We start from the raw sequence: 1153433 nt of genomic DNA, 5'->3' as shown, positions 1-1153433 counted from the left end.
AAAAGACCGGTACTTTGTCTCTGGCAATACCAAAGTCTTCATAGCCTGTTTCACCACCGCTTATTCCTGCTTAGAATTATACAGCCTCCTAGAGAGGTTGCAAGAGCGGTGCCTGTACCACGACACTGACTCGGTGATATTTGTGAAAAGGGAGGGTGACTGGAATCCCCCTCTGGGGGATTATTTAGGGGACCGCACGAGCGAGATCCCGCCAGATCAACACATCACCGAGTTTGTGTTGGCAGGCCCGAAAACATATGGGTATAAGCTGTCTGGAGTAAAGGCCTGTATGAAAGTCAAGGGTATTACCCTGAATGTAGCAAACTGTGAAAAGATCAAGTTTAAGAGTTTGAAAGATCTAGTTCTGGACTATTGCGTGGGAAACACCTCAAAAAAGTTGGAGGTGCAGCAGCCCTCTATCGTAAGGAACAAAAATCAGTGGAAAATAGAGATAAAAACCCTTAAGAAAACGCAGAAAGTCATTTACAACAAGAGGGTCCTAGGAGAAGAGTTTAAAACCCTGCTCTTCGGCTTTTAAAAATGGATACGAGGTGGAAACACCCCTTTTCTGCAATTCTCGTGGGGCCTAGCAACTGTGAGAAAAGTTACTTTATAAAAAATGTGTTGGATAATGCCAAACAAACATTGTCTGTTATGCCTGAGAATATTGTGTGGTGTTACAGTTGTTGGCAACCTTTGTATAAGAAACTGCTCTGTAAATATCCCTTTATCAATTTTGTGGAGGGGATGCCTGATGCTTTTGACGATAACCGTTTGTTTCCTACCAATAAAGTAAATATGATTATCATAGACGATCTGATGAACTCTGCTTGTGAAAGCGATGAAATGGAGAAAGCCTTTACTAAGTATGTGCATCACTGAAACCTGAGCATTGTGTATATAGTTCAAAACGTATTTTGTCAGGGAAAAAAGAGTCGCACGATTAACCTAAACACAAAGTACATGGTTCTGTCCAAAACCCCCAGGGATAAATTACAAATCATACGCTTGCTCAGCAAATGTACCCCGGCAAAGCTCAATTCTTCCTAGAAGCTTTTGAGGATGCTACCAAAAGACCTTATGGCTACCTGGTGGTGGATTTAAATGCTTCCACACCAGAAGCTTACAGACTAAGAACTGGTCTTTTCCCTCCAGACTGGCCGGCAGTTTATACTTTGAAAAGAATAACAGCTGGGTATAAAAAGAGATGAATTATTGGCAGGCCCCTTTTTAACCGGCGGGGTTGCTGACCGAAAACATGTCAAGCTGTGTGAAGAGAAACCTGGTCCTTTTAAAATTATTTAGCAAATCATCCCCGCAGCAGAGGAGGGCTATACTGTGTTCGGCCTCTGACGATTTAGTAGAGGCCATCTCAGAAATAGCGCTCAATACCTTAAAAGGAAACGTACCTTTGATACAGAATCAAGTGCGCATGCTGAAAAAGAGATGCACACTTATAAAAACTTTGTGTAATAAAAGGGTTTCACTTAAAAGAAAGAAGCATCTGGTGAAGCAGTCTGGGGGGTTTGTAGGACCTCTGTTTAGTTTTGCTATCCCTCTGATAACGGGTCTTTTGACTTATCGATAATGGAGTATGCAGAAAAAAATGTACCTGGTGCCCAGCCGCCAATTGGAGCAATTAAGGGCTTCCTCTCCGGCAGAGGAAAATATCAGAACGACCGCAACTCGCTTACTGGATGCTGAAGTGAAGTCCTGTGCTTTGGATGATTATTTTAGTTGTTTAAAAAAAGCCTCATCCACCTCTTCTTCCTGGTTTGGTGGTCTATAGTAGACCCCCACCATGACATCACCTTTGTTTTTATTATCCCTTTTATCCCTACCAAGAGATTTTCAACGAGTCTGTTTCCTATTTCCATCTCAACCTCAGTCCAAGTGTACACATTTTTAATATATAGGTAAACACCTCCTCTCTTTTTTATCTGCCTGTTCTTCCTGAGCAAGCTGTACCCTTCTATACCAATATTCCAGTCATGCGTATTATCCCACCAAGTCTCTGTGAGAACAACAACGTCACAGTTGTGTTTATTTACTAGCATTTTGAGTTCTTCCTTCTTATTCCCCATACTTCTCGCTTTAGTATACAGACATCTAAGATACTGATTTGATTCCCCATCCCTGCTATAATAGCCCATGCTCCCACACCCCCATATTCTGACCCTTCTCCAAGGTCTCCATATTTTTGACTTACCTGTGGGCTTTGGTCACCTGCCTTCTTCAAACCTAATTTAAAGCCCTCTTCACTAGGTTAGCCAGTCTGTACCCAAATATGCTCTTCCCAGTCCCCTATAGGTGGACCCCATCTCTGCTTAGCAGTCCTTCTTCCTGGAACAGCATCCTGTGGTCAAGGAAGCCAAGGCTCTCCTAGTGACACCATCTTCGCAGCCAGGCATTCACCTCCAGGATGCATCTGTCTCTGCCTGGGCCCCTCTCCTTGACTGGAAGGATCAAGGAGAACACCACCTGCGCTCCCAACTCCTTCACCCTTACTCCCAGAGCCCTGTAGTCACTTTTGATCTGCTGAGGGTCATACCTTGCAGTATCATTAGTGCCCACATGGATGAGTAGCATGGAGTAGTAGTCGGAGGGCCGAATGATCCTTGACAATCCCTCCATAACATCTCTGATATGGGCCCCTGGCAGGCAGCATACTGCTCGGGATGCCATATCAGGGCCACAGATGGGTGCCTCTGTTCCCATCAGAAGAGTCACCAAACACCACTACCCTATGTTTCCTCCTGGGAGTGGTGGCTGCAATCCTCCCAGCCTTGTGGGTACATGGCTTCTCCTCCTCCATCTTTGGGGGTTATTCCTCATCACTTGTTGCCAGGGCAACATATTGGGTTTACAATCACCATGGTGGGTGCGTTGGGAGCACGAGTAGAACACTGCCTGCTGCCAGAAATAACCATCAGCCAGTGTCCTCCCTGTGACAGAGCCATATGCTCCTCCCCTGGTGGTGTGACAACAATCCTCTGTAGCTGGATAGTTTCCTCAGCCTTGGATGTCTCCATGTGAATATTCTTGAGGAATTCCTTGTGGGCACGAATGCTCCTCAGCCTAGCCACCTCCTCCTGTAGCTCTCCCACCTGCTTCCTGAGAGATTCCACCAGCATGCACCTTTCACATTGGATGGTCACCCCAGCCTAGCTTTCTGAGAGTGGGAAATTCAGGCTACAGTCTCTGCAAATTCACACCAGGATCTGGGTAGAGGCAGCCAGGGTTAGGTTATCTGTCTGGATACAGGCGCAGGTGGAGGAGACAGGAGCAGTGTAGGCACTGGCAATATGCCCCTTCCTAACCATAGCAATTATGTTACCGTCTTCCTCCCACAAACTCCCCTCAAACTCCCCTGTTTGCGGTCTCTTGATCACTTAGCCTCTGGCTTTTAAGGCCTTCTCTCCTAGGTCAGCCCTATACCCCCATTAATCACACGGGGGAGGGTGATCACAAGGCTGATTGAGGCTGATCAAGGATGATCCAGAAAACAAAGGCTCAGACAGTCCCCAGACACACAATCCCAACCGACCCTGTTACTGAAATAACTAAAATAACCTGAAAGAGAGAGAAAAATACAAACAGCCAAACAAACTCACTCACCCCAAGGTTAGTATTCACACCTTGTTCATTTGGCAGGGGGATCTCCTTCTCCCCCTCTCAAACTTCCCTGTTTGGGATCTCCTATTCGCTAGCTCATACTGAGTGTAATTCTTAGACTTCAATAAAACACATTTTCAAAATGCAATCTATTGTTCACAGCAGGAAAAAGGTTCTTACTCAGTTGTACACAACAAGAAAACTGTTATGATTGGATTAGAAAACTGACAGTGAAATGCATAGTCTCTAATAGTGCAGGTATAAAGCTGCTGCAATTCACTAAGAAAAATCCTGGCTGGCTTGTTGAATTATTTTTACTATAAGCATCTTCCTATTTTTCCAGGTAAAAGCAAAGGAACACAATTTATCATGGCAAAGAAGAATATCAATTTCTCCAATCCTTCCAAGTAATGGCAGTATTAAAATTTCAAAGTAACAGCCGTGTTAGTCTGTATTCGCAAAAAGAAAAGAAGTACTTGTGGCACCTTAGAGACTAACCAATTTATTTGAGCATAAGCTTTCGTGAGCTACAGCTCACTTCATCGGATACCAGCTGCAAGACCCTGTTGTGGGGTGACTGTGTCTCTTTGGGACAGGATCCAGATCCTGCTCCGGTAACTGCCAAGGGTTTGAATTTGAATCCAGGGAACCAATCCGTGGAGAGGAAAATGGTCAGTGAAAATGCAGATGACCTATCTGGCAGCAGGGAGGAGCAGCTAGGCTCAGGCTACCTGCCTGCCTGTAACCAGACCCTGGGGCTGGATGGGACAGAGAGATGCTCCCCTCCCCCTTGCACACCGGAGAGGGGGGCTCAGGGGGCTCAGGCTGGTTCTGATGCAGTGAGGAAAGCAGCGAGCTCGCTGCCTACCCCCACTGGGACAGCAACGGCAGCGCTGAGCACAGTGGGAGCTGAGACCCCAGCTGAGCGGGGGGACCCACAGGCAGGGCAGGGGATCTGTTGGGAGTGGCAAGGTGCTTGGTAATGAAAGTTTGGATGAGCGTAGGCAGCCTTGTGAGCTGATGGCTGTGTCTAGTCAGCAGTGGGGGAAGGCGAGGAGAGTGGAAGAAGAGCGTCCCTGGACCTTACCTGTTAGCTGGGTGGAGAACTGTGACAGTGAAGGAAATGTGCCTGCGTCTGTCAGAGGTATTGACTTGCCTATGGAGGGAGCTACCCTGATCTCCAAGCAGCTGTCTGTGACCAGCCTTGTGTGCTGGGACAAGGGGAAAGAGATCCCAAGCTGTGTGTCTGGGAAAGGAGAAAGTGTGTCCGGCTCTTCTTTGTGGAGCAGACAGAAGGGGACTTGCAGCCTGTGATAGTTGAGGGTAGTGCAGTTGTCTCAGAGTTGGTTCTGGATTCAGCTAAAGCCCAGGAAGGGAATGGTCCTAAGTCTGTGTCTGCTCGGGAGAATGGCCCTGTAACTAGGTTTCATCCAGTTAGTGTCTATGTAAAATCCCAGAGACCAGACAATTCTGGTGCTTGTATTTTGCCTGTTGCTAGTGTGTGGCAAAGGGAAGCAGAATGCTTCTGATCTAGGAAGTCTGTCAGTTTGCCTGAAAGGGGATTGTGTAGAAATCCACCTGATGGGCCAGAGGTAATTCTGGATGTAAGTGAGACCCAGAAAGAGTCTGTTGTTGCTCAGGAGAGTGTTCCTCTAGAGCAAGCCCTAGGTAAAGAGGGTAAGAGCAGAATTTCTGTGAGGGGTGCATTGTTGCATAGAAAAGCCCTAGGGAAAGGAATCCTCATGGAGTCTTTGCAAGCAGTTTACTGCCACTGAAGGGTGTGAAAGTTGTAACATGAAAGGAATTGATGTGGTAAAGTTGAAGGAAATGCACAGGAAACTTGTTTTGAAATGTCCCAGCAAGGGTCTCTGTTTACATAAATTCAAACAATTCTTTGGAAACCCTGGCCAAAATGAAGCAGCTGAATATGCAGACAGTACTTGCAGACATGTATTTCAGTATTTTGACAGAAATGGGATGAATTTCTCTTACAATGAACATTCTGTTTGGAATTATGTATGGAGTTTAAATACCATAACAACAGGTGTCTTAGAAATACCTAGAAAGACAAGTGGGTGATGTAATATCTTTTATTGGAACAGTATCTTTTGGTGAAAGAGACAAGCTTTCAAGATGAAGAAGAACTTTGTCTCTTAGTCTTTCACCAACAGAAGTCGGTCCAATAAAAGATTTTACATCACCCACCTTGTCTCTCTGATATCCTGGGATTGACATGGCTACAGCAAAACTGCATATATAAAATTCATAGATTAGATTACATGTATATGAAAGAACCTTGCTGCATTACCTGAAAGCTGTTCTCCTAAATATTTTAAAAGGTTTCACAACAGGAATAGCAGAAATATGGTTTTCTTTCTTTGTTTTCAGGATAATATAATCAACTTTTTGGAGTAGGTAGCAGTCTTAACTATACCATTAAGGGACAAGTTTGAGCACAGACTGAAGTGGTCATTCAAAGTATATGACACAGTGGAATGGCTATCTTCATAAGGAAGAAATAAGGAAAACTATAGAAGTAAGAATCAGTCGGACACAGAAGAATCACTGTAAACATTTTTGTTGTAAAGTGAATAAGTAATTTCCATTAAAAAAAATCCAATCCTAAAGACCAGGTTGTAGTTTATTGCTGTATAATGCTCTCAAGCCTTCTTTCCAAAACGTTTAGCCTCCATTTTTATATATTAAGCAACCATAGTTAGAGCCATGTCTTGTACTCCTTTACAGTTAAGACTGGTTGAATTTTTTTTTTAACTGAAAATGGGGTTTCACCACAAACGTTTTTAGTAATAAATTAATGGTTTTTGAAAAAAAAATCTTATTGATAATTAGGAGGACTTTTGTTTTGAAATAGTGGGAAGATGCCTACCTTTCTCAATTTTAACTTGTCTACCCTTTTTTCAAAGGAAACCAAGATTAAAATAAAGTTAGAGAAAATGAGGAAAAAAACCCCATACTCATCTTTCTACTTTTTCCTACTTGAAAAAGTTGGTGGTGAAAGGGAAAAAAGAAGTGAGAGAAAATGGAGGAAAAAACCCATTTCCTTAAAAAAAACCAAAAAAACCCCACACAACCAAAAACTCACCCTTTTCCACTGGCAGTGTGAAAAGTTAAAATAAACCTTAAAAATATGAAAGAATTGGAACACTTTCTCTACTTTTTTCACTTTTCCAATGTGAAAGTTTAAAAAGAGAGAGAAATGGAAAAAAGAGCAGTTTTGAAAAAATGAAATGTTAGGTTTTTAATTTTTTTTTCAATGATAAACAAACTGACCAGCTCTACTTAAGGAAGCTCTGTTGCACGGATGCAAATGAAAGCAGAATTGGCCCATGCTTCTTAAATTGGAAGAACAGAGAACCAGTTCTGAATTTGTGCCATGTTTCTCATGAGCTGTCTGGCCTTCTTCAAAGCTAATTGACGTACAAGCAAAGGCACGATCCTGAAAGGACCTGCGTCTCCAGCTGTTCCTTTGTAATTGTAGGCCCAATCCTACAGTTGTTGTGTGTCCAAAACTCCACTGAAGTTAATAGAGCTTTTTGGGAGTGGAGTATTAGTCCCTTAATTATTTCCCATTTCAGTGCTCTTCAACATTTTAACTGCTTGCTACATTACCACTATTTGGGGTACATGTATAGCCCCCATCCCTGTGATATATGAGCGTTTCAGAATCTTTTAATGCATTTATCCTCACAAAACTGTTGTGAGGTATGTACACAAGTGCTTTTATTCCCCTTTTCCGGAGAGAGAACTGAGGCACAGTATGCATCATAAGACGCTGTACGAAGTTATTTCTTTTGCTAATTTATGGAGGTTAATTATATAAACCAAGGTCAGGTAATACACTCTTCACAGAACTGCATGGAAGTAAATGTTTGTTTCCTGAAACACATCCTGATGTGCGTTGTATTCATCCTGTACTGGACCTCAGGGAATACACTGAGCTCCTTTAAAAAGAGCGAGTTGTTTGAGTTCTAGTAGGTGTAGCTCAAATATATTGTCCTTCCCACACACACTATAAAGGCACTAATCACTGTCATAAATACTTAAAAAAAATAGCAGACCTGTCTTCTCGTCAAAGTATTTACAGTGTCAGACAAAGATGGACAAGGAATATGGATATCCAGCTTTTAACCCCAATGAAGTGTATTTCAACTAATGGATGAAAATGGAGATGGTAAATATATTTTTTTCCCCTGGGGATCTCCCAAGGTGTAGTAACACAGCTTCATGCATGTACAGACACACACACATGCGTTTTGTGTTGTCCCTGGAGTAATATACTCTATTGATAATATACAGTAATGTGGGATTTTAGACAGTCAACTGATATTTTGGGGCAGCTTGACCAGTCTTGTTTGGTCTGAAAAGACGGTACAACTTGCATGCTGGCCTCAGAAGCTACTAAATCAGCATTGAACAGGGCAACTAGCGATTATAGATCACAACATTTCAGATAAATTATTTTAGTAGTTAAGAGGACAATGCAGACAAATATTTGTCATGGTTATTCCTTATACATTTGTAACAACAACAAAAAGTTCATATAACCAGTGTTTGTTAAATGTATAACACTGGCATAACTTGATTGCATGGGATTTTTTTTTTAAACATAGTAACAATATCTGCTTCTCACTTGCAACATAGAAAAGTATTAAATGGCTAGAATACAGGTTGTGGAGCCAGGGCTCTCAGGATTCAGCCCTAATTCTATTTTACTACATGTCTCAGACAGTTGCTCTTTCCACTGCAGTCTCTTTTCACTTTGCCTTTACACTCATTTTATGCACCAATTAAGACCCCCCTCCCTGAAACACTTATGTATGTGCTTAACTTTACTACCATGAATAGTCCCATTGACTTCAGTGGGACTAGTCACAGTAGTAAAATTAAGTATTTGCAAAAGCATGTGAAGGATGAAGGCTAAGATACCAAACTGCTCCAAACTGCACTACTTTACCACTTACATCTGTTTCCCAGTCTACTTATACTTGGAGCCAAATTCTGCTCTCTGTTATGCTGGCATCAGTCCAAAGTGACTCCACTGGCCAGTGTAAATGGAAGTAGAATTTAGACTCAATGTGCAATTTCACTATTATTTTCACCATTTCAGCATTTGGCCTAAAAGTTTCCATGGGGATTGTATTGGCTTATGCTTGGTCTGAATTTGCATTCAAAATGCAGAACATTGAACAGCAACCTGAAAATCATGGGACCAACAAGATTGTTGTGCCTAAGAGGTGGAAAATATTTCTTCTCCCCACACAGTGGATGGTTTTCACACCACCCTGGGGAAAGTGATTTATTGCTGTAAGATCCTAACTCAACACAGACTGTGACCGTGCAACCACTTTTCAATTTACTCAGTGCTTCTGAAAATCAAACATTAATTATTTAGTGCCATTTAGGTAAGGATGGCTTGTCCGTAGGAAACTTCACCAATAATGCCGCTGCTTTCAGCAATACGAAAGACATGGTGGCCTTGTTGCTTGCAGTAGACTTTTATAGAAAAATTGCCAATTGTTTTACTACCACTCAGAAGTAGCAATAGCAGGAGTGCTTGTGTAGTCAGGGCACAGGTATCTATTGCCAGTTTTTACCACAATGCTGTCTAAATTTACTTTGAGCTTAGGGGGCAAATAAAAAGCAAAAGATTTTAACTGTGTTGCATAATATTCAATACAATTTTAGGATCTTATTCTGCAACCTTGGCACACAGGAGTAGTCCTATGGATTTGCTAGAACGACATCCTCTGGGAATTATTTTGGAGAAAGTATATAAAATTTTGACAATCAATAAAAACCCAGGGCTTGATCTGATCTTATGCCAGTTTTACCCTGATGTAAGTAACTCCATTGGTTTTGATGGAGTTACTCCTGCTTTACACTGATGTAAGAGCCCCGTTAGTCCCTAGACTCCAAGGAAAACATGTCTGCATGTAAACATAGTGTTTTAATATAAGGTGTAATTTAGATCTCTGCATAGAAGCTTAAATCAATTTGATCAAACTATCAATACATCAATTTTCTTTATTTGTACAAGAAAGCTTTCACTGAATGAGTTTATTGAAGGAGCACAAAAAAATAACTTGGTGCTGAAAATACTGTAACTAGACAACAGAAGAAAAGCAAGGTGATCTGTGATGCAATTGCAAAAGAACAAAAATAAAAACAAAAGAGATATCAGAACATCAACTCCAGTGTACATATTATATGTGATTTACCTTGTCAAGCCAGAGAGGAAGCCTGTTATAATTTTACACATTAGGGAACACATAGTCCTTGCACTGCAAATCTTTTATTCACTCAGAAACAAAGGATGAAACCATTTTCATGTCATGTTGCAGTGTTTGGAACAGTATATAATTTATCAATATGTGGGATTGAAAAAATGGGAGGGAGGCACTTTTGGACACCACATTTTAAGAAAGCTGTGGACAAATTGGAGAGAGTCCAGAGAAGTGCAACAAAAATGATAAAAGGTTTAGAAAACCTGATGTAGGAGAAAAGGTTAAAAATACTGGGTAAATTTAGTTTTGAGAAAAGAAAACTGAGGGGGGACCTGATAACAGTCTTCAAATATGTTAAGGGCTGTTATAAAGAGGAATGTGTTCAATTGTTCTCCCTCCTACTGGAGGTAGCACAAGAAGTAAACAGCTTAAATCTGAAGCAGGGAAGATTTAAGTTAGATATTAGTAAAAAATCTCTAACTATAAGAATATTTAGTACTGGAACAGGTTACCAAGGGAGGTTGTGGAATCTTCATCATTTAAGGCTTTTAAGAACAGGCTAGACAAACGTGTGTCAGGGATGGTCTTCGTATACTTGGTCCTATCTTATTACAGGGGGATGGATTAGATAACCTCGTGAAGTCTGCCAGCCCTACATTTCTTTTAGTTCTGTAGTGAAGTGGAATGAAAAATCCCAAATTGTTTGTATGGATAGCATTGTACAAATTGCACTTCAGGTTAATGGAAAATTGTGTATACAGTAAAGAAAACTACTTCACCATAGGTTTCAGAGTAACAGCCATGTTAGTCTGTATTCGCAAAAAGAAAAGGAGTACTTGTGGCACCTTAGAGACTAACCAATTTATTTGAGCATAAGCTTTCGTGAGCTACAGCTCACTTCATCGGATGCATACTGTGGAAAATACAGAAGATGTTTTTATACACACAAACCATGAAAAAAATGGGTGTTTATCACTACAAAAGGTTTTCTCTCCCCTCACCCCACTCTCCTGCTGGTAATAGCTTATCTAAAGTGATCACTCTCCTTACAATATGTATTCACCATAAGCAGTACCCACTCTATAGGATATTCAGCAAGTATTTTAGCAGTAAGGAAGAGTTTTGCTATCTAACATACTTTTTTACGTAAAAAAAACCCAAGGAGTACTTGTGGCACTTTAGAGACTAAGAAATTTATTTGGGCATAAGCTTTCGTGGGTTAAAAGCCACTTCATCGGATGCATGCAGAGGATTAAATACATTTATATGCCAGAAGATGGCGCTTTTGCCTTGTTTAAACTGTTAAATCTGCATAAATCATCTTTACCTCTCTTGTGACCATTTCTCCTAACGTTGCATTTTTTATGTGTTTTTTCCTTTTTGAGAGGAAATTTTTCACTTTGATTGTGCAACAGCTCCTTCCTTTAGGTGTTTGTTTGTTTGTTTTGCCTGAGGGTTTAATTTAAAAGATCTAAGCATCATATCTGCAGTAAACTAATTTCCCTGGAAGCATAGGTCCAAATCCAGCCAGGTGCTTTGCCTACAGTTAAAATATACAGGGTTCATTCTTCAGAAGTGCTGACCACTCCTGTTAAAGTCAGTGGGAATGAAGTCAGCACCAGGCCCATATGGCTACGTATCTGTGAAAAGGTGTTTGGGTGGCTGAACTAAGTGATCAGGAATCCTGTCAGCTTTGTACTGATTGCACATGGGGCATATGTAAGTGCTGTTATATAAATAAAAAGATGGGTCCAGATACACAGGCCCACAAGGCGCTGAGACACAGCCGGCCTTGCTGGTGAGGAGGGTCTCCAGGATCTTGTAAAGGGATTGTTATCCCTGTTTGATTGATGGGGAAACTGAGGCACTTACGGTGACACAGTGCTGGGACTAGAGTCTGTGTGAGGAACATCTGCTCAGCAAGGGCAAGGGCAAGCGCGACCCCTGCTAGCCCCATGACATGCCCTGGATCTGGGGTCAGGGATGCCGAGCCCTGAGCCCCCCAGAGGAAACGACACTTGACTTTCCCCTCCCTTCACACAAGGGTGGGAACACACCCCCCCCCACCTACTTCCCTTCGCCCCTGGACAGCTCCCCCGGCCCTTTGTACAAGCCCCGCCCGCCTGGCGGAGGCTCCACCCCAGGCAGCTCCCCTCCCCCGCGCGTTCTCCAGGGGGCGATGACGCGACTGCGAGCGGGACCGTCTCGCCATTGGCTGCGCTCTGGGAGGCGACGACGCGCTGACGTGTGCCCGGCCGTGGTGCTGCTGACGCCGGGATGGTGGCGAGTTGTTGTCCCTGCAGCACCTGGGCCGGGCCGAAGAGGAGGAGCCGGAGCCCTCGCTGCTGCAGCCGGCACCGCCGCCCCTAGGGCGCGCTCCCCCTCCCCGGATACCCTCGTGGCCCGGCCCGGCCCGGCCCCGCCCCCCCCGGTGCGGCTCGCAGGTGAGCGGGGCCCGGATTCTCCCCCCTCCCCCCCCCTCCGGTGGGGCTCGCAGGTGAGCGGGGCCCGGATTCTCCCCCCTCCCCCCCCCTCCGGTGCGGCTCGCAGGTGAGCGGGGCCCGGATTCTCCCCCCTCCCCCACCCCCGGTGCGGCTCGCAGGTGAGCGGGGCCCGGATTCTCCCCCCTCCCCCACCCCCGGTGCGGCTCGCAGGTGAGCGGGGCCCGGATTCTCCCCCCTCCCCCACCCCCGGTGCGGCTCGCAGGTGAGCGGGGCCCGGATTCTCCCCCCTCCCCCACCCCCGGTGCGGCTCGCAGGTGAGCGGGGCCCGGATTCTCCCCCCTCCCCCACCCCCGGTGCGGCTCGCAGGTGAGCGGGGCCCGGATTCTCCCCCCTCCCCCACCCCCGGTGCGGCTCGCAGGTGAGCAGCATCGGGTCCCGGACCGGCCTGGGCGCAGCTGGGGAGGGGGATGACTCCTCCTCAGCCGGGTCCGGCCCAGCCTGCGGGGAGGGACGGAGATTGGGCTCCTATTGTCTGCAGCCAGGCCCCGTCCGCCCCCAAGGACGTAGTGGCTGGGCCGGCGGCAGCACTCGGCGGTGCCCTCTAGTCTCCTGGATCCTGATGGTAACTCGGGACGCTCTTGTTGCGTTGCTCCGTGGCGCCCTGGCAGCGCAAGAGACTGGCCCGTGCTGGGACACGCGACTTCAGTACGCCCGGGGTTGACACCGCCATTGGGGAATACCCCTTTCTCCCCCAAACATGGCATGTGCCCTGGAAACCCGGTTGGGAAAGGAGGGCCACTGTAGTGTAGCTGTTGCCTTGGTTATAGGCTCAGGCTAGAGCTGCAGTGGGCTCCCAGGACTGTGGTGTAGTCATGATTGAACAGGAAATATTCAGGAGAAGCGTAATCCATTGCATCTGAATTCCTGGGGCATCTCACAAAAAAGGGCATGCCCAGTGTAGCATGGGGGAAGGAAGCTCAGTAAATCAGGAGGAAAAAGTGAATTAGGCGTTTCTAGCACAAATAATAGACATATCCAAAACACAAGACCTGGTAGTAACGAGGGACTTTAAATACCCAGATATCTGCTGGAAAAGTAATACAGCAAAACACAAAATCTCCCATAAGTTCTTGGAATGTGTTGGGGACAACTTCTTGTTTGAGCTGATGGAGGAAATAACCAGGAGGAGCCATTTTAGACTTGATTCTGCCTAAAGGGAGGAATTTGTTGTAAATCTGAACGTTGAAGGCAAGTTGGGTGAAAGCATTCATAAAATAATAGGCTCCATGGTTCTAAGGAAAGGAAAGAATGAGAGCAGCAAATTAAGGACAATGGACTTTTAAAAAGCTGACTTTACCAGACTCAGACAACTAATAGATAAGGTCCCATGGGAGGAAAATCGAAGAAGAAAAGGAGTTCAGGGGAGCCAGCAATTTTTCTTGTTAATATTAAATAATAATTTTTAGATAATATTAAAGGCACAACAGCAAACTATCCCAATTAAAGGAAAGAAAGGAAGAATAAGAAGAAGCCAATATGGCTCCTTCAGGACACAATGACTTGAAAATCAGAAAGACAAGAAAGTAAAAGTTACATATAATTCCAGGCACTTCACACCCACCTGAATTCCACTGTAGCTTTACAGTTATATTTTCTTATTTTTTGAAAAAGGTCTTTCTTCCCTGCTGCTTTGTGAAAATCCTGTGTGGACAATGAAAGTGAAGTTACTATAGAGGAGAAGTAATGAAACTAACTACCAAGTGCTTTAAACTTCATATTGCGAATAAAGTGTTTTCTAATTTTTCAGTTATATTAATTTAGGGTGTACTTGCAACTTGGAGTAGGCTTGAAGTCAGATAAACGTGTGTAGGCCAAAAGGACCAGTTTGAATAATTATCTCCCCTATTTACAAATAGTCAGCCTACTTGTCATTCCTAGCTTATGACCCTTCTTTCAGAATAGTAAAAGTTATGCAAAACAGTCAAAAATAACTTGAGATTAAAACATTACTGTTTCTCTTCATAAGCTTGTGTTCTGGGACTGAAAACTTAAAGACCCTTAGGTTGACTGCTTTTGTTTGTTCTTAGCCTAAGGTTGAACTGTTCAGTCTGACACCCTATTAGTTTTCATATTTGGTATTAGTTTTAATACATTAAAGACAATTTTGTAGTGTTTTTAATATAGTGTCCAGTTTTTTTTGAGCGTCTGATTTTCCATGACCATTCTCAATGAGGACAAAAGCCATTTGGCATTTGTAGAGAAATCTTGACTTACAGATAACATTTGTTTGATAACAAACATACAGCACAGCTTTCCATTAACTGAGCATATTTAAGGATGGCGCTCCAGATGTATGGAAACGTGCTGTGTTTCTGGTGCCCTACACGCTCAAATACATGTGTTTAATTACTCCATCTGTGTTAATGTAAGAAATAAAAGAAGGTACTCAGTAATGTAGAATGCACCATACACACAAATATCTGAGTTACCTTTTGCTGTAGGTTTCATAACCTTGAGTTTGCTGACTTCATTTTTATTCTCAACCACAATGTTGTCTTTTAACATAGTTTTTTTGGCATCAGACACAAAGTGGAGGAATAACTGCCCAAGCAGGCAACATCAAATTCAGGATTCATGGAATGTAGAGAGGATGGAAGCAAGATAATGCTATGGCAATGAACAAACTATTGAAAGTGTATATTTCCCCCTAAATTTACACATATCAAGTACAAAATAAAGGATATTTTACATTAAAAACACTTAGTAGGGTCTTACTTACAAATTCCACCAATGTACATAGTGTGCCCCTTTGCCCTCACTGGTGAATGGGGAGAACTACCATTCACATCTAGTGTGGGGGTAGAAAGGAGTACCTTTTAGGGCATCCTTCTTTGCCATCCCCATATTTATGGAAGAGGGTCAGAGAGAAGCACATAATTCCCTGACAGCCCCTTGAGGACAATTAAATGACTACTCATGCATATAGAGCTATTTCTGTAAGTAATATTTAGGGTTGGGGCAATTTTACAAATACATAAGTGATACTATCCACATGCGTACAGCACATGTGAGTGTTTGTAGGAGTGGGACCCTCGTTAGCAATCATTTCTGCTCCTCCCTCTCATGGTGTATTACAGTAACCACTCAGTTCGGGCCGTACTGCTTCCGTGGCTCAGTGGAGACCAACATGATGTCCCAGAGGCTGTACGGAGGCACAGGGCCTCTGTAGTTTCTCCCAAGATCTGTTCAGGTTTTGTGGGCTTTCCCCAATTTTCCATGGTGGAGAAGAGGTTTTCCTGGCATAGTGGGAAGTGGTACATAGTGCAGTTAAAACAAAGATGTTGTCAAAGCAGAGTGCATGAGGTGAGGCAATAAGGACTGAGATGGATGCTGTACTGGGGCTGTGCAGAGATTTGAAAATGAGTGTGAGGAGTTTGGAATTGATATGGAAAGAGAGAGGAAATGAGAACTTTTATAACTTCAGGAATGGTCACTAAGTACATTGGGGCCTATAGATAATTAATGTTCTGCGTAGCAGATAGGCATTTGCTTGTTAAGTTCACATCTGAAAAATGCACACATGGTAAATGAAGTGGAGCTCCATTTAACTTCTTTGGAAGGAGAAAGAATTGAGTTGTGTTTGCCAGGATTTGATTCCTAAGGGTTCAGTTCTTATAAACTTGATGCTTATACTCCTAAAAACCATTTCTTCTGGCTGATTTAAGAAAAACAACTCCCATCAGTATCTCCCAGTTGACTTGATAGGTAAAGAGAGTCCAGTGCAGGTGTGCTGCCCAACTTGTTTTTGGTTCTTGCCCTTCCTGAAAGCTCCTTAATTAACATCCGTAATGTAAATAACATGTCAAAAGTATTGGTCAGGGTATCCAAGGGGATGTGGTATGTAGTGAACTAAACTTGCTGCATCAGCTAATGCTTGTTGGGTTTTAAAGCATTTACAAGTACAAAAAATTTACACACAGCCCCAAGCTACACTGAGCCAGATTCTGCCTTCATTATACCCTTTCATTTTACTAGGAATGCATAGGTATTATTGAAGGCAAAATTGGGTCTTGTGACTCAAGAGGGATGCAGGAAGGAGAGTTTAAAAACAAAAAAAAGTAATGATATCCACATCCAGGTCCCTCTGTGATTCATAGGTTTTTAAAGCCAGAAGAGACTGTTATGTTTCCTTCATAACACTCTGATCCCTGCTTCTAGCTTAGCAGTGGTAAATGCTCAGCTTTAATAACAGTCTGTGCTCTCATTCTTCATTTCCTTTCAGATAAAGTATGTGCCAGCATTTTTAATAAACTGATCTGCTGAATTCAGAAGCACAGCTGTTCTGCTGTGCTTTTACTGAAACCTATACATGCAGATTTGAAAAGGCAAATTACATTCCATTGAAAAGTGTTGCTTGTGGGACAGGTGACTGAACAGATGCTGTTTGGCTTCTCATTTGTTGTTGCAACTTAAAGACTGGCCAAAGTCAGAAGTACAGCAAGATGTGTGTAGTATTCTTAATGCAGGCCATCAAACCAAATGTGATAAATTATAGCACAGGCCTCTCTTGAAGAGTTAACTAAATTCTGTCAGATGAGCCAGATGTTCTTAGTGCTGCGGTACATATAAATTTACATTTGAGCTGCCTGTACTGTGGGATTAGCTTTCATGTACATGCTGACAAAATGGATCTGATAGGAAACTTGCTTTAGAAAGATGTGATTAAATTCAGGAAGGCCTGTTCTTGCAATGTGTGGCAGAGCCATTAGTGTGAGTAACTCCTGCATCAAGGGGAGAAACATTTCAGAGACCTTGAAATGTTTGAAATAGAGGAGCCCCAAAGCTGCATCGTATCAAGTTGGCTACTAAATTTAAAAATTACTTATAATTTAGGTATCAGGCTTTTTGAAAGCTTGTGTTTAGGTCTGAACCAGAGAGGTGCTGAGCACCTGCAATTCCTAGTTAGTGCCCTTCTCAAGATTTAGGCCCTTAGGCATATGAGTGGGAGATGCTCAGTTGTTGTACAGTGTGATATGCCATAGTCAAGGCTACGATTTAGTTAGTCATGGGTATTTTTAGTAAAAGTCATGGACAGGTCATGGGCAAAAAACAAAAACTCACGGACCGTGACCTGTCCATGATAGGAGAGTACAGGGGGCCAGCGGCACCAGCTGCTGAGGGCTGCAGACTGTGGTTGTGCCGGCTGGCTAGCCTGGACTGCAGCTGTTCTGGCCAGCCGGGGACCGCTGCCTGGGGCTGTGGTTTTTCCGGCTGGCTGGAGCAGCGGCTGCTGTGGCTGTCCCCAGGGTCCACCTGAACAGCTGGCCCCTGAGCCAGCTGTGTGGCCAGCCCTGGGGTCAGCCACACTGGCCCCTGCAGAAATCATGGAGGTTGCAGAAAGTCTCAGAAAGCCACAATGTCTTTATTTTTTGTGCAGAGCAATCTGTTCATTCTGTAGAAATATGAATTGGAATAATATTTGTCATACTGCAGAGGCAAATACAGCATGAGTCTAAGGTCAGGTTATATGATAGCAAACTGAGTACAGTCTGTACCTTTTATTTGTAGGTGGAAATAGCACTAGTGCCAAAAAGTACTTTAAGGCACTTATATTTTTAAGATTGTCTTTTTCAGTTTAATTTCCAAAAATATTTGGGATGATAATGTTGGTACTTTACGGAGGCTTCCCTGTCTGCAGAAGTAACATAATGTACAAAAGAATTAAACAGCGCTTTCTTCATAATCAATAGCAACTCGTGATGTGACTTGGGTGTCAAAGTTCCTATCAGGTTTCAGCAAATGGGTTGTTTTTTTGTTTTTTTTTAAAACAATATTAAATTAGCTTGAATTATCTTGAACTGAAAGGTCTGGAGAAAAAATACCAGAAAACAAGTCTGTTATGTATATAGTTTTCTAAGTGGTACTGATATTCATTGCAGTATAATTGTATTTCCTTATTCCTTCTCACAGCCATCTTGAAACTATGTGGAAATGGAGCACTGGAGATGATTCATCCCCTAAAGCAGTAGTAAGTATTTTAAAAAACAAAACAAAGCAAAAACTTTGTAAGTGCTGACTTTTTAAAAAACTTGTGAATTTTAAAAATTTCAATTCAAGATGTGGTAATAAGTATTTGCTTTTTTGCAAGGGCTGTTGTTTAACTTGCTTAACCTGTTCTTCTAAGATAGTCACTAAAGGTAATGGTGGCTTCAATGCTTCCAGTCCAATTAGCTTTAATCTTCAGAGTCTAGCCACAACTACACTGCTCACTTTCGACGTGTTTATCTTGAGTTAAGAAAAGATCAGCAGAAGCCACGTAAACATTAAATTAATCCCTTTTTGCAGACTAGCACTTGGCTGTACATATCATTAGTTGCATTAACACCAGCAGCGAACCTCAAGAATTAAAATCATGCTGACTATTTAACCGTCAGTATTAGATTTAAAATGCATGACTCTTGAGGCTTTGGATTATTTTTGCCATTTTCAAGATTATTATATTTAATAGTATGAATCTTATAGCTTGTAATGGGAAGAGTTTTTCTCTCTTCTGCTGAAAGTACTGCCAGGTATCTAAAATTAGGCAACATTCAGTGAAACTATTAATCTTTTCTAGTAATGGGTAAAAATCTCTGTGTATCACTTCTCATCCCTCTATACAAGAAAAGTTTCTAAAAACAACACAAATGGATTTGTAAAGTAAATAGTGCTGTAATTTTGTGCCAACTCCTTTTTTTTTTTTTTTAAACAATTTTTTGTGGTGAGAGGGAGGAGAAATGCCTCTTTTCTCCCCTTACTTTTTTAAGTTTTTCAGCTGGTTCTGTTGTTTTAAAAGGGTAGGGTGCTGTGGATTCCTTGGATATTTTCAAGAACTCTCCCTTGAGCCTTGTCCTGACAGGTGCATGCGTTCCACCCACAGCCTAGATTTCTGCCGCCAAGCCTTCTTTTGGCAAGTGATCACACTTCAGTTGAGGTGGCTTCTAATTTTGCAGTGGAATTGACTGGAAATGAGAGATTTTATTGTTTATGGTGGCACCTACAATGTGCTAGCTGCTTTCCAGGCAGACAAAAAGGGGCAGTCTCTGCTCCAAGGAGTTCAGAATGTAAAGACAGCCACGCATAGAGTAATGGAAGGGGAAAAACAATCAGGGATTTCTTTATCATGTCAGGTTATAACAGCATAGTGTCTCCACTGTATTGTAGTACAGTTTAGTTTGCACTGAAGGGAACAATGTGTGTTACAGAGATTTCAGTTACCAAGGTTTCATTTCAGTGCTGCTTCTGTAACTCATATTTGACAAATTATCCTGAAGCTGTCTAGACGGTATGTTTAAGTTTTAAAAATACTACCCTCTGCCTAAATTTGATTGGGTTGGCTGAAAAGCTGACGACTGTGATTTGTGCACAGCCAGCTCTGTCTGCACCATTTTGTCTGATCAAAAGTATACTTAATGTCTGTAGGCTCATGGCTCGCAAGATGCAGCAAACATGTCGGTGGCTGATTTGACTGAACAGCTGACACGTACTGAACAGCTGGTAACACAGCTCAAAGAACTTATCAGAGAGAAGGATAATGAACTTCGGAATAGAGATCATCGGTTAAAGGTACTGTGTGTACACATCAATGTGACTGACTGTTCAGCTGCAGAAGAAAATGAACTGCAGTCATGTTTTCTTGGGTGAATAAGCTGTTTTCCTAAAAACAGGCTTAAGAGTCAGTTATATCAATATTAGGGACTAAGGAAGCAGTGATCACAGTTTGCAGGTCCATGGGGATACATTACAGCTTCCTACCAATTTACCTCCTGTTTCCAGAATTGTAACCAGCTTTGGGTATTACATAGGCAATCCCCAAGAAAGAACAGATGCTCTTGATAAATGTGGGGGACTATTATCAGTTGCAAACTGAAGGTTGTGCAAAGCTGGAGAGGGACTTTTTCCTCCTTTTAGGTTAATATTGTCCAAAATATTGTTTCACATTTGGTTAGGATGCAGACTTATCCCAGACTGAGCTGCTTTAGATAAAAAAATTACTTTTCCCTCCAAATTTCTTTCAATCATAATTTCTGTATTCCTTAGGTACTGCATGTCACCCTTGATTTTTGGCCACAGTAAATGGAAGGAATGTATACTAGATGTGCTATAGACTGTTGAGGGATTTTCACCATTAACTTCTTTGATTAGAGCTCATATTTGTCGTGAGTTCTTGAAAGATATGTTTTCACCCTTCTGTTTTAATGGGACATTTTCATGTTAGTCTAAAAATAAGTTTCAAAAGATGGCCTTTTACAAAACCTAATATTGAACAAATATTTTTTTGTTAAAACAAATCAAACTAAACTATTTTTAATGAAACATTCCACTGCAGTGTTGTGAATCTAAATGTAGCTGACCAGAGGCACAAATGATCAAGTGACCAGCATTCATAATATCGGTGTAGTATTTAGTTTGTCATAAGGAAGTGGAGCACCTCATCCCAGTTACATTGTCCCAGCTGAGTAAAAAGCTGAGATAGTGTAAGCTGAGTCACCTGCCTTACAAAAATAGGGCCATTTAGGTGTCTGCAGTCAGGCATCTGAAAATTAAGGCACTCCAAATCACTATGTACTTTTGAAGGTTTAGGCCTTGAAGTAGTATTACTAGGAAAGGAAAGGAAAATTTCTTTAATATATAATTTTTAGTGTGATGCTGCCCCTTAAGTTTCAATACCTGTGAGTATCATAGTAGCCCAGTGCAGACCCTTCGCAGTAATGAAAGGAATTTTATCCAATTGCTTTATAGTTGCAGGGCTTCTGGTCAGGAAGTTAAATGTCCTTGTGGAGGTAGAAGTTCTTGGTAACTGTTTTAGATTTATGATATTATATATATACTCTGATGTTGGTAGGAAGAAAAAGAAGCTTCTGAAGCCAAGCTTTCAAAGATAAAGCTGCAGAACAAAGCCAAGGTAACATCACTAACCTCACAACTGGAAGAACTTAAGAAGCAATTATCAGGATCAGAAGGACAAGAGAAAAAAGCAGAGCAAAAAAAGAGAGTGAGTTTGTCCTTCCACTTTTAAAGTTAGACTTCAGTTTACCACGATCCTGTAATCAGATCTGCATGGGTGGACCTGATTTTAAAATCCAGGATCTGAGATGAACTAGTTGGGTCAAATTAAGGCTGTGTGTGTGTGTGTGTTTTCCATCCATCTTGTATATTCATCCACCCATCCACTTTTTTATAGCTTTTTACAAAAGTTAAGAAGTGTTTCCATGGACATTCCATTCAAAATGTAATGGAAACTATTTTTAAAGGAATAATGATTCCCTTTGGATGTTTGCACCCCACGTTTTCCTCCATCTTGCTAACACATGAGAACTAGAAGAGGAAACTGGTTAGAAAGTAACTAGAGCTGTGAAGCGTTTAAAAAAATTAATTGCGATTAATCGTGCAATTAAAACATTAATTGTGATTAATTGCGCTATTAATAATAGAATACCATTTATTTCAATATTATTCACATTTTCAAATATATTGATTTCAGTTACAGCATAGAATACAAAGTGTACAGTGCTCACTTTACATTTATTTTTTATTAGAAATATTTGTACTGTAAAAAAACAAAAGAAATAGTATTTTTCAATTCACCTAATACAAGTACTGTAATGCAGTCTCTCTATCATGAAAGTTGAACTTACAAATATGTCAGAAAACCCCCTGCATTCAAAAACAAAACAATGTAAAATTTTAGAGCCTATAAGTCCATTCAGCCCAATTGCTTAGACAAACAAGTTTGGTTACAATTTGCAGGAGATGATGTTGCCCTCGTCTTGTTTACAGTGTCACCTGAAAGTGAGAACAGGCATTCACAAGGCACTGTTGTAGCTGGCATCGCACGATATTTATGTGCCAGATGCGCTAAAGATTCATATGTCCCTTCATGCTTCAACCACCATTCCAGAGGACATGTGTCCATGCTGATGATGGGTTCTGCTCAATAAAGATTCAAAACAGAGGGGACTGACATGTTTGTTTTTATCATCTGAGTCAGATGCCACCAGCAGAAGATTGATTTTCTTTTTTGGTAGTTCGGGTTCTGTAGTTTTCGCATTGGAGTGTTGCTCTTTTAAAACTTCTGAAAGCGTGCTCCGCACCTCGTCCCTCTCAGATATTGGAAGGCACTTCAGATTCTTAAATCTTGGGTCGAGTGCTGTAGCTATTTTTAGAAATCTCACGTTAGTACCTTCTTTGCGTTTTGTCAAATCTGCTGTGAAAGTGTTCTTAAAACAAACATGTGGTGGGTCAGCATCCGAGACTGCTATAACAGGAAATGTATGGCAGAATGCGGATAAAACAGAGCAGGAGACATACTATTCTCCCCCAAGGAGTTCAGTCACAAATTTAATTAACACACTATTTTTTTTAACGAACATCATCAGCGTGGAAACATGGTGGTCGAAGCATGAAGGGACATACAAATGTTTAGCATATCTGGCACTTAAATACATTACAACACTGGCTACAAAAACGCCATGCGAATGCCTGTTCTCACTTTCAGGTGGCATTGTAAATAAGAAGCAGGCAGCAATATCTCCTATAAATGTAAACTAACTTGTTTGTCTTAGCGATTGGCTGTACAGGAAGTAGAGCTGAGTGGACTTGTTAGGCTATAAAGCCACGGTTCTTAAACTGTGGTTTGGGATCCCAGAGATGATGATGACCCCATTTTAATGGGGTTGCCAGGGCTGGCATTACACTTGCTGGGGCTTTGGGCCCCCCAGACTGGGGCAGTGGGGCTTGGGCTTTGGCCCTCCCACCCGGATTGGCAGGGCTCAGGCAGGTTCAGGGTTTGGTCCCCCCTCCTGGGGTTGTGTAGTAATTTTTGTTGTCAGAAGGGGGTCACGGTGCAACGAAGTTTGAGAACTGCTTCTCTAAAGTTTTACATTGTTTTGTTTTTGAGTGCAGTTACATAGCACAAAAAAAAAAAAATCTACATTTGTACGTTAAACTTTCAGGATAAACAGATTGCACTACAGTACTTATATGAGGTGAATTGAAAAATACTATTTATTTTGTTTATCATTTTTACAGTGCAAATATTTGTAATAAAAAATAATATAAAGTGAGCGCTGTACACTCTGTATTCTATGTTTTAGAAACTAATATATGTGAAAATGTAGAAAACATCCAAAATATTTAATAAATTTAAATTGGTATTGTTTAACAGTGCAATTAATTGTGATTCATTTTTTGAGTTAATCGTGTGAGTTAACTGTAATTAATTGACAGCCCTAAAAATAACTACTTGCAAAAGTGAAGGGGCCTAGTCAGTTTTTATTATCCAAGGCCAAATGTGAAAAATACACAAATGGCAAATTAAATTAGATAAGAATCTTTCATTTCAGTAATTGAAATATTATCATAAACGGGTTTAAAAATGTTTTTAAAAAATCAGTATTTCTTTAAAACAGCATGATGTTTGACACATTGGTACAATTGTACATGCAGCTTGTAAAAGAATTGATTAATGCTTCAATCTTTATAGTTTTTTTGTTTTAGAAAACTGTGCTGCTATTGGACATAACTTTAAAGGGCTAATAGATTTTATGCATGTCTTCCAAAGCATATGGTGGTTGATAATTTAACAGTTAACTTACTAATACAATTGTGATCTGTGATGAAGATCACTGGTCCTTGCTTGGAAAGCATGTAATTAGGTTGTCAGATTTGTAGATGCACGTTTTGTGATTGTAAATTGTAAATAATTTATACAAATTAGTTATCTAGTACATTTTTTTTTTTTAACAGAATTCCAGGTAGTAATGTTTCACTTCAGGATAGTTTGATATATACTCTAAAAAATAACCCCTTACCCCTTCTCTCCATCCCTTTCATTTTCTGGCTATGTGGATTGTGCTTGCCAGGAGAAATGTGTGGACTTTTTTTTTTTTTTTTTTTTACAGGATAATGCATGTCCATCCAGCATATGTGGTCAGCATGATATACTTAAATTTTGAAGGTTTTGCACAGACTTGACATAAATTCTGTGGCTTCTTTGTTTAGTATTTTGTTGGGACATTGAAAATACGGGGGTCCTGAGAGGAACTCTGAAATGTGCAGTAGTATTTCATAAGTAGAATGACAATTTGCCTTGCAGTATTGTCTGAATTAGTGGAGTTGTGGAAACCTTTTATTTTGCCTTTAGAGGCTAAAATCTCTCTCTCTTTCCATATAGGTATCTAGAGATGGTGACCAGGAAAATGCTGCAGCTAACCGTGGGAAATTATTAGTACTTAGAAGGAGGGTTGAAGAACTAGAATTCCAGAACACACACACAAATGAAGAACTACAAAAAAAGGTAGGATATTATGTGATGTTAACGAGGGGTTTTCATCTACTCAGTGTAGAATTACTTTTAATTTAATTACTTTTAAGACTGAACAGATGCGTTGTGAAAATAGCCTGTAGAGATATCAGTAGAGGCTAAATGCCAGATCCTGCCCCATTGAAGGAAATGGAAGTTTTGCCATTCCTTTTATTGGTGAGGAGTCAGGCCTTAAATTTGTTGTTGCTGTAGTTTACAAATAGTTGGAATTGGAAGCACTGTGAATAGGGATAATGGTAGCTTGCCAACTCTCTGATTTTGTCTCAAAATGCCACCTGACTTCTGTTTTCTTTGTGGCCTATTTTTTTTGGCAACAATGGGAGTAAATGTAAACAAGTGATGGCTTTCCCCAGACTGTAGCTGTGCTGTACAGAGGCCTTGTCTGTGAACATTTCTGTTGGCTATGGAGAGCTGCAGGAATGCTGATTGTGCAGAAATTGCATGGCTGAGAGGGCCAATACCAGGCTAAATATTTATACCATTGCAGTCAAAATTTGATCATGTCAGAAACTTGACTTTCATGGTCTCAGTAACCTGGAAGAGGGTGGGTGATAGACATGTAAGTTACAAGTATAGCTATCTTTTCATTCCCAGATTGCCGAATTGGAGGCCCAGCATCAGCGAGGGGCTGAAATGGATGCCATGCTTGCAGAGAAGGAAAAGAAACTAGCTGAAAAAGAAGCCTATATCATTGATTTGCAGCTAGCATGTGACTCAAGCAATGTTGCCAAAGAAACATTTACTCCTAGTGAAGAATTAAAGGTATACCATTAGTATATGTTTATGTTCATGGCATCTGAAGTGGCGAATCTGCATAGACCTATATGGGTTTTCCTCCACCCCCCCAGATGCGAGAGTCAAAGGATCCTGCTCCATTATACTAGGGGGCATACCCCTATGTCTTGCACCATTGCTTAGATGAATAAAAGTCCTATTCTGATGAGTTCTAGTTAAGCTGATGAATTTTTATTTGTACATAACTTTTTTCCAGTCCAACTTGCAAAAACATCTTGAAATAATTCTTAGTAGTATTTTGGAATGAGCTAGCAAATTTCACTGACAACATAAAACAAAAGTTGAAATCTAAATCTAAGCTAGCTTTAGCTTTGTAGAGGCTAACGAATTCACGATGCTGTCATTTATTTTTAGCCCAGGTTACATTTCTCTAATTGTCTTATATCTTGCACTCCAAAGAATCAGCTGTCTGTGAAAGAGTCTTCACTGCAGAGCATGCAGATTCTAGTTCAGAGCCTTACCAAGAAGGTTGGAGATAGCGAAGAAAGATGTAGCCTACTCCAGGAACAGATTGAGAGTCTTAAAAACCTTCAGAGCAAAGAGAGAGATCGTTTCCAGGAAAGAGAAGCCATGTATATAGAAAATGTAGGTGAACAAATTGTAAATTCTTTGGTGTTTAGAGTTGATACAGTGGATGTGCCAGTTACCACTATATCTCAACAATTAATTTACATCTGCAGTTCTTGATTTTTTTGAAAATCCCTTCAACAGTGATCTAGATGGTAATTAGACCTTATGTAACAGTGAATTAGGAAACAGTTTTTAGTGTTCTGTGGGTGGCTTGTGTCACTGAAATGAATGGGGATTTAAACATGGTGGGAAGAGGAAATCTAATGGATAACAGTGGTGATGATATGAGTTGAACTGAGCTAAAATCGAAAAGCTACTTGTCCCTCTTTGCCTGCCCTCCCAAAATTTACCACCAAAATGTGTACATGTCATGACAAATAGTGTCATCCTATTACTGTAACCCTTGTCCTCTTTGTCATCCCTTCTTCTAGTTGTTTAGACCCTAGCCTAAAAGCATGTCTAAAACTAGCTATTCAGACCTTTTTATTTGTTCTGTGAAGTACCTTGGTACACTTTTGAGCACAATTAAATAAAACTAGTGCTTTTTTTCCTGCTTCATTTGATCAAAGCAGCTTTCTTGTTCAGCTGCTAAAGGAGCTGTATAGAGTTATAAAAGAACTTAGCTAGAACTGAGACGCTGATTAACTAAGGGGAGAATGGGCAAGAGAGTCTTGAAGTGCCTTAAAGATGTGGAAGTGAAAGAGCAAATCAGTATACAAGTAGTAGTAACAATTGTTTCCATTCCTGTATGGTGCTGAATACCTTCAACTCCCACTGAGATCAGCTCGCTGATTTCAGTGGGAGATGAGTTTGCTGAGCACCTCCAAGATTAAGCCCTTATATTGGTAAAGTATTTTCCATCTCAATACTCCCAAAGTGCTTTACGGACTATATTTATATATTAAGTTACACACATCAGAAATGCTGATTTTCACCACAGAGGTCACTGCAGCCGTTTAATGGCCTGCAGCACCGCTAATCATTTTGGGACAGGAAATAAGGAATAATATATCCAGGTGAAATTACAGAAGCTGTTCTGAAGATGCAGAATGTAATTATTCAAATAAAAATCTAGCTGGGACACTGGAGGTAACGTGACTGTTCATCTTAAAAAGAAAATGTTTTTTTTAAAATATTCATTAACGGTTAGGCCGCTGTGGTTTTGTATCTATTCCTGACAAAACTTGTGAGGTGACCAGGAAAGACAAGTTTGGAAATGTAAAACAAGTAGTTAAGGGGGACGTAGCTGTCCTACGTGGCTTCAATTTGGGAAGGGTTGGGAGAGCCAGGATAGAAGTGGCTAAAGGTCAGGCATGTGTATATGTGGTCAGGCATGTGTAGAGGTGAAAGATTAAACAATCGTAAGGGAAACAACCAAGGCAAGAGGGTCAAGATGTGTGAGGCCAAACAAAAGCAGATACTTTCATTATATTTGTAATTCCATTCACTACACTGTGATATACCCTCGGGGCAAAATTCTACTCTTACTAATGCTAGATTTACACTGGTGTAACTGAGAATGGAATCTGGTCCTTGGAATGGTCAATACTAGTATTGGTAGTATTTTTTTTAATGATGCTGTCATGCATGTATGTGTACTTTAGACGTTGTTTCAAACTTAGTTTTTATCATTTGTTTTCAGATACGCATGTTTCAGAATATTATCCAGGAAAAGGAAAAGGAACTGGTTGGACAAGCCCAGAAACATGAGCAAGAGCTCTTTAAATTAATTGCTAAATCTGATGCCAGTGCTGATCTAGAACAGGTATGTTGGCAATGGGAACTAACTGACTTGCTTTGATTTGGGCAGCTCTGCAGGAGTATAGGCAAGGAAGAAAATGCAGGTTATAGGTAATGCACTTCTGTGAGGAACAGCTCAGGTGATATTTTGGGAAGATGGAAGAAATGCCTCTCTTTATATATATATATATATATATATATATATATATATATATATATATATATATATATATATATATATATATATATATATATATATAAAATTTCTTTTTTTTCTTTCCTGTAAAATGTAATTCCTTTATTTCCCTGGCTAGTTACTAAAGGCGTTGAAGCAGAAGCTACATGAAAAGGAGGAAGTCATGCTGGGTAGGACACAGGTGATAGTCATGCTGCAGAAAGAACTGGATGGCAAGGACCAGCTGCTGAAAGTAAGGAACTGTACATGGAGTGTTCATAGTCTAGTCAATTAATGAATTAAAAACCAAGTTCTTTGATTTTATTTATTCTGATTTATACATACAGCACTGGGCAGACACACTTTATGTGGGTTCCATTTGTTAAAAACACAGTAATCATTTGTACCAACAAGTATAAATACAAATCAGAAAATAACAAGCTGAAAATACAACAAAAAATTAGCCCGTCCTTCACCCTCCCCCAAATACTCCATCCCACTCACAAACACCAGCCCTTAGCTTGCCCCTATCCCCTCTGAAACCTGGAATAAGAGGAGAGTTTTACAGTATGCCCTTAAAGTCAACAGATTGGGGTTATTTCAGGTCAAAGAGGGAGGAGTGAATTGCAAAACTGAGGGCCTCTTCATCAGAATGCCCAGTTAGCAGCCCTCTTTTAAAGAGAGAGGATTCCAGCTTGAGCGTTTCTCTTGTTTGCAACTATAATAGCAAACTAGACTGTAGGCTTTCCAAGGAAAAGATACTTTGTCTTCCTTTGTGTATATACAGTGCCTCCTCGTAAAAAGGAACCCAGACCCTGATTGGGGCCGTTGAGTGCTACTGCAATAGAAACAAACATCATGGGGTGGGGACAGGGAAGTTAGGTAAGATTATCGCAGGCCAAAACCAACGCCTTAAATTCTATCCAGAAACCAATAGGAGCAGCTAGTGCAAGTCCTGGAGCACTGGGCTAAGTGCTTTTTCCAGGAAATTTCACTTAATTAGGTGGGCTGCCGCACTTTCCATCAGTTTCAATGGTTTTGAGGATATAGAATGTGTTGCAGTAGATTGATCCTGAGGTGACACAAATATGGATCATCATAGCAAGGTCAGAATTGGCCAGATTTAGATTGAAAAAACGTGGCTTGATTACTGCTGCTATACAATTAATCAAATAAAATTTCTCCCTATTGCAATTTCAAGGTTTGTGGAACAGGAACGGAAACTGACTAACCCTTTGTCATTGTTTCTATTTTGAAGTTTTCACCTTATGGAATACTTCATGGAGTATTTTTTAGTTTTAACATAATTTTTTAAAAAAAGGCTTATACTTGATAATATTTTATGGAGTCAGTGTGCAGCAGTTCTGTTTAACAAATCACCGTAAAGCTTGTTGAATACCAATATAATCTCATGGCATTTAAAGAAACCTGGGGAAAATATTTGCATACACAAGAAGAGAGCTAGGAAAACACCACTTACCTACTTACATCTGAAAATTTTCCAGATTAAAATACTTGTTGGGGACTGCAGAACATTTATTTAAAGTGTTCTTTAACAGACTAAAGTGAATGCTGTTGATACAGGCAGAAAGCTGTCAATCTTTCGCATGCTTTATACTTTTGTTACCAACTGCATAATTATTGGAACAGCATCTTCTAAGGACTTTCCAGAGTCATGAATATAGATACACATCCTTCATTGAATTTGCATGCACCGGGATAGACTATTATTATCCAAGAAAGATATTTTTTGTAGCAGTTTCTACTCTGGTAATCAAAATTGTCATTGGGTATGTATGCCAGGATCTCCCTTGTGATTTTGATACACACTGACTGAGTTGTCTACTGTATCTCTGATGGAAAATTTCAGCAGTTTAAGATGGAATAATCACTGGGGGGGCCAAGAGTTGGGCGCGTGTGAAGGTTTCCACCAGTGATTATTTCATCTTCAGCAAGTTAACTTTTCCATCTTGCTCTCCATTCGTGCTATCCTATTTGCTTTCCTAATTCTCAGATATACACAATGGGCTGTTAGTTTCCTGTCCCAAACATTCTAGATCAAGGTTTACCAGATGGTGCATAGTCTAGAGCTCATTACAAAAGTACTTGTTTTTATATAGGTGTCTAATTTGTGCTGGCTGTTCATTTATAAATATATTCTGCAGTCTTGCTCTGCCTCAAGCAGCTAATGTGAAACTACTGAAAACAAAATTAGAAAGGACTAGACCAGCAGTTCTCAAACTGGGGGTTGGGACTTCAAAGTGGGTTGCAACTCTGTTTTAATGGGGTTGCCAGGGCTGGCTTTAGACTTGCTGGAGCCCAGGGCCCAAGGCCCGCCACCCTGGGCGGCGGTGCTCGGGTTACAAGTGCCCCCCTCACCCTCTGGGGCGGCATTGTTCCCCTTCCCGCCCCCCTGTCTTCCCGGACTTGGGTGGGCTTAGGCTTCGGTCCCCCCCCTCCTGGGGTCATGTAGTAATTTTTGTTATCAGAAGGGGGTCGCGGTGCAATGAAGTTTGATAACCCCTGGACTAGATAATGTAGGGGAAAGACCAGACGGGTAGGTTATAAATGACTTAGGCCTGGGCTACACTGGGGGTGGTTCAAACTAAGATACGCAAGTTCCGCTACGCTATTCGCGTAGCTGAAGTCAAAGCATCTTAGTTCAAGTTACCTGGCTGTCCTCACGGTGGCGAGTCGACCACGGTGGCTCCCCCGTCGACTCCGCTTACTCCTCCTGCGGAGGTGGAGTACCGGCGTCGATTCAGGGATCGATTTATCACGTCTAGATGAGATGCGATAAATCGATCCCTGATAGATCGATCGCTACCCGCGGATCCAGCGGGTAGTGAAGACGTACCCTTAGACTTTTTCTATCTCTATTTTCCTGAGTAAGAACTTTAGAAGGGGACTGTAGCCAGGTATTGTCAACTTCTTTTATTTTTGGTTTTCAGAACTCAGCAGCGTATGATATGTGGTTTTTCCAGAGGACCTCTTTCCCTTTTTTTTCCCTTTCTTATTTATAAAGGGACATTTCCTCCTACAGAACCAGTCAGGATGTAGTTAGCACTAGAGCAGTGCAGACCCTCCAGTGTATCTTCAGGCTATTGCTAGGGAGTTCAGACCTTAGAGATATGTGACAGAGCCTTATGCTGCCAGTTGACCAGCCCTGAGAGTGATCTTTTTAAAGTGTGTTGCATGTGCAGAGGAGCAGATAGGGGTATAGCTAGAAAATCTGAAACAACTTTCTTTTTTAATGCAGGAAATTAATGAAAACTTGAAACGTCTTCAATCAGAGAAGGAGAACCTCCAATCTAAACTGGATGCTGAGAAACATGTAATGAGAGCCCAGCTAAGAGACATGATGGAGAAACATGAACTTGAAATGATGAAGGTCCAGGAGAAACATAATGCTGAAGTGCATGAGATCCAAGAGAAGCATGAAACTGAGCTGCAGGAGAAAGACCAAGCCCTGCTGCAGCTTCAGAAACAAGTGGCAGAATTAAGAAATAATGGACAGAGTAACTCAGAACAAGCTATAGATGTAGATACTGTAACTAAACAAAAGATGGAACAGCTAGAAGGTATTGCATCAAAGCGTAGCTTTTATATTTGAAAAGCTTCCTTGTCACTCCACTGTATACTGTGTGCCAAATTCAGACCAAATATAAACTGGGTACAGCTTCACTGACTTTAGTGGAGGAGTTGTTGGTTTAATTACTTGGGAGATGCTATGGAGAAGAGGACCCTAGAAATAAACTTGATGCATTCATTACATTACATCTAAATTTGGCCTAGCATTTTTAAGCAATCTCTTTTCCCTACTAGATAGACTACAGCATAGACGTTTTTGCAGGCGTAGCCGAGTAAATAGAACATGCCAAATCCTGAAATATGTTTTGTAATTACATTGATCCTTTTACTAGAATTCTAAATGATGATTGTTGTCTTTGTTTGCTAGCTCAAGTGAAGTTGAAAACAGAAGAGGCCAGCAAATCTGAAGCTAAATTCCTTAAAATGAAGGCTTGGTCTAAATCAAAAATCAAACAGCTGGAGGATGAACTGAAAAGTGTACATGTAACATTTTTAATTTAACATTATATACCTATTTTACAATGGGTTGTGATTGTAGATTTGATTAAAAAACTAAAATGCAGTGTAAAAGGTCCACTAAGTGGGGTTCTAGAAAATACCTAAAATATGAATAGAAAAGGATTGATGTTCCTGAATTCAAAACGTTTATACAAGGGAACGTTCTAATAAGTAGTGTAATAGTCTGTAACTTAAACACAAAGGAAAAGGTCTACCAGTTTACAGTAACCTATTGCACTTGACTATTTTAGAAACATTGTTACTCAAAATCTTAATAAAAAAAAAAAAGTTAAAGAAATTATTGTATTAGCTTTGTTTTTTATCTTGATTTTGGCATTTCAGTACATTTCATGGAAATTAACAATGTTTATCTTTATAGTTATCATCAAAGAATGATGACATATCTGCCTTAAACAACTGTATCTCAGAATTAGAAATTGAAAATAAAGAACTACAATCAAAACTGAAAGCGTTTTCAGAACTCAGAACTCAAAATGGTAAATAATCAATGAAGCGATAGTGCTGTTTTTTTTGTTTTACTCTATCATCTTGGATTTTGAACTGATGACTTGTAATAAAATAAAGACAAAGGAGTTTTCTTGTCTTTGTTATGGTAACGTTTCAAAGGAAGACAACTTGGTAGCTTTAAAATTGAAATACACTGCATAATGGCAGTTTGTTTATTTCTTCTGCTTTATTCTACAGAGATTACAAAATTAAATTTTCTTAATGAAATTCAGAATAGCCGCAAGGGATACAGCGACATATATTTCAGATACTTACTCTGTAAGCTTCCCCCCTAAGTACTGCCTGCGTATTATACCTGAGTCCTTGACACGCACACACTTTTGGAGTTGGCCTCTCTGAGCAGAAAGTATCACTGAAGCGAACTGTTCTGTGGTTTTCTGTGATGTAGACAAGGCACTGCACATGGATTCAGGAGATCTGAGTTTAGATTCCAGCTCTGCTCCAGTTTGACATTGGGCAATTCTCTTTATATCTCTGTGCCTCAGTTCCCCAGCTATAAAATGGGGATAATAGTGCTTCCCTTTGTAGTTTTGAGTGTCACTGATGTAGATTTAAAACATTGACAGTATTAATAATAATCTGAGTTAATTTTGTAGGGAGATAGACTGCAAAGCCCATCATTGATATCTTCTAAGCCAAATGATTCTGTGGTCTCAGTTTGGGCTTCTACTCTTTCTTTAGGTATTTGCTGGTTTACCATGTTATTTTGGCATCAAATAATGAAGCCAATTCATTTGTTTTTGCAGAAGAACTGCTGGCCAAGCTGGAAGTCTATGAAGAGCAGCAGCGAAAATTGCAGGCTGATCTTGAACAAGTTACAAAGAGGGCAGCTTCACAGGTTTTCTGTTCAAAGTTGATTCATGTGAATTGTTGATTAGCTTCACAGTGCTAACTGTAGCCTTCGTAACAGTATTATTGGAAACTTGAATTTGAGTTAAAATTAAATTTACTAGCATACAGAATTGAGACCCCAGTTATGATTCATTCAGCTAAAAAGCCTCTAGGTTTTACATTGTTTTGAAAGTGCTATTGAGTTCCTGCATATGTAGAAAATCCATGTAATTTTCAACAGTTTAGTGTTCATCTAATTACAGATAACTCAAGAGATGTCAGCACAGTGCTATTTAATGTAAAAACCAAATTGATATAATCAACTAATATATCTTCTTTCCATCACAGATGTATAGATTGAGACATAAAAGTGAGAGGGAGGGGGTACTTTAGACATGTCTGCTAAATAGCCTCTGAGAATGATGAATATTGTTTGTTAATCCTGGTATCTGTACAACCAGCAGAGCAGGCTGAAAAACATAACTGTATTTTGCAAAAAATTCAAAGGAAATTAATTTTTTGTTCCAAAATTTTAATGGCAAAATTTTGAAACTATTTTTAAATTTTTTCCCCATAAACTTTATTTTGGTGGGGGAACAAAAAACCTTCACTTTTTTACTGTGTGTGATTTAGGGGGGAAAAAGGTGTGAGTGTATTTTTCCTGTTAAAAAAAAAAAAAGAAAAGAAAATGTTTAATTTCAAAAAGTGAGCAATTTTGACCACAATGAAGTTTTTAAATGGAAATGTTTGTTCTGGTCAATAAGCCATTTTTGTTGAAAAAGCTTTTCAGTAAAACAAAAAAAACAACCTTTGACCACCACTGACAAGCAGCTTTGGCTTTTTTTTTTTTTTTTTTTTTTTAGCGATCAACTTGCAAGGTCTTCTGTTCACATGGTCTTTAATGTTAAAGAAAATTATCTACTTTATTTGTTGGTCTTAGTTGTATTTATTATTTATGCAAAGCTGTATGTGAAGCGCAGAGGTAAAACCTCTGTTCCTGAATAGTTTACAATCTAACTCTTACGTTTATTTTGGTAAATGTTATTTTCATGTCCACCTTCTCTTGTAGGCCAGTGAATCGGGCAGTGTGGATGAGTTTCAGAGTCAGCTTTTGGAGTGGCAGGAGATTGTACCAGAATCAGAGGAGGTGCATGACCAAGTCAGAGAGGAGAAATCTGCCATAGCCCTGAGGATGGCACAGATTGAAGAAGAGAGAGAAGGTGAATTGAAGTATTTAAGATGAAACTAGATCATTATGCCAGCATAGCAGGTATTACAAATCTGCTGTGTTTGTGCAGTTCAGACAAAATTGAGATCTTTCCTCCATGTCTCACTTCTGTAGTCAAGTGAGATCTATGCAGCTAGTGAAGTTAGCAGAATTTTTTGGTTACTGTAATTCAGTTTGTATGTTGGATTGTTTCCTTGACTCTATCTGTTTCATACATTCATCGCTTTGCATCATGTTTATTGGTGGATGTTTTATTCTGTTAGCTTTTGCAATCTGAGCTTTTTATCTTTGGGGTCATTTATTGGATTTGTTTCAGAAGCTTAATGTCTGCATTTGAGTTATCGATGAAAATGGCGGCTGCTTGCCTCAAATTAGAGAAGAAGATGTGAGGAGTTGTAGCATTGTTTAAAATTTGGTGATGGGATCAAAGGTTATGCTTTGGCAAAATATATATGAAATTCGGAGCTTCTCTGTAAATGTCAATAACCATCAAGATTTTAAAAAGATTTTGAGATGTACTAACAAATATGCCATTGATACTGACCAGACAGAGAGAACTGGCAACAGATTGCTAGTTTAAAATGTTAAATATATCAAAACCAACATTACAGGTGATCTGAGATTTTTATGGTCACCAATGATGGTAAAAACATTTTTAAAGTCTTTTCTGTTTGAAAAATCAAACTTATGAAAAAGTCTGCGTATTAGATTTCAGACTAATTTTTATTCCCCTCCTTCCCCCATGGCAGTTTACCTTAACTTCTTTCCTCTTTGGTATCAGAATGCGAATTGAAGGCACAAAGGTTAATGTGCACCATCTATAAATAAAATAAATCCAGTTAATTAATTTGCATAGGCTTTTGTTAATCTGTAGCTTGAATGTTTTTGAGATTCAGCTGATGGATATCAAAAAAGTTGATTCTGTAAGTCCCAAAATCTTTAAGAGCCATTTCTCTTCTCTGTGAGAGATTTATACACGTAACTCGTTGGGCATTGAGAAGATAATAAACCCTCTTAATTTTAAGTACTACTTATCTTATGAGTGTCAACAGGTCCTTATGCAATAATATTAACAGTTGTAAAACTTCATCCGTGTCCAGTCAGTGTTTAATTTTGCAGTTTTTCCCCCTTGGGATATGCATGACCTTTCTGTTTCTTTTTTTCTGCCGTTACACCTGATGAGCCCTCAACGTCCCTTCCCCCTCCACTCCTACCCTACACTGCGATTTGGTCAGCCACTGAGAACTTAGTTTCCCATCAGTTTTGTGCATGCAGGTTCCAGCCGTGACAACCTGTGATGTACTGTTGCTGTTTTCCTCTGTAGACCTTTCTTTGGAGGAAATCGCCAACAGTACCTTATAACAGCTGCTGTTGGTGGTATGTGGTTTTTAATAATACATGTAACAAATGCTGGTTTATAAATGCTGGTTGTTTTCCTCTTGCAATGCCTATTTCTTTGTTTATATTAACAGAATCATCTTTCTTCATTCTCCTTTGTATTAATAGCTGACTCCATATTTACCTCATAACCTAGTTTTAAGAAAAACTGCACAACTTGCAGTGATTAATTTTCATAAATAGCTAAAAATCAAATTCTGACCTCTCTTTTTTTAGAGATTACATAAAAAAATTCTAGTGGGAATAAGTTGGTGGGTTTTTTTGTTTTGTTTTATGTAAAACAAAAAAACACCCCACACTTTGAATATTCCCTCCACCAAAGGACAAAACTTGGAATAAATGTTTACCAAATATGACTATATATTTGAATAGTATCTTTCAAAGCCCTTTGCAGAGATCCTTGTCACTGCATTGGTAACTCCAGAGAGTGGGACTATGGTGGCTTTCACTGGAGGTTGCCATTTTAGTCCCCTATCTTGTAATAGGGTGTACTAGCATGAACCCCTGTATTAGGTGCAGTGGGAAGCTGCATGAGTATAGAGCTCCATGCTGTTGGATCCAGTTGCAGATTTGAGATCATTATGATACTTAGTATTAGAATACTGATGCAGGTTGAACACTTATGCAAGTAACTATACTCCTATTATTCATAGTTCTGTTAATGACAGTGTCTCTGTGCGAGGAAAATTGTATATAAATGTTTGCAAGATCAAATCATGAGGCTGAAACGATCAGCTTTTCTATTAGAAGTAATTGCAGATCAGATTTTTGATGTTGTGACATGATCTGACTTTAGAAAACTATTAACAACAATTGTTAATATAGTTGTTAAATTAACCAGAAATGTTGTAATAAAATTACCTGATAGATCTAAAATCCTCCAATTTCTGGTGCTTTGTAATGGGGAAAGTCGTTAGTAATTTTGCTATTGATATAATTTCTTAAGTGATAAGTAGGGCTGTCTATTAATCGCAGTTAACTTACGTGGTTAACTAAAAAAAATTAATTGTGATAAAAAATTAAGCGTGATTAATTGCTATTTTAATAGCAGTGTTAAACAATAGTATATCAACTGAAATGTATTACATATTTTTGGATGATTTTCTATGTTTTCAAATGTATTGAATTCAATTACAACACAGAATACAAAGTGTACAGTGCTCACTTTATATTATTTTTGATTACAAATATTTTCACTCTAAAAATGATAAACAAAAGAAATAGTATTTTTCAATTAACCTCATACAAGTACTTTAGTGCAATCTCTTTATCCTGAAAGTGCAACTTACAAATGTAGATTTTTTTTTTGTTACATAGCTGCTCTCAAAAACAAAACAGTGCAAAACTTAATTGACAGCCCTAATTATTATTTTTTTCATTCCTTCTTTGCATTGTCAAATTATTGGGACACTGTCAAGTTTACGTAAAAAAACATTTGTTCGTTTTTTTACAAAAGTAAAGAGCAAATTCTGATACTCACTTTGAATAGCATCTTGCTTCACAAATGATTCCATTGACTTCAATGGGACTATTTGCAAAGAAAGGTACAACTCAATGTGAGTATGGGTATGAGAATTTTTCACTTTTACAAAACCTAAGAAAAGCCTGCATTTTTTTTTTATTTTTTTTTTTATTCTAGTGGAAACCATGTTTAAATAAAATCAAATGAAGATTCCCAAGCTGTGTTTGCAACTCAACCCTGAATTATTGTTGTAATGCATAAAACCAAAACATGATTAAAAGCAAAAGTGAAAATGACTAGTTTATTTTTGCTCTCCAAATTAAGTAAAATGCAAGAAGTAAAAAACCAAAATAAATGGCAAAACATACAAAAACAAGCTCCCACACTAAACTAGGTGTCTAACAGATCTTTTTAGTTTTATTAGTTTAAAGTGGTGGTTGTAATGTAGGTAAGGAAATATTGTAAAAATATGTGAATTTTAACTCAGTAGTTTCCCATGCAAAATACTTTTTTTAAAAAAGTAATTTAATTCTTCCTAGTATTGTAGAGTTGCAATAATTGGATCTCTTATTACCTTGTAGTTTTCCATTAATTCTGTCATTGGGGGGAAAAAAGCAAAAAGAATTCCTAACAACATGCAACAGATAAATGTGACAAAAATAAATTTTATGGGTATTGGGTACTGTAACTTGGGTTAAGTCAGGGGCATTCCAGTGGGAATCCTCCTGGCCCAGTGTTACACTAGGAATGAATTTGATCCATTTCTTACTTCATTAATGCATGGATGTAAGTTTTTCTATGAACATCATGGACTGTGGGGAGAGTTTACTTTGAATTGGATTAATTTGTTGAGTGTTGAATTTGAGAGTAGATATGGCCTCTGCAGTGATTAAAGTATGGAGCCACCTTTATCTTTATTTCTTCATGCTGTTTCGTCTGCTTTGCATGAAACATCTATTCCCCAACCTATCACACGTTTTGTCATATCACAAAACAGATGGGAATGTACTTAAAATGGAAAAATCATTTCTAACACTGGACAGGATGCATATTTAAGCTTTCATATTCTGAATTTATTCAGGTGTGTTATTTACAAGTGATTCTGTATTTGTTTTACCAAGAATCATATTATTAATGTCTGATAAGATGATTTGATGCCAGTTTGCAGTGTAACACATGCTTGTGACTTCCTCAAATTATCTGGCATTGTAGCTCACACTAAAATTAAAGATATAAGCAAGAAGCATTTCATTTCCATAAAAATGCATGTGATTGTTCAGCTGTACAAATACAGCAATTTCAGCTGATGTCTTTATCGTACAAATTAGTTGTATTTTAACCTGGCAGATTGAACTGAATTGTAATTTGGCAATTTAATTGGCTGCATTTTTGTTGTAGTGTCAAAATATAAATCCCTCTTTTTTATTTTTCAGTCTTTCTAAAATGCTTCTGAAGAAGTAAAATCATACTTCAATAGACTTCTGAAAGAATTACATGAAAATTATTCTTATATTCTGTGTAACATTGTTGAGGGAAATCACAAGGTGAATGCTATGGATTGCTCCGATAATCTTATTCCTGTCAGTCATTCATAGGGACTTCAGTCTGTCACTGATCTCTTTGTATCTAGTGTGTGTGTCATGTGTAAATGTAATTGCTTTCCTGTGGCACAAAACTGATTGAGGATGACTGGTTCTTTCCTGGCTGCTCTGATCCAGCCATAGTCTCAGGGCAGCAGGAGCTGGAGGAGGAACTGACTACAGTTCAAAGAACTGGCAGGCTGCAGCAGGCAAGAAGGAAGAGCAACCAGGCCAGCGGGAAACATCAGGTAGGTTGGTAGAAATAAGAAACACATTTTACCTATATGTTAATCAGGGACATTAGTAATTCTGTTATTTATATGGCACTATAAATATGCATGGTGCTTTACAGCTGAAAGTAAGATACAGTTACAAAAATATAACTGAAGGACAGGAGGCAAAGAAGGGTTTACAGAGGTAAACAAAACAAAGGTGTATATAGCCATAAAGGATACAGGTAAATTCTAGTAGCATCATAGGTTTCTCTTTAGGTTATGAAATTTACATGTTTGTTATTCTAAAGTCATTAAGAAACTTCCCATGGAACAACACATATGCTGCAAGTTAAGCCAGCATTTAAATACCTTAGTGAATCAGGGCTGTTTTCAGCTTAAGAACAACTTTTACTTATTTTTCTTGTCAGTGGGATGATCTCTAAAGAGCATCAATTAATTCTGGTGTCCCTTGGGGTAATCATTTATGTTGTTTCTTATAGATGTTTGTGATCTTTATCTGTTAATGTGTATGTAGGGTTAGGAGACATCAATATCATGCTCACATTTTACAGGAAAAAAAATTCTATATTTAATTACCTCTGATATCTCAAACTTAGATTCATTAGCAAAGTTCGGCCTTAATACAGAAGTCAGTCATATAATTTTATTTGCAACTGTCCCTTTTGACAACTGTGTGTGTATCTTAAGTACGTCTTTTTTTATTGATCTCTGCTTTCACGTCCTGTGTGTAGGAGGAATACAGCTTTGATAGAAAACAATGCTTTCAAGAGCTGAATGTCACCTTGGATAGCACTGATTCAGCTGAAGGAGAGAACATGGGAGGTTGGTGGCCAGAGTATGCTTCTCCTAATGCAGGTGTGATAACCGCTAGACCGTTTATTAAAGCATGCACAGCATCTGTATTTTGTGTTTGTTTTTGTTTTTCAAATTTAACTAACAACCCATTTTGTGGTGTATTCTAATATTTGTTGAATTTTTTTTTGGCTTGCATTTTTTTCCATTTCATTTTGAAGCATGTGCGTGCTGGATGAACTGTCTAGTTTTGGTTCAGAACTAGAGCACAGTCATGGTTTAACACCTGGAACTCTCCCAGTCCTTGTCCCCATCAAAATGTATTGTCCTGTATGGTAAGATTATATATATATATATATATATATTTTTTTTTTAAGTTATTAGTCTTGTTCTTGTTGAAGTGGCTCCACTTTATATAATCTTGTTTTCCAACCAAACCATTATATTCCACTTCTGTGTCATTTTAGTTTTAAGATTAAATGCTGATGTGTATATGTATGTGCATTATTTCTTCCTCTATTTTTATATCTGTGAAAGATAGTAGTTGTATTTTATTGGCAGTTTATCAGTCAAGTCCATGTGTTCCAAGTGTTCCTTTAGTTATGATAAAAAATCAAGAACTGTTACTGGCGTTTCTTAGTGCTGTTTTGCAAGGGTCTACTACAAAGTAAATATATAGTCCCAGGACACGTTTGTTAGAAACATTACGTTCACCCTTTCATCTACATCTTTCTCAAAATAATAATTTAGATTAGGTGAAAAGTAATCTTGTATCAAAATAAATTTACAGCTATCATAAGTAATGGAATATTCAGTTTAGATTAATAGTTTTCAATCATTTACACACACAGAGTATCTTGGTTTTGAAATTTTTTGAAATATAGGATTTTTTTTTAATTCGACAGATAAAGTTTTAATTGAAAATCTCAACTATTGAAGAAAATTGCAGCCATTTTTGTGTGGTGTTCTCTCAAGTCAGCTGATTTTTGCTTTGGCATTCCGAGTAGAAGCTTGCAAGGTTGCTGGGTAGGGAACTGGAAACGTGGTAGGAAAATGAAGGCGTTTTTAGTGTTTGGGACAGATACTTACAGTTTTAAATAGCCCTGATTTAAAATCAACAGCCTTTTACAGCAGGTACTAGTTTAGACCAGAAGTTGTGAGTACAAATGTGTGTATTAACTACTGCAACACACAAATGTTGAGCAGATAATTCAGTTGTACTGTGAAATGTCCATTGTCATCATCCTAGCTGGTGGCTTTGGAGCCATATATGCCCTCTTTATCATTTAAAAATATTATGTAGATACAGTGTAATAGTGAAAGATCCATCTTTATTAGCCTAATACCTCTTAATTACATGATTATTATCTTTAATTCTGAATCCTGACCTGTTTGTAGTGAACCATCAATCCAGAGTTTTGTTTTGTTAGCTTATTGATCCATTTAAAAAGCATCTATTTTTTCATATGGCACTCTTAGGTAAAACTTTTTTGAAGAAGCTAATAATCTGTGCCATCAGAACTGGCTGCTTTGTGTTTATCGAGGAGATTATTGAACAAGAATAGCATAAGGAATATGTAGATGTGAAACCCTGATGCTTCTCAACTAGGATGAAACTTGACCTGAAGAAATATGATAGAAATGGAAGGAAATGTAGTTTGATTGACAGTTTTACTTAATTGGTGTAAGACTGGAAACGATTTTGTCCCAGTGTCTTAGTTTGGCTACAGAATGCATTGATTTAAATCAGTGATTTAATCACCAATTTAATGGTTATTAAAATCAGCATGCAGGAAACCTTGATTTAAATAATTGATTTAATTGTGCTTTGCATGTGTACTTTATTTTCCTATAGAAAGGTTGAATCTCGTTAGTTGATAACCATTAAAAATAGTGATTTGCAGCTAAATATAGCCTGTACATTAAATTCGGTGTTTTTGCGAATCAGGAGGATATACTATATTTATACATATTTATTTAAGTGGTTATATAGCTTACCTTACATTTATACAAATTCTTAATTTTTACATTTTTATGTTAGAAGATGATTAATTTTTTACTTGTGATGTGAGTTGAATGGAAATTCAAATTTGATTTAAAATGCACAAAAACAGCATTTAAAACTTTTTAATTAAATAGGACTACCTTAAGTGCTAGATACATAAACTTTTTACTGATCAATAAGTTTATTAGAACATATTTTACATTTTAACACTAACTGATTTAGTAAACAAAGGAAGTCTTATCTGTAGTTAGTGAATTTAACTGATTCTTAACTCTGAATGAACTAGTCATTGAACTGAACCGGTTGAATAAATTGAAGTGAAGAGTGGCTGCTGTAAAAGCTGGTTTAACACTTCCGCAAATTCTGATTCCAGATGCTTATTCAATGACTTCCAGCAGTTCAGTGATTTGACTTTTAACGGTTGGCAGCAAACCATGTACTGCTTAATATTATTTTTGTATTTAATTTGAATTATTTTAATAGATTGTCAATTTCACATTTAATTTTAAATAGGTTTACTTTAAAAAAAACCTATACTTGTTTCAATTTTTTTATTTAAATTAAGTCAGATTTTTTTTTAAATATTTTAATTATTTTTTTTTTTATTATTACAGCATGTTAGTCTGTAAAATTGACCTATGCTGATGACAGTCCTATCTGGAAGGTGTTGCCTTCTGAACTCCCAAAGCATTTCTTAAACCATCATATGGCTTTGTCTGGCTAATAATATACTGGTGCACAAGGGCTGCAGTCTCACTCCTCCTAGAGCACTGTGCAATGGTTTGAAGATGCCACATGTCAGTTATCATTTACTGTGTTTTCCTGTCTAGCATGGATTGGCTCAGCCACTCATCATTCCTACCCCACTCTCCATAAGGCAAAACTTCCAAATGTGAGAATTCCAGAGGCAAGGTGGGTGAGGTGATATCTTTTACTGGGCTGAAAATAAAAGGTATTGCCTCACCCACCTTGTCTCTCTAACATCCTGGGACTGACACAGCTGCAGCTACACTACATCTAACAAATATGAGCATAGTCCTTGTACAGGATAGCTAATTTTAGTCTTTGCAAAGTCAGCGTACCCAGTGAATATTCCTTTGTCAGGTCTGCTTTAAAATAGAATTGCTATATTCTGTTGAACAGATGAGCTCCCAGCTTTTGATAGTCCACTTCAATTGGTATAGGTTAATGGTGCTTAGAGCTGGATGCTGCAAACAAACAACTTTACTCATTTGAGTAAAATTATTCAGTTCACAAACATTCACAGGATTTGGCCCTTTGTTTGTCCAAAGCAAGATAACTTTGCTAATTTTTATAGGGGATCTTGAACTGTGAACTTAATCCCATTACTTGAAAAGTTCAGGGAGTATATGATCGTTAAATCCTTTATAAATATGATGACCTGCTTTTCAGAGGTGCTGAGCATCCATAAAATTCCCACTGAAATCCAGGACCTGCAGGTGCTCCACACCTGTGAAAGTTAAGCCAATAATGGTGTGGGTAGTTGCTAGACTTCTGTTATCTGACATTATCTACATGTGAAACACGTTGTTTGGAACCGTTCTTGAAATAGATATTTTTCCTTTGAAACTGTGTAGGTTTGCGGACTGTAGTTGAAGAGTTGGAATTGGAAAGAAATCAACTACAGGAACAAATTCTATTCCTGGAGGAACGTTGTCAGGACTTGGAAGACAGATTACAGCTGCAGGGCAGAATGGAATCCCTTCAGGTGATCTTTTATATTTGTGTTAGGAGCCGAAGCTGATGTAGGGAAAATCATTTAGTGTTCTCTTCATATTTGGATGAAAATAGTCTCTAGTAAAGCAAAAATGAAGATTAACAAAAGATTCTACAGTATATTTTTGTACTTCAAAAATATTGTGTAGGTAATATTACAATACGATGTACTCCTACTATATTGACAGGTTTCAGAGTAACAGCCGTGTTAGTCTGTATTCGCAAAAAGAAAAGGAGTACTTGTGGCACCTTAGAGACTAACCAATTTATTTGAGCATGAGCTTTCGTGAGCTACAGCTCACTTCAAGCTCATGCTCAAATAAATTGGTTAGTCTCTAAGGTGCCACAAGTACTCCTTTTCTTCTTCCTACTATATTGTGTGGTATTGAACAGTGGAAAACTGCACCCATTTTGCTCACTGCAAGGAAAAGTCACACACATTTCTTACCCTGCAAAAACTGAAAAATATTTTTGAAAATAATTATTCAGTAAAAAAAATGTTTAGACGCCTGTAGCTAGTGGCAGCAACATGTTGAAATTCAATATCATTTTTGTCATCAACAGTATAGGGCCTGTTTCAGAGGTCAAGAACTTGATTCTTTTGTCACGGACACAAATGTATTTTCACTTACTCTACATCTGCATTTTAGTAGTTACTTCTGGCTTATTCTGGTGTGAGTGAGGAATCAAGCCCTAATAACTACTTATCTTTAATATCACTTCTAATATCAACACTATATCATTTTCTCATAGTCTAAAGGAGGTTGCATAATACTTCATAGTCAGAGAAGTTAAAGGCTAATAACAAAATGAAATTATTGAAGTCAGGGAAGGGCCTGTAGGTGAAGGGAGGAGAGAGTTTTTCTAGATGGAAGCTGCAAAAGTGGTAGAGCAACCCCCATATTTATGAGAGTTGCAAGCAGAAGACACGTGTAAACCAAGATGATATAGCAGATGGCAGGCAAATAGGGTGTGAAGTAAATACACATGGAAATCTAAAAAGTAGGAGGACACTATGGAGAATAATTTGAACATTCACTTTTGACACTTGAGTAACTTACTGTGTCCTAAAAAAGAAAAGGAGTACTTGTGGCACCTTAGAGACTAACCAATTTATTTATTATTTATAAAATAAATTGGTTAGTCTCTAAGGTGCCACAAGTACTCCTTTTCCTTTTGCGAATACAGACTAACACGGCTGCTACTCTGAAACCTGTTACTATGTCCTGTACAGAGTAGTTGATCTGTATTATTCCCTGCCTTGGTAAAATGGTTGGTAGTATCTATTAAATTTTTAAAAACCCATAACTTTGCTGTGTAAGGATTTTAATTTATCTACTCCACAAAAGGGTGTAGTTATCCCTTCATGTAGTTTAAAACCTGGGTGTGAGTATGCTTCTGATGTTTAGCTACCAGCCTACAGAAAGATACTGGCCCATTTAATTTACTGGCAAAAGTTGCATGGACTTCAGTGATGTCAGGATTTCACCCCAAAAAGATTGAAGATTGAAATCACAATAAATTACACCTTCAAAGTATAAAGGGAGTTTCTTAGCAGCTAATGTCTCTATTACCCTTTTTTAATATGGTATGGTATTTGGGTTGTTACGGTAACTGCTTACTATTTTTTTTTTTAAAATCACAATCATTGTTTCACTTATTAATGACTGTTTCTAGAAACCTCCCAAAATCAATCCATGAAGACACCAAATGAAATAATAAATTAAAAACTTTCAGTCCAAACAGATGTTTTAAAAGTTTCTTGGTCCATAAATTATTTTGTTTCACAATTTCTGAAGCTTTCAAAATGACATGACTAACTTCTCCCTAAAACTCCACAGTTGTAGTATATATCTAATTGTTCCTTTACCTAGTAAAATGCATATATTAAATTACTGGGTTTTTTTTTTCACAATTAAGTTGTTTATATTAAGAGGCAGACAACCTTATGTTAATATTTAAGAATCTTGTAACAAAGCCTTTCAATACAGGTAACATTTGGTGTAGAGGAAGAAGGGCAGCCATTGAGGGCTATACAGGTGTGTTCTGCCCACTCCAAAGTGATAACATATTTTCCCTAGAGTTGACAGGTTTGCCATATTGTTTGTCCTGCCAACTCTTGTTGGTGATTTGGATTTGTGTGTGTTGCTTTTGGTTGTGGTTGCTGGGTTGTTTTTTTTCCTGTTTGTTTTTTGTTTTGCAGTTTTACTCATGAACTGGTGCAGTGAAGTTGGCTAGAATAACGGAGTATTACTGTGTTATAAACTGTGTCAATGGAGCTTGCTTTATTTTTCGTTTCACCTCCTTCCACAGATTATTTTGCAGTCTACTGCAGATTGCTGGTTGCCTTTGATCAGAGCAACAACAAAAGTTTAAAAAGATCTGCAGAGAAACAGTTGGAATTCATTACTGTGTTCAAACCAAAATGGAAAATGTTTTCAACCAATGAGCTGTCTCTGGTGTTCTCCTTTTAGAACTTCTCTTCACTGCAACAGTTAGCTTGAGTAAATACATTAGAGTTACTCCATTCAAGTTAGTCAGCTTTGAGTGAGAAAGGAATGAGAGCAGCCACTCTGAAACAACACTCCAGCTACCCAGAGTGACTTGACTGGCACCACAAAATCGTTAATTAGCAGCTGATGAGTAGTAACTCCAGCTGCTGAATTCCCATTTTATTACTAGCATCATCAGCACTCAAGCTTCAACCAACCAGCTCCCTTATGGGTCAACTAACTCACCACTTAAAGCACCACTTTACTCGATCTAGAGATTTTGGGTGTGGACAGGAATTGAGTTAGGGGCAAAATGTGAGTTATACCTCAAGCTAACAATGCAGTGAAGGCAAGCACAGAAAAATAAGCTGCTTTCACACAGTACAAGTATGTGTGTTTGTTCTTTTTTTTGTGTAAAGTGTTTAGAGTCTCTTGAGTTTCATGTTATGATGGAATAACTAAGGGAGAAACCTCTCAAAGGTGAGTAACATCTACTGTTTGAACCAGTAATATTTCAGACCTGAATTGGTAATCACTAATATGCTAGAACAGTAGTCTTTACAGTGTGTAGAATGTGAAATGCTATGGGGCAGATTTTCAAGATGTCTATTTTATTGCCATTCTGGATTTGTGAGCTGTAATCATGTTCACCATTGATTTGTTGCAGAGTGAAAATGAACGTTTGCAGACCCAACTCAGTCAACTGCGTACCCAACAAATGCGAGATGCAGAAAAGCACCAAGTGCTTGTTTCCAGTTTGAATGAGCAGCTTAAAGGGTAAAACAATTTTTTAAAAACATTCAGTACAGGACCAGTTGCAATTATACACGTCTCTTTGCAGCTTTACATTTACATTTGCAGTGAAACATAAAGAATATAATATTTTCAGAAAGCTGGAAAATAAGTCTTGATTTCCACTACAATAGTAAAATCAGATTATTTCTGGATTTGTACATATAGTGAATTCATAATAATATAAATTGTAGTTAGAAAATTTTTAGGGCTGTTGATTAATCACAGTTAACTCACGTGATTAACCCAAAAAAATTAACTGTGATTAAAAAATGAATAACGATTAATTGCACTGTTAAACAATAGACTACCAATTTATTAAATATTGTTGATATTTTTCTATATGCAGATGTATCAAATATATCTCTTTCAGTTACAACACAGAATACAAACTGTAAAGTGCTCACTTTATATTTTTGGTTACAAATATTCACACTGTAAAAATGATAAAAGAAATAGTATATTTCAGTTCACCTCATACAAGTACTGTTGTGCAATTTCTTTATCATGAAAGTGCAGCTTAAAAATGTAGGGTTTTTTTGTTACATAACTGCACTCAAAAACAAAACAATGTAAAACTTTAGCGCCTACAAGTCCACTCAGTCCTACTTCTTGTTCAGCCAATCACTAAGATAAACAAGTTTGTTTACATTTATGGGAGATAATGCTGCACACTTCTTAATAACAATGTCGTCTGAAATGAGAACAGGTGTTCGCATGGCACTGTTGTAGCTGGCGTTGCAAGATATTTACGTGCCAGATGCACTAAAGATTCATATGCCTCTTCATGCTTTGGCCACTGTTCCAGGCGACATGCTTCCTTGGTGATGATACTCGTTAAAAAAATAATGTGTTAATTAAATTTGTGACTGAACTCCTTGGGGGAGAATTGTATGTCTCCTGCTCTATTTTACCCACATTCTGCCATGTATTTCATGTTATAGCAGTGTTTTATTTTTGAATGTAGTTTTTTTGTACATAATTCTACATTTGTACATTCAACTTTCATGATAAAGAGATTACACTACAGTACTTGTATTAGGTGAATTGAAAAATACGATTTCTTTTGTTTTTTACAATGCAAATATTTTTAATAAAAAATAAATATAAAGTGATTACTGTACACTTTGTATTGTGTTGTAATTGAAATAAATATACTTGACAATGTAGAAAACATCCAAAAATATTTAAATAAATGGTATTCTATTGTTTAACAGCTCGATTAATTTTTTTAATCTCTTGATAGCCCTAAAAATTATACATTGGCTTTAGAAAGTTAAGACTGGAAAATAACGTGCTCTGTTTTCAAATACTACTTAATTAAATGAACATTGAGTATTAGAGTTCTAAATAAATATTTTCTTGCTAGATTAAGTGATAGAAAAAGCTTCCTTGAAACTTCACTTGCGGAGAAGGAACAAAAGCTGTTGAGTACAACAGAAAAACTGGAACAGATTGAAAATTTGAGGAAGTTACTTCAAGAAAAAGATCTTCAGAACAAGGAACTTGGTGAAAAGCTTGTGCAAACTGAACAGAAGGTAAGTTGAACACATGATGAGGCACTGAACATAATTACTTTTGGAACAATGTTGAATTTAAATTCAGGCAGCCTTCTTTTGCTTTGGAATCTAATGTTCTTTTGTAAAAGTCTTGCAAAGAATTAATAGATATAATGAAAGAAAATATAATCCTGTTATATTGGGTAACAATTTCCTAACTGAATGCAAGTTTTAAGCCTTTTTTTAAAATGTGTTTTACAATTTGAAGTAAACGTCAATATCTGGAAAAGGTACAGGAGTGACAACACTAGCAACCTGAACCCTTTTATTAATGATATATTGGATGCATACATTCTGGGAAGTGATATGGCAGTCTTCCCAAGATTGCCATCTCAATACACTCCACCTCTTCCGAAGCTCCTCCTTCATATGGGGGAAGTAAAATAGTTAAATCTCCCTGCTTATTCAACTTTGGTTTCTTAGTTGAGGCTGCTAACATGGATGCTAGTTGTGATTTTGGCATCTGCTCACTTGGAGCAGTTCATTTCAGAAAGGCCACTGAATATCTGTTGGATGGTATAGGGGCAGGGTTCCCCTCCAGACTCCTCCTCAGGTCCTTGGACTGTTTTTCTTTCCCCCCATGGCAAATGCCCAAAGTGTTCCTGAAGCAAACAGAAAAGTCCTTTGCCCTCTTTCTTCCCATATGGGAGAGGGGAGGCCATGGGAAATTGAAAAGAAGCAAGGATGAACTGGAACTCAAGCAGTCTTCCTGGGTCAGCCCCTTGAGCTTAGTCTACCCAGGGTCCCCCTCTTCGTGGTGCGTGCTGCTCTGAGTCTGTGTCCTGTAGCTTTGGGAGCAGTGAGGCTTGTTGCTGTCTCCCTTTCAGTGGGCCTGAACAACAACTCGGTTGTTGAGTTGGGGTAGCCTTCTCCCTGTTCGCTGCCCCTTCCTGTGGCAGGTTTTTCCTTTTAAGCTACCCACCCTCCCCAACCCACCCGGCAGAAGAAGCATTGCAGGTGCTCTTTGTTGGTGTTGAACAGGCCGAGTGAAGCTTTTTCGTCCCCTCTCTGTGTGAGGGTGTGCCCTTTCACAGATGGTAGTAACTTCAAATTACCTCAGCCATCTTGAAACTGGTGACTTGGAGGTGATGGGCTCAATATCTCGTTACTGATTCCCTGACCCATCTAATCCTATCCCATTTTACATTCCTTTTGAATAATAATTTGTGTTCTTGTGAATAAATTTTGTTTTGATGTTTTTTGAATGAGATGTAAATGACCAAAATTTTGGGGTGTTTACCTTGACTTCCTGGTCATATTCCAATAATACTATTGTCATTTTTCCTATTTAGAAACTTCTGCACTTTCAATTGAATGTGGTATTACTTACTTGCTTGTGCTGAACTGTTGTCTGATGTTGCTGTGACTCATTATACAGTTGCTGTGCTTTATCCATACAAATCTGTGTTTCATTGGTCAATTATAAAAGGTCCCTGTGTGTAGACTGTGTATCAGTTTCTTCGTAAATCAGAATTATGTAAACTTAAATTCAGGATTGTAACTTACAGACATGCAGGCATTATTTCTTTTGTGTAATTACATATCTCAGTGAAAATTTTCTTTTATGTTCAGTTGGAGGAAGTCTTGAAGAAGTACAATGCATATGAAGTGGAGTGCACAGAACAGAAAATAGCTGTCAGTGATCTAACAGGAAAAGTTGCCACATTTAAAGAAAAGGTAACTCGTTAAAGTGATGTGGAAATTGTTTTACATGTGCTTAGTTTGGCTTGATCTATTATAATTGTCTAGCAGAATATGTAAGAGTTAAAAGTGCTCACCATTTAAACTTTTTGGAATATGAAAGTCATCCTAAAATAACTCGTAGTTAATTTGTTACTCTATCATTATACAGGTTTTTAGATCAAGCATTGTTAAATGAGACTGATTACTTAGCTTTGGGTACTGGTCTCATAAAGGGGAGAGCAGTTTCCTCTAAAATGCTTTAAGTGAAAGTTATAGCATATTTTGTAACATTGTTTTCTTGATGTTTAGACCTTGAAACAAGATGCCATGGTAGAATTGATGCAACTTGAACTTGCCCAGACAAATGAAGAACTTGACAGATTGAACACAAACCATTTAGAGGAGAGATCTCAACTAATTCAAGACCTCCAGCGACGTGAAAGAGAAATTGACAACCTCAAGGAAGTACTAGTGGAAAAAGACAAAGAAGTGTCTGCCCTCTCTTCCAATATGACTGACTATTCTGAACAGATTGTCATTCTAAAACACCAGATCCAGTGTAAAGAAGAAGAAATACGAGAGATGGAAGAAGCATTGACAAAGGCTGAAAGGGAAACCCACTTACTCAAAGAAGTTCAAACAGCTGATATAAGAGAAACAAGCATGAAGATTTCTGTACTTTCTGAGCCGACTAATATAATGGGGTTGGAACTGGAGAAATCTAAAAGTCAGACTGAAGCTAAAACAAAAGAAAACGAGGAGTTGATAAGGCAAATCAGTGAGAACAGCATAACAATTAAGGATCTACGTTCTGAAATCAAGTCCAACAGGATTACATACCATAACAAGCTCATGGAGTGTGAGTCACAGATTACTTTGTTGAAAGAACAAATTAATAAAACTTTGGAAAAACTACAAGAAACTGAGGCAAAACACAGAGAAGAAACTAAATATTTGAAATCCCAGCTTGATGAAAACAGCTCTATAAAAGAGAAACTTAAGAGTTTGCTTAAAGAGAAGGAGAACAAAGAACAGAGTTTTGAGAAGGAGTTAAAATCAGTTAAAGATTTATACAACAAACTAGTTTTGGAAGCTGCAACTAAAGATGAAGAATTGGCTAAGTTATCCACACAGCTTGCAGAACATACTGAACATCAAGAAACAGTTAAAAATGTTTTACAAGAGAAACTAGAGACGATTACATCGTTAGAGCAAAAACTTCAGATTGTTGAGCAGCAAAGTGAAGAGACTAAACATAAATTAATTGGAGATCTGAAAGCCAAAGAGATGCAGTTTGAAGAACTTAAGAACCACTTAAGTGAAAGACAAGAAATAGTTAGTAAGATGGAAGCAGAGACACAAACAATTATTTTAATTAATAAGCAGTTGCAAGCAGCTCTTGAGGGGAAAGAAAAAGATTTGTCAGAGCAAATAAAAGGAAATGAAGATCTGAGAAATATCATAGATGCTGTGGAAAAAGAAAAGCAACAATTAGTCAGTGAAAATGAGAGTTTGTCCAAACTATTGGACATGAAGGAGTGTGAGCTGTTGAAGAGAAACAAGGCTGTAGCAGAGATGGAGAATAAGATATCTGTCAGTCAAACAGAGTACCAAAAAACACTTTCAGAGCTAAATTATGATAAAGAAGTGTTAATGAAAAAGGTTGAGCAACTTTCAACACTTGTAGAGCAAAAAGAAAATTCAGTTACAGAGCAGCTGCTAGAAAAAACAAAGGAATGCAATGTGCTAACCAATCAGCTATCTGAAAGCAGGGAGCTGACACAACAGTTACATGAACAAATACAATCATTCGTCATTCAGTTGAAGGATGCGGAAGACAGAGAAGTAGAAAAAGAAGAAATGCTAAATAATAAGCTGACTGAATGTAACACGCTACTCCAACAGCTCAGCCAGAGTGAGGAAAAAATATTATTATTACAAAAACAAATTCAAGACATAACTGTAGATTTTGAAGCTAAAGAAGAACAAATCCTTCATAATGTTTCCTTACGTAAGCAAGTAGAGGAAAATAAAGTTGATATGGAAAAGTTACAGAATGAAGTTCGAAAGCTTAAGGAGGCAAATATAAAGTTATCTCAGTCGCTGGAAGAGAGAGCTCTTACTATAAAAAATCAAGATGTAGAGCTTGAGAATCTACATAAGCAGGTTGCTGAGAAAACTGAAAAAAGTGCAATGTTAAATAACCAAGTAGAGCTACTAAGGAAAGAAGGGGATGTGCTAAAACATGAAAAGGAAGACATTTCAGTTATATGCAGCAAAAAGTCAAGTGAATGTGCTGATCTTCAGTCTCAGTTGACGCAGCACCAGTCAGAAATTGTGTCAGTTAAGCACCAAGCACACATACTAAACCTAGAAAATGAAAAATTGAAAGTAGATGTTGAAACAGTTAATGCTGCAGTAATGAAAAAGTCAGATGAAATAACTGCCTTGACTTCACACGTGTCTCAGCAAGATTATAATATTTTAGCTTTGAAGCACCAAATTGATAGCCTAACCATTGAAAATGAAAAATTAAAAATTGGTGTTGAGGAAAAAGAAGCTCTCCTTTCTGAGAAGGAAGCTTTGATTCAGCAAATGAAAGAAAAGAAAGTGGCAGGAGAAGGGCAGCATTTGAAAATAATTTCAGATTTGCAAAACCAGGTACAAGCTTTGAGCTCTGAAACCAGTCAGCTTAGACAGGCAGCACAAGAAAAAGAGAATGAATTTAAGAAGCAAGCCCAAGATTTAAAGTTGTTTAAAGATAAATCTGAGGAATCTGATTTGCTTAGATTTCAACTGTCTGAGAATATGGAGATAATTTCTGACCTTCAGTGTCAGCTTAAAAATATGATGGAAAAAACAGCAGAATTGAATCAGTCAGTTATACAGAAAGATGAGTCTTTAAAGCAAAAGATAGATGAATATGTTAATTTGAAAGCACACATTTCTGAAATACAGGAGTCTTCCTGTATGCAGCAAAAACAGTTTGAGTCTTTGACCTCTGAAGCAGAACAGTTAAAAACAATTGTTCTAGAGAAGGAATTGGCTGTCAATAATGCCATATTAGTCAATGATAAATTGAAGACAGATCTTCATGACAAAGAGACAGAATGTGAGGTCTTAAAGAACCAGGCTACAGATCTGGAAGAAGTCACACTAAAACTAGAAAAAGAGATAAATGATCAGAAGAAAGTAATAAATGATATTAGCCAGTCCATGCTAGAAAAAGAATCTTCTCTTGTAGAAAAAACAAGCCTCCTCAAAAAGCTAAGTAACAAATCTAGTGAAGATGAAAAGAAGATACAGTTAGTTTCTCAGCTTCAGAGTCAGATGCATGAACTGACACAAGAAATACAAAAGTCCAAAGAACTGGCACAGGAAAAAGAAAATGCTTTCTTATATCTGCAGGAAAAAATTGCAGCTCAGTACGAGCAAAGAAACACACTTAATGTATCACTTAGTAAGAAGGAGGAAGTTATAGCTGGGCTACTTAATTCGTTAAACGAAAAAGATGTCAGTATACAGCTGGCAGAGAGCAACATTTGTGCTCTTACTAATGAGATAGAGATGCTTAGAGAGGAACTAGAGAAAAGTGCTGCAGCTGTGAAAAGCCTTACTAGTGTTTTGCAGGAAAAAGATGACAGTTTTGCTATTAACCAGAAGAAAATTGATTCTCTGACAGTTGATCTGGACTCTGTAAAACGTGAACATCAGAAAGCACAGGACCAAATAAATATATGGAAACAAGATACACAGCAAAAAGAATTAACTTTACAGACTCTCTATATGCAATGCACTGAACAGGCTAAAAATATTGAACATTTAAAGTCTGAGCTGAACAATGTACGTTCCAAATCCTCTCAAGGCTGCCGTGACAGCGCTCTTTTAATAGAGAGATTGCAGCAACAGGTGGATTCTTTAGCAAAGGAGAAAATTCTCTTACAAGAGACTATTGATAAGTTTACTCTAGAAAACAAAGAACTTATTACATACCAAAATCGGTTACAGCAAAAAACAGAAGAACTGCAAGAAATTCATGAAAAACTAGAAGTCACTGAGAATTACTCAAGAATGCAGATAGATGCTGTCAAACTGAAGATGAAGAATGAAAAAGAGCAGTTACAGCTGCAGGTTAGTGTGAAGGGTGAAGAAGTCTCTGAATTAAAGCTTAAAATTGAAAAGTTAGAACAAAGTCTAATTGAGTCAGAAAACAAGTGGGTAACAGAATTTGATAGGGCAACTCAGCAAAATTCCATTCTTAAAGAGCAGCTGAGCAGTTTAGAAAGTGAAATGAAACCAAAGGATGGTAAAATCCAGTCTTTACAACAAGAACTGGATGTTATAAAAGAGGAGCTAACTGAAAGCCTATCTGCATTACTTAGTAGTAGACACTTCTTCAAAGAAAAGGATGCAGAAACTTCAGATGTTGGTCAGCAGGTTAGTAGTAGTAAAACTAAACTGGAAAAATTCTCTGCCATGGTATCCACTATTCTGAGCAAAGAAACGGAAGGACAGGAATTTCAACTGCTTCTTTTAGAAAAGGAGAAAGAAATGGATATTATAAAAGATAAGTTAAAAAGTATGCATTCGATAGAGAAAGAAAAGGAGCTGTTGCAGAATGATCTTGAAAAGGTGAAGAATACCTGTCATTTTGAAATTGAATGTCTATCAAAAGAAATGGCCACTGTCAAAGACACGTTGTATAAACAACAGTCTTTTGTGGAAGAAAGAGAAAAATTATTAGCAGAAATGAACAAGGAAGTTAAATTGCTTCAAGAGAAGCTACATAAATCAGAAAAAGAACTCCAAATCAGTCATGAGAAGTTGAACATCGAAGATAAAAAAATAGTGCGTCTCCTAGAAGAAATGGAGAAAAAAGACCTGAGTGTAGAAAATTTAACTTCACAGACTGACCAGCAGAACGATATAATTTCTGCTCTAAATCAGCAGCTGAAAGAAAAGGATTGTTTTGTTGCTCAAATCGTGGAATCCATGTCTAATGAAATGAAGAAGTTTTCTGAAGAGCGAAGTATATTAGACACCAAACTACAGCATTTGGAAGCTTTTCAGAGTAATTCAGTAGAAAATATTAATAGATTATCCCAGCAACTTGAAGATTGTAAGACAGAACTGCAACATAATCAGGTTAAATTAAGCATCAAAGAAACTGCATTTAAAGACTTAATGAGTGAAAAAGAACAGCTGCAGTTTAATCTTGAGAAACTAGTTAAGGAAAAAGAGATCCTGAAAAAGAAGCTTCAAGCTGCATTGATAATAAGAAAAGACCTAATGCAAAAAATTGGAAAACTTGAAAGGATTGGACAGGAAGAAATAGAAAAAGAGCATAAAAAAACAGAGGAATTATTGAAGAGGCTTGATGAGTTAACACATCAGTTGAAACTTGTTGAAACACAAAATAAAGATCTTGAGTCCCATCTTGAAACTCTGAAGCAACAGCTGTTTGAGAAAGATTCCAAGATAAATAACGTGAATGAAAGTTTTTCTGCCAAAGTAACCAGTTTGGAGCAGCTTGAGGACATAGTTGCAAAGTTAAAAGATATCCTTGCTGAAAAAGAAAAAGTATCTGAGCAAAATCTAAAGTCCATGCAGGAAAAGGACTCAATGCTTGCTCACATGCAGTCTGTACTTAGTGAGAAAGAGAGAGAATATGGAGAGGAACGTTCTCAACTTCTTGAGACTCTTGAAAATCTCAAGGCTGAAATTGTAGACGAGGAGGAATTATTGAAAGATACTGATTTGGTAGAATCTTATGCTGGGGACATTGGTAATAATTCTGTGGATTTCAATAATGAAGTTAGTCAGCCAGGTCTATCAGAAGGAGATAAAGAAATCTTTCAAAAGAAACTTCAGGCATCACTTTTAACCTGGAAAGAAAATATTAAGAAATTACAGAGAGAAAAGAGAGAATATGCTAAACTTGTAGCAGAATTTGATGAACAAACTAAAGACTTTGAACTCCTCAAAAACGAACACAGAGCACTCCAGGAAGTTCATCAAAGAAAGTGTAAAGAATTTGATTGTAATCAGTTGCTAATATACTCTCTACAGAAAGAGTTGGAGTCTCATGTAGCAGCACTTCAAGAACAAGAAACTATTGTCCAAAACAAGTTGGAATCAGATGAACAAAAATATGAGATTCAAGATCTCATAGGAGAATCAGAACAGGCAGTGTTTGAAATGACAATGAAAGACAGTGAGTTAGAGAAACTAAGTAATGACTATGTAAAACTTTGTGAAGAAACAAAAACATTAAAGGATGAGTTGAGAGAGACATCAGTTGAACTTGGTGAGAAAACAGAAGAAATGGTAGACTTGAAGAATTGTATGAGTCAGCTAGAACAGCACTATGAGCAACACAAAGACAGCCTGTACGTAGAGATAGGTCAACTGCGAGAAAAGTTGGAAAAATCTGAGACTGAGGTAATGGACCTTAAAACTATGATTGAATGCATGAATAATGAGAAGGAAACTGTAATTAAAAAGAGTGTAGAGGATTGCAAGACTATCCAGAAGGAATCTGAAAAATTGAAGTTTGATCTTCAACAAGCCAATATGCAAGTTGCAGAAAAGAATGAGGAAATTAAGGAACTGCATTGTACTCTAATGGATTTCAAAGATAAGTTTGATCAGGAAAAGGAAATACAGAAAGAAGCTGTGCAGTTACAGCTCAGTTTACAGGAAAGCCAGGAAGAAGCCAAACATTTTAAAATGGCCTTTGAAGACATGAAGATAGAGAGAGAGGAGTTCATCAACAGTTTGGAGAAATCCAATGAAGAATTACTCAATATGAAAAAGGAATTAAAACATTTCAGCAAAGAAAACAAAGAACTGTTGATGGAGTTAAGTATGCTACGTGAGAAGGCTGTAGAAGCTTCTGAAGTTAGCAATACTATGGTATTATACAAGAAAGTTAAAGATGAAAATGCCACTGACAAGGAACTGCTACAGTCACATTCAGAAATTAATTTGCTCCAAGGGAGATTACAAGACCGAGACATCTGCACTCAGTCACTGGAACATGATCATTCTGGGAGAGCTAAGCTAATAGAAAGAACAAAATATCAAATTCAGAAACAAACAGAAACAACTCCAGAGCAGATGGAGAAAAATATAAATGTGGATGAACTTCAACCACAAGAGCAAAAGAATGCTGTCAATGAAAAGTCCAGAGAACGTCTCCAAAGAAAGCTCCAAGCAGCCTTAATATCACGCAAGGAAGCCCTGAAAGAAAACAAATTTTTGAAAGATCAGATTGACAGAATAATGTTAGAAAAAGAAGAACTGACCAATAAAGCATATACCCTGGAATGCTTGTTGTCTGAACTTGGCAGAGAAAAACAAAACTCAGATACTATTTCTTCATTGTGTGATGAGACCCTTGTTTCTGAAAATGCTAGACTGTTAACTGAAAATGAAAACCTAACTGCTGCATGTGAAAGTCTTAAATCTACCATGGAGACTATAGTTCAGGAGAAAGAGGCTTTTTCTTTCCAACTCAATACCTTAAAAGATTCTCAGACAGTTGAATTAACAGGATGGAAAGCTAAACATAATGAATTAAAGCAAGAATATGAGTCACTTCTGCAAGCCTATGAGAATATCAGTAGCAAAGTAGCAGAAATGAGGCAGGTTATTGATGTCACTAGAAAAGAAAAACAAGAAGCTATTCACAGATTCAGTGAAAGGGAATCTGAAAAATATGAGCTTGAGAAACAGCTTCAAGAAGTCATTAATGAAAACAAAGATATAAAGGACCAATTGAAACGATTTGCTGAATCCAAACAATTGGAAATTGATGAACTACAGAGTGAAGCAGAAAGGCAAACATGTAAACATGCGTCAAGGATGGAAGAACACCAGCATCGTTTTCATGAAGCTGCTCTGCAGAGCAAGCAGCTAATGGAGGAAAATGAGCAATTGAAACACACTTCTGAAAACTTAAAGCAGGCTTTAGAGAAAACTGAGAATGAAAATGAGGTCCTTCATAATGACATGAATGTAACTAAATTAGCTTTGGAAAACCTGCAAGTTCAAATGGAAGTGTCCCAGACTGATATGCAGTCTAAAATCAGCGATGTATTAAATGAAAGAGAATCATTATTAAAGCAGATTGCTTTGTTAAATGATGATATTTCAGTAAAAGAGAGAAATATGCGCATCCTAGAGCAGGAGAGAGAATTGATTTCAGAAAGAGTTAAAGAAACTGAAGAATTTTTGGACCAGAAAAACAACTGTCTGTCAAAGTTAGAAAATGAATCTAGAAGTCTTAAACAAGAAATTGTTAGTTTAAATGAGAGAGTTAAGATTTTAGAAGATGACAAGTGTCTTCTACAGGAAGAACTTGAAAATGTGCAAGAAACTTCTTACAAAGTAAAAAATGAGAGAGAATTTCTGGAGACAGAGTTGCTCAACCATATAAAAAACGTGGATCAGCTGACAGACAGGCTGAAATCTGCACAGTTACAAAACAGTTTGCTGATTCAACAGTTGGAAGACTTAAAGGCAGAGAAATGCAGTGTGATTAGGGAAAAAGAGGAACAACAGTTGCATCTTGTAAAAGCATTTGAGGAGAAAGTGAAATGTGCCCAGAGGAACAATAGTGGTACAAAAAACAAAACTAAAGAATTGCAAGAACTCTTAAAGGAAAAGCAGCAAGAAATTAACCAGTTGCAAAAAGATTCTATTAAATTCCAGGAACTGATCCTGGACTTGCAAAGATCTGTGAAATTATCACAGTCAAAGAGTGAAAAATTTGAAAAAGATTTAAATAATACCACAGAAAAGCTCGCCAAGTCAAATGAAGAAATACACAATCTGAATGAAAAGCTTTCTTCCCAAAAAGCTTTGCTGGATGATTCAAAGAGTGAACTGGAGAGGCTTACAGCTGAGAATTTAAGTGGGAAAAGAGAACTTAAGAAGAAAGAAGACCAACTACAAATTCAAAGGAGAGAATGTGAGAAAGAATTAGAGCTTGGCCTGGAGCAACTGAAAACAGTTCACAAAAGAGAATGGTTGAACCTTGAGGAAAGACATAATGTTCTTCAGAGGGAGAAAGACAGGGCTGTTAGTGAGCTTCATCAGTTGCAAGAGGAAATCAACATTAAGGACTCTCAAAACAAGAAACTTCAAGCTGATTTGAATGCAACTTTGGCCAGATTAGCAGCTTTTACAAAATGTATGTCCTCTCTTCAAAATGACCGGGACAGGGTAATTGGTGAAATGAAAACCTGGGAAATACAGTTCAAAGAGGTTATTCAAAATAAAGAGAAACAGATGGATGACAGTAGTAAGAAAATAATGTCCTTACAAGAAGAAATGAAGGACAAAGTGGTTCAGATACAGGAACTTAAGATTAAGTATTCCATGTTAGAAGAATCCAAGAATGAAATGCACTTGTGGCAAAAATCTGTAGATACACAACACTACAGTGAGCTGTGTAGAATAAAGGAAGAAAATGTGACTCTTATCAACAGACAACAAGAACTGGAGTTTGCTCTTCAGTCAAAAGAAGAAACTTTGCAAGCACTGCTTAAAGAAAATAATTCTCTTAATCATCTTGTAGAGAATAGTAGTGATGCAGGAAGAGAGATAAAAGCATTGGAAAGTAATTTTGCTAGAAAAGAACAGGAATTACAACAACTTCTATTTGAAAAGGAGAAGACCCATGCAGAGTTGGAAAAACAGATTGCCATTTCTCAGCAAATGAAGGTAATGCTGAACAACAAAGATACAGAAATTTCTCTACTGATTTCTTCTAAGGGTGGGGAGATTTCTGGATATCTAACTCAGATACAGACTCAGCACAGAAAGCAGATTCATGAGTATGAACAGCAGATAAGGTCTCTGCAAAAGGAGAGAGAACAATCTAATGAAGCCTGTCAGAGGATGGAAAATGAATTGAAAAATCTCCAGATGAAAGCAGACAAAGCAATTCAAGATAAGGCTGAGATTGCCAGTGAAATTGATGCCTTTAAAAAATCAATGTCATCTCTCCAGTATGACAGAGATGATCTCTTTTCTAAATACAAAGATCTGGAGCATCGTCACCAAAATGTTTTAAGTCAGAAAGACAGTCTATTAGTGAATGGTGCTAGTGAGAACGGTGCCCTGAAACAACAATTAAGAAAACTTTTGAATCGGATAGATGATCTTCATTCTGAAAATGCAATGCAAAGTGCACAACTAATAAAGTACAGGGAAGATCTTAACCAAGTTTTGTCACTGAAAGATCATCAGTTGAAAGAGTTGCTTAAACAGCAACTGGATAGCATTAAGAACCTTGAACAGGGAAAAATGGATCTTCAAAAACAAATCAAAGAAATGCAGCTGACTAATAAATTGCAAAAGGAGAGTACAGAATCTTTAGAACATGAAAATCAAAAATTAACTTCCAAAGTTAAAGACTTAGAGTTTCTAATTGCATCAATAAACAAAGAGAAGCTAGTTTCTGAATCTGGAGAGAAACCACAAACAAGGGGGAGCGGGCAACATAATCAGAATAAAGATTTCAAGGCTCGTGTACAACCTTGTGAAAAACTTCAGGATAAGTTTCAAGAAGTCCAGAATGTAGTAGGCAAAAATACAAAAGATGTAGAAGATAAATACAGTATGACAGCATTTGAACACAATGCTAACTTCCTCTGGAAGGAAACTGATGCATCTTCAGAGAAGAGGCTATTAGAAGCACAATTTCAGAATAAAAAATTGAGATCCCAAAATGAGTCCTTTGGAAAAGCTATGACTGCTTTGCAAGATGATAGAGACAGATTAATAGAGGATTTCAGGGTAATTCAGAGTAAATACACATCTGAACTCAAGTCTGAAAAAAAAAGAGCAGATGAACTTGAAGCTGACCTGAAATATTTTAAATCAAATCTCTTCACTGTACTCAAAGAACATGCTTTTTTGAACCCAGTGCTTATTGATGCTGAAAATAAGATCACTCTTGATCAGTTCACTGATGAAATAGAAAATTTGTGCAAGACATTAACCACCCAAGAATTTGAGATTACCAGGCTCTCTTCAGAGTGTGGGAATTATGTTCAGCAGATCGATGCCTTTTCCAAGTCCATGGCTAGTCTTCAGGATGACAGAGACAGATTGCTGCAGGAGCTCAGCAAGTCAAAGGTAGTTCATGAAGCTAAACAGGGCATGGCTTCATTTCCCATTGCCTCTGACAGCATCAATGAGATAAATTATCTTAAGAGCAATTTGGAAATACTTCAGATGGATAGGGAGTGACTGGTAAACTTTGATTAGATGTGTGATGTAAAGTTCAAAGAAAAATGCAAGGAGTTAGTCTGTCTCTTTTGGAGACTTGTGAAGTTTTAATTTACTAATTTAGCAAAATATTAAGAAAAATGCAGGTTGAACAAGGAAAGTACAATTAGAATCAGACCGGCATCTTAGACAACAGGGACGAGTACAAACAAGAGGGGAATGAGAGGAAGCCATGCTTTTACAAATACAGTTTTGGTACTAACAGGGATTTTTCTATCATTAAGATTTTATTTTTGTTTACCAAACCTGTTTTTCATGTAGGCTAAAGAAGGAGCTAGCCTTGCATCTGTTGAGATAGCGAAACTAAAGACCAAGGTAGATGATCTTGAGAGAGCCTTGAATCAGACGAAAGCCTTCCAAGAGGAAACTGAGATACAGATATCATCATACCAGAATGAACTAGCTGGATTAAGGTACAAATATTGGATTGAACAAAAAGTATACATTGCTTACATGAAATAATCTTTAGTGGGATACAGTAGACAAAATGAAACAGCCTTATACAATTACCTGACAAAGAAACAAAAAAGGTTTACAGTTCACCAAAAAGTGCTATAGAATGGTTTCCATTATGTGTAACATTCTATTTCTGCGCCGTTTTCTTTTGCTACTCATCAACTTCGTTCCTTTATATCGTGAAATCTTGCTCAACATAAAGGACTCTAATGGGCCTACTTGGGAGCTGAATTTTCTGTCTTGTTTGGTGGCTTTGATATGTAAAATTTTACTTTGGGTCTCTGTAATTAATGTCTTTACTAGGTATATTTCTCCCTAGAAGGTTAACCATTAATCATTTCTATGCAAAAGATGCATTTCCCGCAAACAGTAGCTGCTCTTATAAGATGGCTTGAGGTGTTGGAAGGTTTGTAAGCTGTGCAAACTGCTCAGCTCAAGTCATGGTAATACTGAATGTCAGCCCAGGTTCAGATTTGAGCTGAATTAATGCTCCAGCAGGGTTTCCCTTGAATTTTGTTCACATCTCAAACTTTTGGAAAACTTTTTGGCGCTACATGGGTATATGTAAACTTTGGACCTGATCCTTTGGGAACTGGGTGCCCTTCACCTTGATAGAAACCAGAGGGAATTTTTTAAATGGTTAGCACCCCTCAGGAGGCACCCCACTGGATCTGAATGTTTGTTAGGATGCCGGTCAGGGTGTATTTCTAGTTCAAGCCTGTGAGAAAGGACACGTTGAAATTCACAGGGTTTTTTTTCTGTCTCTAACTGGCTAAGACTCATCCATACAATTGGATGTGAGAAATGGATTGGGATGGTTCATTTCAGCAGAAGCCATTTGGACTCTGTGTATCTGAGACTGGTATGCAGTGACCTAGTGCATTTCCCAGTGGTTATTGGAAGCCATCTCATCTTAATGATATTTTGGTTCAAATAAAGGATCTCAGTGTTTTTATAAGAAATAGTTTCTTTCCTTGAGATTGGAGTTCTCCTGTTGCTGACAAGCTGAGGCCCAACCCCACTTTGGTACTAGTAAATACTTGCCAACAGACATGAATCTATCAAACCTAATTCTAGCAATGAGATTTAATCACTGGGCGATGTGAACGAAGAGCATTCCAAAGTAACCTGCCCACCAGTTCCCTTACATAGCTCACAAATGACTTTCAATCTTAAGTGGGAAGGGTTTGCACTCCCCTGATGTCGTCCATGACACTGTTGCCCAGAGATACAATTTGTTTCCTTAGTAAAGTGATTTGAGTCTGCATGAAAGTTATCCAGGTCATCAGGATTTCAGTACATTTAAAGTTTAGTAGACGCCTTCATTATGTCTGTCGTGCTGTATGGAGAGGTTCATGACCAAAAGTGCCAATCTTAGGAAAGACTGTCAAAAAGCAGGGCAGATGCCCCAAACTGGTTGTATGTTCGATAATTAGATATCACCAACCCAGTAATAAACATGAACTCCCAAAGTACAACAATAGTCTTATAATGGAGTCATAAACAATCCCTTTGGACACTTCAGTCCATCTTGCCACCCAGGCAGGCTGGACAGTGTGATAAATGGTCATTTACACCAAAGATCACAAAATGCTTAGTTTGTTCCCAGTCCCAAGAGACCAGTCACTTACTCCAGGTAAATCTGTACCTTAGATCTCACACCAAAGACTATGCTTGTAGCCAGTCTTGTGATAAACTAACTAAAGGTTTATTAACTAGGAAAAAGAAATGAAAGAGTTAGTTACAGGTGCAAGCAAGCATCTATACAGAAATGAGTTTGTCTATGATTCAAAACGTGGTAAAGTTGTAGTAATTTGTCAATTCAAAATGTCTTTCAGGGCTAACCCATGCCAAGCAGCATGGGACTCCTTGCTATTTTTAGAAATCTTTGCCCCAGACAGCATAAAAGATTCAGTTTCTCCTTGTCAAAGATTTTTATTCCCTCCACTCCAGAGTCTAAACTGATGGGATGAGTTCATGTGTAAGTCTCTCATTCCTGGAGGTAATTAGGAATGCAACCAACAGGGCTTTTCTCTCCTTTGATGCTACACAATACCTCATTTGGCTTTATTGGGTCATGTAGTATGCAAGATGAGCCCTTTACCTTAATTATTCTTTTCCTGTTTAGTACATTATACAATTACAGAGGATTACAGTGCAAATACTCAGTATAACTACACCATGGGCTAGAGAGGTTATAAGTGAGATCAGTATATGCAGCATCCTGCAATCATTTTATAAAGTCTAAACATCTGCTTATCAACTTGGCATTTAATATCTATTTTGATAGTGCTAACTCACAGGTAAGCAAGACTGGTTTCCAGCTGTGCATTTCTAAGTGTTCAGAGAGGCCTGGGGCCATGGCTTGAGCTGACACCTGATCTGCCAGCATCACTATCTCTCACCTTGTCAGCAAAGTATATGCAGTATGTTTTTCCTTGCCTTGTTCTCTAGGCTTTCTAACAGCAGAAGTCTTTGAAGAGATGGAGCATGGATGTGTATTTTCAGCTACTGATCTGTGAGTGTGTGCACAACATGGAGTTTTTCAAAATCAGTGAGGCCAGCTTCATTCTTCACATTAACTTTTATTCAGTATGTAATAATTAACAGCTCGTTTAATATTTTGTGTTCAGAATGGAAAAAAACCTCCTGCTGACAGAGTCCCAAGCGCTACGAAATCAGTACCAGATGGCTGTTGCAGACAAGGACCGGCAGATTGCAGAATTACAGAAATTACAGCATGAAGTGATTGTTAAGGAATCTGTGTCCATTGGTAGCAATTACCCAATCAAGGTAAACAAACCAAATTTTTAAAAAAAATCAAACAAACAAAAGCACTTGGTCAATTAATATTTTTAATCTTGAAAGCTGTTTCTAGAAAGAGAACTGACAAACTATGAAGTCAGAGCATTGGAGGATAGCAAATATTGTATGTATATTTAAATAAAGCTCAAGGGGTGATCCAGCGATTTACAGATCAATAAGGCTAACATCTGTACCTGGTTGAATCAGTCATTAAAAATAGAATAGTAAAATGTCTGGAGATCATGATGTATTGGGTTTAATGGTTTAAGCAAACGAAAATCATATCTTGTTAATTTGTAAGAGTTCTTTGAATGTCTCAGTAAAGCAGTGGATAAAGGAAAACTAATTGACAAAATTAGACTGTAAAAAAGTCTTTGACAGGGTACCTCACAAAAGTCTACTAAAAAAACGAAGTGTTTATACACACCTAGCACAATGGGGTCTTGGTCCATGACTAGGCTCCTAAGTGCTACAATAATATAAATAATAAATAGTCATGTGGTAAGAAGCAAAGTATTGTCATGGGTCAAAAACTGGCGAAGAAACAGAAAACAAAGAGTTAGTAATAAATGGTTAATTTTTATCTTGGCCAAACATTAACAGTGGAATGGTTCAAAGTTCTGTGTGAGGTCCAGTGTTACTTAATGTCTTTATTAACGCTCTAGAAAGGGGAGTGAGGCGGGAAGGCAGCAAAATTTGCAGATTATACGAAGGTTATTTAGACCAGTCCAGAGAGAAACTTCAGAGGGAGCTAACCAAATTAGGTGAATGGGCGACACAATGGCAGATGCAGTTCTGTGTTGATAAATGCAAAATAATGCACATTGGAGAGAAAATATGAAACTAGTTTTCCACCTTACAGGATTCTGAATTAACTGTATCAAATCAAGAATGACCTGGTTGTCATTGTGAACAGCTCAATTAAGAGCTCTGTTCATTGGGCTGTTGAGGACAGAGAAACTAACAAGATGCTAGGCTGCATAAGGAAGGAGATGGAGAATGATAGTGAAAATATTACCATATCTTTATATAAATCAGTGGTGTGTGGCCTCATCTGGAATATCATGTGCAGTACTGGTCACCCCATCTCATAAAGAATGTTGCAGAACTAAAGAGGGTGATAGTAATGATCAAAGGCGTTGCTCTTAGGAAGAGAGATTGAGAAGAATGAGATTGTTTGCATAAGAAAAGAAACAAATAGGAGGGAACATGATAAAAGTATATAAAATAATGAATGGTATACAAAAGTAAATCAGGGGCTTCTGTTCTCCCTTCTCATGCCCCAAGAACAAGGTGAAATTAAAAGGTGGCAAATTCTGTTTCACACAAAATTTAGTTAAGTTGAGAAACTCATTGCTACACTCTGTTATTGAGGCCAAAATACTTAGCAAAATTCCAAAAGGGATTGGTCATTTATATGGTTTACAAGAACATCTAGAGCTATAAATATTAACAGATGTTGGAAGGGATATTAAACCTCATGTTTCAGGGTGTAAGCCAATCTCTAATTGTTGGAAATCAGGCAGAGACCAGATGTGAGGGGGAAATTATCCCACATGTGTCCAATGCAAAGTTTCTTACACCTTCCTCTGAAGTATCTGGTAGTGACTGCTGTTGCAGACAGAATACAGAACTAGATGGACCATGGATCTCATCTAGTCTGGTAATTCTTCTGTTCCTCAGATCTTGTGTATGAACAATAACGATCTAAGGAAAAGTGTGATTTTAACCTAATGTCATCTTTGATGTTTCTGACCCAAAGGAAAGTTGGAGTAGGTTAACCTTCTAATTTGGCTAATGACAATAAGAGTTAGTAGCCAAGATTAAGACTATTGTATGCTAACCGTTTTTGATCATCAAATCATGAGTAATATGAAAAACATTCTAACAGTGATGATTGCTGGAGTCTGGAATAGTATCCTGAAGGAAGTGGTAGAAGGCCTATTGTATGATTATATATGTAAAACTGGTACTAGAAATGATAGGTAGGACACTGCCCTTCATTGTTGGAGTTGGATAGGATTGTAGACTAGCAGGCCAAATAGAGATGGACACGGCTCAACTTCTATGAGACAGTGTAATGAGTGATGGTATGTTTTTGTAAAGGGATACTGTCTGCTTTAAATGCATACTTCCAAAATAACCACCTTTCTTTATCAGTGTTACTAAAAACGGATAGAACTTTAAAAATGCTTTCGTTCATATTCTGTGTTTTGCTTCACTTAAACACTTAAAATCAGTGAAGTTAGTCTCATTTGTTTAGAGTCATTTTCTCGTCATGTTCTCAGTGTCGCAGTGGGTGGATTGGAAACACCAGTGGGATGTTAGTTTATGTCAGTGTTCCCTAAACATTTTTGTGTTGAACCCCTCCTTACACATCATAGAACCTGTCTGCACCACACCCGAGAGCAGAGCCATGGTCAGGGCTGGGGCTGTGGTCCGGAGTCGGGGCTGAAGGCCACAGCTAGGGCTGTGGTTGGAGCTGTGGCTGGGGCCAGGAGCAGAGCTGTCACTGGGGCTGGGGCCAGAATGGAGCTGGGGGCAGAGCGGGGCTGGGTGGCACTCCCTCCATGCCCACTCCTCCCAACCCCCTGTGGGGTTGGCCTGGGCCCCCTTGCGGGGGTAGGGGGGAGTGCCCCACAGTTTGGGGACCACTGGTTTATGTAAATAAAAACAGTTTTCATTGGAAACTTGGGACAGGCTTGTGAAAGGGAAATAATAATGGGACTGTAGACGTCACTGATTTAAAATGTGTGTTAAAACAATGGATTCTATATCATTATCAATTTCTGTAGATTTAACCTTGAATTTTTGGGTGGTGTTTAAGCCATTAGAAACAGCCACTCTGGTCGGAAGTACGAACAGTCCTGAGCAAGTGAAACATCTTTTAGCTGAAAGGAGCCAGCTTCAGAATGAACTGCAACGCTGTCTTCAGGAGATGCACCAGAGGGAGCTGCGTTTCCAGCAGATGAACTCAAAGGTAGGGAAGGAGATTGCTGTGACTCCTCTGGATAAATGTGGAGCATAGCTAATGTTAATATAGAAATATTTTCATCTACCTGAATCTGGGAAGAGGACATATTTAATTTGTGTACTGTGTGTTTATATTACTACAACATTAGATCACACAACATAATTGGCTCAGAGTGGAACTGATAAGCTAAAAATCTAGAATATCTTTGAACTATAGCTGTTGTTTGACTGAGACAGGTCCACTTGACCCCCACAGTTTGCAATGCAGAAGTTGCAGCAAAAAAACTATATCACATTCAAAGCAAAAAAGACTACAGTTAAGACGGGATCAGTGGAAATTCCTCCACATTTAGTACAGTATTTGAGCCATATTGTGTCAAATTTTCAAAGTACCTTAAAAATGCATCCATAAAATCAGCAGGGAAATCCAGTTGCAATTATAAATCAGGCAAACATGTATGCACAAGCAGTTGTGTGTGAAGTTTTCTATCTTGCACCATTTTGTGAGCAAAACTCTATTTGTACATGTATGTTTATAGATGATCTTTGGAAAAGGATCCCTTTAAAATCTTTCCTTTGTTTTCTTTTGAAAATTGTCAACCTGTGTCTTTGCCATCACACTGTCTGTTGATGCACGTTTTTCAGCCTGTATACAATTGCTCTTAACTATAAATCCCATCTCTACAGTATATCTCTTTAGAGAGAGAATTCTTAGCTCTTGTTTTGAAAGGCTGAATTGTTTCAGGTAATCCATTCAGTAGAAGAGAATGCTGTATTGTCTGCCCAATTGAAGACAGTATCCCAGACTCTAAGAGAGAATCAACTGCGTTACACTGATCTGCAAAATCGTTATTTCAGACTTGAAAGGGAATACCAGACAGTGCAAGTTAGTTCCTTCCAAGATACTGCTCAGGTAAAGTGAACATAGTAAGGTTTTTTTCTCTCTGCTATCTTTTTAGTCTCATGACCCAACTCCTGATTTTAAAGGGTTGTGATCTTTCCTAGTTCTCCTCTAGTGCAGAGGTGGGCAAACTACTGCCCACGGGCCACATGGCCTGCGGGACCCTCCTGCCTGGTCCCTGAGCTCCTGCCCCGGGAGGCTGTCCCCGGCCCCTCCCCGCTGTTCTCCCTCCCGCACAGCCTCACCTCGCTCCGCCACCAGAGCAACGCTCTGGGTGGCAGGGCTGTGAGCTCCTGGGGCAGTGCAGCTGCAGAGCCCGGTCTGCCCCAGTGCTCTGTGCTGCGGGGTGGTGGCAGCGGAGTGGCCCCGCTCCAGCCGGGCGGTGCGGCTGTAATGCCGCCAACCACCAGTGCTCCAGGCAGTGCGGTAGGGGGGAAGGGAGCGGGGTGTGGGCTGGTGGTCAGAGGGCAGGGGTGTAGATATGGATTGGGGCGGGAACAGGGGGTTGAATGGGGGCAGAGGTCCCAGGGGGGCAGTCAGGAAGGAGTGGGGGTTGGATGGGGCAGCAGAGGGCAGTCAGAGGACAGGGAGAAGGGGTGGTTGGATGGGGCAGGGGTCCTGGGGGGGGGGGCAGTAAGGAATGAGAGGACGGGTTGGATGGGGCGGTCAGGGGACAGGGAGAAGGGGTGGTTGGATGGGGCAGGGGTCCCAGGGGGGCAGTCAGAAATGAGAGGAGGGGTTGGAGGGGGTGGGGGTCCGGGTGCGGTCGGGGGGGTTGGATGGGGCAGGAGTCTTGAGGGGGTGGTGGCGGATAGGAGGTGGGGGCTGGGCCACGACCCCCTCCCCTAACCAGCCTTCCATACAATTTCCAAAACCCGATGCGGCTCTCGGACCAAAAAGTTTGCCCACGCCTGCTGTAGTCTTAATATGATGTAAACAGCTCATATGGTATTGGTATTTTTGCTGATTCATGTTTCAGTTATGAGGTAAGGAAAATAGCGCTCTTGTTTTTGTAGCGATATGCAGCTTTACTTACGGTCACTGGAACTTGATTTCTCTTGTTAGGGTTCACAGATTTACTTGTCTTTGTAATTGTAAACTGTTTCCATGCTACAGACAGTTTGTTTGTTTTTTTTAAAAACGAATGCAAGTTCTGTCTCTGGAGTGTTTAAAGGAATGGATCTTATGATTTTTATCTCATTTAAAGAATCATAGAATCATAGAATATCAGGGTTGGAAGGGACCCCAGAAGGTCATCTAGTCCAACCCCCTGCTCAAAGCAGGACCAATTCCCAGTTAAATCATCCCAGCCAGGGCTTTGTCAAGCCTGACCTTAAAAACCTCTAAGGAAGGAGATTCTACCACCTCCCTAGGTAACGCATTCCAGTGTTTCACCACCCTCCTAGTGAAAAAGTTTTTCCTAATATCCAATCTAAACCTCCCCCACTGCAACTTGAGACCATTACTCCTCGTTCTGTCATCTGCTACCATTGAGAACAGTCTAGAGCCATCCTCTTTGGAACCCCCTTTCAGGTAGTTGAAAGCAGCTATCAAATCCCCCCTCATTCTTCTCTTCTGCAGGCTAAACCATCCCAGCTCCCTCAGCCTCTCCTCATAAGTCATGTGTTCCAGTCCCCTAATCATTTTTGTTGCCCTTCGCTGGACTCTCTCCCATTTATCCACATCCTTCTTGAAGTGTGGGACCCAAAACTGGACACAGTACTCCAGATGAGGCCTCACCAATGTCGAATAGAGGGGAACGATCACGTCCCTCGATCTGCTCACTATGCCCCTACTTATACATCCCAAAATGCCATTGGCCTTCTTGGCAACAAGGGCACACTGCTGACTCATATCCAGCTTCTCGTCCACTGTCACCCCTAGGTCCTTTTCCGCAGAACTGCTGCCTAGCCATTCGGTCCCTAGTCTGTAGCTGTGCATTGGGTTCTTCCGTCCTAAGTGCAGGACCCTGCACTTATCCTTATTGAACCTCATCAGATTTCTTTTGGCCCAGTCCTCCAATTTGTCTAGGTCCTTCTGTATCCTATCCCTCCCCTCCAGCGTATCTACCACTCCTCCCAGTTTAGTATCATCCGCAAATTTGCTGAGAGTGCAATCCACACCATCCTCCAGATCATTTATGAAGATATTGATTAAAACCGGCCCCAGGACCGACCCTTGGGGCACTCCACTTGACACCGGCTGCCAACTAGACATGGAGCCATTGATCACTACCCGTTGAGCCCGACAATCTAGGCAGCTTTCTACCCACCTTATAGTGCATTCATCCAGCCCATACTTCCTTAACTTGCTGACAAGAATACTGTGGGAGACCGTGTCAAAAGCTTTGCTAAAGTCAAGAAACAATACATCCACTGCTTTCCCTTCGTCCACAGAACCAGTGCAGGATGCAGCAAGTCCCCTGAAAAGCTAGCTGCCAAATAGGTGACCTGTGTGGGAAAGTGGTGGAGATGATGTTGAAAAAAGCAATGTTGAAGGAGTCGTACACTTAGCCTCTATTGCACTTGTATCATATCATGGATCATCTAAGATTGATCTTAGAATGAGCACTATCATAGCCAACTTCGGCTAAACTTACCTATGAACGTGCTAATTTGTTTTTGAGCAATGTGACATGCTGTCAAAGTTCCTCCCCCACTCTGAACTCTAGGGTACAGATGTGGGGATCTGCATGAAAAACCTCCTAAGCTTATCTTTACCAGCTTAGGTCAAAACTTCCCCAAGGTACAAAATATTCCACCCGTTGTCCTTGGACTGGCCGCTACCACCACCAAACTAATACTGGTTACTGGGGAAGAGCTGTTTGGACGCGTCCTTCCTCCCAAAATACTTCCCAAAACCTTGCACCCCACTTCCTGGACAAGGTTTGGTAAAAAGCCTCACCAATTTGCCTAGGTGACTACAGACCCAGACCCTTGGATCTTAAGAACAATGAACAATCCTCCCAACACTTGCACCCCCCCTTTCCTGGGAAATGTTGGATAAAAAGCCTCACCAATTTGCATAGGTGACCACAGACCCAAACCCTTGGATCTGAGAACAATGAAAAAGCATTCAGTTTTTTACAAGAAGACTTTTAATAAAAAATAGAAGTAAATAGAAATAAAGAAATCCCCCCTGCAAAATCAGGATGGTAGATATCTTACAGGGTAATTAGATTCAAAAACATAGAGAACCCCTCTAGGCAAAACCTTAAGTTACAAAAAAGATACACAGACAGAAATAGTTATTCTATTCAGCACAATTCTTTTCTCAGCCATTTAAAGAAATCATAATCTAACACATACCTAGCTAGATTACTTACTAAAAGTTCTAAGACTCCATTCCTGGTCTATCCCCGGCAAAGACCAGCATATAGACCAACACAGACCCTTTGTTTCTCTCCCTCCTCCCAGCTTTTGAAAGTATCTTGTCTCCTCATTGGTCATTTTGGTCAGGTGCCAGCGAGGTTACCTTTAGCTTCTTAACCCTTTACAGGTGAGAGGAGCTTTCCCCTGGCCAGGAGGGATTTCAAAGGGATTTACCCTTCCCTTTATATTTGACACATGCCATTTCTGATCAGTCCCTTTGGCATTCTGAAGAGGTCTTCATTTTGCATTGGGATGTGACAAAAGTAGATAATTGGATAATGATGTCTGGGGCTCTAGCTTTGTCACAGTAAATTTTGTAAGATGTTAAGGGTAATGCTTAGGGAAATTATGAAAAGTCCGATCTGTTTTGTGCTAACTGAACGACATTTGCAGAGCCAGCCTTTTAAATTTCTTTTTTGATCAACAAGTTGGTACCCTTTGTCATCTTTTGCATACATATATATATTGGGACATTCAAGGTACCCACGGTTGTGAGGCAAATCCCCACTACCAGCCTTTAGCATGAAGTGGTCTTGTCTGTGCCTTCTGTAGCTCAGCTCCTTGAAACTAACATTCTTTGGCAACGCAAGCACTGACTTCCAGGTCTCCACAGACCTTGCTGTCTCTGTGCTGGCTAGGGATAGGCACCCGCCAACCTCTGGTGCTCAGAGCATTCCCTGCAGTATCCAGCCCTGAACCCTGGACACTCACAGAAATTACCAGGTTGCTATCTCAAGGGGCTAGAGTACACAGTGGCTTGTTTGTCAACTGAGGATCAGCTCGTGAACATCACAGCGGTGAGATATATTTATAATGAAAACAATCATAAGTTTATTATCAAAAGCTAAGATTTTAGAGAGCGCGAGTAAGGATAATAACGGAAACAGGTTACATATAAAACAAATCAATATATGCTTTCTAGAGACTAAATTTAACTTTAACAGGTTAACCGTCTGTCTAAAGAAGTCTGTTCTCACCTAAAGCAGTCTCCCAGTGTTTCCAACCAATATGGCTGGGAACCTTCTTTCATGAATGCAAAAAAGCTCTGTTCGTTTTTGTTTCCTCGGTGAAGGAGCAAATGGTATCCTTTTTCCTTCTCCTTATATCCCCCAAAGTCCATTGCTTTTGTTCCCAGAGTAAGGATGATCCCCTGTGGTTCATTCTCTAGTTTGCTGACTCCATGTTGGTTTCATGTTCTCATGTTGACATTGTATGCAAATGGGGCTTCCTTTGTATTGACCTACAATGCTTAATTTACTTGTGAACTGAGGCAGGCAGGCGAATATACATGTTTTGTGTGGAAGAAACCTGTTTGTAAACTTTTCCTTGATTCACACATTTTTACAAAACCTATTTTGTGTGTGTGTGTGATTTAGAAGTATATTTTCTCTTGTGTGTGTCTGTAGATGTCCATGTGCACATATAACTTCTTACATGTATTTGTACATGAATCTCACACCGATATTAATGACCATTGTGATCTTGGCTTTATTTAAGATCTCAAATGATATTCTTAATAGACAACTGCTATGAAAGCAGTGTGCTAGGTGTAGTGAGATTGTCAGACCTGGTAGGAGTTGCTGTTATAGAACAGTGAACACTTTGCCAGCTGTACCCTTAGGCCTCTTTCGCACTTATGACGTTTCAGTTCTTCTGCTTTCCTGTTCTTAACAAACATTGCCTTAAAGCTTTGAAGGGTGCCTTACCACAATCTCTCTTTTTTTTTTTTTTTTGAACTAGTCATCCTGCACTACCTTGCTGGTTTATTGGTAGGGATCCCTTAGTGTAAACCCACCATGTGTGTCTGCAGTGTGCTGCTGATCCCCTGCTCACTGAAGGCCTTTCTTTGGGGGTTGTTTTAAGACTTTCTCTCTGTTTTGTAGAAGTGTTCAGCCTGCTCACTCACCCCATTTATTTATTCACATGCAGAAATCCCCGGAGGCTAAACAATAAATGTGCAAATGGAGGTCATGGAATCTTTGAGTCTTGTGGCTTGCATAGGAAATGTCCTCCTGGCAGCAAAAAGAGACTCGGTTTGTGTGTACATTTGGGACGTTGTAACCCCAGAATTTGAGGATTAAATGGCACAATATCAGATACAAACACCACTAAGTTGTGGAACTAATTTTTTTCAACTGGCAGAACAGATTTTGTAACTGGAAACATGGTCATCAGGTTCTTATTTTTTAAAAGTATTATTTTAATATTTTATATTTTCTAGGCTGAAACTAGAGCAGAAGTTCCCCCAGGAGCTCCGCAAGAGAGAGCTGCGGTTATTGTTGAAATAGACAATATGGAACTAAATGAACTCAGAAAAAGGTCAGGATTGATGACATCAATTTATGATGGGTTTTTTTTTCTTGTTTATGCCAATGCTACTTCTGGTCTACTGCTTCACACTCCTGTTTTTGTGCAAGGCTGTTTTTGGAAGATAAAATTGATGTTTAAGAAAGGGAATGTTTACAGTGAATTTATCAGAGAGGAAGGATGGTCCAGTGGTTAGGGTGCTGACCTAGGATATGGGAGACGCAGGTTCAATTTGCTTCTCCGCCACGGACTTCCTGTGTGACCTTGCCACCTCTGTGCCTTGTTCTCCATCTGCAAAATGAGGATAATAATGATTCCCTATGTCTCAGGGATGTTTAGGATAATTACATTAAAAAGATTGTGAATCATAGGACTAGAGAGACCTTAAGAGGTCATCTAGTCCAGTCCCCAGGTCTCATTATTATCTAGACCATCCCAAACAGGTGTTTGTCTAACCTGCTCTTATAAACCTTCAATGATGGAGATTCCACAATCTCTGTAGGCAATTTATTCCAGTGCTTAACCACCAGATTTTTCCTAATGTCCAACCTAAACCTCCCTTGCTGCAATTTAAGCCCATTGCTTCTTGTCCTATCCTCAGAGGTTAAGAAGAACAATTTTTTCTCCCTCCTCCTTGTAATAACCTTTATGTACTTGAAAACTGTTATCATGTCCCTTATCAGTCTACTCTTTTCCAGACTAAACAAACCCAATTTTTTCAATCTTCCCTCATAGGTCATGTTTTCTAGATCTTTAATAATTTTTGTTGCTCTTCTCTGGACTTTCTCCAGTTTGTCCATATCTTTCCTGAAATGTGGTGCCCAAAACTGGACACACTACTCTAATTGAGGCCTAATCAGCGTGGAATAGAGTGGAAGAATTACTTTGCGTGTCTTGCTTACAATACTCATACAGAATGATTGCTTTTTTTGCAACAGAGTTACACTGTTAACTCATTTAGCTTGTGGTCCGCTGTGACCCCCAGATCCCTTTCCTCAGTACTCCTTCCTAGGCAGTCATTTCTCATTTTGTATGTGTGCAACTGATTGTTCCTTCCTAAGTGGAGTACTTTGCATTTGTCCTTATTGAATTTTATCCTGTTTATTCAGACCATTTCTCCAGTTTGTCTAGATCATTTTGAGTTATTATAAGCACTTTGAGATTTATTGATAAGCGTATATAAGAAATAGGAATTATTAAGAGTGTAATTGAATTAGCGGTCTTAAATGTGAAAAAAAATTGAGGTATATTTGGTGATATTTTCTTTTAAAACCAGACCTGTCGTACTCATGTTATGAGTGACTTGACTTTGACTCCGATTCAGTATTACAGCTGGGCAATAATGGATTTTTCAGTTAGTTGGTAATTCCAAAAAATGTACAAAATGTTTTGGGTTTTTTTTTGTTTGGTTTTGTTTTTTCCCCCAGGTCAAACTGAAAAGGAAATTTTTGAAACTTCTGGGAAATCAAAACAATTTTTTTTTTTTTTTGAATCAGGTCAAAACTGAGCATTTTGCTTCAATTTTGGGGATTTTGACGAGCTAAGGAGAACTAGATTCACAGAAAGGCTAGGGAAATGAGGAGGAGGAGTCCTCCCTTGTAATCTTTAGGCCAGTGGTTAGGAATCTTTCTTGGGATGTAAGAGAAACCCAGGCTTGATTCTTCCCTTTGCCTGATGTGGACAAGGGATTTGCAGTTGGATCACAGGAGAGTGCCTAGCCACTGGACTATGGGATATTCTGGTGTGAGTCTTTCTCAGTCTCTCCTGTGGAAGTTGTTCCACTGTTCATAAATAATTAGTCACTGGAGCAGGGACATGAACCTGGCTCTCCCACTTCTTTAGAGAGTGCCCTAACCACTGTGCTATAGAGTCATTCCCACTCTTTTTCCCTGGCCCAGTGACCTAATTGCCTTATGCCTTTGTGACTCTAGTCCTCCTTTGCTTTTGTCAAAATACGTGAAATCAGAAAGAGAAATTTTGAGTCTGGTCAGAACAAAATATTTTAACATTACAGAAACATTTTGAGTGTTTTGGTTTGCTTGAAACTATTCAGCAAACTCAACATGAATTTGTGATTAGTTTTGGGTAAGCCGAGACTGGTGAAATATTTTTACTGAAAAATGCAATCTCTAGTTAGCATACCTGAACTGCTGTAATAGATACAAGTAAATTACATAAAAAGATGATCAGAAAATTTAATCTTCCTTTCTGTACTTAAATTGATTTAGTATTTGCATTTGCCATAGGCTTGCAGAGACACAGCAGCAGTATGATTCAGTGCAACAGGCCCTGTTGCAACTGACAGAAACGCTGTCAGAAGAAAGGAGTAGGAGAGAAGCTGCAGAAGATGCCTTAAGACTCACTGAGGAACAATGTAAAAGGTTGGAGATACTTGCACAATATTTTTCCCTTTTCAGACCATATGAGCCGACCATACAGTTGGAGCCATGCAGCAAACCCTTATGTTCACAGGGAATGTCTTTGAAATCAGCAGGCGGGGGAGCTCCACATGGGCACAGTGATTCATTCCTATGGATCTAATTGTAGCATCAGGGCCTAAACGACCAATTGCAGGTTTTTTCCTCTTGGAAGAATGTAAGAATTTTCCTTTTGAGTTACTGTGGCTGATGTTAATACTAAGTGTCTAGTGTGTCTAAAAATTTTAGCTTGAAGTTTTTATTTGTTGCTTGCCACTGTCCTTTAGTGATGTTAGTGATGAAAAATGTTGGATTTTCGTGGCTAGGCACAGAACCAGTTTGACAGCAGTGAAAACTTCTATCGCAAATTGCTGGGTCTTTGTGCTGATCTAAATTAAAAAATGTCTACCGATTTCCTAGCTGAACTCACTAGTCAGTACTGTTTTCTCCCCTTGAATTAGCAGAGTATTCCACGTATAACAGATTTTATACATACACTCAGAGAGATAAAGTCATATATTAATTACATCCAAATAAATAAAATCACCATCCTAATTTGAGAAGTACTAAACAATCAGCTAGAGAGAGGAAAAGAAAGTTAGGGTTAGTATGAATAAGTAAAACATCCAGAATCAAAAAGAGGAAACTGAAAAAGACATGACAAATAGTTTCCTTTTGTTTTCTTTACCAAAAGCAGTAAGCACTAGTTGAGCTGTACAAAAGAATGTTTCCGTAGGTAGATGATAATTGATAATGGTATTTCTAAAGAGTAGATAACTCAGTAATGTTTCCTCCTGCCTTTTCAATTTCTTTTCTCTAGACTTGAAATGAGTAGTTACAGGTCTGTACCTAGAGAATACACTGTTCAGATGGAGTCTGAGGAAAGAGAGGCTTTGATCATCAATCCTAGCGAACACATTGTTGTACGTAAGGTAAGGAAATGTGTAACCTTGAAGAAATTCTGAGTCGTAAGTTGCCTAAAAATGGGTGCTCACACTGTACACCTCCAGTCGCAAATGGCTGAGAGAACGGGGAAGTCTTTTCTCTTCAAATTCTTTTAATTAAATCATATTTTTAATAAATAACCCAAAAGAATGGAGCAGTAAACTACAAGTGCGCTGAAATGAATAATAAAAGAGTAAAACTGCGAACAACTAAACACATTGGGCCAGATCCTGAGCTGGTACAAATCATCATAGCTCCTTTGGCTTCATTTATTCTAGCTGAGGATCTGCCCATTGTATGTGTAAACATTCCCAGGTGAGAGGTTGCTGTTGTAAATATGTGTATCTGGAGGTAGCCTTTTCAAGGGATGAACTAGAAGAGAAATATTACAGGTTTGTGGGAATGTAATGAATTTACTGAATATATTTTTGAATCAAACACCTGAAATCGGCCAGCATCTCCCTCTGTACTAAAAATCAGACATCTAAGATACATCTTTTATAGTGCCAGAGATCATGGTGATGGGCATACCCTGGAGAGATGCATATGTGTACGTTCAAAATGTCAGTAAAATATTGAAAATAAAACAGTATGTTTGACTTTACCTTTCAGTGTTATGCTGTGTTATGGATGGTAACCTGTACTTTCATGCAAATGTCAATTAAATAAAATGTATACCGTTTATGTATATTTTGGGTGTATATTGGATATTTACATGTATTATATAAATTGTGTGTGTGCATATAATTTTGTCTATATCTCTGCTCTGTGTATGTAATTAAATATTACACTCACCCTGTAGCCTCTTTCCCCTCCCCCCCATATCTTTTGTAACTGCTCCATTCTTTTCCCCACGAATCCCTTATTTTAATGCCATGTGTGCAGACCCAGTTGGAAGGATTACAGTACTTCACAAATCTAGAGTATAATGAGAGCTTCTCTTGCATCTTTTCTGATGATTATTTATTTGAAGTTGTTTGTTTCCTGCAGATGAAAGGAGGAGCCCTTTCTTTCAAAAGATGGCTTCGAGGGCGAAGCCTTTACTGCTCCAAGCTGCTGACCTCCAGAGCAAAATCCCGCTATTTATTCCTCACATACTTGGTGACACTACATGTTGTTGTTTTTCTGTGCCTCACTGGCATTCTCTAAATGCATCGCAATTGCTGGGTAAATTATTTTCTTCTAGATAATGGTGTGCCAACTCAAGATAATGGACTTTTCACATGCTGTTGTTAAACTATGCACTGGACACAGTTGTATATATCCTCATTACAATATGTGCATTTTGAGCTTCTTGTAAGAAGTTTTTGTATATCACGGTTACTCCAAAGTTGACTTGAATTGCTCCTTAACAATGGAATATTATATTTGCTAAAGAGAAGATATTCCCCTTCAGTGCAACCTATAAAAAAACTGCTGCATTATATTGTTTGGGAATATATAATAATTGAATACTATTGAATTGGGTTGTAAATGGTATCTTTTCTATATACATTTTATTTTAAGAAAATTACAATATAAATTTTAAAGGAATATCAACTATTACTGTTTATTAGCTTCTTGTAAAGAAGCTTTACAGAGTGCAATAAAAGAAAAAAGCTGGATTCATTGTGGGTTTCTCTACTGGAAATAAAACTTTAAGAACTGAACTCTGCTCTGTGGGTGTGTGAAGAGTAAATACCTGTAATTGTCTGTGTTATTGCTAACAGGATGCACAATTTTGTAATTATATTAACGAGAAAAGGCTGACAGCTAACAACAAGGAGAACTTTGACATTAGGAGTTTGAATATAGAATCAAAATTAAGACATTCCTCCTTTTGCTTTTAGCCAGATCACATCACTTCAAATGGCAGTTGCTCTAACCTATCTCAGTTAGCTGAATTACTGTTATTTTTTTCTTGTTATACTAGCTTCTGGCACCCCCAGTCAGGATCAGGCTCCACTGCACACTTAAGAGTCGCATCCCTGTAGGGCTCTGGATTCCTGGCTTTTGAAGTTTTCTTATGTTCTGTTAAACCTTTCGATAAATAGGTTGTGTTCATGCACACATTTCAGAACATTTCTTCTGATTCAGTTAAGTGAGAAGCACATAATACATTTTCAAGTGAGTGGTGCGGAGACATACTTTCAGCTGTTTTCTGTATGAGCATAATGAAGCATCTTGTATAAAAATATGCATGCTTTGTTATAATGTACACTGAAGTTGAGTGAAATTTTCTGAGTCCAAAAATATATTTATTTTTTTGTGAAGAAGAGAGACTGCTGTTAATGCTGTGACCTGATGATTACTATGTAATGGAGTTTTGCATTATTTTACCAGTGATTTAAGCTGTAACACATTATCTGTAGCAGAGTAGTTCACTTTCTGAACCTGTTTTTAGCAAAAAACAGGTTCCTGTGTATGAGAAATGTAAATGGGACATTAATATCAGTTGAGGCTTTAGCTAGGATCACAAAAGTCCTTTAATGTAGTATTCCATGCTGATGTTAAAGTTTTGGAGATGTAGTTTTTTAGACACTGGGTGACCCATCAAAATCAGATTAATTTCTTTTTTGACAAATATGATTCTTTTTCTTCAAGTTTTACCACCAAAGGCTGCTGTCCTGCTACCTTTTTGGCCGTTTTTCTTCAGTTCATTAAACGTTCTTATCTTTTCATCAGATACATTATGCTGCTTGCTCCATATGTTATTTATAGAATCATTTTTAATTAGAGCCAGAATAGGATATTGGTGCACTTTCAATCAGCTTGATAGTGATAGCAATTGTATTTGTGTTTGTATACACTCTAATTACATATGACACACAATACAGGTTTCAGAGTAGCAATACAGGTTAAAGTTTCAGTGAAAGCCAGAAAACTAATTAGCTGAGGCCATGCTTTTTGCCATACACAAATATTTATCTGATCCAGAAGAGCTATGTTAGACGTGATTCCCATTAAAAGAGCCACATTAGAAAAAGGTTAGCTGATCAAATGACGTTGTTGAAAAGGAGTAAATTGTGGTCACCTTAACTTTCCTCATAAGGATCACAGAGGAGTGCTTGCAGTTGGGGAAGGCTGTCTAAGTGAACTCTAACTGTGATTTGTCAAATTCTGGGGTGCATTTCAGACCAGTGAGAGATTGTCACTGTATTACAACCATGAGTGCCCCAAAATGCTTCTGCTCCCTGCCTGTGCGGGGGGGACACAACCAGCATGCACTTCATGTTCTGTATACTGTACACCTGACTCAACACTTTGAATCCAACAGCCTGTCAGCAGTTATCACAAACACGCTCATGTCTTACCAGACTTGGTTAATATTAGCAGTGACCCCAACACACTCCCAGTCCCCAGTGTTCCCAAAACCATGGGCTCTGCAGTGTGCAGCCCTCTCCTGGACAGCTCAGAGAAATAATAGTTTGCTTATTCCTTTAAAGAGACAAAAGTACATTGTAGCTTTCTAACTTACAACTGGGTCAGATGCACCCTTCCTTGTAAACACTCCACTGCATAGTAAAAATAAAACAAATTTATTAACACTAGGACATAGGTTAAGTGATGCCAAGAAATAGAAGTAGAGAAGGTTACAAGCAAGTAAAAGTGAAAAAGCACATCTAAAACTCTAAAGCTTAATCCAGCAAGGTACAGGGTTTGTTTAAGATGGTTTATCTCTCTCTCTCTCTCACCAATCTTCCTTCTTCCCACCCCTGGCTTTCCCTCAGTTAGGATCTTCCTCAGAAATACAAGGTGCTGGCTTCCCTTGTCTTACTAAATGAAATATCTGTATAGGTTTCTTACCTATATTCCATTTCCAGAGATTTAAAACTCCTCCCACCCTCATTAAAGGACCCATCTTCCTCAGCTTGCAAGAGCTCTGTTGCCTTATGTTGGTCTAATGATAGATAACGTGGGGGTTCTCTGCCCGTCCCTGTATAGTTCAGTAAACCTTTGAAAAGCATAGTTCTCAAAGTTCATTGACCTTGCTTCAAGAGGGAGGATAACCTCATGCTCCTCTTCCCTTCTGGTCTTTCCATACCCCTGCTAATTTATATGTAAATTGGGCTTCCACTGTTTTGATCACACCTTGCTTAATTTCTTTGGAGTCAGATGACGTGACAGGTTTCAGGGTGGTAGCTGTGTTAGTCTGTATCAGCAAAAACAACGAGGAGTCCTTGTGGCACTTTAGAAACTAGCAAATTTATTTGGGCATAAGCTTTCGTGGGCTAAACCCACTCCATGCATCAGAAGACGTGACATTCCCTCCTGTCTCCGAGAGACCAGTTTCTCCCTTTGGGTAAAAGACTGTAAAGCATAATATTAATAAGCATTCATTATCCCTTACGTAGAGTTAGTACATACAGTTCACATTATTAATCAGTAGTGTGTCATAAGGTTTCATAAAGGATCAGTGCACTTTTATAATACAATAATATTGTATAAGTCAGTTGATTCTATTGTTTATCACTTTGAGGTTCAGCCCTCTGTCTTTATAGGCCGATGTATATTTTGAAAAGTAAAATGGAGACCAGGCTTCTCTCTCCTGCGGAGTGTATATGCCAAGCTGTCGCCTCCTATGCTTGCTAACCTGATAGCTTTATTTACCTAATATGTAAATAGACCTTCATTGTCTCTGCCCGATGTCTGGACTGCTCAGAGAAGCAGACTTATTCCTTTGTCTAGGGCAGACTTGTTTACTAGCTGCCCCTGATATGTCTGGTTTAAACACATTTTAGTCATAGTTCTACCATATATCCATAACTCATAATACCCATTGCGTACATACATCATGCAAGAATATTAATGATCAGTGAATTTTCCAAAGACATGACATCTTGTAGATACCTATGAGTGTGTCAGGCCTGACGAGTTACTGACCAGAGTAGTGAGCTACAAATGAGCCTCTGTGACACAGTGATACTTAAATGGTCAAAAGAAAAGGAGTACTTGTGGCACCTTAGAGACTAACAAATTTATTTGAGCATGAGCTTTCGTGAGCTACAGCTCACTTGAAGTACTCCTTTTCTTTTTGCGAATACAGACTAACACAGCTGCTTCTCTGAAACCTGTTAAATGGTCAAGTTGACTGAGATACATTTAGGACTTACTTGATCCTCCTTTCCAAGTTTGGCACTGCCATGCATATGTGGGTTTAGAAATCCTAGGAAAAAGGCCAGGTTATACTTAATTGTGTGTTGTTGTTGTTGTTAACTTTGTCATTAAATGGCTAACCCATCTTTGTAGGTGCCAACACAAGAAAATGTATCATCTAGTTGATAAAAGATCTGCATGCATGCAAGATTTCATAAAAATCTCTCAACTAGTGTGGACTTTGCAATACCCAGGATTCACAGTCAAATTTGGCCTGTGTAACTGTAATGCTCTTGTCTTCAACTTGCTTTCAGCTTTTTGCTGTGGGAATCCTCATTTAAAACCACTTGTCTAAATTACTTTTGATTTAGCAATACTTTATAGACAAGCAGAACTGTCCAGGTTTCTGGTGACATAAGTGAACTGAGCAGCTTTCCTAATCGTCTTCAGAAATGCAGTATGCTGTGAGTGCAGAGCATTCATGAGATTATTGTTGGACCTGAGGCTATTCCACACCACACTCCTTGATAGCACTTGGGCACTGTTCAGTTTAGGCTTTCACCATATAAAAGGCCATAGCTCCACTACTCTTAATGGAGCTTTGCTGAATTATAACAACTGAGAATTTGACCGATTATCTATTCAGAAGTGTTTGTAAAATGTGGTGTTAGGCTTCAAATGGCGTCAAATAGTGGGCCTGATTCTGATTCATTTTACCAGTTTTTACACTGCTGTACCTTTGCTGCGTTCGATGGAATGGCTCCTGATTTATACCAGTGTAAATGGTTACAGAATTGTGCCCATTGTTTTGAAGACAAGGAAGGAAGGAGGAGATGGATGGGTATTGTGTCGTTCACTATATGGCTGATTTGAAATGGTTTCCTATTTCGTATGTTAAAATAAATAGGGACCTTGTTTGGAACTTGAGACTGAGATTCAGGGCACATGAATTCACTTCTTCACTCTGCCACTTCCTCTGTGACCTTGCATAACAATTGCTTGTACTGTCTTTTTCAGTTTTCTCTATTTGTAAAACGGGGATATACTTAATGACGGACACAAAATTAGAGGGAGGACCTAAAACTAGATGTTTGCAAAATGCTGTGATCCTTTTGTAGAAAAGGATCCGTGTAAGTGGCGGAATGTCATCTGGAAGTTTGAAAATGACTGCTGTTCCTCTGTCCGTGAAAGAAAAAGGGAATGATGGATGAACAGTTTAGAAGTCAGTCTGACTGCAAGAGTGACAGCTGTTCAGAGATCAGGAAAGGTTACATAATCAGGCAAAGGGATACATACGAACACATGTGAATAGCCTTTCTTCCTCTTCTAGAGAGGCACTTCTAGACAGAGAAGAAAATTGAACACCTGGTGAGTTTTGAAATGGAAAGAGTTTAATGGCTACAGGGATGTGGCAGATACAAAGCTGATTGTTAGAACATATGTCACATGAACTGAAGTGAATCATCGACTGTGGGCTGAAGGAATCTTGTACTTGAATTCTGCTACATTATCACAGGCTACATTCAGGGTGGAGTAGGACAGTTGTTCAGATCTTGATATTTACAAAGTCAACATTCATCCCCAGTAGTGTCTGAGATGCTGCTTTAGTTATTTCCTTTTTGGAGAATAGGGAAATAATGCAGAATTACTACTGTAGGTAAGTGTTGACTCCTTAATAGCAACTATTGTAAGTGCATTAGCCAACAAAGCTATTGCTTATTCCCTTTAATGAGTCTTTATTTCTTGGATTTTGACCAAGACTGATTTTGTTTATTTTCTATTTGGATTCACCATTTCGTGATCTTATAAAAGTTCAAGAACGTCACAGCCCTTTTGTGATAGACACACTGTATATAATAACCCTCTTTAGATGTAAAATAGTTATCACTCAGTTGGGTGACTTGTTGCTGATTCAACCCCCATTTTCAGGTACAGAGTCATCCAAGCACCAAGATAAGCTGGCTATTTTCTGTCTCTGTACTACAAAAACAGATAACGTGTACAGTTGAAACACCAGTACTGTACATGGTAAGAACTTTTCCTTTAACCAGTGGCAGCTTCTAGGTGACTGGTAAGAGAATGATAGTAGGCTATTTTTAGTTATTTGTGGTGTAATGAAGCAAAAAGCTTTTCAATGACAGCAATGGATGTACGGATTATTTCAGCCTTATTCAACCCTTGTGTGAGAGGTTCTTTTTTGTATTTTAGTGGGAGGAAAGTTTACTATTAACCATAACGTAGTGAACAACTTAGTGGGAAAGAATCCAGGGTTGTCAGAAATTCTGCCCTAATTTATCCTGTCCTTTAAGCTGACACTTTGATAAGCACAAGCTGAAAACAAATGTTTCCAAAAATGGCTTGACAGATGTAGGTATTCTGCGAACTCCATTCCTCAAGCTGATATAAATGTAATAGAAGGTGAGATCATTTCACTTTTACAAAGGAGCTTTTACGAATCCTCACCATCTCCTGTTCTCTTGAGTAAGTATTGCCCTGAGATAATTTCACATTGTATTTGATGATTTAATGCTACAGGTCTAGGATCTCAAAAGTACCTGAAGCTCTTGCTCCTTTGTAAACTATGGGCTAGATCTTGCTTGTCTCAGTCATGCAAGTAATCCCAAAGGGGCTATTCCTTAAGTGATCAAGATGTAACGCCATAGTTATTATGTGCTGAGCCTCAGAATTATTCAAAAGTAGTGTGCCATAGAACTTCACTTCCTTTGTGACTTGGAAGAACTGGTGCATATAAACTGAACTGCCAGTTAGTGAGCAACCAAAATAAAAAAAGGAAGGATAACAGAGCACAAAATGAACTTTGTGTTCTGTTGCTTGCAGTTATTTGACATTTCATAGTACAACTGTAAATGTGCTGCATCTTTTGTAAAAGTAATAATGTCTTAGTAATACAAGACCTTTTCAGTACTTAATTTAATTTTGCAAGTTTGAGAGAGATGAGTGGGTTTTTGTGTGTATATACTAACAAGACTTTAATGTCATATACATTTTTAATATTAAAGATTTGAATTAGATATGAATGGAATTATGTACTCCTAATGCATATGGGAGTCCATTTGTATGGATGATGAAACTGCACACACCTTCCAGAAAGATTTATTTAGGACTGAACTGCAGTAGATTTAGAACCTTACTAGTGTTTTCTGGCTGGATAAGGACCACATTGGAATCCAAGGAATGAATGCAAAGTTTTCCATTGTGTTTTAATGGGATTTGGTTCAGGAATAAAGGCACTTAATGCTCTGTCTCTTAATGCTCATATACATTGAGCAAACATTACAAAATAGTGCTGAAACTGTTAACTAACCTGCAGTGGATTTTTCAGTATCACATTGTGGGAAGAGAGCAAAAACTCCATCCTTCACCTGCTAAGTTAACTTTAAGGCAGTCATAAAACCCCCGTCCCTTTCTTATGTTACTGTGCAGGTACAAAATACCAGTCATATAACTGGTTAAAAATGTTGGTCAGAATTTGTTATTTAGTTTCAAATTATATTAAGTAAGGTATTGAAATACTTAACAGTGTCCTAGAAGACTTACACCCTGTTTTATGAATAAAGAGTAAAGAATAGCAAGTGAAATACTCAATGCAGAACAAAACAAAACAAAAATAAAAGTGAGATGCAAGAGCCAGAAAATTCATGTTTAAGCCAAGGCAAATCTTCCTGTTTTTGTTCCTTTGTTGGTTTTATTAAAAAAGAAAAAAAAACCCACACAACCTCTCAAATAAAGCTCAAATATATCTTGCAACATTTCAGCCCTGAGCTGAATTATTTTTATGGTCTAAATATAAAACTCCTGAAGCAAACATTTACAGCCATGTTTAAAATCTTTTTTTTTTTTCATTGGATGAAAAAGGTAAAAACGATAAGAATAAAAGTATACCTTGGGATCCCTAAGTTGTAATCAGCACACTCTCTTTTCATAACTTTCTCGGAAGACCATTAAACCAATTTCCTCCTAAATTATCCCAGTATTTTAGTGGACATCGTTAGTAGCATTTTTTGTAAGTGAGCTAAGATTGGAAATAAAATTGCAATCCAGCTAATTTCTGGAAATTCTCCTTCCTGTTCTGAATACCTACAGTAGATATCCAAAAAGCTGCTTTTGAGGAAAGGAGCTAATTGTTAATGCTTCTGTAGGTTCAGCAAAAAGAAAGATGCAGGCATGACTCCATCTTGGAAGTATTCTGAAAGTGACGCACTGTAAGCCTACGGAAGTACGGGATGGGGGGTGTTTCAGAACCTGAGCTGTAGCTTCAAAGCATGGTTTGTGCAGCTATTTTTTGGAGGGCTAGCTCAAGCCACGCTAGCCCAAGTCTGGTGTTAACCCAGGCTGAGAGGCTCTCCACTGCAGGCTGGACAAATGTGCCCTAAGTGCTGAATGCTTTAGCATTTGGGGCCTTATAATCCTGAAATAATAAGCAAAGCATAGCTTTCTGACTGAAGATAAAGGGCCAAATTCTGCCATCGGTTATATTTACACAGTAACCCAATTACTTGGGAGCTGAGCATTAGTAACTGAGGACATAATTTGATCCACAGTCAGTATTTACAAGAGTAACTCAGAGTTGTCTTGAGATTTTTCTGTGATGCTATTTGAACACACTGGTTAATCTAGTTTTTAAATATTAATGCACTTAATCTGACAGTGTTATGGACAAAAAATACATAGCATATGTATGAATAGGAGCCATGTATGTTTCACTATTAAGATATTGCACAGCAAATCCAGCAGTATGTCCTCTGCATCTCTGCCTGAAGCAGCATGGGCTAGCAGAGACTTTTGGCAGAGCTGGACTTGTGAAAGGGTTTCCCCAGTTTTAGGCTTTGAGAATCACAACTTATCACATATCCACCAGTGCAAACCTAAGGTAATTCCATTGCTGTGTGCTTTAAAATGTCACTTGTTCTGACTCCAGATTTACACCCATGTAGGAAAAATCAAAATCTGGACTAATCTTTATATTGTTGGAGTCATGTCAATGAATGAGTTTTTCAATACATACTATCAAATACCGTCCTCCTAGTTTCAGAAGACAGTAAACAGCAATCAAAGTCAGTGTAACTGGCTGTTCAGAAAGAGAAGACAATACTAGGAGTAGTAATTAAATACATTCCTAAGTGAATGTATTTAGTACAGTTAACAATCAAGTGATCAAATGATCCCATTCACTAATGAACAGAGGAAAGGAATTTTTGGATACAGATAAGTCCATAAAAGTTAAAATGATTTTCCTTTTATGACATTTTAAAATTCATATCTTTGCATCATGATCCCATTTCTTGCAAATGTTTTTTTGACCAGTCTTATATTTAGTTTTATCAATATCACCCTTTCAAAATTTTATTTGCTCACAGGGGTGTATTTTGGGGTGGGGAAGAGGGAGGAAGGAAACAGGCAAGTAAAATCTTAGTAGTTCTTTACATTCTCGTCAGGCCTCACAGAAAAGGTTGGGTAGTGACTTTTGTGCTGGTGCTGCTATGTTGTCGTCCTGACGACTTGTGAAGAAAAGAATCAAGAAATTTAATGTACTGATCCCTGTCAGCTGCAGGGAAACCCTGTTAAACTTTCATGGCTTGAGTAATTTATTCAATTTTAGCATCCCCATTTCTCAGAAATCTAACTCTTTTCTGATTGGCCTCCAATTTATTAATTAATGTATTGATTGCAGGAAGGGATGGAGAGCCCAGGAAACTTATGGAGTTCAAACTTTAAAACAAACGTTCCCTTCTGGTGGACAGGTTTGAGGGCCATGGAAAGGGCCTGGTGCATGGCCAGCCAACCCCTGGGACTGCAGAAATCTTGGGGAAAGGATGCTTCTGCTCCACAGAGGGGCTGCTCCATGGCACCGTGGTTCCCCGAGAGGTCATGCTGGCATTGGCTTCACTGTCCATGCCTGCCAAAGATCCACCATGCCAGCGAGGGTGCAGATGTAGCTTGGGAGTTAGTCATTCTAAGCAGCATTTATTTTGGCCCGACTGTTAGTAGAGAGCCAGGGTAGTGTTATTCCTTGAATCTCACTACTCTAACCTGAGTGGAGGTATAGGGCTTCTGTGAGTTGCCATGGAGGGAGAAGCATGTTCTTTCTACTCTATTTCTGCCTGTGGTAAATGGAGGGGAATGCCCGGTCTGAAAAGTAAACTTGAGAGATTCCCAAACAGAAGTCTATAGATGAAATCGAGGATCCAGTGAAATCAGTGGGGTTGTGCCATCGATTTTAATGGGGCCAGGATTTCACCCGATGTGTTGGCGAGCTGCTGGAGTCAAATTGTTTTTGGCTAGTTGAGCCAGTTATGTCCCACGCCACTTCTTAGAATAGCCCCGTTGATAAGGAATTCACCATTTACAAATATAGAATAGTTCCTGTAGCAAGCACTTAACATAACAGAGCAGCTGCCATTTAAAAACACACAGCAAACGCTTTCCTGCGACTTTGTGGGAGGATTATTTTTAGTCATTCATTTCTCAAATTGGCTCTTACACGCTGGGGGAGAAGGGGAATTTGCGAAATGTTTGTAGACCACATAAATGGTGTTTAGTACAATTGATCATGTTACTTTGACACTGTCACTTGCAATTTAGTGCTAAAAAATCTCCCAAAACAGCATCTCAGAGTAATCTGTTTGAATGCAGTCATTACCTGTTACAAACAACCCCCCTCTATGGTTTCCATAGAGCCATGCTGATCTGAAGTACTAAAATTTGAAAAAGATTTTTCCTCTCTGTTGATTTTTATATATAAAAATCAACAGAGAGGAAAAATCTTTTATATAAAATATGAAAAAAATGAATTCAGTCTTAACTGAATCAACAGAGAGGAAAATCAACAGAGAGGAAAAATCATATATATAAAATATGAAAAAAATGAATTCAGTCTTAACTGTCCAAGTACCAGGAAAAGTGGATCATCTAGAATAGCTAATTCAGCCCTGGCATAGCCAGGGAGAGATGAACATTTCTGCCTTGACTGAATGTGGCTAATGGTCATTCAATAACACCAGGATGTCTCTGGATTCTTGCTTTAGAGGTCATGTGAAATAAAGGTTTGCCTTTTGGATGTGGGGAAAAAGGTCTAGCAAACCTCTTCAATATATGTTTAACTTTACGCATGAGTAGTTCCATTAGCTTCAATGGGACCTACTCTTGCTGAAAATTAAACGTATGCTTAAGTGCTTTGCTAGATTGGGATCTTAGGGTAGTCTTCACTGTTTAGGATTATTTTTCAAGACTCTCTTTTACAGCAATGTAATTTCTAAATGATCAAGAGCTGCTTCTGCCCCCAGCCACCTGCAGTAAGTTGCTGTTGCTACAGCCTAGAACTGTGAGATACAATGTGTGATGAAGATGAAACCACTGCTCTTGTATGTGATAATGGCTCTGGGCTTTGCAAAGCTGGATTTGCAGGGGATGATGCGCCAAGGGCTGTTTTTCCATCGATCGTTGGACGTCCTCGACACCAGGTTAGTTGTTCCAAAAGGACAAAGGTTTTATTTCTCTTATACCGCCCTTGAAAACTGTGTTAGATATGATATAAGCATAATGTAGGTCTGAGCCTGTAGTTCTTTTGTAAAAAAATTATTGTATTCATGTTTTTTCCCCTCAAAATCAGGGAGAACAGAAAAAAAAAAAAGACAAGAATTTACAGAATGGGAAATGAAAGGAAGGCAAGGGGGCAGGGAAGGAAAAGGAAAGACATATCTTGGTTTTCATCCACTAGGAATTAATCAAAGTTTTCTAAAAAGTTAGACCAAAGTTTTTCAGATTTGTCTGAGATCCCTCCTCTCCAATGATCCAGTTCTAAGGGAGGCCAAACTTTCACATGTTTCCATGGGACACTGGTGCGTTTAGAAACTGGAGATTTGAGTTGAATGGTTTTATGGGAGTAAGCTATCTTGCCCTTGTTGGAATATTTTTGCCAGTTCTCTGGAAAAGGTATTGCTGGGCTGTAAAGTCAATTATTGATCTGCAGGAGAATTCTGATGGCCCTTTCAATGGTATTCATGTGCACAAGTGAAACTGAACTGGTGCTTCAATATCATGAAGAGTGGGTGTAGCTGTGATCTCTTCAAAATTTCATTGTAAATATTTTCAGCTTTATAAAACTGCCTGCCAGTCAGTAAACGAAAGATCCATTTAGTCTCACGATTTACCATTGTTATTTAACATGACATTGATAGTCCTTTTTTTGCCTCCCATTATAAAACTGTCTGAACCCTGGGACCTTAAATCCTAGATTAGGTGACTAGTGAACCTTCTATGAGGGTAAATGACTAATGATCCTTAGCTGATAGAGGACTATTAGCATAAAAAAAATATATTGCTGGGAGACCATAAATACTACTAGCAACCAAATTTATAGTAGAGATAAGATCCATTTATCATTACATTAAGCACTGGTAGAGACAATTAAGTTTCCAATTAAAGTCCTTAATAACATCCCTTTATCAATCCGAGCAGGGCTGATAAGCGTAATTTTGTGGCTAGCAGCTTCTTTTAACTGCTTAAATGTCCTCTCTATATATTTTAAAAGAAAATATCATAGAATCATAGAATATCAGGGTTGGAAGGGACCTCAGGAGGTCATCTAGTCCAACCCCCTGCTCAAAGCAGGACCAATCCCTAATTAAATATTTGTATTTTCAACAATTTAATAATTTTCAAAATTGAGTGCTTGCTACAAAATGTAGACTATATTCTTCTACTTGTCAAAAGTGGTTTACTTATTTCAGTAAAAGAATGCATGGAATTCAAGGTCAGGATGTTAGATTCCTGAAAACTAAAATGTGTCTTGGTAGCTGTAAGTAAAACATGATGACTGAAAACCTGCAATACTGTATGCACAAAACATGGTATATTATTTAGCTATTTGTCTTGCACATTGAGTTTTATTAATCATTAGAGTTAGCATGTAGTTTTAAGTTACACAAATGCATGCAGCTCAATGACTACATCTCCTAAATCATGAAATTAATGAATATCCAGCTACACATGGAATAGATTTTGATGGCAGTTGAATAATATTGTCCCAAATATGCTGTTCACATTACCTTAGGCAAACAAGATACAGTGGCTATTACAATCAAGACAAATGTAAAAAGACTATCCAGGGTTGGATACAGCCCCATGTAAATAATATGTCTGAAAGTATTTTTAAAAACTTCCTTTTAAATATGTTGTATAAATGTTTTTCATCTCTCTTGGTGTGTGGATAAGGGCCTTTTCAACAAGAGAGAAAAAGGGGTAATGATGAAACTGACTTTACACAAAGCACTGCCAAATGCACACAGAAAAAGTGGAAAATAGAGAAATATTCTTTCCTCTCTAACTTTTCAGTTATAGCTTTTCGCAATAACTAAGGATGATAACTAGAGTAGGTACAACATTTTCAGACAAAAATGTGATTTTTTTCTCAAGATGTGTCCCTTTAAAATACACAATACAACACTAATTTTTTGACAACTACATGTTCCAGGGTGTTATGGTAGGAATGGGTCAAAAAGACAGTTACGTTGGGGATGAAGCCCAGAGTAAAAGAGGTATCCTGACACTGAAGTACCCCATTGAGCATGGGATCATCACTAACTGGGATGACATGGAAAAGGTGAGTGTTTTTCTTCATTTCATTTTGTCTGAGTCATTATTAATTTGTTTGGGTAGCACCCACAATGTGTGGCAGAAAGAAGGCACAATCCCTGCCTCCATAAAAGAACAGACACAAAGAACTTATGGGGAAGGTTGTACAATACATTAGTGGAACAGTCAAGGTGGTGATTGGTCTTGTCTTGGCAATAATAAGGCGGTCATAGGTTGCTGAGGCTTTTTAATTTTTCCAAATTATTATGCATATAAAATTATTCCTCAGCTTTGATAGTGTGATCTAGAAATACACTGACTTTATCTGCTGCATTTACAGAGTGCTGGGACCAGTTTTGAAGTCCTAACTTAGGCAAAGCTGCTTTTTTACATCTATTGGAATTTGGTCAAAGTAAAAGTTTTAGATTGGGATCCCCAGAATCCCAATGAAGAAACCTTAAAACATTCTTCCTTAACCTAGAAACACAAAAATAGAAAACAGAAAGGACCAATCCTTTCTCCTGGCCTCACAGGCAAGAAAACATGAAAGGATGTCTTTGCCTTGTATTTATATGTTGCTCTCTCAGTGCTGCGGATGATGTAGGCAAAATGTATTGGGGAATTCCAAATATTAGAGCAGAAAAGATGGAAATTGTTCTTAAATCCCACTCTGGCCTCTGAGCACAGGTTTATTCCCTATAGAACGTTTTTCTGTTGAGGACTCCAGTTTAGCCATAAATATCCCGAGGTGATAATGCTTCTTTATTTCCTATCAAGTAAGATTTTCCTGGTATTTATCTAATGGGCTTTATAACTCTTCCATGGAGTATCCATTAAAGGAAGGTCCTAAAGTGGGCACAGATATTGAGCTGTGCTGCTGGAGAACACATTGGAGAGACAAGGGTCACCAAAGCCTTGAAGGACTGTCAAAGCTTGCATTGCTAAATATAGATAGCACTGTCCACCATGAGGGATCTCAAAGTGCTTTACGGATTATGTGGCAAATAAACTCCAGTTACTGTAGAATTAATGACAATTCAATTCTGAGTTCAGGTCCAGGTTTAGTCATCTGATTTTCAAAGATGGTGGAAATCATTGGACTTCATTTATAAAGCCTACATGAGCTAGGACTCTTGATCCCCATGGATGGGGACACTTTGGCTACCATAGAAGCCATGGAGCAGCTTTGCAGTCTGGAATGAAGAATTCCTTCCCTCATATACCTGTCCAATTCTTAGGTCAGCTACTGCATCTGGATTTTAATGGGCACAGCCACTTAATAAGGATGATAGGCTGCCTATCTGTGGTATCCCAAGTAAAAAGATTCTATGGTATAGAATTTGGCCCCAGATCTACTCTGTTATACTCCTGCAAACCCATTGATTTCAGCTAAAAACAACAGCAAAATTTGTCCTGTCCTGCATATGTTTTTGTGCAAGTATATTTAAAATTCATTGAAACTGTATTTGAAATGAGAAATGCCTCTTTCAACACAGCTTTGACCCACCAAGAAAGGAAGCAGTCAGCAAAATGTTGCCCTAAACTGTCTTTTCATTTTAGATTTGGCATCATTCTTTCTATAATGAACTTCGTGTTGCCCCAGAAGAGCATCCTGTGCTGCTGACTGAGGCCCCCTTAAATCCTAAGGCTAACAGGGAAAAAATGACTCAGGTAACAATTTGGATATTGTTGTGTTAATGCTGTGCTGCACAGGTTGTTTCAGCATAGGAGCCAAAAGTTAAATGGTCCTAGATATGCTACTCCCCCCTTCTTCCTGTAGGGAGTGCCTCCATGGTAGGATCAATGGCCATTGGTTGGGACATGTGGAAAAGCTTGTTTTTCTGCTGCCTATGCTGTTCCTCTTCTGTGGATAAGAAGAAAATGTTTAGTTATTACGTTTGGAAGTGATTCATATTTCTCAAGTGCCTTACAAACCCTAAGTAATCTTCCCTCACAAGGGTGGTTTGTTGCATTGTCCCATTTTTCTCCTGGGGAATGTGAGGTAAGGAGGTTAGGCCCCACATTCTCACAATAGTCTCTCATTTTAGATGCCTGGCTCTGGACAACTGTGGTCTGATATTCAGTAGGGCTGGGATGTCGAACCTCTCGTTGCCTTCAGCAGGAGTTGTGAGTGCTCAGCACTTCTGAAACTCAGGCCTTTAAGTGTCTGGTTTTGGGCACGTAGAAACTGAAGCATGTACTTGTTAAGGATGTAGGACTGGACATCTGGAGAATTTGTGTAATCAGCTGGTTGGTGTGTTATGTGTCATTCTGCGTCCAAATCACAGAGGATGTGAGTTTGTTATTGATCCCTCTATAGAGTTTGGCTCTTTAGCTCCAGCTGTAGAGACTCATTGCTTCTCCTCTGCGGGTTGTCAGGTCAAACCCCAATGTATCAGAGAAGATGCAGCTGTCATGTAAGTGGGGACTTGCCTAGGATTCAAATTGCTTTAGGCCTTATACACTCAGGTTGAGCTTTCTCCATCCAGAGGAAATATGTAATTCACTGCTTAGTGCATGATTTGTGTTTCCCCATCTCCACAGATGATGTGAGTCTGCTACAACTGGAGTTAAAGAGCCAGACTCTGTAGCTGGGGCTGTAGGGACTTAAACCTTTAACTCTGCTGGAGGTCTCCAGTTCAATCCCCGGTGTTGGCCAAGACGGCAGTCATCACACACACATCCACATGATGTAATGAGTTATATTAATATTTGAATATGCAATATGTTATTTGCATTAATTCCCTTCCAACCAAATCCATTCCTTGGCTCCACATCAAACCATGATTTTCTCTACTTTTTCTCTAGCTCTCGCTTCAAATTCTCCCTCTACTCCCTCTAATCCAGCCCCCTGCATGATTCCCAGCCTGTCTGCCCACTGCCATGTGGCTGGAGCGATACCCTACATATTGGGTGAGGCATTACTCCAGCCATATGGTAAATGTGGGTGTTGGGGACTAGGCTCTAAGCATTGACACACAGCCTAGGGTATCTTGCCCGCAGCTCTGCAGTGGTATCAGCTGAAACAGCATTTCAGGAGCCAGGGACAGAGTGTTCAAAAATGGGATTCTCCCTGCCAGTTTGGGGATTTAATAGGTCTAAAGGCATCCAAACTTAGATAGCACTTCTGAAAATTTTTCTGTTGTACGACATGCCCCCAGGCCATCTAGCAGATTGGCATCAGAGCCTGATCTAGAACTCAGGGGTCTGTGTCTTCTAGAGCACCACTCCATCCAGAAGGCCATACTGCTTCCCTCAAAAATTGGAGTGCGGAGTCACCAGTACTAAACACAAATATAGATATATACACGCTCAGTACCAAGAAAAAATTGACATGGATTTGCATTTCCCTTCATGCACATTTTTGGTATACATTTAATATGACCCTTATGTGTGTAATGACAATGTAAATGAGTTAATTAAGCAATAAGAACTGAGAGAGCCCCTTACTGGGAGGTAATACAAAGAAAGAGGTATTGCAAAGAACATGATCAAGATAGCTGCTTTCAACAACCAGACAATTGTTGCTTTCACAGCAAGACATGCCTGGTAGTGTGTGTCTGCCATTATGCAGTGATAATAAATTCAATTTAAAAAAAAAAGATTATCACTTATTACATTAAGTCATTAATTGGAAATGAAATGCCAGTAATTAAAATATAGTTTGTCACTGAAAGGAACAAATCTTTTTCTTAAACCATAGTCTCTTTGCAGAGATGCTAACATATGAAATCAAGAGTCTAAATTTAACCTATCTGTCTTCATTGGCTCCCACTGGTGTAGGTACAGGTTCGGGAGGGAAGTTGTAATGATGGAAAGTGGCCATATCATTCCCTCCACTAGGGGGGACAAATTGCTCTCAGGAGCATGGGAAGCACTGACTGGGAAAGGGATGCACCCATGTTATCAGTGCTTGCCCCAAACAGCCTTCACTAGCAGAGATCCTAGCGAGGCCAGTTGGAAACTAAAGCTGCTCCACCTGGTGCAAACCTGAGGGAGAACCTGTGGTATGTACATAGACGCATAGTTTCTAAGATGCAAATGGCACATTAGGTACCTAAGTGTCATTTATGCCTTTGAAGATCTGCCCTGGAACATAGAAGGTTCTCTGATACTATAGCAATGGGTATGTCTGCTATAGGTACTTATAGAAGAACTTCACCTGTGTTTCCCTCTAATCCTCCTCCAGGGCAAGGGGCTAGGTTACCACAGAGATGGAAGTGTAGTTTACATCTCCGTGTGCCTGCCACACTGAATATGGCCCAATATGGACCTAAGCCAAATCCTAGTGAGATCAGTTGGAAGACTCAGTTGATTTAATTGAACTTTGGATCAAACCCTAAGCAAGTACAGTGTGCTGCCCCCCCCACCCCCCCGGTAAAACTGGATCAGGAGAGAACTCAAGAACACTGCAAGTGTAGCTAATAAAGGAGGAGGTTCTCTCAGTTTGTAGGAAAGGGATGGTGAGTGCATTGCTTTAGGGACATTCTTTGCCAGTGTTTGAAGAAATGGTATCATTTGTCTTGGGGGCCTCGGGGTCTAATACCTCAGGGGAAGTGGTGGCAGCTGGGAAGGTTTCTGAGGTAGACAGTGAGTCATTCTTGTTTAGTGATTAGAGCAGGGACTAGGAGTCAGGACTCCTGGGTTCCATTCCCATTATGCCCCTAACTTCTTTTGTCAGTTTGGAGAGAGAAGGTGGGTGAGGTAATATCTTTTAATGGACCAACATCTGTTGGTGAGAAAGACAAGCTTTCGAGATCCACAGAGCTTGTCTCTCTCACCAACAGAAGTTGTCCACTAAAAGATATTATCTCACCCACCTTGTTTCTTTAATATCCTGGGACCAACATGGCTACAATTACATTTGTGAGTTTGGGAAAGTTAGTTCCCCATTCTTTGCCTCAGTTTCCCTATCTATAAATTGTATATAACACCACCCACTTCACTGGAATGATGTGCAGCTTAATAAAGCTTTAAAATCATCAGAGGAAGTGGGCCATAGAAGTGTATATTGTTTATAACTCTTTGCTATTGCAAGTTCTTGAGAAACAAGTGTGGAAAGCAAAGGAAATTTGTGATATTTTTAATGGTGCTTTGACACCAGGATGAGGGCGGATGCATAGGGTTTAATGGTTAAAAAAAAAACAAAATCCCAAACCCAGACTTTTAAATACAAAAGTAACATTAAAATGCAAGAGAAACAATATAAAATGTATGTAATTTATTTTCCTTTTTGTTTTAGACTAGTGGGTGAACTTTACCTACAAGATGTATCTTATTTATGTGAAGAGTAATATTACTGGGAAAAGTACATCATTAAATAATATTTCTTTCCAGCTGAAAATGCTTGACACAACAATAATTAACTTTTAAGTTCAAACATGTATTATTTACATTGTGTTCTAAATCCTATTTATAATCTGAATATATTTTAAAGGGATAAAATATACATGTTACGGATATTTTTTTCCTTTGGGTTGACACAGAATTTTGTTTACAGAGCAGTGAATGGATGAAATTAATTTTAGTAGGTTGTTGGGGAGATGAGTTATCTGGGTATAAATCTGCACTAGCAAGTGATCTATAAGTTAAGGGAAGACTTATTGTCTCTTCAAATGCTCCTGATTGTATAGCCTAAAGATTCCTAAACTCTTAATTGCAGATCATGTTTGAGACATTCAATGTACCTGCTATGTATGTAGCAATTCAGGCAGTTCTATCTCTATATGCATCTGGTCGAACCACTGGTGAGTTTCTGTGGGTGTCAGTCTTACTGTCTGTCTCTCTCATGTATGCTGATATAGACACACTATATATGTTCTGTCAAGAAGCTATAGCCATCTAGGAACTGCATGCTTGCCCTATACTGTACAAGCATATCATGGCCCTGGCCATTACAAGAATAGAACTCTTCTCTTTCTGTTCCAAAAGTACTAGCCCTTTACCTGTTCATGTATCGGAGAATTTCTCTGAGGAGCATATAACCTATGTTTATATTAGAGAAAGACGATATAGTTTGAGACTCCACTTAACTGCACATCAGATAAAAGAAGCAAACACTTAACCAACTCATGTTCCAAATCCCCACTTTATTTATTTCCATGTTATCTTTACCATTAAACATGTTCCTGACAAAAGAATACTATTGAATCATTATAAGAAAATATCCTGTTTAAACATTATACTTGTCAATTATCTAACTCAGAGTCTGCTGTGAAGAGATAATTAGCATTAGCAGAGAGATCCCTCATGACAACCATTTAATACCTGATCAAGTATTAAGGCCATAAATTATATTTCAGGAACACTGAGGCCTTGGTACATTTTGAAAAAAATTGAAAATACCATCTGGCTTTACAACCTGGTGCCTCAGTCTAGTTCAGGGGTGCGTAAACTACAGCCTGTGGGCAGGATCCGGCCCACCAGCCATGTAAATTCGGCACTCGAGCTCCTACTGGGAAATGGGGTCTGGGGCTTGCCCTGCTCTGGCCCTCCAGCTGGGGAAGCAGCGACCTGGCCCCCCTCCAGCTCCTATGCCTAGGGACAGCCAGGGGGCTCTGCTCTGCATGTTGTCCCCACCCCAAGCACTGACCCCACAGCTCCCATTGGCTGGGAACCACAGCCAATGGGAGCTGCAGGGGCAGTGCCTACAGACAGAGCAGAGTGCAGAACCACCTGGCCATGCCTCCACATAGGAGCCGGGGAAGGGACATGCTGCAGCTTCTGGGAGCTGCTTGAGGTAAGCGCTGTCCAGAGCCTGCACTCTGAGACCCTCCCCACGCCCCAACCCCCTGTCCCAGCACCCTCCTGCACCCCAAACTACTCATCCCCAGCCCCATCCCAGACCCCGCACCCTAATCCCCAGCCTGGAGCCCCCTCCCACACCCCGAACTCATTTCTGGCTCCACCCCGAAGCCCATACTCAAACCAGAGCCCTCACCCCCTCCTGCACACCAACCCCAATGTTGTGAGCATTTATGGCCCGCCATACAATTTCTATTCCCAGATGTGGCCCTTGGGCCAAAAAGTTTGCCCACCCCGTGTCTAGTTTGTGAAAAGAGATCACCCGTTTGTGGGAATCAACCTTTGTGGCAAATTGTTGATTCCTTTAAAAGACTCCATTCTGTGTGTATTTAATATTGGAAACTTTCATCCACTTTTCAATGGAAAAGATGTTCTTCACTTCCTGCCCTAAAGTGCAGCAACACTACACAGTGCAATGCAATGCACTGTTAAACAGTTGCTGTGTTCAGCCCTGAGGAGGCTGTATTTTAATTGTCGATGAGATGATCTCTGTGTGCAATTTTACATCATTTTTAGTCCATGTAGTGCTCTGAGTCTTTTGAGATGAAGAGCTCTGTATAAATGTAAGATCATTATCATTCGCATCAGTTGAGAGAGAACAATACAGTACAATTGCAGAATGCTTCATGCTTTTGCCAAAGGCAGTTGCTTCTTTGTGTATGCTAACAATTTCCACCACACACAAGCAGAGCTCCACTTATAATGAAGACAAAAGGGGTTATCATATGAACATCTCCTAACAAAGTCCTTTTATTATTGTTTCAGCTTTCTCTTAGAATGTGCAGAAGTTGTGGGTTCTATGTTGGCTGAGAATGCCAAGCTTTTCCTTTTCTTTCCCAGGAATCGTTCTGGACTCTGGGGATGGTGTCACACACAATGTACCCATCTATGAGGGTTATGCTTTGCCCCATGCCATCATGAGGCTGGACCTGGCAGGGAGAGACCTCACTGATTATCTCATGAAAATTCTCACAGAAAGAGGCTATTCTTTCGTCACCACTGGTAATAAGATGCCTTCCATATGCAACTTACATGGGCACACTAACTCTTTTTGGTGTCATATTGGACTTCAAGTGTGTATGTGATTTGCTACACCAAAGCTGCATTGCAAGGTACAACCCTCGATAGGCCAGAGACATAGACAGTGTGAGCTAGTGGGCTTCTTCCATCTCTAAGGTCCAGGATGCTGGTGCTTTGCAGGCTGAGCAGGAAATGTACAACATAAATAAGCTGTTTTGTTTTTTTTGTCCATGTATTGTCACAGCCATTTTGCTCCCAAGGGGAACTAGTATATGGCAATATTTTTACTATTGTGTTCTGGCTAGTGATGTTTGTTGGAGGTTTGGTGGCACAAACATGAATTCATCTGCACAATACCCCTAGAAGGAAGTATGACACAATCAGCATGATTTTACAGATGGGGAAACTGGGGCATGGAAATGTTAAGCAATTTCCTGGAGGCCACACATTGGTCAATGTCAGAATTACAACTAGAGCCCAAGAGTCCCTATGTCACAAGTCTGTGATTAATCCACTAGACTATACTGCATCCCTGCGCGCACGCACACGTGTGATGGAATCTGTCCCGAGAGTGTCTTCTGGCTGCCATATTGAATGCTGATAAAAGATATAATTAATGTGATCCTTTTTTTAAAATAACATTTCTTTCTTCTTTTTGTTGGGTGTTTGTAGCGGAGCGTGAGATTGTGCGGGACATAAAGGAGAAGCTTTGCTACGTGGCTTTGGATTTTGAGAATGAAATGGCAACAGCTGCTTCTTCCTCTTCTCTCGAGAAGAGTTATGAACTTCCTGATGGGCAAGTCATCACCATTGGGAATGAAAGATTCCGATGCCCAGAAACTCTCTTCCAACCTTCATTCATAGGTGTGCCTGGGCGGTGTTTGCAAAGGGCGTGGCTGAATTGGAAAATAATGTTGTGTTTAACTGTAAGGGAAACATTAAAATATAGATACTTTTATGTCCTGAGAACCTGTAGCTTCTATTGACTCCATCAGGAGTTGGGTTTGCTCAGCCCCTCTGATATATGGGGAAGTTACTCTTTGGAAAATGTAGACAGATCTGGTGGTTTTGCTATATATTAATTTGCCTATCAGGCTAGAAAGTACCAGGGTTCTAAGACAGTGATTTTTCATGTTTGTGTCAAACACCTGTACCAGTTCACCAGACTAAGACCAAAGCCTACCAGCCAGTACTTTAGTACCATGAGAAGATACTGCTTCCAGTTCAGACGGATTGATATCAGTACAGCTGTACATTAGTGCTAGGTGAGATAAATATCTGAGAATGTAAGAAAAAATATTTCTCATCCAGATGCTGCCTCTGCTCCACAATCAGTTCCCTAGTCTTCAGCTCAGCAAGCTATAGAGTATAAAACCCATGTATTATTATTTTCCAGTAGTTTATCTACAACCCTTTGTAGAGTCAAAATCCACCTTCAGTGTATGGTAGTTCAAGCCTTCCTCCCATTGACTTCAGCAACGAGGCCTGAGTAATGACAGCAGGACTGGCCCATAGTCAGTTCAGTCCTGCTTCCCTGGAAGTGGTAAAACTCTCACTGATTTCTATCAACAAGTCTGTCCATTGAAGCACCTGTATAGCCCCCATCTCGGTATCTGAGCCCCTGTCCTGGAGCAGGAGCAGGCCTCTGTGGAAACTGGGATGTGGAAAGATTAAGGGATTTGAGGATACACAGTAGCAGAACCACCACTGATGCCCAGCAGTTCTTGGGCACACAAGTCCGTGTCAGAATGAGAGTTCTGAATTATTTGAAAGCATGACTCTGTGTAAATTGTACTCTGTCACAGGGAAACTCCTTGTATCTCTTCTGGGGGAAAAATATCACCACCATAAGTGGGCTTTACTGTGTTTTCATGTTACCCAGTTATTCAAACTGGCTTATAAGAATCGTTTTATCCAGCTGGAGTTGAGAGTGGGTCTTACTTCTTGCTAATACCAATATACTTGACCGCAGGAACAGCAGACTATTGTGGGAACAGCTCAAACTGCTCTTTTTTTTTGTTTGCTAAATGATGGCATCAATTTATACTTGAGGCAATCTAAATCCCAAGCATTAGAACACAGTAGGAGAGAATTTTTCTTCTTTTCAAGTCTATTTTATGTCTGCCATTTGTAATCCTGTTCCCACCCGGACTTGACAGGGAAGGTAAAAAATTGCACTTATCTTTATCTTCCCACCCTACCCACCCCCCAGCATCTCATAGCTTGTTCCTGGAATTTTCTTAAGGGAGCTATGTCAGCAAATACAGTATGTTTAGGGACCATTGACCCTGATCAGAATGAGTCATCCTTCCATGTTGACAGTAGTAAAGAAATAGGTGAAATGGATTCCTAAACATATACATGTAATGTATTGAAATATTATTTTCAAACAGGAATGGAATCTGCAGGTGTTCATGAAACCACTTATAACAGCATTATGAAATGTGATATTGACATCCGTAAGGATCTCTATGCTAATAATGTGCTCTCTGGGGGAACAACAATGTACCCTGGTATTGGTGATCGCATGCAGAAAGAGATCACAGCTTTGGCTCCAAGTACTATGAAGATTAAGGTAATCCTAGCACTTTATACAGATTTTTTTTCGAGTTTCTTTTGTTAAGAAATCAGACCACAAGAGAACAAGTGTTTAGTGCTTAGAACAGAAGACTGGAAGCTACTGCAGCTGATTCTGTTCCTGGCTGTGCCATGGATTTTTGTGACCTTGGGCAAGTCATCTAACCTTTCTTCCTTATTTTATCAATGTCACTCAGGATTCAGAGACAGATTTGTCAGATATTGGCATAAAAATGGTAATTGAAACTGTGTGAGTGAATGAGGTCTCCTAAAGACAGTGTAAAGAGGGAGCCAACAACAGAGCCCTCTGTGACTCTAATGGAAATTGAAATAGGAGAAGAGAGAACCCATCAAAAGAGAGACTGAATAAACAACCAAAGAGGTAGAAGGAGAAACAGGAGAGGATGGAGCTGCAAAAACCAAAGGAGGATTGGGGTCTAGGGCCGTATCAGGTGGGAGGCTCCCAGAGCTCGGGCTGCAGCCCGAGCCTGAATGTCTGCACCACAATTAAACAGCCCCTTAGCACAAGCCCGATGAGACTAAGTCAGCTGACATGGGCCAGCTGTGGGTGTCTAATTGCTGCGTAGACATATGCTAAGAGACCAAAGAGAGTCTGCTAAGCCAGTGACCGTGCCTCCAACTGAGGAACTCCAGACTAGAAGGAAATGACCCAGGGGAAAACATAATTTGAGGTAGCTCAGTAACAGGGCTGGACGCTTTAATAAACCGCTAGGACCCTGGGTCAGGACTTGATGGCATAGGTAGGCCCAGGTTCCTCTATCTTGCACTGTTCCCCACCCCTCCACCCACTCCTTTGTAGTGACCCATCTCTGGAGGAGCAATTGGAGCATGAGGGGTGATTGAGGCTGCAGTCTGAGCTCCCTCTGGGATGACCGAATTGGCAGAAACCATGAGGCCACTAGGCCAGCTGTCATCAGACTTTTCCGCTACGTGCCCCACAGAATGTACAATCTAAATAGACAAGACAGATAACTGGTGGGAGGGGAAATAGGGGCACACAGAAGTGAAGAAACTTGCCCATGGTAACACAGCAGCTCGGGGCGGAGCTGTGAATTGAACCCAGGTCAAGCAGTAAGTCCAGGTCCTTGTCTACTAGATCACACTGAGAAGAGATGAACAATTAACTTTGACTTGGGTGAGGGTGCCAAAAATTATTCTCAGATATTAAAGCTCTGGGGACCAACTCTGGGTTTGTTAAACAGCAACAAAACCCCCTACAAGATGCTGCCCAAATCAAACACTCATTAAATCAAACTTTTCTGGTAACTTTCTCATGAAATAGGAATAATTACAAGCAGCAGCACAACTCTTTAGCCTTAATCTAATTAAATAAGCATCTCATTTAAATCTTAATGAACAACTAGGGCCAAGATTTTCAAAAGTTACTAGTGATTTGGGGGGGCCCAACTGGAGACACCTTATTAGGGCCTGATTTTCCAAAAGTGCTGAGCACCTGCCCTCTAGGACCCCTTTAAAGTGTCTCAAATTGGGCACCCAAACACAATCATTTTTGAAAATCTAAAAGTATATGGGGCCCAATCCTGTGAGGTTCCGTGCAATCTCAACTTACTTGAAAGTCAGTTAGTTAAGTATATTGGCCCACATGCATCCAAAGAACGTTAATGCACTACAACACACCTTAAAGGAAAGGCCATCTAGGGATTTTAGCTGGGACACCCAGGTACGTGCATAGCAAGTGGTTGTTTTTCATCTAGATAACATGTAATAAACAGCTGATGAGCACTTTCTTGGCTTCAATGTGGATCAAGTTACTAAAACCCCCTGGCAATCTGCAGATAGCTGACTGTTTTGGTCCTTGCCCGTTTTTCATTACCATCTTCAGGTCTGATTCAGAATAGTGCTGAGTATCTGCCACTCCATTGGCTTCCTCTCAGGATCTGGCCCATATAGTCAGGAGCCAAATTGTTACATTGAAATAATTCTGACTGCAGCTGCAAGGCTGAAGAGATGACTGGCTTTTTAGCTGTTGGATGTTTTATTTCAATGGTATTGCACTGCTGTAATGGAGAACTGGCTTTGACCTAGTAAATTTGCACAGACGAGATGTTATTGTGTGAGCTACTCATTACTCTGCTCGTAAAATGTTACACTTCTCTCCCCTTCTAGATGATCGCACCACCAGAACGTAAGTACTCCGTCTGGATTGGGGGCTCGATCTTGGCTTCCCTGTCTACCTTCCAGCAAATGTGGATCAGCAAAGATGAATATGAGGAAGCTGGTCCTTCTATTGTCCATCGCAAATGCTTTTGAGTACACTCATGATATGCCATCAGTGATAAGTATCAGCGGTTCTCTACACCACATCCCCCCTTGTGGGCAGTACATGCTTTAGGCTTCCTTCCATCGCTTATTAAAACACAATAAATGGTTATCATGCTGATTAGTATATTGTTTGTCTTGTTTTTGAATGAGGAAAAGACACTGTAATTTAACATGCAGTTGACAGATGCCTTCCAAGAGTAATTATAGCAATAAAACAATCAATTCTGTAGAAATTTTCCTTCATGAATCTCAGAGCATTTTACAAACATTCACAAGTTAAGCCTCACAAAGTTGCTGTGGTGCTGATCAGTAGTATTACCCTCTTTTACTGATGGAGAATCTGAACTGCACAAAAATTAAATGATTTCTCCAACCTCATATAAATTGAAATTCTCCCCTTGTGCAGAGACCCATCACAAAGTCTATGCACCCTATAAGCCTTATTTGAGTATTATGTGGTGCATAGCTTTTTTGCTGTCCCTCTGTATAGGGATGAATTTCCCCACAGTGAGAAAGTGGCAGACACAGCAAATTTAGATGGGTCCTAAAGTGCAAAGTTCTTTGTGCAGAAGTTGCATATAATCTTTTCCTTTGCTTCCCATGATTGTTTGGCAGGAACCCATGCTATCAGCCACAAGGGTCAACAAACTGTAGTGCTTTGGTGCTGTAATTACATGTACCAGATTAATTTACCTGTCACACATTGTTCTGCTTAAATGTCTTTTTTTTTAATCAGTTAATTGATTTTAATTAACTTGCTATCACTGTCCTTTTTATGCCAAATAAATTAATACTAAGTAAATAACAAGCCTTTCAAATGTGTTATCAAACTCTTCTGGTTTAATGGATCAATAAAAGTGTAATTATCCATGCTAAAGTGATTTACATTAATTATATAGTAACCAATTAGTATAAACATATAATAATAAGTAGTCATAACAGTCTATTTTAATTTAATTAGCTCATGAAAATTGCTTTGTTAAATTCCAACTAAGTATTCAAGATAAGCAATTTTAAAATTAAACTAACAAAAGTTTCACAATTTCTATAAAAAAAATTTGCCTTTACTTCCAAATGGCTCAGTGTACTGTAATGTACTGTCCTTGAAACTGATGACAGCGTTTGTACCCTCCTTGCTATGTTTCAAGTGCCAAACAAACTTATTTGACATATGGACCTGATTCTGCACTCCTTAGGAAAGCCTCCCTTTGACTTCATGACTTTAATACCAGGCCTTCCGAGTTCACTCACTATGAGGTATGCTAGGTAAGTATTATACCTGTTCCTAGATTGAGAAAGCATGGCACAGAGAGGAAGAGTGATTGGACAAGGTCTTCCAAGGGCAGAGTCTGGAATATAATCCAGGATTCTCGACACCCAGTCGAGCGATCTAACAACTGGACAATGATCTCTCTCTCACTGATGTCACTGCACTCTGCACTGGTACTTCCTAAATCCTTCATTCACAGCTAGAAAGAGGACTTGTCAGCAAAGATAGCTCCTCTCTTTCAAGGAGGGAAAAAACACACCAACTGTGTAGTGTGTTGATTTTCTATGGCCAGGGAAATGGATTCAATGCATACTTCCTCAGCTCACAGCCTGTTTATGTGGCCTGTGCTCTGGGGAAGGAGTACTTTTTTTAATGGCCAGCTTTTATAGAAGCCAGGTTTTTTCTTTGAGGTAAAATGACCAAAGGTTTATTTCAAGACAACATTTTTAAAGTATGAAAAAATAGAGGATGATATAAATAATTCCTGTTCCCTTCAGAGGCAACATAACAGACATTGCCCTGGACCACAGCAGGTAAGCAAGAAGTGATTAACTGATGTCAAGCTCAGCAGTTCGTATCAAGTGCTGCTGCTGCTCCATTTGTTTTTCAGCTAGCCTCTTGGGTACTGCCAGTGAACTGTTTGCCCATTGAACGGAACCAGCATTTTTGGTTGACAGTTGATCATCCATCTGCATGCTGTGTGTTTGTCCATGCCATTTCCAGCTCCTCTGTGCATCTGGACGAGAAATTAAAAGGTGATGACTAATACTCTTGAGGGACTGATTAGTAATTAATGCAAAATGCTAGGTGTTTGCCTTTGCTCCATGAATTGAAATCCTTATTTATGTTCATGTTTCTAATAGAGAAAAAGTTTCTGTTGCATGGGGCTTATTTCATAACAAAACTAGTGTTCTAGGAAAGTATCGTTAACTGATCTTGATATCAGATAATGTGATTGTTCCCTTAATGTATTTTTCACAGACAAACTAAATGTATGTAGAACTTCATGTTAGTTCATTATCATTGATAGTAAGAACATCCACAGCCTTTTGAAAAAGAACTTTATGACTGTTTTAAAGAAGTTATCTAATTCTGTTAGCTGCTAATTCTAGCCCTATGCAAACTCACTTCTTCACCCAAATACTGCTCTCTGAGAATGGGAGCTGAAAGACCAGTGAGTCAGTAGCAGGCAAAAATATTAATCCTTGTCTTGTTCCTAGTTTTGAACGGCAGCATAAATTCTAATTGTCAGTAACTGTATTTTCCAAACAAATATAAATATTTGTAAGAATCACTGAGAATCTTCAAAATAAATTTTACCATAAGCTTAATGGCTTGATCTAGCTTTATATCACCACTTACTCAAGATGCTGACAAACTGATATAATGTGGATTGAGAATAGCAGCCTTCTTATATAACAGCTCTTGAAATTGATCTTATCTCTCTAGGCAATAAAGAATAATCTTTACCCAGTACATCTTACAGCGAGTGATGTTTGTGGGGATATCCTTAGGTTCTCAGATTAGTGGTGTGTATTTATTTTTACAAATCCTTGTAATGGTGAAATAGAATATAATCAGGTTTGTTAATAAAAATGCCACGTTTACCCTGGTTTTGACGTTTTTAAAGGGTTTCCTTAACTGTTCATGCTTTTTAAAAAATCTTCCCCAACTCGTTGTACATCTCCCTTCTGTGTGTACTCACATCCCATTAATCTGAGCAAAAATTCCACAACCTCATTTTTACAGGTCATACTCTAAGAGCCCCAAAGCAGTAAAGGGGTCAAGTATCCTGGCTAATGTGGTGTTGCCACAAAACAAGTCAGGATGTACCAGTCAAGTTACATTGTTATTTTAGCATGAGGTGTGTGACTGATGAAAAATGATTGAGCATACTACGCTGCCTCATAATAAGGTTTCTGAAAATGACTGACTAAAATGAAACTTAAATAGAAGAAACAGTCAGCAAAGGGACACTGTCTGGTCAAAATGTAGCAAAAAAATTTGGTTTTGTAAAGATAACCTGTTACCCAACCTAAAATCAGTAGAAGTGTTTCCATATATATTTGTATATAATCCAGTGGAAGGAGTTTTTTTGGTTCATTCCCTTGCCCAATTTGCAACACAAACATTAAAGCACTGTGCTGGAACCTGAAGGTGGAATTGACTAGAAATAAAAGTGAAACTGACTTCTATATATTCTTCATCTAAGCAATCCAAAAAGGAAACCAACAGCCTCTCAGTTTTTAAAAATACTCTGTTTTGGTAATCTGTCAGTGCTATTTAACTAGGTAAGTATATGGTTTTTACCAGAGACAGTGTGCCTTTTAATGGAATTTAACCATTGAAAATGAGACAAAAAGAACTTGATTTAGTGTGTTTTTTTTTTTTTTTTAAATCTGAACATTTTGCTTTTAGAGCTACTTAGGAAAATGCATGTATCTGATACACATTTGTCTCATAAAAGCAGATATACTTTTGGAAATTGCCTATATTTAATTTTTTGTTTATTAAAAGCCTTCTGACATGCTTCAGCCCAGTTATATTTTCCCCAGATTAAAAATTCCCTCGTGCCCTGCCTTCCCCTCAGTCAAACCATTGAAAAAAATATATGGACCCTTGTCCTGAACCATAAAGATCAACTGACTCTGGTTCAGTTGTACACCTGAAACAGAAGAGCTGAAAGCCCACTATTGAGAATGCCACTAGTATTTAAATCTAAGGCTTGTTATCTTGAGTATCCCACACTGAACCCACCCGCAGAGATGAGTGGCCTCTCAGGTAGTTAGGTTCCAACCCATGAAGGATATCAATATTTGTGCAGGTGCTTTTGTGTCATTAATTTGTATGAAAAGTTACTCCATGTTTTCTGGGTTGATCTTACAGTATTAACAATTGGCTTAGAGCTCCAGAAATCTTTTTCAAATGACACTACTCAAACTTCTTTCCACTGTTTAGCCTGAGGCAGGCTGAGTGTCCTTTAATGAGCACAACTATGCAAAAATATTTTAAAAAGAAAATTCATGTGTATACTGTATTTATTGTTTTTAAATGTAGATAGCAATTTCTTGAAGTACAGCATCTGTGAATGCAATTGCAGTTATTGTGCAGATAATTGGAACACTCCTTTGGGTTTTCTTTTCTTTCTTTCTTCTGCCAAACAAAATTCTATTCAAAATCCTTGTCTGGCATATTCATCTGGCCAGCTGAGGCTAATGCTTGAGTTCTCAATGCTCAGAATAGGAATCTGCATCCTGCAGCTGATTCTATTTTCAATTGGAAGGCGCTCAATTATGTTCTGAATACATTCCTAACAATCCACGTGTGCAATCTTATTCAAAATTCAGATGCATTTTTAAAAGAGAATTAATTATGTGCGATGAGCAAATACTGATAAAGAATAAAACCATTTTGGCAAACCCTTGAGATGAAATTGCTTTCAGCCCCATTTAAGCCTTGCTTTAGCTCTCCACAGGGGCTTGTGGACATCAGAATGCAGCAGGTGGGGATTTCCCAACCCCTAAGAGGGTGACTCAGCACTGGCTGCAAAACCTCTTCCACAATACACCTCATGTATCTTTTTACTCCAACAGTGTCTCTATACCCATGTAAGCTCTGAAATCTGTCCTCAGTTTTACCTGTGCAAATCCCACTCAGCAATCTCAATTGCTACGCTATTTGGGTTCCAGTGATGTCAACAGTATTACCAACCCCAAGCTTTCAGAGATCATGAGTCAGTTCCCAAAAATCAGACCAATGGGTTAAAAATAATTATATTTTTAATAAAACAAAACATTTGATATTTTTAATTTACCTGCTGTATCACTCTGGTCATGGTTTCTCTTTTTTTTTTTTCTTCTTCCAACCATGAGCACTCTAAGCCTCTCCTTTAAAGGGAAAAAGAATGCTAGCTGCGATTCTTACTACACCAGGAGCTGGAACTTTAAGAAAAATACCAAATATTATGAGACTCATGGTAAACCTGTGAGGCTGCAACACCATCAAAGGGGTTTCACGTGGTAGGTAGAGTGTAGTGCAGAAATCAGATTGGTAATAGCCTGATTAATAGGATAGGATCTTGATGACATAGTAAAAATCACTGTGCTCTACAAAAGGGGATATTGGCAAAGGTCATTTGCATTTTTAATTGGCCCTATTGTTTCTAAAATATAACATCAGCTTCCAAACCCACTGGAGGCTCCAAAGGTGGAGCATCATCTTTTGAAGAAATATAAGACAGGACCACTGGGTAGAAATAGTCTTATATAATCAGCTGTGGGCACTCTGCTTTATTCATTCTTTTGTTGTTGTGCAACTTAATCTTGTTCTTCTAGATCTCAGTAAAATAAATACTTTTGTTGATAGGCTATGGATGACTCACAGTGTCTATGAAGGCATATACACCAAGCTTACCTACTCGGGGGAGACATTAGAGTAAAAACATACTGAGGTACCTGCATTATAGAGGCTATGTCAGACTTCCCCACCTGAATGAGGACTGATGTGACATGGAGGAAGTGGATCACCTTTGGAAGAGGGGTTGTGGCTGTTCCGGTTGTAGAGTCCAATGGCAGACTTTGCTGTTGTGCTGGTGGTGGTAAGTCATCACCCAACAATCATCCCTATTGTTCTGGCTTTTAAGGAGTAAAATAGATGCTCTGCGACAAAATTACATTCCCTGACCTGCTAACCACGTCTTTGTGCTGACAGAGCAATGTAAGGGAAGAAGGCATGGCTTCTCTCAAAGTCATATCATTTACATGACTAGGTACTGAGGAGGTATTTTCGATCTTCACTCATGGCAGTTACTTCCTATTGCTGTACTAGTAGCTGAAAGCCCATGCTGTCTCACAGGTGTAATTCATAAAGTCATGTGTTTAAAAAAAAGCCAAAAATGACTGAGAACTTAAAAATCCGATGGTAACAGACTGTGAAACCCCAAGATGATTGAACCTGGCAATAGTCTAGACAAAAAGAGCCCTCAAAGATGCTTGTAGATGTTTCCATTGCTTCACACTGTCTCAACACACATTTTAGGCTTCAGAGTGCCATACAGAAAGGCAACAATTCTGGAATCTTCTTATATGGATACTACCCAGTGCTCAATCAATATACTATATACAGGCAGGCCTAGACTTTACGACATTTGACCTACGACGAATGGCACTTACAACGTTTCTGAATTGACACCCTGATTCGACTTATGACAATTGGTTTTGACTTCACAATGCTCGGTCCCACAATGGTGTGGATTGCAGTTCCGAGTTATGGCGTTTTGACTTACAACACAATTTTCAGGACCCAATTGTGTCGTGAGTCCAAGGACTGCCAGGACGCCTCTGCAGGTGTGTACAGTGGCCTTTAGGAAACAGCAACATAGGTCACACAGAGGAGAGTATGCTCATTTGTAACTGGCCTTTCCATGCTCCCTAGCCCTAGTGCCCTGATCCCTTTGCCTGTAATTTCCCTCCAGACTGATCTTCCCCCCGGCCCCATCCCATGCTGTTGCACAGATTCTAAAGATTTGTTGATGCTGTTACAGAGGGTGACCTAGCTGGTGTGCACTCTTTTGGAGGAGACCTTAAGAACTCAGGTTTTCTCTGCTCTACATAGACCATAGAGCAGGGGTAGGCAACCTATGGCACATGTGAGCTGATTTTCAGTGGCACTCACACTGCCCGGTCTGGAGGGCTCTGCATTTTAATTTAATTTTAAATGAAGCTTCTTAAACATTTTAAAAACCTTATTTACTTTACATACAACAATAGTTTATATATTATAGACTTATAGAAAGAGACCTTCTAAAAACGTTAAAATGTATTAGTGGCACGTGAAACCTTAAATTAGAGTGAATAAATGAAGACTCGGCACACCACTTCTGAAAGGTTGCCGACCCCTGCTGTAGAGGTTCCAAGGCACTACTAACGAGTAGGGTTTGACCCAGTGTTCCTGGACAGAAGTTCACATTCCTACCCACCCTAACCGTACAGCATTGTAGGCAGCCATTTCTCTGCTTGCTTCCTGTGTCCCAGAGGTGAAGTGTGATCATTTTAAATGTAAAGAGCAGGGAATTTATACAGCATGTTAGCTATTTGTCTACTTGTTCCCCACAGCCTAGAGGTAACATGTGATTCTTTTAAATGTAGAGAGCTGCAGACCACATTTTAAGAGAGTGCTTGTCTCAAAGACAGCCCTCCTTCCCATTTTTGATCACGTAGACCAGCTCTCCTGCCATTCATGGTAATACACCATCTCTCTCTATCTTAAGTACCTATTATGTACTTAAGATAGATAATACTTAAGATAATGTAATACTTTACATTAGCATCTGAGTGCTTCATAGTCTTTAATGCAGTTTGTCCTCTCAATACACCCTTGTGAATGAGGAAAGTACAATTACTTCCATTTTACGGATAATGAACTGAGGCACAGAGAAGTTAAGTGACTTGTCCAAGGGCACACAGGCAGCAGGGACTTGAACCCACCTCTCCCAGTGGTTAGCCTTTCTTCCTGTCCTAACTACAGCAGTTTCTTACGTGGAGAATTAATTAGGAAAGTATTTAATATATTGTTAGCTATCTTTTAATGAGCCAGCCTTATGACAATCTAGCTCTGTCAGTGGTCCACTGCCCACAGGGTTTGAGAAGCTCAGGTGTAAGAACATATGCTGAAGACCTGTCTCAGTTCATATTCAGGTAAAATCCTAATTGATTCAGTGAGAGTTTTGAGTGAATAAGGACTTCAGGATGTGGCTCATAGTATGTGAAGTGATTGTGGTAATGAAAGGCACTATGTAAATGTAAGATATTAATATTTTGTTGAGCTGCAAAGTAGCCAAATTCACCCACCCTTGGTGATACAGCAAATGTTCAGCGGAGCGATGTGTACAAATTAAATAAAACCCACTCTGAACACAGTGGAGCCTTAGCATTTTCTACTGTATTAGCGGCTGTACTTGTACAGGTGTTGCTTTGATCCTTTGAATTATCTCAGATTGTTGTTAAATGATTTGCCTGCTAGTCTTTGAAGAGAACCTAAAAATGCAGGGAGAGAGAAAAGGCCTCGTGTATTAGAAAAATTATCCTAGGCAGCAGAAAACTAGAAAGAATTTAATGCATCTTCACCCAGTTCCTTAGGGTTGTTGAAGAAATGAGAGAACACCACAAACTACAATGAGTAATAGATTTAATGTTAATAAACTGCAGGCTGGTTTCCCAGGTGTGACAACGAAACTGAACTGTAATGATACAAATACAAGAAAACCAGTTTTTAATTCTATTTTAGCTTGGTAGGGACCAATTTTTCATGGACCTAGCAAATTGCTCTTACTTTTCTGATTCTACAAGGAGCTCTATTTCATGAACATTGATGTTTGCCAAGTTCCTGGACCTCACAGCTCCAACTGTTTCTCCAAAGCAAGTACAGATTTTAATAGCCATATCATAGAATAGGCATTCATCAACATTCTTGAAGTTTCTTTTCTGGAAACATGTTAAATAATGTGACATTTAAATAAAACAAAAACAAAACAAACAACTTCCCCCTCCCCGCGCCCAGCAAGATTCTAATAACCAGTTATGGTTTGGTTTTTTTTCATCCAAAAGCAGAAAGTCTGCCTAGCAAATCACAATATTTTTAAATCGACATTTCTCCTCAAGGGGCTCATGTTTCTTTCTGTAACAGTAATATGAAGGGGGAAATCTTTATTAATACATAGGGCTGGATCCTCAACTGTGTAAATCAGTGTAGCTCCAGTGCCTTCAGTGGACTATGCCTGTTATACCTGTAATATTTAAACATTAATGCCTTTCTTTCAAAATAGTAATTTATGAAACCTGTCAGCTGAAGCTCTGCACTTAAAAATTTTGTTTCAGCTCAACTGTACTTTCCTGTCTTCACTAAAATGATTTGTGATCCAGAGTGAATTATTTGTTGTCACTGATTTCTCATGCTCTCTTAAAAAGTACAGATAACGTTTTTCAATTATTTTATTTGCCTGGGTTTTCCCTGACTCCACTCCCAAATTAATTGGGCTGTATTTTTGGCAAAGTATCATCTTTTTGGAACCATAAGTTAAGAAACTGGTGAACCCAGCACTAGGGCTTTGCTGACACCTGGGCCCCTTCAAATTGTAAAGGCAGTGAAGTTAGAGAATTCAAGGAACCAGAGAGACAAAAGAGAAGAGAAGAAGAATTTTTTTTTAAAGTAATAGAAATAAGAACATAAGCGTGACCTTACTGGGTCAGACTAATGGTAGATCTAGCCAGTATACTGTTTTCTGACAGTGGTCAGTACCAGAAATAGCTTCAGAGGGAATTAACAGATCAGGGTAACTATCGAGTGATCCATCCCACGTCATCCAGTCCCAGCTTCTGGCAGTTGGAGGTTTAGGGACATCCAGAGCATGAGGTTGCATCCCTGAGCATTGATGGACCTATCCTCCATTAACTTATCTAATTATTTTTTGAACCCAGTTATAGTTCTGGCCTTCACAACATCCCCTGGCAATGAGTTCCACAGGTTGACTGTACATTGTATGAAGAAATACTTCCTTATGTTTGTTTTAAACATCCTGCCTATTAATTTCATTGAGTGACCCATGGTTCTTGTGTTATGTGAAGAGGTAAATAACACTTCCTTATTCACTTTTGCCATACCGTTTATGGTTTTATAGACCTCTATCATGTTCCCTCAGTAGTCATCTCTTTTCCAAACTGAATTGTCCCTGTCTTTTTAACCTCTCCTCATATGGAAGCTGTTCCATACCCCCAATCATTTTTCTTGCTCGTTTTTGTACTTTTTCCAAACACGATTTTTTTTTAAGCTGGAGCGACCAGAACTGCACACAGTATTAAAGGTGTGGGTGTAACATGGATTTATATATTGACATTATGATATTTTCTGTCTTGTTATCTATCCCTTTCCTAATGGTCCTAACATTCTCTTTACTTTTTTGACTGCCACTGCACACTGAGCAGATGTTTTCAGAAAATTCTCCATTAGGATTCCAAGATCTTTCTTAAGTGGTAACAGCTAACTTAGACCCCATCATTTTATAAAAATAAAAACATGAGCACCTGGGGAACACCAAATTACATGGAAAAATAGATAAAGGAGAAATAAAAAATACTGGAGCAATAACGACCTTTAGGTTTAAATGATTATTGATCATCTTCATGGATGGTACACACGAGATTACAGATGTGTCAGTCAAAAAGAAAATTGCATTTGCGGTGTACTGTGTACACAGAAATAAAAGGGAAGAGACAGAAATGTATAAAGATTATGGAACCAAATCATTCCTGGAGGAAGTCCTTGAAATCAATGGCCTTATACTGGGGATTAATTGGTCCTTTACGTTTTTATGATTTATCATGGAAGGGATTTGGTGAACCTTTCCTTCAAAGATAGAGAGAGTGTGAGGCAATGATAAGAACTTTATGTGAGGAGTGAGGCTGTGCATTCTGCCAGCAAAGTCTCATTATCTGGGGCTGTAATTGCTCATTCATACTGAGACAGAATATATCCCAGTGTTCACACACTACACACCATTGTAATAATGTTTCTACAAAGTATGCTTTGTGAGGTGTCATTTAAAATTAGGTGTCATCCTAATTTGCTGGTCAGCATTGTCCTGGTAAAATAAGTGTGGGGCCACACTGTAAAAATGTGAAGTAAAAGGATTCCCCTGTATGGTGTTATTAACACATGTTCCAAACCCCACAGCTCTGCCTAATTAGAAGTTGGCCAACAGGTCTGTCCTAAACAAAGGATTGTGTGCTCTGTTTAATTTGCATGTAAGCAGTAACAGAGTCATCAAACAGGAAGGGAAGACAAAGGAAGTTGAAACAGGTGGAAAAGCCAGCAGGAAATAGCTTTTCATATAGAGTCTTTGTCTCCTGGGTCTCAGTTAGAAATGTTTTTCAAGAGGGGGACTAAAACTACAAAAAGAAGGGACAAACACCCTAATCTCTCTCCCTGCCTATTTCATTCACTGCACATGAAAAGACAAAGGAAGCAGCTGTTAGACTCTGGGGGAGGGGCCCTGATTTGTCATACAGCTTGTCATAGGGCTTTACCTTTCCTCAGTTGCACAGGAGACGAATTTCAGCCAGTCCTAACTCAAACAAGTCAAACACGGGAACCTCCACTGGTTAGGGGAGGAAAACCCGCTGTAACAGGTTGGTCTGCTCCTTTAAGAGCCAGGGACCTTGGTCCAGTCAGCCCTATTCAATTAGCCCTGTCTTGCTACACCTGTGCTGGGTGCTAGATATCAGGGGAAAGAAGCCCAGAAGTGGAGGCTGGCTGGAGAGCAGAGCAGAAGGCTGCAAGGAGCCAGAGGAGAGCACTAAGGCAGGCAGAGGCCTATGGGAAGACTACAGCTAGGAAGGCCTGGGAGTGGTTGCTATGCAAGGAGTGGGAAGCAACCCAAAAGAGCTCAGGAGAGGATGAAGAGAGAGAGAGAGAAAGAAGTCCGGGATGGGTGAAAGCTGAGTCTAGAGGGCGGGCAGAAGAGTGTTTGAATTAGAGGAGAGAAGGCAGATCCCTTGGAAACGAGTTGGGCCCAGTTCGAAATTGGGACTTTGTTTCGTTTGCTATGAACTTGGGTACTCTAGAAGGAAGTGAGACTAAATATGGCTTACCTGGAGAGCTAAGTCACTGAAGCATCCTGGAAGGCATTGCTGGCTGGGCAAAGTCATGGAAAATGGCAGGGAACCTGAGACACATCTATGTCAACACCCCACTGTGATATGAGGGAGTGCTCCAAGACAGTGAGTTTTGATACACCCCACAACAAACAAATCCATTATCAGCTACTATATAATTATTGACATTATGTCGCACACCACAGCAACTTCACATGTGGTGACCATGGGGATAAAACCTAGGCATACTCCTGCCCCAAAGTCACTTGAAAGTTTCCTTTAGCTATCAGTAAGGCCAAGATTTAGTCATGGGTATTTTTAGTTAAAATCATGGATAGGTCACAGGCAGTAAACAAAAATTCACAGCCCATGACCTCTCTACGACTTGTTTTACGTACCCCTGACTAAATCTTGGATGCTTGGGGGAGGGGTGCCACAGGTGCTCTTAGGCAGGGGGGTGACCCGGAGGCACCAGGGGTGCTCTGGAGCAGGGGGTGGCCTGGGGGCACTAAGGGTGCTGGGGAGGGGGAAGTGGCACACGGCCCAGGATCGCTGCTGGTGCTTGGAGGGGAGGGGCCGTGTGGCCAGGGCCGTTGCTGGTGCTTGAGCGGGGGGGCACACAGCTCAGGGGAGGGCACAGTGGCCCAAGATTGCCCCAGCAGCGGCTAGTGCGACTGGCCCGGGGGCCACCAGAGTTGCTCTGGCAGCCTGGGGGGACAGTCACACCGGCTGCTGCAGAAGTCACGGAGGTCCCAGAAAATCATAGAATCCATGACCTCTGTGACAGACTCGCAGCCTTAGCTATCAGTATGTATGGCACACAGCTGAGAAGGTCTGACTCTACATGGTAGAGGCCAGTGGTACACCCCAGCCTGATCGCTAAAGTATGTGTACACAACCCATGGCAGCAAGCCTCCCAGCGTGGGTAAACAGATGGGCTTGCAGGGCTCATGTTAGCGCACCAAAAATAGCTGTGTAGACATTGTGGCTCAGGCTGGAGCTTGGGCTCTGGAGCTGAGGGAGGGGGTGGGCTTTAGAGCCTAATCGCTAGCCTGAGCCACAACTTCAAAGCTCTGTCTACACAGCTATTTTTAATGCAATAGTGCAATACCACCCAGGCTGGTAGACTTGTGCTGCGGGCTGTGTACTCGTACCCTATGTTTCCAGTCATTTAATTTCTTTGCCACACAAGCTACTTAAGCCCAGCCTTTGCCCTCATGTTCTTCCTGGCCATGACCCTAGTGCAGTATTACCAACTCTCTCATGGTATTTGGTGGTTTTCGTCAAGCCCCTTCAGTCAAGTGATTTTGTGAGAATCTCAGCTTTTTTCTAAAAAAAAGTAAATTTTTGCCCCTCATGGTTGTGGGGGAATATTTGAAAAGGTGACCTGAGTGCAGTCTCAAGGCTCAGAACAGAGAAGCCCCAAATTTAGTATTTTTAAGCCACTCTCATGCTTTTGAAGGCTTGGAGCCCAGACTTTTGAAGGCTTGGAGCTGGCAATACTTACTGCCCGTGTTAAGTTTATAAAAGAGGCAAACCAGCACTTCTGAACCATCCTGAAGGGGAAAAGGATGAAGTTGTTACAATGGCTTAATGTAAATATCAGTGCTCTAATGCAGTGGTTCTCAACCAGGGGTACGTGTACCTCTGGGAGTACACACAGGTTTTTCATCAACTCATCTGGTATTTGCCTCATTTTACAATGGGCTACATAAAATACACTAGCAAAGTCAGTACAAACTAAAATTTCATACAGACAATGACTTGTTTATACTGCAAGCTGTCAGTACAATATTTATATTCCAGTTGATTTATTTTATAATTACAGGCAGTCCTCAGCTTACGACACAATTTGTTCCTGAAAATTGCGTTGTAAGTCAAAATGCCGTAACTCGGAACTGCAATCCATTCCACTGCGGGACCAAGCGTCGTAAAGTCAAAAAAAAAACAAATGTAAGTCAAATCAGGGTGTCAATTCAGAAGCGTCATAAGTGCCATTCATTGTAAGTCAAACGTCGTTAAGTCAAGGACTGCCTGCATAAGGTAAAAATGAGAATGTAAGCAATTTTTCAGTAATAGTGTGCTGTGACACTTTTGTCTTTTTATGATTTTGTAAGCAAGTAGTTTTTAAGGGAGGTGAAACTTGGGGTTACACAAGACAAATCAGAAAGGGCAACAATAGTCTGGAAAGATTGAGAGCTAAATTCCCTGTAAGCCGTGCAGCCGTGTGGCCACGCAGCAGCCTATTAAGCGCCATGCAGGCACTCAGGGAACTCAGCCCCAGCGGACCTGCCACGGCCATGGGAGGGGCGCCCCTCCTGGACCTGCCACGCCAGAGGAGAGGTGCCCCTCCCGCGGCCCGAACCTAGCCCGACCCCCAGTCTGCTGTGGCCAGGGGACAGGCACCCGTCCAGGGCCTCCCTGGGCCCAAACCTAGCCCAGCCCCCAAGCTGCCACAGACAAGGGACAGGTGCCCCTCCCCCAGCCTGAACCCAGGCCTGGCCTGGACCTGCCCTCGGCTCCTGACCTGCCCTCGGCTGGAGGATAGGCTCCTATCCTGTGGCCCGAGCCTTGGAGCTGCCGTGGTGGGGAGAGGCGCCTCTTCCCCCCGAGCCCTGGTGCTGCTGCGGGGAGAGAGAGATGGAGGAAGTTCTCTCTCTCCTTTCCCTAGCCCCGGGGCAGCCTGCACCCCAACTCCCAGCCGGAGTCCTCATCCCCCCACCCCAACCCTGAGCCCCTCATCCCTAGCCCCACCCCAGAGCCCACACCCCCATCTGGAGCCCTCACACCCCTGCACCCCAACCTTCTGCCCCAGCCCTGAACCCCCTCCCACACTCTGAACACCTTGGCCCCATCCCCACCACATGAATTTTGTTACGTGCACCAATATGGAGGTGATGTGTCACACATCACGTCCATATTGGTGCACGTAACAAAATTCATTCCGCACGTGTGTGGGGAAAATTAGAGGGAACACTGGTTGAGAGTCACTACTCTAATGCTTGGTAGTAGATGTGCAAGAATAAAGGGTATGCGCGTAATTAAATGCATCACTTTGAATATTAATTCATTTCAGCAATGGTGTATTCATATACTGCTACAAAGCAATAGAGAATATTCCTTAAATATTCCTTAAACAGGACATTGGTGCTGGGTTTTGAAACAAAAGTCACTAATTGGCTAGATTTGGTTTGGATTGGCTAGATTTTGATTGATTGGCAAGACTCATGAGCGAAACCTTCCCCAGAAAAGACGACTTGTCTGTGGATTAGCATTAGGGGAAAAGTATTGAATTGCCATTTCTTTTCTGTATCTAGAATAATGAATAACTGATGATAGGCAGTTTAGCCAGGCTACATTAAGTTAACATTTTCTAATCCTGACTGTCACGCTGTGCCTCCCTCTGTTGCCTTGGGTGAGTTACTTAATCTTTCTGCTATCTGTACAATGGGGATAATACTCACCTAGCTCACAAGGGGAGTGGGAGGATTAATTGGTTAATGTTTCTAGAGGGCTTTCAGGATAAAGAGCCCTTTGTAAATGCTAGGTAAGTATCTTCAGTGGAGATTACATTTTTCTTGTGTAGTAAATGAGACCAGGGGCCCTCTCTTGCAATCTTCATCCTGGCTAATCCTGTTGAAGTTGGTGGGAGAAGGTTCTGCAGATTTCATCTTACTTAACAGAGACTAGTACTTCCTGGGCCGGCTCGAGCTTCCATTAACATAAATGGGTGTTTTGACATTGACTTCAGTGGAAGTAGGAAGGAGCAGTACTCTCTTAATACAGATCCCACACATTCCTGTCTCGCTAGCCACTGTAATGGTCTGCGAGGAATGTTTCCCTTATGGCAGTTTTTTCATCCTGGTAGTCTCATAAAGAGCATTTTCCATTGCAAATCACGCACTAAATCAGCTGCCTGGCTCACACATAAAGAGAGAGCTGAATTAGCCTGACATGACCCAAGAATGCAAAGGGATTTCTTTCATTACCAGAGGCCTGATGCAGGGAAAAAGACAAGATGGGTTTCCTAGACAACCGCCAGTGCTGCTGTGTAAGTGAAGCAAGGCATAGAGACTGAAAAGAGTTTATAAAGTACAGGAATCCGTTTGGGAGGAGGTCTGAATAGAAACATTGGATTTTGGTTTACAATGTAAAATACATCACATTTTTTTTAAAAAAAAAACTCTTCATGGACATCAGTAAAGGGTGCTAGGAAGCAATAATGACAATTTCAATACTGCATGTTTTACCAGGAAATACAGTATAAAGCACATGCCTACATATGTCACCTCCCCACATGTATATACTCTTAAATGCTCACATATATACCATCCTTTCCCCATCCAGCTCAGCCTTGGTTATCAAGATCACACCCAGATAACCTTAACTCATCCCTCTGATGTCAATGTTCCTGTGTCAACGTTTATTTCCTCCTGTTTATGATTTGGGGTCTAGCTTTATGTCCCCTTAGTAACCTTAACCAGTTATTACAAAGGTGTGTTTGAAATGTTAGAACTGTGAACTGGAATACATTGTCATTAGTAATTATTTTCTGATGGATATACTATATACTCCTTAGTTTTTAAAGATACATTTAATTTGCATGTGTGTCAAATGAAAAATCTGCGTATAATGTATGTGGAAATAGGTTAACTGTGAATGTTATAATATTTTGAAATGTCATTGTTAAAGATCTAGATCTTCAGCTCATGAATGTGGACTGCCTGTGGTTTTGATTTTTCAGTGCAGTATATTATTTATGGTGAAGATTTTATATTTTGGCCTTTTTATGAGCTCTGCACTTTTTGTGATTATTGCAGAAATGGTCATGTTTGCATTCAGTGATGTACTGGGACATTCTGTTTGTAAAGGACCAGATAGTGTATGCCATGCATTGTGATTCCACATTTGTAATGTACCATATTTTTGGTGAATTGTTTTGAGACAGAGATCAGTGATGCATTTTAGCAGTGTGGGTAGGTTGATCTCTTATGCATTATTTTGTATTGTTTCTTGTTCCAGATATTTGCATTAATTTATTTTTAAATGCTATTCTGTACTGGGCAGAGTTAAGGTTCTTTGGGATGCTCTTGGTGATTATGATTCAGTAGGATTGATTGGTTGATTATTTTGAGAAGCATATATTTGAGGGAAAGTGATTGATATATGTAGATATGTGGTTTTAGTCTGTATTTCTTGGTTTTGTGGATTTGAGTTTGGTTTTAGTCATGTGGTTTTAGTCACGCTCAGGAGGCTGCCCCCCCATCCCCAGCACCCCCAGCCTCCCCTGAGTGCCGAGAGGCACAGCCCCAGCACCCGGGGGGCCCCCAGCGCTGGGCAGCCCCAGGCGCCCCAAGTCCCAGCCGCAGGCTGGCCACGGCCACCCTAGCCTCAGCCCCAGCAAACTTCCCTGAAGAGGAGCAACCAGCCTACCTGGGCTGGGGCCAAGGGAAAAGAGCAAGCAGGAAGCGGGCCTTCCATGCAGAACGTGGGTGAGGTCACCCTGGGCTGTTTAAGGAGGCATAGCCTCCCCCAGCCTACGATATGCACCACCCATGGTTTTAGTGCCATTAGTGCACCATAATATATATCCTGTTTTTAAAAAGAGAGGAAATTCTGAGCATGTGACACATGGTTAATCTTTCTATTCACTGATATGATTTTCCAAAATTTATAGGACCTGATTTAGTTTTGCCATTGATTTCAATGGGAATAAGCTCAGACCAATATTGTATGTCCTGAACTGGTTGTTATTATTACTTAATATTATTATTAGTAGTAGTTATTATTATTACTAAAGCACATAAGAGTCCTAGTCATGGACTAGGACTTCATGGTGTTAAGTGCTGTACCAAAACAGAACAACCAGTCTCTTCCCCAAAAAGCTTAAAATTATATGATGGAACTAATGTAAATATGATGTACAAGGCAAGTTATCTGAAGGAATTAGTGTAAATATAGACAAAATCCAGGTCATCTTTATGCGTGCACAGGAAAAGAAGTGGATAAATAAGGCACAACTGTTATACCGTGCTCTGAATTTCCTCTTGTAAGCCTTCAGAAGTCCCTTTAGGTCAGAGTTATCAAGCCACACCTATTTTGTAACTTATCATACCTACTAGGGAGTCTGTGCAGGCGGCACTGAACAGGGGCCCTGGTCATAAAATCCAAGCCCATATCATCAAAGTGTATGCAGGTGAATAGCATCTGAACGTTCCTTGGGGTGTGTATATAAAACAGAACCATGGTCAGACAGATGAAGATGCTCTGGGGAAATTCAGAGTCATGTCTGGATCCAAACTGCACAGACAGCCCTCCAACTGGCCAAACCAAAACCATGGATCGGAATTGGAGCTTGGAATTGGTTTTTGTGGCTTGGGCCCTCCTCTTAATTACAATATTATGGATTTACACATTGGGTCAGATATTGCTGCTGTTAAAATCAATGTCCCTTTGACTTCCATAGGAACAGGATTTGGCCTATGAAAAGGCAAGTCTTGCTAGTATGTACTTAAATGAGTTTAAATGCTCCCTGTCTGATCTGTTTCAGGAACTGCATTTTGCAGATTTGTGTTATAGATTTGTGCCCAGGTCTATTAAACAAATAATGGGTTCTCTGAACACATCTCCAGTTTAATGTTTTCAGTTTCTGCCTAGAATATCTTACAGTGATGATTGAAAGGGCTTCAGGTGGTTTCTTGCCAATTATTCTTTGTAATGTAGTCAAATCTTATCCCATCTAGTATTAATAAATAGTCAGCAAGATGCTTCATGTTGGAAGGAAAATGTATTGCCAGGGGATAATCTGAATCTCTCCTAATAGAGATCTTATGTTTGCTAATGCATTATTTTAGTGTTGTGTTTACTTAGTCAGCCCAAACAATCCTAGAGAGGCACTTCAGTCTAGTCCTAAAGTGCATTCATTTATTAAATCAGGTAAATTACTGTGTTGATTTAAGATGTAATTTCAAAGTTTGGTCTTATCTTTCTCTAAATGTATTTTGTCTCATGACATTTTGCTATTCTTAATGGGGTATATGTTTCCTTCATTTAAAAAGAGTTGGTAACATGGTTTGCTTTGATGGGCATACAGAATTCTAGCAAGTTCAATGTATGCAAGTATATGAGAACATGAGAATGGCCATACTGGGTCACACCAATGAACCACCTAGCCCAATATCCTGTCTTCTGACAGTGGCCAGTGCCAGGTGCTTCAGAGGGAATGAACAGAACAGGGCAAATTATCAAGTGATCCATCCCCTGTCATCTAATCCCAGCTTCTGGCAGTCATCGGTTTAGGGACACCTGGAGCATGGGGTTACATCCCTGGCCAACTTGGCTAATAGCCATTGATGGACCCATCCTCCACGAACTTGCCTAATTCTTTTTTTAAACCCAGTTATACTTTTGACCTTCACAACATCCCCTGGCAATGAGTTCCAGCAACTGTGCATTGTGTGAAGAAGTACTTCCTTATGTTTGTTTTAAACCTTCTGGCTATTAATTTCGTTGAATGACCCCTTGTTCATGTGTTATGTGAAGGGGTAAATAACACTTCCTTCTTCACTTTCTTCACACCAGTCATGATATTGTAGACCTCTATCATGTCCCCCTTTAGTCATCTTTTTTGCAAGCTGAAAGGTCCCAGTCTTTTAAATCTCTCCTCATATGAAAGCTGTTCTATACTACCAATTTTTGTTGACCCTCTCTGTACTTTTTCCAATTCTAATACATCTTTTTTGAGATGGAGTGACTAGATCTGCATACAGTATTCAAGGTGTGGGCATACCATGGAGTTATATGATGGTAATATGATATTTTCTGTCTTCTTATCTATCCCTTTCCTAGTGGCTCCTAACATTCTGCTGGCTTTTTCTGTTTTGTTTTGTTTTTGTTTTTTGTTTTTGACTGCTGCTGCTGCACATTGAGCAGATGTTTTCAGAGAATTCTCCACGACGATTTCAAGATCTTTTTCTGGAATGGTAACAGCTAAATTAGACCCCACTGTTTTGTATGTGTATTTGGGATTATGTTTTCCATTGTGCATTACTTTGTATTTAACCACACTGAATTTCATCTGCCATTTTGTTGCCCAGTCACATGAGATCCCTTTGTAACTCTTTGCAGTCAGCTTTGGAATTAACTATGCTGAGTAATTTTGTATCATCTACAACCTTTGCCACCTCACTATTTACCCTCTTTTCCAGATTATTTATGAATATGTTGTACAGCACTGGACCCAGTACAGATCCTTGGGGGACCGCACTGTTTACCTCTTTCCATAGTGAATAAATGGTGAATATGACCATTTATTCCTACCCTTTGTTTCCTATCTTTTAAGCAGTTACTGATCCATGAGAGGACCTTTCCTCTTATCCCATGCCTGTTTATGAGCCTTTGGTGTGGGGCCTTGTCAAAGGCTTTCTGAAAGTCCAAGTACACTATATCCACTGGATCATCCTTGTCCACGTGTTTGTTGACCCCCCTCAGAGAATTCTAATAGATTGGTGAAGCATGGTTTTCCTTTACAAAAGCCATGTTGGCTCTTTCCCAACATATGGTGTTCATCCATGTTTCTGATCATTCAATTCTTTATTATAGTTTTAACCAATTTGCCTGGTACTGAAGTTAGGCTTACCAGCCTATAATTGCCAGGATCATCTCTGGAGCCTTTTTAAAAAATTGGTGTTATATTAGCTATCTTCCAGTCATCTGGTAGAGAGCTGATTTAAGTAATAGGTTACATACCACAGTTAGTAGTTCTGCAATTTCATATCTGAGTTCCTTCAAAACTCTTGGATGAATACCATCTGGCCCTGGTGACTTATTACTGTTTAATTTATCAATTTATTCCAAACCCTACTTTACTGATACCTCAATATGAGGCAGTTCCTCAGATTTGTCACCTAAAAAGAACAGCTCAGGTGTAGGAATCTCCCTCAGATCCTCTGCAGTGAAGACCCATGCAAAGGACTCCTTTAGCCTCTCTGTAAAGGGTTTGTCTTCTTGGAGTGCTCCTTTAGCACATTGTTAACCAGTGGCTCCACTGATTGTTTGGCAGGTTTCCTGTTTCTGTTGTATTTTTTTTCTAGTTGTTTATTTTTGTCTTTTTTTCTAATTGGTCTTCAAATTCTTTTTTTGACCTGCTTGATTATACTTTTACACTTGACTTGCCAGAGTTTATATTCTTTTCTGTTTTCCTCAGTAGGATTTGACTTTGATTTTTTAAAAGATGTCTTTTTGTCTCTAACCGCCTCTTTTACCCTGTTTAGCCATGGTGGAAGTTTTTGGACTACTTACTGTTTTTTTGTTTTGTTTTGAATTTGGGGTATTCATACAGTTTGAATCTCTATTATGGTGGTTTTTAAAAAAATGTCAATGCAGCTTGCAGGTATTTCACTCTTGTTTCTTTTCCTTTTAATTTCTGTGTAACCTCCTCATTTTTGGGTAGTTCCCCTTTTGAAATTAAATGCTATTATGGTGAGTTTCTTTGGTATTTTCACCCCTACAATGATGATAAATTTTATTACATTACGGTTGCTGTTACCAAGTGGTTCAGCTGTATTCACCTCTTGGACCTGATCGTGTGTGCCATTTCAAACTAATTCAAGAACTGTCTCTCTCCTTGTAGGTTCCAGGACTAGCTGCTCCAAGAAGCAGTCATTAATGGTGTCTAGAAATTTTATCTCTACATTCCATTCTGAGGTAACATGTTTCCAGTCAATATGGGGATGCTTGAAATCCCCCATTATTACTGGGTTTTCAGTTTTTGTAGCATCTCTAATCTCCCTAAGCATCACAATCACCGTCACCATCCTGGTCAGGTGGTTTGTAATATATTCCTACTTCTATACGCTTATTATACAAGCATGGAATTTCTATCCATAGAGATTCTATGGTACTGTTTGATTCATTTAAGATTAGTACTATATTTGACTCTATGCTTTCTCTCACATACAGTACCATTCCCCCACCAGTGCAAGCCACTCTGTCATTCCTGTGTATTTTGTATCCTGGTATTACCATGTCCATTAATTATCTTCATTCCAGCAAGTTTCTGTGATGCCTATCAATATCTTCATTTAATACCAGGCACTCAAGTTCATCTGTCTTCGTATTTAGTCTACTTGTATTTGTATACAATTTACTGATGTTTAGTTGTCTGCCTTTACGTAATGTGATTGAATGGGAGTCTTTTTCATTTCACTGTTTCTCTTCAGTTCCTACCTGTACTTTATCAACTTCTATCCTCTCCTCTTTACTAGGATATAGAGTATCCCCTTTAATAAATCCTTCCCTAAGAGATATGTCTGTCTAAACCATATGCTTTCCACACCTGTAAGGTTTCTCCCAGCCCTTAGTTTAAAAACTCATGTATGACCTTTTAAATTTTACATGCCAGCAATCTGGTTCCAGTTTAGTTAAGGTGGAACCCATCCTTTCTGTCTAGGCTCCTCCTTTCCAAAAAGGTTCCCCAGTTCCTAATAAACCTAAATCCCTTCTCCCAACACCATTGTCTTGTCCATGCATTGACACCCTGAAGTTCTGCCTGTCAAACTGGAAGAGGAAGCATTTCCAAGAATGCTTCCATGGAAGTTCTAGTCTTTTTATCTCTTAACTAGCAGCCTAAATTTGGTCTCCAGGACCTCTCTCCTATCTTTCCCTGTGTCACTGGTACTTACACGTACCACAACAACCGACGCTTCCCCAGCACTGCACATAAGCCTCTCTAGATGTGTCAGCAGGTCTGTAACCTTTGCACCCAGCAGGCAATTCACCATGTGGCTCTCCCAGTCATGACAAACCCAACTATCTATATTTCTAACAATTGAACCCCCCATTACTACTGCCTGTCTCTTTCAAATAACAGGTATCCCCTCCCGCAGAGAGGTATACTCTGTGCAAAAGGGTACCATGACATCTGGAAGAAGGGTGTCAACTATGGGGTCATTTCTCTCCACCTCCAGCTTGATGTTCCCCTTTTCAAGGCTTTCATCTTCCTCAACACCACTGAAGCTGTCAGATTGGGAATGGAGCCACTGTATTGTGTCCCTGAAAGTTTCCTTGGTATACCTCATTGTCTCGCTTAGCTCCTCCAGTTCTGGTCTCAAGAACGCATCCTTAGTCTCTGAGGGCCATGTGTTGCTTGTACTGAATGCACACACATGCTACCTGCCCACAAGGCAGGTAATCATACATGTTGCATTCAGTGCAATAAACTGGAGAGCCCCAACTCTGCTGCTCGACTTCTGCCTGCATTATTTGTACTCTTGCAGGGTTTTTTTTGTTTGTTCTTTGCGTGTGTGTTTTTTGCAGGAGCGAGGGGTGAGTTATTGGCCGAAGTTTAGAGAATATTTATTAGATGTATCTGATTCTCATGCTCCCTCTCTAAACTCCCCTGCAAAACTCCCCAGTTTGCTAGATCCTCAGATCGCTTACAGGCTTGCTTTTTAAACCCCCGTTCTCCCTGACCTAGCTCCACCTCGTTGCCAAGCGATTCTAAAGGCATTAGGGACCAAAGGATGGCAGACAAGGAAGCTCTAACTCTTGCCTACCAGGTTGCTAGGTTCAGCACACAGACCCCCATACAGACCACACTATAAACTTCAAACAAGCAGGCACACAGCAACAAACAAAGAGACGACAAACTGACCCCCAGGGTCACATAGTTGCTCTTCCTTCACCTGGAGAACTCCCTCGCAAACCTTCCCTGTTTGCTGCTTCTGTTCACTAGCTTGTGATTTTTGTTTTCTGTGACTGTCTTTAAATTTTTAAGGAATCTGCTGTCTTCAGGGGCAACGGCTATTTTTTTAAGGCAGAGTTGACAAAGCATGTTAAAAAGGAGATGCACACACTTTGCTTTCCCATGGAACTTTCCCCCTGGTTCTTTCTTAGTCTAAAATATAGGTCATTCTGCATATGGTTGCTGTATGAGTATGAAAAAGGAACGAAACCAGTTTGTGAGAGGATTTGCCTTCATGAATGTCGATGTGACTATTTCTGAGGAAGCAGACAATGTAGGGAGGTAATGAACACAGAAGTGTTGAAAACTGAACCTAGAAAATACTACTTTAAAAGACAGTCCTTCCATAAATTATTTTCAGAAGAAAACAAGCAAGAACAACAATTTATCCTCACGAGACCAACATGAATGACAGCTTACATTTGATCACATCCAATTAAAATTTTACTTCAGAGTCTGGCATATGTGACTGCACTGAATAAGTAAATGTCATCTGAAATAGCATCAAAAGAGTTGAGGGGCACTAACAATATGAAGAATGATGCAGGCCTTCGGTTAATAGCTAAAGGTCATTCATGACAGATAGCAGAACAGTACTATGCATCAGCTCCTGAAGCTGGCTTGTGTCTAGGCAAGCAGTTTATTGTTGACAACTATGCTATGTATTAGGAATATGATACCAATCTTTATCCATTTGTAAAAGTGTGAAAGACTTAAAGTTTTTCAATTATGGCTCTTTGAAAGGGATAATAGGAAAATTGTTATGCTAGGTCCCAAAAAATTGGCTAGACTTGGCTTCCCCCAACACCAGAGGATTACCTTTTAGAATTCCAGGTGCGTACTGTTCAAACAGATGTGGACTGAGTACTGCATTGGGAGCTAGGACCTCTTGGGTTATACTCCCCAATCCAGCACTAACTCTCTCTGTGACCTTAGGCAAGTACTTTGCATGTCAATAATATCTTTCATGTGAGGATCTCATAGCCCTTTTCCAAATATTAATAAATTAATCCTCATAACACCCTGTCAGTGTAGTATTATTAATCCCCATTTTATAACTGAGGAACAGAAAGGTTCTGTTTTTTGTCTAAGGTCAGACAGGAAATCTGTGGCAAAGCTGGGACTAGAACCCCACATCATTATGTGACTCGGCCTATTCTCTAACCACAAGACCATTCCTCCCATAGCTGCCTTTTGCTTTGCCTCATTTTCCCCATCAGAATCTTTCATAGATTCTAAGACCAAAAGAGACCACTGTGATCATCTAGTTTGACCTGCATAACTCAGGCCATAATATTTCCCCCAAATAATTCCTGTTTGAACTAGTGCACAGATTCTTGCATGATCAGATCCTGTAGTAGCCAAGTGGCAAACCATTATGCCACATGCACAATGTTATATAACAAGTCATCATGCCACTTCTACTCTGTTAAAAAATGTAAGTAAGTTACCCTAACTGCCTTAGCTATAGATGAAATTGCTATTATGAAATTTAAATATTTTAATGGCTTCAGGAAATTGTGAAAGAAATAGAAATGGAAATATTTATGAGGCATCTATTTGTTATATTTCTGGAGCCAGCAGAAGAGGAGAGAGACAGATGCAGAGGGAGCTGATGGAAAACCCAGCTGTCTCCTGTGGTGGCTTTATTGTTCTGACTGCAAAATTGCAACTAACATGAAAGTGAGGCTTTGCATTAGGCAGGGGAGAAATACAGAGCCAGCTGAACACTTAAAGGGACAGGGCATCACTATTATTTTAAATTCTATTTTTCAATGAATAGTTTTGTCTCTGAAGAAAGAATCTGTCATGGATTTGGTATGTCCGCTTTCTGACCCTATAAGGTTAGCACGAAGCAAAGTTCTTTAGCTAAGGTTTGTTGCAATGTCTTCTGATGCTTTTGTAAAGTATAATAATTGCTGAATGTATGGGCAAGCGGTTATGTAAATGTACAGTCCTAGACCATTACAATGATAGCAATGCACTGAATTGTTTGATACGTTTTAATCTTCACTGCCTACCAGTAGGTGTCACACTTACACAATATTGGGGCATAACAGACACTGACTTTCTATATCTCCCATTATAAATGCTCCAAGGCCAAAATCTTTCTCATTTCTTATTTGAGGAAAAATGTCCAGTGACTTCAGTGAGACTTTAGTTTGGTAAGGACAGCAGGATTCAGCCCTCAGACTGTATAGTCATTTTTCAGAGTAGAATTGCAGTTTAAGATTTCATAGCATAGGAAAATAATTGTAGGTCAGATTAATGGTCTATCTAGTCTAGCATCTTGTCTCTGACAGCAGCTAGTATCAGACGCTTCAGGGAATAGTCTGAGAAATCCCACAGTGGACAGTTATGGAATTACCCACTCATAGAAGTTTCTTTCCAACCTTCTCAGTAAATTTGTTCCTACAAAGTGAAATCTGTTATTGAACTTAGCCAAATATATTTACTTAAATCAGCAACAGTCTTTGTGGTATAAGCATCTCTTCTCTGGGATCTCAGTCTGGCCCCGACATGCATCCCTGGTGGAAAATAGAAGGACTTGAAATTTAAAAAGCAAATACTGTGGAGTGTGTTGTCACACACCTGGTTGTGCAAGATTTACAAGACAAACTTTTATTGAGGTCCTATTAGTGACTTTTGGCCATAGCTCTCCCCTGGTGACATTTGCAAACCAGGGTTTTCAGGGTTCCTACATGGCAGAGAGGAGCACCGAACTACAGGGGACTATGCCTCCACATGTGGGTTTTGTGTCTCTAACATGTGGTACCAAACCTCAATGCTCACTATCCACCCAGACGTATAAATATAATGTACCCTATGGTAGAGAAGAGTCAGACTTAGTGTGATCGATATAACGGGGATTCTTTATTCAGGCCACTGGATCCAGACATATCCAGAATGAATAATACACCCTGTGCTGCCTGGTGCCATCATACAGGGTGTCTATTCCATAGCCTGTTCTGGATAACATAGTAATAGAAGAAACAACTGAGCACATAATAGGAAAGTGTAAGGGAGTGTGGCTTGCTGCCTTAGAGTTTCCTGATTTGGCAATAGGACAGATATAAACTGGGAACAGTTCTTTAATTTTTTTAAGACCTCTGAGAGTTTGGCATGAAGAAAGATGTTAGTTTATATAGGGCTGCACAGCTGAGCTGTCCTCCTTCTTGAGGGGCGGGCATCTGCTGTCCTGATTACATGATCACTCACAATGAGATGTCAGGCAAGCTGTTTTATCAGCTGTTACAACTCTGGTGGCTGAAGTGCAAAAATCTTCTCCATCCTGCTAATTGAATGGGGAATTGTCTGGAGGTATAAACCTTGGAAGGAAGGAATGCAGGGTAACGGCGGTGACTGGAAGCTGGGCTCTGCAGTAATTGGAGTTCAATTTGTCCCTACGTGGAATACCTCATAGTAACTGTAACTGCTAAGGAAATGAATGATCACACTTATTCCATGATAATATTCTCCTTCCTCCTACTCATTTCCTTAGCAAGATTTCAAAAGTGAATGTTGTGTTGGTGAAAGATGCCAGATTGATGATCCTGGAAGCAGAAGGCCTCTGTTTAAATAGGAGGGATAGGCACTCACCTCACCAATGTGCCTCCCTGCTAACCTGGAGGCATCACCTCTAGAGGGTCATTCAGTCAATAGACACCCTTAACTTTTGTGCACATGCTGATGGTGGTATTTGTAAGATGGAGATCTGTGGCATTGATTCACCAACTCAAGAAGTGAATCATTGCTCTTAAAGCACAAGACTAGGAGTCAGGGGACGTATAGTCTATTCTTCGCACAGCCATTGACTGGCAATATGACCTTGCTCAAATTACCTACTCTCTGTTTCCTACTCTGTAAAGTGGTGATAATATCTACCTCACAGGGGTATCTAAGGCTAAAATTAGGGATTGTAAAGCACTGAACAGTACTTGATGGAAGGCGCTACAAAACTGAAAAGTAGCATTTCAATTTGTCCAACAACTGGTTGTCAGATGGTGAAAAGCTTTCATATTCTATCATCCTGGAATGGATTCACACAGGTGACATAGGGGTGTGAGACTTTGATTCCTATTACTAGGTGTACAAAAGATGATGTTACTGTCATCTTTGTGCTGGTAACACAGGCTGTACAAGAGGAAAGGAATAATGAAGATTATTCCAGGGGAAGCCATAAAGGACATCAGGAGCTTCAATCGGTTCTAAAAATACAACAGTTAAAATAGTTAAGATGAGTTACAATAAATGAGATGACTCATCCATTGACAGATTTTCCTTCTCAGAAGCCTGAGGATCTATATTTATGCAATATCACAGAGTTACACCAACGCAGAGCTATCACTGACTAACAAAAGTTGAAGCTCTGGAGTGACACACGTCATTCCCATATATCATGGCTAAGGCTACTGTTTCTATGGGTGCTTTCAATGAGTTAAGTGGTCATGACAGAAAACTCACTCACCTTTGAAATCTGTCTCATTTCAGATGCACCCTAATGGTGTTTTATAGTGGCCCTATGCTTATCACCTTATCTTTCAATCACTCATTCCGAAGGTTAAGATTTTAACCTTATTTACAGTTATTTTTAGTAAAAGTCATGGACAGGTCGCAGGCAACAAACAAAAATTCATGGGAGCCATGACCTGTCCTGATTTTTATTAAAAGTAACCGAGGGAGAATGACAACTGGAGCCCCATGGGGTGGTGGTGGTGGGAACGACAGCCCTAGCCCCACCGCCACTTGGTGGGGTGCACAACCCTGGCTCCAGCCCTGGCTGAAGCCGTGGGCTGGGGGCACACAACCCCAGCTCCGGCTGCAACCATGGGGTGCACAGCCCCGGCTCCAGCCCTGGCTGCATCTGTGGGGGTGGGGCACACAGCCCAGGCTCCTGCCACAGCTGCAAGAGGAGCACACAACCCTGGATGAAGCTGTAGAGAGCAGCATGCGAGGCACATAACCCCGGTTCAGTCTGAAGTGACAGGGAGTAGCAGGGGAGGGACAAACAGCCCCCGTTCTGTCTGAAGCCGTGGGTTGAGGACTCACAACCCCAGTTCCGCCCCACTGCTGACAGCGGAAGCTGAAATCATGGAGGCCCAGTAAAGTCACAGAATCCATGACCTCCATGACTAAATCGTATCCTTACTCATTCCCTTTGCTTGTTTGGGCCCTTTCCTTTTTGTTTGTTGTTTTTCATTGGGGTTTATGTGGATGGCATTCTACTGTTTTTTTTTTATTTTACTACTTTATTTTATTCTGTTGCACAGTATACTCAGCTATGCACTAAATAAATACACTATTATTAATTATTATGATTTGAGAAGATGTGTGAAGTCTCTCTTCACCACTATAGGCTTTTACAAACCTGCAGTAAAATTACTGACACAGTGGTAAACACAGCGGTGCCCTGTCTACGCTAGTGTTCCCATATTTGCTAGCACAGGTGGAGAGGCACCAATCGTAATCCACCAGTGGGAAATTTCCCCCAGATTAGTAGTATAGGAAAGGCCTATGGCAACTGGAAAACTAGTGACTACTGGACTCACAAGACAGAGGGGGGAAGTTTGAGACTAACTTTAAAGCTTTGCTTTTAGTTGATTTTCATCCATAGCTATTTTACACTGGGTGTTCTGAACAAAGCATGTAGTTGATAATGATTCAGCCACCTTTCACCCTTCAATTAAGGTATGAGAGATCCTCAAGCAAAGCCAGGGAAGAGCAGATTTGCCATTCCTGATGTTTGCATGGTAAAAGAAAATCTGGGAAGGGAAGGAGAAAGGGATTTTGGACAACACTCATCTCAGGCTCTCCTTTTAGGTCATGAAGAAGAAAAAAAAGTCACAAGCTCAATTTTTCAAAAGTCCTTTCCAAGTCACCTTTGAGTATCTGCTTGCAACATTGTACTGCCTGCAACACCCACAACACTCCTGTGTTGCTCTCTACAGGGATGGGCAGCTGACATTGTCTCTGACATGATTGTTAATGTGGAGAAGGGAGTGGTCTATGTTACGTGTGCCAGATGAAGAGAAAGTGGTTACATATACAAGCTTTTTCCAAGCAGTAACTTTGAAACCTGGAGGACTCTTGCCTGTGGTGGAAGTGATATCTGCCAGCAGAATGAAAGGATCCCTAGTTTTTCTGAAATTTGACTTCTATAGAAAACATCCCTCTTCCTGTGTTACTTCACGGCAGCTTCTCTTCTCACCCAACTGCCAAACCTCCACTCAATAGTCATGGTTCATTGGCATAGTTTGCATTTGGATGACAAGCTGACACTGGGTTTAAGCCTCATGCAGCATGGCAGACAGACAGAGGAGATAAAAACAACAATAATCAAACAAAAACTATGTGCTTCATTACTTCTCAGGGGACAGCAGACTTGTACCAAAGCCAGCATTCAAGCACTTAATTCCCTGCTATGCTAATCGATCCTCTTTCTTACACCTGAGTGGACAGTAATGTCTCCAGTTAAGGCACTTGATTGAAAGAAATGGATTCATGCTAGAGCACCTCAGTTAGGAGCTATTAGGCTGATCTCAACTGGGAAACTCAAGAACCTCCTGTAAACAAGGAGCTGAGAGAGAATCTGGATGAAATACAGGACATGAACAGAGTAAGAGAAGGTAAAGTTTTGAAAACAAATTAGTGAGAGTGATTTTCCTTGGACTGAGTGGACCTCTGCTTTAGGGCTATTTATTACTGAACCCTCTGGGCTGAATTCTGCACTGACTTACAACCCCAGTGTTAACTCAGTGAAGTTAACTCAATGGACCCTTTGTAATATAAGTCTATGTGAAAGCATTCCCCATGCAAGAACTAGGCATGGAACTCCAGTTGGTGGCTACTACTTTGTTCCTCATAATGTTCCAGATATAGGCTCAAATTCCTAGTAAACATTAAAATAGACTTATTAGATAAGGCCATAGAAGAAATAACATTTTACAGTAGTAGAAATATGCTTAACAACAATAGAATAGATTCCTGCAAGGAGATCTTAGCATTTACAGACCCAGTTAGGAGGTGAATCTCTGTCCTCGTGCAGACAAGCCTATCTGAAACTGCAGTTAGTCAAAACAAGCAGTAAAAACATCCAAGGCCTGTCTACATTACAACTTCCACTCCTGATAGCATCTGTAGAGCTGCATTGGTACTGAAAAATGTTTATATACTTTCCCAGTATAGACACACCCCAAAGACTCATCTAAACTAACTTTCTAAAATTTCCCATTATTAAACAACTACTGGTACAGTTACACCAGTAGTAGCAATGATGGGATCCCTAATGGGGTCTTTACTATTATATTATTTAAGTCTGTCCCATGTATGATGTAGATGACTATTACCTTGCCTCCTCTGAGGAACCGCACTGACTTTCCATAGGAAATCACTTGAACGTTCTGTCATTAATAAGGCCTGGTCTCGGGGCGGGGGGGCGAGCAAAGTTGGTCTAAATTACTCAACTTCAGCTACGAAAATAGCGTAGCTGAAGTTGACGTACTTAGAGCTACTTACTGTGGTGTCTTCACTGCGGTAGGTCGACTGCTGATGCTCCCCCGTCGACTCCGTGTACGCTTCTCGCTCCGGTGGAGTACCGGAGTCGACAAGAGAGCGCTCAGCAGTCGATTTATCATGTCAAGATACGATAAATCAACCCCCGCTGGATTGATTGCTCTGGAGGTAAGTGTAGACATGCCCTATGTCATTTTGAAGAAATGTCTGTCTTCAGTGTCACCATGAAAGTTATTGAGATATTTCAGTGACTGGAGGAGTAATACTCATGTGAAGTACAAACGCTATGCCAATAGATGTTATGTAGACCACTCCAAGTAGCAGAAGCTGAGAGAAGAAGGCTATTGCACCCACAGCAATGAGATTGTGTGAGTGGAGAGAGAGAGAGAGAAGGTCAGGTATTAGATAAACTGAGAAAGCGAGGAATAGAGTACTGTTTGTAGGTCAGCAATGAACAGTGCTATAAAAATATAGGCTATTATTAGAGCATGTTCACATTGTCCGTTTGGGTGAGATAAGAAACTGCTTATAGTCTGGCCCAATCCACTTATTTTATTGCACTCTGGGCTTATTCCAAAGCCTATTAAAGTCAATGGTCTTTGGATGATGCCCTAGGTGAGTGAGGGGTACAGAGATCACCTCATGCTGGTATATAATACTCTTTAGTGTACATCAGTTACTGTGGTTAAATATTTCTCAAATAAATAACAAATGCTCATTCATTGCTTATTCAGGATGTGTCACTTAAAAATCTTCCTGATAACTTTTTATTGGATTTAGCTGAATAGTTGTTTTTTTTCCTGGCTAATGGCAAAACCACAAGATTCATTTAAGTAATATAAGAATTCCCTTGTTCCCCTAGGTTTCCTGTGTTCTCACAGACATTGGCACATGCACATCCTGGCTTATAGTAGTCTTTCTGTGTACAATGAGAGAGACGTTCCTCTGACCCACCACAGTTCAGATCTTTCATCCCTTATCACATCGTTCCTTGACACTATCACGTTCTGTTTCTGTGTGTTTGTTTTTGATCTGACAGTTTCTGTTCACTAATGACCCGATCCGGAGAGCTGACTTCAGTGGGAATAGAGGGCACTCAGCATCTCTCAGGAGCAACCTTAAAATAACAGAAACGTAGTGAGGCCACTATGCAACGAGGATGGGTTAAAGATTAAGAATAATCTAGGTATGACCCAAAATTAAATGAATACTCTGCCTCAGTCAGTTAGGATGATAATTTAGAACCTGGGGACAAAGGTAGGATGGCTGAAGTACTGAGGTCAGGGGGGCTGCATAATCTCTATCCTAGAATGGTAAAAGAACTGGCACTTGATATTGCAAGTGCAGTAGCAAGGGTTTTTAGTAAATTAGGAGTGGTACTATATGATTGGAGAATAGCTAATATAGTACCTACAGTTGAGGAGGAAGGGGGGAGTGGTCTGGGAAACTATAGCCCTGTTAGTCTAATCTCCGTAGTATGAGAGGCTTTAGAACAAATTTTGAAAGAAAGAATAATTAAAGACATGGAGGTGAATGGAAAATGAGATAAAAAGCAACATGGGTTTACCAACAAAGATACATTGTGCCAGAATAACCTAGTATCTGTCTTTCATAAGATAACTGATTTCTTAGTTCATGGACATGAAACAGAGCTAATCTATCTGGACTTCAGTAAAGTGTTTGACATGGTATTACATAGGAAACTGGAGAAAGTGGCATTAGTACAAAAATTGTAAGTTTGGTAAAGAACTGGCTAACGGGGAGATGACGAGTTGAAAGGAGCCCTATCCAGCTGTAGGTTGGTTACTAGGAGAGTTCCTCAAGGATCAGGCTTGGGTTTGATCTCATTAATATTTCATTAAAGACCATGGCACAAGATGAGGGAGTGTATTAATTGAAATTTGCTGATGACAAAAAATTGAGGAGGCTGGGAGTATTATTCAAGAAGAATTAGATGACCTTCAGGAAGGGAGTAATAGAAATAGGATGAAATTTAATACTATGAAGGGTCAGGTCATACTCTCACACTAATAACAAGAATGTCTGCTATAAACTGGGGGGGGAAGGGTGTCTTCCGTTAAAAATGACAGTCAGCCACAGGATGACTATGAGCCACCAATGTGATATGGCAGGGGGAGGGAGGCAAATATGATCCAGGGGTGTATCATGTGAGTAGAGAAAGACAAGTGTTAATGCCATGGTACAAGGCACTGATAAGGTTTCATCCAGAATACTGTGTACAATTCTGGTCACTCGTTCAACGAAGATGAATTCAAACTGGCACAGGTGCACAGAAGAACTACTAGGATGATCAGGGAATGGAGAGCCTATTTTTTGAGAGGAAACTAAAAGAGCTACACCAACATTCCACACAAAGATGGACTACTAGCCATCAGGAACACTATCCCCGATAATGTCACGGCAAACCTGGTGGCTGAACTTTGTGACTTTGTCCTCAGCCATCACTATTTCACATTTGAGGACAATGTATACCTTCAAATCAGTGGCACTGCTATGGGTACCCGCATCACCCCACAGTATGCCAACATTTTTATGGCTGACTTAGAACAATGCTTCCTCAGCTCTCGTCCCCTAACGCCCCTACTCTACTGGCGCTACATTGATGACATCTTCATCATCTGGACCCATGGAAAAGTAGCCCTTGAGGAATTTCACCATGATTTCAACAATTTCCATCCCACCATCAACCTCAGCCTGGACCAGTCCACACAAGAGATCCATTTCCTGGACACTATGGTGCTAACAAGCGATGGTCACATAAACACCACCCTATATCGGAAATCTACTAACAGCTATTCCTACCTACATGCCTCCAGCTTTCATCCAGACCACACCACACAATCCAAAGTCTACAGCCAAGCTCTATGATACAACCCCTCAGAGACAAACACCTACAAGATCTCTATCAAGCGTTCTTACAACTACAATACCCACCTGCTGAAGTGAAGAAACAGATTGACAGAGCCAGAAGAGTACCCAGAAGTCACCTACTACAGGACAGGTCCAACAAAGAAAATAACAGAATGCCACTAGCCCCCAACTAAAACCTCTCCAACGCATCATCAACGATCTATAACCTATCCTGAAGGACGACCCACCACTCTCACAGATCTTGGGAGACAGGCCAGTCCTTGCTTACAGACAACCCCCCAACCTGAAGCAAATACTCACCAGCAACCACACACCACACAACAGAACCACTAACCCAGCAACCTATCCTTGCAACAAAGCCCGTTGCCAACTGTGTCCACATATCTATTCAGGGGACACCATCATAGGGCCTAATCACATCAAACACAGGCCTAATCACATCAAACACACTATCAGAGGCTCGTTCACCTGCACATCTACCAATGTGATATACGCCATCATGTGCCAGCAATGCCCCTCTGCCATGTACATTGGTCAAACTGGACAGTCTCTACGTAAAAGAATAAATGGACACAAATCAGATGTCAAGAATTACAACGTTAAAAAACCAGTTGGAGAACACTTCAATCTCTTTGGTCACTCGATTACAGACCTAAAAGTGGCAATTCTTCAATAAAAAATCTTCAAAAACAGACTCCAACGAGAGACTGCTGAATTGGAATTAATTTGCAAACTGGATACAATTAACTTAGGCTTGAATAGAGACTGGGAGTGGATGGGTCATTACACAAAGTAAAACTATTTCCCCATGTTTATCCCTCCTCCTCACCCCCCCACTGTTCCTCAGGTGTTCTTGTCAACTGCTGGAAATGGCCCACCTTGATTATTACTACAAAACGTCGTCCCCCTCCCCCACTCTCCTGCTGGTAATAGCTTACCTTAAGTGATCACTCTCGTTAGTGTGTATGGTAACACCCATTGTTTCATGTTCTCTGTGTATATAAATCTCCCCACGATATTTTCAACTCAATGCATCCGATGAAGTGAGCTGTAGCTCACGAAAGCTTATGCTCTAATAAATTTGTTAGTCTCTAAGGTGCCACAAGTACTCCTTTTCTTTTTGCGAATACAGACTAACACGGCTGCTACTCTGAAACCTATTTTATGAGAGGAGACTAAAAGAGCTTGGCTTGTTTAGTCTAGCAAAATGAAGTCTGAGAGGGAATATGGTTGCTTTCAATAAATACATCAGGGATTAAACACCAAGGAGGGAAGCCAACTATTTGAGATAAGGGACAATGTGGGCATAAGAACAGATGGACATAAATTGGCCATGAATAAATTTAGGCTGGGAATTAGAAGATGATTTCTAACCATCAGCAGAATGCAGTACCAGAACAGCCTTCCACTAGGAGTAATGGGGTCAAACAACCTAATTATCTTTAAGATAAAGCTTGTTAAATTTATGGATGGGATTATATGATGGGGTTGCCTGCAGTCACAGGGGACTGGACTTGATGACTCAGGAGGTCCCTCCTATTCCTATGTTCTTTTCCCTGACGTCATCCAAACCTGTGCCAATCTGCCTGGAATGCCCAAAAACCTATGATGTACACTCTTCAAAACGATGAATGAAGCCCTGCAATCGGAACTCAGCTCTCTGTAGCTCTAGACGCTGCCTTTTAGCACCTGGTGAAAGATGTCACTCAATGCTATTGTTCTGTAGATTAGAAAAGATTTTTCTCTGTACTGTCAATCCGAACTGTGTCATGAAGCAAAAAGAAAAGGAGTACTAGTGGCACCTTAGAGATTAATCAATTTATTTGAGCATAAGCTTTCGTGAGCTACAGCTCACTTCATCAGATGCTTATGCTCAAATAAATTGGTTAGTCTCTAAGGTGCCACTAGTGCTCCTTTTCTTTTTGCGAATACAGACTAGCACGGTTACTTCTCTGAAATGTGTCATGAAGGTTCACACTTCAGCAACCCAGGGAATTTGACAGTTAAAGGAGAATTGCAAAGGGGAGGAATTTTTTCTTTCACTATTCCTTTTTGTCTGATAAAGAGGGGCTCAAACTTTCATTCCCCCTTCTCCATGCCCCCCGAATAATTTTTATATATTTGTACAATAGAAATCAAAGGTCATGATTTCCCTCTTCCTCCTAGAGAATTCTAACAGTTTTTGGAGAACCAGAAGTCTGATATCACAGCTGAAATTTTAGCTGCTAAACTTCCAAGAAACAGCTTTTATTTTGGGGGAAAGAGAATGTTTGAAGCCACGTCATATCTTTGTAAGGAGCACAAAGGAATAAAACAGCACTTCATTTTCTTTGCATTGCCATTCACCTTTAAATCCCAGACTGTTTGCTTTGAATGCCTGCATGTGTGTTCCTTGCATACAGATGTACACATTTAAAGAACAGCTTTAATTTGTCAAGATTAATTGTTATGAGAACTTAAAAAAAACCTCATCAAAATAAATTCCACAAAGTGTAATTGTCTGAAATCTATTACCGGTGTATTTATACCTAAGAGACATATCACAGCAGACTTAAGTACAATTATTATTAGGCAGAGAAAATTATTCTAGTCTTGCTGAGCAAAGCTGTTTGCAAAATTGACTTTGTTATAAGTAATATTTTGAATTTCAATGACCAGGGAGGAAAAATTACTCTTCAAAATTGTTTTTTGCAATCAGAATTTCTCATGGAGAGAGAAAAGTAAGCTCCAGATAACTTTTAAAACTGAGATTCATGAAAACATATTTTTTCTTCACTTTTCCAGATTAAGCTAGTGGTCTCTTTAAAGAAATCTATTGCTTGTAATTAAGTAATATACTTCAGCTCTAAGGCTTTTAAAGTGTATCCACTTCAGTAATTTTTGTGACAGTTGTCTTGCTCCAATAAAACTCCCTATGAACTCGAATGTGTGAATCTCGTTAGGAAAATATAAAATTTGCTTTTCTCTACCTTCCTTGTTTTAGGGATTTGGTCTTTAACTATTTCACATTTGAGAGGTCTTTTTGCTGAAAGATGCCAGTGCTCTCATTAGTATTAACTACAGTGAGGGCAATAGTTTCTCCACCATTACAAATAACTTCCATTATTTAAAAAACAAAGCAGAATCCCTGTCACTGAGAGTCAGGAAAGCTGATTTGGCCTGAAAATTGGCACATTTATTTTGAAGGCAAAGGAAAATATTTCTGCAAAGTTTGAATAAAATTAAACAGTTCTTGAGTTACAAATGATTTTAAAATTACCCCAATTTGAGATGCTGACTTTTGTCTAGCATTTCTTTGTCCCCCTCTACCTCCAAAGCAGCTTGTTACTCAGTTTCAAACCTTACAAACAAGTGAGTCTCCAAGAATAGTGCACTGGTTAATCTGAAGAAAATAGGTTATAATTAAGCAAAATTAACAACAGTTACTATGTTGGATAGTTTGGGGCCCAATCCTGCATACATGGATGTCAATGGGAGTTTGCTATTGACTTTAGTGACAGTGAAAGTGGGCACTATCTGTTTGTGTGAACATACTGCTTTTGATTTGGCTGACTGTTCTTAAGAATAATTAAGGGTATTTCTATAGTTGAAAACAAAGATCTTTCTTTCACTCCAGGGGCAGTGGCCTGTGTTTCTGGAGCTAAGATCCAAGGCTGTGTAGGTGGTTTATGATAGAGAGATGATAGTGTCTTGAGAGGTGCAGTGGCTTGAATTTTTCAAGGATCCTATAGGAATTAGGTCCCAATGTATTTCAGTGAGACTTGGGTGCCTGGATTCTTTGACAATCCCAATCAGACCCATTATAAGGCTGATTTTGATTTCCCCATGTAACCCCAATAATAAATAAATACATTTCTCATACTAAATAACTCCTTCCCTTCTAATGTAAATGAAAGCTCAGCCCACAAGGCTGGGCTGGGAAGTTCATCCATGCTCTGCCTTCAAGGGGACTGGTATGCTCAGTCCCTACTCTGTGTCCCAGGTCCTGTAGCAACTTCATAAAAAACCACATAAAAACAGATCCTTTCCCCACTGTCCCCTGGAGTGAAAGAAAGGTCACCAGCTCTCTACTGCAGGTTTGTGTAAACCTTCCTCCTCTTGCCCTTTTTTCCTTCTTTCCTTGGAGAGGCTGAACAGGTTTCTAGAGCTTGGTAGGTGCAGAAGGACCCACGAGTTACTCTTGCTTCCTCTGTTTGGGGTCTGTCAGTTGGTTGAGAGACACCTACTGCAGTCTCTTCCAAAGCTCCTTGCTGGCCCTTTGCCTGAAAAAATCTGACAACACATCCTGTTCTGAGCTTTTTATATCCGTCTCCTCCTTTCCCAGACCATATTGCTGCCAAGACTTCATTTGGTCTGAAATCAGTAACAAGCTTGTGTCAGACCTGGGCCTGTCTTATCCCATCGTCAGATGTTGTGCCCCACATTAATTTTCTCCTCCAAATATTTGTCTGCTCTCAACAGAATATACATTTTTTGTCCATTTTCCTCTTGGTAATTTTGTCAGAGATTAATGTGTGTATTGGAAACAAAAATGCATAAATATGTTTGCTGCCTTTCCTTTGTTTATTGTAGTAACACTGCTTAGTACATAAAACTTTTCACCTTCATTAACTAATACAGACATTAATCAATTAATTATGCCGGCTTACCCCTTTATTAAATTGCCATTCATAGATTCATAGATATTTAGGTCAGAAGGGACAATTATGATCATCTAGTCTGACCTCCTGCATAACGCAGGCCACAGAATTTCACCCACCACTCCTGCAAAAAACCTCTCACCTATGTCTGTGCTATTGGAGTCCTCAAATCGTGGTTTAAAGACTTCAAGGAGCAGAGAATCCTCCAGCAAGTGACCCGTGCCCCATGCTACAGAGGAAGGCGAAAAACCTCCAGGGCCTCTTCCAATCTGCCCTGGAGGAAAATTCCTTCCCGACCCCAAATATGGCGATCAGCTAAACCCTGAGCAAATGGGCAAGATTCATCAGCCAGATACTACAGAAAATTCTTTCCTTGGTAACTCAGATCCCACCCCATCTAATATCCCATCACAGGCCATTGGGCCTATTTACCATCAATATTTAATTACCAAAACCATGTTATCCCATCATACCATCTCCTCCATAAACTTATCGAGTTTAATCTTAAAGCCAGATAGATCTTTTGCCCCCACTGCTTCCCTTGGAAGGCTGTTCGAAAACTTCACTCCTCTGATGGTTAGAAACCTTTGTCTAATTTCTAGTCTAAATTTCCTGGTGGCCAGTTTATATCCATTTGTTCTTGTGTCCACATTGGTACTGAGCTTAAATAATTCCTCTCTCTCTCCGGTATTTATCCCTCTGATATATTTATAGAGAGCAATTATATCCCCCCTCAACCTTCTTTTAGTTAGGCTAAACAAGCCAAGCTCCTTGAGTCTCCTTTCATAAGACAAGTTTTCCATTCCTCGGATCATCCTAGTAGCCCTTCTCTGTACCTGTTCCAGTTTGAATTCATCCTTCTTAAACATGGGAGACCAGAACTGCACACAGTATTCCAGGTGAGGTCTCACCAGTGCCTTGTTATAATGGTACTAAAACCTCCTTATCCCTACTGGAAATACCTCTCCTAATGCATCCCAAGACCGCATTAGCTTTTTTCATGGCCATATCACATTGGCGGCTCATAGTCATCCTATGATCAACCAATACTCCAAGGTCCTTCTTCTCCTCTGTTACTTCTAATTGATGCGTCCCCAGCTTATAACTAAAATTCTTGTTATTAATCCCTAAATGCATGACCTTGCACTTCTCACTATTAAATTTCATCCTATTACTATTACTCCAGTTTACAAGGTCATCCAGATCCTCCTGTAGGATATCTCTGTCCTTCTCTAAATTGGCAATGCCTCCCAGCTTTGTATCATCCGCAAACTTTATTAGCACACTCCCACTTTTTGTGCCGAGGTTAGTAATAAAAAGATTAAATAAGATTGGTCCCAAAACTGATCCTTGAGGAACTCCACTGGTAACCTCCCTGCAGCCTGACAGTTCACCTTTCAGTAGGACCCATTGTAGTCTCCCCTTTAACCAATTCCTTATCCACCTTTCAATTTTCCTATTGATCCCCATCTTACACAATTTAACTAATAATTCCCCATGTGACACGGTATCAAGCGCCTTACTGAAATCTAGGTAAATTAGATCCACTGCATTTCCTTTGTCTAAAAAATCTGTTACTTTCTCAAAGAAGGAGATCAGGTTGGTTTGGCACAATCTACCTTTTGTAAAACCATGTTGTATTTTGTCCCTTTAACCATTGACTTCAATGTCCTTAACTACCTTCTCCTTCAAAATTTTTTCCAAGACCTTGCATACTACAGATGTCAAACTAACAGGCCTATAGTTACCCAGATCATTTTTTTCCCCTTTCTTAAAAATAGGAACTATGTTAGCAATTCTTCAATCATACCGTACAACCTCTGAGTTTACAGATTCATTAAAAATTCTTGCTAATGGGCTTGCAATTTCATGTGCCAATTCCTTTAATATTCTTGGATGAAGATTATCTGGGCCCCCCAATTTAGTCCCATTAAGCTGTTTGAGTTTCTCTTCTACCTCAGATATGGTAATATCTACCTCCATATCCTCATTCCCATTTGTCATGCTACCATTATCCCTAAGATCCTCTTTAGTTTTATTAAAGACTGAGGCAAAGTATTTGTTTAGATATTTGGCCATGCCTAGATTATCCTTGACCTCTACTCCATCCTCAGTGTTTAGCGGTTCCACTTCCTCTTTCTTTGTTTTCTTCCTATTTATATGGCTATAGAACCTTTTACTATTGGTTTTAATTTCCTTTGCAAGGTCCAACTCTACTTGACTTTTAGCCTGTCTCACTTTATCCCTACATGTTCTGACCTCAATAAGGTAGCTTTCCTTGCTGATCCCTCCCTTCTAGCATTTATCATTTCTATTCCCTTAAGAACTTTGCATATCTCAGTGAGGTTGTCTCTTACTTGTCTCTTTTCCACAGCATGTTTAACTGTCTTTCTCTAACGATTTAGGATGGTTAAGGCCTGTTATTCCAGTTATCCTCCTGTGAACCCCTTCTGCCTTTAGGTTTTCCTTTTTTTCGCATAACCAGAACTGTGAATGTTGGCTCAGATTCAGATCTGAGTTACCGCAGTGTGAATCAGGGGTAACTGAATTAGAAGTAGCTCCATTGGAAACCAGAGAACAGAAGCTGACCCAGAATCTCAAACATAACTTGCTGCTCCCATGTAGAATACTGTTATAAGCTATGAAACTGTGATGCTTTAATTTTGTGTGTGATAGGAAACTTCTAGGAACTCTCCCTCTGTGCAGATTAAAAAATGCCACTACTAGTATATTGTGTCCAGTTCTGGTGTCCGTGCTTCGTAAAGAATATGATAAATTGGACACAGTATCCAATTGTGTTGTTCTGAGAAGAGCAACAAAAATGATTAAAGGATTAGAAAACCTGCCTTAAGAACTGAATCTATTTAGCTTAACAAAGAGAAGGTTAAGGAGTGACTTGATTACAGTCTGTAAATACCTACCTGGGGAACAAATATTTGACAATGGACTCATCGATCTATTCTAGAGAAAGATCTAATGTGATCGAGTGACTTGAAATTGAAGCTAGATAAATTCAAACTGGAAATCAGGGATACATTTTTTACAGTGGAGGTAATTAATCATTGGAAGACTTTACCAAAGTTGTGGTGGATTCTCCATCACTGACAATTTTGAAATTTGGTACTGGATGTTTTTCTAAAAGATCTAAAGATCTAAAAGATCTTTTCTAAAAGATCTTCTAAAAAAGTTCTGTTATAAAAGATCTGTTATAAAAGATTTTCTAAAAGATTTTCTAAAAGATATCTATTCCAGTTATGTGTGTGTGTGTGCCACGTGAATGGCTGTCGGAAACTTTTCCCTAGCAGCTTCCCATCAGTCCAGCTGTGGAGCCCCCTGGAGTGGTGCCGGTATGGTGCTTTATATACAACCCTGCTGGCCTGACCCCCTTTCAGTTCCTTCTTTCCGCCAGTGGTGGTTGTTGGAACAGTGATCTCTTGCTTGCAAGTGTCCCACTAATCCCTAGCTCTTCCGTTAATCTCTGTATATAGTTACTCATTGTTAGTTAATAGTTCTTAGTTAGTTGTTAATTGTAGTTTAACTACTTAGCGGGTTGGGGGGGGCTTGCCCTCCAATACACGTCCTGCAGGGTCTCAGGGCATGCCGTCTCAGTGCTTCAAACCCTGTAGTTCCTGTGCTAAGCCTATGCCCACCGGTGACCCCCATGAATCCTGGGAGAAGCCCATCAATTGGACAAGTGTAAGATCTGCAAGGCTTTCAAGCCTTGCACCAGGAAGGAGAGGGACATATGCCTAAAGCAACTCCTCATGGAGTCAGCCCTCTGTCTGCAGCAGGACCTGGCTCCAAGCGCCTCGGTGCAGAGCGCTCCTCCTGCGGTGCCATCTGTGGTACCGAGAAAGGACTTGGCATGCCAGCCTAGGAGCTTCTGGTCCCCCGGACCCCAGAAGCATTCTCCCTGGCACCGCTCTCATCCCCCAGCTGCCCGCAAGAAACATGCCAAAGGGAAATCCCCCCAGCGGGTTGCTACGGCTACTACACCCCCGGAAGGAGACGGTGCAGGGGATGGGCCTATGGCCGGGAGACCCTCGGGCTGCACACAGCCACGATGGGTCCCTGTGTCTTCAGGAAGCCCTACTCTCCTGGACTCGCCACAGCTGCATGTGGGGGAAGTTATGATGCCGTCCACCCTGGACACCTTTGAAGCCACTAGGGGGCTCATCGAGATGACAGCACCTAAGTCTCCCACTATGAGGGATAAGTCTCCACTCCCTCAGAGCATGGCATCATCTAGAGGCAAGCCTGCCATGTTGGGTCCGTCTGCCCCCGACATGGATCTCCACGCCGTTCAGAGTCTCGATGACTCTCCGAGTCCTGGCACTGTGCCTATGACCCGTGCCAGTCTGACTCCTGGCATGGGTCCAACTCACAGCACTGGTCCCATAGCCCCAACCCTCAGAGCTGCTCGCCACAACCTACCTTGACCTTAGTCACAGACGCGTCCGTGTTGGGCTGGAGAGTGCATCTAGGAAGCCTGACAATTCAGGACCTATGGGCAAGTAGAGGAGCTGGCTCTACATATCCACGTCAAAGAACTCAGGGCAATCTGCCTCGCCTGCCAAGCTTTTCTGACTTGCTTGCAGGGCCACTCCCTAGTGGTATTGATGGACAACACCATGTCTATGTTTTATATAATTAAGCAGGGCGGAGCCCGCTCCTCTCCTCTCTGTCAGGAAGCCCTCCTACTGTGGGAATTTTGCCTAGGCCACTCCATTCTCGTCCAGACTTCATACCTGTTGAGCATTCAGAACATGCTGGCAGACAGCCTGAGCAGACGTTTCCTCACACACGAGCGGTCAATTAGCATGGACATCATCCACTTCATCTTCCGCAGTTGGGGATTTCCCCAAATCGACCTGTTTGCCACACAGGCCAACAGGAAGTGCCCAACCTTTTGCTCCTTCAGGAGTCGCAGCCCAGGCACGGTCGCAGACACATTCATGATTCCATGGTCCGGGCAGCTGCTATACGCCTTCCCGCCATTCCCACTGATCCACAAAGTGCTTCTCAAAATCTACAGGGACAAGGCGGACATATTTTGGTGGCCCCAGCCTGGCCTCGCCAGTGCTTGTACCCCACCCTCATTGACTTGTCGATCCGGTCACCGATATGGCTACCTCTCACTCCCGACCTCATTACACAGGACCACGGTTGCCTCCTTCACCCAGACCTTCAGTCTCTCCACCTCACGGCCTGAGGAATCTGTGGCTGAATCAGGCAGAGCTCACCTGTTTGGATCTGGTGAGGCAGGTACTTCTAGAAAGCCGCAAGCCATCTACTAGAGCCACATACAGGGCAAAATGGAAGAGGTTCTCCAGCTGGTGCACCCAAAGGCAGGTGCTCCTGCTCGAGGCTCCTGTTCCCTGTATCCTGGACTATCTTCTGTACCTAAAGGACCAGCGTCTGGCGTTTGGTTCCCTCAAGGTCCACCTCATGGCCATCTCGGTCTTTCACCCAGGTGATTCTGGGTGTTTGGTGTTCACTCACCCCATTGTGGGATGTTTCCTGAAAGGCCTGGAGAAGATACATCCCCTGATGAAGCCCCTGATCTCGGCCTGGGACCTTAACCTAGTCCTCTCCTGCTTCATGGGCCCTCTCTTTGAGCCTTTAGCTTCTTGTTCACTCCTCTACCTCTCTGGGAACGTAGCTTTTCTGGTGGTTATCACCTTGGCAAGACGCGTGTCTGAGCTGCGGGCCCTCACCTCTGAGCCCCCATACATGATTTTTCATAAAGACAAGGTACAACTTAGACCTCATCCAGCTTTCTTTCCCAAGCTTTCATATTAGCCAGGACATCTTCCTGACAGGCTTTTATCCAAAGCTACACAACAGCCCTCAAGAACAACAGCTGCACTCACTGGATGTTAGGAGAGCACTCGCTTTCTATATCGAGCACACAAAGCCGTTCCGAAAGACAACCCAGTTGTTCCTTACTATAGCAGAGCAGATGAAGGGATTGCCAGTCTCTTCCCAGCAGATCTCCTCCTGGATCACAGCCTTGTATCCGCACCTGTTATGACTTGGCAAAGGTTCCTCTGCCTGCCATCATAGCTCACTCCACGAGGGCACAGGCCCTGTTGGCAGCCTTTCTAGCCCAAGTACCTCTCCAGGAAATCTGCAGGGCTGTGACGTGGCCTTCTGTGCATACTTTCACATTGCATTACTCCATCATCCACCAATCTAGGAACAATGCAGCCCAACGGATAGCTGCTAGGGAAAAGATTCTGACAGCCGTGCACATGGCGTGCGCACACACCTAACTGGAATAGATATGAGCAACACATCTTGAAGAACAACAGTTACAAAAGGTGAGTAACCATGTTTTTGTATTGCGGATGATAATTACAGCTCTTGGGTACACAGTGTGTTAATCTATCTTAGAGCACTTGTCCATCTTTTCTTTTTCATTTTACCCAGAAATTCCATCATTCTTCCAAAATCTGCATAGTTGAAATGTATCAGCGCCCTTGTCACTGAAGCATTTTAATGGTGCTTACAAAGAACCAAATTAATTGTCATTATTGCAGTGATCCTTCCCAGCCCCCTAACCCCTTTTCTGTGTGTCTCCCCTTATGTCTGCTTTGTAAGTATAACAGCTTTTCAAGGATATGATACCAAACTTAGTCTTCTGTGATGACCCATTTTTATTTTGTGTCACTCTTCAAAGACAAAAGAAGGTGAGACTGTTCAAGAGAGCTATTGTGATTAATTGGTCTGCGCTACCTGTCCCTGAATGCAGAATGAAATTGGGACACTTTTCCTCCCAAAGCTAAATTCACAAAAAGCAGTTGGGCTTTCTCTAGTAAGCAGCAGGCATGCACATCTGCCACTTAATATCTAAATGATTTAGAAATGCTGAATTATATCAGTCAGATCAAAGCAATAATGCACTCGTATATTATAATTATTTCATCACTTTCTTGTTTTCTTCCCCTGCTCCCTCTGGTAGCCATTCAGTGATCCTTTCTGAAATGATATGTTTCCCATTAAGCTGTTCAGTTCCATTTTTGGTCTGGAGCCACCAGTAGTAAATAATTTCCATTTCCCCTTCTGTGTGAGAACATCTCCAATGAATTAACTATTTACCTGACCTGTTAATAGTGATGGAGAATAAATCTTTGGTACCTAGATGGTCTTTACCATGGTATCTGAGCATCTCACAATCATTAATGAATTTGTCCTTAAAACACCCCTTGAAGTGGGAAAGTGTTATTCCCATTTTATTGATGGGGAACTGAAACACAGGGGCTCTGAGCCTACAAACAGTTAATTACATGCTTAACTTTACTACCATGATTACTTCCACTGAAATCAAGAGGGCTACTTACAGTAGTAAAGTTCTGCATGTGTGTGTTTGCAGAATCAGATCAGACTGACTAAGTAATTTACCCAAGGTCACACAGAAATTCTTTAAAGAGCTGGGAATTGGTCTCCAGATTCAAGGTCCAGTGCCTTAATCACAAGACCATCTGTCCATATGAGACATCTGCTTAACCTAGTTGTGTTAGGTGGTACAGCCATAATTAAGGATTTGATAGCTTTTACCTTGGGACAACTTTATAAACTCCTGAAAATATCTTGGTTAAAAATCTCTTTTGGGCTAAGAAAGAATCGTATACAGATTTTCAATATAATTGGCTTTTATTTGGAGAGTTTGCAAGCTTATGAGAGAGAGAGAGAGAGTGCCTGATCAAATGCCCATTGACGTCAATAGGCATTGAGTCATCCCTTAATCGAAGAAAGATGTTTTAGACACCACTTTTTTAGTTTAATATTTAAACTGACTTTAAGTAAATAGGAGGAACACAACCCTATGTTGTGATGCTTTCAGGTCTCACAGATGTATCTCTGTAGTGCAAGGTCAGCATCTGGATAGAAGACGTATCCAAGGTGCTGTGGGAAATGATGGTGGTACGCGTTCTTTAAATCAAGCCGGTGCATTGTGCTGTTGCTAATGCCATTAGCTTTTGGACAAGACCTCATACTGAAGTTTTGACCACTTGTGGTCATTAAAAATCTCATGACATCTTTTGTAACATCAGGGGTGTCTGCCTTGACATTCTTCCTAAATCATAATTGGTGTAACTGCATTCTATCTACCCAGGTTTGCCTGCATTTTCAATTAGTTTCCATATTCTTGTTCACTTGTCCAATGCTGTTGGGGAATGCTGTTTTGGCCTGCTGAATAGCTACTTTGCATCACACCAGAGAAGTGGTGTGCATTAAGTGATGGCTATACATAATCTGTTTTATGGGGGATGGGGAAGTTGAGCTCCTTAATTATTTAATGTTGTAAGCAGCTAGAAAAGCACAAAGGCTTTGCTGTTTGTTGTGAAAAAGATTATAGGGAAGACTGTGGTGGAGTTCTTAATCATGACTCAGCTGGTGCAGATCTGCATAATCTGAATCATGGTCATAGATATTGTCTCTCTGCAACGCAAAAATAATTTCTTAATGATGTTCATGGTAATTGTTTTAAAAGTTGGACTTTGCCTTCCAGTAGATCTCCCTGACCCAAGATGCAGAGAGAAAGAATACTCAAGTACCCGCTTATTTTCATTTACCAGCTATCACAGTTACACTTGACTGTCTGCATCAACTGTCAGCTGTTGGGTGGATGGAGGATTGCTTTTGTTTTCTAAGCAACAAAGGAGTTTCTTATTAATTTAAAATAACATGAGACATCTTAATCATTATGAACATGAAACCCAGAGCTCTTTGATTTCATATTAATGTGCAAAAGATTCTTCCAAAGGGCTGATGAAAGATGTATAATTGAGCTATGGCAGCCTATGGAAGCACTCTTTAGGCATGAAGGAGGAAGACCTTTTGCGAGAAAAATTTATAAAACATTTAAGTAATTAAGAACTACTGGAAACTGCGTGTTCCAGTACATAGAAAACACACACATGAAATATGGAAAAGTCCACGTTCTGTTTTAAGATTGTAATGCAAAATGGACAGGATTGCTAAGTACAGTGAATGCTCAAACGCAAGTAATATGATGATGTACTATAAAATGGGGTTTATCTGTTGTCAGAGCCTAAGGTAATCCAGTATGCTGCAGCCATTCTAGGGTCATCTATGCCAGTTCACATAAATTCAATCTGGCCTCATGGCTGACTGTTAATTTCTAGCACTGTTAAAAGCTTTACTAATTTCAGAAGCTGTAGCAGGTATCATACACATCTCTGGCTCTATTTAGGCTAAGAGCTAGGGGTGTGATTCCCCTGCTCCAGTACAAATACTCGTGGTTGCTCGATGGAGCTAGAGTGAGTATAAATAGTAGTGTCACTGTAGTAGCACGGGCAGCGGAGGCACCACTTAGCTGTCCCAAGTATGTAGTCACCATTTTCAGGAGTGTTTAGCCATGCCAAGTGCAAGCCTGGCCGCTGGTGCCACTGCTCATGTTATCACAGCTATGCTACTATTTATACTCACACCAGCTCTCATCAAGCTGCTGTGATGTATGTGTACATGAGCTGGGGAAATCACACCTCTAGCTTGTTGTGTATGTGACGGAAACCCCCTTGGGACTGCCACCTGATGTACCAAGACTACTTCTGCTCCTGCTTTCCTGCCCTGCCAGCTTAGGACTTCAGTGCCCTGCCTGGTTAGAGCCAGACCCACTAGCCTGCTGCAAGCCCAGACTCAGGTCTGAACCACATCCCCTGACAGCTGTAGGCTTAATTGAAAGCAATTTAAGAAGTATTCCTGCCTTTAACACTCAGATGCCCAACTCCCAATGGGGTCCAAACCCTAAATAAATCTGTTTTACCCTGTATAAAGCTTATACAGAGTAAACTCATAAATTGTTCACACTCTATAACACTAATAGAGAGAGATGCACAGCTGTTTTCCCCCAAAATATTAATACATACTCTGGGTTAATTAATAAGTAAAAAGTGATTTTATTAAATATGTAAAGTAGGATTTAAGTGGTTCCAAGTAGTAACAGACAGAACAAAATGAATTACCAAGCAAAATAAAATAAAACACGCAAGTCTATATCTAATCAAACTGAATACAGATAAAACCTCACCAGTTCCAGTAACCTTTCTTTTACAGACTAGTCTTCTTCTAGTCTGGGTCAAGGAATCACTCACCCCCCTGTAGTTACTGTCCTTTGTTCCAGTTTCTTTCAGGTATCCTTGTTGGTGGAGAGGATCTCTCTTTAGCCAGCTGAAGACAAAATGGAAGGATCTCAAATAGACTTTCTCTTGTGGGTGGAGACCCCCTCCTCTCTCCTATGCAAAGTCCAGCTACAAAATGGAGTTTTGGAGTCACCTGGGCAAGTCACATGTCCATGCACGACTGAGTTCCTTACCAGCCAAGCCACATTCCTGGGAAAGCTCAATGTGGATTGGCATCTCCAAGTTGGCTTAAGGGCTTCTTGATTGGGCACTTACTGAGAATAGTCTTTTCTCAGAAAACTGACCAGCTGCTTCACTGAAACCTACTTAGAATCAGACAAGTATACAGCCAATATTCATAACTTTGAATACAAAAATGATACATGCATACAAATAGGATTAATAGATTCAGTAGCTCATAACCTCTACAGAGATATATTACCTGGAATATGTAGCATAAAACATATTCCAGTTATGTCATATATATACATTCATAAGCATATTTCCATAAAGCTTTATGGGGGGCACCCTCACAGTGTAGATGTAACCTTTGCATAGTTACAGGAGCCATATTCTACCCTGAGTTACACCCATGTGACTCAACTGACATCAGTGAGCTTGCATGGGTATAAATGAGGGCAGGATATAGGCCTATATTTTAAGATTACCTTAAAATGATCCATAATGCCCCCTTGTCTACTGACAATCAGGGACAACCAGGCACATCACATCATTTTGATATTTTGAAGAATGTCACATAAGAATTAGAGCAGCCTGAGTGAATGCCTTAAAATTTTCAACAAAACAGTCTAGTAAAAAGTTGGTTGCAAACTGAAAATAATGTAAACCTTTAGTTGTGCTTTTTTAAAAAGACAACATGCCATTTATTGGAGTATATAACAGTAAGTGTAATGATTAAAGAAAAAGCAAAGCAGACTTTTTTGTGTTTTGAGTCTCACAGAGGTGAACCCAGATAATCAGTAGCTTTTTCTATATCAGTATAAATTACTGCAACAATAGATATTATTTGCAATTTATAGTAGATTCGGGAGTAGCAGCTACTTAGAGGTCTTGAACTGTACCCCAGGGTAAATAGGATTTTATTATCTATTTTAATGATAGTGCAAAAAACAGGCATTCCAACACTCACAAGCATAACTGTAAAACTTGAAACAAACACTGTTAGGTTTTACTCTTAGCTGATTTTAAAAACAAGCAAAATGTAATTTAACCTAATTATTTAATGACATGGGATGCTCCATGTAGAAATGAGTAATTGTAAAACAAACATTAAATTATGAAAGCACAAGCAATAATCTGTGTGAAATATTTCATTTTATATCTTTCTACTACTCTGTTAATTTCCTGATATTAAATGTAACCTCCGGCAAATCCTCAGTGATGGTATGTAGACAACAATGTACCATATTGAATTAAATCTATTTAAAATGGCTGTTTAAAAATCTACCACTTAAAAATAGCAATAATACCTAGCTCTTATATAGCACTTTACAAAGGAGATCAACTATCCTTTACAGATGGGGAAATTAAGGGACAAAGTGGGGAAGCGACTTGCCCAGGTCACATAGCAAACCAGTGGTGGAGCTGCAGACTGAAGCCATATCTCCTGAGTCTCCGTTCAGTGCCCTAACCACTAGGTCACAGTATCTTTGCTCCTGTTATAATACCCAAAAGTGGAGAATGGTACACTAGGGTTACAAAGACCTAGTAGATAAAAACAAAATTTCAGATATCTACGCCAGCTAAACAAGGCCTTTTTTGTTTTGTTTTGGTAGATCCTGAGCTAGATGGTAAGGCCAGGGCAGTGTCAACCCCTTTGAGTGGTTTAAGGCAAGAAATATGAAAACTCTGTAACACTGAACACCGAAGAAAGTTCATGGGTTAGTTTGATTCCTTAGGCTCAGCTCTGTATGAGAGTGATCATTTAAGGTGAGCCATTTACAACACACACTTTGCTTCTCTACAAAAGAAAAAGGACATTAAACTATCTAAACTACTACATGCAACAGTGGTTCCCTTGACCCACCCAATAATATTATTAATCTATCCAATTATACTCTTAGCCCAGCAGAAGAATCTGTCCTATCTCGGGGCCTTTCCTTCTGCCCCTTTACCCCCACGAACATGATACAGTTCTGTGGTGACCTAGAATCCTATTTTCGACGTCTCCGACTCAAGGAATATTTCCAACACACCTCTGAACAACATACTAACCCATAGAGACCTTCCTACCAAGACTACAAAAAGAAGGATTCTGGGTGGACTCCTCCTGAAGGTCAACACAACAGACTGGACTTCTACATAGAGTGCTTCCGCCGACATGCATGGGCTGAAATTGTGGAAAAGCAGCATCACTTGCCCCGTAACCTCAGCTGTGCAGAACACAATGCCATCCACAGCCTCAGAAACAACTCTGACATCATTATCAAAAAGGCTGACAAAGGAGGTGCTGTCGTCATCATGAATCGGTCGGAATATGAACGAGAGGCTGCTAGGCAACTCTCCAACACCACTTTCTACAAGCCATTACCCTCTGATTCCACTGAGGGTTACCAAAAGAAACTACACCATTTGCTCAAGAAACTCCCTGAAAAAGCACAAGAACAAATCTGCACAGACACACCCCTGGAACCCTGACCTGGAGTATTCTATCTGCTACCCAAGATCCATAAACCTGGAAATCCTGGATGCCCCATCATCTCAGGCATTGACACCCTGACAGCAGGATCTCCTTTTCTTTTTAAAATTTCAGTACTTCCAGCCCCATAAATGCTGTTAATTTATTGTTTTGTTTCTATGTCTATATCTGCCACCTTTGGACAAAATAGGTTTTAATGATGTGACCAACATAATTCATAACAAGACATGGAAAGGCTGGGGAGAACATTCAGAAATGCTCAATTAAATAGGCTAGAATTAGCCAGGGATGTGTGAGACACAGCACAGCAACTGGGTGTGTTACCATATCTCAGATGGACAAGCTGATACAGATAAAAAATAGACACTTTAAAGAGCGCTGTCTATAAGCAACTTCACTGGCTACAATGGAATTATGTCTACTGAATTTAGACCCCTCGCTATACAGAAATATTTGTCTGGACATAATTTCAAGAGAGAAAAATGATGGTGAAGGGATTCAGTTATCTTATAATGAAAGGCAACAATCTAAAAGCAAAGCAAGTTGAACACTTAGAAGAAAATGAATGCAGGGTTTGCTATTAAATAGCTTCAGAGCTGCACAGTATGAGAGGGGTTTAACATAGCTCCAATTTACTATCTGAATTTCTTTTGCAGGTTTGAGGCAGAGTCTTTAACAGTACATATATTATTATCTGATTCTATAACACCATGGGGTGTGCATTGTGCTTTATAGACAGATGCAAGAAGATGAGGTCTTAAAGTATCACAAATAAAGAACAAGAGAGGCAGGTATTGAGAAAGAAAAGAGCTGTGGGGTTTGGACTATGTGTTAATAACACCATAGAGGGAAATTTTATCACATCACATACAATGTTGCCACACATATTTGATCAAGACAGTACTGAAGAGCAAAGTATGAGTTTTCAAATGATACCTTACAAGGCATACCTAGTTCAAAGATTACAATAGGGTGTAGGGTGTGAATACAGGGGTGTATTGCATCACAGTGATACATCGCAGTCTTTGCCATCACCGCATCTCAAAGGTTTCAGTATTGTTCTTGTCAGCAGCATTAGTTTCCCAGGATTCACAGCCATAAGGTGCTATGGAAAAAATTAAGCTTTTCACCATTCGAACTTACATACATTTTGAGATGTCATGTTTTTCCATGCTTTCGTAAGGAAGGCCATGGCTGAGTGAGCATCCCTAATCATCTTCTGATTTCTTTGGCGCAGTCTTCTTGGTTGGCTATATACAATCCCACATAATTAAATTCCTCTACTGCCTCTACAGCTTGACCATTAATTGTAATGGCCATTTGCATCTTGTTGTTGGGCGCGTCAACATACAGGCATTTCATTTTCACCATATTCTGAGATAGTCCATATTCCTCACTGTTTTTACAGACTCCAACATTTGTTGCATGCATCAACTGTTGCAGGAAAGAGCATTGTATCTGAAGTCAGTTACGAGGTGTTCATCAATGGAAATCCCAGCTGCTTCTACTTTGTCACTTCCAGGGCTTGTCTCATAATAAATTGTGCATAGTTGCTGAAAAGACTTGGGGCCAGAATGCACCCTTGTCTCACATCCATCCAAATGGAAAACCATGTGCTATGACTGCTGCTATTTGCATCTAAGTCAGAAGTAGTCAATGAAACACATAATCGATGGGTGATTATACTCCCTACATTTTTCATGATTGGTGATATGCTTACGTGTGCCTCATCTCTTTCTGAAACAAACTTGTTATGGCGCTACTTCTGCTTCTGTCATTCACTTCATGCGATACTGAGCAGCACTTTATAGGTATGCAATATCAGGGTGAGGGTAAGATAGTTACTGCACTCAGTTATATCCCCTTTCCTTGGTAAGAGCAGCAAGGTTCTCTTTGTCCAATCACTAGCCAATTTCTAGTCATTCACTGCACATTTCTTGTCATTCACTGCACATTTTCCACATGAGATCAACACCACCATCACCAATCACTTCTAGCAATTCTGCTGGTACGTTATCTACCTCAGCGCTTTCCCAGGCTTCATTTCATAATGGCATCAACACCACTTCCTCTCACAGGATTGATGGCTCCAGTTCCATACTCTTTTCTGTTGTTCTGTATTGTAAGTGGCTCTGATGAGGCACACAGACTGGCAGAGTCTGCATTTGATATCAACACCTTCAGTAAGAACTCTGCCATCATGATCTTTTATTATGCTTGGTCTTGGGGAAACCTTTTTGGTAAGAAGTCTGACCACTGTGAACATATCTTCTGTATTATTACTCCCTTTAGAATTCTCAAGTTCCTCGCAATTTGACTTATGTTCACTCATGTCTTATCTAGCCTGCCTTTGACTCTAACTGCTCAATTCCTTGTCTCCACACCACTTTCACTCTGCATCAGCTTAAACACCTTCTCAGAACAAAGGCGATTCCCAACCCCCACACCCAGGCCAGAAGGTGTGACAAAATTATACTGGGGAGGAGGTTCTGGCCATTAAGAGTACCAGTAGTGATTATGAAAGTGCTGCACAAAATCCTTCAGGAAGTATAGTGCCTGATGTTTACACCAAGGAAAAGAATGACCTGAACCTTTATACATGAATCATCAAAGTAGGAACATGGAATGTGAGGAGTATCTATGAAGGGAAGCTGTGGAATCTTAGAGCTTCAGTAGAATGGTGGGTCCTTTCATGATGGTGGATGGGTAGGTTGTGTACTACTCAGAATCCAACAAAATGGGAGAAAACAGGGTTGCATTTATCTTATCTAAGGAGACTTCAAAGAGTGTGCTTAGATGCAATCCAATCAATGACAGAATCATTCATATTTGCTTTTGAGTGAAGACAATTAATATGTTAATCATACAGGTTTATGCCCTTACCACAGCAGCTGATGCCACCATGATTGAGTTCTATGACCAGTTTGAAGAGACACTTATTAAAAACGAGGAAAGACATTACCCTTGTAATTGGAGAACTGTATGGAAATGTTGGAACTGAAGCTATCATAAAGAAGTAATGGGAAACAATGTCTTGGTTTACAAAATGAGAGAGCAAAGCATTTAGTCAAATTCTGCTGTTTTAATCATCTGGTCACTACAAACACCATCTTCACCCAACGCCCTAGATATTTATATACATGAAGGCCTCCTGACAGTGTAACACAGAACCACATTCCCTAGGTAATGATACAGGGACATGGAAGATTAAGCGTTCAATGGACAAAAAGACCTTTCCAAGTGCAAACTGTGGGTCAGACCATCAACTGTTAGCCTCAAAGATAAACATAAAACTTAAAAATATAAGATGTTCAGCAGATCCACTATGTCTAGACTTGTCCAGAATTTAAAAAATTACTTGACTTCTCTTCAGAATGGGATTGAGGCATTGCCTAAGGTGACAGAGGAGAACAACCTGAATGAAATTTCGAATAAAATGAAAACTATCATGCCTGAAGCCGCCACACATTTTGAAAAGTCAGTATTGGACCCCACCATGGTTATGGAGAAGGTATCAAATTCTCAAGCAGTCTAAAAACCACCTGAAAGAATGATAGTAAAACAAGAGCGATTATGAACAGAGAGAATCAGTTCAACATCGTATTTCTTGTGTTTTAATCTATCTAGTCTGAAATTCCGCAAAAGCTCATCTCGATAGGTAGGGACCCTTTGGGTTAAATGATCAAGCAAAATCTTCTATTTCTAGAAAATTATCTTCTCTGTTCCAACTTTTCCCTTTCTCTCCTCTGGCCATTTGGCTGGGCTACCTGTCAGAGAGACAATCTCTAGTTTCCAGGTAGCTGTTATCTCCTCTTTTCTCCCTGGGATTTCTCAATTAAAGTTTTCCAGGCTACTTTTTTCTGTCCCCTGTGACCTGCTTGCTATGCACAGATCGATGTATTCCCTGAAAAGCCTGTGAAATGTCCATTGGATGTTTCCCAGATACCTTCTTTGTATTCAGTGCTCTGGTTAATATAAGATGGTTCATGTTTTTCATGTCCTCTTTCTTTGCAACTTAAAATGTCCCTGAGCCCCACCTTTTCATATTTTATTTCCTATATAAACATTCCCCATTCCAAAGGTCCAACTGCTCTTTGTTCTAGCCTAACAAAAATTCTTTTTGCATATTAATTGTCCTGCCTGGAGGTATCGATTTGAATCCTGCCCAGTGCTCATTGTCTGCCTTTAAAGAGACAGAGGTAATATTTTCTCATAATTCCAAGTAATACAATGCAGACAGAGGTGGCACACTGCAAAACCGTAAAAATGAGGGTGAGGAGACTGAATTTGATACAGAAGGAGACAGGTATTAGAACTAGGTCCACAATTTTGTAATGGAAAACTGAAGAAAGATTAACTTGTGCTGGATTTCAAGCAATCTCTTGTGATTTTTAAAGGATGCTGCTATTTAGCAGTTTTAATTGGAGGGATAATCAGTGATAGGGGGAAATCTACTTGATCATAAATTTTAGGAAAGAGGAAATACAACATAACTGTAGAAATACATTGCAGGATCCCAGAGTAGAGTCATGTTAAAGAACTGAGAACCATATGTTAAAAGATTAAAGAAGTTGCACATTCTGACAACATAATAGTTAGATCAGGGTGAAATTCTTTAGTGAATTTACTCCCCTCTTCCATTTATGGAAAAACTGTGAGGAGATTGTGATTGCCTCAATTTTCTTTGTTGTTTGAATGTGTTAATTAATAGTTTTTAAAACTCTATGAATTTTCAAAATGTGAGTTGCTATTTAGATGTCATTAGCCAGATAAATCACGTGAAATTTCTGCTTCTTGGCTGAGGGGAGGGTGCAAGCACTTGTAGTGCAAATATTTGCCTGTACAAATTTTTCAGTTTGGTTTTCATGAATATTCATGCATGTGACTTCAAAACTCTTCTTCCATGAAACTTTTTGCCATGAAAATTTGATTGCCCAGCTCTTTGCACTAAACAAACATGCCAGAGGCATGAGCATGCATTAATTTGAAAATGGGGATGAATATTCATTGAAGATTTCTGCATTATGCACCCAGTTCTAATAATAAAAATGTGGTGCTTTAAAATAGATATAGATATATGCCACTATGAACCACTTGGCTGCAAAGCTGCTTTGCAAAATGATTGGACTGGTACCTTAACCCCACTGCTTTACAGGGCACCTTGTGATGGCACTTACGAGGGAGGACATGACTGTATTATTAAATATATAGGAAGCAACAGCAGAAGTAGTGATTGTGGTACAGTTTAATAAGGGATAACACAGTGATGAACTTTAAAAGGACAGATTTACCTGAGTGGGTGGGATGGAAAAGAAGCTGGAATAGAACTACTATGCAAGGTCTGTGCCACCTCAGACCCTTTCCTGGCCTCGTTAATGCCCCCTTATGCAGCCAGAACGGAATAAAAGGAGGCTTAGCTTAACTGATAATCAGGCCCAATGTGTCTATAATGAACTCATGCTCTTGGCAGAGGTGGACTATTCCTCCTAGAACAGATATACTACATTTGTATAGTAAAGAATAGACAACTTTCAGTCATGCTCAGAGAAGTAATACTCATTGTGCCATAACAAAGTTTTTTCACACCCCTGAGCCAGAAAGTTTCAGTGCTGTAAATTGCCAGTGTAGACAAGCCCTTAGGCACCGCACAGGTCTTTGGGCTATTAGGGAAACAGAGGAAGTAAGATGAAATATTACTTTGCATAATACGTAATCAACCTGTGAAATTTCACAGCATACCATAGAGTCAAATACAGGAACTGGATTCTTAAAAGGACTCTACAACTTCAAGTCCACTAACACAGCTACCACGTTCTATCAAAGATACTTAGGGTAATAAGTCTCATGCATCAGGGTATACATGGGGAAACTCGCAGTGTTCTTTAGTTGGCCAAGTGCAATATGGGGATTTTTCATCAAGGTACTAGGCACAACTGGAGATGGAAAATCAGATTACATGGTCCATTGGCCTGACCTGGTATGGTAAATTGTAGATTCCTATGTTTAATTGTATAAATGTTCTCAAGCTAATAAAAACTGAATGAGTTAGGAAATGCTTATGAATATTTTATAAAAGGAACATTAAAGTAGAATTACACTTTTACTCTTACATGCTTACTATCCAGCCTAAGTGCACTGTGTATATGGGGTCAAACAGTGGCATTGTACTTTAAAGCTAATGTCACAGTGAAATAATTTAGCTTTAAGATTATATATTTATGAAAATGGCTTTAAATGTTATAAATCAAACTGTACATTTCCAAATGTGAGAGCGTGTACACTAGTGCAATACATTTCACATTCTCATCCCCAAAACAAGTCAAAAGGCCAATCCATTGGGCCTCTTTCACCACTGCATTACTCCTGTTCCATAACCGTGCAATGGAGTTCCACCATTATAAAATTAAAGTAACAATGGTGAATCAGGCTTATTGTGCTCTTAAAATACTATGTGCCACATCCTCAGATGACAACTTTAATGGAGGTACAGCAGTTTACATCAACTGAAGGTCTGGCTCTAAATCCCAAACATCAGATTCCAATAAATGAGATGGACATTTTAAAAAAAATGTTTTTTTATTTGCCTTCTGGAAAAGATTAGAAGTAGCCACCCACCACTGAAGTGTTTTTGTGATTCAAAATTCCATCTGGACTTTACATGCAAAAACGCTAACCTTCCCACTGGCTGCTAAGCGAAGAGACTCCACTTTCCCTCTCCTATTCCCTAGGATCGGACAGTTGCCATTTTCCCCCACTCCATCCCTTCCCCCTATCACTAACCTGTCTCTCTCCTTTCCATGCCTCCTCTGTAGCCCATCATGTCTCTTCCCACAATCCCATTCTCACTTCATGCTTCCCCTCATTTTCCCTTTTACAGAACTGTACAGTTCACATTTTTCCTCTGCCACCCAACATATTCCTGCAACTCCCTAGGGTCCCTCTCTGCAATGCACATTTTTCTACACTCCTCATTCCCATCTTTCCTCGATCATCTTCTACTCCCCACCATCCCCCTACACACCTTTACATTTCCTCCTGCCATCCCACATTCCCTTGCACTCTCCTCAGTCCTCTGGCAGCTATCATCCCCTAGGGCAGCCTGGCTTCAGTACTATGGGAAACAATGGGTGTGGGCTATCTTTATTAGGACAGTCTCACTTCTACACATACAGGCTGTAAGGAATGGCAGCCATCTTCACTGAATCAGCTTGACTTTTTAGCCCCTTTGAAAGTAATGAGAGGGGATAACCTTTCTGAATAATGGAAAATTCACAAGTTGGAAGCCAGGACTCACAAGATCATGTGAAATTTAAAGCAGCCCTAAAAGACAAACCACCTTCCCACAAAATATCACAAGGCTAAGATAACAGTGTGAGGTTTGGCAACATTGTATTGGCAGGAACTCCTGAGTTACAATGGTGTAAATCAGATCAGAATTAGGCTGTAAACTTTAGGCTGCTCTGACTTGAACTGAAGGTCACTTTGGCCACAGCCAGCCTTAGGATTTATCTAAATGCCTCTTCCCGAGCTGCACTAAGCGCTGCTGTGGTACAGTTGAGACTTGAGCCCAAGAATCCTACCCTTTCATTGAAACAAACACGATCGTTACCTCTTCCCTTACATTTCAGTAGTTGCAACACAGTTTATATTCTCATTATTCCCCAATACTTTTATTAGACTCTGTTTAGGGACTCAGTTTATAATAAACCTAGTCAAACACTTTTCCTTTATTTGTCATTCCCAAAGAATGCTTGTGGTCCAAATATGGTTAACATAATTTTCTGTTTTTTCTTGGGATTCTGCATATTTGCTGATGCAGTATCAACTTTTTTGTTCCTAGGCTGTTAAAAGTAAACTAAACATGAGTAGATTAAAATATATTAATATAGAATGCTCTCACTGTGAAATGAATTTAAATCAAGAGAAGAAGCAACTTGGGTAGAAAGGATTTTTGACTACCTTCTGTAGCATCAATAGACTCTCTCACTCCCTCTGCATCCTGAATGCCCTTCCATGGTAGCTGGATACACTTGCCAAAAGCTAGAATTGGAACTGATTGAAAAATGCCACTTGACTTTTCAGGATTTTTTTAATTCAAATTTTTCAACATTTTCTGTGATTTTTTTTTAAACTAAAATTAAAAAAAACAATACTGGAAACAAAAGAAATTCAGCTTTTTCTTGAAAAATATTCAATTTTGAAATACAAATCTGAGGTTTTGGTTTTATGCATCAACCAACAAGAACATTTTGAATGTAATGAAAATTTCCCACAAAAATTTTTATTTAGGAAAAACACCATTTTCTGTCAGAAAAAAAGTCTTGAAATAAGATTTTTTACTTACACATAGTATTATAAAAATAATACTTAACACTTCTAGTGTATGTTTCATTTCAGGATTTCAAACTATAAGCACAAGGCCCTGATTCAGCAACTTACTTAAAAACATCCTAAAATCCATCCCTATTCATCAAAGAATCTAATCATGTGCTTAAAGACTTTATAGATTGCTGAACTGGGGTCCGTATGAATTAAGCATCAAATCAAGAGAACTAGAGAAGTGTTCAAACTCCAGGGTTAACATACCCCAAACTTTGGGGAAGTTCAGATCTGGAGCTACACTTTGCAGTTTCGGAGCATCTTTATTCATAACAGTCAGGGGAGATAGGTGGAAGCATTATTATCTCAATTTTACAGATAGGGAAACTGATACAGAGAGAAGCAGGTTTCAGAGTAGCAGCCGTGTTAGTCTGTATTCGCAAAAAGAAAAGGAGTACTTGTGGCACCTTAGAGACTAACAAATTTATCTGAGCATAAGCTTTCGTGAGCTACAGCTCACTTCATCGGATGCAAGAGAGAAGCAGTAACTTGCCTGAGACATGCAGAGTCAGTAGCATGTGACCTCCAGTCACACAATCTAATCTATAGATAAACTGGCCTTTTTGGAGCCAGCATGCACTGCATTAAATATTAAGGGGAATATTCTCTATCTGATGTAAATTTTACAATGGTGCAAGTCAACTTAATGAGAGCTATATACGTGTCCTGAGAGGAGTACATGAATCAAAATATTCTGGGTTTAAAGTGTTTACTTAGTAAAGAAGCTTCCTATGTCTTTGAGTTAATGACCCAAATGCTATTCCAGGGTAACTTCACTGGCTTCATTGACAAATATGGTCCATTATTTCAAAGTGTTATTGACTGTGCATGTACTTATATAACTACTGTATGCCTGAAGTAAGCTGGTGAGCACGATTATATGGAGTGTGTACTTAGAAGACCATGACAGAACCCAGAATGTGGCTCATTATGACTGACTGATAGGGTGAAAATGAAAAAGTCTTGCTGTGTAACAAGTTGGTCTAACTGGGATCTTGTTTTAAATGTATCACAAAAAAGACAAATGCTTCCCTGTAGCACTCTGAAACCTTTCTAGAGAGACAGTTTAGTACTTTAAATTAGCCCATAAACAGTATTTTAGTTTAGTTTTAGTTTAGTATTTTGTTTCTTTCTCTTTCTATTCACTCTCATTATTCAGTTCTGTGCTTATATTACACCTTTATGGATCTCTTGATTAAGGAGATTATTGAAACTCAGACAAGCCACATACAACTGCACATTACTTTGCTGGGCAGTTACAGAACGACCTTGCTTGATACTGTGTGTGTGTGTGTGTAAATATGTTTTGGGGTTCTTGTTTTATAGGTAATTTTCTCAGATTAGGTTTGCAGTAGGTCATCAGGTCCTTAGCAGCCATTTTGTTTGATATGATGCACAACCTGATTTTAGACTGCAGTTAGAAAATAAATGACTTTTCACCTGTAGTCTCTCACTGTGACCAGGGTCCCAGAGGGGGCCAGCTGAGGTCACTCAATTAGGGTGAACTGCAAAGAATGGGGCAGACAATCCCCAAAAAACTGGTGGCTATTCCAATACTTAGATTTACCAAACCAGCATAAAACAGCTTCTTTATTACCTTACGGGTTAATCAGAAGTCCAAATAACACAGTTCCCTTAAAGTGATCCAGTCTCAGGCCTCCATCCAGGTACCTAGGTCAAATATGATGAAAATTTCTGTAAATCTTATTTCATCATATAAAAGAAAAGGTTCTACCAATCCCAAAGGATCGGACACGTTACCTCCTAGGTTAATGAATGTTTCAGATCTTACCCAAATACATGCTCTGGCCAATTCTTATTAACTAAACTAAAATTTAATAAAAAACAAAAGAGAGTATGGTTAAAAGATCAATATACATCCAGACATTAGTTCAATCCATTGAGGTTCAGATTCATAGCAGAGATGGTAAGCTTTGTAGTTGCAAAGAGTTCCTTTAGAATTTAGTTAGTTGGTTATAGTCCAATGTTGAAATCTCATATTCAGGGCGATCCAGCATAACTGGGACCTCAGTCTTGTGACTCAAACTTCCCCCGATGAAGCTTAAGCAGATCTGAGATGACAGAATCAGGACCCAAGGATCTTTTATACAATTTCATGTCCTCTTTGACAAGTTGGGAGTTCCTCTGGGGAACAAAAGGTAATTAGGATGACTTTGAAGGAGGTCCATCACCAGTACTTAGCTATACGAATTAACATAAGGTAATTTGCTTGTTCCTCCACGATTCACAGATGATTTGCTATACATTTCAAATAAAGAGGAAATACAGAGATAACCCCTGTTTACAATTCATTTAAATGCCAGGATGTTCTTTTGATCTCTGAATTAACAGAATACAACATGGACAGGGACTGTTGATTACATTGTCGACCCTACTCATATATATGTAAATACACAAAAACACAAACATTATCGTCCCATAAGTCTTTTGAGGGTTATTTATTTAGCAGGATGTTTAACCCTTTCTAGCCATGCACCACACTCACTAATGTGAAGAGACCTTGCCCTTCTTCCCCACACCTCCCTGTAATTCTATTGGCATTCAGGAATCCACAGCTAATTCATTCTTATCAAGCCAGGGGGGAAATATGCTATAAAAGACAAGAGTCCCCACAAACCTGGCATATTCCATTGGATAGGATTCAAGTAAAGGCAGCAGTTCAAACAACATGGTCGAGTGACAAGGGGCTGTAAAATCAGGTTTCCAGAATTCTTTCATTTCCTGCTTAGTCACTAACATATTCTGAGACCATCAGTAAGTCACTAAAATAGACTGATTTTTTTAGAGGCGCTGAATACTCACAGCTCCCATTCAAGCCAATGAGATCTGTGGATGAAAATTAGGTCATTAACCTCTTGAGGTCAAATTTTCCAGTTCTTAATCTAGCAGCTATCAAATGGGAATTTGGCTGTCTATAGTTTATCACTCTCTGAAATGGGTATGATGCTTATGTAGTTCGCAGGGTGGGGTAGGCTTAATTACTAGTTGGAAAGTACCTTGAGTGTCTCAGTAGAAAGATACTACAGAAGGGTAAAGTATTATTACTTGTAAGTAACGTAGGAATTTTTTTTTTCAGTGTTCAAGTTGGTCTTAATCATACTAAGGAAAGGGTTATTAGGTCTTAGGATATTGCACCAAATTCATCCTTGGTGTAATCCCACAGAGTTGATCAGGTTACACCAGAGCGAATTTGTCCCTTGTCAACATGGAATGCTAAATGGATTTATTCTGTATTACTTTACATGTTAGAGGAACTAATTAAGCCCTCCATTACTACTGGACTTTGTGCATGTGCCTCTGTTTTAAGTAGAACAGCCATTCAAACCAGTGAGATGAAAAGACTGCTAAAACATACTGGACTACGCTGGAATAGTATATGTCAACAAATAATTGCTATATCTGGCATCTCTGAAAAGGTTAAATATAGGCATTGTATTTTTATAAAGTGATTTAACTGTAATGGTAAATCAAAGTGCATAATACTAAAATTAAGATTAAGAGCCCATTGCATTTATATTTTGCCCTGCTATCCATTTTTTGATACAGCTCTTATACTTTACTGTATTATGAAGAAATAACAAGGACTCCATAGTTAAAGCTGAAGCTAGCTTCCTATCGTAGGCTCCATTTTCCTCCCCCAATATTTCTGAAAAGAAACCAATCTTTCTGATATTTTGCATGCCAGGTTAAAGTTTTTCTGGGAAGCATAGTAAAAATCAGAATTCTAAAGTTATGCTATTTTGAAAATGTAGCTGCAATTTACTTTTTGAAAAAAGGTTAATGCTTGTTTGTCTCATGGTATCTCTAAATTCTAGAAACTACACATTTTGTTTGATTTTTGTTGGCCTTATTGAGAAGAAGTAACTTTTAGTGTTTTTTGTAATAGTATCTGAAGGAATTTTAAGAGATGTAAAGCGTGAAATCCTGGCTCCAGTGAAATCAATGGTAAAACTCCCATTGACATCAAGGAACCCAGTGAGTTCGTGTATAGAGCTCTCTGTTTATGTCATAAACATTAATACAGTATGTATAAATTGATTGCCTGATTCCAGCTGCTGGGCTGCGCCTGAGTGGTATGGGTTGTGGGGGGAATGGGGAGAGCAGGGAAGTCTGGCATGACAGAAGTCTGGGAAGTGGAATAGAGGGGGAGCAGATGCCTGGGAGAAACATGGACTGGGTGCCAAGGGACTTGGGAGCATGTGGAAGATGATCTGTTCCCTGGCCTCAGAACTGAGGGAAGAGGGTTGTGGCAGTGGAGTCCCAGGAACATAGAGGAAGCATGGAAAGGAGGCAGGAGAGAAGGAATGGAGACGCACAGCAAACCATGAGGATATAGGTTGTATCCTAGTGATACATATTTAAAGCTTTCCTTGTATACAAAAGTCTCCCCATCTGCTCTATTCATTTTCAGCAGCCACTGTCTTCTCTTTCCTCCCAAGTATAACTCTCTGCCTTATAAAATCTGTTAAAATAGAGCTGTTCCTCCTCCAGACTTCACATACCAACCAATTTGAACTTCAGGTACTTGTTACAACCGCCCTCTGCCCCCAACAAAATAGGGAAAGTCATGAATAAATGAATTTGTTAGAGTTAAAATTGAAATGTGTTTTAATGTAACCCAGATAGCATCCCAAAATATTAGATATTCTTTCCAAAAAATCAACACCCTTTATAAAAACTCAGTCATTAGACGGTCTGGAAATGAACTGTTATGGGATCCACGCTCGTTTCGCAGCGCCTTCATCACTCACTGTCACATCACTTGATTTCACTGCCCACCCAAACTTCAGTGTTGCCTCCTAAAGAGCCCAATTGTGCCACCCTTAACACACAATGAATAGTACCTTACTATACACACACAGTCCCACTGATTTCAATGGGACTACCTTAGTAAAGTCCTGTTCACCCTGAGTAAGGGTGGCACAATCATTTATGAAAAGGCATGTATAGTGTAAAAGAATTAGGAATAATTTGGAAGGGGCCGGCCTTGTCTTCTATAGGTATGCCTATCTTACAGTCAGAGGGTGTGATTGCGGTTTGTGTACACAAACCTTAGCTAACTCTAATCTAGCTAGTCTGGGGTATTGGACCAATGAAGCTGTGGCAGCACACAATTCAGTGTAGGCTGTACAGGCCCACCCAAGATCGTGGCTCATTATTTGGGCAGCTGGCCCATACTGAAGTGCACGTTTCACTACCCAAGATAGCTAGATTGAAGATAGCTCAGGTATGGCTACATGAGCTGCAATCATACCCCATGATTACCATGTACACATATCCTGTCTTTCAGAGGTCAACAATATATGAGCTGAATATGCAGCTAAAGTTCCCTTGTAATAGAAGCAAATGATACATAAGTGTAAACATATTTTTCTAAAGACAAACTTGCCATAATCTTAAACTTTATTTGCTATTAAACCTCACCATCTTAACCCATTATTTTTTATTATGTAGGAAAATATCCTGGATAAAACAGTTTTGAAATGGAATTTGACAGAGAAACAACTAAGAAAAAAAGCAGTTCTATTTACTGTTGTTTCAGATATTCATTTATGTTTTGTCAGCCCATCTTCTCCTCCTGAAGTATGAAGTCAGAATTCTGTGCTGATCACTTTGCAAACTGGCATCATATAAATGAAGGGATTGTCCAGTTCCACATTGTTACAATAACAATTGCAGGTAGGCTTGACTGAAAAGTCTGGATCCAAACTTCAAACCTGGTCCTGTTTACATGGCCACAAACCATAGATCTGTGCAACCCAGACTTCGGAAAAGTTCAGAGCCAGATCTAGTTTGTGTCTTGGGCTCATCTTTAATAATCATCTTAGGTTTTTTTTTTTAATATATAAGCAATGCCATCTTTGCTTTGGAAGAATTTCAGAGTGTTTTGTGATAGTTTGTGTACATAAGTATCAGTTAAGCACCTTTTCTCTGTAGCCCAAAAGTTTAGGACTGGACATGAAGACAATTGTATCCAACTGAACCTAGGGGGAATTTTAGGAGTCAAAATGTAATTACTAAAATTGGAGATTGGCCAAAATATTCCTATGTTTGAAAAAGTGCTATGGGAGTCTACATGGTATTTTGTGTTTTACTTCTCATTTCATATATTCTTCTTAACACACTTGCCAGGAAGAGTACCACCTACTGTATTGCTAACGACACTTCTGCCACATCCTGCTAGGCTTGCTATTGCTGTGGGCCCAAACAGGGATACTGGCTTAAAGCAAATATTTTCAACACTTAGTGCGCGCACACACACACACATACAAAAACACAGAAGGGAAGGGTATAAAGGGATCAGATTTAATGTCTGATATACGAGAAATTGTCCCCTAGAAAAAACCTTTAAGACAAAGAAAAATAATGAGAGTATGAATGTAAAAATAATCTGAATCTGTAGAGAAGTTGTTGAACCTTACAGTAGTCTTGCATTCTGCAGTAGGGCATGGTATCACATCTTTAACCACTCTGAATGATTGCTTTCAACTATTGTTAAACTACAAGAGAGGTTAGATTTATCACATTCACATATAGAAGCTGGAGCTTGTGATATCTGGTTTTGTAAATTAATAGTTCTGAAACACAGGTGACATTTTCAGAATCAGCAGGGAAAATGCACACTTTCTTTGGGTTTGAAAATTACTGTTTGAACTCAGTTTGTTACTATTTGAAACAAACTAGCTTTTCATACATGTGATAGATAAAACCACATAATGGTAACTTCAGAAATTCTTTTTCTGAAGATATGGGTCTGCTACTCAATCCGTAGAAATAATTGATAAAGAGAACTGAGATGATAGCCTTGGGTTTAATTTAAGAATTTCCTTTTAAAAAAATCTTTGGCCAATATAGAGGCCTTTATGAACATGGAGGCAGGGGAAGTCCATAGTGGCTTCTTATTTTGAGCCCCGGAATTCCTGAGATGTTCAGTTTCCCACTGCTTTACATTCTGCTCAGAATTCAGTCCTCCCAGCCCTACATCCAGAGATGAGGCCCAAGCTGCAAACTTTGGATCTCAATCCAGTTGTTCCCAAAGTTTGGGAATCCAGATCCAGGGTTCAATTTCAATCCTATCGTGTCTACAAAGAGCTTCTGTAGGATCTGGTAATGTGATCTACACATATTTGTATTTGCAGGAGATGTTTGAATTGCCTGTGAAACACTGTGTCATAGCTGCATGAAAAAAGTCTACAAATAAATGGGAGGTATGTCTACACTTCAGCTGGATCTTAGCTTGATTCCCAGCACAGCTAGACAGACTTGTGCTAGCTGTGCTGGAGTTAGCAAAATAAAAATAGCAGTGTAGATGTTTCAGCATTGTCGGCAGCTCGAGCTAGGCGCCAGAGTCCAAGCGCGCCTGGCCCCCTGGGTCTGAGTTTAGGTGGCTAGCTTGAGCTGCTGCTTGTGCTGCAGTGCAACATCCACACTGCTATTTTTAGCATGCTAGCTCCCGCAATGCTAGCCTAAGCCTGTCTCCCTGCATTGGAATCCACACCCCCCAGGCTCAGTGTAAATATTCCCTGAGTGACTTGACTTTTTCTCTGATTACTCCACACCTTGAAATATACCGATTGCAAGGGGAAGAATTTTTCACTGCTTCAGCTGTCTCAACCTGTTGTTAATATCAAGAAGTAGAAGAGGTTGGAGGTAGAACAATATCTCAGTAATAGAAGTCAATGGGCAGTTTGGGAGCAGGACCTGAATTTCAGAATGACTGCTTTGTGAACAGTCATAACTTCGCTCCCTTTAAATGCCTTCTACTTGGCTGAATAACTCAAATTCCCATTTTGCAAAGTGAGACTGTGGTCAAGGAAATTAGATGTAATACTTATGACAATAAGTGAAGGGGAAAGAGGACGCACATGACTTTATTGTAACTTATCTTTGACAGGCTGATCTGTAATTTTTCATTGACATAAAGGTTAAATCCATTACCTGATGGTCTTTCTGAGTGTGGAGAGAAAACCATCAAGGCGTGAAGGGCTTGGGCCAGCAATTCTGCCGTTCATTTGATCTTTCAAGGTATGATTTTCATCTTCAGCAGCAAAAGTGACCTGACTTTCACGTGTTCACCCAACATGTAAAAAAATGGCTATAAATTAATAGTTACAGTAACTTGCTCTCATGGGTCTATAAAAAATACTCTTCAATACTGGAATACTGGAATGTTTTAAAAGTTATTAGCTTGATTATCAGAGGTGATGAACATCTGTCACTGTTATTGTAGCTAAAGTGGATTTTGGGTGTTCAACATCTCTGAAAATTTGGTCATAACGCCTGATATTTTAATTAAAAGATCCATTGACTTCAGTAAGATTTATACACATACAGACATACTGGAGATAGCTGAATAATAGCCTATTATATCATTGTCATATAATATTTTTGCTGTAACAACATTTACCTCTTTAAAGTGCTTTTAAAACTAAGGTGGAACGTTTTTATCCAAAACTGGTTAGATGCAGAAATGTTTTTCATTTCTTCTTTAAAATAAAACTGTATGCAAACCTCAAAGGTAAATTATAAGAAGAGAACAGCCGATATGAGTTTTATAATTCACACAAATGAACTCCCTTTGGTAGAATTATGGTTCAATAATAAACAAAACTAGAATGTTCATGTCAAAGTGATTATAATTTTTCACTGTGACAAGCTGTTTGCAAACCTGTTCACAAGATGTCTATGTTTTTATTTGCATTGTATTTCAGACTGTGAAGAAAGATGATTTCTTTTCAATATCACTTTATTATGGAATAATTTGCTGAAATATACACTTTTGGGGAAATTCTTTATTTTATCACCTAGATTTGAAAGTGAGATAATTAACACTAAATGTTGAGATGAGAGTAGAATAGGTTCTAAAACTGTACAATACATTTTACATTACACAAATGGAGCATGCATTAGGTTTAGGGTCAGCTATCAGAACTGGTGCTGTTTTTTAAAGAGTAAACAACATAGATAAAGGTTGTTGTATGGTTTTTATTGCATTAGTAGCTACATTTTAAAATTCATTGATATAGATGAGTGCTCTTTCTCTCCCCTATCCTTCTCCCAAAAAAGACATTTGCGAGTGGTGGGGGAGAAGACTTTTAAAGTTTTAATGAAGTTTTTATAAAAGAAATGCCAAACCTGAAATTCAGAAAACTATGAACTAACAGACTAAAACCAATCAGGAGAGGAAGGATAGTCCATCAGTTAGGCAATAGCTTAGGACTTGAGAAGACTGGGGTTCCAGTCCCTGCTTGACAACAAACTTTCTGTGAGACTTTGGGCAAGTCACTTAATCTCTCACTACCTCAGTTCTCCATCTGTAAAATAGAGATAATAGTTCTTATGTACCTCACCAATGTGTTGGGGAAGATAAACACATTAAAGATTCTGAGGTGCTCAGATATTATGGTAATTGACTCATAGGAGCACCTTTGATAGATAAAGGTGCACTTATTCCCATAACTTGTAACCTCCTGCAATGGTTTATACAGATACTTCAGAGGAAGAAAACAAGCCATAATACACCTAGCCAATTATGAAACACAGTAGAAAGTTAGAGATAGGATTGAATGTTTTCTTGCCTCATTAAAACTAATGCAATAGCATTCACAGGTTTTTCACAAATTTTTAAACATAATGTACATTTTACAAAAAGTAGAACGGGAATAAAATCTAGGGTTTCTTAATTTATGGTGGTTTTTACCCAATTTCATAAATATAAGACTCGGTTAAGAAGGGAGCATAGTCTAGGGGCTAGTGCAGGAGAATGGGAATCAGGACTTCAGGGCTGAATTTCTCCCCTCAGTCACTGACTCATGACTTTGGACAAGTCACTTAACCTCTCTGTACCCTAATATATTCATATGGAAAATGACCCTACTTGACAGGTATCATGAAGCTTAATTAATGAGGTGCCTTGCTTGGCCACTAATAAACATTTCAATTCTTGCATAGTAGGAGGCTATTTTATCCATAAGCTCACCTTCCTTTGATGGAGTAACATAATCTGTGATGATGGCAGACCAGATTAGTGACAAGGATAAAAAGCCTCTATCCATCATGAATCGCCCATTAGGATTGAGATCAAGAGAGACCCATTGTTTTCACTGTTACCATTAACTCTATATTTAGCAACAAACTCCACTGAAGTTCTTATTTTCTAAGAAGACATGAGTTTAGATTTATCCCCAGTTTAACTGATTAAATTGGGGATTAATTTGCCTTACAATGATGTTATTGTTTAACAGCAAATACCTCAGTCTACCATAATATTTTTGTTCATAAGGACATTTCCAACACTATTAAATGGTTAAAAACATTTTATTCCTGATCTTGAGCATTAAGTTTTTATATGTAAAATCATAACAGCAAAAATAGTCAGTGAAGGTTCCCATTGGCATAAAAAGGAGAACATCTGCTAAAGTGGCAAGTGGCTTGTTGCCTGAGTTAGCAGCAGGACAGCCTACAGCTGATTAGCTGCATCCTCATAAGAATATAAGACTGCATTCAATAGAAGTATCTCTCTAGTTTCAAGGATATAATTTTGAAAGTATAAAAAAACAGTTTTGATATTAAAAAATTCTTTTTCTGGGTGTCTTGGGAAATTGTCATAATGCCTGTTTACCTATTTGATCAGAACACATCCAGAAGTACACAATGCTTAGTCTCATGACCATAGCATGGCCTGAATTCAGCAAAGCATTTAAGCATATACTGAAGTCCATCCCTGTTTAGCAAGGTACTTAAGCAAGTGCTTGATTTGGAGCATGTACTTAAGTACATTTAAAGTCAATAGATTTAAGCACATGCTTATGTGTTTTGTTTTTTTAAAGAATAGAAGTAGACCTGTGAATCAGGGTTTACACAAAGGCTTGTTTTACATAGACTTGCTGATGGGATGGGATGTATTCCTCACACTGTCCCCTGAGGGAGTAAATTAGGCCAAGCAGTTCTAATTAACCAATTAAGCAGCAAGTAGGGGAGAGATGTAGGCTACAAGGTGGCCATCAATTTAGAAGGAAGCTCAGCTGAGCAGGACCAGAAGGGGCCTGTATAAAGCCCAGGTGCTGAGTGCAGAAGGTAGGTTGCAGTTATTCTCTGAGAGCAGGAAGTGGGGAGTCAGGTGTGTAGGAAGATGCTCAGGGAAACAGCAGCAAGGGCTAAGATGGTACTGGTCTTGGCTGCATGTTACAGGGTCCCTGGGCTAGAACCTGGTGTAGAGGGCAGGCCTGGTTTCCCCTACCAGCCACTGGGTAGTGGCACAGGACATTAAAGATGTTGTCTAGATGGACTATGATTTCCCCGCAAGGGGAGGAATTAGTGACCTGGCCATAAGGCCAAGCCATGGACCAGAAGCTGCAGTATCAAGAGCAAGAGAGGCTGCAGACTATGAAAAGAAGACAGGTAGAGAGACTGTTGAGGAGGGCACAGCACCTGGTAGAGTTAATCCCCAGGAAGGCCAGAAGGTGATGCCATGAGCAATGAGGGAACTGTGTCACGTTTGCTCATTTAATTCCATACTTTCAAGTTTATATTTTGACCATATAAAGTCAATTGCTATAGTTTTATCCCTGGTAGTCTCATTTTTATGCACTACATAAATGCATACACAGAATGAGTAAATAGTCTGAGACATTTCAAAAAGGAAAGATTAATTTAAAAAAATGACAAGACAAGGATAAATGCTTACCTGAGAGTTAGAAATTCCATATACCCAAGACAGGTTTCAGAGTAACAGCCGTGTTAGTCTGTATTCGCAAAAAGAAAAGGAGTACTTGTGGCACCTTAGAGACTAACCAATTTATTAGAGCATAAGCTTTCGTGAGCTACAGCTCACTTCATCAGATGCATATCGTGGAAACTGCAGCAGACTTTATATATACACAGAGAATATGAAACAATACCTCCTCCCACCCCACTGTCCTGCTGGTAATAGCTTATCTAAAGTGATCATCAGGTGGGCCATTTCCAGCACAAATCCAGGTTTTCTCACCCTCCACCCCCCCACACAAATTCACTCTCCTGCTGGTGATAGCCCATCCAAAGTGACAACTCTTTACACAATGTGCATGACAATCAAGTTGGGCTATTTCCTGCACAAATCCAGGTTTTCTCACATCCCCCCCACCCCCATACACACACAAACTCACTCTCCTGCTGGTAATAGCTCATCCAAACTGACCACTCTTCAAGTTTAAATCCAAGTTAAACCAGAACATCGGGGGGGGGGGGTAGGAAAAAACAAGAGGAAACAGGCTACCTTGCATAATGACTTAGCCACTCCCAGTCTCTATTTAAGCCTAAATTAATAGTATCCAATTTGCAAATGAATTCCAATTCAGCAGTTTCTCACTGGAGTCTGGATTTGAAGTTTTTTTGTTTTAAGATAGCGACCTTCATGTCTGTGATTGCGTGACCAGAGAGATTGAAGTGTTCTCCGACTGGTTTATGAATGTTATAATTCTTGACATCTGATTTGTGTCCATTTATTCTTTTACGTAGAGACTGTCCAGTTTGACCAATGTACATGGCAGAGGGGCATTGCTGGCACATGATGGCATATATCACATTGGTAGATGTGCAGGTGAACGAGCCTCTGATAGTGTGGCTGATGTTATTAGGCCCTGTGATGGTGTCCCCTGAATAGATATGTGGGCACAATTGGCAACGGGCTTTGTTGCAAGGATAAGTTCCTGGGTTAGTGGTTCTGTTGTGTGGTATGTGATTGTTGGTGAGTATTTGCTTCAGGTTGCGGGGCTGTCTGTAGGCAAGGACTGGCCTGTCTCCCAAGATTTGTGAGAGTGTTGGGTCATCCTTTAGGATAGGTTGTAGATCCTTAATAATGCGTTGGAGGGGTTTTAGTTGGGGGCTGAAGGTGACGGCTAGTGGCGTTCTGTTATTTTCTTTGTTAGGCCTGTCCTGTAGTAGGTAACTTCTGGGAACTCTTCTGGCTCTATCAATCTGTTTCTTTACTTCTGCAGGTGGGTATTGTAGTTGTAAGAAAGCTTGACAGAGATGCGATACAACCGCATTTGCTCCAACCCCTCAGACAGAGACAAACACCTACAAGATCTCTGTCAAGCTTTCTTACAACTACAATACCCATCAGCCACACTATCAGAGGCTCGTTCACCTGCACATCTACCAATGTGATATATGCCATCATGTGCCAGCAATGCCCCTCTGCCATGTACATTGGTCAAACTGGACAGTCTCTACGTAAAAGAATAAATGGACACAAATCAGATGTCAAGAATTATAACATTCATAAACCAGTCGGAGAACACTTCAATCTCTCTGGTCACGCAATCACAGACATGAAGGTCGCTATCTTAAAACAAAAAAACTTCAAATCCAGACTCCAGTGAGAAACTGCTGAATTGGAATTCATTTGCAAATTGGATACTATAAATTTAGGCTTAAATAGAGACTGGGAGTGGCTAAGTCATTATGCAAGGTAGCCTGTTTCCTCTTGTTTTTTCCTACCCCCCCCCCGATGTTCTGGTTTAACTTGGATTTAAACTTGAAGAGTGGTCAGTTTGGATGAGCTATTACCAGCAGGAGAGTGAGTTTGTGTGTGTATGGGGGTGGGGGGGATGTGAGAAAACCTGGATTTGTGCAGGAAATAGCCCAACTTGATTGTCATGCACATTGTGTAAAGAGTTGTCACTTTGGATGGGCTATCACCAGCAGGAGAGTGAATTTGTGTGGGGGGGTGGAGGGTGAGAAAACCTGGATTTGTGCTGGAAATGGCCCACCTGATGATCACTTTAGATAAGCTATTACCAGCAGGACAGTGGGGTGGGAGGAGGTATTGTTTCATATTCTCTGTGTATATATAAAGTCTGCTGCAGTTTCCACGATATGCATCTGATGAAGTGAGCTGTAGCTCATGAAAGCTTATGCTCTAATAAATTGGTTAGTCTCTAAGGTGCCACAAGTACTCCTTTTCTTTTTGCATATACCCAAGATGTGATTCAGAATACTAACCAAACCATTGCCTAACATTTGAATACATACACCATTATGGCAAAGTACTTTTTTTCAAATAGTATGTTTCACATTCAAAAATTAGAAAATAATTTGTGAATAATGTTGAAACATAATTTGAGGATTTTGTAATTTGATCATGAACAGAAAGAGATATGATATTAATGTTATGAATTATTTGCTTATTTCACAACTACTCTTACAACAGGTGCAAAGGAAACTTTTATGATAAAAAACAATCAGATTCTTAGTGTATGGCCCATCTAAAAGATGGCACCTTCTGCAGCAAGGTACCTATAATACAGTGTTGTGGCACAGGTTGCATACTGAGTTAAGGGGAGGAGACCTGTCTGCTGACTTACAAATGCAATTTCCTGCACCATTGACATTTTTCCTAGAGAACTCCTATTTCAGTAGTAATCTGATCCAGTCTTGCTTAATTTGTGAGAATTGAAAAGACTGCAATTTGATAGGGTCTAGCCACTGGCCATAGGTAGTCTTTGTTTTATATGAATAATTTATCTGACCATATTTTACTTTATCACACAGAGGGGAATTCAGGCCTTGAGCTACACATAGACACTTGTCCAAAAAGCTGCTGCTAAGAAGGGAATCATTCAGAAGTTGGTGGAATCAGCTTTCTTGCCATCCCCTAAAATCTGTAAAGTTCACCCTTTTCAGGTGTTCTGCAATCATATCCTTAGAGATAGAATCCCAAGGTAGAATCTGGGGGTCATGGACGTGGTTCATGCCTTTTAATATGACTACCCCAGGCAACCCTATGGGGATTAATTATTCTCCATGGATAGTTCAGAGGTTTTACAGGCACTCTTATCTTACCCAGAATATGGCATTAATGTTCTTTCATTTCCATGCTATGGGCCGATCCTGATAGTTGCTAAGTTAACATGAGTTGTGGGATCATATCTTAAGAGTATTTATAGCTTGCTTTTATCCTATATCCCAGATCACATATGTTGCAACATCTCTGATTTAGGAGAGAGTTGGACCTTCAAATGTCTTTGAATCTAAAAAATCCTACAATTAAGTTTGGAATAAAGGTGGAATAATTTTGACGCCAACATAATTAGCCTTTGCCTATTCCATAGTTAAAAATAAATTAAAAAATAATTTATGAGCAGACATCAAAATTAGCGCAGATTATGCTTTTTAGGTATTGCTACAGTTTATACAAGCCAAGTGCAATACAGTCAAACCAAGTAGTAAAGATAGCAGTGCCCCAAGGCAAAATCAGTGCTTTTAATAACTCAGAAAGTGGTTTTCATCAGCGTGCATGTCATGATAGTCTTTCCTACTGCAGATTGGCCAGAAACAAAGGATTTTTAAAGATAAATATATTTGTTGTTTAATTTTTTGGGGTACTTCCCCCCTAGATTTACCAAATACTAATCATTTCAATAATGACAATTCTAGTTAAAATACTAGGTGAAGATTGTTGCTTTTCCTCCCTTTATATATGTATTAGTCCCCTACAGTTGGCTGCAAACCTCTGATTTACAACTTGCTTTTTTTTTAAATGAAAAGCGAAGTTTGATTTTAAGAAGAAAAGGAGTACTTGTGGCACCTTAGAGACTAACCAATTTATTAGAGCATAAGCTTTCGTGAGCTACAGCTCACTTCATCAGATGCATGATGTAGCTCACGAAAGCTTATGCTCTAATAAATTGGTTAGTCCCTAAGGTGCCACAAGTACTCCTTTTCTTTATGCGAATACAGACTAACATGGCTGTTACTCTGAAACCTTTGATTTTAAGAGCATCAATGAGCTGAACTGGAAGTGATAGCTGTCAGCACACTCAGTTCTCCACGAGGGTATTGTCTGCAGAGAGAAATCTGCTTTCAAAATAGTTAAATATAAACTACTTTCATTACATTGTCTATATTGCATGCATAAAGGACCAAATCCAGCCACATCATCTGTGGCCACGCATGACCATGACCTAGGAGATTACTGAAAAAGCAAGGGGACAGAATGTGGGGAACCCATGCAGTTCTGCACCTGGGTACAATTAAGCATGTTCTTAAAGTTAGGGAGATGCTTAAATGCTTTTCTGGTTAGGAATGGACTTAAGCACAAGTTTAACTGTTTTGCTTGATCGGGGCCTCTGTGCATATTAGGGGGACTCCCTATGCACCAGGGTGCAGGAGGAGGTGTGAGGATGGGCAAGGACACAGGAGGAGTGGAGCCGTTTGAATAGATTATAGCCGCCAGGAGGAGGAGGATTGGTCAATGACACACACACGACATCCTTTCATGTATTTATACCTGCTCCTGTATTTTCACACAGGCATCTGATGAAGTGGGTTCTAACCCACGAAAGTTTATGCCCAAATAAATTTGTTAGTTTCTAAGGTGCCACAAGAACTCCTCGTTATTTTTGCTGATACAGACTAACACGGCTACCACTCTGAAACCTGACACACTCTGAGTTGTTCTGATGTTGCTATGGGGCCTTGGTGAAAGGTTTCTCCCTACCTTAATCCTCATAGAGATCCCAACTTTGCAGCCTGGCAGCCAATATAACATAATTATATAGAAAAGGAGTACTTGTGGCACCTTAGAGACTAACCAATTTATTTGAGCATGAGCTTTTGTGAGCTACAGCTCACTTCATCGGATGCATGCCGTGGAAACTGCAGCAGACTTTATTTATACACAGAGAATATGAAAAAATACCTCCTCCCACCCCACTGTCCTGCTGGTAATAGCTTATCTAAAGTGATCATCAGGTGGGCCATTTCCAGCACAAATCCAGGTTTTCTCACCCTCCACCCCCCCACACAAATTCATTCTCCTGCTGGTGATAGCCCATCCAAAGTGACAACTCTTTACACAATAAGAAAAGGAGTACTTGTGGCACCTTAGAGACTAACCAATTTATTAGAGCATAAGCTTTCGTGAGCTAGAGACTAACCAATTTATTAGAGCATAAGCTTTCGTGAGCTACAGCTCACGAAAGCTTATGCTCTAATAAATTGGTTAGTCTCTAAGGTGCCACAAGTACTCCTTTTCTTTTTGCGAATACAGACTAACACGGCTGTTACTCTGAAACCTGTCTTTACACAATGTGCATGATAATAAAGTTGGGCCATTTCCTGCACAAATCCAGGTTCTCTCACCCCCTCACCCCCCTCCCAAAAACCATACACACAGACTCACTATCCTGCTGGTAATAGCTCATCCAAAGTGACCATTCTCCCTACAATGTGCATAATTAAGGTGGGCCATTTCCAGCACAAATCCAGGATGAAGTGAGCTGTAGCTCACGAAAGCTCATGCTCAAATAAATTGGTTAGTCTCTAAGGTGCCACAAGTACTCCTTTTCTTTTTGCGAATACAGACTAACACGGCTGTTACTCTGAAACCTATAATTATATAGGTGTGCAGTATATTCACCTATAACCATTTAAACATTTTGGCCCATGGTGGAGGATGTTATTTTGTAGTGACATATGTTGTCTTCCCAGATGGCATGGATATAACATGAATTACACAAGTGTATTCTCATGGCACCACCAGGATTATCATTTTTCATCTGAGGAAAAAAATGACATTGTTAACATGACAAACTTCACATTGTACTGGTGGGGAAGATAACACAAGTCACTACTAAAGTGCCCATCCTGCTTCCATTGAAATCACAAAGGGTTATGTCTTGGGGTTAGCTGGCCCATGTCTGCTGACTTAGGCTTGGACTATGGGGATGTAAAACTGGTGTGGACATTTGGGTTTGGGTTGAAGCCTGAGCTCTGGGACTCCGTGAGGGTGGAGGGTCCCAGAGCCCAGGCTCCAACCTGAGCACCAATGTCTACATTGCAATTTTACAGCCCCATAACTCAAGACCCATGAGCCTGTGTCAGCTGACACGGGCCAGCCATGAGTGTTTAATTGCAATGTAGACATACCTAAAGAGTGAGAGGCTGTGCTGTGCTCCTTAGAGAGAGATCACAGAACTCTCAGCCCAGGGCAGAGGACTATCATAGTTCAAACCACCTTTGCACTCTCCTGATCTTGGGCTGCTCCATGGTGTAACACTGACAGACCCTAAGTTAGAGAACCCAAGGCAGTGGTTTTCAAACCTTGTTTCTGGCAACCAGTTGAAGAAAATTGTTGATGCCTGCAACCCACTGGAGCTGGGGATGAGGGGTTTGGGGTTTGGGAGGGGCTCAGGGCTGGGGCAGAAGGTTGGGGTGTGGGGGTGAGGGCTGCAGGGTGGGGCTGGGAATGAGGGGTTCAGGGTGTGGGAGGGGCTCTGGGCTGGCGGAAGTGGTTTGGGTGCTGGAGTGGGTCAGGGCTCTGGGCTGGGGGTGAAGGCTCTGGGGTGGGGCTGGGGATGAGGGGTTTGGGGTGAAGGGAGGGGCTCAGGGCTGGGGCAGGGGATTGGGGCATTGGATTGGGATGCGAGCTTACCTCGGGCGGCTCCCAGTCAGTGGTGCAGTGGGGGTGCTTAGGGAGGTTCCTGCCTGTCCTGGCACCACGGACTGCTCTGTGCCCTACAAGTGGCAGCAGCATGTCTGGCTCCTAGGTGAAGGCCTGCAAGAGGCTCCACATGGCTCTTGCCCGCAGGCACCGTCCCCCCAGCTGGATTGCGGAGCTGGTGCTTAGGGCAGGGGCAGCGCATGGAGCCCCATGGCCCCTCTGCCTAGGATCCGGACCTGCTGGTGGCCGCTTCTGGGGCACAGCGTAGTATCAGAACAGGTAGGAACTATCCTGCCTTAGCCAGGCAGCACCACCGATGGGACTTTTAACGGCCCGGTTGGCAGTGCTGACCAGAGCCGCCACGACCCAGTGTCTTACGTTCCGCGACCCAGTATTGGGTTGCAACCTGCTGTTTGAAAACCACTGACCTAAGTTATGGCAGCCTGTCCCTGGCTGTGTATTGATTACAGCACTACCTGGAATCTCCCCAGCACTTTGTGTTGCAGCCTTACCCCGACATGCTCTTTCCACCCTGAGATCTGCACAGCATGCACTCTGTGCAAGGGCTGGTGGGAGCATCCTCAGAAGACAACTTAACCATTCTCCCCCTTGTTTCCTAAACCCAGGGAATTCTCCAGTGGCTGGATTCAGGGCTTTTAAGCCCCTTTATGCCACTCCAGCCTTTTTATTATGTGATCGGGGGGGGGGGGGGAGAGAAAGGGGGGAAGATGAGTTCTTGCACTGGGAGTTTTGCCATTTTTTTCCAATGGGAGCAGGACCAAGCTGTGTATTTGTATGTGAACCTTTTTCTCACAGACAATTATTCAATAGTCAGCATCTAATGAGTTTGGTGATCTTAGTCCAGATCTTATAGGCTGTGGTTCAGCAAAACATTTAAACATTTGCTTAATACAAAACACAGTTTGGACCTTTGAAAGTCAATGGGATGTACACGTTCTTAAATGCTTTGTTGGATAAGGGTGAATTAAACCCATATTTAAAATTAATCACATGCTTAAGCTTTTTTGAATCAACTAGTGAATAGTCTAAATAACAAAGGGCTTAATCCACAAAGGGATTTAGGATCCTAATTGTCTCTTTAGCATTAATCATATTACCCTCCTTTCATTCTTTATTAGTTGCAACCCATATCAGCTGCTCTACTGAATTCAGAGATAGGCCTCTCTCGCCAGCCCAGATTTAGGTGCCTAATTCCCTTGAAGGGCAAGGTCTTGACCTACATTACTGCCTGTGCTCTCCTCAGCATTTCCTACTAGCTCTATGCTCAGTTGCTGACTCCTGGGAATCCCATTTTCAGGTGTCTAACCCTGTGCATTGTGTAGGGAGTCTGGGCACCTATCTCAGGGCTGTGAATTCCCTGACTGGCAGCACACCTATGTCCCTTTGTGGATTTAGCCCAAAAATACTATCACGGATCGCTTTGTCACCCTGTCTGAAAGATTCAATCAGAGACCAAATTTGGAGTAAGCCATGGAGACTGAACTGACCATTTATTCCTAGAAGTGGTCTTTCCTAAGTCAGGGTTAAGTCGTCCTGGCTTAGGCAGCGTGAAAAAAGTGTGTGTTATGATTGCCTACATTCTACTTGTTCACTAGTACAATGTGAAGTTAAGGACATCAGTGTCAAGAGCCTTTTCACACAGATAATATAATTTTTACATTGCATAAAACCTTTTTTATTTTTAGCATAGTCTCTTAATGTAATGTTAGACTAAGATGCTGTGATAGGACTATATTTAATAAAAATTTGTCTGACTGATATAGGCAGCATATGCTTTTGTGGGGAGACGATTAGAAGATTATCACTGCAGTTTCCACAGCATCTATGACCGAAAATATTTGCTACTGAATAATGCCCATAGCTCTTATTTTTGTAAGTCACCTGGACTTTAAAAAAATTGCTTTTACAGTGCTAATGAAATATGAAATGTATATTTTTTTGTTCAGATGAACAAAATATTTTGCTTTGTCCTTGGAAATTTCATATTTGTTATGAATAGGGTTATAGTGTAGATTTGATATTCTGAAGACATCTATAATTGGTGTTTTCATAATTTTTACATAGAGATGTGTAAGATAAACAGTAACTTTATGAAGCTCTGAGTAAAGATAGCTCCCTTATTAAATATTTACTAACTTTAAAAAGAAATTTGCAAGAAATTTGTTCAATTGTAATTTGTCCTCTAAAAGAGAGAAGTTTTCATATTTAACTATGGTTTTGTGGTCAACAATTAAGTATGATCCGCTCTTTGGTAAATAATAAAGTTAATGTATGCTGCTTATTCTTTCTAAAAGTGTACAGATTACATTTTAATCTTTAGTTTTAACAATATGCCCTCACTTTTAATTCTACGTTCAGATTGGATTACCCCATCTATTAAAAACATAGAAATAGAAGCAGTCCTGAGATAGGTGACAATAATAACTAAATGCATAGGGGTGGTGGGGGAGACTTTGTATGAGGAGAGGATGAAAAGAGAAGGACTGTTTGCTTTAGAAAGGAGATGTGTAGACAAAAGAATGAATGGTATAAAATAAGTCGGCCATTCCTGTTTACCCTTTCTTGTAATACAGGAACCAAAAGAACATTCAATGAAATTGAATGGCAATACATTTCAAACTTAATTATGAGTTGAACTAAGGGCAAGGGCACCTGAGTGTCACAGGCCTTGGCCCTAGACCGTGGGGATTCTAGGCAAGGACTGTAACTCACTTGTGGCCATACCCCAAACTGAGATGAGAGGATGAGATGAAGGATGAGAGGAAGTGGCCCAGGGAACATGAGCAAGAGTGGGCCAAACCCAGGCTATTGGATGCTTCTACATTTTCAGGGACCTGGGCTGGGACCCGGAGGAGTCTGAATCCCCCAGCGCACCCCAGGGTCGCAATTTCTGGCCCCAAGAAGGGCAGCGAAGGGTTACCATCGAGGCCAGTCCAGTAAGGACCTCATCCAGAAAGCAAAGGACTTACTGAACTGAAATAAAGACTGAGGTCAGAGGCCCAAACCAGGAGGCCTGCTGATTGACCAACCACTATAGGGACATAAATCAACCATTAACTGAGCTAGGAAGAAACTTTCCTGTGGGCAGGTTATTCAGAGTTGCCTACCATTTTACACTTTTGAAGCACCTGTTTCTAGCCACTTTCAGATACAGGCTACTGGCAGACTGGAAGTGGTAATTCCTTCTTTTTCAATATATCTTTTTGTATTTTCAGAATCAAATCTCCTGATTTAAATGACAAAAATGTTTAGGTTTTTTTATTGCTTTTTACTTCTACTAACTGTGTAGAGACAGCACAGCTAACAAAATAGGAACTGAAAGCTGCTCCTTCTTGTACATCAATGGCAGGGATCCAATCTAATACAAACTGAAGTCAATAATAATACTCCCATTTAGTGGATTGAGCACTAACTATAATCAGTTACAATGGGTTGGTACTGAGGGCCTAATTTGAAGAAAGTTGAGTTGCACAGGTATAATGTGGGACTAATTTGGCCTGAAGAATCTTTACTTCTGGCAATGAAGTGACAGATGGAAAGAAACCAGGTTGGCTTTGAATTTGCAGGGCAGGCAGCTCCAAAAAACTTATCTTGCATTGAGACAATAAACATGGCACCCAGCAATATTCCTCAGACATTTTAAATGTCTATATTTCTTTTTCAAATTGTGTTGCTAAAACTGGAATGTTTGTCTTTACTAAATTTACATACAGTGTGTCCAAAACTGTACTCCTTATACACCCCCATGGAGTTAAATGGAAACTATGTTTAGTTTACTGTTACTGATTTCAATGGATATTTTGGCTGCTTAAGCCCACTAGTTTTTATAAATAGTAGGAAGATGAAATAGTTAATTGTCTTTAGAATCTAAATTAGATTGTTTCCGAAAGGTTAGATTTAACCAGAGGTAGCTGTAAATCAAATTAACTATTTCTACATGCAATCATGCAGCGTACCTAGTGTATATCACTTTGTTTTAACATGCGTGTATTTAATATAATCTGAAGTATGGTCCTATCCCACTGGTGTGGGAAGGATTAAATAATGTAGAAGCTACTTTCTAACCCAGTCATCTTTGATCCTAAGATATCCTTGGGCCAGTTTATACATTGCTAAGCTGATTCTACTTTAGTTGTTGCTTATCTGTGGTAAACTAGAACAGCTATAGTGATCATTGTAAATATAGTAATGTAAGCTGATCTGAAAACTCAGAAACTAGGTAGAGTGCCTCTGAGGGGCTAACTACAGCAAAACTATTTAAGTAAAAATATTGCATAATTGTATTTTTATTCATGTACCTTGAAGTTAGGATGGGTTAACCATTAAACCGGAACAGGCAAATTATATATTTCAGAGTTTTTTAAGGGAAAGGGGAAAAGATACTTCAAGCTCCAGGGTGAGGAAAGTCAGTTCATTTACAGTTTGATGTTTTCTTTTGACTTTTGTATTACCTTTTGTATGTAGAATTAATCTCCTTAAACATGACTGGTGAAGGCTAAGAGAAGAGGGGGTTTGTTTTTGTTCTACTGAATGGCTCTATAATAATTCAACTAAAGTGGAAACGGAACAGGTTTATTTCCTTGTCAGCTGTTAATTTAGGATTTTTTTTTTAATCATAGACTCCATAGATCCTTAATAAATATTGTTGCAGAGTAGCTTTAAATGGCATATTCTTTCAAAGGGCACAATTATCTTATTATATTCTATCAGGAAGTACTGAAACATTTTACAGCACTTCCAGATCTTTGTGTAACTGATGCTTTTAATGGCTTTCATTAGCTTTCAAGGTTTTACTGTACTGCTGGAGAAGGTCTTTCACAATCACAGCAAATATTCCAACATTTGTTCCACTTTACCAGGTTTACTTTAAAGCCAGCCAATAGGACACTGCTGTGAATAGAGAAAACAAGATGCAGACCTGGAAAGATGTACACAGAGCCCTGAAAAGATGGGATCAAAAGGGGTACATCTACATAGAGATACAAGACCCACAGCACAGCTGCGGCTGGCCTGGGTCAGCTGACTCAGGCTCGCTGGGCTCAGGCTGAGGGGCTAAAAATCGCTGTGTAGACATTTGGGCTAGGGTTCGAACCCTCCACTCTCACAGGGTCCCAGAGCTCGGGGTCCAGCCTGAGTCCAAATGTCTACACAGTGATTTTTCAGCCCCCACATCACACGAGCCTGAGTCAGCTGACCTAGGCCAGCCACGGTTTTTTTATCCCTGTATAGACATATCCAAAGGGGTCCAAGCATCCATCCAAGCAAGAAACTTTGACTTGGAAAATTTTGGAGAGTCACAAGAGATGGAAGCAGGAAAATACCTCATAATAATAGTAAAACTTGGTTATAATTGTTTTTAGCAGGGATTTTCAAAGGCGCATAAGCATGTAGGAGTTAGGATTTCAGTGCTTAGCTCCCATAAACTCCTTTATAAATCCCAGCCATTATCCATAAATCTCAAAGTTAGTTACTAAAAGAAAGTAAATATCATCTCTATTTTACAGAAATTGTCACAAATAGATGAAGTGATTTGCTCAAGTTTACCCAACAGGATCATAAAAGAATCAGGAATAGAACTCAGGTTTGCTGACTCCCCATTTTGTGCTGTGTCCACTGAAACACATGGTTTCCTGGGTCCCTAGCCTGAAACCTTTACTCTTTCTTCAAGCGTCCTGATCACCTATATTCTATGCTTGATTAATTAACAGTTGACACAAACTTTTTTAGTGGGTTACACAAGTTGTTCTCCAACAGCTGGTCTAGAAAGCTATTTGCAGTTACAGTTGTAGCTCAAATAGTAAGGGCCTATGGATCTGAAGGTCAAGGCATTCAAACCCCTGTGGGTAATCTATGGAGTGGGATAGTATGATTGCATGGGACTGGCACAGTGAGATGACCTCTTTAAAACAGTGTTTTATGCTATGCTATGATAATCTGTAAATTATGGTGTGAATCCCCAAAAATCCACAATTCATATTTCAATCATTTGTCACCCATTTTGTTTGTTATAACTTTTGTCTGTGTTGTGTTCCCTGCTGTGCCCAATCCACAGCAGATGTGAGTCTGTGACAAATGTGAGCTAGTGAACCTGGCTCTTTAGCACAAGATCAAAAGATGCATAATCTTTTAGCTGTGGAGGTCATTGATTCAGTCCCCGTTGTAGGCCATCATTCTTGCTGGTGCCCCACGTTGTCATGATTGCCGATTGAGTGGTATTCTTCCTATTGGCAGGGAAAGCGGAATGCAATAGGCAGATCTGTTGGTGGAATGATGGCACACACACCATGCTGCTGTATTGCTCCTGTTTCCCATTTTCAGAAGTCCATGAGAGGCTATGAAGTGTTTCAGTAAGTGGCTACAGAAACTCCTTTATGGCAGGTTTCAGAGTAACAGTCGTGTTAGTCTGTATTCGCAAAAAGAAAAGGAGGACTTGTGGCACCTTAGAGACTAACCAATTTATTTGAGCATAAGCTTTCGTGAGCTACAGCTCACTTCATCGGATGCATCCTGTGTATACATTTCCTTTGTATGTATTTCCTTTATGGCAGTTTCCTCCAGCTGAGAGGTTGTGTCATTACTGCTAAACATGGAGGGTTGCTCTTACATTAAGTAACTTTTAAATAGGGATAAAATATTCTAGACAGAATTTATTGAAACATGTGCAACCTACTGAAAATTATGAGAAGTTGTGACCTAGTCAGGAGCACCTTAGTTTCTCCCTCCAGTTCTCTGGCAGGTGCTGCTCCCTTTCTCCCTGACTATGAGAAGCTAATCACTGAGGTATGCCAAAGTGGTATAAAACCCCCACCCTCTAGAAACTAGCAAACAAAAACTAAGTGACAGTTAAGCCTGTGGACAGACTCCATCCAGAAATCTTAAAAGCATGGAAATAAGAAGTTAAGTAGAAAGACTTGTGCATTTCTTTCCACCTTCACAATGCTTGCCAACGCTTCATAAACCTTTTGCTTTTGTCTCGAACATCTACCCAAAAGCAATACGTACACCGGCTTCAACACACTTTCACTCTAATGCAAAACCCTTAACTGTTACCTGAGCAGAGTGAAAGCAAAATAACTTCCCAAATGCATGGACTGGCTCTGCTGGTCTGTTGATATTATTGATATAAAAGCATTTGAGGTCACTCCCTGAGCCCTTATTTATCTGCTTTTACCACGGATATAAACAGTTTCTCTTTGTATTTTTTGTTCTGGTTATAATGAACAACAGTACATTCAAATTTTTCACCATAAAAAGAACTGAAATACTCTTGAGTTGCCTTTTTTTTTTAAACCCATAGTTTTCAGGGTTTTATTTGAAAAAGATGGGATTCATGGAATTTTACTCCATGAACATAACTGCCCTATTTTCAGTACTATCCCTAGGGTTATGAAAAGGGCAAATCAGCAAAGCAGTTTCTTATCAACAGGAAAAACAAATGTTCAGATGCTTTAAAATGTAAAGAGCACAAACTAGGGACCAGTTAGGATTAAGTAAGAACCTCCCATCCAAACCAGATTCACCTTTTTCTTTTTGCTTATTTAGGAATGTCCTGATAACCTTTCAAGCGCCATCTCATTTCCAAAAGGCAACTGAGAGGGTCAAGCATAACTCCCCCACCCCTTTAGGATGTATGCAGAAGGAAGACTCTTCTATACAACTCCAAGGAACATGACCAGTGGCTAGAAATTTCTTTGTGAAAGTCTGTCAGTTAATAAATCTATGCACATAACACTTTGTGCACTGAAATCCATTTTCAGTGCATTCAGCCCCATATTCATAAATATTAATGGATTTGATGTATCTTCACTCTTAATGTGGTGCAGAATATTCCTTATTTCAAAAATTGAAATTCCTTGTTTAAAAAATATTTGAATGCTGTAACAGTAAATATTTTTAAAACTGTACAAAGTGGTTTTGTAAACGTCTAAAATATTATAGAAATGAATATTTAAGGCAATTTACATATAGTTTATTCTACTTACATTTCATACAATGGCTTAGTGGAGCCATAATATGCCAGAGCACCAGCTGTGCTATCTTTTTGGTTGAGCATCATTTTTTGTTTAAAGATGGACTATTCTAAAACCTGCATGTTTACTCAAATCATCTTGAAATTTGATGTGTTTCGTTGAAATGCTGGGCAGTGTCACAGTTCCACACATAGGGTCATCTCAGCAAGGGGTTCCTGAGATATACAGCCCCCCCTAAAATAGCATATTACAAAATGTTCATTCTTCTAACTTCTTTTTGCACACACCTGGGGCTTAAACTATAGCTCTAATTATCCCCCAACTGATCTCAGTAGTTTGGCATTTCCGCTAGTGTAAGGTATGGGGAAGCACTGCTGAAAAAGTTACTGACCTTAGAGTTTGTATCTAGAAATCGGCTTGTGCCAAATTGCTGAGCCAAACAGATTGAAGTCAAGACGAGGGCTTGATTGAAACAAGAGCATTTCCAGGCAGGCTGTTGTCACAGTACTTGAGTGGCTCAAGGTGACGTGCTGTGGTCCTCAAACTTGAGTTGAACCCAGGTACTATAAGTTCAAGTTCTTCCCTTAGCTGTTTGTAGAAAACATGTCATGTGGCTGTTCCTTTCTCTCTATCTGCATTCTGTGAGTTTTGCCCCAAGACCAACATTTCTGGTTTGAGTGATATTTAAAATGCTCTAAAATTCACATGCTGACCCTGATTTTACTGTAGAAGTATTGTCAAGGAAATTAGCATTGATTAAATGGAGGGGAAATGAAACGCTAATGCAATCCTGTTTTCTGAACAATGGAACAGAGTGTAATCAAAGGAAATCAAGTTGTTAGGTCATTTCGTCCAGGGGTTCCTGATACACAGCCTCTCTAACATGAGCTGTTCATGTTCAGATTTTTATAACTTTTTTTTTATTCAGAGTGAGGGAATATGGGGAATTAAAGTAGTGAGGGAGAATGTGTTGGAATGGTGCAGGGAGTGGAGGGGGATAAATGGGGATGGGTGGTTGTGATGTTTTGGGGTCACCCAGGGTTCTGGGTAAGGGGTTCTGTCACTGCCTGCTTTGTAACTTTAGGGTGCCTTAATGCTAAGCTGCTATGGCTCAGAATCCTGACACCACTAGCCAGCCTAAAAGCATAAAAGTCTCACCCCAGTTTTTCTTTGCAGGGTGACTCTAACAGCCTTTCCAGTCACAAGTCTCCCCAAATCAATCTACTGAGTTCTTAACTTCCAGACACATTGACTTTTCCCCTGTGGTTCCTCACTCTCTGAAGGAGTGAAACCTGCACCCAGTTATCAGTTCATTTTGGCACACATGCTCTACACAGTTTGCATAATAGAGACCTGATGGGGATAAAATAAACAAAAGGTGTATTCAGTAGAAAAATCACAGGTGATTCATCAGAGATGAACTAGCAAGGGAAGCAAACACATACAAGTTACACAGAAAATATACATAAAGATGCTTTGCACTTCTATATTAGCTAAATTTCCCTTTCTAGTACAAGTTACCTATTTTCTTTGAACAGGTTTCAGAGTAACAGCCGTGTTAGTCTGTATTTGCAAAAAGAAAAGGAGTACTTGTGGCACCTTAAAGACTAACCAATTTATTTGAGCACGAGCTTTTGTGAAGTGAGCTGTAGCTCACGAAAGCTCATGTTCAAATAAATTGGTTAGTCTCTAAGGTGCCACAAGTACTCCTTTTCTTTCTTTGAACAGTTTCCCAGTGTGCTCTCTATCATAGAGGTGACTGAGCCTTTCATGGACAGCACTGTGCCTTAGTGTTGACCCTCAGTTTATGGCTAAAAAACCTGAGCCACAAACATGCTTTTAAAAGGCTTCCCCCATCCCCTTTTCACCTGGTATGGTGACTCATGGGTTTTCAGAGTGGGGAAAACTCCTTCCTAAGACTGCGATTTGTTTTTTCAGTTTCAATGTCTTTCCATTAACTTTAATGGTCCATCATTTGTCTTTTCTTGGGTTTATACAGTGCTAAGTGCTTGAAGCTAGTCTCATCTGGGTGGGGAGGCAGCTTTGCCCTGTCCTGCCTGTCTGACCACTTTCTTCTTGTGAGGTGGAACTAAATGTTACAGTACAAATTTATGAGCACATTTTTGTGCCTACGTAAATACATAATTTCATAATCACAGTCTGAATACATATCTCATGACCACCAAATTGAGAACATTACAAGCTTTCATTAAAGACCTTACTTGACATATTTTATGCACAATAACATTGTATGCAACCAGTTGATTCAATTGCTTATTTTGAGGGGATCATACCCCCTGTTCTCCTCTTGGGATGTCTGGACGCTGATTGTCATAGTGATAAGAGAGAGGAATAAGAAGAGGATGAGGAATTATGGTGATTTGGGACAGGGGATTTGAGGGTGAGGGATTGGAGGGGGTTGAGCTAGGGGATTTGAGGGAGGGCAATGGTGGGCGGGAGGCTGAGAGGGGGACATGGGGGTGGATGGCAGAGGGAGTGGAGGAGTTTTGGGGATGGGAACCTCCAGCTGTTTCTTTGCCAAGATGTAAATGTCTTTCTCACACCCTATTTCCTGCCAAAGAATGGTCACTTAATCAAGTGATGTTCCATTTGATTTTGTTGGCCCCTGACTGAGGTGTCTTTTGTCTCTGTGGCTGCTTTTAGTAATATCATACAGTAGAATCTTATAACTTTACATACAGTATCACCACACATATTTTACCAGGACAATAATGATCAACAAATTATGAGTTTTTCACAAGGCATACTTTGTACAAGATTTATCATAATCCTATAAAAAGGGGTGAACATAGAGGTACAGATTGTCACAACATCTCTTGAAGCTTTCTACACCACAAAGGGATGTGTAGAGCCACAAACTAGGCCTAGATTTAGAACAGGAATTCTGCATCTCTACTGTCTTTCCCCTTTTTGCCTCCAGCTGGTGCATACATTCTTCACAATCCCACTACTTTCTCCTGTTCCCATAGAGCCTCCAACTTTAAAAGGGGCACAGAGTAGTAAGTGGGAGGGTGGAGCTGCGGGGTGTGTGTGTGTGCACACACGCACACAGAAGGCGGAGGTCTTGGAGCAGCAAGACGGTCAGGACAGTAGACATGATGGCAGGAATGATAGAGGAGCTGGAGAGTGTTAGAGATGGAAGGAATACCGGTGTCAGAGCAACGATGAGGGAGATGGCACTGTTGGAACAGTGCACTGAAGAGTGCAATGAAAAGGAGGTGGTCAGAACTGTGCAGTGAGGGATTTTGGGGTGGCTTTATCTCTGTCCCCCCCCCCGATATGCCCAAATCCATGCTGCCCCCCCCTCAAAATTGTGCCCTCTGTGTCCATGCCAGCCCCTGCATTCTTTCCCCAGCTCTTCAACCTGTGGGGCCTGTGCCAGTGCTTGCCTCTCCATGGCAGGGAGAGCTGAAGAGGAAGAACCAGGCTGTGTTGGACACGCAGAGAGACGAGTACAAGGAGACATTGCAGAGGCAGTGAAGGGACTCACATGTGGCCCGTGCATTCTGTGGCTGGGTAATCACTGCCAAGGAACCAGAGTCAGTGCAGGTGGAGAGCTGGGCCGTGGTGCATAGGGATGCTGAGAAATTGTTGATAGAAAACATAACAAGGAAATTAAATGCTTCCAAACACAGTGAGAAATTTCCCAGTGGCGCCTTCTGCTCTTCCAGAAAGTGGAGAGTGGTTAAACTTTAACCTCTGAAACCCAGGAAAGGAAAAGTTAAGAATAAGATACATCAGATGCCACCCCTGCAATCTTAACTCTACCCTTTTGTTGTGATACAGTGCACTGTCCCTGCTCACCAAATGCAGGGCCTCCCCCAGGGCACCTGCCTGGCAAGGGGGTCCAGACTTTTGGTACTCTGCTTGGTGTGACCAGCAGCTGGGTGCTGCTTAGGGGGCATCCATGGAGCGCTGCTGGCTTCTGAGAGCACAAACACAAGGGCCACAGGCTGCCCTCCCACTAGGGAAGGCACAGGACAGCAAAGACTCTCCTCTCCCCCTGGCCTCCTGGTATCTCAGAAGACCCCCCTGATAGAGAGTTAGGCTGAGAAGATGGTCTTGGTGTAATCACAACCCCTGCACCATCCCTAGATGGGCCAACAGGCATAGGCATTGCCCCCTAAGTCAATTCCCCCCTAATAAAGGGCCAGGTTGCCCTCTAGGGCTGTGTTTCGGCAGATGTCCATGTAGTTTGTGTTTTTACCTCCTGAGGCAAAATTCTTGCTCTGCCACAAAACCTGCTGGAATATTAACTTCCAGCCAGAACTGGGGGGGGTGGGGGGTGGGGAGGGACACTGTACATTCTGGCAGACCCCACCTCCTAGGGAGGGAGGCTTCCTCCTACCCCCAACTTGTGCCTGCCGAGCTGCAGGCTCCGGGAAGCCCGGCCGGGGGCCATGGCACGGGCTCGCCCACCTCTCCCTGCCAGCGAGCTCCCTGCGCTGACAACCAAGCGCCCCCAGGGACGCGCTGTCCGGTGTCAGGCAGCGAGCCGCCCCCGGCTGAGGGAAGGAGACTCTCAGCCAGGCGCTGCCTCCGCCTCCCAAGTCCTCCCAGTGGCGCGGGGGGCTGGGGGAAGTGAGCAGCTCTGCGCCGCGGGCCTGAGGGAAAGGGCGGCTGTTAACAGGCTCTCCCTGAGCCTGGGGTTAGCTGCGGGAAGTGAGGCGGGAGCAGAGCTCTCTGCCCCCCAGGGGGCACGGAGACGGAAGCCGCTCCTCGCTTGTCACATTACATCCATTTGCAGAGCTTGTGTGTGTGTGTGCAGCGTCCAGCCCCGCTGCCCGCCCCCAGATGCTCCCTGGAAGTTGGGAAGCGCTTCGCCAGCCGGAGACGCGCCTTCCTTCCCCCGCAACTTTAGCGTCTCCCCAGTGACCGACATGCCGGATTACAAACCGCAGAGAGAAGGGAGCAAACCCACCCGCCCGCGGGGGTGGTGAGCGGAGCCCGGGCGTGCCGACCACAGGTAAGCGCGTGCTCACTACCCCAGGCAGTAGGAAAAGGCGGGCTGGGGTCTCTGTGCCCAGGGCTGAGCAAACACTTCTGGGGGCTGGAAGGGGAATCAAAGCCCTCTAGCTCCCGTGCCTTGTATTTGCGCAGCCCCTTGCCCGCTGTGAAACTTCAAGCGGCACCTCTCTCTCTTTCCTATAAGCGCCTGTCCGGTGAATTGCTTCACAAGCTCGGGGTCAACCATTGATCTCTTTCCGCGTGAGGGGCGGCAGCTAGCGCCCTTGGAACTGATACAAAATGGGTGGGGCTTTTGCCTTTGTAAAATGTATGAATGAATGAATTCATTATAGCGGGTATTCATTCCCTGCTCTAAATCAGCACAACCTGCTTGGTGTGCTGAAGCTCTACTAGTCACTGCTACAGCCAGCAGGTAAAGGGGGCAAGATTTCACACCCCTCTTTCGCCGCCTGCTGAAAAGCATCCGCTTTGTGAGGTCCATTGAAGCAGGATGTTTGCACAAAAGGGGAGCGGGTATCAGGTGCCACAGCCCTTCTCTGCTTTACCAGCATAACTGCACAGACCTATAAACATCATCTGGAACTCCTGCCTAGCCATGCTGTGCGGGGCTGAAAACTAAGACTGATCTGATTGTCAGAGATCTAACCAACTCTCCTACTTCTGTATCACTGTTTGCATTTGATTATTACCCGCCCCATCCACTGAAGATTAAATGTAGAATTATAAACCGGAATGAGTGTGAGAGAGGGACTCGTGAAATGCCCTGCCTGCGGAGAGGACTAGTGCTGAATGTGCGGTTTTTGCGCTGGGACAATGCAACGCCAGGTGGCGCCGGTTTAAGTGGACAGTGAAACTGGCCTTTGCAGCCCAGCTGTTGCACATTGCACCAAGGAGTTATGGAACTACAGTGACAAACTGGTGGGAGTTTCAAAGTCAGTCCTTCATTGGCAGTGACATTAGAAAAGTAAGCTCGCAGCTGGGTTTTTGTTCTTGAGAGAAAAAATTGTAAGCAGGGCCAAATTCCACTTTTAGTTACACAGTTGTCAGTCCTGAGTAACTCTTGAATTTAATGGAGTTACTTAGTTAAAATACCTAGATGGGTAGTAAGTGAGAGCAGAATTTAGCCCCACAGTCTAGGGATCCAGAATGAGATCAGGAATTTGGCTAGCAGGGGAAGATGCTGGAATTTGGCTTGGAAACACATTCCTACCCTCTGTGGCAAATAGGAGAGTGGTGACAGATTTGTCTGTGTTTGTGGGACACAAGCAGTATTAGGTAAAATTTAGGGATTGTGAGCTGAAGGGGATGGTGGAAGACACATTCTGAGGGCTTGTGAAGTTCAAGGACAGTGAAGAGTGTAGGCTTGGAAAACTTATGGACTGAGCAGTGTGGAGGTAGGTGAAGTCAGAGTGTGGTAGAGATCGGGGTTCAAGAGCTGCGTGGGAGTTTGTGTGAGGTGGGTCTGGTAGAGCTTTGGGGACAGCAGTGCATGCAAGGCGGAGAGGAAAATATTAATGAACCACATCTCAGTCCCTTGTAAAGAAGGAGGTAAGAAGACAGAAGTGAAATGAATGGGAGAAAAATATATAGAGAATGAGAGGAAAGGAGGAATTGGACATGGATTGTCCAAAAAAACCATTTCTTCCTTAAGGCCCTTAGGCATGCTCTTAACTTGAAGAACACAAGCAGTCCCATTGACTTCAGCTGGGCTATACACGTACATAAGATTAAACAAATGAATAAGTGTTTGCAGGCTCGGGGCCCTACTTTGTAAAGCAGCAGCAACAACAATATCTCTAATAGTAAATAAATAAACACACATGAACCATATCTCAGATAACTTTTCCTGTAAAAGTTCTTGCTTCCATTATTTTTTGGGTTTTTCTTTCCTTCTCTTTTGCCTATGTTTCTTGTATCTATTTAGTTCTCCTCCCACAGTCAAACAGCCCTGTCAGTGCTTTAAAAAAACAAACAAACTGTTTAAACACAGTTGTGAGTCATGATTGTGATCTAGCTATGTAATAGTGTGGCTCCTCTTGATTTCTATTAAAAACAAAGAAACACAAAAATAATTCTAAGCCCTTGATAGATATCTAGGCTGAAACTTGGTTCAGCAGTGAAGTATCTGGGCTCCTCCCTAATTTGGTTTTGCAATACTTTTTTGTAGCTCAGTTCCCCCATCTATCAAATCTGTATAATATGTTTCATCTACCCTTTATCTGCTGTGTCTATTGAGAGGCAAAATATTTCAGGGCAGAAACTATCTCTTACAGAGCATTTGTATGGCCAATGCACAATAGGGTTCTGATATTTGTTGGAACATTTAAGCAACACTGTAATAGAAATATTTTTTTTTCTACCCATAGAGGCAACACAAAACTGGTTTATAATATGCTTGGACTACAGCTCTGTTTAAATTATGATGGCCACAATTTTCAAACCTGAGTGCCTAAAATTAGCCATCCAGATCCATACTGACACCTACATAAAATTCGCCTGATTTGCATCGGTGCTGCTGAGGAAGGAAGCTAATGGACACTATAGGTGCACAGCACCTTTGAAAAGCAGGCCAATTTTAATTGTGGGTAGACATCTAGGGTTTATCCTGTGCACCTTCCCCATGTGCTAGAGCTAAAAGCATATGGGGAGGTATCAGAAGCATCTGACAAATTATTTGCACTATTCTGTCTAGTGCTGGGACAGCTCCTCAGATCAGGCCCCTTTGCCTATCGCATAACAATCTTGCTTCCCTCGGGCCCAGAAAAGGCTAATTGCAGCCCTGTCTTCTCTTCTTCCTTTCCTCTAGGTCGGGGTGGGCAAACTTTTTGGCCTGAGGGCCACATCTGGGAATTGAAATTGTATGGTGGGGCATGAATGCTCACAAATTGGGGTTGGGGTGAGGGTTCTGGTTGGGGATGCGGGTTCCAGGATGGGGCCATAAATGAGGAGTTCAGGGTGCGGGAGGGGGACTCCAGGCTAGGGCAGGGGGTTGGGGTGTGGGAAGGGGTGCAGATTCTGGCTGCGGGTGCGGGCTCTGGGATGGGGCTCAGGATGAGCGGTTTGGGGTGCAAGAGGGTGATCCGGGCTGGGATCGAGGGTTGGAGAGCAGGAGAGGGATCAGGACTGGGGCAGGGGTTGGGGTGTGGGGAGAGGCTCAGGGGTGCAAGCTCCAAGCAGCACTTACCTCAAGTGGCTCCCAGAAGCAGCGGCATGTCCCTTCTCTGGCTCCTACACAGAGGTACAGCCAGGCGGCTCTTGCATGCTGCCCCGTCCGCTGGCACCGCCCCTGCAGCTCACATTGGAGCACTGGAGGGGGCCATTGGAGTGTGTAGGAGCCTGAGCAGGGCCATGCCGCAGCTTCTGGGAGCTGCATGGAGTGGCCCCTGACCATGTGCCCCGGCTGGAGCGCCCAAGCAGGGCAAGCTCTAGACCACACTCCCCAGCAGGAGCTCACAGGCCGGCTTAAAATGGCTCATGGGTTGGATCTGGCCCATGGACTGTAGTTTGCCCACCACTTCTCTATGTAGAGGTTTTCCCACCTTCTCTTCTTCTGCCCCAACTTCTGTTCCTCCAGCATTATCCTTCCTTTTTCTCTCTCCTTCCAGCTTATGCTCCTCACCTTTCTGTTTCCTCCTCTTGTCTCCTCCTTTCCCAGAGGTAGTATCCTCCCTGCTCCAACTTCAGAAATAGTTCCACACCCCTCTTGGCTTCATCCCTCCATCTCCCTCTTATCTTTTACTTGGCTGTGCTGTGTGAGCTTAGTTGGGGGAGGAGTCTGGTCTGGCTGGCTGAGATCCTGGCTCAGGCTCATTGCTCTCTCTCGTTGTGCAACTGGAGGTCACACTGTACTCCCTGAGCACTTTGCTTTTCGTAATCCTTTTTTGCCTCCTTGCACTGACTCCCCTGAGCTACTACCCTGAGGATTTAAGATGTATCCCAGGTAAGGTGTGTTCATGGCAGTTTCTCTGCACAAAGGAGTTGCAAGGGGTAGAGGTGGGAGGAGGAAGTTATCTCACCTTTCAGACAGGTGAAGAGCGTTCTGAAGAAGGGCAAGTGAATTATGTAAGACTTCCAATGTGATGGTGCCATATCAAGTTTCCTGCTTCAGTTTCAGTGGCAGATTTTGCTTTTCATTGCTTTTGTGGATGGGACAGAATGACACTGGAGTGTCCGATGATGAGTGTTTCACAAGTCCCCTCCTCCTGTAAATGTAACTCCTTAGTCAGAGATTCAGTGTAATTATGTGCATTTCCTATCAAACTAAAGTTTTTACAAAAGCTAATAACATTTGCAACCTAGCTAGTGTTAAATCCTTGACAAGGATAGGAGCGGTGAGTGTATTAGTATTTATTTCTGACTTTTGCAGGTTTCCCACGTTAGGTTGTTCAGATTTCTAACAGACCTGAAACGTGAGTGCTAAAACGTGTATGGTGATGGTTGCTCTTTCTCTAGCTTATCAATCTTGTCCTAATAAAAATGTAAATATATGCATAATAATTTGCATTTCATTTACTTTAGAAAGAACACTGTCATATTAAAAATCTTTTTTAAAAGAAACTAATTTCTCTGCCTGTCTTCCAAAGAGCACCTGAAATACATAAAGCCAAAAGAACTTTAAACATCTAATTTACTTTCTAGACTCTATGCTGTTTACTTTGTGCATTTTTCAGTTTAGAAAATGAAAACAGTCAGTTTCAAATGTGTTTATGGTCATTTTCGAATCAATATCTCTTCCAGGTTCTTATATTTCAGCATAACGCTGGGTTACTTATATTGCAAATACAGCAGAGGAATGTTTGTTTTTAAACACATGGTTTCCATTGAATTTAAAAATAGTGCATGAAAACAATACAAGTGGTATTTGTTTTTACAAAACAAACAAACGAACAAAATAAAACAAATCTGACCTCTTTCAAATAGGGTATCTGCCAGTCTGGTTTCTTTTCTATAACACTTTCAAATATTGTTTTCAATGGCTTTTATTACCTATTTATTTATTATTAGTATATGTATTTCATAAAAAGATCTATATTAAAAGAACATTCAGGTTGATGTCTTGATGTCTTGAAGCCCTCAAAAATCAGGAAATGTGAGAGTTATTGTTGCCTGTGTAACCATCTTTCATCTTCTTCGTGCATACAGATTATTGCCTGAGCTTGCAAGACCTTATGTTCAACTTGATGGCATGACAACATTTTGATGTAATGGGATAACTTTTGAATGCCAGATCTGATCAATTCCAAAATTTCAGGTTAAGTTCTGGTCATCAGTGGGCACAGCCCTATTGATTTTTGCAAAAATTGGAAGGGAGAAATAGGGGGCACAGGGAGCCCCTGGCAGCTGGTTAGCAGCAGAGTTGGAACCCAAGGCCTTTGGCTCCACAGCACAGATCTTTATTTCCTGAGCTCAAAGAATAACTGTCAGCAGCAGTAAGCTGTTATACTCTATATGGACGAGCCACTGTATGGGGATGTGACACATACTTTGCCAGTGGGTTACCCAGGGTTCTTTTTCTTTCTGAGGCCCCCTCACCATGCTATAAAAACTCCATGGCCCAGCTGTGGCAAAACAATTTTTTTTCTGCATATAAAAGCCAGGACCAGCGTTAGGGGATAGCAAAGAGGGCAATTGTCTGAGGCCCCATACCACAGGGGGCACCGCGAAGCCAAGTTGCTCAGTCTTTGGCTTCAGCCCCAGGTGGTGGGGCTTGATGCCCGTGCTGCAGTCCCATGCAACTGGACTTTGGCTTTCTGCCCTGGACCCTAGCGAGTCTAATGCTGGCCAGGATTGGTGGACACCCACCCACCCCCTGAAACCTACTCATGGCTTGCCAGGGGGCCCCAGACTTCTGGTTGAGAACCACTGGGTTACACAATTATTTGCCAGATGGCAGAGAAATATCGGGAATCAAGAATCTTGGGTTCTAGTCGTAGCTCTGGAGAGGAGTGTGGTCTGTTGATTAGTGGCAACATATTTAAGTTCATATGTTTGGCCCACTCATTTTGAACAGTAGCATCACTAAGGGGAGGAGACATCAATCATATTGGAGATCTGGGGCCAGATTCTAGCCCCTGATGTTTACCAGCATCACCTATAATTAAATAAAAAGAAAAGGAGTACTTGTGGCACCTTAAAAAGAAAAGGAGTACTTGTGGCACCTTAGAGACTAACCAATTTATTTGAGCATAAGCTTTCGTGAGCTACAGCTCACTTCATCGGATGCATACCGTGGAAACTGCAGCAGACTTTATATACACACAGAGAATATGAAACAATACCTCCTCCCACCCCACTGTCCTGCTGGTAATAGCTTATCTAAAGTGATCATCAGGTTGGGCCATTTCCAGCACAAATCCAGGTTTTCTCACCCTCCACCCCCCCACACAAATTCACTCTCCTGCTGGTGATAGCCCATCCAAAGTGACAGCTCTTTACACAATGTGCATGATAATCAATTTGGCCATTTCCTGCACAAATCCAGGTTCTCTCACCCCCTCACCCCCCTCCCAAAAACCACACACACAAACTCACTATCCTGCTGGTAATAGCTCATCCAAAGTGACCATTCTCCCTACAATGTGCATGATAATCAAGGTGGGCCATTTCCAGCACAAATCCAGGTTTTCTCACCCCCCCCCCCCACCCCCATACACACACAAACTCACTCTCCTGATGGTAATAGCTCATCCAAACTGACCACTCTCCAAGTTTAAATCCAAGTTAAACCAGAACATCTGGGGGGGCGGGGGTAGGAAAAAACAAGAGGAAATAGGCTACCTTGCATAATGACTTAGCCACTTCCAGTCTCTATTTAAGCCTAAATTAATAGTATCCAATTTGCAAATGAATTCCAATTCAGCAGTTTCTCGCTGGAGTCTGGATTTGAAGTTTTTTTGTTTTAAGATAGCGACCTTCATGTCTGTGATTGCGTGACCAGAGAGATTGAAGTGTTCTCCGACTGGTTTATGAATGTTATAATTCTTGACATCTGATTTGTGTCCATTTATTCTTTTACGTAGAGACTGTCCAGTTTGACCAATGTACATGGCAGAGGGGCATTGCTGGCACATGATGGCATATATCACATTGGTGGATGTGCAGGTGAACGAGCCTCTGATAGTGTGGCTGATGTTATTAGGCCCTATGATGGTGTCCCCTGAATCGATATGTGGGCACAATTGGCAACGGGCTTTGTTGCAAGGATAAGTTCCTGGGTTAGTGGTTCTGTTGTGTGGTATGTGGTTGTTGGTGAGTATTTGCTTCAGGTTGCGGGGCTGTCTGTAGGCAAGGACTGGCCTGTCTCCCAAGATTTGTGAGAGTGTTGGGTCATCCTTTAGGATAGGTTGTAGATCCTTAATAATGCGTTGGAGGGGTTTTAGTTGGGGGCTGAAGGTGACGGCTAGTGGCGTTCTGTTATTTTCTTTGTTAGGCCTGTCCTGTAGTAGGTAACTTCTGGGAACTCTTCTGGCTCTATCAATCTGTTTCTTTACTTCTGCAGGTGGGTATTGTAGTTGTAAGAAAGCTTGACAGAGATCTTGTAGGTGTTTTATTTGAGCATAAGCTTTCGTGAGCTACAGCTCACTTCATCGGATGCATACTGTGGAAAATACAGAAGATGTTTGTTTTTATACACACAAATCATGAAAAAATGGGTGTTTATCACTACCAAAGGTTTTCTCTCCCCCCACCCCACTCTCCTGCTGTAATAGTTTATCTAAAGTGATCACTCTCCTTACAATGGGCTGGAAATGGCCCACCTTGATTATCATACACATTGTAAGGAGAGTGATCACTTTAGATAAGCTATTACCAGCAGGAGAGTGGGGTGGGGGGAGAGAAAACCTTTTGTAGTGATAAACACCCATTTTTTCATAATTTGTGTGTATAAAAACAAACATCTTCTGTATTTTCCACAGTATGCATCCGATGAAGTGAGCTGTAGCTCACGAAAGCTTATGCTCAAATAAATTGGTTAGTCTCTAAGGTGCCACAAGTACTCCTTTTCTTTTTGCGAATACAGACTAACACGGCTGTTACTCTGAAACCTGTCATATGCTAATGGTCACTCTTAAGCATTTGCTCAGCTCCTGTGCAGAGAGGCTTTCACAGAGTATGGAGATGTGCATTATGTTCAGCAATGTGAGCACACCTTTGTGCCTATAATGAGATGTGCGTGGTCAAGCATGAAGATGTGTACAGGGAATAAATGCAATCCAGTATGTACAAATGATGCACACAGCTGCCGTATGTAGGGTTTTCAGTTACTTCAAGTACTAGGTGCCGGGGCTCACACAAGCATGCTTCAGAACAGTGCTTGGTAGAGACTGAGATCAGGGTCAGTTACTCACTCTCTCGTGCTGTATACTGGGCACAGTGTTATACCTGCACACCAGACTAAAGTACCTGTTTCCCCTCAGCTTTTTTTTTTCACCTTAGTGGATTGTGAGTAAAAATGCATTGTTGTTCTCTCACAGGCTTCATTTTCACACTTGCATGGGCCACATCGGGGTTGCGAAATGGTATGGAGGGCCGGGTAGGGAAGGCTGTGCCTCTACAAACAGCCTGACGCCCACCCCTTATCCGCCCCCTCCCACTTCCCGGCCCCTTACTGCCCCCCTCAGAACCTCTGACCCATCCAATCCCCCGCTCCTTGTCCCCTGACCGCCCCCTCCCGGGACCCCCTGCCCCTAACCACCCCCTGGGATCCCACCCCCTATCCAACCCCCCCGTCCTCTGACTTCATCGGATGCACATCTCCGCCCCTGACAGGACCCCCGGGACCCCCAACCCATCCAACCCCCCCCACTCCTTGTCCCCTGACTGCCCTCTCCTGGGAGCACCGTCCCTAACTGCTCCCCCAGGACTGCACCCCCTATCCAACCCCCCGTGCTCCCTGACTCCTGACCTCCCCCCAAACCTCCACCCCATCCAACTGCCCCCTGTCCCCTGACTGCCCCCCGGGACCTCCTGCCCCTTATCCAACCCCTCCCCTCTCCCCACCCCCTTACCAGGCCACTCAGAGCAGCAGGACAGGCTTATTGGAAAGCCTGGGAGGTGGGCGGGCACAAGCCGCACTGCCTGCATGGCGGCATGGCTGTGGGGGAGGTGCCAGGGGCTAGCGGGAGCTCAGCGGCCAGGCAGGATGATCCCGCAGGCTGGATGTGGCCCGCAGGCCGTAGTTTGCCCACCTCTGGCTTAGGTAGTGCTTCCCAGAATTTCAGATTTGAAATGAAAATGCTGAAAGACCCTTCTTGTACATCAGCACGGCAAGGCATTGCAACAATATGTTTTTGGGAATAAAGTCCTTCTGATTACACACAAGGAATATTTACTCTAACTGGATTTATTTTGAAAGAGAACCCTTGGAAACACTGTAGTTAAATTTTTTTTTTTAATGTTCAACACTCAGGCATATCAAAGTATTTGGAAAAAAATTGAAAACGATTAATAAAAATTAAACATGGAGAGCTGGACAGGACCAGAGTACAACAGAGAATCATCTTCATTGTCTTTCTCCTGATTATAAAAAGAACCATTATTTATCTATGTTGCACTGTAACCTAAAAAGAAAAGGAGTACTTGTGGCACCTTAGAGACTAACAAATTTATTAGAGCATAAGCTTTTGTGAGCTACAGCTCACTTCCTCAGATGCATTCAGTGGAAAATACAGTGGGAAGATTTATATACACACAGAACATGAAACAATGTGTGTTACCATACACACTGTAACCAGAGCGATCACTTAAGGTGAGCTAGTACTAGCAGGAGAGCGGGGCAGGGGGGGCACGTTTTGTAGTGGGGGATAATCAAGGTGTCAATTTCCAGCAGTTGACAAGAATGTCTGAGGAACAGTAGGGGGTGGGGGGGAGGGATAAACATGGGAAAATTGTTTTACTTTGTGTAATGACCCATCCACTCCCAGTCTTTATTCAAGCCTAAGTTAATTGTATCCAGTTTGCAAATTAATTCCAATTCAGCAGTCTCTCGTTGGAGTCTGTTTTTGAAGTTTTTTTGTTGAAGTATTGCCACTTTTAGGTCTGTAATCGGGTGACCAGAGAGATTGAAGTGTTCTCCGACTGGTTTTTGAATGTTATAATTCTTGACATCTGATTTGTGTCCATTTATTCTTTTACTTAGAGACTGTCCAGTTTGACCAATGTACATGGCAGAGGGGCATTGCTGGCACATGATGGCGTATATCACTTTGGTAGATGTGCAGGTGAACAAGCCTCTGATAGTGTGGCTGATGTGATTAGGCCCTATGATGGTGTCCCCTGAATATATATGTGGACACAGTTGGCAACGGGCTTTGTTGCAAGGATAGGTTGCTGGGTTAGTGGTTCTGTTGTGTGGTGTGTGGTTGCTGGTGAGTATTTGCTTCAGGTTGGGGGCTGTCTGTAAGCAAGGACTGGCCTGTCTCCCAAGATCTGTGAGAGTGATGGGTCGTCCTTCAGGATAGGTTGTAGATCCTTGATGCGTTGGAGAGGTTTTAGTTGGGGACTGAAGGTGATGGCTAGTGGCGTTCTGTTATTTTCTTTGTTGGACCTGTCCTGTAGTAGGTGACTTCTGGGTACTCTTCTGGCTCTGTCAAAATGCATCCGATGAAGTGAGCTGTAGCTCACGGAAGCTTATGCTCTAATAAATTTGTTAGTCTCTAAGGTGCTACAAGTATTCCTTTTCTTTTTGCGAATACAGACTAACACGGCTGCTACTCTGAAAACAGTAACCTAAATCTTTATTGAATGTTCAGAGAATGAGAAAATAATTATCATTTCAAATAAAATAACAGAAATAGACTTAAGCAATGGCACTTCCATTGGGACACTATTCCATGTAATTAATAGAACTCACTCTTAAGCATATGTTCTTAAATTAATTTAATCCTTATTGTAATTTGGTTTATTAAGGGCTGGCAATGAACCATATGGATGGTACCCATTACTTTTATTTAACCCCCCTCAACCACTAAATATTGTATCTCCCTCTTTTATGTTTGCACCCTTCGGATATTAGGGTGCAAATCCTCAGCTTGAGGTCAATGGAGCTGTGAAAATGTACACAATCTGAAATTAGGGTTGAAATGAAATTTACTTGGCAATTATTGTCAGATTCATTCTTTGTGTGATATTAACCAACCTATTTAATTAGAGGATTTGCTAAATGATATTTTACCTTTACAACCCCTCTGCAATTCTTGGATTGGCAGGCCTAGTTTGGACCCTGTACTAAGGTCGAGTAGCCTCAAAGGCTGATCTTACACTTAAATGAAAAGTTGTGCAAGGGACCAGCCTACAGTGCAGAATAGCTGGATTACAGTGCACTCTGATCCCCACTTCATGCCCCAAAATGTCCACTCTTGCCGTAGGTCTTTTTTTCTGGGTGCTGTGAGCAGAGGCTATGTAGGATTTGTTGTGTTGACTCTATGACTCTTGAACTCCCCCTGCACTGTGGGAATTCCCACATGATCAGATTTGCTTTCTGGCTCTTTTATGCTATAGGATTGGCATTAAAGGGGCAGGAATGCAGCCCAGAATAATGGCCAGAGAGTTCCTCAGAGGGAATAATGGAGAGAATGGAAGAGATTGTATGGTGAAGATGGGTAAGAAGAGCTCAGTTGAGAGGGAAAGGAGAAGTGAACGAAAATAGGATGAATTAAGAGAGGGAAAAGGAGGAAGGTATTAGAGAAGGAGAGAGGTAAAGATAAAGGGGAGAAAAAGGACAGAAAAATCTATCTCAGGAGAAATATTGCCTCATTTCAGTCACAGCCAGGCACACATCTTCCAGGACAGCAAATTCACATATCAGGAAGGGTATTAAAGTATTGAGGGATGCCTGAATCCCCTGAAATAAGGTAGGATATCTAAAAGAAAAATAATCAAACAAAAAAGGACCAAAGTGAAGGGGAAGGAAAAATGCTTTCAAATGCTATACACTTAAAACTCCTAGAGGAAGGAGCTCTTTCCAATGAAAACTCAATCCCCATGCTCCTCGTCACTCTGTGGGAGATTTAAAGATTCAGCTACATCTGTTATGCCTTTTTGATTTGCTCTCCTCAATTCCAGTTTGAATTGTGCTACCATTTGATAATGTGTTTAGTTTCTTTGCTAACATTATGGAAGTTCTCAAAAATCAACTTACACAGTGCTGAAGCTAGAGACATGGGATGTTGATTAAGGCATAATAGATAGGTGACTACTTGCATCCTTTTAGGAGATATTCCTTTCCTTTAAAGACTTTTTGTTAAGTCAGAAATACGAACCAGACTTTTAAAGTTTTCCTTTGAATTTGTCATGTTGTGTTCAGTGTGGAAGTGGCACTGCATCACACCCTGATTCCACACTAACTTCCAGGTACAGTGTAACCTATGATTAAAGACTCTGGTGAGTTTAGAAGAATTCACATTAATATTTTGTCTGGTATTGATAGTAGAGAAATGCCTTTGTAATGACAGGATTGTGCTCAGCTCTTGTCAACCTTATTTTAAGTTGGGGGCTAATTTTAGCAATTGTGATACACAGTAAATTGTTAATTTTTTATGCTAAACTTCATAGAAAGTTCTAAAAGCAGCTTCATATCCCACTTCTTCATTAAATTTGGTGCCCCTAGGTTTTTATTGTTATTTTTGACTGTTTTGTTGACCATTGTAATGCTTGGAAATTTTTCATTCAGTCCGAGTCAGCTGACTTCATTTCTGGTGTAATTCCATTTAAATTAATGGACTGGATTCTCATCTGTGTCCAGGCTCCACTCAGATATAGTGAAAGGAGGAGGCCATCAGGCAGCCCGTTGCTGCTCCTGGTTCCCATGTTGCCCCAACATACTTTAGAGCTGCTGTAGAGGAACTCTAATTTACATCACCGACATAAAGTCCCTAGTACACCTTACACCAGTGGAAGATTGAGTATGACACAACTTCCCTGACTCCCTCCGGCCACCAACTGGCTCCCAAGTCACCCCAGTGTACACCCACTCACTCTCAACACAGGGAATTAGGGTTGCCTTTATGATAGCTCCCTTGTGCAGTGGGAATTCTCTATTAGCCACTTCTGTCCAGTTAATTTCCAGCATGAAGTTGATGTGGCAGACTGAAGAATTTGGCCCAGTGAATTTAACTTAGTGTGTATAAATATCTGTAACCTATACCGTTATGTGTAGACTTCTGATAATAAATAACTGTCTCTGTGTGTTTGTGACTAGTCACATATGTATAGTAAACACAGAACACACATCCCATAATAGCCATCTAATACACATCTGCAAGGTTTTGTTACAAGAAGAGCATGGCTGTAGTGCAGAGAAAACATAACAGCTTTGTTATTAGACATTCCCTCAGTATGCTGAGGAGGTGGGGGTACTTCTGAACATGCAACAATACTGTCATTCCTGTAGTACCTGAATAATTTTTGCCTTCTCCAGTACCTATCAGAAACACCAAGATTGACCATTAACAACATACCTATAAAGTGTAGTTGTCTGTATATTGTTGATGGCTTGTTTTGTTGCTGAGAATATCCAGCTCTTTGCACAATAGGATTATTGATGATCATTCTAAATTTTACCCAGATGGTATTTTTAATGAAGAACATCTAGATAGCAGGTAATGTTCCGGCTATTTGTATCCTGCATGCATTCTGCAAAAACTGGAAATGTGTTAATCAAGGTTCCTAGATCTTTAAGGAAGATATATAAATATTTTTGTTGACCATTATTATATAAGGTCTTAGGAGGTATGGCTAATGGTCATAATTAATATTTTTTATTTTATATAGCAACTGTTACTAAGAAGCTCTACATCTTAAGGTACTTCCAAGGATTCAGAATTGTGACAGTGTCCTATAGTAGCACATTAATACTGGTTATGGAACATCAAAGGATGTTAATACAGATATTTTAATTCAGCTCAACAGTTCTCCGTCTCTCACTATATACAGTTATTCTGTTTAGATTCATTTTTCTTTTTGTCATTTGATGGATTGACTTTGATTCTTGAATGAATGCTTTAGTGGGAAGCTATTAGAACAGGAGAACCTGAAAAAGTTCTCATCTTTATTACGGAGCAACAATTATTATAATTGAAGCTGGTTTCCTATCATACAGACTTTCTCATGAAAAAGAATCCAATCTCCTGAAATTTCAGTTGTCACATGTCATCACAGCGTAGAATTCTGTGAAATCTGGGGGGAAAAGATCAAGTGGACATTTACAGTTAAATGCCAGAAGATCTGGCTGAGGGTCTTCCCACAGTGTTTAAAAATTACCATTACTGACTTTTTGAAGCATTTACTGACATTATTTGATTCCCTGTATCTCCAAAATGACTTGATCAAGAATTTCCACTTTTTTTGCTGTTTGGCCTTGCTGAGGAGAGGCTAATTTTCACTGTGGTAGTCTTTGTTTTATTTGCTTTTTTGTTTTGGTGCAGAGGTGCTTAGAGAGAAATTACAAGGACTATATATAATATAAAGAGCTTATAACTGTGTGTATATACTTCTCCCCAAGGTAGGCAAGGAAGTGATTAACTAGGGGCTAATTAGAACAGGGTTATAAAGAGGAGGAAGTGGAAGTCTAGAGATGACCCTTGATAGGAAGAGGTTGCTCTCTGTGTTCCTGTTCTGCCCAGTCCAGCAAGGAGGCAGGGTCAGAGACTAAGAAGAAGCTGCAGAGCTGGCTACCTGCTTTAAGGAGACTTTCAATTAAAGACTGTTTTTGTTTTTTTTCCCCCACCCAGCTGAAGTAAACTATTTATGGTTTGAAATTTTGCTCTTTTTCCTTCAAGCTTAACTCCACCCCAGGACCTCTGCTGCCCCAACTCCTCCCAGTCACCTCCGACTTCCCACACACTTGCTCAGAGAACTGACTCTTCAGAAATACCTTTAAGATGACAAGATGTGTATTCTGTCTCTCCGCTGCTGTCTCTCAACTCCACCATTTCCTGTTACCTGTAGTTATGCTATATCCGAGTGGCTTTTACATGTATGCAGAACAATACTTAAAATTATTAAACCTTTATAAAATGTTCCGTTACTGACTCTCAGCTATGCTGTTTCAGTCTCTGACTTGGGCATGGATGGGGTTGGGAGAAGAGACTGGGGGAAATATGGGGTTGGGAGTTTAGGCGGGTTGTATGGGGGCTGTGAGTGGGGTCAGGAGGAGCATTAGGGAAATGGACTGAAGAGCTCAAGCTGAAATGGCAGCTCCCTTATCTTGGACTTGATGGGGGGCGGCAGTGTTTGGAGGAATGGGACAGGCACATGTGGAAATTTGGAAGGAGAATTTTATCCACATTAGAAATTACGATGACACCTCAGATTACAGCTACTTTGGCTGGCAGGTTTATTTTAAGGAATTAAGTTTATTTGGGGAAAATTACTTTAGGACCTGAAGTGGATCAGTATTCTGGCACTCTTAGGATACTACACAACAATCCTGCTTTCTAGGTCTCAAAAGTTACATGACACATTTGCAACCAATTAAAGTAAGAATATTTATACTCGTGGCTTTTTGATTAGTGCTTTAAAATTGCATTCATTTAATGAAGAAATCGGTTAATGCTCTAATTATAGATATAGTTTATGTACAGTATATACTTTGTTACATTAACACACTTTAATGAAGTATGAATCAGTTTCCTGAAGATATTCAGTATTCTGAACTGGATGGCTCATATTTTAAATTTTAACAGAGGAAGTTAGATGTACATTATTCTCTGGGCAGGAAAACATTATTATTTGTGTAAGATTAGAAGAAATAGAGCAAGGTTTTAAATTTGATTGTTTTTATGTCACAATTTACCAAAACTGTCTCTGGGGAAATCTAATCTAGAATGCTAGAATTAATTCATCTGAAAACAACTTGGGAGCCCATTACAGCTCACAGTACAGTATGCTCTTTTAATTTTTAAAAGCGATGAGTTGCTGCATGTAGGGTATTGGACTTAATTACTTTTCAAGATGAATTATGATTTAATAAAAATCAATAAATATTGACCTGCATGTTGGTTTCAGTTTACCTGAAGTTACCGGGTCTTCCAAGAGGAGACCATATTGTGTATTTTTAAGCTTTAATTAGTATTCTATTACGATGAATCAGCTACAATACTCAACGGTATATGAAAACATTCATCGTTAACCACCAAGTAGAAATTTACATGCCTCTTGCACCGAGGTGAATATGGCTAAAACTAAACTACTTGACATGGATATCTGCCATTATTTACAAATGCACTAACTTAGTTGTCACCAATCATTTAAATTTTATAATATTTGCCTCTTTTAACAAGACTGACTGCTGAATTTTTAAAAAATTGCCAGAGTGGCATTGCAGTACAGTGTAACACTTTGAATTATAAGCTGTATATTGTAACATTATTTTCTATCTTATTCTTTATATATACTAAAATTTTTTTCACTGTTTTGACCACTGTTGAGCATTGAGCTGAGGTTTTGATTGAAGCGTCCACAGTGATGCCCAGATTTTTTTCCCCCATTGAGTAATTACCTAATTTAGAATTTGGGAATATGTATAAGCAGTTAAAATTATTCCTTCCAAGGTGCATTACCTTGCAATTGTCAACTCTGAATTTCATGCAGCACTATGCTACCCATTTACCTCCAGTGGCTCTAATACAGTGGTCAGCAGCCTGCGGACTGCACACGGCCCATCAGGGTAGTCCGCTAGCAGGCCACCAGACAGTTTGTTTACATTTGCACGGCTGCCCGCAGCTCCCAGCAGCCATGCAAATGTAAACAAACTGTCTGGAGGCCTGCTAGTGGATTACCCTGATGGGTCGCATGTGGCCTGCGGGCCACAGGTTGCCCAATACTGCCCTAATAGGTCTCTCTGAAGTCCCTCAGTCTTAATTTTGTGTCACCAGCAGATTTTGTGACATCTTTTTTCTTTCCCTCTTTCAGATCACCAATAAATCTGTTAAGCAACATTGGTCCAAGTATAGAACCATGGGCAGAGGCTACTGCCAACCTTTTGCCATGTTAAAAATTAAACATTTATTATTGTTTTCAATCTCTTAGCCAATTTCTGATCCATGGAAGTATTTTGCCTCTCACCCTATTACTTTTTCCTTAATAACTTTTTTGAATAAGACTTAATGATCTGTACTTTCTAAGACAACTTCTAATGCCTTTTTAAAATATAGGGTACAAAAATTGTTACTGTTCTGTATATTGTACTGTATATTTGTTAACTCAGCCACTGCATTCTCAAGTTATTTCAGAACTCTTGGTTTATATAACATCTATGTCTTGGTGACTTTTTGCTGACTAAGTTATTGGTTGGTTTCAGAACGAAGTGTTTTGATACCTATCTCTGACACAACTTATCTTTATTATCTGACAAGAGTAACAGCTCTTGTTGGCTCTCCCCTCGCTGCTATTTTAAATAATCCTGCCATGTGTTGTTAATTTTTGATGCCAGCATCTGGTTTAATTTTGGGTAAGGTCGAGCCTATCCCTTCTGCATAAGCTATTCCTTCCTCCCAAAATTCCCTAATGAACTTAAGCCCTTTATCTTTACATCATTTTCTTTTCCATGCATTGTAACTCTGAAATTTCTCCCTCCCACTGCTCTCATCCATGTAGTTGGACCTATTTATGGAACCAGAAACTTTTCAGAGGAAGTTACTACCAAGGTGCTAGAGATGATCCTATCCCCATATAATGTAAATTTAATTTCCAGAACTACTGCTAATCCTCCCTATGTTATTGGTAACCAGCATGTATCATGGTCATAGGCTTCTTTCCAACACCCATTAGAACATTGTCTGGATATCTTGTGGTATCTGCCAACTTCCCAACCAGTGGGGAAGTTGTTATCCAGTCTACATCTCTAAAAGTGCTGGGAATACCATCTGCAAAACAAGTCTGAATGAAACATTTCTCCTTCCAGTGGAAAAACATTTCAGTAGAAAAATATGCTAGTGAGTGAATCAGCAAGCATGTTGCCATCACTAAATGTTTACTCTGATAGTAAACATTATCACCAAACAAATATTTAAAAATGTTATCCCAGAAAGATTTAGCTTTTGATAAATTCTGCTATCTATTCTGGCCTTTGCTCTTCTACAATCATGTTTTCAAGTTTTGAAAATGGCATAATTCTTGGTATCAGCATGAATGCTATTCAACTTGTCAGTCATCTGTAAAATGAATGCCCAGAATAAAGCAATAAGAAAATTTTAGACTTCAAAACCAGTGAAAGGGATTTGCTAAAATATGAAAGTAGTTCCTTAGACTATGAGAGCCAGATTCTCAGCTGATGTAGGCTGGTGCAGCTCCACTGATGTAATGATTTACACCAGCTGTGTATTTGGCTCACAGAATCATACTGATTTATGCCAAGAGGAGGCACTCTGAAGTGTTTTTAAAATGCTATTTGGAATAGACTGTCTCAAATACCCAAGGTGGCAGATTTCTCTCTTCTTCCAGTTTGGTATATATGGTTATAAGATATGGCTAAGCCTTTGAGCTGTTTTATAGCTCTACAGATTCAGTCAGATAAAAATCATACATCTTCTACAATTACTTATTTTCTCCTTTTTCCTCCTCTATCCTTTTTCCCATTCTCATGTTGTCCTGGTAATACCTTGTCCTTCAGATACCTTGAAATGAGACTGTGTTAGCTTTAACTTCCACATGACTATATCATGTGTGACGAGGCAAGGCCAGATGGCTATAGAAAAGTAGTGGGAGATAGATATATTAGCTCCAGGCTAAACAAATCCCTGGTACCAGGATAAGTGAAATGGCAGCTGCTCCAGGTCAATTAAGACACCTGGGGCCAATTAAGAACTTTCCAGAAGGCAGGGAGAAGGCTAGGTTGATTGGGACACCTGAAGCCAATCAGGGGCTGGCTGAAACTAGTTAAAAGCCTCCCAGTTAGTCAGGTGGGTGTGCATGTCAGGAGCTGTGGGAGGAAGTTGTGCTGTTGGAGAGGCTGAGTAGTACGCAGCATATCAGGCACAAGGAAGGAGGCCCTGAGGTGAGGGAGAAGTGGAGCTTGAGGAAGTGAGGGCTGCTATGGGGGGAAGTAGCCCAGGGAATTGTACATGTAATGTTTCTAAAAGGTCAGCTATCATAGCTGATACTATTAGGGTCCCTGGGCTGGAGCCCGGAGTAGAGGGTGGGCCTGGGCTCCCCCCACCCCGCACAACCTTTGCCCCCTGATTAATTACTGAGACTGAGGATAACTTCTGATAATTACTGAGGATAACTTCTCCTCACCTCCCTCACTGACTTATGATGAAAATGGCTCAGTAGACTGTGACCCTTGTCTCTAGAGAGAGAAGGGTTACATGCAGGGTCACAGTGAGCCTCTGAGGCTAGCGAAATCCGCCAGGAAACGCGGGACCCACAGAGGCAAGGACAGAGCTTTGTCACACATGGGAATGTGGTAGCCTACACCCTGCAGAAAAAAATTGTACTTTTCAGGGTGTGTCTTTGGTTTCTACTGGATCAAGGCATTGTGATTATATTCTTGAATCCAAATAACAATATACATTACTAATCTTATGTCAGGTGGCTATTTTTTCTTTTATCAGGCAGAAGCCTTTTTAAAATCAATTCCTGAAGTAAAACTTTTTGTATATTTTGTTTTGAGGTGGGATTTGGGAGGGAAGAAAAGTTTTAGTTTAACCTTTAAAAAAACTGACACAATAAGTTACCTGGTATAGTTTATTTATTGTCACAATAATTTGTTTGTTTGGCATTACTTCCTCTCCTGTCCATTGTAATGGACTAAAGTTTAAAGGATTATAATGAAACTTGTTTATTTCCAGATACAGGGTCAGACATTCCCCCAGGAAGGCAAAACTACATGAGTTCAAATTCTTGCAATTTGTCTTTGGTTTTCTGTTGCAGGGTTCCAACACTTGCCACCCATGGGTGGCTACAGGAAAATCTTGTCATCTAGTTACAGTATATATAACCCTCCTCTTCTAATTGTCTGTAGAAAAGTTAGTGATTGGTCTGTATGGTCTATTTATACTTTATATTTTTATGCAGACAAGCATAATATTGCATGTGATAGAAAACTGGTGTCCGCCAATGTAGTATCTACCTCTAGCATTACCAGATAGGAATGATTCCTTCTTTTAACATTTTTTTCAATCCCACTTGATCTGGTTCACTGTACATCAGAGCATTTCCACTGAGTTTTAAGTTCAATTAATCCATCCATGAAATTATTATCCAGCACATAAGCCTCAGTTCAGTTATATCTCTTCTCACACACTGAACTTTTTTAAAGGCTTTAACTTTGTTAAGAAAAATTAGCAAATAACTTGTATTATGTGTTTTGTGTGTATCTGAACTAGACTGTAAACTGAGCTAATTGGGTCAGGAATATTCTCTTCTCATTTTTTGTAAAGTACCAAACACTCAATAAATAAATAATAACAACTTGGGTTAAAAAGCATTGGAGGCATATAATATTGATGATGATTCTCATTCTAAGTAACTCTTTCAGAACACCGTGTGCAAACTAATGCAACAGAATGAAAATTAATTATGCAGAATGCAAGAGGGGGTAGCAGCCTTTAATGGCATGTGGCATGCATCTCAGTGAAGTGAAAGGCATGTCATAGGCATGCTTCTTGGTTGTGACATGTCACTTCAAAAGGCAACATTATAAAGGCCTTTTGCTCATGTAAGAAACTAACCATGAATACTTCAGCAACTGCATCGAAGTGTTGCAATATTTACCTGTCAAATGTATCATATTGCTGACCAATATAAATCTGGTGACTGTAATGGTGATGATTAGAATTTGGATATTTAATATGGCATGAATAATTCTGAGCCACTGGTACTGCAGTTCCACCCAAATATTATTTTTTCCTTAATACCAGTTGCTGGAGCTTGGTGAATACTGCATAAAATTCTTTTACTATCCATTCAGATATTTAAGTGAATTTGTCATTTTCATGCCCTTTGTGCTAATTTTCTGCAAACATTTGAGTGATCCAGTGTCACATAACTCATGTCCGTAGAAAGTGAATTTTGAAGCCCGTTTCAGAAGGGCTTGTGCACTTATCCACTTGGAGAACAAAAACAATTACCTGTGTCTTATGACCTACCACAATTAGCAAAACTAGCCTCAAATTCAGAAAATTCAAAATCAATCCAAAGAATAATAAAAATATCATCCACTGTGAAGAAGAAGTTCAAGGAAATTGTGATCTACTAATGGATATTTTACAAAGACAAAAAGGGCCATCAAAATTGTTTGGTAGAGCTAAGAAAAATTAAGAGACATCACACTTATGATGCTAAGGAAGGCAGTCTTCTGTGGAGAACAGATTAGGCACCTATTCTGATAGATAATAGGCACCTAGCCAGATAAGATACATGCTGAAGTAGGGAACCTTGCATGGGTAAAAGGTTCACTGTGAGCTTGCCCCTGAGAGATGCTGAGCACCACAACATCTGCTGATATTAGTGGGACTTTTGGACGGTCACCATCTCTTGGGATCAGGCCACTTATTTGGCCTGGTATAAGGTTCCAGAAACCCTGTCCACAGCCATACCTAGGATATGTATAACCACAGATTTCTTAAAAAGAAGTCTCTTGTTCTCGTAGCAATCCTGCAAAGCATTGAGTCCCCTTATGTTCCGATAACTTCAGTGGGAGTTCAGGGTGCACGTGTCATGCATCAGGCACTCAGAATTTTACAGGGTTGAGCCAATAATAGGCAGAGATCTTCAAAAACATTAATCTTTAATGCATTTCCCTGAACTTTATAAGCATATTAGCATTGCAATAGCATTTGGAGCCCCCAAACAGGATGGTGTCCCCATTGTCCTGGTTATTGTACAAGCCCACAGGAAAACACTGGTCCTGTCCTGAAGAGCTCACCCCCAAATTTGAAACAAGGAGTAACAAGTTCATGTAACAAGCTATAGAGGGAATTGGGGAATGGAACAATAATTTGATGACATGATTACATAAACCTTGTGCATAACTTGATAATTCCAAATCATTTGTAAATTTTGTTTTAAATAAATAATACATAAATGTGACATAGTTGAATGTCACCATGTGTGTAGAGAAACAGCCATATAACTATAGAAGTAATATATTTAGGTAGCTGATGTAACTATTAATAGTTAGCTGTAGTAAGTTGATATTTTATATATCCCCACTCCATGGATTTCCTGTGTACTGGATATTTCCATCTGTCGTTTCCAAAATAGTATGAAAGGGGCCAAAAGGTCATAAGTGGGTTCAACACCCTTGGAAATGGCAGAGTTACACCTGCTTACATAAGAGTGAATTTGCCCAAAATATCTTTTTATTTGACACTTCTGGCTGAAAAGGCATCCTAAAACATTGCCAGGAAATAGTTTACAATATTGAGAATGTATAAAGGGTATGTATTTTTCCTGTACTGTAGAGCAATAATGTTTTCCATTAATTTTCAGTACTGATAATGGATGCTGGACTAATCTTGTTAACTATGAATTTCTCCCTTACTCTTCCCAAATACATATAACAGGGGAACCAGATTTGTTTGGTTTTTATACTGAAGCACTTTGCTAAGATAACATGTGACATCTGACACCTCTTACTGTTGCCAAGATACATAGCATCAGAGAACTGGTAGTTTGGAGCATTAGAATGTGATTTCCCACTTTTAATTTCTGAATATGGATTGCTTGGTTTAATAGACTGAATGATTATGGGTATAATCCTTTGGTTTTGCCTCTCAGAAAGCCTAGGGTATGGCAAATTCCCAGCAGCTATATTGAATTATCATACTATATATAGCTTCATTATATTCATTGTATAAATATTTTTAGGTGGACTTGGTCAATTAGTGTTCTGAATGCATAATAGCTTGTCTGCATTTGTTGGGTAGAGCTGTTTAATCTTAGAAAAGAATGGAAAGGTTGCAGGTATTGTCAGTTCCTGGGGACATTCTGAAAAGCACACATGTCTATCTAAGGTTAGTTTTTCCAAATACTTATCTTCCACCTGAAATGCCATTTAAATATGCATAATCACTTCTAATCTTGTATCAGAATTGGGTGTTCTCAACTGTTGATCATGTTCTTCAGGATTCCAGATGACCTCTTTAATTTGATCTCAGTTCTTTGTAACACCAGTTGCTCAAGTCTACAGTTATAACATGAGAACAGAACATAGCAGTTCAAAAGACAGTACTTTCAATCTTTTGATAAATGGCAGACAGAACCAGTGAAAATAGAGCAGTGTGATAAAATTGATTCAATTATGTGAAATAATAACAGTCTCTTTTCTCTCAGTGCAACAGTGGCAATCTTTTAAAGATTAGAAATGGATCCACCATCTCTGACAACTACAGTTATGGCAACCATCCCAAAACCAGGCATCATTAATGTAGATCATTATTACATAATACAGTTGAACTTATGTAGCAAAGCTGCAGCTCCAAGAAACAAGGAAAGGAGAAATTCTGCTGACCTTTAATTCTACCAAATCAAATGATACTGTGGTTTTATTGAGACTGCTCCTGAAAAGATACTACAACCAAAATTTCATTTGACAGATAAAAGATTTCATGTAATTTGTTATGGCAACTGAAAAACATACCCTGGCTCTTATCCAGAGCATACACATCCACTTTCTCTGTTATCAGGAGAAACTTTTTAACCCTTCTGCAGTTTCCCAGGTCTCATTTGCTGAACTGCATTCCACAGTTGAATACTATTGTAAATGTCAGTGGTAGCAATGATTACAATTTCAGTGTCCCATTGTAAATTATATCCTTATCTACCCTTAAGCAGAGGCACTCACTGTCACAGTGAAGAGATCTTGGTGAGGGAAGTGAGGCTGAGTATGGGCTTGTCTACACGGGGCAGCTGTGCTGCTGCTGCTGTAGTGCTTAGTGAAGACACTACCTATGCCAACGGAGGAGCTTCTCCTGTCCACATAGGTACTCCAGCTCCCCGAGAGGCAGTAGCTTGGTTGACGGAAGAAACCCTTCCATTGACATAGCGCTGTCTACACTGGGGGTTAAGCTGGTATAACTCAGTTGGATTTTTCACACCCCTAAGCGATGGAGTTATACTGACATATGTTTGTCCAGTAGGCCAGGGTTAAGTTTCAGAAGATAGGTTAAAAGAAAATAATTCAGGTTTACCAAAAGTACAGGACAAATCCAGAATCTCCTCTTTTCTTTAGTTTTGTTTTGAGAAACATTGATCTGAATTAGTTCTCCTTTAAAGAAAAAAGAGGGAGACAGTGAGCTATGGAGGATAAAAGATAGGGTGCATCCAAAGAAAGAAAATTGTATCCCAGAATATAAAAAGTGGCAAATGATAAAAAGAGAGAAAGGATGAACCTGTTAAAAGCTCTGATTTAGCAAGGTACTTAAGCATTTGCTTCACTTTAATCATGGGAGTAGCCGCATTGGCATCAGTGATATTATTTGCATGCTAAAAGATAAGCATGCACTTAAGTACCTTGCTGAAAATGCAGCCAAAGTGTGATTCAGTTCTGCCTATTTAAAAATAGCACCTTAATCAACAGCTCTCCTCTATGTGTGTCAAGAGTCAAATATACTTAGTTACGCTACAACAATATGTCTGAATGCTTTTTACTCTTCTTAGCTCTGCAGAGCCAACAGAACTTGCAGAAAGATTCCGTGCTTGGTGAGCACCATCACCAGAAAGATAACATTTCAGTCAGTTACACCTGTGCAATCCCACTAACATAGCAATGGAACTGCACATGTGTCACTGAGGGTACCATGGAAGTAGTTCTTACACCAAACAGTTCAGTCAATGTGAGTAAGAGTTGTAGGCTCCCCCCTTATTTAAGGCCTGATCCTTGAGATGAAACAAAGACCCACCTTCACTTTCCCTTTGCAGTTGATCGGAGTTGTCTGCATAGGAACGTTAGGATTGGGCATTTCGGACTTAACAAAACACTTAAGCTTAATTAAGTATGAGTTGCCCCATTGATTTCAATGGGGCTACTCGTGTTTAAAGTTAAGCATATGCTTAAGCGTTTGTTGAATTGATGCCTTTGTGATAAGAATTTGAGGATGCTTTTGATCATTACTGAGAAATACTAGAAAAATTAAAATACAAACACAAACCCACATCTGCCCACCCACCAATTGCCATGGATAACTTTTAGTTTATTCGCAAAAAGAAAAGGAGTACTTGTGGCACCTTAGAGACTAACAAATTTATTTGAGCATAAGCTTTCCATGCATCTGATGAAGTGAGCTGTAGCTCACAAAAGCTTATGCTCAAATAAATTTGTTAGTCTCTAAGTCTAAGTCTCTAAGATGCCACAAGTACTCCTTTTCTTTTTGCGAATACAGACTAACACGGCTGCTACTCTGAAACCTTTTAGTTTATTGTTCATTTCAGTTTGTTTCATTGGTTCCCTTAATTGTTGACTCAGTGGAGATGGACTACGTATGATTCCTGTTTGAAAATATCCCTGCTGTATAACAAATGACAACTAAGATACCAAAATAAAGGAGATGTGAGAAAATATGTATGTTTCTCTATTTTTGCAACTTTGTACTTTTGAGATCATTTTGTGTGTGGTCAGTTTCACTGTTTTCACCTTACTATCTGAAATTCCCCTCTGGTAATATTCAAGACACTTTTTCCCTCACACGGTCTGTCAAAGTTTCTTGTCTAGGGAAATGTGGATGAAAGGGGTATTTATTTCATTCCAAAATGTGTGCATTTCACTGTGTCATGGGGTATGTGATTGCATATCATCACTTACTGCAATATGATACACATTGGAGATTTAAAGAACAGACTGTTTTTTCTGTGCAAACACCATCATTGCATTACCTCTTAGCAGCCTTTGCTTTTACAGTTGCTTTATTGAAATCATAGTAATTTTGCAAATCTCTCATTAAATAAATACCAGCTGTAGACAGCGGATCTGTTGAAAGAACACTTTTTCAGTCTGGACTATGTTGATTATCCTGTTTGCAGGGGGACATATGTCCACATCACAAATGCTATCATCTCAATTGGTCTCAATAGAGAGGAAAAAGAATGAGTGAAGACTGAACTATGCTCGTGCCCAGTTTTGTGGTCATGCCAGATCAGGGCTGAGATATATACCAGGGCTGAGATGTATACCAAGTTGTGTGTGTGGGAGGGTGTAGTGCTCTGCCCACGTTGTAATTGTGTATTGAAGAGGTCTTCACTGTCAATCCAGCTCCTTTGCCAGTTCTCCATTCATGTGTGTATATACCTAGCTAGTTGAATTTTTTGTCACAAACAATTTACTCCAGGTATTTCGTTTGTTTTCCTGGTTGTGAACCTGTCCTGACTTCTACATAAGTATTTATTTATTATTCTTAATTATTCACCTGGTAGTTTGTGAACTAATATCTTCCTATGGATTTTTCATAAACTGCTTACTTTGTCTCCATGCTAGTTGGTGTATGTGACTGGTTCTTAAGGGACATGATACACTGGCTTATTTAAACTTCTGGAAAAGGAGGAAAACAACTGACTAATAAACCACTTGTTTGAATTTTCACTTGAATAGTCATTCAGGCTTAAATTCTTGAAAGGTTCATCATTCATAAATGTTTTCACTAATAGAATGATGGTAGTCTGAACAGTTATGAACAACTAATAATATAACCCACAAATGACAGTGGATGTACAGGATATTAAAACTGTATATTTTAAAGTATTTTTAATATTTATGTGCCTATTAAATAGTCACTTGCAAAACACCAATTAATAATCATCATAAATACGTATTCATCTTCTGCTAAGGTTCATTAGAAGAGGTAACTTATTCAAGGGATGGCAGAGCCACTGAGTTAGCAGCATGTGATAGTGGCATTTATCTACTAGGAGTTCTTTTGTTGGATTTGGTGTAGTGTGACACATTGTTTTTATACATCACTTGGAATAGTCTCTAGTAGTTGCAAAAAGAAAAGGAGGACTTGTGGCACCTTAGAGACTAACCAATTTATTTGAGCATAAGCTTTCGTGAGCTACAGCTCACTTCATCGGATGCATACTGTGGAAAACATCCGATGAAGTGAGCTGTAGCTCACGAAAGCTTATGCTCAAATAAATTGGTTAGTCTCTAAGGTGTCACAAGTACTCCTTTTCTTTTTGCCAATACAGACTAACATGGCTGTTACTCTGAAATCTCTAGTAGTTGTGAGAGGTAAAGAACCTAATTAGTTGTAAGACATAATGAAGCAACTTCTCAGTGGGATTTTATGACATGATTGCCTGCAATGGTGGAGGGCTGGACTCAGTGGCCCAGTGGGTCCCTTCCTGCCCTATATCCTCACTTTCATGCTTTGGGGCTTCAGATGGTGCTCTGGAAGAAATTTTTTTCCCCTTAATTTTTTTAACGCCTTCCTCTGAAGCATTAGAGTTGGCCCTGGCTGGAGCTGAGACACTTGGTATGGTGGTTGGTGATGTGAGGGGATACAGAGTATTCTCTTTCTCAGATACTTCCTGATGGGTCTTGCTCACATGCTCAGGGTTTAGCTCAGTGGTGGGCAACCTGCGGCCCGACACGGTAATCTGCTGGGGGGCCGCCAGCGGCTTGCCCTGACTGGCTGCGTGCGGCCCGTGGGTGCCCACCACTGGTCTATCTGATCATAATTTCTGGGGCATAATTTTCCCCCAGCTCAGATTGGCAGGGACCTTGCAGCACGGAGGCCTGAGTTACTTGCCAGGATGATCAGGGCGTATTTCACCAAATCAATTCCCTTCTATTGCTGGGGCCTCAGGCATTGGTTCACTTCCATCACTTCTATTCTCTGTCTGTGTCACACAGTAGTTTAATCTCCAGAGATCTGTAACACTTTAGTCTAATACAGGTTCTTGGTCTTGATGCAGGATTAACTGGGTTGTATTTAATGGCCTGCAATGTGCAGGAGGTCAGACTAGATTTTCTGGTGGTCCCTTCTGGTGTTAAACTCTGACTCTATATGATATTGGCTGATAAAAATAATTGAAATGTTATATAGCATTAGAATTTAAAAACGTGTTTTGAATCTGTTATGGTCACTGCAATTACCCACTTGTGATTTAGCTGAAATGTTAATTATTTTTAGTCTATCAAATATTTTATTTTGGTAGAAGGTTTCTATAATTACAACAAAAATATGACTACTTAAAAGTGCACTTTTTGTAATTTTCTGTGTCTTCTTCTAAGTCTATTTTCTAGAATTGTGCCCAAATCAAAACCTCAAATCTTAACATACAGTACTTGAATTTTGGGAATGTTTGACTCCAGTTGTGAACTTTGTAGGTCTTGATTCTTTCCAGAAAAGAAGACAGGCAAATATTGGTCAAAAAATTTCTCCATCTGATGATCTGCTTATGGTGTGCAATACAACCTCCATTGGAATAATTGGAAGTCTTTCCATTGACTTCAGTGGAAGCTGAATCAAAGACATTCTGTTGAAGAACGTGTTGGTTGGATCTACAAAATATCGATAACTGTGTGTTTTCAAGTGTCAGAATAGAAACTTCATCCTCTGCTAAAATACTCCTTTCAAAACCTCAGTGCATTATTGGCATCATATTGACTTAAGACTCTGTTACTCAGAAACATTTGCATTTCAGACAGGACTTAAATCGCAGGAGAGTAGCTAAAAGCAACACAAAATCATGTTTCCATTCAATAGAAAATGAGCACAAATAAACAACTATTTCATTCTTAAGTAATATCAACATCTGAGCATTATCACGATGTGCTAATACAATTGGGGTTTAATATTATTGTTTGCATTTACTGGTACTAATATGCCATGAGAGATATTTATGTGATCTATATGCTGTAAGTGCTTAGACCAGTGGTTGTCAACCACATGTGGCTCATAGTGTGTTATGTGGGCCACAGGTTGAGAACCACAGCGCCTCCCCACCCTAAAACCACCCACAGTCCCCTATGCCCAGCACCCCCACCCAGAGCAGAGTCAGGAGTGGAGGTCTGGGCATGGGCCAAATTCTGCTCTCACTTACTATCCATCTAGGTATTTTAACTAAGTAACTCCATTAAATTCAAGAGTTACTCAGGACTGACAACTGTGTAACTAAAAGTGGAATTTGGTCTTGCTGACAATTTTTTCTCTCAAGAACAAAATCCCAAAATCCTGCCATGTGGGGCTGGACAGCGCAGCGGGGACCCAGACTCGGCTGCTGCTGTGCAGGGCCAGCCAGCACAGTGGGAACCAGCAGCGCAGAACTGTGCAGTGGGGACCCAGATGCAGGGACCCGGATCTGGACCCTGCCACCACGTGGGGCCAGGCAGCAGCCGGGACCCCCAACACTGGGCCAGGAGCGGAGCGCCCAGCTGGCCAGCAGCCAGCACCCAAGAAGGCGGGCCAGGAGCAGCCCCACCTAAAACCAGGAGCAAACCCCTAGTTCCCAGAGCCCTCCACCCTACCCACAGACCTACTCTCCTGCCCCCTGCCCTACTGCAGCACTCACCAGCCCCCTGCTGGTAGGAGCGCTGGTGCAGGTTGCAAGACACTCTCCCTCAGCCAGCCCCGCCCCCTGCCAGACCAGAATACAGAGCTGTGTGCTAGTTGGGCCACACATGGAGCTTATTGTCTTTTCCCAAAACCCTTTTTCCCATGACCAGTCTTGCACTGTGTGTGTCCTCTTTGTCTTCTACCTTCTCTTCTTCTCCTCACTACATCCAGGCTCTTTCCAGTCTGTATTGTTTCTTTCTCCATAAAAGCTCTAAAATCCATTCTTTCCTTTCCCCACATCTTTCTTCTCACGCCTTGGTCATCTCTTGCCTTGATTTGTGTATTCCCCCTCTCTAAGTTGTCTGCACCCCCTTCCAGTCTATCAAAAACCTTGCTGCTAACCTCACCTGTCTCTGCTGCCAATGATGATCATGTTGTCCTTCCCCCTAATCCCTTTAAAAACTACTTCTCTCCTTTTTCTTCCTCCTCACATTCCTCACTCTCATTGGAAGCTTTACAAAATAATTTGCCTCTCAGCTGAGATCTTGGTATGTTTCAGCCCAGAATAAAGTTTATCAGCCAAATCGTAAACTACTGAAAGAAAGGTGAGTTATGAAGTGATACAAACAATGGAACAGGAAACTGATGTCTGTGATGTAATCAGCTAGTGAAGATAGTGAAATCTAGGATGAAATAAAGTTCTCCTGCTATATACTTCCAGTGTTTTATGTTGTAGATCTTTCAAAAATACAAGTATTAAGGAGATTGGTGTTTTGCTTTTCATGCTACTATTGTATTCTTGCCTCTTTTCATCTGAATGGTTAGCCCATATTCAGGGCTTTGCAGGGTTGTTTCCCTTAGGAGGAGAAATTAATTATTTGAGTCAGGTGTCTTTTGTGCAATCCTGTGTATTTACTGAAAATGTACACAAGTACAGCTTCCCTCAACACAGTAGGAACAAAGAAAAGCAGGTAGTTTCCAAGCCTGTCCCTCCAGTCAGGTCTGTGCCCAAAGAACTTTGTCTCTGCTCTACCTCGGGGCCACACTCATAACTGCTTCTCTTCCTATGTGCTGGTTTTCTGCCACACAAATGCACACAGTTTGCCAAACAATCTCCTAGACCAGTGGTCCCCAAATGTTTTATTTTGCGCCTTCTCTTATCCCTGTCTGTGCCCCACACCAGAGCCAGGGCTGGGAGTGGGTTGCAGCTCAGGGTGGGGAGGGGGAGGAGATGCAGACTGGGGTAAGGGGGACGAGGCCGGGGCAACAGCTGGGGACGGGGACGAGGCTGGGGCAACAGCTGAGGGCAGGGCTGAGGCTGGCAGCTGGGGACCCAGGGGGCAGGACTGGGTGATGCTCCCTTCCTGTCCCCCAAGGGGGCTGGCCTGGGCCCCAGCCGTGCCTCCCCAAACTTTCCTCCATGCCCCACTAGGGCGTTGCGCCCCACAGTTTGGGGATCTCTGACCTAGACCCTGCCTTAGGAACCAGACCCAGGGAAACCTCTCACTCTCCCACTGCCTTATGCACTAACTTCTGTTGTTTGTAATGATCCCACTATGTAAAGGGCAGTTAATTGCCCCTTCCATTTTGCATGAAAGACGAGTGCCTAGCACCTGCAAGAGTGTTAGCCAGGTCTGTAATTGTCTGTAGAGCAAAGACCCCTTTCATGGCAGTAACTAACACCTTCCAGCATAACAATATGTTTCCATTTGTGTAGATATATAACTTGCCCTCTGAAGTAATAAATGCCTCATTTTTGGGCGAGACAAGGTGGGTGAGGTAATATCTTTTATTGGACCAACTTCTGTTGGTGAGAGACAAGCTTTTGAGCCACACAGAGATCTTCTTCAAGTCATTTTTTTGTTGACAGTTACTTTTTTTTTCTGGTGCACCCCGAATAGTTTATACTATGCCAGGATTACTGTGTGCAGTGTGTTAGTTTTGTTTAAAATTTAAAAAAACGTAAGAACCCAGTGGATTTTGTCACAAAGTCACATTTTGTATCCAAACATCCTACTTCTCTGAATAAAGGTCTTATAAATAGAGCATAAATTTTTTGTGCAGATGGATATTCACTTAACTGAGGCTGCATGCTCACATATTGCTTCAGGGCACATTAAAATATGCTATTTCTGCATGGAAGGGTGCTTTTTCCTACAGCAGTGTAAGCCCTGTCCTGCCAGTTCAGTGATCTACAATAGTTGGATTCCTTCTGTAAGGATGTAAAAATAGGTACCTAATTATTTTAAGATAGCATTTGGATTTTGTCTAAATTTAATAGGATTGTGTGTGTTATAATAATGTGGATAGGTACCTAATTTTTACACATTTGAACTATTTTATTTAATACATTTTTGAAAGATAGGTGTTCTCTCACTCTCATTTAAAAGATGTAGCCAGAGGGCAAGAGAACAAGCTGAGATTGTAAATGGAATAACCAGATGACAGAAGACAATGTGACCCATATTTGAAAGTTAGGACAACAGTGCACATGGTCTTCCCAGCAATTTTATCTAATAATCAAACTTTATTAAATAATCTGGATTTCATAACATATGGAATGTAAATATTCTACTTTCTAATTTACAGCCAAACTATTCCATGAGAGAATTCTCTGGTAGCATGTCTCTGCTAAGGAAATACTACACATCAGAAGGTCAGCTATCCTTTCTGGGAAAGCCAAATAAATCAAGACCAAATTCATCCCTGGTGTGATGCTATTGACTCAGTTGGGTTATACTGGGAATGAATTTGATCCCAATGGACTAGATCAGGGGTGGGCAAACTTTTTGGACCGAGGGTTTTTTGGCCACATCGGGGTTGCGAAACGGTATAGAGGGCTGGGTAGGGAAGGCTGTGCCTCCACAAACAGCCTGCCCCCCCACCCATCCGCTCCCTCCCACTTCCCTTTCCCTGACTGCCCTGCTTAGAACCCCTGAACCATCCAACCCTCCCTTCTCCTTGTCCCCTGACACCCCCTCCTGGGACCCCCCCGCCCCAACTGCCCCTGGGGATCCCACCCCTATCCAACACTCCCTGCTCCCCGTCTCTTGACTCCCCCCCCGAACCTCTGCCCCAACTGCTCCTTGTCCCCTGACTGCCCCCTGGGACCTCCTGCCCCTTATCCAACCCCCCCCTTCCCCCGCCTGTTTACCATGCCACTCAGAGCAGCAGGACAGGCTTATTGGAAAGCCTGGGAGGTGGGTGGGCACAAGCTGCACTGCCCGCATGGTGCCGTGACGGCAGGGGAGGCAGGACAGCAGGGGAGGGGCCAGGGGCTAGCTTCCCTGGCCGGGAGTTCAGGGGCCAGGCAGAAAGGTCCCACGGGCCCGATGTGGCCCACAGGCCGTAGTTTGCCCACCTCTGGACTAGATCCTCAGCTGGACAATCTAGGGTCCCTGATTGTGCTGCAGGCAGAATCCATCCTTGCTTGCCTCCCCTTGCAATCCATACAGAACTGCCTTCCATGCCATCCCCAAACTCTCTCCACATATTCCTCGCATGTTCCCAGGCTGTTGCAGTACCCCATGCCCTCCACCCTGGAGATATCTTTCACAATGACCTAGGGACATGTTTCACAATGACCACTAGGCATACACCAAGCTGTGAGAGTCTCATTTCAAAAAGTGCTCTTCACTGTTATGTCTCCTGTAGAAAATAGAAATGTTTGTATAGGTATTGAAGAAAAATGTACTTATAGAAAGAAAATGAATATTTGTCTCCTACACATGGTTGTTGCTGCTGAAATTCATGCACATTGGCAATTGCTACATTTGCAGAGTAAAATTAATGCACACACAGCAATCATTACAAAGGTTATACTACAGTGCAAGAAAGCAATGCTTGGCTCTGTGCATTATAGAAAGACAGATTACTGGGGCTCATAGTCAAAAAACGCTCCTTCAAAGCCTCCCTGATTCAAATAGCCCCCTGTTGAGCCCCTCTAACAGTCCTGGTACCTGGCTGCTCAAAAGCAGCTGCCAGCAGATCCAACTCAACGCTCCACTCCTGTGGAAACTTTTCCCCCTTAACTTCACAAATGTTATTCAGAGCACAGCAGGCTCCTATGACCATGGGAATATTTTCTTAATTGAGGTCTAGACTGCCAAAAAGGCAGCACCAGCAACACTTTAATCTGCCAAAGGCACATTCAGTGCTCATTCTACACCTGCTGAGCTTATTGTTGAAGTGCTCATTGCTGCAGTCAAGGTTTTTGGTGTAAGGCTTCATTAGCCATGGAAGAAAGGGGTAGGCTGGATCTCCCAGAATCACAATTAGCATTTCCACATCCTCAGTTGGAATCTTCTAGTCTGGAAAGAGAGTCCCTGCTTGCAGCTTTCTATATAGGCCAGTGTTCCTGAAGATGTGTGTATCATGCACCTTCCCTGACCACCCCGCGTTGATGTTGGAGAAATGACCCCAATGATCCACCGCACTTTCAATACTATAAAAAAGAAGCCCTTTCTGTTGATGAAATCTGTCTCAAGGTAGTCTGGGGCCAAAATGGGGATATGCATGCTGTCGATTGCTCTGCACAGTTAGGGAATCCTGAATTGTTTCTTTCCATGGCATACAGCAGGGCAGATACCACAGTATCATTATCAGATTTGCAGGTCATGAAAGAGTGCAGGATCAGCTGCGTTGTGTTCATAATGCTCATCACAGGACTGGAGAGCAGTGAAGGATCCATGCTTTCAGACAGAGATGGCAGGCACACAGTTTACAGGGACTGTTGAAAAGTGGCATGAAACATAGCTGGAAGCCCACAGAATGATGGGACGGAGAAAACTGCATCATGGGATGGTGAGCCCACCCCTATGAAGTACTGCAATCACTTCCCAGAGCACTCTGAGGCAGATGATCGTGAGTTGCACAGTGGGATAGCTACCCATGGTGCACTGCTCTCTCTGTCAAAGTAAGAGCACCAACTGTGGACATGCTCTGCCATCACAAGAAGAGTTGTGTGGATTTGCAAAGCGGTTGATTGTTGACGTAACTCAAGTCGACTTAACTTTGTAGTGTAGACATAGCCTAAGTCTGCAGACTTGGTACCTGTAGATAAGTAAAGCATACTAAGCCAGAGCCTTACAGGTGTAAATCAGAATAGCTTTGTGGACATCAGTGGAGCTATAGTGATTTACGCCAGCTGAGGACAAGGTCTTTGAACAGCTGTATCATTCGTTCCTGCTGCAGGGATGTGCTGGCCACCACTTCCTGCAGCTCCCATTGGCCGGGAACGGTGAACCATCGCTACTGGGAGCTGTGGGTGGCCATGCCTGCAGATGGTTAATGTAAATACTGTCTTATGACCCGCCAGTGGATTATCCTGATGGGCCACATGCGGCCCGCGGGCTGCAGGTTGCCCACCACTGGTGTATGCCTCCATTGCTTTGTTGACGAAAGCTGACTTTTGTCAACAAGACTGTGTAGTGTAGACATGGCCTTAATGAGCAAAACTTTGGTGATAGTAATATAGGCAGAATGATTACATGATACCGATAATATACTGATGTGTACTTCTGGGCATATGCAACTAACACCTGCACATCCCACCAATTAAAGCAAGCATAACTTTCTAGAAGCTGGCTGAGGAATAGAATCCTCTCAGATGCCCTTTGGACAATGATTTGGAAATCTTAACTATTGCAGTTTGTCTCTGATCCAGAAAAGCACTTTAGCACTTGCTTAACTGTAAGCATGTGAATACTCCCATTGAAGTTAACGTACCTAAAGTCATGCATATGCTTGACTACGTTGCTGAATTAGGGCTTTAGATACTATTGTGACTGGCACTCTAGAAATATCTGAATTTATAGTTTCAAAGTGCTGTACACACATTAACTAGCTCATGGATCAGGCCTTAATGTATTTTGAGTCCTCAGAATAAAAACATTAGGATCAATTTTCAGCCACCACATACTCCTCTTGTGCCTATCAAGTTTAGCATTTGGGTAATTAAAGGCATCAGCAAATGGGTTAGTACTGTACGTACATATTTCCACATGCAAATGTAGTAATTTCTGGTTTTCTTCCTAGATTTGGGAAACAACAGGTTGAGAAATATAGGAATTGGCAATGGAGTTTAAATATTGTTCCATTAATGCTGTAATGATCTGTTTAGTGTGTATGTTTCAACACTGCTTTCTATGGGATAGAATTAGAATGGCTAAACTGTAAATATCACATCCTATACTAGTAACTGCTGCAAAAAAGTATCCTTTAGTACAAGTGTAAGAGGCTGGGTTTTTGGAAAAGGAAAAGATAAAATCTAATCCTGCTCCTGCTACGAATTTCTGACTGTGCATGCAACAAAGTAAAATAATAAGTAGTAGATAGCCATAGATTTGTTACAACATATCTTTGTTTCCTACTGTTATCTAGAGGGCTGAGCTTTGTTCTCCACAATATCTATCAGGTTTCAGAGTGGTAGCCGTGTTAGTCTGTATCAGCAAAAACAATTAGGAGTACTTGTGGCACTTTAGAGACTAACAAATTTCTTTGGGTATAAGCTTTCATGGACTAAACCCACTTCATCAGATGCATGGAGCTGAAAATACAGTAGGAAGATATATATATACACAGTACATGAAAAGATGGGAGTTGCCTTACCAAGTGGGGGTCAGTTCTAATGAGATAATTCAATTAAAGTGGGCTATTATCAACAGGAGGAAAAATCACTTTTGTAGTGGTAATCAGTGGCCAATTTCAAACAGTTGACAAGAAAGTGTGAGTAACAGTAGGGGGAAATTAGCATGGGGAAATTAGTTTTTAGTTTTTGTGGTGACACATCTACTCCCAGTCTTTATTTAGGCCTAATTTGATGGTGTCCAGTTTGCAAATTAATTCCAGTTCAGCAGTTTCTTGTTAGAGTCTGTTTTTGAAGTCTTTTTGTTGAAGAATTGCCACTTTTCAGTCTGTTATTGAGTGTCCAGGGAGGTTGAAGTGTTCTCTGACTGGTTTTTGAATGTTACAATTCTTGATATCTGATTTGTGTCCATTTATTCTTTTGCATAGAGACTGTCCGGTTTGGCCAATGTACATGACAGAGGGGCATTGCTGGCACATGATGGCATATATCATATTGGTAGTTGTGCAGGTTGGGTCCATAATCTGTTGCATTTCCATTGACTTACTCCAGACTTAGGCCAATGTAGCAGAGACCAGAGGCCCTGGACACTGTAGTACATTTTTACAATGACCTCTTAATATTTTAAATGTAGCCAAATATAACTAATTTTTATCCTGTTAAACTAATGTTTTAATGAAACACCAGATAAAATAAAATGGTATATTTCAAGTAATTTAATCAACCTCAGGATGTACTGAGGGCTATAACTGTTGCTGATTTAAATTATTACTGTAACATAAATTTACTAATGCATATTACAAAGAAAAAATCTGAATTCATTAAAAAATTTAATATTTTGTTATTGAAATTTATCAAGTAAATTATCATGAATACTTCAGTACTACAAAGGCTAAGGAATGCTGCATGATCTCCAGAAAGTAATCAGGCCTGTTTAATTTCATGATGTGCGGAGTCTCTTTTTGTGGAGTTAATTACTAATAAAACTGACATTTTTTTAAAAAATAATCTGCAGATAGTTAAAAAATTAGGTCCATTTCTTGTCAGAATACAAAACATCCAGTTTATACCTGGCCATTGAGCATTTATTTTTGACTTACATGGTGAATTTTCCTGGAAGCGCAGAGTCCAATCTAGCTTCAGATATATAGACATAGACTCACAAAGGCAGTTAGGCACCTAGAGAAGCAGTGAGGTGTTTAAATTCAATATTTAGGCACCACTGACATTCTTAAAACCACTGCTCAGCTGCTGCCTAATTCTATAGGCATCTAAAATTCACCAGGTGCTTAAGTTTCCATCAATAGGCATGTCCTGATGCTGCCTCATAGCTCACAACCCTCACCCCTGCCTTAGCATGGTGGGATTCTCAAACAAGTCACTTGCATATCTCACCTGTGGGGCCCAATCTGGTAGGCATGCTCAGAGCATGCCTTACCTCCGCACAAAAGGTAGCTGGGAATTTGGCAGGTGAGTGTGCCCGTATCCCCAGAATAGCACTCCCCTGGGAGACCTGTTTTCTGATATCTGCTTTGCCTGATGTGGAGCAAAGACTTGAACTCAGGTTTTCTATGTACCAGGTGAGTGCCCTAACCACTGGGCTATAGAATCATTTTCTCACTTATTCTCTTGCCCAGTGAATATTTAATTATTTATCCTATGTGTCTGAGTCAGGTGCCTAAGGCCCCATATCAGTGGGAATTAGGCATCTAAGTACTTTTTAGGATCTGGGCACCAAGCCTCTCCCCTTTTCCTCTGCATTTCACTTCTGGCTAGCACCCTGCTCAGCTTTCTGGCTTCCGTGATTCCTTTTCTTAGGCACCTAACTCTCCCCTTACAATGCTTGGGGAGCCTGGGTATTGAACTTGGGGCTTTGAATTCCACTGGGTGGCAGGGCAAATAGGAGATGGACATTGTAATGCTGAGCATTGCATAATGTCCCTTTGTGAATCTAGGCCAGGGATCTCAAACTCAAATCACCACGAGGGCCAAATGAGGACTAGTACATTGGCCCGAGGGCTGCAACACTGACATCCTCCCTCCCCCGCTGCTGCCGGCCCTGCCCCCACTCCACCCCTTCCATGAGGCTCCAATTAACCCCCTTTCCCAAAGTCCCCATCCCAACTCTGCCCCTCCCTGCCCCTATTCCAACCCCTTCCCCAAATCAGCACGCCTGTCACTCCTCTGCCTCCTCCCCTGATTGCGCGGCTCCCTGCTCCTCCTCCCCCTTCCCTTCTGGGAAGCACCTGGAGGTAGGCAGAGGAGTGGGGATGTGGTGCACTGGGGGGATGTGGGAGGGGAGCTTGGTGGCCGCAGGAAATAACTCTGGGGGCATGGGGATGGGGGCATGGGGAGCTTGGCGGGCCGCAGCAAATAACTCCACAGGCCACGTGTTTGAGACCCCTGATCTAGGCGATAGTTCCCATTTAAATCAGTGGAAGTTCCCTGCATGCATCCAAGGGCATTGAAGTCAATGACAAAACTCAGTGGAAGCAAGATTGGGCCCTTCATATAGTAAATAAAATATTTCTGGTAAAACAAAGGGGTGGAGATTTTGCAATAGAAAATTTTAGCATTTACTTCATCCTAGAAAAATAATTATGGTGAACTGGTCTGTGTATGTCTCTATTGACATAAGCGTCTAAGGTGGGCTCCCACTTTTAAATAATCTAATATTTATTAGTTAACATGATTTTTTCATTATACAGTGAATGAAATAATCATAAGGCATGAACTGAGGATGACAGATTTTTCTTTCCTCACTGATTACTCATAATTTGTACTAATACTTATTACTGTGATTATGTTGTAATTTTTATGTTTGGGTAAAGCCAGGAATGAAGAATTTTACTTTCCATCACTGAGCCAGTTTTTAACCTATTAGGATCAGGAAGAAGAAAATACAGGGTCAGATTCTGATCTGAGTGTCACTGGTGTAAATTAGGGCCATGTCTACACTACCACTTTTGTTAGTATAACTTATGTCATTCAGGGGTGTGAAAAAACACCCTTCCCCACTCCTGCATAATGTAAATTACACCCACAGACGTGCCGGTGTAGACAGCACTATGTTGGCGGGAGAGCTTCTCCCGCCGACATAGCTACCGTTGCTCAGGGAGGTGGTTTTATCATGTCAATGGGAGAGCTCTCTTGTGCCGACACAGAGTGGCTACATGAATGATCTTACAGCAGTGCAGCTGCATCAGTACAGCTGTGCCATTGTAAGCTCACTAGTGTAGACATGGCCTAAGAGTACTGCAGCTGGATTGAATGGAATTATTCCTCATATACAGTAATGTATTTGAGCTCAGAATACTCAGTATTGAAACCCGCAAAACTACATTTTGGAGAGTAAGAGTGACTGATTTTAGAAACAGAACTTTATTGAATCTGTAGATTCCACCCATGCTACTGTCGGTGCCAGATATAAAATTTATAGAAAAGCAGGGGATCTGGACACGTTTACTGGAGGGAAAACTCCTAAAAGGGTGGTTTTTTTAAAATTTAATTTAATTTAATTTTATTTTATTGTTCACATTGACTTAAAGAAATAGATCAAATCCACTGGGCCCTGATCTCTCAAAAACTGAAACAAAAAAGTCATTTAGCACTTCTGCCATTTCCACATTTTCTGTTATTGTCCTGTTCCCTGCTTCATTGAGTAACAGGTCTACCCTGTCCTTGGTCTTCCTCTTGCTTCTGATGTATGAGTAGAATGTTTTCTTGTTACCCTTTATGTCTAGCTAGTTTACTCTTGTTTTGTGCCTTGGCCTTCCTAATTTTGTCCCTACATACTAGTGTTATTTGTTTATATTCGTCCTTTGTAATTTGACCTATTTCCCCCTTTTTGTAGGACTCTTTTTTTGGGTTTCAAATAATTGAAGATCTCCTTGTTAAACCAGGGTGGTCTCTTGCCCCATTTCTTATCTTTCTGATGCAGTGGAATAGTTTACTCTTGTGCCCTTAATAATGTCTCTTTGAAAACCTGCCAACTCTCTTGAAATGTTTTTCCCCTTAGACTTGCTTTCCAGGGGATCTTACTTACCATCTTGAGTTTGCTAAACTTTGCTTTCTTGAAATCCGTTATCTTTATTATGCTGTTTTTTGCTCCTACCATTGCTTAGAATCATGAATTCTACCATTTCATGATCACTTTCACCGAAGCTGCCTTCGGCTTTCAAATTCTCTACCAGTTTCTCCCTGTTTGTCAAAATCAGTTCTAGAATAGCCTCTCCCCTAGGAGTTTTCTCCACCTTCTGAAATAAAAAAATGTCTCAATACATTCCAAGAACATGTTGGATAATCTGTGCCCTGGTGTATTATTTTCCCAACAGATGTCTGGGTAATTGAAGTTCCCAGTCGCCACCAAGTCCTGTGATTTGGATGATTTTGTTAGTTATTTAAAAAAAAGCCTCATCCACCTCTTCTTACCTGGTTAGGTGGTCTGTAGTAGACCCCCTACCATGACATCACTCTTGTTTTTGTACCCCTTTTATCCTTACCCAGAGACTTTCAACAATTCTGTCTCCTATTCCCCTCTCAACCTCAGTCCAAGTGTATACATTTTTAATATATAAGGCAAAACTTGCCCCCTTCTTTCCCTGCCTGTCCTTCCTGAGCAAGCTGTACCCTTCTATACCAATATTCCAGTCATGTGTATTATCCCACCAAGTCTCTGCAATAACAGCTATGTCATAGTTGTGTTTATTTACTAGCATTTCAAGTTCTTCCTGCTTGTTCCCCTACTTCTCACATTAGTATACAGACATCTAAGAAACGGATTTGATTTTCCCCCTCTGTTCTATCTTGTCTCCCCCTTATCCCTGCTATAATGGACCATACTCCCCACCAGATTCTGACCCTCCTCCCAGGTGTAACCCAATGGCAGAGGGCAAGGGGCTCCTGGGTTTGTAGCAGTGAGTCTCAGCTGGCGTGACCAACTCTGTGCACCCCATGTTCTGTTGTCTTGATATTGATTTAAAAGGTGTCTTGTAATATATCACTGGAAAACTATTAACTCACTGATCATTAATATTCTTGTGTGATGTATGTGTGGTCAACATACAAAAAACTGTACAGATGTGTTGGAATTATGTTCCTCAGATGTGTTTGGCAGACAGTGCCGAAGCCCAGCCAGTCTTAGGCAAAGGCATGTTGTTTCTTAGACTTGCTATAAACCCATTCAGTGCTATGTATTTGAAGAAGAGGGTATGCTAACCCCAGTTAAGCTATCAGGCTGCTCTGTACAGTCTCTTTAAAGGAGCAGCAAATTTGAGGTTTTGTGAGTGCTACAGCAAGGGGGGCCGAGCACTGCAGAGGAACGCTTTTGGGGAGGATTCAGGGCTGGATGGGTTGCTGAGGTCTCCCTGCCAAGAGTAACTTGGCTGCTGGTGCCAAGGCTCTGAGCTACAGTCCCATAGCATTTAAGGCACCCCGAGATCCAAGGCAGGTGTTGACTGAATCTGTTACTGGCCTGAATGAATCCCAAACTATCGCGTAAGGGGTTAGTTGATTACATTCTATAAATATCTACATGGGGAACAAATATTTAATAATGGTCTCTTCAGACTAGCAGAGAAAGTTTTATAACATGATCCAATGGCTGGAAGCTGAAGCTAGACAAATTCAGACTGGAAATAAGGTGTAAAGTTTTAATGGTGAGAGTAATTAACCATTGGAACAATTTGCCTAGCGTCATGGTGGATTCTCCATCATTGCATCCATGATGCATCCGATGAAGTGAGCTGTAGCTCACGAAAGCTTATGCTCAAATAAATTGGTTAGTCTCTAAGGTGCCACAAGTACTCCTTTTCTTTTTGCGAATACAGACTAACATGGCTGTTACTCTGAAATCTCCATCATTGGCAATTTTAAAATCAAGATGCGATGTTTTTCTAAAAGATCTGCTCTAGGAATTATTTTGGGGAGCTTCTATGGCCTGTGCTATGGTCAGTGCAGATAATCACAATGGTCTTTTCTGGCCTTGGAATCTAGGAAGAGCTTTAGCCCACTTAAAATGGATTTGTGATTTAAATTATAAATGTCCCAGGTGAAATATCTTCATATTTTTTCTGCAGCTTGGTTTATTGCAGTTTATGGATACAGATTATTTTCTGGTTTTCATTTATAGATTATAGTGCTTCCTGCAGTCTCTTCTTATTTTGATCATATCAAGAAAGAAAATTCAGAGTTCTCATGAATCCCTATTATGTGGGTCATATAATGTTCTGCTTCATGCAGTCATTTGTCAATTCAATTGTTCACATCTCTCATGACTTCTGCTTAGTGACTTAAATATTTACAGGTCCCCTGTTCCCAATTCTCTCAGCATTTCCCTAAAGGGACCTTTTTTAATGAAGGTTATGCTACAAAAAACATAGTCCTTTACAGTACAGTGATGAGTGAGGTGCGGTGAATTCATGCCCTAATTTATAAAGTAAAAATGTAGAAAGCTATTGCCCTAAAGGGTCCCATTGTATTTCCCATAATTTGGAACTCGCTGGTGTCAAGCAGTGCAATGACACTTCATATTAGGAGTTACACAGAGCTACTTGAACAAGATTACTGCACAACGGCAATTTAACATATGATGGCTGATGGCATATCTCCAGTATGGTACCTCTTGATTTCTCAAGGCCCCCAGCAACCTAATAGACAAAGCTTGCTATGTCCTACCTAGGCTCAGACAGTGTGTGAGAGAGGTCTGGATAGCCAGTTACATCAAGTTGGGCTGGTAGTCTCAAAAAATCAGATTATTTCAAGCAAGGTAGTGAATTTGTTATAAACACCACCCTCAAAAGTTTTTGCACTCTGCATAATATGGAATGAATACATTCTGAACATTCATTTGTTTGTAAACTGATCAACTGTACAGTGAGAGCTATCAAAAACGCAACATGCAAAGTATTTTGGAGGGGAAAAAAGCAGGTTGAGAAAGGGCCATTAAAATCAAGGATCAAGTTTAAAGAACCTCCAACTGATGGCCTGAACTGATGGCCTGAAACTCTCACACACAAATTCTATGAGAGGAAAATAAGTCCTTGTTTTGTCCTCTGTACAGTGTAGATTGTGCAATGCAGGCACTGCTTTGCAAGTGACCAGGAACTACCCTGCTGCCTGGGAAGCTCAGAGAAAAGGTCATGTCCGACTCAAAGTTTCCTGGTTCAGCATTGGCACTACATCTTCTCCTCCCGTTTTGGGGCTGATGTGTGCCCTTGGGGTGAATGAAGAGGGAGATGAGCAGGGTGTGGGTGAGTCCCTTTGTGCACTCCTACCTTTCCTTGCCATATGAGTGACCTTCATAGTCTGACTCCAAATTGGCCATGCAAATGGTTAGCCCTACTGTAACTTGACTCTTTCTGCTATATTTTTGGAGCTGACCTTTTCCTGTACCAGTTAAGTGTCTTCAGTCAGATCAATTAGATTAGATACATGAGGGTGTGCATTTTTTCCACATGCCTTAACTGTAAATGAAATAACTGCAAGTATTTGTACTGCCTGTGTTTGGGCTGAATTAAAGCCTTGTCCCTCATGCTGAAAATGAATTTGGATCCCATAGCCAATGAGAAGGCTACAGAAGCAAAGCATCAGACATTTTTGAAGACCATTCTCTGTGACCACATGTTCCACATTTTTAGCCACACTATGAAGGATCTCTCTATTGTATTTTCTATGATTTTTTAAGATTGCCGAGAAAAAAGACTAAAATATCCCAGAGCACGGCAAGAACCGAAGGATTCCTTTTAATACGTGACTTCACTGTAGCCATGGCTTTAACATTTAACACTGAGAAAGCTCTACCTGAAGTTCTATCCCTTCTGAGTACAAATGTACCCAAGTTTCCCCTTTCCTAAGTAAATACCTACCCTTGTGTTTACTTGTCTCCATTTTCCTACTTCCCTTCACTTCTAAGCTCAGTAAGTAGACTGTCTGCAACTGCTGTATTAACTTCCTCACCTCAAATGAACTCCTGGATCCTCTCCAATCTGACTCCCCCCTCTCTGCTCCACAGACATTTCTGTCACCGAAATCTCAAGATTCTTCCTAATTAAATTTCAAGATCCTCATTCTCTTGATAATGTTGCTCTAAAATCAAACAAACGAAAATGAACCATTTAAAAAAAATCTCTTCAAAGTAGTAGTTGAACCTACAATATGTGCAATCACACTACCAACCCTCTAAACCCTGGTACCATCCTACTGTCATGTTACTCAAAATCTTACATTGGGGGTCAGGAAGTTGTGGAACACAAACATGTACATGAGTGGGAGCTGGCTGTGCAAGGAACACCTGTGATACTGGCAATCAGGCTAATATAATGGGTGGTTTACAACCTAATCCTGAAAGGTGCAGAGTGCCTTAATCCCCTAGCAAGCATACATAAGCATACTGTTATAATAGCAGTTAGTGCTGCTACCCTAATACATGGATATTTTAGTAACTTCTGTGAAACCAAAAGTGTGAATTACTTTAGTCCAGTTTTCAGAGTAGCAGCCGTGTTAGTCTGTATCCGCAAAAAGGAAAGGAGGATTTGTGGCACCTTAGAGACTAACAAATTTATTTGAGCATAAGCTTTTGTGAGCTACAGCTCACTTCATCGTTACAGTGTGTATGGTAACACCCATTGTCATGAAGGGGATACTAGGAGCCAATGGTCAAGTTCCCATCCTGCAACTTTCTCCATTCCATAATGCCATCCATAATTTTTGCACCATTTTAAAAAATCCCACAAACCTATTGGGCACTTTTCGCTGTCAGCCATCTCAGACAGAAGCATGGAGCCCACACTATTTTCATGAGTGTTGCAACCACAGGATGAACAATACTGCAGTATTTGCAGAGCTACAGGAAGAACTGCAGAAATGGGGGATATGACTGTGACACACCATTCCCCAGCTGTACCCCATGTTCGCCACTTTTGTATGGTTATGATATATTTTGTACAAAGCATGCCTTGTGAGGTATCATTTGAAAACTCATGTTCTACTGTACATCATTGTCCTGTTAAAATGTGTGTATTAACACTGCACATGGAGTTAGGAGATTTTGCTATATGTTTGTTACTGAAACATATTTGTAAATCTGGGAAACACCCACCGACTAGCCCTTCAGAGACACAAAGGACTGACCACAGGTGTTAGAAAACTATTAACCGCCAACTCTAAACAAAGGATTTACATGTTGCCTCAGAGCTAACAGCATGTACTCAGAAAGTGGAAACAAGAATTTACAATTCAGCTGAAGGACGCTTTGCAGAGCACATAGGCAATGGGACTGCCTAACCCTATAACCCAGCAAGGATTTTTCCAGCACAAGGTATTGGGGTATAAGAAGGAGGAAAAAAGGCCTCTAGTCACTTCTCCACCGCTACCTTGGCACATGGATGTTAGATGGTTTGAAGACAAAGAGAAGCATCATTGAACAGTGGGAAGAGTGTCCCAGGCTAGAAGCAGACAGTCTGTGAAATGTATTGAAGCTTATGGTGAGATAACCTGCTTTGCTTTTAGAACTAATAGTCTTGGTAAAGTTTAGGAAATAGCTTGTGTGTTTATTTTTTATTTCTTTCATAACCATATCTGACTTGTATGCCTTTATCACGTACCGCTACCTCTTCTAGTCTGAGTAAATGAATGAAAAGTTGATACCTGTTCCCTTCTAAATTGGGGTTCGATGCCATCTGGACATTTAAACATTGTAATGGAAAATGAATTCATGCATTGGCCGAGGTTCCTTCCCCTGCATCGGGCTCAGCTGGTGGAACTGGCTAGACTGTGGTGCAGTTTCAAACAGGTCCTGGCTTGCACCATAGCTGGACCCTATACCCCATCAGATGTTCCCCATCCTCCTTGCTGTTCTGTGTCGTTAGTTCCTTGGACGTATCCATGGTACTCTGCAGGGTGCTGGTGGGGTCTCTGCCAAGTATGGCATACAGATCTTTGTGAAAGCGGTAGGTCTGCAGCTCTGCAACTGTTGGCCTCTCTGGTCCTGGGATATGCCTGCCGCAGTTGGTTTGCTCTCATATGGCACTGCTGCTGTTTCCTGTCATACCCCTTCTCTTGCATTCCCTGCGCAATCTCTTGGTAGATGTCCATGTTTCTGCGACTGCTCTCTAGCTGTGCCTGCACATCATCTTCTCTCTACAGGCCCAAGAGATCCAATACTTCCCATCTACTCCAGGGAGGAATGCTTCTAGTGTGTGGAGCTGGCCTGGTTGGTTGGGTAGTTGCATACAATAATGGAGAGCTGCTAAGTGTGCTGGCCGAGTTGGGCAACCAGGAAAAGACATTTCAAAATTATGCAGAGGTTTTAAAGGGTGAAACCACACAGAGGCACAGCCAAGGAGCACTATAGAGAGTAGAAAGAAAAGGAGTACTTGTGGCACCTTAGAGACTAACCAATGTATTAGAGCATAAGCTTTCGTGAGCTACAGCTCACTTACAACGCACACTTTGCTTCTCTACAAAAGAAAAAGGACACTAAACTTTCTAAACTACTACATGCTACAAGGGGCCACAGCAATGGTTCCCTCAACCCACCTAGCAATATTGTTAACCTATCCAACTATACTATCAGCCCAGCAGAAGCAGCTGTTCTATCTCGGGGCCTCTCCTTCTGCCCCTCCACCCCCACGAACATGATACAGTTCTGTGGTGACCTAGAATCCTATTTTCGACGTCTCCGACTCAAGGAATATTTCCAAAATACCTCTGAACAGCATACTAATCCACAGAGTTCTCCCTACCAACACTACAGAAAGAGGGATTCTAGGTGGACTCCTCCTGAAGGTCGAAACAGCAGACTGGACTTCTACATAGAGTGCTTCCGCCGACGTGCACGGGATGAAATTGTGGAAAAGCAGCATCACTTGCCCCATAACCTCAGCCATGCGGAACGCAATGCCATCCACAGCCTCAGAAACAACTCTGACATCATAATCAAAAAGGCTGATAAAGGAGGTGCTGTTGTCATCATGAATAGGTCGGAATATGAACAAGAGGCTGCTCGGCAGCTCTCCAACACGAGTTTCTACAAGCCATTACCCTCTGATCCCACTGAGAGTTACCAAAAGCAACTACAGCATTTGCTCAAGAAACTTCCTGAAAAAGCACAAGATCAAATCCGCACAGACACACCCCTGGAACCCCGACCTGGGATATTCTATCTACTACCCAAGATCCATAAACCTGGAAATCCTGGGCGCCCCATCATCTCAGGCATTGGCACCCTGACAGCAGGATTGTCTGGCTATGTAGACTCCCTCCTCAGGCCCTACGCTACCAGCACTCCCAGCTACCTTCGAGACACCACTGACTTCCTGAGGAAACTTCAATCCATCGGTGATCTTCCTGATAACACCATCCTGGCCACTATGGATGTAGAAGCCCTCTACACCAACATTCCACACAAAGATGGACTACAAGCCGTCAAGAACACGATCCCCGATACTGTCACGGCTAACCTGGTAGCTGAACTTTGTGACTTTGTCCTTACCCATAACTACTTCACATTTGGGGACAATGTATACCTTCAGATCAGCGGCACTGCTATGGGTACCCGCATGGCCCCACAGTATGCCAACATTTTTATGGCTGATTTAGAACAACGCTTCCTCAGCTCTTGTCCCCTAAAGCCCCTACTCTACTTGCGCTATATTGATGACATCTTCATCATCTGGACCCATGGAAAAGAAGCCCCTGAGGAATTCCACCATGATTTCAACAATTTCCATCCCACCACCAACCTCAGCCTGGTCCAGTCCACACAAGAGATCCACTTCCTGGACACTACAGTGCTAATAAACAATGGTCACATAAACACCACCCTATACCGGAAACCTACTGACCGCTATTCCTACCTGCATGCCTCCAGCTTTCACCCTGACCACACCACACGATCCATCGTCTACAGCCAAGCTCTGCGATACAACCGCATTTGCTCCAACCCCTCAGACAGAGACAAACACCTACAAGATCTCTGTCAAGCTTTCTTACAACTACAATACCCACCTGCAGAAGTAAAGAAACAGATTGATAGAGCCAGAAGAGTTCCCAGAAGTTACCTACTACAGGACAGGCCTAACAAAGAAAATAACAGAATGCCACTAGCCGTCACCTTCAGCCCCCAACTAAAACCCCTCCAATGCATTATTAAGGATCTACAACCTATCCTAAAGGATGACCCAACACTCTCACAAATCTTGGGAGACAGGCCAGTCCTTGCCTACAGACAGCCCCGCAACCTGAAGCAAATACTCACCAACAACCACATACCACACAACAGAACCACTAACCCAGGAACTTATCCTTGCAACAAAGCCCGTTGCCAATTGTGCCCACATATCTATTCAGGGGACACCATCACAGGGCCTAATAACATCAGCCACACTATCAGAGGCTCGTTCACCTGCACATCCACCAATGTGATATATGCCATCATGTGCCAGCAATGCCCCTCTGCCATATACATTGGTCAAACTGGACAGTCTCTACATAAAAGAATAAATGGACACAAATCAGATGTCAAGAATTATAACATTCATAAACCAGTCGGAGAACACTTCAATCTCTCTGGTCACGCAATCACAGACATGAAGGTCGCTATCTTAAAACAAAAAAACTTCAAATCCAGACTCCAGCGAGAAACTGCTGAATTGGAATTCATTTGCAAATTGGATACTATTAATTTAGGCTTAAATAGAGACTGGGAGTGGCTAAGTCATTATGCAAGGTAGCCTATTTCCTCTTGTTTTTTCCTCCCCCCCCCAGATGTTCTGGTTTAACTTGGATTTAAACTTGAAGAGTGGTCAGTTTGGATGAGCTATTACCAGCAGGAGAGTGAGTTTGTGTGTGTATGGGGGTGGGGGGGATGTGAGAAAACCTGGATTTGTGCAGGAAATAGCTCAACTTGATTGTCATGCACATTGTGTAAAGAGTTGTCACTTTGGATGGGCTATCACCAGCAGGAGAGTGAATTTGTGTGGGGGGGTGGAGGGTGAGAAAACCTGGATTTGTGCTGGAAATGGCCCACCTGATGATCACTTTAGATAAGCTATTACCAGCAGGACAGTGGGGTGGGAGGAGGTATTGTTTCATATTCTCTGTGTATATATAAAGCCTGCTGCAGTTTCCACGATATGCATCTGAGGAAGTGAGCTGTAGCTCACGAAAGCTTATGCTCTAATAAATTGGTTAGTCTCTAAGGTGCCACAAGTACTCCTTTTCTTTTTGCGAATACAGACTAACACGGCTGTTACTCTGAAAGCTATAGAGAGTAGGTGCCTGCAGAAAGTGCTGCCCAAGAGACCCAGAGTGACAGTAACCTGTGGCCCTCTGACAGGCCTCTTTAACAGCAGAGGTTTCCCCAGGAAGTTAACTGAGCAACCTCACAGACTTCAGCCTTCTGCAGCGCCAGACCTTGCTTGATCTCTGGCCTCCGACACCAGCCTGACTCCAATCCTGATTCCTGCCTCTTGATTCTAACCTGATACTGTGTCTGATCTCCAGTCTCTGAACCCAGCCTGAATCTGTCCCTGACTCTTGCCTCCTGATTCCAACCTGGCACTGTTTCTGGACATAGGTCTCTGAGCCTGGTCAGACTCTGATCCTAACTCTTGCTTATGGAATCTGGCCCTTACGTTTGATCCAGCTCCTGCCCAGTGACTACCATCCCTGATAGGCAGACCTCAGCCCAGCTCTGACCAGTAGGCCAGACTGCCTATGCACTGGTCCATTACAGCATTGACCTCCATAGGTTAACTACGGCTCAATGCTGTTTGGGGAGGTGGTATTACTGTGTTGCTGTAACAGGGTGCTTATGTTGCCCAGATACGTATATGAGTGTAGACACATGCACAATTAGGTCAATACAAAGTGACTTGAATTGAACTATCTTTGGAGTGTAGACCAGGCATTAGATACAGTAACTCCTCACTTAAAGTTTTCCTGGTTAACGTTGTTTCATTGTTACGTTGCTGATCAATTAGGGAACATGCTCGTTTAAAGTTGTGCAATGCTCCCTTATAACGTCTGGCAGCCGCCTGCTTTGTCTACTGCTTGCAGGAAGAGCAGCCCGTTGGAGCTAGCTGGTGGGGGCTTGGAACCAGGGTGGATCGGCAGCCTCCCTGTCAGCTCCGTGCACCCCTAAGTTCCCTGGGCGGCAGCCACCCAACAGGCTATCAATTGCCGACAGTTTAGCCATCCCTCTGCCCACCACCCTGTGCTGCTCCTGTCCTCTGCCTTGGAGCTGCTCCCCGGAGCCTCCTACTTGCTGTACAGGTGGGGAGAGAGATGGGGGCTAATGTCAGGGTGTCCCCCTCCCCCTGCTCCTGCACCCCACTTACTCCATCTCAATGGGGGCGGGGGGACACACATGACAGGGTTCAGGACAGAGGGAGCTTCCAGGCAGCAGCAGCTGCTATCTCAACTTGCTGATCTACTTCAAAAAACAGTTTACTTAGAGTGGGGTCAGTGCACTTAAAGGGGCAATGCACATCTCTCACTCTCTCACACAGGGTGTGTGTCTCTGTCTGCCATGCTGTCTCCCCTCCCTCCATTCGTGCTGCCTTGTAGAGTGTGCGGCTACTTTAACAACAATGGGTTAACCTTTGAGGGCTCAGCCAAAAGCTAGTTCATCATTTAGCAGTAAGGCATTCCTTGGGAAATATCCCACCCTCTTCTACCCTCTGATTTCACCACCTCAACCAAGCTTCACAATCATCACCGCTGTGTACAGTATTAAATTGTTTGTTTTAAAACTTATACTGTCCCTCTCTCTCTGTATATAGATATATATAGAGAGAGTCTTGTCTGGTGAAAATTTTTTCCCTGGAACTTAACCCCCCCATTTACATTAATTCTTATGCGGAAATTGGATTCGCTTAACATCGTTTCACTTAAAGTTGCATTTTTCAGGGACATAACTACAATGTTAAGTGAGGAGTTACTGTACTATGGTGATGGGTACTGTAGAGCAGTGATTCTCAAAGCTGGTCTGCCGCTTGTTCAGGGAAAGCCCCTGGCGCTCCGGGCTGGTTTGTTTACCTGCTGTGTCTGCAGGTTCGGCTGATCACGGCTCCCACTGGCCGCGGTTTGCTGCTGCAGGCTAATGAGGGCTACGGGAAGCGGGACAGGCGAAGGGATGTGCGGGCCAGGGGCTTTCCCTGAACAAGCAGCAGACTGCCTTTGAGAACCACTGCTGTAGAGAACCCTAAGTGTTTGTCTACTTGGGGACACTCAGGAAAGTTAATATGTGTTAAGCAAAGGTATCAAGTATTAGCTTGTATTAGTATTAACTAAAGTGCATTAAACCCTTGTGTGAACACTCTCATTGAGAAGTAAAGTGGCCTTAGTTAAGCTAAAGCAAACTGAGGCTACTTTACTTCTCATGTGTGCCCACAAAAGAGAGATTTACATATGCATATGGTCAATTGAATGAATGACTGGTCACGTGCACTTGAAAATACACCAATTTGCATGTAAGGATTTAGGATTTGCACACACTAGTTAGGTTTATGCAAATATGTACACAATCCTAACTTTAAAAACTTGCCCAATTTGAGAAATTTTGACTGTAACTCCTGTAGTTTACCAATATGTGTGTATATATAATAGATATATAAATGGTTCTGATTTACTGAGGATTTCTTGATGATTCTCTTTGGTGGGTCCTACTTAACCTCTGTTTTGAGGCATAAAGTTGTGTGTAGAGCTTGTACTGACCCACAGCAGAGAGGTGAATTTCACTCTGGATGTTTTTCTACAGAGTACAAAGGATTCCATTATCTTCTGGCATTCTGAATGCCAGCATAGGGCTGATGTGAAGTTCAACTATGCAGAGCAACTTTACAGCCAAAATAAACGTAGTAGAGTCCTGCTGTTGACTCACTGTGAATTTGTAAATAAAAGAGTTTGAACTTTGTAAGATAATGAAATCCCTGCATTCTTGCCTTCTCAGTGTGAAGTGAAGGAGTTTCCTGCACATGGACAAAAGCTGAAAGTTGCCTTCATCTTTTATTTGTGTAAGTACAATAGCAGCTGAACATGAAAAAGTAGCAAGACTTTGTATTTATACAGCTCTTCTTATATGTAAAGTGTGTACCAATAATCCTCAAAATGTTTGCATTAGGTGAAAATGAAGCAAAGTGATTAAAAGACTTGCCAAATATGACACAAAACCAGTGGTAGCCTTATGTATTATTTGTGGTATAGTAATGCCTAGAAATCTAAGTTAGCCATGTACTAGCACTTATTATAGGCAGAACTGTTAGCGGCACCTATAATTAAGATTGAGTAACATTTTTCATTATAAGACCCTGTTTACTTATTATTTTGTCTGAATTCAGGCTGAAATTTTCCATGGAGAGTGTCTGCCTCAAGCTGATTTTTTTTTTTTTTTTTTTAAATTTCCAGCTAAAATGCTTTAGCCATTTCTCAGAACAAAGTTAGGGGAAAATACATTGTCTTGCCAATGTTTGAAAAAAAAATTCTTACAACCATTTCATTGAGAAGCTCTGGCACCTCCATGCTTTGGAGAAGGGACTTGAAATTTGGGGGTATTACCGTGGTATCAGGGATGTGTCGTTTCCAATTCCCTTGGAAACCTACCCAAATTTGGCCAAGTTATAAACCTTTGAAAAATCTCAATTTGCACATGCTCAGACTAGTTAGAATTTGTCATCTAAATTCTCTAAAGATTTCAGCTGCACTGGGCATGCTCCAGCCCAAGGAGGCTGGGGCAGAGCTGGACTTTGCCTGCAGTTGCTACTCCTGGCAGCCAGGGCCTGGCACAGGAACTGACAGCAGGGAAGCAAAAACGCTTGTGAATTTGAAGAGAAGCTGTGTAATTCTTCCTCACCTAGTTTATGACAATGTGATTAAGGTGGCGTGGGAATTTCCTAACAAGACATACACTACAAAGATAGTGTATGTCCAGTTGTGCAGGTGAACCATAGTTGCATAGTTGAACCATCTGAAGTGTGTTATGGAACATGGTGCCCCAGTAACTGGTAAGTTCCTTTTCAATTCTGCATAGAATCCTCCCTCCCTCCCTCCCTACCTCCATGGATGATTTACTGCGTTCTACATCCCACTGTGAAAACTGTTTGACATGGAGGGTTCTAATTCTGCCTAGAACAGTCAACTCTGTTGCCTGAAATGGTGGCAGCTCACAATGCCTCTTGGTCTAAACATCTATTCTAACATCTATTAGGTTTCATCTGAACTGCAGCTGACTGTTGTATGGTATAAAATATGTTAGCCTAGTGTGGCAAATATGTTCATTACTTAATTTGTTTTCATACTGATGTTGTGTAACAGTATTAAAATAAAATATTTATGTGTAAAAGCTGCGCAGGAAACATTGCTCTAAATGAATGTGTAAGTATTTTCTGAATGAAACATTTTAGGTTAGTTTGATGCATTTTAATTAAAAAGTAATGACATTTGTTTTTGTAGTTAATTATTTAAATATATTTACCAACATGCACATAACAATACCACACAACCTGTAAGACCTATAAGAAGCGCAACATGACTAAAGGCCTAATTTTGATTTCATTTATGTTTGTGTAAATCAGATGCAACTCTAATGAAGTCCAGGCAGTTGCACTGTGATAGAACTAGTGTAAGTAAAATTGGAATCAAGATTTCTAGGTCCGTCTGCTCTCAGGAGGCTCATGAAATACACAAGTTCAGCTGCATCAGATAACACTGGAGGACTAAACCATTGATTGTCCTGGGAACAAGACTGGGCTCAATGCTACTTCCTCTAGCAAATGATAGGAACTGTGAGTGCATTGCGTCTGAAATGGGTCTCTGATGTGTGTCATTTCTGATCTCTTAGTATGCCAATCCATGGATAGAGTGCCTCACCCCATAGCATCTAGGTACCCAAAAGCAAGATATATTTGTCCTTCCCAGCACAATTAGCCCGATTTTCCCGTCTACTAGTACTACATTAGAGCAAAGAAAGATAATAGTAAAACTAGAATCTCATTTACTACAGTGTTGTTCCTAAAAAGCTATCTAATTTTACCTGCAGTAATCAGAGAAAGTTGCCTCATTATCTGTAGTATTAACTATACTTACTGTAGGAAATGCCTTAAAATACTGCATAAACTGAGGTTATCTAAATGAACTTTCTTGTGTAATTACCTAAGGCAATTGACCACTAGGGAATGGGGAGTTGTTAAGGGCCAGATTCTACCACTCTTAATCATGTTGAAGTCACACCTTATTTTGCAGGTAGTCCCACTGAAATCAATGGGACTAGTAGCAATTCACTGCTTAGCGTTTGGGTTTTTGTTTTTAATTGTAAATCTTCTGAAAAAGTAAAAGGCTGCTTCACGCTTTCTGCAACTTAAAAAAAAGTGATTTTGTGAATTCACAGAAAGGATTGATCAATTTACAGTAGAAGAAAAGTTGCTTTAAAGAAACAATTTGTCACTAAGACAGAAAATCTCTTCTCAGAGTAAAGATATATAGCCTGTTTCTGCTTTCACACTGATTTTATAGTATCAGAACTCCTCTGAGGTCAGTGTAGTTATTCTGGATACACATTGGTGCAACTGAGAACAGGACCAGGTCCAAAATCAGAAGCAGCCTATTTCCTGGTTCCAGTGGGCAGGAATGCTGGAACAATTTTTATAGTGGCGATGCTGAGAACCATTGAACCAAACTGTAAACCCTATATGGATGGAAGCCACTTCAAGGGAGAGGGTGTGTGGCAGCACCCCCAGCACCTCTAGTTCCGGCACTTGTGACAAGGGGCTGAAATCTTGTATCACACATGTATCACAAGTACAGCTCACAGGAATTTAGCATTGTCAATTCTGAGTTTGCTAGCTCTGACTCAGTCTAGAACCAAAACCTCAATCTAATCTCAATCCACTTCTGAATACAAATTCCTCGACCCACCTGTTGTTACTTTGTAATATATGCAAGAATGTACTCGATGCTGTAGCAGACACAAAATGAAGATAGGGCTCTCCCTTAAGAGTTTGTGTGTAATATTTAAATGTTAGGACTCGGTGTGATTTTTTGAGATGAGTGGTGTGCTATACAGTTGTCTCAGTGTTTTACAGTATAACATGCCATTAGCTGTCTTGTGCTGTGAATCATCCTGTTTTATAAACAGATCTTAGAAAGTAGGAGTGGTCTTTTGGCTGCTGAATTTTTTTCTCTCTGTGTCATTCTTTGTGCCTCTCTGTACCTTTTACAGAAAGCTGAAATGAAAGAGATTTAGATTCTGATGAACTTGATGTAGCTGCTCTCCATGTCTGTGCTAAACGGTAAGTTTGTCAATCGGCTGCTATTTCAGACAAATCATTGGTGTTTATTCATATCTGTGGTTTTCTTTCCTCTATTGTACACTAAGATTCTCAGCATTGATTTCAAGGCATGCAGCAGCAGCAGAGTTAATAAAACTGGATTGGGAGTATCCCTCTGACAAAAATAAAACCCTAGTGGAAATGTACTCTTTGTTTCCACCTGCTTAGTTTTGTTATCCACACAAAATTTGGTCCTATAGCAGAACAATTCTCAGGCTAACTCTAAAAGAAAAAAAATTTTAATATATCTTCAAATATACTTCTCCTTTTTCCACCACCACCTTTTAAAGTATACATTACAGAGTACAAGAGTAAACTAACATTAAACTTTCCTACTAGCTGGGCTTAAGGGCTATCCACTATTTGGAAATGACTGAAATTTTTTAACTAATTAGTCTTTTTTCTGAGTTAATCGTACACTGATTGTACACTGCTGAAGTTGAGGTTAGTAAAGAATTTGAGTGGCTTCTGTATTTGATTATGATTGATCATTTACGCCCCAGTCTTGCAACGTCTGTATGGGTGGACCACTGCGCCAGTGTAGAGCCCCCACTGACTTTACACATGAAAGTTCCCTGGATCCCCTTTTCCTATACATATTCCATCCTCCTCGATATCTTCTGTTCAGCCTGCCTTCCCAGCCTGCCCATTTACTTTTCTTCTTTGTGTCTCTTTTCCATGTTCCTCTTTCCTATGTTTGTCTTTGTTCCCCTCTCGTTTCTATACACATTTGTCTTTCTTCTCTAAATGAGAACATATTTTAAAACAGTTAAGGGATCTTTGCAGCTATGCCTCCCATGCCTACCTATGACTATTTCATCTGTTATATATTATAAATATATTTATTTCACGGACTCATAGTGCAGCCATCACAGAACGAACTTACTTCAATTTTAACTCAGAAATCAAAAAAGTAAGAACAAAACTAGACGACAATTTAAATTAGATTTAATTTGGACAGTCAGAGGAACCGAGTCCTATAAGATAGGACTTTTACTGAGAATTCCCTGATAATGCTGCTCTCATGTTGCTGGAGCCTGTGCCAGTTAATGCCACTTGGGAACTCAGCGTCATGATAAAGGCCCCACAACACTGGAGGAACATCTGCCATGTTCTCAAACATAGTTTAGCATTAGACAGATGCTGGAGCGGGCACAGTATGATGTGTAATGTGACACTAAATGATTTAAAATTTGGAGGAAAGGTTGGAGACTCACAGAAAGAGGAGAAACAGAGCATAGAAGACAGTACCTCAAAAGCCTGCTAAGTGGGAAATTCTGTTTAGCTAGGCTTTTAATTAGTAAGAACTAATGGGTACATGTAAACTTTTCCAAATGCAGTGTCTAAAATATGGTACTGACAATAATTAAAAATCTTTAAAATAAACCCCATTTATACATACAATAAGATGACAGTTCTTTTCTTTTCTTTTCTTTTCTTTTCTTTTCTTTTCTTAGTTTTAAAGGACTTTTGCAGTGTTACGGACTTTTATAATTTTTAGATAATTACGTCAACCTTTAACTCTTAACATTTTTAATTGTGTGGACTACTCACATTAGGACAAATTCTGCCTTAATTGCCTTGCACAGCATGTAGGCACTGCTTCTGCTCCTATTGAAGACAACGGTAAAATTGTGCACTTTGACAATCAGGGCCCCAGATACTAGGGTGATGAGTGCTTCAGAAAAGCTGACAGACAAGTTAAAGCATGCAACATCATTTCATGATATATTTGAGAGCAGAATTTGGTCTGTTGGACTCTAATGCTAATTTCTCTGTGTTTCTAAATGAAGTTTTCCTGTACAGTATCTATGAGGTGCTATCTACCACAACAGATCCCTCTTTCAACGTTCTTTGTTCTAACTCTCTTCCGTCTCATTTTCTTGAACCTGGATACATTTAGTATATAATATATTTCTTGTTTGCATTGTGCTGCTCACAGCTCTTTCTAGAGGATCATTTGAGAGAGTGGATATATTGCTATAGCCCTATTTCTGGTATGTTGTTGTTGGCACTGTAGGCTGACAACTGGTAGGATTTAGAATTATTCTTTGAAAAATTTTTTTGTAGTACTCATTACTCATTTATAGGTGTATTGGTTGATTGCATTGGTGCCTACACACTGCAGTTTTGGTGCCTATAAATACACAAGATAGATATGACTGCAAATTAGTAGAGGTGGTAATAATACAAAAACATTTTTACAAATTTGTTTACATTTTAAAATTAATTCTCTTTGGCAAATTTCGTGCCTTTCTCATATTTATTTCTGTGAATATGTGAATCATTAAATTTGGCTGGCAAAAATGTTCATGGAAAGTGAATTTCTAAATTGTGTATACAAGCTCTAGGAAAGATGACTTAGTGTGACAGTGATGTGGCCACTAGTATGTGATATGTTTTACATGCACAATTTATCACAAGCCTAAAATAATTTACTGTATCAAATGGATACTACCTCCACCTATATGGTGTATATATATCTTCAAATATGCAATGGATTTGAAAACCTCATGATGGGTGAGCAGAAATAATCAGCCTGATTCCAAACATAATGAGAAAAATAAGCAATATTTCATTATGAATTCAGATTCATTATTAATTATTTGTTCAGCTGTGCTAAATATTCTGGGGGGAATGGAAAGACTTCAGCAGTGTATGGCTGAGCCATCAAGCCTGAGGCACAAAGTACAGGGGTTGCTCTGAAGGTAATTTGGATGGTATATAAGCAGCAAAAATAGACAGAAGCACAGTTTGAAGTTTACTGGATGTAATGGTGTAAGGCTTTTGCTTACTTTCTAATTCTGGGGTGCCTTTTCTCATTCCTCTCCATTCACATTCATAGCACTCATGATCACTGCAAATGGGAAAAGCAGACAGTCAAAAATGAGAATGCCGTGCTGCTTTATAATGAGAAGCAATGGAGAGGTACAGGTACGTGTGGTATAGGCTATAAATCTTCTCCTTAAGTGCTGTGTTGCTCTAAGCTTTGAATAGCTAGAGGAATTAGAGTCCATGATCTGATGCTTTGCATCTTTTACGTGGCATTGTGTTCTGGATCATTGGGCTAGTCATAATTTACTTTTGGGTAAACATAGCTGGGTGTATTTAATACAATATAACTTTATTTTGTACAGGGTATTTCACATGAATTATGGAATCGCTGTGATAAGTTTCCTTTTGACTACAATAGGTGCAGGATCAGGCTTTCTATATCAATATTCTTTATGGAGTCAAATAATACAAAGACAATGATAAATGAAAAATCATTTGCAGAAGGAGGCACAGGTAAGGGAGGAAAGCTATGTTTTTCACATTAGTTTTGAAAATTGATGGCAAGTCAATGAGGAGTTAGAAGGAGACTGTTGCAGATGTTGGGGGCTGCAGAGGAAGAAGGTTTGCACACTGACATTGGTCCATATGTGGGAAGGGGCAAGTAAGAGGATGTCACTAAAGAAGCAGAGGAAGGAGGTAGAAAAAACAGCTTAAAATCAGTGGCAGTGCCAGAACAGGCCTCTGGTCTTTAAGATAGGCTGGAGCAAGTCCACCTAAGGTTTTAAAAACCAGGAGCAAAATTCTTTGCTAGGGAAACTTCACTGGCTCCATTGGAGTTACACTAAAACTGTCTTCTGCCCTGAATATGGTGGCAGTGGATTTATTTCAGGATGGGAGTGATGAAGTTGCTCTTTGTGGTTGTGTGAGAAGACAGGCTACAAGATTCTGGGCGGGCTGGAGTCTGGAGTGGTGGGACCTGAGTGTGAGGGAAGCACAGAATCTTCAAATGCGGTAGTGGGGGTGAATAGGTGACAATTTGAGGTAGTGTTTTCAGTTTAGGTTGTGTGACAGACCCAGAGCAGTTGGGTGCAGGAGTCTGGTAGCAGGCAAATATACTGGCCACTGGATGAATAGTTTTCTGTTCACTGACTGACCAGAGCAGGGGCTGCCCTAGAGCAATCAGGAACCTGCTAGAACGAACTAAGACAGGCAAGCTAATTAAGACACCTGTAGCCAATTAAGAACTTAGTAGAATCAATTATGGCAGGCAGGCTAATCAGGACACCTGTTTTAAAAAGAACCTCCCATCAGTTAGTGGGGGGCGTGCAAGGAGCAGGGAGTGAGAAGGCATGCTGCTGGAGGACTGAGGAGTACAAGTGTTCTCAGACTTCAGGAGGAAGGCCCTGCGGTGAGGATAAACAAGGTGCTGGGGGGAGGCCATGGGAAAGTAGCCCAGGGAGTTGTAGCTGTCACACAGCTGATACAGGAGACATTGTGGACAGCTGCTATCCACAGGGCCCTGTGCTGGAACATGGTGTAGAGGGTGGGCCTGTGTTCCCCCCCATTCCCCCGACTCCCTGTCTGACACAGGAGGAGTTGACCTGGTCTGTGAGACACAAGAGGGGAAGGTCTAATTTGGACAGGGATCTGGCCCGTCCCTGACCCACTAGGTGGGACAAGAGATTGTTCTCTGTTCCCCCAATGCTGGCCAGTGATGAGGTTAGCTGTGTGAATGGCAGGTTTGAGCCTGTAGCAAAAGCGGCCAAACTGAAGGCTGCCGTGAATTTCTGAGGTGAGCAAATCCGCCAGAAAGCGCAGGACCTACCAAGGCAGAGGAGGAACTTTGTCACAGTTGTTTCGGTTTTTTTTTTTTTTTAGTTGAAGAGGGAGAACTGAACAACTGTATTCTACTTTTATTGAATATTACAGAAGAAGTGAAAAATTCCTTTCAGATCACTTTTAGTTAAGGCATCTTGAGGTTTTGGCTTAATGTGTTATTTTAGTCTCTGGCTTTGACTAAGCCCTGGTCTACACTAGGACTTTAGGTCGAATTTAGCAGCGTTAAATCGAAGTAAACCTGCACCCGTCCACACGATGAAGCCCTTTATTTCGACTTAGAGGACTCTTAAAATCGATTTCCTTACTCCACCCCTGACAAGTGGATTAGCGCTTAAATCGGCCTTGCCGGGTCGAATTTGGGGTACTGTGGACACAATTTGACGGTATTGGCCTCCAAAAACTATCCTAGAGTGCTCCATTGTGACCACTCTGGACAGCACTCTCAACTCAGATGCACTGGCCAGGTAGACAGGAAAAGAACCGCGAACTTTTGAATCTCATTTCCTGTTTGGCCAGCGTGGCAAGCTGCAGGTGACCATGCAGAGCTCATCAGCAGAGGTGACCATGATGGAGTCCCAGAATCGCAAAAGAGCTCCAGCATGGACTGAACGGGAGGTACGGGATCTGATCGCTGTATGGGGAGAGGAATCCGTGCTATTAGAACTCAGTTCCAGTTTTCGAAATGCCAAAACCTTTGTCAAAATCTCCCAGGGCATGAAGGACAGAGGCCATAACAATGACCCAAAGCAGTGCCGTGTGAAACTTAAGGAGCTGAGGCAAGCCTACCAGAAAACCAGAGAGGCGAATGGCTGCGCCGGGTCAGAGCCCCAACCATGCCACTTCTATGATGAGCTGCATGCCATTTTAGGGGGTTCAGCCACCACTACCCCAGCCGTGTTGTTTGACTCCTTCAATGGAGATGGAGGCAACACGGAAGCAGGTTTTGGGGATGAAGAAGATGATGATGATGATGAGGTTGTAGATAGCTCACAGCAAGCAAGCGGAGAAACCGGTTTTCCCGACAGCCAGGAACTGTTTCTCACCCTGGACCTGGAGCCAGTACCCCCCGAACCCACCCAAGGCTGCTTCCTGGACCCGGCAGGTGGAGAAGGGACCTCCGGTGAGTGTACCTTTTAAAATACTATACATGGTTTAAAAGCAAGCATGTGAAAGGATTAATTTGCCCTGGCATTCGCGGCTCTCCTGGATGTACTCCCAAAAGCCTTTGCAAAAGTCCATGGTAGGACACTTTATCACTCCAGGGCAGTAACACGTACTCGGGAATCATTGTACAACAAAACATTGAAGTGTATGTTTGCTGGCGTTCAAACAACATCCGTTCTTTATCTCTCTGTGTTATCCTCAGGAGAGTGAGATATCATTCATGGTCACCTGGTTGAAATAGGGTGCTTTTCTTCAGGGGACACTCAGAGGAGCCCATTCCTGTTTACCTGTGGCTGAACAGAAATGTTCCCCGCTGTTAGCCACGGGGAGGGGGGAGGTTGAAGGGGTAGCCACGTGGGGGGGAGGCAAAATGCAACCTTGTAACGAAAGCATGTGTGCTATGTATGTAATGTTAACAGCAAGGTTTACCCTGAAAGAGTGTAGCCATTGTTTTATAAAATGTGTCTTTTTAAATACTGCTGTCCCTTTTTTTTTCTCCACCAGCTGCCTGTGTTTCAATGATCACAGGATCTGCTCCTTCCCAGAGGCTAGTGAAGATTAGAAAGAAAAAAAAAAAACGCACTCGTGATGAAATGAGCTCTCTGAGCTCATGCTGTCCTCCCACACTGACAGAGCACAGATGAATGCGTGGAGGCAAATAATGTCAGAGTGCAGGAAAGCACAAAATGACCAGGAGGAGAGGTGGCGGGCTGAAGAGAGTAAGTGGCGGGCTGAAGAGAGTAAGTGGCGGGCTGAAGACAGGGCTGAAGCTCAAATGTGGCGGCAGCGTGATGAGAGGAGGCAGGATTCAATGCTGAGGCTGCTGAAGGACCAAACCAGTATGCTCCAGTGTATGGTTGAGCTGCAGCAAAGGCAGCTGGAGCACAGACTGCCACTACAGCCCCTGTGTAACCAACCGCCCTCCTCCCCAAGTTCCATAGCCTCCACACCCAGACGCCCAAGAACGCGGTGGGGGGGCCACCGGCCAACCAGCCACTCCGCCACAGAGGATTGCCCAAAAAAAAGAAGGCTGGCATTCAATAAATTTTAAAGTTGTAAACTTTTAAAGTGCTGTGTGGCATTTTCCTTCCCTCCTCCACCACCCCTCCTGGGCTACGTTGGTAGTCTTCCCCCTATTTGTGTGAGGAATGAATAAAGAATGCATGAATGTGAAGCAACAATAACTTTATTGCCTCTGCAAGCGGTGATTAAAGGGAGGAGGGGAGGGTGGTTAGCTTGCAGGGAAGTAGAGTGAACCAAGGGGCGGGGGGTTTCATCAAGGAGAAACAAAGAGAACTTTCACACCGTAGCCTGGCCAGTCATGAAACTGGTTTTCAAAGCTTCTCTGATGCATACCGCTCCCTCCTGTGCTCTTCTAACCGCCCTGGTGTCCGGCTGTGCGTAACCAGCAGCCAGGCGATTTGCCTCAACCTCCCACCCTGCCATAAACGTCTCCCCCTTACTCTCACAGATATTGTGGAGCACACAGCAAGCAGTAATAACAATGGGAATATTGGTTTCGCTGAGGTCTAAGCGAGTCAGTAAACTGCGCCAGCGTGCCTTTAAACGTCCAAATGCACATTCTACCACCATTCAGCACTTGCTCAGTCTGTAGTTGAACAGCTCCTGACTACTGTCCAGGCTGCCTGTGTATGGCTTCATGAGCCATGGCATTAAGGGGTAGGCTGGGTCCCCAAGGATAACTATAGGCATTTCAACATCCCCAACAGCTATTTTCTGGTCTGGGAATAAAGTCCCTTCCTGCAGCTTTTGAAACAGAGCAGAGTTCCTGAAGATGCGAGCGTCATGTACCTTTCCCGGCCATCCTACGTTGATGTTGGTGAAACGTCCCTTGTGATCCACCAGAGCTTGCAGCACTATTGAAAAGTACCCCTTGCGGTTTATGTACTTGCCGGCTTGGTGCTCCGGTGCCAAGATAGGGATATAGGTTCTGTCTATGGCCCCACCACAGTTAGGGAATCCCATTGCAGCAAAGCCATCCACTATGACCTGCACATTTCCCAGGGTCACTACCCTTGATATCAGCAGATCTTTGATTGCGTGGGCTACTTGCATCACAGCAGCTCCAAGAGTAGATTTGCCCACTCCAAATTGATTCCCAACTGACCGGTAGCTGTTTGGCGTTGCAAGCTTCCACAGGGCTATCGCCACTCGCTTCTCAACTGTGAGGGCTGCTCTCATCTTGGTATTCATGCGCTTCAGGGCAGGGGAAAGCAAGTCACAAAGTTCCATGAAAGTGCCCCTATGCATGCGAAAGTTTCGCAGCCACTGGGAATCGTCCCAGACCTGCAACACTATGCGGTCCCACCAGTCTGTGCTTGTTTCCCGAGCCAAGAATCGGCGTTCCACAGCATGAACCCGCCCCATTAGCACCATGATGCATGCATTGGCAGGGCCCAGGCTTTCAGAGAAATCTGTGTCCATGTCCTGACCACTCACGTGACCGCGCTGACGTCGCCTCCTCGCCCGGTATCGCTTTGCCAGGTTCTGGTGCTGCATATACTGCTGGATAATGTGTGTGGTGTTTAATGTGCTCCTAATTGCCAAAGTGAGCTGAGCGGCCTCCATGCTTGCCTTGGTATGGCGTCCGCACAGAAAAAAGGCGCGGAACGATTGTCTGCTGTTGCTCTGACGGAGGGAGGGGCGACTGACGACATGGCTTACAGGGTTGGCTTCAGGGAGCTAAAATCAACAAAGGGGGTGGCTTTACATCAAGGAGTATTTCAGGCAGGACTTCACTGAGGGTTCCAATAAGAAATGGTGCACCTAAGTTATTGTTCTTATTGGAACAATGAGGTTAGTCTGGCCTCTGATTGATACATGGCTAGATTTACCTTGCTGCACCTTCTCTGTGAGTGACTGCAGTGTGACCTAGAGGAATGAGTCCCCTAGACGGGGGAGAGGGGGAAGCAAATGAGTACAAAACAAATCTGGTCTATTTCTTGTTTTGATCCACTCCATCTATCTTTTACATCTTTTGCTGGCCGCAGACAGTGCAGAAGGACTGCATGCCATCCACATCTCATGGCTGCCCGGCAGAAGATGATGCAATAGGACTGCTAGCAATCCTTATCGCCTGCCTGCTCACCATAAGACGGTTCAATAGGACTGACTGCAGGACTAAAGAGAATGACCTGGTCGAGTCACTCCAAATTTAGTCCCTGCGCCCATGTCTGCCCAGGCGCTCCTGGCCGACGTGGCCAGGAGCACCTCGGACATGATGAGGACAGCTACAAGTGTACTGTACCATCTGCTGCCACAAGGCAATGGGTTGCTGCTACTGTGTAGCAATGCAGTACCACGTCTGCCAGCATCCAGGAGACATAGGGTGAGGGTTACCTGAGCGGGCTCCATGCTTGCCGTGGTATGGCGTCTGCACAGGTAACTCAGGAAAAAAGGCGCGAAACGATTGTCTGCCCTTGCTTTCACGGAGGGAGGGAGGGAGGGAACGGGGGCCTGACGATATGTATCCAGAACCACCTGCGACAATGTTTTAGCCCCATCAGGCATTGGGATCTCAACCCAGAATTCCAATGGGCAGCGGAGACTGCGGGAACTGTGGGATAGCCACCCACAGTGCAACACTCCGGAAGTCGACACTAGCCTCGGTACTGTGGAAGCACTCCGCCAAGTTAATGCACTTAATGCACTTAGAGCATTTTCTGTGGGGACACAGACACTCGAATATATAAAACCGATTTCTAAAAAAACGACTTCTATAAATTCGACCTGATTTCGTAGTGTAGACATACCCGAGATTCTGTCTTTATTTCCCCATAGCACTTACTGTGTAAAAAAATATACCCAGTGTAAAATAAGGATATTTGATCTATAATGAATCATAGGTATGTGTAAAACTTCTATCAGTGCATGAAATACACTTTTAGATAATAAAAATAATTCTTAATACCACTAATGTTCCTTTACGTAGTCATACTGCACTTCTTTTTCACCTTCCATTACTGAAAGTGGTTCATAGATTGTGTTAGAAAATTCCCTGATATACATTTTACTCCTGTGTATTCCAGTTTCTTAGGCTAAATTATACAAGTGTCACACCCTCCGTTCCTCCTGTGCCCATGTTCAGACATTTTTCTGTTCATCTAAAAATTTAAACTTTGTGGGAGTGCATGAGGGCTTTATTACATCATTAAGATGAAATACCATACCAACCGCACATAATAAAGACTACATTTGCATTATGTTATTGTGATCCTAAAAAAGGATCTCTGTGATAGAAGGCAAGAGGTCTCTGGTATCTAGCAGTGAATTTCAGTCGGTCTGACCAGTTCAGTGTATCCCAAGTCACTATTTTGATAATGTGTGTAAAAGGTGTCATATAATATGTCATTAAAAAACTAATAACTCACTGATCATTAATATTCTGGTGTGATGTATGTACTGTGAACCCTCAAAGGATTATATAGAGGTGATGGAATTATACTATAATGTGTTTAAACCAGGCATGTCAAGGGGGAGTTGATAAACAGGTTTTCTCCAAAAAAAAAAAAAAAAAAAAAGAGGCCAACACCTCAAACCAGGAGTGGCCAAATTCAGTGGGCTATTCATTTGTATCGGAGGTTGCAGAAAGTGGTCATTTGCAGTGTAAAAATCACCCATGGGGAGAAGACCGCATGGAGTCTACACCAGACAGCATGGTTCCACACCAAGCAGGAAAAAGGAACTCTATCTGGGGATACATTTAAGAACAATACATTTCAAAGGTTTACTGGTTTATATAGCAGGGGTAGTGAAACCCTAAGTTATCTTACACCTCAGGAGACATGGAAAACCAGTATGACTCTATGGGAAATCTGGCTAAGAGCCAGGCAATCTTTGCTGGAAAAGGAAAATTGGTGAGGAAACTACCTTGAAGAAAGACAGTAGTTTATTAAGTTAGGTCTTAGCCATTAGAAAGTGTATTTTTACTTCTGTTTGTTTGTAACCCTCTAATCTCTGGGCTTGTCTACACTTACAATGCTGCAGTGGCACAGCTGCACTGGTGGAGCTGTGCCGCTGTAGCGCTTAGTGAAGATGCTGCCTTCGCCAATAGGAGAGCTTCTCCCATTGACGTAGGCACTCCACCTCCCCAAGAGGCGGTAGCTATAGCAACGGGAGAAGATCTCCCATTGACATAGTGATATCTACACCAACAATTATACCAACGTAAGTTGGTAGTGTAGACCAAGCCTTTATCCCTTGAACCTGAACTTACTTACATCTATTTTTTATTTAATAAACTTGTTTTACTATAAATCAGTTCAGTGCTGTGATTAAAATAAGATTGTTTGTCAAACCTCAGTTGAATTAATGAGCAGTATTGTATTGACTCTTTAAAGGAGCAAAAAACTTTACTTCTGTGAGTGTTCTAGGAGAGGGCTGGACACTGCGGGGAGATGGTGCTGGGGAAAATCATGGCTGAGGCAGTGGTGTTAGTGTCACTCTGCAAACAGTAACTGGGTGGTAGAAGCTAGGGTGTGACCTGCATGGTGGCAGTTGGTGTATGGGCCATGAGTCACAGCAGCACAGCATTTAAGGCACGCAGAGTTGCAGAGTAGATGGTGACACATCCCCGCACTGGTCTGGGTTGATCCCCAAAACTTCACAGGTTTCAGAGTAGCAGCCGTGTTAGTCTGTATTCGCAAAAAGAAAAGGAGGTGCCACAAGGAAAAAACAAATTTGTTAGTCTCTAAGGTGCCACAAGTACTCCTTTTCTTTTTGCAAAACTTCAGTCTTTCTTTCTGTCATATATATTAAAATAAACACTCATCCAGATATTCTAACCCTGATGGCAAACTTCTTCACCTTCAATGGTTCAGGATTTCATCTAGAGTGCAGAGCCATTAGGTAGCTCAGGCTTGTGTTGGTCAATCTGGAAGTTTTGAGAGCCAGGGAGAAGAATTACTGGGCCTATCTGTAACCAGAATCATCATTTGAACCAGGTTTATTCTCTACTACAAGAGATACTACAAAAGGGACAGAATCAGGTTAAAAATCGTAGGCTGGATTTGCACCTTCATGAAAGAAATCTGTCTAGGGGAAAGGAAATGCCATGTATTTCAGTGCACTGAATTTCCTCCTGATTGTTCTGTTATGTGGTGCCCGTCTCTGTGCTCCCCGTGCACTCTTAAAGAACCATGCCCTTCAAAAGCACAGTATCCATAGGCATCACTGCTTGGTCAGTGCATCTCTTCTTAATGCAGCTTACTCTTATGACAGCTGTTATAACAGAGGCTTCTGGGTGTAAGGTCCTGTATGATCAGCTATGTTCATCACTTACATATGATTTAGAAAGATCTCTGTAACTGTTATTAGGTTTGTGCTGGTAAAGGCTTATATTTGTAGTCCTGGAGTCTGATTTTGCTTAATTTGTGTGACCCGTTGTTAAGAATATTTTAGATTGTGATTCAATCAAGATTTTTCAAGGGTTTTTATATTCCCTTTGCATTCCTTGATTAGCCTGTTATAATTTCACTTGTTTGAATTTCCTAAGTGTTCTTTCATGAAATCACAAATGGTAATGAATTCACCTAATCAGGCTTTAAAGGGGTACCATCAACATGAAATCTAGTCAATTACAAATAAATACATGAGTAAAAAATATTTCTTGTCCTACACCTGTCCCTCGAGTTCTCCTGTCAGTCTCCTGTGTTGCTGAGTTATAAATACAAAAAATAAAAAGTCTAAATAGACCCATCACCCCAGAGCCTGCACCCCAAGACGGAGCCTTCACCACACACCAACCACCAGCCCAGAGCCCCCTCACACACCCTGAACCCCTCTGTCCCACCCCCCAGCCTAGAGCCCCCTCCTGCACTCCAACCCCTTATCTCTGACCCCACCATGGAACCCTCACCCCCTCTGGACCCCAACCCCCTACCCCACCCCTGTGAAAATGGTGAGGGTGGGGGAGAGCGAGTCACAGAGGGAGGGGAATGTAGTGAGCAGCAGGACAGGGCCTTGGGGAAGGGGGGAGCAGGGGGTGTTGCCTTGGGGAAGGAGTGGGGCTAGGGTGTTTGGTTTTGTAGGATTAGAAAGTTGGCAACCCCAGTTCCGTAGAGATTCTGGGCTGCAGTGTAACCCGAGATGGGCTTCCTGGAGCTGTTGTAACTTACTTCAAGGATTTTTTGGCTCCTGGAGCAGCCCAAAATTAGGATGGCACATAAGCTACTATTGTCCCTGCCACTCCACTGGGCTATGTCTTACGTGCTACACCTCCTGGAGGCACAGCTATGAATCCAGCCCACTATGTTCAAGGGAAGCTGATATTTATTTCTGGTTGTGCCAACACCCCGTTGTGCGACTTCAGGTGAATTACTTCACCTCTCTGTTTGTCAGTTTCCCCATGTGTAAAATGGGGATGATTATATTTCTTTTCCTCTGAAAAGCACTGGGATCTCCAAATGTAAAGTTCTAAATAAAGAGCTAAGTATTGTTTTTATTGTTTGTTTAGCTCTTGTGTTATGTGATCGGCAGGGAAGAAAAATGACCCTCTTAAACCACATACCTTCTTTCATAGTTAAATTGCATTGAAACCTTTTGTCACATGCAAAATTTCAGCTTTTGTTTTCTGTTCGGTCACCTAAAACTTGACTATGTTGACAAAACCCTGGAAGCTTTATGGTAGGCTGACAGCAGTATAGGATAGAGTTACCTTTTTTTTGCCGTGTGCTACAATGGAGGAGGAATGGTTCAGAATAATCTAAATCCCTGAGCCAAAGCTATTATAACTCACTGAAAAGGTCTGGTGCTTTGATCTGATAGTTCTGCAGTTCTTGGGTTGGGCATGTTCGTGTGGTTTCTGTCTAATGCAGAGGAGAGAATTATCCTTGAAGGAATGCTAAGGAATATCATCGTGCAAGCTGGTCTGTTATTTATTTTTAATGTTAAATGCAAAACTATATCTGGCAGTTAAGCCAGTGAAGGCTTAAAGAGTTTGTTGCAAATCCTGCTTTGTTTGTAAATACTTGTATCATTTTATTTTATTTTCTAGGTCTCTATTTTGTCTGCATACCAGCTATATACATAAATCTCATTCACTACTTTTCTCTACTAAAAAGTGAACATTGCTTAGTCTGGTTATTGAAGATAGTAAGCAAATCTAGCTAGAGATATACTCTGTTAATTTCACCAGTGTTTTTGGACCTGCGTTGGAACTTGCCTGGCTGGGTAGCATTTAAAGATGGGAGTGTTATCTTTTTATGCCCTGAATCAAAATCCTGGAGATCTGGTTTCAATGGCCAGTGCTGCCACAGACTTCCTCGGTGACCTTGGGCAACTATTTAATCTTGTTGTGCCTTAGTCACCGTCTGTGAAATGGGGATAGTAATTCTGCCTCTTTCCCACCTTTGTCTGTCTTGTATATTTAGAGTGTAAACTCTTAGGGGCAGGGGCTGTCCCTTACTATGAGCTAGATTGTAATCTCACAATCTGCTTTAAGTAAGGGGCAGAGCAAATACTGAATTATGGCTCTAATTGCATGTCTACGCTACAAAAAAATAAATAAAATCCACAGCAGCAAGTCTCAGAGCCCAGGTCATCTGACTAGGGCTCGTGCTATGGGGCTAAAAATAATAGTGTAGACATTCAGGCCTGGGCTAGAGCTGAGCTCTGAAACCCAACGAGGGAGAAGGGTATCAAAGCCAAAGCTCCAGTCCAATTCCAAACGACTATGCTGCTATTTTTGGCCTCACAGCGTGAGCCCGAGTCAGTTGTCCTAGGCTCTGAGACTTGCTGCTGCGTTGTTGTTTTTTTCCAGTGTAGATGTACCCAGAGCTACAATTTAGTTGTGGCTTTCCCCTTGCTTCACAGGGGGAAGTAAGCTCTGCCAGCCTTTTTTCATAGCACAGCTATTTTCCCCTCCATGCTGCTTCAGGAGTGCTCACCAATGTGTTGGGGGAACAGGGCTGGCTCCTCACTCTTGTCCACCTTACTATGTAGAAAGGGGATTAGTGACTCAGCAGTTTATGCACTGCCACCCATGATATCAACTTACTCCCCTGCATGAGCAATCTGGAAGGGTCATATTCTAGCCCTAGCCTTGTACATTGTGTAGACAATAGTCTTGATCTCAGTAGAGGCATCTAAGCATTACTACAATACACCTAATAATAATGATCCAAATTAACCCATATTTTGAGTGGTGCCGTGGTTGGGTTTGAAATTGGCATGAGAATTATCTTTCTCCACACATCTCTATTATTAACTAACATAGATGGGCCTGAGTGGAGGAGTTCTATACTTCAAAATTTGGATTGGTTGCAACTCAGAAAGAAAACAAAAAATTTCAAATTATCCAGTAAAGGAAATAGAGCCCTGGGTTTGGGACAGTCTACATGCAGGTTGCTGCAGATCTTGGAAGCCCTGGGGTTCCTGGTCATGAGGCAAACCCGGCAGGGTACCAAGGAGCAAAGTAGGAAAGCTGGCAAGAAACCAGGCAGGTTTCTGATGGAACTCTACCTGGATTTCAGAAAAACCTTATTAAAATTCATGTGTCTCTGAAAAAATAGGTTAGATTTCAATGAATCAGTAAATTTCAACAAAAAATATTTCATCTGAATTTTACTGGTCAGTTCCAGTTAATACATAAGATATCTGTAATCCTACAAAGCAAAAATAGAGTATCATTTTGAAGTTTCCTTTGTCCTAAATGGGAAAGTCTTGTTCGGACCAAAACATTGTAAATGATAAGAAATAACAATGTTTTTGGCTAAGCAGCAAATAAATAAAAGAAGAACCTAATCAAAAACACAAAGAAGTCAGTTCAGGTAAAACTTTAATATATAACAAGCCACAAATGATGGAATCATCTTACCCATATGCTGGAAAAAAAGAGAATCTTCTTGTGTTAAGTGCCTTGATCTAATCTATGTAACAAGGCAGAAACAGTATTTCTCTAATAAAATTTAATTACCTTTGTATTTGACATATCACAAAAAATGTTTTTCTTGTGGACGATGATGGGGGAAAAAAACAGATACACTAAGCACAAATAGTAAATTAGTAAGCAACTGAGCTATTCTGCATGCCAGGGAGCTGGACTCGAGGTCAATATCTTCAATAAGCTCTGTTTTTTTTCCTCTCCTGTTGTTAATCTTTTTTAATTCTCTTGTGTCCTTTGCCTTCCACATATTAAAGTCTTTTTGATATTTACGTAGCCAAGTGCAGACAGAGGCTGGAAGATAATATTGCTTTCCGAAAATGCTTACATTATGCAGGTAATGAAGGGAAAATGAACTTTTTCCAGAGAGAGAATTATACTTTGTCTATTACTATATAAATAAGAAGGGAAAAGGCACTTTTAAAATCAAAGTAGTGTATTACTTCAACTTCACTTACAGAGAACTGTGAATAGCTAACTATTCATACAGTAAGATTCTCCTTTTAAATAGCTGAGGAAAAAATCATATTGAGTTAATAAAACACAAACTCTTTTGTATGTTGATAGCTATGCACCTTTTAAGATCTTCAGTCCAGGGTTTTGTAGATAAACTATAAGCATCCATTGTCTTAGGGGTCTTTTCATGAACAAAATAAAACATTGGTAGCTGTATATAAATTGAGAAGTGTTATATTCTTTGTCTTTTTAAACTTTTGAAGAATTTTTCTAAGGAGGTTGATTAAAACATCAAAATGTATTGAATAGAGAGGTGTATATTGTTTGAGTTGAAGGTTAATGCATTTGCAAATGTACTAAAGTCACTATATATATAATTAGATGCAGAAACATATGAAAAGTTTTGTGTTGTGGACATTAATTTCAGAAGTGCAATTTTTCTTTTGAAGCTAACATTATAGAAGGTAGATACTTTAGGAGGTCCGGGGAAAAAAAAACTATTACACTTTTATCTTTGGGTGTATGAATAATAGCTTTATTGGAATTCATGCAATCAATCAAAATGCAGTAATTTTCATATATCATCTAATTTGTTAACACTGTTACATTTCTAGAGCATAGCACAGAAACATGCCTAAGATCCTTGGAAGATATGATATAGACTCATTCAAAGGAATTTACTTATGAACATCTCTGTTTGTTTTGTTTGTTTATTGGCAAATGGAGGCTGAAAATCAGAGACCATAACTAAACTGCCATGGAAATGAACACAGACCTCGAATTACCACAGTGAAACCTGCTTTGAGTTAACCCAAGGGACCAGTCAAAGTTGATTGTGTAAAACAGGTGGCCTTTAACTAAAGGTCAAACAAAATGTGCTGGAAAGCATGTTTACTTAAAAGAAGGCACTTAAGACATTGGGTTTCCAGAGGGAGGTGGCCTTTAGTACAAGAGTCACTATAATTACTCTTTATGAATACTTAGTATAGTTTATCTAAAGATGAAGTTTGATTTAAAGAGAGAAATAGTATAAGCCAAAAGGAGCAAAATGTCATTTTTTTCACTACCTTGATTATATCACTCTCTATGCTGTATCTTTACATTGCCTCCATCTTGCCTTCAGCTTCACGTTCCACTGTCTTTAAGGCCTTGGATATCTCTGCTGCCATGTACAGATTTGATTTCATCTCCTCCTCCACCCTCTTTGCTCCTTTGCATGGAACAAGCCACTTGCCTCTGTATCCTTCTCCCAGACTTGTCTTTATACCTTTGTACATTGAATAGTCTCCCTCTCCTGGATTCTGATGCATGAAAACACAAAATTACACACTTAAGTTCAGTGCTGTTCAGAAGAACAATTAAGCATGTGCTTAACTGTGTAAACATGCTTAAAGTTAAGCACATGCTAAAATGCTCCCCTGAATTTTGAAACAAAATCAAACCAAACCAAACTCTGCACTGAGTAGAAATCTGTCTTCTGGTCACCAAATGGATTTTTTTTTTAATTTGAATTTCTGGTCATCTTAGGGCATGTCTACACGTACAGTGCAGCTGTGGCACTGCAGCGTGTCTCGGGAAGACGCTCAATGCTAATGAGAGAGAGCATAAAAAAACCATGTCAGCATAAAAAAAACACCTCTGCAAGCGGCAGAAGCTGTGTTGACAGGAGAATCTTTCCTGCCAGCGTAGTGCTGTGCACACAAGCGCTTATGTTGGTGTAACTTATGTCATTCAGGAGGTGGTTTATTCACACCCCTGAACAACATTGTAGTGTAGTGTAGACATAGCCTTAGGCTGTAAGCTCCTTGTGACTATGAGCGCATTGATTTTCCTCTGTGTTCTTTACAGTGCCAAGCATACTGCTAGCATTCCATAAATAGTATCTGGAAGAAGTACTATAACTTGCAGGACCTAGGTTTATGGAGCCAGAAAGAATAACTAATCAGTCAAAAATTTAACTCACCTAGAAATCAAGGTACTTTAAAAATCATGAAAGCAAATCTATATCTCCTGACTACAGACTCCAAATACAGAATGGGAACGGGAAGCTAGTACCTAATCCTTATGGGCACAAAACTTTCACTGAAATCAATGGGGAATTTTGAATATACTAGGACTTCACGATTGGGCCAGTAGTTTGTACGTATCTCTAGCCAGAATAGAGGGATAAGAAACTGAAAGAAACTTGATAGGAACCGGTCTACAGTAATTTTTTCTAGCTCTGCTATCTGTCTGGCCTATTGATTGATGTAGATTCTATAGCTATATTATAAGGATATTGTTGGTTATTAGATGTGATTGGTCACCATTCGTACTCTAGAGGTTTATAAAACAAAAAATAAAAAGTCTAAATGGACCCATCACCTATTATTTAGTAAACATAAAGATTCAGGGTAACATTTTCAAAAGCACTAAAGGGCATGTCTACACTACAGCTGGGAGGTGTGATTTCCATTGAAGGTAGGTAGACTCCTGTTTGCTCAACTCAAGGCAGCATGGCAGTGTGGACATTGCAGCATGGGCAGCATCTTGGGCTTGCCACCTATGCTCAGATCAAGGGGATTGGGAAGCTAGCTGTCGCCACCAATAGTGCTGCAACATCCATTTTTAGCATACTTTCTTGAGCTGAGCTAGCCTGAGTCTGTCTCTCCGTGCTGGGAATCACATCTCCCAGCTGCAGTGTAGACATACCCAAGTGACTTAGGAGCCCAGGTTCCATTTTAATAAAGCAGCTTAGGTCCTTCAAGTCTAATTGAAAATTAATGAGACGTAGGAGCCTAAGTGCTTAAGGCACCTTTGAAAATAGGTCTTAGGTACCTAAGTCACAGGCATTTTTTGAAAATTTACTTGAGCTTATGAAAACTGCTCAAAGCTTTATTCTAAAGTTAAAGTTTAGAATAGTGGATTCATTCTCTTTCTACAGTCCCATCTGACATGACCTTTATTGTTTAGACATAGTATTAAGAGTCCATATGTGGTACCATACATTTAACTGTTGTTTACTGTGGGTCCAATTCTCTAAGCTTTACTGATATAAGTAGTCCCTTTGGCTTCAGTGGGCTATTTGTTTGAGAGAACTATTAATGAGAGTAAGCCCTGGCTTCCGTTATTTACTTTTGATAAATAAACTGTATATTTTTTTCAAAGCTTTAGAACAATGAGTTGGGTACATGGCCACTTTTCAGAATCAATGGTCATGTTTTCCATTAAAGTATATCTATTCATTATCTTACATGTGCAACATACGGTAATTGTGAGTATAGCTAAGGGAGGGACTAGGGATATTACTACTGTAATTATTTATTATTTATTGATTACTGACAGTGAACTCATTGCTTTTCAAGCATAAAAACAACATGATTCCTCCTCTCTATCATATTCACTGTTACTATAAGTGAACATTAAAAGTTCTGTAACTGGATGTTTCAGAACCCAGCACTGCAAGGTACAGAGCTCCTCAGCTCCCATTGAAGACAAATGGAATGGAGGACATGCAGCACCTTGCTGGATCAGGTCATAATTTTGTTATCATCTAATGGGTGAGAATCATAAAGGAACCAGCCAAATACATAACAGTAACAGGTGAATAAATGGAGGTTCAAAATTCCCTTCATACTGTTCTTTTATATTTAAAACACAAAACAAAAACAAATGGTTGTTTTGTGGCCTAGGTAAAATAAGTTGGTTGCCCCAATCCAGTTTCTAGTGGACAAGTTTCCCCTATTGTCAGCTGTATTGATCATCACAGCAGAAAAGCTAAGGACTGAATGAGTCAGGAAAGTAAAGAATCTGTTCCCTCCAGGTGGGGCCTATTGATGGGGCAGTAGGAAGAGCATTCTGTTGCTCTTGTATTGTATCTGCTCTTGTATTGCTCTGTATTGTATCTGTTTGTCTGTAAAACATTTCTTGGAGCCTGTAGTGAGGAACTGGGCAAATATACATAGCCCATGTGTTGAAGCTTAATTAGATGTTTGTAAAGTGCTTTGTATTTTTACAGTGCCTCTCATCCATAGATCTCAAAGAATTATTATTATAGTGGAAGGTATTAGGTTATGTCCTCTCAAAGAAGAAGGTAAAGAAGGATTCTACTTGGTGTGGAAGGATGTTATTCCCTGTGCCTCAGCACACATCTCTCCTTTTAAAATATTTATTTAGATTGTTTGTTTAGTTATGTAACACAGGGCTAAAAAAGCATTAGCAGCCAATGAGAACAGTCAGCAGGTTAGAAGCAAAGAACGGAATGGACACTGGAGCAATAAATGCAGATTTGTGGGAGTTCGAATAGCAAACTATGACATAATACTTGTGGTTAAGTACATAAATACAAGTAGTTCTTGGTGAGCACAGAAAGCACTATTTTATAATAAATTAATAATAATGCCTAGCATTTGTAGTACTTTTCACTCATCAAGCAAGTATTATTCCCATTTTACAGGTTGGTGATATGACCTCCCAAGGTCATGCACCAGATCAATTGCAAAACTGACTATCTCAAGAAGCAGTCTTGTGAAGAAGCATATCAGCCTTCTCATAGCCTTGATACATAGAAGATTTTGTTCTTTTTTTCAGTAACTCAAAGACCAAAATTAACTTCAGTGGAAATTCCCTGTGCAAAATGCTTGCAGGATCAGGTCTTTAATATGACAAAGTGTAATGTCTTATACAAACCACAGTATGTCAACAAAATACTTAAGTAAAACCTTCTAAAATAGTCTGGCAAATTTCTGGATGTCTTAAAGAATGTGATATATGCCATCATGTGCCAGCAATGCCCCTCTGCCATGTACATTGACCAAACCAGACAGTCTCTACACAAAAGAATAAATGGACACAGATCTGACATCAGGAATCATAACATTCAAAAACCGGTAGGAGAACACTTCAACCTCTCTGGCCACTCAGTAAAAGACTTAAGGGTGGCAATTTTGCAACAGAAAAGCTTCAAAAACAGACTCCAATGAGAAACTGCTGAGCTTGAACTAATATGCAAACTAGATACCATTAACTTGGGTTTGAATAGAGACTGGGAGTGGCTGGGTCATTACACATATTGAATCTATTTCCCCATGTTAAGTATCCTCACACCTTCTTGTCAACTGTCTAAATGTGCCATCTTGATCATCACTACAAAAGTTTTTTTCTCCTGCTGATAATAGCTCATCTTAATTAATTAGCCTCTTACAGTTTGTATGGCAACTTCTACCTTCTCGGTATTGTGACAGGGTCGGGCAAGATGGCTCCAGGAGACTAACAGAAGGCAGATATATTAGCCCCAGGTTAAGTAGGTCCCTTTTCCCTGGCTAAGGTAATCAGAAACCTTCTGGACACAATTAAGACAGACAGGCTGATTAGAACACCTGCAGCCAGTCAGGAAGCTGCTAGAATCAATTAAGGCAGGCTAATCAGGGCACCTGGGTTTAAAAAGGAGCTCACTTCAGTTTGTGGTGCGTGTGTAAGGAGCTGGGAGCAAGAGGCTCTAGGAGCTGAAAGTGAGAATGCATATTGTTGGAGGACTGAGGAATACAAGCATTATCAGACACCAGGAGGAAGGTCCTATGGTGAGGATAAAGAAGGTGTTGGGAGGAGGCCGTGGGTAAGTAGCCCAGGGAGTTATAGCTGTCGCACAGCTGTTCCAGGAGGCGTTCTAGACAGCTGCATTCCACAGGGCCCTGGGCTGGAACCCAGAGTAGAGGGCAGGCCCGGGTTCCCCCCAAACCTCCCAACTCCTGGTCAGACAAAGGAGGAGTTGACCTGGACTGTGGGTTCACAAAAACGGCCAAACTGAGGGCTGCCATGAAGCTCCAAGGCGAGCAAATCTGCCAATAAGCGCAAGACCCACCAAGGTAGAGGAGGAACTTTGTCACAGTATGTATATATATATCTTCTTACTATATGTTTCATTTTATGCATCCGATGAAGTGAGCTGTAGCCCACAAAAGCTTATGCTCTAATAAATTTGTTAGTCTCTAAGGTGCCACAAGTACTCCTGTTCTTTTTGCGGACACAGACCAACACGGCTGCTACTCTGAAACCTGTCATTAAAGAATCTTGAAATGATTATTGCAAGTCATCAATAATGTTTAAGGTAGGAAGGCCGAAACTGAAGGACTTCAAATATTCCAGGCTGAAGCGTATCCTAGATAATATAAATAAAAATTACAAGATAAATAAACAGAGACAATTTTTGTATTGAGACTGCATGAGGGCACACAGCATTCACAAGTTGTTTTATGGTCATCGATTTTTATTTGGTTTTATCCTTATCTGAAGCTTTTTTATTAACTGTGATGTTTTAAGATTATTTCAATTGATTTTGAAAAGATGGGGTACAGTGAGTTTCACTGAGTGAAATGTTGAAAGTAGTACCCTGTGTTTCTAAGCAAAAAACACAAGATGTGCTGTTTATCAGAGTAGAGTTTCCCTAGCCTCAAAGGCAAAATGCCTCCTGGAAAAACTGCCATATTCCTAAAACCACCTCCAAACTTGGTTATACACTTAGGGCTTGTCTACACTTACAGTTTATAGTGCTCTAACTTGCTGGCTCAGGGGTGTGAAAAATCACCCCCCTGACTGCAGCAAGTCTGAGCTCTTTAAAGCGCTAGTGTAGACAGGCTCCGAGAGCTGGGAGCTAATCCCCTCGTGGGGACCACGACCACACTTGCACTTCAAAGCTCTGCTGTGGGAGTGTTCCCGTGACAGTAACTTTGAAGTTTCCAGTGTAGCCATGCCCTTAGTTTCACACTGCTTGTTTCTATGTAAACGCAAACTCATAATATAAATTGAAAAGCACAGATCATTTAAACTGTAGCTACAGAAAAATAATTCAAGAGGTGAAAAAAAGAGAAAAAAGCTATTAATCAGATTCTGCAAATGAATGAAATGTTGCAACATTCAGTGGCGTTTTAACAATTTGTATAGTGGGGGTCCTGAAAGCCATCTAACAAAATTGTAAACCCTGTATGTGATGGAAACCACTTCAAGCCAGGGAGTGCAGCCGCACCCCCAGCACCCCGCTAATATTTTAAATCTTTGCTAACAGTAGACTTTCTGTGAGAGGTTGACGTAAAGTAAACTTTGTGTGTGTGCAAAGAATGATTAAGAGGACTTTTCCAAAGACAATTGAGTTAATATTCTGCTATTTGGTAGTTGATTGTAAGTAAAATGTTATCAGGTGAGCTAACAGCGCTATAAATTAAAAGTGAGATATATTTCTAGGTTCCAAATAATAACCTTTGAAGGTTTCTTTTTTTAATTTTTTTTTGATTAACTGTGATGTTTTAAGGTGATTTAGTGTTCGTCTGTCATAAATATAAAGGGAAGGCTAACCACCTTGAAATCCCTCCTGGCCAGAGGAAAAACCCTTTCACCTGTAAAGGGTTAAGAAGCTAAAGATAACCTTGCTGGCACCTGACCAAAATGACCAATGAAGAGACAAGATACTTTCAAAGCTGGAGGGGTGGGAGGGGACAAAGAGTTCTCTCTGTCTGTGTGTTGCTTTTGCCAGGACCAGAGCAGGAATGCAGGTCAGAACTCCTGTAAAGGGTTAATAAGCAATCTAGTTAGATATGTGTTAGATTCTGTTTTGTTTAAATGGCTGATAAAATAAGTTGTGCTGAATGGAATGTATATTCCTGTTTTTGTGTCTTTTTGTAACTTTTGTAAGTTAAGGTTTTGCCTAGAGGGATTCTCTGTTTTGAATCTGATTACCCTGTAAGGTATTTACCATCCTGATTTTACAGAGGTGATTCTTTTACTTTTTCTTCAATTAAAATTCTTCTTTTAAGAACCTGATTGCTTTTTCATTGTTCTTAAGATCCAAGGGTTTGGGTCTGTGTTCACCTATGCAGATTGGTGAGGATTTTTATCAAGCCTTCCCCAGGAAAGTGGGTGTAGGGCTTGGGGGGATTTTTGTGGGAAAGACGTTTCCAAATGGGCTCTTTCCCGGTTATATATGTTAGACACTTGGTGGTGGCAGCAATAAAGTCCAGGGACAAAAGGTAAAATAGTTTGTACCTTGGGGAAGTTTTAACTTAAGCTGGTAAAAATAAGCTTAGGGGCGTTTTTCATGCAGGTCCCCTCATCTGTACCCTAGAGTTCAGAGTGGGGAAGGAACCTTGACAATGTCTGTGTACAAATTTGACTTTTAACTTAACTCAGATCTTGGATTTGGCCGCTGTTATATTGGAACTTGGCCCCCTTTCCATACTTAGTTTTGGGAACTAGTTATGTTAATAACTGCCTTACGAAAATATTTTCTGTTTCTAAGTGGAGGTCCACTCTAACCTTCTTCAGCCTTATCTTCATAGGAAAAAAGTATATTCTTATTTTGAGGTACAAGGTAGTTCTATTAACTCTTTAGCAGGTCAAGGTAAAACTTAGACTTGCCCCACGTCTTTTAACTTGACCGCTGTCACCCATGAAGGCTACAAACTGCCTTGTTTTCACTAGGATTTTACCACATGCCAGTTACCATGTGTTATCTAACACAAGATAAGAACACACCTTTTTTTCTTGGTTTCGCTGCAGTCTTCTAAGCCTTTATCCAGGGTGCTTTATTGATTTCAGTGAAGGTGCTTTAAACCAGCTAGTTAAATCATGATTAAAATCACCAAGTGGAAAGCCTTGATTTAAATAATCAATTTAATAAACTTTTCTGTTTGCACTTCAGTTATTTTCTAAAGAAAGGGCCATTCTCATTGGCTGATATAACCATTAAAACATCACTAGCTTTGGTGCATCTTTTTGCTACCTATAAGGGTACACTATAACTATCTACATTTAAGCAAGCAATTATACAGCTCAGTATTTTCAGATTCTTGTTAACTGTATATTTTTAGTGTGCTAGAAAATGGTGAATGATATACTGCATATTTACTAGATAATTAACTTTTTGCTCATGCTTTGTGTCAAGCTGTATTAGGCTAGTAACTGGAATTTAATTAAACACACAAAACAGCATACAATTTTTTTATTAAACAAAATGAGCCCTTAATATAGTACATGACCTATTGTGTCCTATTTATAAAGCTTGACCTGAAAAATTAGAATCAGGGAAAAATGTATTTCTTTATAGAGAAAAGCATCTTTTAACTCAATTTTTTATAGTCTCATGGATTCAGTATATTTGTATTTTACTTAAATGTTTTAAGAGATTATAATAAATTTAAGCCTTAACATATTTTGTATTATGTTCAGATTTCATCTTAAACAGGTTTATTTTAAAAGAGAAAAACTTATTATAATTTAAACAGCAAAATCAAAAAAATCCAATTTAAATTAAAAAAATCTGAACTTTTTTCTCAAAAAAATCATCGATTTGTATCCATCATGCCTTTATCCATCAAAGTAGAAAGACTTTTGCTGCCTCAGATATTTTATTCTCAAGAATGAGAACTTGAATGGATTGTGGTTTTGAGACTATACTAATCAGATTCCACTGAAGAGGGAAGACTACTAGAGGAGTTAGCTTCTGAATTAATAGTATTAAGAACCTTCCCAAATTTGCTTTGGGGTCTAGAATTATCTTGTTATATGCTCTCATACTTTGCAGTTTCTGTAGCCTTCTTATTAGTTAGTAAGTTACAAAACTATGTTATGTAAATTGATTTATTTCCCGTCCACTTGATTGCAAATCCTAGATTGTACATGTTTTCTTTTCATCTCTCTTTTATACCAGCAATAATATAATAATGATTTAGTGTATGTCTGTGTACAAATTTGACTTTTAAATTTCTTTACTCTTCTTCTTGCTGTTCAAGTGCTGTTTGTTGAACATTTGGAACCCAATTCTTCTCCACTTTGTCATACCAATTTTATGTCAGTGTAACTTCAATGAATATATACCAGCATAAAACTGGTGTAATGGGATTATTTCCATTGACTTTAGTGAGCTTTGTATAAGGCCCTTAGTCACTGTCAGACTTTGTTAATAATAACTGCATATGGTTATTGGCACAATCATACTATTGGAGCAAGACTGTATCCTACCACTCATATATCAGTTTCTTTTTTATCTGAACTTCTCTATGATCATAATTTCAGTTTGCACATTGCAGCATACTGAGATTTTATTATAAACGGAGTATTTCTATATAAATTCACGATACATGGGTTGCATCATACTGTGCTGTTCTGATCATGAGATCTGTTCTGATAATCAACAAACTTTAATATCTGCATTCAGCAGGTTGTCTGGACTTTTAAAGTATAGATTTTTCTCCTCCGTCAGTTAATTTACCAAGCTGGAAGCCTGAAACTACTTCTGCAAAGTGATCTCAAATTCTAACCTCCTTCTAACTAGCCTTTCTTCTGCACAGTGTGCAGAGGTGTGAATGTACTGGGACCATTCCCCACAGTCTCTCTCCTAAAATCCATCTGCATTATTTTCTTGTTTTAAATGCATCCACAGTCACTGGAGAAGTACCAACTGATCTTCTCTGACATGGGGCGTGTGTGACAAATCTGCAGAGCCTAAGTACACACCTCAGGATACTTGCAGAAAGGCTGCTTGTTACTTTTCTCTCAGGACTGAGACTATTCAGGAAGGAGACTTCCGTTTGTCTTTCTTCAAAGTTAATTATTAAATACCTTTTTAACAACCAGTTGCTACTGTTCAAATGGCAAACTTTTCCCACAGTTCAGTTTGTCCCCTGACAACAATGCTGGTTCTGTAACTGAGAAGTTCCCAGAGGTACATTTTTAACTGTTCGGAAAGTAGTAGTTTGGATAGATTGTCACCTTCCAGCACAAAAATGTTATTGCAAAAGTGAATGTTTGCATCAAAATCACACTGCTCTTGTCAGGATTGGGAGCTTGTAATTCCTGAGTTTGAATCACAGCTCTGACACTGACTTCTTCTCTGGCTTTGGGCAAATTACTTCCCCTCCTTGAGCCTCAGCTCTCTATCTGTAAAATGAGTCTAACGTTTATTTATTTACCAGACTAACAGTATCGGATTAATTCATCAATAATTAAGTGCTCTGAAGTGGATGTTCATATGGAGCTAAGCTGCATTCCTTGAAAAACCAAAACTATCACTCAAGTCAAGTAATGCAGAATCAGGACTTTAATGCTCATTTTTATTAGTGGCATGCTAGAAACTTGGAATTAATGTAATGGGTCGCCTCAACACCTGCACAGGGACCCTCTGTGTGTGACTCTTCCCCCTTCTGTGTGGAAAGGGCAGGAGAGAAGATCAGCTACCTCTACAGCACTATTATTCTTTCCCTGCCCCTGTGGAGGGTGCTCCTTGAAGCCAGGATCTGCCGGGGCAGGGACTCGATAGATTGTTGCAGGGAGTGGGTGGCCTTAAGTTGGGTCTGGTTTGAGCCAGAAGGATGCATGCCATTCCTTTACTGGCCCTTAGAGCTTAGTAAGAAAAGAGAATATAACTTTTCACTGTAGTCTCTGTTCCTTCCTTCCCCTTTAATGGGAAATTTGTGTAGCATCAGAGGTCATGGAACTGGATGTCACAACTGCTTCAAAGGTGAAGGATCTCCATACAGTTTGCCTCCTACTGTCTGCCAAAATTTTTGGCTTTGGGGACAGATACTAGGGTGCACTATTCACTCAACCCTCTCCCCCCCACCATGGTATGCTGTCAGGGAATTTCTGTAAGGCAATCCTCACAGAGCTTTCCTCCTACTGTATGTGTCTCTGTGTGTCATAGGTGCTGGAACTAGGGGTGCTGTGGGTGCGGTAGCACCCCCCTGGATTGAAGTGGTTTCCATTATATACAGGCTTTACAGTTTGGTTCAATGGCTGTCAGCACCCCCACTATAAAAATTGTTCCAGAACCCCCCGGTGTGTGTGTGAGGGAGATTTTGGCCAGTGTTCATAAATCAGCCACTTAGGAACAGACACTGGAAGGAGGTGAGTTGGGAAGGCTCAACTTTTCTCAGGACAAATAAAAATTATAACATAACTGTTAATATTGCCATGGTTTGAAGTTTTTTGAATTTCCTTTGTATGATGTATCTTTGGTATGTTTGTGTGTATATTGTATTCTATTTATATTATCTATGTCTATACCTGATTACATGAGTATGATACACATCCCAAGATGTGTTTTGTATCAGAGCTGTTCAGATTCCATTAAATATCATAAAAACAACGAGGAGTCCGACGACAACTTAAAGACTAACAGATTTATTTGGGCATAAGCTTTCGTGGGTAAAAAACCCATTTCTTGCATAAGCTTTCATGGGTAAAAACCCCACTTCTTCAGATGCATCTTTATGCAAACTTTATGCAAAGTTTATGCCCAAATAAATCTGTTAGTCTTTAAGGTGTTGTCGGACTCCTCGTTGTTTTTGTGGATACAGACTAACATGGCTGCCCCCCGATACTTAAATATCATAACTTTCATAACCATCCATAAAGATTTTTAAAAAAGATAATCAAGAGACATTTTAAGAAACAAAAGTAATAAACACAAAAGGTTTAGCACTAACCAAACAGTCTAGGAGATTCAAAATTATGGTTGGTGCTTTTCTCTTATCTCTCTCACCACTCTTCTTTTTGTTCAATGAAGCACATCAGTAATATGTGAAACTTAATTTCCTGGCTTTCATTGATTTGTGCCACAGTCCTAATGTTTTCAAATATATTTTTTCTTGATGTAATCCTTTTTCTATTAAAAACAACCACTAATGTGGTATTAAGAGGAAGGGTTGTCCAGTGACTAGGGGACAGGTTTAGTATTTGGGAAACCTGTCTTCAATTCCCTGCTGTACCACAGACTTCCTGTGTGACTTTGGACAAGTCTATGCCTCTGTTCTCCATCTGTAAAGTGGGGATAATAGTACTCCACTGCCTCCAGAGGTGTTTTGATGTTAAATACTTTAAAGTTTGAAGTGCTTTGATATCTACTGATGAAAAGCATGATCTAAGAGCTAAGTATTATTATTACATTACCACAAAATGCAGTCATATTGTACTGTTCATAATTCTAGGTAGCAAAGATTATATTTTTTCCAGAAAGAAAAAATGAATTCCAGGCAGTCACATTAGCTACAGATAATTCATATTTTGGCCATATAATACCCTTCAGCAAGCAAGACCAATTAAGATGTGTGGTCCAGTGGATAAGGCTCTGGAGTGGGCATTAAGGAGAGCTGGATTCTGTTCCCTGCTCTGTGACTGACCTGCCCTCTGTGTGAGCTAAGGCAAGTCACACCACTCTGCTTTTCTTCTCACCCTTTGTCTTTCTTGTGTATTTAGATTTTAAGATTTTTCAGGGCAGAGACTGTCTCTTACAATGTGTGTATACAGCACTTAGCACAACAGGGTCCTGATCTCAGTTGGGGTTCTACTGTAATACAAAATAATAATGATGCTTTATGGAAAAGCCTTTGTAATGTAATGGGGACAAAACCAAGACAGTTGTAAAAATGTAACAGGGCTTTGTCAGCTAAATTACCAACCTTATCTCAGCCACAGCAATAAAATCAAACCTCTTTTAACTTATTTAAAAACCGCACCAAATTACAGTTTCATGCTGCTCACAGTCCAAACAGCAAAGCTGAACAGAATCGTCTGTGAATTTCACTTCACAAATGGACACGAGTTTGGACTCAGTGTATTCTTACCCTCTGGCTGGGTCTACCATACTCTCGGAACTGTAATTCTTCATCAGTACAACTCTTCTGTTGGTTAGGTCACACTGTGCCTGAACCTTGTCTAAACTGTTGTTTTCCCCTTTGCTACCACCACAGGAGCTGCAGTAATGGGGAATTATAGTTCTCATTTTTTTTGCCAGTGTAGACACTGCTTTTCACTCTCCCCTTTCCCTGCTCCTGGTTCATTTCTCTATACCCCGAACCCAAACAGTCAGGTGCTTCCTGTCCATTTGCCTTGTTGACAGTCCAAGGAACTCTTGCTGTGGCTTCACTTTTTATTAAACCTAATTGCTTGATTCCTGGGAGCCAGAGATTCAAGTAGTTATTCTCCTCTACAGTGCTAGCAATGGCTCTTTAGCAGGTAGTTTTTATGTGAAAATACTTATGCAGCAAAACTTGGGAAGTTTGAACAGATCAGCTCTTCTTTTGTGTGCTGTTTAGATGTAATTTATCATCCCTCTACAAGATAGCTTAAATCTACTCTCCTGCATTCTTCTTTGAGTGGTGTCCCTGTGGATGCTCCACTTCAGATGTGCCTGTGCCCTGTGCCTTTGATTGGAGATTTTTGAGAGAGGTGCTCATTTGGCCCACTCACGTGCCCCACACATCCTCGTGGCCACACCGAGCTCCCCTGTCTTTATAGATCAGTAAACCTTTGCAATGTAGTCTCTGAAAAGTGAAACCCAAACTTTTTCTCCTGCTGGAGCATGCTCTTGGCTTGATAGCTTTACCTGATATGTAGATATACCTTCATTGTCTCTGCCTGATGACTGGGGTGGTCAGAGAAGCAAACATATTCCTTTGTATAGGGCATACCTGTTTAGCAGCTCCCCTGATATGCTTTGTTTAAACACACTTCAAATTCTTAATTTCAGCATATAGCCATAATTCTTAGCCATAATTCATATAGTCACCAGCTAATCTTAATACATACTGTGTACTTGCATCACACAAGACTATTAATGATCCGTGAGTTATTAGTATTCAAATGATACCTCACAAGGCATATTTTATACATAATTATTACAGTAGTGTGTAGGGTGTGAATGCAGGGTCAGAGCTGCATTTTCTCTATTAGATTTATCAATGAAGACAGCCTTCCGGGTAGCAATCACTTCTACCCAGACCCCCCATTTACCATATTCACCAGAGGAAAAATGTCACTATAGCTGTTCCAAGATTTTTACCTAAGGTGTCCTGAGAATTTCATATTAATCAAACCATTCCTCTCCCATTTCCCACCCAAAAATCACATCAAAGTAGTCAAGAAGCCATATTCCATACTCTAAATGTCAGGAGGTCGTTAGCTTTTTACCTAGATAGAACCAAATTGTTTAGAAGATCTCCTAGTTCACTTGTATCCATTGTGTACAGAAGCAAGGATTCGGTAATTTTGAAACAGAAATTATCAAAGTGGATCTCCAGATGCACTAACATCTGTTACAAAAGAACTCATGTTCAACCCCTTTTGAGGGTGATAGCACATTCCACAAGATCACTATCTACATCTATAGCCTTACTTAAGGATGTACCAATTTCAGACATCTGTAGAACAGCAACTTGGTCCTCTGTTCATACTTTTCCTAATCACTATGCCTTGGTGCCTCGGGTAAGATCAGATGCTGCTGTACACAATACAGTTCTCTTTTTTGTATTGAATTCTGCACTGAACCTCCTGCCTCCCTTAGGGAAGTACTGCTCAGGAGTCACCTGAAGTGGAGCACCCACAGAAGTATTACTGGAAGAAGAAGTTACTCACTTTACGTAGTGACTGGAGTTCTTCTAGGTGTGTGTCCCTGTGGGTGATCCATACCTGCCCTCCATCCCCTATGCTTCGGAATCTCCCTTGGGGGACTTTGCAGTTGGGAAAAACTGAGGGCGGTTCACCCACCTAGCTCCATATAGCCTTGGCATGAGCACAAGAATGTGTGGGGTGCAGGCTGAACGAGCACTGCTACCAAAAATCTCTGATCAAAGGCACAGGGGCACATGCACACCTAAAGTGGAATACCCAGAGCGGGACACCTCTCAAAGAACTCCAGTTACTGCACAAGGTGAATAATCCTCTCCATATATTGCCCTCAGAAATGGTTTTTAGGGAGAGATGAAAAAATGTGATATTTTTTTAAAATGTGTTTTCCTAGCTGTCACCAGCTAATCTGTTTTGCTCTGCTACGTATTGACCTAATATATTTTGGCTTCATATGATTTAGCATCAGTGGATGAATAAGAAATCCATTGAAATGTTTATTCTTTCTATTGACTTTGGAAAGGTACTTTGGAAAGCCGCATTAATCTACGGCTCACTGAAGCAGTAAAATATTCCCCCAAGAATTTTCTTTTGTAAATACTCTTGCATTAAACGGTTGTAAACTGGCTTGCTTTCAAATATTTGAAATTTTCTGTTTTAGTCTTCATTATTAATTATAGGTTTATAGCTGAGAGTAGTAACACTGGGTGCCCAAGGTTGGATACCAAATGGAGTTGTCCTTGACCAGCAAAAACAGGATGACGTGACGTTAGACTATTTGATGTGCTTTGGCAATGTTTGCCATTAATCTCTCATGAAATTGGAAGCATTGGGCCTGACTTTGCATTGCCCTGTCCCTTGTGTAGTCATTTGCTCCCTTGTAAAGTGAGCATAAAATGTTAAATCAGAATGGTAGCCTTTTACACCCCCTTTTGCATTTGTCAAAGTCAGATTCAGGACTCATATAATTTGTCAGACCACTCTGTTTATTAGCAAAGCGCTTTGCCAATGCACCCAGATATGTGAGCCCCTCTCTGAGGCTCAAGCTAACTTATTTATACAGCTAAGCCAAAGCCAATTTAACATAAGAGACAAAAGGAAGCAGAAACTGACAAATATACATACATATCTTATTTGCATACTAACGTTTACCAATCTCCTAGCTCAGTAGGAGCTCTAAGTTAATTAATTTGAGGACCTAATATAGTCCTGACAACTATATTTCAACAGACCCTTCAAGTAGCATTTCTTTAATGAATTATAATTTCAGAATAATTCATTCTACTTTCACAATCCCTCCTTTTGGTCAAGCTATGCAATGACCAACAATTACTGGGTTCCACATATCAATAATTCTTTATCTCTTTATTTATCAATGATATTTAAAATCATCAATTTTGACACAATTTTGGATACAACAGGAAAGTAACTGAAAACATACAAAAATTATTAGGATTTCAAACAGGCGAGTTAGGGCTCCCTGAAACAACCAGTTTTCTATGCCAGAGAAATTAGCCACTTCCATAAAGAACTTGGCTCTTCGTGAGGAAGATATGCGATTTGTTCTAAGTGGCTAGCACGATCTATTACCTCATTGGTGTTGTCTGGTATATACACACAGCAGTCTTTTCCAATGAGAGCACAAGTCCCTCCTTTTGCCGCCAGCACTATGTCCAATGCCTGATGGTTTTGGAGCGCCATCTGTCGGATTGCCCCTGTTTCTTTGGCCAGGGCTCTTAAACTTTCTCCGGTTTCATTTGCCATTATTTCAGCTACTGCTTGTAACCTTAGGAGCCTTTTTGCATGGTGTATTACTCCCCCTAATGGTATTAAGGAACCGCCAATGGCCTCTTCCCAGGTTAAAGGGCTTATGTTATTTACATACCATTGGGCATCTGTTAAGTCCCTTCTTTTTTGCCTGAAATTGCGGAGGCGTTCTCGAGGGAAGGTTCCTAGCACTCGGAATTGTGGGAAGAGTCGGGCGGGATAACAGATTCCTGACCAATTAGCTGGTAGTGCGGTATACGCTCTGGTCCCACACACCCAGTGATGGCCTATTAAGGCCGGGAAGGGTTGGTTGCACCCTTTTGTCATATAGGTGTTTGCAAAGGAGTAGTATCTCCCAAAGGATACAGGGTAATTCTCCTTACGAGGAGTGGTGTTATTTGCATGACATTGAAAGATTGTATTGTTTTCACTAAGGTTACTGTAGGGGGAACATGAGATTGATTTCTCTGTTTGATCCCAGGTTGAGAAAAATTTCATATCTCCATACCTGGCCCGCCACTTTTTAGTTTTGTTTGAATAATCCCATACACCATTGGCCACAATATGCTGAAGGCAACGGCTTTTCCCCAGATCCAGCCCTGTCCCATTACACACCCAACACCAATGACCTTTTCCCTCCACCACACTTATTCATTTAGATGCATTTATTCCCACCGCTTCCCAAGTGTCATTGCTGTTCCATATTTTGTTAAACGGACGAGGCCCTCCAGTGAGGTCTGGGGACTTGAGTGGGATAGCCAGGACAGGAACACCAGTTTGAGAGTGGGCTGGGATGTGGCTGCAGACCCAGCAATTAGAAATATTAAGGGTCTGAGCTATCCACACCTGCTGCTGGATAAAAGAATTGTCATTATGGTCTCCCTAGACCGTTAGATACCAGCAGCCGAGGAACAGCGTCTGCTTCTGGCAACCCTTACGAGAGCGTAGATTGTAAGGTATTGCAGACTGTTCCTCTACATCTTCTTCTGGAGTCAAAATTGACTCTGCGTTGTCCTGAGGTGATGATTGGTTCTCTGGGGATGGTGCCTTCTTACACTGTGAAGCATGTATGCACGCTGCGATGCCAGATAGTTTAACAATCATCTGTGTAGCAAGCAGTACCTGATGAGCACCCTTCCACCGGGGTTCCAAGGCATGCTTTCGATGATTGCGCCGTACGTAGACCCAATCATCTGGCTCGAGGTTGTGGCAAGCATTGGAGGTGGGTTCCGTGGGCCAGGCAGCTCGAACCTGTGAATATAAGTGACTTACAGCTTGCATTAGTCCCTTGCAATACTGAAGGACCGCACTGTGAGTCAAGTTCAAATCTGGAACGGGAGTAATGGTAGTCATAGCTCGCATAGGACGTCCCATAACAATTTTAAAGGGACTTAATTTATGGCTTTGGGATGGAGTGGATCTCATGTCCATAAGGGCTCATGGTAAGGCTACTGGCCAGCTTAATCCTGTAGAGTCACAAATTTTAGCAAGCTTATTCTTAAGTACACCATTTTGTCTTTCAACTGCACCTTCACTCTGTGGGTGGTAGGGACAGTGCAACAGGGGTTTGATATGCAATATACGGTCCAGGTGTTGAACAAGTTGTCCAGTAAAATGAGTACCCCGATCACTGGACAGAGTAGCAGAAATTCCCTTGGCAGGCATAATATGATTTAACAAACATTTGGCAACAGACAGTGAGTCAGCCTTGCGACAAGGAAAGGCTTCACTCCAACCAAAGAATAAACATACCATAACAATATAAATTCATATTGTTGACACTTAGGCATTTGTACAAAATCAAGTTGCCAATGCAAGAACGGTGCTTGAGGCAGACCCCAGAACCCCTGGGCCACTTTTACAGGTTTACCAGTATTATGGCTTTGGCAAATGGTACAGGCTGCACAGTGGTGGGCTGCAAAAGAGCTAAAATGGGGGGCCCACCATCCTGTCTTAGTTACAGCAGAGACCATCCCCTCCTTTCCGACATGTGAAACACCGTGTAGCAGGGCGGCCAGAGATGGGTAGAGTGAAAAGGGGGCTACAAAGGCGGCAGTAGGTGAGCACCAAAAAGAATCGGGATGTAGAGAGCAACCTTGGGAAACCCAGGATTCTTTCTCGGTTTCTGGGGCAGAGTCTTGGAGCAGGGTGAGGTCAGTGAGGGACCAGGAGGGTAAGAGGAGAGCAGAGAACAAGGGAATCAGACATTTTGGCTAGGCGCGCTGCAGCAGCCACAGCACGCAGGCAGGGGGGTAAGCCTTGGGCAATAGGGTCTAAAGTGGCAGAGAAATAAGCCACTGGGCGGTTCTTTTCTCCATGCATCTAAGTGAGAACTCCAAGTACACACCCAGATTGCTCATGGCAGAAAAGGGTAAAAGGCTTAGAATAGTCAGGCAGCCCTAAGGCAGGGCCAGAAGCCAAACCCTGTTTGAGGGAAACGAAGGCAGAATTGGCCTCGGGGGCCACGGCATGGGGTCAGGCACAGAGAATCAAGTGAGTTCCTGGAGAGGTTTTGCAAGGGAGGCATATTGGGGAATCCATTGTCTGCAAAATCCAGCCATGCCTAAAAACTTCCGAACCTGGCGTGGGGAGCGGAGTCGGGGAAAGCTAAGGATAGCTTGGATGCGGGTGGGAGAAAGTGCACGGGAACCCTGGGAGAGGAGAAAGCCAAGGTATGTGACAGAAGCTTGACAGAGTTGTAGTTTAGAGCGAGAAGCTGTGTGACCCTTATTTGCTAGGGCAGTAAGGAGCACTAAAGAGTCAGTTTCAGACGCAGACAATGAAGGGGAACAGAGGAGTAGATCATCTACATATTGGACTAGTGTGGACCTGGACGGGACAACAAGATCAGCAAGGTCTCGGGCTAATGCTTGGGAAAAATATGACAGGCTTTCAGTATACCCCTGGGGCAGTGTGGTCCATGTGTACTGTTGCCCCTTGTAAGAAAAGGCAAACAGGAACTGGGAGTCAGGGTGAACCAGGACAGAAAAGAAAGCAGAGCACAAATTAACAAGAGTAAAATGAGTTGCATCTGGTGGGATAGAAGCCAGAATCTTTGAGAGAGGCAAGTTTTGATTCAGTCCACCTATGATTTACCTCTTCCCACCACTGCATGAAACAATCAACCTCTCCTTTTGCCAATTTAGTTTTAGGTTGGCCGAGTTTGTCTTTTAAGATGTCTACTCGGTCTTTGTCCCAAGATCCTAACAGTGGCTACTGAATTTTGGGATTCTCCTGAATTAGCCTAGACCATTTTTCCAGAAATTTACAGGAGTCCGGACCCTTCCTAAAATACATAAACTGAGCCGGCGTTCCTTTAGGGAACTGTCCCGACTTAGACGTCTGGTTATCCGTACAGGAGGACTTTACACACCAATCACACAAGAAGAAAAGTCGGGTTCGTCAGAGCGATGCCTGGTGCAACACACAAAAGGAGCCCACAGGCTACTGCCTCAATCGCCCTTGCTTTCACACAAAGGGTTTTACCCAAGGCGCGGTGCGGCTGCGATTCTGCAGATTTCACTCACTCAGACCGTGGGGACAGGAACCCTTTGGTCAGCCGATCCCTGGATGGAGACGGCGCCCAGACTCAAACACACCACAGGGAGGACGGATAGACACAGAGACAAGACAGTCCTCAGTTCAGACAAAACACAGAAATAATTACCTGACCAGAATCCTGATGTCAGATCCCGGGATCCCTACCAGAACAGAGTGGGAACCAACAGGTTCGATGGCGTAGATTTCCTGTGGTCATGCACCCTTCCATTCTGGCGGAGGACCGCTCAGGCCAAATGCCCAGGTGCCGGCTTGCCATGGCTGTCCTAAGATCAGTCAGGAGTCACACGACCCCAGTGAAGATTGCCATCTCGGTGGAACCTCCAAATTGTCAAAGTCAGGTTCAGGACTCACATAATTTGTCAGACCACTCTGTTTTATTAGCAAAGCGCTTTGCCAATGCACCCAGATATGTGAGCCCCTCTCTAAGGCTCAAGCTAACTTATTTATACAGCAAAGCCAAAGCCAATTTAACATAAGAGACAAAAGGAAGCAGAAACTGACAAATATACATACATATCTTATTTGCATACTAACGTTTACCAATCTCCTAGCTCAGTAGGAGCTCTAAGTTAATTAGTTTGAGGACCCATTGTCTCACACTCCTTAATGTTTCTTTTCCTGACAACTATATTTCAACAAACCCTTCAAGTAGCATTTCTTTAATGAATTATAATTTCAATATAATTCATTCTACTTTCACACATTCAAATTGCACTGGTGTAATTGACTGCACAAGGTGTTGGGCAATGGAGAATCAGCACTGTTGAATATATTTGGCTCAGATTGTATCCTGAAACACCATAGTAAAATGTTCTTCTAGTATTTCTCTACCCCATTCACCAAATACACTGGGGCCCAATATTGAGGTCTTTACACAGTCAGGGCATCCATTGAAGTTCACAGGTCAAAGGTAGATCTTAATTTTTATTCAGTCCTGGCTCAGGCAAACTGCCACTGAAGTCAGTGGGAATTGTCTGAGTAAACTGAGCCAATTTAAATATGGACTTTAGGATTTCCCCGGGATGTCTTTGCTGACAAATCTACTCCCTTGAGAGCTTCATGGTATAGTGAAGTTAACCCAATATTTGTGGTAGGAAAAGTATGTTGTAGACAGCCTGGGGTATCATGACTTCTGGATTCCCACTGAATTGTTTTGTGAATGACTTTGACCAAATTGATCAACCTTCTGTGCTTAGCTTGCCTCTTTTGTAAAATGCCTATGGTACTTGCCTAACAGTGTGAGTAAACCTGGCTGGGAAATGATTTTTCCCCCCTTTGAAAAATACTGATGAAAATAAAAAAAAATATTTTTTGTTGAAAATTTTCTTAGATTTGTTTGTGGGGTTTCATTGAAAAATGGTGAAAAAATATTTGTGGTTTTTGGCAAGTGAAAACTGAAAAATGTTGGTGTTTGGTTGGCAAAAAATACAAAGCAATTTTTTAATGAAAATCTGAAAAATTTAACTGAAAATGGACATTTCCATTTTGGAAAAAAGGTATTGGTGTGTGTTTGAAAAAAGATTGAAAGAAATTTTTCTACCAGTTCTGCATATGAGACCTTTGATGAAGATGCTGTAGAAATATAAAGCTAGACACCTTGGTTCAAAGCTACTTAGTTTACAAGTGAAAATGTGTTTAGTTTTAGCCTACTCCATACTAGATGTTTGCCAACATCACAAAAATCTGTATTCAGTTTAGCATGACTGGAGGTTTGCTATAGCCAGGATTGCAATAGTGTTGATGTCAATGGACATTGACAGGCCTGGGGCAAGGCATCCACTATATCTGCATGCACTAAGTCTGGCTCCATGCAGTATTATCAGTCCTTCACTTCCATGAAATAGTCTGCATATTTGCACCGTATCCATACTGATGCGTCTCACCCAAAAAGCCTTTCTTTGGACAAAGCCTTTCTTTCTTTCCTGCTACCTCCCCACAATTCATCAGTGAAATGTACAGGCAGTCCTTGGACTTAAGACACAATTGGTTCCTGAAAATTGCGTCATAAGTCAAAATGTCATAACTCAGAACTGCAACATACTCCCCACTGAGGGACTGAGCATCATAAAGTTGAAACCAATCGTCATAAGTCAAATCAGGGTGTCAATTCAGAAACGTTGTAAGTGCCGTTCGTCATAAGTTGAACATTGTAAAGTCAAGGACTGCCTGTATTTCAAATAGTTTGTGCCTGTCAGACCATTCTGTTCTTTTAATAATGTAGCTTTTTTGAAGTCATATCCATACATTTTGTACAAATAAGACTCACAATACATCAACCATTTTGTTAGCATTACATTTAATTTGGAAGCTCTTTTTATATCTACATTATTCTATTGAAAGTACTGTTTGTACTGGGAAAACTACTCCCTGGAGACAGACTTAATCCAAATGTAGTTTACAACATTACCATTTAGGATCAAGGCTGGTACTCTTGTCATCTATTCTGGATCCTTTTGAAGATTGGGTGTGACATGGAAGAAAGGTCATCTCGCTTTCCCCCCGCCCCTCTTTCTTTAGTGAACTGCTAACCACATTTATTTCCATTGCACTCTGCCAACTCATACAAATGGGGGGAGGGAAAAAGAGGTAAGAGAAAACAGATAACTTCATTGTTAAGTGTACATTATCTTAAAAAATGCACTAAAACCTCAATCTGAACCATGTTTGAAACTTTACCTATAATTTGCCTTTGTCTTGTGTTTTGTGTTGATAGCCATATGAAGTAAGAGAAACTGAACATGCCTCGCAGTCCAACATCAAGTGAAGATGAGATGGCACAAAGCTTTTCAGATTATTCTGCTGAATCTGAATCAGACAGCTCCAAAGAAGAAACTATTTATGATACTATCAGGGCTACATCAGAGAAACCAAGCAGCAGAATGGAAGACAGTAGGAGCAACACATTAGTGATACGAATTATAATACCTGACCTACAGCAAACGGTAAGGGGAATTGCATTATAAGGTTTTTAAATGTTTGGCCAGATCCTCAGTTGTGGGTAAATTGAAGTCAATAGAGTATTTCAATTTCTATTACCTGAAGATCTGGCTTATGCTAAAATGTTCATAGTGTCTAAGACTGATGTCCTATTTTGTTTTGACATCCAAGTTACAACCCAAGTGAGACATCAGAATGGGTGTTTGTCCTAAAGAGATTATACTGACAGGCAGCCCAGGCAATACAGTCAGTCTCACATATGTACTTAATGAAAGCTGTGACCTTATGTCTAAAATGTTTTTAAGACGGGTCAGACCAGGGAAGTTTCAGAAGGTCTGTGAACAGCTGACAACAAGAAGAGCTAGAGAACTATAACCACAATGGAACACAGATTGAAAACAGAATTCAGATGCCATCTCTAAAGCTGCCTGGCACCTCAGCATCTTTTACATTTTCTCTTCCCATGACACTGTAGAGAACTGTTTGTTAGCTTGTGGACCCTGAGGTGAGGGTGAGAAGCTCATCAAAATCTCTTCCCCACCTTACCCCCCACCTTACCAAAAAAAGAGAGAGAGAAGGAGACAGGTAGGGATAGATTTCTCCTGCTGTTGCCATCCTTCCCATCATGCCTGCACCTCAGCACATTCAGCTGGGGGAAGTGGCTGCCTGGATCCCACATTCCTGCTACCCATCTGGGTACACATGCTATTTACAGGTGACCTGCAGGGGAAACATAAAACATGGCCCCTAGGGAGGTTTGATCATTGTGGTTTCATAAATACCCACTCTTCCCTGCTCCCCAACTGTTACAATAGCTATAATGATCTCATCTTGGAGAATTTCCTGGGAATTAATAATTGACTTTACCTGGGACTGTGAGCTGTCCTAGTTTATGATTAATTCCCTGGATAATCTTGGGCATTCTTGAGTGCTGTTTCCTAAATTAGCATTTTGATAATTGACAGTAGGCGTCACACTTTATAAATTTATTTTTATTTTCAATGATGATTATATAGATAGCACGTCTGCAGAACAGAATTTATGTCATTTCATGCTGCCATTTATGGTATATGCATGTTAAAAGCTGAAACTATTTCTTCAGTTGACAGGGAGGGGTTAACTCTCTCATCTTGATAGAGGAAGGCTCTTAGGCTATGACTGCACTAGAGAGCTTACACTGGCACAGCTGCACTGATGCAGCTGCGATGCTGTAGTGCTTCTAGTGCAAACGCTCTAAACCACCGTTGGGAGAGAGCTCTCCCGTTGACTTAATCGCTCCAGCCTCCGTGAGTGGCAGTAGCTATGTGGGTAGGAGAAGCTCTCCCACTGACATAGCACGGTCCACTCCAGCGCTTAGGTCGATGCAACTTTTTCACGCCCCTGAGCGACATAACTTACACCCACTGAAGCTGTAGCATGTACCCCCCCCCAAAAAAATTATTTGCTTCCGGTCAACCTGAAACTAAAATTTTTTAGCAAAATGAAAAAGTCAAAAAACTGTTGCTTCACGTCAAACTTGTTCAGACTGGAAATGAAACATTTCATTTTATCTGAGTTTTTTTAACCTTTTTAAAAAATAAAATGGAAATACATTTTGAAAAAAAGAGCCCACCTGAGGGTGCATTTTTTGGAAAAATAAAGTTTTGTCCAAAAATTTCACTCAGCTCTAATCTAAGTACTTATATGCACCCCATCACTGCCAAACCACTTTAGGTACCTAAATAAAGGCCAGATTTTTGGAAGTGTTCAGCACCCAGCTGTTCCTCTGGTGACATTTGTGGCCAGGTTATTCTGAAAGTCTGGCCCAAATGATGGACCCTGAGCTCTTTTTAAAATTTCAGCCCAACGTCACATAAATCTGTGGTGGAGTTGAGAACTGTGCCCAAATCCTCTGGCTTTCTAGAGCACTGCTTGAAACATGCAACCATCCCCTACTCTGGTTCCCACTGAAGTCAGTGGCAGAACTCCCATTGACTTGTATGGTACAGGATTAGGTTGTATACTGTTTAATGATTGGGGTCTAAGAAGGGGAAGTGCTGTGGGGTGGTGGGTCTTGAATAAGAAAAGGAGGTTCTCTAAGAAGAAGCAGGAGTTGAGGAGAGTCAGGGTGGTTTTCCTGTTTTACTCTGGAACTTGGTTGCATTGAGCCTGCAGACTTTTGTTGTGGATTTGGCAGAAGGAAGTCCTGTTGTGTTTGACACTTAAATGGATCATATGTAAAAATATTTATTCTTATGGCTTGCAATAAAGTCCTCCAGTGTGGTTTTTAGAGTCTACCTTGGCATGACTAGAACTCCATTCCTGCTTCCACCAGCCCATCTTTTGATTAAAATGGCTACCTCAAGTCAGTTTTACGCTTAATTATTGTTATACCTTAATTGTATTGGTGCTTTGCAGCATGGTTCTTGATTTTTATTGTTTAATGACTTAGGCCCCAGAACTTTGATCTGATCTGAGCAGGTAGATTCCTACACCTGAGCATAGCCCCACTGTCCTGCCCACTTCAAAATGTTTAAATTTGTTAACTCTGGACCGAAAATGGATTTTGTGAATATGGGCCATTTTGCTGGCTTCATAGAACTGCATTGCCTGCTAATAGCTTCGTTACAACACAAAATTCTCTTCATGTGAATGGCGGAAACTGAGTATTGTGCTTTATTTAGCAGTGACATTTCAAAGGCTTATATAAAGGTGTTGATGAGGTGCAACTGCTTTGCTTTGCTGTTACTTTGTTGTCATAGATTTAATTTAGCTTTTTTATTTTGTCCATGCCATATCCATCTCCCACACATTTCAGTTCTCAATAGACAACTGTAGTATTACTAAAGGATTTGAATTCCATTTATCAGTGCTCCTTTGCTCTTAAAGAGTGCTAGAAAGATACTAGCTGAGTTGAAGAACTCTCAGTTCATGAATTATTTCTGATATGTAACAATAATAAAGCTATTTGACAACGCTTTCTACTTCTAGTCCTACCCATCTCAAAACACTTTACAAACATTAATAAACCAGATGCAGCTTTCAATTACTCCAGATTCGGGCTGGTTGAAAAATGTCCATCAAAACTTTTTTTTCAACAGAAGATTGGGTTTTCGATTAAACAATAATTTCAGCAGAAAGTATCTGCTTTCCTCAAAATGTTCATGTTTTTATAGGGAAAAAACTCCTCCAAAATGTTCCGGGTTTGGGTTTTTGTTTTTCCAACACAAATGCATTTTTTTCTCCTTTTCATCAAAAATGTACATAAAAATAAACCCAATTTTCCAAACAACTGTAACTCCAGATGTACACTGGCAGTGAGATCAAAAGTAAGCCCAATATATTCAATACCACTGTGATGGTAGGACTGCATTATTGTTTCCATTTTACTGGCCAGAAACTGAGACTTAGAAAGGTTAAGTGAAGTGTCCTAGGTTACACTTAAAGGCTGTGGCAGAGCCAGGAATAGATTTCAAATCTCCAGTTCTGTATTTTAGCTACAAGCCAAACACAATCTTCTCCCCCACTCCCTATATAATTACAATTACTCTAGAAAAGATGTTTTAAAATTATACTGCTTAATCAAAGGAGAACAAAATTGCATCAAATTACTTTTGTGTTTTGGTTCTTGACTATCATTTCAGAATAGAGGTTCAGACTAAATCAGCTTTTTAAAAAAAGCTAATTTCAGTACTTTGAATAAATGGCTGATTTTCTATTTTTAACAAAGGCTTATCCTCCTTCTACAGTGACTGTGTGTTCATCACTTTTATTTCATTGTGCATGTTAGATCAAACATTGAACATCATAGGGAAAGATGTGTTACTGTACAAAAACCTGTACATTTTCACCAGCTCTGTGAATTTTACCTTCCTATGCTTTTATTCTGACCTGGAACTCTAACATATTTGTCAGCTGCAGCAGCATAAATATTGTAAGCCTTGAAAAGGCTTCAGCAAACTCACTGAAGCTTATAAGTTTCAGAGTAGCAGCCGTGTTAGTCTGTATTCGCAAAAAGAAAAAGAGTACTTGTCCACAAGTACTCCTTTTCTTTTTGAAGCTTATAAGTAGTTCTATTTTTCAACGGTTGCAGTAGTTCTTTATTTGTCTATTTATGGTAATATAGTCATTTCTTGTTGTCTCTGTTCATTGTCTCTGTTATTTGAGGAATATGTTATCCTTACTGCATGTGTGTAGCACACATTACAGCAAGTGAAGATTGTGTTCACACCAAGAAAAGGCATTAAACTAAGTATATAAAATAATTTCTGAAATCATTTCTAGTACCAAGGAAATGGAGGGCACAGACTGCTTCAACACAGTTTACACATAAACAGCACAATTATTACAAAAAGCTGTTTTATTTTGGTTGCACAGGCAGAGTAAGAAGAAGCCAGGAATGCAAAATGTATGGCCAAGAGCCACATTAACTCAGCCATGTTGTACTTCCTGTATATTTTAGGGTAGATATTTTATGAGAAAAATAGTGTAATGCAATGGGCCAAACTGTATTTGGCCTTTGAGTGAGTGTATAGTTGAAGGAAAGCTGTGAAGAATCTCCCCGGTTGCCCTTAAGCCCTTTGTGTAGAAGCAGGGCTGAGTTGTAATCTCTTTGAGGCAGGGACTGTCATTTACTATGTGTCTGGGCAGTGTTTAGCACAATAAGGTCTCCAACCTGCTCAAGACCTCTCTAGATATTATTGCAGTAGAAATAAATAATAGTAAGTACAGTCTTTGCATTTTCTTGACTATGGGGAGTATTTCCTGCTAGTGTCCTGGGGTGCAGGTCACCCTTAAAGAATGGGAAGCAAGTAGGATCAGGCCTCTTTTCCCAGGAAAGAGTTTGCACCTTCTTAAGTGAAGGGACAGCAGCGGAGATTGTGTCCCTGCCTGACTCATGGTGCAGCCATGTGACTTTACTTAGAGCTGTGTTTAAAATGGCCGTAAGAGACATATTTAACATGAAAGAGGTGACTAGACAATAGTATACATAATGAGTGTGGTCAAATTAATATTTTATGAGATCCTTTGCTTTTGTGTTTCCTGACAATTTGTGATTTTAACAGTGTGTCTTTAAAGTTGCTCTCACTCAGATTTTTACATTTAATTTCCTTGGTATTTTAAGAACAATGAATAATTAAAAAAAAATTCCAAATTACTCAAACTGCAGTACTTACAAAAGTCACTTATAAGTTCACTGAATCCACAAGTGGTGCTTAACTAGCTGTGCTTGCATGCACAGTACATTCTTAAGTAAACATGAGTAGAAGTAGGCCAGAACTTTAAATCCATATTAAGGCATTTAAACAGGTGACCTAGTTTTCAATAGTGTTGAGCATTAATTTCACTATGTGCTTTGCACTTTTGAAAAATCAGCCCATATATATAGGTGCCTAACTATGGATGTAGGAACCTAAGTTTAGGTTCTCCCCAACCCGCACTCCCCTCTTAAAAAGAAAATCTTGGTCTTAAGGTCTTTTTTCTGTGGTGCACTCTCAGTACATAGTTTTCAAAAGGGTATGTTTTGGTTAACTAATGGATAGATAAGGAGTACTTGTGGCACCTTAGAGACTAACCAATTTATTTGAGCATAAGCTTTCGTATACCTCCACCCACCCCACACTCCTGCTGCAGGAGAGTGAGTTTGTGTGTGTGTGTGTTTTTTGAGGAGGAGGTGTGAGAAAACCTGGATTTGTGCTGGAAATGGCCCACCTTGATTTTCATACACACTGTAAGGAGAGTGGTCACTTTGGATAAGCTATTACCAGCAGGAGAGTGAGTTTGTGTGTGTGGTTTTTGGAAAAAGGGGCGGGGGGTGAGAGAACCTGGATTTGTGCTGGAAATGGCCCACCTTGATTATCATACACATTGTAAAGAGAGTGGTCACTTTGGATGGGCTATTACCAGCAGGAGAGCGAGTTTGTGTGTGGGGGGGTCGGAGGGTGAGAAAACCTGGATTTGTGCTGGAAATGGCCCAACTTGATTATCATACTCATTGTAAGGAGAGTGATCACTTTAGATAAGCTATTACCAGCAGGAGAGTGAGGTGGGAGGAGGTATTGTTTCATGGTCTCTGTGAATATAATGTCTTCTGCAGTTTCCACAGTATGCATCCGATGAAGTGAGCTGTAGCTCACGAAAGCTTATGCTCAAATAAATTGGTTAGTCTCTAAGGTGCCACAAGTACTCCTTTTCTTTTTGCGAATACAGACTAACACGGCTGTTACGCTGAAACCTAATGGATAGATATATTTCAAAACACACAAAGACTCATCTCTAATGAGGACTGTGTCTCTGAGTTTTTGTGAATATGTCAAGTTTCAAATTTCACCTCTCTTTCAGTAGCCGTGGTTTTACTAAAAAAAAAAAAAAAAAAAGTAGTGAAATTTTCTTTTAAGTGTTTTAGTTTATTCACTACCCCATAACTCAAAAACAACTCAATAAGATTTCTCTTAAACTTTTCAAAAATCTTTGAAAGTTGTGGATCTGTGTGTGAAATCAGGGAATTACAATACACATTGTATTGCAATTTCTCAGTTATAACTGTTGTGACTGCACAATCATTGTGATATAAAGATGTAAATGTGTACTTATTTGCATACATATTTCTCCTGATGACTCTTTTGGAGTTAAATCACTCTTATTTTCTGGTTTTAATGGTGAATGGTCTAGGGCATCGTGGTGCATCCTTCTTTGTATCACGTACTGACCTACTGTCCCTTTACCCCTACCAAAAAGGTTATTACCTCCAAGACCATTCCATGGAACAGCTGATGGGGTTGAGGGAAAGCGTAATTGCAAGCGTGTTCAAATATCACCTTACCTCAGATGGGCTGGCAACAGAGTATTGGCCTGAGAATGAGCATGAGGTCTGCAGAGATCATTCAAGACACCGGTCAAACTTGACTTATTTTTATAACGAAACTCAAACTTTGTTCCTCAGCTTCTTAAGTTTGCCTCTCTTTCAAACTTGCTGTCGTAAAAAAAATCATCGAGCTTTTAACTACTTGAAGCTATATTCTATATCTCTGAACTGCAATTTGCTCTCTTTCCTCAAACTCTTAGAAGTGGCAGTAAGTGTTTTAGTGTAGTGATTGGAAGGTAGAGTCTTCAGTCTGCCCTCAGAACTGCCTTTCATTTCCTCAAGCAGAAACTAGATTCTAAGTTGAATTCATTCACTTAATAATTCTAGATAGCCTATTATTAGTCATGTATTGTGTGTAACTTTCATGTGCATGGGGATGAATGCAGAGCACAGTGCCCAGCCAAGTGCTGGGCAGATGTTTTAGAGGATGTAAAGGAGAAGAATACTCCTCGGCCTAAGATATGGAACCTCTGTGGCCTCTGCCGCAGAACCATCCCTATGTGGGGAGTGGGGAACAGGAAGATCTGCATAGGGGCTTCTCCTCTGACACGTTTCCAACTTGGACCCAACCACATTCTGTACCCTCATGCTTTGTCTTCCCTTCTACATCTCCTCCATTATTAATGCCTGCAGAACTTCCCCAGAGGAAGGAACTAGTTTTACCCTTAAGTGCATGGTTAAGCATTTGTTTAGTGTGTTTTTCATGAATCGTATTCATTACCCACTTGCACATACTAAAATGCCATTGGAAGGTTCAGCACCAGTTATGCTTCTCAGGTGCTTCTTGCTTATGTTTTTATTACACACTATGTAAAATTTAGAGCAAATCCCTGCTTTCTTTTTCTTACTGTTGGAAATCCTTTTTTTTTTTTTTTTTTTTTTTTTTTTTATGGTATAGGAGCTACAGATGCTGCTCTCTTGTGATCTAAAAGTTCTCTCCTCTGGTTTTACTAGTTTTGTAAACCTCAATTTTTCATGTCAGAAAGATCAGCAGCCTCTTCACGAGATGATCCTTTCTCTAGGTAGCTTGCTTATTATTTACATGTGCTTAAAAATGGACATTCGGATCAGGTTGTGGTTGTAAGATTGTTGGGATGTGAAAGATTGTGGCCTCCTTGGAACAGGAATTGTTGTTCCTCTGCATTGTGCCCAGTGCTGAGCACTTTGTAAATGCTAAATAAATAATAGTAAACGGTTACACATCAAGCCAAATATTTGTCTGTGCCAAGGTGCCCTTAATATTTTTGTTGTTCTTTGATTCTTCTTAAAAATGTCTTTAAAAGAGCATTTTTGTGAACTAAACTATGAACTAAAGATTCTGAATGGGGCTGCAAAGATGCACTGAGGGCAGAATTTGGCTCCTATGGGGTAGTTGGGTTGGGTATGGGGTATTCTAATGTGAGAGGCTGAAAATAGCAATAGGAACTTGGAGAAGAAGGTGCCAGAAGAATGTGGTATTTGTAGGCATTTAGTTATAGGCCAGGTCTACACTACATACCTATATTGGTATAACTACCTTGCTCAGGAGTGTGAAAAATCCACACCCCTGAGCAATGTAGTTACAGTGATATAACCCCGTGTATAGACAGTGCTGTGTCAGTCCGAGAGCTTCTCTTGCAGACATACCTAGCACCTCATTGGGAGGTTGATTAACTACGCTGACGAGAAGAGCCACTGTAGCGCAGTATGTGAAGACAAGCCAAGAGAGACTGAAATAGTGCTGCAAATGTTGTGAGAGGCTGGACAACAGAGATTAAGGTCTTGTCTATGCTACAAAGTTTTCTTGGCAAAAGCTGCATTTTGCCGACAAAACAGGGGAGATGTCCACACTACAAAGCTACTTTTGGCAGCAAAACTCTGTTGTTTTGCGGTCAAAAATAAAACCACCTCAACGAGAGGCATAAAGCCTTTTGCTGCAAAGTTAAAGCGACAAAACCTAAGTGTACACACTGCTGTTTGTTTTGTCGACAGAGCTGGCTTCTGCCAGTATCCCACAATGCCTGCCATGACTGCTCTGCTCAGTGTTTTGATCTCTGCTGCCCTGCAGGCATGTGCCCCTTCCCTTTCAAAGCTTCCAGAAAGTATCTGACAACTGAGCATGCTCCTCCCTTTGGGGAACAAAGAGCAAATAATTAGAGTGGAATGCGTCTGGTCTGCCCTGCACTGGGAACACAGCAGCAGCCTGAAGTGGGGGCGGGGGGGGGGAGGTGGGAGGGAGGGAAGAAAGATTGCTGTGCAGGCAGGCAGAGCGGGCTGCTTTGGGAGAGAGGGGCTGACTTGGGGTGGGGGTGTCCCCCTCCTTCCTCAGGATAGGTCGGTCAGCCTGCTGTCTCTCCTGTCACAGACACACCACTCTCCTCTCTCTCTCCCACACACTTCAGTTGAAAAAGCAGCTGACAATCTACTAGGATGCTCCCCGAATGATGGGATTGAGAAACCTGCATCATGTGATGCTGTACCTGCCCCATGAGGCATTGCAAACACCTTCCCAAAGCACCCTGCCCCAGTTGCACAGTGGGAATAGCTATCACAGCACACTGCTCCCTGTGTCGATGCAAGAGCTGCTAGTGTGGATGCACTTGCTGACGCAAGGAGCACAGTGCGGACACGCAACAGCGATTTTAATGAAAGAACTTTAATTAAAGCGGCATAACTTTTGCGAACAAAACTTTGTAGTGTAGACAAGGCCTAAGTCATCTATTAGCCAGCCAGAAGCAGAAAAGGTGTTAATGGGCTGCTTTACCTTGAATGGTCCCTTATAATATGTGGTAACTACTTATGAGGACAATCTATTCAACCTTCCATTTTGCTGTGACGCTGGCAGTTCCTTTACCAGACCTGAAGAAGAGCTCTGTGTGGCTCAAAAGTTTGTCTCTCTCACCAACAGAAGGTGATCCAATGGAAGATATTCCCTCACCCACCTTCTGTCATAGCAGAAAAGACAAGAGTGCAAGCAGGATTTGTTCTGGGGTGAGCCCTTGTGGAAGGAAGTGGTTATTGCAGATTAGAAATAGGGTTGATAAGGGACAGAGCAGTGAAAACAATTTTAGAAAAGGGAGAAGTTAATTGGAAACTATTTTAAATAGGAAGCAGCTTCACATTGTTAAACACAATCACAGTGGAACCTAGAAAATTCCTTATATGGAAAACTAGCTTTATTTTATAGAGAATAGGGTTTGAAAATCTGTGATGTAGATCACGGGTAGTGATCAATGGCTCCATGTCTAGTTGGCAGCCGGTGTCAAGTGGAGTGCCCCAGGGGTTGGTCCTGGGGCCGGTTTTGTTCAATATCTTCATAAATGATCTGGAGGATGGTGTGGATTGCACTCTCAGCAAATTTGCGGATGATACTAAACTGGGAGGAGTGGTAGATACGCTGGAGAGCAGGGATAGGATACAGAGGGACCTAGACAAATTGGAGGATTGGGCCAAAAGAAATCTGATGAGGTTCAGTAAGGATAAGTGCAGGGTCTTGCACTTAGGACGGAAGAACCCAATGCACAGCTACAGACTAGGGACCGAATGGCTAGGCAGCAGTTCTGCGGAAAAGGACCTGGGGTGACAGTGGATGAGAAGCTGGATATGAGTCAGCAGTGTGCCCTTGTTGCCAAGAAGGCCAATGGCATTTTGGGATGTATAAGTAGGGGCATAGTGAGCAGATCGAGGGACGTGATCGTCCCCCTCTATTCGACATTGGTGAGGCCTCATCTGGAGTACTGTGTCCAGTTTTGGGCCCCACACTACAAGAAGGATGTGGATAAATTGGAAAGAGTCCAGCGAAGGGCAACAAAAATGATTAGGGGTCTGGAACACATGACTTATGAGGAGAGGCTGAGGGAACTGGGATTGTTTAGTCTGCAGAAGAGAAGAATGAGGGGGGATTTGATAGCTACTTTCAACTACCTGAGAGGTGGTTCCAGAGAGGATGGTTCTAGACTATTCTCAGTGGTAGAAGAGGACAGGACAAGTAGTAATGATCTCAAGTTGCAGTGGGGGAGGTTTAGGTTGGATATTAGGAAAAACTTTTTCACTAGGAGGGTGGTGAAACACTGGAATGCATTGCCTAGGGAAGTGGTGGAATCTCCTTCCTTAGAAGTTTTTAAGGTCAGGCTTGACAAAGCCCTGGCTGGGATGATTTAATTGGGGATTGGTCCTGCTTTTGAGCAGGTGGTTGGACTAGATGACCTCCTGAGGTCCCTTCCAACCCTGATATTCTATGATTCTATGATTCTATGTAGAAGAACTGTAAAGCATAATTACCGGTAAGTCTTACTTATTTGAGCCATAAATTAAGAGCAGTCTGAATACAATGTGTCCTATGTGAGAGGCAGTTAGTATCTATAATACTCTCCAGAACTTTTATAGAGAGGACACGGTGCCTGGTTTTTGACCAAAAATCAGGTTGAAAAGAAGACCTGGAAGTGTCCAGTCAGATGTACCGACCGGACGCCAAAAATCCAGATACTGCAGGGTGAGGGGAGATGCTAGATCATTAACCTACGCTAGCCCCTGCTTAGCCAGTCCTGTCTCCTACCTGCAGCCAGGCTCCTTGTCAGTCTGCAGCATCTTCCATGCCAGCCTCAGAGCAGAGGGAGCCTAGGCAGGGGAGGGAGGGAGGTGGAGACGATTCAGTGAGCGATAGGGGAGGAGGGAAGAGAAGTGAGTGACGGAGGTGAGGCCTTGGGGAAAAAGGGGAGCTGGGGCAGGGAGTTGGAGGAAGAGGTGGAGGAAGCAGGTGGGGCCTCAAGGAAAGAGGCAGAGCATTGGTGGAAGAGGCAGAGAAGTGCTGGGCCTCATGGTCCAGTTATGAACAATTAGAAAGGTGGCAACCCTGGAGCCAAGGTTCTGGAATAGTAAAGTATCTCGTTTTACCCAACATCTGATGCCATTCCTCTTTGTAAAACATCATATTCCCTGCATCTTTTCCTGTTTCTCTTTTTTAATGTACAACTTCCCCAAATCAGGCTAAAACCTTTTGCCAGTGTGACCTGTTTTGCTGTGTTCCTGCTGAGAGCTGTGCAGTGTGACTGAAGTTTATATTTGCATGGTTATCATTATTTATTGCAGTCACGCCTAGGAGTGGCATGAGGAGTGTAGTACTCCCTCTTCCTTTCAACAGGATGTTTGATCATTCACAAAAATCCTGTGGAGTCCTCTTTTAGATATTAGTTGAATAATTTATAGCTGGAACATGAATTAAAATAATATTCCCAGTGCAGCCTCCCCCCGCCCTGATTTCTACATAATTTACTGTGTGAGCCATAGTTGAGAAGGTGGATATTACTTCTCTAATGCCATTCTTTCTGTTAAATCAAATGTTTTTATCTTAGCAAGTAGAGCTGGACTAAGGGCAGGTCTAAACTTAAAACACTGCATTGGCACAGCTGCACTGCTGAAGCACATAAGTGAAGACGCTCCTACACAGATGGGAGAGCTTCTCCCATAGGTGTAGTTAATCCACCTCTCCGAGAGGTGGTAGCCATTTGAATGGGAGAAGCTCTCCCATCGATGTAGCACTGTCTACGTGGTGGTGGTGATGGTGTTGGGGGGGGCGGGTTAAGTTAATAAAACTACATTGTTTGGAGGGGTGGATTTTTCACATCCCTGCGTGAAGTAGTTATACCAGTACAGGGCTATAGTTTAGATGTGATCTAATGGAACGTCTACACTTAAAATGCTACAGTGTAGACACTACCTACACTGACAGGAGGGATTCTCCCGTTAGTGCAGGTAATCCACCTCCATCGACCCCGTGCTGTCTCTACCAGGGATTAGGTTGGTATCGCTACATCCCTCAGGGGTATGTGTGGATTTTTCACACCTCTGAGAGACATCGCTATACCGATGGAGGGCCAGGTCTACACTACACACTTACTTCGGTATGAAAAATCCACACCCCTGAGCGATGTAGTTATACCGATCTTGATCCCCCTGTGTAGACCATAGGGCTTTCCACTGACGTAGCTACTGTCTCTCATGGAGGTGGAGTTGTTAAGCTGATGGGAGACTTGTCTCCCATCAGCTTAGAGCGTCTTCACCAGATGCAAGTTTGTAGTGTAGACCTGCCCTAAATTCTTAGTGGAGACCAGGCCTAAGATGATTAGAACTGAAGAGCTCATCCAGTTACTCTGCCACTGTCAGAGAGCTCACTGTCCTGCAGTGAAGTCGGGGAAAGTTAAAACCTCATTGAGATGGATAGGTATGAACTCACCCTTCTGTTAACAGAACTGTAAGAATAAGTCCACATCCAAGACAAAAGGAGTGTGTGAACCTGCCTAGGAGCTTTTGGCAGAGTAACATTTTGGGTCTGAGATTATGTGTGCAGGAAGGCAGAAGAGAAAAGTTTGTAAAAGACAAGAACAGAGAGAGAGAGAGAGAGAGGCAAAAAGCATGAATGCCAAGCAGTAGCCTGTGAACACAGTGTGACCCTGGGAAAAAGCTATGTTTTTGGGTCATGACAAGGACTTAACAAATGCAGAATTGGGTATGATGGCATGAGGGGGATGAACCCAGCTTGGTGTAGTTCCCCATCGCTCCATAACGGACGCACTAACAGACAAAAGCCCCATATTACAGTTACACTTCATAATAGTACCCAGGAAAAGAGATCCCGTTATTGGGTTATAACCAAGTCAAGCCCGTGGTCTCATCAAAAGGGTGCACTCTTTAAAGGGGTAGGGGACTACTATAATTGAGGAAGAGTTTGAGGACATCTTCCATGGGATAGGGATGCTCTCAAAAGAGTACAGTATAGATATGAAAGGGGTTCAAAAGCAGGACAAGAGACATTTTATGCTGGTCTCAAATGAACAGGCATTGAAGAAGTTGTTAAGGCTTGTCATATATGCCAATAATACAGGCCAAGTCAAGTGAAAGAGCTCATAGAATCATAGAATATCAGGATTGGAAGGGACTTCAGGAGGTCATCTAGTCCAACCCCCTGCTCCAAGCAGGACCAACACCAACTAAATAGAACGCAGCCAGGGCTTTGTCAAGCCTGATCTTAAAAACCTCTAAGGAAGGAGATTCCACCACCTCCCTAGGTAACACATTCCAGTGTTTCACCACCCTCCTAGTGAAAAAAAGTTTTTCCTAATATCCAGCCTAAACCTCCCCCACTGCAACTTGAGACCATCATTCCTTGTTCTGTCATCTGCTACCACTGAGAACAGTCTAGATCGGTGGCACAGCAAAAATTTCCTTTTGTTGGCCGGGAAAAAAATATGCACTTCTAGACTATATTATTCTCAGTTCCCTGAGATAGCCTTACTAGAAGATACTACCACTAAACAAATAATTGTGCATATAAAATCAAATGCTATTTGTTCTATAATAATGCCATGAACAAAAGCCCTCTGTACAAACAACTATTACATTTTCAAAACCCAGATGTGTGAAACAGCCTTTTAAGATGTGAGATTAAGACCCAAAATGAGAGAGACAACAATAAATAAAAGCAAGAAGCTTGAACTGGTGTATAGTCAATTTCTTCCGCACACCTTGGGTTTTCCATAACATTGATTAGTTCATGGAGGATAGGTCCATTAATGGCTATTAGCTAGGATGGTGAGGGATGCAACAACATGCTTTGATTGTCCCTAGCTTCTGTTTACCAAAAGTTGGGAATGGATGACAGGGGATAGATTACTCAGTGATTGCCTCTTCATTCCCTCTGAAGCACCTGGCATTGGCCACTTTTGGAAGACAGGATCCTGGGCTAGATGGAACATGGTCTGACCCAGTATGGTCATTATGTTCATATGTTCTTAGTTTAATCATTTTATAATTTCTAGTGCCAGTGTTCAAGCAGTGAAATAACACCAGTTTCCCATGGGATGGCTACAGATTTCTGTGTGAATAATGATATATCCTATAATGTGTTATATTTTAAATCCACTCTCTGCCTCTTTCACGTGTGCCCTGCATTGAAGTGTGAAAAATACTGTACCTAAACCGCAAAGTTCTCTGCTCCAGTACAAAGTATTCACTGAAAATGGAAACTTGCTCTCACAACCTATTTTCCCTGCCCTTTCCTGAAGCAAAGCAATATTGAGTGGGAAGTGGGGTGGGAGCTGAGTAAGGTAGCAGAACAGTTTTGTGGAAGGTAAGGGAACAGAGTCTGGTAGTACTCAAAGAGCTCTTTGCAATCTTTTGCATTGATCCTGCTGGCCCTTCCACCAATACACACTCCCCTGGAAGTGAAAGAAAAGGTTTGTGAAAGGTTCCATAGGATAAGCTGTATGGTGTTCCTTGTTCTGATCCCGTCAAAGAAGCTTTGCCTGGCCTGTTGAAGAGAAAGGTTCAAGTTGGACAGTGAATTCTGTTAGCACCTGTGAGGAGTTGAAGTGAGTTGCCTTTGGTGGAATGAGAGTGTTCCTGCTTCTGAGACAGCCCTCTGTTTAGGTTTAGAGAAGCTTTGGGTCTGCAGTTGCTTTATGCAGATCTCATATGACCTGAATGAGCTTAGGATCTCTGTGTTAGACTGTATTTTATAAGAAACACTCAGGCCATGTCTACACTACGAAAGTACTCCCATTTTACAGAAGTCAATTTTTGGGAACAGATTGTATAAAGTGGAGTGCATGCATCCACACTAAGCACATTAATTTGGCGGTGTGCATCCACAGTACTTTGGCAAGCATTGACATTCCAAGCAGCGCACTGTAGGTAGCTATCCCGCATGTGACACGGTCAGGCCAGATGGCTACAGGAGAGTGACAGAAGGCAGATGTATTAGCCCCAGGTTAAGTAGGTCCCTTTTCCCTGACTAAGGTAACAGGGAACGTTCCAGAGCAATCAGGAACTTTCTAGAAACAATTAAGGCAGACAGGCTGATTAGAACACCTGCAGCCAATCAAGAAGCTGCTAGAATCAATTAAGGCAGGCTAATCAAGGCACCTGTGTTTAAAAAGGAGCTCACTTCAGTTTGTGGTGTGCGTGCGAGGAGCTGAGAGCAAGAGGCACAAGAAGCTGAGAGTAAGAAGGCGTACCACTGGAAGTCTGAGAAGTACAAGCATTATCAGACATCAGGAGGAAGGTCCTGTGGTGAGAATAAAGAAGGTGTTGGGAGGAGGCCATGGGGAAGTAGCCCAGGGAGTTGTAGCTGTCACTCAGCTGTTACGGGAGCCATTGTAAACAGCTGCAATCCACAGGGTCCTGGGCTGGAACCCGAAGTAGAGGGCGGGCCCGGGTTCCCCCCATTCCTCCATTCCCCCAGCTCCCTACTTGATACCGGAGGAGTTGACCTGGACTGTGGATTCCACCAGAGGGGAAGGTCTCTGGCCTGTTCCCCGATCCACTAGGTGGATCAGCAGAGACTGTGGGGATTGTTCTTCTTCCTTTTTCCCGTGCTGGCCAATGACGAGGCTAACTGAGTGAACGGCAGATTTGAGCCATGAACATGGCCAAACTGAGGGCTGCTGTGAACCTCTGAGGTGAGCAAATCCACCAATAAGCGCAGGACCCACAAAGGCAGAGGAGGAACTTGGTCACACACAGTTCCCGCAGTCCCCGCTGCCCATTGGAATTCTGGGCTGATCTCCCAATGCCTGATGGGGCAAAAATTTGTCGCAGGTGGTTATGGGTAAATGTCATCAGTCAACCTTCCCTCCTGCCGTGAAAGCAACAGCAGACAATCATTTCATGCCCTTTTCCTTGGATTGCCCGAGCAGACGCCATAGCACAGCAAGCATGGAGCCCATTCAGCTCACCGCAGCAGTTATGACCATTGTAAACACCTCATGCATTATTGTGCAGTTTATGCAGAACCAGCACCTGAAAAACCAGGCGAGGAGGTGACAGAAGCGTGGTGATAAGGACATGAACACAGATTTCTCTAAAACCGCAGTCCCCAGCAATTTGGAGATCATGGTATTACTGGGGCAGGCTCATGCCGTGGAACCCCGATTCTAGGCCTGGGAAACAAGCACAGAGTGGTGGGACCGCATAGTGTTGCAGGTTTGGGATGATTCCCAGTGGCTCCAAAACTTTTGCATGCGTAAGGGCACTTTCATGGAACTTTGTGACTTGCTTTCCCCTGCTCTGAAGCACAAGAAAACCAAGATGAGAGCAGCCCTCACAGTTCACAAGTGAGTGGCAATAGCCCTGTGGAAGCTTGCAACGCCAGACAGCTACCGATCAGTCGGTAATCAATTTGGAGTGGGCAAATCTACTGTGGGGGTTGCTGTGATGCAAGTAGCCAACGCAATCATTGAGCTGCTTCTATCAAAGGTAGTGACTATGGGAAATGTGCAGGTCATACAAGATGGCTTTTCTGCAATGGGATTCCCTAACTGTGGTGGGGCTATAGACGGAAAGCATATCCCTATCTTGGGACCGGACCACCAGGGCAGCCAGTACATAAACCGCATGGGGTACTTTTCAATGTTGCTGCAAGCACTGGTGGATCACAGGGGACGTTTCACCAACATCAGCGTAGGATGGCAGGGAAAGGTTCATGATGCTCACGTCTTCAGGAACTCTGATCTGTTTAAACGGCTGCAGGAAGGGATTTACTTCCCAGACCAGAAAATAACTGTTGGGGATATTGAAATGCCTATAGTTATCCCTGGGGACCCAGCCTACCCCTTAATGCTCTGGCTCATGAAGCCATATACAGGCACCCTGGACAGTAGTCAGGAGCTGTTCAACTATAGGCTGAGCAAGTGCAGAATGGTGGTAGAGGGCCCTGGTGTCTGGCTGTGCGTATTTAGCTGCCAGGCAATTTGCATCAACCTCCCACCCCGCCATAAATGTCTCCCCCTTTCTCTCATAGAGATTGTGGAGCACGCAGCAAGCAGCAATAACAATGGGAATATTGGTTTCGCTGAGGTCTGAGCGAGTCAGTAAACTGCGCCAGCGACACTTTAAACGTCCAAATGCACACTCTACCACCGTTCTGCACTTGCTCAGCCTATAGTTGAACAGCTCCTGACTACTGTCCAGGGTGCCTGCTGCCACCTCTCCTCACGTTCATCGGCCACTTTCCTGTACTCTGCTATTGCGTCCCTCCACACATTCTGCTGAGCTCTGTCAGTGCTGGACGACTGCATGAGCTCAGAGAACATTGCATTGCACATGCGTTTTTTTCACCGCCTTATCTGAGATGGCCTTTCGGACAGAGGAGGGAGGCTTGAAACACTTGCAGCTGCTGGAGGAAAAAAAGGGAGTGAAGTATTTTAAAAAGTACATTTTACAGAACAATGGCTGTACTCTTTCACGGTGAACAACACTATTCGCATTACATAGCACGTGTGATTTTGCTACAAGGTCGCATTTTGCATCTTATATTGAGTGCCTGCGGCTTTGGTGTTAGAGATCACACACGCAGTGCCGGGCAACAGAATTCGGCTTGCAGGCGACCATGATAAGTCATAGTCTTTTGGCTTCTGCAACCTTCATAACAGCAGCGCCCTCCTCTCCCATACCAAGCAAAGCACGCTGAGTTGGCCATTTAGTGCTGCGGTTTTCCTGTTAACGTGCAGCAGCAGAAACCAAACTAACCCCCCCACCCCCAATCCAATTCTTTGGGATGATCGCTTTACCCCTCCCCGCACTGCGTGGCTGGTATCAGGGAAGATCCCTGCTAGCCAAACACGAACAGCTCAGTGCCAATGCCCCCTCTTCCCCCACACCGCGTGGCTAACTGCAGGGAGGATTTCTTTTCAGCCACAGGCAAACAGCCCAGTAGGAACGGCCACCTCTGAATGTCCCCTTAATTAAATTCCCCTATTTCAACCAGGTTACCATGAACGATATCACTCTCCTGAGGATAACACAGAGAGATAAAGAACGGATGTTGCTTGAATGCCAGCAAACACTGGGACCATACGCTGCCAGGCTTTGTCATGCAATGATACCAGATTACTTGCTACTAGCATGGCGTGGTAAAGTGTCCTACCGTGGAGGACAGAATAAGGCTGCTGTCCCCAGAAACCTTCTGCAAACGGGGAGAACGGTGTGCTGTGTGCTCTTCTCAAGCTCGTCCTCCTCATCTTCTCTGTCCACAAAATCCTCAGGCATGGCGGAGAGTACCCCATCATCCGAGTCCACGGACAAGGGTGGGGTAGTGGTAGTGGCCCCCCCCCCCCCAGAATTGCATGCAGCTCAGCGTAGAAGCGACATGTCTGGGCTCTGTGCCAGAGCGTCCGTTTGATTCTTTGGTTTTTTGGTACGCTTGTCTGAGCTCCTTAAGTTTCACACAGCACTGTGTTGCGTCCCTGCTGTAGCCTCTGTCCCTCATGGTCTCAGAGATTTTTTGAAATGTTTTGGCATTTCGTCTTTTGGAATGTAGTTCTGATAGCATGGATTCTTCTCCCCATACAGCGATCAGATCCAGTACCTCCCGTTCGGTCCATGCTGGAGCTCTTTTGCGATTCTGGGACTGCATGGTCACCTGTGCTGATGAGCTCACCTGGTCAAACAGGAAATGAGATTCAAAAGTTCCCGGGGCTTTTTCTGTACACCTGGCCAGTGCATCTGAGTTCAGAGTGCTGTCCAGAGCGGTCACAATGGTGCACTGTGGGATAGCTCCCGGAGGCCAATACCTTCGAATTGCGTACACACTAACCCTAATTCGAAACGGTGATGTCGATTTCAGTGCTAATCCCCTCGTTGGGGAGGAGTACAGAAATCAGTTTTAAGAGCCCTTTATGTAAAAAAAAAAATGGCTTAGTTGTGTGGACGGGTGCAGGGTTAATTTGATTTAATGCTGCCAAATCCCACATAAACTTGTAGTGTAGACCAGGCCTCAGTTTGCTGTCCCCATAGAGTTTTAACCACTGCTTCTATTTAAAATTGTTTCCTGTCTCACTGCACCTTCTAGCTACACCTGTCTGCCAACCTGGATCCATTTGAATGTAGAACTGTCAAAAATCATAGTTGAAGCATGTATGTTCTAGTAGGAATGCCAAGGGCACATTCTAAGGCCTCAGGGACTGGGGGAATGAGGGTTGTAGGATGTTTGAAGTGTTGAGGAGTAATCTTACTCATTTTTTTGGTATAAGCGATATGCCATCCTGGAATTGTTCTTAGATTCAGAGTGGTGCTGGTTGTATTCACAACCTCGCTGAGAACTGGAAGCACTAATTGGTTATATCAGATCCAGTTACTAGTAAATAGGTGACACTAAAAACCAGATCAATACCACCAAGGCCCTTCATAGACATCAACTAGCTACCTTCATGGAATAAGGGTTACACATGGATCTGCTCTGTAGACTCAAAGTTGGCATTGTTACAAGTCCCAATAATTCAAAATGTTGAGACACTCCCATCCAAAAACTATAATCTTGATATTGACTTAAAAATTATGATGAATAATATATCACTTTTTTCTTGGTCTGTGTCACATTGTCTGCAGTGGCTCACGACTGTGAGTGCCAACCTCAGAGCAAACGATCAAAAAGCAGGGCAGACTCCCCAAACTGGTTGTATGTCCTATAATTAGAATTCACCAACTCAGTATACAAATGTGAACTCCTGAAGCACTATAACTGTCTTACCATGGAGTCACAGACGGTCCTCTTGAGAACTCCAGTCTACCTTGCCACCCATGCAAGCTGGACTTAATGATAATGGTTAACATACACAAATGATCACAAAAGATTCAGGTTCTTTCTAGTCCCAAGAGACCAGTCATTTACCCCAGGTCAGTTTGTACCTCAAATCTCACACTGAAGACCATGCTTATAGCCATTAACTAAGGATTATTAACTAAGGATTTATTAACTAGGAAAAAGAAATGAGAGCGTTATTTACAGGTTAAAACAGGCAACATATATACACAAATGAATTACAGTATATAGTTCCAGAAGTGGCAGAGTTGTAGTAATCTGTCAGCACTGAATGCCCTGGGGATCTGTGCTTTTGTTTCCTACCTCCAGTCTTGTGAGAGACCATACAGCAGAGATGAAGAATCTTCCCGTCAGCTATCTTTATTTCCTTCTTCCAGAATTCAAGCTCATGGCATGAGCTTCCTTGTACATAGCACCTTCATGGGTGTGAGAGGGCCATTAACCCAGGGCTTGTCTACACTGGCAAGTTTCTGCACAGTAAAGCAGCTTTTTGCTCTCAACCTGCAGATGTGTACACACTGCCAAGCCACTTTGCATGCAGAAACTCCTCAGTTGCAGCGCTGCAAAAAACCCACCTTGACAAGAGTTATAAGGCTATTTGCGTAGAGGCTCCAGCGCCCTATTGCCAGTGTGAACACTTGATTGCTTTCTGTGCTGTAATTGGCCTCCGGACTTGTCCCATAATGCCTCAAGTGACTGCTCTGCTCATTGTTTTGAGCTCGGCTGCCCTGGAGACATGCACCCCTTCCCTTTCAAAGCACCATTTCTGACAGCTCTTGAGTGCTGTGCTGATCTGCTCCAGGACACAAAGCAAACCATTAATGTGGAATGCTCATGCTGTTGAACACAGAGGCAGATGTGTGTGTGTGTGTGTGTGAGAGAGAGAGAGAGATTGCTGAGCAGAGAGCCCAGGAACGGAGGCGGGGGCTGATGTTGTGTTATCCTCCTCCCACTGCCTCAGGACTGATTGCTTCCTGCCGCTGTCTGAATTTACAAGACAGCATGCTGACACACCCTCTGTCCCCCAAAACACACTGTCTCTCCTCCCCCACATACACACACACACACTCCCTGTCACGCACTCCCTGCCTGCTTCAGTTGAAAAGCAGCTGGCAATGTAGTAGGATGCCCATGGAACTATGGGATTGGGGAACCTGCATCATGTGACACTGTGCCTGTCCCATGAGGCACTGCAAACCCTTCCCAAAGCACCCTGCGGCCAGTTGCACAGTGGGATAACTACCACAATGCACTGCTGTCTTTGCCGTTGCAAGAGCTGCTAATGTGGATGCACTCCAGTGTCACAAGGAACACCGTGTGGACACGCAACAGTGGTTTAATTCTGGCATTTTAATAAAAGTGGTACAATTTGTGGTGCAGAAGCTTGTCAGTGTAGACATACCCTTAGTCTTCATATTGTGATGTTTCACAATGGCCCACTTAGTTTTGTTAGTCTTTCTTGATGAGCGGGAGAACCATTCCTCCTGCCTGGGTTCACAGATTCAGATCAGGCATTTGTATAGTTATAAAGCAAAGCTTACATGTTACCTTATAGCATGGGTTACAGACATTACATGTAAGATTAATACATAGAGCAACTTACAGTCACTTCATAGAGACTAAACGCATCCTTACAAGTCTAACACCTATCTTGAACAATACTACTATGTAGGTGACCTGGACTGGTTTACAGAAATGAATTTATCAGTGCTCAGCTGACGCCTACAGCCTTGGCAAGAGTAGGCAGGTCTACCAATGTCAAAGTCTGTGTTTGTGGGAAATTCAACTTCCCTCCATTTCTGTATGATCATTTCGGGTTGAAAATTCAACCTTAAATGGACATGGATAAATGTGTCTCCCCACTGGCTTCTCAGATGCAGGGTCCACTTACCCTTGCCCAACCTATATATTGTGGGAGATGCTATTTTCTGCCCTCCCCATCTTCCTTTCCTATCAGTCCTGCCCCCTTCGCCTTCAACTGACCCCACTTTCCCCTCCTTGTCTTTTTATCATCTCACCCCCCAACCACCTTCTGTCTCCATTTCCTCTTAGTCATGTTCTTGTTATTATTTATTATTTGTATTTACCATAGTGCATAGGACACCCAGTCACAGACCAGGACCCCGCTGTGTCAGGTGCTGTACAAACAGAGGGCAAAAAGATGGTCCCTTCCCCAAAGAGCTTACAATTTAAGTATAAGATGAAACAACAGATGAATACAGACAGACAGATAAGGGAGTACAAGGAAACAAGGAGACAATATTGGTCAGCATGATAGGCAGTGGTTTCAGCACACCAGTGGCCTAACCATTGTCAAGTTTTTTGTAGGCATCATAGCAGAGGAAGGTTTGAAGGAGGATAATGAGATACCTTTGTAGATGTTCCCAAACATGAAGAGCAGCATCGGAGAAAGCGCAGAAGTGCTCATTTGAAAATTTAACAAGTGGCCAATAGAGGCTGGCATCAGAGGCTGATTGGCAGCCAGAGTTGATATTTTGATACTGACTGAGAAATTATAGAGGAGTATAGGCCATGAAGTGCCTTGAAAGTGAAGACAAACAGCTTAAATTTGATAGGATTAGAGAAGAAGGAGCTAGTGGAGAGATTGATATGGTTGAAGCAGTGGACTAGGCAGGTCGGTGAGTCAGCAGCATAGAGATGGTAGCTGAACATGTGTTTACAGATGAGATTACACAGAGATAAGGTGTAGAGGGAAAAGAGAAAGGAACCAAGGACAGAGTCCTGTGGAACCCCCACAGAAAGCTGGAGAGGGAATAAGGAGGATCTTCCAAAGGACATGCTGAAGGAGCGATTAGAGAAGTCAGATGAGAACCAGGAGAGGACAGAGTTACAGAAGTCAAGGGAGGACAAAGATTTCACGAAGAAGAAACATCGTATTGTCAGTGGCATTGAAGGTGGTTAACAGGTCAAGGAGGATGAGGATGGAGTAGTGGTTCTGAGCTCTGGCTAAGAAGAGGTCATTAGAGACTTAGGCGAAGTGGATTCAGTGGGGAACAAGGGGCAGAAGCTCAATTGGAGAGGGTCTAGGATGGAATGGGAGGAAAAGAACTCCAGACAATTATAAACAGAATGCTCAATGATTTGAGAGATGAGGAGGAGAAGAGAGATGAGGGCAGTATTTGGAGAGGAAAGTAGGCTAAATAATGGTGGTTTTTTTAAGAAGGAAAAGGCAAAAGCGTGCTTGTATTGTGAAGGGGAAAAGCCAGAGAAGAGTGAGAAGTTAAGGAGAAGAATAACAGGGAATGCGGCTGGGTGCAAGGAATGGCATGGGATGGGGTTACCAGGGCATATGAAGGGGTTAGAGAAAAAGAGAAGCTGATAAATTTCTGTATTTGTGACGGGAAGAAGGAGGAGAGAGTAATAGGAGGGGAAGGAGGAAGGAAAGGCAAGCCAAGAAGGAAGGGAGATGTATTTTGTCAATTTTCTCTTGGAAGAAATCTGTGAGATCCTGTGCAGAGAGAGCAGTAGAGTCAGGAGGAGCGGAGGGTTGAGAAGCGAGTCGGAAATATGGCATATAGGTGACTGGGATTGCAGAAATGGGTTTCTGTAGGAGAAGTAAGAGTTGTTCAGCAAGGAAAATGGAAGAAAAGAATGTGGAGAGAATGAATTTGTAGTGGAGGAAGTTGGACTGGTCACGTGATTTCTTCCAGAGATGCTCTGCCATGTGAGAACAGGAGCTGAGGAAGTGATTGTTGGAGGAGGAGACAGGTCTGGGGGTTGATGGGGGGACCTTGAGATGGGACAGAGGGACAAAAAAGTCAAGCATGGAGAGACTCAACAATCATATTGATGAAAGAAAGGGAAGAGAGGGCAGAGAGAAGAGGGCTGAGAGCAATGCTGATGGACTGGAGGTCAGGAAAAGCTGAGTGACAGGGTTTGGGGGCGGGGGGGCTGATGAATGATGCTGAAAGAAATAAGGTGATGGTTGGAGAGGAGGAACTCACCAACATAAAGATTAGAGAGAGAGAGAGCAGCCTGTATCCTGTAGTCTGCCTTCCAGGACCCCTGTTACAATCTGGAAAAATGTCTGTAATATCTTTTATGAATATTGTGCATGACTTAGTTTCCCTGTTCAATTTTGTATGCTGCCTGATTGAATGTATAGAGCTAAATGAAAGGAACATATAAGGAGGTTGTTACAGTACCTAGTAGGAAGGGTGACACAATGACAGAGATAACTCACCCTCACATAAGTAGCTTCAAAAGAGTTAAGATAACAGTGACTGGGCTCAAACCATGATTTGAGGACTTCAATAGCTCAGACAAAGGTGAGAGGTTTATTGCAGGAGTGGGTGGGTGAGATTCTGTGGCCTGCATTGTGCAGGAGGTCAGACTAGATGATCATAATGGTCCCTTCTGACCTTAATATCTACGAGTCTATGAGTTGGTGGGAGAATTCATCTAGATAGCTTCATCTAGGATAAACCTGAGATCAAAAGAGGATGTAAGCCCTAAAAGACCCTAGAAAAGGATGGTTTGGGGGGGGATGAGCTGAGAAATGTGTCAGTCTAACTGAGACACTCAGAGACAGAGGGAGAAGGCTGTAAACAGTGTGGGGGTGTTCCTCCCAACTCAGAAATGGGGAATAAGCCAGACCTGCCTGAGCTATGGATTGAGATAGAGTTTAGGTAAAGGAATATGGATGCAGGCTTCTGTTTTAAACCTCCTCCTCTAAGTGCTGTCTACCATTAGTCAAAATAAATCATGGTTTGTTCTGAAGAGGCTGTTACTGTATCACTGTGAACGTATGCTGTAACAGACTCCAAAAGAGAAACCATTGCAGGGTCCAATCCCAGATGGACCTGCTGAATTAGTCGTGGTTGGTACCAGGGGGCTGTAACCAAGGTCCTGAGCTGAGAGTGGGCAAAATGTGGAATTCCACTCCAGGAGAGGTAAAGGCCTGCAGCCTGACACCTGTGGTAGATGCACTCAGAGACCCCAAAAAGGGACAACAGTATAGTTAGCCTAGTAACCATGTCCCTTTGTCTTCTTCTCCCACTATTTTCCTGAGCACAACATTCTCTCTCCTTGCCCCCCACGTTCCCTGACCCCTATAATTTCCTTATGTATCCTAACAGTAGCCCGGGTAAGTATTTGAAGCACGTCTCAAAAAACTGCAGTTTGTACCAGTCACAAAGAGAAATAAACTGAGATGTGATCCCCAATGATCCACGCATGAAAAAAAAGCATTGTAGAGCTGGATTTAAGCTAGTATTCATAAGCCTACCATATTCCTTCAGCAAATGGGTGATTGTGTGATGCTATCGTGGCAGCTTAGCTAGAACATTTCTTGCCAGGCAACAAAGATGTATAGAGGATACCTAATCATCAGTGTCAACTGATCTTTAATTTGAGGAATAATTGGCAGAATCAGAGCCAAACGTTGATTGCAATCCCCTAAATTGGAATTTGTGAGCAGGTCAGCTTGCCACACAAATAATATACAGGGTGAGACGCTGCTAGTAACTCCTATTTCTATAGGGCAAAATCTTGAGATATGCTGATGACCGCTGAGCACCTGCAATGCCCAGTGAAATTAATGGAGAATTGAAAGTCCTTCATGCCTCTCAGGATCCAAGAATGTTTTGCACTAATGGGACTATTTCCCCCAAATGGAGAAACTGATTTAGAAAAGAAACATTGCCATATAAACCTATAAAGTGGTAAATTTTGCACTTGATTTAGCCATTTGTATGATTTGGTTAAATGTTTGAAATCAGAGGTTCATGCTTTCAGAACTGCATGGTATCTTGTCAAGTATTGACATGTTTATCATTAATAAATTCATAGTGCTTAGTTTTTTACATATGAGTGATTTATCTCTAGAGAATTTATAAAATATGTAACCTACAGATTCTGCAAAGATGAGTACTATAGAAAGCTGTAAATTAAGTTGATACGTCAGATTAAAAAAAGCATTTCCTTTTCCTGTAAGGTGTCAATTTGTATTTTTCTGTACTGTTCCGTTCTTACTATCTACATATAGAAGAAATGCAAGTTGAAGAATATAATTGTTAAGAACATAGAGATCTTCAGAAATGACCTAAACAGAAATTAATGACATATTGAAAAGCTGAGTTCATATTGTGGTCACAGTTAAGGCTGCTATGTGTATTTTGATTTTTTTCTTGTATTTGAAATATTATTGGGGTTGCGGGTACTTCTTTTGGCCCCAGAGTAGCCCCTGTATTCTGCTGGGGAAACATAAGGGGACCAGAACAGACTGTAATTGTCCAGGAGAGAGACTGACATAGCAGCCCTATGCCATGCTCTTTGCAAGCCCCAGTGCAGAAGGAGGGAGGGGCATATCAAGGTGAGAGGATGGGCCCACTGCACATATCACTGCGGCCACACAAAGGCAGCTGAGGACAGGCTGCTGTAATTTAAATGTAAATTATGCGGGAGGCTACACGGGTCACCAAACAAAATCAAAATCGAAAGGGTGCTTGAAGTCCCATTAGCCTGCCTTCCCTGGGTTGTACCAAGAGATGTTGCGTACTCGCACATGATCTGTGAAAGAAGATATGAGTTCTAAAGTCTGAGAAAGAACTCAGGATGCCCTATGTTTTTATAGCACCTCTGTGTTTGATGTTGTTAAGGAACAGATGTCTGAAATCTAATCTCCTTGTTAATGCAGTTCCTTGTCTTAGAATTTAATTAAATGTAGATTTGCAGCTTCTTTTGCAGGGAAATGCAGACAAGTACAGTTTATTCGTTTAATTTGTTATAGCTGATCTCATTCATTTTGAGCTCAAGTTATATGCTTTCTTCTCTTCCTCTTTGTCTAGAAAAAGTTGGATAAGGTATTGGGAACATGTGCCTGAAAATGAAAGATACCAAGTATTGTGGAATATTTTGCCTTGTGGCTGAGCAAAATTTTCTGCTTTATATGCAAGTGTATATTATATTGTATTTGTATTTAATTTCTGTGCACTCTTTGCAGGCTCTCACAATATTACTTATGTGGCTTTTTGTTACTTTAGAATGATCTTTATAAATCTCTCATAAGTTTTGTAACGTGTTATTTTATTTGGCTTTACAGAAATGCATTAGATTTAATCCTGAAGCTTCAGTGTGGGTAGCAAAACAACGAATTTTATGCACTTTGAATCAGAGTTTGAAAGATGTCCTGAATTATGGGCTGTTTCAGCCTGCCAGCAACGGGAGAGATGGGAAATTTTTGGACGAGGAACGACTCCTTAGGGAATATCCACAACCAGTGAATAAAGGTGTTCCCTCCTTAGAGGTATTTTAATACATCTGTAAAAATTTTAAAGCTTTACTATCTGAAACATTTTTATTTATGGTATGATATGTATATATAGTAAATCTTATTTGAGGTTTCTAAATGGATGTGAATTACACTCAAGAAGTAGTGTTCAAAGGGCTGACCTTGAAGCCTTGCTCACACAAGTAATGCTGTTTGTTTCAGCGGGGGTATTTTATGCATTACTCACATAAAAGTTAAGGATCAGGCTCAATGACTTTCTGTGGTGGGATGTACCAGCCCTTTAATACTAGAAACCTGTGGGGCCAGCACTACTCTGTTCCAGAATTTTCCTCTGGAGGCATACCAGTAGAACAGGAGTCATGATCACTGATTGACAGAAAGACATTTCAGGGTAACACTTTTTATGATTTGATGGAGAAATCTAAGGTGCTAAACTATGCTTTAAGGACCAGACTGCAGTTCCAGTTGTAGGGCATGCTGGAACTTTTCTTTCCCCTTAGCAATGATGGGTTGCTGGGAAATGTCATTCCTGGACAGCCAGATGTAGTCTTGAGATAAAGCAAGACATTCTGGGAAAAGGGACTATATAAATCCTGGCACCCTCTGATGAGTGAGAGGACTGGAAGGGCTGATGGTTTCTCCCAGATGAAAGAACAAGTAACCAGTTGCTTGACCTATTTTGCTCATTATTGATACACTGGGATTTTTAGTTGAAAAAATGACTGTGTAGCGCACCATATAGCAAGGGCCATGTGAAATCCAGAATTCACATTAATTGGTCCATGTAGAGCCTGCTGGTGCACATTAAAAATTCCCTAGTGCAATGTTTCCTATATGGTGGGTCCCGATCCACTAGAGGGTTGTAGGAAAGTTCTAGAGGATGATGGGACTAATGTGGAGGGGAGAACCTGGAGACAGGGGATTGGAGAGGAAGGATGCCCTACACTTACCCTGCAATGACAGCTCCTGTCCTGTGGTGCTGGCTTGACTCCCAGGTGTGGGTATTGCAACCTGGCATATGGGACAAACCTGAGTGCGTCACAACTCCCAGAGTGGGACCCACCATTTCAAAAACACTGCCCTAGGGAACCTTAAGTGGACACTAGCAGGCTCTACATGGACCAATTATGCCACTACCCATCAGTGTGTTTTAGAAATCACCCTCCCATCCCTGCCAGTAGTGTGCATTACCTCACTGCTCAGACAAGCCCTTAGTATGAGTAATCTAAATTTTGAGTAAAATTAGGGAAACAGGAGATTATCTGGAAATGTTTTAATATTTCGGCTATTCCCTAACTCACATAAATTACTCTCTGATTTTATATGTAATACTTCCTACACTGAGTCAGTAATTGCTCAACTTTCTCTCTAGGAAAGGCCAAAAAACTATAGTAGACAGGAAAAATAAGTGAAATTTGCAGGTCTGACATCAGTAGATTTACACTGGTGTAAAACTAATGGAAGTGAGAATTCAGAGCCCTACTTACTCTACCAGTTGAATTCTGAGAGTCAGTCACTGATGTTTGTGCTATAACCCTGAACAAAGTAAATAATCACTATATTTAAGTCTACTGTTTTCGCCAGTGCACTTGTTACAGTACTGTTTTAACAGTAGAGGATTTGTCAGCAGAATTCCTCTATGTGCAATAAATGGGGAAAGGATCCTTTTTCTCTGCAGTATTCGAGTACATGGCAAGTAACGGATGAAAGTGTTCTACCCGAAAAGCTGATATTCAGGCCCTATCCAAAAAATACATGGCACTCTTTGAATTCTACCTAGTAAACAAAGATCTATTTTTGTCTCTATTCACAACATGTATTTACCAGTTCAGAGAATCATAGAATATCAGGGTTGGAAGGGACCTCAGGAGGTCATCTAGTCCAAACCCCTGCTCAAAGCAGGACCAATCCCCAATTTTTGCCCCAGATCCCTAAATGGCCCTCTCAAGGATTGAACTCACAACCCTGGGTTTAGCAGGCCAATGCTCAAACCACTGAGCTATCCCTCCCCCCGAAAACTGTAGCATGTTGAGAGCATGAACAGTAGTTACAGTAGAATCTTAATGAACACAAAGAGACAGAAATTCCATGAAAAGCTAATATTTTTTTTAAAAAAGGGGGAGGAGAGAGAGGGGGCTTTGAACTTCAGACATAATCAAGAAAGATTATGGGCCAGATAGTGAAGGGACCTTGTGTAGTGGCACACAAGTCGCTTCCTCAACATTGCATGTCATGCAAAAGCTTATTGTTTTGAGGCATTCACACTGCCTGGATCATGGCGTGACCCTCCTGCACTGTTGTACAGGGTGAGGCCAACAGACCAGAGCAAACAGTCTACTTCATTCATTAGGATGGAATAGATTATGCACCACAATGGGCAAGGAGCACAATCTCCCCACCTCTCGTCCGGGGGTACTGCAGCTCCACACTGCCCCCTTACAGGGAGGTGTCATAAATACCACCATCTAGCCTTGTGAGAAGAAAGGTGGGGGTGAAATCTATGTTTAAAAATACATTTTACACGAAAGTCAATTAATCACAGAAGAGCCATTTAGCATTCTAATGAACTATAAATTGTGGTGTGCTAGATCAGTGGTAAATATATATCATGGTGTAATGGTGACCCCATGAATTTTCAGCTGATCTGTCTGCTCTAGCAATAGGCAAACTGGTCAGAACAGAATAAGAACTGGCCTCAGCTGGACCAAAGTCAGTCCTGTAACCCTTATGCACATGAGTAATCCTTACTCACAGCAGATGTGTCATTAACATCCACAGAACTACTCCTATGAGTAAGGATTCAGAAACGTTCTGCTGATTTTTTTTTTTAAATGCATGTTTTAAATTTTCACATACCTCTGCAATTCCTTTTTCTGTCTGTGGCTGGAAGTGAAAGTGCTGAAATGTCTTTGGGGAAAGCTCTTCACATGGTATTTCCAGTTTATTTGTGTAGATTCAAGGGGCCAAACTCATTCCTCATGTAATTTCATTAACTTCTGGATACTTATACCAAGTATAAACTTAGCTTATAAGGATTGTAGAATTTCAATAGTATGGTTCTAAGCATTCTAACATTTTGGGGTTTATTTAATTATTTGTTTATTTAAACTGTACTCCCAAGCCCTTTTTTGAAGTTTGCCCAAATCTACATGACTGTTAACAGATGCCACATTCTGATAATTTCTGATCTTTTTCACTATTAAATAAAATATGAAATTTTGACTTAATCTCTTTGTTTCCCTATCAGTTTCGGTACAAGAAGAGAGTGTATAAGCAATTAAATCTTGATGAAAAACAGCTGGCCAAGCTTCATACAAAGGTATGTCCAATTTACTGGTGATAAGGGAGAGCATCCATTTTCTGAAAGATAGTATCTGGCAGGAAAAGTACTAACATCAGATGCACAATGACTCTCTGATTAGAATCCTTTGATTCTAATGACAGTCTAAAAAATACATACAGAGTGCAGCCTGGATAGTTCTAACATTGATCTTGCAGATCTCTGTTCATGTGAATAGTCCCACTGAAGTCAAGGAACTGCTTATGTGAGTAAAGCCTGAAGGACTTGGATTTTATATTCAATACACCAGGGATTCTCAGACTTCTTCATGTAGACCACATCTAAACAGAAGTTGTCTTGTGAATGCCTCCCCTCTCACAACTGACTGTAGAATGTGAAGCATCTTTGCAACAACTAAGGCAATTGCTTAAGTGGAAAAGGAATATTTAGAAAAGTATGTAATTTAGCACTGGAAAATTAGGGGGAGATCTGCTTCGGGTGACCAGCTGAGCAGTCTGCAGACCACCAGTAAACGTCCATGAGTGGCTAGTAGTCCAGTGACTACAATTTGAGAATTTTTCTAACAGTATATTTCCTATGTTTGACTTTGCCATAAATTTACAAGTAATTTTATATGAACTTTATATAAACCCAGCAAGTTTTCAGTACATCACCAGTTTTATAAATACTGACATACATATCTTCAGAGACCCTTACAGGTCGGATTAATTATGATCTCCATCTTATCAGTCTGATTTCTTTATGAATAGGACTTCTAGTAATGTTTTTCCTGAATGCTGTAAGCAGCATATTCTTGTTTTTAATTTTGACCATTGCATTCCATAGAATCTATGCTCTGATTGAGTACCATTTTAGGGCCAGAGATCCTCAACTAGTGTAAATTGGCACTGTTCTATTAAGGTCAATGGAGCTATGGAGATTATACCAGCTGAAGATCTTAGTCGTAACTGGAATATTCTTCGTACGATCTGAGGACTTTTCAGTCGTCACTCTTTCTTTCAGGCTAATTTGAGAAAATTTATGGATCATGTTCATCATCTCTCAGTGGAAAAAATCACAAAGATGTTGGATCGGGGACTGGACCCCAACTACCATGACCTAGAGAGTGGAGGTAAGAGATTAATGAAATCAATGCATAAAGTGGTACACATTCTGGTTTTACTGTATAAACAAAACCAAATTCTACCCGCTGAATCTATTGCCCTTTAAAGGCTCGGTCTTAGCAAAACCTATAGTTCCAATATATGAAGGAAATAAGTTGATAGTTTATGCTATTCCTAAGGCAGTGTTTCATCTGTTTTATACTTAAAATCTAACAATTAAAATATTTTTTGAAATATTTGTAAATACTTTTTTTGGTTAAAGTTGCTTGTATTTTTCTCACACATTATATTCTTTTTGTCTTTAGAAACTCCTCTAACTTTGGCAGCTCAGCATGATAATACTGTAGAAGTGATTAAAACTCTGAAAAATGGAGGGGCACATTTAGATTTCAGAGCGAAAGATGGAATGACAGCTCTGCACAAAGCAGCTAGAGCCAAGAACCAAGTAACCCTCAAGGTAAATTCTCTCAGAGCCACATTATGCATTATTTTATACAGAACAATATATAAAGGAAAATGCTTTGGAGTTAATTATCATATTGTCCTTAATGGATCTTTTAATCTGTGGTTGCTTAAGTATTTACCCTAGGCTTTTGACTTTCAGGATTTGCATTCAACAAAGGGCCCTTTCATTTCAGAAGCGTCTGTTTCACCATCACTTCTGAAACATAATTTATGTTAACACTAGAGACCTTACAGTGGCACATCTGTATCAATACAGTTGCGCCGCTATAAGGTCCCTCATGAGACTGCTCTATGCTGATGAGAGAGAGCTCTCTGGTCGACATAATTTAACCACCCTCAATGAGCATTGGTAACTACGTGGCAGGAGAAGCTCTCCCACTGACATAGTGCTGTGCACACTATCACTTATGCTGGTGAAACTTGTGTCTCTGAGGGGTGTGTTTTTTTTCACCCCGAGTGATATAAATTTTGCTGACATAAGTGGTAGTGTAAACATGGCCTTAATCTTGTGCACTGATAAATAGTGTAAGATCTGTCTGCAGGAAATGCTGTTTAAATGTTGCGAAGGGCAACAAAAATGATTAGGGGTCTGGAACACATGACTTATGAGGAGAGGCTGAGGGAACTGGGATTGTTTAGTCTGCAGAAGAGAAGAATGAGGGGGGATTTGATAGCTGCTTTCAACTACCTGAGAGGTGGTTCCAGAGAGGATGGTTCTAGACTATTCTCAGTGGTAGAAGAGGACAGGACAAGGAGTAATGGTCTCAAGTTGCAGTGGGGGAGGTTTAGGTTGGATATTAGGAAAAACTTTTTCACTAGAAGGGTGGTGAAACACTGGAATGCGTTACCTAGGGAGGTGGTAGAATCTCCTTCCTTAGAAGTTTTTAAGGTCAGGCTTGACAAAGCTCTGGCTGGGATGATTTAATTGGGGATTGGTCCTGCTTTGAGCAGGGGGTTGGACTAGATGACCTCCTGAGGTCCCTTCCAACCCTGATATTCTATGATCTGTCTTTGAAAGTGAATGCCAATAGCATGAATCATACATTTTATCTTTTTAATACTGGCCCCTTTGTTTTTTCTTCCCGCTCTAACTGGTATTGTTGATTATTTTGACATTCTAGATTAAATCTTGTGTTTATGAAATTCCATTACTTCCTTCTGGACATGATTTCAAATTACACAATGTTTTTGGTAAGGCACGCTGCAATTGAAGAGTGGCCAAAAGCCACAACTTTATTAAAACACCCAATTTTTCAACTCGATAACAGGATGGGTAGTGGGCAGTCTTTGCTACTCATTCTGTCACCTGCAGATCCCCTGAGTACCAACTCTAGGACTTCACAGAGTGCACCAATTGCCTGAATTACCATGGACCTTTGGCACTGTGCCACAGCTATTCTGAGGCTGTCTGTACTTCAGCCCATTCAGCCAACTTGTAGAACAGGAACAAAAAATGCCACCTCCTAAACAGCACTTTGGAAAGGTATAAATATACAGAGAGCCCTTCGGTTATTTGCTCAGACATGTCCACCATTTATAATTACTTGTAGACCCTTTTAGAGCTTGGAGCATCTCCTAACTACAAGGACAGCTGTGGATTGACACCACTATACCACACCGCGGTAGTAGGAGGAGACCCTTATTGTTGTGAACTTTTACTTCATGAACATGCTACAGTCAGCTGCAAAGACGAAAATGGATGGCAAGAGATTCATCAGGTATGAAAGATTACTCTTCATTAGATTTTATATTTACAGCTGCGGGACTGTGAGGTCAGGAAATACGCCTGCTCAACAGATTGCTTTTCCAGGATTTTGCGTATTGTGTGGGACTCTGTAAAATCTTTTATTGGAAGGTATTTAATTTATATATGCAGGGATTTCTTTTTCTTTTGTTTTGTTTAGTACCATGGAATTTGCTGTTAGTAAAGTAAATATCCTGTCTACTAGAGTTTTGCAGTAGTCAAGCTTCACAGTTTCTATGGACATAGTTGCACAAATTACTGCTCCAGCTGGCTGGTATTGCACATCCCTTTAGTGGACTCTTGGAAGTCTGCATTGTAGCATTCTGTTAGGAATGCCCCACTGCAAAAATATTGCCAGATCTTTCTTTTGCAGATGCCACTTTCTATTTTCTTGGTCATGCTGCTTGTTCCTTTATACCAGAAATATCTTGACCTTAGTTATTGGTGGTAATATAATGAATATGTGGACACAAGTCCTGAATCTGGAATCCTTTAGTGTGCTGTACTGAAGGATGTTTCTCACTGGTTCGCTCTAACCAGTTCAAAATTTGAGTTTTGCTTCCTCTCTTCTAGATAAAAAGTTTCAAGTGACATTTCCCATTTCTCCATAACTGGGTCTCCCTGACTGCTCTGCTCAAGTAGTGTTCAATATTTGGTAGGTAGATACATTTGCTGTCACCTGGTCCACATAAGAGAGTGATTTAGGGCCTTGTTTAATCTCAGTATGCCCTAAGGTTCTGGTGATCTCTTGAGCTAGACAATGGTGTACCATGATTATTTTTCAGGTATAGCTTGTTCAGCTTTGCAACAACAACCAGGAGTCTTTCTTTGGGAAATGATAGGCATCCTGTCTCTGTATTCCAGAAGCCTATGTATCTCTTTCTGCATAGAAATCCATATGATTTGGTAAGATGCTTTTTGTCTGAGACTTGTTTTTTCTTAGGCCTCTTCTCCTATGTGTTCTCCTAATAGCTCTGAATTTCCTCTAAGACCTTCAAATAAGGGATTTAGCAGCAGCAGTGTGCTTAACGTACATGAAATGAAGCAGTGGGTTGTGGCATTCTAAGTGCAGTCACTGTATTAAGAGAAGGAGGTATGTAGCTTACAGGAGATCAGCATAAAACCGATAACATCTGGCATTGCTGCTGTTTCCTTGTAGGAGGGTCTAGTCTCTAGGCCAGTGGCTCTCAAACTTCATTGCACCATGGCCCTCTTCTGACAACAAAAATTACTACATGACCCGAGGAGGGCGGACCGAAGACTGAGCCATCCCAAATCCCCGACCCCGGGTGGGGGGTCCGAAGCCCAAACCCAAGGGCTTTAGCCCCAGGCGGGGCCGGGGGGGGGAGGGGAGGGTTGTAACCTGAGCCCTGCCACCCAGGGCTGAAGCCCTCGGTCTCAGGCCCTGGGTAGTGGGCCTCGGTCTTGGAACCCGGGTGGTGGGCCTCCAGCTTGGGCCCTGGACCCCAGGAAGTCTAACATCAGCCCCAACGACCCCATTAAGATGGGGTCATGACCCACTTTGGGGTCCTGACCCACAGTTTGAGAACCACTGCTCTAGGCAAAGGGATTGGAAGGATTGCTGCACACAGATTGTGTTATGGCATCAGATATTGGGTCATTTTGTATCGTTAAAGTTGTGAGACAAGAAACGAAGGAAGCTCTGTGTGTGTGGGAGCATGTGTGCATGCGCAAAAACTATAGCAAAAATTTCTTTCCTCTGTATGCTCTGGAACTTGGATGAAGTGCTGTAAACGGTACATAGGCCTTTTGCTGAACCTCTCCACAGGGCTGAATTTCACACTTGATACCTGATTCTCTGAGTTCTTGAGCATATTTACCTCTCACTGAGATTAATTGGATCTGATGGCACTCACCGCCTTGCTAGTTTGGACTCTTGGAAGGTTTAGATGCAGAATTACCAGTGGCCTGGGGATAACGTTTTGGAAGAATTACAGTTAAAAAAAAAAAGGCAGTAAGATTTCCATGGAAATGTATCAGAGATACTTTAGAAGCCTCTTCTGATATGCATCAGAAGCATCTCAGTACACTAGTATATTTGAAAATTCCAGCAGTTTCCCATGTTTGGTGCAATTATTTTCTCAGTCTGTCTTCCATATGGATTAGTTTCTTGGTTACTGCTAAAATGAATTGGTCTGGTATATCTGCCTATGTGTTCGTGGGCAAATATCCTAGGATGTCAAATCAGGTTTTCTGACCTAAGAAGGATGCTCACTTTTCCTTCATCATAGTTTTCTTAGTACACAATTCTTTTCTTAGTAGGAGGTGGGTATGAGTTGCAACGCTTGGACTTGGATCAACGCTTTTTCAGTGTTCCAGGGTGTTCGTATCTTGGTTATTTGTTTGGGTCCATTTCTATTAGGAAGTAAGTAAAAGGGGTTTAACCACCATTATAGTTGGTTGGGGGAGGGGTGAATTGGAGGTAGGTAAGTGTTTCTTTAATTCCCTCAGAAGTCTAGGTGACAGTGATGGGGAGGAACTTTTCTTTCAAAGAATGGTCTCACCAGCAATCTCTGGAAGTACAAAGAAGAATCCTCTCTGTATGAAAACCCAACTTAATACATTTATAGTAATTATTTCTCTCACTGAAAGGGGGCTGTGTTTTCCAAAACCATCTTCTTGGTTTTAATCCTAGATAAATCAAGGAAGTTTAAATCTGGATTATGGGTTAATTGAGCAATCCATGCTTAGAAAGCAACAATGTCAGTACCCCTCTCTGACGTGTGAAAGATGGCAGTATAAAGCTGTCCCATCTCTTATCATTTCTGAGAGATGTGAAGTGACTTAGGATAGTAAAGAAGTCATTAATCACAGCTTGGTTTCTACTTATTTAGTAGAACAGTCATTTAGGCCCAGATTCACAAAGGTATTAAGTACCTAATTTGGGCACCTAAGTCCCAGTCCCAGTAGCCACTGCAATCCACAAAACTGCTCAGCTGCCATCAAATCCTAAATTCACTTGGTGCGTAAATGTTCACTGTAAAAGTTCGCTAGGCACCAATGTTTCTGCCTTTTTGCCTGGGCACTACTGCCTCCCTCTAGTCATTGGGATACCTATCTCCTGCCTAAGCTCCAGCAGGATTCACAACCATGGGATGATAGGGGGGAATGCCTATCTCACCTGCAGGGCCTGATCCAGTAGGCATGCACTCAGTGCACCCACTGGATCAGACCCCATCAAAAACTGATTTGGTGCTGCCTCCCTTATATCTTTTAGTGGTAGAACACTCATCTGCAATGTGGGAAACCTAGGTTCAATTCCCTTCTCTGCCTGGTGGGGAGAAAGGATTTGCACTGGGGTCTCCCTTCTCAGGTGAGTGCCCTAACTACTGGACTATGAGATATTCTGTTGTGGGACTGCCATAGTTTCTCCTGTTGAAGCTGTTCCACTTTAACTCACAATTACTATTTTAGTATTTATCCAGAGAGAGAGAGAGAGAGAGAGGTCCAGTCCTCTTGCTCCAATGACTAATTAATTATTTATGGAAAGTGGAACAGCTTCAACAGGAGAACTTGAGGCAGACCTACATCAGAATATCTGATAGCCCAGTGGTTAGATCACTCTGCTGGGGGGTGGGTGGGAGACCCCTGTTCAAATCTTTTCTCCCCATCAGGCAGAGGGTGGAAACTGAACCTGGGTCTCTCACATCCTAGGCTGGGTGCTCTAACCACTGACCTAAAAGTTATAAGAGAGGTGGCATTTCCTCCTTCTCTTTTGTGTGGAGTTAAGAAGGTTCCTAACTCATCTTGCAAGAAACAGCATAGACATCTAAGCCACTCACCTCCAGGAGAAGGGTTCCCAGCTGTGGATTGCAAGCAGAGATAGGTGTCTCCTGAAGCCCAAACTTAAGCACCTAACTCTGTGAGAACGGTGCGGTTTAGCATATCTCTCTCATGAACATCTCCCATTGGCTAGTTAAGGCTGCTCTCTGCCTAGCATGCTGGCTTTTGTGGATCACATTCTTAGGTGCCTATCTCTCCGCATACATTGTATAGGGAACCTAATTCAGGCTTTGTGGCTCCCATTTTAGTTCCAGTGATTTTTTAGGTGCCTAAAAGTTAGGCGTCACAATGATGAACATTGTAACCCCCAATACTTTTGTGGATCTGGGCCCTAGTGATTAATTTTCACAGAACCCCGTAGAGGTAGTGTCACAGGCTGGGTGGCCTTTTAAGGGGAGATGGGCTAAGCCCTGCTTGTGATATAGCAACTATCCATCATTTGATCCTGATCTGACAGCTTAATTATCCTTAGAAACCCCAGCTGTGAAAGGGTCAGGGAAGACTACACAGAGAGAGGAGAGAACTCAGGAGAAAGGAAACCCATGAGACAGGAGATAGACTTCTCACTCTCTCTGGGTAGAGCCTGCTGAAGGCAAGTTGAAGAGGACCCCAAGGATGGAGTTAGTCCCTGTTTTGGCTTCTGGAAAGGGGGAAAGGCCCAGGGAGGCAGCACTGTGGGTCGGTGTTCCAGGGGAGGAACAAGGAGCTGGGAGGACCTAGGGAGAAGCCTGAGAGGTCTGGGAACCAGAGGAGAGGCTGTATTAACCACAGGCTCCTGGGAAACAGCACAAGGGGTTTGGAGGTAGCAAGTAGCCCAGGGAAACAGCAGCACATCTAAAAGAACAGACCTAGCTGCTTAACATGGGGTCTCTGGGTCGGCCACCAGACCAGAGGGTGAGGCTGGGTTTCCTCTAGTAGCCCTAAGGAAGGGCATAACCCTCTTCCCAGCACAAGGACTGTTGAGCTGAGGTGGGGAGGGGCTGAGGACTGACACCAGAGGGCAGGTTGAGGAGTAGCCTGAGAAGGGTGAAAGGATCTCTTCATTGGGACATTTAGACTTTTAGATTTACCTTTCAGTGTATAGTATATAGAACAATATAAACAAGTTATTGTCTGTATGAAATTTTAGTTTGTACTGATTCATAGATTCATAGATATTTAGGTCAGAAGGGACCATTATGATCATCTAGTCTGACCTCCTGCACAATGCAGGCCACAGAATTTCACCCACCACTCCTGCAGAAAACCTCACACCTCACTGACTTTGTTAGTGCTTTTTATGTAGCCCTGTTGTAAAACTAGGCAAATATCTAGATGAGATGATGCACTTAGTTGGACTTTTATTACCTCAGAAGAGGTCTGGATTAGACACAATTTAGCTGGAAGGATAAACTGTGGACAGAACAGGCAAATCACAGTGCCAAACAGCAGATCAACAGGGGGTCCTAGAGGCAAAGACTCCTGCATACCATTACGTGACATCAGAGGGAGCCACAGCAGTCCGTGGAAACACTTACAGGTAGGGTAGCATTATTAGCCTCATTTTACTGATTAGCAGACAGACACAAAGGGCTAAATTCAGCTCTAGCATGAACAGTCATATTTCCTGGTTGCTTAAATGGGAGCTGTCCCCTTGTTTCAGGGCTGATTTTAGCCCAGAGATGGAGTGATTTGCCCAAGATCATGTAGTGAGTCAATAGAAAAATTGGGATTAGAAACCTGAGATTCCAACATTTTAGTCCTTTGCATGCCTGCACTGACTAGCTGGCTGACTATTGGAGATGCAGGCATCTGAATTCTGGAACTCAGTATCTGTCTATTCTAATCTAAACTGTACTTCCGAACACAAATATACATTATCATTTTGCAGTGATAGATTTGGGCATCCTATATGGCTGTTCCATTTGCTCCTTGGTGAATAATATCTTTCTGATGGATATTATTTTAGAGATTTTAGAAAGATTTTAGAATAAATCTTTCCTGTTCTATTTTCATTGAATCTATTTTTCCCCCCTCTACTTGGGCAAATAATTCATAATGAGTAAACTATTTAACAAATATTGTCCCGTCCCCCCCTTCTGCTTGTGAATGGTCTGTGACCAGAGACGAGAATAATGGTCCACTAGTTAGGGCACTAGCCTGGGACTTGGAAAACCTGGCTTCACTCCCTGCTCTGCCATAGGATAACTGAGTGATGTGGGACAGGTTCATTATCCTCAGTTCCCCATCTGTAAAATGGGGATAATAGCACTTCCCTACCTTACAGGGAAGAGAATCACTACATTAAAGATTCTGAGACATTCATGTATTATGGTAGTGGGAGCCAGATAAGTCACTAAGATTGATAGATAGAAATACTGTGATTTTTTTCCCCTCAGATTTATTCATTAATGAAAATTGTTCACCAGATTAATTCATGGTCTCATTCAATGAACAATTAATTTCACCTATTCAGTATTTGAAGTTTGGGCAGTGTGTCTGGCCAAATAATTCACAGGTTTTCTCTCTTTGGATCAAAGTCAGACCCTCTGTATGCAGGACCTCTGCAGTTATTGTTGAATCTCAATCATCTTTTACTGAGTTATGTTTTGTAATGATTTTTATTCTTCTTTATACAATACATATTTCTGAAGTACACTCTTATAGCTCTTGTGCTCACAGATCAGAGGAAGATACTCAGAAGGAAACAATGTCATGAAAAATCATTGACTTACAGTACTTCGGCTAATTTAATTCCCCAATATATCTTCACTCTTTAAAAGCAGTGTTCAGAAATCAGATCATCTTCAGTGCAATCTAGTGTCACCTTTCCAAAAAAAGCTTGATTTTCTACTCTAGAGCCTATAAACAGAAAATAAATGTTTTTCAGTCAAATATGCAGCATGCTAATTTACTGGCTCATGGTTTTTAATCATAATTTTTGCAGGTAAATGAATATTTTGTCTTTGTTCTGTTGTATATAGTTCCCACTGCATTAATAGGAGTAACAAGCACATGTTGGTAGGTACATAATTTAGAACTATTTATTTTATTGTATCTTAGACTGTTATCCTCCAAATTCTTAAGAAACACGTTTAACTTTATGCACATAAGGACTCCCATTGATTTCCACTTTAATGTGCAAACTCGAGCACATGTATACGTTTTTTACAAGATCTGGACCTTATGCCCCAATTAGGCCTCTATTGAAGTTAGTGGGAGTTTTTTCCATTGACTTCAATGGGAGGTGGATCAGACCCTTAACTTGCTCAATTTCATATTTACTATATCAAATATTATTTTCGTTTCAAATCTTACTTCCATTTTAAAGTGTTTTTTTTTGGAGCCAACCGAGGCACCTAGTGTCAGCTGCTGTGCACAGCATCCAAGTGTGAGTCCTGAACCCTTCCTGTGGTAAACATAGCAACACTGCAGAGACAGCAGTCTCAGCTGTTGGAGAAGGAAATGTGTCCCTTGGTAATGACTGGCTTCATCAGATATAGAAGCACTCTCTGGGGAGGGCCAGAACTGTACCAAATGCTGCTGTACTGAAAGGAGGGTTATTACAAGGTGGACCTTAGGAGGGAGAAATAAAGGAGGGGAATGATGGAGGTGGTGTCTCTCGGTGTTCCTACTGGTACTCTAGAATCATACAGAATAACTGAGAATTAGGCTATAAGGATGTAGCATATTCTTGGATGAAGAAATGTGTAATTGGGATATTTATCCGATACAGTAAGACTATATAGTAATCAAAATGTTAAATTTATGTCTTTATAGGCTTGCCGATATGGACATGTCCAGCATTTAGAACACTTACTTTTTTATGGAGCAGATATGGGAGCACAGAATGCCTCAGGAAATACAGCATTGCATATTTGTGCTCTTTATAACCAGGTTAGTTATTATTCTTCTATAGCTTTGTATTTCTGTGTCTTTTTTGGGAGTTTTTTTAAAAAAATCTTTCATGAAATGTACGAATTAGAGTAGAACTGGAACTGAAATTTTCTTCCTGTGGAAAATCTTGCATTTATGAAACAATTTTCATTCCAAAGTGACTTCCACCAGTTCACTGGTGTGACTTTCTTTAAAAAATCATCAGCAAACATATACAGGAACTCCTCGCTTAAAGTCATCCTGGTTAACGTTGTTACGTTGCTGATCAATTAGGGAACATGGGCGTTTAAAGTTGAGCAATGCTCCACTCTTACATTATTTGGCTGCCTGCTTTCTCCACTGCAGGCAGCCTCCCTACGCTCCTCCCCGCCCCGGCCTCCTGCCTGCGGCAATCAGCTGGCTTGCCGCGTTTAGGAGGCAGGAAGAAAGGGGTAGGAGTGAGGACTTGGCGAGCAGGCTCCCCCTCCCTCCCCTGCCTCCTGCCCATGGCAATCAGCTGGCTTGCAGCGTTCAGGAGGGAGGGAGGGGAAGGAGGAGTGAGGAAGCAGCCTGCGAAGTAAAGGAGGATGAGGTGTGGGGGGGAGAACAGGCGGGTCAAAGGTGGGGGCTTGAGGGAAGGGGTGGAGTGGGCGGGCTGAGGGTTGAGCCCCCCGCCCCTGGTGCTTGCCGAGTAGGGGAAGCTGCTGCTGCGCAAAGGGCTTCTCCTAGCCTACAGCATCTACAGCCTCCTTGCCTGCCTCATTATCTCCAGTGACTTAATAGGATTTAAAGATGTTGTCCCCGCTATGAAGAAAGATATCCTCTGCTTGGCCAAGAAAGGTTTTGATGAGGTGGAAGAAGCTGATGTTACACAACTTCTGCAATCACACGGAGAAGAGCCAACAAATGAAGATCTGATGCAACTCGAGGTGATGAGAGCAATGGAAGAAGACGGCCAAGAAGTAGAAGAACCAACCCATCGAAATTTGACTGCCACTTGTGAATTCCCCTGCAGGAAGTTAACTACCCTGCCCTCAGGCAGAGAAAAAAAATAAACTCCAGCTGCTCACAGCTTAAAAAAAAAAAACCTCCCTGCTTTCCAAGCAGACAAAAGGATAAAAAAAAAATGTCCTTTTAAAATCCTATTGTGCTTTTGGTCCAAAATGATCCCACTGCTCTGCCACCATGTCAGGGTTCCTTCCCCACTCTGCACTCTGGGGTACAGATGTGGGGACCCTCTTGGAAGACCCCCTAAGCTTTCTGAAGCTTTCCAAATGATTGAAGCTGGCTTACAAATCCTGAGTGATGACAATCCTACCAGAGAACGCAGCTCCAAAGTGATTAGGGGAGTTGGTCATCTAATGACTTGCTATAAAGAAATTTACCAAGAAAAAAAAAAGGAAAGCAAAACAACAATCTCTAGATGTGTTTTTTTGAGTTCAGAAAGTTCAGCAAAGAGGAGCAGCCAGACAATTCACCCTCTTCCACACTCTGACTCCACCACCTCAACCAAGCTTCATACTCAGCAATGATTGTAGTATTAAATTGCTTGTTTAAAATTGTTTAAAATGTGTATAATGCCTTTTGTCTGGCAAAAAAAAATTTCCCTAGAACCTAACCCCCCCCATTTACATTAATTCTTATGGGGAAATTGGACTCACTTAACATCTTTTCACTTAAAGTCGCATTTTTCAGGAACATAACTACAATGTTAAGTGAGGAGTTCCTGTATTTATTGAATGGTTCACCGTTAGTTCTGAAGTTTATTGTAGTTAGCATTATGGAGGGATGATTGCTGGATGTCCGGGTCATAGCCAACTCCTCTTCTTCAGCAGTTAAGGTTTGACCCTGGTACTAAGTATTGAGAATATTTGCAAGAAAATGAGCTGGAGATAGTGCTTGTTCCGTTGGTTTTTTTAATGCTTGTAATTTAACTCTGTCATTGCATATTTCTCTTTTTAAGATCTCACTCAGTTCCTTCCAAATTTCAACAGCGTCAGCAATAAAAGAGCTGTTTCCCTGCATTTTGTTCAAGGCTACAGAAATAGGCTTCAGGGTACTCAGCATGTGTTCAACATTTCTCTTAAGCCCAATGTTGAGAACTTTGGCTGTGACGGTGCCATCTATTTTTTTCATGATTTTGTTCACAAACTGTCATCAGATTAGGCCAGTTCTTGATACAGTGCTCAAAACAGTCCACTACTGAGTTTCATCGCATGTTTTGTGGGAGACTTAGCTTGGTTCCTCCCACTTTTCTCAGAGCAGCTGCTGCAAAGTGGTTGTTACGGAAGTATTTTGCAATTTCAACAACATTAGCCGTTATTTCTGGAACACTGAAGTCTTTGGCTAGGAGGTGCATCAAATGAGCACTGCAACCATAGGTTATTAGCTTGAGACTCTCTTCACTCTCTTCTAAATTTCTTCTCATCTTTGATACATTTGCAGCAGTGTCTGTGACCAAGCTGCGTACTAGACATTTGAATTTTTTTTCACAGTTTGTTTAGCTTTTACTGCTACGTCTTGTAAGTATTCTGCTGTGTGTGCATTTTCTGATGTTTCAATTGTTTCTGTAAGGAAGACATTCCCTTCTTCTGTTGTCACACAAGCACGTACAACAGGATCACTGTGGACATTGCTCCACCCATCAAGACTGAGGTTAACAATTTTAGCCTCTAGATCTTTTGCACACTGCTCATTTTCTCTTTCATACACTTTATCCAGCAGTTTGCCTGCGACATCTGCTCTGTTGGGTAGACTGTATCCTGGTCTTAATGACTTAACCATGTTAATGAAGTGTGGGTTCTCAATCATACGGAAAGGAGAGTTTGTTGCATAAACAAACCGGGCAATTTTTTCATCCATTACCTCTTTTTGTAATCGGCTGGTTCTTATCACAAACTTATCTGTGGTTGTTTCTGGATGATGGAGTTTTTTTTTCTTTTTGATACAGGTGATGTACTGTGGCTATGTGACATACAGGATGTGACTGAAATGCTATCATTGGCAGATAACTCTGAAACTATAGAAAATTGTAGTGATCTTGAAGGTGGATAGTCTTCAGAATCCTGTATGTTGAGGATGGATTCTCATAAACAAAATAAGTCAATGCAGTTATTTAATTATTATTACCATATTGCTCGTTTAGTATTACTCATTGCATTCACTAACACTCAGTGCTACTTTAAAGGTGAAATTGTAAAAGGAAGATCTGCCTGTTTCAGCTCTTTATTTTTTTATCACAGCTGCATCTAAAATGGTAGTACCACACTGTAACAACTATATTTTTTGCTCAAACATGAGAATTCAAGTATAGTCCAGAAGGAAGACAGGCAAGAAAGAAGTACGAAATAAAAAAGTTTACCAACCTGAAGATCCTGCATGTTCAGACATGTTCTTTTCATCATCTTCCACGCAGCTTCCTCCTGAGAAGGCATGATGTTGTTTCATGCCGTCAACCAGGCCTTGCATTTCTTTGTTGCACTGTTTGCATTTTGCACGCATGCCTGTCTTACCCACAGGTAAAGGAACTTCATTAAAATATTCTCAAACTGGGTCTCTTTTATGGCCTGCTGCCATTATAGGTTTTCCCTTCTAGTGAGAGAATGGTATGATATATCTCAAATCAATGAAGGCTATACTCAGAAAACCTCAGGACTTCTGGACTATGCTGCTCAAACAGTTTTACTTTTGTTTCTACTTCCTGTCCCTCCCTTCTTACATTTGCTCCAGACTTCTTCTCCTTGTCCAGATCTTTTCCACCCCCAGCAATCTTCTACTCATTGAACTTTTTGAAACTTTGCACTTTTAGAGAGAGGTAAGGGATTGACTATGTGTACACAAATTTGCAGACGTACAATAGGGCTGAGGTCTGTCATTTCTCACCTCCTTATATTATTTAGTTATTTAAAAACATTTTTGCTGTTAACAAGCATGTTATCTCTGGCGACACAAATCCACAGTTTGAGAACAGCAAAACTAAGCATCTCTGATGGTATCTTCTAGACTGAGCACTGAGTCCCATTGCGTAGATAGAACGATTAACCTAAATAATCTATACAGAAACCCCTGGAGCCCCATAAGATTGGGTCCCTAATCCATGAACTACTGGAACTCATTTACAAAACTTTTCTTAAACATTACATGAATATATTGTCCCATACTATAGAATCAGAATTTATAATCCCTATTCCATGATGAGATATCTTTGAGCTATAATGTATCTTAATTAAAACTATCTTTAAATAGGTTTCAGAGTAGCAGCTGTGTTAGTCTGTATCCGCAAAAAGGAGTACTTGTGGCACCTTAGAGACTAACAAATTTGTTAGAGCATAAGCTTTCTTGGGCTACAGCCCACTTTATTGGATGCATAGAATTGAACATATAGTAAGAAGATATATATATATATATATACATACAGAGAAGGTGGAAGTTGCCATACAAACTGTGAGAGACTAATTAATTAAGATAGGTTTTTTTCCTCAAAAAGCATTTTATCAAAAAAAATCCGGTTTAAATTAAAAACATCTGATTTTTTTAAATTTATTTTTTTAAAAAATCATTAATTTTTATCCACCCTGGGGTCAACTTTGCCCTCATTTACATCTGGAAAAAGGACTGCATGAGTTGTAGATGGTAGAATTTGACCCTGAGCAGATAAACTAAATAAAAGGATGCAAGGAACACAGAGCTGTAGCTCTTAAAATATAGCTCTCTATATCTGCAATTATTTTGGACAAATCTTCTTTTAATAATTATGGGCCAGACTACGGTGAGTGGCTATGCATAGGAGTAAAGGGGTTTAAGATGCCATCCATCACTCTGAGTTGGCTGTGCAGGGCCTACTCTAGACTTGAATCCAGACATTAGGCAGAAAGCAGAAGTTGAGTGTCTGATTCTCTTGCCTTGCATGCAAGTGCATAGGGAGAAGTGGAGAGTTGGCAGAGTCTTCCATGCATCAGCAAGCAGAGCTAACTGGACGTGGGGACAAATTTGGTGCTTTTGGTAATGATGTAGCCTATTTTGCCAAGATCTTGAGAGGGGTTGGAAGTCAGAGGGATGTCCAAGCTGAAGTTCTTGGAAGAGACCTCAGGAATCTTCTATGATTCTTTCCAGAGCTGCTACTGGAGCATCACACTTTCTCAGGACTGAGAGTAAACTCTCAATCTAGTCCTCTATTGGGTGTGAAGTTTGGCTGCATTAGGTTTGAGTTGCAGTCATACCAATGAGCTGCTACTGGTAGATATGCTTCCCCCCTTACAGCCTATTGTTTTGCATATTTGGATATGCAAATTCAAAGGCAAAACCTTCTTGCTTTATTGAAGCGAGTAACTTTGAGAGGTCAATGGGACTACTCCTAAGTATAAGGCAAACAGGGCTTTGTGCTTTTACTTTCACACTGGGTCATTTTATAACATTCCAGCACTGTATGTATTAAAACCATATTAGGACACTGTGCATGGAATGCTACATTGCATTAGAAAATCACAAGTAATGAGGCATGATTGTAACTAGTAAAACATCTGTTAAAGCATCTGCTTCTTAATTAATTACCATCTTGATTGAAAAAGACTTGTCAAAGCAGATTTCCTCACTTCCTTTAGTATTTCTAAAATATCTTGATTTTTTCAAAAGAGACGATTTTTGGAATAATTTAACATAAGAATGCGTTTCGTGTTCAGACTTTGAATGCTTGTGGGTTGCTGCATGCATTCATCTCACTTATAACATCTGTGTCCCATGTTGCAAGGGAATATTTAAGCATTTGTATTGTAAGCCTCTGTAAATCACCAGAGAGGAGAGAGACATTAGCTAGTGTAAAGTGCTGCTCTCCAACAAAAGGTGTTATGTCGTGGCTAACAAGGAGGGCCCATTGACACCAGATGGACTTTTGTGGAACATTAAAGAGGACAAAAAACTTATATTGAAACTTCACATACTATAGTTCACTAACCTTTACCACACATTGCAATCCTTGCATATCGTAGCTTTAGTGGACATTTCTGAGACAAGACGTTCTCCTTATGGATCTTTTACTGGAACCTTGCATCCTGTGATTTCACTGTTATAACCCACATGTTTCCTGTTTCCTGGGCTGGCTGATCAGGGATGTGTGAAAATGAATAATTATTTACTGGCAGTGTTGTTGTTAGAACCAGTAAGTAAGTAATTGTTACAGATCTCTACTAAACCATTCCTTTGTTCCTTCTGTTAAAGGATGCTTTATCTTATGGCAAAGGGGAGGGAGGTGGATGGGGAGGATAGGATGGGTGACAGTGTCCTTTTTACCCTGTAATTCCAGTAGGTGGAGTCATTACCCATTTGATTTTGTTTTAAACCCAATTTGAGTTGCTGGGAAATACTCTCATCAGTCAGTAATTTCCCCTTCCTGGATGCCAATTAAATGATGACCTAAATAAAATGATGACCTGATTTTGTTTTAAAGTCACTTTACAGCTCCTGGTCTCTCAATAAAATTATTAGTCTATATTTTATAAATTATGCAAGTATGATATGTACATTCCTTTAAAATACAACCTATTGAACTTGTTTTACTTACTGTGCTACTATGAAATCAACTAATAGATATTTGATTTTAGGCAACAAATCTAATCTGCTGACAGCCCACACATCTTTATAAAATTCACTTAAACCCCTGATGGCTAAAAAGCTGCTTCATGTTTATTTTATGTGTCATAAGTAAACTGCATTAAATGGTAAATATCAAAGGTTATTAAACTGTCAATACTGCACTTTGTCAAAAGCCAGAATTGTAGCATTGGTAGGAAGAATCTTAAACATGTGATGTAGACTTTTTTTGAACTGATAAACTGAGCTGGTGGAAAAATGCAAATAGTTTTTAATGGGAATTGTCCCATGAATACTTAAAAAAAACCCTAAAATCTGAAAATGTTTTGGGTTTTCAGTTCTTCATAGATTTCCAAGGCCAGAAAGGATCATTGTGATCATCTAAGCTGACCTCCTCTAAAACACTGGCCATAGAACTTCTCCAAAAAAATTCTTAGAGAATATCTTTTAGAAAAACATCCAATCTTGATTTATAAATTGCTAGTAATGGAGAATCTACCGTGACTCTTGGTAAATTGTTCCAGTGTTTAATTAACCTCAACATTAACATTTTTACCCTAAATACAGTGTGAATTTAACCTAGCTTCAACTTCCAGCAGTTGGACATACTTTTCTCTGCTAGATTGAAGAGCTCGTCATTAAATATTTGTTCCCCTGGTAGATACTTATAGGCTAATCAAATCCTTTTTAACCTTCTCTGTATTAGCTAAATAGATTCAGCTCTTTGCTATAAGAAATGTTTTTTAATCCTTCCCCATCCCCTTCCTTTTTATCTCTCTTTTCACTGAATGGGAAAAAATAAAAAGAGGGGGGAAAGAAAGAGAAAGGGGGCAAACTGGAAAAAAAATCTTTTTATAAAAAAATTCTACCATAACAAACATATTCTGTGAAAAATTTCATCTTAGGGAAAAATACCATTTTCATGGTACATCTTGTTGGAAATTTTTTGATTAGCTCTATGGATAAGGCACTAGGAATACAATTATATTGTGGTGTTGCAGAAAATACAACAGTTGTATTACATTTGTAAATCACGTCCAAAATTTTCAAAGGAATGAATAACTATTGTATAATCCCAATGTATTTAATTGCAAAATGTAGCCAATATATTAACTGAAACTTAAGCAAAAAAGGCCTGTAAAGTGTTGCAATTCTGTCCTGCACATTATACCATTGGCAGAGTCTCTCACATTGTATAAAACACCCTAAATCCCAATATTTTGTGGTTATAAAACTTATTGTGAGCTGAAGCTTAGTACACATATTCATTGCCCACACTAAATTTACAAAACCCTTGAAACAAACCATAATACTTGAACTGTTGGATAGGAACTGCAAAAAGAGAGGGGTGGGGGAAGGGGAAATGTATTTTCAGAACCATTTTGTGTTTTATGAAAGACAAATAAATTATAAAATAAATGTGAATTTAGGTACTCTGAAAATTAAATTATGATCAGTTTATAAATACTGTGAGTTTCAGAACACACGATACCTTAATGAACAAATTGTGGACCGAGTTGGGAAATTTGGAACTTTAATATGCAAGCTTGCAATCCAGCCTTCCCATTTTTTCTCGGTAGAACATATGGACATAGTGAATATTACCTGAATGATACATGCATTGTGCCAGCCTAGGATCATCTGGTATGAATTTGAAATAGGGGTCACTTATTGGCATCGCTAGAACAAAAGCCCTATCAACATTATTTAAATCTTTAGGTCTTTCTTTAGGCTATAGCACGTGAATTTTCCCTTGGCTGATTATTAATATGTAAAATCTTTGGAAAAACATTATGGTCCCATGAATTAATTATAGATAGATAGATACAGACAGATGGACAGACTCTCTTCCTTGCCTGTCCCTGTTTAGCACTGTAAAGTGCTCTCCTGAGCTGTTGGTTTGATGCAGTTCTTAGCACAGGTAGGAAATATTATATAACAGGCGTGGCCAACCTGTGGCTCTGAAGCCACCTGTGGCTCTTCAGAAGTTAATATGCGGCTCCTTGTCTAGGCACCGACTCTGGGGCTGGAGCTACAGGCGCCAACTTTCCAATGTGCTGGGGGGTGCTCGCTGCTCAACCCCTGGCTCTGCCACAGGCCCCGCCCCCACTCCACCGCTTCCTGCCCCTGAGCCTGCCATGCCTTCGCTCCTCCACCTCCCCCCCCAGAGCCTCCTGCATGCCACGAAGCAGCTGATCAGGAGGTGCGGGGACAGAGGGGAAAGCGCTGATCTGTGGGGCTGCCAGTGGGCCGGAGACGCTGGGACCGGGGTGGGGGGTGGCGTGGAGCTGATGAGGGGGCTGCTGACGTATTACTGTGGCTCTTTGGCAATGTATATTGATAAATTCTGGCTCCTTCTCAGGCTCAAGTTGGCCACCCCTGCTGTATAACTAGGGCCCTACCAAAATTCACAGCCATGAAAAACGTGTCATGGACTGTGAAATCTGGTCTCTTGTGTTCTTTTACCCTATACTATACAGATTTCATGGGGGAGACCAGTGTTTCTCAAATTGGGGGTCCCAACCCAAAAGGGAGTTGCAGGGGGGTCGCAAGGTTGTTTTAGGGGGTTCACGGTATTGTCACCCTTACGTCTGCACTGCGTTCAGAGCTGGGTGGCCAGAGAGGGGTGGCTGTTGGCCAGGTGTCCATCTCTGAAGGCAGCGCCCCGCCAGCAGCAGCACAGAAGTAAGGGTGGCAATACCATACCATGCCATCCTTACTTCTGCACTGCTGCAAGCGGTGGCTTTGCCTTCAGAGCTGGGCTCCTGACCAGCAGCCACCGCTCTCCAGCTAGCCAGCTCTGAAGGCAGCGCCGCCACCAGCAGCAACGAAGTAAGGGTAGCAGTACTGCAACCCCTCCTACAATAACCTTGTGACCACCCCATGACTCCTTTTTGGGTCATGATTCCTATAATTACAACACCATGAAATTTCAGATTTAAATAGCTGAAATCATGAAATTTATGATTTTTAAAATCCTATGACTATGAAATTGACCAAAATGGACCATGAATTTGGTAGGGCCCTATATATAACTATATTGTCTAGCATCCTATCCCTTTTAAGAATATTAAATTACCTCTCTATGACAGGTGCTAGAATCCTGACTAGAAATGCAGAGCCAAACTGCTTGATTTACCCTGTCAAGCAGAACAGGGAGTAGTGGGTAAAAGGGGCTTTATGTTATCTATCTTTATGGAACCCTGATCCCAGGGGCACCCAGGGGCCATTTAGGACAACTATAAGTCCTCTTTGTGCTGAAGGGGGCAGTACAAGGGATTTACCAGGACCAAGGATCTGGCTCAGTATATCGGAAAGCAGAATGAGGAAAATTTCTTTTAAGGGCAATTTCCGTATGTACACCTGTCTGTGAATCAGGATTAGCTGAGCTAATAGAAACATACCTGACAAGAAAACATAAAAACATTCTGAATTGTGGACTGGTTAAGCACAGGTCCCGAGATGAACATTAAAGACGACATGTGGAAATAGAATACTATATATGAATCAAGAAAAAGTCAAGTGCTCTGAAAAATGTCAGATCTATAGAAAAATTTCTATAAGGTTATTATCAGTAATATTTTACAACAGTACAGACTAGTGTCTTACTGCAATACAGTGTATTCAACTAAAAAAATATACTGATAGGATTTCAACTACATACTCTGTACCAGAACCTGATCTCATGTAATCTGGTCTCTCATTTGGGGAGGAGGTCAGGGTATATTAGTTTTGTGTTGTGGTGTTGTTATTTGTGTATGGAGGACTGGCTTTGTTATAGTATCAGCAGCTCAAAAAAAGTTTCTTTGAAAAAAACTTGTATTAAATATACTATTGCATTAAAAACAGCTAACTGCTTAGTTTGAGATATATACTGATAAATCAAAGTAAAATTGGGGTAATAAACTGTCCTCTCTGATTAGTGGATGTCTATATTAATTATTTAGGTCCAGGTTGTGGTACCCTTGATCATATAACACAATAATTTATTCCTTGAACAGTTCCCACTGGTTGGAAGGTATCAACATGAGCAAAGACCTTTAATGTACAAAGTTTAATTTGAAAACACTAATTTTGCTGTAAAATCTGGTTTGTTTAATAACTTGATGTAATTTTTGTAATATGTTTTTCTGAATTGTTAACAAGGTATTTAAATCTCAGTAAGTACTGTAGTCCCCTTAGTTGTTACTTACACTTGCTTGCAGGGCTAGGATGGTGTCCCTAGCCTCTCTTTGCCAGAAGCTGGGAATGGGTGACAGGGGATGGATAACTTGATGATTACCTGTTCTGTTCATTCCCTCTGAAGTACCTGGCATTAGCCACTGTCGGAAGACAGGATACTGGGCTAGATGGACCTTTGGTCTGACCCAGTATGACCATTCTTATGCTGTTTCCAGTACATTGAAAAATTGAACCTTGCCCATAACTACATTATTTAAGAATTTTCCAACTCTATTGAAAATTAAAATTATTTTAATCAACTAAATCCTTTGATTGGAACAGAGTTTCATATTTCTTGGGCTGTTGACTTATTGTTTTATGTTCAAAAACATATGCCAAATAACCACCAAATCTTATAATTTAAAGCCTATTTTTAGTGATTAAAGATTATAATCAATGAGTTCCTCCTTCTCTAATTTGCAGGACAGCTGTGCAAGAGTTCTGTTGTTCCGAGGAGCCAACAAGGAGTTAAAGAATTATAACAGCCAATCTTCGTTTCAGGTAAAAAAAAAAAAAAGACTATAAGGATGAAATTTGCCGTTGTGCAGAGGATCTGCAAAAGGCCTATGTATTCTTAAACCCTGTTTTGATTTATATGACATATTGAACTTTTGCTGGCCTTCTGCATGGGGTACCAATGGGGAGTTCATTCTAAGATGGAAACAGACGAATAACCCAGTTATTGCTACAGTAAAATTTGAGACCATGATATTTTAAGTGGGTCTGGAAAAGAAATCCCTGATGCAAAAACTCTGAAGCTTCAGGACATTCAGATTCAGATGCAAACTTTGTGGCTTTGGACCATCATTTTAATATGTATCTAGTACTTTAAAAACATATCAACCACCATTTTCATAATGGAACAGATACAGTACAGGTGATTAAACCTTTCCCTCACCACCTTACCAACGAGCTTCATCCCAGTTCAGGAATGAATCATTTTAAGGAGACTGAGAAATTTAGTCTTAGCCCTGTTGTATTAATTCAGATGGAATATATGTGCCCAATGAGTTAAAGGTGTTAACATAACCCAGTCACGGTCCAACATCAGACAGTTTTAAACAACGCTCAGGGTTTGTTATACAGAGACCTCAGCCTGCTTGGTACCATGGCAAATACATTATTAAAAATCCTTTTAACCCCTTATTAAAGAAACGGAGTGGGGGGGGGGGGAGACAGTTAAAGAGTTTGAAATGTAAATTATTAAGCAAGGCTTTCATTTTAACAACATTCTTTGGTCTCTTTCTCTTTAGCTGGAGAGAGTTTTTAGAAGGAAAACCTCCATGTTTGACAGTGTCTTAGATGGTAATAACTTGTATTTTTTGTGGAAAGGAGAAGAAATTAGTTAAGATAGGCTGGAGCTGCTGTTGTTGCTATTAAAGTCCGATCCTGTTTCCTAGAAGAAAACAAGAGAAACATACAGAAAAGAAGGAGAGAAAAAATAGCTAAGGGTGAATATCCAGCTTCTGTCTTTGATGTTGATTCTCATTTGCAGCCTCACTGCTGGAGAAACATAGGCACTATACATGGTCTTATCAGCCACTCTGAGACTTGACAAAATTGTACAAGCATTGGGCTGTTTGGGGCATTGAATTTAGCTGCCTCTTTCTGGTCATAGGCTTTACAGCAGTGTTGCAAAATAATCTTACTGGACAGATGATAAAAGGGGATGGATAGAAAAGAGAAAGAAATAAGGTGGGGAAGGAAAAGAACACAGAAGGTATATGTGTGTGGGAGGGGGAATGACAGTTTCACATCCCAGATGTTATTTGGAATTTAGCCAGAGCCGCTGGTGATGTCATCTAACTCCCTTTCTTTGGTCTGGCCATGTCAGGACATAAGGATAAAAAAGTCTGAGGTCCTAAGAGACATGGGGGTGGCATCCATGAAAGTGAAGCTGTCTCCTTCCTCTTCTCTCGTCTTTCAGTCAGTCAGCATTGTGGTAGGCAGCTTTTTCCCCCAAGGGAGTAATGGGAACAAGAACCCCCAAAGGGAGTAATGGGTGGAATAGCCTGTCCCCTTATTTTTTTATTCACCAGTTAGGCCTAATTTCTGACACATCAATTTTGGTTTATTGATTTCTGGTCAAACACTGTTTTTGTTTACCAGGCATAATCTTACCAGAGTCCTTGAATTATATCAGTAGGCCTTTTTTGTTTGGACTAATTCAGACTGTCTCCTTTCCACACCTTTTCCCCACAAGTTTTATTGTTATAGGTTGTTGTGACATTTTATGAACTTTCACTCACCTCTTACAAAAAGAAAAGGAGTACTTGTGGCACCTTAGAGACTAACCAATTTATTTGAGCATAAGCTTTCATGAGCTACAGCTCAGTTGAGCTCACAGTTAGGGTCAATTTGTAGTCCGAATATCAGAATGGCTTCTCTAGTGGGACTACCAATAAGGGTAGCAGTTGTACAAGCTATTGAATACAGAACTCAAAACAGCTGATGGACTAGTGTTGTTAATGCCTTGTTTAGTGATGATCTCAGGTATGGTATGTAAGACATGCAACAAGTGATGCCCAGCTGAGACAAGCTGTGCTGTGGTTCTACTGACATAGCCAGAGACAAGCTTTTTTTGTGGTCTGATAGAGTTGCTGCCTATAAACCACAGGGATCTAGGTTTGAGTCTTGGATGCTGTACCATGAAGGATGTACAGCAAGTCCAGTCACTGCATCTGGAGGGGATGCTGCTAATTTGCTAAATCTCCTCTATCAATCTGGCCCCCCATGACTGTAGTATCTGGTATTCTAGTGCCAAGTGGCAGACACAGTTTAAACAATTTCCATTAACAATGTGTTGGGTCCAAAAACTATTGATATGTGACAGTGTCATATGCCCCTGTAAGAGATTGTTTGGATTTTTTGCTTTTATTTTCCCTTTGGAGAGTCATGTCTGTGTGTGGCATATCTAACCTGGGTTGATTATTAATCCCCAGCAACATGTACTAGGCAGCCCTGAAGCCAGAAATCAAAGATACCAGGAATGAGGAAGTAAAAGTTGAAGTATCAGTGGTAAAAGCAGAGGCTGCCATCTCTACCACCAAGAAGAAAGTGAAATCTTTCATGGGATTAGCCAAGATTTGCCAGAAGTTCATTCCACAGTTTTCTCATACTAAAGCTCAGTTAAGAAACCTGAAAGGAAAAAAAGTAATCTGGCCAAGGGAATGTCAGGGACCTTTAGATGCCCTGAAGAAGACCCTTTTTCAGAACCTGTGTTAATTAGTCTGAACTTTAATAAACCATTCATAATGCAAACTGATGTGTCAGAGACAGGATTGAGAGCTGTCTTGTACCAAGAGTGGAAAAGAGAAGAATATTCAATTCTATAAGTAGAAAGTTGTATGGAAAGCAATGGTACAGTATGATTGAAAAATGTCTTATTGTGAAGTGGGCACTGGAAGCGTTAAGGTAGTATTTCCCAAAATGAGACCCCTTTCAGGAAAATGAAAGCAATTGCACCCCTTTTCAACTCTGCTATGTGATATTAAAGGCTTCCTTATTTTAATTCATATATCTTTTATATCATGCCTTCAGGCCACTTCAGATAACACTGGAATAGAGCTCATAATATAGTACTTCCTGTCCTTTCTTACATGCTTTGAATAGTAGAGTAAAGTAATGTTGATGTTTAAATGTATCATAATTGGCATCTGAGTTAGTTCCAATGAACATGAATGGAACCAGTTGTACCTCTGAGCTAACATTAAAGGTTTTCTGAAAACCCAGGCAGATGCCTCCTGCATTAGTTACACTTGCTTCACCCTGAAGGTTTTCCAAACCACCATAACAGCTTGAGACTAACTATTTTTTTTAACATGAAAGCTGAGACTCTGGAGAACATGCAACTATGCAACTCTGGCCAGTTCATTGCTCAAACTTGGGAACATGTCCCATGCTTTGGGAAATAGTGCATTACGGTATTATCTCTTAGATACCAGGTTCACACTTGTAATAGATCACCACCCAGTATGACATGGCATAATGAAATGTGAGACAAATGCACAAGTTACTAGGTGTTGTTAAGCACTACAACGTAATGGTTTCAAGTAAGACAGGGTGGGAGACCAACATAACGATTCAGGTTTCCTATCCAGAGATGGATTAAGAAAACTGATGGAAGTAACAAAATTGGAAACATCCATTCTCTCTTAAGGAGCAGGGTATGTGCCAGTGTGGTCTGTGTCTGTAAGAGATGTTAGATTTTTTGATTGCTTTATTTCCTTTGAGAATCAGTTTTCTTTCTTGTTCTGAAATTTCTTGTGGTGTGAGTAAACACAATATAAATGAGGCGTGAAAGGTCGGACATCCTTTGTTTGTTTTTTCTCCTTTTCTATTAATCACAGCAGTAGTGTGTCTCTTTGTGTCCTTCTCAGAAAACTAGGAAAAGGACAACTCCACAAATGTATACATCTGTGTAAAATCCACTGTTGGTGGTTGTCAGGCTCCTAATGATTGGAAGGGTCAGATGAGCCTAACCATGCTGGAAGCACAGGCACAGCAGGTTAGTAAGTGACAGCTGGAAGCCTCAGGAGAAGTGCTGCTGCATAGCTGGCTAGTGACTCATACCCCATTATTGTGGGACAACAATCCCTATGTATGGTATGCGGTCATTTATATTATTTGTGTGGATTGGGTTTTTTATTTTTTGGGGGGTCCCTTTTCCTAAGGTGGTGAGGACTAATGCATTCAATTCATTTTACTCTACTGGAGCACTTTATTCTTTATAAAGCTGCTGGTTCTCTATGGGTATGTCTGCACTGCAATTAAAAACATGCAGCTGGCCCATGTCAGCTGACTTGGGCTCGCAGGGCTCAAGCTAAGGGGCTGTTTAATTGTGGTGAGGGTGTTCAGGCTCACCCCTTTCCCCTGTGAGGGGGGAAGGTCCCAGAGCTCCGGCTCCAGCCTGAGCCCAAACGCCTACACCATAATTAAACAGCTACCTAGCCAGAGTCTGAGTCATTTGACATGGAACAGCCGCGGGTGTTTAATTGGAGTATAGACATATCCTAAATGAATACAATGTCATGGTCCTATGTCCAGTGTAGATATTCATGGATTTCACTAGGTGGTGTATCATTTTTCAGTTGTGGAGAATGTTAAACTGGGGAAGCTTTAGTTGCTGTGAATGCAGCAGAGGAAACTGTAATGGCAGCATTGCAATAAAGAAGCATTAGAATTAATACACTACCATCTGTCTTTATTTTGTTGACCCAGTCGATCAGACAGCACAAATGGAACTATTACAAAATTATGCGAAAATTATGCTACCTTCAAATGTCCAATATGAAGACTGACCTTTTCCTTAAAGTATCTAAACACTTCCTGAATTTTGTGGGTGGTTTTAAAAGTCTGTCTAAACTTCATTTATTTATTTTTTAATAAAAATTGAGAAACAAAATTGTATTTTCGGTGCCAACTTGTGTGCCACCTATAGGAGTGTCATGATGTGATTTCATTCCTATCTGGGCTACGACTTTAGCTTCACATTAAAATAAAAAACAGGAAACAAAAGAAACATTCCTCAGTTTTTGGGGACTTGATCCTGCAAACCCTTACTCCTGGAAGTAAACTTTACTCATGGAAGCTGCTTTGTTAATCTGAGTAAGAATTTGCAGGACTAGATCCTTAGTTGCCTTTCTGTTATCTAACATAATTGCTGTTTTAGGATTACATCTCTCTAGTTGGTTGTAGATAAAAAGAGGTAGAATCATCTCTCTTCTGCCTGATTTGTGGAGAAAAGAAGAGGTTGGGGTGGTCTTCCTGCTCCAGTGACTGAATGGAAGAGGGGATAAGTGGTGTTGTCTTCAGCTGTGGCTAGAATCAGGAGGGACGAGGGGGATCATGGGACTGTAGGAAGGCCTAATAAGCAGCTGCAGTGCTGCTCTCATGTGAGCATGAGGGAGAACCCTTAGAGCAAATCTTTGAATCTTTGCTATATCCTTCTTTCTGTGTTATGAGATCAATCTGTTATTTCCACCAGTTTTATGCAAGATCTTTTAGAGCTGTGGTTCTCAAAGCCGATCCACCACTTGTTCAGGAAAAGCCCCTATCGTGCCGGACCGGTTTGTTTACCTGCCGCGTCTGCAGGTTCGGCCGATTCCGGCTCCCACTGGCTGCGGTTTGCCGCTCCAGGCCAATGGGGGCTGCGGGAAGGGTGGCCAGCACGTCCCTTGGCCCACGCCACTTCCCGCAGCCCCCATTGGCCTGGAGCGGCAAACCGTGGCCAGTGGGAGCCGGAATCGGCCGAACCTGCAGACGCGGCAGGTAAACAAACCGGTTCGGCACGACAGGGGCTTTTCCTGAACAAGTGGCGGACCGTCTTTGAGAACCACTGTTTTAAAGAATCTACAGTATCCTGCCATGATCAATCATCCACCACACACCTGATCTCCCCCCCGCCCCATTTTATGCTGTTAGATTTATTTCTAAAATAATCTCTTCCACATATTACAATAAATTTTCTATAGTATCTGGCTGGTGAATCTTGCCCATATGCTCAGGGTTTAGCTGATCGCCATATTTGGGGTTGGGAAGGAATTTTCCTCCAGGGCAGATTGGAAGAGGCCCTGGAGGTTTTTCGCCTTCCTCTGTAGCATGGGGCATGGGTCACTTGCTGGAGGATTCTCTGCTCCTTGAAGTCTTTAAACCACGATTTGAGGATTTCAGTAGCTCAGATATAGGTGAGAGGTTTTTCACAGGGGTGGGTGGGTGAAATTCTGTGGCCTGCGTTGTGCAGGAGGTCAGACTGGATGATCATAATGGTCCCTTCTGACCTTAGTATCTATGAATCTATTAGTAGTTCAGGAGCATCAGTGTTTTGCAGTATATGTGAGCTGCTGAAGTTTTGTGGTGCAATTTGAAGTTGACAGATGTGCATCTTGTCAGGCAACAATCTTAGTTTTTTAAAATGGACAATAACTCCATACAAATATTGCATATGTTTTCCGATGGGTTGTATTACATAAGCAAATCCAGTGCAGTGTTAGATGGAAAAACATCCATAAGGGTAAGAACATGCAGAACTTTATAACTTGCCAGTATGCTTAAAATCCCACTATTTAACTGTACGTAAGAACTATCTTGGGGATACATTCTAGGTCCAATACAAAGGGAAGAGCTGTCTTTGAGGGTGCAATGTGAGTCAACATGAGTACTTAATTTGCTTGTACTGTACAGACTTCAGCAGAAATAGTAGTGTCAGCAGTGGCTGATAACACTGCCTGTTATTAAAGTTGCCCGACACTTCTCATTATACGGACTCTATTTTTAATTACTTATAACTTTGCCAAAATTCAACTGTTTGTACTGAATTTTTTTCCATGCCAGATTTCTGCCTCATGATTAATTATTTTTGGAAACCTTCAGCCAAAATGGTTGAGTTATTTCAGAACATGGAGCTAGGGAAAAATATGTTTTGCCCACGTCAAAATGCCCTGGAGCAGGGACTTGAAGTTTAGCAGAGGTGTGGCCTTTGTGGCAGGTATGTGCCTTTTCCCATCATTATGAAAATTTTCATAATTTGGGGACGTTATGTAGGCCTTTGGGGGGGAAAAAAGCAGTTTGCACGTGTCTCAGTAGAGACATTTTTGATTTTAGCTTCTAAAATCTCAGAAAATTCCATCGTCGCTGATCAGAGTGTGCATGCATCATCCCCACACTGTAATGGTGCATGCCTCAGTCGAGGGCTACAGGGGCAAAGCTGGACTTTCTGCAATTTCTGCTCCTAGCTTCTCTGTGCTCAGAAGCGTTCAGGTACTAGAGCTGAGAGCAGGGAAGCTGTCTCTCCTGTCTCTCCTGTGCCCAGACATCATGGAGGAGGAATTCAGAAGGCAGGATGGACATTAGTCCCATAGTGAGCGCATATTTAATATTTTGTTTTCTCTGTGTGGCTCAGTGTGTGGTCCCAGGCCTTATTTACTGTCCCCTTTATTCAAATACTGATGTGAAGACACAATTATTAATTTCCTCATGAGCTTTTCTATGGAGCTTATCATTATAGTATCCAAGCGCATCACAAAAATAAATGAATTATCTATACAATTCCCCTTTGAGTTGGACTGAACATGCCTAATCCCCATTAGCATTAATGGGAGTTTGAAACTGCATTAAAGTGAGGATATAACTTTAACCTTATGTATATCCTCTCTGATATCCAACATGGACAGTTTGCTTTAAAGGCTTCGCTAAGCCTAATCTTTATTATGCTAAGTTATTTTGGATATTTTGAATTTTATAAATTGTCTCGTTGAGTGATAGTAGGGGTTTTTTTTAAAGAAGGGAGGTAATGAGTCTTACCCACAGACAGTCTTCTTTCTCTGATTTATTTTTGAAAGCATGAAAATATAAGGCCAATTTTAAATTATGAACATCTGTCCATTCCCTTAAGATATACCTTTACACATGTAAAATAGAAGTGCTTCCTCTCTATGTAGATTATGTAATTGCAATACTAATGGAGCATGTTAATTAACTTGACAAGGGAATGTGATCTAGCTAAGTTTTTGACATTCCCATCCCTGGGGTGTAACCCTTTTACTAAAGTGCCTGCGTGGAAAATTTGTCCCCGCACATTCCAGCGTATCCATGACAATATTTACAGATGTCTTGCCATGATGCATGCTGTCCTTAGTTAACCTATCAAAAAGATCTTGCTTTTGTCCTCGTTTGTGTAAAACTATAACATTTGTTCTATACGTTTTTGGTTCATTTTTTAAAATTTAGTACTATCCTAATGCTAATAGGTCGCAATGAGGGTAAGAGCCTCATAGTGATTTTTCACTGTTGAAATGGAGGATAGGATACAGTTCCTGACCAGAAGAGTTTAGAATCCAGTGTACCTCTTTCCTATATTTGCAGTCTGATTCTGACATTTTATGCCCACAAACAAGCCAAGTTGTCAAGGTATTGAGGCTTAAAAAAGTTGCATGAAATATGGAGAGTTTATATTACGCATTTACATGAGAATAAAGGTGTAAGAATTGTATCTTGTATTAGTTTAAACCACAGTTTGTGATTGAGAAAATAAATTTTAGCAGTTCAGCAGTCTACTTTGTAAACATAGGGCAGATTGTGACTGTCATGCATTTGTACTGGAATGTTTGACTGGGTTTTTCTACTGAGAAAATAAGATATTAACACTGATGAAGTAATACTAATAATCTGATTTAAAATTAGTTACAAATTCAAGAAAGTCCACAGTTAGGAAGAATATTGCCCTTAGGAATTGACTCTCATACACATACTAGTGTATGTGTATGTAACATCACAGACCTATTTCAGATATTTCAAAGAGCTAAGTACAGTTACAGGAGTGTTAAAGATGGAAGAACAGAATTAATTTTGCTTGCTTTGGAGTTTCTATGGATACACATTATACCTTCTTACCATCAGATTTTCTGTTTGTGCTTTTATAGCTTTGAGAGTAGATAATTGATGCAAGGATTTGCCTTCCACACCTCTTCCTCTTCACCCAGCCAAATAACATGGCACAGGATATAGCCTGGGGAAACCTGATCCAAAATTCATTGGAATTAAAGGAAAAATTTGAATGGGCTTTGGATCAGGCCCTAAACCTATGGCAGACTTACTTTAATACAAAGTAGCCCACTAATATTTGAAATTTGACATGTCATATTAAAACAAAACATTGTTTCTTGTATGTGTTAATTACTTGACAAAGGGTCTCCACTGATTACGCAGCTATGCAGAAAATCCACAGACTAGAATAACATTCTTTTCAAGCTTTCAGCCTGCTGTGCCAAAACTGAGGGCAGATTCCCATAAATCATTTTCAGAGAGTCTGAATGGATAGAGATGGAGGAAGGAATACATGAAACTCAAATGCAGAGTTGGTGAGATTGTTCCTTCAGAAGACGCAATTAAGTAGAAAGAAAAATAGCAATGGAGATGGTAAGAAGAATTTCTAGAGATGATCCTATTAAAACCCTTACATGGAGGCATCAAAAGGAATTTTCTGTCCCATTTGTAAATACTTACAAGTCAAACCAGATCAGAATATTGATTTATCTTAAACACACACACACAACCCAAATGTATGAACATCTACCATTGTTTTCTTATGAAAGAAATATGAAATTAAGCGTGATGATGATATACTCAAATAAGAATGAGGAATAACTGACATTTTTTCTCATCACTAAAATTGTTGTATTTCATGCAACAATTTAGCAGTGGTATTGATATAGGGGACACATGCTTTTTTCTGGTAAAAAAGTTTGAAGCAGAGAACATGCCATTTTGCCACATTTATCTTTGAAGAGCCCAAGTGGAGCCTATTATAGTGGGGAAACCATCGTGACAAAAGCAATTATACCTCAGAATATAGAAGAGCCACACACAAAAAGCTCACGGAACACTGAGGTCCATTTGACACTAGAAACTGGAACAATGTTGGTAACTGAGTTAGGGGACAACTGTGTCTAACTCGGATTCCCTGCCATGCGTGAATTTGCAGTGTTGACAGAACAATAGTTAACTGTTTCCCATTACATAAGCCTAAAGTATCATTATCAAGGATCAAATCTTAGTGTAATGTACAGCTGGATGTATTGGGGAGAATACAGGAAGTAACCTTTCCCACTGAGGTCATGGAGCAGCAGCAGTGATACTGTGCAGCTACTACTGCACATTCAGGGGTTGTATCCCCAATGGTTCCAGTTTCTTCTCCTCTTTGGGGGTCTAGTCTTTTGATTCACTGGCCATGCCACTTCCCTCCCTCACCCATTCCAAAATACCTCAAAACACTCCACAGTGTATTAGGATGCAGAGAATCCCAGTATAGTACAGCTTCGTGGTGCACCGGGGGTGCAGACCTTCCTCATGGAATCCCATATTTCTTTCCCTCTCCACTGCAACCACACACCTGAACAACAGAATTGATGTGTATGTGCAGAATTTGTTACTAATAGTTACACTTGGGTTAAGAAGGAATGGAATTAAGAAGTAACACCCAGACAAGAGAGAGATTTGAATATTTTAACTTAAAAGTATTGGCCCCTAAAGACGATAAAAAAGCAAAGCCAGTAAGTCAGTAAGTACAACTTTGGGGGGGGGGGGCAGAAATTGATTACAGAGGATATATGGATATAGCATAGTGAAGTATATGCTGTGTTAGTAAAAGATTTAAAAATAGGTGTAGAGGATGGCCTGTGGGGTGGCATAGAGCTCAGTTCATGAGGATGCCAACAGACCATGTAATTCCATAAGACCTTCCCAAATATTTCACCAGATGGTGGGCTCAAGCCGCCAAATGTGGATCAGAATTACCACACCCCAGAGTTTGGAGGTGTGCAGATCCAGGGTAGTGGCTTGGCTTGTAGTAAGTAAAGGAGCCTTTTGTGATTGTTGGGTTTTGAATAGCCCCATAGGCCAGGGGGATGGTTTCAGATCCAGAGTTTTGATTTGGTCCCATCTCTTTATTTCACTTTGCTAATAAAACTAAAGTGGGACCCACTTTCCTACTGTACATTTGAAAACCATATGGGGTTGAAATTATTAAAGCAATTTGAGCCAATGGTGGTCTGTGGGGAGCTGGCTGGTCCCCGGGTGCTGACCTTGTTTCCATTTGAGAGAAGCAGACAGATGAGAGGGTAAAATGAAGAGTAAAAGTAAATAGTATGCTTTAGCTTGAAAAGACAGAACATTTTTCACATTAAAGACATCTAAAATACATTCAAAGCTGTCCTAATAATGTTTTTCTGAGGAAACAGTTGCCCTGGTTACATGTTATGGGATTATAAATGGGTGAAGAGGTGTCTGTAAGACTCTCTCTCAACCTATGTCTATGCTATGGAAACTGTTGGAGAACTTTCTCTCTAACTCACCCTCTCCCCGTTAAACCCAGAGTGCCTCAGGTGTTCCAAAATACAGCACTATTGCATGGGAGACAGACTGACATTGAAGAAGCCAGGAGCCAATCTGTTTATGTATTCAGTAAAATTCCGTACAAAAACAAACCAAACAAAACATTATGTTAAAACAACATTAAGGTTGTAAAGTAAGGCACTCAAAAGTTAGGAAATGCCAGAATTAAGTGTGCCTGTACAATTTTAATTTGATTCCCTTGTGCATATCCATTATGATACAATCTTTAATTACATGATCATATACAATTTTCTCCACTAAATGGTTAAACTTTGGCAACGTAACAAATGTAGATTGGGATGAATCCACTAAATGTATATAATAATAATAGTAAGTATCTTGTTAGTATGGTGCATTTAATTCCAAGGAATCTCAAAGAATTTTTCAAACTATGTGACTACACAGTGTACTAAACACTACATTCTGCAGTAAGTGTTTGCAGAATCAGGATCCCTTGAACACACAGTACTTCTGAGATAGAGCAGAGGTTCTCAATCTTTTTGTTTCTGAGGCCCCCCAAATATGCTATAAAAACTTCATGGCCCACCTGTGCCACAACTGTTTTTCAGCATATAAAAGTTTGGGCCTCTATTAAGGGGTAGCAAGCGGGGCAGTTGCCCAGAGCCCCACGCCACAGGGTGCCCTTTAAAGCTAAGTTGCTCAGGCTTTGGCTTCATCGTAGCACAGCAGGGCTTGGGCTCAGGCTTGGGTTTTCTGCCCTGGGCCACATAAAGGCTAATACCAGCCCTGCTTGGCAGAGCCGCTGAAACCTGCTAATGGACCCCCAGGGGGCCATGGACCCCTGGTTGAAAACTGATGAGTTAATAGCAATTGTAAGCATTTGGACCAAAAAACATTGGCAAAAGGGCCTATTTGTGAAAATATAACCACTTCTGACCTTTCTGGAGCTTAAACTTGGGTTTAGGGGCAAAAGTCTTGTGCATTAACCACACTGCAACCTCCCAGGTTTGCTTGGCTGTGATTGCTCCACAGTTAAATAATTTCAGAGTAAGTGTAATGTAGCAGAAATTCTGTATCATTCTTACATTTTTCTACAACAATTCTGCTGAATCAAATTGCATTTGATGGTGTTCTGATTTAGCATAGCATTCACAGGAAGGGAAAAATAGGAACATTAAGTCAAATCTATTTTATTATTGGTTCTGTCTCTTATGTGTTTCATCTGATGTTGCAGCCAGGCATTATCTAGTTTCAATTAATCCTCCCTTAAAATTACTGCTCAACCATCTAGCAGTAATAAGGATTATGTAATAACTAGCTGTTGATAGATCTTTCCAGTTTGTACTGGATGTTGCCGTGGAATGAGACTGTAATTCTAAATGTACACATTACAGAATTTGCTCTTCCTTTCTCATATTAATTATTAAAACAAAACTAAGGGATTTCAGAAATGCATCTGGCTTGTGAATTCCTCGCTAGGTGGCATTTGTAAGCTAGCAAAAAAGCACAGAAGTGCAAGTTCCTGTCTTTAACAAGTGAAAGACGTTAGGTTTTCACATGCTTGGAGTGAGGGAAGGAAGAGGCTTAAATATAATTTGATATAAAGTAGGTAAGCCTAACAAGAAATCCTGCTTCTCAACTAAAAACTATTCTATATAAATCAGTGGAGTTCTGCCAGGGATGAATTTGGTTTGTTGTCCCTAATGACCTTTTTTTTTTTTTTTTTTTTGGCCTCCTTTCTTGTTTCATGATGACTTTAATCTATTTGTCCATGTTTTTAGTTTAATGATTGCTGGCAAGATGCTTCTTACATCACAGCAGGTCCTCTTGTCATCTGAGGGAAGTTTGTATTTTAGAGCCCAGTGAGTGAGATGATTTAGAAATGATTTATTTAAGGCTTACATTTTTTATATTCTTCCATGCAGGCTCAGTTTAATCTTGAGACAGTATTCAGTCATGGCTTATTTATGAGAGTAGTAGAAGTGCAGTGGAGAAAGTAACTGAAATACTTTCCTCATGAATTGTATTTGTCCATTTGGAAATCTACCCTAAATGCTCAATTACTGAGGGACAATCTATACTCATTCCTATATTTGCTTTCTACAACTAACTCCCTGTATAACTTTTCATGAGTGATGTATCCAAATACTCGGATGCTAATATCTAAACTGTATCCTTAAAGTTACTCACCTAAATTTGGGTTACTGCTGATTATGCACTATATGTATCTTATGACTTTAAAAACAATCTTTGTATTTGTGGATAATCTAAGCACTATACCCAGATGTACAGACACTGGTTTCTCAACGTATATATTATATAATTTTTTAACATTAGCTTTAATAAAATATTTAAATATGTTTTCAGAATATAAGTTGTGGGTTTTCAAGAAGGAACAGTGTAAAATACAACAAATTCTTCTTTTTAAACAACATTAAGGCCTCTGGAAAATGGGTGTGGCTGCCCAAAAAGGCAATCACATCAGAACAAAGCCTCACTAAGAAAACACTGCAGGGTACAAACATCCAACAAACAAATAAAGTGTGGTCATATAATACAGTAGCCTTCTCCTAACTGTCACTTACATGCATTATGCTAGTCAATCCCAGTACCACTGCTTGGATACCGACAGCCCTTCACAGATTTCCACGGTTGCAGGAAAATCTGTTGTCAATACAAACTGCATTTCAGCAATGAAAATACATAAAATGGTGTATTATCCTTGGCCTGCACCATTTGTTAATATATCTTAAATGTGTGGCATGCTGAATACATAGGAATCAAACTTTAATAGTGATATATTCTGTAAAATATGTTGCAAAAATACCTATTCAGGTAAAGTTCTAGTTCCAGTGATATCAATGGTAAAATTCTCATTGACTTCACTGGGGCCAGAATTGCTCTGTCATATCTTATGTTACTATGTGTTTTGAGCTATAATGCTCCGATTACCTTCTAGCTCTTTATATATTCTAATTTATTTTATTTAAATATATTTAATATAATGCTCCAATTACCTTCTAGCTCTTTATATATTCTAATTTATTTTTTTAAAATATATTTATTAATATTAAGGCTGTCCATTAATCACAGTTAACTCATTCAATTAAAAAAATTAATTGTGATTGTGATTAATTGCACTGTTAAACAATAGAATACCAATTGAAATTCAGTAAATATTTTTGGATGTTTTTCTACATTTTCAAATATATTGATTTCTAGTGCAACACAGAATACAAAGTGTACAGTGCTTGCTTTATATTATTATTATATATTATTATTATTGATTACACATATTTGCACTGTAAAAATGATAAAAGAAATCTTATTTTTCAATTCACCTCATACAAGTACTGTAGTGTTACATAACTGCACTCAAAAACAAAACAATGTAAAACTTTAGAGCCTAAAGGTCCACTCAGTCCTACTTCTTGTTCAGCCAATCACTAAGACAAACAGGTTTGTTTACATTTACAGGAGATACTGCTGCCTGCTTCTTACTTACAATGTCATCTGAAAGTGAGAACAGGCGTTGGCCTGGCACTTTTGTAGCCAGCATTGCAAGTTATTTAAGTGCCAGATATGCTAAACATTTATATACCCCTTCATGCTTCAGCCACCATTCCAGAGGACATGCTTGGATACTGATGACAGTCGTTAAAAAAAATGCATTAATTAAATTTGTGATTGAACTCCTTAGGGGAGAATTGTTTATCTCCTGTTCTGTTTTACCCCGATTCTGCCATATATTTCATGTTATGGCAGTCTCGGATGATGACCCAGCACATAACCAAGCTGGAGAGTGGTTGCAAGCAATGTTCCCTCTAATTTTTGACAGGCTGTATGTGCAAAAAATTTCTTCTGTGCAAATTTTTGAAGCAGAGTTCAAATGTGTGCTCCATGAGGCAAATGTGCCCAAGCGAGTAAAATGCTTATACATTTAAAAAGTTTTAATTTGCAATTTGTGTCAATTTATATGGGTTTTCAGATAGACACATCATAAGTATGGGGGAGGGATAGCTCAGTGGTTTGAGCATTGGCCTGCTAAACCCAGGGTTGTGAGTTCAATCCTTGAGGGGGCCATTTAGTGATCTGGGGCAAAAATTGGGGATTGGTCCTGCTTTGAGCAGGGGGTTGGACTAGATGACCTCCTGAGGTCCCTTCCAACCCTGATATTCTATGATTCTATAAGTAAAATAAGAAAAACAAAAGTTTGTGTTTTAAATTTAAAATTTTCCTAAAAAAATCAATAAATGATTATCAACCAAGAATAGGATATGTAATTACAAATGCATTTTAATTTCCTTACTGTTTGAAATGTCAGAGACTGCTAAACTAACCTTACTGTTTTTCCCTGCGATCTTTTTCATTTGCCCATTCAATATAAACTCAGATCTATCAGTCCTCCATCCAGCTAGTAACTCTTAATGCACATCAGCATGTCCAAATGATCTACTTGTAAACAATTCTGTAGTTTGTTTTTTTGAGTGTTCATTAAGCTAAAGCCACTCTCACAGTCTGCACTTGATGCTAGGAATGTACCTCCAATATCCATCAACTTTGCAAGATCCCGAAACTGTTCGTTCTGGTGAGCAAATGTTATGATATCCAGGAAACTTAAAACCAACTGGCTTTTGATTCTTTCGGCGACTGCAAACTTGAAGTCATTGTACTGACTGACTATAACAATCTCTTCAGCAAGAAAGTCTTTGTATTTTGAACATAGGGATTTGACCTGATGAATTCCAAAATTGAAGTCACACTTAACTATTGCTGCACAATCAAAAGCGGACCACTCCTGAACTTCATCCTCTGGAAACCTGTCTGCCAAATGTGCACACAAGATGTTTATGAAAGTTATTATGGAACTGGTATCAATTTAATTATTTTCTTGAGAGCTCATATCTAAGGGAGCCTTAACTTTGTCATTCCATAAGACTGAATCTCCAAGGTACTGTCTTCTGATCTTTTTCAGTTTACCGTGGGCAAGGTGAAATGCTTCAAGAGGTGTAAGGCCCCATTTCTGGAGCATCGTGGATAGTGAAGCCAGCCTCATTCAAAACTTCTAATGTTATTCGGTATTCCATGGTATTCAGCTTTTTGTGGCAGTGTTTAGAAACTGGATCAGTATCTTTGTCTTGCTCAAAATATTCCAGAAGAGGATTATAGTTGTGAATAATTGCTGGAAGTGCAAAGTGCCTAGATAACCAGTGCACTTCATTGAGTGGCCTGAAAGCCATTGACTCGCATTCACAAGCATCCACTATTTCCTGAAATTTTCATTTTCTCCTGGATGACTGACAGAACACTGTGTAGACAGTTCTCATTAAGGTTTTGATGTCTCTTATCAGCTTGACCTCTTTCCATGCATCGGAAATCCCCTCGTCTTCCTGGTGTGCAACACAATGTTGCTGGACCAGGTGTGGAATATCGTGTTTCAGCTGAGCTGCCACGCCATTGAGTTTGCCCAACATCACGGAGGCACCATCAGATGCAAACATCACCATTTTCATGAGATCAAGTTGGTGTTTTTTATAAAACTCTTTGATTGCAGACACTATTGAAACAGCATCACATTCTTGCAATCGTAATAGTCCACCAAACGAAGTTTTATAGTCTGCAGAATTTATGGATCTATATTTAAAGTAGAGTATCAAGTATCTGTTAATGGATATATCAGTGCTTTCATCAACAGCTAGAGTATGAAACATTGCCGATGCTTTTTCATGCATGAGGTCATTTTGGACAATGCAGTTGATAATTTCAAGAAATTCAAAAGTATAATTTTTACTTCTCCAGCTCACTGGTATGCGCACATACTTTTCCATATGATAATTAATATCCTGAACAGAAAGCATTGAGCTGTTCATTTTAATAACCAACAACACATTGTCAATAAGTACCTTGATTTCTTCTGGGTTTTAGTGCTTGGGTTCAAGATTAATTTGCCTCCTTTGCTTTTCAGCTGGACTTTCAAGAATCATGAGCAATCTGCTCCGTAAGGAAGGGTTTTTGTTTCTAAGTTTTGTTACACCATTTATATGAGATTTATTTGACAGATGACACTTTAAGAAATCCAACTTCCATACATCGTTCCACATTCTTCCTGTTGAAAATTCTTCCGGAGCTCCGGCATCTCGACAGTATACACAAACCACTCCGTTGTCCTCATCAGATATGACTATTTCACAAAGTTTAACAGGCATTACACTATGTGACTTCAGTGTAACCGTCTCTATAGTCTCATCCAGCCATCCAGATTTAAATGAAGTCGCTGTTCTTTTACGCTTTAGACCTCTAGACAGTGACATTTTGGGATTGATTTTTTACCAGATTGGTTTATTTAAAATTAATACTTTTATTAGATGGCTACTATTTCAATGTGCTTAACAGAGTGATTCGACAAAATGGCAAACGGGAGATCATTCAGATCAGGATATTGGAAGTTTGTGCATAGCTCCGATCACGTCCATGTATCTGTGGCAAAAAAACGCGGGAAAATGGTAAAACATCATGAGTAAACGGATGAAGTCCAATGCCTTTGAAAGATTTCAATCACGAAAATAACACTTACCTTTGTTCATTTCTGGGAAATCTTTGCAGTTCCTTAGCAACTATGGCCACACATTCTAACTTATTTGCATGTACTTGAGTTTGTACACAGCCAAATGAACAGACTACAAGGAGATGTGTGGGTCCCAACCGTCCTGACCGTCCAGAGGTGATCAACGTTCCATGTTCGAAATGCTGGCAGGGAGGGGTACGATTCATTGCCCTCCTTTCCCTTCACCCTCCTTGCCAGCTAGTAGAATCTGGCTGTGTTGATAGATGGCAGGTGAACAATGTCAAAAGTCGCCCTTAAATAGGGTGACCAGATCGCAAGAGTGAAATACCAGGACACATTGGGCAAGTGGGCGGTGGGGGGAGGAGAAGAGAGCTTCCCTGCTCTGCACCCCCTGAACCCCCTATGCCCAGAGCCCCCCCCACAACCCCTCACATTTGACACAAATGCACAGTGCTGTGCATACCACCACACCTGCCCAGCACCCCCCCACTGCCCACAGTCCCACCACAGCTGCGCAGCACCCCACACAGAACCCCCCACTCGCTAGTTTCCCAATACACACAGATTTCTCCTCCCTCCCAGTGCCCCCACAGCCCCACCACCACAACAAAACAATGCCCCACACAGACGCCCCACTGCCCAGTGCCCTGACACACACAGATCTCCCCCACTGCCCAGCACCTCAAAACACACAAACCTCCCCCACTGCCCAGCACCCCCCGCACACCTCCCAGACACTCACTCCACCATACCCTGTCCCCTTCCCTGGCTGCACTCACCAGCCTTGCTGGGAGGTCTCTGGTTCCTAGGGCCAGAGCGGCGAGGGGCGGGGGTCTCCACTCTTCATGTGCTGTGCCTGCCACAAGAGTGAGCTCCATGGCTCCCATTGGCCAGGAAAAGCGCCAATGGGAGCTGCCGGAGCTGTGGAGCAGGGCTTGCAGGCGCTGGCAGCACGCAGAGACCCTAAGAGCCAGCAGGTCCTTCTGGCTCTTAAGGTCGGATCTGGTCGAGTCGAGGGGGCACCTGCAAGCCCCACCCCTGCAGCTCTGATTGGGCAGGAGGGAGCCGCCCGCACAGCAGGCTCCTGCCAGCGGGTGGGCGGGCCACCGGGAGCTGCCCCAGGAAGCGCTGTCACGCCAGCCCCGGGACTTTGGTGGTGATAATGAGCAGGTGTCCTGACCAATGTGCAGTCAGGATGCGAGACAAATGTGTGCGCAGTGTTTCCCTGTGTGTGCAGGGTTTAGAATCTTTGTGCGCGCGCATGCGTGCACAGCTTAGAGGGAACAGTGGTTGCAAGTGCTTTTGAGGATAAGATTAAAATTCAGAATGACGTAGACAAACTGGAGTAATGGTCTGATATAAATTGAATGAAACTCAATAAGGGAAAATACAAAGTACTCCACTTAGGAAGGAACAATCAATTGCACATATACAAAATGGGATATGACTGCCAAAGAAGGAGTACTGGAGAAAAGGATCTGGGGATTATAATTCACTGACTTTGAGTCAACAGTGTAACACTGTTGCAAAAAAAAGCAAATATCATTCTGGGATATATCAGCAGGAGTGTTGTAAACAAGACACGAAAAGTAATTCTTCCACTTTACTCCAGACTGATTAGGCCTCAACTGGAATACTGTGTCCAGTTCTGGGTGCTCACACATCAGGAAAGAGATGGATAAATTGGAGAAAGTCCAGAGGAGAGCAACAAAAATTATTAAAGGTCTAGAAAACATGACCTATTGGGAAAGATTGAAAAAAAATGGGCTCGTTTAGTTTGGAGACAAGAGGGAGGTTGTAGAATCTCCATCATTGGAGGTTTTTAAGAACAGGTTAGACAAACACCTGTCAGGAATGGTCTTGTTATTAGTTAGTTCTGCCTTGAGTGCAGGGGTTTGGATTAGATGCCCTACTGAGGTCCCTTCCAGTCCTACACTTCTATGAGTCTATGTTCGTTTTAAGAACACTTTCACAACAGATTTCACAAAACTCAAAGAAGGTACCAATGTGAGATTTCTAAAGATAGCTACAGCACTCGACCCAAGGTTTAAGAATCTGAAGTGCTGTCCAAAATCTGAGAGGGACAAGGTGTGGAGCATGCTTTCAGAAGTTTTAAAAGAGCAACACTCTGATGCGGAAACTACAGTACCCGAACCACCAAAAAAGAAAATCATCCTTCTGCTGGTGGCATGTGACTCAGATGATGAAAATGAACATGCATCGGTCCACACTGCATTGGATCGTTATCAAGCAGCACCTGTCAGCATGAACGCATGTCCTCTGGAGTGGTGGCTGAAGCATGAAGGGTCATATAAATCTTTAGCCCATGTGGCACGTAAATATCTTGTGACACCGGCTACAACAGTGCCATGCAAACTATTCTCACTTTCAGGTGACATTGTAAACAAGAAGCGGGCAGCATTATCTTCTGCAAATTGTAACCAAACTTGTTTGTCTGAGCGATGAGTTGAAGTAGGACTGAGTGGACTACTTGTAGGCTCTAGTTTTACACTGTTTTATTTTTGAATGCAGTTATTTTTTGTACATAATTCTACATTTGTAAGTTCAACTTTCATGATAAAGAATTGCACTACAGTACTTGTATTAGGTGAATTGAAAAAATATTTATTTTGTTTTTTACAGTGCAAATATTTGTAATAAAAATAAATATAAAGTGAGCACTGTATATTGTGTATTCTGTGTTGTAATTGAAATCAATATATTTGAAAATGAAGAAAACATCCAAAAATATTTAAATAAGTGGTATTCTATTATTAATAGCACAATGAATTTTTTTAATCATGCCGTTAATTTTTTTTAATTGGATGACAGCCCTAATTAATATTAATCTATTTTAACACTATAGCACTGAAAATTAGGAAGCAGATTCTCTATGTAATATGTAATTGATATGTTTAATAATGTTTTTGGCTATAGATATGATATATTTTCACTGTAGAAGAGATCTCCTTTTCTTCTGCCCTAAAACTCAGTAAATGGATTTTGTGCAAAGATGTCCCTGGGGGTGGGATGGATATAATTTATCCCCCAATTCATGGGTAGAGTGCAGGATGTCTCTGCAGCCCCTCCAAGACCATCATTTCTACTGTGGATTTTGTGTTCTCTTTGGGCTCTCTGCTGGGTTAGGCTCCCTGTGCTCGTGCTGTATGTGGGAACTGCTTTCTTATCTCTGCAAGCTGGGTAGGCCAACATGCTTGCCCTCTTACTGATATTGTTTTGTCCGTGTTCCATACACTCCCATACCTGTGACTTATTACCATCCTATTTTCCACAAGTTATTTTACTGATGAAATGCACTTTGTGCATTTTATGACCTCTGACTCTTGCACTTCTCATCCAATGAATTACCCAATTTCTCCCCTAGACTATGCCTCTTAATTTCTCCATCTGTTATCTATCTTAGAATGCCGTAATGAATTCACAACACAGTGTCTGATCCAAAGTCCACTGTAGTCAATGAATGATTCTCACTGACATCAGTGAGCTTTGGATCAGGCCCACAATGTTGATTTGCTGCTTTAAGTATGTAATTCATGCCATATACTGCTGCTTTTTATTATTTAACTCTGTACGGTAAATTTTAGAGATACTGTTACTAGTTAGTTGTATTTTGTACTTACAACCCCCTTGGGGTTCAGAGAGCTTGGCCTCCTTAAATCTTTTTCGTGATGGGGGAAGTGCTAATTGTTCCAGAAGGAGGAAGTGCTGTTGGGAGGATGGGGAGAGAAAGAGAGAGGTGAGTGACAGGGTATGTGTGTCTGGAGCTGCAGACAGAAGGGCTGCAGCAAGCAGGCTCTTACAGAGTGAAGCAGCCGAGAACCTGCCCGAACCCTGGGAGAGACTGAGCAGCTGACCGGGGATACCCCAGGACAGGAGCCAGGAGGAGCACTCTGCGAGGGAGGAATCACCCAAGAACAACATACCAGAGATGGTCCCAGTATCACATCTGCCCGGAGTTGTATGAGGCCGTGAGTACTGGGTTGTATGGGGCCGTGACTTTGCATTGGGAATAAGGAGCGAGGCTGTTAGTTAGTTAAGTGGGGAGGTTGTCTCTCTGTGTGGCTTTGCAGAGAGCAGCAGAAGAGGGCACTGGAGTGGTTTGTTGGGGAAAGTTTACTGGCGCCAAAGATGACCAGGAGCACCCAAGACTCATCACTGGACTGGAACTTTGCCCAGGACTCCTGAACTCTGTGTTCAGACACATTGCTCCGTGTCTGCCCAACCACTTGGTTTTTTGTGCCTTGTGTTGAATGCAACCTTGTTTTACTGCTCCCCTTATATTTCCTCTGTTGTTTTTCTCTATTCATCCCTCTGTAAATAAATATTTCCCTTTCCTATATTAATTGTACTCTTCTGGTGTGTGTGTGCGCACTCTGGGGAGTTTGGAACAGGTGTCCCTGGAGTGGAAGGGACTTTCCCTGCTGCATTCCTGCACTCACCTTCTCTTGGCCGGAGCTGCCCGCAGAACAGAATCCATCTTGGCTACGATGGTGCTAAAGTTACACTTGGTGACCTGTATGGGGACTTGCAATAGCAGTACACACATGCACACCTATTTTGCACACCCTGGGTGCTCCTTCACAAAACAAAGAAACACCTGAGTGATTTTATTCTCAGTAAAAAAAAAAAATAAAAATGAAGAGGGGATTATTAGAAGACCTGTGCCGAGGGGCATGACTCTCAGTAACCAAGGCTGTGCCGGTGGCAGGGTTCCCGGAAGAGATGGAACCCAATGAAATTGAGGAGCACCTAGATGCACCGAGAATACTGGGGAGCATGAAGGTCCATACCTGTATTTACAGCCGCAAAGTGAAGGGCATGGTGGCACCATGTACTCACTCCAAGAAAGCAGATCTTGATAAGGGTCCCCAAGAGGTGCAAGTAGGAGGCAACTTCTGGACAATTCTGGGGTGAGAGTGGTCACCTACTTGTGTGCCTGTGTCACTTGAAGTGGATTCATTAGCACAGAAACTGCAAGCTCTGATGGTGGATGAGAAGCGGACACAAGAGGAATTAATTTTGGCATTAGGAGGGGCTTCAACACCTGCAGCACCCAGCCTGGTGGAGTGGGCCAAAGGCCTGGGGAACGATCTCAAAGATGCATTGAATCTGGCATATGAAAGTACACCATACAAGCAGTTACGTTCTTTCTCGGGGGTGTCACCCATATCCTCTCAGGAGGATGATTTTGAGACCTGGAGGGATTTTGCGATGCCCCTTGTCTAAGAATGGGAATGCTCTGATGCTGAGAAGGGGAAACGCGTGCTCGAGAGTCTGAGGGGAGCTGCCATGCGAATTGTCCGAGCCCTGAAAGTCTCCCAACCAGCTGCAATGGTGCAAAACTATTTAGCCACTCTTGAGAGTGTCTATGGCGCTACTGATAGCTGTGAACTCCTGTATTATCGTTTCCGCCATACCTACCAGGAGCCTCACGAACGATTGTCAGATTTCATCAGGAGACTAGAGGATTTGCTACAGCAGGTAGTACGGAAGGAAGGAATCGCCACCAAGTGCATTGATTCCACTAGGTTGGACCAGATTCTTGGGGGCACTTGACAAGATGGGTTGATGTTGTGGCAACTGCAGCTGAGGGAGCGGGCCCAAACCCCACCCCCCTTCCACAATCTCATTCAAGAATTACAGAAAGAGGAGGAGCAATTTTTGCAAGTTAACACAGTGGTGTAGCCAAAGAAGGCAGGGAGTTACACCACCACAGTGCTCGGAGAGACAGCAAAGGCCCCATCAGTGGCAGCGGTGCTGAGACATTTGACCTGAGAAGTGGCCATGGTGAAGGCTCAGGGACATACTGTGCCCTCTGCAAGAGGGGAAAGTAGTAGGAGGGGTGATAGCCTATGAGGTTTCTGTTACAACTGTGGGAGAGATGGGCACTATGCTGTTGACTGCCAAAAGAAAACAGACCATGCAAGGATATCTCGGAGATTGCAGCAAACCATTAGGGAACTTCAGGGAAATGCCAAGCGGGGCTTGGGGAAGGAGCAACCCAAGACCCAGAAATTTCAAGGCTTCCCAGCAAGAACCACAAGCAGAAGTTACCCAGATGGGCTAGTAGGACCACAGGCTGTAATACCCATTTGTATAGAAGGACAATTGTGTGAGGCATTGCTGGACAGCGGCTCACAGGTCACAACTTTATGAATCTTACTATGGAGAACCCCTGCGGCATTTACCCTTCCATCCTCTGTCCGGCCTGACAGTTTGGGGAATTGGCTGTGACTCATGGCGGTGGCTATAATAGGCCAGGGGAGGCTCTGCCTCCCCAAGTGCTGCTGCAGCCGCTGAACCCCCAGTTCAGGGTTTGGCGGTGAAGTTTTTGCTTTATTATGCCCCATGCAGGTTCTAGGGCAGATGAGGGAGCACATACTGCCTCTTCAGCTGCCCCGGAACCTGCATGGGGGCATATCAAAAGTGCCTTCTAACAAACGTTTTCCCCTGGGCGGGTTGGGTCCAGGGAGGGGAGGCATGGCATGGCTGCAGCTGGCCCGGGGCACCTCCTGGTGCGGGGGAGGGCACTCGGGACTTTGGCTAACCTGGGGCTCCTCTGGACGGGGAGAAGGGAGGCTTGAGGCTTCAGCCAGCCCGGGGCTCCTCCAGACGGGTGGGAGGGGGGAAGGAAGGATCAGGGCTTCAGCCAGCTCGATGCTCCTCTGGGCAAGGGTGTACGGGGAGGCTCGGGCCTTCAGCCAGTCCTTGTGGTGGGGCTTGTGGTTCTGGCCGCGGGAAGGTGGTTTCCAACCACGGGGGGCGGGAGGTGGTGTCAGGGCTCCGGCCGTGGGGAGGGTGTGGGTGGTGGTGGTGTGCAGCGCCGGGAGGTAGCCGCCCCAAAGGGGAGCTCCACCTGCCTCCCATGCTGTGACTTCTGCCCTTATTGCAGATCTATCCTGTTGAATGTCCAGTTTCAAAGGACGTTGCTGGGATAAACCAAGAAATAGAAATATTGGTGCTGGTCTGCCCAGATCCAGAGGGAACAGAGTATGCACCTTTAATTCTAGGGACAAATGCAAACCTGTTCCAGAGATTGGTACAGAAGAGCCGTGAGATGGTCAGGAACAACTATCTGCAGGAGCTGCCAATCCACTGTTTATGTAAAGCCGCATACCAGTGAGTAAGGGGCCCCCCACCTCAAGAGATTTAGGCTAGACCTTATGGGAGGGATAGTTTCCAGTTTGGGGATTCCCCCATTCCTGCCGAATGTAAGGACCGCCTCTGTGAGAAGTTAGTGAAAAGGAAGGCTGTTTTCTCTATGCGCAAGTGGGATGTTGGGTGTGCTCACGATGTGCAGCACCATATCTGAATGCAGGATGGTCGGCCTTTTTGAGAGAGGTCAAGACAATTAGCTCCCGCTGATATCGAAGGTGTGAGGCAGCACCTATAGGAACTGGCTCATGCAGGTATCATTGAGGAATCCAGGAGGCCCTATGCGTCACCTATCATTGTAGTACGAAAGAGAAGTGGTAAGGTGCACGTGGGTCCATTATCGCACTCTGAACCTGCAGACAATCCCTGGCCAATGCACAATGTCCTGGGTGTATGATATCTTGGGTAGCCTGAATGGCAGCTCTGTCCTTGATCTCTGCAGTGGATACTATCAGGTCCCAGAGGAATGGGAGAAGACAGTGTTCATCTGCCCCTTGAGGTTTTACCAATTTAATCACATGCCCCAGGGAGTGTCTGGGGCACCAGCCATGTTTCAGCCTCATTGAGAGGGTGGTAGGGGACATGTACCTGTTAGAGTGTCTGGTGTATCTGGATGACATAGTGGTATTTGGGCTCACTTTAGAAGAAAATGAGATTCAGCTGTGCAAAGTCCTGGATCATTTGGAAGAGGCTGGCCTCAAGTTATCCTTAGACAAGTGCATCTTCTGCCAGACATCTGTGCGGTATGTGGGACGCATAGTGTCTGCAGATGGTTTAGCTACGAACCCAGAGAAAGTGAAGGTGGTAACTACCTCTCAAGGAATTACAGTCATTTCTGGGATTCTGTGGCTATTACTGCAGGTTCATAAAGAATTTTTTGCACATTTTTTGCAAACGCCATCTTGGCCACGATGGCGCTAAAGTTACATACTACTAAGGACTGAACCCTGCTTACCCTACCTAGACCAGAGCAAACTGAGATACTGTCTCCAAACATAATGATGTGTGTCAGTATTGAGTACATAATTCAACTTTAGGGCTAAATTCTCTTTTTCTTACTCATGCAAATAGTCCCCTGTAGGGGACTTCAGTAGGGCTTGGGCCTACGTTTTTATTATTTCAAGTGTGTTGCGCTTTTAAAAAATTGATTTCTGAGAGACAGCTTACAGAGCAAATCGCTGCTGAGCATGGGTAAAGGAGCCAGAATTAGATTCTTATACATTAAACTCAATGTCTTATGTGTTTGGATAGCAAGTAGCATAATGGGCTTTTGGGTGCTACTGCAATATAAACAAATAAAAGTACACTGATCTTCATTGAAATGCAAAGTGAGCAAGGCAGACCTTTATCTAAACAATATTGTAATAATCAAGAGAATGGTGAAGAGTCTCAAAGAAATATTGGTCCTTTCCCATAATTTATACTTGCAGATGCTAAAACTAGTTGTTGAACAAATGTATAATGGTTATTTTAGGATTACTGCCTGTCAATATCTGGCTCCAGATGGCACCATGAATCATAGCTGGAAGAAGGAAAATGTTAGACACTAAGGTATGGTTGCTAAGAGATTTTTGTACACAGTATGCTAACATGTGCTGGCAAATTTGGGAATAGCAGCAGTATGCTTTTTGAGAAGAAATTTTCAGTGGTGAAAAAATTATCTTCAAAGGACTATTTAAAGGAAGATATCATTATTATGCCCTCTATTACCAAGAAATGAAGATGAAATTTTGATGTAAGCAGATAGCATCCAAAAGGTAAATGTAACCCCACAATCCAATGGAGCAAGGTGCAGCAGAGAACAGAGATAGAAAAGTAGAAGTAAAAAAAAGATAGAGCTTGGGGTTTTTTTTTTTTAAGTATGCTTCTAGAAGAGATCAAAAGGGACAATGGTCATTCATAATTTGCCATCTGCTGGATGATAGGAATATTAGTATAAAGTTAAATGCCTTTCAAATATATATTTTGTTTGTATTACTTTATATAATTAGACTTTTTCCCAATAATACAAGCTGTTTGATACTGAAAATGCTAAGTAGAATTTTCTAGTTATGCTCTTTTACATTACTGGTAAAGTGGTTCTGCAAAAACAGCCACCTCTTTAATGTTTTGGTGCAGAAATTAAACATACATTAGGATTATTGCTGTATTTAATGGAAACATCTATCAACTGCTGTATAGAAGAGAAAAATGGAATGGCAAAGTAGTGAAACTCGAGATACTTCTTGTTCTGATGAGTTTTGTTAAAACTTACAAATGGTGGCATACCTGAAATAATTTGCAAAAACCTCAATTTCTTTTAAATCAATAATATATTTATTATTCTAGGATTCTGACATCCTAGACCATGAAACGTAGATTTTCAACATGAACCACAAAAGGGTAATGCATAAATTATGTATACAAAATATTATAAAGCTACAGGTTTCCCTTTGCCCTTATTTTTCTAGTTAGATGTGTTAGACCTTGACTCAACAATTGATTACTTTGTATAGAAAGTCTTGGAATTGGTTTCCATGCAGACATTTTCAAAGGAAAATATGTAAGTCTATTTGAATCATATGTATCTTATAACAATGCCAATGAATTATGCTATGAGAATATGTAACAGAAGCACTAGAAAACTAAACATTTCACTGTATTCTACTACACCACTTTACTTTAGCAATTTGCATCCTGAATCTGTATTTTACAATGTTGTAAGCTCAAAGCCAAGTCACAAGTGCAATAAGTACATTTACAAAATACTATACCTTTTGATTACTATACCTTTGATTTCTGAAAGTGAATAATAAAATACCGAATCTAGAAGTTCCCTAGTATATATTTTTAAGCCATATAGCTATAGTATTTGCATTGACTGATTTAGAAAGAGATTTAAGCTTTCCCACTTATTTATTTCTATGTCCTTAAGCTTAATTGAAAAATCCTAAGTGCAATTTGTGCTTTTGTGCCTAGTATAGTAGCTGTCAAATTGTCATATTTCACTAAGATGTTACAAAAGAATATATTTCCTAAAGGAATTGAGCCCCAGATCTATTTTTGTTTTTATTGAATAAATAAACAGACATTATCATAAAAGGTTTCTGAAGTTGCATGCGAGTCCAGTTCGTACCTTGTAAGTAGTTTTTTTTCCCCTTTCATCAACTGAAGAGAAATTAGGAAGGAAGACTGTTTCCCATTATTCCAAATAATAGAGTAATCTGTACCACTGAAATCAGTTTTAAGGTCTATTTTTTCACATAAGAGGAGATCAGATAATGGATATCACTTAGCAGTTCATAACATTTTTCTGTGTCTGTGCTGCGTGCTCCTGTATCCTCCCTTTTAACAAGGACATCATGGAATCAGACCATAACCACATGGCAGACACCTGCCTTGACACCGCCTACATCTCTCAGGACAGATAAAAAAGAGCAAGTGCCTTCTAAGGGAGCAAAATTCTTTTATATGCACCATGACCCCATCATCCCTTGTAGTTATGGTGGTGAATGACAGAAAAGACAGTATAGGTTGACACTGACTGACAATGAGTCAAAGAGACTATATTTATTTGGCTGAAAAACCTGTTCCTCTGCAAGTCTACAGTTCCATGTAGCCAATTATCAGGCCATATTGGCCAGATATGGCTTTTCCATACATGGGAAGACTGTCAGCAAAGGCCAGCAGTTTCTCAGTGACACTTGGAAGGACTTCACACCACTGGTTACTGAGGGTGAGCTTGTAGCCAGGACAAGTCTCCAAATGGCTTTGGATGTACTGGATATGGCTGCCAGATCAATAGCAATGGCTAATGTTATGTGCTGGTCCTCATGGCTTCAGAGATTGGGTTTCCCCAGAGAAATACAAACCACGGCAGAAGATCTGCCCTTTGAAGGAGTTGAATTATTCAGCTCTAAAACTGACAAGGACCTCCACAAGCTGAAGGACTCATAAGCCACCTTGCATTCCCTCAGACTCTACATACCAGCTCCTAAGAAGAAGCAAATGAAACAGCAATACCCCTTCATTCAGCCATACATTTACCACCAGAAATCTTCAGAATGACCCAGAAAATGACAGCATTTCCACATCAGGAGATAGCCTACCTCTCCACCTCAAACCTCCAAGTCTTCATTGTCCCAGAAACATTTAATTTTGATGGGATAGTTGAAATATGTGTCCTACATCCAGTGACTCTGGAAATCAACAACGTCCCATTTGGGAATTGCTTAGCTCATTTCAGGCATGCATGGTCCCTTATCATCATCAACCAATAGACCATGGATGTGATTACACATGATTATTCCATCCAATTTTCTGCAATGCTTATTCCCAACTCCTTTTCCCCGTCCCTTTTTATGAGGATCTATAGTGACAAGAAGTCTTCCTCAGAGTAATAGAGGAAGTCCCTGCATCTTACAGCAGGAAAATATTCCACAATTCTACAAGTCCTTTTATTTAATATCAGGAAAGTCCATCCAAATCATGATTGACAACACAACTAGATATTCTACATCAACAAGTAGGGTAGGACCAATTCCTCTCCACTCTGCCAGGAGACTGTCAGACTCTGGAATTAGTATGTCAACCATCAAATATACCTAGTGCCAATACACCTATATGGACTGGACTGGACGAGCAGACAATCTCAGCAGGCACTTTCTTCCAAACCATGAGTGCGATATCAACTGTGAATGTCAGAGATTCTACTCAAGAGGATGGATGAGTCTGCAGTCCATAGTGGATGCATTTCTGGCTCTGTGGTCAGGAAGTCTGATGTAAATTTAGCTTACAGCCCCATTAATTCCAAGAGTGCTCCACAAACTTAAACAAGACTCAGCCAAACTAATCCTTGTAGCTGCAGCATGGCCCAGACAGTTCTGATTCACAGATCTGTTGAATCTATCAGTATCCCAGCCCAGGACACTACCTCTGCTTCCAGAGCTACTGTCTCAGAACGAAGGACTGATCCTATGCCCAAATCTGACGTTTCTGAACTTCACTGCATGGAGGCTGAATGGATGTCGTCAGTAGAGCAGCCCTGCTTTTCCCCAATTAGGGAGTGTGATGATCTTTGCTCATGGGGAATGTTGCTTAGTGGTCAGGACTTAGGCCCTTCGACATGCAGGATGAGGGCTTTGGTAGGGGAGCCTGGGCCCTACTTCTCCACTAGACTCGGGCCCAGAGCTCTGTGAGGGTAACACAAAGGTCTGACATCCAGGAGCACTATAAGGTTGCCCTCTGTGGGCTACATCCTACCACCCTACTATTGTCTAAAGTTCTCAGCCTACCACAGGAGGCTGTGAAGGAGGTCAGCTCACCATTTGGCACCTCTTCACAGCCAGGCATGGCATGGAAGCTCTCTCCATCTTGGGGCAGCAGCTGCCTCCTCTCATGCCTTGGTCCTCTGGCCAGGTCAGTTCCAAATCTCTCCCTTCAGGAGCAGTCCGTAACCCAGGGAATCAACACAAATAAACTGGGTAGTACATGAGAAGGGGAAATACCTCCTACTCTGAGTATAACAGATGCACATGCTCCCTACCTCAGGCAGGGACCTAATGCAGCTGTTGAGGGAGATATCATGCCTCCCCTCAGCCCTTTTTTCAGTAGCTACAAGGTAGAGGTCCTTTCCCTTCACTGCTCTGCCCACAATTGAGCTGGTCTCCTCCCTTTTAACTCCTCCTTCAGTCTGTGCATCTCTTCCACGTGTGGTGGATTGGGTCTGGTTGAGCCCAGAGCAGCTCCTTAACCCCTTGTTTTCCTGTGTGAGGTTTGTATACCGCATCACAGGGAGGATCTGATAAACAGTAGGAAAGACTCAGCAAGACAAACTTACCGATCAAAATGGATGAGATTCTCCTATTGGTGCCAATGGAAGTAATTGATCCCTCTTTTCTCTTCAATCCCACAGATTCTTGGCAACTCATTAGAACTCAGAATCCATCTGTCAGCTTGTCAGCTCAAAGTGCATCTGGAAGTAATCTCAGCTCAGGACTTGCCAGTGAAGGATTATATGGTCTTTGCTTACCTAATGGTGAATAGATTCTTAAAAAATCACTCCATCACAGAACAGAGTCCCCCATGGGACTTGAACCTAGTGCTCACAACCCTCATGGGGCCACCCTTTGAGCCCATGGCCTCCTCTTCCCTACTGCACCTGTCAATGAAAATGGTGATTTTGGTAGCTATGACTTTGGCCAGAAGAACATGAGAGGTTCAATCACTAATAATGGCTGAACAACCATATATAAGGTATCAATGAGAACACATCGTAAGTTCCTTCCAAAGGCAGTCATAGAATTCCATCTCAATCAACCAATACATCTACCAATATTTTTTCCAAAACATCATACATCCAAATCTGAGGCAATGTTACATACTTTGGATGTAAAGAGAGCCTTGGCCTACCAGAATAGAACAAAACCTTTCAGAACATTGCTGAGGTTGTTTGTCTCTAGTGCAGAAAGAATGAAAGCCTCTGCTGTTTCAGTACAAAGACTATCCAATTAGATTTCTGACTGCATTAAAACATGTTATGAGGTGGCCAAAGTGACCCTCCAGCCACAATTAGGATATACTACACTAGAGTGCAAGCGACATCAGCATCAACACTCAGGCTATGTCTACATTTAAAATGCTACAGCAGCAGCACTGCAGCTGTGCCACTGTGGTGCGTCAGTGTAGACAGTTACTACAGTGACGGAAGGGGTTCTCCCATTTTTGCAGGTATTCTACCTCCCTGAGAGGTAGTAGAATTCTTCCATCGACCTAGTGCTGTCTATACTGGGGGTTAGGTTGGCTTAACTACGTCCCTCAGGGGTGTGGATTTTTCCTATGCTATGCTGTCGTAACTTTTCAGTGTAGACAAACCCTCAGAAACTTAACAATATCAGACATGTGTAAGGCATAGATCCACATGATTTGCTCGACATTATGCCCTAAGCCTGTAGTTCTGATGCTGCATTCAGCAAAGCTGCCCTTCAATCATTATTTCGTTAATTACTTCAAGCTTCCCCCTCCTTGATATGATAAATTCTTGTGAGTCATCTTCAGTGGAATGAGCTTATGGACACTCACTTGAAGGAGAAAGGAAGGTTGCTTACCATTACAGTAACTATAATTCTTCAAGATGTATTGTCCATATGCATATTCCACCAATTTGCCCTTCCATCCTCATTGCCTCAGAGTTCTTCTCTAAAGGGTTCTGTGGTGAGAAGGAACTGAATGGCAGCAGGTATGCCTTGCTCTTTTATATCCTCGCAGCAGAGTATGAGGACTGAAGAGTGCATGGGCACTCTATGGGTACTGCTGGCCAAAAACACTTTGATCTCTATCACTTGAGGTGCATGTGTACCATCAGTGGAATGTGCATATGGACAACATATTTCAAAGTCCTGTTATTGTACACAATAAGTGACTTTCCTTTCCTTCTTCTGCTTCTTGGTTTCAGGTCAAAATCCAGACTTTTTACAGTCGCATTCTGTCTGGAGTCACAGAACTCATTAAACACCTTTAGCAGCTGTTCCAGTGTTTCAGAAATTATTTCTGGCAACAGTGTCTCACTCACTTCTCATCCTTTCCCCCTCAATAAGATAGTAAAAAAGCTCTAGCTTTATTTTCTTATCTTCATCCTCCATAGTCAACTCTCTATACAGACTCAGTTTTTGCTTCCATGCTTGTGCAAAGTTCTTTGTCTGGAAATCCAGCTTTCCTGGTGAATTGAGTTTCTGTTCAGGATTTGCCTGTGTAGTGACACAGAGTGGCCTCCCTCCAAGCCTGAGACAGAGGACTAAACTCTCTGGTGGGTGGAACCAAGCTAACTCCGCCCCCTCCCATGCAGGAAGCAGAGGGGAGGGACAGGAAGTATATGAGGCTGGCCCTTTAGCTCAGTTGGGCTGGAGCCGGTGAAGGAAGCAAATGTCTCTAGCCCACTGCAGGACTCTGGACCAGACCCTGAGCCATGCGGCACCCTGCCCCTAGAGGAGACCAAGAGTGGGGAAGAGTTGCTGGGACTGCCATCTGTCACATACCCTGTGGAGACTGAGGACCTGCAGACTATGGAGCCACACCAATAGATTGTAGTAGGAAGTAGCCAAGGGGTTGAGCTGTTGCAATATGAGTCATTGTGTTTCAGCATGATCCCCCACTGTTGTCGGGGTCCTGCACTGGGACCTGGTGAAGTAGGGTGGCCCTAGGTCCCCCTACCTCCCTGCCACCAACTGAACCATGAGATGGTATGCTACTTACCCTGGGCCTGAAGGTCTGTGCCTTATTTGTGGCTTGCCCCAACCAGAAGGCTGCAGTCCCCATGACTGTGTTTACTGCCTGCCTTAGCCAGAAGGCTCAGGTGAAAGACTGCTTGTTGTTCTGCCCCACCCAGGGAGTCAGAGCCTAGACTGTGTTTACTGCCTGCCTTAGCCAGGAGGCTTAGGCCCAAAGATTGCTTATTGAAGAAGGCAGTTTCTCAAAGTATCGTGTGATCACAGTATCTTTAAGGCTCATCTCTTACTCTTGGTTTTGTCTGAAGTTGCGAGGGAAGTTTGATCTTCTTCTGAAGCGTCATGGTTGGCCGCAGCTGGAGACATTGGATGGGGATGGCCAGGGCTCTGAGGTGTGATCAAGCATAATCTCTCTTTGATGCTTGGCTAGCTGGTTCTTGCTCATGTGCTCAGGGTCTAACTGATCATCTTATGTGGGGTTGAGAAGGAATTTTTTCTCCAGGTCAGATTGTCAGTGACCTTGGGTGTTTTTCACCTTCCTTTGCAATGTGTACATACAGGTCAATTGCCAAGATTATCTGGGTATATCTCAGTTTATCATTTCCCTGTCTTTGCAAGAGGCTCAGATGCTGGTGCACCTTGGTTCCTCCTATTCTCTGCCTGTGACACATAATAGTCTAGTCTTCTGTGGGTTGTAATGTGGTGGATCCTCAGGGGCGGATGTGGTTCCCAGGAGGCCAAGACCCATCTACATGAGTGTCTTTGTGCCTTTTTACTGACTCTGGCCTCTTGGCAATGTCACCCCTCTTCTCCCCCTCTCCCCCCCCAAAAAAAATCCCTGGCAGTGTGATTCCACCGGAGTTGTGCTAATAGAGTCTGGCCCTTCTCCCTCCATGATAGCTCATGGGACGCCTAGCAAAAAAGCTTATTGGAAAAAATAACATACTTTGGCTGTATTATTATCTTCTCCAGGGTTTCTCCCTGGGGCTTGGGAAGGAGGAGGATGTGCATCCAAATGGGCTCTACCTGCTTCTTCCTCTTCCTCTCCAGTCTCCATCAACTTCTATCAGAATGAGCTCCAGATTTACAAAGAAGCCTTTGTGGGATTCAGAGCAGGAAATGGTATTATGGAAGCAGCTCCTTGCAGTAGAAAAATCTCAGTGTGCAGAGAGTCCCTCTATGCATGGATCTCAAGGACACAATGAGGCTACTGTAGGGGTGGCCAAACTCATTGACACTCTGAGCCCCATATGACAGTATTCAGAAGTTCAAGAGCCGGGGCATACCTGTGGGGGCTTCAGCCCTGCAGTAGGCGTCTGACGGGACTCAGGGCTTCAGCCTTGTGGGAGGCTCCTGACAGGGTTGGGGCTTCAGCCCTGCTCCTGCTGAAACCCCGAGCCCTAGCAGGTGCTCCCCGCAGGGCAGAAGCCCCGAGACCTCCCTCCCCACTGGACTGAAGCCCGAGGAACCCCCCGCCCCGTCATGGGCAGAAGCCCCTACCCACCACCTGCTGCAAGACAGAGGTTCCAAGCTCCCCCTCAAGTCTAGTAGGTGGCGAATGGGGGGGGGGCTATGTGAGCCATACTTTAATGGTAAAAGAGCTGAATGTGGCTCATTAGCCACAGTTTAGCCACCCCTGGGCTATTGCATTGAATAAGGGTGGTTACAAACAGTAGAAGCAGCAACATCAGAAAAACAGCTCTGTATTCAAACCCAGGAGCAACATTTTTGAATTTGTTGCTTCTTCCTGGACACTCCTTTCAAATTTTAAGACTCTCTGTGTCTTAACCTTTCCCAGACTAATCAAAACCTTTTAAAGTCACATGCTGAGTTATCACTTAGTTACCATCCACATCAACTAGCTAAGTGTCAGTTAAAATCATTCCCTTCCTCTCAAAACTGGTGAAAATCCAGCTGGGATTGCTTGGCATTAGAAATAGTAAAACATTTTAAACAGTTATATTTGAAAGGGACCTGCCTCTGAGACAGTAAGTGAGACAATAGGGTCATTGTAACAAGTTTTATTTCTAACAAAGCACATCAAGAATCCATTCTGATCACACTCTTGCTTTATATACTGTGACAAAGTTCCTGCTCTACCTTGGTGGGTCTTGTGCTTATTGGTGGATTTGCTCACCTTGGAGCTTCACGGCACCCTCAGCTTGGCCGTTTTTCTGAATTCACAGTCCAGGTCGACTCCTCCTGTGTCTGACCAGGAGTTGGGAGGATTTTGGGGGGAACCCAGGCCTGCCCTCTACTCCGGGTTGCAGCCCAGGGTCCTGTGGAATGCAGCTGTCTAGAGTGCCTCCTGGAACAGCTGTGTGACAGCTATAACTCCCTGGGCTACTTCCCCGCGGCCTCCTCCCAACACCTTCTTTATCCTCATCATAGGACCTTCCTCCTGGTGTCTGATCATGCTTGTACACCTCAGTCCTCCAACAGTCCGTGTTCTCACTCTCAGCTCCTAGTGCCTCTTGCTCCCAGCTCCTCACACGCACACCACAAACTGAAGTGAGCTCCTTTTTAAAACCCAGGTGCCCTGATTAGCCTGCCTTAATTGATTCTAGCAGCTTCTTGATTGGGTGCAGGTAGTTCTAATCAGCCTGTCTTAATTGTCTCCAGAAGGTTCCTGATTGTTCTGGAACCTTCCCTCTTAACTTACCCAGGGAAAAGGGTCCGACTTAGCCTGGGGCTAATATATCTGCCTTCTATTACTCTCCTATAGCCATCTGGCCCAACCCTGTCACAATACTCTGACAGTTATAATTAGCTAAATTCTGCACTCAGGTGTCTTAAGCAAAGAATCATTAACCCAAAGGCTTGGTGCATCAGGATGCCAGCAGGGGCTTGCAGCATGTATCTCAAATATCTATTTCAATGACTCCATACTTTTAACACTCTTTTTAGGGAAAAGGTGTATGGACAGAGCATCACAGAAATAGAAGCCTCCATCTGTGTGGATTAACCCCTTATTCTTTTTACGGTTTAAGACCCCGCCTCTTTCACTGTTGCTAGTCCCACTGTGAGTAATCCCACTGAAGTTAGAATGCAAAATTAAGCACACACATAGATCTTTACAAGATTGTGGCCTGTATATTTATTATGTTTATTGCTGACATTTTTTAAAAAGTGAGGGTTTGCCTGGATGGGGACTTTGTGCGAGGCAAGCCAGGGTGTGAATGTACAGCACACTCTGGTGGAATGGAGGAAAAATAATTCACTTTGGATACTACGCTGCTCACATATTACACTGACTAGTGCCACTATAAAAACCTAGAGACACACTGTATCAGATAGACCTCCGATGAAAAGAGTCCATAGAAACTAAGGCTACACCTACATTTGATCTGGATGGTGTGATTTCCTGTCCACGTAGACATACCGTCTATAGCTCTGCTCGAGTGAGCACCTAAAAATATCAATGTGACCAGGGTAGCACAGGCGGCAGCTTAGAGTACAAACTAACCCAGACCCTCTGGGTGCGTACTTCGGTGTCTAGCCTGAGCAACCACTTGTGCTACCTCTGCTACACTGCTCTTTTTAGCGCACTAGCTCAAGTAGAGCTAACACAGGTATGTCTAGGAGAGCTGGAAATCACACCACCTAGGTCAAATGTAGACATAACCTAAGAGTTACTTGACTTTTGATAGTTTGATCCACTATGTTGGCAAAGACACAGAACTTTTAGTTGAAATGACAGAGAATTTTTTTTTTAATGAACAAGCAATTATAAATGAAGTGATGCAAGTTTAATAGAATAAATTGATGTAAGGACTTTAAGGATGTGACTTGAGACACCTTACTTGTGGACAAAAGTACTAAACAAAAAGATATTCACTCATAACGAAAAAGAACCTGACTTTTAATGGGATCACTGTATATGCAGTACAAAACAGCTACAGTACATGACTCAGCATGACAGAACCTGGAGCAAGAAATCTCATCTTGGAAGTGCCAACAAGCTCACAGTAACATCTCACATCAAGGAAAGTTCACGTGATACTTTTGGTGTCCATATGCAGTAGGACATACACTAATTTCTTAAGATAAAGAAGAAACTTCCACCTTTGGCCAAGTAACTGCACCTCTGCAAATTAGTCTCTTTTCAGTTTTATGTTAGGAATGCAACATTTTTTCATTGTAGAGAAATGCTCTCCTTTGGTATGTTTTTAAAAAATAACTCTAAATTAAAAATCTTACACTCTGCCTTGCTCTCAAGTAGCAGTATTCTTAGAAATTCCATCCCACGGGAACTCAGTTATCAATCTGTTTAAAATGTAAATTAATCAAACTCCACTGCTTTCCAGGAAAATCCTAATCAGTGAGTTTTCCTAAAATGTAAAGAAATAGAATTAAATGTAATTATATATACATTAGCAGCTGGTGCAGCTGCTATTTAAATCAATGGGAGTCTTTCCATCAACATTAATCTGTTTTAAATAGGAGCTTAGTTTTAAAATTGACCATATAAGGTCTTCTTCCTTTGATAGCTTGCAATACATTGATGCATCATAAAAGCTTAATAATGTACTTCGCTGTAGTCCATTACAACCTTTCTTCATTACAAGAATGCTGCTCAGAATACATACAATTCTTGGTTCAAGAAAAAGGTTGGTGGAGAAAGCACTCTGTGTTATTGTCCTTAGCTGGCTTAGAATTTTAAAAATTTAACCAACATAATTTTGCACCATTGGATTTTTAAAATTTGCCTTTCCTTCCTCCCGCCCACTCCACCTCACCCACCAAGTTCAATGCAGTAAAGTACAATGATGTTGTGCTATGCAATATCTTGTACTTTATTTACTTTTACATGCTCTTTTAAAAAATTGATACATTTTTCTTAATTTTTTGCTGTTAGTATTTGATATAGTGTTGTAGCCACACTGAAGGATATTAAAGCAGGATGAATGATGGGTTCAACAGCAAACACAGAAATAATTCCCTCAACTATTGTTTGTCTTTTAGCTATTTAATATAAATATCTCTCATTTGAGTAATAAAACACGTTTACTAGTCAAACAGCATATTTGCATGTACATTTTGAGATTTACTGCTGTGGATCAAAGATTCTGTCATTTCAGTAACATGTCTGCTCATTAATACAGTTGCATTTCTCTTCTGAATTCCCCATTTGAATTGAGCATGTTAATACGTGGTGGTGCTGAATAAAAATCTTGTCGCTGGCTTATAACATAAAGAAACTCCCCAAACTCTAAGCACGTCATAAGGCATGAACCCATGTGAATCAATCCTGCCAGTATAGTACGAACTAAAATATATGGTACAACAGAGCCTTATAGTTACAACTATCTCAGGAATGGAGGTTCTTCATAACTCTGAAATGTTTATAACTCTGAACAAAACGTTATGGTGGTTCTTTCAAAAGTTTGCAACTGAACATTGACTTAATACGGCTTTGAAACTTTACTATGCAGAAAGAAAATGCTACTTTTAACCATCTTAATTTAAATGAAACAGTTTCTTTATACTGTCAAATCTTTTTTTTTAAACTTTCCCTTTTTTAAAAAAATAATTTACATTTAACATTATATTTACCTTTTTTTTTTTTTTTTGGTCTGTGCTGCTGCCTGATTGTGTACTTCTGGTTCAAAAATGAGGTGTGTGGTTTACCGGTCAGTTTGAACTCTGGTGTTCATAACTCTGAGGTTCTGCTGTAGTTGCACACCTTTACTGTTAGGCTCATAGAGTCTACAGCACCTTAGTACTCATGGGTTACACTTTAAAATAGTGGGATATTTGTTGATAAGGGCCATATTCTGATACCCTTACTCATCTTGAGCAGCAGCTTGCACCACAAGCCCGCTGAGTACAGGTATCCAAATCTTGTCCTAAATTATTACAAAAAGAAAACAAGCAGAGTTTCCATTGTAACAGTGATATGGTTTACTATCTCTCTATTTAGCATGTTAAGGTTTCTATAGTGCCCATCAGCTTCGTACAGAGAACAGTCCATATACCACAGGCAATGACAATGAGTATGATTTTATAATACTGCATTATAGAGTTGGTTGAAAAATAGTGAAAAAATCTGTGGATTTTTCCTCCCCACTTTTCATATACATTTTGAATTTTATGAAATTCTCCAGCCAGCTCTTCTTCATAATAATTATTGCTCACTTTAGTCAAAGCTGCTCCATCCTGAGAATACCCAGTAAGAATTGTTTGCCCATGGTAGTTTCACTGATGTGAGCAGTATGTAATGAAGCTAAACTTCTCGTCTGGGAGTTAACCAGCTTGAGTCACCTCAGCCTGTTGCCATGTCCAATGCATTCTATTTGAGCACATAACTTGGCAGGAAAACTTGGCTGCTGATACTAAGGAACTACTATGATTTGTTTATTTAGGGTATTTTAAGAATAAGTCAATGGGGACAATGCATTGACAATAAAAATGAAAAATAATAATGAATCTCCGTTAATGTCCTGCAGCATGGCTAAGTTATTTTATATAGCAAAGTGATAAGTGTCTTAGAAACACCTTGGACACATGGAAGGTTATAAAGAATGCAGTTGCTCCAGTTGATTTAAGCTTCCTTTTTTATACAAAAGGTCAATTTAGTTTCTTTTAGTTCTAGTTCAGAATACAGACATACTTGTGCCCTCCAACCAGTACCAATCATAAATGCAGTTGCAGAGGTAATTGCACAGCATTCTTCTAGGCATTCATAAAGTTCAGATTTTCAATCCATATACAGTTCAATCAAGAGATGTAGGAAAAAGCTACATATAAAGCTAAGATATAATGGCTAATTGTCTGAAAGTCCTCAGGCCCTCATTAGAAATTGCAATGAGGACATAGTGGACCTAATTCTCTGTTGCTCTGCACCTGTTTGGTAGCACTGGGCACCCACTTGGGCATTGTTGTAAATGACAACACAAGGGGTAGGGCACTGGAAAACTAGGTACTCCTGTCTTACGTTGGGTAATTAGATTAAAAAAACCTTCCTCTGCAAAGGAGACACCTACTTTCCTCAGCTTGTAGGGAGAACTGAGTCCCCCTTGTGCAAACTTATCATAGGGTTCTGCAGAATGGAGGGTCTGATTCAGGCCCTTCGCCGATAGTGAGTTTTATCCTGAGGGAATAAAGCATGTAAATGCCCCCTACCTTTATGGAAGAGTTAAATCCTTTTGAGTCTAGCAAAAAGGGCCATTAATCTTTTCTGAAGTATTGCTTTTGGTCCACATTGTTCCTTTACAGGGAAATATGCACATGGGGAGGAAAACCTGACCCCCAGACTGTTCTGTTGGGAAAAGGGGGATGGGATTTGCAGTGGCCATCTCAGCCTCTAGTCCCGTGGACTGAATAGGGGGTGTGCATCTCAAAAACATGGAGATCTCTCAAGAGCAATGTGAATCTTGTGAGATATACTGGAGGCCAGCACTGTCTGCATGGAGACCCTGTGTCTCTGCACTGTCTCCTGGCTGACTGTAGCTTTCTTCCACCCCAACACCTGCTGTGCCAAAAGGCTTCCTTCTCCTGACAGGATATCCTCTCCTGAAAACTTTCCTAAAACCATACAAAGGGGGTGCAAAAAAGTTGACATGGCTTTAGAGAGTGTTAAGTTTTCAGCAGATTCCCTGCTGGTTTCTGGATGACGATACACAGCACACATACCACTCCCAACCCCTAACGCCTTCTTCCAGAACAGATTCCTCACATGAATTGATAGGGGTCCAAGAAGGTTATGATGCAGTTCTTCTTCTGTACTCCTTGGACTGCAATCCGATAGTAATGGGAACTGGTCTGACCCATTGTTAATGACTCATAGCAATAAATTCTACTCTTAGTAATTCATCAACTTTGCGCAGCCTGAAAGTATCAAGGTACAGAGTTTCCCTAATATGGAAATTGTGAAAAGAAAAATAATTACACATTTATCCCTAGTAAACATTTTGCACTGTACTATTTTACATTGTGGGCAGAGTTATTTTAGTTGGAAAAATGTATATGTTGCACTGTTTGCTGATAATCAATTTTAAAATACATCTGTAGAGCTGTTGTGTGTTTGTAAATATATGTATATATAGTTAACATACATATTCTTGTCTAATTTCACTTAGAGCATTTGTGGTTTGCTTTTATGCTTTCATTTATGCTTGGCTGCTGTTCACTTATTTAAACATCCTCAATATCTTCTGGCTTAATAATACTCTGAAAAGTTATTATTTATTATTTGTGTTACCATAGTGCCTAGGAGCCCTAGTCATGGACCAGAACTGGATTGTGCTAGGCACAATGTAAATACAGAACAAAAAGATGGTACCTGCCCAAAAGAGTTTAAAATCTAAGTAAGAAATGTGTTTCGTGTAAGAAATCATAATTATTACATCAAGCTTTTACAGTGGACATTATACTTTTAAGTGACTATGAAATAATTTACAGAGGAAAGTGGAGACTAAAAAGAAGAAAACATTTGAAATGTTTATGATGTGAACATGGCAGGCAGCATGTACAACCTTTTCCCTTCTGGGCTTTATTTGGTGCTCTAGTAAAAGGGGTGTATTGGAAAATGTATTTGTTACTGTGAGATATTTAAGCAATAGTGGCTTGTTTAGAGGACTTCAATTTGTCAATTAATGACCAGCTAGTGGAGGTTAGACCCCAAACTGCGTAGACTGAAGTCTCTTAAACCATGATAAATGATAAAAAGCACTGGTGCTAAGTCTGTGAGTGCTCCAGGGCTCATGAACCCACGAACAAAAAAAAGGGGGGTGCTCAGCACACACAGACTGTAGCCCCACCTGCACTCCACCCTGAGGTCTCATCCCCACTAGTCCTCTTCCCCTGAGGCCCCTGCCGCTCACTCCTCTCCACCCTCTCTTCCCGTCATTCACCCTTAAGGCGGGGGAAGCAGAAAGGAGAGAGAATCGGGAGGGAGGTACTCGGAGGAGGGGGCAGAGAGGAGTGAGCAGCAGGTGGGCATGTGGGGGGTCTCGGCGGAGGGGCAGAGGAGAGCAGTGGGCAGGGGGTTCCTCGGGGGAGAGAGCGGAGAGGAGCAAACGGCGGGTCGGGGTGGAGAGAAGTGAGCAGTGGGCGAGAGGGATGGAGAGGGCAGGGGAAAGGAGTGGGGGGCTCAGGGGAAGGGCCAGAGAGGAGGAAGCGGTAGGTGGGGGGGGTCTCGGGAAGAGGCAGAGCAGGGATAGAGGTGAGTAGGGGCGGGGCCTCAGGGGAAGAGGCCGAGCAGGAGTGAAGCGTTGGGGTAGAGTGGGGTTGGAGCACCCACCGGCAAAAAAGAGAAGTCAGTGCCTGTGATAAAAAGGTAATTATTGCATAATGTTTTTATGCTGGGACCACCACAAAGATAATCAAAACTTCTGTTCTCATAACTGAATCTTCAAAGAGATTTGTATGTTTCGGGTTGGGAGGGAGGATAGTAATGGAGAGGCAGTTTCAGGCCTTCAGGAATGTCTCAGCAAAGCAGCCATGGCTATATATGTTGGGAGCTGAGGAGAGTTGAGGAAAAGGAGGCAACCACTTTTTATTTTTTCTGAAACAGTTCACCCATCTTTGCTGCAAACAACCATGTTCATAAGTATTAATGAGACTTTTTCCAAAGTTAAAGTAGGATACATGGTTGCATGTTCACCTTGAGGCCCAAACATATGGTGCAGATGCTTGAGACTGCACTAATAGCAGAATGATGAATACTGTACAAATAATTTGAGCTGATCTAAAATTATAGAAAATAGATGCAGTTATTTTACATTTACGTATATGGAGGTGTTGATTAGGTTACAGTGAGTTTTTAATTTACAGTAGGAATTCAAACTGTTTTCCATACACAATACAGAATATCTTCTTCAAATTTATAGACATAATCTGTGAGTAACTTTTCTGAGAGGTTTTAAATAAATTATTAATTAGTTTGAGTGTAATTTTTAAAAGTGGTCACTTTACAAAATTTGTTCTGCTGAGTCTCACCTTTTTTTGGTACAATACCTAAAACAATCACTGCCTACACAAACTCCAAACTTTGTACATCTCATACTCTGAGAACATCTCAGATACTTTTTTAAAAAACCATGTATTTACTTCATCACCTAGCATTTTATGAGGTAGCAAAGCTAGTGAAAACTCTTCTCCCTTAGCAGTAAATTTCCAAAGTGTTCTCCTGTTTCAAAATGGCCACCTGTTCTCATTGTTATAATAGGCCTGAGGCCACAGGTTTCCCCCATCTTTTCTTTACAGCCAATACATGTGGCAGTTTTTACTGCTCTTAAGAAAGATGGCCACTACCTCCCATTGTTCCCAATAGGAGAGAAGCCAGGCTGCTGTCTGGAAAAAAGGTGGTTCTCACTGATATAAAGAGGCAGTGAGAACCCTGGAAGGTGAAAAAATATTTGGGGCAAGAGTGGGGAAAGGGAAAAGGTTTACAAAAGTGTGAGTGAGTACCCCTACACATAGACAAGGGAGATACTCGCATTATTTAGTCAGTGCACGCGGTGGACTTGGGCTAAGGGTCTGTTTTAATTGCAATATAGACATTTAGGCTTGGGCTGGAGCCCCGGCTCTAGTGCTTTTTGAGGTGGTAGGGCCCCAGAATTTCTGCAACACAGTTAAACAGACCCTTAGCCCAAGCCCTCTGAGCCTGAGTCAGCTGGTTTTTAATTGCAGAGTAGAAATACCCTTAATGTTGAATTTAGAGTGGATGGTGTCCCCAAAAGGCTTAACAGTTGGCTGGCAGGTAAAAAACCAAATTATTTATTATTTTCATATACAGTAACTCCTCACTTAAAGTTGTCCCGGTTAAAGTTGTTTCATTGCTGATCAGTTAGAGAACATGCTCGTTTAAAGTTGCACAATGCTCCTTTATAATGTTGTTTGGCAGCCGCCTGCTTTGTCCACTGCTTGCAGAAAGAGCAGCCCATTGGAGCTAGCTGATGAGGCTTGGAACCAGGGTGAACCAGCAGCCCCCTATCAGCTTTCCTGAGTTCCCTATGCAGCTTGCCAGGCAGTTCAGCCATCCCTCTCCCAACTGTGGTGTGCTGCTCCTGCCCTTTGCCTTGGAGCTGCTCCTGGAAGCCTCCTGCTTTTTGTGCAAATGGGGGCGGGGGAGAGGGAAATGAGGGCTGCTAATGTCAAGGTGTCCCCCTACCCGTCCTACTCCTTTACCCCATCTCCACAGAGCGGGGGTGGGGGGACACACGACAGGACAGGGCTCAGGATGGGGGAGCTTGCTGGGAGCGGCTGCTGTCTCAACTTGCTGATCTACTTAAAAAGGCAATGTACTCAGAGTGGGGTCAGCGTACTTAAAGGGGCAATGCTTGTCTCTCTCTCTCTCTCTTTCACGCACATTGTGTGTGCCTCTGTCTCTCTCTGCCATGATGTTTCCCCTCCTTCCATTCCTGCTGCCTTGTAGAGTGTGAGGCTACATTAACAACAACGTGTTAACCCTTGAGGGCTCAGCGGAGTGCTAGTTCATCATTTAGCAGTAAGGCATTCCCTGGGAAATATCCCACCTTCTTCCACCCTCTGACTTCACCACCTCCACCAAGTGTCACAATCTTAATTGCTGTGTACGGTATTAAATGGTTTGTTTAAAACTTATACTGTGAATATATAGATAAAAATATAGTATTTTGTCTGGGGAAAAAATTTTCCTGGAACCTAAACCCCCTATTTCTTATGAGGAAATTGGATTCGCTTAACATCGTTTCACTTAAAGTAGCATTATTCAAGAAGATAACTACAATGTTAAGCAAGGAGTTGTGTTTACTAAAATATGTAAATATTAAAATGATTTTAATGCAATCTAATGGTTTGGTGTCTGATACATGATATTTGATTGTTTGTGCTGGTCATACTGCTTCTATGGCCCTCTTTCATTTCCCTGTTGCAATCCCTGCTTCTCTTCTCAGGGAAGGGAGATAGGAACAATAATCTTAAATTTCTGGGTTCAGAATTCCACAGATGCTCCTCATCTCAGCAATGAAAAATTCATCTGCATGTGAAATAACTGGAACTGGCACTAGACATGAAAGGATCCCTATTCATTTATCAATCTCGTAAGCCCCCTCAGAAGGTTTTTTTTTTAATATGTAAAGTGAATATGGTTTAATGAGATGGTTTATTGTTGTTATTATTAAGATTATTTATTATTTGTAGTACAATAGTGCCGAGGTGTGCTAGTCATGGTCCATGACCACATTATGCTAGGCACTGTACAAAGAGAAAACAAAAAAGATGTCCTTTCCCTGAATATCTTACAATCTAAATAGAGAAGACAGATACATGGTGGGGGAAGGGACTATAACACACAACCAGAGACACCAATGTGATGATGGCAAACGTCATGTTAGTTACATGATGTTTTATTTATTTTTGTTTTTTGGGTGGTTTAATAAAAGGGATCAGCTAAAGGGAAGGGAGAGGGGACATTGAAGGGAAGGTGGTCTGGGCTCAGGGAAGTGGGGAAGAGGAATGATGCGGAGATGAAGAGAGTGTGAGGTAGAGGGAGATGGAGAGGGTTGGAGCAAACAGCCAATCAGCACAGGGCAGAGAACGTCCAGTCAAAACTGGAGAAAGTTCTTCAAAGGACGAAAGGTCCTTGCTTTGTCTGCTTCTGCTCCTGTTGGCTGTAGTGACTGTCTGGCTCCTCTTTGCAGCTTTCTCCCAAGCCCAAGTGAAAGGGGAGGAGAGACATCACCTGGGTCCTAGTACCCCCATAGTGATGGGTCTCCCTTTCACAGTTCTGGGTTGAAATGGGCTCCATTTTCTCTGGGCTCCATTTCCTGTCTGGGCTCCATTTTTTCCTCTGTTCCCATTGCAGCAGACCCTGCTTTGTCTGTGTCTGTGATACACGATTCCTGTTTCTTTGTATTTTTCAGCAAATTAACATGAATATAATAATCTGTGCATGGAGGAGAGAGGGTCAGAGATGCAAAGTAAATGCACTTTATCCCATTTTGTTATATGGAACAATAAATTTATGTTGTGTGTAACAATATCTATCTCTGTATAATGTAACATATATATTTGCATGGTGTATGACTCTCAGCACATATTAATTTGAACTATTTTACAATCTTTTAGGTGGCCATAATAGCAGGAAATTTTGAGCTGGCTGAATATATCAAAAATCACAAGGAAACAGATATTGGTAAGTTAAAATATTTACAAAATAGTGACAATGAAAAGCTTTATGGAATGTTGACTGGAAATCTTTAAATCCAGATTTAAATCCTGTAAAGAACAGTTAAATCTGGTTTTATGTGAAATATAATCAGAAGGCTGACTGTGCGGTTGATACAGAGAAATATTCTAAGTTTTTTTCCATTTTCTAAAACGTGAAGAAATAGGAAAAAGGCCAAATTGTTTTTCAGAGAGTACTTTGTTTTAGAAAATTGGATATAAATACCCCTACTGGATCATAGGTGTGTTCTGAGTAGGTGTGATTTGTTTTGGAGAGATTAAACACACACACACACACAAGCCAGAGAGGGCCAGATTCTCCCCTTCATCAAGGCTGCTGTGCACTGTCACCAGTGCAAAGCAGTGCTAAAGCTGGTGTAGCTGATCACAGGAGGATCACCTCAACACAGAGATCCTCCACTGGGTAGGACGTGCATGGCACTTCCTCCCATATGCCATGCCCCCTAACTGCAGCAAGTAGAGGGTGGCTGAAAGGAAAGGATGATGTGTGGGTCAATCCCCTGTGATAGCCCCTCAGGGTATACATACTTTAGATCAGTGGTTTTCAAAAAAATTTCTGGGGACCCAGTTGAAGAAAATTGTTGATGCCTGTGACCCAACGGAGCTGGGGATGAGGGGTTTGGGGTGTGTGGGGAGGGCTCAGGGCTAGGGCAGAGGGTTGGGGTGAGGGATACGGGGTGGGGCCAGGAATGCGGGGCTCCAGGTCTGGGCGGGGCTTAGGGCTGGGGCAGGGGGTTGGAGTGTGGGAGGGGGTCAGGGCTCTGGGCTGGGGGTGAAGGCTTTGGGCTGGGCTCTGGGCTGGGGCTCAGGCACTGACCAATGGGAGCCTAGAAGCTGGACCTCCTGCTGGCTGCTTCCAAGGTGCAGTGCGGTGTCAGAACAGGTAGGCACTAGCCTGCCTTAGCTGGGCAGCACCGCCAACAGGACTTTTAACATCCCGGTCGGTGGTGCTGACTGGAGCGATCCTGTGCCTTACATGCTGTGACCCAGTACTGGGTCACGACCCAAACTTTGAAAAACGCTGCTTTAGAACAGCCTTGAAGCTGCTTGAAGAGATTGCAACTTTATATGTAGGCATGGATTTCATTTAAAATGGGATTTTAAGCTTACTTAGATCAGTGGTTCTCAAACTTTTGTACCAGTGACCCTTTTCACATAGCAAGCCTCTGAGTGCGACCCCTCCTTATAAATTAAAAACACTTTTAAATATATTTAACGCCATTATAAATGCTGGAGGCAAAGCGGGGTTTGGGGTGGAGGCTGACAGCTCGTGACCCCCCATGTAATAACCTCGTGACCCTCTGAGGTGTCCCAACCCCCAGTTTGAGAACCTCTGACTTAGATAAACTGATTCAAAGGACTCTTTGGAGACTCTTATTTCAGTTTATACCAGATTTATTTCAGTTTAGTTCATTAGTCAGAAACAGGTTCAAGCTAAAGCAAAAAAGCCACTCATTCTGAAATAAGAGTGTCCACACAATCACTTGCACTGGTTTAACTAACTAGTGCAAGACTGTGTGTTGACAAAGCCTCATTTATGCTGGAGCACTGGCACAGCTCCTATCCCGCTGAGGATTGTGGAATACAAATGTGGATTAAAGCCATCTTTACAACTCCCTCTCTGAGTGGCTCCCTGTGCTCATTGCTTGCAGTTGAACATTAGATCAGATATCTTGAGTTTTAATCTCATGTGATATTCTTTGTTTATTTTTTCCAAGATGTGTGGTTATTGGACAAAACTGAAGAGACTTGCATAAAACTTAAGCCCTCTAAGTAGCCTTATACTTAACATGGTAGTACACTGAAAACAGCTCCCTTCATTTAGTTTCTGTTTCTTCTTTCTGCATTTACAACCAGTGCTGGTTTGAAAATGTCAAGCTGATGAGGTCAAGCAATTGCTGAAAATGAACCAGTTGCCTATCCCTAATGAGCATGTCACCTTATTACCCTGTGCTTACAACTAGTTTTTGATGGTTCTACAACTTTGTAGATGTTAAAATGAAAGCAGTCAATAGGGCTAATTCAAATGTTCCAATTTATTCCTGCAGTGTTGCTTTTTAATATTCTGGTTTTGTCCAATTCTTCTGTACACAAAGAAGTATTACATTTTTCTGCACATAGTTTATTCTTTTGTTTTAAAAAAATTGTACACTGTGCAAGAAAGAAATCAAGAAAAAGCAGAGTATAATTATTAATTACTGGGCAAAGGCCCCATTACTGAAAAGGGATCCACCTACACGCAGCCCATGACTCCATTGCTGCAATGTCCTCAATATGTGATTAATGCTCAGCTCCACATTATTTTCTCATCAAGGATGGACAGTGTTGTTTCCCAGTTGTCTGAGTATATGAGGGAAAACGGAATGTAGTTGAAAAGTAGCTGGATGAGACTTAGTCCAGGGAAGGAAGGATCGCCTTGTGGCTTAGGCACTTGAGCAGGATTCAGGAGATCTGAGCGTAATTCCTGGCTGTGGCACAGACTTTCTTTGTGACCTGGGGAAAGTCACTCTTAACCTCCCTCAATGCTTTATTCCTCTTCTGTAAAATGGAGATAGTGATGCTTCATTTCCTCATGTGGGTGTTGTGAAGATAAATTCATCAATGCTTGTGAGACATCTTGGTACTATAGTGCTGGCTATAGATGGATAGGTATGGTGGTGGTGGTTGTGATAAAGAGTAAGCATTACTTGTTTGAATTTCTTCACATTAACTTTGATTTAACGGAGGTACTTTTCCTTTAACATTTTTAATGTTATTTTGTTAATAATGAAGTCACAAAAATGTATATTTATGGAATAGTTCCACAATGTGGAGAAAGCAGGATACTGAGTGAAAAAACTGAAATAAGGAATGAGAATGGAGCTTCTGTGATGCTGAATGTATAGAGCAATGCTGGTGTTTAAACTTCACCAACTTGACCTTTGTTTATACTGAGTGTGTTATTACCCATTATCTTCATCTATCTTTTGGCTGAGATCAGACATATTTCCATATGAGTAATGCTCCTTTTTAAAATCAGGAGGCTTCATGATGGAAAAAATGACCATCAGACAGCTGAGGAGTGGTTGTAGGAATAAGTTTCAATCCAATGTCCTGATGAAGGTAAGAGGGATGATTCAGATTAGGAGGTCTTTTAAGGAAGTTTATTATCTGACATCTCTAGAAAAATGTCCTCTGTTTTAGAGAAATTCCTGAAATTGAGCAAGATTATGAAAACACATTTTATACCTATGTAACAACAATTCTTCATGAAGGTGGATGCCTATCATCCAAACTTGGGAATATTTAGGAATCTAAGCAACCTTGTAGTGAGTGTCCATTGGACATGGAGGATTCATTGAGGATAGGTCCATCAATGGCTATTAGCCAGGATGGGCAGGGATGGTGTCCCAAGCCTCTGTTTGGCAGAAGCTTTAAAAAAGGGAAGAAGGAGGATCCGGGGAACAACGGGTCAGTCAGCCTCACCTCATGCAGCAGGTCCTCAAGGAATCAATTCTGAAACACTTAGAGGAGAGGGAAGTGATCAGGAACAGTCAGCATGGATACACCAAGAGCAAGTCATGCCTGACTAATCTAATTGCCTTCTATGATGAGATAATTGGCTCTATGGATGAGGGGAAAGCAGTGGATGTATTATTCCTTGATTTTAGCAAAGCTTTTCTTATGGTCTCCCACAGTATTGTTGCCAGCAAGTTAAAGAAGTGGGAGGGGTTGGATGATGGGCTGGATGAATGGACTATAAGGTGGATAGAAAGCTGGCTAGATCGTCGGGCTCAACGGGTAGTGATCAAAGGCTCCATGTCTAGTTGGCAGCCAGTATCAAGCGGAGTGCCCCAAGGGTCGGTCCTGTGGCTGGTTTTGTTCAATGTATTCATTAATGATCTGGAGGATGGCGTGGACTGCACCCTCAGCAAGTTTGCAGATGACACTAAACTGGGAGGAGTGGTAGATACGCTGGAGGGTAGGGATAGGATACAGAGGGCCCTAGACAAATTAGAGGGTTGGACCAAAAGAAATCTGATGAGGTTCAACAAGGACAAGTGCAGAGTCCTGCACTTAGGACGGAAGAATCCCATGCACCGCTAGAGACTAGGGACCAAATGGCTAGGCAGCAGTCCTGCAGAAAAGGACCTAGGGGTTACAGTGGACAAGAAGCTGGATATGAGTCAACAGTGTGCCCTTGTTGCCAAGAAGGCCAATGGCATTTTGGGCTGTATAAATAGGGGCATTGTCAGGAGATCGAGGGATGTGAGCATTCCCCTCTATTCAACATTGGTGAGGCCTCATCTGGAATACTGCATCCAGTGTTGGGACCCACACTACAAGAAGGATGTGGAAAAATTGGAAAGTGTCCAGCGGAGAGCAACAAAGATGATTAGGGGACTGAAACACATGACTTATGAGGAGAGGCTGAGGGAACTGGGATTGTTTAGCCAGAAGAGAAGAATGAGGAGGGATTTGATAGCTGCTTTCAACTACCTGAAAGGGGGTTCCAAAGAGGATGGCTCTAGACTGTTCTAAGTGGTTCTGATGACAGAACAAGGAGTAATGGTCTCAAGTTGCAGTAGGGGAGGTTTAGATTGGGTATTAGGAAAAACTTTTTCACTTTGAGGGTGGTGAAGCACTGGAATGCGTTACCTAGGAAGGTGGTGGAATCTCGTTCCTTTGAGGTTTTTAAGATCAGGCTTGACAAAGCCCTGGCTGGGATGATTTGTTGTGGATTGGTCCTGCTTTGAGCAGGGGGTTGGACTAGATGACCTCCTGAGGTCCCTTCCAAGCCTGATATTCTATGATTCTAAGATGGGAATAGGCGACGGGGTGGATCATTTGTTGATTACCTGTTCTGTTCATTCCCTCTGAAGCACCTGGCTTCAGGTCCCTTGGAAGAGAGGACAGTGGGCTAGATGGACCATTGGTCTGACCCAGTATGGCCGTTCTTATGTTATGTTCTTGCCCAATGGAAGATTTTTGAATGGTTGGAGGATATGGAGTTCAATGGTTATAGGAAGCAGACAAAAGTACTTAACCTACCAACACAATCAAATTATTACCAATCTCATACATTTTTGTTTTGCTGTAAAAAAAAAAAAAAAAAGGGAAAGGAAAGGAAAGGAAAGGAACCATTAATGTGGAATGAGCCGTTAGTTTTAAAGCCTGTGAAAAATATATGTGCATTATCTTAAGATGACAGAACAAAACAGAGAAACAACAAATCATGTCTGCTTATAGGAAGAAAGGGAGTTCAGTATTTATGGATACAGGATTTATACTTCATGTATTTCAGAACTTTTCTCTGCAGGTGGCAAGTGAGAGATGGAAATTGAACACTGGCTGCATGGAATATATGACAGGATTCTCTAACTACAAAATAAGCACTGGAACAAATCCAAGCCTTTATTTTTCTGAAGAACAAAGCCAGCAATCGTCTAACTCTTGGTAGTCTTGATAGACTCTGTGTGGCTATCGATACTTCCTTAAATAAAAACTTAATAGGCATCTAGCTAATGGAAATGGCAATTAAGATTTGTATAAAAAAGTCCACCCTTCTCTTTCTTAGTTGTGCCATTTTAGGGATGGTCTATTTTAATTATTTACTCATGACAGGAAATGGCAGATTGGACCTAATTTCAATAACTTCATGAGCAGGTTTTCTTTTATCCTGACAGAAACAAGTTTTTGTATTTCTAAAACTGAGGCATTTCAAACGTGCAAAATTATTAATCGCTTGTGACCTGTAATCTTTGGAGAAGGGCCCAGTCAATGGGTCCATCTTCTGTTTTTACATTTACTAATTAATGTTCCTCTTAGACCATTTTGCTGTCCCAGGCTATTGCATTAGGAATTGGAGAACACATGTACATTCCACACAGAAGTCATTAAGTGGTAGTCTTGTACTATATCAGTAATAGTCACAGGGCTGTGTCCCGTAATGCTGCCAAACCTGCAATCATGGAGACCTAGCACCCGTAGTGTGATGTTTACCATTCATGGTCCTGTATAACACCTTGTAAAGAATAAGCTGCTTTGTTCCGTAGCAGTGATTATAACTTGAGTCCACTAGAAAGTCAGGATATTGCTGCTTTTATAGTAGTATGAGTTGGCACACATTGCAGATCTGTCCTCCTATTAAAAAGGAAATCTTAGTCCACTATTCTCCTAAAGCATTACAAAAGCAAACACAAACACCTTACTTCTGCGTTCATTACCTGTTCCCCTATCCTATTCCCTTCCCACCACCTAACATTTCATAGACTTTTAGAGTGGGGTAGGGTAGGAAATCACACACCAAACCTTGGACCTTTCAGTCAAGAGGGAGAGCCCAATTAATGGCTTTGCAAAGGGCTCTTCATGGGTGTGGACCAGTCCCAACGAGCAATGCTAAGAAAATGCCCTGTTACTGATGGAGTTTATAGGCATTTTCCAATCCAGTAGAAAATGACTAATATGAAGCTGGATTGCTTTTTTTCTTTTCCTACAAAGATGGCATCAGCTTTCATTCTGTGGGTCCAGCACTACAGCTCTTATTCAAGCAAAATTCCACTTCATTTCCAGGGCAGTTTGGCTTAAATGAAGGTTGCAATATCAGACCCTCTACTTACAGCTATTATTGGTAATCCAGGGATGAGAAGGAGTCAGAAGACCAAATTCTGCCTCAGTTTCCCTGTTGTGTGTATATGTTGTGTGAAAACAATGATGTCCCTACATGTGACAGTTGGAGTTCCATGGAGCCCCTTTGTAGGATCCCTAGAGCTTCCTATATAAAACCCTTTAACTATGCTATCGCATTAAAAAGTCTGAACAGTTGTGTGGGCTTGTTCACCCAGGCCTTTGCTGCTCAGATCATTAGATTTTTCTTTTGCTTAATGGAGATACCTTGCTGCCTTTCCTACCACCTATTGTCAGTTAAGCTTAAGTAACTCTACATCCCCGTTAGTATATGCTGTAACTAGATGACTTTTCTGCGGCAGTCACCAACAGGAGAACAATTACCTACCAGATAAAAAACTGCGATATATTTCTTAGTTTGGACCCAACCTGTTTTCAGACACAAAAAAGACTCTTGAAAATAACTCTTGTGCCATAAGAAACTCACTGGTATTAAAAAGGGATGTTCAGAGCAGTCTTGCTTCTAACAAGAGTGCGTGCCATTTTGGAAAACCTAATCCTGTGTAAGATATCGAGAATTCAGAGGGGAGGGGGGAAAGGTTAACACTGAGGGATTAAAAGTAAATTCTCATATCATTGTATTTCTTGCTAAACAAGGTTCTAAACAACAGACTCTTTTTTTTTTCATTTTACAGATGTCCAAAGGGTAAATAAAAATTCTTATGTCAATTATTGTTCTGAAGTAACTGTATTTGAAATAAGTTAAAAGTATTTTTGTAAGGCAAGAAAAGTTGTTATTATGAAGTAAAAGTCTCATAACACTCAGTACATCACTCAATTTACTCTAATCTAAGATGCTCCCTGATGAGCTTTTCCAGGGATGATAAACATATTAAAACACCTTATTTTAATGATTACATATTTTGAAACTCCTTGGAATCCAGAAATATCTTGCAGCTCTGCGCTTATACAGTTCCATCTTTTTTCTCTATTTTGAAAGAGACATTACATCTGTTGTACTATACAGTCTTCATGAACTGCACAGTAGTTATACGTTACAGATTTACACCCATTTTCATTCGTCCTTTAATTAGTTGTACTGTCTTATTTTATTTATTTATTTTCCCAGCTAAGGGAAAGTAATGTATTAAAAGATGTGATGAATAGAAAAGTTAATCCCTGATTGTTTTCGTCCAGCTTACAGCTGTCTGCAAGTAAATGAGCACAGGAGGTTTAGAAAGCATTTGCTACACAGCATTTACTATGGCTTCTATAGGATGGAGATACAAAAAACCAACAATAATATATATAGAAGTCCTGAAGCTCTCATTAGATACAGTTATGCAGATATTAAATATGTTGCAAACTGATAATCATTTGACTCGGATAACCTATTTTTAAATCTCTCTCTTTTTTTGCCTTGGCTCTTTGTGATGAGATGAATTATCAGATGGATTAAATGACATGGGTTGTTCTTCTTCAAGTGAACAAGGTTTGTTTATACCGTACATCTTGTCCTCTAGCAGGTCTGATGATAGAAGCAAGAGGGTTTTTTGTGGATTTTTTTTTTTTTTTAATATGAAGCCCATTGAGCTGGTGTGTGAGGTTTTTGGTAGTTGATTAGCAGACTAACTAATACTTGGATACTGTTGCTAGGCTTCAAGTCTGAGTTCCTGTATTCCTCTATAATTATGCAGAGATGTCTATGTGTGATGGTTTGTGGGTTTTTTAAAACAGATTTTTTTTTTGTAATTTAATAATTTTTGTGAATGCCAAAAGTCTGCTAATATATTAAGCTTATTCTTTAAAATATACGTATTTAGTATAGGACAATTGCTTTAGAATTAAAACAACAACACTTGTTATCCCTAAGAAAAATAATTTGTTTTTATTAGCATTGTGGCAGTAAATACACTGTTTAAGATGAAACATGCATTTTGTTGTTAAATAAACAGAATAACTGTTTTTAAATAGCAATGATATTATGTTTATTCATGATAAACTTGCTTTTCTAACCTATTTTCTTTAATTAGATCAGAGTAATTGAGGTCAGTATTGTTGGCTCTTCAGTTGCAAATATTTAAATTAAGTACTATCAGGTCCAATACATATTCTGTTTGTTTCTTTTTAAGAGCCATTTAGCAGTTTAATTTTTACAGATTAGATTCCTGCAGCATATTGTCTAAGCCAGTTATGAAAAAAAACAATTTAAACCAATAAAATCAAAAAGAAAAGGGACAGTATATCAAAAAACATAAAAATCATGTTATTTAATAGAACCAGAAGAGATGCAAGTGTGTGATATAACCATGTTCATTTGGCATTTCAGATGTATGATTAATCTTAACCTGTTTCATATGCTATAAGGTATTTTCTCATGGAAAAGCACAATGTTATTAAAATAAATATAAAGGCAGCGACATTGAGATCTTTATCATTCACCATATAAAATATATGCTATATATTGTACTGTAGATACTCCTCATCTTTTGTAGTTGTAGTCTGTTAGCCCTGCCATAAATGAATATTCATTGCTAATAGCCATAGGAAAACTTCACATTAATATTGTCTAAATTTGGTTCTCATCAAAATAAGCTGTTGATTAAAATAGGAAATAAATTGATTGTTGCCATCACTTATCAGATATTATCAAATGATACTAAGGAATAGAGCAATTCATTTGACATGTTTTGTCAGACTGTATATAAGTGATCAAATTGGAAAATTGGTTGTTTGTTATCTGTTAGTGTACCTGTCTTACCTACTAGAATCAGACTTTGAATAAGATACAGTAGTTTCCTAATCCCTTTGATCATAAGTAAGGTTTTTCTCTGTGTATGCTAGCACGTAGACATCTATTAAATACACAATTTACATCAATTTTGAAACATAAACATTATTTTCAGAAACTGTATATTTCTGGCTGATCTTTGTTTTAAATTTAGTTTAGCTCTTGTGCATATTAAAATATATAAAGTTGCATATTGATAATAGATTAATTATAGTTAAGACTTTTTTATCCTTCAAACTGATCTAATGTGAAATTGGAGTACAGTGTGTCCCAAATTACATAGTACATAATTATTGCTTATGATTTGCTAGGCTTATTCTCAAATCTAAAATGAAAGTAATAAAGGAAATGATAAAATATTGAACTCTGAATAAATGCAATAGAATTCAGAACATTATGGTCTAGTCTTGCAATCTCATCTTTTTGGCCAGACTCCTGTTCCCATTGACTTCAACTGGTGCAATGATTTTCCTGCATGGACCTGATTACAGAATCAGGACCTACAGCGTAAGGTACAGTGGGCTGACATTCTGGGGTCAATACATACAACAAATATAAGCTACTAAATACAAAGTTTTTGAATATACAAAGATCTATGTTGCAATTTAGTAACACATGCAGTATGAATAAAAAAAATTAAGCTTAAGTATAATAAAGGAAAAGATATGATTTAAGTATATATCAAGCCAATATATGAGAAGAAATTGGTAATAACCAATGAGAGACAAAAATGGAAAACACAGTAAGTCATATGTGAAACAGATATTATTAAAGACATAGATTAAGTTCTTGTTTTACAAAAAAAGAAGGTAGGTGGTTTGGGTACATTATCCTCTAAAGGTGGCATTTAAATGGTTAAAACGACTCTGCCATTGCAACTAAACAGATAATTAGAGTTAAACTATTAGAAGATGACCAGGACCAGAATTTTGAAAGTAGTATTAAGCTAAGTTGAAACACGTTTGGTGAAGATTTTAGGCTGCTCAGTAAGGGGTGAAATTCCAAGGATCATCCCAAAGCCTCTGCATTAGTAAACTTCTATTTTTACAGCTGAAGAAGTACTTGAGTGAATTTGAACCTAATGCCTAATCCTGTGAGGTGCCAAGGACCCTAAACTCCCATTTAAATCCATGGGAGTTGAAGGCAGTCAACACATCTCTAGAGGAGTTCAGTACCTTGCAGACTCAGGCACTCAGAATAAGGTGCCTGATCCTTCTCCATTGAAGCTACATTGACTTCACTGTGTACAAGAAAAAACACAAGGTTAGGAGCGGGGAAATTCAGGATTATGATAGACATGTGGCAGGATATGACTTTTCTAGATGTGGATTGTTTTGTACTGTTACATACTCTGTAGTGATTTCCTGTGAGATTGAAAATCTCACAAGAAATCAAGAAACAAGTGTAAACCCAGTTATTTTCATAGAGAAAATTTGAATTGGGCTGAGTAGCTTAAATTGAGGTGGCGTAAAAGAAGGTGGGTTTGTGTTTGTTTTACATTAATTTAGGAGCTGAAATCTGTTCAAGATTATTTAAACTTGAAGTTTCCTACAACAAAACAAGTAAGAAAAGTGTGTGTGTGGAGGGGGCGGGGGTAATGCTGTGGAGGAAAGTTAGTGGATGGAGAGAGGTTTCACTAACTACCAGTAGGAATGCAATGGCCTTTAATGCAGCTTCATAGCTTATAAATGCTGGAGGGACCAGTGTGATCATCTAATCTGATCTTCTACATAACACAGGGCATAGGAGTTCCTTGAATTAATTTCTGTTTGAACTAAAGCAGGGGTGGGAAAACTTTTTAGCCCGAGGTTCACCTGGGGATAGAAATTGTATAATGGGCCATGAATGCTCACAAAATTGGAGTTGGGGTGTGGGAGGGGATGAGGGCTCTGGTTGGGGGTGCGGGCTCCAGGGTGGGGCCAGAAATTTGGAGTTCAGGGTGTGGGAGGGGGCTCCAGGCTGGGGTGGAGGAGTGCAGTGTGGGCTCTGCGGTGGGGCTGGAGATGAGGAGTTTGGGGTGTAGAATGGTGCTCTGGGCTGGGACTGAGTGGTTTGGAGGGTGGGAGGGGAATCAGAGCTGGGGAAGGGGCTTGGGGTGCAGGAAGGGGTGCAGGCTCTGGCTGGGGGTGTGGGCTCTGGGGTGGGGCTGGGGATGAGGGATTTAGGAAGGTGGGAGGGGGATCAGGGCTGGGGCAGGGGGTTGGGGTGTGGGGAGAGGCTCATGGATGCAGGCTGCAGGTGGCGCTTACCTCAAGCGGCTCCCGGAAGCAGCGGCATGTTCCTTCTCCAGCTCCTGTGCAGAGGCGCAGTCAGGTGGCTCTGCACACTGCCCCATCTTCAGGCACTGCCTCTGCAGCTCCCATTGGAGCACCGGAGGGGTCCATTGGAGTGGGGCCATTGAAACATGTAGGAGCTGGAGCGGGGCCATGCTGCTGCTTCTGGGAGCCCCGTGAAGTGGCCCTTGACCCTGCTCCCCGGCTGGAGCGCCGGAGTTGGACAAGCCCCAGACCCCACTCTCCAGAGGGAGCTTGAGGGCCAGCTTAAAATGGCTGGCAGGGCGAATCCGGCCCATGGGCCGTAGTTTGCCCACCTCTGAACTAAAGTATATATTTTAGATAAACATCCAATCTTGATTAAAAAATTTCCAGAGATGGAAAGTTGTGTGCAGGTTCCAGGGCTTTACTCTCCCATTTACAATGGGAGCAAGAGGTGAGAGAAGTTGAATAAGGACGCTGAAATAAAAGACAATCAGGACAAATTTCTTGATAAAGAAGTTGGAAGGAAAACGAAAGAAATTACCAAAGACAGTAAGAGAAGTAAATGTAGAGCAAGACAAAAGGAAAAATATATTAATTCAATATTAGTGGGGTGAAGAATATTAAAACTTGTTCACATGCTGACATTTATGCACTCTGAGTAATCCCATTGAACTCACGGGGTCTACTTATAGCATATCTTTGTAGAGTCAGGGTCTAGGCTTTTAACTCATGAATTTATCAGGGACAGGCTTTGATGTACCAATGAGTCTTTCTCTGGCCTTTAATATTCACGTTACTGGAATTAGTTAGTGTCCAATCCAACTCCCATTCAGGCCAATGGAAAGTCACTTGTCATCTTATTAAATTTAGAGCAGGCCTTTAGATGGATGTGGTTTTAAAAATTGATACCATTTCATGATATGGTTGTCCTACCACATAAAATAACGTATTTTGTGTCAGGCAGAAAAACAAATATTTTCCCTATAGATAAATTAGATTCAAATGGCATCTAAAGCAGTCACCTAAGTACCCTGGTTGCTATTATTATCTCTGCATACTGTGATGGGGCAAGGCCAGATGGCTATAGAAAAGTAGTGGGAGATAGATATGTTAGCTCCAGGCTAAACAAATCCCTGGTACCAGGATAAGTGAAATGGCAGCTGCCTCAGGTCAATTAAGACACCTGGGGCCAATTATGAACTTTCCAGAAGGCAGGGAGAAGACTAGGTTGATTGGGACACGTGAAGCCAATCAGGGGCTGGCTGAAACTAGTTAAAAGCCTCACAGTCAGTCAGGTAAGTGTGCATGTCAGGAGCTGTGGGAGGAAGTTGTGCTGTTGGAGAGGCTGAGTAATACACACCATATCAGGCACAAGGAAGGAGGCCCTGAGGTAAGGGTGAAGTGGAGCTTGAGGAAGTGAGGGCTGCTGGGAGGGAAGTAGCCCAGGGAATTGTACATGTCATGTTTCTAAAAGGTCAGCTACCATAGCTGCTACTATTAGGGTCCCTGGGCTGGAGCCCAGAGTAGAGGGTGGGCCCAGGCTCCCCACCACCACCTTTGCCCCCTGATTAATCACTGAGACTGGGAGACAACAGAGACTGTGCAAGGTAGAATAATTTCTCCTCACCTCCCTCGCTGGCTTATGATGAAAATGGCTCAGTAGACTGTGACCCTTGTCTCTAGAGAGAGAAGGGTTACATGCAGGGTCACAGTGAGCCTCTGAGGCTAGTGAAATCCACCAGGAAACGCGGGACCCACGGAGGCAAGGACAGAGCTTTGTCACAATACCCTCCTTGCCCTCAGTCAGTCAGTGACTCCCCTACTCTGCCTGTCTCCCTTGCTCCACTATGTTTATGTTAGATCAGGAGCTTGTACCTTCCTTTTTAACACCCACACATACTAATTTTGCTGCTATACCTTATTTTTGCTGTTAAGTAGGTGAAATGCTTAGCGTTTACAATACAAAGGAACCCTTTTTTTCTTATTTATTTGGGCCAGTTACTTACAGATTACAAATTTACTTACAAATTTAGTTCATATAAAAGAATAGTTGTTAGTGGAGGAGTCCTCTCAAAAATAATATTTAATGAATAATCTCCTTTAAAGAACAAACTTCCAGTATTACACCAAATAATACAATGCTATTGAAAATTGGCTTGTAAATGAATATCTATTAAAGGAATATAATTTTTGGTGCAAACCATTTATTGTCACACTGTATATGAAACACCATGAAATAAGAGCTTTTTAAATGAACAGCTGTCAAATAATTATGTGGCATATTTATTTAACATTATTTATAGTGCCTAAAATACAAAGTAAGATACAGTCTTGGCCCTGAAGAGCATACAGACTAAATTTTAGATGTGATACGTCAAGCGAAGGCAAATTATCTCATACTAAAATATCACTGTGTGAACAAAGAGAGTTAGTGATCTTATAGAATCATAGAATCATAGAATATCAGGGTTGGAAGGGACCCCAGAAGGTCATCTAGTCCAACCCCTGCTCGAAGCAGGACCAATTCCCAGTTAAATCATCCCAGCCAGGGCTTTGTCAAGCCTGACCTTAAAAACCTCTAAGGAAGGAGATTCTACCACCTCCCTAGGTAACGCATTCCAGTGTTTCACCACCCTCTTAGTGAAAAAGTTTTTCCTAATATCCAATGTAAACCTCCCCCACTGCAACTTGAGACCATTACTCCTCGTTCTGTCATCTGCTACCATTGAGAACAGTCTAGAGCCATCCTCTTTGGAACCCCCTTTCAGGTAGTTGAAAGCAGCTATCAAATCCCCCCTCATTCTTCTCTTCTGCAGGCTAAACAATCCCAGCTCCCTCAGCCTCTCCTCATAACTCATGTGTTCCAGTCCCCTAATCATTTTTGTTGCCCTTCGCTGGACTCTCTCCAATTTATCCACATCCTTCTTGAAGTGTGGGGCCCAAAACTGGACACAGTACTCCAGATGAGGCCTCACCAATGTCGAATAGAGGGGAACGATCACGTCCCTCGATCTGCTCGCTATGCCCCTACTTATACATCCCAAAATGCCATTGGCCTTCTTGGCAACAAGGGCACACTGCTGACTCATATCCAGCTTCTCGTCCACTGTCACCCCTAGGTCCTTTTCCGCAGAACTGCTGCCTAGCCATTCGGTCCCTAGTCTGTAGCTGTGCATTGGGTTCTTCCGTCCTAAGTGCAGGACCCTGCACTTATCCTTATTGAACCTCATCAGATTTCTTTTGGCCCAATCCTCCAATTTGTCTAGGTCCTTCTGTATCCTATCCCTCCCCTCCAGCGTATCTACCACTCCTCCCAGTTTAGTATCATCCGCAAATTTGCTGAGAGTGCAATCCACACCATCCTCCAGATCATTTATGAAGATATTGAACAAAACCGGCCCCAGGATCGACCCTTGGGGCACTCCACTTGATACCGGCTGCCAACTAGACATGGAGCCATTGATCACTACCTGTTGAGCCCGACAATCTAGCCAGCTTTCTACCCACCTTATAGTGCATTCATCCAGCCCATACTTCCTTAACTTGCTGACAAGAATACTGTGGGAGACCGTGTCAAAAGCTTTGCTAAAGTCAAGAAACAATACATCCACTGCTTTCCCTTCATCCACAGAACCAGTAATCTCATCATAAAAGGCGATTAGATTAGTCAGGCATGACCTTCCCTTGGTGAATCCATGCTGGCTGTTCCTGATCACTTTCCTCTCATGCAAGTGCTTCAGGATTGATTCTTTGAGGACCTGCTCCATGATTTTTCCAGGGACTGAGGTGAGGCTGACTGGCCTGTAGTTCCCAGGATCCTCCGTCTTCCCTTTTTTAAAGATTGGCACTATATTAGCCTTTTTCCAGTCATCCGGGACTTCCCGGTTCGCCACGAGTTTTCAAAGATAATGGCCAATGGCTCTGCAATCACAGCCGCCAATTCCTTCAGCACTCTCGGTTGCAACTCGTCCGGCCCCATGGACTTGTGCATGTCCAGCTTTTCTAAATAGTCCCTAACCACCTCTATCTCCACAGAGGGCTGGCCATCTCTTCCCCATTTTGTGATGCCCAGCGCAGCAGTCTGGCAGCTGACCTTGTTAGTGAAGACAGAGGCAAAAAAAGCATTGAGTACATTAGCTTTTTCCACATCCTCTGTCACTAGGTTGCCTCCCTCATTCAGTAAGGGGCCCACACATTCCTTGGCTTTCTTCTTGTTGCCAACATACCTGAAGAAACCCTTCTTGTTACTCTTGACATCTCTGGCTAGCTGCAGCTCCAGGTGCGATTTGGCCCTCCTGATATCATTCCTACATGCCCGAGCAATATTTTTATACTCTTCCCTGGTCATATGTCCAACCTTCCACTTCTTGTAAGCTTCTTTTTTATGTTTAAGATCCGCTAGGATTTCACCATTAAGCCAAGCTGGTCGCCTGCCATATTTACTATTCTTTCGACTCATTGGGATGGTTTGTCCCTGTAACCTCAACAGGGATTCCTTGAAATACAGCCAGCTCTCCTGGACTCCTTTCCCCTTCAAGTTAGTCCCCCAGGGGATCCTGGCCATCCATTCCCTGAGGGAGTCGAAGTCTGCTTTCCTGAAGTCCAGGGTCCGTATCCTGCTGCTTACCTTTCTTCCCTGCGTCAGGATCCTGAACTCAACCAACTCATGGTCACTGCCTCCCAGATTCCCATCCACTTTTGCTTCCCCCACTAATTCTACCCGGTTTGTGAGCAGCAGGTCAAGAAAAGCGCCCCCCCTAGTTGGCTCCTCTAGCACTTGCACCAGGAAATTGTCCCCTACGCTTTCCAAAAACTTCCTGGATTGTCTATGCACCGCTGTATTGCTCTCCCAGCAGATATCAGGAAAATTAAAGTCACCCATGAGAATCAGGGCATGCGATCTAGTAGCTTCCGCGAGCTGTCGGAAGAAAGCCTCATCTACCTCATCCCCCTGGTCCGGTGGTCTATAGCAGACTCCCACCACTACATCACTCTTGTTGCACACACTTCTAAACTTAATCCAGAGACACTCAGGTTTTTCTGCAGTTTCGTACCGGAGCTCTGAGCAGTCATACTGCTCCCTTACATACAGTGCTACTCCCCCACCTTTTCTGCCCTGCCTGTCCTTCCTGAACAGTTTATAACCATCCATGACAGTACTCCAGTCATGCGAGTTATCCCACCAAGTCTCTGTTATTCCGATCACGTCATAGTTCCTTGACATCACCAGGACCTCCAGTTCTCCCTGCTTGTTTCCAAGGCTTTGTGCATTTGTATATAAGCACTTGAGATAACCTGTTGATCGCCCCTCATTCCCAGTATGAGGCAGGAGCCCTCCCCTCATCTTGACTAACTACTGGCAGTCCCTTTTATAGGAGTGATGCCCCAAGCCCTGTCTCACAGGCATCACATTATATGGTTGCCTCTTTGTTCACAAAATGGTATTTCAGGATGGGATAGTTGGTCACCAGCTCCTTGATATGTGTGATGGCTGCATCATATTGTCCATACTGTATCTTTGTCTGGTAGTCACTTCAGGAATTTCCGTACATCTGAGAGTCTTGAAAAAAATTGTGTAAGATACAAATCCTGACAGTCTCTAAACTAATTTAATGTCTTTAGGTATGGGCATCTGCTGTATTGTTTTTATGTTTTTGGAGTTGGGTCCTAACTCTTGGAGTACAAGTTTCTCATGTATGGTACTACAGTCAATTGCAATTTCATATTGTTTTTACTCAGTTTTAGATTTACTTCCCTGAGTCTTCTAGGAACTAGCTGGGATTGTGGTCATGAATTGCCATAACGTCTGCCATATTGTCTCATGTCCAGATACCTGAATGTCATCAGCCATGCTGATCCTTGAGAGTTTTGTTAGTATGTCTTATTGGCAGTGTCGATATTGTTCCACTGCAGGTATGACCCCAAATGGCATTATCAGTGATCTGAATCAGCTTGCTGGCATCCAGCATGTGAAGAAGTAGCTGCTTTCCTTATTCAGTAACACTTGTCAATATTTATCTTTTGCATTATGAGGTAAATGGCCCTGATATGGGCCAAATGTATCCACTTCAGTTTGCTCTTAGCTCAGGTAAGGTTTATATTTAATAAACCCAAGACTGCTCCTTTGGCTTTGAGATAGCCTTTCAGTCCATCAGAGTAAGTGAAACTATTGCTAGTTCCCCAATTCTTTACTAATAAAAAGACCCTTATATGTTTAAAAGTGTTGGGAGAATGAAATTATGAGTGATATAAGGAAATTATGAGTGATGTAAGGAACCATAATAGATCATTAGGCTATTGAATATATGTTTGGAATGTATAGAAGATGAGAGGAACTTCATCAACTACACCCCCATGGAGGAAGGGGCAAACCCACATCCACAAAATCATCTCCTGATCCATGTTTTTCATATTTTTGGAGGGTCATCTATTCTTTTACGTAGATTGCCAGTAGGGGATGGGGCTTTTTAGAGCGGCCAAAGAATAAGTTATCCCACCCTCAACCTGGATTGGACCATGTTATTTGGTACAAGACTTGTGATCTCCTAATTTGCTCAGAAGATCTCCAGGGAGGTGCCATTGGGTGTAGCAAATGGGAATCACTGCCTTCAAGGTTTAAAGATCCTCCTCCTGGGCCACAACACCAAGAAGGACTGCTTAACCCCTTGTTGCCCAGTGTGAAGTTTGTATACCCCATCACAAGGACCAAGACCAGAGATGACATCACCTGTCTACTGAAATGCAGAGTTGACTCTGATTCTCCAAAGATCAGCAAGCTAAAAAGCCAACCTTTTCCTTGAAGTCACTGGTTTTCAAATTGTGGGGGGTGCGACAAGGTTATCGGGGGGTGCAAGATAGGGTGTGGGGTTGTGGCCAGATGGTGTCTGGGCCAGGGCAGTGAGACAGTGGGGAGAGTGTGCAGGGAGTCCCTAGTGGTTGGAGGGAAGCGAGGAGCATGGCCCCATCACACGTAGCGCAGCCCCACCCTGGGAGCAGCCTACTACTCTCCCTCTCTTCTTCTCCCTGAGTTCTTCCTTGTGCGCTCTCACCACAACTTCCCTGCCCTGACCCACACACCTGGCAAGCTGGAGCCCCACATATTTTAAACCCTCTGGAGCCTTTCAGAGCAAGACGCCCTGGAGCAAGGGGGATGAAGGGTGGGGAGCTTGGTTCTACTCTGCATCATGCTGCCATGTATTCCTCCAGGGATAGAGCCAGCTGGGTCCTGCTCATGCCCTGGGTATGAGCTGTCTGTTCCCTTTGGTGATTCACTTTCTGCCCTGGATGGACAGGAGTTGGGGTTGAGGGTGGGGCTTGTAATGCGACTCCAATGTAGAAAGTGAGTCCAGCAAAAAAAGTTTGGGAACCTCTGCTCTAAGTAACCTTTTTCATTTTTGTTTATCTTTTTATAGTATACCTGGCATGGATGCTTACCATCTGTGTTACTGAATTTTCTTTAACACCTTTAAACATGTAAATGAGAGATGTGTGTGTGCGTGTCACACAGCATGCACTCATACTAATTGAAAGTAAATCCTACCTTAATTGCTTCATGTCACCCTGGGTTGTAGAAGAGTGTCTGCATAATACTACTTCTTCTTCGAGTGCCGTCCCTGTGGGTGCGCCACTCTAGGTGTCGGTGCATCCTAGCGCCGTTGATTGGAGATTTTCGGTAGCAGTGCCTGGTCGGGACGCAGGCGCCCAGTTGGCATCTCCCATCTCATTGGAATCTTCCTGAGCGCCTGCGTCCCACACCCCCCTCAGTTCCTTCTCTACCGTCCCCGGCTGAGGACGGGACTCGGGGCAGTGCTACTTCTCTTCCCTGGTCTCTGTTGGAAAAAAGTATCAAAGAATATAGAAATAGTTATTAGTTACATCCCAGTTGTTTCCCTTCTTTTAGTGTAGTTACATAGTTAGTTACTTAGTTTAAAAAAATTTTTTCGCTTCAGGCTTGTCTGCTGCTGAGACACTCTCCCCTGCCATTTCTAGTTCACAATGCCAGGGGCTTCAGGATTCAAACTGTGTGTTTCCTGTCAGGACTCCATGCCACGGTCTGAAGGGCACTTACGTTGTGTGAACTGCCTCGGGGAAACCCACATCCCTGCAAAGTGCCTCCACTGTACGAGCCTCAAGTCAAGGGCTCGGCGTGACAGGGACCTGCGACTGAAAATGCATCTGATGGAAAAATCCCTGCAGCCCCTTTTGGAGACGGGGACAGTTAAACCCGCTCCTACATGCACCCTGGCCAGATCCGAACCAGTGGGAAGCACTGCTTCACCCTCTCTGGAGCAGAGGCAAGAAGCACAGCAGTCTCAAGGGAGAGACTCCAACAAGGGTGTCCCGCGAGATCCTCACCCTCTGTGCTGACAGCACCATAGGCAGGCTCCTCAGCCCTTTCTAAAGCCTCAGCCGCGGTTCCCACAGACCGCAGAGGCAGGAAGGTCTCCGCTGCCCTGAGCGCCTCAGCGCTAAAAATAGCCGCGGTGCCGGCTGTGTGCTCTTCCCCGGTGCTGGGAAGAATGTCGGCACCAATTCTGCCTCCTGCCCCGGCACCAGCAGCGGACCCCCCGCAGGGCACTTCTAACAGACCCGTGGCACCGCTGTCACTTTCACTTTCCAATGCTAATGCGCTAGAGCACAGTCCAGGCTCAGCGCAGCCCAGGGAGCAGGAGCAGCAGTTCCTCACTGCCAGTGATCTATCAGTGCCACCTGAGCTTAACTCTCTGCTCCTGGATACACAGGGCTCACTCTTCGAACAGCTGCTCTCACCACCTGAACTGGCTACCTTCACTGACAGCGAACCCGACATACAGCAGCAGGCAGAGTTCTCCCCACCTGCCTCTCCTCCTCCACCAGACCCTCTTACGGGCCTCAGCCACCAGCCTCAGTTTTCCTACTTTGCCCCCCCATGGACGGCACGTGGGTTCTCCTACCCTATGCCTTGGCCCCAGTGGTACCCTTGGCCACATCCTCCTACCACTCATCCTCAGACCTCTTCCATGAAACCACTACTTGCTTCTGTGCCTCGATCTCCAGCTCCGTCCACTTCTAGAGTACCTGAACCCCCTCCTGAGAATGTGAGCTATGAACCATATCCCTACTCACCGACCCCTAATTCTCCATCTGCTCCAAACAGAGCCCTCTTCCCCCTGCCTCCACAGAACGTGGATGACTGTAAACAATTTCAAGAGCTTTTCAAGAGAGTGGCACTCAGTCAAGACATCCCCCTAGAAGAGGATCAGGAGACACGATACAAACTCCTCAGAATCCTTCAACCCTCTGCACCCTCAAAGATCGCACTCCCTATAAATGAAGCTCTCCTGGAACCAGCTGACACTCTCTGGCAAACTCCAGCTTCTTTATTACCTACCTGCAGAAAGGCCGAACGTAAATACTATGTTCATGCTAAGGATCACCCACAACCGAACTCTCTTGTCATGGATGCAGTCGCACAAAGGACGAAACAGCCACAATATCGGCCCACCCCGCAAGACAAGGACCTTAAACGCCTTGACGTCTTCAGATGCAAGGTTTACACGTCCTCCACTCTACAATTCAGTATTGCAAACTACTCTGCACTCCTCGCCAGCTACGTAGATAACTACAATAAACTTTTTGAATTTGCCTCCTACATTCCAGAGGATCGGAGAGCGGACTTTAAATGAATTCTGAGCAAGGGCCAATTGATTTCCAGAACAGCCCTAGAAGCCCCTTTAGACATGGCAGACACAGCAGCCTGTACTACGGCAACTGCTGTGGTTATGGGCAGATCTTCATGGCTTTCTGCATCTGGCATCCCTAAAGATCTGCAGACCAAAGTGGAGGACCTCCCCTTTGATAAAGACAAACTGTTTTCCAAAAAAACCGATGAACTACTTCACACTGTGAAAGATTCTAGAGCGGTACTGCGCACCCTGGGTATTCACCCATCTCTTCCCAGAAGACAACAATACCCAAAGACCACGCACACAACAATATTATCGGCTTCAACCCAAACCATATGACATAAATAGGAATCACTCTAGACCCCCTAAGCGCAGACAAATCCAGCTCAAGCAACCACCTCCCACCCATCTGGGAAAAAACAACAATTTTGAAACGTTGGTCAAGGGTCTGCACGGCCACCTTTTGATTCTACAGCCTACTTGCCCATTTGGCCACCACCTCCAGAGTTTCCAACATGCCTGGCAGTGTATTACACAGGATCGCTGGGTTCTCGAAATAGTTCAGTCCGGTTACTCTATCCCATTCAAATCTTATCCTCCTACCCTTCCCCCTTCCCCATCCCTCTTCAGGGACCCATCTCACGAGCACCTACTTCGTGTAGAAGTGGCTCACCTTCTCCAGCGAGGTGCAGTTGGAACCTGTGCCGATGCAACATTGAGGGAAAGGATTCTACTCCCATTACTTCCTGACCCAGAAAAAGAACGGGGGATGGAGGCCTATACTGGATCTACGCTGACTGAACAAATTCGTGAGGATACAAAAATTCAAGATGGTCACACTGGGCACAATAATTCCTGCACTGGATCAAGGGGACTGGTTCGCAGCCTTCGACCTATAGGATGCTTATTTTCATATATCAATTCATCCAGCTCACAGACGCTTCCTACGATTCACAATTGGTCACGACCGTTTTCAATACAAGAGTTCTTCCTTTTGGCCTCTCCACAGCACCGAGAGTCTTTTCCAAAATTCTAGCCATGGTCATGGCTTACCTCCACAAACATGGGATCATGCTTTTCCCCTGCCTGGACGATTACCTCATCAAAGCAACTCCTATGGCGAGACACTTCAAGCTACCCGTTTCACCATCTCCCTCTTTTGCAGGCTAGACCTCCAAATAAACATCCAAAAATCCACCCCGACACCTACACAACAGATCGAGTTCATCGGAGTTCATCTCGACTCAATCCAGAGCAGGGCCTTGATCCTATAGCACAGATTCCTCGACATCACGCAGCTCATACGCACGCTCTCTATTCGTCCCAGGACACAGGCAAGAATCTGTCTACAGCTCCTTGGTCACATGGCAGCCACCACCTTCGTGGTCCAGTATGCCAGGCTATACATGAGATGTCTTCAGGGCTGGCTCAATTCCAATTTCAACCCAACAGACGCATCTTAGGGATGCTGCTAACTCCTTCTTCCAATGTTCTAGCTTCCCTACTTTGGAGGACAAGACCTCTGCAGGGGGGTTTCTTTCCAGCAGCAATCCCCAATGCTCATGCTCACCATGGACGCTTCCCTAATCGGCTGGGGAGCGCATCTAGGGGGACACAAGGCCGGTGGTCCGCATCAGAGATGCACCTACACATAAATCTCTTAGAGCTCAGAGCTGTGACGCGAGCATGCCTTCACTTTCTTCCCCTCATAAAGAACAAATCTATTTGGGTCTTAACAGACAACATAGCATGTATGTACTACATCAACAGACAAGGGGGAGCCCAATCACATTCCCTTTGCATGGAAGCCATCCGACTATGGAATTGGTGCACACAACATCAAATGCAAATCATCGCTTCCTACCTACCAGGCTGCCACAACACTACTGCCGACACACTCAGCAGACACTTCTCAACAGAACACGAAAGGGAACTGCATCCCACATGTGTGTTTTGCTCCAGAGCGGGACTCAGGACTGCATCCCTAGGAGATGCGTTCCTCATCCCATGGAACAGCTTTCTCCTCTGTGCCTTTCCACCAATTCCTCTGCTACACAGGGTTCTTTGGAAGATCGTAGGCAACAAGGCCCGGGTCATCCTAATTGCCCCGGCTTGGCTGAGAGAGATGTGGTATCCTTACCTAGTCTGCATGTGCTCCTATCATCCACAGGCTGTCCCCAACAGGCCAGATCTCCTTTCCCAGGACAACGGACGGGTTCTTCACCCCCAGCTCCAAAAGCTCCACCTGACAGCCTGGTTCCTTCATGGTTCCAAACCCATGAACTCGCCTGGTTCGAGCAAGTCGAATACGTCCTTCTGCAAAGTAGAGAAGACTCCACTCGTAAAACTTACCTGCAGAAGTGGAAGCAATTCGTGCTCTGGTGCTCAGGTAATCACTTAAAGCCCAATACGGTGACCCTCCCTAACATTCTAGACTACCTCCTGAAACTAAAACAGGACGGACTTTCGCTCAGCTCCATCAAAGTACACCTGGTGGTGCTCACCACCTTCCAAGACCTGTTCAAAGGTTATTCACTCTTTACCCACCCCACCATAAAACGATTTCTCACAGGCCTACAAAATCTCTACCCTAAAATTTACCCAATGGCAGCTACATGGAATCTTAACCTCGTTCTTCACGCTCTCATGAAACCTCTATTTGAGCCTTTGGCTACCTCCTCTCTTCTCCATATATCCATGAAGGTAGCTTTCTTAGTTGCAATAGCATCAGCAAGGAGAGTAGGTGAAATAAGCGCCCTGATGACCCATCCTCCCTACACAATCTTCTCCAAAGACAAAGTCACTCTGAGACCACATCCTAAATTTTTCCCTAAGGTGGTATCCACCTTTCACCTTAACCAACCAATATACTTGCCTACATTTTATCCCAAACCTCACAAGACTCCACACGAAGCATCCCTACATACTCTCGATGTCAGGCGAGCAATTGCCTTTTACTTAGACAGGACTAAGCCATTTTGTAAATCTCCACGAATCTTTGTCTCCATCATCGAAAGATCGAAAGGTATGGCTGTCTCTAAACAACGTCTGTCCAAGTGGATCTCTGACTGCATCAGATCCTCTTATCGTATTCAAAATATTCAACTGCCCGAAGGCATTAGAACTCATTCCCCTTGAGCTATGTCAACATCCGTTGCCTTCCTACATAACGTACCCATTTCTGACATCTGTAGAGCGGCGACATGGTCATCTGAACACACGTTTGCCAAACACTATGCTATCATGCAAGATACCATCGCAGACACTATAGTAGGCCATACAGTACTCTCTACAGTACTCACTGCCGCATCTCCAAAGTCCCACCGACCATAGTGGGTCCTGCTACACATTCACCTAGAGTGGAGCACCCACAGGGACAGCACTCGAAGAAGAAGAAGAAGAAGAAGAAGAAGGGGAAGTTACTCACCTTGCAGTAACTGAAGTTCTTCAAAATGTGTGTCCCTGTGGGTGCTCCACTCCCCACCCTCCTCCTCTCTACTTTGGAGTGCTAGTATAATTGCTCCACAGTAGAGAAGGAACTGGGGCGGGGGGGGGGATGTGGGACGCAGGTGCTCAGGAAGATTCCAACGAGATGGAAGATACCAACGGAGCGCCTGTGTCCCGACCAGGCACTGCTACCGAAAATCTCCGATCAATGGTGATCACTCACTGACACCTAGAGTGGAGCACCCACAGGGGGACACATCTCGAAGAATTTCAGTTACTGCAAGGTGAGTAACTTCCCCTTTATCCTCAAAAGGGAAATTATGGTTTGCATTATAGAAATATAGATTAGGTGGGAAAAGAGTTCACTGTAGGAGTCAAAGAGGTAACTTTGATGGAATCTGGTTATTGCTTCATAGGGCTGAGAAGCAAACTTCATCTTCTTAAGTTTCCAGGGTTAAATAAGATTATTCATATGTTACATTAACTTCATCATTTAAGTATTGGTTGTGCTCACCTAATAATTTGGTGTTGATTCCATTCCATGTTATTGTCAAATTGATTTATTAATGCAATTCCAATTATAAATATGATTACGTAATTGTGCTGCTTAATTCTTAATCTGGTAAGAGTTGTAATAAGTAGTTTTGGTTTGAAGTTTACTTACTTTTAATTTTATTTTTATTAATTTGTAATAAAGCCCATACAATTATAAAGCTGTTTTTTCTTTTAAAAATAGCAACAAGGGTAAAGTACCCTCATCTGGGGCTAAAGGTCATTTGTTAAAGTTTCAGAGCCCTTTGATTCTGGCCTTAAATTAATACCTTTATCTCTCAAAACATCAAGTACTGAGAATATTTTTGCTTTTGGCAAGTCAAGTAATATTACCAACGTATTCTCAAGTAAGGTAAAAATATTCAGTTCTAGTCATTTGGTAGTGAACTCTTTTTAATGATTTGTTTAAATTGCTTGGGTCTATGAAAATGCACAGCTTACCAGGCTTCACAGAGGTTACCATTCTCCTTATCCAGCTTGTGAGCTCTATGATTTAACAATGATTACTTCTTTTTTCATTTGCTTTATTACTTCCTTTATTTTTTTCTTAATGCAATGGATAGTCTGCAAGCAAGGTACTGGCTGAATAATTTTATTGATTTCCAGATATAACATGCCTGGAAGACAACCCTATCCTTCAAAAACATCATAGCAATCTTTAGCAGATGCTACAGTGAATTGTCTTCTCTTACGCTTTTTGTTTTCCTTGTCTGCCTATTGTATGAATCAGAGAGACAAGATAGGTGAGGTATTATCTTTTATTGGACTTCTGTTGGTGGAATGAACAAGTGTTTGAACTTCATAGAACTCTTTCTCAGGTCTGGAGAAGGTAACCAATATGTCCAAGATAAATATAAGGTGGAACAGATTGTTAAGCATAAGGTGTTCACGCGCTGTAGAAGACCACTTAAAATGAAGTGAGCAACTAAGGGTTAACAGGCAGTAGGGTGCGTTACAAATTGTTGTAATGAGCCATAAAATAAGTGTGTTTGTGAAGTCCATGGTTTTTAGTGTCCAGCAGAGTTATGTATATACCAGGCTTGTCTTTAGAATGTGTTGTGCAGATTTCCTTTACAGATGAGGACTGAGAGATCAGATATGGAGCTATTGCTTTGTGTAGGGTGACCAGACGTCCTGTTTTAAAGGGATAGTCCCGTATTTAAGACCTCCTGCAGGTATCCCGACTTTTTCTTAAAAAAGGGCAAATTGTCCCGTATTTTCTTTCTCCTCACCATCAGTAGTGGTGGATTTTGCTGCTGGTCCAATCCCTGCTCGCCAGCCGCCTACCCACCAGTGTTGAGTGAGGGAGGTCAAGGGACCAACAATGGGGGTGGGTGTGCAAGGCTATTGGCGGGGCATAGATGCAGTGCTCAGGGTCATCCGCTCCCCCTGCTGATCCGTCAGCGCAGCCCGCTCTGCATGCTGGCTGTTGGCTAGCAGGGCCCTTCCCCAGTCCCATTTCTGACTGGTGCAGGCTGCGCGCTGCAATCTGAGGTGTCTGGTGAGTGAAGGGAGGCACCAGGCAGTGGCCGGTTATGTGTCACCTCTGCTGCCTACCCATCAGCCCTTTATGTGTTCCACCTCTCACTGTCCTCTCCCTGCTTTGCTCCTTTGCTCCTCTCCTAGCCCCGCTGCTCCTTCATATTGCCCCTGGCAGGGCGCATCCCACTCCCCCTGCCTTGCGGAGAACCAGCCCCTGGTCGGAGTGCTCAGCTCACCAACAGCCTGGCTGACAGGTGCCTTCCTTCCTCCACTGCCTCTGGCTAGGTTGGTGCCCCAGGAAAGCCCAACACCCTCCAGCCTGGGGTGCTGGCCAGGAGGAGCCAAGCCATGCATGTGCTAAAGTCCCACACAACACTGGCACGGGGAAGCCTCTCTGCACCTCAGCTAAGTTCTGGAGTGGCGGGGAGGAAGCGATTTCCAGCCTGTTCCCACCGCAACCATGCAGGCTCCACAGCAGCCCTGGGGCAGAGGCTTGGCACCCTCTTCCCTGGGCCCTGGTGCACAATGAATCCTTAGGGCTTAACCCGTTCCTGCCCGTGCTGGGTTATGTTGGTAGCCAGCAGCAGCCTGGAGGTGTTAGCTGTCTTTGAACACTGTGTGGGCAGGAAGGGACAAGCTGCTTCCAGCCACACAGTGGGGAGAGAAGAGATAAGTGCTGCAATGACATGAGCCAGATATTCCCTCCCCGCACCCCGCGGCTAGAAGTAGCTCCCATGCCTTTCCGCCTCTCCTCTCCCCTCCCCTCCCACACAGTGCCGAAAGACTGTGGCTGGTTACATTCTGATGTGAACCCTGGCAGAAATCTGGGGAGGGGGTCATGTGACCCTGCTTCCCTCTCCACATGTTGCCTCGGGAAGACATGGTGCCAGGTATCAGGAGAGGCGGGTCCATCCCGGGGGCCCAGCCAGGCACGGAGCATGGAGAACCTCGGGCAGGGAGGGTTGGATTGGTCAGTCACTCCCGCATGTGAGAGAGGAGTACAGGAGTGTGTGTGTCACTTCTTCCCTTGTGAACCCTAAAGCCTTAAAGATAAGAAGGTAGAAAAAAGAATCTAACTACACAGTATTTCTTTTTAACAGGGGCTCAGACAACCTGATGTTAATTTGAATGTTTGTACTGCATAGTTCTCATTGATTGCCATTGAACTTGCTTGAATACGATTAATTTTACCAGGTGTCCCGTATTCAGCATAGGGAAATGTGGTCACCTTAGCTTTGTGAAAAGTGTTCACCCATGGGCAATAAGGGTTTTTTGTCTTTTATCATTGTTCCGTGTGGTGAGTACATTCAAGAGCATAGTGATTGTCTCGTTTCACCCAGATAGGTATTGTTGGGAGCATCTGATGCACGAGATTGGGTACACTACATGTTGTGATACGTATGTGTAGGACGAATGGATCTTGAAAGGTGTGTTGTGAGGGTTGTAGATCATCATAACAGTGGAGATATGTCCACATCTCTTGTTTGGCAGGATCTGGTGCTGATTTGAGTTGGTGTGTCCTAATTTGTGGAGAGTTTGCTTCTGATGATGAGCTTGATGAGGTAGGTTGTATGAATCATTTGTCCTAGGTTTTGTGTCATTAGAGTCACGCATTCACTTTGTTACTGGTAGCAGTGGCTTCTGTTTTACCTGAAATTTCAGCCTCTATGCTTTTATTTGGTGTTTTCTTTTACATTTAAATTGTCCTAGTAGTATTGTGATTTTTGCCATCATATAATATTAATTTAGCTTTGCTTGGTTGCAATTTCACATTCTTCTCTTGTATAATGCTGAGGAAGTCTTTGTAGCCTAGCATATTCACTGATGCCCCACTTTCAGTTTGGCATTCAGTTTCCTTTTTGTTTGTGTACTTCTGCCTTGTCTTTGGATATGGTATGAGTTTGAGTTTTACAAACCATTTATTTTTTATAGTTGTACACTGCATTAATGTCTCATACAGTATGTGCAAATTTTCATTCTGAGTCACTGTTTACTTCCTCAGTATGGTTCATTTTGGTTTGGTTGTTTGTTTTTATTGTCTGCAGACATTTGGCATAATGATTTCTCTTGCCACAGTTATTACATATGGCTCCATATGCAGGGCATCTTCCATTATCATGTTTTTCTCCACAGTCCTACAGGTCTTTGTTTGCATTTTACTTATCTCCTTTGCTTTTTATTTGTGCATTTGCCTCTGCACAAATTTTGGTGTATTTTTCCTTGTTTCCCTGCTCTACTTGGTGAATTATATCTGTGTCTACTCCACATGTGCTCTGCATTTAGATGCGAGCTTCTTCACTAGTAGCTTTTGTACATGTCTATAGCTCTTGGAAGAGGCAGTGTGCACTCTCTGAGCTTTATTATTTGAGCTCCTACAACTTTTGACCCTATTACTAATCTATCATGAATGAGTTCATCTTTTAAAATTTGATAATTGCATGGGTCAACAATTTTGGCAATACTGAAAAATATCTTTTGTATATAATGCTTATTATGGATTGAAAATGCTTTTGTAGTGCTTCTAGGATTTTACATCGGTCCTCCTGCTGCTGTTGGGGCATGTGCCAGCCTTTGCACCTTACAGCTAAGGTTGTCAACTTTCTAGTCACACAAAACTGAACATCCTTTCCACGCACCTTGCCATGCCCCTCCTCCAAGGCCCCACCCCTGCCCCACCCCTTCTCTGAGGCCGTGCCCCTGCTCACTCCATCCCCTTCTCACTCACTCACTCACTCACTCATTTTCACTGGGCTGGCTCAGGGGGTTGGGATGTGAGAGGGGGTGAGGGCTCTGGCTGGGGGTGCACACTCTGGGGTGGAGCCAGAAATTAGGAGTTCAGGGTGTGGGTGGAGGCTCCGGGCTGAGGCAGTGGGTTGGGATGCAGGAGGGAGTAAGGGCTCTGGCTAGGGGTGTGGGCTCTGGGTTGGGGCCAGGGATGAGGGGCTTGGAGTGCAGGAGGGAGCTCCAGGCTGGGGGGTGGAGCCAGTGAATTCAGAGTATGGGAGGGGGCAGGGCCAGAAATGAGGGGTTCAGGGTGTGTGAGAGGGCTCCAGGATGGGGCAGAGGATTGGGGAAAAGGGGAGGTGAGGGCTTTGGCTGGGGGTGCAAGCTCTGGAGTGGGGCTGGGAATGAGGGGCTTTGGGTGCAGGAACATACTCCGGGCTGGAACTGAGGAGTTTGGAGGGTGAGAGGGGGGATCAGGGTTGGAATGCGGGGGGAGGGGGCAGTGATGGCTCTGGCTGGAAATGCGAGCTCCGGGGTAAGGCTGGGGCTGAGGAGTTTGGGATGCAGGAGGGGGATCAGGGCTGGGGCCAAGTGGTTCAGAGGATGGGAGGGGGATCAGGGCTGGGGCAGGCGTCCAATGGGAGCTGCAGAGTCAGCACTTGGGGTGGGACCAGCTTTCGGAGCCCCCTGACTGCCCCTATGCTTAGGACCCGGAGCGGGGACATGCCACTGCTTCCGGGAGCCGCGCAGAGCCATGGCAGGCAGGGAGCCTGCCTTAACCCCACTGCGCCGCCAATTGGACTTTTAATGGCCCCATCAGCGGTGCTGACCAGAGCTGCCAAGGTCCCTTTTCGACTGGGTGTTCCGGTCGAAAACCGGACACTGGCAACCCTACTTACAGCTATGGCTGTTCATATTTTGTTTCCCTTTTTATCCAGCAATCCTGTTGTTATTTCAAGCTTTTCTATTGTGATTTAAAGAATGTCCAATTGCTAAATACATGTCCAGCTGCTAGTGGATAGGAATCTAGTATGCTGCCATGATTATTATTTTCTCTTTATTTTGTTTGTTTGTTTTTTCTTTGCAATATTCTTCGTTTCTGATTTCACATACATGCAGGAGCTGATTCACTTCTTCCACTATGTTTAGTGTTCAAACACAAGAACAGAGAGAGCCAAGACAATTCAACATTTAGGCTTTATTCCTTTTTCCATTTCTTTTGTCCTCTCTCATTAAGCACTTCCTGAAAATAGAGTACTTCCAAGTTCCTAGACATTCTCCTATACATAAGTATATTATCATACTATAAAGCTACCTATTAGGAAGTTGTTTATCATAATACCATCCAGCTCAAACACACTATGGAACTGATTCATCCAAAAGGGGCCGTTGAGCTTGTGGCCAATGGAATTTCACAAAGTGTTTTGGGCTTTGCAGCTGTAGAGAGTGGCAAGGTCTCTAGTCCATTCCCCTATCAGGGCAGGATTTTTCTATACAGTTCTCAATTGCTTTGTCCAGTTCAGTTTTAAGATGACCATAGAGTGCAACATTATGTATTCATCAGCCACTCTACTGCCCATGAATAGGGCCTTTTGCCTTGTCTAGCATGACCATTGTACATTATTGGCCAGTCTTTGGGCATGCTGAGGTGGAGCAGCTTGTAGGCTCAAGAAGTTTGATTTCCAACTGCAGGGGTGGAATCATCCCCAAATCTCACCATGACTTATTTGAAAAGATTTGTAAAGGTGCTGAAACCTCAAATGTATTGTGCTTAGTGGTTGTTTTAATTCAGTCAGACAGTGAGAGGAAGGTAATAAGCCCATTCGGCCAAAGACTTATTTAACCTAAAAAATAAAAAGCAGTTAGGGAAATAAGAGAGCCCTGCCCTGCCTCTTCATTGATAGGAATGAAGACAAAGAACCCCAGCTTTTAGATAGAAAATATTTGCTCCGTTGGTCCCAGCAGCATAAAGGTAGCTAGACTGTTTGACAAGCCAGATAAGCATGAAAAATGGAACTAACTTCCTTTGGTTTCTACTGCCTGAAAAGGGATGTGTTTGGGTTCTTCAGACTTGGCAGGCATAAAATGTCATCAGTCTCCCTATAATGACTCTGAATAGTGCAAAACAGATAGATCAGTCTCTTGACAGGGATTTTCTCCCTTTTATTTTTTTCCACCCAAATTGTGAAGGTGTTCTTGGCAGCAAATAGACACCCTTAGCCCTTACTTCATGCTTCATTCCAATCTGTTGTTTCCTGGGTCTCATGCAAATATTTTCCTCTTTGAAAAATTTACAGGAAAATGATCAGCGCTTCAGTATTACTTGACACTTAAAAGCAAGAAAACGGGCAATCTGAAGACCTTCATTAGTCAGACTAGGAAAAATAAATTTGGATAATTTGTCCACAGACAGCTAAGACTTCAAATTTGGTAATCAATAAGAAAATATGGTGGTTCTGATACTTCGTTTGTGGACTCAATCTCTCAAGTAAATTAAAATGAAACACAGTTACTACTGTGATTGTCTAAAGGCATTCTTATAGATTTGGCTTGTTCTGTTTTTGATTATTTTGCTAGGGTTTCTCACTTTTTGTTCTTGTGTTTTCAATGTGTTCATCTCTCAGTTGGTCTCCTAGGTTTAGTTATGTCCTCACTTTGCTATAAAATTAAGGTTTGGATTTTTAACAAACACTCAGTTGCTGGTCTGCTCCTATTTGAAGTCAATGTTAAAAGTTCTGTCAGATTCAATAAAAGAAAGGGCAATACTGAGCACTGTTGAAAACCCAACCTAAAATCTCTTTGCAACCACAGGACTGACAATGAATCTGCACTGAGGCTATGTAATAATTAATTGAAAAATCAAGTAAAAGTTCTAGAGACAACTCCTTGGTTGGTATAAATTGGTGTCGCTTCATTGACTTCAGTAGCACTATATCAGCTTACACCAGCTATGGAGCTGACCCCTAATACTTAAATAATATTATGGATAATGTCCATTTGCTTTTAAATTTAGATACTTTCTAAATTGATTCACTAACAAAAGGACTGGCCTCATCAGAAAGTTTCCCATGTTTTCTGAACATTAATTACACAAACTAGTTCTTCTTTATGAACTGAAACATGGGGATATTTAGATTTCTATTAATGCTGAAATTTGTTGATACATTTCTCATATTTTTTAGCAGTCTCTTCAGTGCTATGTGTTTTACACTTCTTTGGCCCAGGGTACGTAGTTTCTCTGCTTATCCTGGCTGCATTTTTGTAACCAAAAATCCAAAGAGGATGGCCTGATGTATTGCAGAAATTCTTCATTTTTTAATAAAAACTAACCCAGTACGTGTGTATGTATAGCTTCTATAAAAACGTGTTAAAATAGTTAGCTTGTGTGTAAATGAAGGATTATTTTGCAAATTAAACTGCTTGTTACTGGCTGTAGCCATTAAATTCTGTAGCAAAATATCAGAGAGAGAGACCATCTTCCTAAAATCAAATCAAACTGTGCTTTGCACCAGCAGCAAATAATCAAAATTTTCCACAGAACTCTCCTTTCTATTTCCTTGCCTGCTGTATTCTCCTCTTCTGATCAAGTCAAACTGTGTCCTGCATCCTCATCCTCTGCTTGCTGCTGCTAAGTGTGCAAGGCTCTGAAAGTCAATTTACACTGCAGTGCTTTTCAAACTTTTTGTATTGGTGAGCTCTTTCACACAGCAAGCCTTTGAGAGTGACCTCCCCTTATAAATTCAAAATGGGGGGGGGATAATTTAATTTAATGGGGGGGTTGTCAGCTCTCTGGTTTACAGTCTACTCTGGTTTACAGTCTACACTGGTTTGGGTGGAAAATTAAACAGATGCTTGCCTTTCTAGCAAAAAGAATTGCCTTTGAGTTAACTGACTGTATTTGATAAACCCAGGCCCAATCTGTTCTCTCCCCAGTCACCCTGAACCTCTGATCAGACCACCAATGGACAACACCTCAGGCATGCTCAGAGTGCACTTCCCACTGGTCTCCTGACCACTTCTCCGAAGACTCTGCGCATCTTCTCCTCTCCTACCTTTCAGCTAGTCATGCCCACTCAGCTTGTTCAGTTACCTTTTCTTTCAATTATCAGCTCAATGTTGTTGTGTCAGGTGCCATTCAGCCCTCTCTCAACTTGTTATCTTTGCATTTCAGGCAGAAAACTTGACGCATTTTCTTACGCGGATAGGACTCTGACTTGTCCCAGACTTCTGGGCCCAGATCCTCAACTTGCATAAATCAATCACAGCTCAGCTGGGGTCAATGGAGTTATGACATTTTATACCAGCTGAGGATCTGACCCCTAGGGTGAAGGCTCTTTCCCAGACTGCATTAGTTCAAAGCTACCTTTACTTCTCTAGAGCTATCCTTTTATTTAATCTTAAAGAGACAGTTTGCAATTCTAATGCAGCTCGCAATACACCAGAGTTTATAGTGCTACCGCATATACAATTGTAGCTTTAAAATGTCATAATTTGCAAATGGTTATCAGACATCAGTATGTGAGATGCATTGGCATTATTTTAAGCATAAGTGTTATGGTATATCATGTAGTACTATGTTGTAACTGTTAGCAGATGATGTGACCACTGTTTTATAACAAATAATGGTAGTGGGATGCAAACAATGGGTAACAGTTTAACCTGAGTCCAAAACAAAGTTACATTAGGAGAAGTAATGAATTACCAGCAATTCCAGTGAGTGCTATTGGTTTTATGTTGGAGCCACTGACTGCTGAATTTCAAGCATTCTCAGACTATTCTTTCAGGTCCCAGGAATTAAAAATAGCTAAAAATGATTGTTGTTCATAAGTTCCAAGAGTTCAGCCAAACCCCTATGGTTTGTGGCAGTACTAGTCATGTTCTTTTGTATACATTTAAGATAAAGTTGTTTGTTTGTTTTACCTCCACAGTTCTGTTCCCCAAGTTTATTAAAAAAATCATAGTGAGGCAACGGTTCTACAATATCATTGTAGTGATGTTAATCAGAAAAGATGGGCAGAAATCTAAGAAATGAAGCTAACATTTTTTATTCTGATTACATGAAAGTGAATTGGTATTAGCTGGTTTCTAGTACAGCATGTGCTTTGTTATGTAAGGAGACTAGGCGAGGGCTTTGAACTCTATAAAACAGCACTGTACACTCCTTCATGATGGCACATAATATTCAGTAACATTAGCTTTTCTCTGTATGTCCCCTCATTTGTGTCATAATATAATGTAACTGATGTTCGAACCAAAAAAGGCATGCCCTGGTTTAAATAATGGACCACTGTGGCTACAGCTACACTGCATGCTGCTTTCTGCATGTAGCGAAATGATGACTCACTGGCATGGAACCTCCTGCTGGTCGTCTGGGAATTAGCTCTTCTCCAGCTTACGGAGAGTCTTCTGCCCGCTGGTGTCTCACCTGCCGCTGGCCCCCTGTCCCTCCTGGACCCCGATGCCCTTTACCCTGGGGTTCTGCCCCAGCAGTACCCCCCCACACTCTGGGTGTCCCCTCCCAGGGGAACCCCCAATCCTCTAAACCCACCTTGCCTCAGTGGCTACTGCCAGTCATCATCTAACCCCCGCTCACTGGGACAGACTGCAGTGTAATGGCCACTCATCATTGGCAAGGGGTTAGGACCAGCTGCCTCTGCCTAGTCCCAGGCTGCCCCTCTGCAGCCCCAGTACCTTTCTGGGCCTTTACCAAGGCCTGCAGCCTGGGGGTTTACCAGGCTGGAACTCCCCGGCTCCCTTTGCCTTCCCCCAGCACTGCTTCACCCCAGATACCCTTTTCTCCCAGGCAGCCAGTCCCTCTCTCTCAAAAGCGAGAGAGAGAGAGAGTCTCTTTCTGAGCTCTTGGCTCATAGCCCTTTTTTCGGCCAGCTGTGGCCTGATTGGGGTGTGGCCCCAACTGTGGCTGCCTTCCCAATCAGCCTAGCCTTTTCTCGCAGCCCCAGCCCTCTCCCAGGGTGGGCTTTAACCCTTTCAGGGCCAGAGCAGGGTGACCGCCCTGCTACACTGTAGCTCATAGAGTATGTACTCAGGTAGCCCCATAGTATGGGTTTACGTAGCAACGTAGATTGTGAGGCACACCCTAGGCGCGGATAATACAGACATGACTGAAGGATATGATTATATACTTGAGTAGCTCTACATAGCTCTCAACTCGCCCAAGACCTGCCTCTTCATCTATACTGCTGGGTGGTGTCCTGCTCCCTCCCAGCTGCTGGAGCCTTCCCCTGCCTCAGGACAAGACTCCGGCAGTGAGGAAAGGCTGTGGCAGTGGGGAGGCAGTGGGGAAAGGCTCTGGCAGTTCCCTGCTGCTATAGAGTTTTTCCTCACTGGAGGTAAAGACTCTGGCAGCAGGGAAAGGGTCTGCGAGTTCCGTGCTTCTAGAGACCTTTCTTGCCTCAGGGAAAGACTCCAGCAGTGGGGAAAGGCTCTGGCAATAGGGGACTGCAGAAACCTTTCCCCACTGCCTCCCTCCTGCCAGAGGTTTCCACTAACCCATGTAGCTGCACACTGCAGTGTAGATGCAGCTTGCTTTTCATTGTAGCATGTAGCTACACATGCCACTGAAAGTGGTGTGTAGTGTCCCCTGTATGAAATTTCCACAGTGATAGCAATATTCTAATAGTATCCATTACTCACGAATAGCAACAAAAACGTGTAGACATGATATTCAGCAGTTAAGAAAACTATATATTTTTCTTTACCTGAGAATGAGAACCTCGAAAAGCAAGAAAAATATTTGGGGAAAAGGAATCTCTTCCTTGACATGGGGTTAGCTCACTATTGAAGACAGCTCCATTGACTTTACTGGGGCTGTGTTTAATAAAATGGCATCAGATTCTGGCTAGCTTATGTGAATGGACTTAATCCAAAGCCCACTGAAATCCAATGAGTCTTTGCATTAGCGTTAATGGAACAGGCCCCAGATGTACAAGTTACATTGGTAGGGAGAGGAGGGAAGGGCAAAGCCAGGGCTCACCCATCACCTTCTGTACCAGTAGATATAGCTAGATGCAGAGTGGAAAGCAAACTGCTCCATCTCCACAGGTGGCAGAGTTTCCCCTAATGCACCCCTAATGGTTGCATCAGAATTCCTGCTGTCAACCGCAGCTGCAGAGTAGCAACACTTACCCTCCTCCAGAGCACAGGGGTAGGGCAGAATCTTAACTATATACATCTATATAAAGAAGTGGTTCAAGACTATATAGAAAAGCTGGATGAGCACAAGTCCATGGGGCCAGATGCGCTGCATCCGAGAGTGCTAAAAGGAGTTGGCGGATGTGATTGCAGAGCCATTGGCCATTATCTTTGAAAACTCATGGTGATTGGGGGAGGTCCCAGATGACTGGAAAAAGGCTAATGTAGTGCCCATCTTTAAAAAAGGGAAGAAGGAGGATCTGGGGAACTACAGGCCAGTCAGCCTCACCTCAGTCCCTGGAAAAATCATGGAGCAGGTCCTCAAGGAATCAATTCTGAAGCACTTAGAGGAGAGGGAAGTGATCAGGAACAGTCAGCATGGATCCACCAAGAGCAAGTCATGCCTGACTAATCTAATTGCCTTCTATGACGAGATAACTGGCTCTGTGGATGAGGGGAAAGCAGTGGTTGTGTTATTCCTTGACTTTAGCAAAGCTTTTGATATGGTCTCCCACAGTATTCTTGCCAGCAAGTTAAAGAAGTATGGGCTGGATGAATGGACTATAAGGTGGATAGAAAGCTGGCTAGATCGTCAGACTCAACGGGTAGTAATCAATGGCTCAATGTCTAGTTGGCAGTTGGTATCAAGCAGAGTGCCCCAAGGGTCTGTCCTGGGGCCGGTTTTGTTCAATATCTTCATTAATGATCTGGAGGGTGGCGTGGACTGCAAGTTTGCAGATGACACTAAACTGGGAGGAGAGGTAGATATGCTGGAGGGTAGGGATAGGATATAGAGGGGGACCTAGACAAATTAGAGGATTGGGCCAAAAGAAATCTGATGAGGTTCAGCAAGGACAAGTGCAGAGTCCCGCACTTAGGACGGAAGAATCCCATGCACTGCTAGAGACTAGGGACCAAATGGCTAGGCAGCAGTCCTGCAGAAAAGGACCTAGGGGTTACAGTGGACGAGAAGCTGGATATGAGTCAACAGTGTGCCCTTGTTGCCAAGAAGGCCAATGGCATTTTGGGATGTATAAGTAGGGGCATTGCCAGCAGATCGAGGGACATGATCGTTCCCCTCTATTCAACATTGGTGAGGCCTCATCTGGAGTACTGTGTCCAGTTTTGGGTCCTACACTACAAGAAGGATGTGAAAAAATTGGAAAGTGTCTAGTGGAGGGCAACAAAAATGATTAGGGGACTGAAACACATGACTTATGAGGAGAGGCTGAGGGAACTGGGATTGTTTAATCTGAGGAAGAGAAGAATGAGGTGGGATTTCAACTGCTTTCAACTACCTGAAAGGGGGTTCCAAAGAGGATGGCTCTAGACTGTTCTCAGTGGTAGCAGATGACAGAACAAGGAGTAATGGTCTCAAGTTGAAGTGGGGGAGGTTTAGGTTGGATATTAGGAAAAAGTTTTTCACTTTGAGGGTGGTGAAACACTGGAATGCGTTACTTAGGAAGGTGGTGGAATCTCCTTTCTTTGAGGTTTTTAAGATCAGGCTTGACAAAGCCCTGGCTGGGATGATTTAGTTGTGGATTGGTCCTGCTTTGAGCAGGGGATTGGACTAGATGACCTCCTGAGGTCCCTTCCAAGCCTGATATTCTAAGATTCTATGTCTCATAGTTTCTGTATGATCTTAGCAGGTGTGTTTCAGTAGGGAATGTGCATACTGTAGAAGTGCTGTCCGAAGAATTGGTAATGTTAATATCCAGGTGTTTGTATCTGATGGAAGGATACATCATGGCAGCTTTTTGACCATACAAAGCATAATAGGATTGTTTTTTCTTGTGTTGTTTTCATTTTCATATTTTTCTTGATGAAAATATCATGGAATCATCACCTAGAAGAGTGTCACTGAATATTGTTTTTTGAAGTTTACATCTCTTCCTTGGCCGAAATAATTATAAAAACCAAAGTAAAAAGAATGATACAAATTTTATTTTAAAATCAACAGTGTTGAGTGATGTTTCTAAGAACAGTATCCGTGTGTTATGTGATGCAGTGGTTGTTATGGTGATAGCTCTTTGTTTTGAACACTGTAGAATAATATCCGTATGATGCAAATGACCAGTTTGTGTATTATAGGTACCAAGGGATTGATATACCCTGCATGCTTTCCCTTTTTCAAAATAGTGAATATTTCCCCCCCTCACCCTTAACTAAGTATAATTTAATCTCTCAACCACAGTATGATGATTTTGGGAAATCTGTCAATATAATTTATGAAATGTGGTTGAAATTGTGAAGTTGTTATTTTGAAATTGTTGTATTCTGAATGCCTCTATCTGCATCTATGTGGATTCTGCCATTGTTGGCAGGGCTGTTCAGTATCCCTGCCAGAACAGGTACAATGGCGGATTGTTAGAATTCAACGGCAGCTTCTTCAGGTGGTAGCACCTGAATGACAATCGTTTCGTTGTACCTTAGGAGAAGATACTTCCTCCTATATGTCTGAAGAAGGAGGAAAGTGGTGAGAGTGGAAAGTCACCAGGACTAAGAGACAGAGGTGTTGGTGGGACATATGAAGTAGAGATAAAGAGACACACAGGAAGTGTAGGGGAAGGAGAAAGGATCGGGGGGATGGACTGGCCAAGGTCAGAAAAGCTGAGCTGGGCTAGAGAAAGCTCCATGTTACAGAACACAAGCCATATGCTGTAGTGGAAGGTCTCTGGATGCTCCAGATGACTCTGCCCCAGCCCAAGAGTACTCTGGAGTGGTGAAGAACCTGAGGCAGGAAGATGTGTGTCGGGTTTATTATTTATATATAGAGCTGTGTATATCTCATGTGATTAAAGAAATCGTCTTAGAATTCTGCACAAAGTGTCTGCATGTTTTATAACCTACACATACCACCTGCATCCTGAAGAGGTAAACTGTGGACCCAGAACACCTCAAGGCTGGAGTTCTGGGGGAGAGAGTGTTTAAGATATAGGGTGAGATTAAGGCGTTCTAGGTGCTGGGCAGGGGGCCATTTGGTTGCAACTCTCAGGATGAGGTGCAAGATCTTGCTCCCCAAGAGTGTTCCAAGAGGCCCTAAAACAGGCCCTAAAATGCCTGGACTCTGTTCAGACTCTAGGGGCTTAAAATACCTGGGGATTCAGCAGCTGGATTTCATCACTGGTGAGGGTCAAGAGGAGGCAATGTATTGCACCTATGAGACACGGCTCATCCTTTTTCGGTTGATTAAGCACCTTTTTTGGCTTCTAAACGTAGTAACACAGGGCCAAACTGAGTTCAGTTTCATTAGTGTAAATCTGGACTAAACCTATTAAACTCCATGAAATTAATGTGGATTATGTTGATATAACTGAAACTGCTTTCTGACCCAGAGAGGGATGTTTTTCCATTTGAGAAAAAGAAAAGGGACAAAAATCCAGTAAATTTATTCCTACCAACTGATGGTTTGTACTTTATGTAATCTGACTAAGAAATACTTCTTATATTCAAAGCATGGGCAAACCAAGCAAACCATTATGTTTTCAGACAATCAATATCAGAGGTTCTTTTATGAATTAAATCTTCCTAGTAAGATAGTGAAAATGAATTGGAATGAGTTAAGAGTAAGAAATTTGCATGAGGGGTTTGTTTTAAAGTAACCAGCTGTACCTATAGTATGCACTTAAAACACAAACCTATCTCCCAAAGGTATTAGGCCAAATCTGAAATTTAAAATTATTTTAAAAAAAAATCTCTTTTTCTGGTTGGCACTGGTTTTTGGATGCCAAGGTAGTTCTGCTGCCAGTTCTGTTGAAACAACAAGTCACAGTGACGTTAGCCTTGAGACTAGTTCTAATAGATTACAGCAGGGCACTTTATAAACACCTCCAGTACAACAGACACGTTACAAATATAGACTCTTGCTTCATAATGACCGTTAATGAATACAGCTAAATTTTCAGTTAAATTTAAGAATATGGTTCAGTGCTATTCTTTTTTAGATGAGTTTTTTTTTCTTTTTCTTTTTTAAAATAGTCTATAAAATAGTCTTTAGATTCATTAAGCTTCATATTTTACTGTGGGAAACTTAGAGAGAGAGATGAAAACAGTAAGAGCCATCAAAACACATATGTAAACCACAGAGGGCCTGAGTCCCTGTTCTAGTTGAACTGTCCTTGGCACAAGACAAAAGGCTCGGGAAAGGTGGCCCAAGTTCTTCACATAAGCTAGAGCATACTCAGAGCCCCAAATTGTGTAGGTTGCCTTAGCCACATTCTCTTTTCCCCAGATACACACCCTGTATGCTGACAACTGAGATGGGGAATGATGTAGGAACCACCAAGCTGACTCTTGCCACCTGAAGATTTTGCTGGGCAGGGAGAGAGCTCTAAGGGCTGACTGAGCAGGCTACAGGGCTGCTGGAGCAGTGCCAAAGATCTGGCCCTTAAATATCAATGCAGACATAAGGCCCACTCCTGCAAGCCATCAAACACATTTATACTTATCATTCACCTGAGTAGACCCATCAAAAAATCAATGTTTTAATAAGTTGTTTTAGTCAATGAGGCTACTCAAAAGAACAATATACAAACACATCAGCCTTTTTCAACTAATAACATAGGTGCTGCATTCATGTAATTTCCTTGTAAGCTACAGCCAATGTCCTATTCAAGCAAGATACCCAAAAACAGTATTAAAGAACACTCAGCAGGTTGCTTGCCTATCATGTGGCTGGAAGTGAATAGATATGTAAAAAAACCAGACTAACTTAACCAGACCAGTCCCAAAGCAGGAGATGCCTTACTTGTGCACAGCTGAATACATGAATGGATGAGTCATATTCTGATGAAGAGCCTGCAATCTTACTCTGTTCTCTCTGCGATGTAAATCACAAGTAACTTCACTGAATTCAATGGAATTACACTGCTCTGAAATGAGCTTAAGTGAGATCAGAATGAGAATCTCTATGTTTAATAGTACTGAAGATTTTCTTTTTGAACATCATATGTGGGTTTGGTTTAAGATAATTACAGTTTTATTGAGAATATACATGAGAGACAGACATAGCAAATTCTGAATTTATTTGAGGAAATGTATAAAAATTTATTTAATAATGCTTTTTCTGAAACATGACTACCAGGTATCTTGGTATGAGCTGCAAAAACTATAAAATCATAGATTATAAAGTCAGAAGGGTCCATTGGATCATGTAGTCTGACCTCCTGTATAACACAGACCATAAGTCTTCCCTGAATTAATTCCTCTTGAACTAGAATTCCTTTGAACTAGAGCATACCTTTTAGAAAAACATGCAATCTTGATTTAAAGTTCTATCACAATTCTTGGTACGTTGATCCAGCAGTTAATTACTCTCACTGTTTTTAAAAATTGTGCCTCATTTCCAGTCTGAATTTGTTCTAGCCTGAACTTCCAGCTTTGGATCTTGCTCTATCTTTTCTGTTCTAGAGTGAAGAACCAATTATCAAATTCTTCTTCCTTATGTAATTACTTATAAACTGTGATCAAGTCTCCCCTGAGCTGCCTTCTTTTAAGGTGAATAGAGTGAGCTCCTTGGGTCTAATATAGAAGTCTAATATAGAATTTCCCCATGTTGGATGCAATGTTTTCTGAGATGGGAAATTGTCATCTTTAATATTAAGAAATTCTGAGGATGTTTTAGGCGGCATGTGACCTCCAGCATGTGTCACTCAGATTGAAGTCCCCCATGATCACATAGCCTTTTCCCCCTATACATTAGAGATAGGTAGAGCCCTGCACGGATACAAAATTTTTATCTGCATCCGATCCACAAACATGGTCTGTGAATTTAAAGTGGATATCCACAGATTTACAGGGCTCTATAGATAGCCACTTAAGGAGTTATTCATTCTGTTCTCTAGTGTGGTAGGTGGTCGGTATCCCATCTTGTGCTTTATCTTTATCTATCCATAAACATTCCAGATCATTGTCTTGGTATTTTTGACATAGATTTCAGAGTAACAGCCGTGTTAGTCTGTATTCGCAAAAAGAAAAGGAGTACTTGTGGCACCTTAGAGACTAACCAATTTATTTGAGCATGAGCTTTCGTGAGCTACAGCTCACTTCATCGGATGCATACCGTGGAAACTGCAGCAGACTTTATATACACACAGAGAATATGAAACAATACCTCCTCCCACCCCACTGTCCTGCTGGTAATAGCTTATCTAAAGTGATCATCAGGTTGGGCCATTTCCAGCACAAATCCAGGTTTTCTCACCCTCCACCCCCCCCCCCACAAATTCACGCTCCTGCTGGTGGTAGCCCATTCAAAGTGACAACTCTTTACACAATGTGCATGATAATCAAGTTGGGCCATTTCCTGCACAAATCCAGGTTCTCTCACCCCCTCACCCCCCTCCCAAAAACCACACACACAAACTCACTCTCCTGCTGGTAATAGCTCATCCAAAGTGACCACTCTCCCTACAATGTGCATGATAATCAAGGTGGGCCATTTCCAGCACAAATCCAGGTTTTCTCACACCCTCCCCACCCCCATACACACACAAACTCACTCTCCTGCTGGTAATAGCTCATCCAAACTGACCACTCTCCAAGTTTAAATCCAAGTTAAACCAGAACATCTGGGGGGGGGGTAGGAAAAAACAAGGGGAAATAGGCTACCTTGCATAATGACTTAGCCACTCCCAGTCTCTATTTAAGCCTAAATTAATAGTATCCAATTTGCAAATGAATTCCAATTCAGCAGCAATTCAGCCACACTATCAGAGGCTCGTTCACCTGCACATCCACCAATGTGATATATGCCATCATGTGCCAGCAATGCCCCTCTGCCATTTACATTGGTCAAACTGGACAGTCTCTACGTAAAAGAATAAATGGACACAAATCAGAATTAGTCAAGAATTATAACATTCATAAACCAGTCGGAGAACACTTCAATCTCTCTGGTCACGCAATCACAGACATGAAGGTTGCTATCTTAAAACAAAAAAACTTCAAATCCAGACTCCAGCGAGAAACTGCTGAATTGGAATTCATTTGCAAATTGGATACTATAAATTTAGGCTTAAATAGAGACTGGGAGTGGCTAAGTCATTATGCAAGGTAGCCTATTTCCCCTTGTTTTTTCCTACCCCCCCCAGATGTTCTGGTTTAACTTGGATTTAAACTTGGAGAGTGGTCAGTTTGGATGAGCTATTACCAGCAGGAGAGTGAGTTTGTGTGTGTATGGGGGTGGGGAGGGTGTGAGAAAACCTGGATTTGTGCTGGAAATGGCCCACCTTGATTATCATGCACATTGTAGGGAGAGTGGTCACTTTGGATGAGCTATTACCAGCAGGAGAGTGAGTTTGTGTGTGTGGTTTTTGGGAGGGGGGTGAGGGGGTGAGAGAACCTGGATTTGTGCAGGAAATGGCCCAACTTGATTATCATGCACATTGTGTAAAGAGTTGTCACTTTGGATGGGCTATCACCAGCAGGAGAGTGAATTTGTGTGTGCGGGGGTGGAGGGTGAGAAAACCTGGATTTGTGCTGGAAATGGCCCAACCTGATGATCACTTTAGATAAGCTATTACCAGCAGGACAGTGGGGTGGGAGGAGGTATTGTTTCATATTCTCTGTGTGTATATAAAGTCTGCTGCAGTTTCCACGGTATGCATCCGATGAAGTGAGCTGTAGCTCACGAAAGCTCATGCTCAAATAAATTGGTTAGTCTCTAAGGTGCCACAAGTACTCCTTTTCTTTTTGACATAGATTGTCACTCCTCATTGCCAATTTGGGTATAACCATTGATTTTAACATTCCAGTCATGAGAATCATCCCACTAGATTTCGGTAATATCAGCAAGATTGAGCATAAATGAGAAATTCCATTTCCTCTTGTTTGTTATACAGGCTCCTAGCATTGGTGTATAGGCAATTGAATAATGTTTTCTCTTTGTGTTCTTTGTTGTCTTGATTAATTTTGTTCTCAGCATCATGATTTTGTGCTCACTGAAGCATCATTTATTTCCTCTTTCCACCCTCCTCTTTGTTATTACTGTAATGCCCTCCTGACTGCTCTAGTCAGTGCTCTGCAGGTACTCAACTTAGATGGATAATTAGTTGCCTTAACAAATGCTGATGAGATATGTGTAACATGGTAATGATGCTAAAATTATTATATGAAATAGGGCTGTCAAGCAATTAAAAAATTAATTACGATTAATCATGTGATTAATCGCACTGTTAATAATGGAATACCATTTATTTAAATATTTTTGAATATATTGATTTCAATTACAACAAAGAATACAAAGTGAACAGTGCTCTCTTTATATTTATTTTTCATTACAAATATTTGTACTGTAAAAAACAAAAGAAATAGTATTTTTCAATTCGCCTAATACAAGTGCTGTAGTGAAATCTCTTTATTGTGAAAGTTGATCTTACAAATGTAGAATTTTGTATTAACAAAAAACTGCATTCAAAAATAAAACAATGTAAAAATTTGGAGCCTACAAGTACACTCAGTCCTACTTCTTGTTCAGCCAATCACTCAGACAAACAAGTTTGTTTACATTTGCAGGAGACAGTGCTGCTGGTTTGTTTACAGTGTCACCTGAAAATGAGAACAGGTGTTGGCATAGCACTGTTGTAGTCCATGTCGCAAGATATTTACGTGCCAGATGCACTAAATGTCCCTTTGTCCCTTCATGCTTCAACCACCATTCCAGAGGACATGCATCCATGCTGATGACAGGTTCTGTTCAATAAAGATCCAAAGCAGAGCGAACAGATGCATGTTCATTTTCATCATCTGAATCAGATTTCACCAGCAGAAGGTTGATTTTCTTTTTGGTGGTTCGGGATTTGTAGTTTCTGCATTGGGGTGTTGCTCTTTTAAAACTTCTGAAAGCATGCTCCACACCTTATCCCCCTCAGATTTTGGAAGGCACTTCAGATTTTTAAACCTTGGGTCGAGTGCTGTAGCTATCTTTCAAAATTTCATACTGGTACCTTCTTTATGTTTTGTCAAATCTGTAGTGAAAGTGTTCTTAAAGCGAACATCATGCTGGGTCATCATCCGAGACTGGAATAACATGAAATATATGGCAGGATGCAGGTAAAACAGAGCAGGAGACATACAATTCTGCCCACCTGACTCCCCACCGCCCGCAAGGAGTTCAGTCACAAATTTTATTAACACATTTTTTTTTTAACAAGCATCATCAGCATGGAAGCATGTCCTCTGGAATGGTGGCCGAACCATGAAGGGGCATATGAATGTTTAGCTATCTGAATATTTAAAAATATAGAAAACTATTCAAAATATTTAATAAATTTCAATTGGTATTGGTATGATTTAAGAGTGAGATTAAAACTGCGATTAATCACGATTAACTTTTTTAGTATGATTCATTTTTTTTTAGTTAATCGCGTGAGTGAACTGCAATTAATTGATAGCCCTATATGAAAGTAATATTTTAAATCCATTGTGGATCCAACATGTCTATTTGTGGTCTTAAAATCTTACGAAGTCATTTATTTTTCTGGTGCATATAAATACCAAGACATGCATACAAATAAAGCAGGTACAAGGCGGATTAGCTTAGTGGTGAAAACATATTTGAAATACAGAAACCCTCAGGAAATCAAAGGTTCAAATCCTGGTAGGGTCAAGTCAACCATGTGGTCCTTGTTGGGTAAATAACAGTTTCCTTCCAGAAGAGATCTTAAAAGCAGAGCTCCAATCTAGATTGTATGGACATTAAAAAAAATTCCCTGATGCTTTGCATATCATAAAGATTTACCCCTAATCGATTTGCTACAAGTTCCCATTTTTCTCATTGGAATGCTCTGTGCCAGTTGGCTGCTATTGTCCATCCTGAAATGGCTCTATTTCAGTGGTGCTCTGTATCTACTATATTTCAGTATTCAGAGAGTTCAGTAGAGACTCCATGCCTGGAAAAATTCTGCAGTGAGTGACAAGACATCAGTGAAGGGGGATATGGTGTGTTGGGAGAAAATGAGCAGTTGGAGTGGTGATAATTGTGAGGCAGAGGTGGTTTCAACTATTCAAAGGAGCTCATATTTGGCCAGCGATATGAACCATGTCTTAGTTTTTTCTGAACTACTATTCCATCTTTAACTCTTAATTGTGCGTTGTTGATGCCAGACTGCTTTTGTTATTTGTCACCATCCTATTTTTCTCCCTGTAACTGATATATTGTATTTGCTATTTAGATTTTTGTTCTGAAATTCCTTTTTATTTGTCAGAAAACTGGTCTGTGAGGGTGACAAGGGGTATCTTACATATCAGAGATTGATTGCCACATATCATGATTTTGCATTTCTTCATTTCACAGGAATGTTTCCACTATAATTTGGCATTTTATAATCTCATAGGAAGTACCTAGGGAAGTAAATAGGACTTTTGGTTTGAACCAATTGTCATCAATAAAATGCTGGCATGAAATTTGAGGCATCTATTTTAAAACTAAAAAGTAACCTTCACCTAAACGTTACTGCTTCTTGTCTGCAAACTAAAACACTAGTTTCCATGCCATTGAATAATCCAGTAATATTTTATTCAGATGTTTTCATTTACTTCGAGTGAGCTATGGGAAAAAAATATAAAGCTTTACTTTCTTCTTTATACAAATTGCATAACTAGTGCACGTAAATTACACAGGTAAAACAATTGAGCTATGTAAACCATATAATGCATGGATTTTGTCAGCCTATTGAGGATGCATGGTAGATGACAAATCCAAAATCATGGGCTAGATTATTCTGGAGATACTAACTTAATGCACAGTTCATTCAGTTTTTATGGAAAACTTCCATAATCAGTAATCATCATCCTGAATTTCTTGGAATATAGTAGGTTCTTCAGTTGGCCTTGTTGGGATTATTTGTGATGTTGGTATGAATAATCATAGAAATGTAGGGCTGGAAAGGACCTCAAGAGTTCATGAAGTCCTGCTCCTGGGCTAAGGGAGGACCAAGGTACATATCTATATGAGAGACATAGTAATACAAAAAATAATATATTCTAATAATATTAAATTCAAAATGACCTGAACAAATTCGAGAATTGGTCTGAAATCAACAAGATAAAATTCAGTAGAGACAAGCAAGAAGTACTACACTTACGGAGGAAAAATCAAATGTACAGCTACAAAATGGGGAATAACTGGTTAGGCAGCAGTACTGCTAAAAAGGATCTGAGGGGTGTAGTGAATCATAAATTGAATATGTGTTAACAGTGTAATGCAGTTGTGAAAAAAGCTAATGTAATTCTGGGGTGTGTTAACAGGAGTATTGTATGTTAAAGATGGGAGGTAATTGTCCCACTCTTCTTGGCACTGGTGAGGCCTCAGCTGGAGTACTGTGTCCCGTTCTGGGTGCCACATTTTAGGAAAGATGTGGATATATTGAAGAGAGCCTAGAAGAGAGCAAAGAGACATGGTTTAAAAAACCTGACCTATGAAGAAAGCTTAAAAGAAAAATTGGGCATCTTTAGTCTTCTAAAAAGAAGACTGAAGGGGGAACCTGATAACAGTCTTCAAGTATGGTAAGGACTCATATAAAGAGAACAGTCATCAGTTGTTTTCCGTGTACACTGAAGGACAAGATGTAACTGTTTAATCTGCAGCAAGAGAGATTTAGGTCAGATATTGGGAAAAACTTTCTAATTATAAGGATAGTTAACTACTGGAGAAGGCTTCTAAGGGAGATTGTGGAATCCCCATCACTGAAGGTTTTTAAGAACAAGTTAGACAAATACCTGTCAGAGATAGTCTGGGGGTACATGTTCCTGACTCAGTGCTGAAGACTGGACTTTATGACCTGTTGAGGTCCCTTCTAGGCCTACATTTCTATGATTCTATAGGCTATTAAAATAAATATTGAAATAATCAATTACTGTTGATGTATCTCCCTCTGAGAGTAAACACTTATCCTACTTTATGTATAGGACATCGGTGCTGAAAAACACTTGGGAGTGACTCATTTCCTCACTGTGGTAGCATTTGATTTGTCTAGGCTGATAGTACTTAATTACTTCAATGTGCACGCAGTTGACGACCTATTAGATTTCACGCAGGAGTTGTTTCATAACCATAGGAGTGTCCTTTTTGGTTTCTGGCTTTGCACTTACAGCTGGCTACACTCAAGTTGTGGTAATGGAAGGTGGGGAGATGACCTCCATGAAATTAGTCCTGATTCACACTGGGCGTAAGTGCGATCAAAATCAGGCCCTGTGTTGTAATGGATATTCACAAGCAGGTAGAGTGCATTCATCCTTAAATCTGGCATATAATGATTCAGTGCTTAACTGTGCAACCATAATGTCTCATTAACAGTATTTTTAGTGTGTGTGCATTGAATAAGATAATAAATATGGTTTAAATCAGCCAAAATCAGAAGCTGTAAAACTATATATGATGCCCCACATTCTTCCCTTCACTAGGACCTCCTTGTACCATATAGGCATTGCAAAGAGTATTTTAGGCAGCATATACAGCCCTGGGAGGATCACCGCAGTTTAAGGAGACACCCCAGTGGAATGACAGTTAATATGCAACCTCTCTAGCATTGCTGCCAATGAAGGTCATGTGGTCTGTGAGAAAGTAGCTGTGGTTACTGCTTAACCCTAGATATACACCAGATGGTATAATTGAAAGCATCCTTTAAGCTGTTTTAAGGCTTGTCTATATGGGAAAATTGACTGGAAATAGCTATCCCTGGGTGAACACTCTATTCTGGAATAGCAGTAAAAATGATCTTATTCCAGTAGTTATCTTATAACTACTCCTCTTTGGAAGTGTGCTAATTTATTCCAGAATAAAGTTATCTTTATTCCAGAGTAGAAAAAGTGCCCAGACAGGGAGCTATTCTGAAATAGCTATTGCAGAGTAGTTTATTCCTCAATAGCTATTCTAGTCAACTTCTCTATGTAGACAACCCCTCAATTTATGCCTGGAGTCTTGACAGGCACACAGCTAGCCCAGGATAGGGGAGCACCAAAGTGACTTTAAGCCACCTTTGTATCCCCTTCCCCTGGCTGCACTTTGCACTTATTGACTGCAGCCAAGGATCTGGGCCAGTCTTTCTATCTTAATTCATGCCCCCAGTTTGTGTCTTCCCTCCCACATTAAATTGTTGTTTTTAACTTTAAATGTCATGGCTTTTGCTGGTTTTACCCACAACATAAGAACTTTGCCAACATATTTTAGGTGTTTTATTAGTTAGTCTCAATTTAAAAGTTATGCTGTAGTGCTTCATAGATGCTGTTTTTGTCAACCTGTAGAGTAGCTGGGATTATAGATTGTCAGGATTTCAATTGTGCAGCATTTTCTATCCTTATTACAGTCTTTGTAGTGAAAATGTATAGATGTACCATGTTCTGTTTTTATTAGAATCTGGGGATTGTCTTGAGAACTGATTAGTTTTGTGACATTTTCTGCTCTTGTCAGAATCTGTCATGACAATTGCTTAATGAGAAATTTTAAAACCCCATGGGTCCCTAATCCTATTTTATCTTTGTCTGATAAAGTGTTCATAAACACACTGTAGAGAATATCACATTCCATTCTGTAAAAATGGTGCTGAGAACTGAGTTCATTCTTATAAACCTGCCTTCAACAAAAGAGAAAATTACGCAATGCACTTTTGGGGGTAAGCTTTTGAATAGTGAAAACAGAGAGTGATGCAAAATATAGTGAGCCAGATCCTTGGTGCTCCTGGTAATTCAGGCTTCTCACCTCCAATTGCTTTGTGCTATTCAAAAAGTGGCTTACTGGCCCAGGGAGCTCTCCCTGTAGTGACTCCTAGGCCCATGCTTCCAACCACAGGAGGCATGGCTACGGGCCAGTATCCCCGTACCAGTGGTGATCCCCCTGACTGCTGGAAAAGCTCCTTGGGGGAAATCTGCACAAATTAGAGTAGCTTTAGGGCAGTCACAGGATTGATTTGCACAAACATGGCTTAAAGTCACCTTTGCACACACCCCTCCAGAATACAGCTCAGTAAGTGGATAGATGTACTTAAATTAAATAAGAAATGATGATCCTCTCAGGAACTAAGGGAAGGTGACTTTTTTTTGTAGGATACAGCTTTATTGCAAATGATCTGAACAGCTGCCCATACTAAGGTTAGCTAATTGAAAATCTTAGTTATTGAAGGCAAATGGCAATTTTTAAATAACCCAGCTAAGAACTTTGAAACAGAAATCTGTATTTGCAGGGGCCTCTCATTTTGTATAGAAGGGTTAGATCAGGACACATCATGTGATGTTATCTGACATTACACAATGCACCCATCACATTGCATCATCATTGAAATAAACACTGTTCCAATTGTGGGGTTTTTCCTTCTGTAAAAGCTAACCAACAGATTTATTGCAATTGCACATGAGAACAAGTAGATTCCTACTCCTTTTCCTATATGACAGGTTTCAGAGTAGCAGCTGTGTTAGTCTGTATTCGCAAAAAGAAAACGAGTACTTGTGGCACCTTAGAGAATAACAAATTTTCCTACATGTTGTCTCAAAAAGAGTGTAATTTGAGAAAGTTAAATTGTAGTAGCTGAAATTTACTTGCTATCAGCTTTCCTAATCATTCATAAAGACTCAAGGCTTTGCCTTAGTGTAACTTCCTCCATCTTTTGTTAAACAAAAATAGTCATAGAAATTAGAGTTGGCAAAAGGGCTGAGGCAGTACAATGTTTCTATGATCACCTTTTGTCAGCCTAGCATTGTTCCCTACGGTATATTTCTTTGTGATTTGTCCAGTTTACTTTTCAATGTCTCAAGCAGTTGGGCTTCCACCATTTGCCTTGGGAGATTATTCCACATTATAATCTCTCTCACTGTCATGGTTCAATTCAATAATATTTTATTGGCAACACGTATATCTTGCCATGCCAAACTTAAAAATATATTTAAAAGTCCTCATGCATGTTAGGTCTTTACAATATACTTGGGGCAAAATCCTGGTCCCACTAACATCAATGGCAAAACTTTTATTGACTTCAGTGGATCCAGGATTTTATCCTTGGTTTATCTTGTGATCATTTGTCATGGTCCCTTTTCTTTTTATTTGGTGGCAGTTTACTGCTTAGTGTAAGTCTATCTCTGCTCTTTCCTCCCATTTACAGTCACATAACATCCCTGTGGAATCTACAGCAATTGCTTGCATGGAAAAATAACTTTAGTAAATTGTTTAATGTAGTTCGAGTTTCTTAAAGGTGATTTAGGAGTTGGAAATTGGTAGAGAAACCAGCACCCTGTGAACATTCAGCTACACAGAAACCATCACCAACTGCACTGAGGACCACAGTTTGACAACCAGTGGCTTAGACAAACTTAAAAAAAAATTATTAGAGGGATGAAAGGATTGATATAACTTTTCTTGAAACATAACCAGTTTATCAACATCCAGCTGGTAGTGAGGTGTCAAGAAATGAGTTGAAGTATTCCAGGTATTGTCTTTCTAGAACTTTCTAGAACTGTATAATAGGATAACATAACTTCCATGCTCAGTCATTTGATTTTTTGTTTATATCTTAATGCGTTGTAAATTCATATCTAATTTCTCCATTAGGTCTCTTTGAGCATTATAGCTTTCCAGATTTTTCCCTCATTAGGCATGCAAGTGTCCTGGATTTATCACCAGATGTATAAATATAACTGTATAAATGTATCTATAATAACTTGAATCTGTCATTTTAAAGTTAACCTTTTAAATGTTATTTTGTTAGCAGATTAAGGCTTTGTCATGAAGGAAAAAATTTTTTTTTAGAAAATCCTAAGGCTGGCACTTTGTTTGCCTCAGATGTGGCTATAGACCTCAGTGGAATGCAGTTTAAACTTTGATATTAGCTTTGGTTTTCAAATGGTTTCATTTAATGCATTAAGAAGCCAGACAGAGAAAGGTGTTGTCTAACAATATCAAAGTATTGTGATTCCTTGGGAAAACCAAGTGGTTGCTATGGTTCACAAAATTCTATGGTGATGACTTTTCAGAACTGACTTCATGATAGATGGAGTTAAGATTTTCAAACCAAGGATAAAGCAGCATCTTTTGGACAGAAAATGTTAATTTGCAGGATAAATGTTGATAAATTTCTATTCATAAGATATTTTTTAAAAAATAAAAATGCAAGTATATGATGACATGGATATTTTCCACTACTGCAATTTAATTGTGCTTTTCTTTCCAACTGTCCTAGAACACTACACAATTTAGACATATTTGTTTAGCCAGGCAAGCTTATGTGCAGCTGCTTTTAAATACAGATGAAGAAAAAGTGCAGTCCCTTTGAAATAAACTGAAGGCTGGTAATTTTTAAGGAAGCACACAGTATGATGCAATTTTGTGGATTGTTAGCATTGATTTAAAAAATGTGAAAGGGGTACATCCAGTTTGTTCCAGGGACTTCAGAATAATTCAGTTAAATGATCTTTTAAAACCAGGGAAAATATTTGAATTTGAAAACTATTGTGTCAATTTTTAGAACTGTGCATAGTAACTTCTTTTAACACTACTGCCATTAACTATTCAGAGTTGGTGATATGAATATAAAGTTGAGTTGTGGCCTCTGGGAGCTAATTGGTTGTGTGGCTTGGAAAATCAATTGTGGGTGTGAGCCATGGCTTTGCCTACTCCCTTTCCAGTGAGTTGGTCCTGGGGGAAGCAACTTGGTAGCTACTCTTGCCATTCCTTTGAGCACAGCGGCTCAATCCTGGCCACACAAAATATAGCCTACACAAGGATAGGTGAGACTACTTACTGGCCCTATCCCCACCACTGCAAGGCCATGTGAGTAAATCTGTAAACCAAGGGACAGATTTTAAAAGGCATTTTGGGTGCCTAAAGATGCAGATAGTGGGATTTTCAAAAACATGTAGGCACGTAACTCTCATTGATATAGATGTGGCCCAAAGGCGTTTTAGGTACCATACAGGATGAAGCTAGAAAATATGCTGTAACTAGTAAATTCACCATCACTTACTTAGCAGTGGCCACCACAATATTTTGTGTTGATTGCTCCTATGGTGTTTTTTTTAAAAAAGCTAAGTAATGTTCTTAGTTCTTACTGTGAACATCAACTAATTCTTATTTTAATGTGAATAAAATTATACACAAACCCTTTACTAATACTTAATCATTCTTTGAATTAGGAAAAAAGTGCTTGTTCTTGAATAAAACACAAGATCAAATAGTTTTGTAATGTCTGTTCTCTTCCCTTAATAGCTTTTCCTTACAGCAAGTAGGTCCAGTCTTAATTAATTTTTCTAAAACATATATATATTTCTCAACCTTGAACAATTAAAATCCATCAGTTCCTTATTTCAGTTCTGTTTATAAGGGTGGCTAGAAATTATTCAATATTCTTAGTGCAGCATCGCTTATATGCATCACTGCATTTTTCACTTTTTTATACTACTGTTAAAGACAGAGGATCCAACATTATTGCAGATTCTGTGTATTTTCAGTGTTCAGACCATATTGCTATTGAGGATATATGCATTTTTCTTCATTAGTTTCAATCTCCTTTATATTCCATTTATCTTTCTTCATGGTACGAAACCCTTCTTTGTCCATTCTCTCAGTCCATGCATTTCATTCTAATATTGTTGCCCATTATCTTGTCATCTTCAGTCTCTCAAAGAACTGAGAGCTAGGTTGATACTTTCATTGCATGTTTTGTTATTCTTTCTGAGTTAATTTTCTTTCTTTTCTGTCCTCTTCTGTAACCAAGCTTCCATCTGCCTCTGCAGCTTTTATTTTATGCACTCTGGGTCATCCTCCTCTTGTTATGGTTATCTTTCTATGGACTTGGTCCTGCAACGTACTGACCAAATGATTAGAGAGTTGAGGACACTCAGAACCATGCTGGATAAAGCCCTGATCGTACTATTTAAAACCCTGTTTGAATATTCTAGTGTGGAGATTAGGCTCTGTAGGTCAGCAGATCATGCCATGCCAAGTGGTTCAAAGACACAACTCAAACTACATGCTCATGCCTCAACTTCTTCAGTGCTATTTATGATGGTCTGTCTTCATCCAGTTCATAACTGCCCAGTGACACCTAATATTTGTTTTATGTCACTACTTACATCTCCCTTCTCTTATCTCCACTCACTTAAAAATTCTCAAACACTGAACGATATTGCCTGAACTAGTTCTATCTTTATCTCTTCTCATATTAGTCGCTAACTTCCTGTTTGATTCTGTCATTCCTCTTCTCACAATTTTCTTATCATGATTTGTTTTTCTATAGGTATTTCTAAGAAATGTGCTTTTTCTCTCTTAGCCAATCCTTTGGAACTGTCTTTTCTCACTTTTCTGTTCTTTTGAGTCTATTTGTCACAGTAAAGCCTGTCTCCAGATCACTGTTTCCTTCCTCTTGATCCTGCTTCTAGTGGTAGGATGTCTCTTCTTTGAATGACAGGTTTCAGAGTAGCAGCTGTGTTCGTCTGTATCCGCAAAAAAAAAAAGGAGTATGCTCAAATAAATTTGTTAGTCTCTAAGGTGCCACAAGTACTCCTCTTCTTTTAATGCTTCTTGTTAGTGCAATTATTTGTTCTTTCTTGGGACCAACCATTGTTTGCTAATTTTTTGTTGTGGTTTATCTGTCTCTATTATATTTAGAACCCACCCTTCATACCAAGCAATTCTTATTTCTCTCTGGTAGATTACCTTTCTGTCACCTTTCACCGAAGCTTGGGATCAAAAGTGCTATATAACTAAATAGACTCTAGATATTACTTGTTTTCTCCTCTGCATGGCTTCAGCCAACAAGTACTGAAACCAGCACTACTCAGATCATGGGATTACCTTCAATTTTATTTTTCTAATAGGGTTGCCAGGTGTCCAGTTTTCAACCGGAACACCCGGTAGAAAAGGGACCCTGTGGTGCTGACTGGGCCGTTAAAAGTCCAGTCGGCGGCACAGCGGGGCTAAGGCAGGCTCCTTACCTTACTCCACGCAGCCCTGTAGAAGCAGCAACATGTCCCTCAGCTTCTAGACGGAGGTGTGGCAAGGGACTCCATGCTCTGCCCCCGCCCCAAGCACCAGTTCCGCAGCTATGGGGGCAGTGCCTGCGGGTAGAGACAGTGTGCACCGCACAGAGGCACCTGGCTGCGCCTTTGTCTTGGAGCTGAGGGACATGTCGCTGTTTCTGGGGAGCCGTCCAAAGTAAGCACTGCCCAGAGCCCATACCCTGACCCCCCTCCCGCACCCCAACCTCCTGTCCCAGGCATGAGCCCCCTCCCACACCCGAGCCCCCTCCCATGCCCCAACCCCCTACCCCAGCTCAGAACCCGCTCCCACACTCAGAACCCCTTGGCCCCAGCCCAGAGCCCCCTCCTGAACCCCAAACTCCTCATCCCCAGCCGGAGCCCTCACACCCCTCACTCCAACCCCTTGCCCCAACCTGGAGCCCCCTCCACACCCTGAACCTCTTGGCCCCAGCCTGGAGCCCCCTCCTGTGCCTCAAACACCTCATCCCCATCCCCTCCCCAGAGCTCCCACCCCTGGAGCCCTCACCCAACCCCCTGCCTCAACCTGGAGCCCCCTCCCACACCCTGAACCCCTCATTTCTGGCCTCATCCCAGAGCTCTCACCCCCTCCTGTACCCCAACCCCCTGCCTCAGCCTGGAGCCCCCTCCCACAACCCGAACCCCTCTTTTCTGGCCCCATCCTGGAGCTCACACCTCTAGCTGGAGCCCTCCCTCAAGAGGGTGAGATTACAAAGATGCCAAGATTACAAAGAACATCTCCCCCTCAAACTAAGAATACAATCAAAACCAAACACACCAAACTAACCAGAGGGATAAATCCCCCTTTAAATAAGATGGAAAACAAACATATTTCTTCTGAGAATATTCCTTTCGTAAAGTCCTTCTGAAGTTTCTGATAGACTGTAGTGATATCATCATATGTTAAATTCAACATCAAATCTCAAATTAAACAGGAACAGATTAGAAGAATACTCAGATAGGAGACGTTCAAGAAATGTCGAATTACTGTTGGAAGTGCTATTGGGAGTTCACTAAATGGTACCTTTCCTTCCAAATCAATAGTGACTACTCATTCAATACCCCAGAATGGTGTCAGAGGCCATTGTGTTGTGGTCTTTGGGTGAGATGTCAAATCAAGATCCTAACCACAGAATCTGAGCCTTGAAAATTCCCATGGCACCCAGAGATGCCATGTTAACCCCAGTGTCTTATCCAAACCCAAACTCAAATGTTGTGATTTATTACATTTGAGACATTGTTTCAATTGGCTGAAATATTATAATTCAGTTTCCATACTCATCTGTTGTGATTGCTGTACTGTGTTATACAGCTTTCCAGCATTACTCCAAATGCTATGATTTTCTGTGGCAGACAAAATGATCCCTCCAAAGTTTTAATTATCAGTTTAAATTTAAAATGCTTTGAGATCCTCTGGGATGAAAAGTACTATATGATTGTTAGATATTAAAATTAGGTTATTCTAACAGATTTTGGTTCTGTAATGTCAAATCAATCTGTTACACTAGATAGAATCAGGGAAATGCAGGGCTCCAAGGGATCTTGAGAGGTCATGAAAGTCCAGCCCTCCGCACTGAGCCAGAACCAAGCAAATCTAGACCATCCCTGACAGGTGTTTGCCTGACCTGTTCTTAAAAACCTCCAAAGATGGGAATTCCACAAATTCCCTTGGAAGCCTATTCCACAGCCTATTCCACAGCTTCACTACCCTTATAGATAGATTAGCTATTAGGAAGACCTTTCTAAATCTTCTTTGCTGCAGATAAAGCCCATTACTACTTTTCCTACCCTCATTGGACAGGGAGAACAATTGATGACTATCCTCTGTATAACAGACCTTAACATATTTGAAGACTGTTATGACATCCCCCCACAGTCTTTTTGCAAGACTAAACATGCCCAGTTTTTTTAAGCTTTCCTCATAGGTCAGGTTTTCTAAACCTTTTATTATTTTTGTTGGTCTCCTCTGGACTCCCTCCAACTTGTCCACATCTCTCCTAAAGTATGGAACCCAGAATTGGACACAATATTCCAGCTGAGACCTTACCAGTGCCAAATAGAATGGGACAGTTACCTCCCATGTCTTAAATACCACACTCATATTAATATACCCCAAAGTGATATTAGCCTTTTTTGCAACAGTATCACATTGTTGACTCATAGTGAGTTTGTGACCCACTATAACCACCAGATCCTTTCCAGCAGTAGTACCACCTAGCTAGTTATTTGTTTTGTATTTGTGCATTTGATTTTTTCCTCCCTTGTCTTTATTGAACTTCATCTTGTTGATTTCAGACCAGTTCTCTAATTTGTCAAGGTCATTTTGAATTCTAATCCAGTCCTCCAAAGTGCTTGCAACCCCTCACAACTTGGTGTCATCCACTAATTTTGTAAAGCATACTCTCCATTCCATTATCCAAGTTATTAATGAAAATGTGGAATAGTACTGGACCAAGTACTGCCCCCTGCAGAACCTCATTAGATATGCCCTCCCATTTTGACCGTGAACCATCGATAGCTACTCTTTGAGTACCAAGAAAAGGAGTACTTGTGGCACCTTAGAGACTAAAGGTGCCACAAGTATTCCTTTTCTTTTTGCGAATACAGACTAACACAGCTGCTACTCTGAAACCTGTCTTTGAGTACCGTCTTTCAACCAGTTGGGCACACACCTGATAGTAATTTTTATCTAGAACACATATCCCTAGTTTGCTTATGAGAATGTCATATGGGACTGTATCAAAAGCTTTATTAAATATATAATGTTTATTGCCTCCCCCTATCCACTAGGCAAATAACCCTGTCAAAAGAAAGTTAGGTTGGTTTGGCATGATTTGTTCTTGACAAATCCATATTGGCTATTCCTTAGACCTATTATCCTCTAGGTCAATGGTTCTCAACCTTTGCAGACTACTGTACCCCTTTCAGGAGTCTGATTTTTTTTTTGCATACCTCCAAGTGTCACCTCACTTAAAAGCTACTTGCTTACAAAATCAGACATAAAAATACAAAAGTGTCACAGCCTACTACCACTAATAAAATTACTTATGTTCTCATTTTTACAATATAATTATAAAATAAATCAATTGGAATATAAATATCGTACTTACATTTCAATGTATAGTATATAGTGTATAGTATAAACAAGTCATTTTCTGTATGAAATTTTAGTTTGTAATGACTTCGCTCGTGCTTTTTTGTAGCCTGTTGTAAAATTAGGCAAATATCTAGATGAGTTGATGTAGTCCCTGGAAGACTTCTAAGTACCCCCAGGGGTACATGTCCCCTTGGTTGAGAATCACTGCTCTGGGTGCTTACAAATTGATTGTTTAATAATTTGTTCCAGTTTCTTTCCAGGTAGTGAAGTTAGGCTGACAGGTGTCTAATTTCCAGGGTCCTCTTTGTTCCCCTTTTTGAAGATAGATATGTTTGCCATTCTCCAGTCCTCATGGACCTCACCTGTCCTCCATGAGTTTTTGAAGATAATTGCTAATAGTTCTGAGATTGCTTCAGTTAGTTATGTAAGTACCCTAGGATGGATTCCCTGCTGGCTGCTGACTTGAATACATCTACCGTATCTAAATATTCTTTAACCTGTTTCCGCACCCCACCCATTTTGGTTTGCATTCCTTCCCCTTTGCTGGTAATGTTAACTGTGTTGAAAAGGCATTAGTCTTTTCTGTGAAGACTGAAACAAAATAGGCACAAAACATTTCAGCATTTTTGATGTCCTCTCCATTAAGGAGAGGACCTACACTTTTCTTCAGCTTTATCTTGCTTCTAGCATATTTCAAGAACCTCTTCTTCTTGCCTTTCATGTCTCTTGCTTGTTGTAACTCATTTTGTGCCTTAGCCTTTCTGATTTTGTCCTTAGGTGCTTTACTGCTCATTTGTACTCCTCCTTAGCAATTTTTCCATGTTTTCACTTTTTGTAGGATTCCTTTTAGATTTTCAGGTCATTAAAGAATGGACGGAGCTATTTTGCTCTTTTCTTCCTATCTTTTTCTTCTTCTTCTATTTTTCCTTTGTTTCTTTTGCACTGGGATAGTTTGTGCCTTTAATATTGGCCCAGTTTGAAACTGGCATCTCTCTTGAAGTCCTTTATCTGTTAGATTTTGTTCCCATGGGACCTTACCTACCAGTTCCAATTTCTAGAGTCTGCTTTTTTGAAGTCCATTGTCCTTACTCTGCTACTCTCACTTGATCCTTTCCTTAGAATAATGAAATCTATCATTTCATGATCACTTTCACCCAAATTGCCTTCCATCTTCAGATTCACAACCAACTCCTCCCTGTTGGTCAGAACCAAGTCTAAAATGGCTGTTCCCCTGGTTACTTCCTCCACTTTCTGAAACAAAGAGTAGTTCTTGGAATGGATTCAGGGCCAAAAGAAATCTGATGAGGTTCAATAAGGATAAGTGCAGGGTCCTGCACTTAGGACTGAAGAACCCACTTCAAGAAGGATGTGGATAAATTGGAGAGAGTCCAGCGAAGGGCAACAAAAATGATTAGGGGTCTGGAACACATGAGTTATGAGGAGAGGCTGAGGGAGCTGGGATTGTTTAGCCTGCAGAAGAGAAGAATGAGGGGGGATTTGATAGCTGCTTTCAACTACCTGAAAGGGGGTTCCAAAGAGGATGGCTCTAGACTGTTCTCAATGGTAGCAGATGACAGAACGAGGAGTAATGGTCTCAAGTTGCAGTGGGGGAGGTTTAGGTTGGATATTAGGAAAAACTTTTTCACTAAGAGGGTGGTGAAACACTGGAATGCGTTTCCTAGGGAGGTGGTAGAATCTCCTTCCTTAGAGGTTTTTAAGGTCAGGCTTGACAAAGCCCTGGCTGGGATGATTTAACTGGGAATTGGTCCTGCTTCGAGCAGGGGGTTGGACTAGATGACCTTCTGGGGTCCCTTCCAACCCTGATATTCTATGATTCTATGATTCTACAATACATACTGCCTCCGTACTGAATTACATCACTGCTAGAGAAATGACCTTTCCTGCTGTAATAAAAACAGACAAAAACAAAGGACAGGGTTCTAAGGGTACATCTGCATTGCAAAAACAAAATGTTTCTCAAACTGGGGTCCATGGATCCCTGGGGGTCCCCAGGCCTCGCTGATCAACTGCTCCCCCTCCTTCCTCAACTCCTTCCCCTCCCAGCGCCTCCTGCATGCTAAAAGTCCAGCAGCGCAGTGGGGCTAAGACAGGCTTCCTACCTTCCCTGGCTCCATGCTGCTCCCAGAAGCGCGTTCCTGTGACCCCTGGTGAGGGGTGGCAGGGGGTCTCCGCACGCTGCCCCCAGCCCGAGTGCTGACTCCACAGCTCCCATTGGCCAGGAACTGCAGCCAGTGGGAGCTGTGGGGGCAGTGCCTGCGGGAAGGGGCAGCATACGGAGACCCCCTGGTCCCCCCGCCTAGGAGCCTCTGCCAAAGGGATGTGCCCGTTGCACCCCAACCCACGGCTCTAGCCCAGAGCCCGCACCCCTGACCCCCTCCCACACTCAAACTCCCTCCCAGAGCACACACCCCATGTCCCATCCTGCACCCAAAACTCCCTCCCAGAGCCCACATCCCAAGTCCCCTCCCGGAGCTTGCATCCTACACCCCCACCTGCAGAAGGGTGCAGGGCAAGGGCTGAATGGGGTGGTCCCTGAAAAAAATTAAATCAAAATGCGGGTCCTTGGGTTGCTAAAGTTTGAGAACTACTGCCCTGAAGCAATAAGTCTGAGTCCAGGTCAACTGACTGCGGCTCACAGGGGTCATGCTATTGAGCTAAACATTGCACTGTAGAAGTTCCCACTCAGGCTGGAGCCCAGCTACACTGCTATTTTTAGCACCATAGCATGAGCCCGAGTGGGTTGACCTGGGCTCCGAGACTTGCTGTTGTGCATTGTGTAGACCTACCCTATGTGTGTCACTGGTGGGCCCCCACAAATAAGTAGAGATTGAAAATTAAATATATTGATAAATGAAAAGTAATTAGGTTGTAAGAGGCAATAATGTCGTCTCAAGTCTCCTAGATTCCATAACACGTGTCTAGGAAACAAGAGGAAACGAGTGCTTCAAGAGGGGTGGTCAGAGAGGTTACTAACATTTAAGGTTTGACTTCAGTTCATATTTCAGGCCTTGCTACCTCTTTTACTGATGCCAGAAAAGTGCAGAACAATAATGGTACTGCCAGCTCAGCCCTGTAAAAAAAAACAGTTGAAGGTTAAAATCAGATGCTAGGGCTTAATTAATCAGTTCCTAAAATAAAATCTGCATTGAAACTGAATAACAAGATGATGCAGAGATCATCAGTGCTTAGTCTTCGATGTTATTTACCATTAACAATATATAGGACACTTTGGGAAAAGGCTATGCATTTTTGTACCATTAATGATCACAGTTTCATACAAGTAGCTTTGAAAAAAACTTTAAATACTAAAGGTCCTGTTCTTCTGTACTCTTCAGCCTTCAGTTTACCATATTTGGTCCAACTGAGTATCCAGCCCAGGTACTTTAAACAGTGAGAGAGTAGGACACTGGTCAAGTACCAGCATTTAACTAAGATTCTGAGCCCCCACACAGGGTGGATTTAAAATATTAATAATGCAATACTTGTAGAATTAGATGGAAAGACAATTAGGTCACCCTGTAGTCATGACTCGGCTGCAGGTGGTCTGACCTAGTGGTCAGAGGGGGAGTTGGGAGTCAGATCAGGTCAGATACTAGGAGATTGGAATCTGAGATATGGCAGAGGGCAAACAGATAGGTGTCAGGTCACAGAAAGGGGCAGGTTACCTGGAGGTCAGAGTCAGGCAGTAGCAGCAGGTAGTGCAAGGGAAGCTGTCCTAAGCACGGGAAACCGAGTTGCAGGGACAACTTCCTGTTCCTGTGCTTAGTTTAAAGACAAGCAGGGAGCCAATCAGGGCAATCAGATCCCAAGACTGGACTCCTCTGTCAGAGTTCAGCTTCTAGTTCTGGTAATTGTTAGTGGGTGAGAGTTCAGAATTTACTGGCACCTAAGAGCCTTGGGGACCAGGGTTTGACACCCGTGGTCCCTGACACCCTGTCCTTGCCCTGGCTAGTGCAGGATTATTCCATACAGCATGTTTTAGAGTTTTGTCTGTTCTTGTTTTAAATGTCCCAAGCACAGAGCCTTCTACCACTTTCCACTGAGAGATTATTCCACATTCTTAATAGATCTCACTATCAAAGCAATTTTCCTGAGTATTATTTCATAAGGCTAGGAAATACTGTTAAGGCACAGTCCAGCATTGGTGGTAGTGAAAAACTGCACCACCCTAGGCAGAGTTCTAGACGGCACAGTGCCTTCTGAACTTCATGGGGTTGCAGAGAGACTCCACTGGTGACCCTATCTTTAGATAGCTATGTTTATGCTGTGGTGACTGGTGTGGAGTAGCCCTTCCTCCTTCATGACATTTTAGAAGTGGCTTGCATGCCAGGGTCAGAGAGTGGTTTATGCACTCAGGAGGACATGAGTACTATAACTGTGTGAGAGGTTTGGGGGGTGGGGGGGTGGGGGGAGGAGGAGGAGCTAGTTGTGCTTTCCCTGTTTGTGCACAATCTGTGCTTGCAATTCATCCAGTTATTCGTAGTCATGCCTCTTTGTATCTCTTTAAATAATTCATTTTTTTCCCTTGGTGTTTGTGTTCTTCAAATATTTCCAGATTTACTGGGTGAAATTCTGGTTCCACTTAACTCAGTGACAAAACTCTCAGTGACTTCAACAGGCCAGGATTTCACCCATGTGTCTTTCTCTCCTTAACCATCTCTTAGGAAAACTGCAATAAGATCCAATTAAGTCACTGGCAAAATTCTGTGAACTTCAATGGCATTTGGATAGTGCCCACAGTGTTTACTCTTAAAACTTCCTTAGTATCTTAAATTAGTTCTTCGTCCCCTTAATTATGTATCTTTTCTTTTTGAACACTCTGATTTGACAATATCTTCCTGGTAATTAAGTGCCTGGAACCAAGTTGCCTGTTACCACTTTATTTCTGAATATGATGTGTATGCAAACCAAGTTACATTGCTTTCTTGGCTGCATGTTGCACTGCAAACTTGTATCTCCAATATGCTGGCCACTGTCATGCCTGAATATCTTTTAGCAATATTCTACGACAGTGGTGTCCTTAGTATATCAGTGTTTCAGATAGTTCCCAGATTTATTAACTTGCATATGTTCACCCTTAATTTCTCTGTATTTTATGCCCATACCTCTAATCCCTCTGTTGCCCTTGGTATTATTTCTCAGTCCTCACTGGTGTTTGTATATCCTCTATTTTATTATTTGCTTTGGGTAGCTCCCATGATATGCTAGGTGCTTGTATGGTCCCTGCTGCAGATATTTGTGTGATTTAGGAACATCTGTAAATTTCATTACTGTGCTGTTTGCTCCCTTTTTCCGACAAGAATGAGGCTGTTAAATCAGTCATGACAGAAGACCAATCTCCTTAATACTTCATTAAACAAGACTTCCACAACTCAGTGCATTGCTGTGTATACATTCTCTGTTTTACAACCCTGCAGCCAGTTTTTGGTCCACTGGGAGATAAATTCTAAACTGTGCTCCATCCCTTGGCCCCACACCAGCATAACTAACTCTTATGCAATCCCCTTCCTGGCACCTGGTGGAGACATACCACAGGTGTTTTGAGCAGAGTACATGTGGCCAATACACCACTGAGCTCCAGCGGTCACTGGTAGGTAGAAACTGCCTTGGGGGCTGTGGACAGTTGTGTTTAGAGCAGCTCTCTAGCTACTCTAAAGTGTGCTGAAGACTAAACCAGCCACTGACCAGTTCAGGATTGGGGACCCACAAATGGATCTTGTGATTTTCCCACTAAACTGCCCTCAGTGGCTACTGGGTACAGCAGAGGACTGATTCCTCTCTTTCACTTTACTTTTCTATACAAATCTAAATGAATAGTAAAACCAGTTGGAATTCAGTTTGCAATTGAAATTTTCAAATGCAATACATAATCTGAAATACAGATTTCATGATACCTCATCTGCTTTATCTATATTGACTTGTTTTGTAACTTCATTAAAAGAGCAATAATTTGTCTAACAAACTGTGGTGTTCATAAAGCTGTGCTGTTTATTGCTTATGGCTCTATTACCTCTGGGGATCCCAGTTCTGCCCTTAAATAGACAGGCACAACTCACTGACTTCACTTGGAGTTGTGCCTGTAAATGGGTCCTAGATGTATAGTGCCAAATCACAAGTCATGTAAATCATTCTTACTACAATGGGATTGTGTGAATAAAGGCTACTAGCATTAGTATGTGATTACCAATCCAAGTGCATGATATAATGCTATCCCAAAATATCTAGAACATGTACATCTAGATTTTTCTTAGAAGAAAAGAAATGAGATGGTTTAGTAGGGAAGAATGTGCAACTTACTCATTAATGCAATTTCTCTTCTTTATGTGATCTCCGCTTCTTTTACTTGGACATGCATTTCCCAATCTCTGAGCTTCAGTGTAGTCCTGTATGCACAAGACTTAGTCTGATGAACAGATTTTTTGCAATTAAAACACAGAAGTTCAATTTTTTATTCCAGAACCCATGATGTTTTTGGGGTGTGACTGACAAATAAGGTTTCTAACACTTCTAACACTTTTCACAGTAGTGCATTGAATTTAGCCATGCATTTTCTATTGAATTAATGGAAATCATGTGGCTAAATGCCTCCATCACTGCTAGGACAATGTAAGAATAAAGTAAGTGGTAATACTTCCAAAATGATGTGTATACAAAATCAGTTATTGTTAATGGGTTTTATGCATAGGTCTAGTTTATTCTAGTAGTTGCAAATTAATCTTTTACCTACTCTTACTTACTAAAATGATGGAAACAGAAGAATGTTTTTTCATGTTCTTATCATAAAATAATCTCCTATATGCTGTTGTAAATGCAAATCTCCAACCAGAGGCTTGGCAGGCCAAAATGAAAGGCAGGGTAACTTTAAAAAAATCCTTTCTTGTATCTACTCAGCACTCTGTCTGATAGCAAGGGGAACATTGTGGAACATTGTGAAATGCAAATTACAATGCCTTTTACTAGAGCTAGGCATAGTATTGCTAATATTGCTTCAATTATTAATCTACCGTACAAATCTTAGTGAGCAAGCCTTCCTCTCTCTCAATGGAATTGACTGCTGAGAATATTACAAATACTACAAACACCTACATATTTGTACAAAGATAACCCCATGTTAACACTGCAAGATTCCTTTTTTAATCCCCTGTTATTTATAAAAGTATGAATCATTAACAGTTATTTTTGAGATGGAGAAATGTAGCCTATTAATGTAATTTAAAATGCTGTTATTTTAAGCAATAACAAAGACAGCAAAATCTCAGGTTCTTTTTAATACCAAATGTCTTAATAGCAGGAAGAATGGTGAGGCACTTTGGAGCCTAACCTATTGCTTTTAAAAAAAACCCATGTTTGCTGATGTGCCCTTTGAGTTTTCTTTCTCTTGGATGAAAACTAGGATGGAACAGCAGATTCTTCTTCAAGTGATGGTCCCTTTGTGTATTCCGTGTATGGGTATGCATGTGCACCATGTATCCGAGTCCAGAAATTCTTCAAAGTAGTGTCCGTTGGCCCATACATTCACAGTAGCTCTCCTTGTGCTCCCAACCAAGGGTATAAGAGGCAGTGCTGGTTGATGCCTCTCCAGTTCCTTCTTACTGCCACATGGCCTGAGTCAGAATTGTGTTCTCCTTCACTTTTGTCCCTTACATAGGGGGCAGGTATAATAGTCATGGGGAGGCTAAGCTCCTGCCACCGGACTCCAAGTTGCGGGTTTTGGTGGTTTGAATGGGGAAGTTTTTGCTTATTATTATGCATTATGCAGGCTCCGGGGCAGCTGAGGAGATGGTATATGCTACTCAGCTTCCTGGGTTCATCAGTAATCTCCCTGAACTCCAGCACATGCCACCTCCTCAGCCTCCCCGGAACCTGCAGGTCAGATATCAAAAGCTCAGGTTCTTTGGGAAGAGACAAGAGCTTTTCCCGCAGGACGACTTGGGGGCTCAGGAAGGAGGTGTGGTGTGGCTGGGGCAGCTCCAGCCATCTCGGGGATCCTCTGCAGTGGGGGAAGAGAGCGGGGGGGCTCCTCCAGGACATGGGGGTGCGGGAGGCTCCTCTGGGTGTGAGGGGCTCAGGGCTCCAGCCCACAAGGAGTGCAGGAGGGGCTTGGGGCTCCTCCAGGCAGGGGGGCTCGGGGCTCTAGTCATGGGGCGGGGGGACTCTACCCACCATGGTTCCATAATTTATGAATAAAACATTTGTAAGTAGCTATATTAGTAAATTTGTAGTTAGTAGTTAAGTTTTTAGTATAGTATAGAGTGTTTCTTTCTTCCCATTTGGGGAACCCCTCCCCAGCTCTGGGAATATGCCCAGATTCCTGGATTCAAGTATTGCATCTCCTGCCTCGATCCTTCTTCATCAGTGACGAACAATCAACACTGCCTGTACTACCTGGTTGGGGCACATATCTCTGTGAAGTGTCGCTCCTTTCCATCTAGGATTCAAGAAGCCCAGGAGTTTTGCCTATGGAAACACCTGGTGGAGAAGGGTGAGGCCCCTCTCCAATCTGGTCCAGGAAAACCACCCTGTACATCGGCCTCAACTGACCAGCAGTGCCCCTCCAAGCATGTGCCTTGGAGTGGAGCCCTCGATATCTAAGCCCAAGGACTGTGCTTCCAGGGCTTCCCATGAGAGTGTAGGGTGCTTTCATGGGCACAAGGACAGATCCCCCTTGAGGACTATCCATAAGAAATGCACTTCTTCCTCAAACCTGTCCAGATCAGATGAGACATCGTGTATGGAACCTAAGGAACCAGCTCCAATAAAGACCCCCAGAATGGAGGGCAAGATGAGGAAAAAGGATGAGTGGCTGGTTCCATCAGTCACCTTATATTGAAGTGTAAGCATAGATATTCACTGGTTCCGTCTGTGAGTGCCGGTCTGGACCCATCATCAATACTGCCTTGTCTATCTGAAGACCAGCTGGTCACTGCACATGCACAGGATCCATCAGACTTAACTGCGGGAACCCTGCGGTGTACCAAGTATTATATAACATGGGAGGATATATTGCTTCCTTATCCACAATCTCTGCTTCTTTCTGGCCTGGCCCTCCTGAGAGATGTCCTTACTCTGGAGAAATAGTCTATAGCACTGTCCCAAGAGCTGTCTCACTTCCAGCCATCTGGCAGAGTGCCCTGGTGCTGATGGCACCACCACTACCAATGGAGCAGACCTCCGAGTCAGATGAATTAGAGGAGATGGCCACACCAGTATCTCTGTGCAGGCATTTGAGCCCCAGTAGCCAGTTGAGAGGTTACACTTGTCATTCTGCTGGGTATGACCCCCTTCCCCTCCCGGGACAGCTGTTACCAATTTCCTTGGGGTCCTCTGCAACCAACTGATCCTTCTTTCTACCCTTATTGGGATCTGTGGAATCCTTATGGCAGTCGTCTTGACCTTCAAGAGTCGTACTCACTCCTCTCTCACCAGCCAGTTCCTTTGGTGTACGAGGAGGAGGAGGTGGAAGTAGATCTGCAGGTGCCAATGGTTCTGACGGGCACTTCTGCTTCATCCCCAGATAAGGCGATCACTCATTCTCCTTCACTGCCAGATGACCACCCGCAGTACCAGGAGCTGTTACAAAAAGTTGCCATTGACCTACAGATCCCATTAGAGGAGATCCAGGATCCTCATCGCCGGCTTCTGGCATCTTTCGGCCTCGGGACCGAGTAAGGTGTCCCTGCCAATCAATGAGGCCATACTAGATCTGGCTGGCATGGTATGGCATGCTTTGGCATCCTGTGCCCCTACACCAAAAAGGGCCAAGAGACAATATATTATTCCTACTAAAGGAGCTGAATTCTTGTTCTCCCATCCTTCCCCTGACTCGCTGTTGGTTTAGGCAGCTGTTGAAAGGGCTTGGTCACACTATCAAAGGGCCACCCTGGCAGATAAAGGCTCTAAGGGTATGTCTACACTACGAAATTAGGTCGAATTTATAGAAGTCGGTTTTTTAGAAATCGGTTTTAAATATTCGAGTGTGTGTGTCCCCACAGAAAATGCTCTAAGTGCATTAAGTGCATTAACTCGGCGGAGTGCTTCCACAATACCGAGGCTAGAGTCGACTTCCGGAGCGTTGCACTGTGGGTAGCTATCCCACAGTTCCCGCAGTCTCCGCTGCCCGTTGGAATTCTGGGTTGAGATCCCAATGCCTGATGGGGCTAAAACATTGTCGCAGGTGGTTCTGGGTACATATCATCAGGCCCCCGTTCCCTCCCTCCCTCCGGTGAAAGCAAGGGCAGACAATCGTTTCGTGCCTTTTTTCCTGAGTTACCTGTGCAGACGCCATACCACAGCAAGCATGGAGCCCGCTCAGCTCACTGTCACCATATGTCTCCTGGGTACTGGCAAACACGGTACTGCATTGCTACACAGCAGCAGCAACCCATTGCCTTGTGGCAGCAGATGGTGCAATAGGATTGGTAGCCGTCATCGTCATGTCTGAGGTGCTCCTGGTCACCTGTGTGAGGTCGATCAGGAGCGCCTGGGCAGACATGGGCTCAGGGACTAAATTTGGAGTGACTTGATCAGGTCATTCTCTTTAGTCCTGCAGTCAGTCCTATTGAACCATCTTATGGTGAGCAGGCAGGTGATATGGATTGCTAGCAGTCCTATTGCATCATCTTCTGCCAGGCAGGCAAGAGATGAGGATGGCTAGCAGTCCTATTGTACCATCTTCTGCCGAGCAGCCATGAGATGTGGATGGCATGGAGTCCTTCTGCACCGTCTGCTGCCAGCCAAAGATGTAAAAGATAGATGGAGTGGATCAAAACAAGAAATAGACCAGATTTGTTTTGTACTCATTTGCAACCCCCCCCCCACCTGCCCCCCATCTAGGGGACTCATTCCTCTAGGTCACACTTCACTCACTCACAGAGAAGGTGTAGCGAGGTAAATCTAGCCACGTATCAATCAGAGGCCAGACTAACCTCCTTGTTCCAATAAGAACAATAACTTAGGTGCACCATTTCTTATTGGAACCCTCTGTGAAGTCCTGCCTGAAATACTCCTTGATGTAAAGCCACCCCCTTTGTTGATTTTAACTCCCTGTAAGCCAACCCTGTAAGCCGTGTCGTCAGTCTCCCCTCCCTGCGTCAGAGCAATGGCAAACAATCGTGCATCTGAGTTGAGAGTGCTGTCCAGAGCAGTCACAATGGAGCACTCTGGGATAGCTCCCAGAGGCCAATACCGTCGAATTGTGTCCACAGTACCCCAAATTTGACCCGGCAAGGATGATTTAAACGCTAATCCACTTGTCAGGGGTGGAGTAAGGAAATTGATTTTAAGAGCCCTTTAAATCGAAATAAAGGGCTTCATTGTGTGGACGGGTGCAGGTTTACATCGATTTAACGCTGCTAAATTCGACCTAAAGTCCTAGTGTAGACCAGGGCTAAGAGATTGGACCATCTGTAGAGGAAGATATTCTCCTCTGCAGGCCTGTAATTTTGTGTCACTAACTATCAAGCATTGTTAGCAAAATATGATTTTAATAACTATTCCAGGCTTGTGGACTTCACAGACAAGCTTCCCAGAGAAGACAGGACCTAATTTCAGTCTCTTCTAGATGAGGGGAAGCTAGGGGCAAAAGTAGCCCTCCAGGCTGCAACAGGTGTGACAGACATGGCTTCCAGAAGTTTGGCCACTGTTCTGGTCATGAGGAGGGATTCCTGGCTGCAATCATCAGGGTTTCTAAGGGAGATCCAGAACACCATGCAGGACCTCCCTTTTGGTGAGTTGAATCTCTTCAATGAGAAAATGCATGAGTCTCTGCACTCATTAAAGGACTTGAGATCAACTCTGCATTACTTGTGATTTGTACTCTGGTGCCCAGGAGGAAGCACCAGAGGCAATCATATAGACAGAGGGCACCCTGTCTTCATGCATCTTATTTATCAGCTCACTGTTGAGCCTCCTTGCAAAAACCAAAAGATCAGAGGCCTTGTTTCTTAACCTCCTCTACTGCCACAGCCTCTACTCTCCCTCAGCCACCAACCAAGAGCCACTTTTGACATATTGGTCAGGACCCACGAACCACCACTGAGGCCAATCACTCCGTCCTCTATCATCATTTTACACTCTTTGCCCACAGCTGGAACAAGTTCACTATGGACAGCTGGGTTCTGGAAATTATCCACCAGGGATACTCCATAGAGTTTCTCTCCTTGCCGCCTCACAAACACCGCTTTGGGGACAACTCTCACGCAATAATTCTTCAATGGGAAGCAGAATTCCTTTTATACCAATGGGCTATAGAGCATGCCAGACTCAGTATCATGGAAGGGGGTTCTGCTCCTCGTCTTTTGTAATCCCAAAAAAAGATGGAGGGTGGAGACCCACCCTGGACCTTCTGCAACTCAACATCTTTTATTTGAAAGCTGAAGTTCTGGATGGTTACACCAACATCTATAATCCCTTCCCTTGAGGGAGGTATGTAGTTCGCAGCTCTCAACAGAAAGGATACATATGTCCATGTGGACATTCACCCATCACACAGGAGGTTTTTCTAAAAGGGCAGTTTTGTTGGAAAATCATTCCAACATTTTTTTATCAGCTTTAATTATAAGGCTTGATTTTTCAGCCCTAGGTAGTCATTCATTTGTACCTACTCTGCACGCTCACCACTGAAAGTTCTCATGCAAACAGCTCATTTGCATATACTCCTAGGCAGACAGACATCCATAAGAGATTTGAAAGGGATAGATGCTTTGCTTCTCTCTATCAGGGATTTACATATGTTAGCACATTAGAAAGTGGGTCCATGTGGTTGCATATGCAAAATGTATACTTACGTAGGGTTTGAAAATCAGGCCTTAGCTGGTTACTTTGGGAAAGAAGGGATAAGAATTATTGATTCACTTAATCATCATTCTTAAGGAGCACGTGTACTGAAGTGTAAAAATGACATTGTGGGATTACATGCTTATGCCTGTCAGTGACTTCATATCAAAGATGTTTAGTATGCAATTCAAATAATTGTTTTTTCTGTCTACCATACCTGCTAACACAGGCTGGGATCAGAGAGTCCTGCTGGAGTCTTTCTGCCTGATGCAGCCTTACCAGTAAGGGATTCTGTTAGCCAAGGATATTCCCTGTTACACCTCTGTAACCCTACTTTCTTTAAATTCTGTCTCCAGTAGTTACACACTCATTGTCTTCAGATAGACTGCAGAGGTGTAACTGAGAATTTAATCCTTCTCTTTAAATTTAGTTCACAGTTGTGTTGATGTATGAGCCAGAATAGAATCTACCCTCCCTCCCTTTTCCATCACTGTGTTGATTTTGTAGAGCTATTGGTCACTAGAGTCATTAGAAACGAATAAGTAATGAACAGGTTTCTTGCATGGGAAGCAGAGGTTGAGTGACATGGGGTCATTGTAGTATAGTCACTTTTCTGTCCAAAAATATCTTTCAAGCCCAGATATGAGCATGGAGAAATATCAGTTATGGGATTTGTTCTTTCCCAGCCATGAGTATTATTTTTGAAGTAGATACCATCATGCAACATGAGGTAATTCATACATATTATATATAAGGCACCTGTTTTGTTTCCTCCCACATTTCACAGTGAAACTTCTCTTTATGGAAGTCAGTTAACTTGTTTGACCATTGTTAGAAGTGTGTGTGTGTGTGACAGTCCCAGACCTAGGCATTTTTCTGCCATAGGTGAGCTGCAGCATGTGCTCCCTTCCTCCCGCTTCTCTGTCCAGTCTATCCCATTTACTTTCATTACTGATTTAATGTAGCACTTAGCTTTTAAAATGTCCGTTGTGATAACTTTTAAAAACTCTCCCTAGTGCACTTTTAATATCCTTTCATTCCTTTTATATTCTTTGGACTGTACATGTCGGTTTAGTTTTTTCCTTTTCCCTTCAAACTTTTCTCCTGAAGGGTTTTGTGACAGGGTGATTTGCCCCTTTAAAGGCTGGAGGCCTGGAGCTGGCTAGCCTTGTACAATTAGCCCTGCCTGCCACAGCTGGGATGAGGTATGGGGTTTAATTAGTAGAACCAGCTGGGTAAAGAGGAGCTGGTTCTCCTGTAAAGAGCAGCAGGAATGAGAAGGGGGAGATAAACACTTTGTTTATGGAGTCTGCTGAGGGTGAGTAGCTGTAGCAGGGAATCCTGAGTTTTCAGGGGAAAGGGCTTTAGGAAGAGAAGACCTGGGAGACTCTCAGCAGGAAGACTGGGAGCATAGACTTGAGGGGATTTGAGAACTTTTTGTTCTGTATATTTTGTTCTGTAAATGAATCCATCCTCAAGGAGGGGGATTGCTTAATTTGAGAAGAGATTGTTTTGATAATCAGAGATTTCTGAAAAGTGGGGAAACTGAAGCAGGGGCCCTACAAAATGACCTGAGGCCATAAGAGGAACTCAGGAGATGACTGACTTGTTCTCCCTCCTTTTTTCATTTTTCTGTGTTTGAGTTTCCCTCAGTCTTTTCTTCCCTTTTCCACAATCCCCCATCAATTTCCCCCTTCTGTCTTTTCACATTCATCCTTCATGCCACCAGTATATTTCCCCCTGTTAGTTTGACCCTAGTTTTCCTTCCCCTCAGAGACTATATTACTTGTTCTCATGTTTCCCCTTTCATCCACCCATGGTCAGTTCACTGCAGATACCCAGAGCCACTAATTAATCCTCCATTCATGAGCCATCCACTCATGGCTTGTTGGTTTTTTTTCTCTCGTTTTCCCTTCACTGCTCCTGCTCTCAACCACAGACAATTTGAAGAAAAAGCCAGTGTGTTTTCTTTAAGAGTCTTGCTTTTCTCCCTCAGTCCACATAAGTCAGTGAGAAGACTTCAGGGAGATGGGGTAACCTATCTCATCCACTGGAAAACAAAATTGAGATACTAGATCTCTAGGCTGGGTGACTGAGGGTATGTCTACACTACCCACCAGATTGGCGGGCAGTGATTGATCCAGCGGGGGTCGATTTATCGCATCTAGTCTCAATGCGATAAATTGATACGCGAGTGCTCTCCCGTGAACTCCTGTACTCCACTGCCACGAGAGGCGCAGGCGGAGTTGATGGGGGACCGTCATTAGTCGACTCACCGTAGTGAAGACACCGCGGTGAGTAGGTCTAAGTACATCAATTTCAGCTACATTATTCACATAGCAGAAGTTGTGTTACTTAGATCGATCTCCCCGCCCCCAGTGTAGAACAGGGCTGAATGTACTGACTTGAGTTAGTAACTAGTCTGCTTAGAGGGAGCTAAATTTTAAACAGCTATTCAAGACAAAATCTACTGGAGGTCACAGCAGAGAGACTGTGCTGCAGTCAGGAAGGGAAAGTGGAGTGGCACTGGAGAATGGCAGTGGAGAACACTAGGACCAGAGAGATGAAAGGGAGGGAGCTGTGCCTGCAAGAGGGCTTTCTCACTTTCTTTCAGGCAAGTATTTGTTTTTGTTCTGCCCCCTCTGACTTGTTGCCTTAAACCAACTCATGGTCCTACATGGCCGGTACGGTAATGGCTCTGATTCTTCTCTCTTGCCCTGCTATAGCTGGCCGTACCATGGTGGTGGATGGGCAGGTTGAGGGTATACCTGAGGAGCCTCTCGATAGTAGGCATCATAGGGAGCATGGGAGGAGGAGTGGGAAATGAACTACTCTGGCTCGCTATCTGATTCTCCACTAGAAAGTGGAGGTGCATGGCAGAGTACCAGAGAAGATTCCTGCTCTTGGAGCAGACTTGGTACCCAAGTTCCAGTGCCAAATAGGGGAGACTATTATACAAGATACTTTGAGTGCTCTTGAGTGCTGCAATTCCGGCAGTGACAACCGACCTGATGCCATTGGCAGTACAAAGGGAGTCAGGGATCTTGCCTGCACTGAACTCTCCAGTGCTGGATGGGGCACTGATGACGGTGCCAAAGGTACAGTGCATACCAGCAGCATCTTCTTACTGGAGTGTTCTCTGTTCCTATCTTTTTCCATCAGTATTGTTTGCTTGGTGCCTGTGCCCATCAGGTCCTTAGGCATGTCAATGGTACCCGCCTCCCCAGATCTTTGTGAGCCCTGGGTACCGGACTTTGAGTGACTCCATGCTGATGGTAGCAGCTTTTAGGAGATCTCCTACGTTTTTCCTATCTACTGCGGAGAGATCTAAGGGCTCAGCAGTATCAGCCCAGAGACACTCCAGATGGGTCTCGAACTGCATTAAACAACATTTTCAGGTTTGCAACATGACACCTCCAGATGGTATTTGCATGCACTCCATGAGGTCAATCTCCTCATCCGTCACCTTCCTCAAGAATGTCCCTATTTCAGAAATCTGTAGAGCAACAACTTGAGTGTCAGTCCACACCTTTGCAGAACATTATGCGATTACTGGGGATTCCACCTCTGATGCCATCTTTGGCTCCACAGTATTGTCATCTGTAACTGACCTGACTCTGAAGCCCCAGCCCTCCTGTGTGGTTACTGCTTGGGAGTCACCTACAGTGGAGCACCCATAGGGACATTACGCAAAGAAGAAGTTACTCACCTTGTGCAGTAACAATGGTTCGAGATGTGTGTCCCTATGGATGCTCCACAACCCAACCTCCCCCTTTGGAGTTCTTGTTTATGGCTCTGTGGTAGACAAGGAACTGAGGAAGGTTATCCCATGTGCACTGGTTCTCCTTGTGGCAAGGTAGGAGGAGAGAGAGCACATGTGCGGGCCTAATGGACACTACCACAAAAGTTCTCTGATCAGCAGTGCCAAGATGCAAGCACACCTACAGTGGAGCACCCCTAGGGGGGCACATCTTGAAGAACCATCGTTACTGCACGAGGTGAGTAACTTCTTCACTATTGTGGCTATGTTAGAGATATTATCCAGATGAAATACAGGATATTCCATAGCTTTTGCTATCTTCTTAGTGTGGTAGTAGAGTGGCCAAATTTCTGATTGCAGAAAACTGAACACCCTTGCACCACCCCTTCCCTGAGGCCCCTTCCCTGCCCTGCCCATTCTCAGAGGCCCTGCCCCCTCACTCCATCCTCCCTCACTCCGTCGCTCGCTCTCCCCCACCCTTGCTCACTCACTTATTTTCACTGGGCTGGGACAGGAGGTTAGAGTGTAGGAGGGGGTGAGGGCTTCAGGGTGGGGCCAGACATTAGGAGTTCTGAGTGTGGGAGGGAGCTCTGGTTTGGGGCAGGGGTTTCAGATGCAGAGGGGGCTATGGGCTGGGGCCGAGGGGTTTGGAGTGTGGGAGGGGGCTCAGGGCTGGGGTAGGGGTTTGGGCTGCAGCAAGGGGTGTGGGGTGTGGGCTCTGGGAGGGAGTTTGGGCGTGGGAGGGGGCTCAGAGCTGGGGCAGAGGGTTGGGGCTTGGGCGGGGGTGAGAGGTGCAGGTTCTGGGTGGTGCTTACCTCAGGCAGCTCCTGGAAGTGGCCATCATTCCCCTCTGGCTCCTAGGTGGCAGCATGGCCAGGTGGCTCCGTGCGCTGTCCTGTCCACAGACGCCACCGCTGCAGCTCCTATTGGCCGTGGTTCCCAGCCAATGGGAGCTGGGGAGCCAGAGCTCAGGGCGGGGGCAGCACACGGAGCTCCCTGGCTGCTTCTGAGCCTAGGAGCCAGAGGGGGGACATGCCACCGGGAGCCGCGCGGAGGCAGGGAGCGTGCCTTAGCCCCGCCGACCAGTCCGGTCAGCAGTGCTGACTAGAGCCACCAGGATCCCTTTTTGACCCGGTGTTCTGTTTGAAAACTGGATTCCTGGCAATGCTGTGTGGCAGGGATCAATGACTTTTATTTGAATTGGAGAAAGTTTTTTCTTTAAAATTGTTAATTTTTGTATCTGAGAACTATGAGAATGTATCTTTCATTTTTGTGTGGTTTACACCTGTAGCATTTCACTCTATCAACTAATTTCAGTTACATAATTATGCCATACTTTGCATTCTTGGTAGCACACTTTATTTATTTTTGTGTGTGTTGTGGTAGTAACTGGAGGCCCAGTCAGAGATGTAGACCCCATTATGGTAGGCACTATAATCACCAAGTAGCAAAAAGATGATCTCAAGGCTAAAGTGCATTGGTAGTTCAGTTTTAAACTATCAAAATTTGCCTTTAAATCTGAAAGGATCTCTTGAGCAGTGATGGACTAAAGCTGGATTGAACAGAGGACAGTTAAGGTCCTCATCCTGCAAATGGGTCCCCAAGTTTTGTAGCTAACCCCCATATTAGACATGCACAATAGGAATTTGGAATTCAGAGTTTCTGAAGGGTACTACTTGTTTTTTTTAGTCTATTACCTTGCCCTTCTTAGGGACAGATGAGCAAGTCTGAGAACCCATGGTATTGGTAAATCCAGGCTGTTTAGCCTTTACATTTTTTTTATTTAGCTAGTAGTGATTAAGGCACGGAACTGGACAGCGGGAGGCCTTGGTTCCATTCATTTCCTGTGTGACTTTGGGCAGTTCTCTTAAGCTATCTGAAGCTCATTCTGGGCCTAGGCTTTATATGCTGCACAAAGTAGCCACAACAAGCCCAGAAGCAATGTAGGATTGAGAAACTACCCTCCCTCACAGCCCCTGGTCTAGAGTAGTGGTCTCCAAACTTTCTTGATTGCACACCCCCAGGAAAAAAGAAAAAATTGCTGCAGGTGTGCTGCCGAAGAAAAAAAAGGAAGAGCTGTTATGTAGAAGAGCTGCCACAGGCGTGCCGGCAGCGCACTTCCTGCTGCGCACCCCCAGGGATTGTCTTGCGCACCCTCTGGGGTGCGCGCATCCCACTTTGGAGACCACTGGTCTAGAGGCATACCCTTACTGCTCAATGCTACAGGGATTCTTGGCTGTGGGACAGCCAATAAGAAGCTCTGAGGAAACTGCTACATGTTAGAGATGCTTTTGGAGCTGATCTAATTTATGCTAGGGGCCATCTTGGTCCATACAGTAGCCCAGAATCCAGATATCACAAATGTCTTCTCTTGACTACACCTTCTTCACTGTCCATCTCAGCAAGTGCAGCACAGGATCAGCTTCTGTGTCTCCTTTTGCTCATCTGTAAAATGGGGATAATACACAGATTTATTGTTGCTAAATTTATTAATGCTTGGGAAGCTATTGGCTAGCCTTGGTTGGAAGACATTATAGAAATTCAAAGTAGTATTGATAATAGTAGTCTCTTTCCAAATCCCAACTCTAAAAGATAATCAGTGAGATTAAGTTGAAATAGCAGGAATATCTTTCTAATGTGCAGACGCTGATGCATTCGTATTAGTGGCTATGTCAAGTTCTGATGTGGGAGTTCTTATTCTGGACGCTGTTTTAATTCTCACCATGAGGGCGTAATAAAATGCATATATTTATAAGTTTATGAATAAGAGTCCAAGCTTATTCTACAGAAAGCTATGCATGGTTTCGATTGTCAAAAAGACCATTCCTGTGCCCATAGATTTTCTATGCAAATCTGTGAACCAGTGTCAAATCCATTCATTTAACTTTATATATACTCTTGTCCCAGTTTCCTTTGTATATTTTCCACCTATTGAGTATTTTGTTTTGAATTAGTGCGCTGAATTTTTATCCTCACATACCACTTTGTAAGAGTATTTTTTCATTAACAATTATAGCTACGTGAACATTGAAATGTTAAATGAATTCTAAACTGTTAATTATCAAGCATAAATAAGTACTTTTCTTTACATTGTGAGTTATTTTATAGATGGCATATCAGGCATATGGAAGTAAAATCCAACTAAGTAATCCATGTGATCCCTCTCCCTCTTTTAGTTGATGGAGCAGTGGTCTTACCAACACAAAGATCTAGCGTTTAACTACGGATCTTATCCTAACAATCAGCGGAGAATGCTGCAATGGAGTAATTATTAGTACGCCGTTTAGGTTTATGCTATATGATGTTTAAGTCTGGGTTAGTCTTTGTAAATCTTACTCCTTAGAAGCCGTATATTGCATTGCTGAAATATTTATAAATATATCCAAAATGGAATTGTGCAACAGCTAAGCATTCATTTGATTGTGAATGCCTAAGTCCCACGTCCTATTTGTAGTGTTTTCAAAAAGGTAATCTTCAACTTTCTGGTTGTTTGTTCTTCCTCTGTAAGGATGTTTGCACTGGCTTTCATTGGTATCCATAGACATTTTCCATAAATAAAACCTTTGAAAAGTTGCAATGGTTAAAGAATTTTATTGTCATCTGCATAGAATTCGATAAAGTAGCTGGGGTTGCCTTTTAATGTGTTTTCCCCTTGTATAAAAAAATCTATTTATTTCAGTGTAATTATCATAATAGAGGGGGAGTGGAAAATAATTGGTGCTTGCTTCTCATCCTTTTCAAACTGGAATATGGGTCATGTTCAGATATGCCGTTTAGTGGCAGTTTGTCTAAATTTTTAATGTAGGCACGGTGTGAAGCTTGCTTATTGTTAGATGCACATACACTCTCAAATTGACTCTGACTCTGGACAGCATTGCAAAAGACAAGCAAAAAAATATCAAAAAGCATAGAAAGTATCTGAACATTGAGATTCAGCTATGCAAGTTTAAAAGCTAAGCACACTTATTCAGTAGCTCCCATTTCTTTCAGGATTTTCCCTTCACAAGTTCTAGCTGTTGAAATGCTGATATGAAGTATCTTTCCATGAATGATTCCCCTCCTCCCTTTCCAAATATAAATGTTGTCCCCTCTTAGCCTGCACTGCTTCTCCTTCCTTCAGTCCTGTGTTTGCTTGTTCATAAATGTAATGATTACAAAAGCAGAGTAACGTCTGAAAAACTATGGTGGTGGTGTTCACATGACTAATACAGTGAAAGATAGCAAGATTTTTTTATGAGCAGCTCCAGTCTACGCACAGTTGGTTCCCAGCTGACAGACAGAATGTGGGGTGGGCTTTGTCACCAGAACGCTGGGTACTGCATGCCCAGCTATGCTTGCAATTACACGGTGCCCAGAAACCTGCTGCTTATGTCAGGGTGCAGGCAGTTGAAACACATAGAAACTGGGTAGTTTTTTCCCTCTTTCTTCCTAGAAAAGGTTATGTAATGAGGGGATTGCTGCTAAAGTAAGAGAAAATGAAGTCTTTGTTAAATGCCTTAACAAAGAAAGAAGGTAAGCAATGAACTCAGAACATTTGATGTTTGAGAACTGATATTTTTCTTGTGTACCTTTAATATGATCTGCTTACTTATTGTATAATTAATCAGTTCTTGCCATTTCTTTTTTCAAAATTCTTGTGTGTCAGAGTATCCATTTAGGCAACTAATTTTTAGATCTAGTTGATACCTGACTTATTCATATTAGTTTTTTCTTAAACTTAGGTAGATATAGAAAATGTTCTGTTTTCTAAGAAATCCATCTGAAGATGAATGAGGATTTCCTCGGTCAATATTATCATTGTAAGCTCCTTAATAGCCCCCTCATAAGTATGGATTGTTAGATATAAAATTCTGACAGCTGGAAGGAAAGTATTGTTTAATTTTTAGGTTTGATATAAAGGTACAATAATTACTTGATTTGAAATTAAAAGCATGGAATTCGTTGAGATGTTTTCATGTCATTTTATATTATTTGTTTCTCCAAACAACCTTTGCAATAAGAATCTATAAGATCTGTAAAATAATTAACTAAAAATAAAAATTAGTCCAACAGAGTTTAAAGCATGCACATTTGTTTCATTATTTTGTGGTGTAGTTATTTTTTTATTGTGAAAAAATATAAATATTGCCATGTAAGAGGCAGCTAAGAAAATATCCACCCACTTACAGTTTGCAGATTGCCGGGGAAAAAACAGTTGGTTGGAATATTAATCATTTTGGGCATGAAAGAGGTTATTTTTTAACTCTTTCTGCATAGATATGTGCCTAAAAAAATCCTAATTGTGGCTTTGATAATTTTCCCTTTATTACCTTCACAAAGAAAACGTGAGTCTTTAATTCAAAAAGTAAAGACTAATTTTACTTGCAGCTATTTCTTTAAGAATATAAAATTGATATCAAACCAAATGTTAATTCCAAAATGATTATTAAAATCCTTTTTTTGAAGTATTCAGTGGGCAAAGATAATTTTACATGAAACCTGGGAAATATATAAATGTTTTTTATTTGGAGTGGTATGAACATTTTTCATTCTTCTCAAACTTATCAATGTAAATGTGCTCAGAAATACTCATCCCATTCTGTCAATTAGTCCTCTGATATCTCTGCAATATTCAGAACTATTAAACCTCCTCCCCCCAAACCTTTCAACTTTTTTTACAATAAACCCTCAGTAGATAGATTCTAATTTTTCATGAGCTTAACTATGAGCATTCAAAATCTTAGTGTGGAGTCTTCATCCTGTCCATTTTGTGAACTAACAAATAATTCTAGGGGCCACATCTTGGTCCTGTTCGAAGCCAAATGCAAAACTCACATTGACTTCAATTGGATATAAATAGGCAAGCCTGTACCTATTGTATCCACATTATTTTGTGTAATCTTTATTAAAAGAAAATATTTTACCTTATTTTAACCCATAAGATCTTATTCACAATCTGCCTCTCTTCAGTGGCATTGTTAGTAAGAAATATGCTAAATGTCCCAAGCATAGCTATATACAAACTGTATATCCATATCACACACTACATGTAGCATGGCAAGATAACAGAAAGTATTCTATTTCCCAGAAAGTATTCTAAAGTGGCAATGAATAAAAATTGAAAAAGAAATTGTACCTTTTTGCAGAAGATTCAGACACACACACTATGGAAGATTGTGTTCTGAATTTTTTTTAAGACGTTTGGGTTGGCCTTGAGCTGAATCTTTTAGAAGCATTGTGTCATACATTCAAAAGCACCTAAGTGGAGTTAGGAGCACAAGTTCCATTGACTTTCTTCTAAATGCATTTTTTTTATAAGTGGGCATTATGATATACTTGAAAAATCCCCCTCTCATAGGTTCTGTAGATTTTTGCCATTTCCATCATAAACTTAGCACTCTCTTAAGTCTCATCCTTCTTAACAGCCTTGTTGGTAAAGATCACTATTATTTAATTTTTGCTTCAAATAAAATACAGTAGAATTTAATATCAATTTCAAATCCTGTTCTCTATATGTATCTTTTTTGTTAATATTTATAACAGAAAGTTTAACCTAAATGAGAGTTTCAACTACCTGGAATTTTGACTGTTTGCTATACTGTGTCATTTTATGATCCTCTTCAGAATCACTTGTCAGTCAAGAATTCTGGTGAAATTTTTTTGAGGAACTTCATTCTTTAAGCTGCAGTTACAATTGGTTAAAATATTCTTCATTTCCTGTCCTAAAATTGTGTGAAACATTGCTCTGTTATCTTAAGCACTTGTTGTGCTTCACCCCAGGGATGGCTGTATATTAGAGGAGGATGAAGTCATTTCTATGTATGCTAATATCTATATTAATATGTGTGTTTGTATAGTATGACATATTTGTTCTATTTTATATAAGCTTATGCTTTTAAAGTTTTGATTGTGTACTTAGTTATCCTTCAAGATGAATGACATTGTATACACGCAAAATATTATCTGGGGTTTCTTTCCTAACTGAAATATTATATAATTTTTGAAAATTACAGTCTGCATAGTCTTCTGAATAATTATAGGCTGCCTTTTATTAGTGATATCATTATTATTACTTTGCAGATTTAGATTTGTGAACTCTGGATTCAATCCTACAAACCCTCTGAGTCCCACTGAAGTTAACGGGCTTATTTTTCATAAATAAGAACTAAAATAAATAAGGATTTTCAGGGTTAGACGTCTATTAGTTTATGAAATTAGTAGGAAGAACCATCAGATCTAGGGTGTGTATAAGATGCCTTTTATTAGAAAAGTCTCTTTAAACTGTATTTGAGGCTAAAGAACCCATTACTTTGAGAAATGGAGAGTCTTGGGGCATAGTGTTTACTAATATAAATTGTCCCATAATTGCAGTGCTTTTCTAGTAGCATTTGCAGGATCAGGTTCCTGATTTGTATATTTTTCTACTAAAAGAAATTAGTTAAATGATTTATTGCTATGTTTAGATATGTCTTGGTATATTCTCCAGTGAATGCTTGTGGGAGCTGAAGTGAGCATATTACCTCAGGATACTGCACTCTCTGCTCTATATACAATAATAGGTGCAATAGAAATGCCTAGATTAGAAAAACAGACACCTAGGGATTATGTCAGTGTAAGAGTTCTAAGAGAAGAAGAATCTGTCCTGAATTTTTAACCTAGCAGATGGAGATAAGGTGACCGCTAACATTAAAGATTTCCAGGCTACTCCTGAACTGACAATGGAACCAAATTCTCTCTCTCTCAGTTTAGGTCTCTATAGGAAAAAGGAACCCAAAAGATACAGCATGAAAGAAGAAGTTTCTGTGGATCAGTTCAAGTCCATGAACTTGTGTTAGGCTTCAAAGAAAGCTTGAGAGAGAGGGCAAATAGTGTCGATGAAAGCTTGGCAAAAAATAGATGTTTGCCATTACTATTCATTGATGTTTCCAGTATTGTGGGGCTTAACTATGTATTACAACCAGTAAGTCAAAGTATGTTGCATATGAAAGTGGTTTTCAGTTTTAATTACATTTTAAATATAATTCTGTTATTTAGCTTGATTAGATAATCAGTGAAGATAGTTTTTCTCTTTTACTCTAAGCACCCGAAAAAGGTGCCATATGTTGTTGAATCTTTTTAAGGAGTGATAAATATGCATAAATGATCAAATCAGATATGATTACCATAATTGTTTTTCCCCTCCCCCTCTTAATACAGTGCCATTTAGAGAGGCTCCTACCTATTCAAACAGGAGGCGGAGGCCCCAAAGCACCTTGGCAGCACCTCGTGTCTTACTTCGTTCCAACAGCGATAACAATCTGAACATCAACAACATTCCTGAGTGTTCAGCTTCATCTTCTGCTTCTTCACATCGCAGCCTTTCACCTCACCTACTTCAACAGATGCAGAATAATCCTAATGGAACTGTAAAAGCTGTTGGGAGTTATACCCCATCCTCTCGGAGTCGGTCACCATCATTAAACAGGGTAGGAGAGGATGCAAAAAGACAGCAACATAGGCACATCAGGTGATCTTTTTCAATATTTCTACAGCATGAAATATACCATTTTATTGACACACTGACCATGATATTCATGAATACAGATTTATTATAAATGTCCATCTTGGGGCTAGGGTAGATATGAACATTTGAATAAAATCATATGCATTGGAGCAATGTCCAAAAGCTGAACTTGTCAACACCTCTAATCATTGCTTGCAGATACTCTTATCCACTCCATCCATTTCCTCACAAAGTCAGCGTAAATAGATAAACCTAGCAGTATGATCTGAAGGTTACCAAATCATGCTTTGGTGTCCCCTACCACTCCCCTCCTGTTTCAAGCAGGGTGTTAGTAGATCTGGAGACAGTTTTTCAGACACTTTCAAAATGTAACATTCTGATTTTTTTCAATTCCGAATGATCTTTTGTTTTGAATTTTGATTTTGTTTTTAAAAGGTTACACTCAAAAACAAAATGAAACATTTCATCCAGAACAAACATTGTTTTACTTTTTCATTTTACCAAAAAGTTTGAAATTTAAAATTTTTGTTTCCGGTTGACTCAAAATAATTTTTTGTTTTCTATATTTTGGTTCAGCCAATGAATTGAAAAATCATTTCTTCACAGAGCTCTAGATGCAAGTAGCTTGAGAGTCTTGTATGGTTGTAATAGCTCTAATAAATAATGGGAAAAGAGAGACTCTCTGAGGTAGTAGGGACCAAACTATCTCTTATGGCTGTAGTCTGCTTACTCTACAGTTGGGCGAGGGGGACTGTTGTCCATCAGGTTGTTGATGGAACCTGAGTCAATTGCTTTCTTCCAACCCCCTTCCCAGACAGCATTCAAGGCCAGTTAGAGGCAACATACTCAACTCCACAGCTTCTTGAAGTCCCATTTCCACTGATCTGGAGCTGAACAGTATGCAAGAAGGAAGAAAAAGTGGAGGTCTGAGGAATTCCTGTGTGGCTGGTTAGCGGGGTTGGTGGGGGAAGAGCTGGTGAGGGGCAGCAGCTGGAGGCGGTGGTAGTAGGAAGCAAGCATCTTCTCCCATTCCTACTTTCTGCAGGGCCCTAACACTTGAGGATTTTGCTGCTTTATTTTTTTCCCTTTTGACTAGTGAGTGTGACCAAGTGGGTGCCTACCTATGGGCCGTGCCCACTGTATAAGAAGTCTTGCTTTATTGGAGAAAGGTGGATGCTGGCATACATTTTAATAGAACAAAATTGATAGATTAGGTGTGAATGCTTTATCTTTTAAAGAATGTCAGTACACACCAAAATGCTGCCTTATAAAGGGATAATTACAGTTTAAGTTAGGGGGAGAGTGAGAGACTTAAATAGAATTTAAATACATTGATCCAATAAACTTAATTCTATTGTCATTCAAAATAATGGGCTTTCTCTGTCATATTTCCTGATCTCAATATGAAAAAAGAAAATGAATATTGTCAAGTAGCAGTGTTGGCTACTGTTGGGTGTCACTTTGATATTATGTATAATAGATTTATATCTAAATTTGTAGTCATTAGAGCAAAAGAGAATTTGGCTGAAGTTATTTTCCTATTACTTTCTTCCCTTACTTTGCTCCTTTTTTTTCTTCTCCCCCTCTTCAGTTATGGGCACCCAGCTAACACATGTTTTCTGCTGGTGGTATTAGCAATACCACCAGAGATTTCTAATGTTGCAATCTAGAAAATTCACAACAGTTTTGCTTAAATCACATATGGCATTGACCACTTCATGAGATAGGATTCTGAACTTCATAGGCCAGTGGTCTGATCCAATATAGCAAAGTGTTCCAATGTTGTATATTGTAGTAACTGTGCAAAGTCATTCAGTTATTACCTTAGGCCTCACTCCTGCATAGAGAACCACGTGGACAGATCCTTGTATCTATCTGGAGACTACACTAGGATTCTGCATAGATGCAGGGGTCCACCTGTTAAATTGTCTTTGCAGGAGGGACCCTCCTCTTTGTTCCTTCCAGTTAGAGGGAATGTGTTTTGCTTTCTCCAAAGGACAATCTAGCTAAAAACTATTTAAAAACTTGGCTTCTAATTAGAATATACAATGTTACTAGAATAATATCTCTAGGTTCCTGGAATATAATTTGTTGATTTATGGAGCTGACCAAATAATGCAAAAACTTTCTGTGAATATTAATTAATTTTTTTTTAAATGAAATTGCTTTGGCTGCTCTCATCCCTCTTCTATTCTCACTGTCTGTGAATGCTTGAGTGAGTTTCACCAGCACAAATGTTAATGGAAGCCAATTTCATGCCGGAAAATTTGTGGAAACCAAATGCTAAGTCCTCCATGTGTAAGTATTTGTACTGAAACTATTTGCACACCCATCCAAACATAGAATAGGAAAAAGAAAAGGAGTACCTGTGGCACCTTAGAGACTAACCAATTTATTTGAGCATAAGCTTTCGTGAGCTACAGCTCACTTCATCAGATGCATCCGATGAAGTGAGCTGTAGCTCACGAAAGCTTATGCTCAAATAAATTGGTTAGTCTCTAAGGTGCCACAAGTACTCCTTTTCTTTTTGCGAACACAGACTAACACGGCTGTTACTCTGAAACCTGTCATAGAATAGGAACAGTGCCATGTGATATAACCTATGAACATACATCCCCGGTGTCTCCAGTGCATCTGCTGGTGGTCCACAGAAAGCTGGTTGGTCACATGGGGCTAGCTCTTATTTCCAGCTTCTAAATTTGTTGAAGACCACTGAAACACTTTCCTAATGTTCTGTGCCACTGTAACACCAACAGACCCTGGTTGTCGGGGGCGGGATTGAACCGGGGATCTCTGGAATTTAGTGCATGAGCTAAAAGTCAACTGGCGCTTAGCTAAAGCTGTAGAGCAGACTCGTTCATTGCGCGCTCTCTCTCTCTCTCACAGTGGTCTCGGTGCCACTAAATGGGACAGAATACCACACCCAGAAGGTGTGTGGTTACACAGCCATTGCTGTAGTTACCACAGAGATGTTGTGCAGTTATGAATGGGGGCAAGCACAGGACTCCCTCCACCAATTCTCTTCCTTGAAGTGTCACCAAGCCTTTACTTTGAGCTTGAAGGGTAATCTTTGTTCTCTCCCCTTGCGATTTGCTAGTGGTTCACATAAAACTGTCCCTCGCTTTAGTCCAAAAAGCCCCAGTCAATTCAACGAAAGTTTTTTGTGGCTTTCTGCAACCTAAACCAAAGAAAGCAAAAAGGAATGAAAGTGAGTAGCTTGCTCCAGCCAGTCCCCCAATAAACATGCATTTTCCATAAATCAATCTTTCTGTGGCTCCATGGTGAGCACCTCTTGCTCCTGAGTGAGCTTTTTGAAAAGTTCTTCCCTTTCTCAGGAACAGCTTTCATCTCCCCGTTGTCTGAAAGCCATGCCTGTTTACAGTTGTGATTAAACCCAGCTGTTCCACTTTCTTCCTCTTCTTGGATCTATATTAACACCTTCCTCTCCCTCTGTGTGCAAGGAGTTTATACATCCCATCAGTGAGGGGAGGATGCCTGTGATAGTGATTGAAATGGGAAGTATTCACAAGAAAATCAGTCTATGAAAACGAAGAAAAAACAGAAAAGCCTTACTCCCTCCCCTCCCCCGCGAAGAAGGGAGGTTGAATCTTTTGATAGGTATGACCTAAGAGGCTAGGATGTGACCTTATGTACAATTGTCCTGACCTATTTCATCCATCTGGTATTTTTCTTGAAATACTAGCCAGCCTTCATGATTAAACTGGGAATTATTGGAATGGAAGATGCCAGCTAAGATTAAAGGAAGCAGCATCTGTGGTACTTGGTCCTAGCAATAGGGTTAAGGGAGATCCACTCTCTCAGTAGGAAAGGGGACTCTTAAATCATAGAAGTGATGATGGTTTATGTCCTAACTCATAAGGTTTGGAGGATTTATACTCTACCAGATTAGAAATCCTCTATACCATCCCATGCCAATGGGGGTTGAGTGTATAAGAATACCTGCTTTGTGTATATTGCAGGGCTGTAACTTGCACAGGATGGCTGATCTGGTCAGGACAGGGTGGCAAACCTGCTTAGTCCAGGCAATTAGGAAGTGCTGTTTAGGCCAAGGACACTCGTTATATAAGCATAGAGATTAGTGGAGATGAATAGAAGGAGATGGCTAGTGAGACCTAGGGTTACCACTACCTCTTTCACTTTAAGCAGCTGCCACAGCCTAGTGAGCTTTCACCAACAGACCTCCAGTCTGCACAGCCACTTGAAACATTAAGTGGAGTCTGTCTTTATTGGCATCAGTCCTTGGCACTAAAAGAAAAGAAGGAAAAATAAATCTAGAAAATGATCAAGTCTGAGATCAAAGGCTCCTGATAATGTGTGGTTTACTGCAGTGAAATTGATTTGGGTGGGTGGGGCAAACCCTTCCTTATTCAGAAGTTCCATTATGTTAAACTTCTTCCAAGTTTCCCTTGTTTACTTTTTATCAACAGCTTTGTTGACACAGTCTTCATTCTTTCCTAGTGGATTATTCTCTCCCCGTTTGTTAAAGACCGTTAATCATCATTGATATTTGGTTCCCTCATACATTAGAATGCCTACTTTCACTTTGTCTTCTTTACACCAAAAATATATTTGTGAAAGCTCACTTTGTTCCCCTTAGGCTGAGCTCACCAGTGAAGTTTTCTGAATTATCTATATATACTAGCTCAGACAAAAATCCTGCTTGCTCTTCCTTGCCATAATGGTGTGTTTTTGTTTAAAAGGATATCTTACTCACTAAGCCCAATAAAAAACCCATCCTTCTCATCCCAAGCAATTACACAAGTATTAACTCATTCTGTTTTTTCCCCTGCCCTTATCTTTTCTCTGAAAACACTGATTATTCCTGTGTATTCTTGTTTCCTTTGCATATATTCTATTTTCAGCATTTCCACATAAGGCTTCTTGTTCCTTGCATTTATCCTTAGCAGTGGAACTGTAGCATGGTCCACCTTTTTTATGATGCCTTTTAAGATTCTTCTACCCACACTTGAATTTTACCATTTCCTCCCTGGCACCAGACATCGTTTCTCAACTATTGTAATATTTGATTTCCTAAAGGAAATGCCTTTGTGGTGATGTGATCTAGCACCAAGCTTCTTTATTTTCCACCCTTTATCAATGAATTCTTCTTTATTCAAAACAAGTAGATAGGTGTTCATCTTTTGATCACTGATAAGAAACTTCCTCTGAAATTATACTGTATCAAACACAAAAGACATGATGCATCTTTGGGCACATTCAGAGTTGTGGTTTTGGTTCAGGCCCGTGAATGATGCGTATTCCTATAGAACTATTGTGAACACACCCAATCACAGCAGTAATTGTAGATTTTAGTGGTCTAAAGTGTTCTACTTATTTCTTTTGCAGCATGATGATGTGTGTGTACATATATATAGATAGATATATAATCTATAAAGTGTGTAAATTAAATTAGCTGAAGGGCTGGAAAACTGCATGGTTGTCTTAGTTATTGTCTTTTCACATTTTGTTTTAACAAAACTGTCATTATTTGACCTTTTCCACTTCAAAGATTATCTAAAAAAATACTGTGTCTAGACCAGTGGTTCCCAAACTTGTTCCGCCGCTTGTGCAGGGAAAGTCCTTGGAGTGCCGGGCCAGTTTGTTTACCTGCTGCGTCCACAGGTTTGGCCAATCGCAGCTCCCAGTGGCCGCGGTTTGCTGCTGCAGGCCAATGGGAGCTGCTGGAAGCAGTGTGGGCAAGCAGCTCCCATTGGCTGGGCACAGCAAACCACAGCCACTGGGAGCCGTGATTGGCCGAACCTGTGGACGCGGCCGGTAAACAAACTGGCCCAGCCCGTCAGGGGCTTTCGCCACACAAGCGGCGGATCAAGTTTGGGAACAACTGGGCTAGACTAACAAACTAGTTTTTGTTTTTCCAATAATAGCTACCTTATTGCAAACTGCATACTTATTGCATATTCTCCCCGCTAAATATGTTCTGTTGTGTCATGAGAACAGAACCATATTAATGTCTATTTTAAATTATAAACTAATGCTGTTTCATTGCAATCCCCAGTGCCGGTTATAATCCCAGTGCCAACAAGGATGCTATCGCTGCCTTGGATTATCAGGGTCCAAAACGCAAACTTTACAGTGCTGTACCTGGAAGACTTTTTATTGTCGTCAAGCCATATCAACCTCAAGGAGAAGGAGAGATTCATCTGCACAAAGGGGATAGGATAAAAGGTTAGCCTTTTCTCCATTAGTTCCTGAGTAACCATAGCATTTTTTTCTGATTATACACAGATCTTGTTTTTAAAGCCCTACATTTTCTCATCTATAATAGAATAATTTATTTTAGCTCATATGTTAATATATCTATTATTTTCACTCCAGTATTTCTTTACACCAGATTTTACTAATAATTTGTGGACTTAGTTATATTTTGTAACCAAAATGTATTCAACTACCATTTTTGTTATCAACAATTTATGCAGTGGGTGCCATTGAAATTCAAAAGTACCTGCAGTAACAATGGTATCTTCCTATATTTAGAGTAGGAGGTACAGAACTGCAGTTATTGCAGAGGAGCAAATGTTGAGTTTTAAGGATGTTGTAAGATGGTGGGCTATCTCATCAACCCAGGAAGGAAGGAATGCTGTGCCCGAGTCTGATTCAGACCTTACCTCAGGGCACAATTTATTGGTTTAAACAAAAAACTTGTAACATGAAAACAAAGCAATTCCCTTGCCCGGCATGGACTGCAGTTCCCAGAAGCTTTTTCCTTTGTCTCTCTCTGGGTCTCTGGAAGAAGGATATACTGGGTCATGTGACACTTAAATTTTTCCTGGCTGTTCTACCATGGCACGAGTGGGGGGGCACTTTAAATAGTGCTGGGGGGGGGAATACCTTTTAAGGTAAAAGGGAAATTAATGGCTACTAGTTTGCTTGAAAGCCAAGAACATAATCCAAGTCAGGATCTAACTTATGTCTACACTGCCCTGCAGTTCAGACTGCAGGGCTGCGAACAGCTGTGCACACCAAAGTGCTGTGCTGTAAGTACCCTGTGTGGACACTGTGGGCACAAACTAAAAGGTTCCTAGAAGAGGACTATGTTAATGAGAATAGTAACCCTTCAGTTTGCACCTGCAGTGTCCACACAGGGAAGCTACAGCACAGCACTTTGGTGTGCACTGCTGTTTGCAGCTTATAGTCTGAACTGCAGGGCAGTGTAGACATAGTCTTAGTGTTACTTTTCAAGACAGCAGATGCATCCCAGATGTGACATGCTCAGTTTGTGGAGACGAAGGGCTGCACTGACGGCAGACTGAAAGAAGCCATTGTTCTTGCCCTCCTGAATAGTAGTATAGTGCCAGATTGGTGAAGTTGGTAGAGGTTAAAATGTGGGTAGAAGGGCAGGAAACACACACACACACACACACCTTTCCCATCTGGCCCACAGATGAAAACTTGCATCACTGTGTAGGCTGTCAGAAGTACCTATCTACATGATCATTTTAGCTGATCTATGTTTGATTCCCCCACCTCTCAGATTATTAATCATTAAGACATAGGGGCAGATTCTCTGTATCATTCTACAATAGAACCTCAAAGATAAGAACATCAGAGTTACAGATGGAGGCGCCGAATTTGGGGTTTCCCTGGGGATGCTGGACCCCCCCCTTTGCCCCAAGCCCCCACCCTGACTCTTCCCTCCCACATTCCGCCCCTCCCCCACCTCTTCCTGTCCCCGCTCCTCCCCCTCTCCCTCAACACCTCCTGTTTGCCGCTGAACAGCTGATTGCAGCAGACACTGGGAGTGCGGGGGAGGAGCTGATTGGCAAGGCCCGCTGGCAGGCGGGAGGCACTGGGGGCAGAGGGAGGAGCTGATCGGTGCGTCTGCCAGTGGGTGGATAAGGCATATCCACTATTTTTTTTCTGTGGGTGCTTCAGCCTCCCCACCCCGACTCGGAGCCCTGCCCCTCCCCTTCTCCGCCCCCCCCCCCCACCCTGCGGCTTCTTCCGCAATCCCCTACTCTGCCCCCATGGCTGAAGTCCGTAATCTCTTCTTCAGAGTTACGGAACATTTCAGAGTTACAGACAGCCTCCATTCCCCAGGTATCTGTAACTCTGAGGCTCTACTGTACTCCCTTCCCTTTTAGGGCAAAGGGAGTGGATACGGCCTCCAAATCTTCTACTAGAGATACTCCGGTGTGGGGGAGTTCCTAATGGCCAACAGCACAAGGGGCATATTAGGAAAGGACATTTTAAGATGTCTGTGTGGGGTGTGAGGAGCACCTGAGGACAATGCACTCCAGCTATCCCCATTTGCCAAACAGCCCTTTGGACCATGGTTTCATGATCCTTTGTGGTTTAAAATAGAGAAACCTCAGGACATTTAGGGTGCACCACACCCCCATCCCCAAGTGATTATGAATATTTGATCTTAATAAAGTCATTACTGTAGCATTTTCTTCTTGTTCTGATTATTAAACATGATGGAAATACTGGAAAGCATAAATTAGGATTTAGTATAAATACATGGGAAACAGCACAATTAAAAAGTTTAAATATTTTCAACAGAAACAAAAATTTAAAGTGGAAGTGGTTAGAACTTAACATTTTAGAAAATTTTCATCAAGATGGCTGTCAGTAACACTGTTGGAGCTTTACTATTGGCTAAGGGACACATGACCCTGTGAGTTTAGACAGACATTTCTGCTACCTGTGGCCTGACAGTTTGGCTCTCCTCCTTAATCTTTAGTCTTCCCCTCTTCCTTAATCTTTAGCCTTCTCCCCTTATGTGAGCCTGACCACAGCTCTAAATGATATGCCTTATGTATATGCCAATTTGCCTAAGACTTCGATTTGGGCTCCAGAAACTCCTTACCATCACTGCCTCTGCTTGAAGGTCAAGGGGTTCTTGTCTCTTTAGGGCTGTATGCATAAAATTACTCAATTTACATTCTACCAATCAAATAATCATGTCAAAGCAAGACCTTGTTAAAAACTGAGATTAATGTCGGTGGAGCACAAACAATTTGACTGAATATCTGGCAGTTTAGCTTCTGAGAAGTGTACTAGATCAAGCTTTCTTTAGTTACAATAAAATAGAGGAAATCTTATATCTCATAGGCTATGACTATACTACCCAGCTTTTAGCGACATGGCTGTGCCGCTACAGTTGTGCCACTAAAAGACGCGCAGTGTAGCCACTGTTTGTTGGCAGGAGAGAGCTCTCCTGCAGGCAAAAAACTTCCAACCCCAACAAGCGGCGTTAGCATTGTCAAAATGCTGTTCACACCAGCACTTGTCATCGAGAGAACTTTTGTCTTTCTGTGGGATGTTTTTTTAACACCTCTGAATGACAAAAGTTTTGTCTTTCACTTGCCAGTGTAGACAAAGCCTTAGGTATTTTTTCTCTCTCTGGATATGTGCTGGTCACCTGCAATCCTCCTCTTGTCTCCTCTGCATGTCCTTATCAAGTCCCATGATCCAGGGCAGCTCTGAGGTGTTAGTGTTCCTCTCCACAGTGTTTGATCAGCTGTACTGTCTGGAGAAAACGAAAGACTTGGATTCCCATGCAGTGATTATTTTTCCCACTCACTCTGATAATACTTTCTTCTCGCCACATCTTTATGGCTCTAAGTTGAGTTTATGGCTCTCAGATCAGTTTGCAATTTGCCTTAACCATACTCGCCAGCCAAGGTGAGTGAACTTTTATTTGCATGTCCATTGTTTTGGCAATGGATGATATATTGTGCTTTCAGGATACCTGTTTCCAGTTTGTATCAGGGCCTCTGCCTTTCAAGCATAATGGATTTTCCTCAGTATAAATTCTCGTTACCTATTTTCCCTTGCTATGAAATGTACATCAACAGACTCCGGACCCTCTCTCTCAACCCCTCACTGCAAGGTGATGAAGTTGCAAGAAAAATGACAGAACAACATTAGGAGTTTGCACACTTGTGTAGGCCAAGATTATTGCACACACCAGGGGCTCCTTGCATCCCTCCATTTCCACCCCCTCACAAGCTACCTGTGTACCACCCTCCCACCTCACCCCCTCTTTTTTCAGGGGCTCCCTACAACCTCTCCCCATTAGAAGTTCTGTTTGTCCCCCATTCCAGTAGCTCTGTGTGTACTCGCATTCCCACTTACCTCCATTCCCTTTTGTGCCAGGGATTTTCCCCAACCTTCCCTCTGACTAGGGGTTCTGTGTGTCTCCCCTTCCCCCCTCACCCATTAAGGGTCCTCCATTCTCCCACCCCCATGCCATGGGCTGTGTTCATGCCCCCCATTACTTCTTCCCAGTCTTCCATTATACTTCTTTCTGTCTGGGTAATAAGTCATTCAGGGTGTCAACATGTTGTTGGGGTTCCCCTGAAACCCTTTCCACTTGGTTCCCCAAGAATTCAGATTCCAGTCTCATCACTCAGGTTCCATTATTTGGCATATGGTAAAGCTATGCTGAGTTGATCATATTCTAGCATAGGAGGTAGCTGTAGGGGTATGCTACACGTACAAAGTTACTCAGAAAATCTCTTTTCAAATACACATTTACGCATTACATTGCTTTTACTATACACTGCATCATGTGTTTTTTTGATTGGCTTGGTTACTTTGTAGGAACCAGTTCCTATACAGCATGCTCTGGTCCATGTACGATTTGCTCTTTACCTCATCTTTACCTTCCCAACTTACCTTATCTTGATCTTAAGTAAATGGTTACCTGTGTGATGCCCCTCTTATCTTACCTTGCTCAGATATCTTCTTTTGGCTTACGACCCATTTATTTATCTTAGCACCAACATTTCATTTTCAGCCTAGTTACCTCCCTAATTCTGTTTTCCAAGAAATGATGCCTCCACCATGTTCAATTACTCATGTCCAGCCAGGCCTATGCATGATAAACTATTGGGAAATTGATTACCTCATCCACCTTGTCTCTGTAATATCTTTCACTGGACCAACTTCCATTGGTGAAAGAGACAAGTTTTTGAGCTCTTCTTCAGAGTCTGGGAAAGGTATTCAGAATGTCACAGCTGTAAGCCACAAGATGGTTTAGCATAAGTAGTTAACACATTTTCTAAGAGACCATTCAAGGTGAAATGGAGGATGAGCTGAGGGGTGCCCCTATGCTGGAAGGTGTTAGTGGGTGTCATCAACCAGTTATTTGATCTATAGACTATTGCAGAGGTGCTTGGAGGAATTACTTGAAGCTGTGGCTGTGCCAGTCAGATAGAAGGCGCTCTATTTGTCCCCCGTTTTTCCCCTTTCAGTTTTCCAAATTCTCCGAAAATCAAAATGATTCTGTCCTTTGATGCCTAGAACATTCCCTGACATTTTGGAATTGATCCAATATGGTGTTCAAAAGTTAACACGTGACCTGCATGCATGCATACATAAAAACAAATATCAAGCTGGCTGTAAGGCCTTCACAAGCTTGGACAACAAAAGAACATACATAGTTTTCCCCTATAACTGAAGGCCCCCCTCATACTATTGTTATTGAGTTGAAAAAGTGACCAGCTGCTTCAGACACTGTACAAAATAGTAGGCCATATTTTCAGCCAATGGCATAACAGTTTACTCATAAAACTTAATTAAAATTTAAATAAAACTAAAATTAAATGCAATTTCTGCAGTACAGAGCTGTCACTCAGCACAGACAAAAACAGTTCATTGACACTTTTTGCTAATAAATTTAGGATGTATGATCTGTTTGTGTGACTTTTTATTTTTACATGAGGCATATAAAAGTTAGGGTATGTGCTTTTTATGTATCTGAAATCAAGATAAATAACAACATATAAACAGAGAAAAACATAATCTATAACTTTATGATTTTGTGGTGTGTGTTCAGTGTAAAATATTGAAATTAGAATATTTACTTTAGGATTCCTTGGGACTTCCAGTAATCAAAGTGTCTTCAGAATGCACTGTGTGCCTCTGTGCTGCAGGATACATTTTTCAGACTTGCTTGAAACCCTAACATCCCATGATAAGAACTACAATGAAAGCTGGGAGCAAGGACAATTAACTCAGGGACAGAGAGAGAACAACATGCAGAGGAGTGGGATTGGCTGGGAGTGACTCATATAGATTAATTTAAAGGAATAAGAAGAGAACAGTTGGAAAAGCTGGAGAGGGAGGGGGTACATTTCTGAACTGAAAGGCCTTCAGTAAGGATAACTGGTAATTTTTGAGTGAGGTGTTTTTTCCCAAAGTTGGTTTGTCCTTTCTGAATAATTTGATAGGGTGGCAGCATGGATTTTTATTGGAGCATGTGACTGGAAAATAGAAGACCTGGATTCTATTCCTGACCCTGCTGCTGTGTGGCCTTGAGGAAATCTCTTTACTGCTCTGTACCTCAGTTTCTCTTTCTATAAAATGGCACTATACTGCTTCTTTACTGACCTTTGCAAAGAACTTTGTGATCTTCAGATTGTGAACCCTATGTAAGTGCAAAGTCTGTTTATGATAAAGTAACTGGATATATAATAAAGTACCTAGCAGTGAGGTATCATTTTCTTTTCATAAGAAATGCATGAATGACAATAGATCAAAGTGTCTGGGACTGGAAGTGTTCAGAGAAAGCTGTGTGTGGGCCAGGTTCAAGTGAAAACTTAAACTAAATACAGTGTGGTGTATTAATAGGATGTTGCAGAGTCTAGATAAAAATATCCGCTTTATTTTTTACCCATTAGTCATACACACTGACATCATTTGTGTGTCTGCCACTCATGATACAAAAAGGGCTATGTCTAACTTATAAAAATAAACCTGATATTTCTATTTGGCCAGGTAATATCATAGAGATTTGATACGGAAAATATCTATTGCCTTCTGCAATGGAGAATTATTTCCTTCAGTATTTTCTATTGTTTTCTTCAGTTTGTTTAAAAATCCATCACAGTATATTTGTAAATCACCCATATGTTTATATCTAACCTAGATAATATAGCCGATGCAAAATACGTTAATTACTATTACCACCACTGTATTTTTTATATATTAAAAATGCTTCAAAAGTCAGCAGCATCTATTTACATAACCATGAATCTTAGAGAGAGATTGATGTCTCCCAAAGCTCCTTGTCTTTTATTGGTGAAGAACTTGTAGTTTTCTGTATCACAAAAATAAGGCAATGCAGTAACATATGGGTATCCTGCATAGGGCTACCAGTGACTGAAGTCTATGCTATTATATTTTGTTTCTAAATGGTAACAGATACTAGTGACGGGTAGCACTCTGCATGATGGAGAGACAGACCATTTCTGGTGACTGAAAAATACACTAAACAAAAATTCTTTATGAAAGCACATGATCTTAAACAAGCTATGAAACTGTGGGGAGTGTAAATTGTCCTTTGCCAGTGACCTTGCTTAGCTCACTTATGGATCTGCTTCACATAGGATTTATCTAACCACTTGTAAGCCCCAAGGAGATTACCTAGATTCCTGGGGCTCTGTCTGCTGGCAGCTCAGTGAGAGGCACACTGCCCCTGGTAGGGAGGGGGAGCCAAGTCAAACTCAGAGTCTGCCAGGGCAAGGGCAGTACTGGCTGTGTGGGGAGCTGGTAAGTCCCAGCCCTGTATGCAAGGTTCCCCCTGAGAACTGGCCTCTAGGGACCTGAAAGCAAGATCCCTAAGCTGGGCTTTTCCTTCTCCACTGACGATTTTGTAGAGTTTTGCTGGGAAACTTCCCGAGTTTGTAGAGTTTTGCTGGGAAACTTCCCCAGCCAGGCTGAGTTAGCTCTCCAGCTCCCTAGGTGAGACCAGTCACCACATGGTCAGCTCTGCTCTGCCTGCTAGTTCAGGGCTGCTGCCTGCTGTGTGTGTGTGTGTGTGTGTGTGTGTGTGTGTGTCTGGACACTGAGCTAGGAGACTACAGTTTGGATTTTAGTACAGTTGTGTAATCTGTACCTTGAGCCTTGCACCCCTTTGTGGTGAGGGGAAATCCTGGGCCTGAAGGAGCCTGATTCCTGCCTCAAGAGGATCTCTGCCAGCAGAGATCAGCCCCTCTGTAGTGACTGAGGAGTCCAGAGATATCTCTGAACCTGAGGATCATTCATGTACCATCTTTTAGTTAGTCAGTCAGGAAATTTGTTTTGGGGACCCCCTACTTCCTGAACTGTGTCCTCAAGCCAGAGAGTAAGGGTTTGGGGATTTTATAACCTGATGCATATTAAACCTGTGGAGGGATTTACCACCTTCTCCCACTTGTGAGTCTTTTGGGCTGTACTGAACCCAGTCAGCCACACTGCTAAACCACTGCAGAGAAGAATTTTGATGTGATAGGTCATCAAGGGCCCTAGCAAAGTACGCGTTCCAATGGGACACTAATCTTACATTTGCTACATTAAGTCACGTGACTGGGGAAAGTCACAGGTATTAGCAGTGTGGGCACCGGTGAACCTAAAAATAGTGTTTTACCCTGTTATGTTATATTTGTCTCCTGTTTAATATAATTATTGTGTTGAATATATTGTATGTGTTTGTTTGTGTTATTTTTTGGAAGTCTCCAACTATCTGGCAAGTAAGTGGGGACTACCCTGTGGTTAGAATTTTTCTCCCAAGCTGCCCTGGTGACCCTGCCAGGAAGGAGTGAGGGGGGTGGAGGCACTGCCAAATAAATTCATAGGAAAAAATAAAGAAGATACACCCTGCACAAATCCTTCCTTGTCCTTGGATGGTACTTCTGCCACCACCAAGTGAGCTGGACAAAGATTCAGGAAAAGGACCACTTGGAGTTCCTGTTTCCCCCAAAATATCCCCCCAAGCCCCTTTACCCCTTTCCTGGGGAGGCTTGAGACTCATATACCACCAAATAGGACCAGACCAGACCCTTGGGTTTTTAGGATACTAAAAACCAATCAGATTCTTAAAAACAGAACTTTATTATAAAGACAAAAGTAAAAGAAGCACCTCTGTAAAATCAGGATGGAAGGTAATTTTACAGAGTAATAAGATTTAAAATATCCCGGATTCCCCTCTAGGCAAAACTTTAAAGTTACAAAAAACAGGAATAAACCTCCCTCTTAGCATAGGGAAAATTCACAAGCTAAAACAAAAGATAATCTAACGCATTTATTCGCTTTACTTACAATTTTTTTAATCTAGATGCTTATTTCAGGTAGGGATTTAGGATAGTTTTTTTTTTTCCTGCCCTGGTCTCTCTCTGTCCCAGAGAGAACAACAAAAGACCACAAAAACAAAACTTCCCCCCACAGATTTGAAAGGGTCTTCTTCCCTTACTGGTCCTTTTGGTCAGGTGCCAACCAGGTTATTTGAGCTTCTTAACCCCTTACAGGTAAAGGAGGGATTTTATGCTACCCTTAGCTGTATGCTTATGACACAGCTACATTTTAAAAATCAGCAAAAGTGTATGGGGGCTGTACATTCTTTTCTAATCCTGCAAGGTGCTGAGTACTCTGAGCTCCCATTGGCTTCAGCTGGGGTTCACAGTGTTCAGCACCTTGTAGTCAGGCTCCAGGCATGGAATGCCCTTAAATAGCTCAAATATGCTCCAGCACTTGTCTTGTGTTTTGTTTGTCTCCTCTGATATAGATTGCAAGTTCTTCTGACAGGGAGTGTCTCCAGCTGTGTTTATACAGCGCCTAGCATAATAAGTCTTTGATCTCACTTGGAGTCTTTGAGTACTGTGGTGGTGGTGATTCAGGTCCATATGATAACTAGAATGTCAGTAGTTTTTAGCACTAGAAATTCTGATCAGTGCTTAACTACTTCTGGTTCAGTGTGACCTCAGCCAACTGGGCAACCCAAGCATGTAAAAAACATATTCATCTATAGTGAAATCCATCTTATAACTCAGCTTGAGAAGAAAAAGATTATTGAACCCCTACTGGGTTTGAAGAAATTACTGACAGACAATACCTCTAGACAAAAAGAAAGTTGGGGTCCTGGGCTTTTGCACAAATTAGAATAGTAAATAAAATATTGACAAGAGAAGAACTACAGAAAAGCTGTTTTGTTTTTCAACAGTAATTTTCCTACTCTGCATGAGTAAATTCAGTAATCAGAGTGTTAAACTATTGGATAAGCAAACCTTAAAAGTAGAATACAGTAGAACTTCAGAGTTACGAACGCCAAAGTTACGAACTGACCAGTCAACCACACACCTCATCTGGAACCGGAAGTATACAATCAGGCAGCAGCAGACACACACACATAAAACAAGGCAAATACCGTGCAGTACTGTATTAAATGTAAACTACTAAAAAAATAAAAGGAAAGCAACATTTTTCTTCTCCATAGTAAAGTTTTAAAGCTGTATTAACTCAATGTTCAGTTGTAAACTTTTGAAAGAACAACCATAATGTTTTGTTCAGAGTTATGAACATTTCAGAGTTATGAACAACCTCTATTCCTGAGGTGTTCGTAACTCTGAGGTTCTACTGTACTGTGTGGTGTATAATTGTATATTTACTTTAACAGAAATCCCTGCTAAGAATAATTGTGACTTGTTACAAGCTAACTTACTCATTCACAAGTCAACTATACTAGAAAATGACAGAGAAAGTTGTACCCTTGCTAACTAATATCTCAGAACATTGAAACTAGAGCTGGGTGAAATTTTCAGAGGAATAGTTTATTCATAGGAAAAATTCAGTTTTGGTTGATCCAAAGCTATTTGTGAATTTGACACTTTATGAATTATTATGAATTACTACTATGAATGACAATAAAAATAGTCATTGGACCAGAGAATGAGAATGACTCTGTAACATGGTGTTTAGTGACCTGACCTGGGGTGGGGTAGAAGACCCATGTTCAAGTTGTGCTTCAGTTATTTAATTATTTATAACAATTGGAACACCTTCAGCAGGAGCCTTTGAGGGAGACCTGTCCTAGACTATCCCATAGTCCAGTGGTTAGGTCACAAGGTAGGAGATGATTCAAGTTCAGATCCCTTCTCTGTAGCAGGGAGAGGGAGGAAGTGAGCATAGGTCTTCTGTGTTCTTGGCTGCTTGCCTTAAAATTATAAAGAAGGCTGCCAGTGGGAGATCTCTGTTCTGGGTCCATTCGTTTGACCCAAAACAGATTTTTTTTCTCTTGGCTGAAAATTGTCATTTTTTTTATTCAGCTCCCCACCCCCAACACACACACATTTTGTGAAACTGCCAGTAAACAAAAAAAAATTGATATTTTCCCAGCTGTAGTTGTAACAACACATGGCTATTGCAGGGTGGGAGGGGGGTGGGGGTGAGTGCTTTAATTTGTACTAACATTAACATCTCCCTCCCACCGAGACCTTTGAAGCACCCACTGAGCTTTGTGAACTAAGCTAGTGGTATAAAACCAGCCAAGCTGTACCACCCAAGCATTCCCTTATGCCAAGGGAATCACCAACTGGCTATTTAAACCACCTTTCTTTCATCTTTGCAGTGTTCAGGGTCAGTAAGATGGCTGGGAGTATTTAGGAAGGAGGCTTAGAGGGAGTGTAGGCAACAAATGTGAATAGTATCCAATGAGTTCGGAAAGAAGGCAGGGCCCTGAAGGTGGAGGAGTAGGGTTTTTTTATCTGTGTTCCCAGAAGAAGGGGTTGGTCCTGGAGACTCATAGAACTGTGGGGAGGTCTCTTTTACTGGAGACCTGAGCTGGGGCCATGGTGAGAGTCACGAGACTAGTCTCTCATGGATGGCCTGGAGAGTGGTACCCTGGAGTAGAGGCAAATAGAAGTGGGAACAGAGTGGTGCTATTGACTCTTGACCTGGAGGCATTTGTTCCAGCAGAGTGGAATGGAAAACCTGTTGTGCCTTTATGTTTACTGAGGGTTTGTTGAGAGTAGTTTTATTACAAGGGTTTTGCGGCAACTATTGCACTAGTGTACACAAATAAATTATGGCCAAAGACTATGTATCTGAGACTGTTCCTTTCATGAGGAAACTGAGGAGGGGTGCACCTGTCATGCCGCAGGAAGGTGCCCCAGCCAAGGGACAACCTATGGCAATATACTTAAAATTGGAGCTAGTGTTTTTTTGTTTTTTAACAGATGGTTTCATACTACCCACTTTAGCAGAAAGATTATAATCAGAATATATGTTATGAGTCTAGTGATCTGATGCTGATGAATGGCCAAGGCAGTAGTACTTGGTTACAAGATGTAAATCACTGTGCTACAATATACTGTAGATATATTCTAGACACAGTCATAGGCAACTGTAACCCTCATCTGACTTCCTGCAGAGGCTCAAAGCAAACAATAGCACCATGAGAGTGATCCTGGGGAGAGAAGTTCACAAAAAGCTGGCCAATTTCGAATTCCTGAGCGCCCCGATTCCATTGAACTCCCTCACTGCCTTATCTTTTCCACACTGGCCCTTGGTTCTGTTGTTGGAATCTGCCTTGCCAGGCACCATGCAACTCTTCTATAATTCACAAAAGTGGATCTACCGCCCCAGTCTCTAGTATAAAGTGGGGCCATTAAGAGTGGTCCCCTCCTGATGGCAGATAGGGAAAAACTACTATTCAGTAATAAGAACCCAGAAGAACTCAGGCAGGCTAATTTAACAGACAAAGTACTTGCAGATTTCCTCAGGATTAGAGCTGGGCAAAAAAATTTCAGTGAACAAAACTTTGTTTTTTTTCTGTGCAAAGCTGAAAAAAATCAATTTCTGTTCTACATAACCCCTCTCCCACCCCCCAGTTTGTCCACTGAATGATCAATTATTTGCTCACCTCCACCAAGAAACATTTCTACTCCTTGTCTTGGAGTCTCAGGGACCTAGCAATCTTTGAGGAGACTGGGTTTGCTTCTTCCCAACTCCCCTGAATGTCTGCAGGGCTGAAGATACTTGCTCCCTGACCACCTGCCGGCTGGCGCTCCAGACTTGTCCCACTGCTCTCCAATAACACCATAACATCTTTTTGATGCTGCTTTGTATGGTCAAAAGGATCTGCTTACATGGCACATCCTCTTCAACACCAGCAACAGGGAGGGAGGGTTTCTGACAGTAACAAGTAGGAAAGGGAGAGGATTGGATGGGAGCAAAATACAATCTAAAATTAGAAAAAGGGACTTGAAAAACTAGAACAAAGTCAAACTAACTTGTGTTGACCTTAATTATGTAGTAGGTAAGATCTGTGACTTAGGATCAACTTCAGATGAAGAGAAATGTCATGCTCCAAAACACTTGTTAATAGCCTCATTCTATTAACTTAGTTGTATTCAAAAATAGATTGAACATTCTCATTGTTCCTTCATGCTTTGATTTTTGGGTCTGCTTAGGAGAGTAGGAAGTTACCATTATAACCTAAGGAGTTGGTTGTGTGAGTTAGGGACGGGCAAAAGGGAGTTTCTCCTGCTCTGGGGTCTTAGATGGCAAGGCTATTTCCTCATCCAGGTGCATGGGCAGCAGCTGGAGCCCCCCTTTGGGAAGGCTAGACCCCCCCCCATCCCTTCTTCCCAAGCCCCCCCCCATGGCAGGAGCCACAAGACCTCCACACACACATACCCGCAGCTGGAGGAGCCATGGGCCAGCTGCACCTTCCCTCCTGAGACCCCAAGGGCACTGTGAGGTAAAAGCTCGTCTCTTTTGGAAGAAACTGAGCTTTTTATATGCTCCATGCAGGTTCCAGGGCGGCTGAGGAGGCAGTATGTGCTACTCAGCTTCCTGGGTTCTCTCTGGAGGGAGATTACTGATGAACCCAGGAAGTTGAGTAGCACTTACTGGCTGCTCAGCTGCCCTGAAACCTGCATGGGGCATAATAATAAGCAGAAAACTTCCTGTGCAAACCCTGCAACTGGCATCTGGTGGCTGCAGCTCTTCCAGGGGCAGGCTACACCTTCCCTGGCCTATTATACATACTGCCTATGTCCAGATGAGTATTCTTGTGGGGCTTATTAGTCACCTGGAACTCAAATTAAATGAAGACTTAACTTTGAAAAGTTCTGTCAAAAGAGTGTTTTTCTACACCCACCCCGCAATTAATTAGAATTCCATCTAGCTCCAAGAAGAAAAACCAGGACTCCATCCATGTAACCAATTAACCCCTGTTTTTATTATTACCCATTAAAAGTAATAAATCAGGAAGGCAGATTATCCAAGAAAAAATTTTAGTACAAGGCTTCCTGGATGAGCAGAGTTTGAGTTTTGTACTTTTGGGGAGACTAGGTCTATAAGGCCTTACATGGTTTTCTGCCTAGTTTGGAAAGGTTTCAACATAGCGAAGAATGAAGACTTAAATTTTTTTCTAGTTTAATGAAAAGCACTGTTGGGTTTGCTATCCCACTACCCCCAACTATCTCCTGATCAGGGACCAATGATACCATGCTTCTGTAGTAGGAGGGCCAAGAAGCCAATCAACCTGTTTTTGTTTGCAAAAGAAGAACATTTACAAAAGCCCATTCCCACTCTTATTGAATCTTTCTGTTGACTTATGTGCAAGCTGGTACAAGCCCTAAAACAGCAATATGCAGTATCATTTAAAACCAAATACCCAGAACTGTAAAGACTAATACATTCTACCCAAAATGCTACCTACCACCTCACAGACACCATATTATCAAGCAAGCATCCTACATATAGTTCTGCCAAACTCCCCTCATTTAGTAGTTGATAACACTTTAAACGTTCATTTAATGATGATCCAAAGTGGGATTCTTAGAAATCTACTTGTGGCATTTAATAGTCACTCTTTACCTTGAATTCACCTGTGGACTCAAAGAAACATGCCTTTTTCCACCTTGATGAGGATGGACTAGCCATTTTCAGCTGCTACTAGCATGAATATGTCAAACTTTCCCTGTGGGTGTGAAATACCCACCTGACTTATAACAAACCAAAATATAAATTCTATGTAGAAACAGAAGGATCTATGTAATGTATATGTAGATGCATAGACAGTATTTCTAACTTTAGATACAGAAATCATACATGCATACAAATAGGATAATTATATTCAGTAAATCATAACCGTTCCAATGATATCTCACATGCGTAATCTTGCATAAAATACATCATAGTTATGCCATAATCATATCATAACAATATCTCTATGAAGAATATGGAGGCGTAGCGCCACAGTGCTGACTTACATTAATAAAATACTAGCTAGGGGAAGGAGGCAGTCTTTCTCCATTGCGTGGCAGTCTACGTTCTCCTTCCTGTCAGTTAGTAAAATGAAATCAGTTTGAGATTAAGTGCTCAGAGCTCTCTGTACAAAAAATAATTATTTGCAACAAGAGTCCTGCATTTTCATACATTTCATTATCTCTTCCATCTGACTGGGATCCCAGGCTAGCTTCCACCTTTTTTGGAAAAAAATAAAATTGAATTGATCTACAATAGTAACTTGTACTCAATCGTAAAATAAATATAATATCTGTATCTCTTATTAATAAAGTTTCATCTGTCCCTTCACATGTAAAGACATACACCCTGTTCTTATATGAAGATTAAAGACCATGAATCAGATTCTGCTTTGTTACACTGACGTATATATGGAGATTTCCTCAGTTCTCTCTACTGTTCTGGATTTTCATCAGTATAACTAAGAGCAGAATCTCCCCCAGTGTTTTATCAGATGAGAGGTAGTAGCTCAGGAGGAGATCTCTGCCTCTTGTCTGTTGAGCTAGTCACATAAGATTGAACATTTTTTATTATAGGAATTGTAAATATATTTTATACAGCTGGGAAGAGATTCCTCAGACTTTTATGTGTTATATGCACATGCTGTAATTATTTCCAAGAGCAAGTGGGATATATCAGCATAAATTGTTCGTTTTTTTTCTTTATAAATGGTCCTCACAGTGATACTGAGTTTCTTCTGTTAATATCTTTAAAACACGAGTATGGTTTTGTCACTTTCCCTCCCTTTTAAACACAGACCTGGGATTGTTTATGCACACAAAATATCTATGGCTTTTAGGAAGATTAAAAAAATGCATTGAAATTTAGTCAATCTCTAACTGTATATTGTATGTAGCCTGAGCAAAAGTTCATACATATTCATTGTCTTCAGTGGGAGCTGAGGGTGCTCAGTCAGATGAGGGCCCTAAACCCAGATCCTGCAAATACTTAAGTATATGTAGGACTACTCATGTATATAAAGTTGTACAGATGCTTAATTGTTTCCTTTAGGGCGCTATATCAGAGGTGGGCAAACTATCGCCCACGGGCCACATCCAGCCTGTGGGACCATCCTGCCCGGACCTTGAGCTCCTGGCCAGGGAGGCTTGCCCCTGGCCCCTCCCCTGCTGCCCCTCCTCCCCTGCAGCTACGCCGCCACGCAGGCAGCCGGGCTGCAAGCTCCTGCTGCTCTGAGCGGCATGGTAAGGGGGCAGCGGTGGCAAACACATTGGGTAGGGGGATTCCGGGGGGCAGTCAGGGGACAGGGAGCGGTTGGATGGGGTGGAAGTTCAGGGCGGTCAGGGGATCAGGGAACAGGGGGAGTTGGATAGGAGGCGGTTTGGGGCGGGGGGTCCTGGAAGGAGGTGGTCAGGGGACAAGGAGCAGGGTGGGTTGGATGGGTCGAGGATTCTGAGGGGGGCAGTCGGGGGCGGATAGGGGGCTGGGGCCAAACTGTTTGGGGGGCACAGCCTTCCCTAACCAACCCTCCATACAATTTTGCATCCCAATGTGGCCCTTGGGCCAAAAAGTTTGCCCACCCTTCTTCTATATAGATTCAGGGGTCTGTGCTTGGGGATCCAGTTGCTGGATTGTGGGCTTAAGTTTGTACTTTTTACTTTTTAGCATGACATTTGAAATGTTCATTCTGTAAGGTCTATATATCTAAACTTTAAAAGAAATAGAATTGACAGATGAGGAACATTTTCCTATCAAGTATTTTTATTTTAATAGACATTAATAAGTAGTATCAGAAATAGCTACTATTGCATTACTGCCTTAAATCTAGGTAAACATTAATACCATATATAATTTTATACTGGCCTTCTCGGGTGTGACAACTGGAATTCCTGTTAGTATTAAAGAAAGTACTACATATCCTGCCATGCATGGGCTTGATTCTTCATGTCACTTACATCAGTGTAAATCAAGTTGAAATTCAAGTCCTCTGAACTCAGTAGAGCTGCACTTTTCCAAAATGCAGTTGCAATCAGAAACAGCACTATAGTTTTAAAGTTTCATTATTTTTCACAAGGAGTTTTGTGTGTGTGAGAGGGAGATCAAATTAATTGTCTATTTTAAGTATTTGGCATTGGTTTTGCTATTTTTATTTAAAATGTCTACACAACCTTGTATTAATTTTTTCTTTGGAATATCTCAGGCTTCTTATTTTAGAGAGGTACTAAATGTACAGTGATTTATCTGAGCTTCTTTAAACATCAGAGTTGGAAAAATATATTTTAGTTATTTTAATTATTGTAATTCATTTACTCTAAATGTTTGATAATAGTACTGTATTTATACTGTTGTTCTGAAGTCCTCTGTCACAATCCTTGCTAAGAGATAAGAGCAATTTCAAAATGATTACCTATGCAAAGTAAATCTTTTCCTCCTCTTAGAAGAAGTTCATTCACTCCCCATTGTCATTTTCTTCCACTGTGAAAATCAGCAGAGTGTTTCAAAAGGTACCCCCATTGTGTATATTAGCTTTGGGATATGCGAGTATTCATTATATGCTCACACCATGAAATTCATATTACTTGACCCAGATTCCAAGTCTCTGGAGTTAACCGTTAAATAAAGTATTGTGCTCTTCAAATTATTGTCCCCATGGGTGCTCTGTATAAGGTATGTGCATATACCAATGCACTCTCAATTGGAGATTTTTGTCATTCGTGTCTGTGGGTATGCACCTGTGCCCTGCACTTCGTGATTTACTACCAGGCTACATAGGGAGAGGCAAACTTACAGCCACTCCACTTCCTTCTCAGCCACCTACAGTTTGAGCTGGAGTGTCAGGGTCCACTACATAGCACATTCATCCCTTACCTCATTTGTATTTCTCTTGTTATTGTAGTGTGCTTTGTTTAGTTTTAGTACACAGTTTGTCCTTTTGGGGGTGTCCCCCACCTTATTTTCAATTGGGGCCTACTTTGGTCTCTTTCTGTGGACTTTACTGGATTGTGCCAAAGATCCTGGCTTTCACACCCAGCCAGACCTGCCACATGTCCTTCCCCTTCAGTGACGGACATTCACCTGGCTTCTCTGCTTTGGAGAGTCTCACATCCCCTCTAAGTACAAGATCTGATCTGGCTTCAAAAGCAGATCCAGAAAGTTGAGAGAGAACAGATTAAAACTGCTACTTATGGAGTGTTCCCTGAGACTGGCAGGGTCTGAGACATTGGCGTCAACAGCTCAGAATGCTCTGGTGACTGTGTCAGCCTTGCCTCTGTAAGCAAAGAACATATGGAGAGCCTTGGGAGTTTTTGAAATCCTCTAATATGAAGAAGCCCTATCTCCTAGAAAGGGGGCCCAGAAGAGAGGAAAGGTCACTCTTCAAGCCAGGGAACAAGGAGGTTGCATATCTCAGTGTGGGTAATGCTGAGACTCCTACCTCCTGTGGTATTGATACCTTGGTATCACCCAGAAAGACTTCCAGTTCCAAGAAGTCTACCAGCAAGCAACGCTGGGTGTCACCAGTGTTGATACTGGAATTGGATTCTTCAAAATGCATGGACTCTTTGAAAAACAAGGACTTGAATCATCTCTGTACTGTCCTCATAGTGTCACGGCAAGGAGTGCACAGATCGCTCATCACTACCATCCCCAGTATTGCTCAACATGCTTAATCCCAAGGAACAGTACCCAGAGTCACCAGCATCATTCTGGTTCCTCTCCCATGCAGATCTTCATATCCTGGAAAAATATAAATTCCCTCTGCTGAAAGTTTTCCTGTAGGTACCAACATTCGCTTTGGAGCCAGCCTATTCTCTGTTGCTATCACACCATCTCATGAAGACTCAACCCCCAATACCAAAGTGGTTACCACTCTCTCCTCAGCTTCTGGTACTGACATCTGTAGCTCCTTCACTAGACATAGGAAAGGATGTTTCCTTGCATCCGTCCAGGATTCCATCACCTTCCTTTTCCAGCCTTCCTCCCTTGAGATACCATCCTGAGAATGGGACCCCCCGCAGTATACATCTGATTCATCAGCCCTGGCAGGAGCACCCTTGGGTCCTATCCCTTTTGGTTATGCCCCATTGGAATTGGGTTTCTGGAATCCTTGAGTCACCTATGGCAAACAGTTCTAAACGGTACTACTGTGTAAGAGGACCCTTCAAGACCAATAGCCACTGATGGTTCTTGACCCTCTTCCTCAGGAGGAACCTCTAGAAGAGCAAGAGCTAGGCATAGGGGAGTCACTACCATCCAATAAATCCACCTTCTCACCAGATGAGGCAGTTATGTGCACCTTGCCATCCTGCACAGATGACTTCAAGGCCATTCAGAATTGCAGAGCCCTTGCAGATTCTCTTGGAGGAAATGCAAGAACCTCAACATTCCTTGCTGGACATCCTCCAGATCACTCCTCAAGTCACGATTGCATTATCTATCAATGATGCCTTATTGTCACTAGCCAACATGGTGTGGCAAACACCAGCGACCATCCCACCTACTTCCAAACAGGCTAACCTTAACTCTTCGGTCATCAATTCTGTCAACAAAAGAAATGGACAGTATTGGTCTAGATCAGCCCTCTCCAACAAGGAGCTTAGGCGCCTGGACTTTCTCAGTTGTAAGAATTATTCTTCAGCCACTCTACAATTCCCAGTTATTAACTATCAGGCCTTGATGGTGAAATATGACTTCACAAATTACTTGAAATTCTCTCATTTTGTTCATCACTTGTCTCAAGAGTGGAGGGAGACATTTCAAGCTCTCATCACCAGATGAGAAGCCCAGATGATCACTTAGACTTTCTTTCAGGCTTCACTTGATGCAGAGGACAGAGTTTTGAGTTCTATAGCAACTGCTGTAGTCATGTGCTGTGTTGTGTAGTGGCTACAATTCTCTGGCCTGCCTAGGGAAGTACAGAATACCATGGCGGATCTTCCGTTTGAAAGGTTAAGCTCTTCAGTGTTGTCACGGATTGATCCCTCCACTCTCTCAAAGACAGGGCAATTTTGCAATTTCTTAGCATCTATATACCTGCAACAAAGAGAAAATACAGTCAGTCACAAACAGCTCAACAGTCTCCCTCTGTCCACTACCAAACCTCCATGAAATAGACTGAACCACGCAGAAACAGGTCAGATTTCCTAAGAAGGGGCCAACCTCCACAGTGACATCAGTCAATGGCTTCTTCTAAGTGACCGTTTTTGATGCATTGGTTGAGGGTCACACCAACCCAGATCCTTTGATGCACCAATCCATCCTTCATCAACATTATGGAGTCTGCCTCTCCCATTTTCTCCTTCCTGGGAGCTCATCACCTCTGACAGATGAAACCTAGAGGTAGTTTCAATTCCATCCAGTTCAGTTCCATCCCTCCCTCTTACACCCCTTCTGGGACCCTTCTCACAAGGGTCTCTTACATCAGGAGTTGCATTCTCTCCTGTACTTCATTGGAAAAGGGTTCTAATTTATGGTTCCCAAGAGAAAAGGAGGATGGAGACCGATTCTGGATCTCAGGATTTTAAACATCTTTGTCCACAGTCAGTGGTTCAGGATGGTAACCTTGGCAGCGATAATTCCATTTTGGGATCTAGGGGACTGGTTCATTGCCCTTGACCTCCAGGATGCATATTTTCATATAGCTATGCAGCCTTTCTACAGATACATGATTAATCCCATGATTAATCATTGGCAAAGACCACTATCCATGTCCTGACCTTTGCCCTTTCAACTGACCTGAGGATCCTGACAAAAGTCCTATCAGCCATTGCAGTCCGTCTTCATCAGATGGGAATAATTGTTTTCCCCTGTCTCAGCAACTGGATCTTGCTCCTTTCTCAAGGTATAGTTCACAACCAACAAGGCTCTATCCCTGTTCCACACTCTGGGCCTCCAACTCAGCACAGAGCAATCTCCTTTCACACCTGTACAATGAATAGAATCTGTTGGAGCCACTCTGGACTCCACACTTGCCATAAAGTACTTGCCTACGGACAGGCTTTCTCTGATGTCCACCTTCATTTGCACATGTAGCAGCTCGACGCTCACCAGCACAGCACGTCCTGCTGGTTGCCTCGGGAATTAGCTCAATTCCAGCTCTTAGAGAGTCCTCTGCTGGCCGGTATCTTGCCTGCCTCAGGCCCATGTCCCTCCTGGACCCCGGTGCCCTTTACCCCCGGTTCTTCCCCCAGCAGTAGCCCCACACTCTGGGTCCCCCTTCCCAGCAGTACACACACCCCCTATGACCACCTTGCCTCAGTGGAATTAGTGCATATCTCACATCATAGAAATCTCAAAGGTTCACCTACAGAGGTTACAGAACACTGCAGCTGACTCCCTGAGCAGGGTTTTCCTTGAAGACCACGTCTGGCATCTGAACAACACAGTATTTCAGGAAATTTGTCTCACCAGGGGCTCCTCAAAGGTAGATCTCTTTGTGATACTGTTCAATAGAAAGTGCCGGCACTTCTGCTTGAGGGGAGGGCATGCTTTCAAGTCACGGGGAGATGCTCCTCTTGGCCTTGTGTCTGGCTGTGTGCTTAGTCCCTAGTGCCATTGCTCCTTAAGTTCCTGAACAAGCTGAAATGAGAGATGAGTGTCCATCCTTAGAACACTGTCATGGCCAACATAGGTTTGGCCAACAAATTCCTGCGATGGGCTGTTTGCCTTCCTCTGACAGCAGACCTCCTGACCCAGGAATCCGGCACCAAGACTCACCCCAACATCTTGTCTCTCCACCTAAAGGGCTGGCTCCTTGACAACACTCTGACATAGAAGGAGATTGGTGTCTAAAGGTCCAAATAATGCTGCTGGAAAGCTGAAAACCTGCCACAAGGAAAACTCGTCTAGAGAAGTGGAATAGTTTCTGAGGCTGATTTGTCCAATGATCCATAATCTCCTCTTGAGTCTCTCCTCACACATATTTTCAATTACATGCTAAATTTAAAAATCATGGCTCTATCACTGACCTCAGTTAAGGTTCACTTAGCTGCCATTACAGTGTTCCACTGTCCGATTGAGGGTGAGTTGTCACTCACCCTACTGCTGCAAGATTCATTCTGTTCAACCTGTTTCCACATCTCAAAGAACCTACTCCACTTGGGGACCTCAGCTTAGTCCTCAGTGCCTCGAGGAACTTTTTGGGGACCTGTTACTTTCTTCATTTGTGCTTCAAGACCACATTCCGCATAACCATCACTTCGGCCAGATGGGCAGGAGAACTAGGAATGCTAATGGCTGATTCACCATACATAGTGTTCTATTGGGTTAAGGTGACTTCACATCCCCATTCTCACTTCCTACCTAAGATCTTATCAGATTTCCAAATCAGTCAGGACATTCAACTATCAATTTTTTACCCCAAACTCCTTAGGAAAGGAAGCCAGTCTCCATACTCTGATTCTACCTTGATAGGACTAAACCCTTTAGGGCTTCTCCCAGACTAATTATTTTGTGGAAAGAATGAAAAGGCATCCAGTGTCCTCCAAAAGTGTATCAAAATGGGATGTCAGGATGCATCCTGGCAAGTTATGAGACCTCTGGTGGGTTGTCACCCACCTAGTACAAATGGCCACTTCACCACTTAACTTACCTCCATAGTTTTATCCAAGAGTGTACCTATCTTGAACATTGGCAAGGCTGCACTGAATTAATATCCTCAACACCCTCGTCTGTATTTGAGGTACTGCTCGGAAATCTCCTAACGTGGAGCACCCATAGGGACAATTACTCAAAGAAGGAGAGTTTACTTCCCTTGTACAGTAACTGGCGTTCTTTGAGGTGTGTTGTCCTTAAGGGTGCTCCACTACCCACTCTCCTTCCCCTTTGCTTTGGGATCTTTGACTCTGGAATTTAAGGTTCAGAAGGAACTGGAGAAGCAGCAAGTTTGCCCTTCCCTATTTACCCTCACATTGGAGCTCAGGGATGTGTAGGGCACAGGTGTGGACCTGTGGACACTGCTGACAAAAATCTCCAATCAAGAGACTATCCTGACGTGGTGCATCCATAGAGACTATGCATCTTAAAGAACTCATTACTATATAATGTAAATACTATCTCCTTTTTCCTTAGGAAGTATAACATTTATGAGTAATTAAAAAAATAAATTCTGAGACCCAGTTTACCAAGAATCTGAGCCTGTTATTGGTTTAGCATCTTCAGTTCTCATTCTTTCCTGTTGCTGAGATTTATGATTTATAACATCAGTATTGCAGAAATACAGTAGTATATTTAAAGGATCGTGGTGGGGCCTTGGGAGTCATATGTGCACCTTAAGCTCTGTTTCAACAGTAGGCTCCCTGCTTCCATCCCCAGTAGTAATACCTGAGAATCACCTATGCAGGTGATTCTGTGCGGATGTTTTGGGAAGCAGAAATTGGCTTATTGTGCTATGTTCATTTTCATGGGTGTGCCATTGTCTAAATAATCTTAGAATTTAAGTTTATTCCAGAGGAAAAATGGTGAAAAAGTTAATGTTCCATTTGTCTTTCTCTTTTGTATTTAGTTTTAAGCATTGGTGAAGGTGGATTCTGGGAAGGCAGCACCCGAGGACTTGTTGGATGGTTTCCCGCAGACTGTGTTGAGGAAGTGCAGTGTAAACCAAACGAAAGCAAACCAGGTAAGTGGATACAATTCAACAATAATTTGCACAGTAACAAATGAAATGTGTCTAGTTGAGCACTGAGGTGGCCTAAATTAGAATATATTACATGGCCTTATTGTGCAACACTGGAAATTGAAGTATTAAATAAGGCTGAGCACTGGATTGAAAAAAAATAAAGATCAGTGAAGATGTATTTATTGATCAGACTTTCCTGGTCTTTGTCCAAGCCAAACAATCTTTTTCAGAAAGCACTCTACTGTAAAGTACTGGTATAGCTCTCAGGGAGAAAATGACTATAGACATTTTTTAAGGCACTATGTCATAGTTTTATTTTCTAATAGTGTGTGAAAAGTATCTCACTGGTTGATTAAGCACTTGAAGGAAATTTGACCTTTGGCCTCCCAAATTGGGATAGTGACAAAATATGTGTTAAACTGCCATTTATTATAATAATAAAAAAATCTGTTCACTACTTTGAACCTTTCATAAATTTTTGAGGATGCAGTTATAATTAAGGGTCTAAAAGATCTTCTTCATAAACCCTAGTTTGCAAAAAGTTAGTGATAGAACTAAAAAAATCTAGGGATTGGTGGAGTGAGTGCTATATTTTTTTAAATGCAGTAATCTAAAAAAAAAATTAGTAGTTTGCAGGTTTCAAATGCTGGATAATGTTTCTGAAAATTAAAACCAGTATTATTATTATATGCAATGATGTTTGGCAAGAAACGAACACATTTAGGTGCAGATACCTGTGCCCATGGTAATCTCAGTGCAGAATGAGAACTGTAATACATTTGTTACTGTGTTCAACTGCAGCTTTTGAAAAATGATACTCTTTTGAATGCCTCTAAGGTATACTCCACGTACATAGCACAAAGGCCACTTAAAAGTGTTGCTGTACTGCTATTAACCATGGCACAGAGAGCTGAGTTCTCCATTACTATGTGGCTGTGCCGTAAATAAAGCAAAGACAATTTTATTTAACCACAGTTTATGGTTCCAGGTATTACAGCATTCATGAATCAAAAATAAATTGGCTACAATATTTATTTAAAGAATAATGCACCTAATGCACCATAGCTACTTTCCCTATTTTTAAGGGAATGTGGACATGCTCATATATTCAGACTGAGAACTCACTGTGAACTATAACAACTTCCAGAGTATATTAATGATATCTAGAAGTATGGACTGGATACAATGAAATGGTCTAAATGAGCTATTAAGGTGAGTTAGATGATTGATATGTGAATTAAGAACTTCTTGAGGATATAAAGACATTACAATATAATTTTTGTACGGGCATTCATGCAAAAAGTATCAGTATTTCACAGATGATTATAGTCTGCCCATGCATAATTTGTGTTCAAGTATGACCTTTGTGTAGACAGAATAGGCTTGAGAAGGAAATGCTGAGCCAGACTGTTAAAGAATTAATGAATGCTGAAAAACTGGGGGTGTTGTAGGATTTGATTATTTTACGATGTAAAGGAAGTGGTGGGATGAGGAATCAGGGATAGGAGTTAGGGTATGTCTACACAGCCCGCAGCAGTGAAGCTCCCAGCCCGGGATGATAGAGGTCTGGGATGCCCAGGGGATTCAGGGGGCCTGGGGTCTTCGGCAGCGGGGGTCCTTCCGCTCCGGGTCTTCAGGGCACTTCGCCAAAGACATGGAACGGAAGGACCCCTGCCGCCAAACTGCCGCTGAAGACCCGGAGTGGAAGAAGTGGCGGCGGGTCCTTCACTCTGGGTGTGTTCAGCGGCACTGAAGGACCCCTCCGCTGCCAAAGTGCCCCTGAAAACTCTCGTGGGGGCTGTTGTGGGGCCCGGGGCCTGGGGCAAATTGCCCCACTTGCCCCGCCCCCCCGCCGGGCAGCCCTGATAGAGTTGGGCATGCAGGCTTGTACTAGCACTCTAAAAATAGTTGTGTAGACAGCACTTTAAAATGGGCTCTGAAGCCCACCCTCCTCCGAAGGCTTCAGTGTGAATGCTTAAATATTCATTGAGCCAGAGAGTGAGTGTGAGTGGGAATGACTTTAAAGCACAGTGGCTTGCAGGTTCTAGTTCCTGCTCCAATTAATATTTAAATATTTTGTACAAAATGCAAAAGATTGAACAGGAAAGATTGATGCCAGAATACCCTATTGCCTAGGGTAGTCACTGGGGAGATAAGTAATCCGGGTTCTAATCCCTGCTCCAAATCAGGCAGAGCGGGGATTTGAACCTGGGTCTCTCACATCTGGGGTGATCGCTCTAGCCATGGAGCTATAAGTAAGGTAAGATTTTGTCTTGGTTAGTTTTAGTAGCAATAACTGACAGGTTGTGGGCAATAAACAAAAATTTACAGAAGCCCACAACCTGTCTGTGACTTTTACTAAAAATAATGTGTGTGTGTGTGTGTGTGGGACTGATAGGGAGAGAACTGAAGTCCAAGACCCACGGGTAGGGTAGGGTGGCCTGGGGGGGAGAATAAGAGCCCAAGCCCCACTGTGGAGGGCGGGAGGGCTTCAGCACCCGCTGCTGCCATAGCCCAAGAGCTGCGGAGACCCCAGGGCCGGTGGTATCCGGTGGCTTGGGGCCCCTGCTGGCTGATATCTACAGTCCTGCCACTACCAGGGCTGAAGCTGCCACAGAGGTCTCTGAAAGGCATGGAATCTGTGACGTCCATGGCAAAGCCTTATTCTTATCTATAGAGTATAAGGGCAGTGGTAGTACCATCACCACCACTTCTCTTGAGAAAGGATTGACCTGATTTTAGGCACCTAACTCCAAGAGAGGGCTCGTAGCTGTGAATCCTGAGCAAAGATAGGTGCCTCTCTCCAGCCCAGATTTAGGGTGCCTAAATCCCTTTGAGGGACAACCTCTTGTAATGATCCACAGGTCTCAAACCCAGGCCAACAGGATTTATGTGAGAGGCCACATTCCAATCCTCCATCTGGCAGCCCGCTGGCAATTGTTTACCTAGGACCCAGTGTGAGGGTCCATCCCTGAGGTCCAACAGGTGGAGTTCCAGAGTGGGCTATTGGCCCACTGGCCCTACTTAAGCCAGCAGCAGGAACAGGAAGCTGTTCAAACAACTGGGCTCCACTCTGCCCTGCCTGTGCCCCCACCCTGATTTCCAGGCATCTGACTTGTGATTTTGATCTCTAGTTTGTCTGCTGCTTCTGGCCTCCTGGTATCCTTACCGAGAAGAATCTTAACTCCTGTCTCATGACTGTAGACTCTCACTCCAACTACTAGGTCTGGTTGCTCATGGCCCTGTTACCCCTCTCCTTGGCATTTTCTGCTGGCTAGTTTAGGTGGCTTCCTGTTCAGCCTGCCGGCTTTTATGAATCCCATTGTTAGGTGCCTAACTCTCCCCATGCATTGTATAGTGAGCCTAGGAGTCTAACTTGGGGCTGTGCATTCTACTAGGCAGAAGAGCACCTAGATTCAGCGTTGAAATGCTGTTTATTTAAGTCTCCTTTGTGGAGCTAGCCCTAAGGTTCTAGTCTTGCAACTGGATCTATGTGGGTGGACCTCTATGGCCTTGCAGAACCTGCTGAAGCCACCCCATGTGGGTTCAGGAGTCCATCTATGAGTATGCAGTTGAAGTATTGGTGCCTATGCCGTCCCCATCTTTACACTTCCTGGTTCATCCTGTTTTTTCTCTCTTTTTGATTATAAGTTCTTTCAGGGCAGATACATTGTCTTTGTTTATCTACTGCACTGATGATATGACATAGGACATAAGACTGGAAGGAACCTCCTGGGTCATTGAATCCAATACCCTCTTATCACTGTTATATTAATCCTGTTAATAAATTTATTAAGTACCATCTTAAAATTAGTTAGGCGGTTTGCCTCCATTATTCCTGTTGGGAGGGTGTTTCAGAACCTCACTCCTTTGATGATTAAAAACCTTCTTCTGATTTCCAACCTAAATTTGTTCATAGCCTGTTTATACCATTTATTCTTGTGCCAACATTGTCCTTTAACTTAACTAGCTCTTCTCCCTCCCTTATATTTACTTCCTGATGTGTTTATAGAGTGCAATGATATCCCGTCAGCCTTTGTTTTGGAAAGCTAAACAATCCAAGTTCTTTTAGGCTCTCTGTTCCCCGATCATTCCAGTAGACCTTCTTTGCACTTGTTCCAGTTTGAATTCATGTTTCTTGAACATGAATGACCAGAATTGTTTGCAGTATTTTTGGCAATAAATAATCTTTAAATATACACTTTTCTCTTTGGGAATGGAAAAATAATTTGATAAACATAATGGACAAATTTTCTATAATTCCCTGTGAAGTTGTGTACTCACATGTGGGTTTTGTAGGTAATTTTGAAAACAAACTCACCCTCTTGGAGTCTGAATGAACAAATACTTCACTGTGTAATACTTAATTGTGTAAAACACTATATGTTGGAATTATTCATAGTATTCAATCAGTAATGACATGAGGGGCCACCAGTGATGAATCAGAAAAATGTGATATGTTAGAACAGTATGATTACTGAAGTATGGCAGGGTATGGTAAGTATTGAAAGCAGTTGATGACTTAATTATCATATGCAGTTATTTCATTTCCTTTCTGCACATGAAACAAATGCAGTGTAAGCTGACTGCTTTACAGGCAGAACTCAGTCAATACTCCCTGAAAGTAAAAATGCAAAAATCAGATAGGAAAAAAGTTAATAAGCATGGTGAGAGGATCACTTGGTGAAAGGATTACATTAATTCTATTTTCTGGGACTGTTTAAAGGACATCAGCTATGAAGTGTCACAAACCTGCACAAGTTGTGAGAACTCACACCATAGACTGTGCAAAGTAGCAGAGATTTCATGCCAGTTCTTTAGAAAAAAAAGATTCTCACGGTGTCCCATATTGCACTGCAGAATTCAGCACTCTTTTTTTCATCCACTAGCACAGTAACTGATTTTTTTCATAGCATTTTCTATAAATGGGATCTCAGAACATTTCTTCAAGTAACCTGTGTTAGAAGAAGGAGCAGGCTGACCCAGAGGCGGATTTGAGTAGATGAGATTCTTTATTGCGGTACTTGTTCCCCTGGACCCAATTGTCCAGTAAGCACTGGATTAATTACATCACACTCTTTTTATTTAAGTTAATATGTAACACCTACATACGTTACAACACCCCCAAAACCCTTACTAAGTAATAGGAACACCCATACTGTTAGTATGTCCACCCCTTTCCATTGTTCGCAGCATTACACATGTCATACAAGCATTTTTACCTTGAAAATACATTTCTTTGCAACAATTTGTTGCCATAAATCTCCCTTAATTTGCAGTTCTCAGGGGCGGGAGGAAGGGGCCGTGATCCAGGGCTCGCTTATGTAGCTGGGAAAGGAGGGGTGGAAGAGATAACACTTCTTTACCCTTCCTTATCCTTTAGATCCCCACATTTTTTATGCAGCTGCAACACTTAACAAGGAGAAGGGAGGGGAAAGGGGTAACACTTCATTTATTAAGCGAAGGAATAGTGCGTGCCGCTGCCTACTCCCTGATACCATGCCAGCACACCAGCGGTTTATTGTTATACTTGACCTTAAAATATCCCAACAACCTGCCTTCTCCATTAAATTTAAATAATAATGTTTAATAATAGCTGGTCATTGGCATGCCACAAATGAGCGAAAGAGAGCTGATTTGTGGAAAAACAAACTGCAATTAAACATTACGTTCTCAATAAAATGGTATGGGCAGATCGTTCTTGCCATGCTGATATAAAATCTCCCTCCTACAGACAACATGTTCACACCTTGGGCAGCCATATTACTATTGAGACCCTTCCATAGGAGTGGACTTGGCATTGTGAAACCCCCAATGCTGCCTGTGACTTTTTTCTCTCTCTCATGTACCATAGCTGGAGGTCTGCCCCAGTGCAAGAACTGTCCTCAATGACTCTCGCTCAGATTAACACAATCTGATTAACACACCATGACATAGCTCTTCCCAGTTATTCCCTCCCTGCGCTATGGCCCATGGTTTTTGTGAGGGTCCCCAGAACAGTGGGTCTTGAAATTTATACCCCATTGAGATGCATGAGGCAGTTCATCCCTCATAGAGCTATCGGCTCGGACTATCTGCACACTTAGGCAGATGTCACTGCATTGGTTACACTTGAGTCATGTTTTTAAACGGTTTTTCACTATCATGAGACCTGGAAAATGTTTTTAAAATGAAAATTCAGATTTGTCCTTCATCTCATGTTCTATGCATCAGTGGGAAGAACCCTATTAATTCTGTTGTAAACTGGAAATGGGGAGACACAGACCCCCTTGCCTCTGGTTAGCAGACATAGCATGAGCTTCAACCATCTCTGTAATTGTCTAAAGATCAAAGAAATGATTGATGTGAGCCATTAATATTTTCCATCATAAAAACACCCCACAGGTCAGCTCTGCCCTTAATCCCAATACAATATAAAATGTTGACATGCTGAAGATTTATCTCGTATACTCCATATCCATGGCCACATAAAGTCACGGGACCCCTTCATCAACCTTCTCCTGGTACTGGCCAAATTGGCCATGTATCAATTAAGGAGGAAGGGGTTAGATTGGGGGTCGGGTGGGGGTAGGTTCATGCAACTGGGACAGTGGACTTGTCCATTCATGTGTCCAGGCGGAGTTCCTCTGGGTGCCATCCACTAACTCTCTGGGCTCTTTCTAGGAGTGGGTGCTGTCACCAGTGGGTCTGTTTGGTGTCCCCCTTGGTACCCTGAGTGTAAATCTATGTTCCTCACTCCCATCCCTATTTTTTCATGTGTTGTCCCTGGAATCAGTTGATCTCTTTTTTTTTCCTGGTCCTTCCCCTCTGAATGGGGGGTGGAGGGGGGCTGAGGGTGTAGAGGCCCTTTTAGTTTACTAGATGGATCCCCTTTGTGCATCCATCACATACTTGAGGACCAAATAGGCCTAGATGGAAAAAAAAAGAATGAGGGAAAAAGGGGAAACTATTGGGCACACAGTTCTTCTGGAATGACGGGGGGCACACACAACCGCTGGCAGGGAGGATTGGGGGACCTTGGGATGGGGAAAAGGAGGAATTGGGAGAGCTCGGGGGGGTGGGGACAGACTCAGAGCCCCTGGCATGGGAGGAAGGGGGAACAGAGAGCTCCTGGCATGGAGGTCGAATGGGGGTCCTGGTATGGGGATAGGAGGAGATGGGGGGCACCAAGAGCCCCTGTCATGAGAGAAGGTGGTGGGATTTGAAGGGAGTCACTGAAATAGAGGGGGATGGAAGTGTAGAACAGGTGGAGCAATGAACCTGGCCAACAGAAGCAATAAAGTATATGACCCTTTGGTATATAAATTACTTAGTATTATATGAACTTTGGTAGTTTATTAAATAGTGAGTTTTTTCTATGAAGGTCCTGAAAACAATTTTGTCTGTATATAAAGGTCTGTTCTACATAAGAATATTAAATAGTACCAGAAGCAAAATGTACACTTGCAATACTATATGTGGATGTCAAGCACTATACACAGTAATCTTATGCAAGGATACTGTACACCAGTCTTGTGACTTGAAAAAAAAAAAAGCTTAGGAATATGATTTAAACCACATTTACACAAACTATTGGTGTTAACTTAGAACTGTCCTACATTAGAACATGGAAAAAATCTTTCATTCTTTCATATCTGGATAGACTAGGAGCAGTGATGTGGGTAAGGGGACTAGATTGGAGGTGCGTTGGCAAGCTAGTCAACAAAAAAGCAGCTGATTTAACAGCTCAGTGCACTAATGTTCAAGCAGTTCTGACAACCCTCTGTAGCTGAGACTGTAGTATCAACTCCATCTTTGCCTCAAGTAATGAGAGTTTAATGAATGAACCTACAACAGTAAGTTTTTGCATCTTAGCCTAGCTCGACAAAGCAATTGTTTTCTCTATGATAATAAACAGCAGTTTGGGAAAGGGTTTCTAGTGAATTCACTGCTTGTGAACTGGGTTGACAGTATAGGTAATGCAAAGCCTCAGTTTACTTACCTACCAGATAAAACATTGAACAGTGTATGCTTCCCACTCAACCCTGCCAATGTAATCATCTCTGATTGAGCGAGTCTGTACAGGTGAGAAAAGTATCCACATTTATTCAGTCACTAGTCTTTCTAGTGAGACTTTAACAAAAGTGTCTGTTATGATGGTAATATTTGTGAGGTAAAACCTGTCCACTGCAAGATGAACTGAGACCACCAACCTGTTTTCCACAGTTTACTTAACATGCCTCAAAGTACACTGGTTTTCTTTCACTAATGACCTGAGTTAAGTTCATAGGTGTAACCTAGAAGTCTGAAGATTCTGTTTTCCCTGAATAATCTCCTAATCCATCCAATTCCCCTGAACATCATAGAATTATGTGAGGATTAAGTCTTATTTAGAAGGAAAAAAACTCAAACGAACCTAAGCCTGTGGCTTCTGAGAAGCAAAATTTAGGCCCGCAAATTTTGTTTTTAAGCATACATCTGAATTTTAATGTCAATTATATCTTTTAACTCTGTACATTTTTATTTGTATAATTTTTGGGCTGTCCCTACTTCTCAGCTGACATGCACTTCAACCTTTTCGCTCTGATTTTCACGGTTGCTAAGAGCCACTTAGGAATGTCTCTAATCAGCTGAAAAAGGGCAGTACAATTCCCTAAAGAACCGAAATAAACTAAAAATAAATATGAACTAAGGAGAAATATAAAAACAAAATCAAAGAATAGGCTATCCTTTGGACATTATACTCTTCGAATAGAACTGGGATTTTTGCAGTGGTGAGTCAGTCATGTAAGCATGCGTCTTCCCTTCCATGATTCTTTCTGCTCCTTTTCTGTATGTCCACCAAGCTTCTGTATAGAAGAGTACAAACTCTTCAGTGTCTCAGAAAATCCAAATGCAGTTGTGCTATTTTCATGCTCCTATTAATCCTGGGCTTTGGCATTTTCCATTAATCTTCCCATTTTATCTAATTTGCAAAAGTAATCTTTAAAGTGTGGGATCATCTGGTCATGGCAGCAAAAATGCAGATAGCAAGCATACATATAAAATATGTAAAACTGCCTTCTGAGCTGCTGCTTAGAACAACGAAGAAGGTATGAGGGTGATGTAATGTCATCATGCCTCAGTGGGTCACAGCTGAGAATACCAGATTCAGGATAAACAGACCAGACGTACCCCAAACTCCTGGTTATTCTTCCATACGATATACCAATCCAGTAACAAAAATAAACTTCTGTCTCACCATGCTGGTTAACAAGAAGTTAGAAATGCAGTCTCCATAGGTATCCCAGCCCTTGTTTCACCACCCAGACACTAGACTTAATGATGAGTGGTTATTTAAAACCAGTTTAATCAAACAAAGGGCTCTTCTAATCCTAAGAGACCAACCACATACCCAGGTCAATATATAACTCAGATCTTACCCAATAATCACACTGTTGTCAATCCTTTATATCTAAAGGTTTATTTATAAGAGAAAAGAAAGAGGAGAGTTAAAATGATTAAAGGAACCAAATACATACAACAACTGCAGAGTTCTTATATCAGGTTTGAAGCAGTGATGGCATAAACTGCTGGCTTGTAAAGTCTTCGGTAACTTCCAAAAGATTAGAATGTCCTCAGCCCATTGATTGGAATGCTCTTTTTAGTGCAAGTCCATATTCCAGAGATCAGAGACGGAAAGAGGCAAAATAGAGATGCTTCCAGGGTTTTTTAATATCTTGTTCCATGTGGAGGGATGCTCTCAGTTTGTGGAAAATTACAGACTCAGGATGGAGTCCAGATCAAGTCACATGCCCTTGCATGCTTTGATAAGTCATAGGAACAGCCATTACTCATATTCTGGTTAAAATGTCCACAGGAAGGCCCATTGGGCGAGGACAGGCTTCTTCTATGGTCTGTTTTAAAAGCTGTGTCCCCTTTAATGGGCCATCAACTTGAATAGTCCGTTCACAATGTGCTGGCCATTTTGGATGAAAATTACCTTCTGCATGTTACTTCAGGAGCAAACACATTTGAAATACTGATACACAGTCAATATTCATAACTTTATATACAAAGATGATGCATGCATACAAACAGGATAATCATATTTGATTGTAAATTTTCCATTGATACCTTACATACATACTTCATATAAAATTTGTTGCAATTATGTAACTGTGGTAGCAACAATGATAGACATTGTCATATTTTAATCATACAACATCACACAAGTGTGTGTGTGTGTATATATAACTGCCTTCTGAACTGTTGCTTAGAACAGCCAAGAAGATATGAAGCAGAGAGGGTGATGTATCATAGGGTGAGGTAGGCCTGTGAGGAGTTAAGGCTTCAGTTTCTGGCCTGCTACAAGATGCTTCAGGCTAAATCAGAGTTTAAGAGCACCATCACTGTTATGCACTGCGTGAACAATCTAGGAATAAAATTTTACCATTATGTCTTCAAAGCATATAAACATTTTAAACTAAATCAATAAAGCAATAATCCCACTCTCAAACAGATTTTTCATATAATAATTGATTATGCTGCTAATATCTCCATTGGTCTAACTTGTGCTAATTTGTAAAACAAATAAATTACAGAAGAACATGTTCTGATTGTAGAATCATAGAACTATAGGATTGAAAGGGATCCTTTTCTGTAGTACTCCTTCCTAGGCAGTCATTCCCCATTTTGTATTTGTGCAGTTGCTTAATCCTTCCTAAGTGAAGTACTTTGCATTTGTCCTTATTGAATTTCATCCTATTTATTTCACACCATTTCTCCAGTTTGTCAAGACATTTTGAATTCTAATACTGTCCTCCAAAGTGCTTTCAATCCCTCCCAGCTTGGTATCGTCTGCAAACTTTGTAAATGTATTCTCTATCCCATTATCCAAATAATTTATGAAGATATTGAAGAGAAATGGACCCAGAACAGATCCCTGCAGGACTCACTTGATATGCCCTTCCACTCTGACTGTGAACCATTGATAATTACTGAGTATGGTTTTCCAACCAGTTGTGCACCCACTTTATAGTGGGTTCACCTAGGCTACATTTCCGTAGTTTACTAATGATAAGGTCACATGAGACAGTATCAGAAGTCTTAGTAAACCTTTAGTGAAGACACTACTCCACCGACGGGAGAGCTTCTCCTGTCAGGAGGTACTCAATCCACCTCCCTGAGAGGCAGAAGCTATGTTGGCAGGAGAAGCTCTCCCATCAACATATCACTTTCTATGTGGGGGGTTAGGTTGGTATAACTACAGCACTCAGGGGTATGGATCTTTCACACCCCTGAGCAACATAGTTATACTGATATATGTCTGGCCTATGTGAATAGTGTAACTCAAATTGACATAGCTTAGATCCACAAACTGTGGGGTCCACACTACACTCTCCCATCGACTCCCCCTACTCTTCTTGATCCAGTGGAGTACAGGAGTTGACGGGAGAGCGATATGCAGTTGATTTAGCGGGTCTTCAGTAGACCCGCTAAATCGACTGTCAATGCATTGATCGCCACTTGTTGGACCCTGGTAAGTGTAGACAAGCCTGAATTCTTAACTTTTTCTTTGCCTATTTTAGCCTCAGATTCTACTGCATTTACACTGATGTGTGCTATTTTACTCATCCAATCACTGCTAAGCTGGTGAAAACTGAAACAAAAAAGGCATTTAACACTTCAGCCATTGCTGTGTTTTCTGCTATTGTCTTTCCCTCCTCATTGGGTAATGGACATACTCTTTCCTTGGTTGTCTTCTTGCTCTTTTGTAAAATGTTTTCTTTTTACTCTTTGTGTCCCTAGCAAGTTTAACCTCATTTTGTACTTTGGCTTTCTAATTTTGTCCCTACGTGCTTGTGTTTGGGGTTTGTTTGTTTGTTTGGGTTTTTTGATAGAGATAAGTGAGATAATATCTTTTATTGGACCAATTTCTGTTGATATGAGAGAGAAGCTTTTGAGCTTATACAGACCTCTTCTTTAAGTCTGGGGAATGTACTCAGAGTGTCACAGCTAAATACAAGATGGAACAGATTGTTTAGCATAAATTGATAAAACAAATTTCAAGGTGAAGTGGCAGTTAACATCTCTTCAGTAATAGGGGTTGGGAGAAAGGTTGGGGGGATGTTTTGTGGGTTGTAGATTGTTGTAATAAGCCATAAATTCATTGCCTTTACTCACACCATGATTTTTCGTGTCTAGCAAAGTTATGAATTCAAGCTCCCAGGCTCATCGATTGAAGGAGTGGTTCAAGTTTCCATTGAGGATGAGGACTAAGATGTTAGAGGTAGAGTAATTGCTTTGCAAAAAGCCTTCACCCACATGTGATAGGGTGTTTCGGTCTTTTATCATTTTTCCATGCAAGTTCATTTAAGAGCATAGTGCTTTTCTTGTATCACCCATGTAGTTGTTACTGAGGCATTTAGTGCACTGGATGAGGTGTGCTGCATGTTGTGGTAGGCATGTCTAACTTTGCTAGACACTAAAATCATGGGCTGAGTACAGATGCTGGATTTATGGCTTATTACAACAATCTATAACCCACTAAACCTGTCCCCGGCCTTTCTTTTTCATCCTGTGACTGGAGGAGTGTTAATGGGCCACTACACCTCCAATGGTCCCTTAACATATGTGTTAACTACTTATGCTAAATAATCGGTTCCAATTTGTAGTTGTCTGTGACATTCTGAGTTCATTTTCCAGACCTGAAGAAGAACTCTGTATAAGCTCAGAATCCTGTCTCTCTCACCAACAGAAGTTGATCCGAGAAACGTTTTTACCTCATCCACCTTGTCTGTCTAATATCCTGGGTCCAACACAGTTACAAATGCCACTTTTTTTTTTAAATTCATCCTTTGTAACTTGACCTAGTTTTCACTTTTCGTATGACTCTTTTTTTGAGTTTCAGGTCTTTGTAAATCTCCTTGTTAAGCCATCAGCAAGGAGAAGCTTGTTAATTTCTCATTCATGATGGTGACACCCTATTGTGAATGGCAACATTTTTACATTAGGAAACGAGTGATTCCAACAGAATAAGGCCTCAAACCTGCAAAATCATGTGTAAAGATGTAACTTTACACACTCTGGGGTATGTAATGGAGCCATGACAGTTTATACCAGCTGAGGATTAGCCCCTGTGAGTAGTCCCATTAAAGTCAATGTGCATAACATTAATCAAGTACAAATGTCTTTGCAGGATCGGGGCCTAAAATAGCAAGGATAATATATCACTAAATTTACTTTGCATATTTATTTTTAACGTTATGTTTGAGTTCAATTTCATTGTGTTTAAAATTTCATACTGAACTAGTAAGCAAATGTACCATATTATGTAAAAATAATGAATTCTTATTAAATCTTTGCTCAGAGATTGGTGATAGAGAAGCAGGTTTTTATGTCCATATTAGGAAGGTTTATTGTATTCAAACCTTGTTACTCAAAGATATTACTCCATATCACTTCAGTATTTAAAAATGCTAATTTTAGCCTGTATTCTTTTTTTAATTATTTGACATACTCCATCATCTATGATAGCCAAACACTCTTCTCGGATTTTGGAGTATTTAGGAACGGATGATGAACATTTATTTTGATATCAGTCTCTCAAATTTGTCTAGTCTAATAATTCCTTTTTTCACGAATACAGATCTCTCACAAGACATTGTAATTGGATCTTAACTTAATTGGTCTTTACATGAACCGTTTATTTAAACTTATAGTAGTATTTGGCCTTAGTGGCCGTTTTTATCCTGAAAAAGCCCCAGAATTTGTCCTTTTATGATTTGCTTAACCATATTTCACTTTCGTGTACATGCCTATTCAAATGGTATTTATATGGGAATAGAACTTCTATTAAAACCATTCTATTTATAAACCAGTGTTGACTAAATTATAAGTACTAGGTATCCTGTGTCTTGAAACTATGTAGCCTAACACTTCTTAGGCAATTAGTTAGTTCAGTGGACAATGTCAGTAGAATACATTATTAGAGTATAGCAGGACAAATCCCAGAGTGATGATTACTTTGACATGTTCATAAATCTGTGCCTCATTTTCTTCTGAGTTTTTCTAATTCTAGGCAAAATATTTGTTTCTTTATCTTCTTTCAGCCATCTGAGTCATCCAAAATAAAAGGCTTGATAACAGTAGAGGCTGCATTTAAAAGAAAACGCTTTCAAAATACTGACTAATTCTGTGAGATGTAATCTTTGTGAATTTAAAGAAGGTGTTAGGGCATCTGCTCACAGAAGGAGCAGAGTTATAAGAGTGCTATAAGAAAATGGGCCTGGATAGCAGTGACTGGACATTCCTACTCTGCTGGTTTTTGACTGCAGCCTCAGATCTTAAAATGATTTGAGAATCTGTCCTTGGCCTTTGCATCAACACCTGCCTATAACCAAAGACAGCAGAAAATACATTTGCTTTTCCTTCTGGGTAAGTGATCTATCAGTATCAGGAGAACTAGTTGAGAATATTTTAGTTGACAATGACTGATCATAGTGTAAACCACACACCTCCGGGGTGTGGTGTTGTGTCCCATCTAGTGGCACTGAGACCAGTTAGAGAGAGAGAGAAAATGAATTTGCTCTACAGCCTTAGCTAACAGCCAGTTGGCTTTTAAGTCATGCAGTAGAGGCTCATGCACTAAGCTCCAGAGGTCCCCTGTTCAGACCTGCTCGCTGACAACCGGGGTCTGTCAGCGTTACAATAACAATATCATGAAAATGAGCAAATTTATTTTGGGTCATGAAAAAAACTTAGATTATGTTTGGTATTTGTTTACACACCAGTTAAGGCTCTCATTCTGAACTGAAAATCATATAGGTAGAGCTCTGCCCTCTGAACTCCAAGGACTTCATTATAGGATTGAGGCCTAATTTTACCTCTGAAATTTAGTTTTCTAGAAGAATTATTAAAATGGTATGCTTGAGTATATTCTTAAATAGTCAAAAATAATATCAAATAAAAATTGATAGTCTTATTTTTCAAGCCGTGGACAAGTTCTTATTTGTGTTTCAGTAAAAACTAGAGCTTAGTGAAAATTTCCGAAACCGTATTCGTGAACATTTGTTTGAATTTCAATTAGCTGTTGAGTTTGGCCATAACCATTCACATAAACAGAATTTTGTTTGCACAGAAGTTTGGGGAATTGGCTGTGTTTATGGGTCTGATCCATATTAAACTGAAGTTATTTGAACAACTCCCATTGACTTTCCTGGGCTTTGAATCAGGGACTGTAGGATTACACTTATTGGTATGTGTGAACAAGGGAATTTGTACATGAACAAGACTATTTGCCATTCATTTTTCTCCTATTTAGAAAGAATAATCCAGAAGAGGAATTCTGTCAGAGAATGGAGTCATATACGGCAAATATGCAAAGGGTATAATTTGCCAACACATAAACTATGCAGGAAATACCAAATATGGTTGTAGAAATCACAATGATTTTGTGAACAATTTACCAACAGAAAACAGAGTTACATTTGTCTGGTCATTCATTTGCAACAAATAATTTGATCAGTTACAGGAAAGATAACTGAATCCATTCAACCTCGGCTCACGCTTGTACCTCCCGTTAATCAAATGTTATGCAGAACAAGAGAACCATACCTAATCCAAAAAGAGGAGGAGATTTAAGAGATTTTCACTGTTTTAGGTTAGAAATTATTGATATAACTCCTGGCAGTAATAAAAGGAGTAGTGGTAATTCCCTATACAACACAACAACAGTTTATCAAACATAATATAGTGTATTCTTCCCTCTGTATTATATTTACATAATTTCTTGTAAAAATGAGTGAAGTAGTAATTTAAAAAACAAACAGATCTACAGTTTGTGGAGTAAAGATTAACAGAAAACCCCCAAAGGCAGAACTTTATTCTCTTTCGTGTACCAACTAGTTGAATGTTGCATTATACAGTCATATAACTGCTCGTTTTTATGTTATGTAAAATACATGACCAGTGTATAAATGTACGGTTATGATATTGGACACATTTGTGTGTCTGATAATGTAGTACAAAGAACTTGAACATGGTACTTTATAGCCTTGGTTTTGACATTGGCCATTATCTTTGAAAACTCATGGCGATCGGGGGAAGTCCCGGATGACTGGAAAAAGGCTAATGTAGTGCCCATCTTTAAAAAAGGGAAGAAGGAGGATCCTGGGAACTACAGGCCAGTCAGCCTTACCTCAGTCCCTGAAAAAATCATGGAGCAGGTCCTCAAGGAATCAATTCTGAAGCACTTAGAGAAGAGGAAAGTGATCAGGAACAGTCAGCATGGATTCACCAAGGGAAGGTCATGCCTGACTAATCTAATTGCCTTCTATGATGAGATAACTGGTTCTGTGGATGAAGGGAAAGCAGTGGACGTGTTGTTCCTTGACTTTAGCAAAGCTTTTGACACTGTCTCCCACAGTATTCTTGCCAGCAACTTAAAGAAGTATGGGCTGGATGAATGGACTATAAGGTGGATAGAAAGCTGGCTAGATTGTCAGGCTCAATGGGTAGTGATCAATGGCTCCATGTCTAGTTGGCAGCCGGTATCAAGCGGAGTGCCCCAAGGGTCGGTCCTGGGGCCGGTTTTGTTCAATATCTTCATAAATGATCTGGAGGATGGTGTGGATTGCACCCTTAGCAAGTTTGCAGATGACACTAAACTGGGAGGAGAGGTAGATACGCTGGAGGGTAGGGATAGAATACAGAGGGACCTAGACAAATTGGAGGATTGGGCCAAAAGAAATCTGATGAGGTTCAGCAAGGACAAGTGCAGAGTCCTGCACTTAGGACGGAAGAATCCAATGCACCGCTACAGACTAGAGACCGAATGGCTAGGCAGCAGTTCTGCAGAAAAGGACCTAGGGGTTACAGTGGACGAGAATCTGGATATGAGTCAACGTTGTACCTTCTTGCCAAGAAGGCCAATGGCATTATGGGATGTATAAGTATTGGCATTGCCAGCAGATCAAGGGACGTGATCATTCCCCTCTATTGGACACTGGTGAGGCCTCATCTGGAATACTGTGTCCAGTTTTGGGCCCCACACTACAAGAAGGATGTGGAAAAATTGGAAAGAGTCCAGCGGAGGGCAACAAAAATGATTAGGGGACTGGAACACATGAGTTATGAGAAGAGGCTGAGGAAACTGGGGATGTTTAGTCTACAGAAGAGAAGAATGAGGGGGGATTTGATAGCTGCTTTCAACTACCTGAAAGGGGGTTCCAAAGAGAATGGCTCTAGACTGTTCTCCGTGGCAGCAGATGACAGAACAAGGAGTAATGGTCTCAAGTTGCAGTGGGGGAGATTTAGGTTGGATATTAGGAAAAACTTTTTCACTAGGAGGATGGTGAAGCACTGGAATGGGTTACCTAGGGAGGTGGTGGAATCTCCTTCCTTAGAAGTTTTTAAGGTCAGACTTGACAAAGCCCTAGCTGGGATGATTTAGTAGGGGATTAGGTCCTGCTTTGAGCAGGGGGTTGGACTAGATGACCTCCTTAGGTCCCTTCCAACCCTGATATTCTATGATTCTATGACATTAGTTCCCCCCAATACCAAGGATTCATTTAAGAGGAAGAATAAATGTTTTAATAAATGTTAAAATGTTACACACTAGATAGAGTAAATACATAATCTGCAGACTATTTGCACAGCGAACTTGTTTCCTGAGTTCAAACACAGCACTTCCATGAAATAGCTATGAACTGAAGAAGGGATTTGAATGGTGGATAAATAGATGCATTCAGAAGCTGATTTAGAATTTAGTCTTACTGATCATGAAAATATATTTTTCAATTTCTGGTCTTGCTGTTTATAGTCACAGTCAACTCAATGTGTCATCATAATGAATGCCAATGACTCACATGCCACTGTGAATGATGGGAATGTAGTTATAGAGAAATCATGCTAGATATTTAACGTTGAAGGGGGTAAGGGGCTGCAACTTATATGAGCAGTACACATTTAACAAATACATGACTAGGATGACTGGTTTTTTTAAGCCCTCTTTGGGCCCCCCACATATCCATATCCTGATTTAGCAGGGTCCCAAATCCCAGCCAGACCCCTGAACTGTTTTCCCAGAAGTAGTTCAGTTAGTACCTACACATCTCCTTCCCCCTGAAGAGGAACTGGGCCTTCAGCAAGGCAAGTCCCTGAACTATGTTGCAGCTGATATTTCTATCTGCATATATTTGTTTCAGGAGATTCCTATCTCAGCTCCCAAGTCTTTCTCTAAGTTTGGCAGAAACTATATATCAGACATATTTTTGTAATGTTTATCTGCTAGGCCTGGTCTTTAGTAACGATAATATTTTGTATTTTTATCTTGTATTTAACTTCCATCTCAGTTTTCTCAGAGGTCTTTGCAAAAGTTATTGTTACAACTGGAGAAACCAAGGCATGGAGCTGAGCATGTAGCAGAGCCAGGCTCAAAGTCACACACGGATGAAGTAGTAGAGCCAAAAATAAAACTCAGACTTTCTAACGCCCTGTGCTTTAATACTATGCGTCCTCTCCGAAGCCCTAATTCAGCAAAGCACTGAAACACATGTCTAAACCCTAAGGATGTCAAGTCAATGGGACTTAGCACATGCTTAAGTGTTGTTCTAAACTGGGGCCTGAAGTGGAAAAGATACAAGAAGAAAAGCTAAATTAACAGTTCATAATTAAAAAAACCCACCACCTGTTGCTCTAAAATATAAAACTCATCCCACAAAGACAGGAAACATAAGCATGATGCAACCTGGTGAGCAGCTGGCACAAAATGTGTAGATGCCAATTGCTATATCCTCCTTATGAGAGCTTAAATCTCAGCCAGCTTTTGGCAACAGCATAACTTGTTTAAAATATTTTATTTTATTTATTAGATTGTAAGGTTCCAATGCTTCAAACATTCAACTCATGGTCATAAACTTATGGGCATGAGTATTTGCCAGATCAGGGCCAAGTCCTCAGCTACTTAATTGCTAATGAAAATCAAAATAATAAAGCAGACATAAGGCTTGGAATCTTAACTATATCACTGTAAGGGTCTTGCCAACCCTTATAATGCTTTCCTCCATTCTCTGTTGTTACTTTGTTTGACTTCACTGTTAAATACTCCTGTTGTGATATAACTTTGTATATGACCTGGTGTTTATGTATTAAAGTATTAAAACAAAAACAAAACAAAAAAAGGAAAGGTACATGAAACGTCAACTTCTGATTTCAATCTGAAAAGCTTTCCCTCCTGGGCTAATCAGTTAGAGCCCAAGAAAGAACTTTTCCCCACCTGGCATCTCAATGCCATCAGGCCATCTAGCACTTGACAATCATGTATTAACCCAATAAATACATTCTGACTCTTAGGTGTAAAACCCTATACATGAAATGCATGCTTGTTCAGAGGTCCAGCACAAAGCCTATACATAAATCCTATTTAAGCCCTCTAAGGGATTGTGCTGACCCTCTGCACAGGGGTGATACTCCTGGAGACCTTTGGATAAAAGAAACAATACTTTTCATTTATATATATATATATAACCTGCCATGGCACTTTACAACAGGGAAGATTCAATGAAAACCACAATCCATACTCTGAAGAGTCTGTAGCCTAAAGCACGAATGACTATTTTCTAGTGAATAAAATGGCCATGAGATACAGTGTTGCTAGGATTTATTCTTCATAAGAACCAGGTGGATTTAGGGAACGATTTCATATGTGATTGTGAAGACAGGACTTGCTGTGAAGTAGCAGCTCCAAAGAGAAGGTGCAAATTGTGAATAAGCATAAAAATGGAAGCTATAAGGGGAAAAGTTTGGATAGAGAAAATAAGAATAGAGATGCCAGCATTTGAAAATTTCCTACTGATTGAAGCATATAAACAATGTGTTCTCAGATGTCAGAGGTCAGCTCTAGTTAATTGTTGATGTGATTGGGGCTCAGATCCACAAAGAGACTTAGGCATTTTAACACCCAACTTTTAGGTGCATAGAAAATCACTGGCACAACAATGGGATCCAAAAATGCTGAGTTAGGTGCAGAGGCTCCCTGTAAAATGCATGGGGCAAGATAGGTGCCTAAGGGTGAGATCCACAAGAACCAGTGTGCTATTGGAGGAGCTGCTTAAACTAACCAATGGGAGATGCCAATGAAAGGAGTCGGTCCTAATTCCCCTCCCCCATCTCTGGTTGTGACCCACAGGTTGGAATCCCTTTCTTGGAGTCAGATGGGCTAGATGACTAAGCCATTCTTGCAAGCAATGCCAAAGTGATAGTGCCTACCTTATACATTTTACCCCAGTGGTTAGGGTGCTCACTCACATACAGGCTCAATGCCCTAACTGCTTGGCTAAAAGTTATGAGTGAGGTGGCAGTACCACCACTTGGTTTGAGGATCATGCTGGTGCTTTGGGCGTAGAGTGAAGTATTGTACATATGCTCAGAGGCAGATATTCAGGTGCCTAGGGAACTTTTACAGCAAAAATTTAGACACCATATGAGTTTAACCACCCACAGGGTTAGCATGCAGCAGCTGAGTGGGGGTTTTGTGGGTCTCAGTGGTGCCTAAAACTGGGAAATAGATGTCTAAATCTGGAGTTTAGGCACCTAGGTTCCTTTGTGGATTGGGGCCAGGTTGGGAGAAAAGCTAGCAGGAGAATGCAATGTGTAGAAAGAAAGCCTGTTGAGACAAGGAACTTCTGGTTGGAGGGATTTAGCTGGTTACTGAAGGTCCTGAGACTTTTCTGAAACACTTATTTACTGTCAAGAGTTAAATGATTTCCCAGCAACATAGATTAATGGCATATAAGCCCATAATGAAAGTTAATAGCCTAAATACCTTTATGGATCTGATCCATAGCTATGAAATAAAAATCTAACTATAAAAAGCAAAATGAACAAATGTCAAGTAACTATGGTCCAGTTCTAGTCATTAATCACTCTGTTGCCATTAATCAATCTATTGTAATGTTTTTCAGCTTTTTCTAAGCTCTTCCACTGAACCTCACTCTTCTCTGGTCAATACTAAAACTAAATTGGTTGAGAACTGTCTTCTAATTCAGTTTTAAAATGGCACCTAGTGCTTAATAAGACCCAAGCTTTAAATTATTCACCTGTTTTCAGTTAGCCATAAAACAGCTAGCCACTATTAGTAGAGAAGCTAGTATGCAAAGTAACAGCCTTGTCTCTTTATTTTGAACAACTGTTTTCCACAAAATGTGAAGCAAGGATGCTGAGGAGATATATTACTCTCATTCCTCACTCACCACTTTAAAGGTCAAGCAGTTATAACAATTTAGAAAGCTAGCAGAGCCTGAGAGTAAGTGGCTAGAAGCCTTTGCGTAGGGTATGGTGTATGAAAGAAGATTTGAGTAAGAGAACTGCTTTCTGCTAGGAAGAAAGATGGACCAAACAGGTAAACTTTTTTTTGTTTCTTATCTCATTTTTGCTTCATTTACAGAGAGCAAGTTAAGGGGCTTAGCTTGTATTTTAAACAGCAGTGGGGGAAATGTTCTTTTGGTGGTGTAATGATTCATTTTTCCCTTATGATAAAAAGAATGACTTTTTCTAGAAGTGAATGACTGGGGCCTAAGGAATATGTTACAAACCTAGAACTGGGTTACCTTTTTCCATCTAGCTGATGGAGTAAAACTTAAAGCTCCTTTTCTATGTTTTTTCTTTCTGATTTTTGTGTTTTTGGGGGGAGGGATTGAACCTTGCAGACTGAGCCATCCAGCCCACCCTTAAACCATGAAGCTCTGTTGGGGTGTGGAGATATTTCAACAGAAGCTCTGTACAAATCCTAGAATACAGTTTCTCCCCAGGCTGTATTAATTTGTGAAGGGGTGCGCCCGTGCAGAGAGAGAAACTGTTTTAAACTAGTAAAGCTGCATCATTGTGTTATTAGACTATATGGTATTTACTTTAATTGTATTTTCTTGTAAAAAAAAAAAACAAAAAAAAAACCTGTGGGATTGTGCATAAAAACTATATAACCTATGGGAAGTTGCTTTGGAATACAAAATTCTTCAATTTTTCGGATTAAATTGATCTTGAAATAGATGCTGCCATTAGTTGTACAACTGTTGTGATTCTGTTAAGAATACAGCTGCATGTGATTTGGACAGTGCGGGGGGTTCTTATAACATTAATTTTCCTGAATACAGTGCTTTAAAGGAATGCAATTAAAACAAAAACGGCAAAAGAATGCATTTGCAAAAGGAACTGTAAACAAACACAGGAACATCCTATCATTTACCAGTGACTGACTTCAATTTGTTCAGCCTTTTTTTTTTTTTTTTGGGTGGGGGGCAGAGTGTGTGTGTGGGGCACAGTTATTTTGGTGGTTTGGGTTTTTTTTTGCTGTGATCTGCTTAAATTTGAATTAATTCAACAAAAAGACCCAGTAAAGAGCTGATTATCAGTCACTCCAGACTGGTCTGTATGACTGATTGACATATAAGGCAAAACCAAGTGCCCTTTAGTTCCAAACTGATAGTTAAGATCTATTGGTCAGTAGTATTTAAGGTCTTCTATATCTTTAAGTTGTTTTTGGTTACTTAGTTTGTCATGGTACAAAATAATATGCAAATACTATAGAAGCCTTTTAAGATGAATCATTTAAGCATAAATATCTCATGAATGATCCTGCTGGTTAAGTACATTATTAAACATGAAGAGTCTTCAAGTTACCCTGCTGCTTATTTATGAGAGATACAAATCAGCATTGTGCTGAATACAAAAGTGTCTGTTAGCTATCTTGATTTCTACTCTGTAAGGATAGATGTACATTCAGGGAGTCTTGTCTGTATGTATCTTTGCATTTTTCACTCAGTCATTCATCAAAGCTATGTAGTGTATTCCCTGCCTGAGTTCTATTGATACTAATTAAGGTTAGTTCATTAGAGAGACCATGCTCTCTTATATAATTTACATGGCAACATTCAAACTGTTTTGGAGTCTGCTGGGAGATTTGATTTTTTTTTTTTTTTTTTACAAGAAATTGTTACTGACACCTGCCCTCTCAAAACTGGGTCCCTTTAAGGTGTCTCAGCTTGGTCACTCAAAAATGTGAGGTAGTCAGAATCACAAATCACACTTGAAAAATGTAGTCCTTTCAGTTTACTCTTCATGGTAATATGACAGGTAGGTGTTGAGGTGTAGTTTGTTTTTTGGTTTTTAATTTTATAAAAATGAAAGGCATTTAGCTTTCATACATGTAAGTAAAGTGTTCAGCTTTGGGGAAAAAACTGATCTTCTGTAATAGCTACTGATTTAAATAGTTGATTTGAGAATGGACTCCAAGTTTATTAAATGAATGATGGTGTTTCCTTTGTCTGTTTTGCCAGTTTAACTCTGAAGAGCTTCCTCTGTTGGGACATCCATGTGTTACCGTAATACAAATAAAATTACACATACAACAACATTAAAAGAACACAATTATGGCTGCAAAGTCAAGCACCCCAAACTTAATCAAGGTAGCCTATGCAACCTTAATTCAGCCCCATTAAAAACTATCATAATGCATACCCATAATCACATAATACTTTAAGGCAGGGGTCCTGCAGAAATTTAAATCCAGCTTTTCCCCCCTGCCCTCACAATCACATTCTCACTAGACCCCCTTCCCTTTGGTTTGGCTATTTGTCCCCTTTGAATTTGAATCAAACTATTTCATTCAGAGCATCGCAGAGACAACTCCATGCTCTCATTTCAGGAGTTGGGTTCTACCCTGGCCTGGATTAGCCATTACAGGGAGACTTCGGCTTTGCATCTGTAATAGAGCATGCTCAGTCGTTGTGTGGGGATTGGTCATGCACTGTCCTGTTGGCTGCAGAAACAGTAAGGGGATGGAGCATGCTTAGTTAGGATGGGATCTTTGGAGGTTTTATCAGCTAAAGTCTGTACTGAGCAAATATGAACTGACTCTTTTCAAAGGCTTATAACTTGACCAAATATGGGTGGATTTTCATCGGAATGGCAAAAGCACACCCTTGGCATAAAGATCCCATCCCCTGCCAAATTTCAGATCCCTGCTCCAAACCTTCGGGGTCTCTAAAGCTTTCCAAAGAAAAGGTTTCAAGAACTTAACATGGGGGAATGTATTTTTTTCCCTAGCCTCATTCTCAGAAATGGCTGATCAACTTTGACTGAAATTTTCCAGAATAATTCAGCCTGAGGTAGATGCATCTAGTGTGGAAAATTGAAGCCCAAACAATTAAAGTTTTTTCTATAAGCAACTTAAAACAGGGTGTTATAATAGGATGAGCTGGGCAACCGTAATAATGGGTGGTGCTACCAGCCCTCCCTATAAGAGAAGGGGAATCAACCTATTATGTGCTTGAACCTTGAGATTAGCTTTAGCCAGGTACGTTTTATTCCACTGCACTTTTATTCCATTGCACTTACTGCATATAGTATGAACTTCAAACATGTCTCTTTACCTTTTTTAGCTCTGAAGTGTAATAGTATAGCTTTCTCTGTTTCAGATGTCAGTGTGGATGGAAGTTATTTTGGAAAGGATATTCATTTTGAGTAGACGGAATGAGTGGCATCAGGCATAAGTATTCTTGTATCAAGGCTTTATCTATCAGTCACTAGACATGGCTTTTTACTGAAAGCCATTTGAAAGCCATTCGACACTACCAAATATATACAGTCGAGAGATGTAGGCTTCTTGAAAGTAAAATTTTATGCGCCTCATGGATAACTCTGGGATGGGAAGAGGGAACAAGATAAATACTGCATTTTAGTGAATTTATGCCTCTTTCCTATAGTATGTTGTGGAGATGATGTATGTTCCTTTTGTATTTAAATTTAATAAATAAGGGTCTGATCCTGCTCCCCACAGGAAAACTTCAATTGTTTTCAAATGCAGGAGTGGACCTGTTATACGAATACAGCCTGCCTGTATTCCTGTCTTCACTGAGACATGGGAATTTAAAATTCTCAGAAATGAGAATACAACAAAATAATATCTAAGTACAATATATAACTGCAGAATGCAACTCAGAATGAGACTGAGTCATGGATCTTCAGATTTTCAAGTTTGCCTATATGCTCAAGCTAACAAACCAAATCCACTTTCTAGTGGCTTTGGAAGTATAATGGGGTAATCACCAAATACAGACCACTCTGAGGTGCTTTTATTTGAGGACCAAATAAGTTGTTCTTACTCTTGTATTATTGGAAGTTGCATATGCAGGTTATTGTTTCTAAGAAGTTGTGGGTTTTTTGGTTGTTTAAATTCATAGAGAGGGGAGCAATAGCCTAACCTATTTCCGAAACTTTTTTAAAAAACAAACCCTGGAATACTAATTATTATTCCAGAATGAGACTCAGTTCTATTATTTTTATGGCAGTCTTTAGCAAGAATGTAAGTCACTGCTACAAAGTTATAAGAGCATGTGAATTAAAATATATTTCTGATTCATATGTACTCTAATGACTTTAAATGGATATTAACTCCATCAAGCTCCACAAATTCCTTTCCTTCACCAAAAAAGAAAATGACAGCTGATGGTTGATATATATGGAATGAATGAATGATTGCTTGACAATTAGTAAGACCATAGAATCATTCTGTAACATGTCAGTATGGGGGCTCTTGTCATTTAGTCTAAGAAAATAAGTTTTGCTGGAAAGGAAATAGGTTTCCATACTAATGTGTGTCCTTGTACCAATACATGAGTAGTTTTTAGAAGACCTTTAAACTCTTAGAATTGAGATACCTTAGGCTGGAGTTGGACTACTATTTCATCTCATCTGATGCCCTGCTTCAGTTAGTTTTAGTGGAAATCCAGAAACCTAAAAGCTCTCCTGTCAATTGTGAAGCATAGGTGTAAAGCAGGGTGGATATTTAGAAAATTAATGCTTTCATTTAAGTCATCTAGAACATACTAAAGTGTGATTAAACAATTGAGTTTTATAGATCATATCTGCAGTGTATGAATAGTTGCATAGATTTTTTTTTTCCCTTTTCTCACCTTCAAGACAACGTCAATTTAGGTATTTTGTGGCCCTTGTCGCCATAGTATCTAGGCACCTGTTCAAAGTGCCCCAAAACAGTAAATATTATCTTTCTGAAATTCCATGCTCCCCCTATACTTACTGTTGACCTAGTCAACCAATTCATTAAGTTTATTTTTAATAAAGAAAAATATTATCTCTTGTGCTGGAATCTTGCCTGGCCAGTTTTGCTTTGGATCACTTTCTTACACTGTTTTTAATCTTTGAAGATAGCAGAGTATAAGAACTTGCTGTTACAATAATTTTTTATAGCGCAGTCTGTATTTGTGTAGCACATTGCATATGACACTCTTAAAGTTCATTAAGGAATTCAACAGGTCCTACCCCCTTGTGGATTAGGCAAATATGGTCCCTATTTTATAGCAAGAGAGAGAGTACAGCATGGAGAGATGAAATGACTTGCCTGAAGTCATATAATGAGTTTGTGACAGATTTGGGGAAAAGATTCTGGTCTCGTAGTAGGAAGCATTAATGACAAGCCCATCATGTCTTCCCTACCCTTTGCAGCTGATATGTCTAACAGTCCCTGTCCAAAATGGATCCTTCTTGGAACTGGATGCAGTGCAGTGCAAAATGTGGAGGGTTTTTGTTTGTTTGGTTTTTTGTTTGTTTTAGAATTGCAGTAAGTTTGCAGGTTTATTGTTCTGTAAATAACTGCATTTTAAAGTGCACAAAATATCATACTCAACAGACCTATTAAACAGCTAATTACTTTTTTTTTTTAAATGAAGGTAACTAATCTTAAGGGATTCTGAATTAAACCCTGTTTAAAGAATAATCAGTCTTCTTTAAAATCCTAAAATCCACAGTGTTTTCCTATGCCAGCAGTATTATTAGCATCTTTATGGAAGTCCTTTATGGAATTGGGCTTGGGCATCTTGTTGAAAGATATTCACTTAAATTATAAATTGAGCTATTCCACTGTACTAACAGAAATAAAATTTGTTAGGTTCTTTAGGACATGGTGCAAGGTTGCATGGTTTTTTTTTTTCTTCTTCTAACTTTTGCCTGTGTCAAAGAAGTTGGGTCTGTGTGAAAAATCTCTTGGTTTTGAATCTTGAAGTTTTCTACTGTTTTATGTGAAATACTATACATATGCCTAGATGCATCATATGTATAGCTTCGTATATCAAAATAATGCCTTCTATTGGTCAGTATCCAAAATTCTCCGTATGAACATTTTGGGATCTGGTCCATACCTGCAACTCTGGGAATGCAAACAGAACCTCCATCTCTAGATACTTGTAATGGCCTTAAGTCTTTATGGATTTGTGCTCCAAATATCCTATGAGATAGGGAACTATTATCTCCTTTTTGTGGCTAGGGGATCTGAGAGAGAGACAAAGTGATTAACACAAGTTCACCTAGGAAGTCTGTGGCAGAGCTACAAATACTCAGACCAGATGGTCTTAGTCCCAGTCTACAGGTTAATCAAAAGACCTTCATCCTGTCTATGTAAAATAAAAGAAAGATTTGGAAAATCTAGTAAGTATTGTATATTATAACATCTTTCATAACAGTTAAAATCAGTGATGCAGTTCTGTTCAGTAGATGGTCACTAGATGGCATTGTTTGGGAGCGGAAGTTTAAGGAAAAAATCAGTAATGTCTAAAAAGGAGTCTACCAATTCCACAGCATTTCAGTTCACTGTCTTCATGTGTAAGTATAAGAATTAAATTTAAATTAAAAAATTTCAAAGTAAAATTTTACATATTGCATTTTTAATGTTGGCTGGAGAGAAATTACAACATGATTAACTTATCCTCTGTGGGATTGCCCTTCTGGGGTAGGGGAGGCAGTGTTTTAATTACCTGATCTTAATTGCACATATGGGGAGTAAAGACTGTTTGAAGTATTGCACATTCATGTTCTTGCAGTCTGACTTGGACATAATCAGCTGTATTTTAGAGTTCATTAATACTCTTTTCTGTGTAGGGATGATTCTGTTGACTTATAGGTTAATGGAGATGTGCCTGTGTAAATGCTTTATTTTCATCCTTCTTTACAAGTGTTGACCCCACCGCTCTAGGTATCTGCACAAATATAAAAGCATAATGATAAACATTCCAGGTAAAATGAAGAGGCCTTCCAAGGCAACAAAACTGAAACCAACCAACATGAAATATCCTTCAGCCCACCCACTTGGCAAAGTTCCAAGAAAGCTGTGTTCAGGAGGTCAATCAACATGCTCACTTGCCCCTCTCTGTGGTTAGGGAAGGGAGTGGGGGAAAAATATTAACACACCTCCTTGGAGATGCTTTGCCACTGGTCCCCGTTTTGTTAATCAAGCTGGTGTTATCTCAAGCTCCTCAAATGATCACAGCTGTGGCATTATCAAATAGGGAGAGGCAGTTGCTGAAGCAGCTAGGTCCCAAACTATACCATAGTGCTTGTTAGGTCAAAACCAAGAACTTAAGATCCATCCTGAAATAAACTGGCTTAGGGTACATAATACTGGCATAATGTGCTCTGTGTGAAGTTCCACTTAATGGCCAGTGGAGCATATCGATGCTTAACTTAAATTTTTGGATGACCCTGGTATTACCCACAGTGCTGTATAGTAGAATACATTTAAGGTGACCAGGGCCCAGACAGTGTGCTTCATGATGTTTGCAATCAGACTTCATTAATGGGAAAATGTAGTTGAGGCTCCAGCTTCTTCCCTGCACTGAAGTACAGGCAATAATCTAACGAGACCCCCACCACAACCTTATACTAGAAACTTGAGTAGCAAACACCAGTTCTTTCAATTGGTGACTAATGTAATCTCTGCTGCATATTACAGTTGCATTCCTCTCGCCTACCACAGTTACCTGATTTGTCTAGATCGGAGCTTTGATGAAGGCTATATCAGATGGATGCTGTTACTCATTTGCTTTCATGGCTAGGTGATGTCAGCCTATTTAAGCTACTGTACCCCTTATGAGTGTGGCTTACTGCCACATAGGGCAGGTGGCAAGATAGACTTGTAGTTTCCAGCATAGTACGAGATTGCAATTGCCCAAATGAGCAATTGCCCAACTCTAACTTATGGGACTTTCAGGATAAAATGGAGCCACTTAAGTTTCTCCATAAAATCCCTGCTAATAACTCCAGATGTATCTAAACCTCATGACTAGTGGCATCAGGAGACAGCTGACAGATCTAAATGAAGCAGTATGCATACTTGATCTTTATTCGGTACTGGGAGGAGGTGTAGCTAGTGCATTTTCTGTAATGTCCACACATCTGAATCCAGCTTGACTTGGAGAAAAACTGAGGACTTTAGATACCTCCAGAATTACTTCATTGCAACCTTCTAATTTGATAGTTTTTAAACTTATTGGTAACAGGCAAGACTCTTAATGTCAAGACACCACCTTCAGTAGGGGCCACATAAATGCTTCCTGAAAAGATAGCTGTCACTCTTAAAGGGAGAATCTGACAATGCAAGGCCCAGTTTTTTTCCGAGGGACCTCTATGTATTCCCACAAATAGAATAAGCACAGGCTATTCCCAAGGAACTCCTGTTTATAGGTAACCTTCATCTTTTCCTGATGACTATTTCTGGATGGTTTTGGTGATTCAGAAGGTGGCACTGTTTCCCTCTCAGTCAATATAGGACCTTCTTGTCAACAGTTTTTGAAATGAGCCACTCTCCTTACCACTACAAAAGTTATTTTTCCTCCCTTGATATCCTACTGTTAATTGAATTGTCTCATTAGACTGACCTCACACTTGGTAAGGCAACTCTCATCTTTTCATGTATTTATACCTGCTCCTGTATTTTCCACTCCATGTATAGCCCATGAAAGCTTATGCCCAAATAAATTTTAGTCTCTAAACTGCCACAAGGACTCCTCATAGTTTTTACTGAAGGCGTTATAATTCAGATTAAATGTAAAGCTGGTGTCCTATTTGGTTGTCTTAAATATCCCATGGCATTTCCAATCGGGGTAACAATATCATGTAACTTAAATTCCTTCCACCCCACCCCTATGAAATTTCAATTTTGCATAGTATTTCATACTATTCTAGATGTTCTACACTGTTGCGTAGCATTGTCATGCAGATCTAAATAGTTATTTGCTATGTTTGCACCAAATGTTGCTGGTCTTCAGTGATAGGTGAAATACTTCATAAAGTTTATTCTATCAATTGTTTGCTTAAAGCACTTTGAGATTCTGCAGAATAAAAAACTGTGTGTGTGTATTACAAAGAAAGCTACAAGTTTGTTTCACCTGAACCAGTCTGTTTCTGTATGCTACAGTGCATTCTAATTTGGAAGTCCTGAAGCTGGAAGTTCTCTATTGTATTTTACATCCCTGTGCCACCACCACCCCACATATTAAAAGAACACTATGATGTTTGCAAAGTCAAGCATTCAAAAGTTAGTGCCAGATTTAAGGTTGCCCATGCAACCTTAATTTGCCCCTCTAGTGAGCTTGCGTTATGATAGTCTTTACCTGTATGATCATACTATTTTATCCCCTTCCCCTCCTCCCATAGGAAAATAATAGGCTGTCATACACTATGTGGACCGGTACTAGAGAGGGGATGGATGCTTTGCCCAAGGGTTTTACAGACATTTCCTGACAGCAGAGGAAGAATGAGACTCTGGAATCTTAAGTTCTGTACCAGGCTCTGTAGGGGTGTGCTTGGGTGAGCCCAGACACTCTTGCCCATTCCCCTCAACCCCCCAAACCTGACCCCTTCTGCTCCATCTCCTCCAGCCTGTTTCCCAGTCCTAACTTTCCCCACCCCCAGGCTTCTTGTCCCAGTACCATTCTGCTCACTAGCCAGTCACCATTCTTCAGGTGTCACATCCCTGTCTGCTTGCCCAGCTAGTCTGTTTTCTTCCCCTCCCTCCTGGCTCCATTTTAATTTGTCTCTCTCCCTCCAGTTGTCTGCCCATGTTTCCCATCTCCACTGGCTCCCAGTCCCACTTTCCTTGCCCTTCACCTATTTCAGTGTCCTCCCTCCACTGATTTTATTCTGTATAGGTTCTTAATACTGCACTCATCACCCTCGATTCTGTGAGCCTTCCAGTACTGAATTAAGCAATGTGACCAGGGCCAGATTTATACCTTACGTGCCCCTAGGCACAGCATCTTTAGTGCCCTCCCTTGCCTACAGCTGACCTTTGTGGATTTTTTCCATAAAAAATTAAACTTTTAGGTGCCCCGAGACTGCCAGTGCTCCTACTGTGTCTAATTGGAAATCTGGCCCTTAATATGACTGACATCTTTCATGTATGTGTTCTCTCGTCTCTCCTCAGTGATTGAATTGAGTGCACTGAAGTGTCTTGTTTTGGTAGGGTGATTTTTTTGTGTGTGTGGAGGGGCATGCGGTTTTTCTTTTTTTAAATATACCTGTTGCTATGTACAGTAGAACCTCAGAGTTGAGCACTGACCAGTCAATCACACACCTCATTTGGAATTGGAAGTGTACAATCAGGCAGCAGCAGACACGCACAAAAAAGCAAATGCAGTGCAGTACTGAGTTAAATGTAAACTACTAAAAAAATAAAGGAAAAGCAGCATTCTTCTTCGGCATAGTAAAGTTTCAAAGTTGTATTAAGTCAATGGTCAGTTGTAAACTTTTGAAAATCATAACTTTTTGTTCAGTTACAAATATTTCAGAGTTACAAAGTACCTCTATTCCTGAGGTGTTCGTAACTCTGAGGTTCTACTGTATTTATGTTGGAGAAGGGAAGGGCAAAGAAATGTGCCTTTGCTTAGAGCAGAAAAAAAAAAGCAGTTCTGTCTGCCACACAGACAAGCTTTTCTCTTATTGTAGAGAGGGGTCTAGTGGTGTAGGTGCAGTATCCTGTCACTACTTATTGGGTACATCTCTCCGGGAGGGACACGCTATTTTAGTGTGTTACACTGGACACCTGCCACACCTCTCAGGTGAGACAGCAGTAACTTAAGTATCTTAAGGTTGACTGTCTTGAATGCTGCACAGTTCCAGGAGGGTCAGAAGGGAGGTCTGTCCTCTATTCATGGACAAGAGGTGCTCATTCCTGACTAAAGTAGTTGCAGTTCCATGTCCTGGCCTGAATGCAGATTGTGTTGAGTTAGGGGCCAAATATTAGCTTCTATTAAGTGAGCTTCTCGTTTGCTGAGAAATGAGGTGGTAGTCAGCTATAACTGATGTATCCAGGGTAGGCTTCTTCAGGGTTGGTTAGACTATTGCATGCTAGATGGAATTGTCCTTTTCTCTGCCAATGAATGATACATTGGGTGATGCGAGTTGCTCATGATGATTTCACAAGCCAAGAAGTGCATAAGTCAAATTCAAAAGTTTTGAATTGAGACTCCCTTAGAACTTCTTGATGAGTAAATGCATTGAACTCTGGGAATACAGGTAAGCTGTTGGTTAGTGACTATAGGCAGTGTATATGCCATTTTGAGAAGGTTTACCAAAAGGGAGTGATCTTCTCACTGAAGTAGGTTGATAGTTCATTGTCACTGCTGGTGCTTGATACTGATGCAGGCTATAGGCACTTGGGATTGATGAAGTGGTTTATCACTCTGGATAGTTAGCTTCTTAGGGAGGATTTGGTAGCTTCAATGAAATGTGATAGGAAGGTTGTCCTCACCTGTAATTCAGCCTCAGCATGGATTCCTTATTCTGGTGTCTCTGCTTAGTCAATCACAGTAATCTCTACCCTCTTCCTGCCCAACTGGTTCCCAGTCCCAGTTTCTTTCTTCCAGCCTCTAGTCACAATCTACTGTCCCCATCCCATCTGGTTCAACTCTTGTCCCCTCTGCTTGCCCTTCCATGCTGGGGCCCAGTAGGATGTCATTGAGAGTACAAGACAGATTTCAATTGCAGGAAAAGTCCAGAGCTGCAATTGCAGGAAAAGTCCTGTTCTGCTCTTGGCTGGAGGTGCCAAGTATGGATGTAATCTTCAGGAAATTTATCTACAAAGCTCCAGCAAGTCTCTGAGCATGTATGAACTGTGACTTTACATAGTCTTGTAAAATGGCCAATTTTTTGGTGTTGATTTTCACAGGGACAGGTAAGATACAGACCACCCCATATAAAATCTCAATTCCTTCTCCAAGGCATAGTGGCATTAGAACACTTCAAAGGAAAGATCACCAAAAGTTTAATGTGGGGAAAAACTGCATTTCCCCCTCAGCCTCATTCTCTGAAATGGCTGAACCATTTTGGCTGAACTTCGAAAACAATTCAGCCTGAAATAGACACCGAACACAGAGAATTTCAACCCAAACAGTTCTAGATTGTCAAAGCAACTTAAAACAGGGTCTTAGAATGGGATGTATTGGGCAATTTTAATACCTACATATATAATACAAATATGTGGTAGCCCCACCTATAACTTCATAGATTATTTCTTGTTCCATTCTGGAGAACAGTTCAGGTAGCCGTTCAAATTTATTTTATTTTTCAGATGAAAGACTAATGTAACCAGGTGTAGACACCATAAAAAGTTTTACCAAGCAGGAGAACTACAGTATGTTGCCCTAACTTCTACACAGTAGGGTTTCTACACAGAAGTATGGCTGGGGTTAATTAGGGTAATGGGCCCTAATTGAAAGGTATCTCAATAAAGAGTAAATGTGGCTGAAAGTGAAGTGTGAAGAGTAAATGTGGAAACAAATTGCTTCATCATCCTGAGCATGTGATTTCTCTCTGACATGGCACACACAGCTATGTTTTGAAAGCAGGGGCTTAAGTTTCCAGCTGTGAGAAGAGCAACTTGTGCATAATTACTGTTTTTAAAAAAAAAAAAAAAACAAACCCTACTTTTTCTGCTCTGATAAGACAAGAGACACTTAAATCCCAGACACTGCACATTTTTTCCCTGTGAGCCAGTGCAGAGCTGACCAATTAAAAGCTTTCTCAATGATAGAATATTTGGGGCAGCTTAAAAACATGAAGCTAGTTTTAGAGTTCTGCTACTTGGCAGAACAGGATGAAATAAACCGTTAGGAATATCATTAGAGAACTATCACTTTGCAGTGCACAAATATCTGGCCTATGAAGGTTCTAGGTTGGATCTAAATCTTGATGCTTTCTCTCTTCTGGGATGTACTCTGAATTCTCTTGGGATTTAAAGATTCCAAAGGCAGAAATTATAGTTGCTTTGCCAGCTGTAAAAAAACTACACAGTGCACTCAGTCTTAGGGTGGTATTGTAAGTCCATGGAAGCGGCTGCTTAGTTGCACTTTGTCTGCCACCCTAAATAGTGTATTTAAGGGTGCAGGTCTTGTATACTTCTGAAATACTGTAATGTGTTCTTAGTATTTTTTTATGTAGCCTTGAAAATGTCTTTATGGCACTTTGTAAAATCCAGAGAGAGATGGTACTTGATGTTGAGAAACTTATAATTGAACTCGGATAAATGCGATAGGATGATTGACTGACTGCCACTGTTTAAGGGAGACTGTGCAAATAGCTGACCCCCCCCTCTCCAGTTTTCTGGCAGTTCTGGAAAAAAAGATTGTTTTTGATTAAGCAGAACATTTTGTTGGACCTAAAATGTTTCATTTTGATTTGAAGTGGGTTTTAACATTAATTTTTAAAATAAAATTGAAGAAAATTTTAAAATGAGAATTTGGGATGTTTGTGTTTGCCTGAGAGTTCATGATGTGATTTATTCTGTAGTTTTTCTTTTTTGACAAGTTGTTTTCTGAAGGCCTCATAATTTAGATCTGCTTTGATTTAGTCCTCCTTTATTTTTTGTTTGCAGAAGAATGTAGATTAGGATGCTGTAATTTGAGTATGTGGACCTTGTTTCATTTCTGTCCATTTAGGATTAAACCGTTCTTTGAGTGATGTTCCTGTGGATGCTCCACATCTGCTGTTGGTACATTCCCGCACCTTTGATCAGAGAATTTCAGCAGCAGTGTTCATCCAAGTCGTGCATGCATAGTCCCCATCTTGCGGTGCCATTGGCGAGTCATCGAGTGTGCGCACAACCCGACCTCAGTTCCTTTTCAACCATCCTTGGCCTGAGACAGAGTTCTCCGCAGAGTCACAGAGTTAGCTTGTTTAGTGTTGAAATAGTTTGAGTAGTTTAGTTCCTTAGTAGGTACCTACCCTCTCTTCCCCATTACTCTATCACTTACATTTCCTGCCCTTATATTAGTTGGGGCTTACCCTTACAGTGAACCATAGTTATGCCTGGCTCATCCAGCTTTAGGTACAGCCTTTCATGTCAGGATGCCATGCTGGTGTCAAATAGCTGCTTTCACTGCATCCGCTGTCTGGGTGAGTCACACATCCCGCAGAAATGTGCCCACTGCAGCAACCTAAAGGCTTGCACTAGAAAGTGACAGATTTATGTCTCAAGCTCGTTCTCAAGGAAAAGTCCCTGCATCCAGCTTCAAATCCCAGCCAGCAGATTCCCTCTGGACAGGGGTGCCCAAAGAGCTCACCCTCGTTGCAGAGGAAGGCTCCTTCCTCAGAAAAGTCAATGAGGAAAAGAGCAGCGACTTTGCGTCAGACAGAGCCGACCAAAAAGAAATAGCTCTGACTCGGTCTCTTTCCTCTGTGCCAACCACACAGCCGCCTCTGCCGACCACAGGCATGCTGGCTCAGAGTTGAGAAAAGAGCAAGCCTGCCTCCACCGCACCATCAACACCACTTAAAGAAGTGGCGCCCAGACATTGACCACAGACTCTGCCACCACAGCCTGCCCCGCTACCCACCAACCCGTTGTGGCGCTGACAACTTTATTGGTGGTGCTGACCCTGGCACCAAAACCACCAGCACCGCAACGCTTCCTTCATCATAAGGACTTATTAATTTCTTTGATGCTGGAATCGCCGCTCTTCAGCACCAAGGGCTCTCTGGGGCATGCTGTACCGGAAATGTCTGATTCACCACCAGCCCCTCTTCTGTCCAGTGAGGAGGACACTGATGAGGAAGAGACTGTTTTCTCTTCAAGACTCTCTTCCTCTGCCCAGCTAATGCCAACCCCTGGGCCCCTATGACTGAGGCATTATTATGGAGAATGCATACGCTCATGGTATGGCCACCCATGGATGGGCCCACCTACGCCATTCCCAACATACCTGCCTTACTGAGACCCCTGGGCCACTTATGGAAGGCATCACAGCATAGCCCGTACAGGGAGGGGATTAGATCCCCACCACCACCATCAGTGCCCTGCACAATTGGAAACAGCTGAGAACTCCTTTGAGGAACAGGAGGAGGATCTAGCACAAGACACTGCACCCCCTACCAACATCTCCTCTTCCCCAGAGAAGGCCATCATGCCTCGTCCACCCATAGCCAATGATGACTTTAAACAGTTTTAGGAGCTCTTCAAATGGGTAGTGGACACTCTAGGGATCGCTCTTTAGGAAGTCTTGGAGGCCCAATTTAAACAGTTGGATATCCTCCAAACCGCCTCGGCTTCCAAAATAGCACTCGCAATCAATGATGCGCTAATGGAGCCAGCCGAAACAGGTTGGCAGACCCTGCCCACCATGCTACCCACCTGTAAGACGGCTGACAAAAGTTACATATCCTCAAAGTGTAGACTTCCTATTTTCCCACCTGGCTCCAAATTCTCTAGTAGTTGACACAGTCAACGAGCTTGGTAGACCACAACAATACAGGTTGACACCTAATGACACAGACTGCAAACAGCTAAACCTTTTAGGCTACCAAGTCTATTTCTCAGCAGCCCAGCAGTTTCTGGTTGCCAGTTACATGGCCCTCTTAGCAAAATATGACCACAACACCTACTCAATGTATGGACTTTATTAACGCTATCCCAGGACTTCATTAACTATGACAAAAGGGACCATTTAAATCCCTCATATCCTTAGACTACCTGACACAGCAGCCAGCTCTACAGCCACTGTGGTGGTCATGCGCCAGGCATCATGGCTCTCTTCTTTAGGCTTCCACAGGGAGAATCAGTCTATTGTGGAGGACCTCCCATTCAACAGGCAGAAAACATTTGCCACAAAGATGGACTAAGTCCTCTATACCATGAAAAATTCCCAAGCAACACTCCATACACTGGGTATTTACAAGCCTGCAAACAGGAGAAGGCAAACCAGATATTGGCCTCACTAATGCAACAGATCTGCCCCATTTGCACCACCTCAGCACCAATATGAGACAAAGGCCCAGAGATGCCGACCTCCTCGGCCACAATCATCAGCATCTCAGTTGTCCTCCAGGAAGCAGCAATTCTTCTTCAAGTGCTTGTTCACATTGATCCCAATCAGGTAGGGGTGTGTGTGTGCTGTGTGCATAATTGCCTGAAATTTTTCCCCCAACAGCCCCCGTTGGGTCAGCTGTGGAGTCCCCTGGAGTGGCGCCTTCATGCACTTAATACATGTCCCTGCTGCCCCAGCCCCTCCTCCGTTCCTTCTTACCGCCTGCAACAGTTGTCAGAACTGCGAGTGGCTTGCTTACAAGTTCTGCTCACTTCCCTAGCTTTCTAGTGTAGTTTACCTTAGTAGTTTATAGTTCTAGTTTTATTAGTTACTAGTAGTTCTGTTAGGAGTGAGGGGTTTCCCTTCCATCCCAACCTTTCCTCTTGGGTACCTTGGGGCATGCCTTGATCCGTATGGCTCAAGTCCTGGAATAAGCCCATGCCAACAGGTGACTCCCATGATGCTTGTTTAAAGTATCTGGGGGAGGCTCACCAAGCCAATAGGTGCAGGATTTGCAAGGGTTTTTGACCAAGGACCAAAAAGGAGCGGGATTTCAGGTTGAAACCACTCCTTATGGAGATTTCAGAGTAACAGCCGTGTTAGTCTGTATTCGCAAAAAGAAAAGGAGTACTTGTGGCACCTTAGAGACTAACCAATTTATTTGAGCATGAGCTTTCGTGTAGCTCACGAAAGCTCATGCTCAAATAAATTGGTTAGTCTCTAAGGTGCCACAAGTACTCCTTTTCCTTATGGAGATGGCTCTTAAATCACAGCCTGCCTTGGCACAGCAGGAGTATGCCAGCATTGGTGGCAGAATCGGCACTGTGGAAAATCTCTGAGCACAGAGACTCGCAGCACTGCCAATTTCCCCCATGCCTAAAGCTGTGGGAACTGCGCAGCACCGGTCACGCGCTCTGGCACCACAAAAGCAGCACGCCAAGCAGGGAAGAGGTGGATCTCCTGTAAGACCCCGCCGTGTGGTCTCGGCAAACGGGGGCACATCCCAGAGAGGAACACCCGGCCCCAAGACTCTTGGAGTCGGTTCCAGGAACTTCAGACGCTCAAGGAGTACCATTGAGCCCGGGACTGTTGGACTACCCAGTCCACATGGTGGAGGAGGTGGGGCCGCCGTCCACTCCAGACACCTTTGAGGCCATGCAGGACCTCATTACCATGATGGCACCGAGGTCTCAGACTCTCTGACCAGTGCACAGCAACAACGAGGGCACTACCATCCCACGGCGACACAAAAATGATGTGCCAGCCTGCATTGCCAGGTCACCGATCCCTGGCACCAGAAAGGGGGCACCACTCGGAGTCCCAGCGCTGCGCTCAGACCCATTCTAGACCTGCGCAGGCTCAACAGTTTCATGGTGAAGTTGAAGTTCCGCATGGTCTCCCTGAGCACTATTATTCCTTTCTTGGATCCAGAAGGCTGGTATGCTGCCCTCGACATGAAAGACACGTACTTTCACATAGCTATTCAGCCCATGCACAGATTATTTCTGCAGTTTGTAGCTAGCCAAAAAATGCTATTAGTTCACGGTCCTTCCCTTTGGTCTGTGTCAACAGCCCCTCCTCCCTCCCTCCCCCCACCCCCGGAGTGTTCACCAAGTGTATGTCGGCCATAGCAGCCTTCCACCACAGGAGACAGGTGCAAGTGGAGTCTCAAGTCTGACTAGTCAGAGCGACTTTTAAGAGACTGGGTCTCCTGTTCATTGTGGACAAGTCCACCTTGTTACCGACTCAAAGAATAGAATTCATCAGTGCGGTGCTGGACTCGGTATAGGAAAGGGCACTCCTGCCAGAGACCCAATTTCAGACCATGACAGACCTTCTCCAAAGCCTCAGGCAGTAACCGACCACTACCACGAGGGGATGCCGTGGTCTCCTTGGCCACTCAAGGCTTGTGAGTTGCTTGTTGGCTAGTTTTTGGCTTGTAGCTTGTCACTGCTTTTAATTGGCTCCTGGCAAGTGGGGGAAAAGCAGGGGCAAGAGGTAAGTGTAGGGGAGAGAGTCGGATGCACAGTGGGCCCACCACAGTCCCAGACTGCATGCTGGGGGGATCTAGTCACATAGAATGTTGGGGCTTTTAGGAATTGGCTTCTTTTGGCCTTGTTTTGAAATGGGATTAGCTTGAGATCTGGGGCATGTAAGTGGAGAAGCTGCTCCACATGACTCATTCTCTTGGGACCAAGAGATTACCTTAATGGATGTTTCTAGAGATATATTTCCCCATGGAAAACAGCACTGGGCCAGAGCCCACACCCCAAACTCCTCGTACACCCTGCAGCCCAATCCCCTGCCTTGAACCCACTGCTGCACCTTGCACCCCTCTTGCACCAACCCCCTGCCCTGATCCCCTTCCTGCACGCCTGGACTCTGTAGACCCTGGCTCAGAGGCTTCTAGAAAACCCTATCTACTCCCTGGGATGCCACACACCCACACAGAATTCACTCTGTCCTTTTATAAGGTCCAGTGTCCATTAAAGTATCAGCTGACTCCCTTAGCCCTACCTCCTGAGGCTGGAAGCAGTAATTAATTATGGCATAGGTGGGACTGTCCCCAACTCCCTTGAAAGGGACCAGTCACCCTTTAACAATCTAATTTGAAAAAGGCACCACCAAGTGGGCAATATTGACTCAGTTGAATCACCACCACCATTTCCTATAAGGCCCAGTAAGTATCGGACCAAAGCCTGTAGAACTACTAGATAGAGAACACCTCCCCACGGCCACCTAGCAGCAGCTGTCACTAGCTCATACTTTACTATCCATGGCCTGTGTGGGGACAGACCCTGGGAAGTCCTTCCTCCACCAATCTGACCGGCAGCAATCTCATGGCTCCTGATAGGTTTATATAAGGCATGCAATTTCCCCAGCCAGGTGTGGCCCTTGGGTCAAAAAGTTTGCCCACCCCGATCTATAGCATGATTGGTCATTAGCAGCACAGCTTTTCAGGGATTTACCACTAGTTGGGATGGTTTGGGCCAACATTTTTTTTAAAATGTATTCTCGTGTCCAATTTTATTTAATTCTTGACTTTGTTCTGGATTGAATGCTAGAAAATATCTGTGCTTGTATAGGCTGCTAAACTGCTTAAGAATGCAATTTTGTATTCCTGCTAGAAACATGTTAGCTTCTGTATGTTCAGCAATGTCTGCTGTATTCTGAACAGTAGCTTAAGTAATTAAAATTCCCAGTAATCAACAGCCTAGTCTTCTTCAGGGTCTCCCTTTATACAGTAGAACCTTAGAGTTACGAACACCTCAGGAATGGAGGTTGTTTGTAACTCTCTGAAAAAAGCATTATGGTGGTTCATTAAAACGTTTGCAACTGAACATTGACTTAATATAGTTGCTTTTTTCCCCTCTCTTCTGCTGCCTGATTGCATACTTCTGGTTCCAAATAAGGTGTGTGGTTGACCAGTCAGTTCGTAACTCTGGTGTTCATAACTGAGATTCTACTGTAGTTTTTTTCTGATTACTTTCTTCAGTTCTCCTGGCATTCTGTGAGATGGCTGATTAAGTCTTTGGGCCAAATTCTCCTTTCAAATAGTCCCATGAAAATTTAATGATGACCAGGAGGTCTGAGCCCTTGTACAATAGCTGCAAGGAGAACTTTGGCCCTTGATTGAGTAATCTCCCCTCAAACACATAAAGAAAATAAAGATGAATAGATATTTTCTGTTCACTTTTGTTTCTGTTGGTGGGTGCTTTTGAAGAGGGGTGTGTGTTTTTTTTTTTTGGGGGGGGGGCTATTTTAGCATATTTATATACACTTTTTTTCATATTCTAGTTATTGAATGTCTCTCATTAGTATCCTTACTATTTTAGTAATGATTAAATTGTTATGAACTACATTAATTCCATTATCATGATCTACAGTATATTAAAATAATTGCAATCACCTACAAGCTGTCTTCACTAACGTCCCAGTTTAAAGACATTTGTCTCACTGTAGCTTTCTGGATAACTGTCAGCAATTTTCTTTACATCTAGTTCCCTGGTATGGTCTTGATGCGTGTTAAGGACAGCTACATTATTCCGTTGAGTCTATCCTATTGACAACTGGAGAGAATTTTTGTCTACTCAATGAGGGGGGTAGAGGGAAACATTACCAACAGGAGAGTGAGTTTGTGTGTGTGGTTTTTGAAAAAAGGGGGGGGGGGTGAGAACCTGGATTTGTGCTGGAAATGGCCCACCTTGATTATCATGCACATTGTAAAGAGAGTGGTCACTTTGGATGGGCTATTACCAGCAGGAGAGTGAGTTTGTGGGGGCGGAGGGTGAGAAAACCTGGATTTGTGCTGGAAATGGCCCAACTTGATTATCCTACACATTGTAAGGAGAGTGATCACTTTAGATAAGCTATTACCAGCAGGAGAGTGGGGTGGGAGGAGGTATTGTTTCATGGTCTCTGTGTATATAATTACTTCTGCAGTTTCCACAGTATGCATCCGATGAAGTGAGCTGTAGCTCACGAAAGCTTATGCTCAAATAAATTGGTTAGTCTCTAAGGTGCCACAAGTACTCCTTTTCTTTTTGCGAATAACAGGAAATGTGGAAACAGAGGTGGTTAATGACTTATTTGTTTCGGCTTTCACCAAAAAGGTTGGTTAGCGATTGGACATCTAACATAGTGAATGCCAGTGAAAAATGAGGTAGGATCAGAGGCTAAAATAAGAAAAGAAGCTAAAAATTACTTAGACAAGTTAGATGTCTTCAAGTCACCAGAGCCTGATGAAACACATCCTAGAATACTCAAGGAGCTGACTGAGGAGATATCTGAGCCATTAGCAATTATCTTTGAAAAGTCATGTAGGGCGGGAGAGGTTCTAGAACATTGGCACTATATTTGCCCCTTTTCCAATCTATAAAAAGAGAAATAGGGACAACCCAGGGAATTACAGACTTGTCAGCTTAACTTCTGTACACGGAAAGATAATGGACCAAATAATTAAGCAATCAATTTGCAAACATCTAGAAGATAATAAAGTGATAAATATAGTTAGCATGGATTTGTCAAGAACAAATCTTGTCAAACCAACCTGATAACTTTCTTTGACAGGCTAATGAGACTTGTGGATGGGGGGGAAGTGGTAGATGTGGTATATCTTGATTTTATCAAAAGCTTTACTACTGTCTCACATGACCTTCTCATAAACAAACTAGGGAAATGCAACCTAGACGGAGCTACTATAAGGTGGGTGCATAACTGGTTGGAAAACCATTCCCAGAGAGTAGTTATCAGGGTTAACAATCATGCTGGAATGGCATAATGAGTGGGGTCCTGCAGGGATTAGTTCTGGGTCCGGTTCTGTTCAATATCTTCATCAATGATTTAGATAATGGCATAGAGAGTACACTTACAAAGTTTGCAGATGATACCACCCTGGGGGGTATTGCAAGTACTTTAGAGGATAGGATTAAAATTCAAAATGATCTGGATAAACTGGAGAAATGGTCTGAAGTACATAGGATGAAATTCAGTAAGGACAAATGCAAAGTACTCCACTTAGGAAGGAACAATCAGTTGCACACGTACATAATGGGAAATGACTCCCTAGGAAGGAGTATTATGGAAAGGGATCTGGGGGTCATTGTGGCCCACAAGCTAAATGAGTCAAGAGTGTAATGCTGTCACCAAAAAAGCGAACATCATTCTGGGATGTATTAGCAAGAGTGTTGTAAGCAAGACGTGAGAAGTAATTCTTCCACTCTATTTTGCGCTGATTAGGCCTCAACTGGAGTATTGTGTCCAGTTCTGGGTGCCCCATTTCAGGAAAGATGTGGACAAATTTGGAGAAAGTCCAGAGAAGTGACCAAAAAAGGTTAAAGGTTTAGAAAACATGACCTATGAAGGAAGATTGAAAAAAATAATTGATTTGTTTAGTCTGGAGAAGAGACGACTTGAGAGGGGACATAAGTTTTCAAGTATATAAAAGGCTTTTACAAGGAGAAGGGAGAAAAATTATTATTCTTAACTTCTGAGGATAGGACAAGAAGCAGTGGGCTTAAATTGCAGCAAGGGAGGTTTAGGTTGGACGTTAGGAAAAAATTCCTAACGGTCAGGGTGGTTAAGCACTGAAATAAATTGCCTAGGGAGGTTGTGGAATCTACATCATTGGAGATTTTTATGAGTAGGTTAGACAAACACCTGTCAGGGATGGTCTAGATAATACTTAGTCTTGCCATGAGTGCAGGGGACTGGACTAGATGACCTCTCGGGCTCCCTTCCAGTCCGATGATTCTATGAAGCTGGAGAATGAGTGTTCTGCAATTCAGGATGATACGGGCACAGTGAGGAGGAGTCTTACAAATTTGCAGCACTCTGGAAGCCTAGTGCTTCCAGAGTACTGCAAATGACTCCAAGATCTCTTTCTTGATTCTTAACAGTTAGTTAATTAAGACCCCCATCATTTTGTATCTATAATTGGGATTATCTTTTGCCACGTGCATTACTTTGCATTTAACATTGAATTTCATCTGCCATTTTGTTGCCAAATCACCATTTTTGTGAGATCCCTTTGTAACAGTTTGCAGTCAGCTTTGGGCATAACTATCTTGAGTGATTTTGCATCATCTGTAAATTTTGCCACTTAACTGTTTTGCCCCTTTTTCCAGATCATTTGAGTATGTTGAACAGCACTGGTCCAAGTACAGGCCTGTGGGGGACACCACCTTTCCATTCTCTTCATTCTGAAAATGGACCATTTATTCCTACCCTTTGTTTCCTATATTTTAACTGGAGTGCCTGACAATGCTTTCAGGATCATCTAACAATCCCTTAATTTAATGACCAGCCTTTTGTTGTTTTAGTCACCCTGCCTCTGTTTATAAACAAACTCCCTGCCCCAAGGGCAGAAGCTGTTAGCCGCACAGAACTTATCAAGCTTTGTCTGGGGCTAGAGAGTGCCCTGTGAGCAGACCTCAAGTACAAAACTATGGCTGGTGGGTTCCGAACACCCCCGTATTTTTTTTCTGTGGGTGCTTGAGCCCACGAGCACCCATGGAGTCCGTTCCTGTGCTTCTTATACAAAATAACATAATGGATCCTCCAAGGAAAATGATGGAATTTGATTTGTACCAACTATTCATCTAAGTTACTGCCAATCAAGTAAGGATGGGAGCATGTAATCTGTATCATGCCTTCAGTTTCAAGACCAGGATAAATCATTAGATGTGCTTTCATTCATGAGATGATTTACATATTTTGGTTGTGAAATATCTCAGCAACTATCAATGCTGCATACAATAGGAAAAAATACTGATTCTACTTTATACAACCTTGGTCAAACTGTATACAAAGTGTAAATTTCTAAATTAGAGACATCTTCAAGTTAATACACACAAAATTAGTGGAGCACAGGTATATGGTTGGGGCAAGTAGGGATGGAAGAACTCCTTCTGCATAATGTTAAACATACTTTACCAATTTAAATCCACAATGATACATTTTTAATGTTACGTTTTACACGTGGGGGAATTCTAATTTGAAATAAAACAGTGATCCAGGACTTCTTGCCGTGGCTGAGAAGCACTTGTAAAAGTTTCTCTTCACACTCACAAGAGGCTGGGGCTGCTCTGCGCTGGTGTGATCTCTAGGGGAGTGCAGTAACCTGTCATAGGTTGCAAGAGCCCCAAGGAGCCATTAAGGTGACCAGGGATTATTAGGGCATTGGGGAAGCCCTGGCCCCCAGTCTTTGCCACCCAAGCTGGCAGCTGTGAGGAGAGTGGAAAAGGAAACCACTGTTGTGGTACTGCACCACCTAACAATTTTCTTGTTCAAGGGAGATTCAATCTGTCGGGTGTAGTGAACTGTCAGGTGTAACTGAACTGTTGTGAAGAATCTAGCTCAGAATCAAGATCTATATATATATATATATATATATATATATATATATATATATATAACCACTCATTTGCCAATTGACTTTAGGAGAATCCTCCTTTAAAAGGTGTTTAACTTCTAAAATTGATTTCAACTTTGAGGGGAAAACAGGCTTTTAAAATTAAAGGATAAAATTTTCACAGTGGAACTAAAATTCATTTTGAAATTTCTAACTCACAGGTTTTGTCCATTCAAAGTACCACGGTTGCTTCCTTTTTTTTTTTTATGCAGGCTAGTTGAACTCCCTTTGTATTTACTTTTGTCTGTTCTGTGTGTACCTTTTTAAAGAAAAAATGCAAAAAGAAGTGGTATTAACATTGTTCTTATTACTGTATTTGTAATGGGAAATACAGCAGTCAGGTAAAACTGTGTATATTGAATTTTTTAAAATGAAACCTTTTCTGTTTTGCTATGTTCATTCAGTAGAAGACAGGATAAAAATGTTAATCCTAACTGCTTAAATGTCCTAAACAGTATCAATGTCACTTACAGTTTTGTTCCTATGGAGACTTGTCACTGAAGACTGTGCTTCAGACACTTCACATGAATGATAATTGTATGACATATTCTGCTTGCACAGTACTTGAGCATCAAGGGAACAGCTAGATTAGAAATACTTTTTTCTTCACAAGAATAAAATCCAAAATTTCAATTGCATCTGTTAATAACCAACAATAATATTATTACAGTATCTGTCTTGGGTTGCCAATCAGATTGAGTCCCCCATTGGTCTGAGTGTTGTTCACACACGGACCGTAGTCCCATAAACTGATCCGCACTGGTAAGTAGAACGTTAATGCCTGTGCAGTATCCTAATAAAGTCAGTGGGCCCCTGCATCACCCGAGGGCCCCACATGCAGCTGATTCATGTGTGGGGCCCTGATCCCAGGCAGAGTCCCATTGACTTTATTGGGATATTGCACAGCCATTGAGGTCTACCAGCATAGATCAGACTGCAGGATTAGGGCTGCAGTAAGAGAAAGTTCCTGCCTCTACAATCTTACAATCTGAATTAAGAAAAGATGCGAACAAAGGAGGTGTAAAAAAATAAACACACACCCTGAAGCAAAGGAGAGAACATAGGTAACACTGTTTGCTAATATACATAGTCAATTATTCCTATAAGCAATTAGCAGCTTTCAAATTTTAATATTTACAATATAAACAAAACTAGAATGTTATGTCAAGCTAGCTGCTTGCTTGCCTAGCTGTTGCAGCACCTAGATGAAAATGTATGATGTACAAATTCTATTTCATGAATGTCTGTCTGTTTACTTATCAGGAGTGGCTATGTTGCAGTCCTCTGCACCTGTATGGACATCTCCTTAGTCTGAATACAGACATTGCCATTCTGATTATCTGCCTCGGTCATCTGTGTTCCCTGAAAACTGATATTGAATATAAAAAATGAATGGCTTAGGTTTGCAGCATCTTTCAAGAAACTGGAATGGTATCCATAAAGATATCTGGACAGCAAAATCAGGGGGTCTTTAATTATGCATGTAGTAATTAAAGGCATTTCATAGTTTGATACTGTATAAATGTTAGTTTACTTTCTTTTTCTTTCAAATGGGCTCTTCCAATTTCTGGGTGTCAGCAATGACCAAGGTAATGATAGCCTTGCAGAAAATCTTTAGTGTAGTAGTTTTTCATTTCCACAAGCACCTTGCCTCTTTGAATTGCTCTCATAGTGTAAGAATTCCATGTAGAATTTTGACATGGAGGTGGAAGGAGGCTTTGTTAACGTCTGGTTTGGAAAGGAACAGAGATAGTAACACACACACACTTCCACAAACCAAGCAAGTACAGAAATTGTATAATTTTCTGTTTTAGAATTTCATTTGATTGCAGTGATAGTGGATGGGTCAGAAAGATGGCTGTCTTCCTGAATCACTTGAAAGTATCCAGACATTCCTGATATCCAAAGCAAGCATAAAGTTAAAAATTGACTTGATTTATAAAATCTCCAAGAAGGGTGTGTTGAGGTGGTTTTTTTTTTTTTTCCCTTTTCAGTAATTTGTACTTTCCACTAAGCTGAAGAGCCCTTTTCTCTCCTCCCACTAATTTAACTCCTCTGCCTTTCTGGGTAGGGAAGTCCACTTCATGAGCTCTCTAATTATGCATTCATGAAACTGCTAGTTCTTTTTTGGCTAAGAAATACTCATTATAGCTCTGTTTTCTCGGAGCAAACTGTGTGGCTTTTTCTCTCTCCTACAGAATAAAGCAGAGGTCTTTTGAAATTACAAAATACAGATGTATGATTTCATTGAATGTTAAGCTAACACTAGTGATGTGAAAAGGAAATGGTAACTAAAGCAAATATCTTAATACTGATTTAACCACAACTGGGTGGTGGGGGAGAGGAAGGGGAGGAACGATAAACATTAAAGCCATTACAAAATAGGTGTTTTCCTGATTTAGATGTAAAATCTTACATTACCTTGTAGAGAGGGAAAACCTTCTTGCAACATGAATGCCTCTTTAAAGTATGTTAAGCAATTTTCTGTTAAGCTATAAAATATGGAGGCTTTTCCAGTTTAAATCTTTTCTACTTGCCTCCCTTTCTTTTTGTCCTTTTACCTTGTCTTCCTCTATGCTGTCAAACTTTGTTTTTTTTGCTTTTCCCTTCCTTTTCTCCTCATAACATTTTAATCTTTCTCTCCTCTTACAATTTGTTTGCAGTGTTATGTTTGATAGCATTACATTGACTAGCGTGTTTGACAGAATTCTTTTAAAATGGCATTTAAATAGGTGCTTTTTGTTTTTTGAAGAGCTCAGTCCTTACATTTCTCTTGGTTAAATATCTTATTCCTAGATGTGTTCAGATATGCCTTATACTCATTCATCATCCTCTTCATGAGCATTTTTGCCTTCTATTGTTTTGTTTTAGTAGCTCTATCCACAAGATTAATCTGCAAATCACATTATAATAAATGGCATCTCCCCTTAATCACTCATTATTCTCAAAGCTTCTGTCACGTCTTTCCCTAATAAAGGAGAGGATTCAAAGGAAAATTTATATATATCTTCAGTTGGTGGCTACCCAAAATGGCAACATGGAATTTTTTGCCCCCCTCCCCCTAACAAAAAACAACCTTCATCATTATGATGAACTAGAAGAAATGCGACTTATGCAAAGCTGATCTCTGCAACTAGCTGGAAAAAGCGGCTTTGGTAACTAGGAAAGTACTTACTGAGCCAGGAGTCTGAGGATAAAATAGACTTTAATGAAAGGTGCTTGTAAGTGATCAGTTGCTTGATGGTTAACAGGGATTATGCTTCAGTTCTCATTGCAAGAATCTTCGCATCACCAGTCTTGGTTCAATTACTAGATATTAGTTTCAAATTTATCACAGTTTTATCAATGTAAAGTAAATTATTTTTCATTGCTCATTATATTCGCTTTTCTAAACCAGGATGGGGTTAAATACAGATCAGCCATAAGGTATTAGATTGAAATTTGATGTTTCTCATTTTACACATGTGCTTTGCCTGTCTACCACTGATGTTTCAGCTGCAGCTCTTTAAACTTCAGATCCATAAATCCACAAGCTTCTGGTTTATGACCATCTCCAGCATTCTCATCATTGTCTTCTAAATATTCTCTTTGCCCTGCTTGGGGGACAATAGAGGAATTTAGTTCTGGTTCTATATTTGCGCTACTACTGCCCCCCCCCACCACCACTTAGTTTTAGGCAATTGGGTTGAGAAGATGTCAGAAATTCTCATAGTACAGATTATGTAAATTTGTTACTGACGGACTCCTTTTTAATCCGCATTTTCAAGATGCTAGCCAGCAACAAAGATGCGGATTTGGCATCTCACTCCCTTCAGCTGAAGCACGTAGACTCCCCAAATCCACTTAAAAAAGGGATAGCAAAACAAAATTAGGGAAAGCAAAGCAGTTTACATACTGTGTGCACATGTTCTGAAACCCCTACAATATATGCTAATTCATGTTGCTGAATAGCTGTTTCTCTAATCGGTGAATTTGCTTTCTCCATTGAGCTCTGAACTACCTCCATTTCTTTCTCATCCTAGCAAAATTCAGGCTGCCCTTTCTTTTGGATTTGTCAGGTGCTCTGAGTCTAAAAGGGTTTTTGTGGCTATTCAGAGTGATGGACCGCACAGAATACAATGTGTGTGCTCCTGTGTCTTGATTCTCTATTTAGGGAGGGACTGACTCAAGATAAGAAAGATCCTTAGAACCAGTGACCATGAATTGCGTGAATTCAGTGCACAGTAAAAGGAATGAATTTGTGGCATGTAGCAGTATTAAGGGTTTTGGATTTCAGGAAAGCACACTTTTGAAATACTAAAATCTGCCACAATAAACTGGAAAACCCTAAAATGGTAGTTAAACACAACATACTATAGTATCTTAAGAAAAGAATGGAAGAAATAAGAATCCCCTTTTAATGATTTTTGAGGGATAAAGTAGTTGATACTTTTCTGCATATTGCAGCTACAGAGGGACTGAACATTTTACTCTGACTTTTTGTTTACGCTGGACCTTGGCAATGGGCCTGTCGTAGCTGGATAGGCAGCAGACTGTATCTGAATCCCAAAGCAGATATTGTCTACAGATTCATGGGAATGTCTAGAAGCTTAATGAGTTCTCTAAACAGCAGCATAAAATGATGCTCCTTAATCAAGAATTCCTATTAAAAAGACCAAAAGGTCATTATGAGGGAGCTGTATTAAGAAGGTTGAACTGTCCCATCATTTGTCAGTGCTGTTTAGGGATTATGAATTCAGATCTCTTATTGCACAAGTAGAAGTGTGGTAACTACATACACAGCTGCACAATGAAAGAAAAAGTGTTAAGAGGTGCTCTCCTACTCAAAAAGAAAAGGAGGACTAGTGGCACCTTAGAGACTAACCAATTTATTTGAGCATAAGCTTTCGTGAGAAGTGAGCTGTAGCTCATGAAAGCTTATGCTCAGATAAATTGGTTAGTCTCTAAGGTGCCACAAGTCCTCCTTTTCTTTTTGCGGATACAGACTAACACGGCTGCTACTCTGAAACCTATCTGCTACTCAAATTATTGATGTTTTTCAACACATGGTGTCCAGGGTGAAAACCATACTTTGTAAATACAGTCTCTTAAATGTCTCAAAATATTCTTACACATAACACCAAATAGAATGTTATGCCATATTTATGTTTAACGAAGTTCCCATTCAGGTTTCACTGCCATACAGCGAACAAGACTGCAAGTAGGATAGCGAGTGAACTTTCATATGTCAAGATGATAGCAATTAATGTCTGTCTCACAAGTGCATTTAATAAGCATTTTCTACAGGTCACTTTCTTTTTTTGAGCATGGGTGTTTTTGCTGACACAGATTACTCATTCCCAATTAATTTAAACAGTTCTCCAACACCACCCACTGTTGAAAGCTGTACTGATGTGGCAGAATACCATGGCATATTTTGACTACTACCATTCTTGCAAGGTGCAACTAAAACAGTGGAATCCTATCGGAATAGTCTATATTATAAATGTGGTACAACATTCAGCTGGTGTCAAACAGTTACATATTTTGCATGTTCCTTGAGGACATCTTTGGGCCAGACTTTCCTACCAAACCAAACATTGAAAATGAATATGAGTAGAAGTCTAAGACTGATTAGACCAGCAACCTTAAGGAAATATTAGTTGTTTCATCAGACCTCATTTTAAAATCTCTTTAGGCTTGAATTCACTGCGCTGCTAATTTGAGTGTTACCCCTTATTCTCTGCACTGAAACACTTAAAAGCACCACCACGCTGGAATTAACTCAAGTTTGCTGGCCTGTCGGGGGGGGGGGGGTATAAGCTTAAATTTGAGTTAGCAGCACAGGGTGATCGTTAGCAGCTAACCCAATCATTCTGTGCACTTCTAGTATTCATTTTGTAGTGTGGCAACTCACACCTGAGCTAGGCTAACCTATGAGGAATAAACTTGAATGTAGATAATGCGAGTTGGCTCTGCAATAAAGGTATAGCCTTATGTCTCTTTTTAAAAAAAACACAAACTGTATAAATGATTTCACTTTTTAAGTATAGGAGAAAACTAATGAATATGAAGACAATTGTCTTCATCTTCCTGATCAATCCCAAGCATCTTCATTAGAGCTTGGCTAATACTGTCAAAGTATTTGCCAACATGCATTAGAATGACTTTCATTCTGTTTGTATTACTTTTCACTCCTTTTTATTTATTTATTTTCTGGAAACACTTGTGGGTGGGTGGGTTGGTTGCGGGGTTTTTGATACAAGAATAGTTCCAGAAAGTGTGAGCTTTATGCATGCCAATATAAAGGTTCATAAAACTTCCGAAATGTAAGAACAGTAGGACAATGGAACAGACTGCATAGGGAGGTCATGGAAGCTCCTTCACTGGAAGTTTTCAAAAGGAGGCTGGATGGTCTTGGATGTTTGACCCAATAAATCCTGCATCTTGGCAGGGGGCTAGAGTTGATTTCCCTTTGTGCTTGCTTCTAACCTTTATGATTCTATGTTGCATGTGAATCTGGCAGTCATTAATATTTGCTTTCTCCTCAGCTACGTGTGTGTGTGTGGGGTGGGGGTGGGGGAGTCCTCCAAACAGGAAGCAGAAAGTCATGTTGATAAATTGGTGGTAGACTCGAGGAAAACCAATTTATTTTAGTTTAACAAAGAGAAGGTTAAGGGGCGACTTGATTACAGTCTAGAAGTATGTATATGGGAAACACATTTAATAATGGGCTCTTCAATCTACCAGAGAAAGATGACATGATCTAATGACTAGAAGTTGAAGTTAGACACATTCAGATTGGAAATAGGGTGTAACTTAAGGTAATTAACCATTGGAACACTTTACCAAGGGGTGTAGTGCAGTCTCTTCTGGCAATTTAAAAATCAAGATTAGATGTTTTTTCTAACAGATGTACTCGAGGAATTGTTTTGTAGAAGCTCTGTGGCATGTGTTATACAGGATGTCGGACTAGAAGATCACAGTGGTCCCTCCTGGCCTTACAATCTGACATAAGTCAACTGTGAATCTGACATAAGTCAACTGTGCACATGGGCAGGGAATAGTTCTAACTACAACATGTATGCAAGGCCCTAGGCATTTCAGAGTGGTGGAATTTGATCCTGAAGCACAATTGTTCGGCAATCTTTTCATTAGAACAAAAAACTAAAATTAACGAAAACTACATTTTTATCTTTCATGTTGCAGACAGAACCTTGAAAACATAAGAGTGTAAATGTGATGCTGTCTTCCTGAGTGAACATACAGACTGAAACTGTAGCTCTTCAATGGTTTGAATTGTCTCTTCATACTAGTTAGTTTTGGATTTAACTGCCAATGTGACAGATTAGACATTGTCAAAAAGAAAAATGTAGCGTATTAAAACTGAAATTGTAGCACCAGCAACAATATTGTTTATCAATATAAATAACTGTAGGGATGTTCTGTGTGATTATATTTATTTTCATCTTTAAAGTCAATATAAACTTCATTGTTTTTTGGTTTTTGTTTGTTTTAAGCGATTTGAATCTGCTGCAGAATTTTTAACAGTGTTCCACAGAATTCAGGGACTTTGCCATGAAACTTGGGTCCGGCTCTCTGTGGAGTACACAGAGCCGAAACCTGCAGTAAGGTGTCACACAGTTCTAGAGCAATTGCAAATAGAAACTCCTGAACAAAAAAATAGAGCTGGGCAAAATTTTTCAGTTGAATAGCTGATTGACTGAAAAGTGAACTTTGGGTTGACTTGAAACCGTTTACAATTTTGACACAGATAGTTTTGGCCAAACTTTTGGGGAGGTGTGGGAGCGGAAGAGTTAGATGCCATGTTCATAATGGAAGAAGTTCAGGTGCCCTCCTTAGAGCCTCTGTTCAAGCAGTTGAGTCTCTCACCTGGCATGTGAGAGACCCAGTTTTAATTCCTACCCCCCCCCTTTGTCTGATATGGAGAAAGGATTTGAACTTGGGTCTTGCACACTGCAGGAGGGTGCCCAGAACACTGAGCTATGGGATGTTCTGATCTCAAACTTCCTCTTGTTTTGAAGCTGTTCCAAGTTCAAGTCCAATGACTATTTATATAAAATGGTTGTCTCATCCTGAGTAAGTCTCATCACGAGGCTACAGTCACTTTCATTCTTTTCCTTACTCTCTTTTCCTGGCCCAGTGACTCTTCATTGTCATTATGAATGACTATGGATTGCAGCTATGAATAACATACATCCCAGATGAGCACCCTAAGAGCTGGGCTAAAAGTTATAAAGAGACAACCACCACCTTCTCCCCCAGCTGTTTTGTGAAGGTAGCCTTTTAAAAATACCTGAAACAGAATGTTCTGGGTCAAACAAAACACCTCATTCAACCCAAATTTCTTAAATTCACGAAGATCTATTTCACAATTTTTGGATTCAGTTGGAGATGGACAATTTTTTTTCAGAACTGCCAGTGAACCACAAAATCCGTTTTTCTCCCAGCTCTACATACAAGGTTGAATTTGTGTCTAAACTATTCAGTATGAATCGTGAGTCCAGCTCTACTCCTCTCATCCCTGCCATCTATCTCAGATATGACATGCATACCGTAAGGCAGCTTTTAAAGTCTTGTTTTACTCTGTGTTAACTACTTGTCCCTTATAAAACTAAATTCAGGATACATCAGAATGGCACACTTAAAAATAGTTACATGCATTTTCTCTCCCATATCTTAGGTCTTCATATCTCAGTCAAAATTTGTCTAGTACATTCCTGTAAAGGGTATTTTGAGTGATGATTAATCCATTACATTGCAGGTCCTACAATGCATATTTAAACATAATTGTTGTTCATCCAGTTAGATCACTTTTGAAGGTCAAAAGAAGAATTCTAAAGATTTACACAATTTAAGAACTGTTACATGGTTCATTCTCTTTGCTCTCTATGCATTGGAATAAGATTAATCAAATGAAATGGCTTTCATGCAGGCTAAAATATTATGCTTTTTATTTTTAAAGGATCAGATTTCAGAGAGTGAATTCTTCTTCGAGTGGTGGTCCCAATAGTATTCCACTGAGGGTACTATGCATAAGCCATGAATCTGGAGCCAGAGAATTTTGAAAGGAGTAGTGTCTGTTGGTTCATATACGTGCCCTTGCTCCATCTCATGGTTTCATCTGAAGTGATCAAGGTCGGTCTGCCCTATCCACACCGTCAGTTCCTTCTCACTGCCACATGATCCAATTCGGAGCTGTTTGCGTCAGCGAGAGAAAAGAGGACACTTTTTAGAATTGTACATAGTCTGTTTTTTTTGTTTGTTGTAGTTTTTAGTGTTAGTAGCAGTTTCAGGAATTAAGAGATTCTGGGGACTCTGTTTTCACTGGTTCTCCACCTCAGCACCCACACCTGGGTATTGGATTATGCTGAAGATGCTGGGGTCCAAGATCTGTGCCTCCTGCCTGTGTTCGTTCTCGGTCAGTGACAAGCCCCAGTATTGCCTTTACTGCTTGGGAGAAGCCCACATTTAATCCAGGTGCAGTATCTTCCTCTCCTTCCAAGCCGTACCTGGAAGGCTGGACTCTCTGCCTCAGGAATCACATAGAGTACTTAATTTACATGTAAACAGCCAGATAAATTGTTTTGTCTGACAGAGAACATGTTTTTCAGCTTTGGTGGTAATCAGTTCCTAGACAGATTTAAGAACATAATTTTCTGTGTGTATAATTTAAAAAAAAAATTGCTTGCACAACATACGTACATACGTTCATTTTGCAGTATTGATGACTATTGTGACACTGGCTCTTGTTTTGAGACCTCACATGACATTCTTTTGATGAACTAGAATGTACATGTAGGACCCAAGAGATCCCTGCAGCCCCTGTGCACCCACTCTGTGTCCCTTGCCTAGTTGGTGCTAAGAGGTTCCTGGGTCACACTAAGGTAGATTTATTTATTTATTTGAATATGAATTGCCTCTTATTCCTCCTAGTGGTAGTAGTGACTTCATGTATGATGATCACTGTGTAAAACCTTGACTTTTGTGACTTCAGACAATTCTTCATCCTAAATATAGGGAATGTCTCAAATAGAATGGTACAGATGATATCATGGGTACTATTTGAATAGTATCTATTACATGCATTCCTATAGTTGTCATATTTGAAGATGCAAAGGACCTTTTGTACCATAAAACATTGTTTGCGTGACGCATATTGACGTGAGTAGCAGTTAATGGTATAGCTATACAATCTGCCAGTGATGCACCCAGGGGCATCATGTACTATAAAGATTTCAAAGTCCTTATAAACAGTCTTTACTTTAGGAAGGCCTTTTCCTTTTATTTTTAGACATTTTAAAACTATTTTTGACAAAGCATTAGAAACTTTAAATTTATAGACAGTCTAGCACTAGCGAGAGATGGCCTAATGCCATACGTAATTTCCCTCCAGCATTTGTGATGTATTTTGTTTTTGATGCTGGTGGTTCTTCTGGCTTTTGAAGGCTTCATTAGCTAAAGAGAAGTCATTTAATGTTTTTGGATGACGTAACTAACAAATTAGTGGCTGCTGTGACAGATAAATGGTATTGAAGGTGATTTAGTGCCATTCTACTCTGTGACCTTCTTTACCCCACTGATACACTTTCTATGTTTGTTCAAAATTAAAATCACTCACTTTAGTGACACACAAGCTTTTATTTCTCAGTATCTGATAGTATGTTGGCTCCACAGGCTTATGGCAGAGGGAGCCATTTTCTGTTTTCCTTGGGCATGGTGAACAGAATGGTATACCGAGTTACAAACCGTTTTACCTAAAATGGGTTTTCATACAGATGTAACAAAAGCCCTATGACTTAGCTAGAAAAACCTCCAAAGACTAATGTAACAATGAAATGGCTACTGGTAGCTCAAATCAGGTCCAAGTACACAGCGTCAGAAGCCATTTATCAGACCGGCAAGGATACTGTCAGCAGCCTGAGCATCCTGGCCCAGTCTAACTCGGGATAGCATTGAAACACACGGGTGCGATATCTAATGGTGATTGGAATTTTGTTGGTGTTAGGGCTACGTAGAATAGTAAAGAAAATATGCTCTTTCTAAAAGAGTGCAAAAAAGCTCTTAGCTTAATAAATGAACTGAAAATTAATTGCTTTTCAATAATTTCTCAAGTGAGGATTCGATATTGTAGGCAATGGATATCTCAGATTGTCTGCTAGTTCAGTATTTCACTGCCCAGTGGTCAGTTGTACAAGAAAGTGGATGTGATGAACAAGACTTTTAACACTTATTTCTGGATTTTAGCAAGATTTCTCTGGCAATAACCAACAAAATCACTTCCTATATGCAAAGCTATGAAACAATGGTAACTTGATTGTTCTGAGGAATGATGATGACTTTGGGATGCTTGGAGACCGACCTTTTTAATGTACCACAAAGGAAATAAGCAAGGTCAGCTTTGTTTACCCGAGTATTTGATTAGACAGCTTAAACACTTAAACTCTCTAAGCTTTCTGTAAAATTTTCCTATTTGTAAATAACTCATGGCCAACTGTTTAGCCATAGGAATTCTTTAGTCTTCGTTTTGGTCAATAGACTCTAAATGAGGGCCCTAACTGAACCTTCACTGGTGGAGCTCGCAATCTGAATGACACTCCAGCATACCAAACAAAATACTCATACTGTAACCTGTTCACAATGACAGGTACAACCCATGTTTTATGTGTGTAACTTACATTAGCAGTACAAGGCTTCAGCACACATTAGTTATATCGGTGTGACTTACACAGCGCTAAGAACAGAGATCTATGTCAATACAAGACAAAAGTGCTATAGAAGAGTGACAATCCAACCCAAAATGACACTGTGCCTTGCTGTAACTCCTTTGGAACAATCTCTACTGTCCTCCTAACTCAAACTTGGTGGAAAAGCAAGAGTTCCCAGAGCAGCCATGAATTGTCAGTGTAAGGTGCTATCACAACTTGCACCACCGGAGGATCTGCCCTGTGGGTTTTTGGGGGCTTCATTCTTCTCTTCCCTCAGCACCCTGGCCCTGGCTCAGGCAGCTGATGGGTTCTGGCAGGAAGAATAACTTGCACTCTAGGATCAATTCTTGACACTTTCTTCCAGTTCCCAAGCACAGAGAAATTAGCACTGGCCTGAGGATAGAAGGAATGGCCCACAGGTAAAGGGGTGCAGGCATAGTGAGCAGACAATAGGGTAGCATAGGGAGGTAATACAATAAGGGCAGGGGAGAGAAATGGAGTGGGAAGAGACGATGGAATAGGATTGAATGTGGGGGGAAAAATTAATGAAGGCTAGAAGAGCTATATTTAGTTGGAGATTTAAAGGAGGAGGCGATGCCATGCTCTACCAGGGAGGTGAGGCAGGAATCTTTGGCACCAATAATGCCTCTGGAGAATAGGAGGAAGTCTATGGTTTATGCCTCTTAATTGTTCATCCTAAACTCTGTAAGATTAATATGATAGTTAATGAAGAGTCATAACAAATATAATTTTGGGTTTTCCAGCATTCTGGTATGTTCTCTGTGATATATGTAACTATTGTGATTGTGTGTCCTGTGATATTTATCTCTAAAAGGTCCGCAGAAAACTTATAGTCTGCATTTAAATGGACACACAATAGTGGAGGGCAGGCATATGCACACATACAGATTCCCTAGCCTTTCTCCTAGAGGCTTTACTTTTGTACTTATTTGGTTTTTGTTTAATCTAAAATAAACATTGTTCTGACTGGAGTAAAATGATGGCTCTCCGTGGATGTGGAAAACATTACATTCTCTTCACTTGTTATTCAATTTACTTTATAATCTCAGAAATCTTGTAATTGTTCACTGTTATTGCAATAAACGCTATTATTCTTAGATCTTATATTACTAATGAGTTAAATGAAATATTCTTGCATAGCTAGCACTTAATTAGCAGATGTAAAAATATTGGATTGTTAGGTGACTGAGCTAGCAAATGGAAAATTCTATTTTAAGAGCAACTTTATTCTGGGAACAAGTATGTTGATTACAAAGAGGATTTTACTGTTGTGGGGAAAAATAGTTTAACCATCCAACTCAGTGAAGAACAGTAGTGAGAAGAGGAAGCAAGGTATTAGATCAGGTTGCTGAGAGAGACCATCAAGCAGATTTTACTGTAACTGTATAAAACAGTGATCCTGGAAGAGCTAGAGCTCTGAGGAGGCATAAGTATCTTCCCTTGAAAATCCCTTTTGTAGCATTGGACTCTGAAACAGTGTGGAGTTCTGACAATGTCCAGTATTAATGCTGCTTTGGAAAATGTAGTGTAAGGTAACAGGCTTGGGGAAAAAAATCCACTTTATAAGCGGTTTCAGAGTAGCAGCCATGTTAGTCTGTGTCTGCAAAAAAACCCAGCAGTACTTAGAAATTTTCAAGGGTTTATGTTCACTATTCAGATAAGTTAAGTCCGGTTGACTTGCAGTCTTCCAAAATTCTGAAGCTGATGAGGGTGCATTTCCTGTTGTCTTTCAGCCAGATGACCTCAGTATACTTTGCAAATGAGACAGTCTGTTTTGTACATTTGTAGATATATTAGCTGAATTTAATTGCAAAGGCTTTCGGATGTTACTTTTCAGGGCATAAACTAGACAACATGTAAAACCAATAGATGCTCACAGATACGCAGACCACATTGCACAGTGACATGCATTTTTTCTGGTGAATCCATCAACTGTCCCTGTACCAAATTAGATAAAGTGGAATTGTTCTACTTTTTCCAGGTTTTTCCATTTTTATAGGATCAATTGAGTCACCACTTCTTATGCTTTTTGGATGAAATGGGACAGTTGTTTAATGGTGCACAGCAGTTTGATAGAAAAAAGCAAATTATCCTCTTGAAATATGGACTGAATTTTAGTAATCTGGCCAGGATACAAAACTGATACATCTCTAATCTTGCAGAAGGTTCACTGGTATCTTTATTGATCAAAAGCAGCCAGGTCCTTTTTGTGTTGCATTTAATCCAGGTGTACTGGTAACAATAAACCGGACCATCCTTAAGATTTAATAATTTATTTAAACATATTTCTTAGTGAATCAACAAAACAACCTACTGTACCACTAGGGTTTTCCATGGTGATCTCCAGTCTAAATACTGCCCTGCCCTGATGCTACATAGTTTATTCAATCAGACGATCTCATAGTTTGAGTGACTAGACACAGTTTATTGGTGGGGGGAGCGGGAAGAGGCTTCCAATGAGGACACATACTTTAAAACTTTAGGAAAACTAGGGAATGGAGGCAAAATAGTTTAATACAATTGACAAAAAACGAATCCTTATGGAAGGCAACTGGATTACCAATATAAGGGAGTTACAGAAACGTCAAGCTTTGTGGAGACCTGAATCAGAGGGAATGGGGTCTGATCTTGTACCCAGTGAAGTCCATGCCAACACATGCATAGTCCAGAGAAAAGAAAAATGTTGAATGTCACCTTTGATCTGACTGTAGGCAGTTATTCCATGCATCTACTGTGTTCTCAATATACTTCTTCCCTTAGTAGTTGTGATTGTGGTTCACAAAAATGGTAAATATGACTATACAGAAAGACCTGGGATTGCAAAATTTTGAAGGAATGGCAGATTGAAAATAATTGGTATTTGCACAAGGAGTGAAAGCAAACTTTGTTGCCTTCAAACTTTTAATATACTCCCCCTTAGTCCTGAAAGGACCAGCACAAAAATCCAACAGTTAATCAAAAATGGCTCTGGAAATGCATGACTTTGGCAAAACATGCTAAGCTTTACTCAGTCTTTTTACTTTTTGCTATCTACCCAATTATTTGTATGGATTGTAAGCTTTTGGGAGCAGGAGTTAGTTTACATCTTACTTCTCTCCCATTTACCGTGGTCTTTATCCAAAGTGTTTTACAAAGGAATTATCACATATTTTACTGGGTGTGTTTGGTGTGTGGGGTTGTTTTTGTTTTTTTGTTTTTGTTTTTTGTGGTGAGGTGAATGGAACAGACACAAAATGGTTGTGACTTCCCCACAATCGCATATCAAGCCAGTGATGGAATCAGGACAAAACCCACGTATTCTGACTCCCAGTCCTGTTCTGTAACCACTATATTCTTGTCTGAACAGCATATAACATGCTGCTAGCACAACTACGTTTAACAATGTTCTCAAGTTCAGGAAAAAAAAAGTTTAAAATGTCAGAATTTAGGTTGCATGTGATGGGAGCAGCAATTCCAGGGAAAGTCAGGTTTTGCAACTGTAGCTGTGGGCTAGAGTGAAGCATACTAAATTGTTTTTTGGATATGGAGCATGTTCAGTCTGGTCAGCACTGGGAGCCATGAGCTGGGTGAGGGTGTGCATGCTCAATGAGGATAGAATCTTCAGAGGTTTTAGCTGCTAAAGTCTCAAATTTCTACTGGACACGTTGAACAGCAACTTTTCAAAGAAAAGGTCACCAGAATTTTTTAACATGGGCAAAATAATGTATATTCCCCTATCCTTGGTCTCAGAAATGGCTGAACAGCTTGGGCTGAAACTTTCAAAAAATATTCAGTCTGAGGCAGATCTCCAGCTTGGAAAATTTCAGCCCAAAAGGTTTAATGTTTGACAAAGTTATTTGCAACTGAAAACTGGATCTCATAATGGGAAGAGTCAGACAACCTTAATGGGGGGTGCTACCATCTATATATATTTTTTTTTAAATAGTTTCATCCTCCTGACAAAGCAATTGACTGTACTTGTCGTGGAGTATCATCTGGTGATCCCCATTGTTATCCAGAGCTACATTGTGCTGTAATAAAAATGTAGCCCATTCCCCAAATTGCTAGCTTCCTTAGGCTATGACAGGAAGCAATAGTTGGAAGAAAAACAAATGGGGATGGAGGGAAGAGGACAAGACAACAGAGAAATTACGGTTCAGTATACTATGTAGCAGTCTCAGCATGCCAACTGTCCGTCCATTGTCATTTGTCTTCTGCATGAGAGCAGAAGTGAGCCTTAAGGAAGTGATTGTAGAAGGTCATTGTAGGGCTAAGAGTTCTCTGCGTCTCTCCCACAGATATGGGAGACACTGAACCCTATACTGCTATGCATTGTACCAAACATAAATATGCTGGGTACTGACTTGCATGGATTTTATGTACAAGGATACAAACCCTTGCCCATTGTTGATTGTGATAATTAACTATCCTGTAGAGAAACACTATGCAACCCAGATTTTTATATTTAAATGGGTTCTTTGGGAACTAAGACCCCTTTAATGCAGATCAAAGCATCAACCTTCCCATTTCTTCTAGGAATAGCTGGTCAAAGATATTCTGCTTTTAGTTATGGAGGGAAGGATTCATGCTTAAATAAATAACCGTGGTAAAACAAATGCATGCTAATTAACTATTCGTGTTGTGTTTTGCATCTGAAATGGTCTGAATTTAGCACACACTCACTACCTGAGAGATACTTTTAATATGGACTTTTGAAGAGACAGTAGAAAAGAGTGGGTTTTCAGAAACAGTAAAGCAGTTTTGTTTGGAGCAGTACAACAAAAATATAGACGTGATAGCTGTACCATGTTACTAATAGCTGGGTTGAATCATATTCTTTTCCTCTCTAATGGCATGCGTAATTGCTCTAGGTTTTCAGGCGTCCTTCACCCGCACTTATTTAGATTAGTGACTGATGCATTTCCATGGAAACCTGCACCAGGAAAAAAAAAATCTGTTGGTACAGTGTGGAACTAGGAGGATATGGGCTGTGATTCTGAGCCTACAACTTGTATAAAATAACAGATTCTTTGGTTGATGCTGGATTTTTTTATTATTATTCTTGTTTACAAGAGTAAGAATTACTGTGAACGTCGTCATGGATTTAAAAATTTAGAAGCTTCCTTTTTCTTTCTCTGTCTCTCTCTTAATCTTGCACTTTGGAGCAACTTTTTGTGTACAGCTGAAATAGTTACATTTCAAAATTTACTATCTGGATTGTGTTTGTTTCGTCATGGGGATGCAAAAGAACAACACATTCTAGTGAGATGGTTACACCTAGGTTAGAAACTATGACTGAGAACTCAAGATTCAAGAAGAAAGTTCATTTTGGAGGTATTGTGTAACTTAAATGAATAACTCGTTGCGTGGCTTTTAAATGTAAAGATGAGACTACAATATGGAGCAGTGCTTGGAAAATAAGGATTCTATTTTAAAATTTTAAACTATAATGTGGTGTATTGCATTTGTGCTCATAATTTCATACATTCTTATTAGTGCCTAGCCTATAGTCTATTTCTTCTTAAACCTAAAATATATTGTAATTTACAGCACATTTTAAAGAATAATTGAGAAATTAGAAAATAAAGTGAGAAGAATAGGTACAATTCCAGATGTGTTACTGTAGGATTTGGAAATATATGGAAAGCTTAATTTTATTTTTTAATTTTTTTTTTTTATATATTTGGGATAACCGGTCATAGAATTTTAAAAGGAACTTGTCCTTATAATGAATGTTGTTCTAATTTAGGGATGTGAAGGCAATTATCTACCTTCATTAATTTAGAAATATATTCAATTAGTCACTTTTCAAACTCCATTCCATCTCTCCATTGGACAGGATACCAGTCCAGTTTTCTAAACTGATCACTACAATCTCATAAATCAGTTTACATTTCAGTTAGTAGGCTTTGTGTTCATTTATCTGTACATTAGCATGTAATACATGTTTTAGGATAAATTGCCTCCATCAAAATAAAGTAGGTCATCTCAGTACCTTGTGTAGCTTGCGGAGTATCATAGGTGCAGTAGACAGTAGGTTTTGTACTGTACTAGTGAACAGATTGCTTTAAGGAACAGAATTTCTTCCATAAGACGTCTTGGATTTCATACAAGTTTGCACAATGCTATTGTTCTGTTAAAATGAAATAGCAGCTCAGATTAATTACCTTGAAATTAAAATCCCCATGTAATTTACAAGTTATCCTGGGGAAATGGCAATAAAATGTCGCACAGCATTCTGATGCAGTGTGTAATCTCTCTGAACTCATCTCCCTATAATATTGCTGCACATGGATATATACAGTACCATCAAAAGTGAAATTTGGACTTTTAAAGTACACGAGCGCAAAATGTAGGGTGACATGAGACTGAGTTAAGGGTTAAGTTTGAGTTAACTGAATTTCATTGTTTGTTTCATTGACGGTATCTGTAATTTGCTATTTAAATATAGATCCTGTTTTGTTTTTTAAGCTTTCCATTTTTAAATGTATTGATAAGCATTTTCAAATAGACATTTTTCTTGGTGTGTTTTTTTTTTAAGGGTATCCTAAAATGCATTTTGATGTACTGGCTATAAAAGTGATGCTTGTGATCCAAATTTAGAAACATTCTTGTCCTTAGGAGATATTTAGCTTTAGGTTCTAAAGTGACCTTAATCTCCTTCCTTCTCGTACCACACAGGCTTTCCATACCTCTGGCTTCGCTTCTCTTTTCAGTACACTTCAGCACTGGAACTGAGTTCTCTACTCGGCTGACCCAGCATATCATTTAAAATATTCTCAAGGTTTCTCAATCTGATGCTCAGTGTATTCCAGGGCATATCTGGTGGGGAAATAGCAGGGCAATTCAAATTTAGAACTGATCAGTTGCTGTGGACACAGCTGCCAAGCTTTTTGTAAGGGTCCATTTTTCTGCTAAGTATTGTTCGAGGCGGGTGGAGGATGGGTGAGGTGAAAAACGACCGGGAGGAACCTTGCATCATCCCACATCCCGTGCTCATTCATACCCAATAGGTGGCGTCATCCTTTTATATTAAAAATATTTTAAAACTTTAAATAAAACTACTGTTATAGATACGTGAGAATTCAGCATACATGTTGTAGATCCCCAAAATAAGTAGCAAATGCCGTTACTCTGAATTAACAGTGTAACTAAAATTGGTATCTGGTACTGTAAGTACAATAGTCATGATTTTTTAAAAAAATCCTATAGCGAGATTCCATGCCAGGTTTTTGTGTCTGAATTATATCCTCTTGTAAATGGTACCACTAAAGTGCTGGTTATCATGAGGGAGTAAATGTGTAAGCAGATGCTGGAATGATTATATCTGGTCAGTATTTGAAGGATTGTTTGTTGCTAGCATTGTCTTATCTATCTTTAATCTTCTCCTCCTCCTCCTTGCATCATCTTTTGCTGGAAGAGGGCAAGTGGTGCTCATCTGTGTCATTCCCTAAACATAATTGCTGAGAATGTTTTAGTGATGCAGCTGGCATCTTTCTCTTTTCCAGAGATGGAATATATTAACTCCATTTCATGTGGGCCTAAACTGGCATGGTGCCTGAATCCCCACTGTTGTGCTTTGGTCTCTTGGAGAAAAAAAAATAAATAAAAAATCTGCAGTCAGTTTTGAGACTGGAAGTAACAATTAGAAAAACAGCATTCAGTTAACTGAATGAGACTGATGTTGGGTGTAATGAATAAGAATATAAATACATGCTGGAAGTTGTTCTAGTTTGAATCCTGCAAAGACTTGGTCAAGTGAGTAACTTGACTCTCATCAGTAGTTCCATTTTACTCCAGTTATTCACATTCTGGAATGGGGCTTCAAGAGGTCACTTGTGAAAACATGCATGTGCTTAATTTAAGCATGCAAATCCCATGGAAGTCCTAAAACTACTTGTGGTTGAAGTTAGGCATGTGTAAGCATTTGCAGGCTCAGAGCCTTAGTCAGCATTTCACTGTAGGGAATAAAACTCAAGTTGTAAGTAATGACAAATCTTGTGACTGTTTGGATTTATTCTTAAATCAGTTCTGCTTGACTGTGTCTGCACTTTATTGTTTTGCAGTCTACAGATATTCTAACAAATCATTGTACCAGTGGGTACTCTAACAATAACAGCATATTCTGACTCCGTGTCTACACAGCAAGTTACAGATTTGCAGCATAGTTTGCTATGCAGTATTACACCAGGTTCTCTGTATTACATCAGTAATGTCCCATGTGGAAATTGCTAGAGCACAATGAAAGTACTAGCGTGCAGCCTACTTTGGGACTTCCCAGGTTCAAGATGTATCTTCACTGCATAACTTAAAAAAATGAATACATTTGAGGATGTTGCAATATGTTGACAGACAGCTAAGAACAGAGAGTGAAAACTGATTGAAATAAATTATTTGTTACAAATTGCTCATCCAACTTTCATAACTTTATAAAAAGATTTAGCAAAATGTATTTGGGATTACGTTTTAACTTTGGGCCTTATCATGTAAATAGGATGGGAGTAGAGTGCTGATCATCTCAGAATTAGGCTCTTGATATGTTTCTGTGAGATTAATTTTGTTTCTACTTGTTTTGTTTTGGGGTTTTTCCACCCCCCTTTGGAATTGGTTGATATAATGGGGGGTCTGATAAAATTACAATAGCTCATGATTATGGATTAGGTTGAGATTCAAGGCTCTTCCTTTAGGATTTGAACTCAACAGGGAGATGTTTTACTATTGAAATTTACTTTTAATTTTTACAAACTATAATAAAAGCACCCATCCAATGCTCTTGGCACCTTCAAGCATCATTTAAAAAATATACTAAATTAGTAATCAGACTTGATAACTTCCCCCAGATCAAGTTAAATTACTCATCAATAACATAGATATAATACCAATGAATCAACTCCCCACATAATCCCTAGAATCCCAGATAAATCAGTACCCAAAATGCATTCATTCTTGGGCAAGAGAGCCTGCAGTATACCCTGAAGGCTAAAAGATATAATACATCTTCAGTCAAAGGAAGCAAAATTTACCCTTGCCATGTCTCTAGTTTCTTTCTCCAACCAACCAACATCACCTCAGTCTTATGTAGGCTGAATTAAAGCCAGCTAGTACTCATTCATGCCCGAATCTCTCCTTACATGGATAATATAATCGATTCTTCCAGCTGACTCAGTGGAGACTCCAGCCTGCTGGGGATACTACAACATATGCTTCCTCCCTAACCAATGACCTCCATGCATGTGTCGCCCCTCTTAACAAGACAGAATACAGAAACCCACAGGAGGGAGCCCTCAGGAAAGAGGAGCAATTGCCAAATGCCACCCTCTGTGAGTACTCAGCAAAGCAAGCTGGTTCTGAGCCACCCTAAAGCAAACCCTTCTGTCCCTTTTGTGGTTTGCAAATGAGTCAATACTAGTTTGCCTAAAACAGGAAAGGCCTTGTGAGGAAACACTATCCATCCCAGAGACTTGTTCCATCTTTGATGTTTGCATACTTGCATTTATTTCTTCATAAGTAAATGCATGCAGGTGACGTTAAATAAAAAAAACAAAAAACAATAAAAACAAACACAGAAAAAACCAAAACCTGTGGAAACAGAGTTAACATAATGGTGTCAATCTTGTTACATACAGCATTAATTTGATGGTCTCAGCTATGTAATCTTTCTTTTGAAACACAGAACATTACTGGAAGAAGAGAAGCTAATGCTATAACAATTGCTTATATGGAAAAATATTAGGCAAGTATTTTCTTTTGGTTTTCTTCCAATTAGAGCCAATTTTGTAAATAATATCAGTTGGTCAAAACCAAAACTTTTCATGGAAACCTATCAGTTTTGACAAAGCTTTCATTGGGAAGGTTGCTCAGGTCCAGGATGGAATTTTTGTGGAAAGACCAAGACTGAGCCACAGAATAGCCTGGTGGTTTAGGCCCTCACTAATTCAGAGCAGGGACTTGAATCTGAGTCGCCTACATCCCAGGCGAGAGCGTGAACCAACAGACTATTCCATGTGTCCGTTTCCATCTCGGCGCGCTCTCTAGAAATTAGGTGAATCTCTTAACCTCCAGATTATTTCTGGGGAAGAGTGGTCTCTGGTTTTACACCTAAAATTTGAAAGGTCTCTGTTTTGTCCCAACAAGGAATCTTTGAAATCTTCATGTGATGGAGAAATTTGTGCATGTCCAGCTCTACTTGCAAGAGAGTTAAGTGCACTAATAGTTTTCAATTAACACTATGAGATCAGCGGACCACTGGTGGTCCATGGGCTAGGGATTTTGAATCACTGTTCTCTACCATTGTTCCAGGCTGATGATGCCCTTTTCATAACTCTAATTTATGTTACCTTGTAATAAGATGGTATGTGTAAGATTTCCTTTGCAAACTCCATGATTCACTAAATTTGATCATCCCTTTCAGTATCTTCTGTGACTAAGACAATTCACCATAATCCTAGTAATCTTTGTCCTAATAATCACTATCTAGGCTGCAAAATTGTACTACCAACGGTCTTTTATTTAAAATCCATAATTCCAGAAGAACCAGGGTAGCACTACTGCAAGGAAGTAGTTTTATTTCAAGCATTTTGTGCCTATTTCAAAAGAAGAAACTTCAAATACTTTTAAAAAATTTGTGGTTTTTCTGTCTAAAGAAGAACTGGTCTTAGGCTGTGAGAGCCCAAGAGAGGTGAACACTAAAATTTCAATAAAATTAAAATCTGTTTAGAATTAAGCAAGTCTTTTTTTCCTCCCCTCTTACTCGTAAAAGGATTTTGCAGTGGTCAACAAAGACCACCTTTAATTTTGTTTAAAAAGAAATTACTTTGTTCCTGAGCTCATACTATCTCTCGTTAGTATCCTTACCATCTCCTATCAGTAATCATAGTGAATCTTACCCCCCCAAAAGAGGTCATAATGCTATTTCTTCAAATTTGCACAAAAAAGTACTCAAGATAATCCTTGTTTCTTCTGATATTAGCCATCACCTTGCATTGTACCTAACTGCAGGTTTTGGTTCCTAAGTAGCATAACTTGGGGGTACATTTTAGTCTCTGTACCTTAGACAGGTTCTGCTCGCGATGAAAGTTGCCTACAGAACTAATTTGTTTTATTTTTAGCTTCAAAACTGCACAAAATACTGTGTAGGACAAAGGGAAGTTCTGGACCTGCTTCTGAAGACCGCATATTGGAAGGGCATTGTCCTGCAATGCTTACGTGATTAGTTGCTTTGAAGATATTGTGGAAGAGATGCATGATCAGACCATTCAGCATTGATGGTCCAATTTAGGCCTTGGATGTGAACCTCTAAGGCTTAGCCTACACTAAGTTTTTTGCTGGTATAGCTTTACGGGCATAACTCTCTTAGTGTAACCACAGCTTATACTGACCTAAAAATGCATTTGCCTGTATTACTTATATTGGTTCCCCAAGCAAAATAAACTATACAGGCAAAAGCACTTTTATGATGGGATGTCTACAATGGGATTTTTGCCAGTTTAGAAATGTTGCAAAAATCACTCCCCTAACCAACATTGCTACATTGGCAAAAGTTTCCACTGTAAGCCTGGCCGAAAGCTTTAAAAGCTACAACTGGGTAGAGAACTGAGGCATGACTTCTGGCCTTTATCAAATCTGCTAGCTGTCTTTACTCCCCATTTCACTGTAGCAGGAGCAACACTGCTTCAGTCAGAATTATACCTATATTGGTAACATTTTTCCTTTCAGTCTAAAAGGGTTTCTTATGCTTACTGCAGGGGGGGAAATGATAGGCATGTATACATATTTTGTGGGAAATTGAAAAAATACTGTGTTGTGCCATGAAGAGTGATATGCCTCTAGGGTAAATTCTGGTTTAAGTAGGCAAGGTTCCCAAAATGAACATGTGTACATGGTGCAAAATCAGTATCCATATTATGGCTGGTATCTGAACAGATCCTGTGCTCCCTGCATAGATTGTTCCTGCCCCCTGCATGTTGTTCAGGGTCCATTGTTGGACTAGGAACAACAACAATGCAGTCCACATCCTCTGACTTTGAAGAACCACCCTCTAATGTCCTTCCTTTTGGGACAGTATATGGCTTTTCCACAAAAGTTTTATTCTGGCAGTGGGAACAGTGTGTGGTGGATGCCTTCACTCCCTATCTCTGCCAGATACTTGCTTTCTGACAGACCTATGCACAGCACCTGGCCAGAACCTGGCCCAAAGTATGGAATGTCTGTGGTTACATATCACATGTAAAAAAATATCCCAGATACCCATATGAGGGGCGAAAATGTGCTTGGTGGGGAGGCACTAAGCTATTGAATTTATTGTGGCCAGCTAATCAACAAAGAAGGATTATAACTCCATGAGTGGTAATTTGGAATGGCTATGTTAGCTTGTTTTCTGGGAAACACTTCCATACAGCATGCAGAGCTATTTCCCCCTACTATAAATTAGCTTGTTAGCATACAACCAAAGTCCTAAAAATCTCTCTAGCATGGTGACACTTATAATCATAAATGAAATAGTTTAGTAATATAACCTGACTTTACAAATAACTCACATTAATTAATGGGGATAAAGCATCTAATGCTTTGGGTTGTCTCTAATATTACAAGAAAGAAATGAAGTAGTCTAGTATTTACTTTCTTTATGCATCACATGCACATGTCTGCCACTCTAAACTCTGCCCACAACTCTGGCAAGCAGTCTGAGAACATATCCAATCAATGATCAACCCACAGCAGTTTCCTAGGTAACCAACACACAGCTGTTGAAATGCACTGCTAACAGGAGAAGGGGGAAGAAAAGAAAGGGAATTGCTGCATGTTTTTTTCACTATTTTTTTTATACTCCAAAACCATTTAAAATGTAGAAATCTATTAAAAATATAATACTGTAATAGGACCAGTTTGGCTGACATTGGCTGCTCTGTGTCATAGGGACATCCCAGTTAAGGGATAAGATCATTCTTTGCTCCCTAGGCAAACATTGCTGTGAGTAATAGGACTGTATCTTCTTGGTATGGAGGTGGGGCAGCTATGGAGGAAATCTTCTGGCCCAATGATCAGGCTAGTATAGTGGGAGGTCCATGTGGAAACCACATCCATGTATCCCCAGCTGAAGGACTGCCTCTCATTGGGTGGGAAGTGGGCCAAAAAATTCTCAGTCCACATATCGTCACAATGAATACCTTCATTTCTTTCAGCCTGTATGCTAGTGACATCATACTGTCATTTGTCTTTATACTGCAGCATACCAGGGGTATCTGTCTTGAGCAGTAAAATCTCCCCTTTACTAAATATGAGCTAAATTAATCTAAGTTTGTACCACATCTATCCTGTATTATGAGGATCTCATTCTTGGTGCAACTCTATGGGCTTCAATGGACTAGGCATAAATTTGTCATGTTGTTTTATTCCATACAGGCTATTACACTTCCCTTATCACCATACTATCTGAGAGCCTTCCAGAAGTGCATTAGAAGACATGAATAACATCTGTCGTGGTTTTTTTTGTTTTGTTTTTTTTTCTTTCTCTCATGTCCTTCCCAAGGTGAAGAATGTGTGCAGTGTTATGGTTTGGTAGGTTTCTATTGTTTATATGTATATGCTTCTGAGTACTTGTATTAGAGAAAGAACAATCAATGAAGTACACCTTGCACTAGAAGGTGAGGATTTAGATGATTCTTTGTTCTTGTGGAAGTTTGCTCCACAGACTGGGACCAACCCCCAAGAAAGCTCTGCAACCTGCACAGAGGAGCTTTTACTCTTGTGGTGGACATTTCTAATGTGCCTGAAGAATGGAGTTGTCGACCACTGTCCTTATCCTGGAGCTTCAGACAACCTTTTAACTTTCCTCTGTCTACCAACATAATTTCTGTATTGCTGAGATTCCGCTTGAACCAGCTGCTGTTCATCCATGAGCTGATCACCTCTGAGCAAAGGGCTATCTTGGTTATGGTAGTGTATTCTTAAGTGGTGAAGGATAAGTAGGACTGTGTGTCATCTGGATATTGCTCACTCTTGACTCCATGTCATTTTAGTGGTTCTCCTAGTGCCTGTGTAACACCTACAGACCCCGGTCATTGGCAGGCAGGATTGAACTTGGGATTTCTGGAGCTTAGTGCATGAGCTAAAAGCCATATGGCTGTTAGCTAAGGCTGTAGAGCAGACTCATTACTCTAAGTGGTCTCGATGGGACAGAACATCACACCCAGAAGGTGTGTGGGTTTCAACCGGAATATAGTTAAGTAGGATTGGTGAGAACTGATCCTTGTGGGATTCTACAACTGAAGGGTCTAGTTTCCTATCCCATCTCTTCCCTTCCCTTTGACTCATCCTTCCAGGAAGGATTTGAATCATTTTAGCATGTTGACTGGACTCCTGCAACACCTCTTAGGTGGACAGCGGTATCTCATGATTGGTAGTGTTTAATGCTTCAGAGAGGTACATGAGGATGAGAATGGATGTCTGCCTTCCATCCATTGACTGAATGGGTTAATCCATCAGTGCCACTAAATCTATTTCTGCCCCAAATTCTGGCCTGAATCCAGAACAATTGTTTGTTGTGCAACTACTTATAGGTTTTTTGTATCCCTTTCATTCATATACGGAAGGGAGAGGAAGCTGTGTTTTTTGGGGCCTCCAATTTGTGGTGACTGCTTCCTTCTCTCTTTGTGGATTGTTATTTTGTTGATGCTGGCTAATAGGGTAGGCTGGATTGTGAACAGGGATATATGTAAGGGGAGGATGGGTGCCACAGAACTTCAGGGCTGATGTATCCACCCAGGAAATTGAGTTCACCTTGTCCATAACGTGTTTGGACTCTGGGATGGGAGACTAGTAAGTCTAAATGTTTCCCCTAGGAATTCAGTATTCCTTGTGAATACACTATTGGAAGGCACAAAAATGAAAACAATAGACTGCTGGTTCGCACATACTGGAGTAGTTAAACAATGTAATCTGTTTTACTGCATCTTGCATTTCCTCCCATCTGCTTTGGATATGTTGATAGAACCGCGATATCATGCTGTAGAAAACAGTTTCCTGCAGCAGCAGCATCTGGCTCCTTAATAGACTCAACTAACAGTATTGAGAGCACCGAAATTTTCTTTTTTGTCCTGTTTTCTGATCTTTATTCTCTCAAATTGGCTTCTGAAACAGGCTCGTAACATGTTGTAAATGGGATCTATGGATAGATTTCACATGAAGTCTCGCTACCTTTTGATATAATTAGTGTTTTCTGTGATGTTCAGTACAATTTCCAAAAGGAATCTGCTCATTGGTATCTAGGCCATTTTATAGGTGGGTCACTTCAAAGTTGTTCTTTGGGGAAGTCTTCAAGGTCACAGCAGGTCATCAACTACATAAGCTAACAAGTACACCTGGGGGCAAATGCATAATACATATACATCACACATCCCTTACAATAGTGTCTTGTTCAGATGGTACACACCTGTAGCTTATTACCAATACACTTGAATATTGTGTAGCTACTTCAAATCCAGCCTAATAGCTTTGGGCAGTTTATTTTGTAGGCTAAGCTCACAGCTTTTCCTCTGTGAAAGGGGAATGCATCTTCCTCAAGGCTTTTCCTCCCTACCTCCATCCCCAGACCATGCAGCTAACTTTTTGGGCCATGGTTGAGCCTGACGTGTATTACTTGCATCCTCCTCTCTCTCACAGGAACCAGTGGTGAATCCCACTGAAAAGTGAATATAGGCCTCTTCAGTGAGGCCTTCTTCACACTGTTGGTTCCGGTTTCAGAGGCAGGTAAAAGGACCGTTGGGATGAGGGTGTTACATATAGCTTTGGTAAGATCTATGAGTTGTCTGGTGAACCACCAACTCATGTTGACATGGGAGGAGACAAATGCCAGGCCCCAACAAAACAATTTGTTGGGAACTATAGAGCCATGGAGTTTTTCTCCTCTGTCACCGTTCCACAGGAAGGGGACAATCTGGCCATCTGTTTATATGAAACTTTTCATATCTCTTTATGGCCAACTTTTCATACATATCTTGTGAACTGGTCTACCGGTATACAGAATCTATTGCATTCCTTTTTCTGTTTTTAAAAGTGTATTGCATTTCAAAATGCAGAGGCAGCTGTGTATAGGTTTACTTGTTTAGCTTTTAGGATAGTTTGAATTTGAAAAGCTTTTTTTTAAATCAAAGATTAATCCACCTAGTAAGTGCTCCCAGGAATTGGAGTTTCTGCATTAGTGCTGACAGTGCTTGGTCAAAGTTTAGCCCTTGACTATTTTTAATATGGTACAGAAATAAAACCTGACTAAAGAGTGTTTTCTCAAGTCTAAGTACAATAAATGATCACAAATATCAAGAACAATCTTTCCTAAAAAGGAAACATAATCTAGTGGTCAACTTGCAGGACTCTGGGCTGTATGAAGCAACCTTAGTGAACATTGAGGACTTGGTGATCTCAAGTTATATAGAAACTCTTGTATTGAATTTGTGTGACTGATTATCAAATCACTGTAATCTGGTGGTAGTTTTAGGGACAACTTTAGGGAAACCTGAGGGATTTTCCCAAACCAAACTGTAGTGACTGGAAATCGCCCAAAAGTGTTTCATGTCCAAGATATTTGTCTTATTTGGAATTGGGAACTACCCGAATGTATTCTGGGGATAACAACCATGCTGAATATCTCAAAATGTCATCTTGATAATCGTTCCATGACATGATTTTCGGTAGGTTATGCTGGTTGGCTGTGGATGATCTCAATGGCCCTTGTATCCAGAAGCAAATGACCTAGCCCTCTGGAGCAGAGCGCATTTTAAAAAAAAAAATCTCATTGCTTAGAAAACAGCTACCATTGTTCTGCACGAGGCTGGAGAATAGGCTGCCCATTCTCTAGATCATTAAAATTTTGTTTTATTTTAGAGAGCTCCTAGGAAGTTATGTAGTTTCCAAGAGTTGTGAATATTTTGGAGAAAAAAAATTAACTACATACAGATATTTTTGTTCTTTCTGAAAATAAATATGGCAACAGATAAAAACTTACCCCATACCTCTCCACAAAGATGACTCTCCTAACTTCTTAATTACATATTTTGGTAGTTTTTGAATATTTTATGACTTGCATTCAGTTCGAAAGAAACTAACTGGTGGAGGCACTAGGGATTGCTGCAGTTCTTCTGCAGGTGTGGCTAGTTGATACTTTTGCAGGATCCCTGACTTAGAACGTTGAGCTATGAGGTTTCCTTTTGGATCACATGTGATTTCAGATCCCAAAATGGTGATAGATTCCAAGGCCAGAAGGGATCATTTTGATTCTCTAGTCTCATGTCCTGTATAACACAGGCCAGAGATCTTGCAGAAAATGATTGCTGTCAGATCTTTTCAGAAAAACATCTTATCTTGATTAAAAATTGTCAGTGATGTAGAATCAGTCACAACCCTTGCTAAATTATTCCAATGGTAAATTAACCTCTGTTAAAAATGTATGCTTTATTTCCAGTTTGAATTTGTCAAGCTTCAACTTCTAGCCACTGGATCATGGTATACATTTCTCTGCTAGATTGAAGAACTTATTACTAAATATTTGTTCCCCACGTAGGTACTTATAGATGTAATTAAATCATCCCTTGACCATCTTTGTTAGACTCAAAGAGCTCAATCTATTTGGCTTATCACTGTAAGGCATGTTTTTTAATCCCTTAATCATTCTCGTGGCACTCTTTTGGACACAGTATTCAAACAGCAGTCACACCAGTCCCAAACACTGAGATAAAATGATCTCTCTGCTCCTACTCAAGATTCCCCTGTTTACGCATGCAAGGATGGCATTAGCACTTTTGGCCAGTGTCACACTAGGAGCTCGTGTTCAGCTGATCATCCACCACAATCCCTGTCATAAATATAAAGGGAAGGGTAACCACCTTTCTGTATATGGTGCTATAAAATCCCTCCTGGCCAGAGGCAAAACCCTTCCACCTGTAAAGGGTTAAGAAGCTAAGGTAACCTCGCTGGCAACTGACCCAAAATGACCAATGAGGGGACAAGATACTTTCAAATTGGGAAGGGGGGGAAAACAAAGGGTTAGTCTATCTGTGATGACGCTTTTGCCGGGAACAGATCAGGAATGCAGCCTTACAACTCCTGTTAGTAAGTAATCTAGCTACAAATGCGTTAGATTTCCTTTTGTTTAATGGCTGGTAAAATAAGCTGTGCTGGATGGAATGTATATTCCTGTTTTTGTGTCTTTTTGTAACTTCAGGTTTTGCCTAGAGGGATTCTCTATGTTTTGAATCTGATTACCCTGTAAGGTATTGACCATCCTGATTTTACAGAGGTGATACTTTTACCTTTTCTTTAATTAAAATTCTTCTTTTAAGAACCTGATTGATTTTTTTTTATTGTTCTTAAGATCCAAGGGTTGGGTCTGTGTTCACCTGTAAAAATTGGTGAGGATTTTTATCAAGCCTTCCCCAGGAAAAGGAGTATAGGGCCTGGGGGGATATTTTGGGGGAAGAAGTCTCCAAGTGGGTTCTTTCCCTATTCTTTGTTTAACATGCTTGGTGGTGGCAGCATGCAGTTTAAAGACAAGGCAAAGTTTGTACCTTGGGGAAGTTTTTAACCTAAGCTGGTAAAAATAAACTTAGGGGGTCTTTCATATAGGTCCCCACATCTGTACCCTAGAGTTCAGAGTGGGGACGGAACCTTGACAATCCCCAAAAGTTTTTGAATCACTGCTTCCCAGGATGGAGTCCCACATCCTGTAAGTATGGCCTATGTTCTTTGTTCCTAGGTGTATACATTTACATTTAGCCATATGAAAATGCATATTTGCTTGAGCCCAACTTACCAAGTGATCCAGATCCCTCCTATGTCAGTGACCCATTCTCTTTATTTGTACCACTCCCTCAATTTTTGTGTAATCTGCAAACTTTTAGTGATGATTTTGTTTTCTTCCAGGTCATAGATGATAGTGTTAAATAGTCAAGAATTGATCCCTCCAGGGCCCCACTAGAAACACACCCACTTGATTCTCCATTTACAATTATATTTGAAGAGCTATAATTTAGCCAGTTTTTAATCCATTTAATGTGTGCCATATTAATTTTATATTCAATTTTTAAATCAAAATGTTGTGTGGTACCAAGTCAAATGCTTTACAGAAGTTTAACTATATTGCATCAACACTATTACTTTGATCAAACTCGTAATCTCATAAAGGCTGATATAAACCCATGTTGATTGGCATTAATTATTACCACCCTCCTTTCTGTCTTTCTTTCATGAGCCACTCTATTATCTTGCCCAGGATCGATGACAGGCCTATAATTACCTTGGTCATCCCATTTACACTTTTTAAATATTGACGCAACATTAGCTTCCCCCCCCCCCCAGTCTTTTAGAACTTCTGCAGTGCCCCAAGACTTTTTGAACATCAACGTTAATGGTCCAGCAAATTTCTAAGCCAGCTCTTTAAGAACCCTGGAGTGCAAGATATCCAGACCTGCTGATTTTTTTTTTTAAATGTCTGACTTTAGGAGCTGCTGTATAGTATCCCCCTGAGATACTAGTGGAATGGAGAAAGTGGTATCCTAAGATATGACTCTTTCACTTTTTTCCCAAATAGAGAACAGAAATATTTATTGAACACTTATCCTTTCTGCATTATTGTTGGTGATTCTACTATTTCCATCTAGTAATGGACCAATACCATTGTTAGGATGTTCCTGATATACTTTTTAAAAGCTCCTTTTTATTGATAGGTTTTGCTGTACATCTTCAGAGAACAACTACACATTATTTTGTATATGTGATGCTAAATTTAAACCTTTACTTAAACTTTTATCAACATTAAACCAATGTTAATATGATAATAGGGTCTGGAAAAGTGGAAGGGGGATTTATTTGAAAAAAGAGTTTGTGGTCTTGGAGATTAGGTTGATGCTGTCATTCCCATCTGTAGGGTTTATATATTTTTTCAAAGAAGTGTCTCCCAAGCTGTAACATGGCTGACTTCTTTTTCAAATGGCTTTTTGGCAGGTATATTGCTATACTTCATCCCTTTTGAGGCCTTTTGTATTCCAACAGTGTTACCCCTGTACAGGTGTAAAGGGAGTACAAATTCCACACCGACGTTTTCTTTTGTGATTTGCTTGGCAATGATGGATGAGAGCGCACACATCTCTTCCTGTGCCCCCATTTTCTTACTGCTAGTTATGAATTATTCAAATGGTTTTGATTGTGGTCCCAAAGTCCAAAATTACTATTTTGCATGCATGTTATTTACTTACTTATTTACTTACTAAAAAGGGGTTTGATATTTTTAGTCCAATCTAGGGGGAAAATCAGATTGGTTGGTTGTCAGGAGCTTCCAGGTGGTGATGTGGACAGCTTTGTCAAGTAACTTGCAACATCTGATCTGATCTTTCTGAGTAAGGAGAATTTGTTGTTAGTGATGCACTCGAAGAAAAATTACTGCTAATTTTGTACTCTGGTGTGTGTGTGTGTGTGTGTGTGTGTGTGTGTGTGTGTGATGTGGAATATCTATATTTTTATCATTTGCAAAATTAACATTTTTCTCACCTGAAGCACTTGAGACCATACTTTGAGGTACTTCCAGTGGTTTGTATTAATATAAAACAGAGAAAATAATATCTGGTTTCAAATTACAAATAAAAAGGGCACTAGATTATTTTTCCTTCTAGAAGTATAGAAGTATTATTAAAAGTTTTGTATCTTCCATCTTTATGCAGAAACTCGAACGGATAGAACAAAGAAATTGTTTAGACACTACACAGTTGGATCATATGACAGCTTTGATGCTTTAAGGTAAGATGTCTTCCTTTTAGCTAGTAATATTCGGATTACAGAACTTTAGTTTTTTTAAGCATAAAACAATCTCTTTACATCTTTTGTAAATATAGGATTATATTAACATATTATTCAGGTAGGAATTGGGTCTTCAAAACTCAGCCAGAGCAACTGAATCTACTTTAGTGCTGCAGCCTCTCTAAAGAGGGAGAATTTAAGGCCCTATTCTGTAAGGGGCCAAGTGTTCCCAACTGCCATGGAAATCGGTAGGAGTTCAAGACACCCAGTGCTTTGCAGAATTGAGCCTTTGATGATGATCTTTGCAGTGTAAATAGAACACTATCTGGTTGCAGGACCACAAACCCTGGTAAGAGGGCCATGCAATAGGTTCTCATATTTAGTTGTTTTAAGGGGTGATTCTCCATCTGAAGCAACATTGAGTAGAAATCAATTTAACTGTAAATTGTGGGATTCTTTTTCTTGCTGTTTCTGCTAAGTATCTGTTTTTGTTTTTTAAACAGGGTTTCCCCTCCCCCACACACCATGAGCATGACCAACTTCTGGCAGGGAGGGTGATCTTGCAGCACAGAAACTCAATCTTCTCTTTTACCATAGCACTGGGATAATAATGGTGGCATATTGAAAATGTTTATTTTTTCCCTGGTGTGAAGGCTCTCCACTCTCCTGTCCTGACTATCTAATTAGGATTAGTTTTTTCAAGAAATATGCACTGCCTAAACCAGTGTATTGATAAATTCTGAAATGCTGTAATTTAATGAAGACACAATTTCATGCAAGTATTTTAAAAATATTTGCTAGCAACATAAGATGACACACAACTTTCTTAGCATCCTTGTCCTGAAGATTAGTGGATAATTTTGCAATTCCTAATAAAGCTAGTTAAGTGACTGGTGGTGAGGTTTTTTTTTGTTTTTGTTTTAAGACTTCCATCCACCAAGATCCTATCCTACTCTCCCCTCAGCAGGCATGTGCTGCTGAAAAGGCAGTGGGACTAGTGGTATTCCACTGCACATGAGAACACAGAATAATGTTTTGGTGACATCATTGGTGGACATGCAACTATGCGGATTGACCTCTTTTACCTCACCCTGCATGTTGCTGCTGCAGTCTACTGTAGCCAGTGTGTGGCAGGTCACAGAACAGCACCCTTGATACTCTGATTTAGCTGGAGAGGAACATATTTTGGACCTTCACATAGCTTCTTTGTGATCAGGCCCATTAGTGGGGCTTTTTACAGGAACCAGGACTGCACCTTCATGGTTGCAAAGATGCACAGGATAAAGTATACTAGGTAGACTGTTGCAGTGGGGGAGGGTTAGGTTGGATATTAGGAAAAACTTTTTCACTAGGAGGGTGGTGAAACACTGGAATGCGTTACCTAGGGAGGTGGTAGAATCTCCTTCCTTAGAAGTTTTTAAGGTCAGGCTTGACAAAGCCCTGGCTGGGATGATTTTAATTGGGGATTGGTCCTGCTTTGAGCAGGGGGTTGGACTAGATAACCTCCTGAGGTCCCTTCCAACCCTGATATTCTATGATTCTATAGACTTCCATAGTCTGTACGCTGTGAACTACATAAAACTACAACTCCCTTGATGTAGTATGAGATACTAAATATTTAGTTAAGTGCCCAATAATAACAGATTTGTTTAAAGAGTGTGGTCCTTTATTACTCTGTAAATCTCTAGTGATGGGGCTATTTCATCTATAAGGAATGGAGCTGTTCTGGTAAAACGAGGAGCTATAGCCACCCCACCCTGGTCTACAAGCATGTTTTCTCAGAGTTCCTAAATGCTTATGTTTTGTCAAAGGAAATATTCTATAGAACTAAGTTTTTGACAAACCAAGTTTGTCATTAAATAATGAGCCACATTCTTTGTTGGCATAACTGCGCTGACTTCAGTCGAGTTCTGCCAACAGAAAATCTGGTCCTATTTGTTGAAAATAAGTAGTAGTACAACACTTCTGTGGGTGAGCAGAGCTTAATTTGAGGAAGAAGTGGAGGAAAAGTTTCCATTGCTCAATTGGTTTAATAAATATGGTGAGAGAATTGAAGGAAAGGGCATCATGTTACCCTCCATTAGGAATTAAATATTAGAGCATTTCTCATGTAGATCACTTCACTGGCTTCACAATGAGGTATGTTAAGAGGAGAAGGGAGACAACAAAGTTTTCCTGGGCTCTTCCAGGCTAGCTCAAGTATGGAAGAAAAATAATGATGCTTAGGTTTTTTTCTCCTCCAGTTACTAGGTTACCAAACTGGACCCAGTAGGTGTAGTAACGACTACCAGGTTGTAAAAATGGAGCTTGAGCTAATAGGAAAAAAAAGTTGTGGGAACTATAATAAGCTTTATCAACAGACATTGAAGAATCCACTTAACCTATATGAAATAAACACACTTTCTCTAAAAAAAACTAAAAATGCATTATGTAGAAACACTGTGCCATTAGTTTATTTAAAATGAATTAGCTTGAAGAATGTGTGTTAGTTTCTTGCATACAGGTGAAATTAGTTTTTGTGTATATTATGGAACAATTCCATCAAGAAAGGCAAAACTGTTTCTTTAGCCCATGCACTTAGCGGAGGAATACCCCATTACTTTTTCTGTTCTGCAAAATGGAGTAGATATAGGGTCTGGTTTAAATAGGTCCTCAGTAGACCTAATTTCCTTGAATCTGCAACACTAAGCACAACTAGATGCTTAAGCAGCTGACTGGTTGCAAATTCAGTACATCTAAACCAGGGGTGGGCAAACTTTTTGGCCTGAGGGCCACATCGGGGAATAGAAATTGTATGGTGGGCCATAAATGTTCACAAAATTGGGGTTGGGATGTGGGAAATGGTGAGGGCTCTGGTTGTGGGGGCAGGCTCTGGGGTAGGATTGGGGATGAGGAGTTTGAGGTGCAGGAGGGTGCTCTGGGCTGGGACTGAGGGGTTCGGAGGGGGATCAGGGCTGGGGAAGGGGTACAGGTTCTGTGGTGGGGCTGGGATTGAGGGGTTTGGCGAGCTAGAGTGGGTTCAGGGCTGTGGCAGTGGGTTGGGGCATGGGGAGAGGCTCAGGGATGCAGGCTCCAAGCGGCGCTTTTCTCCAGCGGTGCTTTTCTCCAGCGGTTCTCGGAAGCAGTGGCATGTCCCTTCTCCAGTATGGAGGTGCGGCCAGGCAGCTCTGCACGCTGCCCCATCCACAGGCACTGCCCTTGCAGCTCCCATTGGCGCGCATAGAATATCAGGGTTAGAAAGGACCTTAGGAGGTCATCCAGTCCAACCACCTGCTCAAAAGCAGGACCAATCCCCAATTAAATCATCCCAGCCAGGGCTTTGTCAAGCCTGACCTTAAAAACTTCTAAGGAAGGAGATTCCACCACCTCCCTAGGCAACGCATTCCAGTGTTTCACCACCCTCCTAGTGAAAAAGTTTTTCCTAATATCCAACCTAAACCTCCCCCACTGCAACTTGAGATCATTACTCCTTGTCCTGTCCTCTTCTACCACTGAGAATAGTCTAGAACCATCCTCTCTGGAACCACCTCTCAGGTAGTTGAAAGTAGCTATCAAATCCCTCCTCATTCTTCTCTTCTGCAGAGTAAACAATCCCAGTTCCCTCAGCCTCTCCTCATAAGTCATGTGTTCCAGACCCCTAATCATTTTTGTTGCCCTTCACTGGACTCTTTCCAATTTATCCACATCCTTCTTGTAGTGTGGTGCCCTAAAACTGGACACAGTACTCCAGATGAGGCCTCACTAATGTTGAATAGAGGGGGACGATCACGTCCCTCGATCTGCTCGCTATGCCCTTACTTATACATTCCAAAATGCCATTGGCCTTCTTGGCAACAAGGGCACACTGCTGACTCATATCCAGCTTCTTGTCCACTGTAACCCCTAGGTCCTTTTCCGCAGAACTGCTGCCGAGCCATTCGGTCCCTAGTCTGTAGCTGTGCATTGGGTTCTTCCATCCTAAGTTGAGGACCCTGCACTTATCATTATTGAACCTCATCAGATTTCTTTTGGCCCAATCCTCCAATTTGTCTAGGTCCCTCTGTATCCTATCCCTGCCCTCCAGCGTATCTACCACTCCTCCCAGTTTAGTATCATCCGCAAATTTGCTGAGAGTGCAATCCACACCATCCTCCAGATCATTTATGAAGATATTGAACAAAACCGGCCCCAGGACCGACCCCTGGGGCACTCCACTTGACACCGGCTGCCAACTAGACATGGAGCCATTGATCACTACCCGTTGAGCCCGACAATCTAGCCAACTTTCTCCCCACCTTCTAGTGCATTCATCCAGCCCATACTTCTTTAACTTGCTGACAAGAATACTGTGGGAGACCATGTCAAAAGCTTTGCTAAAGTCAAGAAACAATACATCCACTGCTTTCCCTTCATCCACAGAACCAGTAATCTCATCATAGAAGGCGATTAGATTAGTCAGGCATGACCTTCCCTTGGTGAATCCATGCTGACTGTTCCTGATCACTTTCCTCTCCTCTAAGTGCTTCAGGATTGATTCTTTGAGGACCTGCTCCATGATTATTCCGGGGACTGAAGTGAGGCTGACTGACTGGCCTGTAGTTCCCAGGATCCTCCTTCTTCCCTTTTTAAAAGATTGGTACTACATTAGCCTTTTTCCAGTCATCCGGGACTTCCCCCGTTCGCCACGAGTTTTCAAAGATAATGGCCAATGGCTCTGCAATCACAGCCGCCAGATCCTTTAGCACTCTCGGATGCAACTCGTCCGGCCCCATGGACTTGTGCACGTCCAGCTTTTCTAAATAGTCCCTAACCACCTCTTTCTCCACAGAGGGCTGGCCATCTATTCCCCATGTTGTGATGCCCAGCGCAGCAGTCTGGGAGCTGACCTTGTTAGTGAAGACAGAGGCAAAAAAAGCATTGAGTACATTAGGTTTTTCCACATCCTCTGTCACTAGGTTGCCTCCCTCATTCATTAAGGGGCCCACACTTTCCTTGGCTTTCTTCTTGTTGCCAACATACCTGAAGAAACCCTTCTTGTTACTCTTAACATCTCTCGCTAGCTGCAGCTCCAGGTGCGATTTGGCCCTCCTGATTTCATTCCTACGTGCCCGAGCAATATTTTTATACTCTTCCCTGGTCATATGTCCAACCTTCCACTTCTTATAAGCTTCTTTTATGTTTAAGATCCGCTAGGATTTCACCATTAAGCCAAGCTGGTCGCCTGCCATATTTACTATTCTTTCGACACATCGGGATGGTTTGTCCCTGTAACCTCAACAGGGATTCCTTGAAATACAGCCAGCTCTCCTGGACTCCTTTCCCCTTCATGTTAGTCCCCCAGGGGATCCTACCCATCTGTTCCCTGAGGGAGTCGAAGTCTGCTTTCCTGAAGTCCAGGGTCCGTATCCTGCTGCTTACCTTTCTTCCCTGTGTCAGGATCCTGAACTCAACCAACTCATGGTCACTGCCTTCCAGATTCCTGTCCACTTTTGCTTTCCCCACTAATTCTTCCCTGTTTGTGAGCAGCAGGTCAAGAAAAGCTCCCCTCCCTAGTTGGCTCCTCTAGCACTTGCACCAGGAAATTGTCCCCTACGCTTTCCAAAAACTTCCTGGATTGTCTATGCACCGCTGTATTGCTCTCCCAGCAGATATCAGGAAAATTAAAGTCACCCATGAGAACCAGGGCGTGCGATCTAGTAGCTTCCGCAAGCTGCCGGAAGAAAGCCTTGTCCACCTCATCCCCCCTGGTCTGGTGGTCTATAGCAGACTCCCACCACTACATCACTCTTGTTGCTCACACTTCTAAACTTAATCCAGAGACACTCAGGTTTTTCTGCAGTTTTGTACTGGAGCTCTGAGCAGTCATACTGCTCCCTTACATACAGTGCTACTCCCCCACCTTTTCTGTCCTTCCTGAACAGTTTATAACCATCCATGACAGTACTCCAGTCATGTGAGTTATCCCACCAAGTCTCTGTTATTCCAATCACGTCATAATTCCTTGACATCACCAGGACCTCCAGTTCTCCCTGCTTGTTTCCAAGGCTTTGTGCATTCGTATATAAGCACTTGAGAGAACCTGCTGATCGCCCCTCATTCTCAGTATGAGGCAGGAGCCCTCCCCCCACAGACCTTCCTGCCTGTGCTTCCTCCCGGTATCCCGCTTTCCCACTTACCTCAGGGCTTTGGTCTCCTTCCCCTGGTGAACCTAGTTTAAAGCCCTCCTCACTAGGTTAGCCAGCCTGCTCGTAAAGATGCTCTTCCCTCTCTTCGTAAGGTGGAGCCCATCTCTGCCCAGCACTCCTCCTTCCTTGACTCATCCCATGGTCAAAGAATCCAAAGCCTTCTCTGACACCCCCTGCGTAGCCATTCGTCGACTTCCATGATTCGACGGTCCCTACCCAGGCCTCTTCCTTCCACGGGGAGGATGGACGAGAACACCACTTGCACCTCAAACTCCTTTATCCTTCTTCCCAGAGCCACGTAGTCCGCAGTGATCCGCTCAAGGTCATTCTTGGCAGTATCATTGGTTCCCACGTGGAGAAGCAGGGAGGGGTAGCAATCCAAGGGCTTGATGAGTCTCGGCAGTCTCTCTGTTACATCGCGAATCTTAGCCCCTGGCAAGGAGCAGACTTCTCGGTTTTCCCGGTCAGGGCGGCAGATAGATGACTCAGTCCCCCGGAGTAGAGAGTCCCCGACCACCACCACCCGCCTCCTTCTCTTGGGAGTGGTGGTCGTGGAACCCCCCATCTCAGGACAGTGCATCTCATGCCTTTCAACTGGCGGAGTCTCCTTCTGCTTTCTCCCCCCAGACATGTCATCTGGTCCACTCTCCGCAACGGTACCTGTGGAGAGAACGTGAAAGCGGTTAGTTACCTGTGTCCGCGTTGCTGGAACCCGGACATTCTCCCTTCTTCTTCTGGAGGTCACATGTTGCCAAGCTTCTTCACTGGCCTCTTGGCTCCGCTGTGCAACCTGCTCTAAATCTTTAGAGCTTTGTGCCCGTAGAAGCATATCCTGACTTTTGTCCAGAAAATCCTCCGTTTCTCGTATGCAACGCAGGGTCGTTATCTGTTGCTCCAGACCTTCAATCTTCTCTTCCAATATGGAGACCAGCTTGCACTTTGTCTGTACAAAGTCGCTTCTGTCCTGTGGAAGAAAGACAAACATGGCACATCCAGTGCAGGTCACAACAGCTGAACCCCGCCCCCCCTTCCATATCCATATTCTTACTATGAGCTGGAGCTGGAGCAGGGCCATATCACCTTCTTACTAGGAGCTGGAGCATAGGAGCTGGAGCAGGGCCATGCAGCTGCTTCCAGGAGCCAAGTGGCGCGGCCCTGGACCCAGTGCCCCAGCTGGAGTGCTGGAGCAGGGCTGAGCCACATGGTGCGGCTCCTGATGCAGCACTCTGGCTGGAGAGCCAGAGAGGGGCAAGCCCCGGACACCACTCCTCAGCGGGAGCTCACGGGCTGGCTTAAAACGGCTCGTAGGCTGGATCTGGCCCACGGGCCATAGTTTGTCTACCTCTGATCTAAACAGTGACATCAATTTTGTCTGTCATCTGTGGGTGCAGAAAAGGAGCCCATATTAAAAACTGGCCCATAACATAGACATTTTTTGCCTAGGCCTAATAGATTTAGTCCCCAAGTTAGGAGCTCCCCACAGGGAAAAGAATAACTGAAAGGAAGAGAGATGTCAAACTAATACAGTTCTGGAGTAATGTTCTGTTGACAGCAGTCTTGTTCCCAATGAACTATTTCCAGATTTGTACCTTGCTTTGATCACTTTCTCTGTCATGAATCCTGGCACTGTAAGGGAAGACTATAGTGCAATGACTAGTTATTTTCAAAGTAATTGCTGCTTTAGTAAAGTTGTTGCTTTTATAAGATAATCAGGTTGTTGTGGAAGACAGGATTGAATCCTTAGCACTTTGATTTAACTCCCGATTCAGTTCTTTTTCAAAGGTGACTTGGTTCTCACATGTGTCCCTTTCAGTTTCTTGAATACTCCGCTGAAAAAGTCCCACCTCCTTTTTTTTTTTTAACCAGAGCAAAACACACTGTGCAAAAGTTAGTACATGATTTAAACATTCATATTAATAGGCTGATGTATTTGAACCAAACATCCTGAATGTGGCATTTTTCATTTTAGACAAGTGAAGTTTAGTAAAGCAAACGTTTTTGTGATTCATTAAACCTCTTTTCAACTGTGAAGAAGAGGACAGGTATCCATTATGCCCTTACAGATTCATAGTTTATAAGAGGAAGGGGATATATGCTGAATAATGTCACCATGTTTACCAATCCAAATCTATCTAAATGATTTGCAAAATGTGACAAGTGATTTTTTCAGGTGAGGTTAAGCAGGTGTACCCCCCATACTCTCTGCTGTAGTGATGGCTAACAGAAGTGTTATGCTACCATCTGTGCCTTATTCTGTATCTGTGATACATAGCACTTGGCATTTTAGGTTTCTTACATGATACAGAAGCTTGGATTACCATGGTATTGGGATTATTTTAATGTTGTATTACATCCGACAGTGATTGAGGGATCTCTTTCAGTGATCTTGAGCTCTAACTTTTCAGTGACTACAAATGGTGTAATCCTTTATACTTGTATTAAGTGTGTGCTACAAGAAAAACAATTTACCCTAAGAGACAAGCTGATTTTGTATGTCTATACTGCAGTTAAACACCCACAGCTGGTCCCTATCAGCTGGCATGGGGAAAGGTGCTGTTTAATTGCTGTGTAGACACTTGGGCTCAGGCTGGAGCCCAACCTCTTGGATCCTTCCCCCTCACGGGGTCCCAGAACTCCTGCTGCAGCCAGAGCCAAAACAGTCTAGAGGATGGATCTAGACTATTCTCAGTGATAGCAGATGACAGGACAAGGAGTAATGGTCTCAAGTTGCAGTGGGGGAGATTTAGGTTGGATATTAGGAAAAACTTTTTCACTAGGAGGGTGGTGAAACACTGGAATGCGTTACCTAGGGAGGTGGTGGAATCCCTTTCCTTAGAAGTTTTTAAGGTCAGGCTTGACAAAGCCCTGGCTGGGATGATTTAGTTGGGGATTGGGCCTGCTCTGGGCAGGTGGTTGGACTAGATGACCTCCAGAGGTCCCTTCCAACTCTGATATTCTATGATTCTATGATCTACTCTGCAATTAAACAATCCCTTAGCCCGAGTCCCAAGAGTCAGAGTCAGCTGACATGGGCCAGCCGCAGATGTTTAATTACAGGGTAGACATAGCCCTATAGCCTTGTCTCAGGTGCTTCACAACTCTATCATGTCCTTGTCCATCTGTATTATACTTAAACTGGATGGATGCCTTTGGGGGAGGTCTGGCCATAACTGACGCTGGACAGGGAGTCAGAAAGGGCATTCTCCTTGATCACAGTGTGGCAACCATGCATTTTAATTTAATTTTTATGTGGTGAATCCAGCATCCCTCCATGCATGGCCCTAAAGGGAGGAACTTGTCAGAAGTTCACTTAGCCCTGGTCTACACTACAGGGTTAGGTCGAATTTAGCCGCGTTAGGTCAATTTTTAAAATGAATGCGTCTACTCAACCAGCCCCGTTCCATTGACCTGACGGGCTCTTAAAATCTGTTTCTGTACTCCTCCCTGGTGAGGGGAGTAGTGCTAAAATTGACCTTACTAGGTCGAATTTTGGGTAGTGCAGATGCAATTCGACGGTATTGGGCCTCCAGGAGCTATCCCAGAGTGCTCCAATGTGCCCACTCTGGAGTTCAAAGTGCTGCCCAATGCACTAGCCAGGTACACAGTAAAAGCCCCAGGAAATTTTGAATTTCAGTTCCTGTTTGGTCAGCATGGCGAGCTCAGCAGCACAAGTGACCATGCAGTCCCCCCAGAATTGCAAACGAGCTCCAGCATGGACTGAAAGGGAGACACTGAATCGGATTGCTGTATGGGGAGAAGAATCTGTGCAGGCCAAACTCCTATCAAAAAGAAGAAATGCTAATATATATGCCAAAATCACACAGGGCATGGTGGAGAGAGGTTACAACAGGGACACACAGCCATGCTGCATGAAAGCTAAGGAGCTCAGGCAAGCCTATCAAAAGACAAAGGAGGAAATGGTTGCTCTGGGTCAGAGCCCAAGACATGCTGCTTCTGTGATCAGCTGTATGGCATTCTAGGGGGGGACCCTACCACTACCCCACCACTGTCCATGGACACCTGCAAGGGGGGAGTCTCACACAACAGGGAGGAGGATTTTGTGGAGGAGGAGGAGAATGCACAGCAGGCAGGTGGTGAATCCTTTCTCTCTGGCAGCCAGGACCTTTTCATCACCCTAGAGCCAATACCCTCCCAAGGCGGGATCCCCAACCCTGAAGGCGGAGGAGGCAGCTCTGGTGAGTGCACATTTGCAACTACAGTACAGGGTTTAAAAGCAATAGTGTTTAACGTTTGATTTGCCCTGAAGAATTAGGTTGCATTCGCGGCCAGTACAGCTACTTGAAAAGTCTGTTAATGAGTCTGGGGATGGAGTGGGAATCCTCTAGGGACATCTCCATAAAGCTCTCCTGGAGGTACTCTGAAAGCCTTTGCGGAAGGTTTCTGGGGAGGGCTGCCTTATTTCATCCTCCACAGTAGGACACTTTACCATGCCAAGCCAGTAGCAAGTAGTCAGGAATCATTGCAGCACAAAGCATGGCAGCGAATGGTCCTGGGTTTTGGTCACATTCAAGCAACATTCGGTCTTTATCTTTCTGTGTTAGCCTCAGGAAAGTGAAATCATTCATGGTAGCCTGGTTGAAATAGGGGAATTTTTGTAAGGGAACAGTAAAAGGACCCCGTTAATGCTGGGTTGTTTGCACTTGGCTAAAAGGGATCATCCCAGACAATAGCCACGCGATGGGGTGAGGGGATCATCCCAGAGAATAGCCACGCAGTGGGGTGGGGGTAGGTGTGTGCTGCACATCCACCCGAAAACCGCAGCCCCTCTTTTTAAATGTGAAACCCAACCGGCATTGCTTGCTATGGGAGAGGATGGCGCTGCAGTTTGAAACCATTCCCACATGATATGAAGGCATAAGAAGCCAACCCTGTGTACCAAAAGGCTTACAATGGCTGCCTGGAAACCGAATTCTGTTGCCCAGCCGTGTGAGATGTATCACCATACTGGCATGCGCTCAATGTAAAAGGCAAAATGTGACCTTGTACCTAAAGCACATGTGCTGTCTGCTGTGAATTGTTTGATTCACTGTGAAAGAGTCTCCCTTTTTTGTTCTCAGTGCCCTTGATAGCAGAATGTCAGTGATTGCACTGGCTACTTGGATCACAGCAGTATCATCTTAAATTTTACTCTCCCTTTTTTCCCCCACTGCAGCTGCAAATGTTTCTATGCTCCTCCTATCATCTCCGTCCCTGAGGTTATTGCAGATTAGAAGGCGAAAAAAACACACTCGCGATGACATGTTTTCCGAGCTCATGCAGTCCTCCCGCCCTGATAGGGCACAGCTTAATGCATGGAGGCATTCAGTGGCAGAGGCCAGGAAAGCATTTAGTGAGTGCGAAGAGCAGAGGCAGGAGGTGATGCTGAGGCTAATGGGAGAGCAAACGGACATGATGAAGCGTCTGTTGGAGCTGTAGGAAAGCCAACAGGATCACAGACATCCATTGTATAACCACCTGCCCTCCTCCCAAAGTTCCATATCCTCCTCACCCAGATGCCCAAGAACGCGCGGACAGAGACACCAGGCACCCAGCCACTCCACTCCAGAGGATAGCCCAAGCAACAGAAGGCTGTCATTCAAACAGTTTTGATTTGTAGTGTGGCTACAATAAGCAATGTGGCCTTGTCCTTTCCTCCTCCCGCACCCCACACTCGGGCTACCTTGTCAGTTATCTCACTTTTTTTTTTAATTAATAAAGAGAGAATGCATGGTTTCAAAACAATAGTTACTTTATTTCCTTTGCCAGCTGTGATTGAAGAGGAGAGGGTGGTTGGCTTACAGGGAATTAAAATCAACAAAGGGGGTTTGCAGCAAGGAGAAAAACACACAGCTGTTACGCTGTAGCCTGGCCAGTCATGAAACTGGCTTTCAAAGCCTCTGATGCGCAGCATGCCTAGCTATGCTCTTCTAATTGCCCTGGTGTCTGGCTGCTCAAAATTGGCCACCAGGCGATTTGCCTCAACCTTCCACCCCACCATAAACATCTCCCCCTTATTCACAGATAGTATAGAGTAAGCAACAATAACAATGGGAATGTTGGTTGCGCTGAGGTCTAACCTAGTCAGCAAACAGTGCCAGCGAGCTTTTAAAGTCCAAAGGCACATTCTACTGCCATTCTGAACTTGCTCAGCCTATAGTTGAACTGCTCCTTACTACTGTCCAGGCCGTCTGTGTACAGCTTCTTGAGCCATGGGAGCAAGGGGTAGGCTGGATAACTGTTGGCATTTCGACATCCTCAATGGCAATTTTCTGGTCTGGGAAGTAAGACTCTTCTTGCAACTGCTCGAACAGCCCGGAGGTCCTAAAGATGCGAGCATCATGCACCTTTCCCAGCCATCCCATGTTGATGTCGGTGAAACATCTCTTGTGATCCACCAGTGCTTGCAGCACCATTGAGAAGTATTCCTTGTGAATTACTTTACTGGTTGGCAAGGTGGTCCGGTGCCAAGATAGGTATATGCGTACTGTCTATCATCCCACCACAGTTAAGGAACCCCATTGCAGCAAAGTCATCCAGTATGACCTGCACATTTCCCAGAGTCACTGCCCTTGATAGCAGAATGTCAGTGATTGCACTAGCTACTTGGATCACAGCAATCCCCACAGTAGACTTGCCCTCTCCAAATTGATTCCCGACTGATCAGTAGCAGTCAGGCATTGCAAGCTTCCACAGGGCTATCGCCACTTGCTTCTGAACTGTCAGGGCAGCTCTCATCTTGGTATTCCTGCGCTTCAGGGCAGGGGAAAGTAACTCTCAAAGTTCAAGGAAAGTGGCCTTATGCATCCAAAAGTTTCGCAGCCACTGGGAATCATCCCATATCCACAACACTACGTGGTCCCACCAGTCTGTGCTTGTTTGCCGGGCCCAGAATTGGCATTCCACTGTATCAACCAGCCCCACTGCCACCATGATGTCCCAATTACCACAGCCCATGCTTTCAGGAACATCTGTGTCCATGTCCTCATCACAATCGTCCTCATGCTGGCTTCTCTTAGCCTGGTTCTGCAGATACTTCAGGATAATGCGTGAGGTGTTTTACAGTGCTCACAACAGCAGCGGTGAGCTGAGCGGGCTCCATGCTTCCCGTGGTATGGCATTTGCACGGATAACCCAGGGAAAAAAGGCGCAAAACAATTGTCTGCTGTTGCTTTCACAGGGGGAGGGAGGGGCGACTGACAACCCCAAACCACCCTTGACAATGTTTTTGCCCCATCAGGCATTGGGAGCTTAACCCAGAACTCCAATGGGCAGCGGAGACTGCAGCAACTGTGGGATAGCTACCCACAGTGCACCCCTCCATGAGTTGATGCTAGCCATGGTATTGAGGACACTCCGCTGACTTAATGTGCTTAGTGGGGACGTACACAATCAACTGTATAAAATCAATTTCTAAAAATTGACTTCTATAAGATCAACCTAATTTAGTAGTGTAGACATACCCTTAGTATGTACACCTATCACTGGCAATATAGTCAGTGGTTATTAATAAGTTTTGCAGGATTGCATTGGCACTATCGGTATCTTAGAGGTTTTGCACTCTGCACTCTCATCTGGGTTCTCCAGATCTAGAGCATAGTGAAGCAGAGGCTGGCAGTGTAATTAGCCAGCAGTATGCTTTTCTGGGAATACCTTTAGTCAAATCTGTCAGTCAGATGATGTCTATTCCTCTTTATGAATTTTTTCATGTTAAGTGTAACCTATATAAGCAGTATAATCGAGTTTGGGTGTATCTGTTCTGTTTCTGGGACAATTTTATATTTTTTGTTGCATATTTTTGGAAGGTATTTTTAAAATGGTTCTTGGTTGCAGGCATTGGGTTTTAGACATTCTGTTGTCTCCTTGGTGGGGAGAGATGGGTTATCTCACTATCATGATATAGTTGGGGATTCCTTCCGTATTCTTTCAGTTGAATTTGGTTTGGCAGATGTTAGGCACTTTTTATCATCAAGGCTGCTTGTAATTATAGTTTTGTGTATGTGCATTTTTTCATACAGAAGAAAATTTCCTTTGGTGTGCTAGTGCTGAAATTTAATGATTAAGGTAGACTTAGCCATTATGCATGCACATACATCTAAAGCATGGACAATAAGTAGTTAGCAGCAGTTATAATGAGGAAAAAATGTTAGAGCATGTGAAATGCCTTGGGGTGGGGGGCAGTTCTTCAGTGTTTAAATAGTTAGGCATGGCTGCTTGTTCTGAATTGTTTCACTCATTTGTAGTACACTAGTCTTCTTTTTTTAAAGGGAAAGTTATCTTTAGGTTTTTAGATTACAAGTAATGCAGCCGTAGATGCTTTTGCATTGTAGAATATCCTCCTGTCTGAACATTACTGATACGCTCCACAGATGGTTGAAAAGTTGGTAGAGGCGTCACGTGATTTGTCACTCATCCTTCATTCAGTGTAAGAGAATGGTGGCATTTCAGTCATGTTACTGAATTAGCTCTTTGCGGGTTCTTGAGTGATTCTCTCTTGCTTCTGTGGAATTAAGATGGATTATGCCTTGGTCTGCATTTTGTGGGCTACAATTAGTGATTTTTATTTGGAACTGTGTGTCACAATGTGATTTCTTGGATTATTAGATGCCCTAATTTGAATTGTAATATGAAGATGTCATATCTGATCAAGTCAAAGCTGTAAAATTTAGTTCTAAAAATATGCTATTTCATATATTGTGTACATTGTATTCTCATACCGTGATTCTGAGGCTAGGACTAGATCATGATTTGGTCCAGGGCTCACAGCATATGTTAAAGCTGTCTGAAAACTGTCTTAGTTAGAAGGGTGTACATCCAAAAGTTTGGCATTTGGGTTTGGATCAGATAAATATCCAAAAATTGCTTATACCGACCCATGGGTCTTTGAGCTTCAGAGTCCCTATGCGAAGAGGGTAACACTTATTTTGGGATCTCTGAATTCCTATGGAAGGTCTTTCCATCTAAATCTTGCAGACTTGGGTGATTCAGATAGTCTAAACATTTTCAGGACTGTTGATGTTCCCAATGAACCCAATGGAGTTCTGCCATTCCTTTCCATGGGAGTAGAAGCATGCTTTTGGGGACCTCAACATGAGCTGCAAAGTCGCTATTCATGTCTTGAAGCGCGCGTGTGTGTGTGTGCGCGTAGCATCTTCATTCAGTGCCAAAAAGTAGCTTTTACACAGTTGTGTAATAAAATTATTTAAAAGAACCGGAACTCTTCAGACAGCTTGAATTTTTAAAATGGCTCTGAAAGGTCTAGAACTTCTAAACAAAATTCTTCCTCTAACTTATGACAATTTAATTTAATATTTTGATCTAGTGATTCTGTAGAAACTTGATATAGTCGTATTACTTTCCATTACTTGGTTATTTTAAATATTTTGAGGTAAATTTGAGTTCCTAGAACTGACTTCTACCACTGATAAAATTGGATTTAGTATAGGTAGTAAGTGTAAGTTACAACTTTGCTAACAGGCATCAATCCCAACTTGCAGTATCCAGTGCTATTTGGTAACTAGCTTATCGTAAGAAGATGATAATTTGCCAAATTTTTGTCATGTTATCCATTGTAGCCTAGATTTAAGATCTGTGATGACCACTTGTGAAGTTTTCCTCTATTCTGTAGCAATAATAACCATAGGAAAGAGAGTTTATAGCTATCAACTTGTTTTATATAGGTAACTTTATGTGGTCCTTCACAACATTATTTTTGGCATTCTTCTTGCTAAGAAGGTACCTGGCCTGCTTGCTGCAGACTTTGTGTAACGTTGAGGGAGCTGGAAATGAAAGCTTGTGTGCTCCAGTCATTTGCCATATCTGTCCCTCTAGGTGAGCAAGGAGGATCTAGTACAGTAGTAGGAGAGGCAGCACTCTGGTGAAATGAAATAATGTATCATGGTGGTTTCAATAGCAATTGCTTTGAAAAAGACCAAGTGCTTTAATAGCCAACTTGGTTTCTCAATCACTTTCTCAGCAAGAGATGAAACTCATTCCTAGATGAATAAGAAAATAAAATAGTTCCAAATCTCTTTTTAAACTAAGAATGTTTTCCAGATGGCTAAGCAGTTAAAATAAAAAATATAAACACCACCTTAGCTTTCCCAGTTGCCTCATGTCCAGCTATTTGTTGGGAAACAGAGCCAACCCACCCCAGACATCACCTGACACTCTCATACGTGCTTCCCTTTTCAGGTCTTTCCTTTTTCAGGCTTACATTATCTCTACTCTGCTGCTCCAGATGACAAATCTCTGAACTGAAGTGCTTTACTCCCTTGCTTCTACTGTTGTAATATAACTTAATCGGGACTCAAAGGTCCCTTTGGGGATTGGAGCACCATTTGTACAGGGCCTAGCACAATGCTTATAAAGACAAAGTCCGTACTTGGGAAAGATTACAATATAAAAAAGTGACAAATCAGTGTATGGGGGGGGAGGGGGCAAAGCATACAAACGTAGTGAAGAGGATGTTATAAGGCATATATTCTGTTAGTTCCTTGTCTTTAATTGTTTTATTATTATTATTTCTTTACTTTATTATTATAAAAGCTCTGGGTTATTTTGGTGGGAAGACACCCAGAGTTAAGTTTAGGGAGTTGAAAGGATTCTGTGTGTAAGAAGAGTCGGTAAATGTGGAGGAGTGAAAGATGGGTGAGAATTATAACGAACAGGGAGAGTGAAGGTGGGCAACTCAAAGGTAGCACCTGTATGGGTTGTGGCGAGGTGAGACAATGTTGGATGAACAAACAATAGCAACACAGTAAATGGGGGAATACGGAGGCAAAGTTTCAGAACTGAATAAATGATGTCAGGGGACTGCGAATGTTCATCCCAGCTGCTGCTTTTTGATGTGCAACAGAGAGCAAAGACCACTGAGCCCAGCGACCCAACTTGGTTCTTATGGGACTACGTGCCCTTGGTGTGATCTTAATCAATTTCAGTCTCCACCCATGCCATGAGCAAAGTGCATCGGTTTGGAGCATGGTGCCACATTGACTCTGCAGATGCCAGCCATGGTTGACTGGCAGAGAAAAGATGGGGAATGACTCTAAGACCTCATTTGTTCCAGATTCCCTGCGGTGCCACTCTGCACTTGCCTGAGGCTCAGGGGCAACACCAGCCTCTTCCTGGTGGAGGGGCGAGGGGGGGGTAAGGTGGGCCTTAGTGCCCCCCCGCCATGAGGCCCTGCCTCCTGTTCTCCTCTTCCTCCAATGCCCTGCCTCAACCAGGCCAGAAGCCAGAGTAGTACTGTAGTAAGAGCCACCCGGAGAGCCTGAGCCACTGTCGGGAGCTGTGGACCCTCTACCTGCTGTGGGCGGCATGCCCCCGGGGGCAGGGACATGGGTTGGAGGCTACTTTTGCGTATCCCAGCACCCAACCCAGGGCAGATGGACAGTCCAGAGCTCCCCACAGTGGCCTGGCCTCCCTGGGCAGCTCTTACCACTGCCTGGCTCCGCTGTGGCTCTGGCCTGGCCAAGGGGCGGGGGCTTGGGGGAAGAGGAGAAGCAGGAGTTGGGGCCACAGAGCGGGATGGGGCTTCTGCACATGTCCTGTTTCCACATTTTGAAAAGGTGGTCACCCTAGATGTCGCGTCTATAATACTTGAAAACAAAACTTTTTGGTTAATAATGAAAATGGTTTTGCTTTCCAATAAACAGCTTCTGCAGCTGATAAAGCACATTACCTCTTACACTGTCATACATGCTACTGTGGCTGAGCTCTTTACATTTATGATTGTAGAGAGCATCCAGAGAAACTGCTGAAATAGGAAGTAAAAAGACAGGTCTGTGATTTGCAGGCAGCATCTTTTTTTCTACCTCTGTAATATAAACGTACAGGGGGGCATACTGGAGACTATTCAAGAATGAAATTACAATCAGACTTGAGGCTATACAATGAATCCAAGCACCCAAAATTAGTTGACATTTTTGGCATTGGTCTCTGTGTCTGTTTCCTTTGTGTATCCATTGTAGCCCCTTTTCTGGACAGAAAAGTGGGAATCTCCATAAGGAAAGCTGTCAAGGTTCCTCCCCCACTCTGAACTCTAGGGTACAGATGTGGGGACCTGCATGAAAAACCTCCTAAGCTTATCTTTACCAGCTTAGGTCAAAACTTCCCCAAGGTAACAAATATTACCCCCGTTATCCTTGGAATGGCCGCTACCACCACCAAACTAATACTGGTTACTGGGGAAGAGCTGTTTGGACGCGTCCTTCCCCCCAAAATACTTCCCAAAACCTTGCACCCCACTTCCTGGACAAGGTTTGGTAAAAAGCCTCACCAATTTGCATAGGTGACCACAAACCCAAACCCTTGGATCTGAGAACAATGAAAAAGCATTCAGTGTTTTACAAGAAGACTTTTAATAAAAAATAGAAGTAAATAGAAATAAAGAAATCCCCCCTGTAAAATCAGGATGGTATATATCTTACAGGGTAATTAGATTCAAAAACATAGAGAACCCCTCTAGGCAAAACCTTAAGTTACAAAAAAGATACACAGACAGAAATAGTTATTCTATTCAGCACAATTCTTTTCTCAGCCATTTAAAGAAATCATAATCTAACACATACCTAGCTAGATTACTTACTAAAAGTTCTAAGACTCCATTCCTGTTCTGTCCCCGGCCAAGACGACTACAGACAGACACAGACACAGACCCTTTGTTTCTCTCCCTCCTCCCAGCTTTTGAAAGTATCTTGTCTCCTCATTGGTCATTTTGGTCAGGTGCCAGCGAGGTTACCTTTAGCTTCTTAACCCTTTACAGGTGAGAGGAGCTTTCCCCTGGCCAGGAGGGATTTCAAAGGGGTTTACCCTTCCCTTTATATTTATGACACGCCCCCCAAATCTCAGCTAGGGTGAAACACTGGCTGGGATTTCTTCCTGGAGCTCTAGGAAAACAGAGTTAATAAGACACATGCATCTCTAAATATACTACCAAGTACATAAAGACTAACAATATTTTCCACATCTCAAGGACGATTTTAACCAGTTGATTCTGGGAAACTTTCACGGGAGAGTGCATCAGCCACTTTGTTAGAAGCTCCTGAGATGTGTTGGATGTCGAAATCAAAATCTTGGAGAGCTAAACTCCACCGAAGAAGTTTTTTGTTAGTTTCTTTGACGGTGTGAAGCCACTTTAGTGCAGCATGGTCGGTTTGCAGGTGGAAACGCCGTCCCCAAACATATGGGCGTAGCTTTTCCAGAGCGTAGACAATGGCATAACATTCTTTTTCAGTGACTGACCAGTGGCTTTCCCTCTCAGACAGTTTTTTGCTGAGAAACACTACAGGGTGGAATTCTTGATCAGGTCCTTTCTGCATTAAAACTGCTCCCACACCACGCTCGGATGCATCTGTGGTTACTAGGAACGGTTTGTCAAAGTCTGGGGCCCTTAGTATAGGGTCAGACATGAGTGTCGCTTTAAGCTTGTTAAAGGCCTTCTGACACTTTCCGGTCCACTGAACAGCATTTGGCTGTTTCTTTTTGGTTAGGTCTGTCAGTGGGGCAGCAATTTGGCTGTAGTGCGGTACAAATCGTCTGTAATAACCGGCCAAGCCTAAGAAGGATTGAACCTGTTTCTTTGACCTTGGGACAGGCCACTTTTGGATAGCATCCACTTTGGCCTGTAGGGGGCTGATAGTTCCTTGACCCACCTGGTGTCCAAGGTAAGTCACTCTGTTTAGGCCTATTTGACACTTCTTAGCCTTAACAGTTAGTCCTGCCTCCCTTATGCGCTCAAGGACTTTTTGTAGATGTTCCAGGTGGTCTGCCCAGGAATCCGAAAATATGGCCACATCGTCAAGGTAGGCAACTGCATATTCTCCTAATCCCGCTAGGAGACCATCTACAAGTCTTTGGAAAGTGGCGGGTGCATTTCGCAGCCCGAAAGGGAGTACATTAAATTCATACAGCCCGAGATGTGTGATGAAGGCTGACCTTTCCTTGGCAGATTCATCTAGCGGTACCTGCCAGTACCCCTTGGTTAAGTCCAAGGTAGAGATGAACTGGGCCCGTCCCAGTTTCTCTAATAGTTCATCAGTGCGTGGCATTGGATAATTGTCTGGGCGAGTTACAGCATTTAGCTTACGGTAGTCCACGCAAAAACGTATTTCCCCATCTGGTTTGGGAACTAGAACCACTGGAGATGCCCATGCACTTTCAGAGGGGCGGATTACACCCATCTGTAACATATCCTGGATCTCCCGTTCTATAGCAGTTTTAGCTTGAGGAGACACCCGGTAAGGTTGGACCCTAATTGGGTGAGCATTACCTGTGTCAATGGAGTGGTATGCCCGTTCAGTCAGTCCTGGGGTGGCTGAGAACGTTGGCGCGTAGCTAGTGCACAGCTCCTGGATCTGCTGTCGCTGCATACGCCCAAGGGTCATGGAGAGGTTCACCTCTTCCACACCACCAGCACATTTCCCTTCGTAGTAGACACCTTCAGGCCACTCAGCGTCGTCTCCTCCCTGGGCTGTAAACTGACAAACCTTTAATTCTCTGGAATAAAAGGGCTTTAGAGAATTAATATGATACACCTTAGGCTTTCGGTTGGAGGTGGGGAATGCTATGAGATAATTAACAGCTCCCAGGCGCTCCTGGACCACGAATGGCCCTTCCCACGATGCTTCCATTTTATGGGCCTGGAGCGCCTTTAAGACCATGACCTGGTCTCCTACTTTGAAGGAACGCTCTCTGGCATGTTTATCATACCAGGCTTTTTGCTCTTTTTGAGCATCCTGTAAGTTTTCTCTAGCAAGGGCTAAAGAGGTTCGGAGGGTGTTTTGTAGGTTGGTTACAAAGTCCAGAATGTTAGTTCCTGGAGAAGGTGTAAATCCCTCCCATTGCTGCTTCACCAACTGCAATGGCCCCTTAACCTCACGGCCATATACAAGTTCAAATGGAGAAAACCCTAAACTGGGATGTGGTACAGCTCTGTAGGCAAAGAGCAACTGCTGCAATACTAGGTCCCAATCATTGGAGTGCTCATTTACGAATTTACGTATCATGGCCCCCAAAGTTCCATTAAACTTCTCCACCATGCCATTTGTTTGATGATGGTAAGGAGTGGCAACCAAGTGATTTACCCCATGAGCTTCCCAAAGGTTTTTCATAGTTCCTGCCAGGAAATTAGTCCCTGCATCTGTGAGGATGTCGGAGGGCCAACCTACCCTGGCAAAAATGTCTGCTAGTGCCTGGCACACACTTTTAGCCCTGGTGTTGCTTAGAGCTACTGCTTCCGGCCATCGGGTGGCAAAATCCATGAAAGTCAGTATGTACTGCTTTCCTCTGGGTGTCTTTTTCGGAAAAGGACCCAGAATATCCACAGCTACTCGCTGAAATGGAACTTCAATGATGGGGAGTGGCTGGAGAGGAGCTTTGACCTGGTCTTGGGGTTTTCCCACTCTTTGGCACACCTCACAAGACTGGACATAGGTAGAAACATCCTTGCCCATTCCCTCCCAGTGGAATGACCCCCCCAAACGGTCTTTGGTCCTGTTCACCCCAGCATGGCCACTAGGGTGATCATGGGCTAAGCTCAAGAGCTTGGCCCGGTATTTAGTTGGAACTACCAACTGTCTCTGAGGATGCCAGTCTTCCTGGTGTCCCCCAGAAAGAGTTTCCTTGTATAAAAGTCCTCTTTCTACAACAAACCTGGATCGATTAGAAGAGCTGAGAGGCGGTGGGTTGCTCCGTGCCGCCGTCCAAGCTCTCTGGAGGCTTTCATCTGCTTCCTGTTCGGTCTGGAACTGTTCCCTTGATGCTGGAGACATCAGTTCCTCATTGGATTGGGGACATAGGCTTGGTCCCTCTGGAAGCGATATAGGGGATGGAGCTGTTTCTGTTGACTGTGAACCGCTCTCCGCTGGTGCACTATGTTGGGATTCAGGCTCCGGCTGAGCCTCTTGTGTAGGGTTATTGGCTGCTGCCAGTTCAGGTTCGGTGGGGCCCTCTGGTGTTGAGGTTGCAAGTACTGGATTCAGTGCTGGCACGGGGTCTGGTGTTGGTTGTTTGGCTGGTTCCGGTTCTGGGACTGGTTCCGTCTGGGTCTCTGGGACTGGATCCACTACTGCTGTTGCAGACATTGGCCTGGGGTCCAGGTCCATCACCTCTGACTGGGTCCTGATAGAAGTTTCCGGAACAGAGCTAGGCCTCACGGCTTGTTTAGCCTGGTTGCGGGTGACCATTCCCACCCTCTTGGCCTGCTTCACATGATTGGCCAAGTCTTCCCCCAACAGCATGGGGATGGGATAATCATCATAGACTGCAAAAGTCCACATTCCTGACCAGCCCTTGTACTGGACAGGCAACTTGGCTGTAGGCAAATTGAAAGAGTTGGACTTGAAGGGTTGAATCGTCACTTGGATCTCTGGGTTGATTAAATTGGGGTCCACTAAGGAAGCATGGATAGCTGACACTTGTGCTCCGGTGTCCCTCCACGCGGTGACCTTCTTCCCACCCACACTCACAGTTTCCCTCCGCTCCAAGGGTATCTGGGAGGTATCTGGGCCTGTGGACCTCTGGTGTGATTCCGGTGCAATGAACTGTAACCTGTTGGGGTTCTTGGGGCAGTTGGCCTTTACATGCCCCAGCTCGTTACATTTAAAACATCGTCCAGCTGACGGGTCACCGGGGCGAGGTGGGTTGCTGGAGAACGGGGTGGTGGGACGATAAGGGGTCTGGAGGGTTCTTTGGGAGGTAGGTGGGGCTTTGGGCGGCCCCCGGTAATAGGGTGTGGTCTGGGGTGGTCCCTTCTGGTCTCCGCTCCAACTGCGACCAGTTTTCTTCTTCTCTGCCACCTCCACCCATCTGGCTCCAATCTCTCCTGCCTCAATTACAGTTTTGGGTTTCCCATCTAGGATGTATCTTTCTATTTCCTCAGGAACACCCTCTAAGAATTGTTCCATTTGCATTAGGAAGGGCAAATTTACTGGAGATTCAACACTTGCTCCTGATATCCAGGCATCCCAATGTTTTACAATGTGGTAGGCATGTCGGGTAAATGACATGTCTGGTTTCCACCTTAGGGCTCTGAACCTCCGACGAGACTGCTCGGGTGTTATCCCCATTCTGACTCTCGCCTTGGATCTAAACAGTTCATACTTGTTCATGTGTTCTTTAGGCATTTCAGCTGCCACCTCAGCTAAGGGTCCACTGAGCTGCGGCCTCAGCTCTACCATGTATTGGTCAGTAGAGATGTTGTACCCAAGGCAGGCCCTTTCGAAGTTTTCTAAGAAGGCCTCAGTATCATCACCTGCCTTGTAGGTGGGGAACTTTCTGGGATGGGAAGTGGTACCTGGAGAAGGATTGCTAGGGTTTGTTGGTATATTCTGCTGGGCCTTTATCCTCTCCATCTCCTCCACATGCTTCCTTGCCTCCATTTCCCTCTTGTGGGCAGCCTCCTGTACCTCCTTCTCCAGCCGCATGAGTTCTATCTGTCTTTCATGTTCCCTTTGTTTTTCCTTAGCCTGAAATTTGGCTAATTCCAGCTGTAGTCGAGCCGAGGATTTGGCCATTCTAACCTCTCTGTTTTTAACTAACTTTACACCCGAGGTTTAGAAATAAACAAACAAAACTTGGCTGTAAAATTTTGCTGTGCTGGAATAGAATACCTATTCTCTGATAGTGATTGTCAGCCTACAGAAAAAGACAATTCCCTTGTCTCTGCTCTGGGCCCAAATTAAAGCAAAAAACCTCCAACTACTTGGAAACCCGCTTACCCAGCCCAAAGAAAAAAAAAATTTCTTTTCAAACCTGTGCTCCTTGTAAAACAAAAAAAAATCAAAATCCTAAAAAAAAACCCTGCCACTTTTGTCTCCAGGCAAATGGGTAGAGCACACACCCCCTATTTACTTTTAGGAAGAAAAGAAAAAAAAAACCTCTGGGTTGGAAGACTGTGAATTTCCCTGCAGAAGTTAAGTACCCTGCCTCCAGGCAAAAAAAACCTGCAATTCACAAGATAATCCCCTTTTGTCTCTGCTTGGCCACAAAGCAGAGAGAAACCAAGCTGCTTTCAGTTTCAAGGCTGCTTTCTGGACTTCCTAAAAATTCCTTTTTAAAATCTGTATTTCTAGTTCAAAAAATCTCAACTGGATCTCAAAATGATTTCAGGTTAATCCCACCGCTGCCACCATGTCAAGGTTCCTCCCCCACTCTGAACTCTAGGGTACAGATGTGGGGACCTGCATGAAAAACCTCCTAAGCTTATCTTTACCAGCTTAGGTCAAAACTTCCCCAAGGTAACAAATATTACCCCCGTTATCCTTGGAATGGCCGCTACCACCACCAAACTAATACTGGTTACTGGGGAAGAGCTGTTTGGACGCGTCCTTCCCCCCAAAATACTTCCCAAAACCTTGCACCCCACTTCCTGGACAAGGTTTGGTAAAAAGCCTCACCAATTTGCATAGGTGACCACAAACCCAAACCCTTGGATCTGAGAACAATGAAAAAGCATTCAGTGTTTTACAAGAAGACTTTTAATAAAAAATAGAAGTAAATAGAAATAAAGAAATCCCCCCTGTAAAATCAGGATGGTATATATCTTACAGGGTAATTAGATTCAAAAACATAGAGAACCCCTCTAGGCAAAACCTTAAGTTACAAAAAAGATACACAGACAGAAATAGTTATTCTATTCAGCACAATTCTTTTCTCAGCCATTTAAAGAAATCATAATCTAACACATACCTAGCTAGATTACTTACTAAAAGTTCTAAGACTCCATTCCTGTTCTGTCCCCGGCCAAGACGACTACAGACAGACACAGACACAGACCCTTTGTTTCTCTCCCTCCTCCCAGCTTTTGAAAGTATCTGGTCTCCTCATTGGTCATTTTGGTCAGGTGCCAGCGAGGTTACCTTTAGCTTCTTAACCCTTTACAGGTGAGAGGAGCTTTCCCCTGGCCAGGAGGGATTTCAAAGGGGTTTACCCTTCCCTTTATATTTATGACAAAAGCAAACCAAAATAATGATGTAGGAAACGAAAATGTGGAAACTTGTCTAGAATGTCTAATGGATGGGGTGTGCAAATTAGAATATATCCCTGGCATATCTAATGTATACAGCAGGCTCAACAGACAACCCAAGGTGACACTGATTTGTCATTTGTCATTCTTACAGGAGCAATATTTTCATAATAGTGCTTGAGTAATTTCTTCTGTGTGTTAGATCCACATGCTTTCCATCAATGCCAGACCAGAGTTTTCCCCTATTTTTCTTTTTATTGTAAGTCACACTTATAATTGCCAATTCACAAGCATTTTATTGTTTTCTTGCTGTTCTGCCATATCCTTTTTGTAGCCTTTTGGAGAGATGCAATTGAATAAGATCTTGTGCCAAACAAAGATGATCAAAATGTTGGGGTGATATTTTTTGGGTTTGGTTTGGGTTTTTTTGGCAGGGGAACCCACCTTACCCTCTGCCCAGATCCCACAACACTTTGGTCATGTTTGGAAACAACCTCAGCCCAAATATATTTGCAGCTCCCCTCCATGCCCTGAGTTTCAACACTGCTTTGAACCAGAAGTGCAGATACACAATCTATACCCTGAGTGAATGTGTTCCTAGAAGTTTTCCACTCCAAGTTTCCTGATACAAAGGTTTGATAAGACTCCAAACCAACCCCTAATGCGGTGTTCTTTAGTTACCTCTGTTACAATCCCCTTGATTAGTTTTCTTTCTGGCCGCTCAAGCATAATGGATTAACCTCTTTAGGACTGCGTGTTTATACATAAAATATAAAAATGTGATCTCTTCTTAAAAATAAAATTTTGATGCCAGTTAACCTAGTGGATAGGACACTGGACTGGGACTCAGGAGATCTGTGTTCAATTCCTGCCTCTGCTCTGCAACTTTGAGGAAGTAATTTCTTTCCCTGGGCCTCAGTTACACTATCTGTAAAATTGCAATAATGATGATGCCCTCCTTTGTAAAAGTGCTTTGAGATCTATTGGTGCTATGAGAGCTAGATATTAATAATCATCCTTATTTTAGTGTGTTAAGATGATTCAGTAGAAATTCCCCTCTCCTCATGGTTTAATGGCAAGAGCAACAGTGGTTATGAAGGCAGCTGTTTTCAGGTAGGAAGAAATACCAATATCAAAAGTAGATCAGGTAAGTGCCCATGTCTATTTAAACCAGGTGGTCCCCATATGGTGGTTTTATGCTCTTGGAGTCATCTTCTTTGCTCAGGATGACAGTGCAGGAGTGGACAGCTCAGACAATCAACAATTAGTTTTCTAGCAGTAGGCCACCTGTTCTAATCAAGAGAGAGAGTAGTAGCTAAAAGTTGCAACGGTCTGACTGTTTGCGTGATATGTATGAATTGATGATTCTGTCTATTCTTCACTGGATCGGGATCTGTATAATAAAACCATCACATTAGGTACTACTAGACATCCCGTATACTGCATCCTTCATTCATAGCTGTGCTTCATGTATGGCACTAGAACTGATGTTGATAGCATTTAATAGAAATATTTCAGTTCAAACTCCAAACTCAGAGGAATTGATATTACAGCCTTATGAGTAATAAGGATACTGCATGTAATGAAGCAACTGTTCAGTGGAGAGAAGAGGGAACTTTGTGTCCTGGTTTCTCCTTTTCCATATATATTTTTAAGTATATGCATAAATTTTCACATCAGGAATATCTATAGATTTACAATTTCAACATTTTCTTCAATTTGCCCTGTGTTGAATATTTGTCACAAAAATAAAATCGGAATTTTAATGTGCAATAAATCTTGTGGAAGTTGATAGATCAGAATACTTTGTCATACTTTTCCTTTCTATTTTGGTGGACAAAGCATTGCATTGCTTTACCATAGGTTAGTGAGGTTTATAAACAATGGTAATTGGGAGGAGGAGGGGAGAAACCAAAATTAGTAATGTCCAATTCAGCTGATACTCTTCCTTCATCAACAAGGCAAATCACAAAGATATTGCCTCTTTTCATATTGAGCACCACCAGTATCAACACTAGCTTAATCCTTCGGATGCTCTCGCTGGATGTTCAGTTTGTATCTGTCATTGGTGGTGGTCTTATGCCACAAAAGCTTTTGGCAACCATCTGATTGTCAGCTGTGTGGCAGCTGTCTTTTTTGGTAAATGCACTTTGTAATTCCCTGTATCAGTAAAACTGCTGAAACTGGACCAGAGCTGATGGAGGCAGTAGCTGGGGTTGTCTAAGAATATCCTCATTTCTGATCTGTGTGAAGTGGCAGGACAAGAACAGTTGACAAAGCCTATGAGAATCAAAAATGTCAATCATCCATTGTTTAGTGTTTCGCAGTGCCCACGTTTCACTGTGATGCAATAACATTGATATAACCTTTCGTGAGCTACAGCTCACTTCATCGGATGCATACTGTGGAAACTGCAGAAGACATTATGTACACAGAAACCATGAAACAATACCTCCTCCCACCCCACTCTCCTGCTGGTAATAGCTTATCTAAAGTGATCGCTCTCCTTACAATGTGTATGATGATCAAGTTTCCACAGTATGCATCCGATGAAGTGAGCTGTAGCTCACGAAAGCTTATGCTCAAATAAATTGGTTAGTCTCTAAGGTGCCACAAGTACTCCTTTTCTTTTTGTGAATACAGACTAGCACGGCTATTACTCTGAAACCTATTGATATAACCATGGTTCTTTAGATTCACAGTTTCATAAGAAGCTTGATGTAATGACTTCTCCTGAGACACCACTGAAGGACCCATAACATGATGGCAGCTGCTATGAAAGTGTCCATATCTTTTGAACATACTCAAGCACTGTCTCTGATAAATGCATTTTGTAATTCATTGGTCTTCCATTCAAATATGTCAGCACCAAGTATCTGAGAATTGCCATCTGCTTGATATTGTGTCTGGGCAGGTTAATACTGTACTGTGTTGGTTGTAATCTAGAGTTGGCGGCGCTTAATGGTAATGGCTGGGGGGGGACACACTAGTTGTGGAGATTTTTTTATTTATTTATTGTTTTGTTTTTCTTCTGAATTGATAACTAAATCAATACATGCTAACTTTTGCCTGGTAAGATCAGTCATCAACTGCAGTAATTTATCAAACTGAACCAATGAGGCAATGTCACTGATGTATTTTGAGGTTTCCAAGTAAAATGGTGGTCAACTCAATGCCACCAGCAACTGCCTCTTCAAGCTTATCCATCAGTCAGTCAGTCTGCTGATACTGAGCAACAATGGTGATGACACAGCCTTGCTGAACTCTTGTGGAAATAAGAAAATGTGCTGGATATCTACCATTAATTCAAACACCACTTTCTGTTCCCCAGTAGAGAGAGCTCTTCTATTAATAACACTATCTTCCCAGGGATGCCAAGTCACCTGATCAGATGATCCCACAAGTTTGCTTGATGCACTGAACCAAAGGCCTGATGAAAACCTATTTTAAAAGTGCTATGCATAGCTTATTAAATTCAGCCATCTTCTCAGAAAAGCTGTCTCAAGGTAAAAATCTGGTCAATAGTGGAATGGCCCAGTTCTAAAGCCACACTGACTAGACTGGCCTTTGCTTCCATGGTAATATCTTGAATCGGTGATGCACTTTTTGAAAAGACTTTTTTCCCCTGTGAGTGACAACAACGCAATGCATTTATAGTTGCTACATTTGACCTTGTGGCCCATTTTGAACAGACAGAATAATGCCCTTCCAGTCATCAGGTATGATATTAGTGTGCCAGATGGTCTAGCACAGCCTATGCAACGATGGAAAAATAGTAGTCACTGTCTTTAGCCATTTGGGGGTATCATTACAAATTCCTGGTGCCTTCCCAGACTTCAACTTATGGATGGCAAACCAGATCCCTTCTTGCTTTATCGGAACTCACACTTATACTATAGTGGGAAGAGGGAAAGTAGGCACCAGACAATTGAGAAATATCTAAAAATGATCTTCCCATTGATGCTAGTGATGTTGCAGGCTGGTTAATGCCACCATCCCAATTCTTTACTGGGCAAAATGGTGCCACCTTCCTCCACAATCAGTGCAAAGTTGAATGGAGGCTGCTGAAATTATGCCTGGCAACTGCCTGTACTAACATGGCTATCTGTGTTGACCACCAGAATTCTTTATCTTTCTTGCTTAGAGACTAGACAACATTCCAGTGTTGAACTCATTCAGCTGTTCCTTTTGCTCTTGACAGATGTGCTCAAACTGGTGTGATCAATGGTTGATATTTGAAGGGCTAAGAATTCAGTACCAAGCTGGAAGTTATCAGCACTGAGGTATTGAAATAATGCCACTCCTCAACAGATGACAGAGGAATTGAGACTGCAGTCTCTAATTCTTCAGTGACTTTGAGAAGTTCAGAATGGAAAGCTATTTGATAATTCATTTCTAATTAGAGCTTCAGCCCATTAACTGGCTGTCATTGAAGTCAAAGGTGCACTTTTGTCAGCAGGAGCCATGAGTCAGTGTCAGGTTCTGCAAATATGCAAACTCATACATCAATGACTGGTGTCTGCCAACTGTTACTGACAAGAACATGATCACAAGCCTAGTGAAACCAACTTGTCTATACCAAGTCTGCTTGTGAATTTTCAGGTAAAGGAAGAGCGAGCCCATGATCACCATGTCATTGATAGCTTCAAATTCCAGCAGTCACTACCCCTTGTTCTTTTGCTCAGCACCAAAGTTCCCTACTGTACTTAACCACTCTGGGAATCCTCTCTTATCTGTACATTTAAAATTGCCCAGGGTCATGATGTCTTGCCTTATCTTGAGCTTTCATTAAAGACTACCTGCAGTTGCTGGTAAAACCTTCAGCTTCATTGTTAGCCATGGTGTTGGTGGGACCATACACAGTGATGATGGTAAGATGCCCACAGCCAGTACAGAATCGGACATTGATGAGTTGCTCGTTACTCACCTGCCAACTCTCCAATGCCCACTGAACAATAAGTGAAAGTACAATAGCCAGCTTTTACTGGAGCAACCCATTGGGGCAATCTGAGAAAAGAAATAGTCCTCAACTTTTTCACTGCTTCTTTGCTAGCATACTTCAGATAAGGTGCAACTATTGAAGCTCAGACTCTTCAGCTGCTTAACAAGGACAACTTTAGCCATTTCAGACAGTGTTTGAATGTTCCAGGCACCAATTTTACATTTGCCACAAACATGTAGGATACCAGAGTGGCCTTGTCACAAGGTTTCATTGATCATTTTTGCCTCAGTGGCTGGCACAAACTGTTAGCCATTTCGGCTGCAAGAACAGTTGAACAAATTGTTGCAGGTAGCTGGCTGCAGTAGATGTGAATGTACCAACTCCAGGTTGTTGTTTTTAAGGTATTACAACTCTGGTAATTTATTTTTGTGACAAAGATTTGATTAACTTCTCCTCTGTTCTCCCTCCCATACTGGATTACATAAATCTTAGTTTATGACCTAGATGACTACAAGAATGAAAGAGAGAGACATTTATTTTATTTACACTTTTTCTCTATGGAAAGCAGTGTAATTTATATGTTCGACTTTGAGTGACGTAAAGATGAGTGGGAGAGTCCAAGTTTCTCTTTAGAAAACTTTATAGTGAGAGAGCTGTCCTGCTCTATTTTAAAAGATTAATTAGTGAAAATATGTAGTCTTTAAAGACAGGATCACTTTTTACCACTACGGTTAATCTTATTTTCCTTGCAAATTTACTAATCATAAGGTTGGAAACAATAGCGCAACCTCCCCTGCTCACCAATGTTCATCAAATGTTTTTTCAAAGCTGTTAAAGTTGTAATTTATAGTAAAATGCAAGTCCTTTTTTTTTTTTTTTTTAGTATGTGACAAATATCCAAAGTCTTCAGCTAATCCCTCTTGGTTCCTCTACTTGTCCAAAAGTTTGATGCATATTCCTATATGGAAGAAGAGGAGACATTCCTTGGACATCTTATTGTAGTACTTAATCTCTGTACAGTGTTTAGAAGCTGTGGTGACTAGCAGTGAATATATACTAACAGGGTAGTTGCAGTATTAGTTATATATAATTAACAGGGTAGTTGGGGAAAGAGGGCTAGAAGATGGGCATGTTGCTATAGGTAAAGCAGTGAGCAGCAATCTGAAAGCATTCTGCTGTTTCTCACTACTACCTTACTTATCCCTAACATACACACTACTTCTGCAGCTGACTAGTTCAGGAAACAGCTCAGTTACAGAAACACAAGTGGTTTCTCACAGAATATCTGTGGACACCCTTTCTATTCTAATCAGCATGAGGCTTTTTGGTGAGTTTTTGGGGCATGGGAAAGGAAGTCCTCAGGGAAGGTGCAGTTTAAAAAAAAAAAGTGTGGGGGTTGGGGGAAAGTGCAGTAAACCAAGAGGTCAGAAAGGGGGAAATAGTTGGGTGGTTTTGTTTTTGTTTTGTTTTTGTTTTTCAATAAAATAAGAAAAAAATCTACTGAAAGTGTGTCTGCTGAAAGAAGGCTACCCAGGCCATCATACAAGGGGCACTGGTAAGGGGGTGCATCACTCATAGACTTTAAGGTCAGAAGAGACCATTGTGATACATTGCAGGCCACAGAACGTCACCCAGCCCTGAAATAGACCCCTAACCTCTGGCTGAGTTACTGAAGTCCTCAAATCATGGTTTAAAGGCTTCAAGTTACAGAGAATTCACCATTTACACTAGTTTAAACCTGGAAATGACCCGTGCCCTATGCTGCAGGGGAAGGTTAACTGCCCGCCTTCCCCCACTCCCCCCTAAGGTCTCTGCCAATCTGATCCGGGGGAAATTCCTTCCTGACCCCAAGCTCAGTCTGAAAGCCAGTTAAGTGTTTTTCCCCCTGCTGCTCGCCTTGGAAGGCAGTTCTGGAACTTCACTCCTCTGGTTAGAAACCTTAATGTAATTTCGAGACTAAACTTGTTGATGGCCAGTTTATAGCCATTTTTTCTTGTGCTTAACTTAAATAACTCCTCTCCCTCCCTAGTCTTTATCCTTCTGATGTATTTCTAGAGAGCAATCCTATCTCCTCTCAACCTTCTTTTGGTTGGGCTAAACAAGCCAAGCTCTTTGAGTGTCTTCTCATAAGGTAAGTTTTTCCATTCCTCGTATCATCCTAGTAGCCCTTCTCTGTACCTGTTCCAGTTTGAATTCATCTTTTTTTAAACATGGGAGACCAGAATTGCACACGATATTCCAGATGAGGTCTCATCAGTGCCTTGTATAATGGTACTAACACTTCCTTGTCTCTACTAGAAATACCTCACCTGATGCAGCCTAGGACTGCATTAGCCTTTTTCACACCCACATCATATTGATGGCTCATAGTCATCCAGTGATCACCCAATACACCCACGTCTTTCTCCTCCTCTGTCACTTCCAACTGGTAAGATCCCAGCTGATAGCAAAAATTCTTAGTCCCCAAATGAATGACTTTGCACTACTAAATTTCATCCAATTTCTATTATTCCAGTTTACAAGGTCACTGGAAGTTGCAGGTTCTCTGCAAGCACCTGGCAGGATCAAACCCAATGGCTGGCCTTAGACATATCTCAGTTATCCTTTCTTTTAACATTAAAGTCTCTTTCTAGCTTTATTTATCACTCTTAAGTTGAGACGGTTGTCGGTGTTTTCCATGTTTTCTATATATTGTTATTACAGTTGGTTTTGTTGGGATAGCTTTAGAATTCCAAGGCCAGATTATCTCCTACATTCTTGATGATACTCTTACTCATCACCCAATGAAAATAGTTGCTATTGGAAAATGAGTTTATGAAGCCTCCCTTAGCTCTTGTGGGAGGGGTCTTCAAACTAATTTTTGCCATCCTCAAATAAAACAGATTCTTCTCTGTCAAGGTTCCACAGTAAACACAAAGCAAGCCCTGAGACTTTTTGGAGAGGATTCACAAGAGGGTTCTTTGTGAGACACCCCAAACTTAAATTGACTCATTTTACATAAAAACTGCATGTATGTGGAGGAATGTTTAGGTCATCACCCAATCACCTATTGCAGAATCTGAACACAGTTAATTGGGTTTTTTTTTTTCAAGAGTATCACTAATCTGTGCAAGGAAAAGGGGAGAAACTTTTTTAGATGAAAGCTGATATTCTCCTTTTGCTTCTATTTTGCAAATCCATGAATTCCACAACTACAGTCATTGCAGAGACCAAAGGACAGCTTTAAAAAAAAATTAGTCTTTTCCCTTCATCCCTTCGTTCTCCGACAGTCCAACTAGTGTACCATCAACTTCTTTTACTGTCTAGTCCTCCTGTAAATGGTGGTAGGGATATTTATTCTCGTGTCTGAGGAGGGTTTTCAGTCCAGTTTCCTGAATGTGTCCCAATATTTTTATCCTGATAAAAGGTTACATTTTCCTTCAGTGGAATCATGTCTTGAAAAGTAATATTTGCTACTGTCCATACAGAAAATGGATCACTGTTAAAGATCCTTAAGTTAAATTTTCTTAATGCCACCTAAGAAATTTTGCTCTTAACAACCAAAAGGATTTCTGCTATCCTATATGAAAGGAAGAGTTCAATATAAGTTAGAATTTGTCTCCCCCTTTCTTCCTTGCAGAAATGACAAACTGAAATGGTTTTAGCAAGAGTAGACTTTTATTCTGTTGAAACCATGTGTGAAGTGTTTGATACATGGGGGTGGGGGGGACAAACCTTAGTCATGCTTTATATTTTAATAAAACTTGCTTCTGCTGGATTTTATTCGGTTTATGGCAATTGCCTTGCAAAAGCAAATAGTACTAGAAGAAATAAAAATACATAACAGCCATACATATATTCTGCAAAATGATAAAAACAATCTTCATAGAAATAAAAATAATAATGCTAATACATATCCAATACTTAAGGTCATGAGGGCAGTATATATATAAAGACTACACAGTAGAGAGGTTAAAGAATAAATTGCAACCTGAGATGCTATTTCCCAAGCTTTTGTAGTTCTCATGCCTATCATACAATTATTTTTCAAAATAAATAACCAGAATTTAGTATCAGCATGTACTTTTAAATAAGCATCAGCACGATCAGAGGTCTCTGCATGGGAAGTACTGCAGAGAGACTACTAAAAGTTTGATAAGTGTAACACAATATCAGGCTGGTTCTATTTGGATTGTAAGCATTTTGGGACAGGGACCATTTGTGTATCTTCCCACTTATTCTGTATACTGCCAAATGCACTCTTGCCACTTGAAAATAATTAATAGCCGCTCAACGAATTATTCTATCTCTACATTTTGCTTCAGTGAATTGCACAGCTGGATGATCAATGGCCAGGGAAATTTAAGCAATCAAATGTCATCTCTTCATTAATCTTGACGTTCTTAATTACTAGAATCCGCCTCTCATTCCAGAGCTTGTTACAGTAAAGGAGATACCTATAAATAGTAAGACAGACCCATCCCAGCAGTGGCAGAACCTGTACTTCACTGGAATTTCATTGTATCTTGCAATAAAATATACTGTAGGAATTGCCTCAAATCTCAGTCATATCAGTGAGCTGCAATTTGGGATTCCTTGCATTACTCAAACAGTATTAGAATTCAAATGTAGCTGCCTACATGGACCATTAAAAAGAATGGAAACTGGGAACCCACGCTGAGAGCTCCTCTGGAATGGATAAAAGCTAGCTTTTCTCTGCCCTGGGAGAGATTAAATGTGTACAAAGAAGCCACTTGCATTTCTCTCTGTTGCTTTGGGCAAAACACCTAACCTCCCTTCCTCAGTGTCCCAGTCTGTAAGAATCCCTAATTTTTGCATACCTCACAAAATGGTTCAGATTTAAAAGGCATTACATAGATGTAAAGGAGTATGTTTTATATAATAACTTTTCCTTCAGTGGTGTGGTGGTCTGTTTTGCTAATCCAGCAAACACCAACAGATTTAGAATTAGGAACCTTTTTTTCTTTCTGCCAGATAATAATAGTTCAAAGTTAGGGGCCGACAAACTGTTATGGGGGAGTAAAGGGGCATAGGTTAAACCGCTCATGTTATATAAAGTAATGGCCGGCACACTCTAACAGATGGTCTAATTACATTTCATCTTGTATATAATGTATGTCAGGTTTAACCAGTCCAGTGGTAAGTTAACTAATGCCCTGTATCAGCAATAACCTATCAATTTAGTACTACTAACCTGACAGCCATAATCTAATAGTGGAAAAACAAACATTATCCTGTGAATTCCTCTGTTAAATGCCTGTTCCTTAATTTCAGTTCAAAACAGGACAAACCTAAATTCACATTTTTTTACCTTCTGGAGTTTGGTGTAAAGTCATCCTCATAGCCACTAAGTCTCATGTGGAGCCATATTTTCTACTCAAACAGACCATGGAAAATGTTCCTTTTATCTGTTGGAGACCAGCCCTGTGTGTGTCTTACTCGTCATTGGTAGTTAAGGCCTTATACAAATACCCTGTAGCTAAGTATTCACACCACCTTCAGGATTGAGGGAGTGCTACCAAGGAGGCTTGATCCATGATAATTTGACCTAGTTATGGGATGGGCACCATTTAGTCTGGTAGACCCATGTAAACTGTAAACAGGCTTCCAGCATGGTACACCCAGCATAATATTAGATAAAAGAATCCTGTTGGGACAAAATAAACTAAGGAAACTATATTAGAAACAATTTATGCTTAGACATTTTGTTGTTTTAGGGGATGAAAAAATGAGCTTGTTGCCTATTGATAGCTTCCCTTGCTCATTCTGCCTGCTATTGGATTCCTGGCTCTGCAGCAGTGAAAACATCAATTTATGTCTACTCTGTCCCACTTTTAACTTCTGTTCTGAGACACTAGTTGACAGCCATAAGGTCAAGGCAAGTCCCTCCTTCCTGCAGGGTAAAGGAGGGAATGGCCACAGATTCATTTTCTCAAATCTTTTTGTTGCTTTCTTGTTGTTTGGGTATTCTTAAAATGTAACAGCATGATTTACATTATTGTAAATAGCCACAATCCAGCGTCTTTAATATGGGTTATTACAACAATCTGTAACCCATTAACCCCACTTTTTTGCTGTCTGGCTGCAGAGGTATTAACAGGCTACTTAGCCTTGAATGGTCTCTTTAGAATACGTGTAAACTACTTATGCTAAACAACTTGTTCCACCTTGTATTTAGCTCTGACACTCTGAGTACCTTTCCTAGAGCCGAAGTGTATCTCAGAAGTTTGTCTTTCACCAATAGAAGTTGGTCAAATAAAAGATATTAACTTCATCTACCTTGTATCTCTAATATCCTGGGACCAGCACAGCTTATCCACAGTGCAAAGAACATTACTGCTGGGGAAATTCAGCTAGTTGCTTTGACACTGGAATATTGATGGTGGGATCGAAAATGGAGAGAGGGTGGGTTCTAAATGGCACGTCTGATACTTACCTTCATCATCATTCTACCTGAAGTGCTTGTTAAATGGATTTCTCTAAAGTGAAGCTGAGCTATAAGAAACTGTCTGTAATATATGAATGTGCTAGAGTTTGGAAGGTGTCCATTGGTGTTAGTTCTGGGTATTTTAGCCCTGGTTTGCACTGTGAGGGAGTCGATGTAAGGTACACAACTTCAGCTATGAGAATAGCCTAGCTGAAGTTGACGTACCTAGATCGACTTACCGTGGTGTCTTCACGGCGGTGAGTTGACTGCCGTCACTCCCCCATCAACTCCACTTGCGCCTCTCGTGGCGCTGGAGTTCCGGAGTCGATGGGAGAGCACTCGGGGATCGATTTATCGCTTCTAGTCTAGACGCGATAAATCGACCCCCGATATATCGATCGCTACCCGCCGATCCGGCGGCTGGTGTAGACCTACCCTTTAAGTGTCATGATGCAATCATACATCTCTATTCAGAGCTTTAAATATGCAGTTCCCACCATTTTTTCTTTATCAGAGTTCATCCCTCTCTGGGTTCTTTTTATAATAGTACCAAAACAGTTTGACTCTCTTGCAATAATGAATGCTTTCTTCTCCTCTGCAAAAGAAGCCTTAGTGACTGGATTCTATAGGTGAGCAGTAACAGCCAATTGTGCTGTTTCAAGTCTCCTTCAAGCATCTCCTTTTTGAAGTTGATCTGCATGTATGGAACAGAGAGAATTATAATTCACTCCTAGTTCATATTTACTTCCATCTTTACTAGTAGTGTAGTTTTAAGCCCTGCAGCATTATGTTTCATAGTACATTTTGTTTGTGGTTAGTTATTTAACCTCTAACCTTGTCCTTGTTTAAAAAGTGCCATGCAGCTTTTAATGGGCAGTAGTATCTGTATTTGATACCTGTGATTAAAATTGTTTGGTTTTCTTACCTTGTATTCACTTTATATTAACCTAAGTCTAATTACCTTGTACTGATGAAAGAAAGGTGAGGAAAAAAGTTCAGGCCACTTAAATCTTTTTGTAGCTAGGCTTGCACATTTTAAAAAATATCCAAGCTAAGCCTGTTTTTATTTGCTTATTTTGCAAATCTGCATTTTCTTCATCCAGTGTCTTTTTTTCTTTGACAATGTGATAAAGAATCTTAAAGGTACATTTTCTTTAAGTGAATACTGTCTGCACAGAGTCCTTTTCACTATCTCCCTGTTTTATAGCATTTATCTGTTTTGCAAGGAATAGGAAATATTTTTAAAAAAATTGTTTTCATGATTGCACTTGCCTTGTTACTATTTCAGTTATGCAGATTCTTGATGCTGTGGAGATTTGTGCTTGATGACGCCAAGGCAGCTGCACGTTGTTAGCATTGTAGGTTGTCAGATGATCATGTGGGATTCTTGCAGCATGCAACATTCAATAGGATTGAAAAAGGGCTTTTGATGCAAGGCATAGCTTTCTGACTATATTTGTGCCTTTTTAGCTGGCTAATACAGAAAACAGATCTAATTTAAATTTTAAAATGCTGCCTCATTTTTCTTCTGGTTGGTTTCATTTTGGCTTCACTAGAAGATGCATCTGGTACATCCATGATTGAGGAGTTTATTAATGATATTGTCATTCAGCTCACTTACTTTCTTTTCTTTTAGAATCCTAGCTAACCCACAAATGACATGATCACACATTCATTCAGTCATTCATATAGAACACAAACCACCATGCATGATTTCTTCCTCTTTCTCTCCTCTCTCTGCTTTTTCATTCCCTTTAAGTTGCATTGTCATGTTCTCTTTTACCATTAAGCTTTGTCTTTTGTCTTTCCCCCACATTGTTTGCTGTTGGTTTGGTTTTTTTTGTTTTGTTTCCCCATGCTTGGTTACTGCAATATTATTTGATTAACTGGCTGTGATGATGATGAACCTGCACACTGGAGGAGCAGCTACTACAGTGGTGATGAAGGGATGTAATAATGGTCGCTATCCTCGGAATTCTCTCTACAGTGACTGCATTATAGAAGAAAAGGCAGTGGTCCTGCAGAAAAAAGACAATGAAGGATTTGGATTTGTGCTCAGAGGGGCAAAAGGTATGTATTTTTCTGTGTGTGTCTGTGTGCATGTGTAAAAATATATATATATATATATACACACCTCTAAATAAACAGAAATTTATTCTTGGTGCACTTGGTTGCTAGACAACAGTGTTTGCTGTATGCTGTGCTACTCAGATGGATTTTAGTGGTTTCTGTTTGAGCAGTTTGGATTTTGTACAGAGCTGTCTCATTATAATCTTCCTTGAGGAAGAAAGTTTTAGTTTTATTTTTATTTCCAGGGCAGTTGCAACATTTTGCCATGTTTGCCATTCTGTTATCTATCTAAGCTAAACTACAGGTGTCTTGCTTCAGAGGAAAAAAAAAATCTTACCTTCTGTATTTCAAATGTCAGTCTATTAAAATTATGTCTATGAATAGGAAATAGAAAAGGCAGGTTAGGGTTTTGCTTAAAATAGGTGTGGACCTTGTGCAAGGTGACATTGGTACAGTTTTAGTATGAAAATATGATCCTTTTTTATATATTCAGAAGCTGCACATATGTTGCATGGCCTGTAGTGTGTTCTAAAAATTGCTTTTCTTCCTATGTTAAAATGTTAACCTTTTTCTTAGAGTAAAATCTACTTTTAGAGGATTCTTAAGAGTAAAGCCTTACATTTAGTGCTCTGCTTTTTAACTTCAATGACAGTAAATTTTACTCCTTTTATGTTTTAAAAAATATATTGATGGTATGTCCCATCTCTTGCTCCCCCTCAGTTTTTCTGTGGGTTCTCCCTTGCCCTGCCTGGCTCCAAGGCTTGCCCACATGTGGTCATGAAGGATATTCCACACCCTCATTCTGGGGACACCATTTTTTATCTTCCCTCACTAAAATTATTAATACAATCTCTTTGTTTTAATACCAGTAAAAGGATTTTATTCTGTCATCCTAGTTAAATGCATGTGTGTGGGGACCCCCAGGAAAGCCAATGTCTTTATCAGTTTGTTGATGAACTGGCATGAGTTGTCTATGCAGCAAAAAGAGGTTACACCCTCTGTGGAAGCCCAAGTATTTCTCAGTCACTCTCATGCTCTCTCTCACGAGAGTCTGAGTTCCTCAGGTAAAAGATCCAATGCCCTTACTAATCCTAAATCTTTTCTGATACAGGGCTGCTACTAGGGCTGCTGTGCCTTCTCTACTATAGAAACTGATATCTCTTCTGTTCATGTTTTGAGATGCATATAAATTATAAAGAATAACTTAACTTGATTTTTACGTTTTCATTTAATGTTGATAAGACTTTTCCTTACAGCTATAGATCATAAACCATGTTAGTCAGCTCTTTCAGAGAATGAGATGAGCATTTTAACATATACTACATTTCCAAAAGGCCTTGACATTCACTATCAAAATTGAACTATTATTGCACATTTTGATTGCTTTATGTGGCAATAAAAGGAAATATACTTCTCAAAAATGGAGAACTGTAGAGTACCAAGGCCAAGGGATTGCCTGTATATAGATTATTTGTGCGGCAGAGGCCTAGTTTACTTTCAGCACCTAGTATGTTTTTGCATAAATCATAATGATAGTCTTTTTTCAGTAAAATTATATTTGCAAATACTGTGTTATTTATTTGTAATATGACATTTATTTTCAAAGCTGATACACCTATTGAAGAGTTCACCCCAACTCCAGCCTTTCCTGCTTTGCAGTACCTGGAATCTGTGGATGAAGGGGGAGTAGCATGGCAAGCTGGCTTGAGAACTGGAGACTTCCTGATTGAGGTAGGAAAACATGGAATTTGATTGTGAATTCTGATGGGGGAAAAAGTGTTTTATTTTGAAAAACTTACCTTGAAGAACTGTAAATTATGCTTTATGACCAGTAGTGCAGAGGATGCTGCTAATATATTAACAATAGTATTTTGGTTTCATATATCATTTTAGGAAAGTAATAACACAGAGATTCAAATGTTTCGGGTGGAGCTTTTGGTTTTAGTTTGAAAATATACCATGCGAGAAACTCCTGGTGGTTGATTCTACTTCTGATTTGGGGTAGTTGCATAGACTACTCATTCTGTGACTTTAAAAAAATATATTTTGAAGGGTCGCTAAACTTAATTTTTATAGCCTTTATATTAAGCCCCTTTTTGCAATCTTGTGTTGGGTAACAGTGGGGAATAAATGAAAGGACTTCAATAGCACAGTATAAATTATTGGTGACAACATATTCTAAATGCAAATTAATTTCTAGACAGTAAAGAGATGTTATTGACGTCTGAATTAATTTTATACAAAAGGTAAACTACATTATGTCCTTTAATTGCATCCACAAGAAAGCCTCCATGCCAGATTTTATATTTGGTAGATATGGCCAGTTAGCAGAGGATTGTTAAAGACCAGTAGCAAGAAGTACTGAGTGGTTGGTTGGTTGGTTTTTTGACTGATTTATTGCTGTAACACAGGCCATGATAGTTTGGAGGATGCTTCCATTACAACTTTTGTTTCAAATAGAACATCACTTGTTATATTGTCAGCACAGTTGATGCTATGTTTCCAGATATGTTTTGCAACATGAATCTACAAACTAAAAACAATACTGTTCACACAGTATATGCATATGTATTAGTGTTCAGATTTTCCTTCTGATGTTTTGTTTCTGTGCTGATTTATCTTTTTTTCCCCTCTCAGAGTTGCGTTTGTATTTGTCAGACTTTTAAGTTGGAATACAAAACAAATTCTGCATAGATGAAATGAAAGATATATAGGGTTCTAGTCTATCTTGAATGTAAAGACAATTTAAGTTTGTAACTCCATGGTCATGCAAATATGCACAAGAACTCCCTATGTATCCATGAAAGAATAGACTGAATAGATTTTTCAGGATACACACAAATGTACATGCCCCTCTGAGCTTTAAGTACATTTTATATACTGTATATTTACTTGAGGTATGTAACTACTATGAAACCTAGCAGATCATTGACTTCTAATTTACAGTAGTAAGTACATATCAATTTATATGCTTAAACATGCAAAGATACTTTAAAAATGAGAATTACTGGTGTGATGGGTCTTTAGCTAGTTTGTTTTTAAGATTTTATTCTGGTAGTGCTAGGCATTTGGAGGATAACCTGCTATTTTATAGTGCTTTTTTTTGAAGATCTGTAAAAGTGTCAGCACTAAATTTTCTCTAAGTGACAGGTTTCAGAGTAACAGCCTTGTTAGTCTGTATTCACAAAAAGAAAAGGAGTACTTGTGGCACCTTAGAGACTAACCAATTTATTTGAGCATAAGCTTTCGTGAGTGAGCTGTAGCTCACGAAAGCTTATGCTCAAATAAATTGGTTAGTCTCTAAGGTGCCACAAGTACTCCTTTTCTTTTTGTCTTTAAGTGGTCAATTTTCACAGGGGCTATTCACAGTCAGCTTTGATCGTGAACAATGGCTAACTTCCTAAAAGGGAGATAACAGGTTGACAAAATGACTTAAAAGAATTGCTTTGGAGATTTTGAAGAGGTGTAATAACTGTAGGATAAGTAATACTGTACAAAACTATAACTATAGTTATAACTATGGGCCTAATAACATCAGCCACACTATCAGAGGCTCGTTCACCTGCACATCTACCAATGTGATATACGCCATCATGTGCCAGCAATGCCCCTCTGCCATGTACATTGGTCAAACTGGACAGTCTCTACGTAAAAGAATAAATGGACACAAATCAGATGTCAAGAATTATAACATTCATAAACCAGTCGGAGAACCCTTCAATCTCTCTGGTCACGCAATCACAGACATGAAGGTCGCTATCTTAAAACAAAAAAACTTCAAATCCAGACTCCAGCGAGAAACTGCTGAATTGGAATTCATTTGCAAATTGGATACTATAAATTTAGGCTTAAATAGAGACTGGGAGTGGCTAAGTCATTATGCAAGGTAGCCTGTTTCCTCTTGTTTTTTCCTACCCCCCCCCCCAGATGTTCTGGTTTAACTTGGATTTAAACTTGGAGAGTGGTCAGTTTGGATGAGCTATTACCAGCAGGAGAGTGAGTTTGTGTGTGTATGGGGGTGGGGGGGATGTGAGAAAACCTGGATTTGTGCAGGAAATAGCCAGACTTGATTGTCATGCACATTGTGTAAAGAGTTGTCACTTTGGATGGGCTATCACCAGCAGGAGAGTGAATTTGTGTGGGGGGGTGGAGGGTGAGAAAACCTGGATTTGTGCTGGAAATGGCCCACCTGATGATCACTTTAGATAAGCTATTACCAGCAGGACAGTGGGGTGGGAGGAGGTATTGTTTCATATTCTCTGTGTATATATAAAGTCTGCTGCAGTTTCCACAGTATGCATCCGATGAAGTGAGCTGTAGCTCACGAAAGCTCATGCTCAAATAAATTGGTTAGTCTCTAAGGTGCCACAAGTACTCCTTTTCTTTTTGCGAATACAGACTAACACAGCTGTTACTCTGAAAATAGTTAAAACTATAACTTTGGTTTCTTAACAAGCTTCATAATGAGTTAAATCCACTTCTAGACCCCAGTTCAGTAAAGCACTTAAAGCATGCATTTAAATACTGCCTTGAAGAGGGAGATTTCAGAGTAGCAGCCGCGTTGATCTGTATTTGCAAAAAGAAAAGGAGTACTTGTGGCACCTTAGAGACTAACCAATTTGAGCATAAGCTTTTGTGAGCTACAGCTCACTTCATCGGATGCATTCAGTGGAAAATACTGTGGGGAGATTTATATACACAGAGAACATGAAACAATGGGTGTTACCATACACACTGCAAGGAGAGTGATCAGTTAAGATGAGCTAATACTAGCAGGAGAGCGGAGGCGGGGGGGAACCTTTTGTAGTGATGATCAAGGTGGGCCATTTCCAGCAGTTGACAAGAATGTCTGAGGAACAGACTCCCCCACTGTTCCTCAGACGTTCTTGTCAACTGCTGGAAATGGTCCTCTTCTGATACAGCACAAATAAAATTGAAGGAAAAATGCAAGAATGACCTTTCAGATTGAGAACAGGCAAGAGCTGGAGGTTATAATATTCACATTAATAAGCACTTGGGTATTCTAGATTTCACATAACTCTTGTTAGCATTGATAATCCATCAGATAGGAAATTTTGTTTCCCATTTGGCTTTTATAATTAGAGGAATACTGTGTAACTTGTCCTTTCAATTATTCTTACATTTTTGATATCTGTATGCATTATTACACTGTAGTACCTGCCCAAGTGGAAAAAATGAATAAGTATAGAGCAAATTACTAATGTAGTAAGGCACCAAATGATATCTGGATAGTTTTCCTTGGCACTTACAGCTAAGTCATAGTTCCACAAGTAAACCTTCTCAGTGATCAAGCTGACTTGATGAGCATGATTATATTGAGCAATTGGATTTTTACAGCACTTATACATTGATTAAATTGTATAAATATTTATAAACATGAAAAAAAATTGCTTTTATGTATATGTTGGAGGATTGTAAATCAATATGTTTGCAAGAAAGTCAGAACACGGTACTTCTCTGTTCACCCTCTCACTGACTTGCTGGGTGACCAAGACCCCTCACCCTGACCTCTCTGCCTTTGTTTCCCCTGTGTAAAATATAGGTCACACCACATCTGCTTCATAGGAGGGTTTCAAGGTTTAATTTTATTAATGTATAGTGCTCTGAGATCCTTAGATGGAAGATGCTATAGAAACAGAGAATATAGTATCTAGTGTAATTCACTCATGCTGATGCCATTAGGAAGCTATTTCCTTGTTCCCATATCTGGCTTGTGTAATAGTTCTCTTTTATGGCTGTTATTTTTGCTAAAATAGGAGAGACTAACATCAAGAATTTTCCCTTACATTTGAAACAGCTTCTTATTTTACTGACTGATACTTAATCCAAAGATTCTCGGATACTGTATTTATAGGCTTATTTTTGCTACTGGAAACTTTTTAGGAAAATGTGTGGCAATTGTTCTTTTAGTAACTTCATTTTCAAATAGAAATAGATCCTTTCATTTGTATAAGGTATAGTTCTTTATCAATACATCTAGGGTATAGCCTCTCACATATTTTTTTAAATGTAACCTGTGAACTCTTAATTAGGGTATAATTAAAAAATAGTTTAACGAGGCATAATTACATTGCCAACTTTGCAAAGGTTTAGCATAGACGTATAGATTTTTAAGGCCAGTATAAACCATTGTGGTCCTCTAGTTTGACTTCCTGTTTGACTTTTTTTTCCCTAGTTTGACTTTTGTGCAGGCCACTAAACTTCCCCAAAACAATTAATATTTGAACTAGTGTGTGTATGTGCATGTGTGTGACATATATCTAATAATGCATCATCATTGTAGTGGCAATGTCATCATTAAACTAAAGTATACCTACTATAAAAATGAAACTACGTCTGGAACGTTTTACTAAAATGATTTTATTCGTTCCTCTTTAAGTGATGTTAAAAACTTGCATTTTCAGGCAGATTGAAATGTTATTATTGGAGTATTGATTGTTTTATAGTCCTAACTGGAATTCCAAGTTGGTAACTAACAATCTAGTGTTTTATTGTTATAAAAAGAAGAAAGCAAAATTCAAGGTTTGATTGAAAGATTTAAAATTAAGTGAATATTTCAGTGGGTAACTATGAAAAAAACCAACAATTCTGAATTGATACATAGAAAGGAATCCATATTAGATTTATGGAACAGTGGTTTCTAGACTGAGAGATCGTAATAGGAATCCTTTCTCCTTTTAATCTAGTTGGTACTTAAGAGTCTGTAGCACATTCTTGCCTTTTTCTTCAGTTATTTGAAGATTTATTTGGTATAAATTTGTGATTTAAGTATGGATGAAATGGAAGCAAATCATTTTATTTTTATTGTATATGGCTTCATTTAATATTTACCTTAGATCAGAATATCCATTCTTTTGAGTGTAGATACAAAGAGAAGTAGTAATCATTTTGATCAAATTTTAAAAGCTGTATAATCAAAGAGCTGATTTTAGAGTCACAGGTTTAGCAGTAGAAGTTCTTTTTGTTTCTTTATGGTACATTTTAAGCTTTGGTGGATAAGAACTGCATACAAGAATAATGCAATATTAAACTGATTTGACTAGCAAGCTTTTACTGTTGTAACCTAGATAGTGTAATTCTGAAAAGTATAGTGAAGCTTCATTTTTAATATCTGCATTGGAATATCAGATTTGTGTAAATTAGGAAAAATAGTAATTTAAATATTTTGTGTGCATGCAGGTAGTACTTTAAGAATAGTTTTATTTTTTAAATAGAGCTGTTGTTTACAAACCTAATCCTGAAAAGGTACTAGTATGACTAGCTTTCTTCCACAGATATGGTTGAAATTCACCCTTGTGCAGGGGGCCCACACAATGTCTTAAATCCCACTTAATCCTTATTTTGAGAATGTAAGTGGTGGGAAAGCCTTATGCTGTCCCTCTGCACTGAGGGGGATTTCATTCATGTGTGGGAGGAAGCGACTTGAAGGAGTGACTTTTTGTAGGTTCAGGCCCTATGTTCATATCCAAAAAACTTCATAACATTTAGTTTTAGATTTTAAAGCAGCAGGGACCATTACAATCATCTACCTTGACATTCGATATAACATTTGGCCATAGAATTTCACCTATTTCAAGCCCACAAAACTTCTGGCTGACCTATGGCATTACTTAAAAATTCTAATCTTAATTTAAAGACTAGAGCCCAGATCCTCAAAGGGAAATAAGTGCCAAGCATCCATTCAAATCAATAAGAGTCAGGTAGCTAAGTGACAGAGAATCCTTCACATCCCTCGGTAGGTTGTGCCAGTGGTTAATTACCTTCCTTGCTAAAATTTTGTCTCTCTTCTAGTCTGAATTTGTCCGTCTCCTTCCAGCCATTGGATCTTGTTATGACTTTGTTTGCAAAATTAAAGAGCTTTCTACTATCAAAGATCTTTGCCCATGTAGGTACTTACAGATCATGATCAAATCACTTCTTCACTTCTCTAGCATAAATAGAATTTCTTTAGTATCTCCCTGTAAGGGAGATTAGACTTTAAATAATTCTTAGATTTTTTTTTCCCCCAAACTCTTTTCATTTTGTCAATATCCTCTTAGGTGTGGACAAGAGAACTGGACATAGTATTCCAGTAACAGTCTCTCTAATATTGTATTCTGTAGCAATAATTTTTCCCTACTCTTATTCCCCACTCCCTTTATTCTGTATTCCCCTGCATATACAACCAAGGATGATGCTAGCTTTCTTAGCCATCATGCTGCATTGGAAGATCATGTTCAGCTAGCTGTCCACCATGAACCCTCAGTCCCTCTCAGTAACAGTCCTCTCCAAAATACAGTCCACCATTCTATGAAAGTACATTGCATTTTGCTGTATTAAACCACAGGTTGTTTATGTGATCCAGATCATTGTATGGAATTAACCTATCCTTATAATTTATCTCTCCAACAATTTCTGTGTCCTCTGCCAGCTTTACTTGCATATCATTGATAAAAATATTGATTAGCATTGGGCGAAGAGCAGACCCCTGTGAGGAACCACTAAAAATATTCCAATGATGATCATTCCATGTTTACAATTGTTTTTTTAAATCTTATCAGCCAGTTTTTAGTCCATTTAATATGCGCTACACTGTTCAGGCTTATTTTATGTTCGGAAAGTCATGTCACATGGCACTAAGAAAAATGGCTTAGAGAAGTCAAACTATATTAATGCAGTTGCTTTTATCAACCAAACTTTCTCGTCAAAAAACGATGTCAAGTTTGTTTAACAAGACCTATTTTCTATAAGACTTTGTTGACTGGCATTAATTATGCTGCAGCCTTCAATATTTTGATTGAATCCTGTATCAGCCCTTCCGTCATTTTTGCCTGGGGTCACATCAAACTAATTGATAACTACCTGTAACTTCCATTTACACAGTTTAAAAAATGGCAGAATATTAGCTTCTTTCCATTCCTCCAGAACTTCCCCAGTATTCCAAGATTACTTAAATAATCAACCTCAGTGGCTCACAGAGCATCTTGATCAACTTTTAAAACAAACAAAATTCTTGGGGGCAAGTTGTCTGGTACTTCAGATCTAAATATGTTTAACTTAGCTGTTGCTGTTTAACATCCTGCCTAGGTATTGTTGGAATAGCAAGTATTTTATTATGATAATGAGTAGTGAATACATCATCCAGCTTCTTTCCAAAATACAGAACAGAAATGTTTATACTGTATAACACTACTGCTGTTTTTCTGCATTATTATTGACATTTAGTTCATCGCTGTCTAGTAACGGACCTATTCTATTTCTAGATTTTTTTTTTTATAAATCCCTTCTTTTCGTCCTTAATCATGCTAGCCATAGAGTTGTTTGCATTTTTTATCAATTATTTGTATTTATTATGGTTAATTTATAGCCATTGCTATCAACTTCCCCTTTTTCCCATTTGAGATATATAATAATTTAAAAAATGTTTATTGTTCCTTTCATTTCCATTTTTAACCAGGATAATTTTTTAATAGAAGAAGCCTTTTTTGATAGTGGAAATGGTTTGAGTATCTAGTAGAACATTTTGAAACAGCTCCCAATAATCATTCATGCTGTTTTATGTTTCCTTCTTGTCAATTTTGTTAATCATTTTCAACTTTGGGAAATAGACTCTTTTTAAAGCACCCTGTGTGTGTGTGTACATAATATTACTGGCTAGGATTATAGACTACTTAAATGTAATTGGGTACAAGTGATCATAACATAGGAAACCACTGTTGTTTTTTAGATCAATGGATCTTTAACTATCAGATTGAAGTCTAATATAGAATTACCCCAAATTTAGTGTATATAATCTCAGCCCTGTATGAGGTTGGAGATGACTTTTTATCCTGTTGCACAAAAAAGCCAAAAGAAATGCGTAGATTCAGAAACGCTGAAGGATTTATATAAAATGGCTCATTATAGGCCTCAGTCTGTTTATCCTTCCGTTTTTATTGTTGACTTTCTCTGTTGCATTAGTTTTTTAGTCTCTCTAAAAATGGGGTTGTTATCAGTAGCAGTTATATCATTTGTATACTTGAGTCTTGGCTCAGAAAAATGAGAAAATGAAGTTGTTGTCAATGAAGGTGCCTTCACCCCAATTCTATGCACCATTCACAGCTGTGATATTTACAGCGTAGCTCTTTTTTCACATGAAGGGTGCACGTGGGGCAGCTTCTCTTTAGCCCTGTCGCAAAGATTACAGTTTGAGAGGGCCCCAAAGAAACATCAGTGTTTCACTGAACAGCCACATCAAAGCATTTAGTGGCAGCCACAGTAGAGTACTCAAGGTAGCATCCTTAATTAACGAGCTCCTGTAAAAGTAAGACAGGTTACAGTGTCCTGTGTGAGACTTTGATTTAGACAAAGAGGAGGTCTATGGGATGTAGCCCAGGGCTATTTTTAAAATAAACCTTGCATCAGAGATTCTGATTGATTCAGTCTTTCTTTTTCTACTAAACGTTATGAGTTCCTGCCTTCAGAATTCTAACCACTAGAGTTTACTGAGGCCTACACTTATTTGATGAGTGTCTGAAATTTGTGCTCTTAAGTCTTTTTCCCTCCTCTATCAGGACATCCATTGTTCTTTTTCTTGTAAAGTTAATCTCTGTTTGCACAGATGTTTACATAGCCAAATTCAAATGGCTCGGCAAGCAATGGAGAAAAGAGAATTCTGTGGAATTATTGAGGGCTATTTTATAGAATGTATAATGCATTCCTATAGAATCTTCTTTAGTATTTTCTTGACTTGTGCTCTGGTTAACACTGGAAAATAGGAAGTGTGTAAGCCAGAAAAGAAGTTTAAATGAAAAAATTGTAAAGCAAACGGCTAATACTGGCTTGTGTTAAATTTCTGTGTTTTCGTTGTCTTTGTTCTGCTAAAAAACTCAAAGCTGACTGGCTAATGTCCACCCTAAAACAATACTTTGCAGTAAGTTCTGTCATTGCCAACTTGGCTGCCTTTCTTTTTTTATGATGCAATCTCCTTCATTTGAACATTGAGAGAATGGCAGTGCATATTGTAGAACATTCTAGGTTCTATTGCTGGACAGTGTAGTCTTTGTATGTAGCTCACCAGGACAAACCAATCTACTGTACTGTAATCCTTACCTGAACTGGTAAATTAGAAGAATAACTTCTAATGTGTAATGGTTGGGTCATTACACATATTGACAGGTTTCAGAGTAGCAGCCGTGTTAGTCTGTATTCGCAAAAAGAAAAGGAGTACTAGTGGCACCTTAGAGACTAACCAATTTATTTGAGCATAAGCTTTTGTGAAGTGAGCTGTAGCTCACGAAAGCTCATGCTCAAATAAATTGGTTAGTCTCTAAGGTGCCACAAGTCCTCCTTTTCTTTTTACACATATTGAATCTATTTCCCTAAATTAAGTTTCCTCACACCTGCTTGTCAACTGTCTTAATGGGCCATCTTGATTATCACTACAAAAGTTTTTTTCTCCTGCTGATAATAGCTCATCTTAATTAATTAGCCTCTTACTTATCTGGATGCATAGTACATTGCACTGAAAAAGTAAGAAAAAGATACTGCATACACAGAGGTTCTTGCTAGCCTTCCAGTACCTCTGTGTATGCAGTATCTCGTAGCAATAGTTTAATTTCCCAAACATATAGATCAGACACTAATGTCTCCTAGGTCTGTGCTCAAAGAAAACTGAAATGGGTTCTGGTTTGACTAGCAGTTGGAGGTTTTAGGAAATCCCTGATTACCAATTAGTCACACAATTCTCTCTGACTCTGGTGCCTCAGTAACACACTTTGTGAGTACAACATTCCTGATGCTAGATGGAATAAAAATTTCTACACCTCCTCCCTTTGGTCACAGTCCATAAGAAACTTTCTGTGAAAATTTTGGGTTTACACCTCTTACATTTAAATCATGTAGGTGTTGGTATCAAGCCGGTATTGGTGTGACTGTAGGAATAAAATAGGAGTGATTATGCTTATGTTGGTGTTTAGCCTTCGGGAATACCCACTGTTTATCTCAGCTTTTACAAACCTGAACAGACTCGGACCATGCTGAGCATTTTTGCAGTTAATGAGAAGGCTTTTGCCTTCTTCCCTAACAAACCTGACACCTCAGAGCTTATTAAACATTATATGGTGTTAGAAGTTGCATGAAACCCAACGTTGAAACTGTTGTTCATCAGAGTCCACTGGATTTGCAAGGAAACCATGCAGAAAAGCGGCACCTGATTAAGACCCTTCTCTGAGTACTGCAAACAAAGCACTTTACCTGTAGGCAATGACACTACTCCACATTGCATGTCTAGATTTACTAGTATGAACATCTCACATTCTCAGCAGAATACCCACAGAGTAACGTGATAGATGAGAATGCTACTCAGGCTCACTGACTGTGACCCTAAAGATCAGTCACTAGTTTTGTTGGATCCTAAAAATACATTAATAAAAGAACTAGCTTCCTCACCACAGGTGCAAATGGGTAGATTAACAAGGACTTGACTTCCCACAAGACCTCAGTTATTCAAACCTAAGCAAATAACTCTCTTAAAAATACAACTGAAAGGCAGACAAAATCATTTGGCTGTTGTCTGGCATACAAAACCATTGCCCAGAATGACATCCAAGCAACCAGTGTGCTTCAGAACAGATGATAGCTAGAAGCTGGTATCACAGGTTCAGGGCAAGTATTCCTCCTCCATGGTCCAACCAGGGCACCCAGTTTAAGCTTCTGGCTCCCAGCCATCACCTCTCTTTGGTGACCTTGGGACCAGGGTTTTTCCAGGCTGCAAAGTTCCCTGCTGACTCTGATATTCTCAGCAAGCCAGATGGCCTAAACAGGCCAGTATCTTTGCTTTCTCTCTAGAGGCTATGAACAGTGTAATTGCCCACAGACACAAGTTACCGCACACCTTTTGTTAAGCAAGCACGTTTATTCTTGGGGCGAAAGCATTACAGAGAAAACATTTAAAAACAATGAAAGATCCTACACGTGCTAAAAAGCTTACCAAATGTCACCCGAACTGAACCTCAAGCTCTGGTTGGTGTCAGTTCTTCAAAATCCACAGCTGGCTTTTCTTCATAGTTACAAGTTCATAACTGTCTCCAATTCTGAACCAGAGTGCAGGCTGGGCAGTTCATCTGTTTCTTTATGTAGCTGGGGCCTTTGATCTAGTCTCTGGGAACAGGTAATCAGCAGGTAGTGATGCACTTTTCAGGGTATAGCTTCAAAAGGCTTGTTGCGGAAAGTGGGGGGAATATGCATTAACCTCTCCCTATGTATTCCCCAGAAAATCCACTTCAGACTTACTCCCAAAAGCCTGTTCTTGTCTGATGCATTTTCAATATAGTCTTGTGAATATGAGGTCTCACATCACATCTCCCCCTAGAGAGGTTGCATGAAATTTCAGCCCACAAAAATGCATGCATTTTGCATTTACTACAACAGACTCCCAAAGATACTTAAACTTAGTTAAATAAGGTCTCCCAAGGATATGCAGGAAATTGCTATATATGTCACCGATGGCAAATGTCTTTATCCTGCCATGACTTTGCTGTATTGTGGAGTTGGATAGTCCCAAAGTACCTCAGACATTACTCGTATTTACTTGAAATACCTGAGATATCATAGATACCTGCTTGATGATAAAATAAAATATGGAAACGTACTTCCTTGGGGAAGAGAAAGGATTGAAAGAATGTCAGTAATTATTATAACATGCAAAGGCTTCAGTCAAGGTTAGCACCTGGATCTGTTGGGCACTGTGCTAACATAGTTTAAGAGATGGCCCCTGTCCTGGAATGTTTGCAATTTAAGGGCCAGATTGTGATGTGATACTATGCAAGTTGATTACTGCCTTACTCTAAGAGTAGTTGAAACCACTAGGCGTTACTCTTTATGAATTTATTCTTTATGAATAAGGGTACTATAATGTAGTCCTCCTATAAATATTGTACCCGTGCCAGAAGAATAATTAGTCACAAGCACCATCAAAGCTTCCAGTACAGAATCACTATGCACCAACGTCACTAACGTTTCTGTGGTCTCCCAAGGATATGCAGGAAGTACAACCAAGCCAAAGGCACATTTTGATCAGCTTCTGGAGTAGTGGCCTTGCCCTAGGAGAACCAACCTGCATGCATACATACAGAACCCAAAGTATAACTGCATAAGTTTCTTTGACAAGAATTTCAAAATCCATTGACCAATTTATGGTATTGGCTTTTGTATGTTTGAGATCTTTATCTTATGCTGTAGATTTGTGTGTGTATAAATAACCATTTCTCTTGCCTTTTAGTCACATTTTCTTTCAAAAATCAAATTGTAGGATGGATAGTCAGTCTTTGAAGTTTAAATGTGGATATATCACTGTAAATCACAGCTATGAATAGAGTCTTTGTTACTTTAAAAATCTATGAATCCCCTCTTTTAAATGACTTAATGCTTAAGTTGTTAAGTTCTGAGGCTAGACCTTAAAATAGTGACCTTACTATGTATAGGAAAGCTATTTTAAGTAAACTTCAGAAGTTTATAAAATATATTTTGTAAAATTTCCTTGAGTCCTGTACCTTTGGTCTCATGGTACTATGGAAGCCTAGCTTCATGGGTTGAGAAATAAAAAATAGCACTAATTTATATTTTTTCTAAAATATGAGGTACATACAAATGCTATAAATAAGAGGTAGTGCCACAAAGTTGCGGAATTGTAGGGGAGGAAGCCGGTGAAGCTATATCAAAGGTGCAGTAAATGAACAAAACTCACATTGGCCAACATTCTATCCCTGATGAAGCACAACTGTAATATATGGTTTGGGGGTTGTTGTTTCTTCTCCTTCCCCCAGGTGGTGGTAACATTTTATGTTAAGACTTTCTCTTGTCGCCGTACTTGGGGAATGATACAGCTGGTAGTATGTTTTATGTTCAGTAAGCTGTCTTCTCAGTGATGTTGCTTATTCTGAAAATGGCAATTGATTTTGTGGCTATGTAAAGATTCTAAGCCTTCCAGTAGTGAAGCACTGAATGCCTAGTTATCTCTTTTTACAAGCTTAAAGACTGTCTAGAATTTAGAAATGATGTTCTTTGGTATATGAAAAACATGCACTACAAGAGTCTTGATCCAAAAATAGTTATTTTTCAAGGAATATGATCACCTTCTAAATATCTGTGAAATCAACATCCAAATTTGAAGCACCTTTGCAGTTAACTCACATATATTAACATGGTCTAGACATTTTTAATTTCTCCTTTTCTAGTTTGGTTAGTAAGTTCCCTGTTACTGAAAAGTGCTTGTTAATATGCTAGTGTGTTCAATGAATAAAAATCTTAGAATTAATGTAATGTTAAGACTGCGGTCACTCAGGTCAGGAAATTTGCACTATTGAGGTTTTCCTGCTATGCACATTGTGCAGTCTATATAATCTCTTGTGTGTGCTGATAAACATTAATTAATATTACTCTTAAGAGAAAGAGGGATAGAAAATACAACCAATACAGGCAGAAAATACAACAGATACAGGGAGAATTGCAGGGGGCAAGTTGTCGGAGCAACCATCTTTTTTTTTTTTTTCGGAGTCTTTTTACTTTTGAGTTCAGTATTGCGGACAAAATACTGCTTTAATTACTGATTCTTTTGCATTTAATTTCTAATGTGTTCTCAATAAATAAATTCACAGGAGAAGGTCCTTTTCCATGCTATTGTACATATGGGATTCAGAACCAACAGCAAACTTGTTGCAGTCTTTCTTCTCTCCTACTGTCATCATTTCAATCTAAATAAGGGCACTTATGTAGCAGTTGTATGTTAACAGAAGGCTCTAGCTTCCACACTAGACCATGGAAGTGCTTAAACACTGCCACTGTAGTGTAGAACCTAATTCTTTTTTTCAAATCACACGTGAGAAGCTGCTTCTCCTCTTAGCATTTAAAGACCTAATTCCTGTACTGGATGGCCTGATCCAAGATTGTTTTAAAGAAAATATCTGGCTCATCAGTCTTGATGACTTACCATTCTTACCTGGTGTTGAGACAGAGTTATAACTGTTGGGAGAACAAAGTTTATGAGGTGAACATGGTGAGAAGAAACTGTTTTCACAGGGATTACAAATGCTATTCATCTTTCTCAATGAATAACCTGTGCATTTTTTTTTCTGAAAATGTCCAAAACTTTTCTCCTTCTGAATGTGGGATTCTGCCTTTTTTACTTTCCAGAACCACAGATGTATCAGGAAAACTGCAAAATAAACTAAAGGTCATGAGCTTAGATCCCACCCTACTGCCTGAACAGTTTTTCCCTACAAGTGTTAAAGTAACACCAAAGATTATTGTAAATGAAAAAGATTACAGAAGAAACAGTATTTCTCTCATTTTTCAGTTTTTTGTTTTTGACAGCAAATTCATGATGTCAGCTGCCATGTTTCCCTTATAAGTCAGTTGCTACTTTTTGCCTGTTAACGTTCCCAATCCAGTCTCATAGCTGTTTGTCTTTCTCCTTGTGTCCTTGAGATAATTGGAACTCCTAGACAGCCTTTATGACAAGTAGCAGACTTCCTTTTCTCTTGATGCTGGAGGTGATTTGGAACCCAAGGTCTGTAAGGGCTGACTAGCCTGTGCAGAGGAATCTGGCAATTAATTGCAATCGTAGGCCTATCATAGGTCTAAGGTTTTGTTCTTGAAAAATTCCATCAAACAAAAGCTTAACGGGAAAAGATCAGGTAGCTAAATGCATCTTTCTTTGCTGGATTTTTGTGGCTAGATCTGTAGACTCAAATGTGGTAGCCCCCAGGCACCAGGGGTTGGAGATATGGAAGGTGGATGTGCTTCTACACACACAGAATCATTCAGAGCAGCCCATATCAGAAAGTGCCAGTTCTTAATCCAGTATCACAGCTGGTTGCTGAAACAAGGAACTCTTAGTCAAAGTAGTATGACAATTATAGATAGAATAACTCATTGTGGAAGAAAACTTAAGATGGAGCATGCATTTGCAATATCATTTGGCTCATGGAAAGTAGCTGGTATCAGAGTGCTCAGAAATATGTAATATTTTTCCCCTAGAGCTACAAGTAGTGAGACTAGTACTGATTCATATCAGAGACCACATAGCTAATCCTAATGTATTATTGATTTAGGCTAACATCTTGAGTATATGTCAAGACACAAGTGAAGTTCAAGCTCTGTTTTGCCCCGGAAGCATAAATTCATAAAAGGCATAACATCTGAAGTTCTGGAATAGCATTCTAGAGATTAATTACCTATTGTCCTTATTATATCCCCATGTCATAAGGTTCTTTGAAAGCAGTTGTGTAGTATAAGATTCTGTAAGAGCACAGGAAGCTTTTTAATGAATACATAGGAATGTAATACCTAATTTCTCCAGAAATTACAGTCTGTACTGTTGACAAAAGTGAAGCCTCACTCATAATCTTTTTCTTCAGTTAACTTACTCTATAACATGTTCTGTTCCTCTAACAAAGTAAGTTATTCAGTCCTGGGGCTTAAACTTACACTCATCTTCCTTATTTCTGTATTGATCGTGACAGGACAAAATGACAACTTAGTCTCTAAGGTGCCACAATACTCCTTTTCTTTTTTAAAACTCTGTTAGTTTAACAGATCATTTAGTTTTAACTAAATTTAGTTAAAGGTGGATTTAAACATTTAGTTTAGGTGGATCATTATGACTTTATTTCAGTTACTAGATGCAAGAACAGCTCTCTTTAAATGAGTACAAAATATTTGTTGCAAGTATTTCTGAAAGTCTTTATTATGAGTGTTCTAAATATTTTTGGATTTTCTCTATATATAATCACTCACGAAAAGCATCTGAGTAATGGGTCTAAGCAATGTCCTAGAAATATTAGTCAGAGATAGAAACGTGTCCTTGAATCCAAAGTTAAACTCTGTCTCTAAAGCGGGTGTTTTAGTCGTACAACCCACTATTAATTGAGAACTATCCCTCAAATCGCTTAATATGTTAAGAAATGCTTACTCTGCTATCCGAGTTTGGGCTTTGGTGAGACTGGAAGTTGTGTAGACCTCTTCGTTCAGGGGTGGGCAGTAGTATTGTCCCGGAAGCATTATTCCTTTTTCCACCTTCCTCCTCTTCCCCTGTTGAGAGTTACTGGTTTTCCCTTTTTCCTGCTCCTTCCTCATTGTGTGGGTAGGGAGTGATTTGTGGCATGTCTGGGTACTTGGGCGTCTCCCACCCACCACTACTGCCAATAGGCAGTGGAGGTGATGCAGGTCTGTGTTACAGACTTCTGTCTTTAGGAGGGTGAAAGGAAAGTATGGGAAGTTTTCCAGGGTATGGGTTGCTGACGCACTGATTCAGCCCCCCTCTTCCCATCTTTATATCGGGTTTCCTGGATATCCTGGGATGACAGGAATGGCTGATCACCAGTTATAGGTCTAGAAAGGCTTTTTCTAAGTGACAAAATTAGCGAGCTGTTGTGTGGGACCACTGCATCCAAGAGGTCTAGTTGTGGGGAGGGGGAGAAGTTGTTAGTTAAATCACGGTTGTCACAACTTTAGGTTCCAGTGTTGTTTACGATTTAGTAAGGTTCATTTGGGAGTTCTATATCCCAGTGGGTTGTTCTAGCATTTGTCCTGGGCACTCGCATGGCATGGTAAGGTGGCATACCTCAATGTTTGGCACAGCTTGTGACTCTTCTACCTCTGGTGAGGAGAGGAGAGGTCAGGACTATGGTATCTTGACAGACTCCTTTGGCAGGCCTTAGGGCAACTGCCTTCACCCTCATCATCTGGTTAATAATGCAACAGGTGTCATTGGTGCCTGTTTGAGATCTGCACTGAAATAGCCCTGCTGAGTAGTTTAGGGTAATTTGCCCCAGTTAGGTATTTGTTAAATAAACCTGCAGCCTCCATACTTCCGTATAATGTCATGTGCATGTCTTATTGTTTCCATGTCCACATCAATTAAAGTCAACACCTTTTAATATAATGAGTCAGGCAATCACTTATGTGTATTTACCCTCCAAAAATGTCAAATCTAAAATTAAAGATCTTCTATAAATTGGCAAATACTAGGAAATTCAAATATAGCTGAAACGCTATCCTTAAACCAGCACGTTCGTAGATACACATGGTGTCGTCTTTAATATGGCCGCAAATGGGTTATGCATGAAATGTCTCCTTAAACCCTCTTTTTCTACGACATGGTGAATTTTAGCTTGTCTCCAGAAGTTATTTTCATTTATTTAATCTTCTTTTCTTGTTTGGCCCAAATGTTAGGTCTGGAGACTCTGGTTGGAACTTTCAAACCTGTCTAGGGGGGATCAGATGCATTTTCCATTAATTTTAATTTTTTCTTATAACTAATGAAAGATGTCTAAACTCACTTCAACAGCACTGAAAATCCCAACCTAAAGCACTTTACCTATTCACAGAAGTGTTGTGACACAAGCCGCAATGATGTAAACATCACACACATTGACCTTGCCAATGTGTCTAAACTATGTTTGGAAAGGACCACCTCTGGGCAAAAAGTAGTTCAGTGTCTATGTACATTAATAATACCTAATAGCACTTTTTATCAGTAGATCTCATAGTGCTTTACAAAGGACTTACCATTTTACAGATGGAGCTGAGGCACAGAGGTGAAGTGACTTGCCCATGGTCACCTGCACCCTAGTGGCAGAGCTGGAACCTAGATCTCCTGTATCCCAGTCCAGTGCTCTGTGCACTAGGCCACAGTCTTCAGTTTTTGTACTTTATTTTTCTACCTAGAGTGCCAATTGTGCTTTCTTTTATTTTTATTTTTTTTTAAAGGGTAGATATTTGTTCATTGGGAACTAGATTGAGGTTACCAGTGTATTTCATATAGGCTACTGTATGGTACTGGTCACTACCGATCTTGGCTAGATTTGAACCAATAACTTATCTATATGTTTTCATGTCTCATAATTAATTCTCCTAAATCTTCCAGGATGTATGAATTTTGTGTGTTTAACTGGGAATATGAAAGGTATGACATTTTATAATTATGTATGACAACTGGCACGATTTTTGTAATCAGGAATAGTACTTTTTAAATTTCTCTTTTCTCTGCAGTCAATAATTAATGATCACAGTTGCATGTTAATTTGCATGGTAACCCTGTTTATAATTTAATAGCTAAACAAATCACTATTTATAACTTAACTTGCCTTCTAGGGGGTTATATATAAAAGCTGTGTTTAGGCCAGCTTCCGTTTTGAACTTTAATGACTGTGTCAACAGACTTTACTAATCCTATTTAAAATATTCCTTAACAGTTTATTACTAGGCTCGTTATACAGTGGAGGATGGAAGTCTCTTAAATTCTACAGTAATTGATTTGAATTCAAATCAGGTATAAACAAAATGGTCACAATGCTCTGTTGGCAATTGTCGGTAAAGAGAATTTAGTACAGTTCAGCACAATTGCTGGTTGTTCAAAATAGCTTGAGGTCAATGTTCAGATGGCTGTACATGGCAAATTTATTTGTTGTCCCTTCTTAAACATGAGCTGACCTTCAGATTGTCAGAATGGTGCAAATCCATCAACTTGGAGAGCTCAATTAATATACGACAAATTAAATACCTAAAAATAGGGGCAATAGCCATATACAGGATGATACCAAAATTAAAGTGACCATCTAATCATAAATCAGATTAAACCAATTATCACACTGCTATAAAAAGTGCCTCAAATATCAAAAGGGGGGAGGAAATTACCAGAAGAAACTGATGGAAAATAGTTGGCCAGAGTAGTATTCCATTTGCACAATATTATCCTACATTAATAAGATCCCATTCTCTCCCCACCCATCCTCAGAATTTATCATTTTCATTTTGTGCAGAGATGGGCTTACTGAAATCCTGCTTAAAAACTACTCTTAAATTGGCATTCAGAAAACCCTGCATGCTTCTGTTTTTATTATGTTTTGACAGTACCTTTATTTTAAATGCATAATAATATTTATCTTAAACCTAATGGTTACTTTTTATCTGAATCAGAGCTTTGCAGCCTGGTCAAGGCTGTGCAAGGGGGGTTCAAATGGTTCCAGTGGAACCAGGCTTAGTCCACTCAGAAGCCGATAAAGGGCCCTGTTTACTTCTTGCTCTTTTCTCCCACCCTGTGGTCCTTGCCTTTTCTGTAACAGCTGCCTTCACTTGACCTCATCTGCATTCCTGAGCTCTGGCTTATTAGTTTCCCCTGATATAGCTCTGATTTTCAGAGAGATTATGATTTTTCACTTGATTTCTCTGAATTTTTCATGGAGACATTAGTTAGATCTTTCATCTGCTACTGCAGTCATTCCAAACCTAGCAGTTCATTAGTGAAGAGCTTGGTAGGTGAGTTTTTAGTCAACTGTGATTTCCACCATGAATACCAACAAGCACAAGAATAGTGCTCAAAAGCGCAAGCTGCAACAGGCCTGTGGAAAAGAAGAAACGTGAGTGGTTTACAGAGTTTCTTGACCCCTGCAAAGTTCAACCATCTTCCTGGTGAACAATCTATGGATGGTTCTGCTACTTGCAAATGCGAAGGGAAGCAGGTATTAAAATTGCAGCGCTTTGTCAAAACTCTTAATGGGGAATTATGCCAGAAATCTTGATCGATGTACAGGTCAACTCTTGCCTCCTTGTTCTTTCTCTTGTTTACTTTTCCAAATTCCTCATCTTCCTTTGTAAAATTGGGTTCACAAACTTTTTCCACTTTAGTGAGTGAGTAGCTAACATGAACGTTAGAAGGAACATATGGAGGCAATCATTCATTGGATGGAACTTACACAATAGTTGGAAATGGTTTGCACAGCTAACAAAGGTTTTCAAACCTGCTATCAGATGCAGGACATATGGCACAATATTTTGTGTTATCTCTTGGATATTTTGCTGTACTTAAGTCAAAGTTGTTTAGCTTTGAGAGGTTCAGATGAGAAACTAGGCAGTCCTCATAATGGTAATTAACATACCTTGCAGGCAATTCAAATAAATTCATGTGTTGAGATCATGCGGAAGCTAATAAGGCTGGTACCATAAAGGTGATAAACTTATGAAACCAAATTCAAAATAAATTTAGCAATAGGAGTGCAAGAAAAGTATGGCAGGCTATTTTTGACAGGGTTAGAAAAGCTAAATACATCTCTTATGTTTGACTGCACTGCACACAACATCTGAGGCATTTGTTCTGTTCAGGAGGGAAGGTATGTTGTACAGAGAGAAAGATTGTTGAGAGCTTTGTAGATTTCATTGATGTGTGTACCAAAATAGGAGGGATGTGTTATGGAGATTATTTTAGAGAAGCTGAAAAAAGTCTGTTTTTTTTTTTAAATATGGCTGATTGCAAGGGGCAAAGCTATGACAATAAGCTAGCATAGTTGCAGCATATAAAGGTGTTCAAAATCAAATTCAGTAGGTAAATTAGTATGCATCTTTTGTCCAGTGTACCGCCTACTCACTGAACCTTGTTGGCAAAGCTGCTGCAATGGTTGTACTCCCAGTTCTATTTTTCAGAATTGTTCAAAGATTGTATATCATTTTCTGTTTCTACTAGTCATTAGGATGTGTTGAAAAAGCTTAGTAGCATTACATTAAAATGTCAAAGTTGGACATGACAAGATGGTCAGCCAGGGTACAGGCAATCCATCCGCTATGAAGTCAGGTTGAGGTTTTTAATACTTTAGATGAGATCAGGGCTTCACATAATCTTATGACAGAACTTAAGTCAGAAGCTGACAGCTTGCAAACAAACATTTTAGTTTTTCATTACTGTTCTAAAATTTGATTCACCTATTCTGACTGTCCATCCGTTTGGGGATGAAAGGCTGTGGAGAGATGTAGTTCAAAGTCTAAGGGGTGAAAGTGCTCCTCTGAAAAGTGGGAGTCAAACTGTGGTCCATGATTTGACATGATGTTGGAGGGCAACCCATGAAGCTTCAAAACATGTTCAAAGAAAAGGGCTGTCCATTCTGTGGTGGGGATCTTGTGGCAGGGCACAAAGTGGCACATCTTGGATAGGAGGTCATAATATGTGAATATAGTGGTGGTGTTCTGGGAGTTGGGGAGCTCCACAATAAAATCCATTGATATGTATTCCGAGGGTCAGAAAGGAGTAGGTAGGGGACTTAGGGTGGGGAACCTTCATATGGCAACATACCTCACGTCAGTTGATGTAAGATCTCATGGAGGTGTGCAATCTGAGCAACCAGAAACATCATCCAAAATGGTTGGCCTGAGATGAGTCATGGCAACAGTCAAAGAATTGCCAGGCAGGATTGGCCTTCAGGCACATATGTGGTCTTTGAACAGAAGTACCCCATTTCTAACAGATACCTGGGTCAGACTTAGCACTGGGAGACATCTGTTTAGTCACAAATTGGCAACTTGGTAGAGAGGATTTCATGAAGGCTAACAGGTCTGTGTTCTCTTGCACATGGGTGAAATGGCGGGGCTTCAGAAAGGTAGTGGGGTCTGATCGTCCTTCCTTGCCATTAAGGTACTCCGGGAGAACACATCAGGCTTCCCATTGCAACCTCTGGGCCAATAATGTAGTGAGATCTCTAAAAGAGAGAAGAGCAGGGATCGTTGGATCTGGGCGTGGTTGTGGGCCTTCATGGATTGTAGGAGTTCTCAATTTTTATGGTCCATGAATACCTAGATGGGAGAAAACATGCCTTCCAAGTAGTGATGCCACTCCTCAAAGGCAGTCTTAGTGACTAGCTGCTCTTTGTCATAGATTTCATAGTTGCATTCGATGGGAGTTAGCTTTCTGGATAAAATGCACGTGGATGGAAAATGCTTGGTGACACCTGTACCTCTGGCAGTAGCTCTCCAATGGCATAATTGGAAGCATCTGCCTTAACAACAAAAGGCTTGGACAGGTCTGGGTACCTCAATATAGGTGCAGCAACGAGGGCCTTCTTTAGTTGCTCAAAAGCCCATTACATGGAATTCTTATGGAGGAGTTGGATAATTGGGCAACTACTCAGGAAAATACCATGATGAACCTCCAATAAAAATTCATGAATCCCTGGACACACTGCATATCATGGGTGATCTTTAGTAAGGTGTAGTTCACAATGGTGGAAACTTTCTGTGGATCATACTGATCCCATCAGGTGAGATGACACAATCCAGGAATTGACAGTGCTGCAATTGAAATCATGTTTTTCCGGTTTGGCATACAGGACATTTTTTCCAGAGGTGTTCCAGCAGTTTTTGGATGTGCTGGTCATAGAGATTCTGGTGCTCTGAAAAGATGAGGATGTTCAAGTATTTTGCAATGAACTGGTCTAGGACATCTTTGAAGATATTGTTCATGGAATGTAGCCAGGGCACTGGAGTGGCCCAAGGGCATAACCAGTTACTCATGGTGGCCAAACCTGGTGTGGAAGGCTGTCTTCCACTCATTGCCCTCTCAGATGCAGACCAAATTGTATGCACTGCGCAAGTTGAGCTTGGTAAAGACCTTTGCTATGCTAACCCATTCTAGAAGCTCTTTAACCAGCAGGAGAGGGTATTTGTTCTTGACAGTAATACTGCTGAAGGCCTGATGATCAGCACAGAGGTGCAGTGTTCTGTCCTTTTTTAACGTAACAGGATGGGGGCTCCAGTTGGGGACTTGGAGGGCTGGAGGAAGTTCTTAGCCAGATTCTAATCCAAATAATTTTAGGGCCTTGAGTTTGGGTTCTGATGAAGGATAAATACACACAACAAGGATCTTTGCCTCTTGCTGGAGGCCTATAGGGCAGATGTGGGGGGTAGGACATCTTGCATTCTTTTTATCAGACATATCCTTGAGGTAACTTAGCCAGACATATATTTGGTCAGAAACAAATAACCCATCTCTCCTGATGCTGATATAGTACCAAGCAGGGAGATGCTTTCCCAGGGGCCAGTTTAGTCTCTTCTCCACCACCACCCCCACCACCCACTTGACCTTACTAGGCACCACAGCTGGCAGAACCAGGAGTTTAACCATACCTCCCATGCCACCCAGGAAATGCCCAATATGATCAGGAAATGCAGCAAAAGGATCAAGTTGAACTGCATAATTTGCTGGTTGTCCCAGATCTTGAGGAGGAGAGGGGCTGTCCCGGAGGACAGTGTATTGTGTCAGTAGTTTCTACCTGCTGTGGGACAGGCTTTGTCCAGATTGGCAAATGGCTGGCATGAGCAAAGGCCAAATCTATAAAGGTACTGGACACCCTGGAGTTGATCAGTACTAGTGAGATTCAGGTTACTTTGGGTGTTGCTGGGGCCTGGAGGCAGAGGAGAATCTGCAGATGTGGTTGGTAGGGCTCCGCCAGTGCAGAGGTACATATGGACTTCAGAGGGAATCTGTTTGGGGAACTTGCTCTCCTGGTTATGTCCAGCTGTGATCCCTCTACTATGGCTGGATAGGGTGGTTTCCTGGCAGCATAGTGGGCCTGGGTTTGTGGAGAAACTTTTAGGTGAAGTGGCCATCTTTTCTGCAGTGTAGGTAGAGGACATTTTGGTACCTCTACTCTGTGGTCTGAGAGTTCTCTCTTGGAGGACTCTGGTCCAGACCTGGGCAAAGGGTGGGGCCCTTCCAAGAGGGGCGAAACACAGTCTTCTAGAGCTTCTCCAGACAATAGACTGGTTATCAGTTCCACCTTCACCTCATTGTTTGAGTGCAAGGATGGCTGCATCAAGAACAGCAAGCAGCACTGGTTAATAAATCCCTTGAAACTTGTGGTGGTTGCCATTGAATCTCTCTGGCAGGGGGATTTTCAGACCACACTCCAGGGCTGCTGCTATGGGAGGGCCCAAGGAGAGAGGCATTCTCTAACTAAGCTGGGCAACCTGGTTCTGTAGTAGGGATGCTATCTCCTGTGGCACAGCATCCCAGTGCTCTATCTGGGCCCTGAGGTTCTGGGCTCTGTGTGTATGTGCGCGCGTGCAAACTGTCAGGGTCTGGGCTCTAAGTGGTCAGGCCTGGTGGTTGAAGCAGTGGTTGGGAACCAGTACCTAGGGTTGAAGCTGGACATAGTCAGGACTGGGCTGAGAGCGGCACTGAAACTGAATTCTTGGGACAGGTCAAAACCGGGGTTAGAGTCCATACACAAGCCAAATCAGAATCATACTTGGAGTCTCGATGCAGGCCAAAGGTCAGAGCTGGGCTGGAATCAGTCCAAGGGTCTGGGGATCAGGAAGTGGGTGCAGTTATGGGGTAGGTCAGGAACAGGGCTGGGGAAGGATCAAGGAAGTCTGTAATGCTGCAAGGCAGCAAAGGGTTCCTAGCTGAGTGGTGCTGTTGCACAGACTTACTTGCAGCTCTGGCAGTGAGGGTGCCTTCGAGTCATGTGACCGGGGCCTACCCTGGGATAGGCTGCTGCAGCATGCCTGAGGGATGAGTCACTGCAGGCTCTGCTTGGGGGATGAGTCAGTGCCGCTTAGTGAGCAGCCCTGGTCTGGTTGCGGATTTGACTCACACCTAGTTCCTCTGCTGCTTTTTAATATGCTTATGTTTAATTCAAACTTAGATCCCAAAATACTGGAGTAATGGTGTGATGGGTTGAGTCCTCCTTCTGGGATGCCACCTGCTATACTGGGATTTCACTGAGCCTCTCCTGCTCCACCAGCCTAGGTTCCTACTACCTGTTTTGCTGAATTAGGCTCTCCAGCCTCTTGAAGTGCACGCAGAGAGGGCCACACTCAGCTGTAGCCACAGACTAAAGTCAGCTCTGTGTGAGAGGACTTCCCCAGCATTCACGTGCACACCTCTTTTGGGAGATAAACACAAAATAATACTGTCTTGCACTGTATAGACAAATCTGCACAGCGCAAGCTCATAAAAATCTGCCATCTTCCTCAGTGTGAAGAGATGTGCAGACTTCTTGCCCCCTCCCATTAGAAACTACATAAATTGGGTTTAATAATCCCACAAAATAAATTTATTAACTACAAAAGGTAGATTTTAAGTGGTTAAAGGGATAGCAAACAGAACAAAGCAGATTGCAGCTTTTGTTTATTTACTAAGGTAAACAAAGGTTAACACACTGGATAGATAGGATACAAATTAGCAAATTCTCACCCTGAGTGATAAACAGGCTGGCAGATTCTTAAGGTATCTTAAGTTGCCTTGACTTTCCCAGGTTTTCTTACACAGGCTAAAAATCCTTTCAGCCTGGGGCCGTCACTTCCCACAGTTCAGTCTTTGTTCCTCAGTTGTTTTCAGGTGTGTTGTTGTAGGGAGAGTGAGAACCCCACATGTTGTCGTTGTCCCTCTTATCTCTCTCTTCCTCCCCCCGCCCCCACTGCTCCAATTGCTGGAAAGCCTTTCTGCTGTGATCTGGGTCAAACAGTTCCCATTGTGTAGATCTGTCTCTGAGAGGTTTCTGTTACACACAGTTCCTGGGGTAATCCTTATGCTTGTCTGCCTTTCTTCAATAAGTCACTAACATTGTTTGGCCTCATCCAACATAGCACATTTGAAATATAGAGACATGGTCAATATTCTCAGCTTTCACATACAAAAATGATACATGCATACCAATTGGATAAACATATTCAGTAAATTATAACCTTTCCAATGATACCTTGCAAGACCCATCTTGCATAACGTATATCTTAGTTATACTATATTCATATCATAACCATATTTCTATGAAGAATATGGGGTGTAACATCACAAATGCCTTGTTTATTATGAAGATCTTTTTAGTATTAATGTGAGAAGTACATCTGTGGCATTAGTTAAAAGCACAACCTTGGAAGGCAATTCTTTCATTTCAGGAGACAAAAATCTCAGCCGTACCATCTGATGCTCGCCTGTCTTCCATTCATAGCTATTTAGGTCAGAAGGGACCATTATGATCATCTAGTCTGACCTCCTGCACAACGCAGGCCACAGAATTTCACCCACCACTCCTGCAAAAAACCTCTCACCTATGTCTGAGCTATTGAAGTCCTCAAATCGTGGTTTAAGGACTTCAAGGAGCAGAGAATCCTCCAGCAAGTGACCTGTGCCCTATGCTACAGAGGAAGGCGAAAAACCTCCAGGGCCTCTTCCAATCTGCCCTGGAGGAAAATTCCTTCCCGACCCCAAATATGGCGATCAGCTAAACCCTGAGCATATGGGCAAGATTCACCAGCCAGATACTACAGAAAATCCTTTCCTGGGTTACTCAGATCCCACCCCATTTAATATCCCATCACAGGCCTTTGGGCCTATTTACCATGAATATTTAATTACCAAAACCATGTTATCCCATCATACCATCTCCTCCATAAACTTATCGAATTTAATCTTAAAGCCAGATAGATCTTTTGCCCCCACTGCTTCCCTTGGAAAGCTATTCCAAAACTTCACTCCTCTGATGGTTAGAAACCTTCGTCTAATTTCAAGTCTAAACTTCCTGGTGGCCAGTATATATCCATTCGTTCTTGTGTCCACATTGGTACTGAGCTTAAATAATTCCTCTCTCTCTCCGGTATTTATCCCTCTGATATATTTATAGAGAGCAATCATATCTCCCCTCAACCTTCTTTTAGTTAGGCTAAACAAGCCAAGCTCCCTGAGTCTCCTTTCATAAGACAAGTTTTCCATTCCTCGGATCATCCTAGTAGCCCTTCTCTGTACCTGTTCCAATTTGAATTCATCCTTCTTAAAAATGGGAGACCAGAACTGCACACAGTATTCCAGGTGAGGTCTCACCAGTGCCTTGTATAATGGTACTAAAACTTCCTTATCCCTACTGGAAATACCTCTCCTGATGCATCCCAAGACCACATTAGCTTTTTTCACAGCCATATCACATTGGCGGCTCATAGTCATCCTATGATCAACCAATACTCCAAGGTCCTTCTCCTCCGTTACTTCTAATTGATGTGTCCTCAGCTTATAACTAAAATTCTTGTTATTAATCCCTAAATGCATGACCTTACACTTCTCACTATTAAATTTCATCCTATTACTATTACTCCAGTTTACAAGGTCATCCAGATCCTCCTGTAGGATATCCCTGTCCTTCTCTAAATTGGCAATACCTCCTCCCAGCTTTGTATCATCCACAAACTTTATTAGCACACTCCCACTTTTTGTGCCGAGGTCAGTAATAAAAAGATTGGTCCCAAAACTGATCCTTGAGGAACTCCACTGGTAACCTCCCTCCAGCCTGACAGTTCACCTTTCAGTAGGACCCGTTGCTGTCTCCCCTTTAACCAATTCCTTATCCACCTTTCAATTTTCCTATTGATCCCCATCTTACCCAATTTAACTAATAATTCCCCATGTGGCACGGTATCAAACACCTTACTAAAATCTAGGTAAATTAGATCCACTGTGTTTCCTTTGTCTAAAAAAATCTGTTACTTTCTCAAAGAAGGAGATCAGGTTGGTTTGGCACGATCTACCTTTTGTAAAAACCATGTTGTATTTTGTCCCTTTTACCATTGACTTCAATGTCCTTAACTACCTTCTCCTTCAAAATTTTTTCCAAGACCTTGTATGCTACAGATGTCAAACTAACAGGCCTATAGTTACCCGGATCACTTTTTTCCCTTTCTTAAAAATAGGAACTATGTTAGCAATTCTCCAATCATATGGTACAACCCCTGAGTTTACAAATTCATTAAAAATTCTTGCTAATGGGCTTGCAATTTCATGTGCCAATTCCTTTAATATTCTTGGATGAAGATTATCTGGACCCCCCCGATTTAGTCCCATTAAGCTGTTTGAGTTTCGCTTCTACCTCAGATATGGTAATATCTACCTCCATATCCTCATTCCCATTTGTCATGCTACCATTATCCCTAAGATCCTCTTTAGTCTTATTAAAGACTGAGGCAAAGTATTTGTTTAGATATTGGGCCTGCCTAGATTATCCTTGACCTCCACTCCATCCTCAGTGTTTAGCAGTCCCACTTCTTCTTTCTTTGTTTTCTTATTTATATGGCTATAGAACCTTTTACTATTGGTTTTAATTCCCTTGGTAAGGTCCAACTCTACTTGACTTTTAGCCTGTCTCACTTTATCCCTACATGTTTTAACCTCAATAAGGTAGCTTTCCTTGCTGATCCCTCCCTTCTTCCACTCCCTGTATGCTTTCTGCTTTTTCTTAATCATCTCTCTGAGATGCTTGCTCATCCAGCTTGGTCTACAACTCCTGCCTATGAATTTTTTCCCCTTTCTTGGGATGCAGGCTTCCTATAGCTTCCGCAGCTTTGATTTAAAATAATCCCAGGCCTCCTCTACCTTTAGATCCATAAATTCTTCAGTCCAATCCACTTCCCTAACTAATTTCCTTGATTTTTGAAAGTCAGCCCTTTTGAAATCAAAAACCCTAGACGCAGATTTATTTTTGTTAATCCTTCCATTCAGTTTGAACTGAATTAGCTCATGATCACTTGAACCAAGATTATCCCCTACAACCATTTCTTCTATGAGGTCCTCACTACTCACGAAAACTAAATCTAAAATGGCATCCCCTCTAGTCGGTTCAGCAACTACTTGATGAAGGAATCCATCAGCTATTGCATCTAGGAAAATCTGAGCCCTATTATTACTAGCACTCGTCCCCCAGTCTATATCTGGGAAGTTAGTCTCCCATGATCACACAGTTTCCATTAGTATTTACTTTATTAAAAATATTAAAAAGGACTCTATCCATATCCAAATTAGATCCCGGCGGTCTATAGCACACCCCAAGCACTATCCCAGGGGAGGCTCTACTAGTTTTCTTTCCCAATGTAATTTTTGCCCAGACGGACTCTAGCTTATCCATTCCATCACTTCTTATTTCTTTACATTCTACCTCATCATTAATATACAATACTACTCCACCGCCTTTACCTTTATTTCGGTCTTTCCTAAACCGCACATACCCTTCAATACCTGTAGTCCAGTCATGACTACTATTCCACCATGTTTCTGTTATCCCTATAATATCTGGTTTCACTTCCTGCACAAGTAACTCTAGTTCCTCCATTTTGTTACATAGGCTCCTCGCATTGGTGTACAAACATTTTCATTTTTGCTGTTTAGCTTCGCTCACATTCTTTACCCGATTAGGCAGAGACATTCTACTGCCAGTATCACCTATTAGACTGGTGTCTACACTACCCTTCCTACTTATGTCCATTCTCCTACCCACGGCTGTATCCTTTCTTATTGCGTTTTCTTCCCTCTCAATGTTAAAATCCGGCGTGGAGATTACCTGGACATCTCCCAACCATCTCCCCCAAATTCCTAGTTTAAAGCTCTCTTAATCAGTTGTGCCAGCCTCCATCCTAGAAGTCTATTTCCTTCCCTACTCAGATGAAGTCCATCCCGAGAGAACTGTCTTCTATCCATGAATGCCTCCCAGTGGACATACATCCCAAAGCCCTCCTTATAGCACCACTGCCTAAGCCATCTGTTGATGGTCATAATCTTGTCACACCTTTGTTGCCCTTCTCTAGGAGCAGGCAGAATCCCACTAAAGATCACCTGAGCCTCGATTTCCTTAAGCGTCTTCCCCAGACTAGCATAGTCTCCCTTAATACTTTCCAGCAAGAATCTAGCTGTATCATTTGTTCCCACATGAAGGATAATTAGGGGATTCTTTCCTGCTCCCTTTAGGATCCTTTTCAACCTCAGGTCTACATCCCGTATCTTAGCACCTGGAAGACAGCACACCCTTCTATTCTCTGGATCAGCTCTGGTTACAGACCTGTCTATTCTTCTCAGTAAAGAGTCCCCGATCACATAGACCTGCCTTTTCCTGGTGATGGTGCAATTCTCCAGTCTATCCCCTGTTCCCTCTGGCTGCAAGTTCTTTCCATTCCTATTCTCCCTTGTAATCCTCTTCAACCCATCCTGAATCCTCCTGGGGCTCATATTTGGTGTAGTCTCCATTAACTCTTTCCCTTTTCCTATAGGACTAGCCACTCTTCTCTTCTTCCTTGCCCTTCCATCTTCAGTGATTACCTGCTGAGCCCCTTCTTCATTTTCCAACTCTGCAAACCTATTCCTGAGTGCTATTTCTCCTTCACTAGCCTGTCTTTTCCTCTGCCTGGTTCTTTTAGTCACATGCTTCCACTGACCACTTTCCTCACCCGGTCTCCCCTCAGAATTCCCCAGCCCTGATTCCATCTGCAAGTCTGAGCTTTTTCCTTCAGATACCTCATGTCTTGGCTCCATAATCTGCTCAAACCCCTTCCTAAACTCAACCAGACTTTCCACCTGCATCTCCAAACCTCAGATCTTTTCCTCCATCAGCTCTATCAGATGGCATTTCATACAGACAAAAATCTTACCAGGTGCCCGCTCCAGGATCATGTACATACCACAGCTTCCACATCCAGTCATCTTGAGTGTGTCTTCCACGACATGGGTCACTCCCACTGCTGCCTCTGTATCTGTCATTGCCTTCCCACCTAAATCCTGTTAATCTGGGAAACACAAACCACACCAAAACACCACCACCCACAGCAAAAACAAACCCCAAACAAGCACTGCCATACAAACTCCTCTGTTTGCTGGCTCCTGTGCCGCTGCAGCTGTCTGTACTGCTGCCTGACTGGCTGGCTGCCTTTTAGGACCCCTAGTCAGAGAAGCCCCGCCCCTTAATGAGGGCTCAGCTTCTCTCCCAGCACAAAGGCCCTACAAACCTCTCCACATACAAATACTACCAATACAAAGCCAAATACAAATACCTTCTCCTCCAACAGAGCTCCCACTCAAACTCCCCTGTTTACAGCTGTTTGCTAGCTCCTGTGCCGCTGCAGCTGTCTGTGCCGCATGCTCTAACCCTTAATGTAGCAGGCAAAATTTCATTGTAGGCATATGTGCCCCTTGGAGTATGAGGGAGACCATGGAGGCTTACCAGAGGGGTTCAACAAGGTAGATAAGAGAACAGCTTTTGCAGGCCCAAGTATGGCTATCAACCACATGAAAGTTGTTCATGGAGAGCTTTATTTCACCTAGTACTGGCTTCTCCTCCACTGATGCTGCTTCTACACATGTAGAAACAGATTGTTTTGTTGAAGAGTAAATGGGTGTAAGAGTCCAAAACCACCAGCAGAAAAAAACTCATGAGTCACCAACCAGGAACTCCCTGAATGAGATGCGTTGAGGTGAAAATAGAACAGGAGAGCTGGGCAGAGGAAACAAATCTGTGCTGTTTCCTGTACATATACAAATGCACTAAATAAGTTGACAGAGGGGTGGTGTGGGATTATTTTTCATCAGTCCATGTAAAGTGGGAGGGGAAGCAGGGGAAAGAATTCCTGGCTTGGAATATCATAGATATTAAGGTCAGAAGGGACCATTATGATCATCTAGTCTGACCTCCTGCACAATGCAGGTCACGAAATCTCACCCACCCACTCCTGCGATAAACCTCTCACCTATGTCTGAGCTACTGAAGTCCTCAAATCATGGTTTAAAGACTTCAAGGTGCAGAGAATCCTCCAGCAAGTGACCCATGCCCCATGCTACAGAGGAAGGCGAAAAACCCCCAGGGCCTCTTCCAATCTGCCCTGGAGGAAAATTCCTTCCTGACCCCAAATATGGCGATCAGCTGAACCCTGAGCATATGGGCAAGATTCACCAGCCAGATACCCGGGAAAGAATTCTCTGTAGTAACTCAGATCCCACCCCATCTAACATCCCATCAAAGGCCATTGGGCCTATTTACCATGAATATTTAAAGATCAATTAATTGCTAAAATCGTGTTATCCCATCATACCATCTCCTCCATAAACTTATAGAGTTTAATCGCAGGAGTGGGTGGGTGAGATTCTGTGGCCTGCATTGTGCAGGAGGTCAGACTAGATGATCATAATGGTCCCTTCAATTGCAGCTGTACATACCTGTTAAGGTGTTCATATCAGTGATAGTTTACAGCTGTTGCTCCTGAATATAGTGACTTCAGTGGTGTTTTTGTCTTGTGAATATCTATAACCATAGAATAGGTCAGAAAACCATACATGATAGTGTTTTTACTTTCTATATTTAAACTTCCTAAGATGCTGCATGATTTTAATTACTTACTGTCCAGCAGAATAGTGTACAAGTTATAAACACAAGGGAAGGGGTGTATTCTTTCACATAATTGCGGAAAAATGGGTTTGATATCCAAAAACCACATCATGACTAAAACAGGTATGCTTAGAATAATGTCAGTTCAGATGAATATCTAATCTGGGTTTTGTTTGTTTCTTGTCTCATAAACAGTCTGAGACTTGGTAATGGCAAATGTTCAAATTTATTTATTTTTAAAAAGTATATAGATATTGCACGTAAAGTTAGTTTGTTTTGCCATCACACCTCTTATTCATTGCTTTTATTGCCAGAAAAAAAAAGTGTGTGGGGGGGGAGTTCTTTGATTACAGAGTGTAGTGAAGGGGAAGAAAACAGCCAAATTAACTACTACATTTGCTCCTTTTGAAGAAAATCGGAATTTAGTTTCTTTACACTCTCTTTTAACATTGTAACATTTTCAAACCTTTGGTAAATGCTTGATTTAAAATAACTAGCACAATGGGCTGCCATGCATCTTCTACTGGTCACTCCCAGCCTTCCCCATGTCGCACTGTTTCGAGTGGCTCTATCCTCAGTTTCATCAGTTTGTTTCTTCTTCTTGACCCAGAGTACCCCAACCTTACTTCATGCTCATGTTGTTCTTTCTCAGCTTCCAGGAGCCTCAGTTGAACCAGTTCTGCTGCAGCAGCATCTGGGACATAGCAATGCTCAGGCCCCGCTCTTTGGTCAAAGTTTATGAGCAAAGTTCTCAGTTCCTGATCTGAGGCTTTCTTCTTACAGGATAACCCCCATTCTTTATGTAATTTTTCAAGGTCGTTTGTGTCAAGACCCTCACATAACTGACTGATTCACTGTAACTAATCTTTACCCTTAACACTCTCAATAACAAATTAAAACTTTTAATAGCATCAGGTTATGATCTTTAAGCCCTATTGACCTGTGGCATATGAATCCTGTCATGACTGTCCACTGTCTGGAGTGGCTCACCGCTGTGAGTGCACACCTCAGTGCAGACTATCTGAAAACAGGGCAGACACCCCAAGCTAGTGGTGTGTTCTATAATTTAGATTTTGCCAAGCCAGTAACAAATGTGAACTCCTAGATTACTGTACCAGTCTTATCATGGAGTCACAGACAGTCCCCTTAGACTCTCCAATCTATCTTGTCACCAAGACAAACTGAATGTAATGATAATGGTGACTTAAACCAAAAATCACACCACATCAGGTTGCCTCAGTCCCAAGAGACTGGTTACTTACCCCAGATCAATTGGTACTCCAGGTCTTACACCAAAGACAACACTGGCAGCCAATTCTATAGTAAAGTAACTACAGGTTTATTAGATAAGAAAAGGAAATGAGAGTTATTGAGAAGTTAAAGCAGGTAAAATATATTAACAGGTGAGTCAGAGTTTGTAATTCCAAGAGCTAGCAGTCATGTAATAAATTGCCAGTTTTCCAAAAGTCTTTCAGGGTACCCAGACTGTCTGAGGATCTCCGCTTTGCATCTGGTACACTTCCCCATAAGATCCCAACAGTCCAGAGATAATGGATCTTTCTTTGAATCCATATTTATAGTTTAACACAGAAAGCCAGCTGACAGTGTCTCTACCCACTGGGCTTTTCCTTTGATGATAGTAAGTGAGGAATGCACTTAGTTTTTTGACCTCCAACCATCATACATAATGACCACTTGCTTTGAAATTAGCATTTTCTGTTAAAGTCCTTAAGTCTTCCATTAGCATTTCACAAGATTTCTCTGATGGATGATTTAGTTACAGGGGTATACACAATGTAAATGTTTTCTATTACATTATAACAGGAACAAATAAGTGAAAACAATGCAAATAACGTCCCATTAGTTTTCATGAAGTTTAAACAACCAATGCACACTTGTACATCTAACAATTTCTTGTATCTATACTAATACACAAGCGAGTTTACCTGAATACACTCTAGCATGACTTGGTCTGCCAGGTTCATACCTAGCTCTTGCTATTTGTCACAAGTCTCATAGTATTTGTTGCCCTAAGTCCTGCAGTTACCACCATATTTTTTTTATTTCTTTTTAAAAAAATGTATAGCCTTTATGGTTGCAGAGAGAAGTTTGAAAATGTGAACTCTAAAGCTCCAAAAGCCAGGAGGCAAATAAATTAACTCAAAATATTTTTTTAATCTTTTTTTTTCTTGATTCGTGATTTTTGAACACTTGAGGAGTGGAAATACTGTTACTACAAATAGTACTTAGAACTTAGTCCAGTACTGTACTCTACTGTAATTTGAGTTAGCACTGAGAAGTAGCTCTTTAGGTACCCTGTTCTTTTTATTCACTGTCCCTGATTCTGTCAGTCTGTTTCTCTTACTAGCTGGCTCCATGGTTGGAGAGTGTTTGATTTCAAAAGGTGTTTGACAATTGTTTGAAGTGCCTATCCTCGCAAGACCTTATAGTCGGCCACCCTGTGGTGTATTTTTTTCTCCTAATATGCAAGTTTCCTTTTTTAATGTAGATCAAGAATGCTTTCTGCTTTGGTTTTGACCGCCAATACATATAGGTTCTTAATGAAGTACAGCAACTGTGTTCAATAAAATTTAATATGTTTACATGGTATCTGCAGTTATTGTTCTGCAATGGTGTCTTTGAATGAAATAGCTTTTTTGAATTACAATTTTAATTAGGTTTAGTTTTGGTTTTGTTATTGCTTTTCCCTGTGTTAGCTAGAAACTGTCTTGTAATGAAGGAGTTTGCTTTTAAAATTGCTATTTTAAATATATACTCTGAAGGTACAGATTGGGTACTGCAAAGGCTGTTATGTGCAAATTGAGTGAGTGGAAAAGAAAAGTTGCAATCTGATCTCTGTTACAGTTCCCCTATTCCCATGATTATACTCTGGCTAGGGCTACTTTGAGAGAGAGGAAGGATGTTAAGGCTACAGACTGGGACTTGGAAGATTTGGGTTCAACTCCCAACTCTACCATAGATTAATGACTTGCCCAAGGTCACACAAGAAGTCTATCTGTGTTTAAGTTCCCCATCCATAAAATGAGGATAATGAGACTTCCTTTCTCCCACCCTTTGCATATCTTGTCTGTTTAGACTTTAAGGTTTTCAGGTTGGGAACTGTCTCTTACGAATTTGTTTAGATGAGAAAAGTCATCAAGGTTAGGTCAGGTTTAGTGAACAACTAGATTACATTAATATAGGGTTTTCCTAGTCTAGATAAACCTATGTTTTCTAAAACCAGGGGGGCTCAGTCTCAGTTGGGGCTTCTAGATGCTACTGTAATATCAATAGGGTGGCCAAAGAAATGTCCATGTAATGCTTTATTATTAAAGCAAAAATCTTAATAGTAATTTTGTTCTATTTTTTGAGAAATATCCATTTGAGCAGCGGATTAAAGAGGCGCTCAACTCACTTAACGGCTGTCAAAGTAGGGGCAACTGCAAAGAACATTGGTTATTACTACCAGAATTAAAATAGGTTTGAGGCATGACCTATAAAAGCGAATAAAGAAGTGTACTAGAGTCACAGATCATTTTTGCTCTGTCAACAAAGTTAAAACCCTAGGTTATGCTCCAAAATATTTAAAAAAAAAAAAAAATTGAAAAGCGAAAGAGAATGGAGATCCTGCAAAAGAACTTACATTAGGGCTGATGGATTCTTTTTTTCCTTGCTTATCTGTCTTAAGATCTTCAGATTCAGCTGCTGAGTGTAGCATATTTGTGCTGCTGTTTAGAATTGTTCCTGATGCTTAATGGAAAAATTCAGTATTCAGATGCCCATTTTAAAAAAAAATTTAATCATAGTAGTTTAAACACTTTATTCTCCATGGGAGAGTTGATAATTCTAAAAAATCATATTGAACAAATGTTTTTGTAAGTTGGATATTCAGAACCTGAAATGGGAGAATATATTGTCTGTTTAAACTGTCGGGGGTAGCCTTGTTAGTCTGGATCTGTAAAAGCAGCAAAGAGTCCTGTGGCATGTTATAGACTAACAGACGTATTGGAGCATAAGCTTATGTGGGATGCCTTGTTGAAACTATAATTATGAAAATGAAGTTTCTAAAATGCTGTATTTATTAAGGCAGTCATAACTCTAGCAATTTTTCTCTGAAGTGCTTGACTTTGGTATCTGAATAACACATTTTTGTAAGTAATTTTTTAGGTTTCTTTTTTAAATTAAGAAGGTAAAACCAAATTCTGTTTATGTATAACTGTAGCAATGCCTAGGGTTGCCAGGTGTCTGGTTTTCGACCGGAACGCCCGATCGAAAAGGGACCCTGGTGGCTCCAGTCAGCACCGCTGACCGAGCTGTTAAAAGTCCAATCAGCGGAGCAGCGGGGCTAAGGCAGGCTCTCTGCCCGCTGTGGCTCTGTGTGGCTCCCAGAAGCAGCGGCATGTCCACCATCTGGCTCCAGTGTGTAGGGGCACCAGGGGGCTCTGCATGCTGCCCCTGCCCCAAGCACTGGCTCAGCAGCTTCCATTGGCTGGGAACCATGGCCAGTGGGAGCTGTGGGGGCGTTGCCTGCAGACAGGGCAGCGCGCCGAGCCACCTGGCCACACCTCTGCATAGGAGCCCGAGGCGGGGATATGCCGTTGCTTCCAGGAGCTGCTTGAGGTAAGCGCCAGCCAGAGCTTGCACCCCTGACACCCCCTGTGCCCCACCCTCTGCCCCAGCCCTGATCCCCCTCCTGCCCTCTGAACCCCTCAAACCCAGCACAGAGCACCCTCCTGCACCCCGAAGTCCTCATCCCCAGCTTCACTCCAGAGTCTGCACCCCCAGCCAGAGCCCTCGCACCCCCAGCCCAGAGCCCCCTCCTGCCCTCCAAACCCCTCCTCCCCAGCCCCCAGAGTCTGCACCCCCAGACAGAACCCTCATGCATCCCAACCCCTCTGCCCCAGCCCAGTGTCCCCTCCTGCACCCCAAACCTGTCATCCTCAGCCAGAGCCCTCACCCCCTTTCGCATCTCAAACCACTGCCTCAGCCTGGAGCCTTCTCCTACACTTTGAACCCTCATTTCTAATCTTATCCCAGAGCCTGCACCCCAGACGAAGCCCTCACTCCCTCCTGCACCCCAAGCCCCATGAAAAAGAGCGAGCGAGTGAGAGAGGGTGGAGAGAGCAAGCGAAGGAAGGGCAAATAGAGTGAGCGAGGGGTGAGCCTCGGAGGAGGGATGGGTCAGGAGGTGGGCAAGGGTGTTTGGTTTTGTGCGGGTAGAAAGTTGGCAACCCTAGCAACTCCCCTTCATCATGCATCACCAGGTTTTTAACCCTTAACATTTTGTACTGAAACCAGGTAAACTGGTTGAAACTGGCGTAAAGAACAGAATGATCAGAGACACAGATGAACATGCTTTCTTGGGGAAGAGTCAACAAAGTGTAAACATGCTCACCAATCTATTAGAATTCTTTGAGGTTGTCAGCAAATATGGACAAGGATGATCTTATGCATATTGTGTACTTGGACTTTCAGAAAGCCTTTGACTAGGTCCCTCACCAAAGGCTCTTAAGCAAAGTAAGCAGCGATGGGATAAGAGGGAAAGTTCCTCTCATGGATCAGTAACTGGTTAAAAGACAGGAAACAAAGAGTATGAATGAATCTGTTACTTGGACCAGTGCTGTTCAACATATTCATAATGATCTGGAAAAAGGGATAAACAGTGAGGTGGCATAATTTGCAGATGATACAAAATTACTTAACATAGTTAAGTGTAAAGCAGACTGGGAAGATTAACAAAGGGATCTCGCATAACTGGGCAGATGAAATTCAATGTTGGTAAATGCATAGTATTGCACATTTGAAAACATAATCCAAATTATATATATATGAAATCATTAGGTCTAAATTCACTTTTACCACTGAAGGAGCAGATTGTGGTGTCATTGTGATTAGGTCTCTGAAAACATCTGCTCAGTGTGCAATGGCCGTGAAAAAAGCTAACTATGTTAGGAACCATTAGGAAAGGGATAGATAATACAGCAAATATGACACTATATAAATCCATGGTACACCCACGCCTTGAATACTGTGTGCAGTTCTGGTCACCCCCTCTCAAAAAAAGATTTATTAGAATTGGAAAAGGAACAGAGAAGGGCAACAAAAATGATTAGGGGTATGGAGCAGCTTCTATATGAGGAGAGATTAAAAAGACTGGGACTTCTCAGCTTGGAGAAGAGACAACTAATGAGGGGATATGATAGCAGTCTTTAAAATTGTGAATGATGTGGAGAAAGTGAATCAGGAAGTGTGACTTACTCTTAAACATAACACAAGAACCAGAAACTAATAAGCAACAGATTTAAAACAAAAGGAAGTACTACTTCACACAACACCCAGTCAACCTGTAAAACTTGTTGGGATGTTGAGAAGGCTAAAACTATAGTGGGGTTCAAAAAAATTAGATAAGTTCATGAAGGATACGCTCATCAATGGCTTTTAGCCAAGATGTTCAGGATGCAACCCCATACTGTACATATCCCCAGCTTCTGATTACCAGAAGGTGGGAGTGGATGACGGAGTGGATCACTTGATGATTGCCTGTTCTATTCATTCCCTCCAAAGCACCTGGCATTTGGCCACTGTCAGACAGGATACTGGGTTAGATGAACCATTGATTTGGCCTAGTGTGACCATTCTTATGTTCCTATGGCTGTACTGCAAGGCCTGACTTTGAACTAATAATCTCTCTCCTATGTGTGTGAAAGCTTCAAAAATGTCAAGGAGACATATCTGGAAATATTTCCCTTTCTGAAGTAGGGTATGGGTGCTACCAATTTAAACCTTTAAATGTTTTACCTGGTGTAAAGGACATGCAGAGTATATGAAAGAAGCAAAACTATCTTGTTTTGCGGTCTTGATATGGACAAGATATAGCTACTTATAAATCATTTTGATATTATTTAAGCAAGAGGAAATTGAATATTTTCCTTTCTGACCGTGTGTCATAGAAGTTTGCAGTGTGGTACATAAAATATAAAGTGCTTTAAAAATAATAGTAAAAATATATATTCCAAGTAAAATTCAGTACAGATAATTATCCGTGTAGTATCACAATGTGTATCTAAATCTAACTTTCATACTAAATATGATTCATGAAAATATATCAGCAAGAATAAAATGTCACTAAATAAATCATTTAAACTGCAAGTGTGGGGAAATTATATACTGATTGGCCAACAAGTAAAAATTTCTCCTTAATAGAGCTATGACCAATATTCTGTGCTCATAATGCTATTTTCCATTGCTAGTTGAGTTGTAACTCAGAGCAACAGCCTCCTAGCAACAATCATTGCACTGTGTCACTAGCAAGGATGTAAGACTTTCAGAGGAAAAAAAAAGAATGAGACAGCTGTTACAGCTTTTAATGCTAGCCATTGAGTTTTCAGATTATCTCTGTGTGTTTTGAAAACAGAGCCCAAGGTCCCCACAGAATTCAAAACCGCTTATTACAACGAACTCAGTTTTGACTAATTCCTTCTGCTGGTGAAAAAGTTACAAATTGTTTCATTAGGACAATTGGTAGATGAGCAAATCTATTGCAGGAATCATACTTACTTATCTCGTTACATCAGCATCCACGCAGATACCTCATTTGTGGAAAAATTGCTATTTAGAAAATTCTTTTAAGTGCAAGCAAGTTCTAGCTGAAATTTCCAAATAAACTGCTGTGCTTGGAAACTCAACTACAGGTCTCACCGGTGCAAATTTAATGTAATTCATGAAAATAGATATTCACTGTACAAAAGGGACCCACAGACACCAGTCTCTTCTACTTCTCCCCACTTGCACTGCAAATGCAGTGTCAGCTTCAAGGTAACAGCACCTGGGTTCCCCCTCTATGGTCCTTTGAGGGCACCCCCTTAAGGTTTCTGTATAGCAGGCGTCTCCTCTCTGGGGCACAGACACACACCTCTCTCCCTCCTGACTGGTGTTTTTAAAACTGCACGGGCCCTGTGCCCTACTCACTGATATCTCCAACAACCCAGTCTGCCTAAAGGCCAGCACCTGTGCTTTGCTTTCTCTCTGAGGGCTAGAAACAATGTATTGCCGGCAGTTACAAGTTACCACACACATACTTCTAAGCAAGCACATTTATTCTTAAGGTTAAAACATTACAGATAAAACCTATAAAAACAATAAAACTTCCTTTACACCTGCTAAAAGCTTACCAGAGGTCACCAGCAGTTTTTGGAGCCCTAATAGTCCAAAGTCTTTCCAACCCTTCTGCAAGGGTTGGGGCCCTTGGACAAAGGATCCTGTCTGTTTGTTGGATCAGAAAGAAGGCCCCCAAGTCAGTTTAAACATGACCTTTTTGTGCCAAAAGTCCTTTTTGTCCATTGGTCTCTGGAAAATCCAGTTTGAACCAGTGTATGCAGGGGATGGTACCTCTCTAGGGGGTGTTTACAACCTAAATGATTCACCACCACCACCATCACTGTTTTTGGAGGAGCTGAGATAACCTTCCCTCCTGCTATTGTGTACAATCCCTGGCCTACAGGCATACATAAACTTAAGACAATATGGTCACCAAAGATAGTGTATGTGGCTGCAGTATCTGTCAGTCAGCATGCCTCATCATTCCCCTTGTCTTCTCTTACAAACAATGCCATGCCGTTTTTTATGCCACTCTTACGCCTGGAATATCCCCTCTCATCCTGCCTGCCAAGGAGCTTCACTCCCCTTCTTGTGTTTTTTCTTTAAAACAAAAACTGTCTTCCCGTGTTGATTTGGCCCTAGCTGAGCACTTTTCTGTTGTACTTACAAAGCATAAATGTGGTGTTTAAAAATACAAAAGTAAATATAAGCTGTATTCATAAATCATTTTACTTTCTGTACTCCAGTTTCTGTACTCCAGTAGGTGGTAGGCACTCTCCAACTGTATAGGAAGAGGCAGTCCTCGAAGTCTAAACAAAAGAACTAACAAGATATGTATGAAAAAAAAGTATCTCTCATATCTAAGTGTTGTAGCCCTTGTCCTTCCCATACACCTGACCCAGTGCTTTGCTATCACTCAGTATGTTACGCTTCTTTTAGAACCCAGTCCAACTCTTATTGAAGCCAAAGGAATCTTTCAGTTGACTTTAATGGGACACTAGACTGTAAACTCCTTGGGGCAGGGAATTGTAAACTGTCAAACACGTTGTTACAGAAATAAAAGTAGGTATAAAAGCTAACAACTTAATTTATTCCACAAAAGGGAAATTCAAATAACACTTTCATTTAAACCAGTGGTTCTCAAACTTTTGCATTGGTGGCCCCTTTAACACAGCAAGCCTCTGAATGTGACCCCCCCCTTATAAACTAAAAACACATTTTTATATTAAATGCTATTATAAATGCTGGAGGAGAAGCCGGGTTTGGGGGTGGAGGCTGATGGCTTGCGACACCCCCCCACACACACACAATAACCTTGTGACCCTCTGAAGGGTCACAACCCCCAGTTTGAGAACCCCTGATTTAAACCATATGTTATGATAGAATGTAAAGAAATAAGAAGCGATGAAATGGATATGACTGAGTCTGTCTGGGCAACAATTAAATTGGGGAAGAAAACTATTAGAGCCTCCCCTGGGATAGTGCTTGGGGTGTGCTATAGACCGCCGGGATCTAATTTGGATATGGATAGAGCCCTTTTTAATGTTTTTAATAAAGTAAATACTAATGGAAACTGTGTGATCATGGGAGACTTTAACTTCCCAGATATAGACTGAAGGACGAGTGCTAGTAATAATAATAGGGCTCAGATTTTCCTAGATGCGATAGCTGATGGATTCCTTCAGCAAGTAGTTGCTGAACCGACTAGAGGGGATGCCATTTTAGATTTGGTCTTGGTGAGTAATGAGGACCTCATAGAAGAAATGGTTGTAGGGGATAATCTTGGCTCAAGTGATCATGAGCTAATTCAGTTCAAACTGAATGGAAGGATTAACAAAAATAAATCTGCAACTAGGGTTTTTGATTTCAAAAGGGCTGACTTTCAAAAATTAAGGAAATTAGTTAGGGAAGTGGATTGGACTGAAGAATTTATGGGTTTAAAGGTAGAGGAGGCCTGGGATTATTTTAAATTAAAGCTGCAGAAGCTATCGGAAGCCTGCATCCCAAGAAAGGGGAAAAAATTCATAGGCAGGAGTTGTAGACCAAGCTGGATGAGCAAGCATCTTAGAGAGGTAATTAAGAAAAAGCAGAAAGCATATAGGGAGTGGAAGAAGGGAGGGATCAGTAAGGAAAGCTACCTTATTGAGGTCAGAATATGTAGGGATAAAGTGAGACAGGCTAAAAGTCAAGTAGAGTTGGACCTTGCAAAGGGAATTAAAACCAATAGTAAAAGGTTCTGTAGTCATATAAATAGGAAGAAAACAAAGAAAGAAGTGGGACCGCTAAAAACTGAGGATGGAGTGGAGGTCAAGGATAATCTAGGCATGGCCCAATATCTAAACAAATACTTTGCCTCAGTCTTTAATAAGACTAAAGAGGATCTTAGGGATAATGGTAGCATGATAAATGGGAATGAGGATATGGAGGTAGACATCACCATATCTGAGGTAGAAGCGAAACTCAAACAGCTTAATGGGACTAAATCGGGAGGCCCAGATAATCTTCATCCAAGAATATTAAAAGAATTGGCACAAGAAATTGCCAGCCCATTAGCAAGAATTTTTAATGAATCTGTAAACTCAGGGGTTGTACCGTATGATTGGAGAATTGCTAGCATAGTTCCTATTTTTAAGAAAGGGAAAAAAAGTGATCCAAGTAATTATAGGCCTGTTAGTTTGACATCTGTAGTATGCAAGGTCTTGGAAAAAATTTTGAAGGAGAAGGTAGTTAAGGACATTGAAGTCAATGGTAAATGGGACAAAATACAACATGGTTTTACAAAAGGTAGATCGTGCCAAACCAACCTGATCTCCTTCTTTGAGAGAGTAACAGATTTTTTAGATAAAGGAAACGCAGTGGATCTAATTTACTTAGATTTTAGTAAGGCGTTTGATACTGTGCCACATGGGGAATTATTAGTTAAATTGGATAAGATGGGCATCAATAGGAAAATTGAAAGGTGGATAGGGAATTGGTTAAAGGGGAGACTACAACGGGTCCTACTGAAAGGTGAACTGTCAAGTTGGAGGGAGGTTACCAGTGGAGTTCCTCAAGGATCAGTTTTGGGACCAATCTTATTTAATCTTTTTATTACTGACCTGGGCACAAAAAGTGGGAGTGTGCTAATAAAGTTTGCAGATGATACAAAGCTGGGAGGTATTGCTAATTTAGAGAAGGACAGGGATACCCTACAGGAGGATCTGGATGACCTTGTAAACTGGAGTAATAGGAATAGGATGAAATTTAATAGTGAGAAGTGTAAGGTCATGCATTTAGGGATTAATAACAAGAATTTTAGTTATAAGCTAGGGACGCATCAACTAGAAGTAACGGAGGAGGAAAAGGACCTTGGAGTATTGGTTGATCATAGGATGACTATGAGCTGCCAATGTGATATGGCTGTGAAAAAAGCTAATGTCGTCTTGGGATGCATCAGGAGAGGTATTTCCAGTAGGGATAAGGAGGTTTTAGTACCGTTATATAAGGCACTGGTGAGACCTCACCTGGAATACTGTGTGCAGTTCTGGTCTCCCATGTTTAAGAAGGATGAATTCAAACTGGAACAGGTACAGAGAAGGGCTACTAGGATGATCCGAGGAATGGAAAACTTGTCTTATGAAAGGAGACTCAGGGAGCTTGGCTTGTTTAGCCTAACTAAAGGAAGGTTGAGGGGAGATATGATTGCTCTCTATAAATATATCAGAGGGATAAATACCAGAGAGGGAGAGGAATTATTTAAACTCAGTACCAATGTGGACACAAGAACAAATGGATATAAACTGGCCACTAGGAAATTTAGATTAGAAATTAGACGAAGGTTTCTAACCATCAGAGGAGTGAAGTTTTGGAATAGCCTTCCGAGGGAAGTAGTGGGGGCAAAAGATCTATCTTGCTTTAAGATTAAACTCGATAAGTTTATGGAGGAGATGGTATGATGGGATAACATGGTTTTGGTAATTAAATATTCATGGTAAATAGGCCCAATGGCCTGTGATGGGTTTTTAGATGGGGTAAGATCCAAGTTACCCGGGAAAGAATTTTCTGTAGTATCTGGCTGATGAATCTTGCCCATATGCTCAGGGTTTAGCTGATCGCCATATTTGGGGTCGGGAAGGAATTTTCCTCCAGGGCAGATTGGAAGGCCCTGGAGGTTTTTCGCCTTCCTCTGTAGCATGGGGCACGGGTCACTTGCTGGAGGATTCTCTGCTCCTTGAGGTCTTCAAACTACAATTTGAGGACTTCAATAGCATAGATATAGGTGTGAGGTCTTTTTTAGGAGTGGTGGGTGAAATTCTGTGGCCTGCATTGTGCAGGAGGTCAGACTAGATGATCATAATGGTCCCTTTTGGCCTAAATATCTATGAATCTATGATTGTCAATTTGTGGAGTTTTATAAGTAGATGGCAGACCTGTATTTGTTTCACATATGATCTTATAATGAGCTTTGCATTGACCAAAATTCACAGTTAAAATTTGGGAAAATTAAAGCCTGTTATGTAGCAGGAGGATTGGAAGCAGCTCAAGATATGCAAAGCCTTAGCAGGCTAAGGCACCAACTAATCAGAAGCTAAGTGAGGTGATTTTAAAGAGAGGAAAATAAGGGGACTTTTCCCAGGGGTGAGAGCACTGTTCTTTTACTAGTACTGTTTCCTCTTGGGCCATATCTACACTAAGGATTTTATCACATTGTTCTACTGGTGCATGAGAGGGAGCTTAGTATGGGGAAAGCACCAGAGCCATGTCTACACTGTGGCTTTGACTGGTTTTACTGCTGGTACTTCTGAATCAGTGCTATCAAAACCGTTCCACTGGTGCTAAAACTCCATGTACAGGCAAGGCCTTGGGGTTGTATGATGAGGGAGAGAAGTCAGGACAGATTTGCTTTCTTCTGAGTGAAATTGCTTACCTCCTTCTTTCACCTTGGTTAGGTGGGTGGTCATTGGGTGATGACAGCGAGGGTGCTGAAAGGATCAGATTTGCCTTTCTTGTTTCTGATGTTCCCAGCCCCTCTAGCCAAGATGCACCCCATTTTGTCTTGTGCCAACAAAGTTCCAAGCTAAAATATAGAATTCACAGTAAAAGACTATTTGAGTTACACCATTAGGCAATACCTAAATGGCTCATTTTATGGACGCTCCGTTATTTATTTCAGCAGTACCATTTTACTGCTCTTAATAGCTCTAAGTAACCTGCTGAAACATTTGTCATAAATTAAATGACTTCTCTAACTGTAATTATAAAGGAGAAAGTAAAAGCTGTATGTTCCAGCTTCTAGGTGACATAATGTGCCATGTTTTAAAAACAAAAAGCTCTACAATGTCTGTATTTGAGATTTAGACAACTGATTAAGATATTGTATTTACAGTTTTTAGCAGGGGTGGATTTAAGAAAATATGGCTCCTGCACTGTTCCCCAGAGGAGCGATCAGGTAGGAGTAGAAGTTTGGGAACCATGTAGTGAGCCAGTTGGCAAGCTGAATGAACTGCATAGCTGCACGTCTGCTTGCCCCACTTCCTTGTAGCTGGCGTAAAAGCTACTACATGGGTATAAAGCAGGAACAAACAATTGAGGGGAAAGGTGGTGGGGAGGATCTGTTGAATCTGCTTGGGACTGACCGTCTCCCTGACTTGTTCTGCTTTGCTCTCAAAGAGTTGCATCTCTAAGCATACTGGCCCTTTGCCTATATTAGTAGCTAGGACCTAAGCATTGCTTGTTGAGCTATCAGCCCATTACAACTAACGCCTTTCTTGAGAAAGTATCAAGTTCAGCCTCCTTTCTGCTGAACAATTGCCATGAGATAAACAAAATATGCCAATTGCAATTCCTATGGGCTTTGCAGACCCAAAAAGGGATGAAAGCTCACAGCCTTTGAAAATGTTTTTGCTTGGGGTTTTGGTTTCCCACAAACTTGAAAATACAAGTGAGACACTTTTCCCAGGGGCTCCCTCACCATACATTAAAGTCTTTCTGGAGGACTGTTTGGTAGGTTGTAGCATACTGTGACAAAGCTCTGTCCTTGTCTCCGTGGGTCCCATGCTTCCTGGTGGATTTTGCTAGCCTCAGAGGCTCACTGTGACCCTCCATGTAGCCCTCTCTTTCTACAGGCAATGGTCACAGCCTACTGAGCCATTTTCATCATAAGCCAGCAAGGGAGGTGAGGAGAAGCAACCCTCCCTCACACAGTTTGTTGTCTCCCAGTCTCAGTGATTGATTGGGGAGGAAAGGGGGGAGCCCAGGCCCACCCTCAACTCTGGGCTCCAGCCCAGGGACCCTAATAGTAGCAGCTATGGTAGCTGACTTTTTGGAAATAGGACACATACAATTCCCTGGCCCACTTCCCCACAGCAGCCCCCACTTCCTCAATATCTACTTCACTGTTACCTCAGGGCCTCCTTCCTTGCACCTGAAATGGTTTGTACTTCTCAGTTCCTCCAACAGCACAGCTTCCTCCTACAGGTCCTGACACAAACCCAACTGACTAACTGGGAGGCTTTTAACTAGTTTCAGCCAGCTCCTAATTGGCTTCAGGTGTCCCAATCAACCTAGCTATCTTCCCTGCCTTCTGGAAAGATCTTAATTGGCCCCAGGTGTCTTAACTGACCTGGAGCAACTGCCATTTACTTATCCTTTGGGATTTGTTTAGCCTAGTACTAATATATCTGTCTCCCACTTACTTTTCTATAGCCATCTGGCCTTGCCCCGTCACAATACACACCACTTTCTGCTTCATGGAAGAGGTGACCGATCTTTCTCAGGATCGGTAGAGGTGAGAAGTGACCACCAATAGCTTTCTGTTTCCATGAAGAGAGATGGAGGATTATCTGATATAGTTGCCATCTGCACCTGTATTTCCCTAAAATCCTAGAAAGTGGTCTGGGTGAACTGGAGTCTACAACCTGTTGCTAACAGCAGAGGAAATTTGAGGCCCGAGATGTCCCAACATTGCTTGGGAAACATCAGGGTGTAACTGAATGCTTTATGGGGCACCTTAGTTGCCAGGCTCATGGTGCAGGTAGTACCAGTACGGTTTCAGGTACCGAATATAGTTTTCTTGTCCTGCTGGTCCCTAGTGAAATGGATGTAAAAGTTGCAGGCAGCCTATGCCTCCTCTGGCCCCTCCATTAACAGTCACTGTGTGCAACCTGAAGATCCTGTAAAAAGGACAGAAGATTGACTAAAGACAAGCGGAGGCGGTTGCACATCCTTGCATTCCTCTGGGAGGACTTGGACAGGATGGAGAAGGGAAGAGAAGAGGACGGCAGCTGTGAGGACAAAGGCAGAGAGAGCTTGCTGCTGTGCAAATCCCTGAAATGTAGCCTAGGTTCTAAAACCTTTGTGGCAATTCTAGGCTGATTTTTTTTTTCCGTAAAAATGTTTCACACAGGTTTAATTATCTCACACTACAGCTCCTTATAATTTCCCTACTAATATTAAATATATCTTATGTGTTGGGCTACATGGAGACATCCTGGAAAATTCATCTGAATTAACTAGATACCATATGTCATGAACAGGTTTCAGAGTAGCAGCCGTATTAGTCTGTATTTGCAAAAAGAAAAGGAGGACTTGTGGCACCTTAGAGACTAACCAATTTATTTGAGCATAAGCTTTCGTGAGCTACAGCTCACTTCATCAGATGTATTCAGTGGAAAATACAGTGAGGAGATTTATATACACACAGAACATGAAAAAACAGGTGGTGTTATACACACTGTAAGGAGAGTGATCACTTAAGATGAGCTATTACCAGCAGGAGAGCGGGCTGGGCGGGGAAAGAAAACCTTTTGTAGTGATGATCAAGGTGGGCCATTTCCAGCAATTAACAAGAATGTCTGAGGAACGGGGGGGGGGGGGGGAGAGGGGAATAAACGTGGGGAAATAGTTTTACTTTGTGTAATGTTCCTCAGACTACAAAAAGAAGGATTCTAGGTGGACTCCTCCTGAAGGTCGAAACAACAGACTGGACTTCTACATAGAGTGCTTCTGCCGATGTACACGGGCTGAAATTGTGGAAAAGCAGCATCACTTGCCCCATAACCTCAGCCTCACAATGCCATCCACAGCCTCAGAAACAACTGACCTCATAATCAAAAAGGCTGATAAAGGAGGTGCTGTCGTCATCATGAATAGGTCAGAATATGAAGAAGAGGCTCCTCGGCAGCTCTCCAACACCACTTTCTACAAGCCATTACCCTTTGATCCCACTGAGGGTTACCTACTCCCTGAAAAAGCACAAGAACAAATCCGCACAGACACACCCCTGGAACCCCACCCTGGGGTATTCTATCTGCTACCAAGATACATAAACCTGGAAATCCTGGACGCCCCATCATCTCAGGCATTGGCACCCTGACAGCAGGATTGTCCGGCTATGTAGACTCCCTCCTCAGGTCCTACGCTACCAGCACTTTCAGCTATCTTCAAGACACCACTGACTTCCTGAGGAAACTACAATCCACCGGTCATCTTCCTGAAAACACCATCCTAGCCACTATGGATGTAGAAGCCCTCTGCACCAACATTCCACACAAAGATGGACTACAAGCCATCAGGAACAGCATCCCCGATAATGTTACAGCAAACCTGGCAGCTGAACTTTGTGACTTTGTCCTCACCTATAACTATTTCACATTTGGGGAGAATGTATACCTTCAAATCAGCGGCACTGCTATGGGTACCCGCATGGCTTCACAAAATACCAACGTTTTTATGGCTGACTTAGAACAACGGTTCCTCAGCTCTCATCTCCTAATGCCCCTACTTTACTTGTGCTATATTGATGACCTCTTCATCATCTGGACCCATGGAAAAGAAGCCCTTGAGGAATTCCAACATGATTTCAAGAATTTCCATCCCACCATCAACCTCAGCCTGGACCAGTCCACACAAGAGATCCACTTCCTGGACACTATGGTGCTAATAAGCGATGGTCACATAAACACCACCCTATACCAGAAACGTACTGACAGCTATTCCTACCTACATGCCTCCAGCTTTCACCCTGACCACACCACACGATCCATTGTCTACAGCCAAGCTCTGCTATACAACCGCATTTGCTCCAACCCCTCAGACAGAGACAAACACCTACAAGATCTCTATCAAGCATTCTTACAACTACTATACCCACCTGCTGAAGTGAAGAAACAGATTGACAGAGCCAGAAGAGTACCCAGAAGTCACCTACTACAGGACAGGCCCAACAAAGAAAATAACAGAACACCACTAGCTGTCACCTTCAGCCCCCAACTAAAACCTCTCCAACGCACCATCAAGGATCTACAACCTATCCTGAAGGATGACCCATCACTCTCAGATCTTGGGAGACAGGCCAGTCCTTGCCTACAGACAACCCCCCAACCTGAAGCAAATACTCACCACCAACCACACACCACAGAACCACTAACCCAGGAACCTATCCTTGCAACAAAGCCTGTTGCCAACTGTTTCCACATATCTATTCAGGGGACACCATTATAGGGCCTAATCACATCAAACACACTATCAGAGGCTCGTTCACCTGCACATCTACCAATGTGATATATGCCATCATGTGCCAGCAATGCCCCTCTGCCATGTACATTGGTCAAACTGGACAGTCTCTGTTAGGATAAAGATATTCAGGCCTGTCTGCAAAGGCCTGTACTTTAAGAATTTAGGGGTATTCTTATCACTTGGCTAGTTCTAGAGGTATAAAAGAGAGAATCAAAATCACTGTCTCCTGGTGTAAGGGCCTTCTCTTACTGTGACAGTCTGAGGCCCTGTTCTTAGGCTAAGGCCTTTGTCTAGCAGCAGAGGCAGCCATAAGCTAGGAAGCGATCGGTCACATCCTCACATTCCAAACTAGTCACATTGAAAGAAGGTGCTATTGGGCTGTTAGGCAATATCAGGACAGGATTGTATTCCTATCACCTCCAGAGAAAGGGAAGTGCCTAGAAAATGTAAAAGGAAACAGCATCCTGTCTGGCAAGAACTCACTTATCAATACTGGGATGTGAAATCCTCACTTCTGTATTGTTTTGTCATTCTAGTTCCCACTTTGCTATTGTTTGTCAGTATAATCTCTGTCTGGTACTGTGATTGTTCCTGTCTGCTGTATAATTAATTTTGCTGGGTGTAAACTAATTAAGGTGGTGGGATATAATTGGTTACATAATCATGTTACAATATGTTAGGATTGGTTAGTTAAATTTCAGGAAAATGATTGGTTAAGGTATAGCTAAGCAGAACTCAAGTTTTACTATATAATCTGTAGTCAATGAGGAAGTGTGGGGGTGGGGGTGGGAGATGGGAACAGGGAATGGGGGTAAGGCAATTGCAATCATGTTTTGCTAAAGGGGGAAATGGGAACAGGGAATGGGGGTAAGGAAATTGGAACAATGTTTTGCTAAGGGCAGGAATGGGAACAGGGACACAGGTGTAAGGCTCTGTGGTGTCAGAGCTGGGAAGGAGGACACTAAGGAAGGAAACTGGAATCATGCTTGCTGGAAGTTCACCCCAATAAACATCGAATTGTTTGCACCTTTGGACTTCGGGTATTGTTGCTCTCTGTTCATGCGAGAAGGACCAGGGAAGTAAGTGGGTGAAGGAATAAGCCCCCTAACAGTCTCTACGTTAAAGAATAAATGGACACAAATCAGATGTCAAGAATTATAACATTCATAAACCAGTCGGAGAACACTTCAGTCTCTCTGGTCACTTGATTTCTGACCTAAAAGTCGCAATATTACAACAAAAAGACTTCAAAACCCAGACTCCAATGAGAGACTGCTGAATTGGAATTAATTTGCAAACTGGATACAATTAACTTAGGCTTGAATAGAGACTGGGAGTGGATGAGTCATTACACAAAGTAAAACTATTTCCCCCTGTTTATCCCCCCCCCCCCCCCGCTCTTCCTCAGATGTTCTTGTTAACTGCTGGAAATGGCCCACCTTGATTATCACTACAAAAGGCTTTCTCTCCCCCCCCCCCCATTTTTTCATGTTCTGTGTGGATATAAATCTCCTCACTGTATTTTCCACTGAATGCATCCGATGAAGTGAGCTGTAGTTCACGAAAGCTTATGCTCAAATAAATTGGTTGGCCTCTAAGGTGCCACAAGTACTCCTTTTGTTTTTGCATATGTCATGAATACCCTCATTTGGAATTAAAGTGGCCTTAATTCAGTTTAGTTTAATTTACTTCCAAAGTGAATTAAGCTAAAGCGAATTAAGCCCACTTTCATTCTGAATAAGAGTATCCACACAGAGATTTAATGTGGTTTACCTAATCACTTTAAATTCACACTTTTTTAGTTAATTCGGCTTAATTTTCCTGGATGTCCCTGTGTAGACAAGCCAATTGTAAGATACCAACATTCAAAATATATTAATGATTTAATGGAGAACACACTTGAATAAAAAATTCACCATTACATAATCATTGTCTCATAGGTCCATTTTATTTACTGGAGCTGTATGTAATGTAGTTTAATCTAGATTACCTTGTTTTATTACATTACTAATTAGTCTTAAGCAGTTTGTGTAAGATGATATGCTGCTCGGAGGACCTAAGGTTTTTCCTTTTTTTTTTTTTTCTTTTCTTGAATTCCCTCCCCCTTTCCCCTGCAGTGTACCTAAAAGTTCTTTCCATCTCCTATAAAGCTAACTCTCATTTTTTTTTAAAGACAGTACAGTAGTGCCTAAAAAAATCTCTAAGGTAGCTGGTTTATCTAGGAGCTCTAGAGGCATATACTAGAAGTTTTTAAATTAAAAAAAAATTCTAGAGATAAATTACCCTTCTATTTAAAAAACAAAAATCCTTTACTGGTTGCTGCCATGGCTTTAATTACAGTGTTAGCCGTGATTGCCAAGTTCAGCTTTCGCTTAAATTGTTAATTTGGTGTTGCATTAAATGAAGACACAGGAAACTAAAGAGCATATGATTCTGAAAGGGCTCATTTTTTATGATATGCAATGTCCATTAAAATGTGAACTGCATAGATAATCTTTATAACGCATATTTGGTTATTTCAGTACTTAATATGATCTAGGTCATAGAGTAATTTCAGATAAAGCTTTTTAAGAGAATATTGCTTTGTGCTGATGATTTTAAAAAGTTACATTGCTCTTTTAAAAAATATAAATACATCATGGGGTGCTATCCTACACCATTAAATTCAGTGGCAAAACTCTAGTTGGCTTTAACAACGTAGGACTAGGGCTTTAGACTTCAAAGGTTTAAACATAACTGTAATAGCTGAAGACTGGATACCTGTGTGGCATGCCGTGTTTTAGGGCTTTTTTTTAATGTCACTCTTCAGATCCTATCCTAGCATGTTGCCTACTGTATTAATATGTTGTGTACATCATACATACTAAAGCCAGGTGAAAAAAACTGCAGAAATTCAGAATAACTGTCTTGGATTATATTCATCATGTAATACTGCGTTAACAGTTCCAATTATATGCAGGTAGTCAAACTATTACAAAGTTGCTATTGAATATAGGTCAGACTGATTAATTTGAAACTTTATCACTACTGAGTTAATAATGGAAGCACCCAATTGCCTGTTCCAAATCAATTTACTGGTTGGACTCTGCTTTACTTTAGAAGAAGAGAGAAACCTGTAAAACAGCAACAAATACTGAGAGAAATAGTATTATCCAGCCATTAATACCATAAACATTCAAGAGAATTTTTGCCTCATGAGTCCAAACTTATGTCCACATGTATTCTATTACCTGCTTGAACTGAGTTGCATGACTTAATAGAGTCAAGTATATTTTTGTTTTATTTATGTAAGTAATTTATAAAAGCACCCAACAACTGGATTCTGAATCCGGAATACCATTTTACTATTACATTTTGCCACTCCCTGGAGACAATCTGTTCAGCAAAAGCCTGTGTGAAAGAGGAAAGCCCCATTCTGTATATGAATAACCAACTGGCTGGGCCCTGGCAGACCAGTGAGGGAAGTGAGTTCTTGACCTGAGGGCCCTCCACTGATATTTAAATTTAAGGTACTGTTAGCTTGATCATGCCACAGCTGATCTCTGCTTCTTCCCTGATGGCATGCTAGGAGAGTGGAGGTAGCAAGAATCCAAACGAGGTAGAAATTCATGTCAGTATGCATCATGGGAGGCTACAAGGTATTAAGTGAGAAAATGCAGTCTTCATAGATCTTGTGTAATATTCTCCCTCTGACTCATGTGACTGACAATAATTTTGCACTGTCCCTGTCTTACCTCTTCAATAACTTTTGACTACGAACAACTAACTGGTCCACTGACCATTCCATTGACTGACCCATGACCTAAAGGAGAAAAAGATAATTCTAGAGCGTTTAGAGGGGAAAAAAGACTTGCTGAGCCAACTTCTGTGCTGGCTTATGCCTCATGTGAATGGGTAACCACAAGGTGCAAGCAGGAGCTGAACTTGGCCCACTAAATAAGAAATTCAGTAGTGATAGCTTTTTAGAAATGAAATGAGTACAAGACTGACCATTATTTCCATTCATTTTGTTTTCAAATATAGATGAAGATTATCAGTCTGTGAATTAAAACAGAACAGAACAGCTCCTGTTTGCTGCTGTACTTAAGACATAGAACTATGTGTGTCTTACTAACATTTGTTTTACTGGTATTACTTAAGAAAAAGTAAGAGTGCAAGTTCTACTTGAGTTACAAACGTGGGCTTGTGCAAAATATTTTTCTAGTTTTTATGTCTAAACTCAATTCCTAAATTATTTCATATGCCATTATGACTTAGTCATTAAAGCAAAGGACTGGGAGTCAAGAGACCTTTGTTCGTTCTCCCTGACTCTGGTACTGACTTGCTGTGTGTCCTTGGGCAAGCCACTTAATCTTACTGTGCCTTAGTTTCCCCATCTATGAAATGGAGATATTTTCTTTCTTTTGTAAATGGTTTTGAGAAGTGTTTTTATTTATTCTATTAACATATGTAGACAGGAAACTGGATATATCTTTTGTTGTTGAATTAGGCCTTTTGGTGAGTTTTGTAGTGAGATAGCTCAGGGTCTCTAAAGTATTAATGTCTAAAAAGAGCACATCCAAGAGATTTTCAGTCCTTTTTATGGTGTTCTTGCCATTAACTAAAAAAATGTGCAGATATGCTATTTTAAATATTTCCTTTCCAAGTGACACATGGTCTCTGGTATAAATTCCAGTAATTGTGAATCTGTAACTTTTAATTATTTTAAAAATAAAACTATTATACCACAAAGAAAAAGGTTACAGACTGCATATTACTGCACAGAAAAAGACTGAGCTTAAACATGGTAGGGCCCCAATCCTGATAACACTTAGGCACCTGCTTAATTTTATGCACATCAGTAGTTCCATTGACTTCAATGGGAATACTCACATGCATAGTTAAGTAGGCGTTTAAGGGGGTTCTCCTTCTATTACATGTAAGTAACTTGCATTCATATTATTGTGAGCTGCATGTCTATGCCAAGAGGAGAAGTATATCTTTAAGGATCTTGCTTGCTTTCAAGTGTCTTGTTCTGACATGAGTATTTGTTTAATGTAATTTACACATGCAGTGTGACTCTCCCACATAGTACCCAAGATCAGTAAGCAGCAAAATGGATTACTCACCATACCTATTGGATACATTTCACTTACTGAGAAATTGATAGAAGTGGGGATGTGGCACAAAAGAGCCTCTTGTAGCATATCACAAATAAAAAATAAGTTTAGAAAACAACAACAGCTGTAACTAGTACCTTTCATTTTACTGGTAGACCCTATCTTGACAATGTTGGGGTAAGATATATATAGATATAGAAATTCTTCAGAGTATGAGACATTAAAAATGTCTTTGCATGTCTTTTGTCTTCATATTTTTCTTTTTAAATCAAATACAAAAGTGCTATTTGCAGAAAAATTTATCTTTATCTGTTTCATTGACTTGTTTTTTCTTCAGAGTAAAATAGCATTTAGGCAGTACAAAATGTTGTATGCCTATTTTTTTTTTTAATTGGAGGGGGAAAAGAGGAGTTGGGTAGGGTTTCCTTTTTAGGACTATGTTACTATAAACTAAGCTGTAGCATTTACTTATCACCTTAATCAAAATTTTCTCCTTTTATGGATCAATGTTTGCTTTTTCTCAGTGTGGCATATGAAGACCTAGAGTACATGTGCCCCCTTACCCCGTTGCTCAGTCATCTGTAGTGACATGAAGAGCAGACAGGAAGGTAGCAGCTTTACAGGCTCTCTGGAAGTGGCAGCATCAGTCCCTTTAGCATAAGAGGTTGAGTGTGTTCCACTTTGGGGTGTTGTCTTTTTTGATTAATAGCATGTAGACTACACACCACTCTTACTGTAATCAGTTTGGAGGTCCGGTTATCAAGGGGGAATAAACACACACAAATCCACTATTTGAGATAGTTAAATTAATTTTATTATTCAGAAGTTTATCTTTTTCAGTCAACCTTATTGAACATCTACCATCTATAGATAACTGTAATTGGTTTTGAAGAAGCATGCTATGAAATACATATTTCTATAAAAACATGCTCTTGTGTGTTCTTTTTAACAGTAGAAAAAAAGTGCCCATGGTCTCTGTTTCTAACATTACCAATAGTTTGTAGCATTCCATACACAAAGATCACCAGATGACTTATTCTTGGGTTTTACATATAGGTCTTTTAAAACAAACAAAAACAACTGCCCCCCACACATCTTCAGTTGTATTTTAAATACATTAATTATTCTTTGCAGATGGCACTGTATATTTAACAAAAACTAATAGGCTCTCGTGGTTTTGAAGGAATTCTTAGTCAAAGTAAATCGTGGAGTTCAAGTTTTTGGACTTATCAAATGTGAAGAGATACAAATGTATGCCATGTCTTTTTATACTAAGTATTTAGGATTAATCCCTTTCAGCTCAACTCCTATAAACATGCATAATCAGTTGTGCAGGTGGATTTGAATATATGGCTTTCTAAAGAGCAAGAGGTTGGGAATACTAGCAGTTTGAAGGAGTAGGAGGATGGGGAGTGGAGGTGGTTGCAGACTGCAGAAATTATAGCTATGGCAACAGTGTTTCTTCTCCTTTTAATACTTTTTTTTTTTTTAATACACTCTGTATGTCCTGGAAAAACACTGTTACTGCACCAAATGAAATACTGGGGACCCTTATTAAATGATTTAACATAAATGAGAAATGAATATCCCCTCATAAGTACCTAATTTACAGTTAAGGTTGCTACAGTAAACAACACTTGTAAAGAACATAAAATGTTATAATCTAAAATCCTCCAGTTCTTAAAGTGTGAAAATTTTGAGTTAAGGTAATTCAACTAGGTAATTAATCACGCCATTGTTATTAACTGATCATATGAATGACATGTAAAATTTATTTTTTTATATATTCCTAAAACAACCTTAACTCTGGTCCACAGAACATACTTATAAACTCTGAAATCATACATCAGTTACTATATCTACATACAGAATCATCTACTATGTAAAATATGTACAATTAATTGAGGATATTTTGAAAGAATAAATCTGTTGGGTTCCACACATGGAAAATAAAGGCCATGAAATCTGACCATAAGGACAGATTCAAAATATTTTTTCTTCCAACTTGTCCTGCAGTAGTGCTTATGAATATGTGTACATGTGAAAAATAAAAATCCAATCTCCTAGATACTCTTAAGAGCAAGTCTAACCATATGGCTTTCCTTTTTGGGTACATGCCTTGCCTTAGGTTAGATTTGGTTTACAACATGCCAACAAGGAAGACTATATTTCTTAGCAACTCTGCTCCCTTGGAACTCAGGGTCTGTCTGCATGGGGAAATATATCAGCATATACTCTCAGTGTGGACACTCCATTATTCTGGAAATGGGTCCCCTATAACATGGGGAGTTATACCATTATAATTACAGCACTATAAGTATAGTAATATAGTTACACCAATAAATTTTCCCAATTAGACAAGTCCTCAGACCGAGAAACTAGTTGAGAACTACCCAGAGCCAGTCTTGGTATTCACTGCTTGGGGTAAGGGGATGTTCCAGCCTGTTCCAAGAGAACTCCAGGTTGGTGGCCTAAAACCAGTCAGCAGCTTGAGTTGTTTACAAATGTCAGACTGCTTCTGCAAAACAATTCCTCTTCCTCAGTGAACTTGCTATAGCTATTGTTGCAGGAAAACCTAGAATGGGTTAGCACTGGCCCGGGAGGCTTTCTTTCCTAAATATTAAGGCTGGTAAACCCTGTTTCAAATTGATAACAAATACATATTTTATAAATATTATTTGCCTGGCTGAAAGTCACTGGAACAAAAAGCATTTTTAAAACAGCTTTTTTTCCTATTTTAAAAAATATAACTTAAAAGTGGGAAATATTGACAATGTTTAGACACTGGAGTAGCCCACAGTTAGTTCATTTGTGACCTGCAGGGCTGGCCTTACCATGAGGTGACCTGAGGCGGCTGCATCAGGTGCTGGGGTGGGGGCATGCCACGGGGACCCAAAGTGTAGAAAATTGTGTCTGCTGCTGGTATTGTATTCTCACTGCTCTAGATGCACACAGATGGTGGAGTGCTGAGCTGGAGGAAGGAGGGCACAAGAGACATAACAGGCAGGCAGGAGAAAAGGTGAGAGAAAATAACAGAAAGCAGCAGGAGCTGCAGGGAGAGAGACGAGGAGGAGCCTCTTATGTACCTCTCTAGCACCCCGAGGAGCCTGGACTGATTAACACCAGCTTCTCAGGGAGCTTCCTGTTTCCTGCTGCTTTCCTGAGCTCACTTGAGGAGAACAGACACTCAACTGAAGTAGTAGGAGCCAGTTAGGCCCTTAAGAGGCCGATATCTTCTCTCCCTCAGGCCCTGCTACCAGTCTGCTTATTTGTCCCCTTCAGTTGAGTGTTGAGAGCCACTATAGATGGCACAAAACAGCAGTCATGAGTGAAAGAAGAAAACTCCCCTCTGGGGCAGCATTCAGAGAAAGAAAGCAAGCAAAGGAAGCTTTTCTATCTAAGCAGGAAGGAGCTCTCCTGAGATACATAGGACACAAATGTTCACGGTGAGCCTTCCGGCCCCAGTGAGGATGTGTCAAGGATGTGGTGAGGAGATGCCTGATCTTCCAGTTAGTCAGAGTGCAGGTGACCTGGCAGCTACTGCAGCAGCCATATCTCCATCTCAAATGGATGTAACCATGCACATTCCTGAAGAAAAGTGTAAATCAGAGAAGAGTGTGGTTGAGGCGCAAGAAACAGCTGCTGCTAAGTTTAGTTCCATAAATCTAGATGATCCAGGACTGTGGACCCACTTGAGCAGTAGCCTGAAGGACTTCCTTGTACTGCATGGGCCACAGCAAGTGAAAAACTTCATGTTCCCCAAAGACGGACAATGAAAATAGAAGTTTCCATCCAACACATTACTGGCGTGAAATCCCCAAGGGTGACAAAGTGGAGAGGCCATGGCTTATGTACTCAAAAACCCAGAATGCTGTATACTGTTTTTGTTGCAAATTCTTCCAGTCTAATGTTCCAGCTACGTTGGGTTTTACAGGAACAAAGGACTGGAAAAATCGGGCTAGAAATCTGTCAGCAAATCACCAGAGAGCATTCCATAGGTGGAAGAGCTTGAGATGAGATTAAGGTTGAAGGCCACCATAAATGATCAGCATCAAGAGAACACTGCCTCAGAGTCTCTTTACTGGCACAATGTTCTGAAAAGGCTCATTGCCATTGTGAGAGTGCTTGCTACCAAAACCTAGCACTGCCTGGCACTTCAGATCAGCTGTATATGCCAAACAATGGAAACTTCCTTAAAATTGTGGAGCCGATGACTGAGTCTGATGCTGTACTCCATGAGCATCGAAGAAGAGTCACCACCCAAGAAATGTACACACCCCACTACCTTGAAATCACACAGTTACTGGCAACAAAAGTCAAACAGAAGATGGTGGCAGATCTGAAGTCAGCAAGATATTATTGTGTTATTCTGGACTGCACACCTGACATCAGCCACACAGAACAAATGACTTGAATGGTGAGTTTTGTAACAACAACAACAGAACCTAGTGAAAATGTCGCCACAATGGAGACTGTCAGAGAGCATTTTCTAGAATTTTTTGACATTGATGATACTACAGGAGCTGGTATGACAAATGTGCTTCTTAAGAAACTGGAAGATACGGGAATTGCGGTAGCTGACATGAGGGGTCAGGGCTACGATAATGGTGCCAACATGAGAGGAAAGAACAGAGGAGTGCAGACACGGATCTGAGAGTTAAACCCTAGAGCTTTTTTTGTCTCATGCAGTTCTCATTCACTGAAGTTGGTGGTCAGTGATGCAGCATCAGCTTCTAGTGAAGCTGCTGAATTTTTTAATGTGTTCAAAGCACATATGTATTTTTCTCTGCATCAACTCATCGGTGGCGAGTTTTGAAGCTATATCTGGGAACATCCTCTCTGACACTGAAACCACTGAGTGCCACACGATGGGAAAGTCGAGTGGAGGCGATACAGCCTATCAAACACGAAATTGGGAAGATAGATGATGCCATAGTTGCCATTATGGAGGATAATGCTATGACAGGAACTGTTCGTGGGAGAACAGTGGCAGAGGGAAATGGAATCACCAGAAACATACATAACTTCAGATTTCTGTGTGGCTTAGTGTTGTGGCACAACATACTGTTTTGAAATAAATGTTGTAAGCAAGAGACTCCAAGGCGTTGACCTTGATATATGTGGAGCAATGGAACAACTGGACAAAGCAATGTCATACCTACAGTCTTACCGGTCAGAGGAGGGATTTCAAAATGTTTTAAAGAGCACACAGAAGTTGGCAGAGGAACTTCACACTGAAGCTATATTCCCCACCCATTCAAGAATACAAGACTACATTTTGATTACGAGGCATGGGATAATCCCGTAAGAGACCCCAAACAACAATTCAAAGTTGAATTCTTTAACCAAGTGCTAGATTGTGCAATACAGTCAGTTGAAGAATGTTTCATGCAGCTCAAGGAATACAGCAGTATATTTGGGATGTTGTATGACATTCCAAAACTCCTCACTGTACCTGAAGAAGACCTACACCAGCAATGCAGGGCACTAGAGACTGACACATGATGACATGCGCGATATTGATGCAAGTGATTTAGGAGATGAACTGAAAGCCCTTTCAAGATACATGTCAGCAGGATCAACTCCAAAGGCTGTTCTGGAATATATGTGTACAACTAAGAGGACCGCCCTCTTTCCAAATGCTTTTGTTGCTCTGCGCATACTTCTAACACTTCCTGGAACAGTTGCCAGTGGAGAACGCAGCTTCTCCAAGCTGAAGTTAATAAAAACACATCTACGCTCCAGAATGATACAGGAGAGGCTGGTCTGCCTTGCAACCATCTCAGTAAAGCATGAGCTGGCCCAGACTGTGGACCTTCAGCAGGAAGTGGTTCAAATCTTTGCAAGCAAGAAGGCACAGAAAGCACCACTTTGATTATTCAAACAGATAAAAATGCCAGTGTTTACTATGCAGACAAGAAAAGTTACATTTGCTGTTCAGGCATTTGAAAGTTAGTGTTACTTAAAATTTTTGAACAAGGCATATTAAGTTGTTAGTTCTCCTTTATTGGGGTAGGTAGCAGAGGAGTAGAACAGGAAGAAGGCAGAATTGAGATCTTTTGAAGTTTTGGCCCAAGCAAGGGGACATGGGGGCGTCATTTGAGCTCCCTGCCTCAGGTGCCAAAATGTTGTGGGCCGGCCCTGCCTTCTCCTCATGTCTCACTGTGTGTCATTCATGACACTGAAGTCCTGCACACACTTTATCAGACCTAGAGGACTTCATTCAGTTCTACAAGGCTCAGCAGAACAGTCTAAACCAGGTAGCGAGGAGTTGAGCAGGCACAGAACAGTGTGTCTCATCCTCTTAAGGTCCCTCCCAACCTAGTGCCTCTACAACCTGTTGAAACTAGCCCTCAAACATATTAGAAAAAACAATTTGATTATGTTACATGCTTAAAATAAAAGTAAAATGTTGTCAATGGATTCCTCTTCAGCCAGAGCACACACATTCCTCTATCTGCTTCATCTTTTGATTAATGCTGATCTGTTCTCTCAGGAAAATTGATTCATGATGACTCTCTCCTCTTACAGACTATCCTTAAATATAATTTTCTCTCTGCAAAACCCCCCTCACAGTTCATTATGAAGTAGGAGAAGACAAACATTCAAAACTCATTGCAAAAAATTAAACTTCTGTGGTGGAAAAAACCATCATGCTTTGGCTGCCAACCAGAGACCCCTAAGCCCTTCATGTGGACTTGCGCAGATGATCAGAGGAGAGTAGTCGTTGAAAAGCTGTTCCCTCCAGCACTGCTGCTGCTGACACTTCCTAGCCTTCCTAGGGCTGACCAGAGGAGAGAGGAAGGAAGGAGAACATTTTAAGCATTTACATTTATTTCCTTAGAATGACGTCACTGATCCTTGGTAGTATTTTTGTTTTGAAAAATTTGGCTTTGCATATCAGATACTGTCTGTAAGGTTGCTAAAAATCCTCCCTCAAATGCCATGGTGATGGCACAGTATAAACCTACTGAACAGTTTATTGGTTAGTGGGATGAGTAACTATTTTTTCTGCCCCAAGGAGAACATTGTTAACATAGGATAAGAAGATTCTCTTCTGTGAATGCGATTGTTGTTCCTTCTCAACAGGAACAGCCTCTTGGGGCAACTGAATGCTCCAAACTATGCCAAGTGCCTCTAGACTTTTCTAATTTGAATGAGGAGACGGGTCCAGCACTGAATTAGCTCGGGATCAGGAAGTGAGCAAAAGAGGTATGAGGCCCAGGCTGGGTCTTACACCAAGAACATCTCAGCCTAAAAAGGAAATCTAGACCCATGTGTTTTAGATTGTGTATAGATAATTAGTTTCTGTACCTGTGTTACTAACCTTAAAGAGAGAGTTTAAAAAATTCAATTATGCTTTGCAGTAGGTTTGCTCTGTGGTTAATTTGTGCATTTCTTTCAGCTTGGACACTTAAAAGTATATTTTGCTTCTGTGTCTAATTCATTTCACTTACAGTTCCCCGGTTTTGCAATGTCTGGGTTTCAAATGCTGCATGGGAAATGTTTATTTAAAATCTAGCTTTCTTTGCAATTTAGAAAAAATATAATGCAAACCTTTTATAAAACATACAAAGTTTCTTTTTAAAGAAAGTTAAATTTTAGCCCAAATTTGTGTAGTAAATTTAATTTATTTTATTTCATGAAAACCAGAAATATAAAAGAAGAACGGGATCTCTCTCTTTTGGAGCCTATTCCATCTCATTGGTTGATACAAAGGGCAGTCTGAAGTTTTAACATCCTAAAATGGTTTATTTGTTTATTCCTGCACACTAGTTGGCACCAACTACTGTTCAGATATTCTAGCTGCTAGCCACAAAAATTTGGTTTGTTTTAGCTTTACACACACCCCCTGGAATTTAATTACCTTACTGCTTTCTTTTAAATCTTCTATTTTGCCTTGTAAAATGCTTTACATTTGCATTTTCTTACATTATGAGGTCATGTACTCAAGTTATTTTCCTTATTATATACTTGTTACAGTGTTTAAAAGACTTTAATTGAAATTCTAAAGTCTGGGCCTAATGATGGACTTCCAAGATTGGTTTAAAAGAAAGAAACACAAAAATGGGGGTCATCTTGAGACAAGAATGTCAGGACAAGATATTTGTGATGGATAGAATTCTTATCAAGAACAGACATAACTGTGACCATTATAACAAATATATTTCTTAAAAGAGAACTGATCCTGCTCAGCATACCCAACTGAAGTAGCAAATAGACACTCATGATAACTTGTGTCATCTTTTTAGTCACAAAGTTGGGCAACGTGCCACAAATTGAATACTACTTCTCCTTCCCTTTTCTAGATGCAAACAAGCTTTTGAAGAGAGATACTAAAGTCTATATCTTACTTCAATACAAGACTAAGCCTATAATAAGTCCTTTTACAAAGAGCCTATAAATTAAACAAGAAATCTTCTTAGATTGAGTATATTTAAATTTAAATTAAGAAAATGTGGAAAGACTTCAGTGTGAGTATTCTGCCCCGCTGTCCTTCCTAAATAAAACACAAAGGGACTTTTAGCTTAAAAAGTTTGACTGATTTCAACTGCTGCAGAGAGGAGAAAGGTAGTTTTTCTGGGGTAACCAGGATTCAACACGTTTATCTTAAATTACACCTGGAAATGAACTAGTGCCACTCAGAAACATCTGAGAAACCATAGAACAACCCAAATTTATTATATCAACAGTGATACCCTGGTGTAGTAACTGTTTGTGCACGCTGACTTTCATATGATAAACTCTGCATATTGCCATATAAAGGAATTAGTTTATTGATAACGACACTGGGGGGTCTTTACTAAGTATGAATAGAGGATATCTAACATCCCCTGTGTGCGTGGGTGTGATAGGCAATGAAGGTGGATTCTCTCTTTGCCATCATGTCCAAAAAAGCTGAAAATAACTGTACCATTAACTTTAAAGACAAACACCACAACAAAAGCCAAATAACCTTCAACAATATAGCATTCCAACCAATAAAAATTTCAGTGTTAAGTAGAATTACATTCAAGATATCTAGTAATGGGTTTTACAGGCCTATAGCTTCTTTTTGTGGAAAGTTCTTTAAAATTATATTTGGTGAGCCGAGTTAACATACTGTAACTGAAAAAAGTTTTAAGTATACTGTTGCTGATTTAACAGTGTAATGGACTGTTGCCAAGAATGGAAGCTGTATTCAATTAGCTTACAAACATATGTCTCAATGTGTTTAGAAGTGTGGGGGTGCCATTAAATCTGCTAAAATTGTTTTGCAGATGGAATCTGATTAGCGTGCATCTCTGTCACATAATTATGTCCAACAGTATTTTTGCTCATGAGGAGAGAAAAAAAAAAAAGAAAAAAGTTAAGACGACAGAACCTGAAAACTATGTACTTTGCTCCGTTGGGATGTGTTGTATTAATTTAGAGGGAATATCTGGGTCCAAAGATGTTAACATAACCCAGTCACTGTTCAACATATAATAGTGTTAAACAAGGTACGGGGTTTGGTATGCAAACACTTCAGCTAGCTTAGTACTATGACAAATTTTATATTTGTCAAATATATTTTATATATAGTCAAATATTAAAAATCCTTTAGTAACAGAGCAGAGGAGGAAAAACAGTTAAAGCATTTAATGTAAAGTATTACGTAAGGCTTTAATTTTAACATTTCTTGTTCCCGTTCCCTTTAACTGAAGAGAGTCTTTAGAAGGAAAATACCTGTTTGACAGTCTCTTATCAAAGATGGTAATAGCTATCCTTTTGGGTAAAAGAGAACTTGTTGGGATGGGGTGGATCACATGATGATTACCTGTTCTGTTCATTTCCTCTGAAGCATCTGGCATTAGCCACTGTCGGCAGACAGGATACTGGGTTAGATGGACCATTGGTCGGACCCAGTATGACCATTTTTATGTTCATACATGCTTTTTACAGTTCAATTCACAATTTAGAGTAAATTTGTAGGCTCTATTATAACAGATACAAAGTTGATGATAAAAAGTAGACTTGAACTCATGGTATAAATTTATATAAACTTTGCTTCTCACCTGTAATGTACAGTGGAGAACACTAACAGTACTATAGCAAGAAGTCACCAGTTCCCTGATGGTACTGATCTAAGAGTTTTAAAAAACTTAAGAATGGAATGACTAAATTGCCAAAAATATGCGCACATTAAAATTTGGTAGTATGCCAGAGCACCAGAGGGTAGCAGATGTGGTACCTAGCTTTAAAAGTTCAAGAGGTGATCCCAGGCATTACAGTCCAGTATAATTTCAGTAGCAGGAAAACTTGTTAAAACAATTAAAAATACATGTATAAAAGATATCATAAATATATATGATATGATCAAGTAAACCAGCATGGCTGTAAAGGAAAATAATGAAACAAATAATTGGAGATAATTGTATTAAATGAGAACCACTTGACATAACTTATTTGGACTCCCAAAAACCTTATGACAAATCCCTCATGAGGGGCTATTAAGGAAATTAAGTTACAGGGCAAGAGGTAAAGTACTGTCATGGATTAGATACTATCTAAGACAGAAAACAAAAAGAAGGAGTAAGTTATCCATTTTCAATATAGTAAAAAGTTTAACATTGTGGTGCTCCAAGGATCCATAATGGAACTGGTGATGTTTAATATATTTATAGTGACCTGGAAAAGGGAATGAATAGCAAAGTAGCAAAATCCACAGATGACAAAGATTTTTAGTTAGTCAAGTAGTGAAGGCTGTGGAATTTCAAATGGGACCTAAGTAAGGAAAGTGAATTGGCAGTCCTCTAGTAGATGAAATTCAATATGGACAACAGGTGAAATTTTCAGAAGCGCGTAAGTGAGTGAGGAGTACAAGTTCCATTGAAAGTCAACTGATTTGTGCTCCCAAGTCAAGAAGGTATTTTTGAAAATCCCTGTAGGTCTTGCCTTGTATTTGTAAGTTATAGCATGAACTATTTATACATATTACTGAATTCTAAATTCATTGGGAGCCACTTTGGGAAAGAGACTTGCTCATCATTATGCCCAACTCAAGACAAGCTTTCATTACAGTGCAGCAGTAGTCAAAAAGCCAAACAAAATGTTGGAATTAGAGTAGGTTTAATAAGAAGGCAAAACAACGTTATGCTTAGTAATAATATGTAAAGGTAGTAAATTTATATGGCTGTTCAGAAGATCTAGATCAGGGGTGGGCAAACTTTTTGGCCCGAGGGCCACATCTGGGAATAGAAATTGTATGGCGGGCCATAATAAATACTCTCAAAACTGGGGTTGGGATGCAGGAGGAGATGAGGGTTCTGGCTGGGGGTGTATGCTTCAGGGTGGGGCCAGAAATGAGTTCAGGGTATGGGAGGGGGCTTTGGGCTGGGGGGAGTATGATGGGGGGTGGGAAATGAGGGCTCCAGCTGGAGTGGGGCTGGTGATGAGGAGTTTGGGGTGTAAGAGGGTGCTCCAGGCTGGGACAGAAGGGTTTGGAGGGCGGGAGGGGCATCAGGACTGGGGCAGGGGTTTGGAGACTCTGGGCTGTGCTTACCTCAAGTGGCTCCGGAAACAGTGGCCATGTCCCCACTTAGGCTTCTACACGGAGTCACAGCCAGGCGGCTCTGCACGCTGCCCCATCCGCAGGCACCACACCTTCAGCTCCCATTGGCTGCACTTCCCGGCCAATGGGAGCTGCAGGGGCAGTGCTTGGGGCGGCGGCACGTGGGGCGGGGGCAGCATGCAGCCCCCTGGCTTTCCCTACACATAGAAGCCAGAGTGGGGCCATACCGCTGCTTCCGCAAGTGGTGTGGATCGGACCCGACCCTGATCCCCAGCTGGAGCAGCGGAGTGGGGCCATGCTGCTGCTTCTGGGAGCCATGTGGAGCAGCTCCCGACCCTGCTCTCCGGATGGAGTGGGGCGAGCCCCAGACCCTCCTCCCCAGTGGATGCTCGAGGGCCGGCTTAAAACGGCTGGATCCGGCCTACAGGCCGTAGTTTGCCCACCCCGATCTAGATTATATATAGAAATCTAGATCTGATTGCACATGCGCGTGTACACACACACACGAGAAATATACATTTCATGCTTAATTGTATAAGTCAATCATTGACATGTGTTAGGAAAAAATTTCCTCTGAATGCAATGGAGTTTCTGGCATTTCCTCTGAGACATTACATACTAGCTACTACTGGACACTGGCCAATACCGAGACATCTAATCATGTTATGGATGAAAAAGCAGCGCTGCAAAAATAATACATTAAAATAAAGATTTTTTTTATGACAGTATTACTTTACACGAAATTAGGCCCTGATCCAATGCTCATTGAATAAAATTTTTTTCCACCAACTTCAATGTATGTTAGCTCAGGCCTTTAGTGCTTATATATTAAACAAAAAAATTTCCAAAAAGAGATAAGAAAAAGCTGAATCATATTGGTCGGTCTTGTAATTACATTAGAGATACATTTGCATGTCCAATTTGGACCCTAAATTATGTTTTGCAAAATCAAGAATTTACAAATTACATTAGAAACATCTTTAGAACAGTAGTATATATTATTTTAATTTTACAGTGTGTTTCTACTGAAGTCTTGATTTTTTATTACTTTTATATTCTGTACATATATTTTACAGACAAAAAGCTTTGTTAAATGTATAGTATTAAGGATGCAAAGTCAAGCATGCAAAAGTTAGGAAATGCCAGAATTAAGATTGCCTTTGTGCATCTGCATTATGACACAGTCTAACTATACGATCACATACTATTTTTTCCACAGGATCCCTGCCTTATTCAGTGCAGAGTATTACCCTGCTCGGAGGATGAAGTAGGTAGTAAAGGTAGTTTGTGTAGCAAAGGAGGTTGTTGTCTGTAGGACCCCTGTTTGTTTGTTATTGAAGTTGGAAAGCGAGTAGTAAATCATAGAATCGGAGGCCCAAAAGGGACCTCGAGAGGTCATCTAGTCCAGTCCGCTGCACTCATGGCAGCACTAAGTATTATCTAGACCATCCCTGATAGGTATTTGTCTAACCTGCTCATAAATATCTCCAACAATGGAGATTCCACAATCTCCCTAGGCAATTTATTCCAGTGCTTAACCACCGTGAGAGTTAGGAAGTTTTTCCTAATGTCCAACCTAAACCTCCCTTGCTGCAATCTTAGCTCATTCCTTCTTGTCCTATCCTCAGAAGTTAAGAAAAACAATTCTTCTACTCCTCCTTGTAACAACCTTTGAGGCAGGAGACTGCAGGAAGAGAAAAGAGAAACAGTTAAGGCAGTTGAATGCTGCCCCACAGAGTTAGAAATCTGACCCTGCCTCTGCCACAGGGCTCCTGTGTGATCCTGGGCAAATCAATTAAACCAAACTTATCAGTGTCACTTAATGTGTGTTCCTCATTTTCTGGATGCCTGACCTGTGACTCTGGGGTCTGATTTGTAGAACAGCTGAGCACTCACAGCTGCAACTGAAGTCAATAGGAGTTGTGAATGTATAAAGTACTATATAATGCTAGGTACTCTGAAAAATCAGCTCTTACACATCTCAAACAGGGCACCCAAAATCAGTGTATACTTTTGACTTTAATCTCTGGTTCCTTAGTTCCCCATCTGTGAAATAGGTATAATACCACCCCACCACCACATCACAGAGGTCTTTAAGATATCTTAATGTCAGTGAAGCATTCAAATGAGTGCCATAAAAAGCCGATAAGGAAATTAGTAATTTCATCTTCACAGCAGGGTTTGAAAAGTGTGCAGTAAAGAAAGTATGGTGCTGCTTATTGAACAATGAGGGGAAAAACAAAATATTGAATAGCTGCACATTAAATGAGTACTGTCCTTCCCATGCACTGAATGAGACACTGTTCCTATGGAAAAAATAGCATGTGTTCACGTAATTAAAGACTATCACAATTAAGGTGATGTTTTTGTCATGAATATTATTAGTAAAAAAGTCAGGGACAGGTCACGGGCAAGAAACAAAAAATCATGGAAGCCATGACCTGTCCCTGACTTTCACTAAAAACATCCCTGACAAAACAGGGAGGGAGGAGGGTCTAGCACCCTGCCCCTCACCCGCCTGCAGCAGCTGGGAACTGCAGGGTCCCCTGCCACTGCCGGTTGGGGAGTTGTGGGGGGCCCCCTTCCAGCAGCCGCTGAGGAGCTCTGGGGTCCCTCTACCATAGCCAGAGGCAGCTGGGAGCTGGGAGGGGGGGGTGGCCCCTCGTGGTGGCTGAGCAGCTGCAGGGCTCCCTGTCAGCAGCATTGGCTGGGGAGCTGTGGAGGCCTCCCGCAGCCGCTGAGCAGCTCCAGGGTCCCTCAGGGGTCCTCGGCGGTGCCGGCAGCTGGTCAATTGCAGAGGTCCCCCACAACCCAAGGAGGCTGGGCTGCTGCAGAGGTCCCCTGCTGCTGGCTTCTGCAGGTGTTACTGAGCATGTTCAGTTCATGTACGCATGATCAGTACACCTTAAGTAGCACATTCAGTCAGATAGTTTTTCACACTACTGGTCAGCTGTGGGGGCCCCCAATGTCACAGAGGTTGGTGGAAATTGCGGATTCCGTGACATAATCGTAACCTTAATCATAATGTATTCACACAACGGGGCTGCATTAAGGTTACAAATGCAAGCGTAATTCTGGCATTTCTCAACTTTTGAATGCTTGACTTCGCAAGCTTAACAATGGTCTTGGTGAGTCACTATCTACGTGGGGATGGCACATGCACAGTCCATTCACAAATAGGAGCTGTGAAGGGATGGAGCATGCTCAGTCAGAATAGAGAGTTGACTCGGCAGATGAAATTAAAAAACTGATGAAATTAAAAAAGTCTCCACTGAACATGTATGAACTGTGATTTTTCAAAGACTTATAACAGTCAAATTTGGGTGGATTTTCATTGGCATGGCAAGAGGCACCATGGTGACATAAAGGCCACCCCCCTTGCCAAATTTCTAGTCTCTGCTCCCAAGCTTAGGGTTGCTAGACCTTTCTAGGAAAAGATTACCAGAATTTTTTAACATGGACAAAACATCATATTATTTCCTAGACTTATTCTTGGAAATGAGTGAATAGTTTGGCTGAAATCTTTCAAAAGCAATCAGCCTGAAGAAGACACCTGGTATTAAAAAAGTTCTGCCCAAATAGTTAGATTCTGGCAAAGTTATAAGTGTCTAAAACCAGGGTCTTATAATGTGACGTGTAGGCAAGCTTAACAATAGATAGTGCTACCTACCCAAACCTATAAATAATTATAATATCTTGTTTTATTTTTTAAAGGAAACATTCTAGTGCAGTGATGGTTACCCAACATTGTACCAATGCATTAGTGCATGAAAATGTCACTGTGAAATTTACTAGGAACCATTTTCCTCATCCAAGCTGCAAAAATGGCTTAAAAAGGGAGAGAGAGTTAGACAATTACATTCGTAATTAAATTACAAGTAGAATGCAACTACATTTATAGAAATCAAAAGTGTGTTTTTAGTGCCAAAAGGTAAATAAAATATCTTTTAGGAACAAATGTAACTTGACGGAGTTTAAGGCCTCTCCTTCATTCACGTACAAAGTAAGAAACAGCACAACACCTTTTCAGAGTATATGTAGCATCTTGAATGGACACAGTACTTTACATGTTTGGTGTTTTCATTTTACCCCCATTTATGTAGCACTTATTACTCTATCATGGTTTAATTTGGAAAGACAACTGCATGGCTGCTCAAGCAGTAAATTTAAGAGTAAATGGATTCTTGGCTGCTGATGGCCCAGTTTCTGCTTGTTTCCATAGAAACCAGCGTAGGAATGGTAAAAATAAGAAAGCTTTTGAAATGCTACTTTAAAAATAAAGGAACCTTTTCCCTTAACTTCTTTACACTTGCTGAACCTCTGTTTCCATGCAAACGGGATCTGAGTGGCCCCCAGTTTAAAGTTTTTTCCTCCCTTTCTGACTATTTCAGCAAAAACTCTGAATGGAGAATTCCCACTTAAAGATGGTAGTTGCTGGCTAAAAGCTACAAGTGCTGAATTACAAAGTTTGGGAACCCATAGCATCTGCAATACTTGGGGAAAACAGAAGTAGAAAAATGCCATATGGATTTTTTTTTTTTTTTAATTCTTCCTCCTCTCCACATCACCCTGTGAGGGGCATAATGATCTCCAAGAGCTAGCTAGCAGAATACATATTGGACGTGTGCCCATATAGTTTTCACTGTTGAGATTCTTCAGTTAATAAATGCCTGTCATAACACTTATGCATAGTAAGGAATGCATGCTCTCACTATAGAAGAGATCCTTCATGGACAAAGGGAAGCAGTGAGCTTGGTCTTCAAAAAACATTTTAGCCCTCAAAACAGAAGCAGTTTTTCAAACACTGCGACTTGGCAGGTGGGGACTCACTAAGATTTTGTAGTAAATAACTGACATTAGGACTATAAAGTCTTTGAGACAGGAACCACCTCTCATTCTTATCACTGTAAAGCACTAGGAGTACCTACACTAGAATATAATTGCCACTTAGAAGCACCTAAGATGACAGGCCCAGAGGGTCTCACATTCACCACTGATTTTCCAGGTTCTCTGGCCCAACCCCCACAGCTGAACAAACACAGGACCCAACACTTAGATAGAAATGTAGGAGGCACAGAAACTATTCCCAGTCTTTAACTTACCATGCTACAGACCCCTAGGTCTGGTGAGTCTCCAGATCATCATAATCATGATGTTCAGCTAATTCACCTTAAAGACCAGTGCGGGTTGATTGGAGCATATGAAGTTGTTTTCATTCATTCCTCCTCAGCAGCTCCCCCTTCATGGTACTTCCCATATAGATGGAGTCCAAAATGTCTCATTCCTGTCCTCTGCTATTTAATGCATGTATGAGGACACAAGAGAAGATGGACTTCCGGTACCAGCAAAAAGCTGATGACACCCAGCTCCTCCGTTCTTTCACATGGGCAGTCATTCAGCTGTCTGAGCGTCAGGCAGATATAACCATCTGTCTGAGAAGGCCTGGAGGAACAAGTATGAACTACAAGAAGGGCAACAAGTATGCATTACGACTCCCCAGCAAAATCATGAGACATGAACAAAACACCCTGAAGAGAAGGTATAGGAAAAAACTGGATTTGTGAATTGAATATCAAGTAAATGCTGATTATTTGCAATCACTGGGGAACCACAAGATGAGGCTTCTTTCAGGAATTTACATGCCTCTGACTTTTCTGCCTCTATAAACGAATTAGATTTAGAAACACATTTTCCAGTAATTAAGTTTATAAAGTGGCTTGCATGAAAGATGCGATCAAATTGGCTGAAGTAGAATCCTGAACCCATGAAACTACCTCCCAATGAATGCTACCTTTGGGACTGTAGTGCCTCTGAGACCAGATTATAAGACTAAAAAAAAAAAAAGTATTCTGCGTATTAAAGTCAATTCTCCATAGAATTTACCTAAAACAGAATGAATAAAAGCTTGAAACTTGCAACTAAAAGTATTAAAAAAAAGTTGGTTCTGCAGTTTTTCTTATGTTTAATATTGAAGTTAATATGAGCAGGTGAAAAAAGAAAATCAAAACCTACTCTCTGGAGTATATTTTAGCCATTATGCTATCTGCAACTCTTTGGTCTGTTGAGAGACAGTATAATTTGCAACAGCTTGTGTTTCAGCATACCAAGGTGTGTACATATTGAGAAGTACATGCACACTTCGCATCTTAATTAAGGGGAAAAGAATTTGTAAAGAGCGGCCTTTGGGTATTTTTTGATTTACATAATGCCTTAGGTACCTTGCATTTAAAATGTATAAAGACAAAGGAATGAACCGACATCAAAGGCTAAGGGGATGAGATATAGGGAAAGAGAATAGTTAAGTGACAAAAACATAAAGACTAGATGACCTCCTGAGGTCCCTTCCAACCCTGATATTCTAGGATTCTAAGGAAAGAAGTTAAAGCAGGAAGTGCATTACAAATGACTTTAGTACAAAATATTGTACAAGTTTGGTTGTATGGAAGCATATAAACAAAAACAACAGATGTGTATATACTTATGAAAATACTCAAAGCACTATTATAAACACTAATAATTATTCCTAACAGCCTCTACTGTGAAATGGGTAAATATTTTTATTTTCTATTTTACAGATATGGGTAACAGAGACAGATTAAATGTCCACTTGGGATGGGGACAGACCTCCTAATGCTCTAGGAACACAACTGATTCAGGAGTATTGGGTTCTGATCCTCATTTTGTCATGGACTTTGTGTATCCTTGCGCATAATAATGAACTTCTAAGTCTCAATTTTACAAGTTAGGGCAATAATAGTTGTGAGGCCCCACTAAACAATGTTTGTGTATTGCTACTGTGGAAGACTGGAACATCATCCCAGAACCATATTTAAGGTCACTTTGAAATACTGATAAATTGCAAATATGGACAAAGTATGGTCAGCACATCTTTTACAACGGCGTGAAAACAGCAGAGAGAGTTTTAGTTCTTCCAAAGAAAGAGAAACCTCTCCTCCTGAGGATGGTTAACTAATAAGCTAATAATCCATTCACCTTAATGCTTTAGTTTAATACAAGCATGGATAAGATCAAAGAAACATTATTCTGATCAATGCATAAGCAAGGATAGATTAGGCAGTGTCAACGTGTGAGGCCTGAGAAGTGTCTGGATGGAGTTTGAAGATCTGATATTTTTATTGTTTTACTTTTTAGAATCTTGACAATAGCTGCATGAAATTTTTTTCTAGATCTCCTGCATGCTTGTTCACCTGTGTGATAATTAGAGGACAAATGGACATGCCCATCACAACCAGTGGGGAACCACAGTTCTCTACTTCATGATGTGGAACTTTCCCTGAGGAGGAAATGGCAGGTTAAGGAGAGTTGAGGTTAGTGTGATTGCCTCACTGCTAGGGAGTGGAAAGACAGAAAGGGGCCAGAGGCACAGAACCCGATCCATGTATGCAGATCTACATCCTAGAAGTCCACAGCTACCTGATTTCCCCTTCTGTTTGACAAAGGAGAGATCTCCATACAGAGAATCCCCATCACACACAGACCCAGGATACACGATGAGGACCAAATCTTGGGAAGATGTTACAAAGTAAAATTCTACCCTGGACCACGAACATGCATGTGAAATTTCAGGTTTAGTTTCGACAGAGAACTCTAGCTCATTCAATAAATTTGGGCTTTATAATGGAAAATTAACTTCCACCGTGATTATAGAAAAGCTAGTCTCCGTAGTTGATAAGCACCCTCTTTAAGAAAGAACATGAAAACTTAAAAAAGATACAGCTGTTCCAAAAACCAAATGAACAAACAAACAAGTCAAAACACCAAAACTTCCAAAATGCTGGCCATACACTATACTTATATTTTCCCTTCTGCTCTCGCATGACGAGGAGTAAGGAAATTGAAGATTGCAAATGCCATTCTTCCATTCCTGGGCATTGCAAGATTACATGTGTGTCAATATGCCATAACCTAAACCATCTGAGAATATTTTTGCAGCCTTTCCTAATCAACCATACTCTTTGGTTATATTTTCAATTTCTTTAAACAGAAAGGTGTTGTTTTTTTTTAAAGCAACCCTCAGCAGCTATTTAAAGCTGCAGACATCAGCTCCAAACCAAGAGAAAATGTCAGCTTTTATTGTAGTTTCCGAGTCTGCACAAAATACATGTTACAAGGCTGTACCGTACTTAAGAATGCAAAGCTGAATGTTCCATAAAGGTACACTACCAAAAAGTAAAACAAAACAAAAAACAAACAAACGACCAAAAATATTTACCTTCTATAGAGAGGCAAAAGAGGATGCTACCTGCTTTTTTCCACCTCATTTACAAACATGCTGTTGAAGCCTTTTGCATGTACTAGATTACATTATGGAGTTATTCTAAAATTTTGGAAAAACAAACAGGCCAGAACTTGCAAGGAATGACAGCTTACCATTCTTAGTACATCCCCATACCCAAATGCACAAATAAGGAGTTCTTTAAAGATGCCAGGTCACTAGGGCCGGCCCACAACATTTTGGCACCTGAGGCAAGGAGCTCAAATGACGCCCCCATGTCCCCTTGCTTGGGCCAAAACTTCAAAAGATCTCAATTCTGCCTTCTTCCTGTTCTACTCCTCTGCTACCTACCCCAATAAAGGAGAACTAACAACTTAATATGCCTTGTTCAAAAATTTTAAGTAACACTTTAACTTTCAAATGCCTGAACAGCAAATGTAACTTTTCTTGTCTGCATAGTAAACACTGGCATTTTTATCTGTTTGAATAATCAAAGTGGTGCTTTCTGTGCCTTCTTGCTTGCAAAGATTTGAACCACTTCCTGCTGAAGGTCCACAGTCTGGGCCAGCTCATGCTTTACTGAGATGGTTGCAAGGCAGACCAGCCTCTCCTGTATCATTCTGGAGCGTAGATGTGTTTTTATTAACTTCAGCTTGGAGAAGCTGCGTTCTCCACTGGCAACTGTTCCAGGAAGTGTTAGAAGTATGCGCAGAGCAACAAAAGCATTTGGAAAGAGGGCGGTCCTCTTAGTTGTACACATATATTCCAGAACAGCCTTTGGAGTTGATCCTGCTGACATGTATCTTGAAAGGGCTTTCAGTTCATCTCCTAAATCACTTGCATCAATATCGCGCATGTCATCATGTGTCAGTCTCTAGTGCCCTGCATTGCTGGTGTAGGTCTTCTTCAGGTACAGTGAGGAGTTTTGGAATGTCATACAACATCCCAAATATACTGCTGTATTCCTTGAGCTGCATGAAACATTCTTCAACTGACTGTATTGCACAATCTAGCACTTGGTTAAAGAATTCAACTTTGAATTGTTGTTTGGGGTCTCTTACGGGATTATCCCATGCCTCGTAATCAAAATGTAGTCTTGTATTCTTGAATGGGTGGGGAATATAGCTTCAGTGTGAAGTTCCTCTGCCAACTTCTGTGTGCTCTTTAAAACATTTTGAAATCCCTCCTCTGACCGGTAAGACTGTAGGTATGACATTGCTTTGTCCAGTTGTTCCATTGCTCCACATATATCAAGGTCAACGCCTTGGAGTCTCTTGCTTACAACATTTATTTCAAAACAGTATGTTGTGCCACAACACTAAGCCACACAGAAATCTGAAGTTATGTATGTTTCTGGTGATTCCATTTCCCTCTGCCACTGTTCTCCCACGAACAGTTCCTGTCATAGCATTATCCTCCATAATGGCAACTATGGCATCATCTATCTTCCCAATTTCGTGTTTGATAGGCTGTATCGCCTCCACTCGACTTTCCCATCGTGTGGCACTCAGTGGTTTCAGTGTCAGAGAGGATGTTCCCAGATATAGCTTCAAAACTCGCCACCGATGAGTTGATGCAGAGAAAAATACATATGTGCTTTGAACACATTAAAAAATTCAGCAGCTTCACTAGAAGCTGATGCTGCATCACTGACCACCAACTTCAGTGAATGAGAACTGCATGAGACAAAAAAAGCTCTAGGGTTTAACTCTCAGATCCGTGTCTGCACTCCTCTGTTCTTTCCTCTCATGTTGGCACCATTATCGTAGCCCTGACCCCTCATGTCAGCTACCGCAATTCCCGTATCTTCCAGTTTCTTAAGAAGCACATTTGTCATACCAGCTCCTGTAGTATCATCAATGTCAAAAAATTCTAGAAAATGCTCTCTGACAGTCTCCATTGTGGCGACATTTTCACTAGGTTCTGTTGTTGTTGTTACAAAACTCACCATTCAAGTCATTTGTTCTGTGTGGCTGATGTCAGGTGTGCAGTCCAGAATAACACAATAATATCTTGCTGACTTCAGATCTGCCACCATCTTCTGTTTGACTTTTGTTGCCAGTAACTGTGTGATTTCAAGGTAGTGGGGTGTGTACATTTCTTGGGTGGTGACTCTTCTTCGATGCTCATGGAGTACAGCATCAGACTCAGTCATCGGCTCCACAATTTTAAGGAAGTTTCCATTGTTTGGCATATACAGCTGATCTGAAGTGCCAGGCAGTGCTAGGTTTTGGTAGCAAGCACTCTCACAATGGCAATGAGCCTTTTCAGAACATTGTGCCAGTAAAGAGACTCTGAGGCAGTGTTCTCTTGATGCTGATCATTTATGGTGGCCTTCAACCTTAATCTCATCTCAAGCTCTTCCACCTATGGAATGCTCTCTGGTGATTTGCTGACAGATTTCTAGCCCGATTTTTCCAGTCCTTTGTTCCTGTAAAACCCAACGTAGCTGGAACATTAGACTGGAAGAATTTGCAACAAAAACAGTATACAGCATTCTGGGTTTTTGAGTACATAAGCCATGGCCTCTCCACTTTGTCACCCTTGGGGATTTCACGCCAGTAATGTGTTGGATGGAAACTTCTATTTTCATTGTCCGTCTTTGGGGAACATGAAGTTTTTCACTTGCTGTGGCCCATGCAGTACAAGGAAGTCCTTCAGGCTACTGCTCAAGTGGGTCCACAGTCCTGGATCATCTAGATTTATGGAACTAAACTTAGCAGCAGCTGTTTCTTGCGCCTCAACCACACTCTTCTCTGATTTACACTTTTCTTCAGGAATGTGCATGGTTACATCCATTTGAGATGGAGATATGGCTGCTGCAGTAGCTGCCAGGTCACCTGCACTCTGACTAACTGGAAGATCAGGCATCTCCTCACCACATCCTTGACACATCCTCACTGGGGCCGGAAGGCTCACCGTGAACATTTGTGTCCTATGTATCTCAGGAGAGCTCCTTCCTGCTTAGATAGAAAAGCTTCCTTTGCTTGCTTTCTTTCTCTGAATGCTGCCCCAGAGGGGAGTTTTCTTCTTTCACTCATGACTGCTGTTTTGTGCCATCTATAGTGGCTCTCAACACTCAACTGAAGGGGACAAATAAGCAGACTGGTAGCAGGGCCTGAGGGAGAGAAGATATCGGCCTCTTAAGGGCCTAACTGGCTCCTACTACTTCAGTTGAGTGTCTGTTCTCCTCAAGTGAGCTCAGGAAAGCAGCAGGAAACAGGAAGCTCCCTGAGAAGCTGGTGTTAATCAGTCCAGGCTCCTCGGGGTGCTAGAGAGGTACATAAGAGGCTCCTCCTCGTCTCTCTCCCTGCAGCTCCTGCTGCTTTCTGTTATTTTCTCTCACCTTTTCTCCTGCCTGCCTGTTATGTCTCTTGTGCCCTCCTTCCTCCAGCATATCACTCCACCATCTGTGTGCATCTAGAGCAGTGAGAATACAATACCAGCAGCAGACACAATTTTCTACATTCTGGGTCCTAGTGGCACCCCACTACAGTCTGGCACCTGATGCAGCCGCCTCTGTTCGGCTAATGGTAAGGCCAACCATGGGAGAAGGAGATGTTTGCATGGAAGAAAAGGCAATATGTACTCATTTGTTTCTTTAAGGCCCAACGCCCACTCTCCAAACTAGGAACTTCCGATTTCTCCCAGGCAACTGCTAAGTACCTCACCCTGTCCCTACAGTTTCAATAATAAGCGGCTCATAGGAGAAGTAATTATATAGGGTAGCTTCTATCAGGAGAGTCTGCCAGGGTCCTGATATGCCTGAATTGGTCTTGATGCTAAATAAATACCAACATGTTAAAAAAAAAAAAATCTGAAATGTATTTTCATTAATGCAAATTCAAATGTACTATTTAAAGGGACAAAATAACATTAATTATTACCTGTTGTGGAGGGGGTGGAAACAGTCATGTGTTCTACATTGTACAATGAAGTGTAAGTTAAAACAAACGTCAGTGTGGCTAGTGCTTCAGCCTAATCTCAGCTCATACATACAACAAAGTGCACTGCATGTAAAAGGATTACAAAATTATACCGGTTCATTCTAATTTGTGACTTGCTGTAATATCAAACAGCCCAGTATTAAGATAGCCTGAACACAAAATATAAAAAACATTGCAAGAGCTAGAATTATTTTAAATTGCATGCTATATTCATGCTGTTTTGCTTCTTAAGTAAATAAGATGCTGAATATATGAAAAAGCAGTTAATCTTAACATTTCTTATATATTCACTAGACTGGGTTAAAATCTTAATTGTTTTAAATAAGTCATTAGGGGGCAACTCTTGACAATGTTTTTTTGTTTTGTTTTTGCTTTGGGTTTTTTTAGTTGTTCTGAGTTTCTAGTCATATCACAGCAAGAATTGGCAGTACTTATTAAGACTACCTCATAAATGCAGGAACTTGCCTTAGGGACACAGTCCTACAGTCTTCATGTGACATGCTAGCTAGCTTTTGTGGCTAGTCCACAGAGTATAAGACCTTACTACAGCTACCCAGTAATGGAGGTAGTTTAGCTCATTGGCAAGAACTGTGCTCTTTGTTCTAAAGAGCCAGGTCCAAAGCCTGCTGACAAGCCTTGGTGTGGAAAGGAATGTTACATCTTCTCAGGAAAAAGGCCCACTAAATTTAGTGAGAGTTCTGTCTGTCTGAGGACTGGAAGACCAGGTCCTAAATAGAAACATACTTAATTATTTTGGTTCCCAAATGTGCATGGAGCGTGCGCCCGCGCCCCCCCCCCCCCCAAAAGCTTTGCTGATCTGGCAAACCCCATTTATGGTGAGATGGGATAGGGCGGGGGGGGGGGGTTGGCAAGTGTACTATTTATTGCATGCTATTAAACCAGACCTAATCTAACTGAATTTGTGCTTCATGAGTATTTTTATTTTAAAAATTGGTGGATTGCAAAAAATATCCCTCTGAACACACAGGAATGCATATACACTGTATAATTATAAGTGAAAGTGTATTCATGTATAAAGTTTGCAGATACAAATCTGGGAGGGGTTGCAAGTGCTTTTCAGGATAGGATTAAAATTCAAAATAATCTGGACAATCTGGAGAAGTGGTCTGAAGTAAATAAAATGAAAATCAATAATGATTAAAGGTCTAGAAAACATGACCTATGAAGGAAGATTTTCAAAAAATTTGGGTTTGTTTGGTCTGGAGAAGAGATGACTTAAAGGGGCCATAACAGTTTTCAAGTACATAAAAGGTTATTTCAAGAAGGAGGGAGAAATAATTGTTCTAGTTAACCTCTGAGGATAGGAGAAGAAGCAATGGGTTTAAATTGAAGCAAGGGCAGTGTAGGTTGGCTTTTGGCTTTGTATTAAAGGTGGCAATGCAACTTTCTTTCAGGTGCAGTGCATATTTATCAGAGAAACAATCATGGGAGACAGATATATAAAATCAATTATTCACATTAGAAAATTTGTAGAACATAATTTGGCCTTAGTACAATTGTATGTCATGCTGAAATTTTGGTTACTTACTATATTGTGTAACATTGTCCATACCTAAGCCTTTTATCCTAACTCACTTGCACATGAAAATCAGAATGTAGTGTTCAGAAGGCAGGTGCCAATATATCATCCTAATTGATTCATCTTTAGGTTCATTGTTTATAGTTTCTCAATGAAAAACAAAATTTTGAGTTGAACTCAGCAAGGTCATGGGCCCGAGAAGTGATACTTGTATAAAAGTCACACTTGCAGTATTTTGGAAAGTAAAGGTGCCACTTTAAGACAATTATGACACTTTCTCAGGCTCTCTAGGTCTGCAAGTCACTGTGTTACACCCCCACACACACACCTCAGTGACACCCCCCCCACACACACACACACACTTTCTTGTGGTAGCTCTGTGTCAGCTCCCTGACACTGTCAGCCACTCAAGCACTCTCTTCTGAGCTCTGCCATTCCTACTTTGCCTTACAGATAAACATTTTGGTGTACTTCAGTCCCCAAACTCCTCTGAAGCGTCAGCCTGTAGTGTCCAGCCCCTGTCTCTAGACACAGTAATTACCAGGTTCACTACTTCTGATGGACTAGAATACACACACCAGCTTGTTTCATTCAGCTGAGTATCATCTCCAGTGTAACAACACAGCACTTTGAGTTATAGTGAAAACAAATCTAAGTTTATTAACAAAGGCAAAGATTTAAGAGATCATGAGCAAGGGTAATAAGAACAAGAAGTTACATGTATAACAAAAGTTGTAAATGTGTCTTAGAGTCTAAATTTAATTATAACCAGCTAAAATCCTGGTCTAAAGTGAGTTCTTAGCTAATGCAATCTCCCAGTATCACTAGCCCATAGGGCCAGATTTCAGCTTTCATGAATACAAAAAAACACTGTCCTTTTTGCTTCCTCAGTGAAGAATAAAAAAGGGGTGCATTGTCCTTCCTTTTATAGTCCAGTATACCTTTGAAATGCACCTTTTGATGTGAACCCGCAGATAAGACTCTTCTCCCCTTTTGCTTTTTCTCTAGTGTGCTCCCTCATACTGGTTTTACATCGCTCAGTCACCCTGTTTTTCCCATTATCTTCACATGCCCCACAGAGCTAACAATTAAATAAAAGCACTTTTTTCAATGGTCCAACACTACGCTCTCCAGACAGACATACAAAACAATGTATTATAAAAAGATGATACTTAAAATTACAGACTAGACAATAACAGTAGACTCTTCTACCCACAAACTCTTCAGGATTAATAATTTCCTACTCCTATTAAACCCATTCAATCCCATTATTACAGGAGTGCTCTGTGTGTGTGTGTGTGTGTGTGTGTGTGTGTAGTTAATAGATAAGGTGCTAGCAGATGTCATGCAAAAACATTTAGCATAGATCCTGGATTCTGAAGGACCAATAAAACTTTATGCAGTCCTTTACAAGGAGCTCTTAATACCCACCACTTTCTCAAATGTCTAGGAAAACCAGTTCATCATTGCAGAGTGCACTGAAGGTCAGCAGACTTGGGCTTTGTTAGACTGAGGGAGGTAATTAATTCCAATGTCAAGGTCCCTTCACTGAAAATAGTACCAGCACCACTTATTTAGATCCATGCCCAAATCTCAGCTGCCATATTGCGGTTGCCATCTCCCCACCACCCCACACACGCACTGCCTTTTTGGTGTGTCAAGCTAGGACATTTTTCCACTATTTTAAAAAAAATCCACAATGTACAATGTTTTTGTGGGTCTTGTTTTTAAAAAAAAACCCGCACATTCAGCAGCAGCTGTGGCTTCCTTTTATTTCAGCACCTGAAAGTGGAATTAACTGTAAGAAAAGGAGGACCAGACTGTTGATTTTTTTGCATTGCACAAGCTGAGGGAAATCAAAAGAGTAAGGACGCAGCATAAAGAGTTTAAGTTAAATTGGATTTTAAAAAATCTTTTCATTTTAATAGCCAAAGAGTTCATTAGTAAATGGGGAAAAAAATCTGTTCTCTTAAAAGAAGATTCTTAAGTCAGTGGTATCCTTTCATAGCCTTGCTACTGCATTGTAAATTCAGAAATTTCATTTGCTAAATATTATTAATGTAACTTTGGAAAGACACCTGATTTCTATCTGTTCTAGACATTCAAGTGACCTGACTAGTGGCATTGCTTCTCTTGATTTTACTTCTTAATTTCCTTCTTGCTGCCAGATTCTCTTACTTGCTAAACCTAAAACCAAATGTTCTAGGACGAATTTTAGAACGGTGGTTTCTTGTCAGCCCCACTTGCAGACTGGTGTAGTGGATTAAGCAAGTGCATAGATTTCAGGAGCTCCTGAGTTGTAATACTGGCCCTGTCACTGCCTCACTATAGTGATAGCTTGGACAAATCATGTAACATCTGTCTTTTTCCATCTGTATCACTACTTCACATGGATGTGTGGTTTGCTCAGCACTTTGAAGATTTAAAGCTGTTTGACAGGGCTTTTGAAGAGGACTGAGTGTGTGTTTCCTCTAACAATAAAGGGTTGGGAAAGAAGTTTCTGAAAGTGTCTGGCTAAATTGCTGCTGAAATGATTAATTTAATGCTGCTGGAATTTTATTGTATTGAATTGTTAATGATTTCTTGGGATTCTTAATGCCTTGGATAGACTTATGTTTTTTATTTTAAGTCTAAGTAAATCAAAATGCTAAGTATTAATAATGAGGTGACCTTATAGTAGTTTATCGCAGTATTTTGTATATCCTTGCCAGGGGATGCATCAAATAACTGCATCTGTTCAGAGCGCAATAACAATATGCCATTATAGTGTTGAAAAACTTGTTTTGTACCTGTCATAAATATAAAGAGAAGGGTAACCACCTTTCTGTATAAAATCCCTCCTGGCAAGAGGCAAAACCCTTTTACCTGTAAAGGGTTAAGAAGCTAAGGTAACCTCGCTGGCACCTGACCGAAAATGACCAATGAGGGGACAAGATGCTTTCAAGTCTGGAGCAGGGGTGGGGGGGGACAAAGGGTTGTCTGTCTGTCTGTGTAATGCTTTTGCCTGGAACAGATCAGGAATGCAGCCTTACAACTCCTGTTAAGTTAGTAAGTAATCTAGCTAGAAATGTGTTAATTTCCTTTTGTTTAATGGCTGGTAAAATAAGCTGTGCTGGATGGAATGTATATTCCTGTTTTTGTGTCTTTTTGTAACTTAAGGTTTTTGCCTACAGGGATTCTCTATGTTTTGAATCTGATTACCCTGTAAGGTATTGACCATCCTGATTTTACAGAGGTGATTTTTACCTTTTCTTTAACTAAAATTCTTCTTTTAAGAACCTGATAGATTTTTCATTGTTCTTAAGATCCAAGGGTTTGGGTCTGTGTTCACCTGTACCAATTGGTGAGGATTCTTATCAAGCCTTCCTCAAGAAATGGGGTGTAGGGCTTGTGGGGGATATTTTGGGGAAAGATGTCTCCAAGTGGTCTCTTTCCCTGTTCTTTGTTTAACATGCTTGGTGGTGGCAGCATATGGTTCAAGGACAAGGCAAAGTTTGTATCCTGGGGAAGTTTTTAACCTGAACTGGTAAGAATAAGCTTAGGGGGTCTTTCATGCAGGTCCCCACATCTGTACCCTGGGGAAGGAACCTTGACAGTACCTTATTTAATCTCCTTAGGTAAGCTACTACAGTTTTGTGGTGGTAGACTTGGTTGTTATAAGCCACTTAAAACAAAGTTTTTTCTGAGATGATTAGAATAAATTAAAATAATCTGGGTACCTCTTCTTAATCAACTTGGTTGTAGTGCAGATTGCACTGTGTCCAACAGATCAGCTGTTTATAATCTTGGAAAACAAGATTCCATTTCTTTCTCTGTCTCTTGAAAGGCTAATACTGTATCAGGCTCTTATTTTCCTTTCTATTAGAAGGGACACCTGCCCCAAATCATCTTTTTTTGAAAGTTACCTTTAATGTTTCATAGTTATTCCTCCGATTAGGACTACAATGACAAAATTATCTTAAAGTGCAACAAGTCTGTGCATGTGGGTTATTCCTACACGGCTTATTGCAACAAAAATAAATATTTTTTTTAAAAAGTAAAAAATGCTTTCAAGACTTCATTTGTAATAAAGTATTTTTATAAAAAGGTTTTTCAGAAAGAGGCTGGCTTCTTTGCTGCTAAGATTTCTCCTTCATGAAGTAGAAACCACTGCATACTTCATTGTAAGCTCCTTTGGGTAGGGATTTTTGTAGTGTACATTGCTAAGCACATTTGTCAGTGCTAAACAAATAATAATCCACCTTCTCTCTGGACATTTAACTCTGTCTGTTATCCAACCTTTCAACCTGCAAAAATCCAAATGTAGTACACAACGTATGCCAAACACCCAAATGAGTGGAAGAAGAAAGCATCCATTTATAAAGTGTTAATAAATGGTTAATAGAGGTTTTAGTACATGGTTTGTTCAATTGTTAGTCCAACAGGTTGCTTATAACCATCTATAACACCTTCTGCTAGTCTTATAACCCTTTCTGACTTATGCTAATGATGTCTTTACCAAGCCTATAATACTTATTAACAAGTTATAAACCATTTATAAATGGCACCATAGTTTCATGATTCTTTATTTCTGATAAATAACTTTCAACAAAAACCAGGAGACACCAAATTTGTTGTGGGACTTGAATAACTTCAGAACAAAAATGAGTGACATCCCTTGGGATGAGGGATATTTGAGAGATGTGATCCAAGCATTTCAACAACCTATCCAAAATTTCTCTTAATTATGCCTCTTCCTCTCCTAAGCATATTACCCTCCTAGCCATCAGTTTTAATCTCCTTGACTTCACCTTCAAAGTTCTATACATCTCTGCTCCACTGTTTGGGCCATGTGCTCTAATTCCACTTCCTGTCATCCTGTTAGAATTCTTCTTCAACAAACACATCTGTGCATTTTTCCTATTATTTCCCTTAGCCCTGTCATGTCTTGTCTAATTCTGTACACCCAGAAATCTACTCTACCAACCAACCCAATGCACTAACAAGATACTGCCCTTGTAAGAATAGGCATTTTCATCTTGTCGTGAGTATAGTTCCCTTTTGCCCTGCCTTTTTGTCTTCCATCTTCCGTGCATCTTGTCACGTAGTAATTAACTTAGATAATACGCTCCCAAGGGCAGGAACCATATCTTTATATTTGTGTAAAGATTCATCTCCAGCATTATATAGAAGTATTAACAATTGTTTCCCCTTTTTTTGTTGATCCATGCTGGGCTACATGGACCCCAGACCTGAGAAGCACAGTGCAGAGACTGTGTATGGTGTAAGTGAGAGAATGAAGCTTTGTGAATATGGGGCACAATGGGCTTGTCCCCTCAGTTCTTGTTTGTTGGTTAGGTGGTGGGGGAGGGGGTCAGCTGAGGGTTCTTCTCTTTGGAACAACTGTTTTCTTACCAGACTGGTACCCTTTCAGATTTAGGTAGCTCAATTATCAAAGGTCTTGGGGTAACCAAATTTTTCAGATAACTGAGGGCTCAGAAAAGCTAAGCCATTGGAAACTGAAGCTGTCTGTTAACTGTGGAGCATCAACTTTAAGCCTGGGGCTCACACCTCTGATTTTAGATCATGCCAACTAGCTTACCCCTATCCAGCTGGCTCTAGTGCAGCCTGGGTCCTCTGAGCTTGGTGCTCAGTGGATAGTTTGCTGTTGGAAAACTTTTGTAATGCTAGGCTTTCTGGATAGGTGAATGTTCCAGGTTTGGTTGGCCTGGAGAGCATTAAAGATTTGCTGGATGTCCTAAGCACGATGAAGCTATCAAGTAGGGGCTTGGCGGGAAAGCTCAGCACAACCCTGGGGCGCACAACAAAACGTTTTGGTTAATCAGGGTTGTTCTCCTAGTATTAGGCTTATACAGTGTTCATGGATTCTGTGATATGTTTGTAAAACCTTCCCCTAGTTGTGTTTGAGGAATATTTCGTGTTCTGATTTCAAGGCATTTTCCATGGCTTGTGGCTCGAGTTGCTTTCTCATTTCTGGTTACCTCAAGATACTGCCTTGTTACGCCAACTCTGAGACTTGATTGGCCCAGGCTATTTTCAGCACCATTGTCTTCTGTATTTTCGGGAGAAAGTTTTGCAGACTGGGATGTCCCTTGAACCAATCCTATCTAAATGGGAATTTAAGGATGCTTCTTTCCCGTTTACCAGACAATGAAAACTCAAGTTTTCAGCCCCATCTGCTGCTTTGTACAGACAATCTCCCTTCGTTAAATCCTTCCAGTCATGCTGTTGTGCATGCTTCTCCTTCATTTCAATAAGATTGTAGAATGACCAAGCAGATGATATGGAGGGATCAACAAGACTCTTTCATCAAGGGAGAATGATATGGCAAGAAAGGAAAATAAGTTAATATAAAAAGAAAAGGAAATGGAAAACTCAGACCTTCTGTTTAGCATTCTCCTCCACTCACTCCTTAGCAGCTAACAAATAGCCATTCCCCTGAGCACCAGTGCAAGGAGAGGGAAACTGGAGCTCAGGTTAACCCATTGATTTATTGAAGACAAGGTAGTGACCCTGTATCCTATCAAATTTTCTTCCCTGTGCCATAAGGATCTTCTTCATCTTCACAGAAATGATACTCTGCTCCAACAGCTCCACTGGTGGACATGGTAATTAGGATGAGGTGTGGTTCCACTTCTTACAAAAAGAATGGAGTCCTAAATTATGGCTTCCTTCTGCTCTAAGCCACCCAAAAGGATGACAGTTAAAGCTGGGCAAGCAATAGGGAAAAATTATGCAAGAACTTGTTCACATCACTGACAATTGATGAACAGGGAAAAGGGTAATATCCAAGTAATGAATTGTTTTGCAATAACTGTTTCAACCAGCTCCAGTGAGAATTCATCATCTTAAGAGTTATGTTTATAAAATCATTTGGTACCTGATCCCCCTGCTCATTCAGCATCATCTGTGTAACATCTACCCCCAAGGGTTTTGTCTGGCACATTGTGGTCAAGTCCGACCATGCACAGATCCCAACCAGGCTGGTCTTAGCTTAAGAGCCTGTCTATCTCTGCTAGTTATATTCTCCACGGCAGCTGTTTCTCGGGCACATACATGTGAAAGGAAGATCCCCTTTCTTCCCACTTCAGTTTGAGCCTGCTAGGGGGGTATTTACTGACACTCCCCAAGGATTCAACTGAGTATTCTCCTTTTCTCTTACAGGATTTCCTAACAGACTCAGAGTTGAAAAAATATTCTGCTCCAGTGTGTCCAGCCACTGCCTGCGGTATGTCATGTCTACCAACGTTTCTTCTCCCCCAGATGGTGTGTCTGCTTTTCAGGAGTTAAATCATCCTGTAGCTGTGGAACTGGATATTCAAGAGAAGTCTAACTCTTCTATTCATTTTGCCTCCCAGGGTTGAAGAGAAGGTAGCCCTTCTTTAATACTGGGAGCTACTTGCACTAACTAAGGAATTAATGATCCTATCCTGTCTTAATACCCAAGGATTCCTAAATCCAGTCCCAAAACAAGAGCGTTGGTTATTCTTTAACCACCCTTTGGTCTCTGCTGTGAGTGAGATCTGAAACTTGTGTTCATCCAAAATGAGTAGGGAGTTAGGAAAGTGAGTCGGGTAGGAGTTAGTCTTCTGTTTCTTTCTCTTCTCCATGTAAATTACATGTGGTTAACTATTTTAAGAATAGTGTTACCGGGACTAGTATTCTACAAGATCCTGAATGAATACAGAGTAAGATTAAAATGCCTAGATGCTTCTATTAATGATGTAGATCTTTTTTGTAGCAATCCTCAATGGATCAGGTGACTTGTGTAGTTGTGCTTTAAAATTTAACCTGTTTCCTCTTCCCTCTTAGTATGTAGTAATTCTTGACCCTGGCTACTTGTTTTCCACTCTGTAATTAAATGCATCTGGCACAGACGATACTCCTGGAGGGAAATCCTGGCCCCCTTAAAGTCAATGGGAGTTTTGCCACTGACTTCAATAGTGCCAAGATTTCACCCCAATGTCTTGCAGGATATCTTTTTAAGAACCTTTTATTCAATAATGTCTAGACCTTTTGAAACCTTCCCTTGGGCGCATATTTTGTACTGAATATCACAGCACAATCCTGCCACTTCTACAGCAATACTCAGGAGGGGCATGAGTTCATATTCAGGTACTTTAGGAAAAGATCCTTAACTTACCCTTTTTGCTAACCATTTCCATACTAAAACAACACCTTGGCCAAGCTTAAGGAGACAATGATGGTAGAAAGTTCTTCTGTTTTCCTTCAGCCCCCAAATGTCACAAGAGTATCTACCACATGAACAGTCTTATCATTTTCATTGTAGAGACACAATTTTTGTCACTGTCCTCTGGAAATTAGCTTTCAACATTTCCACTGACATCATTGGGCTTTGTTATCAGGCACTTAGGCAGTAGTAATTGCATGTCAGGTTATTATTGCACTTGAATATTGTATGTACAAGTAATCCATGGTAAATAGTGATGAGTCTTTTAAACAATTTAACATAGCATTATCCTTGACAAATAAGGAATAAAGGTTTACTAATAGCTATTAAGGGTTGGGATTTTTTTAGATACGGTGCCCAACCAATTCCTGAATGAAGATCTACAACCAACCCTCTCTCAGAATATCCTCTTTAGCCTCCTTTTGAAATATTTTCTGCCATGATTCCTGGCATTTCATTGAACAGGTTTCAAATTGCTGAAAAAATAACTATTTGCAGGCCTCTAAAGGCATCTTAATAAGCATGTAGTAAATCCCACTAGTGCATGTGTTGCTTTATCCTCATCTGTAAAATGTCCTAGTAATTTCCATAAATGCTCCCAATTAATTGAAGTTTAGCCTGTTTGCTGAATGCTGCTGCTTTTCGTCCCAATTATCTTTTCCATTTTACTATTTTTGGTTGTCGTACTGCAGTTAATGAGAACATGAACCCGTTCCCACTTCCTCAGACACATTTTGCATTCATGGCTGTAGCTGTATCCCTCCCTTTCCTTATAGGAGCCTTTTCTACATAAACCATAGATCTAATACCCAACAAAAAGTGTAACATGCCCATTGATGTGCTTAAGGGAGCTCAGAAGGGCAGAGGTCCTGGAAGTCCTTTGTTAAATCTTCAGAAAAATTATTTCCCAGTTCCTCCTTCACTCCCTTCTGTCTGAATGAATACATCCCTGTGGCATGGGGTTTATCACCGGTTGAAAGGGAAACTTTTGTGGGATTCTGTAGTTAAAATGTTATTAACCCATCACTGAATACACAGTTGTATGTGATGAAACAAAGCATCTTTCCTTGGCCAAATGATCTTAGTTCCTCATATTTTTAATAGTGTTGTAGTTGAATAACATTTGTGCCCTACTGAGCTTATAAAAGTATTTTAGTTTGCTGCCTTTGAAAAAGCTAAGATTGGAATCCTGCCTCCATTGAAGTCAATATCAAAACTCCTGCTGACTTTAGCAGAGCCAGGATTTCACCCTAATTCTATTTTGTACATATTACCATGGTATAATGAGTGAATTCCCATGTTTAGTTACCTCTCTCTATTCCATGAGACTTGATTCTTTTCCTGTTCTTTTCATACTGGCTTTTTTCCCTCCTAATTTAGAATATTAAGTATAGTTCATTAACATATTCACTATAGCACAGTGCTCTTTGTTGACCTAACGTTAGGCATTTGACCCAATCTATTATTGGAAATTCATCACAGTAAAGGAACTGAACTGGTTGCGTGCAGGACAAGAATTGGGGGTTACTGGTAATGTTTTTTTTGGTCCCATGATCACAGTTTATCAGGCTTTCAAATATCTTTTTGTAGAAGCAGTTTCATCCTTAGAATTTCTTGTCGTTAGGCACCACTAGCTCTCCTTATTTCTTATGTAATAAAGACCGGTACCAATCTACTTGCCTAAAGTAACATTTTTATTAAAATGTTAAGAAATTATTTTCTTTTAACTCTCTGACTAGAATACATGGTGGAAAAATATTTGTGTGCACTTGGTATGGAAAGTGTAGTATATGTCCTAGTTCTGTAAAATAAAAAGCAAATGAACTGATGTTCTCTTGCCTTTAATGAGCTGTGACGATAACTGAAATTAAAGGAGCACTGAAAAGTGTTTATCTCAGCTATTCTCTCTCTCCTCTCTGATGGGTGACACATTGGCAGATATTTGTTTACATATGGATAAATGGTAAATTGATGTCTATGTCCCTTATGACTAGTTGGCCCTCCTTTTCTTATAGTAGATTATCTGCAGAATCATCTATAAGAATGCAGAATTCTGGTAGTTATTTAGTAACATCATTAATTTTAATAAGGCTTAGTATGGTGAATGGCCTTCAAAGCAGATTTGGTGGCAGACTGGTGGTGCACCAGCTGTCAGAAAATAAGTGGTTCTTTTTCTTTAATAGCTCTTCCATTTTTCCAGTCTCTAAATAATTTTATATAAATGTAAATTAATTTATATTTTATATTTATAACATATATAAATTCACTTAAATATAGGCTTTCCTACTGCACTCATCAAGTAATATCTGAGTACCTTACTAGTTTAAATTGATTTAGTTTCAAAAAACACTATTGCCAGGAAGGGAAGTACTGTCACCAGGAACTGAGGCACAGAGAGAATAAGGGCCCTATTCTGCCATTCTTACTCATGTTGAGTAGTACCTTATTTTTCAAGTAGCTATACTGAACCTAGTGAGATTATTTGAGGTATATGGTACTAGAATGGTGACGACAACCTAACGTTTAGTGAGTTAGTCAAAAATCTCCCAAGAGGTGCTGGTAATAGAATCCATGTCTGTTTAGTATTTCTCCTCTATCCTGATCTCACAACTATCCTTCCTGTATTAAGTCACAAGATTCTCTCTGGGACCTGAGCCCAGATATGTTTGTGTGAACCTCATAGCTGTGTGGAGCAGTAAAATAAACTGTCTATTTAATTAGCTGACATATATCATAGCAAATCTGTGTCATTCATTTGCAGTGCTAAGTTGTTAGCAATTATTCACTGCTAAAAATTAAAAAGTAAATAACCTTCAATGAGACAATCTAGTTTATTCAAAGAAATAGGCCACACTGTAGTTTTCTATTCAGTGCAGACTTAGGTCCCATTTTTAGGGCAATTCATCCACTGACTTCAGTGAGAGATGCATCCATTTAACTGAGGGCAATATAGGTAACATCACAGCTGCTATTTTGCACCTACCTGGAATGTATTAGCTCACTCAGGAAGAAGACTTCTGTTGTGGCATTCAACAAAGGAATTCAAAGTTTCTCTACTATTTCGGATCTTCAGATGACCTTAATGATTTTTCATAGCTAATTGTGTCAATCGGGGGCAGAGGAGGGTACTTAAGGCAATGTTTATTGATCCTTTCTTTTTAAGATAAAAATTTCTGTTTCCAAAGATGCTTCAGAACCCTGAATTTTCAGATTAAATGTTACTTTTTTCCAACACAAGCTTGAAGTAAATGGACAAATTGTGTTATTTATAAGACATGAAAATTTCACTTAATCTGAATCCTTTTCAGAATCAGCCTATCAGAAATTCAAACAAAAGTTGCTTGTTTTATGTTGGAAATCCATTCTGAAGCTTCCTGTTCCAAGGGATGATACCTTTATTTCTTAAATGTGAGACATAAGCTGCTTTCCCATCTTCCAGGTTGTTGGTGTGGGTTAGATACCTGAGTAAGCCAAGTGGCAAAATGTTCATTTTTTCTGTAAAGGTGAGTAGTTGAGCCATTTGACCACAACCTAGGGCCCTAAGCCTTAGAGAAATCCTGCTGGCAATGCAAAAATTCAGCAAAATATTTTACATCTGATGGCAATTTAGAACCCAAAAGGGATTAAGGCTTTTAGTTTAATTTAAAAATAAACCCAACATACAGTGAATTGATAATGGCATAGAGAATACACTTATAAAGTTTGCAGTTAAAGATACCAAGCTGGGAAGAAGAGGCTTGACAGAGAAAGTTATTCTTTGTGCAACTTTCAGAGTCCCAACCATTGATCTTAGCTCAGTATACAACAATTTCTCTTTTTGCCATATTTGTAAAGTAACAGAATTATTATTCTGTTCGTGTATTTTGCAATTTTGGTCAGGTGTAGGGTTTTTGAAGAAGAGTTTGAGTGAATACACAAGATTATTTTTGGGCGTGTAAACTGATGGTGCAGGATGCCTGGTCCAACAACAACAACAAAGTCTGTCCCCCAGAGAATTTTTCTCCAAATTGCTGCTCTCAAGATTGAAGGCTCATAGTAGTCCCAGTCAGAATCTGGGCCCTATGTGATAGTTGCTATACAAATAGAGAGAGTCTGTGCCTCAAAGAGCTATTGCTCAAAGAAGGCTTCCCCTTTGTGGCATAGGAAGGAAAGGGAAGATGGGAACGTCATTTATATTTTTGTATATTTTTTTTTTAAAAATCAAACCTCTATTTCAATGGTGGCTAAAACTAGATATTATTAGTTGGATGATTTCTGTAGGTCATTACATCATTCCTGGCAGCTCATATAAAAATACACTTGTTCTTTGAATACATATAGCTCTAAAAGATTGTTGTATAAATCTAATAATAGCATTAGGTGGATTGCAAGTACCTAACAGATAAGATATAATGTACCTTAAATATATTTTTACTGGCAGGCGTTATGTTAGCTCAAGAGGTACAATCCAGCCTGTGCAAATTACCTACAGCCAGTAACTGCTTTTCCAAAAAATCCTTCTGATTGATGGCACAAAATATTCAGCAGGTTCTCCTAATTCTACTAATTCTTAGGCCTGTCTGATCCTCTGCCAAAACACTAGTCTTTGACACAAAATAGCAGTGGGTAGATGATTGACTGCCCTTCTCAAAGGTTTTTCCTTCGAAGTCTTACGTGCTGAATTAAAGTGGACTTGTTGAAAACTTCCAGCAGGGCCAGATAAGATAGTGAAGCACTTGTCGTTGCTTTGGACATCACAGTATGACACACTAATACATATTTCATATCAAGATTTAGAAATGTTAGCAATAAAACTGACATGCCCTAAGTTTCTAACTACTTGAACATTTTTATTAGTTCTACCTGTATCCCCCATTATATGTATAGGAAACATCTCAAACTTTGAAATTGGGAGAAGTATTTTAAGTACCCATTGTAATGTCAGGAGCTTGAATGAGTATATAATAAAAGGATATTCTATTATACTCCTACAGAAGGTATATGGGGAGTCGGTGCTTTGAAGAATTCCAAAGCCTACCTTCAGACAGAAAGGAGCAGAGGAGAGACAGCTACTAGCCACAGAATATCTGTGTGGTCTGGCTTGCACAACCTGCTAGTGGTCATTCTAATGTCTGATTTCTGAGAAAAGTCACTCAGCTTGTTATAACCCATTGTGTGGAAATTTATGGATTTTTGGGAGGGAAATGTAAGCTCTACTGAGACTTTTCAGCAGTCTGTATATAATAAACAGCACATACAGGGTTGCCAGGTGTCCAGTTTTTGACCAGAACGCCCAGTTGAAAAGGGACCCTGACGGCTCCGGTCAGCACCACTGACCAGGCCATTAAACGTCTGGTTGGTGGCACAGTGGGGCTAAGGCAGGTTCCCTGCCTGCTGTGGCGCCGCGCAGCTCCCAGAAGCAGCTGCATGTCCCCCCTCTGGCCCCTATGCATAGGGCTCTGCATTCTGCCCTGGCCCCAAGCACTGGCTCTGCAATTCCCATTGGCCAAGAACCACGGCCAATGGGAGCTGCAGGGATGGCACCTGCGGATGTGGTTGCGCACAGACCCACCTGGACATGCCTCCATGTAGGAACCAGAAGGGGGAACATTCCGGGAGCTCTTGAGGTAAGCGCCGCCTGGAGCCTGCACCTCTCACCCCCTCCCACACCCTAACCACTTGCCCCAGCCCGATCTCCCTCCTGCACCCCATCCCCAGCCCTACTCTAGAGTCTGCACCCTCACCCCCCTGCCTTGGCCCAGAGCCCCTCCCACACTCTGAACCCCTCAGCCCCAGCCCGGAGTCCCCTCTTGCACCCCAAATCCCCTGCCTCACACCAGAGCCTGCACCCCCAACTGGAGCCCTTACCCCCTCCCGCACCCCAACCTCCTGAGCCAGCCCAGTGAAAATGGCCAAGTGAGTGAGGCTGGGGAGAGCAGGCAACAGAGGGAAGGGGGATGGAGTGAGGAGCAGGTAGGGCCTTGGAGAAGGGGCAGGGCAAGGGTGTTTGGTTTTGTGAGAGTAGAAAGTTGGCAACCCTAAACACACAGCTTTAATTTTTGGAGAGATGGGTTTTTATCAAAAACTGTTGGAACTCTCATTTTGGTGGCAGAGAGGACCACTACTTGTTCACTGTTGCTAGAAAATAACTCCTCAGTATGGGACAAACTGAAGGGTTTTGCAGATTTCTATAGAAGCTGAAAATTTCATCTTCTATTTTGGAATATCTTCTCTGACTGGAGTCTCTATGACTGGCAGCCTTTGAAGCTTGGAAGCCTTTCCTCCCCCCCCCCCCCCCCCGATAAAATTAAAATTTAAATACCTTAAAATATGTCCTATGTTCAAAAGTGGTTTTCTTTTTCAGATGAGAAAATGCTTTTAAATTTTAAAAAATGGTCATACACAGTTGCTTGCAGCTGCCATTTTCAGCCAGCACCTACAGGTACTTTTAGAAGATACACTTGAAGTGATACTGAAATACTCTTTTATGGGAAAATGAAGATTTATAAGCCGCTTTGAGATTGTGTTCTGAGACTGAAGCAGATTTAAAATATTTGCTGACATTCTTACATTCAGACGATGCCAATTTCATTGCTATCTTTTAACTAAAAACAAACAAACCCCACATATGATTTTCTCTTAAGGTCTAAAAGAATCGTGAATGACGACAAATTGTGTGGCGTGACTAGGCAGCTCTAATGGAGCAAGTGGCACCAGAGCATGTGCATCTACCGCTTTTATGAAATGACAGCACTATGTGTTGCAGACATTTTTAAAGTTCTGTGCTTGCAAGAAAGAGACGACTATCTACTTGCAGAATTGACTGCGTAGGCCTTGCTATCCCACATGACAACACCATAACATGTTAGTTTTATTTATGCTAATAAAAAATAAAGAACACCTATAACTTGTCTGAGGAAGAAAAAAAGAATTGCCTAGCCAAAGCTAGTCATCATCTTTAAGTTTGGAAGGTACTCAGACACCAGGGAAATGGACATGGTTTCAGTCTAGTTATAAAGTAGTCCCTTTCATCTCTCAAGATTAGGAAATCTCAGTGTTTTTCAATATATGGATTAACTTGCTGTTAATACTTGTGCTTTGTATATTCGATCTTGAGAAGGTAACATTTTCTGACATTACAATATATTGCAGCCGGTGTAGTATATTAAAACAAAAATGTTCATACGTTAATAAATTGAATGAACAGACAGTTATGACCTTGAAAATTCCAGTAGTCCTGCAAGAGACTTATTGCTCTGCATAGTGAATTTAGTTGAGGAATATTGAGTTCCAGTTTTAAAACTAATTTAAAAAAAAAAGTTACCACCTATTCAGGAGGAATTTTAACTTAAATATATCGAGTCAAGAACATTGTTTAATCAATTTAACAAACTAGTGCAGTTTGTAATGTCTTTCATGCACAGTAGTGAACTTTAAGGAACTGTCAATCCAGCTATGCCTCATTTCACAGTTCCTTTCTGGCTTCTTTGTTTAGAGTATAAAGAAAGATCAGTGTTTATGGTGGCAGTCAGAATTAGTTTATAACATTTGCTGAAGAGTCATTTTCAAGAAAGAGAGATTTTTAGTGGTTGAATCGCTTTCCAATTAAATGTACTTTTTATTATGGCAGTGTTGTGATTCAGCTAGGTTTTATATTTTTCTAAATGATATCTAAAATATGTATGGTGCAATTACAAAGAAGCATGTAGTTTAGCCTGTGTCCTATGGGTCACATCCTTTGAAAACAAATTTTCTATTGCAATGCGCTACATCTGCTGTGATAGAGAGAGAGAGAGAGATTGCTTTGAGTTGCAGAATCTTGACTGTATGCCTAGCTTCTTTTCCTCTAAACAACTCTATTCCTCTGGTCAAGTTTTTACCTGCTATAATCTTTCTGTCCTCTCTCACCTGGGTGAACTCCATATCTTTCCATATCTTCCTTTCTTCATCACCTTTGAAAATGTTGGTGTCCTTCCCATTACATTCACTTGCAACCTCAATATCTTATTCAACTGCTCTTTCTTTTGCGGTCCTGACTGTCTCCTACTCTTGTTGGTTCTTGCTTTACATCTCTAAAACCTCGTTTCCCTTATACTCTTCCCACCAATAACTTTCTATGAAAATGCTGTGTCCAAAACCACACTTTTCTTCTGCAATTCATACTATATTACTCTACTATTCAGAACCCTTCGTTGACTTCTCCTTGCCTTCCCTGTAGAGTTCAAGTGTCTTGGCATACCTTGGAGGTTCTGTACCTGAAGGCTCTCACTTCGTTCTCTTTCCCCAAGTTTTCCCTTCTGCTACTCTCTCTCATATTCTCTTCCAGATATCATCTGTTTCGTCATTCATGCTGACCTAGTCTCATGCGCCAGATGACCTCCCATTGCTCTTTCAAATCCATTTCTTCCACAAAGATGTTTAAAAAATTTATTTTGCATGATTTTACTACCACCTAAGATTCATCATGCTCATATCTCATTGTACTGTGTCTAAATAGTTCTGTCTATACCAGATTGTATGCTCCTTGGGGAACAGGTACTGTTTCTTTAAATTATATTTTGATCCCATAAACACTAAGATATGCAAAGAGTAATTTTAAAGAGTAATAGCTCCTGTTGAAGACAATGGCATAATCCAGTTGACTTCAGTGGTACAGGATCAGTCCCTACATTTTTGGTCCCTATACCCCTGGAAAACCACGCAATCTGCTTTCATTCATTAAATAATTGAATGATTTTAATGTCATTCCATCCATTCAATGGATCTTTCAGAACAAGGAATTGGTACATTGCATCAGAAACCGGTTTGTGTCACTTTTACAAATTGTATGGTATTTTAACTTGAATTTGTAACTTTTAGCTCTGAGTCTATGGTAAAAAAAAATTCATTAACTATGTTGTCAAAAGGCTGCATCCCTCTTTGAGAATAGACTTCTATATTGGGACATACCTTTTTTCCCCCCTGGTGTCATACATATTTCTTGGAAAATTTACTGGCACCAACATGGTTCCTTTTGAATTAAAAGAGAGAGAATATAGTAGGAATCTGTGTTTCTAATTTGATGGGTTACAGATTATCTAAAATTGACATAACTCTCAGGAGCCCACTAAATCAAATCACAGATACTGTATGCTGCTTAATCTTTTCTTAGCTATCATGCAAACTAAGGTAATTTCAGTTTGAAGTTAAAATAAAGCAAAATGGCTACATTTGCTTTAACTTCAAACAGAAAGCTAAATGGAAAGTTTTGATTGTAGAGGATTATTTTGCCAGCTGCTGTTGTGATCCAGTTCTCATTAGTGCTGTGTAATGTTTTCAATAGCACAGTTCATTGTTGTTTTTTTTATTGAAGTTTTGAACAAGATTAACAGAAGGACAATTAATAAGTATTGCTGCCCACATATATTACTATATAAAAATTGTAATATGTCAAGATTTACAAAATCAAAAGTAGAAATAAAGGAGAAGTGGTAAAAGGGCAAAGCAAAATAAAAAGATAACAGGAGAATGGGACGTGAGCATTTGTTCTCATGCTGTCACTTGGACTGTGTAGAGGAATATGTACATGTTATGCACCTTCATGATATTCTGTCCTGAATCAAATCTGATGTGCTACTGGGGTATGATGCCTGTGAGGTACTGGCACACCATTCCGCCATCATGTTTTAGGTCTTCTGGAGGGTCTCTTCAAATTATCATTGGGTCAAAGTTAGAGATTATTCTTGCAGGGAAATTGGTAGGCATTTGGAGCAGATGACCATCCCAATTTAAAGAGCATTGAGTTACAGTTTGAGTGAGTGGGACCTGTTTAGTTAGGAAGCAGAATTCTTCGTTCAGTTTGAATTTGTACCATGTGATGTTTTCAAACATTCAAAGATGTTTCATCTGACTGGTGTACAAAAACTTTTCAATCTGACAGAAAGGAGCCATGTTTCAGTCCCATAGGTCAAAATACTGACATGCCAAACTATTACATAGTCTCATCTCCATCTTTCTAATTATCAGGGTGTTCAGTTTGCAAAAGACATTCTTGGGGAGGCACCCCATTACTGACAACATTTTTACTGTGCGGGCTTCAAGCTTAGGTCAGCGAAATCACTGACTGTCTTGACTGAGTGGTCGTCCACTAAGATTTTGCTAGAGTTTGTAACATGTTCAAAATCACCAACTTGGAAGAATTTTGATTTTACCCCAAATGATTTTCGGACCAACTCTTACCACTGAGCTTTCCAGGGCTTTAAGTGCCATAACCAGCTTGTCCATTGATTCAACAATTAGCTTTATGTCGTCAGCAAAATCTATATTGGTAAGGTTCTTATCAAGGCGTATGCCTAAAATGCATTTATGTAGCATCTGATCAAGCATATCATCTATGACAGCATTGAACGTTTTTCGAGCAGCGACGTGTCGTTGTTGAACATCCGGCCTAATTCGGAAGAATGTGGTTCTTTTCCCATTCTCAAGAATGCAACTTGAGAAGTCATCATATAAGAGACAGAGCATTTTACAGAGCTTGTCAGGAAGACCTGCAAGTTTCAAGATTGGCCAAAGCAAATCCCCATCAATGTAGTCAAATGCAGCTTTGATATCCACAAATGCAATGTGAATGGGATGCTTGAAATCTTCTTGATAAGGGCGCATGGTGAAGATTTGCTCCAGGAGTGAAGACAGCTTGTTGCAGTCTTCTCTTGATCCTTAAGATATCCATGGCTCAGGCTAGCATGACAGAAGCAAAAACTTTCCCCAGAATGAATAGAAGAGTAATGCTGCAATAGTTAACAACAGTCTCACTTGCTGCCTTTACATTTTCAAAGCCATAAAATAATGCCTTTTTGCCAATCAGGTGGGACCAGCTCTGCTCTCCAGATGATATTGAACAGCATCTGCAGCCACAAAAGAATAGGTGGGCCAGTGCTTTTTAACAGCTTCCTGCCACAGATTCCTGATGCCTTTGTTTCCTTAAACTGCTTTACAGCTCAGTGGATTTCATCCATAGTGAATTCACCAGGATCATTTGATGCAGAATGGGCCAACTTAGCAGCAGTGTTAATGTCAAGGCCAAAAGAAATTGGGGGTATATTTAGCAGCAGGGTGTATTTTTCATTCCAGTATGCCATGTATTCTGCTTCTGTATTGATTAGCTGACCAGAACTAGAGTAGACCTCACTGAGTGAAATGAACTTTCTCATCAGTGAGGTCACGCAAGTGTTTATGTAAGGAAGTGACATTGTTCCTGGCAGAAGTTTAGGTGGTAGAGTAGAATACAGTTTCAAAATATGCTAGCAGGTATGTCAGATCATGCTGAAAAAGGAGCGGTGGACAGCATGTCGAACAGGAAGGTGAGTACAATACCTATTGAGGGGCACTGTGATGGGGTTTTATAAACTCTGCACTAGGACTGAGGGGATTACAGAGCAACTCTGGTCCCAGATGACCCTGCCCAGCCATACCTTCAGAGCTTGCCCCGGATGGAGGTGGAACTTAAAAGGAAGCCAGACAGCTCAGAAAAGGACTGACAAGCCAGGGAGAAGGACTGGCCCTGGTAGCTCCTTAGAAGGGATACTGGGCCAGCTCCTCTGGGGAAAGAGGAGCCTACCTGCTAGGCCCAGACTAAAGGTTCAGTTAATACCTTTTTTTCAGTACTTTTACTACAGACTGCAAAGCTTGGACTATAGAGTGGGGGTTGGGAGGGCAGCTATAAGGCACTCTTGGGTGCCTTGCCTTTGGTAACCCTCACTGGGCCAGGGGCTAGTGGAGTGGGAGGGCCTGGGCTCCCCTACCAACTCCCTTCTGCATTAAGGAGGAATCGACCCTCTAACAACTAGGCAATGCTTCCATCAAACACCAGCCATCACAGGTACAAGTCTGTGGTTCTCGAAAGCTTGTCTCTTCCACCAACAGAAGTTGGTTCAGTAAAAGGTATTACCTCACCCACCTTGTGTGTCTCCATATCCTGGCACCAACATGGCTACAACACCACTATAAAATAGTAATGACAGGTTTCAGAGTAACAGCCGTGTTAGTCTGTATTCGCAAAAAGAAAAGGAGTCCTTGTGGCACCTTAGAGACTTAGTCTCTAAGGTGCCACAAGGACTCCTTTTCTTTTTATAAAATAGTAAATATTCAGTACTGTGGGAGTTTCCAATAGCTGTTGGCAATATTAACTTCTGTCCTATATTTCTCTTTAGACTAGGTGCTTCCTTTCTTAAAATAATGAACATGGTAAACAGATTATTACTAATTTACTCTGGTCTCAAACCTTTTGTCACTAAACTAAATCAAATATGATGGCAGCTGGGGCCAACATTTGCAAACTTTAATGCCTAAAACAAATCAAATTAGTAAAATTAGAAGCGTCCTGATTTTTCAAACCACTTGCCGCTCCTTTGGACTTTAGTGGGACCCTGGTTGTTCAGTGCCTTTGAACCTTGAGCCTTTGTTCAGGCTCCTTGCATCTAGGCACCCCGGATTTAAAATGTTGATCTTAAGCGCTGACCTTGAAGCTCCTGTACTTGTTAAATGGAGAATTCCCTATGTAGCAGATTAAGTTATAACATGAAAGAGGAGGAAACAAAAGTCTGGGTGTTGTAATTTTTAGCATAAAAATTACCTCATGATTAATCCCAAAAAGCCTTCAAGAGACTGAAAATAATACAGCTGTTAAAACCAGCACCCCATTCACGTAGTGTAACAGCTACAAGACCATACATAATAGATGAGGTTCCTTTATCCAAAGTATCCATTGTTACTCCATTGCCTGCAAAGAGTGGTTTAGTAGAAAAAAATATGCATTCATGGCCCTGAACTGCATCACAACGGAATGTTTGAAGCTTTTTTTCCCCAAAGCTACCATGAGTTAAGAACAGCTTTTTAAAAAACATTTTAAATCCCCTTTTCTTCCTCGTGCATGTTCTGCTATATAGTGGGAAATAAATACCCAACTGTAACATTAGTTAGTAAATAGGAATAAAAGTAAATTTACCATATTTTGGGTACAGTTTGCTTGCTTGCTTCTGCAGTGTTTGAGTTCTGTATATTATAGAGCAGCAAGCACCCAATTGATCCCAAACAAAGAGATCCTGGCAGCAACGCCCACACACATCCTTTGCAACAGTATCACTTGCTCTCTGAGACTTTTACATAAACAAAAAAAAGAAACATTTTTTTCTTCTTCACATCCCTTCTTGGCACCATAGGACCCAAGCACAGATATTTTTGTCTCTTGATAAACTGTTTCTCTGCAGAATTGCTTTTGCCAAGCACAGAAATTACTATACTTCGTTTCATTATTATTTTAATTTCTAACTGAATTTGACTAACAGCTGTGGGTTTTGAGGAAGGCACGATGACGCAGACATGCTTTGCATGCTTCCTCTACACTGCTCTGCCATATCCCCTTTATCTGCAGCTTGCTGCACCTTTGCTGTTCCAGTCCCCTTCCTGTCGAGCACAACTCACAACCTGTTATGACTTGTGAACTAGTATGTGTTCAGGGCCAGATTTTTAAAGGTATTCAGGGCACCTAAAGATGCAGATAGGCACCTAGTGGTACTTTTAAAACTTTGTAGACACCTAACTGGCCCTAAGGGACTCTTTCTACCCACCCCCCTACCTAGCCCCCAAATATGTTAGGCTTTTCCCAAAGAACATGGGCCATGTCCAGAAGAAAGGTCAGTCTTGATTTGATTTAACACTGCAAGTAAGGGTTAAAAACAGACAGGAGGGAGTATTGAGGGTGTGGGGGGAGAGGAAACATGAGTGACAATATCACTTCATTACTCAGTAGATGTATCAAAGGAAGTATCAAAACTTGGATTACTGATGTGGAGGGGAACACACCAGGAAATTGGATCAGAGAAGGCTGTAATGAGAGCATACTGTTTCACCTAGGATTTCAATCCAGGTCTTCAGATGCAAAAGCTAGTGCATGCCATTGGATCCATATCCTATTCTGCAGTCTCAGAGAGCGGCAATAGCGTGTTGGGCCTTTCATCATCTGTGCTTACTCAGGAAATTGCAACTACTCCTCTTCAGCTGGGACCTCACAGCAGTCATCCAATCTTTTGTCACCTCCAGAACAGACTAATGTAACTGCTTAGGGCTGCCTTATGAAGTCTATCCAGCCATTACACATAACAGGGCTGCTCCTTTCCCCAACGAGACAAGCCACTTTCAACAAAACGCATGCGCCAGTCTCAGCACTGGTTTCCTCTTCTTTGCTGGTGGTATTCAAAGTGTGTGGGTTTGAATATCTCTTATTCTTGTATCCGAGAGACAGCCAGTCATCCTCTACCCTGTCACATTATTAAACGTCAGCTGGGAGGCTCTAGCTGACCGCTCCCTGTGCTGAGTTGTCCAGGACTGACAGTTGGGTTTTCTATGCCATGACAGGTTATGTGTGTTAAGGGCCAGATTGTTAAAGGTAGAGAGAGACAGCTTCTGAAACTGAGGGGTTTTTCTCCATTGGTGGTCCTTCAGAACCAGAGTTTAACAAACTTCTTTTTATTCATCACAAATTGTATTCCTGCTAAGGTTTCTGTAGCCACAAACATTTTCCTTAGTGTTGCCCATTGTGGATAGTTTTCAGTGAGCTTTTTTATCTTGTAACTAAGTACCTAGATGCTACAGCAATAGACACCACAGGCCAATCAGTAAAGATCACATTGTAAAGATCAAAAGCTGCTTTAAAACAGTCGGAACTTTTCACTCCAGCCTCTTCCCTTCCTTTTAGGTTTAGATGAGCACTTATTGGAATGCCCATCACCTCATATTTGTTCAACACCAAACAGAGTTTCGTATACATTTTACCCGTCTGGGCATAGAGGGAGGTAAAGTTACAGAAAACATTTTGAAAAGGAGTTTGGAGTTGGAATGCAGGGGACAGGGGTCATTGGCCGGGACAGTCCCTTTTTTAAGACCTGTCCTGGCTGTCCTTATTTTTTTGGCAAAAGTGGGGTGTGGAGGAACATGTGTGGGGAGCAAACAGTGATGCCAGCCCCAAACAGGGAGGGGAAACAGGGCTTGGGCAAGCAGCAACAATCAGCCCTGTGCAGGGGGGCAGGCAGGGCTCGGGTGAGCAGCAACACCAGCCCCAGCCTTTGGGAAATATGGTCACCCTATCTAGTATGTGTGTTGCTGCTCGCCCAAGCCCTGCCTGCCCCCCACACAGGGAGTGGGGCTTGAGTGAGTGGCTAGGGCCAGCCCTGCAGGAGGTGGGGAGGGCTCGGGCCAGCCCTACGTGGTGTCCCTTTTTCCCTTTGGGAAATATGGTTACCCTACCAATTAGTGAAATGGGAAAAGTGTGAAAGTTGGTGGTGGCCTCCCTCCACAATTTAACAAGTCATAGGGTGGGGAAAGAACTTTCTGTGAAAAAAATCCTTCTGTGGGGCGAAACCACAACCTTTTCTGAGGCCCATGGGATTTTACTGCTCCATTGTATATAATTCACTTTGCTGCTCATGCATCTGATCTCTCAGAGAAGCACCGGAGCAGCTGGAAAGAGGACAGAATGGCACAAACTCCATCTGAACAGACACTTGAACACAGAGACAGAAATCTTTCCATACTTCAGCTTCCCCTGAGTTTTTCTGTCATCTTTTTGCCTATGTTCTTCATATGTTAGTGCTTGCCCAAAGACACACAGAGACAACAGCAGTTGGGATGGTTTCTGTGTGAGAAATTGGTGGCTGGCTGAAGGGTTGAACCTATCTATTTTCTGGAGTTGTGTGAAATCCAAACTGTGCTGCTCCTTTTCCTGTTTCAGTATCCATCCATGCTGAAAGTAGTAATGGGAACTGTGTGTGCACCTTGAGTGAATATATTCCAGCACAGAGGGACTTCATGAGGCTATATGTACCACCTAAACTTTACCTTAAGGACATATGTGGAGTATAGGGACTTGTGCAGTTCCCCAGTGCTAGGGTGAATTTTACCCATTGTGGAGAAACAGACTTGAGATTAATATCTTGTGCAATATGTCCACTTGTTTCTCTCTCTTCCTCAATTTCAGATATTTTCTATCCACCTTGACACCATGGCAATATAATTTAGTGTGGGATTCATAAATAACCCCAATGCCCGTGCTGTGCTTCCCAGGCCAGAGCAAGAGTTTTTTGTTCTTTTGCTTATGCTATCAAGAGTACAGATCACATCTGTCTTGCATGTTTAAACAAGTGAGTCCCTTTTTATTTACAGAATCCCTTTTAAAGAGTCCCACCATTGACTACTAGCAGTTTCCTTGGTTAAAGGAGCTGGCCAGAGCCAGGGCTTGCAATTTGGTAGGAAAGAAATTTCTATTTGCTTAGAACCTTGCCCAAATCTCCCTACTCACTATAGAAATTTAAAGCTTGGAATACTTGAGGATGAAATTTGGTGCATTTTGTCAATTTATCATCCTGAATAATGTAGATTTGAGTAAAGGCTAAACATTGCTAAACATTGCTTCTACTCCCCTGAAGAGTCATCACTTTTATTTAGTATCACAGCTGGCATAGCAATCAGAATGGTAGAGCTTTTACATGTCAACCTGCTTCCCAACTGAACACATCCCTGTGCGTAGACTGTGCCAACTGAACAGTGTAAACTTAGCATACATGTGCAGATTCTAGGGCTGTATAAGTCAGAACCTATTTGGTATGAAAATACTCTAGCAAAGACCCCGTATTTTAAGAGATGTGAATTATTACCGGTAGGTGTGAGGTATTTGGAGGAAAAATTTTAGGATTTGACTGTTAGATGGTGTGATTCAGCTGTCACAAAATCAAAATGGAAGTTCACTTTCTTGGGTGAATGAAAAACTCAATTACTATAAACTATTCAGTGGCAAATTGTACTTGTTAGGAGCAAGGAAGAATGACGGTGTGCTATCAAAATAATCTGTTTAAAAAAAAAAAACTTGGGTAAGACATCTCATAACATTGTTGTTGTTCTGCCCCAGTGAGTGATGGCAAACTGTGAAAAGATTTAGCTATTGCTTGGTCACAGCAGGCAACATCCACTTGACAAATGATTTGAATGAAAATAACTTCTGTACCCTATTAGTAACTTAGATCTTGGGTGTGTTACTATACCACACACAGAGTCCATAACTGTATCAAAATAGGGAGTTTTAAGATATAGCAGGGATCGGCAACCTGGGAGTGGCCCATCCCTCGGCCCACGCCGCTTCCCACAGCCCCCACTGGCCTGGAGTGGCGAACCGCGGCCAGTGGGAGCTGCAATCGGCTGAACCTGCAGACGCTGTAGGTAAACAAACCATCCCGGCCCACCAGCAGATTTCCCTGGTGGGTCGCGTGCCAAAGGTTGCCGATCCCTGAGATAAAGGATTTTCTCCTTTTAATATGAGTTCCCGGGCAAAGGAAGAAGGGAGCAGGTCAGGCTACAGACTGGTTCTGGTTGGGCTCTCGGGACTGCACTAGGCAAAACTGTATGTGTGTAACTAGTAGTCAGACTAAACTACAGTTTGGTTCAAAAATTGAGTTGTTACATTTTGCTTCTTTTCAAACACTTCCCAGTGCACGATGCATTGAAACAATAAGGAGCTATTTTGTGACCCATTATCCTTGCACTGAGTGTTGATTGAGTTGTAGCCCATCTGTAGCAGTGAAATGTACTGCCCTTTTCTGTGTATTATACTTCTAAATTCCTAAGAACTTTGCCACTGTCAGCCATTTTATTCTCAGCATTGCAGCAACCAGCTAGCACAGTAGGTATGAGAATATCTTTTCTCAGGGAGTTCCAACCTTTTTTTCTTTTTGGTTTACTGTTTTCTTTTATCTAAAATAAATCATTTGCGTCGAGAACTGTTTGCACTTGAAAATGGAAAACCTAGCACTTCAGTACGATGAGCAGTGGCAGCATGACTGGGCTGCCATTGATGCCAATTTCCAGGTATACTTGTGACCTGGGAGTAATCCATTGCACTGGATTTATGAAATAATGAAGGTGAAGAGAGTAGCTTTAAACAGCCACACAACACCCATTATCACGATACCTGTGATAATAGGCATCATACTACTGTATTCATGGGCATGTTAAAAGTGTGCAATGCTCAGTGCTCTCTGACATCTCCTCTTCCTTGGAGCAATGGAAAGGAGACTCAAAAAGCAAAGTGACAGAAGAAGAATAAAGCAGAAAGCTAGAGACAAAAGAGGCATTGATATATTAAGTTGGTCATAGAATCAATCATAGAATCATAGAATATCAGGGTTGGAAGGGACCTCAGGTCGTCATCTAGTCCAACCCCCTGCTCAAAGCAGGACCAATCCCCAATGAAATCATCCCAGCCAGGGCTTTGTCAAGCCTGACCTTAAAAACTTCTAAGGAAGGAGATTCTACCACCTCCCTAGGTAACGCATTCCAGTGTTTCACCACCCTCCTAGTGAAAAAGTTTTTCCTAATATCCAACCTAAACCTCCCCCACTGCAACTTGAACATCACTAACATGATGAACATTTTTATGAAGATAATTGTGGCCAATTGGGGTGAGTAAATATTTGTTTTTCTTCCCTAAATGTTTATGGGTTGCTATCTACTCTAGTAGCTGGGGTGATCCAAATCATTCTAATTGAAACAATCATATTGTTTATCATTCTTAGTAACTTTTTCCTATGTACGCATTCTGTTGTGTTCACAGGATATCCTAAGATGCATGTGGTCACTAAAGAGAAGCCATTCTGCCTACACTATAAATTGTGTAAAAATGTTTAATTCAGCTGAAATAAAAAGTTGATATTTTATATGTAGTTGTAACTCCTGATGGCTGAAGCAGGCTAGAGGCAGTCCAGAGCAGTGGCCAAGTATGCCTGGTACCCAGGAGGTCAAACTGTATCAGAAGCAATCCAGAGCAATGGTTGAACTAGTTGCAGGGATCAGTAGCTGGGAGATAAAATCCAAGGGGCTCGATCAGTGGGTTAGGGAGATAAGGGTTGGGTGACGCAGCAGGGTGGTAAGGCAGGGCCAAGTGAAGTAGGGTCAGACAAGGCAGCAGGTCAGGGTCAAACAAGCAAGGTGGCAAGGTAAGATTATGCGAAAGTAACAAGGCAAGGCTACCAGCAGGCAATGATCTATTGTTCAGACAGCTTCCTCCTCCTGTTGGGGATCTTTATATTGTCCAGGTAGCTAATGAGAATGTGGTCTGTCCAGCTAATTGAGGATCTGGGGTCTTGCTGCTGAGGGGGTGCTGACCTTAAGCATTAAGACTGGTGGTCAGGAGTAATGCATCAGTGTACTATCATTGTGTGGAGGCTAGAGGCGCCATCTAGGGCTCTATGGACTAGGGTTCAATACTGGGGTCCTCCTGACAGTAGCATATAGAACCAGTTAAACATCTCTTATGTACTGAGAACCTCATTAGCTGTGCTGTGGAGGTCAAGTACTGTGCACCGTGTTTCATCTGCGTCTCTTAACAAAGCTATTGATTGGAAGGAGGGGTTTTAAGCAGATTTCACCACATTGAATCTGAGCAAAAATGCATATGTATTTCTCTAGATATTTATGTAGCCTGGACCTTTTTCTTATTACCTGACTTTATATTATTTCCACTAAACTGATGCCTCCAGATAGTTAGCATTTCTGTTGTGCATAAATGTGCTGTGCAGCCTCTGTCAAAAAGATGGTTTGTTTGAAAGGAAAACAGTATAGCAGCTTTTGCTGATTCATGCTGTACCTTAATATCCTGCTCACACAACTAAATTACCCCTTTCCTCCGCATCTTCTAAAATAAATTGCCCTTTATTTCCTTCTTCTCTCTTCACCCCTTCCCCCCACATGCACACTCGTTTAGGGGCACCTGTGTTAATTATTCAGGACTCAAAAAAATCATTGCTCTCCATTTTCTGGAGCAGGGGAAAACTGAATTAATCAGCCCGTTAAGCAAACCTCTAGGACTCTGAGACAAGACATTGGGAAGTGTTTACTCAGTATTAAAGTAGTCGTGAGGAAGTTCTGCCTCCTTCTTTCTGTGCACGCCTTTGTGTGATGTAGCTGGCCACCTAGATGGCGTAGGGGAGTATAGCCAGGGCCCTGTCCATATGGGGACATGGTGTTCTCTTGAGGGAGTAGGAAGTTAGGGTGACCATATTTCCCAAAGGAAAAATGGCGTACCGTATGGTACTGGCCCAAGTTGCTCACCCAAGGCCCATCCCCCAGCATGGGGCTAGGGCTGGCGTCTGTGTTGCCCAAGCCCTGCTTGCACCCTGCGCAAGGCTGAGGCTGGCATCACTGTTCACCCAAACCCTGCCTGTCCCTACCTGAGCCCTGCCTCCCTCCCACACGGGACTGGCATTGTCACTTGCCCCCTGACGCATGTTCTTCCTCACCCCACTTTTTCGTCAAAACTGAAAAATTGTCCCATTTGTTCTTGCAAACTGATCAATTCGGCAAGAGCAAACAGGACAACAGCCCACTTTTGCCGGAAAAGTCGGGATGGCCGGGACAGGGACTGTCCCAGACAAAATGGGCCATATGGTCACCCTATAGGTCACCTGTATGGTCATCCTACTTTTTATTCTTAATTAAATTAAAATAAACAAGCTTTTTGTTTTCTTTTTTTAACAAAGTAAAACTAAATTTTTATTCAATGTATAATAATGTAAATAGAGCATTTCACTAATTTAAAGGGAAGTTTACATGATATTTATACCTGGCCTATATTCTGAGGGCAGCATAATGAATTAGCATTTTCTGCCATTACATTCCTTAGCTAGGCTTTCAGGGCACCATGAAACAGGACTTTATAAATCATTTAGACTTTATAAATCATTTAAAACTGTAAATTTCATTTTAAAACTCATTTTTCATCAAAGTAGGCATTTCTGAGCCTCCTTCATATGCTGCCATCTTGTTGAAAAAAATTACATTTGTAACGGACCGGATTTGAAATGCCTATTGAAAGACTGTAAACCAGTTTCTAAATTTTATACTACTAATTTGGAGCCCTAAAGAACATTCTAACTCTGTCTAAAATTAACCCACAGGATGTGGGTGTATATGTGCTGATATAAATGTATGTGTGCTGATAGAGGAGTTTGGTGTAAGATTATACTAGCCACTACTCAGTCCATTTATTTAGTAAAGAATTTCTCCTTTTAATCATATCAGATCCTGCTCAGAATATGCACTATAGTACAAAAATGTTTCTTACCTTCTTACGTTTCAGAATAGCAGCCGTGTTAGTCTGTATCCGCAAAAAGAAAAGGAGGACTTGTGGCACCTTAGAGACTAACCAATTTATTTGAGCATAAGCTTTCGTGAGCTACAGCTCACTTCATCGGATGCATTCAGTGGAAAATACAGTGGGGAGATCTATATACACAGAGAACACTGTAACGAGAGTGATCAGGTAAGGTGAGCTATTAACAGCAGGAGGGCGGGGGCGGAAACCTTTTGTAGTGATAATCAAGGTGGGCCATTTTCAGCACTTTACAAGAACAAAAGTAGGAGGGGAAATAAACAAGGGGAAATAGTTTTACCTTGGGTAATGACACATCCACTCCCAGTCTTTATTCAAGCCTAAGTTAATTGTATCCAGTTTGCAAATTAATTCCAATTCAGCAGTCTCTTGTTGGAGTCTGTTTTTGAAGTTTTTTTGTTGAAGAATTGCAACTTTTAGGTCTGTAATCGAGTGACCAAAGAGATTGAAGTGTTCTCCGACTGGTTTTTGAATGTGATAATTCTTGACGTCTGATTTGTGTCCATTTATTCTTTTACATAGAGACTGTCCAGTTTGGCCAATGTACATGACGGAGGGGCATTGCTGGCACATGATGGCATATATCACATTGCTAGATGTGCAGGTGAACGAGCCTCTGATAGTGTGGCTGATGTGATTAGGCCCTATGATGGTGTCCCCTGAATAGATAAGTGGACACAGTTGGCAACAGGCTTTGATGCAAGAATAGGTTCTTGGGTTAGTGGTTCTGTTAAAGAGGCATGATAATAAGTGAGTTAGAGGCATGATAATAAACTATTGCTACTGCTGTGACTCGCGTCACCTTAGTAATGAGTAAAGCACTGTCCCTCAAGAAAGGCAAGATGACTTACTGTTTGGCACAGAAGAATGTGTTCTTTCTTTCTCCCATGGAAACAAACAGGAAAAAGTAATAGACTTTTGTAGAGCAAAAGAAGAACCAAGCCCTGGTCTACACTGGGTGGAGCGGCGGGAGAGAATTGATCTAAGTTACACAACTTAGCTGAAGTCAACGTACTTAACCTACTCACCATGGTGTCTTCACTATGGTGAATTGATGGCTGCCGCTCCCCTGTCGACTCTGGCTGCACCTCTCGCGGCGCTGGAGTACAGGAGTTGACGGGAGAGCGCTCGGGCATTGATTTAGACTAGACGCAATAAATCAACCCCTGCTGGATCTATCGCTGCCCGCCTATCTGGCGGGTAGTGTAGACATACCCCAAGAGGCATGCAAGTGTTAGAGGAAGACCTTGAGAGCCCCACACTAGCTGTGCCTATCTAATCCCAAACACCTGTTCAGGGAAGTAACAGTGAATCTGTGTTGAGGGGAAAAAGTGGCATGGTAACTGTCCTGTAGGGTTTGTAAGCAAATGTTATACAAGTGCTGAGCAGGTAGACAATTTTTCTTCTCTTCCACTAACTCTTCTCTGCCCCCTTCTGCCACTGTTAAAAATAAATAAATAAAATGGTTAAAAAAAAAAATCTGGATGCTGATGTGGGCTATGTAGCAGTTTTTAAGCCAAACAGCTGTGTGGCACTGTATTAAGGTCTAAATAAGAAAAGCCCTTACTATCATACATACTTAAATTTAGTTCAACATACAAATTAAATTTGAATCAAAGCCACATGCAAAAACTGGAAAGTCTTATTTAGCTCTAAAAACCCTGTCTTTTTGGCCATACTGAAAATTTGAAGTCTGGGATTTGCTGGCATTGTCCGAAAACACCTGCCTGAACTTTTCTATGGTTTAAATACATTTTTTTTAAAAAAGTTTGAGGACATTTAGTCCTCCCCACCCAGCTAGCTTACTTTGTATTCAGAGGTCCCTCATACCTTCAAAATGCTTTAAAGGATAGTGGGGCTTCATGCTCCTAACCCACCCCCCTTTTTTTCTCCAGAACTTTGGTTTGTGGCCATGCTTCCTTTTTATGTGGCTATTTTTTACTTCTAAATGACTACTTCTAATAATTTTCCTTTCCCAGCCACTAGAAGGGGTTTTATTAGTAGAAACATTTAAATTTAAGTTGAAACTTTTAAAACTTCTTGTGGCTGATATTAACATCAGGGACATCTGTTTTTTTTTTTTTTTTTTTTTTTTTTAGTCAACTCACTTTTAGGCAGCCTTTGGCCAGATTGATATCATCAGTGAACACACTTCCCGTACAGAGGACTTGCGAAAAACCTCCAGAAGGCCAGTAGGACCCAGTTACTCAATATCTGATCTCTAAAATGAATTCTCAAACTGACTAGTCATCTTCTCAATTGTAGCTTTCTTTTCAAGTCAACGTTTGCAGATTGAGGAGATGAGTGTACCTCCATGGAGAGGAAATTAACATTTTGCTATCCACCATTCATGGCCCATTAACTCACGGATTTTTTTTTTTTTTACTTTTACTTTGTTTACTTTGTCAACTTCTACCAAGCTGTGAGAGAACTTAATATTTAGTGCCTTAGCAGTATTTAAAATGTGAATTTTGGGCCCAAAATGTGAAAACTACAGATGGAACTGTAAAATGTTCAGATCTGGTTGTGAACTTTTCCAGATTATAGGAGAGAGCAAGGACAGGTATTGTATCGATTTTTCCCAGTGTAGTAAAACCATAGAAAATTCATATGTAAAGTGTGTGTGTGTAAAATATATATATTTTGGCTTTTAACTAACATCCTATATTTTGATGCATAAGAATATGCAAATGTCTCCTTTTTATATCGAAACAATCCGCATACAAGTAATGTGTTTCACATACCAAGATCATATATCACTTTTTAAAACGTCATCTTTGCCTATGGTTGGTTCAGTCCATTTAAAGTTAGGGACCAGTCCAGAAATTGTGATCAGGTTATGAACTGGTCCAGTGTGGGAGGTGAGGAATTTGATATAATATTTTGTTGTGTATATTTACAGACCAGGGACCTTATTTAGCTCAATATGAACTATTAGTGTACAGCACATACTGTATCTTTTTTTCATTTACTAAAAACTGTTCTTTATCTTCCTTTATCCCATAGTAGTGGCTCTTCTGAATAACAATGAGAGGTTACTTGGTTCAGCTTCATTCAATTGCATTTCATTCTGTTTGTGAACACTCAACCAATTTTTTCACAGTTAGTGGCATATTAGAAAACCAAGCTCTTCCAGTATTTTTTCATTACCCACAGGTGTCATACAGAATGGATTTATGATTGGACCCATTCGGCATCTTAAAAATTGCTGACCCCTTATATGACTAGTATGGATTATCTTCATTTAAAAAAAAATCAAATTGTAAATGTTAAATTAGAAATGACCCACTAAAGGTAAAATCTAAAGAGAACAGTTTGTCAACTATGAATGTCGTATAGGTGCATGTTACTATGTTAGAAATAGAGTAATTTCAAATGTGATAGGACTATAAAGATATAACACAATTACCATTGTCAAGGCACATTCTAAAATGGTTTGTTTATTTTAGACTTGCATGAGTCATCCTTATTCAATATAAAAGACCAGACAAAGGCAGAGCAGTTTTACTCGCTTTGGCCACTAATAAAAATAAGAGAAATTCCTCAAAATGCCTGTCTCAGTTAGATTATTCTTTCTCTCTTTCAGACATATTTCTTGTTATGACAGTGGAAAAGTAAAAATGGGTAACTATAATTTAGAGATGTGGTGATTATAATACCAGGAGATTGTTTAGCCAGTAAATGGCATCTACAAGAGAAATAGTTCTAAAACTCTATACGGCTCAGTGAGGATTTTTTATTTTTTTTAGTAGTTGTCGTCATACAGTTTTAAATCCTAGCCCTGGGCCATGTTAGATCTCCTGCAAGCCTCCAGATGGGCTGTAGTTACGTCAAATAAAATTCATCTTCTTTTCTTGTTAAATTAAGTGATAACCCTGGGGTGAGACAAAAATACATAAATCCAATTTTGTGTGCTTCGGGTTAGGTGCTCTGTGCTAACCTAGAGGCCAGCAATATGAATGCTAGGCAGTGAGGTAGCTCAAAGCTTCTTCAGTGGCAGGTTGCCTAACATTTATAAGTGAGAGTAAACTAATATGGCTTTTTAAAGAAGTGATGCTTGGTTTAAAAAATAATGGTAGTATGAAGAGCAAAAGTAAAAAAATAGTTGGCGTGTTTTCCGCAGCCCACACTGAGTAACATTGTTCAAGTCAGAAGGCTTCATAGATGACCCGTTCATCCTGGAGTTTGTGATCTCTTGATCATGAGCATGAATCAAACATGATGATATTTAAACAGAGACTCTGAAGAACATAAAAACTAAGAAAAGTGTAGGTCCTCTACTTAGTGGAGAAAGAGAGCTAATAACAGATGGCATCAAGAAGTCTGAGGTGTTTAATGCCTATTTTGCTTCAGACTTCACTAAAAAGATTAATTGTGACCAGATACTTAACACAATTAATATTAAGAACAAAAAGTAACATAAGCCAAAATAGGGATAGAACAGGTTAAAGAATATTTATACAGTTAGATGACTTCAAGTTAGCAGGGCCTGATTAAATTCCCCCTAGGATACTTAAGGAACTAGCTAAAATAATCCTAGAGCCATTAGCAATTATCTTTGAGAACTCCTAGAGGACAGTGAGGTCCCAGACAACTGGAGAAAGGCAAACATAGTATCTATCTTTAAAAAGAGGAGCAAAGAGGAAGTAGGGAATTATAGACCAGTCAGCCTAACTTCGATAACTGGAAAGATACTGGAACATATTATTAGACAATCAGTGTGTAAGCACCTCGAGTATAATAGGGTTATAAGTAATAGCCAACATGGATTTGTCAAGACCAAATCACATCAAACCAACCTAATTTCCTTCTTTGACAGGGTTACTGACCTACTGGATGGGGGAAAGCTTTAGAAGTGATATCTGCATTTTAGTAAGGCTTTTGACAGAGTCCCAAATGACATTCTCCTAAGCAAACTAGAAAAATGTTTTCTAGATAAAGTTTCTCTAAAATGGCTGGACAACTGGTTGAAAAACCATACTCAGAGTAGTTATCAATGATTTGTTAAACAGGATGTGGAAGGTAATATAGTGGGACCACTGGGGGGGGTCTGTCTTGGGCCTGATGCTATTCAATGTTTTCATTAGTGACTTGAATAATGAAGTGGAATCTATGCTTATAAAATTTGCAGAGGGTGCCAAGCTGGGAAGGGTTGCAAGCACTTTGGAGGATAGGATTAGAATTCAGAACGACCATGAGAAATTGGAGAATTGGTCTGAAATCAACAAGATGAAATTCAATAAAGACAAGTGCTAAGTATTTCACTTAGGAAGAAAAAAATCAAATGTACAACTACTGAATGGGGAGCAGTGACTGGCTAAGTTGAAGTACTGCTGAAAAGGCTCTCGGGGTTAGAGTGGACACAAAGTGAATATGAGTCCAAAGTGAAGCAGTTGCTAAAAAGGCTAATATTATTCTGAGATGTATTAACAGGAGTGTTGTACATAAGAACTGCAGGACTTAAAGTAATTTAAATTTCTTACCGGTACGGTCGTGTCACAACCCCCCTTCCCACCTACACACTTAACTTAATGGATCCCTTCGCATGACTTCGATACATAGCTGTCTACTAGTTTTATTTTAGAGTGTTGGTAGTAGCTTTAAGGGTATGTCTACACAGCCGACGTTAAAGCTGTGCCGTGACAGCGCTTTAACGTTGGCTGTGTGGACGTACCCTTAAAGCTGCTACCAATACTCTAGAATAAAACTTCAATATTGGAATAAAAGCCTGAAGTAACCTTATAGAAACTCCCGCATTGGCCTGTACAGCTGATCTTCCCTGTTCTAATGCCATGCCTTGAGATGAATGTGCTGCACGTCGGCCCTTTCCAAGCCACAATTTCACACATGGCATCAGATTCCACGGAGTATAAGGAGGTCCTACACGTGAAATGAATAGCAAGTCCGCTACATGATAAGTGGTAAGTGCAGTCCATTTCACTGTAATGATACTATTCATCACACTGAATCCTCTTTCGCAGTCAGCGTTGCTTGCAGCAAGGGTGTCCACTGCAAGGGCGAGTTTTTTAAACATTCCAGGTATGTGTTTTCCTTCAGAAGCCTTGAATTCCACAAATCCCAAGTGTGTTTCCTGTTGACTGATTCTCAGTTGATCAGCCAATGCTCTTAATTCCTTTTCTCCAAAGTGGGGATTCTCTGGATTCTCTTGCCATTTTTCTGGATTCAAAACTAACAAATCGTTAAGTTCTTATAATCAAAAGCCCTTTCTTCATGTGCTTTGATCTGCTTTGTTTGAGGTAGTTGTGAATAGTTTTTTTCTCATGTCAACGACTGCTTGAATTAATTGAGATGAGTTGATTCTGGGGCTTTTTCCAGCGCTATTTAGTTTGCTGTTTTTGAACATCATGGATTGTTCAGCCTTCTGGGCTTGTTCAGAGTGAACTCCTGGGTCTGTTTTTTAGACTTTCGATTCTCTTGATGTATATTTTCATTAAGTTGTCTGCTTTTGGAATGGTCATTTCTCTTTCTTGTAACATCTCAGACAAGTTCTTCAGTTCTGTCAGCACATCCAGCATTAAAGAAAGGTTTCTAATAAAATTTACAGAACACAGCTTTGAGTGTAGTCCTTGAAATTTAAGACGTTCACTTCCGACTCTCAACCAGTCTTGTGAGGCCTCCTCGAAGTGTTTTGCCAAAGCAGAGTACGTTTACCAGACTGCACTGACTACTTTCCACGTTGACACCATCCACCTTAAATTGAACACTTTGCCTATTTTTTTTTAGGACCATGTGTAATTCATTGGCATGAGCACTCAGTTCATGAGAGTTTTTTGGTGATTGACCGTACAACAAATATAATGCATCCAAAAAAGCCTTAGTCATTTGTACCTCCGGTGACTTCTAAAGCTTCATCAACAGCAAGTCCAGTCTATGGTTGAGGCAATGCCATAATATCATGTTAGGAAAATCTATATGTAGTAGTTTTCCAACACCAGCTTTGACTCATAATGTCACATTTACACCATCACTACAAAAGCAGATCAACACTTTGAATAATAGTTCTTTAATGAACCCACGACGCAGCAAGCATTTTAAATTTTCCATTTTAATGGCTGCTGCTTTTGCACTTTGCAGCTCAATCAAGTCCAGAGGAAACATAAGTGGCCTCATATTTCCATCTATACTGGCTTTCAAAAAAATGATGAGTCGAGTTTCCAGCAAGAATAGTTGATTGATTGACAAGTACTGTAATTTTTTACTAATTGTTGATGATTTTGTTGACTATGTTCTTTTTCATTTCAGTAGATATGAGATTAATTGTCTACACAAACTGTTTTACTATGCAACAAATGCCCCATTTCAATTCCGTTGATTTGCTGTAGGTCAAGTATTGGAATATGTTTCTAAGGGAGGTTGTGGAAATTGCAGATTTTTCATTGCATCATTCTGATCATTGCTGATTTTTCATTGCATCGTTGCAGATTTTTTCAGAGTAGATTAGCCAAACACTTGTCAGGGATGGTCTAGATATACTTGGTCCTGTGTCAGTGCACAGGAATGAACTATTTGACCTCTTGAAGTCTCTTCCAACCCTCTATTTCTATGATCCTGTGATAATAGATGTTAAAAAAAAAAATCAGGCATACGTAGTTCAGTTTTGGAAGCATGCAAGCAAGGAAAGTAAAATACATGATAGTTTCCCAATGCTGCACTGAAGTGAAATGTTAATGCACCTAGATCCTGTTTCAAGAGGGAGAAAGTTAATCCATGTCTTTGTTTGCAACCTGAACGATCCCTCCAATTTTCTATGTTTCACATTCATTCAACTACTAAAGATATTTAAGTTCAAAGCAGACTGTGAAAAGTTACAAAGGGATCTCACAAAATTGGGTGACTGGGCAGCAAAACGGCAGACGAAATTCAATGTTGATAAGTGCAAAGTAATGCACATTGGAAAACATAATCCCAACTCTACATGTGAAATGATGACATCTAAATTAGCTGTTACCACTCAAGAAAGAGATCTTAATCATTGTGTATAATTCTCTGAAAACATCTGCTCAGTGTGCAGCGGCAGTCAAAAAAGCCAACAGAATGTTGGGAATCATTAGGAAAGGGATAGATAATAAGTCAGAAAATATTATATTGCCTATATATAAATCTATGGTACACCCACGTCTTGAATACTGTGTGCAGATCAGGTTGCCCCATGTCAAAAAAGATATGTTGGAATTGGAAAATGTACAGAAAAGGGCAACAAAAATGATTAGGTTTATGGAACAGCTTCCATATGAGGAGAGATTAATAAGACTGGGACTTTTCAGCTTGGAAAAAAGATGACTAGGGGAGGATATGGTAGTGGTCTATAAAATCATGACTGGCGTGGAGAAAGTGAATAAGGAAATGTTATTTAATCCTTCACATAACCCAGTGGTCATCAAATTAAATTAACAGGCAGCAGGTTTAGAACAAACAAAAGGAAGTATTTCTTCACACAATGTACAGTCAACCCATAGATCTCTTTGCCAGAGGTTGTTGTGAAGGCCAAGACTCTAATAGGGTTCAAAAAAGAACTAGATAAGTTCATGGAGGTTAGGTCCATCAATGGCTATTAGCCAGGATGGGCAGGGATGCAAAACCATGCTCTGAAATGTCCTTAGCCTGTGTTTGCCAGAAGCTGGGAATGGGCGGCACAATGGATCATTGATGATCGCCTGTTCTGTTCATTCTCTCTGAAGCACCAGGCATTGCCCACTGTCGGAAGACAAGATACTGGGCTAGATGGACCATTGGTCTGACCCAATATGTTCTTGAGGACATTACCTTTCTAGCTAAGAAGGGTCATGATTCTTTTACGAGCCAGTCAGTTATGCTCCTATATCAGCCACTGAGACCAGATCAACACTACCGACCTATATTGGTAGAACTATGTTGCTCATGAATGTAAAAAAAAATCTACACCTATGAGCGATGTAGTTATATGGACCTAACGCCTCGTATAGACAGCACTATGTCAGTGGGAGAGTTTCGCCTTCCGCTTCTTTGAGGCAAGAGGTTTTCCCACGTGTTTTAAACATTATAGCCAAAATATTTCCACTAACTGCATTCAGTGGTTTTTAACATCTTAAGTTCTGGTTCCCAAGCATTTTGCTAAGGTGACCTATAAACTGCATTTTGTTTTTTGGGGTGGGGGGACCAACCATTACTTGTATACTGTTGCTTGCTTTCTAGAAGCTGTCATACAGGGCTGCAGAGTGCTATGTAAAGTGGGTGGGTCCCCCGGCCCCTGTTTCCTCCCTCTCCTCCCTGTCTCAATCCTCCAGCCCCCTCCCTTGCCCAGCCTGGTCTGCAAAGCCCCTGCTTGCGCGCTCTCCCATCCCCACCTCCCCCAAGTCTCCTTGTTCTCATTCTTCAAGCCCTGCCCCCTCCTGCAGCCCCAGCCTGCTGCCCATCCCCTTGCTGGCTCTGGCCGCTTCCTCCATGCTGCCCAGATATGATCAGCAGCTGGTCCCAACTGTGTGCGCCCTGAATGCACTTCCTTCACTCTGCTGCCTGGATCCCACTCCCCATGCTGCTGCCCAGGGGAAGTGAAAGTGAGGGTGGTGGTAAGTACAGCCAGGGCATGCATGACCCAACTAGACCCTTCCTGCAGCCCTCTTGGAAACACTGTCTTTGTTGTCAAAGTTGTCACTTTGGATGGGCTATTACCAGCAGGAGAGTGAGTTTGTGTGTGTGGGGGGGGGGGTGGAGGGTGAGAAAACCTGGATTTGTGCTGGAAATGGCCCAACTTGATGATCACTTTAGATAAGCTATTACCAGCAGGACAGTGGGGTGGAAGGAGGTATTGTTTCATGATCTCTGTGTGTATATGATGTCTGCTGCAGTTTCCACGGTATGCATCCGATGAAGTGAGCTGTAGCTCACGAAAGCTCATGCTCAAATAAATTGGTTAGTCTCTAAGGTGCCACAAGTACTCCTTTTCTTTTTGCGAATACAGACTAACACGGCTGTTACTCTGAAACCTGTCTTAAGTGGCATATGCAATCACAAAATGCTGCAACTCCAATGTCAGGCTGAGCTTGATGCACAGTAAATGCCAATTATACTTAATTTTTAAAAGAATTTAATATAGTTATCTCTATTGTGGGGGATAGATGTGTAGTAAACACCTAGCAAGGTGGCACTGCTCCTTTTCTAGAATTGATTTACTTAATTCTAAGGAATGTTTGGATATAAAATGTTTCCAACAAGTTAGAAGATAAATTTTGACATCAGATTGGAGGAGACTGGATAACATTGCCTAAGTCATTGATCATAGCCAGTAAAATAGCATATTTTATATAGTACAGTATATTATAGTTTTCTTCCTTGAACACACATTTCATAAAATAACCCAAGGAGTATTAAGTGGGTTTAGCCCACAAAAGGTTATGCCCAAATAAATTTGTTAGTCTTTAAGGTACCACAAGTACTCCTCGTTCTTTTTGCTGAACAGACTAACACAGCTACCACTCTGAAACACATTTCATAGATACCTACATGTCAAAATCTTACATTTGGGAAGCTTTCACTCTTGTTTACTCCACAGGCAGGGCAAGTGTCAAAGGATTTTTTGCTGTTTTTTTTCTCTATTATATATAAATAAAAATAACTTCTCGATAGTAATATGTACTATCCTCTGTTGCATTGGGTTAGATTTGGTCACTCTGAAAACAAAGTTAACCAGGATAGAAACAAAATTAACCAGGAGAGAAGATTTGTGTTAGATGCTCCTATCATGCACAGTAGCCTTTTATTTCTTGTTCACTGCTAGATACATAAGTACATTTTATGAATACGTAACTCAGCAAAATCTGTTATTTCAGATTTAATCTATTTAATCTGTTATCTGTTGTTTCAATTTCAATTTATAGATTGCATAGACATCCATAATTGTCCCAGGCACTTAGCTAAGAGTCTTACTGCTTATTGCTATCAAACAAAGGAGACTTCATCCATCACAGCTCGGGATGGCTGTGTTTTTCTTTCATAAAGTTGCCATTTTTAAAATAAACTTTGGGTTATTTTAAGGTATGAATTGAAATTCCTGTATTTTTGTTACAGTAAAAGGTGAATCCATAAAATAAGACTGATATTTTAAAAAGGAATTTCTTATTCTTATGTGGGAAACTGAGTGTACACTTCACCGATCTGATTCTGCCATATACCCAAGCATGAATCCACTGCAAACAGTGAGCTAAGGTACTTGTGGAGCTAAGGTACTATTTAAAATGAGTAAAAATTGCGGAATCAAGCCCTCTATGGATAGAACAATAGATGACATGACAATCAGAATTTAAGGGAGAATTATGTGAACGTTTTTAGGAGAAAAGTATCACTTTATGCTAAAAAAATATTGCTAAATACTGAATCACTGGTTTCTAGTTCATTTTCAGCTCATTACTAATTTCCCAGCAGCGAGCCGAATAATAAATATACAGCTGTGTATATATTACATGCGATAGCTGCTTGCATGTCAGAACACAAGTGGCACATGCATGTTCAGTTAAATAAAAATCTGTCCAGAAATGTCTCCCTGTGACAACATTAGTTTCAGTCCCAAACCCCCTAATCATAATTAAAGTTGATTTTTAAATACAAATTTCAAGAATAGTGAATGAGAGACGTCACGTCCTCAGCAACTATGAAAACTTAAACTTTCAGGCTTCCTGATTTCTTTGCTGAGCAGGAGAAAGATCTGTTGCTGGGGAAATGGATATGTGGAAGAGGAAGTGCAAGGGAGGGTAGCGGACTTGAACTCCTCATAAAGAGTAAGGGAAGAGTTGTCAGTGTCATAGTTAGGCAGTGCAAAGGCTCTTTGGAGCTTTGGCATCTTCAGAATAGAAACACTATAAATGTATCTCTCTAAACTGGAAGAGCCAGGACTAACCTATCCCTCTACAAATTAGATTGTGTGAGGTAATTGGCTGAGTGAAGCTAGGCCTTACACTCAACTTGATGGCATTTCTCTGTTAATGGTCTGTAACATAATAACTTTTGAATGCTGTATCCAATCAATTCCAAACAGGGAATTTTCCAAGCATTAATGGACAAACCCTATCAGTTTTTGGTGAAAGTCAGAAAACTCAGAAGGGTGAAATGGGGGACTGTGACGGGGTCAGGACTCACCATTGCTGGCACCTCCTGCTGGCTGCTCCGGGAATTAGCTCTTGTCAGCTGTGGAGCGCCCTCTTGCCCGTCCTCTGCTCTGCTGGTTCAGGATCCACGTTGCTCCCCTCTTGGCGGCGTCCTCTTCAGGACACTGCCCTCCAGCAGTGCCCACTATTCCGGTCTCACCCCCTTCGATGGGGGAGGGGAAATAACGACAGTCCTTCAGCTAGCACCTGCCTCAGTGGCCAACCACAGCACCAAAGTCTAGCCCCTCACCTCAGGGGCAAGTTGCAGTCTGTCTCGGCCACACTCCTCTGTGGTCAGGTGCAGTGCAAGGAGGAAAGGGGGGGACCCAGGCCCACCCGCTACTATGGGTCCCAACCCAGGGACCCTCTAGCGGCAGCCTCTCTCTGCCCTCCTTCGCTCCCCTCTTGTCCACCTAGTTTACCTGGGCCACTTCCCCTTTGGCCCTGTGCACCTTCTCTGCCCTTTCTAGCAGGGGCCACAGCCTAGCAGGTAACCAGGCTGGAGCTCTCCTCTGCTCCCCCTCCCCCCCACCCCCAGCCTGCCCAGCACTACTCTGTCCAAGGTGCTACCTCATGAGCCTGTCCTCCCTTGCTAGTCAGGGAGAGACTCCCTCTCCTCTGCTAGGCAGCCTTTGTATAGGACCCAGCCCGGTCCTGATTGGCTCTCCACAGGCCTTTGCTGATTGGCTGGTGGTCTGTGCAGCCTCTCTGGCCTGTTCTAGCCCTTTTCCTCATGGAGTGGGGCAGCCGCCCCACTCCAGAGACGCTCAGGGCTCCTGACATCTGGATAGCAGATCCGTCAGCTTCCGTCAGGTCTGTAATTTTTTATATATCAAAGAACTGGATGAGGGCAGCTATTAACACCTCCCAGCATACCAAAACCCCACCACACACATCTCAGCTTTTCCCATTGTCCCCAACAGAGTTTTTAAAATGTTGACACCCTAAATGATTTATCTCCCAGAAAGAAAGAAATAACAATGTTATGGGGGAAGGAGCGATTGGAGAGGGAATCACGCACATCATCTGGTGTTGCGGGAGGGATCGGAGGGAACGATTAGGGGGGCGGACACCTGGAGCTTCTGGCACATGGCAGAGGAGGGAATGAGGGGACCCGCAAAGCCTCTGATATGGTGGGGGAGAATGAGGGATACTGGCCTGAGTAGATGGGGCAGTACACAGGATGGGGGTTGCAGGGAGTCCTTGAAATGGTGAGGAGGTGGGATGAGCACATAGGAAGCTTGAGGGGTAGGAATAAAGGAATGCAAGGAGCCTCTTGTATGTGCAGTGAGCTTAGCCTACAGAAGCAACAAAGTGTGTGACAGTGGCTAACCTAGTGGTTAGTGTAAGGAGAGGGAGGGAGGGAACTGAAATCAGCAGGCTAATTCTCTCAGAACATCTAGTCATTTATTCTCTCTGTATGGAAAGAATAGCTTTATAATGTCCCACAGATGTGTTGAAGTACTGTTAATTTGCATAAAAAGAATGGTAGAAGCCAATTACTTGTTTTGGTGAAGTACTCATGGATTGTGAGGTCAGAGCGTCTTCTCGTGCACACAGCTGTGGAAGCAGTGCTCATATCTGGAGAAAAAGTCCAGATATGGCCCAGCTTTGTCATCCTTGCAGCTGACAGCTGTCAGAATGAAGTTAGGACAAAAGCTCTTACATAGTGCTCCTTAATTCAAGTGCTATGGCTGTCGTTTAATGTAGAAGATTTGATGGACTGCTAGCCATGTTTTTTTTTTCTCTCTCTCTCTCTGGCACTCCCTTTAATTGCAAGTTTCTGCTTTCACATGAATTCAAGATACTCCCTCATCACATCTCCCTGAATTCTGGAACCACATGTTCTCCCCTCCTATGGACATCATGGTGATTTAGCTGCCTTCCTCTGGGAAGCAGAAGTCACCCTTTAATTGAAAGACCATCTCTTCAAACCCCCCTTCCATCCCCCCCCCCCCCCGTTTAACCCAAGCAGGGCATCTCATTTTCCATCCTTTTTGTAATATCTTTTAGTGATCCTTGCTCTTTAACACTGAGTTTTTTCAAATGGCTTAGGAACTGATGAAGCCAAGACTACTCCTGAACCTTTTCCACCTCACTTAGTCTATGATTGTGCTAAGCTGCTTGATTTGGTGTACAACAACTTTTCCTGGCTTGGAAGCTAATAGGTTAGGCTGAGCCTACATGTGTTTTTTTTTTCCTCCAGATTATCTCTCTATAGATTTAGAAAAGGTGTTTTTCTAGTACAGATTAGAAATTCTTCAAAGTTTTGGAGATATTTAAATCTGGCCTTTTGGACAAAATGTGAGATGGTGTATATGACCTGATCGAGGTTTTTATTTTTGTAAGCCTATTGTTCAAAAATTGTTGCTCCTGGATATTTACAGTTTTGCCCAGTGGGTAGGTCACCTAGTTTCAGTTGGACCTTTTGCCTGCATTTGCCTCTCTTTCTCTGGACAAAATTGTATCTGTTTTTACATACATTCTTATTGGTAGAGTTGCATTGGAAGGAATGACCTCTACAAATACTAATTACTCGATTTATTTGCAGTCAGGAATGGGACTGTATATTTGGAAAATCCCAAATTATGATTATGTATTTATATTGAAGTAGTGCCTAGGGATCCCAGTCATAGACAGGGCCTCATTGTGCTAGGCTCTATACAAACACAAAACAAAAAGACTGCTGTCAGTCTACTATTTGTCATGGTGCCTTCATAAGTGTAAGGGGACTAGTAAAGCAGGACCATCTGTGGGTGTGTGATGTGTGTATGGCAGAGCACAGAGAACTTTGGCTTTTTTTTTTTTCCAAATAAAAATGCCTCGATAGTCTCCATATTCTTTTAGTCAAGAACCCAACGTTCCACTGTCCCTTCTCCCATGATAAGAAATTAAGACAAGTTGTGACACTGGCAAACAGTGGAGCACAAAGGCTTCTGAGCATTTTGGGTAAAATTTTGAAACGCTCCTAAGACCCATTTTTGAAAGTGAGGTGTTGCAAGCACACAGACTTGAAGCAATGCATAAAGCAAACACGTTGCTTGACTGTGTATTTTATTTTTGCTTGTAAGGATATTGCCCCAGGACAAGCATTCAGTCATAGGGTAGCTGTGGCCTACTTTAAAGGCCAGCACTCGTGTTCTATGAGTCATCATATCACATAAGACTAAAATTCTACATTTAATTGTTCACAAATAAAATCCAACCTAATGGAAAGTTTGGTGTGAACATTTGCCTATTATGACACACATGTTTTGGGGATTGTTTCCTTCATACTTCTAATATTGTTGTTTAGTAACCCAAAATAAATCATTCTCTAGCATCTGTACTGTTACTTGAGATGATAAAGGGCCATTCTGCATGAATATTAAGTACAATAGAACTTTGTCAGTTTGAAATAATGACTAGAAGACCCAATTGTGAATTATTAGATTTTGCGACTTAACAATAGAGCAATCAAAAACAACTAAAAAAAGTGTTCCAAAAGGTTTGTTCTTTATTTTGTCAATTGTTTTAGTTTCCATTGATATTTTATTGCATTTGCTAGTATATTGCATTACGTTATATTTACTAGTATATAGCATTGTGTAAAAATGAAATGTTAATATATGAGGGACCTCACTAGAGCTTCCACTGTTTAATCTTTGCGGAAAGAGTCCAGTTTTCTGTGTTTTTAGGAGTGTAGATTAACGAGGTCCCAGCCAGATTTTGATATTCTAACCCACACTGAATAGGTATTCGTTCCATGAATACACCCATGCAAATCAGTGGCTTTACTTGTGGAGTAAGATAAGTAAAGATATCAGAATTTTGTCTGCAATTGGATCTTTTATAATATACAGTGGCTTCTGTTTAAATATATCAAAGTTGTTCACATTCATAGATTGAGCCAAACTGAACCACTGCAAGTTACCAATGTTTTCCCTATTTTAAAGATGGATAAACTGAAACACAGAGTTGAAATGATCTGCACAAAGCCACACAGTGAGTAAAGGTCAGAGCTGGGATTAACATGCAGTTCTGCTGAGTCCCAGTCCCATATCATTTTGTCGTTGTTCTACCGATTATCACTTGGATACAATTTTCACTTGGATACAGAACTTTTTAACATAGCGGTGGGTCAAGAAAATATTTTAAAAACAAGATCCACATCGAGCAAAGACCTATCTGTGTATGGCATGATTTATACCAATTCTTAATAATATTTAGCACTTAACCAGGCTTTATACAAACTAAATTTTCAAGACATAAACCATCTGGCCCGCAATCTTCCTCACCCCAGCCATCCACGTCCAAACACCAATTTTGACATGTTGGTTAAGGTGCCGATAGACCACTCCCACAACTGTTACAACTAACCACCACCACCCACCCATTTGGTTCCCATTTGGCAGCATTCCACAGCACCTGGAAGCACATAACCTCAGAGCTAATGGGTCTTAGAGATAATTCACAATGGTACTGTCTCCATTTTATCTCCCTGCCCCCTCAACAACACTCTTCCCCATCCCTCTTCAGAGACCCTTCTCATGAGAGTTTACTATGACAGCAGGTAGTTCGTCTCCTCTAGTTAGGAGCCATAGAACCAGTACCACAACATCTATAAGGCAAAGGGTTCTGCTCTCATTATTTCCTAATGCCCAAGAGGAAGGGAGGTTGGAGACCCATACTAGACCTCAGTGCTCTCAACAAGTTTGTCAAGGCTCAAAAATTCAAGATAGTCAATTTAGCAATGATCATTCCAGCATTGGAACAGGGAGACTAGTTTTGAGCCCTCATGTCACAGAGTCCCCGGGCAATGCTCTGGAATTGCTCCCTACGAAGCCAGTCAGGACTCGGGTGAAGTCTCCTCTCTGTGAGCAGACTGTCTTCAGAGCAAGAAGCTCACACAGATTCCACCTTCCTGGGTCTGACCTCGAATCATTCAGCATCCTCTGCCCCTCTGTGTGCTTCCCACAGCGAGTCCACCCAGGCGGGGCTCCTAGGGAAGCCAGAGGGTCCTGCACCCCAACTTCGCAGTCAGACGTGACTCTTAGTCAGCCAGTAAAACAGAGATTTATTAGACGACAGGAACATGGTCTAAAACAGAGCTTGTAGGTAGAGAGAATAGGACCCCTCAGCCAGGTCCATTTTGGGGGGCAGTGAGCCAGACAACCACGTCTGCGCTTCACTCCATATCCCCAGCCAGCCCCAAACTGACTCGCCCTCCAGCCCCTCCTCCTCTGGGCTTTGTCCCTTTCCCGGGCCAAGAGGTCACCTGATTCCTTTGTTCTCCAACCCTTTAGCTATCACCTTGCGGGGGGAAGGGTCCAGGCTATCAGTTGCCAGGAGACAGAGTGTCGGCCATTTATGTACACTGGCCCTTTGTTCTGCAACAATTACACCCCCTTATTCCACCAACTAGAGACTTACGAAATGCATAGGAGAAACTGATGCACCCCTACAGTATTCAGAGGAAACATTAAGAGCAGTCCCACTTTGTCACACCTCGGCCTTCAGGATGCCTATTTTCATATCTCAGTCCTACTGACTCAGATGATTTCTCAGATTTACTCTGGGACAAGACCACTACGGGTACAGGGTGCTCCCCTTTGGGCTATCATTGGCCCTGAGAATATTTTCCAAGTTTCTCTCAGTGGTGGCCACTCTCTTACGCTCCCAGGAGGTCATGATTTACCCTTATCTGGACGATTGCCTCCTCAGACCCAGCCTCTCCAAGAGGCTTACTGAGTCTCCAGAGCTGCAATTCATTTGTTTACAGAATTGGGCCTACTGATCAGTGCCCAGAAATCAACGCTCACTCCAGTATAGTGCCTGGAATACATAGGCGCTGACCTTGACTCTTTTAAAGACCAGAGCTCTCCTATCTCACCACAGATTCGTCTCTGGCCACGCTCACAGAGACCATTCAAAAGAGCCCACAAGTATCAGCCATACACTGCCTACAACTTTTGAGGCACATGGCAGCAGCTACAGCGGTAAAACCACATGCCAGGTTTTAAATGCAGTGCCTTCAGATGTGGTTCAGCTCAGTTTACAGACCAAACAGGGACAGACTAGACAAACCCCTGTGACTACCCACCAGGGTCAAAATCTCCCTAGACTGGTGGAGAGACCCAACCAACATTTGCAAAGGGATCCCCATCTCACAAAACCCTTTGTCATTGCTTCTCACCACCGACGCATCACTCATGGGGTGGGGTGCACATCTAAATGGCCTTATGACGCAAGGCAAATGGTCACCTGTGGAGATATGCCTTCACAACAACCTTCTCAAGCTAAGGGCAGCCAGGAATGCCTTCGCCCACTTCCTCCTGCTGATCCAACGATCACACAGAGTCCTAACAAATAACGTAGCCTGCATGTTCTGCATAAATTGAGAAGGGGGAGCTTGGTCACCCTCCCCCCCCCCCCGCAGAAGCAATGAGACTATGGAACTGGTGTATCTCCCACAACATCACACTGTCAGCAGCCTACCTCTCAGGCACACACAACTCAATGGTGGACAGTCTCAGTCGCAAATTCTCAATGACCAGGAGTGGGAACTAGACCCAGTAGTACTTCACGATCTATTCAGGCAGTGGGGAATGCTGACCACAGACATGTTCGCCACTTACACGAGCAAGAAATGTCCATGCTACTGTTCCAGAGCAGGGATAAGACAACACTCCCTAAGCAATGCTTTTCTCCTCCCCGGGACAGGAACCTTCTTTATGCCTCTCCTCCTTTTCGCCTACTATCGAAAGCCTTGCAAAATAAAAAGAGATGGAGCACATGTCATTCTGATCGCTCCTACTTGGTAGAGACAGAAATGATACCCTTACCTGCCACAGCTCGTGATGTGCCTGCCAATCTCTCTTCCAGTCACTCCATACCTCCTCTATTAGAACAGAGGACGTACCCTACATCCTGACCTGGCGATTCTCCGCCTCAAAGCATGGCTCCTTCTTGGGTCAAACCTATTCGACGGAGGTGCAGGAGGTATTATTACATAGCAGAAAGTCTTCGACACAACGTATTACCTACAAAAATGGTCCAGATGTTGGTGTACTTCCCAACAAATCTCCTCAACATCAGCAACTCTTCCACGCACCTTAGACTATGCGCTGACCCTAAAAAGATCGGGCAGAGATTAAGCAGTAACATATTAACATGCATTCTTCTAGCTATCGTAGACAGGTGAGCTCTAAATAGCTATTTATATTTATGTATAGGTTAGGTATTTATAGTGTTTCATCATAGAATCTAGGCACAGATTAATTGTAGGCTTTGTGTTTATAATGTAAACATTAAGATACAGATTCTCTGCTGTGCTCACCTTCAAATTTTAATAAACATTTGGAGAATTTACCAAAAAAGGGTATCTGAATATACCAAAATATTTAATTATTTTTCCTGTGTTTTGTATAATTATTTTTGAATAAACCAAAAGCAAACTTAACAGAAGGCTGATCTGCCCTGAGGTAAAAACTCAGCTCAAATACATCAGGCAAGCACATATTAAGTAATGTAATCAAGTACTACAACAAAATAAGCTAAAATATGTTGTTCAGCCACTCGAGCTAACCTGATTTAAGCCATTTGTCACTAGATACAATTGAAAATAGCAACAGAATTTATAAATCTGCAAACATCGTGTTATAGTGAACATATCAACAAAATGGGTTTCTTGACAACAGTAGCCAGGTGAGAACTCTCATAATAGCCTTCTTTACCCCACAGATGTTAAGGTCAGAAAGAACCATAAAATCTTCTACTGTCTGACCACCTATTATCACAGGCCCTTAAATTTCAACTAGTTACCCTTGTATTGAGGTATCGATAACTTGTGTTTAGCAAAAGGAGATATCTTTTTGGATTGGAATGCTGATTTGAAGATCTCAAGAGATGAAAAATCCACCCCTCCCCTTAAGACTTTGTTAATCATGATTAATCGCTGTTAAATTGTGCCTTATTTACCATTTGAATTTGTCTGGCTTCAGCTTCCAGCCATGGATTCTTGTTATGCCTTTCTCTGTGGGAATAGAGCTCTTTTTAATACCCAGTGTGTTTTCTTCCTGAAGATACTTGTACACTGCAATCACGTCACCTCTGTCGTCTTTTTGATAAAGTAAACATACTGAGCTCTTTAGGATCTCACTGTAAGCCATTTTCTCTAGTCCTTGAATTATTTTTGTGGCTCTTTCTTGCATCCTCTTCAATTTTTCCAATATCTGTTTCAAAATGTGGACACCAGAACTGGACACCATATACAATATCCATCTCACCAATGCTCTGGAAGGAATATCACATCCCTACTTGTACTCACCACTTCTCTATTTACATATTCAAGGATCACATTAGCCCATTTTGCCACTACATCACACTGGGAGTTCATTCTCAGTACTTGTCCACTGTGACCTTTAGATTCTTTTCAGAGTCACTGCTTTCCAGAATGCAGTCTTACATTCTATAGGTATGGCTTGCATTCCTCATTCCTAGATATTTGAATGGCTCCATCTTACCAAACAAGCCAGATCAGAGTGTATGACTGCGTGGTCCTCATAACTATTTACCATTCTATCAAACTGTTGTCATCTGCCACATTCATCAGCAGTGATTTTAAACGTAGTTCCAGATCATTGCTGAAAATGTTAAATAGCTTTGGGCCTAGTACTAATCACTGCAGTACACCAACAGAAATACCCCCATTCAGTGAGGATTCCACATTGGTTACTACTTCTTGAGATCTGTCATTTGGCAGTTAAGCCATTTAGAATCATAGAATCATAGAATATCAGGGTTGGAAGGGACCCCAGAAGGTCATCTAGTCCAACCCCCTGCTCAAAGCAGGACCAATTCCCAGTTAAATCATCCCAGCCAGGGCTTTGTCAAGCCTGACCTTAAAAACCTCTAAGGAAGGAGATTCTACCACCTCCCTAGGTAACGCATTCCAGTGTTTCACCACCCTCTTAGTGAAAAAGTTTTTCCTAATATCCAATCTAAACCTCCCCCACTGCAACTTGAGACCATTACTCCTCGTTCTGTCATCTGCTACCATTGAGAACAGTCTAGAGCCATCCTCTTTGGAACCCCCTTTCAGGTAGTTGAAAGCAGCTATCAAATCCCCCCTCATTCTTCTCTTCTGCAGGCTAAACAATCCCAGCTCCCTCAGCCTCTCCTCATAACTCATGTGTTCCAGTCCCCTAATCATTTTTGTTGCCCTTCGCTGGACTCTCTCCAATTTATCCACATCCTTCTTGAAGTGTGGGGCCCAAAACTGGACACAGTACTCCAGATGAGGCCTCACCAATGTCGAATAGAGGGGAACGATCACGTCCCTCCATCTGCTCGCTATGCCCCTACTTATACATCCCAAAATGCCATTGGCCTTCTTGGCAACAAGGGCACACTGCTGACTCATATCCAGCTTCTCGTCCACTGTCACCCCTAGGTCCTTTTCCGCAGAACTGCTGCCTAGCCATTCGGTCCCTAGTCTGTAGCTGTGCATTGGGTTCTTCCGTCCTAAGTGCAGGACCCTGCACTTATCCTTATTGAACCTCATCAGATTCCTTTTGGCCCAATCTTCCAATTGGTCTAGGTCCTTCTGTATCCTATCCCTCCCCTCCAGCGTATCTACCACTCCTCCCAGTTTAGTATCATCCGCAAATTTGCTGAGAGTGCAATCCACACCATCCTCCAGATCATTTATGAAGATATTGAACAAAACCAGCCCCAGGACCGACCCTTGGGGCACTCCACTTGATACCGGCTGCCAACTAGACATGGAGCCATTGATCACTACCCGTTGAGCCCGACAATCTAGCCAGCTTTCTACCCACCTTATAGTGCATTCATCCAGCCCATACTTCCTTAACTTGCTGACAAGAATACTATGGGAGACCGTGTCAAAAGCTTTGCTAAAGTCAAGAAACAATACATCCATGTATTTAATGTGTGTTTTATTGATATTGTACAGTGCTAATTTTTTTTCTAACTTGTTCCTATTACTGACCTGGCTGTCCTGCTAGTGGACAGTTACCAGTTTGTTGTAATCCGACCCAGCCTTTGGAACCCATGTGCTTTCAAGACAACAGATAATGGGCTTAATGTGCAGTAAGGGAGATTTAGCTTAGATATTAGGAAAAAATAAGGGTAGTTAGGATCTGGAATAGGCTTCCTTAGGAGGTTGCAGAATCCCCATCATTTAAAAGGAGGTTGGACAAACACCTGTTAGGAGTGGTCTAGGAATACACTATCCTGCCACAGCAAAGGGGCTGGTGCAGATGACCTCTGGAGGTTTCTTCCAGCCCTACATTTCTGAGATTGTATGATTCTATGGATACTCTGGTTTATACTTTACCTGTCACTTGGTGCTAGAGTTAAAGTAAGGAACAGAGGCATTGCAGGGTAGTTACTAAAACCACAATAATGTTTAATCATCAGAGGGGTAGGTAACTTTTAAGACTTGTTTACATGGAATTATTCTGGAATAGCTATTCCACTTTAAATTCACACCTGCTTTATTCTAGAATAACTTTCATGTGTAGACAAGTCCTTCCTCTCTCAGCATTCAAGAGGTGCAGATTTAAAACAATAACAACCTGTATACTTTCTACCCTAAGTCTATGCTCATCTCTTCTTGTAAGTCCTTATGCCCAGTCCATGTGTCAGGTCAGTCTGCCCCTCCATCTCATGCAATCCTTCTGTTGCCTGACAGTGTTCAGCTGGTGACAGCGAGAGAGCTTGCAGCTGATCTTGCCTTTAGGTTTCTGCCCACTTTGTCATGTGATCGACCAGCTTTAAAGCCCCAATCAGGTATTTAGCTGGAAAATTGCTGCCCTCCTGGACTCCAAACAGGGAAAACCAGTTTTCTTCAGCCTGGCCACTCTTTTTAGCAAGACCATTGTGACAGTGGGTTCCCTTCGATTGGGAAGACAGTTGCCATTGATGACTCTTGTGTTTGTCTATTCACGAAGGTACACAATAAACTGCCTTGGTCTCTTCTTGACAGCTCTCTGCAGTCGATTACATGCTCAGAATGTAAGACAACTACTTCAGCACAGTGGTTACAGTATCAAGTAAATTCACAATTTTGATCCGGATTTGTACAGGCATATACAGTAAAAGTGTTATATGGCATGTTGGGGGAATAGGAGGTGCTGGCTAATCAAATACTCCGGTTAACTAAGAGTTATACTTACCAATGGAGGGAGAAAGTTTGGGTGCGGGAGGGGGCTTGGGGTAGGGGGTTGGGGTTAGGGAGGGGTTTTGGGGTGCCAGATCTGGGCAGCGCTCACCTCGGGTGGCTCCCCGCAAGTAGGAACATGTTCCTGCTGCTCCTAGGTGGAGGCACGGCCAGGCGGTTCTGCACACTGCCTCTGCCTGCAGGTGCTGCCCCCGCAGCTCCCATTAGTTGCGGTTCCCAGTCAATGGGAGCTGCTGCGCCAGTGCTCTGGGTGGGGTGGGGACAGCACGCAGAGCTGCCTGGCTGCACCTCTGCCTAAGAGCAGCAGGGTCATGTTGCTGCTTACGGGGAGCCGACCAAGGTGACTGCTGCCCGGATCCGGATACCTGGCAAACCTATCAAAAATGCTGGTTTCTAGAACTTTCCAGTTTGTAAAGTGCCACATAACACAGCTTTTACTGTACCAATCAGTTACCGTACCATTTTGAAGTGTTCACAGGAATGAAAAGCTATTTGATGTGTGTGGTGGTGGGTTTTGTTCTGATGTGTTTTGGAGGTTTTTGTTTTTTGGGGGGGTTGTTTTCTGTGAAATACTGTAATGGATTATACAGCAATAGAATTTTTTTTCTCACATCTTACAAAAATATGGAATCTTTCTCTCAAGTTACCATGTGAAAATGACCACTCTGGACAGCACTTTGAACTCCGATGCACTAGCCAGGTACACAGGAAAACCCCCGGGAACTTTTGAATTTCATTTCCTGTTTGTCCAGCGTGGCAAACTCAGCAGCACAGGTGACCATGCAGTCCCCCCCCGAATCGTCGAGCATAGAATGTTTCGATGCTCCCCCTATCCTCTCCATCCCTGAGGTTATCGCAGATTAGAAGGCAAAAAAAAAATGCATGGAGGCATTCAGTGGCAGAGGCCAGGAGAGAATTAAGGGAGCGCGAATTACGGAGGCAGGAGGTGATGCGGAGACTAATGGGGGAGCAAACTGACATGATGAAGTGTCTGTTGGAGACACAGGAAAACCAACGAGCACAGACCCCCCCGCTCCATCCACCGTATAACCACCTACCCTCCTCCCCATGTTCCATAACCTCCTTACCCAGACGCCAAGAACACGGGGGGAATGGGAATGTTGGTTGCGCTGAGGTCTGACCTAGTCAGTAAACAGCACCAGAGAGCTTTTAAATGTCCAAAGGCACATCCTACCACCGTTCTGCACTTGCTCAGCCATGTCTGTCCAGGTGCCCCTGATTGACCTCACCGAGGTCTGCCAGGAGTACCCAGGAGCACGTACGATGGCGATCAGTTGTACTGCACCATCTGCCGCGAAGGCAAGGAGCTGCTGCTGTGTAGCAATGTAGTACCGCGTCTGCCAGCAGCAACCAGGAGACATACGGTGACAGTGAGCTGAGCAGGCTCCATGCTTGCCGTGGTATGGCGCCTGCATGAGTAACCCAGGAAAAAAGGCACGAAACGATTGTTTGCCGTTGCTTTCATGGAGGGAAGAAGGGGGGCCTGACGACGTACCCAAAACCACCTGCGACAATGTTTTTGCCCCATCAGGCATTGGGAGCATAACCCAGTATTCCAATGGGCAGCAGAGACTGCAGGAACTGTGGGATAGCTACCCACAGTGCACCACTCTTTAAGTTGATGCCAGCCACGGTAGTGAGGACACACTCCGCCGATTTAATACAGTTGGTGTGGACATATGCAATCAACTGGAAAAATCGGTTTCTAAAAATCAACTTCTATAAAATCGACCTAATTTCGTAGTGTAGACATACCCTGAGATGTGCTTAATTGTGACATATCCTAGGAAGCGTGACTTAAATCCAGTGATTCATAATAGCAATGAGTACTACTTAATGGAGACAGTAATTCTGTTTAATGGGGATGTCTCCAAGTTACTGAGTGGTGCTTAGGTCTTCAGTGTGTTTATCTCATGATGGTTTTCTTTACTTACCACAGCTTCCAATTACTCTCTGGCTAAAATAAATGCCAAGAGTCTTGCAGCTGCCCCTGGTACGGGCAGTAGACAGGCAGCAACCTCCATGTCTGTCATAGTTTATACAAGTACCTTCTTCCAACTTGGCAGGCCTGTAATGTAACACAACAGGTTCTGCCCCTGGCTGCACAGCAGCAATACTATTAAAATGGTGTTTTGTGTTATGTGGAAATTCTTTTTTATGAGACAAAATAATAACCCACTGGGGAATCAGGAAGCAGAGGAGTCTGTTGACTTGGGTGTATTTCCATTACATGTTCTCTAAAGATGGATTTCTAAGGAATACCTTTTTTTCATTTGAATATACAGAAAATGTAAATTCTTTAGAGAAAAATGTTCTTAGAACTTTAGTCCTAAAGAAAATGTTGGACAAGGAGGTACTTTATTATTCTGATTGCCCATGTGTCCTAAAATATTGATCCCATTTTCTCCTAAATTGAACACAGAGAAGAAGCTGCTTTTAACATCAGGGTTAAGAGCAACCGTTGAATGAGAAGATGAGATTTTTAAAATGTATTAGTCTGTATATGTTTCCTCCCTTACTGATTTGTGCTGATAATCAGAAAAAGCTGTAGATGGAACTAGGTCCAATACTGGATTTTCTAAATTATTCTATCTCCAAGTGTACACACAGAACTGTAATTCTTAAGTCACTGATTTATCTATTTTTGTTGGTTTCCTTATGGAAATTAGGATTGAGAATTTAATAGGGATGAGATTTCTCTAACAACTTGGAGACCTCTGAAGTTTTGTACAACTGTCCCATAGAATTATGCATCAAGAAAAATCTCTACTGCATTCTAAAGGATGGTGAAAAGAAGATTACAGAAAAGCTATCATTTTCTATTGCATTCTATAGGACTCTTCCATTAGGGTGGATATACTTTTCAGTATGTATCCTGAGATCTTTGGAAAATTATGCAATCCGGCCAGGAAATTTCAAAAGAAGATCTCTACTCTACCATAAAAACTTCCCTGTTACACATAGAAACTAACTCCCTTTATCCCCCTCAGCTCTCCTCAAATACATTTGTGTCTTAAACCTTTTTCAGTATTTCAACGGGATCTGGTGCTGCTGTTATAAATTTACATGTGCCAAAAGGGTGGGTAGTTGTCTCAGGAATGATCTGAATGAAAGACCACAAAGTGAATCCAAACAGATTCTAATATCTATACTGCAAAGAACAGGGCTCTTTTTTTTTTTTTAAAAAGAGGCCATTATATATCTCACTCCAACACACATGAATGTATGCATGTGTACACATGAATGTATGTGTATGTATGCAACATACATACATGTTTAAATAAAATGTTCCACCAAGTGGAAAATATCTAACTTATTCACTAGTTTATTCACTGTATCAATCTTTCCTAAGGGCTGCATGAAAATGACTAACAAAATAAGGTCATGTCTACACTACAAAGTTTTGCTGACACAAGTTGTGTCAGCATACAGGCACCATAGTTAGCATAGCGCTTGTGCACGTGTGTACTTAGCTCCTTGCATCAGTACTGTGCGTAATCACCAGGAGTGCTTGTGTCAATGTGCAGTGCACCATCGGTAAGTATCCCAGTGTGCAGCCCATCACCATCAAGCATACCATCCTTTGGAAAGTTTTGGCAATGCGTGGTGGGGCTGAAATAAGTCTTTCAGGGGTGACTGGGAGTAAAAAGTCAACTTCCCATAGTGCAGCATTCTCTATCCCATAATTTTTTCACCTTTTCAATTTCCTACAAACCCACTTGTGAGATTACTTGTTGTCTGCCATCTCTGACAGAGGCATGGAGCCTGGACAGCTCTGCACTACTGTCATGAGAGTTGCAAACACAGGACACATGATTCTCTGATATTTTGCAGAGCTGCAAGAAGAACCATGGGGAACATGATGATTTCCTGGTGGTCAGTTTGCAGTGGGACATAGTGAGAACCAATTCAAGGTTTTTGGTGGCGTTCATTGAGCAGCTGAAGGTGGTGGAGGACAACTTAGGGGCCCGAGAAATGAGCACTGACTGGTGGGAGTGCATCATCATGGGATGATGAGCAGTGGCTGTAGAACTTTCAGATGCGACAGGCCACATTCCTTGTCTGCCAAACTTGCCTCAGCCGTCCAACACAGGAACACCAAACTGAGAGCTGCACTGGTAGTGGAGAAGCAAGTGGCGATCACATTGTGTAATATTTGTGTTTTAGTCTAAGTATGTGCATAGGTGCTCAACTATTTTAAAGTGTTTAGGGAGGTATTTGTGGACCTATGTGAATCCACAATTTTGTTTTTCACTGTTTCAAATAGGTTGATGATTTTGGGCTGGGAAATATGGGAACTGCAGCAGGTTTACATTTAAGTCTGACTCTAGGCACTAGTAGCCAGATAACACCATAAGAGGGAGGACTGAGGTCTGCTAACATCAGTGCTTTTGCAAATGGCTGATCTATTTTTCTGGCCATTCTCTCAGCAGAAAAAGTTAAGGATCAGTTCCTGGTGAAGGCAAGTGTATGTATCTGTTGGCAAATAAGGCTGTTCTTGTTATGATGCATGGAGGGAATTAACTTAAATAGATTTTTTTTAAAAAAGCGAAGAAATCTTTAACCATATCTCTCTACTGGTGTCTTTCCTTTTTCATATTCCTACAGGAAGGCTGCTATGGTGAATGTTTCCATTTAATACATCTGCTGACATAAATTATAAAGAATTTTTTTTACTAGCACATTTCATAATTCTCTATATCACAGCAATACCCCCTTGGAATGAATTCCTACTGGCCGTGTCAAGAAAATCCACATCAGCACCTACAGGAGATCCATTAAAACATGGTTTTATGAAAAGCCCACATCTTTTTATCATTGTACTTTTTCTCCTTCTCAACTGTACATACGCACGTAAATCCAGTAGCACTATTCAGATCTTGGCAAGTCTGTTTATAACCTAATCTTTTTGGAAAGGGGGAAATAATGGTGCTCTAATGGAGCTACTTTGTGTGTGATGATGTATATTTAGTGATAATCAAATCTCCCCATCTAGCATGAAGAGTACATAGCATGAAAAAGCCACATTTGGGGCAAGGAAAACGTGTGTGTTTGTTTAATATTAAATCCACAAAAATTGGCTGTACAGAATTCTTTGGGACAATTCCATATTTGACCTCCTTTCTGAAGTAGATTCAGCTTTTAGGCATTGCAATAATTTTCAGTGTTGTGTGCAGTTGTTGCATCTGATGGTTATAATTAAATAACTGGCTCATTCTTTTTGTGGTTGTCATTAGAATCTGCCTCACTGCCATGGCTAAAATCTGACCATTGGTTCCCCCTTTTATTGCCGCATATTCAGGCTGCTGTCCCTTAGAAGGCCCTACATAATGTTGACCTTACTAGAGCTGTGCAAATTACTGATTTTTCAGTTAGCTGGCAGTTCTGAATTTTTTTTTTTAATTTGGTTTGAGTTGAACCAAAATAATTTTTTTTTTTTGGCAAACTGAAAACATTTATTTCTGTTGAATGGAACACTTCATTTTGGGTATTTTTAAAAAAGGAAAGGAAAGGAAGGGCTATATTCACAAAATGGCGATGGTGGTGTTGCCCACTTATACCCAGTAGTTAAGGCATTCTGCTGGGATGTGGGAGATGCATGTTTGAATCCTCACTCTGGAGGGGGGACTTGAATCTACATCTCCCCACCCACAAGTGAGTGCACTAACCACCAGGCAATGGGTTGGAACTCTCTTTCCTGTTGAAGTGTTCCGCTTTATAAAAGGAATTATTCACGGAGCTGGGGGATATCGCCTGGGTTATCCCACCTCCCAGGTGAGTGCCTGAACCACCAGTCTCTAGAGTCATTTTCTCTCTCTCTCTCTCTCTGGCCTGGTGACTATGCACGAATGTTATACAAAGTGGACCAGCTTCAACAGGAGAGACTGAGAGAGACCAACCTGGGAACATCGGATAGCCTAGTGGTTAAGGCACTCACCTATGAGCGTACCCATCATAGAGTGGCTAGTCCATAGCACCATCGTGTGTTTTGATCCTCCACTTCCCCTCCAGTACTTTACTTATCTAAAGCAAATTACAAATGTAAGGGGCACCACTGTACATATCCCTTTCTTTTCCAAATTTTAAGTTTAGGTTGAGTTTTCACTGTGTACTTGAGAGCAGAGGTATGCCCAAAATGATACAGTAGGATGGATGCCTTAATGGTAGGTGATACATGGCTATATACATATTACATTCCTATGGAAATGCATGGTTTTATTTTTCTATTAGTGAAATTAATTGTCATTAATTACCCTTTCTTTATAATCCAAAGAATACAAGGTCTCCCCAGTAGGGTGGTGATGATGGTGCTAATGGATGTGAGACACCAGTTGGTTGGTTCTGCTATGGTTTAACCACACGATATACTTCCATTGCTTTCTAGAAGCAAAGTACCCTCATACCTCCTTTCAACATCTTTATTCTTGTAATAAAAATCTTTTTGTTTCAACAGCTTTTTAATGTCCTGTATCTGTGCCTCTTTAACAAACCCATTGTACGCATTCAATTATAGATTGAATCTGGGACAGTTTTTGAAAAATATGCCTTGTATAAATGTGTTCCTGCTCCAAATGTTAAATAACATCATTGCACATAATGATATGCCAACAGATGGTGCCATTTATCACTTTTTATAGTAAAGTGTGCACATGTTTGATTAATATTCGGTTGATTTATTGTAACTCTGACTTTTTTCTGAAAACATTGGGGGAGGGAGTTATTCTAATCAGTACTGACTTTGACTTTTTTAAAAGAAATAACTCCACATTTAAAAAAAAAAGTAAAGGCAACATATAGATTCTAATTAGAAATACTTGTGTTCTGTAGTGGAGGAATTGGCTTGTTGAATTGTTTAATAATGGGAGCTTCTTAGGAAGTAAAACATTCATTTTGTTTCATAAAATATATTTAGGAACTCAAGAGTTAACCTACCAGATGCCAGTGGTGTAGCTAAATTAATACCCAGTCTCAGACACATCAGCCAATACCAGATGCTAGTAAGTTGTAAGGAATTTTATAGCTGCTTTTGTCATGTTCCTTCAGTCATCTCTTTAAAAATATATATATATATATATTTATATACTGCAGCCAGCATCTCAATTATAGCTATTCAGTTTTGACCCTCCACCACCAGAGTGAGGGAACCCCACCAGTCACCATGTTATAGGGCTGGATTTTCAGTGTGTGTATTTACACCTACCTTTGCTCATGTAAAGTGAAAAGACATCTGTATGAGCACACACAGTATTAGGGGCACCCAAGTTGACCACTGCTTTGGAACTTTTGACTACAATGGTTCCCTGACTGGCCCCTTACCAAAAATATATTTTCATCAAAGTGCGTGCATCTTACTTCATTTAATGTCTGAAAAATTCAGGAGTGTATTTCTGTTTTGGTTTGGGTTTTTTGACAACGCAGAATGGGCCTCCTTTTTATTTGTTCTCCAAATCACAATAACTTTGAATGGGAAATTTTGCTCTAAACTTCCCTGTGATTAGTAGTGATGGATGCTCAGTCTTTCAGAGAGTTTATTAATGTCAGACCTTTTTTAATGTAACTTTTAGTTTGCTTTGAAAAATGAGAGATTTTTATGAATGTTTCTTAACACCTGCATATGAATGAAGTCAGATATTTTCCTTTAATAATTTTTTTAAAAGCTTGTTTGATATTTGTGTGTGTTAAATGGTGTCACTGGCACATCTCAGGCTGGCATCATTGACCATTTATGTTCTTTTGTCAGACATGACATCTTGTAGGAGAAAAGGTTACCCACTTCTGAAAGGTTGCCGACTCTTGGATTAGATGATCTGATGATCCCTTCTGGCCTTAAATTCTGTGAATCTATATTCTGGATAAAAAGTGAGAAGTGGTGTACCGAGTCTTCATTTATTCAATCTAATTTAAGGTTTTGCGTGCCAGTAATTCATTTTAACATTTTTAGAAGGTCTCTTTCTATAAGTCTATAATCTTGCCGTTGTTAAAATCATCCTTCCTAAAGTTTAGTGCTACAAGACTAAATTTTGGTATGATACTTCCACAAGGATGTCAACTGTATATTATGTGGTTCAACTTTGGTGGGTTTTGGGCTTATCTACACAGCTCTGTAGTGCAGATTACAGGAGTCTGAGTTGCAGTACACACTTAAGTGTTAGGTTATAACTGCCCTGTGTACACCCTGCTAGCATGAACTGAAAGGTGCCTAGTTCTTGGACTTGGCAGCAAACACATACTGCTTAATATTTTTGTATTTTGTATTTTAATATTTTATAATGAGCTTATATCTTAACATAGGTTGTCAATTTCAAATATAATCTTAAATGTTTTTAATAAACCTGTATTTAACTGCAATTAATAAATCTGATATTTTTAAACTATCGATTTTCATCCATCCTGATTTGTATTTTTAAGAATTGGCATTTGTTTCTGTATAAATTCTACTAGGACTTGAATGTCCATCTGTTTATGATAATTTCAAAATGTACATGCATAGAGGAGTCTGCAATTTTGCCTCATTTACCACATCTGCCTGTCTCCATCTGCTGATGAATACTGTAAACTGTTTCTGTTTTAAGGATCTCTTACTGGCTATCTTCTCAGTAAGAGAATTGCAATTAGCAGGAAAAATAGTCTTGGTGCTTGATGTCAATGTTATAACTTAGAAACAATTAAGAATCACATGAGATTCAAGTCAACATCATTTTTCTAATGCTAATGTAAACTAAAGATGGTGCCATTAATTTTTAAGATGTTTACGTTGCACAAAGCCACACAGAATGACAATACGGAGACTCCAGGACTATGTACTACAGAAATAAATCAAAATGGTCAGAAAAAACAGCATTTTGTTCTTGTTTGGTGAACCCAGGGAAAATGACCCTATTTTTCTATCCAGCTAAATAAATTAGGGATGCAGCCTCATCTGGAATACCGTGTGCAGAACTGGTCACCCCATCTCCAAAAGGATATTGCAGACTTAAAGAAGATTCAGAGAAATGTGAGAGAGTTTAGGGGCATGAAAACACTCTCATAAGAAAAAGACATTGAAAAGATTGGGATTGTTAGTTTAGAAAGGAGACGAGTAAGAGGGGACATGTTAAAAGTACATAAAATGATATATGGTATAGAGGAGGTAGATCAGAAACTTCTATTTTTCCAGTCTCACAACACAAGAACAATGGGATATTCAGTTATATTAAAAGGTGATAAATTCATAATTAGCTTGTGAACATATTGCCACAAGAAGTCACTGAGTCCAAGAACTTGGCAAAATTCAAGTGGATAACACAGTAGATAGAATATTTAATGATAACATTTTGGAGGGTGTACGCATATCTTAAATCGATCTCTAACTAGTAAAGATATCTAATGGTGGAGGCAGGTTGTCCCAAATCTGCCACCTGTGGAGTTCTTGTCCTTTTTTTTCAAAGCATCTGGTGCTTGCCTTTATTGGAGAGATGATAGTGGACTAGAAGGACTTGAGATCTGATCCAGTCAGGCAATTTCTGTGTTCATGATGTCCTGAATGATTTGTGGGTCCTTATTCAGTTCATCACCTAAATACTGCTCAAACAGGAGGGTAAAGGAGGCAGAAAGGGCTCTCTGTGCACATACTTTCCAACACCAGTGTGACATGTAGTTTCTTCCTATATTGCTTGACGTAAGTAGTAGTAATAAGAGTTCAACTGCTCACCTTCAAGTTAATGAGCAAGCTGAACTAACTTAAATAATGTAGGACTTAATAGTACTCCAATTGCATCTTGTCTTGGAGTATAAAAATTGCTATTTGGTATTAGGCAAGTTTAAGGGGTGGGGGAAAATCAGTGGATACGGACAACAGTAAAAGAAAATAGTGTCTAGAGCATATTGCCATTTGGCCATATGTAGAAGTGAACTCAAGCTGTGCCATTGTTTGAGACGTTCTATCACAGTGGTCAAAGTAGCTAAAGGATATCAGATGGAAAGCACCTTCCTGCAGTTAAAATATTTTCAATGTTGATGCATGACTCCATGTGTAACGTATCTTGGATGCCACATGAGTGGTAGTTTAGTAGTATATTGTATTTTCTGGTGGTGATTTTGTAAAAGATGTTAAGTAAAATGTCTTGCTTCATTAATTATTAAGCTCAGTGAAAATATTTATTGTGCCATTTGACATTCTGAATAATTTTTGAACAATTTCATTAAGGACAGTTCCAGGCTCAATCAGTGGCACTTAGTATAGTCAGCCAGCCGTAGAACATGGTGACTTAAATATAAATCTCAAAGGTTTATTCCAATATCAGAGATCCAATAGTTTTCCAATATAATAATATTTTACACTAATATTGCACTTCTCATCCAAAGATCTCAAAGTTCTTTCCAAAGATAAGCATTCTATACCCTCTATTTTACAAGTGGAGAAACTGAGGCACAGAGTAGGCAAAATGACTTGTCCAAGGTCACATACACAGCGGCAGAGCCCGAACTATAGCTCATGTCCGCAGACTATGTGCCGTTGTAATAGGTTAGGGTTACGCAATAGCTAACTTACTGTTACTCTCCTTTTCTGTGAGAATGCTTTTGGATTGTGCTAGCCCTGCTGTCATTGCCTCTGTTACTTTGGGCTCCCGCAGAGCTGGGGAAAGGGCAGAGCACTGAAAAGCAAACAGAGAAGAGCATAAAATAAAAGAGCCTGTTAAGTGTCAGAATTCTTCAAAAGGGTGACATTGAATTATTTCCTGGATCTGAATAGAAATGAAAACCCTCTAAATATCCTGTTGGGCGTATGAAAGGAAAAACAGTAGACATAAATATTTGCAGGTAATGTAGAAGTATAGTCAACTTAAGAAAATCAATATTTTTGCCCCTTGTACTCTATAGAGGAAAAAAAAAGTGACGTGACATTTAACTCTGAACTAACCCAAATCTCTTCCTTCTGATTTCATGGATAACCATGGAAATAAAAGAATCATGCATATATTTTAAGATCTAGTTTATATTTTTCCTGTTGCAATGTCAGTTGACTTACATTTTTGTAATGGATTTTCCTTATTTAAAAATATAGAAATTCTGTAATTTCCTGTGCTGCTCTCCCCCATTTTTAAAATTGAAAGAATTTTTTTTCCTAATTCTTATCTAAAATAAGGTCTTTTTTTTTTCCCTTGTAGGTTAACAATGAAAATGTAGTGAAAGTTGGCCACAGGCAGGTGGTGAACATGATTCGACAAGGGGGTAATCATCTAGTTCTTAAGGTTGTCACAGTAACCAGAAATCTTGATCCAGATGATACAGCTAGAAAGAAAGGTACATTTTTTTTCTTTGCTGCCTGAATTTGTTCTGGTACTGCTCTTAAGAAAAACAAGATGTAGGCTGGAGACTATTTACATTATTTTAGTTACTGCTATATTATATATTCCTTATCTCAAATATGCAACAGCATTCTACTATGTAATCTACAAGCTATTTACATTTGCTGAAGGAAAAGCCAGACTTCGTTTATAGGTATATCTGTGCCGAACAAGATATAGTTCATTGTTGTCATGTTCACTGTTGAAGTCCATCTTCCTAGATCATTCTGCTTTTAAGAATTTATATTCAGACTTTTTAATATGTTAGAGTATTTGAGGGAGATGAAAAAAAAATCTGTCCCTTACTCAAAGCTCTAGGCAAAAAGGCTGGGATTTTAAAACCTGCTTGGACTTGGGCCCGAATCTAATTCTGCTCCTATTAAAGTCCCATGAGAATTTTAATGTTGAGTGCATTTGAAAATACGGCATCTGTGAAAATAAGAAAATGAAGCACTAAAATATTTAGCTTGACATGTTAATAAGAAAGCAATACATTTTGAGATGCTCACTGGTTAAAATAGATTGAAACTGGATGGGGAGCTATCACCACTCTAGCCAAGAAGAAGGGGATCTCTCCCTCAGCTTATAGCAGAGGAAAGGGTGTTGTGCCCACCTCCGTTACCACCTCTGGAGAAGGGAGAAGCTTCTGCTTCAGTAAGGGAGCAGATATTTTAGGGTGACTTGGTGTAACTTCAAACATAGCAAAATTACTTTCAGAATGTAGTATCTTTGTACCAAATAGGAGCTTTTTCACCTAAAAGCACCCCATTTATTCCCATTAAAGCTAAAGAGTTAACACAAATCATGAATTTATTTTAACTCTTTAGTTTTAATGGGGACTGATGTGCGGCAACCCATGTACTGAAATTAGACTATACCCATAAGAGATGTGACAGTTCTTTGTATTCTTACTTTTTTTGGTATTGAATCTCCCCAAATAACTTTTTAATTGCACTTGATTAAGTGTACCCAAAGTTTGTTCAACCAGGAACTGTAGTAGCAACTTGTTAAGAACCACTGAATGCACATAATTTGTATTAATCAGAGAATATTGTTGCTGACCTCCTCGTCCATACAACAGTGACACACACACTAACTTCTCTGTTCCTAACATGGATGTTCCATACTGATCAGCGTGACCTGACAGCTGAGGTCTCCTTGAGGTAATCCTACATATTAAAGATCAGCTCTCCCCCCATACCTCATCAACACTGTTGAATTCTGTGGGCCAGACTTTAGTCATGCCTGCACTAGTCTTTGAATGGGAGGGATTGAACAAATGAATACCAGTCCTACTACATGCATTTCTGTTCAAAGACATGCCTTTTAAAGAACTGCACTCTGTTTACCTTGCTTTTTAATAATCCACTGGGAATTTAGATTTTTAAAAATTAGAATACCTAAAAAGAAGAAAATATACTGAGCCCAAATAAATCTTACCCAACTGCTCTTTCTTCATTTATTTTTAACAATTGTATTGATAGAATTGTTTTATCTTACTGCTACATGTTCCAGACACACACAGCATTTCTTTATACTGACATAGGTTATGTTTTCTGCCCATAAATAAAGGGAACTTGTAAATTTCTGAATGTTGACGCTTCCCTACGGAAGGACAGGTTGCTAGCTTTTCTCAAGCCAAGCAGTCCTCTACTCAATGAACTTTCTCTTGATGTTGACTTTTTGAAAATTAACATCGTTATAATCCCCCTTTTGGGGGGCAAGATTATTTAGAAAGTGATGACAAGGCAACACTCGAATCACTTGGAGATCACAGATTTCTTTGATCCCTGTCAACCATGGTCTTGGTTTGGGAATTGTACAGAGACTATCCAGGTCTCTGTGGCTGAAGATCTCCTCCTGGTGATGGACAAAGGGTCAGGTGATGATTAAACATCTCTCTTGTACAGACTTCTCAACAGATTGTTTTCATTCCTCTTGTTCAATGTATCTGCAAGGCCACTGGGGGAGACAGTGAGGCAGTTTGGCCTGTTGTGCAATTAGTATATTCATGACACAGCTGCATATTTATCATGGAGTCTGGACAATGCTATGTCTTTACTTTCCCAGTGTCTAACTGACAGAAGCTTGGATAACAGCAAAGTGAATGAGCCTTAATTCAGATAGGATGGAGGGGATGCTTGTGTACCTGGAGAGTATGGCATGAATTTTGTCTGTCTCCCTGATTTGTTTGCTACTCTTTGTTAAGGTGCTTCATAGTTTTGGGATACTTCAGGATCCTTGATTGCTCCTGGTGTCCCAGAAGTCCCCAGTTTTCCTATCTACATTTGTCATGATGGAAGACCATTTCTCTATGACATATGACTCTCTTTTATGACTTCCAGAGAGGGTTATTTTAATTTGTTCTACAGTGCAGCACTCCTTGAAAAGCACTTGGAAGCTATATGTGGTGCAAAAAATCTAATGCTCTACTACTTCTCTAGCAGTGTTAACTTTACATCACTGTTCCAAAGACTGTGCACTGGCCTATAGATACAAACCAGATGTTTGCATTAATCTTTAAAGACCTACATGACTTGGCTCCTAGCTACCTGAGGAACCACCTCTTTTCCTATCATGACCACTGAGATTAGCTTGTGCGCTCTGATTTATGTATCTTCAGAGGAGGTTACTGAAAGCTGGAATTCATTTTCCTCAGAGCCTGAGCTGACCTTCAGGACATAGTGTAAAGTATATCTGTGTCCCTGGGCTACTGCCTGAAAGGATGACATAAAGGACTGTGAGGTAGACTCTTTTTAAAGTTATTTTTTTATGTGCCCATACACAATGTGTTAGGTACATTTAAAAAATACGGGTGTATAAACACTTAGCTTAAAGATTTCTGCTGTATATCATTATAAGCCTGCTGATTTTTTTGACTAACCAGTAGGAAAGCCAGAAATGGTTAGAAATACAATCCATGAAAAGCTCCTGGCCCTTCACAAAGCATACTGAATGTTTTGTTTCCTGCCCCCAAAGAAATTACTGTGTACGTGTATTTGATAGTCCTATAATGAATATATTGGAGATAGATTTTTAAAATCTAATAAAAATGTGTATTCCATGTGATAATCTTTGGTTGAATCTAAAAAGTGTATATGTGAATATACTATGCTTTGGAAATGTATATTTACTTATACTGTATATCCTTCTATTTAATGCAAAGCCCCACCACCTCCAAAGCGAGCTCCAACCACTGCGTTGACCTTGCGGTCTAAGTCAATGACCTCAGAGCTTGAAGAGCTTGGTAAGAAAGTGTTTTTAACAAGCATGCTGAGATAATGGAGATGTAAAGAAAACTTAAAATTATTTTAAAGGAACTGCACCCTGGATAGTACATGATATAGAAAAGTTTCAGGAATGCTGCATCTCTGGAGAGATCAAACTATGCATGATGTGCATGAGTGATTTTTTTTTTAAATGTGTGCCTTTACTGCTCTGCAAGAGAATGTTGATACATTTTTTTATGCATCATCAAAGATTGGCACAGTAATGCTGTATCATATTTTATTAGCTTGCTTTTTAATCTTTCAGTTCATCTAATATTGTTTTATTTTAAATTTCTGTGGCCTCTCATTAGTGGATAAAGGTAAGTTGCCAGAAGCCATTGTTGAAAAGTTGACAGTTGTTAAAGCAGTACAACTGCAACTGCAACTTAGACTCTCTAATCTGAAAATGTGTATATATTAATATCACTTTGACTCTTCTGTTTGAACACAAACTTAATAGAGTATTCTGTTAACTTTTAGCAATGCAAAGTGATGAGCATTTAGTCTTTGACTCGCTAATTCTAAGTGATGTAAATGTAGGTGTCCCAGCAGTAGGGTGTATATTGTAGATTTGTATAACCGCTTGGGATTTCTGACTGGAAGAAAGGAATATTTTTTTTCCTGTTGGGTCAGGAGAAAAGTGGTACTTCAGAAGCCTAGACTATCAAATATGTTATCTGACAGTATTTGCAAAAGACAAAAATAAATGTATGTTTAGATACAATCTGGCTAGGATAAATATCTGATGTGTATTATATAAAGGAACTATATCACTCACTTACAGAATAATAGACTTGATCATCTCTTAGGTCTCTTCTTTCCTTACTCTGATCCTGCATGAGTTTAACAATACAGGTTTCATAATCATTTTATTTTAGGCATTAATTAACATTCATTCAGATGAAAGGAGTCAAGTCTTGTAGATAATTAGCCACATTAATAAAATAAAGGTTCGAAAGTGCTAACATTCTGTGGAAGGAAGGACACTATCCATCCCTTAAGGGATGAAAACTCTCACTGTCTTTAAGTGGAAGTTCTGACCAAGAAAGGGGTACTGAATAGGGCCCTAACTATTTTGGGTCACATTACAACCAAGCAAAAACATCTATTAGTTTAGGCTAGTATGGTGATGGTACAAATCTCAGATTTTCATAGCTTTGATTATTTTTTGTCATAACCTTTTTGAATGTAAGTTTTTATTATCTGTTAATTATCAATATTTTTCCTCCAGGGTTTAAAATGTGAGACTTTTTTCTTTCATAGAGTGTTAAAATTTTGTTTAATTTTAAACCATTCTGGTTTATCATGCAAATCTGCTATAAGCAAAATATTCTTTAGGCAGCCCTCCTACCCGCCCACCACCAAAGTCTTCCATGTCACTATGGAGCCTGAGGAGACGCCTATAATTCTCCCTCTTTACAGTTCTTCTGTACATCTACACTATGAGAGAGGGGTGTGAGTCCCCTGTTCTCACTCATATGCTTGTGCTAGCTCTTCTCAAGCTAGCACAAGTATAAATATCAATATTTGCTGCAGTAGCACAGGTAGCCGCAGTGAAGCCACGACTTAACTGTGCAAAGTACAAGCCCTCCTGAACCCCATAGGTACATACTCAGTACGGCTAAGTCGTGTCTCCATTGCCACTACAATACACTGCTGTTTATACTCGCACTTGCTCAGTGACAGCAATCCCAAGTATGTGTATGTGAGCAGGGGAATCATACCATCCTTCTAGCAAAGGAGGACTGGAAAGAACGACTTCAGGAAAGAACAGTGCTTTAACTGGCTCAAAATGTTGTTGTGTAGCTGGAGGTGTTCTCTACCCAAAGGTGGAGCATTCTTCAATCCTAGCCCTACTTATCTCAGGTGGTATTCATTAGCTCCATACAGTGGAGGCTTTACGGCTATTGGCATCCCAATCAGAAACTATTTTGAGAATCAGTAAGCTACCTGCACTTTCTTTTTTTTAAAGCATGTCTTTCCCTACACTTCCATCCTGATGGGACTAAACAAACGCTCCATTTTCAAGGCTTTCTTGGTCCAAAGAATACTGTTTAAACTCAGTCCAGAGGTTCATTATCCCCTAAAAGGCTGCATAGCACTGCATAAATTCTTCTGTGCCTACAAGATTACAGTCATCATGTCCATGATATTAACATTCACCAGCCCAAGGAACATAGGGGCTGCCATTCTAGATAAAATCAGTGGTCTGCCTAGTTTAATGTACTGTCACTAGCTGTGGCTATAAACAGGAGGTACACGAAACCTTATAGTGGACAATAATGAAATAAGATGCTCATACAGAAAAGTTCTTATTACTCCCATTGAACAGAGGTTGGTTTATGTCCTGAAGTATGAGAGAGGGTGTGTGTATTTATACTAGATTTATATATGTGAATAATGACAACATCCACCGTTCATCTAAATCTAGTAAACTCAGTCTCAATGATGTCTTGTAGCAAAGAGTTTCCACTACTTATGTGCTATGTACAAATGTATTTTCTTTTATCAGTTTTAAATGTGTTGCCTTTTAATTTCATTGAATGTTCCCTTGTTATTCTATAGCAAGAAAGGGTAAAAAGGAATTCCCTTCCTTTTATATCATTCATTATACTGTATATCTCTATCCTGTCCCCTCTCTAAACTAGGTAGTCCTAATCTTTTCAACCTCTCCATATGGAAGTCTCTCCCATCACTTTTGTTGCCTGTCTCCAAACCCCTTCTATTTCTGCTTGTATTGACATATTTTACTCTGTTCTCCATAATAGTGCATGGGTGTCCCATCTACTGCTAACCAATGGCAGTTGCTGTTATCCTACAAAGAAATTAATCCAAAGTATTAACTAATGGCATATAAAATGTATCTACAATTCATTCCACTTCCGAACTGCAATGATATTAAATGCCCTATTTTCATAGCCCATTTATATATCATAAGTGCCCAAATTGATTATTTTTAATTTTAAAAAATAAATCTCACACTGCATAGCCGAGGTATCTAAGTTTTATAACTCAGTAATTTTCTATATAGTCAAAGTATAAACCCTGATAAACTGGGCTATGCCAAGATGTTTGTTTAAAGTGGTTTGAAAAATACATGCACAATCCACAGTTAGCATGGAGAGATTAACCTCTTAAGAATAGAAGAAAAATGTTTGTGTTCAAAAATCAGTCAAGAATTTAGCATTTAAAATGGGCTTACCTTCAGAATTGATTTACAATTCATTCCCTTTCTGTTTCCAAGCTTCAGTACGGAAGAAGAAGGGTAAGGGGAAGCATTTTGTCTCTTGTTTAATCTGTTTCTCACCTTTCCATAGTGAAAGATAATAACATAACTATAAATGTTGGCATATGGTCCAGTTTATTTTATGGTGTCAAACGTACATTAAATATTGTATATGTTTTTAGTTGTTTAGCTAATACCTTGCAAACACATAAAGAACTAACTTTCAGTCAGAAGAACACATTTGAAAATATTTCCCTCATTCCTTCCTTTGTGTTCTCTTCTCCGTCCACCCCCATTTTTCTTCTGTCTCAGATTTTTTTCCCAAACCCTTCCATATCCTCCCCTCAGAGTTACTGTGCTAACTGGCAATCACTGAGAAACAGTGGCAAGTAACATGATATCAGTGTAGTCCTACATGAATGATTTCACTTTCCCTCCTAATGGCCAAATGTTACTCACATAACCACACTGTCTGTCTCAGGAAATAGGGACTTCACACACATCATAAACTCTGACCTGGAGAAATTCTGCTCTGCACAATTTCAGTTTTTAATATAACATCTTCCACACTGTCCCGTATGCATGGAATGCCCTCCCTGATTGATCCATAAGGCCACTACTCTCTTCTCATTTAAATCTCTCCTTGAGACCCACATTTGCTGGGATTTCTATACAGCAGTCATCCACTTAATGATGGCCAGGTGGAGGGGCAGATAGATTGACCTTTAATATTTTACCAAAATGTAAATATACATATGTATATACAAGTTTGTTTGTGTTTAGCTGTATCCTCTTTTCCTCACCCTTTGTATATCACTTACTTTCATAGACTGTAAGCTCTTTTGGGCAGGGCCTGTGTCTTTACGTGTCTGCATAGCACCTTGCCTAAGGGAGGGCCTCAATCCTGACTGAGCCTCTGTATGATACTTCAGTATAGTTATAATCAGTGGAAGGAAAGTTAAGATTGCTGATAGAGAAGCTTATTTGTAGGTAGCATGCCTCTTCAGTAGTGAACTATTTCTCCTATATCTTGTTAGGATAATACAGAGTAAATTAGTTGTTTTCTTTTTCTTCATTTTTGCTTTTTTTAATCTTTCCTGCTCTCTCATTATGTTGGAACTGTTTTCTGCTGCTAGCAAGATCAACTGCTGGTACATTTATTGCTCAAAGCAAGATTACTTAGAAACTGTCTCTTCAGAATATGAAGGAATAAACAGTTATTGGTTTTCTGACATAAGATTTTTATAGCAACAAATATATTTTCATTATATGACTATCAAGAATTTTTACATTCATTTTTGTAGGATAACTTGATAAAATTAATGTTTCCTAGTTATAGGTGACGGGGAGGAGACTTTTTTGAGAGTGTGCTTGTTTTTGGCTTGGTTGAGGAGAAGGGTATATAGGCTGTTGGTACTTCTCTTCAGATCGGGGATACCATTTAACATCCATACATAAAAGTTCCAGTTAGGTAATAACAACTTTGTCATATAACCTCAAAGAAAAAAAATTAAATAGGCATTATTCTAGCTTCTACTCAAGTTATCATATCACAGACCACTGAAACCTCAACAATACTAAGTCTGCTGCACTGAGGTTTTCTGCTCACCACAATTGCCCACTACAGAGGGACAGCATCAGATTTCAAAACACGCTTTTTTTAAAGTAAGAATCCTTTCTGTTTTTTCTCTTGTTGCTTGTAGGTAAAGAATTAGGGAATGAGTGAGACATAGCAGTCTGTTAGGTAACCAATCTTTTTATGTTGCAGCATCATGTTTTAAAGCCACAGTTAGGGTGTGTGCAGGTGCCCCTATCAGTCTTGGGGAAGATCAAATAAAAATGTCATGCAGTAAATTAAAATAAGTAAAGAGGAGAAACAAATTAAAAAAGTAAAAATGAATTTATTTAACTTATGGTATATTTGTAAACAAAATTGTTTAATTGGCTATTTGGGGAAGAAAATCTTCATAATATTGCACTTCATTTATTACCCTCACGACAAAAATTAATAAAATATTAGCTAAAAAGTCATCTTTCCAATTCACTAATCAAATGACATAGAACTCTAAGTGATATGTTTTTCCCCACCATAATTTGTCATTTTATTTCAGTAGTCGTACAAATAATGTTGGAAATTTGAAATTTATATTTAAAAGAATTAAGAGAATCTTGAACTCTAGTCATTAAAAAATAAATAGGTGGAACTCATGTGCCTTGTGAAAAGCTGCTTTTAATTTATCTTCAATTAATATTTTGACTAGTTAATTTTAGTTAAGTTTTTGATTATGATGTATGCTCTACATCCAAAAAGGTCCAAAGATCTCATGATTTTCTAGCAAAGAATGGATTTGATTTATCAAGCAACTTCAGATTTTTTAGGGCCTCTGCAGAGAAAAGCAAGGATTAGCTGTTTTAGCTGGAGTAGAGAAATTTAAAAGGCCAAGAGAGAAACTAAGAATTGGAGATAACACAGATATAATTCCATTTTTGCTGAGCCTACCAAAGACAGTAATACAACAAAGTATGGATTAGATGAGAGGAAAACAAATTTGGATTACAAAATACTGGGTTAGTGATGGCTGGAAACTTTTAGAAGGTATCCTTTTAGTATCCAATTCAAAAAGAAAACATTTATTTTTGTTTATTGGACTTAAGGTATAAATGTAGATTGTAGGACTCTCCCTACTTTTGGCCAGATTACATGCTGTTACAATCTTGCAGGTATATAATAATCATCAGCACAGAAGTCTGTTGGGTATCTGGCATCAAGTAATAGTATTTATTTACGAGAAAAATATCAGTTATAGCATTCAAAATGAATATTATTGGCTCTGTCCTCCAACAAACATTCATGCTCCATTCCATTACTGTTGTCCATTGTTTCAAAGGTGGCACACATCTGAAACAATGAAATCACAGAGCAAATAAATATGTGAATGCTATATTAAGGTTGAAACAAAAAAGTTACCCTGTTTGAAGAAATCATGCACAGAAGTCCCTGGATTCAGAAACCGTTTTTAATTTCAACGTGGTGGAATATATGACCAAGATTTGTCTGCAGAAATAAAATGGAAATAACACCCCTTCTGCAACTCCCTTGATAACTTCCGCTACCAACATTGATTGTAAATAGGAAAAAGGTTTTCCAGACCTTCACCAGACACTACATTTGAAAGATAAGAAAAAAATGGCACTGCAGCTCCAGGTTTAATGAAGAGTACCTGTAGAATGTTCTTGTAAGTAATATATTTTTGCTACTTATTGGAAGTGTTAATTGATATTGTAGTCACAAGTAATGATAACGAATCTTTGAATTGTTACCATTACAAGGACATGCAGTAATGGTTTTTGAGGACAGATTTTAGAACTTGTATGCCTCTCTTATTTTTGTGATTATAGATATTCTGCTCTCATTTATACTGATGAAGCTAAAAGTGATTATTTAGACTTGAGAGAATTTACTGTGGATTCACACCAGTGCAGCAGAGAATAGAATCTGGCCCACATATTTGCCATAGCTATGATATCTTAAAATATTAAAAAGAAAAGTATTTGGAGTTAGAGTATTGGGGAAAGAAAAGACTTAGCTTACATGTTCAAGTATCCATAATTTTGGGTGCCCAGCTGTAAATGCTTTAAGTCTGACTTTTCAGAAACAAACTCTGGCAATTTCATCTGAAGTCAGTAGGTAAACAGTGATTGCTGGACGCTTCTGAAAGTCAGGGTCTGTGTCTAAAGTTGGGCACATAAAATTGTCCCTCTTGTAAACACTGACTGTAGTGAATAGAAATGAGGTTTTTTAGGTCTCCACATAAACATACAGCTGTCAGTTGCAATCAGTGTTGTTATTATTGTTGTTGTTGTTATGAATTTTTATTACTTTAAACTGCATTAATCTGATTATTCCTAAACTTGAAGCCCTTTCATAACAGGTACTTAGTTGTTTTTCTTTGTCACAGAACTGCAATTGAAGAAGGTTTCCTAACTATCCAAATAAAACAACAGTTTGTGGGAAAAGCTGGAAAAGAAATTGTAAGTGTTTAAGGAAACATGTTTTTGTGGCATTTGGGTCCATGTGAATGGGAATGCTCTGGCATTTGTGAGAAGAGAACTCTTATGAGTCATCATCAGCTAAATATGTAGTACTGCGTTCAGAGCAATGGGTTATTTATGAGCAGTAAAAAAAAAAAAAAAGACAGGAATGTTTCCAGTGTGATACAATTGCATAAATATAAAAGTTTTCAAATTTTTTTAATATGTTCTCTCTCTCTTTCAGGAACCAGGGAGATGCACGACAATCTCCTGCATCTCACCCCAAAATTTTTTTTTCTTGCCATTTCCCTTTTTTCTTCAATTGTTCATTATTCCATGTTCATTAACTTCTTATAAAGCTTAAAATAAATGTTTTGGATAACTCGTGGTGGTTTGATTTTCTTTCCTTGGTGTGAAAAGTACATGTCTCACAGGATAAAAGATTGCAAAAATGACTTAATTTCTTTTCTTTCTATCTGTCTTATTTTTTCTTTCTTTTTTTTTACCCGACTGAGCCCAGTTTTCAAATGCTGTCTCTTAAACAGGACATTCAAATGCCATTTTCTGTTCAGTCCTTAAAATCCCACCTGACTTGCAGGATGGGGAATGGTCTTTTGTTTTTATTTTCTGTTCTTGTTTTTATTTTGTATACAGGGACCCAGTGATACACAATGACCATTCCTCTTGCAAGGTAGGAAACTCCTTGTAAGGTAGGTTGAATTTTAAGGCTCTAGGCACATTTTAAATGCCTTTGAGCTTCTGGGATATTGGACATACTGTTAAAGAGATGGTGCTTGAAAATTGGGCCTATAATAAGAATTTTAAGATACCAAAAATAGCACTTGTCTGTGTCTGCCTCTCTCAGAATTATCTTTTAAGGGTATGATATGTTCATAATATGCAAACATGATCTATATGCACTGGGGTGAAAATACTGAGTCATAAAAGTACATATAAAGCCTGCTTGGAAAAATAGCTTAGATTCCTCTTAATTGTGAATAGATATATGCCAAACACTCTTATGTATCATGTTTTGATGTTTATAGATATTAAGGTGAATGATTTATATGTTTAATTAATCTGTTGTTACCAGCAAACAGTTTTTATGTTTTAATATTTATTTTTAGATATTTTATCTTTTTCTTGGACTTCCAGTATAATGGGAAGTATCTCCAAACAAACACATTGTATTTCTATCCAATTTTCTTAAAAGGAAACTTTCTCTAGATGGTTTGTCTTTGCTTTCATGCTGTTCAGAAACTGTAGCTTATTTGGAACTATGTTGTCAAAGCTCGCATTACTTTCTCCTTTTACTAGCCGCTGAAGTTAAATTTTCTGCATCGTATTTTCACCATGGTAAATGTTTGTTTGAATCTGGTATTATAACTAGGGTGTGATCCTGCAAACTGCTGTTTGAGTGGAGCCCAGTGGCCACATGGAGCCTCTTGCAAGTCGGTGGTCCACATTTGCTCCTGATTTAATATATATGTCCACTGTAGCAAATTCTCCACCATGGAGCAATTTTAAAATGATTATGTTATCTATGAACATTGGCCTAACTTTGAATGGAAAACTGCAAATATTTTATTATATATAGTTCTTTTGGCACATCATCTTAAAAAAGACACTGTAGAGGCCATTTGAATCTAACATAGACTAGTCACTTAACCTATTCAGTATTTTAAAACCTTTGCATCATTTTATTCTTCTATTTAAAAAGCATTTATTTGGCAGATTTTGATTGTTTATATTGTTTTCTTATCACAAGCGAGAATCCCAAGTTGAAAATTTGGATCTGGATTTTACCCTTCAGGGTGGCATTTCAGAACCAGGGTTTTGGCTGAGGCCATCTTTAGTGCACGGGGTGATAACATAAAGAGCTGGCAATACTTCAGTCTTCCTTGCTGAATTTTCTTCTTTTGAGCTAATTTTGTCCACCCAGTCATACTCGTACAGGTAACGAAGGCTAACAATTTCCAACATGACTGCCTAAAGTTAGTCATGTAATTCTATCTTTAGACACCTACATAAGTGAATGGCCTGATTTTTCAGAGGTGATGAACATCTACAGGGCACACAATGGGATTGCAAGTATTCAGCCCATCATGGTCCAGCCATCTACTTAATTAGATGCTTAACTTTAAGCTTGCAAGCTTGTAAATGTTGGCCTAGACCCCTTGTACTTCGCTTACCTAATTTGTACTCACTTCTGATTCTGATCTCTATGCTAAAAACAATGAAAATTCTCCATAAACCAAAAATAACTGCACAAAAGCTGTTACATTTCTGACAAAAAATAAATGCACACTATTGACAAACAGATTTTAAAAATACACGTGCATTCCAATACCTGTGCATAACTGAGTATACCTTTGGTTCCAGTACTATCTAGATGCATCTAGTTGTTCCAAGGGAGAAGGTAGATAATAAGGTACATTTGTCCCGTTGCCATTTGACAAAGACAAATAAGTGCTTTTTGCAGATTCATGACAAGAAAAAAGGAAGCATATATTGTTTGTGGTTGTGAAAGTAGTGAAACTGAGATGAACTTTGCAATCTTACATTTAGATCAGGCAGGGAATCAAGAATTTGTGTGCTTTAAATAAATAAAGGACCAAGGTTTCAAAAGCTTGAAAGTACGGGAGGGATGGGTGCCCTGGATGGCCATCAGTTTTCAAAAGAAAAATGTACATGCAAAATCTTTGAATGTGGATGCTAGAAAAGGTGGGTGAAACCACAGTATGAAGATGCAATTGGCATTGCATTAAGTTTTGTATAATTGATTGTGCCTGGCACAGTTTCTGTCTGTATCTATCTTAGGTATTTACAAGGCACCTATCACCTTGGTACCTAAGCAGTTTGAAAAATGCACCTGCAACAGGAGGCATGATGCAGATACAGGCAGAGGCCCAGGTCCAGAGCAGCAGTGGCAGGTCCCAGGAAGCTCCTCAACTGCATTACAGCTGTTGTTGAGCTCCTGGCTACACTTGTTGTGCCCAAGGAACATCTCCACCTACCTGTCAGCAGGAAGACGCTGCCCCACAACTCAAGTCCAACAACTCCATTTGTGGGGAAAACTAAAGATAATGGAAATGGCAACGATCCAGTAGCAGAGGTGAAAAAGAAATTGTGGGATTTGAAAAGGAGGGATTCTTAAAGAGCAGCACACTTCAGGGGAGGGATCCACTGCCAGTCCAAGTGGCAGGTAAGGCACAACACAGGCTTAAGTCTCTCAAATTATCTCAGATGAACAAAAATTAATTAAATACTTCTGCTGTCCCTAGAGTCTGTCTGCTGTCCAGTGCCCAGTGTAGCCTGTGCTCTGTTCTTGGCCTGCTATCCCTACAGCTGGGTAGGCCTTGCAGTTCTCTTTGGATTACAAACCAGAAAACACAATGTAAACAATCTCCAGCATTCTAAATATGTTTACTGGCAAACTGGAAGGACTGATACCATGCAAGTGTGACAACGCCTTTCATGGTGCAAGGAGCCAGCGCTACAAAGCAGTACTCCAACACCATGACCTTATCCATGCCTCCAGAAACCTGGTGTAGTCCTGCCTTCTGGCACTATTTAGCAGATGTCCTGCCTGCAGCATCCAGGAGATGTAGTTTGCTATATACAGAGCAGGGAATGAGAAAACACAAAATAATGAACAGACACATGACAAACGTGTCACTCTGGCCCTCAGAAGAAGTTACAACACTGCATAAGCTACCACATCAGAAAAGACTGATCAAGTGCAACAGGCACATGAAAGTGTCAGTCTTGTCTTTCGCCAGAGAAACAGAGGACTCATTTGACAACACAGAGGAGAGGGAGGCCTCTAATACTGGCTCATTAGTCACTATGCACAGGCCAGCTTAAAGAAATAGTCACGTCTGTTGATAAATGCAATAGAATCAGTAGGCTGAAGCAGAAACCATCCCCCAGAGATCTGAAAAGGCCATTTTGATTTTGGAAAACAGGTGCATACTGTGTGACCAAACATTAAACTTAAAAGGGCAATGGGCCCTAAACTCCCAGATCCTTATCTTCCCCACTCATCATGTGCGCACACCTTTCTTACTTCCCTACTGGACAAATTGGGCTGTGGCTAAAGTCTCATTGTGTCAGGGCAAGGTGGGATCAGGGACGTGGAATGAGTCCACAATTCATGAGACCATCAAAACTTGTTGCTTCACCCCTTAAGGTATTTTTATGCTGCCAGGAAATAAAATGACTTTGTGAGAAGTGTGAGCCAGGCGTTCAACTGTGCAGTGTTATGTACCACTGTGAACAAGCAGGCTGCCAAGCTGGCTTATGTGGGTACAGGCATTGTTTGATTAGATGCAAATTATCATTGAGGTCAGAAGGAGTCTGGACAGTTCCTCACATTTCCCTTGCCATTGGCATCGCATCATGGGCAGCCACAACATGGTGCTTGTGCCCACTATGTTTAAAACTTCTTTCAAAAAGAGAGAAATGTTGTTTAAGCCAATTAAGAACAGAATCGGTTTGTTGATTCACATTTTGTTAGACATTTATGGTCTCTGTTGCACCAATGACCTGGCATATTTACTGTTGCTTGTGAAGAGTCAGCCCATTGCCAGGAGGTAGGGTTGAGGCAGTTAGTTTAGGTAACAGTTTAACTTTGGTTTTAATCCTCCTGTCACCAGTTGTCAGGGCAGTGAGCCACTTGGCCATCCATTCCTCCAGCTGAGCAGTACAGTTTCTAGGGAAACCAAATTTTCCATTTCCACTATTGTAGCTGACACACCACTTTCACAGTTCCAATATAGCAGCTGGTTATATTAACGAGTTCCAGTCTGAATCAGGGCAACCTTTAGTCATCAAGGAAAGGAATTCTTGGGCAGAAACTGATACCTTTGACACTGTGGCATGAGCTCTTGACCCTGAGCTAAAGTTTCCATGATTGCCGTGCAGTGAATGAAAGTATGTGTAAGGCTATGCCTGTGATGCATTCATGGCCCATACCGATATTTAATAAAGCTTACAAGAACATAGTTATTTGAGTTGGTTGAATGCTTTGTTATGAATTTAGTCCTTTTCATTAGTGGCTAGTTAGCAAACCTATCCCAGTATCTGTGAATGTGTTCATTATTCATAAGTATTGGCCAATAGTTTTAATAACTATCAGCCCATTAGTTATTCACAAACTGTTTGCTTAGGATATTTGTCATTTGTGTGATGATGATAATGCTATGCCAGATGATACCGTTTCAGCTCCCTGACTTGGAGACAAAAAATATTTAAGTAGGAGAATGACAAATTGTAAGCTTTCATAATTCTGTTTTTAGAGAAATAACCACTTGTGCTAATATTTGTGAAACTTTCCAGGGTCACGGACACTTTCATAAATATCTGACAGGTGCCCAAATATGTGCAAACAACAAAAATAACGTGCCCCCCTCCCCCATCAAACTAAATTAAATGATGTTGACAAAAATATTCACAAATTAGTTTTTGCTCTTTTTTTAAAAAAAATATTTTACTCTATTTACCATCATTAGGAGGGCTCTGTTCAAAGTGCTGGTCAGGAGAATGGAGTATTCAAATATGGGGAAATTTCTGATGATATATCAAAAGAATGACACATTTTGTATGACCAATGGCACAACTGGAATATATATTCCCTTTATCTCTCTGATTCCATACAAATTAGCTGGAATGTGTGTTTGCTTTGTGTGGTAAAAAGAAGTCCCCTGTTTTTGCATGTCTACTCTATTAGAGAAGTGTTGAGAATTAATTTCATGGTCCTACACTGTAGCTGCTGAAAGATACTTGGCAACAAAGGTAACAGCTGTGGCTGTGTTAGAGAAAATAGAATTGCAAAGGCAGCAGGTATTACAGAGGGATAATGTCAAAGTCCCTTTCAAAATTTTCATGCAGTGGCACAGCCAATGATTGCATGACAACTTGTCCCTAATATTCATTTCCATAAGGAGCTCATACCTTTTTACAAATACGATCTCATCCTCACTTTCCATAAAACATGCAACTGGACAGTCCAATCAGACACAGACCGAATGTGAATACTTTGAATGTGAATACTTTAAAGTAGTGAATATATTAAATGCACAAATAATATCCAGCACAAAAATTAATCACATTAAATAATTATATTAAATCATTAACTGTAAGTAGCCCTTTAAATAAATAGAATACTCAAGGCATTCAGATAGTGAGTGATGAGGACCCTAATGATGATCTAGACAGACAGGGATCAGTGTATAAATGTGCTGATAGAGGGATGGATCCTTGGGTCTCTGAGAAGGGGTCCTAAAAACCAAGAACAAAAATATATATAAAAATCACCCCAGGAACTCCTGAACAAACAATAAGCCCATTAACAAAAATGATTAACCTGACCTCAAAAGCATCCATCAGACAGAAATGCACAACGCCAGCTGAAGGTCTTAAGAGCAGCACATGGTGTGTATCAAAGAGCAGAATGTAGTCCTTAAAGAGCAACACTTTCCTAGATTGTAGTGCCAAGGCGTAGATATGACATGGAATCACCATTCCTCACATCCTAGCACCAACACTACAGAGCAACCAGTTAGTTGGTGATGATCAGCAGCTGCTGTTACTTAGATGTGATAGTCTTACAGTGGTGCTTCCACATATCCCTTGCCTGAGTGAAAAATGCAGGCTCTTTGGGCTAAATTATTGTATTGTATTAACTGAACAGCCCCAGATAGATTTCTTACAGTCAAATTGTCTCCCCAAAACATGTGATACTCATTATTTATTTGTTTCAAGCATAAAAAGGGTGAGGGTTCTAGCCACAAATGTGAACAATTCAGAAATGGTGCTGAGTAGATCATACTGTAATGAGAGCCGATGATTGATGTGCGTGCAAAAAGTCTAGTCATTTTCAGTTGGTGGGAGTATATTTTTATATATGGGTAGATTTAGATTAAGCACATTTGCAATGTCCTCTTCAATAGCATAATTAACCACTCCTCCTTCCATATTAAATTGTGCACAGGGAAGCACTTGCACATTTCCACCAAATGTCCTCAGGCAAGGGAAGACACAGCCAGGAGAGAGCAAAATGAAGGTTATCTTATCTGGGGAAAAAAAAGTCCTGGTGAGCAATGTCCTCAAATAGGATCACATACCGTTTGGAGAAAGCACTGAGAAAATAATGCATACAGAAAAGATAAGGCTTGGGAGGCCATTGCTCACAGGATAAATGTTGTTGGCAACCACAGTTGCTCTACAGCTATGATTGGGGGGGGGCCCAAAACACTGGGGGTGGAGGGGTGATATGAAACGTCGGACAAAAGAGAAGATAGCCAGCAGTGCTTCAGAACAGCAAAGGGCTACCACACAGGCCAGTGGTGGAGCACATCTGACACCACAGGAGACTCAATTGGACAATTGACCCTGAGCTGATCACAGGGATTTCTGACTGTGACACCACTGCAATTCATAGGTGAGCTTTTTGAGAGGTTCACTGACACTTTCTGTCACAATCACAATGAGGTGTATTGGTAGTTATGCCGTGGGATCCAGCACAGTTGTGTGTGTTATGGGTGCAGGACAATGTGCACGTATATAAAGTGGTTAGTAACTTCAACTGCCACATACCCAGTTCAGCCACTAAACTTTAGTCTGCCCTTCTGTTTGCCCAAACACAAACACTGTGGTTTTCCCAATTGGCTTCTTTCTATGTGTTGTCCAATGCATGTAGATTCCTCCATCTTCCTGGCCTCAGATACAGTGGTTGTTGCTCCTCTATTTGATTGCCAGATGTCACTGGGGAACAAGATGGGGAGGTTCCTGGATGCTCGGGGCAACCCAGACGTCAGAGAGCGAGCTCACCCTCCACGCCTGAACAAGAACAGGAATCTTCAGAGCCTGCTTCCGACGAAGATTCACCAGCCAGAACTACAGAGAGTTGGCAGTGGCCATTGTCGTCATCTGAAACACACAGCAACGTTGGGGAAGATTTTGAGGGATTTCAAACACCAGAGCGGACTCCAGAGTGTACAATGGACATACAGTCTCCTGGGGATCAGTCACTCAGTAGGACTCCTCAGTTTGAAAGTGACTCTCCTGAGGAGGAGGAGGGGAATGATGAAATGAATGAAGAGCACCATGGTGTTCAGCCTGTCCCTAGGGATCAGGGTTGGAGAGGGCAGCCCCACCTAACAGAGGGGGAAAGGCTGTTGATGGAAACCAACAGTAGGATTGTGCAGCTGCTGGAAAATATCAAGAGGGAGCATGCACAGTCCATGGGTCTCATGTCACAGTCCATGGGCCGCATGGAGCTGCAGCTAGGCATTGTGGCTACATCCACAAGAGCCATCCATAACTACCTGTCTGAGATTTTAGCTTTCCTCAAACAGCCAAGGACGCAGGTCCTTGAAACACGTATCTCCCAAAGAGCCACCCCCCATGTTGAGTTAACCAGTGCCTCAACGTGGACTGGTGAGGATGCAGTGGCAGCCTCCACTGTATACTTACCAGGGGATCAAGGAACAAGTGTCTCTCGAGAACCACCACAGGCCACTGTGCCTCGTCGCAGTGGCCGGTTGCAGAGAGCCATAACTGAGAGGGCCTCGTTGCCCATGCCTACACGCCAGGCAAAAGGGGGAGGGAAGAAAAAATAATCACAATAACGATAGGATTTTTAGGGTTTTTTTATGTGCCTGTCCTTTTAATTCTTAGCCATAAGGCCATGAGTGGCAGAACTCAACCATTTATACATTTTGGCTAACATTGTATTCTGGCTGACTAGATTAGTCTAACATTTTGTAGTTTATATTTGCATTGTTAACAATGTGTGCTGCTGGTATTTGAAGAACATTTGCCTCTGTTCTTTCACTTTAGCCTCATGGGAGCATTTTTTTACACTGTGCCAGGCATTCATTGCTTTTCTTACAAATACAAGTCATTTCTTGAGGCAGCTGTTTTTTGAGTTTTTTTTCTCCATTACCTCCATCCCCTCTGAGCAAACATTATGGACTTGGTGGTAAGTATACAGGTCTTGGCAATACTAGCCTCAGAAACTGTGTTCAATCAGTCTTTGCCTGGTGTTTCTGGCATGCTGGCCTGAGGTGTTGGGGTTAGCCTGGAAGTGCCTTTTTGGATCATGATCATTCTTATCCTCTGTGGGTCTGACAAGGTCAATCTCTAGCCCTTCAGGTGGAGCTAATCCACATCTCTTGGCTATGTTGTGTAATATGCAGTCTTGCCAGGATTATATGGTATATTGTGGGGCCTGTACAATAATGTGCCACTGGGCACCTGACTCTCATTTTCAGAGTTCCTTCTTCGATGCATCTGGTGGCTTGATGGGTGGGCAGCATAATAATTTTCCTCTGAGAGAGTCAGGGAATTTGGAACAGGAGTCATTCACCATGTCTTTATGGGATAAGTACCATTTTCTTCAACAAATAAATATATTATTGAGGGGACGCCATCCCTAGTAATATCACAGATATTAATTTAAACATAACAATGCTACTTACCTAGCAGCCAGACCTCCTGAGAATGTAAGAGTCATGACATGCTGTTGGGCACTGTGCTACTACCTCTGTGATTAAACTTTTGCATCACAAATGACCTGCACACAGATAGAATGGAACTCCTCCTCGTCCCATTAGGCCATCTAATTTCCTGAGGGGAGGGTGCCCTGAGCAGAATATAGGTGCGATCAGTAGCACACAGGACATACAGAAAATGCACTTTGGAAGACAATTATTTTATGACTGTTGGTGCTGCCTCTCTCGGGGAAATTTAATACAGTGGCACTCAGAAATTGCTGCATGCATGCAGAGGCATCAGACTGGCTTATACTTGTGATATCTCTGTGGTCCTCTGAAAGGTTCCAGTTATCAAGAGCCCCTTGAGCAGTGGTGTCTGTAACTATCACAGGTGTAGCATGGCACCTGTGTTTGACTCTCCAGATCCCCATGTAAGTTTTCATTAAAATTCAGGAGAGTTTGATTGTCAAGCATACTGAATTTCTCCTCTGACAAATGTTGAACGTTAATCTTTGTCCTAAAAATCCTGTCCTATGGATGCATTTGGGCTGTGCTCTGGCTGCTGAGCCAGTGGATACTCCTCTTCCCTTTCCCCTTCTCTGAGACTGAAGTTGGTCAAAATGTGAGCAGGAAACATTTTACTATTCTACAAACTAGCCACAAACTGCTCCTCATAACAGTTTGTTTTGCCTGTGGCTGCATTTTGCTAAATGACTGGGTTAATGATGAAATGTCACTGGTGTGGGCTGACCCCTGGTGTAGGCATGTTGCAGATACATTTTCTAATTCAAAATATTTCTCCTATGACCAACTGCATGTGGGCGCTCACCCTTTAAGAATTCCATTTTGGTCCACTTTCTTGGCCATGCCGCCAACACACCACTCATGCCAGGTGTAAATTCTTGCACCTGCATTTCATTTGCACCCCATCTGTGCCTCTTCTAAATTTTGTTTGTTTATATAGGTAGCCTCATAAATAAATACATTTCCAGTAACATCATATGAGAGCCCCTCTTAGTGGTGCAAGAATACATATTACAAAAATATGTGAAAACACAAAAAAGGAGATGGGGGAGGAGAAGTCCACTAGCAAAGTTGACAAAAAGTGTTCCAGTGTGCTGCCTTTTGAAAATGCATTACTGGCCCAAACATGGCTTGCGCACTACTACTGCGGACATGAACAACCTATTTGAAGGGCACAGCCCTTTGAAAAATTTGTCCTAAATATCTACTTTTTATTTCTTTTGGATGAGTTTATTGTGGAATTGCATAGAAGTCAAGAAAAGGCCAGTTGACTCTTGACGTAGGTAGCACATATCTAATATTATAATGAAAATGTATTTATTTACATAGTGCTGTCACTTTAAAAGTGTGGTGGAATGTGGGGGCCATATATTAAGATTCTGGTATATTCCGCAGGACCCGCCATGTAGCTGCTGCCATTTTGGATTACTTTTACTTCATCCCACATACACCCTAGCTGCTTTGGAAGCTTCAAAATTTTTGTTCTAGTTTTAAAATGCCATCTTACTGTTCTACATTTGTGCTCTGACCAAAGACAGCAGCGCAAAAGGACAAGTTGGGCAGCATTCGCAACTCTGCCTGTACAACAGTTGGAACCACAGCTAGGTGCAAGAAGCCCCTAAAAAGACTTTCTTTGTAAAACAACTTAATCATATCAACTTCTCCCTCCCCACTCCAACTTGCTTCAGCTGTTCTCAGCTATGACTGGAAAGGAGCCAAATACAATTGGAATGGGAGCAGCTATAGGGTGAGAAGGACTGAGGAGCTGGCAACATTAAAGCTGTAAAATCACAAAGAATAAAGTTCCCCACAAGCTGATGTGGTAGCAATATCAGATTTTGTTAGGAAATCTGTACAAACTGATATTGTGGTCAGGTCAAATACTAAGATCTGACTTCCAGTATTGTCTTGCAAAATCAGTACAGTTGGAGAGTATGTATGTTTCATCCCCTAAATGAATATTTCCATGCTTTTCAAGTGTCTGTCATAGCCTCATCATTCTTTCCCTGTAGTTTTTTTGTTGTCTGAATAGGTGTATGGTTATGTGTCTGTTCAAAATAAAGGGAATATGTTTTTATATGGTATATTTGTTATTTACAGATTTTGGGTGTCTAGGCCTTCAGTCCCCAAAACACCCCTATGTCTGGATCCCAAGAACAAGTGTTTGGCCTTCTAGGATCATATAAAGGGCTGGAGAGATGTAACATGAAATTCCCATGCCCTTGTTACAATCAATGGTAGATACCCCTAAACTTGATTCTGCAATCTAGCAATATTTTTTTCTGTGTAGCTCAAATGCTTAAGGCTAAACCCATGGCTTTCTGATACCTTTTGCCCATCAGAAGGTTACAGGTATTTTCTTCTGAAAAGTGCACAGTTTGAATTACTGTTAAGACCATATGGAATGTGATTTTTTTAATGTTTATTTTATTTGCTTGTGAAGGTTTTAAGCGTGTTTTTTTTTCTCCTCTCCCTGGATGGTCTATTATATGAAAATAAATAAAGCAAACAAAAAATGTAATACTAATTCCAGTGGAAAGCAGACAGTAACACTTCTGAGTAAGCCAACCACCTACAATGTTCAACTTAATAATTCTAGCAGCTGTTCCTCTCCTGCTCTCTCCCTGTCACCCAGTGCTCCAAAAGTCTCCTCTCCCAAAACAAGTGTCTTCCCAACCAGAGAAGGCTGAATATAATTCTTCCATTTCTGCACCAGCCAAAGCTGCTGGTTAGGGAGAGACCATCTTTCTTCCTCTTGCCTACTTCCTGTCCCTTACCACACTCCTAGAGTCTGAGCGTAGCTGTTTTTCCAGTGAGGGATCAAGCTCAAATTTGATACTTTGCATAGTGGTGCCACTTCTAGCTGTTTTTAAGTCAGTAATAACCTAATGCGCTAGTTTTATTTTCTCCTAAACTAAATTATCAAACCTTACTATACCATACAAAGACATACCATACTTAACTCCTGAAAAGTAAGGTGTGGCTTGTAAAAATTTTAAGTTGTGGAAGCCTGAGACAAGAGGAGCTACCAGGCTAAGGAATCACTTCTAGTTGGTTCTAGTACATTTTTTCTGAGAATACACATAGGTTGCGTGACTGGTGCCCTATTGCTTTAGAGAAATTAAAAAGAAAAATGCCATCCTAGCTTAGCATGACTACCAGCCTGGGGGTAGTACATTTAGTGCCAGTCAGCAGTCTGAGAGTTCACAGGAACAAAAGATAAGGTGAAAGGGGCAGTGCGGAAGGTTATTGGTTAGAGTATAAGTTTTGGATTCTAGTCCAAGTTCAGAGATTGAATGACTCAGTGGCCTTAGGCAAGTAACTTAATTACTCTGTGCCTCAATTTCCCAACCTGTAATAAGGGAGTTGTAAGACTATGGTTGATTGCATAGTGATTTGAGATCCTTGGACTTAAGGCGTTATATTAGTGCTAAATATATTCAATAGTATTACTGCTGCATTTGGTTTATAGTCACAACTGGAGCTGGGCCTGGGTCCAAACACTCCTGAACTTTGAGGGATCTTACATGTTCACAGATGGTTTCTATCACTATATAGCATGCTAAATCAAAATCCCAGTTCTGAACCACTGTTCCCCAGTGTTGGGAAAGTTTTGATCCAGATTGGAACTTTGCCTATTGGGCCCATTTCTGACCACAAATATGATAGTTTTAACCAAAACTAATATAAAGCATATTTAAAGTTTAATTAAACAGAGAGACATGGAGCAGTTTCCAATAATGCTAAGTTATATTGTCTAATAGACTGACATGATGAATAGATTAGAAAGTAATTACTGGAGAAGAAGAATAGACACAAAGAGCACTTTTGAAGTACTTGTTGTTCAAAATATCACTGAAATTCTGGTGACTAAGTACTGTCTGCTTATCGCTATGTGAAACAGTGCTCTATGGGTTCATTATCTCTAAAGGTCTTCTTTCCGTTTCTATATAGATATTCTCCCTTCACATTTTGAAGGTTTGAAGAAGAGGATTGTTTTTCGAGTCACACTAAGTAAACATTAAATGCATGCAGGCTTAAAACTAAAGCATGCATGTTACGCAGCAGCAATAAATAAGTGCTCGGCTTGCACGACTTTTGATGCTCAAGCATTGCCTTGTTAAAATGCCAAAAAAAAAAAAGCCACCCTTTTTCTTTGCATTTTTTGAAAAGTAAAACTCTTCCTTTGACCTTGCAATATTTAGATTTTCAGTCTTTGGACAAATTATATTTATTTTAGTGAATACTTTTATGTTACAGATAAAGTGGATGAAATTGTACCAGTTTCCAAGCCATCAAGAATTACAGACAATGTAACTGTGGACTCAAGAGTGGCAACGATTAAACCGCGGCCTTCCAGTAGATGCTTTCCTTCAGCTACAGATATAAATGTACGTGGTGGTTCCTAAATTCTTCCTTTCACTTATGAAACTGTGGTTCTAGTTAGTACTGCTTTAGTAAGTCCAGTCTTTTTATGCACACTAGTTGCCATGCTGTTATGTATACACCAGCAATGGGGGGGTTTATAAATGTAGTTAATCATTATGATTATTCTTTATCACCATTCTAAGCTTCGTCGTTGACAATAAACCTAATCCTTGTTTCATTACTGGGTTTATTTACTCCCAACAACATTGACTGTTTTGGTTTTGACTAGATAAAGTTGAGTAATTTATAAGGGGAGGAGATAGCAGTAATGCTATAAAAAGCACGAACGACTGAAATGCTATATCCTGGAAAGCTAGTTAGTGCGTGTAATTACTAGCTCAAGAAAAGACACCCACACTAGCGCTGATTGAGTTAATGCCTTAAAAATAGAGTGCTAGGTGCCCCGAGTACATACCAATCGGAGATGGTAGGCACACACTTGGGGCAGCTAGCGCTTCTGGGTGCTTGTTCCTTTGTGGCCACGCTCAATTTTTAGAGCACTAGCTTGATCAGAGCTAGCTTGGGTGTTTCTCCTTCATCTGGGAATTACGCTCCCAGTTCCAAATGTAGACACCCTCAAATCTGAGTTTGCTTCCACTGGTTGTAAAGTCTTATGAGGAAAAAATAATTTTTCCCTACTGTCTAGCTGCATTTATTTCCCACTGAAGTAGTACCAATCCTTATTCATATGCTTCGCTCTTGTCAGCTGCAGAGGAAGGAATCCCAGAGTGTTCAGAATTGTATCAGCAGTATTGTAGAAAATAAGTAGGTTTGTGACGTCTACAAGTAGGAAGGATGGGGCACTGGACTGGGACTTAAGAGACCATGGTTCAGTTCCTGATTCAGCCGAAGACTTCTTATGTGACCTTAGGCAAGTCACTTAAGCCTAGATTCTCAAGGACAATTAGGTGCTGAAATATCTTTGTGGATCTGAGCCCTAGTATCTCTCTACTTAAGTTCCCCATCTGTAAAATAGGGTTAATAGTACTTCCCTACCTCAAAAGCGTATTGTGAGGATAAAAATCACAAATCCATTATGAGGCACTTGGAGGACAACCTGTACATTGTTAGACAGATCGGGGGGATACAGATTTAGGATAAGCAGCAGTGTCTTTTAGTGAGTTGCAGACAATCATTTTTTGGGAAGGTGTTCAGCTGCCATGCTAACATAGCCCCCCTCCTGATCCCAAAAATAATAGAGCCCCTTATCCTTCCTCCTCAAGGGTTTGGTGAACCACAAATGATTACCGGAGTCAGGTTACAGTAGCTAAAGAGGAAGCAGTACTGGAGTTGTTCTCTGCAGCACAGAGGGAGATGCCATTTTGTGTGTCTTAACTAGGGGGGTTGATCTGGAGAACCCAGCTCCACAAAGAAGAGACTGAGCCCTAAGACTCCACTGCGCCTTGGAGGGCTGACTGCCAGCTGAGTCCACTAGGCCTTCCCTGCACTTGGAGACAGCTGGGGCTTGAGGCCATCCTCAATTTACCCCTATCTTTTCAAGGAATAACATGTTGTATATCCTTATAGTCTGTCTGGTCCTAGATTCCCTGTAACTATACATTGTAATGCCAAATGTCTGTTAGTTTTGCACTGGGCTGGAGCCCAGGTGAAGGCACCAAGTGCAAAGAACCCAGGCCAATTGAGAGAGGAGGGAAGAATTAAGGGGCTTTACCCCTTGAGGATCAGGGGTGCCCTAGAAGCAGGCTAAACACTAATGAGAAAGGGGAAGACTACTGATTATTCCATGTTCTGAGATGTGCCCACAATCTATTTTACAAGGAGTAATTTCTTCTGTTGATCTGCATGTATTCCACGCTGACTGGAAAATAAGATGGCTTTCTGTCTCTCCTTCAACTGTTTGATAACAGCCACCTGATGTATCTCTATTTTTTAATTGTCCCAGCTCCCTCCCCATTTTAATTGTCAATTTATTGCATAATTATATTTTAAAAATCTTAACCTCTCTTTCTTGCCCCTTCCTGCTCTGTCCTACTCACCCAACTCATCCTGCTCCTGCCCCCTCCCACCGGAGTCCCATGGCTCCTCCCCTCCTTGCTCCTGTAACACCACTTCCTCTATTCCTCCCCCTCTGCATTCCGATCAAGCAGCTTCTTCCTTCTCATCACTTGCCTGCCTGCAAGCAGGGGGAGCATTAAGACTGCAGGATAGTTTTCCTGCTCCCATTTTCCATATTTGGCACCACAATGGGCCCCAGGCAGCAGTAAGGAGCAATTGCAGGGAAAGTCCTTCTCAGCCCCTGGCCTGGAGAATGGCACTGCACACAAAATATGGAAGACTGTTCAGTAACTGCCAAGCTCTAACAAGTCTCTACTGAGCATCTGCAAACTACAGTATTTGGGGAACTTGGCCAAATTTGTGTGGAGTTTCAGAGAGACGGCAAAAGGTGCATCACTGACACCAGGGTGTCCCCCTGCCAAATTTCAAGTCCCTTCTGCAAAGCATGGAGGACCTGGAGCTTCCTAATTATATAGTTGAACATTTTTTTAACATGGGCAAAACTATGTGTTTTCCCCTATCCTTGTTCTTGAAAATAACTGAACCGTAGTAGCTGAAACTTCCTTTTAAAAAAAAATAAAATAAAATTTCAGAATGAGTCAGACAGCTAGCATAGGAAAGTTCATCCCAGAAAAGTTGGTTAAAGTTGGCAGTTATAAACAGGTAGCCTTAACTGTTGGCAGCACTCCCCGCTCTGGCTATAATGAATACCCTACAAGCATCTAGGCCCAGAATAAGCCTAGGTAGGAAACTGCTGTCACTAATTCTGTCTACTTGATCTCGAATATTTCTGATTCAATGGTGAGACCACTTGAAGAAGACACACATCTTTCCATAAAAACACTATTTCTGAAATGCTGAGATCCTGTTCTGTTCTGTTCCTGATGATTGTGCTAAACCATGGTATTCAACTATAATTTCCTCGTCAAAACTCTTCAACTTCATAAAATCAAAATATAAGTTTAGGACCAAATTCTGAGTCTCACAAATAATTTCATTTGAAATCAGTGGGGCTACTCGTCCGCGTAGTATAAGCAGATTTAGAACTCTGAGTATTTAACACACTACACCTAGAAAATTTAAGGTCTCTCTTCTATGTCAAAATATTGGAACCCAGATGTAGGTGCAGGGTGACTTGAACAACGGTGCAGTTTGTGGCAATGTTTTTAGGAGGGAGATAAACAGAAATGTGATTGCTTGTTATACCTTCAAATTTACCCTTAAAATGTGGTAGAAGAATAGATAATTTTATTTGACCACTGACTATTTAAGATGAACAACAAAGTAGTATGTGGAACAGGAGATGAATTATTTTTCTTATGGTGTCTCTCTCTAACATTGCCCTTTTGTACATAACGTTTTTGTTTTGTTTCATAGTCCATGTACGATAGACAGGGTATTGCTGTGATGCCACCTACTGTACCTGGGACTCCTCAAGGTCTTTTTCTAGGTATACCTCGGGGTACAATGAGAAGACAAAAATCTATAGGTAAAATTTTTCTCATGTAAATTCTACACATGCATTCATTTGGCACCTTTTATTAACTTCTGTTCTTGCTTAAAACATTTTGACTCCATTTTTCTTCAACTTAATTGACTCATTAGTTCCGATTCAAAGCTCAAAAACCAAATCAGTTTGCCTGAAAACTAGTACAACTTCCATGTTTTGCTTTGATCACTTTAGGCAAGTGTTGTGGGGTTGTAATAGCTATGGAAAATTGCCTTTAACAAGGAAGGCCAGAATTTTGAAAGTGCAAAGAAAAAGAATCGAGGAAGATCTATTGTCATAAATCAACTATAGCTAAGAGTCATCCAGATGTTTTTATTGACATGAAAATACCATCATGTGCTATGCAAGGTGTGATATGCATCCTACTGGTCAAATGTATAAAATAAGCTCACTTTTTAAATTCAAAATTATCCTTTTTCTTTATTGGGGGGAGGGGGGAAAACTTAGTTTTTGGTGCATTTGCTGTTAAAATTGATCTACTTTACTCAAGGTATTTCTGAACTAATTATAAGCATTGTGCTTGTGTAAAGCTGTTCAGCAAAATACACACAATATTTCCAGATATTGTCTTATGGCATAGCCACCTTTTATACAAAATGCCTTCCTCTTTGAGTAAAATCATAAATTACTTTTATTACATAGAGCTGTGGTTCTGAACCTCTGGGCTGCCTGCAGCCCAATCAGCACACAGCTGTGGCCCATGTGACACCGTCAGGGCCATTAAGGTAGTGTATATACTGTGTGGATGTGGCCCATATAACAGAGAGAGCTGCATATGCGGCCCACAATAGTAAATAGGTTGAGAGCCTCTGTATCAGCAGTTAACATTCTCTAAAACATCTAAGGGACTTAAGAGGTTCCTAAGTGCCTAAAACACTTTTGAAAAGGGGACTTAGGCTCCTACATCACTTAATTGCATTTGAAAAATGTTATCCAAAATTAAAATGTCACTTTTTATGTAATATTGATGGTTCTCTATATTCCTTTTACTAAAACAATACAGGCAAAATTCCCAGAAATGCTTTAATATTGTACTTGCTGTGTAAGCATAGCATTACTTTGTGTGTTTCTGGATTGCTAGAGTCAGAAACACAGTTTCTCTGTATAACAATGCCTTGCCTTCTTGACACATTTCAGAGAAAATTCCCTTCTATGCAATTAGCTCACACTCGTACAGAATCTTTAATGTTGTTTTGAGTAGTTTTTGTCTTTTTTTTCATACTTTCACTTTCTTTTGAAGAGTAATATATTGGCTCCGAAGGTACATCAAACAAAAGCATTTGCCTACAATCAGTAATCAGTTCAGCTTTAAGAAAAGGAGTACTTTTGGCACCTTAGAAACTCTAAGGTGCCAAAAGTACTCCTTTTCTTTTTGCGGATACAGACTAACACAGCTGCTACTCTGAAACGGTTTTGTTGCTGTTTCACTCCTCTTTAATACTACCATATGGCTTTATGGAAATTCAACAATTAGAGAACTTTTAATGAGCAGGAATCAACAAGCCAGCCATGGTTTATTATTTCAGATCTGCTCCATGCCATGCAAAATTTCTGTAGCATCTTTGGGTATGTCTATACAGCCCACAGAAGCAAGCCTACCTACTCAGGTCAACAAACCTGGGCTAGCAGGGTTCACCCTAGTACTCTAAAAATAGCTGTGTAAACAGTGCTTTGAAGTTGTTGCTCTAACTCTGAAGCTTACAGAGGGGGGGAAGGGTGGGCTTCAGAGCCTGCGCTCCACCCCAAGCCACAATTTCAAAATGCTGTCTACACAGCTATTTTTAGTGCAGTAGCATGAGCCCTGCTAGCCCAAATCTGTTGACCTGGGCTGGGAGGCTCGCTCCTGCGGGCTGTGTAGACATTCCCTTAGGGTCATATCTTTAGTGGAAAAATATAACACTGTATTTAATTATACTGCAGATATTTAAAGTTTTCCCTTTATTCATTTTCTTAGGAATAACAGAGGAAGAACGTCAATTTTTGGCTCCTCCTATGTTGAAATTTACCAGAAGTCTGTCCATGCCAGACACTTCTGAAGATATCCCCCCTCCACCACAGTCTCTACCCCCTTCACCACCACCTCCTTCTCCCTCCCTTTATAACTCTCCCAAATCTCCAACATCAAGAAGCTATGGAACAATAAAACCTGCATTTAATCAGAATTCAGGTTCAAAGGTTTCTTCAGGTAGATCTGAACATATGGGAACAATAATGAGGGACAAAGGGATGTATTACAGAAGAGAACTGGACCGTTATTCTCTAGATTCTGAGGACTTGTATAGTAGGAATGCTGCGTTGCAGGCAAACTTCAGAAACAAGAGGGGTCAGATGCCAGAAAACCCATATTCTGAAGTTGGGAAAATAGCTAGCAAAGCAGTTTACGTGCCAGCCAAACCAGCAAGGCGGAAGGGAATGCTAGTGAAACAGTCTAATGTTGAGGATAGTCCAGAAAAGACCTGTTCTATTCCAATTCCAACAATTATTGTGAAAGAACCATCTACCAGCAGTAGTGGGAAAAGTAGCCAAGGAAGCAGTATGGAGATTGACCCTCAGTCTTCAGAGCAGCCTGGACAGCTCAGACCTGATGATAATTTAAACGTCAGTAGTCCATTTGCAGCGGCCATTGCTGGAGCAGTGAGGGACAGGGAAAAGAGATTAGAAGCTAGGCGTAATTCTCCAGCTTTCCTTTCTACAGATTTGGGAGATGAGGATGTTGGCCTGTTGCCCCCAATACCACGTATGAGGCAATCTAAATTTACTGATGAGGACACGTTTAGTAATGAAGATAGTTTTAGGCAAGTTATGTCACCTTCTCCGGTTCCTGCACCTAGAGAATCTGAAAATCTTTTTAATAGCAGTGAACCTAGCAATGAAAGTGATGAAAGGACATTAAACTCTTCATCCATAAAAAAAGTTACTGAAAACGATATGGTTGCAACTCAGACCGTTAATGTGTCCAGTTCGGATAATTATGTTCATCCACTCACAGGAAAGCTATTAGATCCAAACTCACCTCTAGCACTCGCGCTGTCTGCAAGAGATAGAGCCATGAAAGAACAAACGCAACAAACTCCAGGCAAAGGAGAAACTGGTAAAGCAGACCTTAATAAACCACTTTATATTGATACAAAGCTGAGATCTAATATTGAAACAACATTTCCTGTGACTGCTGCTGTTACCAGGCAAAATACACGTGGCCCACTGAGAAGGCAGGAGACTGAAAACAAATATGAAACAGATATGGGGAAAGAGAAGAAGCCTGAAGAAAAGAAAAACATGCTGATAAATATTATGGATACTTCACAGCAGAAGTCAGCTGGTTTACTAATGGTTCATACTGTGGATGCAGCAAAGTCTGATGACACCCTTGAAGATAAGAGAGTTGAAATGGAAATGAATCCAGACAATTTTCCATCGGAGATGCCAGAAGATAGTGAAGAAGCAGAAAGTGGGTTGAATGTATCTGCTACACCTGAGCCACCTGCATCTCCCTGCAAAACTATTGTTGCAGCTAGCTCTGTTGATGACCCTGTCATTTTGCCATTTCGCATCCCTCCACCCCCTTTAGCATCTATTGATATTGATGAAGAATTTATTTTTACTGAGCCGTTACCTCCTCCCTTAGAATTTGCTAACAGTTTTGATATCCCCGATGACCGTTTAGCTCCAGGTTCTGCTCTAACGGACTTACTTAAGCAAAGAAAAAATGGAACACCTACATCTGCTTCATTTAACCCCAACCAATCCACGAATTCTTTAGACAGTAAAAAACAAGTGGGTCTTTCAAACTGTTTGCCTGCCTCATTTCTGCCACCCCCTGAAAGTTTTGATCATGTCACTGACTCTGGGATTGAGGAGGTAGACAGTCGATCTAGTAGTGACCATCACTTAGAGACAACCAGCACTATCTCAACAGTGTCCAGCATCTCTACCTTATCCTCTGAAGGTGGTGAGAACTTGGATACCTGTACAGTCTATGCAGATGGGCAAACGTTTCTGGTGGACAAACCCCCAGTACCTCCTAAGCCAAAAATGAAGCCCATAATCAACAAAAGCAATGCACTTTACAAAGATGCTCTAATTGAAGAAACTGTAGATAGCTTTGTTATCCCTCCACCTGCTCCACCCCCACCTCCCATCAGTGCACAGCCCAGTACAGCTAAAGTTTTACAGCAAAGGACCTCCAAGCTATGGGGTGATGTAACTGAGGTAAAAAGCCCAATTCTCTCAGGCCCAAAGGCTAATGTTATTAGTGAATTGAACTCAATACTACAACAAATGAACAGAGAGAAATCCTCAAAGCCAGGGGAAGGGTTGGAGTCGCCTTCTGGAACAAAAACTGCAAGTCTCAGTACAAGGTAAATGAAACTAAAAGAATTAAAACAAGATCTATACTTCTTTCAAGATGTAATTACTCAGTTTCTTAAACAAGGGTATGCTTTTGAGAATTTACATAAGCAGGCTCCACCATAGGAATTTTGATAACATTAAAAGATCACCCTAAGGTATAAATACACTATATAATTGACAATTTTCACCCTTCTTATTCTGCTAATTTCCAGTATAAAATAATGAGCACTTATGAAAGTAATGTACATTTTCATTGGAAAAATGAGCCCACTTTCTGAGGCTTCTAAAAAAACTCACCACATCGGCCAATAAGGCTACCCCTAGCTACAAGCTACAGTTAGCTCTATTGTAATTCCCTTTGCTAGAATATCACCCCTTTAACACACAAATTTTAGGTTTCTGTGGAAGTTCCTTTTGAGGAAGGTTCAGTAAACAGCAAAAGCAAGAAGCAGAAACCAGCGGGAAGTTTATAATTAGTTGTTTCCATTTTAAGTTCTGTTTTTGTGGACACTAGCTTGAAGGGCTTGTGTACATGGAGCAGCAATATGCACTAATGTGTTGCACATTAATTGGTTCATAGATTCTGCAGATGCACATTAAAAGTTCCCTAATGTCCTTTAATGTAGTGCTGCTGAAAACAGTACTACGTTAAGGTGCAGTAGGGAATTTTTAGTCCACACCAGAAGGGTCTACATAGTTGAATTAATGTGCAACACATTAACACGGTTTAAAAATCACACCCAGTAGTGTTTGCATTGCCCCACTGTGTAAACAAGCACCAGGACTACCCAATCTGCATTCCTACATGAGTTCTCTCAATTGCTACCCTTTGAGAGACAGAGTATCCATTATTTTGATGTGAATTATTTAGGTTTATGTTTAAGAACTGGTGTGGTTTTTCTTTTACAATAATATTTATACAACAGAGTTCTTGCAGTTTTACTCAACAATTATAATTATATTGAAATTTTATTCCATTCCATAACTGATTGAGGTTGATAAAATATCAGTTTTCACTTAAGTCTTTTTTCACACACTCAACATAACATTATTTGATTTAGTTAGATAACTCAGTTAATCAGCAACATTAAATTTAATCCTTATAGTATGACAAGACATGATCCACAAAGCAATTTCGTGAAGCTTTTTATTGAAATCACATTGTTACCACTAAATTGTTGATTTAAATAACCCCTGTATGCAATATCCTTGTAAATCACCTGGTATATTTACTGTTTTCAGGTTTTTTTATATTTCAATTGCACGTATTTGTTTACTGAACAATCTGTGAAAGAATATTTCAGGGAGCTAGAAAAGTTTCTAGATCAGCACTCCTTTTGCAGCCTAGCTCATACATTTTTTATGGAATTGATTTCCAAAGAATACCTACAAAAGTCCTAGGAAGAGATCCCACAGGATATCTTATATCCTTGCACTTTTAAATGTATATTGTATTACACTGAACACAAAAATTGTCATTAAAAATGAGCTGGAAGAACAGGGGTACAATAACCCTTGATGACAGGCATGTGCAGAGGCCTGCAGGTAAATGGAAAAGTGTTTATATTTTGCTAAAGTAACTATAGGTAGGCCACACATCTGAAAAGTGGATATATTCCTCTAAATCCTAGATTTGGGTTAAAAAATTGTTTATCTTTAACTCCAGTTTTCTGAATGTTACCACTGTCCTACAAGAGATTTGAATAATAGGGTTTGACCTGTATATTTTAAGAAAATATGGCATCCTCTTTGTGGTATGCAGATGTTTGGCATTATGCAGAGTTTAGGAGTGACTGCTGACCTGCAATCCCATCTTTGTCTGCAGTGTTGTTAATTGCTTGATATAATCTGCCATGTGGAAATCTATTTTTGTTTGGAGCATATGTGCAAAAATGTAATGCCACTATATATTAAAGTTACTATCCAAATCATTCCCCCCCCCAAGAATTACTGTGCTGAGTAGGCAGTAGCCCCAAAAGAAGAAACACAACATGGCTCCCACTCTTTGGGTACATCAGGGAGATGTTTGGCATTATAGAAAGAGTGGCCTTTTTTAATACCAAATGATCTCTCAGTATTATCTCAAGCCTTAGAGGATAGTAGTTAAAGTTTGTTCTTTCCCACTGGATATAAGCTGTTGAACTGGTGGCCATAAAGGAAGGTATGAAGGATCATACAGCATTCCTAGACTGAAGATATGAGTAAAAAATTCCAGGGGAATGGAATGCCTTTCAGTTGTGCTTGACATAAACAGAGAACATAAGGTGGGTTGTCTAATGCACTTGAGAGGCCTTAATACAAAAAAGACCATTTCAATGAAATTTGTACAAATTGACCAACATATCTTGGTTGCTTAAGGTAGATGGTCTTTTGCCAAAGGTGGAGCAGAAACTGAATTGAGGATGCCTTCGGTAATCCCATAAAACAGAACGTTGCCGAATCATAGATGACAAGACCAGACTGTATAGTCTTTCTGTTACCTTCATGACTGCAGGGTCATTTTTAAATGTGTGCAGTTCTTGCTTTTCTGTGTCTAAAGTCACATTAAACAGCTAGAATACCTGGCTTTATATGCCTAATCTTATTTAATTCTGTCATATTTAGGAGTTCTTTTCCAGGTTACAGTGGAACTGAACATTCCTGTTTATTTCCAAATATTGTGTGTGGCAAATAACTAGCACATGCTTTGCCATTCCTTCCTATTCTGAAATAATCAGAACTCTTAATTTCACTGAATTCTTTAATGAGTCAAAATTAAGCGCTGCATTTACTGGGGGGAGAAATTGACAGCAAGCTAATTATTCTGTGGAAAAATAATCCCAAACATATATTTGGGACAGAGAATGCAGGGAAGGAGTAATGCTGGAAGACCTAGGTTGTACAGCAGACAGCAAATCAGACATGTGTTGACAATGTGACATAACGGTTTAAAAAAAAAAAAAAGGCCTATAAAGTGTTGGTCTGCATATAAAGATGCATCACCTCACCAAACAGGGATTTCACTCTTTCTATAATTCTAGTAGAATGCCTCTTGAATATTTGGGGAGGGAAAAGGTTTTTTTGTTTAATTCAGTATCAGAAAGGTGTAGACACACATGAGGTATTTAAAGATAGGCAGAAAAAAGGGAGTTGAGGAGCTGGATGATTGATGTATGAGAAAAGACTTAAAAGAGCTAAATAATTATTTATTGGCTAAGCAGAGATTGAGGAAATGGGGGCAAGAGATGGTCTACAACTATTTAAAGGATGTAAAAATCAATGGTGAAAGGAATTCTTTAGTGTGTTTACAAGGGGGAGGTAGGAGAGTATATAACTGAAGTAATAAGATTGAGATGAAAGTGAAATATCAGGAAAGCTTTCTGCTGCTTAATATGCACAGGACTCTGCATTTCAGGCCTGATCTGCTCCCAGTGAGGTCTGAGAGCCTTGCCAATGACTGCAGTGGGATTGGACCCTTTAGGTCTTTTTTCTGCTTAACTTCCTCTGTGCTCTGTCTAGGGGCAAGAATGGATGACAAATTCCTGGATGGGGTGGAGAGGAGGAAGAGGAGAGGGCGTGAGAGGCTAATGGCAAACTCATGGGAGTGGACAGAGTGCCTAGCTCTTCATCCTGGCATTAACTTGAAATTGGCCCTAGCATGTGTGTTAATGTCTAGAACTGTCCACTTTAAATTTGTAGTTCTTCTCCAGAAACTGCCTGTGTAAAAGCATCACTGCCTTACTCAGCAGATCTGTTTCACCCTGTGTATTCGGTCAAACATGCTGACTTCAGTGACTGCTTTTAGTCCTATCCCAACTATGACTGAATAAGTTCAAGATTGTTTTTTCTATTTGTGCATGATAAACAGAACTATTTGCTAAGTTCCAACATACTTTGGACTATCCTCCTGCCAAATTTTCAAGCCCTCAAGGCATTAGAATTCTTTTTAATATACAAAAGCATTGGGCAAGCTAAATATAGGGGTTGCTGCCTTTCTCTCTGCAAAGTAGTATTAGAAAGAGAACTAAGAAACTTACCTCAGAAATGCAGAAATCGTATTGAATTAAAGGAGCAGCTCAATTAACTCTGCCAAAGGAAACTGATACACATTTTAGTAGGCCTATCCAAAGAGAAGCAGTGGTACACATACAAGCATTGTTCACAACACTTGGCACCAGATGCCTGGTGAAATTAGAACATACATTGTTCATGTGAAATGTACAAAACTACAGCCTATGTAGCATTCCTAAACGTTACTAAAATGATCTCTGCACAGCGAGCAACAGATGCTTTACCTGTAAGGCTTACTTCCAATTATATGATGCTTTGTAGCTGTCATAACTGTAGCTCAGTCATGGTGATTGTATCATTTCATGGTGCTGATTAAAATTTTAAGGTATCATAGATGCATTAAATTATAGATAATTTGTGAGCATTAGTCAAAGAGAATAATGAAATATGACCTCTGTGTGTTTTCTGGTAAATGAGGACTACAGAGATTTTATTGTACAGTAATGAGCAGAATTTCACCCTCAATTATTAAGCAAGTAGAAGGAGCCAAGACCTTTCTTTCTTCATACCTTGCTATGTTAATAATTCTTGTGTGTTGTTGTGATGGCCCTGGGACACTGAACGTATGTTAATATTGAAAATAATTTAGCTAGAAAGTCTACTTGTGTCTCAACTGAATTACCTAATTTGTGCACAAAGGCAGGAAGAAAGAGATAAGAAATCCAAAGGATGAACTTGCTTAAATTACACTGCAAAAAGAAGAAATGATCACTAACTAGAGAAGGGATTTGATCTGTGTTTGAATCTGGCCTGTAGCCCCACCCCTAGATCCTGCCAACCATCTAGTTCCGGCAATTTTGGAGACCAATCCTAATTGCAAAATGTTATATAGAGTCTGTCTAATATATCTTCCTACATTACCTAAGTTCTTACACCCCAAGTCTGGATATCTGATTCTCACTGCCTCCCTTTTCATCATCCCCCTCTCCACCCTGCTCTCCCCAAAAAGGTTAGGCTTTGTTATTCATGGGGATTCTATTTGAGCCCAATATAAAAAAAGAGGTTTTAATAATAGCTGGATATATTCAGCCTCAGGGATTTTGATTTAGGTTCATCTATTAAAAAAAAACTTAGCAGTTATTTGGAAAATAAATCTTCATTGTAGCAGCAAAGGAGTTATATTTTTCCCTTAATGTTGGGAGCTAATGTTAGCAGTTCTATAAATTCATTTTAAAACATACAGGCTTCTATATGGATCTGATAAAGCAAAATAGTAGAATAAATCAGGGGTTTTTAACCACTTTAACAGATTACTGTGTACTCTGTGAACCAAGTAGTTGCTTAGCAACATAATCCAACCTGGAGGATCCAGTGAATAATGTCAGTGTGATTAACACTAAATAAACCAAGTGGTTCCGAAACGGAAGAAAAAAGCAGTAGAACAGCCCAAGGTGAAAAGGGCATCATTCACCATGAGTTTCCTTAATTGCTCCAGTCTGATTCAACATGCTAATAAGTAATAAATAGTAATGATAGTTATTGTAGTTTACTATCACCACTGTTACCAAATCACAGTGCTTTAGACAGAAATGGTTATTTATTCAGGATGTAATTCTTATATGGTTCTGTTTCATTAAATGTTTTGATGTTTTTTATGTTAGCAGTGGCCCTTATTCTGTGTGGTGGTGCTAAGTGCCTTCAACTTGCATTGAAAACAATGGGAGTCAAAAGTACTTAGGCAGCTTGCAGGACTGAGCCCTGAAGGGAGTAAAAAACAGTAGTGTGTTGGTATGATTTTTTGTAAATGAACTTGCTATTATAAATGTTTTCTTACCTGTCTCAATTTTTTATAATATTTACCTAGAGAAGTGACATAATTATATCACAGCCAGGTAAGGCAGAGTTAAATTCAGTAGCAAGTTATGCATAGTAAATATCAGTGCATTTGGTTATAAGGTGACTGCAGCTTTAACTCAACACCATCATCTTCTTGTGACTATTCTAAACATACAAACCACCAGTGATTTTTTTTCGGTTACTATTGTGTCCATTAGTTTCAGTTCATCTCATTAATTGTCTGTCAGCCAGTTTCACAGGATCTCTTGCTTTTGTATGTTGTTTTGCATGTCTTAGTCATTCCATTTTGTCATTTTTATTTGCTCCCATGACTGCTGTTAACAGAAGAGTGTCATGCTGAAGTGCTGTGAAGTAAGTGACAACAAAAAGCATAGAGTATTCTATGTTGTTCCTTCTCTTTTTCTTTAATTTTCACTCATTTGGTATCACATTTTTAGTGTTAACTTTGTTCCTAACTGCAGTTGGGATTAGTTTATCCTAATCCAGAAATGGTAGCCATTCTAAAACCATTGATTTACAGAACTGGATCTGATTTCAAACTGAGATTAAAGCCACCTTTTTCATGGAGAAAGATTTCAGCAAAGATTCTTAAATTGGTTCCTAAATCCATATTTAGGTGCCTAAATAAGTGGCCTGATTTTCAAATATGTGGTGTGCTCAGAGCTTTGCTGTTGTGTTTGTGGGGGTTTTATGTGTTGTTTACATACTATTATTCTATTGGATAAAGCTCTCTTTTTTTCCCCCTTCACTAGTGGGTGACTTCTTTATGTTTGCAAAATGAGTTAACTACCAATGTTTCTGCAATATTTTAATTCACAAAATTTGTCAGATCATACAGAGTTTCTCCAAAGCAATCATTCACCTGGGACAGCGCAGGACAGTTCAACAGCAAAACCCACTCACTACATTGATCCCAGATGATGATTCAACTAGCTTTTTCACACGCAGCCACATAGCCTCATAGTATCCTCTTGCTTTGCTTTACCATTTTCACATGAGTCTGCTTCATTATTGAACCAACTGAATAAACTCCAGTAATAAATGAGTTATTTGGCCACAGATCAGTTTTGTTCATACTTTGACAAAATGAAGTTGCATCTTATTTTGCTCCCACTGAAACCATATCCCCTGAACAGAGACTTCCCTTCACAGACCATTTCCCAATCCTTCCTAGCTAACACTGAACTAACTACTCAGCAAAATACTCTGTGCCCCACCAACCCGCACACTGTCCCTTATCTTCACCAGCCCCAGGACCAGGATTCGTGATCCTGCCTCACTTCCTTCCTCCCATAAACCACCTCACAATGGGACCCAAGGGCCTCTTCTGATCGCGCTAGCAAACAGATTCTGGCAAATAGCTTTTCAGTTTGTCTATTGTGCTGAACTGAAGTAAAATACAAACATTTATGATTAAAGAAAATTTTTGTTTCCACAAGTTAGGGCTTGAATAACCTTATTTCGTACTGTATTGCTATTTATATATTATTGGCTCTTTCTTTCGCTAAGACTTTTTTTCCTAAAAGAAGGTGGAAGAGCTTTGTCATAGACAGCAGACCTTTAGGCAAGTCACTATATAAAAATAACTCTGATGAGAGCATAATGCAGGGTTTTGTTGTTTTCCCCCTCTCCCCTTTCCCGCAAGGGAGCCATGGAATACACTGCAGCATGCTGTCAGCCACTGAATCTCTGTTAAATACACCCTTGTATTTTTAATTTTAAATCATGCAAATATGATTCAGAATTAGCTAGTAAGATTTCTTGTTTGCAAGCCACATGGGCTGTTTTTTCACTTGAGAAATACACCATTGTGACACAGTACTTTATATATTATGATGTCATATGAGACAGTGTAATATGCATTGCAACAAGTGCAATCACACACAAGTGAATGTCTACACCAAAAGAAAAGGAGTACTTGTGGCACCTTAGAGACTAACCAATTTATTTGAGCATAAGATGCATCCGATGAAGTGAGCTGTAGCTCACGAAATCTTATGCTCAAATAAATTGGTTAGTCTCTAAGGTGCCACAAGTACTCCTTTTCTTTTTGCGAATACAGACTAACATGGCTGTTACTCTGAAACCTACACCAAAATATTATCATTTGCTGATTCTTAACAGGGATAGATTTATTTAAAATAATCATCATGTTCTTTACCTTTTCAAGTATGCAAATAAGGGAGGGAAAGAGTTCAGTCTGTAATTTATAAAGAAATTTGGTTTTAGGCAGGAGAACATTCATATCCCTACTATAATATGATCAAACACTCACACCTTTATATTCACCAACTAGAATATATGAATCCATTGGCTACCGTTTGCTGACCTTCCTGTCTTAACGATGAGCCACACAACAGTAGAGAACCAATATGTAGTCTTTCGTATATAGCTTTTTAAAAAACAGAAATGAAAGGAAAGAAAATTAATTCAAAGAGTCTAGAATAGTATAGTTGCCATAGAAAAGGAATAACAAACCATCGGCAGAATGGGAGTTACTCAATTTTTTTCTTACACAAATGTACGATGGTCTCATGTTATGACACTGAGTATGCTGAAGAAGCTATATAGATTTCTGTATAGCACATGTTTTAATGCAATGATTGGCATGGCATGTAAGGACAGCCAAAGGAGGCTTGTGTGATTTAAGGCACAGGACTAGGAATGAGGAAAGGAGGAGAGTTCTATTTTTGCTGTGCCACAGACTTCTTATGTGACCTTGGTTGAGTCACAGAACTTCTGTGTCTATTGTCCCATCCGTACAATGATGTTAACAGCTACCTCAGAGGAGGCTTGCAATTGTAAAGTTAAATTCATTAATGTTAGTGGGGTGTTCTGGGTTTCTTGGAATGAAGGTGCTATAAAAGTGTAAATGTTATCATTACAGTATGTTTGTTTGAGATAGAGCTGCTAATGTCTTTCATTAATCAACTAAAACAGATTTGTCCCATCTATCAGACAGTGCCATAGAAATAGTATAAATATTTATGATAAGAACATACTGCATAATGCAGTTTAGATGTAAAAGGTACAGTAATGATTTTCTGAACAAATATATACTTGGAGTCCATTACAGCAGTAATTTATGTGCAGTGACTGTACGTTTTGAAGTGGAAGATGGAGGTGGAACCCAATGTTGTCAGTTATATCACTGCTATGCAACAGGAAAATATCAGTGCCTAGCACAATGGGGACCCTTGGCACCACTGTGATGCACATGGATTAATAATCAAACTGTGTTGGTTTTTTTTATAATAGTATAGGAAAGTTAAATCAAAGACACACAGTAGGTGGAGGCATATGGAGAGGTTTTCACATGCTAGTGGATTAGGCCGTTTATATAAATCATGGCCATAGAGTGCAATCCTTCTTTTTCATAGCAAAACTACCATAGTCTTCAAATGGTGTCTAGCCTTATTGAGGAATTTGAGTGTGGCCACTTAATTCTAAGTTAAAATTAGTAAAGTTATTTACTTCTCTTGGTTCACTGATTTCTTTCCTACTATATACGTCTTACAATCTGCTAGTGCTGTTTGTTTGGGCTCAATGCTGCAAGGTGCTGAGAGCCATTAGGATACAAGAAACTCACAAGAAGGTACTGAAAACCTTGCAGATTTTTACCTTTCTTGGTCAAATTACAATACTGCGCAATAATAGCTAAATTCTGAAACTATGGCTCCTAATATACTTTTGGAGTAACTAAAGGACTGACCCTGCAAGCCTTAAAAGATTTTGCCTGTTCCCTTTGAACCTGTGAAATGGTTTGTGTGAAATTAGTACTGCTTGTGTGCATACAAATTACTCAAAAAATAAGGCTTTGCAGGATCAGGCCCTGCTAAGAATTGATATGTTGTGTTACTCTGAGCTTTTCAGATAAATCTGATTTATCTGACCTTTAGCTGTCATCACAGTGAATATAATTGAAATAGTGTATACTGCTAGTACAGGTGTTTTGTATTTGAACATCTATATGAACTATTGGCTCAAAATTAATATGCCTGTAGAATACCAGTTGATGAAATAGTCAGATTAAATTTAACCATTTTCATGGTAGCCAGATTGTATAACTTTGGAACTGCATCACTTAACACATCATTTAAACCATTTTCCAGGGCACAAATAGACATCCCCGCATTGTTCACAAAAAAGTAGGCAGGCCATATTTTTATTATACACTTGCTGTTCAAGTGACTGAGCTGTCAAAACTTTGAGCACCCTCAATTCTCCTTCTAGTCAAAGGGAGTTGAAGGCACCTAGCATCTTACAAAATTTGACCCACAGTAACTGGAGCTGTGCCAAATAAATTAAAACTGAAAACCTATTTTATTTGTCATTTTAAGAAAAAGGAAAATAGATTCATAGATTTTTAAGGCCTGAGATGTCCACCTTGATCATCTAATTATAACTGGAAAGTTTTTCATCATGAGGAACAGATAGTCATTTGCCATGGGGAAAAAAAATCTGATTAGGGAAACCGAAAGTGGCAACATTGTGGGAGGAAAGAAGAACTGACTATTAAAACATAAATTTGGTTTGCTGTTGGTTGATTGGTACTCTCGTCACACTTATGATGGGTTGCCTGTTTGTTGTCAAAAAATATTGGAAGCAAATTTTCCAAAAAACAGTGACTGGATGGCCCAAGGTATTTGTAAAGGGATAAAGAGCTTTTAACCCGTAGGTAGGTAGGTAGTTCAAATGCTGCCCAGGTCAGTAGTTTTCATAAACATAAACAAAAGTCATAATCTCCACCAAAAGATTGGTAATGCCAATCCCCTGTACCCATATCCATATAAATTATTGGCACCTTCACTAGGCAATGTCAGCAAAGGCTTTAGTGGACACTTAAAGACTAAACTAAGAGGTGGTCTCTGCAGGGATCATTTGAAGAGATTCAGGAAACTTTTTATATAAATGAGTAGGAATCAAAATAGGCACTAAAATTAACTCGTCATTTGATATTTTTAAGTTCAAAGCTAAAGTAAATAACATGCTTCAAGTAAGTTTCAAATTCATGTTTAAGCTCTGCATTTTTTTAGCTACCCTATTTCACTGTGTGAGATTTAAATCCTGACTTAGTCAGAGAGGGGACCAAACCAAAACCAACCACTCCTAGTATTTGAGGGGTGTTCATATTCAGAGCTAAACTTCATGCCCTAGTTACATATCTAGAACTCATACCCGAAGAGTCCTTGTGTTTGTAACATTAAGTTTCTCATTTAATTTTGTATTACTTTATAGAGACCATCGAGAGGGCAGAAAATGTAAATTTATCATGTTCTCTGGATTTTTTTGAACGTCTCATAGGCAAGATTTTAATTTATAATGATGATATGGCTTACCATTGATCATAGAGAGTTGGGTTTGTTTTGTGGGAAAGAACTGTGGAAACTTTTTGGTGCTTGTGCCTTAACCTGACCTTGTTACAAAAAGTACATTCATGTGTGAGATCTGTCCAAAAAAAAAAAAAAAAACCTTCATTTTTGTTACTCCAAAGCCACTTTTTTCTCTTGTTGGTAAGGAAAATCCTTCCTTCAGTTGCTGACTTTTCTGGATGTTTTCTGTTTTTAATTTCAGGAGCACAGAAGTAATGAGCACTGTCTCAGGTACACGAAGTACAACCATCACTTTTACAGTCCGGCCTGGACCCAGCCAGCCCATCACATTGCAGAGCAGGTCCCCAGACTATGACAGTAGGACATCAGGAGTGAGACATGCTCCAAGCCCTGTGGTTTCACCAACAGAGATTAACAAAGACATCATGCCTGCTCCTCTGACACCTGCTGCTTCAGCTTCATCTCCTTCTCCAACTCTCTCTGATGTATTTAGCCTACCCAGCCAGCCTCCTTCTGGGGACTTATTTGGCTTGAACACAGGTCGCAGCAGGTCTCCTTCTCCCTCAATATTGCAACAGCCAATCTCAAATAAGCCTTTTACAACTAAGCCTGTCCACCTGTGGACTAAACCAGATGTGGCAGATTGGTTGGAAAGTCTAAACTTAGGTGAACATAAAGAGACCTTCATGGACAATGAAATAGATGGCACCCATTTACCAAACCTTCAGAAGGAAGACTTGATAGACCTTGGAGTGACTAGAGTTGGGCACAGAATGAATATAGAAAGAGCTTTGAAACAGCTACTGGACAGATAAAAATGGCTACTCTTGCCTCTCAAACTTCTGTTATAAATAGAGATGGGCTGGTACTGAAATACGCAAAATGTCTTGGCTGTCTGTGAGTGCCAGCAAAAGAAGAAAAGGTTTAATTTAGCTGCTGGTACTCGGTAATGCAGACTGTATGTTTAGTGCCCAAGCTTAAACCCAAGTAAATGAAATTAATGGGGCTATTTTATTTCAAAGGTCGGGGTGGGGAGGTGTGGGGTGGAGATAGAGACAAAAGATAATTGTTAACTTTGAAATATTACCTATCCATTTATGATGCCCTTCAGCTGGACCCAGAACATGTACGTTTTTTCTTTTGGTTTAAAACCACAAGCATTTCATTTTTGAGCAGAAAACACCTTATTTTATATACACTGCTCCCCTGCCATCCAGGGTAATCTGTTCTTGACACTCTTGTCATGGAATCTCAACTTTTTTCCCCTTTTTGGCTTTTTTAAATAGATCCTCACATGCTTAACTTCTTTTTACCCGTTTTTAATCAATAAATAGTAGAAGCATTACTTCACCCCCTCTTTCACAATGTCATTTTGATCCAGTGTAGATCTTTGGTTTGTTGGCAGTGAAGCTGATAGTGCTGTTGGAGACTCTTGTTCAAAGGTAACTGTTCTGCTTTACTTAGGTATTTCTTTATTTCTGCGTTTATATTTAGCACAGTTCCAAGGTAGCAGAACAGGTTTTAAACATGGTGTACTGATGTGATAAGTAGAATGTGGAAACTATGTATAGACTGGAAGAGCATTCTCTGAGATACAAAGAAATGAAGCTAGTTTGAACCAGACACCCCCATTTGGCAGCCAGATAAACTGCTAATGAGGCCTAACATTGACTATCTGAGCAGATTAAAATGTGGTTGTGATGAGTGTTAGCTATACTGTGTCCATGTGCATCTTTAGACTTTTATAGTCAGATTTTTCAAACATGCTGAGCCCCCACAGATCCTGCTTAATTCATTGAGTTGCAAGTGCTCAACAACTCTGAAAAACTGGGATAGAAGACAGGATATTGCTTCCATGGAAGTTTGTGGGAATGTTGCCACTGACTTAACTGGGAGCAGGATAAGGCCTGTTAGTAGAAATAAAAATGTTTCAGCAGGTGATCATCTACAGTTTAAAAAAATATTTAAAGGGTAAATGTTAACAAGGGAGGGGACATGTGGTGTCCTAGAATGCAAGTGTTCCAAAAGGCCAGGAAAACAGAGAGGTCCAGATTTATAGACTTGGTTCCTCATTTCCATTTCCTGGCTAGTCTGGGTTGGGCTGTTGGCAGAGGAAGCATAGTCAATGCCTAAGCAGGAGCAGAAAGCTTCCCATCACTCTCTAGTGACTTCTTTACTGTAATCAGAAATTATTAGTGGCAGGGTCCAGAGAGTGATCCATCAAGCCCTGATCAGCATTACAGACAATTGGCCCGACTTTGGAGTTGATCGTTGACTGGTTCTGCACTCTCTGTGTGTCCTGGGGATACACCATTTTGGCAGATTTGATTTTTTTTTTTTTAAAGTTAACAATTTTCTCTATCTGGCCCCTTTTATAATTAACACCTCTATTAATTTTTGTAAGAGTTTTGTGGGTCTTGCTTTCTGAACATTCAACCTGTTCAAGGTAGGCACAACATGTATGGACAGCCAGACTCTCAACCTACCATACCATCAGGTTCTCCCATCTTTTGGAAGGTTCCTGATTTTTTTTTTCCCTTGCTATGGTCCAGCCGATCTCTAATTATAATTTTTTTCTTCTTCTCACAATCAAGTGTCTAATTAGGTCTGCAACAGCCCTAGAACAAGTACATAAAGTTTAGCAATTTAAATACCTTTCTTTACTGCAAGTTTAAATAGTTGTACAGATAGTTTATAAGCACAATATTTTAAGAAAATAAGTGGCTGGTCTACTGGGCAGCCTTTGTGCCACTTCAGTGCTAGAATGTTAAAAACTTAAAAAAAAATACAAAAAAAAAATACAAAAAAAAAACACTTTTGTGGTTTAATACTATTTCTGTGGAATAATAAGTCTTGACCTTTTTAAATCAACCTCATTTGGATGCATCTGAACCAGCAGAGCTGTGTTATATTTTCTATTTTTCCTAGAACTTCTTCAAAGGAGGATGAATACTTCTTCAAAAGTGATTACACAATTAACAATGCATTAGCAAAGCAACTATTCAACCTCCTGCCCCCTTTATGGAACAACTCTTTTGACTTAACATCTGTTATTACACCCTTTGCAGGTCTATATTTGTATTTGAAAGTTCCAAGTAACCTTGTAATAAAAATCAAATATTGAGGCATTTTACTTTCAAGAGTACTGAGTTTTTCCATAGTTACATGGCTATTGTTGCAGAGAATGACATTTTCATTCAGATATTCAATAATGGCACCTTAAGGCCATCAAATACTATAAAAAGTGTAAAAATGGTAATTCAGCCATCATTGTCTTCCATTTGGTGATATTACAGAATTCAGTAAATAAACCACTAATACCATGCTCCTTTTTGTTTCTTTGACTACAGTTGGTATTACCTCTATAATATGTGCCAGAAAATACATTAGATAATACGGTAGTAAAAGAAAATGTAGAAGATGACTTTTAAGCTGCTTTTTAATCACAATCTTATTGTTGAATTTAGGTTTAATGAGTGCTGACATACACAAGTAAATTACAGCTGATGGTAATCCCTTTCTTAAACAAGTGTTGTTTCTTGCTTATGTATCTTTTCAGGCACTTAAAGAATAGGTACAGTATAATTAGTAGAACAGAGATTAAAAACACTAAAGAGCTAATGAAATAGTTTATTTTTACATTGTGTCTTATGATCTAAAGGGTAACAGGGCCTGAAAGGATCTACTTTTACCAATAAAATACACCTCTGCCAAGATGAATTGGTCTCTAGCTCTGTTTGATGACTTTGCTACAGAAAGCAATAGTAACAGATATAAGTCCTAGTATTTTCATCAGTTTTGAAAATGTGGGGGTGGGGGAATGGCCCTATTATTTCACGCTACTATGATAGTGGAGAAGAAAATGTTAGAGATCTATGAAACATGTTATGATATTCCAGGTTTTAGGATCAACTTTTGTTTATATACTGTAATTTAAATAAATTGCATTTACATGCCTAGTTTCTGTAATATTTGTGTATACAATACCAAAATCACACAAGATGTAAATTGTGTATAACTGCAGGCTCCTTTCCTTGAGTGTCTGGGAACATTTTAAGTTTCATTCATATATTATAAAATGACTAGATGTGACTGTTGATTTACAGAATTTACATATCACAAAAGCTAATTATTTGTGGTACTTAAGTTAATAAAAATAGTGATTTTCTGAGTTCTTAAACAAGCATTACCCAGTTGATCTGGCAATGATTGTGTGTAAGCCACAAATATTGATAATTTTTCCATTACATTTTTTCTTTTCTTTTCTAGATATTAATGTTTCTCAATATAGTTTGTGTAACAATTTGTGTTCACGTTATCTATGTTGCTGTAATTTTTGTGCTTTAATTCCTCTTATTTCGAATTGATTAAAAATCAAGCTCCTGTAACTTGCACTTTCCCCGATCCTTAATACTCTTGTATGGCAACCAAAATTCCTGTAAGAAATAAATATAATATTGCACTAAGGTTGTGGTTCTGATTGCAAACAGTGAAAGCTGTCTGAATTTTTGTTAAAAAGTTGCCAAACTTACAATCTAATGTAACGTTATTGAAACAGCAGAAAATGCTTTAACTGCATATAGCTAGAGAGAAAATGGGTTTATCAAATATTAGGGGGGGAAGTTTGCTTTGGTTTATCTTTTAGTTAAAGATTTTTAATGCTGAAACCAAATAGGTTTTGAATTTCAGATTTACATATAAGATTTGAAAAGTAAAGAATTTTGTTAAGTGATGGGTTTCAGAGTAGCAGCCGTGTTAGTCTGTATTCGCAAAAAGAAAAGGAGTACTAGTGGCACCTTAGAGACTAACCAATTTATTGGTTAGTCTCTAAGGTGCCACTAGTACTCCTTTTCTTTTTGCGTTAAGTGATGGAACTTTTTTTTTTTTTTTTTGGCTTGGAAGTGATTTCAGCTGATCATTTTTCTGGACTTGAGGTCGGTCTTTATTTTGGTGTTATCAAATAAGTGTAGCTGATTATGCAAGACATTTGAATTGTTGGCCTACCTAGCAATCTGGTGAAATTCTAACGGTTTTTGTAGGAGAGAGCCGCATTACAAAGAGTGAAGAAAAAGCAGCAGCAGTCCTTATCCAGAGTCCAGACCTCTTGCGATAGACACTACCGCCAGACTTCATTAGTACTTTGGATAAGTTGGGCTCCACATTCTTCTTCTATCTTTAATTGTAACTTCAAGAATTTTTTTAGATATTGAAATAAATATTTTAACGGCAGTCATTCTGTTTTATATCTAATACTTCCTTTTTTTTCCTGGCATGATGATCTATTTCTTCTACTTTTTTTTTTATTTATTTCCTGTTTTCCTACATATTATTCGAATATCAACAGCTTTGTTTTATTTCAGGGATTTTAATAATTCACTTATACAGAATATCTTTGTATCTGTCGGTATACATGTCAGTAGATGATCAAATTAATCATAAAAAATAGTTGTGTAATACACAACTATAGCATGCTGTGGAACTGCTAATTCTATGTGGGAATCAAGGTGGTTATACAACCAGTTTTCTGAGAGCAGAATATTTAATAATTTATATTATTATCCAAATTATATTGGTGGTTTTTTTTCTCTTGTTCCTGTAACATGTTTCTGCATTTCACAGTCTTCACAGTTTTATGTCCAAGACCACAACAAAATACTGTCCAGTGCGACTAACCTGGAACAGTATGGTTATCGGAAATCCTAACTCAATGATGCTTCAAAACACACACAAAGGAAAACAAGTGTGTGCCTTGGATGTTTTGAATCTGATCTGCATAAAACCATGTTGTATTCAAATGATGTACTTAGAGGAAAGGAACATTTTTATCATCCATGTATTGTCGTAGCTGATAAAATAGTTAGAGTGCCTTGTTTTCTGAACTGAGAAGTCCCTATCAATGCACAACTAAAAATGGTTAAAAAAAACTGAAATGTTAAGATCTAGATGATATTCTGGGGCCTTCTCTTGATCATGAGACTATATGACTTAATCAGTCATTTAAATTAAACTAAATAAAATAAAGAAAATTGAAATCAGATTGTGTTTGTTAATTTCCATTAACAAATGTATTACTAGAACATACACTTAGAATGTAATTATTTAGTTGAGTGTACTGTATTTTGATTGCAAGGTAACAGATACAATAACTAGAACAAATAAGCTTTTGCTTTTAATTATGTTAATGTTTTATGCTGACATCTAGTGGTCTTTGAGGGCCATGGTCTCAGAGCTATATTTTTATATAGGCACAGAATGTTTTAAAACCTTTATTTATTTGGCTTTAAAATATAATTAATATACACATTCTTTCAACAGAAATTCATCAAAATGAATCTGACAACTGCATGTTAGGCCAACTACATAAGTCAAAGAATAAGGCTGAATTATTGTCACATTTTTTCAGAAAATAAGCAGCGTTATAAGGAATTGCAACATGTGTTTTTCAGATTGCATCTCTGTACTGCCCCTTCAACTTTAGTAGGCATGTTTTTGTTAGGGTGACAAAAGATGAAAATAGATTTTGCCTACCACACTGAAAATCTTGAACCACTAAAAAAGTTTCATTAAAATGTTAAAGATAAGCCAGAATTTTCAAATCCAGATGGCAAATGCCCTAAAGTTCAGGGTGCTTTGAGTGGGGGAGCTAGTTCAGTAGATCGTAATGGCTGGTGGTCATTTCCCAAAATGTGGATACAGAACTGTGGTTGGATTTTTTTAACCCACAGTGTATGCAGGCCTAACTCTAAAAAGCGTGAGTATGGATTTCTAACTTGAAGTTTCCTGGTTAGGTTTAGAAGTTAATGTGCGAGTTGGAGAACAGCACTATATTTATTAAAATGTACTGGCATAAATGCTCAGCCTACTATACTCCTTTTACCCTCCGAGATTCTACAACAGCCACTGTAGAGAAATCTCAAGCTGAACTTAATAACATTAGTATTTTAAAGAACTAGTTTTTCCACTCACGCCTTTCCATAACCTTAAATTGTGTCTATTTTAAACTTCCTTATATAAGAACTGAGGTGAGATGTTGGATATCTGCCAGATCTCAGGCTTCAGTTAATTCTCTTCCCCTTGAACAAACTTCTGAAAACTTTTTTTTTTTCCACTGAGATGCGTATGTATGTTCTCTTTTAAGGATGAGCCTGAAGAAAATTATAGGCTTGGTGTGACCACATTATGGCTATTTTTAAATTAATATTGATCATGTAAATAGTTTCATGACAAGTCAAGGTAGCAGTCTCAGATCCATCACCAGAAGGTTAGAGAACTGATGAACTTTTCTCACATGAGCTGGGTGAGGGGAGTTGACTTCCAGATGCAAAGGAGACTAGTATAGAATTAGAAATTGTGCTGCTTTGCTGTTGCCAGTTTATCAGAACACCTCAAAATAATTTTAATCAGATTTCTAAATAGACAAACTAGAGATATATATTTAAATGCATCTTGCTAAAATAATACTTTCTTACCATTACTCCGGTAAGGCCACATCTCCTATCCACTATCCATTTTGTTACAACAATGTAATCAACTACCTTTCCTCTATGCAGGGAGGGGTGGAATCACTGAGTATAAGCAACATTCCAAAACTATTGCCTCTTCTCTTTCATTCAAATGTAATACTTTACCAACACAATAATACTTTCCTCTGAGAAGCTCTAACCACTCTAGAAATGTTGGTAAGTGTTCGCTGCAGGTGCAGAGATTGAAGCACAGAAAGGTGAAGTGTTTTGCGGATGATACCAAGCTGAGGGGGGAAGGGGGGCAAATGCTTTAGAGAATAGGATTAAAATTCAAAATGAGCTGGACTAATGGTATAAAGTAAATAGGATAAAATTCCATAGGGACAAATGCAAGGTACTTCACTTGGGAAGGAACAATCAGCTGCATGCATACAAAATGGGAAATGACTGCCTAGGAAGGAGTACTGCAGAAAGAGATCTGGGGGATCACAAGCTAAATATGAGTCAACACTATTGCAAAAAAAGAAACCTCATCCTGAGCTGTATTACCAGGAGTGTTGTAAGCAAGACGTGAGAAGTAATTCTTCCACTCTATTCCTTGCTGATTAGGCCCCAACTGGAGTGTTGTGTCCAGTTCTGGGTGCCACATTTCAGGAAAGATGTGGAGAAAGTTCAGAGAAAAGCAACAAAAATGATTAAAGGTCTAGAAAACGTGACGTATGAGGGAAGACTGAAATAAATTTGTTTAGTCTGGAAGACAGGTGGTACTCTGAACCTCAAAGCAAATCCCCATATTCATCCCTGTTGTATGATTATATTTATTACAAAGCATGCCATGTAAGATATATGAAAAAGTCATGATCTACTGAAACCCATTGTTCCATCCAAATATGTATACCGTTAGTAGGCATGAAGTTGAGATTTTCCTGCATGGCTGTTACTGAAATATGTTGCAAGTTTGAGAAGCTCAACTGCTAATTCCCCAGTGACAACAAGGGTGGTGCTCCACACCCATTATTCGGCTGAGGAGTTGTTAGCAAGGGATTTACAATTCTGTAAGACACACACTACATAATGGGGGATTGCTCAACCCTGTGACTCAGCAAAGCCCACCAGGAACATCTCTGGGCTAATGTTTTCCAGGCACGTGGATTGAGGATATAAAATAGACAGTGGCATCATGCTTTTGCCTTTCTCCTCTCCCATCTATGCTGGAAGCAACATGAACACAGGGAAGATAATACAACAGGCTTACCCTTATAAGCCTAGGATCAGCCTCCTCAGTTGAAGTTTTTAAGAACTGTAACATTGGGTGAGGTGAGAAAACTGCTTGATCCCAATACTGCCTACTGTAATAAGATTTAGACTGTATGCTTACCTTTTATTTTTTTGGTAACTATCTCTGACCTTTCGTGCCTACCATTTATAATCACTTTAAAACAGATTTATTAACTACAGAAAGATTTTATTTCACCTAAAACAATGTTTTGGTTGAAGTGCTTGGAAAATCTCAGCTCAGTTTATAAGCTCAACACAGGGAGGGGTTGAAAGGTAATAAACTTATGTGGCTACTGCTCAGGCTTCTGACCAGGGCAAGATATTACAGTTCTGAGATGCAAGGCTCGGGAACTGCGGGGGGGGAATTGCCTGGTGCCTTTCTGTGCGATTCATGAGTGGCTCAGGGAGTATTCATACAATCCAGATGTGTGACGGGGGCTCCATATGCTATTGGGCTGGGTGATAACTGTGCCTGGAAGAGTTTGATGCTTGTCACTATCAAAGCATTGTAAGAGACCGCCCAGGCTGGAGAGTTAATGGGACACAGCAGTACCCTGCTCTCCGCTTGCTTGCTTGCCAGGGATCCTGTCACAGGACACAATAATTTTCAAGTACATAAAAGTTTGTTTCAAGGAGGAGTGAGAAAAACAGTTCTTGTTAACCTCTGCAACTAGGACAAGAAGCAATGGGCTTAAATTGCAGCAAGGGCAGTTTAGCTTGGACATTGGGAAAAACTTCCTGTCAGGGTGGCAAGCACTAGCATAAATTGCCTAGAGAGGTTGTAGACTTAAGAGCAGGTTCAGCAAACACCAGTCAGGGATGATCTAGGTAATACTTAGTCCTGCCATGAGTCAGGGACTGGAATAGATGACCTTTCAAGGTCCCTTCCAATCCTATGATTTTATGATGATGAGCAATGCACTTTCAGAGCTAGACACATGGACGATAACCTTTCTAGTGCATCATCTCTGGACTTAGACAGTTTCTTACATTGCTACACTATTATGGAGAGGAATTAGGAAACCTTTAAAGTGTCATCAAGACCATCTGTAAAATATTTTTGCCATGAACCTTTTACAACTTCAAAGTGAAGAGACAACTGCTGAAACATAAGTAAGTTGTAATATTACAAATAGAATAGCAATTTATGTGCTGTCCAGTAGCCTGATAACCTAGATGCACAAGTATACCCATGACTTCAAAAAAGCGAAAGTGTTATTTGTTCCCTTAGTCACTAAATTAGATGAGGAAAATCTAAATCCAGGATTTTTTTTTTTAATTTCTCTCTGTCTTCTGTGGTGTTTGCTGAAGAATATATCTAGTATTTCTTACCAAATAAGGGCTGGAGTCATTAGGGGAATTTAGGTGCTTAACTGAACCTTTAGGCACTTAACTACACCATTTAGCTACCACTCATCACAGAAACCCCAGCTCAGTTGCTGCCTTCTGACATTGTTGATGCCTACATTCATACTGGTAAAGTGCCTGAATTTCTGCTGTGGACATGCACCACTGAGCAGCCCAGCACCCTATGTGATGCCTCAGCTCTGGTGCAATTCACCATATGAAGAAAAGGAGTAGTGGTGGCACCATAGAGACTAACATTTATTTGAGCATAAGCTTTTGTGAGCTACTTCATCACTTTTGTGAGCATCACTTCATCAAATGCATTCAGTGGAAAATACAATGGGGAGATTTATATACACAGAGAACATGAAACAATGGGTGTTACCATACACACTGTAACCAGAGAGATCATTTAAGGTGAGCTAGTACCAGCAGGAGAGAAAAAAAAAAAAACCTTTTGTGGTGATAATCAAGGTGGGCCATTTCCAGCATTTGACAAGAACATCTGAGGAACAGTGTGGGGAGGGAAGGGATTCGTTCTTGTCAACTGCTGGAAATGGCCCACCTTGACTGTCACTACAAAAGGTTTATTTCCTCCTCCTCCTCCTCCCCCCCCCTTGCTAGTAATAGCTCACCTTAAGTGATCACTCTCTTGTTATAGTGTGTGTGGTAACACTCATTGTTTCATGTTCTCTGTGTATATAAATCTCCCCACTGTATTTTCCACTGAATGCATCTGATGAAGTGAGCTGTAGCTCACAAAAGCTTATGCTCAAATTGGTTAGTCTCTAAGGTGCCACAAGTACTCCTTTTCTTTTTGCGGATACAGACCAACACAGCTGCTACTCTGAAACCTGTCATTATTCACAGTATGGTTTTCCTTACCTATCTTGCCTGCAGGACCTGCTCTGGTAGACACACCCTGAGGCTGCCTTAAACACATCTATCAGAATGGCCCTTATGCAAAACCGAGGAGGGTGGTGGTGGGGCCCTTGCTGCCCTTCTTGTCTGCTCGGCCAGTGGTTAGAGCACTCCCCCAGGATGTGGGAAATTCAAGTTCAAAGCCCCAACTGGGCACTGCTGCCTTTTTTTTAAAAAAAAGGAAAACTGACAGGGAGTGGGTTCGTGGCTGTGAATCCTGAGGAGGGAGAGGTGCCTCTATCCAGCCCAGAGTTAGGCACCAAACTCCTTTCAGGGGTAGGATTTAGGGCCCCGCCCCTCACCATTTCCTATTGGCTACTTTAGGAGGTTCCCCATTCAGCTTTCTGGCTGTTGTAGATCCCATCCTCTTCCCCCTGTGTAGTACACGGATTTTGGCTCCTAACTCAGGGCTGTTGATTCAATTAGGCAGTAGGTTGCCTAAAGATTAGGTGTTAAAACGCTGAGTCCTATGGGCCCTTTATGGAGATAGCGCTCAATGCCTAAAACAGATGCAGCTGTAGTTTATCCAGATAGAGAGCGAGTTTGTTAGTACTTTGTCTTCTTTAGCCTATGAAGATAATGTTGCATTCAGAAGATGCACTTTGGAGTGTCATCCGTCCGTCCCCGCCCCAAGTGTGCCCCTTGAGCACCCTAGTGGTGACTTCCTCTCTTGCTTGAGGAGGCCATATCACAGTCCACAGAACAGAACACAGCAAAGGACACTTCCATGCACAAGCTGAAACCAGAACTCAAAATAAACCTCTGTGGAACAGGAACCGCAGGATGGATCTAAGCCATAGAGTTTGAGGTAAGACCCTAGCAGTTATGAGTCAAGAGCATTATAAGCTGCGGCCCACATAGTTTGAGATTTCACAGCTGCACAGTTTGCCCTAGAATCCACCCTTGGCTGAAGAACTATGCTTCAGCATCCAAGATTTCATTTTACAAAAGGTTTTTGCTTGCTTGTGAAGAAAATCTTGAAAACCTCAAATCAGTGTAAACCGATGCACTGATATTGTGCCTGAAACCACACCTGTGGAGGGTTTGGACTGCCTTATTGGGGTATTAACTCAAACGTAAAATGTGTCAGTGTAAATAGCAAGTATTAACTATAGCACTGCTGCTCATTTTAACACCTGAACCCAAAACTAGTGCTTTGCTTTCCTGGGTAGTAGAGGAGAGGTGGGGCTTTTGACAATCTCCCAGAGCTTCCAACTCTATTTTGACAACTTCTGTTGAAGTTATGGGTTGCCAAAACTACATTGCAAACTGAAGTTAACAAAATTAATGGACTGTAATAGGAAAATAAAAGGGCCCTGTTTTGTTTATATTGCTCACTTTTATACTTAAATACCTCAATTTTAAACATTTAAAGGAAATGGACAATTTTCAGCATACTTCAGAATCCAGGGGCTTTACCACAAAATGTACAACCCTCAAAGTATGCAGGGCCTTAACTACAGTAAGTCTACCATAGGCAATAGATTTCACCTGTGAGACCAAGAAATAGCAAATCATAAGGTTAGAGGTGTGAGGCCATCACAGCAAATTTCCTTTTAGCCCTAAGGACTAGGTCTATAAATCAGATCCCTTTGTAAACTAAGTACTCAAGTTAAATCCTCCTGAAGTACTCAGATTTTCAAGAATTGCACTGTCATTACATAATGCACAATATATTGTGTATACAGCATGTGTTCTGACATAAGTAACTTTAACAATAGCTAAACATCAATGTGTGTATTTGACGCAAAGTTTGAGAGATGTATTAAAGAGTATGCAGTGTTTAAGTAAATGCCAATAGCTTGGACATTTATAACAATGACTGTACTGTTTAAGGGTTACTTGCATTCATTGTGTGAACTGTGCTTTTTTTTTTTTTTCTTGAACAGGCCGTGTCCCTCTTGAACTAGTATTTCAAGAGTTGTTATTGCATACATAGTGGCCTGGGTTTAATAAATGAGAGCATGCTTAGAAAAACAAACTACCACCAATGTGATTAAGCTGTGAACAAAAGTGTGTTCTACCAAACATTTACAGACCTCTGGGAATAAAGAGGGTTCTTAGAAACTGTCAGCAATAAATTATTCCCTGAGCTTCACTGAGAGCAGCAGACACATCTCTGCTATGACATGTGCTGGCCAACAAAAATCACAGCCCATAACATTAACTACTGTGTCACATGTTACAACAACTATATATGGGAAGATATACTCCATGCAGAGTTATCTGCTGTAACAAAGAAGTGTCTATACCTTGTCACTAATGTAAAATACAAAAGGGGAATGTTTATGCACATGGCTTGGAGCAGCCTCATTCTAGAGACACATAGGCAAGAAGTATTGAATATAATTTCTGCCATACAAAGGGTTATGTATATTTAATCACCTAAATTTCATGGTTTGCATGCTCTATAGCCAACAATAGTTTGGAATCAATGCTTTGAATGTTTATTATATATAAAATTTGGCCATCCATTCTACCTGCATTCAGCAATAAGAGGTTGATTCAACTCAAGAACTATTACCAATGGTAAAAACACTACATAAAGTCCACAGGCTTTCTTCAACAGCAAGGCTACCCTTTGGCTATATGAAGTTTGCTTGCATTTAGCCCAGATATTCTAGAGCATAAGATGCTCCATATAGAGTCATGGAAAAAGCTACAGCTGCAACTTTATCTAACCAAATTAATGGAGGACAGTCATGCAGCTCCTTCCCGAAGAAACTACCCAAGAAGAGTCCACTATAGTTTCCAAACACCAATCCTTAAGAGAAGGGTCCTGTAAAATTAACCCAGGGATCAGCACCACCCTTGCCCTAGTGCCTTTTTCTCATGCAAGAGATGAGGTTTAAAGAAAGGGTACGTCTTTCTGTACCAAACATTTATGCCTGCAATACATAGCAAGGACCCAGTCTGATGGTATACGGCCAATGCCTGGTACTTCGGTGACAATCTCTCCCCCCTGCCCCACCTAAATTAACTTTAACTGGACACCTTCCATAGTGCTAACAACTATCAATACACTACTTGCCCCTAATCTCCCATCCTCTCTGAGAAAGGGAAAAAAAACAACCCCCAAAGGAAATATATTGTGGGGCAGAGACTAACGGGTGACAATGGTGACCCATGTCTTGCAGGAGCAATGTAAGCTGCATCAGCTCTTATAACAGTCTGGCTCCTGGGCTAGTGAAGTACCTTGTGGCCCCTGAGTGGACCAGTCAAGCTTTGGTGGTGAGAAGGGTGGCAACTAAGGGCCTCTCCCTGAGGTCTGCCCCCAGCCTTGCCCATGGATGAGGCTATCAAGAAGGGATTATTGCTGTTCCAGTGCTAACCAGGAATCTAGATTTTGTGAGTCTAGCCAAACCTCCCTACCCCACAGCAAGCAGTGGGGTGGAGGGTTGAGAATATTAGCCAAGCCTTACAGAAACCATAAATTCCACACTATCCTAGTAGCTTCACTATTATCTTCCATTATAAGAGCCCAATCATTCCATATTCCACATCATAATCTCTCTCGTACACATACATCATTCCACAGAAAAGATTTTTAGGTGCCAATCAATCAGTCATGCTACCACCCCCTATGTTCATGGAATTTAATGCGCGGAAAGCCACAAAACTGGTTCAAAGCATGGAACAGGGCAAACTTCAGGGGTATGTATCCTGTGCTCATGGCAGACCTATACACGAAGCCTTGAAGTGGCCAAGCAAGTTGGAGGGAGCATGACTTTTTGCTCTGCAACTATTAAGCTCAGGGCTACTGGGTATTTAAAGACTTCTAAGGCAAACCTAATTGCTGCAATAAATGGCTGTAGTTCAGTTACAGCCTAGACTCTGTCTCAGTGTTAACACCAATGTCCCAGCATGCTCCTAGGAGGTACTGTGCTGTTGGAGGGGGCCCATCGTTAGATAAAACTGGCATTTTTCATATAAATACAAGTATCACTGCTGGTCCAACTTGGCCCTCCCCGTTGAATTCCAGTCTGAAAGTGTGCCTTTTTTTGCTTAGCCTTACAGATTGCTGGGTACTCATGCTAGCGCAGAGCTGTCTTTGCATTTCTGTAGGGATGCTCTCTCTTCTGTGCATACATATTAAAGTTCTACACTAATATTTTAATGTTCCCCCTCTGCATCGGTGCAATTAAGGACAGTGACAGCAGAACAAATTCTAATGTGTGTAAAATCCTTTCAAAATGAACACTGCTGTATTTTATACTATTAATACTAACGGCTTCATTGCAATAACATTCTCGATCATACCCATGTCTAGTGTCTGCATTAAACAAACTAAAAAGGTGAACATATAAACAGCTGGGGCTTGAATTGCTTCTTACTTACTCAAGTATAAACCAAGGGTAATTCCATTTCTATCAAATTAATTACACCAAGGTAGAACTGAAGTGACATCAGAATCAGGAGTCCGGAGAATAGGCTTTGCAATGGAAATGTCCCTTAACATTTAGTGATGTATATCACTCTCCAAACATACTGTACCATGAGCCTGTCTTTGAATTTTCATATTAGTAAAGTTTTATTTCTAAACTATTAGTATTCTCATGTTCCTGTTTTGTTTTAATATGTTGGCAAGTACTACTGCCCAAGATCCCAGAAAATATCTGACAAGTTTTCCTGTATCATGTATATAAAAACGCTATATATCACTGTAGAAGGGTCCAAAAATATTGGTCCAGTGTGATATCAGCCAAGAGCACGGCCAATAAAAATCACAACGCTAGTTCTCAGAGGTCTGATCCTGAAAGGGGAAAATTAGAGTGCTTAAGCCAATAAAACATATATTTAAAACAAAGTAGGAATTGTTCTGCCATCTAAAGAATCCTAGCTTTGTTCCTCTGGTACATTGGCAAGCCTACAATGGCTTGCTGGCAGAACTCAGCCCTAACACCAGCCATCTGGGCACAGGAAGATTCCCTGAATGGCACAGAACTTCCACAGCAGCTCCTATGCCAGCCCTCTCCCAGCTGCTAGCACAGGGGACAGGGCTGGAGCATCCCTCTGTTGTTATAAGTAGCTTCCCAATAGAGAGTATTAAGTATGATTATAGTATGCAGATGAACTTTGGGAATGCCTACCCTGGAGTTGCAGGTCTAATTTCCAGCTTGGGTAGATATACCCAGGTTAGTGCTGACTGAGTCACAGCAGTGAGAGTGGGGAGACAGGCTAGCCAACTACATACCCATCTGAAACCCTAGGTAATTACTCGGGGCCCCTAGCCCATCCAGCTGCTCACACCACTATAGCTACACTTCTGTTTTTAGCATGCTAGCTTGTACGTGTGCTAGCTCTGATCATCTACCCAAGCTGGAAATTTTGCCTCCAGCTCCAGTTACAGACTTATCCTTAGAGAACTCTACTTTCGGGAACTACTTGGTGAGAGAGCACAGCATATGTGGAAGAAGGAATAAAGCCTGAATGTTGCACTGTTCTCTCATTCCATACCCCCAGTGCTTGAATGCTGAACATAGTGTCAGAAGTGAGAAAGCCCCTGCAGGTATAGGAAATCTGAAACAAAAACTCTGAGGGTCTGGGAATTCATGGCAGCATAATGGTGTGACACTCTGTACCTTGGGGGAACACCCTACACCCTTACATTTTATAAAATGATTGTGTGGTATCCAATGCAAAGTTTGTCATGTTGGCTGTCTTCGGAAAGCTCATAATGCACTGAGCATGGGTGTTATAGGGATGTTAAAATAAGGTTATAATTTAATTTATATAGTTATGAGGCTGAAAATGTATCCGCATGGCTTGAAGCAGGGATTCGCAAACTGGGGTCCGGGACCCCTCAGGGGGTCGCGAGATTATTACATGGGTGGGGGTCACGAGCTGTCAGCCTCCACCCCAAACCCCACTTTGCCTCCAGCATTTAGAATGGTGTTAAATATATAAAAACATGTTTTTAATTTATAAGTGGGGGTCGTACTCAGAGGCTTCCTATGTGAAAGGGGTCACCAGTACAAAAGTTTGAGAACCACTGGCTTAAAGCAAGCCCATGCAAAAACGCTTCAAGAACAGAGAGGCAGTTCACACCTCGTCAGGGCATGGATGGGACAAACCTAGCCCTGCCTCACAGGAACAATGGACACTGGCTTAGGCAGTAACAAAAGAATCTGTTGGACGGAGTCACCCCCTTCCTTAGAGCAGTTTGGAACTGCGATGAGGTTATGCTCACCTGACTCTGAGGTGGGGGTGGGGCCAAAGCCAGGAGGAAAGAAAGGACATGATAAAAGGGAAGAGAGATTTTGCTATGCTCTCTCTTCCATCTACATACACCACCACCACCACCAAGCAACTGAATCACTGATCAAAGGGGAGAGCCTCACTGAAGAGCAACCAGCCAGCCTGTGTTGAGAAGCATCTATGTTTGTAAGTACATTGAAAAGTGTTAAGATCAGCTTAGAGTGCATTTTGCTTTTATTTCATTTGATCAAATCTGACTTTTATGCTTTGACTTATAATCACTTAAAATCTATCTTCATACTTAATAAATCTGTTTGTTTATTCTACCTGAAGCAGTGCGTTTGGTTTGAAGCATGTCACAGGCTCCCCTTGGGATAACAAGCCTGGTACATATCAATTTCTTTGTTAAATTGACAAACTAATTAAGCTTGCAGCGTCCAGGAGGCATAACTGGACACTGCAAGATGGAGGTTCCTAGGGTTGTTTCTTGGACCGGAGATATTGGCTAGTGTCATTTGCTTGCAAATAGCTGGGAGCAGCTTACACGCCAGAGGCTGTGTGTGAACAGCCCAGAAGTGGGGGTTCTCACAGCAGAGCAGGGTAAGACTGGCTCCCAGAGTCAAGGATTGGAGTGGCCTAGCAGATCTTCGGTCCAGATAACGCCAGAGGCGCATGTCACAAACAGATTCCTGTCTCCTAGGAGATGGATAAGAAAGGGGATGTGTTTAGCAATTAGACGCTCTTTAGATTATAATGAGAAAGTAATAAAATTTGCAATGGGGCTGAATAAAAAGTAAAATAAAATAAGAGTGTAACCCATACATCTTCTGGGTGCGGTGTTCTGTCCCATCTAGTGGCACTGAGACCACTTAAAGAGAGAGATTAATGAGTCAGCTCTACAGCCTTAGCTACTAAGGATATGGCTTTTAGCTCATACAGTAGAGGCTCATGCACTAAGCTCCAGTGGTCCCAGGTTCAATCCAGTAGTCACTGGGGTCTGTCAGTTTTACAAGAGCAGCCCACTATTAGGTATATTGAGCAAAGATTGCCACATGCTCCAACAGAGTCTAGATGTCAGCAATAGACTGAGACTACCCATGTAAATCTTAGAAGAACTACGAAAGCATTTTCAATGCGCAAAAAAAGTCGTATATGAAAGGTATTTTTTCCAACAAGTGTAATAAAAAATCTGGAGAAACAGTACATCAGTTTATTGCCAAACTGCCAAAAATGGCTGAAATGTGATTATCAAATCTTAAAAGATAAACTAATAGTGATAGATTAGTAACAGAAGCAAAAGATAGAAGATCTTGAATTAGAGTGCTCTGAAAGCCTAACTCTCCCAAGAGCTATAAACATAAGCATAGTTAGTGAACAAGCTTCCACCCAAATCATAGAATCATAGAATATCAGGGTTGGAAGGGACCTCAGGAGGTCATCTAGTCCAACCCCCTGCTCAAAGCAGGAACAATCCCCAATTTTTGCCCCAGATCCCTAAATGGCCCCCTCAAGGCAAATGCCTAGCATTTGGGGAGCCAGCAGAGGTAATTCACCAATTAGCATAGGGAAAGCATGAAAATACAAGAAAACACACCCAAATTTGTGCAAAAGCACATGCACAAATACAAAGCAAAGGAAGAGGAAGATCTGTGGAGAAAAACTTGGTGATGGAAAATGCCCTGCCTATGGGATCATATACAATAATTGTGGCAAGAGAAATCACTATCCCAAATGCTTGTGTAACTCCATCGGCAAGCGGGATCAAACCTAGGCTGTCTAGAGCTCAGTGCATGAGCCTCTACTGCATGAGCTAAATGCCAACTGACTGTTAGCTAAGGCTGTAGAACAGACTCATTTTCTCTCCCTCTCTCTAAGTGGACTCAGTACCACTAGATGGGACAGAATACCGCACCCAGAATGTGGGTGGGTTACACTTGCAGACAAGAAAAATAAAGAAAATAATGCACCACATCGAGGAAGAAAGCAGTGACTCAGAATATGAAATTTTGCACATATGGCATTACTGCAGTGCAAAAATTAATGGTTCATAAAGCTGAAACTAACTCAAGATTCAAGGACAAGGCAGCAGCACATAAACAAAAATCAAATGCCAAACAGACAGTGGGCATCAGCAAATGGACTAGGTTATGACTACTTATAGATTCATAGATATTTAGGTCAGAAGGGACCATTATGATCATCTAGTCTGACCTCCTGCACAATGCAGGCCACAGAATTTCACCCACCACTCCTAAAAAAGACCTCACACCTATATCTGTGCTATTGAAGTCCTCAAATTGTAGTTTGAAGACCTCAAGGAGCAGAGAATCCTCCAGCAAGTGACCCGTGCCCCATGCTACAGAGGAAGGCGAAAAACCTCCAGGGCCTTCCAATCTGCCCTGGAGGAAAATTCCTTCCCGACCCCAAATATGGCGATCAGCTAAACCCTGAGCATATGGGCAAGATTCATCAGCCAGATACTACAGAAAATTCTTTCCCGGGTAACTTGGATCTTACCCCATCTAAAAACCCATCACAGGCCATTGGGCCTATTTACCATGAATATTTAATTACCAAAACCATGTTATCCCATCATACCATCTCCTCCATAAACTTATCGAGTTTAATCTTAAAGCAAGATAGATCTTTTGCCCCCACTACTTCCCTCGGAAGGCTATTCCAAAACTTCACTCCTCTGATGGTTAGAAACCTTCGTCTAATTTCTAATCTAAATTTCCTAGTGGCCAGTTTATATCCATTTGTTCTTGTGTCCACATTGGTATTGAGTTTAAATAATTCCTCTCCCTCTCTGGTATTTATCCCTCTGATATATTTATAGAGAGCAATCATATCTCCCCTCAACCTTCTTTTAGTTAGGCTAAACAAGCCAAGCTCCCTGAGTCTCCTTTCATAAGACAAGTTTTCCATTCCTCGGATCATCCTAGTAGCCCTTCTCTGTACCTGTTCCAGTTTGAATTCATCCTTCTTAAACATGGGAGACCAGAACTGCACACAGTATTCCAGGTGAGGTCTCACCAGTGCCTTATATAACGGTACTAAAACCTCCTTATCCCTACTGGAAATACCTCTCCTGATGCATCCCAAGACGACATTAGCTTTTTTCACAGCCATATCACATTGGCAGCTCATAGTCAACCTATGATCAACCAATACTCCAAGGTCCTTTTCCTCCTCCGTTACTTCTAGTTGATGCGTCCCTAGCTTATAACTAAAATTCTTGTTATTAATCCCTAAATGCATGACCTTACACTTCTCACTATTAAATTTCATCCTATTCCTATTACTCCAGTTTACAAGGTCATCCAGATCCTCCTGTAGGGTATCCCTGTCCTTCTCTAAATTAGCAATACCTCCCAGCTTTGTATCATCTGCAAACTTTATTAGCACACTCCCACTTTTTGTGCCCAGGTCAGTAATAAAAAGATTAAATAAGATTGGTCCCAAAACTGATCCTTGAGGAACTCCACTGGTAACCTCCCTCCAACTTGACAGTTCACCTTTCAGTAGGACCCGTTGTAGTCTCCCCTTTAACCAATTCCCTATCCACCTTTCAATTTTCCTATTGATGCCCATCTTATCCAATTTAACTAATAATTCCCCATGTGGCACAGTATCAAACGCCTTACTAAAATCTAAACAAATTACTTCCTCAGCATCATGCAGGAGAGAAAGTGAAATTGGATCAAAGCACAGCCAAATTAAAATTATACAGTGGCACACAATCATATCATCACTGGGACAATGTAAATTACAAGAAGAATACAAAGGAGAGTATATAAGCTGAAATTGCAGGTAGAATAAACACCACAGAAACCACTACTTTCACTTAAAATAAGTAAATTCATGAATCTGCTAACACCAAACCTGTGACAAATGATTCATACAATAGACACATGAGCAAGACAAAGAACATATCCAAAGCGGACAATATATGGTGGCATACATGCAGCAAAACTTCTAGACGATTACATGGTGTTTTTGAAGGATTGGGAAAGCTCATATGTTGAATAACCAGCATAGTCGCCATGAAGAATGGCAGGCATTGACTCAACCAGCACTAAACAAAGGACTAAAAAGAGATCTGACTATCAAATGCCTACAGTTGAAAAAATATTACTTAACTTGGCAAAAGCAAAAACATTCTCAGTATATTGGCAAATTCTATTGGTTAGGGAAGCTGCAGTCTCACCACATTTGGCACACCAGCAGGTAAATACAGCTGGTTGAGAATGCCATTTGGGGTCAAACCTACAGCGGAAGACTATCACTGCTACCAACAAGACAGACTAACAGAACTTGCAGGGATCAGCATCATAGACTATCAGGGTTGGAAGGGACCTCAGGAAGTCATCTAGTCCAACCCACTCCTCAAAGAAGGACCAATCTCCAACTAAATCATTCATAGCTGATGACATTCTGGTGCACAGACATGGAGACAGCTTGGCAGAAGCTGTGCCAGATCATGACCATAGAAAGAGCCAGAGAAGTAAATCCAAAATTAAACAAAAACAAGATGAAATTGCAGTTGACTGCAGTACCATCCATGGGATATTTGCTGACCTTCCAAAGATAAAAGCAATATAGCAGATGCCCACACAAAGGTATTAAATCAGTTCCGACACTATTAATATTGTAAATTGAAAATTTCTTCCAAGCCTCTCAGGGTACGTCTACACTGCAATGTAAACTAAGATTCAAACTCAAGCCTAGTTTGCATCCTTAGTCCATCTACAGACAAATTGCACTAACCCAGGGTTCCAGGACCCCATGGGGGTAGAAGGTCCAAGCCTGAGTCAAGCCAGGATCCAAGGTTCAAGCCCTATTGCTTTGTGACAATAGACATAGCCTCATCGGACTCATGCTCTGGCAGTCTGCCTAAATTATACCACAATCCCATGGCCCAGCTTTCTTTTTCCTCTGGACAGTCCACACTGCACTGTGAACAAAGGGCTAAAGCAGCCACATTTTGAGAGGACACTAAGAAGTCTGGGCTGGACTCAGACCCGAAAATGCGGTGTAGGTGCTGAACCCCAAACTGGGACCCAGGGTTAAACAATTCCTAACCTGGGGTTACAAATGAGTGTAGATGCTCAAGCCCTAGGTTAACAAACCCAGGGTATGCTAACTTGAGTTCTACTACCCCTGGGCTTACATTACAGTGTAGACATACCCTCAGATGTGTGCAAACCCAACAATAGAGGGCGTGATAGTGCAATTATGGATAGGAATTTAGGAAGTGCTAGATGAGAGAGAACAGTGTACCTGGAGGAAGAACTAAAGCTTGAATCTTACACTCTCTTTTGTCTCTCTCTCTCTCTCTTTGTGCTTGAACACCAAGCACTCTGCATAATGACAATCCACAGCTGGCAGAATAGCTCCTAGTGGCCATTGGCAGTCAGCACAAATTAGAGCAGCCTTCAGGCTCCTTTAACTTGTGCGAGGCACCAGACCAGACTCTAAATGGACAGACTCCACCACCTGCATCCCTCAGTTTTTAGTTTTCCTCATCTGAAAGCAAGGAGTTCAGCTCTTTGAATCTAGCTCCTTTTAGTAACTCTGACAGGACTGAGAGAGAAATTCAAGAAGAGGAACAAGAACAGGGACATTCCAGCCAGAAAAGGCCATGACTAAGCACTGTCTGGTAACCCTAAATTGGTTGTACACATAGTGGAGAGGGAGAGTCTGGAGCAAGGCCTGAACCAAAGTCAGCAAAAGCCATGCTATGAGCAAAAGTCAGTTCCTGTAATAAAGCAAATGCTTGCTTACAAGTTCACTGTCCGGTACATGAACTTGGCAAAAGCATGACTAGCATTGCTAAAACACAGCTACTCCTAAGTACTAGGTGTTAGGATATAGATATTCAGGCCTGTCTGCAAAGGCCTATACTTTAAGAATTTGGGGGTATTCTTATCACTTGGCTAGTTCTAGAGGTATAAAAGAAAGAATCAAAATCACTGTCTGCTGGTGTCATAAATATAAAGGGAAGGGTAAACCCCTTTGAAATCCCTCCTGGCCGGGGGAAAGCTCCTCTCACCTGTAAAGGGTTAAGAAGCTAAAGGTAACCTCGCTGGCACCTGACCAAAATGACCAATGAGGAGACAAGATACTTTCAAAAGCTGGGAGGAGGGAGAGAAACAAAGGGTCTGTGTGTCTGTCTATAGTCTGTCTTTGTCGGGGATAGACCAGGAATGGAGTCTTAGAACTTTTAGTAAGTAATCTAGCTAGGTATGTGTTAGATTATGATTTCTTTAAATGGCTGAGAAAAGAATTGTGCTGAATAGAATAACTATTTCTGTCTGTGTATCTTTTTTGTAACTTAAGGTTTTGCCTAGAGGGGTTCTCTATGTTTTTGAATCTAATTACCCTGTAAGATATCTACCATCCTGATTTTACAGGGGGGATTTCTTTATTTCTATTTACTTCTATTTTTTTATTAAAAGTCTTCTTGTAAGAAAACTGAATGCTTTTTCATTGTTCTCAGATCCAAGGGTTTGGGTCTGTGGTCACCTATGCAAATTGGTGAGGCTTTTTATCCAACATTTCCCAGAAAAGGGGGGTGCAAGTGTTGGGAGGATTGTTCATTGTTCTTAAGATCCAAGGGTCTGGGTCTGTAGTCACCTAGGCAACTTGGTGAGGCTTTTTACCAAACCTTGTCCAGGAAGTGGGGTGCAAGGTTTTGGGAAGTATTTTGGGGGGAAAGACGCGTCCAAACAGCTCTTCCCCAGTAACCAGTTTGGTGGTGGTAGCGGCCAGTCCAAGGACAACGGGTGGAATATTTTGTACCTTGGGGAAGTTTTGACCTAAGCTGGTAAAGATAAGCTTAGGAGGTTTTTCATGCAGGTCCCCACATCTGTACCCTAGAGTTCAGAGTGGGGGAGGAACCTTGACAGCTGGTGTAAGGGCCTTCTCTTACTGTGACAGTTTGAGGCCCTGTTCTTAGGCTAAGGCCTTTGGCTAAGCAGCAGAGGCAGCCATAAGCTAGGAAGCGAACAGTCACATCCCCACATTCCAAACTAGTCACATTGAAATAAGGTGCTATTGGGCTGTCAGGCACTATCAGGACAGGATTGTATTCCTATCACCTCCAGAGAAAGGGAAGTGTTGCCGGCACCCAGTGCCGAGAGGCTGAACAACAGCTTGAGTTGGTTCGTTACCCGGTGTGCTACACCCAATAATCACAACGGGGTGGAGAAGCAGAAAAGTTTATTTGAAGCTTCAAAAAGGTACAGGGAGATTTGAATTTCAAATCCTGTACAACAGAGCAGGAGGTTACACAGGCTTTTATACATCCTTTTTCCCAGCATACTTATCCAATAGCAAGCTGCTCCAAGTATCCATATAGCCAGCCAATCCAGTTCCCAGCTAGTTCCCTGATTCTCTGTATCATTTGTTAAACTATACATAAAGCTGCTTTATTCAGCATTGTTCTTCCATATCTCCCCTGTTTGGCCTTGCTTAGTTTCAGGCAGTCTGACTCTGCAGCATACTGTTGCAGATTCTCAGCATAACTGCTGTGTGTGCCTCCAGGCGGGGGGGGCCAAGGACACTTGGGCCTAGCACGCAGAGCTGCTGCGAGTGCCTCCAGGCAGGAGTGGGGGGGCCAAGGACACCGGGGCCTAGTGCGAGGGGGCTTCATCGACACTCGTGGTCTTCCATCCCCTCGAGTTACCTAGTGGCCATGCCCCAGTGTTCCCAACAGAAGTGCCTAGAAAATGTAAAAGGAAACTTAGTTTGATAGCATCCTGTCTGGCAAGAACTCACTTATCAATAGCTGGGATGTGAAATCCTCACTTCTGTATTGTTTTGTCATTATAGTTCCCACTTTGCTATTGTTTGTCTGTATAATCTCTGTCTGGTTCTGTGATTGTTTCTGTCTGCTGTATAATTAATTTTGCTGTATAATTAATTAAGGTGGTGGGATATAATTGGTTAGCTAATCATGTTACAATATGTTAGGATTGGTTAGTTAAATTTCAGTAGAATGATTGGTTAAAGTATAGCTAAGAATATTACTATATAAATTAGGGGCAAACAGGAAGTAAGTTGGGATTCGAAAATAAGGAAAAAGGAACTTGTATTTAAGCTTGCTGGAAGTTCACCCCAATAAACATCAAATTGTTTGCACCTTCGGTCTTCGGGTATTGTTGCTCTCTGTTCATGTGAGAAGGAGCAGGGAAGTGGGAGAGTGAAGGAATAAGCTCTCTAACACCAGGTTTTGAATATTTATTACACATTCAATATTATACAATTAATATTAATAACACATTCCTGGGAGATGGTACAGGACCACATCAACCTCGAGTAAGACAAGGACAAGAGGACAGAATAACAAATGGGGATGTTTTATTTGAACCAGTAGGTACAAGGTGTAGGGTTGGTAATGTCAGGAGTATAATACGTGACTTGTTTGTATCAATGTATAAAAGAGCACCTTTGTCTAGCCTAGGGGGCAGCAGAAAGTCCTGCTGCTGACTGAGCTGACTCCTTGCCAATGGGCATTCATGTGTTAGTGTACCTGGAGACACTGATCTGTGAAGTTAGTACTGTGTCTTGAATAGGGTGACCAGACGAACTGACAAAATCGGGACTGTCCCGATTTTTAGGTCTTTGTCCTGCGTCCCGACTGATGCACAGTCGGGATTCCATTTGTCCCGATATTGCAGCTTTGGCCGCTCCAGCGTTTTTTGTTGTTGTTTGTTTTTTGCTTTGGCAACTCCGGCCACTGTTTTTTCTCCATTTCATCTGGTCACCCTAGTCTTGAAGGCAATAAACTGTGGTCTTTCTGAGTAATACCATCATGGTCTGCTGGGTTGGCTATCTGCACAGAGCCAGGCCAGCACACGGAGAGAACACGCTTGCCAACTGAAAACAGTCCAGATTCCCAGTACATAAAGAATCTTGAGGTTTCCTAAAGCAGTTGTGCCTGCCCAGTGGCAGGAACATTTTCAGAGAGAAACTTTGACCAGACTGCATGCATGTTGTATGTGATCCTTCCCACCCTGCTTCTGGAGGCATAGGATTCTTCTTCTCAAACCCTTTATTTGGTGGGGGTGGAAGGGATAGATTCCAGCCAACCAGGCTCCTCTGGTGGTGGTGTTAATGCTAATGATGTTTTTGGGACCTGTAAAAAGAAAAGGAGGACTTGTGGCACCTTAGAGACTAACACATTTGAGTATAAGCTTTCGTGAGCTACAGCTCACTTCATCGGATGCATTCATTCCGTGTTGCTGCTACCACCACCCCCTCCAGCTCTCCCTCAGATTCTGCAGCCTGACTCTGCGCCTTTTCTTGCTGCTCCTTCAGTTTCTGCTGCTGTCTCATTCCCTCCCTCTTCCTTCTTCACTCAGCTAAATATACAAAAGATCCTTGGTGGGGCTCTCTTTCCCCCTTTCTTTTTTCCCACCCCATCCTCAGGTTTTCCCTAGCGGAATCTGAAAAAAGAAAGGGTCTCCCTCTCCAACACAGAGTTCCAGGGGAAAGCACACTGGCCGACAGGCACCACTAGCCTCTGTGCAGGCTTTTAGGCTCCTTCATCTTGATCCTGGCTGGGAGGTTCTACTGCAAGTGGTTCTGGTTAGCAGAAGCTGCTGCTGCTAACCTAGAACAGGGCACGCTTGCTGCTAGATCTTAGTTTATTTGCTTTCTGTCATGTCCCAGCAACTGTGAACACGGCTCCCTGGTTTGTGACTCTCACATGAGCGTTGGACCTTCTGGTTTAGCCCAGCAAGCTCCCTGAAAGACAGCCTATATTACATGAATTCAGCTTCCCAGGAATTGCTGTCATAGACTGAGACAGCATCTCTCCCACCCCTCCAGAAAAGAAATTGCTGGACCTTGGGACTTCAACTGCCCTCACCAAATAATGAGTGCTAGACCCTATGTAGCTCAATAAAAAAACTTGGCATATCCTTGTCCTCAGGTAGCGTCTGTCTCCCCTCTTCAGTGCTAGTTTTCCTTCTAACTTTTATGTCTCCTTCTCATAATGCTGCATACTCCCTTGGCCTGCAATACTGCCTACTTTCTGTCTGTGCAAGATTCTCATAATCTGCTTGTAACGTTGCTTCCTTCTGAGCTATGTTTCATCTCAATTTTCCAGGTGGACAAAGACAGCAGAGGGAAACTTAACTCCTCAAGTTTTCCAAGCTGCTTCTTAGGTATGAGTACCCGGTTACCTATGCCTGTAGTCTGGAATTTGTTCACGGGATGGGAGACAACAGGAGATAAATAAATGATAAGGGAAATGACTCACTAGCAATTTGGGTTTGTTGTTCTTCCTCTTTTCCCATCCTGTATCCTCACATGTCCTGTTTGGGTTGGGAATTGATGGTTTTAAAACTTACCTAGAAGAGGGTGAAAGAGTTTGTCCTTATAACTGGTGCCTTTTACTAGTCTTTGCTTCCCTCTTTTCTGGTAGTCTGGAGTTCACCACAGAGCGGGAAAAGAGGATGTCTCTGACAAGCTGAATGACTAGCAAGTAGTTTTCCCATATTAGATAGAATGGCATTCATCTAGCAGGTTTACATAAACTAAAACAGTGGTCCGCAAACTTTTCAGGGTTGCGCCCCCCCACCCTCTTATCCCAGTCCCTGTGCTTCCTCCCCCTTGGAACCAGGACCAGGAGTGGGGCCGCACTCAGGAGGTGGAGGGGATGTGGACAGGGTAATGGGGCCACAGCTGGGGCCACATCTGGGGGCAGGTCTGGGGCCAGAGCGAGGAGCAGAGCCCGGACTGGGGGCTGAGGCTGGGAGCAGGGCCGAAGCCAGGAGTGGAGCTGGGGGGTGGACTGGGTGGCACTCCCTTCCTACCCCCCGTGGGGGCTGGCGAGGGCCCCTCCGTGCCTCCCTGAACATTCTCCAAGCCCCCCTAGGGGAGCATGCCCCACAGTTTGGGGACCACGTCTGAACTAAAATGTGAATAAGAGGGAAACCAGATGACAGTTCACTACGTTTCATCTTAGCTTCTCTGAGAAAAATATTAGTTTAGATGTACTCTGTGGCCCTGCTTCTTGCAATGTTACACCTGGGATAAATCTTACAGGAATATATCAGTCCAAAAGATTAATGTTTCTCAAAGCTATCAACATCTGAAAGTAAGGCTTTAGTAATAGAATTTATTTTTCAATCAATAATAGTCACTGCCAACCATAATCATCATGAATAAGTTAAATGAATGTAACCACCGATTTGTGTAATGCAGCTTTGAACTTAATCAGATGACAGCACAGTCCCACACATTAATAAGTACAGCATCCCCAATCTCACTCAGTGCTAAGCAGTCATTTGCAATGTAGACTCCATTAACAAACTGTTCATGTACCAATTTATGCTGAGCCTGGGGAACTCTGATAACTCTCTTTACAGATCTACAGTATTATCGTAGATTCTTGCAGGACAATATCATTCTTTCAGCTTCAGGCTTTAACATTAATTCCCCAAATAGCTTAATTTTTAATTAATCTCTTATACTTGCAACCCATTTAAGATGTATTCTTATTTAATAAGTGGTAACATGCAAGAAACAGCCATATTGTTGCCCCCAGTCTCCTGTAATTATGGCTTTTAGACTAATGATCATGAGCCACATGCTCTGAATTTGGCCCACATTGCACATTCTGACACCCAGGAAGGTCAGGTTAGTCTAGGAGTACATTGTGAAGAATATACAGTAGATGTTCTGAGGAAAGTTATTTATTCAACATGCAAAGTAAATGAACTTTGAACCCAAGTGAGCCCTAAAGAATTCTCGTGTTTGAACCTGCACAGAGCTCAGCAGTAAAGAACCATTACCCGTGGAACAGGGACAAGAGTAAAGCAATGAAGTCACTTACACATGGATAATTTTATGTGGGTGAATAATCCCATTGATGCCAGTGGGACAACTTATCTATGTAAAGTTGCACAAATTGGTACAATACTGAACTAAATATGGGCTTGGGAATTCCCAGTCCTACAGTGGTAGAGAAGCATTAGAGGAGAAGGATTGAGGAAAGTCTATCTTGCACCAGCCTTCTAGCTGAGGGCATGCTGGTGTCCAGATAGTGTTTCCATTCCACAACGGAGTAGCAATTGCATAGTTTGAGTCAGGGGGTGGTATGGAAAAAGCTATTCAAATTCTTGGGGAAAATGTCTTAATTCATACATCAGAACACATGCAAAATCCCATGACAGCAATACCTCTATCTGAAACCATACTAGAAGAGTATGGACAGTTGAGACAACCTTTCCACTTCCCCTCACATGAAACCATTATTTAAAGACTAGTACATGATGAAAGTCCCATTATCTGCATCTGACTACTCTCTGTCTTTACCTCCCCTTTACCATATTGTGGTGCTACATCTATTGACACAGTACATCAATTACCTTTTAGTACTAGCGTGACATTATCTGATTAAAATATGACCGTGTAGATCATTCCACTGTTATATATATAACTGCAACAAATCTTGTACAAAGCATGTCATGTAAGACGTCTATAGAAAAGTTATGATTTGCTGAATATGATTACACTATTTGCATGTATGTATCATTTTTTTACCTGAAGTTATTAATATTAACTCTATACCTATCTTTCAAATGTTTGCTCCTATGGTAACGCCAACAAGGTATTTAGACAGCACATCGAGAAGGAACTGTTCAAGTTAAATGGCCCATCAAGGAATACAACTCACAATGAACTATGGAAGATGACCATCCACAGCTGAGGGACTTTCATGTGAACATTCTAACTAGAGTATGGATAATGGCCTCTACTACAACTAAGCAAAGCATGCATGGACATGTGACTTGCCCATGTCACTCCAAACACCATCTTGTTACCTGTAATTTTCCACAAACTAGAACAGTGGGTTTCCCTTCACTTGGCAGAACCTATAAAAGGCCCTGAAAACATCTCCTTTTAACCTCTTTCCTGCTCAGACTTCTGGACTATGAACTTATACTAATGGGAGCATTCTAACCCAGGGACTGAGGATCTTCCAATGATTTGGAAGCAGCCAGACACTTGATAAGCCAGCAGCTTATTCCATCACTGCTACAAGCCTGATCCAAGAACTTTGCAATTATTGTATGTATTTGATACCTTTAACCAATTTTAACTCTTACCTTTCTTTCCTTTTTATAAATAAACCTTTAGATATTAGATATTGAAGGATTGGCAACAGCGTGATTATTGGGTAAGAACTGAGTTATATATTGACCTGGGAATGTGGCTGGTCCTTTAGGATCAGAAGAACCCTTTTGTTTGATGAAATTGGTTTTTAATAACCACTTATCATTAAGTCTAGTGTCTGGGTGTTGAATCCAGGACTGGAATACCTAAGGAGGCTGCATTTCTGACTTCTTGTTAGCCAGTGTGGTGAGACAGAAGTTTACTTTTGTTGCTGGATTGCTATATCTCATAGAAGAATAACCACCTATTTTGAGGGGGGATGTCTGCCCATTTTTCCCAGCAGCTTGTCCTGAATTTACTATTCTCATTTGTGACCCACAGAGACACAGTGACTACTAGTGAATATATGCTCCCTCTGGTGAAAGGCCATTTTCAGAACTGGGATGCTAAGATGTGGGCAAGTAGTAAGAGATAGAAAGGACAATTTCATGATCCCTATTCAACCAAAGGGTGAAGTGAATGCCTCAGGGTCACAGGGTGAATCAGTGTCAGAGGCAGAAATGGAACCCAGCCTCCTCCTGATTCTTAGCCCTGAGCTGTAATCTCTAGTTCATAACACTTCCCCATCCTGCAGTATTTGAACACTTGCTGCTTTCTCTCTCCAATCACTGATATTTTTGAAGTAGAATCTATTTCACCATTCACTTTAAAAGCACCAATAATTGGTCAGTGCTAACTTTACTGCTGGACACAGACTAGTGGGAATATCAGTGAATAAAATATTTTATGATTACATTTACCCACTTTGGATAGGAAATAGAGATTAGGCAATGATACAATTTTCCTTAAGGCTTTGGTTCATGTAGGTATCGTGCAATATTTAAAAGAAACAATTAAATTGAGTCCTTATCTTAGCACTGTTCTAGGTCTAGCCCTGTACTATCAATATTACATACCAAAAATTAACATAGGGCTAGTGATTTGTTTGAGTGAGTTTTTTTGGGATAAAAAAACTGATGAGGTTGATAGATTAGCACAATAATAATAATAACTTGTTTGCTATTTTGGGCTTCTCTAATATTTTAACAGTAGATTGCACTTAGGGAACGCCTAACATCCAAAACTCTTAAATGCTTTACAAACACTGGCATATTAAGCCTTGAAATCCCACCTGCACCCTTTTCCCCCACTCCCAAAGGTAAATATTATTTCCATTTTGTAAAGGGGAAACAGGCAGAAAGAGGCTGTTACAAGTCTGAGATTATTCGATATGTCAGGGGCAACACGGTGGCTAAAACTTGTTCTCCTGACTCTACAGAATGCGTTACCCATCAGCTCTCACACGTGGTCCAAGAGTAGGGAGATGGTTGGGCAACTGAACTGGTGATACTAGTCAGGCACACATCTAAGCATCTTTTGCAACCAGTTTCAGTTCCTCACCTTCAGCTACACAGAGAAGGAAATGAATCCCCCCAAATACATGCCTACATGATAATCTTACTTCTCATCTTGTGTGGGACAGGCAAAGAATGTGGGATGATAGACAGGAGGAAGCAGACTCTTTGCCATCACCTCTCATTTGGAAGCCACCAGGTCTATAGTTATCTTAAATCTGAAAGGTCACCACTTCTAGGTTTAGTTCTCTAAGTCTAAGTTTACTTGGTCCAGCCTCAGCACAGGGGGCTGGATTGAATGACTTCTTGAGGTCCCTTCCAGCCCTACATTTCTTTGGTTTGTTTAAACCCTGACCTAAAGGGAAAGGTTTAGAGAGAGTCTATGAGAAAACACAATTCGCTTGCACAGGAGAGATCACTGTATCTTCTGACTGTGGCAGTGAGTCTCCTATTTTCATTATCCCAACCTACCATGGATGATAAACTAGCAGACCATTAAGTATACTGGATGCTTACATGTAAGTGAGAATAATTGTTCATGAATTTTGCCTGATTCCAGCTGACCTTTAAAAGTTAATCATTAAAATCGGCCATTGCTGAAAGCTCTATTGTTTGTTTGCAACTTTCTTTGGACGTACTCTCAACACAACTCAAGGCAATGCCATCCCTTTTCCTTCAGAAGGCCCTCAATAGACCACATTGTCATCAATTTGAATTCTGCATTTGGGAGACTTTCAGGATACTACTCCCTTCCTTTGCATTACAAATTTAGACTGACTTTTGGGGTTTTCCTCCTTATGTGGCAACAACAAAACATTTGCCCATCACTGCCTCAATCTCTAAGGCAAGAAGCAATGTTATGACTGTTATTTGTAAACCATCCTACAAACATTTTGCCCAATGTGACAATAATGTGAGAGGCCAATAGTACTATTAAGAATGCATGGTTATACACATGTATACACACACACACAATCCTCCCCTAAATTTAATAAACTTTTCTTCTCAGTATAACATAAGATTGCAGATAAGGATAATCCTTCAAATATCCTTTACTTTGAGTATAGTAAAATATGCACTAATTATTTATACTTTTGTCTGAAAGTTCTATGATGCTCATTAACACTTGCAGTCTCTAAGTAAAAGGGTAAATGCTAACTATATGAAATGAAACGTACCCTGAGCTTTCTATCATAGTGAAATGACTCATTGTTCATGTGTTAATGACCCTCTCCTTTGCTCTGCATGCCCTAGATGATCCAGAAAATGACAGTTGCTGTGGTCAGGTTTACAATTATGCCTAGTATATTATATAGGAAAAAAGCTTTGTCGTTAGTCCTTTATTTCATAGTTTCACTGACAGTCATAGTGTTTGATATTTTCCACACTCCCACCTTCTTGCTGTTATTCTGATAGGTTAAAGTCTCCTAGGAGATTTTATATTTGTGGCTTGAAATATGTGGGCTTGCTCATAAATCCTGTGTTTGCAAAAGTGTTCTTCGAATACGACTATTTAATCTGAGGCACGTCTTACTTTGGTATCTAAAAACAGCTCCATTTGACATGATGGAGACCTAAAGTATCTTGAGACTAGTGAGGCAAGTCTTTCAAGCTTTGGATAATACCAGTGATGGGCACTATTTCCTGGTACTGTACATAATGTGATATTTTACTGAGACCCACATGCGGGCTCTCTTTATGCCCTTTACCTGAAATCATAAAAGGATGATTCATGTCACTCTGCTGAAGCAAAATCTCGCATTCAGAGCAAGTGCCATGATATTACAGACTGTAATTTCCTTCACTCATTGTTTCTAGTTAATTGTCACAAACTGCGTAGTTGGATTTATCCCCACTATGGGGAGTCCGGTCACAATGTAAAACAGCAGGAAAAGACCCATTGCACATAAAAATCTAGCACAATATTCCACAGCTTCAAGGCTTTATGTAAAACAAATTGAATGCAAGAGCATCCTTCACCATCCTCTTAAGCCTGCCATCTGGGCAAACTAAAAGTAAAGCAGCAGCTTATGGAGAGGTTTTAGAAAATGCAGTCTATAAATACATTGATAAAGATTTGCTAGGCTCTTAAAACAACTCTGATATACTAACTAACCCTCCTAGGTACGTATTGTGGATTGCATCTTCATCGGCCTCTTTGTATATATAATTAAAGCATTACCTACATACCTTTTAAATTAAAAAGACACCCTTGCTAGAGTCTTCACATTAGCCAAGAGCTCTCTCTCTCTGAAATATCTGGATAGTTTAATTGCTATCAAATTAGCAGGAAGGGACAGGGCTACTCAGTCCTATTTAGGACATTTTATCTAATGGATGAGAATGTCAGAGGTCTCCCTGAAGGCATCAGGATTGCCTGCAGTTAAGAGGAGAGAATCCTCAGGCACAAAGTGTGACAAGCTCTTCAGATCTACCATACACAAAACAACTATTTCTACCAGCTGAGAACATGTAACATGAAATCTTGTATGCACTTGCTTAACTATTTCATAACAATACACAGGGAAACCATAAGTAAGTTACAGAGTAACAGAATCACATTGCTTCAACCATAGGCGCCGACTTCCCCTCATTTCCATGGGAGCTCGATCCCAGCTCTGCACCAGCCCCTCCCTCACTCTACCTCTTCCATGAGGCCCCACCCCTTCCCACCGCTTCCCTGCCCCCATTCCAACCCCTTCCCCAAAGTCCCCACCCCAACTCCGCCCCCTCCCTGCCCCTATTCCAACTCCTTCCCCAAATCCCCACCCTGGCCCTGCCTCCTCCCCTGAGCTCGCCACATTCCTGCTCCTCCCAGAGCATGCAAACATCTGTTTGGTGTGGCCAGGCGGGAAACACCGGGAGGTAGGCAGAGGAGTGGGCACACGGCCCGCTCAAGGCGGGGAGGAGAAGGTGGAGCGGGGTGGGGGAGAGCTTCGCTGCCGGTGGGTACAGAGCACTCACTAATTTTTCCCCGTGGTGCGCCAGCCCCAGAGCACCCATGCAGTTGGCGCCTATGGCTTCAAACACATATTCAGAAAGGAATGGGAAAGAAAACACACAGCACAACAGATGATCACAGCTCCTGCTGTACAAATGCAAGTGCATTTATCAGGGATGTTTCACATTCTTTGAATACTTCTCCACCTCCCACATAACTGCCCTTCAGATGATGTTCTTCGCATCACTGCTACTAACTGTTTTACAGACATAGGGAAGGGGAAAGTCTAAATGTTTTATGGAGCATTTTTATTACACATTTAATCATATTGTAAACAAACAAATATTAACATTTAAAAGATTTAATAACCAAATGTTTGGATACTGCATACAAATATTTAATGCTACCAGAGCACCTTCTACTGGAGGATCTTAAACATCAATTGAACCTCATAGCATGCCTATGAATTAAGTATTATTTCTATTCATTTTACAGAGTGGGTAATTGGGAGCAAAGAGGAATTAAAGGACTTGCCCAAAGTCATACAGTGAATCAACGACAGAGCTAGTGAGAGAACTGAATAGTCCTGTTTCCTGCTCCTGTAAGTTACCCATGAGGGTAACTTTTACACTTGGATAGTTCTTACAAGAGTATTGTTGCAGATGCTCATGAGTGCAAGTACTACTTATGAACAAGAATAAACTATCTTGCTATTCTAAGGCCTGAAAATACCTTGAAGGCAGCAATAACATGGGCACACAGCATCTATGGGTGCTACCAGAATATAAATATTTAATGAAAAAAAGCACATATTCAAAAAAATAGTACTGCAAAACTTTGCTGCACCATTACAGCCGTAACAAATATAGACTACTTCTAAGGCACCTCTTATCTTCCTAAGATATGGGCTAGTTGGCAAGACCACAGATTTCTTGTGAATTTGCAGTTGGAAATTCTTGTATTTATGTATGGAAAGTGTCACCTATTCTAAGATACTAGTCTCAGTGGGAAGCTGTTAAATTAACAAATTAGGTATAGTCTCATCTCCACTATAGAGGGAGTTACATGAGAGAGTTCCATTCTCTAGATCAGGAGACAGACTAGCATTGCAGTAGTTATTTTTATTGTCAGATGCCTAAAACTGAGGTTATAGACACATCACATATAAAACTGTAAGATGTAAGTTTCTACAGAGGATAATTTAATCTTTGCCTTCATGGCTTTTCCCTCCATAGTTGGCCCCTTATTTACTTCCATTTAAAGGGGAAAAATTACTTCAGGCAAATTACTACCCTTTTTAGAAGTCTCAGAAGATACCAGCCAACTGGCAGTCTAGTCAAAGTTTCCTTACCAAAGTTCGAAGTATGGTAGTTTCAGATGCTGTGTTTGTTCCGAAGTCTCCCTGACAGTTTTTAAATTTTAAATTTATATTTTTAGTTTAAAAAAAAAGTAATTCCTGAGTAGATTGTGAAAAACTTACACAAAAGGGAAAACTGACTGCACAGGGAAAGCCCTAGAACTAACCACTCAAAAGTGCTGTCAAATGCATGAAAAAAATATTCTCTAAATTTTCAGTTACAATGATCTTAGGTGTCTTAACATTCAGATTGAAAAACAAAAAACAAAATCAAGCTGAGGCATGATTTAAATTGATAGCATCCTGTTAACATAATCTCCCCAATTTCCTGCTAGATGGATCCTTCTTTACCTCCCTTTTGACTAACAATGTGTCACTTCTGAGGACATAAGCCAAGCACTTGGCTTTCTTCTTTATGTATTGTTACTTCCCACTTTATCAGTTCTACCACTGTTGAGAGAGTGTCGATCAGTTAGCATGAAAGTCCTCTGCTGCAGGACCTACCCACACAGCAGCACACAATTACTGCCATCATGCATGAAGGGGCTTTTAGAACCAACACAGACTAAAGTTTGCAGACACTGTTTCTGTTCTACACATAACTGGAGCCTACCTGGTCTGGCTCCAGGCCCGACTGCGGTCTCAGTTTATCATCTCCTCTCACCTTCCGCACTGTTCAGTTGCTGAGGTAACTCAGCCCTCCAGCCAATTCAGACTCTTCCAGAGTACCAAAGTCCAAACAAACACAAAACCAGTCTTTTGTCCCAGCCTTAAGCTGGGCACAGCCATGTTTTCTGAGGGTCTGTCTCCTTTTCTACCTCTGCCCTGCCTCTGTGTGAAGCTCTAGCCCCTCCTGGGCTCTACTCAGTCTCTTTATCCTCCCCTTCTTAGCACGGGTCACTGCCTCATCTTGCTTGGTAGAAAGGTAGCAACAACCAACAGCTCAGTCCTCTCCTTAATGGCTGGGAGTCACTGCACCCCCTCACAGGGTGGCACCATAAGGGGAGCCCACACCCATTCTCTTCTATGGATTCCCAGCCTTGTGAACCCTACACAACTGGCCCGGACTTTCGATCCCTGTAGCCTTTCCAGGGCCTCTTCCTGTACTCCTAGCTATGCTCCTACACGTTCTAGAATGCTGACCCACAGGGCTTCTTTGCTTGTAGTCCTTCTGTTTGATTCTTCCCTCTCTGAGAGCCACAGACTGCTCCTGTTTTTCCAAGCAGGCCAGCTCTTAGCCACTGCATTCCCTCCCCACAGTGAATTCATTTCCTCCACCTGTGGAGGCAAGCTTCTCTGGCACAGGTGCATCTCAGCTCTAACCCCCCTTAAAGGGCCAGTCATCCTGTGACACTATTATACTTTCACTGGTATAAAAATTAACCCTTGACACTGCAAGTCTAGATTTCCACACCAGGCAGGCATCAGCTGTTGTTGAATGTCTGAAGTAATTGTCATGTATATTTATTCTTTAATGCTGCTTATGTGTCTGTCCAAATTATTTTAAAAGCAAGAGTGCTTAAATTAATATATCTGGTATACGCAGAGACCCCTATATTGGGCAAGTTCCCAGCTGCAGAGTCCCATTGCCCCCCCCCCCCTAAATGTGCAACAGAATTTAAGATAAAGGGTTAGGAACTTATTTTTTCTTTGAGTTACAAAGAAAACCTTCAAAGTATGAACTAAATGTAAAGCAATGCAGTCTGCAGAGAGCCACAAGCTCTGAGATTTGTATCAGCCTCATTCATCTCAAGTGGATGTTAGTGCCAAACCCTAATAGCAGTTAACAAGGATCTCTTTCCAGTTATGATCATTTTTTCAATAACATGCACCTAGCATTCTTACTCATTTTCAGGTGATCCAGGTCTCACAGTGAAGGGAAGAGCAGTGGGGGTACCTAGTTACTAGCTAGTGAAGGGTTAGTGGGATGGGGAACTTGGAATTCAAGTTGCCCCCCAGAATTTTATGTCACCTATGACCCTGTCCACATGAGGGAAGGGGGAAAAAAGAACATGCATCTTCTTCCCCAGTACCAGAAGGCTCAGCTACCTCTTTGGACACAAAATCCCAAGCCACCTACAATTTCCACCCAGATGCCAGAAGGCCTGGCTGTCTCCTTGGACAGCTACAACCTACTCCCATCCAGCTTCTTCCAAGGTGGTTTCTACAACACAGATATGCAACTTGCTTTAGCTTTGTATCAAAAAAATAGTGGAGAAGCTAATGCTTCAGGACCTTGAATAGCAGGGCTATGAAGGTAAAGTTTTATGACCCAAGCAGCAGCTGGTTTTCTTAGGAGCCAGTTATGTACAGCTTTTTTCTCCCTCACAAAACACAGTTAGGAGTCAAGTGTTCAAAAAACCGTAGTATCCTGTAGCTCCCATTGTTCTCCGCACCTCTCATTCTCTGAAGGGAGCTGTGGCATACTGCATGTGTTTGTTTTGGGCAGGGGGAGTCAGCTCACTTCACTGAAGTGCCTAAATGAGAGCTAAGCTCTTTTTGAAACTCTGGCCCATAACCCCCTTTTTTAAAATTTAAATGTTTCCACATGGGGGCAGGAACAGGAGGCTAGCCAGTGGATCTGCGTGTTAGGGAAGTGTTCAGAAAGTTCAGCAGAGTGCTGCTGGGACACTCATTCAGAACGGTACCTATCACTGCAATAACTGGGCACCATGTAGCAGTGTCCACTGGAAATACTCATTATTCATGGTGTTAAGGGTCTGATTGACATGGAAGCAGATATGGTGAAGGTGACCAGATGAGTGAACAAAGAGAATCTCTGAACTGAAACCTCAACATTCTTGAAACATCAGCTTTAAAATACAAAAGTATCCCATGAAAATGGTTCAAAAAGTTTATTTGAATATTTAATTTACAAAAAATCATATCTCCTATGTGGTGTTCTATGCAAAATTGGATAAAATAAATTGCGTATAAAACCCAACCCCATCTATTAATGCAATATGACAAAGAAATGAAACCATGGGAGAGAAAAAAATATAGTCATATGACATACATGACATTCATTAAAGATTGTCCCAATCACCCAAGATTTGGTTTCCACATGATACCTTCTTCCTAGATACACTGTGCCATTTTATACAAAAAATTTCTGTTCTCCACTGGTCCAAATGTGCCAGTTCCACACTGCCACTCTCATTTTTATGAGAAGGTGGATACAGACAATATACACATTTAACATATGCATTATTAGCTGGAACTTACTATCTTTGGTAGGGACACCAACTTTTGTGGTGAAATAAACCAATTTTTAAAAGTGACAAGAACTTCAATTTCTATTTGGGCAAAAAACAGGATTAACTCCATCATTAGGGACAAACGTTCCTGGCAGTTTCTGCTGAAATATAAAGAGGACAGTTGTTTTTGTGTGGATCAGAAGTGGAGACTATCTGGAATGGTTTTATGCTATTTGTATTAACATTTCTTGACTGAAATCCAGTTATAACTGTCTTACTGAACTGCAAGCCTGCCTGTTTCATTGTATGAGCAAAAATATATTTGTACACACAATGCAATATACCAACATTGTACTGCCTTTTAATCTTTAAAGCAGTGAGACTGTTACTGTAGGTAGTGGGGTACTGGTTTGGATGCCGGTTTGGGGTTCCTTGAAAAGACCAAGCACGTCCCTGGGTGAGTCAACACTGGCATTTTGCAAGCACTTCTGTAACAACTTTAAAAGGGTTTTTCGGGAGGGGGGAGAGAACGAAGCGATTAGCAAGAGCTAGTGCTAAGATGTCCATAGGGGAAAAGACAAAAGTGGTAGCACGAGAAAGTCCATGTTAGAGCCAAGAGACCTCACTTTAAAATGAAATAACGAATAACTGGACTGTTTCCTTCATAGCATCAATATATTTCTAACCATTGGCCAATATTCAAAGTTAGGTAGTTGTCATTAACTGTAAACTTTCAAGTCCTTCTCTTCCCTTATCCATACACTATATATGGAAATACAGGTGTACTCCTTCTTAAGTGGAAATGCAAATTACCTGCATAGCCATGATCTTTAGCTGACAACATTTAGTGGAAGACTAACTAGACTTAATCACTAGGTAATACTGTTCACTTACAGGTATGAGTGAAACGTGCATTCTTATGACAGGCAGCTAATAGTCCTTGAAATGGTATTTAATGCCAATCACTAATTTGGCAAAGAATAAGGAAAAATATTTCAAAATACATAAGAACCGTTACCAGGGACCTTGGTGGGGAACATGAGAGTTACAATATATTAGCGAATTCTGTGGCATAAACATTTTAAAAAGCATGAGCAAAGTATTAAATATAAAAGCAATATGTATATACCCCTCCATCCTCAAAAAAGCATCATGATTTGTAGTGTATTAAATCAGGTTTAATGACTATGGCATTAAGGCATAATCGGTTGACAATATTCTTTATTGCCTCAGCTCAACATAATTGGCTGGGAAAAGCCCATATCTGCCTTTGCACACTCCCCTCCACCAGCCGTCATCAATCATTTCTATGTTCGTGATGATGTCATCTGGATCGAAGGAAATCTCATCATCGCCCGCTGAGAAAAGAGTGGAAGAGGCAATGTGTTCAGTACTCTCACATGAAGTTCTACTTTGGTCAGCTTTTTCCTACATAATGGTATTTTTAGTAGCATTAAGTGATTTAAAAGGGAGTTATTCACAGAGGAGCCTTAGTAATGTTAGCTACCTTCCTCTCTCCAATGCACCAAACAAGGACATTTAAAACAGGATAAAAAATGTGATAATCAAAAGATTTATCTGAGCAACAGACTCCCTCCTCTTACTTGTTTTTAGTGGCAGCTTTCATCCTAAAAGGAGAACATTCAATTCTTATCTATTATAAGTTGGGTATGCCGTTAATTTTGTATAGTGACTGCTACCCATCACACCAAGGAAAACTTTCTATAACCATAATATTCATGTTACTCTTCAGCCCTGGCAGTCACTTAATATCTAACTGCTAGAGCTGGGCTTAATGTATTCTGGGTGGAGGATATGTATTATGCTAATATTACACTAGACAGAAAGTTATTCATAGGTTACAAAATTAAAAAGAACAAGACCCGCGCTTACCAGCCTGATAATCGTAAAGGGCAATGGCTGTAATTCCAAGTTCATTTTCATATTCATCATAAGTATTTTCTTCTAAAGAGTGTTAGAAAAGACAGACACATTAGAGAACTAAAACCACACTATGTATAGATAGAGCCCTCATTTATGAAAGTGTAATCTGGCACCCATCTTCCATATCCCCATTGTAATTTGGGCCACAGATTGAAGTAAGGAAAAAAACTAGCCAACTGTGTCAGTGTGTACCCAGAAGAGGCACAATTTTGGCAATATTTGCATAGGTTTTGATTGGTTTCTTTGATATTTTTATAACAAATTAGAAATTGAGATGGATGGGGAGGCTGTTATAGAAAGGAGCATGAGAGGGTAAAAATGAAGCCCCACAGCTTTAGTTCAGGAAAAGGTCTATAAAATGTGACTAGATCCAGGGACAAACTTTGAAGAGAAATTTCATTCTCGCATGGCCTTGGTGAGAGGGTAAGAGACAGGCAGCTTTGAATTAGTTTATGAAGAAATTTTGAGAAAAACAACAATACATTTACAAGATGAAAAAAGTACCATCCTGCACACCTTATATCACCCCCACCCCCAAAGTTACATGATGAAATAGGAACACACCCTTCCAATCTCTACTCTCCCGACCAGCAGATTTAACTTTCTAGGCTTAATGTCTCAGACTGCAAAGGTTAAAAGATGTGTCTGTTGCTTAATTCTAAAGGCAATTATTTGTTAGTAGGATTTTCAAGATGGCTGGCCAGCACTAGCTAAAATAAGCCTTTATTTGAAGTTCACCTTTGTATTTTTTTCCAAAGCCAATTTGTGTTACATGACATATGTAGAAGCAAGAGGATGGCTCTCTCTAAACTTCAGCTAAAAGCGGTCACTAGTTTGCCTTATAGTTAGTTCAACATTAAATCATGAATCTTATTTATTTTCAGCATTGGAAAAAAGGCCCACTCATTATAAAGGCAGGTCAATGTTCTTCTTTGCCATATTGCCCCTTTAATTTGATACCAGCACATTTAAATTAAAATTTAAAATGTTGTTAACTCAGATTATGTTGCTGCCCAAACCAGTGACAGGGACATATTAGCACAATTATTCACTGACTCACTACCTACCATTTGAAAGTACCAACTCAGAAATAAGAGCACTCTACCTGCTTGATAGAGGTCTCCTGCCCCTGCCACTTCATAAACTGTCTCTGGGTCATATTCTGACTCCCGCTGACTGACTGCTTCTTGGTAGTCTGACTCTTCAGCTTTGTAGCTAGATTCTGTCTCATGTACAGTTGAATATATTGTATTGGAATTCTTGTAGGTTGCATCTGACTCATATGAAGCTGCATCCTAGAAAAACAAAGATGAAACTTGTCAAGGTCACATAAGCAGCCCCTCAAGCAAGACGTCAATAGTGCAGAAGAGAAGTTCTTAGGTACTGCATTCAGCACTAGAATTCAAACTAGTGAGAACATTTCCTTTGAAAATGGTAATATTCAATACTACATGACAACAATATGTACATGTGCAGGATTGTCTTGAGGTCACCCTAAGTATGATTAGAATCCAACAGAACAGCTCAGCTATTCTACAGATATCAAGTTAGTCTGCCATCACTGTTATGATTCCAGGAACTAGTGACACGATACCTTTAAATCTCTAGATACCATTACAACAAGTGCATTACAACCAAGCAGACACGTGTGTCTGTAATGTCAACAGGTCCATTGTGTAAATATGGTTATATTGCTAATAAATGGTGGCTTATGATACAAGACAAGTCTATTTCTCAAAATTAGACACTTTTTTGCTTGCATTTATATTTTTCTTATTTACAACAAAAACAATCACATTTTAATACTAGGAAGAATAAACATCTCTCACTTTATTTCAATTTTACCCTTTAAGGCTGAACCCTAACATTAATTGTTGTAAGTACTCCATTTCCCACATTAACCCCTTATTAATATTTCAACAGGAGAGAATGGATACAAGGCTACCTATATATCTCCCTACATTGACACATCTAGCTTTAAAACCCAAACGCCATGACCCATTAAATAGAACTTCCTACAAGAAGGCAGCTTACCACTTTACTGGACATCATAACTTTATAGCAAAGCCATAAAAATTACCCACAAATATAAAGCCTATTCACTACTGAGATGTGTTTAGGACAAGCTACTAATTGAGATTTTAACTAACCTCATAAACTGGGCTTGAGGGCAGCTTCTCATCAGCTGGCTGTGGGGTGGGAGATGGAGGTGGAGTTTGTTTTTTGGCTTTCGCTTGTTCCTTTATCAAAAAGAAAAGTGATTAAATTCAGGATAACTTTGAACAGTGACTCCAGGATAGTGAAGTAACAGCAGTGTGGGTGCAATGACCAGCATGCTCTTTAACTCTAGAAGGACTGGTGACAAAGGATGGTTTTTTTTTACTTGAAAACACAGCATTTAACTAATTGCATAATTAAACCTGTGTGTTTTGTTTAGACTGGCCATAAGGTGTGTGAATAAACAGGGTGGATTAGAAGAAAAAGAGTAATTTATGTAGGTTATGTGTAGAATGTAAAGCGAGCACCTGATTCTGCTCTTTGGAATATTTGCATACGATCTGTAGGTTATTTGTATTCAGTATTTTAAAATCCATGAACCAGGCTTCAAATTGCATTTTAATTCAAGTGTAGGGAACTTGATACCACATGTTCTAGTTATAAAACTGACATGTCATTTTTGATGAGAAACAAACTTTTAAGCTTTTCCTAGCATGTTAACCAGCTGACAAGACAACAGGCTTTGAATAGCTAGGACAGAACTAAATTTGCTACAATGCAGTGGCCTGAACTTCCATAAGGTTTCCACATGGTGTAAATAAAAGCAACACTACCACCGCATTCTGCCACACAGGATGCAACAATTTGGAGCTCCACACAGTCCACTGCATGTTATATTGCCCCTGATTCAGGTGCAATCTTCAGGCAAAAGGATGCATGAATCTTTTGGGTTAATTTTGGACCGAGGTAGGATATTAAAATACAGAAAGGTTAATATTACCATGATTTTAAAAAGTTAGGCATTGCCAGCTAGTTAGTATTTGCCTCTTTATCTGCAATACTCAGAAGTAACTGCCTGTGCCATTCAGCAACAGAAATTAACATGTCTGCCCTGTGTTTAATTCTTCTCACTAATGTAACAGACATTTTCAGGAGCATGCAGTACTCTGAGAATAGAAGTATGTGCTCTTTGCAGGGACACAGCCAATATCTTTTTTTTTTATGGCTCCCTTATGATAAAAACAGGGCATTTTTCACAATTTAAAAAAAAGGAAGGGTAAAGACAGGGAAATACTGTGTTTTTCAACTTTTTAGAAAAAATTAGGACTATCAAGCCCAGTCTTCCCTGTAAGACCTTCTGTAGAAATCCCAGCCTACAGCTGAAAGGCTTATACAGAAACCTTTGCTCCTCATTATTTGTCAAGAGGCTGAGTTAAACAAGTATAACCAACACACAAGGACAAGAGTCTTGAACATTGGCCCAGATTGAAGAACTCAACACACTGGTGCTGCGCTCTTATGAAAATCTGTCCGAGTGTGAACAAGTCTCCTCTTTCTTTGCAATTGCTCAGGTTTTAGTATCTTGGAGAGTCTTCTCAGGGAGTTCTATAGCAATAGGGAATCCAAGACCTGAAATGTATGATGCGTAGATGAAGCAAGCAGAAAAAAAAGTTGAGAAAAGTTAGAGGTGTTCTTTATGCACTACTAAGAAGCAAAATAATGGGAAAAAAAATTGTTTACAGTTCACCTTTAAGTTCTGTAATTATTATTTTATACATAATATTTTGTAGCATTAGATAGACTTCTTGCAGGGTAGCCCAAAAGAAAGGTTTCACAGATTCCCAGTCCTAGCTCTGCCATTGACTGTGTGATTTTGGGTAAGCTATTTAAACTGAGTGCCTCGGTTTCCTTACCTCTAAAAATGAAGTGGAGACACTGATATTCATCCACCTTTGAAAAATGCTTTATGTTCTTTGGATGAAAAGCACTGGAAAAGTGCCAAGCATTATACTATTTTAAATTGGTACAAGTGTAAAACAAGTGAAATTCTCTGTTTAAAGATAGCATTAGATACTTGCAACCTAAGTTAGCAGCCTCAAATGTCTAAGTACAGATTGAATTATAATGTTCTTTAAAATGGCTATGTGCTTCTCAGACTGTAGTTTAGATGCCAACAGTGTATTTGCTTTTCCATATAACATTTAAGATGCTTAAAATATGGTCTTGCCAAGCAGCCCAGAGCTGGGTTTCTGCCACCATAAATTGCTCTACACGAAGCTTGGATTAGAAAGCAACTTCTAGCATTTGAGACTAACAATTGTTAGAAATTGGCTGATTCAACATAGCATTTAAAGAAAAGCTTCCTGAACACCATCCTAACTAGAAGTAAAAGGAGCATGAGAGGGAAAACAAAACAAATCTCATGTAACCAACAAAAGCAGTGAGGTAATTAGCTGAAGCAGTCTAGATGGAGAGACCACCCTTTGACTGGAGACACAGGAGTGGGAGAATTCGCATTCATGCCCTATGAAACCTATACTGCAAAAAATCAGTTCAACTGTGAATTAACGAGCCTATCTGCTATTATTGTATTTGACTATATGTACACCAGTTATATGTTTCTTTGTTTAGACATAGCTTGGGTTATGTAACAATAAATGAATTTATTTTGTGGTATTTTAAATCTCTCTTCCACACAGAACATAACACACCAATTTTTAGATGTTTTAAATCTATGCAGGGCTACACTGACCATCTTGGAGGCAGATGACCTCAGTCTATGGGAAACTGTGCAAGGTTCCCTCAGTCTAACTCACAATACCCCATAGAGATGAGATGGTAGTTCATTCTCTAGACCCATTCAATCCTTGGCGTCTGTTGAAATTGTTAACAAGGATGGTTATATGTGTAACATGGTGCCCTGTCCCCTAAGAGACAAGACTGAGATCATCAACTCATTTCCTAGGAATGGCAACTACCAACCTTGCCTGGATTTCAGCCAGTGACCTCGATGTGAAAGAACATTTATTGCTAACACTCAAACCATCCAGTCTCATTAATAGGGGACAGTCATGACTACTAAGTAGAACTTAGTTATTCAAAATTAAAAACCATGCACATTTCCAGCATCACTGTGTTCTATGAAGCATGTCGAGGTTAAGCAACATTATCTCCATTTCCAGTTCTAGGATTCCATTAGCTACTCAGAGGTTACTTTTATAGCTCTTGTGGGAGTCCAGCTGTGTGTCTGGAGGTGCAGTTTGCTAGAAAGGGGCCCTGGCTCCCAGGTGAAGTGCTAGCACCAGGATACTTAAATGTCCAAGTCTAGCAAGAGAAAGAAAGGAGCATGTTTTCTAGAGGATATACCCTTCTCCTCTCCTACTCCACACTCAGAAACCACCAGAGTTTGCCCAGAAGGGCTCTGAATCTTACTTACTTCTAGTTTCCTTCTCGCCTCCTCCTGTTCTTGTTTCTCCTGGGCCATTCTTTGCGCTCTCTCAGCTTCTGCTTTCCTTCTGTCTTCCTGTTCCTTTTCCTTGGCTAGATTTTCAAAGTTAGCTCGGATGTTGCTTGTTTTATTATTCACTGTAACATTACAAATATTTAAAAAAAAATTTAAGATCAAAATGAAAAACAGAAAAAAGTGTTCTACTTGGACAGAATCTCTGCAAGGTGCCATACTGGAGTCAGTTTACAGCCAGATTTCATAGTGGGGGAACACACACTTCATGAGAGCTTCCTGTGTGCCATCCTTCTCTATTGATGGGAATCCCTGCAAGTCCCCCTACCCTTACCTCATGGCAGGGGCTCTGTGTCACCCATGTTCCACTCCCTCATACCACTGGATCCCATTCCTCTCTCACCCACCATGGCAGGGGCTCAGTGCCCTGCCAGGTCATCATTCCCCCCACCATACCCCTGTCAGGTCCCCATTTCCCCATCGCACCCATTCCAGGTCCATGTTCCCCTCTCTGAGGGCCCCATTTTTCCTTCCCCATCTCCGTTTCCTCTGACTCTGGGTCCCCACTTCCATGCCAACCCACCCAATTTCTGCTTTCCTCATCAACCCTACTCTCCATCCCATTACGGGTTCCTGCTCCCCCAAATTGCCAAGACTGCTCCCCTTCCTTCCTCCAGGTGCCTGCTTCCTCACTGGCCCTAAGTCCTTTCCAGGTCACTGCTTCCTCCCGCCATCTGGTCCACTCCCCTGCTCCCACCACTCCCTGCTTCCCTCACCAGTGCAGCCCCATTTCTCTGGACTGTTGTGCTTCCTGTCCCCAAATCCTTTCTGTTAGGCTCTTTTCTTATTTCTGTTAGAGTCCAGGCTACACTCTCCCCATGCAGCAAGTAGAGCGGCTGCCTCTGATATATGCAGATCAGGGGTGGGCAAACTTTTTGGCCCGAGGGCCACATCTGGGTGGCGAAATTATATCCAGGGCCATGAATGTAGGGCTGGGGAAGGGAGTTGAGAGGGGGTGTGGGAGGGGATGTGGTGTGCAGGAAGGGGCTCAGGGCAAGGGGGTTGGAGTGCAGAGGGGTGCAGCAGGAGGCTCAGGGCAGGGTGTTGGGGTTACAGGAGGCGGAGTAGGAAGGGGCTCAGGGAAAGGGATTGGGGTGCAGCAGAGGGCTCAGGGCAGGGGGTTGGGGTGCAGGTGCAGAAGAGGTTCAGAGTGTGGGGTGCAGCCCGGTGCTGCTTACCTCATGTGGCTCTGAGGTGGCAGCGGCACACAGCGGGGCTAAGGCAGGCTTCCTGCCTGCCTTGGCCCCGCACTGCTCCCGGAAGAGACCAGCATGTCCGGCAGCGGTTCCTGGGGGTGGCAGGCGGCTCTGCCGCATGCTGCCCTCATCTATGGGTACCACTCCCGAAGCTCCCACTGACTGCAGTTCCCCATTCTCAGCCAATGGGAGCCATGCGGGCGGTGCCTGCAGGCGAGAGCAGCACATGGAGCCCTCTGACCCCCCCCCCTTACACCAGGGGCTGCAGGGACATGGTGCCGGCTGCTTCTGGGAGTGGTGCGGGGCTAGGACAGGCAGGGAGCCTGCCTTAGCTCCGCTGTGCCACGGGGCTGGCAATCTGACGGGCCGGACTGAAAGCCCTGAGGGGCCGGATCCGGCTCGCAGGCCGTAGTTTGCCCTCCCCTGATGTAAGTAGTAGCAGGAGGCACTTAAGATTCCTGGGATGTGGCATTTCAAAGTTACTGTATTACAGACATACTAACAAATGCCACTGAGTTGAGTGTAGAGCTTCGTATCTTTTGGCCAATTAATAGACATACACTGTTGTAGCAACATCCTCTTGGTATAAATTCAATGTGTTTTGGGGAGCTGAAGTGCGATTCGTTCTCTTGCCACCCCAAACATATGCTAACAATGCTAAAAAAAAGGAAGATTTCACTAAAGTAGTCTGACACAGACGTATAGTACCATCAGTACTAAAGCTTTTTAAGAGAGCTGTTTACATCTAAGTATCAGTTCTTAAGATTCTTTAAGCTCAGTTACTACAAGCCCTTCTTCTGCAACAACTTGGTTCAGCACTTAGGTTTTTGTCATATTTCAAAGTCTCGGCAGACAGACACAGCCCAGACATGGTATCTCAGCAGCTACACTGCCAATAGTCAAAATACATCTTAACCACACTCCTCTGCCCTTTCTTCTCCCTCCCCTACCATGTGAAGGAAAAGAGATATTCCCTGTTCCAAGATTCATTCAAAGCATAAGGCCCAGTCCCGCAAACCACCTCTGTTTGCATTTAATGTGTGTTCCACGCGCACAACAGGCTTGCAGGATCAGGCCCAGAGACTTCTGAGGACTTTAGTAGGACTCAGGCAGTGCAAAGCCTTTGTTCTGGTCCACTGCACAGGGGTGAATTTTGCCTAGGGCAACTGGACCCTTTTGTCACAATGCTCTGTTTGTTCCCTACTTGGAGTGCTGTCAAGGTGGCTGTGCAAACAATTCTGGTGTGAGTGTATTTAATTATTCCTGGGGAATTCTGCACCACTGCTCGTGCTCAGTAACATGTCCCCCCACAGATCCTCTTTGCTTCCCCACAGAAAAATGGTTTCTGTGGGGGAGCAAAGAGAGGCTGCACTAGTGCTCATTCACCCCTCCCTGGCAGTGCACGTGTGTCTATTCGGGCACCTGAAGCAGCCCAGGAAGAGGTAAGTCACCACGGGGGTGAGACGGGACAATGGAGACTGGGTTCCTCCCTGCCCCCTCACTGAGCAGCCGGGGCTGGATCAAATCAACCCCCAGAAACCTCCCCCAACTGCAGGAAACTCTGCATTGTGGGAGGAGGGGGTTGGGTGCGAGGCAGGGGGTGAGGCACTACGGGGGGGGGATTGGGTGCTGGGGGGTCCAGATGCACTGCGGTAGCGGCTTCCCATAAAGTGACCCCCTCCCCAACTTCCTGGCCCCATTGCTCCTCAGCCTCACCCCTTGCATCAGGGCCCCCCCCTCGAACCCACCCCAAATCCCCCCGAGCCTCACTCCCTGCATCCGGAGCCCCCCACTCCCAGATCTCCACCCCACTGAGCCCCAACCAGCTGCACCTTGACCCCTACCCCACCAAACCCCACTCTCCCAGCACCCAGACCTCCCACTGATTCCCCCACACCCAGACCTTGCCCCACTGCACCCTAACCACTTTCACCTGGACTCCCCTGCAGAGTCCCATGCCCTGGCACCCAGACCCCCCCCAAGCTCCTGTGCATCCAGATTCCACACACACACCCCGCCAAACTGTCTGCATCCAGATTGCACCACATAGAACCCTGGTACTCGAGGTAATTCTGAACCAAAAATTAAAAATTCTGCACATTTGTCAAAACAAAACAACATAATCACATCATTTTCAATTATTTTGGTAATTTATTTCAAAATACTTGTCAGCAAATAATTGAAAATACTGTGTTATTCTGACAAATAAAATGTGCAAAATTTTGTAGAATTTTAAAATATTGTGTGCCGAATTCTTAAACTTTTGGTGCAGAATTCCTTCAGGAGTAATAGTATTTGTGATACTTTGAGAACTAAAATTAACTCAACCCAGTGTTTGTGAAAGCAAATAAGATTGTTAAGTAAAGCCAGTCAATATTTATTCAGGCCAATATTTCTATGCAAGAAAGTGCCTTCTTTAGAGAGAAAGAAAGGCTCTCCTAGACAGCCTTCCAGAAGATTTGGAGAGGGGGAAGGAGAAAAGCAATTAGCTAACATGAAATGACATGCAACAGCAACATTACTTACCTTTGATCTTTGTAAGGCCTTGTCTAGATGAGAAAGTTGTGCTGGTTCAAGTCAGTTTAGAAACCAAACTTAGCCAACATAACCTACAGTTGATATAAATGACTTTCAAACTGAAACAGAACACCTTCACAAGAAGTTGCACCGAATTTAATTAAGTCCATTTCTAAACTAATTTAATCAGTACAATTTTCTCATGTAGACAAAGCCTAAGTTGTCTAGCCCATTCTAGAAAAGCTTAGCACAGTCTCAGCCTGTGTGAGAATCAAGGAGATGCTTTTTAGTTTCTTGGTACTGTTTTTTCTCCCTCACAAAGAAACAATGTATTGTTTAAATGCAACTCTAATTTGGACTCAAATGTTAATACTGAGGGGGGAAATGAGTGTCACCTGTCACTCAGAGAGGAGACTTTACAGTCAATGAGTAAAATAAGGCATATGTGGGTGCTACTGACCTGCCAAGGTCACAAAAAGGAAGCTTGGATTCTTACTCATTGGTACCAAAGGGGGTGAAATAACCTTAGGGGTGCCAGAGTAAGGTGACCCACCTTCTACAACCCATGAGAGAAACATAAAAAGGGGATTCTGTAATCAAGAATATAATCTTACCAGCTTCTACTGGCTTGGTCTTCTGGTAAGTTGATGACAGTTTCTCAATATCTTCAAAAGTCGATGCATTCTACCAGAAATGAGAAAGTATCAACTACTACACAAAGCAGCACCAGTTCTCTCTTCACATGCTCATTCAGTAAACAAGACAGCACCCACCTGCATGATCTTCTGCTGCAACATTCTAAATCAGGACTTCTACCTCCAAGGTTTATTAATTATTATTTTTAAAGCCCACTACATTTTTGGGACTAAAACATGAAAAAGGGAATTAATTCTTTCAATACACCACACTATTTAGGGCTAACCTTCATTCAGAGACACGTCACACTAGATTCCTATTAACACTAATTTTATTACTGATTAATCTCATTTATATATTGATGAGTCATAAGAGTAGGAGACAGGGAAATTTGCTGAATGCTTGTTGTTCTGAATACAAAATAATCTTTCAGTCTGTATAACAGAAAGGTTTCTACCAAGATAAAACATCCAGCCTAAAACATAAAAAATAACTAAAAGCAAACCCTAAACAGAGAGGTAGTTTTGAGATAGGTGTTTAAATAAATTAAAGAGTTCCCTCAGTTAAAGATTTCCTGATGTTTGGAATCATGGGTAAGACAATACACCGATAAAGTAGAAGAATTTGAAGCTTTCATACTTCTGTAAGTTAACAGATAGGTTTATTTAGTGTGGTAACCTGGTCTGTATACAGACCTTCATCTTTTAAACTTGTGAAATAAAGCAGTATTTTTGAAAGTTTACATAAAAGACTAAAGTTAGAATTGTGGGTTCTGATGAAATTCTATCCGGGGTGTATTAGACAGAGCTACTTTTAGTTTGTGGAGTGGGTAAATGACTATTCAAACAGTTCGGTGTGCTACTTACTGCAGCAGGATGATGAAACATAGCAATATCCCTTTAAATTATAAATGGACAAATGAGGTAAACACAGAGGCAACTATTTTTAATTAGTTGAGAGGACATTCACAAGGTGTAAGATGAGGTACTGTCTGGTGGTTAGAAGAGAAGACTGGCCAGCTAGATTTCAGGGTTATATTTCTTAATTCTGCTCCTCTCTGAGTGGGAATTTCACTGTCACTTAAGTCCTGTGTTTTAATTTCCCCCCTGAATATAATGGCCTTTGTAAAATCACAATAATCACCAATAATCACCTTTGTAAAATGCTTTGAGATCCTCAGATGAAAGGCGCTATATACCATAAAGAATTGGAGAGGAGAATTCCCTAAGCAGGATACAAGTATAGAGATCAGAGCACTACAAATCCAGCCTCACTAATAATGGTGGAATTTTAAACCAATCGCCAGACTACTGAATTCATGATCATTTCAAACAATTTACCTTATCCATTCGATCCTTTTGTACTCCATACTTTCCACCAAACCCTTTTGAATAATCTAAAAAACAGGACAAAGAGGTCACAGTAGGCAGGTTTAATCTTTTCCCTTTTTTAAGGTCTGTTAAATGCAAATGGCCATTTCAAAAAGCAGCTACATGCAGAATTCCAAAGAAAATGCAACTTGTTTTTGATGCAAATCAGAATATATATAAACATATCTATCTACAGAAGCCTCTTCATATACCAGCAGGCAAGAAAGATGTCGTGAGCTATGTGCATGCTTTTCACATCCTTTTAGTGAAAGTTAAGCGAATAATTGCTATGTTGACAGGAACCAAGCAAAAAATAAGGGATGGCCCCTCACGGTGCACCACTTCTAGAGCACAGTCTTTCACAGTACTAACTGTTATTTCCTGTAGTATAGGTCATATTACCCAAGTTATTTTCCTTTGTTCAGAGTAGTGTGCTATCAAGTTTGCAGTAACACTTGTCAGGGCACAAGTGTCACTTAAATACTTTTTATTTGCATGGCATTCATTGAATTGATCAAGTAAAGACACACGGCTGCCAAATTCACGTTTTCTGCTATTTCAGTATTGATCCAAGGTTCATGCAAAATTAAGACAGGTGTTCCATGTATCTGCAATGGGAATGTGTCATGTAGTTCCCTTTTGCCTTATTTTAAAAATGAACAGTTACCATTTAAATGAAGAGTGCTCGAAGGTCTGTGCCTTGGAAAACTGACTTACAACTTCTTCCTTTGCTCCCATTCCCAAAATATAGGGTCCACTAATCAGTGACTTTGTGTGTGTATATTTGAACTCCTCCTAAAGCTATCCTAGACTTCAAATGTTTGGAACTAGATCACGACAGTACGTAAAATACTGGCTGCTGTTAGAAATAGCAGGCAAGCTATCTTCCTCTTTAGTGTGTATTGTCAATCAGAATAAATGCATGGCTTTATTAACCACCTTTATAAATTGCAATTATACTATTCTGATTTAGGGTTTCCAAAAGACTCTACACTATCAGACTTCTCTCTTAAGATGTCAGCAGAAAATAGAACTTGTAGTTCTTACCTGAATTATCCCACAATGAACAAAGGCAGCTTTATAACATGCTATACTTTACTACTACACCTCTACCCAGATAGAACGCGGTCCTCAGGAGCCAAAAAATCTTACCGTGTTATAGGTGAAACCGTATTATATCGAACTTGCTTTGGCCTCGAGCATTTCCGTTATTAATAATCACTTCCCACCCCCTGACTGACCCCTCAGAACCCCTGACCCATCCAACCCCCCCACTCCTTGTCCCCTGACTGCCCCTTCTAGAGACCCCCCTGCCCCTAACCACCCCACCCCCTATCTAAGCCCCCCCGCTCCTTGTCCCCTGACTGCCCCCTCCTGAGATGCCCCCGTCCCTAATCACTCCTAGACCCCATCCCCAACCCAACCCCCCTGCTCCCTGTCCCCTGACTGCCCCCCCAAGACCCTCTGCCCCTTATTCAACCCCTTGGCCCCGGCCTGGCACCCTTAACACACCGCTCAGAGCAGCGTGTCGGTAGACATGCTGACACGCTGATCTGCCGGAGCACGCAGCCCCGCCCCCCCAGAGCGCTGCTTTGCCGCGTTATATCCAAATTCGTGTTATATTGGGGTAGATGTGTATTTCAACTAAGGCAAAGGGTTACATTTGGACTTTTAAGCTGGTGTGATTGAATGCTGGTGTAGAGCCATGAACTAAATATTGGAAATCTGGCTTCTATTTTATTAGCTGCAGCATTTGGAATTTTATGAACCCATATCCTTAATATAGGCTTGTTATGAGATCATGTTTAACATCTCATTTTAAGGAAATAGCCTGATGTTGCTAGATAACATGGGGATAAAAATTTAAGAGAATGTCTTCTTTAGATTACTTATGGCAAACATCAGTCTTTTTACATGACTATTTAAAGTCTGTGTTAGAAGCGACTGCACTAGGAAAGTTACAACTGGAGACTGTGCCTTGTTGAGACTCATGCTTCACTAGTTTCTCCTTGTATTCAAACCCCACAGCAGATGAGTCCTGCCTCTCTGTTTGAACATGGAATTTCCCTCCAAAACCACTCTTATAATCTGAAAAAGCCACATGTAATAAGGAAGGGGAAAAAGGAACAGATAAGTTTAGTTAGAAACAATAAAAAAAACATAACCGTAAGCAGCAATTCTGATGAATCAGGAGTACTTTTAGAAGAATCTGAACACTCATTTTTAAGTGTATATTCAGAATGTGAACAATTCCACTTGGGATTAGGAAGAGGCCAGCTCCACTTAATATTAACAGGAATATAAGAGAGACAATTCCATGTTCTTAGCTGTATTTTGCAGCTCTTCCAATACTGCAGACAACACTTCTCTGCACAACTGCTTATACTGTAAACATGCACTCGGATATTAAAATATGTTCATGATCAGATTGTGTGTGTATTCATAGGTACTCAAAAGAAAAATATAATATGTGAGTAGGACAATATTTAGGAGCAAATTAAGTTTATTTCATGGATACCATCACCATTTGTACTTTATAGCCCTGCTTTGAAAGGAATACAGATCAGGAGGAAAAAATCCTAAAGTTATTCCTATTTGGCACCGTCAGAAATAAGGAATGTTCTTGCTACTGCTCTACAGGGAAAAAAAAAAAATCTGTGTTCTGAACTGCTCCATTCATTGATAGCTGTTCTGGCACAGCCATTTTGATGTAAGGTGCTAAGATGAGGGCACAGATCATCCCTTCTCAAAGGAAATACCACAGGAAGTGGCAAAGGGAAAAGATGAGATCCCCTTTCAGCGTGGGAGCAGCACAGACTGATCCACTGTGGAAAAGACTATGGCTGCAGACCTTCCCATCTTCATGGAGGCCATGAAAATCTGGATGAGAAGGAAGAGGTCAGAATCACTGATGCTGAGTTTCTACCTCCTGCAGGTATGGGAGGGGAGACAGGGCAAGGAAGAGGAAAATAGTTTGAGTACAGTGAGCAGAATTTGTCCATGAATATGAACTGGCAGTTTACATAATACAGGAATCAATTCTGACAGGCTGGCTTCCAGAATTTCACTGAAAAAAAAATCAAGAATCCAAGCTAAGTGCAGATTCATAAGGCTATTTCAACGTATCTCCCAGCACTCTGAGTCAATATTTTCAGTGGCACTCAATACCAGTCATGATTTGTTAAAGGGTTGTAAAGACATTCCACCAACTGCAACACAGTAACATTTCAAACATGGAGAAGCAACTACCATAGCAACTACTACTATGAAACAGTTTTACCAGAGCTGCAGAGAAAATAAACTGTAACATGAACCAGAAGTGTGTTAATAGTGTAGTTAAGAAGTTTAACTCAAATATACCTTTCTGGGATTCGTGCAGTTGCACTTTCTCCTGATGATCCCAACCAAGTGCACATTTGTCCTGTCTGTCTTTCTGTACACCAAACTTGCCTCCAAATCCTTTCACATAATCTATGTACATAAAATTCCACAAGCCATTAGTGTGATTGTTACAGATAACATTTTGAACAAAATAGTGATATTATAGATGGGACTTTATCCCCTAGTATTTCATTAATGGTACTGAATTATTTTCATGGTCCATTTCCCCCTGCCAAGTCATCTCTTTAATGGGGGAAACAGCTATCCAAAAAACTAATGTAAGTCAGAAAGTGCAGAATAGCCCACCCACACTATACTCTGATTTACCCTGTAGTAAGTGTCTCAACATTCACAGAATAGCTACATGGCAAGTAAGAAAAGGACAATTCTGATGCATGCAGCACACCATCTCTACACTACCAAAAAACATACTATGATATGGTTCTTTATCCAGATATCATTATTATTGCTGTTTATTAGTTACAAAGGTCCCAGTCATGCAATCTGATCTGCATCTGAAGACCATCGTGTCCTATTGATGTCTGTGGAACTCCACATGCATATCAAAGTCCTCCCATATGGATCAGATTGCAAGATTGGGGATGGATTTTGCAGTTACATACTTTCTAGTTTAAAAAAAGTCTCACTGGCAAGAATGCTGATATTTTACCAGTAGACCTCCCAGCTTTGAAATTCTCACCCTTACTTAAGAGTGTTAGACTCAACCCATGCAAACTTTTATGTAATAAAGTTTAATAAAAACCTTTCTGTGATTCATGTTTCTCTGTTTTGCCTTGATATTCAAAGCCAACTGCACTTTTGTCCACTTTGTCCTTGTCAACTCCATATTTACCACCAAAGCCTCTGGAATAATCTGGAGACAGAGTAAACACAGTTTTATTTACAAATGTACAGTAACAAGACACTATTAAGACAAGACTGCTTTAACCATAGCCACTTGTTTTAAATTATGTATTAGAAGAATACTGACATCCCTGGCTAATCTAGATCCAGGATATTAAGTCTTAAATTCTTCAGAACGTATCACCTAACATTTTCCCCTTAAGCAGGGGAAAACAAAACAGCAGTGTAAAAGCTAGCCAAAGCACTGAACGATGTGAGTAACTTTAATCTTTCAAAGAGTTCAGTTATAACTAGGCATTGAAACAGTGAAATTACAATGGAATTCTAAGGATACATCAAGAGCAGTATGGTTGCCTTTTTTATTACTTCATGTGATAATGTGATGCAAATACATTATTTAGCACTGGTCAGAAAATGGGAAGATTTTGAGAAAAATAGGTGTCCCTTTGTTTGCTAAAAAATTTCAAAACTTTTTTTTTTTTAAACAAACAAACTTTTTTTTTTTTTTTTTTTTACCAGCTATAACAACACTACATGAACTTTAGAAATCTCTAAGTGTTACCTTCATATTAGTAAAATTTACATTTTAACTATCAGGTGATTTTGTTAGAAATACCTCACGGCTGTGTTTGAGCATTTAAGGGTTTAATATTAGATTGGTCAAAAAATTTCAAAGTTGCCAGAAGTTTTTTTTTTTGCAAAAAGGTTGTTGATCAGCTCTGGTTACAATGTAATTGAAACTCGACCTCGCCTTGTGCTAGGCAAACTAAAGTATATGGTTTAAAGTTCTCCTTCAAGAAGAAAAAGTTTTCAGTAACCTTTATGACTTATCTAGTGTACATAACGATACAAAAAAAAAATCTATCAATATTTACCAAAATGAAATAGTTTACAAGACCGTTCCTGGTAAATGCACCCGCATCACATCAAAAATAGAACAAAAACATGTATGTTGACTAACCTTTCTGAGATTCATGCTTCTCTGTTTTACCCTGGTAATCGAAGCCCACTGCACTCTTGTCTACTCTGTCGGCCTGCACTCCATATTTACCACCAAAACCACTTGAGTAATCTGAGTCCAGAGAACAAAGCACAATCAAACATATGAACTCACCATGTGTCATTGTCAATGTTGCAATGCAGAAATCCAGCATAATATCTCAGTTTCAAAATAGCTACTAGCCCACAAAATAAAATGTACAAACACAACAAGCAGAATTTAGCATAGTATTACGGCTCATGATGTCACATGTATGTGTCAGTGTTCCCTATTTGTAAATCTGGATGCTGTTAAAACTTCTGCCTAAAGTAATTTTGTGTTTAAATTAAGCTAGTGGAACCATTCATGGGTTCTGCTAGGGTTTAGTCTGCCCTTTCATTGATAGTTGTCCAAAACACAAGAACCATTTATTCCATTAATATTAACCATATTAAAATCCCCTCCCCACCAGCAAGAGATTAAATGCAAGCCTATACTCTTATTTTGATTTCTAGCATTTTTTTAAACATTAGTATGATCTTACTCCTCCACTTCCTGTCATGTAGGCAGGAGAGGGCTTGGGGTGAAGATCATCACTACAAGGAGAAGGAAGGGGCACAGAATAGCAAGGCTCTGCTATGGCCCATTCTCCACTAGCATATAGTCCTTGTGGGAACTGGCATAGGTTAAAGCTGCCGCTGGGGGTTTAACTTCACCAGGGACAGGTGGCTGAAATCTAGGGAGCAGTGGCCTCTCCAGGGAGCCCAGTCTAAAATATTTTGGGGGTGGGGAACAAAGGACAAGTCAGACCCTCGAAGACAAACAGAGTATTTCATTTTGTTAAGGCCAATCGAGTAGTTTTTGAGTCCACTTACTACAAGAGAGTAGTAAATCATTTTGGACACAGAATAACTGGATAACTGACAATGCAGGTTGAGGCCCCATTGTGCTAGGCACCTTACAAACAGTGTTTCCTCAACAGTTTCATATACAAGCTATTGTAGTACAGTCTTACAACAAGCAGCTAATATTGATAAAAGTTATTTATTTACATACACACATTCACCTCAACACGTTACCTTTTTGAGAGGCATGCTTCTCTGTTTTCCCCTGGTATTCAAAACCCACAGCAGACTGTAGGAGAAATAATAGTTATAAGCATTTCTAAAAAAAAAAAAGTCCAACATTATTAGCACAATAGTCTGCTTCAACAGAAAAATACTCAGCATAAAAGAAATCAGAGCTTAGTGATGCTCTAACCCTCTTGGTTCTGGAGCATAAGTGTCTGTTTAGATTTCTGGGCCAAAATCCTCAAAACATTAGAGAAGAACAGATCCATTAAGCTATCTTTCTCAGCCACTGCCAAAGCAGATTGTTCCCTGAAGTACATTAGGGTCTTGCCAGGTTTAGTGATTCAGTACAATAGAGCTTCCACCACTTTCAGTGGGAGGTTATTGTACCAGTCTTGGAAAGTTTCCCCACTTTGATAGTCAGCCTAGTGGTTCAGTTTGCTAGGCACCCCAAACCATGCTAAATTCCTTCACTACCTGGTGTTCATCTTTCAGTTCACATAAACTTATGTGCCTTGGCTCACTGGCAAGTTTTTAATCTTTTCCTTCAAATCGGGCCATCCTCCAACTTAATTGTGGGGGAAGAATTTTTGCTTCTTAAGAAAGTATTAATATCCATAATAACCAAAGCCAATTTACTGATATGCACAGAGTGCAGTGCTAAAAATGAGGGACAGCGATGTTTACACCTAGCAGTAGCAGTTTTTAGCGTGATAAAACCAATACCTTATATAAACTGATGAACGCAACTGCTGTAAGTAATTGCAATACTGTAGGAAATTACTTACCTGGTCAACTCTATCCATTTGTACTCCAAACTTGCCTCCAAAACCTCTTACTGAGTCCACTTGGGAGCAGTGTTTAGAAAGCTTAGATTGATATTCATGGCCAACAGCTGACTGAAAGAAGTTAGAAATCCAAAAGTGGATTACTGCATTTAACAAAAATGGTAACACACTACACTTACTAAGTCTGAAAACAAAAGGTTTGAGAGTAGGCACCACCTAGAGGCCTGTTTATAATTTATGTGGCTCTTTAGACATGCAACTTGTCAGCATTAGTAGCAGTTGCACAGTGAAAGCCATGCATGTTAAGGGTCCAATTCTGCAAAATACCCACGTAAAGATTTCTCATAGGAATAAGAATCTGTAGGATTGAGTCACCAAGTTGTCAATATAGTCCTAGGAAAGAAAGTGATCAAAATCCCAGGAAAGAGTCTGGCAACACTGACTATATACTTGGTGTGTGTGTGTGTTTTTTTACTCAGGATTTATAAATTAAATTTATAAACTACAGAGATGGTAAAAGGAAAGATACTGAATCAAATCCTATTGCCATGATCCAAGGGAGGCCTCACTTCTAATAAAATACAAGGAGTGATAATGGTGTATGCAGCTATCGACCATACACAGTAGAAAAATCATCACTACAAACTTAAACACAAGATACTTCTTGGACAAAAGAAACTTAGTAGAATTCTGCAAGTTTAAAGCAAAAGGCTAACATCAAAGGGTGCCTAGACTGAATGCAGCATTCACATCCACCAGACATTAAATTTATCATTGGATAGCAAGAAAATTATTCAAATACAGGCTATGATGTGGTATTAAATTAAAAAAAACAAAAACCAAAAAACAAGAATTCTCATAGCCTAAAAGAAATAATCATTAATTTAGGAAAACAGGAATGACAGTTCTGGAAGATAACACCATCCACTGATCCAAAAGTTACGCAGATAGAAAATGTACTCTCTCGTATACTATGTTAATTCTAGCTAAATGTCATTAGCTGCCTCAGACCACTAGTTTACTATTTGAGCCCCATGCAACTTGAACAACAAAATATGTTTCTAGGAACACTATGCTTATTTCACTTTATTCCACAATCACTTCATTACACTTTGGCAAGGAATTTTTTAAACCAGAGAGAGAGAAAAGTAATCTGACTCTATTTACAAACAACACACAGTTATCACAAATTCCTGTCTTTGCAAGCAGACAATTTCAAACAGAAAACAGATATCTGCTAAAAGACTAATGGTAATCACTGAAGTAAAATCAAAATAATTTCCATTGCAGTAGAAAAGTAGGCAGCTAATTGTTGAAAGGTATTTGATTACTAGTGTAAACATTAAAACTAATAAGAAAAGGAGTACTTGTGGCACCTTAGAGACTAACCAATTTATTAGAGCATAAGCTTTCGTGAGCTACAGCTCACTTCCTCAGATGCATATCGTGGAAACCGCAGCAGGCTTTATATATACACAGAGAATATGAAACAATACCTCCTCCCACCCCACTGTCCTGCTGGTAATAGCTTATCTAAAGTGATCATCAGGTGGGCCATTTCCAGCACAAATCCAGGTTTTCTCACCCTCCACCCCCCCACACAAATTCACTCTCCTGCTGGTGATAGCCCATCCAAAGTGACAACTCTTTACACAATGTGCATGACAATCAAGTTGGGCTATTTCCTGCACAAATCCAGGTTTTCTCACATCCCCCCCCCCACCCCCATACACACACAAACTCACTCTCCTGCTGGTGGAGAGTGAGTTTGTGTGTGTATGGGGGTGGGGGGGGGGGGATGTGAGAAAACCTGGATTTGTGCAGGAAATAGCCCAACTTGATTGTCATGCACATTGTGTAAAGAGTTGTCACTTTGGATGGGCTATCACCAGCAGGAGAGTGAATATGTGTGGGGGGGTGGAGGGTGAGAAAACCTGGATTTGTGCTGGAAATGGCCCACCTGATGATCACTTTAGATAAGCTATTACCAGCAGGACAGTGGGGTGGGAGGAGGTATTGTTTCATATTCTCTGTGTATATATAAAGCCTGCTGCGGTTTCCACGATATGCATCTGAGGAAGTGAGCTGTAGCTCACGAAAGCTTATGCTCTAATAAATTGGTTAGTCTCTAAGGTGCCACAAGTACTCCTTTTCTTTTTGCGAATACAGACTAACACGGCTGTTACTCTGAAACCTGTCATTAAAACTAATATAATTGAAGTTGGTTCCCATGATCATTGGCACATTTCTGTTTTATGATACAGAAAGCTAGAGTTATGGTTGTAAACAACTTCTGGCTAGGGCTATCGTTTCCATGAATATTTCAGTTAAGTATGCTACAGGAAGCTGCTAGACATTCTTTCTTTCCCAAAGTCTATATCAGAATAAAGAGATGACTCTTACCACTTCCCCACCATTTGCTTTTCAAGTTATCACTGTTATACAGTACAAAATGGCAAGTGACAGTACAAAGCACATTACATCTCTTATCAGTCAACAGCTTTTCCAAAGCCTGGTTTCATGACCATTTCACGGCTTAATGTTTTTTTCCCCCCTTCCCTTCTGTTCCAATCAGTCACTGGAACATGAGCCAGGCATAACATCTTAAAGTACAATTATGTCACACTGAATTACAAAGGAGCCGGGAGTAATCTTCAAATAAGACAAGATGGTATGAAATTACACACTGGAAAGTGCATCTTACTCTAGTTACTGATAAAGCTTCAAATTTGCACTAATATAGTACTAGTATAACCCCCAAACTCTGCACTCTGTGTCCAAACTGAATAATTTGGTCAGACACTGGAAAATGTGACAAGTGTGCCTATGCTGAGTGAGAGGGCTCTGCAATTATTAGTCCAATCTAATGGCTGGAGCTGCTGCCACAGCCCTTCCACAACTCCTCTCCACGAATGAAAAGTCTGCTGCACATGGCTCTGCCAAAGATTGAGGAGCTGAGTTCTGTGGCATAGATCTCTAGCTCTGGCTCACAGCATATTGTCCAATGCAGTGGAATGGCAATGGTTCCGCTGCATCAAGCCCCTCTGTACCCATGGATCTGTAGATGAGTGGGAGGAGGCAGAGAATTGGTTTTGATTCAAGTGAACATAACCTTATATCAGCAGAACCCTGGCAGCTATATAATACTTGTGCTTTAGTTTTTGATGGTTTTGAGAACAATCTGCACTGAACATTTTGGCCATTGAGGAATGCTTATTTTTCATTCTCAGCCTACTGGGATACGCAAAAAATACTAAAAACCTTGATTCCCAAATCAGCATCTTTCTCTGCAGAATACAGTATTGCTTTAATATCTCTGGCAGACATATATGGAGTACACTGGACTTTTAAATTCAACTGACCATCCCTGATACAATAGGAAGATGTTAGGTGGAGTTCCATACTGGAATTCTCAAATATCTTATTAAATGAATCACCTGGGCTCAAAGTTCTACCATCTACTCTGTCCAGAGAAGCATTTGGGCAACTGGCCTGAAAATTGTATGGGAACATGTTATCACTGAAACACATATACATTTCTTAACACTTACCCAAGCTGCTTCCATGAGTCAAGATGACTGATAATACAATACAAAAATGAGATATGCACAGCCCATACCAGAATCCAATAGACTGCATTTTGCAATCAGCCTTGCTTTGGGAAGTTTGCTGCTGATTCAGAGAGCCACTAATAGGAGTGTCCCAAGTTGAAATCCTTGTGAAATGAGCAGTTCAGTACTGGCATAAAACATAAAACTGGACTCTTTTTTAAATGAGCACAAGGTCACCAGAAGCCTTGGCTAGCTAAGCAAAAGGTGAGTTTTGAAAATACCTCCAGTTGCAAAGAATTATATTCTCAAAACAGAGAGGTGAAGCTTTGCTGAACATAATATTCTGAAGCAATTGTCCACTTACAAAATGTGGAAATTATGAATCTGAATATAATAAAGATGTTGCCAATTTCTGCATGTCAACTCTGATTTATATGTAGGTTAGATACTTCTTTATAATTCTGACCAACCCAGTATGTCTCTTTCATGTAGCTTGTTGATAACGTGTGGTGGCCAGTTTTCAGTGACATTAATGACTTTTTTAAGGGGATGGAAAAAAAAAATGTTCAAAGCAGTGCAGATAATTTATTCACACATCTTTCAATAACTTTGTGGAAGATCGGTGGCTAAATCCCACAGCACTGTTTTGAAAGTCTTAAACTGTATGTTTAGCCAGATGTTTTTCTTCCTGCTTTATCAAATTCAACTAATTAAATCTGTACACTGTTTTATCTTCTTCCATGGCACCACATCAGAATGGAAAGCGTCTCTTCCTATTTCATAACTAAACACCAAGTATTAAGTACTCAAAGATGTATCTCTGTATATTTAAAATATTCAAAAGATTGATTTAAAAAAACCTAGCTCCCCTGGAAACCCGTGGTGAAGCAGTACTCTGGTAGATTTTAATTAATCCTGGAGCTCTGACCCATGCAGTTATGCAAGTGATCAGTTAGGTCCACATCAAACTTATGACACTTAGACTTCAGGGCAAAATCCTGGCCCACTGAAGTCAATGGTTAAGCTCCCATTGAGTTAAAAGGAAACAGGATTTCGCCTGCAGTGAAGAGCTAGGTAGATGCTCTTGGAAAGGAAAGGACTGATCTTTTAAAGGATAAATAATTGTATGGTATTGTGGTATCATTTTAAAGATCCGTTTGTACCATCATGGAGTACTGATGGGGCAGACATCCAGACAGTTAAAATTTTGTTCTTTTACAGAAAGTTAAGTGTTACAAATACAGCACTATCTGCAATATTTGTTATTAACTCCGTTCCCCCCCCACCCCATCCACTTAGAAGCAGTCTTAGCATTTGTTTATTTAATGCATTCAGTTAGAATCCTAAATGGATGAGGGGAGGCATAAGTAGCCAGCATGAGAGAGCTTGGAGTCCACAAGGTAGACTTAATAACTTAATCCAATAATTCTCTTACCCCAGTTCTCCACTGATTTGTGTTAGCCTGTTTTAAGGGTACAGAGGGTTATATAGCAAATTTCTGTGAAACAATAGGGCCCTGCCTACAAACAAACCAAAATCTGTTGGATATGATTAACAGGTAACGGAGTATCTTGGAAGCCATCTTGCTAGGTACCCACAAAGTTAATTAAGCAAGAAACTAAAATGTAATCTTATTTAGGCCTCAATATTTTAGCTCTAATTTTCTTATAGTGCAGTATTGTGCTGCAATGATATTACAAGTTGGATAACTAATGGGGGCAGATGAGCAACTAGAACAACTTCTAGTCAGCATCTTTTAATGTTAATACCACCAGTGAGCATGCAGTTATTTTAAAAAAAACCTAAGGATCATTAATATTTATACTTTGCACTGATGTTGACAGTGGTTTTAAACATTGACTCAATAGTTTATATTTCAAAGATGATAGTTGCAATCTGCCTAAAATACAAAGCCATTTTCTGGGTATCTGGGTTACTTCTCGCTGCTCATTTTTTCATACTTTTTTGAAGTGAGCGCTAGCTTCTAATTCAAGAAAATATAAATAAATATATTTATTCATTCATCCTTAGGCAGTCACAAGTACACAAAGAATTGATGCAGCAAATGAAATAGAAAATGGATTTATTCATATCTAGGTGCTTTCTTAATTTAGAAGAGTATCTTTAGAAACCTACACATTTACAGGAGGAGAAAGACCACAGGGCTATGAATTTTTGTTTATTGCCTGTGATCAGTCCATGATTTTTACTAAAATTACCCATGACTAAATCTTAGCCTTACTAATGAGCGCATGACACGAGCAAGCAGACCAGGTCTAAAAATCACAAGACCAGGAAGAGGTGTGGAGCACCAATACATCAGTTCTCAAAAAGGCTTCCCTTTGTTACTCACAGATGACCCATTAACTCCCTTGAGTAAAATGAGACACAGGACCTGATCACACAGAGCCTAGATCTACAGAAAGGTTTTACAAGTATAATTAGCGTTAGTGGAGTGATAATTTTGCTGACAGTTACATCAGCAAAAGCCCTAGAGCAGACACAGTTATACCAGAATAAAGATGGTTTATACTGTCATAAGTTATTTTGATTCCCAAACTGGAATAATCTATAGCAGTATGAACACTTTTATACAGATATAACTGCATATATACTAGAGAGTTTGCAACTTTTACTGTACTGATATAATTAAATCAGCAAAACTTTTATATAGACACACCTAATTCACAAAAATAATCCCATCCCACTGACTACAATGGTATTTACTTAGGTGAGTAAGGCTTGCATTATCAGACCCATCCGCAATACATCTCCTGAGAAGATATTTTACACTTACTTTATCCATACGGTCTTGTTCCACACCAAACTTCCCTCCATAGCCACGGGAAGCTTTTGGTCCTGTTTCAAGCTCTTTCTCCTTGAGGCTCTGGTGTTCTTGGAACACATTCTCTCTCAGTTGGTGAATGCTTTAAAACAGAGAATCTGGTAGTTATATAATAAATTTTATAGACATGGTTAACGTTAAGACTTCCTCAGAGACAAGACTTTCTACTTGATGTGCTAATTTTGCACCCAAAAACCTGATCTTAACTTTAGGATTAGAAGATAAATGCTGGTAAGTGTACAATATGTATTTAATTATTATTTTTTTTTAGCCCTTCAGTACACCAAGCACTTCAAGTCTGGTTTTAAGAACTTTGACATTCATTTCATTGTGAAATCTGTTTTTAAAAACCAAAAAAATCCAGAACCCTTCATTTTAAGATCTACCATCCTGCATTGGGACTATAACAGGGAAGAGAAGTTTGCTATTTGATATTAATCCTGAAAAGTTGATTACCTAGTTACCAAATATGATTTTTTTGTTTGTTTACCCTATCTAGGTATTTATATGACCCTCATCACTGTACCATTCTCTCTTCCCCTCCTCACCCCTTTCTTGTTAGTTCTCCCCTAGTGTGGGGGTTTTTTTGAGGGGGGAGAGAAGGGGAAAAAAAAGACTGTAAGCTTTTCATGGCAGGGACCATCTCTTCCAGTGCATTTGTACAATACCTACTGCAATGGGGTCCTAATTCCAGTTGAGGCTTTTGGACATTAATATAAAACAAGGAGGAGCTGAAAATAGGTTGATTTCCTTTCCCTTCCGCCAAGCTCTCTCTCTGGAAACAGAAAAAGAGGCTGGATGTAGAGGGAAAACCAATGATCTGCGCTTGACACTTCTGACATGAGTTTAAAGCTGCCTAAAGCATAACTGCTGTATATTTAGCCTGTAAATATCAGCAATGTACTCCAGAGAGTAAAACTGATCCCTAAAGTACACAAGAATTGCTGTACTGGGTCAGACCAACAGTCCATCTAGCCCTGTATCCAGTCTTCCAACAGTGGCTAGTGCCAGATGCTTCAAAGGGAATGAACAGAACAGGGCAATTATCAAGTGATCCATCCCCTGTTGTCCACTCCCGGTTTTAGTCAGTTAGAGGCTTAGGACACCCAGACCATGAGGTTGCATCGCTTATCATCTTAGCTAATAGTTATAGTTCTGGCCTTCACAACATCCCAGCAATGAGTTCCCCAAGCTGACTGTGCATTTTATGAAGGTGTATTTCCTTTTGTTTCTCTTAAACCTGCTGCCTATTAATTTGAGTGACCTCTGATTCTTGTGTTATGTGAAGGGGTAAACAACACTTCCTTATTCACTTTCTCCACACCAGTCATGATTGTAGAGACCCCTGTCATAGTGTCCCCTCCTTAGTCATCTCTTTTCCAAGCTAAATGGTCCCAATCTTTTTATTCTCTCCTCACATGGAAGCTGTTCCATACCCCACTTTTGTTGTCCTTCTCTGTACCTTTTCCAATTCCAGTTTTTTGAGAAGAGGCAACCAGAACTGTACGCAGCATTCAAAGTGTGGGCATAGCATGTATTTATATAGTGGCATTATGATATTTTTTCACTACTGCTGCACATTGAGCAGATGTTTTCTGCTCAAAGTAGGCCATTTAACTATTAAAAATAATTCCCTATTTTCAGCATTTGTGACCTTTTACTCCTTCAGCAAACAATGGGCACCTACATACTGCAGTGACTAGTGCCCTATGAATACGTAAGATAGAAGGAAGAGCTAGAACACTCTTTAGCTTTCAAAAGCAGAAGTCAGTTTTGAGACTAAAATTTCAAGCATGCCTTGTTAAGAAGTACGAGATTGAGAATTTGGTTGTAAAGGCACCTTACCATTTAAACAAGCTCGTGAGCTGATGGTCCATTGTGACACATGCATTTTCCTTTCAGATAGAGGCTAAAATATTGTTACAATATATTTTGGCATGCCAGAATTTTTAGAAGTTAGGATGACAATTTTTTAAGCCAATTCTAGGAATATAGGGCCTAAATCTATCCCCAGGAAATGGAGCTGTGTGTACCACCTGCCTCAAAAATGTCCATGTCATATGGTGATATACATCTTTTCACCTGAGCACAGCTGAGCACCCATGTGTAATTGTGAATATTACAAAGAGCAATTGTATAACCTATAGCCAGAAAGCAAGACTTTTTAGGTGCCTGCAGTCACAAAGGAGGCAAGAAGGAAAGGATTTGTGTAACCAATGCTCTATAGAGAGCCTCTTGTATTTTATCCATCAGGATGTAAGTTACTAAGGATCTGAACTTATCAAAAATTGCCTACATTAACAGTCACAAAGGAATCAAGAAGAGCTAGTTTACTTGATGTGTTCTTGATGTCCAGATCCTTGCACAGTTTTAGCACCCCAGCGCTGTTCTTTCTCACTCACATCATTCTGTCAAAGACATGTAAAATAAGTTAAAAACTATTAGACTTTAACCCAAGATTTCAGAGTTTCAGCACTTTGAAGGCCTTAAGGCTCTCTCATGCCACTGAAACAAGAAAGATTAGTTAACAACCTCATTGCCGCATTCACCTGTTTCTACTACAACCACCTCCCTGTCTTTTCTGTCATCGCCAATGAATAGAACACACTCCCAGTTCCTGCGCCCTGCTTACCCCATCTCCATAGAGCAGGGCGGGAACAACAGTGCTCAGGACAGGGAGCTTGTAGGCAGCAGCTGCTGTCTCAACTTCCTGATCTAGTTTAAAAGGGAATGTACTTAGAGTGGGGTCAGAGTACTTAAAAGGGGCAATGTGCATCTCTCCCTCTCTCACACAGGGTGTGTCTCTGTCTGCCATGCTGTCTCCCCTCCCTCCATCTGTGCTGCCTTTTAGAGTATGAGGCTACATTAACAACGTGTTAACCCTTGAGGGCTCAGCCAAGTGCTAGTTCATCATTTACCAGTAAGGCATTCCCTGTAAGAAATATCCCACCCTCTTCCATCCTCTGACTTCACCACCTCCACCAAGCTTAGGGTGACCAGATGAAAGAGACAAAATATCGGGACACATGGGGGAAGCAAAAAATAAATTAATTAATTAAAAAAAAGCGGCCGGAGCCGAGTTGCTGAACCAAAAAAAAATAAAAAAAAGCAGCTGGAGTGTCCAAAGCCGCAACATCGGGCCGTGGGACAAAGAACTAAAAATCGGGACGTCTGGTCACCCTAACCAAGCGTCACAATCATCATTGCTGTGTACAGTATTAAATTGTTTGTTTAAAACTTATACTGTGTATACATATATATAATATAGTCTTTTGTCTGGTGAAAATTTTTTCCCTGGAACCTAAACCCAGCTCCTCCCTTTACATTAATTCTTATGGGGAAACTGGATTCGCTTTACATCATTTCGCTTAAAGTCACATTTTTCAGGAACATAACTACAATGTTAAGCGAGGAGTTACTGTACCTCAAAATCAGGATCTGTCTCCCAGTCGTCAGCTCCATCACTCTGGTTGACTGAAATGGCATGACCTGCAGTAGCCTTCCACATCTGAAACACCATCAAATGAAGTACTGTCACACTAGAGTTGCACTTAAATTCATTTCACATTATGACTGGGTTGATTAAGGACTAGTCCAATATTCTGAATATACTAGAGAAGTAAATTGTTTAATTAAACAACATTCGTAATATTGGCAGTTACAGCAGATGTGGTTACTAATAGTATCAGTTGTCCAGTTGCATTTGCAAACCAGACTGATAGCTCCCTGTGGTTTTTCTTTTGGCATTTAAAAAAGGCCAGAAATAATAACTGGCATTCTTTCAAAGAGAATGAGGAAGTTTCTTCTGGTAAGAGTCAAAATGTGTGGGCTTACTTCATTTATTAGTAACATGTGATAAACCATTGATGAGCTCTGTTCAAATGGGTCTTCTCATTAAAGTTTGCTTCACAAAAAGCTATTAACACTCAGATACTATATGTGTACTTATGTCTTAAAAGTAATATTTTTTCTAGCCTTTAGTAATGATGAGCACAGCAATTGCTAAATGCTATATTCTGTAGGTTCCTTTCATGTTTTACATTAATGAGATTCAGATATCAAGTATTATGAAAACAATCTGAATTTAAAATGTTTTAGATTTAGAAGGCATTTGTCCACTTGCAGGCAATAGTAGTACACATACTACATTTTTAAAGATATTCATTGATTAAAAATATGTACACATATTATTACTCTGTTTGCATAATGTTTCAGTATAAAGCAGAAGGAAAAAAATCCCCTTAAGTCCGCCGCAGCTCCCTACAGCTGCCCGCGCGGCTCTCCCCAACTCGGCTCCAGCCAGGGATGGGGAACGGCTCGGAACCGCAGCCTGGCCACGGTAAGAGCTGGGCAGGCAGCTGTGGGGAGCTGCTACCTGCCCTGGGCAACTCCACAGGTCTGCCCACTCCCCCCTGCCGGACCAGCATGAAGCCCAGCCAGGGAGCTGTGGCAGACCCTCCACCTGCCCACAATGAGAGCAGCCCCAGCCGTGTCCCCGCCCCCAAGGTTCCCCGCCCGGCTGAGGGCACGTGGAGTGTCTGCGACTCTGTGTGGGTGCCCCACAGCTGCCCACAAGGCTCTCCCCAACCGGGCTCCTGTAGGGAGGACGCCTTGGAGCCTCAGCCCGGACCCCAGCGTAGATCCACGGATGCGGATATCCGCAAAAATTATCTGTGGATCGGATGTGGATACACATTTGTGTATCCATACAGGGCTCTAGACAGAGCTACCAACCACCTCTCCGGGAGGTGCAGTATCTAGGCATTGGTAGTATCTTCACTAAGCAGTACAGTGGTGCAGCTGCACCACTGCAGCACTGTAAATATAGACCAGCCCTGAGGTAGAAAACTATGGAGTAATCTCCAGGGAGGCCTTAAAAAGAATAGGAGCAGAGAAGACAAAAAGGCATGATAACCTTATATACCTCCCCATCTCCAGTTTCTATAAAAATTAAGGACAAACATTAGTTAAACCACTCACTCTCTAAAATTCAATATTTTCAAGTTTTTTTTAATTTAAATACTAGGTTTTCTGCATTTATGCCCTTATCTTTAGTATATTCTCCCATTCAACTTTGTGCCTTTTTCCGTGCCACCCCATATACCAGAAATTCCCTCCTGTCTAAAATCTGCCAGTCTTCATTCAAAACAACTCTTTTAGCCACACACATTTTTGAGTCTCAACCATTTTAACACTGAACCTCCACTTGGTGTTTGTCTTGGACTGCACTGTCTGATGTTGTTTGATTGGAAGTGCCTTAGGACAGGGAACATAATTGCTTCTGTTCTGCTAGAAAAACTGAGGCTTGGTCTATACTACAGACTTATGTTGGATTTTCCTACACCCCTGAGTGATGTAGTTACATTGACCTAACCCCAAGTGTAAACAGTGCTATGTCGACAGGAGGGCTTCTGCAGTGCCAGCTATATATATATATATATTTTAATATATACATAAATGTTCCAAGTATGTGCTTTTACATGCGATTACACTATACTTCCATTTCTGTCAGTCACTTAGGGAGGGATCCAAAAAAGTATTTTGATGCCTAAACCCCAGACTCAAACACCTACGTCCATGCAATCCACAAAACTCCCACCGAATTGTATAGGCACCTAAACTTACTTGATGCCTATATTTCTGCCTTAGGCAGCAGCACACAACCTCTAGGCATCTGGTCACCTATCTTCCACCTAACCCCTAGGCCAATTCATGAACCCGGAAAGACAGGCCACCTAAGCTGTGTGCAAGTGCCCACTACAACAGGTGTGTCCAGAGGGAGCCTGCCAGATTGGGTCCCATTCAAAATTGAGTAGAACCTTATAACTTTTAGTCCACTGGTTAGAGCACTCCCCTGGGATGTGGGAGACCCAGGTTCAATTCTCCTTTTGCTAACAGAGCAGGAGAAAGTATTTGAATAGGTGTCTCCTACCTCTCAGGAACATGTGCTAGTCACTGAACTATGTAGGGGTCCCTCAGTCTTTCATGATGATTGTTCTCATTGAGCTAGGGAGAAAGAATACAAGTAACACTGTAGTCTAGTGGTTAGGGTGCTCATCTGGGACGTGGGAGACTCTGGATCCAAATCCCATGCTCCAACCACTCTTTCATTATTTATCCACAGTGGAACTGCTTCAACAGAACAGAGGGAGCCCCTGATTCAAATTCTCCCCCCCTCTCTGGAGGGAAGGGGGGGACAGGAAATGAACCTGGATCTCCAACATCCAAGATGAGTGCTATAATCACTAGGCTAAGAATTAAAAGATCAGCACCACACCACTTCCTCCTCAAGCCATTTTGCTGGAAGAGAGGCAGGTGCCTAACTCATTCTCCACAAGAAACACCTTAGACACCTAAGCCATCTGACTCCAGGTGGTGGTATCCATTCGTGGATTGTCATGTACAGGTAGGCCCCTCCCTGCAGCCTGGACTTAGGTACTTACCTCTGTGAGAAGTGTGGGGCTTAGCACTGACCCTTCTGGTCAGCATTTCCCATTGGCTGTCTTAGGCAGCTCCCCAACAAATAAGCTGGCTTTTGTGAATTACATGGCTATTCAGTGTTTACACTGCAGCCTACAAGTTACAAGATAATTCAATCAATTCTGAGTTTAGCAATATTCAAGCCTAACTCAGAATGTATTTGTTTCCTCCTCAACCTTGTTAAAAGTGGTAATCAAGAAAGACTGGAAGCTGAAGGACTTTTTATAAACAGTATTTTAAAAAATCCTGGTCCAAGACCATACTATAACAAATGTCCATCCTCTCCCCCCTCTGTCCCCCAACCAGAGTTCTGTTAGGGTAACTATAAAGATATAGCAATAATAATTAAAATCAGATACATTTTCTCATTTTCTACTAGGCATAATTTGCAGCCCCACCATAATAGGTTTCCTCAGTAGTTGCTGTATCTGTATCTGTAAGATCTCTTTCCAACTAGACTACAGAGAAATATGATCCATACTGTATCCAGGAGTCACTGACTCATGTGGTCAAATTTCTGGAAAAAGGGAACTGCAGTTCAAAACACACAGAGGCTAAATATATGCTTTTGATTTATCAGGCCATTTCTGTCCTTTATTATGTTGACGAATCAGCAGCCACAGAGTTTTCCACAGAGCATATTTGGAAGTAGAGGAATTCAAGCTCCCTTCTCCCACAAGGGGCTAAGAACAGGTTCCCTGAACGAGAGGGAGGTGCCAGTCAATTAACTTGGTCAGCAATGCTATATCTAGAGGTGCTTGTTGGAGTCAAAATAACGGATGGGTACCTGTCACAGCGAAAGGGCTAACTGCACCTCTTTTCCCTTTGTGATCTCTCAGAGTGTACCCATTCAGATGTTAGGCCTCCTGCCTTTGCCTATCTCAAGAGGAATTTTGCAATTCTCCCACACCTCTCTGGGAACTGAGGCCTGGGTATCCACCATTATTAACCTGCAGGCCCAACTGAGTGCAGGCACCTTTGGAAGCCTGTGACCAGTGATCACACCGCTTTCTTCAAAACAGACCAAAGCATTAGAAGAAAAATGGGATTTTAAAATGGCAATAGATGCACATCCAGCTTACCACCCTCCTAGAACCTAGAAAGCTATGAAGTCTCCAGACACAGCCAGGGGCAGTTGTGTGTCTTGGTCTGGTTCCCCTGAACAGTTTAACTACTGGCCCTCTCTTGAGAAAGGGTCCCTTTTCAATCCTGTCAGAGCTTCTTTGTTCTGATTGGTGTTCCCAATCCATCTGGTCAAAACCAGTTTCGTAGGTTGGAGGAAACAAAAATAATCAAAGCTAGCAGTTTTGGCACAGTCCCTTCTGTTTGCTGAGAAGAGCCTACCTTCATTCAGTATTCTACCTACCTATTTCTTCAGACAGCTCTTTACTGAGTTAACCCAATATAGTCACACAGTAAGCATCCCAATAACAAGATCAACATACAATACCTATGAATATTACTGAGTAGCTCCAAATCCATCACAGTACCCAATTGTGGAAGTCCTACTGGAAAGCACCAAGAAAGCCAATGAAAAAGAAGTGTATTGCACTAATTATTTACCGTCTCATTCAGGATATAACCAGTTTTCTACTCCGGATAGACACTGAAAGACTGTCAGGCCTGCAGGGCTATCAAGCTTTGACAGTTTGAATGAATGAGATTGTCACACACAGAAATAACCTGTGAGTGAGACACATGAAGAATCTTTCATCACCAGAGGCCATGTTAAAAACCAGACTTAAAATTAATCCCAGATGACAGGTTTCAGAGTAGCAGCTGTAAATTTGTTAGTCTCTAAGGTGCCACAAGTCCTCCTTTTCTTTTTTCCAAGATGACAGTGACTCCTTCCAAAGGAAAACGAATTAGGAGTCAGCTGCACCTAATGATGCTTTGTTCCTCATTTGTCTGATTACAGAAAGACACCCCATTCCCTCCTGAAGTCTTATACAGAGACAGCTGCTGTAGGCCCTAGAATCAGTCACACCCATCTGCATTTAATCACAGATTCAGTAGGGGATGACTGGCTTTTAGACAGTAACATGGACAGCTACCACAAGCCTCCCAGGCACAGAGTGGAAACCTTGCCCCCAATCTCAAACGGGTAAACCTAGGGAAAGAATGAAGAGCTCTGCTGCACCCACCCAGTATCCCAGAGAAGTCCACTTCCACATCTCAGAAAGAGAGACCCAGGGAAAAGCTCAAACTGCCTAGTTCACACACATACCAAACCCCCCCCCCACACACACACACACTCACTCGCATGTCCCAGGGAGAGGGGGGGACTAGCTGAAGGCCATGGTTAAACAGCCACAGTTCAGGAGGACGGGATAAGGGGGGGGAGAGAGAAAACAAAGAAAGTTAGTCATGTAGCTGCACTGTGCGTATCAGGGGGGAGTGCTGCAGACCAAATCATTAACACCTCTCTGGGGCAGGCTGTACCGTGCCCCCGCCCTAAGCCTCCCCCGCTCAGACCGCAACACAGAGCCGGAGTCCGTCACCAAACCGTGCTGCTCAGCTGGGGGGTTAGCCCGTAAGAGAAAGTTCAGCTCCGCCGCAGCCTCCTCTAACCCCACCACCTTCAGCAGCCACACTCGTCCAGCCCCACCCCGCAACTCAAGCCAGGGCGGGCCCAAGACTAGCTCCCGCTCGCTTTACCGGGGCTAAAAGGGAGAGATGTGGTGAACCAACCCCGGGTCGGTTGTTCCCCGCCCCCCAAAAAGACGGTGGGTGGCCTGACTTCCTTTTGACACCCACCGCTTTGAAGAGCAAAACAACTGGCACAGAGATGAAGGCGGCCGCAGCGTCCCCCGGGGGAAAGGGGAGAATACGGAAAAGCAAGTGTCTCCTCCTCATCCCAGCTTTTTGCCCCGGGGATTGCGCTCATGCCACTTACTTTGTTCCCAGCTCACTTCCCGACTGCACAGCTTCTGCAGCTGCTGCTTCCTAGCTCGGCTGCTGTTGCAATTTCCGTTTCTCCCAGACTCCCATTTCCTGTTCTTCCCTCGCACGTCAGGCGGTGGGGTATGGCTGCACAAGCTCCAGGGCTGCTGGGCTTCCGCCTGCGGCCCGAGCCGCGCTGCCCGAGTGCCCCTGTCGGCTTGCCCCCCGGATCCCTTTGTCTACGCAAGAATCGTTGCTTCTGGGCTCGGAGCTGCTCCCTAGACCGCACTCCGGGAAACCCACCGTCTCCATTGCGCTTCCCACTCTCCCTGCACCTCCGGCAGCTTTCCAGAGCCCATTATCCATGCATCCTCTGGTGCTGCGCCTTCCTGCTGCTGCTCTGCAGAGCTCATTTCAACATTATTGTTATTGCTTATTTCAACGAGTCAGGCTTGTCAAACTGGGAGAACCTGAATGAGCCACATGAAAGTACTAGTCTCGAAGGATTGCAAATTCCGGGGGAGCGCTAAGATACATACTGTGGCGATGAGACCTACGGAAAACACGAACAGCGAGACGCCTATTAAACGGCTATAAAATACAATAAAATAAGCAAAAAGTGGGGACTTTTTTGCCAAAGGATAAAACGTGATAACTCTACAGAGTATCGCCCCCACCTCATTGCAACAATATTGGTTAGCGTGAATTTAACCGAACAAAGGACCCAATGAAATAAAAAAGTTACCTTGAGGCAGGGATGTTATAATTTGAATAAGGGGCATTAAATATGGATAATCTAAATGTCTCATTAAAAACACTTTATTCCAATTTTAAACCTTGCTTTATAGAGGACCGGTACTGGAAAATAACGGATTGATAGACTTTTTTTTTTTTTGTGCTGCTTCTTCCCTGGAGAGAAGGTGGGTTAGTTTTTGGGGAGGACGGTAGGTACTTTAGTACTTTCAAACGTCACATCCTGTCCTTCCTGATTTTGTGGAAGGACTTGTTGGAGAGCTCTGATGTATATGGTTTTTCATCTCTTTAATAAAGATTCAACAAGCACTACAATTAAAATCCCCTCTTCCGTCTCCCTTCCTGGACATGTCAATTGGCCATTTGAATTAAATAAATGCTACTGGTTTAAAGTCTGAGTAAAAATTGCTCAACCTCAATTGATAGGGTGATTTTACTTGCTTGATGTGGTTATGTAGTCATGCTATAGTTCATAGTCCCAGAAAAAACAGGAGGCAGACAGGTTTCAGAGTAACAGCCGTGTTAGTCTGTATTCGCAAAAAGAAAAGGAGTACTTGTGGCACCTTAGAGACTAACCAATTTATTTGAGCATGAGCTTTCGAACTGAATTTGTAATGTAAAACACATCCCTCCTGCCAAATAATAAAGAGAAAAGTCTCTCTTTCCAAATGAACTAGACTTGCAAATCTGAGTGCTACATGAATCTATCAATACAATATTTGAAAATTAATTTCAATTACATGGGTGGTTAAAAAAAAAAAGAAAAAAGGTTATTTGAAGTGCTTTCCATGGACTTCCATCCAGCCCAGTATCCTGGAGGTCAAGGTAAGGTTTGACAAAGTCCTGCCTGGGATGATTTAGTTGGGGACTGGTCCTGCTTTGAGCAGGGGGTTGGACTAGATGACCTCCTGAGGTCCCTTCCAACCCTGATATTCTATGATTCTTGTCTACCGACAGTGGCCAATGCCAGGTGCCCCAGAGGGAGTGAACCAAACAGGTAATGATTTTCCTCCTGCCATCCATCTCCACCCTCTAACACAGGTTTGGGCCACCATTCCTTACCTATCCTGGCTAATAGCCATTAATGGACTTAGCCTCCATGAATTTATCCAGTTCTCTTTTAAACCCCATTATATTCCTAACCTTCACAACCTCCTCAGGCAAGGAGTTCCACTGGTTGACTGTGTGCTGTGTGAAGAACTTCCTTTTATTTGTTTTAAACCTACTGCCCATTAATTTCATTTGGTGGCCCCCTAGTTCTTATATAATGGGAACAAGTAAATAACTTTTCCTTATTCACTTTCTCCACACCACTCATGATTTTATATCCCTCTGTCATAGCCCCACCTTAGTCTCCACTTTTTCAAGCTGAAAAGTCCTAGCCTCTTTAATCTCTCCTCCTATGGGACCCGTTCCAAACCCCTAATCATTTTTGTTGCCCTTTTCTGAACCTTTTCTAATGCCAGTATATCTTTTTTGAGATAAGGGGACCATATCTGTACGCAGTATTCAAGATGTGGGCATACCATAGATTTATATAAGGGCAAGAAGATACTCTCTGTCTTATTCTCTATCCCTTTTTTAATGATTCCTAACATCCCGTTTGCTTTTTTGACTACCACTGCACACTGCGTGGTCATCTTCAGAGAACTATCCACAATGACTCCAAGATCTTTCTCCTGATTAGTTGTAGCTAAATTAGCCCCCATCATATTGTATGTGCATTGCTTTACATTTATCCACATTAAATTACATTTGCTATTCATCCCCAGTCACTTAGTTTTGTGAGATCTTTTTGAAGTTCTTCACAGTCTGCTTCGGTCTTGACTATCTTGAGCAGTTTCGTATCATCTGCAAACTTTGCCACCTCACTGTTTACCCCTTTCTCCAGATCATTTATGAATAAGTTGAATAGGATTGGTCCTAGGACTGACTCTTGGGGAACACCACTACTTACCCCTTTCCATTCTGAAAATTTACCATTACTACCCTTTGTTCTCTGTCTTTTAACCAGTTCTCAATGCATGAAAGGATCTTCCCTCTTATCCCATGACAACTTAATTTACGTAAGAGCCTTTGGTGAGGGACCTTGTCAAAGCCTTTCTGGAAATCTAAGTACACTGTGTTCACTGGATCCCCCTTGTCTACGTTTGTTGACCCCTTCAAAGAACTCTATAGATTATTAATTATTAATTATTATTAATAGATTAAGACATGATTTCCCTTTACAGAAATCATGTTGACTTTTGCCCAACAATTTATGTTCTTCTATGTGTCTGACAATTTTATTCTTTATCATTGTTGCAACTAATTTGCCCAGTATTGATGTTAGACTTACTGGTCTGTAATTGCTGGGATCACTTCTAGAGCCATTTTAAAATATTGGCATGATATTAGCTATCTTCCAGTCATCGGGTACAGAAGCTGATTTAAAGGACAGGTTATAAACCATAGTTAATAGTTCCACAATTTCACATTTGAGTTCTTTCAGAACTCTTGGGTGAATGCCATCTGGTCCCAGTGACTTATTACTGTTAAGTTTCTCAATTAATTCTAAAACCTCCTCTAGTGACACTTCAATCTGTGACAATTCCTCAGCTTTGTCACCTTCAAAAGATGGCTCAGGTTTGGGAATCTCCCTAACAGCCTCAGCCATGAAGTCAGAAACTAAAGGAATTCTTTGCTTCACTGCGATGACTTTATCGTCTTTTAAGTGCTCCTTTTGTATCTCGATTGTCCAAGGGGGCCCCACTTGTTTAGCAGACTTCCTGCTTCTGCTGTACTTAAAAAACATTTTGTTATTACCTTTTGAGTTTTTGGCTAGCTGTTCTTCAAACTCCTTTTTGGCTTTTCTTATTACATTTTTACACTTAATTTGGCAGTGTTTATGCGCCTTTCTATTTACCTCACTAGGATTTGACTTCCACTTTTTAAAAGATGCCTTTTTCATCTCTCACTGCTTCTTTTACATGGTTGTTAAGCCACGGTGATTCCTTTTTAGCTCTTTTACTGTATTTTTTAATTTGGGGGTATACGTTTAAGTTGAGCCTCTATTATGGTGTCTTTGAAAAGTGTCCATGCAGCTTGCAGGGATTTCACTCTAGTCACTGTACCTTTTAATTTCTGTTTAACTAACCTCCTCATTTTTGCAGTTTCCCTTTTTGAAATTAAATGCCACAGTATTGGGCTGTTGAGGTGTTCTTCCCACCACAGGAATGTTAAATGTTATTATATTATGGTCACTATTTCCAAGCAGTCCTGTTATAGTTACCTCTTGGACCAGATCCCACGCTCCACTCAGGACTAAATCGAGAGTTGCCTCTCCCCTTGTGGGTTCCTGTACCAGCTGATCCAAGAAGCAGTCATTGAAAGTATCGAGAAATTTTGTCTCTGCATCTTGTCCTGAGGTGACATGTACCAGTCAATATGGGGATAATTGAAATCCCCTACTATTATTGAGTTCTTTATTTTGATAGCCTGTCTAATCTCCCTTAGCATTTCATCATTACAATCCTCGTCAGGTGGTTGATAATAGATCCCTACAGTCATATTCTTATTAGAGCATGGAATTACTATCCATAGAGATCTATGGAACATGTGGATTCATTTAAGATTTTTATTTCATTTGATTCAACATTTTCTTTCACAGATAGTGCCACTCCCCCCCACCCCCTGCACAACCTGTTCTGTCCTTCCGGTATATTTTGTACCCCGGAACGATTGTGTCCCATTGATTGTTCTCACTCCACCAGGTTTCTGAGATGCCTATTATATCAATATCCTCTTTTAAAATGAGGCACTAGTTCACCCACATTATTTAGACTTCTAGCATTTGTGTACAAGCACTTTAAAAACTTGTCACTGTTTATTTGTCTGCCCTTTTCTGATGTGTCAGATTCTTTTTTATAACTGAATGTTTCTCATCTGATCTGGCCATTACTTTATCCTCTTCCATCCTCTCCTCCTGACTAAAACAGAGAGTCTCTATCAATAGACTCTCCTTTAAGAGAAGTCTCTGTCCAATCATAGAATATCAGGGTTGGAAGGGACCTCAGGAGGTCATCTAGTCCAACTCAAAGCACGACCAACCCCCAACTAAATCATCCCAACCAGGGCTTTGTCAAGCCTGACCTTAAAAACTTCTAAGGAAGGAGATTCCACCACCTCCCTAGATAACACATTCTAGCGTGTCACCACCCTCCTAGTGAAAAAGTTTTTCCTACTATCCAACCTAAACCTCCCCCACTGCAACTTGAGACCATTACTCCTTGTTCTGTCATCTGCTACCACTGAGAACAGTCTAGAACCATCCTCTTTAGAACCCCCTTTCAGGTAGTTGAAAGCAGCTATCAAATCCCCCCTCATTCTTCTCTTCCACAGACTAAACAATTCCAGTTCCCTCAGCCTCTCCTCATAAGTCATGTGTTCCAGTCCCCTAATCATTTTTGTTGCCCTCCGCTGGACGTTTTCCAATTTTTCCACATCTTTGTTGTAGCGTGGGGCCCCAAACTAGACACAGTACTCCAGATGAGGCCTCACCAATGTTGAATAGAGGGGAATGATCACATCCCTCGATCTGCTGGCAATCCACATGCTCCTCTGCAACAATCGGCTTTCCCCCATCTCTTAGTTTAAAAACTGCTCTGCAACCTTTTAATGTTAAGTGCCAGCAGTCTGGATCCACTTTGGTTTAGGTGGAGCCCATCGTTCCTATATGGGCTCTCCCTATCCCAAAAGTTTCCCCAGTTCCTAATAAATTTAAACCCCTCCTCTCTACACCATCATCTCATCCATGCATTGAGACTCTGAAGCTCTGCTTGCCTACCTGGCCCTGCGTGTGAAACTGGAAGCATTTCTGAGAATGCCACGATAAAGGTCCTGGATTTCAGTCTCTTTCCCAGCAGCCTAAATTTGGCCTCCAGGACGTCTCTCCTATCCTTCCCTATGTCAGTGGTACCCATGTACCATGACCACCAGCTCCTCCTCAGCACTACACATAAGTCTATCTAGATCCAAGTTTATTTTGTCATATAAATTTATTAGGTGTTTTAAACAGGGATCTCTGATCATACAACTTTCAGACTAATAAATTTATACAGCCTACAGGCCCAGCAGTAGTAAAAAATGCTTGTCACCCTTCTTTCAAAGGGTTTTTATTTATAAATATAAACTATAGGAGAAGGTAAGATGGGAGAGGAGATTGAACTGGGTAAATTGTGTTTTCTGTATGCGAGACTGTTCCTGCTCTTAAAATCTCCAAAAAAATTACTTCTTTAAAGTTTTCCCAGTTGACTATCATTTTTCTTAAATCACCTAATGAAGTGCTCGCTGCTTAGTCATATGCACAAACTTTTCACTTTTACTGCAGCTGCTGTGGCGCAAGCATCTGGAATACATTTGGCACTTTGCATAATGACATACACAAAACTTTTAAATATATAATCTACTTAAAATTCAGGCTGAGATTTATCTACTTTAACACTCCAAGAAGTGTTCCTACATAAAGTTAAGAATGGCATATTGCTGTTATGTTTTTCTTTGGTGGTAGAGAGAGGTGGTCAAATTTTAATTAAAATTATATTGAAGATTTGTTAAAAAGTTAATACAATAAAAAAATCAGTAGCATTACCACTTTTCTATTTGGCCTTCTACTCAATTTCCCTACCAATTCCTAATTGTTTCTCATTTTACACAAAGTAGCATTTGTCATTTTGACTACCCCTGCAAAAATGTTGTCAGCACATTCTATGGGAGACTATTCCCCAGTATTTCCCCACTTCCAAGATGTTCTCATAGACATTTTTAACTATGGACAGCTTCCCTCATTTCAGTGCTGAAAAATCTTTACAGCTTTAGGACAGCAAACTTTTCAACTGGAGGCCAGGCAAAGGGAGAGGGAGAGTTTTTTTTTTTTTTTTTATAGTTTCATCTCTTGCTAGTGAGAAAATTATTCTCTGCAATTAGAAATGTATCCAGGCTGACCTACAAAATGATTGAAGGGAAGCTCATTTATGCAAGTAAAGGCAAACTGCAAAGTGTTATGTGATTGTATTTTAAAACATCACTCACAAGATTTCTCCCTTCCTCATATCACATTGAACATGAAGCTGTTAACCTGGAGGACAAGTTGAAACATCTCATCACTGAAAAATGAACTACAGAAAGGTAAAGACAGACATAAGGTTTGTCTACACACAAGCTGCACTGATTTGAAAACCGGTTTAAACTGGTGCAAGTCCAAGTGTGGTTCTCTTACAGTGGCTTAGCTTATGCTTGTACTACTCAAATATGTATTTTCCTCTAAACATTCTGATATTCAAAATTCAGACTATGAGAATAATATATTAACAGGGGCAGTTTGTACTTATAGCTTTCTAATGGCCAGAAATCTTTGAACTTCCTCAAACTAATGAAAAGAACATTAACCTTTTTTCCTCTACGCAAAATAAGACATTGAGTGTTTAATTTACTCAGATGTGAAGTGGAAGGATATACCTTAAACATTATTGAATTACTTTCCAGACATCAGTTGAAACAATAAAATTAGGGCTGTCAAACGATTGAAAAAAATTGTGATTAACTGCACAATTAAAAATAGAATACCATTTATTTAAATATATTTGGATATTTCCTACATTTTAAAACATATTGATTTCAATTACACGACAGAATACAAAGTGTACAATGCTAACTTTATATTTATTTTTATTACAAATATTTGTGCTGTAAAAATAGTATTTTTCATTTCATCTCATACAAGTACTGTAGTACAATCTCTTTATCATGAAAGTTGAACTTACAAATGTAGAATCATGTATAAAAAATTGCATTCAAAAATAAAAATGTAAAACTTTGAGCCTAAAAGTCCACTCAGTCCTACTTCTTATTCAGCCAGTCACTCAGACAAAAGTTAGTTTACATTTAAGGGAGATAATGCTGCATGCTTCTTATGTTACCTGAAAGTGAGAACAGACGTTTGCATGGCACTGTTGTAGTCGGCATCACAAGATATTTGTGTACCACATACACTAAAGATTCATTTGTCCCTTCATCTTCAACCACCATTCCAGAGGACATTCATCCATGTTGATGACAGGTTCTGCTCGATGACTATCCAAAGCAGTGCAGATCGACGCATGTTCACTTTCATCATCTGAGTCAGATGTCACCAGCAGAAGTTTGATTTTCTTTTTTGGTGGTTCGAGTTCTGTAGTTTTGGCATCAGAGTGTTGCTTTTTTAAGACTTTTGAAAGCATGTTCCACATCTCATCCCTATCAGATTTTGGAAGGCACTTCAGATTCTTAAATCTTGGGTTGAGTGCTGTTGCTATCTTTAGAAACCTCACATTGGTACCTTCTTTGCGTTTTGTCAAATCTGCAGTGAAAGTGTTCTTAAAATGAACAACATGTGCTGGGTCATCATCTGAGACTGCTATAATATGAAATACATGGCAGAATGCAGGTAAAACAGAGCAAGAGACATACTATTCTCCCCCAAGAAGTTCAGTCAACATTTAATTAACGCTTTTTTTTTTTTTTTTTTTTTAAAACAAGTTTCATCAGCATGGAAGCATGTCCTCTGGAATGGTGGCCAAAGCATGAAGGGGCATACGAATGTTTAGCATATCTGGCACGTAAATACCTTGCAATGATGGCTACAAAAGTGCTATTTGAAAGTGCCTGTTCTCACTTTCAGGGGACACTGTAAATAAGAAGCAGGCAGCATTATCTCCCGTAAGTGTCAACAAACTTGTCCGTCTTCGCAATTGGCTGAATAAGAAGTAGGACTGGGCCGACTTCTCGGCTCTAAAGTTTTACATTGTTTTGTTTTTTAGTGCAGTTATATAAGAAAAAAAAATCTACATTTGTAAGGTACACTTTCACAATAAAGAGATTGCATTACAGTACTTGTATGGGGTGAACTGAAAAATACGATTTCTTTTATCATTTTTACCTTGCAAATATTTGTAATAAAAATATAAAATGAGCACTGTATACCTTGTATTGTGTTGTAACTGAAATCAATATATTTGAAAATGTAGAAAAACATCCAAAAATATTTAATTTCAATTGGTATTCTATTAACAGTGCAATTAAAACAGCTGTTAATCGCGTGAGTTAACGGCGATTAATCGACAGACCTAAATAAAATCAATATATCATATTGAATAATATAACAGATCAAATGTGAACTTTGACCTCCATCAGAAAATTGAATTGAAGCCATAGTGAACATCAGTTATCTGCTGAAAGAATCAGTCATGTCTTCATTTGAAGCGAGATCTACATAGCAGCGATCAATTGTTAAGATGCTTTATTGACAACTCTCCAGCATTCACCACAAAAAATAGGTTCATTTTTGCATACGATTACATCTTAGTTTTTTCAATAGCATTTTATTGGCAGTGGAAAAATGCTTCAGAACTTTACTGAAAGAAAGCAATAAATAATACTGTGGTAAAAATAGTTCAAAGTACTTAGGCTGTACATACTTCGTTCCATAATCAGAAGTACACAAAAAAAGATTAGAAAAAAACACAGAACAGTAACAATGAATTTCAGTTGTACAAGTAAACTAAAGAGAAGAAACCAAACAAGAAAAAAAAAGACATGCTATATATACTGTTGCATAATAAATAATGCACCATGATCTGAACAGATTTCTTACTGGCTTTTTAATGTGCCATTCAATGATACATTTTCTACGCAAAGCCTGAAATGGCTACAACCATCAAAAATTTTAAAAAATCTGGACAATTTTTAGAACAAGTTTACAAACGAATGCAAAAAGATGACTTAAGAAAAATAAGGCCTTTATTCGAAGTTGCACTACTTTATTCTTCAGCATACTGTGCCTTCATCTTTTACTTTTTTTAATATTAGACTGCAGTGCTTCATGATTGGTCCGCTAAGAATAGTTGCATCAGTGCCTTTCCACAAATGTTTTTAATCAAAAGGATATGGGAGGAAAGCACTTTTTGTGGCCTGTGGATTACTACCAGGAACTATTATGAAGTCTTTCTTCCTTGGCTGAGAGAAAACATTTCTCAGTTTATGGCTTATGTTCAGTCATTGTAAAGACATGCTATACAAATACAGCAGACTGGAAGTTATGAAGGAGTTAACCAATTCTAAAACATGTTCCATAGTGTTATAATGTTCCCCCATTTTAAAAATGTACTAAATCATTAAATGAAGACAAATTCACCCTGACAAATTTTCTTTGTAAAAAAGGTACAACTATCAACAGAAATAAAAATAATCTATTAGACCTGCTTACTAAAACGTTTATCTGAATGCTTATCTGAAAAAGGCTGGTTTATTTCATGTTTAGAACTAGCTAATATTTCCAAAAGACAAAATATATACTGCTTGGTGTCATGATACTTTTACAAAGACAGGAAAATCCTTTTCACCTTCAATTTCATTATTAAAAAACCCAATGATAATTACAATAACTGCATAATTTACAAAAGCCCTATATTGCTTATAGGGACATATACTTACAAGCATTACAGTACATTCAGTTGGAAAGACTAAAATTACGGATAAAATCAGCAAGGATTTGATTTATAGACTGAATACAGATGGAAATGGTAAGTAACTATATAAATGAAGTCACATAGGTTTACTTAAATATAAGAGACATTTAATTCTAAAATATTTTCTCTATGGTACTCATGAATTTGTTTGCTAATTAAAAACTCTGTAATAAAATATCTCGAAGTGTCCATTTAACAAGTATTAACAAATTAAAGATTCCACTGATTTCTAAAATATGGTCTTTGAGTTCAAAATGTTGCATATCACCGGTAGAAATAGTGTGGGTAAACTGCAAAATAAAAAAGAAATCTGTTATACAGTGTCTCAGGATTTTTATATATATATATATATATATATATATAAAAAAGCAAACATACATTACATTCCAAGTTTCTCAGTTAAACAGCTCATTGTTGTGGCATGTATTTAATGGATTACTACCATTTTGTGAAGTATAGAGTTCTATTTGGTCCCAATATATGTTTCAGTTGCAATATGAAGCTTGAGGCCAGAGGTCAAATACCTTCAATTCCCAATAAGAGATTAACTTTTTTTTTCTGGATGATCTTACTGTGTAATATATATATATTCTAAAACCAACAATATTAAGGCGATTAGAGTTAAGAGCTTTAACATTCACAAAGAAATGTTTTTAAGGTATCAACTTGATTTATACAGGGATGGATCCAGCTCATTTAAATTGCCCTTCACCTGCAGGAGCTTTCTTTCTCAGCATTTTATACCACAGAGCTCTTTTAGAGTACTTTTATATATTAAAGGCTACAGACTTTGAAGCTCCAATTATACTAGGAAATTGAATCGATTGCTATGAAAGCTTATCAGCACCAAGTTCCCTGGAGCGAACGTTGAAAGTAATTTAACTATGAATATAGACGATAAAAATATTTTAAGCACCACTACAGAAACATGATTTTCGCTTTCAAGTGACAGACTTAAATCAGACAACTTTGGAATTTCTGCCTGTTCTTTAAGAAGTAACAGATCGATTTGAGATGTATATGATGTAACCTAACAGACGCTCCTTCCCACCTTGTTGTAGGATCTTCTGAGGTACAGTTAAAGGGCATCTTCTGCCCATCTACCTATTAAGGCTGTGAATTTGGAAAACTAGAGAATATGAAAAATGATGCCCTGTCCTATTTTGCATATTATATGAATATGTACTAAGTAATTTACATAAGTAGTTATTACATAAATTCTCCCCACCTGCTTCCCCATCTATACCCAGCCATACCCTGATTTGGCTCATTTTCAAGTTCCCCCATGTCACAGCCCCATCCCTCTGGTTCTCTCATGTGCCCCCTTCAAATCTTCCCCCACACTATGTGAAGTATTTGGAGCTATCTGTAATACTTTATGAATATTATACGTTCCATCTATTTCTTACTGTGTTTGATACAGGATTATATGAGGTTACCTGCATGTATGCAGGAAAGGAAACAATAGCTTCAGGCAGCCCCATTTACTGTAACTTAAGGACAATGAAAGGCATCTTTCACTTTGAAGACCGTGATGAATTCAGTCTGGCATGGCACAGAGTGGGGAGTGTCCACGCTTATAAAGGGGAGCACGCTTATAAAGGGGAGGAACCCCCAAAGTTGGAACAAAACTATTTGGAAGGATAAAAAGGACAGGAGTAGGCAGACACTGTTGGGAAGCAGACTGAAGCCCAATCCCGAGAGGATGGGGGTCTCTGGAATAAGATAGGCCAACCTAAGTCTTTAGGTAAGATAGATGTATGTACAGACCGGTTATTGTGTTAAAAATCCTTTTATCTTATCCTGTGATCCTACTATTAAGGTTAAACAATGCTCCATTGGGTCACTGTATTCTCCACTGATCTCAGCTTCCAAAGGAAAGAAGATGTCACTCACCCTGTGCAGTAACTGAGGTTCTTAGAGATGGATGTCCCTGTGGGTGCTCCACTTTAGGCGACTTTGCGCCCCTGCGCTTGTAACTGAAGATTTGTAGTAGAAATGCCTGTTTGGGTCGCACGTGCACTGTCTTCATCTCATGCTACCTCAGGTGATTACATAGTGCCGTGTGACCAACCCCACCCCCACCCGCCAGTTCCTTCTCTACTGCGGAGACTCTAGTGCGAAAACTCTGAAGTACAGAAGAAGAGAGAGGGTAGAGGAGCACCCACAGGGACAACCATCTCAAAGAAGCTCAGTTACTGCACAGGGTGAGTGACAGCTTCTTTCCTTTGGAAGCTGAGATCAGTGGAGAATACGGGGGGGGGTGGGGGGCAGCGGTGAACAGGACTCACTCCACCACTAATACAGGGTTTTGCCATCATGCTAGTGATGACCAATGTGGTCCAGGACCTTGACTACACGGTCCATGCTGGGTCTGTTGGGGATTTAGACTGACACCAGCCATGTCTGCAGTGGCCTGAAGTGGAGTCGCGCGTGCCGAATCATGCAAGTACAGGTTGCCATGGGGCCCAACAGCTGTAGGCATGTGTTGGTGAGAGAGTGAGCTTGTATACATGAGATCAGGTCTGCCATGGCCTCAGGAAGGAAAGCCCTGGCCTGGGTAGAGTCAAGGACCGCTCCAATGAACTCTCTGCGCTGCATCAGGACTAAGGTTGACTGTCTTGTTTATCAATAGCCCCAGGTCGCAACAGATGGAGCAAACCAGGTTGAGATGATGCCTGATCTCAGTATCAGCCTTTTATTAACCAGTCGTGGAGGTACAGGTAAATCTGCATGCCTTTGTGCCTTAGGTAAGTGGCCACTATACACTTCGTGAACACTCTCAGTGCTGAGGAGAGGCCGAGGGGCAGTGCCGTGAATTGAAAATGGCAGTGGCCCAACAAAAATGGAGGAAACACCTGTACCCCAGGAAAAAGGAAATATGTGCCCTTTAAGTCAAGAGTGGAGTACCAGTCTCCCGGATCAAGGGAGAGGATAATGGAGGCTAGGGAGACCATGAGGAACTTTAACTTCTTGAGGGACTTGTTGAGGTATCGCAGGTCTAGAATGGGTCTGAGGCCTCCTTTTGCTTTTGATACTAGGAAATATCGGGAATAGAACCCTTTCCCTCTCATGTCTGGACAGACCTCCTCCACCACCCTCAGGTGCAGAAGGTTCTCTACCTCTTGCACTAGTAGTTGCTCGTGAGAAGGGTCCCTGAAGCGGGGTGGAAGGGAGGGTCGGCCATGAATTGCAAGGTGTAGCCCAAAGAAATTGTGTTGAGCACTCAACGGTCCAAGGTCAGCTTTGACCAGGCTGACTGGAAGGGGCGTAGACAGTCGAGGAAAAAGCGGGGGAGTGGATCCTAGGCAGTGGCTGGGGCGCCATCCTCAGGCGCATCCTCAAATCGTCTGCTTCTGGCTGCCCTGATCTCGAGAGGGGCCATGCTGGGCAGAGGAGCAGGAAGACCAAGGGTGATGTCGCTTAAACCCCTTGTCTTTCTCCTTTCTGTAGAAGCTGGGCTGGGGGACACCCTACGAGTGAGGCAGCAGCCGGAATGGCTTTCTAGCCAGTTGAGGGGTGTGCAAGCCCAAGGACCAGAGGGTGGCATGGAAGTCTTAATGACAGAGCCATGCACTGGTCAGCTCCAAGAAGAGCCCTGCTCCCTCAAATGGGAGATCATAGAGAGTAGTCTGCATCTCCTGGGACAGCCCAGAGGACTGTAACCAGGAGCTGCACCTCATGACTGCCAAGTCTGTAGCATCCTAGGCCATCTGGAGGATGCTTCTCGCCACCGCTTTGCCCTCATCCACTGGCGGCAAACTCCTGGGCTTTGTCCTGTGGAAGGCCCTCCTTGAATTTGCTGATGGAGTCCCACAAGTTGAAATTGTACCCGCCTAGCAAAGCCTGATAGATGCCCAAAATTTCAGGCTGGCTGTTGAATAAACTTTTCTGCTAAATAGGGCTAGTCTTTTGGTGTCTTTATTTTTGGGGGTGCTGATGCTACCAGGGACCCTGCAGAAGTGGTGGTATACAGGTATTCAAATCCCTTTGCAGGGACATAATATTTCTTTTCTGCTTTCTTGGAGATAGGCAGAATGGAAGAGGGGGTCTGCCAACACCAACCTGGCAATTTTCAGGACCCCTGGGTCGACAGGCAATGCGACCCAGGCCGGGGTGGAGGAGGGTATGACATTGAAGAGGTCATTGGACTCCTCCACTAGCTCCTCAACCTCCAGGTTCAGGTTAGCAGCCACCCTTTTGAGCAGTGCCTGGTCCTTCTTAAAATTATCAGGGGGGCTGCTTGCTTGCGAGAGGCCCGCCACCACCTAGTCCGGAGACGAAGAGGATGACTGAACCACAGGGGGAGGGGCGGCTTCCACTTGCCTGTCCAGGGATGGCTCGTTGGCCATTGAGACCTGCTGCACCGCTCTTGCATCAGACTCAGCACCACGCTGCCTCTTGCACAGCCACCACCAGTTTGTCCAATGAAGCCTGAGAGGAATGGTGGGAATACGGAACCAGCATGACGGATACACCACGTGGGCTCCAGTACTGCCACAGGGCTGGCCACTGCCCTTGCTACCACGCTACTGCCTCCAGGGCCATGCCCGTCTTGCGGGCTGTTGGCGATTTGCCTCTCCTAGGTGAGAAGCTGAACTCTCCCTCTGGCTCCAACCATTGCCCTTCTGTTGACCAGGGCAGAACCATAGATGCCTGTCTAGAAGAAGCCGTAGAAGTCTGTCGGCGACTGGTAAGGACAAGGCAAGGAACGGTGCCTGCCCTGAAGCATGGTACCATGACCAAAAACGATCCGCACCAAGGGGGATCGATGCTGGGGGGACCGCTAGGCAATGGGAATCTGTGCTGCGGTGATCTCTCGTGGGAGGTTAGGTGATACTGTGGGTACGGGGATTGGCGTTGTGACTTGGGCATCCCGCACCTCATAGGTGGTGACCTTGGTGTTAGAGACCTGGGTCTTCCACCCAGAGATCGAGGCTGCAGCGCCAGAGTCCTAGGCTGCAGTGATGGGGATCAACGCCTGCAGTCCAGGGACTGGGGACACTACGCTGCTTTGGAAGGAGATCCATAACTGGCTAGGCCTTAGAGGTCTGGGCCTTAACCGGGTCCATCACCTGGTTTGGCGTCTGCAGTGCCAGCTGGCCTACAGTAACTCCTCGCTTAACGCTGTAGTTATGTTCCTGAAAAATGCAACTTTAAGCGAAACCATGTTAAGCAAATCCAATTTCCCCATAAGAATTAATATAAATGGGGAAGAGGGGTTAGCTTCCAGGGAAAATTTTTTCGCCAGACAAAAGACACTACACACACACACACACACACAATAAATTTTAAACAAACAATTTAATACTGTACACAGGAATGATGGTTGTGAAGCTTAGCTGAGGTGGTCAAATCAGAGGGTGGAATATTTCCCAGGGAATGCCTTACTGCTAAATAATGAACTAGCACTCGGCTGAGCCCTCAAGGGTTAACACACTGTTAATATAGCCTCACACTCTACAAGGCAGCATGAATGGAGGGAGGGGAGACAGCATGGCAGAGAGAGACATACACAATGTGTTTGAGAGAGAGAGACGGACGAGCATTGCCCCTTTAAGTATGCTGACGCCACTCTAAGTACATTGCCTTTTTAATGACAGGTTTCAGAGTAGCAGCCATGTTAATCTGTATCCGCAAAAAAGAACAGGAGTACTTGTGGCACCTCAGAGACTAACATTTATTTGAGCATAAGCTTTCATGGGCTACAGCCAGTAGATTAGCAAGTTGAGAGAGCAGCTGCTGCCAGCAAGCTCCCTCCATCCTGAGCCCTATCTTGTGGCGCCCCCCCCCCCCGGCTCTGTGGAAATGCGGTAAAGTTGGGGGGGGGGGGACAACACCCTGACATTAGCATCCCTCTTCCTCCCACCTCTGCACAGCAAGGAGGCGGCTCTGGGGAGCAGCACCAAGGCAGAGGGCAGGAGCAGCACATGGCAGTGGGGAGAGGGACAGCTGAACTGCCTGGCAATTGATAGCCTGCTGGTGGCTGCCGCACATGGAACTTAGGGGTGCGGGGAGCTGACAGGGAGGCTGCCGGTCCACCCTGGTTCCAAGCCCCCAAAGGGCTGCTCTTTCTGCAAGCAGTGAACAAAGCAAGCAGCTGCCAAACAACCTTATAAGGGAACATTGCGCAAGTTTAAACAAGCATGTTCTCTAACTGATCAGCAACATAACAATGAAACAGCAACATTAACCGGGACGACTTTAAGTGAGGAGTTACTGTACTTGGTTGTTGGCCACTAGGGCTGCCTCGGGCACAGGTAGCCCTACGAGGGGTCAGGATCCCTGGCTGGGATGGGGGTCTGGCCACAGAAGTTCCCCTGTGTAGCTCCGGGGTGAGTATGTGGCCTAACACATGTCCTTTCCCCGAAGCCCCCTTATCCTGCGGTGCCAACAGGCCCTTCGGCTTCAGCCGCTTCTTGGGCACTGGGGAAGGGGCATGGTGACAGGCGGGTTCCGGTGCCGGCAGTGCGCTATGCGCTGACACTGAAGTGCTAGGCATGGAGTCTGACCGGAAGGGCTCCAAAGCAAGATGAAGCGCAAGGAGGGCCCTCAAGTGGATATCCTACTCCCTTTGAGTTTCAGGGTGAAAGTTCTTGCTGATCTTGCACTGGTGTTTTCTATGTGATTCCCCTTGACATTTCAAACAGCTATTGTGCGGGTCACTAATGGGCACTGGCCCGGTACATGATGACCATGGCTTAAAGCCTGGGGAATGGGACATGCCCCACTCTGTAGCGAAGTCCCAGCCGGGACTCTAACTACTAAAACTATCGAACACTTAACTTACCGGTCAAATGAAGTACCTAAAAATCCTAACTACAAAGGAGACAGAACAATGGACTGAAAGAACGGCTAACACTCTTGGAATGCAAGTCAAGACACTCTGACCAACCGTCACAGGCGGTAAGAAGAAACTGAGAGGGCATAGGATCGCCAGCACCTGATATACCAATGCATGAGCATGGCACTCAAGGAAGTGCCACAGCCAACCCTACGGATACTGCTAAGGCAAAAGTCTCTGCTGAGTGTGCACAAGGGCACGCACGCACACACCTAGAATGGAATTGAGATGAGCAAGCACTCAAAGAAGAATGTTGTGTATGGGGGAGGAAATGCCATAAGGGCTCCCAATTTCCCTACTCACCTGGCAGATGTGATGGTCACGAGGAAAGCCACTTTCACTGAAAGGTGAAGTAGTGAACAGATCACGAGTGGTTCAAATGGGGGTCCAGTAAGGCCCTGTAACACCAGACTGAGGTCCCATGATGGAGTAGGGGCTTGTATTTCTGAGTAAATGTTATGAAGGCCCTTGAGAAAACACTTGGCAATTGGGTGAGCAAAGGTCGAGAACTCATCCACCTTATAGTGGAATGCAGTGACGGCTGTGAAGTGTACTCTGATCGACCGATTTGTTTAAAGTTCCAATATATAGTCCAGTATCAGTAGTAGAAGAGAGGAAACCACCATGATTTATCCATTTTGGCACCATGTATTGAATCATCTCCATTTGTGCAGGTATGTATGTTGTATAGTTGGTCTACAACAACGGTTTAAGAGAAGTTTCAGAGTAGCAGCCATGTTAGTCTGTATCTGTAAAAAGAAAAGGAGTACTTGTGGCACCTTAGAGACTAACAAATTTATTAGAGCATAAGCTTTCGTGAGCTACAGCTCACTTCATCGGATGCATACGGTGGAATATAGTGGGGAGATTTTATATACACAGAGAACATGAAACAATGGGTGTTACCATACAGACTGTAACAAGAGTCATCACTTAAGGTGAGCTATTACCAGCAGGAGAGCGGGGGGGTGGAAGCCTTTTGTAGTGATAATCAAGGTGGGCCATTTTCAGCACTTTACAAGAACAGTAGGAGGGGAAATAAACAAGGGGAAATAGTTTTACCTTGGGTAATGACACATCCACTCCCAGTCTTTATTCAAGCCTAAGTAATTGTATCCAGTTTGCAAATTAATTCCAATCCAGCAGTCTCTCGCTGGAGTCTGTTTTTGAAGGTTTTTTTGTTGAAGAATTGCCACTTTTAGGTCTGTAATCAAGTAACCAAAGAGATTGAAGTGTTCTCCGACTGGTTTTTGAATGTTATAATTCTTGACGCCTGATTTGTGTCCATTTTATTCTTTTACGTACAGACTGTCCAGTTTGGCCAATGTACATGGCAGAGGGGCATTGCTGGCACATGATGGCATATATCACATTGGTAGATGTGCAGGTGAACGAGCCTCTGATAGTGTGGTTGATGTGATTAGGCCTTACGATGGTGTCCCCTGAATAGATATGTGGACATAGTTGGCAACAGGCTTTGTTGCAAGGATAGGTTCCTGGGTTAGTGTTTTGTTGTGTGGTTGCTGGTGAGTATTTGCTTCAGGTTGGGGGGCTGTCTGTAAGCAAGGACAGGCCTGTCTCCCAAGATCCGTGAGAGTGATGGGTCATCTTTCAGGATAGGTTGTAGATCCTTGATGATGCGTTGGAGAGGTTTTAGTTGGGGGCTGAAGGTGGAAGGTTCTGTTATTTTCTTTTTTGGGCCTGTTCTGTAGTAGGTAACTTCTGGGTACTCTTCTGACTCTGTCAATCTGTTTCTTCACTTCAGCAGGTGGGTAGTGTAGTTGTAAGAATGCTTGAGAGAGATCTTGTGGGTGTTTGTCTCTGTCTGAGGGGTTGGAGCAAATGCGGTTGTATCGTAGAGCTTGGCTGTAGACAATGGATCGTGTGGTGTGGTCTGGATGAAAGCTGGAGGCATGTAGGTAAAAAAAGCGGTCAGTAGGTTTCCGGTATAGGGTGGCGTTTATGTGACCATCGCTTATTAGCACCATACTGTCCAGGAAGTGGATCTCTTGTGTGGCCTGGTCCAGGCTGAGGTTGATGGTGGGATGGAAATTGTTAAGAGAATGTCCCTTACTTCCTTGAGGTGGAATCTTGCCAGGTTTGGGTGGAGGGCCTGGCCCGCATTCTGAGAGAGAGGAGATGAGGCAGAAGAGGAAGTGTATGGGGTGGGCACACAGCCATCTTTAGGAGGTAAGGAAGCCAAATTTGTCAGCTACAGGGGGCTTTCAAGAGGACTCTGGTGTCCTGATCTTGTGTATCACCCGGGATAGAAGAGGGGTTGGAGGAAAGGTATATACTAGGGGTTCATCCCATTTGATGAGAAAAGCATCGCCCAGGGAACAGGATTCCAATCCTGCTCTGGAGCAGAAGTGCGGGCACTTGGCATTTTGGATCGTCACAATAAGGTCTATAGTTGGGAACCCCCCATTTGAATATATTCTGTAGTATTCCAGGTTCATTTCCCACTCATGGTCCTGGGAAAATTTTCTGCTTAATGCACCTGCTGTGATGTTTTGGCATCCTGGGAGGCAGGAAGCGGAGATGTCGATGTTGTGACTGATGCACCAATTCCATAACAGCATGGCTTCTGTGCACAGGGATTGTGACCATACTTCCCCCTTCTTGTCAGTTTATATAAAACAGGCAAGCAACGTTGTCTGTGAGGATCTTTATAGTTCTGTCCTTGATCATAGGTAGGAAATGGGAACATGCATTGTGAACTGCCCACAGCTCCAGTAAGTTTATATGTAGAATGGATTCCAATGGGACCAGCAGCCTTGAACCGTACAATTGCGCAAGTGTGCTCCCCAACCTAGTAGGGAAGCATCTGTATTTATTATTATTATTGGAGGGTTCTGTGCAGCCATCATTTGGTTGGGTCCACAAACTTAGAGGGTTTTTTTTTGTTTTTGTTTTTTTTACTTTGGCTGGCATCATGAAATGTTTGTTTAGGTTGTGTCTGTGTGGAACATACACTGTCTGGAGTCAGGCCTGCAGGCCTCAAATGTGGAGACTGGCACATTTCACGAACATTGTTGCACATGTGGCCCAACAGTTGGAGGCAGATCCTGGCTGATGTCTGGGGACTGTTTGGTGTTGTGGAGCTTAGATTTAGTAAAGTCATAAATCGGTGTCAGAGTAGCAAAGCTGTAGCCTCTGGATAGTCGAGGTAGGCCCTGATGAACTCCAGTCTCTGCACAGATGTGAACATTGATTTGTGTGTGTTTATTTGTAGGCCTAGACATGTGAAAAGAGCTACTGTGTTTTGAGTAGCTTTTACTGCCCCTTGTTGAGTCACTGCTTTGAGTAAGCAATCATCCAAATAGGGGAATATTATGACCCCTTTTCTGTGGAGGTGAGCCGCCACCACCATGAGAACTTTTGAAAATACAGTTGGGGAAGTGGACAGTCCAAAGGGCAGTACTTTCTACTGAAAATGGTTTATTCCTAGAAAAATCTGAGGAACCTCAAGTGTGAGGGATATATTGTTATACAAAGTGTGTGTTCTGGAGGTGAAGGGCTGAGAACCAGTCCCCTCTTTCCAGTGCTGGAATTATGGTTGCTAACGTGACCATCCCGAAGTGTTGGGTCTTCATGAATTTGTTGAATCTTCTTAAATTGAGAATAGACCTCCAACCTCCAGATTTTTTCTGGGTTAGAAAATAATGTGAGTAGAATCCCCTCCCACTGTGTTGTGTTGGTAGTGGCTCTACTGTGCCTAGGCATCTGAGATGGTTTACCTCCTGTCACAATAGATGTTTGTGAGAGAGGTCTCTGAAGACGGTTGGGAGGGAGGGTGGGTATGGGGAATGAAGGTAAATGGGATGGAATAGCCAGTGTCAACGATCTCTAATACCCATTTGTCTGACGTGATGATCTGTCAGGCTAGGTGGAATAGGGTCAGACAGTCTCTGAATGGATGGGAAGTAGCAGGTGTTTCCAGCACTTGAAAATGTGGAGTAACTAAGCTATTCTAAAAAGGGATCTAATAACTGAAACTTAATTTCCTATAAGAGAAAAAAGTTTTGTTTTTGTTTTTAGAAAAGAAGAAAAACAGTGAAGGAGAAGTAACTATAAAGCTAGCTAACAACAAACTATTAACTAAATAAATACAGTAACTATTCTAAGCAGAGAGGCACTGCTAAGTGCTCCATCTCAAGCCGAGGGCGGTAGAGGAGGAACTGAGGAGGGGTTGGTCGCACAGTTCTATGTAACTGCCTGAAGCAAGACAGGGAAAGTGCATATGCAACCCAACCAGGCACTGCTCCTACAAATCTCCAATTACAAGCACTGGGGCTCACAATCGCCTAAAGTGGAGCTCCAACAGGGATACTCCTCGAAGAACCACCACAGGTAGCCAAACCTAGTCAGACCTGCTGAGCAATCCTGGTACATACAAGAGTCCTGGGCCAGGTCTAAGAGTGGGCGAATTGTGGGATTCCACCCAAGAACAGATGAAAGCAACAGGCTTCACACCTGAGGGAGTGCACTGAGAGACCAAGGAAGGGGTAAGAGGTGCAGATAGCCTTGAGCCATGACACCCCATACTAAACTCCCTTGACCCTCTTTAGTTGGCTATTCCCTCTCCAGCCTCTCACGCTCCTCCTCTTTTACCTCTTTTCGCCCTGAAACTAGAGCAACAGTACTCTGCCCAGTGTGAATGAAAACTACTCACTTCTCCCTCTCAATTTAGGTTTCACTTTCTTGGTGTCTGAGATGTCATAATCCAGCTAGGACTACCAGATGACCCTGTGAAGTCCTTGAGGAAAATCGAAGTAGATAATGCCTGAATTCCTAATGTAAAGATGACCAAAAATCCAACACTTTTTGCAGAAAAACCCTTTCATGCCTTTTAAAAAAATATATCAAAGGAGCAAAAAAGAAAAAAAAAGATCAATTATTTTCCTTTGCAAATTAACTTTAAAATTAGGATTATATTATGTAAAGGTTGACAGCCTTAGCTAGAAGGAACTACCTTAAAATTCTCAATGTAGTATTTATATTTTAAACTGGTTGGTTTTCCTTTTTTTTTTTTTACATTTAGATATTAACAGTTTTTGGATTTGGTTTAAACTTTAAAATGTATATTTTACAAAGTGGCCTATTTTCCTGCTATACCTATCTTTTTTACTCACCAACAGAAGCCTTTAACAGGAGTAAGTCCTTACTGTAGTGGAATCCAGCCTTTGTGTTCCTGATACATTGCCTGTTTCAACAATCATAGAAGGAAGACATGCAGAACACAGCATGCAGTTAGTCTTCAAAAAAAAAAAATCACACAGCAATGTGATTACAGCTACTGTACACACTCAACTAAGGTTACAATAAATTAGAAAAGCAGAATTTAAAATAACGTTAAGTTCATTTATTTACTAGTTCTAGTTTCAGTGCTTAGCTTTACAAAAAATTCCCAACAATACTCATGCAAGCTAGGGCACTGTAAATGGCAGAAGTGAATCATGTCTAGAAGTACAACTATTAATATTCTTCTTTCTAAGATTTCTCTCAGCTTTTGATTGCACATGGAGAAGAAAACCTGAATTTTTAGAATGTGAATGTTTAATATTTTACATTTAAATCAAATTAAACATTATATGGTGCAGAGAACTCCTGGACTAGATATTTTACACTAGTGAGAGTAATATTTACAATTTTAAGCATTCCACTAACATTCTTAATATTTGTGTAATATATTGGGGTTCTTCTTAAACTGCATGTATTTAGTTAAAGTGTTCAAACAAACTAGGTACACTACCAAGGACCTTTGGTCCAAATTTGCCCAAAGAATGTTCTCAAACTGTAATTGCGTGGTACATTCCATCACCAATAACATTTTCCATGTGGCAAGCACTGATATTCATCTTATTTCCATAGTCCGAGATATAGAAAAAGTATTTCCTAAATAAAAAGACCTTCTAGTCTTTTCCTAGAGAAAAAAAAACCTGAAAAGGAACCATATATCTGGTAGAAAGCTCACACAAGTTACTACAAAAATAAACTTGTATTTGAAATAAAAAGTTTTACACATATAAACATGCACAAGGCAGATGCTTTTATGCAGATTAAAATTAAAATATTCTGGCTACTTAACTAACTTACAACCTCACGCAAAAAAGTTCATGCTTAAAAATAGCAAAGTAGTTTTTGTACCATCAATTTGCATCTTCTTTGGCTGCATAGAAGGTGAAGACATTGAGGCGGTAACTCTGAAGTTTGCAGGAAGGGTCTCTGCAGATCCAGCAGCTAAGCCTTTTATGTCCTTTGGTCTAAACTTCTTTCTCCATGAAGGTGCTCGTCTAAAGCTTTTATCATCATCCTGTCAGATTGATTAGTATCATTAGTAATTCTAAAAACGGGATTATTTACCATAAATTAAAATTAGAGCAGGGTCAATACCTTTCCCCACAACTCCAAGCATCTATATGAGTCAAGATACTTAGTATTTCTTGGAAAAAAAGATCTGGCTGCCTATCTTTAACTTAACTGCACATTAGGGTATATTTGTGATTTAGGATTTAAGATTATTCACAAATGCCATATAATTTAGTAGTGAGAAGTAAATGGAAGGGTTATAAAAAGACAAGAGAACATTAACAACCAGGTATAAATTACTTTAAATAATCCCCTTGCCCTTTTAAATTCCACTTTTGCTGGAATATCTATATTGAAATATAGCACTACGGCACAAAAGATTAGAGGAAAGTGAACGCAAACAGTGAACGAAAACAGTACAAAACCACAATAGTACTGTACTACAGTACCTCCCTAACCTATGTATTGTTTCATTTTTAAGTGATTTGGAACCTTGTAATAGGGCTATGTGGAACAGAGTGCATCCTCAAACTGAACTATTTCCTCCCCTCCCCCCTACTCTCTAGTAGTGCATCTACAGCTTAAAAAATGATGTTTTTTAATTCACAAGAGTGACACTGGACCTACTAACCAAGACAGCTGGAGCCCTGCCCGAGAAATACAATATCCCATAGAAAAAAGCCTTGTATGTTTATGTGCATATATATTCATGGATTGTTTATATTTAGTATCACAATCCACTACAAGTGATCTGGTTAAACGTTTTGAACATTTATTTTTATCTAAAAATATTTAGCTCAATTTCTTTAGGATTTAGAATTAAATGGATATAAATATCATTTCCTAAAGCAAGACCCCTCACGATTTGCTCTGGTCCTTGTGCTGCATAAAAAGGCTGGAGCAGCATAAAAGTGCCCGAAAAGCTCCTTTTTATATTGTGGGAAGATTTTCTGGTACAGTCACCATGGAAGATAGCGGTAAAGGTACTTTCCAATAACCCTCCTTGCAAGCTGTAGTTTAGAGGGTAAGCTGAGGGTAGAAGGGGCATGTCAGGGTGGGGCCACAACACAAAGTAAGGCAGAGATTCCAACTAGGCAGTGCTGCAGCCTATAGTGCAGCTTGGGGAGGCAAATTAAACACCCCCTTGCCAGTCCGCCCATGGTGTTGTCTAAATTATGGTAGGGACCCTGGATCAGCACTAGATCAGAGAGCACAAGGGTGTCTTATGGCCGCCGTATGTACTTCTTCCACCTCCTAAGTACATCTGCATTATAGACTTCTTTCGATGGTATGTAGAGTACATATCTGCATAGCCCCCCAGCACAGGTATAAACGGCAGTGTAGCTGGTGTGGCATAGCTTAGGCAACCAGAGTAAAGACGTGCCTGAAGGGTGTGGGTATGTATGTGAGTACATACCCTATGTGCTTTCTACTCACCCAAGCCACCCCTCCCCATCTACACTGCTATTTTTATTATTATAGTGTCCTGCTGCGGGAGCCTTTGCCCTCTGCAGGAAGAGACTCCCCCAGCCAGGAGAAGGCTCTGGCAGGAGGCGGCAGCTGGGAAAGGTTCATCCTTTTCCTGTTGCCTCCAATGACCAAGTCTTTCTTTGCCACAGAAAAGATTCCAGCAGCTCCCCATTTCTAGAACCTTTTCCCACAACAGAGAAAGGGAAAGGCTCTAGCAGGGTAGAGGCAAGGGGGAAAGCCCTGCTCTCTCCCCTCTGCCAGAGCCTTTCATGAACTAGTAGCTACACATCACAGCATGGACGCAGCCTGGTTTTGGCTGCACTATGCAGCTACATGTATACTGATTGACGCCGCCAGACGTATACAGTGTAGACAAAGCCTTAGAATTGCACCACAAAAATCTCAAAAAATGAATTCTTCAATTTCCTAATATGTCTTCTGGAATAGACTTTAAATATGTCTTTTAAGTAGTAGGAGGAAGAAAAATATTTACATGAAGCTTTCATTATGAATGATCCCAGCCTGCCTGAAAGATTAAAAAAGGATCACTAGGCTATTAGTGACATGTAGCTGTCTCTGGTAGGAAATTCTGCATGAATACTATAAAATATATTACTATGCAAGTTGGAATCTGTCTGGGAAACTAGGGTTTAATGTCACTACTTTCAAAAGGTACCATATATCTTTAATAACTGCAAATGGAAAAACTCTAGGTCTTAACTCTCTTCTGGAAAATGGGCACCTCCAGCACCAATCCCCCATGCACTATGTGGAGGCAACAGTTAAGTACTGAAACAGAGTAAGTGCCACTTATTGAACTGTCATTACCACTACTGCAACACTTGGGAGGCTTTCCATTAGTCTCATATCCAAAGTATGGAACAGATACTATCCTACTTAATTGATCTCACAAAAGCACTGCCTTATAGCATGGGCTCCAAGCCATGCTTACATGCACTTGCTAACTGAAAAGGCAACAGCTTAAAAACATTTCTTGGAAAAAAGATCTATATAGATTGGATAACTGGGCATTAAAAAGAGGGGAAAAAACAAACAGCTGATTGGGTGGACTTGTGAAAAAGGAGTGGCATGGGGTGCAGCCTTCAGAAGAAGGAAGTTCTGCTTTAAATTGTTCTTTGTAAAGAAGGCAGACAGTTCCAGTTTCACCCACTCTCACTATCCACTCCAGTAAAAAAATGGCAAGTCATAAGCTACCTAAAGTACTGTGCACTGGAAAAAAGCAGCTCATGTAACACAGAATGATGCTGAACTATTTAGATGAAAATCAGATGGGTCCCACCCGCTAAAAACAGCACTAGAAAAGAATACCAAAAACCAAAGTGAGCAATAATAGATGTAGCTTTCCTGGGACTAGCTCTCTCTCACTGAGCAAGTAACTTTTTCCTCCTACCTCTAAGGTCATGCATGGCCTCTGAAGGGCATTCTGGTGATTTTCATGCATCTCTGCACTGAAAGTCATCGGAACAACATCCTATTTCTCTTGATAAGAGTGCTAAATAAACATTGCTACATATGTGCTGGGGAAATCCACTTCCTCTGAGATGTTTCAAATGCTCATAAGACCACTTTATAAGTTCTGTCACTGGACAGTAAGTTCCATCATAAAAGTACACTTGTTCTTTCTTCACCTCAGCAGGCAACAAATCTGTAGTCTGCCTACGATGCACTTTGCACTGCACATCTGGCTACATCAGCAGCACAGAAGTTCAAATCAACACATGCTCTTAAATATTTAATCCCCCACTGGTGCCACTTGAAGAATAAAAAACTTATCTTTCACCTTATTGCTACTGTTTTTATTTTCCAGCTTCCATAATATTACAGTATCACTTCTAACTTTTCATTTAACAACTGGGACCTTCTACTCTATGTCCATGTTTTATAAGCACCTGAAAATAAACATCACTTCCGAATACAAATAACTACAGCATCATGATACAGTAAAGATTTAGATTTGAGTAGTAAGCAGCAATGATAAACACCTATTTGCACCTACATTGCTTCAGAACTAAGATGTTCTTGCTTTAAAAATGCATTCAGGTCATAAGCTGGATAAGAATATAAAGTATACGAGAATTTGGTAATTTTATTTTAGTTTACATTTTACAAGTTATAAAGCCAACAGCCTACTAGTAGTGTGCTCAAGAGTGGACCAGAATTAGAACAGAAGGATTGCTGTAGATTAAGGCTAGGTACGTTGGCAGAGCTACATGCTTACACAACACCTATATATACTATGCCTTATTAAGTGAGTGTCAGTAGTCTGTTACTTTCTTATATTTTAGGAAGAGAGAGAGATTTAGACAAAAAGGCAATCTCTGGCACTAACTATGGTTAAAGTTATAGGCAACACGAATTTGCTGAACACCTCACACTTTGACGTTCAGAATAATTCTGTCTAAATATGATCTTATACACACAAAATACGTACAGTAACTCACAAAGGTAAGAAAATTCAAGTTAAGGCTTCCACTTTTTAAAAAACATTCTCTGTATAGTAATAGTTTAAAAGACTATCCAATTCAAATTCCTTCATTTTAATAGGTTGATCAGAGATCAGGCTTCTTCTTAATGCAAATTAAAACAGACCAATAAATCAAAACTCACTTCATCAAATCTCCTGTCAGTGCCCATAACAAGAAGGTTATTAAATTCCCTCTCCAAAACAGCACGACCCTAAATTAAAAATGAAAACATTAAAGTGAGTCTTGAAAGGCTAACAAGCCACAAGCATCTATAGTACATTTAAAAAAATATTCCAATGTACACATTATAAAATGAATATATGGCAACGCTATTATCACAGTAATACAGCACTAATTTAGTACTTGCAAAGTTGCAATCACACATTTAAAGGGGGATTTCAGTGCAGTCAATCTTATATCTGTGTCATGAAAATTCGTGATATCAGATGCAAAATTAATGACTTCACAGTGAAAACAGCGCCTTTTCTTTGTATTTACAGAGCACCTAGCACACTGTGGGTATTAACAGAGACAAATAAGTGATAATAAAGGATAAGCCAATTTATAGGAGAAGATGTGCTGTGAGAAAACAAACCTGTTTAAACACAAATACATTAAATTAGAACACATGGTAGAGATTATGGAAAATTTTAAGTTTTATTGTGATATGTTTCCAGGTCTATGGTAGAAGACACTATAGATAACATTCAATTTTTAAAATTTCTACAGTTGACTAAAACAATTACTTGCTTACATAAAATTAGATTGTATGACCATATGGTTTATTAAAATGGCTAGGGAAAAAAATCAGCAGACATGAAGTTATTACCTGTGTGTTCTGAGTAGGTATTTGTAATAATAGAGCGAATGCATTGAAATCAAAAGTTTCCTCTAAGGCCACAAGTGCACCATGAACTCCACTTTCTATAAGGTTATTTGCATATTCTTTAAGACCGATTGACAGTACCCAGCGGATCATTCTGTCATTGCTCCATACAAGAACATCTAAAGAGGAAAAACAAATATGCTACATAAAACTGCATAACAAAATGTCTATACAAATAACTACAAGTCTTGTTTCTTCTATATCGCATTGGCATAGGGCTCAGTTGTGTCATTTAGGCACAGGCCACACAGCAAGGGGTATTACGGAGCCAACTAGTCTCAGAGAGTTTAGAGGAAGAAATCTGCTTTAAATAAGTATCAATATAAATAAGGTCACTTCCATATGTATAAAATATTTGGGTTATTTAATTTGATATTCAATTCATTTTATGCGGTCTCTAAATTTTCAATATGCAGCAGATGTTTTTATTGACAATACAGAATTCCTTCCTGTGCTCCACAGAGCAAAGGGAGACAGTGCTCATTGCCACATCATTTACTGCATTTTACGCTGTCCTGCTTTACGGGTGGGTGTGAAGAAGTGGGGCATATAACCCACCCTCCTCCCTGCCTGTGAGAAAGTATGGATGGAGCAGTTCTTGTGCTCCTTAGACTGCATGGACTGCACCTTTAGCCTGGCACTTATGTGGGTGCAGAAGCTCTTTCCATCCCACAAACCCCTTTAATGGTTAGACATTCCTATCCTTGTAGAGCAGTTCTTTAAAAACAGTTCTTTAAAAACAGTGATTTTCCCTATAGTTTACTACTGCACTTGATCTTTCCTGGGAATGCAGGAGGTAAGGTGCGGGCTTGAATTCCTACTCCTGCTTCAACACTACCTCCATCCCCTCTTCAGTATCCAGAGATTAACTGGATGTTTTTAATTTAAAAAAAACAAACAAACACCACACAGTAACAAATGGTTAATATTCACAAACTGTCACACAACAGTAGGCTTCAGAGTTACTGAAAAAATGGGGACAACTGTCATCTCAGAGATGCTTCTTAAATAAAACAGTTTCTTCGGTTCACACTTGGAAAATTTTCTTCAGAACAATAAGGGTTAGAAAAAAAATTAAATGAAAGCTCATTTCAGAGCACGATTGTTCTACAATGGGTTCTGTGGCATATTCTGTAGCTACAGAATTGTAGACTACATAGGGCCCTACTAATAGGTCGCTTCCATATGGCACTTTTACGACACCATAAAATAATCCTTTTCCAATTTAAAGAAACTGACTTAATTTTAAAGTAATGCAATTTTGAGGCATCTTACTGGGAAGATTTTAAAATCTAAGGTGAAGCCAAGACAGAAATAGTTAACCTTTTATTTCATTCTGGCTTTCTTCTCTTCTTCTTTCCAGTTCTTTTCGGTCATAATTTAATTTTCGCAAACACATAATACCACACTGGAAACTGTTTCTGTTGGGAAAATAAAAACATATTTAGGGATAAGCTAGAATACTTAATCAAGAGTATGATGAAGACTTCTTTAAATTTATTTACCTGTGAAAACTGTCAACCATTTTAAGTTGTCCACGGAGATCTTTCTTAGTCAAGTGATCTAGCATTCTAGCATCAACTAGACATTCCATGAAGTAGCTGCGGTATTGAGGGAGCCCCAAACTGGGGAGCCACTCATTGCCAATCCACTCATGGTTCATATCACCGTATGCTAGAGTCTGTTTTTAAAAAGTAAGAATTATTCAGTGTGATTTTCTCATATCAAAAGGCAAAGAAACACTAAATTTATTTCCCTAAACTTCACATTAGTAAAAAATATTTTTAAAAGTTGCCTTGCCTTCCATTTTTTAACTGGTCCTTTTTACTTGGGGAAAAACACACTAATGAAAGCGTTGAGCTGAAGTTTGCCACTTTACATTTAATCTTTTCATTGGAAAAGGATGCTTTTTTAAAAAAAAGGGAATATAAAAACGTTCAGAATAAATAAGATTTCCATTAATTTTTCTATCAAATTTTGATGACTTTTTAGATGTTGCTCAAATTCAGACCCCTTCAATATATCAGTTTGACACATAACAATATAAAATAACTTTGATGAGATATTGAACACACCATGTCTCATGGAATGGACATGAACAACAGATCTCAAAGAACAACAGTTACAGAAGGTTAGTAATAGTTTTTTCTTCGAGTGCTTGCTTATGTCAATTCCATGCTAGGTGACTCACAAACAGTATCCTTGGAGGTGGGCTTGGAGTTTACAGACATGCCGACTGCAACACCGCTCTCCCGAAACTGGCATCGCAACAGGCCTGTTGGGTGATGGCATAGTGGGACGGGAAGGTATGAACCGATGACCATGTCACAGCCCTGCAGATGTCCTAGATTGGTAACTGCATGAGGAATGATGCTGCTGAAGCCTGGGCTCTTGTGGAATGAACTGTCATGATAGCTAGAGGCAGAATCTTCGCCTGCTCAGATGCAGGCGCTTATCCAGGATGAGATTCTTTGGGAAGACACTGTTAGTCTTTTCATCTTGTCCACCACAGCTACAAAAAGCTGTGTAGTCTTGCGTAAGAGTTTAGTCCCTTCGATATAGAAGGCCACCGACATCTAATGTGTGAAGCCTCTGTTCCAGAGCAGTGCTGTGAGGCTTCAGAAAGAAGACAGGCAGAAAAATGTTCTGCTTGATACAGACCTCTGTTAGGGAAGCCTTGCAAGAGCAAGAAGACTGTTCCAAGCAACCGTCACTGGCGGTAAGAAGGAACTGAGAGGGTGCAGATCCAGCGGTGCCCCTTATACCGGTGCATGTGCATCCAGGGGGCACTAAGGCCAGCCCTAAGGACACCACTAAGCAAAAAATCTCCAGCAACTATGCACATGGTGTGCGCGCACACCTAGGATGGAACTGACATGAGCAAGTACTCGAAGAAGAAATTATACTTTCCGTAACAGGACTGTGCTGGAGGCCAGAGAGGAAACGAAGTTGTACAGTTCAAAGATATTGGGTTAAAGAAGCTCTCTGTTATTTTACTTTTTATCCTTTTTTCTATATAATATAATATTATATTCTCACACACACACACACCTGGACAGACTCCATCACATTAGTTAAGGCTACAAATGGGATTTACTACAGTTCTAAGGCTGAACAACTGTGCAAGCAGGACTCTACTGGTGACACAAAAAACACACTGTGCCTGGACATAGCATCTCTATGATAATAGAAGTTGGCCAGTGATCATGGTAATAGTGAGATTGTAGTAGAGTCTTCCATAAAGGCAGATATTTTCTTTGAACCATTGGCCTGACACAGAGCCAGCATCTCCACAGCACTCCAGGCTTTAGATGCAATAAGGAGTTATTTGGTATTAAACCAATTCTCTAACCATTTATCTGTTCTGCTGCTCAGCCCAAAAAAGTCACAGACCACAGTTTAAGGAAGAACAGCTTTCACATTAACTTGTTATAATGTCATAGAGGACAAATCGTTTAAGTAACAAACAATAAGCAGGGCTTTTGAATATTCCTGTTATGTTAAACAGCCTTGGAAATTAAGAGGAAAGAAAAACAAATTTTTATTTAGACACTTGTGCAGTGCCCACTGTATTATGACAGATGTAACTTCTTCTAAACAAAATGTGTTTTTTCATATTTGTTCATGATGTGCTAACAAATTTTAAAATGAATGAACTACAAAATACAGTCTGAGAAACACATTGCCAGTTTATAAGGTTAGTAATAATATCTACAAATTTAGATTATCAAAACATTCTCAGAGGAAAACAGATTATCATTCATGCTCTAATTGCATTGTGTTGCTTTACATATACTGTATAATAAATTACATAAAATCTCCAACCTGAGCCCAGCTTCCCTCCTCATCTTCCTGATGTTATGTGGTTAGAAAAGCAAAAGAACACACAAATGTTAGTATTTATAAGTTTAGTATTAAGAGCAAAGTTAAAGATGTAAAGCAGATGCAGTATCTTTATGGCATGCTAAAAATCTAAAGAATGCAAGCACCATGCATTTAAAAATAATATAAAATTTAATGGAAATAGGAAAATGCTTGTACTGATTGGGTTTTCTGTAAAGAAGAAATTTATGTGCAAATAAATTAATTTGGCTGTACACACAATACAGTTAGTCTGCCTTCAATAAAAATCACTGTTGATTTTTTTTTGTCCCCAAGGGGAAAAAAAGAGTAAAGTGTGAATTATAGTTTCATATAGGGTTAGTAACTAAAGGAAGCCATAATCCAAATACTTGAGCTTTTTTAATACTTTCATTCTTTGAAAGACTAAAAGGCACATGATTCAAGCAATCAAAAAGTGGGAAAAGCACTATAAAGGAACAGAAGTGTAGTGCTGTAACTAACCGTTTGTGGCGTGGCCGTAAGATTTTCCATTTCTTCATGTGTTACCCAGACATTTCCCGTGGTCTAATATGACCCCACAGTGAACCAATCACATCCAATGAAAAGAAAGCAGTAACAAAGAGGAAAGGTTGCAGAATATAAAAGCAATAGGTACATATAAGGAGCAGGCATGGGCAAAAGCAATGGTTTCTAAAGTCTGAAGTACAAATTTATTTAAAATGATAATGTAGCATAAAGGTGCACTGACATGGGGCATCTCCTTTCAAAGATTATTTAACAATTACAAAGTGTGTGAAACAGTTTACACTGATGTGATTAACAAATCAACTATGACAAGAACTGTAATGTTGAACAAAATTCTAAAATACTCATTTTAATAATGTCCCTTTTATAAATTATTTGTTCTTAACTACAAATTTTCCTTTGGTGTGTTACATGTACTTCTGGACAGCATTCTAACACAACAGCAATTTTAATTTTATTAAACATTTTTGTAATTCTGCACACTTGAAAGTATTCTTGATTTTTTTTAAGTCACTATTTTCATGAGAAGTGATACTAATCTACTAAACGTCATATGCATTTTGCTAAAATTATTACCAGTACTTATTAGCAGTTTCTGCAATAGCCACTTGCTCTCTGTTCAAGCCTCAAATATTTCCAGAAATATTTTCCTACATGGTAGTCAGAATGATCATGCAGCCAAAGATCCACATAACTACCATTTAAGTAAATAGACCATTGGGTGCAATATGAATGCAGGATGAGACCTATGTAAGATTTAGTATAATTATAATTTGAGAATCTGATTTTGGTTATATAAACAAAGATGACTTTTTATTATTATTGGAACAAATTTTTCCACATCTGCATAAACCCACTAAGTAAGGAAGAACTAAAAGAACCCATTCCCTAATAGGAAAGACATTCTACGTTACAAAACATTGCTAACTTATGGAAAAGGTATGAAAAAAATATAGTACTTAAAAAGCCATAGTATTTAAAACTAACTATACGGATTTATTTTCTGGAGAATTTTTCCTTTTTTTTTCCTCCTAAGTTACTAACATTTACATTAATATATTTTGTCTGCTGCTTATTCCTTTCTGAATTTAGCCTATTACGGCATAATGATCTGTCAAAATTCTTTGACTTCAGATTAAAAACAAATAAATAATCAACAACAAGAAGTTTGTTTTTGTACAATATCTCTAGCAACATAAAAAGGGGAATGAGAATAAATCACCAGAATATCCTTTACCCAGGATTTTTTCCAATATTTTCCAAGAGGAGTCAGTGCGCCTCTTAGTAACAGTACATGACAGAATACAATTATATCAATTCAACCCTCTCCTTTTACTGAAATGTCTCATGCAATTATAGAAATACTTTAAATTATGCAAAAGTAACTCAAATATTTTTAAACCATGGCAGTTCTCCAGCAAAATTCAGAGCATATATGGAATGTGCCAATCACAAGCCCCAATACTGCCACTGGCTACGTGCAGGTGGACCACTATGCCCACATGGAGCCAATAAAATCACAGACAGTTTCTCATGGCAATAGTCACACTTCATGATCAATAAGGCTACGTTTTAGTCACGGGTATTTTTAGTAAAGTCATTGACAGGTCACGCGCAGTAAACAAAAATTCACGGCCTGTGATCTGTTCATAACTTTCACTAAAAATACTTGGGACTAAAATGGGGGGCAGTGCGCGGCCCAGGAGTGGGACCCCTGCTGCTGCTGTGGGGGAGGGCCAAGGGGGGGATTGACAGGGGCTCCCTACCCAGCTCCGCATGCTGCTCCCACCACAAGCGCCGGCTGCTGCAGCTCCCATTGGCTGGGAACTGCAGCTAATGGGAGCTGCAGGCTTGGGCAGCACGGAGGCCCCCGGTCCCTCTGTTGCCTAGGAGCTGTAGGGCAATGTCAGTGGGAGCCGGAGAGCCCCCCACCCCGAGGTGGGTGCACTTCCCCACACACACCTCCCTGCCCCAGCCCCCTCCCATACACCCAAACTGCTGCTTCTGGCTCAGTTGCTGCCCACATCGGGCAGCCCCTAAGCCAGCACCAGCCACTGCAGAAGTCACGGGGGTCACGGATTTCATGACCTCCATGACAGACTCGCAGACTTAACGATCAATAATACTGAGATGCTGCCATTGCTCAGAATTCCTATCACCCGTTCGGCTGAATTAATTTCTCTCTGATAGCAACTTACTCAATCTTTTACAAATTCTAAAATGAACTCTTCCTTTAATTTACAACAGTTACATATATGTATGTTATATTCCTTAATCAAAAAATGATTCAATATACACCTGGCAAATTATACCTATTCTTAATATTTCCCTCATTTAAAATAGACCGTCATGTTGAAATGAAAACTAGCTAATCTTTCCCTAAACAAAAAAATCAGTAGACATCTTCATTCAACTTCAATAGCATACAGTGTCCACTTTATAATATTAATGTTTTTTGGCAGTAAAGTAAGAGCTATTATAAGCTAATATGATAGTTATTCCACGTTAGTTTTTTGGAAACTAAAAGTCTCCTCTTTTTAAACTTTGGTCCTTAGCAAGTTAAGGTACATTTCTGAAAATTTCTCTTAAAAACTCAAATTTCCCACTCAGAATATTCTTACATTAGAATTCTGGAATCTGCTGAAGAAATTTCTGTATTTAACAGAGCAGAGAAAAAAATGTTTGATGCTGTTTCAGAAGTAATTTCCCTCCCACTAGCTTAAGTTACTTCCAATTTTTTTCTTACCGTTCTTGATGTAGGAGGGGCAGATGGACTTGTTAGTGACATAATCTCTTGAATGGCAAGCCTCAGTTTCAACCTGTGCAGAGGATTACTGATTCCAATTTCACGCTGTATTTCCGTATCAGACAAGGCAGACATGATGGCCCCGCTTTTCACATTTGCTCGGCAAGCAGCCACATACCATGCTGGCATCCCTACCCACAACTGGCAAATAGAAAATAATATGTCAGTAATATATGTAAATATATGTTTCTTCAAATCTTCAAGTTACTAAAAATGCTACAAGTATAGGTACCCTATGTTTTAAAATGGGATCACTTACTTCTAGCCACACCACCACAGTAGGGCCATCCCATTGTGCAAAAGGCAGACCTTGCCTTCTAGCTTCCTCAAGCAATTCATGTCTAAAATTATAGAAACAGTCATTAAATGAAGAGAAAGTAATATTGAAATAGTAATTTAACTCTACGTTTCATTTATTTAACACTGGTATTTTGTTTCCTTCATCCAGCTTTTCTCCTTTAACAATCTTACAGACACAAAGATACCTGAAAAGAGGACAGGGCCATAGCAAATGCGGCATGGCATGATCAGGGTAAAATTTCAGTACTGCAGAAATACTAAGTCTTGCTTTTTTGGAACTAGAAAATGCTCTGTGCCAGGTGTTTGCAAACATGCGCCAAATGGTTGTGTTCATCCTGCCCTTACCATATTGCTAAGTGAGAGGGGAGTCCCATATAATTTGGAGGAGGATTTCAAGGAGATCTGGTAGAAAAGGTTGAAAACCATCAATCTACGCTGGTGAGAGACTGGTTAAAACGGACATCACTTACTGCTTATGTAGCAAATTTGCTATTATTCAGTGAATAAATATACTTTACAACTATTACAACATATTTCTTTGTCACAGGAACCCTCTGTAAACACTAATTGAAAAAGTTTCACTCTGTTTTCTATAAAATATCTGACATACTCCCCAACCTCTCTCTTCCCCACTTATTTATACCTCCTCATCCTCCCAAAGGAGGATAAAGCTTATACAGTCTCACTCATAGATCTGAAAAAAAGAACTTGGACTAAAATTATGTTTGGCTTTTTGGATTCTAATACACATACACAGCATTAAAAATATTACTGGACAGGGACTCTCTAATGGCTTCTAAATTAAAGAAATCATAATCGACACTGTTGAAACCTACAACAAGGAAATAAATTCAGACATCCTAAGGAACGGCATTCTGCACCAGATGGAATTTATGTAAGGACTTTTGAAGTTCAGTTTTGTCCATTAAGCTACCATTAAGCAGGATTTGCCTGCTTGTAATGAAAAAAGACTAAGGCTAGAGTATGGACAGTACAATCCCAACTATTTGCATTACAGCATACATGTAGTTATTGTACACACTACAAAGGCCGTTGAAGAGGTCCCAAAGATGGTGGTCAAAACCTGCTTTTGTCACAATTAGACCCAAGTAAACAGGCAAATGAGAACTTGCATTATGTGGCATTTATACCATGGGAACAGTATTTGCATGTTATATTTAATTAAAGGTAAGAGTGAAAAATTCAACAAAAAATAAATTTAGACTGACAGCATGATTTTGTGCATTGGCAGTATATTTTTAAACAGCCAAAGTTAGAGCTAGCTAATTTGATGAATTTTGTAACATATTTCAATTTTGCTTTTTCTTCTTCCCCATTGTTTATCCAGCTTATAAATTTGGACCAGTTATTCTCACGAATTAATTTCCACGAATTTTTTAAATACAACAGTCACCAAAAACTTTCTTTAATAATCCAGCTCCATCTCTGGTACAGTATTCTATTAAAAATATATATGCAGTAACAAGATACTGTATCCTTGGCTACATACGCATGATCTCTTTCCATTTAAGTCAATAGGTGTTCATCAAAAGTGAACAATGTCCACATCTCTAGACCTATAATATTGAATGATTCTTGTCTTAAGGAATTGTCAAAATTCAGAAGCCTTAGAATGCTACAGCCACAAAATTACTTTAGTACAACTACGGCTCTGCAACGTAATAATTACAGTCAGGGTACAGAAAAGCCTTACATTTTATTCATATATATTGAAGTGTCAAGACTATGAGAAATTAGCCAGTCGTAGGCGATCAACAGACAGATCATTGATTTTATTGTTTCTCCTATAGTTTTTTGTAGGTGAATGATTTAATGTTCAACTGAAGTCCCAACTAGACGATAGTAATAAGGTTGAGAATAACCTTGCAAGCAAAAAACAAGTACTTATCCAGAAAATGAACACCTAAAACTGACAGGTTATTTTCTTATTTTGTGATAAAATCTTGGTTTTAAAAATGGATTATTTAAAATAATTATTTGCAAACAAAACCAACAAACAAAAAAGTTAAGGCTAAAATTATGTTTTAATGAAGTCCAGCTAATAGTCCAAAACGATTTACATTGTTAAGAAATTCTATATCTTTTTTTTTTTTTTAAAACTGGAATTGAACAGTTAAGGGATACATCCTGTTCCCTACTCCCACATAATCCATGACCCACGTCCCATCACCTGTGTACACTCAATTTTACATATGGGTTTGCAAATTTTAGGGGGTGAGGTCAAAATAAAAATTCCAGGAAATGACAAAATTCCATTTCCTATGCAAGGAATCAATTTCCAATAATCTTGTATCATTTCATTACTTGTACAGTATGAAAAAGCATTAACACTGTAGTGGTGAAGATGCTAAAAAGGGTAACAAGACTGGTGTCATTCACAGAATGGAGAGGTGACATATGCAACACAATTAAAAGCAACGTAGGTTAAGCAAGAAAAAGCATGAAGTTATCTCATGGAATAAAGCACAATAGTCAACCTTGCAAATGGACAACCTCAGCAATGCTACAGCAACACTGAAAAATTTAGTACTATTAAACAGCTTTCCAAAACAGAGTTAAAATTGTTAGGTGGTATAGTTTTATCATTTAAATGAAGTACCGAAATTCACATTATGTACATTCAGAGCACGCAGTGTAAGATAAACGGCTTTGTTTTTGTCAATGCCTTAACAAATACTGTTAATAGGCTTTCACTATAAATGCTTCAACAGAACATTTCACTGTCTAATATAGAAACATCACCTCTTGTAAAAACATGCATTTAATTTGCTGAACAATTAGGGCTTCTAATACATCATTAAAATCAAAGAAAGTTTCCAGACAAATTTCTCACACATCCACAACAATCCTAATAAATTAAATATAAACTTACCCTGATTTTGCACTACCACATCAAATGGTAAATAATAAGGAAATAAAACAATGAAGGAAAAATGTAAAACTATAATTAAACTGAACTCGTAACACAAATTTAGAAACAAACAGAATGAAATAATGTAATACTGTAATTCAGTTCTTTAAACATAAGATTGTTAATAGAGACTTCAAATAAAATGGTAACAATGCCTGTTGCAAACACGTTTGAGATTGTGTATACAGAAACAAAACAAAAAGTTATGAAGTGATACATAAAATAAGCACAAAGTAGCTTTTTAGTCACTGCTGCTACAGTTACTTTTTACATTAGGTTTCAGAGAAATGTGAAATTCTTAATCCTTTTCACAAAAGCTACCAGAATATTGTTTTGCAATATAGCATATGGAATCTTACTGAGTCACTCAGATACTCTTCACTGTGTACATGTTTTTGAAAATGAGCAGTTAGCCTTGAGAATTTGCTCTGACACTATCCTTTTCATGTTTATGATTACTCCCACTGAGGTGGCGATGGATCTTCTCTAGTTATTTCTAACGTATTTGTGCTTCCCGTGTTCAGTGCACTTTGGCAAGTTTTTGGAATGCACTGATAAAAGTATAGTACTGTGATGTGAAGAATGCTAGATTAGGGTTACCAACTTTCTGACTGCAGAAAACTGAACACCCTTGCCCTGCCCCTGCTCCTTCCCTGAGACCCTGCCCCGCCGCTCTCTCCATCCCACCCCTCCCTCCCTCTCTCGCTCTCCCCCACCCTCACTCACTCAATTTCACTAGGTTGGGCAGAGGGTTGGAGTGCAGGAGGTGGTCAGAGCTCTGGCTAGGGGTGTGGGCTCTGGGTTGGGACCAGAAATGAGGGGTGCAGGGTATGGGGGGGGCTCCGGGCTGGGGCAGGAGGTTGGGGTGTAGGAGAGTGGGGCTGGGTGTGTGTGCTTCAGGGTGGAGCCAGAAATGAGGGGTTCAGGGTGAAGGGGGGGCTCCAGGCTGAGGGTTGGGATGTTGGTGGAGCTCCAACTGAGGGTGTGAGCTCTGGTGCAGGGCCAAGGATGAGGGGTTTGAGGTGTACAAAGGGGGGCCTGGGGCCGAGGGATTCTGAGTGTGGGAGGAGGTGCGGGCTCTGGGAGGGAGTCTGGGTACGGAAAGGAGCTCAGGGCTGGGGTGCGGGCTTTGAGTGGCGCTTATCTCAGGCGGCTCCCAGAATTAACTGGCATTTTCCTCCGGCTTTTAGGTGGAGGTGCAGCCAGGCAGCTCCGCAACCATGGCAAATGGGAGCTGCGGAGCCAGCGCATGGAGCCCCCGTGGCCACAGATTCGCCTACGAGCTGGAGGGAAATGCCGGCCACTTCTGGGAGCTGTGCAGAGCCAGGGATCTGCCTTAGCCTTGCTAACCAGATTTTTAACAGCCCAGTCAGCACTGCTGACCAGAGCTGCCAGGATCCCTTTTCAACCAGGCATTCCAATCGAAAACTGGACAACTGGCAACCCTATGTTAGACCCCAACTCATACAGGTTGAAGAGTCCTACACTCTGTCCTGTGGGACAGTAAAATTAAAGAAAATGTACATTTTTGCTACATATTTCCACCAGCATAACAAGGCTTTTATGACAACCTATGCCTTTTCGGTAATACTCTTTGCATTTTGAAATTTACTATGTAAACCCCATCATATTGATCAGTAAGCACATATGTGTACAGGACTGGGTGTACAGGACTGGGAATCAGAGTTTATGAAATCCTATATTTTGATCTTGGGAAAGCCACAATTTCCAATTATGATTTGTCATTTGTAAATTATAACTTGATATGTAACACCTGATAAATATCATGGGTTGTTTAAAGGATTAGTTAGTTTATGCTTGTAACATACTTGCATATGTGGGTAAATATTTTCAAAATAACTCAGTAAATGGAGAACGGCCAATGATCTGAATATAGTTTCCAGCAATGGTAACAAAATTTTGAAAGGCAGTCCAGGAAGCAAGTGCATATTAATTTTCAAAGCAAAATGATTATTATTCACCTGCAAGAAGTAGCTTTTGAGTTGGTGGAAGCCAGCCAGAATTGCATGTGAATGTTTTTGCTGGGTCTTATTTTTGCAAAATGTGAATTTTTTAGCTGGCATTGAGACTCAAGAACATTTTCCAAGGGGGGGGGGGGGGTACAAAGACAAAAAGCTATGGTAATAGGTGCTGCTGTGATATAGCTAGGCTAACATTTCTCTTTCAAGAAAAAAGAAAAGGAGGACTTGTGGCACCTTAGAGACTAACCAATTCATTAGAGCATAAGCTTTCGTGAGCTACAGCTCACTTCCTCAGATGCATATCGTGGAAACTGCAGCAGGCTTTATATATACACAGAGCTCACGAAAGCTTATGCTCTAATAAATTGGTTAGTCTCTAAGGTGCCACAAGTCCTCCTTTTCTTTTTGCGAATACAGACTAACACGGCTGTTACTCTGAACTCTTTCAAGAAAGTAGAGGTAATATCTGAAAACTCCATAAACTATCAAAATCTTTAGAACAGAATTTAATCACAAGGTGGGATTCCATGTATCAGCAATTTTAGAAGCAACAGTTCACTGTGTCATTACAGTCAAAATAGATTACCAATATTGAAGTTTTCAAATAAAAATGTTGCCAATTTTCTTGGCAATTAACCATACATTTATTTTATTTGCTACTGAATTTAAGAGCATATTTTCTGCACTTTAGGAGTCATTTTCATTTAAAAGGGAAACTCTGATGTGCTTGCTTCTTGCACATTCACTACCTAATCTTCCCGAAGATGAAGCAAGACATCCATAATTGACCTTAAATCAATTCAGCTTAGTTTCTGACACAGAGGAAAACAATAGTTGGGTGGATTAAAAACAGTAATACTATAGATGTATAAAAAATATATGTTCTTGTTTTTATAACGCACAACATAATGACAGCCAACTAGTATCTTATTAAGAGGGTGAGTGGGAAGGACCCAATGAAATCCTAATTCTGCCTACCTTCAAGTTTTCAATAGTATTCTATTCTGCCAGTTAAATATTAAGTCACAGATTACCACCATGAAAGATCTCATCTGCCTTCTGCACTCATGGACTTTGCTACCTCTCTGCTGCCTGGTTCATTTGGCAACACCACAAAATGCAGTACATCTTTAAATGGTAAACAAAGCAGAAATTTTTTTGCACCTTAATTCTTATTGGAAAGATTCCAGAAACAGGCAAAAAATTACTGCTCTTTAAAACATGTCACTTAAAAGAGCACATCTATACTTCGAACTGGATGTGCAATCTCCAGCTCAAGAAGACATAACTATGTTAGCTCTAAATTATCTAGAGACAGAAGTTTAGCCAGGGTGGCGAGAGGAGTGGGATGGGCTAGCTTCCCCAATACATACCTAGGATCTCAGAGGAGATCCTACTCAAGGCAGCCACGCTTCCCACTTCTATTTTTAGCATGCTATGCAAACAGAGCTAGCACAGGTATGTCTCCTTACCCTGGAAATTACACATCGAGCTCAAAGTGTAGATATATCCAAAGACTGGCAAGTAAGTGTTCAGCAAACTAATGTACCAAAAAAAAAAAAAAAAAAAAAAAGGGGGGGGGGGGCAAAAGCCATGAGAAAAGACAAGAGGAAACAGAAAAATCTTGAGTAATAAATTTAGTGAGCAGACAAAATGAAAAAAGGAAACTGCTTCATAGTCAACTGTTAAAAAGAACTAGCTGCTGGACACACTAGGGATCCCTAATGTTCCAAGAAGGGAGGCTTGCACTATGTGGCTCTCAGCTGGCAGATAAGACACTTGTTGGACTCTTGCCAGCAATTTACACAAGGAACAAACCTCAAGAACAGGAATATAAAATGACCATCTCTGTTTCAAGACACCTTTTTACTAAGTCCATTTTTACTTTTCCAAAATTCATTTATCATTACCGTAATGATTTCAGTGCTGAATGCCATCACATCAGGTTTGTCAAGACCACAACTCATTTTTAAACACACTATATTAGAGATGTATGTAAAAAATAAATCTGCAAAACTTAATGAGGCTTGATACTGCATCAGGCATAATCTTTGAAGTTTTTCCTTTAAACGCAAATTATTCATTTCCCCTAAATTACATATTTGATAACTTACTTTTTCTGTAGTTTTCTATTTTTTTCTGCCTGTCCCCCAAGTTTGCTGAGTCCTAAGGCATCTTGAGAAGAATTGTCTGTTTCTGCCAAGCCAACTACAAGGAATAAAGAAAGGTACTTAGTGACATATTTTTTGTATTTTACCTTGAATTTATTGGTATAAACCAGCATAACTATCATATTCCTGAACAAAGTAATTAGTACTTTCTAATGTACTAATCAGCAGTAATTGTCCAATTATGTTTCTGTTGGTAACTCATTTTATTAATGAGATGAGAAGAAATTAAAAAAAAAGATAGCCCTTTTTCCCCCCCAGAGATACACTAAAGCATATAGTACTTGAATATGAGACATGAACAAGCATTTCAGAATATCTTTATTCTCTCCGCACTCCACGTGTCATGCACCTAGAATCTAAAACAAACATTACTTAGAAAAACACATTAAAAATGTATACCATGAGACTAAGGCCTTGTCTACACTATCGCAGCAAGTCGACCTAAGTTACGATACTTCAACTAAGTGAATGACGCCGCGCTGCGTCAACGGGAGATGCTCTCTCGTCCACTTATCTTACTCCTCTAGTGGAGTACTAGAGTCAACCGGAGAATGCTCTGTGGTCAATTTAGCAGGTCTTCACTAGACGCGCTCAATCAACCCCCGTTGCATCCACCGCAGCAGCATCAATCCCCAGTAAGTGTAGATATAGCCTAAGTCTTTCCTTTCTTTTATACTGTTGATAATACACAAGTTAGAAGATAACAAACCAACCTTGTCCCAATGATTCTTTGCTGGTTTGTCCAGGTCGACCCTTTTCTTTCTTACCAAACAAGCGACCTATGGAAGATTTGATCCCCTTCTTTTTAGGGGCTTTGTGAAGGGAATCCTGGCTACTATTACTGCTACTGGGGTTGCTTACTTGCCCATCTTGAGAACCTGTAGAACTTTAAAGAAAAAACTTTTTAGTTTGTAAAAGAATACACACAAAATAATCCCTACTTTCAGCACAATACATTTTTATGGCAATTTGAGGTTTTGGTGGAAGCTGATTAAGACTGTCAAGTTACCTCAGCAAATTAATTTCCAGTTTTTAAACATTTCTCGTTACAAAAGATGTGAAAAGCATCACAAGAAGATGTATCAAAAGATTAAATGGAGCATAAATAAAAACACCGGACAACATCCAATATCTCAACACTTTATCCCTTTTCTTATTAAGATATCTTATTAGGGTGACTGACTTATGTCAAGCAACTGCAGGTTATTTGTATATTACAATCCACTAGATGTCAGATTCCCTACCAAGTTCAGATGATCATAGGTTGAATTTAAGCCACAGATCTGGAAATGAGTTGCATAATAAATTAAAAATCCAGCTTCCTTTCATCTAACTTTCTTCTCTATAATATGCATTTTACATAAAGTGATAAAAAGAAAGGCAAACTGCTAGTACCTGAAAACTTCCCCATAGAAAACCAGCTGCCATTAATGAATGTGCTAAGGGGACTGCTTATACATATTAACTTTAGCAAATCAACTGACAAATTATTCTGACTTTTCCATTTACTTTAACTTTTCAGAAGTTTTAAAAATCAATTTCTTAAAACTTGCATGATTTGAACAACAACTTTGTAGTCAATCAGCTTTTTAAAAATCTGAACCTTAGCTACGTTATCTGAATATTACCCTCATATTTTTTTGCCATCTTGCTTACTTACTTTCTTATGTCCCTGATGTCTTCGTGGCTCAATGTATGCAAAGCTCCTTTATGGACTCTATCCAAATGCAGAGATCGAGGCGAAGATGGTGGTGATGTCTCACATTTTATTGTGGTCTTGTCATCTCGTACTTCTTCTCCAGAAACTGGAGACTACAGGAAAAAAAGAATGAAAACTTTAGGGTTTAGTTTTTAGCATGAATTCTACATTAATACTGTACAAAGAATTAAAAGAAAATGTATTGATTATTTTTTCACTTGACAGTGATAAGGTTCTCCCAGCTCTTTTATTCTGGGGCCATCATTTCTACTCTTTCATTCTCTCTGAACTTCCTCTTACTTTTGTAGACAACCAGTGTTGCTGAATTAATATTTCTGCTGGAAATCAGACCGTGGCAATCTTATATAGAATTCATTGCCTCCCTATCCAGCAAGTAGGGCTCAGAGCAAGTATACATTCCCTTTAACAACTCCCTAAAACTAAGTATGCTAATATTACAATATATACACACCTGACCCTTATTAGTTTTCAGTAAAGCCACATAAAACATTACTCCAATTATGAGGAACCAGAAGAGTTTTAAACAAGGTGTTCTAGATGTCATGGGCTTAGATGATTACCAGATTTAATCACAACTTCTTGAAATCAGGAATCCCTTTGTCAACACTTATGAAGTTCCTTCAAGTGTGATGAGGATCAGAAATTCAAACTAAGTAATTTAATTGTGTGCTGGTAATCTTCAAAATTCAATGCAAGTATGCCTTTACAGAGACACAGGAATGGCTACTGCAAATGGATAACATACTACACCCTTTACTTGGGGTAAAAGTGTTTCAAACTAAATTACTATTTCTTCCTCTAAAGCAGATCATCTTCCTTTTCATTTCTTTATTCCCATAATTTTTTATTAATTTAATTTAATATTATTTTAATAGTAGAGATTAAATCTGAACATGAAATAATTTGCAATTATTCACAAATATGTAACTCTTCCAGCGGATCTCATTTGCACTCATACTTTATTGTAAATGACACAGCAAAAGAACATAACTAAGTGGCTAAAGAGTTTACCTTTCTACGGTGTTTCCTTAAATCACTAGGCTGACCATGCATGCAAAGAAAAGAAATTAAGAGAAACCAGATTTATTGCAAACTCTGTAGCACAAACTCAAAGCATTAGCAGAGACAAAAACACATTAGGGAGAAGATAATATAGCAGAACATATATGGAAGAAAACTAGAAAATATTTAGACCACCATATAGTTGAAAAATCTAGCTTTATAATGGAAATACCGTAGATATGTAAATAGTAGTTTTAGAGGATAACAATATTTCACCCATATCTACAAGGCAAAATTAAAAAAGAAAACATTCTCAGCAAGAAAACCAGTAAATTAAATTTTGATTTCATTTTTTTTTTTTAAATAAGGAGAATACTTGGGCAAAGACTCTCCCTTGATCACACGTATCAGAGGGGTAGCTGTGTTAGTCTGTATCCACAAAAACAACGAGGAATCCTTAAAGACTAACAGATTTATTTGGGCATAAGCCTTCATGGATAAAAAACCCACTTCTTCAGATGCATGGAGATCCCTTGATCACAAAATCAAAAGGTACTCAAGGCAGGGACTGAGATTTCTATGTTGTCTGAGTTAGATCCTATGAATTTCAAACACTCTTCATTCTGACCAGTTTGGAATCTTGTTCCCTTTTCTGCACTTTATATAAGCAGATGCATTACAGTATTAATCATGAAATCCAGAACTCTGGCAGCAGTATTGTGAGGTAACTTACATTTAGGTTGTTGGAATGAATATGCCCAGTCTATTACCACTACTTCTTCTCCCCCACCCTCACCAAAATCTGTTGAATCTCACCTCTTAGACATTCCCAACCTTTAACAGTGTGCAGAGCAAAAGATCAAAGATTGTTCATTAACTGAAGTTGTACATAGAGCATAATCATATCAGACTGATACTGGTAAAAAATTACATTTATATAGTTTAGGAAACAGATTTACACTGTACTTGGCTACGTATTTTAAAAAAGGACTTCTAGGCAAAAAAAATTTGAGTATCAAAAATTCAATGCACTTTGTAATACAAACAAAGAATGTTTAAAAAGATAGGGTAGGTTTGGGCATTCGGTCCAAAAATAACTGGTCAATTGACCAGTCAAATATTAACAATTAATTCAAAAATTGACAAATATTTTCGAGTACTAATATATTAGAACAGTAAAAGGAAGGAAAAAAAAATACAACTTTATTGTCTCCAATAGGCATAGGGGAGATACTTATGCCCAATTACAAAAAACAAATTACATCAGTTATTTTCATTCAGAAAAATGCAAAACACAATTAAATTAAATACTAAAAATGCAGAATGGCACTATGATGCAATTAAAATAGTAGGCTGCCACATACATCAGGGTATTCTTGTTGGAATATTTGAGAATACCGGCCGTGGTCAATTGTAAGGTCATTGATTGACATTACTTGACTGGTCAATTGACTGGCTTGCCAAGTCTACTTGGATTAAAAATATGCAAAAGGTAAGCAAGCAAGGAAAATGTGTAAAGATTTGCTCAATCTTCAAATATTTCTGTTTTGATTATCAATGTTACTACAGTAAAAGCTGTGTTATCCGGCACTTTACCAACAGGAAAGCTCTAGAAACTGACATTTCAGGAAGGGCTAACGGGACATGGGCTCTGGGAGGGACTTTGGGTGCCGGAAGGGGCTTGGGGCACAGGAGGGGTTGTGGAGTGCCGGATCCAGACGGCGCTCATCTCAGATGGCTCCCCGCAAGTGGCGACATGTTCCTGATGCTCCTAGATGGACAAATGGCCACAGGGGCTCTGTGCGCTGCCCCCGTCCCACTCCGAGTGCTGGCTCCGCAGCTCCCATTGACCTGGACTGTAGCCAATGGAGCTGCAGGTGGAGGCAGCATACAGAGCTGCCTGGCTGCGCTTCTGCTTCAGAACAGACCAAGGTGAGTGCCGCCCAGATCTAGCGCCCCAAAACTCCTCCCACACTCCACACCCAAACTCCCTCCCTCCCAGAGCCTGCACCCCCTCTCATGCCCCAACCCCCAGGCCCGAGCCCTCTCCCGCACCCAAACTCCCTCCTTCTTAGTTAACCAGAATTTTTGACTTACTGGCATCCCCCATCCCCCCAACATGCCAGATAACAAAGAACAAGCTAATCAAATCACAGTATAGACTTAGTTTACCCTTGAGACTTCCATCAATAGAAAATAAATTAGATAACCCTGAAAGGTGCATCAAATATTAAACATACATGGATTCAGGGTCTAAATGTGCTATTTAAATACCACCCAAGGACATCATCCATTCCTCGTAAAGAAAATCTTAATCATTATAGGAACAGGTGAACAGAATAGAAAGATGAATAAAATCATAGATTAATCCAGTCCTCAATATCCAGTTAATTTTGGGATGGCTAAAGTAAAAGACACCACTGCAAGAAATCAACACTAATGAAAAAAAAAAAAAAGTAGTGTCAGCCAGCACTTGTTAAAGACAGCTACAAGCTTTTAATTCACTTGTTTTAAGTTAAACTAAAAAAGTAACAGCACTGAATTTTTAAAACCATAATTAAACTAGCTTGCATTCACAAATCTGGGACGGGGATGGGGGGAACCAAGGCAGCAGTACTATCTCTGTGATAGCATTTGATACAATGACATGGGCTTAATGCAAGCTAACAGGATTAATGTTAGCTAATGTTCATAAATAAAGTGGATTTTTATCAGGAAACTACAAAATAATGTAAAAAAATAATCCATTATTCACAATACACATTAATAAAAATCCAGTATCTCCACTCCTGTAGTTCTGGAGGAAGTTTAGGATCTTTATATTACCATACTTCAAAAAATTATTCAGTTATAATAGCTCGGCTAAATATTACCACATGTGATTTGGTCAGTTCCTTTAAATCTTGGAGTTGTGAATTTTCAGTTAAATCAATTACAGTTTCAGTTACTACTGAACAAAAAAATTCATGACAATTTCTAGCTGCTACAGGACTTGCAGCTTATTTTTGCTCACTAAAACTAGATTTAAAAAAGTCATGCTGCATTGGGAGAGGAAGCCTTGGGAATAAATATTCTGACCTATTTTTTCATGGAAACAGCTGCGAAACTCATTTTTGAGTCAATTTCTGCAAAGAAAATATTTAGATTAGAACTTGCTTAAAACATTTCCTCTATAAATTGCTAGCTCAAATAGATTTATTTCAGTTCACTTCATAGCTGTACATTTCAAATGTAAACAACACTTAATCATTAACCTTCAAGTTTATTGGTTTCACATATTTATATAAAATTATTTATTTGTTGAGCATTCAATAGAAATGTGGATTACGACCAACAGGCAGCAATAAAACATGTATGATTTGAATAGACTTAAGAAAGAAGGGGCTAAATGGCTGTTGCACCAGGATTTGGAAGAAAAAGGCCAAGTTCTCCCAGGCACAGGCGGCAGCACAGAGCAAGACTAGGATGAGGAGACAAAACGTAGGTAAGAGATGTGAGCAGAGAAAAGAGAGATCAAACTCTTGGAGACTTTTTGAAAGTTAAGATCAGCAATTTGAACCTGATGTTGGAGGTGAAAGGACACAAGTAAAAAAAATTCAATAAGGGAAAATGATTCAAAGGACAAAGGTTACTGGGGTTATTTAGAATGAAGATATTTTCTATTGTAGAGAAAAAAAATCTGATACTTACTAGTGTCATGATACCTAGTCTGTCCACTTCCCGAGCTGGACTATGTGGAATGCGCCTTGGTGTGGAACGGCCACTGCCAGGAGGAGAGGAACCAGCGAGGGACCCACCAATAAAAGGAAGGGGAATGGAGTTCATTGACCGAAATCGTCCATTGTTATCTAGACTCCCGCTACCAACTCGACTTTCAATTTCCTCTGCTCGCTGCTCCGTATTTTCCTTTTCTTCTTGTATCAATCTAAAAAAAAAGTTTAAAGACTAGGTGATTTTCTTTTCTTTTTTTTAAAGTTGATCAATTCACTGTAAAATAAGTATATTTGCAAAAGCAATGTGAGACTCAATTACACTGAGATAAGTGATGGGGCTGGCTGAATAATAGTTTTAAGTTCTGTGTGATTATTTGTAGGACTCTAGAAAACTAGACCTCTACAGACAGGAAAGACAAGACAGCTGCAATTCAAACAGACAACATATAAAAAGAATAGGAATTACGAGGTGACAAAAGGTACTGTGATTGATGTTTTGTTAGTATTGCAGTTCAGGTGTTTTATGTTCTGTCAAATTAGTAAAACTTCACAATGCAGAATAATATGTAGGCCTTTCCTTTCAGAAGAATTTATTTTAAAGGAAGAGCTTGAAAAGAGTGTTTAGGCACAATTAAGGAGAGGGATCCAAACACAGGGAGTTGTATAGAAGGACGAGTTAATATACTGTAATATTGTAAAAATATCATTTGGACTGAGAAACTGAAAGGTAGTCTAAGAGGAAGGCTAGCCTTGTGGCAAAAGCACCAGACTTCCTCTGTAAGCAAGGGCAAGTTATCACACCACTCTATACCTCAGTTTCCCTATCTATAAAAAGAGGTCAACACTTCCTTATTTCACAAGGATTTTGTGAAGCTTATTTGTAAAATGCTTCAAGAATCTCATATGAAAGTGTTATATATTCAAAGTATGTGGTAACTATCATTTAGTAAGTACAATATAATTAAAATGAAAACTGAAGGTACTATTTAAAAACAACAGAAACAAGGAAATCCAAAGAAGTTACAGCCTTTCTACTAAAAAAAACGGAGTACTTGTGGCACCTTAGAGACTAACCAATTTATTTGAGCATAAGCTTTCGTATTTTCCACTGAACGCATCCGATGAAGTAAGCTGTCGCTCACGAAAGCTTATGCTCAAATAAATTGGTTAGTCTCTAAGGTGCCACAAGTACTCCTTTTCTTTTTGCAGATACAGACTAACGCGGCTGCTACTCTGAAACCAGCCTTTCTACTATTATTACTCCACTGTGCCTAGGTATTTTACCTCTTGCACAGTACAGAAGATCATCCACTCTAACACCCTTGGAAGAATACTACGATAGTAGTAGTTACTACAGAAAAATTTATGGGAGAATAGCCAGCAACTTATCGCATGGCAGTTTAAATGATGAAGTTTTGCACTCAATTGCTATTAGCAGCAACAGCTACTACCACCACCACCATTTATATGGTAATGTCCATCCATATATACAGCATTAAAAGCATTTTACAAAGTTGGCCAAGCATAACCACTTTTTAATTTTTTTCTTTTTCAAATAAAACAGAGGTTGTGTGGCTTACTCATAACCACACACAAATCAATGGAAGATATTTAATTTCTGCTATAAAAGAAGCTTATTTTATCATAATTGTAATTAACAGATAAACTATACCTAATCTCTTTGTTAATTGCATCCAATTGCTCTTGAAGCATCATGGCTAAAGTCTGAGCATCAGCCTGACCACTAGGTGACAAAAGATCGACTGAACTGAATATAGTCTCTCTGTCATCTTCACCATCCGAGACATCAACATCACTCTCGAATGCTTGTGCTACATTTGCCAACACACTTGCTTGTTGTGCACGTTCCCAATCCTGTTCATTAAGGGTTTGAACCTGTTTAAAAAAAAAAATAGAAATCCCAATCTAATTGAAAAAAACAATATAAAACCTTTACTATTTAATTACTTTCAAGAAGCTAAAAAGATACAAAAAACAAAGTCAACAAGTTCTCACTTACATGCTGTAGGTATCCATCAAGAAAGCAATATTTACAAAACAGTAAAAACAAAACCAGTTCTTTAGAAAACTGCAGACTTATAGTAATGGTTCAAATCATAGAAATCTCACACATATCCCACCCAACTCTAATGCAATATTGCAAAGGTTTGCCAACAATATTAATCCAAATTCCATCATATGTTTGAGGGACAACTCAAAGTATATTTAGGAACTGAGCCCTGTCAAAACTCAAGTATTTAAAGGTACAGAGAGATTGCTTGCCAAATGATGGATAGCGTGCTAGACTATTAAATTGAAACTACATCATCTTTGAATGTGCACACAAATTAAAATCTGGATTTGGGTTGTTTCAGATGATATATTTCAGTTTCAAAGTTATATTTTCTATCACACTTTTTAACAATGAACACAGTATCAAAATCCCTACTTTTTCAGTTATTAAATAACAATTAAAACATACATTAAAAGTACGGGTAATTATGTATTTTAGTGAAACAGGAAATGTAGTGTATACAAAAAAAGCACAATCTAGCAAAAACCTACACTTTAAGGGACTGACGTTTTTATTTTGTATACTAAAGAAAAAGAAGAGTTTTTAAACGTCTAAGTAGCCCACTTTGGGAAGATACTATGATAAACTATAAATATTATAAGTGCGAAAAACTCTAGTGTCATTATTTAACAAGACTACACTATGCAGCAGTCACATACTATGTACTTCTATCCTACAAACTTGCAGTTGCCTATTAGATCAAAAGAATCCCAGCATATTTTGCTATCAAAGTAATAATGTTCCATTACCTTTGAAGGTTCATCACGTAGAGCTGCCAAACGCCCTTTCTGGGGCCGTCTTAACACTGATGAGGTGCTATAGGGATCCGTATGACTGTCAGCCACAGATAATGGTGTCATTGGATATCTGAAATCTGGTACACTACCCAAATGTGGTCGGCTAAAACGTGAACATAGATTAAATCTTTAGATGTTCGGAAAAGACTGTTCTTGCTCCTCCAGTTTTAATTTTTAAACTGAAAGTACTATTGTAACATTGGCATAGAAATGTTCATTACTACACTCAGTAAACATGTTTAAAATTATAAGAGAAAAACAAAATATAACAAAACTGATTTTAATCTCTAGCAAAACAGTATTCTCATTAAATGCTTGTACCTATGATGAAGAGAAGTGGCTCTGATCCTCATTTGGTCATTTTCAGCCCTCATTGCTTCTATATTTAGTACCAGTTGATCCTGCAAAGAATAGAACAAGAAAAACAAATCAGGAAACAAACATACAAGAGCTCTGCCATTACATTCATTTAAAAAAAAAAAAGTGTACATCTTCCAGGCCCATAGAGCTCATTTCCACTATTATGTGTTCCATGCAACGGATTGCCTTCAAAACTACTCCTCAGTGAAGCAGGCCTTCAAAAGACTTCTGCCATATTAACAGTGGTTACCATTAAATCACCATTACTGATCTACCAAACACCAGAGAGCAGCATTGGAAGTACTGTGGTAATTGAGATGCCTCATTCAATTATGCAAGGTTAATGCTGATTTTTTCTTTTAATTGAAACAACTGAATAAGGGATGTATCCACATGTGAATGACTGGCTAACACTGATTAGAGTAAATGAGAAAACTGAATTAGTAAAGACAGCCTGAGGATGGCTGAAGCTCTGTACAAAACAGGACCTTAAATCCAGCCACTTGCAACTAGGATCTCCTCATGCTTCCCAGAATTTTATATGTAAGTAGTAACTGAATGATTGAATAAGTCACTTCAACAGAAGACTGATATGAGTGAAATTAGGAACCTAGATAGCCAATGGCGAGTGGCAGTTCCCAGGTTGAGAACTCTTGTCCCATGCCACAGATATTCAAAGCCCATCCTGCAGAACACACTAATATAACCTGCAGCTCTTAGTTTCTTTAAATCTGCATAACTGATGTAAAACCTGTGCAACTTGGCCAACCCTGAAACTCACTTCACAGCAAAGTATTTTAGGACACATAGTACATACCATTGCTGAATAAGCCATACAAGTATTGTGATGTCAGAGCAGACATTCCCATAGCTGCTCACAATGTGAATCACCACAACTTTGGGAAACAGTCAATGAAAGGTTGTGCCCAACATTATTTAGAAAGAAGTGGGATGGCCAGACAATTAAAGGAATTTTGTGCATTCTGAGACCCCATGCCCAGAAAGTATAATCCAATCCTCTCCTCCAAAACATCTTCAACACCTTTCGTGACAAGAGCTCTGCTCCTGATGATTCTGAGCTGCTTAATCCTCCCCCGACCGACAAGAGCTCAACACAGCAGCCAAGTATGATAGGTGCTTCTCCTGTCCCACTCCATAATTTTTGGAGTAGTTTTTAAAACAGTAGTGTACAAATTTCACAATATTGTTCAGTAGCAAGCTTCTCAAAATGTACACTGGATGCCTGTGTTATAAAAATATACATTAAGATGCACTTGACACTGAAAAGTTTTATTTGTGTTTTTACTGCTCAATGCATAAGCTATGCAAAAATATGAGTTAGACAGGGCCTTCAGAATCCTGGTAAATCATCAATACAGCCCTCTTGTTTTCACCTAGTTTGTACCTACCTGAATTAAATTAAATAGACAATTCTGCTGAAAAACTTAAGTCACCTGTAAAAGCTGCAACAATAATCCTCTGAACCAAAGGAGGCAACCAATCTTTTACAATAAATAGTACTAATTGTGCCACAAGAAATTACCAAGACCAAGTCAAGAAACCAAGGAAGTTTAAATATTTTTACACAACCTGCTATAACTAGAAAGTTTTTTAGTATAGTTTATATCATATTCCAGCTATGTCCCAATGAAACAGTTAGTTTCTCAAATCAAAATGTATCTGTATAATACCTTTTCATGTTGAAGATCCTCTACTTGCTTCTTTGCATTTTCAACTTCTCGAAGAAGAGAGTTCTAAAATAAAATTTATTGCACAAGTTATGTTACTGTTAATCATCGTAGATCTTTCAATTTTTGAAGGGTGATTAAGAAAAGCTATTACAAAGGTCCATTACATAAGGCATAACTGCAGTACCTCTTTTAACTCATAGCTACTTAATTTATTAACTAAAGAAAACTATTTGTTGGGCATACCACTGTTATTTTTTTAATATAATTAAAATAGATTCAGACTCCTGGGTCTGTGCTCCTCTATATGATTAAATTACTAGTGATAAAAGTTACCAGAACACTAAACAATTACAACTAATAATTAGAGCCCTGCAAATTTGCAGACCATTTTTGTGGATTGAGGACTGGATGATACAAATTTTGTATCTGTGCTGGGCTCTACTAACAAACAGTGGTTTTATCTGTTTGCTAGTTTCCTTTTGACAAAGTTATTCTAAGTAGCAGAAATATAATTTTAATGAAAAAGATGACTCTTAGACAATCAAATCAGGATTGTGGTACAGTTACCGCCATACAGTAATTTGTCAGCTATACAGCATTGTAAACGCCGGCACTCTTATAGTTCTCATTAAGAAGAGTGCAGGGATTTGCATAGTCATCATATGGCTGTTTATTAATATCTGTACTATAAATATACACATTTTATACAATAACTAGCCACTACGATCATGCTCAAACTGACTCCCCAACTCAGACTACGAAAGTTGTCTGTCAGCTACAAAGATCACCACCACCACCAAAGCATCTGGCTTCCTTCAGCTGAAGGACAAGACCTCCAATAATGTATGCAACTGTAGTAAACAATAACAATGAAAATGGCAGTGTCACTGCAAAAGGGAAGTTGTTTTAGGAAGTTTAAAACCTTTTGACTTATTTTCTCCTCCCCCGCCCAAACCTGTTACACACTTATCTTGAAAATTCTTGTTTTTAATTGTTTGCATCTTAATTCAGTTTTGAAACACTGTAAGCTACAATATAGGACATTCTGGGGAGAAAGGCTTAATGACCCGGATAGAGACAAATGTGATTCTATGCAACTATGCATTTTTGTTGGTTTCCTATTAATCATTCATTTATACAGAAAAGTAACAGTACTTTTCTGAGCATTAATACTAACAGTGAAGTATATCTAAACATTTCTTTTTACTTCATGAATATTATCTCAAACTTAGAGAGGTCAGTCTTATTCCAGAAAGAGGTTTTGTATCATGGTCAGGTCAAACATACAGGCACTGCAACACAGCGCATAAAATACATTCGCTGGTGGTGGGAACAGGTCAGTGCTTTGAATCTTGCTTCCCCGCTATGTTACAAAGCCAGAGGCCAAATATTTCAGATTTAGGGAGCCTACCTTTAAGCACTTAATTCATTAGCTCCCAAAATTAGCCAAGAGGGCCACAGCAGAGCTTTAGTCAGTCATGCCTGATTTTCCTCAGTTCCCTTTGAGAACAAAAGCAGAGAGGAAAGCAAAACCCCAGCTCTCTTGGCATTGTAGCAAAGAAGTCATCTGCCTCTAGAGCCCCGGAATAGTATTGTCAGAAACTCAGCTGGGGTGCTGGAGACAGACCACTTGCTTGTCACAGTGAAAACAAGTGCCTCTGAAAGTTCAGATGGATCATAAAATATGCCAACATGTTGAAGTCTTTAAAGAAAGGGCCATTTAACTTTTACTGAAGAGTTTTCCCAGGTGAGCACTGTATTACAGAAGACTCAAATCTACATCTTCAATACGGGAGACTGAAATGATCACTGAACAAAAGGAGAAAATGCTACCACAGAAGGAAATTCCTTGTTTTCCTTTAAGGATTCTTTCATCCTACTGGGAGGAATCACTGCATTTCTTCAAAGAGGAATCTCTGAAGTACTACAGATGAAAGTAAGCCAATAAGTGAAAGTCCATGCAGGCTGCAAGATGTCACAAGCTGGAAGAGGAGCTGAATTAGGAGGGCAAAGAACAGAACCTTGGACAGAGGTCTGAAGCACACAATAACTGATCACTTGGTCCAGTGACCATTTTTATAGTCAAGTAGACATTCTCCTGTGAGGGAAAGATGATATTTCTCTAGCTGACAGGATCACCACCATGATCCAGGAAACGTTGGACTAGACAGGAAAGGAGGAGTAGGGCAAATGATATAGGAGAAGAATGGGACTCAAGATCTGTGTTCTGTTCCTGACTCTGCAACAGACTTCTTGTATGACCCAAAACCAAACATGTTTATACGGACAACGCCAATCATCAATAGAAAGCATAAAAATCCTTTAAAAAAAAATTAAAGGAATCCCCCTCCCCATCCCCTAAGAATTAAGTTTAGGACATAGAAAGCACTCTTGATAAATTGGCTTAGTTTTCTAAGAATCAGCTATTTTCAAAAAGTCATGCTGATAGTGTCTCTAAATGGAAGTTGTTTATGATAAAAGATACATTATTTAACAAATAAAGTTACAAGACTAAATTATATATGTATTGTAAAATGTGTAACAAGCATATTGCTAAACATTTCATTAACTTCTAAGCTACTTTCATCATCACATTAAATTATTTTCTACCTTATCTTCCAGAGCAGCCATCCTTTCCTTGAGATGAAGCTGAAGTCTTTCATTGGATTCAGACAGAAGTTTATCAACAGTATCTGATAAACGTTTATTATGTTCTTCATTCATCTTCTCTCTGTGTCTAGCCTAAGTTATTTAGGAAGCATTAAAAGTATGATTAATTCAAAGCTGTTGAAGTTATCTGTCCTACAAAACATTTTAAAAAAAAAGTGTCATTTAGAAAGATCTCCAGATTGTTAAAACTGTAAGGCTCATCAAACCCAAACTCCTTATTTTCTCCAATGAAAGACACTTTCCTCAAAGGTTCAGAATTAATCCAGATACCTTGATCATCCAAAGGCCTTCAGAGATACCCAAAACCTTCAGATAATCAGAAGTACTAGATTCGCTGGCTTCCAAGTGTGAGTTTACAGTATAGTGACTAAGTCGATTTCAAAGCCTGCAGAGCCAACTCCAAGGCCAGCTGACTCAGTATGTCTACAGAAGATTTTTTTTTTGTGAGAAGGGAGATCTAATTAGAATAAATTGTGGTAGACCGGTACTTTTCAACATTTTATTTCAAATTTCAGTTGGAAACTCAAAGCTCACAATCAAGTTCACTAACTTTAATTAAGAGCAACAACTAACAATCATCATAAATCCCCCAACCTCGCTGCAACTTTTAGCACCACATTAGAGGTGGGACATAGAAGAAGGGAAGGCCCAGCTCAACCACAGGCTACCATGCAAGGGATCAGAGTTTTACTTTTCAGGTTGATTTCTATACCAAAAAAATATTTTTGTAATACCCTTTGCAATTCCTGATTCTTTTCCTCCAATTGTGCTTCCATCTGTCGTAACCGTTCTTCAATGTTGCCATGTCTCTCCTCAGCCTGTCAATTTGAAAACAAACTAGAACTAGTATTTAACTCTTTAAGAATGTACTGAAGACTGATGTGCTAGCAGGATGCATAACATGCTTTTGCGTGCAAACTGCCATTTTTGTCTATATGAAGTGCAAAACAGCTTACTACCAGAACCTAAGAATCCTCATTAGGTTAAATGATGATCAATTAATCCTCCCACACCGGAATTTCATGGTTCAACCATTGCTGACAATGGACTTCTCACCAGGAAAATTTACATTCATATTTCCAACAATGCAATAATGTACAAATCCTGTCACAGGATTTCCTCTCTACCCTCATCCCCATTGCCTATGTTAGTAATCATAAAAAGCAGAAAGCGGCAAGCAGAAACAAGGACCCGTGTACAAATTCTACCTTCCTAAACTTGGAGGCAAGTTCCAACAGTTTAGCCTCTTTAGCAGCAGAGTTCCGAGAAGACAAAGGGTCAGACTACAAAGCCAATAAAGGGATAGGAAAGATTGAAAAAAAAATATGAAAACAGACTTTAAAGACACTCAAGAAGTCCATTTATAGCTACTAGACATACTATTGCTTCATACTATAAGCCGCTATTCTCCCTGCAGCAATTTAAGGACATATAATGCAAGCTGAAATTTGACTGCCCATTACTTAAAATCTTCAGCTCAATCCTTGGTTAGGCCTGGCCTATACCTAAAAGTTAGGTCAACAGATACACTACTCCAGGGTGTGACAAGTTCATACCCTTAAGCACCACAGCTATGCCCATCTAACCTTCAGTGTCGATGCAGCTAGGTCAACAGAAGAGTTCTTCCATCAATCTGTCTGCCGCTGGTAAGAGAGGTAGATTACCTACAGCGATGGAAAAACCCCTTCTGTTGCTGTAGGAATTGTTTATACGATGGCACTACTGTGGCATAGCAGCAGTGCTGTAATGCAGACATGGCCTTAATTTTAAAAAAAGGAAGAAACTGTCTTCTTCCCTGCCAAGTCATAAGTTGCTGATCGTATTAAATGACTCCCAGCACATTCTTTCTGGAGTAAAGCAGTTCTATACAGTAACAAAAATAGTAATTCAAACAGCAAAGGGAAAGGAAACAATTTTCACAATGCAACACACAAAGCTGATACAAAAGCTGCTACAGCAAACTCCCAATAATAGAAATACAGAAAGAGGAAGTCATTAGAATTTAAATATTTTGAACATATGCTAGATAATTAGAAGAATGAATAAACAGAAAGCACAGAATACAGAAAACATTTTACTGATTCTGTTTGGAAAATCAGTGAAAATAAGACTGAGAACAGAATTGCTATAGTTGGAATGACCACAGAAGAGACACTCTCACAATGCAGTGAATTACTGTCCCACCTTTGAAAGTGCTGCAACTCTTTGTGCCAGTTCAGCCTCCACCTCAGGCAAAGTCTCAGCTTTTCTCAAAGTCTGCTGCAACTTTTGCTCAGCCAGTTCGAGTCGTTCTTGCAACTGTCTGTTCTTATCTTCACTCTAAAGATCGAGAATGCAAGAGTCACCATTTACAACTAACATGGTAGCTACTTGTTCCTTTATCAAATACTGGAGTAGAGAGACAGACAGCTTCCTTTATTAGACTAATGGAAAACAGTTTTTCAGCATTGATTGTACTTTCCAAATACAAAAAGGAGAAAAGCAGCTTCCCAAACTAACTTTTAAAATTAAGTTTGTCAAATAAAAGTGCTATTTCACTGCACTAAAAATTGAATTCCTTCATAAACACAACCACAGCATGCACACTATCATGAAGGCACTGCTTATGGATCCAATTTTAAGGTTATGCAGAGGTTTGTAGTTATAGAGGAGATCAAATTCCTTTGCTATTTAAGTAAAATTAGTTATATGAGCACTAAATGAGCACTAAACACTTAGTTTTCTGGCAAAGTTAAAAGTAAATGTGTTCAGTATTTTAGAAGTTAAGGTTAAAAATGACTTAATGTTTCCTTCTGTTCCCTCTAGCTAAGTGACTGACTTATAACCCTTCAAAGTTTAAATTAATTTAGTTGTACACAAATATCTCAGGCATAAACCAGTTTTCTTTTTTCAATAAAATAAAGAAAGAAAGTGATGAGCATTATTTGGTGCAACTGTTTCTGTCTAAGTCAAAGGAAAGAGATGGATCAAAATTATTCAAAATCAGAAATGGTTCCTGTCAAGGTTCCTCCCTGACTCTGAACTCTAGGGTACAGATGTGGGGACCTGCATGAAAACCTCCTAAGCTTTCTTTTACCAGCTTAGGTTAAAACTTCCCCAAGGTACAAATTAATTTTACCCTTTGCCCTTGGAATTTCCACTGCCACCACCAAACTGGGTTTACTGGGAAACGTAGTTTGGACACCCTGCTCCCTACCTACTTTCTCAATCCCCAAGCAATCCACTTTCCTTCATTCTGTCCTCTCTTCCAGGTAGCCCCACTCACCTAACTGCTTCCCTTCCTAGACCCTTAGCTAGAGCCATCAGCCAGCTGCTCACCTTATTGTGCTATCTCTCTGCTAAGATTCAAAGGGAGTCCTGGTATGATATCCATTGCCTCCCACAGGTTTGCTCAGTCTAGGTTAGAGCAGTGGTCCCCAAACTGTGGGGCAAGCCCCCCTAGGGGGACACTGAGAAACATTCAGGGGGGCATGACAGGGCCCAGGCCAGCCCCAACGGAGGGCAGGAAGGAAGCACCACCCAGCCGAGTTATGCCCTCAGCTCTGGCCCCAGCCTTGGCCTCTGGCTGCAGCGACACCCCCAGCCTCGGGCTCCAGCCTCAGCTCTGCTCCCAACCCCGCCTCCAGCTCAGTCCCTGGCACCTGGCCATGGCTCCAGCCCCAGCTCCCCGGGGGCGGGGGTAGGGAGGGAGAGAGGAGGAAGAAGGCAGGGCTAAATAGGGGCACGATGTGAAAAGTTTGGGGACCACTGGGCTAGAGACATGCATGCACAGAGGCAATAAGGATAAAAGGTTCATAAAGGCTCTACACCAGAAATAAGAGATGCAGACTAGTCATTGTGGGGAGACAGGAAAAGGAGGAAACAGCCAAGCATTAGGATTAATCAGTGGGGTTGAACAGTGGTGCTGAGAAGGGATGGGCAGTGGAGCTCTTCCCTTCTACCTCTACCCCACACTCTCCTGTCCTGTTAAACTTTCAAACATTTTATAAAAATGGAGCTCAAAGTTACTCCAGCAAGCCAAGGAGTCCAGGGGCATGAAGCAAGCTGCAGTACATGAAGAAGAGATCTAGAAAGGGATCAAGCATGGGGCAGCCCAGAGAACCAGCAGAAGCAGAGATGTAGGTGAACAAGTATAGGAGCTTAGAGGGGGGTTGATAAAAGTGGGAAATCATAGGCAAAGTTTTAACATAATACACTCCACTAATTCCAAAGCAGCTATAATTCACACACATGCAAAAATATGCAAAAGGACAGCACCAGTGTGCCTCCCCAAGATCTGTCAAGAGCACAACCTTCTCTGCCATAAGCTTTATACGTCAAAATGTTTAATTATTTGTTGCTCAACAACAAAATCATGGAATTTCCACACAAAACACTATTAGTTAAGAATACTTAACTACATTTCTTTTCAACACAACCATTTAGAGAGTCTCCAGTTAGAATTACAACATCCTCCAAGTGAACATTAACACTTTTCACTAATAATCATACCCAGATACACAGACTCCTCACCTCCACAACAAATTCTTTTCATTTCCAACATAAAATTGGAATTCCAATTCTTCAAAGAGAAAACAATCTAAAATACAACCTTAACTTTGACCTCAGACTTTCACAGGCAACCATAGCACATTAGACTTATTTTTAAAGTATGACTGCTCGTAAAAAGTAAGTTCCTTAGCACACATTGGGTACTACTATAGTTTAAATATTACCATCTTCATCAGGAATATATTGAACAGAATTTTCTTAATATTTTAATTAAAATTATTACCTGTCGGTGCATGGAGTCTTTATTAGCAATTTCATTTTCAAGTTTATCATTGAGGTCATGCACAGATGTAGCTTCACGCTGTGCAGCGAGGTAGCGTTTTTCAAGAGTTGTAATTCTCTCTTCCATGTCTTCCTTTTGGGCCATGGCCTATATTATGAGAAACTACATTTACTCACTAAAAGCTATGAATTATTTATTTAATAATCTGGGCTAAAACAGTATCATAGAATTCTATGATTCTATGATACTGTTTTAGCCCAGATTATCAAACATACTTACTGATTGTGCTGTAAGAATGAGAAAGTATAAGGTGTTGAAATATTTACTTAGAAGAATTGTGTTATTAAATTACACACTCACTTTAAAATAAAAAAAAGGACTAGCACAGAGTCAAGTAGTGAGTTACAGAATGCTTAATTGTTATTCACCTCAGAATTATTACAATATTAGAGTAGTTTTCCTTATAGTGTGTTAGACTGAACTTAACGCACTTAAATTTTTTTAACTTGGAGCCTTAAATTCAGCTCTTAAACTCATATTCAGCCATTAAATTTTTAAAAAAGTGTCCTATCTTTAAAGGTTTTGTGTACTCCTAAATCCCACTAAAGTTCAGATGTGCTTCAGGAGCTCAGTATCTTTAAAACCAGGATCTTTATTTAGGTAGCTAGATATGGATTTAAGAGCCTAATTTTAGGCACTAAAGTTTGAATATTTGGGGTTAGGCTTTGACATCTTTTCCAGATTGTCTATTTTTGCATAGTGTACAGCACTGCTTACATTTCCAGACTAAAATTTATTTTAAAAATATCATTGAATGTTATCTCCCAGCTTCTTTTAAGTACACTTTAAATCACCTTTAGAACAGTCGGTCTTATTACACAAAGTTCCACAAATCAAAGAAACTGTGAGGATTATGTTCTGTACTCTGAAATCTTTGAAAATACGAAGTGTTTTATATTGTAGATATTAGGCATTTTTCAAACAATTTGTTATAGTTAACTTAAGGAAAAAAAGAATTGACAAAAGTTAGGGTATCTAAATTTTATTCTTATTCCTAGAGTAGCCTTGCCCTTAGAGGATTACAGAGATAGCAATGTTTATCGTATTTGTGTATTCATGAATTTTTGGTAGAACATCTATTCTAAAGCAAGCATGGATAAATTCCACATCTTTTTTCCCCCTGGGGTAGCTACATATATGCAACACCAAATTTTCCTTGATCTAAGTCTAGACCCTAGCTGACAATTAGCAAAATACATTTCTTCCAGCCCAGAGGGCAGAATGTAGGACACCTACAAGATTGTTAATGTTTCTACTAATTAATTAGTAACCATCACTTTAGCAAACAATAGAAACACAAAATTGAGAATACACAATTGAACGATACAACATCAAGAAAATTAGCACTCAGGAATGAGCTAAGCAATTAGGCCCAGATCCAAAGAGGCACTTAGGTGCCTAAATCCAGGATTTAGGTGCCTAAATCCAGGTGGTAGATTCCCTCCATGGACTGCTAAAATGAGGTAGCATCTCCATGAACCCCAGACTTAAGCACCTATCGCCATAAGAGGGAAAGGGCTTAGTACACCCACGTAGCGTCTGGCTTAGCTGGGACTACTGAGACTTTCACAGTTCATTCCTCACCTCTCGTACATCTCTTTGCAACTTTGTATTCATTTCTTCTGATTTTATTAAATCTTTTCTAGCTGTGTCAAGATCTTCTTCCAGCTCTGTCACTCTGCTAGAAAGAGCAGTGAGACGTTCCTTCATTTGGCCTTGCTCGTTGATCTGCTTGTCTATGATTTCTTGGAGTTCTATAACTTTAGCAAGGTCTTCATCGTGGCTTGAAGAACCATCAGAAGATCTCTATTACATTAAAAAAAAACCACCACCTTAAGTTTCCACACTACATGGAGCTTTGAAATATACTATATTGTTTCAATATAACAAAGCTAATTAAAGTTCGTTTGTGCAGCCTATCCAATAATAAAGTTGTAATAATTACCTTGTGCTTTAATTATATACTTAAGAGTGGACAAATATTGCAACCTATACACGACAAAAAAAATCCGTCAGTGTTAAACAACCTTACCTTCCCATTTGTGCTTGGTGTATTTTCCTGATCATGATTTATATCCAGCACCCCATCAGTTAGCGTTCTTTTCTGATTGTTTTGCTCTTTCAGAATCATTAACTAAAAACAAAAGTAAAAAAAACTGTAGCACATTTCACTTTGTACTTCACTTATCACATAAGCAATAGCTAACATAGTACAATAACCTCACTTTGAAGCAAATGAGTAAGCTTGGAGTAATGAATTTTACTGATTTAATCTTTAGAAGATTATTAATGTTTTAAAGAAGAGACTGATGCATGGGCAAAGATGTAATACAGGCAGCTAAAAACCTATTCCATGCCTGCTATGCTACGGCCATTGGTCTTAAACCAGAAAAAATTCTATCTGTGAGACAGAATTATCAGCTCATATGTATAGTTCCTATACAGACTTCTATCAACAAAAACTAAAGTGAAATCAAACTCATCCAATTGGGATCTAACTAAACAAAAAACTACTAGTAAATAACTTTAAGAATCATCTGCATATACTAATATTTGGAAAAATGCTGATTTGATGCTATGGAATAAATTCTTCCACCCAAACATCCCCCAAAATTTTATTTTACTATAGGGACCTACCTCTTTATGCGTAGTACCTAGTTCTTCTTCCAATAAACTACATCTTTCAAGTGCTACTCGTAATCTTTCCCTTACCTGAAAAATAAAGTCATCAGTAACAATCTTATAGCTATCTTAGCACTGAGCAACTGTGAACACAAGACAAAAATGTTATATGCCTAGCACTATGGCTTCCCATTTCAACATGCTTAATTGCTCCACCAGTGTCAATGACTTACACCATCAAATTCTGAAGTTTTAACAAGCATCACAGAAAGGATCTTCTGGAAAACTGACTAAGATTTTAAGATAAACTTTTGACTGACACTTTACCTAACAAGGAGTCAGAACTTCTCCATTGGGCAGGTGAACTCCACTTGCTGCCACCTTTTAAACCTAGACTAAATTCTGTGTATTTAAAATATACCTCCCCCTTGTAAGGAACACTCAAAGACCTGTAATGTTTGTATTATCTAAGGAAAAGTTAATGATTTCAATTTATAGAATTTGCAAGTTATAAGAAATAAGCATTTTACTAGACACAAAATTTAGGAATCAAACTGCTAGTTGGGAGTGGGGTTTATCTTAAGCTGCGCCCATTTGCACAGCTGAGCTCTATGGTAGAAGGCCCAATGCACAGGTAAACTGAGGAGCTCCAGGATTCCCCCTTTAACCAGCTTCCTCCTGTGTAACAAATCCAGGGTTGGCGGGGGCAGAGAGGAGCTTTTCCCCGTCCCTCCCTTTCTAGCCCTACTTCACTATCTTTCCTTCTTTTTTCATTTTCTTCTATTACACACATATGCTGTCAATGTAAGGGAAAGGATGTGTGGACCAGGGAAAGGAAGAGTGGGATGAAAGTGAGGCTATGAAGAATGAAGAGCATGTGCAGATGAAGGGGTAGAATGAATGAATTTTCTACATTAAGAAAATTTACACAGAAGTGTAACACCAGTGCAAATAAGCTCCTTGAAGAGATTTTATTCTTTAAATCTTCCCCAGATGCAGCATGACTCCCCCAGCCCCAGAGCAGCCACCATCCTATCTTCGCTGCTCTTGCAGCAAGAAGCAGCAGCACACTCAAACTCCAACCAAGTAGAGCGTACAGAAAGGCGTAACGACTTCACAACACTGGGGGGGAGAGACAGCTCAGTGGTTTGAGCATTGACCTGCTAAACCCAGGGTTGTGAGTTCAACCCTTGAGGGGGCCATTTAGGGATCAGGGCAAAAATTGGGGATTGGTCCTGCTTTGAGCAGGGGGTTGGACTAGATGACCTAGTCTATTCTATGATATTCTATGAAAACATGTTTTTGCTTTCCCTGTTGACTGCACTGACTGAACTGGTAATTATCATCACCTCCTGACCGACTCACTCACTAGTTCACTTAACTGCTTCTTTGATCTGCCTTGTCTGGGCCTGGTGTAATTGTTCACCTTAAGTACGGAGCCACTTACTACACTGCTACTAATTTCTCTCATTTAACTACTTACATACACAAGTAACTGTCCCTTGAGCATTTGATTATTTATATAATTTTGTATTCGTGATTAGGAACAGAGACAGTAGGAATCAGTAGATTCCTTGTAACCACACTGCACTGTTGATTATTGGTACCACTCTACACTTTTTGCTCTCATCTCTAACTTTACCATTTCTCTGCATTGCATTTATCTCCCTTTTTCTCTCCCTTCCCCTACTTCATCTCCCCTTGCATTCTACCCTCTCCCTATGTTACTCTCATCAGCTTTTCACTCTTCTGTTCTTCCTGTCCCATTCCACCACCTCCTCACTCCTACTCTCACAAATCATACCTCCCCTTCTCTCTTGCCTTTTTCTGTTTGAATCTGGTAACACCCACCCCAACTCCGTCTGACTCCAACTGCTCCCTGAACCTTCCCTATCATCATCACCACCTCTCTGAGTTCCTCCCCCAGCAACTTCCCTTTCACCTTTTTTCTCCAGTCCAAATGGAATACCCAAACCCTGTTTATAAAAAATGTCTCTGCTATCCACAACCATCACATTTCCCTTTCTCCTGTCTCTCTCGTCCCTAATTTCCTCCTCCAACACTGATAAATGCCAGCTTACCTGTCTCTGTCCTCTTAAATTCATTAAAACTCTTGCTGGGGAAAAAAAAAAGTCTTCCTGGTTTGTTGTTTCAACCACACCATCATTTTGTTTGTATCATTTCACTGGCTTCCCTTTCCCACAACATCAAGTACAAACTACTTGTTTTCATTTTTAATGCCCACTGTGGCCTCAGATCAGACTGATCTCTATTTTCTCTCCATCAGCGATGCCAGCCTTGATTGCCTGTGTCAAATTTTCCAGCATGCATGTTTGTTTTCTCCCATGCCATTTCTTTTTCATGGGAACAGCACCCTGCAAAAAGCCACATAGCCAAGCCACATAGCCACACCACACTATTCTCCTTAAAACTCACCTATACCATGATGACTACAAAACACTTGACAATGGTTTATAAACTGCTGTTTATTTCTCTAACCACAACTGTCAGCAATAAGAAAAGGAGGACTTGTGGCACCTTAGAGACTAACAAATTTATTTGAGCATAAGCTTCAGCATTGTTACTCTGTGCTCCCACTGTCTATTTGTTGTGACCACCTGTTGTCCATTGTCTTCTACTTTGTGTGTACAGTACCTAATCAATGATGCCTTTTATGTGTTACTGTAATACAAGAAAATAAGTGTGAAAACCCCTAATGTAGATATGTTGCATGAGCACAAAGTAGGGCTTTTTACACTAATGCAGCTTACATTGGTATGTTACTATATTAAGTTAGTTACACTGGATTTGCTTTAGTACAGCACATCTATATTAGGAGGTTGTACTGAAGTAACTGCATCAGTATAGTTACACTAGTGTACATTTTCTTAAAGCAGATACGGCATAGTCAAAGAACCTAACTTCTGAAAACTGCACGAGCAAAAGTTATTAGTTCCACACTTTGGCCAGGGGAACGGGGACGGGACGGGACGGGGGGCAATTAGTTGGCACACTTCGTTACCTTTTCATCAAGGGCTTTGTGATGTTCAAATAATGATTTTAGTGCTTTGAGAACTTCAACTTCACTAGAAACTCCTGCTGGAGACTGAGCCTGTCTCTTTACAACAGTCATTCTAAGGGACCGCTCATGTCTGGAGACTAGACATTCCAAATGTTCTAAAAGCAGCTGAAATAAAAACAAAAAAAGTAAATAAGGAACAAGATGTTTATACCTGTTTTGAACATCAGACTAGAATGACTTTACTTTCTAAAATATTAGGTTTGATTTAAGAACTTTCAACCCAGGAATCAAAATTCAAGATTAAATATATTAATTTGTTTGCCTTTAACATTTCAGTGATATCTTTGTATAAAGTTAATAAAATGGATGAGGTGCAACATGGACCACTGTTCACCCTTTTACCCAGCATTCTTCCCCAGACCTAGCCTCTAGGTAAGATGCCAGGTTGACAGAGCTTCATATTAATCTTTGCTTCGATAAGACTTCTCAGTTCCTTGTCTGTTTCAAGTCTGGGAACTGCTTTCTAATCACGTGGACTGGGTTATACACAGGAAATATATGAAGAAGTTGTTGGGGAGCAACTACTCGAACCATGGTTGCACGAACTGTGTGGATCTCCATGACCTGCACTTCTGCTCCACTACTTCAGAGTCTTACGCTAATTCAGAATCCCTTATCATGAAGGAACCCTCTGGCAGTCAGAGCTGCAGTCCTTTATCTGCCGTTAGCTGGAATATACACAAGATGCATTCACAGCCTTAAAAGACACTGCTATACTGTCACTTCCTTATATGAGGCACAATTGTACCAGCAGCGAGAACCCATATGGACAATACTCAAAGAAGAATTTACAAATTTTTATCTTTGAGTTTTAAGTTGGTGTATAAGAGCATGATACACAGTCTGAAGGGAATCTCAATATTAAGTTCAATTCTCCAATTAATTATATTTTCCTTAATGATGGTTTAATGGGGTTTACTGGTCCTTTAAGTAAAAGAGGAATTCGAGGGGGATGGAGTCAAGTGTCTCCCCATTCCAAGAGTCTCAACAGACCAAATATCCTGGGGAGAAGTGGGGCAGACATGGGGAGAGAGGAAACGGTCTCAGGGAAAGAGTCTTGGAGAGACTATTTAAAGGCCTGAAGCCAAGACTTTTGTAGTATAGATATTTGTAGCTCCCTGTCTCCTAATCACTCAATCAATCATCCAACCAAACAAGACAAAACCCAGGTAGGTAGGGGATAGCAGAGAAAGCTCCCTGTTCTCACTGTGAGAGCAGATGTTATCATCCAGGAAGGACTGTTTGCTTGCTGACCTCTCCTCCCAACCCAGGAGAGCAAGTACTGAGTTGGTGAGGCCTAGAATACAGCACCCCAGCAGAGACACTTGTTTTGTATTTGAGGTAATTTCATTTTAAAACAAACAATATTGCAGACACTCCAGGTGGAGCTAGACAGAAAAATTTAAAGGGCCTGCCAAAAAAGAGGGACAGACCGGCTCTGGGTGGTAAGCCAGCCACAGATGGCAATAATCAATAGAGATCAGACAAGTAACTAACCCTTGTATTATTTCTTTCTGCTTTCAGTTCAGCAATTTCTTCTTCCCTTTCAAGGAGCTGTTCCCTGCATACATTAAGCTCTTTAGTAAGTGCTGCAAACTCCTGGAAGAAAGCAAACAACAATACATCAGTATCATAAACGGTGTGCAACCCAATTATATTAATTATTACCACAATAAGTAGTTCAGTAAAGTTGTAATCAATTATTTTTATTCAACACATCTAAGGAAAAAGTTTATCCAGGAAGGGGATGGTGATGCTAGAAGAGGGGTGATGTTTTCCAGGAAACAGGGCTCATGACTGGAAGTCAAGAGACATGGATTCTCCTCAGTATGTGAATAATCTCGTGTGGTATGCGTCAAGTCACTTTAATTATCTGTGCTTTTATTTCCTTTTTTCTTAAAAACTTTTCAAGCCTAGCAAAATATACTGTTTATTGAGGACTACACATACACTAAGGCCTTGTCTACACTTGCAAGTTGGAGCGCATTAAATCAGCCCCAAGCGCCCTAACTCCAGAGGCGTCCACACTGGCAAGGCAGTTAGAGCGCGCGGACCCTGCGGCTGGAGCACCCCTGGTAATCCACCTCCACGAGAAGCATAGAGCTTGCTGCGCCCCAGCTGGAGCACCATGATGCCAGTGTGGACACCTGGTCTATTAATGCGCTCTGATCAGCCTCCAGGAAGTGTCCTACAATGCCTGTTCTAGCCACTCTGGTCATAACTTTGAACTCTACTGCCTTGCCCTAAGGTGTCAGACCCGCCCTTTAAATTTTCTGGGAATTTTGAAAGTCCCCTTCCTGTTTGCTCAGCAAGGCGTGGAGTGCTTGCCGCGCTTTCCAGGTGACCATGCCTTCACGCGCCAGGCAATCCCCAGTATGGAGCAATGGCAAGGTGCTGGACCTCATCAGTGTTTGGGGGGAGGAAGCTGTCCAGTCCCAGCTGCGCTCCAGCTGTAGTAATTAAGATACCTACAGGCAGATGTCATGGCCCCTTTCTGTCATGGCCCTTGATCAGGATGCAGTGCAGGGTTAAAGTGAAGGAGCTGCGGAATGCCCACCACAAAGCGCAGGAGGCAAACTGCCGCTCCAGAGCTGCTCCCATGACCTGCCATTTCTACAAAGAGCTGGATGAGATATTTGGGGCCGACCCCACCTCCACTCCGAAGAGCACCATGGACAATTCCGAGGCCATGACAGCCCAGAGTGCAAAAAGGCAGAAGGCAGAAAATGGAAGCGAGGGTGCTGAGGAGGAGGGGGGCCCAGAGACAGAGGGGGGCCTAGTATCCCTAGATGCATGCAGCCAGGACATGTTTTCAAGCCAGGAGGAAGGTAACCAGTCGCAGTGGACGGTGCTTGGGGAAGAACAAACAGCAGATGAGGTAAGCGGCTTTTATTTTGAGAAGGGAGTTGTTGGGTACGGGCTGTTGGGACGAGGAGGGTTACAGAAAGAAGGGTTAGGGCTGCATGCATGCCTAGATGTGGAATAGGGCGTTGATGTGCTCTCTCACATCGTGGTAATCGGCCTCAGTGATCTCACTGAAGGTCTCCTGCAGAAGCTGGGCAATCCACTTGCGCAGGTTCCTTGGCAGAGCTACTGTGCTCCTTGTCCCAGTAAGGCTAACATGTCCGTGCCACTGTGCCATTAGAGACGGGGGGACCATTGCTGCATACAGGCAAGCCACATAAGGGCCAGGGCAGAAGCCGCATTGTTGCGGAAGACCCTCCCTTTCTTCCCAGGTCACCCTCAGCAGCAAGATATCTTCCAGGACAAACCCATCCTGTGGAAAATGTGGGGACAGTGTTGAGTATAGGGGCCCCCGGCAACCAAAAATGACCAAAAGCATGCTCCACAGTCATTCTGCACTGACTCTGCCTGTTGAACAGATCCTTGCTGCTGTCAAGGCTCTCTGTGTACGTTTTCATAAGCCAGGGCATTAAAGGTCTCAAATGATCACAATGGGCATTTCAACTTCCCCTACGGTGATCTTCTGGTCCGGGAAGAAAGTCCCAGCTTCCAGAACAGGCCTGTGTTCCAAAGGATGAGTGCATCATGCACCTCTCCAGACCAACCTATGTTAATGTCCATGAAACGCCCACGGTGATCCACAAGAGCCTGGAGAACCATCGAGAAATACCCCTTCTGATTTATGTACTCAGAAGCTAGGGGGTCTGGTGCCAGAATTGGAATATGCGTGCCATCTATAGCCCCTCCGCAGTTAGGGAAACCCATTTGTGCAAAGCCATCCACAATGTCACGCACGTTGCCCAGAGTCACAGTTCTTCTGAGCAGGATGCGATTAATGGCCCTGCACTCTTGCATCAACACAATTCCAACAGTAGACTTGCCCACTCCGAACTGGTTAGCAACTGATCGGTAGCAGTCTGGAGTAGCCAGCTTCCAGATTGCAATCGCCACGCGCTTCTCCACCATCAGGGCAGCTCTCAATCTCATTTCCTTGTGCCACAGGGTGGGGGTGAGCTCAGCACAGAGTCACATAAACGTGGCTTTCCTCATCTGAAAGTTCTGCAGCCACTGCTCGTCATCCCAGACTTGCATGACAATGTGATCCCACCACTCAGTGCTTATTTCCTGAGCCCAAAAGCGGTGCTCCATGGCGGTAAGCATGTCCGTGAATGCCACAAGTAATCTCGTGTCGTATGCGTTATGCGTGTCGACATCATCGTCGGACTCCTCACTGTCACTTTGTAGCATAAGTAGTAACTTGAATGCAATTCGTGACGTGCTGGCGAGACCCATCAGCATATTTCTCAGCAGTTTGGGATCCACTCCCGCAGACCGAAAGGGAAGACAGAGTGTGCAGTACAAAAAACACTTAAAGATGGCACCATATTTAGATGGAAGCGATCCATCATGGGGCACTGGGACAGGACCCAGGATGTCATGCACCCTCCTCCCCCTTCCCACAAGCCACAGCGCCAGTACAGAATGGGAAGAGGTGCTCTGTGGGATAGCTGTCCACAATGCACTGCTCCAAATGCCACTGCAAGTGCCGCAAATATGGCCATGCCACTGCGCTTGCAACTGACAGTGTGAACACATGGCAGCACTCTCCCCGTTGCTGTCTCCAAGGGCTGGTTTAACTCCTGGAGCTATACATCTGCAAGTGTAGCCAAGCCCTAAGTCTAAAGTTTTAATACAAAGCTGTTTTGAATTAAGCTAGACATGCCTGAAAACAAATTCCTTTGAAAGGACGCCTCAGCTCTACCTAAAACATCACTACTACAATGTTAACATGTGCAACTAAAACAGGCAGACTCAAAGCTGATGTACAAAAGTTTCAGAGCCCAAGGCTTTGTCTACACAACACACCTTTTAGTGACACGTCGGGCAGTGTAAACGCTGTTTGTGAGCGGGGTTCGCGTTGTCGACAGGAGAGCGCTTCTGCCACTTTTACACTGCCAACGTTTACACTGCCACTTGCCGCAGCAAAACTTGTGTCTTTCAGGGTAGGGGAGGGCCTTTTTTAAGCACCTGTGAATGACAAACGTTTTGTCGTTCAATTGGCAGTGTAGACAAAGCTTCATTCTGTAAACTGTATCCAAAAGATACATGGGATTGGAAAAAAACCACAAAAAATAACTTCTGTGGCATATGCTCCTGGGACTCCTGACACATTAGACTGCTAAAAGTCACTACAAAAACCAATAGTGGTATCACTGTCATCAATTACATACAATCCATGACTATCATGAACCCTCCCTCTTAAAAAAAAAAAAAAAAAGTCTATTCAGTGGAAAAACAATTCAGATTACTACTGAGAGTGAAGTTCAAATGGCTTTTTTAAGTCAATCATAAAAGATTGCTCCGTTTGACGAAAAAGGGAGTCCTCCTTTAACAAAATAGGAAAAGCAAAACATCTTTACTCTTGTTGCATGACAATTAAATTCTTTTTGCCATTTTCAAGCAGGAGGATGATAAAACTTCATTAGGACAGTTTAATACATTTAATGAAAACCTGATACGGAATACACAATCAAAAACACAAAGATGTATTTCAGATGTTGTTCATTCTAAGTTGCCTACATAAATTAAAACCTTCTAATGCTGCCAAGATGCAGACCTTACTAAAGCAAAACGTGTCCTTACAAGTTCTTCATTAATAACGCCAAACAGAAAGCACACAACCATTCCCTCATTCCATTACTAAAATGACAACATGGGAAGAAAAAGGAAGTTCTCAAATAGCTGAGTTATAACTATTAGAGTTGGCTGGAAACTGGAATTCTCAATCCACAGGAAATTCCGAGTTTCCAAAAAAAAATGTCTGGAACAGAAAGATAAATGAAATGTTGAAGTTTCCTGAAGAATCGGAATTCCAAAAGTTTTGTTTAGAAAGTCAAACGCATTTTGTATCAAGCTTTCGCAGAGCCAGGAAGCTCATGGAGCCTGGGCTCCCAGGACTTCTGGGGAGGGGAAGAGACACAGAGGTGCTGACAGACAGCTGGTGTTGCATCCCGGGCCTGGGCCAGCTGCCCTGCCACTGTGACAGGGAGCCACACCACACTGTCTCCCACCTCAAGAGTGAGGTGAATATACCCCGTCTAGCACTCCCACAAACTGTAACCCCCTTTTCAGCTCCCTCCATGCTCTCCAGCAGTGTCCTCTTTTTGTGAACCTGAAAGATGGTAACACTAATGCAAACTGCCATCTAGGAAGATTTGTCCTGTTCCATAGAGGAGTCCTCTTGTATCCCTTTTTCCCCTGTCATGCAGGGAGAGGGGTCTGAAACCTGCTCCAGGTTCCTACTGCTCAGGGTCCAGATTTGCTGCTTCTAGCTTGGGGGAGGAACTTCATGAATATGTCCTGCCATGTCTAGCACTGCTGAGAAATGCAGGTATCCCAATCACAGAACATGCAAAGATCCCTATCTAGGTATTCCACAAGTGGAGTAGAGCAGACAGTGGTTTCCCCATTTCCTTGTCTTTTATCCCCTCCCCCCCATACTGTACTCCACAACAGTGGGAGAGGAGGGGATGCACCAATAGTGTCTAAGCAGCAGATAGGCCATTAAATCCCATTGTTGAGAAAGAACCAGAAATACAGCTACAGAAGGCAAATGTATGGCCAAAGTTGTTTGTTTGTTTTGTGTGGCCAAAGTTGGTTGGTTGTTTTGTTATGCAGCCACAGATCTGCCAAACCTTCTTATAGTCAGAGGCAGAATGAAAAACTGGCAGGCTATTCAGGGTAGCTAGCCACACCTTCTCTTATCAGTGACTGACAAGTCTGGTTCTGCCTGTATAGCTACATGCAAATAGAGTATATAGGTTAATTGGTTTTTGCACCTTGCACATTAAAGAGAATACTAGGATTATAGTCTGAAACATGCGTAATGCAACAAACATACCTATCTGTACTACTAAACTCAAAAACACATGACAAAGTGGTAAACGATAAAATGCAGTTTATGCCAGATTTGCATAAATAGCTGTTCAGGCTATCATTTTCGTGTAAAAAGACACATCTTTATTTAGCACTATCCAATAGAATTTTACAAAGCCAGGATAAAACAACACTCCCTCCATATGATGTTGTTGCTGGTTTTATAAGAGAAAAATTTAGTATCTCCACTATTGCTGATGGGAGAACTTCAGTAAATCTCTCTACTTTTGCCATTATTTTTCAATTTCATCTTGTGAGTTTCTATTGTGATTAGAACAAAGTATGTTTCTCAGAAAAGAACTTACAGAAACTTACACACTGTTACCCTAGGGGGCAGAATACATTTCAAAATAGATAATTTTTGAGGAAGGAAATATATGACTTCAACCATTAGCTGAGTAGGCTCTTTTTTCTTTTTGAAATTAAAATTTTACACTGTGAGCAGTTCTATCTACAGCTGAAAACAGTGAAACATGTCTACATTCAATTTTTTTCTTAATCTCAAGGTTTTTTTAAAATGTGCACAATAAAAAGGATTTTTTTAAAAAATAGCTGAATAGAAGAGTTCAGAATGGAATGTGGATATCAAACTAGCTTTTTTTCCCTTAAACATTTAAAATAAAAACCTATTTTGAGATCTCTCAATACTGAAGATAAATTAGTCAATAATTAAGCACATAGGAATGCAGCAAGTAGGTTGTAGTAAATTACTTGTGTCACAAACCAGTCAAACCCACTAACATGAGCCAAGAGTTTGACACATCCCACTTAAAGCTTCAAACAGAATTCTTAACAACAAAATGGATTTAAATAGATATTGTGAAAAATTATCTAACCTTTGGGACCAACAGGACTATAACACAATCACAAAAGTTATTTTTCATTCCAATACCTATCTTCATCACTTATCTTTCACAAAAACTTTTGCAGTTTTACCTCTCAGCCCGAAGTTGAATACAACTTGAAACACCTGAATAAAAATCAAGCAAATTGTTGTCTTACGCAACTATTTAGATAACAGCTTACATGTTTTTTAAAACTATCAACCTTTTAAAAAGCAAACCAGTTTTAATTTTCCATCTGACATTCAAAATAATTATATATTTAATCCTCTGAGGACAGATCTAATAATGTTGAGAAGAAAGTTACGAACATTTTAAAAATGCAACCCTTTTAATATATTGCTGTTTTAATTATTCTGAGCCAGAGCTATGCAGCAGAGGATATTGGAATAGCTTCACCTGTCTCTTCAATCACTCAACAAAAATGTCCCCCTCATGTCTGTCTCCATTTCAGAAGATTTCCACTAACTCTATATTAGTCCCTACACCAGGGGTGGCCAACCTGAGCCTAAAAAGGAGCCAGAATTTACCAACGTTCATTGCCAAAGAGCCACAGTAATACGTCAGCAGCTCCCCCATCAGCTCCCAGCGCCTCCTGCCCACTGGCAGCCAATCAGAGCAAGGGCATGGCAGGCTCAGGGGAGGGAAGGGGTGGAGTGGGTTTCAGGCCTGTGGCAGAGCCAGAGGTTGAGCAGTAAGTACCCTCCCCCGGCACATTGGAAAGTTGGCACCTGTATCTCCAGCCCCGGAGTCGGTGCCTATACAAGGAGCTGCATATTAACTTCTGAAGAGCCGCATGTGGCTCCGGAGCCACAGGTTGGCCACCCCTGCCCTACACAATCTCCTCAGCTTCTAAACCTGCAGATGCTGTGCTGATGCCTACCTCTCCATGGTGGGGAAGGCTGAATCAAGAGCAAGAACCAGACTGTGCTGGATAGGCAGAGAAATGGGACACAAGCAGATCATGCAGGCACAGCAAATGGACTTATATGTGTCCAGTGCAGCCTGTGGCTGGGTAATCACTGCCAAAAAGCCAGAAGCAACAGAGAGGGAGAGCTGGGTTGTGGTACACTGGGTGCTGACAATTTTTTTTTTTTTTAAACAAGGAAATTAAATTACCCAAAACTTTAACACAAAGTTAAGGTTGCCCAGTGTTGCCTTGAGACCTTCGAGAATGTAGCGTGTGGCTAAACTGAAGCCTCTGAAAACCAAGATATGAAGAAAAAGGGTAAATGACACCCCTGCAATGTAACTTTAACACTTCTCTCTTTGAGCTATGAATATTAGGCTATGTCTACACTACCGCTTATGTCAATATAACTTATGTCACTCGGATGTGAAATAACACCCCAGAACAACATAAGTTACACAGACATAAGCGGTGGTGTGGACAGCATTATGACGGTGAGAGATCATCTCCCACCAACATAGCTATTACCGCATGGATTGGATGGATTAATTATATCGACAGGAGAGCTCTCCCCCACTAGCATAGAGCGGCTACACTAGAGATCTTACAATAGTGCAGCTGCATCAATACAACTGTGCCCCTGTAAGCTCTCTAGGGGAGACATAGCCTTAGCGCTTTATCCTTAAAGATGCTACAGAATGCTTTGGGAAGACAGCACTTGAGATCTGCAGAAAGAAGTTTAATATCTTCTCTTTGTTAAGGCAAAACTTTAGGCCAGGTGGGGCAAACAGGATCTACTTACACTTAAACACTATGCCTACACCATACAACCGCACCCACAGCCCCTTCACTTGTGCCCTGAAGATTCCTTCTGAGATACTGCCTTCACTTACCATTCACAAAACCCTGGAGATCACTGCCATGTTTTCCACCAGGCTGCTGACATTCCTTATGGCAAGAAGATACCCTTGTGCTCCTCTACTGACACAACCTTCAAAATTTATCATTTCTTCATATCAGTCACAGCTCTCCCAGACTGCTCCAGCTAATCCCTGCATCACTTCTCAGCTATACCGAACAAAGACGACAGCTGGCATGCCTGCGGGACCCTCCTGCCCGGTCCCTGAGCTGCTGGCCCAGGAGGCCAGCCCCAGGGCCCTCCCCTGCTGTTCCCCCTCCCCCGCAACCTCAGCTCACTGCACCACTGGCGCAATGCTGTGGGCGGTGGGCTGCGAGCTCTTGCTGGGCCCAGTGCTCTGTGCTGTGCAGTGGCGTGGCTGGCTCCAGCTGGGCGGCATGGCTGCCTGTCCTGGTGCTCTGGGCGGCATGGCTGCAGCGCCACCAGCCACCGGTGCTCCAGGCAGCGCGGTAAGGGAGCAGGGGGGTTGGATAGAGGGCAGGGGTCAGAGCGATCAGAGGACAGGGAACAGGGGGGTTGGATGGGGTGGCGGGGAGCAGTCAGGGGCAGAGGTTCCAGGGGCGGTTAGATGGAGCAGGGGTCCCGGGGTGTGCAGTCAGGAAAGAGAGGAGGGGTTGGATGGGACAGCAGGAGGCAGTCAGGGGGCAAGGGGTCCGGGAGGAATGGATGGGGCAGGGGTCCCGGGGGGGGGGGGGGGGGATGGGACACCAGGAGACAGAAGGGGCTGAATGGGCCAGGAGTCCTGGGGGAGTCGTCAGGGGGCGTGAGCCGGGCTATGCCTGGCTGTTTCGGGAGGCACAGCTTCCCCTAACCGGCCCTCCATACAATTTTGGAAACCTGATGTGGCCCTCAGACCAAAAAGTTTGCCTGCCCCTGCCTAGTCCTTCCTCATGTCTACTTATTGCAGATTCATGGATTTGAGAGATTATAACGGATCGTTAGATCAGCTAATCTGACCTCCTACATAACAGGCCTGATAAATTCATCCATTTACTACTGTACTGAGCCTAGTACCTTGTGTTTGAGTAAAGTCTCTGAAAGGCATCCAGTCATGACTTGAGGAGATGGAGAATCCACCACTTTCTTTGCTAGCTTCATACTAGCCCTACTAAACAATTTGCAGTAGCTGTTGCAAGTTTCAACGGGGCAGTGCTGCAGTTGCACCGTGGGGGCATCATTTGCCTTAACTTTTTATTTCCTGGTTTTCAAAGATTTAAGTGTACATTACCTTAATGCTTCATTTCCTGGTTTTCAGAGATTTTTGTTTAGCCACTCTCTACATTCAAGAAAGACATGAGAGTCATCACTGGGCAAACTTAACTCTGCATTAATGAAGTTTTTAGGCATTTAATAAAGACACATAAGATGCAGTTTGTTTTTCTAGAAATTTATGTTTTTCCTTCTTGTATATCTTTATGTAATGCTCAATTTAAGTACAATATTTTGAGTATAGGTCTAAAGAAGCTATAGAATAAATACAATCACTTCACTGTAATCCTCCTCTCTCCCCACACTTTAAAGGGGAATTAGGAGGGAGGTGGGGGGTAGTCTAGACATTACTCAACTCTCTTGCTTCTAATGTGCAGTAAAAATCGATGGAGAAGAACTAGACCCTTCCTCATGTGACTAGGAAAGCCCACAGAATATGCTGTCTTGCCAATACACTTAAAATTTCTTTTACTGATACATCCATTCATATGATGGATATAAGCTTATTTTCATCCTGCTCTTTTATTAGAAGGCAAGCCTCCGTCTTTAAGCAAACATTGTAAAGGACTGAAAATAGTTTCTATACACTTCCTCTAATGTCAAACACGACTAAATCACAAATATTTTTAAGTTTCAGAGTAGTAGCCATGTTAGTCTGTATTTGCAAAAAGAAAAGGAGTACTTGTGGCACCTTAGAGACTAACCAATTTATTTGAGCATAATGCATCCGATGAAGTGAGCTGTAGCTCACGAAAGCTTATGCTCAAATAAATTGGTTAGTCTCTAAGGTGCCACAAGTACTCCTTTTCTTTTTGCAAATATTTTTAAGTTACTATGCTACACATACTCTAAAGTCACTACAACTTACATTATTTTACACCTATAAAACAAATCAAATTCAAATCTTCTAGAATGACAGACTCAAGGGTCAACGACCTCATATTCATCTGAATGGACAATACAGTACAGCAGAAGCTTCATTTATCCAAAAAGATATCAAAGATTAAACTATGTCCAATATTTGAATACAACATAAATATTTCCTAACAGTATTAATCCTTCGTGAACAAATGAAAATTTGAAGCTCGATTGAAAATGGCTTATTCAGATTGTTCTCCCTCACTGAACAGCCTTCTTAAAGTAATACTTTCAAATGCTGGAAGCAACTTACAGCCAAAAGCTAGCAAACAAGAATATCATCACAAACAAGAGCACTCTTCTCAACTTCATGTGACACCTGAATATTTATTCATGAACAGGTGATAGCGATCATCCCTCCATCATATGGCTGCTGCTGTTACTTCTTGTATTACGAAACGTATTTTACTTTAGCTGCTCTTGGTTGGACAGCATATTTCCACTAAAAGTGTACCTGCAGTACACACATAAAGACTTATTATGAACCACATATCCTGTTGAATCTGAACAAAAAGAAAAATGTTTTTAAAAGCAAATACTAAATTTAATTGCTGAAAAAAGTATAAATCATGATTTTGCAGTGTATGACTTCTAATTGAATTACACACGACTATTGTGACCTGGTAAACAGCATTAGTGGGTGTCCTAGCCAATACAGAATTTTCCTCAAAACTACAGCAGATTAAATACAAACTAAGAATATTTGTAGTTAATATAGGAATAAAGTCTTATAATGCTCTGCATTTCACTCTTCAGTGGCATTTGGTCTAAACCTCTCATGAACACAGGCGCATTTCTTATTACCACCTTAAATTATTGAAGTCTAACACTCTTCGGGACTGAAGAATCTTTCCAGGATTTCACAATAAGAACATTCAGAATCTTCTTCGCCATCCCCCAGTCATGTTTTGATTGGCAGCTGATACTGCATGACTTCTCAAAGATGCCTAAAGCTACAACTATCTATGGAGCTCATGTCAGTGAAGAAACTCCCACACCTACTTTTTCCCCATCCTTCACCACCATTATGGCAAAGGATACACTTTTAGTTTAATTAAAAAAGAAAAATCCTGTGCCACCAGTTTGAAAAGGTATGAGGCAAACCCATCTAAATTTCAATTACATCTTTGAGACTTTTCTTAAGAACGTTCCCCCACTCTTTCCCTCTCCCCCACAAAAAACAGGCTGAGATCCACTAGGATCCCACACATGCTGGGATATAATAGAGAAAAAGAGAGAGCCTGTCTGTGTGGAGGGGCAAGGGTGGATGGTATGTATGGTTCCTGTCCCCAAAATTCTAAGCCTGGCTCTGGTTACAGTATATTTACATTTGTGAAAATTTAATGAGGATTCAGCTTTTCTGTTGGGACCTCACATTACAGGACTGACCAAAAGCAAAGCGTACTGAAAGATCAAATACTCTGAAATCAAACATTACTGAATTGCAATTTGCCCAACGGAACTTACAAGTATGTTTCTGTTTGTAAATTAACAAGCACACTTTGTATTCAAAATCAATAAATAATGGTAGAATTCTTGCCAACTGGCATTTTAGTATTAAATACATTTTTAGGCTTTCTATACAGTTAAGATGCATCTGCAATTCAATGTTTATAAGACAATTAGTCACTACATGGGTATTTAATACCTAGATTTTACTGACACCAAATCTAATCTAGATATCTAAATATTCTTGCAAGAACAGATGCTGGTCACAACACATTCTGCACAATAGTTTCAATGGAATGATGTTCCTGTTTGTGAAAGCTGTGAGAAGCAGCTGAGGCACTGCCCTGACCCACACAGTCATTCATCTTTGCCTCTGGCTGGCAGAATTAGGGCTAGGGCTATCAGTTATAAAGTAAATTTTTCAAACTGTGTTAAAGGGGAGTGTTTTGGGAACATCTGTTGGAGGTTAACCAAGCCACACGTTAGGCAAGCGTCAACAAGAATTTCCCCCCGCCCTCAGTGCTCTCATATATAATTTTTTTGCCAAGTGACGAACAGCGTGGTTTTATAATTCCAAACTTGCTCAAGCAGGTAGTGCTCAATAAGGACAGATACCTGTAACAAGTCTACCAACATTTGAGAGAGAACTAAAGTTATGGGTGCTTAAATTTTTTATTTTATGTTTATGCTATATTATATACAGGAAGTAATATTAGTTATCCAAGTTTATTTGCCAGTTAAGAACTTGGCATTCACTCTGTGCAAAGTAAAGTAAAATCTCTCATTTTGTTGATCTACAATGTAAGTGTACCCTAGGGTTAATAGCTATGGGAACTGAAACATACATTGGGAAGTTCAAGAATCTGTTAGAAGTAATTTTGAAAAATACGCTTTAAACCAACCTGGTTAATATAAAAGAATCTTAGCAATCTTAAGCCTGTAATTTGATTTCTCATTTGTTATATGCCACAGTTCTAAACATGAAGATAACATCTTCATAACAGATATGCACATGACATTTTGGTACAGTTATCTAATAAAGTAATTTAAGAAAAAGATGTCAAAAATTTCCCCAGTGCATTCCTCTCCTCCCAAAATTACTAATACTTACTTTAAAACATAGTTAAGAATTTAATATCTATTATACAAGCTAAAAAAATGTTTAGTTTTGAAGTCAACCATAGTTATAACTATACTGATGTAAATTCATATCTTAGATTATACCAGTGGTTCTCAAACTTTTGTACTAGTGACCCCTTTCATATAGCAAGCCTCTGAGTGCGACCCTCCCTTATAAATTAAAAACATTTTTTTTATATATTTAACACAATTATAAATGTTGGAGGCAAAGCGGGGTTTGGGGTGGAGGCTGACAGCTCACAACTCCCCATGTAATAACCTGTCAACCCCTTAAGGGGTCCAGACCCCCAGTTGAGAACGCCTGGATTATACTGAATAAAAAATCTCTATATACAGACAAGGCGTTAGTGTAAATGACAATCAGGGCTTTGAGTTTAGAAGCCTTCTCCAAAGAGCTCATTCTGAAAGTGTGACCACCACTCTTCTGCAAGTGAATCAATCACCTTTACCACCATGATCAGAAATTCCAATAGTAATTACAATGTTCTTTATTATTGTTAATTACAAATTATTACCTTATGAGCTTTTAAACTATGAGACAAGAAAAATGGGTGCAGCTGTCTAAACATTTGACCTCCTCAAATTATACCAAGCAGTACTAAGTATTTTCCCGATTTCTACAGCCTACTTAGACCATGGAGACATATTGATATTGCACAACTAAATGGTGATTTAAGTCTTAGAATTTTCACATCCTACTTTGGAAGCAAAAACTAATTGTATGAGGAGTATAGAACAAAAAGGCTCAAGTTTCAGAAGATGGTATTGTTGAACCCCACCCATAAAATACATTTTGAAGGCTAGCACAAACTGCTCTAAGGGAACAAAAAAAGCTCTAGTTACACTTGCCTGCCAAATGTATGCAACTATAAACATGTGAGACAACACCAAGAGAAAAACTGAATGTAAATGAAAACTTTGTAGTCTTCACAGCATTTTCTGTGGATTTTTTTAAAATCACCTTTGATTGCAAACCTGCAAAAATATAACTCCAGACTTACAAGCCTAAGACTCAGTTATCACCACATAAAATACTTTTCCTAAAAATAAGAATCCATAACAGCCCAAAGCAGCTTTTAGAACTCAGATATACAAAAATAACTACATCAAGCACTAAAACAGTTACAGTGAAAAACAGTCTACAAAAATTAGAACATGGAAACGAAAAAGTTCTGTGATACTTTGGTACCTCAGAATAGCACCCAGGAAGCCCCATGTTCACCACTGTGATATGACTATGTGTTTTGTGCAAAATATGCCTTGTGAGATATCATTTAAGAAGTCTTGATTTTTTGAACATTAATACCTGTTGAATTGTGTGTGTTACCATTGTATCTGAAGTTATGATGTTTTGGGAGTGGGTGTGTGTGCGTCCACAGCCAGCCTTTCAGGGGCAAAGGAGCATCTACTAAGACACACTTACATCAGGACCAACCATGGCCCATTAAGGGGAACCCAGAATCTTTCTAGCCCCTGGAAGAAAGTATAAAAGAGGGGGACAGTGACATCATCACTTGGCTTCTCTCCTCCCCGATCTCAACATCTGGAATACAAAAACTTTGAAGTGGGGAAGATTGGTCCCAGCCTGAATGGGAATACAGCCTGTGTATTAAGAACTGTGAGCTGCCAGTAATATCTTTTAGGGTGAAAAACTGCTTGATTCAAATCTTGCTTAGTCTATAGAATTTACACTACAATTTTATTTTTAGGTCTTATGTAAGCAACTTTGATCTCTACGCCTGCTACTTAGAATTACCTAAAATCTATCTTTCTGTAGTTAATAAATCTGTTTTATATTTTACCTTGAACAGCTTCTTCCTCTCAGGGAGATGCATTACCTATGGTGTCCGGAGAACCCTAATGTCAGCATAGGTAGTGTCCACACTGAAGTGCTGCAGCTATGATGCATAGATGCACTGCTGTACAAATACAGACTGCCAGACGCTTTTCAATGGACCACAGGTGCAGGCCATGCCGGGTGATGTTTCCCCCCCAACCCAAAAATTGCTCTGGATGGCATGCCCAGAAGCAAAGAGGCAGCACTCCTCCTGGCAGCAGTGCTCTCAGTGTACCTGTATAGCACAGGGACTGAGGAAGCAGCATGGCAGTTAGTTGAACTCCTCCCCGCCTCCTACATGGGACCCTTTCCCCTTCCCTGCTGCCGGAGTAGGGTGCTGACTGCTCTGCAGACCATCTACAGGTGAGAGGCAATGCGTGGGACTCCAGCAACAGAGAAGGCAAAGCAGCCCCATGTAACTGGGGGAGGAGGAGCTCAGTCAGTCATCCTGCTGCTTCCTCCCTCTCAGCAAACTCATGGAGAGGGCCACTGCCAGCGGGAGTGCTGCTTCCTCGCTTCTGGACATCCAAAAAAATTGGGGGAGGAGGAATGTGACCCCCCCAGAATCTTTTATTTGTGCCTCCACCCCGACTAGCTACAACTACAGGCCACTTCCGCACACGGGCTGAATCCATGTTGAACCATGCTTGCGCTCCATGCAGTCCCCAGAGCCTCCCGTCCAAACCTGTCTCCTGAGCACACCCCCCTCCGGTCTTGTGGCCCCCACTCCCGAGCAGCCCCCGGAGCCCACTACCCCTGGGCAGTCCCCAGAGCCCCCTCCCCTTCAGGGCCAGTCCCCAGAGCCCCCTCCAGGCTCCTCTCCCACCTCCCAACCAGCCTCTTTCCCTTCCCAGTCCACCTCCAGTCACCAGCTTCTGCCACATCCAGGCCTCCCCTCATCTCCCCAGGGCTGCTTTCTGGAGTCTCCTTGGTCCCTCCCACTACCCAGAGCCTCCTTCCTGCCCCTCTGCTATCCCAGAGCCCAAAGGGTAGCTGGATCATAGTCCAATGGCTTCACCTCCAGTCTCTGAGCTCAAAAGTACTCCAACAGTCACACCCTACTCTGCTGCCCAGATCCCAGCACACACCCATTCCTCTCCCTCCCGCTGCCCCATATTTGCTATTTGGCTTATCTGGGGGCACGAAGGAAAGTTTGGGGACAGGATGGGAAGCACCCATGCCAGGTGGCTCAGGTCAGCCTCATGCATCACATTTTCAATTTAGGGAAATAAGATCACCTTACTCTCTGGACAGGGCAGGCGGGGAGCTGGCAGGTGATTGGGAAGCTGGCGGGGGGGGGGGGGGGGGGCTGGACCTTGAATATACTTTGACCAAGAAATTTGGACCTTGACAAAAAATAAATTTGACTACCCCTGTTGTGACATTTCAAGTGTAGATAAATCCTTAGTCCTGCCTCAATGCAGGGGACTGAACTAGATGACCTGTCGAGGTCCCTTCTAGTCTTGCATTTCAATGATTCTGAGAGTCACTGAAGGGAGCAGGAGGATCCCAACTAATTCTTCCCCAAGCTAAATGATGGAATTCAGTGGTTGACTGTTTTGAGCTATTTGAAATGACCTATTTGGATGATAATTTGTGAAGAACATCATGACAAAATAGCTGGAACTATCACAACCAGTTTACTTCACTCACCCCAGGTAATCCCCCGTTCCTTTACTAAATCATTGACTGGAAATATGAAACGTGCTTTGAGAAGAGAAGTTTATACATTTAAGATTGTTTGGTTTAATAAAAATAAATTTTATATGCTGTTCTGTGTGTTTAATTAAATTCTAATTACCATCCTAATACAAGTTCACACAAATCATGAGCAAAAAGTAAATGATCTAATAAGTGAGATATCATTCACCACTTTGACAAAAAAGGTAAAATTAATAAAAATCTGAAAATATTAAGCTACATAATTGCTTGAATAAATGTGTATATGTAGTGTACGCTCCAAGGTAGCAAAGGAATGCACAAATCTAGGGTAACGGCTCTGTTCAAATCAACATGTTTTAATGAGAATGCACCTTCTTTAGAAAATAACTGGAGTACAAATGGAAAAGTAGATTAAAATAGATTTAAATTGAGGCTTTCCACTTGGTGATTTAAATCAAGGTAATTTAAATCAGTCCACCTGAACACATTCAGGATGCATAACATAGCAAAATTAACATTGCTGAAAGAACATTAATATTTGCACTTCCTGACAACTTATAACTGCAAAACCTTTATGTTGCATTTATGAATTTTTCATTTTTAAAAAAAACTAACACCAGTGATCTCCACACACCCCAAAAACATAATATTTTCTGATTAAGACTGCAATGCTATACAGGAGTACTCTCTGTAAACTTACGCTTTGTCCACACCAGCATTTTTCAAACTTCGGGTCAGGACTGGGTTGCAGCATGTCAGGCACTGGGTCGCTCTGGTCAGCACCACTGACCAGGACATTAAAAGTCCTGTCAGCGGTGCTGCCCAGCTAAGGCAGGTTAGTGCCTACCTGCTCCGACATGACACTGCACCCGGAAGCGGCCAGCAGCAGGTCCTGCTTCTAGGCGGGGGGGGGGGCCTGGGGCTCCGCACACTGCCCCCGCCCCGGGAATCAGCCAATGGGAATAGGGGGGTGCAGTGCCTGCAGGTGCGAGTTGTGCGACCCACTTGCACGCCGCCGCCTAGGAGCCGGACCTGCTGCTAGGGCGCAGCACGGTCCGTGGTGCCAGGACAGGCAGGAAGCCTGCCTCTGCACCCCAACTGTGCCGCTGACCAGGAGCTGCCCAAGGTAAGTCCACGCCCCAACCCTGAGTCCCCCCTTAAACCCCTTCCTGCACCCCCAACCCCTCGTCCCCGGCCCCACCCCAGAGCCCTGACCCCCTCCCGTACCCCAACCCCCTTCCCCAGACCAGAGCCCCCTCCCACACCCTGAACCCCTCATTCCCAGCCCCACCCTGCAGCCCTCACCCCTGCACCCCAACCCTCTGCCCCAGCCCTGAGTCCCTCCCAGACCCCAAACCCCTCATCCCCCATTCTGTTGGGTTGCCGATATCAACAATTTTCTTCAACTGGGCCCCCACAAAAAGGTTGAAAACTACTGGTCTACATTATAGCCCATGTGAGCATAACTTATGTCGCTCAGGGGTGTGAATAAATCACCCCCGCAAGCAAAGTAAGTTACACCAACATAAGTGCTCATGTGCATAGCGCTATGTCAGCGGGATAATCTCGCTCGCAGAGGGGGCTTTTTTATGCCGACGGGAGAGCTCTCTCCCTTTGGCATACAGCGTCTTCACCAGATGCGCTGCAGCTGTATCAGTACAGCTGCAGCACTGTACGTATATGCATGGCCCTAGTTAAAAATCAACATTTTCAGTTTACTGGCTTTTACCAGGTAAAAAATGCAGGGTGGATTGACTTAAATCACCAATTTTAATCATGATTTAAATGAGAGAATGAAACACTGATTTAAATAATTGATTTTAATTGTATTTTGCATTTGTAACTTTTAGTTACTTTCCTAAAGAAAGGCTAATTCTCACTGGTTGGTAACAATTAAAATGTGTTGATTTGCACCTAAATATAGCCTTTACACTAAGTTTTCTGCTTTTTGCTAACCAAGAGATTACACTGTATCTATTAAGCAATTATATATATTATTCATATTCTTATTTTTTACTTTTTTGTAATATTAGACAACGGTGAATAATGTATTTCTTTTTTACTAGATAATTTTAATTGTAATTTGTATCATGCTCAATACAGATACAATGCAAGTCCACTTAAACGTGCACAAATACAGCATTTAAATTTTAAAACTACCTTAAAATGTGTTTGTCAAAAATCACAACATGTTTTGCATTTAAAACTAACATTTATTAAACAAAAGAAGTATTTATTAGATAGTGAATAGACTGTTTCTGATCTCCATATCTTTCGAGGTTTTAAAACTAGTGGGCTCTCATTCCCTCACACTTAGTTTTTGTCCATACCTTGGAAGACAGAGAGAGCAGAAAAGCTTGTTTTAACTCTCAGTTGGTTTCTCAACTTTGAATGAACTACCTTTGAACTGAACCAGTTGAATAAACTGAAATGAAGAAAATATTCTCTCTGTACCTGCAGAGAAGGCTACTGCTGTCAAAAGCTGGTTTAGCACTTCCACAACTCTTGGCCCATGGGTTCCACAAGTTCAGCAGTTTTTCTTTAAAACTTGGCAGAAAATATGTACTACTTAATATTATTGTTGTATTTAACGTAAATGTTTAACAGATTATAAGTTTATGCCTTATATTATTTTTAATTAAAAAATAAAACTAATTTAAATTTAAAATATGTTAAGTTAAAAAAAATCAGATTTTTTAAAATATAATTGATTTTTATCCAACCTGTAAAAAAAGCCTGACAGGACAAAGTACAGAAAATAAGTCTGTTCACTTAAAACCTTTCAAACAGTTGCAAACTTTTACACAAAAATACCTTTGTTGAAAATAGTTTTCTAAAAGACTGCCAGCTACCTTACAAACACAATTAAAAAAAATACAAAAAAGCACACGCACAAACATAACTTAAAATTTTTAAAGACTGAATCCCATGATACGAGTGAAACATTTCTCTCTCCTTTAAAAACTATCAGAGCTGTGGAAGCCAAGTCAGAGTCCTGTGGATCTTAAGACTGCTAAAACTACAAAAATTCACATTTTTGTTTGAACATTTTTTATTTACTTTTATATTGAAAATCAAGTCAATAAATCAAAGTTGTTCATGTTTCTACATGCAAGTTTACTTATGTAGCCAAGTGGTCAGAAAGAAAGCTGTTCTAGAAAGTATTTTTACTACCTCAAAGTTGTATTTAAGACATTTTGTTTCCTCGTATTCCAATATTTAAATTTTTAGTAAATATCCCTTATTCCAGAAAAACCATAAGCAAAAAAATACCAATGCATGCATGTCACTGTTTTGAAGCTTCAGCAATGGTATCAATCTCTGCTTACAAAATAAAAATAAAATAAACTTGGAAAACTGATTCATCTTAACATGATTAATTAGTACTTTTTTTTTTTTTTTACCTTGAACCTGCAAACACATGACAATGACTTGTACTATGGCTCTAATACTTGCCTTTCTGTGGAAAAACATTTTTCAAAGAAAGAAAGGGGAAAGAATTAATTCCATTCAGCATTCTTCAGTGGGATACATTTAACTCTCTTAAAATTTTATTGTAGTGGAAAAGATGGGTCAATGCTCCACCCCAAATAAATATTTTTTAATGAAAAAGTTTTCATTCAAAATCAGGTGAAAATTAAACTTCCGTGTTTAACGATGGATCATTTAAACTTAAACAGACAACCATTCCCAGCACAACATTATATTAAAAGTGAAGTGAACTAATTCAGAATGGAGTAAAATAATTAAATCCTTCCTATTCAGTCAGGAATTGTCTATATAGTCCTGAGCACAGTGCCAATATGTAAATATTAATTCAGTGCAGGTACTGAACACTCTGTATGACTTATCCATTAAGCCACTAGCCTCTCTTCATTCAAATCCCTCTGCAGAACTCAGTTATTCCATGATATTTACAAGTAATTACAACTAATTAAACTGAGGAGAAACTGGGTGCATGTGAAGTACATTTATTTATAAATATGCACAAAAATATGTATCAAAAGACTCTGCATACTTTAATCATAGCCCTCTCCCCTACAACACACTTAGCATGCTACCTCTCATCTTCCTATGCATTTGTACAGGATCTAGGATACTGGGGCCCTTATCCCAACTGGAACCTCTACATAACACCTCAGAAGAAATAATAAATAAAAAGGAAGGCTTACTCACCTTTCAAAGCTGCATCTAAACTAAGCCTCTTCTAAAAGCTTCTCACTAGATAGCAATCCAAATATTTAGTTTATCTCCAAAATTTCCCACTTACAAACTGCCTAACACATTACTTGAAAAACAAAGCCTGAGGACAATTTCAGGTTATTTTTAAAAATGTATCTGTATTTGAGGATTTAACACATCAGGATAACATTGAAGTTAATTCACAAACATAAAATGCTCAACACTTTAAAATCAAATTTAACTAACAGGTCTGTTTAAATAAGAATAAATCAATTTGAAAATTAATAAGGGCACAATACCATTAGTCATATACGATCAATTAACATCTGCTCATCCATTGGTTACAGATGGATTTCGTTTTTTAATAGGAAAGCAACCACTAAAATAAACCCTTTAGGATTTTCACAAATGTATTTAAATTAGGGTAACTGAGCAGTCAAACCAAATGCTACAGACTAAAGTAACATACAGATGTCCTGAACATTCTCAAGCAGAGCCTGGAGTAGCTCAAAGTCTACTCAGAGACTACCAGAAGGTAGTTCTGAAACTGCTCATCGGCCCCCAAGAACACTGACACACGGTCCTGCAAGGCTACATTGCATCACCCCTTCTGCTCTACTTGGAAAGCTGGGAACCATTAGGAAAATTAGTGAGGCACTATGAACAGTAGTGATTCTCAATATGCAGACAGTATTCTGATTCCCACATCTCCTTCAACCCAATCAATGAAGCTGTAAACAAATCTACCCAGTGCCTAAGAGACTGCGGCTTCAATGAGATTTAGCTGACGGAGGGAAGAAATTGGAACAATCAGCAGTTTATTTTTACCACCTTGATTTAGGGAGTTTGCCTGTTTTGGCACACGCTCGGTCGAAGAGGATGACCTCCCAGATAGAGGAGTACAGTTCTTCGGTCAAGGGTTTACGGTAGCTGCGCTCCCCTGCTAGAACCTCCAAACAAGCTCAAGGTTCTATGAAAACATTTGCACAAATCGGAAAGTCTTATGAGATTCCTGCTGCTTCTGGATAACTAACTTGCAGCTGTGACCAAAAGCTTTTGTTTTTAAATTTGATAGCCATAAGGTATGCTATCAAATGCAGACCTTACTACAGCAGTAGGTACAGCCTGGGCCACCTCAAAACTGGACTGTTTTCACAAACTCTACATAGGGCTATATCCAAAGATCCTTAGGAAACTTCAGCTGCTGCAAAACATGTCACTTAACTAATAGTACTTCCCACAGAGAGTACATTATATTTGTGTTCATCATATCTGACTGCAATTAAAGATGTTGTTTCTAATCTATAAAACTCTACATTATTTAAATCCAGGATGCTCCTTGACAACACAAAGAAAATCAACTGTTGCTAAAAATGTCAATAATTATAAAGATGAGACAACTGATTCCTGGCCATTGCACCATAAGTAATCACTGTAAATTATGGTTTTAAAAAGTTTGTCTTCAGATTAAATGTTCAGCATTGTTTTGTAAGAATCTCATTTGACATATCTGTTCATGTTCTCCCAGTGAATGTGATTAAACCAAAAATGGATTATTTATGTCCACTATATGGTTTGAGAGAGATGTTTATATAGTTACCTGAATATTTTTCGACCACAACTGCACCTGAACTCTCACTTGAATATAATTTGCAAACACTCACAATCAATATTTACACCCCCAAAAGTGCTAAAATGTGGAAATCAAAATGGTACAGCAAAGATTGTGGATCAAGGTCTTAATTAAAATAAAATACTACATACTGTTACCATAATAAAACTTAATACCAAAACAAAACCATAAGCAGCTTTTCTCCTCATTCAGGCTCTGCATTCCACTAGAAGCTCAAAGATGTATACGCACAATGCAGTTCTTATTCCTGACTTACATAAACTTGATTTTTCGAAATAAAGAAATTTTGAACAAGACTACCATGAATACAGAAGATAAATGATTCCAAGCCATAACACTATTGTTTTTACACCATGCAAGACGGTGAGTCAAAAAATAGGATGTGTTAGCACACCTTTTAATAATAGAGTTGATATCCAGAAATATCTGTTTCTATATTGTTTAGCATGAAGTTTGTTTTAGCAACATCTAGAATTTGTGTAAAAAACGTATGCTGCGATTGTCACCTGTGCACAAGTTGCTATGCATGCCAGTTCTATTTTTTCCCTTTTATTTGTGGCAAATATTAGTGCTATATTAGACTTTAAGTTACATGAACACAAATAAGTCTAATATAGCACCAACCTGAGCCACCAGTAGTGTTGGCAAAGTTACAAAAGCTTCCGTACACTGTTCATACATTAAGTGCACCCAATAGTTCAGAATACATTTGATGGTTATAGTCTACAGTTAAGTTAAGAGGAAAGGCAGCTTAGTTCTCCTATGAAGGAAGCATTGCTCTGGGCAACAGAGAGTGAAGTAGACCAAGACTACGTATCAGTCAATCTACTTCAGTTAGAGTGAGTTCTATAGGTAACACATCCAAACTTAGTTAAAAAAAGCACTGAACCACCATTTTTATATTTCTTCCTTTATTTTAGTAGCCTATATATTTGTCACAGCATTCCATTAGCTAACACAGGCCTTTTGGTAACTGATGGGACTACTGTACTAGAAGAATATTAGCTATCTCCGGTAAGTGTCTGAGAAGTAGGATTTGTTTGTGTTTTTTTAAACAATACTGTGTTCAGAGCACAAACTACAAGACAATTTTATGAATTTTGCAGCAGTACCATATATAAGTAGACAAATAGTGACTGAACTGTGATCCTACAATTGAACCTGCACAAGTGGACTCCCTGAACCTATGCAGACCCAATCACAGATTCAGTTCCTTGATTAGTAAACCAGAGTACATCAACAAAATACATTACTGCTACAAATACAGTTACCCCAGCAATCTTGCATCTCTTTTTCACACAAACACAGCTCTGGAGTGTTCATAAACAAACACCAGTTCATTCTACTGTATAACAACCCTAAATATTACCTGAACATATGGAAAGGGGAAGTATGCATATGGACTACTGAAAAAATAAAAAATAAATAATAATAGGTTCACTAGGGCACTGGTTTTCAAACTTTTTTTCTGGTAAGCCAGTTGAAGAAAATGGTTGATGCAGAAAATGGGGAGGGGGGGTTTGGAGTGTGGGAGGGGCTCAGAGCTGGGGCAGAGGGTTGGGGTGCAGAGATGAGGGTTGTGGGGTGGGGCTGGGAATGAGGGTTTCAGTTTCAGGGTCCGGGAGGGGCTCCGGGTGTGGGCTCTGGGGTGGGGCTGGGGATGAGGGGTTTGGGTTTCAGGAAGGGGCTCTGGGTTTGCGGGGGGGGAGGGGAGGGAGATGGGGATCAGGGCTGGGGCAGAGGACTGAGGCACGGGCTTACCTCGGGTGGCTCCCGGTCAGCGGCTGTCCTGGCACCGCGGACCGTGCTGCACCCCAGAAGCAGCCAGAAGCAGGTCCAGCTCCTAGGCGGAGGCACGCAAGCAGCTCTGTGTGGCTCTTGCCCGCAGGCACCACATCTCCCAGCTCCCATTGCCCGGTTCCCGGCCAATGGAAGTGCAGAGCCGGTGATCAGCACGCGGAGCCCCGTGCCCCCCCAGGAGCCAGAACTGCTGCTGGCACTGGTTATTGCAGGGTTGCAGCTAAAGCCGAGCAGCAGGGTTCCCAAAAAAAAAAAAAAAAAAGCAGTAGTAAGGTGCATAAACACTGCTCGTCATTCCTGACCACACACTACAATGCCTATACATCACAACACATGATACATATTCTTTGGTAATTTGCCTCCCCTACAGAGGCAAACAGCTAATACTTCAGTGGAAGGCAAAAAAACAAACCCAACCCCATAATGTAATTATTGAGTTAAGTCAATTCTGCAGTGTTCTGAGACTTCTGCTCTGCCATGGCACCACAGTGCGCATTAACACAGTATCAGACCTAACTTTCAAAGTTTTTGTTAGACGTAGTTTAAAAGATACATACAGAATTTCCTAGGTCTTAAATAAAAGCCACCAGAAAGGCCTACTTTCCGTTCACCAACCAACCCATATGTGCTCTCTGGAATATTTTATACTTTACAATATGCGTGAATGAAATAAAAAAATAAAACGAACACTAAGATTGTTAAAAGATATCCGCCATTCAAAGCATCCATACCTGTGGAAGTGCAGTATTGAGCTGTCTCTGCAAGGAATCTCTTTCATGACTGACTTCATGTAGCTTGCCCTGGGTCAATACTAGTGTTTCTTGAGTCTCTCTTAGTGTGTCCAGAAGTCGATCCCTTTCCTCCAACATGGATACCATTAACTGCTCAAAATGGGAATCAGCATCCGACTGTAAAGGAGAGCCTGAACTATGGCCTCCATTTCCCCCTGAGGGAATCTCTGCCTCGCTGATGGTTGGCATCACCTCACACATCATCTTGAAATAAAAGATTCAATGTAAAGTTATTAATAGTAACCGAAAAGTGCAGAGTACAAGTCCAAACAAAATGTTGGTAAACCAAAATGCACAATGACCCTGCCTATCCAAGAAGAGTTAGCATCCACAATACATCACCAATTTAGCTTCCCCAGTGATACCAACACTAGAGGCTGACATAACTTAGGTGTTTACCGCTATGTCATGTAATATTACAGAGATGCAGTGTACAATGAGCCAATTCATTGAAGACTCAGTTTTGACAAATATTAGTGATTTTCCTGCAAAACTATATTTCTATAGTACTACTTGTGACTTCATTTTCTAAGAGATTTATGTTTTTTTCTTTTTAAACTGTAGCTAGTACCTTCAAAAAGTACTGAAGTCACACACAGCCAACAAAAAATGATACAGTTAAACCAATCAATTATCTACTGTACTGCTCAGCTATTTGGAAAGAGCAAAACATGGTTCCCCCAAACTCGTGAAACTCTATTCTGACATCAAGACAACTGGATTAATTCATGACAGAGAGCCAGTACTTCGATCTTGTTATACTGGCCATACAATCTCTACTGTAGCAGTTTGCTGCAAGAAAATTAGCAGTAGCACATTTCTGTATCGGGATACAGCAATTGGAAAAATCAGACAGATTAGCGCAGGGGAAATTAAAACCAAATTAAGGATGTGAAAGGACATTAAACCTCTCAGGTAATAGTACTAAAACAAAACCAACAAGGCTTCAACACGTGCCTGCAGTACATTATAGGTTATCACTGTAGATACCAATAGTAAAAGTTGCCTGTAAAGAAAAACAGACTGAGACACAGAAATTTAATAAAAATATGAGAGTATTTTTGTGCTATCATGCTTAATAAAAGTAACAACGCCTTACAAGAGGAGCTTAAACTTGGAAAATCATCAATTTAAGTAGAACCCTACAGCCCGTTTTGAATGCTCAGCCATCATGATTTCGAAACAGAACTTGGAGAAATTTCTGTTCCTCAAATTTAAATGCAATGGAAACGAGAAAGCATTGTTATTCAGCATTAGCACTGAGCCACTAAGACCTCAGGAATTCTTGGGACAGAGTGTGCCTTAACCTTCTTCACAAGCTTACAAGAATAAAAATCCATTTGCAAACACATACAAGCAGTGAAGCAATCAATTTTCTTATAGGGGTTGAAACATCGCACACCCTCCCCATGCTTTCAACTACTATATAATGAAAACAGACTTCATACTTCATCTGAACATCTACATCAGTAAAAGTTTATTTGTCTCTAAATCTGACGAATAAACTTTACATTTCAGAATTAATTTGAAGATCTCATTCTTGGGAAGAAAGATTTTACAATGCATTTCAGAGATACTGTCTCACTATTTAAAAAAATATATATATCATGTCAAACCATCAGAGGTCTTTATTTTAAACACCACTAATTTATTTACCTTGTTCGAAGAAACAAAATGGCTTGAAAACAGCCCCCAAAATTCTAGCAACACCAGATCTTTCCTGTTCTTTTAGCAGCTTTGTGTGATCCCAAGACACCTTTCAGACTGTAGAGCAGCCATCCACCTTGGGTACAATGTCCATTTACTAAACAACCCCACACACAAAAGGATAAATAAACTTGCTGAGCAAAGTATAGGTCCAGTAGGAGCAGCAATGGTTTCAACCGGCCAGTGAAGTCCCGAAGGCAAAAAAGAATGGGTGCAAAGAAACCAGTCTCAGCTTCCCTTCTCTCTACTGATGGCCCACAGTTCCTGCAACAGCCCGGGTGGGGGAAGCATGTGCAAAGGCAAAGCCACTTCTATCCTGCTGGTGCAACAAGCTTCAACAGTGCATGGTTCAGAATTCCCTCTAAGGTCACAATGGCATTATTCAAAAGAGTAAAAATAGAAAGAAAAGAGGGAATGGCTTTTCTTGTGGGGAATTTGGAAAAGCTCTCTCTTTTCCCCCCTCTGTTAGTAACGGTAGGATCCTTTCCTTCCCTCGGTTTCCTGGGTCTTCTCTCACACATTTATAATCCCAGTGGTGGGTGCTGCTGGATGCTGTTTTGAAAGTGGGGTGGGGCTGTTGGGGTATTTGTACTTTCGGTTATTGTTCCCTCCACTTACCCTCACACCAATGACTCTTCAGAAGAGGCTCCGGCGCTGAGATGTCCTGATCCAGCCCAGTAATCAGTCCGCTCTAAAAACTAAACAAAAGGGTATCCCAGAGGCGGGGGGCACAGGTGGGGAAGGCGCGTCCCAGGGCCCAGAGACTAACTGGGGGAAGAGATCGATGGTTTGGCGCCGAGGTCCCTGCGGTGTAGGGGTTGTTCTCCTCTCCCCAGAGGCCCCAACCCCTCAGGAGCTGCGAGGGTGGCTTAGGGAGCAGATAGGCGGCTTTTCCCCTGCCGGAGGCCCCAGGGGAGCGCCGGCCTGGGGAAAGGCCCCTTTCCCGGAGGCCTCGCTCCCCTGAGCGGCTGGAGTAGTCTCGGCTCCCAAGAGCCTTAGCGAGGAGGCGGGCTGGGGCTTCCCGGGTCCCGGAGGTGGGAGCTGAAGTTGCAGAGGGGGCCCGGCCGCCGGGGGCTGTTCTCTCTCCCGGCTCCCTGGGGCAGAGGTTGTCCCGGCGCTGGGATCTCTCCTGGTCCGGTCCGGTCCGGCTCCGTCCGCCGCCACCTCCACGGTGGCCGCTGCGGGACTGGCCGAGGCCGGGTAGGTGCCGCTCCGTGTCCCGGCGGCGCTGGGGTGGGCAGGCTACCCTCACAGCGGCCGGCCGGGCCCCGCACCCGCCGCAACTAGTACCAGCGCCGCCGCTGCCTCGCGTTCCCTCAGCCCCCGCCGCCGCCACTCTTCCCGGCGCCCTCCGCGGCTCGGGCCCAAATCAGTGCGGGTCCCACAATGCACCGCGCGGCGCCAGGGGCTCACGGAGCGGCTGTCCCCTTTGCGGGTCTGCGCCACGCTGGGAGGCTGCCGGTTCGAGACTCTCCTCGTCCTCCCCCACCTAGCGGAGCCCGGCCTGGCCTAGAGCGCTCAGTAGTGACGTGCCTCTGTTGTGTGCACAAACCGCGCTGCTGCCCTGCGCGGCTGGGGCGGGACCAGGGTTGTTCAGCCAGAGAGTCAGTGGTAGGGAGGGCTCAGGGTGGAGGCGGCATAGTCACCACGGGACGGGCTGGGCAGTGAGGGTGAACAACACTGAGGTGTGTGTTGTGCGTGTGGAAAGGTCGCCTGTTCATGCAATACAGGGACAAACGCTGATTTCTTCCCTCCACCCACGGTGCGTGGCCGGTTCTCAAACTTGTACTGGTGACCCCTTTCACATAGCAAGCCTCTGAGTGCAACCCCCCCTTTATAAATTAAAAACACTTAATAGATTTTAGATTACAAATGCTGGAGGCAACACGGGGTTTAAGGTGGAGGCTAACACCTCGCAACCCCCAGTATGAGAGCCCCTCTGCTAGGCATTAGAGCCACTGCCCTGAGGCTGCCCGCTTGCTGTCCGCTGTACTGTTCACTGCTGGACATAGGCCTGGCTGCCAAACCCATGTCAGCAATCCAATCCCCCAGCTACTCCTTGTTCTCCAGACTGTTAGCTTTTATTTAAAATAATAAGGATCATCCTACACTTAAAATTGTACCAATATCACTACATCAGTTAAGGGGGTAATTTTTAATCAATCAATAAAATCCCTAGTGTGGATGAAGTATTGCCTTGTTATATAAAGGTGACTTATCACACTTATTCCCATATAGGAAAGGGAATAGCTATACTGGTATAAAGCACCTTTATACTTACATTAGTGCATGTACATGGGGGGTGGGAGGTGTACTGCTTTGACTATACCAAAACAGTTATAGTGGGACAACTCTCTAGTGTAGACAAGCCCCAAAGGCTCTAGCTGTTACAGTTGTGAAGAAAACCTCAGAAACCTGAACAGAGTTCTCTAGGTGACTGCAGACTGCCTCGAACGATAGTTCAATTGGGCATGACGTGCCCAATTCATGTGACTGAGGTTCAAAGGGTATATCTCCAGAGCAACTAAGACACCTGCAGTGGTGGACCAGGCCAGCTGACTTAGGCTTGCAGGCCTCAGGCTGTGGGGCTGTTACATTGCTGTGTAGACTTCCTGGTTCAGGATCAGCGTAGGACCGTACAAGGTGGGCGGGTCCCAGAGTTCAGGCTCCTGGCTGAGCCCAGAAGTCTACACCACCATGAAACAGCCCAACCCCCATGAGCCCACATTGGCTGGCACAGGCCAGCCAAAGGTGTCTAGTTGCTGGGTAGACAAACCTGAAGATGCTGATCATTTAAATGTCAACATTGTTAACTATTTCATTCCTCCTACCCTCCTTGGAGTCCAAGCATCTACAAGAAGTGGTCCATAGATTACAAGGCCAGTAGGGAATCAATGTGATCATCTAGTCTGACCTCCTGTATCACATAGGCCATAGAAGTTCCCCAAAATAATTCTAAAATCTTTTAGAAACACATCTAATCTTGATTTTAAAATTGCCAGTGATGGAGAATCTATCAAAACCCCTGTTCCAATGGTTAATTACCCTCTCTCTTTAAAAAAAAAAACAAAACAAATTATATATATACACACACACACACACACACACCCCTACCTTATTTCCTGTCTAAATTTGTCTAGGTTCCACTTCCAGCCATCTGATCCTGTTACACCTTTCTCTGCTAAACTGAAGAGCACATTAGTAAATACTTGTTCCCAATAGACTGTCACCTTCTTTTGCTTCTTGAGTCTATCACAGTGAGGAATGTTTTCTAATCCTTTAATCATTGTCCTGGCTGTTCTCTGAACCCTCTCCAATTTATCAACATCCTTCTTGAATTGTGGAGACTCGAACCAGACACAGCATTCCATCAGTGGTTACCCTAGTGCCAGATACAGAGGTAAAATACTCATTAGTCCTACTTGAGAGTCCCCTGTTTACACATCCAAGGATTGCATTAGCCTCTGCTACAGCATTACACTGGGAGCTCATGTTCAGCTGATCAGCTATCACAACCCCAAAATCTTTTTCAGAGTAACTGCTTCCCAGGATAGAGTCCCCCATCATGTAAGTCTGGCCTAAAGTCTTTGTTCCGAGGTGTATATATTTACATTTAGCCATACTAAAACACATTGGTTGCTTGCACCCAGCTTACCAAGTGATCCAGTATCAGTGATGTGTCCTCTTCATTATTTACCATTCCTTCAATTTTTGGGGCATCAGCAAACAATATCAGTGATAATCTGATGTTTTCTTCCACATCATTGATAAAAATGTTTAACACCATAGGGCCAAGAACTGATCCCTGAAGGACACCTGCTCGATGATGATTTCCCATTTACAGTTACACTTTGAGACCTATTAGTTATCCAACTTTTAATATGTCTGTCAAGGTTCCTCCCCCACTCTGAACTCTAGGGTACAGATGTGGGGACCTGCATGAAAAACCTCCTAAGCTTATCTTTACCAGCTTAGGTCAAAACTTCCCCAAGGTACAAAATATTCCACCCGTTGTCCTTGGACTGGCCGCTACCACCACCAAACTGATACTGGTTACTGGGGAAGAGCTGTTTGGACGCGTCCTTCCCCCCAAAATACTTCCCAAAACCTTGCACCCCACCTCCTGGACAAGGTTTGGTAAAAAGCCTCACCAATTTCCCTACGTGACTACAGACCCAGACCCTTGGATCTTAAGAACAATCCTCCCAACACTTGCACCCCCCCTTTCCTGGGAAATGTTGGATAAAAAGCCTCACCAATTTGCATAGGTGACCACAGACCCAAACCCTTGGATCTGAGAACAATGAAAAAGCATTCAGTTTCTTACAAGAAGACTTTTAATAAAAATAGAAGTAAATAGAAATGAAGAAATTCCCCCTGTAAAATCAGGATGGTAGATATCTTACAGGGTAATTAGATTAAAAAATATAGAGAACCCCTCTAGGCAAAACCTTAAGTTACAAAAAAGATACACAGACAGAAATAGTTATTCTATTCAGCACAATCCTTTTCTCAGCCATTTAAAGAAATCATAATCTAACACATACCTAGCTAGATTACTTACTAAAAGTTCTAAGACTCCATTCCTGGTCTATCCCCGGTAAAGACCCAGCATACAGACAGACACACAGACCCTTTGTTTCTCTCCCTCCTCCCAGCTTTTGAAAGTATCTTGTCTCCTCATTGGTCATTTTGGTCAGGTGCCAGCGAGGTTACCTTTAGCTTCTTAACCCTTTACAGGTGAGAGGAGCTTTCCCCTGGCCAGGAGGGATTTCAAAGGGGTTTACCCTTCCCTTTATATTTATGACATGTCACAGCTTAATTATTCTAATTTTTAATCAAAATGTTTTTCAGTTCCAACTCCAACATCTTACAGAAATCCAAGTATAATCAACACTATTTCCTTTATCAACCAACTTTGTAATTGCATCAAAAAATACTAAGTTAGTTTCCCAGCATTTATTTTCCATAAGCCCATCTTGATAGGCATTAATTGTATTACCCTCCTTTAATTCTTTTTTAATTGAGTCCTATATCAGCCACTCCATTTTCTTGCCCGGGATCAACCTTGGACTGACAGATCTATAATTATCCAGGTCATCCTTTTTAAATATTGGCACAACATTGTCTTTCTTCCAGTCTACTGGAACTTCCACAGTGTTCAAAGACTTATTATACATCAGCATTAATGGTCCAGCGATCTCCTCAGCAGCTTTTTAAAACTCTTGGGTGCAAGTTATCCAAACCGTCTCATTTAAACATGTCTAACTTTAGTTGCTGCACACATTCTCTTGAGATGTTAGTTGAATGGAGAGAACTTCATCTGTTTTTTCCCCAGATATGGAACAGAAATATTTACTGAACACTTCTGCCTTTTCTGCTTTAATATTCTTAATTCTACCATTCCCTTCTAATAGTGTCCCAATACCATTGTTGGGATTCTTTTTGCTCCTAATATACTTAAACTCCTTATTGTCCTTAATGCTGTAGGCCATAGATTTCTCCTTACGTCCCTTTGCTTTCCTTATCAATTTCTAGCTTCTGATTTTTCTATTTCCAATTTTTTATTTTATTAATAAATGTTGCAAGAAGGTTTCCCTGCTCCACCTTGTCAGCCACACTGCTCTGATTCCTCCTCTGTGGCTTCATACTACCTTCCCTGTTGGAAAAGGCTAGAGCTGCAGAAGAGAATTAATTCTGCTTCTTGCAACATTAACTCTCTCTAGCAGTCTATTGATGTTGGAAGGGAGCATTTTGTCTACTTTGTTTATCAGCTTCCCCTCAATTCCAGATGACCCCAGTTCCATCATTCTCCCTGTCCCACAGATCCTTACGGGTGCAGAGGCTTCTAGGAAAGGAGGAGTATGTAGAATTGACTCCTTTCTCCTGATATTTTTTGAGTTGTATCTGCCATTGGTATCCCATTTGCTTCTCTTTCACACATTGAGTAGAGGGAAGCATATATTCTATGCTTTTTGTATCAGCAGCTCTTAAATACAACAGTTAGAGGTGCACTGTAGAAATACCCTAGGCCCTGATCCTGCAATCAGACCTATGCACATGAAGCCCTGCCCCTCATGCTGTACTACATTGAGCTAAGTTGGACTCCACATAGGCATAAGTGTCTGCTCCTGGGCAGCAGATTTCAGGATCAAGACCAAAATTAGAAACCTTTGTATGAAGTAATATTATAGTCTGTACACAATACCTATAATGTATATTGGATATAAAAACAACGCAAGTCCTAGTTATTTTCATGTTTTTACAAAGAGTATATTTTACAGATTACTTAGTGTTCCTATTCACTCTCTAATATATCAAGAAAAATACCAAAAACTTAACCAGAGCGTATAGAATAAGCATTGCATGAGGAGAAGAAAGCCTTGGCACCTTAGTTCCCTATAATCAAAGGAGTTTTACACCTCTCTTTGCACAAGATCAGCAAGCTGGCTTGGTAGTTGGGTGTATCTCAATGAATAATAAGATGTTGTTATACTTTTAGCCATGTCCACATAGAGCCATTCTCTATGTCAGTGAAAATAAAGTAATCAGCACAATGAATCCCACATGTTAAATGTCTTGTTCAGCTGTTTCACCACAAGACAATCATATAATCAAGTTGAAACAAGAGAAGTTGGGAAATAGGAAGAGGAAAAAGCCTTCTTTTCTTGGTCACATGGTAAATTAGGTCTCAGTGTTTATCAAGCTCAGCAAAAGAACAACTCCTACCACCCTCTTCCTCTTATAGTCCTACCTAGTTTTACACAATAAGGTCATTGGGTTCAGCTGTCCAATGAGAACAGACACCTGTTTCAGTATAAGAGTCCAGAGGTAAGGTTTTAACCCAACCCGTCAGCTATAATATAGAGCATGCAATCAGAATCTGAACAGACAAAAAGGGCTGTTTTTTCATGGCAGTATATAATGGTATCTATGCCTTAAATTCAATTGCTGCCCACATAGTTCACTGTGGTTCAGTTGTATTGAGATTTTTCTTTTTGTGCCTCAAAGCCACCCTCTTACATAAAAGATCCATTGGGAAATCAAAGATTGCATGCATAGCTTTTTCCCCTCTGAATTGAGCTTAAAGTACCTGATTTACCCCTTGTCTTGTATAGATGACTTTGACTTATCAGGAAAATGTGTTTTGTTCACATTTCAAAGTCATAGCCTGCTGAATTGAATGGGTAGAGAGAATAGGTTTGCCAACAGCACTGATTATTCTTTTGTTAATAGATAGATGTGACTTAGACTCTGCCCTTGCTATACAAGATGTATCTTGAAGTAGGTAGAAGAAAGATCACACTTTAGGGAGAAGGAATAAGAGGAGAAGAAGCCTGAGGGTAACCTACAGACAAGAGGACAGAAATAATTAATGGTAGTGTCCATTTATAAAGATAAGTGCATTCAAATGTAGGTCAGCCCTTTGGCTATAGAATTCAAGATTTCCAGAAACTAGGGTCTTATTCACCTTTCATTTATGTCAGCTCTGCACTGATGTAACTCCATTGATTTTTCTGGAGTTGCTCCTGATATATACACTAGTATAAATAGAGTCAAAATCAGGTCCACTAAAGAATTGCATTTTTGAGCTGGATGCATGTCGTATAAGCCAAGGGAAAACAACAATATCATATTTTATTTGATTTAGCTAGAGCAAAAAAAAAAAGCCCAGGTTTCTGGTGATCTCTTAATATGCATGAAAGATGTTCTTTTCCAATTTTTCCCCCAAAATTGAACAAAGAAATTTGTGGCTAAAGTTTCAAAGGCATTGGATGAGCTTATAGCCTTTATTTGATAGGAAATCATGCATGGCTAAAAATCCTGCTAAATTTTCAAAACGGTAGTCCCCATTCCTGCAATGAGAACTGTATAGGCAGTCCCAAGTGCAGCCCTGCTGAACATAAAGGGCCCTCTGCCTAGGGGTTTGCTTGTGTGATTCTCAGTTCAGGACTGAGGTCTTATTACTTACCCCTCTCAATTATAAATCACAAAAGTATCTCCAAACTGGGAAGATTTTTAAAATAAATAGTTTTGATTTAACTCAAAGTAAGCATCCACCAAAATTCAGTAATATGTACTAGACTATCAGCAAGGAAATTTTAATAAATGTTAATCAAATAGCTTTTGAAAACATGAAGTTTGAAAAAAACAATTTAAAAATTCAAACAATTATAAATTAGGGAGGTAAGATTGTACAGTGGATGTGAAGAATGATCCATTTCTTATTTACTTTGTCACATGCATATTCTTCATTTAATTAAAATTTACATTTTGGAAGGGCCAGATGCATGCACAAGCATGTGACAGTAATGATAACTGAGAATAATAATAAAACGAGAAGTGGCTAGAGGTAGGATTTCAGAAACAGCTCCAATGTGCCATGGTTCTTGAATAACTACAAAATGCTCAAATGTTTGGGAGACATTGCAAAGTGTGTTAGTAGCAGAAGTAAACCAAAATGAACATGAAAGAAGACAGAAATAAACAGTTGTGTTATCAAGCTATAACTGCTTATTGCTTTGGATTCAGTCATTATTGCTCATTTTTGATTTATTAATTTTAATTGGACTAAAGTTAACCACCTGTGTAAGTATTTGCAGGATTTGGGCCCAAAATAGTAGAATGAAGAGAAATGCAATGATGTTCTCTTAGAGCCTGATCCAGCTTGCACTGAAGTCAATCAAAACTCGTATTGATGTCAATAGTGTAGATGAGGCCCTTGCACTAATAAAATCCATTAATTTAAAAAAAATAAAAAAAACCTGGTATTCCTATTGCTCCGTTCATCTCAAAAGGATACCAAAGCACTTTACAGATTTGAGCACTGACCTTAAAGAGAGCTCTGTGGAAGTGAAGCCTTGTGCCCTCTCAATCTTCAAACCAATGAGGCCCCAAGAGGGTGCAGGGGTCAGCCTGTATGGAACTCCCTGCAAGATTTGAGCCAAATTTGTAAAGTGTTGTGAAATCCTTTGGGATGAAAGGAGTTGTAGAAATGCAAGTTATTATTTTAATACTTATACATGAAGTTAGTCTACATGTATGTTAGTCACGATGAAGTGAGAAGGATTTGCATGAGTGAAATGTTAAGCCTGTGTAGAGTTCTGTTGACTTCAGCAGGACTGAGGAAATAAGGCTCCACCCCTATGGATCCCTTTGGAGGATTTTGCAGGATCAAGTCCACAAACTGACATACAATCTTCACACACTACCAAAATGTATCCACCTCAGTAGCTGTTGAACAGGGCCAAGCAACACTACACAAAATTTTCTTTTCCCTAATCATTCTCCTTTATAGTGAGTTTAGGCATTAGTTGTAACCATAGTAGTTAAACAATTTTCAGACAGGCTACATATGTTGTTTTTGCTCTGGGGTGAAAGTCAGTCTAGGGACTTACTGGTACAGGGCTGGGCTGGGGCCGGCTCTGGCCCCCAGAAGGGGTGGGGCTGGGGGAGGTCAGAGCCAGCCCCGGCCCACCCTGTACTGGCAAGCGCCTCCTTCCCCCTCCCTGGGGTAACAGCAGCAGTCAGGGGCTCTGGCAGCAATTTAAAGGGCCCTGGGTGGTAGTGGCGGACAGAGCCCTGGGCCCTTTAAATCATCCCCAGAGTCCCGCCGCCGCTGCCCCAGGGCTCTGGCCGCCATTACCACCCGGGCCCTTTAAATTGTCCCTGGAGCCTGCCGGAGCCCTGGGGAAGTGGCGGCGGGGCTCCGGGGACGATTTAAAGGGCCCAGGGCGTGGCGGCCGCTACCACCCAGGGCCCTTTAAATCGCTGCCACCCCAGGGCTCTGGCAGTGGGGCTCTGGCAGCAATTTAAAGGGCTGGGGGCTCCAGCCGCTGCTGGGAGCCGCAGGCCCCTTAAATTGCGCCTGGGGAAGCCGATCCACCCCGGTACGGTGCACTGACTCTTGCCGGTACGCTGTACCGGCTTACTTTCACCTCTGGTTTTGCTTCAAAGGACACCAGCAACCTAAACATTATATTTCTGTGACTGATTGTAAATTTACTAGTTGTAACACCTAAACCAGTGGTTCTCAACTCTGGTCCACTGCTTGTTCAGGGAAAGCCCCGGCACGCCCCAGCACATCCCTCAGCCCACACTGCTTTCTGCAGCCCCCATAGGCCTGGAGCGGCGAACCGCAGCCAGTGGGAGCCACGATCGGCCAAACCTGCGAATGCGGCAGGTAAACAAACTGGCCCGGCCCACCAGGGGCTTTCCCTGAACGAGTGGTGGGCCAGAGTGGAGAACCACTGACCTCAGCTTTCTATAAATTAAAGAGGATGAGGGGAAATAATCACTATTTTTACAGTGGAAGGCCCCCTCATTGACTTAGGGCCTGATCCAAAGTCAATTTAAGTGCATTGGATAGCATTTTATGTATAGACAGCATTCTGTGTTGTGGGTTCTTCACACCACAGCAGGGAAGAGAAAAATTTTTCTAAAAACAAAACAAAAACACAACCCCAAACACCGGACAGTGTTGTTATAGTGGCAGGTTTTGTAGTTGAAACTTAAAAAAAAAAAAAAAAAAAAAAAAAGAGTTAAAAGGACTAGCTTTGAAGATGATAATATCCCTTTATTATAGGAGCATCATTTGTGTGAAATTATATCCAGCAGTTACTAAAATCATATAGAACTGAATTGGATTGAAACATCCACCTGTAGATTCTTTTACTAATTCCACTATAATATAGCCCAGACAAAAGAACCTTTTGGTGCAAGTTTTCGGTTCACATGAAAATACTGCTTTACAAAAATTGTTTCTAGGAAATCCATTAATTCATGTACATATGCAGTGGACACAAATTTTTTTTTCCCTCTATAATTTCAAATTTTTGCCTAGAAGTTTTGGCTGGACATTTCTGATTTGTTGAAATTAAATGGCTACTATAGTTCAAAGCCATCAAAGAGAGCACAGCTACGCCAGGAAATCATAACAAGCACTGTAATGGATAAAAAATTTAAAAAGCATGGAAAAAAATTCAACTTGGGGTGACAACAATATACTTGGCCAAAAACGACCTCACCTTCCAAGATGATCCCAAGGTTCCTAATGAAATTACAGTATCTGCCAATAGCTGTGTCCCACTAAACTGCTGTCAAAGGAAGCTCACCTCTAACACTATTGCCTTGTAACAAACAATAGGAATGCTATCTTGGCTATATTAAGGTATAGCCAAACTATTTAAATCTGAATTTTTCCTTGAGCATTTGGACATGAAGGTGGCTGCTATTCCAGGATCTGACAGGTCATATAAGTATGTTTGAGAATCATCCATATAACAGTGAATACTGAGGTTATAACATCTAATAGTAGCTGCAAGTAGCAACATACAGGCTGAAAAGAATTGGAAACAGAAATAGAATCTTCAGGGAGGACAATGAAATTTTAAAAAGGGCAGATCTACTGTTATCAGAGAAATAAAATGAGGCCTTTGGGATGGTTCTCTAGTCAATGCAAAATAAATTTGAAAAAAAAAAAGTGAAGAAAACACAGCAAGCATGTCTTCTCTCCTTTGCAGAAGATACCTGTACTGTTTGTTAAAGTTGTAGGGATTTTGAATGTTCGCTTGTATGTTTTCCATTTATTTTCCACTGATCATAGCTTTTCTTTAAAATTCCTTTTCTGCTGGCTGCTGTATGGACCTGCCCTAACCCTCCATCATAAATTAAACATGCCCCAAAGTTCTGTGTATTAAATTTGAAATTTAAATACACTTTTCTAATAAATGGGGGGACATACCAGCTGCAGATCAGTAACTTGGTCTTTATGTAATGTTTTTACATCATTGATTGAACATTGCCTCTCTCATACTATAATTTTAAAAATGGGCTATTCATAGAGAGTGAAATTCACTTTGCATTCATGAAACCTGAATTAGTAGACAATGTGGATGAAATCTGCAAGGGCTGTAATAGGTTAAAATCCATCACTTCCCAACCCAGAGCCAGAGGACTTGCAGGACAGCCCTCTCCACAATGGTCTCACACACCCCCACCCACACCCCCACATAGGAGCTGGAATACTGGCTGGCCCCTTTCCCCTTGCTACTTGAATGAACGGTTAGTGCCACTGGATCCATGTATTTTTTTTTTAAATGCAGGTGGCTGGTTGGCTGAGTTCTAGTTTGAAATTATTATTGTAATGCTGTTGGAATAATACTATATTACTTTTTATATATTATGGTACCTAGAGCCTTCCATGGGCATTTTTTTATTATTTGTCTAAATAAATAAGAAAAATAAATAGTAGCTCCTCCTATGGCCTGCCATCAGTGACATCCTCTGTATTGGCCTGACCAGAGCCACCCTCCCAGCACACAGGGCATAAAGGGACCTCCTGTATGGCTCCTCCAACCAGGTGTCCACCACCAGCATAGTGCACATGGAGGATTTAAATAATGAGGACAGCCTTGTGCAGACCATTGGCACAAAGTTGGATTTCATTCACTATGCAAAGGCATAGAAGATAGATACCAGTATATATCCTCTCAGCCATTGTGGGTACATTCTATAGTTGCACCTTCTGTGCAGACATATTATCTGACTGTTTAGAATGTATCTATTCCAAAGAGACTACCCAGTGCCCCACAAACCTAAAACCCTACCTTTTGACACCAATCTTTCAAATACACAATTGGATTTCAAGCCAGATAGCCAAATAACTAGATTTCTATTTTTAATTGATTTTAGGCCAGTAATATATCTAAGAAAATAATCCCCAAAGTAAAAACTCACTGACGCCTCCAATTGACTCCTTCCTCAGTCAGTGGTTTCAGGATAGCCTCTTCCCAACTGCTGCTAGGGACGCATCCACTTATGAAGTAACAGCTAGCATTCAGCATGAAATAAAGCATGTTTGGATAATAACTGCACATCCTCATTTTGGACTACTAGCACTCTGCGTTTCTACTATCAAATAGTTTTGTCTATATTTAGTTAATCTTCTTTGCAAATTAGAAGTGTGTACTCCAGGGTATCTGTCATAGTGTGGGACTCACCCCTGCAGTGCCTCCTGCTGGTGGTCTCTAAGGGAATTAGCTCACCAGTCTCCAGTGCACCCTCTGCAGGCCAGTGTCCTGCTTGCCTTTGTGTCCCTCCCAGACCCCAGTGCCCCTTTTACCCAAGGTGCTGCCCCCTGGCAGTACCCCCATGGTGTCTGGGTCTCCCCTCCCCAGGGAACACCCCACCCACTATCCCCACCTCGCCTCAGTCTTTGGCTACTGCCAGTCACCATTGAGGCACCGCACACTGGGGCAGACTGCAGCGTATAAGCTAATCATCACAGGCAAGGGGGGTTTGGACCTGCTGCCTCTGCCTACTCATCAGTTCCCCTGTTGCAACCCTAGTATCCTGTCTTAGGCCATCTGCCAGGCCTGCAGCTTTTCCAGTCTGGAGCCTCCCAGCTCCTCTGGCCTTCCCCCACCCTGCTTGACCCCTGGTACGCTCCCCAGCAGTCAGGCCCATCTCCCTCCACAGCTAAAGGAGACTCTCTGCTCCTAGCCCACTGCCCTCTTATAAGGGCCAGCTGAGCCCTGATTGGGGCGTGGCCACAACTGAGCCTGCTTCCCCCAATCAGCCTGGGAACTGCTTGCTCCCAGCCACAGCCCCCTCCTGGGCTGTTTTAAGCCCTTTAAGGCCGCAGCGGGTGACCAACCCGCTACAGTATCATAAAACTGCATTTTTATACTTTGTTATGTTGGACTTTAGACCCAATTCTGCCATCCTTAAGCAGGCATGGCTCTTGTTGACATCACTGGCAGATTTGGCATCTAAGGACTGTAGAGTACTGTGTCCAGTTTTGGGCCCCACACTACAAGAAGGATGTGGAAAAATTGGAAAGAATCCAGCAGAGGGCAACAAAAATGATTAGGGGACTGGAACACATGAGTTATGAGGAGAGGCTGAGGGAACTGGGGATGTTTAGTCTACAGAAGAGAAGAATGAGGGGGGATTTGATAGCTGCTTTCAACTACCTGAAAGGGGGTTCCAAAGAGGATGGCTCTAGACTGTTCTCAGTGGTAGCAGATGACAGAACGAGGAGTAATGGTCTCAAGTTGCAGTAGAGGAGATTTAGGTTGGATATTAGGAAAAACTTTTTCACTAGGAAGGTGGTGAAACACTGGAATGTGTTACCTAGGGAGGTGGTGGAATCTCCTTCCTTAGAAGTTTTTAAGGTCAGGCTTGACAAAGCCCTGGCTGGAATGATTTAATTGGGGATCGGTCCTGCTTTGAGCAGGGGGTTGGATTAGATGACCTCCTGAGGTCCCTTCCAACCCTGATATTCTATGATTCTATGACTGTAGGATGTCATACTCAGAGTTAAAAAATTGTTGCTATTGTGGATGTCTCATGCTTGTTGGACATGCCTTTTGCTCTTCAAATAGGTGTCACATTTCTTTATGATGGTATCTCACAGCTTTTATGGAGGTGTAGTAAAAGCTGGTGACATTTGTTTCCTTATATAAAAGCCACATAAAATCCATCTGCTGACTGTAAGATTAATATACTAGCTATCTCTGGAGACGAGAAAGATGGGAAACACTGTCCCCTCTCCCACCTTCTGACAAAATATTTGCTGTCTTGAGGGAGTGGGACAAGATCTGAGACCTGGCTCCGCACTGCTTGTTGGTATATAATAATTATACTTAACACTTAATTAGCACTGTACAAACATTAACTAGTTAATCATTAGCTAATATCTTACTGGATGATAATGTGATGATAGCAGTAAAGACCTAGCAAATGGACAGTAATAGTCTTGTGTGTGTGTGTGTAATGAAGGGAATAGAAGTCCAGGATGGAACAGTCACGAATCATTAAGGGACTCAGTCTATAATAAATAAGGGGAAACATTGCCCTCAGTTTGTTTCTGGCCTAAAATTCATGTTCCTCTAAACTCTGCTCACATGAAACATTTTGACTTGTGCCATACTATTGACATCATTGCTCTCTCATAAAAGAGCCAGCATAAATATTTTCTTATGAACAGACTCCTAGGTTGGGCCATAAGTAAAGCTGTCAAAACAGAGAAAAAAACCCATTACATTCTCATACATAGAAATGCAATATGCTCACCCCTCTGCCTACTTTAGGCAATGCATATAGCTTGTTTTAATTCACAATATAGTTCAAAGCCCATCCCAAATCAATATGCATATTATTCAAGGGACAAAAAGAGGTTCTATTATGTGCACAGCAGTTAACACTTTCTTTTAATGGTTCATATTTCTTCATGTAAAAAGAACACTGTTTTGTATATTTCAGATTTGGAATATTTAATTGCTGTGAGATTAATTTGGTGGTCTCAGACCAGTTACCAGCACCTAGATGCCATCCTCACAAAAACCACCACTGAAATTGGTACCAAATAGCACTCTGGTTGGCTCTCTCATCAGTGAAGTCAAGGACCAAAAGGGCAGAGAGAATGACCTGTCCTTTACCACCTAGAAAGTGTTATTCAGGAGAGCATGGGGAAATTCGTACTGCTGCTGTTTGAGCTGACTTATTTATGAATAACTAAAGGGCTTCATTTTCCAAAGCTTTCAGTCCAACATCTTTCATGCAGCATTGAATTCACATGAGCTAAAAATGGACATAGAATGACCTCCGTTCCACTGTGGCCCATGCATGCTGCTCCATTCCCATACAATGGTCATAAAAGCCCTGCAGCCAGTGATGAAAATTTCTCAAGTATGTACAGTAATCATAAATGATCTTATGCTGCCATCCTGCAGGGGGCATGGGGCTAGGAGGCAGAAGAGGTCATATCAGTACTTGATAGAGTCTTTGCAGCTCCGTATTAAGGAACAGCTCCTAGGAAGCTTTTGGGGGGCTGCTGTAAATGAGAGAAGCCTGTGGTTGCTCTAATTTACACCACATGGTACACCAGCTGGTCCCTATAATGCTCTAGAATTGGGAGAGTGTAAAGAAGTTATAAAGCCATCTTTACTCCCTTTCCCTGGGGCTGCACGTTCTCTACTGAGCCTCTTGGCAGTACAGAATCTCTCCCAGAGCTATACCTTATGTGCTTAGGGTTTATCTAAAAATAGAATGCAGAGTGTTAACAAAAGGTAGGGCTCCCCCTGGTGGTTGCCACAAGGAAATAGATCCATATGGAGATACTGGCAAACTATGGTCCTTAGACTTGACTTGGCATAATAAATAGTCCTTACAGGATAGTTTTGCTTTTCCAGATCATTTTACAATAATTTTATTTAGAAATGTTGGAATATATCAGGGCAAGAGGAAGCATTTGACTTTAGTCTCAAACTCTTCATTGTAATCTCATAGTAAACTGTGCTGTTTTAGCATAAGTAACATAAGTGTGATTCCAATATATATCATCTTCCAAGCAAAGTACAAACATTGCTTTTTGCAGTAGTAATCAGCTGTTGGATACAAGTTTGACTAACCACATGCCAAGGGGAACCTTGAATAAGTTCAGCTAGTTCAGCTAGTTAACCCTTGGGCTAATCAAAGGAATTTTCAATGTAACTAGTAGATGTGGGGGACCTAACCCTGTTTCAAACAAGAGGGAATTTTGGATTATCAATGTTATTCTCGAAATGAAAGTGTCAATTTTCAGGCCTACCAGAATTTAGGGTGTCAATTTAGTAGTTTCTGGAGATAGGTGTGAACTGCAAAATTCAAATCTGGATTTAGATTTTGGAGTTCCCAAAGTTATGAAGTGCTTAGTTCCAGGGGTGGTTCAATACAATATATAGAGAGGTGTTAGCAGTGAAATTTGCATCAAGTCCAAGTTCAGATTCCGCACTACTCTGGTGATCAGAGGTACATGAGTCTGGGGGTTTGATTCAGGCCCTTCACTAATTTTGTTTTATTTTAATATCTAGAAACTGTGGATCTGAGTCTGAGATATGCAGAGTTCTTCCTGCCAAAATCAGCAGGAATTTAGTTCCCGTAGCACCTCACAGTAATTTTTGGCATTTTGCTGGATTGGTCTGTATTTGTCCTCTATTCTTTTAAATTGCTTTCCTTCACGGTGCCAAGTGGGATGAAGCAGCTTTTCTGTGCTGTATAAAACCACCACATTAAAGTTTGGATGCTTTACCACATATTATGGAAAGACAAGGACATGTAATAATTACAGCATTGTTGCTGGCAGCCTACAGCAGAGAAGTCCTTGACCCCAGAAGCTGAACTGCCAGGAGACACACAGTACATCTTACCTATATCAGTTTACGGTCAGAATCCCGGAAAAAAGCCTGTATTCTGGGCCACTTGTTAATACTTGAAGAAAGTTCTATAGAGAGCATGAATGAAAGGTTTTTCAGCTCCTGTGGTTCATTTCAGTTGCATGATTTGTGTTTTGTTTTGTCAGCCTTCAGTGATGTCACTTTTGTGATACCAAAAAATGTTGTTGAAACAAACTAGAAATATTCCCCAATCCATTCTCACTAGAAAAAACAGGACATTGCTGCTGCTGTAGTGCTTAGCATAACAACGTTTCCAAAACAGGATGTTCTCTGTCCTGCACACAGGTATTGAGGCAACTCTAGTAGCAGCCCTGTTTGCTACTTTAGATTGGTGAGCAAACTCAGCTATCTGCCTAATTTGAATACATTAGATTTAACTAGGGCTTGATCATCTGACACATTAGGACTTATCCAAGCAAATTCACAGCCCTCTGCAAAGTTATAGTCCTCACTGCAACGCCAGTGTTCGAGGTGACCTAAGCTCCTGTGGCATGATGGATGTAAGGTTGTTCAGCTCTTACAAGGGACATGGGGATCCAAAATGGGGGTACATGTTTGTGGAAGGAAATTAAGGAGTGTCCTCTTTCCTTTTAAACAGGACAAAGAGGCTAACCTGTGATGTGCCCCAGGCAAGGCTGCATTAGAAAGAAAGATGTCTTGATTCCCCAGGAGCTCAAGTTATTAGCCTCAGAGCTCAGTCCACACAAAGCAGCTTACGCTCCTTATGATGCAGTATTGGATCACGAGCGGTTTTGGTAAGTCTCCTTGTGGATGGAGGCTTGGCAGCATCATCTTTGTCAGTCATTGTCAGGTACAGTGGTCTCAGTTAAACTTTCCAGTTTTGCTTGACTACAGCATTGCCAATAATAAGCATATGCTACAGTAAGAATACTAAGTTTAGGGAAACTGAATACTGTGGTAACATTATTTACTTGCAAAGCAAATCCAAGTCTTTTAAGGATGACCACTGAACATTTAATACTAAATTACATTTTTTTACATACATACCTTATATAAATATTCCATCTAAATCTCTTATGGGAGAGTTGTTGTGGATTGGCAGCTCTGGAGACCTTTTGTGATCACTAATTCCCATGAATAATGAAAAGTATATAAAGAGAATCTATACCTTGTGCTTAATTCTTCATTGCAATCTGCCCCTTCTACTCTACTCACTGAAAATCTGGTTAAAATGGTCCCTAGGGAATATCTCCAGAGCAGAGGATTTTCCCATCTGGCCTGAGGATTCTGTACTTAACCCCCTTCCCAGCTCCTCTCTTAAGTGATGCCAGGGAAGAAAGGAGGCATTCTGCAGAGATTCTAGAGAGAGGGAGGGAGTAATGGCCAGAGGATGCTGTGGTCTAGCTATCCACAGGGATCATGGGCAGCTCTCTGTTTGTTGAGGCCACTGGCTTCCCCAAAAATATGGGGAGCACAAATGTGGATTAAAGACGCCTCTGTCCATCCCCCACACAATAACTACACAGAATACAGAAATGGAAAATCACGGCCAATATGTGGAGGACTGGTCATACAACAAACATTAAAATACCTCTCTTGGCAGCTGTCTAGGTTACATAGTTAAGGACTTACATTCTTATTTAGTAATGTGTTCATTTGAAACAAAATATAGGGATGTGTCAAATTCTTACTCAAGTAGTCTTTAGTTGAATGAGAACAGGTTACTCACGCAAGTAAATGTTTGCAGTGTTGGGAACTGTAATGTTTAACTGGTCCCAGAAAATAAAGGAAATCTTTTTCCCCAAAGAAGCAAATAAATAGATTATCTTGCCAGTTATTTTTTTTTTTAAAAAGAGCTCTTCGTTCAGAACTGAGTGTTTAAATCCAACTGGTGGCTATGAAATCATTCTCTTGCATGAAACTGGACAGGGCCACTTTCTGTCCAATCAAAACATAGAACAGTAAATGAAGGCAACATTCATCAGCTTCAGTCATTGACCTATTTTCTCCTTAAATAGTTGCAATATATACCTGATAAGTCTCCAAATATAGCTAGAACAATTTCCTAGGCTTTACACTAGGGCAGTCGACTAATCGCAGTTAACTTACGTGATTAACTGAAAAAAATGAATCATGATTAAAAAAATTAATCGCGATTAATCTCAGTCCTGTTAAACAATAGAATACCAATTAAAATTTATTCAATATTTTGGATGTTTTTCTACATTTTCATATATATTGTATTCTGTGTTGTAATTGAGATCAAAGTGTATATTATTTTTTATTCTAAATATTTGCACTGTAAAAATGATAAAAGAAATAGTATTTTTCAGTCACCTCATACAAGTACTGTACTGCAATCTCTTTGTCGTGAAAGTGCAATTTACAAATGTAGAGTTTTTTTGTTAAATAACTGCACTCAAAAACAAAACAATGTAAAACTTCAGAGCCTACAAGGCCACTCAGTCCTACTTCTTGCTCAGTGATTCGCTAAGACAAACACATTTGTTTACATTTACAGGAAATAATACTGCCCTCTTCTTATTTACAATGTCCCCTGAAAGTGAAAACAGACATTTGCATGACACTTTTGTAGCTGGGATTGCAAGGTATTTACGTGCCAGATATGATAAACATGCACATACCCCTTCATGCTTCAGCCATCATTCCAGAGGAAATGCTTCATGCTGCTGATGCTCGTTAAAAAAAATGTGTTAATTAAATTTGTGATTGAACTCCTTGGGGGAGAATTGTGTGTCCCCTGCTCAGTTATACCTGTATTCTGCCATATATTTCATGTTATAGTCATCTCAGATGATGACCCAGCATATATTGTTCATTTTAAGAACACTTTCACAGCAGATTTGACAAAATGCAAAGAAGGTACCAATGTGAGATTTCTAAAGATAGCTACAGCACTCGACCCAAGGTTTAAGAATCTGAACTGCCTTCCAAAATCTGAGAGGCATGAGGTGTGGAGTATGCTCTCAGAAGTCTTAAAAGAACAAAACTCTGATGCAGAAACTACAGAACCCAAACCACCAAAAAAGAAAGCTGCTTTTGATTGTTACTGAGCAGAACCCATCATCAGCATGGACATGTGTCCCCTGGAAAGGTGGTTGAACAATGAAGGGACATATGAATCTTTAGCGAATCTGGCACATAAATATCTTGGACGCTGGCTATAACAGTGCCACGAGAACACCTGTTCTCACTTTCAGGTGACATTGTAAACAAGAAGCAGGTAGCATTATCTCCTGCAAGTGTAAACAAACTTATTTGTCTGAGTGATTGGCTGAACAAGAAGTAGGACTGAGTGGACTTGCAGGCTCTAAAATTTTACATTGCATTCAAAAATAAAACAGGTTTTTTGGTACATAATTTTTCATTTATAAGTTTAACTTTCATGATAAAGAGATTGCACTACAGTACTTGTATTAGGTGAATTGAAAAATAGTATTTCTTTTGCTTTTTACAGTGCAAATATTTGTAATAAAAATAAATAGAGTGAGCACTGTACGCTTTGTATTTGGTGTTGTAATTGAAATCAATATATTTGAAAATGTAGAAAATGTCCAAACAATTTAAATAAAAAATGGTATACTATTGTTGTTTAACAGTACGACTAATCGCAATTAATTTTTTTAATCGCTTGACAGCCCTACTTTACACTAAAACTGTGTTTTAGATTTAAGCCTATTATGAGCACTGAAATAAATGCCAGGGCACAGGAAGTTTTCAAAGCTTCTCAGTAAATGTAACTGCTTGTCTATTTTTGGTTTATCAGGAAAATGGGATTAGAGGTATTTTTACATTTTTCTCTAAAAAAGATGTATATATTGAGTGGGAATATAATCTATTTTGCTTTCTATTGTTAAAAGTGATGTTTTTACTTGAAAACATTGCTGAATTATACAAAATAAATATTGGCTAAGTGATGTATAACAACATTGCAAATGTAGGTAGACTGTACACTACATAGTTTTTGCTCTAATTAGTTTTAGTCTGTGTGCATATAAATTAGTAATTGCATGCACAAACATGCAGCTTCACACACAATTCCCAGTTTTCATGAGTGAATGTGACTGCAAAAACTGGTGCACCCTCAAATATTCTAGGAATATTTTTAGAAGACTTGGAAATAATTTTCTTATTTCCTAGGCCCCAACTCCTCTGCTGTGCCCAGTCTCCGCTGGATACAGCAATGAGGAAGGGCTGTCAGGACCCAGCTGTAGTTACCTGATCCTAGAATTTTTTTTGTTTTTTTTGTTTTTTGGCCAGTGTAGAGTAGCCTGAAGGCAGCTATAAACTCTGCCAACTTGTAACAGCTCTCACCAAATGCTCTGCTAGTTGGAATGGGCAGAAATCAGTACACTCCAGCCCCCCCAAGGTACGCCTTCATAGGTGGCGGCCATGCAATGGTAATTAAGCTAACAGAGTATGACTGCTAACAATTCCCCCACACTGGTTCTGCTCACTTTGTGCCACTGGAGCGGGGTAAAGGGACCAGGATCTAGCATCTAGTGTGTATGGTCCACTCCTAAAAGGTGCTGAGCACTCGTAATGCCCAGTGTTTCTATAAATTGCTATAATTGAGCAATATATGCTATAATGCCACAGAAAGCATTTGCCCATGAGTCTACTGTTCAGAAAAGAAGATAAAAAGGGTGACTGGGGGGTTGATTTTATTGTTTAGATATAGTTAGTGCTGTGTCTAGTTTAATAGATGAGGTAAGAGAAGTTGTTTTTTAAAAGTGGAGACATGCCTACTTTAACAAACAGAATTTATTAGATCCTGAATAATAGCAGAGAGTGATTATTCTACAAGACAAATGATTATAGCTTTGGAGTAGAACCATGTACAACAAACACAGGAAAAGTTTCTAAACCACTTAAAGAGGCTACACGTAGAGACAATTATTTTTTTGACCAAGTGTTTGCACGCACTCTTTTTTGATCCAACTTTAGATGTCTGTACTGAATTTCTGCAGATAAGTCAGTTTGATCTGTATACAAAATCAGCTATCAATTTGTATGTACAAATGCTTTTTTTGTATACAAGTGTCACAGGGCACCTGTGTTGCTACCTTGTGAACCTCACTGCCAAGCCAGTTCAGATGGTTTCACAGTCACAAACACAAACACACACCGGGCTGTTTATCTTACACCAAATTATGTATTTATTTCCCTCTTCATAGTAATACAGGCTTACAACAAAGGTAGGCTTTTCTAAAGCCCTCCCCAGCCCACACTCACCCTCTGAGCTCCTCTTGAGCGGCCCTTGTTTCCTCCCATTATATTCTCCCCCCAATTACCTTGTTAGCCCAATGATTGTCACCCAGGCTGCAGCAATGTCAGTGATCAGGGTGCTGCTCATAGCATCCTGTCACAAGAAGTCACTTTTTGCACAGACAAAACTTTGTCACATATAATTGTATGTCAAAATATGTGTGTGCAAAATTACACCCATAGTTCTAGAGCAATGGATACAGCCCTTTTGAAAAAGTAGCTCAACATATGAAGTACCTATGGTACTAAGACCAGAGCCAGCAAACTTTGCTCATATGACTAGTCCTATTGACTTCAGTAGTAGTAAAGGGGTTTAAAAAATCAACAAAAGCATGCAAAACAATTTTACCAAATTTTCACTTACAGTGGTTATTTCTTAGCACAAAAGTAATATGAAAACAGGCTTGCTTGAAACTTTTTAAAGAACACATAGATGGACATAATTTGTTGGGGAATAGTTAACATGGTTTTTGTAAAGGGAAATCATGCCTCTCCAATCTACTAGATTTTTTTGAGGGGGTCAGCAAGGGGTATCCAGTGGATATAGTGTATTTAGATTTTCAGAAAGCCTTTACAAGGTCCCTCAACAAAGGCTCTTAAGCAAAGTAAGCAGTTATGGGATAAGAGGGAAGGTTCTCTCATGGATTGGTAATTGGTTAAAAGATAGGAAACAAAGGGTAGGAATAAATGGTCAGTTTTCAGAATGGAGAGAGATAAATAGTGGTGTCCCCCAGGGGTCTGTACTGGGCCCAGTCCTATTTAGTGTATTCCTAAATGATCTGGGAAAAGGGATAAACAGTGAGGTGGCAAAATTTGCAAATGATACAAAACTATTCAAGATAGTTAAGTCCCAGGCGGACTGCGCAGAGCTACAAAAGGATCTCACAAAACTGGGTGACTGGGCAACAAAATGACAGATAAAATTCAAGTTGATAAATGCAGAGTAAAGCACATTGGAAAACATAGTCTTAACTATACGTATAAAATGGAGTCTAAATTAGCTGTTACCACTCAAGAAAGAGATCTTGGAGTCATTGTGGATAGTTCTCTGAAAACATACATTCAATGTGCAGCGGCAATCAAAAAAGTGAACAGAATGTTGGGAATCATTAAGAAAGGGATAAATAATAAGACAGAAAATATCATATTGCCTCTATATAAATCCATGGTACGCACACATCTTGAATACTGCATGCAGATGTGGTCGCCCCATCTCAAAAAAGATATATTGGAATTGGAAAAGGTTCAGAAAAGGGCAATAGAAATTATTAGGGGTATGGAATGGCTTCCATATGAGGAGAGATTAATAAAACTGTGACTTTTCAGCTTGGAAAAGAGACGACTAAGGGGGGATATAATTGAGGTCTATAAAATCATGACTGATATGGAGAAAGTAAATAAGGAAGTGTTATTTACTCCTACTCATAACACAAGAACTAGGGGCCACCAAATGAAATTAATAGTCAGCATGTTTAAAACAAACAAAAGGAAGTATTTTTTCCACACAATGCACAGTCAACCTGTGGAACTCCTTGCCAGAGGATGTTGTGAAGGCCAAGACTATAAGAGGGTTCAAAAAAGATCTAGATAAATTCATGGAGGATAGATCCATCAATGGCTATTAGCCAGGATGGGCAGGAATGGTGTTGCTAGCCTCTCTTTACCAGAAGCTGGGAATGGGCGACAGGAGATGGATCACTTGATGATTATCTGTTCTGTTAATTCCCTCTGGGGCACCTGTCATTGGCCACTGTCAGAAGACAGGATACTGGGCTAATAGACCTTTGGTGTGACCCAGTATGTCCGTTCTTGTGTTAGAAAGATGGGGGAAATGGACATGATATTAATGCTAACTGAGTTTCTGCTGCTAAAGTAAAAAAATCTGTGGTATGCTTGAAAATACACTAAAATTAAACAACTTCAGCCTCTGTCATTCATCATATGTCACTGGAAATGTTGAAATTACTAACTAAACATACAGATTAAAATCAAATTGTGCATTACAATGAATACTGAGATAAGAAACCTCCACACCGTGATTTTTTTTGTGAAGCTGTAGCTATTTTAGTGATGAATGGGTAAAATCCAGTATGAAAGAAATAATTCTTCTGATGAAATTTATGCCTACTTCAGTATACTCTCTTCAGAGCCTAAAGGGTGGCTGCATGTTTGTATAGGTTCCTATATACAAGTGGGTATGGGTGTCTTCATGTTATAGGCATGTCTGTATGTGTTTCCTTATAAAGTTAAAGAAATCTGAGCTTCATTGGCTATAACCTTGGCAGAATATAATGTATTTCCTTTCCTTTCTTTTCCTTTTCTTTTGTTTCAATCTACTATTTCCAGAATCCACTGCAACATACAGACTCCTTATATAGCTCTAATTGCTCCAACAATGAAGGGGTTATGAATGTAGCAACACATTTTTAAAGCTCTTATAGTTTTACTAGTTGTAGTTCAACATCATGGAAGGAAACAGCACCTTCCCCCAGTAAAAAAAATCTAACTTTCCTCTGGCACACAGAAGAGGCGGTGAATTCATTTCTGTGATTTCATAATTGTACTTTTAAAATTTGCAGTAAAAACACTGTTACAGGAAATAAGTAATAAACCAAAGAGAGTAGTTCAGAAAATCTCTCCTAATGATGGAAATTTATCAACATATTTCAGGGGGTAAAAGAAGATCTCTGCAGGGAAAAGGCAAGAACCTCAAAGAATAATATGAACCAGACTTAAAAATGGAAGTTAAAAATACTCAAGACATGAAAAGTATGAGTTAAGAAGACAGAGGTGAAAGGTACAGCTCAGAAAGATTCAGCATGTGAACACACAATGTGCTGCTTGTGTTAATGAGGGGACTATATACAGCAGTTAGCATGCTGGTATTTCAGGGCAGTGAAATGTGAGATAAAATGTGCTCCAGGGATAGAGAATGTGGAAGGAAAACAAACATTGCACTTAAACCCTTTACATACAAGGAATTTTAATGATGACCCTATAGCATAAGTACTTAAGTTCTTTAATTAATTTATGAAAAAGTAATGGTACATACATTTGTTTTTACATTTAAACACATTATATATGATTCATATCCCAAAACACAAAGGCAAGTGTGTGTGGGGGGGGGAGGGGGCAGGGGATCAGGGAAGATGACAGCCCCACTATCTCCCCTGTCCAGTGACGTGATGAAAGAACTCTCCAGAAGTACTCTGCCTGAGATCAGAGGTGGGAGAGGTGCCCAGCATCCTGAGCCCTGGTAGGTCATTTTGATATATTTTTTTAAACAACTCATTAGCAGACCATGGGTCTGAGTAGGTAAGGCTTTAGTAATTCTCATGAAGTATTTGGCCCTCACAAGGTGGTGGAAGGATAAGGTATGAAATTGCTAGAATGGGCATCACAGGTATTCATATCACAGTAATACATGCACTATATAAATATATATATATTTTCAAATGGTATGGTGTAACACTTGTTCTGGAGTGACTATGCTAATGGCTGTTTAATTTCTGAGTATGCCCAGGTGTTTCCAGAAGCCTGAACAGACTCAAATTGTTCATGCATTTTTTTTTTAAAGTGTTGTGCCTTCTCTTCTGCCAAATAAGCCTCCTGAGTCTTTACTCAACATTGCATGGTCAGATTTAAAAAGAAAGAGAATTTTAGTGCGCTCTTTTACATCACAACTCTTCCCCATGCAACACTTTTTGCAGGGATTTGGTTTCAGGCTCTCCAGAGGAGGCAGAACCTTTCTGAGATTACACTGGCCTACTACAGAATGATGTGGTACATTCACGTCTTCATACTGTGGCAATTGTGCCCCAGAAGTAACTATAAGAAATTCCAAGAGAAACAGTATTAAGTCTTACATGTTATACTGTTTGATTTTATGAAAATGAACACTAGTAACCAATGCCCGAAATGTAGGTTTTAGTATTGCCACTTTTTAAAAACAAGGTTTCATATTCAATATAAATGTTTTAATTCAATTTAATAAGTATAATTGAAAGGAGACTTTTGTTTGGCTTTAAGCATTCACTGACATTTTTTGTAATCTAAGCATTGCGCATGAGAACCAGGAAGCAAAACTGACTAGCAATGCACATTAAAAAAAATCTAGTTCATTTTTATTGTACAAAAAGTGAAATACAAAAAGTAAACACAGAATGGGGAAATATTTCTAACATTTTTGAGTTTTCATGCTATTTATTATTTTAAGGCTATAACTTCATGCTCTCCCTTTAAACTATATATTCAATGGTTAGAAAGGCTGTAATATGCCTTCATTTATAAAGCCACATAATGTAGGGATTCACAGACTTTAGAGATTAGCTTTGCATGTCTTTCATTTAAACTTTTGCTGTTCATAATCTATGAGTGGGTGAGGAAGCATTAATGACAATACTTTGTTCTCAGAGCTCCTGATAACTACGGTGAACTCTTTTTACTCCTGTTCTCTATTTGGGGAAATGGAGGCATTTAGAGGCCAAGTGATTTTTTTTTCCTCCCCAAGCTTAGAGGAGGCTAGTGGCAGAATTTGGAACAGAAGAGAGGTCTTCTAATTCCCCGTAGTAATCACTAGACACAGTTTCCTTCACAGTTTATGTGACTATAAGAAGTTGAATTTTGGATTTTTAATCACAACTTTTTGATATTGAGAACTCAAGAAAAATTAAACTTTGAATGAAGGCTCCCATATTTTTCCTTTTCTCATGTTATATCAAATCAGGAAAATATATAATTGACAACTGCACATTTTTACTTTTTTCTCCCCTATCAACACAGATACCAAATTCATTTTTTCGTGAAAGGAAAGATGTTTTAAGAAATACCATTTGTGAAATGCGCATATAAAATCTTACAATTTCAATCTTACATGCAGAAATTCAAACATGATCTATTTGGTGCATCCTACCGCTCCCCACCCTATCCCCATTGCTTCCTTATTTCACAGAGTCAACAAATTTTATATTATTATGTTCCAATTCTTGAGCAAATTTGGTTTTAACCATAGTATGGGTCAGGTGCTGCTTCCTTCAAAAATATGACTCAGCCACATGTAAAAACTTTTCCGGTTAGTTCTCAAAAGAAGATATTCTAATTACATGCAAGAAGTACCATATTTGTAATCTTTGTATCATATATGTGTATATCTGCTGTGATCCAAAATACCATATGTTATGTTAAATATTGGGAATAAAGGGGAAAAAGTAATGAGGACAAATTGCTTGGGACATTGAACTTTCAGTTGTTGCAGAGGAGGTTTTGCTATTTCACTACAAAATTACATTTGCATTTTCTGTAAACTTAACAACTCATCCAACCAACATTACCAAAAAAAACCCCTGAATATAGAGAATGAAAGGCAGAAAATTTTGAAACAGATCATGTTATCTTTAGAGCAAGAAGAGTAATGAAAAAAAATCCATAGATTATTTTAACAAACTAAAATTTGTTGAATTTGTCATTCAGCTCAAGATTAGCATTTTATTCAGCGCTGAATTCAGAATTTGTTTATTTATTCATTAGTTCTTAAGAACTCTTCTGAAATCTGTATGAGATACAGGCAAAGCAAGCTATTGTTCTATTACGGTTCAATTACTTAAAACTATATATGCACAAAGGCAGACATGTGGAAGCCAGAGCATCACCCTTTACTCCTTTCTATCTAGACACTTGCAAACACTGGTCTCCGGCTTATTAGGATCATAAATATCTGTGTGCCAATCTTTCACTGTTCAGCTTCTAAAGAAAAGCCTTCATGACAATGTTGTATGAAGGTACTAGGTACACATTACTTCAACCTTTCTAGTAATTGTAATCATGTGTTAACTTGTCAATTTCTGAAGCTCAGTCATCAGCTGAATTGAAAATATGGAGACAGTCATCACAGTTTTGTGTTGTTTCTACCTGCTGTCATTCCCATTGAATTTCAGGCTTCTTGTCAATTTCATACTAGTGCTGAGTGCAGTGGAACTGACAAAGAGCAGTATGCTATCAGCTACCCAAACAAAATGAGACAGGTTTAGCAGAGAAGTGAAGCCTCTCCATTTAGGTATGAATTTTACATTATGTTTCTGAGGCTACCTGCTGTCCTAGTCAAAGTCAAATCAATATTGATTTCAGAGGAACTCATGCAAGATGCTGGCACTCGACATAGGTGATAGAGAAGGCATGAAAGCACGTTTTAAAGTAGGTGCAGTTTTCACAATCTTGGGTTAGTGTAAGGGCCAGATTTGAAGGAGCTGACATCAAGGAAAACTGAAGAATGCTGATTAAAGCAGTATTGGACCTGGAGCCACCTTCAGTTAGAGCACCATGTAGTAAAGAACTGATCCTCATCTGCATAGCAGGGTGGATAAACTGTAGGTGATAGGATTATATTTTCTTCAGTAACTTCATTTCTCCATAAGAAAAGCTTTTCTTTATTCACTTTGTATCTCTTTGTCTTAACATTTGATGTTATTAAGAGCACAGACAACTGAATTCTACTTTCCCCATTGAAAATTGTGCCGATGATCCAAATGGGGTCAGTGCTCTGGGTTCTACTAACAGGGTCGGCTGTCAGAGTTGCTGTGGTGGTGGCTGTGAGCAGCATCCTCAGATGTACAGTTACAATGGGCCGAATCTTTTGCAGGAGGAACAAGGAGGGCCTTCTACACAACTACAGGGCAAGGAGTTTCTATGTATTTTACAGTGGCAGGGTAGCATCCCTTTCGTTATGGCAGGGAAGGCACTTAATATAAACCCTTTGTCTCAGGCAGTTTATTCTGAGAACAGGCATTTTTGAGCTGAGGAAAGGCCACCAGAACTGCTGGGCCCCTTGCACTGCAATCTTAAGGCCTAATTCTATATGGTGTTTAACACCCTTGCATGGAAAAGAAGTGCTTGAAGCACCACTCAGAACATATTCCTTGCCTCTCGAGATCTGGCAGAAAGGGCAGCATATTGCTAGTATCTATTTTTATTTTTTTTTTTATTACCAACAAAATTATTTAGCCAAAAATTTGGAAATTTCAAAAATTTGGAAATGCATAGAAGTCAGTTTCCCACACCAATCACCCTGCGTACATATTTCAAAGCAAATTTTAAAAGCATCTGCAGTCATGCAAAATACCATATATGGATAGTGGGCTGAGTTGGGGGTACTGAAGGAATTGCAATTTTGAATTTCTTGATTTTTGTGAATTTAAGAATAATATTTTATACTTAGGAAGAAGCATTTCATCCAAGCAGCGCAAACTTCTTTATAAGCATTACATGAATAAGCTTCACAACACTCCTTTGAGGTAGGTTCCACAAGTAGTAATATTCCTATGTGGCAGATGTGGGAGGCAAAGAGAATTTCACACTTGCGTGCCTAAATATGACTGTGGGCATCAAGATTTAAGTATCTACAAATCAGATGCTAAGGCCAGAATTTTCATAAGATACTAATGATTTTGGGTGCCTAACTTGACAAAAAAATAAGGATTCTCAAAGGGCAGGCAATCAGCATTTTCTGAAATATCAAAATCCTTTAAATGGTCTCAGATTGAGAACCCAAAAATTAAGGACCCAAAATCATAAGTGTTTTCTGAAAATCTTGGTCTATGTCTCTAAACGTGAATTTAAGCTCCTAAATCAATGGTGGAGTATCCTGACTCTTGTTCTAACGGTTAGACAGTATTCCCTCCCTTTTCATTTAAGCTCTCAGTTTTAATGTTGCATTTTGTATATATTGTATTGATTTCATTTAGTTTTAGTTCTCCCGTTGTAAAAGTTCATTTTCGACTTTGTCTGCTACCAAGTTCATTTTGCAATCCCGAAGGGCTTTTATTAAGTCAGCAACCTTAGCTTCCTTTCCCTTCCATTTCTGCCACTCTCGAAGTGACTGCATCAATTGTTCTTGCAAGTTATAAGGACTGGCTGTTAGAATTCTGTCAATTTTTGTATCAGAAATTCCTAATCTTCGAACTAGCATTTTCCAGTTCTTCCCAACATTGTCACATATAACTTCAAAAGCTACATTCTGCTGACCTGAAAAATAAACAAAATGGAAAAATCCAGTTTATGCCAAATGAATGATTTACGAAGAGACATTTACAATGTGCATTTCTCTATTAATTCTTACTGTATAGGTACCTATTAAGGATCACGCTGTCACAGTAAAGCCACTGGATGTGCTGAGGGCAGTGTAGAAACACCTCAGACCTGATGGAGTTTCCAGAAGCCTTGCGTCATACAGTGACAAAACTTCTCCATAAGTGCCAGGGGAGCTATGCTACCCTTTCTGAAAAGCTGGTTGCAGCATGTACTCCCTCACCCTCCTGCATGTGGCCAGTGCAGAAGCTAGTGTATGGAATTCCATGTGGCAGTTTAGAGCCAGAGATAGTACTAGTTTGGAAGTCCTTGTTAAGAGTAAGTGAGACTCAAATAATGCATAGTTCATGTACTGGCCTTTTGAAGAGGGGTAAATTTCACCAGGAAACTATTTCCAACTATTTGAAACATTATTCACTTTTTTTTTTTTAAAGAGAGAGGCAGACCTCTGCTCCAAAGTATTCCCATGCAACAGTGTTAGGGGTTAGATTGAAAGATTTCCACATATAACTTACTTAAAGAAAACCCCATTTATCAGTGGTTCCCACAGTGTTAGTTTGCAAAATAAAAATAAGAAGATGTGTCCACCTACGTTTTTCTGTCTCATCTAGATGGTTGACAACATCACCTTGTCCACTTTCTATGAAGTCCTGTAGTTGGATTATCAGATCTTCTCTTTTAATGGTTTTGATCATAAGCTGGAGAAAATCTACCTTCTCTTTTGCAATCTCCCGCTGTTCAAGGAGGATGAGGAAGAGATCAATACCAGTTTTGACGGACTCAAGCTTCCTTTTGCCAATTTTGTCCAGGCACAGAAATTTAAGGGAAGAGAGATCATGGTCAGATAAACTCATGGAAAATGAATGCAAGAGAGACAAAAATGGGTCCATTTTGGTAAGCCCTGTGAAAGAATATCAAGAAAAAAATATTTTGTGTGTAAGAAAACATACAGGAAGTCTCACATGTTGTTTGCTTTCTACTTGCCTAGGAAACACCTTTCATCAGAAGCTAAAACTTTCTTTTATTAAATATACAAGTTCTTAAAAACAAAAGTAAAGCTCTTTGGCATGATTACCTTCCTGGAAGGCAATTAACATTAGCTATTTCTCTACAAACATTTCTTACTTTCACTTTCACAACGCACTGTCATTATCAGTAACTAAAATCTTATACTTTCCAAAGTTTGGAACAAACTTCAATATACTTTCTCCAAAGGAAATCAAATTGCTGTTATGAACAATATGTAAAGATATGTTTCATTTCATAGGAGTTGCTACTTACTTCCTGGTTTAATCTATGTTGCCCTGAAAGCCTAGCCGCGATGAAGAAAAACTTTACTGTGCTGAAGGCAGCTCTCTTTTACACAGAGATCTGCCTGTCACCGGAAATCACATGAATGAATGATGCAAACTTTTCAGCCTCCGGGAGTGCTCTATTTTCAAGTGAACACTAGATGGCAATACCATACAACTATCTATCCTACCGTATACACACACATACCCTGAATACTAGTGCCATGTACACACATAGTACTGAATAAATAGATCAAAATCTGTAGTCTAAAGATCAACAGAAGAACTGTCAAAATGGTTCTAAATTATTATGAAAAAGCAAAGCAATTCAATTATATGTTAAGTAAAACATCACAGTTAAGGATTGTGTATATATTTACATCAAATCCTTCCCCTTAAGAATTGTATCAAGAGTAAAAACTGATGTTCAAAAATATAAAAAATAGAAAAGAATGTGAAAGGATTCAGAAGTTTTACTCTGAATTATTATGGTAGCTGCATAAAGGTTTATTTCACACTAAAAAAGTGGGACAAATTTATGCCTGGTGTAATTCCCTTTAAATCAGTGGATTTACATTAAGAATTAAGTTAGCATATTCTTTTTACTAATCCAATAGTAAGCCCTAATCATAAGAGAATCACAAGCCTATTTTCACACCTTGCTCAGTTCTCAGCACCTAAACTGAGATTGAACTATGACATCATGTTGAAACTGAACCCCTGGAAGTGTACATGGATTTTTCAGTGTAGGGGTAGATAAATTAGAATGGGGTAATTATGGAGTAAGTCAGGGTGCTCACTGTCAGGGTGCTCACTGCTAAGTACATTGTGCCTATTCCATATAGTTTCCTGCAGAGATTAGTGTTTAGGATATTGACGACACAGAAAAGTAGTTGACCAAATTCAGAATAGATATGAGGGCAGATTAAACCTTATTTGAAAACTATCCCCACAGTGAGGAATACATAAAGTTAACAGAGTCATTTTATGTTAAATTATGCACAATGTGTGTGTTTGGTGTAAACATTCAGTTCACTACCTGCCTCCTGCTGCAGGAAAAAGGGGTCTAGCTGCTTGGCTGGTTATCTGTGCATAGTTTCCTGCAATTTGAAAACATTTGTGAATGGTAAGTGTTTAAATAAACCAGGGAGTCTTGGGATAACTAGGCCCCCATTTGCTGAAGGATTTTATGGCTTCTGGTCAAGTTTAGCATTTACATAGTGCTTTACAAGCTATCAATCGGCACATAACTCTGCAAGGCCTACTTATTATTTTCTCTTTACAAGAGGGGAATGAATCACAGCAGTTAAGTGATGAAGTGAGTTGATAAAGGCCACAAAGGGAGCCAGTGTCACAGCCAGGATCAGAACATAGGAGTCCTTTATTCCTTGTCCATCATGCTATTAAGATGCTTCTCCTTGTGGCCAAAAGTCAAAATGGCTGCTCAATGGAGAGGTCAACTCAGCTGCAGGCTATCGGCAGCAGCTGCCTGAGTTATACTGCCATCCACAGCAACGAATTGATATCAGGTTCTTCTAAAAGCTGAGGGACCTGAGAATTTCACTGAACTCAAAGGTGAAGCCTAGAATTATGAATACCCCATGATTGTTAAGAAAATCGGACAAATTTTCAAACCCAGCAATCAATTAATATTTCAAGCCTGTTTTTATACAGAGAAAGCTTTTAGTTTTAAGAAAAGCTCCCAGCCTAAATTCAGCACTGACGCTGCTAAGCCCTGGGGAATTTGTGATTATGGGCTTTACAGGGACCAACCTCTGACTTTTCCCATAACTTTGTAAACCAACCTGAAGTTCTCCCCTGTACTCTGCTGTGTGTGTGTGTGTGTCTGTGTGTCGGGGGTGGGGAGGAGCTCTCTCACTCTTCCCCAGACCACAAACATTATTAATTATTTCCAGCCAAGCCTTCAGTTTACTAGGCACTGTACATACACAGAAGGTACAGTCCCTGCCCCAAAGAGTTTTCAGTCTCACCTATACAAACGCAAAGGTTATTGTCTGTGTCTCCCACATCTCCATCCTCATGCTCCAGTTTTAAGGAGGCCAAAAGCCATTTTCTACAACTTAACTTTCCGGCAAAAATTCTAAAAAATCCCAAAAGAACAAACCAACCCCCAACAATTAGTCCCTTTAAATTCTATCATCCCCATGGTACATGTGAAACCTTCTCTGACCCTACCTCCAGCTAATCACAAAAATCAGGGTTAACACTGGTGTCGTCACCAGCCTCCTCTCTTCTTTTTTGATCCAGGAGAAATGGGTGGACTTCCTATCAGGCAGGTGTTGTAAGATGGCTAATGTATATGCATCACCACTGCCCTCTACTGGCTGGAATATCAGACCTGCTTAAAGGTCTGGTTCTGTGGGAGCCCCAAATGGTGCAGGAAGGGGAGAATTACCAGCAGCAGTGTCATATGGAGAGGATATGCTAATACTGGAGAGAATTATCAACACTGATAATGATGGACATGATAGAACTCACTCCAGGCACTTACGTTCCCTGTTTTCTAAGGAACAGAGTAGGTCTAAGTATTTTCTTTCTTGTGTCCTGATGATGCCTTTAAACAAAGGCATGAGACACCAGAGTTACTGTGGGCTGGTGTAATGAGGTCCAGGTAAGATCCATTCACAGCACAGCAATTTGAAATACTCAGGTTCAGAATGTAAAGAATTATCAGGCATAAGGCCTAGTAACAAACAATATAAAGTCTGATTGTACAGAATGAGGCATTTTAGTGTATATTTTTATTCTGCAATAAAATATGAATCTATCAAACTGCATTAGTGAAACAATAAAATACATGGAACTCAGTTCAGGCTTGGTGATGTCAGTGGGTCAAATTCAGAGCTGAGTCTATTGCAAAGGAACTCTAAATTACAGTAATTTACACCTTTTTGGTAGCTCCCTCAGCATGTAAATTAAACCTCCTTAAACTCAGATTATTTTAGACACCTAGAAATTCAGGGCCAGAGTCAGAACTGATATGTGAAGTGATGTAATTGCAGTTCAGTATGTAAATGTGAGTGTAAGGGAGTCTAAATTGGTATCAACACTGTTTAATTTCCTTAGACTCACCCCTGAAATTTGGCACAATGGAGTTGCACCCATTTTTACCAAGCCTGAATTTGGTCTGTTAAGGCTAGTCTGATACATGCACAGTTGAAAAACCCAAGCAGCTTGCTTTCCTTTAGCCTATTGCCTCTAAAGCCAATTCACAGGGTTGAGTGAAGGAGATGTCGGCCAGTAGGCAACAAATTTTAACTTTTTCAATGTGCAGAATAAAGTTTAACAAAAACTATGCATTTGACCAGCTCAGATTTCAGTGACAGTTTCCCAGATATATAGCTCTGAGAGTGATCCTATCACATAATCAAATGATATGTAGATTTCAAGGGCAATATCTTACAAAATCAGACAGAGGGTGCTCAAAGCTTTATAGAACATTAAACAGATCTGTGCTGCAGAGTTTCGAGAACAGCATTAGTAAGAACTCCAGCTCTCTAGATTTCTATAAGGTGCCAGTCTCCAAGGTATCTAGGCATCCACTAAAGAATACAAAATGTATTCTGTAAAGGATTTTGCTCTCTGCCCTATGAGTTGGCTTCAGTTACTTTGTGCGTGTAAACGTGGTGTAGATGGTACAGCTTAGATGTCCTATTGGAAGGTACATCATTTGTTTCCTTGTTGTTGCTTTAAAAGCAGTATACCAAGTTGTGTGTATTGTACATTAATGACATTTAAGTAACATATATAGCACTGTGTTTGAAATCCCCTGAGCAACAACGGTTTTGCTAAGTGGGTTTGTGTTACACTTTTGGAAGGTGCTTTGCGTGGCCCAGCTTTGGCCCATCTGGCTGGGCTTGCCTCATTCTGGGACACCTACAGTCTGGTCCCCTATATACTTCTTTCTGTATTCTAGTACATTCACACAATGCTTCCTGTGGGACCGATGGTCTACTTACTCTAATCTAATGTAGATATCAGTGCTCATTCCCATCACATTGGAGCTGCTGTATCCAGTTGTAATTATAGTGCTTTCTCTACTACTCTCAAGCAGCATCCTCTGGGCTGAGGTCAGTGCATCTATATAAACTGGCCAAACAGCCTCATATAAACAATGTCTTCCACCCCTCTCCTCAATGACGTGCCTTATGGTAGGCTTGGAAAATACGGGATCTGATTTCTTTATCAGACCACTCTCTCTCATTTAATAGAGATTGCTTTCCCTTCCCAAGACTGGGAACCCTGGGTACAAAGTATGAAGTATATAATACATATTACAGTATCACTGTATATATTTCATCTCTTGCCTTGTTTCTGAGCTACAAGTCTGTCAGTTCATATTTATTTTGCTTGCCTTTGATATGATGAAAGTCAAAATCAATTTGATACTTTAGCATGATGCCCTGCTCCCTCATATACCTGAATAGCTGAGATAAGAGGGCGTGGTGCTCACTGGATCTGTAGTGGCTCATGACTGAGATTGTACAGATTAGAGGAGAGCTCAGGAACATGTCTTTAAAAGAGCTGCTACCACATATATGACCTGACTATCCAGATCAAAACCGGTGCCCCAGCTGCAGGGTGAGGAGAGAGCCAACAGGCAGCTTCAGAGGTAGAAGCTGGATTCAAACCAGATGGGACTTGAGAAAGCTTGCCTCCCTCCTGCTGTTGCTTTACAGGTGGATAAGTGGCTTTTGTAAGAATGGCTGGGCTGACTGTCATAAGAGTGAGAAAACTGGCAAGGGCCATGTGGTTTTTATCTTGGGAAATAGAAAGCAGAAGGGGGGCATCCAAAATGACGTGATATTGAAATTCATTGCATTCCAGCCTGGTGTGATCAATCATTTTGCTGGCATCCTCTTCCTATGGAACTGAATGGATCCCCCAAAACACACCCCAGCCAGAACGGGGCTGTGAAAAAAAGCAGTCTTACTTCTCTGGCCAGAAAAAAAGAGGAAAACATAATTGAAACCGGCAATTGTCAACTGCTGAACAAGAGAGTCAGTTGGTAGCTGGAACTTACAGATGATGTCTTCAATTTAAATAGGCTTAAATAGGTTTGAATGATGGAGATAAGTTACCTATCTGACTTTCAGCTAAATAGGTATCAAGTATCATTCTCTTTTAAGGAACTTATGGGCATCTCAGACAGAAATACTGAAGAATATTGCAGTTAAGGAGAAATAAAGTAACAATCCAGAGGGAAGTAAAAGAACAAGGACAAGAAAAGTAATTTAGCTGGATAATATCTCATTTCTTTGTACTTCTAAGATAGATAAGCTGAGTTCCATGAAATTTGTTATATATTGAGGTTCTTACACTACTCCCATCTTGAGGGTCTTTTGTATGTGAGATCATGAATGCTCTGCATGGACATTAAAGCTCCCGTGGTACTTTTAATTAATGAAGTGGTTTGTCCTTGAGTCTTTGGTCAAAACTTACCCTTTTCTACACGTGTGCTGTGTGCAGTGTTGTGGCTGCCTTCCATTTCACAGGTGGCTGCATTTTGATGAGGAAGCTGTTTCTATACTGTTTGTAAAGGGCTTCAGGATCCTAAAAGGGAATTGTCCAGTATGAAAGGGGCTTTTGGAAATGTAAAATTATCATGGTTTAAAAGAGAGAAAATTAGAGATAGACTTCTGAAATAGCTTTCTGTGGGGAAAAAAACACAAGTACAGCCAAGGAACTGAACTTCGGAATAAATACCTTGCAAACAGTTAAAAGATTTGACCAAGTAACAACATCAACCAAAAAATCAATTGTTACCAATGGCTGAACTTACTATTGAAACAAGGGGAGGGTTAATCCAACCAACTGTAGATACATTTATGTTGTGTTACTGTTGGCAGCAGAAGGCTAGCATCAGTTAAATTAAATTAAATTACCTTTAGGGGAAAGGTAAATTTTAAACTTTTGTTTATTTTTTCCTAGCTAAAAACCTCTTATATTTGATTTTTCTTGAAATAATCAATGTTTATCATACAATGTAATTAACAGACATTATACAAGCATTATACATATAAATATTATGATAGATCCACACATTAGCTTAACATTACATTGCTGTCCACTAAAGCCACACTTTTTAATTAAGACACATATACATTTTTACACATGGGGAAACTGAGGAACAGAGAGACTAAATGACTTGTCTAGAATCACATAGTGAATCAGTGGCAGAGTTGGCAATATACTATAGGAGTCTTGACTGCCAGTCCCCAAAGCTAACATGCTATTACTTAGTGTCTAAATATTGTATACATTTATTCTCTTACTTACCTGCCATCTTCCTTTCAGCTTCCAACCCAATAAAAACAGGGGAAGGGAAATACTTAAGGGCTGAAGTGTGTGTGTGTGTTGTCTCCCCTATGTTGGAGATACAAATTTATAGACAGTTATAAAAAAGGTTTAAAGTGCATCACCATGAATTATTTTACAGAGAGTGGGTCAATTTTTGCACCAACTTAGGTCCCACTCTTGGGAACACGTTTTGCACAAGCCCAAGCATGTGACTAGTCCCACTGATTTCAGCCTCTGGAATCCTGCTCCAACCTTGCTCAGCAGAAAAGCAGCAGATCTTCTGCTAAAGAAGCCTCTGTGGCTGCAGAAGTAAGGACAAGATTTTCCCAGTGTGAATATTTCAGCCGTGAGCTCTTCCATCTGAACAGAGTTCCCTTTGGAACCTGCAATGTTATAGCCTTTATTTGGCTGAATGGAGTGCTGTTAAGTAACATATGCTTTTTCCTATCAGCACCCAAATATTCTGTTTCTGCACTAGCTTCCCAGTGCTCTCATAAACTAGAAAATAAAAACTGGTCCCCTCCCCTCCATCAGTTACTAAAACGCCCATTTAACAAAAAGAAAAGCTGGCTTCACATTAAGAAAATGGGAAGTAATTCTGAATGGGACCTCACACTAGTTTTACACCAGTGGTGTTTTCTCCACTGACTTCAGGAGATGAAGTGAACTGTAGATCACGAAAGCTCATGCTCAAATAAATTGGTTAGTCTCTAAGGTGTCACAAGTACTCCTTTTCTTTTTGCGAATACAGACTAACACGGCTTTTACTCTGAAACCTGACTTCAGGAGAGTTACTCTTGATTGATAGTGATGTTCGTGAGAGCAGAATCAGGCCTCTTGTAGTCACAGTATTGAGCACAGACAATGACTCATAATGTAATACCAAACTAAGGTGCCTTTATTTCTTAAAAAACAAGTACCAATGCAGACATCTGGGATTGTTTCATCTAAATACAGTCACTGATTAGAGGTGCGACTAAGTACATTTTACTTTTCCCATTAAAGAACATAATCAAACAGTCCTTTCCTTTTCTGTATGAGTCAGTTGGAAGGTACACATTTTTTGGAATCTGATTAGAAAGGGAGGTGCCCTGCCTGCTCAAACAGTGTTCTTCAAGTAGTCATTTCCTTTTACATTCTGGATAATTCAGTGCTGCCAATAAATGATACAGGATATGACTAGGCTAGTTACTCATAGGAATTCAGAAATAATGAGTAAGAAAATAAATCCACTGTCACAGAACCCCACCTTTGGCATTCAAAGTAAAGGCTACCTCTGAAATATAGTATATTTTTCTCTTCTTTAAACAAACCATTCAATACATGATGGGTTCGTAGTGCAGTGTTGAATTCAAATACACAGTGTGATGGGAAAAGGCCAGATGGCTATAAGAAAGTAGTGAGAAACAGGTATATTAGCCACAGGCTAAACAAATCCCTGTTACTATGGTAACCAAATGGCAGCTGCTCCAGGTCAATTAAGACACCTGGGGCCAATTAAGATCCTTCTAGAAAGCAGTGGAGACAGCTAGGTTGATTGGGGCACCTGAAGCCAATCAAGGGCTGGCTGGAACTAGTTAAAAGCCTCCCAGTTAGGAGCATGTGTCAGGAGCTGTAGGAGGAAGCTGCGTTGCTGGAGAAACTGGGCAGTACAAACCCTGTCAGGCACAAGGAAGGAGGCCCTGAGATGGGGTGAAGTAGATGTAGAGGAAGTGGGGGCTGCTGTGGGAAAGTGGCCCAGGGAATTATACTTGTCCTGTTTCAAAAGTCAGCTACCAATAGCTGCTACTATTATGGTCCCTGGGCTGGAGCCCAAAGTAGAGGGCAGGCCCGGGCTCCTCCCCTCCCACTCTCCCCGAGTAATCACAGAGATTGTGATACAACCGAGACTTTGCAAGGGAGGGTTGCTTCTTCCCACCTCCCTTGCTGGCTTATGATGAAAATGGCTCAGTAGGCTGTGACCCTTGCCTCTACAGAGAGAAGGTCTACGTCGCGGTCACAGTGAGCCTCTGAGGCTAGCATAATCCGCTTGGAAGCGCAGGACCCACTGAGATAAGGTCAAAGTTTTGTCACAACATACAAACACAAATGAAGGACAAGTTCCTTGCACTTGAAAGCGTATCATCTAGGAAGACAAGTGCCACATGGAAGGTGTAGGAATTGGATACAATCAAATCTATACAATTTTTATATATACACAGTATATACATTTTTTAGTTTATTCAAACAATAACAATTAAAAGACACCTCCAGTATGCTTAACTGTACCTCAACATAATTCAGACACTTCATGCTTTTTTGTGATAATTATACAGCATCATTCTTAAATACAAAGTGCATACAATTACAGCAATGTGGCTTGCAATCTGAGAGCGTTTGTACACAGCTACACCCACCCTCCCACCCACATTCTCACTCTATTTTGCCATTTTTGTGTAACTTTGAGGGAGGACCTTTAGAGCAGAGGGGCCTTTCTGTCCATCTCTGCCCAGTCACCTGATAGTGAATGGCTAATATTTCTTACTCCTGGCTAAACCAAATAGCAGCAGGAGGTCCTTTTGTTGACTTTAGAGCTACATCCCTCTATTTAGAGATGCACCTGAACCAAAAGCTCAGAGCCAAACACCTGTGGACATGGGAGAAATTTAACTCCAGATGTGACATTTGTGGCTTTTCCCCATAAGGGTCCAAACCAATTCCCATCTGATCATACTGGGACTTAGGAAAAGTTCACTTTGGATGCACACCTGATTGAAAATGTTTCCCTGTTTACCGTTACATTTTGAGATCTATCAGTTAGCCTGTGTTTAATCCATTTAATGTGTGCTGTGTTAATTTTGTGTTGCTGAAGTTTCTTATCAAAATGTGCAGTACCAAGTCAAATGCCTTACAGAAGTCTATTACATCAAAACTATTACCATTATTCAAATTTCTAATTTCATCAATAAAATATATTTTTAGTTTGAAAGGATCTAGTTCCATAAACCTATGTTGATTGACGTTACTTATATTACCTCCTTTAATTCTTTATTGAGTTCCATATCAGCTGTTTCCATTATTTTGCCTGGGATCGATATCAGGCTGATAGGCCCATAATTAACCTTGTTGTCCAGTTTGCCCTTGTAAAATATTGGCACATTAGCTTTCTTCCAATCCACTGTAACTTTCCCAGTGTTCCAAGAGTTATTGAAAATCAATTATCCAGTGAGCGCCCTAGCCAGCTCTTTTAAAACTCTCAAAGGCAAGTTATCTGGCATTGCTGATTTAAAAATGTCTAATGTTAGTAGCTGTTTAACAGTCTCCTGAGTACCTATTGGAAAGTGTTTCACCCCCCATTATATGATATAACTACATGAAACAGTGTCCCAAATACGGAACAGAAATATTTATTAACACCTCTTCCTTTTTTGCATTATTATTGACAATACTACCATTTCCATCTACTAGCCATTGTTAGGATTCTTTTTATTCCCAGTACACTTAAAAAGCTCCATTTTATAGTCCTTAATTCCTCTGACCATTGATTTTTCCTTGTGTCCTTTGGCTTCCCTTATCAATTTTCCTATAATTCCGAGCTTCTGATTTGTATTCATTGCTGTCAACTTTCCCTTTCTTAGTTGTTTGATTTACATTGTAGCTAAAGGGAGCCAAAGAAAGACTTCCTTTGATTTCAGTGGGCTTTGGATTAGGCCCGTAAAGAGGATGTCAAAAGTGAAGAAAAAAACATTTATGGTGTCCTTTAGGTCTTTAAAAAATGATTACTTTCTTTCCCTAAGTATGTGTCTGTTTGGCTAAAATAAAAATAAATAAAATAAAAATGATTATTACTCTAATTTATTACTGTATTAAAATGGCATATTGTGCTTAAGTCATGAAAAATAGCAGTTTACATGTGAAAATAATTGAGCAAGGGGAGTAGAATAATAGTGAATTTTAAGACATATATAAGGATTAAAAACAAGAAGAGTTCTTTACTTCTGAAAATGTCATTGGAAAATGAAAATGCTTTCAAAATACCTAAAGGTATCAGTGCTGCCCCACCCTCTCAATTAAGAAGATGAAAAGCAATTTTTAAAATTATTATTAAATATCATGTGACAACCAGAAAGCTCATTAGCAGCTACAGCACCAAACATCACTGAAAGGTTAAAAATAAAAGCATATCTGTGCCTTGACTTGAGTCTTATTTACCCTTAAGCAATTTAAGTCTGCAAAGTATTTGTAGTGCAGTATCTTAGAAACACAATGAAATGGCAATCCAGAAGATTTAGTCTTGTACTGTCAACAGAATAGGGTCAGAGTGATTTCCGCTTCAAACAGAAATTATGTCTCTCCTACTTTTGTCAGTGAAAGATAAGTAGTGTATTATAGCAATATTTTAAAATGTTCCAGCTAAACACTTCCAACTCTAATCTTTCCTGCCCTTCAGCCTTCACTTGCTAAGTGCACAGTGGACAATTTCACAATTTCAGTTGTTACAGCTTTGCACTCAAATTATATTTTTGCCCCTTGGAGAAGACTGATTTTTCCTTTGTTGGATCGCTAGCATTTAACATTCACTGCAGGAAGCAGCTCTAAAGTGCTAATTGATAGGATGTCAGAGAACAGGCACCTTCATGTTAATGCAGTACTCAGCTGAGGGAGATTCAAGTGCTACCCATCTTCACACACTGGGACTCTTGCCCACACTGTAGCTGAGAATCACAATTAGGTCTTTGCAATTAGAACTATTATTTCTTCCTCACTCCCAGCACTCTGGTTGTGAATTAATGCCCGCTGTTGTTTCTGTTCAATCTTTTATGAACATAATCATTCCTCAAACTGTTATCTGAAAGGTGAAACAACAAACTTGCCTCTACTTGCAACAAGAATATAAATAGAGCTTTCATTAGCATTAGATAACTAACTGAATTCTAACCTCTATGGCACACCTACCTCCTACTTTGTCATCAGTCTTTCAGAAGCGACAGAACCAAGCCAACCACCAGTTAATCAATGCCTTATCGGCTTCTTACAAGATTGCCCACTCTGGTCCAAATCTATTACCTGAATAACATGAACTGGGACTGTGTTTGACATGGATTATTGTTAAGGTTTGTTCTTAGCCTACTTGATAAGACATCTTTAGTACAAAACTAAGGCCTTACCTTTGTTTGGAGAATACATCAGCCCAAGCACAATAATATAAAACACTGCACGTTGGCTTCAGTGGGCTGACTAATGTTTCAAGTTAAGCATGTGTTTTAATGCTTTTCTGAATTGGGGCCTTATATGTTATATTAAGCTCCTAAAAATAAACTATTTAAAGTGTCTGTGTGTAGTCTAGGAACACTTTTCAATATCCAATATCTCAGTACATGACACACTACTTTCTAATTAAATTCTAAGTGCACCAATCAAAGTTAGCTGAATTGCAGATTTTGGGGACTGAAAGGGAAGACTGGTGTGAAAAATCGCTCTTTTTTGGTCTACTGGAAACTCCAATCCAAAGGTTGGTGGACAAAAAAATTAAATTGCTTAAATCCAACCATGTTAGTTGAACAGGTCTGACAACTGCAATAAGAATATAATCTGCACAATCTATCCCTTTCATCTTCTCCACTCTTCCACATTCTGAGGTGGGTTAAGCAAAGGGAGATGTGAGAGAATGAGCCAGTGTTACAGCTTTAGTTTTACCTTTTGATACAATAACATTTTTGCCTGCTATTCAGACACATATCCTTGCCAGGAATCCAATTAAAACTATGCTAATGAAGACTCTTAGGTGCTGAGCAGCCTCGGCTCTGACTGAAGTCAATGGGAGATGAGGGCAGTCAGCATCTCACACAAGGGGCTTACAATCAGTGCCGGTGCTAGTCCATTGGGGGCCCTAAGCAGGAATATTTTGCCCCCCCCCAACACACATTAATAATTAATAGAGGCCACTCTTGAACTGCTCAGGGCCCTAAGCAATTGCTTAGTCTGCTTATGCCTAGCCCCAGCTCTGCTTACAATAGCGTCTATAAACAGATTGGTTCATGTATAATGGCAGAAAGATTTCTCAGCTCTTGTCACTAATGCTCACACAGACAAAGCACAGTGTAAAGCAGTGGTGGGCAACCTGCGGCCCCTCAGGGTAATCCACTGGCGGGCCAGAAGACAGTTTGTTTACATTGACTGTCCGCAGGCACAGCCATCCGCATCTTGCCATTCCCAGCCAATGGGAGCTGTGGGAAATGGCGGCCAGCACGTCCCTGCCCGCTGCTCCCATTGGCCGAGAACAGCGAACCACGGCCACTCTGGGAGCTGCAGGTGGCCATGCCTGTGGATGGTCAATGTAAACAAACTGTCTTGCGGCCCGCCAGCGGATTACCCTGATGGGCCACGTGTGACCCGCGGGGTGCAGGTTGCCCACCACTGGTGTAAAGAATACTGCATGTAACAATATCACTACATTTATGCATTCATTCAACTCATTTTCCACGTCTCTCAAGTCCAACAATACTCATGTTTGCACACAGTCTGTGGTGATGACGGGGGAATGGAATCTGTCCCACAGGAGAAACTCTTGTATATTTCAATTTATTCTGAATAAATGTTCAACAAAAAAATTAAAGCATTTACTTTTCTTAAAAAATGGTTTCCATGAAAGGATTTTTATATAGTCATCTAAGTAGTAATACAGTATTTATATACAAAATCTCATTTCAAACAATTTACTGTACAAAAGAAAGTATAACCATCAGTTACTCTTATGATTTCAGCAAATAATAAAATTTATGACAAATATGTACTTGGGTATAGTTTTACTATTTACAGGAATGTCAGTATTAAGTCAAGAATATTAGATAAATTATTTACAGTTGAAATTCCTTCAGAGGAAGTTCCCGAACATTTATCTTCATAAAAGGTGTCTACCTGTTGGTTTTCTTCTAGAATTTTTAGGTTATTAATGAATGAAATAAAGAATATATTTTCTATAAGAAGTATGGACACAACTCTGCTTGTCTTACTCAGATGCTAGTGGCTCTGCTGCAGTCAGTGAGCCTGATTTTGCATACAGGTACTACCAGGCATACTCTGTGCTAGAATAAATCAGACAGGATTTGGCCCTATTTTACTAAAACATGTCAAATTATAATTTAAAAAAAATAGTGACATTCCTGCAAGTCAAAATATTAGAGAAACAAGCGTTAACAAAATATAAGCCCTTTATTAATAAAAATCTTTGGTTGGATCAATATTTTAAATTAGTTTTAACAATATTTGGTTATTATAATTCACTTCTTTCCACATAATTTCTCTTCTGGTGTCTTTTTGAACAGACTACAGAAAAAACATCTGAAGGTAATCACATACTTTAGAGTAAAAACAATAAATATTACAAAACAAAGTGTGGTATTTTTAAAGTTCTATTTTAAATCTTTATATTACTTTGGCAAACAAAATAAAAATAAAAAAAAGACACCCCCCCATCCCTACCCCACTTATTTTCATGAACTATAAGTCTTTTGACATTTGGTTTTGTAACAAACCATACAGTAGACAGACTGAAAAACTTTTGTTTTTATTTTAGTTATTTGGTTTAGTGTATTGTTTAGTTTGCTTTTTCAGTATAACACCAAGAGAAGGTGTTAAAAGAAATGAGGTTCATTGCACCAATATTCTTAGGAAGTGCAGTTTATCACTAGACAAACCTTAAACTAAAAAATTACATGAAAAGAGTTGCACTGATGGGGTCTAGATATGCATTACAGATAAGGATTTTAGATTTATTTTAAGGAAATGTTATATATATAAGATAACATATTTTAAGACAAAATAAAAGTCCTGTAATTGAAGTTCTGGTCCTGTAGTTCCAGAGTAGGCAAAACTTCCATTAAAGACAATAAGATCCATATTCATCCAGAATCTACCCTTACTCTTCCTGGCATAGTCTCTGGTAGATGTTACCAGTATCAGAAAGTCTGCCACACTGGGGAGACTGTAGCCAAGCAAAATGGCTGTGACCTCCTCTTCATTGCAAAGGAGAGTGGGCTGTAGAGAAGGAGCTAGTGGGGAAAGGTGGATTCAGTGTATCCTTTCAGCAACGATGTTGCCTAGATATTAGGCAGGGCAGTGTAAATTACTGTAGCTATACATGCGCTCATGATTCAGGGACACTTTTGAAAATGCTCTACAGTGCTCTGGCTGCTGGGAAATCCTATGAAATTGTGCTGGTACTGCTTCAGAACCCTTAGTAGATTATGACAAGACCACAGTACAGTCTAGGGCACTGGAGCACCTGCACCAACATGAATCGTTCACCTGATGAGCTTTTGGGGTAAGTGAACAGCTGTCAGTGGTACACAGAGTTAGGATTAAGGTTAACGTGTGCTGCACCGACTTCATCTGCTTATTTTTCACAGTGGGGAAGTGCCCAAATGGAAGACTCTAGTGCACAGCAGACTGCTAGCAGGGTCCCTGTGGTGTCTCAGCTTTAAAAAAAAAAAAAAAAAGATATTCCCCCGCCCTATCCCTGTCGATGGGGTGAATCTCCCAATGGGTAATTTACCGTGCACCAGCTTCAGTGTATCTAGCCTAGTTATATACTGTTTGATGTAAATCTTTTCAGACTCCTGACAAGGAGAGTTTTGTTTGCCTAGGATCTGCAGGTTCAAATCCAGATTATGTCTGCCAGGGGAGCTGAGCTGCATCTTTTGAAACTGAAGATGCCTTATAAGGTTTATATTGTTTCTCTTCTCCTGTTAAATGAAATGCTAGAGCACATTGTAAAATTGACTTTGCATATATTTTGTAGATCTGCTCAAAGCCTTTCAGGGATTGGCTGCCAAAAAGATTTAAAATTATGATTTGAAATTTACTTTGGTTATTTCTTAATTAATAAGCTAAAGTCAGATTCTCAGAGAACATTTCTAAGTACCAGCATTTTGTTAACACACACTAACATCCACAGTGTTATCTAACTATGAAATATAAAAATTCCCTGCATTACTTAAAAAAAAATCCTATCAGAAATAGAATGTGGCCTTCCATATTTGTAAGAAGTGCATTTCTCACAAAGATGAGAGCAAAATGGTTGCACATACTTAAACATTCACCTGGTTGTCCATAAATCAAGTCTTGCCCTTTAAGTGATGGCTTGTTTATCAGTGGAATGCCTCAACAAAACAAAACTACCCTCCTCTTCTATACATCAATGTGATATGAATGGCAGGAGGACATGCTCCCGCTGTGGCTCCTTGAGACCTTGGGGCTGTGGTTGTTACAGTTTTCACCTTTTTTCATGTCCTTGTCTTTCCAGGTTTCTATCATTTGCAGCTTTCCCTGTTCTTCTTTCATGAACACCTCCACCATGAGAACTTTCTCTTTATGAATCTGCTGACTAATGTCCTTGGGAATGTCTGGGATAATCCAGTCCACAAAGTCACTCATAAACATGACCAAGTTCTGAAAAATAAATTTTAAGAAAATGTTAGCAAGGTCAAATGAAATGAGACTAGATATAGATATTTAGATTTTTGTTGTAGTTCAGAAGGGACAATATTCTAGGCTGGGCCTTTCTCTTCCTCACAAGCATGTTAAAGTTCCATGTATCAGCTATTTAGCTTTACCATCACTTTCCCATAAATATTAGGCGACAGAGGAAAATGGCAGGGATAGGTCTCCCTGACTGATGCAGAACAAATACAGTAGTGAGAAGACAGAGGGAAATACTGTAGTTGGTATATGGCTGTTTATGCTTGACATTAACAGTGCATGAAAAATGACTAAGTAGGCTGAGAATTTTCTGAGGGAACAGTTCACTGTTACAAAATGCTGATTTGACAAAACAGAACATTTCATAGGAACATAACCATTTTGTCAAAAATGTTGATGAAATAGTATCAAAATATTTCAATAAGGTCAAAATGTTTACTTCAATTTTGATGTTTATGTAATCCATTATATGAAATATTTTTATTTAGCAAAAAATGCAGAGATTTTGACTTTTTCCTCCCAGTTTCAGAGGAAATCAAATTTTGAAATCTTGGCATTTCCCATGGCTGGAAATTCATTTTTTGGCCTGCTCCAGAAATGACTCTAGATGAAATCCATTCAGGACCAGCATACCAGTCTATGAATCACTTAAGCAGGCTTGGTTTAAAGGCTTTTGAGGCCCTGTGCTCTATGGAAATTGGGGACCTACATTCAAATTAGGCCCAGTGACTGCCACACCTCATCTGCTGTCATGACAGAGGGGTGGCTGGGGCAAACCTGTGGAATGCTGTGACTGCTTGAGCTTTGCTCCAGCTTCTGCCAGAGCTGCACGACATGAATAGAGGCCCATCCAGCAAGCGCACCCAACCCATACCTACCTGCTACACCAAGCCCTGAATGCACCTCCCAAAAATATATATACCCCAGAAACCCTTCCCCAGTCCCCACTTATCCTGACAGCCACCCCATGTATCCCATCAGCCCTGACATACATCCCTCTCACTGAAGCCCCCAACACCACAGCCCCAGTTGCCATAGCCCCCACATCCTGGCCCCCCATTACCTCCACAGCCCGCACAATTCACTCTACTGCTTCTTAACATTCCCCACTTGCCACCACCCCTCACCCCACAGCTCTGAATCTCTTCCCGCTCACCCAATAGCCCACCAACAATTTACCCCCAGTCCCTCACCCACTGCTTTGGGATCTTCCTGGGGGCTCACCAGTGGGCCCCCCATTCCTCCCATCTTGGCTCAGCGCTCTGCTGCTGTCCCGGACTAGGGAGGCTCCTCCTGATCCTGGCTGCCCAGTGACTCTCTTCAATCCCACTGCCTGCCTCCCGCTCACAGGACAAGACGGGCTGGTGGCTAGGCCAAATTTGAATGAGTGGCATTTCTACATGGCACGTGGGGTCACAGCGCCACTCAAGTTTGGCCCATCACAATGCCACCCATCCAAATCCGGTGAGCAGAGCACCCCCTATGTTAGGGGCCCTGTGCAAGTGTACAGAGTGCCCATTGGCTATTCCAAGTCTGCACTTAAATCCTTCTTAGTCCATGCTTGTATGATTTAAATGGGACCTAAGTGATGCACAGGCCTTGTGCCTCACCTCCCATTAAAGTTACTGGTCTATATACACTGCATGTGGTGCAGGGAGCAGTGTATCCCTGTGGGGGATACATCCTGTGGCTGTTCTGTGGCTTTGCATCATGCTTGAGAAGGTTGTGAAGATCAGTGCCCCCAGGGAGGAACTCTGACTGGTAAATGATATCCAGTGGACTCTCATCTCATTTAGTTAAGGAATAGTTTTATGTATGTATATGTGATCTCTCTTTCCTTGTTAGGAGTCTGAAAAGATTTACATCAAACAGTACCTGAAAAACTATCACAAATGCTAATCTTGCTGCTAGGACAGCCCAGAAGTCCTTTGAAATTTCATATTTGTTTTCAGACCATGGGGGTTCTCGGTAATCTTTGTATCTGTAAAACAAGACATAATAAATCAAGGATGTTGTTTTAAAATGTTCACACAATTAGGATTTAGTACAGAATACGCATTAAACTCTAATTCAGATCTTTTTGATACAAATCCCTCTTACAGAAAGGCTGTGTAAAAATCCAGCCAAACAAGACAAAACTAACAGCCTGCCACAGCCTTGAAATTTTATGTGGATTAGAAGAAGACAACTCTTAAATGTTTATGCTTTCTGATCAGTATGAACAATATAAACTCAGAGTAAAGAGGGGCTGAGCTGCAATCTCACAATCTCAACTTCTTCCAAGTTTGGGAGGTATTTTATGTTTCAGGTTCAGCTATAAGAGCAAAATACTGAACTCAAATTGATATGGTGGATCAGAACTCCAATATTTAGATTTCCACACATAGGAAGAACAGAAGATTGGAGTCAAGCTCTTGCTGAGTTGATATGAAAGAAGAATTTCACCATAGCACTGGTTTATATAGTCTATGAAACTGTGATGTAACAATAGCAATTTTATTTTGTTTTTAAAAAGTATCCTGACCAAAAAATGGAAGAATTTAAATTAATACCATTATATTATAAATGTATGCAGAAATTATATCTCCATATTCTAAAATGTGATTTTACAAGAAGAAAGGGACTGTGAGAGAAAAGATGGAATGAGAATTAAAAAGGACTTGTGGGGAAAGGAGAGAAGAAAACACAGTGCTCTGTGTTGGACCATGAAGCCTACTCTTCCCTTCTAGTCATAATTCTACACTGAAAACATTTCAATCAAACTGGTATTTCCTCCCCCAAGAGAGATCACCTCAGGGATACAGAGGAAAGGAAAGGTAGGTAAGAGTAGATAACTTTGCTGATTCTAGCTGGTTTTTACTTTCATGTCACAGTAAAAGTGATTTTTAATTTTAATGGTCATTTTAACAGATTAAGTTTTGATTTCTTCGACAGTTGTAAATAGTGTAAATTAAGAAAAACTCTGAATGATCTTCCTTTTTTTTTCTTGTCAATTTCTGTCATTTTCCAGTGGAAACAGACCAAAATCCTGTATTTTTTTCTGTAATGTCTCCAATCTTTGTCCTTATCTTTGCTGTTTGAATTGCTTTCATTGCTGCTCTTGGCTTTGATCCCCAATTGCAGGCTTTGAGAACATTTTGAAGCTGATGCATATCTAAGTTAGCCTAGGCAAAGAATGCATTTCAACGTTGACCCAGATTTCTTGACCAGCTGAAATATTCAGCAAGAATTTTCCTTTAAAAACGCAAATAATATGGAACATTTGTTTTGATCACACTAGTTCCATGTATATTAGGATTTTAGATGGGTCTAAGACTAAGGATTTAATTCTGTCAGTGCTGAAGTCAATGGGAATTCCACACCAGGAGGGATGGGAAAATTGGGCCCACAGTGTAGACAAAGTTGCCATTATTGTCAGCTTGAACTACTGGATCAACTGGACAGTATGATAGGTAGACCTTGAAGTAGTGTCATTGCATCAGTACATCATGATTAGGGTTGGCAGACTTCAGTTTTTATTTTTTTGCATTTTTGATTAATATCTATTATTATTTTAAAAAACTTCTATTTTTAAAGTTGTGGGAAACTAAGGGAGACAAGGTTGTGGTTGGAGTTAGGGAAAGTGCTGACAATGATGTTTCAGGGAGTTCCCAGCACTGACAGCTGAGCTGCAAGGACCCAGGCGCTGAAGGGCCCAAGACATTAGGAAACATGATGCAGGGGAGGCCCAGCAAAGTGCTGGCTCAGCAAAGCAGAGACCCTGGCCAGGACTGCAAGGAGGAGGATGAGCCCCCAGCAGCAGGGAAGGTCACTCTGCTGCTGAACAGTTCTGCCTGGGAATGGCCCCTATACTCCTGCCTGGTGAGTGAGAGAGAGGAGCCGTGATGGTGGAGCTGCAGATGGCTCCCTGCATAGTTGTGGGGCCGATGACACCAGATCCCTGCAGGCACATGGATGGGGAAGGCTGCAGCCAGAGCAGAGACCCCTGGCCAGGACTGCAATGAGAAGGATGAAGATGAGCACCCAGCCGCAGAGGAGGCCACCTTTCTGCTGAATGTCTCCATCTCCAGGCAGGAGCCATTCAACAGCGGGGTGGCCTCCTGGAGGCCAGAGGCTTGCCCTCCTCCTTGCAGCCTTGGCCGGGGGTCTCTGCTCTGCCCCACCAGGACCATAGCCTTCCTTGCACTTTGTGCTGCAGGGATCCAGCATCACTGGCCCCACAGCGAGTCTCTGCAGCTTCTGCATCATGGCCCGATTCCCGCACTCCTGTGACAGCAAGGCTGCAGATGCTCTCTGTACTACTACAGGGCCAGAGACAGCCAATCCTTGCAGACACAAGGTGCACGGGGGAGGCTGCATTTGTGCCATTTGTAACAGATGGATTTTTTTTCCCCGTCTATTTTGGTGCGTCAGTTGAAATCAATGTTTACTGACATCTATTGATTTAAATCGATTCCTGCCAAGCCTAATCATGATGCAAAATTGTGACATCTTGGCAAAATGTCATCTTGTTGCCCCAAAGCATCAGTATGCTGTGAAGTGACTGCATCAAAACATCATGTCACAGCACAACATTACGATGTGGTGATATTTTACAAGCCTCAAAAATAGAATCATGGAAACATAAAATCATCTCAGTAAAATGGCACCATCCTGGAACAAGCATGTTGCAGAAGACCTTCCTATGACTACCAGTATCTCCCTCTAGTTCTGTAGTGACTTGATGTGATGCAGAGCCTTTTTGGCCAAGCAAAGGAGAGAAGTGCCTTGCACTGACCCACCAGCAGCTTTGGGTGATTAAGAAAGTGGTGTTGCCCTATCCTGAGCTGGAAGGATGCTGGTTATGACTTTTTAAAAGTGGAGGAGGTTATGACTTTTTAAACTCACCAATCATGCTAGATCCTGAAATTGGATAGGGGAGTTCCATACAATGTTGGAAGTTTGAGGTTTTTTTGTTTTTTGCTCCCTCCTGTAACCCAAATAGTTGATAAATATTTTGTCAGCAATAAACACTTTTCAAATGCCCTGACAAGTATTTAATGTTTACTCATTTTCTCAAACTAAGCAATGTATATGCTACAAGTGCTGTGGTAACTTTACCTATATGTAAAGATTTCAGTGGTAACTGCTCTCTCTATTGGATAAAGAAGACTGAGCTGCCAATAGACTACAATAGGACCTAAATCAGGTGGTATGTGACTGTGTAACTATGAGTCCCACCAGACACATGAAGAAGCTAGTACCTCCATTCAACAGGGAAAATAACTTAAAATGGCTATCATTCAAGAGAGTACCTGCATATCTGAACCTCGTAGCCAAGTTCCATTGGGTCATTTGGAGCTGTTCCTCCTTGAAAATCGCTGACATTAAAAGAGGATAGCGTATGGTTCACGAAGCCATGCATGGTGCCATTCTCACTGTACATATACAGGTACACGAGGCGTGGAATGAAGTCAGATGTGAATGAGATCACAAATGCCTAAGCCATAAGAGTAAAGAATGAACGCAATATTCAGGTAATGTTTAGTGGATAATATACTCAAGTGCATCTTCCCCACATAATGCTTATGAATCGAAGAAATGGTATACAGTGGGCTGATTCAGACAATAAGTCTAAGTCTGCAGCCCATGGGATGCTAAGGATATGGAAACCTCATCAGTGTGATGTTTGCTGCTCAAGTTCCAGAGCTGCATGGTGTCAAGTATAAGTAGCTTCATGTTGGCTGAGATCTCTATGTAAATAACTTCAGCTCCCTGGGGAATCCAGATATTGTCCCCGTTTTCATTACTCGGTCCCCATCACCCTTATGTAGCACAAAACCTCTATTCTTCGAATTCCACAAACACATGTACTAGTCCTGGACACACTACTTTTTCTGTTCCCACTTCAGCTCCCTCTCAACCCCTATCGCAAGCCCTCACATTCTGTGTTTAGGGTAGACAGAAAGAGAAGATTGCAGACTGAGCTTTGGGAGTTGAAGATGGGGGCTCCAAACAAATGACCTTGCAGAGACCCCAGATTTGTTTCAGCTGGCCCTGCATATCAGATAATAGCTGATCACAACAAAAAGGGAACAAGATCTCCTTGTAACAAAAGCTGCTAAAGATCACTACAACTTGATCAACCATGATCAGACCCAGACTCTAGAGTTTCTTAGACTTTGCAGAGTTTTTTTGTTTGTTTTTTTGTTTTGGTCTTTTGCTATTCTTAGATAAATGACTAGAATAAATAAATAGCAGGTATTTTTCTTTTTAAATACCAGTAATATTTCCAACCTTAAAGGTGTCTTAGATTTTACTGTGCTTTTCTGTTGTGTATTAATTATATTAATTCTGTGACTGTACAGAATAACTTGTGCAACATTGCTAAAAAGCAAAACACCATGCTATTCCCCTCTGCTCCAATTACAACTGGTCCCAGATGGATTGTATAAGCTCTGATTGATTGCTCTGGATGTACTTTTATGTGCTGCAAATAACTTATGGTGAACCAACTCTTTAAATGCCCTCTGCTTTGCAAAAATCTGTTAATTTTAATGAGGTTTTTAACTAGATCAAGATAAAACAGCAAGCATGTTGGGCCAGATGCCTTTTTACAGTCACTAAAATTTCTTATTCTCCTCAGGTTTTATAAAAAAGCGTGATATACAGAGTGCAAGGACAGACAATTTAGTTGTGTTCTCAATAGCTTTGGCTTTTCTCATTTATTGCTATCATGAAAGACTGTAATTTGCGTGCAGCTCATGTATGTGCAGTACAAAAAGTTTTACTTATGCTATGATAGAAAACAGAGAGTAGATTGATTAAGGTAAGGAGAACAACAGTGGTTAATGCCTGAAGAGATTGCAGGGAGGAATGTGGGAGAATAGGAAGATTTTCTAAGGCAAAAGAGGAGAAGCAGAAAAGATGAGAAAGGGGAAATTAAAGGCAGAACACCAAAATATAAGACTGATTGGGAACTAGCTCTGCCAACAATTCTGGGTGCTGGCTCTGAGACTTCCCTGCTTGGAAATAAGGGCTTGATCCAAAGTCCTCTGAAGTCAGTGGAAGTCCTTGCATTGATTTCAATGGGTTTTGGATCAGTCTTCAGTGAGAAATCACTTCCCAAGTTACTGAGGTGCATGGTGGAGCTAACCTGCTTGGAGGGAGGGTGATGGGCTATATGCTCTTTGCTATCCTGAGGACCACTTCTGAGTGGCCTCTCATCTTCTCCTTCCAGTTGGAAGAAGACTCCACAGTAACAACTGTCCAGGAGCTAGAGAGGGAGCTTAAAAGTAGAGCTGTGCAAATAATAGATTTGTTTAGTTTTCTGTCAAGTCTGAAAATTCAAGAAAACAATAATTTTGAGTTGACCAGAAAATGAAAATTTTCAAAACTTTTAGTGAACAGAAAAGTTAAAAAAATTCATTTTGGGTCACACAAAATGTTTTGTTCTACTCAAAACAAAATCTCCATTTTGATTTTGATTCTTTTTCTTTTTTAATTTTTACAAAATGAAATTCAAGGTAATTTCAAAATAAAAAGTCATTTTGAATCAAAATGTTTAATTTGAAATGTTGAAATGAAACATTTTTACTTTTTCAGAATTTTTTGTAGGCTATTTCTTTTTGACCAAAGCAATTCAACAAAATCTATACAAATTTGCACAGTGTTTCAGTTGACCCAAATCTGCATTTTTTCCTGAAAAAAATTTTGGTTGAAAGATTTCATCCGGATCTATTTATAAGATAATGTAAGGGGAAATCACATCCTTAGAACTTAAGGCTGGGAGAAAACCAGAGACTCCACAGATGCATGGTATTCAAGACAAGCCACGCCACATGTCCAGCATTGTCTCCTCTCTTGTTGTTTCTAGACCCTCTTTTCACCTTGTTTGTAACTTTGACACAGATCTAACTTTTGGTGGGTGTGAAGGGACTATGAGATGAAATAGTGTTTGTTTGTGTACCACATGGAATACACCCTCACAGAAAAATGTGTAAATGTAAACAAAAGTCAGAGCTATTCTACTGTTTTAACCCCAGTATAAAAGTTTTCTGAAGACTCGAATGATCCAAAGCAGTCTGATTATATGACACATTGAAGTAGTCTTGCATGTTTTCCTAAGGGCCTAGTCTGCACTCATTGAAGTGAATGAAAACATTCTTATTAATTTCCGTAGTTGCACAGAGTCCTAAAGACATGGATCATATCCCATCTTCCTAATATGAACACATCATATGAACACATCAGATCCCCAGGTGGTGTAAACTGAATGCAGTCAAGCTAAACTGACGTGCACCAGGTGAAGATCTGGCCCAATATGTGTAGAGGGGTAACAGGTTTTTTAAATTAGCATTTGTTTAAAAATGTGGTCAAGGAAAGATACTTACAAAATATCTAGACCACTAGGAAGCAAGCCTAGTTTAAGGTCAGCAGATGCAGTAAAAATAGTCTGGAAAAAGATGCCAAGGCTACCACTGATTATATTTACTATGGCTTTTATTGCCAACTAGCCTTTAGTACTGAAGCTTTTAATTTTGCAAGTTTTTATAATTCATAAATAATATATGATACGCTGTGACAATGTAAAACTAAACCCTGGACCTGATTCTCTAGTTGATGAGCTTCTTTAAATCATGTGACTCCACTGACTTCAGTGGAAATTAGTTAGAAGAAAACCAGTGTAATGGAGTGGAGAATCAGGCCCATTGCATTCAAATTTTACTGACAAAGAATTACTTACATTTATTATTACAGCAAGTTTTCCTACACCTCTGAGGATATTATACCAGATTCCTATGGGAAAGACAAACATGGTGGTAAATGCTTTCAGATTGTTAAACTTATCGTTGTTAACTGAAAATATCATGTATCTGCCACGTCTCGTGATTGCACATCACTACAGCTTTATTTAGTTTGTAACAAACTTTATTTAGTTTGTCTTCAGTTTGTAACAAACCCTATTTCAGACAACAGAAACCAACAGGAGCCTAAAATATGGCTCCATACATCCATATTTAGACACCTGCCTCATTTTTAAAAGCACCTGAGCCAGCCACTCTTTTGCGGGGGAGAGGGGGGAGAGAAAGGCAAGGTTACTGCAAAATGGAAGAAAGTAGCCAGTATATAAGCAAAAAAACATGAAGCTTGATCAAATGGGCCCAAATAATTTTCTGTAGGAAGGAGGAAAAAATGACACATGGGGAACTAGAATCTCAACAGAAGATCCCTTTGCAGAATATATTGCTCTGTTGAGAGTACCAATCTTAAGGGATCTGTCATAAACTAGGGCTTTCCACATGGATGCCTTATTTCTTTGCATTGCCTCTGCCCTCCTCACCAGCAGCATGGTTCTAATGAAGCCACTCTGGTAAGGTTTCTCCTTGCTGCTCACTTCACTGTATCTGGGAACTCCTGAGCATGGTTTCTGCAGTATGGAGGCTGTGCATGCAAAAGATATACTGACAGCATATTAATTTAGTATCAACCGTGGGGGTGTGCTGGAAGGATGATGCACAAAGATCACCCAGTCCCACTGTGCAGTCTCTCCTTATATTCTGTGGTGTCTTGGTATAACACACTGATTTTGTGTATATGATAACGCACCCAACCAGCAACTGTCCCCCTAGGACTGTAACAACCTTCTGGTTACTAATCACAGCTAAAAGAGTTCTCCTTTAGCTCAAGTTCTAGGGGCCTGTGGTTTTGGTGCTGAATGTCCCAGGTTTGATCTGTGCCAATGACTCTGGTATCTAGATGTATAAGGTCACAGTTCCATGACAAAACAGCAGCCCAGCTGGGACTTGAGCTTCTGTAGCCCTTAGACACTCAAGATGAGTTTGTCTAACATCTACTGGTTTGGTGCGTGTTTACTATACATAAAGTTTCCAGGGACTAGTACTTTGTAACCTAGAGAATCCTATGTAATTAAGATAAACCCTGAGCAACTAATAAGCACAGGGGTGCTGGAACAAATTGTGTAGCGAGGCTCCTGAGAGGCATTGAATCAAACTTTAAATCATGTATATGATAGAAACCACTTCAAGTCAGGTAGTGCAGCAGCACCCTCAGCACCTCTAGTTCTAGCATCTGTGAATAAACAGACGGTCAACTCCACCTTTCTCATCATTTATTTTGAATCTGGTCATTGTTAGTACATCTCTTTTTAGCAACAGTGACTTAATTCGTGTTTCAGAAAAACTAAGGGAGCAGACAAAAGCATCTGTTTTTCCAGCAGAGTTGTAACAGAATCAGATATAGGGCCTTCTTCTGCTCATGTTTAAAGGCCAATCTTGGGCTGTGTACCAGTTGTGCTTGGTGAAGAGCTGATTGTGGGGAGCAGGAGTAGGCCCCTGGTCACTGCCAGTGATTGCATAGGATTTCTGTTATCTAGATTCTAGAACAACCCCTCTCATTATGCATGCTTCTCCTTTCTGTCTGTTGATTCCTGTCTCAAGCCTTATGTGGTTTTCTTCATGACAAGGTGATATTTTGGCCCTGTGGAACCTTGGCAGAAACTCATTTTAATCTGAAATTCTCCTCAAATATCTCACTAGAACTGAATTACAATCCACAGACATTTTAAAAACACAGCAGTTGCTGAAGAAGCCAGGGAACTCACACAAACTACAGAAAAAAGGATGTGATGGTGATGGCAACAATTTGACAAAAGGAAAGGAAAAGACCACAGAAACAACCCTTCATGTGTCCTTCAATACCTAGGCACAGTGGGGAGCATTCAGAAATGCCCCAGAACTGTGGAACATATTGTATGGTAATTAACCGTAGATTTTCTTTACTCAGATTGACTATACTATAACGTGAATAATTCTTTTCATTGAGTTTTCTGTTTGTGAATTTCCAGTATCCCAATTAACTGGTAATGAGGGAAAATAGCTTGCAGGGGCAAATCCATCTCTCATCACCTCTGCCGTCAAGAGATCCCTCAGGTAGCAGACCTGGTTCTGTGCTTCTATGCAATTGTAGGACCTGGTTTCAGCCAGATACACTGCTGTTTCTAGCCTTCAATGCCCCAGAATTCATACTGGCCAGGAAGGAAGCAGCTGAAATAACTCCCACATGTTTCAACAGTCACTCAGTCTCCCCTTTGCCCCTATGTATCTCCCCTGCCCAGCTGAGGATCTGGAGTTTTTAATGCAGAAGCTTTTGTTTCCGCAATAAAACTTGCATGGCCAGGAAGAACTATTGATGTGGAAAACCATGCACTGTATCTCATTGTTTTATTGATCATTCCTGATCCTCAGATGTTTTATGCTAACTTAATAAAATATTAATCTGAATTTAAAACACTGCTCTTAATATTTTAAAAGTAAAGCTTTGATAAGTTATGACAATTCACAGCTAAGTTACACTCTAATGTTTTCAATTGTACTATAAAGATCTTCCTGTTAATTAACCCAACTCAGCATAAAAAAATTCCTGCCATCAATCAATAAATAAAAAAGGAGTAACATTATCTCATGACTAGGCTATTTGGTAATCTACTTACCTATATCTTTTGCTCTGACTGCAACTGGTCTTCTAAGCTCAGTGACAAATTTCTTTGCATCTAAACGTATTTCAATGATGTTGTTCAACAACGCAAACAAAGGAGCCAGCGGGAAGGATGCAACAAACAAGGTTACAAATCCAAACTGGATAACTGAAAAGAGAAACTGTTTCACTGAGAGTGCTCTGCAATTATGAACTGTGCTTTGGTGTGTTACAACAAATTAATGCTTCCCCCGTAAATGTTTCTACAAACCCTAACAACATAGAGAGACTTGCTAGTTATACCTCACACAAATTTCAATATGTAGTTGATTAATTGGTACTTCATCCAAGCATAAAGAGCCATAAGTCCCTGTTCTGATAGTTTGTGCTGGTCAGGCAAAACAACCACAAAGATGCCCTAAAGGGGCAGCTGGGAATTCTTTTGACATAATTAAATCCCCTGAGTGGTGCAAAGATGGTTTAGCCAGGTTTAGGCCACCTGCTCCCCATCTGAATAGGAAGCATGTCAGAGGCAGGGAGGAGTCATGCTGGGAGTGGGGCTGGAATGTACCACACTTCAATCAGCCCTGGAATGGTGCTTATGAGACTGCAGCAACCAGCATAATGCAGAGCAATCCTTAGCATCCTCCAGAATGAGGGGAATGGAAAGGTGGATTACAGCTACCTGTTCCCTGCTCCTTCAACAGCAGTAAGCTGACACTCTATGCTTAAATTAAGTACTAATTAATCAATTACTAATAGGGCTGACAAGTGATTAAAAATTAATTGCTATTATTCGCACTGTTAATAATAGAATACCATTTATTTAAATATTTTTGGATGTTTTCTACATTTTCAAATATACTGATTTTAATTACAACAAAATACAAAGTGTACAGTGCTCACTTAAAATTTATTTTTATTACAAGCATTTGTACTGTAAAAAAACAAAATAGTGTTTTTCAATTCACCTAATACAAATACTGTAGTGCAATTTCTTTATCATGAAAGTTGAATGTACAAATGTAGAATTATGTACAAAAAACTTGCATTCAAAAATAAAACAGTGTAAAATTTTAGAGCCTGCAGGTCCATTCAGTCCCACTTCTTGTTCAGCCAATCAAGTTTGTTTACATTTGCAAGAGATAATGCTACCCGCTTCTTGTTTATAATGTCACCTGAAAGTGAGAACAGGTGTTCTCATGGCACTGTTGTAGCTGGCATCGCAAGAGATTTACGTGCCAGATGCTCTAAAGATTCACATGTCCCTTCATGCTTCAACCACCATTCCAGGGGACATGCGTCCATGCTGATGACGGGTTCTGCTCGATAATGATCCAAAGCAGTGCGGACTGACGCATGTTCATTTTCATTATCTGAGTCAGATGCCACCAGCAGAAGGCTGATTTTCTTTTTTGGTGGTTTGGGTTCTGTAGTTTCCGCATTGGAGTGTTGCTCTTTTAAGACTTCTGAAAGCATGCTCCATACCTCATCCCTCTCAGATTTTGGAAGGCACTTCAGATTCTTAAATCTTGGGTCAAGTGCTGTAGTTATCTTTAGAAATCTCACACTGATACCTTCTTTGCATTTTGTGAAATCTGCAGTGAAAGTGTTCTTAAAATGAACAACATGTGTTGGGTCATCATCCGAGACTGCTATAAACGTGAAATATATGGCAGAATGCGGGTAAAACAGAGCAGGGGACATGCAATTCTCCCCCAAGGTGCTCAGTCAGAAATTTAATTAACGCTTATTTTTTTTTAGTGAGCATCATCAGTATGAAAGCATGTCCTCTGGAATGGTGCCCGAAGCATGAAGGGGCATACGAATGTTTAGCATATCTGGAACATAAATACCTTGCTATGCTGGCTACAAAAGTGCTATGCAAATGCCTATTCTCACTTTCTGGTGACATTGTAAATAAAGAAGAGGGCAGCGTTATCTCCATTAAAGGCAAACAAACTTGTTTGTCTTAGCAATTGGTGGAACAAGAAGTAAGACTGAATGGACTTGTAGGTTCTGAAGTTTTACATTGTTTTGTTTTTGACTGCAGTTATGTAACAAAAAAAAATCTACATTTGTAAGTTGCACTTTCAGGACGAAGAGATTGCACTATGGTACTTGTATGAGGTGAATTGAAAAATACAATTTCTTTTGTTTATCATTTTTACAGTGCAAATATTTGTAAGCAAAAATAATATATACTTTGATTTCAGTTACAACACAGAATACAATATGTATGAAAATGTTGAAAAACATCCACAAAATTTAATAAGCTTTGGTGGGTATTCTATTATTTAACAGTGCAATTGAGTTAATTGCATGAGTTAACTGTGATTAATCAACAGCCCTAATTACTAAATAACAATTTGTGTGTGATCTGTGTGAGATTGCTGGAGTATCTGTGAGGATTCAGCCCAGAATTCAGGAAACAGGGCCAAATTTTATGCTCTCTTAAACCAGAATTAACTCTACTAACTTCAGTGGAGTTATTGCTGGTGTACAGGGGTGCAACTGAGAGCAAAATTTGTCTCTTGGAGCCAAATGTAAATGGAGCTATAAATATAGTATATTTCAAACTGTGTGTTAAACTGTAACAAAGATCAACAGATAACACCTGGTATTTCAGTACTGTATTGAGGTATCTGGAACCATGGCTGTCAGCTATTACCACAAACATATGGTATGGAAGATAGAAGCCAGCCCTTTTCCACTTGAGCTGTTGTTATAGGGCTCTTTTATCTTCTCTAGGTTAGCCACTCTAGGACAGTGGTATACATACACACACACAGGCATTATGCCATACCATATGAACCAGTTAGTCACCTGTAGCAGCCAGCAGGGTTTCAGTTACTGCCAGGGGGGACATTTTTATAAAGGAATGTAACATGAATCACATCTGCTAGTTCAAAGAACTCAACTCACCATCTCCACAGTTATAGTCATTACAGTTTAAACTTAATTATTTTCCACTTCACTCACTCATTTCCATGTATTCTGGAGTAAGCCCAGCAAAAGGTTCCAAGTTATAGTCCACTTCATAGCGTTGTTTTTTTTTCATATGCTCCTCATGATCTAAAGAGCGTTGTTGCTTTAATTTGATATATCTGATTAATTTCTTCATTTTTCTGGAAGAAAAAAAATGATCAGCTTAGCAGGTCTTTTTCCCCATTAAAAAAGCACCCCCTGTTTGGATGGTTCAGGAATGACAGTTAAATTCATGCTAATAGACACAAAAAAAGCCTTATATCATCAGTTTTCATAATCTGTACAAAAACTGTGTAAAAGCCAAAGGTAAAGACAAGCAATTAGGGTTCAGCACTCACTGATATTCAAATCTGGTAACAACTGAACCAAATACTGAACATCAAACTCAGCAGTAAAGAGTATAAAATCAATAGTCTAACACTTTTCAAAGAAGTCCGCATGTTACAAAAATGCATGAGGAGTTTGAAAATGCTATGGGGTACAAAGGCACAGCTATATTGCAGGCATAGTCTTGCTGTAAAGATTTCTTGCACGAGGACTATAAACCAAAAGAAGCCAGATGTTTGCATCATAAAAGGTTGATATGCAGTGTACTTTACGTATGGTATAAAATGAAGGTAACTATATTACTTACGGGATACCAATCTCAAAGAGATTATTCTGAATCAGCTGTTTGCCCAACATGATAATACTAAGCTGGATGCACAATTCCATTAAGCAACCACCAGGGGCACACTAAAGCCAAGAAAGGAGATTAAGTCAGCATTTTTGCCAAATCATTTGATCGTGAATTCACTGTTATTTTCTTGATCAATGATGAATATGCACAAGATAAATTGCAATTACCTCTTCCATTCGGAAAGAATGAAAAATGTAGACATAATCTCCTGGACGTCCAACAAATCTAGGATAGTTTGGAAACAATGGTTAGAATTATATTCTACCTTTTTATACATCTGATCCTGCAGTCCTTCATGTAAAATAGCTAATTCTTTGAATGAGAGTTACACATGCCCAAGGACTTTAGGATCAGTTAATAATTTGTCATCACATAGTAAAGTTCAGAAAGGACAATTTTAGGTACTTGTGTTTGGAATATTTTATTTTTTAAATTTAATTGGTGAATTAGTTAAATTATAAAGTTTTTTCCAAGTTTCCTCTATACATCCTAAGTATTACAGACACATATCTGCAAACTTATTTTAAAAGTACATCTAACAAAGAAAAATAAACGAATTTTAGTTAAAATGAGATAACATGAGGAGATGAGAAAGAGAAATGGGAAGTCAAGTAAGGGGACAATACCAGGAGAGAGAGAGAGACAGATAAATTCTATGGATCACACTTTAGATGTATCTTTAGATGTATGTAAGACTCCCAGTACTAGCTGCACACTGAGACTCAACCAGAACATGTCCCTACAAAAATAATCTCAGAGTAACAGCTGAAATTTTAAACTATATGTCTAGGTTACTCACCGGCCTTTGAAGAAAGCAACATAGAAAATGGGAGTGTAGGCATTGACAAATTTCAGAAGGAAGGCCTTGAAGATCAGCCGCTCTTCAAAACTCTTGTCTGTTTTGGGGACCTCTGAAGTAAACAAGACACACATAAAGGAAACTTCTGGACTGGAAAGTGTTAAGGGTTTATGAAGTTGGGACTTTGGAAAACTCCCTAATGTAATCCAAACAACTATTCCCTTAAGGACATATGAACATATTTAAATGGAGGTGCAGAAACCTGATCCCACTGAAGGCAATGACCAATGGGAAAAGAAATAAGCCACACATATAACTTATTCTGATCTACTTAATATATGTGAGGTTTTTAAAAAACAACAACAAAAGAGCATAACAAAACAGGAGGGCTGTCCTCAAGTGAAGTCCATGGGAGCTGCTTCCATGTATTGATGGCAGAACTGCACATTTAAACAAACAGCTATGGCAGGGGAAGATAAGAAAATTGATTAGAGAAAAAAGAAAGGTAATTTGGGTGACCTACTTTACAGTATTTCTCAAACAATAGGGCCAATTTGATAACAACTCTGTGTCTGGAACTCCCATGAATCTCACTTGCAATAAGAATATCCAAACTATTTGTGTCTGTAAAATTAGTATGGATCTAGCATAAAACAGGAGATTGGATAAAATTTCTGGCCCTTCTGCTTCTGGTCCTGTCTGAAAATAGCACAAGAAAATTAGTTCTACAGTGTTTTGGCACATCTTTTTTCCATGTCTTTATATTTTTCTGTGCTAAATAAATAATGATTGGAAGTGAAAAAAAGAAAGAAAGAAAGAAAAGAAAAGAAAAAGTATCTGTACATTACCAAACCTTAGAAAGACCCAAAATAATTTGCATCCCCAAAATAAGTTATGACTGGGCACAAGAGTTTTAATTTATCCGGATCCATTTTGCCCACTCATAATTGGAGCAATAGCAGCAGAGAGAAAAAGCAGCTAAAAATAAAACCAATTTCATGCGCCCTTTGATGTTTTTTCTTTAAGCTAAGGAGATAGAATTGCAGCCTTATGGTTGAATTTCCTGTTTTTGCTTATTTGTCTGAAGTTAGAAAATGATGCCATGTAAATAAGTAGTTTTTGTACTTTATAAAATAACTGATCTAATAGAACTGACAATAATTTATACCTACCAATCTGAGTTAGCCACCTGGCTATGCAGCCATATACTTCATCCAGGATGATGATCACCACCAGATTAATAATAACTGCAGTTGCAGTGACTGTTACTCTAACACTAGACCGGCCAGAGGGAGTTGAGCTGAGGGCTAAGGCTGCTGCAGTGGAGATTCTGTATATAATGACTCCAAACACGATAGCAAATGTCAGTCCAACCTGGGAATAAAAGGTGGCATTATCTGTTATAAAACACCAGACTGTCATTCATCAGCAAGCAGATTGAACTCTGAAATGCCTCCCATGTACTCCCTGGGCCTGATCCCAATCCCACTGATATCACTGAAAGGACTCTTATTGACTTCAATTGGCTCTGGCACAGATCCTCTGTTCCTAGCACTTTGATCATAACAGTAATTTTATATAATGGTGTTAGCACTTAATAAAAAGAAAGCTAAATGCAAATGCTAGAGGTATAGTTTATATTAATATTAATGCACTTCACTTTTAATTGATGCTCATAACATAATGGATATGTGGTAAGTGGCTTGTTATAAAGGAAAATCCAGGAATGAATGTGGCCTGTAGATATGAAGAGGAGAATATTTCTGAGAGTGATATGGCTTAGCTTTTCTTTGTGTCTAAACTTCTGAATGTCCTTCTGAGACCTCCAATTTTGTGAGAGTTCAAAGATTAAACTAAAAGTAATGGTGCTGCAAATCAACTACATATTATTACAAGAGCATAATAAAACCCAGAAAAATATAGCTGACTCCTGAAAGATTTGGGAACAAAGCCATGCTTAAATGGAAGAGTATATTAAGAACATGATCCTGTAAGATACTGAACACTTTCCTGAGAAGCTCCCACTGAAATCAAAGGATGCACTCAGAACCTCTCAGGATTGGGCCTTAAGAGGACTTCAGGAACATATTTCTGTCCTCTGATCCCAAATGGTGCAGGCCCACCCGTTCGGAATAAAGAATTAAAACACTGAACTATGGGCTATTCTACATGTAGGCCTAGATCATTGTTCCCAGACTCAAACATCTCCATGAGTTCTTTGTTTTACCTCCAATGCAGAAGTGGGGGGTCAGCTACCTGTGTAGCACCTCTGCCCCCTCGGAGGCCATTCTATCGGTCTACACACTGGAATAGGGGGCAGCAACTGGATAGGCCAAGTATAGACTAGGGCCTAGGACAATTTTGTCCTTCCTCATCTTCACAGACATTCCCAGGAAGATATAATATAGCCTAGGGCCTATATTATCTTTTCCACTGAGAGTCTCTTTTCTCTTGCTCATACACACACACACTAAGGCAGAGGACAGATAAGGCCAGAGGGAATCCCTGATAATGAGGCTGTACTGGAGCTGTGCTGCTAAGGAGCTGAGAGGCTGGTAGCCACCAGGATCAGAACTGGCATGGAAGCACATGGTCTCCATTTGAATGCCCTTGGCCTCCCTTAGAGTATCCAGATTTGGAGACCCCAGGGCATATTCCATGGAGACAATTTCATGAAACAATTAGTTAAGAACTCTGGAGTGGGGATCCCCAGCCACCTGTCCTGCAGTTATTACCATGAGAAGGGACAATCTGAGTCATAATAACTACAGCAATTTTCTGCCCATCTTCTGAATTACAGACCCTGTGTTACATGTAACTGGTGAACTTCAATTGCTCTGACTCAGATGTAAGAGAAGACACACTCAGTTTGGAACCTGTAATCCAAAAGAACCCATGAATGACAAACTCTCCAAAGCAGACTGCGTGTGGTAAATTACCATCCCTTTCAAAGCAGTGCATGGGAAGTGTACAGTTTTATAGAGAAATATATCTTTTGTTTCCCAGTTCTCATTAAGGACACTATGAAAGAAAGACATACAAGCAAAACAAAAGTCAAGTACCACCTGAGCAAAGTGATTTTCAAATGATTTAAACTTTAAAGTGATCAAATAGTTTTTTCTCCTAGATAAAGATGTGTCCATTGTAAAAGATGGATTTCACAATGACTCACTAAGGTGAATCTTAAATATTTGCCAGGAAATACTTACCATGAAGATAATGCCAACAAAATTGGTAAAATATGCTGGAAAACGATCTTTCCATGTCAGTTTCTCTTTATCAGTCTAAAATATGAAAAAAAAATCCACCCTGTAATTTAATACAGCATCTAAAAAGATCCCTTCTATTTGTTCTTGTAACAAAAACACCAAGGCACAGGAAAACAATCAAACACGCAACCAGTTAGAAGGTGGAAGGACACATGTTTAAAGATACAATTTTATACAGGTAAACTTCTTACAGCACATTTAGCTTCAATTTGGTGCTAAGTCCTGCATTGTATAAATGAGTCTGAACAGCTTTTTTGAGAAACACACTCAAGTAAACTATTACACTGTGAAATTAGATTTCTCCTAGTGTAAATATTTTATTTTCCTTTCCCAGAAAAGATTTAAACTTTTTTTGTTAGAATATGTTTTCAATAAAGCACCATTAGGACTGTCCCTGCAAGCCTTACTCACATGAGGAATACTTAATCCTATAGGTTATCCCATTGCAATATAGATTGCTCACATGGGGAAGGCTGTTCAGGATTGGGCCCTTAGTGCAATGTTGCCAGGGTTGATTTTCCTTTGCTATGGATCTAATCCTGTGAACACCTAACTATGAGTAACTTTTACACACATGAATAATATTGATGCCAGCGAGACTACCCATGAGATAAGTTACTCACATGCAAAATCTCTGCAGGATCACACTTACTATATTTGATCACTCTATTAATTTTGATCACACAATCTATCTGGGAATGACAATCTCATTTAGAAAGTCATCTCTGATCTGATTTCATTTGTAAAGTTTGCAGCATGAGAGTGATTTCTTAAGAGCGGAAAGAAAATGGCAAAGGAAAGTAACATGAAAGAAGATGACACTACATTGTACTGAACAACAATATCTCATTCAAAGTTACATGCATGTTGTCTAATAGAACAGCAGGCAACTCTGTCAAACATGTGGCACATGCTTCATTACAAAAATGCAACATCCATTCAATATGGTAACCCAAAGATTAGCCATGCAGTGCCATCCCCACTACACGTAAACACAGTGTCTTTCTGGGTGCCGAAGAGAGGAGAAAATAACAACTGAACGTGAATATTAAACAAAGGTTCAACAACCAAAACAATCAATTTGTGTCTTCCATAATTACTCATAGTTTGAGTTTCTCCATAAATTTGAATGAAATGTACCAATTTCACCCCAGCCATGACTGCCTTAACTCTCTGTCTCCATTTGTTTGCTGTCTCTTCTGGCAAATGTCGACGCTTCTGATGGCAATCAAAGGGAAAAAAAAGGACCATGCGATACAACGTTACAAAGCATTGACTAACAATGCCAAATTAATCCACACTCTCTCTGCTGAGTAAGTACACAGTGCAATTTAGCAACAAGTACTTCATTAGTTTGCTCAATGATTTGTGTTCCAGCTTCAGGTTTATTAAAAAAAATAAAAATAAAACCAAAAAAACCCAACAACCCACTATCTGGAAGAAATCCCACTTTTAAAGGTGACCTGCAAAGAATTTACAAAATATCAGGCCCTTTTCTTCTTCTTTATGATGCATAAAGAAAGCCTGAAAGACTTCTCTTCTGAAAGTTTTTTTTTCATTTTGAGGTTTGGTCTGAGAAATATCAGGAATTTCAGGTCTGTTTTTTCCTGGTTTGACTGGCTTCCAAGAAGTCTCAGAAGGGATGTTTACTGCAAGCTTTAATACATTGGCACTTTAGGCTGAAATTTACAGGAGTGAGACTTGTATTTCTAAAGTATTAAAAGTAGAAAGCCCCCCACTTTTGCTGGGGAAATAAAAACAACATATTCAGATCTTCTTTCTTCATCACAAAAAAGCTTCTTTTTTTTTAAAGTGATGCTGCATGTAAGATATTCCACACTGAAATTAAAACCCTTTCATATTAAAGAGGTTAAGCTTGAACATTTTCTGCTATAGTCTAACTAAAATGTATTTGAACCAGCTGATGCCATTGTTTAAGAATGGCCAAACTATACCTAAATGTCAGCATGTAAGAAAACAAAACAGACAAAATTAAAATAATTCCATCACTAAGTAGATAGGTGTCCATCACTAAGTAATCTAATTGTCATATGATAACTGGCTATAATAATAGCCGGCATTTACAGAATACCTTCTATCTTGAAGGATACCAATGTGTCTTACAATCCAAATGTCTGCTATGCTGTACAAGCTTCTCACAGGTATCACTTCATTCACCACTGAAATGCAGCCACCTCTGGGGTGACACGTAGCAACTGTTTAACCACAACACAACAAAAGAAGTTGGGACCAGAAGTGAAGGATACCTTATTCAGCTGAGATGGCAGGGGGATTATATTTAGAAATGTGGAAGGTTATTGCCCAAGCTGGAATCCAGCCAGGATATTGGGGTTAGTATTATTATTAATTATTTTAGTAACTATTTTATTAAATGCCATGGGATTTTTAAAAGCCACAAACATCTCAAGACCTAAGCGCAGAAAGCCAGATTCCAATCCAGTGGCTGAACATTTGTCTTTTAGATGCATTTTTAAATTTGTGAACAGTCCATTCCAATAGATACATACACCATAAAGAAGGAGAAAGCAAATCTTAATTTCCCAATGGAAAAGTAGGGAGGAAAATCCATCAGAGATGCTTACTGAGTTTTCCTCTTCCAGATACCTCTCCTGTGGGAAAATCTGCAGTAGGATATGAATCAGCATTCAGATTTTGCTCAGTTCTTATTCAGCCAAACTTTGATTGGAATAAGTAAAGGACCTCAAGGTTTGACCCAAACAATTAGCATGTTGTTATGATGATGGATGCTAGGAAGGCATGAGAATCTCTCCTGAGAAGTTCTAGTTACTTATAATACTGCAAGATACCAGGTTAAGTTATAGATTTCTCAAACTTTATCCATAGCCTAATAAGAATTCAAATGATAGGTGAAGAATTCTATTAAAATATATCTTATACCCAAACATTGAAGTCATTTCTAGAGTTGTACAAGCTTTATATATATGAAATGTATGTACTACTGCAAATGTAATTAATGGTTAAAGAAATGTTTGAAAGCTTACATGTGATATACAACAGTGTCTTTATGTTTATTTTTGTTTCCAAAATCTTGGTCAAGTCATCTGTAAATGGATTTGTTCACCAAAGAAGTTTACGTGGTTAAAGAAATAAATATTTTACCATACCTTTTTATGTATGTATTCTTTCCTCAGTGATTTTTCTAATACTTTAGCTTCATATTCTGCTCTTGGATGAGCCTGTGAAATAAGTCACATTTAATAGTAAAGAAATTATATCGATTTCCTAGTTCATCTATATATGAACAAATGACAAGTCCAGTTCCTACTAGTTTCCAGTTTCTCATACTGAATTCTAATTTACTATACATATCACTAACGTAATGTTGATAGCATATTGTAGCTAAAATCTTTTAAGTACTATATCATTCTAAATTCTGTTCCTTGGAATAAATGTTTAGGAAACAGAAAAAAGCTCTACAGAATATATCAAGTGTAACCCTGTGCAGATCAAGCTTGGGTCATTGTGATTTACAGTGCAGCTTGCAGAGACTACAGATCACAACATTTGATGTTCCATCTTGATATGAGACATTGCCATTTGGATCAAGATGAAACATTGCATTCTACAAACTATAATCTTTATGAACCATGCTTCTTGAAGGGTAGCTGTTATCTGCTATAATTTAGGCAAAATATGTGCAGCTCTTGGGGTACTGGCAAGTTGCCAATGAGGCCCTCAGGTGGGCCAAGTTTGGATACCAAATTTATTCATACCTACAGCAACATCCCTAGAAAGGTACATCTTTGCAATGCAACAGACACTGCATATTAAACTAGCCACATACAATGAAAAGAGGAGATATAGGAAAATAACCCGAAATAGAAGGAACAAAACAGCTGAAGGATTCCAAAAATACCCACAAGAATGCACTGGATGGAAAAATAGAATGGATTTGAAAAAAAAAAAGACCAACCACTGGAAAAAAGGAAAGAAAGCTGTAGTGGGAGCTTTAAGGAAATTAGATGCTGGAAAAAAGAAGTGGGTGAAATCAAAAAGATACCTTTCACTGATAGACAGGTAATAAAAAAGGTAGAGCAATTAAAAAAATTCCAAACCTTGACTGCCTCCTTCAGGAAACCAGAAAAGAAAGAAAAAAACAAAACACAAAAAACAAACAAAAAAGATGATTACTGCACTGTTGCAAATTGCACTGAATTTATTTTTTTTAAATCACATGCAACAACATGATAGATAGAGTGGATGGATAGACACAACCAGGAAAAACCAGTCTGCTCTTGTTTTCATATTGAAGAGATACTAACATTACTGCATCAAAGAGTTTACTGAATAAATGTACCCTACAGAAGATTAAATATTTTAGTATTTTAGGATGCCATCTAAGATCCTGATTCAGCAAGCATTTAAGCATCTGCTTAAGTCCCATTGAAGTCAATGGGAAGTTAGGAGCGTAAGTGTGCTGCTAAACAAGGGGAGCTAGCGGGGAGCATATTAAGTGGAGAGTAAAATATACTTTATTAACAGCTGCTGTCTCTGGTCAGACATTGTTTTTACTGCAGAGAACTCTGAACACACCCACGAAGGGGATAGCTGTTGGAAAGATACAGTTAATCCTTTCCACTTTCATGTATGCTAACAATTAGATACCAAAAATAAAAGGATAGTCGTCTTACAATAGCTAGGAAAAAAAGCATCCTCCTATTGTCATCCAATAAAATTGCAGGTCCCAATCCTGCAGCATGCATTGGCACAGGATATGCTTGCACGGAGAACTTATCAGGACTGGGACCTTAGAAACCAAACTTTCTTCTGAGAAGTCAATTAAAAATAAAAAAGCTTTTGTAGAATAATTATATCAGGCCCATCAGATAGCATGACACACTGTTTAATAAAAGACAGGTTTCAGAGTAACAGCCGTATTAGTCTGTATTCGCAAAAAGAAAAGGAGTGTCCTACAATACACTCCCATATAACTGAATAATATTTTTTGTGAATATAATCACTATGTCTAGATTGCACAGGCAGTCATATTTTTAATAAAAGAAGTACAGGCATAAATCCCAAGAAATGAACTTTACAAAGATATTGGGCCCAGTTCAGCTCTCATGGAAGTTAGTGGAACAGCTGCACCTGAGTGATGGCTTTGAATGGTTTTTTGAGCTGAATAAAGCCCAAAATATTTATCACTCAGAACTCCCATTGCCTTCAATTCCAATTTGCAATCCAAATATTGTTTCTAAAAAACCCAAAACACCTGAGATGGAATAAATCTAAACTGTTCTCCTTATCTTCTATGGGTTTTTTGTGTATGCCAAAGATGCTCAAATGAATTGTGCGGCTAGGGTCTCATCCAAAACGTATTGAAGCCAGTGATAACCTACAACTGCCTCCAATGGACTTTGGATCAAAGGCTTTGAAATGTAGATCCTCAAAATGACTCTTTTCCTTTTATTCCATAAACATTTTAATATTCAGCACTCTTTTGCATATATTATATATTTAGTACTCTTTTGCTTGGATATTCCTATCTCTAACCACTCCCAAACATGTCTTTTGGCACACACGGCAAAGACAACCTCCAAATTTGTGTCCTAGTGTTTTTACACAATGCTCCATACCAATGTACCTGCAGTATTTTCCACAAAATTTTCCTGATTAAAATGTGATCCTGCACCATTAATGTTTATGGGAGCTTTTCCCATTGGCTTGAATGGAGCAACTATGCCATTTTCAGAAACTAGTTCTTCATGCTGGCTTTACAATGGTGTAAACTTTATCAACTTTGACAGAGCCATTCCTGACTTATAGCAGAGTAGCTAAGAGGTGAGTAAGTCTCTCTGCTTTTAATATCCTTTCTTGAGTCAGGGAATTATGTATGAGCAATATATTCCGTGCCTGCATTACTAGGTATGACCTAACATAATTTTTTTAAAAACAGTGTGTGTGTGTGTGTGTGTGTGTGTGTGTGTGTGTGAGGGGTGTTGTTGTAGATATACAATTATGCTTCCATGGTAACAAGATGTGCTAGCAATACACCCATAATAAAAAACTCAGAAATAGTTCACATACAGGATTTTCCTTTGCACCAAGGAATTACTGCAAAAATCTTGCAGTATTCCATGAAGCAAAGTCTTAACAGTTTAGAGTAAGGCGCCATTTACAGTGTAACTATTGAAGTTAAAATGTAACAAAACAAAACCAGGAAATGGAGTCAAACCAAACCAACTTAAATACTAACCTCCTCCTCTTCAAACCCAGTCAGATCCCACCTATAGTTGAGACGCATCTGTTTTCTCTTCCAGTGTTCCATAAAAGTGGCAGCTAGAAATTAAAAAAAAGTTTGTTAGAGCATAGTTATTTGGACCATTTATAAGGTCTTCAAAATCAAATTGGCCTGGGTTAGAATTTGTCTAAAGTATCTGCTTAGGTGTGTTGGGTCAAATTTATTCTCAGTTACCCTGGTGTAAATCCAGAGGATCTCCACTGAGAACAACTGAGAGCAGAATTGGCCTGATATCTACAAGATGTTAATAAGTAAAACTATTATGCATAAGGGCCTGGTTTTGCATATCTGGTACATCCAAAACTTCCATTAGGTTTGGACAGAAGGTGGCTAGTTATTAGGGCAGTTTAATTTCAGGAGCTGTTTTTAAAAATAATTTATAATTAAATTGTAAATGGAAATTTATGTTAGTGAGAATTCTGAGTTCTCCAGTAGGAGTACTTGGTAAATACTAAGGGCCAAACTCTGGGAGCCAACTTTTAACTATGGGAGCCAAAAGAAATGCTCATATACCCACAAAACCTTTGTTTGTTCCTGGTAGCGGATAGTTAAGTGCACGATTAAGGCTGGAATTTTCAAAGGTACCTCAGGGAGTTAGGTGTTCAAATCAAATTTAACTAATATTTTGTGTCTCTGTAATGATATTAGCAGGTGTCATTTGTATATGGCTGCCTAGCAAGCTGAACAGTATTAGTTTTGTCCATACATAACAGTTGCAGATCTCTAACTATACTGGTATAGTTAAAGTGGTATGACCCCCCTTCCCCCTAGCTCATCCCCAAGTGTGGACACAGTTATATTGGTATAAAGGTACTTATAAGTTATTCCCATTAGGGAAGTAAAATAAAGGAGAATGAGTCCTGGTCTACACTAAGACTTTAGGTTGAATTTAGCAGCATTAAATCGATGTAAACCTGCACCCATCCACACGATGAAGCCCTTTTTTTCGACTTAAAGGGCTCTTAAAAGCGATTTCCTTACTTCACCCCTGACAAGTGGATCAGCGCTTAAATTGGCCTTGCAGGGTCGAATTTGGGGTACTGTGGACAGAATTCGACGGTATTGGCCTCCGGGAGCTACCCCAGAGTGCTCCATTGTGACCGCTCTGGACAGCACTCTCAACTCAGATGCACTGGCCAGGTAGACAGGAAAAGAACCGTGAACTTTTGAATCTCATTTCCTGTTTGGCCAGTGTGGCAAGCTGCAGGTGACCATGCAGGGCTCATCAGCAGAGGTGACCATGATGGAGTCCCAGAATCGCAAAAGAGCTCCAGCATGGACTGAACGGGAGGTACGGGATCTGATCGCTGTATGGGGAGAGGAATCCGTGCTATCAGAACTCCATTCCAGTTTTCGAAATGCCAAAACCTTTGTCAAAATCTCCCAGGGCATGAAGGACAGAGGCCATAACAGGGACCCGAAGCAGTGCCGTGTGAAACTTAAGGAGCTGAGGCAAGCCTACCAGAAAACCAGAGAGGTGAATGGCCGCTCCGGGTCAGAGCCCCAAACATGCTGCTTCTATGATGAGCTGCATGCCATTTTAGGGGGTTCAGCCACCACTACCCCAGCAGTGTTGTTTGACTCCTTCAATGGAGATAGAGGCAACATGGAAGCAGGTTTTGGGGACGAAGAAGATGATGATGATGATGAGATTGTAGATAGCTCACAGCAAGCAAGCGGAGAAACCGGTTTTCCCGACAGCCAGGAACTGTTTCTCACCCTGGACCTGGAGCCAGTACCCCCTGAACCCACCCAAGGCTGCCTCCTGGACCCGGCAGGCAGAGAAGGGACCTCTGGTGAGTGTACCTTTTAAAATACTATACATGGTTTAAAAACAAGCATGTGAAAAGATTAATTTGCCCTAGCATTCACGGCTCTCCTGGAGGTACTCCCAAAGCCTTTGCAAAAGGTTTCTGGGGAGGGCAGCCTTATTGCGTCCTCCATGGTAGGACAATTTACCACTCCAGGCCAGTAACACGTACTCGGGAATCATTGTACAACAAAGCATTGCAGTGTATGTTTGCTGGCATTCAAACAACATCCGTTCTTTATCTCTCTGTGTTATCCTCAGGAGAGTGAGATATCATTCATGGTCACCTGGTTGAAATAGGGTGCTTTTCTTCAGGGGACACTCGAGGTGCCTGTTCCTGCTGGGCTGTTTGCCTGTGGCTGAACAGAAATGTTCCCCGCTGTTAGCCACGGGGAGGGGGGAAGGGTTGAGGGGGTAGCCACGCGGTGGGAGGGAGGCAAAATGCGACCTTGTAACGAAAGCACATGTGCTATGTATGTAATGTTAATAGCAAGGTTTACCCTGAAAGAGTGTAGCCACTGTTTTATAAAATGTGTCTTTTTAAATACCGCTGTCCCTTTTTTTCTCTCCACCAGCTGCATGTGTTTCAATTATCACAGGATCTTCTCCTTCCCAGAGGCTAGTGAAGATTAGAAAGAAAAAAAAACGCACTCGTGATGAAATGTTCTCTGAGCTTATGCTGTCCTCCCACACTGACAGAGCACAGATGAATGCGTGGAGGCAAATAATGTCAGAGTGCAGGAAAGCACAAAAGGACCGGGAGGAGAGGTGGAGGGCTGAAGAGAGTAAGTGGCGGGCTGAAGAGAGGGCTGAAGCTCAAATGTGGCAGCAGCATGATGAGAGGAGGCAGGATTCATTGCTGAGGCTGCTGGAGGATCAAACCAGTATGCTCCAGTGTATGGCTGAACTGCAGCAAAGGCAGCTGGAGTACAGACTGCCACTACAGTCCCTGTGTAACCAACCGCCCTCCTCTCCAAGTTCCATAGCCTCCTCACCCAGATGCCCAAGAACGCGGTGGGGGGGCCTCCGGCCAACCAGCCACTCCACCACAGAGGATTGCCCAAAAAACAGAAGGCTGGCATTCAATAAATTTTAAAGTTGTAAATTTTAAAGTGCTATGTGGCATTTTCCTTCCCTCCTCCACCACCCCTCCTGGGCTACCTTAGTAGTCATCCCCCTATTTGTGTGATGAATGAATAAAGAATGCATGAATGTGAAGCAACAATGACTTTATTGCCTCTGCAAGCGGTGATCGAAGGGAGGAGGGGAAGGTGGTTAGCTTACAGGGAAGTAGAGTGAACCAAGGGGCGGGGGGTTTCATCAAGGAGAAACAAACAGAACTTTCACACCGTAGCCTGACCAGTCATGAAACTGGTTTTCAAAGCTTCTCTGATGCGTACCGCTCCCTCCTGTGCTCTTCTAACTGCCCTGGTGTCCGGCTGCGCGTAACCAGCAGCCAGGCGATTTGCCTCAACCTCCCACCCCGCCATAAACGTCTCCTCCTTACTCTCACAGATATTGCGGAGCGCACAGCAAGCAGTAATAACAGTGGGAATATTGGTTTCGCTGAGGTCTAAGTGAGTCAGTAAACTGCGCCAGCGCGCCTTTAAACGTCCAAATGCACATTCTACCACCATTCTGCACTTGCTCAGCCTGTAGTTGAACAGCTCCTGACTACTGTCCAGGCTGCCTGTGTACAGCTTCATGAGCCATGGCATTAAGGGGTAGGCTGGGTCCCCAAGGATAACTATAGGCATTTCAACATCCCCAACAATTATTTTCTGGTCTGGGAATAAAGTCCCTCCCTGCAGCTTTTGAAACAGAGCAGAGTTCCTGAAGATGCGAGCATCATGTAACTTTCCCGGCCATCCCACGTTGATGTTGGTGAAACATCCCTTGTGATCCACCAGAGCTTGTAGCACTATTGAAAAGTACCCCTTGCGGTTTATGTACTCGCCGGATTGGTGCTCTGGTGCCAAGATAGGGATATGGGTTCCGTCTATGGCCCCACCACAGTTAGGGAATCCCATTGCAGCAAAGCCATCCACTATGACCTGCACATTTCCCAGGGTCACTACCCTTGATATCAGCAGATCTTTGATTGCGTGGGCTACTTGCATCACAGCAGCCCCCACAGTAGATTTGCCTACTCCAAACTGATTCCCAACTGACCGGTAGCTGTCTGGCGTTGCAAGCTTCCACAGGGCTATCACCACTCACTTCTCAACTGTGAGGGCTGCTCTCATCTTGGTATTCATGTGCTTCAGGGCCGGGGAAAGCAAGTCACAAAGTTCCATGAAAGTGCCCTTCCGCATGCGAAAGTTTCGCAGCCACTGGGAATCGTCCCAGACCTGCAACACTAAGCGGTCCCACCAGTCTGTGCTTGTTTCCCGAGCCCAGAATCGGCGTTCCACAGCATGAACCTGCCCCATTAGCACCATGATGCATGCATTGGCAGGGCCCATGCTTTGAGAGAAATCTGTGTCCATGTCCTGATCACTCACATGACCGCACTGACGTCGCCTCCTCGCCCGGTATCGCTCCGCCAGGTTCTGGTGCTGCATATACTGCTGGATAACGCGTGTGGTGTTTAATGTGTTCCTAATTGCCAAAGTGAGCTGAGCGGCCTCCATGCTTGCCTTGGTATGGCATCCGCACAGAAAAAAGGCACGGAACGATTGTCTGCCGTTGCTCTGACGGAGGGAGGGGCGACTGACGACATGGCTTACAGGGTTGGCTTACAGGGAATTAAAATCAACAAAGGGGGTGGCTCTACATCAATGAGTATTTCAGGCAGGACTTCATGGAGGGTTCCAATAAGAAATGGTGCACCTAAGTAGTTGTTCTTATTGGAACAAGCGGGTTGGTCTGGCCTCCGATTGATACATGGCTAAATTTACCTCGCTGCACCTTCTCTGTGAGTGACTGCAGTGTGACCTAGAGGAATGAGTCCCCTAGATGTGGGAGGGGGGGAAGCAAATGAGTACAAAACAAATCTGGTCTATTTCTTGTTTTGATCCACTCCATCTATCTTTTACATCTTTGGCTGGCAGCAGACAGTGCAGAAGGACTGCAAGCCATCCACATCTCATGGCTGCTCGGCAGAAGATGGTACAGTAGGACTGCTAGCAATCCGTATCGCCTGCCTGCTCACCATAAGATGGTTCAATAGGACTGACTGCAGGACTAAAGAGAATGACCTGGTCAAGTCCCTTCTAATGTAGTCCCTGCACCCATGTCTGCCCAGGTGCTCCTGGCCGACGTGGCCAGGAGCACCTCGGACATGACGATGACGGCTACCAGTCCTACTGCACCGTCTGCTGCCACAAGGCAAGGGGTTGCTGCTGCTGTGTAGCAATGCAGTACCACGTCTGCCAGCACCCAGGAGACATACGGTGACGGTTACCTGAGCGGGCTCCATGCTTGCCGTGGTATGGCATCTGAACAGGTAACTCAAGAAAAAAGGCGCGAAACAATTGTCTGCTGCTGCTTTCACGGAGGGAGGGAGGGAATGGGGGCCCGACAATATGTACCCAGAACCACCCGTGACAATGTTTTAGCCCCATCAGGCATTGGGATCTCAACCCAGAATTCCAATGGGCAGCGGAGACTGCGGGAACTGTGGGATAGCTACCCACAGTGCAACACTCCGGAAGTCGACTCTCGCCTCGGTACCGTGGAAGCACTCCGCCGAGTTAAAGCACGTAATGCACTTAGAGCATTTTCTGTGGGGACACACACACTCGAATATATACAACCGATTTCTAAAAAAACGACTTCTATAAATTCGACCTAATTTCGTAGTGTAGACATACCCTAAGCTATACTGTATAAGACACCTTTATACTGATGTAAATATGTCCATACTAGAGGTTTTACTAGTATAACTGTTTCAATAAATGATCACACACGTAACCAAAATAGTTATACAAAAACTGCATGTAGACCAAACCTGATAAGTGTTGCAGATAGGGAGCTTTTTAATGGCCATTGTAAGGGAATCCACTGTGCAGCAGTCATTTTGTTTTTAACAGGCTAGACCCAGGAAAAAGGAGCAATATGAAAACAACTCTTGAGTTGTAGCAAATAACCCTGTTCTTTATCAGTGTACGTGCCTTTGAGGTGGAGGAAGTTCTCAGAGGACATACATTTTAATGCTGGGAACAAACCAGCACAGTTCAGTAAATAAGTAATTATGAAAGAAGCAAGTCCATTGAGAAAGGCTAACCGCACAAGAATTCTTCTGCAGTGAATACTAACAGATGTGCTCAACAAGATGTACCCATGATATTCAGTAAAACCTTGGAGGCAGAGAGGGGAGAGAAAGACTAATATAGATAAAAGGGTGACTGGAATCAGGCTATGCTTTTAGCATTCATCAGTCCTCCAAGTGAAATTCTCACGTACAAAGCCTCCAGCTGAACCCCTTTATAACTCTTGTGCTTCCTGTAAACTGGTAACATCATAATTATATCTTAAAACAGTCTATGCTATAATCCTTGAATGCCTGCCCCTTCTCTGTGTCCCTGGGAGCTCTTACACTGTGGTCTGTAGTTTCCATGTACAGTGAGAAAATGAAAGACACATTGTGTCATGCTGCTACCAGAAATCATTTTACAGCATCAACTTAGAAAAATGTAAAATTAAATATTACATCTGAAACATAGCCATCTGTTAACTCATATGAGAAGCACCAACTGAGTGCGGCAGGTTCAAAGAAGTAGCAAAGAAAGAATGTCTTTCTGCTAAACACACATGCATTTTCACATTTCATCTGTGCCCATAAACACAAACTGAGCTCAAAGGTTCTGGTAGATTGCTTTCTAGATCATTATTTGAGCTGGATTTTGAGGGATTCTGGATGAGGTTTCATACCACATAAATTCAGGCCTTATTTTTAGGGGACAGAAAATCAATGTCAGACTGCTCATTTAAGAGATGGGGGATCCGCAGCTCCCAGGTATTGCAGGTGACAGGGGGTCCCTGCAGCTCTGAGCTCTGAGCCACAGTGGAGGGGCTCTCAGCAGCCACAGGTTGGGGGGGACCCAGAGCTCTCACCCGCTGGCCCCAGAGCTCCGAGACGCCATGGGCAGCGGGGACCCCCGCAGCTCCTAGCTGTCATGGGCAGCAGGGGAACCCCAGATCTCTGAGTCACTGCAGGTGATGGAGGGCCCCTTACAACTCGCAACAGCCACAGATGGTGGGGGGCCACCTGGAGCTCGAGCCACTGTAGGCACCCATGCAGCTCTGAGCTGCTGCAGGTGGTGGGGAAATCCGGAGCTGTCAGCCACCATGGGCGGCAGGGGGACCTTCCTGCTCTCCTCCCACAGTAGGGCTTGGGCTCAGCCCCATTTTGTCACAGTTAGTTTTAGTAAAAGTCAGGGACAGGTCATGGGCTTCCGCGAATTTTTGCTTATTGCCCGTGACCTGTCCCTGACTTTTACTAAAAATAACTGTGACAAAATCTTCACCTTTCTGATACCTAAGGAATGAACTCTTGTCTCCATAGCAATACAGCATGTGTGTTGGAGGTGGTGTGAGAAAGACCAGTAAGTCATGGAAACATAAGGGTATGGTATGGGAAAAACCCTGTCTTTGGGAAGCTTGTTATTGGCTTGTAGCAACAGTAGCAGATGTGGAATAACTGTGTGGGTGCCAGGCAGGTTGGCCATGTGAAAGAGGAAGGATGATCTTGTAGTTAAGGCCCTATTCTGTGACTCAGGTTATCGTAGTTTCATTCCCAGCCCTTCCAGAGATTTCCTGTGTGATTTTGTGGAAGTCACTTAGGTCCACATCCACAAAGGGTCTCAGGCACCCAGATAATCACAGGAACAACACCGCAGTCCACAAGACCTGAGTTAGGTGCCTAGGCTTCCTGTACAATGAATGGGGAGACATAGGTGCCCAGGAATGCAATCCACAAAAGCCAGTAACCTAGTCCAGGAGCCAATGGGATAGTTGATATGTCCTGAGGCCCACCCCTTGAAGGGAGGTGCCTATCTCTGCTTGTGATACATGAACTGGGGAAAGATAAGGGTTCCTCTGCCAAATTTGTCTTCAGGGCCTGATCCAGTAGGTGTGGTCAGAGGCTGCACAACTCCATACAAAACAGCTGGGGGGTGAGAGACAGCTCCCTTGTAACATTGAGTCCAGTGATGAGGGTACTCACGTGGGGTGTGGGAGACCCCACGTTCAAGTCCACTCCCCTCTGCCTGATGAGGAGAATGGATCTGTCACCTCACCACTGAGTGCTCTTACCACTAAGATACACAGTGATTCTCCCTTTTCCTCCAGCCTAATTAATATTAATTATTCAATTATGTATTGAAAGTGGAACAACTTCTACAGGAGAGTGAAGGAGTCCCACATCAGAGTATCCCATAGTCCAGTGGTTGGGGCTCTAAGAGAAGTGGCAGATTCCTGGTCAAATCCCTTTTCCCCCTCAGGCAGAGGGGGGACTTGAACCCTTGGTTTCCCACTTCCTAGGTAAGTACCCTCACCACTGGGCTAAAGCATATAAGAAACTTTCCCTTCCCCCCCTTGTTTTGTGTGGAGTTGTGGCAGCCTCTGAGCACACTGACGGGATCAGGCCCAGCACACAAGTTAGGTGAATGAATGCCTATCTTCCCCTGGGTGTGGATTGCTCTGGGGTTTAGGGTAAGAGATAAACATCTGGGTAACTAGAGTAGGGTTGCCAATTTTGGTTGGACGTATTCCTGGAGGTTTCATCACAAAGGACATAATCTTGAATGAAAGATTACTCTTTGATTCCTGGAGACTCCAGGACAATCCTGGATGGCTGGGAACCCTAGCCTAGAGGGAGGCAGCAGGGTGCAAGCCCAGAGGCAGAAACATAGGTGTAGAGGGCATGCCGCAGCAGTGCACTTGAACCGATACAGCTGTGCCGCTGCAGCGCATGTGGTGAAGACGCGTTATGTCGACGGGCATACAAAGAGCTCTCCCGTCAGCATAAAAACCTGACCCCCGCGAGTGGCGCTAGCTATGTTCGTGGGAGAATTTCTCCCGCCGACATAGTGCTGTGCACATGAACACGTATGTCGGTATAACTTATGTCACGCAGGGGGGTGGAACAGTTATACCCCTGAGCGACATAAGTTTTGCTGACAAAGGCAGCAGTGTTGACATAGCCTTACTCTAAAATACGTAGGAGTCTTGTGGATCCTGGTGGCGTCTAAAAATGACACAGAGGTGCCAACGTACCTTTATGTATCCAGGCCTAAGGCCTTACTTTGAGGTACTTAAGCATGTAAGTAGTACTATTAAAGTTAATGGAAAAATTCAAGCGTTTAAGTTAGGCATATGCTTAAATACTTTTTTAAAAGAAGGGCCTTGATTGCCTTATATCTCAGTTCTTCATTGTAAAATAAGGGCAATACTTCTCTGCCCCAAAGAATAAATTCATAAATGTCTGTGAGGCTTTCAAATGCTCTGGTGATGGAGGATATACAAGTATCCAAATACACAAGCAGTTGTAGGGGAGGTGTTTTGCTGACACCCCCCCAAGTTTTTCATTTACTCTGACTTTGCACAATGATAGAGATTGCCCCTTCAGTCACCAAAAATGGGTGGAGGAGACCAATATACTCTGCTAAGAAATGGAATCCAGGCAACCTTCCATGTCATGATACATTTGAGTAGGCTGCAGACCAATTGGAGTACCTGTCAATGCACACAGAGAGAGAGAGAGAGAGAGAGAGAGAGAGAGAGAGAGAGCGTGCAAGTAGATATTTGATTACCCGTTTGACAGAATCAGACTATTTAAAGTCTCTGACATGGGTTGGCATGCTGCTCTGGGTTATATCACATTTCTCAATATATGTAACATGACAAGATGCTGTTCAAGATAAAAGATCACTGACCACCACAGATTCTGCACCTCTCCTTCAGATTTCCTGCTGATTATCTTATTATGCCTGTTTGCTGTGTGCATTTTAACCCAACTCTCGACAGGATCATATGATAGGTACCCACCCCTCTTCCAACCTTACATTGAACAGAATATTCAGACATAGCAGATGGTATTGCACCTTTTATAAATTTTGGCCACAAAACCAAAGTTATTACTTTATTTTGAAGGATACACTAACCTCATCTTAAATCACTGCTAATAAAAAAAATGGTTCCCTATATACCTCAGTAAATGGAAACTAGGGTTGTATTTCCAGAACTATATGAGATACAGTGTCAAAAACGGAGCTCACTACTCATACATAAAAGCCTGCATAGGCAAAGATCTCCTTGTGCTGCTTTTAGTGACGTACTAGTGACGTTGTGGCTATTCAACGTGGTGGATGGCAGGAATGAATCTACCCCCACCGAAGCGGAAGCAGGCTATTAGGCTGAAATGCAGACTGTGGGCTGGAATGGCAGCTAGCCTTTGTCTGTGCTCCCTAGTGCAGGGTTCCTATGTATTAGGTTTGTACACAAGTGGCTCCAGACCATCTATCTCTGTCTCTCCTAATGGAAACCCCCTGACTTCAAGAGGATGTGGTTAGTCACTTAACTGGTATTCCCCCTCATGCAGGGCCAGTGTGACGGTTCCATAGCCATGAGGGCCTTATATGAAACCTCCCACAGCAAGTGAATGTCACCCACAAAGATTAGTAATGCTAGAAATTGGAGTTCTCTCTGTTCACCCAACCAGCTAAAAGGAAACTATTGCTTTGTGCTTCCCACCAGTGGCAATGATCTTGACTAACTGAGTTCTCTATCCTAAAGGAATAAGTCCTTGTGTTACTTCAGCACTGAATCTCTCTTCAACAGAAATCTCCTGTGTTGGGATTTTCTGATACCATCTAGGCTACTGTCCACACTAGGGAATCTAGCTGAGACAATAGTAATAATGTTTAGCACTTACACAATGCTTCTAACCACTTTACAAACTTTATCTAATTCATTCTCACAACACTTCCCTGGGACAGGTAATATTAACAACTCAATTTTACAAGTGGAAACTGAAGCAGAGAAACTTGCTCAAGAGCTCAGGAGGAGTCAGCATTCGAAAAATAATTAGAACGCAGCAGCTTCATGTTCATGGTCCTCTGTGCAGACCACTAGTCCAGGCCTGTTCCCTGATAAACTTAATTGCACTTATGAGCACAGCAAAATTCAGTCATGTTTTGTTCTGAGACACGAACTGCCATTACGCTCCTCTTTTCCCTCTGTGCCCCACGTACTCTATACATCTCTTCAGCAATGTTCTAATTTGGAAGCTGGCTCTGTAACTAGATTTTGTTGGCAAGCTATGCAATCCCCTTAATGAAATCTCGACATGCCATGCAGCAGTTTTATGACATATGCCTAACAATTTCATTTTATATTCGTCTGAGCAACCTCCTGAATTTTAACCTTCAGTCCAGCATATAAATTTAGGGACGACAGTTTCATTGGAAAAAAGCAGGGAGGGGGCTGGGTGAAGAGGAACTTGACATAATTAACTGCCCGAGCATAAAAATACTGGTTTAGCTTTTGTTTGTTTGTTTGTTTGTTTCCCTCCTGTATTTAAGAGAATTAAAAACCCCACGTCAAAGCCATAAATTTCGTACCCCACAGAGCCATGAAGACAGAGAAGAAGACGGTTGCTGGGTTGTCAAACAGGTGACTCGCTCGAGCAGTGGCGCAGGCAGAGCTCATTTTCCAGTAGCTGCACGTTTTGTCACATAGAGGGCACATGGTGATGTTGTTTCTCTCATCACACATCTCCATACTGCCAGGAAAGCGACAAGTAAATGCAAAGAGTAAGGTTAATACATTTCATCTGCCATGCACAGGTCATTTCTTCTGATAAGGCATTTGTCCTCTGCATATGTTCCCAGTCACTGAATGCACATTCAACCTGCTGGGCTGCCAAATGCTCCCTTCATATTTCTTCTAATTTCTCAACCTCTTCTTAGTATTGTTACTTATTTAGTGTTATGGTCAGTCCTAGAAGCCCCAAATGACATCAGGGTCCCACTATAGGCCTGATCCAATTCCCATTCAGGTCAACAGAAGTCTCTCCATTGACATCAAGAGGAAATGAATCAGGCCCTATGCTATTCACTGTATAAACACAAAGTGAGAGAGAGCCTGTTCTGAAGTGCTTATAGTGTAAATAAAGGCAGACAAAGGATAGGAGAAAAATAAGTATTAACCCCATTTGATACATGGGGAACTGAGGCAGAGAGAGAGAGAGAGAGTGTCTGTGGGAGACCTGGAAATTGAACTCCGATCTCCAGTGCTTTAATCACAAAACTGTTCTTCCTCTCTACTGTCCTCAAGACAACCCCCTCACTTAGCTCTGTCTCTGGAACTACACTATCGGGAATATGTGACCTCAGATCAAGGCAACACTGTTAGAAGGGACTCATTAAATGAAATTGATCTAATGTTTTTTGCTTTGACCTGCACTCCATTTAATGGGGAAAAGAGACTATCTGGCAGTCCGGTCTAAAGTTTGCTGTGCGGCATGAGAAAGAGTGTCTTGGAATTGTTGGAATTAGGCCACTACTACAGTCATGAATCTTAGCACCACATGTTTTAAGGTGCCTCAATTGAAATGCTAATTTTGCATCTACAATCAATTGCAGGTGCAATCAGTAGCATGCGAAAGTGACAGAGTTTCGGGGCTAGATTCTCTAGTCCTGCTGTGCTAAGCAAGGGATAGAACTGGTGAGGTGATAGGCAAAATTGATTTTAACCTGTGCCAGTGCCCAGCATAAAGTACAGCAGGAAGGGGATTGCTCTACTTTAAGCAAGACTGCCTATGATTCCCAGCAACTACTCTAGCATCTGGGGCAGGAAGATGAGCTCACTACATCGTCGACACAGAAATCCCCCCTATTCTAGAGGCTGGTAAGGGGATATTGGAGGAGCTTCTATGCTGGCTGCTAAGCTTGTCAACAGTTGGACTGATGCAAAGCAACCCTATCGGACCAGAAAATCTGCCCTAGACATCCAACTACATGATTTGTGGACACAGATATCGTTGTTCCTGATTGATATCTAAATTTCTATCATTTGCACATAAAACAGATTATGGAAGCAAAACTGGAAATGCAAAATTAGAAGCCTTTTTTGAAAATGTATAATAAATAACTAAATAGTACAATTAAAAAACACCCGGCACCTGGATTTTACTAATTTGACCAGATTACGTAGTTTAGACATATGTATTCTTGAGTTGTCTTTGTTGTTCATAGTAGATGCTTTCCACTACTTTATAACAGACATGCCATCTGTGTTCTGGTTACACAATTTTTTTATGTTCTTTTAAGATTAATTTATATAATGATCTGATCTACAATTATGAAAAGGACAGAAAAGTCGCTGTCAACAAGTGAGCTAAAATAAATTATTTTTAGCACATACCTCATCAACAGGCCACACGATTATTTTGTCACATCTCTGGAGATTTAGGTGTATATAAACTCAAAACTTAAGCAAGTGCTGATTCATCATAAGCTTAACTGTGACCTTCTATTTTGTCAACATGCTATCTGTTTTTTTACCCACAGCTGTTTTCCAGATTCTACTTTCTGAGAACATGTATTTTGTTCTGTACATATTTTATCTTTCTGCTGTGGAGAACAAACTCTTAGATGAATACTGTGAATACTTATACATTGTCATGCACACCTATGGCACTGTATTAATAAATAATAATAACTCACTATTAGATTATTAAGGTGGTAGAATACTGATAACATAACATTTTTGCCCAGTATTGGATAGTGTGGACTCAGTCCTGAAACCTGCTTCAAATCCTTTGAGAGCTCCAGCATTAAAAGGAAACAGAAAGAGATCAAATGTTCCCTCCTAGAGATTCCCCTGGTGTGGAAGAGTACCCATCCCATGTAAAATGCTCAAATGGATGAGGCGTGCAGGAGGTGTGGCCAAAGCTGACTGTGTTCTGGCATTTGCAGGCTGGCAGATAGACACTTGGGACCCATTGCCAGACAGCATACATATATTAATGCAGTCCATCAGACAGAGTCTGGTGTAGAGCAGGTTCCAGGAATGGGGAGTTGTAACTAGCTTCCTGGTGTGCCAAACTCTAGGCCTTAATGACACTACACTTTCACAGATATGTAGCATTTTATTTTGGGTTTTCAGTTGCTTCAACCAAGTACCAGAAGGAAAAACTGTTGTTCAATACAAAATTATGTAATTATCTTAATTTATTTTACATATCCTATAGCACTGATATTTCCACTATACCTGAAAAACTAAAACAAACGCCCAGAAAACTAATCTTTTCTCATCTCCAATGGCCTGATTGATGTGAACTATTTCTGATCAGGCATATGGAAGTTTTATGATGCAGCAGTTCTAAATTATAATTGTTTCAGAACCAGGCTGCCTAGATTCTTAAACTGCTGGCAGGGACATTCAATTTTACGATTAATTGTATCTTTACTCCAACAGATAAGAAAATTTACTGATGTTAAAACTTTGCCAAATTATCTGACATGAACACATGTACTCACTTGATTCTGCAAACACATGTGACTGATGTTATACACCTGAGTAGTCACATTGTGTGTTTATGACTGCAGCCTAAGTTTGGAATTCAACCTGATGCAGAGAGGCAAGGCTTGTGCTGGAATTGTGCAAAGGAGAAAGACTGGCTGCACAGGGTGAATTCATGTACCTTGTGCACCTTTTCATAGATTTCAGAGTTTAAGGCCAGATGGGACTATTAGATCATCTACTCTGCCCTGTACATCACAGGCTAGTAAATTTCACGCTATTACTCCTATACTGAGCCCAGTTACTTGGGTTTAAATTGTTGTGTGCCACAAGCAGAAAACAGGAGAGACTGAGGTGCCAGCAACACCTTGAGGCCCCTGAAATGGAGGGGAATTGATTAGGTGAGATTTGCCCAGATGATCTTAGCAGGTGATTCGTGCTCCATGCTGCAAACCTGCTAGGTCTCTGCCAATATGATTTGGAGGGAAATTCCTTTTCAACCCCAATGTGGAGATCAGTTGTATCTTGTGCATGTGAACAAGATATACCAGTCAAGCTTCTAAGAAAGAGGATTTTCTGTGCTGCTTCAGAGTATTAGTCCACCCTGTCTGGTGTCCTATCTCCAGCTGTGGCCACTGCCTGATTCTTCCGAGGAAGGTGACTGCCCCCTACTCTCATCCCAAATACATCTGGCCAATTGTGCTTTGGGTGAAAATATCCTTCCTGACCCCTGCAGGTGACTGACTGAATCCCTGAAGCATGATATTTGTTCATACTCATTATCTTGAAGCAGAACTGCAAGTGTTTTGAGCGTGGTGATGGTAATGCAGAGCTTCCTGTTCTCTCCAAGGCCCATGAAGGGAACAAATAAACATGAGGATTCACAGACTCTCATGCCAGAAGAGACCACTATGACCATCCTATGTTCCATGTGACTTCCTGCACACACAGGCAGAATTTTTCCCAGAAGCTGAATTAAAGAATATCTTTTAGAAAGATATTTAATCTCATTTTGAAGACTCCAAACAATGATGGTGAATTCACCACCACCCAGGTAAGATGTTCAAAGTTTAATCATCATCCCTGCTAGGAAATTGCATCTTATTTCAAAGTTGACTTCCAGCCACTGGATTTTGTTATATCTTTGTCACCAAGAATAAAAATCCCTTCCATCGGATATCTTTTCCACATCTAAGTCTCTGTACACAATGATCAAGTTACCGCTCAAACTCCTCTTTGATAAACTGAATAGATCGAGCTCCTTAAGCCTCACATTGTAAGTCTTAGAGTAACGGCCGTGTTAGTCTGTATTCGCAAAAAGAAAAGGAGTACTTGTGGCACCTTAGAGACTAACCAATTTATTTGAGCATAAGCTTTCGTGAGCTACAGCTCACTTCATCGGATGCATACTGTGGAACATTTCTGAACTATTCTGAACAGCCTCAGGAACATTTCTGAACTCTATTCAGTATGAATTCTTTCTATGCCATGAATGATACGAATGAACTTTATGAGGGCAGCCTGGTGGAAGGTAGGGGAGGGGCTCTAGGATCTGTGTTTATGAAGATCTCATTATTCTATCACACTGCATAAGTGATGCAAAAGGGCTGTGGCCAGTATTCCAACTGATAGCCTGGTCCCAGATAGGATTGAAGATTTCAGTGCTCCAACCCTACAACTCAGCACCAACATAAAGCTTGAATAAACAATTGGTATCATACATGTATAACAGACTGGATTCTGAATGCCGTTTGGATGTGTAAAGAAATAAAAGTGAGAATTTGCATTTTTTTTTTACCTTGGTATATTCTCATCCACCGTTGCACAGCCATACAGAAACACAATAACCCCTACAATGGAAGCAGGAATGAGCATTTCAGTATAAACTCCCAGCCAGGCAAAATACAGTCCAATCTTCTCTCCAAAGTATTTTCTGAAATACATTGAGGGGGAAAAAAAACAGTGAAATGTTTACTATAGCTTAAAATATACCATGGCTAAAATTATGAATCACAGCAGTATTAAGCTTGAAGGGGAAAGTAAACTCTTGACTAACTGGAATGCATTTCCCCTAGGAGGATTCCTTTTTGCATGCCCCTTGGAATGAATCCAGTGATGGAGGAACCAAGAAAGTCAGTTAGCTCTACTAGCCAAACTCTTTTGCTCTTGTGTGTGTCTAAACAGATATATTTAGATTTACCATGATCAAATCTCCCTAAACAAAAATTTTTCCCTTTTCTTTATTGAAATTACTCCATGGACTCTGAATCTCAACTATGACAAACAAAACTAGTCCTCAATAAAAAGAAAAAAACCTCAAAATCTTATATTCTTTTGTGCACCTTAAATTCCCATTGTGGTAAGCTGGACTTTTGAATGTATTGGGAATGCATGGTCAACCTGAGAGAGAGTGAAGTGGGAATTTAGGAAAAGAAAGCCTTGTCCCCGTTCCCATTGGAACTTTAATTTAAACTTAACTGCAAGCTAAGCCAAATGCATTTTCTGGTTTAAGTCACTTGAAAGGGCTGATGTAACTAAACTAAATGTCTGTTTCCCATCTGGACCCATCACTTTCTGGTTTTCAAGCTTTGTCAGTCTGTCTAATGGTCTATAGTCACTGTAATAACTAAGCACAAATATCTAGGTATTATCAATATCCTGCCACAGTGCCTCTATGGAGCAGGGACGGCAAGTTATATGGGCCCAGGGTGCCCAGACTCCAGCAATATTCAGGGCCCGGCTCCACCAATATTTGGGGCCGGTCTCTCTCCCAGCCGAGCCTGCTGCCCCCATGTACCTCCCCTGAATCTCCCCTGGCCCCCACTTTCTGCCACCGTGTTTCTCCCCCGGGCCCCAGAGTGTCCCTGTCTCAAGCGGGTGGCTGCCCCTTGCAACTCCATGCTGCGCTGGGCTCTGCTGGTTCCCAGCATCAACTGTTGCTGCAGGGTCCTAATGCCCCCATCCACTAGCGCCAGGGAAGGCTGACCCTGCCCTTCCCTTCCACTTTGGACCCTTCCCTTTTCCAGCAGGACCCTCCCCCCGCCTGCAGTCACTGCTCCTGCCCCACACTGGGCAAGGGGCAGTCCCATCCCCCACCCCCAGTGAGGCTACAGTGAGGGGCAGCAGCAGGAGAGGAGGTGCACATGTGATGGCAGCCCTCCCCAGCCCACTGGAGGGCAGGCGAGGGGGCTTCCTGGACCTGAGAGGGGCCCTAGGGCCACGTGCAGTGACAGTGGTGCGAGGTGAGTGTGCTGCCGGGCGGGAGGGGAGGCCCCTCCCCTGGAGCTTGCTGCTGCTGGCAGGGAGAGGGTTGGGGGGAGTCCTCCTCTCTGGCCCCAGCCCTGGGTCAGCCTGCCTGCACCCCAAACACTTATCCCCATCCCTGCCCCATCCCAGAGCCCTCACCCCCCCACACACCCAACCCTCTGCCCTAGCCCTGAGCCCCTCCCACACCTCAAACCCCTCATTCCCAGCCCCAGCCAGAGCCCTCATCCCCCTGCACCCTAACCCTCTGCCCCATCCCTGAGTCCCCTCCTGCATTGTGAACCCCTCATCCCCAGCCCCACCCCACAGCCCTCACCCCTGCACCCCAACCCTCTGTCTGAGCCCCTCCCACACCCCAAACCCCTCTTTATCAGCCCCATGCCAGAAGCCTCACATTTTTACGTTATTTTAAAAAATATATATCAGCTTACAAGACAGGTGTGTGTGTGTGTGTGTGGGGGGGGGACTTGGACCTGTTCTGGGCACCACCAAAAATTATGCAAACCTGCCGCCCCTGCTACCGAGGGAAGGTAGCTTTATGTTCTAGCCAGGGAATCAGCACGTATACTGGGTGCCCCGGCCCTGACCCATCCCTAGCAAGTTCTGCCCACCCCCGCGGCTCTCTCTCTGAGCTGCATCAAGGGCTCTAAGCCTATAGAAGGTTTGTGTCTTTATCATCCCCCAGGGAGGACTTTCCACTGCCAGGGATCCTGAGCCTGGGAAACCAGTAGAATCCAGGGAGAGAATCAGGCCCTATATCTGTATCTGTGAACTTTATGAGGGCAGTCTGGTGGAAGGTAGGGGAAGGGCTCCAGGATCTGTGTTTATGAAGATCTAATGATTCTATTACACTACATAAAACTTTATGAAACTTCTAAAATTCTGCCTGGAAACAGGACATTTAGAATTCTCCTTACCTCACTAGGTCAATTGGCTGGTATTTATAAAAGACTCCATAGCTTGCCCATTCCTCACACAGGAGCTATAAAATAAATCACAAATGAAAGCTAAAATAAGGCATCACGTAAATGAGCTGTTTCTCCTTTTGTTCCAAGTTACTGCACAGTTCGTGTTGTGCTCTGGTGTCGCTCTTCTTGTGGTTGCACATACCTCAATCGACCAATACATGCATCTGCATTAAGTATGAAAAACAAGTTTGATGGTTTGGCACACTGCATGCTACAATGATGAATTCTACTGCATTAAAAGCTCTCCAACAACAGGACTAATGGATAGATGTAAGGGGGATTTTATGATTTGTTGCAAGTCATACATCAGTCAAGTCTTTAGCAGAATGGATGTGGGTGTGAAGGATGGTTGTTCTTGGAATTATTAGAGAGAGAGAGACACACACAGACACCAAACTGGAATAAACTAGTTTGCTGTTGCTGCACTAATATTTTGCATCTGTAGAGAGAAAATGTACTGAAGTGTCCAAGAAACTGCATTTAAGATCTTAAGAAGAACACAATGGTCTTCACTCATTACTTTCAGTCAGGATTTGGGCCAAAGAAAATAAAGGTCACCATTAATGGCTCACAAAATGAAATTAAATACTCACAAAACTAGGTTCATCTGAAAGCACTCAATTTATTACATAATTTACATTGTAAACAAGACTACACTTCTGAGATTTGATTCTTCCTGACCCAGTCCAATTCTGAAGAGAGAACAAGGAGTTATTAAACTGGCTACTTGACATCCTTCTTGCCATTCAGCACATTTTATATCTTGCCACAGAATATTAGTTTTGGTACAAAAATCTCATTGATTTCTGTGAAAGTTCTTCACACAGAACCAGGAAAAATAAAGCCCTAGATTCCCATGATCTACCTGCGAATTCCAGTACAATGATAATCTCTCTATTTAGTTTTTTTTCTTTAGTTTGATATATTAATATAAACAATATAACAATGATTAATCCCTACAAGCAATAGCAATGAATAGGTCTGTTTGTTCTAATGGTCACCACTGTCTTCATTCAATCATTTGACAATGGTAAATCCTCTAAAATTTAAATGCATGAGTTGGTTGCTATCAATATGTTTCTTTAACTGTAATCTTTGGTAAGAAAAAACCCAAAACACATGAAATGTAGCACAGAGAATCAGAATCAGATTAATTTAACCAGCAAGTGCATTCAAATTCTGAAACACCAGGATTCATTTAAAAGTTGCTGCTAACTGCATCTTTTTTCCCTTTGTTTCTAGTTTAATTTTAACCAATTTAGCATTCCACCTATCATCACAGGGGTCACTTGCACCTTAGTTCTAGACATGAGGAAGCAAGCAAGTGAGCTGCATGCTCACTTATTTCCCACTACCAGAACATGCAGTAGGTGACTGGGCATGGAGATGGGCATAGCCTGCACCCCATCATCCCTACTTCTGGCTGGAATGGGGGTATAGGCCAACAGCAAATTATGAACCTAACCTGCAGCACAGGGATAGCTGGGCAGGATTTAATTTGGAGGTGTGCCTCTGTGTGTCAATGCCAGCCATGGCTATCCACTTGCGTGGTGCAGTGTATGCGTCACTTTTACCTAAAGCTAGGCTTAAAGTCAAACCCTCTCTCTGAATTAACAATTAAAAAACAGTAAGTGGAATATTAAATAGCCCATGTGGAGCTGAGAATGGGGATGTGAACACTGGCCTATTTACAAAACCAAAGAGTGTGATATTTTTCTTTAGAGTTTTATTTAAACTGATTCATAGAAGCAAAATAATTAAATCATAAAAACTAGCATTGTCTAATTGTTAAATAATTAATTAAATAAAGGCTTCTAACTCGTAGACACACGGAGTTCTAAATTAATTACCCTTCGGTGCAGATAAACCAATTTCAGATATTTTGTTCATATAAGAATAGCTAACAGTCTGATGTTTCCTAAAGTCATTAGCTTATTTGAATCACGATGTGGTGAAACCTGACATCTCAGCAGTTTACAATTCTACCATGAAATAAAATAAAATTAAATAAAAAAACCCAAAAGCCTCACTGCCCTCTGATTTCGGGGGCCAGATCTCAGATGCCTTTTGTCTGATTTTCAGACATGCTGACCACCTGCACTTCCCACTGACTTCATTTGGAGTTGTGGGTATGCACCAATTCTGAAAGTCAGCCCCAAGAAGTCTCAAGTTTAGAAACCCAATAACTGAAGCCCCCAAACTTTGTGTCCTCTTTTGAAAACTTTGGTCTTATGCTTTTTGTCTCATTTTTTCTGTCTGCAAAATGGAAACCCCTCTTCTTGGAAGCATTATGAGAATTAAGTTGATTAATCTTACAGAACACTATATATGTACCAAATATTATCTTGTGCAATTGTCCTTCCATAGTTTGTTATACCTATCTTAGAACCTTCCTCCTCATTCCCACTTTCTTGTTTTTTCTATAAAAATATTATATATTTAAAAATGGAAAACAGAAGATCTGATGAAATTCTCTCTCTCTCTCTCTCTCTTAACACGGTGTCTTGAAACACAGTCAGTCTGAAGCACCCTGCATCAGGAGAGTAACAACATCCTTTAAGTCATGAACTTGGCGAAACTGGAACTAAGTGAGATCCAGTACTGCCAGTAGGGCCCATTTGGGAGATGAACTGTAGCCTCCTTAGCACAGGCTGGGACTTAAAGAATAAAAATTTGCCCTTAACTTAGTTACATACAGCAAAACCTTGTTTGAAACCAGGCAATCTTTTTTTGCCCAATAAATTCTAAGTATCAAAATGGTTACTTTTGAGATTATTTTCCTCAGGGTCAGGTTCTGATTCCCTTACTCATGCAGTATAGCTGGGAGTGATTTACATATGTATGTGTGAGCAGGCCAGGAGTGGTTGCTCTCACAGCAAAGCAGTGTAAAAGGCACCCCAGGTTGGAGAACTGAGGGGACACAGCTGTCCATCAGTCCAGATTGTACTTAATGTCACAGCAACCTTAAGAGAAATTAGAATGTAAATGTTGACATTTTTCCTATGATGATGTGAAATGCACCATTATTACATGGGGTAATTTAAACACATCCATGTTGGAGTAAAATTAACATTTAGAAATACTTCTGCTATATGGCACTGATTGCCTTTCCACGATATTTTCTGGGAAATCTTGGCAAATGTCCAGTTCCCGACAGGTGATTTGTGAGGCTAACACTCTTGAGAACTTGCTGAATCACATATATCAACTTACTTTTCTGTCATTGAGCTCAACATTTTCACCTTCGTAGTCACCCTTTAAAGAAAGAAAAATGGCATCATCCAACAAGTCACACCCAGAACCGTTATGCGGCTCACATACCATGTATCCCACTCACGTAATGCATCAAAAACAGAAAGGCAATTTGTAAAATAATGCTGTATTATATGGGGTCATTTCTCATGGCACACTTTGTCTTCTGTCATTGAGCACATGAAGAAAAAGTAATAAAGTCGGTCACAGGGTAAAAAGCAATGAATAAGTAATAAAGGCAGCCTAAAAATGTTAAGGGAAGAATGTGATTAGAGATAGGCCCACATTTGAGTGATATTTGGGGTTTAGTTCATCCATTATAAAAAGAGGAGACCAGCTTAGAAGGCTGACCCATATCCAAATTGTCCCAAAGCTCAGGGATGATTAAATCTAGGGCTTTGATTTGGGGTCATTTCTAAATATGATAAGGAATACAATTATGGAACAAATAAAATATACATATCAGTGGCTATCAGTAGCTGTCTACATGTCTAATAAAGCACAGCAGAGCATTAGCATGTACATGAAGTAGAATTTATTTAATCTTTTTTGAACGCTAAATGGTATCTCTATAGCAGATGCTTGTGATAAATGCCAGATAGACAAAAGGCCGGATTCTGATCTCATTCACACCAATGTAAACCAGTGATAAACCCATTCAAGTCAATGAAGTTTCATTAGTTTTAAACCCCCTGCAAGTGAGAGGAGTATGAGGTTCAAAGGGCCTTTTCCACCACTGCGTTACTTCAGCTTCACATCACGATCCTTTATACACTCACAGAATAGGTGCAGCAGGGGCATCAAACACTGCTCTATAGACATTCATGAAGCCTCTATAGGAAGGGACCATCTGTAAATGTTTCAACACCCTTACCCAAGAGACTGAGAAGTGGCTGGTGTCAATTAATGCTAACTGTGGTGCACCCATCAGTCCACTTTGGCATGGATAGTGATCCCCAACTCATTTTATAGGACCATCAAGTCAGAGGATGAAATCTTTGGGTCACTACCAACCCGATACAGATCCACACCAGTACACCTGTGGTAAAAGACTCCATATAAATTTCCTTACTGTCTGATCCTACCAATCTCTACTGGCACTGTACATTAAAGTATTTGGACACTTCCCCAATGGCAACCCATTATACATACAATCACTGACATTTGCTATTTATATAGGGGGATGCCAGGGGATTTAGACCAGGAAATTAGTCACCTGGAGTACAGATATGAATACATTTCCTCGCCATAGTGCCAGAGTCCTTGGAAGCAGAAGGTCAAAAAGTAGCAAAAGTATTTAATTTGCCAAGACACATTAATAACTCCACTAACTTTATATTAAAGTAGCATTTTTGATGACCAAGGGAACTAACTTGGCAGGTATTATTAAAAGCCAACACAGCTGACAGGTAAAGATTGTACAAGTTGTGAAAACTAATTATAAAAGCGGAGTAGGAAATTAAGCTTGTGAAACACTAAAGATGTTTGGGATGATGCCATTAATACATAACACACTAAGGATTTTTTGGTGTCAGATTGTAGAAATGTAAAATATATTCCAAGATCACTTACATCATGCAAAGGATATGCAGCACTGTAAACTCCATTGGCAAGCAGACTGGTGATTCCTTGAAAGACAAAGGCATAATAGCAATGTACAATTTTAAATTCGGACAGTCTCAAGTTAACATCCAACATTTCTGAAGAATTCCCTCAAAATAGTACTCATTTGGTTAGCTAATAAATCTTCTGCCATCTAATTCCTCTCTATATAGTTTCATTTTCATTCATACAGATCATTAAGCAGGATTCATTTTACAAAATGAAAAACTGCAGAGAGTAAGAGGAAGTCATATGTTTGAGAATGAAGAATTAGGAGACAATGACTTGAAACCAGTCATTACAATAAATGACATTCTCTGAAAAGTCAGTCTGATTTGAAGAGCAAGGCTGCAGATTTTAAAGCAAAAGGCTGGATCATAAGAAGAATATGGCTGGATTGATTGTGTAAGGGAACATACATACTAGGGTTGCCAACAGTTCCTTATTACAAGGGACGTCCCTTATTTTTAAATCTTTGTACAAGAAGGTCGGGAGTTTCCGAGTGCTGCAAAAAGCAGCAAGAAATACCCCAGGCAAATGTAGGTGAGTACTACTAATTATTAGTATTACTAGTACCAGGAGGAGGGGCGGGGAAGGGGTGCTAAGAAAACAGTCCCTTATTTTTGAAATACAAAGTTGGCAACCCTAATACATAGGCACTCATCATACACTCAGAGTTTTTGAGATTGGTTAGCAAAGTTGTAGGGAAAGCCTTTGCAAAGACCTTGGCATAATACTTACCATATTTACCACATTTCCATCTTTTATTTAAAAGTGTAGTTTCCGTCTTTCTTCCCTCTCCTGTCCCTGTTTACACATTTATCTATTAGTTACATGCATGAGCCTTAAAGCAGTTAATGCTGCATCTATAATGTGTGTGGGGTGGGAGAGCTCTGTGGAGTTTATTCTCTGCCTTGTGGAGAGTGATCTCATTCTTTAACTTTGGGATTAATTAAGAGAAGTGAGGACATAACAGGAGAAGTTATACATATGATTAGAATTGTGCAATGGGAGAAGAATGCACTTAGAAATCTCATCTTGCTACAGAATTCCAAAGACTGCTTAGCAGGACACAGATCCTTGGAGGCTACGGTATATAATTTCGAGATACTGTAAGTTTTATTACAGCTGTTGGCATTAATATAGCTACTGCCAAATATGGAGTTTCTACAAGTCTTTGAATGGGTCTCGTTACCCACTGAAGATATGTTTGGTGACTCTGCTACCTAATCTTGAATGATGACTTTTAAGATCACGTCCTCAGTTGGAGTAAATTGACATTGTTCCATTGATTGTAACAGAGCTAAGTTGATTATCACCAGATCAAAATTGGGCCAATGTGTATAATAAGAGTTTAAGAATATTACAAAGAGAAAACAAAAAACCTGACATATTGTGGTGTGTTCTAGCTAGACAATTGTTTATTGATCCCTCACTGACATAACAGCATGGGTCCGGATGTAGAGAAATATAGGGTATGTCTACACCAGTGGTTCTCAAACAATGGGGTAGGTCTCCCAAGGAAAGCATGGGAATGTGCCAAGGGAGGCACGGACTGTGGGGGGGGGGGTTGGTTTTGTTTTTTTTTAAGAGCTTTGGCTGTCAGCCCCGGTGGCTGGGGCTCATGCAGAAGGTCCGTGCACGCCTGGGAGACAGGGATAAAGGGTACAGCTGGAGCCATACCACGTAGGCTCGGCTCTCCTTCTCCCCCACCCCCATCCATCAGCTGGAGGTGGCGGGGCTCTGGCTCTCAGCCCCAAGGTGGCAGCAGCAGCACAGAAGTAAGGGTGGCAATGGGGCGCTAAGTTCAGTGTGAAAAGTGATATTGATGAGTGTTATTTTTCACATGGTCTCTCTTTCTTCTATACTGCTGCTGGCATAGTGCTGCCTTCAGAGCTGGGTGACCAGCCAGCAGCCACTACTCTCTGCTCTGCCTTCAGTGCTGGGTGGTGGTATATATACTTGGGGGGAGGGGGAAATAAATGACTACAGACAAAAAGAAGGGGGCCTGATCAAATAAGTTTGGAAACCACCGGTCTACGCTATCATGTGGGTACGGCCTCTGACACATGCCTGAACCCCCTTACCATCCATGAACATGGATATGCTCTTCAATGTAGATACACCCTAAGAGCATGAACCAATGAAGGGTGTGTTTTTTGTACTCTGGACATTTTTACAAGCTCATTGAGGCCCTGATCCTACAAGGCATTAAGTGACTGCTGGAGGAGTTGCTGAGTGTCCTTAACCCTCAAGAGGTGCTCAGCACCTTTCAAGGCCATACTTTAAAAAAAAAATCCTACCAAGACTGCACAGTTATCAAGCAGTAAGAATTACCTGCAGGTTTCATACTACCTTCAGTTAGAAATAGGTAGCAGGCTGGTAATGCACAGCTCTAGTGATTGCACTGCTGAGGATTTGAGCACCCCACCTACTACATATGGACACGAAAAGTTTTGGACTACATTTCGCAGTTTCACAAGTATGCACTAATAAACAGCAAAAGGCTAGCGTGTTCACTGGGCAGCTTTGTTATTTCTACTTGGCAGCAAAGTTCAGAGGAAAGCACTTCCAAAATATCCTAGTGTTACTCGTATTTGTTCAAATCTGTTCCAAAACTTTCTTTGATTATATAATGACTGAACATACAAGGTCAGATGGAACCACACTGATTTACACCCACTGATTACGTGGCCCAATCACCTCTTTATATCATGCACTGTGTGTGGTTTTTCCATGCCCATGTCTGGTGAAGGCGGAAGAAGCAGGGGGACCCAAAAACATAACGTCTTTTTCCTCATTCAAGTAACTGTTAATGTGGTTCCTGTTTCTGACCAGGAAAGCAAGAAAGCAGCCAACTCTAGGACAAGATTCCACACTGAGCTGTGGGACTTTCCCCCTGCCACTGTGAAAGTTTGTCATTTCGGCTGTGAAACCGATCCAACAGGAGCTTTGAGAAAAGGAGGCCACTCCTGCATTTGGATTTTCCACATTACAGGAACAGTGCCTGGTTGCACTCAAAGTAATCTTAAGGCACATAAGGATTCGCCACCTGTACACTGTAGGTTATGTCTTAAATTGCAAAGTCAGAATATACAAAGCACATCTGGCTTAATCATCCCTCCATTATTAGATGGATTTCTTAACAGCATTTTTGTCACTATTTTGTCAGAGCTACCTGTAATTCATACTTGTATTTAACTACCTGTGGACAAATGAATGTTTTAACAGTTTCCAGTTTTTCCATTTGATTTTTGTCTTCCATGGGATATCAGGTGTGGAGATGACTGGACTTGAGGAAATTTAGTTTTTGCCACACATGATTTGGTTTATTATGAGCTATTTATTCACTTCAGTGCCATAGTTTAGTGGATCCCTGCATATCATAATCAGTGTTAAAGAGACTATAAAACAGCTGAAGAGGGGATATATGGTCAGTAGGTCTTTATCAGGGTGACCTGATTTTTATTTCTTCCTGTTAATGAATTTAACAGTTGGATCAGTTCTGAAGGCTAAAATCCCACATCCATCGGCAGCAGTAGTGTAAGTTTCTCCTCCACTTTGTCACTGAACTGGAGAGACTACGTCTACTTCTAGTGATGAGGGATTAATCTAGTCCCCATGCCTACTCCCATACATGGCCTCTCTGCTGAGTTCGTGAAGAATGCCAACAAGTGCCAATTATGGGAGAGTTTTGAAGACTTGTCAACTGAGACCATTTCACACAAGCCCTTAAAGAGATATCAAATGATAACAATTTTAGGTGACTATTGAAACAAACTGGATTTATGTGGCTGGTTCTAGACTGTGATCCTTAAGCTGCTGAAGTCCATGGCAATACTCTCATTGACTTTAATGTGGATAGGATTGAACCCCTAGTGGTCAAGAAATGACCACACATTATTAGTTCTTGGCCATATCTTAGTGTTTTATACTGCCATTCAGTCCCTTTGTGAACGACCTCTTTGTGCCTGAAAATATTAATCTTGCTTTACAATTTGCTTAAAGATCTGACCATAAAATTGGTTTACAGCAATGAATCTACATCTTTACAGATGAAAAATGTTCCTGACTAAACATAAATCAAAAACACAATAACTAAATTAAGTGAACTTAAATCAAAACATGGAGGATAAAAACAAAACAAATGAACAAACCATCCCTTCAGTTGCAAATTTGCAAACATTTGTGACACCTGAAAATTATGCTGATCTCAAACCTACGTAAAGTTCCTTACCCATGCTGTACTTGGCTTTGGTACATGTTGTTCTTTTCAATATTTCATAAACCTATATTTGCAAGATGGAAGAAAAGAAAGAGTTACTTGAGATACTGCCAGTGGACATCAACATGTTCTGTGCAAACAAATCTTTTTCAGAGTACAATCCAAATAAAAGTTATTGGCACAATTGAGCTGTTGATCACAGCTAGTAAATCAATGTTCTCTATTAAAAGCTTGATGTTATTATGTTTTAAAGAATGTGGTTATTTTCATATACACTTTCTGTAGAAAGGGGGGAAAAAAGCTTGATGACTAAACTGCCAGTTAGTAAGATATGTGATTTTTATTTGTTTGAGGAGGAGTGTGTTAGATTTAACTGTTCACTATGATAGTGATGCTATTCATAGGCGCCATAGGAAACACATAGATCCCAGATTAAAGACCTTTTCCTACAAGCATCTTGTATGTTGCTAAACTGGCATATAGCGCTAGATCCTCAGCTGGTGGAAATTGACGTAACTTCATTGACTAAAATGGTACTGTGAATATTTTACTACCTGGGGATCTGGCCCATTAGATCTAAGCAAAGCTCCAAGTACTCACCATTTTGTCAAACACTGAGTTACACAATAAAATAACTCGACACTAAAATTTCCGAGGCATAAGGACTTCAGTGCCAAAAATGGCATTTATTTATTATTTAATTTATTGTCAAACATGTTTGTATGTTCCACCAGGCAGCCTGAGTGGCTGAATAATCACCCCTGTAGTAAAGAGATGTGCTCTCATGCAATGAAGCAAATATTGGGCTGGAGGGAGGCTAGGGGAAATTCTTTTATAATTAAAAATGAATGAAAATAATAAATAAACCCTGTGAGGGAAAGCACTCTACTCCCCTTTGCCCTGTCTGGTCACAAAGTGGTTTCTTCAGGATGCTGGCCTGCTCTATCTCCTCTACACCTTGTCCCAGCCAAGGGCAACATCATGCAATTTCCTTTCCCTCTTGAATTGAGTGGGCAGGTGGATATATGGGACATTCCTCGCTTCTTTCAAGGCAGGCGATAACCGAGGGTGCTGTTGCTCTTCTTACAGATATTCTAGAGGGCCAATTAATGTTTATAACTTGCTAGTGCAGCCACATCTATAAGTTAGTGCTTTGAGAGAGTGCACCAGTTTCAGAAGTGCAATATGAAGGACTCTACCACACAGACGTTGATGGAGCCAAAATAATCTTTGAGGTCTATTTGGTAAAGAATTTACATGCTAAGGATGCCCAAGTATACTCTGGCATTGTAAATTACATGCCTATTCATATAAACATTCAAAGGGTTAATTTTGGATGTCTTTGCTTTTATCTTATGAGGTAGGTATATGACTCATCACCACAGAATATGAGTGCCTCATAATCATGGATGGATTTTATCCTTGCAACATTGAAGTGAGGTAAGAAAATATTATCCTCATTTTACAGATAGAGAACTGAGACACAGAGTAGACTAAGTGACTTGCCTAAGCCCAATCAAGTTCCCTATCCACTAGGCCAACCTTCTTCCCATCTGTCATTCTGCCTTAAATCTTACTGTTTGCAGTGTTGGTCCCAGGATACAAGAGATAAAAGGTGGGTGAGGTAATCACTTTTCTTGGACCAACTTCTGTTAGTGAATCAGACAAGCTTTTCGGTTCATGGAGTTTGAAAGCTTGTCTCTTTCACCAACAGAAGCTGGTCCAATGAAAGTTATTACCTCACTCACCTTATCTCCCTTAAATATTACTATTTCTTAACTTGCTTGAGCTCTTGCTCTCGTTCTCACATATGGCAACTTGGTTGAGCTGAGGGGTTGTTACAGAAATCAATTCAATTGTCTCATATGTTTACTAATGATTATATGTTATAAACTATAGTTCTATCAACAAACAACATAGCTCTTCTTGAGACACATGCATTAGCCTCTCAAGGGACTGCCTGATCATATTGTCTTCATCCTTGTTCCCTGACCAAACCTCATCTCCTCCCTTTGCTCTTTTCTTAATTTAGGGCTATATTGTGACTACCCCCCACCCCGACACAGCCAAGGGGCATGTCTGTGTGTGAGGATTCCCTTAACATCATACAGCTGTGTAAGGGCTACCCAAACCATAGTGTCTCGGGATGCTCAGGGTCTATACAGCATATGAGCAAGGAAACAAGTGGGCAGGAAGTTAGAGGAGCCTCAGAGGAATCATTCCTCTATTATTATTTGCACCGAGAGGTCTTAGATGAGATTGGGACGCCATTATTATTATCTGTATTATTGTAGTGCCTAAGGACCTTAAAGAATACCAGAACTCCATTGTGAAAAAAATGGCAAGAGACACCCTGCCCAAAAGAGCTTACAAACTAAATGGACAAGACAGACAAAAGACAGGAGGAAACACAGACACAGAAAGGTAAAATTACCTGCTCATGATGATGTCATAGGTCAGGAACAGAGCCTGTAATACAGCCTAGGTTTCCTGACTCCACATCCAGTACCCTATCCACTAGACTACATCACCTCTGACATGCCTAAGGCACAATCTAGTCCTTAGATTGTAAATGCTCTTGGGGCAGGGACTATGTCTTTATTTGCATTGCACGTCTGTGGCACAAAACAATTAAATAATAATAGCAGCTCTTCAGAAGAGCTCTGTGTAAGCTTGAAAGCTGGTCTCTCTCACGAATAGAAGTTTGTCCAGTAAATGGTATTACCTCACTCACCTTGTCTCTCTATGGCACTTCTCCTACACACAGAGCATTAAGTCCTGCAATGGAGTTGTAGGGGTGTAAATTAGGGCAAATTTATAAAATGCTGTACAAGCAGTATACGAGGGAGTGTGTCTAGTGAACAGAACACCAGATGTGGAGGCAGAATCTGTATTCTGTTCCTGGCTCTGAACCAACTCACTGTGTACCTTTGGGCAAGTCACTTCACTCCCAGATGCTTCAGTTTCACCATCTGTAAAATGGTGACTGACTTCCTTTGTAAAGAACTCTGTGGATGAAAGATTCTATACACCTGCTAAATATTATTAGAGTTCTGACAATCTACCCTAGCACTGACTAAAGTGCACCATAGAAGTGAATGTCACAAGTTAACATAATAAGGGGGAATGGTCATTCAAACAATAACTCCGATTGAAATTCAGTGACTTCTGTTCCTATTAAGCTTGGTTTAATATGATTTTTGTTGTTGTTAAATACAGATATTATTTTAAAAGTTAGGAGATGTTAATCCTGCTCCATAGCCCAATGCTGCTTTAAAAATATCCACCAGTACCAGTAATGCCTAGCTCTTAGATAGTGTTTTTCATCAGTAAATCTCAAAGCACTTTACAAAGGAGGTCAGGGGCCTCACTTTACAAATGTGGGAATATAGGCATAGGAAGGGGAAGTGACTTGCCCAATGTTACTGAGCAGACCTGTAGCAGAGCCAGGAAAGGCATCCAGATCTGAGTCCAAGTCCATGCTGCGTCCCAGAATTACTGAGACTCTAAGGGTACGTCTACACATTTGGTGGAGTGTAAAGTACAGACACTGCACACCAAGTGAGCATGTGTATAAAGAGCAGTGTAAACGGTGAGGCACAGCTTAGGTGGGCAGAGTAGAGTAGAGTAGAGTGCCCAAAATGCCTGAACCCCCAGTGAATATAGCCTACGTTGCTCTCTACATGCCCCAACAACACCTCCCATGTCTACGCTGCTATTTTTAGCAATGTAGTGTCCCGCTGCCTGCCTGCTGCCAGAGACTTTCCCAGTTGTAGTGAAAGGCTCCAGCAATATTGAAAGGCTCTAGCAGGCGGAAAGCTGTGTGGAAAGCCTCCCCAATGCCACAGTCTTTCCCTGTCGCGTGTATCTACACACTGCAGTGAGAAGTGTGGACACCCCCTGCTTTTCACAGTGGCATGTTTCTACATGTATAGTGCCTGTACTCTACACACCACCATAAGTGTGGACAAAGCCTAATAGAATCAAAACTGAGTTACTGTGCAAAAGAAGGCATACTGTTAATCCCAAACAGTATTTAGCAGCCACACTAGAAACTGTGCACTGGAAATGCTTCATTTTGTTATTTAACCAATTTCTGTCATTGACAATTAGTGGCATTTGGTACTGGGAGTTTGGATTAAAACTAGCAAAGGAGCACTTGAAACCCACATCATGATGGGAATACCCCTGCTGTAAATGATTTTAAAATACAATACTTACTATCGTGCTTCTCGTTTTGCTGTCAAAAAAGGACTCTTTGTCAGACAAATCAAATCTGTTAAAACATTAGAAAGGAGAAAAAAAGATTGCACATTAGGTAAAAAGCTGCCTATAATTTTCTACACTTGGTGACCTCTTTTCATTTATCCTGAGGATACCGCTGAGCAGTAAAGTTTACTGCTTGTAATGAATGTTATTGTCAATGAATAAACATAAAATGAATCTAATCTAATATCCCTTCTAAAAGAAATGCCCATCCCAAACTCCCCGGTTTAGGGGGTTTGGCAACATGGTTCATTGGTTTTATAGATTCATAGATGTTAAGGCCAAAAGGGACTGTTATGATCATCTACTCTGACTTTCTGCATAACACTGACCTAGCATTTCACCCAGTGATTTTTTTGATCTAGCCAAGAGTTCTTTTGTTAATCATGCTGGGCCATCTTTTGCCTCCTTTATCCAATGATTACTCTAAAAGTAGTTTAATTGAAAGAAGAAAAAAAAAGTGAGACAAGACGTGTAAGATCCTTTTCAATCTGAGTACAAGTTACTAAATCTGATCCTTAGTGATACTCGGGCATCTGATTGTTTTATTAGATGAACATCCCTCATGCTATAAATTCTCTTATCAGGTCAATTTCTACAAATCTGGGCACATACCAAAGGTGACATACTCTGCAAACATGTCATTTACACGCAGCCAGATTCTGCCTGATACCATCCTACTGCACAGCACCCTTTCATGTTCTGTGTCCACTAAAGGTAAAAACAAATGTCTGTGTGGTGAAGATGCTGCGCCCAGCCTCTGCTTTTTCCATTTTTCCTGACATGTATGTATACACAATTGAAATTATTCTTGAGATCTCAAAATGGGCCCAAACCTGTTCCTATTGAAATCAATGGCAAAACTACCACTGACTTCAAGGAGAGCCAAATCAGGCCCTCTCCTTGTAGATGGTACACAATACATGTATTACCTGCCCATATACTATTAAGGAGGCTATCAGTTATGTTTATCAAACCATACTCCTATCTACAAATCTTACTGAACACTTCGTTTTTGCAGTGAAAAGGACCATAGTAAAACCATAAGTATTATGATATAAATTTATCTTTGTAGTAAAACAGACATATTTGTTACTCTGTTCAGGAGGGTTGCTACATATACTATATGACAGCTAAAATGAACACAAATGCCACACAGAGATTCTTAAAAAGTCTGATTCCTGCACAGTGAATTAGATAAGATTTCACTTATTATGAAAAGGAAAAGTGTCCATTTTAATGATCACTACTGCAATATCAGTGCTGATGAACATTTTTCTATTAACCTATTCATGCCTGTGTCGCAAGTGGTATTGCAAAGTCTGGATCCTGTTGATGCAAATGGTTAATTTAGATGAAGCTTTCACTTACAAGTGTTGTTTCTCCCGGGAGAAGGGGTAAGAGAGGCGTTTCACTGTCTGTGGTTTGAGTTCTGCTACTTTTGGCTGGATAGGTTCTGTTATTTTTTGAATTACAGAATTAATTTTTTTCAAAAGACCATGGGCTTGATTTATCTGATACACCTGAGAAGAAGGAAAATGAACAATTAATACTGTATTGCTCTCAAAATTATTCATAAAAGATTCTGAAGTATAAGGAATAAAACCATCATTTAAATAAATACACTCAAATAAACTAATGAGGAGCAGTGTGCTATCGCTCTACCTTCTTTAAAAGGTTGAGAAACAGATGGACGGGTTGTGAAAGGGGAAAATTGAGGCAACCTCAGACTCCAAATGTGTCTGAGTCAAATCCTGCCCCTTATTCATTCCAAAGGATATTCATTCCAAAGGATAAGGCTGGGCCGCTTCACAGAGCTAAAACCATAGAGCTACTCCGTGGCCACTATAGCAGCTTAAAGGTTGAAGTAACTTCTGTGGCCCTTGTAAGCCACTCTGTGGGGTGAAACCAAGGACTGGAAGATCCACATAGCAATGGATTCCTTTCTCCCAAGAACTGATGAGTGTAACCACATCAGGAGCACACTTCTGATCTCCATGGTACATAGGGAAGCTTGCATGTGAATGCCCTGCACCGCGGACTTTTGGCATCCCACCTCTTCCATGTAATGGAACCACAGTGGAACTACTTTTCACCAGTGCAGTAAGGGCAATTTGGGCCTATGGTACCAAACAAGTGCCAAAGTTATACAGGAATTGCATTAGAAGATAAAAAAAGAAAAGAATAAACGTCACAGCCTGAGCCACAAAGTTCCGCTCTACAGCCAGAAACAAACTACCTAGATGAAGGAGTTTGGTTTGAGCTCATTTCTAGGCGTAGCCAAGTGAAAATTCATTCCTCATTTCTGCTAGGTACAGGAAATAACTGGACTGTGCCTGAAAGCTTAGAAACCTCTCACTCACTCTCTTGACAAAAATGCCCTTTCCTATGTAATACAATTGCTCCAAGGAACTTAATGGCCTTAACAAAAGAGGAAACACAATTAAAGTAAACAAAGTGATAAGTGGGCTAGGATGCTACTAATACAATATTTAAACCAAAAGTTTAAATTTATTTTTACTTACAATAAATTACTTTGGGCTTTGAGGCTGTCTCTTGTTCCATTAGAGACTTCTTTCTCTGCAGTGTCTGGAACCGGCACTTAGGATATCATTAAATATTAATCCACCTCTACGTTATGTTCATTGAATAGGTACAGCTACATATCAAAGATTATTTAAATTTTGGTCTCTGGAGAAAATACACTATCACTTTTATAACGATATTCCAAATATTCCGAAGGGTAGTTTATTCTAAGCTAATTTAGTTCCAGACCCTGCAAACATTTACATGCATGATTAACTTTATGCACATGAGTAGTCTCTGAGCTCAATGGAACTATTTGCATTCAAAATGCTATTCCCACACGTGTTTTCAGGATTGGGGCTTTGCTGGAGTAAGAAAAAATAAGCATCCCCCATAATGTATATTTAGGAGTCCATTATCAGCTGCAATCTACCATTTCAAAATGTACTGAAGGTATGAAATACTGTACAAACTCATTTGTATCATGTGAAGAATAGGACCAGAAGCTAGGAACTCTTGATTTCTGTTCCCAGTTATAAACATGATTCTTTCTGTAGGGTTAGGTAAGTTAATTAGGCATTCCTCCTCAAATTTCCTTATGTGTAAAAGGCAAATAGGAATACTTATCTCCCTCGCAAAATTGTTGTGAGGATTAGTTAATGCTTGTAAAGTGCTGTGAGGATGAAAAGCCCTACGTCAGTGTTGTGTGTAAATTGTGTGTGTATGTGGAGGTGTGACTTTTGGAGAAAAAGAAAATTATCACAAACCTTTTTTGTGGGCATCTTGAGTTTCAGAAATTCTGCCTCCCGGCACAAAACATTCCAAGGTGCATGTATTTTTACAAATCCAACCCCATGTATTTTAGTCTAAAAAAGGAAGAAAGAGACAACAATTCAGATGAAATAAAATAAAATGCTATTTTTCTTCCAGTTTCATACATATTGAGGAATCAAGTAGCCTCCACCAGACAACATTATAAATCTAATCTGTTTAAAACAAAACTGGGGAACAACTGCTTCTAAATAGCTATGATACTATCATTGAATAAATCTTCTGATTTATTGTCCACAAGGTGCTCAAACCACAAACATGAAACACCATTGTCCTCCAACAAAATAATTATCCCAAGGTAGAATAATTATCTTATTTTAAAGTGAGAAAGTAAGAGTTACTTGGAAAATAAAAGGTATTTCCTATGGACAAGGAAAATATACCCAGTCACTCACATTTGAATTAGACAAGAGTATGTCTACACTGCAATTAAAAATTCACAGCTGGCCCATGCCAGCTGACTTGGGCTTTCAGGGCTCAGGCTAAGGGACTGTTTAACTGTGATGTAGATGTTTGGGCTCAGGTTGGGAGGGTTGTAGACATACCCAAAATGGCCTGAACCTGTGAGATTTGAGCATCTTGTGAAAGGTGTTAAATGGATTGATGTAAATGGAGTTGAGGATAGTCAGCAGCGTCTCACAACATATGCTCAGAACCTCTAAGGATCAGAATGACAGTCGTCTAAGAGGCCAAAATGCTTCATCTGCAGAGCTGTTGTATACATCTGAGCTTAAATGGTGAACTTTTACATTAATACTACAGAAAGATTTATAGGAAAATATCCAATTTCTTTATACATTGGTCCAGATTCTTCCCTGCATTAGGGCCACTTTGTACTGCATGGCTGACATGAAGCTGTCCTAAAGCCAGCATAGCTGACTATATGAAGAGGCAGAGAGTTGGTGTAATGGTTCCTATGACAATCCTGCCCCCCACCCCCGCCCTCCAAATGCTAGCGTACAGGGATGGAGTGGGTTGTCCCTGCTGAATTGTGCAGAATTGTGGTTCATTCATCTTTTCTATTATAAAAGTTATTTTCAAAAGACACATTTGCTCTTGGTGGTGTGTTCCTCACTATCCCCAGTAATGACGCAGCTGCTGAGAGAGTTCATGCTTGCTGCTTCTGAGCTGCATGTGTTGAGTGCAGTCATGTAACTGTAAAGAGGAACAGATAGGGCATGCCAATGCATTTCACAAGAGCAGACTGGTGACATTTGATTTGAGGCTAGCCTTCAAAATCAGCAGTTGGCATTAAGAGGAAGCCATGGAGCTCATGAACACATATAGATCACAGGAATTGCTCCCATCTATTTTCTGCCTTCCTTTGGCAGCCAAGTTTATAAGTAATATTTAGTTCTTCAGATATTTTTGTATTGTGTGATCTAAGAGCCATGGAGTTGAAGTACCTACTTGCCTTATTTCTGGCCTGCACATAAACTGAGGAGCTTTCATATGAACAGCTGTGTTATCTATGTGCAAAGGCAAGTAAGTCTGTAGAGAATTTTAAAGCCAGTAGTACAGGTTCTGTATTTGAAGAACAGAAATCTTCAAAAGCATAACCACCTCGCTTGTAACACTGAAAGCAAGGAAGAACCTGGGGTGATTCCATGCTTTCGATAGCATATACTCACAAAGACAACAGATGACAGCACTGGACCTTTTTGTTCCTGTGTGTAGTGGAAGTGCTGGAAATTCCAAATATGCATGAGAAAAAAAAGCCTTCCTCCTCCTTGCCCCCAGAATAGTGTTGTCTAGATGCCATCCTGCCATTGAAAAGGGGAATCCTAGGAAGGTGGGCAACTAGCAAAAGAAGAGTGCCTTGTCCGATTCCTGTGCTTGTCATCCTCACGCATATGCGGTAGAGATTTTCCGACACTTACAGCCACCCACGATCCTTCAGGCCCTTGTCAGATGCACATGTATTTAAATGTACATTATATTGTGATAGTGGTTTTCTCCCCTTTCCATTTCAAAGCATGAGAGTGAATGGCTCCCATCATTCATCAGATCAATAGGCTATTCAATTTAAATTGAGGTATAGCTTTAAACAGGAAAAGACTTCAATCTTTCTGGCTTTATCTTTCCATTCTTGCTGCTATACTTGCTTATGCAAGTATAAAAGCTTGTTTCAGCCTGTAATATTCTGCACCTGCTTTCTGGAAATACATTACTCTGGGGACATAAATAGTTGCCATCCTCCGATGTGTCACAGCTTCAAAAACATTTATGAGTTAACTCCATGGAAGAGAGTTTAAGCAATTTAATATAGGTCTTACTTGTAACAAGTGCTCACTTTTACTAATATTAAAGATCTGCAGTGTTACTTCATGGCTTTCCCAATAATGCCCTTCAGACTCAAGCAAGTGTCTGCAAGCCTTTGCCTTATATTCAAGCTTTGGACATGAAAGTTGATGTAGATCCCTGTGGCTCTCATCTCAGTACATTTCTTTTCTGTTTTGATCTTGTATTGAGAGGACAGTGTCCCTCAGGATGGCTATGCATTATGTCCTAGTTTGAACTCAAAGACCTTCAACATTATTTAAAGTAGTACTACACGTCAGAGGTGGGGACACCCTGCCGTGTAAACTATTTTAAACTGCATGACTTGGCACAAGATGACTGCCAATCTACTGTGATAGTTTGCAAATTAGATGGAAGGCTCTTTTTACTTACATTTGGGAATATAGAACCTGAAATGGAAACTCATTTCGCTTTTCCAGGGTTTGTCCTATCTATACATTCATGAATATTTAATAGACATATTGAGCATCTTTTAATGCACAGATCACAGATTTAAAACCCAGCTTTTAGATATTGTAAATAAAATTTACAAAATGTTTACCTTCTCCCTCTGCAACTTCAGGCACATTGGCTGGATCAGTTAATTAAAACATAGTCGCTTCCTTTGAAATGAATCTGACCATGGCTATCTCTGCTAATCACACTGGCAGCAGATCACATACACTCCCAATCATTTATATAGTCAGTCTTTTAATAGAACACATTGTTTTTGCTGTGCAGGTGAAAGGAGTTATGTACAGCATCACTGATCTCTAATTATAGCGGAAAGATGAAATAACATCTGAAATCCATGCAATTAATCTAGACTATTTACACAAGGCCCCCATGAACAGATTTCATTCCTTTGGAGGCTAAACTGAAATGTGACAATTTCAGTGTAAATAGCTCTTTTTAAAAACAGATTGGAATTACAGGTGGGCCAAACCCACAGAATTTAGATGCAGTTTAGATGTTGACCAAAGTTCAAGGGGTGTTTGAAACTGGAGGTTTTTTTTCAGGCTCAGTTTTAGCTGTAATATTAAAGTGTCAGTGACTTCTGTTATAACAAAGGATACAACATAACATGAACTTTCAAGAGATAGTCCTAAAATGAGAAACTTCAGATCTAGGTCAATATTTTAAACACACCAATAGAGTTGTTCAATCTAAGGGGGTACCTCAAATTCACATCTCGGTTTTGAACAGTCCAAAAGGTTCAGGGATGTTCAGATCTCAGGGTTTGATGTGGGTCCATCTTAAGAACTTTCAAAAAGTCTCTTAAATTACAGATTTTTAAAAAATTCTACATATTTTAACAAGGAGGCTAATTATGAAGAGTACTATGTAGATGAGTTAAAGATCACTATTAGCAATTCCACAAAAATTTTCCCCCCTGATGTCTGTATTAATGTATTTGCTATTTTAAAAGCCCGCGGTATGCAGAAGTCTAACTCTGAGATGTATTAAATATTGTAATGATTAACTTCTTGGATTGACAATGGCCACCACTTTTGGTCATACTTATTCTCCTCCTCCACTCCACTTTTGTCCTCAGTTTCGCTCCAACAGGAGGGAGAAAGTTATGGCCAGGACAAACCCATAAGAGGGGTATAATTAGAGGGAAATACTGCAGATGTTTGAGTTCCTGAGGGAGAGAAGGCAGGATTTGCAGGCCTTGAGTAGGAGAAAGGGCTCTCCAAAATATATGGAAATCCTGAAATCCGCAGAGAAAACTTACACACATCTGGCCATCTGCAAAGATGTCCAGGGCATTCACTGATGGCTGTCCCTTCTGTGGTACTCCCCTGGCTTCTCCCTTTCCCCAGAAGTAGGACTCTCAGGAACCAGGCCTCTCTGCCACCTTGTTCCTTCACACCCCCCACTATCTCTCCGGGGCTGGATGGGAGGGGTGTCATAGACAGTAAGAGACAGGTCCTGGGATGTGGTGCTTAATATTAACAGGGTCAGAACTCATTTCCATGGGAATTTCTCAACTGGTTTGTCTTGGGACAATGCTACATAAAAACTTCTCCATGCCACTGACTGGTCACGCTCCCACCCAAACCCGCAGAACCTGTAGTGTCTGCATGGAGGGCCTTGTGTGGACTAAGTGAGAGGAGAGTGTGTGAACAACCAAGGGGATTCCATTCATTTCAGCACCTCCACACCATGAGAGGCTAAATATGCTACTGTCCTGAATGTGTTCACAGTATATTTGCTTGTTTAGGCCATGAAGTTGATTAATGCTATTGACATTATATAGAATATGAATAGCTGAGAGAATCTGAATATTGCTAATGAGCATATTGAGTAACATTTTCCCAGTGGTTTCAAAATGTGCTATCAGTTTGTGTTATATTATATTTATTAAGAAGAAGAAGTTATATCCTATTTTGCTAAGACAAAAATTGAGGTAACGTACTCTTCTCACAACTTCTAGGGTTTATTCGTTACTGATCTCAGCTGCCATATCAGGCTCTTTGGGGCTGTTGATACATATCTTAGTTTAGTGCAGAGTTCAGGCAGTTAAGCTCTTGAAGTACAGTACACTTGTATACTCGTATCAGATATTTTCCAGAGAAATATGGGTATCTGTCTGGAAAATATCAGATAAGACAGTTCTAAAAATGCTCCAGTTTTATTCTTCACTAAATACTCAGAGTACTTCAATTCCCGGATGATGAAAATGCCGTGAGAAGCCTGCATCACGTTTTTTTCTTGAGAAATTAAAATATGAATTTTAAAAAGTTAACACTTACTTCAGAAACTGTCTTTTATATACTGGGAGATCAACTACACTATGGGCTGACCCAGTGAGTTGCTGAGATGACTGGTATGAAAGGGAGTTGAGGGTGCTACAAAATATAAAGGCCAAATACTGGGAGGCCATGAGCATCTGTAACTCCCACTAGAGTCAACAGGGGTTTCAGGTTCTCAGGAACTGCTTGATATTTCTCAGTATTTGGCGCTTACTTATCTTATTAAGGTAAAAGAGTTCAAAAGTTTATTTACATCTTCATCTCTTTCCAATTCCAGACCAGCCTCCATGAGGTTGCCTTCATACTCCTCTCTGCGGAATCTCTTGTCATCTTCGTGATAGTCCATGTGGAGCTCACTTTCTCCCACGTCAAGGTGCCCACCCTTCCCAGGAAGCTGATGATCCTGTTTGATGCTTCGGGCACTTGAGTCATTGTGATGAATTCGCCTAGTGAGCGTCTTACTGACTGAGGACTTCTTAAAATGGTAAACCAAGATGTAATCCACTTTCCTCTTGCCATCTCGAAAATAGAGTCCATGTTTGCAGTTGGCATCTGGATCCTGACACAGCGAATTTAATAACTGTGAACAATGGGGGGAGGAAGAAGAGTAATTAGTACACTTGCAGACATGGACACCAAACAAACCAAACATTAAAAAAAACCACATTCACATTGTTTCTCCTTGTACAGAGCAGAGAACGTCTTATCTTCAAACATATGAGAGTTTGAGGACTGCCTCCTGTGCCACTTAGTGAAAGATTTTGCAAGTTAACACCTGCAATTCTGATGATTGACCAGTTGGAGTTTTATTGGTCAGAAATTAATAGATAAAATGACTGGAATTTAATCTAATTACCAGCACACTAGTTCATAAGTGAGCTACTTGGTGGGTTTGATTTTCCCCCTTTGTAGGCTAATCACCAGTAAGATCATCTGTCCTTCACCAAAGACATCTGTGTTTTAATTCTGATAAACAGATTAATTTCATGTGCAAACATTTCTCACTTCTCTTATCTCTGGCTACAAGTTTGCATCATCTGAGAAAGAGATCAGCTTAGATAGAGACTAACAGGAGCCAGCTGGCTATGTAGCAGAGCCAAAAATGCAAGTGGATAGTAGACAGGGAACCGGGTTCATTCCTTGGTTTTAGTTTAATTTTTCTCTCGTGTACAGCCCACGTCTCATTGCAATTTGATGGTAACAAAGATACGTACTCCAGACTGGAATAATTCACTGCAAATTAAAACCTATTTACACTGGTGTTATGAGATGCTAGAAACTCCATTTTTGAGACTGAAACTCCAGTAGAACCCTAAATCAATCATTTCTTTATTAATTCTAGACTTGACAGGGTAAATACAAAAAAATTAATATTAATAAAATATTAATACATAACACTATTTATACGCCTCTCTCATTTAGTGTGTTCTCACACAATACCAAATTCTGCCTTTGGATGTGCACACATAACAACAAGGGCAGAAATGGGCCAATAGATTTTACTTGTTTCCACAGTAAATACTAATGGCAGCAGTGACACTACAAAGGTTCAGGAGCCCTTGTACATTTTATGGCTTTTAATTTAGTAGGCAGAATTTTAAGGCAAGAAATACTTTCCCCTATAATAAATTGCTGGTGCAAATGGTAGCAGTTGGCCACCAATCATGAATCAAAAAGTTCCATGTCCAACTGCAATATGTGCATCTGCAGTTTGCTTGGTACATAAAACAGTGGATGCAAACATTTGGGGGAACACAGTTGTGTTCACAAAGAGGCCAGGTTTGATATCTTCAAATGAAGAGAGCTACATATTGTTACCATTTTTTCACCTGAGTGGCTAGTCAAAGTTTGGGGCCCTGGGATGTCCCAGTTGGGAGCAGAAATTGGTAACAGATGTTTCTTTGATGCAGTTTTGTTTATTTACAAAAGACCTGTCTCTCTAAATGCAAAAGGAATCAAATAGCAGGACCACGCAAGGATCAAGCACAAGCACCAAGAACACTCTTGTTAGCCGGCATCCCTGACTGAAAAACCTCTTTCAGGTTTCTTCCAGGGTCAGACACCTGGATTTCAGCTGCTCCTTTTGGCTCTCCCTCTGTCTGTTAGGCCATTTCTACATTATAGATGCTACAGTTGCATAGCTACATCACCATTGCTGTGCCACTATACTGCTGCAGTGTAGATGAGTCAACAGTGATGGGAAAGGGTTTCTCTGTTGCTGTAGAAACTCCACCACCATGAGCCACAGTAGCTAGGTCAATGGAAGCATTCTTCTACTGACCTAGTTGTGCCTACACCAGGGATTAGGTCAGGATACCTACCAGCGCTCAGCTATGTTGACCTAACTTAAGTGTAGACCAGGCTTCAGTCTCTCCCTATGTCTGTCTGTTCAGCCTTCTCTCCTTCCTTCCACCCACACCGGACCTACAACAACACTTAGCAAAAGCTCCTAGGTGGGTTCACATATTCCTCTTCTCTTAGGTGAGGGGCTTATCTTTACAGTTATGTTAATTGAAGGATGTGGTCATACCTATTAGTGAGGTTTTAATTCAAAGTATTACAAGGTTTGGCTGTACTCATAACATTCAGAGTGCAATTCATTACAGCCTACTTTAGACTCAATATTAAGTTCTTAGGACCAGATTAAAACAAAATCCTTCAGGATGCATGAAAAATATGTACATTCTGCTAAAAGGTCAATTTTTGTTGGAATTGCTAGTCTGATTTAAAGAGGCATCATCCCTTCTTCCTCTGATCCTTCACTAGAAGCACCTTCCACATATTTAGGGCGTCTTTGGTCTTGATGAGTGTGGCCCAAGTACATCTCTTTCTGCAGTATCAACCCACTGTCCTTCAAACCTGCAGGATTCTGCTGTCTTAGAACTCCTCCTGGGATAAGGCAGTTCCATACTTCCTCTAATGTAAGCCAGTGCCTTCAGGGGACAAACTGGTCCCAAGATTTTGTTTATTATTAGGCCAAGTTCTGAAGTCAATTTACACTCAGGCAATACTCTGACTTTGGCCAACAATTCTCAATCTGCCTGAGTTGGAAGGGAACTAGCTGATAAACACTTCAAATAGGGAGCGAGGCTGGGATGACCAAGCAAATGTCTCTCTTGTTTTACAAGCATAGTAATAACTATGCCAATGGTAACAAGATATAATTTACTCATTGTTCATTTGTTGATGAAGGAAGAGTCCGGATGGGACCACTCCTCTCCTCAGCATCCCCCTTCAAGAACACCATTCGGACATTTGGTTTGCAGGGGGCAATTCAAAGATGAGCAGATTTTGTGACAGCAAAATATTCTGGGATACAAAATACTTCAGTCTTCATGCAGTCAAATCTCTTAAGTGCAACCAGCCACTCTCAATAAGGCCTGGGAACTCTGGGGATTCCATCAAGATCACCAGTCTCATTTAATTTTGAAAACTTGGGGTCAAATGATGAATTCCTCAGTAAAATGCAGGCTGGTCTAAAAGGTAAAAGTTATGGCCTGATCCTATGAGCACCTACTATTCCCACAAAGTGAATGGGACTTTCTGGGGTGCTCAGTATCTATCAGTGGGCCAATTCTGAAAAGTGCTGAGTGTCTTCAATTCTTATTGAAATAACTGGGCTAGTCTGTGGAAGTCACAAAGAAGCCATTTTCACCTCCCAGGTTCTGTGGCCAGTTCTGCATTGGATCAAGCAGATGATTCCAGCAGATTAGAACTACTGTGCCAGTTGTTTATGGCCTGCACCCAAGGGGCCACCTATCATCTGGAGATCATCCGAGAGCAGTGCACTATGGCCACACCTTTCCCTACCCCCCAGAACACCTTCTGTAATAGGGGTGGCAAAGGATGGCATAGAAGATTTATTTGCTTTCTGGTCCCTTTTAGCCAGCAGAAAGGGGACAGATTGCATTAAAGAATCTGGCCCAGTGGAGGATGAGGACCAGCGGCACTTCTCTCAGTTGGGATCTTCCTTTGCAAACTCCATTTGTATTTCAAATGTTTGTTTTTAAATCTGGAGAGATTGGAGTCTTTCCATAGTTAAGATTGCTACCAGCTCTCTCTCTCTCTCTCTCTCTCTCTCACACACACACACACACACACACACTCACTCACTCTTTAGAGAATAATTCTAATGGAAATTTTCACCTCAATAAAAACAGATGTTGTTCACTTTTTGCGAAAAAAAAAAAAGAATGTTGTAATGGTTTTTGTCATGTTATTTCCCCCAAGCAGCATGGTCAACTTACTTAAAATGTATTTTATTCCATAGTGTTTGGTAAGCTCTAGCACGTATGTTTTGATTGGACAGTACAGATGGTTTAATTTTGGAGTCATTCACTAGTAATTTGCTAAGGTTTAAGAACTGCACCAGTGCTCCAAACAAGCCTGGGAACAGCACCAAGATTCAGAAACAGAATGGGAACTACTGAGGATCCAAAAAAGCAGGCAAATGTGCCAATGCTCTAGGGTACAAAAAAATATGGCTCCTTCCTCTCTCAGTCCCAAATGGACTCACATTTGCACATCTTTCATTCCCACACAATCTTCTATGGAGACTATAAGCACAGAAAGGATTCAACCAAGTATTGAAGCAGCTCATGTGCTCATTTCATTTTCTAAGCCCAGCACAGAATCTAATTGATCTTAGAAACTACTAAAATCACTGGGACGGGGAAACATAGAGACTAACACCTCCCACCCCACAGCTCATAAAAACAAATCTGGGTTAATATATCACAGACATTGAGATTCTCAGCTCTGTACAGATTCCTGCTGAGAACCTGTCCCCCTCTCCTTCCCTCCTCCCCCGGCCCTGCCCCATCCCTGAGTCCTACTTACACTGTGGTAAAACCTGATCGGTTAAGGACTTTAAGGAGTCTATAGACTTGGCCTCAATAAAATTACTAAAGTATGAGGATATCATGAAGATCACATCTGAACTGGCAAGGTGGAAAGATTTTAAGAAGCTTGCAAGTACAGCTTGGAAGAAATATTGGTGCCGGTCTATTAACCAAGCGGCTACACTCCTGTAATCTATAATATCATTTATATACTTGGGGGAGAATACACAGTTCCACATGGCAAGTATAATAGGAATTTCTTGCTATAATGCTATTAAAATGCTGAGGAAATTCCCAAACCAATAACTTCATTAACCTTGGGTTAAGGTTGAGAAGATATTCGTAGGCCATATCCTCATTTGATGTAAATCAGTGTAGCGACATTGAAATAAGCAGAGCTATGCTGATTTACACCAAATGAGGATCAAACTGCTCAATCTAAAGGTAAAACCACTAAAAAGACAGTTTAGTTTTAAATCCCCATACTTAGGAGGCTGTTCATGCTCTATTCTTCACGCCCAAGTCAATTCCAATTAAGTATTCTTTCTCCATTGTGGAAGGTAATATTCTATTTCCAGTACATTTTCCTTGATCATTTAACATTTGTGTTTCGGTCCTTCTCAACCTCTGTTCCCTCCTCTATTATTATTAATTTGTATAACCATAGTGCCTATCATGGGCCACAACCCCATTGTACTACATGCTGTACAAACAGGAGAAAAAAAAAAGACAGATCCTGCTATAAAGAGTTTACAATCTAAGACAAGAGACAACAGATGGATACAGATGGACAAGGGAGTTCAAGGAAACAATGAGACAATATTGATCAGAGGGATAGCAATGGTATCAACACACCTATACACATTCTGACCTTTTACAGGTATGTGACATTACTGATTCCTAACGACCTGTGCATCTACATTACAACATTTAGAAATTACTGCAGGGTATTTAAGGTGCAAAACATTTTAATTAAAAAATTTAATGAAGGCATAACAAATGACAGTGAAAATCCATTCAGACAACAGGAATCTATACTGTAGGTTATTGGTGTAATGTTATCAATGCAAGCAGATGTGTAGCTTTTGGGTGCATATTTTTAGACATTTAAGGGCTCTCTTTGATACAGCCACACAGATTCAAAAAGCTGCCATTGCCTTGTTTGCTGGTTTGTTTAATCTGGGAATAAGCAGCCCTTTTGGGTGACCAGATAGCAAGTGTGAAAAATCGGGATGGGGGTGAGGGGGTATTAGGAGCCTAAGTAAGAAAAAGCCCCAGATATCTGGACTGTCCCTATAAAATCAGGACATCTGGTCACCCTAAAGCCCTTTATATGATTTAGCTCAAATTAGGATCCCTCAATCTCTCCCACTCCCTTCCTCCTATATATGAGTCAACACAAACCCTTTAAAATTGCCTGTATTGTGGTTGCCGGTAACTGTTCACATCTGACAAGGAATAGTGCAGAACTCACACTATCCAAATCCCCAAATATATATTTTTAACATTTATATATTTTTGCAGAGGGGTGATGGTGTTGAGAATGAAGGCACTTGAATTCCAGGGTGATAAGCCAGGGTACAAAACCCCAGAAGGTAAGTACCATCTAATAACTGCTCTACTCACTATACTTTCATGCTGGACGTATCCGATGTCTTCAATAGCTCGGATGTTGATAATGTGAATCCCCTTCTCCTCAGCAGGTAGAGAGGAATATTTCTCATTCACTCTCATTGCAGTCTTATTCAGAGCCTCACCAAGATCTTCTGGCAGAAATTCCACCCCATGAAATGCACGGTCAGTGTCTAAAAAAAAAAAGAAACAGGTTGGTCAAACACTTTCATCCCTGTCTTAGTTCCTCCCAATGTACCCCATCTGAAACATAAGCAGTTCTTGCCTTTCTCTGCCCCACCTTCCTTCTCTGTTCCCACCCTTTATTGTTCCTCCCCTCTCAGCCTTACCTCCTGCTACCCTGACTGTGCTCTCCGCTCTTTCCAGCTCCCTTCTGGATAATTACCTAAATTGCTTTCTACAGTGCTTATTAAAACTCAAGATTTGTTTACTAATGATCTCTTCTCAGCCCCACAGGGACTTGAATACATTTTAGTTAAAAATAAAATGATTCTGCACATTAGCAGTGGAGTGGAGGTTGCATGCCCTTTCCCCCTTGTACAGTAGAATTTTTATTCCTATTTTTGTTCAAGAGACTCCATATTTTGTGCCTAAAAGTCAAAAGTCATCATTTCGGGGGAGCAGTTTCGTACAGGAGCTCTGCTCGCAGCGCACATCCTAGCCCCAGGCAGTGCTCTTACTGCAGCACTGCCTGAGTGTGACATGCGAGTTCTGCAGAGGAGAGGTGCTGCTCCCAGCTTGTGCCCCTGGGGCAGGGAGTCCATATTTTGTTTACAAAAAGAGGGAGGGTGATTAAGATAAGAAAGAGTTGGTAATTAAATTAAGGATCTGAAAGTCATTAGAAGAGCCTATAAAACACGAACCCCTTTGCAAGGCGCTTTGGCGGGGGGTTGGTGGGAGGGGGTGTTGAAGACAGAACACAGGGGACTCAGAAGAAATACAGCCCAGGTTACATTCAGAAAAGAGGGAGCTGTGAGGGGGATAGGTGAAAAGAAGGGGCCAAAACCAAGGGAAAGGATAGCAGTGGTATAGATATAGTTCCCACTCTACTTGTGGTACTTATGTGGCCACATCACCATAGTATCTGAGTGCCTCACAATGTCTAACCTATTTATCTTAACAGCCCCTCTGTGAGGTAGAGCAGTGTTGTTAACCCCATTGTACAGCTGAAGCACTGGGCACAGAGAAACTAAAGGACAGATTTTCAAAAGTATTTAGGCACCTAGTGAGATTTTCAAAAGTGCCTAGAAGGTTAGGTGCTTTGTAAACCCCACTAGATGCCTAGCTGCATCTTTGGGTGCCTAAAAACCTTTGAAACTCTGTCCCTAAGGCACTGGCCTGAGGTCATAAAGGAAGTCCATGGTGGGAGTAGAACCCAAGGTTCTTAGGGTAGCTCCCTATTCACTGAACCAGCCTCTCTCTCTGCTGCAAAAAAAAGAGGACTCTGATAGATGGGAGCAAAACCAAGAAGGCCAATTCTCTGAGACTCCAGCAAACAGTCCCAAGGCGGTTAGGAAGGATGTCATGGCTGACACCATGAAAAGCAGCACAGAGGTCAGGAAGGATGAAGAAAGAAAGAGAACGAGAGTCAGATGAGAGGAGAGCTCTAAACCCCCAAGGAGTGGCAGGTCCTGCCCTATGTTGGGTTGTTGAGTAATGGCTGCTGTTAAATATACATTTTACCTGAACACCATTTTGTTTTGTAATTTTTTTTTTACTTTGAGTAAAGGCAGGAGTTAGAAAGTGTTGTATGAGTATCAGATGTGTTTATGTCTCAATTTCTTAGGGTTTCAGCTGTACTGAGGCCAATTCCAGAGCAAAGAACAGAAACTGCATCCATAGAGTCCATAAAGTCAATGATTATTGTCATGACTTGTATTATTCACCAGGCACCATCTATGTGCTCAGCACTGTTCTGAATATGCCAGAAAACATAGTCCCTGAGCCAATGTGTATAAAATGTATAGCCCGGGATAAGATGGCTCAGATATTTAAGTATATTTAAACCATGATTTGAGGACTTCAATAGCTCAGACATAGAGGAGAGGTTTATTGCAGGAGTGGGTGGGTGAGATTCTGTGGCCTTCATTGTGCAGGTCAGACTAGATGATCATAATGGCCCCTTCTGACCTTAGAGTCTATGAAGTGTATAGTTATTGAGCACGTTAATATCTATGAGTGGAGGTACTGATGACAGTAGGAGTTTTACCTGTTTAAGGACTGGAAGATTTGACCCTCCAACTATTTTCAGGAGGAAGAGCTGCCCAGAGCTCCTGTGCCTGTTTGTTTTCCTTTCCTGCCTGCAATGGCCCCGATATACTTCAGAAGTCTCCATTTTTTTCCTCAACTTAAAAATGTGGAATTTTCTTGGTGTTTGGTTTTAAATATTCTCCTATGAGAACTGCAACTCGATCACTGTAGTGTTGTGTTTAAGAGCCTTCTGGAAAGTAACTAGCCTTTAAACAGAAGTGAAAGCAGTGCTGCCAATTCTCACTATTTTGTCATGAGGTCCCATGATAATTATTGTTTTCATTAAAGCCCCTGCTCCTGGAGTCAAGTGGATATGTGATAATTTCAGCCTTTCTTAAAGAAAAGTAAGTAAGTTTCTAGCCCTTGTGGCTGTGGAGAAAGCTTAAAAAATGTGACCCCAGTGCAGCCTAAAGGCTCAAAAAGCAGAAGGCAAATAACAAGAACACCAAATCTATTATTTTTACATAATCTCATGATTTTTGGTGAGCCTGCCTCATGATTTTTGAACATTTGGGGTTGGCAATACTGTGAACTATAGGGATGAGTGAGGGGACATCATTTCACTGCAAATAAAATTCTGCAACATTTTACATATTTTGTTTTTCCTCTTCTCTGAATTTATTCAACCTATACTTCAACTGTGAGGTACATTTTCAGAAAGGGGCAAGTCAGGTAGTTAATGACACAAGTACTTATGTGTTATTAATTAATTAATTTTGTGGGTGCAAATTGGGGCTGCAAAAAAGGAGTCTGGCACTTAACTGGGCTGATAAAATACCCTTGTATAGCTTTAATACAAGTTATACAGGCAAAGTAGTTCTTTGGGTTTTTTGAGTTCACGAATTCTTAGCTTAATCTGAAATTGCCAACCTTCAGCCAAATTCAAATTTACTATTTCAGATTTGGCTCAGCTGTAAGGAATTATTTGCCACAATAATATTCCGTAGAGGTGAATTCCACAGTGGAATTAAAGGTTGGCTAAAAAACCTCTATATATCCTTTTAACCAGTTTGAACATACTTATCATCACAGCTAGCACTACAGAAACACATACTGTGATAAAGGTCATCACAGAACCTTATAGCCTGTGATAAATATCAACATGGAAATATATACTGCAGTAGATTTTACAAAACCTCAAAACCCAATGTGATCTACTCCCATTGAACCTGCATAAAACCCAAAGTATGTATCAGTCAAAGCATCTTTTGTGTTGTGATAAAAGCTACTCAGTGTTAAAATATCAATATTTACCTCTGAGTTCCTATAAGTAGAACTAGTAGATGCTTCAGGCCTGATTCAAAGCTTCCTGGACTCAATGGAAAGATTTCCATTGACTTCAATAGGCTGTGGAAATGCTTAGCAATTTTGAGGTATATAAGTCGTGAGTGACAAGCACCTCACAGAGAACTGAGGGAATGGAGAGTGAAAGTAAACAAAGGCTTGAGTCCGCAATCCTCACTCATGCAAATTAACACTGCAGTCAGTAGATGCTTTCCTGAACAGTATAGCTGGATTATGTAAAAGTTTGATCTTCTAATACCACATAGCATTTACAACACAATCCAACATATGAACTAGCTAATATTATGTTTTATTGAACAAAACTTGCATTTAAACTTCAACTGTTCTGCACATATTGTATTGTAAATATGTGTGTGTGTGTGTGTGTGTGTGTGTGTGAGTGAGAGAGTATGTATATATAAATACTGGCATACACACCAGTACTTTAAGATGGAGTAAAGGTTAACAAAAAAACCCAACACCTCCCCAAAGACACAGTAACTTAAAAGTAACAAAAAAAGTCAAATATTTATTTAATAAAATAAAATCAATCATTTTAAAAATTAACCTTGCTCTAATCACCCTCCCCAAGACATTAGTAAAAGCAAGATAAGGTTGTCTCAAGTACCTTAACTGGGTGTTTTTATACTATCAAATTCTGAACTGAATTTACAGTTCCTGCCTTTCTAATGTTTGGTTGTTAAAACGACAATGTTCTTGTGTGTATTTTTTCCCTAAAAGGTTATTGATACTTCCAAACATGTAACTCTAGCATAAAGTCGTTAGTCTAGAGATTTCTTTAGTGTTTTGATAAAGTTATCAAGAAAAAAATTCTAGTACCCCAATGTATCTACATATATTTTTGACTAATTACAGGATATAAATGTACATTCTATCCTAGATTTATGGTGTTTTACATGGTAGAATGGTACTAGAATTTCTTCAAACTGACACCCATAGACTTTTAAAAACTTTTCTTTCTGGCTGCTTTGCTATGGACTTTAAGAAGTCTGCATACTTCATTAAGTCTATGGAGACAAAGTGTCCCTAATATCCAGTATGTTTTACTAAAGACTTTAAGGTATCCTTGCAAGGCTTACAATCTCATTTGTAATTATTACATTAGTCCAGATTCATTGCATGATATGATTATCCTGGTGTTTTGAGGACTGGGGCAGAGGAGAGTTCTTGCTCCAGGCTCAATGAATGTAGTGGCTTCAAAACTCACTTAAAGGCTAGGCAGGGCTAGAAGGTGGATATAATAATACCTTCCAGATTCCTTGCAGGCTAGATGAGTTCCACAGAAGGACATGTAGGAGTTAGCTGTTCCACTGTAGTGAAGGCATTGACTCAGGATGTGAGAGGAGACGTGTAAGTCACCTTGGTATATTTCTTGTGCTTGCCAGAGATCTGGGGCAGCTATCACTCTTCTTTGGAACTATGGGATCCAGATACTATGATTCTTTGGAATTCATACTTCTTTGAAATCTTGAACCCAGCTCTCATGCCACTTTAAAACTATGAACATTTTTTACACTTCTTCAGAACTTTGGCACAACTGTTGTGCTTCTTGGGAACCTGGATGCTCAGCACCCACACTCCTTTAGAATGCGGTATGTTTCTGACACCTTCTTCAGAATACTGGTGCACAGCTCCATACTACTTTAGAACTGTGGGGCATTTCCCACATCTCTTCAGTTTCTTGGCACAAGTATAACATCTCTTTGGAACTTAAGCATTTCATCAGAACCTGGATGCCCAGCTCGCAAACTGCTTTAGAATGGAGGTGCCACTCTTCTTTCGCATCTGGGCATAGATCCCAAACCTTAGCAAATCATTAATGAACAAGAAGTTCAAACAAAAGGATTTTCTTTTGAAGAATGTAGAGCTGTGGCCAAATCAGGGTTTCACTGGAAAGCTCAATGCAAATTTATATTATGGAACATTAACTATTTTTATGATTCATATGTACACACATACATAGGAAAAATATATATGTATACACACTTCCTACATATATGAAGGTGATATCCCTGTTCTCAGTCGCAGAATCCTAAGGGCCGAGTCATTCATTCTCTAGCTATGTAGTGTTCAAATGGTTTTATAGAATATATTGAACACTATTCTGAATTTCTTGTGCCTGAAAAATCCCAGTGTCTTTATTGGGACTTTTGAGGTGACCAGGAACATTGGAACAGATCATTACCTCTTTCCTAAGCTAAAGAATCTGTATATACCTTCAGGACTTGTAAAATGTGTGTTTGTGAACTGACGGGTGTTTTTCCAGGAGTTATCCAAGAAATCTAAAACATATTAAAATACAGTGGTGCAGCAAAACATAAGTATGAGTAAAGACTTAAATAAAGAGAAAATTGGAAGTGATTAATTGAGCCCTCTTTGTTGTGAGGTTGCATTTTGGAACATAAATCATTGAGTCTACAATAGGATACATGCAAGATCAGACTGGAACTCTGTCCAGATGACTCAGTACTATTGTGTGAATTCAAATAATCACCCATCTGCCAGTGTATATTTACCTCTGTGTTTGCACACCAGTAGCCTGGCAATATATGAAAGAACAAATGTAAACACAGTAGGTAAGGAACCAAACATTTTGTTTTATGACTACGAGAAAACATGTGAAATGTGAGTATTTTATTGATATAATCCTACTTAGAACAAGTTTGCAGTAATTTTCTACATCAGAATGTCATAATATAATTTAATATTGGATAGGTCAGTCCAAGCCATTTAGCTAAAATCCCAACCTGCATATAATTAGTGATGTCAAATTTGGCATAAAAGGTAAAAGCACTCTGGTGCACACCATCAAGTTTATTTTTGGGATACTGTTCAGAATAGTAAGCATAACTGAATTTTAGTTTGAATAGTCTATGGCCATACGTTATACCTCAGACCCTCCCTTTGTACTTTAGCAGCATTTAAACTATTGTTGAAGCCACTCTTCCAAATTGAGACTTTTATTCATGTAAACTATATGGATTTCAATTCCTATTTTATTTTAAACATATTAAACACAATTCATGTTTTCTCGGATTTGGAAAACATTTCCAGTGGTATTTATAGAAATATTAGTATACATAGCAAACATAGCATGTCAACACGCTTTCGTTCTGTAGAGGCAAGGGCATAACCTAGTATTTTTTCTTAGCATGAGGTCTTTTATGGAAATTCCCAACTTCACTGTCTCTTTACCCTAAGGCCATTCTTGATGTCCCGGGAGTATGACTATCACAACCCTTTCTGTTAGCCAATCAGAATACATTACATGAGATGCAAATAAGGGCTGATACAACTACTGCTCTCTCAATGGCCCACAAGCTATTTCTTCACTATCCTTGCTCTTGCATCTTATTAAACCTACAGGAATGTAGTATATAATAAAATACCGTACTCTATATCTCATATGTCTCAGCCTTGACCATATATGAATTATGATGGTGTTGTATGCACCTGGCAGAGGCCAACATTTGAACAATAGTTTCAATTAACTGCGCACGCCCGTGTTCAGTCAACATTAGGCATGTGTCTTCTATTTTCTTGACCTGTGGCATTGCCAGGCAATTCCATTATTCATTAGTGTCCACATGTCTCTATATCCTGACAATTAGTAAAGATAGGTAGGTTCTTGATTTGTATTCATGTGTCTTTAGGGAGAAATCACATTCAAGATTTTTGATCCACAGAGTAACTGGTCATAATAATTGCTGTTTTTCAGCAGCAGTTCTTTTTTTGTGGCGAGCTGTACAGATTGGGAGAGTAGGACAGAGATGATGAAATACTAATATGGACCCTTGTTGCATCTCTCATGCACCCTCTCTTTCTCTCTCCTCCCACATTTAGGCATTAAGGAGATGAAAGTAACCCAAATATAGGCCAAATATGGCCAATGGGCACAGAATGCAAGGTTGGGAAGGATGATGGGATTGGAGCCAAAGCTGCAGCATTCTCCTCTTCTCCAATATAGGTTTATGCCCCTCCATCTGAACGCTATGTGGTTGTAATCCCATGAATATTTGGGAGGATCAGTCATTTGGAAGGGGAAGGAAAGCCAGCTGAAAAAGAGCTCAGAGGTGTACAATATCATTCCCTAGCAGCAACATAGAAATCTTACCTGAAAATCCCCTAGGACTTAGTGCTGGTGGTTTGAATGTTAACTTTCACTCTGTAGCTCAGATGGAGGGACAGGTGCATCCAATGAACATCTTCAACAATTTGAGGTGAGCGATGCTTAGGGAGGAGGGGCTAAGATGAAGAGCCTGAGGTATGCTCTCCATGGGGTCCCTGCACTCTAGGGAGTTTTCCTCTGGATCCTGAGACATCCTTTCCCCAAAAGAAATGACGTGGCAGGATCTCCAGTGGTTCTCAGCTGAAAAGTTTCAGAAGATGGCAAAAGCAATGTGGCCTTTTTGTGGACGATCCTGTTGCTTTAGTAGTATGAAGTAGATTTTGTTTATTTGTTTTTCCAGGAAAGAATGTTGAAATGGTTCAAACAATACAAGCAAATCGCTGCTCAAAATTCAAATCAAATTGAACTCAAAGCTTCTTAGATTAGGAAAAGTTTAAATAACTTATTTTGCTTGAGTTCTAAAATCTTTGCACTTAACTGAATACCTTTAAGTTTAGAAATTGCCAGTACTTCCTGGCTTAGATGGAGCCTTTAGGCACTGCCCTGAAAGGGTTGGGGCATAAATTGCATCAGTCCAGGAGTAGCCTTGGAACACTACGACCCAGACTTCTGAGTCATGATTCCACTTCTGTTGGCGTGTTCTGGAGGTGAAGGAAATGAGTGGTAATTTGCGGATGATGTATAACAGCAGCAAGTTATGACCACCCCCCTTCTGCCTCTGGCACCAATATAGTCAAAGCTGCACAGGCCAGAGAGCGACGACTGTAGCCAATTCCCAGCTATCTGCTCTGAGGCGAGCTTTGGACTCAGGATCCAGGCAGGCTGCCCCAGGGTACAAAGAGAAGGTAGTCCAAGTCACAACTTAGCCCCCTGAATAATTCCAGTTAGAAATATAGTGTTACAACAGCTTTTCTTATTTTCGTCCAGTGATTCTGTCTCTGAGTCCTGACAAAAGCTTTCAGTTGCTATGATTCTATGAATCTTTTCAGGTCCACCAACAAGTTATTTCCTCAGGGCACTACCTACTGTTGGAGGCTGCATTTTTGTGGTAGAATGTTGTGTTACATATACAGAGTCAACTCAGTCTTGTGATGTCCCCCTTCATTCTTAGAGAAAGGGGGATGGAATTCCCTGGTTACTTCCCTAATGTGAATGCAACAAGTCAGCCAAACTCTGCCTAGAGACAGAAGCATGAGTGCATGTTTTGGGGAAGAAGGCCTTGAAGGTAATAACCAGTTTTGTCAGCCAGACAATCCTCAGAGAAAAAGAGGTACTCAAACTTAAAACCCCAGGAGACATCAGTTGCGATGAAAACAAAAAGTTTAAAAAAAAAAAATCAAGCACTGGTCAAACAACTAAGGTTGGTAAAGCACAGCTGCAAATCACATACTTGTATGAACCAAACAGAAAGGATCCTGAGGAAGGAATATTAAGAAGAAGAAGACCAGAAGAAACAAGTCACCCTGAAAAAAATACTATTGTAAAATCTAAGTGAGACAACAGAAGAAAGGAAATGGCATGTGCAGGAGTATTCTCCCACAATGAATTCCCTCCCTGTTGAAAACATTTGTTTCACTTTGCTCAGACTTTAGAAACACAATTGTTAAGATTCTCATCCAAACTGTCCTCTCGTAACTACAAATGGATTATTTTCTTTTATGCAAATTTGGGACTTGATCCTGCAACCGTAACTCACTTGAGTAATACTCCCTCCCTTTGACTTCAGTGGGAGTACCCACGGGAACAGGATGTCAGGCAAGTTGCAGTATTGGACCCCCTGGTTGCACAGCAAAACAATTAGTTTAAATATTTTAGTAATAAGCACTTAACGGCCATTTAATACTCTCAAACCACAAAAGAAATTTTCATTAGAATCAATGGACGATCAGCAGGCAGGCTGAGTGCAACATACAGCTCTCAGTAAAGTGTGTTCACAGCTAAATGAATATCATGAAGTCACCCTGACTGTATGTAAACAAATTATTGCAGATAGCTGAAAGAAATGTTTCTCAGAGAGAATTTAACTGAAGTTTTTTTCTTATCTCATCTTCATTTGTTTTCTATTGAATGATTATATTTAAGAAAATGGCTGGAATAAATACATCTAAGTTTGAAACCTCAGTTGTTCCCAACACACACTGAAATCCAACGGAGAAAAGCAGATTGGTCTGCCAACCTTTGCATGAATGTAAGGATTAGAGTCTCTCATGTCAAACAAAGAATTAGTTCATTGCCATTTAGGAAATATGGGTCTGATTTCTACAGTGGTAATGCTGGAAAATTTAAAAATCATGCAGCAATTAGCAGTAAAAATAAACAGGATTTTTAACTGTGTGAAATAATAGTTTAAAAATCATATTATAGGTCCTTCTCAAAAGGGGCTTTGGTATTGAAAATTTGTTACTAGAATCCTTAAAATTAAGGCACCATGTTTATCATTATTTATTGTATTACAGTAGTATTCAGAGGCTCCAAATCTGATCATGGCCTCATCATGCTAGCTATATACAAAAACCATGTTACGAAAGCTGCTTGGTAGCCTGTAAACAAATATATTTGTTTGCCACTTGTACTGACTTTCCTCCTCTCTAGATTCTACGTTTGGGTTATACTGTACTATACTTCCGCCTGCTACTAATAAACAAAAGTTGCTGTTTCACAGCAGAATTTTCTGGAAATCTGACTTCCCACAGCATGGCTCTGTGGAAGATACATTGGAGCAGAATTCTCTCACTGACAAGGTAAGTACAGGGGTATAATAATAGAAATAAGGTTGGAAAGACTCATTAGGTTGGGAACTATCTTGGATGGATATGAAATGTACCTTTAATTTAAGTACTGTCTGTTGGTGTTCAAGGAAGGGAAGCCTCTTCCCCATCCAGATAACAGGGCAGACTCTCTGCTTATTCTCAAGGAGGTATCAGGAGAGATCTGAGTACCACACAGACACATGCACTTCAAGAGGGTGTGGCCTGCTAGCCAAGGAGGAGGTCCAGCCCATAGCCTGCTAGTGCACAAGCTGGATTTGTGGCATATGCTGTCCAAGGAAGCAAGCTGCTCCTGTTTAGGATTTCTGGGGGAATCCCATCTTGGGAGCAAGATTCTTGGAGCACAGTATTCAGATGTCGCATACTCTCAACTTTCAGTGCTGGCCAGAGACAGAATTTGGACCAATATATTTGTATAGAACTTTGAGATCCTCAGCTGAAAGGCATACTAGAAGTGCAAAGTCTTATTAATATAATGTTTAGTTTAAAATCATGAATTACTGTTTGAAGCAGCCCATAAAATCTTTATATTTTGGCCTTCACAAGGGACGCCAGCTATGACTGTGCAGCCTACAGTATGCACCATAAACAGAGTCTCCTCCTTAACAAAGGTCTATTGTATTAAGCTGCTGTTTTGTAGATGAAATAAACACACCCATGGCAATTAGTTATATCATGTTATCTCAGAGATTTAGAATGGATTGAAATTCTTCCAAAAATAGGTATACAGGGCGTTGCCTTAAAGTCTGGTTGAAGTTAAATACTTTCCAACAAGCTCCTTGTCAGGGACTTGCAAGTGTTACTACAGCCAGGGAAATGAATAAAGACTCACAAAGGGCCAGATCACCCTCTCCTGCAGTAAAGTCCATCTGAAGGTACGATGTATAGGAATTGGGTAGCATCCCTTTAAAACAATTGTTTTGTCTTTGCTTTCTGCATAATACTGAGAATATGAAGACACCACATAGGCAGTTGGATTCCAAATAACCATGTTTACTACCTATATGCAAACACACAAAGCCAAGCTATGGATATAAACTACTGTTCTGTCAAGTTCCGGTGGCTTCAGCAATAATAGACAGGGAGTCTCATAAGAGGGCTCACAGGCTCTCTTAAGAGATACTACCCCATTCCTGTACACTACAAAAAGGGATAAGAGAAGAAGTCTCCTGGAGGTTCTATTCATGGAATTTCTTCTAGATTATTCCATTGGCCAGCTAGGAATTGTGCCCCCTGAAATGAGCTGTGGGTTCTATCCCTAAACCTGGAGAATCTCAGGAGTTTCAGAGGTGGCAGGGGAATGTGCCTGAATACAGTGCTTCTAGGCCTGTCCTGTTCCCAAAATCACCCCTATCTCCCTGCTTCCTGACAATGTAGTTCCAAAGGACATCAGAATCAGACAGGACTTACCATACCAGATATTACCACTGTTCTAATGTGGTCTTGTATCATATCCCTGGAAGCAGCCAGTATTAGATGCTTCAAAGAAAGATAAAATATTATAGCATGGCTGAGCTTTGAGTTTGCCATGTAGCTTACTAATTTCAGGATAAATTGGTTAATGTTTTTCAGTACCTTATACAGAACACTATGCAGAAACTACCCCCCTGCAACTAAGAAACTCCAGCAGATAAAGACTAGTTTTCAGATGTACTATGACCTGACAACTAGAGAGAACACAAAAGAGAATATCACCTATTCAGTGCTGCCTACAGATCATCAGAAACCATTATAGTTACCATATCATTCTTATTGCCCATCAAAGCTTAGCTACAAATGACTTCATGCAATAGTGTTCTCAAAAAGGGGCCAGATTCTGCATTTCTTGTGCAGACAAAACTCCTGTTCATTTTCAAATTGCAATGGGAATTGTGCTTGCAGGACTGAGCCCATAAAACCTATTTTTATACTGTGAATAGAAAATACATAAAACTACCATGTATCTAACTTAAAATAAGCAGCCAGCAAATAGGTTTATTGTTAGTGCATTTTCCTGCTTTTCAGAAAAATAGCTTTTTTAACCTTTAAATCGATGATACAAAGGACTATAAACAAATATGTTTACAGCACACAGAGAACGTATTTTTCTCTTGCGGAGAGGAGGGAGCCATTTATAAAATTATTGATGGTTTCTTCATGATCAAAGTACTTTAAAATCACTGTGAATCTTCAGCGTAGAAGCTTTAGGCCAGCATAGTAAGGCATAGAGCGGGCCATAGCGTTCCACACTCATTATGTGTTCTGTGATTATTTGTCTGATAACATGAATGATAAGAGAAATGGGAAATGCATTCACAGCACAAATGAAGATGTATGGAAAGGGAGAGCACACATTATTTCTTTCCATCATTTCCCAGTGAAATTCCTGAAAGTGTTGTGTTCTTATTAGTAGATTTGCTCTAGGAAGCACTCCTGGCCCCAGTGAAGACAATGGCAAAATTCCCATTGACTTCATGGAGCCAGAGTTTCATCCTAGAAGTTTAAAGAGAGGGATTATTTCCCTCTCTCCTCACCGCTTTCTCCTTCCAAGGTGGGATTAAGTTTATATGCTTCCACCATAGTTTAATATGTTATTTCTATTTTTACTTAACTGAAAAATAGTTTTGCTTTAAAGAAAATAGTAAGCAAGTCCACTAGTTCATTTATCGGGTAAATGTTTGTCAGATAGTTCAGTGGGAATACTAAACAGTGGAATAAAATGGAATTAAACCTTAATATTTTGTTCTCCAAGCCTAGAAACATGATGGAAAATAATATTCTATATGATGGAAAGTTTGTGTTTTTATCAAAATATTTAGACAAAAGTCATTTTATTTTTATTTTTGATATGTTGCTTCAGCATATCTGTAATTCCAAAAAGAATTTCAACAACGTATTGCAACTACAGTCTATCAGCAAACTTTCCTGCTTTAGTCTTCATAATTTCTGTTCCACATTGATATGTTCAACTTGATTTCAGAAGCATCATGCATTGCTTGCCAGCTAAGAGGTTTTTGTTTTCATGAATGTGCTTCTATTTCTGAAATGAAAACATTAACATTCAGTCTTTGTGTTCTTCAAAAATCATATCAAAGTGATTGCCTTTAAAATTACTATACACGGAGAGCAAATTTGTTGTTTGAAAATGGAAAAGAACTTCATTTGAGCTGGCCACAGTACTTTTATTGATAGCAATATTTGACTAGAGTGGAGGGCAAATAGTAACAAATGACAGCCTATAGATTAAAACCAAAGATGGTGCAATATTGAGTTATGGAAGGAACTGTTTCAATCCTTATGTAGAAAGTTTCCTGTTTTTGCCCTTGAATCTACTCACATGCTGTTTTCTTAACCTTTTGGATTTTTGGAACCCTTGGTTGTTGCACGGGAGATACTCTATGATGTGATGTGATGGAACAACAGTGGTAAGAGTGGAACAGGCGTGATGACATTGGATAGGCTATTGCCCTATGTAAGCAAAATATTAACTTCTGGCCTTTAACCCCCTCATCCTGCCCCTCCAACATCAACATCAAAAGTAAGCTCTCCACTGACCAGGACACACCAACTCAAAGTGGCACCAGACCCTGCCAGAATAACAGATGCAAAACCTGTAGACATATGTCCACTGCTATGATGATCAACACACCTTTCAAGATTTATGAGTCCTACACATGCCTATCACAACATGTGGCACACCTCATCCAGTGCATCAAATGCTCCGATGACGACTATTTGGGTTAAGCCAGATAAATTACTAAGCTCTCAAATGAACTCACAGAAAAATTATAAGACAAAAACACCATATCACTCATAGGCGAGCACTTTTCACAAAGTGATCACTCAAAATCTGACCTCTCAGTCCACATCCTTAAAGGAAATCTGCACAACCCTTTCAAAAGACAAGCCTGGGAATTTAAATTCATAACTCTGCTGAACACTGACAACCATGAACTTACCACAGAAACGTGTTCTATGGCCCAGTTTTTACAACACCCTGTTGCCCACTAATCTTCCACTGTCCTGACTGAAGAGGTGTTAATTGCCTTCTTCATTTTAAGTGGTCTCCTACAACATGTGTGTTATGTGTAACAATCTGCACCACCTTCTATTTAGTTTGGACACTCTGGTTTCTTTCTCCAGACCTGAAAATCTCTGTGAAGCTTGAAAGCTTGTTCCTTCCACCAACAGAAAATGGTCTAGTAAAATATATTACCTTACCCACCTTGTCTCTTGTATAAACCTATAGGAGGACAATGCCCCTGACCTGAAAAGCATACAGTCCAAGGATTAATACACACACATACAGGGCCAGATTGCTGGACCAGTTTCTAGCTTCTTTGCATAGCAAAGCCGCCAGATTTGTCCCTGGCCTAGGAGAATCTCCAAGTGATACTGATACAGCATAGTAGGCTCTGCACTACACCCTTCCTTTCCAGTGTAGGGGCCATGCTTGAGTAGTGGGATGTCTGATAGGGGCTATTGCATGTGGTGCTTCAACAATTTTCACTGGCATAATGGCCCCTAAGGGGCCAGCCAGTGCAAAGTACAGCAGCAATTGTCAGTCGGGGAAAAGGAGGGGGAAGTAGGTACCATGATTTTCACTGAGGGTCAGCTTGGTCCCTAGCTAGATCCAGAATTGGACAGGCAAGAGAGAGGGAGAACATAGTGGAAAGTTGGTTTAAAGACACTTTTACTCCCAGTATACATACACAATACACAGTGTAGACAGAGGATGGTAGTAACTGTACACATGATCAAGCGACTGCATAGCTCAACCAGGTTACAAGTACAATTAAAGGAATAGTTATTTCAATATTAGTACAAAACCTCAAATTCCTTAACCTATTTTCTCTATGTAATTTTTACCTGGGGCCTGATTCTGGCTTATGTGGCCCTGAATTCAGTTTCTTGATGTTTAACTTTTATTACACATTTTCAATAAAAGAAATTGTTTAGAACTGATCTCCACCATTCTCATCTTGTTTATTCATTGTCTCTCTACAGGGCTAATTCTTGCCATTGGTGGCCCTATGAACTCAACAGAGGAAAGGTAATTTGTACCTCCACAAACATTGCTGTAAATTCTGGATTTAGCAGACAGGGAACTCAAAAGTGCATTAACCAATATTGCTGGCTCATGTGCCGAGATGTTTCTCATAGCCTGAGAGGCTGGAATAAAATGGTGGCTTGTGGAAGGAGATACCCTGGGGATGGATATATAAATATCTTCCCCATTAAGTTTAGACAGAGCCTGGCTAGCTCCAAAGCTGTCGAGCGCACACTATTATAGAAGCACATATATGTATACTAGCATTGTTACCACTGAACAATGTGGGCCAGCTGAAAGGAGTTAAAAGGGCACATCGCAGCACCTACGTCAGCCTGCTATGTGGATTTCTCCACTGCACTGTCAGGATTCCTTTTCAACTGGTTGTAACAGATAGCATCTCTACTGCGTCTGGCTGAGCAGGCCTTCAGGCACTAGTGCAGGACTTGACCCAAGGCCTCCTAAACAAGATTCAGCAAATCAAATGACAACAGCAGCTGAAGACAGACAAATTAGTGTCTTCATTCTTATTATTAAAAAATAATAATTTAGGATCATGTTGACATAGCTGGAGACACACTGATTGTCTGGAACTTTTCTGGTATGTTGATGCCCAATTGGCTCTTTTCTTTATGCAAACTGCATCGGGGTGATTTATGATATTAGCCCTGGTGGTTTGGATGGCATATCACATACCAGCTCAATAAACAATTTGAAGTGCTCTTTAAATGTTGAAATACTGTGGCAGCAGCACACGCAAGTGAAAATATGCTCCATAAAAATCAGTGAGAGGTGATGGTTTTTCTCTTTGTTTTGTTTTTTAACCCACAAGCTATTGTCTGACTTTAATTGTATTTTTAATCAACCATATTGCATCATTGAGGAAGGCCAGACAATTCTAAGATTTACAGACATCATTGATGGTAACATCATTGCTCACACCTAGAAGATGGACATTTCTATCCACTGATTATCTTTTAAAAAACCTAACATTGGCTTTATCTGAATAAAGCAATATTGCATCAAGAGCTATGTGATGTGACAATAACCAGACACACTGATAACATCAAAATGCTCATTTAGAATCTTCACTGGTATGTACTGCTTACGGGAATATAGTTCCACGTGTGAAAGAGAATTTTGTATTAGTGGTTCTTACGCTCAGAAGTACTGAGGAGTGGTATAATCCATGGCAACATAGTTCTATCAGAGTCGTGGTGCAATGCGGGACTCAGGGCAGAGGCACTCGGAATCTGCAGCATTGCAATGTGTCTGTAGTGGATGTGAGAGATATTAGAGAGATTCCCACGTCTTGTGGGAATGACAGAACCTCAGAGCTCTCCCTCCTCCAGCTCCCGTCCTGTAGGTTTTACAAATAAAATGTATACAATTATTTTAAAAGTTCTTAATATTCTCCACACCCTTACTGATCAGGCTCTGAACAACAGCAGAAAATGCAATAGAAAAAGGACAGTAGCCAGCTTTCCCTCTCATTACAATTCAAATAAGAAAACCAGTTGGAATGGTCCAACACAGAAAGAGTGGGGCCAACTTTTTGTTTCAGAAGGTGGAGGAAGTATGCAGAGGGACAGACACTTTAGACTCCATTCTGACTAACAGAAAGGAACTGGCTGTGAATCTGAAGGTTGAGGGAAATTTGGGTGAGTGATTATGAAATTATAGATTTAATGCTAAGGAAAGGAAGGAGTGAACCGCAAAATAAGGACAATGGACTTCAAAAAAACACTTTAGCAAACTCAGAGAACTGGTAAATAAGGTCCCATGGGATGAATATCTTAGGGAAAAAAGGAGTTCAGGAGAGCTGACAGTTTCTCAAAAGAGATGATACTAAAGGCAAAACAGCAAATCATCCTGATGCAAACAAAAGAAGCCAATATGGCTCCATCAAGAGCTCTTTAATGAGCTGACAATCAAAAAGGAATCCTACAAAAAGTAGAAACAAGTACAAATTGCTGAGGATGAGTATAAATGAATAGCACAAGCATTTAAGGGCAAAATCAGAAAGGCACAAAATGAGTTGTACCTAGCAAAGGACATAAAAGGCAGTTAGAGGTTCCATAAATACATTAGAATCAAGAGAAAGCAAAGGAAAGTATAGGGCCATTACATAGCAGGGAAGGAGAGTAATAAGAGACAACCTCAAGAAGGCCTATTTTGCTTCAGTCGTCACTAAAAAGGTGAACCTCAACCAGACTCTTGACACAATCAACAAGGAGGAAGGAACACAAGACAAAATAGGGAAAGAACAGGTTAAAGAATATTTAGATTATTAGAATATTAAGTTAGATGTACTCAAGTTGGCTGGGCCAGATGAAGTTTGTCCAGGAGTATTTAAGGACCTAATTGAAGCAGTCTTGCAGCCATTAGCAATTATCTTCAAGAACTCACAGAGGACGGGTGAGGTTCCAGAGAATTGAAGAATGGCAAACATAGTATCTATCTTTAAAAAAAGTGGGAAGGGAGAAAGAGGACCCAGGGAACTGTGGAACAGTCAGCTTAACTTTGATATCTGGAAAGATACTGCAACAAATTACTAAGCAATCAATTTATAATCACCTAGAGGACGATAGGGTTATAAAGAATAGCCAGTATAGATTTGCCAAGAACTCATGCCAAACCAATCTAATTTCCTTCTTTGACAGGGTTACTTGCCTAGGGGATAGGATGGAAGTTGTAGACTAAAATATCTTGATTTTTGTAAGGCTTTTGACACAATCCCACATGGCAGTCTCATAAGCAAACTAAGGAAATGTGGTCCTGTTGAAATTACTATAAAACAGGTGCACAGATGGTTGAAAGACTGTACTCAAAGAGTAGTTATCAATGGCTTGCTGTCAAATTGGGAGGATGGATCTAGTGGGATCCAGTAGTGGTCTGTACTGGGTCTGGTACTATTCAGTATTTTCATTATGACTTAAATAATGTAGTGGAGAATATGCTTATAAAATCTGCAGATGACATCAAGCTGGGAGAGGTTGCAAGCACTTTGGAGGGCAGGATTAGAATTCAAAAAGACCTTGACAAATTGGAGAACTGGTCTGAATTCAACAAGCTATAAATCAATAAAGACAAGTGCAAAGTACTACGCTCAGGAAGAAAAAAATCAAATGCATAATTACAAAATGGGGAAGAACTGGTGAGGCAATAGTACTGCTGAAAAGGATCTGCAGCGTCTAATGAGTCACAAATGGAATATGAGTCAACAATGTGATGCAACTGCTAAAAAGGCTAATATCATTCTTGGGTGTATTAATAGGAACGTCCTATGTAAGTCACAGGAGGTAATTTTCTCATTCTATTCAGTGCTGGTGAGGCCTCAGCTGGAATACAATGTTTCGATGCTCTGTGCTTCTTCGCTGGCACCAGAGAAAGGGATTGGTGCTGACTTTCCAATGCATTTTCTGGAGGGGCACTGCTAACCAAGGTAGAAATACCAGATGCCCATCCTGAACGGAAAGGTTCAGAAGGTGGACCATCTTGCAAGTGACCCTCACCAAGGGTCTTTAGACAAGGATCAGAACAGGAGTTACGCATCAGCAAAGACTTTTTGCAGCTGGCATGAGGCTTAAAGCTTGGAGATGGGCATAAACCCCAGTATTGGGAGACTATTCCCCTTGTAAGGTAGGGATTTGATACTCAAAGCTGTAATAAAAAACAACAAAGCAAGCCATGCTAACTTACACTAACAAGTACTATTAGCTAACTATTTACAGAGGGGAGATAAACCCTCTGCAGTGGGAGAAAATGTACAGTAGCAAGCTGACATGCTCTGAATACTTATCATGGGCAGAAAGAAGGAAACTGAGGGTGGTTGGGGGCAGCCCTGGTCTGTCTACCATAAAGCAATGGTGCACGAATGCTAGGGGCACTGCCCTGACAGATACCGACAGGGGAAAAAATGTCCGGGTCTAGTGCACTTGTCATGTATACTCCTGCCATGGACTTGACACGTGCAATCACTCAAAGAAGAATATTATTGGCACCTACATACTCTGATAATGGGGGCATAGAGAATAGCAAGACATATATGATGCTTCTTTGTGATATTGGAGATATCAAAGAAAATCTCTGAAATACTATAGGAATTCCAGCACTATTTGCAAAAAAAAAAAAAAAAAGAGGGTAACAAACTTAGAAATTTTCCCCTCTCCTTCTGTTTTTTGTTGAAATTGAAAATTTCCAGGAAAAAATCTTAACTGAAAAAAATCAGACTCAAAATATGAAAAAATTTCACTCAGCTCTCAATAGAATTCACAGAAAGAAGCAGAATTGAATAAAAGAAACCCCTGAGACTATAATGCAGTGAATTCTACCAGAATTACCCTGTATGAATAATCCGTATATACAGGCTACTATTATATGGATTATGAAATGTATTGATATCTTTATATATTTCTTTAAAACCTGAACAACCATTCGTCCTGTTTGAGCCTCACTAAGATATGGACTTAATTACATTGCTGAATGGAGCCTTAGCATCATGTAACATTACACATGTGAGTAGTTCCACTGATTCACTTGCTTTAAGTTATATACCTGCTTATTGAATCAGGTCTTTAAAAACAGTTAAGCAGAGCCCATTAACAGGTCCGACCTTAAAGATATTTGAAACATGAGGCCAGAGAAAGAGGGCACTCTCAGTTGTGAGTATACCTGGGCTTATTGCCACCAAAACTCCTACACAGTTCCATCATGTTACTTTAAAAACAGTTGTTTCCCACTGGCATTACTTAAATGTTTAATTACACAGAGGTAGAGTTGCGGTCTTCCTGCTTCCTCTATTTGCACATTAAAATAAGCTTCCCCCTGTCCCAGAAAAAGGCCTGGAAAGGGAGAATCAATATATCTATAGTAACAGAGTCCAAGAAGTTTTGACATATCATCCCTTTGTGTTCATGCTGGAAGGTTCAGTGGACATGGTCAGACCTATATGCACATCGTAGGCTGAAGAATAAAGGATGCAGATAATGGAAACCACCTGGAATCTGACCTAACCCTAGCCACGGGCCTAACCCATCTATCTTCTTCCTTGGCATATCCACATTTTTGTTGACTCCTCTAGAGTCCATTCCTAGATCCTAGTGGAGCCTTGGTCCTTGCCTTTAAACAACAAATTTCTAAGGCCATCTAAGCAAATAGTGCATAAAATTTGAACACTTACATTACAAACATTAACTTAACACTCTCTTACCTTACAGGCACATTAATTAGTTTTTAGAAATTTTCTTTTCAGGGGTGCAATAGCTGTTGGTATCAAGGGAAAACAGAGGTGGAAGTACTTTTATAAAGCCATTTCCAAAATGTTTTTACCACATCCTGGATAATGGAATATGTACACATGCTGGGGTGAATAAGAGAATGTATCACTCAGAACAAGACAGAAGTCTGAAGTTTTCCATCTGAAGGTGATCCTGTAATTTTTGTTAGTTACCTGTTAACACAAAAGCCATTACAGTATTCCATAGTAAGGCTTAAAAGTGAATAGAACTTACCATACTGTATCTGCAACATTTTTGCACCATTTCTGTAAATACTCCATAATATTTTATGAAATAAGGCCCAAAGATTTTGAAGGTGCAAGAACACAGAATAGTACTGTGGAGAGCTTCCCTCTTTCTATTTATCTTTTAAATTCAGTAAGATCACATGGATCTTTCTCTGTTCATTTAGCATCTACTGAGAACTCCTTGATTCTATGTTGCAAACTCCCAATTTTAGCAACTTCTCTCCACACTGAACTTTTGTAAAATGCTTAATGACTTCAATGACTTGTGCATTTGTAATATTGCTGCCTCTGATTCCTCCTTTCATGCCTCCTGTTTGGCTTGTTCTCACTAACAGCCTCTCACAGGAATCTCCCCTTACACACCATAAAACATCTTTTGAGGACTATCAACTTCATTTACACCAGAGAGATCATTACATGGTTTTCTTTTCATGTGAATAACAGAAGGGTAAAAACAAATAGACTACAAGCCATTCCCTTGTAAAGCACTATATTTAGGATTTACATAATAAGCTTTTCTTTTCCACTCTAGCACAGTACTAGTGCAGTAACAGTTTGTAGTATGTTAATGTTACGTGTTATGTATATTGTTATTAGTGTAAAATAATTTACAGGAGGAGGTAGCAGGAGAGAGGTATCATTGAGGAAGGGTGAGAGAGGCCAGAGACTGAAGAAAGTGTCAGTGATGTCACAAATAAATTTATATCCCAGCTCTGGCACTATTTTAAAATGCTGGTAGGTTTACTAGCCTATGCTAGTATGCTTATATCTCTCTGCATTGGCTTCCCCAGCTCTGTGCATTCAGCTGAATCTTTTGAGCATGTAAGGTATCTACAGCTCTGCTCTTGTCTCCATTCTGATTGCATGTGTACCTAGACCCCTACCCACCCTATGCTTTATCCACTGTTTTGCTGGATTTTGGAGTGAATTAAAACCTTAATTTCTCTGAAGTGGAAAGTCACTTTAATCTTTGACCGACAAATGGTTGATAAAGGGTTTTCCAAAGCTCTTAGTGAAGTTACAAGACTGTTAGACCAGACTAGAACTGTCATAAAATGAAAGGGAATGTCCATATGCAGATGACAGGACAGCTCTTTTGACTGACCAATGTTGGTACCCCTTTAACATTTTATTCCCTAAAGCATTTAATAAATTAATATTGCAGAGAATTTAAAGCACACCAAGGACATCATTACCATTACAGGCTGGTACTTGGGCAATTACCACATCACTGGACCTTTTTCCTGATCCTGAAAAAAATGTTCTGATCAGTCTAGACAAGAAGAGCATCATCTCCACAAGGGGTGAACAAAGGCTCCTGCTAGTCCCTCTACAGCATGTCAGTTTCTGCATCACCTTATTTCTCCTATTTTTCTCTGTTTAACTTCTGTCTAACCAGAGTCAAGATCAGCAAGCCAGCACAAATCTAACCTTACAACACTTTGCTGTGATCAGGTTGGCATGCTAAAGTGATTCCATGTGCCCTGCTGTCATAAATATAAAGGGAAGGCGTCATAAATATAAAGGGAAGGGTAAACCCCTTTGAAATCCCTCCTGGCCAGGGGAAAGCTCCTCTCACCTGTAAAGGGTTAAGAAGCTAAAGGTAACCTCGCTGGCACCTGACCAAAATGACCAATGAGGAGACAAGATACTTTCAAAAGCTGGGAGGAGGGAGAGAAACAAAGGGTCTGTGTCTGTCTGTATGCTGGGTCTTTACCGGGGATAGACCAGGAATGGAGTCTTAGAACTTTTAGTAAGTAATCTAGCTAGGTATGTGTTAGATTATGATTTCTTTAAATGGCTGAGAAAAGAATTGTGCTGAATAGAATAACTATTTCTGTCTGTGTATCCTTTTTGTAACTTAAGGTTTTGCCTAGAGGGGTTCTCTATGTTTTTGAATCTAATTACCCTGTAAGATATCTACCATCCTGATTTTACAGGGGGGATTTCTTTATTTCTATTTACTTCTATTTTTATTAAAAGTCTTCTTGTAAGAAAACTGAATGCTTTTTCATTGTTCTCAGATCCAAGGGTTTGGGTCTGTGGTCACCTATGCAAATTGGTGAGGCTTTTTATCCAACATTTCCCAGGAAAGGGGGGGTGCAAGTGTTGGGAGGATTGTTCATTGTTCTTAAGATCCAAGGGTCTGGGTCTGTAGTCACCTAGGCAAATTGGTGAGGCTTTTTACCAAACCTTGTCCAGGAAGTGGGGTGCAAGGTTTTGGGAAGTATTTTGGGGGGAAGGATGCGTCCAAAAAGCTCTTCCCCAGTAACCAGTATTAGTTTGGTGGTGGTAGCGGCCAGTCCAAGGACAACGGGTGGAATATTTTGTACCTTGGGGAAGTTTTGACCTAAGCTGGTAAAGATAAGCTTAGGAGGTTTTTCATGCAGGTCCCCACATCTGTACCCTAGAGTTCAGAGTGGGGGAGGAACCTTGACAGAAGGGTAACCACCTTTCTGTATACAGTGCTATAAAATCCCTCCTGGCCAGAGGCAAAACCCTTTCACCTGTAAAGGGTTAAGAAGCTAAGACAACCTCGCTGGCACCTGACCCAAAATGACCAATGAGGGGACAAGATACTTTCAAATCTGGAGGGGGCACGGAACAAAGGGGTTGTCTGTCTGTGTGATGCAGGAACAGATCATAGAAGGTTAGGCTTGGAAGGGACCTCAGGAGATCATCTAGTCCAACCCCCCTGCTTGAAGCAGGACCAATCCCCAATTTTTGCCCCAGATCCCTAAACGGCCCCCTCAAGGATTGAACTCACAACACTGGGTTTAGCAGGCCAATGCTCAAACCACTGAGCTATCCCTCCCCCTGGGATCAGGAATGCAGCCTTACAACTCCTGTTAAGTTGTAAGTAATCTAGCTAGAAATGCGTTAGATTTCCTTTTGTTTAATGGCTGGTAAAATAAGCTGTGCTTGATGGAATGTATATTCCTGTTTTTGTGTCTTTTTGTAACTTAAGGTTTTGCCTAGAGGGATTCTCTGTTTTGAATCTGATTACCCTATAAGGTATTTACCATCCTGATTTTACAGAGGTGATTCTTTTACCTTTTAATTAAAATTCTTCTTTTAAGAACCTGATTGATTTTTCATTGTTCTTAAGATCCAAGGGCTTGGGTCTGTGTTCACCTGTACCAGTTGGTGAGGATTTTTATCAAGCCTTCCCCAGGAAAGGGGGTGTAGGGCTTGGGGGGATATTTTGGAGGAAGATGTCTCCAAGTGGGCTCTTTCCCTGTTCTTTGTTTAAAAACGCTTAGTGGTGGCAGTATATGGTTCAAGGACAAGGCAAAGTTTGTACCTTGGGGAAGTTTTTACCTAAGCTGGTAAGAATAAGCTTAGGGGGTCTTTCATGCAGGTCCCCACATCTGTACCCTAGAGTTCAGAGTGGGGAAGGAACCTTGACACCTGTTCTGCCCACAGTTTTCCAGTAACTGACATGCAAACATTAAGTGACTGCCAGCACATTTTCTTTTGGTTTTCTTTGCTCTCCCTCTTTATGAGCATATGTCTTCTTTTGTGTTGAGAAAACACAGGCTCAAACTTTAACACAAACTCTGAGCACTACCACGTAAAGCTGACTTTTCCCCTCCAACAGGAACATTTGGAGAGGATGTGAAAAACTTAGAAGGCAGGATTTTTCCCTTTAAAAGACTAAGTGAAAGAGAATATAGGAGTTTACAAAGTGAAGATTTACTTGAAGTTTTGAGTTTTAAATGTTAATCTTTTCCCTCTTTTCCTTTTGTGCATGTTCAAACTAAATTCCTTAGTTTGCTGCTATACAACAAAGCAAAGCAAATCCCTAGCAACAGAAATCCAAATGAACATTTGTTACTTTTGTACTACCACAATACTGAGTAATTTTTATATTATAATGTCACAAAAATCTTGTTTGATCCTCACATCATTACCCTAGCCTCCCTCCTTATCACTACTCCCGTTGCCCACTCTTGACTCTAGGCCACATCCTCAAATGGTATAGATGGCCTTCAGTGAAGCTACTCTGATTTATATCAGCTGACAGTCTGGCCGCCATGTCTTCTTCCAATTACAGAAGCTGGCAATGAACCAGCTTCCAAATCAATATTCACTAAGCTCCTTTAAAATCACTCCTAACCCCCCACCCACCACCTGTTGAATGTCCATGGGGACATTAAATGAAACTGGAAGGTGCAAAGGGAAACTTGATAAAAAGAAATACTTATTAACAGAATGTGCTTTAGCCTATGGAACTCATTGCCACAAAATATCAACTGAGTCCAAGAGCTTAGCAGATTTCCAAAAGGTATTAGACATTTATATGGATAAAAAGAATATACAAAGTTGTAACAGGAAATACTACAAAACCATACATGAGTTTTAGAAGGAATATAAAACCCTAAGGCTTTGAGGTTTAGCTATGCTTTATCTATTGGGGCTGGGAGGAAACTTCCATTGGGTCAAGTCATCCCATGCCATACCTGCCTGCTGCTACACCTTCCTACACCTCTTCTCAAGCATCTGGTACTGGCCGACGTTGCAGACATGATACTGGACTAGATGGACCAGTGGTCTAATCCATTATCATAATTCCATATTCTTGTATTAACATCCAAATGCAACTTGCCTTTCAAGTTCTTGTAGTAATTGTACTATTCTGTGTTCATCCTTAGAATATATGTTCTTTGGAGTATTTTTATTACTGCAAAGTGTTGTATACATCTGTACTGCAGTATTACTATTTATACACTCTGTAAAATGTAACCATGATTCACCAAAATTGTAATCCCACCCAAAGCCCTTTAAACGCCTCCCAGACCCTTCTTCCCAGCTGAGCCTCTCAGGATGGACTGTCTCTTTTGTGCAATTCCCAAATGAAATCTTATCTTCCTCCTGTTCCTGAATCCTTGATCATTCTCCCAAGTGAGGCAGCCCTGCTTTCCCCAGAATACATTAATCAGATCAGATGCATGTTGCACAGCTGCCTAATACTGACTCATTGTTCCATCTGGGTGCCCTCTGACCGTGGGAAGCTAGGGGAGTGGAGGGCACTCAGTGCCTCTCAGGAGCTGCTCAGCCTAGAGTTTACTGTTGTGGAGAGACTGCAGCAGTAAATGTAGAGACATAAAGCAATGAATATCTGTGTCTGTTTTCTACATTGCACACTAAACCCGAGCTCTGACTCAGGTTTGAGCTCAAGCCCCCCTTCCATTCACACTCAAAATCAGTCTGACTCGGGTCAGCAAGCACTCAGGTCCTAGGACCCTGCTGGGGGGGTGGGTCAGAGTCCCTCTAACTGAGGTTCAAGGCCTCTCATTTTGCAGTGCAATGAGCTCAAGCAGCAAACTTGAGTCAGAAGGTCTGCATAATACAGTATGTACATGTTAGCTGTGAGACCCAGGTCCAGAAATTGTACGCCCAGGTTTACAATGCCATATGGACACTCCAGCATGGACTTGGAAACACCAAGTCCACAAGCCCAGGTCCCACAGACCCAGGTTTACAGTGCTAAGACACAAAATGGATTAGCATCTCTCTTTGGAAACCTAGCTTCAATTTCCTTTGCTCCAAAGAACAAAGTGGCCTGTTCTGACACACAGTTTGGCATATTTCCACATAATTTTCAATCTCTGCTCAGAAGAGTCTGGGGATTGCAACTGTAAGAGCATTGCAAACAAGGTGAATTGGAGCTCTTGTAGGGATGCTTGGTTCTAACCAACACTCTATTCCTCCCTTGTACAAGAAAATTGTGTCTTACTTTCCCTGCCCGCTGACCAACAGATAACTCAGGAATATAAAATCATTCCTGGATACAGCTTCAGATTCTACAGTCACTGGAGTATACAAAGCTCCCATTCACTTCAGTGGGAATTATGTCTGCAGAAATCATGGGAGCTAAGAGCACCTTTCCTATAGCCAGACACCTCAGATATAGTCCAGCAGTTCTCTGTGTCTATTGCTTCCTTCCCAAATATAACCATACCTCAAACTCAATAAATGACCAGATTCTTTGTATGAAAAAAAAAAAAAAGGAAAAGTAACCAGAAAAAAACCCAAGATGCAGAATTAAACAATCTTCCTTAAAATAAACTCTGTGGTAATGTCTGCCTATTGTCAAAAGTTATTAGGGAATAAATGTGACAGACCTGTCTGCTAAAAGACTTCACTTGAACAGGGGACATACGTAAAACTTGTCAGAGATTTCCCCTCTATTAGTATGTCTGCTTATGCTTACTATACACACCCTGTTACACTGGTATATACTCTTGCATTGTAGAAGGAGCTGATTTATTTGTTGAAGGAAAGAACACTCCTTTCCCCCATGTAATTCTACCCACTTGGGGTTATAGCCTTTGTTTACTCTGAACACAAAATAGCAAAGTCATAGACTAAAACCAGACTACCTAAGATTACTTCTGCTTAAAGGATAAAGTCAACAGGGACCGGCTAATGCAAACAAAGGTGGAATTGACCCATCAAACAATTGTATACTAAGTTGCCTACATTAGATATTCTTTAAATAAAAGCTAGAACTTGACAATATTTTATCAGGCAATTATAAATCACAAATTGTAGAGGGGACAGAACAATTCAGGGTAACAGGCTCAAGAAAAAGAATGAACAAACTAGAGATGGCCCCAGTCCAAACACCAATGAACTTTGGATATCCAGAGCTAAGCCTTGACCTGAATTTTGCAGTTAGATCCTATGTCTATGTAATATATGAAACTTGAATTCCAAATCCAAGCTTCCTCAACTTTGGAAATGTTTGAAATCTGCACACCACCCTGCACCTGAATTTCATAGGTTACACGCATATCTAGCAAGTGCGAAAGCTTAGAATGGATGGTGCAGGGAAAGTACAGTTATTTAGGAGGAAAATCTTTCAATTCAGGGGCTAAACAAGGACTCTTCTAGTGGCATCAACAGACGATGTAATCATGAACATATTCAAAGGCATTAGAAAAGCACTTAAAGCTGAACTCCTGTGGCTTCTTGTCATGCAAAACTCCTAATGGGAATTAAAATAAGTAAAATAAAAATATAGCAAGCTACATACATTGGGCAGATGGGATTTAAATGGACTACAGAACTTCCTTCTGTACAAACAAAATGTCAGCATATGAAAGGGAGGTGCTCCTTCTTCCTTTTCATCAAAACTTGCCAACCTGCTATCTGATCCCGCAGTTCTTTACTATACCAAACTCCCACTGAATAGTATGAGAATACAGCATGCATAAGGATTCCCATAAGTGCATATTAGTCAATACCATAATACGGGAAGCAAAAAACCTCTCACTTCAAATGGACAGCTTTGAAAGCATGACCCTAGCCTGAATCCCAGGGGGTGATAACTTTTATTATGAGAGCACCTTTCCTATAGCCAGACACCTCAGAGACATCGGTCTCTGAACTTAGGGGGAATTTGTTTGCTGTATTAAGGCTGAAAGTGGAGAGCTAAAACAAATTTGACAAGCACAGTCCCCTGATACTCAAACAAACAAAGTCATTCTGAAAAAATTGACCACTAAAGTAATTTTGTAATAAAGGCAGTGTGGTCTGGTATACTGAGCACAGGACTGGGGGTCAGTAACTTCTGTATTCTAAAGCCAACATTACCACTGATTCCTTCTGCAACTGTGGGCATGTCCCTTAACCTCTTTGCAGCTCAGTCAGCAGGAGTCAGAACATTTAACTACGTACTACACTGAAATGTTATGAGACTTAATTGTGACGATGAGAGGGAGATTCCCACACCTGGGCCATTCTTTTTAGGTGGCAAATGTGAGGAACTGTCCCAAATTGAGGTGTCAGTGTTTTGGAACAAGTTGATAAATACCAGATGGTATTCACCTAAAAGTTCTGAAGGATCTCAAATATGAAATTGCAGAACTACTAACTTTGGTATGTAACCTATCACTTAAACCAGCCTCTGTACCAGATGACTGGAGGATAGCTAATGTAACGCCAATTTTTTAAAAGGTTCCAGAGGTGATACTGGCAATTATAGCCTAGTAAGCCTAAATTCAGTACCAGGCAAATTAGTTGAAACTATAGCAAAGAACAGAATGATCAGACACATAGATAAACACAATACGTTGGGGGAAGAGTCAACACAGCTTTTGTAAAGGGAAATCATGCCTCACCAATCTATCAGAATTCTTTGGGGGCGGGGGTGTCAAATAAACATGTAGACAAGGGTGATTCAGTTGATATAGTGTACTTGGACTTTCAGAAAGCCTTTGACAAGGTCCCTCACCAAAGGCTTTTATGCAACTTAAAGAGTCATGGGATAAGAGGGAAAGTACTCTCATGAATTAGTAACTGGTTAAAAGATAGGAAACAAAGGGTAGGAATAAATGGACTTTCACAGCAGAGAGAGGTAAATATTAGGGTTCCCCAAGGATCTGTACTGGGACCAGAGATGTTCAACATATTCATACATGATCTGGAAAAAGGGGTAAACAGTGAGGTGGCAAAGTTTGCAGATAATACACAATTACTCAAGATAGTTAACTCCAAAGCATACTCTGAAGAGTTTCAAAGGGATCTCACAAAACTGGGTGACTGGGCAAGAAAATGGCAGATGAAAGTCAATGCTAATAAACGCAGTGCATGTTGGAAAACATAATCCAACTATACATACAAAATGATGGGCTCTAAATTAGCTGCTACCACTCAAGAAAGATCTTGGAATCATCCTGGATAGATCTCTGAAAACATCTCCTCATTGTTCAGCATCAGCAAAAAAGCTAACAGAATGTTAGGAAAGGAATAGAGAAGACAGAAAATATAATGTTGCTATATAGAATCCTGGTACACCCACAACTTGAATACTGTGTGCAGTTCTGGTCACCCCATCTCAAAAAAAATATATTAGAATTGGAAAAAAGCAGAGAAGGGCAACAAAAATGATTAGGGGTAAGGAACAGCTTCCATATGAGGAAAGAGTAAAAAGACTTGGAGTATTCAGCTTAGAAAAGAGATGACTCGGGGGGGGGGGGGGAAATATGATAGAAGTCTATAAAATCATGAATGGTGTGGAGAAAAAATGTCATTTACTCCTTCAGATAATACACAAACCCAGGGGTCACACAATGAAATTAACAAGCAGCAGGTTTAAAACAAACATAAACTGCTTCTTCACAGGGTGCACAGCCAACCTGTGGAACTCATTGCCAGAGGATGTTGTGAAGGCCAAAAATATAACTCTGTTAACAAATAATTACATACGTTCATGGCAGATAGGTCCAAAATGACTATTAGCCAAGATGGTCAAAGAGACATCCTCATGATATAGATGTCCCTAGGCCACTAACTACTAGAAGCTGGGACTGGATAACAGGGGACGGATCACTTGATAAATTGCCTTGTTCTGTTCACTCCTTCTAAAGCATCTTGCACCGTCCACTGTCAGAAGACAAGATATGGGGCTAGATGGACTACTGGTCTTACCCACTATGGCCATTCTTGTGTTCTTATGTAAGATGGAATGGAAAGCATTCAATGCTGAATTTTATTAATGAAGAGTTTAACAATGTAGGAGCTAATCTGAACCACCATCCACACAGAGGCCTGAATTTCAGGGGAACTGGATTTGAATCCCTGGATCTGAATTGGTCATTACTGATCTGGTTAGGTTTTTCATCCAAACCAAGAAGGGATCTATTTTCTACATCTAGTTTGAACATTGGCCCCTAAAAGATATGTTTTATGAAAGGACCAGTTTGAGATTAAATATTGTAAGGAACATTTTGTGAGCTTTTAGCACTCTTGAATCTGAAGCCAGAGTAGCCCTAGTTTGATCCTGAGCCAGCATTCTGAACCCAACTTACACAGGCTCCAGACCCAAAATGAAAACTGCCTCAGACTATCACTATTACCAATAAAGCATTGAACAGAAAAGTCTTGCTCTTGTAAAGTCATGCAAAGAATAACATTTCCAACAGTTTTGAATGCACGTTGAAAACCCACCCAATTGGGGCTATTTTATTATGTGGTTTTTGGAACAGAATGTGGAAGCACAAAATAAGTTAAAATGATAAAGACCTGAATAGAAAATTGCAGTTATAAATGGAATGGTTGCTGTAAGCAGATAGTTCTGTACATCCACATCTGTTCCAGTTCAGAGCAGTTCATGTGAACCAGTGGGAGAAACTGTTCCCCCCTAGCCCCCGCCCCTTAGACTGCTACAAACCTATCTGCATTTGCTCAACCACCGGAAGTGGAAAGAGGTGGCAACCACCCAAAAATTGGCTCAACCTGAGTTTTACTGGGACAATATCTCCCCGCCCCATCCTTTTTGCTTCCGTCTTCCCTATCCCCACAACAATGCAGCATTATTTGGGGGGGAAGAAGAACCAGATGTATTTTCAAATTCTTATGGGAATTCAAAAATGTTTGGTTTTGCCAACTTATCAAGTCATTTGCAGTTTAACAAAAGCTGCATTTTTGTCCTTCACTACAGATTAGATTTCTTTCACAAGTGTCCCCTCAGGGGTCACTTAGATGATAAATAAGGAAAAAGCTGACAGAAGAGTCAAGTGGGGAAATAGATATTAAAAATAATGAGGCTGCTCCAAAACTAATTCAGGTTCCGGACAGAATGCAAACTTCCAGCGCAGAGTTTATTTTAAAGTGTCTCCTTCCCCCTCCACTTCTGTCTCTGTTTTATCTCCTGTATTTTCATCTTTTTTATGTCTTAAACCCTATTCCTAAAAAAGACAGTAATAATAGAAGCAGCCACACAGAGAGGAGGCAAGATGTAAACATTCTGTTCCAAAATCCGCTGAGAAACAAAAGGGCAAGGGGATTACATTTGGTAAGGGCTGAAATTTGTCCAGTGTTTTGAGCTGAAACTGAACCTCAATGTGTTTGGATGTGTCACCCCTCTGAAAAAGTATGACTAGGAGAACTGATTATTTTTCAATTTGAATATTCTTCAGTTGATTAGTATTGAGCCACAGGCAGTTTATACACAGAATGCATTTGTTTTAACTATTATTTTTAATAGACGTTTAAATAGATCTGTGTTTTTTCCAACCTGCAAAAACTTCCAAGCTTAAATTCTGCAGTTGATTCTGCATGGGCAGTTCTGGGCCCCAGACTTTACTATGTGTTGGGGTCTGTCTGGAGAGAGCCAGTTGCATGACTAGATCTTTACTGCTTTCAGGTGAATTATGTGAACATACCAAAACCAGTATCTGGCCCTCCAGGACTGCTTTGACTGGACATTGCTATAAAGATTTAGTGCTAGATCCTGTGAGTTAGTGGACTTTTAACTCCAATTAGACCTGTGTTTCTGCTCCAGAAGTGAAGTCAATGGCAAAACTCTCACTGGCTTAAATTGGAGGTAGAACAGGCTCCTTTGTAATTTAACTGGAATTCAGGATGCTCAGCACCTCACAGGATTGGGTCTTTAAGGAAGAGTGGACTGATCCCACACTTCTTACTCAGACTAAACACCCACTGACGTAATTAAAAATATTCCTGAGAAAGGGATGCAGACTCTAACTTGTAATATGTCTCAGTAGTTAAAAGAAAGAGTAGTGTCCCTGTGTTTCAGTTTAGGCTATGCTAGTGGTGGGTGCTGAGAACATCTTGGAAAGTACTATGCAAATTAAATTTTTACTGAAAGTAGGGTTGCCAGTTTTGGTTGGACATATTCCTGAAGGTTTCATCACATGACATTAATCTTTAATTAAAGATTAATCTTTAATTCCTGGAAACTCCAGGACAATCCTGGAGGATTGGCAACCCTAACTGAAGGTGGTTATAAATGGAGGCTGCTTAGCATCTGCAGATCAGGCCTTCAGCCACTTGACCACCTTGTTTTTCACCAAAAGTGATCATTGGGACTACTCACATGCTTAAAATTAAAGCACTTGCTTAACTGCTTTGCCTGATTAGACTCAAAAACTTTCAAGACTAGCCTTAGATAAACTATTCTGGAAAAATACATTGCAAGACAGAGAAACTGACTCAAAAAAGAGGCTTCATTCATTTTAATAGAAAAGTAAAAAAAAATTATATTTTGGAAACAAGAGCCTAGCTTCTTTAGCAGAAGGATTATTAGCAAGCTGCTGAAAGGAGAAAGATTAAAATGAAATTAATGTACCTACCATTTAAAAACAACTAACGTGGAAGGCTTATATTCATGCAGCAGGTATTATTATAAAATTTTAAAAGTCTACAGTGTGAAAAAGGGTTCTGCTTTTCCATTGGCAGGCTGTAGAGGTTCTGCTTTCTGTCATCCAACGAATCATTTATATTCTGGCAGTGATTTTTTTCTCCCTTTTTGAAGATTCATACGTCTATCATAAACTTATTTACTGGACCAGCATGAAGAAAAAATACTTTTTACATGATCATTTGAAATGGTATTTTTAAGGCACAGTTTTTCTTCCAGTTGATGTTAGCATTATTATCAGTTATTATCGTAACCCTAGTTTGAGACCATATTTGCTCTGAGAGGAAACTAATATGGACCTAAAATGAAGCCATATTTTCTAAATGTGCTGATCAGCCAATGATCTCTTTGAAGCAGACAGCCAAACTAATGAGTGTAGCATGGTAACTTTAGGCCCAGATCCTGAGCTGTAGCTGAGGAACACCTGGAGCAGCTCAGAAGTGGGGTTGCAAAGATGGCTTAACACGATCATTGCACTCCCCTGATTCAGAGCAGAAATATGCTGTTTTGGTCTCCTCCACTGCAATTTGCAGCAGCCTACTTTGCAACTTTTTTTTTTTTTTTGCTACTTTCCATGTTTTATTATCTCTCATTGACTCCATTTCAAATTTACTCAGGTTGGAAGGAAAAAGGTTTTGCCCTCAACTGCCAGCCCAACAAATTCAAATCCGAAAGTCAAGTCCTCTCCTCATCATAATCATGCGTAATAAAGGGTTGGCAAGCCAAATCATACTCTCAGTAAGACCTGTGCGACACCTATTTTCTCCAAATCATGCCCTCAGGTACATCTGTGCAACCCCATTGCAAGCTCATTATGGTTTGTTCTTTGATATCTGCAGTTGGAAGGTGCTATAGAAGTACAAAAGATTTATTCCATTATAAACCCACCTCAACAGGATTATTCAGATTAATGTTACATATCAGTGTTTAATCCTTGGACCTCAATCTAGCCTCCTCACCCACCTTAAAAGAGAATTTACTGAGTATGAGAATGTCCTTAGGTACTATAGCTCAGATACGTAATACATTTCTGTGTTTGGAAAGCCTGAACCTCCTGTACAACACCATGGCACAATAGCTGAACCTTTCTCAGGGTTTCAGTTATAATACTGAATTTCTTGTCTTTGTTGTTTGGTTTAAGTCAGTCTCCAAGGCATGCCTTAAACTGAGCTTTCATTCTGAAATGCATTTTAGCCCAGGCTCAACTGGCCTGCCAAATATCATTATTGATAATGACTGTAAAGGTGAAATAATATTTCAAATCTGCTTCCCTGTGATCAGCAGAGGACCTAGAAAACTGTTCAGACAGAATTCAGGTCACCTACTAATAAGATTCTACTTTTAGATCATTGAATTCCACGTCCCTGGAAACCTGCAATCCCAATACACTGAATTAAAATGATTAGGGCTTAATTCTGCCAGTGTTTATAGGTGTCTTTCATTGAAGAAAATGGAAGACACAAGCATGGATCCAAAGATAAAACTAACTTTTTTTCCCCCTGGTCCAACTTTCAAACTTTTATTTCATTTCATCATCTAGACATTCAGAATCTATGATTTGGATGCCTTTCACAAGACCCTATATACTGACATTAACAGAAATTCTAGTTTTCAGCAAACAGTGCAACAGTAATTCTAAGCACAGGTGTGGATAAAGCTAAACATGTTATGGCTCCCAAAAGGACAAAAAGGAAACAATCTTTCATACAAAATATATTTGCAAACAGAGGCTATAAAGAAATGCTAGTAGTGTGGATTAGAATGCACAGACATAGTACATACTGTATGTACCAAAAATTTAAGAGCCTGTATCTCATAAGCCCAGAAAAGGAATACATGGAATGGGAAAAGAGAAAATTCTTATTTTAATCTTATAATACACACAAGGTCAAGGAGTAGAGATCACTTAGAAACATGTACAGTATATTGTTATGGTCTAAATTTCTTTAATCACTTGTCTGGACACAGCAGCCCTGAGAACTCTACCTATCATATTGAAGGGAGGTTTTATTACTACTCAGTCATGTCTCTAGTCAATTCGGTCATTCCATTTTTATTAATACAATGCATAGTGGACTTCAGTAAGCCCTCCCCATCCATTGTCCATACAGCATATCCTATAAGACAAGCCCTTATATCAGGCATACATTATACTGCCTAAAGATGTACCTTTTTGAGAGATATATAGTATACTCTATAAGGTTTGCTTTTGCACTGGATATACAGGGTACTGTATGGACCTGATCCTGGGAAGTGCTCCAAGTCTCCTCTAAAGAGATGTACTCCCTCAATTCCCCATTGACATCCAGGCATATTTTAGATTGGGCCCTATATTTTCCAAGGACACAGAAACAAGATAGTAACTTATGATTTGTATAGGTTAGAAGATCCCGATATTTTAGTAGATAATCCCCACAAAAAGGTGGACTCTTCGCTTACTTAAAATCTGAATGAAATGCATATATCTTCAGACCTATTTGAATGCAAGATTATGGGCTTATCAGCAAGATGATGAACTGAGAGTATGTGCTAGGAAGCTTAAATTATGTAAAAAAAATTTTGCTTGACTTAATGAAGTGGAAGTAATTGTTATTTTGGACTATAGCCTGCTCAGTATTAGGAGTGGTGTTGAGGGAATAGTTAATTGGAAGCTCCCTCACGCTTAATTATTTTAGTAATTAACAGACCTTAATAGATTTCTTAGATTCTCTTTTGCTGATTGTGCAGATGCATTTATTTACAAGGTCTTTCCAACGATCTCCACAGTGCTAAAGGGACAGGAGAGGGCATTTCCCAATATTCTACAAATAAAACATGTGAACATTCTGTATTAGAAAGAAGCCTGAAGCAGAACCCTGGATCCACTCCCCTTCCATACTCAACACACATCACAAACCCAGGATCCTAATCCTAATCCTCTACCCCCACTGCAAATGGTGAGACAGTTTAGTTCCATATCCAAACTTGGTAACTCAGCTGTTACACTAAGTCTCCTGGTAATTATATGGTTGAATAAAATATATTAAGTCACAGGAAATAAAAAAAGGAAAAACCATTAGTTTATTTTTAGAAACCTTGACTCGTCATTCATCAAAAAGAACATTCACAATATGCACTCAGATACCAGCATCTGCACGAGGTTTGCCTGACCACATGCTGAAATGCATATTACATATAGAGAACCATTTTTCATCTTTAGACCAGGTTCAGACTCTGTGCCAGTGAACACAAGATATATACAGCAATGTAATAATTTCTACCAGTAAGTAGAACTATACCAGGGCTTCACTGTACATGACAGAGCTTGCTTTGACATAGTCTGTTCAGTCTTATCCTCTCACTGCTGCCACATCTGATGCCCCAAACCATTCAATACACATCTTCAATTGATATTGGCAGTGTGCACACTTGAATATTAGAGCAGAGGACACATGGCCTTATTCAGCTCCCTCACACACATAACCACCAAATGGGCCCATACTCATGTTCAAGAAAGCAGTTTTAATGGATGCCTGAATGTTCATCTCTCAGCAACCCAATGAACAGATTGTTCCTACTCATAACACTGTGTGTGTGTGTGTGTGTGTGTGTGTGTGTGTGTACATACACGTGCATACACTGCCACTATCAAGTCAGGGAGCATATGCACACAAGTCAGTGAAACACACCCACTAGGTCTGCTGCTCTCCCTGAAATTTTTCCTGCAGTGGCTCTGGTGCTAGAATAGGGGTGGAAAAGTGTATGCACACAGATGCACGTGAAGAATTCCCTTTTAAGACATCAGTACCACAAATCAGTTTGGGTCAATTTAGTGACTTTTGGCACAAACACTTCCTTCTTTTGTATATTGCAATAATTTTCCCCCTAGGTTGGCACAAAGTTCTTTGAATTTCTACATGCCAGTCCAGAAAAAAAAAAAGTTTAAAAATCAGTCACTATACACAAACATATAAGGGATGGGAAACAAGATTTTGAAGAGATAATATAACAATATGACAGACTAGACATAAATGAATAAATTTCTTCCTGTTATTGATCACACTAAGCAGGCCCAGATCCTGTAAGGAGCTGAACACTTTCAAACCCCACTGAAGTTAAGGAGTCAAATCCTGAGAGTCCTAAATAAGGCCCTATCTTATCCCACTGAAGTAAACTGTAAAACTGCCCCAAAAATAAAAGCAATGGAAAAAGGTGGCATGGATAAATTATATTTTAGAGCAAGCTATTTATATTTAGGGATACAGTGAAGACAAGAGTCTAAAAGTCTTTCATCCTTACTTCAGCAGCATCAAAAGGCCAACGTTAAGTAAGTATCTGCTCAGGATAGCCGGCTCAGAACAGTGGTTGTGTGATTTACCTAATACAAGGCAACATGTTCTGAATTTTGTATTTGTGAATTTAATAGTTGTCCATGCGTTTCCTTTCCTGTCATTATTAACTGGGTGCTTTTAAAATTAGTTTAATCTCTTCTCCTTGGACAGAATTTTGCTATTTGATCTCATCAGCCATGCAGATTTCTATACCATATTCTGAGCTTGTTCTATGAGCAGAACTTCAACTGACATCAGTGAGTGCAGAACAGGCAATAAATATCTGTAGTGTGGACAGGAGAGAGAATTTTGCACATACTGGTGCATACTGATCAAGTTTCCTGGCGTACAGACAGGAATGGTCACAGGCCTGGCATCCAGAAACACCTGAGTTTTAAACTCAGTTCTCAAACTAATTTGCTCTATAGCCAAAGTTAAGTCACTGAATTTCTCTGCCTGAATCCTTCCTTCTGTAAAATGGAGATAATATTTTCCAGCCTCACAGGATGCTGACATGATACCTTAAATGTTTGTAAAGCAATTTGAAATGTGCTGTAAAAAGGCTTAGTATCAGGATTATAATATGACCAATAAGCATCTATGCTGTGCAACTGACCTAGGAGAAAAATGTTGTACAAGTTCCCTTGTAACCTCTTAAAAAAAAAAAAGCAGCGATATTCTCTGTAAAGATAGCTATCTATCTATCTATGGAACTTTAAAGATTATTTAAAAAGCGACAAATTCCATCTTGGGGAGTTGCACTCTAAGGGCTTAGAACCTGCAAACCCATATACATGCCAGTAGTCCTAACCAGCACTAACAATCCCAGAGTATAAATATTACAAGGACCATTTGCATGAATAAGAGTTTGCATGAGAGGGCTCTAACTTACAAGCCACCTATTTTGATTGCTGTTAAAAAGCTTACCTTTATTTAAATTATCTCAGAGTAGCAGCTAAGACATTGCAATATTTTCCTATACTTAGAACCAAAAATAGCAGGAATTTCTCAGAGAACACATTGGTATAACAGCTGGCACAGGACTGCCTTTTTAATAGTATGACTAGGGTATTGAAGGTGTCAGTGTGACAGGTGTTCTACAAGTGATGGAGATACAATGCTTTCATGCATATAACCACTCTTAAAGTCAAAGTAAGGGCTGCCTGCATGTGGATTGTAGGATCCAATTATAAAGGCAGAATGTTTATGGCAAACATGGTTGGGGCTCATCATTTTAAATTTGCATATACACATTTTCCTCTTGTTCCTATCCATGCTATTACTGGAATCTCCTAAGGTATGCAGACCAATTTCACATAATATGGTCACTAGCCAAGCAGATCCAGTTAGATATTATATATCCAGAGGTATATTGTCATGACCCTAGCCATTATCACAAGGGGGGAAAAAAAACAAATTGTGACATATGCCTGCTTATGCCCTTGGAGTCAAAATAAATAATAGATTATTATTTACCTACAAAATAACTGTGACTGCATATGAAATGGAACTCTGAAGACTACAGTTCTTGAAATGCTTTGTCACCTTGTATGAGGTCAATTCCATGTATTCAATATAGGCCCAATCCAGACAGTTCCTCAACACCCTCATCTCTCATTGATTTCAGCATACACAGCACCATACAGGATTCAGACCTCAGAATATACATTATGAGGCTGTAAAAGCTTTTGAGTTATACTTAGCTTTGTTTTTAGAATGTATGGTAAATACCCCTACTGATGGTGGATGAATTAGAGCTAAATGCCTCTCTTGTATTTACTTTTGGGGTTTACTCTAACCATGTGTGAAGAAGGCTGCCATAAATGCACCAGAAAGCAGCTTGCCAAAGTCTCAGTCATTCCAAGGTGCTGAGCAGTTCCTGAGAAGTGCTCAGTGCTTTGAAGCCAATGGGAGATGAGGGCATTCAGCACCAGGATGAGGCCCTGAAATCTGCAATGTCTGCTAAGATTCCCCAAGAAAAGTGATTGAATACAGTCTCTCTCCTCACTCACAGTGAGTCCCCAGCATTTCCTTTTCTCATCAGAATCCAGGGGGTATAATACAATTTAAAAGGGACATTTTTTCCCCTCTTGGTGCCAACAAATGCTCCCACTTCCCAGGGTGACTCTTCTGCCTTCTGTTTTGGCAGGCTAGCCTTCTTCCATATTTCATAACTACAGTTGCGTAACAGACCATAGCTATAGCAGCTTCTGGTTGTGGTAAACATGCTGGGTCTTAACCCCATTACCAGCTCTGCTGTGTCACTTATTTCCTGATACTCACTTTCTCCATAACCCCTTGCAGTGACTGGTGAACTGTTCTGCTGCCTGCCAGGCTTATGGAGGACTAGACATATTGTACCGCAAGTTATTCAGCAGAGTGAGACATCTGGCTGCAGACCGCAAGAACTGTCACTGAATCAAAACTACCTGCTGGAGGTGCTCAGGCTGAACGTGTACCCATCTCCATAAATGAATAAGTTATTTCAAATTAAAACAAAGTTAATGAGATGAATGACTGCAGAGCTGGAAGAGAAAGTCTAATTAAATCAAAGTGGTTATTAGTTAGTCACTTATCACTACTGATTAATTATTAGCTGGAGATAATTCATCACTTTAACTGGTAGTGGAAATAGCTCAAGTGTTGTTATCAAGGGAAGAAATGTAATAAAAACAATAAACCTATAGGTCTGCTCTAGAAGTTCCAATTCAGAGCTGAATAATCTCTTCTAGAGGGAGAGCGAGGGAAATGGGTATGGGGTGAAACCCTGGCAAAACTCCCATTGACTTTAGTAGGGTCAAGATTTCACCCCAGGGGGAAGGGGGAGGGGAAGAAGGGGTTGAAGGTTTAAACTTCACTTGGAAGTGGGGATTTGCTTCCATTCTAGTTCTGCAGGAGACCTCATCTTCCAGTCCTAAAGATATACTGAGCCTCATGCCCATTGCCACCAAACTGCTCCCCAAGGTATCATCTTACCTATGCCAGCATGGTTCCTTCAGACACTATGTTGCCCATGCCAGCATGGTTCCTTCAGACACTATGTTGCCCATGCCAGCATGGTTCCTTCAGACACTATGTTGCCCATGCCAGCATGGTTCCTTCAGACACTATGTTGCCCATGCCTCCTTTATAGAGGGAGCCCCAGCACTACCTCTACTTGCAACTCCACAGCATAGGAGAATGCTGAAACCCGTTAGCAATGCCGCGCACTATCACATGCCTAGGCGTTTGGGAGGCCATGACCCAGCAGAGGACACTCATCCCCTTTGATCTTTCCCCTTCATGATACCAATGAAGCCCAAAATTCCTGGAGGGGGCTTCTGATGAGTCAGTGGCAGAGGGGCACTGATGACACTTAGGCTCGACTATAGTCTCGCATAAGTCAACCAATTTTTGCAGATTTTTTCTTGTTTACCCATTCTCTTCTGTTTTTTTAAAAACATGTCCCTCAATCCTTACTCCAGGCTAAATTGCAACCACAGTCAGTGGAAGTTTTGCTTGAGTAAGGACCAAGTAGAGACTTCAGGAATAGGTCCTACATCATTTTTCAGTGGGAGCAAAGGTTCCCAAGGTAAACTGACAATCTACAGCTCTGCAGTGTAGTTAGATGGCTTATACTTTTATAAACATTCAAAAGAAGCGTTTTGGATGGCTTGTCAATAGAAATGCAATGATGTATTTGGGAGACCAAAAATTTTTCCCTGCTCATATTGATGGGATTGGGTACATTCAGTTCATGCTGCTAATGGGTGAATCAGTAAATTAAATGGAGAATGTCACTAAAGTATTATTTATAATTTCTCAGAGCTCTTTTGGCCATCACTTTGATTGCCTTATGATAAATAGCTGCCTGCCTCATGAGAAATAGTATTTTTTTTTAGTACTAATCGGTCCTCATATTGATTTCACTCTTGATGTACTTTAATAACACTTTAGCTTCCCCTGTTTTTCCTGCTTTTTTTCCCTCCAGAGTGCCCCTTCATGTTCAACTTTGAAATGAAGAAGTTATACCTCTTCTTCTACTATAAATATGTTAACATGGGGGCAATTAATGGACAGCGGAAGAGCAATATTTTGATATAAAACCCAGCTGTTTTCTGTCAGGTTTATTTCCACAAGTTTTTTTTCTTTTTTATCCTGAGACACTCTGGCTAGTCTGAGATTTGATGAGCATACAGTGTTACTTTTAGAAATGGGCTGAACTCCAGTTAAATATTTGGCTGTTTAATACGCAGACTTTAGGATAACAGTCTTCATGGGAATCCAAAAAAAGGGAGTGAAGAAAGGGCTCCCCATGCTATTCTTAGCAGCACACAGTTAGATTTGGAATTTTGATTGTAAAGCATGGAATTTATAAACGTTGCCATTCTAAATTTACTTCGTTTGTATACAATTCAGCTGGATAATCAAGTGTTACAGTATGTTCCTGCTTAGCAGCTCAATTCTGAGTTTAACAGCCTCTAAACTAGGAGAAAATTTCATTCAATAAACATTGATAGTGTCATTTGTTTTCCAACTGTTGAAGTAAGTGAATTTTTTTTGTGTGTGTGTGCATATAGATGTACATATACACGGCAATGATTTATTTCTATGGGGAAACCAAGGAAATTCTCTCCCTGTGCCCCATATCATCCAAGGTATCTGTTCTTTGGTTCTAAATGTTAAGTAAGTTCTCACCCAAGGAATGTACTTTCACTCTCCAATCGATAGATGTCTGTTTGCACTCATTAATTAATAGTGGGATACACAAATTACCTTATTTAACAAATACATTACTGATTAGCTGCACACCTCATTTATACACACACGGAAAGACATTTCAATTTAAATCCTTCTTTGTTTGTCTTCGGTTTTATAATGTGAATTCATTGAAATAGTATTTGTTTATATATCATTACCACATACTGCATTTTTCAGTGTTTCATGGGTAGATTGGCTTTGTAAGACTTGAGCTTTCAATTGCTATATTTAGGCAGCTATGACTGATCATGTTTTATGTTTTAGAAGAAAATAAAGACTTATTTTTGCCAGTACTTTGCTAAGTAGGATATTATTCCTAGAATTTTAAAGTATTAAATAAAAATTGCTAGTAAGTTCCTTAATATGGCACTTCTGATGGGGAAGCATTTGGATAATCTGGTTTTCCTTTAGAATTACCAGACTAGAGTAAAATGACGTTCCCTTAAACAACATCCCCAAGCTCCAAACTCTAAGACCTTTTGCATCCCCCCTTCCCCCATTGCTATAAACACTTACGTGGCCCCCAAGGTGCCTCTGGGGGGATTCTGTGAAGGTCAAGCTCATCCTTATCCATTTCTTATCCAAGCCTGGAAAGCTCAGCTGCAAATTAGTACCAAAAAGAATATTTGAACTTGAAGGGATCCTTCCTCTTTGCCTTTTTTTTTGGGGGGGGGTGGCTCTCATTCAATGGGCACAAGAAGCCAGTCCGCTACTGCAGGTTGCCACACAGCACACTTGCAAGCAATCCTACTACCACCACTAACAATAAAAGTAGGATCCCTGGAATTGAAGGCAGCCAAATTTGAAAGAGAGAGAGAGAGAGAGAAGAAAATTCCCAAAATTGCCCTGGAAAACAGAGCAGCTTAAAACGCACCAAAGAGCGGACCCTGCTCCCCTTGCAAGGAGTCACAGATGCAGCCTCTGCCCGGCACAGGAGGTTTAAATTGATCGCTGCTGCTACTGCAGCCGCTGCGTGAGGAGCCCCCCTGGCGAAGAGAGAGGCACTGACTTTAAATAGCAGCGCTCTGCGCCGAGTCCGCTCACGCTAACTGCGTCCGCTGGAGACATAAGGCAGTGGGAACCCCCCCCCCCCGCCCCGTCCCCCCGCGTGACTCAGATGGGTGCAGAACTATGCACGAAAATCCAGCCGGGAGCAGGCGGAGGGGAGCGTCTCTTCCCACATGGTCCAAACCTCTCCCGGATCCGGGGCTCACCGACGCACACGCGGACCCTAAGCTGCCGGAGGAACCGCCCGAGGAAGACTTGGGCGCACTTCCCGCTCACGGTAGCGCAGAGACCAGCTTCGGGCTCCCGGCATCACCCAGGGGCCCCACCAGCGCCCGTGCTTTGCTTTGCTGGCTTGCGGGCGTCCGCCGGACTAGCGAGACGGAACCGTTGTGTGGCTCTGCCCTGCGGCGCCGGTCGGGTGGAATACGAGCCCTCTCTCTTCTGCACCGTTGGTTGGCAGGCATCTGAGATCGGAGCACCTGTAGCTGGGTGTTTTGCCCAGGGACTGTGGGGACAGGAGCGTTCCCTTTACAGGAGGAGACGCACTACTGCCGAACGGGCTCCTGTGGTAATCCCAGGCTCTGGTCGGACTCCGAAGTGGCCGGGAGAGGGTGAAATTGGGGTGCCTGGAAAATGCAGAGAGGTTAGGATGGAGCTGCCCAATCCTCTCTGCAGTAAGTCTGCGGTGTTGAGATGGGAGAATTTAGAGAAAGGGGACCCGGCAGAGCGGAGGGTATGTGGCTCTTTTCTAAACTTGAAACATTCCCAGTGCCTTTCCACAGGCTTTGAGGCCAAAGGAGATTTCAGGCGCTCTCCTCCAGTTTTGCTGCAGGCAAGGGGGGCGGGGGGGGGGGGAAGAAGAGTGCTGAACCGTAGCCTGCAAAGGAAGGCGCCTTCTTATGTATCCATAAAACCCTGCCAATGACACCCATAGATAAATATAATAAATCCCAAGCCAGATCTCCCTTAAACAAAGCGGGTTTGCAGCAAGTGAGCTGACCTTGGGCGTTTGAGTAACCCGCCTGAATGATGGCAGCAGCTGACATGTGCAGGGAGAATTCCTCTCAAAGGTCACTAACGTTTTTTTCCCTCCAGCAGGCTGCAGAAGCCTAGGCAACTTTTGGAAACCACACACTGCAACCTCAGAAGAACTTTTAAGGGGGTTGGGGTGAGTTCTTGGATATCACCCCCAGCATTCAGGGTGCTGAGAAAATTAATGTGTCTTGCCTGCTGATAGCAATCAGAGTAAAATATAATTAAGACACTATTAGCACTATAAAGTCTTTGGTGGTTTGACATCTTCAAAGCCAAATGCCACTTAACAGGGTAATTATTGAAGATATTGATCTGTCTCCTTTTGGAGGATTTTCAGTGTCCTAATCTTTTTTGTATCATAGTTTATTTCTTTAACTTTCCCAGACTTCATGGATGCTGAATCTGTCCATGAATCTTTCATTAAAGAAAACAAATCCTTTAGCACATTTTGGGCTTTTACCCAAGGAAAGGCCAAAATTTAATAGGACTGTGGTGAGGAGGCCCTCCTCATGCATCTTGCTGGTGCTCAACTGCCTAGTCAGATCAGGATTTAATGGTTGAGTGCCCACCAGAGTTTTATTTTTAACTTTATTTTCCCCTCTTTTTAAGAATATGTAGGCCTTGTCATCTAAAATCATTCCTAAGGGCCTAGTTTTTAATGTAGTTGCCTAAAGATGCAGATAAGTGCCTAGTGGAATTTTCAAAAGCACCTACTTTCGCCTTTAGGAGCCTACATATCTTTAAAGACCTGACTCACTGAGCCTCATCAGTGATGTTAGAGATGGGGAAATGGAAGCAGGGCATTTTGTAGCTCATGAATACCTGTGCAAGGGAGTAAAGTGCATAAGGAACTCCCTCATTCCCCTAGGTGGGCTACCTGCATTGTAGGTTATAGGGGGGGTGAGAGCAGCTGCTGCTAGGCTTCTGCTCCCCCTCCTGCACAAGTAGGCCAGGCCTTGGTTCTGTCCTCTCCCCAATACACTGGCTACCGCTGCTTCCAAAATGAGCTGCACCAAGAAAGAGGCAGGTACAGTTTACTTCTCCCACAGAACAAGGGGGACGCAAGGACCCTATTATGATGGAGTCATTTTGATGCCTCATTGCTCCTGGAGCAGTGCAGCTATGGTCTACCCCTTATTCAGGGCAGATTACAGGGTGCCAATGTAACTCCAATTGGCTTAGCCAAAGCTGCAGAAGTATTGGGGGCTAGAGATGGTATTAGAATTCAAACTCTTACCTTCTACGCATAGCACTAGGCCACAGACCTGATTCTTTTTCTCTCTCACTGAAGGAGTGCTTCAGTAGTCAGACTCCTAATTTCACTTTCTCAGGTTTCCTTGGTGGTTTAACTGGTTAGGCTTTTATGGTCACTGCAGTACTAAAACAAAGAACAATTTTTCTCAGAATAAGTTTGAAATCGGACATGATGGAGTGGAAAGACACAGTTGGGTAAATGTATAATCAAGGGAATTTTAGAATTTAGATCATTTCTTGACAGAATGTAATCCTGAGAGGCTTTAAAATGAGTCAGTATGCTTTAGGCTATTTTTAAAACCTATTGTTTACTCCCTTTTAACTTTTATTTTTATGCAAATATGAGTTTAGGCAATTTTGAAAATATTATTAGAGTAGTAGTATAGTATGTTGTTTCGTAGATCTGTGATATATTTGAGCCTAATCTTGCTACTCTTATTTATGTGAGTATAAACTGCTAGAGGATCATGCCCTTAATATCAGACAGTTCTCTTTTCCTTTGTCTAAATTTCATTCATTCCTGCTGGAGAGTCACAGCAGAATCCTATTATGAGCAAGATCAAAATTTATATTTCACAAAGTTTAAAATATAAAAAAGGTGGGTTTTTTTCCCTGTTAGGTTTTGTAAAGTAGAAACTGTGGAAATCTTCACACGCAATTAACCAACTGCCTACTGTAGTCTTGGAAAATGCAGCCATAAGGATCCAAATTCCAGTACTCTTACTAAATAAAACCTTATAGATGTGAATAGTCTCAGACTATTTAGGTGCTACTCAGTGTGACAAAATATCATAATCTAGCCCATAGACCTCATTTCTAGGTTTTATTGCATAGAGTAACACTCATCAACCTGGACTTTAACTCATCATTTTTGATGAATACTCCCACACACATAAAGTACAGATGTAGAAGCATCCAGTTAAGAGAGTAGAAGTGATATTTTCATGATTGGCGAGTGTGAAATCACTCATTTATCTAGCTGGGGCTGACCAAAGTTAAGCCATCCGTGGTAAGTGAATGGCTTAACTAGTTGGATTTTAAGAAGGTGGAATACCTCACATCAGGGTTCTTACCATCTGTGAAGATTTTGAGCATTGGGACCTTTCCTAAACATACACACAATACATTGCAACAAAGTAGTCATTCATGGCTTGGCTGTTATCACAAAACATATGCCTTTTGATAAAGGCTATTCTTTGCAGAGGACTTGAATGGGACTATAGCCCATTCAAAGGCAGCCCTCCTCATGATGACATTGTTTTGTAATTGCCTTGGAAAATGTTGGTCTGACAAGTAAGATTTCAAATACTGAGTTTCTGTGCCAGCCAGCCAGTGTAATTATTTTAGGGGTTTTATATATTGAACCAGACATCTGGATGAATGGGGACAATATTAAATGTTAATGACTTATCAAGCCTTCATAAAAGGTCTTGAAAATTAAAAATATAGTACGTGTCATGTACTCCTATAAAGGATCAAATTTAAGAACAAAGTCTTGCATTCAAAGAAGCAGTCCTGTCTCCATAAGTCTATAGGCTATGTTGCTTCCACTTATGATCATTTGCATTCATTCAATGATCAAGGCACACAGTGCAATAGTACTTTTCACCACATTGGTGAGTGCAGGGCCATGGACTTCTTACTAATCTAATGTCAAAGTACCAGGTAGCTTTCATAAGTTATGTTGATGCATTCATGGATATAAAATGGTCAGATAAAGCAAAACACAGATGCTGGTTTCACCATTGTACAGGCAGTGCCAGTAGATACGCGATTTGGCTAGCACACTAACATCCTGTGAAAGGAGAAAGAGCCAATACCAAAGCATGGAGCTCAGACTGAAGGTCTCTTCTTGCCTTGAAATCTATAATCCTAAGGTGAACTGGTTCATGGAAAAAACAAGCATAAAAATCATGCTCATTTTATTCATCCCTTTTACATCAGACTACTCATGTAAGTATAGCAAGCAAAAATCTTCCCCTCAAAAAAGGTACCATACATTCAAATAAAATGTGCACCTGTACAACATTAACATATGTACATTGGAGAACAGGGCTGTTGTCAAAGGATGTCCTGGATCTATGGCCAGTAAGGGGTACTAAATGTGACCTTGTAGGTGCTCCCTATCCCCCAATGTCATCCAGAAGGTCACTAAGGCTTTACATAGGGAACAATACAGCCTTCCTGAAGGGTAGGGAGGTCTACTTTATTTATCAAAAATAAAATTAAAATACAAGCAAGCCTTCCTCCCAGCATCATAGTTGGAAGATGGATATCCTGAGACAGACTATTCCCACCTAGGTCCATCTCTTCACTCCAGTAGGCTTCTCTCTGCCCAGATCCCTTTCTTGGGGTTAGAGATCTTGCCACTACCTGGCCCTTCCCCAGAGCTAGAGGTCTACTTAGATCTGACAGCTGCAGCTCTTTTCTGGTACAACATGTCAGTCCTGATAGGCTGGACTTGCCAGCCATTGCTTAGGAGTTACCTGTCCTTCAGAGCACACTTTCCAGAGCCCTTGCTCTGGTGAGTTCTCCTGGGAGCACCTCTCCAGCTTCCAGTCACTACAACTTATCCCAGCAGCACCCTGGTAACCTTTTATCAGGCTCATTAGCTAATTAGATACCAACCAGCCACCTAGAGATTGAATTCTTTTCAGATGTAACTGAGTTGGCCTATTCTCTCTTCCAGAAGCCTGTGGCAGGTAGGTTGACTCCCCTTCAATGGCCAGGCTCTGTGATAGCTGCCAACTGAACTTTCAGTAAATGTCAGTGAAGTTCTGTCAGTGTTTTAACAAGGGTCTCTTGTGATAATCCCCAGTCTACCATTGGAGTGTGTACTTGCAAGGAAGAAGCGGAATGGACCAGTGAATCTATTCATTTGTCTGCCCATTTGAACAAAAATGCTTTCTCACAAGCAGGGAAGGAGTCAGCACCACTTGGCAATCAAGCTTATATTTTTAATTTAATATAAACTTGCATGCAATGTTTATACTTTGCTCCTGAAAAATATACTGAGTACCTGGATAGTATAGCAGGGCTCCTCTCACATAATTTGAAACACAGAAAACAGACATTTTATTTGGGTCTGGGGTTTTCCCCAATTGTCTTGCAGTTGACCTGGAATGATTTAATTATTTTTGTCCTAGGATTATTTTTATGAACCCCTTGGATGGCTTAGAGGTGAACCCTATGGGAGGCAGGGAAATCACTCCAATTCTCTCTTGGATTGGGTGGTAGAATTTTAATAAGGGGCACCGAAGAGAACAGCTTTGGCAATAGAGTGACACTCTTTGAGGATAATCACATGATCATGAAACAAAACACTGACTGTGTTTACAAGAACAATCCCATAGCCAATGTATTTTCTTCAATAGTAGTACTGTAAGCAATAACCTCCCACCTCCAATCGTCAGTTGCAAAATGTCAACAGGTAGGGCATGTACAAGGAATACAATTGGACCATGTAATACTCAATACCTAGCTTTCATATAGCACTCTTCATCCACAGATCTCAAAGCACTTGATAGCTTGCTGTTTATATCCTATCATTCCCTCTGAGGAATTCTCATTGAAGTCAGTTCATTTTTTGCGCAAAACTCCAGCTATTGGATATGGCCCAAAATGTAAAGACACCAACTCGCCAGTATGTGATTTCAATGACATGAGCCAAGCTAGTAAAGGTAAGTGTATATACTCATGTTTGCAGGATCAGGGTCCTATTGTATAGGCATCATAACTAGGACTGGCACTGGCTGACTTATTCTTTCCCCTTCCAATGAAAATGTAATTGCTGTGCTGAAGTGCTAGTAGGACTTAAGTGCTTTGCTGAATTTGGGCAAGGGTGAGAGAGGTATTTAGAGTTCACTTTATAAACAGAAATATGCATTATGTCAAATTAACTCATTGCATACAGTAATATATGCCCTAAAAACGGGATACATTTTTAGGGCATAGGACCAGGTAAAGATGTCAAACTGGGGATTTGCTACCCAAACTAATGTATTGCTTTGTCAAATAAAATAAAACCTGTTAGCAGATCAGCAGGAGAGATAAGGAAGGTTTCAGATACAAACTCTTTTACTTTAAAATAAAAAGGGATTCCTACATTTCCTACCTTGGGTTCTTCCCTTCTTAGCTCTACATGAAGTAACCATGAACAGTCACAAGGTTCACTGTGGCCCTGATCCTGCAAAAACTTATGCACATACTTAACTTCAAGCACAAGTAGTCCCACTTACTTAAAGTTAAGCATGAGCATAAGTGCTTGCAGAATTTGGGCCTAAATTATTATTTTATAACATCTGCTTACACACAAAACACATTTGACACCCCATTCTCCCTTGTATTACTTGTGTTTACTTTGCTCACTTTACAGCAGCCAAGATTTGGGGGTCTCTTCAGTGGCTAACTGTATTTTCCACTGAATGCATCCAATGAAGTGAGCTGTAGCTTATGCTCAAATAAATTGGTTAGTCTCTAAGGTGCCGCTAGTACTCCTTTTCTTTCAGTGGCTAACAGTAACTAGTACAAGTTTTAGCACTAGTACTGGTAAAAGTTTTCAAGAGACATTTTGAGGAAGCTGAAGGAACTCAATGCTTCTCCCACTGAGGAGGACACTGTGAGATGTAATGCTATCTGTGAGTTCAGAGAGGACTTTGAAGGCTAGATTTTGATATAACTGCAAGAAGTTATATATAAGCTGCATTGCCATGGGAGTAGCCAGAGAGGCACTGACTCAGACACAACTCTGAGTCACAGTTCCTCTTGCTCCTTTCTTGCTGTTGAGGGAAGGAAATTATAGCAAACCCCATGCCAGTCCAGCTGAATAGGCAAGGGGGCGGGAGGGATGGAACCAAGCCACTTGTCATTTCCCTCCACTCCCCACCCACTGACAGCCACTTATTCCTGCATGCCTGGACCTAAGAGAGCATAAGGGGAGTTATGACTCTTGTTACTCCCTTGCAGGGGTGTGTAGTTCAAGTCACAACTAACCCCAAATATAGGTTCTGAATGGTAGGCTCTACCTGTGCCAGCCACTACTGCATTCTGACTCTTGTCTTTCTGACTCTACTGAGGTGCCAGTTAGAAAAGCAGGCAGACAGAGTTCCCCCTAGATTAGAAAGCAAGAGCCTTCATGGTTCTGGTTACAGCTAAAGTTCCTTCAGCCCCCTTTATATCACATGGAGAAGAGAGTTGAGTATTTGTCTATATGCTTTGGCATTTATTTAATTTATAATATACTCTTCTCCAGAGATGTGTGTTGAATTCACAAAAAGAAAAGGAGTACTTGTGGCACCTTAGAGACTAACCAATTTATTTGAGCATGAGCTTTCGTGAGCTACAGCTCACTTCATCGGATGCACTCACGAAAGCTTATGCTCAAATAAATTGGTTAGTCTCTAAGGTGCCACAAGTACTCCTTTTCTTTTTGCGAATACAGACTAATACGGCTGCTACTCTGAAACCTGTTGAATTCAGTGACCTGTTCCACACTGTGATGTTGCTTTTCCAATCTAAGATCACTGTACAATTTACAAGGAAAAGTATAGAGAAGAGGTTAAGCCTTTTATTCACTTCAGGTATTGTGAAACCTTCTCAGTGCTCCTTCTAATACATCTCTTCAGCAGTTTGGTTAGATGGATATTTAAAGACAGTGGCATACATATAATCAAAATGATCTGAACAGCATAAGAGCAGCAGTCACTCCTGTATGCACATGTATCATTTGATCACAATAGTTCCATCTGGCCTTAATCTATAATTATACTTCCTTTCTGGTTCACATTGAAATCAAGAGGCATTTTGCCGGTAGTTATAATGGTTTAAGGTAGACAAATACGTGAAACAGACAGCTATACATTGATATGTCTTTATTACATATCATGGAATAAATCACTAGAACTCCTACCTACTAGAGTGTCAATTATTTAATGGCACATTTGATGCAGAGAGAGCAGATAATTTAGGGCCAGATTTCATCAATCTCATTCACAAAAAGTAGTACTTTATTATTCATATGGTCCCACTGAAACAGGGCTACTTATGGACTAAAGTGCTACTCAATGTGAGTGAAGGTATCAGAATCTGGCATTACAAAATGTATAAAAGATACAACAACATGTTGCAAAACTATCTGGGTGATGTTACCAAATATACTATGGTTACACAGTGTCTCAGGAAACAATCACATGTTTTACATTCAGCCACTCGTGCCATAGGGTTCTAATACAATAATTATTTCCCCTGGTATTTAACATACAAATATTGCAAGACCCTTTTATAGTTAACCATAATTAGTGGAGTACTTATGCAGAAGGACTACTACAGAGTTTCTTGCCTTCTGTATGTTTCATCCTTATGTTTCATCCATAACTGTATTCTATTGTCAATATTTCAGGTTTGTTTTTTTTTAAGTTACCTGTGTTGATATCAATAATTCATCTCTAGAGAGCTTGTGCTAAAAAAACAAGTGAGGCCCAAATTCAAGCATGGCCTCTGTGAAGGTTCACTTGAAAAAAAGGTAATAAACTTTGCAGAAATCAGATGTAAGGATGGTGCTGATAGTTAAAGGAACAGATGTGTTGTCTTCTTCAATCTTCCTACCTATATACATCTAATGTATGTGCCCCAAGAAAAACTGTTTCTATGTGGAATAATTTAGCCAGGGAAGAATACATAGATCCAAGCAGGACTGAATATCATATAAGAATATGAGCGTTGGATTTGGATGAATGTAGGCATTTGAAGATTGCAGATTCAGTGAATTAATTTTGGTCATTTCTGTCATCACTATGTATTGAGTTGTTGGGGAATTGACAGGTCTGTTTATATTAGTATATTTTAAAAAAATAATCAAAGGTGCCCAGAGTATTAGATGAGCATATTCATGTTATGCTTTTTATACATCTAAATAAATAAAATAAGGCTGCTATGATTGTGTCCTGATTATTATAAAGTGCAAGGGCAGAGTGTGTATTTGCACATACACAACCATATGTGAGCAAACAGCAATGGTGTAAAGGATGCTGCATGTCTCTCATTGCATAATTAAAACTAACACACCCATAAAATACACCAGGTGTAGCATCTGCAACACAGCGAGCTTCAACACAAGCAGTAGTGTGTTAAAAATGAGTAAGAATAATTTACGTTTAAGAAGAACCTGTCTAGATTAATTTTTATCATATTTCAATTTAGAAGTGTCAAG

General features: G+C 40.8%; 7 protein-coding genes across 17 annotated transcripts; 3 read left to right on the top strand and 4 right to left on the bottom strand.

Annotated features, from left to right (window-relative positions):
• The first annotated feature begins 12147 nt into the window (after positions 1 to 12147).
• Positions 12148 to 80372, top strand: LOC311521728 (uncharacterized protein). 5 transcript variants are annotated; one of them, XM_084630256.1, is made up of 29 exons: positions 12148 to 12304; positions 18275 to 18332; positions 19766 to 19909; positions 21189 to 21338; positions 24519 to 24641; positions 25263 to 25430; positions 25863 to 26048; positions 27676 to 27798; positions 28088 to 28201; positions 31208 to 31529; positions 31907 to 32016; positions 32417 to 32534; positions 33312 to 33403; positions 34466 to 34616; positions 39203 to 39312; positions 40032 to 40155; positions 43696 to 43826; positions 46994 to 47103; positions 48488 to 48656; positions 50250 to 50354; positions 50670 to 61508; positions 61923 to 62074; positions 64751 to 64910; positions 67750 to 67902; positions 68641 to 68808; positions 74389 to 74486; positions 76721 to 76855; positions 77712 to 77823; positions 78827 to 80372. In XM_084630256.1, exons 2-29 carry the CDS (start codon positions 18288 to 18290, stop codon positions 78983 to 78985), a joined length of 14571 nt encoding a protein of 4856 aa, XP_084486382.1. In that variant the 5' UTR covers positions 12148 to 12304; positions 18275 to 18287; the 3' UTR covers positions 78986 to 80372. The 5 variants fall into 5 exon arrangements, with proteins under 5 accessions (XP_084486382.1, XP_084486383.1, XP_084486380.1 ...); XM_084630257.1 differs by having other exon boundaries at positions 31907 to 32022; positions 40032 to 40122; XM_084630254.1 differs by having other exon boundaries at positions 31907 to 32022.
• Positions 80373 to 85339: 4967 nt separating this feature from the next.
• LOC311522575 (actin, aortic smooth muscle-like) lies at positions 85340 to 105380 on the top strand. The gene is made up of 9 exons (XM_084632051.1): positions 85340 to 85393; positions 90217 to 90393; positions 92406 to 92534; positions 94067 to 94177; positions 98169 to 98253; positions 100151 to 100312; positions 101003 to 101194; positions 102724 to 102905; positions 105056 to 105380. The coding sequence occupies exons 2-9, from the start codon at positions 90265 to 90267 to the stop codon at positions 105197 to 105199; spliced, it is 1134 nt and encodes a 377-aa protein (XP_084488177.1). The 5' UTR covers positions 85340 to 85393; positions 90217 to 90264; the 3' UTR covers positions 105200 to 105380.
• A 90765-nt stretch (positions 105381 to 196145) lies between these two features.
• Positions 196146 to 815074, top strand: SHANK2 (SH3 and multiple ankyrin repeat domains 2). The gene is made up of 26 exons (XM_084631101.1): positions 196146 to 196526; positions 248502 to 248565; positions 251766 to 251835; positions 254720 to 254808; positions 291420 to 291648; positions 319124 to 319327; positions 322560 to 322631; positions 323616 to 323724; positions 324022 to 324173; positions 325732 to 325899; positions 333489 to 333605; positions 344814 to 344891; positions 391236 to 391302; positions 474838 to 475147; positions 481182 to 481351; positions 504660 to 504773; positions 582205 to 582280; positions 620765 to 620847; positions 622454 to 622578; positions 766580 to 766715; positions 769926 to 770006; positions 773273 to 773293; positions 791071 to 791201; positions 794632 to 794743; positions 796719 to 799122; positions 810536 to 815074. The coding sequence occupies exons 5-26, from the start codon at positions 291445 to 291447 to the stop codon at positions 811107 to 811109; spliced, it is 5508 nt and encodes a 1835-aa protein (XP_084487227.1). The 5' UTR covers positions 196146 to 196526; positions 248502 to 248565; positions 251766 to 251835; positions 254720 to 254808; positions 291420 to 291444; the 3' UTR covers positions 811110 to 815074.
• A 34090-nt stretch (positions 815075 to 849164) lies between these two features.
• On the bottom strand, positions 849165 to 885703 carry CTTN (cortactin). 2 transcript variants are annotated; one of them, XM_084631417.1, is made up of 16 exons: positions 885557 to 885703; positions 879605 to 879688; positions 878515 to 878588; positions 876133 to 876262; positions 869785 to 869895; positions 869006 to 869060; positions 867909 to 868019; positions 866847 to 866957; positions 866063 to 866173; positions 862673 to 862728; positions 861311 to 861380; positions 856900 to 857048; positions 853616 to 853705; positions 852571 to 852760; positions 851415 to 851486; positions 849165 to 850879 (listed from the first exon to the last, which is right to left on the bottom strand). In XM_084631417.1, the coding sequence occupies exons 2-16, from the start codon at positions 879686 to 879688 to the stop codon at positions 850743 to 850745; spliced, it is 1551 nt and encodes a 516-aa protein (XP_084487543.1). In that variant the 5' UTR covers positions 885557 to 885703; the 3' UTR covers positions 849165 to 850742. The 2 variants fall into 2 exon arrangements, with proteins under 2 accessions (XP_084487543.1, XP_084487542.1); XM_084631416.1 differs by lacking the exon at positions 885557 to 885703 and adding an exon at positions 885418 to 885527.
• Positions 885704 to 895088: 9385 nt separating this feature from the next.
• PPFIA1 (PTPRF interacting protein alpha 1) lies at positions 895089 to 982378 on the bottom strand. 6 transcript variants are annotated; one of them, XM_084632295.1, is made up of 31 exons: positions 980809 to 982378; positions 979093 to 979356; positions 954458 to 954559; positions 952901 to 953065; positions 949894 to 949968; positions 949289 to 949390; positions 948841 to 949062; positions 947197 to 947343; positions 944607 to 944741; positions 943157 to 943240; positions 942363 to 942494; positions 939753 to 939815; positions 938023 to 938102; positions 937654 to 937804; positions 936503 to 936726; positions 934808 to 935042; positions 931127 to 931156; positions 930056 to 930207; positions 929109 to 929281; positions 928339 to 928432; positions 921270 to 921351; positions 920951 to 921151; positions 918181 to 918243; positions 917662 to 917688; positions 915342 to 915517; positions 915160 to 915257; positions 913780 to 913955; positions 913093 to 913161; positions 908833 to 908998; positions 907818 to 907888; positions 895089 to 896128 (listed from the first exon to the last, which is right to left on the bottom strand). In XM_084632295.1, the coding sequence occupies exons 2-30, from the start codon at positions 979354 to 979356 to the stop codon at positions 907830 to 907832; spliced, it is 3747 nt and encodes a 1248-aa protein (XP_084488421.1). In that variant the 5' UTR covers positions 980809 to 982378; the 3' UTR covers positions 895089 to 896128; positions 907818 to 907829. The 6 variants fall into 6 exon arrangements, with proteins under 6 accessions (XP_084488421.1, XP_084488417.1, XP_084488416.1 ...); XM_084632291.1 differs by lacking the exon at positions 931127 to 931156 and having other exon boundaries at positions 981478 to 982377; XM_084632290.1 differs by lacking the exon at positions 931127 to 931156 and having other exon boundaries at positions 980809 to 982376.
• Positions 982379 to 1006294: 23916 nt separating this feature from the next.
• On the bottom strand, positions 1006295 to 1012768 carry FADD (Fas associated via death domain). Its single transcript, XM_084630604.1, has 3 exons — positions 1012689 to 1012768; positions 1012000 to 1012308; positions 1006295 to 1011344 (listed from the first exon to the last, which is right to left on the bottom strand). Exons 2-3 carry the CDS (start codon positions 1012295 to 1012297, stop codon positions 1011067 to 1011069), a joined length of 576 nt encoding a protein of 191 aa, XP_084486730.1. The 5' UTR covers positions 1012298 to 1012308; positions 1012689 to 1012768; the 3' UTR covers positions 1006295 to 1011066.
• A 15081-nt stretch (positions 1012769 to 1027849) lies between these two features.
• On the bottom strand, positions 1027850 to 1143938 carry ANO1 (anoctamin 1). Its single transcript, XM_084630092.1, has 27 exons — positions 1143804 to 1143938; positions 1143446 to 1143529; positions 1100694 to 1100872; positions 1094480 to 1094806; positions 1089124 to 1089222; positions 1087202 to 1087353; positions 1085786 to 1085840; positions 1081577 to 1081628; positions 1078081 to 1078146; positions 1077310 to 1077365; positions 1075699 to 1075740; positions 1072435 to 1072499; positions 1070052 to 1070186; positions 1065349 to 1065509; positions 1053928 to 1054010; positions 1050836 to 1050907; positions 1047630 to 1047704; positions 1045593 to 1045794; positions 1044421 to 1044532; positions 1043789 to 1043846; positions 1043577 to 1043677; positions 1042937 to 1043082; positions 1039971 to 1040123; positions 1037205 to 1037257; positions 1033774 to 1033958; positions 1030355 to 1030460; positions 1027850 to 1028449 (listed from the first exon to the last, which is right to left on the bottom strand). Exons 2-27 carry the CDS (start codon positions 1143501 to 1143503, stop codon positions 1028189 to 1028191), a joined length of 3054 nt encoding a protein of 1017 aa, XP_084486218.1. The 5' UTR covers positions 1143504 to 1143529; positions 1143804 to 1143938; the 3' UTR covers positions 1027850 to 1028188.
• Between the last annotated feature and the right edge of the window lie 9495 nt (positions 1143939 to 1153433).

Source organism: Lepidochelys olivacea (assembly GCF_965140295.1).
Source record: "Lepidochelys olivacea isolate rLepOli2 genome assembly, chromosome: 6".
Taxonomy (NCBI): domain Eukaryota; kingdom Metazoa; phylum Chordata; order Testudines; family Cheloniidae; genus Lepidochelys; species Lepidochelys olivacea.
Note: the sequence above shows the minus strand (reverse complement) of the source record. Positions and strands in the feature narration are given on the sequence as shown.

What these genes read in the sequence shown, in the direction of transcription:
- PPFIA1 (XM_084632295.1), bottom strand. Translation starts at nt 979,356, where the DNA reads ATGATGTGTGAGGTGATGCCAACCATCAGCGAGGCAGAGATTCCCTCA. An exon ending in TACGTGATGAACCTTCAAAG is followed by an intron (nt 936,727 to 937,653) that starts GTAATGGAACAT and finishes TTTTTTAAACAG; the next exon opens with GTTCAAACCCTTAATGAACA. An exon ending in TACCTACTCAGAACACACAG is followed by an intron (nt 913,162 to 913,779) that starts GTAATAACTTCA and finishes TTTTTAATTTAG; the next exon opens with GGTCGTGCTGTTTTGGAGAG.
- LOC311522575 (XM_084632051.1), top strand. Translation starts at nt 90,265, where the DNA reads ATGTGTGATGAAGATGAAACCACTGCTCTTGTATGTGATAATGGCTCT. An exon ending in TTGGACGTCCTCGACACCAG is followed by an intron (nt 90,394 to 92,405) that starts GTTAGTTGTTCC and finishes TACATGTTCCAG; the next exon opens with GGTGTTATGGTAGGAATGGG. An exon ending in TGCATCTGGTCGAACCACTG is followed by an intron (nt 98,254 to 100,150) that starts GTGAGTTTCTGT and finishes TTTCTTTCCCAG; the next exon opens with GAATCGTTCTGGACTCTGGG.
- FADD (XM_084630604.1), bottom strand. Translation starts at nt 1,012,297, where the DNA reads ATGGACCCATTTTTGTCTCTCTTGCATTCATTTTCCATGAGTTTATCT. An exon ending in TCTAGATGAGACAGAAAAAC is followed by an intron (nt 1,011,345 to 1,011,999) that starts GTAGGTGGACAC and finishes TTTATTTTTCAG; the next exon opens with GTCAGCAGAATGTAGCTTTT.
- SHANK2 (XM_084631101.1), top strand. Translation starts at nt 291,445, where the DNA reads ATGCCTCGCAGTCCAACATCAAGTGAAGATGAGATGGCACAAAGCTTT. An exon ending in GACAGCTTTGATGCTTTAAG is followed by an intron (nt 582,281 to 620,764) that starts GTAAGATGTCTT and finishes TTCTCTCTACAG; the next exon opens with TGACTGCATTATAGAAGAAA. An exon ending in TGTGCTCAGAGGGGCAAAAG is followed by an intron (nt 620,848 to 622,453) that starts GTATGTATTTTT and finishes TTATTTTCAAAG; the next exon opens with CTGATACACCTATTGAAGAG.
- CTTN (XM_084631416.1), bottom strand. Translation starts at nt 885,516, where the DNA reads ATGAGGAGGAGACACTTGCTTTTCCGTATTCTCCCCTTTCCCCCGGGG. An exon ending in GAAGCATGAATCTCAGAAAG is followed by an intron (nt 866,958 to 867,908) that starts GTTAGTCAACAT and finishes CTCTGTCTCCAG; the next exon opens with ATTATTCCAGAGGCTTTGGT. An exon ending in GACCAAGCCAGTAGAAGCTG is followed by an intron (nt 857,049 to 861,310) that starts GTAAGATTATAT and finishes GTAATGTTACAG; the next exon opens with TGAATAATAAAACAAGCAAC.
- ANO1 (XM_084630092.1), bottom strand. Translation starts at nt 1,143,503, where the DNA reads ATGGATAAGGATGAGCTTGACCTTCACAGAATCCCCCCAGAGGCACCT. An exon ending in CAGCCAATTGACCTAGTGAG is followed by an intron (nt 1,070,187 to 1,072,434) that starts GTAAGGAGAATT and finishes AATGTATTTCAG; the next exon opens with AAAATACTTTGGAGAGAAGA. An exon ending in CTCTTTGAGATTGGTATCCC is followed by an intron (nt 1,043,083 to 1,043,576) that starts GTAAGTAATATA and finishes TTTTTCTTCCAG; the next exon opens with AAAAATGAAGAAATTAATCA.
- LOC311521728 (XM_084630254.1), top strand. Translation starts at nt 18,288, where the DNA reads ATGTGGAAATGGAGCACTGGAGATGATTCATCCCCTAAAGCAGTA. An exon ending in CTCCTAGTGAAGAATTAAAG is followed by an intron (nt 25,431 to 25,862) that starts GTATACCATTAG and finishes TGCACTCCAAAG; the next exon opens with AATCAGCTGTCTGTGAAAGA. An exon ending in TTGCCACATTTAAAGAAAAG is followed by an intron (nt 50,355 to 50,669) that starts GTAACTCGTTAA and finishes CTTGATGTTTAG; the next exon opens with ACCTTGAAACAAGATGCCAT.